The sequence below is a fragment of the Plectropomus leopardus genome, chromosome 19 (genome assembly GCF_026936395.1).
Source record: "Plectropomus leopardus strain MGB_pleo_1.0 chromosome 19, ASM2693639v1, whole genome shotgun sequence".
In the NCBI taxonomy this organism is placed as follows: domain Eukaryota; kingdom Metazoa; phylum Chordata; class Actinopteri; order Perciformes; family Serranidae; genus Plectropomus; species Plectropomus leopardus.
In genome coordinates, this window is record NC_142194.1 from 14772338 (window position 1) to 15887314 (window position 1114977).

The 1114977-nt window shown below is 38.6% G+C and overlaps 23 protein-coding genes and 1 long non-coding RNA gene across 53 annotated transcripts; 13 read left to right on the forward strand and 11 right to left on the reverse strand.

Moving 5' to 3' along the window:
- The first annotated feature begins 42700 nt into the window (after nucleotides 1–42700).
- Nucleotides 42701–56205, forward strand: cep55l (centrosomal protein 55 like). 2 transcript variants are annotated; one of them, XM_088069878.1, is made up of 12 exons: nucleotides 42701–42816; nucleotides 43823–44044; nucleotides 44154–44261; nucleotides 45156–45311; nucleotides 50105–50158; nucleotides 50675–50819; nucleotides 51111–51256; nucleotides 51462–51655; nucleotides 52261–52384; nucleotides 52499–52570; nucleotides 52825–52950; nucleotides 53191–56205. In XM_088069878.1, the coding sequence occupies exons 1-12, from the start codon at nucleotides 42706–42708 to the stop codon at nucleotides 53401–53403; spliced, it is 1671 nt and encodes a 556-aa protein (XP_087926004.1). In that variant the 5' UTR covers nucleotides 42701–42705; the 3' UTR covers nucleotides 53404–56205. The 2 variants fall into 2 exon arrangements, with proteins under 2 accessions (XP_087926004.1, XP_087926005.1); XM_088069879.1 differs by having other exon boundaries at nucleotides 42706–42816; nucleotides 43826–44044.
- A 1934-nt stretch (nucleotides 56206–58139) lies between these two features.
- rbp4 (retinol binding protein 4, plasma) lies at nucleotides 58140–61941 on the reverse strand. Its single transcript, XM_042507500.2, has 6 exons — nucleotides 61896–61941; nucleotides 61530–61632; nucleotides 61235–61371; nucleotides 60734–60840; nucleotides 59036–59248; nucleotides 58140–58866 (listed from the first exon to the last, which is right to left on the reverse strand). Exons 2-6 carry the CDS (start codon nucleotides 61629–61631, stop codon nucleotides 58817–58819), a joined length of 609 nt encoding a protein of 202 aa, XP_042363434.2. The 5' UTR covers nucleotide 61632; nucleotides 61896–61941; the 3' UTR covers nucleotides 58140–58816.
- Nucleotides 61942–67348: 5407 nt separating this feature from the next.
- On the forward strand, nucleotides 67349–81824 carry pde6c (phosphodiesterase 6C, cGMP-specific, cone, alpha prime). Of its 2 annotated transcripts, XM_088070206.1 has the most exons (22): nucleotides 67353–67990; nucleotides 69109–69261; nucleotides 70329–70418; nucleotides 70532–70672; nucleotides 70775–70849; nucleotides 70982–71046; nucleotides 71381–71447; nucleotides 72201–72248; nucleotides 72941–73090; nucleotides 73218–73361; nucleotides 73718–73783; nucleotides 73973–74128; nucleotides 74478–74585; nucleotides 75337–75446; nucleotides 75543–75630; nucleotides 76503–76603; nucleotides 76755–76862; nucleotides 77008–77071; nucleotides 77514–77588; nucleotides 77723–77806; nucleotides 79367–79520; nucleotides 79626–81824. In XM_088070206.1, the coding sequence occupies exons 1-22, from the start codon at nucleotides 67523–67525 to the stop codon at nucleotides 79670–79672; spliced, it is 2562 nt and encodes an 853-aa protein (XP_087926332.1). In that variant the 5' UTR covers nucleotides 67353–67522; the 3' UTR covers nucleotides 79673–81824. The 2 variants fall into 2 exon arrangements, with proteins under 2 accessions (XP_087926331.1, XP_087926332.1); XM_088070205.1 differs by having other exon boundaries at nucleotides 67349–67990; nucleotides 75337–75630.
- Nucleotides 81825–85363: 3539 nt separating this feature from the next.
- fra10ac1 (FRA10A associated CGG repeat 1) lies at nucleotides 85364–104908 on the reverse strand. The gene is made up of 14 exons (XM_042508240.2): nucleotides 104815–104908; nucleotides 104326–104405; nucleotides 103402–103494; nucleotides 101721–101766; nucleotides 101369–101445; nucleotides 101107–101190; nucleotides 100919–101003; nucleotides 99106–99151; nucleotides 89586–89699; nucleotides 88505–88547; nucleotides 87805–87950; nucleotides 87561–87611; nucleotides 86162–86246; nucleotides 85364–85558 (listed from the first exon to the last, which is right to left on the reverse strand). Exons 1-14 carry the CDS (start codon nucleotides 104830–104832, stop codon nucleotides 85516–85518), a joined length of 1011 nt encoding a protein of 336 aa, XP_042364174.2. The 5' UTR covers nucleotides 104833–104908; the 3' UTR covers nucleotides 85364–85515.
- On the forward strand, nucleotides 102593–122126 carry lgi1b (leucine-rich, glioma inactivated 1b). Of its 2 annotated transcripts, XM_042508239.2 has the most exons (11): nucleotides 102593–102967; nucleotides 106463–106879; nucleotides 107001–107072; nucleotides 109989–110060; nucleotides 110728–110799; nucleotides 114466–114537; nucleotides 116288–116457; nucleotides 116693–116857; nucleotides 117503–117723; nucleotides 118092–118338; nucleotides 119866–122126. In XM_042508239.2, the coding sequence occupies exons 2-11, from the start codon at nucleotides 106677–106679 to the stop codon at nucleotides 120213–120215; spliced, it is 1644 nt and encodes a 547-aa protein (XP_042364173.1). In that variant the 5' UTR covers nucleotides 102593–102967; nucleotides 106463–106676; the 3' UTR covers nucleotides 120216–122126. The 2 variants fall into 2 exon arrangements, with proteins under 2 accessions (XP_042364173.1, XP_042364172.1); XM_042508238.2 differs by lacking the exon at nucleotides 102593–102967 and having other exon boundaries at nucleotides 106231–106879.
- Nucleotides 122127–123322: 1196 nt separating this feature from the next.
- slc35g1 (solute carrier family 35 member G1) lies at nucleotides 123323–132683 on the forward strand. The gene is made up of 5 exons (XM_042508000.2): nucleotides 123323–124508; nucleotides 127085–127265; nucleotides 129039–129173; nucleotides 129492–129688; nucleotides 131428–132683. The coding sequence occupies exons 1-5, from the start codon at nucleotides 124208–124210 to the stop codon at nucleotides 131838–131840; spliced, it is 1227 nt and encodes a 408-aa protein (XP_042363934.2). The 5' UTR covers nucleotides 123323–124207; the 3' UTR covers nucleotides 131841–132683.
- Nucleotides 132684–140285: 7602 nt separating this feature from the next.
- plce1 (phospholipase C, epsilon 1) lies at nucleotides 140286–247640 on the forward strand. 2 transcript variants are annotated; one of them, XM_088069773.1, is made up of 47 exons: nucleotides 140286–140435; nucleotides 150168–150264; nucleotides 155321–155704; nucleotides 157085–157745; nucleotides 157949–158359; nucleotides 158520–158729; nucleotides 187406–187599; nucleotides 188494–188636; nucleotides 206077–206231; nucleotides 206358–206525; nucleotides 212196–212341; nucleotides 212507–212654; nucleotides 212755–212865; nucleotides 212986–213095; nucleotides 213275–213391; nucleotides 215239–215280; nucleotides 215661–215789; nucleotides 215901–216037; nucleotides 216475–216581; nucleotides 216856–216980; nucleotides 217087–217231; nucleotides 217695–217856; nucleotides 218265–218379; nucleotides 218600–218759; nucleotides 218853–218975; nucleotides 219946–220082; nucleotides 220202–220440; nucleotides 220635–220696; nucleotides 220951–221116; nucleotides 221759–221866; nucleotides 222955–223071; nucleotides 223895–224053; nucleotides 224611–224746; nucleotides 224992–225033; nucleotides 228789–228907; nucleotides 229104–229221; nucleotides 231634–231771; nucleotides 232414–232704; nucleotides 233644–233807; nucleotides 236489–236750; nucleotides 237504–237622; nucleotides 237823–237951; nucleotides 238417–238614; nucleotides 238955–239158; nucleotides 239957–240169; nucleotides 240809–240920; nucleotides 242724–247640. In XM_088069773.1, exons 4-47 carry the CDS (start codon nucleotides 157113–157115, stop codon nucleotides 242927–242929), a joined length of 7230 nt encoding a protein of 2409 aa, XP_087925899.1. In that variant the 5' UTR covers nucleotides 140286–140435; nucleotides 150168–150264; nucleotides 155321–155704; nucleotides 157085–157112; the 3' UTR covers nucleotides 242930–247640. The 2 variants fall into 2 exon arrangements, with proteins under 2 accessions (XP_087925899.1, XP_042363571.2); XM_042507637.2 differs by lacking the exons at nucleotides 215239–215280; nucleotides 224992–225033 and having other exon boundaries at nucleotides 240809–241017; nucleotides 242724–242861.
- A 40360-nt stretch (nucleotides 247641–288000) lies between these two features.
- LOC121959055 (protocadherin-15-like) lies at nucleotides 288001–686851 on the reverse strand. Of its 2 annotated transcripts, XM_088069675.1 has the most exons (40): nucleotides 686377–686851; nucleotides 506429–506579; nucleotides 487520–487534; nucleotides 486370–486435; nucleotides 476981–477141; nucleotides 474377–474532; nucleotides 469464–469583; nucleotides 468108–468218; nucleotides 461744–461914; nucleotides 450979–451087; nucleotides 447411–447523; nucleotides 443577–443783; nucleotides 440992–441126; nucleotides 434579–434728; nucleotides 434338–434429; nucleotides 432161–432262; nucleotides 420537–420669; nucleotides 419351–419430; nucleotides 415439–415532; nucleotides 408383–408511; nucleotides 399045–399164; nucleotides 398703–398888; nucleotides 397532–397768; nucleotides 395083–395199; nucleotides 392583–392723; nucleotides 389173–389285; nucleotides 351357–351466; nucleotides 349619–349759; nucleotides 344726–344853; nucleotides 339309–339539; nucleotides 337667–337755; nucleotides 335189–335365; nucleotides 334445–334663; nucleotides 332004–332012; nucleotides 330546–330656; nucleotides 298608–298629; nucleotides 297853–297891; nucleotides 297000–297073; nucleotides 291367–291496; nucleotides 288001–290488 (listed from the first exon to the last, which is right to left on the reverse strand). In XM_088069675.1, the coding sequence occupies exons 2-40, from the start codon at nucleotides 506559–506561 to the stop codon at nucleotides 288866–288868; spliced, it is 6294 nt and encodes a 2097-aa protein (XP_087925801.1). In that variant the 5' UTR covers nucleotides 506562–506579; nucleotides 686377–686851; the 3' UTR covers nucleotides 288001–288865. The 2 variants fall into 2 exon arrangements, with proteins under 2 accessions (XP_087925801.1, XP_087925800.1); XM_088069674.1 differs by lacking the exons at nucleotides 288001–290488; nucleotides 291367–291496; nucleotides 297000–297073; ... (3 more) ...; nucleotides 332004–332012; nucleotides 686377–686851 and adding an exon at nucleotides 540927–541550 and having other exon boundaries at nucleotides 334441–334663.
- Nucleotides 306912–313110, reverse strand: LOC148186329 (protocadherin-15-like). The gene has a single exon (XM_088070467.1). It carries the CDS (start codon nucleotides 313108–313110, stop codon nucleotides 311410–311412), a length of 1701 nt encoding a protein of 566 aa, XP_087926593.1. The 3' UTR covers nucleotides 306912–311409.
- Nucleotides 551838–553976, reverse strand: LOC121958439 (leucine-rich repeat-containing protein 51-like). The gene is made up of 4 exons (XM_042507348.2): nucleotides 553925–553976; nucleotides 553201–553406; nucleotides 552767–552915; nucleotides 551838–551979 (listed from the first exon to the last, which is right to left on the reverse strand). Exons 1-4 carry the CDS (start codon nucleotides 553974–553976, stop codon nucleotides 551850–551852), a joined length of 537 nt encoding a protein of 178 aa, XP_042363282.2. The 3' UTR covers nucleotides 551838–551849.
- A 279-nt stretch (nucleotides 686852–687130) lies between the features above and the next one.
- Nucleotides 687131–717267, forward strand: LOC121959351 (glycylpeptide N-tetradecanoyltransferase 1-like). Of its 3 annotated transcripts, none has more exons than XM_088069676.1 (12): nucleotides 687131–687435; nucleotides 707819–707921; nucleotides 708108–708252; nucleotides 710173–710291; nucleotides 710452–710543; nucleotides 712442–712558; nucleotides 712706–712876; nucleotides 714738–714846; nucleotides 715047–715217; nucleotides 715327–715494; nucleotides 715645–715782; nucleotides 717058–717267. In XM_088069676.1, exons 1-12 carry the CDS (start codon nucleotides 687425–687427, stop codon nucleotides 717079–717081), a joined length of 1368 nt encoding a protein of 455 aa, XP_087925802.1. In that variant the 5' UTR covers nucleotides 687131–687424; the 3' UTR covers nucleotides 717082–717267. The 3 variants fall into 3 exon arrangements, 2 of the variants coding, with proteins under 2 accessions (XP_087925802.1, XP_042364555.2); XR_015774921.1 differs by lacking the exon at nucleotides 687131–687435 and adding an exon at nucleotides 707608–707713 and having other exon boundaries at nucleotides 715649–715782; XM_042508621.2 differs by lacking the exon at nucleotides 687131–687435 and adding an exon at nucleotides 707608–707713.
- A 2020-nt stretch (nucleotides 717268–719287) lies between these two features.
- Nucleotides 719288–781585, forward strand: svild (supervillin d). 2 transcript variants are annotated; one of them, XM_042507583.2, is made up of 29 exons: nucleotides 719288–719630; nucleotides 735215–735732; nucleotides 742091–742125; nucleotides 747514–747569; nucleotides 750062–750159; nucleotides 752007–752109; nucleotides 754428–754999; nucleotides 756088–756220; nucleotides 762678–762825; nucleotides 763383–763466; nucleotides 764912–764998; nucleotides 765319–765502; nucleotides 765651–765823; nucleotides 767526–767687; nucleotides 767965–768101; nucleotides 768193–768340; nucleotides 769237–769382; nucleotides 769642–769817; nucleotides 770043–770178; nucleotides 771281–771581; nucleotides 771895–772049; nucleotides 773662–773764; nucleotides 773892–774099; nucleotides 774191–774324; nucleotides 775237–775392; nucleotides 776040–776183; nucleotides 777582–777694; nucleotides 778857–779012; nucleotides 780212–781585. In XM_042507583.2, exons 2-29 carry the CDS (start codon nucleotides 735353–735355, stop codon nucleotides 780296–780298), a joined length of 4515 nt encoding a protein of 1504 aa, XP_042363517.2. In that variant the 5' UTR covers nucleotides 719288–719630; nucleotides 735215–735352; the 3' UTR covers nucleotides 780299–781585. The 2 variants fall into 2 exon arrangements, with proteins under 2 accessions (XP_042363517.2, XP_042363518.2); XM_042507584.2 differs by lacking the exon at nucleotides 719288–719630 and adding an exon at nucleotides 721670–721788.
- Nucleotides 781586–783098: 1513 nt separating this feature from the next.
- On the forward strand, nucleotides 783099–849398 carry LOC148186330 (uncharacterized). 10 transcript variants are annotated; one of them, XR_015774992.1, is made up of 6 exons: nucleotides 783099–783259; nucleotides 787539–787671; nucleotides 788572–788700; nucleotides 817180–817325; nucleotides 827620–827718; nucleotides 847962–849397. It is a non-coding gene; the product is annotated as an uncharacterized LOC148186330 (long non-coding RNA). The 10 variants fall into 10 exon arrangements; XR_015774994.1 differs by lacking the exon at nucleotides 847962–849397 and adding an exon at nucleotides 842044–842190; XR_015774991.1 differs by lacking the exon at nucleotides 847962–849397 and adding an exon at nucleotides 840047–840387.
- LOC121958678 (G protein-activated inward rectifier potassium channel 1-like) lies at nucleotides 831901–853678 on the reverse strand. Its single transcript, XM_042507765.2, has 3 exons — nucleotides 849598–853678; nucleotides 836365–836581; nucleotides 831901–835941 (listed from the first exon to the last, which is right to left on the reverse strand). Exons 1-3 carry the CDS (start codon nucleotides 850264–850266, stop codon nucleotides 835268–835270), a joined length of 1560 nt encoding a protein of 519 aa, XP_042363699.1. The 5' UTR covers nucleotides 850267–853678; the 3' UTR covers nucleotides 831901–835267.
- Nucleotides 853679–855947: 2269 nt separating this feature from the next.
- On the forward strand, nucleotides 855948–864444 carry znf281b (zinc finger protein 281b). Of its 3 annotated transcripts, none has more exons than XM_088070308.1 (7): nucleotides 855948–856211; nucleotides 858599–859123; nucleotides 859682–859795; nucleotides 859969–860091; nucleotides 861552–861645; nucleotides 861770–861888; nucleotides 862218–864444. In XM_088070308.1, exons 2-7 carry the CDS (start codon nucleotides 858671–858673, stop codon nucleotides 863826–863828), a joined length of 2514 nt encoding a protein of 837 aa, XP_087926434.1. In that variant the 5' UTR covers nucleotides 855948–856211; nucleotides 858599–858670; the 3' UTR covers nucleotides 863829–864444. The 3 variants fall into 3 exon arrangements, with proteins under 3 accessions (XP_087926434.1, XP_042364384.1, XP_087926435.1); XM_042508450.2 differs by having other exon boundaries at nucleotides 855951–856211; nucleotides 859969–860092; nucleotides 861562–861645; XM_088070309.1 differs by lacking the exon at nucleotides 855948–856211 and adding an exon at nucleotides 856380–856505.
- A 10099-nt stretch (nucleotides 864445–874543) lies between these two features.
- Nucleotides 874544–886333, forward strand: muc13b (mucin 13b, cell surface associated). Of its 4 annotated transcripts, XM_088070219.1 has the most exons (13): nucleotides 874544–874678; nucleotides 876880–877533; nucleotides 877702–877725; nucleotides 877860–877979; nucleotides 879084–879193; nucleotides 880485–880540; nucleotides 880681–880835; nucleotides 882525–882653; nucleotides 882744–882789; nucleotides 882904–882941; nucleotides 883832–883919; nucleotides 884207–884483; nucleotides 885407–886333. In XM_088070219.1, exons 1-13 carry the CDS (start codon nucleotides 874627–874629, stop codon nucleotides 885593–885595), a joined length of 1938 nt encoding a protein of 645 aa, XP_087926345.1. In that variant the 5' UTR covers nucleotides 874544–874626; the 3' UTR covers nucleotides 885596–886333. The 4 variants fall into 4 exon arrangements, with proteins under 4 accessions (XP_087926345.1, XP_087926341.1, XP_087926342.1 ...); XM_088070215.1 differs by having other exon boundaries at nucleotides 876880–877725; XM_088070216.1 differs by having other exon boundaries at nucleotides 876946–877725.
- Nucleotides 886334–889266: 2933 nt separating this feature from the next.
- On the forward strand, nucleotides 889267–947416 carry lrp2b (low density lipoprotein receptor-related protein 2b). 2 transcript variants are annotated; one of them, XM_088069942.1, is made up of 81 exons: nucleotides 889267–889442; nucleotides 890615–890725; nucleotides 890945–891067; nucleotides 891565–891681; nucleotides 891828–891938; nucleotides 893535–893651; nucleotides 894204–894320; nucleotides 894608–894751; nucleotides 895245–895361; nucleotides 896621–896749; nucleotides 896995–897164; nucleotides 897435–897658; nucleotides 898408–898614; nucleotides 898736–898938; nucleotides 899934–900074; nucleotides 900454–900663; nucleotides 900875–901067; nucleotides 901695–901820; nucleotides 901928–902058; nucleotides 902746–902883; nucleotides 903724–903999; nucleotides 904109–904348; nucleotides 904492–904614; nucleotides 905535–905651; nucleotides 905942–906319; nucleotides 907186–907434; nucleotides 907863–908071; nucleotides 908233–908417; nucleotides 908583–908811; nucleotides 909854–910031; nucleotides 910387–910515; nucleotides 911294–911460; nucleotides 911607–911750; nucleotides 912184–912293; nucleotides 912882–913059; nucleotides 913921–914134; nucleotides 915296–915532; nucleotides 915657–915848; nucleotides 916072–916544; nucleotides 917089–917536; nucleotides 918635–918800; nucleotides 918914–919072; nucleotides 919172–919461; nucleotides 920315–920518; nucleotides 920753–920995; nucleotides 922672–922797; nucleotides 922922–923041; nucleotides 923912–924043; nucleotides 925133–925334; nucleotides 925445–925740; nucleotides 927027–927543; nucleotides 927741–927896; nucleotides 928178–928348; nucleotides 928867–929090; nucleotides 929180–929357; nucleotides 929983–930179; nucleotides 930413–930658; nucleotides 931066–931194; nucleotides 931299–931418; nucleotides 931782–931898; nucleotides 931984–932100; nucleotides 932521–932658; nucleotides 933019–933141; nucleotides 934622–934750; nucleotides 935646–935777; nucleotides 936529–936654; nucleotides 936875–937018; nucleotides 937131–937296; nucleotides 937586–937714; nucleotides 938312–938532; nucleotides 938693–938875; nucleotides 939225–939344; nucleotides 940496–940583; nucleotides 940762–940826; nucleotides 940927–941104; nucleotides 941358–941421; nucleotides 943110–943241; nucleotides 943872–943961; nucleotides 944584–944667; nucleotides 944801–944857; nucleotides 946502–947416. In XM_088069942.1, the coding sequence occupies exons 1-81, from the start codon at nucleotides 889376–889378 to the stop codon at nucleotides 946526–946528; spliced, it is 13878 nt and encodes a 4625-aa protein (XP_087926068.1). In that variant the 5' UTR covers nucleotides 889267–889375; the 3' UTR covers nucleotides 946529–947416. The 2 variants fall into 2 exon arrangements, with proteins under 2 accessions (XP_087926068.1, XP_087926069.1); XM_088069943.1 differs by having other exon boundaries at nucleotides 944804–944857.
- A 2254-nt stretch (nucleotides 947417–949670) lies between these two features.
- Nucleotides 949671–990268, forward strand: LOC121958621 (MAGUK p55 subfamily member 3-like). Of its 5 annotated transcripts, none has more exons than XM_042507668.2 (20): nucleotides 949671–949888; nucleotides 960822–960984; nucleotides 962751–962875; nucleotides 964022–964099; nucleotides 964289–964369; nucleotides 964791–964928; nucleotides 967040–967121; nucleotides 967545–967630; nucleotides 967741–967815; nucleotides 968995–969191; nucleotides 969758–969816; nucleotides 972424–972441; nucleotides 972737–972778; nucleotides 973757–973822; nucleotides 974023–974181; nucleotides 974409–974489; nucleotides 975594–975687; nucleotides 975783–975891; nucleotides 989359–989478; nucleotides 989598–990268. In XM_042507668.2, exons 2-20 carry the CDS (start codon nucleotides 960948–960950, stop codon nucleotides 989775–989777), a joined length of 1827 nt encoding a protein of 608 aa, XP_042363602.1. In that variant the 5' UTR covers nucleotides 949671–949888; nucleotides 960822–960947; the 3' UTR covers nucleotides 989778–990268. The 5 variants fall into 5 exon arrangements, with proteins under 5 accessions (XP_042363602.1, XP_042363604.1, XP_042363605.1 ...); XM_042507670.2 differs by having other exon boundaries at nucleotides 949672–949888; nucleotides 962757–962875; XM_042507671.2 differs by lacking the exon at nucleotides 973757–973822 and having other exon boundaries at nucleotides 949672–949888.
- Nucleotides 990269–990320: 52 nt separating this feature from the next.
- Nucleotides 990321–999820, reverse strand: psmc5 (proteasome 26S subunit, ATPase 5). The gene is made up of 12 exons (XM_042507675.2): nucleotides 999732–999820; nucleotides 997439–997510; nucleotides 997043–997112; nucleotides 996832–996929; nucleotides 996688–996744; nucleotides 995558–995788; nucleotides 993717–993843; nucleotides 993405–993595; nucleotides 992380–992478; nucleotides 992184–992294; nucleotides 992015–992101; nucleotides 990321–990470 (listed from the first exon to the last, which is right to left on the reverse strand). The coding sequence occupies exons 1-12, from the start codon at nucleotides 999753–999755 to the stop codon at nucleotides 990417–990419; spliced, it is 1221 nt and encodes a 406-aa protein (XP_042363609.1). The 5' UTR covers nucleotides 999756–999820; the 3' UTR covers nucleotides 990321–990416.
- A 1010-nt stretch (nucleotides 999821–1000830) lies between these two features.
- Nucleotides 1000831–1013755, reverse strand: smarcd2 (SWI/SNF related BAF chromatin remodeling complex subunit D2). The gene is made up of 13 exons (XM_042507989.2): nucleotides 1013158–1013755; nucleotides 1010831–1011027; nucleotides 1008597–1008639; nucleotides 1008079–1008201; nucleotides 1007276–1007395; nucleotides 1006473–1006568; nucleotides 1005153–1005254; nucleotides 1004875–1005036; nucleotides 1004403–1004500; nucleotides 1003538–1003673; nucleotides 1003309–1003431; nucleotides 1002227–1002328; nucleotides 1000831–1002126 (listed from the first exon to the last, which is right to left on the reverse strand). The coding sequence occupies exons 1-13, from the start codon at nucleotides 1013305–1013307 to the stop codon at nucleotides 1002073–1002075; spliced, it is 1506 nt and encodes a 501-aa protein (XP_042363923.1). The 5' UTR covers nucleotides 1013308–1013755; the 3' UTR covers nucleotides 1000831–1002072.
- Nucleotides 1013756–1015655: 1900 nt separating this feature from the next.
- On the reverse strand, nucleotides 1015656–1021436 carry atxn7l3b (ataxin 7 like 3b). Of its 2 annotated transcripts, none has more exons than XM_042508135.2 (9): nucleotides 1021289–1021436; nucleotides 1020733–1020780; nucleotides 1020503–1020626; nucleotides 1020264–1020396; nucleotides 1018724–1018895; nucleotides 1018159–1018259; nucleotides 1017992–1018014; nucleotides 1017786–1017831; nucleotides 1015656–1016626 (listed from the first exon to the last, which is right to left on the reverse strand). In XM_042508135.2, exons 3-9 carry the CDS (start codon nucleotides 1020551–1020553, stop codon nucleotides 1016547–1016549), a joined length of 606 nt encoding a protein of 201 aa, XP_042364069.1. In that variant the 5' UTR covers nucleotides 1020554–1020626; nucleotides 1020733–1020780; nucleotides 1021289–1021436; the 3' UTR covers nucleotides 1015656–1016546. The 2 variants fall into 2 exon arrangements, with proteins under 2 accessions (XP_042364069.1, XP_042364070.1); XM_042508136.2 differs by lacking the exon at nucleotides 1021289–1021436 and adding an exon at nucleotides 1021111–1021259.
- A 1380-nt stretch (nucleotides 1021437–1022816) lies between these two features.
- LOC121959059 (upstream-binding factor 1-like protein 1) lies at nucleotides 1022817–1031292 on the reverse strand. The gene is made up of 15 exons (XM_042508241.2): nucleotides 1030920–1031292; nucleotides 1030600–1030775; nucleotides 1029001–1029078; nucleotides 1027967–1028122; nucleotides 1027808–1027872; nucleotides 1027657–1027711; nucleotides 1027289–1027353; nucleotides 1026245–1026386; nucleotides 1026092–1026130; nucleotides 1025260–1025312; nucleotides 1024943–1025132; nucleotides 1024804–1024851; nucleotides 1024623–1024706; nucleotides 1023270–1023341; nucleotides 1022817–1023176 (listed from the first exon to the last, which is right to left on the reverse strand). The coding sequence occupies exons 1-15, from the start codon at nucleotides 1030951–1030953 to the stop codon at nucleotides 1023129–1023131; spliced, it is 1305 nt and encodes a 434-aa protein (XP_042364175.2). The 5' UTR covers nucleotides 1030954–1031292; the 3' UTR covers nucleotides 1022817–1023128.
- An 892-nt stretch (nucleotides 1031293–1032184) lies between these two features.
- slc4a1b (solute carrier family 4 member 1b (Diego blood group)) lies at nucleotides 1032185–1045629 on the reverse strand. 2 transcript variants are annotated; one of them, XM_088070226.1, is made up of 18 exons: nucleotides 1045527–1045629; nucleotides 1044100–1044140; nucleotides 1042211–1042384; nucleotides 1041714–1041849; nucleotides 1040373–1040445; nucleotides 1040094–1040136; nucleotides 1039777–1039961; nucleotides 1038417–1038627; nucleotides 1038084–1038287; nucleotides 1037388–1037536; nucleotides 1036570–1036764; nucleotides 1036199–1036447; nucleotides 1035390–1035479; nucleotides 1034762–1034928; nucleotides 1034419–1034660; nucleotides 1034145–1034314; nucleotides 1032993–1033166; nucleotides 1032185–1032904 (listed from the first exon to the last, which is right to left on the reverse strand). In XM_088070226.1, the coding sequence occupies exons 3-18, from the start codon at nucleotides 1042365–1042367 to the stop codon at nucleotides 1032824–1032826; spliced, it is 2526 nt and encodes an 841-aa protein (XP_087926352.1). In that variant the 5' UTR covers nucleotides 1042368–1042384; nucleotides 1044100–1044140; nucleotides 1045527–1045629; the 3' UTR covers nucleotides 1032185–1032823. The 2 variants fall into 2 exon arrangements, with proteins under 2 accessions (XP_087926352.1, XP_042363742.1); XM_042507808.2 differs by lacking the exon at nucleotides 1044100–1044140 and having other exon boundaries at nucleotides 1045527–1045626.
- A 13556-nt stretch (nucleotides 1045630–1059185) lies between these two features.
- Nucleotides 1059186–1093193, forward strand: ngfrb (nerve growth factor receptor b). The gene is made up of 6 exons (XM_042508223.2): nucleotides 1059186–1059557; nucleotides 1065574–1065715; nucleotides 1071720–1072076; nucleotides 1087018–1087264; nucleotides 1088525–1088685; nucleotides 1090418–1093193. The coding sequence occupies exons 1-6, from the start codon at nucleotides 1059504–1059506 to the stop codon at nucleotides 1090759–1090761; spliced, it is 1305 nt and encodes a 434-aa protein (XP_042364157.1). The 5' UTR covers nucleotides 1059186–1059503; the 3' UTR covers nucleotides 1090762–1093193.
- The last annotated feature ends 21784 nt before the right edge of the window (nucleotides 1093194–1114977 follow it).

Sequence of the window (1114977 nt, forward strand, 5' to 3'; positions counted from 1 at the left end):
AAGGCAATGAAGGTGCCAACTGAGCGGAGGATAATACTTAAAGGTTTCTGTGATGGAGCGCACTGCAACACTGCGTATGTGAAGAGAAAGGTATTTTAGTCTGTACTCCTTATTTCCCATGATGCACTTTACACAATATCCATAGGCTATAAACACAAAAGGAGATCAACTTCACTGTTGTGAATTATAACAACGGCCATGAGGTTTGTGGATGGAAATGAAGCTATCCGAGTACAATTCTTTATTTATGCCTCATTTACGTCAAATTCAGTATATCTCTGTTCCCTTCCTTTCAGGTTTGCATTGACTGCTGGCGAGGTAAGTTGTACAAGACTTACAAATGGGTATTATTGGGACTTATTCATCACTTCTCTGCAGAGAAAAACCATCTTTAGTCTATAAGAAGGTTTTTATAAAGATTAAAAGGAACTTCATTGATCTCCCAGGGGAAACTGTGCCAAAGCAGCTGCAAAGGAAAGATAAAAATTACCATAAATAGAAAATTTTTAGGATTCTAAATACATACAGTGACTGTTGGCTGGGCTGAATTCATCACACAGATGACTGAATTTCCACATTTATAGATTTACATACTGTATTTAGCCTGCAGTGCAGGACCATAAGGGAAGGTGTGCAAATACAGACGAACGTCAAATTAAAGGTGTCATCTGTGCTGTTTATGTTAACAGCCACTTTGTATGCAACATGATTATTAACTGGAGATGTTATGCAAACACTGAGAGCACACAGAAAGAACAAAAAAACTTTATTATGTAAATAATATGGCGTCAGTGCATGACAGAAGTCACACAAACTGAACTCAATATTATTAAAAGCAAGTAAATGTTACATATTGCATAAAAAATTCCTAAAAATTTTTGTGTACTGCCCTTTCTACTGTGTAATGTTGCTATTTTTTCAAATTTGTTTATATCATTTTTATTCAAATCAAGCAGGTGTGGCATATTTCAGAGAAATAGACCAAGATATGTATAATGTGGATATGTTTTTTAAGTGTAGACATCGTGGCCTTTCAACACTAAAAAATAGTATGCTACAATCAAGTGCACCAACCCGATGTTCGGCTGTCAGTCAATGTCAGATCGTTGGTGACAGTCGTTTTTATGTGTCCCGCACAGTTGGCACTAGTTGGACTTTGTTGGCCCTTGTTGGCTGTTTTTTGTCTGATTGAGCATAATGAATTGGCGGCGGGGATGGGTGATTTAAATCACTCTGATTGGCAGTTCAATTTGGAGCATAAGAAGAGAAACAGAAGTGAGGCAGGCCAACAAAACATTTAGTTCAAGAGGGCAGAAGATTGAAACAAACTTGTTGTATTAGGTAAAATTATGTGTCTAACGTTTGGGCCCTTTAGCAGAAATGTTTTGTAATTATTTGTTTATTGTTCGCTAGCCCATGGTAAATATGCTTTGCTCTTCAATATTAGGTTGTGTTGTTAATGTGCTAACTGGTTTGATTAAGTCTCTTCAATCCGTCATTTCAAGTCTTTGGTGTCCCTTTTTGAATGACTAATACAGTCTGCTGACAGCTGCTGGTGTGGAGAGTTATTTCCCATCACACAGGTGCAGAATGGATGTGCTTCTGGCTGTGGTCTTTGCAGTGTGTTCAAAAGCATCTTTTTGGCCCAGACACGAGTCGAGACAACATGAACAGTCAGCCTTTGCTGCCACTAGCTCTTTGACATCGGTTTGGTGTGTTTGGGCATTTAGCTTCTGGTCTGAAAAGTTAGATCCAGCTCTGGCTATTCCACTGTTCCGCCCTCTCGTCCAAATATGGTCACTTCTGGGTTAAAAAAAACAAGATGGCAACTGCTAAATGCCAAACTGACTGAAAACAGGAGTCCACAAACCAATGGGTGATATCAGGGTGGCTTTTGCTGCTTTCCAGTGGGGTTATTTTTTTTATTATTCACAAGAAGTGACCATGTAAATGCCCCCCTGATGTGGTATTCATGGCCTCGCAAGTGGATGTTTTCTGAGAGTTCAGCATTCGCGACTTTGTGAACAACTTTGATTTAGTCTGCAGCTACAGTGCTTTACATGGCTCCATCCAACACGCGACCGTACACATGAAGTGAGCAGGTTGCCATAAAACACAACTCCAAATGTGGTGTTGCTCCATAAATGCTGAATGAACTGTTCATCATTGAAACCTGAGTAAATTGGCTTGCTTTCATTCAAAAACATGGGACGAACGCAGTAAACCAGATAACAAGAAATTACCTAAACATAAAAAATAAAATAAAAAAGACCAGATTTTTTTTAAATAAAAAGTAAAGCAAAAAGGAAATGTCTTGGGAAAAGTGCTGAAAAAAAAAATCTAATAATTTTGTTAAATAGTTTTGAATTTGTAATTATGATAAATAAATAAAAGTTAATTGGTCTTCTTACTTTAACAATGGATTAACATGATATCAATGTAAAAGTGCACCATAAAGTACAACACATTCGTTCTAAATAGCACAGTACTGTTGTTAAATTAAAAACTCTAGACAATGACGTGGTGATGGATTGCTGTCAGGAGTCTCCTTCTTGTGTGACGCTAATGAGAGACCATGCGGATCTGAAAAGAAGGGATCGGTCTTTGATCACAGCTCGCACTAAAAGACCGAAAAACCATTTGAAGCACCAGCTGAAAGAGTCTTGCTGCTGACTGGGTTCTCCCGCTGAAAGACGGAGCCAAAGAACCAGAGAACACCCGCCTGAAGCTACAGTGACTCGTTGAACTGTAGCTGTTACTGTAATCAAGACAGGAAATGAGAACACTGTGAATAAGCTGCAGCCAAGGTTCAGCCAATGACAAAAATAGACTTTAATGTCACAGTTTCTCGTAGTTTAGGCCTTTATTGGAGATAAAAGTACACATTTTCCGAAAGATATGTTTCAAAATCATGAGAAGAATTACATTTTTATGTCAATGGTCATGCATTAAGGCAGGAAGTCACAATTGTGAGTCCATTTGTGGACAGCATGAGAGGATGCTGACTTTGTGAGTGGGCACAAGCAAGGACAACAATGAAGACGATTAAAAAGTAGGTGTTCTCATTACCTGGAATGAACCAGGTTTGTTGGAGGTGGGCCCTCTGGCCGTTCGATTAATCCTCACCGGTGCTGACTCTTTTATGTTTCCGAGGATTGTCGCACACACACTGGTCTCCCTCACTCGCCGTGCGAGGAATACTAATGTGCCAGAGGTGCAGGGGGACAGTGAGGTTCCCCACCAGATGGCATGGAGATTATGAGGACAGCAGGCCAGCATGTGTAATGCAGCACAACCAGTGTGGATGTCTGCTAACATCTCTCACTAGCTCCCCTCAATGTGGGATATCAGGTGATACTTAATAGATCCAGTGGCCCTGTCGATACAAGTTGCAATTTCTTTCTGCGTAATGAAAAGTGATTTGTATGGTTTTAGGTGATGACTCAGCTGACATGTGAGTCTATCAGTTCAAGCAGGGTCTTCTAGTGTGCAGCCAAACTATCAAACACCAAGAGAAACAAAATATTAAGCTATTCTGTCTGTGCACGGTGCATTGGTGGGGCTCAAACACTGATGAATGTTTAATGTGGTAGAGATATAGCTTTTTATTTGGATTTTTTTTGCCATCTGCCCTGTATGCTGTATATCTCATCTTGAACAAAAAAATATATATCTGAAAAATAGAAAGTCGCACCATCTCTGCCAGCTGTACTGTCCAGTGTGGGAGGAGAGGTGGGATTGTGTGGGCATATACAGATTATAGCTCTCATAAAGCTGTTGCATCCTCTAATATTAATTATGTTAAACTAAGTGCTTAAGAGCAATGGTTATAATTTAATAATAAGAGCTGTGCTCTCATCCCAAGCCGTCACATATTGCAGCTTTGCAGTCAACTTCTACATGTAAGAGAACGTTTTAGGTATCCTTCTGCGACTGCTCTTTATTTTTCGGGATGCTAGACTTGCAGACAGCCAGTCTCTACTCTGTATAGTTGTCATGAATGTTGAAATTAGCCATGGAGACCAAAGCTGTTTCTAGGCTGTAAATATGTTTATTTCTGCTGTAAAGTTGGGCATTTTAACATGGGGTCTCATGGGGATTTACTTTTTTTTGGAGCCAGCCTCAAATGGCCATTTGATGAATTGCAGTTTTTGGCACTGGCTTTGCATTTACTTAATTTTTCAGCCTCAGAGGTTAAAGCTTGTCAATAGCAAATGTTAGCATGCATTGCAAATTGCGCCTTTTTTTGAATGTGCTGTGTCAAAAGAATGCTCCTAAAACCAAAATCATATACATTAATAGTAAAAGGCTTCATTTGGAGTAAGGCCTAATTCTGAATATCCAAACAGAATATGCATTTCGCATGACCTGTATCAAATTCAGAATATTATTATATTTGCAATAAAAGTGGAATATTAGCTTGCATGTAAACTTAGTTACTAAGGCTTCAGCTATGGAAGGGTGCAGGTTTAATATCATATAAAAGGTTTAATATGATTGGCTGTTGAGCAGCAGCCATGGCAACGTGATCAAGAAATTCACTCAACAAGTAGGAGAAAAAAGGCAATGTGGCTCGGTTTTGATTGACCAACCTGAGTATCTGTGAGGACCGCAGTTGAGAGGACCAGCAGTTCTCAATCAGAGCTGATTGAGTGCAGAAGTTGTGTCCCTTCTGCACTTGGGGCTTAGCATGGCCAAGACAAAGCAGACAGCAGAGACAAGGCAGAACTTTGGACACATTTAGTGATTATACCTGCTAAACAACAACATGTTATCATTGTCATTGTTAGCATATTAGCATGCTGACATTAGCATTTAGCTCAAAGCCTTGCTGCACAGCTTCACCTGGCTTCTGGCATGACTGTAGACAAATTGCTAAGTATGGAAAAAATGAACTGTAGCACAATATCATCACAAGTTTTACCTTTTCTTGTGTAAAGCTGAGCACTAGAAGATGTTGAAAAGACTAAAATTTGGCAACCTCTGGCATCTAAAGACTATGACAGTTTTTAGTCACACTCTTGCAAAAACAGGGCATCTTGCAGGGTCACTATTTACAAGGCTAAGACTAGCCTCCTTTTAATACTGTTTCCCATCCTGCTCCTGGTGGAAAATATTACACCAAACTCTCTTTAAGAAATATGCCATATTAACAATTCCTCATGTGCCAGCAAAAACACATAATTTTAGAAACGTATGATAAAATGCAAGTTTCATACATATTTTTTGTGTCCTCATTGTCAGGGATTTTGTGGCTATTGCTTTTAACGCAATAGCGTTGTCCCTGTATGACTTTTTAATAATGATACAAAATCATGAGCAGATAGATGATCTTCCTCTTTGACGAGACCTGACATTTACCAATGATGTTTCTGACAGCTGATTTTTTTCTACATTAAACTCTAATGTAGCTGTCCTGGAAATATCTCACTGTGACATCCCATCCTACTTAAAGCCAATTATCTATGCAAATAAGACAAGGGCTCATTTTCCCATTAACAACACTTGCAATATATCATATTTTATAATTTTGTATTTAGACTTGGAGGGATTAGTAGAACAGTGTACAGCAGTTTGCATGTAGTTAATTTATCAGAGGCGTTATGCATCAGTGCTTAACAACAATAGTCCATCTGCTCCCCCTTGATACAATGTTGTCCAGACACTGTGAGCTAAAATCAATAAACAAATGTTTACAAACAGCAAGGAATATGAATTGCTCACATTACAACACAGAGCCTCCAGCCTGACACAAAAATATCCCATAAATGTCTATCATTATTTGATCACTACTCTTATTAAACATACAAAATGTAATTTAAAACAATAACAAAGACATTAGATAGGTATTCGGACAGAGATGGAGCCTTATGTCCGTACTCCACGTTCATTTCTGCATATTTGTGGATGTTTTCTAAAAGCATACAGATATGGACTGAACGGGGCAGTACCACTGGAAATCACAGGGGCAGTGTTACATAGTTCAAGTGAGATTTGTTTTGATTTCCAGTGAAGACATGTATAGTTAAAAGAGTTCTCCATCCACATGTTGCAACGTTTATAACTGCCTTACATTACAGCTGTACAAAACTGCCTCAGTTAAAAAGTATATTATTACAATCACCTTTAACTTTGCCTCGTTTTCTGAAACTTTTGACTTTGCCTTTAGTGCCATTGGCTGTATATTAGGGACGTACGGGGTGAGGGACGTTTACAATGCTTGAAACGGACATATCTATTGTCATATATAAAGGGAGTAAAAGTGAGACTTAATGGGATCATTGCAGTCCATTTTCATGTTTTTTCAATAAAATTAGAATCTGTGTGTGACGTTGTGAATACGTGGCAACAGATGCTTTAATCATGGTGGGCCACCAGAAGTAAATGATTATGTAGAAAACCATGGTATACAACATTTATCCAGTTATTTTCCGACATTTTAATGTGGAAAAGTTACAAAATAAATTTATTATAAATTAATGCTCCCACTTTTTTAATCAAGCTTTCAATACAACACAAATGTAAGCAGAAATGCACTGCATGCCTCCGAAAGTTACGATTTTTGCTATCATACTGTCACTATTGGCATCCAGTGGTGAGTCAAACTTGACGTGAGCTCTTGACTGTCAGTAAAAAAACAGCATGCATCATTTTTCATGAGCTTTCTGAAGCCACAGCACAAACGCCATATGCATCTTGAAACATAACTCAGATCATTAAGCACACCACTGGGAATCATATTTCCATATTTTTTAAGTTTGACGTCACACTGGCTTAATGGCCAGCCCAGACATATGGACGAGGGAGATCTAATTAAAACATAAAAAAAAAACACCCTGTAAAATGATTTGGTTAGACGGTGCTACTTTCTTGACGTTTTAAGTTTAAATTTCCTGCTTGAAAAGTAGTAAAACATAGTACATCAAGAGTAGCCGCCAGTGTGTTTGGGCTCTTTCTGAATCATTAGGGTCTACTGATAGATTCGTCATCAAGCGGTATGAAAAGCTGCTCATATTTTAATCAATTCTAACGTTATGTAACTGCTTGGCTTGTGGCTAAACTTTTCCCATGCTTGATAACTCACTGGGTTAGAGGTATGAGCCAGGCTAGTGAAATTGTTCAAGAAAACACCTCTGGGTGTTAGTGTCAATGAAGACATTAAACAACCTGTCATCGCTGTGAATGTTTCTACGTAAAGGGTCAAATACTGTCAAAAGGGCTACCGAGTCAACTTATAGTGTAAGGTAACAATGTTCCCCTGACTGTGCAGTTTGTTGTGTATTTTTTAGGTTTAATAGCATCCAGGTACATGTCATATTTGACCCAACAGACCACAGACATACAGTATAATGAGGAGCAGTTGCCTTGCAAAGATCACAGACAAAAGGGCACCGTCTGGTATACAGTAATAATGCTGGTACTGTCTGCTGTTGGAACAAATGGGTGAAAAACTGGGTCATAGGCTATGTTACCTCAAACTGTCACATAATGCCACGATACTGTAGAAAGTAGAAAAAAAAGACTTTGAAAATGGCAACCTACTGTATAAAAGATTTGTTTTAGTCGTGGCAGCAGAATACTTAACTGTCTTTAAAAACTTTAGAAGGAGAAATTTAACGTACACATTTTTCCTCTTACATAGTGCTGTTGATCAGTGTCCATACTGTTTTTGTGTGAGCTGCTGAGTGATTGGGATATCGGCCGTAGAGATGTCTGCCTTCCCTCCAACATAATGTAATGAGATGGCATTCGGCTTGTGGTTGCTCAAAGCGCCAAAAGATATATTTGAAGGACTCAATAGCAATGTCTCTTTCCAAAAATCGTGACTTGTTTACTCAAGATAAGTCAAAGACCTTGTTGTGAGCAGTTTCATACAAGAACTATTTTCTTTCCACTGAACTACACCCACCACCTGTATCACTGTGCAGAAGGAAGCATGCAACACTGAGCTAGCTAACCTTACAGCTCAGCTGAGGAGATCATTAGTGTTTACATCTCACGTTGTCATAAGCCTATTGTCTACGAGTAGAGGCACTCGTCCCTCTGCACAGTGATACAGTTGGCCAACACGCTCTCACTCTGCGCTCTGACAGGACCCTTCGCATCCACCTGTGACGTTTTAGGTATCCTTGTGTGTCAGCTGTTTACGCTACAGGATGCCGTTACAGTGATATGGATGATATGTGGCTGGATGAAGCAGCACAGTTCCTTTGTTTACACAAACAATGATAATGCACTTCTTACAAGTCGTTGTATCTTCTAAGTGAAATGTGTCAATATCCAACACACTCTCATCCCAACTTGTTACATAGCGCCACTTTGTCAGTGACCTTCCACATCTACTTATGACATTTAAGGTATCCCTCTGCGTCAGCTGTTTAAGTTTAAGAATGAGAACGGGTTGGTTTGGCGGCTGTAGTTTGGTAGAAATAAAATAGCTCCTACATCAAACTGCTCACAACAAGTTGTATGGATTATCTTGAGTAAGTGGTTAATGATGTCTTAAAAAAGACATCACTGTTGAGTTTTTCAGTTGTTTTTTGTGTGTGTTTGATTCTTTTGTTTGTTTGTTTTTGTTTTTGTTTTGTGATTTGAGCATCACAAGCTGCGTGCCGTCTAGTTTCATCATATTGAAGAGATGTCCGACATCTCTACGGCTGATATCTCCAATACTCAGCAACTCAAACCAAAACAATCTAGATTAATAAAGAGCACAACAGGTGTGTATTTTTGATATTTTTTGGGTGAACTGTCTTTTTAAAGGAAGCACAAACTTTGTATTCCACCTCAATAAGCACACTGTATGAACACACAAACAACAGATTTTCTGTAGTAAATCAAAACCCTTAAAAATCCTTCAATAGTCGCAGTAAAACCTCTTCTCCCAGAACAATCCTCTGAACTCTGCTAAACTGCTGACATGCAGGAGTGACAGGCATGCTGCATGTTTTCTTATAAGGATTCCCCACAACACGCATAAACCCTACGGGTGGTTATGATTGCTGGGGCATCCACAGGCCAAGGCCCCTCTGATCCTCAGGGACTCCCAAGTCAGACTGCAAGACAGATTGTGGTCCTGACCTCAGACTGTTTTGGTCTCTGCTACGATCAGGATGTTCCCTATGCACACAGGCTGTCAAGTTGCACACTTTGGTATTCTGCTCAGTTCAAAGTGGGATAAGTTCATGTGACCACTGAGAGAAAAGTGTTAAAAACTTCCAAATTCTAACTTTCTGTAAGATTTTATTGATAATAATTTTAAGGTCGAGGCTGCTTAAGTTTCATTATTATAGTGAAGGACAGTTTGATACATTTCGGAGAGGAAAACTCTTAAATTATTGATTTGAGTGAATTATGATCTCTGCAGATAACTCCATTTCAACAATGCTGGCATATAAAAACAGCAATACAATCTTCACAGTGCATCTAAACTTTAAGATGTTTGACACGTTTCTTAATCCCTGTTGGTTAAAAACCATTGTTAAACGTTTTGGGAAATACACTGAGACGAAAACATGAATACCAAAGTCATAACTTTCTGCTCTTAGCTCACTGTGGCACACCCTGCATTCAAGTGGTGTTGGAATAATCGCACAAATGAGTTCCCCACTGGAAAAAGTCATGCCCCCTCAAGTTGTAACAACAACTGGGAAAATCAATGAAACTTTTGGTACATAATATGCCAAGCTGGTTTCATATTACCCAGAGACAAGGCAAACAAAAACCAAATGTTTGGTTAGGAAACTTTTTATTAATTCACGCATTGTATATTAATTTTTGCTCATTTGTAATCTGTAATATGGTATTAAGTTGTATCTGAAAGTTGTTCACATAGAGTGACCTAGATTACTTAAAAAGGTTATTTATTGGCATTCATCCTGATAGCTAAGGTAAATCAATATCTTAGTGGTTTTAGGGACTTTACTTGCACAGGAACAAGGGGACAAAATCACTTTTTAATATAACACGTTAACTGTTTCAGTATCCATTGATAGCAACATGAATCTTCTCTGGGATTTTAAACGCTCTGAGCAATAAAATACAACACACCATCTTTAAAATACAACACATTTGTTTTGTGGTCTGTTGTTTCCACACTACAACTAAAAAGCTTGTGAACACGCTGAAGGCAGACTTCTCATCTTGGGAAATGGGATCATCCGAGGAGCATGTGAATGTAGCATTAGTGCAAACTGGAAACACTTACTTCCTGAAGTCTCTGTTGGTTGCCTGGCAACCTCAACAAGCCTCCAGGGCTTCTCCTAGCCCAGAAATAGACAAATAACCATGATGTCACATTAACAACAACAGTTACTTAGGGGTAGACACCTGGAAATTGATTTATTGCAGACATACAAAAAATTGGCAAACTTTTTTTTTTCTGTTGACATTTTCAGCCATAACTTTACCGTTTAAAAATAGATAGTTAAACACGTTGATCTGACCTATCTGATGTTTCTGCTGTGCTTTTCTTATGCACTGTGTTTCTTTGCTAGAGTCTTTGATAAACCAAATCTACTGGCACAGAAGCTTAGTAAAGCACTGCTGTGGACGAGAGCCTACCTAAGAAAAATCTATATCAGTTAAAGAGGATGCAATATTTGTAATATTTTTATTGCTTTACATTCACTTGCTTGTCAAGGCAGCGGTAGACCAGCACCAGAATTAAAATTACTGTTTTTGTCAACAGGGTCCGATTGCTTTGAGATAACACATTCAGTTCCCTGTCGAAAAGGGCTGTCTGACTGCAAGTTAATACAGTGAATATATTCTAAATATAGCATATACTTAAATTGATACTGTTTTTTCGGTGGGATTCTTTTTGGGTTGCTAAAAACGTATTGAGTGAATGTTTCCTAAAGGTTTTCTACCCGAAAGTCATTATAAACAAACATTGTGAATCGCTCTTTAGCTCAGCACATAACCCCAATAAAACTTGTCTTTTGACATGTCTGTTTTAGACTTAGTACAAAGCAACTAAAAATGTTAATTACGGCGCATTACAGGTGCTGGTAGGCAGATTTTGTTACATTTTGTTACAAAAAAAGAAGAAAAAAAGAAGAGTATAAGGATGTACCAATGTAAAACTTTAGATTAAACTCTTTGTAGCTATTGCTGTTGTTGTTGTTGTTGTTGTTGTTGTTGTTGTTGATTTAAAACACTTAAGCTGGTGAATCTGTCTTGCTTTGTTTGGCAACATTATATCATGGCTGCAATCTCCAGTAGTAACAGCTCCTGAGCCTACCAGAATTACCTTCACCTCACCTGCCATGCTTTGTCCTGATTGCTCACCAGCTGCTTCTAATTGCTGCAGTCTATTTAAAGCCTCCTGACATTTTTTCACACCTCTTGTCAGTTTGTCAAGTCCTCCTGTCAGCCTAACTGCTCTGTTTCTGATAACCATTCTGCAACCTTACCTCTACCAACAACTGCCTGCTGTTGCCTGTGCCCTTAGCCAGCACTCACCAGTCCCCACTCTGTTTTCCTCACTTCTCATCTGCAGTTAACCAGCACCTGCAATCTCTTCAGCCCACCCTCCACTGCTGCCTGCAGATCTTCAATTTCCCAGCACGCTTATCTGCCTTAAAGGCTGCGTGTGTAGGACTTGGAACATTTGGCAACTCTTAGTGGTAGTATCAAAATACTGTGGTCGACGGAAATGCATGCTGTTAGGAGACGCTGAGAGTAAATGGGCTGAAGTCAACAGATACACTGCAACCAGCATTGTTCCTTTTTTACTACAAATAAAGTAGGCTCTATCCCCATCTCAAAAAAATCTGTAATTACATAAATCATTCAACATATTTACTTTATGTAGCAGATATATTGAATCTTTACATTTCAAATGTGCAAATGTAACGTATCCGTGGTTTGTAGAAACATACAATGCCATTTTTCTGACATTTGGGCTGGAACTGAGGTCCCAACATGTGGATGGTAGAGGCAAATTGCTATTGGTGTAAACCTTTATTCTGAAGAGAATAAAAGCTGGGTCTTTTGCAATCAGGTGTGCCATTACAGTTTTCTACTTACCAAATAAGATGTCAAACATAGATCTAATTTTAGCCTATCATCAGTGGTGTGGTCAGACTTATTTTTCCAATTTGAGTAGTCCTAAGTAAACTGATAATTCAGTCTACTTTTCCTAACTTAATGAAATCCATTTTGGGGCAACAACATAAATACATAAAGATATGCGCTGCATACAAATTTAATAACAGTTTAAAGCCATAAGAAATAAGTAAAACATTAGAAACCAAGGTTCAAAGTAATCATTAAAAAAAATTACATTCTTATTGCATTAGGCCATAATCACATGAAATGCACTTTTGAATGAGGGTTTTCCTTTATGGGAGAAAAAAAAGATTCGGCTGTGATGGCCAGATTTTCAAGCACTTTTAGAAAAATATGGATTCAGTTGAAACAGGTTTTTATTTGGCCGGGTGGTCGATTACACTCATGATGCTTAATATAGGTCAGACAAAGGTCTAGAGAGATCTTAAGAGGAATCATGTCCTTCCCACTCTGTGGAACTTGTGAAAGAAAAAGTTAAATGTTTTCCTGCTACCTTTTTTTGGCATGCTGGAGTGGCCTGTTACACGGGGCCAAGCCCAAGAAAGCCAAGGAGGAAAATCTTATCAGATCAGTTTGTAAAAAAAGGCTCAAGGAGTATTGACCGGTCTCCATCCTTATTTCTGTAGATCAGCAGGGGGAGAAAGAAAGCTTGATGAGCACTTTTCAACTCCCTTTATAACTTATGTGAGTGTGTGTCAACATCACAACTTGTTTCCCTCTCAAGTATTTGTGAAAGAATCCCATCAGATGAGTCTCTCACTGAATTCCCATAAGAGGGATCGATATGTCAGATGTTGCTCCGGAAGAGTGGGTAATATAAGTGAAGATGAATGGTAGGGTCACCTCAAGAGGAAAGAAGAAAGACAAAGAAAGAAAACTAAAGAAATGCTTAATTGCTGGTCACACTCATGAATGTAAAAGCCCTGAATCAATTCCTGGACTCCAGACCTCATGATAGTTGTAAAGAGCAAAGGCTTCTGTGATCACTGTTTCCCACATTTACAGCGTTATTACATGCATGACCAGCCCGTTCTCATTCTGAAGTTGTCAAATAGCCCCACTTTTGCAATGATTTCACTGTAAAATCGCGACACCAAAAACCAGCTTAAGCGTCTGCATGATACACAGCTTGATGACGTCAGCTGAGAACGCGTCCAGACAGAGCCGTATGCGGTGTTAATATATGCCGTCGGATAGCACCTGCCACGCCAGCAAATAACGGGTGGCGTCAGTTGAGAATGCGGATGGGTGAAACCTGTCACAGCAGCAAGATATGCTGCAACACTTGTCACTTCTGTTTATGTAAACGCCAACATCTACCACAGCCGATGACGTATCAGGGTCTTGAAGGGTCCCATTTCACAGGTGAAGATTTAAACCACAACCTCTTATACGGAAATTTATTCTGAGGGGCAAGCTGGCACTTGAAAACGAGGGTAGGGTAAAAAAATAAGAAATGGGATTGAGGAAAATAAAGTCCTCAGATGCTCTCCTTGACTTTTACAGTAACCACAGAGCACTTGGGCATGCAAATGGAGCGTGACCCCCATAAGAGGAAGACAAGAAATCAGGATGTTCATGCCAGCTGGATATGTTTCCTTCATAAATAAAGCAAGAGCTAAATCCTGGAGAGTGAACTACCTGGGCTGTTCTCTTTTTTTTCCACCGTTACAAAGCCACTGCCACGGCAAATCAATCAGTCCAGGAAAGGGAACAGAGGATGCCACTGTGCATGAACCGAGGGCAATCAGATATAACCCAGATGGCACAATGAAATACAAGCTGCAGCATTGTCTCCCATGGAGTCCCCTGCTTTAGTGCAGGATGAGGCACACACCCAGCAACACAGAAGCAAATGTCACGCCACTTTGTATGGTTGATAATATGACAAGCACAACTCTCCCAAACCCAGCCAAAAAGGTAGCAGCTTTCAGACCTATTATCCTGCTGAACTTGAACATTTTAATGTGATTTATAGTTTCAAGGACACTCACTTAATATGGCAGTTTCCTTTTTTTATCTCCTCTTTTTGTTCAGTAGATAAACATTTAAACCTCAGTGGCTTCAGAAAGGGCACTGGGTCATAATTCTTTTGTAAAATGTCAGATTTATATACATTTTAGAGAGTACTGCAAACCACTGTTCATGTTATCAGCATGTCAGTGTAAATCTGTCTCAAAGTCTAGATAAATACAACTGTGCCATCCCTTGTGGAGCAGGAGAACCCGATCTGTGGATAATACGGAGCCCCCCAAGGGTCATGGTAATATTGTTTTTGTCGTTGTTTTTACATCCCCCCGCAGTATGTTTTGCATTCTTTTGCAATAAATTTTCCGTTACCACGCAATACCTTTTGTATTCCAGTGCAATAGTTTTATTGCCAGCGTGATCTCACAGAAATAAATGACCACGACCTCTCAACACCACGTCAACCCCATTATGAGAATCTATGTTTTTCCCAGCAGGATCTGATGGGAAAATGACTGCAGTTCATTACTTAGCATTCAGAATATGAAAATCTGTTTGATTCAATTTCACCCCCCTGTATATGCAACATGGTTTTCAGTTAACTACCCTTGTTACATAAGTGATGTAAGTACGCCTTGAAGTGATGTAAGTTCATCCCATATTGTGACTTTTCATTTTACATGGGACACAAACAGCTGTCTCCTGGATGCAAGTCCTTTGTTTGTTTGACCCGTCAACCTTCTCTACTCTGTGACTTTCTTGCTCTTTATACCGCCACAATTTGATTATGACATTGACCACCACCCACTGCGTGATGTTGTTGAACCTGGGAATTCATGCATCCACCGCAATTGGCTTTCCGTTGGCAATGTTTCCATATTACCAGCATGTAATTTTAACACATTACATGCCACCAACACATAACATTGTCCAGAGGTTGTGGTAATTAACATACTTCTATGTGAACAGGTTGTTCACTGCTTTCAATAGAGGGAAAATGGCAGTGGTTGATAGCAAACTTTCAAGCTAAGATGTAAGAAAAACCTTTTGAAATTAATGTTATTTTTAGGTCTTTAATGCTGGCAGTGTCAGTTAGTATATTGCATATATATAAGTTCTATGATTTTTGTCCCTCAGCGCACACTTGTTTCTGTGTTTCACTATGTCCACCTGTGAGAGTCATATATCTGTATCCTACAGTAGCTGATAAGCATACAGTATCAGTAAATGAGCTTTGGTATCAGTCACAAGTTTACTTCCACTAATTACATAACCATGCCTATTGAGCAGTAGTACTATATCAGCATACTTAACACCCGGTTCAGAGTAAAATCCAATAATCTGATCCATGCTGGGGCATTGCTCTGGGAGCAGCTGAGCAGAAAGATATGTGGCTCTGAAGGAAAACACAAAAGTATTGCAAGAGAAGGCTAAACATTTTGCGAGGTAATGTGAAACAAAATATCTTGCTGTGACAATTTGGGGGGGGGGGCTCTTAAAGACCCAGTCGAAAATTGAGCTGCTGGAGGGCATATTTATGAGTAGGTGCTTAGAGGAGGCACCCAGACGCCCTGCAGGACTTGGGGAACCACCTCCATCACCACCTCCCAAATGCCAAGTATCTTGTAGTTGGGCGCCTCCTGCTGCGTCTCAATCAGGCTCCTGGCATATTTATGAGCCCCATTAATGATCCTACGATGTTGAAAACAAGGAGGGCTGGCCTCTAGTGAGTTGAGCAACCTCCAGAATCCAATATCTCTCATCTTCATGCTGGTGTTCACCTCCCACACCACCATGAGAAGATGCTTGGTATCGGCATCATCAAAGTCCTCAAGTTGAAACTCCCAGAGCTGCTTTCTCAGAGTGTGTTTGCTGTGCTCCACCAGCATGCCTGTCATATACTGTCATATGGGATTTCTGCTGAAGCCTCATAAGTTCTGCCACTAGTGCAATCTGCGCCTTATAAGAGCTGATGTGCCAGCAGCGCAACAACATCCTAATGGGTCTGTAAATGCCTCTGCTCCTTTCTATGAACTCTGTTGCTGTATACCTCAATACAGAATGAGCTTAAGCATCGAAGTCAACACAATTTCAAGATACTTGTATTTTACCGGGTGCTTCCATGTTCTACTTTATACCCAGGGGCATCCTTTTTAAAGTTACATAACAATTTGTTCACCCATTGGCAGTGAAAAGTGACTAAAAAGTTAAATAAAGAACCTTTAAAATAGGACATACTCAGTACATTTCTGCCCAAGAAACACAAATTGAAAAGCATTTGAATTCTTCTGGACAAGCCCGAAACAGATTCACTACGACCTACACCCTTAACTCTTTATTTTAGATGCAGCAAACAGATCACACAAGACATCAGAGTAGATACAGAAGAAAGCTTCTTTTTCACTTATACACCAGCTTCGCCTAATAACAGAAATACTGAACCAAATAAAGATTATTCAAATCATTCAGTAATTAGAAACAGAGCTGTGTGTTTTATTCTGGCTAAACTGATGATGCAGCAGTACGCACAACCTCATAAGATTCACATTTTATGCTCTGGATAAAGTGAATTCACAAGAGACCTTCTGCTGTCTTTGAAGTAGTCTGGCTACTGGCTCAGACTTTGAAATAAATAAATAGATAACACTAGGGGGAAAAACTGTTAAAGATATTCCCTCAGAATCAATTCCTGGTTTACAGACTTAGAACTGCGGCTTTAAAGCCTGTTTAGTCAGTCTGGAGACATGTGACATGAGAAACTTGCCCATTAAATTCTCCCTAATTCTTTTAGTAGAAAACACTAGAGGGGAAGTTTAATCTCTGGATTGAGCGGCAAGTTTTTAGGGCTGTGAAACTAACCCTGCGGTTTAGATGTCAAAGGTTTCTTCATTTTTTGTTATGCTTATGGAAAATCTTATCTGTCCATTTGCTTTAGTGTAGACTATAAGGCATGCCAAGCACAGTCATATTGGTATTGTTGTTATTGTCATTGTAGTTTGCATTTGTTGCTTGTGTTGGTTGCTGTTGCAATATGACCCCATTGCCAGGGGTGGCATGACTAATTTTACACATTGCAAAATTGCACAACCTTAATAATATTTAATAAAAAAAAAAACATGTATTTCTTTTTTTATGTATTCATCATTTTCTTTTTCTTTCTATTTCAAAGGCAGTTGTATGAATACTTTTTACTGTTGTTGTTGTTGTTGTTGTTGTTGTTGTTGTTGTTGTGGTAGAGTATTGCGCTCCTTCACTGACTTTTCCTGGTGCTATATTTATTGTTGTATGTTTTGCTGTATTTGTCTTATGTCTTGCTGTTGTATGTTGACTATGGTGACAAATGAGTTTCTCTTTTGGGGATTTATAAAGTTTATCATATCCTATCCTAAACTAAGCAGGTAGAAAAATGTAACAGTAAGGGACTATACTTTATAGAGTGCCCCAGGATTGGTGTTTTTCTGTTGGCTGACGTGGAAGTAAGCAATGCCCTGGTTCGCTCATCAGAAAGCCTATAGGATTTTTCCACTGGATTTTGGCCCATTGCAGCCAAAAAAAAAGGTCTGTGGTTAGCAAACGTTTATGATACTCACACATTTTGTTCAACAAGACAATCTCCACAAATGAACATACTTTCAGGATTTTAGAAACCTAAAAGCAATCATCATGAGGCTGTGCTGTTTGATGATGTAGTTTCATTACACCAACAATGTTTTAAAAGATACATAAAAGTTCACAGGTGGGGTATTTACTGATGTGCTTTATGTCATAGAACAAAATGTGAAAGTCTCATAGGCCTGTGTTAACCACAAACCCCATTTAAAACATCTAGCCAAAAACCAATTTAAAAAACCCATTGACTTTGAGACGAGGGAACCAGAGGTGCTGAAATTTGCTCAGATCCCCATTAGCTGTGCCCTACAGCACACACATTTTAAAACATACATTAAACATTTTATACCACAGAAAGTAAAACATTTAAAACATATATTAAATATTTCTGTCCATACAAAATGAAATGTAATAATTTGTGGATTTTTGAAGATTTTTAAAGAAAACATGCTTTTAAACCCACTAGCAGGTTTTGGGGTTGAAGGGGGTGTTTATAATAAATACAAAATCCAACTATTTTAAGTTAATGTCCCTCCCTTAAGCCAAATAAAAAAACACAACTACCTCCCAAGTTGTTGAAAATTATCGGAAATGCCTCCACCATTTGAACCACACTCTCACCTCTCATAAATAACAAACAATCCCTAACCAGTCTGATTATGATCCAAATGTATTTTGAATCTGTACGTTTTTTGAGTCTTGTGCCATAGTAATAATAATAATACATATTATTTATAGAGCGCTTTTCACAATACTCAAAGATGCTTAACAGAGACAAAAATAGAATAGTTACTGAAGAATAAGTTACTGATCACATTAAGGGGGAATTCGTTAGTATTCAGGCACAAAGTCCTTTTTTCTAAGTATTCTGCCCAACGCTGGCAATACCCTGCCATTGCAATATCCGTAGGGGTTGTTGACAAACATGAAAGTGAGCAGCATGTGTCTATTTTCCAGAGGAAACTCAATTCCTGCCCTGCAGTGATACAGATGAGAAGGCCATCAAAGCATGTGTGGTATGCAAAATGACTGCCAGTGCTATATTTCACTTAGGTAGTGTGGTTAATCAGGAGAGCCGAACAGATACTGAGTGAGTTGCAGAGCATTAAGTCATGCTAAGCTGTGTCAGCTGACAGCAGCTTGCCCACCACACCCATCACATCTCACCGCATTGATTTTTAATCAATTAAAAAAACCTCCATGCTCACATCCTGGGTGCTGCTGGATAGTAGGTGAGCTGCTGTGCAACTGTGCAACATCAAGATGCACATTGCATCCTTTGAGTCATTAGTTATAAGAGGAATGGCCACAGATAGTATGTTGCACATAATGGGTGCAGGGGAATGGGCACATAGAAAATTCCATGTGATGTTAGAGTGACCTTGCTTTATCCTCCGTGCATGGCTTGCATTTGGGCTATCAGCAGTGCCACATGGTGGGACGCTGCTAGGAAATAGAAAAGCAGACGGGGGGGTGCTGGGGGGCTGGGGGGCAGTTTCTTATCAATATTCACTCCAATTACAGGACCCAACAAAGATAAAAACAATTTACATTTGAATGCAAATTACACTCTGCACAATTCATATTAACTTAAGTGTCAGGCCATCAGAGTCACCAATCAGTTTAATTGATGTACATTTAACCCTTTGAAACCTGAGCAAATTGTTCGATTTCTTTCAGAAACAATGAGCAGCCTAAGAGGAAATTACCCAAAATTTTACATGAAATTGATAAAAAGTAAATTACCTGAAAATTAGCAAACATTATTTTAAATATATCATGAGGATTATTATATATTATGATTTTCCCTAGTTTAATTCTTTTTCCCTTAGACACCTACCTTTAAAAAGAAACTACATCTACTCATTTATTTAATTTGTGGAACATTTCTAACAGAGCTGCTCATTGCCTTTTCTCCTATGTTTTTAAAGAAATCAAACCAATGTCCTCAGATTTAAACACTTGTGAAAGCAATTCAAGAAAAGTGATGTCCATTAAGGATTCAAAGGGTTAAAGTAGGCTATATGCTCACAAAGTGTGTGAAGTACAGAGTCAACATGCTGAATATAAACCACTCTACATAGTGGTATTCACTCTCAGTAAATGTGCTCACATGTGGTTCTGTAATCTGAGTGGTGTAATACTTGCATGCCTTTATAGCCAAGCTTTAAATTGTGTGTTTGCAAAAAATTATATGTTTTAATGTCAGCATTGTACACATGCTGCCATTAATTCTAAATAACTCTCTTGATGTGAGCAGCCCGACTACAACGCCTTTTAGATGTACTGCCATATGATCACCATAGCAACAAGTGGATGGTATGAGGATATAACATCCAACAAGGGGTGGAAGGTACACCTACTCAAGAATTATACCTAAGTATGTCTCACGCCCAGATACATACAGTGAGAGTAGTCAAGGTATGTAAGGTGGGCTCCAGGGGCCTCATTACAGAAACTTCCCAAATCTAAAGTCCTAGCCGAGTTTCAGATGATATTTAGTTTTTAGTTATAACATTAAACAGTTTTTCAAACTCTATTTACGAAAAAAAAATTGTATCTCATGATGGGAATTTAGCTATTGCACAGCCATCCTAATGAAGCAAAATCTCCGGGGCTGAAAAATGAAGCCATCATGGAAGTACCAGAAAGTGCAGTTCTTTGAATGGCCATTTGAGGCTGTCTCCGGAAACAAGTCATTTCCTGTAGACCCCATGTTAAAATGTTCAACTTTAATAGAAATAAAAATGTTTATAGCCTGGTACAACAACAATTTTCGTCTCTGTAGCTTATTTCCTTCTTCATGACAACTAAATGTTTCTGGCTCAAAAAAATTAAGATGGCAGTGGCCAAAATGCCGGATTGCAGAATTTGAGGCTTCAGAACTGGAGTCCACAAACCAGAGGGTTATGTCATTGTAGCTACATTTATTTGGTCTATGCTATATCCATTATTTTTACAGCCTATAATATAGTCCCTGTCCTAAATTCAAAATGACTCCAAAAATGTGTCTCTATGACAATGAAGATGGGGAACATGAACATCCAAGTTGCTGACTACTACTTAGACTGTGTGATGAAAGCAATATATATTTCAAACAACTGAGAGGAATACTTCCAAAAAGGTTTAAGCTTGTCCAGTGACATGATTATTACCTCTGACTCTAATTGCTAAAATTAAATTAAAAGTAGGCCTATAGCGAATACATGCAATGTACAGAGATAGTAGTCTAAGGTGTGTTTTAATGTAACACACAGAGCGTGTCAGTGAGGGTCCTGGATATGGCTGATTATAGCTACTAGTATGCTCTATAAGAGATGCAGGCATGATAGGATGAGTGCTAATTGAATAATCCAATTACAGTTATAGCAAGGATATCTAAGTTAAGATAAAAATAGGACAGAGAATTGAGTGAAGGAATTGCTTCTGTAATAGGAAAATTTCACTTTCTTTGAAACTTAAGATAGGACAAGCAATTTAGATATTTTTCCAACATATATCTAAACAAAATCTCTAACTTAATATGGAAAAAGAAAAACTTCTAGTAATGACAGAATTTATTTATTCATCAAATTTTGAGACAGAGTCAAAAATGACACCCATATTTCTGGTGTGTGGAAGTTAGAGCCCCAAGAGAATATGCTATAGCACCAGAGGAATTTCTAAGTGACAGGGAAGCTCAGCGGCAGTGACACAAAAGTTTTGTGGTCTTATTTTTTTGTCCTCACAAGAACTTAGTATTCTTTTCATAAATAGGCCATGATACGTTGGCCTCATGCCTAATGAACGGCTCTGAGGGTATTTAAAAAAGGTGGTTTAAGCTCATCTGCCTGACTACAAAAGGTGAAAATGAAAAGACAACTGAAGAGCATTTAGAGGTAAAGCTCACAGCATGGCCCACAGTACAGCATCTCTGTTGAGGCTGAAGTCCCTTTTCTGTGTCAGGTGTTAAAATGCCCTTGTCACATTAAGTGGCAGATCTCAGGACACTTAGCATTCTTCCCCACCCCCTCGGCAGATGCAGTGTTTTTAATGACATTGTCTGCTTCCTGTCAAGTCAGCTGGGGGCTGATATGGGGAAAGTCACCTGTGGAAGGACAGTGGAAAGAAAATGTCTTGAAGGCCAGCACAGGAGCTCTGCTGGGCTCTGACTTTAGTGGGAGTGTTACGCTTGCTGTAAGGGGAATTGGGGCTGAAACTGCACTGCTCAGACACTCCACCAAAAAAAGAAAAAATTTAGGGCTATGCGTTTTTCCGCCGGTGTGTTTTCTCTACTGTTAGCTCAGTGTTCTTTTAACTGGGCTCACAGGAATTACTCCATTGCATGATTGAATGGTTTATGAAAAACCTCCAAAGGGAAATCTAAAAAATCTTTTCATCTTAGATATAAAAGGAGAAAATGTTCAGATTGGAAGGTACTTAAGAAGAAAATTGGCAAGCTAGTGAGGGAGGGCTGGGTTTGGAAATCATGTGCGTGTGGCTGCGTGCAGGGATGCTTGCATACGGCACCTACTTCACAGTTCAGGTGTGCTTTGCTTGCTTAAACTCTGGTCAGCTTAATCTTCAATTCAAATGAATCCTCTCCCCTCGGGCACTTGTCTCACCCCTTTCCGTCATTCCTTTTTCTCTTTAATTTCCTCTTGCTGGTCATTTTTCACAGAGAATTTTATACAAGGCTATGAATATGCCTGCCAAGGTAGGGCAGAAATGTGGGCAGAAGGGATGACAAGATGAGAGAGGAGCTGCTGGTGAGAATCCCCTATATAAAAGAGCTGACACGTCTGCCTCTATTTGGGGTGCTGTGCAGGTGAATGTATGGTTTCCCTGCATACCAGTGACCGCATGTGTGCACTAATGATAAGTGAAGGCTGCGCTAAGATAGTGCCTCTTGGTGGTAGACAGTTTTTTTATAGAGTTGTTAAGAGAATTGAGAATGACGTGACCTGTTTAGTATTCATCATTGCTGGGTCATTGGCCTGCTTGTTAATTTCACACAACTACATGTTGGAAATGATGAACTTATTTCTCATTTTAACATTCTGCAGGATTTTATTTTGATAGCATTTATAACAGCCATCTTCACTTTGTTGCAGGGTTTTTCATGCATTTGGTCTCTTCTTAGCAACTAAAACACTGGGGTTGAGCTTAATACTTAAATAAAACTTCCAGCACAGATAATGCACTTTATACAATATGAGTATAAAAATGTGAAGATAGCTGTACTTGTTAAGGAGAAAAATTGTCATTTGAGAATCTGTGTTCAGTTGTATACTCTTGTTTACTAAAAATTCTAAGGCTGATCTGTAAATAATTTTCAGGTTTACGATAACAACTTCTGGTCAGGTCCCACCCACTTCTAGTTTAAGTCACACCAAGGCACGCTTTAGCTTCTTTATGAGATGTACTGAGCTTTCAACTATCTCCCACTTAAACCCATCTGCAGCAATACGCTGACAGCAACTGATGTAGTTTAAAGAGTGAGAAAGTCTGAATATGGTGGGAGTAAGGGGAGGTGGATGGGTCAAACAAAACTGTTTGAATGCCCTCAAACATCCTTAAACCTGAAATGAATTTTCCAGCTGATTGGGGACAGGGGAACAACCTATCAACCTAACACTGATATCTTATCACATTCTTAGTTGATATTGTGAACTTGTTAGCCCCACATGCAGCAGATAAGAGCAACATTAGCATTCACTTGGTGTTATGTTTGTATCCCTGGTGAATGCAAGTCCAATATTCACCCTTTTAAGTGTTCTTTTGCTCTGCACCTATTCCAGAGGGAAATATCTGGCTCTTTAGCTGCTAAACGCTCCACTATGTTCACCTGCTAGGCTGTGACTGTGTATGTCTGTTGGGAACGCAGCATATAGTGGGTTGTTGGGGATTTTCTGCTGCCTGCTGTGGCTGAAAATGGCTCTGACAAGACTGGTGAGAGTGAACCAAAACAATAAGATTAACTCTGGAAAACGAGGATCGTAAGAACGTTGAAATGCTTTGAAGAGCTGAGGGGAACTGCTGAGTCTGTTTATAATTCTCTGTGGGTTCATTACTACAGGTGACCTCTTTTACATACAACATAGGAGTAATAATTAGTGTTCCATTAAAGTCGAAAATTGCCTTATTATGAAAATTAACCCTTTGACCTCATATCCAATGCGTTATTTCAAGTGAAATGTGCTTGGCTCCAGCAAAAACAATGTATAACATGTCACTGCCCACTTGGGATTTTCTTGTAAAAAAAAAAACAGGAAAATAGTGCAAAAGCAAAGCATTAATGGATGACAGATGACAGTGAGGAAGACATCACAATTGATTTTGTCATGACAGGAAAATGACCAACCCTGTGAAAAAAAATGGACCTTCTTTTAGATCTGTCTGTTGATTGGCCTGATTGTGATTTCTCTAGGGCCGGGACTTTAACGCGTTAATCACGATTAATTAATTACACAAGAATTAATGCGTTAAAAAAATTAACGCATTGAACCCTTGATGAGTTTCCGGGGGACCGATTATACTAGCGCACCAACTACCGTTCATGACTTCAGACCATCCATGCTACAGACAACAACAATGAACGAAGAAGCAGATGAGACCGCTTTGGTTGGCCCCATGGATGGGAAATTTTGTTTTAAAAAGCGGGCGGATGGTAGCGTAGACATATGCGATTAAAATGCGATTAATTTCGATTAATTAATTACAAAGCCTCTGATTAATTAGATTAATTTTTTTAATCGAGTCCCGGCCCTAGATTTCTCATTTCTAAATATTTCATTGTAAGATATTAAGACTGGGGGGTTGTTTTTTGAGACACATTTGAAGCAGATGAGTCAAGGCTAAACACAACTTGGTGTTTTTAAGCCAGTTAAGGAAACAAATCAACACATCATAGTTTGATTTACAAGGATGTGCAAAGACACGTGGATACAGCATTGGAGGAGGGGCCTCATTCAGTCCTCCAAAAGTTGCTCAGTGGCACATGAAGACAAAAGGTTAAATTTCCCTGGTTGGTAAATTACCCAGATCTTTCATATCTCTGGGCCCATAGAGCAAGTACAGACTTTCACTAGCCAAACTTACTGTTAGCTTACTGTTTTAGCCCTCCACTTACTTGAAATGGGATCAGATCATTTAATCATGTGACTCTTCTAGACTTTCTATATGTTATCACACCGAATAAGCAAAGCCTTATCATTTTACGGAGGTTGTAATGCCCAAAAAATGTATCCCCTGAGAAAGAGACATTTCTTTCACAATGAAAGATTTGGGGAGTAGTCTTTTTGGGCCCAATGGCATTACGTGATGGAAGTTGTAGTTACTTAGTGTGGTCACTATGTAAAATTGGCTTTAGTCCGGCACACTGGCTTCTTGCCTAAAGTCAGCTGGAATTGGCTCTAGTCCCCATGACCCTGAATAGAAAAAGCAGTTACAGAAAAGAGATGGATGTAAAGAGACAGTCAACCTTTTAAGACATCTGGGCAAATGTTTCAAACTTTGGGGTGGGCAAACTGTGGTTTTATAGTAAGGTAGAGCTATGTATCATCAGCATAACAGTGACAGATGATGTTATAATGTACCCTAAAGGGAGTACACACAGGAAGAATTCAAATGCCAATGTATTTTTTGTGTGCTGCTGATAATTACTTGAGTTGCCCAGGCAAACAGCAAAATAGACAAGAATGACAAAAACTAATTAAGACCAGAGCCTGAAATGACTGCTAAATTCTTGAGAGCTGAGTGTCAGGTTGGAAACCAAGAGAAAAAGTTTAAAATTTAAACTTTTTAATTAATATCCAGGACATTCTTTGTTGTATCAACACAAGTCACATTTCTTCCTCTTTGCACATGCGACGAGTTTCTGAAAAGTGGAAATGTCCTCTGGAACAGGTACCACAGGGGATTTTGTTAGTTTGAAAACAGCAATCATTACAAACTAGTTTTAAAGTATTTAAGAGAAGCAATGAAATTCTTTTGATCCACCGCTGCTTCAATTCAGTAATTACGATGGCAGTCACCTTCTCTCTTTTTCTCTCTGCTGGTTGCTGGCTGGAATAAGGCTTCCAGTACAAGACAAGAAATATTAACAAATTTGCCAGATGAAATCAAGTCCATCAATCTCAACAATTTTTGTATCCACAACAGAATTGCTCTCAGCAGCTCAGTGGCATTAATCTTTCTGATGATATTTTCCATCCTGACAAGGTTCAGCATCGACAAATAGGAATTTAAATTTGATGCTGAAGGACTGGAGAAGTCATGCTAATGAAGAATATACCGTTGGTGACGTGAGGTGGAAGTACACTCCGCCAGAAGGAGTGTTAATGATGGAAATACCTTCCCTGACTCAGGATTTAATACTGCTTTTTACTGGATCAGAGATAACAGTGGCACATTGTGTAGTTAGGCACAATTTAAAAGCATGTTCTGTGTGAGACTGTAAAACTCTCAAGTGCTGTTCTGCCAAATTATGACTCTGAACCAGTCTGTTCACCTTTTCAGTGTTTAAAAAGTGTTTCACTTTTTTTGAAAATGTGTCAGGCATTTCTCATAAAGGGGGATGTGCGCTGTGCAGAGAATAATTATACATTTAACCCACAGGAGACTTTTAAAGCTTCCTGAGTCATAACCCGATTAGAGGAACCCAGGGAGGTGATTGTGCAGAGAGGGAGTGTATAAATGTACCAAAACTGTAGCAATTTAGCAAGAGATTTCATACACTATTACTACTACTCCCCACATCTAATCATCATGGCCAATCAGGTGTGCAATCAATGAAATCTTGCTTAATGTTTCGTTTTTGGACTAAGCTGCTGGAAAATGTTTAATCTGGGCAGAGAAAATTTAAAATATTTACTGTTGTAAAGATACTGATGAGTACACAGAGAAAGAAACAACAGGCAGGTATAAGAAATTTCCCCTGCATACTAACAATATGTCCATGTGATTGGACATGTTCAAGTAAGTCTTGCATATAGTTGAGTGCGGTGCTGAAAGACATTTATTAATAATTAGTGTATTGGCAAATAAATTGAGTACAAATTTGATAATTATTCAAGGAACTGATCAAACATTTGTGGCCTTATGCTTCTAGTGATAACACTACAGGTACCTCTCTAGCCTTGGTTTTAGATAAGATAAGATAAGATAAGATAAGATAAGATAAGATAAGATAAGATAAGATAAGATAAGATAAGATAAGATAAGATAAGATAAGATAAGATAAGATAAGATAAGATAAGATAAGATAAGATATACTTTTATTGTCCCTGTAGAGAAATTTGCTTTGTCCTGCACAGTGCAACATAAAAGCCATACACACACATACACATTCAGTCGCAACAAACATACATATGCATAGTGCTGTTACGAAATACATTTTAGTTCTTGAAGGAAACATAGCTTTCACCACCAAAACTACTTTGGGCTTGGGCAACAAAACAACTTGGTTTGGTTTGGAAAAAAGATTAAGGTTTGTGTTAAAATTACTATATTTGTGATGTAACGTTACCGTATATGTCTCGTGATCTCAACTACCCTATGTTGCATACATCTTTTTTAATTTTTTTATTGACTTCTGGTTTCACATGGGACATGAGCAGTGGTCTCCTAGGTACAAGTCCTGTGTTTGTTTGACCCATCCACTACCCATGCTTCCAAGCCTAAGAGGACTTTCTCAATCTTTATATTATGTTATTGCTGAGGATGGGTTTACCATGGAGTAAGTTAAAAGCCCTATGCATCCCATACAGATGCTAAAGTGTGTCTTGTGCATCTGTATCAGATGCCAAGCCAGTGTTCTGGGAATTAGAACAAGTTGCAACAATAGGCACCACAGAGCAAATTACAAAGCAATTAATATATTTGGCTTAGTTTTGTTGGCAACAATCTAACTCATATATTATATCAGACTAGTTTGTTTGAAGCAAATTTTGGTCTATTACTGCTGACCATGAGTGGATGCAGCTGCCTAGGGCAGCTGTTGCTATGGAAATGGGATGAGCAATTCAAACAGTGTGGATGCAGACATAAAACATTATCCACAGCTCTGAAAGCTACATCATGTCGAAAGTTTATGCAAAAGTTCTGACATAGAGCTGTAGTGTACATATAATAATGGCATGTCAGAGATTTACTGTCCAATCAACACACTTGTTTAAATTAAAACTAGACTCCATGTTTTAGGATTTGTTCTCTGCTCATGCAAAAAAAGGCAGAAAAAAACATAGAGTAAATAGACCATATGTCCCAAAGCTGCCAAATTTGATGCATGAATTTAAATTCATAGCCGCGACTGCTACCTAAAAATTAAACATCCAGATGGAAGAACTACAAGAAGCAATTTTAGGTTTCAGCGAGTAATACCTGAACAATATCTTTTTTTTTTTTCATTCTTAAAGCTTGAGCTACAGATTACACATGCATGCTGGTATGGACTCTAGCCCACACCTTAATTGTTCTCTTTTGGGCCTCAATCAGGCAGGCTAACCTTTTCTAAATTCATATTTCTTGCCACCACACACATACATGTAACCATTTGGGTAAGGTGAATAAATAAAGTCGACAGCAAGGATAGCAAGCACAACCATGAACATTTAATCCTAGAGCAGTGGAATTCAGAGTCTCAAAGTGTGTCAGCAGCATAGACTTACTTCCATGATGTTTTAAACATGTCCGGTGCACTAAGAAAGCTACCTCAGCCAGAGAAGACAAGAGGTGAGGAGTTGAGGAAGAACAGAAAAAGAAAGAAAAAATTGAGTAAAAATGTCTTCTTGCTTTTCCTTTCATGCATAATCAGAGAGGCTGTCTATCTATGGTGAAACACTTTAGCTGCAGGGCTGAAAAGCTGGGTTGTGTTAATACTAGCTATGTATTACGAATGCAACATTAACTCACAGTTTCATCAATAAGTGAGCAATAGGTTGCAGATTTATATTTCCGACCTGGTGCATGTACACAAATCATAATCAATAGACTTTGTTTGATTCATTATTTTCACATTTGGTCAGCTGCTGAAAAACACTCAGCTTATACTCATGTTTATGTACTCTGCATCTGTACATTTTTGGCAGCCACTCAATTAGTAATGGTAAGTCACTGCACACGCAGCCTCAAATTACACTACAATTCAAGGACATACCAAATTCAGCTGGGCAAGTGTAAGACATGCAGATATTAACTTATAACTAACTACATGCTGATTTCCATAATGGTGTGTCAGTGAGACAACAGGTAATTTACTGCCTGCCCCCTGGGTTCAATGAGGTGTGGTGAACATTGGCTGCACAGAATCCAGTTACTTTACTTAATGTAACCTGTTTACACGAATTAGCTTCAGCAGAGGCCACTGGTAAAGATTTTTTTTAAAGTCATCAAATATACCAGTGTTATTTCTGAGGTATAAACTAACAAAGCAGGTAATGTGAGCATAGACTTGGATTACGTGAAAAACAAAAAAGTTGTTAGAATATATATTGGGGAGGGGGAGACACAGTCCCCACAATATGCAGATATGTGGAACATGTTCCCATAAATATATTGCTAAAAAAAAAAAGAGAGGAAAAAATGGCGGAGAGGAAAAAATGGCTGTGCAACAAAAAGTATCCACTAAATAGTCATTAGCAAATGTAATCAAGATCATAAATAAACATAATAAATTGCCATTCAATAACAAAGAGCATGGCATATGTATGTTATAAAAGTAGTTTTATTTTTATGACTTGAGGATTAGGGAAAGATGTAGTAAGGGTCGAGTTCAATGGGATGATGGGGTCAAAGGAAAGGATGAAAAGAGGGTTGTCAGCAGGGGGATGAACGCGACTTGAAGGTTGGTCGGGTCATGGATGATGGGATGATGGGGTGGGGGGCAAAGAGAAGGATGAAAAGGGGGTGAGTGCATGTGGATGGACGGGGTCGAACAAAGTCGTAGTGAGGCTGGCTTCTCAACCTGGGGGTCGAGACTCCCGGTGGGAGACACATCTCAATGAGCTCTGTGCATCCTCATCCAGCAGCGGGTGTTCATATCCAAGACCTGCTTGTTGAGAGGCAACAGTGAGACGGAACAGAGGAGAAGAATGGGTTTTTTGGGGGTAGGGCTGTGAGAATTAATACTCACAGGTCAGGAAGAGTTAAACACACCTATATAGGTCACAGCTGGAGATTGAATCAGTGAAGCACAGGTGGTTGAATTTGCCAGATGCAGGTGAATTGAATTACTGAGAGAGAGAAGCATGGCTTTGTTCCTGAACCTTAGTTATAATAACTTCTTTTATTATTTCTATTGGTTCTAATAGTACAGTGTACTGACATTCAGCATGTGGTTTATGCAAGTGCACATTGTTCATCAATGGGTCCCTGGTTTTGTAAAATCTCTTAATGGAGCCGTTGAGGGTGCATTTTATTTTTTTGAGCTTGATGTTCTGCAGCACATCTTTGATCCATCAGCCGTGTGATGAAGGGGTTACATTCTTCCATTTGATTTTTATAGATTTTGAAGCGTCAATATGTCATAAAAATGCCATAAAAAGGGTAATAAAAAAGTCATAGTATGTTATAAAGAGTGATGAAAAAAAATATTATACCACAATATGTCATGAACTAGATTACCGCCCTGCAGATCTGTGCCTCCGCAAATCAGTTAAATTGCAGTTACAGTTTGCATCCATGTCTGTACATACTCATATGTAGATGATGGTGCTTCAAATGCGGGTGATGCTGCAAAAAAGCTACAAATTCAAAAATGTGGATACTTCACAAACATCTTCAACCTGGCCACACAAAAAATCTTTACTGTCAGCATAGTTTCAAGGTGGACACCCTAGATTAGTGTTAACAAATCATCTAACGGAGTGTCTCCCCTTCTTTTGCTGAGCTATGACGTTGCATAATGACCAGCAAGGTGTTTTTGCAGAACATTATGAGTTTTTGACCTTTTGGATATAAAATGTCATCACTTCATCAATCATAATTTTAGACACCTTGAAATTTTGTGATAATTACCATATTAATATTTGTGTAATGGCCAAAAACATGTTTTGTGGGTTCACAGTGGCCTTTGACCACCAAAACCAAATCAGTTCATCTTTGGATGTTTGTGCCAGGCTGAGTCAATTCCCTCATGGTCATCTTGAGATATTGTGTTCACGTATATGAGATAGACACAAGGTCACAATGACCTTGACCTTTAACCACCGAATTCTAATCACTTAATTCATAATTCCAAGTGGACATTTTTGCCAAATTTCAAGAAATTCCTCCTAAGCGTCCTTGAGATATCGTGTTTACATTTACATCATGCCTCCTGCATGGTGGCAAGAAAAGATTTTTAAAAAGTCATTGTGCTAGTGTAGCCTTTAATCACATGTTGACTCCCTAAAATAGGACTGAGTCATCAAACTCACTACTTGATCTCTACTTTTTGTTTCAAAATGTTTTAAACAGTCCGTTAGGCTGTTAAGTTTCTAAAAATTTTAAGGTGTAAATTCAAAATGGTCTTGGATGAAAGCATGTGGAAAATACATGTGATGTATTGGGATATGTGAATGCATTCATTTGTTGGCTAAAGATTTGATGGTAGTGAAAGATGTAAAAAAAAAAACAAAACATTCCCATTAACAATTTAACTTTAAGTTCAAGTTCACACTATGGACTAAACATTTCTTTGGATGTTTGCATGGTTTTCTTTGTTCTTCCATTTAACAAGGCGTACTGAGTACAATCCAGCCTCAGAAAGCATCAAAATTGCAATGACCTCATTCCTTGGGCATAATGTTGCATAGTGGTTTCCATTTTCAGTAGGAGGTAAGTTTTCTCACTATCATTAGGATTATGGCCAAATGGATAACCAATGTTTTTGCTGTGCTGATCCAACGTTTGGCACAAGAGATGGTTTAGAGACCTCAGAGATTGTGGAAGGAGGCAGCCTCACCAGACATGACATTCTGATGTAGATGATGTTCATTTTTTACACTTATGATGTAGGCCGCTTAAGCTCTCTCTCCTGACTATGGCAGGAATCTTACAATAATCTTTCATCCTCTTAAAGAGAGAAAAAAAGACTGCCCCAGAGAGCTCCCAGATAGAGCCCAATTCATTCCACGTGAGATTATCCACCACAACATTGCTAAGAAAAAAAACTGGAAGATTTTGAGGCAAGTCGTTAAAAAGAAGGAAAAAGGAAATGAGGAAGCCACAGGGGTCCTTAGTCCACCTTTAGTATGATGTAAGGTGGCTCACATGATACAAATAGGGGGGAAAAGCCTAGAATAAAATGTGGAAGTGATGGGAAACCTTACGAGTACAATCTCTGTGGCAAAATGTTTTTCCTCAACATTTGATCTCTGGTCTTTTCTCGTATTTCCAGGTATTTAACTCCAATTTGTGTCAGAGATGAGTGTGATTGTCTCTGCAAGGCTACGGCAGTAAGAGTATATTTCTCAGGAGTAAGGGCGAGCCAATTGTGCCAATGTAAATTTCCCTTTTCTGACTGCTGACAGGACTGTTGATCACACATGCCATTCACTTGAGTCCCAGCTTTGCATTTGCTGTTCATTAGGTAGCCTACTCTGGACAACTGTTGAGGAGCAAAAGAAACCAAAGAGTAGCTGTGTCCTGATGAATTTGTGGGTATTTTGATCCAGAATATACATCAGGGTTTATAGTTTTATGAATGGGAGCATCTTACTTTACTCTAATACAAAGCAAAACAGGTAATATGCCATTAAAGATAGCATAAATCAGTGGTTCACACTTCTTCTGGTTGACATACAGCCACAGAATGAACTGTGTGTTATCTAATATGATTAATTATATAAAGTGGATATTACAATCATTTTAAAGCAGTTAAACTGTCACTGTTATGGTCAGTTTGGTCAAACTTGCATTCATACAACAGCTAGGTTACTAAATCAGTACAATTTCCCTTCACCTGAGCTTTTACACCCTTTTTCTCCACCTGCACTTCATCCCTTCGTCAGACTAGTTTGTATTTAAGTCCTGGTTTTCAGCGTGATCTTTGTTGACTCTTGGTTGTGTGATGCTTAGTTGCTGTTTCCCTGCTCCAACCTGGACAAGAGTGATATGTTTGAGTTCCTGTCGCCTGCAGTCACATTTGGGTCCCCCGGCTCCGCGCCACATAACAGTGTGCTTGACTTCCCGTCTCATCATCATGAGCTCACATGTTCGATTTGAAAGCAGCATTGGGCCTATTTTTATTTTCACATTTGTGGATTACGTTTACTGTGCTGTTCTTCCTGTGAGGATGTGGTTTAATAATAATAATAATAGTTGATAAAACATACATAAAATAAAAATTAGTCATAACTGCAGGCTTAGACAAGATAAAACAATCTTCAGTTTAAAAACAAAGAGATATGTCTTCAGATTTCGTTCAAAGGTTTCAGCACATTAAGAGCCCCTGAGATCATCAGGCAGGTCGTTCCAAAATTACGGGGCATAATTAACAAAGGCTGCCTCTCCATGCCTTTAGTTCTGACCTCTGGAACAACCAAGTGGTTTTAGTACGAGGATTTTAGGGACCTAGCAGGTATATATATCTTGACCATGTCAGACAGATAAGATGGTGCAAGGCAATTTAGTGATTTAAAAAACAATAACAGAATTTTGAAATGAATTCTGTGACAGACATGTAACCAGTGTAATGTGGGCTGTCTGGTTTGTCTGGTTTTCGTCAGAACACTTGCTGCTGCATTCTGCACACACTGCAATGGCTTTCTAGACACACCAGACAAGAGTATTACAATAGTCGGCTGGAGAAAAAGGCATGTATCAACTTTTCTGTATCTGCATGGAAGAGAAACCGTCAATATTCCTCGAGTGCTAAAAGGACACTTGAGTCACATTTCCAATATGATGTAAAGTTTAGGTCAGGATCAATGATAAATCCAAGGTTTTTTACATGTCCTTTGGTGTTGCTGCAAATAAATGTAGGTGGTCAAACAGCTTTTCTCAGCCAATCATGCAGTCAAGTTACTGATGGAACTATAGTCATTTCAATTTATGGAGATATATAGCTGGGTATTGTCTGCTTAATTATGGAAATTAAAATTGTGGTTTCTAATAATATTGCCAAATAGTAGATATATACTGAAGAGTCTGTTTAAACTTCACTTTTGATACTTCAGAATCATAATCAGCTTTATTGTTCAAGTGTATAAGCTACACACACACACACACACACACACACACACAATGAATTTTACTCATTTTGTTTGTTCTTTTCATACTTTGTTTCTCCCTGAATTATTGTAACTAATTTGACCATTAGTCTATATTTCTATTAATCCAGTTTTTTTTCTGGATCTAGTCATGTTTTACAACACCTTTGGTTTTTCTCCTGTTTGCAGAGTGTTATATTTTCATGCTTTGCAGTCACTATCATTGAATTTGGTGTCTAGTATTGTGTTTGTAGTTTCACTGTTGCTTCCAGGGAACACTTCAAAGTCAAGCTCCTTATCTCCAGCCTCTAAGTGTGTTTGACTCGCTGTGTAACTGTGCACGTACATATATAGTGAGGGCAGAAGAAGCTACTGAAAGCAATTCAACTCATCCATATCACCTTTAATGTCCATATGCCCTTAATCTTAATCATGCAGTTCTGTTTGGCAGCTGACCATCTAACTCGGTGCTAACAAGCACCCGAGTGCATTTTTAATGACATGCCAGTGTTTCAAAATTAATTACCACATATTGAAAGGGCTGTACATATATCCACTAATAAATGGCTAAAGCATGTTTCAAGGCTAATCAAGTAGGCTTTAATACTATCTGGAATGAAAAACAAATACCAATACACCAAAAATAAAAAAAACATTCCCTGCTCAATAAGAAAGATGCATTCAATAATGTAAAGTATATGGCATGCTTTGAAATTTTTCATCATTAATGTTAAAAATATGTTCTAGTTCAAACATGCTAACTAAAAGGTCCCATATTATAAGAAGTCAGATTTCCATCTTTTTTTTCCGTTATAAAGCATGTATATGTAAATTATGTGATAGTATCAAAATGTTTTTCAGAAACTGTTACTTTAAATGTGCCGTCAGGACTTCCATGAGTTTGTGGTGTCACAGCTACACTATATGAAGAGAGAAACTTGACACAATCATTCGTGGTGGAAATGATGGTGCAAAGACACAGAGCGATCAGATGTGGAAGACCGGTAAACACTTACCAATCAGAGCAAACTGGGCTTTTTTTGGAGGGGGGCTTAAAGAGACAGGTGCTAAAACTGAGCATTTCAGACAGAAGGTGAATACAGGTATATTGAGATAGACACTATGAGAAAAATTAGGGGATTTTTGAAAACTAAAGCATGTAAAATGAAACCATGAATACAAGTGAACCTGGAAATTAGCATATTATGGGACCTTTAACTGTTTTTTTAGAAAAGCAAGGCAAAAGTTATCATCACTAGATTTTTTCCTTATGGGCAAAACTATATTCATACAATTCAAAAGCAAAAAATAATTGTATAAAATGCATTATTCATATTTTTCAAAATACTACATTCAAATTTAGGTACATCCCTGTAAGTCTGATAACCAATACCACCATCTTCCTAGACACAGAATTAAATGTATACAGAATGACCTTAAATTTGCATCCGCTTATTTGTTTGGTAAACGGCAGCATACAAACAAACAACACTGCATGTATAAATGTATCATTTTGCATAGTGTCTTTAATTCATTCCACAGTATCTTAAACACTGGTTACAGAAATTTTGGACTTGAATAACTGCGTCTTAGTTGGGACTTTCTGGTCATTTAAGACTTGGACTTGCCTCAACTACATCAGGGCACACACAGCACAAAAACACACATGCAGGGACACAGTATAACTTACTTTAATTCATTTTCCTGCTGTCGAAAGTGTAATAAACTCTCAAGCAGTGTGTGCTTGGCTTTTCTGTGGTAGAAAGCAGAGCAGTTCATTAGCCTTATCTCTGTTAAATTTGCCCACCATGGAACAGCACAGGGAAATCAACCCTGGAATCCGTTGGAGTTGGGCTTGGCAGGATTTGGGTTGTTCATTAATTACATTTTGTAATGAGTATTTCTGTCGAACATGATTATTACACTGGTGGGATAATGGCTGTTTATTTCATGGCAACACAAAATATCCATCCCAGTCCTTTCCTAATGTCATCGGGTGGAACATTTAATCAAGTTTTCAGGGTTTTGAAAATAAGTTTTCTTTCTCCTTGAAACATAGAGGCCCAGGGAATATCTATTAGGCCCTTAATTGATTGCAAACTCACGGTCGGAGTCACATCTCAATCTCTCCAGTTTTCTCTGGCCCCCTGCTCTCTTTCACCCTGGCTTGTTCGTGTGTACAGTGGGTCATAACATGCATGTCTGTGGCTGGTGCTGTGGAGGGTGAAGAGCAATAATTTAATCATTGGACCAAGAAGATTTGAAATAAGACCAATGAGTGCACAAGGGCAAACATACAATGAGGAGGTGTATGCGTTTCTCGGAGAAGGTTTACAAATGTCAGGCGTTCGAAGAGAGTAAAACAAGATATTTAATAGCGCATAAATGGTGCAAATTCACTTCAGTGACTGGAAAAAAAGTTGTAGAATATACATATTATGGAAACTGTTCAATTCGAGTTGCATTTTTGTAGATGTTGTCCAGTGAGTATTTTTTTGATTCGCTAGTGAAAAGTCATTAGAGCATCATGGGAAAGAGTCATGAATGGATGGTGAATAGGACTACCAGGCAGGGCAAAGCAGCCTAAATCATACTGACCAGGAGGAGACTCAGAATGACCACAAAGAAATGCAAATAAACTGCGAAGAGACACAACACAGGGATGCCCAGTGGCTCAGTTGGTGGAGCAGGCGCCCCATGTGTAGAGGCTGCGTCTTCGCCACAGGCCAATGGTTCAGTTCTGGCCTTGGTCCTTTGTTGTGTGTCATCCTCTCTCTCTCTCTCTTCCATACTTAAGCTATTCTATCAAATAAAGGCACTTTCTAAAAAATAACAAGACATAACATGTCAATCAAAATCATTTACCTTCTCTGTTATATGACAGCTGATCTCATCGTCTGTTTAGAGGGTAAGGAGCTTCTGAATCTCATTGTCTTCCCAGTTTTCAGACATTTACTATACCACTGTTCTTCCTCTTTGAATTAGTGGCTATGCTAACAGCTTTGACAAACAAATATAATATGAATAATTAATCAACAAAAAATTGAGAGGTGTTAAGGATGCTCGGTCATGCAGGCAGAACAGGTCAGCAATTTAATGGAAATATGCAGCTGTAAATTTAACAAGCTCTTTCATTTTCAGTCTGGAAAGGCAGACTGATCTGTGGGTGGATTTCAGTGACAAAATGAACTTTTGTCACAGTTTTTCACAGTTGTGTTGATGTCACAATCAATAGAGTCAGTGAAGTCTTTATTTCCAGAACACCAGCACGCTGCCTGCCATCTCATTCTTTTACTCATTTAAGCGTAAAAAAACACGACTTTTTTTTTTCTCAGACACACCCGTACATGTTGTGTTGTCGGTGTGTGTCAGTGGTGAATGCCAGCTGATGTGCCTGTTCAGAGTGTTTGTAAACATCTGTAAACTTTAATGAGTCGTGATGAAATATTAATAGATCGTGAATTTCACTTTATGTTATGACGTTTTGCTGCTATGATTGCTGTAGTGCTGTTGCAAGTTTGCACATGCTGCTGACGCTCTGGTTTGTAGTTTTGCATTAGTCTGTTTTTTAGTTTCATATTTCCAAGTTGTTGGTCTGAGAATGCTTGTCTTCAGTTACTTAAATGTCGACGATAATACTCATTTTTGGTTTCATACTTGAATGTTCAGTCTTTACTAGAATATATTTAACACTTTATTTTTCTCATACCGTCTGACTGAATGTACCTGTATTCAGCTTCTGTCTGAAACACTCTGTTTTAGTGCCAGTTTCTTCAAAGCCCCTTTCAAAAAAAAAACAAAACTCCAAAACATCCCAGTCTGCTTTAATGGTTGGCGTTTCTGAGCCTTCTGTAATACTGTTTGTATGTTTTGACAAAACGAATATGTACAACACATCAAGTAAATGATAAAAGCATGAGAAAAAACAGCATATCTGATTGGCATACATAATAAAAACAACTAAAATAAACACAATAAACGACAAAAGACACAATAAACTAAAACAAATAAATAAACTAAACTTAAAATAGCAGGGGTACAAGCATACAGCTAAAAGAAAGTATATTCACTCAGGGAAAAAAATGCATAGTTTTCCAAAAGCCTAACCTATTAACCTCAGTGATTTGAGCCTTCAATTGTAGGAGGACAGATTAAAAAAGTGATGTATAGAATTTCTGTTTGTGAATAACAAAATCAGTTAGACTTTCAAGAGTACTATTGTCTGGATTATCATAGTAACAGATTTTTTTAAGACATGGAAATCTGACTTTTTTACAATATTTGGCCTTAAACTTAACCCTTTTTAGGGTGACAGGGGGCATCAACCTGTCCCAGCACTGGAGGCTGGGAGATATCGTATACATATTTTCTATTAATACTAATACTTAAATTAGTACAAATATTTTAAAAACCATCCTGCCTGACCTCTGTGGGTTTTTAATGTAGGAGAAAAATATAGCAACACAGGAGAGCATTCACAACTCTACTGTTTACCCTCTGCAGCCCAATTTCATTTAAGTTTCATCTGATCTGAGCTGATCTAATCAAGGTGATTTGGCTTATACGTTATGGCTCTCCGCGGGGCACAAAATCTCTTGCACTGATGGATTGTGTGCTTTGCCGGTACATTGCACTGCCAGTGTAAGCCACGACAGAAGTGTGCCTCTCACAGGTCATTCAGTGATCCAGCTCCAGGCGAAAGGAGCTAGGCCAGTCGGTAATGCAGGGCAGCATGAGGTCTGCTGCAAAGTGGTCGAGCTGCTTGTGCTCTGCTGATGATGCGGACATGGCTCACCAGGAGACTGATCCATGAGCCAAGCTCCTCCCGGCCCCGGTGAGACAACCTGGGGCCAGGCTGAGAGTCTGGCAGCTCTGTGACTCACTGAATGGTGAAAAGGAAGAAACATCTTTACTGTTGTACTGTCCAGATAAATTATAGTAGGTTTCACTGGTGACATATTACTTGTCATGCTGTTTTCTTCCTGTAGTCTTTAATTAGACAGCTGGACGAGCTGGACGAAAGACTTTCCAAGCTCTAGCATGTGAGAGCTGCCTCCATCCAGTTTGGAGTATGTCTCCATCTCTTGCTTCTCTCCAGGGAGGAGAGTTATAGATACCTATAGCTTTGATGGTACAAGAGCATAATGCATCTGGGATGCCCTTTGACCAGGCAGGCCATTACTGGCTCAGCCATGAGAGGGCTTTGTATTGATCCATGTTGTTGTTCCTCAACTGGGAGTTACAGCTGGATAGACCAGTGAACACAGCCAAACAGAATGACTATAATTAAATAATAGCTTTCTGTCATTTTATAAATTAAACCAAATAAAAGCGAAGCAGAAGGTATGAAACCACTGGGGACTATGTTTACCTTTATGAATGTTAGCTAGTGGACGTTTACAGCTGCAATTGTGGAACATACTGACAGATTGGACACCCAAAAAAATCAAAGCCAATATGTACAAAGCGTGCTTATCATATATAATCTGTAGACTGTAAATTTTGCCATTCAGTTAAACAAAATTATATTGACTACATATATTAGTTAGCACATTTTCTCCACGTATATACTGTATTGAATAGGCATACCAATACTTATAATAACCGTGATATTCAAAATATTTTTATCATTATAATAATAAAGATATAATAATATCAGATAAATCAGCAGGCTGTCCACATGCTCTGTTACACCAAATGCACCAAAATTAGTACATATCCCACATATCCATGGTCCACTAATTGTATGTACACACACATGTTTGAAAAGACCTGTTTTTGATACCGTGTGAACTTCATTCATCATTTTAAGGTCACCATGTTTCCTTGTCATGTTACCTAATCTACATAACTTTGCATTATATGTGTAATTTTACATTGAGTAGCTACTCAACTTAACATGGAGTGTGTAGCATTATTTGTGGGGCGTTAATTCATAGAATATCACAGAAACTGTGACAATACGTTTTACAAGGTGGGGTCCGTTGCACTCTGCCAGTGATTCCCTGAAAAGCCTTCTGATTCATGAATTCAAATTATAATATATATTCTTTATTATAAGATATTATAATTATTCATTATAATCAGAATTTGCATTATGTTCACCCCATGTATGCACTGTAAGTTAAACTTTCTTTTGATAAGCAGCTTATTGAATTGATGTCACTTGCATTGTTTGATGGGTATTCTATTTTGAGATGCTGCCAATATTTTAATACATGCCCAATATATTTCTAATAATTTTCTCACGTTATTTCACATAATAATTAATACTATAGAATAGTGAAAAAATAGGCTGCATAAATTTTTTCCAAGGCATTTAGACAAGGGGATCTCAGTATATTCTTGTAAAGGTTCCTTGGCAAAAAGTTTTCCTGTATATTGTGATAATATTGTTATTATGAACTTTGTGGACCACAATAATCGTGCAATAAAAAATTTATATTGTACCAGCACTTTATGAAACTTCCAAAGTCTACAATTTATTGCATTTATGCCAGGTTTTTTTTTTTTTTTCAAAAACTACTGTGAAAATAACACTGACCCCTAGGATACATCAAATTCATTCATTCATTCTAAGTGTGTTTTAACAACTTCAGCCAACTTTCTCTTTTGATATGAATCACAGCTCTGAATAAAATTTGAACATTACACACACTTCATAATTGCCAACCACTATTTATACCACCAAGGTCTCTGACAGAAACAGTCTATTGACTGCAAGCAGTTTTCATCTGAGGCATATCAAAAAAGGTCTGCCTCTTTTAGTTTTAAAGATTGAAAAGAATTTGTTCCTCTGCTGAAGGTTTTGAAGCACTTAAAAACACGTTTTCAGAAAGGGGTTACTTTTGTACAATGGAATGATTGTGCTTACAACAAAGGCTGAGAGGTCTAGAGCTTATATAATGCAGCCGCTGTGTAAGCATAAGTAATATATAAAAATCATTCATATGCGTTTACTTGAAGTTTTCACCTTTGTCCGATCAAATCAAATCCATAATACTGAAAGACAAAAGTATTTTGCCGTCTGATCAAAGCGAGTGCGACCAGATATTTTTAACAACAAACCCTTTCTTAATGTACTCATGCTGCTAGTGGAGCTATTTATATGCAGTATATGCCCCTGTGGCTGAATGTATGTGGGAAAAACAACCACAAATTTTGATCCCAGAACAGACTGTGCACTTAAGCTGAGGAGCCCAACTTTACCTGTGGTGAAACATTTTCTGAAATAGAAATACGCCAAGTGAGCATCACCGGACCAATTCTCAAATGCAAATGATCTGCCAGGACGAATAACGCATGAGCTCAAGGATTTGTCTGGCTCCCAGACTAGAAACACATACTTTCCAGGCAGAAAGTAAATTCCCAAAAGTGTAGTGGCATTCTGGGTTGACTGATTTTGAAAAGAAAAGTATTTAGAAGAAAGTATTTTAGGATGAGGTAATCATTTTTCATACATCATAAAAATTACTTTTGGTCGTAATTAGTGTGCATGTATTAGTTTGATGCAATATGGTAGAGATACTACTGATTTATTGGACAAGATTTTTTCTCTTCAGCTGTTATCCCACACGTATTGTATAAAGAGTTAATAATGATGTGGGTATGAAACATACAACAAGAAAACATATATGGTGAAATGTAAAAAAAAAAATGAGTAGTTGACACATGAGCGACAAGCCTGGTTATTTATTGATGTAATTATTGTGTTCTGTGTATTGTGTTCTGTAATTATTCAGTGACTTGTTGTCACTGCCCTGATGAAAGCGTTAACAATGAGCTTTAATTCATCGTCACGCCAATGTTTGAATACTGAAGGTCTACACAGGGTTGACGTGCTACTTCACTTTATTTTATGCCACTATTTATCACAGTATGCATTAACATGGCATCTGCAGTGCTATTAGAGCATGAAATAGCATACCTGCAACAACTGCAAAGTATAGTACCAGACATGATAAGCACACAACATGTATATACCATGCTGTAATAAAACATAGACAAAATAATGAGCAGATAGAGGTCATGTCCTGAGTTGATTCTGCATTAAATAAGGATTCTTTAGCGAGGGAATAGTCAATTTTCAATTGTAATAAATAATGAAACTAATGAAAGTATCTGCACCCTATAATTCATTAAATTAACCTTCATTATCCTACCATCAGCCTTCCATCCAATGGGAAAATGTATTACCCACAGTTTCGATGCCCTTTCTTCACCTATACTGAGTCTCTTCACTTGTGTGTGTTAGGCTGCAACTAACCATAATTTTTACTGTCAAATTATCTTTCGTCTTTGAACAATAATATTTTTTAAGTGTTTTAAAATAAAATGTATGTCTGTACAACGCACTGTTAAATTTGGAATATGATCACTAAAAAACAAAGAAACAGAAGTTTGAAATAAATATGAAATACAATAAACTATAAATAAAAATATAAAAATAAATTGATATAAACTAACAAATCACAGGTGATGTCACCTAATCAGTAAGAAAATAAAAACAGAAACCCCCCCCCAAAAAAAGGTTAAATACCAAATAGAAGAGCAAAGACAAGAAAGGAAAAGATCCACAGACACAGCAAACCAGTTTGGGGACATCTGGCTCTACTCTGTGTGTTTGCTTCATCCAGTGTAACGCGCACTCCGGTGTAAAAAATTAATCAGTCGTTTGGGCCCAGAAAAAGCCGTCTTCCGAAAAAAAATGATTGTAAATGCTATATTACGTAAAGATAAATAGCATCAAATGATAGTATTTTAAATCAACGTCAAGTAAACTTTTAAAAACGCTTTAGATCCCACACTGCACCGCCCAACATTGCTTGACCGAGACACTCCGTATAACATAAACATACGCACCCCTTTTCACATTACGGATATGACGTCAACGCGCTGCTATTCAAACTTCAGGAAACGAAAGCGTTTGGTTAGAAAACGGTCTTGTTCCAAAAAGGAGAGTTTCAGGGGAAATCCTCAGCTTACTTTATCTGTAAGTGTAAAATATTTTGTCTTTTCCTGTAATCTTTTTACTTTATGTTAGTGTTTTGAAATACACAACGATGTAACGTAAATTAATCAATTACTGACAGGTGCGAGGATGTGTTTAACGTTAAGGCTGTCAGTTTTGTCACCGAGATATCTTTTTAACGGATGTTTACTTAAAAATTACATTGAATTACGTCAAAAATTTAGGATACATTACTGTCAAATGCGCGTGCAAATGAATGTAAATACTTAACGTTAAGCTAATTTGTATACTAAGTATACTGAAGTTGTGAACATTGTAGAGACCTTACGTGCATATTTCCATCAATTTACAGTAGTTATTTGTCAAGCAAAAAACACAGGTTAATATGAATATTTAACCCTTTGAAACCTGGACGGACATCACTCTTTTTGTGCTGCTTTCAGACACCTTTTACAAGTGTTTAAACCTTGTGCACATTAGTGTTATTTTTTTCAAAACATGGGGGGAAAGACAATGAGGAAATTACTAAGGAATGTCCCACAAAGTAGATTTTAGAAATTTTATTTTTAAAAAGCTAGAGAAGAAACGTTTGTAGAAAAACATATTTTAAAATTATGTTACAGATTTATCATACATTTTAAGCATTTCTTTTCGAGTCTTTTTTGCCTTGTTTGTTCCTTTATTTTACTTTTTCTTTTTTCATAATTTTCAGATGGTTTTTATGCACTGTTTTCTTATTTCTTGATGATTTTGGGGTCATTTCTTCTTTATGTGCTCATTGCCTTTTTTCCAAGTTTTTGAAAGAAATCAAGAGAATTTTCTCAGGTTTCCAAGAGTTAATAATACATCTGTAGGCCAGCAATTTATGCCTCATTTTGGATGTTTCTGAAGGGTTTAGTGTTTCGAATTTTACCTTCAGTTTGATTATTTATTGCCCAAATGATCTCAGTCAATATAACTCAACATGTATATTCTGGATTTTACACAAAAAAAACATCAGTTTGTGAAATGTCTTGTTTTCCTCTAGAAGATCACGTCCACAACACCCAACAAAGCAGCCATGACATCAAAAGGAGCCAAAGAGACCATCGTCAGCAGGTTGGGTTTCAAATCCAGCAGCTCTGTGTCCAAGTCTGAGGTGGAGCTGGAAAAAGTCAGGAAGGAGAATGCTCACCTCAGGAAAAAGATTGATGAACTGGCCAAACGACACATCAAACCACCAGACTCAGACAAAAGCAAGCTTCTGGAGGTAAAGGAAGTGTTGATTTTGAAAGTGTATTGATAAATTACAGTTTCAGAATTACCTGTTTGTCTCATTCTTAAAATGTCTATATGATATCTTGTGTTGATCATTTCAGAGGATCCTTTCCCTTGAGACGCTACGAGAGAGAAACAATCAGCAGTTGCTTGTTAAAGAGCAGGAACTGGAAACAATGAGACAGCAGCTGACGGCTAGAGGAGGGGAGGTATGTACAAAATCACATCTATGGTAGAACGGCAAAGATATGTCCATCTAGAAGTCCAACGTCAGCATGGACACACAGAAAGACAAGTTTGGACATACTGAGGCAGCAGTTTTTTGGCCCAGGTGGAGGAGCTATTCCTACAGTTGTGTCTTTGAGAGTACTCCTCAACTTGTGAAGATTTGTTGCACTTTTGGCATTGAATTGGAAGCATATGTATGGCTGGCAGCAGACAACTGTCAGAAAGGGGGAGAAAAGAAATCATACTAGATTCCCACTGAGCTGCCATAAAAAGCAGTTGGGGGGGAAATAGCTTCTATCCTATTTTGACAGCAGCTCAGCTAAGTGACGTTTAGACAGGCGGCAAAAACTGCATACTAACACATGGTGCTGTTCACTTGATATTTATAAACCCAACTATCTTTCACTGTTGTGGGTCTGTGTTTGTGGCACTGCCGGAGAAAACAGTGCTGTCTGTTTGAGGTTGTTGCTTATCCTCGTGAAATCTCTTCAATTGTTGCCGAAATCGTTTTCTAATTCAGGCTAGTCAGAATGCCATCAGGGTAAAACTTGGAAATAACACGCTGGTAAATAGAATATCAGCTATTTGTTTTTCCCAGACATCATCGATGTGTAATGTGATTTAATCGCACTTGCCTCTTCCTCATTAACTTTCATCAACAAGAGTGCTAAAACCAGAGCTGCTCGGTGGGCAATGCCAGCACATTGCCAGCCGTGTAATGCCATTTGTGTGAAGCAGATAATTGCTTGGAGAACAGTAAATATCCCCAGAGATCTGCTTCTGCATAAACAAAGGTTTAAAAAAAAAATCCGGTTTACATGGTTGTTGTGGGAGCAAGTCAAGGTGTTGTTTGTTCATGTTGTTGTGTTTTTCAGGTGGTAGCATCACTACAGGCCCAGCTGGAGCAGCGGAGGAAGGAGGCAGAGCAGAGAGACGTGTTGTTCCAGAATTTGTCACAGGAGACAGGGAACCTGAAAAATCAGCTGGCCACTGTGTCTGCCCGCTGCCAGTCGCTGGAAACACAGGCAGTGGTAGGTTTACCAGCTTACAGCTTCTACATAAGTCAAGGGTTTTTTTGTCTAATGCACAGTTAAACCAAGCATTCCTGAAACACAATGTATAAAAGGTGAAAAAAGCAAATTCAAGATTAAAACAAGCTGAATGTCTCTGAGGGGAAATTGCTTTTCAAACAGCATGCCGACACAAATACATACAATACAATATACACAACACAAAATGAGATCCATATCTCCAACACCGACGCCGTGAATCATGGAAAAATGCAACACAATGACATGACAACTGGGGTTGTAATCTGTGGAGAAAAAAAGCAGTAGCATATAAGAAATTAAAATAAGATGAAAGATGAAAAAAAGACGATGAAGAAACAAAAAGAAAATATCAAAACAAATATCATTTGGAGCTGGGTAAAAAATCAGATATTACAATATTTTTAAAACTCCGAAAGAAAACTCCAAGGCACTCTCTTTAAACCTTAAAAACAGACTCTCTGACGAAGGCTTGTATGCCAAAACTCGTAGGAGTGTGTTTTTAAGAGAGTGCCTTGGAGTTTTCTTTCAGATTTTTAATCCTAGTATATCCCCACCCAAAGAGCAGCTCGAACAGACTGACTTTTGAGTCAAGGAAGCACTTTTTTTTCCTTGCATTTTTGATCACAATATTTTTGACCAAATACCTTTATATCGATATCGCAGCAATATGGGAGAGTTGACTATTTCTGCTTTCCAAGTGGCAACCTCCAAGACTGAAAAACCAAATCCAATGCGGAAGTGCCGAAAACTTAATCGAGTGGCCACTTGAGGTTAGACCCCTGTGTTAAAGAGTGCAGCCTAAACAAACATGTTTGCAACCTGATACAAAATCAGCATTAATACAGTATATGAGTCAGATCCGCCCCTCGCTCCTCCACAGCAGCAGACTCTCACCTTTTTCAACTCCTAACTACTTTTATTTTTTGCTATTTCTAACTAGTTAGGACCTCTAACTACTTCTTCAGATTTCTACTACTTCTGATTACAAACCAACTACTTTTGCTGGCATCAAAGTGTTAATGGTGAATGGTGATTAAAGAGCTTATTCAGTATCTTTACTCACTGACGACTAATCCAAAGATATTATAAATCATTGTACTTCAGGAAATTAGTTACAACATATGAAGAAATGGCATAAAAACAGATTATTAGAACTCTCTCATCTGTCCCCATTCTGATATCCTCTAGCCCCAATTTTTATTTTATTGTATTGTTTCCATATTATTTGGGTTCATTCATGGTTGTGACATATTTTTGTACAGTTATAATAATTTTTGAACAAATCAAATTCCATTTCAGTGATTTCATTGAGTCTGATTAACATAAATGTTTATCAAAGGAACAAATAAGCCTATAACTTGATCAAAATTGGTTCAACATTTGCCTCTGGTCAAGTTTTCTTAATGATCATTTTACGTGTTTTAGTCAGTAGCAAGTAGCTTCCCCTAAGAGATATATCATGTTCTTTAGGACAGGTTTGTTGTACTGTATGTTTCAACAGAAAAACTGCAGGTGCTGTTATTTTTCTGTCCACTGGGTGGCATTGTGTGACCTCTGTTTTCCTTCGCCGCTGACATAATCTTCACTGAATTTGTTGCAGTGAGAGCTAAAGGTGCAAGTCATACATGGCATAAAATGACACATTGTGAAAGTAAATACATTTTATTCTATGGTACTCTTCTTTAGCCATCAGTACCTGTACGATGACACACCAGTTGTAAGAGATATAATAACTTTGTTCGAGTGACACTTTGTAGGATTGTATAAATATCATGCACTATAAATATATATTGTATTACTATACCAGTGGTTTACACTGCCTCAGACTGTAGGCTCTATTGCTCTATCAAAAAGCAGCACTGATTTGCAGTGAGCCCTTTGATGCTTTGAGCACAGCAGGCACTCACTACACTCGTACAGAGCGGTCATCAGGATTCTCCTTGGTTTCTGAAGAGGTGGCAAAATCACAAGTAAAAACTCCAGGAATTCGGATGGCTGGAGACTCAGTGATCACATAAATGTGGGCTTTTTTTGGTCCAAAGTGAAGCTCAATTCAAAGTTAATTTAAAAAGTGAAAAAAAAAATCCAGCTAATTTTCCTGATTTTCACCTAGTAGTTCTCCCTCAGTATAATGTCCCCTGATTTTCTTCTATCTTAATCAAACTTCAAGTTCAGTTGGGGTGAAGGAATCAGCCAGCATTAAGCATGTCTTGTTTACTCAGATGAAAACATGCTTTTATGTAGTAATGTTAGCTGTTCCCTTATTAAAACCTTTTATTATAACCAGGAATAGACAGCAAGGCCCAATCATCCAAATAATTAAAACAGTGTTGCCAAAACTGTAGTCCCTGTCATTACATTATTGTTGCAGTCGTGACTAGAGCCTAAAGAATAGGGGGTGTGAAGAAAGAAAAGAGGAGTTTTTACAAGAAAGATACAGATGCAGTTTTTTAAAGTTTCTTGTTTTCGCTCCCCATAAAGGTCACCAAACACTGGAAATACTCTCTTTGAGTGTAAATGCTTTCTTATATTGTTTGCATAATACCTGCTTTGGTTTTCAAGTCTCTACTTTTAGATTCAAGGTTGGAAAGTATTAAAATGCAGACTATGTATACAAATGGATAGGAATACTTGGTTCTTGTAAACATACAGTCCCTTTGATATCGATGCCTTTCAGGTCTCACTGAAACAGGATCTCTGTATCTCTATGTTTTTTTGGTAATGTTCTAGGAAGTTTTCAATCCCTTAGCTTAGCTCCTTTCACATTACTAGAAATAATCTGGCCTACAGACCCTGACCCAACCTTCCTCTAGTTCTTGGAGTAACTCAAGCTGTTAGTTGGCTTAGCTTATCGGGCATACCTTTAAATCCATCTGGAAAAAGTTGACAAGCTCATGGTGCTTGTCTGGAAAGGTGAGAGCTCATCTCACAGAGATTGTTGTTGATGCCTACTGTTGTTAAGGGGGTTGCTTGAGCTTAAGCTTTGGCTGGGATCAGACATGCAGACCTCAAGTCAGGGTGACAGAATTATGAGACGATAGCGGGCCTTCTAGGAATGGATCAAAGGATTGGCTCTAGGGTTTATGCCCTTTGTCATAGGGTCACGACTCTGAAAAGGTAGTGCATAGATGAGTAACTTGCTCCAGTATTTATTTATTTGTTTATTTGCAATATTAACAATTAAGAAGATTTGTCATTCAAATTTGCAAGTAGGGCCATAACAATATTCGGTCCAATATTATTGGTGTAAAGTGAAAACACCGATGCATATAATCACCTTTAAGATACACCTTTATTTTAAAATAACAATGGCATATCTTGTATCACCATTTTTGTCCAAACACCCCTCCTTCCTAAGCATTCAATCAGTGTTAGCAGACTAGCACCAGGCAGATAGTGACTGTGTTTACATGCACAAAATATTCTTTTTTTTTTGCCCTTATTTTGAAAATCCACTATTCCTATGAAGCTTTTTACATGGCCAATGAAAATGAATAGTCCAGTTTATATGCAGCAGTACGTACCTCAATTTAACATGCCCTAATATGTCGGTAATTGCATCACAATACAGAAAAGTGGAACTGTTGGAGCCACCTGTGCCATTTTGCTAAAAGTTTTCCACTGGTGGCAGACTTCTTTCACCATGGGAACACAGCCTTCCTCTTTCATTCCTTCAACCAGCCTGTTAAAAACGTTCACTGTTGGGATATTTGAGGATATCCAATACCTGTTGATATCCAAGTCTTTCATAATGTTTAAAATAGAAGTGTTTCTCTCTCTGACCAGAAATGTGTGCTTTTCTTTTTAGCATGCATCTCTACTGCAGCCTTGCAAACTGTTTGTTAGTTGTTTTGTGTACAACGTACAGAGCTGACTGCAAATAGGCAAGAGCCTGTGTGTCGCACACGGCTATAAAAACCCAATGTGAAATGCATATTCTAAAATCACTGTATACATGCCCAAATAATGCTCCTGAAAACTGAATAGTATTGGCATATCCTACCTGTCTTCATCTGAAAATGCTTAAATAAGTACCCTTGGACAAGATACTGAGCCTCAAATTGCCCTGATGATTGTACTAACTGAGTAGCAGGTTGCACCTTGTATTGAAGCCTTGGCCACTAATGTGTGAATGTGTGTGTGAATGGGTGAATTTGGCATGTAGTGTCAAAGGGCGTTGAGTGATCGAGAAAAAAATGCTATACAGGTGCAACTCCATTTACCATCCATTTATCATAATTGTATTGTTATGACACTTAAGATTTTTCATCCCTCCCCCTACAAGTGATTTTTCTAACAAGCATACTTTTTGTAGAGTCTGTAAAAAGTTTGCTTTGAAAACTGATGGCACATATAATAACATCATGAACAAAAGAAGGGGGTCCAGCATTTTCTTTTAGAACAACTTTATTTGTCTGGGCTTGGTGTCAAACAAGTCCCACAGTGTATTGCTGTAGAATATTGGAACAAAAAGCCTTCAGTTTTGTCTGTAATTTTATTTGAACTTAAATTGCTTTTAAAGGCACCTCCATGCCAGCACTACGTCCAGAATAACTAGCAGCAAAGACACAGTAGCAAACAGCAGTGCACTGTTTTTTGGTGCATAACACATGGAGTTTTAATTATTCTGACTTGTTAATTCAAGCCAGTCTAAAGTAAACCAGCATAAATTTGAGTTTATTATGTGACAGACAGACCAGATAGAAGTTGTGAAGCCAATACTGTGTATATCCAACCTTGTGTTTTTCCAAAATGTGTTTTTCTCTCCTCAGAATGGACAGGTACCTCCTGCGGACTTGGCATTGGTACAAGATCAACTGAGAGATGTGAGTGCAGTCAATGATTTACTGTGTGTGTTTGTACGTGCCTGTTTGTAATTTCACTATGTGCTTTCTCACTATTGAAAAAAAATGCTTTTGTACAATAGCTTTGTAACTGAAATATCTTGCCTATCAGCTGTATATTTGAAGTATTTCATTCCATTACTGTGTTCAGGGCCAGGGGAATGAAATGATTCAGTTCATCATTCAATGTCTAGGACCCACTTTTATGTCAATATCAATAGATACTATCAACAAAGGGCACACTGGGAATTCGTTTTTTTAATGGAAGAAAACATTTTGATTATTTTATGAGTAAAAGCCAGCTAAGCCAAGAAAGGCTATACACTTATAAGATTTAATGAAAATCCCCTTGACACTAAACCAAACACCTGTCCCTGACATCTGCAAGGAAAATACAGACATGTTTTTTTTCTGTATACCCTTGAATTGAGCAACTCTCATGTTGAAATGTACAGACTATAGTGTGTCAGTGTCTGTGTTTGATCGTTTCATCACCAGGCTCTGGAGAAGAACCAGCAGTGGTTGACATACGACCAGCAGAGAGAGGCCTACGTCCAGTCCGTCCTGGCCCGCACATTGGAGCTGGAGCAGCAGTTGGCCGAGGCGAAGCAGCAACAAACCAAACAAGAGGCCACTTCAGATGGTGTGGAAATGAATTAGCTACTTCTCACATCCTCAGCTTATTCACTACATTTGCATGCTAAGTACATGAAATATTAAAGTAATTAAAATGATCCTAAACACTTAATTTTGTGCTCTGGTATAGACAGCATGGAACACAGAAAGGGGGAATTATGCAGTTTTTTTTTAGTCACGACATTTAACATTACAGAGCTTTTTTTTTTATAAATCTTCAACATAAAAGATGCTTAATACCAAGTTTTCTAGATTTTGATTGCAAGGAATATCTTAGATCATACACTTCTTATTGCAGCTCCTGCCAAATCAGCAGGTCCAGAGAAGGACGTCCATCTAAAGAGCCACTATGACCAGTTGCTGTCGGGGTTACAGAAAGACATGGAGAGGCAAAAAGATCAGCTTACCAAAAGCCAACAAGAGCTCAGTGGGCAGAGGGAACAGGTAAATGCGTTAGAATCTCATTCACTTTTTATTTTTGTGGCTTGTGCTGCAGTCTCTCCATAAACCTATGTGCAAATGCACTGACATTCAGTCCATTCAACAGTTTGAGCGCTGTATCTGCCTGTAATAGCACCAACCCCATCAAATTTCTTTTTCTTGGATTCAGGCATCTTTATAATTAATTTGCTTTTCTGCGGCTCTGCAGACGTTGAGAGCTCAGGCCGAGCTGCATTCTCAGAAGGAGCAGGTCACCAGGCTGCAGGAGGAGATTTCAGCACTGCAGAGGAGATATGAGGACAAGTGCAGCGATCTGACATCTTTACTGAGGAAGTACGAGGAGAAGACCAAAGAGACAGAGGACATAAAGATGCAGCTGCAGGCAGAGCGACTCAGCAACAGGTAAAGGAAGTCAGCTGTTGTAGAAATCATTAACTCTGCATCACAGTTTAACTTTAAATTACATCTGTGTAGTCTAAAGAAACAAAATAAGCCTATGATTAGAAAATGTGAATTGACATTTACCTTAAAATACCACTTCTGAATGTCTATATTACATTGATAAATTCTCAGATAGTCTATATGAACTTTTTATAGAATGTCTGCGCCAAAAAAATGCCCTAAAGATATTATATGTTAACATTAATTTCCACTTTCACCGACTTAAATCTTTTAACCACCAAAATCAGTCCTGATCATAACTACCAAATATTAGTTCATTTTCAGAATTTAAAGCCCTTAAACCTATGTTTTGATATGAAAAATAACCATAAAAATAAATGAGTTTCCATATGCTGGATGTAAAGGGGGATTGTTTTTTGGTTTTTTTTTAAATTGCAGTCTGAGATGATTATGATTAGTAACCACATTGGTTTTAATTTTTTTGTGCCATATTCGATTTTAATAAATATAACCTGATAAGGGTTTTGAACAAGTATTTTAAGTACTATTTAAGTAAACAGCATTATTCTTAACATTTATATGGATTACATAAACACTGCATTCAGGCATGAAGTGTGTGAGGAGAGAAAGGTGTCGTCTGAGCGGTCAGACAGAATGAGAATGGAACTGGAAAATATGGACATCAGACTGGAGGAGGAGAGGAAGAGATCTGCTGAGCTTCTGCTGCAGGTAACACATTCACTGTGGACAGAAAATTTAAAAAAAAATATCATCCCAGGTTTATTTGGACGGAGAGGGGTTTAAATGTGGCATTTTAGTTTAATGATAATATGGCATTTACAGGTGAATATGCTGCAGAAGTCTCTTCTGAGCCAACATGAAGAACAGAGGAGAATCGCAGCTCTGGAGCAACAGGTAAATTAAAGAAAAATACTCCAACAGTTCACAAAAATCTGTATGAAACAATGAGGTTAGCAATTACTGACCATACAGTTTGAACATTCATCCAGTTATGAGTAGAAAACCCATCAGCTCAGGCCTTATGTAGTATGTAGCACATAGAGATGTAACTATTTATATTTATATAAATCCATACTGATCCCACTTATGCAATTCAAGTACAATGAGTTCTTGGCTCTCTCCTCCTCATATTTTTTCTCTCTCCTAAGATCCAACTCTCTGCCAAGGACTTTGAGAATGAAAAGATTGATCGTCAGAGCATGCAGCACCAGTTACATAAGGTGCTGAAGGAGCTTCGCAAAGCCCGGGATCAGATTGCTAAACTGGAGTCTGCTGTGAGTTTCACTGGATATCAAAACCATATGTTCCTTGTTGAGTCTTTCTGAAGTACAGCTTCAGTCTAATACGTTTGTTAGAAAGGTGCATGTGAAAAAAAAATGTAATAGTATTTTTATTGCAATTCAATATAAAATGCTTCAAGTATTATTCTGCCCTCATGAAATTTGAACACTTTTTTTCATATATCAGTTTGTAGCAAAGCATGTGCTAAATGAATGCAATGTTTTGCGTTTCAGAAACAGCCCAACACCCGTTTCTCAGAGCCCAGCTCCTACAACAACTTTGAGTTTGAGCGTCTCACTATCAGTGACCCTCATGGTCCTACCTCTCCCTCCAAAGTCACCAACCTCCTGGATGAGAGTTTCCTAGAGTGCCCAAAGTGTCGGGCCCACTATCCCACCAGCCGCCACAGGGAGCTCCTGGCACACATTGACTTCTGCCTTGCCTGAGCTGGAGGAGAGGTAAGATCAGTTCCCAGCTTGAGCGTCAGGACCCATCCGCACCCAAACAGCAAGATAGCAACAAGACTGCAAAGCTACTGTATAAACAAGGCAAGCTTTTTTTTCTCTCCATACCTAGAAAATGTTTCAAATAAAAAGGGAAAAAACTCACTGTTTGATCAACCTGGTCATACTGACCGTGCAGTCTGAGACAATGGGTATCAAGCAGACATTGCATCCTTTTAATGGGCCACAAGCCGTTAAGTTTGGGACTAGATCATAAGATCCATTAAGGAAACTTGCAGCATATTTTAAACATTTGTCATACACTGATTCCACAAACACTCCTGTGAGGAACAAACGTTGGTAAAATTTAGTTTAAAACTCAACTGAAACTTTCATCATTGCCCACTCATTCTTTGTTCTACTTTGCAAAAGCCCAACCCAAACCCCAAAATGTCTAGATTGTTTTGGCATTAGTTGAGATATTGGAGATATTGGCCATAAAGACGTCTGTCTTCTCTTGAATTTAATGGAACAAGGTGGCATCTGGCTTGCAACGTTCAAAGCGCCAAAAGATACATTTAAAAAACTCAATAGCAATATCTATCACTAGAAATCATGACTCGGTTACTCCAGATAATCCAGACCTTGCTGTACGCAGTTATATGTAGGAGCGATTTTCTGTCTACGGAACTACACCCACTAGAAACTGCAGCTGGCTCAGCTATGTGATCTGCCGAATAGCTCCATGACTAGTCCATTTAACTTAAATGTCAGCCCAGCGTAAGCCCGATGAAAATGCTAAGTTAGAATTTTGAATACCTAGATGAAATACTAGGGTAAAAGAGAGGTGGTTGGGATTATGGTATGGGTAATGGGAATGGTAGCATCTTGTTATATAGAATAATACATTTGGCCTAATATGTTTTCACAAAAGTGTCAAGTTGCAGCACGGTTCAGATAACCATCGGGATGGTGGGTTTGTACTGGTAGTGGCCGTGGTTTGTAGGGCCATGTTGTGCGCACTTAAAACAGTCTGTCCACCGCTATAATTGTCTCCAAAAGGAAGCTTGCATCTACTGCTGGCGTGCATTCCTGAGTCAGCTAACATTACAGCTCAGCCGAGGTAGACGCTGTTAATGTTTACATGCTGCCCTGTCATAAGCACAAGCCTCTCCATGAGTAGATGCACACATCCTTCTGTAGAAAGAAAATACAAACGTATATGTGTTCCAAGTATGATGGTGGGTGCATTTCCCGCAAGATGTGTTTATTACATCACTGCAATAATCTTTTTGTCTTCACTCCAAGAGATATTCAAATGGTTGTTTTGTCTCAGTGTGAGTTGAAATCAGAACAGCTGGAATACTTTTGTTATTAGGAAATACATTTAAAATACAAATAAAGTTTTTTATGTAAATGGGAATCAAGGGACATTCTTAAAATGCTGCATATTTTATCACATTAAAACTATTCAAAAATCTTTTTGCTAATTGAGTGACAGTCAGTTTAAAAAAAAAAATGTACGGCAGTTCTTTTTGACTTTAGGATACCACCAGGCCAAAGACTGATCTGATCATATACCAACATATGTTTGTTTTTGGGGTCTTCCTGCTTCGTTTTTTTAAGTATATTTGTTTTTCTTCATCTAAAGCTCTTATTGAATTTATTTTGTGCGTGTTTGATGGAGTTATTTATTCTTGGGTTTTATTTTATATAAGTGAGCTACTGACCTTTTAGATAATGAAAGCTTTTATTTTCCCTATAGTAAATATATGCCGTGATAACTATGTTTTAATGTACAATGTTCTGCATATATTATGGGCTTTTTTGCATCAGTATGGGATGTATCTTATTATTTTAAAGTTTACAAATCTGTCAAATACTGATCAAGCAGCTGAGAACATACCGTCCTTCCACTCCTAGATTCAGTACAGTCGGTACCTTTGGTTTTTTGGGGTGACATTTTCCTCAGAATGTGTGATATTCGAGGTATATTTTTTATTGTTCTGAAGAAAGAAATTACCCCTAAACAGCAAAGGTTACTTGCTTTTTTACAGTGTTGAGGTAAAGAACAAAATAATAGAGACATTCTGTACATATGAAAGCTGTTTTTGTGTTCTTGAATAAATTCAGTCATAATTGTGGACAAAAATGATCTGCCATGTGAACTTTTCAAATTCCTAGTTCCATCACAGAACATAGCAGGGTTGCAGTATGTTGCAGACAGTTGGACAGTCCTTTCTGAAGCGAATGTGAATGGGACTGTAACCAAAATCTTTCTCCAACCCTAGCTACATAGTTTGATATGTCTAAATTTACTAGATCAGAGAGGGTTAGATGGTGACACAGCGTCAGGTTTCTCTGTATATTCTTCACTGCTCAAGTGAAGCTCACGTCCACCTCCACCTTCACTTTTTCAAGCCTGTGAGGCTGGAATGAGATTGCATGAGTTAATTCCTTGCACTAAACTATTTAAGGCAGGGGATTAGTAAATGTCCTCTTGGTAGGGGAAATGGGGTTAAGTTGCCTTTATTCCTGCCACCTTGGCAATGTGACCAGATAGACTTAAGACAGACTGACAGACACTGCTACACTGTCATGTTTTAGATCAATGTGTTGTTTTCAGGCTGTATTTCTTCAAAATATAGTCCGATGATCACATTGTTTTGCTCAATTTTCGTCCACTTTGCCGTTGTTTTTATAGTCATCTTTTTTTTATTCTAATCATGTGCTCCAAAGCTGTTTTGCCATGCACTGTACTGTACAAAAGTGTGCAATAAAGATGCGAATCTCCCTCCAACACAACAGTCTAGGAATGTTGGAATGTGTATGTGTTTTTCACCTTCCACATGGCATAGAAAATATCAGGCTTTCTTCATTTATTACAGGTATGTTTAAGGCCATAGCCTGTACAAATAATAGGGTTGGTATTGACTCAGAATTATGCTAGTCAAATTTGATTTTGCTCTAATGAAGGGTCATAAATGTGCAACCTTTTGATGTCAAACAAAAGCCATATTATCATATTGTCTTTGTCATATTAAATAGCTGTGTGCTGAAAAGACACCAATTCTAAGCAGAAGGTCTCTCCTCTCTCCTCATCCGTGCCGCTGCCTGCATGTTCGCAGCTCTCTGTTCCAAAGATTAGCATGAAAGTCAAGAGTACTTTTCATGGATGTTGAATTTAGCTGTAGAGACCAAAACTGGTTTTGTACCAGGGTGTGATCATGTATATTTCTGCTGTTGGGCATTTCAACATGGAGATCTATGGGAATTTACTGTGCCTAGAGTGGCCATTCGCTGAGTTGTAATTTTTTGTACTTCAGCATTGGCCTAATTTTTCACCCTTGGAGGTTGCTGCTTGGTTTGGGCCCTAAAAATTATGAAATCGATGATATATGATAGCAACCTCAACAAATATGTGTAAAATGTTCATATTTCTTATGTTTTATATAGCTTAAACAGCCTGGGCTCAAATTGACCAAAGGGCATTGAAAAAATGTCATCATGTTAATATTATGTTTACCCAGTTGTCACCATTACCTTATGAAAAGTCAATAAATCTAAAGCCAAAAAAGTCAAAGTTTAAGCAGTTATTTAGAATTGTTAAACACTGAATGGGGTCACATTGAGCCTAAGGAAAAGAGGAGGAGTATTTATATAGAAAACATCTTGTAAATCTTTATAATCCCTTGTGACCCATTAGATTCTGTGGTGCTAAAGGATCAGCTATGAAAGAAACAGCCCACAGCCACACTATCGGCCCTGTGAGGCTGATAAGCACAGTGGTGCTTTAAACTAAATGCTCATGTCAGCATGCTAACATGCCGTTGTTTAGCAGGTAAACCACAAATGTCAACCTCATGGTAGCATGAGAGGCAAACTCAGGGGATCACAAAAGTCATCAGGACACATAATCTGGGAACTTCCAGTAGATGTCAAGAAATTTTATTGTATAATTGAAAACTTGGACCTGCTAATGGCACCAGATGAAAATCAGAGACAGTTTTATATATTCAAAGGAATAATGTGTGGGATTTTGAGCCATCTATCGGTGAGGTTGCAGAACTGAAAAATCTCCCATGTGCCAAGCGTGTAGGAGAACTATGGTGACCAATGCGAAAACACACACAGTCAGTGTGTTGTTGGTCCTTTCTGGACGACTATTGAAACAACATGGCGGGCTTTTTGCAGATAATAGTATATATGACTCATTCTAAGGTGAAGAAAACACAATTCTTATTTTTCGGGTGATTATAAACTAACTAAAACATAGCAATTAATATTATGTACCATTTCTAGAAGTGGATGCCCCTAAATCCTACACATAGGACCTTTAAACACCACCCAAAACACACTAAAAAAAGTTTTTTTGAAATTTAAGTTAGACTTGATAATGTACGAACTGTATCGTATGTGATGTCTACAATATATAGTTCATAAATTGTTTTTAAAAAATATGTTAAAATTGTGTTATGTGAAAACAGAAATTGTGCACCTAACAATTAGGTGCTTAGTTAAAGTATAGGGAGCTGTTGCGAGAAACTAATTTCATACATTTGCTTTTGTCTGATGAAGTTCATCTGCACAATGTCAAAAGATCAGAATAAACCGCACAAAATTCTATATATACTTGGATTTTGATTGACTGAATCCAACAGCCAGCAACATGAATTCATTATGTGCAATCCCATAATACGGATAAATATTTCAAGGCAATCAAAAATTTACAGAGCCTACACGGTATGAATGTTTTATTTCAAAAACTGGATCAAAAAGTATACATCATACAATCAAGTAAAATCCAAACTACTATGCTTGTATAGCACATGACTTAATATGTTTGTATTGGTTTATTAACAATATCTACTTTTATGCTACAAGATACTTTATGTCCTTCAGTGTAAAAGCAAAGTCAGTGACTTGTTAACCTGGTTTTGTAGTGAACATGGCGTTAACGCTCCAGAGCTGCAGTAATGTTTAGAGTTCAGCTGCACTCATAAGAGATTTTCACAGCTGATTATTTATCACATTGGAACGAAAAGCTCCAAAAGTTGTTTTTCAGTGATATGATATGTCTAGTTTGCCACTGGAACCAGGGGGGTAGTTCCACTGGTTTCCATGCAGAAGGTAAACTACACTTAAGTTCCTGTACAACAAAAAGAACAACAACAAAAAACCCCAACAAAAAAAACAAGACATGACAGATTTTGGGGATAGGACTTGATATTAAAAAGTCCAGAATCTTTTTCTTACTAATAGGGACATTTTGGGAAAGTGAAAAGAAACCAGCCCCAACAGTTGTCTTCCCTCTGTTTACAGCATGTGAACGTGTCAGCTTATAGTTCGCCATTTTAGTTTGATGTTGAAGAGGTATGGGCTGCTTTCTCTCTTAAGCAGAGGAGGAGAAGGTGCTTCACATAGAGGTTTGCTGAACGTCAAAAGGTGAGGCGTTTTCGCAGAACCCTGTAGTGGAGAGAAGATAAACATTTTGCTTACCACAAAAGAAATCACAAAGGTAATCATCTCACTGTTATAAAAAAAAAAACATAACACAGTATACAGCATTTTAATGTTATGAAAATATATGGTTTCTGAAATTATTGATAACAATTGAGCACTTAGTTGAACTTACCATTGTGTTGAACGCGTCTGTATTTCCCCAGGAGGCAGACTTGGGCCTTCTTATGGGTGACAATGGGCTGATCCTCTGGCCTAAGACCGGTCGAGTGACGAGAGAAAACAAAGGAGTAGCTATCCAGGCAAGTGCCGTCTGAGTCTACTGTTCTGCAGGAGTAGTGGATGGCGTAGTTTTCGTAGTCGGTGTCGATCACCCAATGATCATCATCTGAGAGTGGGTAGGGGAGGAGAGAAGGGAAGATGTAAGGGGGAGAGAGGATTATTATTTTTACCAAACCCTTTTACAATTTGCACACTGTTTTTTTAAACTTGCCTGGTAAGTGTTAGGCCAAAGAAAGTATGCTACAGATGACAGTGGAATTTGTCTTTCCATCTCACAACTACCTCATGTCTTGAAGTTTTCTATATGGCAGCTTTTTTGTTTTTTTTGTTTGATAAATGCTACTGTTTCGGTTAAAGGCAAGGGAGGAGCCAAATGTTATTAAGCATCAGGGCTCAGACAAGCAGCAACCTCTGGGGCTGAAAAATGCAGTTTAAAACTGCAGTTCCTTGAGTGGCTACTTGAGGCTGTCTAAAAAAAAAGCGAGTCAATCCCCATAGACCCCCATGTTAAAATGCCCAACTTTACAGCAGAAATAAACATGTTTACAGCCTGATACAAAGCGCGGTTTTGGTCTCTATCGCTAATTTCCCCACTTCTCGCACGTACAGAAGTACACAAGTATTTTTAACTAACTCACACATTACCCCATCATCACTGACGGGTGTTTGAAACTCTAGACTTTATACTTAGAAGATTTAATTATCTCTCTTTAACATTGATTGTTCTGTTTTTAAAGTGGACTTCAGCACTAAGTCCAACATTTATACAAACATAGTCAGTGGGAGATAAAAGAGTCCCCCGACAGCTTAATCAAGTCAACAGCTGATGCAATCATATGGATGATGCCGGGAAGCATACCCACCTTCTGAAATATTTGATTGGTAAATAAGAACAGAGAAATGACTGAATCCAGGTTTTTTTCACACAAAATAATTGGGTTCAGATCATGCAAGTGAAAACATTTATGACGTTAAAGTTTGTGCCTATCTGTGTGTATATTCTAGAGTGTGACAAAGATATGCAATGTATAGCAAAGCTTGTTCCAGATGGTCCTCTCTGCTTTGCTAGCAGTTTCTTTTTAAAGATTAAGAAAGCCTCAGCCTAATTTTCTCTTTAAAGTGGACTTGAGCATTCAGTCCACCATTTGCAAACTTGGAGATAAAAGAATACATTGATGGCATGATCAAGTCAACAGCTGATGATAAAGTTGGGTTGTATGGGGAACTGCTACTGCAGCTGACACAGAAAATGTAAGTTCACATAAAAATCCATCATTCTGGGTTAGCACTGGGATTATGGATATATTTTAGAGATAGCGGTGGCTAGCAGTTAGTCATAAGATAATGTCAGAGTTACTCTCAGTGACATTTGGATCTCTTTCTGGAAAGCATTGGTTTAATTCATTCTCCAAGGTCAGGGTCACAGAGAACCACACACTGCTCAGAGGGTCAATATTTATGATTCCCAACAGACCTCGAAACCTTATACTAATAAGGTGCCAGATCATACATAGCTGCCTTGATTTTGTCACCAAATCCCAATTTAAGTTTGGTCCTATTAGCATTCTGGTGTAAATATTCAACAACTTACTTCCAGTCTGCAGGTAGGATGCAATTCCCCAGTAATGCATTCTGAACTTGGCAGGGTCAGGGGTTTCCTCAAAGGTGGCAAACATGTCAGCACACATTTCCCAATTGCTGGAGGCCAAAAAAGAGATGAGAACATTATGAAAAATGTGAGAGAAAATGGAGGAGAAAAGGAGGAGAGAAAGGCAGCCAAAGACACATTTATTTGTGTTGCACTTTTTGCACCCAAAGGCAACCAGAAGTGCTTTACAGATTACACGGGTAAAAGCACAAGAAACAAATAAGAACAATAAAAGCAAGCAAGCAAGCAAAGGAACATGGAATAAAAACCAATACATCAAGCAAGAGACACAGAATACAAATAATAAAACAAACTAACAAATTTGATTTAAAAGAAAATTAGTTAAAAGCATGCTGATTTAAGCTCACAGAATGTAGCAGGTTGCACAAATTTGAAGCTCAAGTCGGGGAAAGGTGAGTCTTTACAGTAAAGAACTGAACTCACTTGAGGATGATGACTCTGCCCTTAGCAGTGGCGGTCATTTTGCCGTCCTCCTCGATAGTAAACTGAGCCACAACGTTGTCAAGTAAGAACAAACCCTCTGGGTCCTTCTTTGCTACGGCGTACCATGTCCCTGCATACTATGACACAGAAATCCAATGTTTGAGTCCACTTTACCCCTCAGTGTTTCTCATTCAAAGTAAAAGGACAAAATATGAGGATTACACAAAAACCCTTTAGGAAAACTCTTAAGATAAATCAACACAGTAAATATGATCTCTTAGCACTTCCAACTTACCCTTGTCTTGTCAAAGTTCTGCATGACCTGGATGTTGGCCACCTGGCAGTCCTGTGCCCAGGACACAGCCAGCAGACAGAGGGCTACAACGTACCGCAGCATTCTACCTCAGGAAGGAATAAAGGCAGAAAGAAGTGGTCAGCATGGACACTTTTAGAGAGGGAGAGGTGAGACAGAGGGCAGATAAAAATACAGTTACATTCAAGTCCTGAAGTAAAGAAGTGTAAGAGAATTCCATAAAATATTTGCCTATGTGCTACAAAAAAACAACAAAAAAACACTTTTGCCAAAGCACTTACGTTCACTTTAAATGTTCAGTTCAAAGTGTAAATTCTAAAAAAAAACAAGTCCATTGTCAATGCATACCTGTTCAAGTGAAGAGCTCACAGAGATCCTCTGATCCTCTGGTAAAGTTGGGGCCTTATAAACAGTTGGCTGCTGTTGCATAATGACTTCTGGAGATGTGACCCTCCCCTGCTCTCCCCACAGCTAGCCTGCCTTTCATTGGATAAACATTTACATAACTGCAGCCCCTGTCCTATTGATTTGTGTGTTCTGCACGTTTGGCTCAACACCCCTCTCTGCCCCCCCCCCCAAAAAAATGTGTTTCCCGTCAGAACTCTACTGAGGTTTTCTTGGTCTTGTGAAAGAAACTGCTTGCAAAGCCAACAGGACCATCTGGAACAAGCTGTGCAATGCATGTCACACATTTGTCACACTCCAAAAGTGTACACACAGATAGCTACACTTAAGCATCATAAATCTAACTGAAATGTTTTTGCGTGCATGGACTGAACCTTCTTTTTTGGTGAGAACAACAAGATTCAGCCATTTGTCCTTTTTTAATTTACCATCAAATGTGTCTGTAGGTACGCAGGCTTCCCAGCAGCATCCATATGATTGCATCAGCTGTTGACTTGATGATGCTGTCAGGGGATTCTTTTAGCTGACTGTGATTGTGTTTGTAGAAGTGGTGGACAGAGTGCTGAAGTCCACTGCAAAAAGAATATAATCAATGTGAAAGACAGATAATCACCTCTTCTCCAAGAGCAAAGTCTGTAGTCAGCAGGGGCGTAGCACTAAATTCTGGGTACTATGTATAAGCACTCTGTGGGCCCCCTGCTTCTCCTCTCTTGATCCATCCTCTTTGACACATTGTTTGACTTATTTTGTAATAGTCAGTTTACTTTCATTGCCTTTCTCTTTATTATTTTTAGGTATGGAAATAGCGACGTGATAAAGGTCCATATGGGTGCTATGGGTACCCGTACATCTCCCCTTTACAGAAATGCCCACTTTATGATAGTGGCATGCAGTTTTTTTGCTGTCCTTTGATTCCTAATCAATAAAATCTGGTAAGAATAGCTTTATCCTGTCAATATGGACTTTTTTGAAATGGAAAATGATGGAATTGAAAACACATGATCAAAGAAAAATACAGTTAATTGCAATTAAATATAGAAATGATGCAATTAATCCCAATTTTACATATGAAGTGTTTTACAGCCAAATTTCTTTTCTTTTTTGGAACCCTTATTTTTCTTTTTGGGAGAAATACATGACAATGTATGTTGGTGCTTCAGCAGCATAAGCAGTCACATATGGCTCCAGCTGTATTTGGAGATGAATACTAGAGCAAGGGTGGACTGAACTATGGACTGTCAGGGGTTAAGTTGTGGCACTAATTACTTGGAAATAAAAAAAATGCAAAGAAAATCAAACTTTTTATCCCCACTACAACGCTCCTGCCAGTCAATGATGGGATTAAGTGTTAGTTAAATATGCTTGTGAAATTCTGTACGTGTCTACAATTGGGCAAGTCCAAAACAGCTCAGCAAACTAAAGCTAATGGCTCCCATAATGATGTAATCTCATGTGTATAAGAACCTTTTATTTCCCCCCCAAAAAACATGCTGTTTTCCCAAGGGTCAAACCATTTGTGCCAGTTTTCTGATTTGCTTTAGTCTGCTGTTCCATGTTTGCACCGTTTAAGTGCACATCATTCACAGTGCAGGCAAGTTAAGAGAAATACGCTAACTGCTGTCTAACACAGGTCTGTATTTCATCTGACTTAAATCTACTGTGGCAGACTTTTATAAATTGATGCTGTTGTTTTGCACGGAGCTCATGTAACCAGTCCTCTGAGGGCATTGTTGAGTAAAAAGAGCACAGCGCAGCCAAACATCTGCAGCTTGCATAACCGAAGCCCCGGCCAGTGGAAAATAGCACCATCACTCATTTTCAGCAGAAATAATAACAGCTGGAATGTGGCCAGAGGCAACATTTGATAATCATGAAGATTGTCCAAGAAACTATATATGTTATAGATGGCCAGGCTTGTGCATGCATTTCACATTTTGGGTGGTATAGTGGAAGATGTTATGTCATGCTTAAAGCAGGAGTCAGTTTCTTGTTTTGATGAAGTGTGAAAGTTAAGTAACGCAAAATCTTAAATGACCTCCCACAAGTTGAAGGACTGGGCAAAAGACCTCATGGCTTCCATCTGAGTATCTAGGCTTTAAAGAGAGCAGAAGTGTAACAGGGAATTAGTGTTTTTAACTTAATTTGGGGTTGGCCAATATATCAATATTGTGATATGAGACAAGATATCATCGAACATTTTGGAAATCTTAACATTAGAAGTGCTGTCTTTTCCTGGTTTTGAAAGGCTGCATTACAGTACAGTGATTTAAAAGTGATACTTAAAAGTTCGCTACCTCCCAAAAAACAAACAATTAAAATGAAATAAATATTACTTTTTTTTATCTCCCCCAAACATAAGCCTGGAGGGGTTCATGCATTTAGTGTGTGTGTATATCTGTGTCTGCAGCTAATCTCGCAAACTGGACCAATAAGCATAATGTTTTTGTGTGCAGATTTTTAATGGTCTTTGTAAGGACTTCTCTTGTTTAACTTGTTTCATTTACTGTTTTACACTGTGATTGACTGCCGAAGTGTTCTGGAAATCTACTTGGCTAAAAACAAGTCTGACCTAGTCTGCTGCAGGCCATATTTTTTGCTCTCGTGGCCCAAAACTAACATCCATGAAAAAGGTTTTATCACATTTGGAACTGGAGAATCTGAAGATTAACTCTCATACCCAGTTTATTATGATCCACTAAAATTAAGTACACAACGAGATTGATAAATCAAAAAGTTTTTGGTTACCATCGCCAACTTTCTGATTACATGGAAGTTGGGAGGAACAATCCCACTGTGCAGCATTCTGTCCACTGCATAATGTCATACCACATCAGGAGCACTTCAGAAGTGAGGTGTTTTTCCTTCTGATTTTGTCGACTTATAGATTTGTGCTTCTACCATAGTTAAGTAAGTAGACTATGTAGTTATATTGTTTCTTTTTTTGTCTGTTTTAATTGTGATTTTAATTGTTGGTACCAACTTTGTTGTGCTGTAGCCTACAGATGAAGTTAATACTTTTAAAAATCCAGTTATGAATGACATGGATCATGGTGATTGAAAATACATTTGTCCTCATAATTACTTACTATCTATGTTTTACATACAGTGCCTGTTAGCAGAAAAAAATGAATGCGCTCTGTGCAATGCAGACAAAAATATGCAAGGTGCGTATTTTAATACTTTTTTGGAACACTTCAGAAACACATTGTGTCGCGTCTGCTGCAATTGTTTGGAATGAATGTGGCCGTAGCAGCTGGAAAGTAGCCACCTGGTGGAGATCTGCACTCTGCCTTTACACTTTTCTAGTTTTATTAGACCTACATGTACTTGTTAAAAAAATCATGAAAAACATTTCTCAATAGACATGACTGATTCTGTTAAGTTTGAAAACAAAATACAGGAATTGGCTACCAGAAATGCCATTATTCATCTTATTCATCATTACATTGGCAATTCCTGTCTGTCTGCCTGTATTTCCCTTCTCGCACACTTACACTCAACCATTTTCCCCCACTGTGAAACAGGATGCTCTGACTTATCTCCACAATGGCCTCACACACACACACACACACACACACACACACACACACACACACACACACACACACACACACACACACACACACCTTTTGTAGTTCTCCCTTGATAAGATTGCCTTAATCCCCGCAGGCAGAAAATAGTGGGGAACTCCTTGTCTTGCCAGCCTGCCAGCAGCTAACCAGACAGTGCACTCAGTTAATAATAGCCAGCCATCTTTGTTTAGGGCCTTGTTCCCAGACGTCCAAGTCCCACTAATTGGCCAATTTCCAGTATTAGGACCAATACCTCCATGATGATGGTGATTTAAATGGACCACGCAGGTAGGCTGCTCACACATTTACAACTATGGCTCTAAACACGATCGCTGCCTGTAGCTGGGACTATTTAGGTACTACCTCCTCCGCAGCAACAACAGGGATAAAACAAGGGTAATACCAATGTAGGGGTTGGCTCGCAAATGCAGGGGTTGGAGTTATTTGAAGCAAGGAAATGTCTCCTGCTTGCTCAGAGTGTTAAAGTGTTGGGATTATACTTTAAATATTAGATTGGAAGACACCCAGGCATGAGGCAACTTTATTAGGGAATGCTTAGACACTCCTCATAAACCTCCAGTGGAGATTTTTAGCAGCCTAAGTATCACCTGGGTAGTGATACTCAACTAACGGCCTGTGGGCCAAATCTGGACCCTGCTAGGGTGTCAGGTGCCCCCCTCCAACCATTTTCTAATTCAAAATTAAAGTAAAGTGATTCGTACTGTGATTTTTTGTTGTACTTTTAGTATACATAAGGTGCCAGAGAACATAAAAAAGAATCAAAATAGGGCTTGTTTATCAAAAGAGGATCCTAGGACAGAGGTCCTAGCTAAGTCCCCAATGTACCTAAATTTTAGAAATGTCCTAAAATCCTGAAAAAATTAAAAGGTCATACAATCCTAGAAATGTTCTAAAATCATAGATACATCCTAAAATCTGAGAAATGTCCTCAAATGCTAAATACATCCTAAAATGCTAGAAATGTCCTAAACTCTGGAAACATTTTAAAATCCTAGAAATGTTCTAAGATCTGAGAAATTTCACAAAAACTGAGAAATATCCTAACATCTCATAAATGTTCTAAAATCCTAGAAAAGTCCTAAAATCTGAGAAATGTCCTAAAATCCTAGAAAAGTCCTAAAATCTGAGAAATTTCCCCAAATCATAGAAATATCCTAACGTCTGATAAATATTCTAAAATCCTAGAAATATCCTAATGTCTGATAAATGTTCTAAAATCCTAGAAACATCCTAAAATCCATGAAATGTTCTCATATCCTGAAAATATCCTAATGTCCTAGAATTGCACTGAAATCCTAGAAACGTCCTAAGATCTTAGAAGTGTGCTAACATTCTAACACGGTCTTAAAATCTTAGAAACGTCCTAAAATCTTAGAAATGTCCTAAAATCCTCGAAAAATCCCGGGAGCTGCTGCAACTGGCCTCGTGCCTCCTGTCATCTTGCAAAAGAGGCCCAGAAGCAAAGCATGTTGAGTATGCCTGCACTAAGGTGTCACCATGTGTGTAGTGTTATGTTCGGGGATAAGAGGACAAATGAGGTATTATTGCCACTTGTGTTTGGAGTGATTCAGGGACCCTCTCCATCCTTTCACGTCCTCTCCTGACACAGCCCCTGCATCCAACCTGCCATTTGACCTGACAACAGTCTCACTCTCTCCTGTGTTACCCGATATAAAATGATCAGCGTTGGGATTTGCAGGTTAAGGACGCTTAGAGCAGGGGTTTTAATGTCATGACGTCACATTAATTAGTGGCCACTTTGATCCTTTCAGCCTCTAAGCCGCACTCTGTCCTGCTCTGTCTGTCTGCACACACGGGATGAGTTAGTGACTCCCTTGAGGACCGCGGAGGAGAATGCTACTGATGCACCCAGCCCTGTAGGCCATCACTCAGCTCCCCTCACCATTTTTTACCCCCAAACAGGTGATGCTTTTGTGAAAAAGACAGGACGGGAATACAACATTACTCGAGCTCAAAATGGCAGACAAGGATAGCGTGGAGAAATACCTGGAGAACAACCCGCAGTTCGCCAAAGAATACTTTGATAAGAAGTTGCGCGCAGAAGCCCTGTCCGCCGCTTTTTCTGAACCTGTCGATGTCAAAGACACTGCTTCCTTCAAGGATATTAACTCTGTGCAAGAGGCGGCCGTCATTTTCGAGCTGGTCCAGGAGATGCAGAAACAAGGGGAAATGGAGCCGTCCCTTCACAAAGTTTTGCAGAGAGTGGCCCTAATCATTCAGGCCGACAGGATCGGTTACTACGCGTGCCGGTCGAGAAACGGAATACCTGAGCTGGCGACTGTCCTCTTTGACGTGACGCCAACTTCCAAATATGAGGTAAACAGGGTCGATCCGCAGGCTGAAATTGTCTTCCCTCTGGACATGGGTATTGTTGGTCACACCGCAACAAGCAAAAAGCCACAAAATGTTCCTGACGTCTCAAAGGTGAGTTCAGTCAAGTGCCCGGGCTCCCAGGTGCGCACAAAAAAGTTTTGTGTGTGTGTGTGTGTGTGTGTGTGTATGAGTGTGTCACAGACTCTGAAGTAGTCAAAAATTTGGCAATGGCTCCTTGTTTCTGAGATGTGATCTTTTTCAGTAATGGTAATAAATAATAGACCTACATTTTTTTCATACAGCGCTTTAAGGCATTTTACATGGTAATATAAACAGAAAAAGTAATAATGGTACAAAAACCACAACAATGTAAAACTAAGGGGGGGTTTAATAGATCACAGATTAAAAAAATAAAATTATGAAATTATAAGTGAAAATTGCCTCTATGCTATGATATTTGTCGGTTTTACAAGAAATACGAATTTATTAGCTAAGGTCATTTGTTGGAGTGTAGGCTTCACAAATTTCCCCTAAGTTTATTTCTAAATGGGTACACAGTCAAATTAATACATTACAGTCACACTTTTTTTCTAGTTATTGTGGATCTGGTAAAATTGGTTTTTTTTTTTGTCTGTCCATATGTACTCATAGCCTAATATGCACAATGAGGTCCTTGCTATTGTTGCTTTGAAAATATCATAGCTTTAATTAGGCCAACTGATATTGAAGCGTATGAGTGATGCCAAAATAAGTGATGAAACATGTGAAGGAAAAGGATTTTATTTAATAGTAAATGATATAATATATTTTATGGCTTTTTTTTTTTTACTCCAAGTGCTACTTTTAGCGTGCAGCAAGATTCATGAAATCTCAGCCGTCAGAATTATTATGACAGAAGGATATGATATACTGATCCATCAGGTCAATAGACAAATGTGAATGCATGAAAGTCTTTTGCTGCCAAGTGTAACTAATAATAGAATATTAGTATCTGAATAAACCACAAGTTGTTGTTTATTTATTTAAAAGTTAGATCAGACAGCATGCCACCCCCTGTTTGAAAGAAGTAGATGTTAGATACATTATGAATCTGTCAATTTGACAGGCAGTTTAAACTACACAGAACTGCAAAGAATAAAATGAACAGTGCTACTGTATGTTAGTGATGTTGTTTTATGTACAACTTTAACCAATCCCGAATTCAAGTTTTTCATTTTCTCCCCATACAGAATCCAAAGTTCTCTGACTTTGTGGACAAACAGACTGGATACAAGACTAAATGCATGCTCACTTTCCCTGTTATGGCTGACAAAGAGTGCCTTGGAGTTGTCATGGCACTAAACAAAATAGGAGCGGACGCGTTCTCTCCAGAAGATGAGACGGTAACAATACACACCGTAAACATGAATTCACTCTTACCCATTGTCATTCAATGAGTGAGCTGGAACAGTGTTGTGTTTTGAACACACGGCTGACACTGACTGTTATAGTATCATTACTCAGTCCTCTTTATTTTATGTAATAGCTTACATACCTACATACCTCCTATTTCATCATGTCCACATTTTTTTTGCCTACTACTTTAAGAAGCCTGCGCTCTGCCATTTGAAATGTACTAAATAAAGATTATTGTGGTAATTTAATTGCACCAGTAGGGTGTAAAACACTCCAATTATGTCAGTGGGAGCCAATCAGACCTGCCTGAAATTATTTGGCTGCTTTTGAACATTCAAGTTGAAGAAAGGCATAATGAGTTAACTGGGAATAAGTTATCTCTTCGCTTATATCAAACAACATCCACTGCTGTGTCTTATCATTCAGGAGCCGTAAACTCACACTGAGGCGCAGTTCCATAAAGAATGAACTGGGTCAGATGGAAATGATGTTTTCGCAGACTCTTGGTGTTATAATGTTAATTCACAGGAGCTGAAAAAGAGAGTAAAGAGATCTAAGGAGGGGATTACAGGGCAGAAGCGTTAACTACTAAAATGCACTATAATGTCTGTTATCTCTTTGTGCTCAGGTTTCTACTTGTTTTCAATTTGTATTTTATCTCTATCGGGAAAAATGCATCTCTGAAATGTAAACTTGGATATTTAAGAAAAACACACTCATGTTTACTCCATCAAGCATCAAAGGGGTTGTTAAGCACAAGTGTAATGGGATTTTATTTGTCTGCAAAGATGTATGAAATGAATTTCTATGTAAATCCATGTACAAAATATTTGTGTAAAGATTAGCCAAACTTAAAAGATCTCTTGAAGTTTGCAAGAATGAGGATACCCACTCTTCACACCCACCATATTCTTCCCATACAGTTCACTTTATGATAGCAGTCACAACTTTGCTGGTGTAAATGCAACCAAATGGTACAACACAAAAAAAATCATCTTAGTCTTATATCTTCTCTTGTGTATTGATAAAATTTCTAATCTCATTTGGTCCTTAGCTCTTCCACAAGTACATGACCTTTGCCCAAGTCATCACCCTGCAGCATTTCACAAACTACATGTTCAACGTGGAGTCCAGAAGGAGTCAGGTACACTGAATCGCCCATTATAATACTGATGAACACTGTGCCCCCTATATTATAACAAATATACTATATTGCACAGCTACAGATGCAATTACCAGCTGTTCTTTCCGTTGTAGGTGCTGCTCTGGTCGGCCAGTAAAGTATTTGAGGAGTTGACGGACATTGAGAGACAGTTCCACAAAGCGCTCTACACTGTAAGGATCTATCTAAATTGTGAACGATACTCAGTGGGCCTGTTGGACATGACCAAAGAGAAGGTTGGTGTTGCAGAATAAATTTGGTTTTATGCATAGGGTTGAATAGATAGCATTCATGGATAATGTCTTTAAACTATAATTGTCTGTTTTTTTGTCCTGCAGGAATTCTATGATGAATGGCCGGTGAAACTGGGAGACGTGGAACCTTATAAAGGACCGAAAACACCAGATGGCAGGGTAACAAACTCATTTTTCTCCTTGTTGATTCTGTTTTTGTGATGTGTGGTACTTAAGCTACTTGCTCCAACTTTTCTATTGTAGTTTAAAGATGAATCAATAATTGCTTACGGGCTTCTTCTTTTTGTACAGGAAGTAATCTTTTACAAGATCATTGACTACCTCCTGGAAGGCAAAGAAGAAATCAAAGTCATACCGTGAGCAGCAGCAGCTACAAACAAACACATACATTTCAAAATACAGCTTAAAAACAGAATTTAGAAAAACCCTGATGAGCAGTGCTCACACTTTTAATTATCTTTTTTTTCACTCAGTTTTAGATATAATTTGATCCCCCTCAAATTAACATTTAAAACCCACGAAAAACACATCCACAGACAATCCTGGGTGTTTCTGATGAGTGTTATTCAGTCATGGTTTCTGTAGGAGCAACATAATGACTGTCCGCTCTGTTATACATGTTTCTCAGAGAAAACTTGCTCACTCCAGGTCTCACAACTCTTTATGTTTCTGTCTTTCATGCTCTTTCAGTGGTCCGCCTGCAGATCATTGGGCTCTAGTCAGCGGCCTACCCACCTATGTTGCAGAAAACGGCTTTGTAAGTCTCTCATTGCCGCCGCAGGGCACTTAATTATGGGAATCACTTGAGTTGTAAAGGCTTGAAAATAGAGGGGGGCTTAGCTTTGGAGTAGGTACAGAGACATGTCAACATCTGATGTGGTGGCATGAGAGTGTAGTGAAATAAAGACACATTTGGTGCAATGTGACATAAAACAGGCAAAAGAACAAGTTGGAATACTGCACATGAAGTGACTTGGTACAGTTATGTGTCAGTTTATAGCACTGAATACAATAATCAACACAGTTTTAATTTTATCATTTTCATTTAATAAATCCCAATTAACAGTTGGACATATTGCAAACCCTTGCAATGTACTAAAATACCATAAAGTAAAGTAAACATGATTTAACATAGATAAATACTCTTATATTGCTGTAATTATACTGTTCTGTAAACATGGCATCTAATGCACATCTGTCCATCGTGCAAGAGGGATCCCTTCTCACTTACTCTTCCTGAGGTTTCTACCATTTTGTCCCCCATTATAAGGCTTTTGGGGGGAGTTTTTTCTTCTCTGCTATGAGGGTCCAAGGACAGAGGGATACTGTAAAGGCCTCTGAGGCATATTGTGATTTGTGATAATGAGCTTTATAAATAAAACTGACTTGACTATAGTACAGATAAAAGGTTGTCTCAAAAATGATTAGAAATAGCAGTTTTAAGTAAAAATGTAATGAATTGTCGTAGCAAAGCGCTTGACTTTAATGTTGTTAATGTGTCTGCCTGCAGATTTGCAACATGATGAACGTGGCTGCAGATGACTACTTCACTTTCCAGGTGAGGAGATTTTTACAATCCATCTACATTTAGGATGATGCAATATACACCAATATCCGTTTTGATATACTTACAAATATTAAAGGGAAACATTAACTTAATAAAGAATTCCAATGAGTTACTGCCATAGTCTAGGAAAGTTTAGTCATTATTTTTTAACATGGACTACTCTCTCTTAAAGCCAGAAATCAGAGAAGTGAGTCTCAAATCTGTGATGTCATTGGGTATTAATTGTGGAGCTGCTCCATAGACAATAAATGGGGATCTGATTTTGTGGACCCCCAGAATGTTTTTTGCTCTCTTTTATACCCAAGTGAGATTGTAGTGTTCTTAGTTCAGAAACAGAAAATGTACCCACATGCTCAAAAAATCCCCTGGATGCTCTCACTGTCATCTACAACTCCTTTCCAAATCAATGGTCTATGGAGCAGCTCCTGACTTTATACCCGAAGACATCACAAATTTTATTGTTAGCAGTCTAGTTTTTCGATTCAGGAGTTTGTTCATGCCTACTTATTTGCTTATTTTTTTGGCTGTCTTAGACCATAGGAATAACATGTATGAATTTAAAAATGGGTATAGTTTCCCTTTAGGGCCCTTCCAGTGCAATATGCAGATTCAGTGCCCATATTTAGGAAGAATGGCTTAAAATAGATTGCATGGTTTGAATCCTTTATTTCGATGTCTTTCAGAAAGAGGCTGTGGATGAGACGGGTTTTGTCATCAAGAACGTTTTGTCGCTGCCCATCGTCAACAAAAAGGAAGAAATTGTGGGCATCGCCACTTTCTTCAACAGGAAAGACGGCAAGCCATTCGATGAACACGATGAACAGATCACTGAGGTCAGCACCATGCATTCTCTTTTTTATTCCCTGTCTCCATTATATGTAGTTGGCGGTATCATGTTACATGTCTGTGTGTAGACGCATATGTTCACATTTCTTCTCCCTCACCATTTCATTGTGCCAGGCCCTGACGCAGTTTTTGGGTTGGTCCGTGCTGAACTGTGACACCTACGACAAGTTGAACCGTATGGAGTGGAGGAAAGAAATTGCCCAGGAGATGCTCATGTGCCAGACCATGTGCACCAAAGACGAATTGCAAACCATTCTGGTCAGTATCAACCTGATGCACCCACGTTTGATCTCTGAGCATTTGATCAAGAGGCCACTCGAGCGTGGATTAAAAGTAGTCAAAGGTTAATGCGCCATGAATAGCTTTTTGAGTAGCAGTCCTCCATTAGCAGCTATTAGATGACTTATAAAAGGTCTGGTGGAGACAATGACAAAACAGTTACTGCACTGATTTGAGCACTTGTCTGAAGTGCTTAAAAACATGATATAATTTCTGCTTTTTGTTCTACAGATCTAGAAATTCAAGCTGTAAATTCCCATAGGTGATCACAACATGTTCATGGGGTGTGCAGTGTGAATGCCATTATAAATTATTGTTCTCTTTTTTCTAACCAGAACACCAAAGAGAAGTTTGATGCAGAGCCTGAAGACTGTGACCAGAAAGAGATGTACAAACTGTTGGTAGGTTTTGTTTAAACCTTCAGGACAAAAACCACCAATAAAATGAAACACTGTGATACTAAAACAAGATCATTACATTGCTTTACTTCTTTGAAAAAAATTCTTTACCATTTTGATACCAACATTGTAATTATGAGTGCTTTTTTGAGTACTGAATGATTCATGGATGTCTTTTGTGTTTTGCCTCAGAGAGCAACCTGCCCAGTAGCGGACAATGTCGACGGAGAGAGTCTGTACCTGTTCTCCTTTAGCGACTTCCCCGTCACGGAGTTCGGCCTCATCAAAGCCGGAATTCGCATGTTCTTTGAGCTCGGAGTTATTGAGAAGTTTAAAGTTCCCGCAGAGGTGAGTCATGCATTGGATTTGTCTGCCCTTACAGGAAGCTCTTACTGGTTTCTTGTGGTGCCAGTGGTCTTAAGAATGTGGAGAAAATCCTTTTTTTTGCTGCTATCTTCCAACTTGGATATAATTGTATGCATAGAGCAGGGCACGTTATTTGTTTGTGTTCCCACCAGAAGCTTACTATTTTAATAGCATTCATATTAAATGCATATAAAAAGTAGGATTAAAGAACTTTTAAATGCAAACGTATAATCCATGCAAATCATTTGGGGTGAGAGAAGTAGCTGTGAAGGTCATGGCCATGACTCATCTGAAAGCCTTCAAAATTGAAATTTCTATCTTTTACATCCAGACACTGACCAAGTGGATGTACACAGTGAGGAAGGGTTACCGCGCCATCACCTACCACAACTGGAGGCATGGATTTAACGTAGGCCACACCATGTTCTGCCTGCTGCAGGTATTGCCCGCACACACATCTGCATGCAACAACTGTAAACTTTAAACCAGAGATATTCAACTTGTTTTGCCCGAGAGCCACTTTTGCAAAATGACATAGCACATTTTTTCACAAACAAGATTTATTTTGATGCTTTTTTATGCACTCTTGCACCTTTTTTACATTAAAAGTCCCAAAATCCCAATTTATTTTCATTGTGAGTTAAAAAAAAATGCTTGGGGGCCACCCAGCACCTTATTGTGGACCATATTTGGCCCATGGACCATAAACTGAGTATCACTGCCCTAAACTCAAAGCTTACAAATGAACAGAAGTGCCCTCTGGACTGTTGTAGTTCCATCTCTTCTTGTTTCTTGTAGACAGCAAGTGATGCTAATTTACTCTGCAACTCACAGCAAAATATCTAACACAATACATGTAGTGACAGCTTAATGGGCCACTGTGTTTTACAGGAATGTGTGAACCACCCATACATGCTCATAACATGTTTTATTTCATCATAAAGCTAGCTGTGAATTGCACGAATACAGGTACTTTAAGTGCTTATAATCCTGTGAGAGCATCAGTATTGATGGTGCCCAAAATTCTGCAGTTTCTGGGTCTAAATGCTCTAGAAACAGACTCCAAATGAGAAAACAATTTTTATTATGTTCTGAACAGATCATGCTTTTTTTATAGGTGGTCACAATCCATATGACTCACCCCAGCACCTGCACGCAATAATTCATGATTTGTCTCTCCCACCTCACAGACAGGGAGGCTGAGGAAGTACTACTCTGATCTAGATGCCTTTGCCATGGTGGCTGCTGCTTTCTGCCACGATATCGACCACAGAGGAACCAACAACCTCTACCAGACAAAGCAAGTCAAAATATTTTGTGTGCAAAGGAAGTGTACGCATGTGCTTCACCTGTGTGTAAATATATTTTTCTCCCATCCTTTTCTTTTTTTCTGTAGGAGTGCATCTCCTCTAGCTAAACTCCATGGCTCCTCCATCATGGAGAGGCACCATTTGGAGTACAGCAAGACACTCATGGCGGAGGAGGTATGACACATTACTGGACAAAAAAAAAATCTGACTTAAAGGTTCTGTTTGTAACTTTTTACCAATTTTAATTGTTTTCATATTGCCACTGTGTGAACATGTTGTGACGAAACCTAGAAACTGAGACCTTCCCAACTTTCTTGGTAGTCTATATGTAAAGGACTCGGGCCATATTTCGTGGGACAATCCAAAGGATGTGATGTCATGCACATTCTAAAAGTCATGCCTCTCCAGTGCTGCCAGATAATTATCGTATTTGTACGATAATTTTGTCCTCCGTATGATGTACAGGGGGCAAAATTCCAAAATTGCCCTAATCTACATCTGTGTTAACGCATCACTTCTCACATGATCTCCTCACAGCCAATCGCGTTTGGTGTAGGCCGCGTTCGAGTCACGTCCCTCAAGCAGGCACCGCAGTCTTTTGTTTTCGTAAACACTCGGCCACTTGCTGGAAAAAAAACCTGACGTCTGTGGGCTTAGCCGTGTAGACTGAGAAATAGCTCCTCTCTAAAGTAGTGGGTATGGGTAGATTTGTATGTGTGTGAAAATGTTGGTTCCTTGTAATACCAGCTGATACGAATAATTTACAAATGGCAAGCTAGTAACATTATTCCAAATATGATTGAAATAAATTTTCCAGCCTGCAACATCCATGATGACAGTCAATCAAGATCAGTCTAGTGTTGGTCGTCGTTTTAGCTGATGCCTGTCGATGCTTGTGCTCCATAACCGTGAGCGAGCAAAGACGTGAGAAACAGGATACTGACTGCAGTTCACTTAATGTCAATGATTTTCTGAAATTTACATACAGAACCTTTATATGTAAAAATGGCATACATGTTTTGACCACTCTTCATCATCTCTCACAGAGCCTGAACCTCTTCTGCAACCTCCAGAAGCGTCAGTTTGAGCATGTGCAGCACTTGTTCGATGTCTGCATCATCGCCACAGATCTGGCCCTTTACTTCAAGTAGGTTTTCCAAAATGCTCTGACTGCTACCAATGCTACTGCCACAGCCTAGTAGAGCTTTAGCAGCAGCTGATCAATGTTTGTCTGTTTGCTGTTGTGTATTTGTTTAACTCAATTGGTCTGGCTGACTGTCTGCTATGTCATCACACAGAAAGAGAACCTTGTTCCAAAACATTGTGAATGCCACAGAGCAAATGAAAGAGGAAAAGGAGGCCATTGACTTTGTTTCCAACAACCCCACCAGGAAGGAAGTCATCATGTATGTAACTGATTCAAACCCAAGATAATACCAAGAAAATTCTGCTCACTTTCCTCTGACATGTATTTGTGAGAAAATTTCTGAAACAGACAGCAATGGCAGGGTGTCATCATGTCCTCCCTGACTGTCTGTCTCTCACCTCCAGGGCCATGATGATGACAGGTTGCGACTTGTCAGCTATCACCAAACCCTGGGAGGTACAGAGCAAGGTGGGTGGCCTCTGCGACCTGCACATGGGCTGATAAAATATATATATAGTAAAGTTTTTCATGTCATTTGTTCTGCCAAGAGCGACTGATTTTTGAGGTAAATATATTGCATTATTTTACCCTGCCTGTTTTTAATCGGGTTATTCAGCTCGAGTTATGTTTGGTTCTGTCTAGCTCAATAATTTAAGATTTATTCTATCCAAAAAAAATATAGACTTCTTTCCTTTCCTTTAATTTTTCAACAGTTCAATAGGCCATGTGTTTACAGTGTTTGCTGTTTCTTTGAGATCCAATGAAAAAAGCTTTCGTCCATGGAAAGAACCGAAAATAACCTACACTATATAAAAAAATGTCCTGCTACTCATTTCTAATCCTGTCCTCCCTGTGTTTTTCTTTTATTCCCACGCATCATTCTTTGTTCCTGTTGTCTGTTTCTCCACAGGTGGCTCTGATGGTCGCTGCTGAATTCTGGGAACAGGGAGATTTGGAGAGAACTGTTTTGGACCAACAACCAATTGTAAGGGTCATACCCCTCTTGTGCCTCTTCCTCTACTCTTCTGTTGCTTTTATGTTATTTTGTTATTATTTTTTTTTAGTTTTTTTTTTAGCAAATGCTTTTTCATCTGAAACTCTCCCCTCTGTCTCCCTCAGCCCATGATGGACAGAAACTGTGCCGAACAGCTACCCAAGATGCAGTGTGGTTTCATCGACTTTGTGTGCTCATTTGTGTACAAGGTAATTCACAGCTTTAACACTGTACAGTAGAAAAAATGAGTATGATTATAATAAACAATAAAGAGGAGGTGATGGTTTCCAGATGGGACTTAAGGCATGAGAAAAGACAGACGTGGATTTTGTAAAAAGGGAGTCAGGTCTGTGCGTCACGTTCTAACGATTTATCTGTAACTGCTGGAATTTAAACACAACCAAGGTCTAAGAGGGGTGTAATATTTAATCCAGATTCTATTTGATTTCCAGCAAATCTCCATTAAAAACATATTCTGCCTGAAAGGGAAATTCTTGGTTCAATGAAATGGAGAATATATTAAGAATTTTAGAGAATCTTCTACCTTTCTTTTAAAAGATTTTTTCTCAGAGATGTTTTCTCAAGTGAGCAAAGGTCCTTGAGTCTGTTAGGCAAAACAAAAAAGAAAACTTGCTCACCCGAAAAAACAACTCAAGATCCTGCCGACAGTGTCAATTTGAAAGGGAAATTCTTGATGTTCAGTGAAATGAGGAAGAAATCAGTCAATTAGGCTACAAGTTGATCTCATTTTCACTGTGGTTTATTTCAATTTTTTATATGGTATGATACAGAAATGTAACTGTATCTTTTACTGCATATATCAAAATATATTCTTGTCTTAGCTCATAATGCAAACAAGTAAAAGTATTTAGTAGTTTCTAATAAATTATTTTGAGATGTTCAGTCATTTATTTGAGATGCTAAGTCATTTTGAGACCCTAAGTCATTATTGTGAGAGATTAAGTTATAATTTTTTAGACATTAAGTCTTTATATTGCAACTCTAAGTCATCATTTTGCAATAGTAAATTATTATATTGAGGTATTAAGTCATATTTTCAGATACTTAACCATTAATTTGGGAAACTCATTATTTTTTAGACACTGAGTCACATTTTAAAATTTACATTTTAAATAGTCATTTTAGATAGTAAGTCAGTATTTTGAGATATTAAGTTGTTATTTTGCAATACTAAGTCATTATTTTTGAGATTTTAAGTCTCTATTTTGGGGACACCAAGTCATTAATTTGTCATATTAAGTTGTGATTTTGCAAGATATTTGTGATACTAAGTTGTAATTTTGAGATACTCATTATTTGTAAGATTTGTAGATAATTTAAAGTGTTTACTTTATGTTTATTTTTCATTTTGTGATACTAAGTCATTATTTTTAGATATTAATGTTGAGATAAGAGATAAAACTACATCAGAGAGGTGAAGATCGAACTCTGTGGCTGTAGTTTTACAGAGATACTGTTGCAGCTTCAGCCAACTTCCATACATATCCAATAACAGGATGTATAAACCTGCTAAACCCAGCTGGCCCTGAGAGGAATGTCAGCTGGCTGTTTTTCGGGATGGTATTTGGACAAGAACACACACATCCATATAAATGCACGTGTTCGCCGTCCCTGCAGACTTCAGGACTAAAAGGCATATCATATATTTGTCACACCAAAGTTTTCCTTCCTGTAAGTCCTTCCCTCTCTGTGCGCCCCACAGTGTGAATAACATGCTTACATTCTCTGTATTTTCTTTCTTGTATCAGGAGTTCTCCAGGTTCCACAAAGAGATCCAGCCCATGTTTGATGGTCTGAACAACAACAGGTCACACTGGAGTGAGCTGGCTGAGGTATACAACGCAAAGATAAAAGCTATTGAGGATGAGAAGAAGAAACTGGAAGAAGAGGAAGCCAAGAAAGGTAAAAACTGTTTTGTCTGTGTATATTGGTCCAGTTGATGGCCTGATTCAGTGATGAGAATTGTCCCATATCAATACATCTTTTTCTGTTTCTGTGTTTATTTAGCTGGTGGAGGCGAACCGTCAAAGTCAAAGACTTGCACCATTTGCTAAGTTCCTCCAGTCCTTGGATCTGGACTGATGCAGTCTGGTAAGGACTAATCTAGGCTATGCTTGCCTATTCTGGTCTGACAGCTAGTCTAGTTGGGGCTTGACTAGGCCAGCTTGGTCTCGTCTAATCTACACCAGCGTAGTTCTCTCTGGTTAGGTTGCTGTCTGCTCTGGTGCAGTCCGGGCGAGCCCTGTTTGGTCTGGTCTGGTTTCAGTCTAGCCTAATTTAGTCTAGTGTAGTCAGGTCTGGTCTGTGGTCCAATCTGCAGCCAGTCAGCCTAACTATCCTCCAAGAAGGGAAGAGTCGAAGATGAAGTAATGTTGGGACTCTGACTGCAAGAGAAGCCTGTTTGACTTGGAAGATGTGATGCATTTCTTCTTTCCTCTGCTTCTACAACACACAGCCATGAACATTTGAAAAACATATACACGGACAACATATATTTTTCCGTTAACATAGCAATAATCAAAACATTCCTGGGATATATGGTTTGAAACCATGGTTGGATAAGCTGTAAGCAAACAACCCAAGTCAGACTATTTAGTATAAATAGCTCAACTAGGGGACAGCATGTGCTGCATGTGGGGTGCATACATGCCAAATCAACAGTTTTCACACAGTGTTCCTATTGGCAGTCAGTCACCACACAGTACAGTAGTACTGTAGGTTGCACAATGCACTGAGGCAAATAATGATCACATAACTTTATACTACTTGAACTGTCTTTCTTTTACAGTTAAAGTTGCATGGGTTGTGGAATTAATTTTTTTAGGGATCTGTTAATGCTGTGCAACAAACCTTGAAGCTCAGATACAGCGAGTGGCAATCACAAGGGCTGATGTTCTTTTACCTCAAAAGGCGCTGAGTTGTGTATGGGTTTATTTATTTCTTTTAATATGCAATCCATCTATATATTATATTTTTGTTTTTTTGTATTGAACTGTCGCCACAGATGGAGAGGGTGAGGCGAGCTTTGAGAGAGGGTGTTGTGAATATTGTGAACAAATGCATGCTAAAATCACATTCAGGCACCTAGAAAATGTGTTGAATTTGTGTAACTTTATTGTCAGCTTTGGAAAAAAACAAGAGCTGCTACCTTTATGTCAAACGACCGTGAAAGAAATGACTTTGCAAGTTGAATGGAATATATTGTAATTCCACATCAGTCCAAAAAAGATGTGCATGATTTCACATGTATATAGTATATTATAGAGAAATTGTAAAATGTAAATTGTGTAAACTTAACTGAAGCATAAAACTAACTTGAAGGATGTTCAGTAAAAGCAACCTTTGCAGGAGACATTCAAAGAGGGTATGGTAGATCTACCTCTCCTGTAAGAAGATTGGATAGGATTTGATTTGATCGCCCGCCAGCGTTTGAGATCCACACAGCTTTAGACCTTAAATACCCTTCTTACAGAGGAGGCTACCAAAGCCTTGTATGTATGTGCAAAGACTTGTGTTTAAAAATGTGGCAGATGCAGCTATAGCAGCATCGATTGTTTGCTGGCACGGGCCAAAGTCCAAAGTGACGCAACAGTGTGATGAATCAGCTGCAGTTTGATCTGGAGTCAACTTGAATCTCCATGTAAACTTAATCTGATCAGGCATCTGAGTTGACAGTTCACCCTCCATGGTGCGCCTTCTGAAACACTTTTAGCTCCCGAGGGCAAAGGCAAGCTGTGGCTCTCAACTTCCTGTTACACAATGTCATCTCCTCTAATCAACGGGGCATCAATCAAAGGCCCTTAATCCTATCAGAATGGCTTTGGGACTACTTGGAAACTCCTTTTCTGCTGCTTGAGGTGAAGCGAGGAGCTATTGTGATCACTGGGGACAAAACTGTGCAAAAACATTTACTGAAAGTAAAAAAATAAATTACCCATTAATTTACCTCATTGTTCCTGCTGCACACACCCTCTTTAGATGGTTACACCACTAGTTCTGTCTCCAGTGATTAATGAAATTGTCCCTCACTTTTCCATCAAGGATCCTTTTTGTGAGGTACCAAATAATGCACTGTATACTTTATGCTTATCTCATCAACTGTCTTCCAGACTTTAGATCATTTGACGAGATGACCTCTACTGTATGTATGTGTCATGAGATGTAATATGTGTAAGCAAATAAAGGAATTTATGGAAGTGTAAGAAATTAGACTTTTTCTCTATATCAAAATAGGTGGTACATTATCTATTATTCACACCTGACTCCTGCACACGAAGGTTAGACAGAGACAGAAAGTGAACTTAAGAAACCTTGGGCTTAGCTGCAACAGTGCTCGTTCTTAGTCATATATCGTGCAGGGATCTTAGAGGCTCCAAAGCTGGATGAGCCTCTGGGGGAAAGAGGATCAGTGGATTGGTTCTGATCCTCGCTCGATACAATGTTGTCTGGCTGTATTTTTCAGCATCCCATCTCCTGCAGATTCTGCATGCAGAAAACTGGATGTTGCATGGTGTTAATTCCATTATTTATACAGTAATTTAGGAATCAATAATCTTTAAAGAACAATAATGCTGTAGCAGTGTACACCAGCAGGTGTACAGAATGCTGCTGGCTAAATATTTTGACAAAGAAGCGCAAAACAAGCCCTTAAATCTATCAAAAACGTAGTTTGTCAACCCTCTGTTTCAACACAACCTTAACATTCCCTCAACAATTTAGGGGTCAGTAAGTGCAGAGCTGGCCCCATGTACAGGCTGTACTCCCTCCACCTCTTTTCACAGGGCTCCACCTTCAAATTTTATGTTAAAATTTAAAGCAGATGAACATATTTATATTTTCATATATTTTAGCTAATTATAAATGAGATTATTTTTTGAGGAGAGTATTTTTATGGGAGGAAGGCGAGCTTTACAATACAATCAGTTGTTATTTGGGATTTTACAAATTCCCCCCATTGCCCTATATGTGTGCCCATGTAAAAAAATACAAACCAAGAAAACACGTTGACAACACAAGTGTTTAACTGTAAATGCATCCAGGTGCACAAGTGTAGCCAGGGGCCAAATTACATCCCACCGCCATTCAAAAACAACAGGCTCTTATTACTCAACGCACTGTTTGCTACACTTAACCATCTGTTCGCTGAACAATGCAATGAATCACACAGTAAATGACTTCTCCTGTGAAAACAGATACATTAAAAAGAGGCAGACAGAGCAGTAAGAGGTAACGTAATTGTCTTTATTTAAGCTAAGGTCTATAATCTCCCAGCAACCTCACGCAGTTTCCTTCCCCGCAAATCGGGGGCAAGGTAACACCTCAATCTGACCTTGGCCGGAGGGACACCTTAAGCTAATCATTGGAACAGCAGAGTGCAGATGCTGTGTTTCTACACTGAGTTATACTCGCACAGAAAAAAGTGCTACTCTGGAAAATGTACCAAATCTACATTACATTTTCAATTTATAAGGGATATCTCAAAGTTTAGTTTAGTTTTCTAACATGCGAAAACAAGACTAAGAGTCTACAGAAGTGATACTTAACTTACAAACAAACAAATCAACCGTGCAACAAAGTGCCAGATGGCCTGCCGACTATCATTATTAAAGACTACTGGTATTTTTTTAAATGCAGTGGTGTAATGTAACTAAGTACATTTACTCAACAACTGTACTTAAGTGCAAATTTAAAGTACTTTCACTTGAGTATTTTCTTTTCATGCCACTTAATACTGCCATTCTCCCACATTTCAGAGGAAATTTTTGCACTTTTTACTTAACTACATTTTTCTGATAGCTTAAGTCACAGGTTACTTTACAAATTAAGATTTTTGCCTGTAATAAGAATTTATAAAATATGATGTTTTGCTAAGTTAAACTATTCAACTATTAAAGTACAGCTGAAATGATCATTGATTTAGCCAATTAACAGACATTTTTTGGCAACTATGTTGATAAACAGTTATTTTCTATTTTATTTATGTTTTCTTTCAGATTGTGTTTTCTCTTTTCATTCTCAAATATTAAATGCGTTACTGCATACACTGGACTTGTGCAGGGCAACTGTGACTGGATTTGCCTCATGCAAAGATGGATGAGGACATTAAACATAAAAAGGTTTTAAACAGGCAATTTATTTATTATATATTCTGATAAATAATATTATTTTTTGTTTTTTAAGTGGCCCCTGGGCAAAGTAAGTTGAGTATCCCTGTTCTACAGGCATGTTAAGACACAGTCTAATTATCTTGCAGGCTGTCCTGGTTGACCTCAGCTGGCATTCAGCAGACAGGTGAGGGTCATCAGCTGATTAAGATCACCTGGGCCCTGTGGCTTTAAAAGCTGGCTCCTGTCTTCACTCTGGTTCTCCCTACACAGCTCACATGCACCATACTTGACTTTGTTATTTTGGTTTGCTGCTCCATGCAGTGCTTTCATTGCTGACAAAGCTGATCCACACACCCACTGTTCATTTCTGTTACCTTAGCTTTATTTAAGTACTTTTGTTTTCAAGTACAACCTTGCATGGACTGCTTTACTGTCACATTCCCTCAGCCAGGTTGTGACAAAAAAGCTCTGTGAGGCTGGACTGTAGCTGCTAAATGCTCACAGTGACAATGCCAACATGTTTGAGGGGTATAATGTTGACCATGTTGCCATCAGCATGTTGACATCTATCATTTTGCTACTTCGTGCAACACACAAAGAAAAGCTGAGGCTGATGAGATTGTCAAAGGCTGTTTCACAGAGACTATTTTGACATGTCACAGTAGGAAAATCACAGGTGGAAATAATGAAACTAATGACAGCTGAGACTCCGAGACTTTAAATGCCACACAGAATTAAATTGAAGACCAACTTCACAAAAAACAAAACTGAAGAAAAAATAAGCATGAATCAACAGCAAATATTGGTATTTAGGGACACTTAAGGACACTCTTGTTGACTGCCTCATGATGGAGACAAGGGAAATGCAGAACTAGGAAATACCTGCTGTTTGCTGAGGAGTTTTCTTGGTGACTTTGTGCTCCTCACTTTGCATGTGGGATTGCACTGCTTTAATCCCCATCATGCTGAGATTGAATCAATTTTTGCACAAAAATATTGAGCCTCATAAACCCTGCCTTGAGCCAGTTTCAGCCATACCATGAACTTTTGGCTCATGAATGCCAATCAATCAGTCAGAAATATCTGAGCTAGTGATGAATGCTGCAATACTCATACATTTCCCTCTGAAAACAAACTACACAAATATTTGTTCTGCTCACATTTCATGAATGAGACAGAATGCCTTTTAAGGCTTTTTGAAGATCTGTGGGAACCCTGTTCCAGGGATCATGCATGCTGGGACACTTAGAGCACAGCCATCATTAAGGTGATGAGTAACACCTGTGCTGTTCCTGCAACTACAAGTCAAAACGTCTGCTGTGAAAAAGGCCTCTTGGTTTAACAAATATTAGTCATTAACTACAGTATTGGACAAATAAAAATTTTGACTTGATGTTGGCTCTAGATGAAAAGTTAAAGAGTCACTAAAGTACAATTTGTCCCACAGAAACACAAACATCCGCACCAAATTTCATGGCAATCTGGCCCAGCGTCGTGGAGTCATTTCAGTCTGGACCAAAGTTGTGCACCAACTGACAGCCATGTTGCTGCCATGACTAAAACCATTTTCAAATCTCTCCCCCCGTGACAGCAGTGGAATTGAAATGGAAATGTTGTAAATCAAAGACTCTTGACATGAACAGGGTAAATCTCATGTTTATTTCTGCAGCAGCACGGAAACATATCATCAAAATAAACCTACATGAACACACAAGACTCCAAACAGAAGATGCTTAATGTCAGTGGTGCTTAGAAGGAAGTGTAGTCACAGCAGGGATCCTGCAGTGGAGTCAAAGAAACATGTCTTCAAAGTACTCATCAAACTCCTCCTCCCTAGAAAGATACAACAAACAAAATCAGAGAAATGTTAGTTCCTTTCATGCATGGTGTTGACACTCACTGTTAAATGCTTTGTATTGATGGCCCCTGACTAACTAGAAGTGTTAGTGCTACCCCTTTTAAAAATGTTATTTACATTACAGTCAAGATCTAGGCAATATGAAAGGATGTGAAGTGCCAACATTGGAAAGGAATACAAACAATAAATAGTGGAGACTAGCAAAAAAAGGACAATTTAAATAAAATACCCCAGAATGGCACCAGAATTACCCTTTATTGTTGGCTTCACTGAATGTGATGAATATGTGATGCTTCTGTTGTACCTCTATTTCTGAGTTACAATAATATGTTCTTGAAAAAACCTTTTCAGTAATGTCTCTCTGAAAGTAAAATGTCAGGAAAAGCATGACAAAAGCAGGTTAAAGGTTTAGCGCATTGCTAACAGTTCAGAGAAGCTTTGTTCAGGGTATCTAAGTGGTCTACATGCTGTGCTATATAGATCAGTAACCTATGTAGGCTAAGTGCTAAAGACTGTCTGATGGTTTTACAGCAGCTTAAGAGAGGAGATTTAATATGAACATTTCCTGTTAACCTCACCTTGACTTTTCCTCAACAGCAGGAGCGGGTCCACGCCAGTGGTCGGCTTCTGATTGGCCCTCTGGTTCATCACCAGCTTCAGAGTCTGGTTGGAGGGTTTAAGAGAGATGTCTGTCACACTTCGAGGAAGGGAAAACTGGGTCAAGTAATAACCCTTGTTCAACAGTTTTAATGTCAGGGTCTTCACTTTAAGGAATTCCTATGACTGGCTCAGTTTTTTAAGTTCAGGGGGACCATGGACCGATAAATAAATACTGAGAATCATCACATTTTGAAAGAGTGTTTCTATTTTAACAAAAATATCAAAAATAGCACTTTCTGCATAGTACCCTTAGAACTATACATAACCCGTATCTGCCAATGTGCCCTTAGAACCGTACGTAACCCATACCTGGCCTAATACCTTTAGAACCATACATAATCTGTACCCGGCATAGAACCCTTAGCACCGTACCTAACCCCTGCCCCGCATATTATCCTTGGAACCGTACATAACCTGTACCTGGCATAGTACCCTTAGAACCATACATAATCCGTATAGACATATACCTTATCCCTACAATCTTTTTAGTGTTTCCACCGCAAAGAGTACTTTTTAATGTTGGCAGGGTTGTTACTGGGTAGAAATAGAAATTTTCACAATAGAAATGCAAAAATAACATATATGAATACTAGGAGTTGTAGATTAAAAACCAGATCACATTGTGCGAATGATAGGTTAGCTTTCTCAGCACAGTATTATGTCAGCATAACACAGAGTTCCCCTCATTTTCCAGGAGACAAAATGCTTCCATAACCTTTAAGTCCTAAACCCTCCCTGAACACATCACTTACAAATTACACAATATCCCAAGATTCCTATATTTAATCAGGTTCAGCCTTTAAATACGTCTTCAAATACGCCCAACTGAGACAAAGAAAAAAAGATTAAGTGTGTTTATGCATGGATTCCAAACCATGTCAAACTAAATGACATAACCCCTAACAAAGTTTGCTTTTGTAAACACCACCACCACCACCCGCCCACCTATCCATCCATCCAGAACCAGGAATAAACACAACAGGGACACGGGGGCAAAGACATACTTCATTTCACGCTGCTCACAGCGAAGGGCAAAATGACAAGGAAAAAAGCTGAGAAAAAAGTTGACAGGAATGGAGAGACAGACAAATTAGAAAAAGCAGACCTGCTGTCGGTCTAATACTATCAACTACAGGACTAATGGACGTGTTTCCAGGAAGGGCTGTCAGGGTGTTTTCACCCCAGTTTGGAGGAGTGTCCAAGCCTGGAGGCCTAGGGGAGTAGATCGACCATCCAATGTGTGTGTTTTAAAAATAGGGGAGGTACTTGTTGGACGTGTGTGTGTGTGTGTGTGTGTGTAGGAGTTATGAAGGCTACCTTTGTCCGAGTCCTGTGACTCCTCCGAGCTGCTGGAAGAGGTGGAGCGATCTGTAGAGAAACGGAGAGAGTTACAAAATAAAATATGTTTTAGTCAACAGGGAGTTGTTATAAAATAGTAATGTCAAACATAAGAGAAAAATGGCCAATTCCAAGAATAAAACATGAACAAGGCTACTCCCATCCAATGAGATCACTACTGTAATTAATGGGACAGTTTATCTGGCTGGAAGAGGAGTCGTACCTCTGTGTCTCTTGTGTTTGTGCTTCTTTGAATGTGAAGATGATCTCTTCCTTGTTGTCTTCTTCTTCTTCGTCTTCTTTTTCTTCTGTGGTGGCTCCTGGTTCTCCTCCGATACTCTTTTCGTCTTTGCTTTCACCTCTTTCCTCCTACAAACAGAATCACACTTTGAACAAACTGTATTCAGAATATAAAGCAGCCAATTATCGCACTTTTTGCAAGGCAACTGAAAATCCTTCAGGACCAAAGGCACTTTGGCGCATGAATGAATCTTGGCTAGAGCTTTAAAACTGACGAAGGCTGTCTATACATTTTGTTATGTAGCCTGCTGGAACGCTCAAAGGGACTTTTAAAATCCTAAGCAACTGTGAAAATCTTTGGCATCACATCACATCTAATGCAAGGTGTTTGCAGATTAAAGTAATCTTTCCATCCATAACCACCCAAACTACATCAAGCACGTTCACTCCAAAAAAAAGTGATGTATGATTAGGACACTGACTGGTCAGACAGGAGACATAAATCGTAGTTTGAATCCTAAGCCTCTGCAGGCTACAAAATGTGTGCTGACTGTCCGTGGTGACCTGCTCTACTTCTGGCAGACCAATGCACCATTTCTACAAACTTTAAAATCAGTCATCATCACAGACAAAAAGACCTACAACTTTAATGTGAAAATGTCTCAAAGGTGAGAAGTACTTACTTGTGGTGGTAATTGAGCTTGAAAGAGCATTCAGGGCACAGTCCTAGAATAGACACAACATGGCATCATCATTACCAATTCAAATATGATAATGATTATGGAAATTGTTTAATTTCATTATCATTTATTATTATTACAGCAATTATGAGGGTGCTGTGAGAGTGATTCTCATCCTTCTTACACTTGCTCTTGCTTTTTTATAAAGTTAAATATAATAGAGATGAATTTGGTAAATTTGGTAAAATGTATGTATTTAGTTTGTTCTTAGACTGGACAGTGACATGCAAATTAATGTGTGTAAACAGACATTTTACTCAAGAAACCTGTTTTATAGTTTATGTTGCTACTGAATGTAAATTCTGTAACCAATGTATGTAAATTGAAAAATGCTGTTCTTCTAGATGGTCTGCATGCATGCATGTAGACCTCCTCCATGACATTATTTTGGTAAATTACTTGTATATAAGCTAAAGAGAAGAGGACCTGAGTACAGAACCCTGTGGAACTCCTATTTTACATTGTCAGAAAAAGATGCTTTATCACTGTAACATTAAAATAATGCTATCACATTTAAAACTTTGTAGAATTTATATGCATAGGTGATTTAAGAAATGTATTTATTAATTCCCATTTATTTCTATTCATTAATCCAGTGCCACATTATCCCCATCTATTACATTTCTCCAATGTGCCTTACTAAGTTTGCCAGGAGAGAAAGGAGCGGCGCATGTTCTGTTTGGACAGTATTTTCATTACTGTCACAACAGGTGAAACTGTCATAACATTGGACTTGGAATTATTACAAATTGGAAGACATTCATATTTGATGAGGAGAAAAATGTCTGGATGTGACCTGTTGCACCAGCTTGTTAAAAGAGCCTGTCATTTCCTGCTTGACTGGGTTCACCATGACTGGTGGGTTCTCCAATTAGTGTAATTATACTAACAGGATTTTCTGCAGTATGATACCTGAAGGAGGATTATTATGAGCCAGGTCTTAGACCGGAATCCCTCCACACATACACACATACACACACACACACACACACACACACACACACCTTTGTGTGTTTTAGCTTACTGAGTTTGACCAATGCATTCTTCTTCTCGCCGTGCTCCACGTAGGCAAAGTTTACCTCCCAGCTTTTTAGGCCTTCCTGCTTCTCGCAACGTTTATTTCCACACTGAAACTGACCTGGAAGACCAGAGAGCACGTGCTGAATGCATATATGCATATTATAGAATCACATTTACATTCTTGTGACAGTTTAGCCATCTGTCTCTTGTCTATAGCAATTAACGATGTACACAAGAAAAAACATTTCTCATTCGTTGACAATTAATTAGCTAGAGGTCTAAGTTAAAACAAGATTCTGAACCCTGACAGCAAGTGTACCAACATTAAAGTCTGCAATAGTGGTGTCAAAGTATCGATTTTAAATTTTGATTATGAATATTTAAAATGGTTTCAATACTAAGTGTCGATACACCAGTACCAGCTAAAAACAAATGTTATTTTTTTCCCCCTATTGTCCAAAATAAATAAATACATTTTAATATTTGATTTTAATTTTTTATTGTATCAAAGTTGGAAATTCTGGTACTGTGATAACATAAGTGTGTAAATAACTACTATGTAAAACACAAAAAGGGAGAAAGAAAAAAAAACACAACAGAATTTTTGCAAGTAGAGAAGAACACTATATGAGAAAAATGATTTTTTTTTATTTTAGGATTGAGAGATGCAGACTGTAAATCTCCAAAGGCTTCAGATTCTGTCAGGCAACCTCCAAACCCTGCTGCTCTCCTTCGACCCCCCTCCGTTTATCCTGACACCCCTTCCCCCTTATCCACCCGCTCCTTCTCATCTCCCTTTCTTCACCTCGCCTCATCCCCTCAGGCCTCCCTCCAGCCGCTGCACAGCCTGCCTATTATCCCTAGAGGAGCTTAAGGTGGCATTGATCTGGTCTCCGGGGTTCCCTCAGATTGTAACAGAGGGAGCGAGTGCGTCATAGTAGTCCATTCTAGGCACAGGGACAAGAAATGCTCCTGACTCTGTGAGATGAAGGAATACCTTCGCTGACCTGTCTAAGATCAAGACTCTGTAAACATTAAGGTGAAGTGACGCTGGCCATCACTGGCTTTGGGCCACTAAAGCCATAAGGCAGACTTTCTTCTCACATGCCGTATTAGATTAGGGATCTGTGACGTCAGCTAAAAAAGACACTCCTGGCTCCAGTCCTGGGTTGTGATGTGGTTTACTGGGGTTAAAGAGCAGGGCCTGTTATTATAGTTCAATTTAGTAAAAGAAAATTAGAAAAAAATGTGAGTTAATAGTTCAAATTAATTAGGGACAGTCAACATAATAGCGCTGCTCTTAAGCGGAGTATTGAGCTGTTCATACATATATTATTCTGGTCTAAAAGACACCATATAGCTAACATTGTAATTCATTAAGATTTAATTATCATTCTTTGATACCCAATGATCCTTTAAATCATTGTATTTCAAACTCTGTATCTGCTTACCAGGAGTATTCTACAGTAAATAACATGAACTCACACAGTTTTCAGTGCAGGGTGTTAATTTTCTTACTGGAAATTAAATTTACTGTGTCCATCCTGAGGGGGACATGAACATCATCACCAAACATCTCGACCAAAATTTAGGGTAATGCATCCAATATGTCCATGTTTTGGAAATATTTGACTCAAAACAGAAGTAGCAACCCCAAGGTGGGGCCATGTCCCCCTAGACACAATTGCTAGCCCCCTTGTCGAAAATAATTGAAGGTCAATATTACTGTCTGTATTTGGTGTGCTCGTTTTTTTGAGCATACAAAGGTAGTGGTATCTTGTGAAACTAGACAATCCAAGTCACCACTGGTACAAACCATGTTTGCATAACTTGTCAGGAAGGGAGCTTAATAACATTCCAAATTTAGGCTAAATTTTGTTGAGAAAAAAACGAGCATGGGCAATTTTAAAGGAGTCCCTTGAACTCTCACCCCATGATATCAGATTGAAAATGGGTTCTGTGGTTACCCACAAGTCTCCCCTAAACTTGAGAAGACCAGTAAATGTTTTGTTCCTAACAATCACTGTACTCCTTCAAATTAAAGCTGTATATATTTTTTTCAGTAAACAGCAGCTTTGTGTAGGTATATGTTCACCAACCAACATTAAAAATGTCTTAAAATGTAAAAAGCTCTTGGTAAATAGAAACTGCAAATCTCCTTCAATCTCCTAAATCCTTCAAGACCAGTCCTTTCTGACACTGTATGGGTGTGACTTGGACCAGGGCCATCTTCTCTGTGCCAACGTGACGCCACAAGTGGTGACCAGTGCCCGCAGACCTGAGAAAATCCTTTCTTCACCATCATCGGTGACGTCAATCACAATCACACTGGACTTCAAACGTGACATCCTACTCTCTCCATTACGCATACAAAAAAAATCAATTAAATACGTCCTCTGTGTATAACAGTATAGCAGCTTTTATCTGTAAAGAAAGGAGGTAAAAGCCTGTGCTTGTACACAAAATCTAGCGCCCTTGAACAAGGCACTTAATCCCCTTGCTGCTGCAGAGAAGCAGCTCAGTGTCGAATATAAAAGAATGAGATATATTCGAAGGTTACGAGGTGAAGAGTGTGAATGTGTCTGACCCTCAAGCTACTGAAAACCACAACCCTGACAGAGTGGAGTCAATAGAAATGTGTTTCTAGGCAACTTCTTTGTCGAAATAAATGTCAAAAACTGAATATAATCAAGGTCAGGAAACTATTCTTCACTTATTTTTGATAGTTTTCAGCCCCTGGTCCCAAATTTTCTCTCATGAAAGCTAATAAGCATAACTTTTACTGGTGCTGTACTCAGATGGCAGAAAATAGTGCCACACAGAGCATCACTGCGTTACAAAATGAGCATTAAGAGCTCCTGCATCGGTCTCTGTTAGAGGATCTCCACTGTGTTTTGTTGACGAGAATTGGGAATCCTCACACATCAGGTAAGCCTCACGTGCTCCATGTAAATAGCTGGCACCAGGTCAGCTGAGTAAACTCATTAAGAAAGGAAACTACTGTCCTCCTACGTCAATGGTTACTAATGCCACCAGATGGCTGCATGATTAACATTCACTGGATAAAGTCGGAGGGCAGCGACCTAAGCCGAAGCTCTCTCACTTTTTTACCTCTCGAGTAAACTCAAAAAGTTCAGAAAGAACACAATATTATGAAACTAGGTCTGTTTTTTTGTTTTTGTTTTTTTTTTATATATATAAAATACAATTTAACCTGCTTAATGAAGTTCACTGGGTATTCTGAGAAAGCTGTTGCTATTAAAGCAAACATGTCAAGTTGACTGCAGACACCTGTGGTTGTGGATATATATCTGCTTCATGAGTAGGGGTGCGAGGATACATCAATATATCAATTGAGATCATTGATCCATATCATCCTCTTTCATTTCTTTGTTTTCAGAGAAACTACGAGTCAACAGACAGTGCACATCATATGTAAACAAATGCCGTACTGAGGAAACAGGAAGTACCTGCTGGGCTGCTTCTCTGACTTCTTGCTAATGTTAGCTTAGTTGCTAGAAAGCTAAGCTAATTTCTGCAATGTAAAATGCCATAGGCTTATGCTACTAACATTAGCATGTTGTATATGTGGGGGAAATGTGACCTACAAAAGACAGTTGTTTTGTCTATGATCCTTGATAGTTATTGTTGAGTTTTATACTTCAGTGAAATGATCTTGTTGTTAATTTGCGTTTTGAGGATGTTGGGATAAGTGTGTCTTCAAGTCAGACAGCCCTGAAGTTTTATGGAAAAAGATTATGGTTTGAATTAAAATGAAAACATTTTTTTTCAGAAAGCTTTTTCAAACAGAATGAACCTGTTTTAATTATTTCCAATTATGTATATGTTTTTATCTTGTCTGTCCAAAAGCAAAGACGGGGTGGCAGCTTCTTCTGTAACTGACTGTGTTAAATTAGCAGATAATATTGGCCCATATCGATTGCAGGCCCCTAAATCGAATCAAATCAAAATTGGATCATGGTAGACTTTGTAATATCGGCGAATATTATTTTGTTTTCCAAAGTAGAGTAATATTGTAGTGTGATGAAACCAGTGATTTACACCCCTATTCATGAGACCACTTAACTAGGATAAAACGCCTTATTAAGCTTTTTGAAACCTGAGCAAATCTAAACGTCACACATTAACACAAACATTGTGGTATTTTAAAGTGTTAGTTAAGTTAACTTACAGTATCACACAAACCAACTACCTATCGGGGTCAAATTATTATTTTTGTCAATGGAGTCTGGCTTTGAAGAGAACATAGACAAATTTCACTTGCAGTTCAGTTTTAAAAAATTTTAGCAAAAATGCATGTGTTTGGAAAGTATTGATCATTCGATTGGATGAATGAGACTTAGATTATACTGCACAAGCTGTGTTGAAGTTGAAAACAGGTGTTTTGCTGTTTTAAACGCAGACCCCTCTGACTCCAATGGTTTTTGGATTCTTTTCAAAAATTTAACACAACACTAGATGAGTAACTGATATTCAGATGATCATTTGAGGAAATGTGAGGAAAGTATTCTTTTGAAGTGCAGACTGATTGACTGGTATGTCAGAAAGCTGCACTCATGTGCAATAGTAACTGCGCTTGTGTAGTCAGTGTTGTTTTGTAGTCAACTCTTGATGCTGAACACCCACTCCCCCCGGCCCCTGTTCGGGGTCGACCACCTTTAATAAATTCTCAGCCTGTGGGAAACACCGAACAATCTGCACTCACTGCCCCCAGGCAGATTTTTCATATATGCACAAAGTAACTGGCATCCCACAGACTTTTTTTTTTCCAACCACACAGTCCCACCTCTGACTCTGGATCAGATTCAGCCTATTTATGATTGCCTTTCCTATTAATACGCAGTTTAGACTGCTGAGCTTAAGTTCAACCCCCTTTTTGTATTTTGCAACTCTTATTTACTCAGCAGCATCATGTTAACTAAGTAGACTAAAGCGCATAACATACTACTGACATGTTTTATTCTGTGTGTTTCGAAAGAACTGCAATTCACTGATCTCCCCCTCTGGAGTCTATTGAGTAATACTCATATTTCTTCATTTTAAAGTTCAACACCCTATACACGCTCATGGATAAACACATAAAAACATAAAAACAGGGACACTGGCAGGCTCTATTATTAAACTGGGTGATTCTGAAAGCTTTGTGGGCTATGGGCTAATGAGCTATCTGTTCTAACACTTAGATTACACTCAGTTATTTCTCTAAGGCTGATTTATTTTGTCTGGCACAACAGAGCCCAGCAGGATATCCTCACAAAATACAAATCCTGGAGCCCAGGCCAGGCTAAAGCAACCATTTCAAGCAAGTGAGATGATCTCACATTGAAATTGGGCTATCACTTTCATATTATTTAAAACAGGAAATAAAGGGAAATTGCCAGCATGTAATAGGAGATGACAATATTCAAACTGAATAATTTGTTAGTAGACTAAATTCTGTACATGGACATGATGTCCAAGGATCAGACAGGCAAACATAAGAAAACTCAAAAGAAAGTTGAAAATATGCAAAAATGTGGCTCAAACTATATAAAAAAAAACAACATGGGAAATTAAATGAAATCTAAGCTCACAAAAGACATAAGTTCTAAAAACTATAATGCCACCGTTCAGGCTTTAAGTTGCCTCACAAAGAGGTGGTCCAAATTTCCTGCAGTGTCAGCGAGCATGTGGTGGCAGGCACGTTAAAAACATTTTTAAAAGACAGGAAAGTTACATAAGCCCAATCATAGTCCATTTATCTTTGACAGGGGGCCCATCAGAACTACGCTTGGCCTCAGCTACCTTTGGCCTTTGACCTCCTCTTGACAGCAAGACTAAAGCTCAGAAGGGAAACCCGCAGAATAACATGTGCATGCTTTTCAGTGTATCTGTTTCGACGTAAAAGACTGTGAAGACTTTTGAATACAAAGTGTGCTCATTCAATGAGGAATTTCTTTCATCACAAAAATATGCCTCACATATTGACATTTTATTTGAAGCAAAAAATATATTTGGCATATTAGTTACATCATAGTCTTACGCGTTGATGCATAATGTAAGCATAAGAAACAGGGCTACACCAGATAGGTCAAAGCTTCATTCATAATGTTGATATTTAAATTCTGAATCAACGTTAGAATGTTGCATAGCTTTTTATTTATTTTTCATTTATTAAAATTATTGTTTATTATTTATTTATTCATTTAGTCTTAACTTGGCATTTCTGTACACTTGCAAACAAAGATTAGGCTACACTAATGTTAGTTGTCTATTATTACTATGGTAAAAGAAAACACATGTATTAAGCCAAACAGCACCGTAAATTACATTTATATAACACCTATGACAAAAAAAATCTACTTTAGTTCTACCACTATAATATTTAGATGAGTAATAATTATTAAAGATAATAAAAAGATAAATAATTTAATTGGATTATCATAAAATATGATGACAAACAACCAAAACTTTGTTCAAAAAAACTCAATTTGAAGCTCTGAATGTAAATAAATAAAGATGTTTGGTACAGCCCTAATTAGAAAGAAATGATATTGACTATGGTTACATGACTCAAAGGTACCATGTGAGTTATTGACCACTAACTGTAGTGTGAAGCAATATTTTTAGGGGGGCTTTGTTAGGGATTTACAGAGGGCTGCTCCTGAAAGTCGAAGATTCAAACAGTCAGAAACCCCTTACTTGACTTAGTTAGTCAGTGTACTTCTGGGGCTGTTTCAGTCCCTAGATTTAGCTTTAGAGTGAGCACTCTGCAAAACAGACAGCTGCAGACCGGGACGAGTCTGAGTGAGACAGAGGTAGCTGCTTTGAGGAAGAGAGGCTTTGCCTGGTCAGGCAACCCTCCGTAATGCTAACTTCTGCCTTCTGCTTAGAAGTTGGAAATTTACAGCTCACAGACATCTAATGTGATGCGATCTCTAATTCTGTTTGATATCTAGTGTCAATAAAAAATGTTGTTACATATTTCCAATCTGTCATTGCCGCAGTTGGCTAGTTAACTATAATATCTAAATATTGCTGTCACACTCAACGTCCTGGCCTCTTCAAACTCTCAAAGTCTATATGTAAATAGAGAAACAGTTGAATATTTGTATTGAACATCCAAATCCGATTCGACTGACATAATTCTGAGGCGGGTACAGCGCTGGAATAAGAATATGCAGAAAAGCAGGATTTACAGATGTTCTATGAGGAAGAAAATACATCTAATCTGTTTGTTTGACCTCAATAATATGCATAATGTGTTTTGGTGAGGCACACTGATTTTTAAACATAACTTTTGTTTGCTTACAAAAAAGCTCCACCAGGCACCTTCAAGGTCTGCTCATGGGTGCTCTGAATGGAGGATGAGCAACAAGTAAGAGTGAATCTCATGCTTCAAGAATGTCCTGATGGTGCAGGATAACATGTGATCCTTCTCTGATGTAGTTGATTCTAAGACATAATCTTTCCTTCATCTTTTAAAGAAAAAAAAACATTTTGGTCTCTAAAAGAAGAACGAAGGAAACCTTTCAGTACTTCCTTCCCATATCACACGGAGGCCATGAAAAGAAAGGTCAGTGCTCTTCATAATCCACCTGATTGGGTGAAGAGTAGACGGCATTACCTAATACTCACACGACACGAAGAGTACAGACGGTAGGAAATGATAAGTGGATGATTTCCGAAAAGGTGTCAGAGGCAGAGCAGAGGTTCATCACCCCTTCATACAGTCATGCAGTATCAGTTTAACTGAAAAAATGTCTTGTTTAATTCATCTGCAAGCAGAAGTCTGGCCATCTGACAAGCACTAAACCTGAGCCATGACCAACAACGTGTAATCCAGGTGGCACTAGTTGAACAATAAATCTTTCTTAGCGACGTCTCATGCAAATTTTGCATTCAAGTCCCCATGTTAGTCATTTCTTCCACCTCTCACTTGCAACTCTTCCAAGGACATCTGAGGACGCTGGGTCCATCCTACAGGATTAGATTAGTATAGATTTCACTAGACTGTCCCGTGCTCTAAATAGTGCCTAAGAAGTATTGCTGTTGGGATCATTAATATAAACAAATCAAGACATGACAGTTTAAGTGAAGCACCTCTGACCTAATCTAATCCCACTTCCTGTCAAGTATTGCTTCAGGGGGTGAACTGTCAGAGACCAGGATTACACTGTCTTAATCTGGAACAATATATTGGCTTAGTCAGCTTTCTCAGACATACTGTGTATGTTTTTTAAGGCTGCATCGATGTCAACAGAAGCAAATTATCCAAACGTAAAATGTGTGTGAGTATCAAAGCGAAGCAATGAGCGACTGTGGGGGCAGGTTTACTCTTGCAGGGTTGCTGATATTGTCCCTCCGGGTATAAATATCTGTCACTGTCACACGAAAGAGCGACAGACAGAGAGGTGTTGTACTAATCCTGAACAATTAATCATCAAAGCGCTGCCAAACTGTCGAAGCAGATTCCGCCACAAGTGCACACTTAAAATTAGGTTTCTCTCTGGGTGTGAGGTGTAAACAGAAAACCAAAATGTTAAGTATGGCAGGATGATTTGTTTGAATCATCAGAAGAACTGATGACTGAATGGTGCAAATAGTCCCCTAAACATAAAGGAAACTCCAGTGAAATTAAATATATTTTAATGATTTTGAGGCTATTTTGGCAATCCCAGTACTCAAAGTAAAATAAACATATCTGTATGTATGTGCAGAGATGGGTGTGAAGAAGTGCTCGCTGCCTGTGATGCACTGCTGTGTAAACTGCTCTGTAAATCTCTGTCGCCATCTAGTGGAGAAGGTTGTGAACCGTTATGTGGATGTGTTCCTAGGGGAAACCTTAGACGTGTCCCAAATTCACTCTGCCTGCTAATTATATACAAAATGCATTACATGTAGTTCATAAAAGTATACTGTTTAAGCAGTTGGCATACAAAAACAAAATATTCTTACCAGTTTTATACTAAGAGGAAATAACACAATACTATTCCAATATGAATACACTGTGCACTAAAAACCTGCTTAATATTATTTAAACTGTTTTTTATTTGATAATTTTATGTGAACTGAATAGATAGATTGAGGTACAAGAGTGTGCAGAGATCTAAAGAGATACAAACAATAAGTGTAAATGATAAATGGTAAAAAGGTAAAACCAATAACAATGAACGGAAAACAACTAATGCTCGACAATATGCAAAAAAGAATAATATTGCTTTTATTTTATTATTGTGATTGCGATATGAGTCGCAATTTTTGTAGGAATGCAATTAGTTTTTGCATTTATTTTAACTGAAAAAAATATAAAAACTGTGATGATGTGAATTCTGCATGGTCTGTCGTACATCAATGTTTGGATTATGATTTGTAGGGCCAAGGGATATCTCTAGCACCACAGCGTTTCATTTATAACCATATGTTGTGTGACACATTTGACCTTTATCAAACAATAATACAAAAACATTTTTAGAAAGCGTATGAACTAGAATAAATTAGAATAATGTTGGGTTGTCACATACCTTTGCCAGAGACAACTTCATTTTCAGTCCGCCAACGAAATCCAAACTGTTGGGCACAAATTTAAAGAGACAAACACACAGCATGAATCACTCTTTCTCTTACTAGTTAATCTTACATCAAGCTTTATGATCTTAATAGAAGAAATCCTATAATAACTCAGTATTATCACAATTCAACAGAATTTGTTTCTTTGGAAGAATTTGGTGGGTGTTAAGTCTGAATGTACTCCATCAAAAATAACGCTTATCTTCGTGTTAGTATTGTGAAGAAATATTTCTGTCACGCTTTCATGTGAAACGACACATTTACATCTCACTCTAAATGTAATTTGGGGTGTTTGTATACAGTATCTCCGGTAGCTGAAAAGGAAACATCAATGATACAGTCATTAGTATTTTTGCCCATGCCTTCACATCAGCTCTCATAGCACCCTTTCTGTGATTCATCTTCACGCTGTCACACCTCATTTACACAACACAACTGATCAAAATTCAACTAAACTTGTGGGAATGATCAAACCCACCACTGCATTTGCGATCATTAACAAATATGAATAATTTGTAAGGAAATCTGGATTTAAGTAACAAGTTTTGAGTCGACTGGACTGATGGTGTCAGTTTTAATTTTAACTACAGTGTTTCTAATAATCATAAGTCAAATGGGGTGGTTTGTATTCTATCTGTATGCTATCTGTGGGAGATTTTTCAACATCACAGCAGCAGCACTTGAAAGATATTTGAGCACAGCATCATTAAACCAAACAGAGCAGCTATGGAGCCATAAGCTCACTGCCCTTGGGTTTAACATATTGTCAGTTTTAAAGCCTGGCCTCAAACCAGAATGGCCCATTGGACACTAGAGACGGAGCACAGTGCCAGAACTCATCACGCCCCGAACATTTATTTAAACTGGACCAGTGCTGGTGGAGATTAGTGTCTGAGTTATGAAATTTTAACCTTTGCTCATGGCACTGCCACAGGGACAATTAGTGTCATTTTGGAGCACAGCACAAAAAAACGGATCATTTTGCCAAGTCCTGGCAGCGGTGTCTGGGATGGCTGAGGTGCCATTGTATTATTTTCTTTCTCTATACTCTGTGGGTGTGGTAACTTATGTTTCACTTTAGCCTTTTTCTGTGCTGCTGCTGCTTCTGCTGCAACCACATTTACCCTGGGGGATTAATAAAACCAAACTTAATTCCAAAAACAGGTGCAAGAACATGATTTTATTTTGTGTCCAGAGGTGCTTTTCCATTTACTTAACACTGTGTATCTTAATTAACAGCAGCCTCCTCATGAAGCACGTAACATACGTATATGATCATTAATATTCTGTCAACCTCATTACAGCACAGCACAGAAACACAAAACACTGCAAAATCCTTTTCTTCCTTGTCTGAAACTGGCTTCTTATTTCAGCATTGTATTGGTTTGACAAATTAAAAAATGTTGTGCTACTGTATTCAGAATTATAGAATTGTTGCTAATTAATATATTTGTGGTACACGTTTTAAATGTAATTTAATTTAATTTTTTTAATTTACTTTTTAATCTTTGGGCTTTGGGGAAGGTGTCAAGTATTTTCAAGTAAAAAGGCTCACGTCAAAGTTAAGTCACGAGTCATTGGTATTTAAGTCCATGTTGAGTTGCAAGTCTCTTTAAAAGTTATAAAGTTGAGTCTAAAATCATCAAATGTGTGACTCGAGTCCGTCTCATGTGACCTGAGTCCAGACCTCTGGTACCTAATATTTCTGTATTTCTGTTTTAACTAGATAAAATATCAATCGATAAGTAATTCCATCCCTCATCCTACCTTGTTTTCCTTGTATCTGCTGAGGTCGGCTATGCAGTACTCTTTAAACAGCTTGTCATAATACTTCTTGGCAAGTTCTTTTTCCCTGGAACAGAATGGCAAGATAAACTCATCTGAAACAGAGCAATAATCAAAAGCACTCTGAATATCAGAGCAGCTCGTATGAGTTGTTGACTCTGGATGATCACCATGTCATGTCCTCCTCGTCCTCGTCCCTCCAGAGGAAGCGATGATTCTCACGCAGCACATCCAGATCCGTTTTGTCTTTGGCTCTGAGGGAGAGAAAAGATTCAATGAGGAGGTTTATTGCTACTGTAATTAAAAATGTTACTGGATGAACACAATGCATAAGCCATGGTCTGTTATGGTGAAGATATTCGGATTCATTTTAGCCTGCAGTGACAGCATGATGACTGATTGTCAAGCGTGACCGTGAGACACAATACTTACGCAGAGCGTCTGAAGTCAGCCATCTGTCCTCCATAATAAAGAATGTAGTCGCCGACGAACTTCTTGTGCCGCTCAAACTGGAGACATCTGCTTAAGGTCAGTGTCTCTTTGAATGTTACCTTTTGCACACTGAACAGCAAAAAAGAAATTCCTACATTTTAAACTAAGCACCTGGACCAACACTAAATTAGCATATTGACATTGAAATTCTAATGCAGATTTACTGTTACAGATTTTTTTAAATTTACAGTAAGGTGTAAACATTTAAACAAAGTATTCTTTATGCAACCAGCCACGGGTATCACCCACACCCAGGCATAAAGTCATTTAATTAAAAATTATAAAAGGATACAGCATTCATTGAAATCAGGTGGGCTCTTCTGTTTCTGGCTTCCTCTCTGAAAAACAAATTAATTTAGTTATCTAAAAGAAAACGAAAAAAGTCGTGAGTGTAAATAACTGTATTGTGTACAGAGAAAAGGCAGAACAGTTGATTAATCTCTGGATTAACAAAGTATAAATGAGCCTTTGATGAGGTTTACCAAAGTAATTTAAATCTTTTGAATATAGATCAAAAGTGGGAACAATCGCAGAAAACTTTTATAACACAAAAAGCTATGGTCCCATTTGGTTTTATTAAAAGCATAAATTCACAAAACACACCTATTTTTTCTGGATGACAATGTAAGGAAATTACGGAGATTAATTTAGCTTTGGCAGTAATGAAAATTACAATTGGATATTTCTCTAATTCTAGTTGTCATCTATACTGTGCAGACAAATTTCAAATACAGTTTCAATTTGATTGAAAGATTTCATTTTAATATTTGTAAAATGCATATTATCAGAACTGATAATGATAATAGTACTGAATTGTAATGTGAACAGGTAAAATTATTTACACTCTTTGCTTTTTCACATTTTTTATGTTGAAGCCTCATGCTAAAATGATTTAAATTCAGTTTTGCCCTCCTTATTCTGCACTTAATGCCCCACAATTGGGGTGAAAACAGGATGTTAAAAATTTGTGCAAATTGCTTTAAAGGGAAAACTGAAATATGGCAGCCCTTGTTGCTGTGGCACTTGAATTTAGCTCAGGGGTGTATCATTACTCTTGAACTTCCATTGGAGGCCACCTGTAGTCAATTCAACTGATTGCACATGGAAAGGACACACCTTTCTATATAAGGACTCACAGCTGACAGTAAAAACCAAGCCATGAAGTTGAAGGAGCTGCTGCTCAGATACATGATTGTGTTGAAGCAAAGATCTTGAGAAGGCTTCAAAACAAGTTTGCAGCATTGAAAGTTCCCAAGAGCACAGTGGCTTCCTCTCATTCTTAAATGGAGGAAGTTTGGGACAAGCAGGATTCTTTGTAGAGCTGCACCCCTGAACAAACTGAAAAGGGCCTTGGCCAGAGAGGTGAAAGCATGGTGGTGACAGCCTCATGCTGTGGGCATGTGTTTCACTGCATGGACTGGAGGCCCAGTCAGGGTTGGGATAAAGCTGAACTGGGCAAAGTATACAGAGATCCTTCATGAAAACCTGGTCCAAAGAACTCAGGACCTCAGACTGGGTTGAAAGTTCACCTTCCAACAAGTAAGTGACACCAAGCAACACCGCTAAGACAATGCAAGAGTGATTTGGGAATAACAGTATGAATTTCCTTGACTGGACCCCATGGATGGTCTCAATCCAACCTGACAGAGCTTGAGAAGACCAGCAAATAAGTTCAGCCCAAATTCAGCTGCGCAAAGCTTGTAGCATAAAGTATATATGCAATAACTGCTGCCAAAGGTGCTTCAGTGAGACTTAAGGGTCTGAATACTAATGTCAATGTGATAGTTAATAATAAATTTGCAAAAATTTCTAAAATTCTGTTTTTGCTTCATCATTGTGGGGCACGGATTGTAGGTTGATGTGGGAGGAATATAAGTTTAAATTATTTTAACAAAGTTGCGACACAACAAAATGTGAGTAAAGCCACTTCTTTATTTCTCAATGCATCATATTTTAAGGCAATTGCACAATACCTGTCCACTTCATTAGAGTGTAAACTCTGGTGAGCTTTCTGGGAGTGCCGACTTTTCTGGAAAGGCTTTTGTAAGATTTCCTCCTCACGTTTCCTGAAAAAAGTAAATGGGTAAAGAAAGCTTGTGTTATTAGGCGAAGTTGTCTGACCCACATCAGCATAATTGAAAAAAACAAAAGCTACTGTCAAAAAGAGGCTAAAAGATCAGTTCATGCAAAAGTAGCAAAGCGAGTTCAGAAGTATGAAATCACGTGATTATATTTGTAAAATGTAAACAGCTTAACTTTTGTTTGAATGTCAGATTGTAAGCTTAAAGAATTATATAGAAAGGTATTCACCAAAGTATTAATAAAAACACCCATCTGTGTTTAATCTAATTTTGTCAATACAGTCAAATAAGCAAAAAGTTATCTGTAATCTAGGTGCTTTTTTGAAGAACATCCTTCCTTTATTTAAGTAAAATTAGTTGTACTTTAGCATCACTGTGTGCCATTGTTCTGTTGTTTTGGTATGTGATATTTGTTATCCATACCATGTGATATAGTCTTGAGCTAAATAAATAAATGAAATAAAAATAAAGATGGTAAAGTAAGCACTTTTGTTTATTCAATATATAGGATACTAGGTTTTGAATAGAATAGAAACACTTCATAAATCATGTGAGGGAAATTGTTTCATTACAGCAGCAAATAAGAGAGCAGCAACTGAATAAAATATTCGTTTAAAAGGAAGGCACTTAACATAGAATTGAATAAAATGAAATAACAATAATAAAGATATGAACAGAAAACAAACAACAACAATATTAAAAAGAGCAACAAAAAAAAAAAAAAAACACTTTAGCATTTGGTCAGCTCAGACACACAACCCCATGAATTTAGGGAGCTTAAATGAGCCTGTGAGAGTCTACAGTCTTTAATCTTACCGTTTAAGCCCTTTCTCTGAGGACTCTCCCTGCCCATCATCATCACTGAAGTCGGAGTCATAGCCACCACCTCCGTGCACCTGAGGAAACACAAATGTTTTCCGTTTTAAGACGCTATAAAGAACTTCCGTAAGCTGCTTTTTGTGATTTGTAACGTTAATTAAATCTTTGTAATTCTGCCTCTGTAAAATCATTAGACAGGCTTCATTCATTTGGTTTAGCATTAGTCACTGTAATAAATTAATGTGTGGTACAATGTTGCTTTATACTATGTATTAGTGTAACGAGTAAAGCCGTCAGGAATTGAGATTACTCTTGTAAGAGAGTAACAGAGTAGTGATAACCCTGCAGGCGACGAGCTTATTGATCTTTAGGCTAATGTTTCATGCTAACACAGGAGCAAACACACGAAACAATACGCGTTCATCGTAAATGTGTTTACATGAGAAAGAAACGGACTCGCGGCTTTAAAATGTACAATAACGTTACCTTTACAAGACTTTCCATGACTTTGTTTACTCCAGGGTCTGGCTTTGTGAATGTTTACAAAATGTGTGTCGCCATGTAATGGCGTCGCACGGCAAGTCGCGCGGTGTGATGACGTAACGCCTAACTTCATGAATTATTCTGAGAATCTGCTGAGAAAAGATGAAAATAAGCCGCTCCGGATCCTCACACATGAATATTAATGCAGGGGGTCGTCGGGGACACTTAGTGATTTTAAAATAAGATGCTGAAAACGGAATGCATTCCATCTTTATGCGTAAAAAAGATAAGCATTTGGTTTTAATTCTTCCTTTGTAACTAATTCTAACTAATTGTGCTTTCTGTAAAATACTATTAATCTCACACCGGGGAAATCCACACGTTATAGCAAGCTTAAGAGTCAGAAACAGGGGGATGGGGGTGGGGGGCGTTATCTAAGTGCAAAAAAAGGGATACAATATTACCCCCCAAAAAAGATACAAATTAGATGAAATTAAAATAAAAATTAATATAGCTATCCATTTTTCATTCCAACTTTTTAAAAAAATATTTACTGGAGGGCAAGCCATCATCACAAAACATGGTTCAGGTAATAAAATTAATAACCTATTAGGAGAAAAACAGGAACGGAAGAGTACATCATCAGACACTCACTTTATTCTTGGAACAAATTACACTAATAATTGATCATATCGCTCATTTCCGCTGAGGGAAAAAAAGAGGAGGGCTGTAGGCATTTGAATTGTAGATGGAAAATAAAGAGGTTATTGTGCTTTTTGTTTCTGTATAATTGAGCACTTGGGTTATTAGGGGTGGTAGGGTGAAAGTTCACCCCAGTCTGGGAATAGAAGTCCAGTGTTTAATGACTTCTCCACAGGCCACTGTATTCAACAAAGGACTCAGTGTGGAATATAAGGAGGGGAGGAAGTGGGAGACAAATGCTATATCATCATTTGATTTAGAAAAGCAGAAATATTTATGAAATTCAGCTGTTATGGCATGTATGTTAGTCTACAGCCTACAACATTTATCATAAATTCATTTTCTGGGTGGTAAGATTTTGGAGGAATAAAAAAGAATAGTAATTGTGATTAATGTTATGTCACGATTTCTTATGCCACAATACAGAATTTATATGTCATGTTTATTTTTAACTAAACTGTATGAGCTCATCTTCCTTTCACAGTTAATGCCATTATTATGCCAAAGCAGGGAAGAAAAGATGCAGCATGTGAATGAGTGAGGCAGGTGCATTTGCACAGAGCCATGAATAGCCGCTTCCCATTAACCATGCACGGCTCTGAAGCGCGCATAAATAATAGCTGGCAGTGCTGATAAAAAAGCGCACCTTGGGGCCTCTGCCCCCTCCTCCTCCTCCTCCTCCTCCATCTCTCTCTTTCTTCCTTCTCTTTCTCTCTCTCTCTTTCTCTCACGGGAATTTACGCTTTTATTTGTTTTTCCTTTCACGGCTGCAGCATTGAGTCTACAAGAAATAACTTATTTGTAAGCAGCAGATGATTATGAATCATTTTAGCGGCGTTTTTCTTTAAGATTACTTGGGATAGTCCCTTTTCAGGACAAAAAAAAATCTGAGACTGCTCTCTGTTCTCATGTCCTGTCTGTCCCGCATTTGTAATCCTGCGCCTTGCAGAACGAATCCGCTGGACTGGTGCCTTCCTATTGAGACGCAAGAAGCATAGACACAAGCCTGCATCTGAGCACAACAGCCTCTAGCATCAAAACAAACAAGACGGAAACCTATTTAAAACAGCAGAAACATTGTTGTATTTGAGGGTTAAATTGTGGAGAATTTTGCCGAGAAGTTGCATGTGCAGGAGTGATAGTCCTCGACCGGGACAGAAGGAATGGGACACCCGGGCAGAGCAGTGAGAGGATGGAAAGGATGGACGCTCCTGGTTTGGGTCGCCGCTGTCAGCTTGGTGTTAACAGACGGACGGAGAGTGAGACAACCCAGATGTCCCGTTGGATGCACCTGCACCAAAGACAATGCCCTGTGTGAGAATGTCCGATCCGTGCCTCACACTTTCCCATCCGACGTCGTTTCACTGTAAGTGCACAGACTCAAGTGATTTTATTGTTTGAAAAGCTTGTGAAAACACTCTGCCTCTGTCATATTTATTATCCTGTCAGATAAATCCCCCCTCCGTATGTGTTCTCCATCCATTCAGATCTTTTGTCAAGTCTGGATTTAATGAAATCACAAGCGGAAGCTTTGTTCACACGCCTGCCCTGCAACTGCTGTGAGTAACTATTTATCTATCTATTTGTCTATTTGTCTATCTGCGTGTCTGTCTGTTTGTTTATCTGTCTATCTGTCTGTCTGTGGCAGAAGTAATAATCTATTTGTTTTATCATATTTATTTATCGATGCTGTGGCTTTTTTTTCTGTGGCTATTGCATGATTTTACATATTGTATTAAATTGTTTTTAGGGTTGCACGATATTTGATTTTTGTTGATATCCAATATGCCAATATTTTCTGACTTATTTTGGCTGAATGCTGATGCTGTAACATGCATATTATTAACAACTTTTATCATGGTTGCCCACCGTAGGCAGATGCAGACAATACAAAGTTGTTCAATATGCACACATTCATTGGGCGAAACAGGAAAACTACTTTAACTTATAGGTTACGTGTGAAACATGCCATATTTTTTCGTAATGTAACAATGTAAACAAATTCCTCCCACTTCAACAGGCTTGGATGATGCTCTCCCTGAGACAATCCTGGCAATAGTCAAAACCTAGGCAATTTTGACCTATCAAAATTAAATAAAGTCCCATAACCAAAGTGTCACCTTATTGGCCTGAAATGGCCATTTCAGATCAATGCCGGTATTTCAGTTTCTGCCGATCAATTGTGTGACGATATTATTGTGCATCCCTTTCATTTTTAATCCTGTGCTTGATTGTATTTGCATGCCTTGAGTTTGAAAGTGCATGGTGCTTGTTTTGATGTGTTTTCATCCTGCCAACAATGCCAAAATTTGTGTAACGGGGGTGTAAGTGTTTAGAATCCTTTTAATTAGAAAGATCTTTAACCCCTACATCCCAGTTACATATCAGTCTATTTATTTTCAGTGTGTTACAGACTCAAACAATGAGACTAAAGCTCCCCAGAGGACTTGCGAAGATGCACATTTAAAGGGGCATTCTCTGTAATGGTGTCAGGATTATGCAATACACCACATGGCTACAGCCAGTAACAGAAGGAGTTGGAGAGAGATGAGCTGTGTATGTGTTTGCTTGGCAAATGTAGTGAGGCAGATATGAATGATGGATATGTTCTCTTTTTTTCCAAAGACAGCACTTAAAAACAGGAAAAATCATAATTGCACACATAACTATGGAGTTTATCTCACAATTCCTTTGACATATGACATCCATTGTTATACATCCTGGCAGGACTAGACTCTATCAGGTAATTTGTTGTTGCAAAAATCCACAAATTAACAGCAAGGTCAGGCTTAACTGTGCTCTCTAATCACACTTGTTTCAGTTTATTGCACATAACAGCGGGCTGTCACCGGGCATCATTTTGTCTCTGCAAAACATTTGTCTTGGCATCACTTCTTCCATATGCTCGGATGACACTTAATCAGTCTGGATGTGCATGAAGGCTTTTGACCAGGAATTTAACTTGGGAAGACGAATGAGTGGCATCGCCCCCTCTGTCATTATTTACTGCCAAGATGATCTGGAGTATCCTAACCTCCATTAGAGTGCTACTTAATCAATAGGGCTTCTCTGTGGCCAACATCGGGGGTGTAGGCCACAGAGGTTGCTGAGCGTGCAGTGAGAAATAAAGTTTTATTACAAAATGAGATTTGCAGCATCTTGGATTCATAAGGCGTCTTTTTTAAAAGGATATTTCAGAATTAAAGTGTTAAATTGAAATGTTTTATTTACAGTGAAACCATATGAGTTCTCAAAACAAGATTTAGATGCAATGAGGAGCGAAATATATTCCTGTTGGACTCTATTATTACATTACTGGTTTAAAGGGTGACTCAGTCATGTGGGAGGAGGCATCTATTCCTCTCTTTCATTCATTTCATGAAAACCATGTAGGAGTGATCTGCCATTTCTCTTTTATTCATTTCATTCATTCTTTAACCACATGCTGTGGGCAGAAATGCTGAATGAGTCTGTTGTTTGTTACATTAACTGTATCCTTCTCTCTGTTTTGGATTTCGAATTACTGATGTAATCCCTATATGACTAAATGAGTTTAAAGAGTCAGTTCATCCCAAAGTCAAAAATATATATTTTTACTCTCACCCCTAGTGCTATTTATCAGTCTAGATTGTTTTGGTGTTAGTTGCTGTGTGTTTGGGATGTTGGCCGTAAAGATGCCTTCTCACAAATATGATTGAACTAGATGGCACTCGGCTTGTGGTGCCCAAAGCGCCAAAATAAAAATACATTTGAAAAACTCTGGTTACTCGAGAAAATCCACAGATGTTGTTGTGAGTAGCTTCATGTAGTGTTTTCTTTCTACCAAACTACACCCACCAGTCGTATCACTGAGCAGAAGGAAGTTTGCGTTACTTATGGATGAGGGGCTTGTTGTGCTTGTGACAGCCCGAGATTTAAACATTGATGGCGTCCTCCTTGACTGAGCTGTAACATAAGCTAGCTCAAGCTAGCAGTGGATGCACATTTCTTTTTGTGTGGTGAACCGGTTGGTGGGTGTAGTTGTAGAAAGAAAATAATTCTGACATGAAACTGCTCACAACAAGGTCTGCGGAATATATTTAGTAACCAGGTCATGATTTCTTGAAAGAAACATTGCTGTTGAGTTTTTCAAATGCTTTTTTCCTCCCATATATTTTAGGAAAAGGCAGACATTTCTACAGCCAAAATCTTCAACACTCAACAACTTACAACGAAACAATCTAGTTTGATAAATAGCACTAGTGGCAAGAGGAAATATATGTATTTTTTATTCTCAGGTGAACTGTCCCTTTAACGATTTCAGGTTTTATTATAGTATCAAACAGTAACCCCACATCTTAACATTTTTTGCAAGATCAACCCAGTCCACCTTTGAGTTATGTAACATGTTACGAAACATGAAAGAAAGAGGGATTTTTAACACTCTAGGAACTTTATTTTAATCCAGGATTGTGCCTTTTTCTTTTTGTTCACAGATTGTTCACAGCAAATTCATTTGACCTGATTGATGAGGATGCATTCCTGGGTTTACCACACCTTGAATATCTGTAAGTATTTATGTTAAATCCATAAATGGTTGATATACAATGTGTGTAGTGAAGTCATAAAATACATAAACTGTTCCCAAGTTGCATACTTTTTGTATTGTACTACGTAACTGTGAGAACAGTTCAGTGTCCATTAACACCACACTCAGACATCCAGCAATAATGGCATCCATGGTTGTATTTTAAAGCCCCCACACAGGTGTTTTCACTTACATTGCCTGATTGAGAGGACAACTTACATCATTATTTTTATTATTCAAAAAGTTTGCAGACATCATGTTATACCCGGCCTGATTGAAAACACCTGTTTGGTTTTGAAGGGCCTTTAAAGTGTAATTCATTCTGACATTTTTCTTGGTAGGATGCTCTGTTAGTATAAACTGTAATATGAAATTAGGACAGAACTCAGGCTTTCTAGCCTGACATCACCAGACCAAATTGCAAATGCAAGTTATATTACCCCGTCAATGAAACATGAGCTCGCACAGTCATCTGGTTCCAGGTTTTCTACTCATCCCTCTGTAACTGCTGTTAGCCACTGTGACATGCAAACATTTAAAGGATTTCAGTTTTTGGTGTCACTTTATATTTGTTATTTGTGTGGAATTACGTGTGAAGTGTCAATCCTAATCTATCCAAATCCTAATGAAATACTTCTCATTCCCAGATTTATTGAAAATAACAAAATTGCATCGATATCCCCATTTGCTTTCCGGGGCCTGAAAGCACTGATACATCTGTAAGTATTTTGGTTCTGTGATGGCCAACTTCAGTTCTCTTTTCCTTCTCTTCTTCTAACACTTCCTTCATCCTTTATTCCTGCCCAAGAGAACTTTCTGCCTTTCTGCATCTGTACATCTTTCCTTCCTCTCCACTTTTTATAATTTATTACTTTATCTAATCATTAACAATCTGCGCAGCCGCTTTCATATTCTCTGTTTAAGTCATTTTTCTGTAGGAGAGGTAATGGGATATTAGTATTCATGCTATTCCAACATAAACTGTGCATCAATGTCCTGTTTCGCTCTCTGTATCACTTTGTCACTGTCTGAAATGCAAATGTAAGCAGAAGCGCTGCTGCCAGTGGAGATGTCCAAGGTGACCAGCTGAAGGTGTCAGCTGGATCAGGTTTCTGGAGGGCAGATCTGGATGTCACATCGCCTTAGGCATTAAAAAGAAGAATGATTTTGTGACTTGAAACCTAAGGACATTGGCTTTATTTCTTTTTAAAACATGGGTAAAATGCAGTGAGTAACTTTAGAGGCAATGACCCAAAAATTTGCAAAAGGTACCAGAAAATTACCTAGAAATAAGAAAGCAAAGTTAAAATAAAGTTGTTGTTTTTTTTAAGAAAAGAACAAGGAATTCACTTAAAAATATTTTTGTACATTTTTCTCCAGCATTTTTTTTAAAGTTTCCAAATCTACCAATTTCTTGTAATTTGCAGAACATTTTTCTTTTTTTCCCCATGTTTTCAAACGCAATCAAGCCAATTTGCTCAGTGTCCAAAGGGTTTATTGGCATATAGCTTCACTATTGTTCACTAATGTGACATGTCAGCAGTGCTGCTGTATCTTCTGTCGACTGCTGTGGAGTGTATTGTGAGTTAAGTAAGTAATGCATAGTATGTAGTAGTATTAATAGTAGTTAATGGTATTTAGGAAAGATGTGATAAAATATAATCACTTGTTTATTGGAGTGTTGTTCAAAAATATTAATAGTCAACAACAGGTTTTAAACAGTTTTTTGTAAACACTATTCTATATCTGAACTGCAAAGCTTGTCAAAACTAAAGATAGGGGAGAACATGGGAGACCTGTAGGTCAACACTTAATTATAACTGTACTGGAACCTCACACCATGTGACCTTTCATCTCTCTCTAAAGTCTCTGACAGGCCGTTCCTAAAACATTTTGAGTTTATGCAGCTGAGTGCAGCCAAATGTGTGCTTGCTCCTCATTATGCAGTGGACATGGATTAAATATGACAGTTTTAACAGAAAAGAAGCATGTTTTAATATGCAATCATTATTGTTAGTCACAACATAAATGGCGTTCTTTGAGATTAAAAAAGAAACATAAACTGGGGCAGATCCAAAGTAAAAAAGGGAAATAAATATCAGTTTCCCACCATTTTTGCTTCTACAATTTCACACATTAAAATTCAAGCAAACACATCCATCAGATTGTCCTCTGCCTGATAAGGCTCTGCATTCATTTATGCCATGAGCACTGATGGATATTATTGACAGTGATTTGTCTGATAGAAGCTGACACAGAGAATGTAACCATTGAGATCAGAGGAAATATTGCCTTGACGACTGATGCAAGACATCCCATTAATAAGGGTGTAGAAAGCAGCGGCCTCCTGCTGCACTGTTTCAGACTTACAGCTGATATCCTAACTAATGACAGAATTTCTTTTGCAGCTAGAGATAAGCTGATATCGGTGTTCTATACCGAGACTGGTAATATTTAAGTGATGAAGGCATAGTTGGACATTTGGTGAAATCCCCCTTATTTGTTTTCCTGGGCCAGAGTTAGATAATAAGATAAATTCTACTGTCTGTCAGTTCAATAAGAAGCTACAGCCTTACATACCCATAACATTAAATACTAAATATTATGAGATGGCTTGACGTTAATACATATTATAATGCAACACAGGTGTGTACCTTAAAATAACTCAAAGTTGAATTTTAGTATCAAGTGGGACACAAACACCAGTCTTTCTGATCAAAGTCCTGTGATTTTTGACCCATCTACATCAGTACATGAACTTTGTCATTCTTCATGCTATGTCGGCTCACTTCTTCCTTTGCTCTTGTCATACTTACAACAGCCATTAGAGGTTGCTACCTACACAAAACATAAATATGGGGAGTAATAAACTGCTTGTACAAATGCCCTATGGAAACGTTCTTTCTCTTATGTAAAGAAAATAATTCACCCAAATGTATTTCTTAAAACACTTGAAATATAAGCCACACAGTTGCTGAATCTCATTTTATGTCAATAACAGTTGGCTTAAAAGTTTCATCAGAATTTCCAGAAGCTGCGAGTCATGCTAGATGTCCCTAGGTTTATCTTTATGCAAATGAGGAGCAGACACCCTGTCTCTTCAAAATGCTTGGCAGCGCCACCAGAATGCATTGCACAGCTGATTACTTAGACAATGAATAGGAATCATGGAATACCATCAGGGCGCAGACTTCATGGTCTGAAAAATAGGCACTTAGGAATGTTTGTGTCAGTCTTGCTTTTGAAAGCATACTTTCTACCCATCTGCACTGACAACAAGGGATCTGAGCATGTCAAAAATGGGGTGTGTGTCCAGGCCCTAAGATCTGTTCATGAGTCAGGAAGTTGCCGTGTGCAACCACATGATGGGACAAAGTGCTCTGCTTCTGTTCTGTGGATACCCTCACTTGTATTAGAGAAAAGTAAACAAACCTCACACAGAAAAAGATGAATAACTGCATTATTAGAGGGAAGTTTAAATGTGCTACATACAGTTAATACATTATTAAAGAGCACAGGCTGAGGTCCTGCTGGAATCCTGTCCCCATCTGTTTGGAGAGTGCATTCTTGCAAAAACTCAGTGCAAAATGGCCTGTTTCTCTCTCTCTCTCTGGGAAACCAACTCAAATAAATAATGCAGAGTTCATGAATTACGCTGACATTTCATTTCATTCACTTCTCTTTCTGGTTTGGAGTTCAGTCTCTCTCCCACAAATGAAATGTTTCTTTAGGGCTGGCTTTTGTTGGTTGGTTTTAACTGTCTGGCAAAGATATCATCGGTTTGACAGCCTTGGAGAAGGATATTTATTTGTGTTTCACCCCTTAGCCTTTTTGACAGCTTTAACACGCTATGTCTGACTTGTGCTTCCCTTAAAGTTGGTTGCTTGTTGTTAGTTTATTCTACTCTTCCTCAAGTTACTCTGGCCGTCAGGGGGAATAAAAAGCCTAAAATACAGTGTAATCACTCAGTGTCTATAAAGTATGCACCCCAGACTGAATATGTTATTTGTTGATGGCCACAAGAGAAAAATGCTCATTCTATTTTGCAACATATTTTACTAAATAATTATTTCATAGGCTTAGAGTGCCGGAGTTGCAATAAAAGTTTGGTGTGGCAGCTGGTTTTCTTTCAACCCCCTGCAAATCACACATCAAACTGAAGCTTAGAATTTAAAGTTTTTAGCTGTATGTGGGAATGTCCTCCCTGTTAAACACTCATTACAAATTTATATATACATATATATATATATATATATATATATATATATATATATATATATATATATATATATATATATATATATATATAGGCAGGCAGGCAGGCAGGCAGACAGTCTATCTCTAACTTAATCTTTGTGTGTATTATTTTTCTCTTTGTTGATTAGGAGTCTGGCTTACAACAACCTTGAGACGCTGCCCAAAGATGTTTTCAAGGGCATGGACGCTTTGACCAAAGTGTGAGTCCAGTCTGTCTTTAATTCAGAATGCTTTGTTGAGAAACAGAACATTTATAATTAGTTTATTAATCAATGTCTAAGTTATTGCTACTAAAGCAGTCATTTCTGTGGACTTATATGGAACAACATAGTTGTCTTGATTGGTATTTATTCTAAATTTGAGTAGGATAGTGTTTTGTATTCAGAGAGATTCATCATGGAGGAGTGGGAAAGGATTTATGGCAAATGTTGAGCAAAATCTCCCTTTGTCCGCCTACCTCTTTTCTTAAACTGTGGGATTAAATACAGTAATATTATGAGAGCACACTGCTAAAAAGGAAAAAAAGAGTAAGTCCCACACTGAACAGAGGGTGTGAAAGTAAGAAGCTGGGGGGAAAGGGCACAGTGAGGAGGAAAAGAAGTAAGACAAAACAGAGTCAGGAAATAAGAGACTGTAGAAGAAGCTGTCCTCTGCTGCAATAGAGAAATGAAAAAGAAGGTAAAGATCTGAGGTAGAGAAAAGGAAAGCTTCAGTTAGGTGCCAGAATGTCAGAGTAAATGGTAAACAAGTCAGTTACAGAGAAAAGAATTGGATCTTCATTTCTGTTACACAGCCACAATCAGGTTGAATAATGCAGGCTATAGTGTGTGTGGATCCAATACACACATCCAAGGTCAACAGCAATTCAGACTGAGAGTGGGCGACGAGCAGAGACTACTCAGGAGATAGGACACTTGTTGTTGTGGCTTTCCTGGCTTGAATCCAAAGTGCAGCCAAAGAGGGGAGAGACAGACGTGGGAACATAAGCAGAATTTTAACAGGTACTTAAAATATAAAATATGTTTTTAGAGTTGGTATCAATGATGTCATGTCTTATAGTAGGGATGTATGATAAAATCAGCATGTTATCAGTATTGGCTTTAAAATTAAATTTGAATCCTCCAACATGCTGATTTCTTTTTATCACAAAATTATTATTATCTTTGAATTGACAAAGGGAATATGTACACAATATCGACCCTTAGTTGAAGTACTTTTCTTATTTTTCACAATAAATGAAAATGATATACTATGAAAAGCATTGTATTTCATGTCTCCATCTGCTGGTGGGCCAGCATGATAAGAGTATGCATAATTTGATATTAATTCCACTACAGAAGAGACTTGATGATCACTAAAATCAGGTGTGGAAAAAACTGGATATATTGACACTGAGTTGTGATATATCGGCATATCAGAGACTGGCAAAAAATCCAATATTGTGCATTGCTATCTTAAGGTAATACTTCACTCTCCAAATAACCATTTGTTTATCAATTACTCATTCTGTTAAATTCTTTTGAACTTTGGTCTTCGCAATTGCCTCCACGGTGAATGAAGAATCCAAAAATGGAGACAAATCTTGACGAATTTAAGTAATACGGGTCCATGTTTAACAACAGAAAACCTATATTATATATTATATATATTTCTGTTTGAAAAATACTGAGCATTCAACTGGATAAATGAAACTGGGATTATACTGCATGGATTTGCAGATTTTAAACTGATATAGTTTTATATGATATTATAGTTTTGCTTTTGTTAAGCCTAGACCCTTCTTTTTATTCATCAAGAATTTTCTGTCTTTTGGATTCTTCATTCACAGTGGACCCATGCAAGAAAACCAATGTTTTCTGCACAAATTTGAGGCGAGTAATTAATATACAAAGGTTCTATTGATATACAAAGGCTGTTAACTGATTTCCCATGTTATCCGTCCATACTTAGGGATCTACGTGGGAACAACCTGATATGTGACTGCAAGCTCAAGTGGTTGGTGGAGTGGATGCACCACACTAACGCCACCCTGGACCAGATCTACTGCAGCGGTCCACCCATGCACCAGGGGAAGAAGATCAATGACCTGCTGCCACACTCTTTTGACTGTATCACAGCAGGTATCATCTTTCCCTATCTGCCCCCAGTTATCGAAGGTTATACTAACAGTCGCTCTCTGTCACCAGTTAACTGCCTCACCCTTTTTGCTCTCATTTCCTTCCTGGTCTTGTCAGTGGTGAGAATAAAGCTGAAATGCTGCTTTGTTCTTTCTACCTGTTTATGGAAGAATGTATTCATATGACAGGACTGTTGAGAGATAAAAGACAGCATAAACTGTTTTGTCGTACTTTTCAGAGTTTGCTGCCTATCAGTCGCTGAAGTTTGAGTCCATTTCGGTGGGAGCTTTCACCTTTGATGAAGATCAGTATGTTGTGTTTGCCCAACCGTTTGCGGGGACGTGCAGCTTTCTGGAATGGGATCATGTTGAGATGACCTTTAGGACCTATGACACCATTGAAAGTGAGTCAATAAACAAGGAAAGAGCTGCACTGATGTCATTGGGAAATATTGTGCACATGTTCCCGCCTCAAAAGACAATGTGTTATTGTTAATGAGAGTATAATAATGTAGTATTACAGTAATACTTGGTATTTATGTTGAATTCAGGAAGAAAACTTTTTCTCATAAAAATAAAGAAAGAATCCAAAACTGAGAAAATTCTTAAATTGAAGTCATAGGTGTCCAGTAAAACTGTATCAAAATGGTTGTTTATAAACTCACAAACTTATGCAGTATGATCAAAGTTTCGTTTATCCAGTCATATGCTTAGTACTTTCCAAACACATACATTTTTGCTAAACGTTACAAATAAAAACACTTCTGTATATATGTAGTTTGCTTAGGCAAGAGTGTGCGTTTGACCTCTTCTTTTGCGTTCAGAGTTCAAACATGCGCGCTTGCCCAGGCACACTATGTGTCTGTTTTTGCTGAAATTCTTTGAATAGTAAGATTAGGTAGTAAGATTTTCTTCATAAATGTAGCCTAAAAATACCTAAGTTATTGATAAATAAATGACTATTTTGTTGGTGAAGTATTCCTTTAACGGTTTTCCATTAGGTAAGAATAATGTTTTTATATGTTTTTGTCCTCCCTTTTCTTCTTCAGGCACCTCCACTGTGGTCTGCAAGCCCATGGTGATTGACAACCACCTCTTTGTCATAGTGGCCCAGCTGTTCGGGGGCTCTCACATTTACAAACGCGACACCTCTGCCAACAAGTTTATCAAGATCCAGGACATTGACATCCTTAAGATTCGCAAACCTAACGACATCGAGACGTTCATGATTGATGGAGAGTCTTTCTTTGTCATCGCTGACAGCTCGAAGGTTGGCTGCTTTTTGCTGTCTCGATATTTGAATGTAGTTATGGTATTAGATTACATTATATTGTGCAGGTGTTTCTGTTATTGTGTCCAGCCCTGGTATGCTTGCTGCTCCTCTAAACTACTCTTCCCACCATGTCAGCCAAGTCTTCCCCCTGGTGTCCTTCTCTGCAGCATGTCAGTTTGCGTCTGCTCCTGCTGATTACCCTGGCGTTGCCAAATGTTCGCATATGCTCTCACATATGTTTGGGGACACTGAGACACACACACACACACACACACACACACAGGCATATACATCCTTGGCTCCATACCCATACTCTTTGAATAATGTTGACCTGATCTGACATTTTGTCCATGTTCCTCTCGTAGGCCGGCTCCACAACAGTGTACAAATGGAACGGCAATGGCTTCTACTCCCACCAGTCACTCCATCCCTGGTTCCGGGACACGGATGTAGAATATTTGGAGATCTCCAACAAACCCCACCTGATCTTGTCAAGCAGCTCCCAGAGGCCCGTCGTCTACCAGTGGAACAGGAGCCAGAAGCAGTTCGATCGCAGGACTGACATACCAGAGATGGAAGACGTGTTTTCTGTCAAACACTTTCGGGTCAAAGGTGAGAGCTGCAGACTACAAAAAAATATTGTGCACACTGCAAGCAATTTATAACAATATAATTTCACAGTATCAGCTGGTGTGAGGTACTTTGTCTTTGGCGCAGGATACTACATATACTTAAATGAAGATTTTTTTTAGATTCAGTTTTTATGATAAGCTCAAGATGGTTTGGGGTGTGTCATATAATTAAGTGGACTTTAAACTAGAGTCAACTTTTGACTTTCCTGCTAATTAAATAAAAGCATTTATGGGGGCACTGTCCATTGCCATAAAACATGCTGATAAATCATTACTGTATAATACTCTGTATTTCTTCTTCCCAAAAGGACAGCTTAGCCATTAGTGACTCTTTGCTAAGTAGCTATAGATAACAAGCAGCACTTTCAGCTACTGCTGTCCGGGCAAAGGTACAGAGTCCCCTGTGCAAAGAAAAACATCTACAGAAAATCGTTTGTCCCTGATGCCATAAAATATCTTAATCAGTAAGGACAGCCACTTTGGAAGTCAACCGGCTTCTTCAGCCCACAGCACTTTAGATCTATTTATTTAACCTTGATTCAGTCCTCAGTATTAAGTACTTGGTGCTCTTTTTAATGTAGCTTTCAATTTGTTTTTAAGAGGCACTTCAACCCAAAATCAACAATACATATTTTCCCTCTTACCTTTAGTTTTTGGGAGGGGAGGGGGGGGTCAATTATTTTTGGGTTTTTTTGCCTTTATTATATAGGACAGCTTAAGCGTGAAAGGGGGAGAGAGAAGGGATAACATGCAGCAAAGGGCCGAGGCCAGATTCAAACCTGCAGCCGCTGTGGCAAAGACTTAGCCTCTGTACATGAGTTGCCTGCTCTACCAACTGAGTTACTGTGTGCCCCACCTGTAGTGCTATTTATCATTCTAGATTGTTTTGGTGTGACTTGTCAAGTTTTAGAGATAATGGCGGTAGAGATGTCTGCCTTTCCTCCAATATAATGAAACTCGATGAAACTCGATGGCACTCAGCTTGTGGTGCTCAAAGGGCTAAAAAAAAAAGACATCCGATTCATTGTAGAGCTACTGGGTCATGATTTCTGGAAAGAGACATTGGTATTGAGTTTTTCTCTTTTTTTTCTTTTTGGCACTTTGAACACCACAAGCTGAGTGCCATCTAGATCCATTATATTTTAGAGAGGGCAGACATCTCTATAGCCAATAACTCCAGCACTCAGCACCTCACACCAAAACAATCTGGAGTGATAAATAGCACTACAGGGTAGAAGAAAAATATGTATTTTTAATTTTGGAGTGAACTGCCTCTTTAATGTGTCCTGTTTGGATGTGATATGATATGTTTTTAATAAGCCCCTTTTATAGAAGATTTGCACATGCAAACCAAAGACAAATGTCTGCATTTTGCTTATAAAAAGTAGACAAAGTATTTTCTATAAATCCTTTGTCATTACACAAACTATTTGGGAGTGTTTCTATTTAAGATTCAGATTTAGTAGCTTAATGTTTAAACTAAACGGCTCCTTGAATCTTTTCAAAGGTGAGCTGTTTATATGCTTGACAAGATTCATCGGGGACTCCAAGGTGATGCGCTGGGACGGTGCCATGTTCAAGGAGGTCCAGACATTTCCTTCCCGCGGCTCCATGGTTTTTCAGCCTGTCTCCATCGGCAACTGGCAGTATGCCATCTTGGGCAGCGATTATTCACTGACGCAGGTCTACCAATGGGACACGGAGAGGGGCCACTTTGTCCCATCTCAGGAGCTGAATATCCAGGCGCCTCGAGCATTTTCTCTGGTTTCCATTGACGACCGGGTGTTCCTGCTCGCATCCAGCTTCAAGGGAAAAACTCAGATCTATGAGCACCTCATGATTGATCTGAGTAATTAAACCCATCATTAGTTTGGGACAAATTATGCACACTATCATTCAATGCTTTCTTTTGTGATTGTGTTGAACTTTCCAGTCCCATTAGAATCCACCAGCAATTCCCACCTAAGTTTAAACAAAAGGAAGCTTCAAGTAAAAGCTCAAACTATTTAAAGAGATATTTTAAATTCAATTCAAGACCTTTGGGTTGGATTTAGCGATTACATTCTTACATTTCTCATTATCATTGTGTTTTTTATTAGGTATTTTTCAACCTGGACCTTATTTTCTTATGTTTTTTTTCTGTCTGTGACTCAACAAACTTTGAAATTGATTCACTATTGAGCAACAGGGCTGCAGTCGGTGAATAATTGCTGTTCCTGTCAGTCACCTGGAAACATAACATGGAAAAAAAGGGTCCAGGTTGGAAAATACCACATTCACACCACATCCATTACACTGAAAATATATTCTTTACAGTCCCTGGTGCCTGTATGTCAGTTGGCTGCAACTACTTAATGAAGTCCTTATATTTTCATTGCGGTTCCTCACTAATTTGAAATGCCTTATTCTCCATTTGAAAACCTTAAATCCACTCAGAGTGCGAACTGACTATCTTTCAGGAAAAACAAGCTATTACTGCATTTGTCTTTTATTCAACCCTGCAGGTGTATTTGTAGTTATTAGACGTATTGTATATGTTTCTGCAATTCAACTCCATACTTTGTTTTTAATTCTATTGTAGGAATTTGATAGCAAAGATTTAGTTTAGTAGTACTAATGACCATGCAATAATAGGCAAATTGGAAAATTCTTTTAAAGGAAAGGTGTTAGACTTAAGAGAGGCGTTTTTCTAGAAAAAAAATGGGCATGAGACAGTTTTTCTTTCTTTCTTTCTTTCTGTCTTTGATTTAACAAAGCATTTCAGGAAAATTGATTTCAGAGTGAAATGTCATTGCAAGAGATTATTAACAGTGGAATGTAAGATACTGAGATATACCGTACGTGGACACAAGCAAACAACTGGTCATATGACTCATATGTCAGGGTTGTAAGATACCTTATAGAAGATGGACACTCACAAATGTGCAAGAATATTTTTTTTAGAATATTTGGAATTTAATCAGGGTTTTGGGTTTTTCTTTTATTTAAGACCTGAGCTTGAAAGTAGTACACCAAATGTGGTTAAATTTGGACTACTTGTTGAGGATTAAATACATTCTTTCAGTGCAAATTGGCTGCTAATCAAACTATATTCCATCAGTCTTATGTAATTACTTGCCACTAAAAAGAGTGATCCTAATTTATACACTGAAGAATCCACTAACCACTGTGAGAAACTGGGAAAAAACACCTTCTCTGTCCTGTCTGTTCTATGACCACCAGTTAAGCAAGACTGCATGCGTGATACAGACTCTCGTGGTGCTGATTCCTGATGAATGACTCGCTAGAAGCGTCCCACTGTGTCACCTCGCCCTCCCTCTTTCACTGCACTCTTGCTCTTTTCTCCCTCATTGACAAAACCATTGTTGTCTTTACTCCGGAGCTAAAAAAGCCACCCACTGTGGAGCACCTGGTACCTGTGCTTTCATGCGGTCCTCTTACTCTGACACAAAGGAAAACAGATGACAATTAACAATTTCACCGATTTGCCAAATATAATGTTTACGTTTCTACATCACTGTGTAAAGTAATTTATATGATACTGCTTTTGTACGTAGAGGGGACCACACTCAGTGTTTTATTTTTCATAGGTATAGAGGTTAGTGTAGGTAAGGATCACCTCCTTAAATGCTGTGTAACATGCTTCTTCTGCAAAACAGTGTAGGCTTACATGTGTCAGTCTAATCTAGGATAGAGGGTATTATCTATTCCTTTGTCATCCTGCTCATTGTATTTATGTACAGTGGTAATAAAATACTAAAATGTCAAGTCAGAGAGTAGAAATCTTTATTGTTAATGTTTCCCCACTATAAATTGTTTTATCTCTCATACAGTAAAATGTGGATTGGTGCAAATAATCATTTAATTTACTCAAATCAGTGGTAGTCTTCATTATCAGTTTGTGAGTATTCTTCATAATGGAATTAATTAATTAATAATATTTATAATTTAATGCACTGACATTTAATTTTGCCCTATAAAGTTATCACTGTGGTGATAAATAAAAGGGTGGCCCCAGTGACAGATTTTCCTATAGGCAATATAAGTGCCCCTCCCATCCCATCCCCCAAAATACATTAATATTTTTGGATTTAATAATCCAAAGTTCTATTGCCAATGGGTGGTCTGTACGGTACCACCTCTAGTCCATCAGTGAGTGATCATCACAGTCAGAACATGCTAGAGTCTGGGTCTTCAACAAGGGGCCCGTGACCCCAAGCAGTCCTCAGAGTGACTGCATGGAGGCCACAAATACAGTGTTTGGTAATATAAGTTTTAATTTATAATTTTTTTTTTTTAATTAAAATATTTCTAAAATTCTACATTAACATTAATCCAACAAACTATTAGCAAAGATACATCAGCAATTAGTGTAAAAAAAAAACCAGTATAAAATAACAGTACACAACACTGATGAAAGAGTTACCATTACCCATTAATCCTTGCGTAACGATCTTAGCTAGCTGAAGCTAATATTTTATTTTTATTTTTTGGTGGGTGTGAGGAGCAACCAGTGGAAGCCTGCCGAGGGCGCCAAATGTGCTAGGTCCAACACTGGGTGGCCTTGTGGTCAATACATTGTGGGTCCAAAATCAAGCAGTATGAACAAAACCATCACTTACTTTCACCAGCTTTAGCTGACACAAGTTTTTGGGAAAATGTTATAGCTCATAAAAATAACAGTTATGGTTTAGTTTGTCAAATGCCCTAAAACTTAATTATTTTGTAGCCAGAAAGCTTTTACACTTCTTGTAATAAATAAAGACTGGTGGTGTAATGTAACTAGTACATTTACTCGAGTACTGTACTTAAGTACAGATTTGAGGTACTTGGACTTTACTTGAGACTGTTGTTTTCATCCCACTTAATACTTCAGTTCCACAAGAGGGAAATATTGTATTGTTTTTTTTTCTGCATTGGGTCCTGTCATTTTTTTTAAACTTGAAGTACATTTTTCCTGTTTAGTCTTGCATGCTTTTACTTAATATTTTCAGTGCAGGACTTTTACTTTCAACAGAGTATTTTCACAGTGTGGTATCAGTACTTTTACTTAAGTATTGACATAAAAATCCTAATCATGTAATCAACTTAAATTATGAGCCAGACAGCTGAAACACTCCTTGTAATAAATAAAGACCAGTGGTGTAATGTAACTAAGTACATTCACTCAAGCAATGTACTTCAGTGCAGATTTTAGGTACTACATTTCTGAGGGAAATACTGTATATTTAACTTTACTATATTTCTGTGAAAGCTTTAGTTACTTTACAAACTAAGATTTTTGAATAACATGCATAAGTGGAGTTTATAAAATATGTTTTGTTAAACTAACTAACAATTAGAATACAGCTGAAAGAGTTAATTATTTTACTCAAGTAGGCAGTTGAGAGAAAACTAATTCATTGTTACTTAATATTTTTTGTGGTTACTCCTAATACTTAAAGTACATTTTCCTGATTAGTCTTGCATGCTTTTACATAAGTAACATTTCCTATGCGGACTTTTAGTTGTGACCGTATGTTTACAGTGTGGTATTGGTTTACTCAAGTTAAGAATCTGAATACTTTGTCTAACATTGATAAAGACGTCTGTTTTGCTGAGTTTTGGTTGGTTCGGGTCTCCACTGCCTCCCTCTGCTATGGGCGTAAACGTTTGGTCATGCTGTCGAGTAGCTGGGTTGGTTTGGGTTCAGTTCTGCCCCCCTGTGGGTAAAGTAACCACCGCATGGGAGTTAGTACCCTGCCGCCAAGGTTAGTCATTAACCTTGTCTTCTCAGTCACTCAGGGCACCGAAGAAAGCGGACAGCACTGTGTCCAAGGCATGCTGCCGCCCGGCCGTTACATCTTACCATGGGCGACTGCAACCACTGCACACACGAACGGCCTTTGTCCGTAGAGGACGGCGTTACCGTCGTGTTTCACAAAGTTGACGGCCATGGCACAAACAGCGGCGACGACGACCACGACGACAGTGGCGATGATGAGCGGACAACGGAGATGATTCACCTGCAAAGTAACTGCCATGTGTTGTGTGAGTACGACGGGGATGCCGCCGAAGAAGAAGCGAGAGGAAGCGAGCAGAAAACGCTGTGCTCGCCGGCGTTTTGCGTCAGAGGCAGGCTCGCATCCAGAGACGGAAGCGCACAAGAAGGTAGAAAAGCGCACGCACTTAGCTATCAAAACTGAGACTTTAACGTGTCTCTCCATCCTTACATCACATGTTAATGAAGTTTGTGATCGGAAGAAGTCGACAAAAAACATAGTGATAAGCAGTTAGAGAACCAATGGTTTCCTGCGTGACAGGCTCACGTTATACAACCGTGTAACGTCATGTATCAGTAATAGCAGGTGCTGATATCACGTGGAGGCTATTAGCCTATTAGGGGGGATATAGTTAAAGCAAAATACAGCTCGTCACTAAACACAATTTCATAAAAATTGTATTTTTATGTAATAAGTTACGTAATTTCACAGTAAAAGTCCCTAATGACGTGAGGTGTGTCAAATAAATCATTTTTAAATATATTTATTATTTCAGGATAAAACTTTTAATATTTGATAGTGGTCCATATTTATTAATTTCTTACTATTAATAACTATAATATGATGCACACAGAGAAAAGGTGCTGTGAGCCATCTTAACATTTACATCATCCTTTTAGAGGAAGTATGACTGTGCACTTTCTCAGTACCAGTCCAGGACTACCACACCTGTAGGATTTTATCATATAACCAGTTGTGGATCAAGTACATGAAAACAATGCATGAGAAAAATTACAGATATCTTAACCAGAAAATGACTATGGTAAAAGTTATAGTCACCTGTTAGAATATTACTTGGGTAAAAGTCTCAAAGTATCTGGTATTTACTGTGCTTAGGTATCAAAAGCAATTGATGATGTTAAAAGTACTTGTAAATGCTGTTAATAAATGAATTTTAAAGAAGGCCTATATTTCTTTGTGACATAAGTTGACATAAATATAAAAAAGTAAAAGAACAGTTACTCCCATATAATATTAAACTATTGTAAGAAACTATTATTACTTTGTTTCCATTTTCCATTTCTGTTCTCATGGCTACAGTGTTGATTTGAATATCTTTTTGTAAGGGTATATCTGTGTATTGTAATTTGGCTACACTATGCAAATTAACAAGGAAATGGGGAATGCACTCATTGCCCCTGAACATCAGTTCCCCTTTGTGTACCTTTTGTACCTGTTGAAAAATAACGGCCGCAGAGCACTTGAGGATGAAAGACCGACACCATAAATGTGTTGATCTCCCTTATTACTTAACAGATATACTCACATCTTGACTGTGTATAAGTATTTTAACACCAAAGGATAATTAGATTTTAGACAGTAATTATTTTGGACAGTAATTCATTATTTTTTTTTACAGATTCTTAGGGATGTGAATAACCAGTTTTCATGATACTTTAGTCACAATACAATATTATTCCAATTTTAAATGAGTTGTTGTGCTAACATAGAGTATTCTTTTTTAATTGCAAATTATGTCCCTACACAAAAACATTTAAAACCTTTTTTTAAAAACATTTTTATATAATAATGTAAAATTTTAATTATGTTCATCTCATAGCAAATTATTTTTATTGCAGCTGAGTATATACTGACAAGATATTGATTTTAATACTCTGGTAGGCTACCAGAAGTTAAATCTGTGTTTGTAATATTAATCATTTTTATAATAAAAAAATCTTATTTGGCAAAGTGTATCGATTGCCATGCAAAAATATTGCAATACTATGCTGCATCATTTTTTTTCACCTACCCCTGCAGACTTTCAGTGAAATAGTAACACTTTATACAACGTACTGATACAGTATCATCACAGTACTTAAGTCACAATACACTTTTTAATTGTTTTAATGGTTTTGCGATATGCAGAGTATTGTGTAATACTTCATAATGTTGCGATTTACTACCATCATTCAACTTATGTCCCAAAACTCAAATTAGTGTGTTCATCTCACTACAGTCACTATTCTTGAACCAAAATGTACATTGTGAACTGATATTAAATGGATTGATTTTATCGTTCTAGTAAGCTACCAAAAGCTTTATTTGTATTTGCAGTATTCACATTGTCTTGCAGTGATTTTTCCCCCATCCTTTTATAATATCATACAAAATTCTATTGTCCAAATCAGTGATTCCAAGCTGAAAAATGGGTGTATTACTGTAGTATTAATACGGTAATGTAATACTGTAATAATCTCTCTGTCTGTGCCTACTAGGCATAATAGTGTAACTAAGAATAAAAAAATGGGATGTCTTTGGCTCGGTGTAAGGTTAAGAAATCAAATACCGTATATCATTGATAAATGAAAGTAGACCACACATTGTGGACAAATAAAAGGAAAGATGTTTGAAAGACGTCAGGTTGGAATTTAATCTCCACAAGCATATCAGTTTATTGTTCCACAGGCAGGGTTTGCAAACACTACACCGCTGTCTTTTGCAGATCTTATGTTTGTGGTTTTCTCAACTGAATTTGCTCTCAGGCCACATGGAGTTCAATAACATATTTTTTACCTTGCTGCCCTATCCTGCAGTTATTGCATCAACAAATGTGCAACAAAATGAGTAATGTTTTTTTTTAATGAAATGTGGAATACTGATACTGCTCTCAGGGCTTTCTCTTCTCTTTCTGCTGCTCCACCCTTACTCTTACCCTTACTTTTTTTTCTCTCTTTTTTTCAGATTCGGAGAAACCAAAGAAATGTTCAGGTCTTGGTTTGTTCTACGCTTTCCTGTCAACTGTTTTTTTTTCCATCATTGCCCTCTTGGTGAAAACCATCCAGGGAGTCCATGCCATAGAGATCAGCGCCATACGCTGCTTCTTCCAGATGCTCTTTACTATGCCGTTACTCATCTACCACAAGTAAGCACGACTGAGAAACTCAAACATTTAGTTAATCCCAGGTTTAAGATTTACACATGCATTTACTCCGAAACAGTCTTTATTTCAAACCAGCAATTTATATGTTGTGATTTGATTAAGAGCATTACCTCAGCAGCAAGTTAGCACATATCCCTGTCTGTTATCTTGGGGGTAATTCAGGCATTTGTGTTTAGACTGAGCAGCCCACAGCACAAGTGTGTCTCCTGGCTTTACGTACCATCACTGCTCAAACAAGTTTATGTTGGCAAAATGCTGGAAGAGACATGTGTTATTCCTCCCAGCCCTGATGATGAAAAAATGATACCATGTAGATCGCAGTGTTGGGGAGGTTTTGAATAATGCCTCCCTTCATGAAGTCATTTGCTCTTAAAGAAATTCTTCATCCCCAAATCGGCCTTTTGTATATCGGTTAGACTCCCTGTGTCACCTTAAAATTGTGTCGAAAACATTGTTTTTCTTGCGTTCCTCCACGTTTAATCAAGAATCCAAAAACAAAGAAAATTCCTGATGATCTGAAGTCATAAGGGGCCACTTTTGATAACAGCAAAACTGTATCAAAACATGCATTTATTTGCTGAAACCTTCCTATTTTAAATAGGACTGCACAATAAACAAAAGAAATGTATGTAGAAATGTATCTATTTCAATTATTTTCACAGATATTGAAATTACAACACAAGTCGAAATGTTGGTGTGAATGGTCATTTTGCATTTCATTTTAACTGAAAAGAGAAAAAGTAATTGTGGTGTGATTTTTGTTGGGCTCTGTATTAAACAAATATGTTCTCTTACTTCTGGAATATAATTTATAGTCCGAGGCGTTTTTCTCGAACCACAATTAGCAACATTATGTTGTGACCCATTTTACCTTTATCAAAAAGTTGCAGCTCCTTAGATAATATTTTGATTAAATGTGCAAATGTGCAGCCTTAATTTTTATCACCGCCTCATAAACAGTTTGAGGCATGAGTGGCGCATCTGCGCTGTGTATTTTTTATCAAAATTAATCAAAAATTTTCTCAATTTTTGAATTCTTCATTCACCATAGAGGCATGTTAAAAAAGCCAAGTTCACAAATTTGAGGCAACATAGGGTGACATAATCAAGGGAAGGTTGTGTTCTTATTTTAAAATTACCAAAATTTTGATCAATAACAGTACATTGTACCATTTGCACAAAACAACAGGGCAATGACTTTTAAAAAAATTAAATTGACACTTAGGGAATTAGGCCTGATGTAAAGTTGTAATAGAGACTTGCATGTTTTTGAAATCTTGTCCTGTATTTGCCCATAGTTTCCTTGCACCAGAGCTAGAATCTCACTTGAATAGTTTTTTTTTTCAATAATGTTGAAAGCAAGCAATGTGAAAATATTATGTCACAATCATTCATTCATTTACTTATCCATACATCCATATGTCCATCCATACGTCCATCCATCCATACGTCCATCCATATGTTCTCTACTTTCTCCTTTGTCTTTACATTAATTCATAACCAACTGTCCTCCTGTCTTTCCAGCCCAATCCGTCCATCTGTCCATCCATCACTGTCACCTCCACATTACTCACCCATCTATCAATCTATCCATCCTTATAGTCATTTGTCATCTCTCAGCTTGCTTTGCTGCTAAATTTGTCTCCGTCTGTCCCTGTCTAAAATTCAGTGTATTACTTCCTCTTTCAGTGCGTCTAATCATCCATCCATCCAGTCATTCATTCATCCATCATCCTCCTATCTCTGCTCCTTCAGGACAGGTTTCCTTGGTCCCAGAGATAAACGTATATATCTGGTGCTTCGGGGTTTCATTGGTTCCAATGCCATGATCCTGCTCTTCTATGCTGTTCAGCAGATGCCGCTAGCGGACGCCACAGTCATCATGTTCAGGTTGGTGCTTTATTGATTGTGGATTAGTGGAGATTATACTAATGCTACAAATAGATTTTATCCTCCCTGAATTGTATGCCCGTCACTTTTTTTTCTAAATCTCCCTCTCATTCTTTCACACTTTCCAACTTTTGTCTTATTCTTTTTAATTATCTCTCTCTTGAATCTTTAAGAAATTGACTACAGATCCATGTCAAATCTGTCAAGATAATAATCACCACTTTTTCTTTCAATGTCCAGGAATATTTTGTTTAACTGCACCCAATACATTATTACTTTTTTTCACATGCTCTAACCTCTGTCACTCTCTTGCTTCAGTAATCCAGTCTTTACCTCCATCCTTGCCTGGATCTTCCTGAAGGAGAGATGTACAATCTGGGACTGTGTTTTCACTGTTTTTACCATCGCTGGAGTCATCCTCATCGCCCGACCGCCGTTTCTCTTTGGCGAGGATCGACGTGGCATTGAGGGCAACTACGCTAACCACATCAAGGGGACTATTGCTGCCTTTGCAGGTAATACGATTAATAAACTCAGCACTTATATAACAGTAACGTTTGTTTGACCATGACAAGTAGGTAAAATCAGTGAGGAGGAATTATAATGTTCAGACTCCTTGTGTGTCTGTCAAGATTACCATGGCAACAAGGGAAATTCAGTAAAGTACAGCTATGACCCCCGGCACATTAAGGTCAGCTGAGAGATACAGTCTTTCCTATTAGTTATGGTTCTACTCTGGGAAGTCTCCTTCCAGTTGTTATTAAAATTCTAACTAGCAGGAATCATTAGTTTATCATCAAAGTCATAATCTCTCACTGGCTTCCCTACTGCAAAACATGCATCTGAATCTGCAAAACGAGAATATTTCTGTTGAATCACACAACTAGAAATTAAATGCAGGCTCTGGAGTGCTAAGAATTTTTTCTTTTTGCATCACCCAAGTCCTTCAAAATCTGTCTAAAATGAAGATTGACCAATGAATTAGCAGCTTCACCTTGTGGCTAAGTTTTGTTTTCACTTCCACAGTTCAGTGTAACATCTTTACTGCCCAGTTTAACTGATGGACATCACTTGTGATCAATCTCATAATCATTTTTACCCTCATTTGTGAAAAACCTGATTTTAACGCCAAATGTGAAAGTGCAGCACTGCACACAGCTAGGCTGTTACCATGCCTTAGAGGCCATATGTTTTTTTGTTGTCTGTCTGTCTGTCTGTCCGTCCCTCCCATATCTTGAGAATGACTTGGGTTCATTTCTTCAAATTTGACACCAGCATCGGGTTAGACTCAAGGATAAATTGATTCAATTTTTGTTTTCAGAGGTCAAGATGACTGTTACCTTGCTCTTGCCTCATTATTGTGAATACAATATTTCAAGAAGGCCTTGAGAGAATTTCTTCAAATTTGGCACAAACGTCCTCTTGACTTCAAGGATAAACTAATTTGATTTTTGTGGTCAGAGGTCACTGTGACCTCACAAAGCATGTTTTCGACCAATACTTGTGACCAAACTTCAAATAAATGTCTAATAGCATGAAATTATGTGTGAAGCATCCTTTTTTTAGCGAATGTAGCTTCTTTGCAGCAACATCTGTGGCCTATTTGAAGCATTGTCAACTATTGTGTTTACATATGACTCTGGACAGACATATGTAAAGTGTAACTGCAGCTTAACTGGTTTGCAGATACATATAACTGCGAGTAAGAAATTCTAGTTTTCACTGCATCTCCATCTCTAGCTAGTCAAGCCAAAGCAATGTCATTCCAGTGGTTTCCAAGGTACAACTAAATTGATCTTTGGGCCCCAAAAAATCTGACCTCTGCAGTACATTAACATGTCTAATGGGATTCTGGGATTGACAGGAGGTGTATTTTTATGTTATGTTCATGTCTTAATTCCAGTAGTGAAGTGCATGAGTAAATAAGTATGACAGAATATATCAGAGCTGGAGAAACTGTCCAAAATGCAGGTGGGGTTGAGGAGTGATTTAGGGATTTTTTTAGCTGTTGCCAGTAATCCTACAGATATAAATGGCTTCAGCGGTCACCAAAAGAAATTCCAACAAGTGTAAGTCAATTGACTCAAAAAATTCAAGGAATTCAATAACAGGTATGTATCTAGCTATTAATGTTAATAAGAAAAAAGTATTTGTCCTTTAAGTCTCAAATGCTTTTCTAAGTGGTGTAAAAAATGTTTATTATTCTTCTGACTGTTGTATTGATTCATTTTCTTATTTACTGATATTTTCCTAGGAGCTATTGGGGCTGCTTTCACATTTGTTGTCCTTCGCAAGATGGGGAAGAGCGTCCATTACTACCTCTCTGTCTGGTACTACGCTGTCATCGGTTTCATTGAGTGCATCATCACTGTATCCGTCCTTGGGGAGTGGAAAATCCCATTCTGTGGCCGCGATCGCTGGCTGCTGATGCTGATTGCTGTCCTGGGTATTGCCGGCCAGACCTTCCTCACAAAGGCCCTGCAGATTGAGAAGGCTGGACCTGTGGCCCTGATGAGGACTATCGACGTGGTGCTGGCGTTCATCTTCCAGTTTATTTTCCTTAACCGTGCACCGACCATGTGGAGCCTCGGAGGGGCGCTGTGCGTAGTGGTGAGCACCAGTGGGGTAGCACTTCGGAAGTGGTACACAAGCTCTCGTAAGAGCTGAGAGAGAGAGATTGAGAGGCAACACAGAATACTTTGGCATTACTATTTATTCTTTTTCACTATAATATGTTCTAGATTACTCTGTATTTTACTTGTTACTTACATGCAAACCAGTGATGAGGTTTAAGCTCTTTTGAGTGTCAAAAGCAGAAATATAGGAGGATAAACTAGCAGGAGTCAGTTATGCATTTATGATTGAATTCAAAATTGAATTATGTGCATCAATACATGTTGATTCCTAAGAGTCAACCTGTGTAGCTTATTGTTATGCATTTATTTTTGTGTAATTAAACACACGAGGAAGTAAGAGCAAGGAAAAACTGTTGCTGCCCCAAAACCATATCCTGCTCCCTGCAGGCTGAGCAGCTAAGTGCTTATTCAACACATATTTCCTATTTTCTCCATAAAAAAATCTATATAACAAAAATGGGTCTGATATTTGAACTTCATAATGAAGCTGTTTAATGAAAGTTATCATCAGTCCCATTTCTTTTTTCTTGAACTTGAATAACATAGCCAAAGAGAGACATTTATTGCGCAAGACCATCCGTACTGTGTTAGCTAACTTGGCAATAATAGACTGAAAAGTATTCAACATCTTTTTATTGTGGCATGCACTAGACCCTGTCAAATGAGTATGTTCAACTACAACAAAAAAATACTTAAAGGGACATTTCATCCCAAAATCAAAAATACATATTTTTCCTCCTAATGTAATGCTATATATCAGTCCAGATTGTTTTGATGTGCGTTGTCAAGTTTTGGAGATAGCTTAGAGATTCTGCCTTCTCTTGAATATAATGTATTTTTGGCACTTGGCTTGTAGTGCTCAAAGCGCCAAAAATAAATATATATATATAAAAAATGTCAAAAACAATGTCTCTTCAGAGATAGTGACCTGGTTACTTAAGATTATCCACTGACCTGGTTGTGAGCAATTTCAAAGAGGAACTATTTTATTTCTGTGGATTACCTTTAGTAACTGGGTCATGTACTTTCTGGAAATCATGACCAGCTGTTGAGTCCTTCATCAGCAGTATAAGCTGAGTGCCACCTAGTTCCATTATATTCAAGAGAAGGCAGCCATCTCAAAGGCCGATATCGCCAAAACTAGGCACCTCAAACCAAGTAATCAAGACAGATTTATAGCACTACAGTTTAGGGGAAAAATATGTACTTTTCGTTTTGGGTTGAACCGTCCCTTTAACATATCAGTGGTGCTGATAATGCAATACAATTGTGTTTTAAAACCATTCTGTCAACCACAACAAGAAAACAAAATGCAGTGCAAACCAGTAAACCGTATTAGCACTTAAATACACATTTTTGTTAAGCAAATAAAATGTGTAGTAAAATGACATTGCAGGCATTAAAGTAAAAAAGAGTATATATAAATATATATATATAAATAAATATATATATATATATATATATATATATATATATATATATATATATATATATATATATATATATATATATATATATATATATATATATATATATATATATATAGTGAAATCCACAAAGTAGGTTACAAGTTTTTACTTGTAAACAGAGTGATGCTGTACAATTTGCTCAGGAATCTAATGCCTAACTGCTGGTAATGCTCAAATATGACTCTAAATCAAATCCAACATTCTTATCCATGAAGCATTTAATCCTTTTAGATTTTAGATTTTATTTTGCTTCTGAATTGTGAATAATTTTATAAAAATATTTTTGAAGTGCCTTAACTTTAACCTCCAGCTTCCCTTCCCTGCGGAGCTGCTCAGTAACCAGCAACTTGTACTGGGCAGCTCTCGGTTGTTTTTGTGCATAAGAATATGGATATAAATATGAAGTAGGGTGCTTCTAAAATAATCCACCCAGAAGTTAATAATTTTTTAAAATCGAATTTAAGTCTAACAGCATTTTCAGTAAGGCACTGAAGACATGACCATTATCCCCACACTGAGGCCACACACTGATTTCTTCATTATCTCAGGCAGAGTCATCTCCATCATGGTGGCTAGCACTTAATGTCACTATTAAAGCATCTAATTAGTGTTCGCAACAGTCTAAAAATATATTTTCTGTGATGCTATAAGAGGGGTGTTGTTTGCACTTTGTTTCGCTAGAGGGTTGAAGAAGTGTCACTAAACTGCCACTATTATTCAGCTCATGAAGTGAACATACAAACAGCTGCTACCAAGATTTGCTGGATGATAGCTTCCTCTAGAGGTGAAACTGCATCAAAAAAGTGCAGGATTTTCAATACATATCTTACATCACCCAGTTGAATAGTGGCGAAAATGTCACCAAGCTAAAGCTGATGTTGAGTTTTTACACTTAAGTATCTTTGTTTTTTAGAACAGCTGTTCATGTGCCAAGTAGAGGATGTCTGCTGTCACCTCGTGAACATCCACAAGTGGGTGAGTTGTAACTGGCTGACAAATAAGAAAAAAAGACATAGAAATATTCTTGAAATATGGCATTGAGCTATTTTAAAGCAAAAAGATATTCTGCTAAAAGCAATATTGTGTTATGTCCGAAAAGGTCACTTTGTGTACCACTGTCCTCAGCTGCAAAGTGAACCAAAGGTGATCTTTATGTGTTACTATCTGTAGGAAACCCCAGAAATACATTTATTTAAATGGATGTAGGTTTCTAGCACAGCAGTCGGTGTTTGTGTCCGTTATAAATCTCATCGTGTTTTTAGTATTTAGCCAGGAGTTTCCCCACTGTCATGACTAATGAAGTCGCGGTGCAACTGCAGTCCTCTGTTGTAGGAGTGTTTAATTGGGTGAAATACAGCTAGAAAAGGAAGGCAATTAGTTCTGCTAGACTGTTATTTAACATCCTGCAGTCTCTCCCTTGCTTTTTTTTCCACACACTGCTGTTTCTGTTTTGTGGAGCACAGCTGCACTTGCCTTCAATTATTATAGTTCTTCCTTTAATCTAGTAAACCACCAATAAACTGAACTCTGAGTTTGCACATTTTTGTTTTGTTAAATCGGATCTGATGTGATACTTTCTATGACAGTGAAGTGTGTTTGTTTCCTTATGTCTCTTCTTTAAGAAGTCAAATACAAATTCCTAGAGGAATATTTAAATTTCCATAGGATATTTAGGGGATGGCACAATGTGATGTCTGAAACTGTTTCATGCTGGAGAAAGCACTCTACTATGAGAGCTTATTTAATTGTTTAAATTGCTGTGGTAATTACGATCAGGACTGATATGATATTGTACTACCAATATTGGTTATTAATTTTTAAAAAAACAGTTATAAAAATAAAATTCTGATCGTACCAATTAATTTTAAGAGTAGAACATAGTTAAATGACTGTTTTTGGCTTATTGTACAATAAGCACTAAAGCCTATTGATCTTTCAAGCATTGGCTGTATTATTAAGATTGACAGCCTGAAAGCTCCCCCAAAGTGAAGTCAAAACATCTCAATTGCCACCTGGTGGCTGGCTGGAGTACAGGCCATAAAGCCCGCCCCCACCATGTTGGTGGATGGGACACCCTGATGTTTGTTCAAGTAATTGTTTTTTTAATAAATTTAGTTTAATGAGTTATTTAATTCTACAAAAAGGGGATTTTCCTTTATGATTGATAGCTGTGTGAGCCAATCTGTGCGTTAGGTTTCAATGGCGCAGCTCGCAATCAGTCAGATGGGTGTTTTGGTGGGAACTCTCCCACCACAGAAATCGCTACTGCGCAGAATCTGGCTCCCAATAACGTCACTAGTGCAAGATGACAGTGGCCATATCCCGAATATTTTGGCTTCACTTAAGCATAGCTGGGGTAGTGGGAACGTGTCAGCCATCTTTATATATAGTCTTTGCTTTCTTGTCATAAACATTAACATCAGTCAAAGTGAGAAATAGATTGGGGTGGTATCAACAGTATAACAGGTTTTTTAAAAGTCCTGAAGGTATGACTTTCAATACCTTCAAAAAACCTTTCTATTAAACTCATACGGAGATGCTGTATTGAGGCGATGTATTGTAGTGCACATTACGCGCCAACAGAGGTCAGTCTCTATCGGCAAAACAGGCAGCTGAGCTGAGAAAGCCGGTGACTGCAAGTGGTGGGAATAACGTTACAAGACATTTAAAAATGCAAAATGACTACACCTGTTTCAGAGTATTACCACATACTTTATGTCTTTATCTTGAGATGACCCCCTCCAAATACAAAAGCAGTTTATTAGCCACGTGATTTCATATGGGATCAGATTCAGATTCATACTTTATGCACCTCTGTGAAGAAAATTAGTGTTTACCATCTGTACAAATATACACTTAGAACAGGTAAAACACGGGATGTACACAGACAAGACAAAAACAGATAAGAACATAGCAGTAAATACAAAAACATGAAAAACAAGTTTTGTTTTTTTGGTTTTTTTTACACAAATCCCCTCAGACTCCATATACCTGATGAAATGTTAGGAAGGTATGACAAAATAGATACCACCCAGGCCTAGCGTGAATATAATAAAAGCAGGCCTATCACATGTGATCCCAGAATCATACTTTAGTATGGAGGAATTTATTTAAAGGCACTATAATCATTGTTTTATAATACATTAGGCCGCTGTGGTCACTTCAAATGTTCTACTTTTACATTCTTCTTGTTGTTTTTTCTTTGATATTGATTTTTTTTCCTCAGAATATTAGTTTAGTTGACTTGAATGCTGGTAGTGTTGTATTTCCATTAAATGGTTAAGCAAAACTTTGTCCCTGAACCTATAGGCCTTACAAACAGCTATTTATAGGGGTTTTAAACTATGCTTTATAGTATTTATTTTACTATTTCTGTAATGTAGCATATCAACATACTTTTTAAAATGTATATATTTCTGCATAGCGATTGATTATATTTAGTATAGTATGATTTCATAATAAATTCTATATGAATTTATAACTTTTGGTCTTTGTTCTTGACTTTCCTCCTGCTGTAAAATGTCTTCAGTCAGTTTTCTTTTTCATAAATCACTTGAAAAATTGTGGCTTTGTTATATTTTTCTAACCTGAGTGAAACTAGTGGAGAGAAACTGTGTAGAGGCATTGTCTGTACTTACGTCACTGTCCCGGAGTGCACGGTGATACCCTCGCTCTGCTAATGACCCAATGGGTGACAATGGTACAAACCACTGAGTCAGGTAGCTGTTGACGAGAGTGCACAGAATGGTACCTGGCTGAGTGGACTGTAGTCATTGTGTGTCCACGTGCATGCAGGTTATTGTCTCTTTGAGCATTGCACCTTTGTTTATTTTTTTCCCCTTTGTTTGTACACAGTTTTGAGGCATTGTGTATTCATGCAGAATAGCTGTGTTTCATTGTGTCGCTACATAACCCATATCTTGCAAAAACAAAGGGCTGTACCTTCCATAGAGGGCTAACTGTACGCAGATGGTGTCATAAACCTTGCTCTGGATCTAGGTATGGTTGCAGGGTAATTCTTCAGCTGAGCTAATTGAAGTGTGATGAGGCTGAACTACAACAGGGTGACTCTTTGTTGTTGGGGAGAATTAGGACTAACTGGATGTTAAAGATGCCTTGTATAAAAATGAAAACTAGGCTTTTTATCTTCCACCTGGAACTTGTTTCCTTCTACATTCTCAATTTCAACATGCAATCACCATCAATTTCTAGAAAGCGCAATAAAATACACAATATACCCTCACTCATAAGGGTTATACTATATAAAGTTTCTATGATTCTATGTATTATAGGTAGTCACAGAAGCAATGATTCTTCTGCTATAAATATTATCCGCATTATTATTATTGTGGTGGAGCTCAGAGGTATCAGTACTGTAATATAATAGTAGCTCTTTTCACATGTAATGAACCTTTACTGACAGCAGAGGGCAGGATCACCAAAAATAAAGACTTGCTCTTAAGTGCAACTTCACCTCATTAGTGATTTCACCTGAAATTTTTGGTGTATTAATGTTTTGCAGTTATAAACTGGCTAAGCAAGGTGTGTTTGTTAAGTTTTCAAAGTAATTTAAGTTGTTATCAACTACAAAAATGGAGGGACCCATTCACCCCGAAATCAAATGGGCATATTTTTCCTCCCACATGTAGTGCCATTGATTAACCTAGATTGTTTTGGTGTAAATTGCAGTGGTGGAGATATCGGCTGTAGAGATGTCTGCCTTTCCTCCAATAAAATGGAACTAGATGTCACTCAGCTTGTGTAGCTCAAAGTGCACAACAAATACATTTGTAAAACTCAACAGCAATGTCTCTTTCTAGAAATCATGATCCTGTTACTCAAGATAATCCACAGACCTTGTTGTGAGCAGTTTCATTTAGGGAATATTTTCTTTCTACTGAAAGCGAAAGAAAGTGTGCATCTTCTCTTGAGCTTGTGATAACATTTGTTGTGTCCTATAAAATAATCGTCTAACTAAGTTTGACACTGCTAGCTCACATAAGCTAGCTGATGTAACAGGTCAGCCGAGGAGGATGCCATCAATGTTTAAGTCTTCTGTTGCAAGCACAAGCCTCTTGTCCATGAGTAGATGCTCGCTTCCTTCTGCGCAGTGATACAGTTGGTGGGTGTAGCGCAGTAGAAAGAAAAAAAGTTCCTCAATGAAATTGTTGTCAGTAAGATCTGTGGATTGGTCATGATTTCAGCTTTCAGTCCCTTTAAAAAAATCGTAAAAGATGTGCTTTTAAGAGCGATTCATAATTTGCTATGAAGAGGTTTGCTTTGGAGGAAGACGTTTGTAGGCTAGCCTACTATCAGATACAATCAAAGGTGTGTGTAAAAGTATTTAACAAAAGGCTGTGTTATCACTATATCTATAGTGCCTTATTTGCTTTTATTTCCTTATTGCTTTTCAAAACACACACATGCAATCTGTAGTCTTCAGATAGGCCGGTAGGTGTGTTATCTTCCATTATTTGCTGACAGTGTGTCATTTCTAAAATATAGGTCGTTAAAAGGTAGGCTACACCAGGTCAAGTTCTCAAGTCTCTCTTTTCCTTTACCCCATTTTTTCCTGATCTACAGTCACATCAGATGTTATGGAGTGCGTGGTTAGAATAAAGGGATGCTGGTACACTGAAAAAAAAATAACCCGCCCCCGTTTTTATCAGGGATCAGGGGATTCCCAAAGGTTTGCATGCTCCTGGGTGGAGGAGAGTTGGAGGAATGGAAGGGTTGCACATTCCTGACGGATGGCATCAGACTTCCCATCAGTGGAGCGGGAGGGAATTGGAAAATAATCCCTCATTTTCCAAGTTGAAATAAATGCAGTAATATTCTGTGAAGTGGAAAAGGGCATCTCTCACAAGCACGTGCTGTAGTTGTCTCGGGGGCGGGATGGCAGTGTGTCAAGAGGCGGAACAACTTTAACCCACTTTCTATTCTACTTTCAGAATATTACAAGACTCCTTCAAAAATATTATTTATCTACCAATTTAACCTGTCTAAGATATGACTGGCAAATGATTGGAGGAGGAAACAAGGTGTCTCATGTGTGGGGGCCAACCTGCCCTAACTGGAAGCAAATATTTTAAGCAGTCACGGGTAAAATTACAGTGATTGGCCCTTGAGTTAAACCAAATAGACGGAAAGAACAAGTCGATAAAACACTGGACGCATTGACTCTTAAGTCTGTAGTGAATTTCTATAAAACATTATTTATTGGACTAAAGGAAACAATGTATAGGACATACTGCATGGGGTGGATGACTGGCTATATGGTGTGAATTTGTTGCCAGACATTCCAATGTGGTGACACACACACACACACACACACACACACACACACACACACACACACACACACACACACACACACACGCCGTAGTTATTGTCCCCCTGTCCACAGCTCAGTTGGCCACAGGGAGAGAAGAGAATGATGCATTCGCGTGCTTTTGGATATGTTACGATTATAGTTGGACATTACTAAGCATGACTCAATACACATAGGGGGAGTGTCAAAACACACCAACGTTTAAGAAAACACAACATTTCATAAAACACACAACAATTCACAAAGCAAAACAACATTTCAGCAAAAAATATTTCAGAAAACACAGCAACATTTTAGATAACACAGGAACATTTCACAAAACGTAACATTTCAGAAATCACAAAATAACCACAAAGCACATTTCAAAAATCATTGAATTTTAGAAAACAACACTTCACAAAAGAAAACATTTTTCAGAAAACACAACAAAATTTCAAAAACAACAACAACATACACAAAACACAACACAAATGTCTATACATATACCTATACCTTTAATCTAAAAAAAATGTGAAAAAGTATCTTAACAAAAATGATACATAATGCAACAGGAGAAGCTACACTCTAAAAAAAAACAAACTCTGGCCCATTTGACAACGAAAAGAACTTCAATGAGTTTTAACCTAGAGGTCGTTATTCCGAGGGGCACCTGAAGGCATCAGAGAAGAGAGCGCGCGTTCCCACCGCTGCACGAGCTGCTGCATCAACTGTCTCTCCACGAGAGCGGTGAAGTGAACCACTCTACGAAAAGTCAGCAGAACATGTGTTAAACGAGTCAGTATGCGGAGTTTAGATGGATGCTAACTGGATTTGACAACATTAGTCGGTAAGTTTGTGTAAACACATCCTCAAACTGTCACGTTGAAACACCTTTCACGGGTTGCGTTGCACGCGTCGCGAGTGCGGTTTGTTTGTGAAGTTGCTCTCTGTGTCAGCGGTTAACGAACTGGTGCACAGGAACCCCGAGGTCCCCTCAAATCAAGCTAACAGTAACGTTTTTGCATACCATTTGATTTGTAGTTTTTGTTGCTATAAATGAATGTAGGTTAAAAGTGTCTGTTAGCTTGACTCGGTTTTAGCCGGGACAGTGTACTGAAATCACCTCCTTTGAAACTCGCAGCAAAAACACACTCCAAACAAATGGGGTTCGTGGCGTTTCTTGGGCTTTTTGCGGTCTCTTGGTGTAAAAAACTGCTTCCAACGATTAACAGCCATTGTTTTTCTGTGCTTCCTTCGATGTGCATTGCTGTGCATGAAAGCAAATCACTGAAAAAGTTGTGTGTTTATTGACATTAGCTTGTTTGTGGCTAATATTCAAATTGTTTGGTATATTTTGCTAAACTGCAAGCACTTTCAATTACTTAAAAGCCATGTGTGCGCTAGCTCGTGTTAGTTTTTCAGTTTGACAGGTCATTTTACTGTGTACTTGGACAAAGTCTCTCAGGCATCCCTTGGGCACTATGACCTTTAACCCTGTTTTATGTGACGTTGCAGCAAAGGTTGCATCAAACTAAAGAGCTCCAAATGGAGATGAAAGGGAAACACGGACAACTTATGACAACAATACAGCCCATATGACAGCAGGGCACACACTGATAGCCATATTTACAGTGCAAAGTGAGAGGCCACAAGCACTTGACTACTTTGTTTTCAACAAACAGACTCTTCTGCATTAGAACTTAAACCTCTCCTCAATTGTATGCATCATGAATGCATTATGCATGTTTATTAAACTTCCATGTGTGTGCTTCACGATCAAGGTGTAGTATGAGGCAGCAGTTTTGGAGGTGTGGTGATATTTCCAGATAGAAATCTGGATCCGACAGGGATGGGAGACTGGTTGGACTGTTTTCACACTTGCCGTCTGTTTTGGTGCATCCTTACTTGCAGAAATCCCAGTAGGTGTTTCCCATCTGAGCTGTGGAGCAGATCCAGAATTTGTTCTGATGACACTAGAGTTTTTTTTAGTATTTAGTGTTGGAGGGGTGTTAACTATGGCCATAATTAACCTTTTACATCTACCTCTACCTTTACCTTACCAATATGAAGCAATTGTGTAATACATTCTTCTTGCGTTCAGGTTTGTAAAGCTGCTCTTGCACCTTAGAAATTAAAGGTTCCCTGTTGAAAATTCTGTAAACAAACAAAACGTATGTATATAGTTTCTCCCCAAAATGCATTGCTCAGATCCTTGAGGTCTAGCAATTATGTTGAATGCATATTAATATATATTTTTTTTTTTTACTGTATAGTTGACATCCATGTTCTGTTCTTCCCTGCCTTTTGCAGGCGTACTACTACACTTGAACAGGAAGGAAATCGAGAAATTTGTGAAAAAGATATGCAAGGAAATAAATGTTAAAAAGCCTTTATTGTAGTGGCTCAATGATTAAAAAGGAAACATGTAGACTGTTATCAGGGCTTTCAAAAAAACAGACAACACAGGTAAAGCCTCACCTACAGCTATGAAAGGCAATCACATGACCTGGATAATAATATGACAAGTAAAAATAAAGTTACACAGAAAATAATATTTTATATACATCATAAATGGAAGAAAGGTATACAATGACAAATAAATCTACATACATATCTATGACATATTTTTAGCATATTGGTAAGCCTGTCAGAGGTGGTCAAACTGTCAGAGTCACATAACTAGGCCTATCTCCATGTTTAAATATCCTAACTAATTTATGAACTGTCTGGGATTTGGGGGGCAGTGGTATAGAAAAACGGAGCATTTAAATACTAATTTGGACATCAGTTACCATGGCAACAGCCAAAGCTTCAAAGCATTTGGGTCAGTCCTTCTGTTTTGCAAACAGTTGTTCAGACAACATGTGCAAACATGAACAAATTTTAGGCACAGGGAAAAAGACCAAAGAAAGCAATGACTGTACTTAATCAGATATATAAACCAGATCGCTTGCATCAGTCATCTGGCTTCAGTGTCTAAACCAGATTTCCTATTAGTTTCACTAGTCTCTGATATGAATTTATTCTGACTTGGTCTTGTCTAGGCAACAACTGGGAAGTAATTAACTGTAGTTAGGGACTGTATTCTGTGATTTGCCATATGCTTCCATAATGTTAAGTCTAACCCATAAATTGAATAAAATTCTTGAAATAAAAAAAGTAGCTTATTGCAGGGGTCATTTTACAGACCAGCATGTTTGTTTGTTATATAAATGAAACTAATGACCCAAGACCAGTGTGATATGGACATGGCTCGCCATCATTTCAACTGGCGTGGATCACTTATGTTGTGCGTTAACACTCCTTCTGTTGTAATAGACTCACACACACACACACACACATTCACAAATACTGGCACTAATTTCATTCTTCTGTTCAGCAGTCTCCCCCTCTCTGAGTCATCCTTTTGTCTGTCTTTGTTAACGAGTGCACGCACACACACACACACATGCACTATGCACACCAGCATTCACACACTAGTCCACCGTGAAGATACAGTCACCCCTTCTTGAGTCAGCCCTCTCCCTCTGTTGTTACTCTAACACAAACATACTCACACACACATAGAGCCCCTCTCTCTCTCTCTTGCTGTACACTTTCCACTGGCGTCTCGCTCTGCCCTGCCTTCTAATCAAAGCCATATGTTCCCCAGGTCCCTCGCATGAAAAGTCTGTTCTGTTTGCAGTACTGTTCCCAGCGTAACCAGCCTCTCACTTTGTTACTGGCAGACGGAGACTGTGTTGAAAATGAAAGGTAACCTGCAACAAAATTCAGTTAGATGTTTCATCCTTTTAACTTTCTTTTCCTTTTCTTTTTTATTCTTTTTTTTCACAATCTGTTTGATTCTGGTGCTTTAAGAAGGTGGTGAAAGTTAGTAGATGGATAGTTTTCTCTCACTTCAATCCTTTGCGCAGCTGTGTCAGTATTTATGAACTCTGCTGGTGGCTGGTGGGATGCAGTCTTAATAAAAAGCCTTGATTTTTCCTGACACATCACATAGTTTAGGATTTTTGGAGTGTGGATGTTTGGGCTTAAACGTTTATATCATTTTCATTATAGATCAATCTGTTAATTCTTTTCACAATTAATTAATTGTTTAGTCTCTAAAATGTTTAAAAAAAAGTGAAAAACTCTAATTGAAATTTTGCAGAGCCCAAAGTGACATCTACAAAATGCGTTTTTTTGCGTAACCAACAGTCCAAAACTAAAAGACTCTTCTTTTACTATCATAAACGACAAAGAAAAGAAGCAAATTCTCTCATTTGGGAAGCTGGAACCTGCAAAAATTTGACATTTATCTTTAAAAAAATGACTGAAACAATTAATTGGCCATCAAAATAGTTTTCTTTCAGTGAATTCATCGACTAATCTTTGCAGCTCCAGTGAAGGTTCATATACTTCTTCACATAAACCAACTATCATTATCTATTATTTAAAAACAATTACAAACAAACCCATGGTCCAGGAGACCAAAACATTGCCCATTTAGCCTCATTAAGCGACCATGACTTTTGTAAACATAATCGGCACTCTTGTCATGTGGGGGGATCCACCAGAAAGTGGCATGTGACTCACTTTGGGTCCCAACCCAAAAAATAATAATACTACTCCCTTCATATTAAGGGTAATATGCGCTTTAAATTCTCCTAATAAGGGGGATGCCACCCTGTTCATCTGGTTATGGACAGAGTACAGATTTGATTTAGCCTCAGTTTTCTTCACTAAAATTTACTGGTCAGCAGATGGAAAGCAGTTTTCCATCCGATCTCTTGAACTGTGATTCTGTGCCCAAACCTAGCTGGGTTCGACCCCCGGGGTTTGGAGCAGTGTGAGCTTTTGGATTTTCCCAAACTTCAGTTTTCAAGGCACTATTTAGATGTTCCCATCGTAAAAATTGACTGACTGATTGTTAATGGCTGACTCCCATGTGTAATTAGGAAGAAGAAATCTACCAATTATGGGAATCAGTTGATGGTTTTTACTTTAAAAATTGGAGGTTGATTTAGAGTTTGTATTGAATAAGAATCATACATTGGGGTCGTGACTCATTAAATGTGGCAGTGGTTCAGGTTTGAGGTGGGCTGTAACAGAGAACTTGCTGATTAGAAGTCTGGTCCAGTTTTTTCTCAGCCAGATCAAAACTTGGCTACCTGCAGTCATTTTGTTTGACAATAATGCAAAAAAAATCCAAATTAAGTTATGCCTTACATATGTTATAATCAGAAACACTCACATGACATTTGTTTTTCATTAGTGCATTTTTTTACTTTATATATGTCCCATCTGTGCTGATCTCTCCCTTTATCTTAATCAAGGCCTGTGTGCTGCATGGTACCATTTGCCAGTTTCTTTTCAACTGTGACCAGTTTAAGGAATGTGATTCTATTGTAGTCATATGATGCGTCTTTTCTTTGCTGACTCCCTGTGTTAAACAGAGGGGGGTTCTTTTGCATGAAGAGGGTTAGTATACTGAAGATTTAAAGGGAACTGTGCAAGATTTTCTTTTACTGGATTTCTATACCTTGTTTTGATTCCCGATAAAGTTCCACAACACTGAGTATCTACTTTATACAGCCTGATTTAGTCTTCAACTAACAACTACCTGGTTCTCCAAAGTGGGGGCAAGCAGACCAGCATCTACTGTATGTAATACACTGACTGTGACGGACTGACTTCATGCAACTAGGGATGCATATCAGCACGTCATCGGTATTGGCAGATATTGGCTTTAAAATGAAATATTTTTTTATGACAGAGTGAACTAAACATCAATCCTAAGTTAAAGTTTTTTTCTTATTATGTGCAATGAATGAATATTACATACACTCAAAAGCATTGTATTTCCATCTGGTGGTGGGTCATCAGGATAAGAGTATTCATACTATGATCCTAATTCCACTACAGAAGTGACTTGATGATCAATAACATTAGTTGGGGAAAAAAGTGGATGTATCTATATTGGCATTGGTTTTTGGCCAAATGGATTGTTGTATATTGGCATATCCGATTGATAAAAAATCCAATATTGTGCATCCCTACATACAACCCCACTTTCAAAAACTGAACTATCCCTTTAATAAGCCATCTCTGTGCACTCTGGTTTGGATACCTATTGATTGCTCCTTCTCTTCTGCCAACTCACTTTAGCTACATTGTATAATTTTGTTTAGTATTTTCTTAACATTCCTGGGAATACTTGTCAATAATTATGAATATTTGATGGTAGAGTTATTTTTTTTCTAATAACACATCTAGTGGTTTAGATTAAGATTGATAGCAATGCCAAGTATGTCCATCCCTGATTGCATTACGTTCTCTAATGTGTAATTTTCCTTTTTGCGGTATTGTTATTTCCTTGATTCCTCTTCTTGCTCGACTTGTTACTTGACTTACCTCTTGGAGTTTCTCAGATTATGAATGGAATTCAGATTAGTTCGTTTTTGGCACTGTCTTTGCAGTACTAGTAGTCACCCTTTTTGCACCACCAAAGCATTTGTGACCAAAAAGATAATCTAATTGAAATCTGTGTTTTCACTGCGTGTCTGTGTCTTTGCATTTGGGTGACACAGTTGGTGCGTCATTCTATTGTACTCGCATGGCATGCCTTTTTTCTCTGGCCCTTTCACAACAGAGAAGGGGATTCCTGCTCTCCCTGACCTGTTTATTATTCCGCTGGAATGCTAAAGATCCAACACTGAATCTTAGTGTGAAGTATTTAGCAGAGTATTTTGGAGGCTCAGGAGGATAAGTTGCATTTCAGCTGAGTTTGAATCCAGCTCTCATTATACACTCTTAGATTTTCCATGCCATTTATACTCCCTCTTACTTTCCTCATCCACTGACGTGCTATCAAGTAAGCTTAAAAGTAATCAAAAATCTGAAGTTTTACAGTTACTGCCAGTAATTCATGGTGCTGCTTTCCACCTCTGTGATTTGGCTACATTGTCCTCCACTCCGTGTGAAGTTAGACCTAATAATCACATACCAGGCCATGAGTCATCGTTTGGATGAGTTGTGAAATAATCCCTCATGAGTGAACATTAGAAAAAGGCTTTTATGTGAGCGTGAAGGCCTCCTGTTGGGGGGATAAACAATGATTTAGGACAAGGGTGCAAAAAGGTTCTGGTCCTGAGATACAAACTCATTAAAGGAATTGTTACTCTTTTTGATTGACTACCCACAAGACAATAGATTATTACACAAGTGCCATTAGTGTTTAAATCCACAATTTCAATAAGTGGTTAAATGTCTCAACTTTTAAAAATGTGTTGCCTACTTTAGAGCTGTGTCAGATTTGCCATAACCACCTTGAGCCTGGATCTACCATTTGCTTATTTGCTTATAGCTAAGAGTTTCCTGTTTCCATATAGTTCTTGGCAGTTCTTCATTACAATAAAAACTTATGGATGAGACTCAGTATAGTCTTAGATTTTGGATATTGTGTTGTCTTTTACTGATTTTAAAGGCTGCAATACAACAAAGTGATGTAATTTGTTGATCTCACCAGACACATAGTTATACATCAAAAATCTTGTGAAAATATTTTATGACAGCACTGATTGTCAACCCTACAATATCATCGCAGTATTGATATCGAGATTTTTAATTTTGTCCATATCACTTCCTTCTTCTATTCGTAGAAATATGGTGACATGGGCATCACATAACAGTCCTCTTTTTTACCAAGTGTGTTTAACTTAAGTGCTCAGTGTCGTCAACAAACACTATTTGCTGCATATTTTTGATAATGTGACCATAATTAAATTTCCATTTCACATTAGATAAAACTCACTTGTAAAACTTGAGAATTCACTGATGTAGACCTGTGATGTCATTTCACAGTGCAATACTGTAACAGGCCCTGTACGTAAAGGTGGCATTAGCATTGCATGGTGTAAGCTCTAAAACAAATAATACTGTAGATCATTTTCAAAACCCTTTTGAGATAAATGAGGGAACATCTGACACACACCCACAAATACAAAGAAGTATACGGAACACTTTTGTTGGTAACCATCTGATTCTGATTATATTCCGTTTCTTCAGGGCTGTCAGAGATGCTGAGATCATCCCCTTTTGCTTTCATCACCATGTGTTACACTTTATTGCAGAACGGAATATGTTGGTAGTACCCAACAGTTCTCTGTTAAAGCAAGATGAACAGACAACTGTCTGTCTTTATTTTATGGGGATTTTCCAGTGTACAGCTGAGATCACAGTTTTCCTTGGGTTTTATTGAAGTATACAAGCTTTTTAGAGAAGTATACAAGCCCATGTTCAAACTGTTGCCTAAGTATGTATTACAGTCATATTTTAATGTTTATCTGAATTAAAAATTCTAATATGTTCAATCAACATTTGTGTATTTGTGAGCATGAGCTAACTTGTAATGTCATCAAGTGTAAAGTTTGAACTGCTCCATAGAGGATGAATAGAAGCCTGATTTTGTGGCCCCTCAGAGTGTTATTTTCTTTCTTTTTCTTCATGCTGAAATTAGCTTTATTTATTTTATTGTAATGTTCTCAGGTGTGAAATAGAAAATGTACCCTTATACTGCTGCCACCTAAAAAGCAACTCCCATGTTCTGCAAAGTAAAATTACTGTTTTTGTCAATGGAGACCGGCAGCTTTGAGATAACTGCTTCTGTTCCCTGTAGATGGTAGCACTCAGGTTTTGTATCTAGGAGAGAGCTGTTCATGTTTACACATTTTTTTAGGCTGTCATAGACTATGGATTATGTATGATGTTTGAAAGTGTGTGTAGGTATCCTTTAAGTCTCCAATGGTTACCTGGCAACCTGATAAGCACAATAAGACTTTAATAACCCCTTCTATGAACAACAACTTGCAATTTTTATACTCCTTTCATTCTTTACAAATTACATAAACACATGGATTGGAATTTATAAATTATTATAGATACCAATGCCATTATTGAATCTGATTATAGGTCTGATTCTTTGTCGAATATACCCAATTGATTCCCAATCAATTTTCAATGTGGAAAAAAGTAGGCTAACGCAGGTTTTCAACTTCAGTGTTACTTTCCTATTATCTCTCTATAACAACTGAATAGAAAAAAGTCTGCATGTGACTCAGGTGTGCAAAAACTCCACTGTTTAACCGTTTTCTTTGTCAAAGAAAACCTGCTAAGCCTGCCTGTGTGCCATTAATATTATTATGCTACAGGATATTTACCGTAGGTAAAGGATGTGCATCTTGGGAGGGAGCAGTAGCACTTGTGCATAGCCTGTCAAATACATGGCATTCCTGGAATTTAAGCCTTTGTTGTGTAGAAAGATGTTTCAGCATATTGCTGGTGTTTCCGCCTTTATGGAAATAGTCATTTTTCAGACATTACAAAAGAACTGCTGTCATCATCCTTTGTGACATGAAGACACTCTTTTCTTTTCTTTTCTTTATGTTTGCAATGAATCCTTCTTGCTGCATGTTTCCAGTAGTGCAGACCATAGACTGTAAAAATAATGGACATGGCTACTGTGATTTCACCCCCCCCCTGATTTTAAACCTTAAGTTTAGTATTTTGGCCATCGCCGTCTTGTGACCCTATTTTGGCAAGAGGCAAGCACTGTGAAGGAGCGAGAGGTGGATCTGACTGCTAAGCCGAGGTCACTATCGGCAGACAGTCATGTTACATGTTACTCAAAGCAGCCTTCCTTAATTATGCATAACTTTAACTTTAATAATAATAATAACTTTAATATAAAATACAACAGGTGAGATATCTAAAAAAAATCACCACCTGTACAGTTGTCAACAATGAGTAAATTAGCTATAGAGTCCAAAACCGCTTTTTGCATCTGGCTGTGAACATGTTTTTTAATGCTGTGAAGTTGCACATTTTGGCATGAGACTCTATGGGGATAGCATGGCTTTCAGAGCGTGCCTTGAGCAGCCATTTAAAGAACTGCATTTTTTGCACTTGTCCATTGGCTTCATTTTTCTGTTCTGGAGGTTTTCTGCTTGGCATATACACAAGAGAACATGGTCAGGAAAACATGCCGGCATCAATAAAAATAATTGCTAAGCTCGGAGGCATACGATTCTGATTAATTTGAAAATTTGGAATCAGGAGGTTGTTAAATGTGGACCAAAAAAAGTTATCTCTGTTTCTAGTCTTTATGCTGAGCTAACCAGCTGCTGCCTATATCTTCATATTTACCGTACAGAACTTAGTGTAGTGTTACATATACAATCAGCACATCTCTTAAAATGTTGAACTATTGTATAATGTTATACTAACATATATGTGTGTGTGTGTGTGTGTGTGTGTATATGTATATGTATGTGTATATATATATATATATATATAATCCATTCATGAAATAAAATGCTAATGTGTCACTGCCGCAGTCTGCTTCACTGACACACATCCTGTGCTGTAACTGTCTGTCAGATGACTGTCAAGGTGAAACACGTTTATATCAACAAACCTCAAACACACTCTGATTGGCTGCTGAACTTGCAGACTGACTGTGGTAGGCCTATCCCTCGTGTCAGTGTTTGTCTCTCTCTCTCTCTTCTCACTTTGTTTCACTCTCTTTCTCTGTGTCTCTCAGTTGACAACAACACAGTGAGCGGGAATCCTGATTCACCTGATTAACCAGGAGCATTAGCTTTACAAGACTGTTTAAAAGGCTTGTCGGCGATTAAAATGTAAGTAGTAGCATCAAATTATAATGACCTAATTATATTACTTTTAAATTATAAAATGTCATATATTTTCTAGGAAAAGAAGCTTGGTATTCTGAGTGTCATGTGCTGGATGACATTGTATATAATACAATAAGTGAAGTAGAAGTGATTTAGGGTTTTCTTGGTCAATGCACTTGTCAGTCTGTGTGACCTGGTTTCCCGTGTTTGTGGGTGTGTGTCTGTCTGTGTTTTTGACCCAAGGCTGAGATTTAGCCTGAGAGAGACATTTTATTTCCTGGTCAGGGTCACAGTTCAGCTGATAACAAAGGCTTCCTTGAAGTGTGTCATCATTCTTTTTTTAGCAGTTTTCTGTTGTGTATTTTTATATGTTTAGTCTGCTATAGTTGTGTTGCTGAAAAGTCTTATTGCTATTTAATTGGCTATTTCGTCAGATTATAAGAACTAAATGCAGTCATGAAGATAAAGACTGATTAGCAGCTGTAGTGCATCTAAATCAAACCTTACTTTAAGTCCACGTTTCTATTTTGATGTAACCACAGTGTGGAAATGCTATCCTGCTGCTAATTTTAGAGTGTTTTTTAAATTAGCTTGATGGCAAGCACAGCTGTCTATCATGCCCCTAGGCACATGGCTTCAGGATTTAAAACTACAGTATCAAACCTCTTGCCTGGAGTAGCCAAAATGTACGCTAGTCTCACCCTTCTAAAATATGATCGGACAGGTTCATGCTGTAATGTGTGTGTGTGTCCTCAAATGACATCAGCGTCAAGGCAACAGCTAGCATCTGTACAGCCACAACATGAGCTGAAGCAGCACATGATGAACACAGATGGTTCCCCAATAGAACATGTTGTTTTCCATGTTTTTTATTACGTCTTGTCTGCACATTGCTGCACTTTCGTTTCTCATTGCTCCTCCTAGTCGTAGCAGTGGCTATGACTTGCCTGTGCAACAGTTGCTCGTCTCGCTGTCTTCTGTTACTACGCCCCAGTTTATTGGCAGGCTGCTGCCCGTAACTTATCATACATACCAAACTTGATGTGTGATTTTTGCCGATTAGGAATATAGACATGTACACACAGGTACACAGACAACTGTTGTGCTATTGTATTGCACTTAAAATTTGATGCCCAAAGGTTAGAGTTTGATATGACATGGGTAGTAGAGAGAGAGAGTGTGTGTGTGTTTATATATACTCTGTCAACTTTTAATATATCTGGTTTGACCTGTTGGTTAACTGTGACACATTCAGGCACGATTCTTCCTGTTATGGCTCTCAGTGCTCAGAAAAATTAAACGTGAATGCTGATAACTCGATGATAAAGGTATTGATTTCTGAAAACTGCCTTGATTTTGATTTGTTTAGCTGCAGTATAAATATCCACAAATTAAAGTGATAGTCTTCATCATATTGTGTCTGAGGTGAGAAAACTTTTTTTTAGCATATCAGTGAATCAAAAGTCTTGAAATATCTCCTTTTATTCTGTGGTGTAACTCCAGGCAAGTTGCGCTCATGTGCTGCAGTTTCGGTCACAGAGTATATTGTGCAACTGAAATCCATTATTTACCTTGGAACTTGTAGTAAGTTAAATAATATGGGCTAATGTACGGCATGTTTGTGTGTTTTCAGTGTTTTGATATCAATCATATTTCATTAAATTACATAAAATGTATTGATACTGAACAGGGAAAATCAATTATATTTTCTATTTATTTAAATATAAAATAATTCATGGAGTGATTGAAGTCAAATATTGTACACATCTCATGATCTGAAATATTTCTACCTTGACTTCCCACCTCTTTTTTATGAAAGGATATAAATCTTGTTTGCACACCTTCCATCAGCATTTTTTACAGTGTTGGTGCACACATTTTTTTTGATGTATAACTGTGACACGGCTGTGACTGCTGGTATTGTTTTTACCTTATGAGTGTGTGTGCGTGTCATCCTCGTGAAATGTAGTCCTGGTGACTCTTATTGTAGCAGGAACTACCACAGAAGTGGTTTTGAATACTACTACAATACTACTACTGACAGGTCAATTTATGGCTGTCTGTCTATCTGTATGTAGACAGATTTGATAGCACCACAACTATGCAAGTTTTACTGGTGAGTAGGTGAGATTGCAGTGAAGGCCGAGTTCGATAATGGTTGTGGTCTGAGCAAGGGTGCCAGAAGTAGGGCAGAGGCAGTAAGGAAGGAGCCTTTGCCCCCCACTTTACGCACCTCGCCCACATTTGTTCCCATCGCAAGATGGTCTCTAGTAAGAATACAGATTTTATACCATTTCACGGGAAGGCAGAAATATGTAACCACCTTCACTTGCCTAGACTACACGTGTATTAAATCCTGGGGAACTCTTGGCATGTCTCCTTTTTATTATTACAGGAGTGGCTCACTCTTTTAAAACTGTCTCAGCAACTCCAGTAAAACACTAATGATGCCTAGCGATCAATGCGGCCTTGTTTTGTCTGTAAAGCTCGCCTGTGGTGCAGTGCTGCATTCAGATGATTTAAAATACTGTTGTAGATAGGCAGGGTGCCACATTAATATATATTCTTCTAACTTGCGCAGTCAAGTACGTGGGTCAGAGACGTAGACTGTATACAAAGAAGTGTGACTGCTTACCCCTACTGGACAGAAGTGAGGCCAGAATATACCAGATATGGCTGTTGCCATCTTGCTCTGGCGACTTCATTTGGAGCCAGAGTCTGCGCAGTAGCAATCCCGGTGATGGAGTTATCTCCCAAACACCCGTTTGACCATTCATGAGCAGCGCCACTGAATGCCAGCACACCAGTTGGTTCACAAAGCCAGCTACTAGGGAGCAATCAAGATGTTTAGCTCTACTTTTGGGGAGCTGTCATTTTGTCCATCTTTACATGCATTCTGTGGTCAGAAAGCCAATATTTACTTGCCTCGATACAAATTGTTTTATTTAGTAGCGGTTGTCAAATAAAAACAAAGACTAAAGTTGATTGTCATGTTATGATTTTTATGGGAAACTTAAACCAGGTACAAATTAAAATATGAGTATTAAAAGGTTTGATGTTAAAGTTTTTGAGAAAATAATCAGGCGGTCCTTATTGTTGGGCCCTGATGTGTGGAATTACAATGTTCTAGCACCAAACAAAATAAGCATAAACCAAGCAGTGCAATCTCCAACTGTCAGAAGCTGTTTTTTGAGCTATCAAATCAGTGTTCTTAAAAGGCTGCAGCTAAGATGCAAAGTAGATGAAACCATGTGAAGGTTAGCTGTCACTGCGAGCTCATGAATGGAGCACTTGTCTGTTTCATCCCTTTGGCCAAAGTTTTGTCTGTGTGAATGTAGCACAGAGCCTTGAAAAGAGGCTGCAGACATCCAACACAGACACCTTGATATATGTGTGTGTACACGTGTGTTCAGGAATATGTGTGTGTGTGTGTGGGGGGGGTGATGGTCACGCGAATGCCTTGACTGCTTGATTTACCTGTATCAGTTAGTTGTGCTCTTTCCTCCCTGTTTTGTATTACACACACATGCACTTAAAGTGTTGCTGGTCCTCCCTCTCTGGTTGGTGCCACATTCCTGCTTTGGCCCACGCACTTTGGCATGGAATAAGGGCTGTGGTCGCCCTAATTATGAGGTTTCAGGCACTAGATTTTTGGATTTATACATCACTGGCCACCACTGACGGTACCAGAACCACACAATTAGTATGCGTACATGTTGCGGTTGAGTGTGACTGTTATGGATGTCATGCAAGCAGGGTGCATAACTAGTTCTGATTTATTCACCTACCAGTGTGCTGGATCGATTCAGACAGATTAATTGAAATGAAATCATTTTTTTCTGAGATATTGGATAAGAGACATTATTTCCAGTTTACTGTAGAGCTGTGTGAAAGCCAGCTCCTGAAAGCGGTCTGATCAGTTTCATAGGCGTTGTTTCCTTTTCTCTTATCCAACTGGCATTCTAACAAGTTTGCATAATTTGCTTCTTTGTGATGAAAAGTGCTTTCATCAAAGACAAAAGTATTTCAAGACTGCTGGACAATATCAAATTAAAAAAAAGCTGACAGTGATAATTGTAGGCGAATACCTCAATAATGCTAATAAGTGTTTGTAGTTGAGGAGGAGAATGTTTAGGGATGCATCAATGTTTGATTGTATGAAGTTTGTATGTATTAACTAGCATTTCAGACTCAAAGAATGTTGTTATTAGGGGCGTAAATCAAAAGTCAAGATATTGTAGGGCTGCCCCCTGAAAGTCAGACATTCAAATCATCAGTCCGAGACACCTTAGTCAACTGAGACTTCTTCATGTCAAGTGGATCATTATTGCACGCACTTTCTGGAATCCAACAAAAAATAGTTCCCACCCGTATTTTTGTTTTAGTTTTCCTCATTATGATGTAAGTTTTTCTTTCTTTCCAAGTATATTTGGGGGGCATTTTATACTTTTATTGATAGATACTAGAAAGACTACCTTACCTCTTGAGGTTTTCTCATGGTGTTAATCCTGACTATTTCGCCGAGACGCAACATTTCTGAGAAATTCAATTCTGGTAATAGTCCAAACATACTCAATTATTTAACTATACCAAACACATAATAACATATGCTACACCTCATACATCATCTCAGGAAATTGGGATAAATGTGCTGTTTATAGTTTTATTCCTATTGCGCCAGAAAGTTTTGTATGAGTATAAAATGAGTGTTGTTCCTTCCCTCATTTTTCCCTCCCCGCTGAAATTCATTATTTGTTGTTTCAGTTGCGTTGGTCACAATGGCTCACACTCTGTCTGGTGATTCAGCTGAATAGTTATAGATAAGAAAGCTGATGTGATGAATGAAGAGAGCACTGAAGGAAATAGGAAAAAGTCTTTTAAAGTTACAAAAATGTGTTTCTTATGAGTCTTTGAGTTTTAACCTTTTGCGCATTATGTATTTGTATTAACTTAGTCTTGAACTTTAAAGTTCTCTCACCTGAAACAATGGAAATCCCTTGTGAAAAGCACAGAATGATGATTGGTGCGTTCTCTCGCTGTTTCTCTTTCTTTTTCTCAGGGTCTGCAAGTGGATAACTATGCCATAGATACATGTCAGGACCAATCAGGGCTAGCACACACAGGCACACACATGGCCCTGTGAGCTGCGACTGTGGACCACACTATCAAGGAAATTCCTCAGTCCTCCAGGGTCACCTCCGTGGGTTCTCTATCTGCCGGTTTGTGCAGCTGCACAAGCTTCTGTTTCTACAACACACACAGAAAACTCACACAGAGCACACTCTGTATGGACATGTTGTCTTAGTCACTCAAGAGGCCACTGGAAGCTGAAGTCATTATTTGCCCCAGCACAGACCAGGACCATGATGGTGCCCTGAAACCGAATGAGAAGCTTTGGACTGTTGTGTAGCATGACCTGAAGTGGATCTCTCTAGTCATCTAAGTAAGTATTTTGAACTGACTTACAATACAGAGGGTTTGATAATGATGGTATGATATAAGTCATTCACCCACTTATTCAGTCAATCAATCAACACAATGTGAAGCTGCAACAGACAAATGTGCTTTGATCCCCTCTAGCTGATACTGTGTGGATATTTTTAAATGTCTGAGCCAACGCTACATTCAGGGACTCCCTGTCATTAGTCATCCAGACCATCTGAGTTATGAACATGACAGTGCTGTAACCTTACACAGTATATGGGTTATGAAGTCTGCAAATTTCATTTCCTCTGCAAATTTCATTTCCTCTTGCTGCTTTATGGAGCCACTAATTGAGATGGAAGACGTTGCTTCTCAAATGTTAGGGATTATGGAAGTCTGAGGGAAATGTGTTTGACTGATGCTTGCATCATAGATGCAGTCTAATGCAAACCAATTTTAGATAAATAGATAAAGGGTTTAAAGCTATAGTTGGTAACTTTTATGAAAATAACTTTTTGTTGCTGAAACTCTCACTATGTTCTTAATGAAGTCCAGACAGTAAGGAGAAAAAAAAAATCACGTCCTGCCTCTCTTCCTGCTTCACTTAATGGTATTTACTAGAATTTACTGTGACTCACTGAAAACAACCAATCAGAGCAGGCGAGTCTTAGAGATTTAATCATGTTAATCACTGCTGCGGTCAAACAAGTCATGAATCAAGATTATGTTACTGCATTGGCTCACCTCAAGTGTTTTCAAAAACATATTTCAGTGTACTGTTTAGCTGTAAAATTATACACTGTACTTTGTGACCTGGCTGCCATGTTGAAAGCAGTCAAGGGAAAACCCAGCATTGCTTACTGGCCAAAGCAAACTTTCTCATTTTACAGCTAAACAGTACACTACAATGTGTTTGTGAAAACATCTGAGTCAAGATGTTTTTGTTTATATTTGATCAGTGCTGGAGTTTGACAGTTCACAAGCAGTGACTGACATGATTAACAGCTGGTAAGATACTCCTTGGATCTGATTGGTTGTTTTCAGGGAGCCGTAGTAGATTCTGGCAAAAGCCATTTGACACCGTTGGAAGAGGAGAAGAGACATGATTTTTCACATTTAATTTGTCTCGTGTACTTCTTTCAGAACATAATGACAGTTTCAGCAAATGTGGAAAAGGGTTATTTTCATAAAAGTTAATAACTGGGACACATTGATGTTCTTTGACATAGAGACAGATAAGAAGTCAGTAAGACAACCTTGTGTCGCCTGGGTTTATTGCAAAAAAATTTTTTTATGAAAGATCCCAACTAAAGCTTTAAGCCAAAGTCTTCTAAATGTTGTAAAGTTACATTTCTTCCGCTGTACTGTCACCAACAGCAAAGTGTCACTTATTTTCAAGGCTGCAGCAAAACAAAGGATAAAGCGGGATGTTCCAGGGAGACAAGATGTCAACTGAAGAAAATCAGACACAGGTCCTGGCTAAGCATGCTTCATCTCCATCCAGTGGGAGCACACCCGGCAGAGAAGCTAGACACTCAAATGACAGCCAGGAAGTAGAGCAACACTTGGACCAATTGTGGCAATCAAAACAACAGAGCAGCCCTTCCCTCCTCTTTTATAGGAAGTTGCCGTGTGACAGCGGGAAAGTGTCAATTTTGGACGAGGGATACGACTGTTTGGATTACACCTTAAAACTCTCAAATGCTGCAAAGAAACTTTATCCAGAGCTGTCGGCTGGCAAGAGAATTGAAGCAATAACTAACAAAGTTATGCCGATACCTGGGAAAAGTACAGAGGGATCTCCGAGCCAGCTGGATACCCCTGGAGAGGGTGTGGATGCAGGCAGAAACAGAACTGGCAGCAACCGCTGCTCCTGCACCCTGGCTAGCCTTTACACAAGTCCAAACATCTATTGTTGCCACAGCCCAGGATCCAGTCCGAGCCCCAGCTCCAGCCCTGTTCACAGTCCTCGACTATGGCCCAGCCCCAACCCCTCTCAGCCCAACCAGCGACACATCCGCCGCAGCAGCCTGCCCGTGTCTGTGCTGGCTTTTCACAAGGTAATACAGGAGATAGTGTCTGTATATATTTAGCTGCTACACCAAAACTGTTTTTGTGCTCTAAAATGCTTGTTTTTTTAGTACAAGAGGACAAAAACAAATGTTTAAACTGTAAATAACCCCATTAGATGGACCATTTGAAGAACTGCTAATTAAGAAACATCATTAAGAGTATTTTAATTTGCCATGTTTTCTCTTTCTAGACATCACCCTGCCTCTCATCTCGCTGCAGTCCATCCAGTGAACCAAGCTCTGCCGTGTCATCTCCCTCAAGTTCCCCCCTTCTCAAACACAGCCAACATCACCAGAATGGTCACATTCGCCAGCACCATCTCAAAGATGGCTACTTGAGTTTAGAAAGGCTCAACAGAAGGCCTAGGGTTAACAAATGCTCCCTAGAGAAACTGTTTCTAAGACGGGCATCTCTAGAAACTATGAGGACAAACCTTAGGCAGGATGATATGTCGTCCTCAGGAGTGACTAAGAGCTGCAGCGGGGGCATTAGCAGTGATGATGGGGATGGAGAGGGTCTTTTGGATAACGCAGAGTTTATTAGGAACCGTAAAGAGCGTTCCACTGTCCTGGTGAGGCGTTTCTACAAGAATAATCAAAAGGTATTTACTTGCAACATTCTTTTTCTATTGATCTTGTGAACAGTTTTTGGTGTTTCTAAAAATTGGTATCTTGGAAAAATGAGTTCAGTTAATAACTTGAACATATTTGTTATTTTTTTATGCTAATTTGTTGCTGAAATACTTTCTCTCTTTACATAAGATGACCAAGTCAGTGTGTACTGGGACCAGAGCGATCGTGAAGACGCTGCCATCAGGACGCATCTCAGAGGAAGTCTGGGAGGTGGTTGTTAATCACAGGATATGGAAACCCAGCAAGAAGAATATGTGGCCAATGCTAATGCGTGGTATGGGAGAAGAATTCAGAGTCTGCAGGGAGATACTACGTTTTGTTGGAGTTAAGCTACAGCAGGTAAGAGAATACACAGGCACAAACACAGACTAAGGCTAAGTTCACATTACAAGCAAATGTGGCCCAGATCCATCCAGGCATTATGATTCTGGTTTATCCGTCCGTCCAGTTCTGGCAAATGCGATATCTCAAAAACACTTTGAAGGAATTTCCTCAAATTTATTGCAATTATCCACTTGGACTCAATAATGAACTGAATAGATTTTAGTGATCATAGTTCAAAGGTCAAGGACACTGTGAGCTCATCTATTTCATTCATGTGAATGCAATATCTTAAGAGCACCCCAAGGGATTTTTTTCAAATTTGACACAAACATCCCCACAGCCTCAATGATTCACATATGTCCCATTTCACATCAGACAAGTAACCCAAAAACAAACAAATGTCTGATCATGTATGTTCTGCATACTAATTAGCCCTGTACTTCACTTTGGGAGAATGCCATCTAAAAAACAGCCCCTTGGAACAGTGGGCGGACCCTTCTGAAACATATTACGAATTGTCCTCCACCTCTGCTGCAATTCATTTGGGAGATGGATGCTTGCACTGCTGTGTCATTAATTTTCCCCCTAATGCCTCTTGTGCAAATGTTTTTTGTTGTTCCAACATTCATACGTGCAAAGTTATCGGTTTCATGTGAGGTGTTTCAGAGCAGCGATCAGTTCACACTGATGTCAGATATGGGTCACTTTAGACATGCATATGAACATTTTAGGGATAAATCTAAATTGAGCATTAAGACCTGTAATGTGAAAGTAGCCTAAGTTTCCAATACAAACACACAATAGAAACATTTCATGCCTCAAGGACTGAAATATGCTGTAAAAGTTGTTAAAAATGTAGATTCAGGACAGCTGTGGTGTGAACTTCTCAGGTCTTTAGTTTATTTTCATACCAGACTGCTGTTGACATGCTCTTGTTAAGAAAGAACTGTACCAGTGTGAAAAGATTTCAAGTAACTCCACGGTTTAAATCAGTACAATTAAACACGTTTTCCATAATAATCCTAAGCCAAGGGTTATTAAAGTTGCATTTTTAAGAGTTTAGGAAACATGTTGCTGTGGGAGGTATTCAGTCTTTATGGTGTTTGTGGCCTTACATCACTGATGTTTCGCCTCAAGCTATAATGTGCTTATTCTTCATGTGCTTTAAAATTATGCGGATTTTCCACAGTTGATAAGGCATTGGATTTAATATGTGGTTTGCTTTTAAAAACCTCTTCGTTTTTTTTAAGCAGCAAGAAAAAGTACATTTCTCAAAAGCTGCAGTGGCACAAGCGTATTTATGACTTGATTGATTTTTGCTTCACTGGAAGAAAATTGTTCTTGGCTTTTGCTATTCTCTGTTTGGGTTGAAATGTTACGCCTGTTATGCATGAGAGATGAATAATTTGTTCAAGGAATATGTTAATAGACCAACACACACTCACACACACATCCCAAAAAACACATACACACAGGCTCTTTGTTCGGGGTAGGCCCCTGCTGCGGAAAAATGATTTATTTTCTGTTAGTTCTGCTCCCCATATTACTGACAGACTGAATGACTGAGCCTTCTGTGTGTGTGTGCGTGTGTGGTTGCGTGTGTGTGTGTGAAAATGGACTGAGCAGAGTGGGCATCTGCATTAAAGTTATAGCCATGGAAATTGGAGAGAAGGTAAATGAGCAAGACAGAGTGAGAAAGTCAGAGAGATGGAGGAAAAGAGAGCACGGGACAGACAGAGAGGAGACCAGGATGTTGCTGTGTTATTATCAAGTTTCCAAGCTAGAGAGAGTGTTTTTAAAAACACGACAACCTCTCACAGGAGCTGTTCAGCTTGAGCAACCTTGGCAGACACAACTCAGGGAATATACAGCTTGTTGCTGCCTTTCATTTGAAGGTGTTTTGTCTGTCACAATTCTTTTAAGCCAGAGATGTGCAAACATTATGAGAATCTGAGAAGAATTTATCAGCAGCATCACACAGGATGCTTTCCTGTTGTTTTTTGTTATCTTCTCCCTCCTCTTCCTGTAACAACTCAAAACACATGGAGACTAAAACCCAGTGCCCTGAAGACACATGCAACCATGGAATAGCTCAAGACCAAGTTTATTATATTGGAATGCAAAGTAGCACATTTCTGTTTGACTTCTTTGCTGTGTGGGGCTGTTGCTGTCTGGAGGTACTTTAAATTCCATTGCAATATATACTGTACATTTGTAAATAGCTAGTTAGATATTAGATAGCAGGAGGTGTCTACGTGCAGCCCTGTCTGCTAGAAATTATGTTTACATACAACTTATTTGAAACAGTAAGTTTAAGACAAAAACAAAATTTCAATTAACATCATGAGGAAATGCTGTGAATTAATATACCTGGCAAGTTGCAAAAATGGTGATACTGAACATTGGGGCTGTCCTGGTAACGGTATTTCCCCTAAGTTGATAAGGATGGCTAAATAGTGCAATGTGCTGCATTACCCCCATTTTCTTGCTGTTTTTGCAAATTCCTGATATTAGTGCTTTGTAAATAAGTGTTATTTTTAGGCTTTTCTAACAAATAATGCTTTTTGAGTGAAAAAGACAGCAGAGTTTTAAAACAAATCTAATAGAAAATACAGAACACTAGGCCAATGAGGCACTATAATGGGCACAGTGTTTTGCATCTAGCTGCTATGATACAGAATATCTGCGCAAGTAGAAATGGATAAAGAGAAGGCCTAAACATGTAAGGAGAGGATGGACCCACTGGTCTGTGTGGGTTCACTATTTATTTCTCCTCCACTGTTTATCACGGATGGGACGGTTGGTCTTTGTGGTGTTTGTCCAGCAGGCAGGTAAAAAGTGACAGTGACACGCGGTTGCTGCATTTCCCTTAAGTTGAATGTTTTTAAGCTCTGCAACCAGAACAAAAAAAAGGTGCAGCACACACAGCACCTTGTCATGCTGCTTGCATTCGTAGCATAGTGTGAATATGCGACCCTCCCATCAAAAAAAACAAACAAAAAAAAAAACATTAACAGAGGGTTATGGGCGGTCGCTTGCTGTCCCCAGGGGTTGTCAAATATTGCAGTTATTGCAACAGCCCTACTAAATGTAGCAGCAAAATGTTCACCACCAATGCAGATAATTTGTTTTCACCCAGATTAGGCAATTCACTGTCCACATGTAGTGACTTCGGCATTTTTTTTATGATTACCTTTTTTGTTTTTTGAATTTTTTTTATCGGCGTTTAACTTAAATCATAATCTGTCCTCAACCCTGAACCAAAGTGCTCATGTTGCCTTAACATAATCATAGACATGAGTGAGAACGCAAATCCAGGATTCTGGTGTCACAGTCCTGCATTATGTATGTCTGCCATCCACTCTGACCACCTCTCTGTGAGTATAGCTCTGTACATGTAGTGTTTATGAGACGTTGTTTCTCAACATAATCCAGGCAGTGATTATGTTGTTACCGCAATGAATTATGAAAGCAATGTAGTAATAGACAAACATAATTTCTTGGAGACAGTTGCTACGTGGGCACTTCACTGTGCATGTGACTGTGCATTTATTATGTGCTACCTTTTTATGATTGGATTCTGACATGTGCCCAGTTGTAATGCATACATGCGTGCATAAAAGCATGGATATGTACTTTTGTCTTTCAAGGGTTCATGCATAGCCACAACAGAGCCAAGCGCTGTCTAAAGTTTCTGACGTGTGGAGGGGGGCTTGTACACTCACGCCATACAAACACACACTGGTACTCGTGTGCACACTGCAGTGTGGTTTCTGAGTTTGCCAAAGTGATTTTATGAGTCCTTTGTGGTTGTAGAAATACGGGTTGAGTTAAGTCGAGGCAGAGCTGCTTTAATAATGAGCCCATTGAAAATGGGGGAGCTGCCAGCACTTCCCTTGTCAAAACACCATCTGAGCTACTCCTGCAAGGGGTCACTAGAGAAACTGTGAGAACACGGAGCAGCAGTGAATAAGTGGAGTTGTAGCAGGGCTGTCATCAAGATCATAAAAAGGTAGAAAAAGTAAGAATGCATCCCATTACAAACAAATGGGAGTCATGCAGTCATAAACAAAAAGATGCAAAAAAAACTGTATGCTGCTGTTTTATGAGATGGCACACCACAGATATAGACGTTCCAATGGAAGATCGGACAGTATACAACATTTAACCTAAAAACTTAACCATATTATTTATTCATATTGAAAAAAGAAGGTCATCTTGTCACACTGATTTAGATTGTAGGTTTTAATTGTGAACATATATATGCGGTATTCAGTGCACAAACTATTGCAAAATTGCGAAAAACAAAGCACCATTTCCAACCGCACTTTATGGTACGCAGGCCCCCTATATGTGGCATGTAAGCCTGACTCCGCAGTAATCATGCTGAGGAGTTTTCTGGAGGTATCCTGTGGCCCCGTGTGTTTATTGCTCAAACTAATGAAGCGAGCCAAAGAACACAGGATTATATGAAGGAGGGATCGGAGCAGGGCAGCAGTGGCAGAGAGAGGGAGGGAGAGATGAGGGAGGGAAGGGTAACACACTAGTAGAGAAAATGGCAGAAAATTAGATTTTAACAGTGGAAAAAGAAGAAAATCTGCCATGGAAGGAAAGTGAGAAACAAGATGGGGGGGTGGGGGGGTCAAGCATGGACTGAGGACAGAGAATAAGAGAGAGTGAGAGAATGGAAACAAAAAGAAGGTTTGGACCAAGACAGAGACACATGTTGTGTTATGTTTTCTATAGGCTTTTATATATATTCATAATAAAAGATGACCATGATAGGGATTATAACAAACTCAAAAGCGTTTAGCACAAGAAAAAAGATAAATTGTCATTTTTCCCTTTTATACTTGGCAGTGTTTCCCATACAGGGTTCCTGTGGATCCTTATTCTAAAAAACAAGGCCTTAATAAGTATTAAACATTCTAAATAAACAATAATAATAGTTCTAAATAAATCTTTCAAAAGTCTTAGAAAATGCTCAGGCATGGCAGATAGGATTTTATGAATGAATAAAATGGATATGAATATGAATTTTATGTTGAATTGTAAAATTTCAAAATAAAATCTTTTGACTTATTTTTTCTTTTCTTTTTTTTTTTAGAATATCCAAATTTATCTAAATTTTCCAAATTCCTTACATATTAGCATTTCCAAGAAGTTTTTTGTTTTATGTTCCAATAAATCTTTGAGAAAAATTATCACATGCCCTAAGTAATTGACATCAATTTCGGTTGCTGTTGCTGTTGCTAAAATTGGTCTTAAATGTCATTCAGAGCGGCATTAAAAAGTATAAAAAGTCATAAATCTAACTTGCCTCAAGCTGTAGAAACCTTTCCCACGGAATTAGAATCTATCAATCTGTGTCCCATCTCTAAATTTCGGATGCTTTTGTGGGTCCATGAATGCCACGCAGGTGAAACTCATCATGAGCTCTTTTTTCTTTCAGCAGCAGGTGAATAACTGATCTGTAGATGTGGTCAGAGATGATCAGATTGATGGATGTGAGCAGCAGAGAGGCGAGTCAAAGCAAGCAAAGCAGCCTGTTTACTTTCACATTTCCTTGTGTTATCTTGCTCCATCTGTGCCCAGAGAACGCGCTGTGTCCCTAGAGGTGCAATTAATAACCAAACGGCATATATATATATTACAATAGCGCTCCTACTCAACAGTCCAGCTCTAAAGATATAAAATCAATACGTGGTGGCAGATGTTTTAGGTGGTGGGCTGCCACAAATAAATGAAACCCTGCATTCCATCTGTGCATTGTGTTATCTTTTTTTTTTTAACTGTAAGGAAGTGTTTCATTACTCTTTGCAGGTTTAACGGTGAAACGCTCACACACACACACACACGCGCACACACACACACACACACACACACACACACCTGGCGTAGGGATCAAACAGTCTCTTAAACTAGAAGCATTTTATTGTTTGCTGTAGTGGAGTCTAGCAATTAGAACCCTGCAGAGTCTTTTCATTTAACTCAAAGTGGTGTCAGGCTAAGTGGTAAGTGACCATGCACACACACAGAGGCACAAACATGAACATACACACTTTAACGGTGTTTACCGTAGGAGTTTGGGCTGATTGGCAGTGGAGCTTAGAGATAGATGCTTGTAAATATGTTGTCTTCCCATTGCTGAGGATGCAAGCTGTCTTTGGGGACAGAAACACATTCTTCTTGTAGGGACGCTCTGTGTTTTCCGGTGTTCTCAGTGTGTCTTCTTATAACTGGACCTAAAGCTAGAATAAAAATGTAGCCAGTTTAAAGCCAGGAATATCTTTGCTGGGAAAGTCAGTCAAAAACGTCTCTTGCTGAAATGTGCCTTGGGATTTGTCTTTGACTTCTCTTTTTAGGTTTTGATGCACACAGGCTTGTGTCTTGGAAATGTTTTTCATAATTTGCACAGTTGATTCCACTGGAAGAGTTTCCTGCCTATTTGGACTTTGGAGGTGCACCAGTCAGAAATACTTTCAATTTATGCCACTTTTTAAACTTTGTTACTATGTAACTTATTTTTCTATGTTTTTCTGACCACATGCTCTGTATATTATAATTTGCTTTTTATTTGGAAATTCCTAGAAGAATTTTGCACAATTGTTTCTTATATTAGTGAATGAAGGACCTACTGTTATATATAAATGCAACTTCTTAATGCCTTCCTTGCCTCCTTTGCATAGAGGTTGTATGCTAGGGTTGGCTGGCTTGCATTGTCCATTCATAGAGTTAATCACTGTAATGTCATTATTTAAAAGGCAATTCTCAACTTGCTTCCTTTATATCTGTGTGAATTTACCTATCTGAAAATGCTGAAAGCTATTGTCTCCACTTTGTTACATCTTTGCAAGACTGACCCTTGCTATCAGTCCACAATGCCCGTCTTAAATTGGGTCAAAAGCCTTTCGGGTACGCTGCTCCTGAGGCTTTGAATTTGCTGTAAATTGAATCGGGTCTAGGAGAGCTGGTCTCTTTCAGTGATTTCAAAAATAAATTACAGATTACAGATTACAGTTTGAGGATTGGCACATCAGATTGCAGATGCTTTGACTGAGCGACCTGAGTCCTACTTTTGCTGTATCAGTGTTGTGATCAGAATTTTTATGGTCTGTAACTATGGTGTGTTTGTTTAATTTGCTGCTGTCTTTCTTAGTCATGCAGGACACTCCTGTAAATGAATTTTTACAGGAGGATTTAAAATAACTAACTACATAAATAAACTCCCCAGCCCACTCATTTTAATTGATGCATGCTACCCTTTACCTACATACATATCTGAAAAATACCATTAAAATGGGCTGATATATACATGGGAAGTCATCTGGCTCAGTGGACATCATGGCATTACTTTTTATGACATTGACATTCTCTATAGCCAAAGACAAAATCTGATGTAGTATTATACCCAGTCTGTAACGATTGCTTCAAATATGGATGAACTTAGAATGATAAATGAAAACAAGACTTTAAAAAATCTCCTTAATCAAATTTAATAGTTATCCATATGGCCGTGGCTCATGTCAGTATGAGTTGCAGGACTACACTGCAGTGCTCATGGTTTCTAGCTTTAGGACATGCTTCTGTCCGTTGAGCAAATATTCATTTGGCTGTCCCAAACAATAAGATGCATCCTGTGACATATGGGAACTGTTGTTAAACTCATTCTTGTTTGTGCTGTTGAATGTTCCCACCAGCCCTGTGCTAGTAAAATGGGTCAGTTTGTTTGAATACTGCTTATTTACGAGCTCAGGTAATAACTCTTGCAAACACATCAACATCTTGAATACCAATTATAGCTTGTTTCAAGGGTAGCGTTTTAAGATAAGACGGCAAACAATATCCGGTTTTAAGACATTCATTCCATGCTCCGGTGTCATGAGGTGACATTGCATTAATTGGCTTTCCTGGTAATTGCTTCAGTAAATACTTGTGTTTAATTTTTTTTTTTTTGTGGGGGTCATCATCATCATCATCATCATCAGAGAGGTGGTATCAACAGTTTTCTTTAAACATATACTGTGTGCATGCGCAACAAACTAATTTTCCTTCTTGTTGGGAAACAATTGAATGTGAGAAAATTGTGAGAATGAAGGTGAGATGGTAATTAATGTGCACACTCACAGTGTTGATGCTCATATGATTGGGCTTGGGCTACTAAGAAGGTTAAGTGAATGAAATTGCAGTTACAGTCACAGTTTGAGCTACTGGAAAGAGGAAATATCTGCAAACTTGGGAAGAGTAATTTTTTTTTTTAAATGTAGGATTATGTAGGAGTCTTTTCTTGCCTATTAGTGTTAAAGCGCACTCACACTACAATCAGCCACTTGCTGTACGTGCACTGTAATGCACTGATAAAAAACAGTTTGGGTTAAAAGGTAAAAGAAAAAAAATGTACGTGAAGCTGTGCTGTGAAAATTGGCTGAGCATGGTGTTTGCATTTTTGCAAGATGAAATGGAGTTGAGCAATGCTGTAGTTTTCAGTCTAATGCAGGACAAGTGCTATTGTTTTGTGTGTGTTTAATCAGCAAGGCATGTACAGTATTTTTGTACGTCCTACTGTCAACATAATGAATCAATTAAGCAACTATGAATTGCATCATTGTAGTACTGAATTTACCAAAGTAAAGATGTTTGTTTAAGATTGATGTAGTGGCTGAATAGATTACACATTTTGAAAAATTCAAACATTTCATCCACATTTGTTACCATCTGAGAGGCTGTGGTCAGATCGATTTGAAGATTGAATTATTACAACTCCCACAGCACAAGATTAGTTGAAATCGCAACTGTTTTTTATTGCAGAGTGCCCCTCTGAGTGTGTAAAATACTTAGATTCAGCAAAAGAAAAGTTCACCCCATAAAATTGATAAATAAATATTTTTCCTCTTACCTGTAGTGTTTTTTATCAATCTAGATTGTTCTGATGTGAGTTGTTGAGTTGAGAGTCTGTATTGATGTCTGTATAAATATATTTTTTTGGCACTTTGAGCCCTACAAGACTCGACGTTAATACCTCCACCATCTCCGCATCTCACACCAAAACAATCTTGATTAATAAATAGTATCACATGTGAAAGGAAAATGTGTAATTTTTTAAATTTTGGGGTAAACTGTCCCTTTAAGTTTAAAAATGAATACATTTTTTCCTCAATCTGCAATTTCTTCTCCAAGATCTCTCTCAGCTTTTATTTCCAAAGTGCAATACACACAGGCATTCAAGCATTCATTCAGCTGAAAAACTAATCTAAAATATGATACTTTAATAGTACATTAAAAAACAAAGCAATGCATAATTGAGGAAGAATTAACTACCCCAAAAAGAGATCCAGCAAGGGAATTAAAAGGATTCAGATTTGATGAGCAGTTTTAATTCTGAATTATAATCATATTAACCCCAACCCTATACACACACACAAATACAATAACACATACACACTTCCCCTCCATGCATGTCACACTCATTTAACCTTGTGTCTATCACTCTAATGTTCTCTCTCTGTGTGTTGTTCCACTACAAAGGAATGTGCCGAGCAGGCCCCTCTCTCACCCAGCTGGGAGTTGCGGCTTAGCCTGAGATTAGTGTGTGTGTGTGTGTGTGTGTGTGTGTGTGTGTGTGTGTGTGTGTGTATGTGTGTATGTGTGTGTGTGTGTGTGTGTGTGTGTGTGTGTGTGTGTGTGTGTGTGTGTGTGTGTGTGTGTGTGTATTGAGACACACTCTTGTTTAGTCAATGTCTGCTTGCACAGAAAATGGGTAGGACAGTCAGTAAATATCTAGCATGCCTTTGTAAGGAGTCCTGTTTTTCACAGTGACAGTATCTTGAACAATGTGACCTCTCCGCTCTTTAAACATGGTGAGACTTCATTCCCAGCTCCTTTGCTTATTATCCTTTTATAAGTTTGCTTGAATCAGCTGCACAGGAGCCCATGTGGCTGCTGCGACTTGTTTTTGTTGATGCACACTCCATCTGTTTGCTTTTGTGGGGTGACAGAAGGGTGTCAAAACTGCATGTGGGTGTGTTTTCACTTCATGGATTTACTCTGAGTGTGTGTGTGTGTGTGTGTGTGGGTGTGTGGGTGCTTGCGTGTTGGCTCAGGCCTCTTGCATCTCTGTGATATTGTGGGAAAGTTGTTGCTCTGCTCCAGAAGCTGTGTAAGTGTCCCTACAGAGATCGAGAGTCGAGTTTGTTAAACTGTGGGTCAGGACCCGACACAGAAACACAAACAGTGGAGAATTTTGACCCTGTAGATAAATACAATACGTATAGACTGAGCACCGATTGTGAAATTCTGGGCAGATACTGGCATTTAAAAAAACAATTTGTCCAATACTGATGTATTTATGTTTTGTTTTTTTTTGTTGGTTTTTTTTTTTAGCTTTTATTTATATTTATCCTCCCTTTTGTACACCTTTTGCTCACAAAAATTACTGAACTATTTTAAAGCAAATAATCCCTTCATGACACAATATAATCTTTCACATGAAAAACAGAAATGCATTGTTATGTGGAATGCGTTCCAAATACACTGAAGGATGGACTTCATACTATATGAAAAAATGTTAACAAATACACACACTTGAACTTCCTGTCACATTAACTTTGTATTCACTGACCTCTCCCATTTTCACCTCCTCCATATGGCATAGCATCTCTGCTCACAGCACCCTGACTCCATTGCTGTCACATGTGTCACACTTTCTCTGCACTTCTTCTGTGATGTAACCACGTGTTAGTACTGAGGATAACCCATCCTGCTGGTTTGATTAAGAAAAGAGCATTTGGATGGAAGTTAAGCAACAGTATTCCCAGAAACAGATTAAATGAGAGCATGAAGCACTCATGTTGTTATTGTTGCACTCGAAGAATAACACAATTGGTGTAAAAATAGGCTGGTTCCACCTCCCCTTCCTAACACTTTGACTCATAATTTGAGTGGTCATCCAGAGGGAATTTAGCCAAAATTAAACCCTTAAGCTTACAGGATGCAGTACAGTGTTACTTTTAATTGTGTTTTCTTTTATGTGAAGCAGCATTAAAATGCATCACCAAATACATAATTATTGAATAACAGGTTGGCATCTCACCTAATGACTTAACTGTCACTTAACAGGCAAAATGAGTCTTTATCAATAAAAACTAAAAGAACAATGTGCAGCTACTGAACTGATGAGCATGACTAAAGATACTGTCATTTTACTGTTCCTGCCCTCTTTTTCCTGATGTACCAGTAAAGCTATGAGAAGTGAGAGGGCTGTATGTAATTGGTTTGAGCAGTGTCTTGTTAAAGGTTAGCTTTGAGTGCCATCTAGAGGAGAAAATATAACACAGTGCTGCAGATGAACTAAATATTTAAGGGATTTGAACACCTGTGACTAAGTCACTATTTATGTTTCATGAGAGAATAGAAATTCTTGGCATACAACCTGCCCTTCCTGTTGCTCTTTGATCGGCATGCTTGGTGTTTGCATGTCGGTGGGTGTGTTTGAGAAGTGTCATCAATTATAACAGATAAAGAATCACTGGCTTCTCAAATGTAATCGATTTTTAAAAATGTTTTTTTGTCCCTAAGATATAGGCAGATTAAACTAGCAATATGGATGAATTTTGAGCAGAGTTGCATCAGAGATGAGTTTTCCTGATTTTTTTAGGAATTTCTTCTTTTTTATGTTATGGGTTTTTTTGGGGTTTTTTTTTACAATAATGCAAACTTCTTATGTAACCTAATGTTTCTTTTTGCTGAGATTAATCAAGAAATTAAGTGATTGACCATGGCTGTAGTTATTTTCCTCAACTTTATCAGTTTTTGTTTGTGAAGTAAAATGGGATACATGTTTTCAATTGAGTGAAAAAAATAGAATAAAAATCTTAATATAAATTCTGTCGTTTTCCAGCTACTATAGGCAATATTTCATTTATTTTTACTTTTCAGATTCAGTGGTTTTTACTTAAAACCATCCGTGCTTGTATGCATATCCACCAGAGGGCAGCATACTTTTTGAAATAATCAGGGCATGTGCAGTTTTCCAGAATGATCCTGTTAAACTTTATGTTGAAGTATTAAACACTGCTTTGTAAAGAGCCACTCTGAGGTGTTGTGGCGAAGACAGAGAAAGCAGGCTGGTGTCGGTTCAGTGGTTAAAAACTGCAGTTACAGAACAAGACAGTGCCACATCATATCATTGCTGTAATTAATAATGATTGGGGGACTTTGTGCCTTCCAAAGACAATTAATGTAATAAGCGCAGTATAATACATGAATCTGACCTCTCATTACCAGCTCAGGAGGCCAGTCTCATTAGCTGCTGAGCATTGATCAAAGAAATGCAAAGCAAAGACTGAGGGCAGGCCAGCTGCTGGCTTTGTTCTGATGACCACTTTGATGTCAGCTGGGCATGAAACAGACTAATTTTTCCACTTGATTAGGCAGATTCAGTAGGACATTCTGTATTCGTTTAGACCTGTGAGTGTTGTGGAAAGTTGTCACGATACCAGAATTTTAAACACTGATACAATATGAGATTGAAAAAAAAGGGTACTGCATCAGTACCATGTAAAATAAAAAGAAAGAAAAAAGTCCTTGGCACATAGAACAGGATAATTGTCATTTTTAAAGAAAGAAAAATGAAAAACCTGCACACATTACTGATACAGAAAAAGTCAATGAACATACACCTTCATCACATGATGGGTTTGTTACTGGTGAGAATGCATTTATAGCCACGCATTGAAGACCAGTTGATTTTCCTCATGTTTCGTCTGTCGACCTTTGGGTTGAAAATCTGAATGTAGATCTGTTTTGTAGTTTCAGTGTGTGAATGTACAATTATTGGAGATTTTTAGTATTTTCAACATGTGATATAGAAAAAAATATCCAAATATCGATACTTCCGACAGCCTGACTGTTGTGATTGTGTGTAAGAAAATTCCAAAACCCCACCAAGCGGTAGCATAGTGCAGCTCAATGCACTAATTACATTTTTTCTGCAGTTGGGAGGTGTTGTTGTGTATTTCAGCCAGAAATATTTTTTTTGTAACATAGGTCAACATATTACAGGTGCCACAGGATTCTGTTTAATGATTGGCTGTAGGTATCCTCTGCATTTTGCTGCTAAAAATTAAACTATCCCAAACTTTTAGTTTGGCCGTACTTCCCCACAGCTCACTGAGCTCGGAGCGACAGCAGCAGCTTTCCATAGACATTGCATGTTTTTTGTTTTTTTTTAGGGGAAATTCTTTGTGGTATACGTTTAACTTTTCCTCATTTTATACAAGTTAGGTGTCCCCTAATTGTTTGTGAATTTTCTGAACAGTGTCAAGTGTCTGATGTGTCAACAGTGAGTGTTAATACATATAATATTGATAATACAGAGTTTGCTGCAATGAGCTACAAGTGCTTGGGACCACCATTAACTGTGCAGGCTTAAACAGAAAAGCTGCAACGCTGGCCTTTAATTGGAGGTTGGCATAGAAACGCTCACCGGACCAAAGCTAATAACAAGGATCAAGTGGCTGTACCTCAGTCTCTATTGGTTTAATGGCCCACAGCGCTGTCACCTGTCCCTATGAAAAGCCAAGCTGGGATGTGCCTATCTTTGACTCCTTAATGGCGATGTGGCCTTAATGAGACTTTATTAGTCTGTATCCAGGAGAGGACATTATGGAGGGTCCTGTTTTACTTCACTTCTGCCTTATTTTAGTGTTGTAGCCAGCAATTACCCTACAGGGAAACATAACTACATAACTACATAATAATATCACATAGATGCATAGAAGATATTAATTGCTCTCAGTGCTGCAAGTGTTTCATGTTGCAAGTTCTTAAACAGTTTGACAATACAATCTCAAGGTCACTTACAAACTTTTTCCTGAGCTTTCAACCAAATCACATGGTCTTCTGCTGTTTTCATCTATGTTCCACTGAGCAATGAAGGGGTACATATCATGTGACACCTGGCTTTACTTAGTAGATCACAAAATAATTGTTTAGTTTACTTTAGTTTAATTATTCGTAATTGATCAACCCGCAGTTCAAAAAGACTATAGCTGGGATACTCACCTTCATTGTCGTCATCTTTTGCGAAATGACAGGAGGCCAGGAATCAGTTACAGCAGCCCCATACATTATTCTCAGATTTTAGGACCTTTCTAGGAATTTAAGTTTTTCTAGGACTTTAAAACCTTTCTAGAATTTTGGGTCATTTCTTGGATTTTAGGACATGTCTAGGACTCTAGGAAGTTTCTCAGATTTTAGGACATTTCTAGGATTTTGGGACATTTCTAGGATTTTAGGGATTTAGGGCTTAGCTAGGCCCTCTGTTGTGGGTGTGGGGGATCCTCCACTGCCGTTTTTTTGATAAACAATTGTTAATACAAAAGTGCAAAAACATTTCCCAGTGTGAATCACTTTTTTTATTGTGAATTAGAAAATGGTTAGGGGTCACCATATTGGGGGCCAGATTTGTCCTGTGGGCTTAAGTTGAGTATCACTGCACTATTGCTTACTAAAAATAACATAACAATAGATACTTGTCTTAAGTTCTCACAAACAACATTAAAACATACATCCATAAAAGAAAGATAAAACAATCCCAATACAATTCCAAACAACTCCACAAACAGATTAATAAATAAGGTAGGAAATGGTACTTGAATTCATACCTGTATTTACTTTTTATAGTATTCATAGTTTGTATCGATATAGTATTATCTCTCTCAGAAAGGACTTTGTAGTAGGCTACTGCACAATTTGAGGTCACTGGGGGAAAGGTTTTTTTTTTCGCCATTTCTTGAACTCAGCCAGAAAGCAAAAGTTACCTTGCTCTATTGCTAAAATCTCTTTATATAAGCATTGCTCTGTCTTTCAGAAAAATTAGCCTTCCAGACTGTGATTGACTGAACCTATTCAGAATTGTCTCTGGTGGATTACTTCTAGATTAGGTGAATGATGTTGTCTTTGAAAAAAGGGCTTCAGTGGTCAATTTCCAGGTTAATAGCTCCCAATCAAAACACAGGGGCCTTATTTGAGCTTTGTCAGGCATTGTTTACACATTGAACGGGCTTGTTGAGGAGGATCGATTGAAATCTTGTATACCACTGTCTCCTCTGCCTTTGTGTGTTTAGAGTGAGCTCACTGATAAAAATCTTCCTTGTTGCTGCTGGCTTGTGATGGGCCGGTTGCCTCATAACCTAATATGGGGGTACCCTCTGTGTAAGGGAGAGATCTGAGTCTGTCTTCTCCTTGTCTCTCCCTGTCCTGTCTCTTTCCTCTCTATCTCTCCTCCTTAAGCTTGCAGTGCTGATGTAGAGATCTATCTCCCTCACTTCCTCTCTTCCTCCAGCTTTCTCTCTCTCTCTCTCTCTCTCTCTCTCTGGTGCTCTCTTTCGCTCAAGCGTCCTCTCTCACTTCGCTAAGTGTACACAGACTAAGAGGGATTGGAACTTGGTGGTTTTTCTTCCTTTCTCTTCAATATATCAGCCCTTTTCTGTGCTACAGTAAGTAAACTGTTTACTACAAATTCACGCTGTGCTTTGACCCGGAAAAAAAATCTTTTCATTCATCGTGTTTTGTAGTTGTAAGAAACTAAACTATAAGATTTACATTTTTAGTCCTTTCATGATTACAGCAACAGGATTTGAGTTAACTGAGCTGAATATGTTGTTCAAAGTTGAACACGGGGAAAGTACTTGATGGTGAAGTGCTGTCAAAATGCACATGAACTTGTATGCTATAGGATAACGTGAGAAAATGTTTGTTAAAAAAGCAAAACTAAGTTGTGCAGAAGGACTTTTAGACCCACATCTAGGGTGTCATGATTAAACGGGGAAGAAACAAACTTTGCATAATTTTGAAAATGTTGCATTGCTTGAGAAGGTTGGTTGAGGTGAAATCATGGAGTAGGTGACATATTTAAAATGGCAGTCATTTGAGAGATTGTCGTGTTACAACTTTAAAACTTGAAACTTTAAAATGAATAACTTTACGTAACGTAAGCGGTTTCATTACTTATAATTAATGACATGTTTGTATCGTAAATTTCGAGCAAAAACTTTCATGCATTGACTACTTTCAAATCTTTTAGACTGTATCTGTCTACAGGATTTATTTATTTATTTTTTATGTGCAGAGCTTTAAGACCTGAAAAACATTCATCAGGCTTATCTCTGGCTGTCTGAGCAGGGCTGTGTGCCGTTATGTTGGAGAGTGTAGCAGCTCGCGGTAGTATGACATCATGAGAACTGTAAGTGGGGGAGTGTGGTGGTGTGGAGGGGTCCCGCTGGGTGCACTAATGGGTTCCAGGTTGTTTTGGCCCTCAAAATGACCCCAATTTTTTCTCTCTCCCAGACTCTCTCCAACTTCTCTGTCATATTTCGTCTTCTGTTATACTTCCTCTGCAATCTGCTGGTTTCTCTGTTCTGTCTCTTTCTCCTTTTATACTTACCTTTTCCTCATAAAGCTTAATCATATTTAACCCATCAGTTACGATAACATAGTATTCGCAATCTATGTTACTAAGATTTCTGAGACAAGGATTCTACCAATTGAGCCTCAACATTTTCTTATTTATTTAAATACAAATAGTCATTAGAGCCTCAATTAGACTGCATACATGACCCCCCATTCTCTGTGATTGTGTTGACTGGTCTGTTTATACTGCTGTGTAAACACTAATGGTTTTCTTAAATCGCTCTTATGGGACACTCTGCATTTTGCCTTTCTGTTTCAGTGTTCACTTTCTGTTTATCATTTTTACGGGTAGACATTCTTGCATGAATAGGTTGAAGTTCCAGCATTAAATTATTATAGAGTGAATATTAATTTTCATTTTAATTTTATTTTAACTTTTAATTTTAATTAATAGAAATTTATGATGAAAATAAGTGTGGTAAATGAGACCATTTAATAAAATTTTTTAATCATAACTGATTAAACAAAACTGATGAAACCAAGGCTAAATCAAGTTGATTATTAACGGTGATTATTTTCCTAATTGGTTGTTTGATTAAAAAAAATAAATCAGAAAATGATTTTAACAAAAGGTTTTTCCCTTTTTTTTTCAATTAATTGATTAGTTGTTGGTTAAAAAAAAAAGTAGTGAGAAACGCAATCAGTGTTTCCCACAGCCCAACATAAAATACCCAATCCAACCCACAGATATAAACTTTACTGTCTAAAAGTAGTAAAGAAAATGGAAAAAGTTCACATTTAAGAAGCAAGAATCAGAGAATTTTTAGTTTTGTTTTTCTTAAAAAAATACTTAAATGATTTAATCAATTGTCAAATTAGTTGACGATTAATTTAATAGTCGACAACTAATTGATTAACCATTGCAGTCATAGTAAATGCAAAAAACAGCGCAATCTCCTAAGTATGGAAAAGTACATGACTTGACTGTAATGCAGCATTTATAACCAGGAGAAGACAACACTTACAACATTACAATATAATATCAATTTATTTCCCAGCCCTAGTAATCATATAAAATATTATTATCTCTCTCATAAGTGTTCCACAAAGCACACAGTAACATTATCTGCTGAAATGGTGATTAAACACAACTTGTCATGTCCTCTCTTTTCGCCATTTACTCTGTACAAATTAGATTAGTTAGTGCTTTCCCATAAATGTGCCTTTTCTGTTCCACTTTCTCTTTGTTCTCCCCTGTTTTTCCTTGCTGGCTCTAAAAGGGGTCGATGACCAGTAAATGCACCCTCTGGCTGATGATCTGTGTATTTGTTTTTTGTTTTCATCCTTGTACTGCTGCTCATTTCAGCGTGTTGTTCAAGGTTAACATCTGCATTTGAGTTTCTAATAAATTACATGCAGTTAGTATTTTTGCCAGTCGCTTAGAGTTTTCCACTGCCCTCGACTTCTGTGTGACACACACACATAAAGTACACACAATAATGCTCTAAGCTTGTTAAAGGTGTGAGGCGGTGCTCGGGAGGTGGGCCCAGCTCTTGGATCTTTGGTGAAACAGCTCCTTGTGAAATTCAACAGGGGATTATGATTCTAGTCACCCTTGGCCTCCCTCTCCATTTCCTCTGCGGTGCTCCCCTGTGTTTTTCTCTCTTCACCATCTTTTTCATCTCCTGCTGCACTGTTCTTTTTCTCCTCTCGTTCGTCCTTTAATTTTCACCTCCTCTTCTACTCCATCTCTTGCTCTCCTCTTCATGCTCTCTGTTGAATCTCTCTTCCTGTTTTGACAAAATTTCCTTAAACCTTGTAGATCTCCTTTATAATTGTTTTTTTTTTCTTCCTATCATTCCAACCCTTTCTTCTTTTTGTCACTGGCTATCTTCCTCATCCCCTCTTGTTCCCTTTATGCTCCTCTTCATCTCCACCAATTTACAAAATTTAAAAAACGATAAAGAGGAGCTTAATGTCAAAGTAGCTGGTTTTAATGTATATTTCCAGACAGGCCACCATGTTATTGATGCAGCTGTGAGTTTACTTCCTTGTGGAACCAGTTAGTTAAATGTTTTATGGAAGTCTTATACCTGATTACATAAATAGGGCTTGGGGCCAGCAGATCATGAGTGATTAAATGAATATTGCAAATGTTATTAAAGCTTTAAACGAAAGGGTTAAATGTGTATGATATAACTGATGTACGTCAAACCATTGCCTGCTCTATAAGCTAAATATTCCCAATCCCAATCAGTTAAAAATGTCTTGATCTGCCCCCAGTTTGATTTTTGAGATTGAATCGTGAAATATGGTATTCCATATTTGCCAATATATCCACCTAAATCCTACACACTGGACCATTGAAACCTTTCTTATTTGTATTAATTTAGCCCATTTTTAAAAATTCATGGCCAAAGCAACTACTTGTGAATATAGTTTATTCTTCCAGCTATTGGGAATCCCAGGGAAAGCACTCCTAAAAACTTCTGGGGGTTCCCAAACTCCTGCTCACTTACAACACCCACATTACACACACCCGCATGAGTATAAACCCTAGAAATGTCATCATCATCCTCATCATCATCATCCACCCACCGAGCCACAGAGGGCCTGATCCAAGACGTGAGTCACACTAAAGGGGTTTTCTTTTAACAAACTCACCACTTCATGTGTGATAACCAGAGCCTTCTTATGGTTCAGTTTTCATATTGTGTCCATTTCTCTTCAGTTGCAGAAATCATTTTCTGTCTTGTTTGTCTTCACTCAGGCATTTCCTCAGGGTCCATTTGAGTTGCTTTAGCTGTCAGTTCACTGTGCGTGTCGAGAAACTGTAAACACCGCTTGTCTCCCGTTTCATCTTTTAAATGTGGTTGAATTACAGTGCTGAAACTACCACAAAGACAATGTTTTGTAACCGTGGGACCAAGACAGTGCATTGAAAATGAGGTCAAGCATGAATAGGAGGTTTAGATTTGTGTTTATCCGTACGGTTTGTACTTAACTCTAAACCTGTTGTAGGCAACAATTTTCTCGTGCCTGATTTCAAACTTCTCATGTCATAACAGAAATTTCAGTTGGATTTTGATCTTCTGAATATGTTTTCTTTAGGGAGAGATGTTGAAGTGTGTCTGTGTGTATTTTATCCCATTTTCTGTTTAGTCTAAGTAACACTGACTTAAGTGCATGGACCACCTACACACACAATATATTCACATACCCTCAGACAGAACTATGTGTCTTCAAAAACACTTAAAAACACATGTATACACAGCGTGTATGACTACACACAAAAAACCATACTCTTACAATTTATGTCTACCCACATATATCTATACACAACTTTTTGCCTGAGCTTGTACACACAAATGAGCCCAGCGCACAGTCAGCGGTGAGACAGTCCAGGCTTAGGCTGCGAGAAAGCAAACATTACCTTGTGGAGACAGAAGCGGCAGAAAAGGTCAGAGCAGAGCAGGACAGTGCAGAGAGGTTTTCTGTCTCTTCGTGATGCAAACCAGGATGAGGAGTTGCTGGGACAAAGGGAGTCGAGTACTTTTTTATACACATACACACACATAGGAAATTTCACATGTACAGTTCGAGAGGTGCGATGTCTGCTTGGCGTGTTTGGGTATACTTGGCTTACAGCTCCTGGTTTGGTCCATGATGGGCAGGGTGAGAGTGTCTGGGTGCTGAGATACCAGAGCTGCTGCACATACCTGGCTCCTCACCGAGTTTTCAAATAGAGTAGGTGCAGTCGATTTAAGCGCTCTTGTCATGTTGGGTTGGCAGGCAGTGCGCACATTTCGACTCCATTCTTACCCATTAAAGCAAAAACACAGTCCAAGTGGTATGAGGGATTTTAGGAATATGGGGCTTTCTCAGACCTAAATCTTCCAGTGATTTACAGTAAGCCAAGAATGAAGCAGTGGTAAGATTCAGCTGAGATTTATTGACCTCAGACTGCCCTTTTATCATGGCAGAAACATAGTTATCAAATAGCAATATTAAAAAAGATTAAATCAAGTTGAAAGTATATGCACTTTCTTTATACTTAAGCGCAGTAAAAAGCAGATACTTTAAGACCTCTTCTAAGGTAATATTCTGATAAGTCAATTTCTGGAAAGGTATCGGAACTTGACTCAAGTGTATACTTCAGCTACTTCATCCCCCACTGGTTGTTAATACCATGAGAGTATATATATTTTAAAATCATGAAGTCAGTCTTATCGTCAAGCGGAATAAACACCCAAGCATGTTGCATCTTATCTCACGTGTAGTATGGACTTGACTGAAAATCAAGATGTAGCTGCAGCTTTGAGAGTACTTGGTTTGGACTTGCCCTCATATGATAAACTAAGCAGTGATCTAACTTTAAAGCTAGGACTACTGATTCGCTGAACTGTGTGATTTTATTTTGTATTTATGAAATTGATAAGGGTAAATAGTAAAAGTATACATTTTATTTAGGAAATGCTGTGGAGTAAAAGTAATGTTTTATTTAGGAAATGTTGTGGAGTAAAAGTGAAAGTTGACAAATATAAAAACTGAAGAAAAGTACGGATACTACACCAAAAATACTTACAGTAAGTACTTTAATGAAGTATGAATACTTTGATATATATATGTATGTATATGACATTGAAATTTGAGAGAAATGTGAAAACATAAGTTAAGTTGAGATACTTCCAAAAAATAGTTAATAGAAATGAAATAAGGAGTGAGAAAGTGTAGTTGGCTCCAATGTATCAACAGTACAGAAAGTGAGAATTGAAGCCATTTTATTCAGAATTGATATGTATTATTAAATCTATATTTTTGATAAAACAAGTAGAAAAGTTTATATCGGGAGACATTTAATGGGATAAGAAAATGAGGACATTATGCCACATTCTGTAGGTTTTTCATGCTGTCCAGAGCCCCTTTTCTATGTTCTGTTACATACTTAATGTGATTTGAGCTCTGCTTTTTGTTCTCAAGCCAGAAGACTTGAATCTTGGTCCCTCGTGCAAAGAAAATTCACCCAAGTATTATAAATTAACGTTTAAGACCAAAATAAACCAAGATCAGAATAAACAAGTACTGTAGTGAAGGAAGGGTTAAGGCTGACGACTCCCAGTGACCTCAGCTCGGAGTCCACAGACCAGAATAACAGAGTTCTTTTAACGCTGACCCCCGACTGACCTCAGTTGACCTAGACCCTCCATGATGCCTCTAAAAGTAGAATTCAGTCAAAAGGATGTATTTCTATTCCTTGAATGTCAGCTTCGTGGGAGAGTATGTGGGGGGTGGCAGGGTACTAATGCACTGATTTGTCTCATCCCAAGTGAGTACTTTGAATAATTTACCAGAATATGGTCTGTGTCCTTGAGTGTGTTTTTAGTAGGAGGGAAAATGTACTGTACAGACACATCAATGCAGCATTTCATAGACAGCTGGGTTATACTGTGTCATGGGATCTCTGCCTTGGAGTACTGGACAACATTTAGAGTAATTGAAGAGGAGTGTGTATGCGACTGAGACAGGGTGTCAGTGTGGGAGTATGTGAGTGTGTGAGGTGGACCAGAGACATCAAAGTTAAGAGGTCGGGGTATGGGTGGCTGGATTTCTGGGAGAAAGCTTCGGCCTCTCCAGTGTCCTGCATGCTCATACATACTGTATGTGTCTGGTATGATATACATAATGGCACGGGCATGAGTCATAAAGTGTTTGCATGCCTGGATTTTAGCATGTGTATGTATGCCCGTGCATTCCAGCTCAAAGTTCAGTAGATCTGTGTGGTGCCCCGTGCTAATCCTTTCCCAGAATGGCTGTTGCCAGGCAGAGAAATTACCCAATGGGGCACTAATGGGACTCCATGGCAAACTCATTCATAACTGTAGGTGAAATGACTGGTTTTCAGCAATATGAAAGTCATAACATGTTTTTTTTCCCGCTTTCAGTTCATGAATATGCTTTGTATCCAGTGTTACAGGTTTGGTCCCTGTCCTTGGGAAAGACAAACTCTTTGAACTTTTCAGGTAGAAGGAAGCCTCAAAATAGGACATATCATCCAACCACACTGCAGTGTTCAGGGTTCCCATGGTCATGAAAAACCAGGAAAAGTCATGGAATTTCACAGTCTCATTTTCCAGGCCTGAAAAAAGTAATGAAATAAGTAAAAATCATGAATTTTTTTTTAAATTTGTCGTGTATAATGGAAGTAATTGTCAAAGTAATCTTCCACATAATGTAATGTTAATGGAATATTTATTCCTGTAAATTAGCTGTTGACGTAATGTAGCTCTAATATGTGTCGACTTGGCAGCATGATGTGTTGTTTCAGCATTATTGCAGTGTGCAGTAGTCCCATCAAAGGACTTGCAAAGTCAAGCAGGGCAAATTAACTAAAATTATTTGCTGCTTGATACAAATGGGAAACTCGCATGGTTCTAATTTTTTATGACTAATACCGGCCAAGGCTTTCCCTTTATGACAAGTTATGCGTGAATATGAAATAGTGTGGTGGAAGCAAGACTCTCCTGCGTGTGTGTATAGACCATACCAAGTACCATAACCAAGCCAGCAAGTGCCACAGACACAGCAAAGGGCATGCTTTCCAAAAGTGAAATTTTATTATGGGTCATTGAAAAGTTTTGTCAATGAAACTATGTGGGAACCCTGGCAGTCAGATTGTTGATGTCATTTCACAGTGGGTGAACAGGAAGCTGTCTGTTTGAATAATTAAAAGTAAGAAAAAGAGAGCTTGAGAGTTCTTATTGTTCAGAGGATTGTTAGAGTTTTCATTAGTTAATACTGACTGTTATTAAGGAATATAAGCTCTCAGTAGTTAACCTTGGTGACAAAACATAATATTTATCCTTGGATGCAGCTTCTCTCCTGTGTATCTCTGTGTGGGTATATCACCCACAATAGTAGGAGAGAAAACGTGATTGCGAGGAATATCTTTCTGGGCAATATTTGTGTGCCTCAGTGATGGCAGTGACAGCAGGCATTATGTTTTTGGGTTGTAAATCCATATGTCCATCTGTTTTCTTGTGAATGTGATATTTCCAAAATGCCTTGAGGAGATTTCTTTAAATTGGGCAGAAACCTCCACTTGGACTCAAGAATGAACTGGTTAATCAAAGATCAAGGTCACTGTGACCAAACAAAACATGTTTTTTTGGCCATAACTCAATTGTCTTACACAGTGTCTAATAGGATAAAATGAAGTGTTTTGAAATGTATATCCAGAGGGCCAAAAGTCAACTTCAGTGTGACATCATATCAGACAGCAAAACAACACTTTTCTGGCCCTTATGCAACACCATAACTCAGGAACAGTAGAGGAGACATTTAGTCTGATACTTAATTGGTACCACTAATCTTGTGTGGCCACTTGAAAACTGCTGATTGTATAACTCTGTGTGAAGCATCCACGTTTTCACAGACATGGATGCAAACTGTAAGTGGAACTTGACTGGTTTGTGGAGGCATACAACCGCGAGGTAATCGCAAGTAATTCTAGTTATCAAGAAAAGAGCTTAATACTCAGTCTGAAGCATCAGAAATTATTGGAACCACAAAGCCAACGTCACAAGGAAATTACCTAAGACCCTTAATCCAAAACCATTGCTTCATCATTCTGAGAGTCTCCATCAGTGAAGGAATATGAGTTTTTATGGGTCTTTTTTATATTACAACTGAAATTTAAGCGTCTTTCACAGAACAAGTGTCAGTATTCAGCAGGTAGCACACATGGATTACACAATATTTCAACCTGCTATAATTGATTTTTTTTCTTGCCTGCTGGTGAATGTAAGTTCAGTGGTGATTCACTTTAAGCTCTGCTTTTGCTCTCTACCAGCTTTTGAGAAATATCTGCTGTTTAGCTGCTAAATTTCTGCCTGATAGGTAGTGTGCAGTGGGTTTTTACTGAACATGGCTGCCTAATGCAGCTGAAAATTACACCATGAAAGTAGTTAAGGTTAAAAAAAATGAAATGATAAATATGGTTGATTAAATAATGGATTAATTTGTACTGAGTGTCTCAAAACTCTTATCACTTAATTTGGATAAAAATTCAATCTGACAGGGAAACAGAAATCTCTTTTACATGTACAATACTGTATTTGCAAAATGGACAACATGTGCTTGTCATTACAAATGTAAATTTCTTTGCAGCACTGTAAGACAGTTATTATTGCTACAATGATTAGATGAACAGACTTTAACTTACTGTAAGTGGAGCTCAATCAGTGCAGCTGCCTCTAGCAGCTTTAAGATATTCTCAGTGAGCTTAAGCCATTAGCATTTTCTGTGTACACACACACACGCACACACACACACACACACCCACACACAGAGACACACACACACACAGTGTAATGTGAGCTACAGAGTTGTATTAGTGGCAGTTGACTGGTATAGCTATAGTTCTGCTAAGTGGCAGCATCAGTGGTACTGTAAATGACTATAAGGAGAACATGATGGCTATATTGGTATTAGATGACCTGTACTATATAGCTGAAATGTAATTATTGCCTCCATACCTGATTTGACTGTGGTGATATTAAACGAAAGACCACTTTCTGTCCTTCTGTCTACAAGCCTGCATTGTAGTTTGCATGTTTTATACTGAGATCAAAGAGTGTTGGTGACAATGGATGGTTATGTTGATTTATTAATTTATTTCCATAATGGATGTTAAAACCAGTTAATAGCTTGCTCATTTTTTCTGCACCTTCACTCAGTCACTAATTCCCACGTGGCTTTAATTTTAATACACAACAAGAGAATATTTACATTCCACCCTTGTTATTTATGGATTCACTTGTCTTGAGTCATCTGTGAAACCTGAAACTCGGAAGACTGAAGAGGCACTTTTAATCTTCAATAATTAGTGTGAATCATTTCCACTTTCTGGGATGTGTAGTTTTGATCATTTTTGTGTGCACAAAGTATGAACACTGTGTGTGTGTGTGTGTGTGTGTGTGTGTGTGTGTGTGTGTGTGTGTGTGTGTGTGTGTGTGTGTGATCTTGAGGGAAGGTTGGCCTGTTTGTCCATGTGTTCTCGTGGAGTTTGAATATGAATTTGTTTGTTTGTGTGAGTGAAGACAGCTGCTTTGTGTCCATCAGAAGCAGCACAACATTCCCTGCAGTGTCATTTGGAGTCAGGCTCTCCTACACACTTACACACACACACACACACACTCACACACACAAGCAGCATTTTCTGCATCATTAGTCACCTCTTTCAGACTTCTGTGTGTTAAAGTAGGGCTAGCATTTGCTGTTAGAGGAGAGTTCATCCTGTTAAAATGTTTTTATGTTTGAAAAGAAAAAATGATCACAGGAGACCAATCTTAACAGAGGGAAAGTAAGTTAAGTGCTTAGGGCATTCCACAGAAACACGCTAAGTGGATTTTATTAGTCTGAAAGATCTGCTAATCCCATGCACAATTAATTCCTCCAGGATTTATTGTTTCCTTGTTTTTTTAAAGGCCTTCTTGCTATTGTAGACAACAGTAAAAGTCCCAGGGGAAACGTGTCACAATAACAAAGCTATATGTAAAAATTTGGAATGAAAATTCTTGTACCAGCACAAAATGTGAAGTAGAGTAGAATTACCTCAAGCTAAGGATAATATAAATATAGAAATAGCAATCTTAAAGGAAGAGTGTCCAGGATTAAGTGGCATCTCGGCATTTCAGGAGGTTTTTACTGTGAGCTGCATTATCCACAGAGGTTTCTCTCTTTCCAAAACAAACATGATTTTAGCCAGTAAAAAAAAAAAAAGATAAGACTTTAGTAATCACACAGGGGAAGTTCATATGTTACAGCAGCTCAAGAATCAGAAGCAAGAGAAAATGCAAAAAATCAATTGAAAATAATAAATAATATAAAATCTATTTACACTACAGACACCTTTCACTTACACAGATGCTGTATGACCATTATATATACTTACAAAAGATAACTGAAATACACACATGGTGTGCAGTATTTTTACTGTAATCATATAGAAATATGGCCTATAAATATTATAACACAATAAGTGGTAAAGTATTGCATGGTAGGATATTGCACAGGAAGGATACACATGATAAATATAAAGAGAAAACACTGACACTGCTTGTCATGGAGTGGCTGCTAATGGTAGTTGACGCTAAAACGTGAAAAACAATAGTGGCCCTATCTAAAGCCAGTGTTTGGTTTTACTGTTGTGGGCCACTGTAGAAACATGGCGGTGCAACATGGTGGACTCCACAGAATAGGATCCACAGCCTATGTAGATATAAACAACTCATTCTAAGATAATGGAAACCCAGTGACACTCAGTTTCAGGTGATTATACTCTAAAGAAAACATATTTATTTTATTATTTTCCATTTCTGTCAATATTCCGCCAAATCCTACACACTGGGCCCTCAAAAGGCAAAAATATCAAACAAGATAGAAATATTATCCGGTCGACTGATGAAAATAAAGCAATACTGTGTTAATTGTCCTCCTTTCCACTCTTTTGTTTTGCACAGTAGCATGGAGTAATGATTTAGAGACACAAATACAAAGCCCATTATTAGCTGTTGTTTTGGGCTGTTTGCAGCCACTTAGTAATTTCCATAGATATTTCTATTGCTTTGATAATCAGCACTGAAATATTCAAAGAATGTGGAAAGACATAAAAACTTCTCTTCTCCCAAATCGTTTGGGTTTTGTTTATTAGTTACGAGAAAACACAATATATTGCCTCAATGAACTAAAAGCCTGCCCATCTAAATGTAGAGTAAATAACAGAGGCATGAGTGCTATGTACGACCAAGGCCAGCTTTGCCTTTTTTGCTTTTAGCTTCATATTAAATGTGGAAAAAACATTTAATGTAGGAGACTAAGTGTCTCTTTATTGGACATGCACAGTCTTGAGATTCTGATTTCTACCAGTAATGCGAGTCAGTGAATGTTCTGGATAAAGAAAGAAAACAAAATATGAGATGTTATTTGCATTTATGTGTTGAATCACAGTTTCTTTCATTTCATAATGTTGTTGAAAGCAGTGAGTAATAAGCTTGTTGCAGGAATGCAGGTCAATATAGTACGTCTCACATCATTGGCTTGTTTCTGAGAAAGGAGTGTGTGTGTGTGTTGTCCCTCACACTGGCTCTCTTACTCTCTGAACGTGCGGGCTGGTATGTCTCCTTTCCCTTGGGATGGCCTAGATCTGACAACAGCGAGACCTACACCCCATGCAGGAAACCTATCCCACTGAGAAAAGTAGCTGGCCGTGTGTGTGTGCGTGCGCGCGCGTGTCGCTACCGACGCTTAACACAAACAGGACATATTTCAAAGAGTCAAAGAGTGCTCGATTTACTTAATTCACAGTATTTACACCATAATCCCAGGACTGATGGCCTTCACTTACCTCCTTCCTGGCACTATTATGAAACAGCAGTTATTGACAATTACACCCAAGCTGTATTTTCTCATTAAACTTGTATTGCATTCATCCCCTCCACTCTGTCACCAGTATCGATTTTGTCCAATTTTGTAATATCCACCTCTCCTGAAGGCATTAGTGCCCACTCACAGTGCCACAAAATGTTGCTGTAATGGCTTTTCTCTGAAATTTGTGCCCGTCTGCAGGTTCACTCAAGGACAAAGTACAAGTGAATCAGTTTCGATAAGTGTTTTTCTTTTACGTCGGATGGATTTTGTTCCGAGAAGAGCATGAACTGAAGGAGGAGGAGGCTTTTCTTTAAGGTCAAAATGTGCGCTCAGTTCAAACTCCTCGATGACGTCTCTTCTTTCTCTCTTGCCTCCCACCTTCTCCTTCTTTTATTTTCCTTCTCTATACCTACGCATCTATCTGTCTCGCTATGATGATCTCTATGAGGATCCCTTTCCCACCTTTCTTCTTATCTGTTGTGTGCCTCAGTGGTATTTCTTTGTATTAATGATTTCTTAACGTGCTTTGATTTCTTTTCTCCCGAGAGGACATTGCCTCCAATAATGACCATAGCAGAGGAGCTGGTGACAATGACCTCTGATTCAAATGTTATATAACAGTCTGAAAATGCCACCGGATGAGGTAGTTTTGCCAGAAAGCTTTTGAATCTCTTTCATCTCAGTTATTCTATTTATACATACTCGAAGGTCAATTGAGCATTAATGACTTTATACAGTATTTACTGTGTTTTACTGGAACTGTGGGCACTTTATGAAATCTGTACCTTCATTTATATATATAATGTCCATTTAAACTACACAAGTGACCCATTTGTAAATTACTTTCTCAACAGGTTAACAACTATGTGCAGGACAGAGAGGAACTCGACCTGATTCATCCCGCCAAAAAGCTGCTGCTGTCTTGCCCTGGATGTGTGTGTCTCACAGAGTCCCGCTGGCCATTGCACACTAACAGCATCAGTCCAGCCAGTGCGGACCTCAACCTATGCCTTGGTCCCTGGCGTTGTCATCCTTCACATCCCCCTAGGTTTGTAGCCACTTTTTATCAAATATAGTTTTCACGCCTCTGTAACAGCAATAACTGAGGCCAGAAACGTTGTGTTGGGTTTGTCGGTCCATCCGTCTTCATGTCCGTCTGAGTGCAGGTCTGTTGACCCATTTTCGTTATCGCAGTTTTGTTTTTTTTTTCAAATTTGGCACAAACGTTCACTTGAACTCAACAATGAACTGAATAGATTTTGGTGGTCTGAGGTCAAGGTCATTGTGACCGTCTATCTGTCTGATTCTTATTAATTAATTAATGAATTAATTATTTTCTCAAGAATACCTTGTGGGAATTTCTTTAAAGTTGGCACAAACGTCCATTTGGACTAAGCGACAAACTGATAATAACGTGGTGGTCAGTGGTCAAGGCAGCTGTGACACCTTTCATTGCATTCCTGTGAACGCAGTATCTCAAGAAGGTCTTGAGGGAATTTCCTCGAATTTGGCAATAATTTCCGCTTAGACTCTAGAATGAACTGATCAGAATTTGGTTGGTCAAAGGTCAAGTGCAAACAGCATTCTGTCGTCCTGAACACATCTAGAATAGTACAGTGTCTCCACTACTGTATGCACTTAAATAACATGATAGCATGAGAGAGAGGCTCAGGCAAGGAATATCGAGGCATACAGTTTAATATTTTAGTCCAATCAAATTTTCTCAGACTCACAAATCACTTTGCACTGCTCATCCCTATATGAATGTACAGAAGCTGCTTTTAATAATAAAAAGTATCATATTGGTACTGATATCTTGCCTTATATTACTTGGTATTGGGTCAAAACCAACTTTTGTGGTATTCCTCTAGTACAGATTAGAATCACAGCCAAACTTAACTGTGTTTTTTCTTCCTCATGTTGACTTATTATTTGTTTCTAGGTTTTATCGTGCCTGTGGCCAGAGGACATCAGTGTGTTCCTTGCTGACGGGAGCCCTGCTAGAGGCCACAGCAGCTCTTGGTGCCCGCTCCGCTCTGCCCTACCCTTGGCCCCCAGGCCCCAACAGCCACGCTGTGCTGAAAGGTAGGTGCTGTACTGTGTTATGTGTATAGAAAATGTTTAGTTTATTTTTATGTTTGGCTGTACAAACTCAGACTTTTATTGTTTAGTATAAAGTAGTATACTATAGTTAAATTTGTGTTCCAACAGTAGTATATCACCCAATTCATAAGTGAAGTATGAAATCAGCAGTTACATACTACACGATGACAAGTAAAGGAGGAACTGTGGAGAGAGCTTCTGTATTTCTTTGATTCTGAGAAGAAAAAGGCCCTCAGTATTCCCATGTGTTCTACGGCTCCACTCTTCTCTTCCTCTCTGCTCCTTTCCCACACGGTTCCTCATCCACAGCGGGTTTTGGGTCGATAGAAGCACGTCTGTAGTTGATCCCAGCGGTTGCCCTTTCCTTCTTACTCTTCTCTTTATTTCCTTTGCTTTCTTCCCTCTCTCCTCAAACCATTCTCTCTCTCCCTTACGCTCCCCACTCCATTCTTTAATTTATACACACATGCACACACAATGCTGAAGTGGTGTCAGATGCACGGGAAGAAGAAAAAGCCCCCTGACATTACAAGGTTCACACAACACTTATGCACACAAACAAAACAGATCATGTCTTAATATCTGAAAAGAGGTTATATGCACTTCAAACATGATCCTCTGAAAAGCCCAAGAGTGATATTTTGAATTTAATTGGGTGTTTTTTTCACACACAAAAATACATATATACCTGCTTTCATTGTGCTTAAAGCCTCTAGAGACAACTTTTTTTGTTGAAACATTTAATTCTGAAATTAATATTAATTTCATTATGTAATGGCAGTAGAACAATGAAAAAAACTGTTTAAACTGGTTTGCCATTAGCCTCACTTTCACCATGCAATTCTGTCTGCCTTTGGGTAAAATCTCCTGGGAAAAATGAAGGATTGATGTACGTTGCATAAGAAGCGAAACAAAAGCAGGAACAGAGTTGTGTTGGCTATCTGCAGCAAAGGAGTAGGAGAAGTCACTCTGAATAGTTGCTAAGATCTGAAAAAAACGGAAAGCGATCTCGCTAGTTTTCGCAACAGTGATGTAAACAATAATACCACTGAATTGAAATGTTAAGAACTTATTGCTCTCCTTTTTAAACCACATGGCATAGCTAACTCTGCCTCTGAAATGCCTTGAGAAAGACATTAAAGGGTTCATTTTAAAAATGAAATAAGACAAGAAAAAAAAAACAAATTCTCATCCTGCGCACAGTTTGTCACTTCTTTGTCTCCATTACTCTTCACATGACATCATCTTCCCACCAGTCGGCTCGTTGGTCCGTCGCTCAGCTGGTCCACGTTCTCTACGATGAAGTTGCATATGACATAAATGTAAGCCGATCCTGACATTAATTTCCACTGGCTTTGGTCCAGGGGACAGGCTGTCTCTGGCAAGATCAAGGAGACACACAGACAGACACACACACATACAAAAAAACACACACACTAACATGATTATTTTGTTTTTTTTTCTTTATTATTAATCATTTTAATAATAAAAACTGTATTTTTTGTCAGAAAAGCTTTCAGAGGGCAAAAAACATTCACACACAGACACACACACACACTCATAGAACACATATCTTCAACATGACACACTGTTCTGTTCTAATGGGTGTTGCAGGAAACAGAATAGAGCCAGACACGCGCACACATAGCAGCTTAGAAGTCTTGGCAGGACTAGGATTTCATAGGCACACACACACACACACACACACACACACACACACACACACACACACACACACACACACACACACACGGCACAAGAAACTCCCTGTCTAACTGTCTCTGTCTCTGACCAAAGCTACCCAGATCTTGCATTGTTGCGATGTTTCTGATCTGCCATTCACCTCAAGCCTACAACATGCTTGAAAAGGACCTTTGTGGCTGTACCATTTGAATGATTTGACATGAGCAGTAACTGTCTCCAGAAAAAGTAATGTCCCTGTAACATACTGTAATTTTGCTGTTTTAAAAGTTTTGAATCCGCAGCTGAGTACAATGCTGAAAGCTTTAAAATAATCAAAGAAAAGAGAAACTTAGAAAAACTAAACTTTTAGCAATAATTAACTGCTCAGACTGACTCCAAATGGCATTTAAAGATGGGGCATGGTTACTCAAAAGACCATGTTTTTAAGGTTAAAGTAATATTCATATGTCATGAATGACATTTCATTATTCTGAAGCTTTGGGAAGGTCTGAAGTTTCAAATTTGGATAGTGATTGTGTAGTTATTGCTTTCTTACCATTTATGGTGTTGTTCCTCTCTTCAGTGTTTTAACAGAACAACCTTCTCTTATTCTCTGAAGTATAAGTTTTTGCTTAATCTAACTTTTTTAAATCAATTAGAAATGAATACTAAAGCACCTAAAACTTGCCAGCAAAGTATTGTAAATGTTAAATAGACTATCCTTATATGATGCTTTTCAACCTTAACAGACAAAGCACTTCTGTTTGTTCTGTTTAGTGTACAGCCTCAGAACCAGGACGCTCCCTGTGCCTGTTGAATAAAGAGGGTCAGTCTTTTTAGTTTGTACTGGCTTGTGCAAGCTTTTCATACAGAATCTAGGCATGAATTTGTCATAAAAAACCTTGACCGGATTTGAAATAGATGGAAGTTTAGAAACAGTGTGACACCACTGTCTATTGAAGTGGTCCATCTCCTCTGGTAATCAAAGGAGCTTTCTTTTTTATCCTCTCCGGTGAGGCTCACCTATATGTTATGTCTGTAGAAAAGCTTTTGTGCTCTCTCTTCACACATTTCTTTTAGCCTTCATCCTCTTCCTGAAATGAAAAGGAAAAAAGCAGAATGAAACCTACTTTTTCTGTATTCTAGTGGTAATAGCGCTTCACAGGTGAAAGTTCAGATGGAGTGTGTTAAGTGTTAGTATTGAAGAATACATGTATTTGTTATATGCAGGTGGTTCTTATGGCAAATGTTGGATGTTCTTACAGTATACAGTATACCTTATTTTAGAATTAGGTTGCAGGTTGCAGTCATTGCATTTGTCATACAGCGTGTCTGTGCACTGCATATTTTAAATAGGGAAGTTAAAAAAATCACTATTTTGTATGGATCTGGTAATTTAGACTTTATTTTCCCATAATTATGACATACTATGTCACAAGGCTGCAACTAACATTAATTACTTGATTCATCGTTGTGCCAAAAAATGTTTGAAAATAATGAAACATGATCTCCCAGATTCCAAGGTGATGACTTCAAATGGCCTGTTTTATTTGACCAGCAGTCCAAAAATCCAGAGCTATTGAGCTAATCATCATGTATGACAAAAAAACTTCAAAGTCTTACATTTAAGAAGTATTGAACCAGTAAATGATTTATTTATTTATTTTTTTTCTTAGAAAATTACTTAAATGATTATGTGACTATCAAAGTAGTTGCAAGTTTGGCTAATTAATTAATTGTCTAAACTTTGCAGCACTATTAAGTTGTACCTGTGAGATAATGAGGTGGCGTTTCCATGAAAATACCAATTTTATTATTTGCTTTATATTATTCCTATTCTTAAACATTCATTTAGTTGTTGATGCCCACCACAATATCAGCATTTGCTTCCACATACTAATTTTCCATTTGTGGAGCTGGACTGTTCATTAGGAGCGCTGCTGGAATATTTATACTACTTGTTATTCTGAGCACTACACTGTTCAGACAGAGGAGCATAACACCATGCACAGTGAAAGTGAAACTTAACTGAAAATGTATTAATTCATATAAAAAATAAAACACTCTATGTCTTAGAACAACAGCGCTCTCATGTTAGTGTTTTCCGTAGTTTATTCAATCTATTTTGGATGAAACCGGCTGCGTTGTAATGAAAACCATGTACCCAGCCGTCTAAAAGTTTGACTTCACCTACCCCAGCAGCAGCTGCTTTCCTAATCCATCAATCTGATCACAAACTGGTAGACTGATCAATTCTCACTCCATAACTCAAATTTAGCGCAGGAAAAAGAAACTCATGAAGATTTCAGCCTGTGCTGCTTTTGCAGACCAGCAAAGACCTGATTTCAGAGAGGGGGCACAGAATGATCACACATGGACACAGGCACTCACAAAAAAAGAAAATTCGGGGCAACATTGCAATCCAAATAAGGCATTGATTTAACATTCAGTATAGTGGACGCAAAACTGGAGCGTGAAGTCCAACTTCACAAACTTATGGCTCTGGCCCAAATGCTTTCAAGGATTACTGGGATAATCTCTTGGCTAACCTTGGTGTATTCTTAGAGTTTTAATGTGAGTGGTGAAAGGTGGAATGTTTTTCTAGACCTTCTTTAAGTGCCACATCGACTGTAATGATCTGACAGTATTTTGCTGGTTCCTCTGATGTATGCGAATGACTTATGTTCTCCTTGTGCCATAGCAGCCGGTTGGTGATAGTAGCAGGTCAGGGGGATCGTTTTGAGATGATAAATGATATTTTACAGGTTGGGTTGGCACATGTCTGGGGCAAGCTTTTGTTGTGAGGGTAAACTATTGACACCTATAAAGACAAATACTGGTGTTGGAAAAATATAAACTGGGTATGACAAGGGTAAGGTCAAGGTTGTTTTTGTGTGTGCTCCTTAAACACAGATACTGAGAAATGAGGAGGTCATAAATCACTGCTGAATGTGTCAGTAATTACAAGCAGTTGTTTTTGTTACATGGAGTGAAATGTTTGAAGTTCGATGCCGTCCCAGTCCACGTCAGCTTAAATACTGTTAATGTTGTAAGCTTTGAGAGGAGAGGTTTTCACCAAGTGCAACATGTGTAATAAAGCACGTTTTAAATATGTTTTGTGAAAGCATGGGCATATCCATTAGTGTCACTGTGTGTTGCTGTTTGTGTTTCATGTGTTTGTTTATATAAGTAAACTTATGCGTTGGCAAGTTAGACAAGGCAGCTTTATTTGTATTGCACATTTCGTACTACAGGGCAATTCACAGTGCTTAACAGAGCAATGAAATATAAAACATAATAATAGTTGCATATTTACAATAAAAGAGTTAAGACATAAGATATAAAAGGTAACATTAATTGCTAAATGATTTATAATTTTAAAACAAAAATAATTGAAAATAGCAAAAGTGCAGACCGGAGGTTGTACTGATTTAGGCACAAAATTGAAATTGAGGAAACAGTGAAACCACTAATAACACCAACACCAAAACAGCTACAATGTAGAAACAGGGTTCTTGCAGATCCTTCAAAAGTCTTCAAAGGCAATAAGGCATTGAATTCATTAATCTAAAAAGTAGGGCAGTAATTTGTATTAAAATGTCTTAAATAAATATTTCAAAAGTCTTAAAAATGCATGTAAAATAGGATTTATTTATTTATTTTATTATGTCGCCTAGTAAAAATTCAAAATAAATGATAACATCTGAGTGGCCTTTAAAAAGCCTCCAATCTAACCTGCCTTAAGCTGTAGGAACCCTGAGTAAGTAAGTAAGTTCAAACGAACAAACAGACAGACAGACAGACAGCAGCTATGGTAGCACATCTTTTGCAAAAACATCAAAAAACAAAATACATAAATCAGGTTTTAAAATTACACACATAATGCATGACATATAATAATAAAGTGGTCCTATAGGTTTGTGGTGTATTTGTTATTCTTCAAATAGTGGATGTCACGAAACGTCTGTGCCTTCATCTTCTGTTGCCCCCTTTACTGTCAGAGTATACACAGTTGCAGTTATTTAGGTCCAAAGAAAAACTACTGGGGACCACTGGGATTCAGCCATATTCATGTGAACTATAAACGGGAATGGTTAAAGTGCTTTTCTTGACCTTGTTTCCTTTATAGCACAATTTACTGTTTGGCTAAAAAGGAAGTTGGCAGCTCAGTAATAGGCTGCCATCCTTTCAGCTCAGTATTGGTGTTTTTTTTCTTCTTTCTTTCTCTCTCTTCCTCTCACTCGACATTGTACATTGTGTTGCCTCTCAGTATTGACAGCAGATGTGGTGGGGAATCAGACTGGAGGGAAGTCTCAAGGATTTCAAGAGCACATATTGTTAACATGGCTATAATTGCTAAAAATAGTCCTCTGAGACTGGATTGTGACTTTTTTTTCCCACTACAGTATTCTATATTGTACAAATATACCATGATTTTGCGTTCACTTTGGTGAAATCAAAGAGAATATTTTGGCCAAGATAAGAGCTGAACATCTGTGCTGGATGTAGCTGTGACAAATAACAGCATGCTTTTGAATTGATTTTGGGTGAATGTTACACTCCTTGCATCACAGGCTGCCAACATATACTGTAGCTGTTCTGTTTTGCGACATCTTCTCGAACCAAAAAGATATGCTAACTAGCATTTGAATGAATCTCTCATCGGTAAATTGCGTTATTCAACATACATTTATTCTGTGCAATGTAAGGCTGATACTAACAACTATTTTTAGCATTGTTTCATCTGTTGATTATCGTTTAATACAAATGTAACAAAACCAAAAATTCACAGTGGGATAATACCATGATAAAAACTCCATAATACAAAATAGAAAGATGTATACTTAATAAAATGGTATTCTTGGGCTCTGCCATGTTTACTAACCTCTGAAATCTATAGTTTTCTACCACAGAAAGCAATTTTTTTTTTAAATGTATTTACCAATGAATCTTGTTATTTCTTTAGTCTTCAGACTGTTATGGGGTAGTGTTGCTCTATTTGCTTTTTTTTTTTGGAGTCTTTTGGCCCAGCTGAAGTGTTTCCTCACTGTAGGTTGTTGTGGTTGTGATCATTTTTGGGTGGTGATTGGCCAAATGCCTTTTCATTTTTGATGTTCTGACCATCATCTGGTCAGAACATCAAAATATACATATCTCAATATTATCACTTTGATTTGTGCTTTTTTGCCATTGTCATTTCTTTGGACAACCAAACATCTGCAATCTTAAGTTCAAATTCTTTATTTCATTGTTTGCTGCCACTTTTATCTACTTTATTTGCCATTTTCTTATCTGAGCATATTCGTTAAGATTTATCAGTGCAAGCAATTATAGCAAGCAAAGAATGAGAGGAATCTGTCTTTCTGACTAGTATCATTGCACCCTCTGCCATTTTAAACAAAGACAATACAGTTTTTGACAAGGAGAGATAGTAGAGCGCAGCCACACTAGTGTAAGAACCATGTAATATCAGAGTAGATTTCAACAGTCCAATGATGTTATCGAGACACTTTTTATTATGATTTCCTGAAATTTGATATATCACACATCCATATTGTTTAGTTAATAAAGTGTCCCCATTACAGTTTTCCAAAGGACTAAGTGTCATCCCTAAATTCTTGTTAGATTCAACAGCCTAAAACGCAAAGCTATCAACAATCAGCCATCTCCTCTGTCTAACAAGACTGAGGAATGGCCACCATTGGGCATGTGCAATATTCATATTCATATTCATATTCACTTTTGCTTGTATTTTTGTACCTATGATTTCAGATTTTAATGTTCATTATTAACCATTACTTGTCTTTTGTGTCCTAATTTAAAGTTGTGTAATTTTTTATTTTCCCTATCGAGTATGCACCATTGGCACTGGCAGAGTTGCAATTTTGTCATGCTTTTGCATAATATCAATAAAGTTCTTGACTCTCTTGAAAAAGACAATCAAGTTACAATTACATAAACATGAGAAAAGCAGCAAATCTTCATATTCAAGATGCTGTGACCTGAGAATATTTGGCATTTTTGCTTTAACAATTATCTTAATGGGTGGTTAATATATTTCTGCCGATAAAACAAATAATCTAATTGCTTCTGCACATAAACAGTAAATGCATTAAGCAGAGGACATTGAAGACTCATTGAGAAGTATCATGTCATCACCTCGGTAACAATCTACACCTTAGTGTGACTTTACTTGTCACATGGTGGGAATCTGGTTTTATATTTAAATACAGAATTTATATAATTTTCTGCACAATAGTTCTGTGTATCTTAAGACGAAAGAGAGACAGACAGAAAGGGGTTAATGTTTTTTTTGGATCTACTGTAATCTACTATTGCTTCTATAGTGTGTCCATATGAGTATGTGAACTGTGACAGTGTGTGTTCGAGTAGTGGGACAGTCTGGCTGGTCTAACTCTAGCGCATTGCTGTGAACTATGTATGGAGCCAGTAAGGAGTGGGCGGGTGAGGGAGAGGGAGAGAGACAGAGGGAGAGAGGAATAGTGAATGTAGTCAGGAGAGAGAGCAGGGACTGTTGCTGATAAGGAAAGGGAGAGAAGCCAGGTGAGTGAGAGGGAGCAAAGACACAGTGAGAGTTGGAAAGAGTTGGAAATGGATTGAGAGAGAGAGAGAGAGAGAGAGAGAGAGAGAGAGAGGGAGGGAGGGTGAGAGAGCAGCTGCAGGAGAGACTGAAGGCTCAAATGTGGACAAGTGTACCTCGGTCGCCCTGGCTCTGAACTGTCAGTGTGGAAGCAGAGCGGCCGTCTGTATCTAACAACCATGAAGCACTCTCACAGAACGGACTACAAGCTGATGAGTGAGTAGAGGAAGTGTGAGTTACAGTATGGCTGCGAGGAAGTTAAATTGTAACATGTTGTCTGGTGTGGTCAGCACTCAGTTATTATACATATGAGACATCAAGGTGACTTAGTTAATGAAAAAGGAGCACTTAAATCAGTTGTTTATGTGGTAATTAGTGAATATGATTATGATATGTGACCAGCTGGTTGTTTGATGATACATTAAGAGGGATTAAGAATGTTTTTTATCATGACTCAGATCTGTAGTGTTGGTTTTTGTGATGCCTTTTGGTGATAGATTTTGCTTAGTGCCTTAATTTTCATTGTTGGCCATTTTGAAAATCCTGCTTTGAGAACTATGTAGTTGTTGCATGTTACCTTCTCTGTTTTTGCTGTCTAAATTGTGCCAAATGCAGGCTCACAGATTTAATGTGCATCTTAACTGTCTTGGATTCTTGATCATTTGTTTGAATTCTTTAAGTGCCATTTGTCCTCTTTAAGTCTGTTTCTGGTGTCTTTAATGTGACTTTTACTTCTCACATGTCACTGTTATCTCCAATTCGTGGAAAAGGTTTTAATGTTGCTGTTATCACTTCCAAAAAAAGCACATAACTAACAAAGTGTGACTCTGGTTTCTTTTAAAGAAAGGGTTAGCTGGTTTGTAATGTCTTTGTTACCTTATTTTTTGTTACCAAATCAGAATAAGGTTTATTGCCAAGTAGGATATTATGGTTTTATAAGGACCCCCCTTAGCTGATACATAATATAAGCTACTCTTCCTGGAGTCACAAAAAACATAGAAGATCTAACACTTTGACACTTACATACGAAACAACCAATTGATTTTAAAATCAGAAAATTGTAACATTTTTCTTTATTTCTTATTGATTTTCAACATATTATGCATTAACATTCATACTCTTATTCAACTCTTTAAAGTACATATGAATATACACTAAATTCATAAAGACTGAATGTTCATAAAGTGAAATCTCAACAACATATTCTTGTACATAAAAAAGAGAAAGGGAAAAAAAGGAGTTTGCCTCTGTGTTTAATGCAAACAATAAACATTTCAAGAGGAAATAAAAAATTAAGGCAAAGAACTGCAGTAAACAAGAAAATAAGTGTAGAGTAGAAAAATAATACTTAAAATGTGAAAAATATACCAAAATATACTTGAAAAATATTCACACTAAAACTTTTTTAATATGAAGGACCAGTACAGTTTTGTGCTGAATGTTTAAAAGTATTGATTGGCGGATGTGCAAAACTTGTGTATTTGCAATGTACAGAGATAATTGTCCAAGATGTGCATGATGTCAGAGGAGAGGGGTGAGGTGTCTGTGGGTAGGAGTCTGCATCAGTAAGTGCTCTGGAAGTGCTCTGTTGTCGAGATCAGCTTATATGGGAAGAAACTGTTTTTGTTTTTTGTGGCGTGACGTTCTGGTCCTGATGACTGTTATGTTTTATTTTGCATATGGAATTGCAAGATTGAGGATGTTTTGCTTGCAGTGCACATCACGTGCCTTGGAGGTTACACCCGGGCCACACTGCATGCATGAGCAGTGTGTTTACATAAGCAGTGTTTGTTGATGCAACGTTGCTGCAGAGTTGCCTACTGTCATAACTACTGTATTGCCACAACTAAAATCACTTATTCCACTCATTTGCAAACTACTGCATTATCAACAACACAGATCTGCAAATGTTTTAGTAAAACAGTAAAACGCCTTGTGTCAACAGCTAAAGGGATTCTGTTGACAGAAACGTTGTCAGAGGGCTTTTAGAGAAAAAACAGATACATTTATAGAAAACAGATACATTTATATTTCCCTCATGTCTGTGATAGATAAAGTCATTGAAACTGTTGTAAAAGATTGTATGGAGTCAATGTAATTATTAAAATACCATTTTTCACTGTTTTTGCTGGAAACCTCACGCTTCATGCGGAAAAAAAATCAGCAGGTTTCTAGATGTGCCGCTGCTCAGCTACCAGTGTGCCTGCTTTAACCTGGTAACATTGGCCCCAACAAAAAAACAAAAAAAAACAACAAGCTCTGCAACGCAGAATTTTTGATTTTTTGTAAAAAAGAGAAACATGAATTCAGAATGTGTATGAATCTCTTTATCTGTTTAATAAAGAAAATGGGTTTTTGAATATTACCTTTTGTTGACACCACATTTCCCACCAACTCACTATATATACCATGCACCCAGTATAAACGACAGGGGGCACTAACTTTGAAATTCATTTCTAAACTTTGGCATTTTATTTCCTCCTCCAAGGAGGTTATTTTTTCGGTGTGTTTTTTTGGGTTTTTTTTTTTGTTTGTTAACAAGATAATTGGAAAATTACCAATTTTCATGATACTTTGCACAAGTGTGTTGCATAGGCCAAGGAAGAGCCCTTTAAACTTTGGAGCAGATCTGAATCATCACATTTTTTTCCCCTTGCACTAACATTGTGAGATAGGGCATTTGACCTTGGTGGAGGTCTGCACTCTCTAACTGCCCTTCTAGTTTAAATATGCAATGAATGATGCAGCAGTTTGGCATACATATGTGAGGAAGTGTCATACACTGTGACCCCTTCATACCAGAAACCTGACAGTGTGACAGTCAAGAATTTCAGGGTCTCTGGGTGACTTCACACTGAATTGACCTTAAGAATGAATGTCACACGTGGCTGTGGATATGTTTTGTCTCTGGTGTAACAGTAATACACCTTACAGTCAAAAACAAACCCGACATTACCCCGGTATTGTGTCTGATTTGTGTCAAGTCACTGTGAAGTTAAACAGAGACACTGAATAGTTGGCAAAGATCTTTTTTGCAAAGCGTGTTTGCCAGTGCAGATTAAATGGGCCTCATTCACAGTTTAGTTTGACCTGATACCTCTCATATGAAGAGAAGAGTGTAAAGCAAATATTTTGGACTACATGTTTCTTTAAATTTAAATTCAAATTTACCTTCACATGACTCAATTATGTGACTTACTCAATGTTCTTACTCAACCTTTGGATTCATAGAAAGGAGCCTTTGTTAAATTTTCTTATCTATATCATGTTTTTGTCCTCCCCTCCAATAAAGAGAGCTCAGAAGAATCTAAATGTTATATTTATGTCTGCACGTGGTTTGGTTTACACATTTGATCCAAGAGGGAAACTCCCTGAGATAACTGTGTTGTCATCAGTCAGACAGATCAATGTTTATTGCTTCTGTTCTGTGTATTTGGCTGCGTCTGTGTATTATGACTCCTTACACTATTTATTTTTGTGTGTTTATGTTTGCTGCTGCTGTGCGTGTGTCAGTTTGTTTGCTAGCGCTTGTTGATTTTTAGTTGCACAAGTGTGTTTATGACCATGTAGAGTAACTGCCTGGTGCCGCTGTTTGGCTGGAGATATTAATTATATAATAATCTGCTATATTTTAATAAATAGATATTTGAAAGGGATATTTTTGATATCTCCTGACATCAAAATACACTGTGTTCCAGAGTTACACGTGTGGTGATGCAACACTACAATAGATCAGGTTTCAGATCTTGTGGTGTAAGACAGTTTCATCTTCCAAACAAAATCAGATTGTTGATTTTAAGAAAAGAAATTATCTTGCATATTTGATTGAATTTATGAGGTTAAAGGCTAATTTGTGAACAGTATTTTCACTCTGTTTGCTGTTCGTGCTGCACCTGTTTGGGTGCCCTACATACTCCAGTGTGAAGTTGTCATCAGTTCTAAACGTGGTTGTGAGAACAGTGTGTGCATGTGTGAACTTGGCCAGCAAACAAATACAACAGAGTCTGTGTTCAAGGTTCATCTCCTTTGGTTGGTGTACATTTGATTTACTGAATGAACAAAACATCTCAGGACAGTGATGAAAGGTTTCACCTGTTTCTTTTTATATTGATTTTCCAGTCATACAGTACTGGCCATGAGTCAGTTATTGGCTGACTGAGGGGTCATTTATACTCCCCTTATGTGCAAAAATAGATCTGTTCATTTCAAACATTGTAAACACTACTGCCAACATACCTCCATGCATGCTCTATGGTGACGTAGATACATCCATTAGATGGCACTAGGGGGCAACTAGAAATCTACTACATTTTGATATGAGATGTACAATATGATATGGTATGAAACAGTACAGTGTAGTACGATACAAAATGATACAATGCGATACAAGTTTATAGATTGTAAATTACTCTTTTTGCGTCCTCAGACAGCTCCGCTTAAGACACACATTGTTTACACACAATTTAAACATACAGTTACACAAGCAGTACATACCCATAAAAACACACCAAACGGTCGTGACCATCAAATATGAGTTGGTTGACTAACCAAATTGTGAAATGAACAGTTACACCTTTAACTGAATTTTGAAAGATTAAAATTGATTTAAAAAAATTGAAAAATTTTGTTTCTATTGTGAGTTAATTATTATTATTTTGGATGATCAATGGCAAATATAATTAGACTTTCCTACTGATAAATTGCTTAAAAATGTTTGCTTTTAAGTATGAACAGATCGTCTGGAATGTTCCTGCTTTCTGGTTCTTGTTTGAATTAAAAGTTCAAATTGTTTCTATTGTGTGCTTCATTTTTTGTGACTATAGTATTTTAACATGATTGGGCTGGTTAGCACTATTGCATGAGATGACCTCAATCACAAATCACCTAATTTTAGAAAACATTTGTGTGCACTAAAATGTATTCATGTACAGCTGAAACCTTAACCTCCTTAAAATATAACAAGAAATCTGAGAAATATGTGAAAAGTGAAAGGTGGAAAGGAAAGGTGTGTAAACCAACTGCGGATTGATGCAAAAATCAGCTCTAAATCTAAAGTTTATGTTGCTAATCTTGAAATGTATATAGAAGATTTTTGTGATCAAATTTTTTTTAAATTTTGAACTTACAGATGTAGACATACCATCAGCAACACGGCAGTGAATAAACCAAAACATGTATAAGGACTAGTCATTAATGTATAACAATACAGCCACAAAAAGCACACTTCAAGTTACTATAATAAATGCAAATGTATGTGCACATATCATTCAGTGTTTTTTTTAGAATAGTACGCAGTCTGCACTCTTACCCCCTTGGCTCTCTTGATGGCATACTATTTGTTTAAAACAAAAATGTCAGAAAAACGGATGTTCAGCCAATCTACTCCATCCACCAACGCATATGGAAAAGCATCCATTAAACACACACTCACACACGCATGCACACCCACAGGATATTTGTATTCAGAATGCATGACAGATGAGCCAAACCCATGCATGCAAATCACAGGGAGATCATGGTCAATTAGTCCGGGTTCATGTTCTCTCAGTCTCACAGCAGGAGGGCTGCATGCTCGATATTACTCATCAGTGTTTCCCGATCTAGTGTTTATGATCTGTGAGGGGTCAGGGGCCTTTTTAATCATGGGTCCACAGCAGATTATATTAGATACACTTATCACCATTACTGGGATCCAAGATCTCGTTCCATTCAGTCTTCAGTGTTTATTTATCAGTTTGCTGTTGTCAGTACTGATAATTGTACAGTTTATGTGACGCTTTGCAGACACCAGTCAATGATATCATGAAAAACACAAGATAAAGCACATTTTTTATGTACTGATTCTAATTTGGGACTTTAGAGACTTTGAAAATGAAGGTCTTTGGCCCTTTTTAAGGAGAACCATTAAGAAATCATGCATATACCACAGTTTTTGTCTTTATTGCCAGTATGTTAAGGTTGGATTTTGTTCTATTTTCTGTATCAATGTAGACTTGCTTTTAATTAATTCTTCAGAACCTCTTAAGACCTTTTTGTCACTGTCAGGTCTGAGAGCTTTTCTGCTGGTGCATGGCCCAGTTTAAAGGATGAATAAATGAATGATGGATAGTCATGAAATTCATATCACTAATTTGAGAGTGTCTCCATTTCCACTTCAAAAGGTTAGCGAGTAAAAAACCGCTCTGGGGTAGAGATTAGGAGATATTGCTCATAATATGCTTGAGAGATGGAAGATTTGATTTTTTCAAACTCTCCTAAAATCTTATTTACATATATTTTAATACAATGTACTTATATTTTGTTATACTGTTTTTTAATGCATTGCAATAGTTTCACACCAGTTTCAGTAAAAGTGGCAGTGTTTTATGGAAAGTAAACACAAAACTTCAGGTTATATTTATGGCCTTATACATACATGTGCCATAGAATAGGACGAGAGGAGCTGACCGATGACAAATGTAAACCAGATCAGAGTTCACATTTTGACTACATAGTGTGATTTGTACCACATTTTTCTTCATTTTTCGATTGTTTTACAAGTTGCAGCTGTTTCTACATAATTTCAAAACACTCATAAGAAATGCTTCAGTAACTGTGATCTTTTTCTCCACTGTGTGACTTAATTCACAGGCCATATATTCTACTGACATCAGACTTTCTGATACACATTTCCATTTTTTTTCCAAATAGTTTTTATTCTGTTTCATTAAATGCAAATACTTCTTTGAAAAATGCTCTCCGGGTCTGGACTCTGTAAATGCACCATATTTCAAAACCTGTAGTCTGTCTCTGTGTAGGACATTTAAAGGATTTAGTGGATTACTCTGTCTCTAACTGTGATAGATAGCTCACACCTGCTGCAGAGTGTAAACTACAAAATTTCCACTTATGCTACTTATCCTTTCCTTCCCTCCTCCTTATCTTATCTCGGCCTTCTTTTCCCATCTCTCCCCTGCTCTCACTCTTCCCCTCTCACTGTTTCGCTATCTTTGTTTTCACAGATTTTTTTCTCTGTGCAAACAACCTCCAGTTTTTCAAGTAAAATTTTTTATTTCTTTCTTCTTCCTTTCCTTTTTACCATGCTTTCAGCTGTCTCTTATGCTCAGTCTGTCTATATGTTCTTACCCCCCCCACCACGACAAACACACGCTGAGAGTTCATTACAGAAGCCTCAAGGCCGGATCCACAAATCAAACTGTGTAAATAAGCAAGTTTTGCTCCTGCAGAGCAGTCGCTGCGGTTTCCATGGCTACCTGTTGCACATCTCAAGGGTTACCAAGGACAACCTTTAAGTGTGTGTCTGCATATGTGTATGCATACACTATTTTGTAGGCGTGTGGTTACAAGAGGAGATGGTTTCTACATGCATGATAACAATGACCAAATAGTCTATTTCCTGTTGTTCAGCCTATTTGATGAACATCGTCTTACGTTCATGGTGACGTATTAACACATTTTATTTGCACACTAATCTGCTAAACTGACTATCATGCCATACAGTGCAGATAACATGGTGACAGTATGAGCGGCTTTATTCACATGCATCTAGAATAACTTTACAGCTTATGACGAAAATATGCTACAGTGCTCTTTAGGGGTGTGAATATTGGAACTTTACGACTGATTTTGATTTTTTTAGTGTACAATTAAAATCAAAATTCATAATTGTTTCTTTGTGTTCTAAGCCATATGTTGTTTACTTTTTTTTTAAAAATGACATTGAAAATGTGGTAATTTATCTAATGTGTGGACTGTGAACTAATGTGGAAAAAGAAATCTAGGTTTGGTGGCTGTACTATTTGGGAACCACTGCCTTATATTGTTTGAGATAAAACAAAACAAAGAGGAGGCGAAGTGCTATGCTGTGTTATTAATATTATGTGTCCAGCGGTGAAGAGTAGCCTCTCTGCTGCACTGTTAGCTGCAGAGAAAGCCAAGATGCTGAGTGGATACAGAGTTTTTGTGGTGAAACAGATTTAGGATTGAGTTATTTTTCTTCACCACAGAGTTGGTTTAAGTTGTTTTTTGCTGCAGTGTGTTGGTCAGTCGGTCTTGTTTGTTAACATTTCAGCTGATAGTAAATTCAAACATGATTGGAACTGCTGCCTGGCTGTGCGAGCTGTTGACTGAAGTTTCACTTTTTTCTTACGTCAACGTCACTTTATGAACTAATATTTAGAAAGTTCATTTTGACATCTACGAATCAATACACAATCAGCCGAGTCCACCTTTCAGTGCATCTAAGAATCTTTTTTTTTTTTCCCCTCACCCCTAATGCACTTTCTTGTCCTTATTTATACTACAAATAACTGCTAACATGCTGATGTTGGAATTGATGCTGTCAGGTGTCAAGGTGCAGTGTCATGGTTCAAGAGTGAACAGTCAGCAGCACTCAGTACTGGAAATCTCACACCAATAGTCCCTACCTCAGGTGAGGGGACTTTCTGGGGGGCAGAATTGTCCCAGTTACTAAAAAAGTTATGCACATTTGTGTGTCGAAAATGCAGGGAGTCTTTCAAATGATTTCTGGAAAAGCTCTTGCAGTGGAAAAGGCCTGTTAGTTTATGTGGCATTCATCCAGACAATGTACAGTATGTCTACCTGGCAGCTCCAGCACCAGTGTAGAAACTGTCCATTAGTCCTTTGTTAGCAGAGATGAGGAGGGGTTTGCATATGTGTGTGTAAACACACAGACTAATGGACCTAACTGAAATCCAAACACAGGAACTGGCGGGTGATCAATGCTGTTTACTTCTTGAGGGTGAAGTGTGCAGGATTTTCTTGGCTGCTTGACGGGTAGAGACTATGTGGTATGCAGGGACTGATGGATTGGGAGACTTGAGAGATTCAGGTTAATCCTGAAAAAAGAGATGCACATTTCACTGCCGCTTAAAATTTTTATTATGGAGGGGAAACATCAAAGAAGATAATGTCTCATTTTTAGTCCCTCTTTTTAGTCCCTCCTTTCTCTGATTTCTATTTTTCTTCCAATTCTTGAGCAACAGGGGGTCTCTACTTTCCCCGTGTACTTGCTACTAGGCAAATGATTCTCCAGTCTTTCTGTCTATTAACCATTTTCTCTCTCACTCAGGATCAGAAGGTTTGGTTCACTTTCTTCCTCTGTCTCTTTTGCTCCAGAGCGTCAGCTGGCCAACAGTATGACCAGCAGCGGCTCTCTTCCTCCCAGTGTCAGCGGGATCAGTAAGGAGCTGGCAGAGGTGCGCCACCTTGTTCAGTTTCCTGAGGAGATCGCCTGCATTCTCACTGAGCAAGAGCAGCAGCTTTACCAACGGGTGGGAGGACACACACGCAAACACACATCTGAAGAATATTTATTTTTCTTTCTATTAAACTACTGAATAGATATTGGATGGAAAAAATATGAGAATTTTAATTCACTTGTCCGTTTTGCCCTGAAGGTCTTTCCTTTGGACTACCTCTGTTTCCTCACTCGAGACTTGGGCAGTCCCGAGTGTCAAACCAAACGCCACCCGAACCTCAAGGCCTCACTATCAGCACCCGCCATGCCTACCCAGAGTGCTCAGCGAAGTAACGCTGTGGAAGACCTGGTGGCGCGCTTCAATGAGGTGAGGAGTCTGCTTATATGAAATGTGTGTGTGTTCAGGATTATCATAATTTATTTTTCTGTTTCATTTTTCTCTCTTACACAAACACATTTTGATTATCAAAATGGTTGCAGAAAAATAATTTTCAGGCAACGGACATTTTTATTCCTCTATGTCAGTGATTATTATGGTTGGATTGTCCATCCGTCTGTTTCATTCTAATAAACAGGATATTTCAAGAGCACCTTGAGGAATTTCTTCAATTTTAGCAAAAATGTTCACTTGGACTCAATGATGAATTGCTCAGATTTTGGTGGTCATAGATCAAAGGTCAAGGTCACTGTGAGTTGTCTTTCTCAATCTTGTGTACACAATATCTCAAGAACAACTTTAGGGAATTTTTTTTAAATTTTGCACACTTGGACTCAAGAATACTGATTAGAATTTGGTGATCGAAGGTCAATTCTACTTTCAGCTTTAATTTAAACCTAACAGCCTCATGAATTTCCCTTTTTTGTTCATAACCAGTAAAGGTTTGTAAGGCTGTGATTCAACCTTGCACAATCAGCTTCTATCTTACAAGCTCAGTTTTTACTACAGGGTTTAAGTTTGGATGAGATCACTATGTGGAATAGTTTAATGATCCAACTGAACAAACCCTAAAATAGATATTATTCATGCTTAAAGAGAGTACTTCTTAAATTGGGGAAATGTAAAAAGAAAACAGTGCTCACCTTTAGTGATCTCCGCTTAGTAATGACGTCATCAGAGACAGTGAAAATGCATGTACTGCAATTTGACATGAATGTGACAGCCTGAAGGAATAGCAGACCAGTAATTTTGTTTTCCCTCAGTTGTATTTGCGTTGTGGTATTTGCCGTGAGAGTCGTACCAACTTATCAGCTCTTGACTGATGCACACGCTTGCAGTGGTGTAAGTTGGCTGACTCTCCCAGGCCTTGTGTCTTTTATGGTGAGTGACTTCGAGAATAAACAATCACAACACTGCACTGCTGAGACAGAGAATGTGAGAGAGGGAGAGACTGATTGGAAATGATGATGTCATCTTTAAGTTACATGCCTCTCACATCAGCTGGTTTTCATTTAAGTCAGCGAGAAGAGACACACACACACAAGACAATCAAATGTGCGTTGTGGCCATATATGGGCACAGTGAAACAAGAGTCAAATGACAACTGTGATTCTCCTCGTGAAGACACAGATGATCGTGAAATTGTGAAAGAAGAAGATGAGATACAATCGGAGTATTCTGTCTCAGCATTGACTATATATCATAGTTTGGATAAACTTTTCTCAGTGACTGTGGACAGTTTTATGTCAAAGGATATTATTAGGTAATTATTTATTCCAAGGTACATTACAGGGAGTTAATTTCTACTTTTATTAACACCTCCAACAAACTATTATTCCTGGGCGCCCTGTTTGCTCACCCCATGCAGTGCTTGCCATAGTGGCTGAGTTCTTGTTATAGCAGCCTGGGTATGAGTCTAGCCAAGTGCCCTTTGCTGCAGCCCCCCCTCTCTCTGTCCCTCTCTCATACCTCTTTGTCACTATCAATAAAGCATGAAAAACGTCCTCCCAAAATCCTAAAAAAAACCCAACAAAAAACATTTTTCATCTATTTTTGTAAATTGAAAAAATATTTGGGTATTGGCCTTTTGGATCAAAAACAAGACATTTAAGATGCCACTAAGGGCTCTTAAAGTTGTGGAGTTATTTTTTGCCTCTCACTAATGATATACAAGGCATTTGTATAATCTTTTTACCAGAGATTGATTTATTAATATGTGGTACCTGAGTCTTGCATTGCACTGTTTTGATTTCGTTTCTCAACCACTGATTTGAAATTTTCTTCTGAGCTGTATTTCTTTTTTTCTCACATTTTTTTTCTGTGTTTTGTGATTTTTAAGTGTACAGCACTTTGTAACGTTGGTTTTGATAAGTGCTATATAAATAATCTTTGTTTTTATTAGACTAAACATTTAATTGATTGATTGAGAAAATAATCTGTATGTTAATTGGAAATGAAAAAAGTCTAGTTTCAGCCCTAGTAACATTACCTTGTTCTTTATTTTTTTTCTCCACTACTTAATTCCAGTATCCTGGTGTGCACTGGAGTTCCGATTGTTGGTTTATGCCCTACCGGGTTTTGGTCTCAAATAGAAAATCTCCAAGTATGGATATTTTCAAAAATAAGCTATGTTCCAAAAAAGAGAAATTGTCTACCGGAGAACTGGACAGGATCCACTGTTTTGGAGATATTACATTATGAGCTTGGGGTCTGATTTCTTTCCTCATGCTTGACAGACAACATTTTGTAAATTTAAATGAAATTTTCCCGAAAGTATCCCCATGGTTTTGATCCTGTTCATTTTCAAGCCATGTATGGGAGTGAGAGATCACGCCATTAAAAAGGAAGGGTGAGAAGTTTGGGCCTCTTCGTGTCTGTAGTGTAGCTGGAGTATTTAGCTCTGAGAGGACGAGTGTATGCTCTTGCGTTGACTTTGTCATAGTTCTCTGTCAACCTTGGTTATGTAATTTATGTATCAAGGAGAAACTGACCCTCATAGTTCAACCAATAACAGGCGCACAGATGGAGACAGACAGACGGACAGACAGATGGACACATACACAAACATCAAAGGGGGGATCAGTTTGTACCTCGCTCCAGTTCTGTGTGTGTGTGTGTGTGTGTGTTTGAAATATGTTAAGCTGCTATTGATAACACCAATGCTATGAATGTAAGGGAGGCTGTTGTTTGAGGAAACGATTTGCACGGCTTTCCTCTGTCTCGCTGTACTGTCTGTTCTTGTCTCTTGTTTGCTTTTTTCTGCTGTTCTCTGCCTTCACACGCTCTCTCTCTCACTCTCTATGTATATATAGTATCTCTTCATATCCTGTCTATTATCTCTATTACGCAACACCAAGTACACACTTTTGCTATCTGGAATATCAGTAGAGATGCCAACTCTGTAAAATGCCTTGATCTGTGGCGGATCAAAAAGCCACTTTGCAGCCGTTCAGAATGGTTTAGATGGCGACTGTAATTCAACCCAGATGCTGACATTGCTATGTCATAATGCTAGAAGTGACTGATAGCAGATTTTCACGCAAGGCATGCACATCCTGGTTCGCGTGTAGCAGGGGAGTAACAGATAAGCAACTGTAAAGCAGCAGGGTTGTTTGTCAGTAAGTCATATACAGTAGATTTTCAGCACAATTGAAGTATAATAAAGAAAGATGCTGCATCCTCGCCAGCTTCAGCAGTGATTTTCGGTTTGTGACACTCAGATAGATGGAATTTTTATCATCTGCATTTCCATTATGAAAAGTCAAAGTCCCTCTCCAGACATGTTTTAAAGTACTTTAAAATACTCTGCTATTTTTTAATATTCACTTATTTTCTTATTATTTTTTAACCTTTTTTTGTAAAATCTAATGAAAAAAACATCAGATTTTTGTATTTTTTTTAACTGACAATATTTCAATACTTTTATCAATTATTGTTTTTTTTTTTACTTATAATTTTTTAGCTTTAGCTAGCCATAAAATGTTTTCAACGACAAGAATAAACTTTAAACCACAATTACATTTTGGTACCATTCATCTGCATTATTCAGTTTGTAGTATTTGAAGGAACAGTGATGCAACTTTTACTAAAGTTACATCTTTCCTGTTTCTTAGAATAAATAAATAAGGAATAATTTGAATAAATAAGGATGTTAACTGTCTGAGGATGGTGCATTGCATTTTCACAGTAACCCTTCTAAAACTCAACCCTCCTCATGCCCTGCTCCTGTCACACAGGAATGTATCAAGTGTTGTGCTTTCACTCATATTTCGAAAGAGAGAGATATGTGACAGAGATATGTGACCATAACACTATTACACAGTAAGTGAATTTGAAATTATGACAACCAGATTTTTCTGAGTGTGACAAATGTAGCATTTTTATCAAAGACTGTAGGTTACATGTTAAAGGAGTGAGTTATGTGTGTGTAGGAGCTCTTATCTAAGCTGTCTGTGTATACTCAGTGTTAAACTTTATACGGTATGTGCCTGAGGTTGATATGTGAGTATCCTCATAGCTCTTCTGTGTTAAAGTGTCTGCATTTTCTACATGAGCAGCAGGTTTTGGTTGCATGTGTTATGTATGATTTCTGTAATGACATGGGACGAAAAATACTTTTACCAGTGTTTCACAACATGAAACCAAAACTCTTCATGTGAAACTGAGTACTTTGTTACATGTTTTTCAGTGTGTCTGTATTTAGTCACTGTGAAGTCAGCCTGTGGTGGGCTTTACAGATCCTTACATAACCCAGTAATAGATCTCTGGGCCAGGGGGATGTTTTTACCGCCTGCAAGGGGGTTAGGGAGTTTTAGTGTGTGTGCTTTTATGTGTGTGTGTGTGTGTGTGTAGGTGTGTGTCTGTGTGTGTGTATGAATACATTCATGAGGCTTTAACACATAGAGACAGACACTAGAGAGCAAGAAGCAGCCAGATTGAAATCGGATATATTCCTGTATTGTGTGTGTGTGTGTGTGTGTGTGTGTGTGTGTGTGTGTGTGTGTGCGTGTGTGTGTGTGTGTGTGTGCATATGCGTGCGTGTGTGTGTCAGTCGCAGAGAATGTGAAAGGAAGCTGACCCTGATACATATCTGGTTCTTCGTCTTTTTGCGCATGCTGGAGGGCAGTTAGCACAGACACAGAGGGCAGCTGATTCATATCTTGTTTGTGTGTGTGTGTGTGTGTGTGCGTGCATGTGTGCATGCGCGTGCGTGCGTGCGTGCGTGCGTGGTAGTGTGTGACCAGCTGGCATGGTTCTGCACATACATTACCACTTTAGACACGGCTTGCCATACCAGACTTTAAGAGAGATAACACAAGTAAGACCACACACACAATAAAGAGTTTCATCTGACCGTCACTTGGCTCCGGACCTTGTCTCCTGTTTGCTGGGTTTTAACGCACCAAGTAAACGCCTTGTAATAACACACTAACACACTTACAAGTTGTCCTTGGCACATGAAGTTAACCTTTGTGTAGATTTTACAGTGAGAGATGTCTGCAGTTATATGTGTATATAAATATGAAAACATGCATCATAGACAGATATCTTATCACAACAGAGGGCTCCTTTTTCTTTTTTGACTAAACATATAATCACAAGTAATTCAATTCTAAAAAAATGAAAATCTAGAAATATAATACAGACTTTTGTTTGTCTGTGTTTAATGAATAGTGAAGTCTTAACTCTCCTGAGTTCTGGGGCGATAACGCTGGCCTTTAAGAGTATAAAGGTCATTCTTCAGCTATGGTCCATTTGGTCTGGAAACTTGTAGAGAATTTGAAACATATTTAGAGAAATGTTTTGATACAATATTTGCAGTCAAATAACAATGGTATTGACATTTCTATTACCATGTCTTTTCCATCACAATAGACAAAGTGATGGAAATTACATTTTTTAAAGGGAAAATAATTATACTCGTTAGGTGCGAGGCAATCAAAAAACCAAAGTGTGTCCAAAATCTGGCTTAAGGACAAAGGCAATAATTGAAAAAAAACAAAAAAAACAACGTGCAGTTGAACAATCATAAATAACTTTATATCATCTTTGATGTGATAGTAAATATTAGAAATAATGCGTAAAACTCTTTATCAACAGGTGAGTTCATGGGTGACGTGGCTGGTCCTGACAGCAGGGTCCATGGAGGAGAAGAGAGAAGTTTTCTCCTACCTGGTCCATGTCGCCAAATGCTGTTGGAACATGGGAAACTACAATGGCGTTATGGAGTTCCTGGCTGGACTCAGGTGTTTAATTTATACTTACATAACTGTATGTATGTAGAGATGCATGTAATTCATTTTCTCCTTTTTCATCATCATTTTTTTGTTTTGAAAAAAAAAAAGGCCTGCTGAAACTCACAAAACATCCCATTCCACTATCTGATATTTGAGTTTTACTTTGTCCTCCAGGTCCCGTAAGGTGCTGAAGATGTGGCAGTTCATGGACCAGTCAGACATTGAGACCATGAGAAGCCTAAAGGACGCCATGGCTCAGCATGAGTCTTCCTCTGAGTATAGGAAGCTTGTGACCAGAGCACTCAATATCCCAGGATGCAAGGTAGGTTGTAGTTTGCTTGATTTCTTACTTATCTGACCAGAGTGATATAGTAAAAGCTATAATGGGATGTGTTTTTCTCTGTCCTGTCCCTACACCAAAGGTGGTGCCATTCTGTGGGGTTTTTCTGAAGGAGCTGAGCGACGCGTTGGATGGGACAGCAAGCATCATCAGCCTTAAACCACCTGCAGATAATCCAGAGGACTCAATAGAGGTACAATAAACATTTAGAAACCTGCAAACATATGCACATCTCATATAACTGACTCAAGCAGTAACACTCAGACATCATATAAATATATTCATCTTGCTCTGTTTATCGTCCTCTCTGTAGTTTGTGTCCGACTACAGTGGCCAGCACAACTTCATGTCGCGGTCTGGTCCAGATGGACTACACGTCCCAGACAAAGAAGCTACTGTTAGCAACATCCTCCAGATTATCAGGTACACTACATCCTTTGAAAAGGTCAACTATGGAGTGACACTGTTTGACACACAAGTGTGTGTCTTCTTCACTTTGCACTGTTTGTTTCTTGTGCTTGCTGTTTTGCTGTTTTTCTTCTTCTCTTCTCAGATTTTCTTTCACTTGACTCTCGTCTGATTTTCCTCTTTCTGCTCCTCAGATCTTGCAATCGTAGTTTAGAGGCAGAGGATCCTGATGAGGCGTCCACTAGTCCCTCTTCTACTGGGCCATCCCCTGCATCCAGAAACAACTCCTTCAGAGACCGCTGCCGCAATCAGTCAGTATCCCTTTTCCCCTTGTTTACGTTTTGTTTACCCCACAGATAGAGTTCCTGCATTGAGTAGCATTAGGTACAACAGAGCAACTCTGGAGCTCCTGAAAAATAAGTGTCTTGCTTTAGGACACTTTAGAAGGGTGAATGTCTTCTATAACAGGATCTTACATCCATCCAGCTGAAGGACGATCTGTGGGGAGTGTTACATAAGTTGTGAAGCTTGTGAGACACACAGTCCAGCATCAAATGGCACATAACATATGACCCAGTCCATCAAGACATCTGGACATCGTGTTCAGTTGATTGCATGCTGCATTTTTTGAAAACTATTTATTTAATTTTTCCTTTTTGAGAGAGCAAAACATTTCCAACACAGAACCTCAGAGACAAAAAAGGGGGGCACTGCAGTGGTTTTCACTGGTGTTAAACTCTGTTTCTTCATTTGGTGCTTTAAAGAATATTTCAACCCAAATATTTAATCTCTAGTAACTATACCCTGTCTCAGTTTGAATATCAGTAAAATAGACACCTTATTCCTTCATCTTAAGACAGCCTTTTACATTTTTTGATAAATAACACCTAAATCAAAAATTCCAGCATGCTATTTCTATGGCCAAGAAAAAAATAATCGATATATAGTACGATATCAGTTGGACCAACATGTTTACATGTATTTTAAAGTCCAGTTTTAGTTGAACTAAAACGATAATTTGACCTTATCTAACGTCATGTGAATGCACTTTCATTTAAAACATCTCTCCCAATTTATTGTCTATGGAGCAGCTCCACACTTTATAACCTATGACATTACAGATTAGATTTTTAGCACCCTAGTTTTTGGATTTGAGTGAGGGTTGTAAATGTTTACCAATAATGTCTTGTCTTAGACATTAATGTCTTAGACCATAGGAATAACATGTTGGAATTTTAAGGCAAACTGGAGAGATTCTATTGTTTTCACTGTGAATCTTTCTCCAAAAGGTCTGTTTTCAAAATGGAGCTCTTTGTTTTGCTGTTCCTTCACAAATAATGTCTTATAGACAAAGTGAAATAAAATGGTCTGAACACTGCCATGCTGTGAATGATTGGTATGAAAAAAATGATTACTTAAACACTACGATACAGATGCAATAGTTTCCTTTGATAGGAGCATATAGTGTGTACTATATATTAAAATTATACATGGATATTTTGCATTTACAGCAACAATTCTGAGGCTCAATGAACCAAACATTTTACTGTAAATCATAGTGTCATGGCTTTTTCCAAATTTCTTTCCCAGCATCATTGTCCTTTATAAACACCGGCACAAGATAACAGGGTTTTGAAGGAAGACATTTGCAGATTGTTATTGAGATGAGGTGATGTTCACGTAAACTCCTGTGTCACAGAGATAAAAGATAACAGGTTAGTTTCCCTTTGGGACAGGAAGGAACAGACCTCTGGTACTTTTCAGCACGCTGGTGGCAGGTAGCTAATGGCACAGGCTGGAATTTGTTGTTAGAAAACGTATTATATTTCAAGCCTGAGCTGTGGTGTTTGTCCTAAAAAGACCTGGATTATCTTCTCTGTGTTTCTGGACACTTTTCTTTGACTCTGAGTTATTATTTCACCTTAGAGCTCAAGATAACAACTCTTATTTCATTTTGGCTCAAGGTACAGTGTTCATTTGTCTGTACTGGGATGCAGATAAATATTATCCTTCTTACCCAAAGAGGTTTAAGAATTCTTTTCCCGTGTTCCTGACCTTTCCTACTTTTTGCTGTTTTTCTTTTCACTGAAATCTCTGTCCACTCTTTATTTGTCTCATGCTTCCTTTCCTCCTTCTTTGTCCCCTTCTCCCTTTCTAGCTCGCATTCATTTAGGCAAGCACCAGAGTCAAACCGTGTCTTGTAAGTGGTCATTACAGTGTCAGGAGTTTGATTATTGCAGACTAACACAAGGTTTAGGTTTCAGTTTCAGAAGCTCGTTTATTAGTCAAGGAATGTGCAATAACAAAAGCATGAAGCTTTTTTTTTGCTTGTTAAACCAATACCCACATTACAGAGCACATTTTTGTGTCTTACTGTAGATTCAGGTCATTTTTTACTTTTGACTGGGCGTCTCCTAAATAACTGCTTTACCCCATTTGCTGCAGAAATTAAATGTTGAAAATGATTTACAGAGTCTTGTGTAAATCAGTACACTAAAACTTGGAAATTCAGATATTAAATTTAGTTTAAAAACATTTTTCCTGATCCAGCACTGCATCTCTGTGACTTTGCATCTTTAGATTCATGGTGGGGGATTTGTCGGATTCAGAGGGCGACTTGTCGTCTGAGCCGGTGGTGAAAGAAGTGGAGTTTCAGGGGACTGAAGAAACACACAGAGCTTTCAGCCATGGCACTGAGCTCATTCCCTGGTAAGAAACACACACATACAGTATATACACAAACACACACACAAACACAGACACAGATGGCTCAGCAGACACTTTACTTCCAACTTTTTGTTTTTTGTTTTTTTTTTTCAGGTACGTGTTGTCTCTTCAACCAGACATTCACCAGTTTCTGCTGCAGGGGGCCACAGTCATTCACTATGACCAGGACAGCCACCTCACAGCTCGCTGTCTGCTGCGACTGCAACCTGACAACACAACACTGACCTGGGGTAAACTTTGACAGAGAGTCTCGTTATAATACACAATTCATATAATTTTCAGCAGTAAGACAGTTCACCATCATTCTTTTGAAAGGATTATGTAGAAGAAGTTATTGCTCAGGTGAATGTGTTAAAATGAACTTGAATGACCTGCTTTGTCATCAGTACAATTTAAGATGAGTGTGTTTATATCTCAGGGAGACAAGCCCCATTTCCTCTCTCATAATTACACTTTAAACAAATGGATACCAGGCATCCATCATATTAAAAAAACTATTTCCTGTGTCATTATTATGTTTCAAACATAATTTAAATGTGTTTATCCACAGAAGGTAAGCACAATGTCTTTTGTAGCGTATACAGTTTAAGCTGGTTGTAAATGTTGCTCAGTTTCCTTGTCCTTTACTTCATTTCAAACATATCGTAAATGTGCTGATTTATGGCAGGTAAGCCTCAGAGCGGAGGGGCTTCCTCCACCGATCAGCCACTGGGATTAGGACAGATGGTGGTAGCGGGACTAGCAGAGGGCCTTTTGGACCTGGCAGTGGTAAAGGTTTGTTGAAAAAAATGAAGCTATATTAATTTAGTATTTACATTGTGGAAATTTTCATCTTAAGTCTCACATCTAATATATTGTATTTTTATTTTATTTTTCTTAATAAAATAAATAAATAATACCTTATTAAAAATATGGTCATTTAAGTCTCACAACTATCAAACTTGTATTGGATGACAGTTGATTTATCTTGTCGGATTTTTTTTGTTTGAATAGCATTTGACAGTCATGATTAGAATAACCATAATACTGTGTTTATTTGATTGTACAGGCGGTGTTCCTGGGTCATCAAGGAGTGGATGTTCATGCTGTATGTTTGCAGAACAAGCTGAGTCAGCTGACAGTGGAGGAGAACGGTCTCAGCCTCCTCTATGGTCTCAGTACCACCGACAACAGGTCAGTGCTTTGCCTTGAAATCCACGTTTTGAACAGCAGTACATTGTTATACTGGTACATTGGCAAAACACCTCTTTGTTTACTAAATATTTCAACTAATCTCCAGACTCCTGCACTTTGTGGCCCCAAACCACACAGCTCGGATGCTCCATAAGGGCCTGTCAGAGTTGGTGAATGCAACAAGAAAATTAAAGAAGTTTCCTGACCAAAGGCTGCAGTGGCTGAGGAGGCAGTATGTCAGCTTGTATCAGGTAAAATCTGGACAGGATGATCTTTCAATGACAATAATTTTCTAGTATTATTAAGTATTATTGATGTATCTTTAAACTTGAATTGCCATGTATCAGCTACTAAAATAAAAGCTTTTCAGGTTTATTATTTCTCTTTTCTTCCCCCATTTCTCTTTGTCTGATAGCTCTAACGTTCACACATTCCCTAAAACATTTTGAAAAGGCCTTAATTCTCCAAGGAGTGAGAGGAAAACTGAGGATCATGCCATTTGAAATTGTGCCATTAGTGTATTATTTTGAGAATGTTTCATTTTGGTCATTAAACTGTCTACAGCACACAAAGAATTATATCTTTGATTCTTAGATAAAAGGGAGATTTTGTATGTTTGCCTTTAAAATAAAGGACCTTGCCTATCTAACCTTTGGATGCCTGCTTCCTTCCTGTCTCTGAAATCCTCTGTGTCTGTGTGCCTGTCTCTGTTAGGAGGATGGCAGGTACGAAGGCCCTACACTAGCTAATGCCATTGAGCTGTTCGGTGGGCGGAGGTGGAACATGGGTACAGGTGGAGTAGAGAAACCTGCTGCCCAGAAAAACAGCCCTCTGGGCATCGAGAAGAGCAAGAAGAAGAAGAAGGTCCTTGTCAGGGTCAGTACATGAAAAAGTTAATTGTGCCTTTTACACTACATTGAGGTCTTAAGACTATTGTTGATAATGAATTAAGAGGGAAAATGTCTTTAGGTAGACTTGTGATCCTTTATTTACAGTATACCTAAGGTCAAACCGCTCCACCATTTTTTGTATGTTGCAGTGCTTAACAATAGACTAGATTTCTACTGTTAGACCACTGGTTTGACATGTCAAGAGGCTTTACAGAGCTCCTTGTTTTCATCTGTTTTCTCTAATAATACAACTGTTAAGTCCATGTCCCTTACACATATGTCAAGCCTCTGGTCCATTTCACACTTCAGTCTTGAGTAAAGTATACTCCTTATTATGCCTCATTTAAATGCCCTTATTTTTAACATAGCGTGTGTGTTTACATGCCCAACACAGGGAGACAGTGGGGATGCCACAGATGATGAGATGGTTTCCAGGAAAACACGAAGTTGTAAGGAGGGGCTATATCGAAACGGACCAGAGTCTGATAGCATCGACCAAGAAGATCCAGGTGATATTTAATGGAGCTATTAAGAATAAAAGTTCAGCAAATGTATGCCAAATGAGGATGCAGCTAGATTATTGCTACCACAAATACCAACAAAACCTAGGCCAGACATTTGAAGAATAAAACAATCTAAAAAGGACATTGAGATCTTAACAGATATTTGTATGGTGCTTTATTAGTCTGTATGATATTTTTTCACCCTCACTTCTCTTTGACCCCACAGAGGACAGCTTCCCTGGACCATTCTCCCTCTCATCCAGTCGAAGTCCTGGATTGCTAGCCTCTTCCTCCTCCTCTTCGTCTTCCTCCAGCATGGTGGGGTCCAACCATTCCCGCCCGCAGTCTTCTCCGATCCTCTCGGGAACTGCCAAGTCACAGCCCGGGTATGTACCGTACTGTACACACAGACTGGAGGTATAAAAGTCTTAGTTTGTCATTCAGATAAAGACATTTTGTCTCTTCTCTGTGGGCTGTAGGGCGTGGAGCAGCAGGTCATGGCACGGTCGAGGTAAAGGCTGTCTCAAAGGCTTTCAGAATCTCATGATTTCTGACAGCACAATGAGCTTCATCGAGTTTGTCGAGCTCTTCAAGTCATTCAGGTAGATCCTAGGTCCTGTTCATATAAATCAATATATATATCAATATATCAATATATATATATATATATGTAAGCTTGGCATGCCTAATATACTTCTAATGTACTTCTGTTTTATCTAAAAATGTGGATTTTTAGATAAAACAAAAATACGATATTCTACATACTACAAAAAACTACATTCAGTATGTATACAGAGCATTTTCTGTTCATTTTACCATCTCACTCCCTCTTTTTATACAATGATTGTGTTCTTATCAAATGCAGTCAAAGACTGCATGATAAAACAAATTCAACAAATGCTTCTCAAGGTTATCATGGCGGGGCTATTTTCCAGGGAGTCTTGTCTGTAAAATATTTAGTTTCTATAATATTTTCCCTGTCAAATCAAAGGAAACAATGTTTTGCCTCGATAAGCAGTGGATTATTCTCATACCAGCCCTCCTACATTTCTTAGATTGCAGTTCATCCTCTCATCTGCTGCCCAGCAGCTTCCCTTTAAATTCCAAAGCCACGCAGTCATAAAGCCATGAAGTGAAAAGACAGTACTTCAGCAGATCAGCCTCTTAAAAAACATGCCTATTTTTTAGATGTCTGAATATTGTTTGTCCAGAGGCTAATTGACTTCTTACATCAGTTTGTTATTAAAAACATTGAGGAGAAAAGAGAAGATGAGGTTATAACAACAATAGTGGATAAAATGGGACTTTTCATTTGGCCTTTAAATTAAATGTAAATGCAGAAGAATCTATTTAAAATTGGGCAAAATGATCTAGAATTCAGGCTGTCTTAAGTGCAAAAAACTTCAATCAGGTTTTTAGAAAACTATTTTGTCTCCTGATCGAGCACAATGCCACTGAACATTTGTGTCTGAGGTGTAATATTTGAATAAAAATAAAGTGAACTGCTTGTCAGTCAAAGGTGGGTATAATGAGACTTGTGCTTACTTGTGCTTTGTGTTATTTTCTCCACAGTATCCGAAGCAGGAAGGACCTAAAGGAGCTGTTCGACACCTTTGCTGTCCCCTGCAGTCGTTCAAGTCCAGAGTCTGCTCCTCTCTATACCAACCTCAGCATAGATGACAAAGACACGGGGCTACAGCCAGACCTTGGTATAAGAATACACAGTTACATTTATTTATGTTTTCAGTAGTCACACAAGCACCAAATTGTTTCTTGTCTCTTTCTTTTTCTTCTGTACTGCTGCTTAATCTCTTTGTCTCCTCTTCAGACTTACTAACCCGCAACGGTTCCGATCTTGGCCTGTTTATCCGGACGAGGCAGCAGATGTCTGACAACCAGAGGCAGATCTCAGACGCCATTGCTGCAGCCAGCATCGTGACCAACGGGACCGGAGTGGAGAACGCCTCACTAGGTGTACTGGGTCTGGCTATCCCTCAGCTCAATGACTTCCTAGTGAACTGTCAGAGAGAGCACCTGAGCTATGATGAGATCCTCAGCATTATACAGGTAGAGTCTGCGAGGACTATCTGAACAAATGCAAGGACAGCACAGAGAGAAGGATAAGAAACGCCTGATGTAGATTTGTGAATATGATTAGATGAATGGATAGAATGAGGTTGAAAGAAACCTCAGATACAAGGAAGGAAAAGGGATTATAGATCGATAAAGGTAATTAATGGTTTTATTCTTTCCTCTTGCAGAAATTTGAGCCCTCATCAAGCATGAGACAGATGGGTTGGATGTCGTTTGAAGGCTTTGCAAGGTATAGAAAAAAAAAATTGCAAATCAATGTTGGCACACACAATACAATCACAGCATAAACTGAATTAAAAACCCACATCAATAAATAATGACATTATCTTTTGTATTGTATTGTATTATATATCATTAAACAATGGGAGTTAACATTTATATTTTAAATTTATGTTTTGATAAACATCCTAGTAATTGCTCGTTAATTAAATCAGTGCAACAGCATCATATATTGTTAGCTAACCGTCCCTGTCTCAATACCAGGTTCCTGATGGATAAGGAGAACTTTGCTTCTCGTAATGAAGAATCCCAGATAAATCCAGAGGAGCTGCAGTACCCTCTGTCCTACTACTATATTGAGTCTTCTCATAACACCTATCTGACTGGACACCAGCTCAAAGGAGAGTCCTCTGTTGAACTGTACAGTCAGGTAAGTGAGCCTTTCTTCAGTTTGAAAAGGATCTTAATGTTCTTCTGGATCCATAAATCTTATTGTACATTTTCTGTATTCAGTCTAGAGTTGGGTACAGTGTACATTTGAACTGGTCACAGTACCTGGAATTTGGAACCTGTAAACGATGTTACTTTTTTACAATACTTAACAGTCTCTGTAATAACAAAAATGTAACCTCAGTTGTTAAAAAAAAAAAAGTCAAAACTTTCAGCTGTTGGGCAAAAGTGAAGGGAGAGTTTGTGACATTATAAGCCACCTAGGTTCTAAGATGTAGAAAAAGAAATTTGCTCAGTGCCTTTTTATCATTTTTTATCATTTTATCATCAACCTATTATCAAAAAAAAGACTTGAAGTGTTAGATGCATCAGGTTGCAGTTATGCTTGTGAGATGCAGTTGAGATGTGAGCCTGCGTGGAGACGCATGGTGCGCCACGTTCTGGCTGCCTCTTGGTTTTTTGTTTTTTCTATTCTTGTCTGGATTAGCTTCAATTTGGCACAGATGATCTGCCGTAAATTGATACTTGGTAGTGACAATGCAATTTGGTTGGTATCCTTAAAACACAGGTTTGTTACCCAACCCTATTTGTGTCAGATCACTGATGGTCATTTTTTCTCCAGGTGCTGCTGCAAGGCTGTAGGAGTGTCGAGTTGGACTGCTGGGATGGAGATGATGGCATGCCAGTTATTTATCATGGACACACGCTCACCACTAAGATACCCTTCAAGGTAAGAATTGCATATGAATAATTAAATTCGGAAAAGAGATGTGAATTGATTGAATAAAAGAATCAATCACTGGCTCCTCTTACTTTCCACTATTTGGTGAAAGTATCCGGAGCCATATCGCCAAACAAAATTGCACTGCTGTATGTTGCTCTTGAGGGCAATATCAATATTATTTATTTTTATGTAAAAGAAGTTCGATTAGTGCAAGCCCTCAAACAGCTTGTGCTTTATAATGGCTCTGCACCAGCGATAGCCGATGCCAGAGGCATTGCATTTTTGTGTTGTCCGTCCATGTTTCCCATTATTGTGAATGAAATATCTCAAGAACACTTGAGGGAATTTCTTTAAATTTGACACCCACTTGGACTCAACAACTGATTAGATATTGGTGGTCATGGGTCAAAGGTCAAGGTCACTGTGATCTTGTCTTTCTCATTCTTGTGAATACAATATCTCAAGAGTACTTTGGCCACAAATGTTCACTGGTGCTCGGTGAACTGATTCCATTTTTGTGGTCAAAGGTCAAGGTCAATATGACCTTGCATCTGTATCCTTATTGTTAAGGTCATTGCATCCTCATAAAACATGTTTTTGGCCAAAGCTCAAGAATTCCTGCATTCATTATGACAACATTTCAGATAAACGTCTATATCGAAAAGTCAAAGGTCAATGTCACTGCGACATCATAATGTTCTGCAAAACACTTCTCTGGCTATTGTGCAACATCATATCTCAGAAAGAGAAGGGGAGACATTTGGTCAGACACTGAACTGATGACTTTAATCTTGGGTGCCCACCTTTGTGCTTATATAACTGTGATTTTATATATCTTCTGTGATGCTGGGGCAAAGATGTGTGTGAAGCATCTGTTTCCAACAGACGTGGATGTAAGAGAAACTTGAGTGGCGCACGGTGGCATACAACCACAAAGCGATAATACTAATTTGATAATGTTCCTAAGGGTTGTTTTAATAAATTCCATTAGTATTTGTTTCTATAGAGTTTCTTTTATTGCCATATACTTGACATTGAGTACTATTTCTGAGAATTCTGTTTCTAAGAATTAAATTTCTCCCATCATCCTCCAGGATGTGGTGGAAGCAGTTAACCGGTCCGCATTTGTCAATTCGGACATGCCGGTCATCCTGTCCATAGAGAACCACTGCTCCCTTCCTCAGCAACGCAAGATGGCTGAAATCTTCAAGGTATGACAGTCACATTCTTTAAACTTATGTCTAAAGTTTAGACTCTGCATTAATATACTAGAAATTAATTCCCATATCACTGTCTATAGTTTTGTGTGATTTCCATCGATGGTTACTTTTTTTCAGATTCTTTTTTCAAATTCTGATTTGTGGGAGTCATTGCTGTGTGTAAAAGATGTTACCAATGAGAAAACATTTTTTAGTCATATCACATATTCCATGGTGCTACCTTCTCGTGCACTTTGAAGGATGGATTAATCTGCATTCTTTTCTGGGGAACTATTCTTTGACAAAAAACTTAATTTTAGTGACTGGTACAACCTCACTCTTTCAGGTGGGATTGTTTTCCTTGGTGAGACTTGTTTTAACAAAAATAAAAATCAGCTCTATCCTTTCAAAGATTTTCTCAGCTGCTGTGGGCATTCAAACTGGCAGACTTCCATACAGAGGCTTGCTTTTCTAATCTTCAGGCTATTTTTTCTTTTTTTTAAGTTGTATACTCAAGGCCCCACATATCTGGGCACCACAGAAACATCATGGAATATCATCGTGCTTTCATCTAACAAAACTTCCCAGCATCTTTTCCTCCCTGGAGACTGACTTCTTCAGAGTAGCTTGATAAAAACAAGTCTTTCATGTTGAGACAGCTCTGTGTCTCTGGCCAGTTTACGTCATCATGGGCTTGTTTATTTGCGATGTTGTTTCGTGTTGATAAAAGCACTTTTCCTTTCCTCACTTCACATCACAACCTTGTCTGTACCTCACATAACTGGACATCATTTATTGACTGTCTGTCCATCACTTTTGAATATTTCTCTATAAGACGGTGATTGGGGAACGTCTTGTGACACGCTTCCTCTTTGAAAGCGACTTCAGCGACGACCCTCACCTGCCGTCACCACTGCAGCTACGGGGGAAGATCCTCCTTAAGAACAAGAAGCTCAAAGCACACCAGGCGCCAGTGGACATCCTCAAGCAGAAGGTCAAGAAAAAAGAAAGACATCCTGTCCAAACATTTACATAATTTATACTTAGCAGGTAGCATTAGTGCATTCAATATTTAGCAGTGTTGATTAGAGGGCGGTCACATAAATAATAGATGCTAATGGGCTCAAATGCACACCTTATCACACCATTTTCGCTCAGTTTAACTAGCACCCATGATGTGCCTCAGTATACAGTATACACATCCGCTGCAGATAAGAGCTAGTATATTAGCAGGTAATGGATAGATAAAGAGCATATATTTTTTTAGTTGTTGATTTTTAGCTATTCTGGTTAATGCACTACTTGTCTTAGAGAATATTCGTTTTTTTTTTTGTTTCTTTTTTTTATTGTTTAAAATTACAACATTACAAGTTTTTGTCTCAAATTTTTGAGTTTGTGTAATTTTCCAGTTTAATTTGATTGTCACCCCCCCCCTCCCTGGCTCTATATTTTTTTATTTATTGGTCCCAATACGTCATTATTGCAATGCTATGTTTTTGTTTGCTTTTTTGTTAGTTTGTTTTTGTAAACAATATTTTAACCCTTTCACAGGCTCACCAACTGGCCCACATGCAGGCCCAGGCAAGCAATGGCTCACCAGGGGTTACATCGCCTAGCAACCACACCAATGAAGAGGAGGAAGAGGAAGAAGATGAATATGACTACGACTATGAGTCTCTATCAGATGGTAAGGAGAGCTGCATTTAGATTTGTCACCCACTTCAAAATCTCAAAACTAACACAACCTGATTTCCATGGACGTTCAGGCTAAAATACCACTTAAATTATACATAGATTCATATGTTGTAACACTTACACCAGTTTCTGTTCACACTTTTATTCTTTTTTTAACACTCAAGTCTCTCTCTTTACATTGGTGCTCTATTTTCACTCCTTTCCTTTCCTATTTTATCTCACCTGTTTTCCACTTAGCTGATGTCCTCACAGCCTCTACTGCCTCGTATGGCCTGGAAGGTAATTGCACGGCTCTGACGCGCCTCTATGTACCAGTGTTTCCATCTAATTTTGTTTTGCTTTAGTAGCTGCTGGCCTCTCTCTGATTCATTTTGCTTATTGTTAAGACATTGTTGTATCTAAAAATGCTACATTTAAACATGTTTCCTAAAATTGAGTTTTAAGACGAAATTAGCATTCCATGTTGCAGATTTACTTTCTGTGGGTGTCTACCACTGCAGAATAACTACAGAGGAAACACTGGTATGTAGGTGTGCACTGGTGATCTGCAGCGTTGGTGTAGATTCTTGTATGTGCCCGCATATTGTAACAGCTGCTAGCTTTCTGCTTTTGTCAAAGTCAGGTCATGTTCTGCTGCACCAAAGCTATCCAACGTGCAAAGCAAGCAGCATTTCGAATATTGCTAAAGGTCTGTTTATTGGTATTTCAAGTCATACAAGATGCATTTAATCAGAAATACAGTTGGATAAACACCAACCTCTATGTTTGTGCTCCAACAGAGCCCCATCACTATGGTATCATTTTGTTATCAAACACAAGCAATGTCAACTACATAAATGTATTGAAAGAAAAAACCTTTTTAGCTTGAATTTTTCAAGCTTTTAAGTGAAAGATCTGACATTTTCTTATGCACTCAATATATATTTCACTCAAATGTTGGTTGGAAAAGTGCTCACTAGCACAGATTTTAACAAATATCTATAGAATATATGTGTTGAGTGCATTAAAAAAGTCTTAGATCTTTCACTTAAACCTATAAAAAATAGGAACAAAAACAAAATATTGTATTGAAATCTTTGCTTGGTTTTAATAAATGCAATTTGACAAAAATCATAAGTGAGACACAAAAAATGATATATATGCATCAGATTAAAGTAAAAAAATACGATTAACAACAACATTTAATGAAAATAAGTCAAAAAAGTTACAAAACCACAAGAATTCAAATTAACTCATGACCGCTTTTATAAGACATCCTGCCAACTTTTCTACTGCAGGTAATAAAATAAGGACAACCTCCTGTGTTCCTCAGCACAGAAGTTAGGACAACTCAAAATTCATAATGCCTTTATCAGACTGCAGTGTTATTCAAGCTCATTTATCGCTGCTAGATTGCTAATAATGAATGGTTTGCAACATCAGGAATGTCTGTTATAATGCACACGAATTTATCATCATTACGGAATTGTAATGTTGCAACTAGCATCCTTTACTCAGAGCTTGCTAAAGCAATTTTACCTGTGACTTTGTTAATATGCAGTCATGTGTATCCATCATCAACAATTATTTAAATTCTAAATCATAGTCTGTCACTGTGTTGTATAACTTTGATTTTTTTTTTTATAAGAATAGTAATTTTGATGTGAGCTTGCGTTGTGTGTGTCTTTATGACTGGCCTGCTTGTTTGTTTTCATTGTTGTTTTTTTGCTTTGTTTTTTTTTTTTTACAGTATGTTTTTAACATTGTGCTTTAAGACACAGGCTAACAGTATATCAGCCACAACCTTTGTGAATTATTTCGAAAACTTAGCTGTATAAATGCAGTAAAGACTCAGGGTAGGATGGGACCACACAAGCTACCTCTACACTCTCTCTGAAAGACATGTTATCATGTATGACATAAAAATTAGATATGTAGAAAAAAAAACATTTTAGTCAGTTTTAACATGATTTCTCTTTCTCCCACAAACACCTCACTTGCTCCTCCTCTCTGTACTGTATTTGTCTGTGACCTCGCCAGTGGCTGGGCAGGCTCATCAGGGAAACAAAACAAAGCCATCTGGTTTCTCAGGCCCTACGCTGCCCTCGCACTAAACAACAGACCAGGGGAAACTACCCTGTCCCGGTTGCAGTCCCAGCACTGCTCTCTCCCTGCCCTCTGCTCGTCCATGTCGGGAGAACTTACCGGTCAAAGACCTTTCAAAACCATTTGTCTCATCTCAACCTCATAGAGCTCTTACATTTTTAAAGTTAATTTTTGTCAGTGAAGTATTAACAATTATTCAGACAGCTTGCAAGATATCCTGACAAATTAAACCACCCGTGGCTGTCTCCATTTGACCCAGCATGCTTGTACTAAACATCCACTAACCCAGTAAATACAAAGAACCCCAAACTGCCAAGTTGCCACCATGTCTTGTTTAACAAACGCACCCTCCAGTGACAGTCTGGCCCGTCTGGCTACTGTCTGCAGGGTGACATTCAGGGTTAACTCTGCTGCCAAACCCTTTTCAAAGGCAGAAATTCCAAATGTCAGGAATTAAACAAGTTTTCTGTGATAAAAAGCTTCTGCATTTTCAAGCTGATACGTTTTTTTCTGCTTTTTTGGCTGAAATGACTGTGTAGGAGGAATGGAAGCAAGGGGAAGAACTCCCTACTGTTGCTCCTGTTTACAATTGACAGACATTGCTTTGAATATCAACGAGGACAGGCCATTCGGGGCCTTTGCTTTGGGCTTTGCAAGAGGTCAGAGATACTGACCATTAACTCCTTTTCTCTTTATAATTACTCTGTAACAATCCCCACCTGCAGTCATCTAAATATAGCAAAAAATAAAACTGGCAAACACCATGGTTAAATGCTGAAACTAATGCAGAAGTAGATTTAAGCTGCAGTAAATGGGACAGTAAGTCCCAAAATCAAAAACATATTTTTCCTTTTGCCTTTAGTGCCGTCTATCAATCTAGATTTGTTTTGGTGTGAGTTGCCGAGTGATGGAGATATTGGCCGTAGAAATGTCTGCCTTCTCTCTCATATAATGGAATTAGATGCTTGGCTTGTGCTGCTCAAATCGCAAAACAAAAAGAATAACTCAACAGCGATGTCTCTTTTGAGAAATCATGACCCAGTTACTCAAGATCATTCACAGACCTTGTTGTGAGCAGTTTCATATAGGAACTATTTTCTTTAAACTGAACTTAACCCGCAATGTGTATCACCATACTGGTGTTCTACAATCCACCCCACTAAAAGAAAAGGGTATTCAAGAGTTTCACTGAGCCAACAAACATTAATGCTCAGCTGTGAAGGATGCCATTAATGATTGATTTGTGGTGAAGTGTCCCTTTAAGTCTTGTGGCTATTAAATGTGCTTGACTTTATTGAAGTAACAAGAAAAACCCAACTCCTCTTTTTAAATCAAGTCAACATTTGTTTTTACAAAAAGTAAAATTCCCAGATGCTAAATTTACTTCTCATAATGTACAGTATGTCTTACCGGTGATTTAACGTACAGTATATCAACTCGGACCCCACCTCCTACACATTCCTACTCAGCAAATATATTTTGAATCCAGGCTGGAACTTTGCCAGTTTTGCCTCAACTCTCCTGTATCATATGTTGTCTGCAACGCTACAATACACTACACTTTTAAAGATGGGATGCATAAATGAATTTAATTAAGAAATGTCCATGTCCTTTAAGAGAGGTATGTTTGGGAGTGTGCTTTCTTAATCAGCGGGTATCTCAATCTGTTACACTCAACCGTGATGATTGCATTTCTGTCTGTGTAACACAGATTTTTCACTGTTTGCTAATTTGTTAACATAACCCAACTAAATAACTTTTTCAATATGTATACAGTTTAAAATTCAAGCAAATTGAATTTGTGCTGTGTACTTAGCTGTTTGTTTTTGACACTTAATTCACCTACAAAAGTTTGCTGAGGATTTGTGCTCTGCCAGACTCTTGCTGCACACACTACTACACGTATTCACACCTGGGAGCTGCTATAACTCATTGTATTTCCTGAATAGATAACATCCTGGATGACAAGCCAGAGGGGAAGAGCTCAGCAGACAAAGAGGAGCAACCTGTTGATGAAATACCAAAGAGGATGAAAAAGTCTGATAGCACCACGCAGAGCAAAGGAAAGGTGGGAGAGTATAAAATATTCTCAACAAGACGCCAGTTTCATAGTTTCAGCCTTGGATTCAAGTCAGTGCTATTAAGTCAGATATTTTGTTTTTATTTACCTGACTATTTTTCTGGCAGAAATAAGAAGATGTTAATAAAATAATGTTTAGATTTAAACTTTATTGTCCATGTCCTGTGTCTGCCTTCACCTGTAGGTGTTTGACATGGAACTGGGCGAGGAGTTTTACCTTCCTCAGAACAAGAAGGAGAGTCGACAGATTGCCCAGGAGCTGTCTGACCTCGTCATCTACTGCCAGGCTGTGAAATTCCCCGGTAGAGAATATTTCATCATCTCGTCTTTTTGTCAGAGTTTTTATTTTAACACACATTTCTGCGTGTGTCTATGTTCTCTCCAACACCAATTCAAAGTGATTTATTCTCAGTTCGAAATCTTTTCCCCTTTCTCTTCTTTTACTTTTGACATGCTATCATGTTCAATATCTCCTTTTTTCTGTCTTGTCCCAATCTGATCCATGCCCATGTTATATTTAAGAGGTCAACCCTTTCCCTCTGTTTTTTTTTTTTTTTACATTTTTTCATCGCCAGACATTTAATATCCCAGCGTTATACTCCATTCCTCTCCCACACTGGACACCCACAGAGATGACGAATCCTTGTCCCCCCATGGGAGAGATATAGTTACTTCACTATACTGTCAGTCCTAGAGCAGCACAACAAACAGCAGAGTTGTTATACAGTATACAATACATTCATGTTTTTGCTGTGTCCTGGTGACTGAGTATAGTTAGTACCCCAGGTTCAAATTTGTCTGAGGGCCTTTGTCACAATTGTCTCAAAACTGTAAATGTTAAAATGACAATATGTGTTTAATTTTAGATACATAGCAGTTGACTTTGCTTTCTGTAGCCCCATAAAACCGCTCCTGTTGCCTCTTTATTGGGATCTGTCTCCATTCCATGCTACCATTTATCTCAGATATTTCTTTTAGTCCCTTAAATTATCAACCTCTTATCTCTTCTTTCCTCCCTCAAGTGTCCTTTTCTCTGCTTGTCTTCTCTTTTCTTTACATGACATTTGCCCTCATAAACGTGCCTGTGTTTCCACTGGTATTTTATTTGTGTACTGTTTCCAGGGACCTGAGATCTGAGAAAGAGAAGACGGGGCAAGCGGCCCCTTTCAGACAGACAGCAGACTGGTTGCTGCTGTTTGAACTGGTTGCAGACAGACATGCTCACTCTAAGAACTTGTCTACAGATCATCTTAAAAAATACTCAACATTCAGAAAATTCACGGCACATTTGTCATCTTAAACATACATTTGGAAAGGGGACGGGGATTTGACACCAAGTTAGAAATTACCTGAAATTTACAGTATTTACATTAACAACATGTTTTGCATTAAAAGATCATTAAGGTGGAAACAGACATCTTACAACATCTCAAGAACAACATCTTACCCCATGTTGGTTTACAAGTGGTATTATTGTTGCTATTGTGGAGACAACTGGATCACTCTCTGTTTTCTTCAGAGCCTAGCAACTGCTAACAACACAGTTCACACAGCATTTTGTTTTCCACAGTTAATTTGGTTCTTCCACTGAACGCCATTTCTGGCACTGAGGATGGTTACGGCAAAGAACTTCTAATGATTTTCTTTGGTAAATGGGAGATGAGACATATTTTCTGCATCTGTGTCATGTGGGTTTGGCCACTACCCTGTGCCTTTAAGGGACTAGCGTCATGTCCCGCATCTTCTCACACCAGTGGGCGATGTCAGTACAAATAAAAACCAATTCCTTCACCCCGTTGTCACCTAAAAAAATATTGGACCCATTTTTCATAAGCTACATATTTTTAAAATATTTTGACACTAAAATGGCTTTTTTTTTTCAAACGCACAAATCCAGATAAAATTAACTCTGTTCAAGACCTGTCTGTCTCTGCAACACACACTTGCAAGATCTCGTAACAACTGCTTTTAGCTTGTGTACTCAGTTGATATTAGATATTAAGCTAGCAGATAGAAACAAGCAGCGAAACACTGGATTTGTATTGTATTTGGTGCTGTTTTTCTTTACAATCTATTTTAATTTATCCACAGTCCACTTGAAATTTCTTATCTTCTGTTATAGACAATCTTTGTCAATAGCTACTGACCCAAGAGTGCTATCCTCTTCCTGTTTTGGTTGCGCAATTTTCACAATGTTTCATAGTGAAAGCTTGGTTTGTAGGAAACTGTTTACTTCATAATGATAAGTTAAAGCCCAAAATATGTATTTTTCTTCTTGTGATGTAATAATGGAAATATCTATGTGCTTACATGCTGCATTTTCCATGTTTTTTTGACTGATTTTAGGCCAAATCTTGTTGATTGCTTCACAGAATGAAAAAGCAATCCAAATGTTAATTTACAGAACAAAAATAGGTTTGTTTTTAAAATCAAAAACATATTTTTTTGCTAACTTTTCAGCCTAACCTGAAACCAGGGCTGTAAGCTCTAATCCTCTGTGCTCATTAAAACAAATGCACTTGGAGTGACGCCTGGGAGGGCGAAGACCAATTTCCTCATTATGATCGAAAGTGACGGCATTTAAAGAAAAATGATTTCTGGATGTTTCAAAACAAATTGAGAGATACTGATGTCATGAGTGTGGTGTCTCCAGTCTGTCTGTGTTGCATTATTGACCACTTTTCTCTGTCTGCCTCCTTTGTGTGGGAACACAGGCCTGTCCACGCTGTCTCCGGCCGGCTCTGGCAGAGGGAAGGACCGAGGAAAGAGCAGGAAGTCCATATTTGGCACAGCTCCCGCTCGCTGTAGTACAACAGGGGAGGTCATGACCCAGAGCCGCACCCCTGGGAAAGGTACGCAGGGGCGAGGGGTTGTAACTGTTAGTTCGAGGGTGTGTTTGTAGGAGAGAAAGATGTATTAATATATGTAATTTTGTTCCATTTTGTGTGTGTTTCAGAGATGTTTTAAAAAATAGGTGCAACTAAATGGAGAAAATTTGACTGGACAAGTAGCTGAACAGTCGCCACAGTTGCACAGCAGACCAACAAAATATGCCATAATAGGTTAGAAGTGAGGATACTTTTGTGTAAAACATCACAGCAGAGTGAATCAGCTTATTTGTTATGTCTGTGTGTGTGAAAGACTGTAACCCTGTAGAGGATTTCAGGAGGTATGGTTCTATTGTTGCCAGGAACATTGTTGATTTTCCTACTACAATCAAATAAATAAGTAGCAAGGAGGTCATTATTCAGCAGGGACGGGGTAGTTTGATAATGCAGGATTGATACTTATTGATACTACTCATAAACTCAATTCCTTTAAAAATGTAAAAATTCCTTTAAAAAATGGTTGAAAGTGACATGGGCTGTTGCATCACATTCAAACATTTTCACTGCTTTTGGTTAATGTTTGCCAAAACATGGAGGACCAAATCACTCAAATAGGCTGATTGAGCAAGTGGGGCCTTTAAACGTCTGTCTGTGTCCTCCCTCCAGGTGGCTCTGAGCGCCTGAGCTGGGAGGAGCAGCAGACGTCTCCTGTCCTGAACCCCCCCACCTCTCTCAGTGCCATCATCCGCACGCCCAAGTGCTACCACATCTCCTCCGTCAACGAGAACGCAGCCAAGCGGCTATGCCGGAGGTACTCCCAGAAGCTGATCCAGCACACGGTGTGCCAGCTGCTGAGAACGTACCCAGCAGCCACCAGGATCGACTCGACGAACCCCAACCCGCTGCTCTTCTGGCTGCACGGCATTCAGCTGGTGGCCCTCAACTATCAGACTGATGGTGAGGAGAGATTTTTCTTTCAGTGTGCAATGACTTTAACAGCAAGTTCTATGAATGTATGTGTGACTCATGAACAAACGTTATAGTCTTTTATTTTATATATGTTCATATCATTTAGTCCTTAATAGTAATTACTGGAAAATAAGGGAAAGAAAGCATTTTTTTTATTCTACACTATCATCTTCCTCTTTTGTAATGCAATAGAAAACAACTTCAAGGCCTCCTCTGAATGATATTAGCCTATTACAACTTTGTAAATCTTTGAATGGCTGAAAGGCTTTCATTTCGCATAAGCCAACACAGCCCTTTACCACCAAGAGAAAAAAACAAGACATTCAGATTAAATGCGAGGAATCTGTTTTATATCTTTGAAAAGTGACTGATAAAATTATCTCTTATCATGCCTTTGATCCCAAGGTGCTCTGCTTTGTCCTTTTCTTTCTTCTCTCAGTATCTTCTCCCTGCCTGTCTATTTCTCATTCCTTTTTCTTTCTTTCTTTCTTCATTTCCTTTTCTCTCATGTGCCTCTGCCTCTTTGTCTCCAGAAGCTCTCTGCTGTCTGTGTTCGCTGTCTGAACTCTTTTTTTTCTCTAAAAAGCATATTACACTAAAAAAAAAAAATCTCTCATCCTCCTCTGTCTTATACTCTTCTGATCCCTGTCCCACTCCTTTCCTTTTCTTTTCCTTCTTTGGTTCACTCCATCTCTCATGTTTTCTCTATCTCTGCCTCTGAAATCATTCTTTCCTATTTGGAATCGGAGTTTAAAAAGCACTCCAACAACCAAAGAAAGTTCAGATGGGTCAAAGAGGAAAAATCACTGCAGTTAAAAATACCATAATGGCATAATATTAAATATATCTTAAGCTAATTCACTACAATTTATTCTCAAGTTTTTGAAAGAAAGTATATTAATATTAATATCTTTGTTTCCCTCCCAGACATGCCCATGCAGTTGAACACAGCTCTGTTCGAGGCCAACGGTGGCTGTGGCTACGTCCTGAAGCCGGCAGTGCTGTGGGACCGTAGCTGTCCGCTCTATCAGCAGTTCTGTCCAATGGAGAGGGATTTGGAGAAAATGAGCCCCGCTGTCTATTCCCTCACTGTGAGTAAAGATGACACATGGAGCAGAGTGGAAGATCAATTATGAAGTCTACTTTATCCTCGGTAGTTTGTCGTCTGCACTTTCAGCCCTCACTCCTTGTTATCCGCAAAGTCAGCTTCCTGCCTATTTGTGTACTTTCCTACTTGCCTCTTTTAATTTCAGAAGTGCTGCGTATCAATATTCTCAAGTAAAGAATATTGAATCATATCATTGCTGTTTACGTTTGCAAAGTGTTTGATTTGCAAATACTTTTTGCTGCCTTTAAAGTTTGAGTGCAGTAAATTTGTCTCCCCTCTCTGGCAGTAGGAGTAACTATGCAAATATTGTCGACGTGTGCTTATGCCTGAGAGTGAACATGCTGCGTTTCCTCCACCCCAAGGAACGCTCTCACTAAGTCTTTTTTTTTAAAATCCTTCCTGTGAAAGCAGAGTTTCTTTTGTATCTGAGAAATCAACGTTTCTTGGATGCTTCTCATGCTGTGTTCATACAAGTGACAACACAACAGCGTCACTAGCAACTATTATCGCAAGTTGCTTTTCTGGTGTTGCTCAAACACTTGTTAAAATAGTTATTTCATCACAGGGTTGTGTGTGTGTTTCACCATGAATCACCCAAACTAAATGCCATCTAAAGTTTGTATTTGGTAAATACAACAATGTCCTGTTTTAGAATCACAATCAAGAGGTTGAATGTAATAGACATTCATTTATGTTTAAAAGTCCTGCACTTCAGCTTTTTTTTAAAAAATGCAAGTGTCCTAAATATTTGAAATTTATTTGTATCCAGATTTGCAGAGCTGCAGCTCCTGAAGTCTCAAGGCATTGTGTAAAGCATCCCTGCAATGATTGCACAGACACACACTCCTAAACACTTACAATAGATCCATTAAGGTGTGTTTGGACAGTTTTATTGTGAAATAGTCTATTTGCTTTCATTATTTGACAGTCATGAATAGGCCTGGGTAAAAAAAAAAATCGATTCTTCAATGCATTGCAATATGTTTTTTACCAGTTCAATATCGAGTCATAAAATCGTGAAATCGATTATTTCCGTTGTAATGACGCCCCGCTCCTGCGGGGGCAGTGTGAGTGCCGCCGGCGTGTGATTGACGTTTCGAGGCCCCGCTTGACCCCAAACAACATCTGTTGTTTATTCATAAAAATGGCGACAGTGGCGCGAAGTAGCAGTGTTTTGAAATCAGCACTAACAACATTAAAAGCCGACGTTTGGATACACGAAGACGATAGTACGTGAGCCTCGTGAATCAGTGTTAAAACACTGCAACAATACGACGAACTTACGTAGCCGCTTGAGCCGACAACACGCAGATGTTTCGCAACCTGTTGCTAACGCTAAAGCTGTGGATCAATAACAAATGCAGGTAGTCAAATCCTGCATAACTGTTTATTACTTTTGTTAGGTTCGGCTCAGGCAAAAACATAAACCTTTCTGTACTTTAAATTTATTTTAGTTTTAATTTTTATTTAATAAAGAATAATTGGTTAAATAAGTTTTGGTGTCAGTTTGTTCTAAATTAATACGGATAATTCACGCTTTATTGAACGTATCTGAAGGTATTTGAATGAATTATCTGGGTATTTCTGACAACACACATAACTGAATCGATATCAAAGTAACTGGATCAATATTGAATGGAATCATGACCCAAAGAATTGAAATTAAATTGAATTGCGAGTTTCTTGACAATACCCAGCCCTAGTCTTGAAGGCCACCAAGTTAATGTCATATAATGGTATATTAGAACAGGACCTCATTAAAGCTCTGTATTTGAACATATCCACTGAAAATCCCCCCTCAGTCTCCAGTGACTGTATCTGTTGTTCTGTTTGCATTTCATCATGTATGCCACTCATTGCACATTGTTGATGGAAACAACAATGAAAGCATGAACAATATTGCACCGAATTTGGTCTGATTTCGTGCAAACTGTAGATTTTCTTTGCATCGTCACAGAAAAGGCAGAAGAAGTTTCAGTCTCAGCCACTAACACGTTTAAATGTTTCAGTAGTGATTTTTTTCTTAAAAAAAACAAAAACAAAAAACCCCAAACCTTCAAACTTTGTTTCATGTTTTTTTTGTTTCACAAAATGATTGCTAACTTAAAAGTGAACAGCATTAAAAGCAACAGTGTACATGATGTTGACATAAATTAGCTAGTTGTGCTTTTAGGTGTGTCATGAAGTCAGTAAGTAACAGCTTGAGTTAATGTTTGGACGGACACACACAGCAGAGTCATTTTAATGATGTTGAAACGTAATAATAATGTTGCTGCCTTTAAGTAAACAGTTTATGCTCTGACATTCATAATCACCTGTGAGGTTCGGATTATCTGCTCATAGAGACATCATAAATCTGATCTGGTAAAAACCTGCAGTATAAACAAGAGGGATGATCTCACGCTCATAAAACCTGTGTGTGTATGTGTGCGACAGAGAGATTTAAGGTGAAATAGTGTCTCTGTTGGCAGGTCAGAGTGACTTCAGACTGTTGTTTGGCTTCCCTGTCCTACTTTGCTTTGAATCAAATGGACTGAAAATAAGCTTGATTTGGTGACAGTGGAAAGTGTAATAAATAATTTTAACAGCAGTTGTAGTTCAATAGTGGTCAGCTGTCATTACTAAATAATCATCACACCTCTTCTGTCATCCCTTGTGTCTCAGATTGTCTCTGGTCAGAACGTTTGTCCCGGTAACAGCGCAGGCAGCCCCTGCATTGAGGTTGATGTCCTGGGCATGCCCTTCGACAGCTGCCACTTCCGCACCAAACCCATCCACCGCAACACCCTCAACCCCATGTGGAGTGAGCACTTCCAGTTCACCGTGCACTTTGAAGAGATGTGCTTCCTGCGATTCGCCGTGGTGGAGAACAACAGCTCCCAGACTACTGCTCAGAGGACTCTGCCTCTGAAGGCCCTCAAGCCGGGTAGGAGTCTTAGACACAACAGTTGAAAACGGTGGAAAGTTGCTCCCATTGATCGTACATGACCAGCCGATCATTCTCAGATAAAGCCAATTCTGTCTCTGTCAATTTGCTGCACGATGGTATTATATATATTAGTATTATCACACTGAGTGAGAGAAGTTTCTGTAACCTCGTGATGTTTTGGAGAAAAAATAAACGTTATGGTTGATGTTTTACTATGAATGTAAAATTAAATTTTCATTTGATTTTGCCATCAATTACAGTTTTTTAAAAGAAAGAAAATTTAAACTGGCAGGTCAGTCAAAAAAGGGATATTGGAATCAGCCAAGAAAATTGCAACTGTTGAATCTCTAGATCTAAGCACCTGTAAATATTTAAGCATGTATCCATCAATCATGTCTGCAGCAAATAAATTATGAAACACACTGAAAGCAAACTCTTGATATCAGTAAACCTGTGTGCTCAGTTTCTTTTAATTCAGAAAGACAACAGAAAATATTTATATTGTAGATTATTTAAATATTTCACATAAAGATTTGATATATAACAAAAAATGAACATAACTGAGGCCTGAGTCCTCTCTCAAGTCTGTTTAAAGTGCCTTTTTATTTCACGGCGTAGTGTAGGTTGCTCTGTATAAGTAAAATGTAAACATATACAAATAAATATTAAGTTAAAAAAAAGTAAGACTATTGAGGGTTATGTGTTGTCAAAATATGTTTTCTTGATATATTTTCTTGTTGTGTTTTTCAGGATACAGACATGTCCAGCTGAGGACACAACATAATGAACCTCTCGAAGTGTCAAGTCTGTTTATTTACAGTCGCAGAACAGAGGAATGTCCTACAGGGGGCACCACTCCCTCATCACTGGTAAGACTTGTCAGGTCCTCAAAATCTGAGATTACAGCATTTACAGTTGATACTGTACCTCCACTGTACTTTAAAGAATTCAAAACATAATTAAAATCAATTTTTGAAATACTATAAATACAGTAGATTGTAATGCAAACATAGAAATGTCATGAGGATATATTCTATAATAACCTGCTGCCTCACACCTCTCCACACAGCTGTTCAGTCCTGAGGAGAAATGTGCGTGGCAGCAGCACAGGGTGACGGTGTACGGCGCTCCTGGTCCTGAGCTCTTCACAGTGTTCTGTGTGACAGAACAGACGACTGCCAAGCAGCTGCTCGACACGGTTAGCACTTGAGAACTAAAGATTCATGATGCTTGGATAAAATGCTAAAGAGTCTGAGCAGAATTCAGCCCCACATACACACACAGTTTTTTTGTCTCTTTTTCAAGTTAAAGGTCTTAATTTATTTTAAATACAGAGAAGCAATGTCATTGAAATTTCAAGTCCCAGGCTCCCTCCAATAGTGCTTATTAAATATGTATGAAAAAGTAAAAAAAAAAAAGAGAGAGAATCTTAATATAGAATAGTGCAAGTAAGGTAAGGGATAACATGTAATTTAAATATAAAAAGGTAACATAAATGAGAACCCAACTGTAAATAAATAAACGGAATTTATGTAGGAATGTATTACATGTATTTTAATAATGTTAAGTTCCAATATATTTTTTTTATAAACAGTAGTAAAATTGCATGAAAGGTGAAGTGTCAGTATTCATTTGTCACATTGTGTCATACATACACACACAGGTTCTAGCACCGACAGGAAACCCGTCAGAGTACTTTCTGTGCGAGGAGAAGGTCCCTTTGTTGAAGGAGCGCAGCGAGGTGAAGCGCTGTGCTCAGTATCGTCCTCTAGCGCCCGAGGAGGAAGTGGTCAGACTGGTGTCTGGCTGGAACTCTGAGGAGGGATATGTGGGGAGGATCTGCCTCAAGACGAAAATGGAGGTAGAAACACCTACATTTAGACTGATCCCAAAGTGGATATTATTAGCAACAAGGGAAAGTGAATATTTGGATTTTGGGTGTTTTTTCATTGATATGTTGAATGATTTAAAACTGTTTAACCTCAACCCTCTGACATTTACCAAACACCAAACTTCTTCAAAAAGCAATGCACTTTTTTGTGTGACCCATTGTGTAGACTATAGCTCCTCCTTGTGGTTGTCTTATGCATTTTACACGAAGGCACTATGCTAAAATTCAGTGTAAATACAGTCGTGCATCTGGTTTAAATCCAGGATTCTGCCCCATATTTTCACTGTTACTGTGTTTTTTATTCTTTCAGAACTTAAATGAGAAGAACTCGCTGCTGGAGGGAGAGGAGGAGGTGACGGTGGGAGGTAGAGAAGGAGCAGGTGGAGGTGGAGGAGGGGGAGGAGGAGTAGAGGACGATATGTTTTTTGTTCAGGTCCATGAGGTTTCACCAGAACAGCCTCACACTGTGATCAAGGCCCCGCGCTACAGCACTGCTCAGGACATCATACAGCAGGTGAGGAGAGTCAAGAACGCACCCGATGAAGTTATTGAAGGAATAGCTCTGATTTTTTGAAGTAGGGTTGTATGAGGTACTTTTCCATTGTCAGTGAAATATGTAAAGTAGATGTCTGTTGGCATGCACACAATTAGGAGGAGGACCACCACTGAAGTTGAGCAATGTACTGTTTTGGATGGGGGCAGCAGCAAAAAAAATGTAACCACCTGAAAAAGTCCCAGTACAAATAAAAAATGATGACAGGAAACTGAAGCTGTTTTCTGTGCTATGTTCATAGCCAGACTCCACTGAGAAAAACAGTGATTTAACCTCACTGAATATGAGAGCTGCTGGTCTACCACCGCCAAAATCAGTTAGTTTGTGTTATTTGTTACTTCGGTGTTTAAAAGTGTTACTTTGGATTCACCAAAGTCACACAATAACACAAACTAACTGACAGATTAGTGACTTTTGTCACTGGAGTCTGGTGGCTTTGAGGAGAGCATAGATCAGGAGCTGAAGCCATTACCAGCTTCCCCGTCTGAGAGGGCAGTCTGACATACAGGTAAAGCAGTGAAAATATCTCTAGTATAGAATACACAGACAGTTATAGATTCCTTTTATCACCACTATTTTCTACTATAGTTAATACACTTACTGTAAATCTGTGCCCCATACATCCCCACTTCAGAAAATCTGACCTGTCCCTTTAATTGCATTATAATATATGATTGAAGGATTTGAAAGTTTGTGTACCGACCTTGTAAAGGGCTTAATTTGTTTCTCATACAACTCTCTGTCCGTCTGTCTGGCCAGACTTTGTCAAAAGCCAAGTATTCCTGCAGTATCCTATCTAATCCCAATCCATGTGACTACGTTTTGATGGAGGAAGTGACAAAGGACGCTGGCTCTAAGAAGTCCTCCACTGCCAAGCCCATGCAGCGGGTGCTGCTGGATCACGAGTGTGTCTACCAGGCTCAGAGCCGCTGGCGGGGAGCGGGAAAGTTCATTCTTAAACTTAAAGAGCAGGTAGTTCTAAACATAATGACTCATTTCCAGTGCTAGAGACTTTTTAGATATTGTTTTCCATGTTTTAATTTTGTGTTTCGTATTTTGTATGCATCATTCCTTTAAGAGTTTTTAATTTGTATGTGCTTGCAAAATCATTGACTGTTTCACTAACATGCTGTTCATTTGCATCTCAATTAATCCACAGTCTGTGCTCGGCTTTGTATTATAACCCTTGCATGAAGCATTTTACGTACTTCTTAAGCTGTCGCTGCTTCCCTGGTTTGTAAGTTTTTTTGTGTGCTTTATTGCTCCGTGTTTGTGATTTGCTGCACAGTGTTTCATTTTATACGCTTATCTTGTTCTAATGTTTCTATATGTTGTCTGTCTGTCAGTATTTATTTTATTTAATACTCATTCTTTAACACTCAAAGCCTTTTGTGCAGGAGCACATGTAAGTAAGAATGTTGAATAAAGGTTAAATGATCTTTGAGATTTTAGTGGTAAGTTTTTTTATATGTACATATATATATAATCACAACAATGAGTAACAAAAAGATATGACAAAATAGAAAGTATAAAATGTGTGGTAGAAAATAAACTACATGCACAATTCTTTCTGTTCTTTCTGAATTTCAGTGAATCTATTTCTGCTTCCAGGTGGTGCGGGAAGACAAAAAGAAAGTCATTTCCTTTGCCAGCGAGCTCAAGAAACTGACCAGTCGCAGCCGCAGCATGACGACTGGCAGCGGCGTGGACGGTCCTGCGCAGAGTAAGGATGATAGAGCTGCATGCTGTGTGGCTCTGACAGAGCTCCAGGAGTGAGGCTCACACTCTGCCTGCTGTCTGTGCATGGAAAGACAACAGAGGTACCGTATGTTGTGTCTAACACTTAACATCATAGAAGGACTAGAACAGTTTTAGGTGCCGGCTTTAGAAATGTTACAATTTAAAATACATACATTTAAAGAATGTTGCATTTTTAATATTGGGCAAGCGGGTTATGTATAGAATTGATTCGGATTGTGATGTGTTTGAGATGTTGAATTTGGGTATTTTAATGGAGTTCTTGTAATGCATGAAACTCACTTTTCCTCTTACAAATAGGAAACAAATATAACAAAATCATTTTTTTTCTCTTTTGGCATTTGAATTAGGTCCATGTAATGCAATATGTGGTCTCAAAGTATATTAAGATCTCTATGAACTTAATTCAGAATCCTTATTTAACCCTTATCGCTCAAAAATATTTAAACTTAATTTTCACAAAAAAAAAAAATATTCTTGTCTGGCAATAGCTGTCTGTTGAATCCAACACAGCAAAGAGGTAGAATCATCTGTGAAAATGTAAAGACATTTTTTTAAAGATAGAAAGACAGATAATATGGACGTACAGTGTGTGTAGAGAGCTAACACTCCTCACTTGTGTGCAGTCAGGTACGATTTGTATTTGTAGCATGTTCTTCAGTCTGTTATTATGATTTATATTAACATGTGCACCCTACATAATCGAATACTTCATTTCCAGCAACATTTCATCCATTGTGTTTAATAGATAGTTTCAATTTGCAGTGTGGCAACAATTCTTTTTGGTTGTGATGTTACTGTAGAGCTGTAGCGAATACTTCCAAACTTCAAAGCTTCATTTATATCACTGACATTCAAATTTTAAATCAACATTCGAATTCACTGTGCATATCTTAATTCTGCTTAAACTCTACTGCACAGTTGAGGAAAAAGAGAAGGCTATACTAATATCATTAGTATTGGTATACCTATACCAATATCAGAAAGTTTTCTGAAATTTCTCTGATACTGCCTAAAATGCTAGATCGGGTATCAGCGAGTACTTGGATCTGTGCACCATTTTGATGCCACATAATTTATCAGTGAAAGGTAAGTTATTTCACACCTGGACAAAATCTTATTCTTTGCTCTAAAACAGTGGACTACACAGCAAGTTGCACTATGCAGCAACTGGCGACTGTTGTTTTAGAGCTGCAAAGAATTATTTCTATTTGGGTAAATAATATAATAGCCGTGAGCAAAACGTCAGAAATTTCACAATTTCTAGGGCAGTCATTCTCTATATGTATTTTTTCGCGTCTTACAAAGGGTGTAACCAGAGCCATGCATTACAACGATGGTAATCATTTCAAATCCATATAGGATCACTGCATTATTTTTTCAACGCAGATCTGGGACCTGTTATTTGTCGAGTTGCAAGTTCATATTGGAATCAGAAAGGAAAAAATGGTATCTTAACATCTCTAAAATTAGTAGTATGATACTATGGAAGAATTAAGTTCCATATATTGGAAAAAGGCAGATGTATTTATTTTCAAAATTCCCGACATGTTTTTGTTACTGCCTAAATCCGTCTTCATTTTTATTTAGCCTTTAAAAAAAAACATTTTCACTGCAGTCAAAATCTGTTTATTTTGGCTGATTATTTTGTTCAAGGACGACGTATATCATAAAATATGATGAAAAAACATTCAAAGCTTTATCGTTACTGAGTGCATATTCGGTGCTCCGAATTGTCTTTTAAGCGGTACTCTGTGATCCTCTGCAGGGTATCTGTCTGCAGCTGCAGGTCTGAAGGCGTGGGTGGCAGAGGGCAGGGTGGGGGCAGGAAGGTTCCTGCAGGCCTCCTCCTCCTCTTCGTCCTCCTGCTCATCCTTTGGGAGGCAACTCCAACCTGTCCAGCTACCCACCTTCTCTCTGACCCCTTCAGCCTGGAAGCTTCACCTCCTCAGGAACTGGAAGATCCACAAATGAGGTCCAGATGGAGAGACTTGGGTTGGCTACTTCTAAACTTGGAGGATTCTCCTTTCCAGAAAAATACCAGGTATCCCGACACATTGTGGAAATACGCTCCTCTCGAAGTCCTGAAGGAGTCTGATCCTGCCTTGTGTTAGTTGAGCAAGCGGAGGACAGAATTGAATGGGTTAGGTGACAGATGCTGAGCCCCTTTGCTTGGTCGAATGCGTCACTTCGGAGCAGTGACAGTCATGTGGGGGCGAGCAGCTCTGGCTCTTCTTGGTTTATTGGATGTAGTGTGACTCCGCAGAGAGTCCAGAGTACCAGGGGCAGCTGCTGTTATTGAGGTCATTGGGTATGTGACCAGGGGAAGCTGAAAAATATTCCCTTTCTTACCACAAAGGACCCTTCCCTGAGTCACATTTAAAAGATGAAAAGAAATGACAGTTTAAGCTCCCAAAATTTCTACCAGAAGATACAGTATGAAGAGGGCTCTGGATTGAATGAGTTGAGTGAACTACAATTCTTCTAAGAGTTTATCAAGTGTCCTAGTAAAGACTACAGTATCATGTATTTGGTTTATAAACCAGTATCCATTTCTGGTATTGGAAAACAAAAGCACACAGCAGATAGAAGGAGATCTGCTTTGTAAAAACAAAAGGAGAGATGTAGGAGAGTACGAGGGCCTGTTGAGGTGAAACAGTATTCTTCTCTTTCTCAGGTATGGGCTCTTTATTTTATTTTATTTTTTGTTTTGTTTTTTTATGAGGGCATTGTGAAGGAGGCTGACAAGCTGGCTTGTTTGGTTCTTTTCTTACTGTTCCAGTTTCACAGTACTGTAAGGGCACATTTTAGGCATCACCTACCGGACGAGGTGACAAATTGTGAGACAAAAATATTCACATATTCTGTAACCGGAGCAGCAATGCTTCAGGCAGTTTCTTGGACACTACTGTCACTGCCCTAAAGGTGACATCACCTGAACAGCATTTCGAGGCAGTGTAGATGTGCAATACGGGCAAATGTGGAACAACGTCTTTTTACTGTGTTGACAAAGTCGCCCTTTCATGTTGCCTTAACGGTGCCGTGTGTAGGATTGAGGGCGATCTTTAGGCTGAAATGGCATATAGTCATAATAATGTTTCCATTAGTGTTTAATCACTTAGAACTAAAAATTGTTGCATTTTGGATACCTGAGAAGGATTTTATATCAACACAGCCCGCCATGTTTCTACAGTGGCCCAGAAGCCAAATAGTGGCTCTAAAGAGGGCCTTTGACGTTTTCATGTCACCTGAGGGCCACAATAGCTTCCCTACACGCTTAGAAGTGGAGGGGATTGCAGTCTGTAACCTCACCACTAGATGCCACTGTGGCTTGTTTCGCAATGTTTTTTAGTTCTGTCATCATTGTCCATGAATATTTGTGTAAACAGGCTTCTATCAAGCCAACCAAATAAACAAATTATTATCTTTTTTTTTTTTTTTAAATGAAACAGTTATTCAAAAGAAAATAGTATTTCTAATCTGTGTTGTTATTGGCACCGCTGTGGCAAAGACGACAGTATTACTTTCAGTTTTCGACAGTTTCCATCCACAGTTACTTCAGATGTTCCACCGTCCGCCATTCCCGCGTCTGGCTAAAGTAACTGCAGAGAACTTGCACTGATACGCTATGCTAATCAGGGACAGCTACCGGGAAAAACAAATTTGCTTTCCTCTTCCTGTTTTGGTAGCGCAACGGTTGACATGCTTCATTTGTGCCATAAAGTGCTTAGAGATTGTAGCCGTGTCTGACAGAATTTTATAGTTAAAGTAACGCTTATAGAAAACATTTTTTCTGTATTCATTACATTTTGCAATCAAAATTTACTTCATAATTATAAATTAAAACAAAAAGCTTGTTTTTTGTCCCTCACTTTTAGGAAAGAAGTGAACGTTTTCAAAAGGCCTCCGCTTGTAAAAGACTGTTACTAAAATAAAATGTTGCTTTAAATTTGCAAAATTATGATTTGAACCCAAAATTATCTTATCTTATCTTTGTAATTAAAAAGGCAAATCTGACCAGACATTTGATTCCAGGTTTCGGGACTCATTGCCCAGTCTTAATGCTAATAGTGCCAACAAGCCATCGACACAAAATAATAAAATGTTAACACATCGATCTCAATGTGACTTAATGAGGAGAATATATCTAAAACGTCACATCTTTCTCCCTGTTTTTGAACTGAACAATGATGATTTTAGAACTAAGATCTTTTGAAGAAACACAGCCGTGTCATCTTCAAACAGCATTTCTGAGATATGACAGGGATTGTAATGAGATGGTCGAGGGTGACCTTTAATTTCAGCCCTCTTGTGAATTTAGTTTTGAGAAAAGCACACGATAAATGTTTGCATTGTTTTTAAAACTCTGTCAGACTTCAATGAATTTCAGTTTATTAGCCTAGATTTAATGTGTTTGATTTTGGGTGCAGTATCTTTATAGATGAGTAGTATCAGTTGGTTGTCAATGATTGTAGGCATTTCTTTATTTCTACTTACTGCTCATTTCAATTTTATTTTCGGAATTTACTATATCTTGATTGTTTCTGGGGCCATTTGTCCCCCCTTTTCTGTGGAAATGCTTCACATTTTCACATTTTTAAAATGTAGATTTTTTTTTTTTTTTGGCATTTCAGTGATAAATGTGTAGATCATCCTCTAGTGTAGCCATTCTGATCTTCGAGGAGCCCAATAATATTTTTAAATCTACGCTGAAATGTTTTATGTCAGTTGTTCATGACTAAAGTCAAGAGAAGATCTTAAAGACCTTATCTTACATCACAGAGAGGCCAAGGCCTTGTCTTTCTGGTAGACAACCATTGGACCTTATTTCGGGAAAAAATATGTTCGGTAGTTCATGTTAAGAGACAAATCATTTTCTGATCCTGTTTGAATTGTGTTGTGATTTTGTATTCTCAATACTTGTTTTCAACTGTAACTGACAAACTAATTCATAGAATAATTCAGATGTGATCAAAAATGATTGGTTTCTCTCCGTTACTTACCATTCATATCTTTCTGATAAAACATCCCATAGTGGTCCCCTGTGAGAGGAGGGTTTTGGTCTCTCTGCAGAGACAGAATAATAACATGATTTACTATATTAGAGCTAAGTAAGTGTAAAAGTTTGGTGACTTTTACTGGAAAAAAAGACAAACAATTTGGGGTGAAGAATGAAGTGCAATATTACAAAAAGGTTTTGCCCATTGTTAAAGGAAAACTTCAGTATTTTTCAAACTGCACCCTATTTTTCCATGTTTATGTTTCTAAGTCACAAATGGAGACAACAGTTTTTGAAATTGGTATTGACAGGGATAGCCACGTGATCCCTATGATTGTACACCATCAATTTACATCCACTTTTGGTCCCACATCCAAAAGTGTTTGTTTTTGCCACTGACAGACTCAGAACTCTATACCTCTATACTCTTAGTATTAGACCAATTTCAAAAACTGTCTTCATTAGTCAGCCAGAAATATTGGAAAATAGTACCGAAGTTTACCTTTAACCCACATTCCAACAAAAAATTTGTAATTTTAAAGTACCTCCCTAAAACCTGCAAAAAGTAAGCACCTCTTATTAACCTGCAAGTAAAGACACCAAGTAAAATGTTATTAATTTCTGCCCTTTTTTTCTTTTTTTATTATTTTTTTTAAGTAAAACTTTCCTTAGTACCAAGTAATGATATTTGCATTTTAATGTAATAAGTTCTGTCACTTGTTTTTGTTCTACTCCTGGTATTTAACTCTTCATTTTTAGCTCATGACCTTGACTTGTTTAAATCTCATTCACAGACAAGGCTTATCTCTTGTCAGTGGTAAGGCTGTAACATGATTCTTATGGCTACTTATAATTAAGATAAACTAGACAGTGATTCAAGAGGCCACACATTTAATCTGGTGATTACTAACAGCTACCGTGCTGGATATCAGCTGATATAACTATGTGAAACACACTGACTTTAAACAGAAAGGGACATTTTCTGTTCAATTGTAAATCCAGAATCAGTGACGCAGCGGTGTGTTTTCTGTTTTCTTTCTCTCTAACCTGTAGACCTCATTTCTGAATGTAACATTTCTTAAATTGTTGAACCTGAGAAAAATGTGTTTGGATGTTATTTATTTTAATGTGAAGCCCTGGTTGGCAATTGTCTGTTGTTAATGTACAATTTCCTGTAAGTAGTTTCAAGTGTTTTGTTTCTTTTTTATTTATTTCAATATGTGAGAGGATAAACTCTCTACTGCCCTAACTTTACTCAAATTTATTTAGAAACGTAAATAAATATTTTACTTTATGTGTAAAATATTCAGTATAGTATTCATATTTCTGGCATGACATTCTGCAGCACACAGCAGCACCTTTCAATACCTTTTATTTTTTAAGCTTTCAGAAATATGGACAAAAGCTGATTAATTCATTTTTGTCCAATCGTTGTATTTTTTTTGTGTGTGTGTGTATTTTTTTATATCTGCTGAGCACGGACATATGTCTGCTGACTGTGGGCTGTGTTTCATCTTTAGCACTCTTTTGTGTCCATAAGATGTGCAGTATACACTTTGACATCTGCTGTCTGTGTCATGATGTGGCTGTCAAGTGAACATTTGTATATTTACTTGAAATTGTGAATAGATGAAAAATGGTGGATATGTTACATATTAGAATGACAATAAAAATACAAATACTTAATTTAGTGTTGCATATCAGAGTTTATCGTTGTGTATGTCTGAGCACAAATCTTACACTTCTAGCTCTTTTTTTTTCAGAAGCTGTTTCCTGTTTACGAATTTGGTGTTATTAAAACGGGGGATGAAGTTATTCTTTTGCATGTAACTAACACTACTATACAATTTTCAGTTGTTTTTGGATATGTCTAATTTTAACAATGTTGCCATACTATAGCCTTGCATTTTCGGTCATGTTTTCAACATGCTATATTAAGGTGATTTTGGGCTATTTTTGCAACATGCTGTGCTATGGCATGCATTGGCACACTATTTAAAGTGGTTTTCAGCTCTTTCAGCTATTTTTGGATTTTGTCATATTTTGACATTTTTGCCATACTATAGACTTGCATTTTCAGTCCTTTTTTTGACATGTTATTTTATTGTGATTTTGGCTGTTTTTGCAATATGCTCTGCTATGGCATGCCTTGGCATGCTATTTCAAGTGGTTTTCAGCTGTTTTCAGCTGTTTTGTCAGCTGAATTTTGTCATATTTTGACATTTTTTGCCATACTATAGCCTTACATTTTCTGTCATTTTGTCGACATGCTGTTTTATGATGTTTTTGGTTGTTGCAACATGCTCTGCTGTGCAACATGCCTTGGCATTCTATTTAAAGTGGTTTTCAGCTGTTCTGGATTTTGTCATGTTTTGACATTTTTGCCATACTATAGCCTTGCATTTTCGGTCATTTTTTTGACATGCTACGTTATTGTGTTGTTGGCTGTTTTACAACGTGCTATGTTATGGCATGCCTTGGCACGCTATTTAAAGTAGTTTTCATCTGTTTTCAGCTGTTTCTGGATTTTGTCATATTTTGACATTTTTGCCATGCTATAGCCTTGCATTTTTGGTATTTTTTCAACATGCTTTATTATGGGGGTTTTGTTTTCTTTGGCAACTTGCTATGCTATGCCATGTCTTGACATGCTATTTAAAGTGGTTTTCAGCTGTCTTCAGCTGTGTTTGGATTTTGTCATATTTTGACAGTTTTGCCATACTATAGCCTTGCATTTTCAATCATTTCTTCAACATGCTATGTTATGGTGATTTTGGTTTTTTTTTGCAACGTGTTATGCTATGCCATGCCTTGGCACACTCTTTAAAGTAGTTTTCAGCTGTTCCAGATTTTTGTCATACTATAGTCTAGCCTCGTTGGTCATTTTTTGAACATGCTATATTATGGTGTTTTTTGCTGTTTTTGCAACATGTTATGCGATGGCATGCCTTGCAACACTACTTAAAGGGATTGTCAGCTGTTTTTTAATTTTGTCATGGTTTGACATTTTTGCCATACTAGTCATGCATTTTCGGTCATTTTGTCGCCATGCTGTTTTATGATGTTTTTGGCTGTTGTAACATGCTCTGCTGTGCCTTGGCATTCTATTCAAAGTGGTTTTCAGCTGTTTCCAGCTGTTCTGGATTTTGTCATGTTTTGACATTTTTGCCATACTATAGCCTTGCATTTTCGGTCATTTTTTTGACATGCTACATTGTTGTGTTGTTGGCTGTTTTACAACGTGCTATGTTATGGCATGCCTTGGCACACTATTTAAAGTAGTTTTCAGCTGTCTTCAGCTGTTTTTGGATTTTGTCATATTTTGACAGTTTTGCCATACCATAGCCTTGCATTTTCAATCATTTTTTCAACATGCTATGTTATGGTGATTTTGGATTTTTTTGCAACGTGTTATGCTATGCCATGCCTTGGCACACTCTTTAAAGTAGTTTTCAGCTGTTCCAGATTTTTGTCATACTATAGTCTAGCCTCGTTGGTCATTTTTTGAACATGCTATATTATGGTGTTTTTTGCTGTTTTTGCAACATGTTATGCGATGGCATGCCTTGCAACACTACTTAAAGGGATTGTCAGCTGTTTTTTAATTTTTTCATGGTTTGACATTTTTGCCATACTAGTCATGCATTTTCGGTCACTTTGTCGACATGCTGTTTTATGATGTTTTTGGCTGTTTTTGCAACTTCTTATGCTATGGCATTCCTCGGCACTCTACCTAAACTGGTTTCCAGCTCTTTCCAACTGTTTTTGGATTTTGTCATATTTTAACATTTGCCATACTATAGATTTGCATTTTCGGTCATTTTAACAATGTGCTATATTTTGTGTTTTTGCTAAACACTAAGCTTTTTTCCGTTGTTTTTGTTACATGTAATATTTTGACAATTTTCCTGTACTATAACCTTGCCTTTGTCAAAAACTGACGTTCCAAAATCAGCTGAAAACAACTCAAAACTACTCTAAATAGCCTTCCAAGACATGCCAAAGCATTAAATGTTGCAAAACAGCAAAAACTATGTTGAAAAAATGACTGATGATACAAGGCAATACTATCACAAAAATGTAAAAATATGTCAAAATCTAAAAACAACTGAAAACCACTTCAAATAGCATGCCAAGTCATGCCCTAACATGTTGCAAAAACAGCCAAAATCACCATGAAACAGCATGTTGAAATGACCAACAATGTAAAGCTATAATATGGCAAAAATGTCAAAATATGACAAAATCCAACAACTGAAATGTGAAAACAACTGAAAATCACTTTAAATAGGGTGCAGAGACACGTCATAGCATTAGAACATCCAAATATGTCCCAAAACACCTTAATATAGCATGTTGAAAAAATGGCCGAGAAAGCAAGGCTATAGTATGGCAAAAATGTCAAAAAATGACCCGTCCAAAAAACAGCTGAAAACACCTCAAAACAGCATAAAATAGCGTGCTGAGACGCGCCATAGCATTAGAACGTCCAAATATGTCCCAAAACACCTTAATATAGCATGTTGAAAAAATGGCCGAGAAAGCAAGGCTATAGTATGGCAAAAATGTCAAAAATGACCGTCAAAAAACAGCTGAAAACACCTCAAAACAGCATAAAATAGCGTGCTGAGACGCCATATAGCATTAGAACGCCCAAATATGTCCCAAAACACCTTAATATAGCATGTTGAAAAATGGCCGAGAAAGCAAGGCTATAGTATGGCAAAATGTCAAAAATGACCCGTCCAAAAAACAGCTGAAAACACCTCAAAACAGCATAAAATAGCGTGCTGAGACGCGCCATAGCATTAGAACGTCCAAATATGTCCCAAAACACCTTAATATAGCATGTTGAAAAAATGGCCGAGAAAGCAAGGCTATAGTATGGCAAAAATGTCAAAAAATGACCCGTCCAAAAAACAGCTGAAAACACCTCAAAACAGCATAAAATAGCGTGCTGAGACGCGCCATAGCATTAGAACGTCCAAATATGGCCAAAAACACCTTAATATAGCATGTTGAAAAATGGCCGAGAAAGCAAGGCTATAGTATGGCAAAAATGTCAAAAATGACCCATTCAAAAAACAGCTGAAAACACCTCAAAACAGCATAAAATAGCATGCTGAGACGCGCCATAGCATTAGAACGCCCAAATATGTCCCAAAACACCTTAATATAGCATGTTGAAAAATGGCCGAGAAAGCAAGGCTATAGTATGGCAAAAATGTCAAAAAATGACCCGTCCAAAAAACAGCTGAAAACACCTCAAAACAGCATAAAATAGCGTGCTGAGACGCGCCATAGCATTAGAACGCCCAAATATGTCCCAAAACACCTTAATATAGCATGTTGAAAAATGGCGAGAAAGCAAGGCTATAGTATGGCAAAATGTCAAAAATGACCCTTCAAAAAACAGCTGAAAACACCTCAAAACAGCATAAAATTGCGTGCTGAGACGCGCCATAGCATTAGAACGTCCAAATATGTCCCAAAACACCTTAATATAGCATGTTGAAAAAATGGCCGAGAAAGCAAGGCTATAGTATGGCAAAAATGTCAAAAATGACCCGTCTAAAAAACAGCTGAAAACACCTCAAAACAGCATAAAATAGCGTGCTGAGACGCACCATAGCATTAGAACGCCCAAATATGTCCCAAAACACCTTAATATAGCATGTTGAAAAATGGCCGAGAAAGCAAGGCAATAGTAAGGCAAAAATGTCAAAAAATTACACTGCTCAAAAACAGCTGAAAACACCTCAAAACAGCATAAAATAGCGTGCTGAGACGCCATAGCATTAGAACGCCCAAATATGTCCCAAAACACCTTAATATAGCATGTTGAAAAATGGCCGAGAAAGCAAGGCTATAGTATGGCAAAATGTCAAAAAATGACCCGTCAAAAAACAGCTGAAAACACCTCAAAACAGCATAAAATAGCGTGCTGAGACGCGCCATAGCATTAGAACGCCCAAATATGTCCCAAAACACCTTAATATAGCATGTTGAAAAATGGCCGAGAAAGCAAGGCTATAGTATGGCAAAAATGTCAAAAAATGACCCTTCCAAAAAACAGCTGAAAACACCTCAAAACAGCATAAAATAGCGTGCTGAGACGCGCCATAGCATTAGAACGTCCAAATATGTCCCAAAACACCTTAATATAGCATGTTGAAAAATGGCCGAGAAAGCAAGGCTATAGTATGGCAAAATGTCAAAAATGACCCGTCCAAAAAACAGCTGAAAACACCTCAAAACAGCATAAAATAGCGTGCTGAGACGCCATAGCATTAGAACGCCCAAATATGTCCCAAAACACCTTAATATAGCATGTTGAAAAATGGCCGAGAAAGCAAGGCTATAGTATGGCAAAATGTCAAAAATGACCCGTCCAAAAACAGCTGAAAACACCTCAAAACAGCATAAAATAGCGTGCTGAGACGCCGCCATAGCATTAGAACGCCCAAATATGTCCCAAAACACCTTAATATAGCATGTTGAAAAATGGCCGAGAAAGCAAGGCTATAGTATGGCAAAATGTCAAAAATGACCCGTCCCAAAAACAGCTGAAAACACCTCAAAACAGCATAAAATAGCGTGCTGAGACGCGCCATAGCATTAGAACGCCCAAATATGTCCCAAAACACCTTAATATAGCATGTTGAAAAATGGCCGAGAAAGCAAGGCTATAGTATGGCAAAATGTCAAAAATGACCTGCCCAAAAAACAGCTGAAAACACCTCAAAACAGCATAAAATAGCGTGCTGAGACGCGCCATAGCATTAGAACGCCCAAATATGTCCCAAAACACCTTAATATAGCATGTTGAAAAAATGGCCGAGAAAGCAAGGCTATAGTATGGCAAAAATGTCAAAAATGACCCGTCCAAAAAACAGCTGAAAACACCTCAAAACAGCATAAAATAGCGTGCTGAGACGCGCCATAGCATTAGAACGCCCAAATATGTCCCAAAACACCTTAATATAGCATGTTGAAAAATGGCCGAGAAAGCAAGGCTATAGTATGGCAAAATGTCAAAAATGACCCGTCCAAAAAACAGCTGAAAACACCTCAAAACAGCATAAAATAGCGTGCTGAGACGCGCCATAGCATTAGAACGTCCAAATATGTCCCAAAACACCTTAATATAGCATGTTGAAAAAATGGCCGAGAAAGCAAGGCTATAGTATGGCAAAATGTCAAAAATGACCCGTCAAAAAACAGCTGAAAACACCTCAAAACAGCATAAAATAGCGTGCTGAGACGCGCCATAGCATTAGAACGTCCAAATATGTCCCAAAACACCTTAATATAGCATGTTGAAAAATGGCCGAGAAAGCAAGGCTATAGTATGGCAAAAAAGTGAAAAAATGACCCGTCAAAAAAACAGCTGAAAACACCTCAAAAGAACACAAAATAGGATGCTGAGAAGCGCAATAACATTAGAACGCCCAAATATGTCCCAAAACACCTTAATATAGCATGTTGAAAAAATGGCCGAGAAAGCAAGGCTATAGTATGGCAAAATGTCAAAAATGACCCGTCAAAAACAGCTGAAAACACCTCAAAACAGCATAAAATAGCATGTGCTGAGACGCTGCCATAGCATTAGAACGTCCAAATATGTCCCAAAACACCTTAATATAGCATGTTGAAAAAATGGCCGAGAAAGCAAGGCTATAGTATGGCAAAAATGTCAAAAAATGACCCGTCCAAAAAACAGCTGAAAACACCTCAAAACAGCATAAAATAGCGTGCTGAGACGCGCCATAGCATTAGAACGTCCAAATATGTCCCAAAACACCTTAATATAGCATGTTGAAAAATGGCCGAGAAAGCAAGGCTATAGTATGGCAAAATGTCAAAAATGACCCGTCAAAAACAGCTGAAAACACCTCAAAACAGCATAAAATAGCGTGCTGAGACGCCGCCATAGCATTAGAACGCCCAAATATGTCCCAAAACACCTTAATATAGCATGTTGAAAAAATGGCCGAAAGCAAGGCTATAGTATGGCAAAAATGTCAAAAAATGACCCGTCCAAAAAACAGCTGAAAACACCTCAAAACAGCATAAAATAGCGTGCTGAGACGCTGCCATAGCATTAGAACGCCCAAATATGTCCCAAAACACCTTAATATAGCATGTTGAAAAAATGGTCGAGAAAGCAAGGCTATAGTATGGCAAAAATGTCAAAAATGACCCGTCAAAAAACAGCTGAAAACACCTCAAAACAGCATAAAATAGCGTGCTGAGACGCCGCCATAGCATTAGAACGCCAAAATACGCCCCAACACACTTTAATATAGCATGTTGAAAAAATGGCCGAGAAAGCAAGGCTATAGTATGGCAAAAATGTCAAAAAATGACCCGTCCAAAAAACAGCTGAAAACACCTCAAAACAGCATAAAATAGCGTGCTGAGACGCGCCATAGCATTAGAACGTCCAAATATGTCCCAAAACACCTTAATATAGCATGTTGAAAAAATGGCCGAGAAAGCAAGGCTATAGTATGGCAAAAATGTCAAAAAATGACCCGTCAAAAACAGCTGAAAACACCTCAAAACAGCATAAAATAGCGTGCTGAGACGCGCCATAGCATTAGAACGCCCAAATATGTCCCAAAACACCTTAATATAGCATGTTGAAAAATGGCCGAGAAAGCAAGGCTATAGTATGGCAAAAATGTCAAAAATGACCCGTCCAAAAACAGCTGAAAACACCTCAAAACAGCATAAAATAGCGTGCTGAGACGCGCCATAGCATTAGAACGCCCAAATATGTCCCAAAACACCTTAATATAGCATGTTGAAAAATGGCCGAGAAAGCAAGGCTATAGTATGGCAAAAAAGTCAAAACATGACCCGTCCAAAAAACAGCTGAAAACACCTCAAAACAGCATAAAATAGCGTGCCGAGACGCGCCATAGCATTAGAACGTCCAAATATGTCCCAAAACACCTTAATATAGCATGTTGAAAAAATGGCCGAGAAAGCAAGGCTATAGTATGGCAAAAATGTCAAAAAATGACCCGTCCAAAAAACAGCTGAAAACACCTCAAAACAGCATAAAATAGCGTGCTGAGACGCGCCATAGCATTAGAACGTCCAAATATGTCCCAAAACACCTTAATATAGCATGTTGAAAAAATGGCCGAGAAAGCAAGGCTATAGTATGGCAAAATGTCAAAAATGACCCGTCCAAAAAACAGCTGAAAACACCTCAAAACAGCATAAAATAGCGTGCTGAGACGCGCCATAGCATTAGAACGTCCAAATATGTCCCAAAACACCTTAATATAGCATGTTGAAAAAATGGCCGAGAAAGCAAGGCTATAGTATGGCAAAAATGTCAAAAAATGACCCGTCCAAAAAACAGCTGAAAACACCTCAAAACAGCATAAAATAGCGTGCTGAGACGCCGCCATAGCATTAGAACGCCCAAATATGTCCCAAAACACCTTAATATAGCATGTTGAAAAATGGCCGAGAAAGCAAGGCTATAGTATGGCAAAATGTCAAAAATGACCCGTCAAAAAACAGCTGAAAACACCTCAAAACAGCATAAAATAGCGTGCTGAGACGCCATAGCATTAGAACGTCCAAATATGTCCCAAAACACCTTAATATAGCATGTTGAAAAAATGGCCGAGAAAGCAAGGCTATAGTATGGCAAAAATGTCAAAAAATGACCCGTCCAAAAACAGCTGAAAACACCTCAAAACAGCATAAAATAGCGTGCTGAGACGCGCCATAGCATTAGAACGCCCAAATATGTCCCAAAACACCTTAATATAGCATGTTGAAAAAATGGCCGAGAAAGCAAGGCTATAGTATGGCAAAATGTCAAAAATGACCTGTCCAAAAAACAGCTGAAAACACCTCAAAACAGCATAAAATAGCGTGCTGAGACGCGCCATAGCATTAGAACGTCCAAATATGTCCCAAAACACCTTAATATAGCATGTTGAAAAAATGGCCGAGAAAGCAAGGCTATAGTATGGCAAAAATGTCAAAAATGACCCGTCAAAAAACAGCTGAAAACACCTCAAAACAGCATAAAATAGCGTGCTGAGACGCGCCATAGCATTAGAACGCCCAAATATGTCCCAAAACACCTTAATATAGCATGTTGAAAAATGGCCGAGAAAGCAAGGCTATAGTATGGCAAAATGTCAAAAATGACCCGTCAAAAAACAGCTGAAAACACCTCAAAACAGCATAATATAGCGTGCTGAGATGCGCCATAGCATTAGAACGTCCAAATATGTCCCAAAACACCTTAATATAGCATGTTGAAAAATGGCCGAGAAAGCAAGGCTATAGTATGGCAAAAATGTCAAAAATGACCCGTCCAAAAACAGCTGAAAACACCTCAAAACAGCATAAAATAGCGTGCTGAGACGCGCCATAGCATTAGAACGCCCAAATATGTCCCAAAACACCTTAATATAGCATGTTGAAAAAATGGCCGAGAAAGCAAGGCTATAGTATGGCAAAATGTCAAAAAATGACCCGTCAAAACCCGCTGAAAACACCTCAAAACAGCATAAAATAGCGTGCTGAGACGCGCCATAGCATTAGAACGTCCAAATATGTCCCAAAACACCTTAATATAGCATGTTGAAAAAATGGCCGAGAAAGCAAGGCTATAGTATGGCAAAAATGTCAAAAATGACCTGTCCAAAAAAACAGCTGAAAACACCTCAAAACAGCATAAAATAGCGTGCTGAGACGCGCCATAGCATTAGAACGTCCAAATATGTCCCAAAACACCTTAATATAGCATGTTGAAAAATGGCCGAGAAAGCAAGGCTATAGTATGGCAAAAATGTCAAAAAATGACCGTCAAAAAACAGCTGAAAACACCTCAAAACAGCATAAAATAGCGTGCTGAGACGCGCCATAGCATTAGAACGCCCAAATATGTCCCAAAACACCTTAATATAGCATGTTGAAAAATGGCCGAGAAAGCAAGGCTATAGTATGGCAAAATGTCAAAAATGACCTGGCCCAAAAAACAGCTGAAAACACCTCAAAACAGCATAAAATAGCGTGCTGAGACGCGCCATAGCATTAGAACGCCCAAATATGTCCCAAAACACCTTAATATAGCATGTTGAAAAAATGGCCGAGAAAGCAAGGCTATAGTATGGCAAAATGTCAAAAATGACCTGTCAAAAAACAGCTGAAAACACCTCAAAACAGCATAAAATAGCGTGCTGAGACGCGCCATAGCATTAGAACGCCCAAATATGTCCCAAAACACCTTAATATAGCATGTTGAAAAATGGCCGAGAAAGCAAGGCTATAGTATGGCAAAATGTCAAAATGACCTGTCAAAAAACAGCTGAAAACACCTCAAAACAGCATAAAATAGCGTGCTGAGACGCTGCCATAGCATTAGAACGTCCAAATATGTCCCAAAACACCTTAATATAGCATGTTGAAAAAATGGCCGAGAAAGCAAGGCTATAGTATGGCAAAAATGTCAAAAATGACCCGTCAAAAACAGCTGAAAACACCTCAAAACAGCATAAAATAGCGTGCTGAGACGCGCCATAGCATTAGAACGCCCAAATATGTCCCAAAACACCTTAATATAGCATGTTGAAAAAATGGCCGAGAAAGCAAGGCTATAGTATGGCAAAATGTCAAAAATGACCCGTCAAAAACAGCTGAAAACACCTCAAAACAGCATAAAATAGCGTGCTGAGACGCCGCCATAGCATTAGAACGCCCAAATATGTCCCAAAACACCTTAATATAGCATGTTGAAAAATGGCCGAGAAAGCAAGGCTATAGTATGGCAAAATGTCAAAAATGACCCGTCAAAAAACAGCTGAAAACACCTCAAAACAGCATAAAATAGCGTGCTGAGACGCGCCATAGCATTAGAACGCCCAAATATGTCCCAAAACACCTTAATATAGCATGTTGAAAAATGGCCGAGAAAGCAAGGCTATAGTATGGCAAAATGTCAAAAATGACCCGTCAAAAAACAGCTGAAAACACCTCAAAACAGCATAAAATAGCGTGCTGAGACGCGCCATAGCATTAGAACGCCCAAATATGTCCCAAAACACCTTAATATAGCATGTTGAAAAATGGCCGAGAAAGCAAGGCTATAGTATGGCAAAAATGTCAAAAATGACCGTCCAAAAAACAGCTGAAAACACCTCAAAACAGCATAAAAATAGCGTGCTGAGACGCGCCATAGCATTAGAACGCCCAAATATGTCCCAAAACACCTTAATATAGCATGTTGAAAAAATGGCCGAGAAAGCAAGGCTATAGTATGGCAAAAATGTCAAAAAATGACCCGTCCAAAAAACAGCTGAAAACACCTCAAAACAGCATAAAATAGCGTGCTGAGACGCGCCATAGCATTAGAACGCCCAAATATGTCCCAAAACACCTTAATATAGCATGTTGAAAAAATGGCCGAGAAAGCAAGGCTATAGTATGGCAAAAATGTCAAAAATGACCTGGCCCAAAAAACAGCTGAAAACACCTCAAAACAGCATAAAATAGCGTGCTGAGACGCGCCATAGCATTAGAACGCCCAAATATGTCCCAAAACACCTTAATATAGCATGTTGAAAAATGGCCGAGAAAGCAAGGCTATAGTATGGCAAAAATGTCAAAAATGACCTGTCCAAAAACAGCTGAAAACACCTCAAAACAGCATAAAATAGCGTGCTGAGACGCGCCATAGCATTAGAACGCCCAAATATGTCCCAAAACACCTTAATATAGCATGTTGAAAAATGGCCGAGAAAGCAAGGCTATAGTATGGCAAAAATGTCAAAAAATGACCCGTCAAAAACAGCTGAAAACACCTCAAAACAGCATAAAATAGCGTGCTGAGACGCGCCATAGCATTAGAACGTCCAAATATGTCCCAAAACACCTTAATATAGCATGTTGAAAAAATGGCCGAGAAAGCAAGGCTATAGTATGGCAAAATGTCAAAAATGACCGATCAAAAAACAGCTGAAAACACCTCAAAACAGCATAAAATAGCGTGCTGAGACGCTGCCATAGCATTAGAACGCCCAAATATGTCCCAAAACACCTTAATATAGCATGTTGAAAAAATGGCCGAGAAAGCAAGGCTATAGTATGGCAAAATGTCAAAATGACCCGTCAAAAAACAGCTGAAAACACCTCAAAACAGCATAAAATAGCGTGCTGAGACGCGCCATAGCATTAGAACGCCCAAATATGTCCCAAAACACCTTAATATAGCATGTTGAAAAAATGGCCGAGAAAGCAAGGCTATAGTATGGCAAAATGTCAAAAATGACCGTCCAAAAAACAGCTGAAAACACCTCAAAACAGCATAAAATAGCGTGCTGAGACGCTGCCATAGCATTAGAACGCCCAAATATGTCCCAAAACACCTTAATATAGCATGTTGAAAAATGGCCGAGAAAGCAAGGCTATAGTATGGCAAAAATGTTAAAATGACCCGTCCAAAAAACAGCTGAAAACACCTCAAAACAGCATAAAATAGCGTGCTGAGACGCGCCATAGCATTAGAACGTCCAAATATGTCCCAAAACACCTTAATATAGCATGTTGAAAAAATGGCCGAGAAAGCAAGGCTATAGTATGGCAAAAATGTCAAAAAATGACCGTCCAAAACAGCTGAAAACACCTCAAAACAGCATAAAATAGCGTGCTGAGACGCGCCATAGCATTAGAACGCCCAAATATGTCCCAAAACACCTTAATATAGCATGTTGAAAAATGGCCGAGAAAGCAAGGCTATAGTATGGCAAAATGTCAAAAAATGACCCGGCCCAAAAAACAGCTGAAAACACCTCAAAACAGCATAAAATAGCGTGCTGAGACGCGCCATAGCATTAGAACGCCCAAATATGTCCCAAAACACCTTAATATAGCATGTTGAAAAAATGGCCGAGAAAGCAAGGCTATAGTATGGCAAAATGTCAAAAAATGACCTGGCCCAAAAAACAGCTGAAAACACCTCAAAACAGCATAAAATAGCGTGCTGAGACGCGCCATAGCATTAGAACGCCCAAATATGTCCCAAAACACCTTAATATAGCATGTTGAAAAAATGGCCGAGAAAGCAAGGCTATAGTATGGCAAAATGTCAAAAAATGACCCGTCCAAAAAACAGCTGAAAACACCTCAAAACAGCATAAAATAGCGTGCTGAGACGCGCCATAGCATTAGAACGTCCAAATATGTCCCAAAACACCTTAATATAGCATGTTGAAAAAATGGCCGAGAAAGCAAGGCTATAGTATGGCAAAAATGTCAAAAATGACCCGTCAAAAAACAGCTGAAAACACCTCAAAACAGCATAAAATAGCGTGCTGAGACGCGCCATAGCATTAGAACGTCCAAATATGTCCCAAAACACCTTAATATAGCATGTTGAAAAATGGCCGAGAAAGCAAGGCTATAGTATGGCAAAAATGTCAAAAATGACCCGTCAAAAACAGCTGAAAACACCTCAAAACAGCATAAAATAGCGTGCTGAGACGCGCCATAGCATTAGAACGCCCAAATATGTCCCAAAACACCTTAATATAGCATGTTGAAAAATGGCCGAGAAAGCAAGGCTATAGTATGGCAAAAATGTCAAAAATGACCGATCAAAAAACAGCTGAAAACACCTCAAAACAGCATAAAATAGCGTGCTGAGACGCGCCATAGCATTAGAACGTCCAAATATGTCCCAAAACACCTTAATATAGCATGTTGAAAAAATGGCCGAGAAAGCAAGGCTATAGTATGGCAAAAATGTCAAGAAAGGCCCCGTCCAAAAAACAGCTGAAAACACCTCAAAACAGCATAAAATAGCGTGCTGAGACGCGCCATAGCATTAGAACGTCCAAATATGTCCCAAAACACCTTAATATAGCATGTTGAAAAAATGGCCGAGAAAGCAAGGCTATAGTATGGCAAAAATGTCAAAAAATGACCCGTCAAAAACAGCTGAAAACACCCCAAAACAGCATAAAATAGCGTGCTGAGACGCGCCATAGCATTAGAACGTCCAAATATGTCCCAAAACACCTTAATATAGCATGTTGAAAAATGGCCGAGAAAGCAAGGCTATAGTATGGCAAAATGTCAAAAATGACCGTCAAAAAACAGCTGAAAACACCTCAAAACAGCATAAAATAGCGTGCTGAGACACGCCATAGCATTAGAACGTCCAAATATGTCCCAAAACACCTTAATATAGCATGTTGAAAAATGGCCGAGAAAGCAAGGCTATAGTATGGCAAAATGTCAAAAATGACCCGTCAAAAAACAGCTGAAAACACCTCAAAACAGCATAAAATAGCGTGCTGAGACGCGCCATAGCATTAGAACGTCCAAATATGTCCCAAAACACCTTAATATAGCATGTTGAAAAAATGGCCGAGAAAGCAAGGCTATAGTATGGCAAAAATGTCAAAAAATGACCCGTCCAAAAAACAGCTGAAAACACCTCAAAACAGCATAAAATAGCGTGCTGAGACGCGCCATAGCATTAGAACGTCCAAATATGTCCCAAAACACCTTAATATAGCATGTTGAAAAAATGGCCGAGAAAGCAAGGCTATAGTATGGCAAAAATGTCAAAAAATGACCGATCAAAAAACAGCTGAAAACACCTCAAAACAGCATAAAATAGCGTGCTGAGACGCCGCCATAGCATTAGAACGTCCAAATATGTCCCAAAACACCTTAATATAGCATGTTGAAAAAATGGCCGAGAAAGCAAGGCTATAGTATGGCAAAATGTCAAAAATGACCTGTCCAAAAAACAGCTGAAAACACCTCAAAACAGCATAAAATAGCGTGCTGAGACGCTGCCATAGCATTAGAACGCCCAAATATGTCCCAAAACACCTTAATATAGCATGTTGAAAAATGGCCGAGAAAGCAAGGCTATAGTATGGCAAAATGTCAAAAATGACCCGTCAAAAACAGCTGAAAACACCTCAAAACAGCATAAAATAGCGTGCTGAGACGCCGCCATAGCATTAGAACGTCCAAATATGTCCCAAAACACCTTAATATAGCATGTTGAAAAAATGGCCAAGAAAGCAAGGCTATAGTATGGCAAAAATGTCAAAAAATGACCCGTCCAAAAAACAGCTGAAAACACCTCAAAACAGCATAAAATAGCGTGCTGAGAGGCACCATAGCATTAGAACGTCCAAATATGTCCCAAAACATCTTAATATAGCATGTTGAAAAAATGGCCGAGAAAGCAAGGCTATAGTATGGCAAAAATGTCAAAAATGACCGATCAAAAAACAGCTGAAAACACCTCAAAACAGCATAAAATAAGCGTGCTGAGACGCGCCATAGCATTAGAACGTCCAAATATGTCCCAAAACACCTTAATATAGCATGTTGAAAAAATGGCCGAGAAAGCAAGGCTATAGTATGGCAAAATGTCAAAAATGACCGATCAAAAAACAGCTGAAAACACCTCAAAACAGCATAAAATAGCGTGCTGAGACGCCATAGCATTAGAACGTCCAAATATGTCCCAAAACACCTTAATATAGCATGTTGAAAAAATGGCCGAGAAAGCAAGGCTATAGTATGGCAAAATGTCAAAAATGACCGATCAAAAAACAGCTGAAAACACCTCAAAACAGCATAAAATAGCGTGCTGAGACGCGCCATAGCATTAGAACGTCCAAATATGTCCCAAAACACCTTAATATAGCATGTTGAAAAATGGCCGAGAAAGCAAGGCTATAGTATGGCAAAATGTCAAAAATGACCCGTCAAAAACAGCTGAAAACACCTCAAAACAGCATAAAATAAGCGTGCTGAGACGCCGCCATAGCATTAGAACGCCCAAATATGTCCCAAAACACCTTAATATAGCATGTTGAAAAAATGGCCGAGAAAGCAAGGCTATAGTATGGCAAAATGTCAAAAATGACCTGGCCCAAAAAACAGCTGAAAACACCTCAAAACAGCATAAAATAGCGTGCTGAGACGCGCCATAGCATTAGAACGCCCAAATATGTCCCAAAACACCTTAATATAGCATGTTGAAAAATGGCCGAGAAAGCAAGGCTATAGTATGGCAAAAATGTCAAAAATGACCCGTCAAAAACAGCTGAAAACACCTCAAAACAGCATAAAATAGCGTGCTGAGACGCCGCCATAGCATTAGAACGTCCAAATATGTCCCAAAACACCTTAATATAGCATGTTGAAAAATGGCCGAGAAAGCAAGGCTATAGTATGGCAAAAATGTCAAAAAATGACCGATCAAAAACAGCTGAAAACACCTCAAAACAGCATAAAATAGCGTGCTGAGACGCCATAGCATTAGAACGCCCAAATATGTCCCAAAACACCTTAATATAGCATGTTGAAAAATGGCCGAGAAAGCAAGGCTATAGTATGGCAAAATGTCAAAAAATGACCCGTCAAAAAACAGCTGAAAACACCTCAAAACAGCATAAAATAGCGTGCTGAGACGCTGCCATAGCATTAGAACGTCCAAATATGTCCCAAAACACCTTAATATAGCATGTTGAAAAATGGCCGAGAAAGCAAGGCTATAGTATGGCAAAAATGTCAAAAAATGACCCGTCAAAAACAGCTGAAAACACCTCAAAACAGCATAAAATAGCGTGCTGAGACGCGCCATAGCATTAGAACGCCCAAATATGTCCCAAAACACCTTAATATAGCATGTTGAAAAATGGCCGAGAAAGCAAGGCTATAGTATGGCAAAATGTCAAAAATGACCCGTCAAAAAACAGCTGAAAACACCTCAAAACAGCATAAAATAGCGTGCTGAGACGCGCCATAGCATTAGAACGCTCAAATATGTCCCAAAACACCTTAATATAGCATGTTGAAAAATGGCCGAGAAAGCAAGGCTATAGTATGGCAAAAATGTCAAAAATGACCCGTCAAAAAACAGCTGAAAACACCTCAAAACAGCATAAAATAGCGTGCTGAGACGCGCCATAGCATTAGAACGTCCAAATATGTCCCAAAACTCCTTAATATAGCATGTTGAAAAATGGCCGAGAAAGCAAGGCTATAGTATGGCAAAAATGTCAAAAAATGACCTTCAAAAAACAGCTGAAAACACCTCAAAACAGCATAAAATAAGCGTGCTGAGACGCGCCATAGCATTAGAACGTCCAAATATGTCCCAAAACACCTTAATATAGCATGTTGAAAAAATGGCCGAGAAAGCAAGGCTATAGTATGGCAAAATGTCAAAAATGACCCGCCCAAAAAACAGCTGAAAACACCTCAAAACAGCATAAAATAGCGTGCTGAGACGCGCCATAGCATTAGAACGCCCAAATATGTCCAAAACACCTTAATATAGCATGTTGAAAAATGGCCGAGAAAGCAAGGCTATAGTATGGCAAAAATGTCAAAAATGACCCGTCAAAAACAGCTGAAAACACCTCAAAACAGCATAAAATAGCGTGCTGAGACGCTGCCATAGCATTAGAACGCCCAAATATGTCCCAAAACACCTTAATAAGGCATGTTGAAAAAATGGCCGAGAAAGCAAGGCTATAGTATGGCAAAATGTCAAAAATGACCTGTCCAAAAAACAGCTGAAAACACCTCAAAACAGCATAAAATAGCGTGCTGAGGCGCCATAGCATTAGAACGCCCAAATATGTCCCAAAACACCTTAATATAGCATGTTGAAAAATGGCCGAGAAAGCAAGGCTATAGTATGGCAAAAATGTCAAAAAATGACCGTCAAAAAACAGCTGAAAACACCTCAAAACAGCATAAAATAGCGTGCTGAGACGCGCCATAGCATTAGAACGCCCAAATATGTCCCAAAACACCTTAATATAGCATGTTGAAAAATGGCCGAGAAAGCAAGGCTATAGTATGGCAAAATGTCAAAAATGACCCTTCCAAAAACAGCTGAAAACACCTCAAAACAGCATAAAATAGCGTGCTGAGACGCCGCCATAGCATTAGAACGCCCAAATATGTCCCAAAACACCTTAATATAGCATGTTGAAAAATGGCCGAGAAAGCAAGGCTATAGTATGGCAAAATGTCAAAAAATGACCCGATCAAAAAACAGCTGAAAACACCTCAAAACAGCATAAAATAGCGTGCTGAGACGCTGCATAGCATTAGAACGTCCAAATATGTCCCCAAAACACCTTAATATAGCATGTTGAAAAAATGGCCGAGAAAGCAAGGCTATAGTATGGCAAAATGTCAAAAAATGACCCGTCAAAAACAGCTGAAAACACCTCAAAACAGCATAAAATAGCGTGCTGAGACGCGCCATAGCATTAGAACGCCCAAATATGTCCCAAAACACCTTAATATAGCATGTTGAAAAATGGCCGAGAAAGCAAGGCTATAGTATGGCAAAATGTCAAAAATGACCCTTCAAAACAGCTGAAAACACCTCAAAACAGCATAAAATAGCGTGCTGAGACGCCGCCATAGCATTAGAACGTCCAAATATGTCCCAAAACACCTTAATATAGCATGTTGAAAAAATGGCCGAGAAAGCAAGGCTATAGTATGGCAAAATGTCAAAAATGACCCGTCAAAAAACAGCTGAAAACACCTCAAAACAGCATAAAATAAGCGTGCTGAGACGCCGCCATAGCATTAGAACGCCCAAATATGTCCCAAAACACCTTAATATAGCATGTTGAAAAAATGGCCGAGAAAGCAAGGCTATAGTATGGCAAAATGTCAAAAATGACCCGTCAAAAAACAGCTGAAAACACCTCAAAACAGCATAAAATAAGCGTGCTGAGACGCGCCATAGCATTAGAACGATCAAATATGTCCCAAAACACCTTAATATAGCATGTTGAAAAATGGCCGAGAAAGCAAGGCTATAGTATGGCAAAATGTCAAAAAATGACCGATCAAAAAACAGCTGAAAACACCTCAAAACAGCATAAAATAGCGTGCTGAGACGCGCCATAGCATTAGAACGTCCAAATATGTCCCAAAACACCTTAATATAGCATGTTGAAAAATGGCCGAGAAAGCAAGGCTATAGTATGGCAAAATGTCAAAAAATGACCGATCAAAAAACAGCTGAAAACACCTCAAAACAGCATAAAATAGCGTGCTGAGACGCGCCATAGCATTAGAACTGTCAAATATGTCCCAAAACAACTTAATATAGCATGTTGAAAAAATGGCCGAGAAAGCAAGGCTATAGTATGGCAAAAATGTCAAAAATGACCTGCCCAAAAAACAGCTGAAAACACCTCAAAACAGCATAAAATAGCGTGCTGAGACGCGCCATAGCATTAGAACGTCCAAATATGTCCCAAAACACCTTAATATAGCATGTTGAAAAAATGGCCGAGAAAGCAAGGCTATAGTATGGCAAAAATGTCAAAAAATGACCCGTCCAAAAAACAGCTGAAAACACCTCAAAACAGCATAAAATAAGCGTGCTGAGACGCGCCATAGCATTAGAACGTCAAATATGTCCCAAAACACCTTAATATAGCATGTTGAAAAAATGGCCGAGAAAGCAAGGCTATAGTATGGCAAAATGTCAAAAATGACCGTCAAAAACAGCTGAAAACACCTCAAAACAGCATAAAATAGCGTGCTGAGACGCGCCATAGCATTAGAACGCCCAAATATGTCCCAAAACACCTTAATATAGCATGTTGAAAAATGGCCGAGAAAGCAAGGCTATAGTATGGCAAAAATGTCAAAAAATGACCCGTCCAAAAAACAGCTGAAAACACCTCAAAACAGCATAAAATAGCGTGCTGAGACGCGCCATAGCATTAGAACGTCCAAATATGTCCAAAAACACCTTAATATAGCATGTTGAAAAAATGGCCGAGAAAGCAAGGCTATAGTATGGCAAAAATGTCAAAAAATGACCCGTCCAAAAAACAGCTGAAAACACCTCAAAACAGCATAAAATAGCATGCTGAGACGCGCCATAGCATTAGAACGTTCAAATATGTCCCAAAACACCTTAATATAGCATGTTGAAAAAATGGCCGAGAAAGCAAGGCTATAGTATGGCAAAATGTCAAAAATGACCCGTCAAAAAACAGCTGAAAACACCTCAAAACAGCATAAAATAAGCGTGCTGAGACGCCGCCATAGCATTAGAACGCCCAAATATGTCCAAAAACACCTTAATATAGCATGTTGAAAAAATGGCCGAGAAAGCAAGGCTATAGTATGGCAAAAATGTCAAAAAATGACCGATCAAAAAACAGCTGAAAACACCTCAAAACAGCATAAAATAGCATGCTGAGACGCGCCATAGCATTAGAACGTCCAAATATGTCCCAAAACACCTTAATATAGCATGTTGAAAAAATGGCCGAGAAAGCAAGGCTATAGTATGGCAAAAATGTCAAAAAATGACCCGTCCAAAAAACAGCTGAAAACACCTCAAAACAGCATAAAATAGCGTGCTGAGACGCGCCATAGCATTAGAACGTCCAAATATGTCCCAAAACACCTTAATATAGCATGTTGAAAAAATGGCCGAGAAAGCAAGGCTATAGTATGGCAAAAATGTCAAAAATGACCCGTCTAAAAAACAGCTGAAAACACCTCAAAACAGCATAAAATAGCGTGCTGAGACGCCGCCATAGCATTAGAACGTCCAAATATGTCCCAAAACACCTTAATATAGCATGTTGAAAAATGGCCGAGAAAGCAAGGCTATAGTATGGCAAAATGTCAAAAATGACCCGTCAAAAAACAGCTGAAAACACCTCAAAACAGCATAAAATAAGCGTGCTGAGAGGCACCATAGCATTAGAACGCCCAAATATGTCCCAAAACACCTTAATATAGCATGTTGAAAAAATGGCCGAGAAAGCAAGGCTATAGTATGGCAAAATGTCAAAAAATGACCGATCAAAAACAGCTGAAAACACCTCAAAACAGCATAAAATAGCGTGCTGAGACGCGCCATAGCATTAGAACGTCCAAATATGTCCCAAAACACCTTAATATAGCATGTTGAAAAAATGGCCGAGAAAGCAAGGCTATAGTATGGCAAAAATGTCAAAAAATGACCCGTCCAAAAAACAGCTGAAAACACCTCAAAACAGCATAAAATAAGCGTGCTGAGACGCGCCATAGCATTAGAACGATCAAATATGTCCCAAAACACCTTAATATAGCATGTTGAAAAATGGTCGAGAAAGCAAGGCTATAGTATGGCAAAAATGTCAAAAAATGACCCGTCCAAAAAACAGCTGAAAACACCTCAAAACAGCATAAAATAGCGTGCTGAGAGGCACCATAGCATTAGAACGTCCAAATATGTCCCAAAACATCTTAATATAGCATGTTGAAAAAATGGCCGAGAAAGCAAGGCTATAGTATGGCAAAAATGTCAAAAAATGACCGATCAAAAAACAGCTGAAAACACCTCAAAACAGCATAAAATAGCGTGCTGAGACGCGCCATAGCATTAGAACGATCAAATATGTCCCAAAACACCTTAATATAGCATGTTGAAAAAATGGCCGAGAAAGCAAGGCTATAGTATGGCAAAATGTCAAAAAATGACCTGTCCAAAAAACAGCTGAAAACACCTCAAAACAGCATAAAATAAGCGTGCTGAGACGCCGCCATAGCATTAGAACGCCCAAATATGTCCCAAAACACCTTAATATAGCATGTTGAAAAAATGGCCGAGAAAGCAAGGCTATAGTATGGCAAAATGTCAAAAATGACCCTTCAAAAACAGCTGAAAACACCTCAAAACAGCATAAAATAGCATGCTGAGACGCGCCATAGCATTAGAACGTTCAAATATGTCCCAAAACACCTTAATATAGCATGTTGAAAAAATGGCCGAGAAAGCAAGGCTATAGTATGGCAAAAATGTCAAAAAATGACCCGTCCAAAAAACAGCTGAAAACACCTCAAAACAGCATAAAATAGCGTGCTGAGACGCGCCATAGCATTAGAACATCCAAATATGTCCCAAAACACCTTAATATAGCATGTTGAAAAAATGGCCGAAAAGCAAAGGCTATAGTATGGCAAAAATGTCAAAAATGACCCGTCAAAAAACAGCTGAAAACACCTCAAAACAGCATAAAATAAGCGTGCTGAGGCAGCGCCATAGCATTAGAACGATCAAATATGTCCCAAAACACCTTAATATAGCATGTTGAAAAATGGCCGAGAAAGCAAGGCTATAGTATGGCAAAAATGTCAAAAATGACCCGTCAAAAACAGCTGAAAACACCTCAAAACAGCATAAAATAAGCGTGCTGAGACGCGCCATAGCATTAGAACGCCCAAATATGTCCCAAAACACCTTAATATAGCATGTTGAAAAAATGGCCGAGAAAGCAAGGCTATAGTATGGCAAAATGTCAAAAAATGACCCGTCCAAAAAACAGCTGAAAACACCTCAAAACAGCATAAAATAGCGTGCTGAGACGCGCCATAGCATTAGAACGTCCAAATATGTCCCAAAACACCTTAATATAGCATGTTGAAAAAATGGCCGAGAAAGCAAGGCTATAGTATGGCAAAATGTCAAAAATGACCCGTCAAAAACAGCTGAAAACACCTCAAAACAGCATAAAATAAGCGTGCTGAGACGCCGCCATAGCATTAGAACGCCCAAATATGTCCAAAACACCTTAATATAGCATGTTGAAAAAATGGCCGAGAAAGCAAGGCTATAGTATGGCAAAAATGTCAAAAATGACCCGTCAAAAACAGCTGAAAACACCTCAAAACAGCATAAAATAAGCGTGCTGAGAGGCACCATAGCATTAGAACGTCCAAATATGTCCCAAAACACCTTAATATAGCATGTTGAAAAATGGCCGAGAAAGCAAGGCTATAGTATGGCAAAATGTCAAAAATGACCCGTCAAAAAACAGCTGAAAACACCTCAAAACAGCATAAAATAGCGTGCTGAGACGCGCCATAGCATTAGAACGCCCAAATATGTCCCAAAACACCTTAATATAGCATGTTGAAAAATGGCCGAGAAAGCAAGGCTATAGTATGGCAAAATGTCAAAAATGACCCGTCTAAAAAACAGCTGAAAACACCTCAAAACAGCATAAAATAGCGTGCTGAGACGCACCATAGCATTAGAACGTCCAAATATGTCCCAAAACACCTTAATATAGCATGTTGAAAAATGGCCGAGAAAGCAAGGCTATAGTATGGCAAAATGTCAAAAATGACCCGTCAAAAACAGCTGAAAACACCTCAAAACAGCATAAAATAAGCGTGCTGAGACGCGCCATAGCATTAGAACGCCCAAATATGTCCCAAAACACCTTAATATAGCATGTTGAAAAAATGGCCGAGAAAGCAAGGCTATAGTATGGCAAAATGTCAAAAATGACCGTCCAAAAAACAGCTGAAAACACCTCAAAACAGCATAAAATAAGCGTGCTGAGACGCGCCATAGCATTAGAACGCCCAAATATGTCCCAAAACACCTTAATATAGCATGTTGAAAAAATGGCCGAGAAAGCAAGGCTATAGTATGGCAAAATGTCAAAAATGACCCGTCCAAAAAACAGCTGAAAACACCTCAAAACAGCATAAAATAGCGTGCTGAGACGCGCCATAGCATTAGAACGCCCAAATATGTCCCAAAACACCTTAATATAGCATGTTGAAAAATGGCCGAGAAAGCAAGGCTATAGTATGGCAAAAATGTCAAAAAATGACCGTCCAAAAAAACAGCTGAAAACACCTCAAAACAGCATAAAATAAGCGTGCTGAGACGCGCCATAGCATTAGAACGTCCAAATATGTCCCAAAACACCTTAATATAGCATGTTGAAAAAATGGCCGAGAAAGCAAGGCTATAGTATGGCAAAATGTCAAAAATGACCGATCAAAAACAGCTGAAAACACCTCAAAACAGCATAAAATAAGCGTGCTGAGACGCTGCCATAGCATTAGAACGCCCAAATATGTCCCAAAACACCTTAATATAGCATGTTGAAAAAATGGCCGAGAAAGCAAGGCTATAGTATGGCAAAATGTCAAAAAATGACCCTTCCAAAAACAGCTGAAAACACCTCAAAACAGCATAAAATAGCGTGTGCTGAGACGCCATAGCATTAGAACGATCAAATATGTCCCAAAACACCTTAATATAGCATGTTGAAAAAATGGCCGAGAAAGCAAGGCTATAGTATGGCAAAATGTCAAAAATGACCGTCAAAAACAGCTGAAAACACCTCAAAACAGCATAAAATAGCGTGCTGAGACGCCGCCATAGCATTAGAACGCCCAAATATGTCCCAAAACACCTTAATATAGCATGTTGAAAAATGGCCGAGAAAGCAAGGCTATAGTATGGCAAAATGTCAAAAAATGACCCTTCAAAAAACAGCTGAAAACACCTCAAAACAGCATAAAATAAGCGTGCTGAGACGCGCCATAGCATTAGAACGTCCAAATATGTCCCAAAACACCTTAATATAGCATGTTGAAAAATGGCCGAGAAAGCAAGGCTATAGTATGGCAAAAATGTCAAAAATGACCCGTCAAAAAACAGCTGAAAACACCTCAAAACAGCATAAAATAGCGTGCTGAGACGCGCCATAGCATTAGAACGTCCAAATATGTCCCAAAACACCTTAATATAGCATGTTGAAAAATGGCCGAGAAAGCAAGGCTATAGTATGGCAAAATGTCAAAATGACCCGTCAAAAAACAGCTGAAAACACCTCAAAACAGCATAAAATAAGCGTGCTGAGACGCGCCATAGCATTAGAACGTCCAAATATGTCCCAAAACACCTTAATATAGCATGTTGAAAAAATGGCCGAGAAAGCAAGGCTATAGTATGGCAAAAATGTCAAAAAATGACCCGTCCAAAAAACAGCTGAAAACACCTCAAAACAGCATAAAATAAGCGTGCTGAGACGCGCCATAGCATTAGAACGCCCAAATATGTCCCAAAACACCTTAATATAGCATGTTGAAAAATGGCCGAGAAAGCAAGGCTATAGTATGGCAAAATGTCAAAAATGACCCGTCCAAAAAACAGCTGAAAACACCTCAAAACAGCATAAAATAAGCGTGCTGAGACGGCGCCATAGCATTAGAACGTCCAAATATGTCCCAAAACACCTTAATATAGCATGTTGAAAAAATGGCCGAGAAAGCAAGGCTATAGTATGGCAAAATGTCAAAAATGACCCGTCCAAAAACAGCTGAAAACACCTCAAAACAGCATAAAATAGCGTGCTGAGACGCCGCCATAGCATTAGAACGCCCAAATATGTCCCAAAACACCTTAATATAGCATGTTGAAAAAATGGCCGAGAAAGCAAGGCTATAGTATGGCAAAAATGTCAAAAAATGACCCATCAAAACCAGCTGAAAACACCTCAAAACAGCATAAAATAGCGTGCTGAGAGGCACCATAGCATTAGAACGTCCAAATATGTCCCAAAACATCTTAATATAGCATGTTGAAAAAATGGCCGAGAAAGCAAGGCTATAGTATGGCAAAAATGTCAAAAATGATCCGGCCAAAAAACAGCTGAAAACACCTCAAAACAGCAAAAAATAGCGTGCTGAGACGCGCCATAGCATTAGAACGTCCAAATATGTCCCAAAACACCTTAATATAGCATGTTGAAAAAATGGCCGAGAAAGCAAGGCTATAGTATGGCAAAAATGTCAAAAAATGACCCGTCAAAAACAGCTGAAAACACCTCAAAACAGCATAAAATAAGCGTGCTGAGACGCCGCCATAGCATTAGAACGCCCAAATATGTCCCAAAACACCTTAATATAGCATGTTGAAAAATGGCCGAGAAAGCAAGGCTATAGTATGGCAAAATGTCAAAAAATGACCGATCAAAAAACAGCTGAAAACACCTCAAAACAGCATAAAATAGCGTGCTGAGACGCCATAGCATTAGAACGTCCAAATATGTCCCAAAACACCTTAATATAGCATGTTGAAAAAATGGCCGAGAAAGCAAGGCTATAGTATGGCAAAAATGTCAAAAATGACCGTCCAAAAACAGCTGAAAAACACCTCAAAACAGCATAAAATAGCGTGCTGAGACGCGCCATAGCATTAGAACGTCCAAATATGTCCCAAAACACCTCAAGATAGCATGTTGAAAAAATGGCCGAGAAAGCAAGGCTATAGTATGGCAAAAATGTCAAAAAATGACCCGTCCAAAAAACAGCTGAAAACACCTCAAAACAGCATAAAATAGCGTGCTGAGACGCGCCATAGCATTAGAACGTCCAAATATGTCCCAAAACACCTTAATATAGCATGTTGAAAAAATGGCCGAGAAAGCAAGGCTATAGTATGGCAAAAATGTCAAAAAATGACCGTCAAAAACAGCTGAAAACACCTCAAAACAGCATAAAATAAGCGTGCTGAGACGCTGCCATAGCATTAGAACGCCCAAATATGTCCCAAAACACCTTAATATAGCATGTTGAAAAATGGCCGAGAAAGCAAGGCTATAGTATGGCAAAATGTCAAAAAATGACCCGTCCAAAAAACAGCTGAAAACACCTCAAAACAGCATAAAATAGCGTGCTAAGACGCCGCCATAGCATTAGAACGTCCAAATATGTCCCAAAACACCTTAATATAGCATGTTGAAAAAATGGCCGAGAAAGCAAGGCTATAGTATGGCAAAAATGTCAAAAATGACCGATCAAAAAACAGCTGAAAACACCTCAAAACAGCATAAAATAAGCGTGCTGAGACGCGCCATAGCATTAGAACGATCAAATATGTCCCAAAACACCTTAATATAGCATGTTGAAAAATGGCCGAGAAAGCAAGGCTATAGTATGGCAAAATGTCAAAAATGACCGATCAAAATCAGCTGAAAACACCTCAAAACAGCATAAAATAGCGTGCTGAGACGCGCCATAGCATTAGAACGTTCAAATATGTCCCAAAACACCTTAATATAGCATGTTGAAAAAATGGCCGAGAAAGCAAGGCTATAGTATGGCAAAAATGTCAAAAAATGACCCGTCAAAAACAGCTGAAAACACCTCAAAACAGCATAAAATAGCGTGCTGAGACGCGCCATAGCATTAGAACGCCCAAATATGTCCCAAAACACCTTAATATAGCATGTTGAAAAATGGCCGAGAAAGCAAGGCTATAGTATGGCAAAATGTCAAAATGACCCGTCAAAAAACAGCTGAAAACACCTCAAAACAGCATAAAATAGCGTGCTGAGACGCCATAGCATTAGAACGCCCAAATATGTCCCAAAACACCTTAATATAGCATGTTGAAAATGGCCGAGAAAGCAAGGCTATAGTATGGCAAAAATGTCAAAAATGACCCGTCAAAAACAGCTGAAAACACCTCAAAACAGCATAAAATAGCGTGCTGAGACGCCGCCATAGCATTAGAACGCCCAAATATGTCCCAAAACACCTTAATATAGCATGTTGAAAAATGGCCGAGAAAGCAAGGCTATAGTATGGCAAAATGTCAAAAATGACCTGTCCAAAAAACAGCTGAAAACACCTCAAAACAGCATAAAATAGCGTGCTGAGACGCGCCATAGCATTAGAACGCCCAAATATGTCCCAAAACACCTTAATATAGCATGTTGAAAAATGGCCGAGAAAGCAAGGCTATAGTATGGCAAAATGTCAAAAATGACCGTCAAAAACAGCTGAAAACACCTCAAAACAGCATAAAATAGCGTGCTGAGACGCGCCATAGCATTAGAACGTCCAAATATGTCCCAAAACACCTTAATATAGCATGTTGAAAAATGGCCGAGAAAGCAAGGCTATAGTATGGCAAAATGTCAAAAATGACCGATCAAAAAACAGCTGAAAACACCTCAAAACAGCATAAAATAGCGTGCTGAGACGCCATAGCATTAGAACGCCCAAATATGTCCCAAAACACCTTAATATAGCATGTTGAAAAAATGGCCGAGAAAGCAAGGCTATAGTATGGCAAAATGTCAAAAATGACCCGTCAAAAACAGCTGAAAACACCTCAAAACAGCATAAAATAGCGTGCTGAGACGCGCCATAGCATTAGAACGTCCAAATATGTCCCAAAACACCTTAATATAGCATGTTGAAAAAATGGCCGAGAAAGCAAGGCTATAGTATGGCAAAAATGTCAAAAAATGACACTTCAAAAAACAGCTGAAAACACCTCAAAACAGCATAAAATAGCGTGCGACGCGCCATAGCATTAGAACGTCCAAATATGTCCCAAAACACCTTAATATAGCATGTTGAAAAATGGCCGAGAAAGCAAAGGCTATAGTATGGCAAAATGTCAAAAATGACCCGTCCAAAAAACAGCTGAAAACACCTCAAAACAGCATAAAATAGCGTGCTGAGACGCGCCATAGCATTAGAACGCTCAAATATGTCCCAAAACACCTTAATATAGCATGTTGAAAAATGGCCGAGAAAGCAAGGCTATAGTATGGCAAAAATGTCAAAAATGACCGATCAAAAAACAGCTGAAAACACCTCAAAACAGCATAAAATAGCGTGCTGAGACGCGCCATAGCATTAGAACGCCCAAATATGTCCCAAAACACCTTAATATAGCATGTTGAAAAATGGCCGAAAGCAAGGCTATAGTATGGCAAAAATGTCAAAAATGACCGATCAAAAAACAGCTGAAAACACCTCAAAACAGCATAAAATAAGCGTGCTGAGACGCGCCATAGCATTAGAACGTCCAAATATGTCCCAAAACACCTTAATATAGCATGTTGAAAAAATGGCCGAGAAAGCAAGGCTATAGTATGGCAAAATGTCAAAAATGACCTGATCAAAAAACAGCTGAAAACACCTCAAAACAGCATAAAATAGCGTGCTGAGACGCTGCCATAGCATTAGAACGCCCAAATATGTCCCAAAACACCTTAATATAGCATGTTGAAAAATGGCCGAGAAAGCAAGGCTATAGTATGGCAAAATGTCAAAAAATGACCGATCAAAAACAGCTGAAAACACCTCAAAACAGCATAAAATAAGCGTGCTGAGACGCCATAATAGCATTAGAACGTCCAAATATGTCCCAAAACACCTTAATATAGCATGTTGAAAAAATGGCCGAGAAAGCAAGGCTATAGTATGGCAAAAATGTCAAAAAATGACCCGTCCAAAAAACAGCTGAAAACACCTCAAAACAGCATAAAATAAGCGTGCTGAGACGCGCCATAGCATTAGAACGCCCAAATATGTCCCAAAACACCTTAATATAGCATGTTGAAAAAATGGCCGAGAAAGCAAGGCTATAGTATGGCAAAATGTCAAAAAATGACCCGTCCAAAAAACAGCTGAAAACACCTCAAAACAGCATAAAATAGCGTGCTGAGACGCGCCATAGCATTAGAACGTCCAAATATGTCCCAAAACACCTTAATATAGCATGTTGAAAAATGGCCGAGAAAGCAAGGCTATAGTATGGCAAAAATGTCAAAAATGACCCGTCAAAAAACAGCTGAAAACACCTCAAAACAGCATAAAATAGCGTGCTGAGACGCCGCCATAGCATTAGAACGCCCAAATATGTCCCAAAACACCTTAATATAGCATGTTGAAAAATGGCCGAGAAAGCAAGGCTATAGTATGGCAAAATGTCAAAAAATGACCGTCCAAAAACCGGCTGAAAACACCTCAAAACAGCATAAAATAGCGTGCTGAGACGCGCCATAGCATTAGAACGTCCAAATATGTCCCAAAACACCTTAATATAGCATGTTGAAAAAATGGCCGAGAAAGCAAGGCTATAGTATGGCAAAATGTCAAAAATGACCCGTCAAAAAACAGCTGAAAACACCTCAAAACAGCATAAAATAGCGTGCTGAGACGCGCCATAGCATTAGAACGCCCAAATATGTCCCAAAACACCTTAAGAAAGCATGTTGAAAAAATGGCCGAGAAAGCAAGGCTATAGTATGGCAAAAATGTCAAAAAATGACCCGTCCAAAAAACAGCTGAAAACACCTCAAAACAGCATAAAATAAGCGTGCTGAGACGCGCCATAGCATTAGAACGTCCAAATATGTCCCAAAACACTTTAATATAGCATGTCGAAAAAATTGACCAAGAAAGCAAGGTTATAGTATGGCAAAAATGTCAAAAAATGACCCGTCTAAAAAACAGCCAAAAACACCTCAAAACAGCATAAAATAGCGTACTAAGACACGCCATAGCATTAGAACGCCCAAATATGTCCCAAAACACCTTAATATAGCATGTTGAAAAATGGCCGAGAAAGCAAGGCTATAGTATGGCAAAATGTCAAAAATGACCCGTCAAAAACAGCTGAAAACACCTCAAAACAGCATAAAATAAGCGTGCTGAGACGCCGCCATAGCATTAGAACGCCCAAATATGTCCCAAAACACCTTAATATAGCATGTTGAAAAAATGGCCGAGAAAGCAAGGCTATAGTATGGCAAAATGTCAAAAATGACCCGTCCAAAAAACAGCTGAAAACACCTCAAAACAGCATAAAATAGCGTGCTGAGACGCCGCCATAGCATTAGAACGCCCAAATATGTCCCAAAACACCTTAATATAGCATGTTGAAAAAATGGCCGAGAAAGCAAGGCTATAGTATGGCAAAATGTCAAAAATGACCTGTCAAAAAACAGCTGAAAACACCTCAAAACAGCATAAAATAAGCGTGCTGAGACGCGCCATAGCATTAGAACGCCCAAATATGTCCCAAAACACCTTAATATAGCATGTTGAAAAAATGGCCGAGAAAGCAAGGCTATAGTATGGCAAAATGTCAAAAATGACCGCCCAAAAAACAGCTGAAAACACCTCAAAACAGCATAAAATAGCGTGCTGAGACGCCGCCATAGCATTAGAACGCCCAAATATGTCCCAAAACACCTTAATATAGCATGTTGAAAAAATGGCCGAGAAAGCAAGGCTATAGTATGGCAAAAATGTCAAAAATGACCCGTCCAAAAACAGCTGAAAACACCTCAAAACAGCATAAAATAGCGTGCTGAGACGCGCCATAGCATTAGAACGTCAAATATGTCCCAAAACACCTTAATATAGCATGTTGAAAAAATGGCCGAGAAAGCAAGGCTATAGTATGGCAAAGATGTCAAAAATGACCTGGCCCAAAAAACAGCTGAAAACACCTCAAAACAGCATAAAATAGCGTGCTGAGACGCCATAGCATTAGAACGCCCAAATATGTCCCAAAACACCTTAATATAGCATGTTGAAAAAATGGCCGAGAAAGCAAGGCTATAGTATGGCAAAATGTCAAAAAATGACCGATCAAAAAACAGCTGAAAACACCTCAAAACAGCATAAAATAGCGTGCTGAGACGCCGCCATAGCATTAGAACGCCCAAATATGTCCCAAAACACCTTAATATAGCATGTTGAAAAATGGCCGAGAAAGCAAGGCTATAGTATGGCAAAATGTCAAAAATGACCCGATCAAAAAACAGCTGAAAACACCTCAAAACAGCATAAAATAGCGTGCTGAGACGCGCCATAGCATTAGAACGCCCAAATATGTCCCAAAACACCTTAATATAGCATGTTGAAAAATGGCCGAGAAAGCAAGGCTATAGTATGGCAAAAATGTCAAAAATGACCCGTCAAAAACAGCTGAAAACACCTCAAAACAGCATAAAATAGCGTGCTGAGACGCGCCATAGCATTAGAACGCCCAAATATGTCCCAAAACACCTTAATATAGCATGTTGAAAAATGGCCGAGAAAGCAAGGCTATAGTATGGCAAAAATGTCAAAAATGACCGTCAAAAAACAGCTGAAAACACCTCAAAACAGCATAAAATAGCGTGCTGAGACGCGCCATAGCATTAGAACGCCCAAATATGTCCAAAACACCTTAATATAGCATGTTGAAAAAATGGCAGAGAAAGCAAGGCTATAGTATGGCAAAATGTCAAAAAATGACCCGTCAAAAAACAGCTGAAAACACCTCAAAACAGCATAAAATAAGCGTGCTGAGACGCGCCATAGCATTAGAACGTCCAAATATGTCCCAAAACACCTTAATATAGCATGTTGAAAAAATGGCCGAGAAAGCAAGGCTATAGTATGGCAAAAATGTCAAAAAATGACCCGTCCAAAAAACAGCTGAAAACACCTCAAAACAGCATAAAATAGCGTGCTGAGACGCGCCATAGCATTAGAACGTCCAAATATGTCCCAAAACACCTTAATATAGCATGTTGAAAAAATGGCCGAGAAAGCAAGGCTATAGTATGGCAAAAATGTCAAAAAATGACCCGTCCAAAAAACAGCTGAAAACACCTCAAAACAGCATAAAATAGCGTGCTGAGACGCGCCATAGCATTAGAACGTCCAAATATGTCCCAAAACACCTTAATATAGCATGTTGAAAAAATGGCCGAGAAAGCAAGGCTATAGTATGGCAAAAATGTCAAAAAATGACCCGTCCAAAAAACAGCTGAAAACACCTCAAAACAGCATAAAATAGCGTGCTGAGACGCGCCATAGCATTAGAACGTCCAAATATGTCCCAAAACACCTTAATATAGCATGTTGAAAAAATGGCCGAGAAAGCAAGGCTATAGTATGGCAAAAATGTCAAAAAATGACCCGTCCAAAAAACAGCTGAAAACACCTCAAAACAGCATAAAATAGCGTGCTGAGACGCGCCATAGCATTAGAACGTCCAAATATGTCCCAAAACACCTTAATATAGCATGTTGAAGAGTCGTCTCCACCTGCTGAGGAGACTGAGGTCCTTCGGTGTGAACAGGACTCTGTTAAGGACATTTTATGACTCAGTGGTGGCATCAGCCATCTCCTATGCTGTGGTCTGCTGGGGCAGTGGAAGCACAGAGAGGGACAGGAAGAGACTGAACAAGCTGGTCAGGAGGGCCAGCTCAGTCTTGGACTGTCCCCTGGACTCCATCGAGGAGGTGGGTGAGAGGAGGATGTTGGCCAGGCTGACGTCCATCATGGACAACCCCTCTCACCCCCTTCATGAAACTGTGGGAGACCTGTGCAGCTCCTTCAGCAGCAGACTGCGGTACCCACGCTGCAGGAAGGAACGCTACCGCAGGTCCTTCCTTCCATCCGCCATCAGGCTATACAACACCAGCCTGAGCCAACAATAACCTGGACTCACTACAATAAAAGTTGCACTCTCTGACCTCTTGTATTACAACCTGTACATTTTTGTTTTCCTTGACACATGCCTATTTTTTTGCCTATTTTTTGCACTATTGTACATTGCATATTTTATATTTTGTATATATTGATATTTTACATATATTTTTATTTTCTGTACACACGGCTGCTGTGACAAGTGAATTTCCCACAAGTGGGATAAATAAACGTGTCTAAGTCTAAGTCTAAGTCTTGAAAAAATGACAGAAAACGCAAGGCTATAGTATGGCAAAAATGTCAAAAAATGACCCGTCCAAAAAACAGCTGAAAACACCTCAAAACAGCATAAAATAGCGTGCTGAGACGCGCCATAGCATTAGAACGTCCAAATATGTCCCAAAACACCTTAATATAGCATGTTGAAAAAATGGCAGAGAAAGCAAGGCTATAGTATGGCAAAAATGTCAAAAAATGACCCGTCCAAAAAACAGCTGAAAACACCTCAAAACAGCATAAAATAGCGTGCTGAGACGCGCCATAGCATTAGAACGTCCAAATATGTCCAAAAACACCTTAATATAGCATGTTGAAAAAATGGCAGAGAAAGCAAGGCTATAGTATGGCAAAAATGTCAAAAAATGACCCGTCCAAAAAACAGCTGAAAACACCTCAAAACAGCATAAAATAGCGTGCTGAGACGCGCCATAGCATTAGAACGTCCAAATATGTCCCAAAACACCTTAATATAGCATGTTGAAAAATGACCAAAAAAGTAAGGGCAAAAATGTCAAAATATGACAAAATAAAAAAAAATATAAACAGCTGAAAACCCCATTAAATAGCGTGCCAAGGCATGCCATAGCATATTATGTTACAAAAACAGGTAAAATTACCTTAAAATAGCACGTTGAAAAAATGACCTAAAAATTAAGGGTGTAGTATGGCCAAAATGTCAAAATATGACAAAATCCGAAAATGGCTGAAAACTTTAAACACTTTAAATAGTGTCCAAAGGTATGCCATAGCATAACACTTTGCAAAAACAGCTGAAAACACCCTAATTTGGCATGTTGGAAAAATGAACTAAAATGTAAGGCTTTAGTATTGTAATAATGTCAAAATGTCCAAAATTTTAAAATATGATAAAATCCAGCTGAAAACAACTTAAAATAGTGTGCCAAGGCTTGCCATAGCATAGGAATCAAAAACAGTCAAAAACACCAAATACAGCATGTTGAAAACATGGCCGAAAATGCAAGTCTATAGTATGGTCAAAATATGACAAAATCCAAAAACAGCTGAAAACAGCTAAAAACCACTTTAAATAGCTTGCCAAGGCATGCCATAGCATAGCATGTTGCAAAACAGCCAAAATCATTATAATATAGCATGTTTAAAAAATGATCGAAAATGCAAGAATATAGTATTGCCAAAAATGTCCAAACATGAGAAGTCCAAAAAACTGCTGAAAACAGCCTGCATGTTGTTCAAAGGTGCTCAAAAAAAATCATACTCTAGCATGTCATTCAATATCACATCAAAAAATCATACTCATGGCATTTCGTCAAAAAGCGCTCCAAAATGTCATTCTACAACATGTTGTCCAAAATCGCACTCAAAAGTCATACTGTAGCATGTTGTCCAAAATCGGGCCAAAAATTCATACTATAGCTTGTCGTCCAAAAATTACACCAAAAAGTCATAGTATGGCATGTCATCAAAAGATCGCTCAAAAAAGTCACGTTATAACATGTGGTCCAAAATTGATTAATGAAGTCATACTTTCGCATGTCATTCAAAATTGCTCAAATTAGTCATACTTTAGCATGTGTTTCAAAATAATGACACTATTGCATGTGTTTTAAAATCGGGCCAAAAAGTCATACTACAGCATGTCGTTCAAATTGTCTCAAAAATAATGATACTATATCACGTGGTCCAAAATCTCATCATCAAAAGAATCTCTACAAGAAGTTTCCATTTTGTTAAGATGTTTTGAATATTTTCTCCATCAGGAATTGTCCTCGTCATTCACTACACAATAAATGAGCTTTGCTTTTGGCCCAAATGCTCCTTTCAACATAATATCAGCCACTAATCAAATCTTTTGCGCCTGTGTCACAGATTAATGAGCCGAGTTCATTCTGCCTCCTTCTTCAATAAAGCACAGTGGACTCAGGAATCAGTGACATAATCAGCTCATTTAGTTGAATCAATAACAGCGGCTCAGGCGTGCCCTTCCTTCCAGAAACTGTCTAAAATATTACTCTACAGTACAGTCTGCTAATTCTGGGGTAATAAGGAGCACTCTGTTTCAAATATCACCAGTGATGTTGCACCCTCTGTTGAATTCCTTAATGTAAAGTTATGCAGTCATCAAATTAAATTCAAGAGTTTTAAAACTTGGTCATTCTGCAGCTTAATGGTCCAACTTCAATCAGACTTCAAATAAAATAATTCACTGTTCACAATTAGAAAGTTCAGCCACCCTTATCATGAGTTCTGACTCGAGAAAAGGATCAATGTGCTCTGTTGAGTGGATCTTTTGGGGATCCGGTGGGAAAAGTGGATTTGGAACAAACTTTTCAGTCTTAACCACAAAATAAGATTTACAACTTTTCTGAAGCTCATAGCCTGTAATTGAGATAAAGCTTTTGCTTGACTTTATCTGCATTCACGTTCATCTGTAAGGTAGTCCTTTATTAAATAAGCACTTTGGTATTTTTCAACCTTGACCCTATTTTGTTACATATTTGTGTCTTAGTAACTGATAAAGACAACAATTTCTAAGACAGGTTCAGTCTTGAGCGGAAGCGCTCCAGCCACGGCAGCAAAAGAGGCTGCAATGCAACCCCAAGTGAATACCATTACATCCACTATAGCGAAATAAAGCATTTTTTCTGACCTTTGCTGGTCTGTTTGTTACTGTGTCTAAGTCTCAGGAATTCTGAAATCTCATGGCAGGTGACACGTTGCAGAACAAATAAATAGTTTAAATTCAGTGAGAGCTGGAGAGAAGAAATAATTTGTTGTGCTGGAGTAAAAAGCAAGTGCAAAAGCTAGGACTTACTGGACGTACATTAACAGTGTTCAATTGCGACTAGGGATTACATTGCAACATGTTTTGCAGCTACGGCTGCGGCTCTCTTTTTACTATACTAGTCACTGAGACACAAAATAGGATCCATGCTCTTTGTTCTCTGTAACAAAGGACAGCCATGTGACTTAAATCCCCAGGGTGCATTACCTCTCGCAACTTAAGCCTCATTCGCACTGCACAAAAAAGAACGCTGCTAACATCTGGCTTTTCACGATCGACATTCAGACCCGGGTCAAATGACTCTGCAGCAGACATGGGTTTTTATCGCTTCAGGTTCTGATCGGCTTTGATGGGAACGCAACACCCGGCTGAATGCACCTATTTCAGCTCCTTAACCAGCGAGATGCAATGACACACCGTCACTAATTACGGCCTGTGACCTCTGAAGCAGCGCTAAAACATTGTTCCAAATTAGTCTGCACCAAGTTTGAAAGAGAGACTGAACAAGCAAGAGAAATTTAAAGAGTAGAAAGCACTGAAAAGTTTTTAAAGACCTGCTGCTGTCTGCTGTTGACCTGGTCTCCTGCCTGTCCGTGATGTCGCACGGACACACTATAAACAAAACAACACACTAGCTGACAGAAAAGCTGACTCGCTCTCCAGAGGTGAGTTCAATGGCAGTGGGAATGAGGCCATTAGTTCATATTTAGCGGGTTACCTCATGTTTAAAAAAACTGCATGCATAAGCTGGGAATGCAGTATAAGCGTGAGTCCTTTCTCATGTACCTATCTTCAAACATGATTGGTTCACTTCTGTGACGCCGTCACCAAGCCAGGAAGAGAAGCTTCTGCACATCCTCTGGTTTCTTGCACTTGAACCTCTGCAGAGGGAGGTTGTAGCCTGTGGAGGACCTGCTATGCCTTTCTCCTGCTCTCACACCTAAGTCTTAGCAGGAGCTGCAGCCTTGCCTGAGCAGAGTGGAGAAGCTAGAAAGCCTGCGACTAAGCAACAAGGAGAACAGAATTAAGTTAGCACTGATCTGCATTTTCGGTAAGGACACCATGATTGGCCAGCCTCCTCCTGTATCCATACAACAGTACAGCAGAGACTGAACCGCAACCCATTCCTCCTCCAGCAACCCAAAGATCTCTTCCATCCATTTCTGGATTTGCAAGTAAAAACTGGGCACAGCATTATGACATAAGTACAGGCTGTGCAGTGGCTATTTACTTGCCCTTTGTCATAACGTGTGTCGTAATTTTAATGCTATTGGACAAGTAATTGTTGTGATATGAAGGTAAAAGGTAGAAGGTAGATCTACTGGTCATTTTTTAAACAAAGTTTAAAAAACAAAATCACATCCATCCTTGATCCTCCTACATCTTTGAAGTTGAAGGTTGAGTTGATTCAGTCCAAGCCTCACACAACTTGTCCCAATGCTGATAAGTGCCTCTCTATCGTAGAAAAGTCGTGCTTCAGCAGAAGGGGCCATGGTGTTGAAAAACTGTTGCTGAATGAGCCTTAATCGCATTAGACGAAAGAAGGCTTGGAAGAGGAACAGCTCTCTGTCCGGGTCGGGTCAGCCTCGCCCTGATACCGGCTCTTCGGTTTCGTTTCTTCCCTCTAGTGTGACTCGGTGTTTGGCACAGGCCACTGGTGGAGATACTCTCGTGGTCTGCAGCATTCAGTCCAAATCCCACATAACTTCTCCTGATGTTGAAAGGTGCCACTCTATCGTAGAAAGTCATGCTTCAGCAGAAGAGGCCATGGTTTTAAAAAAAATAGAAAAATAGAGCAAAAAAGTAGCAAGGATCTGCGGAGATACCAGTGCTGCTGTCGTCCTAGCAACGTGTCAAACAAACATATACAGATTTGTCTGTTTGTAATTTAGTTTGTGTATGTGACCTAAGAAGTATAAAAGGTGCTTTGGTTAGTGAAAAGGTTGTTCAGTTGCATGCAGGACTGTGTCTGTGTGAAACATTAACATTTACTCTCCAATTGGCTCTCAACAGAATCACACCGAGAGGGAGGCCATCTGGGATCTGGCATCTTGTTGTGACTTCTGTTGTTAGTCAATTAACCTCAATCAATTCACACTCACACCAACACACACACCTCCTCTTTGTCGCTTTCTCTCTCATACACACATACACTCACAAGCATTTAAACATCCAGACATGTATATACTTGTGTATATTACAAGATACTCTGTACGTTCTGTTTTGCATCTCTAACTTTTTGAATAAAATGGTTTTTGTAATCGTACTTACTGTCTACTTAATATTGTACCACAGTGAATGAATCGCCAACTATTGTGTCAATTGTCTCCGAAATCCTTCACCATTTACTATCAATGTGGCCATTGTGGTTATAGTTATTAATTTAATTATCAATCAGAGTTCCAAATTGATAGTTTAGTATATTTTATGAGACTAATTCTATTGATCGGCTATCATTTTTTCCCTTTTTGGGAAGGGTGCCCCACGTGGTGATTTAATGTAAATGTAGTCATTATTTAACATAATTAATAAGTATTGTCAATAATTATTAATTGTTTCTGACAGCCATACTTTTTACAATTGGTGACCCTTTACGAGATAGTGTTCCCAACATAGAGTAGAGGCCAATACAGCACCAAGTTAGCCAAACCTCATGTTTCAATGGATGAAATAGTCTTTTATTTGGATAAAGTTTGCCAAGCAACTTGACAAGGATAAAAAGGCAAGTTTGAACAATACAAGACTTCATGTGTCAATGCAAAGTGTCAGGCAAGTTCAAGATGAGTCGCACCAGTAGCTTTAATACTGAATGAAACAGGTGCGGTGACACCAGTTGCTTAAAGGGCCATAAAAAGTTCACCGACTTTGTCCTCAAGTTTCCTTCGTTATCTCTTAGCAAAGTAGAAATATAACAAGTCCTCTCGTTCTAGGTCCCGTTCTCCAAAGGGGTTGCAGCTCTTAGATCAGTTGGGCTTAAGGGATGCTCTGATTGGAATATTGAGCAGTTACACAACAGACATTTCAATCGGTAAACCAGCAAACAGCCAATTAGATTCCGAGTAACTTCTTTTTTCCTTATACATTTTTATCATGTCTCTCAATTTAAACAAAAATCAACTAAATTATTTCCGTCTATATGTGAAGAATCTTAATGAAATTCAGTTTGAACACCAGCGTATGCTAATTCACCTTTTAGCTGAGCACCAATCTGTTAATAAGATGTCTTTTAATTGGATTGGAGCATCCCCATTAGTTCCACAACTAATGAACAGAAATTATGTCTGAACGCTTTAATGATCTTGGCAATAAGGAGCGAGCACAGTGGAGTCACGATCAGTCAGAGTTTAGTCATGGGTATGTGAAGGCTGTTCCACGGGCCCATCCATAATTCCTCCTCATCTGACTGCGTTCTGTCACTCGGACACTCCAGCGACTCCCCCATAACGAGTCCATCGTCATCTTCATCATTACTGCCGTCTACCTTCGACTCCCTCTCACCTTCTTTCAGTTCCTCTTTCTCAACTGTGCTCTGAGGCGGCTTTGTGCTGCTGTGCACTGCTCTGAGCAGGTTGGATTTAGACGCCACGCTGTCAGGGCCCGTGTTGCTGGTGCTAGTCGACCCTAAAGAAACACTGGGTTGTCGAGTGTTGAACACGTTCAGCGTTTTATTGTTTTCAGTGTTAGAGAAAGAGGAAGTGGCCGTTGCAGAGGCAGCCATTCCCGAACTTTGGAAGGTGCTCAGAGTCTTACACCTGCCCTCCACTGCTGTTCTGGGGTTGTTCAGTGGGACTCTTTCCTCCAGTGTGGCAGCCATTTTGTCGAGTTTTTTAAAGTGCTTTGCCAGCCGTGAGCTAAAGACGGGGGAGGTGAGTTTGAGGTTGTTGTTTGTGTTGGTGTGAGTGTGTGTGGGCCCGGTGGCGTTTACCGTACGGCGGGTGCGGATGATGGAGCCATTCTGAGCCACATAGATGCTGCCGTTGACGTTGGCGTGGCTGTTGAGGGTGGTGGGTATGCGGTTGCGTTGGGACTCTGGCATGCTCTCTTCACCAGTGGAGCTGGTCTCATATTCCCGGTCCAACACCAACTTGATCCGACGTTTTCTACTGCCGTGCTGGAAAAACACGAAAATAACATGTCATTTAACTTCTGACACATGGTCTGAGAGAATTCACTGTTGTTCTTAATAAAGATTCAATATCTGTTTTTATAAAGGCCCACTGAAGAAACTCAACTGATGATTCAAGGCAAAAGTCTGATTTTTTGTTTTTGTTCATCAGACTCTTGTCACTCATTGTCTGCTGCTGCTGGAAATATTTAAAACGTTCTACAACTTGTGTTCCACGGTGCTATCCTGTCATATATTAACAATGCCCACTGAAATAAACTGCCTCTCCTAAATGATTCCTTTATCTGTGAACAAGGCTTACTAGAACATTTGAAGAACATTTTTTAAGTTTTTTTTTAACTTATTATCTTAAATCTTTGTAACATTAGGAAGGAATCTCTCCGATTATGGCAATATTAAATGGACATTCTGACATGTAACTATTGCTTCAAGGAAGAGTTGAAAAAATGTAAAGCACACCAGAGTGTGACATCTGAGCTGAACACAGCCTTAGTACGTTCTCACAGCAGCAGAGTGAGAACTTTGACCAGTAGAGGTCAGGAGAAACAACATCTTCAACTACTGATGAAGCTCTGAGAGCTGAAATGTAATTTGGGACTTGCTTTTTTGTTTAGGATGTTTGACCTGTAAAATCAAGAAATGTACAAAATAAATGTTGCTCTCAAACTGCAAACACACTCCACAGCAAAAACCAGACAGTGCCACAGTGTTTACTCCAGATTTTTTTTATCGAGTAGGGCAGTAGGTGCGTTTACACAGACCCTAATATTCCTAATATTCCACTAACAAACAGATTAATAGCCTGATCAGAGTAAAAACGCCGTATGTAGACATCTCAACCACAGCTGCTGTTTCAAAGCAGCCTTTGGATTGTGGTGCTAATACTTTTAACAAAAGAAAGCACTGAGGAAATGCTTTTAAAGATTATTCTCATATCCACATTGGATGTAACTTTTAAACATGTACCACTGCATGTTAGTAAAACCCTCTTTGTGTGTTAAGTCAGAGCAAACACTGAAGGGCAGACTGGAAGATGACTATAAAATATGATCCTCAGGTTTTGCATTTCTGGCTGATAGTATAAAAAAAAATAATATGTTCACCATTACAAAGAAAACATATTTCCCCCCTGTAGATAACAGAAGAGCTGAGTGGCACAGGGAGAATGATGGACACAGAAAAAAGAGATGACTAATGAAAGAAGCTCGAGCAAACCTTAAATGCAACAAAGAGAGGTCAGTGAATAACAATCTCTGAGCTGCAGCAGAGAAATAAGAAGTGGAGCTTTCAAAAAAGCAAAAAGTCAGCTCAGGAGAAAAGCCACGCAAGTAAACCAGCCGACCACTTCTATCAGAGAACGAGAGCTGTCATAAAGGGAGAGGAGGGAGAGGAGGGTGATTGGAAAAAGGGGATTCAAGATACAAGCAAAATAAAAAGGCAAAGACCCAGAGAAAGAGATACTCTGAGAGGGCAGCAGAGGACACGCAGGCAATTTAAACTCCTGTGAACGTAAATCACAGCAAACAAGGAAAAAAGAGAGATTACAGTAATAAATTCCACCCAGGTAATGACTGCACACCCAATCCAAGCAGATCTTACTTTGCTGCAAGAATTTTGAGGGGCTAAGGCCTCATCTGCATTTCAATCAGCCGTCTCATTTTCCAAATCCCCCTCCTCTTCATCCTCATCTCCGTGGCCGCTGCTTCTCTCCTCCTCCTCTGTGTCCTCGATGATGGGTGACAAGTCGTCCGAGGTGTCCATCAGGTCCGAGCTGATCTCTGACTGGATGGCTCGCCTGCTCGATGAGGACTTCCGTGATCCACTTACACTTTCCACTTTCTCTTCCTCTCCAGACTCCTCATCTTCATCGCTCTCTTCGTCTATTGTTTCATGTGAAGAACGCGAGCGTTGGGAAGTTTGGGGCCTCGCACTACAAACTTTAGAACCTGAATGTCTCAAACGTTTGGAGTCGCTGCTGTTGTTTTTATCCGAATCTCTGCTTGTTGTAGAATGGGTGTTTCTGCTTTCTCTCTTTAATTTGGCACTACTTCTTCTTTTCTTACCACTAATAATGTTGCTGCTCGCAGAACTGTCACTAACAGTACCTTTTGAGCGTTTTCTGCTCGACTTCTTCCTTTCATCTTCGTTCTCCAACCCTGACTCCACCTCAGACTCTGAACCCTCTGCCTCCTCATCTTGACTTCCACTCTCTGACTCTCCATCCGTGTCAGGAGTTCCCTCTTCCTTTTCTGTTTCAGTGTCAGATTCGGTCTTGTCGTGCTCGGCCCTGACAGATGAGGTGGGGCTACTTGTGTCGGAGGGACTAAATTCTGATGGCGACTCTTTGCTGCCACTTTCTGTTTCTGAATCACTGTCGTGAAATTGTTTTTCTTTCTTCCACCACATCTTGGAGGAACTATTCTCCTCTCCTAACTCCCACCTCCCCCTCTGCTCCCCTGCGGCTCTCTCAGACACTGATGCAGAAACACTCATATCTCCTATGGAGCCATACATCTTCCTACTGTTCTCCGCTCCCCTTTCCCAGCTTTTTTCATCCATCCACTGTTCGTCTCCCACTCTGGCAGGTCCCAGGAGCCTTCTGGCGAGGGAGATAAGACTGTGGGCCTCGCTCAGCTTTTGTTTCATCGGCGGGGGTTTGCTGGCTTCAAAGGACGTCTGGAAATAACTCCCGTCGATGACCACGCCGCCGTCCAGGCTGGCAAAGTGGCCTGGGAGCTCTCCCCTATGACCTGGCCTGATGCCTTCTCCTCGTTCAACAGCGTTTCTCATCCCATTGTTTGTCACGCCACCTCTGTTGCTTCCCCATGTTTCCATTTCTCCTCTTTCTCTCCCCCTTTCTGTTGCCTCATCTCTTCCTCCTCCTCGTTTTTCTCCTTGCTCAAATCCCCTCCCCATTCTTTCCCCATTTTTGTCCTCCACTCTGTCTCGACTTCCTTCCCCCTCTTCCACCGGCCTGACTCTGGCTTTGCTCCAGGGCGCGTGGATGGCAGGAGGCTGCCCAGATGTTTTTCTACCAGATGACAGAAGCGTGCTCCCTTTCATCACGGCCTTTAACCTGGCAGCCGCACTTGAGCTCTTAGGCTTTGTGTTTGTGGCTGAACCACCCTCTGACAGTTGGTGTTTGTCTTTCTCAGTTCTTGGGCCGGCTGGGGTCTTCTTCGATGACCCGTGAGAGGGTGGAGGACGGGGCTGGATGTAGGCTGGGTGTGGGGCTAATCTACCTCCTTGTATTTGTCTCCTCACCTGTCATGACGATGTTAGTCCAAAATCAAATAAGAACATTCAGGAATGGAACAATGTCAAACATTTAAACTTCTCAACTAACACTCAGCGAATAAGCGTATTTCCCAAAATGTTGAACTGTGATGGTGTGTCCCGACCTTCAGAGTAGACTAACAGTTACTTCATCCCAAAATTACACATACATATTTTTCCTCTTATCTGTAGTACTATTTATCAATCTTGATTATTTTGGTGTGAGTTTCTGAGTGTTGGAGATATCGGCCGTAGAGATGTCTTCCTTCTCTCCAATGTAATACAACTAAATGGCACTCTGTTTGTGGTGCTCAAAGCGCCAAAAATGCATTTGAAAAACTCATAGAAACTCAAAGAAAATAGTTCCTACATGAAACTTCTCAAAGCAAAGTATGTGGATTATCTTGAGTGACTAGGTCATGATTTCTGGAAAGAGACATTACTGTTGAGATTTCCAAACGTATTTTTTTTGCCACCTTGAGCACCAAAAGCCAATGCCATTTAGTTCCATAATGCTGGAGAGAAGGCAGACATTTCTACGGCTGATAGCGCAAACACTTTGAAACTCACATCTAAACAATCTTGACTGATAAATGGCACTACAAGTAATAAGAAAAATATGTATTTTTCATTTTGGTATGAACTGAATGATTCTAAAGATAATTTAAATGTTAACACTATTTACCTGAAATATATTGTTAATTCAGTGCTTCCACCAGATTCCTGTTTAGTCTCTATTAGAATTCCGTGCAAAATCAATAAATGTTTCTGTGATCAACAATTTCTCCTGTTTACACATCACAGATGCAGCTCCTGTGTTAGTAAATAACTGAAGGTATCTGTTCAGTTTCTAGTTTCATCTTTACCTCTCCTTCAGACTCCTGAGGGCTGTAGTAGTAGCTGCCGTCATCATCAACGACGACCTCTCCATATTCATCATAAAGGCCGGAGGGTGAGATCAGTTTCCTGCGACTGCCGTACTGAGGAAGGTCATACCTGGACAGAGGCGGTGCATTACAGATAAGCAATAACCAATGAGGAGCCGTGCAAAGCAGCAATTGCAAATTCTGAATTTTACTAGTATAGATTTTTAGCGTTTATTAATAAACAGATGCTTTAGTGTTATAAAATATCTTCAGCCAATCAGAAGTGAAGACAGGAGAGAAACGTGCTTTACAAACAAAACGGTTGCACTTGGCGAATGCTTATCCACAGCCACTTAAAGCAGTAACAAAGGGCCACACTGTGGTTTCACTCCAATGATAAACAGTGTCTGATGACTCGCTTAGAAAAGCTGACTTAATCACAAAAGGAGCATTTTGTAGCCAGGAGACATTTTGTTAGCAGAAAACACTGGGATCAATTTTTCCTCCCTTTTGTCTCTCTTTGCCTGTTCCCGGGAGCGCTGCTGGGCTCCACCAGCCAAAAAACTGTGTTGTGCATCACCACTTGGGCTCAGTGCCCTGCGGCAAGCAACTCCAAGAGCTAGTGGGTCAAAAAACACATCTTTTCAAATGCTATCCTGGAAACAATATGTCCCAGTGTGATTAAAGTAACAAATCTGCTGGAAGTCCTTTGGCCTGGTTCCGTAACAGAGTTGTACAGAAAAGTTGCCTCATGTAATCACTCCACTTACGGTCAACCGGTGGGAGAAGTTGCCCTCCTATTACACTAAGTAGCCAAGTAATAAACAAATGGAAGGAGCATGTGGATGACTGATGTATATGTATATGTGTGTGTGTGTGTGTGTGTGTGTGTGTGTGAGTGTGTAAGAGAGAGAGAGGGGGGGGGGTGTTGGGGAAAATAGGCTGCATGGGAAAGAAAGAAGAGACAATAGACGGGTCAAAACAGAAAGACCGGGTCAGTCTTAAATGTTTCAGTTATAATCCTTACAGTACGGTCTCTGCAAGCTAATATAATGAGTCTTAACCTTCCACTAAAACCTGCTTATGGGATTTCACAGTCATTAACCCACAGACTCAAACTGGAGTGCACACACACACAATCAAATTACTTAAAGGCTACAGTCACTCTTTGCTTAGAGTGGCATTTCCCCCTTTTCTCTCGATCTGTTCCTCCCTCCATTCTGTCTTACTCCTCCTCATGTCTCCACTAGGGGACACTAATAAACTGAGAATCACTTCATGCAGTTTAAAGTTGTCAGAATCACTGGCATTACAGCAAGGTATGATGGTGTGTTTTAGCAGCTGAGTGTGTGTGCGGTAGAAAACTGGGTCACTGGCCTGTTTCAGGAGGGTCTCCAAATGTTAAGTGATTGTTTAATGATCAGTCCCAGGGTGTGTGATCATAGTCACACAGTGAGGGGCCAACACATGACAAAGAGTACGAGTGCTGTATGCTTTGATAGTCTTTGAAAGTCATAGCATGACAAAATAGAAACAATTTTTGATGCCCCGATGAAAGAAAAAGTGTTTTGTTTAGTTTCATAATTGCCAGCTAGATTAATCTACCACTTCGTTTCAAAACGAAACATTCAGGATTCAGTAAAGTTCTTTGACTCAGAGGAAATGAACATATGATCCAAAGAACAGCAGCTATTGGTGATCAAAGGAGGAATTTTATAACTTGTTGCTTTCAAAATAGTTTGTTTTAAAATTAAATCTAACTTGGGGATCTATCAATTTTACATTTGAAAGTCAGTTTGCTAATCGTGGTTAACAGTCTGTAAAAAAACAATTGTGTAGTGTTTTCTATGGCTCTGCAGCATGCTTTGAAAAGAAAATGATTCAAGTGCAACCATGTGGGCGTTTTTACATTTCACATTAAACTAAAGCCATCAAATCAATGCATCTGAGATCCTGTGGTTAAAATGTTGCAAATCATGCATAACAAACTGCAGTATCACTTGGCAAAAGCTGTTAGCAACCACTTCTACAAATACAGTCTGTCTAGCAAATAACAAACCCACTCCACCACCTACGTAACGCATCGGGTCTGTGCCCTATGTAATTTAGCCAGTACACTAAATGTTTTTTGAGCATGATGCAAACTAGAGCATAACTTAAAAGATTAATGCTCAACACTTTTGCCAGGGTCGCGATGTCTTTGCAGCTAAGGTGAGGTCTAGCAATAAGACACGCCCACTTGCAGGAGTCCTGCATGGTAGGTTTTTGCCTGTCCATGTGCAAATGATATTTTCTAACACAAACGGGCAGCATAAATGGAGAGCCACAGTGTAGAAATGACTTTTTTATATACTGCCTCCTATAGTTTGGGGGAATATCATAGTGTTGTGAAGAGAAACCTGCATTTCTCATATACCTGCAGTATAAAAAATCCAAATGTTTCCTCGTCACAATTCCACGTCAGCTAATGTCTGTATGGAGAGCTGAGGGTTAAAACTGCATTCACATGAAATCAGGGAGACGTTAGACGACAAAATTACTGTACAACAGAATGTACAAATGGATGTTACTCGGCATGGGAATTCTGGAAAATAACTGGACTTTAGCAGAAAAATTACAGTAAATAATTAACACAAGTTTATTTAATGTTTTTTCTGTTATCGTCCTGTCATTCCATCTGACCATCAACTCTGCCAAATTGCAGAAAGTAGTGAGACACATTTTAATTTGTAAATTTTGTTGAATTGTATATAAAAATAGATAGAAGATTTTTCCCATGGATTAGTGTCTTCATACATCTTGCACCTGGCTTAAAACAAGCTGGACATGCAGACATAATTTTTATGTTCTCACCTTTGTCCTGCTTCTGTTCACAGAATAAAAACAGCCTCTTCATTGAGCTGATAATGCCAGATTTCACTCCCCCCTTCCTATATTTTCATGTGGGTGCCCTAACTCAGCACCTATCAGCTTCTTGACAGTCACGCTGCTCCTCACCCACGCCAGTAACGATTTTGGAAAAGCAAGATTTAATCCCTTATTGCTCCGTGGTGTGTACGGTTGAGTATTTTACTCTTGACTAGAGGGCAACATGAATTTGGCTTGTTTTGTTGTTTTTGTGTTGTTTTTTTCAGACATGCATCAAAACATCAGACCTGTGCAACAAATGGTTCAAGTTATTTTCAGCATCTGTATAAATCCTATCAGAATCATGCCAATGGCAGATGGCTACATTCCCACATGCAGAGAAAATCCCGTTTTGATCCCATCTTTTGAAGACAGATGAAAGAAAAGGTCAAAAGGTTACGCAACATCCTTCCAAATGGATTAGTATGGCTATGGAAGCAAACACTGAGACAGCTGTTGTCTGCATCTCAGAAACAAAACTCAGGCGTGAAAACTTTGTCTACGTCCTGAGAGGCGGGCTTAGCATTTGTTAGCATACTCTTTGAAAAAAATCCCACACCTTTCATCTACAACTGTGACGTATAAAGTGATTAGATCTGAGTCCCACCGGGTCACACAGTCACAGTCTGATTTCCTGCTCGTGCGTACGCACAGAGTCAGACATGAGTTTGTAGATGTTGCTCTAAGCCAATAGCATCTGGCCCATTGTCTGCTGCCACGGCTGGCTGCCTGATTAGCTGCTACAGTATTGCAATGCTAGGCAGAGAGAATTAGCTGTGTGTGTGTGTGTGTGTGTGTGTGTGTGTGTGTGTGTGTGTGTGTGTGTGTGTGTGAGAGCGTGCATTTGTGATGTGTTTGAAAGAAAGAGAGCATTGCTGAGTGAGTGTATGAGTGAGTGAGTGAATGACTGTGTCTGCCATGAGAGAATTTATGTGCGTGTGTGTCTGGTACTGTGTATTTATGTGTGAGTGTGGGTGGGTGTATAAAATCAAGTTCCCGGGAGTCTGCAGCTAAAATTATAAGAATTACACAATGCATCACAGATGGCAGGCTGGGTGCAGAGTAACACAAACACACACACTCAGGAGGGATGCAATAAGTCCTCAGAGATCTTGTTCATCAACGCTTTGATCTAATGCATCTCTGTGTGTGTTTATTGCCATTTCTATACAGTATTTCCGGCTTTATCCGACATCAGGCTTCCAAGAAATTACTCTCTCTCTCTCTCTCACTCACTCACACACACACACACACACACACACACACACACACACACACACACACACACACACACACACACACACACACACACACACACACACAGTGCATGCACAATCCACGTTGAACAAAATCTCTCGGTAGGATCTTCATTCGGCTCTTTTAACTTCCTGTCGTTCAAAAACATATTAACCACACATGACTGTGGGGAGGTTGGTATGAGGCAGGTCACCGGTGTCAAGATTCCACTGGAGCCTTCATACTGTGTGACTGACGTGGACAGTGAGATATCAAAGCAGCTGCCAGAGGGCTGACACAAGGCAGGATAAAGTGCACACAGTGAGCTCCGGACTCGTGTGGGAGGAAATATGTTTCATCGATGTCGAGGTCGCAGGTCAGTGATGAAACATCGTGGAGACAGCCTGTGTTCACCACCCTCTGAATGTTTTCTACTGTGTGTCATTACTGTTAAATAATGCAGTATTCACTCTACTGCAAGGGAAAAATAGAAAATGCTTTAAAAAGAGAGTTAACATCACTTTCCATCCATAATTTTGAGGGCTGTTTATTTGGGGAGGGGGAAAAAAATTGATACAGCATAGTAACGTTATATATTTGCAATACTGTATTGATGACAGATGTCAATTATTGCTTTTTTAAATCTATAAATTATTAATACTGCAAATATATATTAAACTTTTGGTAGCCTACTTTAATAATAAAATAAATTGCTCTTTCAGTCCACTATACACATTTTGCTGCAAATAAATGACTGAAGTGAGATAAACAGACCAAATACTTAAACAGACAAGTTTTCTTTTGGGTACATGATTTGTTGTTGAAAAAAAGGTAATAAATTGCAGTATATCACTGTATATGTTTTTGAAATACTTAGCATTTTGCAAAATGTTAAAACTGCTATAAAATTGTATCCTGACTCAAGTATTGTAATAATATTTTATCGTGGGGCCTCTGGTAAGCCTTACCCCTACTGTTTATGTGGCTGTGACTAAATTATCTGTATCTGTACTCAGAATGGGCGGAGTTTAAGTCTGAAGTGGGAGGAGTTTCACATGAAAAGCCTGAAATTAATATGGGTCAATTAGAGGCCACTATGGTGAGTACTACTTTGTGTTTATTGTATGTGTAGACACAAAAGCATTCCATTCAATAGTCCATGCTACATTTTTGCTACAATGCCTAGTTTAGGTTAAACTGGAGTAAGAGTTGACTATTACCCCCTATGAAAGCTATATAGACCTTCCTTTTTTTAAACTACTTTAATAAGTCATGGAAGTATGGTAAAAAATGGATAACTTATGGAAAAGTTTGACAATTTTGGGAATAAATGTGGAAACCTTAATTTTGAAATCCATATATGCCACCGTCATGATATGGCAATTCTAAGATATCAGAATGTTTTCGTAAACAAATGTAAATTTCAGACAAGCAAACGTGCAGATAGACTATGTATTCAAAAAGCGATACTGTGTGATGTGCATACGAACCCGTGGTCATAGTTGTAATAATCCTGTGTGTAGTAGTCCTGGCCGGGATCGATGCCAGACTCCATTGATAGCTCCTGTTAGATTAGCAGACCATTATTAGCAGCTTTGCAACAAACACACTGCACACAGACAGATATGTTCCCACCTGTAAACCCAAAGAAATCTTTCCCAACAAACACACATGAATGCTTATTTAAAACACATCCCGCATGAGAAATTCCATCCATCCATTTCCTTCCGCTTATCCGGGGCCGGGTTGCATCGGGTGGAGCAGAGCATTCCAGACTTCCCTCTCCCCAGCTAACATTTTCCAGCTCCTCCTGGGGGACCCCGAGGCGTTCCCAGGCCAGATGAGATATGTAATCCCTCCAGCCTGTTCTGGGTCTGCCACGGGGCCTCCTTCCAGTTGGACGTGCCTGCAACACCTCCAACGGGAGGCACCCAGGAGGCATCCTGATCAGATGCCAGAACCACCTCAATTGGCCCCTTTCAATGCGAAGGAGCAGCGGCTCTACTCTGAGCTCCTCCTAGCTGTCCGAGCTCCTCACCCTATCTCTAAGGCTGAGCCCAGCCACCGTGCAAAGAAACTCATTTCGACCGCTTGTGTCCACGATCTCATTCTTTCGGTCACTACCCAGAGCTCATGGCCATAGGTGAGGGTTGGAACGTAGATGGACTGGTAAATCGAGAGCTTTGCCTTCCGGCTCAGCTCCTTCTTCACTACAACGGTGAAGAAGGTGAAATTGTACTTTTTCATCTCTGATTACACTGACTGCACTCACACAGACCAACACACTTACACAGAAACACACAAAGAAGGTAAAGAGGTATTTAGAGAAGAGAGACAGAGTACCTCTGGTCTGAGCAGAGAAGGTCGGAGAAGTTGTTGCGTCTGCCAGAGGCAAAGAAAAGAGGCGAAATGACAAGAAAAATAGAAGTTAGGAGCTCTCCCCCCAAATGGAATACTGTACGTGTATTTTTTGTGTGTCAATACTTTATGTTCCTCATTCAATATCACTAGAATGCAGAGATCCTGTCTGGAATTGTTTTCATTTTATGTTGTCAATCAATTTTGTGGGAGCAGGTATTACTTTTTCTTCTTCTTAGAGTGAATATGACTTTTGGAACACAATTTCAGCTCCAAATTAAATATTTACAAGTTTCAAAATATATATACCATCAAAACAATATATGTGTGGGGATTGATATTCAGAAGAAGTAGACAATACAAGTGCTACTTTGTATTAAAAGGATATAACTCCCATTGTTGAGCAACAAACATCTGGTAAAAGTTTTCCAGCAGTTTTGGAATAATATTAAAGATAAACAGTAGTATGTTATCTCCAAAAGGGATTGATTTACTTTCTTCATCAATGTCTTTGTGTTTTAACATTTTAATATGCAGCATCAATGGATTGTGGGAGACAGTCGATTATGCAGATATAAAAAAATTGAAAGCACCGATTACATGCTGCTCCATCTAAATTACACCAAACAGAAAAGAATAGAAACATCACAATGAAGGCCAGCATCAGAAGAAAAGAAGAAAAAGTAAATACCACACATGCAACTACTGCGTAAAGCATGCACGCAGAAAAAGACACCTACCTCATGTTGTCCGTAACCACGCCTGCAAGATCAAAGAGAGAAACATTACCAAGGAAAACCTGTCATTAAACATAATCCCTCTGATGGGGTTTAATATGTGTCAGCACTTTGCTGTGCATTCTCCATACTGCAGAGGAAATGGGATGTTTAAATCAGGAGCCAAATGGAAGTGGCCGCCGGAAATATACATATTACATTTTGCAGAATTTAACCCAGTTTCCAAGAATAAAGCAAGAAGATGAGATGTGTATGAGCGTATGTATGGGACTGTGTGTATTCTGAGGTAAATTTAGAGACAGGGAGAGTTATATAACAGAGAACGAGACAAGAAACTAAAAGACAAAACTAAAGCTGAGAAACTACAGTAAACCATTTCTGCACTGCCATTTGCCGTTATTTACTGTTTATTTTGTTTTATTCCGGTAAATATATTTAGATTGTAGCCTCATAAATACAAAATATGCACAACTTATTTACAATCCAAATGAGCTCTTCCTATTGTTGAGAAAACTGTAGAAGGAGTACCGGTGTGTCAATATTAGCCACAACAATAATAAATCCATATTTCACCTCCTGTGTTACTTGTGACTGTAATAGGTGGGATGTTTTATTCATGAGCACAGGGCAATTTATTACCAGAAAAGAAACAACATATGTCTGTATAATGTCAAATCTGTGCATGTAAACACACTGTTGTCGACTCAAAAAAAACTTATTTGCAGTCATTTTTTTGGAAAGGCATGGGTCTAAAAAAATGGTCTATAGGTTAACTTTTCTTTTATGTTTAGAAACAGACATTTCGTGTCAGGTGCGCAAAAAAAAAAGCCAAGCCATGATATTGAATTCTTGATAGAAAACAATATATGTGGGGGGGCTTAAAATTGTCTTGGCCAGATCTGGTGGATAGTCAAGAACCTTGTTAACTGCATGGCATAGTCAAAAGTAAATTATGTTTTGAAAAATCATTGAATCATTAAAGTATTTTTTAAGTAAAAAAAAAAAAAAGCCAAGTATTTGTTAGTTTGATGCTTGTTATGTGAGAATTTGATGGTTTTCTTTGTCATGCATAATAAGAAACTGAATAGTTTGGGACTTTTGGACAGACAAAAAATACTATGTGAAGATGTCACTTTGGAGTCTGTGAAATTACACAGGGCAGGTTGGACCATTTTCTGACATTAAATTGGCAAATCGATTAATTTGGAACATGATGGGCAGATTAATCCATAATAACATTAATCATTAGTTGCACCCCTATCTGTTATAAGTTTTAAGTATTGATGATAGTCCCATAAGGATATCAAAACTATACTGTCAACTGAGAGTTTACATCAAGTGTCCACAGGATAGGTTTCAGAGGCAGAAATGTGATAATGTTATCATAATCGGAGCATCTTTAAAATGATATTTCTCATCATTTCAGCTATGCAAATATATTTTATAGACTCCAAGCTCCTACATCAGAAAAGACTCCAATAGAATACTATAACATTACAGCATTTCTGAGCAAACTGAAATTCTCTCTAAATATTTGACCATTTCTTGTGAGATGGGAGCCTTCACTCCATCTGACTGATTTTTTCACAAACATGAAGGCACTCAAAAAGCCTTTGCTGATGTTCTGATCAGCTCAAGTCTGGCCCATGATTACTCTCGGCCTCGTTTGACATCGAATAAAGAAAGAAAATCAAACCAAAGAAGATGCTCTCAAGCACTTATCAGAGGGCCTATAAACACGTCCAGTCTGTTGTCTGTCGGAGGCTATGGCTTAAACACATGAAGTAATGACCACGTGTATGACTACTATTACATTTGATTTATTATATTCATATGTTTCTCTCATGGCATCCGCTCCTTATGCTAAGCTACACTATTTGTCTACTGTCTCTTATGGTAAGTGTTTTTTGCCAAACTCTTTATTAAGACCCTACCCTTCATTTCACCACACATCAGATTTAATCAATCACGCAGCCATGTTGATGACAGTATTAACAATATAAGCTTGATGCTGTTTACAGTAGTGTGAAATTAAGACTTTCTGTTCAGAGAAAACCCACCTCAAAAAAGGCTGGAAGACAAGAGTAAAAAAAAAAAAGACCCGAGAGAGACAGTGAGATTGAGTAAGACTCAAAAATGCCTTCCTTCAAAAATGAGGAAAAACAATGTCAGGTTCAAATAAATATAAGTGTGGGTGGAAAAAAAGCCAAAAGGAAAAAAACACCAAGAAATAAATAACAAAGAAAAACAGCCAAAAATCTCTCTGTCCATGCGTCTTAACTATGTTGCCAGCAGGATGTATTTTCATGTGAAACCAAGGTAATGAGCTGGCAAAATGAAGATGTATCACAGAACAACAAATGGTGACTTTTAGAGGACACATCAAATTCTCCTTTCTCTTATTAGAGCACAAACACACACACACACACACACACACGCAAATTGTTAAACCACTTGAGCATCTCATTAAATAAATTCAGATGAGAATGTAATTGTGCCTCTAAAAAACACACAGACACATTTCAAGGAGAAATGGTAGCCTTTCATTCAGGGTCAAAATGCAGTTTTGAATAAGCGAGTGTGCTTCAAAAAGACAAAATTATCTGGTTAAATAAAGGTGAGGACGGATGTATTGACTGACATATTAGCGCATGGATGGAAAAGGTTGAATGGGTAAATGAATGGAGGGATGAATGCTTTATGTAGACAAAAAGGTTGATTTTTGGGTGATCTACAATGAAATGCCCTTTTCACTATGACTGTGTGTGTGTATAATTGTGTGTATGCTTTCCAGATTATGGCTGCCAGCGGTATGTGCCGAGCATTGTGTGTTGTGTGATCCGTGTTTGTGTGTCAGTGTGTGAAGATAAGTCTATCGCTGTGTCCTTGTTGAACTGACAAGCACATTATGATGTCCTCTTGAAAAAAAAAAAAACAACACAAAACCACACAGACAGTTATCTGATATCCATCACACACACAAACATGCACACACACATCTGACATGATTGACTCGCGCTGTGTCCTCTCCATGTTGTCTCACAGTGTGAGTGAGAAGCAGAGAGACGCAAGGGGAGACATATTATTAGCTGCTAAAGAACACAGTCAGACTATAACACCCAGTAAAGCTCACTTCTTCTCTCTTTTCTCCTCACATTTTGTCGCTCACAGAGTTACTGTAGATCCATCGCCCTTTGCACTGGCTCATTAGTTGTTTCCTTTTCCCCTGCCTGTTCACTCTCTGTCTATTTCAGCCCTGTCTCTTATGTTATTTGTACATGCTCTCATCATGGTTGCATGTTATGTGGAAAATAATTCCCAAAATAACCTGGTTTTCTTCACATTTCTAAAATAAAGGGAAGGTAAACCTTTGTATTTTTGATGTGGCAGGAGACTTGAACCCTGGCCGAAAAATGTCCACATTCCAGCTTCAAACAGCTTTATACTGTATCTATATAAAGCATCAATGATGTATAATAACTTGGCATTTCTAGGGTTCAAATGTCTTTCCTACACCCACACTAATCAGATTTAAACATCATGACAAAACTTCCTCAACCTTTTGTAAACATTTGGATAGAGCTTCCATTCACACAGCTTTATACATACATACTATTGCAGTTTATTTGGGGAGTTTTGGCCATCATTTTTATGAGTTATGGGAACACTCACCAAAGTGAGATCGAACATGGCGACACTGTTCAAACCAATTTTGAGTATTTTTACTCTGCAAGTGAGTTTACACTGCCTAAAATTCCCATCATGACGAGTTTAAGAAGAGGAATTTGGGAAATTATTAAACAAAGAAATAGATGTCGCCAATTATTTTGAGATTCTACAATACAATGGGAAAAAAAAACATCCATAAAATCCACTTTCTGATCTACTTGTGTGCGAGATGAAGGTGTGCAAGCAGATAATTTGCGGAAGCAGCAGATAACCACCAAAAGCAGCAGAGTTAAAAGCAGGCATGAGAGGATGTGGGGGTGCGGGTTTCATCATTTTTTGGAACCTCCAGAACAGACTTACAATGCAGAAAAGTATACAGTGATGTCAGGAGGAGGGGTAAACAGAGCTCAGCGTAAAAATCAAGCAGAAACAGGAGAAGCCAGCTGATCTCTCAGTGCGCGTTGCCGCTGGCATATTTGGGTTAACTGGCATTGTTATACGCAGTTGAGCCTCACGACTTCCGTCCTGTAATATGTCCTCACCTATGTCCAAGAGACATCCATGACGCATATCAAAGTTGTGCAACACACAACATGCAACAAAGAATGCTCCGACGATAAGGGCTGTATTGTGATGTTCCACCTGACTTATCCGAACATCTGAACGCATGCAGGCGCGTGTTGCTATCTGAATAATCTGCCCTTTAAACAGCAGGAAACAGACTGCGCCTCTGACTTCAGATCAGCTTTTATTTGGTCAATGGCGCAAGATAGAGCCCATGATCAGTGAAGTGCTGACACTGGCCTTGTGGATAGTTCCAAAAATGTTGGTATTGCTCTTGATGACATCCTGTTTTGACTGCAAAGTTGACTTATAGCGTGAAGATTTTAAAAATGTTTTATTGAATTGGTTTCAAGCTTTTGTAATATTGCTTGGTTTGTAAATTTAAATCTGATGAGAAACGACTTGGAAGTCTTTTAAAAGTGGCCAGTAATATTTCAGTGAGGTGTCGGGCAAAGCTCTTGGATAACAGGCAGTATATTGAGCTGCCAGGACCCTCCAGTATTGGATGAGTGTAAGGTTTTGTCTCAGGATGTTGTTTCAGGGCACCTGTTAGGAGGACCAAGAGAATTCACGTCTCCTTCACCCTGAGTGCTATCGATATGCTTAACAGCAAATAGCCTTCTGGTTGTGTTCCTTGCACACATGCACTCTTGTACATGTGCAGCCTACAAGGTATGAATTTCCCTTTTCCTGCTCCAGCTCTGTGACTTATTGTGTTAATGTGTCATTGATGTTGTCTTGTGTATTCTGTTTTTATCTTTTCATGTGAAACCTGGCAGCAAAACAAATTCCCCGTAGGGGAACAACAGAGATAACCTTGAACCTTCAATCAATGTTTTCTCTTCCAACTATGTTGAGGTTAACTGGGGATTTCTTTGAAACCTGTATGATCATCCGACTGCTCTTCTTTCTGCTTTGACTTCTCTATTTGCAATGTCACCGTGTTCTCAGTACTAAAATAGGATGCAAGTTGTAATAAATCTGAATTATCCTCTACTTTTTAAGGAGCTGCAATTTAATAGGTCACACACATGTTGGTAAACACGCAAGTGTTGAAATTTAATTGTCTTTGCTGCTAATATTTATTTGCCGCTTCAATAACCACATTTCCCATGATTATCTTTGCTCTAGCACGGATCAAACCTGCGACTTTACAGTTACACAACATCCACTCTCTCACAGTCTTGTATCTGTCTCCCAATTCAGTTTCAATTAAATGCAGTCGGCTTTTCTGAACGTTGTACACAATGCATATTCCTGAGGATGTCAAAGTATGTCTGTTCTCTAGCAAAAACACACAATAAGAACGAAAAACTGAAAGCAGAATCTGTCTGTGAGATACACTGAGTGTGTCTTTGTGACTGCGACGACATGCAGCATACTGAGGTTGAAAGCTAATCTTAACATAAAACATTTCCAAGCCAGTCAGCTGAAACAGCAGCACCGCTTGAAACCTGTTTAATGCAGCTGTGTGTTTCTGTAAGCGCACATGTTCACACTCCTGTTTATGTCCGAGTTCCTGCGTTTGATTGTCGGTTAATGTTTTCAGTATATGAAGAGAGTCATTTATAAATTCACAGCTCAACACCACGGGGTTTATGGCTTGATGGCGATTAGGTGTGTGTAAAAAAAGAAACGCTTAGAAGCACAATAGCAAAGGCTGTGTGCGTGTGTGCGTGTGTGTGTGCGTTTGCCAACGCCAGCTCCATATATTCCACCAGAGACAGTATAAATCCTCTCAAAATGTCATCACTCGATAACCACAGATAGGACTGCCAGGGTTTGTTTTATTTGGATGTACATCATGATTTGATCCCATTGCCCAGATATGATCATCAGTGTCATGTTGGTCTTGTGGGATGGATGTGATTCTGTCACCTCATGATGACAATATTCGTCTGGAGACAACTTGTTGAAACAGTTTTAGCTGATGGCAGTGAAATCGGCTGCTGACAGAGCGATATCCACACCCTTTGATTCCACACTTGCAAGCCCATTTTAGACATTTTTAAGATAACGTCAGCGCTTCAAAGACTGCTTCTTCTTTCCATATCTGATTAACTGTACAGCAAAGGTCAAATTAGAGACGGATGTGTCATTCTTTGGCTGAATAACAGCTACAGGTATTTCATCAAAGGAAATGGAAGGGCCTGAGATATCTCCCGAGCAGTTACAGATGACATCCCTGGTAAGAATCACCGGTGATTTTCTCCCAGTGGAGTCTGATTATTGAGGTAATTTTTTTTTTTTAATCTAAGTTAACCATTTATATGAAAAAAAGCATATCCAAGAGAAGCTCAACATAAATTGAAGTAATAAGATTTGTCTGAGAAGGCAGAAATCAAAACATGAAGAAAATTCTACAGTGGCAACTTAAGTCTTAGGGGCGAGGATAGGGGCACCCCAAGGAGTGGTTACACCTACACCACCTACAAAAAAAATAATTATAGGCCTCTTTCTGGTGTTTTAAAACTTGATTAGGCTTTTTCTCACTATATGTTTTCTTGCTTGCAATCAATGTACTTCAAATTAAAGTTGTATATTTGGCTTTCTTTTATCATTTTTTGTCTTTTGTATAAAGAAAAGAGCACCCAGCTAACTGAAGCATTTGTATATACAGATACATAACACATTAAAAGACGATTGCTTTGGAACTCAAACATTAACTGTATCAGTATGCGATTCCTTAACTCTTACAATGAAATAGTTTTCAGCTAGCCTACACTACACCAGCATAGTAAAATTCATGAAATACAGTCGTGGCTTATGGTTTTTCAGTACTTTTCAGTGGCCCCATCTGGCCCCCCATATAAAAAAGATTCTGTGGGCGCCACTGTCTCCAGACAAAAATGCTTATTAGTTTATGTCTCATTTAGCCATTTCTATCTTTCATAGTTTAAGATGAGGAAGCACTCTGACATTTTAGTCTACTTTTAGTAATTACTTTAAGTCAAAATGTTTCTTTCTCATTTAATTGATTTATATAGGCTAATCCAGGAATCGGACATAGAAATCATGGTGACAGGTTGTATCAACTGTTAAAATTTAATTTAGACCAAATTTCTTCTACAACTACAAATCATTTCTACATATTGACAAAGTTGTTCTTTTCCAGTAGAGTTTTTGACAAGTTTAAAGGATGATTTATATGCTAAAAAAACTCAAAATCTCAAACTTTCAGACAACTATCTGTACCCCGGCTCACTGTAAACTCAGCCTGGATTCTTCATAAATCTGCAACATGTTAGTCCGAAGATTCAAACTTTTCCCCTGTCCCAGAGCCGGTGATTAGTACTGGACTTTCAGTTCTGTCAGAGAAAACTGCACTGAATTCAGACTGTTAATTTACAGCACAGCAACACTCACAAATACCCGAAGCCTCGTACCTGCCTGTCAAGCTAACAGCCGTCGCTGCAACTAGCAAACTCCACAAATCCATTCAACAACTCCACCATCCACAGTCCGACAAATATGGTTACTTATAAACTTATAAACTTGCATCAGGCGCTGCTCCAGTGTTTGTTGGGCTAAAGAGACAGACGTCAACTATTTACTGCTGTTTACCAACACAGAGGCATCCCACCGCTCATAACGTCCAACAGACCACCGTTAACATTTTAGCCCCATTTCATCCCATCAACTAAAACAAAATTAACATTTCCTGTGGTAATTTTTTTTTTAGCTTGTCAATGTCTTATCTTTGTCATGAAAAAAATAATCATAATTTTCGTTAACCAAATTAACACAAAAAATTATCAATGAAATGATGCTGGCAAACATTTTGTTGAGCTAAAAATGTTTTTGCCAAGACGTCTGATTTATGCCTTACGTCATGTATGTTTGTTATGAAGTTGTAAAAGTAGTAAAATATTTGTTTGGCAATGAACCCCTTTCAATCAGTGGAAAAATTAACAGATGTGTAAGTCCAGTGGTTAGTTTCATTTGGCCTGATGTGTCTGTGTAAACTGTATACTGTGTAACTGCATACTTTTTCAGGATAATTTCACCAAAAGAAACAACTGCACAGCTGCTGTTATTGTTATGTTATTGTTAATATTCCACTGTGCAGTTACCCATAGCACTCTACTTCACCTCTTATGTATTTGACTGGGGTTTCTATGTTGGTTACTGTACCACAAGTGCTACAATTAAAGTGACACCAGACTAGGGACTTTTTAGTATTAATTACAACAGTAGCTAACAGTGTGGGTTAATGTGAGGGACAATTTCTGTCACAGCACTAAGTACATTTTTTAAGTGATTTGTCAAATAAAATTGTCTTTGATACTTTTTGTCAGCACCACATATTTTATTGAGAAAAAAAACCCATATTTTTTAAAATTTCATATCAATTATTTTCCAAATGATTTTGATCAAGGAAACCTTGGGTAAAAGAAGAAACACAACCCTATAGAAAAAGTTCATAAAAATGTAGCACGTTTTAGAAATAAAAATATCACTTCACATCAATGTTTTAGACATTGTCCTATGGTATCAATGCACCTCCCTAAAACATGAATACAAACTATCAAGTAATTGAGTATTTGATAAAAGCAGAACGGACACAAAAAGACAAAGATAACGGCCACTTAATGTATGTTTCAATTTCACCATGTCTGCATTTGCAGTTTGAAGTTAATTTCAAACAAATGTTGCTGTGATTAAGCTTTGATTTGATTTGAGCTTTGATTTGAAAAGACAACCCTGTTTCAACTCCTGTTGAAACAGGGTTTCAAACCCCTGTTCCAAAGCCCTGTTTGAATGTTTTGAACAAAACATAAAGCTGGCAGAATTTTATCAATATAATGAAATGTTGGAAAAACATATCGAGTGGAAAAGTCACAAAAATGTTGATTCTGTTCTCATCAGTTAAATAATTTGACAACATATTAAATTTGTTTTCCATTGTTGGCCATGGGTTAAAAACAAAAAAGTCTGCACTGATTTGCCAAAACGTTACTACAGACAGGACTTAGAACTAATGACAATCTTGGAACCCATCGGCTATTGGTATGACACAGATAAGCCTATGAGGGCAACGGCCAATTTTTAGGAAGATCCAGTGTAGCAGGCGGATTTACAGTTTACATCCATGTCTGTCCAGGTTTGTATGTAGCCATGATGCTAGACAATGTTTCACATATGAATGTTGCTGCAAAGAAGCTACACATTCCAAAACATGAATGCTTCACACACGTCTTCAACCTGGCAGCACAGAAGATCAATACAATCAGCACAGTTTCAAGATCAGTGTCACCAACTCAGTCTCTGTCTCCCCTTCTGTTCCTGAGTTATGACGTTGAGTAATAGCGAGAAAAGTGTTATTTTGCTGTTTATGATGTCACAGTGAAGTTCATCTTTGATTTCTTCAATATATGCCATCACCTTATTGTTTTGTCCTATGAGACATTTGCAAGAAGGTTTGTAATTATCAGGGTATGAACTTGTGAGTTTTGTGAGATCACAGTGACCTATAACCACCAAAATCTCACCAGTTCATTGTTGGGTCCACGAGGATGTTTGTGCCAAATTTTAAGAAATTCCCTCAAGATGTTCTTGAGATATTGCATTCACGAGAATAGAACTGACAGACAGACGTACATATGACCTGAAAACATAATGCTTTTGGACACCACTGGTGGCACAGAGACAAAAAAGCAAGTAAAAAGCCCAATCTTCATAAGAACATAGCTGATGGGTTTCAAGATTGCATTTTGCCCAATGAGTTTGGCCTCTTTTGCTCTCAACACGGACTGACTACCTGCAGCCAACCAAAGCTTACTCAAAGATGACTGGTCGATCCTTACTTGGACCACTAACAGAAGAAAAAAATGGCAACCACAACGCTTCTGATACCAAAGACTTGTACCGACGCGTAGAGATTCTGCATACATATGCAGTAATCTGTCTATAGATATTATACTTGGGATGCAAACCCAGGTCTCTGTAGTCAAAGTTACACACTTCGTAGAAAAATTTAACTTTTCAAACACTAAAAAAAACTGTCTGTGAACGTATGGCAATGCAACAATTAAGCCAGTAATCACATTCAGTACTACTTGGAAAAAGACTTTGGTAAATTTTACATGCAATTTCTAGGAGATAGGGTTGAAAAAGAGACATAATTGTGCCCTGACTCAAAGTAAACAAAGATAGAAATACATTTGAAAACAGCAACCTACTGACAGAACAGACAGATGGATTATGTACCTGCACACAGAACAAAATCTGTGATCCTACAGCATTAGGTAACTATGTTACAGTCAGATGGATGAAGTTGAGACAGAATGTGACACTGATCATGTCACTGGTTGTAACAGAGAAATACTATCCAGGCTAAAAAAATACAAAGAATCCATGTCCAGCAAAGTTCAGTCCAAGTTGGCAGGCTTAACATTGTTTTCTTCTCCCTTTTCAAACCCACTACATCTAGAATCAACTAGTTGCAATGTCCAGAGGGTGTGTGTTACACCCCAAAATTAGCTTCTCACAACAGCAAGAGGGCCCATCAGCAATCATGTCGCTTTGACTGATTATAATTTGTTGTTGACAAGAGTGTCAATCACTTGGTGTGGATGTGTAATGGTAATGAATGCAGTCAAATTGAAAGTTAACCAGGAGACATTTTGCCACTTCTAATCACTTGATTTCACAGCTCCCATCTGCAGCTATTTAAGCCAATTTCCTCAGCGTTAATTAAAAAAACAAGTCCTAGAAATGTCGTTTGTGGGAAAACTAGAAATATGGCAGCGGCAGATAATGAGTTAGCCCTCCAAACAAATACCACTTGAATTCCTCCCAGTAGTTCAGCTTCACTGAAATAGGGACACAAATGAAAAAAAAATGGACTTGACCTGATTATCATTTCATCCTCGTCCTTCACCACTCCTGTAATCGTCCTCTCTTCTTCTACAGAAACAATGTAGGAAGCCTTTGTCTGCTATTAGGCTACATTACTGAATAGAGTGCCCAAGGGATGTTTTCTCTGTAGGCCAACCCAGAAGCTAACGTCACCCTAGCCTGGTAAGACCAGCCTGATGACATGTGCTCAACATTCTGTTTCTCTCCCTTTCTTAGTCTGGACTTTCTGCCATCCCAAATGATTTCAGTCCTCCACAGTCTAGTCGGGCCAATCAGGGATCCCCACTGTGGCTAAAAAACATAGGGACTGCATTATAGTTGGTGGTAACTCGCGCAGCAACAAGTGCTAACTTTAGCAATAGTAGAGGAAACACAGCGATAAGTGAGTTTAGATCAATAACAGAGTCAAACAACAATTAAAAAATGACAAGAGGATGCACTTGCAGAGTTTTTCAGAGGAAAATAATGGAAGAGCAATACAAGGGGCTGCAAAGCTGGGAATCATGGCCAAGCAGCCCGGCGTTCACAATGCTTTGAACAGACAACAAGGACGCTACCAGCTGGTATTCTGTAGTCCAGAGTCAGCTGGATGCTGAATGAGAAAGAGATTATACTGGCAAAACCAGTGCATAACAAAAACCTCATGGGGATTGTTGTAGATGAGGTGCACATCACATACAAAGGGTAAATATATATAAATTGTACTTTATAGACCATTACAGTCAAACAGACAATGTATTGTAGCGGAGCAAAAACTAATGCTAAATGTCTGTCAAAGCGAAATGGTTTGGGTTGGCAGAAAGTCCAGACTGAGACAGAGAGAGAAACTAAATGTTGTGCTCATGTGATCAGGATGGTCTTATTGGGCTATTGTCGCCCTGGTTCCCTTGTCAAAAGCTTATGGGATTTTTCCAAGGGATTTTGGATTACTGCAGAAAATAAGCTCTGTGATTAATAAATATTTATGATACTTTCAGGTTTTGTTTAGTAAGATGATCTTCACTAATGAACACCACTTTTAGGATTTTAGAAGTCTAAATGTAATCACCAGAAGTAAAAAGCTAGGCTAACACCAACTACACTACGTTCATGTTGCCACTGTTATGAGACTGTAAAGCTGTTCAGCCTGGCCCTGGATGAAGACATTAGGAAGTGTCTTTTAGTCAATTGTTAGCGACTGTCTTTTTTAAGACATGCAAAAGCTTCAAAGTTTGTGAGGGGGTATTTACTGATATATTTTATGTCATAGAACAAAACATGAAAGTTAACGACAGACCTTTTTTCAGGCTTCTAACCAAAAAACCATTCAAAAAACCCATTGACTTGAGCCGAGGGAACCAGGGGTGCTGAAATGCTTTTCAGGTTTTAGGACTTATTCCTGGGATTCTCTATACATTAGGGCTATGCAGGATGCCACGTTTCGTGCTGTTTCACCTTCCTGCTCTTCTTTTCTCTTCACAACAAGTAGCATCATATGAGAGGAGAAACATTTTTCTTTACCGAGACTTCATATTAGTTCTTTTTCTTTCCTGATGTAGAAAACAGGAAGTTATAGTGGAAGAGCACAGCTGTGTGCAGTAAAGAATCACCAAATCATCACAGCATCCCACTGAGCTATTTTCAGCATCAGTCCCTTGACAGCTCTGCCACAACAACGCAACAATGTTAAGAAATTCCCCTCTGTGTGCTTTCAATATCTTAAAGGCAAAGGCTAGAGCATTGTAGACTGAGAGGGGAATCGTTTCTCAAGTTCTTCCACGATGGAGTTCATGTTTGGGTTGGGCTGAATCTGTGGCAGTGGAGGTGGAGGAGGGGGATCCTCTCCTCCTCCTCCTCCCCCTGGTCCCTCTTTACCTCCCTCTCCTCCGTCCTCTCCTCCTCCTGCTGCTACTGCTAAAGCATCCAAAGAGTCTAGAGAATCAAGAGAATCCATGGAGGCTCGGCTCTTCATGACCTTTTTCAGTGGGATCTGTTTCTGATCTATCTGGCTGAACATATTGGCCACTGATTTCTCGATTTCCGCGATGTTTTGGATGTTCTTTAAGATTCCTTTCAGCTCTTTTCGAGGAGGTTCAGGCTCCACAGGGAGGGGTGGCGGTGGTGGCCTGAGAGACACTGGCCGCAGGGTTGGCGCCTCTGAGATTGATGGGAGGACGAAGGTGGAAGGACGCAAGAGGGAGGGCGACAAAGGGGGGGGGAGCGGTGGGGGTGGGGGAGGAGGTGGTAGATGAGGAGGAGGATGAGCCTGTATTTCTGTATGGTTTGAGTGTGATGAAGCAGGAGGTGGAGGGGAGGAAGGGCAGTGCGGAGGAGGAGATGATGGAGGAGGAGGAGCAGATGTGGGCGGTGGAGGTGGAGGTGGTGGGGATGGAGGTGGTGAGGTTGGAGGTGGTGGCGGAGGGGTTGATGGGGGATCAGGAATAACATCTAAATGGACCTGAAGTCTTTCTTCCGTACTCTGATTTCCTGTTAAATTTGCCCCGAAGCGCCGCAGCACAGGAGGAGTTGGCTTGTGACTTGGTGGAGGCGTTCCTCCATCACTGTGGGTGACGATGATACTCGGGGGACCGTCTTTGATGGGAGTGGGTGGAGCATTGTGGGTGGGCTTGTGATGCTGAGGAGACTCTGGGAAAATGGAAAGTAACATATCAGGTGACAAAGATCCTCGTGAATCTCTTTGCCTTTGCTTCATTTCCTGAAGCGCCTGTTGCTCAAACTGTCTGGCCTGCTCTTTGACCGTCAGCTTGGGTTCCAGACTCGGGCTTCCCATTAAATCAGAATCCAACCCACGGTCGAATCCTGAATCCAGACCAGCATCTTTACTCTCCTTGAATTCGGCCTTTAGAAGCTCCAACTCCCACTGAACAGGATCCATAACAACTTGTCGTCTCAAAGCGTCATACATCTCTCTTCGATGAAACCGTGATGGAAGAGTCCAGCTGTGTCCGCCACCAGATCCCCATCCACTATCACTGCCGCTGTACCCACCAAACCCCACGTCTCCCCCAGGGGAGCTAAGCCTCAGCCAGGCCTCTCGAAGGCCTTTCCTGGAAGGGGAGAAATTCCCAAGAAGGTCTCGTCTCCTCTGGCTTCTTCCAAGAGTCTCTGGGCTGCTCAGAGTCCCGTCCTCATGGTAGATGGGATTTTTGATAGTCAGGGGGTTCTCATCAGAAAGAAATGTGATGTTGGACTCAGACTTGGGCAGGTTGTGGAGCACTCCTCCGTTAGCAATGCACTGACGATGGGCTGCGATTGCTCGTGTGGCAAAATCTGAGATAAGACGTTGGCGGTCGCTTTCATCCAAACTCCCACCACCACTGCCACCACTGTGGTTTGACCGACTGGTGCATGCATAAAAGAAAATGTGAGAAAAAAGAAGATGGCATGAAGGGAGAGATAATAAAAGAATCATGGATGAAACATATAGGAGAGGAGGGTACAGCGAATTGGAAGGATGCAATATATAAATCGAAGCTAAATGAAATGGAAAAAGGAGATAGGGAATGAATAAAATGTAAATGAAAGAGCAGTAATGCAATGAATGGTTTAATGAAATGTTTCATAAAGGGGAGAGACAACAGGATACATAAAGAATGGCCGAAAGAAAGATAAAACAATAAAACGTCTGTCACAGCTGTTTGATCAATGAAATGAAAAGAGACTTCACATTAAGAGATAAATGAGGACAGAGATGAGAGGGAATGGAGGAGGGATCTTGAAAGAGGTAGCAGCATTTTCTTTTTGTGCCTTTTTTTTCTTTATCAGCGGGGAAAGGGATTGAGTGCTAAAAAAATAGTCTTGAAACACAAACAAAAAGAATGCAAATAGATAATATGTGCGCCAAAAGTGGTGCGCTACAAAGCTGCTACTGCATCACAACTATAAACAATGTCAGATCTGTTGGGGCAGGGAAAGACAAGTGTGTGTCATGAAGTGCTGAGAGTATGCAGATTTCCTTCCAACAAAAGACTGATTATATCATCTCTGGCGGAAGGTGCACTATAATTTGTGAAATCTCTTATGACTTTGTTGAAAATCTGCAGGCTCTTGGTACTTCATGGCACGTGGCTGGCTACTACTTTGCTGAGGATACTGACGCAACTTTGCAAGAGTTCTCATTCTTTCATTCTCATTCAGATACAATCGATCTTCAGCTAACTTTGCTCTCAAATCTAACGTGGTCCAACTACCCTGTGCTTAAAACAACAACAAAAGCAAGGCTGACAAGCATGGACAGAAACACAAAGCTATGGCAAGGACACAGTCACAGCGTAGTATCAAACTAGTCACAGATGTGAAGCAATTTCAAGCATCTTACTCACTTTTGTCTGTCAGTCATGGATAGAAGGTGGAGGAATGAGAGCAGATAGGATAAGTGCATCAGTCAACAAGAGAAGAGAAAAAGTTATGAAATGACATACATAGAATTAAAGAAAATAGCCTGTAGAAAAGGTTTATGAAGTACTATAGTGTGAAAAGAACATACACAAACACTGTAACAGTTTTTAGGAGAAGAATATTTCTCAGAAGTCTCTCAGAGCCTGTTTGGAGAATAAAATTTTTAACCCCTAATGTATTTGTCATACCTCTATGGTTGTCATTATGCTTTAAGATTAAGAGCAGAAAACAGTGTAATTTGTCTCATACGGTATATCTTTGGATCAGATATATAAAGAGTAATATTCCATTTCAAACACATGTATTCAATTTAGGAAAACCAGTTAGATTATTAGAGACTGCAAAATGCAGAAGTCAGAATCATTTTATAACACACAGAATTTGAGGATGATGTCAACTTGTTAAGGATATTCATCACATCAAATCATTTTTTTTTTTTTTTTTAATTTTTAACCAAATTATGACATACTCACTATTTTCCTTTCTTTTAGTGGCTTTTCAAAGGAAAGCTTTCCTAGCATATATCTGTGAATATTACCAGGTAATGTTTAAGGGTGACTTTAATATTTCTCAACCTGGCCCCTATTTTCCTTTGTTTTTGAGTCAAAGTGACTAATGGAAACAACAGTTTTTCAAATTGTGACAAAAGGCTGCAGTGTAATCACTTTGTGCAACCTTGCACTATCAGTTTGTCTACTAAGAGTATTTGTTTTTTCCACAGCCACAAGCTTGGATTGTTAAAAGTGTCACACAACATTGTGGAAAGGACCCTATAGAAATAGACCTTTTTCATTTAAGTGTAAAATCCTTTATGTTTGGCTGCAAAAAGCCTCAAAATCGCTTTTACTAAATCCACCAGACTCTAGAGAATACAGATCCGGTATATTTTTGCATCTCACTGAATGAATTATGGGTTTATTTCAACAAACCAATGTTTGTGATTAGTGGAAAGATAGAAGACCAAGATAGTTTTGTGAGTTTTAATTTGGTTGTATTGACTTTTCAATGAAGTGTGTTTTACAATGATAAAATTACTGTTTATTTAAATGGAGTCTGGTGAGTTTGGCGATAGCAATTTCAGGGCTGGCTGGGGTTTCATAAAAAGGATGTTACTCTTGTGCAAAAGGTCTCTGTAGGGATCCTTTTCATAATGTTGCTGACAGTCAAAATAATAATCTGAGCCCGTGAGTGGCAAAAACAAGCACTTTTAGCTGTTGTAAATTGAGGGTGCACTAATGCCCCAGGTAGTTAAATTGTAGCCTGTTTCCCACCTGCCAGTTGCAGCCCTGTCACTCAATGCTGGACTAATTTAAAAAACTGTTGCCCATTAAAAAAATAGCAAAATAATTTCACTAAAATTGTGAACGATTAGGCTTTTTTTTGTATTTTATGTAATATGCTGAAAATGTTAAGCTGTTTTCTGATATTTTGAATTGCGTGGTAGTTAAAGATAATTGTGAAGAAAAACAACAACAAAAACAACACATTGGCCAAATCAGCCTGGCCTCAGCTCTAGTTGTTACGGTGAACAAATTGTCAAAACAAAAAATATATCATACACAATCATTTCTATGTGTGTGATACAACTAACATTGCTGCACTGCCAAATAACATGACTTTTAATTTATCTTTAAAAAACATGCTTCATTTAAGGTGCTGCTAATAATAAGTTACAGAACACTTAATTTCTTACAGGTAATTGAAAACAGACATTAAAACCCGAGTCTGTCGAGAGAAGAGCCAAAGGTAATTAAAAGGAAAAAAATGTCTCTAAAATCAGTCAGCTGAGCAGTTTGATAATGGACCTTAATTATGAACGTGCAAACTTTTGCACTTTTCCAGGTTTTATACTCTTTAGGGATTATGTAGCCTCTACACAATTGCAGTGATACAGAACACACACACACACACACACACATACATGCGAACATGAATAATAGGGGACTATCTAAGTGTACTATCCAAGAGGGAACCTTTATTAGCAGTCATTTTAAAAATACAAAACTAGAATTGAAAATTTACTTTTGAGGTCTTCTTTCACAATATTACTGCAAATGTGATTTTTACAATTTTTAAAGAAATTGCCAGAGGGACCTGAAGCCTTGAGCGACGTCTGCCTATCAAAGGGGGGACATCCATATACTGCAGTCAAACTGGTTTATCCTGGTTCTCTCACCTATAGAGTGCTTCTTTTTCACTAAAACTTCATTTGTATCTTTAAAAATGGGTATGTAAACTTTATTGCTTGCAATATATCAACATTTTTTGTGATAATAAATATTACAGAAATAATACTTGCCAAAGCAAAGTATATCTTTTAAAGAAGGCTCCCATAATCCTGTGAATTCAGTTTTATCTTACTATTTACTGTTAATAACTTTATTGTTGTCTTTGTTTTATATATGTATATATATATATATATATATATGTATATTTAGACCAGACCAATTGTAACTACCAATGTATCACCAAAAATTCAGAAAAATAAATCTATAAAACTAGTAACATTATACATAAAATGATCAGCAATATAATTACTTATATTTTAATAAATAATATATTTATTTTAATTAATTAATCACTATAAAATGATTTAACACAAGTCTGTGACTAGACCTTAAAAGCTGTTTGTTTCCAAAAGAAAGAAATCAAACTGTGACATGACAGTTGAGCTCAGGTCCAGAGAAGTCAGTGGCGTTTCTGGATTTTGTTGAATCTGGCTTTCACTTAGCATAGTAGAGTCTTAAATTGCATTTATAGATGCAGTGATGAACTGTGTTCACTGTCAGTGGTTTTCAGTGTCCCCAAGCTCATTTTGTGATATCATGTTGGTATTTAATGCAGTGCAGCTTTATGGGTCAAAGGTCATGGCCATTCATTTTTGGTTTTAGCCTTGTCCCTTTTATGCAGAGATTTCTGGTTCTCTAAATCTTTTCATGCTATTATGGCAGATAGTTAATGGATTTGAACAGCAAATATCTTGTTTTGTAATGTATTCCTTTGTGTTCACAATAGTTTTCAGTGATGGATGAAACACCTGTGTTTGTTAGTGTATTTTAGCATTATCTAATCTAGACCCCATTCAAAAGATGTTTGTTTTTTAATGACTACAGTCTGTAACACATACTACACACACTGGCGTGCAGCATTGTCACAGTGCACAGAGAGTGTGCGTGAAGTGAAAGGCACATAATAAATGTTACGATAAGTTCACAATGACACTCAGCTTTACAGGACTTTACATTCCAGTATTGTAAACTGAAACTTTTCTTTAGCACTTAAAGTTTAACTGGTATGTTAGTGTTTTTGATGGGCATTGAAATGGTGATGAGCCACCAACAACTCATCTCAAAACCATCACAACAGGATACACATCTATGAATGGGCCTTCATAAGTCGACTTCTGTTTGTACTCTGAACTTTGCACTCTAAAAGAAAAAAATGTCCACACTCCATTTCCTTTTGTAAGAAAACTAAAAAAGGAGTTTTAAATTAAAATTATGTAACATCAAACTTTGACTTGACCTTTAAAATTGTTCAATTTCCAAAATACTTACCTGACCAGTTTTCACAAGTAGTGAATGTCAATCAAGTTTTCAATATACTTGTGTTCTCAGTCTGTACTTAAGAAATGCAACTTGTTTGTTGGTGCACATTACAGAAGAAGGTCCACCCTTGAGTGGGATATAATGACATGAGTCCACTGTTGGCTGGTACATAATGTCACAAGTTCCTTCTTAGATAGCACGAGATGGCGTTCACACTCAACCATGTAAAGCACATACAAACATATTTAATAATACTTGTGAAAAAAATCTCATCTGAATAATGTTACATTTCTTCTTCAAATATGATTTGTTAGTATGTTTGTGTAACAGAATATAAAGGCTCAACTTTAGTGGCTGGCTTAACCTTTTATGGCTTGATACTGTATTAATGGGAAATTATGCCCATTTCTAAAATACATACATATTATTTCTATGATCTAAGGCAGTCTAAAAACATTAGTAAACATGGGCAACTCGCTCCCATATCCAAAAACTGGAGTGCTTGTGATGTCATGTGATATAAAGTGTAGAGTTGCTCCATTGATATGAAATTGTGAAAGATTTTCTAGATGACACTGAGAACAGCCAGAACAATGTTATAAGTATATGGGAACATTTTCTGTTACAGAACTGACAACACCAATATAATAAAGTTCATTTGGGTTTAAGGGATAACAAACATTCTGTTGGTCCCCAAAATTAGGCTCTCGATGAGCAGAAGGAGCAGCTCAGACTTTATACTTCATGACATTACAGTCTGAGACTTCTTTCTCTAGTGTCTAGATCAGAGATATCACACATACTGGCTGATCCCTTGGCCATGGAAAAAACATACTGGAATTCCTACTTTAGATGTTCACCTTTACAATGAAGGGTTTCCCAGAAAGGACCAAAAGCGATATAAAGGTCAGCAACAGTATTTGCTGATTAATCATAAAAATAGATTTATTATCAGACTTTTACTGGAAATTCCCATTAAGAGTTATTACAAGCACAGGATCTCTTTTTACAATGTATGTGCGTGCTTTCAATGTATATGCATAAGAATGCATTTTCTTTGTTGATCAACATTACAGAAAAAAGGGCCACACATATAGAATAAAAGCGGTGGTCCCAAGTTGGCTGGTACATAATGACACAAGTTCCCTTTTTGGATGGTTGACAGGTGATATTCACTCCACCATAGATTAATAGAAAGGTGCATTTTGTAAAGAGAAAAATATCTAATACAAAAATGTATCTATTCAGTAAAGCTTCTCATTGTTTAGTAAATTGGCACCAGAAATGTTGCCATTGTAGCTATTTAAAATAAAGGCTATAATGTGAACACAATTATAACTTGTCTTAGTATTCACTGTGACGTGACAGATGAGCTCAGGTCCGGGAAGTTGGCAGTGTTTCTGGATTTTGTTGATATCTGGCTTTCACTTTGCATAGTTAAGTCTTAATTTGCATTTATAGATACAGTGATAAACTGTGTCCACTGTCAGTGGTTTTAGTGTCCCCAGGCTCATTTGTGATATCCTTCAGTCATGTTGGTATTTAATGCAGTGCAGCTTTATGGGTCAAAGGTCATGGCCATTCATTTTGGTTTTTAGCCTTGTCTCTTTTATGTATTTCTCAAGGTTCTCTGAATCTTTTCATGCTATTATGATAGGTAATGGATTTGAACACCAAATATCTTGTTTTGTAATGTGTTCCATTGTGTTCAAAATGAATAGTTTTTAGTGATGGATGAAACACCTGTGTTTGTAAGTGTATTTTAGCATTATCTAATCTAGACCCCATTCAAAGATGTTTGTTTTTTAATGACTACAGTCTATAAACATATACTACACACACTGGCATGCAGCATTGTCACAAGTGCACAAAGAGTGTGCATGAAGTGAAAGGCACATAATAAATAATATAATAATACTGATAAGTTCACAATGACACTCAGCTTTACAGGACTTTAAATTCCAGTATTGTGAACTAAAACCTTTCTTTAGCACTTAAAGTTTAACTGGTATGTTAGTGTTTTGATGGGCATTGAAATGGTGATGAGCCACCAACACCTCATCTCAAAACCATCACAGCAGGATACACATCTATGAATGGGCCTTCACTAGTTATCTTCTGTTGACCCCCATTCAAAGAGGTTTGTGCAACCCAGAACTAAGTTTTTATTATTGTTATATCTATTTTTTTGGTTGTTTTGATAACTATAGCTGGTAACACATAGAGTTGTAAATTAGTTGGCAAATACAGGGCTGGTATACAGCATTGTCACTCTTGACACAGAGAGTGTGCATGAAGGCATGTGAGATTGCTAAAATAAGTTTACATTGACACTCAGCTTTACAGGTCTTTACATTCCAGTGTTGTCAACTGAAACAACTCTTTAGCACTTAAAGTTTAACTAATGTTAATGTGTTTCTGATGGCCATTCGTTAAAAATTCAGACAAACAGAGCCACTGAGAGCCAAGATGCCCTACTGCTTTGAGGGCCACTTAATAAATAATTACCTTTCAATTATTTCAGTGATATTACATACATGTGGTTATTATGTCACTTCCCAGCAGATGTTTCTTCATGTGAAAAACATGTTTAACTCCTTTTTTTGAATAGCTTGTAGTCAATTGTGCAATTGACGACAAATGTGGAATTCTGCTTGTATTTCTACTCTTTACAGTTTAACATTATCTTACCCAACATCCACTTGTTTAACACAGGAAAGAGGAAAAAGCCATGTTTCAGTCAGATACAACATCTAGGATATGAAGTAAGCAACCCTGAAGCCCAATGTGTAATGTCCTCACGACCATACGACCATCGTCAGCTAGAAGAAACCATCCCCACTGCAGGGAATCAAGGCCTGACAGATTTTCACAGGCTGACTTGCAGAGAATCAAACCCCTCACCACTGCAGGTCACTCACTTCTCAGTGGCAGCAGTCTCCACTGTTCAACACTCAAAGTTGGGATCTGAGAATCATATGGGTGCTGGTCACTCCACCTCTTCAGTGTAGAAGAAATTACATATTTTTGTCCACTTCATCAACTGAAGGCCAAGTAAATATAAAAATATATCTATAAAACTGTGTGTGAATGTAATAAAGACAGATTGCTTTCTAAAGAATGCACAAAGCCACTGAATCAAATGTACATAGATCATACAGAGATGAATAACATTTTTTTTTCGCACATATGAATACTCGGCCTCTTTTAGGGATGCATCTTACTCCATAAATGTGGTAATTTTACATGTCGGTATCATCTTTCTGAAGCTGGCAATACTGTATTATAGGCATCATTAATAACTCTGTTAACTGACTGTTAATTATACTTTTGTCAATACTCCTTGATAACCAATGAAGAAATGATAACTAATTAACTTTACCCATTATAAGTAATGTTATAGATTGTTATTTTATTAGTCAAATACCAAGACTTATACAGTCTTGTATAAATACATAAACTAAGTATTAATGGTTTCCAACTAATTTGTAAACCTTTGTAAAAACAAAAAAAGTAAATTATACAATATAAATATCTCTTGGATAGATAGACCAAATATTTATAACACTTTGTTAACTATTAATAGTTGGTTTGAAAAACTGTTTATAAACATTGTTTGGATGGTTTCTATAAAGTTGCAACTGCTAATGGTAATAAACTGTTAAACTGTTAACAAATACCATGTAGCAGATCTTGAAATACTATTTGGAAGACCATTATAAAGTTGCAGTTGCTATTTAAATCTTTTGAGTCACTTAATAAATAATGTCTTTCTAAGCACTTTGTAAAGTATACATACACGTTTGCCCTTCATTAAATTTTTAATAGGTTACAAAAGTTGCAAAACAACAATAACCCACTACATTTATCTTTGGCTCAAAAGTTGCATGTCAACATTGACTTTCTGTTCATATATGTGTTTAAAAATGATAATCACACAATCAGGACACAATATATGTACTCTTTATGTAGCTCACCTATAAAACATTTAAAAGGGCCAAATTAGTTTTACTCCATACAATCAATAACCATTGACAACATTGTAACTATCTAAATAATGTTTGTAGATGCTTTACAGAGTATCTAATTCTGTAGTATTGTTTTACCTCTTTAGTTAAAACAGAACCTTTTATTATAATTAGAATAATGAGAGAAATGTAAACTTGAGGCAATAACCTGTGCGACATCAAATGGTATGTCATGAAATAACAGATGTAATCATTAGGTAACTGAATATGTTCAACTACTTAAATATCCATAATAGTACAAGTTTTGAAAAAGAAAAACAGTATTTAAAATGGGAATTAAAGTGGAGAATTGTATGCCTACTCCGTACAATTTCAGGGTGTTCTTCCCAATAATCCAGGGATGTTGTACTAACCAAGATAAGCAGTGTGTGCTACTTGTTAAACCCAGGATGGGGGAATAAGCCACGTTTCAGTCAGTCTAAATCAGATACAGCATCTTGGATATGAGAAGTTAGCAACCCCTTAGCTCAATGTGTCATGTGCTAGCGACCATCGTCAGCTAGAAGAAACCATCCCCCGCACTGCAGGGAATCAAGGCCTGACAGATTTTCACAGACTGACTTGCACAGAGTCAAACCCTCACTCACTGCTGGTCACTCACTTCTCAGTGGCAGCAGTCTCCACTGTTCAACATTCAAAGTTAGGATCTGAGAATCATATGGGTGCTGGTCACTCCACCTCTTCAGTGTAGAGGAAATTACATATTTTTGTCAGCTTCATCAACTGAAAGGCTCATAAATCTAACAATATATCTATAACACCATGTGATTGCTTACTTAATAATGCAGAGCACCACTGAATCAAATGTTTAACATCTTAGAGATGAACAACAATTTTTCACAAACAAATGAATATTTAACCTCCTTTAGGGATGCATTTCGCTCCATAAATGTGCTGGTAATTTTACATGTCAGTGTCATCTTTCCTAAGCTGGCTGTTAACAGACTTTTAATTTCACTTTTTGTCAATACTACTTGATAACTAATAAATAAATTGCAACTACTGATGGTACGCTTTGATACACTGATACACTACTGATGGTATATATTGTTAAACTGTTAAAAAATACCATGTAGTGGATCTTGACATATTATTTGGGAGGCCATTTTAAAGTTGCATTTGCTGTTTTAAATCTTACAGTCACTTAAAAATGCTTTTGTTTCTCAGCGTGTTAAGCATGCATACGTTTGCCCCATTAAATGTTTTATAGGTTAGAAAACTATTTATTTTCATATATAAGTTCAAACTGATTTATGACCAAACCTTTTAAATTTATATCACTGCAGCTCAAATGAAAAGGGTTCAGGAGGTGAAAAATGGACTACATAAATTCAACATTACAGATCAATAACAAAACCTATGTTACAAAACTACAATAATCCACCATGTTTTCTTTGGCTCAATGTTGCATTCTGACATTTTATTTCTGTTTCCTGAATATGTTTAACATGATGATCAGACGATCACTCTTACTCTTTAGTTTTGTTTTACTCCTATAGTTGAAACCAAACCTTTTATTATGATTAGAACAATTAAATGTTAACTTGGCACAATAAACTATGTAACATCACAATGGTTTGCCATGAAATTCATGTAATTATTAGGTGATTAAATATGTTCAAATATTTAACTATCCAGTAAAAAAAGTACAACTTTTGTATCAGTATTCAAGCTAGTAGAATTTGAGTGGAGAATTATATGCCCAATCTGTAAACTTTTAGGATGTTCTTCCCAATAATCCGAGATGTTGTACCAGCTAAAATAAGCACTGTGTGCCACTTGTAACCAGGACAGGACAGACCCATGTCTCAGGCAGTCAGAGTTGGATGTAACATTCTAGCTAATATAAATTAGCATCTCTGAAGCTTAATGTGGAATGGCCTATTGACCACCGTCAACAACAAAGAAACCAACCCCCACACTGCAGAGAATCAAGGCCTGGCACAGAGCTGCACACGCTGACCCTCACCCTCCAAGTCACTCATTTCTCAGAGAGCAACCTTAAAGGCACATGGGTGCTGGACACTCCACTCAGTCAATGTGGAGGATTGTTTAATGCTTACATCATAAACTAAAAACCCTTTAAGGAATTTGAAATTCTTCATATAAACCAAAACTGTGTTGAATAATAATAAGTACCTCTGGTCACTGCAGCATGCAAACAGAGAGATGGCAAATCATCTAATCCAATACAAAATGAGTAGTCAGCCTCTGTTAAAGACACAATCCATAAATGTGCTGGTAATTTTGCATGCCAGTACACCCATTTAAAACTCTCAGTTCCCTCTCCTACAACAGAAGACTTTAAAGGTTGTACAACAGACAAATCCAATCCAAATCTCTCAAGCGTTATTTTTTTATTTTACTTGAAAGTGAATCCTATTTTGATCCTAGTTCTGCAGTTTTGTATTGTTGGCTGTTTTATATTTCTTTAGTTGTTTTAGTAGTTGTAGTTGTTTTTGGTTTTCTTGAGATCTAGTAATGTGTATATACAATTTGTCTGTCTAATGCAGATTTAAGATTAATTTAAAACATTGGAGAAAATATAAAACAAAACAAAACAAAACAAAACAAGAAGTGTCATTTTGTACAGGCCAAGAGGGACAAAGTGTTGACTGACTTTCCTTTTTAGAATTTAGTTAAAAGTACAGCCAAAGTACAGCCAAAAACCTATAGAATTTGAAATAGTTCATCTCAGCAGTTGAACAGAGGGTTTCAGAGGTTAATCATTCCTCTAACTGACTTATCCCTGTAACTGAGACAAACTGATTGCTCACAAAACCTCCCATATTATAAATACCATTAAAGATTGCTCTAGTCATTTATATCATGATGGGTTGTCAATGTGTTTTCAACACAAGGTAAAAGACACACTCTTAAACAGCAACTCAAAACTTATTCAGGTGCACGATTCAAAAAGCAATGTACTGAAAAAAACTAAAATGATATTTCTATCTCCAATTTCCTAAAAAAAATAAATAATTTTATTATTACATTTTTGTAAGATTATTTTCTTTGAACAATAATGCATCTAACTTCTTTTTTTCCTATTCTTTGTCATTTATCCATGTTGAAATGGGAATGTCACTCTATACTATATATCTAAGATGGAACTTGTGTCATTATATACCAGCCAACAGTGGACTCATGTCACTTTATTCAACTCAAGTGTGGACCTCTTTTCTGTAATGTGGAGCGACAAATAAAATGGATTCCTATAGATGGGCACACATACATTGGATTTCAACCATAACAATAAATGCCAAATTCAGCTGATTCCTGTGAATTCTGGGAGACCCTGCAATTTTGTCAAATCACTGCAACTATACAGAATTCTTAACTATTTAAACCGGTTAAAATCTGATTTTCACTGTATGTCTGCCCACAACTAATCCCTCAGTTCCTCAGTTGCCCTCTAAGTATTTCTGAGTGGCTCTGATGTTTTACAAAGAAGACTTTGGACCAGCAAAGCTATTTTAAATTATTTGCTTCATTTTATGCAAATATTGGCTCTGAAAAGGCATCATTCAATGATGATGAAACTTTATTCCTTTTTTAAAAAAAAATAATAACATTTTTGTTTTAATATTCTTTTCCCAATAGAAAAAAAAACTTTAAATCCTCAAAAATAAAACCTAAAACTTGCATGGCATTTTTTTTGCTTGTAAAAACTGTTAAATGGAAGTTTTGAGTACGTCCATCCATATTCTCAAGTGATGCTAGCCACGCAAGATGTATGCAGATGTGCCTCGTGCTGTCTGGCTGTCTACTGACGTATAATAACAATGCCGCTTGGCTCTGTCCGGCTATGTTCTCATCTCCACATCATCCTGCCATGATCCAGATTGATGCAGGTATGCCAAAAGCACTGACAGAGGGAATGTATTTGAAAAGTTAACAATGAGAATGGACTGGGTAGCCCCTTTTTTAAACACAGTGTCAAGCTATAAAATGGTAAAGACATCCACAACGGCTGAGCCTTTATATTCAGTTACAAAAATACATACTTACAGATCCTTTTAGAAGCAAAAAAATTACATGATTTAGTTTAGATATATTTACAAGTAACTTGTGTCATTATGTACCAACCAACTGTGGACCCTGTTGCTTTATACTACACAAGTGTGGACCTCTTTTGCCTGTAGAGTAGATCAGCAAATAAAATGCATTCCCTGTGATTATAGAGAAACAAAACATATGTACATTGTAAGATTGACAGAAATCTAGTGCTTCTAGTGCATCTAAAAACTCAAAGGGAGTTTTGGAGGATTGAGCTAATCTCAAGGTTAAGTTAAATTCTGATAATAAACTAATTTAAGCAATTCATTAAAATTAGTAAAGATCTTGCTGGTATTTTCTCTCCACATTTTCTTCCTACCATTATTATTATTATTATTATTATTATTGTTGTTGTTATTGTTATTTCTCCTTTCTTTAGATTTTAAAATATTTCCTTGCCCTCTGGGGAAGCCGTGTTAATAAAACAGTGTCAAGCTAGATGGTTAAGCCATCCACTAAAAACTGAGCCTTTATAGTTTGTTATAAAATATTAGTTATAATTATAATAATCACAGTCATTGTAATCATAGTTGAGGAATAATTTTGAATTATTTAGGTGAGATTCTTTTTGTGTAAGTCTTATCTATCTCATTTTATTTATTCTTTACATGGTGGAGTGTGAGCGTCACTCCATACTATCCAAGAGGAACTAATTGTCATTATGTACCAGCCAACAGTGGACTCATGTTGCATTATCCTATGTTTGGACATGTTTTCTATAATGTGCACCCACAAACAAAATTACATTTCTATGAGTACAGACTGAGAGTGTATATTGAAGTATATTGAAAAACTGATTGACATTCAGTGCTCATGAAAACTGGTCAGTCAGTATAGTCAGGGACTGAACAACTTTAAAGGTCTAGTCAAGGTCTGATGTTACATCATTTTACATAATTAAACCTAAAAAGAAAAAATCTTACTGCTGATCATTTTATGTAAAGGTTTATTCTGCTTGGATTATAGTTTTCTTGCTTTTTTTAAGGCTCTAAAATACTGATTTCTCTCCTGCCTTCTGGGTAGCCCTTTATTTTAATACAGTATAGAGCTTAAAACTTATGAAATCACCTAAAGCCAAGCCTTGAATTTTAATGCAAAGACTAATAACAAATCACGTTTCAGGAGACTGGTGTCTTTATTAACCCTATCATGCTATTTGTATCATATTTGATACATTACATTCTGTGGCCTTCATGTCACCCACATTAACATTACTAAAGCCTGTTTAACGGCCCATCTGCAGTCTGAAAGGCTGCTGGGGAGAGGAGTGTTAAAAGCGGCGTGTGAATGGGTGGATTCAAATACCAGCTCCAACCAGGAGGAGAGCTCTGAATATGGATATAAACACTCACACACACTTTGGTCCCCTCTTACAAAAATCTGAAAAATTTCACCAGAGGCCATAACACATGATTTTATGACGATTTAGAGCATGTCCAAGTGGGGACTTAAAAATGTCCTATTAGTTTTGCGTTCCCTCTTGGTGTCTGTGTATCGATGAGTATGTTCCCTGTTATATATATGCGCGAGTGCACACACACACACACACACACACACACACACACACACACACACACACACACACACACACACAGAGTATTGCGCAAGAAATCCCAAACTGCCTACTTTGCAAACACACACACTCTCACACACAAAAAAATTCCTCACCACAATTAAACATGCTCTGCAGCTTATCAATAGAATTAATTATCGCCCAGGGTGGTCTTTATAAATTACAGGCTGCATTTATTTCAATTATCTCATATCCAAGTTCATTTCCGCACACATTTTTCAGAAGATCATTTGGGCTGGTTAGTTGCGCACACACACACACACACACACACACACACACACACACACACACACACACACACACACACACACACACACTGTTGGAAATCCCTTGTTGTCATTTGGAGATAGTTCCTACCATCTTGCATATGAATTGCTCTCATGTTAATAGGAGTGGGGAAGCATATCAAGGACAGACAGGAAACCGGTGATGCATGTAATGCTGATAAGAGTTCCTCTCAACTTCTTAACGCTCCAGTAAGGAATTACAAATGAACTAACTGTGTGTTGCCTTGAGTGAGTGTGTTTTTGTGAGGTTGTTAAAACTTTCAGATAATAGTTAATACGGTGTCTCTAAGTACAGTCACTATTAGACTCTTGTTTAACCAAACCAACACTTGTCAAACCAGCGGAAATTGGCAAGAGGATACATTTACTAAAGATGCACAGAACCAGGGGAGCTACACCAAGCGGTGAAGAGAATATGACTAAACTGCAGAGAAACAAAGTGTCTTTTTGAGGTGGTAAAGAGTAGGTGGGCGATAATGTCCTTCAGTTCTGTTAGCAGTTGAGATGTAAGACAAAAATAACAAAAAGTAGTTTCACCTTAATCTTAAAAAAGCTTATTTACATTGTCTCAATGTGTTGGCTATGGTTCACGTCATAATTATTGCTTGCTTGCATTTAATAAACTGCTGCAAAAGCTGATCAACAAAAAGCTCATTTTAGAGGATACATTTGGAGGACTTTTTTTTATAGTTGCATTGAAAGACATCAATTGATGAAAATCTTGAAGTGAACTGAAGAGGCTGTACTCAAAGTGAATATTGTTCTGTGAACAGATTGTTGACCTTCATTTCATTTTTTGTATAGCGAGGACATTGGTATGCATTACAACAAGAGAACTGACAAGGAAAGAGCTGCATGCCGCTGAACTTTGTGAAGATAAAATTGCAGGGTTTATCTGCGACTGTTAATGCATTCAAAATAGAGCTTTGTATGGCGCTTGTTTGATGTGGGGTTACAAGGCTCTGCATAATGTCATCTCGAAATAATGTCAGTGTCTTTGACTGGTGCAAAAAGTGAAATTAAGGCGAAAAAAATGTCCCCAGACCACCATAAAGCCACATTAGGCCCCTTTCACAACAGTTTGATGCTGTTCTTAGAGACGTTTTCACTCAGCCGATAAATCCTTACAAGGGCTTCAAGCTCAGGAGTGATTTAGGAAAGTTCAACAAAGCAACTCAAGTGTGATGAATCAAGTTTTATTTCAGTGAGTGGATGTGTTTGAGTTGCTGTCACTGGGGGATCAAGAAAAATCTCAGCATTCTTCAATCAGACTTCAAAGACAGTTGATGATGTTGAAGAGCAGTCTTCACAGGCTGATACGTGCTGCCGTTTTGTGTGAGCACAGTCGTCTTATCATTTATATTTGACAGGAAACTGGCTCAAGTTATGAGCAATTAGTTTAATTGCTGGCCTATGTTGGCAAGCATTAAAATACGGTTGTTGAACAAGGCTGGTCTGTCGATGATGTGGATGCACATCCATCAGTGACCTAGAAAGAACCAGCAGAGTCTACTTCCCCCATTAGAGCAGTTTTGTTTGCTTACAAGGTGCACACTTTCACAAGCAGTGAAATAAATTACATCACTCAAGTAAACAAAGAGGTGAAGGAGTTTGCAGCCTCTTCTATGGTGCCTGTTCAAGATAGAAATGTTGCACCGTCTTTCTGCCTGACCGTTCTGAAAAAAACTTCAGATCACTCTATGTGCTTCCTCCCGTCCAGAGCAGGCAGCTCCTCTGGCGGGGAAATACAGCGTGAAGAGTCAGCGTTCCACCAAGGTGGTCCATTTTCAGCTGGCGTTGCGCCTGGCTTGTGTTGCCACACAGCCGGTGTGTCCCTGACGTTAGAAGCAGACTAGTGCCTTTTTGTGGGGGATGGGCTTGGTTGGGCTTGGGCTCAGTGATTTACTTAATGATCTAGGACGGGCTGGGTTTGGGCTTCAACTCACATGGGTTGGTTTGGTTTCGGCCATGTGTACAATCTGCCGTCAGGAGATTTAAAAAGCAGCTAATGGCAGTTAGCAGCTAAGTGAAATAAGAAGAACAGTAGCCGAATATCTGCCCAAATTGGGAAAACAATGAGGTCAAGGAGCTCCATATTCTGTGAGCAGATGACAAGATAAACCAGCATATAGCAGGACCGGTACATGATTGTTTTTGCCATGTTATGCCATTGTTATTGTTTAGAAAGCACTGGAGGATGCAGATTTTAAATGTCACACTAGACGCTGATTATGTTATGTCGAGTGGTTATCTGCAACGCCTCATCTCTGGACATGTTCAAAAAGCTCCTCAAACACCATCTGTACACCACAGCCTATAACCTCACTTAACTCTGCCTCCCTGCCAGTCACTCATTGCGTAACTCTGTTCTGTTTGTTGTTCGTTTTGTGTTATTATTTTATTCTACTGTGTAAAGTCTCCTTGGGTATCATGAAAGGCACTATTTAAATCTAAGATATTATTATTATTATTTCACCTCTTTTGCTACTGCAACACCAGCATACTATCTAAAATCACACACTGTGGCCCTCAACATGTCAATTCTTCCTTAGAAAAATCATATCAAATATTAATATTTTCCAAAGTATTGTATCACAGTTTCAGTATCCTGACAACACCAACCTACATTTCTCAAGCATGTTACACGACATAGCACAGGTGTCGAAAACATCAAAAGCTAGCTTTTAGGAAAATCTCTCTGGTCCTCTAGCACCTTAGCATTTGGTTCTGAGTGTGCTCAATGGTCCTGTCCCAACTTGTATAATATCAATATATATAATATATGTATGATATATGTAACATTATGGGACTGACTGCATGTGTGGACACCACAAAGCTCTCACAGCAGGAAAAGGCTCACTGCCAAAGGCTGGAGTTTTAACAGACATGGAAATGTAGGCTAATGCCTCTGCTTTGGCTCATCAATGTAAATGCCACTTTCACACTTCACTTACATGGCGTTGTCACCAAGCTCTTCATACAGGTTGTTGGCAGTGCCTCCCCCAGGTTTGCCCGTTGGCAGTGCCATCTGGATACGGGCTGTTTTGGCACACTCTGCCTGGCGCCTGGACACAGCAGAGAGGAAACAGAGTTAGTTATCAAAAGTTAAGAGTAAAATCTTTAAAGGTGTAGAAGCTTTAGAACATCCAAATCTATTTGAGTCCCTAAGCAAGTCCTCATGTCAGGTCCTCATTCATTTGTGTGTTTTTTTTAACATGAACATTTTCAGATTACACAACATAGGTATATTTTATCATAGTGCAGCAAAATGCAAGTGCGTGTGTGTACATTTTAGCTCAGCTTTTATTTGCTACCATTTTGGTCCAGACTGAAATATCTTGACACAAATTGGTGACGTTATGACGACATTCATACTCTTTGCAGGATAGAAACTGGCTTTGATGATCCCCTGACATTTTCTCTAGCTCCACAAGGTTGACATTTTTGTTTTTTTTAGTGAAATGTCACAAGTTTTGGATGGATTAACTTGAAATTTTGCTCACACACATTTTCTGTCCCCCTAAGGATGAACTGTAATCACTTTGGTGATCACTGAAGTTTTCCTCAAAGGCCGTCATCAGGTCAAATGATCACTTTCTCAGCTGTCACCAAATACCAACAAACAAATGGCGTTCCCATCAGTCACAATCGGACTTTGTGTTTTCTGCTAGTTGAAAAGTGTTAGCATGTTATCATGCTAAACTGACATTGAAACGCTAACTAATGTACCTGCTACACTGTCATTTTTAGCATGTTTCTAGCATTAAGCCCCAAGCAAATGGAGTGTGTTTAGTAGCCTGGGACGGCTTCTTGTTTTTATTTTAAATGAGAGTGAAGCGTTTTGCCTGCTGCTATCGCGTTACTGAACGCTTCTTGGGTTTTTTTTGCTCTTTTTTTGCGCCCCGCATTTTTGCAGCGGCAAAAATGTTACAGTCATCATTTGACATATACTGCTGTGACAGTCATCATTTGACATATACTGCTGTGACAGTCATCATTTGACATATACTGCTTCCTCTCATATTCAATTTCCACAAATTGGCTTCAATTTACCACCTCTCCATCTGCGTCGCCAATTTCTTCTGTCTCCAAAATCTGTGTAGGCATGGGGCACAGTTTTCCTACAGGTGCTCACATTTTCCCTTCAAGTTAATCTTTAAAGATTGCAACACACCCCACACCCAAACACAAACACACTCTAATAAAAGCATCTTTCTTGGACTTTTACTGATTCTGTGTTCTTCAGGATTACTTTCTTTGATTGTCCGCTGTCCTTTCTGTCTCGCTGCTCCTCCTGATCTCATCCATTTCATTGTATGATGACAGTCAACACATTAATCACAATAAGAGGTGTTTAAGACAGCCATGACATAAATATTTTAGCGTGAGAATTATATGAAAGCAGTACTCACTCTCTGAATCTGGTGGCGACAGACGCAGCAGACGAGACAGAGAAAGAGAGAGAAAGATTAGTGATTATTAGAACCATAAATCACACAGCACCTCTTGTTAGCCAGGTTTACTTTCTGTAATTTACAACCCAGTTGGACAATTGGTCTTCATTACAGTCATTTAGCAACAGAGACTAGTGATTATTATGCTGATGATTACTACTCTGTTTTTCTTTCTTCAAATCTCTTCTCCTCTTCAGTCTCTTGTTATTTGTCTCTCTTTCTCAGCAGGATGAGAAGCGCTCTCCAAAACGCACTGATCCAGTTTATGAGTGAGTGTGTGTGCTTGTTTGTGTGTTGGGAGACAGATGAAATTAATAGCCTTTCACGGTGGTTAGCTAAACAAACTATTAGAATTGGCACTGTGGGACAGGCTGGCATGCTGAATCATCGAGGGAAGTGACTGGCCCAGGTGATAAAATGATAAATAGTGCTAAAGGACGTCCTGTGGGAGACACTGTCAGCTTTGACTTTTTTTTTCTTACTGTCTGCATTCTCTTAAAAGACATTCATAAGTTCTCTAAATGACTTATTTCTACTAGCATTCCCTTTTAAAGTAAAATCCTCCTTCTTTAGACCCACATGTTTTGAGAACCTTAGTTAATACATTTTAATTAAGTAGCACCAAATTGCCAAATGTTAAAGTAGATATTTTATTTAGGGCACAGGTATGACAGCGCTGGAATGCTTAAGCATAGAAATCACTCCAAAGGTACATTACAAGGAAGGATTTACTGATGGACTGCTGTGTTTGCAGCAGTATATTTTACAGCTACACAATGATCCACATACAACTCATGCAAGAGAAGTAAACAGATATAAAGTGTGACGAAGATAAATTTAAAAGGAGCAGGTTATGCATTGATGGGCAGCTTAGATTTAGAAGGACTGAAACATTTGTTAGTCCATGTCAATACTTTTCAACATCCCGAGTCTTTCAGTGGCAGTAATTTGTTAGTCCATTCGCCCACTCAGGACAGAAATCTTTAAAAAGTTGACAAAAAATATTTTTCAAATCATTTTTCTTAGGTTCTGTGCTTTCCTGAAACAAAAACACACTGATGATTTTAGCATGTTTCTCAAAGGGAAGTAAATAATGCATTTGATGTGTACTATTTGGTGTATCAGTGAGTTTAATGACACCACGAGGATTGTGTATGTTGATTTAAATTAAACTACAGTGCTAATTTTAATATATCAGCACAAAGATGTGGCTAAATTACATTTTTTAAATAGTTATGAGTGTTTTACTGTTGTAGTTTTTGGACTGCAGTGGATGTCTTTGGCAGAGGAATAAGCAATATCAGGTTTTAGATGACCCTTTGCTCAAGCCCACCCTCAAACACAAACTGGCTGATGATGGCACAGCACCAGCTGGCTCAGTCCATGCTTTGAAAACTACCTATAGCACAGAACTGGAGTGGCCAAACTTCTTTGAATGGGGGCCAGATAAGATACTGTGAAAAAAAGAAGCTCGGGGCCCGCTGCTTCTGGCGTTTTTGGATTATTAAAAATACAAAATGAATACATTCAAATTGTCATTGCTTCTGAGAGCAGTTGTCCTTGTTCTTAACTTTACACTTTTTTTCTTCATGTGTTTTTTTTTCTTAACTGTGTGTTTTTTTCTTCATGTGTTTGCTTGGCAAAACTAGTGTTTATAAAAACACTAGTTTTGCCTTCATAGATCCTACTTGGTGCATGGTTAAACGTGGTGTCTGGAGGATGTGCTCTAATGACACTCACTGACTGGAGAGGTTAGAAGGAAATATATGCTACATGTTATACCTTATGTTTCTAGGATAGCACTTCTATGCCACACTAGCTAGGCTACTGAAGGTATACTGAATGTTTATGATTTCTGCTTTTTAATGATTTCACTGCGAATAAGGACAACCCTGCTTTACAGGAAGTGTTGCTGTGTAATCTCATTATCTACTGTCTCCATTATCAGGTGATCTGTTTACCTTTTTAACCTGATTTTGGTGCTGTGTGAGTTTCAACATCATGGATTACCTTCAAATGCAAACTGTAGACCCATATGTCAGCTTCTTTCTTAAATGTTTTTTTTTTTCATTTTCTAGAAATTAGATAATAGTTCTTCAGGGAGTGATATCAGTGCCAGCGTGCACTCTGTGCTAGCTCCAAACGCTTCACAGACCATCGCCAGATGACAACAAACAAGCAGTCTTAAATAAAACTATTAGGAGGATAAACTCACTGTTGATTTTAGTCTTTTCATGAGGTTTGTTGAGCAAAGAAAGTGTACTGTGGCATATCACCAACCCAAGTCAGTCAGAGAGATAGATAGCTGCTACAGCCTTATTCAGTCGACACTGTCCCTGATTAAAATGACATTTTATTCCAAAACTGTAAAAATACTACTTCACGTAATTTACACTTACTGTCTGTAGGTGATAATGACGATCAGTATGGCTGGGACACAGCAGATGATGATGATAACTGCCAGTGCCAACAGCGCCCCCTCTGTGTAGCCTACAATCTGCACAGCTTTCTTTACGCTGGTCACCACTTCAGGGGTTCGGATCTCCAGAATGCGTCCACCAGGAGGAAGGAAGGGCTGGAACTCTTTATTGATGTCCAAGAGTTTACCATCAAGAAACCTTGGGGCGAAAAAAACAATGATGTAAGTGAAAAAATGTCTATTTAGCAAAAAAATTACACACTGAACTCTAAAACTCAGTGCAAGTGATGCCAACATCAAACTAGTGGCTGATGGTGGTGAAAGGCAAAACTGCCAGATAGATATCAAAAAACTTATCCATGCAGCAAGTGCTCAGTAAGTTTCATGCTAAAACAAACACTTGTGTGTGGTCAACTTTTTTTGTTTTATATGTTTTTTTGTGTGTATGCAATTCCTAACTCCTCACCCTTAAAATAGCTCTCACACAGAATGAAGAATGACAAAATGTCTTCTTGATGCTGCCAGAGAGTACAAGACTGACTTCAACAATATACCTGCAAACTTGTGTGATTGGCAGCACTCCAAAAAACTAATTGAGGCCAGTTAAACTAGGATTTACCTAATTGCGATGTAATTCAGGTTCAGTCCTGTCCCGTTTATGATTTAAAGATTTTGGAGCGCTGCCATTTTACTTTTCATGGATTTGCTTTCATGAAGTTCTTACTTGTGGAGCTCCTGTCTAGATACAGCTCTATTTGTCAGCGGGTCGATAGCATAAATCATGAGGTCCGACTTGGTGTAGTCTTCCTGCTCCATTCCGTCACCATGGCGATGTGGCCCGATGGTTTCCACGACAACCTTTGCTCCCGGTATCTGCTCCTGGACGTAGCGCTCCAAAATGCTGAGGATTAAAAAATGATGGGTTCTGACTGATGGGATCACAGTAACGCCTTCAGGACACTGACATGGCTGATACGCACGTCAATGTACACATATACCAAAATACACACTTCTTTGAGCACAAACATGTACTCATTGTGACTCATGTCACACCACACACCAAAGGGGCACACAAAACCACACACATTTTTTTTCATCCTCTCAGCTAAGCAGAGTCGTGCTGTGAAATATTGATTTCTGTCCCGCCAGAAACACCTGCTCACAGCAGGAAATGCCCCACTAAGGTGTGCATGTGTGTTTGTGTGTATTTATGTGAGAGAATAAGGCAGATAGAAAAGATGGTCAGCGCTTTAAAACGTCATTATAAAGTAACGTGAGATAAATGAAGCAGCAACCTGAATGAGCTGTGTATGAAAACATTTATCATATAATGAATGATGCAATTTGTGTTTACCATTAACATTTTGCCTTTCTTCAGATGAATGAAAACACATTTGGGAGACTGTAAAGCAAAATAATAGCATTTGATTTAAGCAAATTCTTGAAAAACAGGCTGAGCTACATTGGAATAAAGTCAGAGTATCTTAGATTAAAGCTGCCACTGTCGTGTTGATAAGCTTATTTTTTAGGGCTTGAGCTCCAAATGTTTTGAACTTAGCAAAGAATATCTTATAGGGTGCGTGTTGGCTTTGAGAGATTGAGAGTAGGGCAGGACAACAAAGAAGCCAACTGGTGGGGCATAGGTAACAATAGCGCCATGTTTAGACGTTCAGCCCAAATCTTATTATTATTAATCATCATTTATTTTTATTTATTTTTGAATATCCAGATTGTATTCAGACTGATCTTAGGAAATCTGGACATGAAAAAGAAAGAAAGATATCTACGAACATATCTCAGTGAAGCTAAAACTTCCAGGGCTGAAAAATTAAGCCAGCAACAAAGTACAAAAAACTGCAGTTTGTCAAATGTCCACTTGAGGCTGGCTCCAAAAGCAAGTCAATACTCGGAGACCCTATGTTAACATGGGGACAGACATAAGGTCTAATGTTCAAAGTGGACAATTCTGCCAAATTTGAATAAATTCCCTCATGGCATCGATGTGAATGGGACTAACTGAGGGAGGTATAACCTCAAAAACATAACGCCTTCGACAACAGCTATCACCAGCACAGAGGCATACAAATTATTCCTTGAAAAACATGCCCATGTGTTCACATCCAAGGATCTGGATGTCCTTAGTGCCCCTAAACCTCAATACCAACAAAAATAAACTAAAATATAATGATAAATTACAACTATAACCGCAGTGTGCTCTGCATTTTTCTCTGGCAATAATGGGGACATTGTTTTCTCTGTAGCTGTGGCCTTGCTGTGGTGGTCTGATGCCTGTCCTTGTTACAGTCCCACTGTGGGTTCTAGTTCAACATAGCACTTTGGAGCTTCTTTTTTACTGGGACACCTCATTATGATAAAAAAAACTATTTTTAAACGCAGGACTTTCTGTGCTTTCATCAAGTCTTGATTTACCCATGTTAGTAACTACAGCTTTATTCCTTCCTTATGAGAGACACAAAACGACTAAATCAGTATTGAGGGACCACACACACTGGTGTTACTGTATAAAATGGTTTCCTGTGGCCAAAAAGGTTGGCGGTTCAATCCCAGGCTTTTGGGTCCCATGTCAGTGTGTCCTTGAGCAACACACTGAAGCCCAGGTTGCTCAAGGTTGCTTCTGATGGGCTGCCCTGCTCCTTGGATGGCAGATCCACCACTTTTGGTGTATGAATGTGTGTGTGAATGGATGAGCGAGGTGCAAAATGTAAAGCTCCTCATCCAGTGAGATACAAAGACACTGAAAAAATTACCATTAACCAATATAATATCAAATCAAGGTGAAACCCTTATTTTAATACTGCATAGCTTAATATACACCCACTCTGATACAGTACCTTCACATTTGAGCTCTTGCTGACTTTTCTGACTTCTAATGGCATTGAACGTGATAGCAAGATGTGTTTTTTCACTTTTATCACTGTTCGATGAAATTACATATTCAGGGGTATTATAGCATAAGAGGAGTTATCTGACATGAGTGGGCAACTGTTTATCAGAGGCTAACAATAGACTTTATGTAAGCAGAGGCTCAGTGGCTCAACAGAGCAGATGTCCATCAGCAACTATTTGCAATTTGATGACACGTGTTAACTCAAACTGCCTGCTCTGGCATCATTATATTTCTAGAAAATGGGAACATTTCTAACTTTTACATTTAAAAAACATGTAATATAATGTAAGTTACCTGAGCAGCTTGTCTTTGTTTTTCTCCACATAAGTTGGAGGGACGTTTGATACAACCACCTGCATGTCCAGCTGGTTCACCACTGACACCTACACAAGAGAGAAAAATGCAATTAAAAATCATTTCTGCATTAAAACTAAGCTGAAAAAAAACAAAAAAAAACCAAAACATGTTCAGCTTTGAATTATTTCATTAAACCCCATCAGGGAGCATCTCCACCACTGAAAAAAAAGTTTGCACTGGAAAAGATAAAAATTTCAATCCAACTAACTTTCAAGCTTTTTCATATTCTCGAAGCAACATAAAGCTAATTGCAATTAAGTTTAATCATGTAATTCAGTTTTTGTTTAGAAAAATGTAGGATATAAGTTGAAGTAAACTATCATGCCACAGTTAACACAGACATAACATAGTGAAATTCAATGGCTTTTGAACTACTTTTCTAGTCCTATTTTGTATTTTCAAGGACTCTGCTCAAAGCAAATAATTAATTTTCAAATATAAACCTTTATTATACCCAAATATATCAACAATATTGTGATCAATGTCTGTCTTATTCAGTGGGGGGTAAGTTACCACACTCTTTTTAGGCGTAACTGTATAAAATTATCAACAAAACATGAATGTAATATAACCATCTGAAAGTAGCGCAAGGAAATAATGCCAGCTGGAACCTAAAGATATACTTTTAGATTTTGGTTAAAAACATTCTATAGACTCATACAGAAGTAACCACTCTCAATTTTTGATTATGATCACTAGAAGTGTGTAGCAGTGTATTTTTCTGCCCTCTGCCTGTATTTTCTTCTCATTTTTTATGCTTGGGGCTTTTATGGGAATGTACCCCCACAGCACTCAGGTAAGGTTTCAGCTTTATGAGAAGGAGGCGACCAGGACGCCAGACAGTAAGCAGCGGGCATTCAAACAGCACCAAAAAACGCAAATATAGGGTGAATCTGGGGTTGGCTTTTGCCTTTACTTTTGCTGGTGAGTGTGTTTACAAACAGTGGCCAACAATCCTCAAAGTATACCTTTAAATTTTACTTTTGACATAGCTATTACATTGGGGCACTGCTGAAGAGAGAGAAAAGCATATCACAATGAAAAGCTGGCTCATTAAGTTAAGTCATGTTAAGTTTAGCCTTGCCAACACAGGTCTAATGGTCAGGGTTTTCAGAGTGGAGCAAAATAATCCACAATATCATGCAGGACATCATTAAGGCCGGACAGAAAAGAAAGAGAGAGAGCAAGACAGTATTGTGTCAGAAATTAAAAAAAAAAAAAAGTTAACTGATATATATGAAAGCCAACTTTTACATAATTTCGACTGTTGTGTCGTTCGTTCGAATCGGTGGAAAGAAGCCAGCAAGGATAGATGAGGGTCAACAGTGTGGGTCACAACAAAGACTAGAGCCACAGATGCTCACTGACGGCGATGGTCAACTGTCAGCTTGGTGAGTCAAGGCCTTTTGACAGCATTACGTCGTTCATTTGAATTTCAATTACTTTTTAAGCACATTATTAAAAATGTACTATTTCATACCAATACATGATGTTTTTCCCCTATAAAATAAAGCACATCAAGCACATTGTGGAAACTCTGTTCAGATTTGCTACTATGTAAAAAAATGAATATGTTTACCACTATCTCCGCCTTGCTGCTGTGTCCTTGACCATAGTTGTCTGTAGCAACGACCTCAAACTTAAAATATGACCGCCTCATGTTGCGGTACATGATCGCCGTCTTCACCACGCCCGTGTAAGGTTCGATGACAAAGCCGTCTTTGGTGTCTTTAGCATCTTTACCAGCAGGAGGGGGAATGATGAGCCGGTACATCATAGAACTGTAGTTACCCGTGTCTTTGTCCAGAGCCTGTAAAATGAGGAAAACAAGAATCACAACACAGTCATTAGTGTAATCATCATCATGACACCACGAAAATACCATCATCATCATCATAATCACTGTTATAATGAAATGTCATCATCGTCATCAGCAGCGACACAAACACTGTGATCAAGTCAGTCATTGTTTCCATTATCATAAAAATCAATTATATGTTCTGGGATTATTATCATCACTATCATGAGCCCTTTGATTCCAGGTGTTGAGCTGCTGATCAATATGCAGAGTTGCCATGTATATTGATTCGTTTAGGACAGATATCTTGTATTTCTCATTAACCAAAAGGCCATGTATTACTGTTGCTCTTTCTGGATTTTCTTTTATCATGGGGACAGCCTGCTCTGTTTGTTTGTGCTGTTTGATGTAGTACTCTGAATCAGCAGTAGGGGGTAAAGCGGTGCTTTGAGCTGTTTGCAGGTCTATTCATCTGTTCTGTCATTCTGGCTAACCATCAAGTTTCTCCCTCATTCACACATACATGCAAACCTCACATTCACGTCCAGACATAGGCACACACTCAGACAGACATTGATTTATTTTTGAGTCTTTACAAGAAGGGCTGGGAGTATAGACTACAGATTCAGCTCTGAGACACCCACCACATCAATGGTAACGCTACGACTGCAGGAAACACAAATGTTTTATTTTTCTTATGGCCAGGGAATAAAGAAATGGAAGCAGGAAAGAATAGAATGCATAAAGGAAATAAGGAAGCATACATACAGAAAGATGAGGGAATAAGGGAGGACTGAGGGAAGAATAGATGTACAGATTTTTTTTTTTTTTGGTGTTCTTACTTGCAGGGGTGAGCGGCACAGTTGGGATAACTTTTCAGCAATACATCAATACCTGCAGTAATATCAACCACCTGTCTGAACTGCAAAAGCACAGCTATGGAGTACAGACCTGATTATTTTCTATTGCACCTAGAAAGAGTAGAGCTGTGTCCTAAATCCACATACATACAAAGTCTAACTAGGTGGAGCTGCCAAAGTGAATAAATTAATAACTGGCTGTTGATGAAAAAGCTCCAGAAAAAAGGACTAATCTGTTGGATAACACAGTGCTGTCTCAGCTGCTGTCACAGTTTGATTGCCTTTGCTCTGTTGCATCATTTTCTACAGTATAAAACAGTGACGTATGCCAGTTTCTTGTGTGCTAACCAGTATTGCAGTACTCGAGGTCAGTCTTGGTGTCATGACTGGTATCCAGGTCACTTTTTGAAAGTCTTGATCTTGTCTTTGAATGGCAGAGGAATTCAGGTTTTTATTATAAGGCCAGTCAAGACCGCAACTGAAAGGACGTCACTAAATTGGGAGCGCAAAAAAAAGAGGAGTGTTGAATAAAGACGGTTCAGTTGTTTTCAGTTGGTTTGTATTTTTTAAAATTGAAAATCAATTGGTAATTAATTAAACCTTTAACAACTTTTCTCTTTATTTTTTTGTAAGACTCTATCCTTTAATATGGTTTACATTTTACTGCTCTGACAAGCACTTTGAATTGCCCTGTTACCTGAAATGTGCTATACAAATAAATCACTAGCTGCCTGGTAATGGAGCAGTGTTTTTTCATATTTATTTCATGACTTGTTTGATTCATTGATTGATTGCTTGGAACTTAAGCTGTGAATGGCTCATGACTGTCACATCTGTTTTTGTAAACGTCAGCATATCAGGGTCTTGGAGTGTTGTCCCATTTCATAGAAGTTTTCAACCAGTATCCTTTGTAACTCTGTTCAAAGGGGCAAGGCGGTACTCAAAAATGAGGGGTTGGGGAAAAATATAAAATGGGATTGGGCACGCCCATTTTCTAGTTGTTTGTTTGGTGTGTCTGGGAATTCATAGTACAAAAAACAGAATTGCCCAAGGCTGTTCTTTAACATGTCTTGTCATGTACGTAAGAACCAAAAATAAACACCGTAAGGTGGACTACTATAAGCAAACTGTTTAACAACATTTGTACAGAAATGATTCTATCAAGCTTTTTCACTGTACACAGTTTCCACATTTCACTTCCTGGATTGTAATTCTGTCATCTCACAAGTTCCTCCAGCAGCACACCTACACCAGTGCGGCTGTCTGAATATTTTTAACGCAGGGCTATTTTTGGTATGAATACTCACTAAAAGGGTAGGATGGAATTAGTAATTAAAAGGTGAGGAGAGAGGCTGCAGAAAGAAAGAAGTTTAAACTTTACATCTGCACTGGTTGTGGTTGAAGAAGTGACAAGCATTTTGGGAAGACAGTGTGACAAAGTGGTTTTGAAGAACAAAAGACTCTTTTGAGGTATTGAGTAGGTTGCCAATGCATGACTCATCTGCAAGCTAATCAATATTTGTGTTCTAGCATCCCCTGAGGGACAAAATACTGAACTCCAGCACATGCACTTGAACACGTACACTCTCAAGACATGGCAGGCTTGAGTGAAGCAATAAACACACAGATAAAACAACAAACACACAAAAAAAAACCTCATTAAGACAACGTGCGTGCTTCTGACAGATGTGATGGAATTAGTTAGACTTGAGTGAAACCGCTGAGATTGAAAACGCACATTCAAACTTTCTCTTCACCTCTTGTCTTGCTCCTTCATCTAAATGTTGGCAAATGTGCCGTGAGCATCCTTGTCCATCTCTTAAGACACCACTCCCCCACTCCATCCATTCATCCACCCATGACTCATGCACGTCTCCCCTACCTTCTTCTGTCAGTTTGTCTCTCAGCAGGATGCCAGTTAGCTTTATCTAACCATCAATCCTCTCTCTTCCTTCCAACATCTAGATCTATTGCCTTTCCCTGTGGTGATCGAGCCTACTACCAAGCTATTAGTTCTTCCCCTCTGGTCTGTTAAAGTATTTAAAGAGGTCAGAATACTGTGGAGAAGGTTACGGTAAACCAGCACCAGCCTTGACACTTAAAATCCATATGCAAAACCACCCCCCTCTGGTGATTGCAACACAGGAATAATAATTTGATCAACTAGGTTTGTGAGAAAGAAAGAACATTTTCTATGTTTGTGATATTGTGATTTTGAATTATTCTCTCATCTTCCCTGTCACTCTCACTGTGTGTGACCTAATGAAGAAGGAATGTCTAAGAATGATTTTAAAAACTGTAATAAAATATTAAAGCCCATACTTTTCTGCCACAGACCCTCACCGAGTCTCTTGTGGCATCCAGGCTCATTAAAACATATTGCTACTTCTCAGATAGAGGCTGAGAGCTCTGTGACCCATTTTGGGTCCTAAAAGGCATTTTAATAACACGAGATTCGCTCGAGTTGTTTACAGTGATATGAAATTCTCCAGAGTTGGGTAAAGAAAGGGAAACAAAGAGATGTATCAATTCACAGAAAGGTAGAGGTAGATGTCGAGGGAGAGAGACAGAGAATAATCTTAATCTTGTTACTTACTGGACTGAAAAATATCCTAATTTAAAATAAACAACAGAAATACAAGCACACAAACCCTCACGGGCCCCGTTAGCACCTTCGTATGGAGCAAAAAAAAAAAAAAAAAGCTGTCAACACTTTCTTTGTGTCATAATATTTTGAGTCTCACGTTAAAATTGGGGACATTATTAGGCAACAAGTACAAGGAGCTTCTTAAAATACAAAGCAATCCATGCAGCAATGATACAAACATTGTAAAAGTTGTAATAAATGCGGCTTTTGAAACTATATCAACAGCAGAGGCGACAACCGCAGTCACAGAGGTAAGCAGCAGCATTGCTTTAAGGAGCGGTAGCAGTGAGAAGAGCACTGAAAGCTTAAGTAACCTGGCATGATTAAGAGATTTTATTGGATATGTGTTGCAGTAAGAGAAGTGTAGATTTCCATTCCTTAAAAATGAGTCTTTCAGTGACAGTCATCCCTAACATCAAGCTGTGTTAAGCTGTGGGAAAGGACACAGTAGATTGTGAGCTGCCAAAGATGGCAAGTCCAGCTTCCAATCGATGCCTCTTCCATAGGCATTTGAGTACCAGTCACCATTTTGGACCGGAATCCAGTAAGTGAGAACCAAAAAATGTGTGAAAATGTGCCCTCTGACACATGTCATCTGTCACACAGTGGTGAGACAGAGGGTTAGATCTTGTGCAATCTGGATTTGGAATAGTGAAGATGATAGATGACTTTGAACTGGATAAGCTGGTGTCTACTATTAACAGAGCAGGACTGTATTATAGACAAACTCTCCTCCCACCTAACTCCAGAGAATTCAAAACCTGGTTTACAGTCCCAGGCTTCCTCAATTTTCACAGTAAAAGCTTCGATACAATCGCCAAAACAAACATACAAACTTAAACACAAGGCCCCTGGAGTCAGATGTGTTCTTTACGTTATCAAAAACTTTGTGTTTCACTGGAGGGTTTTAAAAATTAAGGATCTCAGATAGGACAAAGTGCCTAACTTGTGGATATCGATAAAAATGTGAATGAGGCAACCCTCTCTAGTTTTTTTAAGTGGCATTATTGTTGTTGCCACTTTTACAAAGACAAACCAGATTGCTTTCCATTTTTCCTTCAGAGCTTATCAATGGGGCTTTTGTTCCCTTGTCGGGTTAAATTTATAGTTATTTTTGATGTTCCACTGTCCACCATTTCCCCTTCCAGGGAAAGTAACTGCTAAGAATCATTATTGTAGCAAAGGCTCGTCAGTTTTGCTTATACCTATAAAGGTACTTAAACAAAAAGAGTCTGAGCCAAGAGGGCAAACTCTTTATTTCCTCCTACATTGTCAACGGCAGCACATTACAGCTCCACTTATGTGATGAGAACGTAAGTCTTGAATCTTTTTTGTGTCTTGTTTTTAGTGTAGCTGCACCAGTTGTAGGATTCCTAAACATAAAGCATTATTTTAAGATAATGGCACTTTGCTAAATTTAAGCAAATTTTTGCACATCCTGAGAAAATCATGCTATTTTTTTGTTCTTACCAGTGCAAATGTACAAGTTTGAGCTGCTTCATACTAGTTTTAGATATCTTTGGGTTCTTACGGACTAGATATTTTATTTATTTAAATCTTGGCAAGCAAAATGTACCTATTTGCCGATTTTAGTTCAAGCAAAAAAAATAGTCTATTTCCACTTTAATAACTTTGTATTGTCACGTGTTCTGGTATTTTGTCCACCTCCTGAACTTTGGTTGTGTCTGTACCTGAATTTGCAGGACGGAGGTGAAAGTTTTGGCATCTTCTGCAACCCCTCCAATGTAAAGAGATCTGGTGAAGACCGGTGGGTGATCGTTCTCATCCTGGATGTCGATTATCACTTTGGCGGTGTTAGCTGAGACAAACACACAAGATTGACACATTATTATAGACATTTGAATTTGTCAATACAAAATGTAGAAAACGGGATCTTATCTTAAACACAAAAAGTATTTGGGGTAAAAAGCAAAAAATAAGATCCATGAAAAGAAGGATCAAGGACAAACACAGTCATTAACAAGGGACCATATCCGACCCATTTCAGACCTGCAGTCCTGAACCTGCAACTGCCAAATATTGACAAGAAAAGCAACAGTTCAATCCTGGCGCTGTGAAGATAACACCATGTTCAGGCAAAGTCACAGCTTCTGCATTGCCTGCAGGTGTCACAAATATTACATTAGCAGCAGATATTACTAACTTTAATTATAGGTGACAATATTGACATGTCTACATTATTTGTCTGAACTGTTTTTTCTGTTGCTTTTTTTCTTTTGGTTGAAAAGGTGTGTGGCAAGTGTAAAACTGGTCTGACAGTGATTGAGCAGCCTCTCCTAGAGGAAAATCTGCAGCCAAAGTTACAAACCGTTACCATGACGTGATCAGCAGCATTTGGAAAAAAAACAAAGAGTAGCAGGACAACAGCAGAGGCAGGAAGAGTAACATTCCCTGAAAACATGGTTCAAAATCTTAAGCATTTCTTTAAGACATTGAATAGTCATGATTAAACAGGTAACAGAGGACCTGTTATGCCTTTATTTTTGTCACTGGTGATGCCTTCCACTCATCACTGCATCCTGTATGAAAAGGTTGAGGGATCCTCTCTGTGTGGCAGACATAATAGCAAATGTATCTATTTATCTATGGGGCCTTTATTAGGAAGAAGCCATCATATCGTATAATGTCTATGTTACAGAGGTCTCTTGGACCACAATCTATCTCTAATGATTGGCTGTTACTGCAAGTCCCAATATCTTCTTTCTATTTATATCCTCTGACTGGAAATTCTTGCAGAGCACCAACAAAATTAATCACACACTAGGGGAGTGAGTTTAAATGTATGATCTGACCACTTAACTTCTGTTTGCACTGATTTTAATTGCTTGTTTTTATTACTGATACATGAATATGGTACCACATTTGGTTGATTTGCTTTGGTAGTTTGTATCTTGAATGTCGCTTTTTCTATTTATATATTTGCTTCGATGATTGATTGTTTTTTGTATCTTTTATTAACGGTATTTGATTGTTTTTTTTATCTTTATATTAAGCATCATTATAAATGAGGGCCACACCCCAATGATTTTCTTGAATTTAAATAAAAGTAATAACAATAATTTTCTATCATGTATATACAGTATAATGTCACAATGTCTGACTTTCATGTCAAATGTGGCTAGTTTCAAATAATTAGGTAAACAAATGAAAACGTAATCCTTGTGAGAAAAAAAACCTCAGGCTTCAGAACTTTCTTTATACCATGTTTCCAGTGTTTGTGTAAACTAATGAGTCAAGCTGACATCAGCTAGTGACTGATTTCTTTATATTCATATAATTAGCTCCATATCTTCATACCTCCACGCTAACATATCTTAGTAGGACCCCTGTAAGTTTGAAAAAGCATTCTTTGGTATTATCTTTGAGAGTATCTGAGCAATTTTTGAAGGATTATTTGCTTCACCTCCTGAGCTGACACAAGACAAATTCTGAAAATATGTATGAGGAGCTGTTGAATGTCTAGGGAGCCTGCAGCAGAGGTGACCCTGCTCTGAACCCTCTGATCGCATTTTTGAGATATACGCATCAAGAATCTTCACAGGTCATGACCATTGACAATATTGCAGTTGACATCAGGGCCTTTCAAAACTTAAAGTCTTCAAAAATACTTTTTATGGCAAGATTTAAAATGTAATTTTGTATCAACTGTACTATAAGGGCTACTTTGTATTATTCACACAAACTGACTGGAAAAATCTCATTTCATTGATCAAAAACAGATTAAATATTACTGTAATTTACTTGAGCTACAGATTCAGTACGACAAAACATTGTGCCAGTGAGCTTCCGTCATTCATATTCAGTGGCTGCAATGTGGAATGACTCACATTCAGTCTTATCTGTCCAAAAACAGGGAGTTGTAAATCACACCCACGTAAAACTGCAACACAATACATCAACCAAACTCTGTAAAAGGGTGAATCATGTGTCAGAAGGAAAGAACAAATCCCAGGATTGTGTGAACTGCTTAAGTTTTACTCCAAGAAAGACAAAAGAAAAAAAAAACACATTAAAAACTTTGGCACGTAAAAAGAAAAACGCAAACAAACAAGCAGATGCAAACATTAATCTTCTTATCTACAACAGCAATCGAGACACAATACCAAAACGTCTATTTACGATTCCAACCTTGACTTGAGTTAGAAAACCGGATTAACACATTGTTAGAATCTTATTGATTTGTTGCTTGATTAAAACGCGTACCAAAAATAATGGAAGGAGATTTGCTAATGACTACAATGATTTGTAGTTTTAATCCCTGCAGAATGCTTAAATTCAAATAGCTGGATGAAATGAGAACAGCATGTGGTAAACACTATAATTAAAGAAGAAAGAGGGAACCCGTGGAGCTGAGCATCAATTAAGGAGAACGCAGATATGTTGTGAAGGAAAGAGAAGAGAGAGAAATACCAGCAGATACAGACAGTTAGAAAAAAAAGGGCAGAGAAAAGAGACAGGAAATAAGAAAGACAGAGGGGAAAGAATGAGAGACTAATTAGAGCCATTTTCACTTCAGTGATAATTTCATTTTAAACCATAAAAACTTATTTTGGACGGTTTTTCCTCCCTTATGCAACTTGAGGAAATGTCATATTTGAATGGATTAAAATGAGGATAAAATTGAAAGAAAATTAGGATAGAGCAAACAAAGGGAGGAGTATGAAAATAAATCCTTTGAAAGACTAAAAGAATAAAACTATCTGAAAGCAGCGCAAGGAAACTATGCCTGGTAGAACTGAAAGGTAAACTGTGGAGGATTTTCTCATACAGACGTAGACTCATACAAACGTGACCCCTTTCAGTCATCACTTAAGACCCATTTAAAGTGTGTGATGGTCAAGGACACCAGTCAAGATGCACTTACAGTTTATATCAATGTCTGTAAAAACATAAACGCCTCACACACATCTTCTTTTTGGCAGTACTAAAGACTTACACAATCAGCACAGTTTCAAGGTGGGAAACCGAGATTAGTGTCACCAATTCAGCATCTGACCAAATGTCTCCCCCTCTGTCCCTGAGTTATGATGTCAAGTAATGGCCAGAAAAGTGTTTTAGTCAAACATCATGATATCACAGTTGACCTGTGACTTCTTGGATACAAAATGTCAGAACTTCATCATTATATCCTATTAAATATTTGTATGAAACATGAGTGTATAAATTCTTGAGTTATGGCCCAATGCATGTTTTATGAGGTCACCGTGACCTTGACCTTCGACCACCAGATTCTTATCAGTTCATCTTTGGATGTCTGTGTCATATATGAGGAAATTCCCCCAAGGCCATCTTCAGATATCAGATTCATGAGAGTGAGATGGATACAAGGTCACTTGACCTTTCACACCATATTCTGATTAGCTCAGTGATGAATTCACATGAACATTTGTGCCAAATTTGAAGAAATTCCCTCAAACTGTTCTTGAGATATTGCGTCTAAGAGGAGGCCATAAATATTGAGGATACATCACGGAAAGAAATGTAAGTAAAGCAGGGCAGCAAATCATGTGTCCGCTTTCAGTTATTACAGTATAACAGTAAATGACAGTCTCTGCATTGTACAACTATCAGGAGGGATGAGAACTGATAACATTTTATTTAGATATCAGCCGAGCTCTACTGTAAGTCGCACTGTGCAGCGACATATAATGAAATGAAGCCACGCTTTGATCCATTTCTTCCTCTCTGCTATGACTCCTTGTTGCAAGTTTCCAGCAGTGCAGACGCATGAGTTTGACGTCGCTGTTAAACAATGCTCAGCTGTCAGAAAAACATGCCAGCATCTAAAAGATCAATAAGCTCGGTGGCAAACAATTCTGATGGATCATTTTAAATCTCTACCTTTAAGGCTGCGCTTAGATCACAGCAGGTTTAATACAATTTAACAATGACTTGACCTGCATAGATCATTCTGAGCCTTTGTTTGGAACAGAGTATTTGGGGGAAAGTTACAGCTTTACAGATAAAATCAACAATCTTCCAAACTGCGCACCAGCTTCATTTGCCCAACTTGATATTTAAAAGATAAATTCTGGGCAATTTCAAAATGTGCATATTATGTATGTAGGAACTGTGATAGCCAAGAAGACACAAATTTAGAAGAAAAAGGAAAGGCAAGCATTTAAAAATGACAACGGCGAAGAGACAAAAGTGGTGTAGCCTACAGGTTAGATAGACACCTGAGAGAGGAAAAGGCTGTTTGAAAGGTAACAACAGCAGCTGAGGCCCAATATAACATGTCTTCCGAGACATAATTGTATAGACAAGGTGAAGGGTTGAAGACAACTTGTGCAAGGTACAAGTAGAGAGAGCTCCGGAGAGAATGAGAGTGAGAGAGAGATAAGTCTGTGTGAGAGAGAGCTAAAGCCTGTGGCAAGTTTATCTTAATATCATGAAGTGGGTGATGAACTGTTATTTTTTAATCCGTCTGTGTGTGTGTGTGTGTGTGTGTGTATAATTAGAGAGGAGAAGATCTGTGAAATTTGCAGTGATGCAACCTGATGTCAAATGTTAGTCCTGTAATCTTGGAGGAGGAGAGTTCATAAACACAACCACGCACTTACTCTTAGAGGGAACTCGAAGGTTAGATGACACCACTCTCATGGAGTCTGCTTCTACCTTCAGAACGTAGGTGGAGTTGGCCTCGTAGTCCAGGGGCTTGGCGGTGGAAATCACTCCTGTCGTTTCATTTAATGCAAACACACCTGGAGACACAGAGAGATAAAGAAAGACGGCGAGAGCGGGGGAGGTAGGATGAAAGAAACAGAGAGCAAAATATAGGAGAGAAAGGTCAAATAGGGAGACACAGGGATTTTCTTTTACTCTTTTTATAAAGCCGTTGGATAGTGAGAGGAGTTTTATGGTGTATAGTTTTACAGAAGGAAAAAGGAAGTGTTTGTAAAGGAGGTATTCTGAACAATGTTTAAATAAAGAAGCATTATCAAATCACAGAGAAAAAAACAAGCAACCTAATTTTAAAACTATTACTCTTGGGCCCCATTTACACTTGACATTTCAAGTGTTTGAGAAATTCAAGGCGCAATTTGTTACTCTTTTGTTTACCCTTCACCGCATCTAATCTGAGATCAGGTCTTGTTTTACCAGACTAAATGCAAGTCAAGGTAGGCCCAGTCTAGATGATGGTGTTAATGCACCCAAACACAGCTGTGTGTTTATGGCCCAACAACACCAGAATAAAAGGAACTAGTAGAGCTGAGCAGTTTAGCCACAATAACAGTTACATGCATTCTATGTTTTACAGATAACAACAGATAAAAAGCTCACCACACAAAGAACACTTTTCATGATGAAGATACTTCCAAATGACAAGGCAGTACAAAATGTAAACAAGACTTTGGTGTATCGTTTCTCAATCATGTTTTCATTCAGATTTCAGTATTTGCACTGAAATTCAAATGAAATTTCAGTGCAAATACAAGTACCACTACCATAGAGTACAGACCATGCTGGTGGCCATTTCTACAATCCCCGGGAGTGAAACATTTACGGTTAAACATCTACATTGGGCTGACACATCCATTCACACCTTTTCAAAACCTGGGTAGAATTAGTCATAAACTGTTTTCTGAACGACTTTGTGAGTTCTGGGCAAGTGGGTCTGAATCTGTCTCTAAAGCACTTCACCTTGGTTTAGTGTAAATTTGAGTGCGGCTTGAGATGTGACCCTGACACGGATCCGAGAGAGTAGTAACCGAGCCCGACCAAAGCCTGACATGCACACTTTTTTTTTTTTTTAATGTCTGAACCTGAACCAGATGCAGATAATCTAAGGGAAATAAATGGCGTCTTGCTGAACTGCAGTTGAAAACACACACTTTGATGCCTTTGGTGCCACTTTGTCGACTACAAACATAGCCAGGAACTGGTTGGTTGGTTAGGGTATAGTGTCAAGTAGACCAAACCAAACCCGAATACTCTTATGAAAATATATGTCTGAACCTGGCCTATCGTGTCTTGTCGGGATTGTGCCATGGATCCACACTCTAGTGTGAATGTGTTATGAGTTATTCAAAATCCCTCATTTCATAGAAGTGATTTCTGTAATTTGGGAGAAAATAACAAAGATGGTGTTTCTGTTGAATCACACATGTCCACTGTTGCTCTGTCTCCATGCAGCTAATGGCTTTGTACAGAGACTTGTGCTAATAACAGCTGCTAATACGCTAAAAACCACACACTTAATGGTATAAGTGAACTAGATACTTTATCAGTGGTCAGACCAGGCAGTGAATCCAGCCAACTCCACAAGTGACAACAGGCACCACTCTTAAGTACACTCACCTCCCTGGTTGCCTTCAACGATGGAGTAGATGATAGTTTGATTGACAGCAGCGGCCATGATGGCTCCCACCGGTGTTCCAACAGCAGCCTCCTCGCTCACTGGTGGAAACCTGGGAATGGATCAGTCAGTCAATATCAATTGATAAGAAAATTAAATATGTATATGTTGACTTTGGGCCCACTTCCTCACAAGAGTCGACTGCAATTTGGCAAGTTATATACAAGTGAGAGTTGCATCTGTCAAACATGTCCAAATATTTTACTCCTTCATGCTGACAGCTCTCTGTACCTTGACTTAACCCCAAAAGATACAAGTGTTTGTCACACTCAAAGAGCTACTTAGAGGGTATGGCAATCCGGTAGGAAGTTGTTCTTGTGTTTAGAGATAAAGTGAGAGCTGGCTGCTAAACAGCAACCTTTTAAAGTTGATCATGCACAGGTTCACTTCACCACAAAAATTAGTTCCTTCTGCATTTAAATTTCTGACAACCAAGATCATCACTGCATTGCTGTTGTCCAGTCGACTGTCAGTTGTTGGATGTTGAATGTAAGTCTTAACTCAAAACATGTACATGCTTAATTATCCTGTGTGCCGCTTTATCTTAATATTGTTTTTCTTAACCATTATACATATTATATCTTGACATTATATTTTTAAAAAATATTTTAAGGTGCTGATTAACATCAGGCAAGGGACAACCAATAGAAAACTAGCTCCCCAGCTAACTCAGGTTTATTTACATTTGTTTCCATGTGGATTAATGTACAGTGATGTGCATGTACATTGTAATGTACATTATTGAATGAAATCACATATTACAAAACAGTCAAAATGGTTAAAGCATTTCAAGACAGTCTCACAACTTACACACACTTACATGAATTGAGTCCAGTGTCTGGCTAAAAGTGACAAAATAATTCAACTGGAGTTTTCTTTTGGAAAAAAAAGGCTGATAATAATTAGGGCTGCAACTGAGAATCTTTTAATTGTCAGAAAATTGTGAAACATGGCCCATTGTCATTTCCCTGAGCCTGTGGCTATGTCTTCAAATAATATTTCAAGAAATATTCAGTTTACTGCTATTTGAAACAGACAAAGGCAAAACACGTGAGAAGCTGGGGCCCGGGATTGTCTTAAATTTGTGCTCGAGAGAAATATTTAACAATTCATACAAATAGTTACTGATTCATTTTCTGTAGACCAACTAGCAGATTAACAAACAAATTGTTTCAGCTCTCACTTATATAAACCATACATGACTTGAGTTAATATATGAAAACATACCAACATACACAGCCCCTGCATGGTCCTTTAAGATGGTGTACACTGTGTTTGGATAAAACCCGGTCTGATCCAGTACATTTGGAACAGTGTGTCTGACAGGCCCTATTAGTGGCCTGAGCCAGGCAGTAAAATTACACCATCAACAGCTTTCAAAGAGAACTCAAGCATGGTCTTGTTTTTGTCCACCTGCTTCTCAGTGCATGTGGTGGGCAGTTTTCCCTGCTTACAACCCTGACAGATTTTCTCAGAATCTGGCAACTCTCAAATTTCCAGCAGATTTCGCTCCATTAAATAAACCCAGTCCAGTCATTAGGCCAACCGTCACAGCTGGCTAAACATTAAAACATGGGCTACCAACTGGCTAAGCTATCAAGTAATCACAACGTGATGAATGGGACTGTTGGGGAGTGAGCAAGAGAGAGAGAGAGTAAGTGAGTGTGTGTGTGTTTGAACAGATTTTAACTTCCAGCCCAGTCCACTGCACTTTTAACCACCTGTTCTACCAAAACACCCAAAACAAGCAAATATGTAATAAACTTGAAGTTTAACGAATTAATATAGATTTAAATGGGGGAAAATGTGTTGTCATAACTTCAAGAGCTTTAAATAGCAGCAGCTGAAGTAAATCTCCACATATATATATATATATATATATATATATATATATATATATAGCATATATTGGGGATTTCTGCCTATTGAAGATGGAATACATTGGGGCTATTTAGTTTTTTATGTATTTATAAAGCTGTGTGTATGCCTGACTTTTACAGGCACAAACCTCACCTCATTTCCACGGACAGTTCACCATAAATGGATGTAGAAACACCCTTAAACCATCATTTGTATATTGACACATGCGCCCCTCAACTATTCATTATACCGGTCAGGGAGAGATACAGTAAAGACAGTGTAATTTCACCAACAGTGTTGCATTCATCACATTTCTGTAAATTACTGTCCCAGTGAAATCTTGATCGTCATTAGTATTAAATGTCAGAAGGATCAATGATTCATTCATGGCCGTCATTTGGAAACTAAAATGCTCCACATGATTGAATCAAATGATCACCAACAGTGAGATGAATGTTAACAAAAATATTGCTGAAATGTATTATTCATAAATAATTTAACATCAACTTATAAACGAGTCTCTGATTGACATTTTGCAGAATGCATTGTAAGCTGCAAAAAATTTAAAAAAAAACAATCAGTGAGCAACCTTTAAACATTGTTTTCCATCTCTAAATTTATAGTTAATCTCCCTCTTATCATATTACCCGCAGCTATCTCAGATAAAACTGTGTGTATGCCTGCTCTGAAGAACGCGTGAGGTGTGCAAATTCTCCCTCGCACATACCTCCTTTATAAATACCAGTTTATGTTTGGGAGAAGGCATGCGCATGGTTTTTGTGCGTACACATCACTTTTACATCTACCCCTAGATGAAGATCTCAAGTCCCTGTCTCCTTCTCCCACATTCAGGTTGATTCCTCATTATTTTAAACCCCTATGCCACCTGGAGACTCCTAAAATGTATCTTATTTTGTAATCAGCAAAGAGCCAAACCTGTGCCGCATGAAAGTCTGTGGAAAAAGAAAATCGTTAATGTTCTCAGACATTGATATTCATGAATGAAAGACAGAAAATGATCTCATTCACAACCTCTTCAATTTTCAACTTTTCAAATTATACAGAATGGGACTGTAATAGGATTCAAGAGCAGAAGCGTTATGAACTCACCCAACGTGAAAATGAATGTATTTCTATGGTCATTCACATTGTGCACTCGGAACAGAAAATGAAAAACATCAAGTCTGCAGCTATGTAGTTTAGTTGCAGCAGTACAAAATATATACATCAATGAATTTGGGCTTGTTTTGTAGTAGTGCAATAACTTATAAACATGAAATTATTTCATTCCACTCCACTTGCTGAAGGATTTTGCTCTTACTCTGCGATTGCCCTACGTCTTTCCAACTAAAATTACAATTTCCCCCTTACACCCAATACATTCATGTCTAGTACATTTTTCCTCCTGCATCCATATCTCCTCTTTCCTTCATCTTTCCCTCCCTTCCTCCCTCCTCCCCCCTCTTCCCTTAGGCAGCTGCTTCCAGCCAACATCCCAGCAGACCGCAGTTACAATTGTTATCCATTCCTCCATCCCTCCTTCTCCACAATGGCCGTTTGACAGGGGTGAAGGAGCACAATTGAGAAGGTGCCCACACACACACACACACACACGCACGCACGCACGCACACATCCGTGAGCTGAAGCACCAGACTTTTTGCACACAAACAATACAATCATGACGGCATATGCAACTACTTTTGGAAGCACAACAGGCATATACAGGCATAAAGATGCACACAAGCTCCCATACACATGTATAGTGCATGGCATAGCACGCACACCTGCGTGTGTGCACACACACGCACGCACACACACACACACACACACACACACACACACACACACACACACACACACACACAGAGCTCATTATCAACCCTTATCCCCCTCCTGTGCTCTCTAATCATTGCTGTCCTAACTACAGCAAGCTGGGCTGATACTGATAACAGACACACACACACACACACACATACAGGCGAACATGAATAATAGGGGACTATCTAAGTGTACTATCCAAGAGGGAACCTTTATTAGCAGTCATTTTAAAAATACAAAACTAGAATTGAAAATTTACTTTTGAGGTCTTCTTTCACAATATTACTGCAAATGTGATTTTTACAATTTTTAAAGAAATTGCCAAGAGGGGACCTGAAGCCTTGAGCGACGCCTGCCCTATCAAAGGGGGACATCCATATACTGCAGTCAAACTGGTTTATCCTGGTTCTCTCACCTATAGAGTGCTTCTTTTTCACTAAAACTTCATTTGTATCTTTAAAAATGGGTATGTAAACTTTATTGCTTGCAATATATCAACATTTTTTGTGATAATAAATATTACAGAAATAATACTTGCCAAAGCAAAGTATATCTTTTAAAGAAGGCTCCCATAATCCTGTGAATTCAGTTTTATCTTACTATTTACTGTTAATAACTTTATTGTTGTCTTTGTTTTATATATGTATATATATATATATATATATATATATATATATATGTATATGTATATTTAGACCAGACCAATTGTAACTACCAATGTATCACCAAAAATTCAGAAAAATAAATCTATAAACAGTAACATTATACATAAAATGATCAGCAATATAATTACTTATTTTAATAAATAATATATTTATTTTAATTAGTTAATCACTATAAAATGATTTAACACAAGTCTGTGACTAATCTCTTAAAAGCTGTTTGCTTCCAAAAGAAAGAAATCAAACTGTGACATGACAGATGAGCTCAGGTCCAGAGAAGTCAGTATGCTTTCTGGATTTTGTTGAATCTGGCTTTCACTTAGCATAGTAGAGTCTTAAAATTGCATTTATAGATGCAGTGATGAACTGTGTTCACTGTCAGTGGTTTTCAGTGTCCCCAAGCTCATTTTGTGATATCATGTTGGTATTTAATGGTGCAGCTTTTATGGGTCAAAGGTCATGGCCATTCATTTTTGGTTTTTAGCCTTGTCCCTTTTTATGCAGAGATTTCTCAAGGTTCTCTAAATCTTTTCATGCTATTATGGCAGATAGTTAATGGATTTGAACAGCAAATATCTTGTTTTGTAATGTATTCCTTTTGTGTTCACAATAGTTTTTCAGTGATGGATGAAACACCTGTGTTTGTTAGTGTATTTTTAGCATTATCTAATCTAGACCCCATTCAAAGATGTTTGTTTTTTAATGACTACAGTCTGTAACACATACTACACACACTGGCATGCAGCATTGTCACAGTGCACAGAGAGTGTGTGAAGTGAAAGGCACATAATAAATGTTACGATAAGTTCACAATGACACTCAGCTTTACAGGACTTTACATTCCAGTATTGTAAACTGAAACTTTTCTTTAGCACTAAAGTTTAACTGGTATGTTAGTGTTTTTGATGGCATTGAAATGGTGATGAGCCACCAACAACTCATCTCAAAACCATCACAACAGGATACACATTCATGAATGGGCCTTCATAAGTCGACTTCGTTTGCTGTACTCTTGAACTTTGCACTCTAAAAGAAAAAAATGTCCACACTCCATTTCCTTTTGTAAGAAAAACTAAAAAAGGAGTTTTAAATTAAAATTATGTAACATCAAACTTTGACTTGACCTTTAAAATTGTTCAATTTCCAAAATACTTACCTGACCAGTTTTCACAAGTAGTGAATGTCAATCAAGTTTTCAATATACTTGTGTTCTCAGTCTGTACTTAAAGAAATGCAACTTGTTTGTTGGTGCACATTACAGAAGAAGGTCCACCTTGAGTAGGATATAATGACATGAGTCCACTGTTGGCTGGTACATAATGTCACAAGTTCCTTCTTAGATAGCACGGAGTGACATTCACACTCAACCATGTAAAGGTTAATATACAAACATATTTAATAATACTTGTGAAAAAAAAAATCTCATCTGAATAATGTTACATTTCTTCTTCAAATATGATTTGTTAGTATGTTTGTGTAACAGAATATAAAGGCTCAACTTTAGTGGCTGGCTTAACCTTTTATGGTTTGATACTGTATTAATGGGAAATTATGCCCATTTCAAAATACATACATATTATTTCTATGATCTAAGGCAGTCTAAAAACATTAGTAAACATGGGCAACTCCCTCTCCCATATCCAAAAACTGGAGTGCTTGTGATGTCATGTGATATAAAGTGTAGAGTTGCTCCATTGATATGAAATTGTGTAAGATTTTCTAGATGACACTGAGAACAGCCAGAACAATGTTATAAGTATATGGGAACATTTTCTGTTACAGAACTGACAACACCAATATAATAAAGTTCATTTGGGTTTAAGGGATAACAAACATTCTGTTGGTCCCCAAAATTAGGCTCTCTCGATGAGCAGAAGGAGCAGCTCCAGACTTTATACTTCATGACATTACAAGTCTGAGACTTCTTTCTAGTGTCTAGATCAGAGATATCACACATACTGGCTGATCCCTTGGCCATGGAAAAACATACTGAATTCTACTTTAGATGTTCACCTTACAATGAAGGGTTTCCCAGAAAGGACCAAAACGTATAAAGGTCAGCAAATAGTATTTGCTGATTAATCATAAAATAGATTTATTATCAGACTTTACTGAAATTCCCATTAAGAGTTATTACAAGCACAGGATCTCTTTTACAATGTATGTGCGTGCTTTCAATTTATATGCATAAGAATGCATTTTCTTTTGTTGATCAACATTACAGAAAAAGGGCCACACACATATAGAATAAAGCTAATGGTGGTCCCAAGTTGGCTGGTACATAATGACACAAGTTCCCTTTTGGATAGGACAGAGTGATATTCACACTCCACCATAGATTAATGAAAAGAAATAGAAAGGTGCATTTTGTAAAGAGAAAAATATCTAATACAAAATGTATCTATTCAGTAAAGCTTCTCATTGTTTAGTAAATTGGCACCAGAAATGTTGCCATTGTAGCTTTTAAAATAAAGGCTATAATGTGAACACAATTATAACTTGTCTTAATATTCACTGTGACGTGACAGATGAGCTCAGGTCCGGGAAGTTGGCAGTGTTTCTGGATTTTGCTGATATCTGGCTTTACTTTGGTATAGTTAAGTCTTAATTTGCATTTATAGATACAGTGATAAACTGTGTCCACTGTCAGTGGTTTTTAGTGTCCCCAGCTCATTTTGTGATATCCTTCAGTCATGTTGGTATTTAATGCAGTGCAGCTTTATGGGTCAAAGGTCATGGCCATTCATTTTGGTTTTTAGCCTTGTCTCTTTATGTATTTCAAGGCTCCTTTTCATGCTATTATGATAGGTAATGGATTTGAACACCAAATATCTTGTTTTGTAATGTGTTCCATTGTGTTCAAAATGAATAGTTTTTAGTGATGGATGAAACACCTGTGTTTGTAAGTGTATTTTAGCATTATCTAATCTAGACCCCATTCAAAGATGTTTGTTTTTAATGACTACAGTCTATAACATATACTACACACACTGGCATGCAGCATTGTCACAGTGCACAAAGAGTGTGCATGAAGTGAAAGGCATAATAAATAATATAATAATACGATAAGTTCACAATGACACTCAGCTTTACAGGACTTTAAATTCCAGTATTGTGAACTAAAACCTTTCTTTAGCACTTAAAGTTTAACTGGTATGTTAGTGTTTTGATGGGCATTGAAATGGTGATGAGCCACCAACACCTCATCTCAAAACCATCACAGCAGGATACATTCTATGAATGGGGCCTTCACTAGTTATCTTCTGTTGACCCCATTCAAAGAGGTTTGTGCAACCCAGAACTAAGTTTTTATTATTGTTATATCTATTTTTGGTTGTTTTTGATAACTATAGTTGGTAACACACAGAGTTGTAAATTAGTTGGCAAATACAGGGCTGGTATACAGCATTGTCACTGCAGCACAGAGAGTGTGCATGAAGGCATGTGAGATTGCTAAAATAAGTTTACATTGACACTAGCTTTACAGGTCTTTACATTCCAGTGTTGTCAACTGAAACAACTCTTTAGCACTTAAAGTTTAACTAATGTTAATGTGTTTCTGATGGCCATTGCTAAAAAAATTCAGACAAACAGAGCCACTGAGAGCCAAGATGCCCTACTGCTTTAGAGGGCCACTAATAAATAATTACCTTTCAATTATTTCAGTGATATTACATACATGTGGTTATTATGTCACTTCCCAGCAGATGTTTCTTCACGTGAAAAACATGTTTAACTCCTTTTTTTGAATAGCTTGTAGTCAATTGTGCAATTGACGACAAATGTGGAATTCTGCTTGTATTTCTACTCTTTACAGTTTAACATTATCTTACTCAACATCCACTTGTTTAACACAAGAAAGAGGAAAGCCATGTTTCAGTCAGATACAACATCTAGGATATGAGAAGTAAGCAACCCTGAAGCCCAATGTGTAATGTCCTCACGCACCATAACGCACTCATCGTCAGCTAGAAGAAACCATCCCCGTGACTGCAGGGAATCAAGGCCTGACAGATTTTCTACAGGCTGACTTGCAGAGAATCAAACCCTCACCCACTGCAGGTCACTCACTTTCAGTGGCAGCAGTCTCCACTGTTCAACACTCAAAGTTAGGATCTGAGAATCATATGGGTGCTGGTCACTCCACCTCTTCAGTGTAGAAGAAATTACATATTTTTGTCCACTTCATCAACTGAAGGCCAAGTAAATATAAAAATATATCTATAAAACTGTGTGTGAATGTAATAAAGACAGATTGCTTTCTAAAGAATGCACAAAGCCATTGAATCAAATGTACATAGATCATACAGAGATGAATAACATTTTTTTTCACACATATGAATACTCAGCCTCTTTTAGGGATGCATCTTACTCCATAAATGTGGTAATTTTACGGTCGGTATCATCTTTCTGAAGCTGGCAATACCGTATTATACGCATCATTAATAATTTGTTAACTGACTGTTAATTATACTTTTGTCAATACTCCTTGATAACCAATGAAGAAATGATAACTAATTAACTTTACCCATTATAAGTAATGTTATAGATTGTTATTTTATTAGTCAAATACCAAGACTTATACAGTCTGTATAAACATATAACTAAGTATTAATGGTTTCCAACTAATTTGTAAACCTTTGTAAAAACCAAAAAAGTAAATTATACAATATAAATATCTCTTGGATAGATAGACCAAATATTTATAACACTTTGTTAACTATTAATAGTTGGTTTGAAAACTGTTTATAAACATTGTTTGGATGGTTTCTATAAAGTTGCAACTGCTAATGGTAATAAACTGTTAAACTGTTAACAAATACCATGTAGCAGATCTTGGAAATACTATTTGGAAGACCATTATAAAGTTGCAGTTGCTATTTAAATCTTTTTAAGGCCACTTAATAAATAATGTCTTTCTAAGCACTTTGTAAGGTATACATACATGTTTGCCCTTCATTAAATTTTTAATAGGTTACAAAAGTTGCAAAACAACAATAACCCACTACATTTATCTTTGGCTCAAAGTTGCATGTCAACATTGACTTTCTGTTCATATATGTGTTTAAAATGATAATCACACAATCAGGACACAAACATGTACTCTTGTATGTAGCTCACCTATAAAACATTTAAAAGGGCCAAATTAGTTTTACTCCATACAATCAATAACCATTGACAACATTTTAACTATCTAAATAATGTTTGTAGATGCTTTTGTGAGTATCTAATTCTGTAGTATTGTTTCACCTCTTTAGTTAAAAACAGAACCTTTATTATAATTAGAATAATGAAATGTAAACTTGAGGCAATAACCTGTGCAACATCAAAATGGTATGTCATGAAATAACAGATGTAATCATTAGGTAACTGAATATGTTCAACTACTTAAATATCCATAATAGTACAAGTTTTGAAAAAAAAAACAGTATTTAAAATGGGAATTAAAGTGGAGAATTGTATGCCTCATCTGCAATTTCAGGGTGTTCTTCCCAATAATCCAGGGATGTTGTACTAACCAAGATAAGCAGTGTGTGCTACTTGTTAAACCCAGGATGGGGGAATAAGCCACGCTTCAGTCAGTCTAAATCAGATACAGCATCTTGATATGAAGTTAGCAACCCCTTAGCTCATCAAAAAGTCATGTGCTAACTACCATCACAGCTAGAAGAAACCATCCCCGCACTGCAGGGAATCAAGGCTCTGACAGATTTTCACAGACTGACTTGCACAGAGTCAAACCCCTCACTCACTGCAGGTCACTCACTTCTCAGTGGCAGCAGTCTCCACTGTTCAACATTCAAAGTTAGGGATCTGAGAATCATATGGGTGCTGGTCACTCCACCTCTTCAGTGTAGAGGAAATTACATATTTTTGTCAGCTTCATCAACTGAAGGCTCATAAATCTAACAATATATCTATAACACCATGTGATTGCTTACTTAATAATGCAGAGCACCACTGAATCAAATGTTTAACATCTTAGAGAGATGAACAACAATTTTTCACAAACAAATGAATATTTAACCTCCTTTAGGGATGCATTTCGCCCATAAATGTGCTGATAATTTTACATGTCAGTGTCATCTTTCCTAAGCTGGCTGTTAACAGACTGTTAATTTCACTTTTGTCAATACTACTTGATAACTAATAAATAAATTGCAACTACTGATGGTAACGCTGATACACTGATACACTACTGATGGTATATTGTTAAACTGTTAAAAAATACCATGTAGTGGATCTTGACATATTATTTGGGAGGCCATTTTAAAGTTGCATTTGCTGTTTTAAATTACAGTCACTTAAAAAATGCTTTTGTTTTCAGCGCTTGTGTTAAGCATGCATACACGCTTGCCCTCCATTAAATGTTTTATAGGTTAGAAAACTATTTATTTTCATATATAAGTTCAAACTGATTTATGACCAAACCTTTTAAATTTATATCACTGCAGCTCAAATGAAAAGGGTTCAGGAGGTGAAAATGGACTACATAAATTCAACATTACAGATCAATAACAAAACCTATGTTACAAAACTACAATAATCCACCATGTTTTCTTTGGCTCAATGTTGCATTCTGACATTTTATTTCTGTTTCCTGAATATGTTTAAATATGATGATCAGACGATCACTCTTACTCTTTAGTTTTTGTTTACTCCTATAGTTGAAACCAAACCTTTATTATGATTAGAACAATTAAATGTTAACTTGGCACAATAAACTATGTAACATCACAAGGGTTTGTCATGAAATTCATGTAATTATTAGGTGATTAAATAAGTTCAAATATTTAACTATCCAGTAAAAAAGTACTACTTTTGTATCAGTATTCAAGCTTAGTGGGAATTTGAGGAGAATTATATGCCCAATCTGTAAACTTTAGGATGTTCTTCCAATAATCCAGAGATGTTGTACCAGCTAAAATAAGCACTGTGTGCCACTTGCTTAACTCCAGGACAGGGACAGACCCATGTCTCAGGCAGTCAGAGTTGGATGTAACATTCTAGCTAATATAAATTAGCATCTCTGAAGCTTAATGTGGAATGGCCTATTGACCATCACAACAACAAAGAAACCAACCCCCACACTGCAGAGAATCAAGGCCTGGCACAGAGCTGCACACGCTGACCCCTCACCTCTCCAAGTCACCTCATTTCTCAGAGGCAACCTTAAAGGCACATGGGTGCTGGACACTCCACTCAGTCAATGTGGAGGATTGTTTAATGCTTACATCATAAACTAAAAACCCTTTAAGGAATTTGAAATTCTTCATATAAACCAAAACTGTGTTGAATAATAATAAGTCCCTCTGGTCACTGCAGCATGCACACAGAGAGATGGCAAATCATTTAATCCAATACAAAATGAGTAGTCAGCCTCTGTTAAAGACACAATCCATAAATGTGCTGGTAATTTTGCATGCCAGTACACCCATTTAAAACTCTCAGTTCCCTCTCCTACAACAGAAGACTTTAAAAGGTCATACACAGCAGACAATCCAATCCAAATCTCTCAGCTGCTATTTTTTTTATTTTACTTGAAAGTGAATCCTATTTTGATCCTAGTTCTGCAGTTTTGTATTGTTGGCTGTTTTATATTTCTTTAGTTGTTTTAGTAGTTGTAGTTGTTTTGGTTTTCTTGAGATCTAGTAATGTGTATATACAATTTTGTCTGTCTAATGCAGATTTACGCTTAATTTAAAACATTGGAGAAAATATAAAACAAAACAAAACACAACAAAACGAGAAGTGTCATTTTGTACAGGCCAAGAGGGGACAAAGTGTGGACTGACTTTCCTTTTAGAATTTAAAGTTAAAGTACAGCCAAAAGTACAGCCAAAAACCTATAGAATTTGGAAATAGTTCATCTCAGCAGTTGAACAGAGGGTTTCAGAGGTTAATCATTCCTCTAACTGACTTATCCCTGTAACTGAGACAAACTGATTGCTCACAAAACCTCCCATATTATAAATACCATTAAAGATTGCTCTAGTCATTTATATCATGATGGGTTGTCAATGTAAGTTTTCAACACAAGGTAAAAGGAGCACACTCTTAAACAGCAACTCAAAAACGTATTCAGGTGCACGATTCAAAAAAGCAATGTACTAAAAAACTAAAATGATATTTCTATCTCCAATTTCCTAAAAAATAAATAATTTTATTATTACATTTTTGTAAGATTATTTTCTTTGAACAATAATGCATCTAACTTCTTTTTTTCCTATTCTTTGTCATTTATCCATGTTGAAATGGGAATGTCACTTCTACACTATATATCTAAGATGGAACTTGTGTCATTATATACCAGCCAACAGTGGACTCATGTCACTTTATACAACTCAAGTGTAACCTCTTTTTCTGTAATGTGGAGCGCACAAATAAAATGGATTCCCTCGATAGATGGGCACACATACATTGGATTTCAACCATAACAATAAATGCCAAATTCAGCGGATTCCTGTGAATTCTGGGAGACCCCTGCACTTTTGTCAAATCACTGCAACTATACAGAATTCTTAACTATTTAAACTGGTTAAAATCTGATTTTCACTGTATGTCTGCCCACAACTAATCCACTCAGTTCCTCAGTTGCCCTCTAAGTATTTCTGAGTGGCTCTGATGTTTTTTACAAAGAAGACTTTGGACCAGCAAAGCTATTTTTTAAATTATTTGTTTCATTTTATGCAAATATTGGTTTTGAAAAAGGCATCATTCAATGATGATGAAACTTTATTCCTTTTTTAAAAAAAAAAAAAAAATTTTTTTTTTAATTTTTTTTTCCCAATAGAAAAAAAATTTTAAATCCTCAAAAAAAAAACCTAAAACTTGCATGGCATTTTTTTGCTTTCTGTAAAAACTGTTAAATGGAAGTTTTGAGTAACGTCCATCCATATTCTCAAGTGATGCTAGCCAATGCGCAAGATGTATGCAGATGTGCCTCTGCTGTCTGGCTGTCTACTGACGATAATAACAATGCCGCTGGCTCTGTCCGCTATGTTCTCATCTCACATCATCCTGCCATGATCCAGATTGATGCAGGTATGCCAAAAGCACTGACAGAGGGAATGTATTTGAAAAGTTAACAATGAGAATGGACTGGGGTAGCTCCCTTTTAAACACAGTGTCAAGCTATAAAATGGTAAAGATATCCACAACGGCTGAGCCTTTATATTCAGTTACAAAATACATACTTACAGATCCTTTTAGAAGCAAAAAAAAAATACATGATTTAGTTTAAATATTTTCACAAATAACTTGTGTCTTTTTGTACCAGCCAACTGTGGACCCCTGTTGCTTTATACTACACAAGTGTGGACCTCTTTTGCCTGTAGAGCAGATCAGCAAATAAAATGCATTCCTGTGATTATAGAGAAAAAAAACATATGTACATTGTAAGATTGACAGAAATCTAGTGCTTCTAGTGCATCTAAAAACTCAAAGGGAGTTTTGGAGGATTGACCTAATCTCAAGGTTAAGTTAAATTCTGATAATAAACTAATTTAAGCAATTCATTAAAATTAGTAAAGATCTTGCTGGTATTTTCTCCACATTTTCTTCCTACCCTTATTATTAATATTATTATTATTGTTGTTATTGTTATTTCTCCTTTCTTTTAGATTTAAAAATATTTCTTGCCCTCTGGGAAGCCGATTGTAAAAACAGTGTCAAGCTAGATGGTTAAGCCATCCACTAAAACTGAGCCTTTATAGTTTGTTATAAAATATTAGTTATAATTATAATAATCACAGTCATTGTAATCATAGTTGAGGAATAATTTTTGAATTATTTAGGTGAGATTCTTTTGTGTAAGTCTTATCTATCTCATTTTATTTATTCTTTACATGGTGGAGTGTGAACGTCACCCATGCTATCCAAGAGGGAACTAATTGTCATTATGTACCAGCCAACAGTGGACTCATGTTGCATTATCCTATGTTTGGACATGTTTTCTATAATGCACCCACAAACAAATTATATTTCTATGCGCATAGACTGAGAGTGTATATTGAAGTATATTGAAAAACTGATTGACATTCAGTGCTCGTGGAAAACTGGTCAGGTCAGTATCGCAGACTGAACAACTTTAAAGGTCTAGTCAAGGTCTGATGTTACATAATTTTACATAATTAAACCTAAAAAGAAAAAATCTTACTGCTGATCATTTTATGTAAAGGTTTATTCTGCTTGGATTATAGTTTTCTTGCTTTTTTTAAGGCTCTAAAATACTGATTTCTCTCCTGCCTTCTGGGTAGCCCTTTATTTTAATACAGTATAGAGCTTAAAACTTATGAAATCACCTAAAGCCAAGCCTTGAATTTTAATGCAAAGACTAATAACAAATCACTTTTCAGGAGACTGGTGTCTTTATTAACCCTATCATGCTATTTGTATCATATTTGATACATTACATTCTGTGGCCTTCATGTCACCCACATTAACATTACTAAAGCCTGTTTAACGGCCCATCTGCAGTCTGAAAGGCTGCTGGGGAGAGGAGTGTTAAAAGCGACGTGTGTGAATGGGTCGTTCAAATACCAGCTCCAACCAGGAGGGAGAGCTCTGAATATGGATATAAACACTCACACACACTTTGGTCCCCTCTTGGCAAAATCTGAAAAATTTCACCAGAGGCCATAACACATGATTTTATGATGATTTAGAGCATGTCCAAGTGGGGACTTAAAATGTCCCTGTTAGTTTTGGCTGCTCCCTGTTGGTGACTGTGTAACGATGAGTATGTTCCCTGTTATATATATGCGCGAGTGCACACACACACACACACACACACACACACAAACGTGTACTACCATGCTTCTGGAGACATTGTGCTGACCTTCATTCATTCTTTCGAAGCTTCCTCTTACTGTAATATAATAATTCTAACAAGAACCCTAAAACCAACTATGTGGTATTAACCCTAAAATGACAGTTTTAGCTTGTGGTGATAGAATTTAAAACAGTATGAACAGATTTTTGTCTGCACAAAGTGATGGATCGGTAGCACACACACCAGTAGCACATATTCAGTCTGAATGCAGGCGATAGGACATAAACCTTAACAGAGCTGCGAGAGAGTTCCAGCAGTGTGAAGGGACAGACAGAATTATGAGGGTAGTGATAGATGCTGGCGATGATACCCTCCTCTTTGTGGGTCTTTCTCTTACAGCCACTGCCATTCGTTTGTCTCACTCATTATGCTTTTCCGCTTTTTAGCCCGTTTCTTTCAGACATCTATGATACATCATCTTCCACTCTTGTCATCATTTCTTCCCTCCTCACACTGCAGCTTTTCATTTCTCTCATTCTCTACTAGTTCTGTCATTTCTTTTTATCTCTGCCTTTCTCTGCGCCTCTTTGTCCACACAAAACTAAAGTGTCCTTGGTTCTGCCGTGATTTTGCAATTCCTCCTCACAGTCATGTTTGATCTAATGGATGATTTACAGTACTTGGCGTGGGAGGCCATGCCTGGAAGACGGCAAAGCAAACTCAAGTAGGTCAAATCTTATTAGTCAACATCAGCAGTCCTTGTTTTTGTCAGGCTCTAAGCTCGGCATATGCTGTATGACTGTACCAACCTTGGAGGTAGCATCAACTCACACCACATCACGTAAATGTGCAATTTCTATGTCCACACTTCGAGTTACCACTAATGATGTGACACACATGAAATCCCTGATTGTGTTCTTCTGTTCTAAATCAAAAGATTTCCTTTGTTGTTCCTTTGTTTCTGTGAAAATGCATAAAATGTCTGTATTGGCACAGTTTTACTTACGACTAACCAAAACATGTAAAATATTATTAAGATAATATATAAATTAACTTCTGAATTTGTTTTATACATATATATATATATATATATATATATATATATATATATATATATATATATATATATATATATATATATATATATATTTTTATTATTTATATTCCTAAAAGCAATACTAAATGACCATTTGTACATTGCCTTTCCAGTGTTATGGTAATACAATGTGGGTTGGACCTGCAGTGTTCTAATGTACAACAAGCATATCTGTTTGTGTTTAAAGTATGTTTACTGATGGTTATTTGAGTACGTATAAGCTGTTTTGTTTGCTAGCTAATAATCGGATTGTTGTTTGGTTATAAAGAACAAGAAGTTGAAGCTGAAGTTATTTATAAACACTATGAACGGCTCCTTCAATGTCCTGAATCTAGCCTCTTATATGTACTTTCTCTGGTACACTTCTGACTTCTATCAACAGTTTGGAGGGATAAATTAGGTGTATATATCATCCAAAGACTGCTTCTCTTCTTTCTTCTAAACTGCTTTGATGTTGTCTGGGTAGGACCTATCAAGTCTGATATCCAATGAGACTGCTGTGCCCTTTTGCTGGGAATAAGTTAAAATATTTTTAACCGCTCGCAGTCTGCAGCCTGAGGGAGCAGCACTGACCACTGCATGAACAACCAGCTAAAATGACCACACACTGTTCTCTCCCACTGTCGCCACATCTCCCATTGTATCTCCCAACTTCCTCCCTCCCTTCCCAGAGGGTTACTAATTGACTGTGGGGATTTTCATTAGGAGACTGTTGAGCTGAGGGCTCTTAACTGCCTGCAGTAATAACCTTTACAGGCTGGCTGGTGTTCTGTAAGTTACTTCGTCTCCTGCTGTGGCCATTTTTCAGCACTGAAAGCCTTCAATTTCAGTTCACATGTCCCTACAATTTCAAGAGCTTGTGGAGACATGCTGGTTGAAATCCAAACAGTTTTCTGATAAGGCAGGTGTTGCAATTCTACAAAATCAGACTCTTTAAAAATAGGTTTTTCCAACTGTTGCTTTTGGTCTGTTGAGGACACAACATTAGCGCAGCAGGCTGCCATTAAAATGTTGTGGCCCTGAGCCAAAATTGGTGATTTTTTAACAGATGCCAGGGTATGTAACTGCTCTGTTTTTTTTCCTGTTTATTATTTCCGCTCAGCACTGTCTGAATAATCAAAATTCATTTTCTGTACCCTCTGGCACTCTCCTTCTCTCTCTAATCCCACATCGCTCTCTCCCACCTCTCTCCGTTCTGTTGTGCCGGTTCACACATGACCTCTCCATTTTTGTCACTCCTCCTTTCTGTCAATCACTGGCTCTGAGAGACACAGAGAGCTGTAAAGACCAAACTGATTCTCGCTTTTCTGTGTTCAGTTGGCAAGTGTCTCAGCATGTTTCTTCTCTCTTCATGGCCTTCTTTTCACCTTTTGCTCTACAGTCTTGTTGTAATTGTCAACTGACAGTCAAATGGGTTAGAGTCTCTAAAACAGTCTGAACTTGAGAGAAGCACTGTTGAAGCACTAATACATAAAACATCTGCACAATGGAGGATGGAGAGGGAAAGGACCAGCAATATATTCACAGGCTTTTGAAAAAAGGAGGGACTCAGAAAGAAGGTGATATATAGAGACAAAGAAGCATGTGACAAGACCAAAAAAGGAGGAAAGGGGATATCATAGTGAAAGAACATGGAAAAGGAAAATACATTTGTGTAGATTTTAGTGTTTAAGTTAAAAATGGAAAACTCACTGAGGTAAAAATTCAGAGTCTGTGTATGTGAGCAAATATGCTGAAATAAGAAAATGCATCATCGCTTCTGTAAAAAATCATTGGTCCAGCATATCTCTACATCTGTAGACTGATACCATCTTCCTCTGACAGTCAAAACCATGCACACTCGCAGTAAAATTATAGTTGAAACTGCAATATAAAAAAACTCAAGTTCAATGAATAACAAAAACCCTGGCTTTTACATTTTTGTTCAGTTTATCATATCTGATGAAATAATGGACGATAGGCATAAAGGTTGACACATTTAGCCAACTGAATATAAATGAGAATTAATAACAGAAATCCTTGTGGGGGTTTTCATGTGACCAATCTGTGTGCCATCCCTGAATTTAGAGGTTTTTGCGGGTCTGTTAAAGCAGAACAGGCAGAACTCTTCATGAGTTTTATTTTTATCCTGAGCACCAGTCTGCTCAGTTTAAGTAGAAAAGTATAAGGTCGGATAAATCAGAGCTGGTCAGATCAGACTGATGGATTAAAGAGGTAGATGCTGCAGAAGTGAATGAAAGCAAACTTTAGGTTGCTGCCATTACATTTACACCAAGTGCTTTCCCATGGGAACACAGCTTAACAGTTTCATTAAACATAGGCTAGAAAAATGATAGTGCAAGTTAGAAAAACAGTAGAGTGCTGCTGTTTTAAGAAATAGTGCATCTATTAGAGTGCATTAGTCCTTTAACCCAGATATGAGTTAGTGCTCCTGCTTCCCTCATCGCAAAGAAAATAGGCTTTGTGAATGGTTTTTTTGTTAGATGCCTCAAACATGGCCTATGGTTAACACAAGCTTGAGAGACTTTCACGTTTTGTTCGTTGCCCCACTTGTATTTTTTGAAGCCTTAACATGTCTTCACGTGCTAAATGGGACTACAGAGCATCATCATGCCAAACATGACTTTACAGCCTCTTTGCAGTGATGAGGATGAAGTTACATAAATGTGATATAGCTTGTTCATTGCTTCATGCTGGCTTTTTACTTCTGGCGATTGCATTAACACTTGCTTAACCACTTAACACAAATCATAAAAGTGGTGTTCATTTGTAAAGATTATTTTGCTGGGAAAAACAAAACAAAAACACAGTGAAAAAAGTTTGTTTAAAGTTTATTTTCTGCAATAATCCAAAAGCCAATGAAAAAATCCCACAGGCTTTTTGGCAAGGGAATCAAGGCAATGTTGATTCATTTATTAATTTCTTGATAAATCCACCACAAATAAATGAATGTATGGGAAAGCCTGAACTAATGTTAATTTTATTCTCTGGTGGTAAATAATTCAATCTAACATCTCTCAAAATTAAAGAATAAAACAAGTCAATTATCAAAACAAATCCAGATTAATGTTTTCTGATGCCCCTGTTTTCAAGGCAACAAATTTAACAATGCTGTTACAAATGACCATTTTTGATCTGCCACTTCTACTGCTGTCTTTGTTGGTGTTGTGGAATTATGGTAGAATAAACAGGGGAAATGAATATACAGTAAATGTTCTTGTGTACTGCTCTGTGATCGACACTTGCCTAAGGCTGAGAAGAAAGAGGAACACTATCAAACCACCCATGGTCTGCTTTAACTCCCGACATTTACATTCAACAAAGCTGAATTGTAAGTAATTAATTAGTTATTTCTTCTTTAATTTAATATTAAATGTCATGACATCGTTTTCTGAAAGAATAAAAAATCTGTCAGTTTGTTCATGAGGGTTGTGTGACTGTACATACATTACACATTGACCATCTCACATGTAGAGCTGCAACAATTAGTCGATAAATCGATCGACAGCAAAGTAATTGGCAACATTTTTGAGTGAATGATCGTTTCAGTCATTTTTGGAGCAAAGGAAAAATTCTTGGTTTCATGCTTCTTAAATGTCAGAATTTGATGCTTTGTCATACATGATAAAAAACTGAATAGTTTTGGATTTTTGGACTTGTGGTCCAATTACAAAATACCATTACAGTTTTTCCCACAAACGACAGTGGTGGTAGTTGTCCTCACGGGAAGAGGTCTGTTTTCTTATTTATTTATTGGCATTTTTTTAAAAATGCCTGCGTCCCTATCATCTCTCTCTAAATTTGGTCATTTTTGCAAGTCTGTGAACGCAGCTCGGCAGGTGGAGATCTCCTTGACTTTTTTTTTCCTCAGGAGCAGTTTGTCACAGGGTGGATAACTGATCTGTCTATCCATACAGCTGATCAGATCACATGTACGAATTGATAAGAGAAGCAGTTTGTAAGTGAAAGCAAACTTTTCGATCTAGCAGAATGAATGGTTAAATTCCACTTGTGATGCGGATGATTTAGTTGTGGTGGCCCACCACAAATAAATGAATGTGTGGGAAACCTTGCATGAAAAGATGTCACCTTAGGCTCTGGAAAATTACACAGGGCATCTTTCCTAACATTTTATTGACAAATTGATTAATAGAGAACATAAATGGCAAATAAATCCATAATGAAATAATCCTTAGTTGCAGCCCTATTTAGATGTACAATTTTCATCCAGGAAGGGAGACCAAAATTACATGACTTTATGAATGTGACAGCACATCCCCAGTAGACAGCAGTAGTACAATACCCTGTGTACTCAAACGGTACAAAACAACACATCTTACAGAAGGATCCGGGAAATAATGGCTATATTTAGGCTCTGCTTGGTTCTGGCTCAAAATACATTTGAATCATAATTTTTCTGCCTGTGTTCGTACTGCACTGCAGCTATATGTCAGCAACCAGAGATCAAGGTAATTTCAAGCTGCAATGAAGGACTTGGGAGTAGCTGACCTTTATGAGCTACACAGACACACTGTGTAACACTGTCAGCTGGATATTCAGTTTTTTAGAACCTGTCTTAATTTGGGGTTTTAAATGGAGTCCATTTTCTTTCTTTGATCTGTTTGTTTGAAAATCTGGGTGACAGAGCCAAGAAAACTGTCTGTACCGTTGTTAAAGAGAGTCGTTAGATAACCAGGAGGAGACTAGGAAGGTTCAATCTGTCTGACTGCGCTAACCCTCCTTTTCAAGCCTTTCCACTTCCACACATGACCCTCTGGCATCGGCATCAGCCTTTGTCCTTATTGTCATGGTTGGAGAGTAATAGAATACAAGTACTGACATTACGTATTTAAATTACAAAATATGAGTAACTGTATACCGTTACAGTAATTCTGAATGCAGTTCGTGACTTTAAGAATAGATTACTTAAAGGTGTAACTTTTTTGTTTTTGCTAAATTTGCTTTAACACTGTTTACTAAATGAATGTGACACCAGTGAATGTACTTGTCAAAATCCACTTGATTGCACTGTTTTATTTTTGTAATGTCCAGGTTGGCTGCGAGCAACACAGTTCTGCTGTTTTGAGCTGAATTTTGTCAGACGTCCTGTTTCTATTCCTTCCTGCTGCTCACTTTGAAAGCTCTGCAAATGGACCAGAAACAGCTAATTTGTGAAGTTGAAATGAGTTATGAGTTATCTTTATAACATCACCTCATATCCCTACAAAGACCCAAATAGATTACCAGCTGGCTGGAGGAGGATCGCCAAGGAGTTTCAATTTCCCGGTAAATAACCATCGCTAATAACAACCTACTTGTTGTTGGCTATAGTGTATGTCATTAAATATCACAATATAAAACAAGGTTTCTGTTTAAAAAGACAAGATAGTCTTGCCCATCTTTTAAATGGCTATGTCTCCACACCCACAGCTGATACATATGTGGTTTCTTTAAATTATGTAACAGAAGTACAAATTTAATAGATTCTTCTGAATGGACTGCATGTGATGTGACTCGTGAACATGTCAGGTTTGTAAAAAAAATGTTTGAAGTAATTGCACATTTTTCTTGCAATGTTTTATTTCACTGCATTCTAAGCCCATGTGTTTTATTAAATAAAATTGAAATAAAAACACTACTTTAAGATTTTCTTGAGATAAGATGTTGACGAGGGACAGACAGACAACCCGAAAATATAATGCCTTCAGCCATGGCTATGGCTGCTGCAGAGGTATAGAAAAGTGTTTGCAATTCACCTGCCACATGACAATAGCGGAGGACATGAACAACCAGGACACAGGATAACTTTGAAGTTTTCCAAAACTACAGTGTTTAGAATATACTATTTAGCTTGAGTAATCCAATAAAATGTTACATCTTACATTTTAGAGCATGTTTTCACTTATCTGTAGTGGAATGTTTTTAAAGTAACCCTCCCAACAGTCTGTCTATCTGACTGAATTCTGACTAAGCATGTTTGTCCATCAAGCCAGTGCAATATTTTGAGTGTCAGACTGCCTGTCTGTGCATCTTCTTGTCCATCTTCGTCTCAACACTTCTCTCTTCCAATCTTTACCTGCTTGTCTTCTTGTTTGCTTCAATCTTCACTAATATGTCAGCCTGTCAGCTCATCTGCCACTCTAAAGACTTTGCTGCCTGTAGGTTGATCTATCTGTGTGCGCATGTGTCTGCCTGTCTATCAACTTCAGTGTGTTTTTGAAATGGTGCATTCTAGCAGCACTGTCACTTGTTTTCTCTACTTTTTTTCCACCATCAAACTTTTACTGTAGTTTCTCTTTCCTTTCTCCCTCCTCTCTTTTCTGAAACTCACACTCTACATCTTTGACTTGCTTCTCTCCACTATCCTTTCCCAACATCTCCTTCTATCTGTTGTTCTTTCTCTTTTTTCAGTCTCCCACGTTACCCCTCACTCTCTCCTCCATGGCTCACCCCTCTTTCCCTCGCTGTCTCCCAGCAGCAAGCAATCTTATAAATAACAACACCATGGTTGTTTGCCATTTGTTGTCACAGTCGTAACATTGCCAGGAGCACTCTATGTGCACTTGCCTGTTTGTGTGCATCAACAAAACAAGGTAACCTTCAACTGAATCGGTTAGACATATACCGGATTTATAGAGCCACACATCGGATGTGCTTGTTTTGACGTACGATGGGGGAGTACACGTTTATCTCATAGTTAAAGTGTTTAAGGGCCTTGGGGACTTTATTTTGACAAGAAGACATTTAATTTGATAAAAGATAGTTTACAGTTAATTAAACAGGCTTTTTACTTTATAAACAGACAGCAAGATGGGAAGGAATTTATAAAATGGGCAAAGATGAAAAGAGGACCAAAATATTTGAAACCAAGTCCAAAGGAGAATATTTGTCTATAGGCTTGCTGCAGAAGCCAGTGTTACAGGGTGTTTAGGCATACACCAGTTACATACTTGCCCACTGGATCACCATTATTTTCCTAATTTTGCCATTAATACTCAGTTGGATGACGGATGCTACAGGTATAACGAGAATGAGTCTGGTGCTTACAGCAACAGCAGCAGAGTCACAGGACAGAGCAGCAAAAGTCAGATTTCACTTTTTACCTGATGAAAGTAATGTAAAGAGAGATGACTTTCAAGGCAAGGGCAAAGGATTGGTGTATATTTGTCAATAGGCTTGGGTGGTATTTAATTTGTAATACTTTCATATCTTCCTGGAATTTCACCAGGGTATACGGTATGTGAGGATATCAGTGTGTGGCAGTGGTAGAAAATGTTTGGTTTTCATTAGCAGTAACTTAACACAACGTTCTACAGATACTGAGCATCATTAACAAATGTCTTTTCTTGTGAAATGTTCGGTGTAATCTGTAACATGGGTGATGTTGCAAGTTTATTAACCAGCAGGAAAACTTTCCCACCACAGCATTCCTACTTGTCTGTAAAATTAGATTTACAATTTTGATCAAAACAACACTAAAGTGCTAAGCAGATTAAAGCATTCAAAAGGAAAAAACACATATTTCACATATCTGAGAGTAGCACTGTTTAACATTACTGTCCCTTTTAGCTGTAACAGATTTTCTTTCACACATCAAGTAAATGTTTTTTTTGTATTGTCCAATGTTACATATGACATTTCTCAAACTGTCTGACCAAAGCTCTCTACAAGTCCAATAAAACCCTTGCAGTTTATTGAAATTGTGTAACAATTCTCAGGGAAGGACTTTCAAAGACAGACTTCCCTCCTCAAATGAGCAAGGTTAAACAGGTGGTAAAATAAATGTTAAAATACATTAGAAGAAAGTTCTTATGCTTAAACTGAGCTGTGGAGTACCTCAAGGTTCTATCCTGGTTTGTTTTACTCTTTGTTGTTTCCCCACCGTAGTCGTACAATACAATGTGTTGGGTTGCCTTCGATATCCTCTCTAAAAGCAACTAAAAGCGTCTTGTATATATAGACAATTCCAACACATTATTTTTTAAGTTGTTTGGCTTGCATTACTCAAGATCGTGATGAGTTGTTTGGCTTAAGGCTGGCTTGGGGTCCAATAGCTCATGTGGTTTATATAAATAAATCATGTTTTTCAACACATATTTAGCACGGGAAATAGGCCTTTACAATACTTAAAAACAAATAATGTCCAAAGAGGCATGCTCAAATAAAGCCATAAGCAAGCATGAACAGACATCAAAGAGTTGATAACTTTTCAGCATACAGCTTCAAACTGTGCACACCCATCTTTATAAATTGGCTGAAGCAACATGGGAATTGTAGTCTATAATTTAATATGGTCCACAGATGCCACCATTAGGTGGCAATATTCTTTAGCTCTACAGATATTGTTCATCAAAAATGTGTCTACAAAACAAGATAAATGTCATTTCCTCGTGCAGCTGTGGCACAGGAGGTATAGTCAGTTGTCCTATTTAATCCCTGTGTGTGACATTAACATTGTATTATTATCAAATGTAAATCATTTGAATTGCATTAACCTGTAAAAAATATGCTATACAAATAGTTGGACTGCTTAACTGATTGGTGCCTCAGAAAATATGCACAATATTGGATTTTTTTGCTGATGTTCAATATACGGATATATAAACAACCCATCTGGCTGATAACTGATATCTATAACAATGTATCAGTTTTTCTCCCCACCTAATTTTACTAATCATCAAGTCTCTTCCGTAGTGTATTTAACATATTATGCATACTCTTATCCTGACAGCCCACCAGCGCATAGAGACATGAAATACAATGCTTTTCATTGTATGGAATATTCATTCATTGTCAAAATAAGAAAAATTCTCTAACTTGGTTTGTCAGTAAAAAATATATATATTTGGTTTGTGATGCTGGCAGAAATCAGCATGTTGGCTAATACTGATATTCTATTTATCTTCTTACACCGATGACGTGCAGATGATATTGAAAATCTCTATAAAGTTTCAATAGGAAAAAAATCTAGAGAGATTCTTTTGCTCAGATTTGCTTCATCCATTTTGAAAGTTTCTGTAAATCTAAATCATTAGATTTATAAAGCAAAGCAATAAAAACCCTGGCTCTGTATATTTCACAGCTGTGTGCACTATGTGAAAGAAGTGTTGCAGAGGAGAGACAGATGTAATTCTTCTGTCTGTTCCAAGTGCAAGATTAAAGATTTAGTCGATAAGACTATATCTTCTTATCGAAGCTGACTGAAAACTAAGTCTCTTGTTATTTCAGTTACCTCCATGGTAGACAAATGGGATTGTTGTCTTTCAAAGGGAAAGTCAAAAGTTCTGGGTTTGTAATTGTCCAGCTGGCTGATAGTGATAAAGAGTGTGACCTCCTGAGTGGCTGTCTGCGATTCTTGAACAGAGCGTGTACTGTATATCAGTGCAGAGAACCAAATAGATAGGCTCCAATTTATCTCAATCTCTCGCCATGGTGTAGCATTTTATCTCTGTCTTTGTAATGACGCAAGACAAAGCAACATATTACCATCTTTGATCACACAATTTCTTGATTAAAAACAAAGCTTTGATGTTTAGAAGTGTTTTGGCTCTTAACTCTCTCAACATTCTCTAATTAGATTCATTAACAAAGTAACAGGCTATGAGGCATTTTGAAAGTGTGTGTATAGGGAGGGAGTAATGCCTGCATTGACAGGCGCACAATCACGCAAACACACACAGGCACAAACACAAAGCAGACACACATACATGCTCACATACATACACAAGCGAGGGAAGTGGTGGGAGGGGTTTGTAGATTTCAATAATCTTTGAAAAGGCAATATTTTCTTTCTGTTCACTTAACCTCATGCTGATAGTTGCCACTGGGTGCTGATAACTATTCATGTGTATGTGATACTGGCTGCATACTAATTCTGCAGGTGCAAGGATACTCCTACAGTGAGAGAAACACAGCAAGCAAAAGCAAGAGAGAGATTCTGCTCTACACACAGTTGCTACAATGATTTTACAAACTTCCTTCTTGGCTTATTAACTGTTTTACTAGGTGAGAAACTCACAGAGTGAAAATGCACAAACAGCAGGTTACAGTGCTTAAGCTTCGCCTCACTGGTGTTCAGTCTCACTGCACTGTGAGCGTGTGTGTGTGTGTGCGTGTGTGTGTGTGTGTGTGTGCGCAAAAGTGCATCTGTTTGTGTTTGCGCATGCAAGCATGTCTGTATCTCAATATGCAGTATCTTGCAAAAGGATTCACCCCCCTTGGTGTTTTTGCATATTTTGTTGTAATAGCAACTGTAATTTAAATTTGAATTTTTCATTTGGATTGTAGGCAATGGACCTACACAAAATAGTCAAATTGGTGAAGTAAAGTAAAATAAAAGAAATAAATTTAAAAAATGCTATGATGCCCTTAAATAGGACCTGGTGCTACCACTCACTTACAAAAGTAACACAGTTACACAGAGTTTGTTAAATAAAGTTCACCTGTGCACCTGTGTGCAATCTAAGCTTCACATTATCTCAGTATATTTGCACCTGTTCTAAAAGGTTGTCATGCAGCAAAATAGAAAAGATCCTAAGGAGAGGGGGGTTAATAGGCACTGTAGTCAACTTCAAGGCATAGCGGACACACAGACATGAATAAATCCATGCTTCCTAGGTCCAACATGTTAATACAACCCCCAGAGCGTAACATCTTCTGTTTGGTATGCCAAACAGCTTTTTAGACTATTAAATACGTAGATAAAAAAATTATTAAAACTATGGTATGTCTGCTATGATTTTACATTAATGGCAAATGAAGTTGGAAAAACTGCATTATGTAATGACAATCTGCAAAACTGTGGAGTCCCTGCTATCTACAGTCTGTCTTGCAAGAAGAAGAACAGTTTTGTTTTGAGTTTTTACAGAAGCACATTGGATTTGACATGAAACATGTATAACCTATATAGAAGATTAAAGTGTTGACTTTCAGCTGTTTCCATTGGATGAACAGTGTAGGGAATTGCAGACCTTTTCATACGCCAGAGGGTAAAAATAAAGCTACGAGTCCTACACTGCTCATTCTATATGGATGTGAAAAACCATAACCACACTTGAAGCTGAAAGTCAGCACTTTAAGCTCAACTGTTTCATTTGTAATGCAGTTTGCTGGAGTACTGAGCCAAACCAGCAAAACATGTGTCACTGTCAGACTGAGTCAACGGCTACACCGGGGTTAGGCATCTCAGTGGCTAAGTACTAGGCTAGCTCCTTTAATATCTGTCAAAAAACATGCACCAGTTGGAACTTTGTTGAAATTTCAGCATGTGCATGTTACGAAGGCGACCAAGAGGACAAGGAGAGCTGCTGGGAGCTGTTGGATCACTGTGGTTGTTTGGAGGATGTCTGCAGTTTCAATGGATGGAGATGCAGAGGGGCTACGATGCTAATGCTAAAGCCAAGCTGTAAAGCATCGCACCAGTTGCATGCCCAACACAAGAGGTATGTGTAGCGCTACACTGTCAATGGCCATTTAAATTGTGTGCACACATAAATGGGCATAAAGCCAATGCATTGGTAGCCAACGCGCGTGGATAATAAACTTTGCATCAACTTTCATTTTGTTGCAGCAGACTGCTACTGACTGTCTATTCATCATGGAAATGCACAACACAGTGACGGATGTAAAACAACGGGACTAGAGGTCAAACTGCTAGTAAAACCAGCAGTGTAACTAACGACGTTGAAGCTCTAAAACAAGTAGTTAAGCCCACCACTAAAGCGAGAAATCAAATGCAAGGTTTAATGTTAAAGGGAGAAAAAACTAAGGTGCAAAGTGCTTTTGATGAATTGATTGATTTGTGCGAAGAAGCAAAATGAAGGCATGATTCTCTGTTGGTTGTACTGCCATGTGATGAAATAGAAAAACATGAAATGTGGTTCAAAGTTAAAATGCTTTCAAATGATGAGTTCATTGCTTATGCGAAACTGCAGATTTCTTCTAATAAAAGTAATGCATATAAAAATGATGGTGTTGTAGCTAATATTAACCCAGAAGACAGTGTTTCCAATGTTGATAGCAAACACTTGAGTAGATCAAGTGCCACATCCTCTGCTAGGATAAAAGCTGAGGCAGCTTTAAAGGCAAAACATGCTCTGGAGAAGAAGGAGCAACATCTGAGGAGAAAAAAGGAGCAGCTTGAGTTGGAAACTGAGCTAGCCGCAACCGCTACTAAGTTGGCAGTATTACAGGCCTCCGATCTCAAAAGTTCTTCTCAAGCACCTTCAAATGGCATGAACTCCTATGTGGAAAAAGAAAAAAGAAAAAACGAATCTTTCAACATCTTAAAGCCAATGGCTAAGGAAATCAAGCCTGACTCATGTAAATCAACACAACAAAATCACATGACAAAAGCATCATTACAACATGACAAAGCAATGGATGTGTGTCCAAGGGAAACTGTGCAATGGCTTGAATCTGCTTCAAACGGTCGACATATTACCAGTGAACAACAACAAGACAACAACGTACTGGGAATGTCACAGTGTTTTCAAACACATTCTACATACCATCAACAATTCAACCAAAATCTACCCAGGGACCTTCTTACCAACATGCACAGGCAAAATGAAATCACTGCACCTCTGGTGCAGCAGCGGAGGTAACTGTCACTACCACCAAGATATATCCCCACATTTGATGGATATCCTCTACAATACTGAGCCTTCATTAAAGCCTTTGAGCAACGATTGGAGGAAAAGGAAAGAAAAGCATATTGTTTGTACTTTTTGGAAAAGTTCACCAGAGGGCAACCTCGAGAACTGGTGCATAGCCACCAGCATATGGATCCCGAGCATGGTTATGCAGTGGCAAAGGACCTTCCTGAGGAACATTTTGGTAGTCAGTACAAAACCCCCACTGTGTACATGGACTTTGGCCCGGCAAACAATTAAATCTGAGGACATGAAAGCACTCAGGGCCTATTCCTTATTCTTGCGTGGCTGCTGAAATGTAATGGAGGAATTTGAGTACATGCAGGAGCTTGACATGCCTTTTAACATGAGAGCCATCATGTCAAAACTGCCATACAAAATCAGGGAACAATGGAAGACCAAAGCTCACGACATAATGGAAACAAGCTAGCTTCAGAGATTTAATCTATGAATTCATTGAGCGTTGTGTCAGCATTCTTTCTGATCCTCTGTTGGGTGACATACAAGACCTAGCATCCAATTCTACTTGGGTTAATCACCAAATTTCGCAGCCCAGAAACAAGGTCAAAGTGCTTCACATCAAAAGGTAAACAACAGCTCTGGAACACGGAAGACACCATCTGATAAGCGGCTTGCTTCATTCACAATATGTGGACATACAGGGGCCGGTAAGGACTGCTGTGTGCTATCCTTCCTTCCTGGTAAAGGTCAAACCTGCAAAGGGAAATCAAATAAAAACTTACGCCTTCTTGGATCCTGGCAGTTCAGGGACATTTTGCTCAGAACCTTGGATGCAGAGGCTAAATGTTACAGGAAAACAAACTAGCTTCCTGCTGCGCATGATGGGGCAAACCAAAGTGAGTCAAGCCCACTCACTGATTGGTATGGAAGTATCTGGTCTGGATAGCAATGATTTCTATCTTCTTCCAGAGGTCATCACACAGGAGAAAATGCCAGTCAGTCCCGACGACATGGTGACACCCAAGGACCTGGCTAAGTGGCCGTACCTGTCCAAGGTGCACATTCTGAGCATAGAGGCAAATGTTGACCTGTTGATTGGGACCAATGCACCCAAGTTATTGGAACCTTGGGAGGTTATAAATAGCCACGGGAATGGCCTGTTTGCCGTGAAGACTGTGCTAGGATGGGTAGTTAATGACCCTTTGAATGGAAGCAGCAATGTGGACTAGGAGCTTCCCTCCGCTACGGTGAACCGAATCTCAGTGTGTAAACTGGAAGAAATACTTGCAAACCAATACAACCAGGACTTCAGTGAAAGAAAGTTGGAGGAAAGGTAGATGTCCAGAGAGGACCTTACATTTCTTGAAATAGTGGAAACATCAGCTGTACTACATGAGGGGAGGTACTGTTTGAAACTACCCTTTATAAAAGGAGAGGTCTTTCTGCCAAACAACTTTGCAGTGGCTAAACAGAGGAGCCAGGGTTTGAAGAGAAGGTTTTGTCACAATGGTCACTTTCTCCAGGAATATGTGAGGTGTATGAACGAGCTCTTTAGTAAAGGCTATGCAGAGCAGATACCTCAGCAAACATAGTGTCCACCATCTGAGGAAAGGAACTCTGCATGTGGTGGACTGTGGAGCCACATTTCAAGGCACTTTGCTGAACAGTGAAATCCTGCAGGGTCCTAACCTCACCAGCTTGCTACTTGGTGTCCTTACTCCCTTCTGACAGGAGCCAGTGGCATTCATGGGGAATGTTCGAGCCATGTTCCACCAGGTGAAGGTTCCCAATAAAGATCAAGATTTTCTTCATTTTCTCTGGTGGCCAGATGGAGATGTCACAAAGAACCTTGTGGAGTTCCGAATGACCAGTTCGGTGCCGTGACATCCCCCAGTTTTGCAGGCTAAGCATTGAGGAAGGCTTTGGTGGATAATCAACCGAAGTTTTTGGCCAAAGTGCTTCAGGCTGTCAGGCAGAACTTCTACGTGGACTGTCTAAAGAGCTCAGCCACTGAAGGAGAAGCAATCCAAATGATAAGACATCTCATTGCTGTGTCAAAAGGGAGGCTTCATCTTGGAAAAATGGATCAGTAACAGTTGTGCTGTTTTGCAAGCCATCAAGGGGGATCAAAGGGCCAAGGACCTGAAGGAGTTGGATCTGGATCAAGGCAATCTTCCAGTGGAAAGAGCTCTGGGTTTACAGTGGTGTGTTGAGATGTATACATCACATCTATTCACATCTATTGGGTCCATGTTTTTTTCTGCATCACTGCCAGTTTGCTGTCCTCTATATCTGATACACGGAGATTAGACTGACATGATTTTATTGAGCATATCCATCTATTAAAACATTAGAATAAGATGTTTGCAAATTACTTCCAGGACGGCATATATGACCATTATGGTTGGCTTTAAACACTTGGATAACATGGTCAGGTTTAGGCAACAAAACTACATAGGTCATGGTTAAGGTTAAAATAAGTATGTTTGTTACCCACATAACTTAACGCAAGAATGTTATATTCAGTAAGTACAATAAAATAACATTTGGTTTCAAACGCGACATAAACAGCAGCCTTCTGAGTCAAAGTCCTGAGTTTGTTTGACCTATTCATCAACCCTGATCTTATCCCTTCACAGACTTTGTCGTTCTTTAAACAACATAACCTGACTTCCTCCTAAGCTTTCATAATTTCTACAGTCACTAGTTAATGAACATAAATATAAGTCCTAATAAGATGCTTGTACAAATCCGCCCTTCCAGCTCCTATTCTTGTTTCCTTTTTTCTTGTTAATCCATTTTCTTCTTTTGCTTATCCTGGTCAGGGTCAAACACCAAAACAAACTCCAAAACTGGAGACTGAAAACTTTTAAAGTGCAATTGCAGATTAAACAAGTAATCCTGTTGTTACATTTTCAAACATTATTGTGCCACTGTGCAGTTGTCTCCAGATTGTGTGTAGTCTAACTTGTCAAACTTTAATGGAACCTTTTCAATTTTTTTTTTCAACAGAGTAGCCCCTGACCAGAACAAAACATTTTTGGTACAAACAAAAAACACATAAACATAAATGTGTTCACACATTTGTATACATTTGTACACATATGTATAGCAAGATGGATGCCAAAACACTGGTCTGACCAATCACGAGCAGCGCCACCAAACGTGAGCACATGGATTGGCTGACACAGTTGTCAATCATGGCAGAAAACCCCCTTTTTGTAGATTGAAATACTTGTTAAAACCAAACTAATCTGAAAAACGATCACTTCACCAAACATCAGGGTGATATGAACTTCCTTAAATGACAGAAACAATCTTTGGGAAAATCTTATTTGACGTGTATTTTAAGTTTTCAGTTTGGCCCATGTCCCATTCACTAAAATGGAGGGGATGGGCTTTATGGCCTTTACTGCAACCAGTCACCAGGAGGCAATCGAGATGTTTTTGGCTTCACTTTGGGGAGCTGTCATGTTGTCCACCTTCACATACAGTTTATGTTATCGTGGCACTTGACAGTTTACAGCAGTTAAAGATCACCTTGAAAAGAGAATACTGAATATAAAATGGTTTTTAAACTTTCATTTACATGTTTTTGAAAGTTTTAATAGTGTAATTTTAGGAATTATGCATTACTGCAATTTTTAATTTACAGTTAAAAAAATTTCCTCAGTACCCTTATTTAAGAAACACTGGTCTTAACTGAATATGTGTAAAAGGGATTTTTATTTTAAATAGAACACAAATAGAATGCACAAACCTGCATTGCTGTCTGGCTCACTGTCTTTTCTTGAAATTTCTTCAGAGGGACATGAAAGTTAGAGAATTTCAAACTGACCATATGGCCACTTTAATCTAACAGACTCTTTATCAATAATGCCACATACAAAATGCTTTTCAGGGTTTAGGCATGTGTAGATTACTAATTTTGGACTTAAAAAGTAATTTTGTATAACTTAATGTAGTGATGTACCGTAAATGTACACTAAACTAAAAAAGCTGCTTTGAACAGATCCCTTATTTCCGTCACTGTTTTTCATGATAGAAATTTATATTACAAATTCAGCCTTGCCCATGGCTACAGTGCTCTGTTGAAATGATACGAAATCATTAAGCAGTATTAGTAAGCTCCTAAAACCACATTGGTACAATGGTTAGCTTTTATTCAATAAAACTGGGATAATTAATTCAAAGCTGGTGCAATGTACTCTACGCGAACACAACATGGAATTAGAAAAACAAAAAAAAAACACTATCTCATATGCGCACACTAAAACACAGGCACAAAAACTGTACAATATGAGGCACCCAGAGAGACGTGCAAAACACACATACAAAAGACAAATACCCACAGAAAGGGACATCCACAGTGCACAAATATAAAAATGTGTTCATTAACAAATACAAACAAACAAAAAAAAACCCCAACTACACACAAGATTCAAAAAGTGCACACTCGCATAGACAGACACACACACACACTTTTAGCTAGAAGCTATGTTACATATTCATAAATGCAGTATTATATGGCTGGCTGACATCTCCCTCTCTTGCCTCTAACCCTTTTCCTAAAAATAGAGAGGAGCTTTACTGTGCTCTGTGTAAAAGACAAACCTTGACATCTTGAGATTTTGTCTGTAATGGTGAGAAAATATGTCTGTATTGGCACTGAAGTCACAATTACTCCCAAACAGGCTCATTAGCTCAGAGCTTATAGTGCCCAGGTGTTTGAGTAAAAAAAGCTAGAGCAACTGAAAAGTAAATACAGATACATTTCTTCTATGAAACCAGAGTCAAAGCGATGTGATTCTTGCATGACAGGTGGCATGTCAACTATGTGAAAGTACGTTGCATCATAGTAAAATACTTTAACACAAGGAAACAGATTCTGCAAGAGAGACAAAAAGAATGACAAAGCTATCCTTAAAAAGCTCACTTTGGTTGAGCAGAAACAGGGTCCAACCTTGAGTCGTTCAGTTATTTTGAAACATATGGGAAATAAGATGTTTAAAAGCATCCGCTCCTGCAATTTTTACCTCAGTCTGATGTCTCAATACTGCGCCTGGCAGATGACATAACAAGCAAGCAAATGGAAGGAAAGTCATTTCAAACAGACATATAGAGGGGCTAAGAAAAACAGGATGTCAGGAAAAAAAAGTATGAAGACAGGAAATTAGAAGTAACTGTAATTTTGAAAAAAAAAACAAACAAAAAAACAAAAACAAGATAGAGAATGGCAGCAACAGGACAGAACGGAATGGGAAGAAAGGTGCATAATAAAAAGGTTTATATGTTTAATGAGAGATGAGATACGACAGAAAGACTGACAGATCACGTTAAACAGAGGTAGTAGCTGTGGATTATGGGCCAATTGCACATCTGACCCCACTCTTACCCTCTGTCTACTCAGCCAGTCAGAAAGGAGGAAACCTGAGGTGACTTAATGAACTCATAGAGGCAGGACAATGATGACTTAAGTGTATATTGTAGTGCTAATGGTTGAACTGGTAGTGTGTGACCTTTACATATACTGAATTAAAGTGAATGTGTGTTTGTGTTGTCTTTACAAAAATATGAAATACTTCACATACTACACTAGTTGTTGTTTTATAGCTTCTGCACATAGACATCTTTGCAGCTAGAGAATTAATAAAAACATTTATTTGGCTTTGTTTTTGTATTTAAAAGAAAAAAAAAAACATTATTAGACGCTATCTCTTAATTCCGTTAGCTTCAGACATTTAATGTATTATTGTTTCACAACTGTCAGTATGCTTTCCTCTGCTGAGGGCATGGTTTGCCATTTTTGAGATGTTCAAATGCATGGTTCACGCTTATTTCAGTGTGCCGGTGCTCTGCTTAACACATTGTGGTGAGGGACAGAAAGCTTTTTAAATGCAGTGTAGTCAGTTCCATGTTGGATGATTCCAGTATTTAATTTTCAAGCTAATATCTGCTGATATCGATAACATGTGAATATGTGAATATTATCGCGCATCCCTATCAACTACCAGTTGACAAAATGCCCCACTCCCCAGCAGATCCAGTGTATCTATCTACTACAAACATGTTCAAACGGTATACAGACTCGACTTACTTTGGCACACTGCAGGGGTGTGCCGGCTTTGTATTGGTGAAGACCCACACTAAAGCACACAAAGGAACTCACTGGCAGAGCTGGCGCACCATGTACAACAGCCTATGTCCTTGCTGCAGCTGCTGTGGGTTTGATTCCAACCTGCAGCCCTCTCTCTGTCACCCTTTAACTCTAAAAGCTATCCTGTCAAAAAAAATCTTACAAAGGTCTTTATAAAAAAAAAAAAAAAAAAAAAAAACATGCATACAATGGCGATTATGGATCCTACTGCTTTTTTTGCAGGTCCCACCCACTGTGTTGTGATTGGTGAGCTTTCTGAAAATGGATGCCCCCAAATCCTACACACTGAATCTTTAAAAAAATGAGGTTGTGGGTAATTCAAGTGTTAGCCAATCACAGCACAATAGGACAGGACTCAGCTAGAAAAAGATACATAATAATATGTCATAGGCAGATCAACGGTGGACATAGAGGGAGTGACTGCCCATTGTGCCCTTTTACTCGTTTCTTTTACTGATTTTCCAGCAGACTGGGAATGGCATGCTGCTGCCCCTTTAAAGTGATGCTTCACATTATGCTTTGAATTGAATTCTGGGATTTCTAGTATCAAAATTAATTTGTAGAAGTTCATACATTTCATTTTTATTCTCCTCTAGAATCTCGTTAATACTTTGATTTGTAATCAAAATCAAGTAAGGCAAGTAAACATCATGCTGCTCAGACTCAGCACCTTCAGTTTTATAGTGTGTTTGTGTTTGTGTGTGTGTGTGTGCGTATATATGTGTGTATGTGTGCAGGCGCTGTACAGCATCAGATCCGAGAAAACAGCTATCAGAAAAATTATCCACTGCCCTGTAGTGTGATTATTCATGGTTGTGTCTATAAATGTGGTGGAACCATATTAAGTGCTCTTTGCTTTAATCCATCAGAGAAAGTTAATAATAATAGATTCTGTTCTTTGCATATTAAATCTTCTATCCCATATTTTAATTATACCAATATTAATGCCTTTTATGAATTTGCCAGATGAGAAACAAATCCTCTGTCTTAGTTGGAAGAGCAACTGGGTACCATCCAAAGTTTCAGATGCTTTTTTTTTGGTGGTGTGTGTGAAATTGAGATGAATGTCCCTCTCTCCATTGGATTGCAACAACTAAACTCTTGGAACAACTAAATGGCTGCATTCCCACATTCAGACAGCGAGTATAAACTCTGATGGAGCGTGTGATATCAGCCCTAAGTTTTATTGCTGTTGTATTAGTAATTTACAGCTTTTCAAAACCTTTACATTCAGCAGGTTTCAGCAGCAACACGATCAACATCCATGCAGGTATCTATTCATTTTGTTAGAGAAAACACCATGTCCATCTATGATGCTCTAACAGAAAGCAGTTATAAGCTTTGTGTCACTTTACAGTGTGTTAAACACAGAGCAAAGCTGTACGAAAGCCTCATGGCAAGATCTCCTCCTTTACTGTGCTTACATGGGTGCACTAGTAGCAAATATAAAAGTAGATGTTGTAAATCTAAATGACATCAGTCATGTTCTAATGTGTGTCATAATTATTGTGATTTTGGCAATTGAAGGTTAATTAACAATGAGCGTCTCTCTCACTGGCAGGGTTGGCAACAACTCTGCACTGAAGTCAAAATTATTACAGAATTTTACTATTGGAAAGATGATATACTAATCAAACTGGGCTGTCTATGCACAGACACAAATGCTTTTTAAATTGATGCTACATCACCAGAGAAAACAGAGAAAAAGGATGCTTTTGCTCAAGAGGTAGAAAACCTACAACTACCAGAATGCACTGCACTGCACCAGACCAGGAAATGCTTCCACTGGTGCAAACTTGTACATGTGAAACAATGGAGGCCAACTGGCAAGAGACGATCTCTTATTACAGTCAATAGGTAAGCTAAATGTTTTCCTGAAAATATTTGAGGTGAGAAACAGGCAACTCAGTAACAGAGTCGTGGTTTATATTTGATCAGAGCTGATTAGTTTTACTGTTTGATCTCAGTTTTCACTGTGCAGGAAGCAGTACTGCGCTGACTTCCTGTTCACAAACTTGTGCTATTACCGCTAAACACAGCACTAAAATGTGTTTATAAAAACATTTAGAGAGAGAGAGAGAGAGGTGTGTCTGTCTCTTGGGCCACTTCTATACAATTTGTCTCCGCAGAGAAATCAGCAAAGTATCCCTTTAAGGTTTGCGTCATGCACACAATGGCTTATGGCTTTTCCCACAGATATTAAAAGCATTTTCCTTAGTAGTTATCTCTGTAAAGTAGTTTGGGTTGTCAGTGATGGAGTATGCCATTCCTGCACTGAATTCAAATGGCACACGCATGTGTACGGGATTCACAGGACACAACACACACACATTCTAGACAAAATCTGGATTAAAGCCAGCACATGTGCATGTTGCATGCACTTTGTTCGCATGAGTACACTTCATGTAATGACGTAAACCGTAAGAGTGGAAATGTCGGTCCTAGGTATTTTGAAGAGTGAACACATTTGTGATGGTGAAAGTAGAGCAATAGCAATGTATAAAGACGACATCACATTTTTAGATTTACAACTTGCTTATATTCTTCTGTTGTACTTCTGACAAAGAAGCTGCACAAACTACATTTTCTGTCTCCAGGGATCCATAAATGTGTCATTTCGAACAGGCCTCTGGTACTTGTATTACTATGAAGTTTTTAATGTTATCACCAGTCACAGCAGGTGTTGCCACATCAACCAGAACTGAAATTGTAAGGATTATAACTAAAAAAAACAGTGTGTTCTGTGTGTGTGCATGTGTGTGTGTGTTGTGCTTACCTGTATTCTTCTTGAGTGAACACGGGAATGACAGAGGGCTGCAGGACTGTGATCTCTACGAGAGTTGTATTCTCCTTTACTGGCTCACCATCATCATAGGCCACCACCACCAGCTGTCAATCCAACACACATAAGTAAAGACAGAGTCACCATATGCAGTAAATATCCAAATGCTTGCTTGAAACGTGATTGTTTATTGCTGCCACTGCTCTCAGTTTAAGCCCGCTAACATTGTAGTGATATCAATTCATAGCATTTTACAGTCTGCTGACGGTGAAGACAGCAAAATAAATTGATGCAGCTAATGCATGACAGGCTGATAATAAACCAAAATAAATGTCTGCATTTTTTCTGCCTGCATTCTAAAAGCACATTATTTGCATGGGAAATGGGGAGCAGGATGAGTGCGTATCCCACCGGTGTGCTTATTTTTTCCTGCTTAGCCTTTTTTCTTTGTTTAATTGGGGGGTAACCACTTCTAACCAGACCCAAAGGATTCCTAATGAGGGCCAAACCTAAATATCAAGACACTGAAAAAATGTCTTTTCTCCATCTTATTTAGCCAGGAAATTGCTACTGATACTGCATTGGCCTTCATTATATTCATAGACTCGGGCTCTACTTAATGCTTTGATAACACTTAAACTGCTGGAAACTTCCGAACTTTGCTGAAACATGTGGTAGCTAGAGGAATACTTCACCCCAAAATGACCATTTCTGTGTCAGTTACTCACCCTGTGTTACATTCTATTTGTGAGGAAATCTTTGTTTATGTCACATGCCTTAACAGTGAACAAAGAATCAAAAACTGTGAAACTTCTCAGTGAACTTCAGTAAACGGGGTCCACTTTTAACAGTAAATTTAAATTACAACATCCTTTTACAAACTCTAACACAACATTTGCATTACAATCAAATCTCATTTTTCCAGTCATATGCTCAATACTTCCAGAAAACATGCATTTTTCATAAAACCTTGGTATTTAAAAAACTTCAGTGTTTGAGTAGTGCGCCTGGGCAACCATGGGAGCTCGTTCATGAGACAGGAGTTCTGCTGTCACTCATCCATGCCTGTCACTTCTGGGCCAATGAAGAATGTGGGAGGCAAAGTTGTGACGAAATGCACGAAAAGAGTTCAAATGTGTGCGCTGCTCATCTTTGCAATAGATAGTAGTTAATCGTGGATAATAGTTTTTGCGTAAGTGTTTTCATAGTAAGGTTTTAGCCTAAATGCATGTGCTTCCAAAGTACTGAACATATGATGAAATAAATGGAACTTTGATTATACTGTACAAAATGCGTGCCAGTACGTACATTTTTTTAAAATAGTTTTGCTGTTGTTAAAAAGTAGTCCTCATTTATTATAATTAATCAAAACTGTTCTCAGTTTTTGGATTCTTTACTCCCTGTGGAAGCATGCAAGACTTCAAGGTAACACAAGGTGAGTGAGAGATATACAAATAATAATTTTGGGAGTAGAGTATTTCTTTAAGGGCCTTGCTTAATGGCAAAAAGACTTTTTTCAACTGCACTGAAGATGTAAATGGTTTTACTTTTAATTGCAAACCTCTCTCTAGCTTTGCACATTTGCTTATGCATGCCAAGCTGCTACGAAAATGTTTTCTTTAAAACACCTAACACTGTGGTGCCATTTAAATGTGATGCAAGGAAATTAGGCAGACATTTGCTACATATCAATGAGATTGTCTAACTGTGTATCTGTCCTTGTAAAAATGATACCTTAGACAGTGTTTATCTCAATTATAATCCCAAAACTGTACACAGTGTTGGACTGATTCATTTTGTTTGAGTTATTGGGAGCAAATGAGGTAGAATTAGTCCCCTGAGTGACATCTTCAGAGGACGCTGAATCCTTGTTGTGTTAATTAAAGCCCAATGAAAAGATGAAATTAGCATTGCCCAAAGCCCCATTGAGAAGTGCAGCTGAGAAAAAGCAATTTTTAAACTTAAAAGCTACTGTACACTTTGTAAAAGTGGATGGGGATTTATAAAAGTATTACGTGAAAAGACACCCTTATGTACACAAATGCTAAATGTAAGCAGTAAAATGTGAGAGTGATGATCAAATTCATTTTTAATGACTCAATCTATGAGATGTCAGCCCAATCCTCCACCCACTTAATCCAAAAATCCAAAAAACTGGGATACATCAGATAATTCTTTTTCAGTAATGATTTCTGTATTGGACTACAGCCCCGGTGCCAGTGTTTACAGTTTGAGTAGATCAATTTGATTGATTAGGAATTCCGTTAAGTAATGCAGCATATGGTATTTACATTGTGATATACAATAGACTCCCTGCAGGATGGCTTTAATTAATACACTGAATACATTACTGTACAATGGAAGTTAAAATTATGATAGTGGGAGAATATTTTACTGCTGTTTCACTCCATCACAGATGTGCATGTTTTATAATATTTATAATGCCAAGTGCAAAATAAATATACCATCTTGTTATGTTCCTGGTGCAAAAAAAGAAAAGAAAAAAAGCTGCATATGTATCCAGTGCCATATAAAAATGCTACTGAGCCACTGTGCTTAGGTATCAATTTGAGGTACTTTACTTTACTTGTCTTATTTTTCTTGCCACTTTATACTTTTACTCCACTACATTTCAGAGGGAATTATTGTACTTTACTTCACTACATTTATCTGAAAGCTTCAGTTATTAGTTACTTAACAAATTTATATTTTTTACGTAAAAAAAAACATTAAAGCTCATAAAATATGATATTTTGTTATTAAATAAATCAACAATTGCTTGTTTAATCAATCAGTCGATTCACAAAAAATTTGTAGTGTTTTTTTAATGAAAATATTTTCTTTTATTTTAAGATTGCATTGATTGATTTAAGTCTGCATTGCATAGTTGTAGTTTTAATGCTTTAAGTATGTATGTATTATTTTACAGTAGCTGAAGAAGTTAAACCCACTAAAGACAATGGAATGCTGCTGACACTGCCAAGGACAAGGGCCGACTGCAGCATATCATTTGCTCTGCAGAGAAGGTGATTGAGGGCAATCTGCCATCCCCACAGGACCCGTATACCTCCACGGACCCCCACCGACTTCTGATTCTGATTTTCCCTTTGCAGACTGTTTAATTCCAAAAGATTTTGCCATCCCGAGAACCATGCTACTTTGGTGGCTGAAAAATCAAAATTTACAAAAGTCACAAAAATAAGCATCATCATGTGTAGCAGAATTTGTCATGTCTTTTCTTATTTACTTATTTATTTACTTATTTATTTCTTTAGGAAATCTATTCACAAGCCCTTAAATCATCATGTGACCCCTTGTGGGTGTCCAAAGCGGTGGCAAACAATATGGTGTACATTATGGATCACTGATGACCCGTAAGTCGAACTGTGTGTGTGCATACTTACACTGAACTTGAGGTTGGGTTCCTCGTTGAGGTTGACTCTGGTTACCACCTTTCCCGTCTGTTCCTCTACATCAAATATACTTGCAGAGTATGGATAAGCCTCCTGGTTCACTTTATAGCGCACTAGACCTGCTGGGGTACCCTGTGAAGAGAATGAGTACACTTAAGATGACGGATTGAGATGAATGTGGCATTAGGATGTAATATATCTTTCATGCTTCCTGGTATACTGCCACGCTCACAGACTTTTTGCAAAGTAGAATCAAATTAAAAGCATAGTGTGGTAATGACTGTGTAATGACTGCTGCAGTATTTAATATCCAAAGCAATTAGATTGGGCCAAAATGTCAGAGAGAGTGTCCCAGCCCAAGTATATATGAAGCAGTTAAGACATATACACCACTTGGGATATATGAGTTTCAAGTCTGGGCAGTCTAATGATCACCTACCTCTCAAGTGTTGTTGATAATGAGCTACCATCAGTTAGTATGACTAATTTGGCTCAAAATGTCAGGAAAATACATAAAGTTAGATTATTTTATTTATTTATTTTTCTGCAATATAGTATTACAGATAACTAGCTCACAGTTTTTCAACATTTGTCTGTGGGACAAACTGGGCTGGTCACTTGCTGTAATTAATTCGGTGCTGTTTGCATAAAATTCTATTTCTGTATTATTCTTTATACTTTTTTCTTGATTGCTTTATCTTTATTAAGGCTACAAATCTGGTAGGTTCAACAATGAATAAGTTATTATACATACATACAAACTGTGGCTATAATCTCTAAAAACAAATATTTGTATGCTGTGGAAGGTTGTGGTTTCTGTTTGTAGTCTGAGTGGTTTAAGGGAGCTTTGGTTGCCTGCAGAAAAACTGTCTGTGTGGAGAGCAAAATAGGTGTAACGCCGTATTCACATTGGACACAGAACGGCTGCAAAGCATGGCAATTTTTCATGGGGTGCTTGCTTTTGGCACCCATGTTGAGCAGTCAGACCATTCACACTGGACATGCCGTGGCCTTGAGGTCTGCAGCAATAATTTCAGCATCTGGTCCATTTTTTCTGCGAGCCACGACCAAATCTGGCGGGAAAACACACTAAATACTCTATTATACACAATAGTAAGGGTATATTCCATATGATATACATAATCTGATCATAAAATATGCATCCATTGCTTCCAGAATGTTTGTCAGATGCACATGTGAGCAGTACTACAGTAGTGAAAAGTAACTCAATACATTTACTCAAGAACTGTAATGTTTTGAGGTACTTCCACTTGACTTGAGGATTTCCAATAAATTAGGGTTAGGGTTAAATTTCACTCGACTACATTTAAAAGTAAATATTGTACTTTTACTTTTGATCGTTCAAGTACATCTGTCAAGTTCTGGATTTTTACAAGCAACACTTTCAATTCAGGATTTTTACCTATAAAGCAGTAGTTTAGACTATAGTATTTCTGCTGTATTTAGGGATCTGAATACTTTTTCTGCCACTTGCAGTACTGCAGAAGTGTCTGTTCCAATGTGCTATCATTTAATAAAAGCTCATATTGAGTCAGCAAAAGCTCTCTGCGGCAAATTCTTATAAAGATTTGTACTTCAAGTAAATTGTGGGTCTGAGGGGTATAAGTGACACTGGCATGTAAATATTATATATATATCCAAGGCTGTTAAGGTGCTATTTAGTACCTTGTTTGAGCACTAGGAGCCTTTACAGCACACAGCTTCGACAGTATGATGTTACTTTTTGACCCAGGAGAGTCTGGTTTGATGCTCAAACCTCAAGTTTGAATCAATTCAGCTGATGTAGGAAGACTGCAAGCACATTAGTCAAAGGAAACATGGGCCTGTTAAAGAGCCTTATGGGTAACACCGCCAGTGTAGAAGATTTCACACGGTTATGTGGGACTGCGAAGTAAGATTGTGGCTTCTTGAGCAGTAATAGAAAGTGAACGTACTTTTTAAAATATATATTTACTCTGTGATTCCTACACTGGAAAATTGAAAATTTACCAGTTGGTTGTTTCCTGTTTTCGACAAAGACAAGAGCTATTATTCACACAGCTGCTGCATTTCAGATCTGCATCTAAACAAAAGGCTGTGTGACTCAGCAAATCCACACATGCTATATTCATAGTGCACTTAGAACCTGCTATGAGCATTTTACAACCTTTTAAACCTGGAGTTTACTGCACCAGACTATCTAATGGCTCACAATGGAACTCTAAAGTGAGCTAACCTTCATTTTACAGCAAGCAGAATAAACCAGCCAATATTACAAAGATGTTTCGAGTTAAAAGCCCAATTGAGGTATCACTAAGTGCTACACTGGGGTTAAAAATGGCTCCACTGGAGAAAGAAGTGCAAACACATTCAAAACACACACACACACTCTGGAGACAAGCGTCATTATCTTGCATCATTCCCATACATAATTTGAGGAACAGACTGTGAAAAACAGTTTGATTGAACAGCAGCAGCTGGAAATGCTCACCGCAGGGTCAGAGTCATTGGCCATCACCGTGGTTACGATGGTTCCCTTGACAGCATTAGGGGCAACCAGGCCTCGGTACACTGACTGGCTGAATACCGGAGCAAAGTCATTCATGTCCTGGAGAGAGGGAAAAACAAACACACAGTATGGCGTTATGATTGTAAACATACAGTACACCAAGCTGTTTCTGTTTTTCCACTAAGTGCCTGAAATTTTACACATTTTTAATACGAATGATGTGCAAACTGACTTCGTAAGCATTTTGCTTTTTGCTTTCACACAGATTTTAAATTAAACTTAATTCTTACTTTCATTTTCTCTCTGCAGTCCCAAAAATTACTCACCACAGCAGATTCACTTGAACATCTGGCCTCCATAAAGGAGGAAAAGCGACAGCTGTTTACAGGAAAAAAAAAACCTAATGCAGGTAACACAACCCTTGAGCCCATAACCTAATGCTGATGATAATATATGAGTCTTTTTAAAGGTTTGTTTTGGCTTGTATTTAGAAAGAAGATCCGTTTATCCATGAGTAGTATAAATGGGGCAGTCACAAGACAGACCACCTGTGTGTGTTTTTGTTTTCCTTTCATCACTGCAGGTGTCAGCAGTACTAGAAAACAGCAGTAGGATTAAAGATGAGGACAGAAAATCTGGAGTTTACATTACCTTTAGATGTGATACTGTACACATGGGTGACATCTCATTTGAAGAGTGGAATAATAATGACAAATAGTGCATGGGCTTCCTAAAGCTGAAGGAAGGTTAGATTTAACTTTTATTTTTAAAAATGCCCTCAAAATTAAATATAATACAAATTTTACTTAAACCTAAATTGAAGAAAAAATATATGAACCACTTCAATTACTTTGTTTTTGAGACAGTTTTGCGCAAATGTTTATTGTAATTTATATATTTTTTGTCTTGTGGGGAAGTCAAACCATTGATGAATGGATAGGAGTAATATATAAAATAAATTGAATGAAAAAGTTATCTTTCACCCTCAGAGTCTAGAAATAGCTTCGTTTTGGATTCAGACCAAGTGGACTGAGTACATTAAACCTTTAAGCTCAGACTTAAGCTGACTTGACCTAATACATGAGTGAGAACATAATGGGATTCATATTATCTTATTGTGTTGAACAGCTCGCTCCTTATCAATATCTTTTCTTCTTTTCAACCCTCTGTAGCATCTAAGGTAAATGTGTCCTAAATTTGATTGTAAATTATAACAGCTAATGTTAAAAAAGAAAACCTTTTGAAGAGCCAGGCTGTGAGTTGGGTTTAGAACTTACTGCATTTTTAAATTTTTTTTGTGGAGTTTTGTTTTCTTGTTTCTTTTAAGTGGCACAGTTTTGTGTGAATGTATTTGTAGTAATACTGATACTATATAAAATGAAAAATAAATGAAAATAAATTGAAATAAATGTTCATCCAAAATAAAAATAAAATCAAGAATAGCCAGAATTCTTGAGACTAGAATAGCCACCTAGTAGTTGTATCTTTCATCCAAATTAAAGTCAGAGTTTACATTCATGTCTGTCCAGACTCACGTATAGCCATGACACCTGACAGTGTTTCAAATATTGAGGATGCTGCAAAGAAGCTATAAATTCTAAAACATAGACGCTTGACGCACATCTTCAACTCAACAGCACAGAGGATTTATACAGTCTTCACAATTTAAAGATTAGTGTCACCAATTCAGTAAGTGATCAAACGTGAAACCATCTGTTCCTGAGTTATGGCGTTGAATAACAGCCAGAAAAGTGGTTTTGCAGAACACTATGATATCACAGTGAAGTTGACCTTTTGGATATGAAATGGAAAATGGAAATTTGATTGAAATAATTATAAACAATTTAAGTAATTAATCATTTGAATTCTTCAGTATTCTTATGGCCGAAAATGTGTTTTATGAGGTCACAGTGACCTTTGACCACCAAATTCTCATCAATTCATCATCGAGTCCAAGTGGACAAATGTTTCAAAATCAAGGGAATTCCTGTTCTTAAGATATCGTGCTTATAAGAATGGGATGGACGGATGGACAAACATCCTGAAAACATGTTTTTCCAAGCCACAGCTTTTGCCGTCGTGGAGGAATAACGAAATGAAGTGAGGACACCACAGGAGAATAGTGTTTCTGATTAACCACAGGCAATGTATTGTACTGTGGATTTTAAAATTAGTCCCACAGTTGTCAGATTGAGACATACATGCAAAACAATAAGTAAACACAGTGTAAAAGGGACTGAAATTAGCAGTTATAGGTTGTTGCTTTAACTTTAACTCTAAAGTTTTAATTGTCAGAGCCTCTTGGCAAGTGATAAGTATACCATTGCATTTTGTGCATATGTAATAAATGTGCTAATGTATGCAAAAAGAAAACAAAAAAACACTGGTGTGGCCCCTGACTGTCAGTAAAAACAAACACCCACACACTCACCATGATTCTAACAGTAACAGTGGCGAGTCCAGGAGGCATGCTTCCCTCTGTGTCCATGGCCTCGACTGTGAATGTGTATGTGGCCTCTGAGTCAGTCAGAGCCTCATAGTCCAGAACTTTAAGAACCGACAGCTCTCCTGTCACTGGGTCGATGTGGAACAACCGAACGATGTCCTGGTTCAAGCCTTCAGTTCTGATTCGATATGTGAGGTTGGAGCCAAGGTCGGCGTCTATTGCCTGCAGAGAAAGAGAGACTTAGGGAATTGGCCAGAAAGTAATATTATCCCTGGCGGATTTACGGCAAGCTGAATTTTTTGTATTTGCCAGAAGGACAATAATCCACATATGTTGGGGCTGGAAACATAGTGTTGTATTTTCATTAGGTCTGTTTCGGGCTGGACTTTCTGAAACGCCTGTGGAGGAGGCTTTTATAGTCTAGCTGGTAGCCTGCATCTTATTTTCCTACTGTAAGTATATAACTGTGTAGCAAGACGGTGAAGTTGCCTTGTTCTTGCTTTTGTTTTTACATTTCTCTACAACTCAGTGTGTCTTCAAGTGTTGTTAAATTACAATCATGACTTTTTAAGATGTCTGTAGTGCTTTCTGGAATGCAAAAAAAATCAAAGTAGATGGAGGTAAATAACTCAAAGTGTGATTATGATGATGGGTCTTACTAATTGCACTTAGTAATTGAATTCATGACTTGGAGGGATAAGGGCACCATAAATTTGTTTTGAGAAAATAGCAGGATGGACTCCCTTTTTGTTCAAACCATGAGCCAGGTTTGTAACAATTGTTGTTGTTTTTTTAAATGGTGGCAGGCATTTTTAGTGAGTGAGGCATTTTTTTAATTACTAATGAACTTGTTAATGCTCGCTGGTGGACAAATTATGTTGTGTAGACTGTTAAGTAACAAAATATTTTGCCTTTTCTGCACTGCTTTATTTGTCAGTTATTGTGTTGTTAGCTATTGTTGTTAAAGTCGGCTGATGGAGATATAAAGCTGAAGCCAATACTACACTGAAACCTCACAATTTATAAGATTTTACAGCAGGAATAAGAATTATAACATTATATACTGTATATAACTGAAAACAGGAAAATCATAATAGGTCCCCTTTGAACATTACATCAGTTGCAAATGGACCAATCCATCAATCATCTCACTCACCTTTAGCTGTAATATGACCGTATCTTTGGGGCTGTTCTCTGGTAGGCTGACATTGTAAGTTTGTTGGATGAAAATTGGGCTGTTGTCGTCTACATCCAGAACCGTGACTGAAAGCGTCAATCTGGATCTCCGAGGGTCCACTGCACCATCCCAGGCTTCGACGATCAGAAAGTAGTGACCTTTAACCTTTTAGATAACAGAGAACCATAGTCAAACATCGACATTACGGCTACACAAAAAAACACCCTCCGTTCATCTTTGCCACTGTATACCACTTTCTGTCTTTTATTACATTCAATGTCTATGACATTTATGTGAAAACACATTATCACTTCCTCTGACCTCTCTGTCCAGTGGCATTGCAGTTCTGATCGCTCCAGTGGCGTTGATGGAAAACAGCTTCTGGTGGTTGACGAGCCGATAATGGACCTGACCGCTTGCCCCCAGATCTGGATCTGTAGCCTAAATACAGATGCACAGAAATAACACAAGGACACGTGCAATAAAAGAGGAGGCCTAAAGGTTGAGATCATCTGCTTTGAAATGCCTGCAATTCGTCAGACTGGCTTTGAAGCGAAACCATCCTTTAATTAAAAGAGAACGTCCTCTCAAATCCAGTTAAATGTGTGTGTGAATTGAGTGTGCCTGTGAATGTATACAAGTGGTAAAACACTTCACCTCATTTACAAAGCTTCTCTTCTGGAATAAAGAGAAATATATTTGCAAGTGGGTGAGTGAATGTGAGTCTGTTTGAGAGGGAGCGATACCAGGAAATGACTCAGAAGAGAATTATCAATGCAATTTCCTACCTCACAGTTTCACTTGGAGAGATTCTGCCAAATTGTTATGCATCCATATTTGTCTTAGCTGTGACCTTCTGACCTTGCACTGATTCAACACCATTTTATACACAGTCTTTCTATAGTGGTTTTTTTTTTCAGCAAAGGTGCCAAAATCACAGTACAGGTAGCTTTTTCTTTCCTTCCCTACTTCTTTCCTTTCTTATTTCATGTAATTGCTCTCATCTCTCTCTCTCTCACACACACACACTTTCAAGGTATAGCTTCAACAAGGTGACAAAGACAGACCTCTGCAATCTTCTCTCTCTCTACGTCACTTTTTCCTCAGTGTGAGCTCACAGCTTTCCTTTTCATCTTTATTGCAACTTGTCCAGAGCAATCTAACTTATTCACCACAAGAAGCAACAGATTAACTTTCCAAGAGTTAATGAGACAGTAGTTTCAGTTTTTACTTGGGGAAAAAAGGTAGCACTTCTTTCCTTTGTCATCTGACTATCTATCCCTGGATTTCAGTCAAACTCTGGCTCCGTCTCCACATCATCTCTTTCAACTCATAAAATAAGGTGTTGAGAAGGTGACAAATTGCTAGCCAGTGTTCCTTTCACCCTGTCTGAGTATTCGTCCTGTCCAATCAGCATTCTGACGGCATTAAAATAGATGAGACCCGAGCAGAGGAGAGCAGAACAGAGGAACTATTAACACAGTTTGTGTATTTGTGTGTGCGGGGCTGAGGTTTGCTTACGGTGCTTTCTGGCTCTAAAAGTCCCCAAAAGAAAAATAGGATTCAGGGGTTAGTAGCAAGTGTTAAAATTAATTGCTTCACACCTGTTCCTGCTGCTAACAGTCAGAAAAACGCGTGTGTGTGTGTGTGCGTGTGCGTGCGTGCGTGTGTGTGCTAGAGCAGTCAGGACTTTGCATGGCAAAATTAGTCTGGGGAAAGATTATTCTGAAATATATTAAATGTTAAAAACTGCCTCATGATTAAGCATAATCCCTTCAGTATTTGCATCTATTATGTTTCAGTGTTAAATATGTCAGCAAAAATCTGGACAATAAACTCCTTTTGACTGAAGACATCGCCATGGAAATGATGTGACGTTAGTAGGAATGTAGTGATCACAGCGAATAAAAACTATGACAGAATGTATTTCAGATCAAGCTAACATAATTATGAAAAGCCAAAACAGAGTGGAATCAGTGTCAGCTGCTGGCGGCTCTGCGTGACTGTACTTAGATACAGTGCTGCTTTGAGCATCAGTATGCTTACATACCCACAATGGGCCTCATTCGCCAACCTCTGATAAAACTGCAAGGAAATATTGTCTTATAACACCCTTTGCAGTTTTCATGAAGATTTTGACACTAACCATTTATTACATTATTAGTAAGAACATAATCTACGCACATTCAAGAGCACACGTACACACACGTTTGTGCAAAATAATTGGTACTGTGTTTTCTGTAATTGTACAGCTGTAAAATATAATAGGATTGAATTACAATAACAGTTTTGTAATTCCTAAAGCTTATTTATTATATATTACTCTACAAAAACAATTATGATCTGTTAATGTAATCACTACACTTAAACATCAATGCACATCAGTTATGTTGATGGGAACCTTGCCATCTCATAATTTGTGATTGATCAAGCCAGAAAATATCACAGGTTATTCACAGGCTGGACAAAAAGTGACAAAGCAGTGTTCAGCGTAAGTAATAGAAACATTGCGTGAAATAGTCCACCTTCACTCTCTCTCTCCCTCTTTGTTTTCCTCTCAAAAACACACAAGCACACCTTGGAGAACACTGTGATGCTCATCCATGTCATCAGTCAAACACAAAGCATACCCTTTGCAGGTATGTATTGATGTCTGGTCCTACACCCTCTTCAGACTTTTAGTTGGGCATTCTTGAATAATTTTTTTACTCTTCTTTAATTTCTGTATGTGCACACTGCTGTCAGTCATGACCTTTTATGGGGATTTGTGGGGCGTTTACCAATGCCGATTAGGATCAATTGGCACACACTTCAAACTTATGAGGACAATAGGATTCATCATAATAAGAGCACAGGTGTGAACAATTCTGCAGTTTAAGATCTTAAATCTTACATAGACTCATGTCTTAGGACATTTTTTTAAGAATAAATCAAAGAAAAAAAAAAGAAAGATATTGGTGAATGACACCCAATGACAGTGCTTACATGCTGATTTCTAGCAGGTAGAATGTTTGCCATGTTTACCAACTATAGCATGTTAACATCCTTACATTTCTCAATTAGCACTAAATGCAAACAAGTGAAGCTGAAGGGTATTTGAACATAAAGGGGAAAAAGTACATATTGGCCTGTTGATGGCGCTAGATGAAAGAAAATTAAAGTATCCTCAAAGTTATTTGAATTCATCCTTTGGGGGCTTTGATAGTTTGTTTAAAAGTTTGTGGCAATCTATCCAACATTTGTCAAGATATTTCAGTCTGGTCCAAAGTATATAAAATGTAACTTTAGAAGCAGTGTCAAAAATGTCAGTTTAATGTGTTTATCTAACCCCTATAACTCAATTCCTATTTAACTTCCATTTTATTTGCTGAACTGTGTCACTTCTTGCTGTTGCAGTGACCCATTTTTTCCCGTTTGCCCAATTTTAGATCATTAAAGTTTCATCTTATCTCACACAGTGACTATTAGCATTAATAGAAATTAGGTTGTGTTTCGCCAGTGTTTTGCAGACTTGAAGAGAGAAAAATGAAGCCCTCTTGGTTTGATTTGCATTCAGTGATTCATGGATATCTGGGTGTAAAGCTGTATTATGAATTTAATGGAGCATCCAGCTTTTGGATGATTATGTGGGGTTGTTTGGAGAAGGGACAAAGAACGAAATGTGGAAAATGAGAGAGGTGGTGGTGGTGGTTTAAATGGCGGACGGATAACACGTTGGTATCAATCTTCTTAACTAACTCCTGGCAAGACAGTACATATGCTAAACACAAACTATTCCTTGAGGAGGCAGTGTAAAAGGGGCTAGTAAAGAAATGTATTTATTTTTCAATATACATGCACCTTCACAAGTGCGTTCGGAGTGTCAATCTTGCAATATTTTCTGGAAATTGAGTTATAACATGAAAGATTTAGCACTGTGATGTCAGCCAACTAAAATTATTGAGAAACTTAAATAAGATAAATCAAAGCAATTTTCTTCTGCCTATGTAAATTACCAAAGGGGCAGATGTTTGAAGGAAGGTTTTATGAACAGTTTTGTTTCCTGCTCAAATGTCAAACGTCCAACAGTAAAGTTGTCATGGCACTGCATTTTAGAGACTCGAAATCCTTGAAATATTATGATGGATTAATCGTCTTGATGTCAAACATATTGATGTCTGCTGTTCCTGGAGTTTGGTACCGTGCATGTGCGTCTCTCTGTCCTTCCTGTTCTCTCTCTCATGTCTCATCCCTCTCTCACTGTCTTTCTCATACTTCTCTCAGCATAATTACATTGCCAGACAGTTAAAAGCCAGACACACAATAGAATTAATGTCTCAGCTGCTTTGCGTCTGCTGCTTTTCAACACACACTGACAAAAAAAAGCAGCTTAAAGCCTGAAATCTACACTCCATCTCTACAATCGCGAGGTCTGCTTTTCGTGTTTTGGTGCTCATACCTCTTTTCTTCCGATTTCCCTTATTTCTCTTTTCATCACTTTCGCACCTCCACCTCTAATTTCATTCCTGGATACAGCGATAGACGTACCTGCAACTGAAACTAATTTACTAAGGTTTTTGGGGTTTTTTTTTAAATCTGTCTCGGAGCATATTTCTTTTGCAGCAACAATACGCTCTACAGTCAGGTGTTATAACAGTGTGGGAGTCTTTTCTCTGTGTGTTACATACAGACAAGCCATCACTACAGCAGTCTTACTCCTACATTGTGTGTGTGAGATTGCTTCTGAGTTTCAGTCTGTTATTTATTCATTTTCAGCTCTGTTTCCCATCAGGTAAAATTTGTGCTAATTTTAACAGACTGGTAAAGTGTGACGTAGGGTACTACGTTTCTGCAACTGGAACACATCTACTGTATACACATCCGCATGACACATGAAACACATTTATCTCATATATATACTACAAATGTACTTGTACTTGGTAGCGATGGGTAATGTATCCATTATGATCAAAGTATTGCAGCTTATTCGACAAGAGACATATAGAATGACTATAACGCTAACATAAACTGTCACATCACTTTCTAAGCCATTAGAATGAGACTGTTTTGGAGATTCAGTTCTCTTTCTCCCTCATATGGCTCTCTACACCTCACAGGTAAAAAGAAAAAATGAAGCATCAACGTCAGAAACATCAGACACAATTTCTCGCCCATCCAGACTGATTGATAGCGAGCAGATGACACCTGTGCTTTTGTATCAGCATGACTCCAAACCGCTACTATTTAGTTGCATTTTGAGACCATGGAGCAACAGTGCGACTTGCAAATATTAATATATGACCTGTGCAGCTGTAAGTTTGTTTCCCACTTACAGTGAATAAATCCTCAAGTTTAACAGTGCCGCTGTGGCAGTTTAACTTTCTAACACCTAACTGTTGTCTCAAACTTCAAGTTCACAGCCCAAGATGAGCTGGATGCTTCAGAATAAAAGCATGACTTCATTTTAACAGTACTTTTTTAACTGTATTATAACAGCACATTTATTTCACTATTCTAACAGTACTTTGTTTGACTTTACTATAATAGCATTCTATTTAACTCAACAGTACTCTGTCACTTTTATAACAGTAATTCATATAACAGCACTTTATTAGATCAATACTTTATATGACTACAATAACTTAATTTGACTTAATTATAACAGTACTTTTTTGACTATAATGACAGTACTTTATTTGACTTTATTATAACATTCTTTAACTTTATAGTAACACTACATTATTTTATAAAATGACTTAAATTCACTTTTTAAAGTAGTCATTTATTTAACTTTATTAAAACAGTACTTTATATAACTTTTTTGTAACATACTATATTTGTCAGTTTAGTATTTTAGTAGTCTACAGTAATTTAGAGGAAATTTCAGAATATCGAGATTGTATCACAATATTATGTATCAGTCATATTAATCAGCCAGTTAAAAGCAGTGGTTTACCTAACGGACATCTGGAGCCTAGGAAGGAGTGAAAATCTAAATCTGAGTGTTTGCGTGATGATAAACAGGATATTAATGAAGAAAAAAAAAATCTGCTGGACAAAATTCCATTTGTTTTCCCAAACTCTCCTCTAATTTTGTTTTATTCAGTAAAAAATTGTAGACATCTCATCACAAGTTGGCACAGAGGAAAAAGATTGAAAAAAAAAGGTTCAGAGATGCAACTACTGTGAATGCTAATATTTATTAATTTTTAATTTATTCATTTATATAAAGACAAAAAAACCACCATGCATCCCATATGTTTGTTTTTCTTTTTTTTAACCGATGCTGTGATTCTTAGCAGTGACGGTGGCTATTTAAGATTAACTTAATCAGAGAGAATCTTTGTTTCTGGTGAATTGTTGTTGTGGTAAATAGAAACATGGTTAGTACACCACAGAAGACTGATTGAAGACACTGAAGCGAGATCAATATGGTCTACTTTCTGAAGGTTTTTCTTCTTTGAAAGACATTTGATTGAAAAACATTCAGAGCTGGTCCTAACAAAGCTGTCTTTGTGCTGCATATTGCCACTTGCAGTTCATGTTGAGAGTAAATAACTTTAGGGACAGGCAATCATGCCACGAAGGACAAACAGTCCACAATTTTTTATTCCAGCTAACAACTGTAGCAGGTGATTTCACTGATTCATTCCCCTCTCTGTGGTTGAAGGTGTGCAAATCAGCAAGCTCATCTAGCGCTAGACTGGTAGAAAAGCTTGAATCCTTTTCAATGGCTGCCATGGAGGGATAACCCAAATTGCAAACTGATGAAGAGGTACTCTGGGAGGCAGCTAGATTGATATAAAATGCTTGATTTTGAAGCCAAACGGCATGTTCACGGGGTACCAGTACAGCTCCTATGATGCAGCTTCGTCCAGCGTTTCTCCAGTTGTGACATTGTCAAGATTACAAAAAATATTTAAAATTTAATCATCTCACAAGTTGCTCATACATTTAATGCAAATAAAGTGTTAACCTTTCTTTTTGACCTGCTATAATCCTATCTTCGGTGGTCATGTGACCTCTCTGAATTCAGCCGGTCTTTCCTGATTCTAATGCATTTTTCACCTTGTTAAATAGAAACCATATCTTAAACTCATGAAAGTCAGATTAACAATGCAGCTGAACTCCTCAAGCTCTGTTGTCTCCCTTCTTCTCTCTCTCTTACACATATTACCTCTCCCTGGTGTCTTTTTCACATTCATCTCTGCCACCCATGCATGTCTCACTTCCTCTCCTCTTTCCCATCTCCCTCTACCTTACCAGCATCAGCAAACCAAGGTCAGGTCCATTCATTCTTCCAGAAATCTGTTTAATACCTACAAGTAGGGACCCTGGTTTGGAATGAGGCCCAGAGTCGTGCCTTGCACTGCCCACTGAGGGATCACACCGTCTGTTTTGGTTTGGAAAATATCCAAGGGTCCTTGAAAGGAGGAAGTTCAGGATTGGAATACTTTCAAGTGCCCTCTCTAAAGATTAGGGTGGGTATTTGGATGTTGAATTTGGAACATGCCCAAAGGTCTGAGCGAGAGTTAAAATTTGGAAAGCTTAGAATGAAATGTCCTCTTTAAGGATAAGGTTAGGTTTAAGAGTTTGGTATTGTGCCCAAATGTCCAAATAGGAAAAGATACAGAGATTTTAACTGAGATTTTATCGTAGACATGGGTGTGCAGGGGTCATACATTCACCTCAGGAGTATTCCTAGCATTCAACCAAAGAAGCATGATTAACATTTAGAACCTGGCAAAGTGTCAGACTGATCAAAGACCCCCTGACACTGGTGTGCAAAGGCTGTGAATTAAGCTTGGAGCAAATCCAAGCAAACGTGCAACCGAGGGAGCATCTTTAAAGATCAGAGCCTATCAAAGTGTCAGAATACCCGTGACCCCTGTCTGGGGAATACATGAGTCAGTTATTAGGTCTGGAACGGGTCCAGAGCCTTTTTGGTAAGTGGAGACGGGGGTGCTGATGCAGGTGAAAAAGCATCCCACAGTGCTCAGGAGAGATCATGTTATTTAAACATGAGATAATTCTTTATTTTCTTTTTTTTTACATTATAGTCTATTCATTGCAGACTTCAGTGTTTCCGCTGGGATTTTTTCCAGCAGCGGTGCTGAAGTGGTGGAGATTATTGATGTCGCTAATGTTAGTTAATTGCTGAAGCAAACACAATTAACTGTTGCCACATCACAAGCAAGTTTAGTTTAGCTAATCAAATAACAGAAAACACAGCACAGTCAAGACCCACACCATCTAGACAGAGGCCTAACGTTGCATTAATTAATATAATGTGAGTTTGATCCAACATTTGCAAGGACATTTCAACCCTGGGGACCACCCTTATTATTATACTACATTTTAAGACTCTTTGTGATGTAGACTCTATTGCAGCACAGAGTTTTAGAGGATGTTTTTTTTTGTGTCCCGCTGAATCCTGTCATCTGTATAGAACATGGGGTAACTGTTATTGACGCTATAGGGATTAAAAAAATACTGTGGCAACTCTGAAAGTTGGTAGCACCACTGCTACAAGTTGTAAAGTTAGTTAGAGCCCTGATCAACTTTTCAGCTGCACGTTAAGTGAAAAGACTTATTTCAAATGCCAACACGGCTGCTTACAGTTTCGTAAATTAAAAAAATTTATGATTTTTGTTTAATTGCTGACATTTTCTTTCACCACATCACACTTCTAGGAGGAATTGTTGTTCTACTGTAAATTACATAATATTAGGAATTCAAAATCATAAAAAATTAGTATAACTCAAGATGAATAAGCTACAGTGCAATATTTAAAATCAAAATCACAAAATTTCACTGTTCCTGGGAACAAGGAAGTGATACATTTTAAGACAGTATCATTTAAAACACAGAGAAAACATTAAACCCAGGTTGATGGCATCCTTACACACCATCTTTTAAAAAAAAAAATCTATGTATCCTGTCCACCTACAAAAACGCACACAAGCCTGCCTGCGCACACAGTCCTCCAAGTATAATAACATACGGTACTTTTAAAGCTTCCAAGGTTTACAGAGTTATGTTAGTGATCTCTGGTCCCCACTGTAACAGATTATAAGAGCAGAATTTAATTAGAGTGCCTGAATATTTGTGTGCTGCCTGTGTGTCTGTGTGTGTGGGAAAAGACACTGAAAGTGTGTTAAAGGCACCTCTACAGCTAAAGAGATTATGCCTTTCTGTTAAGGTCCGTATATCAGAATCGCTCACCATGAGACATGATGACTCTTTTTGTCACTGCGCCACAGTGACAAAAAGAGTTGTGTAACTAGTTACAGTCTACACCAGAGGAGAAATAACAGACAAGTGTAATCTCATTTTACATGCTCTGTCTCTTTTTAATTGTAGATGTGCAGAATATTGATACAATGAGATAAAATGTTATCTAAATTGGCTTTTTTGTTCATGACCCATCATTATAACAGAAGATTAGTGAAGGAAAAATCTCCCAAACACGTACAAAGCCATGAATGTGTGCCTAATAAACATTTTAGCATACAGACACATTCTCCCATATTAAGATGTGTAAATATATCTTACAGTGAGAACATCCAAAAATATTTGAGATCAGTGAGGTGCATGTGTGTGAGAAAGAGAGAGTTTGTGTGTGTGTGTGACTGTGACTGTGTGTGTGTGTGTGTGTGTGTGTGTGTGCATCTTCCTACCTTGACCTGTCCAACGTACGCGTGATCCTGCTCCTCGGTGACAGTGAGGTTCACTGGCAGTGAAGAATCAAACAGCGGGTCGTTGTCGTTAACATCTGTCACCACGATGTTCACCGTAGCAGTGGAGGTCTACACACGCACAGAAATCTGTGTTACTATTCTGGTCAATGAATCTGAATTTTGTATTCTCTTGAACATGTTCGACCCGCGTTGGACAGTGTATGTGATGGATTATCGAAGCACACAGGATGAATCCATCTTCAAATCTCACAGAGGCTTTATTTTATCAGCTTAGTCTATTTGTCCCCCTTATTAGAAGTTCCCTTATGTGACGAACTGAAGAGGCCAGCATTGCTTCATAATTAGGTGCACTCTGATCTTGGCTGCCACATGTTTTTGTGCCTTTAACTGTTAACTCTAAAAATAGATTTAAACACTTCACCATGGTCCATTTTGCACCCTCTCTTGCCATGTTAAAAGGGATACTTGTGTTGAGTAGGGGTGTAAAAAAATACATATTTCTATAGAAGCCTTTGGTACGAGGCTCTCAGTTCGGTAAGCATTACAAACCAAATCATTCTTTGAACTAATCCTATTAATAGAATACACAGCTTAATATGCTTAATATTAAATGTAGATGTATCAATATGTCCAGATGTGTGTTTGTTGGGAGTTAAACTGGATCTGCAGCAATACAACACCTGATAACATTGGCTTTCCTTTCCTTTCTGGCTCTCCAGGGACAATGACTCAGGTGGACAATGGACACTTATAAAGATTATAAAAATAACACATCTTTAGTATAAAAGGATAGTTCGGATTTTTTCAAAGTGGGGTTGTATGGTGCACTTATCCATAGTGTATTACATCCAGTAGATGTCGTCAGATGTAGTCAGTCGACATTCTCCCAGTTTGGAGAACCAGGTTGGAGTCTGACACAGAAGCAATGTACTGCTGTCGGGTTCAGCAACAATACATAACTTGGCCACCTAAACAATCAATATCAGTTTAAATGTGTGATACACTGAGAGTATTTTCACCGCTTTAGCTTTGTGTCAGACCACACATTCTGATGGGAAAGCTGTTACCAGCTTCAGTTCCCCATACATGTTCTCGTCAAAGCTGCCAGACTGCATTAACAAAAACAGTAATTTTAGTTTCTGAACACAGAGTTGCTGATTTTCCACTGCTTCAAACTGTTATTTTGTTTGTGTTACTGTTTGACTTCTGCAAATTTCAATTAACCACTTTAAATGCCAAAGTCAAACTGTAACGCAAACAAAACTGTTTAAGTCTGCGGTAGACCAGCAGCCGACTGTATTAGCGATGTTAAATCATTGTTTTACTCAATGGAGTCTGGCTTAGACGGGAGTAATATAACATCTTCATTTTCCTGTTGGAAATCGCTGTCTGACATCAACATTAAGTCATCAAAATACCCTCAATATAGCCCACTTTTGATGTAATATTGATTTTTTTAGTCAAGACTTTTTTTTAGGTGCCCATGATACATATTGAGGCTGAGCCCTCCACAGCAGATGATTGCTTAGTATCCATGTTGGACTTCAGCATGCTTTTTTCAAACTGGAGGTGTGCCAACTGACATCTACTGCATGTAATAAACTGTCCGTTTTACAAACCCACTGCAAAAAATGTGAACTATCCCTTTAAGCCAGTATAATGGATGGGAACCTCAACCGCCACAGCACACAGAGTAGAGAAATCTAGTCAATAAAGTTTGGTGATGCAGTGATCCCTTCAACAAGGATATTATATTCCCATCTTTTGTCTGAAACCTCTGGCAATGTTGTGCAGTGTTGTGTTTTTGAGTTGTTTATATTTTGTTTCGACTTTTTTTCTTGATTATTTGTGACAAAAAAAACCCCACATCTATTTATATAACAAATGTCGCCAATTCTCACTGTTTCACAACCAACAGCAAAGTAGAAGAAATTGTTACAAAGAAAGGGCAGAGGAGGAGGGAAGAGGTCACCAATTTCTTAATTTGACTTTCATGAGAGCAGAATAGAGAGAGGGAGAGAGAGTGATCGAAGATTTGACTTTTAAAGGAGGAAACTGAGGGAGGTGGAAAATGAGGGAGAGCTAACCGATTCACAACAGTGTGATGAAAAGAGAAAAAGCTGTGTGTGTGTGTGTGTGTGTGTGTGTGTGTGTGTGTGTGCAGGAGAGTGACAATCATAGGGGTGACAACAGGCTATTGAGGTTGGCAGGGCACATGGTGATGCAAGTAATTTGAGGTTAAGAGCTCACAGTTGACAAAACAGTTTATCCGAATGCCAATATATGTAAAGTAGAATGAGCTGTGATATAATGAAAAGGAAAGCTGTGAGCCACACTGGCAAACACACACACAGACAAACACAAAGAGAGAGAAGGAGCTGCAGTAAGCTTCATTTTGCATCAGGGGGCTTTGAGCACATCATTTTTCAATAACCGCACATTTCAGAGTTTATCATCTTCCTGATGTCATGGCCACCTGCCAAAGTTTAACATCCAACCACAAACAGAGACACTGAGGTTTCTGATGTGCACTCTGCCATGTATTGTATCTGGATTGTTGAAGTTTTTAACACTGTGCGAGCATCCTTTGGTAGAACAGTGGGTGGTAAAAAGGTTGAAAAGCCAGTGCTGTGGATTCATCCTCTTTTGAGTAAAATGTGATTTTGGCTTTCTGCAGGGTAATCCCTGCCTGTCTTGACAATTGCTCAGCAACCACTTGTAATAGATGGGTAACCACTGATGTCTGCCAGCTTAAAACTTTGCCAGTTTCACAAACTCAGTTCATGTTTTTTCCCAAACACGAAGCTGCTGTGCTAGCTCCGTGCTGTTGCAATTAAAAGATACGCCTGGTGACAGTTTTCTCATTCCCCTCAAATCCTGTGAAAATTAATCCACAATTAATTGATCCTCCTAAAAAGTAGTCCTTTGTGCCACAGCCCTCAGAGTTTCAAAATTATTACAAACACATCTGTAAGTCACATTGTTGCACCAGTTGGCATGTTGCTTCTTAACAAAGACAGACAAACTGTTGTATATTTTGAGTCACCTCAACATGAACCTAGGGCTGTACCCGGCTCAGTATTATGTCAGTCGAATCAAATTTGGCTGTTCAATACGGATATTCAACCATCTGTTTTTCCCAACCAATACAAAGTTTTACAGTTTGAACAGGGCTCAGAGTTACAGGGGCATTCAGGGGCTCAGAGTTACAAGGGCATTCATGTAATGTGGTAAACAAGTTAGCAGCGCTAGATGAACCGTCCTGCTGCTGGTAATACTCACTAACTCAACAAATATGAAGTATTGCATTAGATCACTGAAGTTGCAATAGAGTGCTCCAAGAATGAGCCCTAAAACCTGAAAAATGAGCATTTTCACACTCCCACGTATCAAAGTGAATAGGTTTTTGGTTATATGCCTGACATAATGTCTGAGGTTAGCACAAGCTTAAGAGACTTTCACGTTTTTTTTATGACATAAAATGTGTCAATATATATCTCACTTATGAAATTTGATGCTTTTTAAGTGTCTGAAAAAAAGGCAGCTGCTAGAAGTGGCTAAATGAGACTACAAAACGTCATCATGCCAAACACGGCTTACAGGAATGTTAACTGCAAATGTGGTGTAGTTTGTTTTAGTCTTACGTTAGCTTTTGCATCTGGCGACTGCATTTAGGCTTCAAAAATCCTTAAAGCGATGTTCATTTCTGAAGATTATCTTGCTAAACAAAAATATCATAAACATGTGTTTGGCATAGAGCATATTTTCTACAGTCATCCAAAATCCAATGGAAAAATCCCTTAGACAACCTAAAAATATTGTTGTCATTGATGTTATTGTTTGTATTGTTCTTATCTTTATTAAAAAATAAATGTTATGCTTCCTTTTTTATTTATATATATTTTTCCCTGCATGGTATTGAAAATGGTATTGAGAATCGAATATTTTTCTGGGTTAAAAAAAAAAAAAAGGGTGGCAATGGCCAAAATGCAAAACTCAAGACCTCAACTGGTAATACACAAACCAGTGGGTGACGTCACAGTGGCTACGTCTAATTCTTTCATACTGTCTTTGCACAGCTTCCTCTACCGACTCAACCATTAAATAAAGTGTCCCTGAATGCAATGTTTTAAACCAAAGCTGGAAATGGTCCCAACATCGTGCTGCTGCGTACTCCTAATTGAGTGACACTTATTAAAAATCACAATGCCTAGCCTTAACTATGCATTTGTGGCCCATTTTTAAATAGCCATGTCTGCAGTAGGAATTAATGGGCTTGGGGCTGAGTGCCACATTAAAGTGTGATAAGAAGAATTAGCACATCGTTGGTATTTGGTCTTTTAATTGAATTCATTCAACACAGGCTTATTTTTTAAGCTACTGAGTAAACTGTTACCATCATAAATGTAGCTATGGCAGCGCTAATTTACACAGGATTCATTGGAACTAATGAGCTGAAATACCACCTATGCCATCAAACACAGTCCATCTTACAACAGCACACTGTCCTGCACCAAAGTTTGAGTTCCATCCTACACGTACAATGCACAGTGTCCTTACAGTGGAGCTGGTTTACTGCACCGGCTTGTAGGGCCCTCAGTCTGTGGCAGTATGATGGATTCACTGGCCAAATAGCCAATTAGGCACTTTGTAGTCTGACACTCTCACAACGGGACATTTAATAATAGGGGACACAGACGTGTGTGTGTGTGCACGCATATGAAGACAACCCAAGGCCTTTCGAGTGATGCTGATTAATGGGCCCGTATAAGGCGACTACACCCCAATCTTCTCCACTCCTTTTTCTATTTCTTTCTTTCCTTGTCTTCCTTTCTGTCTCTCTGCGCAGCTCATACACCTTCTCCCTCTCTCTCTTTTTTGGCTCGTTCAAAATATAATGGAGTGTCAAGCAGAAAAATGTCCAAACTACTTTTAGCCATTTTCAGACTTAAAGACCTTTGGGGCACAAAGATAATACACTAATTGTCAAGGTCCAGAGAGCAATTGACTAAGTATATGTGTGCATGTCTGTGTGTGTGTATGTGTCGGGACTCCTTTATAGAAGTGTGTACGATTACACAGTACAATTGTTAAGGTAATAAGAGCTCCCTGAACACCTCTCACATCTCTCTTCCTTCCTCGCTCTCTCTAAATTCCTCCCACTTGTTCTCTCCCTTCATATTGTGTGCGAGGGAGTGTGTGAGAGAAGGTCAGAGTATTCAAATCAGCATTTTCTCCTCTCACAGGAACCCTAAACTTTACCTTTTGCTTTAATTGACATGTGGGGGAGGGGGGGTCAGTGAAGAAGAGGAGAGGAGGCAAACTTCTTTTAATGCTGGACTAATAGATGGATGATGAGGGGGAGAAGAGAACAGGAGCTAAAAAGGGGAAATAGTTGAAAGCCAAAGGAGAAGAGAAGGAGGGAGGGGGGGGAGGGCAGGGGGGACTCCATCCAATGTCTTCATTTGACTTTCATGTGAGAGTAACTGAAGATATGACTTTTAAAAAAGGAGAGATGAGAGAAACACAAACAGAAAGAGATGGAGAGAGTGACTCTGATGACCTGTGATCAATTAGGTAAGTGAAAAAGCCAGGAAGGGCACACAATCCATCTTTAGAAAACAGCTCTTGCAGTGTAGTATATACAATTTTCTTTGAGCCACTTTGTATAGTTACATGTTTATTCAGACCGCATCTACACCTAGCCACAGTTTATGTGTTAAAACGCGCATTTGCAGTAGAGCTTTCAGATCGTTCAAGTGCTCCATCTGTATTAAATGGCAAAACAACTGCTCAACTATTCAAATTTCTTCTTGTCTCTTTCAGTTCTAAAATAACATTTGCAACAAAGTTTTTGCACTCAAGAAAGTTGGATCATTTACAACCCGATAAAGGACTGAGGACCTAAAAACATAAATAAACAAAGTGATTACAAGTACGGACGCCACAGTGAGGAAATCTTGTCACCTGTTAATAAACTTACAACAACACTGGTGTTACCATTTACACCCAATATCTTACAAGAAAAGATATTAGTCATTGAAGCTCAGTATCTGTAGAGCACTTACTTTAATCTTAACCATAAATCTTTAGAACTTTGAAACAGAAACAGTCGGTGGGGTTGTGGCAGTGCCTGTTTTTCTTTTTTCTTTTTTCGTTTTTACATTCTTTTCATAGTTATGTTTTATTACTTCTTCTAAGTTTATCATTTTGCCCTTTGCACCGGCAAAAGGTGGTCAGCCAAATTTGTTGTACTTGTGCGTTGATAATAAAGGTCTATCAGCCATACTGACATCTAAAATGTCTTGGAAATGGTGGTTAAGTGTGGACAGAGGGCCATAAACAAAGAGAAAAAAAGTGTTTCTGATAAACCAGCTCAGTGTGAACATTGCCTCAGATATCTTCTTGAAGACACAGTGTGATCTAATAATAGTGATATATGTATTAAAAGAATATTGTAGTTTCAGTGTTCAGTTAAAACGTGAATAACTGTTAGATTCTACTTGGTATGTGTATGAATACAGACTGCTTTTTGTGAATGCACGCTCTAACGCTACAAGGTCTTCTCCATCTCATCTGACTGTTAAAGCTGTAAATGCACCAAGGTTTTCCATTTATTTAATTATTTTTTCAGGTAGTAATTTGTTACTTTTTTTCCCCTTCTACACATTTTCTTAACTGCTAATTTTACTCAGGGCTCCAGCACCTAAGCATTTATGACCCATTATTTTCCATATCCATTTATTTGAGTATCCATATTGGTTTAAAATTCATTGTTACAAATAGATTATGGCTTGTTATTTTGATGGTGATGGTCATTGTGATTACCATTAGTACTGATTGAGACGTTTATCCAGAAAACTGCCTCTGATATCCCTCTTTTCTCATAATGCCACAGCTGTTGTTTGTGGCTTTTCACTGTGAAGGATTTAGTTTCCCTCCTGGCAGCCACTCAGTGTAATTCCACTGGGGATGTGAAACTACTCAAGTAAAGACAACCAGTTAATATCTGCGCAGTACAGCTCACTTTCTTACCCCATCTGGGCGTCCGTCTGAGGCTGTGACCACCAGGGTATAATAATCCAGAGACTCCCTGTCCAGAGGCTTGTCCAGGACCAAATACCCAGAACTGGAGAAAGAACACACAGAGTCCTGTTAACCCTTTAGGCATGACCTTAAAAATGTATCACAACAGACAAATAAAACACAGGGTACTATCAAAGTCACAAGACCGAGAAAAGCAAACGCAACCAAACAGAATACAGAGGTGGTGCAGCATACTAAAGAATCCTGAGATTTCAAGTTTCAGTTCATAATTCGTCGATTGCAACCACCAGTCTCATGCTGATACTTGCAGCTATTTGTAAGTCGCTTCTATTTTAATTCTGGGGAACATTTAGACACCTGTCTTGTTTTCTTTAAATGTTTATTCCTGGTTTTATGCACCACTTTGGAGAAAACTTTTCAGACAATGGCAAGCACTGATCACCACTGCATAAAAGCTTTTACACCCAGAAGTGTATTTCTACACTAATTATTGGTACTTTGCTGATGTAGATGACGCCTCATACCTATCACCTCACTCACAACGATATTAAGGAATGTCCTCTTGGGTGCTGTTGCTGCAATGGCTCAGACAGTGATGTGTCATTAAAACACCACTATGCTTAGGTAACAGTCTTTTCACCCAAGTAGTGAGTTTATATGCTAAATACTTAAAAACTACAATTAGATTTCATCTGAATATGAACACTGATCAATTTCACATAAAAACAGAGACATTATTACAGTTAATTGGCCAACAGTGATTTAAAAAAAGGTCTCACAACATATATGTGTTTATTGGTAGACATACTGACATGCACTTCGACAGTGTTGTCATCAGGGGTGTCACAATCCATCAATCTGGATCGATTTTTTCAATTCAATGATCAATATCATCGGTGAAAACATTGATCCATATCATTATCTTTTAGGAAAGCCTTTTTTCTAAATTCCCATGGCGCGTTTGCTTCACCATCAAACAGCATGAGGCAGATAATGGCAAGTAGCCAAGAAAAAATGGATATCTATTCCCCTTACCGGAAAAAATCAGCAGTGGGGAAATATTTCGGATTTCTAGGAAAGCAGGGTTCCACAGAAAAAGCACATGCTATATGTAAACAATGCTATTAAGCGGATGAAGTACTCAGGAAACTCAGCTCACTACAGCAACTGTTTCAACAATGTTAGACTGGAAAAATATGCATGCCGTCCTAAATTCAACCGTGTTTTCTGTTGGTAGACGCAGTGACTTATGCTAACGGTGGGTAAGAAAAAGCAATAATAATACATGAAATTTATTAAAAGCTATCTGTAGAGGAAAAATCCTTGAATTGTTAGTCTGATTTGCACATAAAAGTTAAAATATTTTCAACTTTTCCACTCAAGAAGCAAAGTCACACTGCTCGTGTCACTTTTGACCATGTGCACACAGCCCCACTCCACAGGTGCACCCAGCTGCTGTTCCAGATGTGCTTCCAAGGCATTTTTTGGAGCGCCTATTCCTGGCATGATGTGCCTCGGTGTGATCGGTCTCTAAAGATTACTTTAACAATTTTTATTACACAAAACAAAATTTTCAGGACTTTTCCAAAACTTTAAAGTGTTTTTAAAATTCCATGGCTTTTCCAGGCCTGGACAATGTGATTGTCAAATTTCATGGCTTTTTCAGGGGTTCCATGATTGTGGGAACACCAAAAAAGGAAAGGCTGGCAGCTTTTTTAGTAACGTACTGCGTTTACGGGCATTTGATATCGTCTCTTATCAATCGCAGATATCTGAACTGAATTAAATCTACACTGTACCATTGTAGACATTGCAATATCAGCAAATATCATATCATGTTCAAAGGATTGATGTATTATCTTATTGTGATGAAACTTGTGAATTACACATCTAGTATTCATATAAATGATGAAATTTTTTTTTAGAAAGGCAAAGAAACAGTAACCAGGTCCTTGAATCATGTTTTTGGAAGGCACATAGTAGGAATCATCAGTATAGTTGACTGGCTGTGTAATTTCAAGTTACTCACGGAGTACAATTCAGTTATCAAAAATGTCCAAACAGAAGCAAAGAGATGAAAGTCAGATTTTAAGGGCAAATGATCAACGTGCAAGTAAAAGTCTTCTCTGGAAGATCAACAACGTCAGTGCGGCCTGTCTGAGACTTCTGACCAATCAAAAGCAGCAGAAACCTTTGATGTTGGCCTTGATTGATTACATTTTATTTTCCAAGAGAAGATTTACATAATGATTGAAGTGTTTTAATTTGAGCTACTTTCATGAAGAAGAAACCATCTGAAATGCACATTTTTTTCCTCACATATTGACAGTATGTGTAGGGGGCTGTGTGTGTGAGTGCGGGTATGTAAGTGCGTTGTTGTATGTGGGTGTGTGTATATTTGTTAAGTGGTCTACAGAGAGAGAGAGAGAGAGAGAGAGAGAGAGAGAGAGAGAGAGAGAGAGAGAGAGAGAGAGAGAGAGAGGTGTGATGAAGCTCTTTTTTTTAATCAAACAAACTAAAAAATGTTTCATGTATATTTATGGATGATTCATGAAAAGCAAACTCTGTGTACATGTACAGTACACATTCTTGGGTACACACGTGCACACACACTGACTTCTTATTTTCACCAAACATTTTGACACATTTTCTGCACATGCTTATTGCTCTCAAAGCAAACTTCATTGCAACATGTGTGAAGAGCCTACACGAAACTCCATTGTTCAGAAGGAGCCCAAGAAAAACCAATTCAGTTATGAATGAATGCTGATAAACCTCCTCAAAACTCATCACTTCCATCCCATGCTGATGCCGGCACTTTCATGTCCATCTCAAACTAATCCAAATCTTTTGAGCATTAATGCTTCATCATTGGCGGACACCTTGCAAACTGGGCAAATACCAGAACCATTGGGGTGCTCTCCAGATGCGCTTCTATGAGTATTTAACTGAGCCAAATTCTGCACAAAAGCAATGAAAAATCGCTCTATCCTGTGCCAATATGAAGCAGCACGGCATCTTGCACTTGTGCGGTGGAAAGAACAACTTGGCTTGTCCTCATAGAGCCGTAACGCACAAAACACAGCTGAGGCACAGAAACATTTTGGCACATTGGAAGACTTCACAGTGTCCGAAAGAACAGATACTCCTAGAATGCACAAATTAAAGCTCTTTAATTCTTTTTAATCTTTGCTGTTATGAATTACTGTGCAGCAGACTCCTTGACTAAGTAACTCTAAATCATATTTTGTCCATCACTCATGTTCATTGTTTCCTTTGCAGCTCTCTCTAACATTTTGCCCTTCTCTCACTCTCTCCTTGCCCTCCCCTCTTATCTCTTCGTCTTTTCCTCTCCCTCTTTTCTTCCCTTTCTTTATAATTCTGCCTCTTCTCTTGCAGTCTTTCTCCATACTTTCTTTTGTTTCTCTCTCGCCTCCTCCCTCTAGAAATGTAGATAGGATCTTTCCCCGGCATAAGAAATGCATTTTTAATGAGCAATAAATGAATAAATACAACAAAAGCCCTCAGAGTCTGTATGTGTGTGTGGTGACTGTGCTCATGTGGGAGAGAGAGTACGGGGGTGTTTATGTGAAGCCCTCGGCGGAGCCCGAGCCCAAAATGATATAATTTAGGCTGCATTCAACCATGCACGCGCGGGCGCGCGCGCACACACACACGCACAACTATAACTGCATTCTTGCTATATATTGCCAAGGTTGTACAGTCAGCTGGGACATATACACAGTTTTCACAATATTCCCATAAATAAGAAAAAGAGTGCTTAGCTACTTGAAAAATCAACCTCAACAAGTGCCACAGTTTTGATCAAAAATAAGAAAATAAGACGTGTGTGTGTGTGTGTGTGTGTGTGTGTGTATGTATGTGTGTGCGCACACTTACTTCTGCTGTAGTGCAAAATGTCCATGGACGTCTCCACTGTTAATTTTGTAGGTGATGGGGTCCCTCTCACGATCCACTGCCTTAGAAGTAAACGCAGACAGACAACACATTCACATGCATGCACTCTTCTCAGGTAGCCACCAACACTGTGAGACGATATTTGGTTAAATTTATGTTGTGACGTCTGGTTGCCAAAATTCAATCTCTGAAATAGGTTTAATGACAGCATCAATTCTAACATCGTTAGACATTTAAAATATTGTCAGTCCACTTTTCATTCCAACTAAAATGTAATGTCCAACATCTTTCTGATGTCATATTGATGTCCACTGCCAGCTGGAATATTTCCATCAGCAAATTTCACACTTCTATGTTGTATACAGCAGTGATTTCCCACCAGGTTGGAGTTACAGTGAAAAGTTTTTAGAGTAGCTCAATTAATTTGAAGAATGACAACTAAAATATGATTTAATTAAAGGGAAAAAAGAATCAACATATTGAGTCAGCTGTTACCTTTTAACACTACGGGTGCAATTAACTGTGTTAAAACTTGTTAGCGACTGAGAGAGAAGCTCATTCTTTGTGCTAAAGTAATGAATGGCCAACTCATGTACAGATAAAATAAAATCCAAAAACGGCAGAAATAATTGACTAAAAGTGATTGGATACATGACTAATGGCTAAAAGAAATAAAGAAATGGTTGAAATACTTTGCATATGTCAGAAACATCCAGCTTCTGCTACTCTTAATGGTGAAAGAATAGTGGGGATCCAGAAGAATCTGCCAGCTGGTGTTTTATTAGCTCTGGCAGATACATCTGGTCCTCCCTTTCAGAAAGACCTCCAGCCAAAGAGGCACGGGTTAAGTCCATCACGTTTTTTTTATCTTATATGGGGCTTGTTTCAGACGATGACTGACAGCTGGCAGAGCCTTTGCACTTTATGCAAAATACCTAATGATGTCAATTTTGGCTTGTGCACCTTTGTACCGGGAACAGTACAGCGAGCATAAACCTAGCTTAGTAAGGTGGAGTGCTGTTGAGGCACGCTACACACTTATACCGTCATATAACATACTGTATATCTGAGTGAAATTCCAGGAAGGTATGAAATTAATGAAAAAACAGATATGGCCCAAGCTTAATATACAGTATGTGTGTGTGTTTGTGTGTATCAGAGAGTGTACCTGCAGGTTAAGCACTGTAGCTCCTGTCCTCATAGCTTCGCTGATCTCTAGGTTGTATTGTTGCCGGGGGAAACGTGGTGGGCTCTGGTTGTTTGGAGGCAAAACTTCAATATAGACCGTTGTAATGGATGACCTGAAGAGAGAGAGAGAAGAGGACAATGGGTTAAGGCGGATAGGAAAGGCGGAGAGATTACAAAGACAGATATAAAAACAGCCTGTAAGAGGAAAGCAGATAAAAGAGGAATAGCAGCAGAGAAATGTTGGAGAGGGATGAGAGGAGCGCGGGAGGAAGAGAAGAGCTGCAGGGCAGCACAAGAGGATGGTGGGTAAAAAAGCAGTGTCAGGGAGGGTGAATGGTCTATTATTTAAGTTAAGAGTGTTTGTTTCTTTGCACTTCATGCTATGTTTAACTAATCGATAAGAGCGTGAAGTCAACAACAGTTTGAGTGGCAAAGAGAGTAGACAGTGCTCTGCTGCTGGGCTTTTACAAATGCCTTTTTTGCAGGGCTTAACGTTTCTATTCTGCACTTTGATAAACTTATCCTGCTGTTTCAATGATTCATTCATGTAGAGGCTGGTGCTGCTTCACATGGGGAAAATTTATCTTTCTATCCATTCATTTTAATAAAAGTGTGTCTATAGAGTGACACTAACTTGTTAGGGCAGATTATTACTTGATAATCTCAACTTATTTGCAAGACAAGCCCTATATGAGAACACATAAACCTTTATTATCATATCACATATCACAATAATAATAAGGGGTTATACACGTCAAAAAGCTGCAGCACTTTATCAATTTGTTGTCAATTCTTTTAGCATTAGCCAGCTAATCTGATAATTGATTAATTGGTTTGACTAAAAAGAAACTTGAATTCTTTGAATTCATCTTCTTAAATGTGAATGTTTTCTTTTATACTTTACTCCTTTATGAAAGTAAACTGAATATCTTTTGTGCACAAAAAAAGGGCATTTCAGAACCTCATTTGAGCATTGGGATACGCTGATTGACATTTTATTGAAAAAATCACTTATCAATCTATCGAGAAAGTATTGAGATTTTCTTAACAATGAAAATAATAGCTAAGTGCAGCCCTATCCAGAACTGTTTTTCAAAATGAATAGTGTATGCAGTTACTTTTAAAGGGTTATTTTGCTGATTTTATGCAAGCTTGGTATCATCACAATGTGAGTAGTAAAGTAAATATACAGTGGTTAACTTCTCTCTGTCTGCAAAAATCTCCCAGCTTGGGGCGTTGCAGATTTTTACTGGAAAGGTTATAATCTCGGGCACAGAGCAGGTAATATAATGCAGGCTCACAAGGACAATAGCAGATAATACATTTACTTATACATTACGCATCCATAAAGTATGATAGACTACTTTCCAAATATAACCATGATTTTAGCCATATCAAACACATACAAACAACTGGAACAACATTATTGTCTATAATCGCATTAATGTCATGCCTGACCAAACTATAAATCGCAAACACGTTAAAATTGGGTTTCAAGAAACATTAAAGTTTTACAAAGACATACCTATGCTCTTACCATGGACATAAAGTTATGTGTATTTACATGCTACCACTGTTTGATCCATGTGAGAGCAGCTGAAGACGTGAATACTGGGCAATACAGCTTTAACCGGCTGCGCGCGCTCCCGCGGACGGCAATCCGTTTCTGACAGATGATCACTTTTTGGCACAACGGAGGCCTGGTGGCGTGGCTTGTGTACGTTGTGACCCAAAACAAAAAGGTCGTTTCACTCAATAAAGAGCATTTTAATAAAATACAGCAGTTCCCTGGCATTGTTCGGTACTTTTTGATGAGGTATGTACCCATCTGTCAGTGTCCCTGGATGTCCAAACGTGACGATGGCATCTTCAAGCACGACAAAGTGACATCCCTCTGCATCCTCTCTTTCCAACATGGCCAGAGAAACTGGTTGTCCTCAGCGCTCCCTCGTCAAAAACGTTGCATGAATGTCCTCAAATAAGGGCATAATGTCCATTAACGAATGTCCCGTTAGCATACTATGCTACTTAATTAGCTAGCGTTACACGCCCAGTGAAACAGCCTTACAAAAGTCCGTGTCGAAATCTTCTGCTGCTCACCCAAACCGGCAGGACACTGTCGCCTTATGTCGAGTCGACAGACCAGGAATTAGTCCACAAGTCGGTATGAACGTCCGTCAACACTTTTGACTTAGTTTTTGCTCGCAAAGTCAGCACTGTTTTCCTCCATTGTCTCTGTAGTAATCAGGCGCTTCTTCACTCTTCCTGTACTCACAACGCGCCGATCACGCACTCCCCTCACGCGCACAGGCATCAACCAATGGGAACACAGTATCAGACTCCGACCAGTTACACAGGAAAAAACATGAACTCTTCACAAACACATATTTTAACCACATATTGTTGTTTTTAAAGTGTCTGCAGCATAGTATGCCATATATTTTAAACATGAAATACAAAAATATATTCTACCTTTTTTTGAGTACATGAAATGACTTTTAATCTGTTATAATGAACTCTTCTTATTTAAATTAATGTATAATATATACTGTTTTTAATTTTTTTCATTTTGACCTTTTCACTGGGCTACATTTACATCTGCGCTTTTTAATGCCTGTTAACCACAGACACAAAGAGTGTATAAGCAGGTGAAGAGAGAGAACAACCCTCCTCTCTTGCTCTCAAGCTCAGACCAAACTGTAAAACCAGGCAGTGCTGAATAAATATAAACAAAGATTTGGCTACTGTATTGCCCATTTCATACCTAAAATGCCTTCAGAAACATATTTTAGTGCACTGTTAAGCTGTAATATGAGAAACTGTTAACAGGAAGTGGGTGCCATATTGTTTCCTGTATTATAAATATGGAAGCTAAAAAATAAAAAAGAAGCTGTAAAACTAGGTGGCACTGATCAAATATTAACCAAGATTCTGTTACTGAAAGATAAAATAATATATATGTTCAGAAACATATATTACTGTAGTGTTTGGCTGTAACTTGTCAGCAGATATTGGGTTTCATACTGTTTCCTGTATTGTAAAAATAAAGGCTGTAAATATATATAAAATAAAAAAGAATTTAAAAATTGTTTTTGTTTTTTTACTTGCTGGCTGGCATTTATTGGTCCATTGTGGCATGGCATTTCCACTTCCGAAGCTAAAGAAAATGCAACAGCCCTTTTCCCCTGTTTTCTCTGCTCATCTAACACCAATATCCAAATTATCTGCCTCTTTCTACTGCATTGACAAGCCAGGTTTATGAAAAGACCATCTATCCAGTGCTGAAATATTTCTTCAACTACAGTTATAGAATGAGACAAACTAAACCAACTGTGGATGAAAAGGGGATTCAGAAATTCGTCAACAGGTGTGGAAACTTAATTAAAATGTTTCAAAGGGGAGTTACAGAAATAAAGGTTAAAGAAGAGTGGGAAATTGAGTTAAAAACAAATTAAGGGAAAGAAAAATGGTTATTACATTGAGTTTCTAATTTACAAGGCTATGGCACCAAGAGAAATGTATTTGGAGTAGTATCTGACAATAGATTGCTTTACTTTATGAATTAAAGTCTTAATTACATAGTATTTACTTTCCCTCTTTGGCTGTTCAATGACATTTTTTAATCTAGATAACACTTCCAAAAACAGCATGTCACAGTATTGACCTACAATCAACAGAGCTATTAAATCCCAGCCAATAAACATCTTGTGTCCTTGTGTCAATTTTTCCTTCTGGATGTATTTGATTACCTGGCTCAAAGTTGATATAAGTACAGTTTTCAGCCCTCTGGCAAATTGACTCCCTTTTATAATTGAAAGATTACAACGCACTAACTGCATATTAAACTAAAAACCTAACTGGAAACTGAACAGACATCTGCTATACCAATTATCTGAGATAATTCAGTCATGTTTTTTGATCCTGGACACCACCTCCCCAAAGAAACAGGATTCAAAGGAGCTGGGATTTTTTAATAATGACTTCAAAATAAAACGCTCCACTAGCGGGGATGGCGACTTTGTGGAGATGACAGCACAGAATACTTTGTGGGAACATTTTCTTTATTGAACCACTTCAAATTTGCATTAATAAAAGGAAAAAGACCACAAAAATGCAAATAAATTAATTGAGCAGATGCACATTCAGACCGTTTAACATTCATCCCATATCTAAAGGAAAATATCTTGCCCCTTTTTCACAGAGGTCAAGAACAAAATGTATAATATATTTAATATTCATGTTATTATATCAAAGCCACTTTATGAAACAGTTGCCACCCTATAACCCTTACGTAGCTTAAAAGTTTGAAAGATAATCATATTAAGTCATATTCAGTTTAAAAGAAAACATTGGGATCTCCACATGAATTTAAAATAAAGTTTGAATTTGGACAGTGTTTTGCTGCACAGCGTGAGTTTGCATTGAGTGGCCCACCTGCGGGTCAGTGAGGTGTAAGGGTTGAAATATACTGCATTACTTTCTTCTTGCCTTATTAAAGACAATGTTGAGGCCTGATGCTGGCTCACATGAAAATAACAGTGGCTCAGAAAACATCATCTGGATGAAAATGTCACTGGAAGATAGAATTTCCTGTATCTCAAATGTTGTCAATTTGGTCACTTCTAATACATCTTAGGCCCTGTCTACACATGTACTGATTGTTTTGAAAATATTTTTATCCTCTATTTGGTAACTTGTCCACACAGAATTTTAAGTAATGGAAACAAAGGTGCAGATTTTTATTTTTTTTTAATTCTGTAGGTCAGGGATACTCAAAATGCTTTGCTTGCGGGCCACTTTTCAAAATGACAGGAGGCTAGTCACAGCAGCCCCGTACATGTTTCAAAGATTTTAGGATGTTTCAAGGATTTAAGGACACCTCTTGGATTTCAAGACATTTCTGGATTTGAGGACATTAGGGGCTTTACTGGGACTTCTGCCAGGGGGTGCAGGGGATCCCCCACTGGCACTATTTTTTGGTAAACAAACTCTGTTTTGAAGATGTTTTATGCACTCCGACACATTATGTACAAAGTACAAGAACAACTCCCAGTATGAATCACTTTATTTTTATTGTTAATAAGAAGAATAAGAAGGGCCAGATTTTGCCTGCAGGTGTAAGCTGAGTATCATTTCTGTAGGTACATGCCTTTTTTTCCAAATCACATTAATTAAAAAAAAAAAAGTAAATTATACAGAATCAGGCAGAATGGAGCATTTTAAAATCATGCAAGGCACATTACCATTAGCTGCGTATAGTGATGTATGCTAGATGCACTTTTCTTATGATCAGGAATCACAAATAAAAAAATCTATCAAAAACCTTTGAATAGGGGGAGGATTTGTCAAATTTAAATTTTTGTTGGGGACGTGTAAAATAGAGTGTTTTGAAAATAATGACATGCCCATTGTTGCCCTGTGTAATGAGCATGCTACAGAAACATTAATAACCATAGCAGACTGCTGGCTTGTTTATATTTTGTTAGCACGGCTTTTGGTAAAGATTGCTTTACACTTAAACTTAGTCATGTTGCACCACGGATGAACAGAGGTGTCTGCTTCGCCCTGTATCACTTGCTCCACCTCAGCGTCTGTGGTTTTAAGCAGGCTAGAAACAACGGTTTCGAATCAAGCGTGGGCGAACCAGCAATCGGTGGAAAAATTTTGAGAGAGGAATTGTCGTCAGTGAGGAGTGGAAGGAAAACTTCCGCATGTCCAGAGAATCACTCGCATCTCTGAATGAGCTCCATTGTCTTTATGTCGAAGAGTAATCAGTGGTAATAAGATTTTCCCTGGGTGTTTTAAAAAGGTGGGCTGTGTATTTTACACACAGCTAACACTGCTAAGCAGTTGGATTTGTTTCCTCGTTCAAGTGTGGATGGAGATATTTTGTGAAAACAAAAAAAAGGTCATAAAGGAAGTTTGTTTTTTTTTTTGGTGGGGGAAAATATCTGTATACGTGTGGACAAGGCCTTGAAGCCCAGTGACTCCCCTGTCCCAGTTTTGCCCTCACATAACATGAGTGATGTTTGATTTTACTCACCTGGAATTCAGGGTAAAAAAACACAGGGATTTAGTTTGTGTTCCTACTTGGCGAGAATGCTGAGTTTCAGCACGCAGAGGAGGGAGAGATTAACTCCACTCAAACTGGATCATCGACTGAAAACCCAAAGAACCTCGGGTCTAAACAATAGCCCACAAAATCTGTTTACGTTTACAATAATAAATAAATAAATAATAGATAAAGGCTGGAAAAAAATGTAAGCTGCTGGAGAGAGTGAAAGCCAGTGTTTTATTAAAACAATTCAGATGGCATTATTGATGAAAACCAATTGTGGGACTGGAGATTATTCAGTCATGGTTTTGACTGTAGTTGAGGCCTCTTTTTTCCCCTCATTTTCCATCCTAAAACTCTGTCTGTGTATCTCTTCCTTCTTAAAACATTCCTTTCTTATTTAAAATGCATTATCCATTGCAAGGCTGTGGACATACAAACACTAACTTGCACATCACATGTACAATAAATAAACTGAATGGCTGGCAAGCAGCAGCCTAATGTTTCTGCTGTTAATAAAATCATTGACATGATCATTGTAATGTTCCCTCTAACAGTAGCACTATTACTCCTACTGCTATTGTTCTGTTGACATACATTTTGCATTATGTTTGTAAAGCATGTGTAATAAGTTATTGGGGCTACAACTGTAGGACTTGATGCTGACTTGAGTCTTGTGGTTTAACTGTGACCAGTGTTGAACGATAACAGCTCTCTTGGTATCACCTTGCAGTAATGTCATTTTTTAGGGTAAGATTACAATTTGAAATTCCGCAACTACATTACAGGTACAAATTGAGTCTGCTAAATGTCTCTGTGTTCAGTAGACAGACTAGATGGTAGTTAAGCTTGGCTTTCGGCTTGTGGGGACACAATCAACCACCAACAAAAGAAGAGTGATGTGTATCTCTGTTAACATGCTTTTATTTTTGGCTGATGTGCAAACACTAGTCATTTGTAACTCAACAATCTGAAATCACCTGTTTCTCTTTTGGGTTGGAGGTCTGTGAGCCCTGAGACCTTACAGCTAGCAATAAGCGTCCAGAAAATGTTGGCATTGTACATTTCTGCAAACCACAGGATGTTATATTTGTATGTTTTATATGTATCATATCAAATTTTCAGCAGTAATGTAATATACAATCTACATGCCTGTTTTTTTTGGGGCGGGGGGCATAATCCAAGCTGGAAACTAGTGATGTCACCAGTGAAAAACAACTACTTGATGCACTGATGTCTTATTAAAACAACAACCAGTCTTGGGCAGGCATTTCTTAGGCTTTCAACACAGTAATGTCTCGTGAAAAAACAACTGCTTTTCGTGGCACCAACCAAGCAATAAAGGCAGCGATGTCTCTGTACAAAACAACAGCTTAATGCTGCGATATCTCAGTAAGAAACGACTGCTTTTTCTGGCACTATCCCGGCTGGAAACGCAGCAATGTTTCTGTAAAAAAACACCTTCTTTTGTGACATAGTCCCAGCAGGAAGCACAGCAATGTCTTGGTTAAAAAAAAACAATGGTTTTGCATGGCACTCTTCAGCCGGCAATGCAGCAATGTCTCTGTAACATGGGCGTTTCTAGTCATAATACAGAGGTTGCACAAAATACCCATGTTGGTGGCTTAACAGCCTATAGAAAATCAATGATGACTCACTAAAAAACAACCAGTTTTGTTGTTTATTAGTTTCAAACAGCGGTCCAACGTGGTCTGCAGCCTCGGTGTCTTACCTAGGTTTCACAAGTCCACCATCTCCCTTCAGCTCCTGATGAGGTTAAGCGAAAGCATGATATTCTCCTAACAATAACTGCATGTTTTTTTTTAAAAATGTATTTGCTGACATGTAGATTTTTTTATGCATCCACTATATGATAACGTATAAATGTAACATATCTGCAGCTTGCGCAAACGTACAATGCCAACATTTATTCTGGCAATTGGGTTGTTGTACCACCTTCATGCTTCACTTCATACCTCATAGGGTGCAGTGCAAAATGACTTATTTATCTTGATGTCTATGTAGCTATTTATCTAACATCTTCTTCTATCTCATCCCTTCTCTCTGGCGGTGCCCTCTTTTCACTCATACCCTACAGTTTGATGAAAGTATAAATGAGACCCCCGAGCATAAGCTGTTTTCAGTATTCTGGGGTGCATCTATCTAGGCCATGCAAAAGCACTTCTAATCTGAATGAAACATGTATCTCAAGGGTTCTTCAACAGTCCCAGCAGCCTAACATGGAGATGTAATACTCACAGGCTGAGATCCAAAGTCGTTAAAAAATGCTGTCACTCATGTCTTGTTGGTGCCCACCAGGAAAGAGGACACACAGCTCATTTTGGGCCCTGACCCGTGGTTTAAACAAATCAGGTAGCAGAGATGGTTATTGATTTGTTATGTGGATTATGTTTTCATCTGAGATAAAGAGAGGGTCTTGGGAAATTTGGGGACAATCTGTGAGTCGATCACTGGAACCACCTCAATCTGCAGTGGTTCACATTGTGTATTGATTTGGCAGCTACATAGCTGGAGTCATATCGGGAGGGGAGGCAATTACGATGTTTTTAAGAGATTGTTAGAGAAAGCAATCCATTGCAGTTGTGACAACAACAGCCTTACATTCTATCATTTTAATACAGTTATAAGCGAGTCATTATAATAACTTTTGCTCTATAAACACTATCTGGATTGATTATCAGAAACTGAGCATTATGTCAGTTTGGTTAAATCTGAGCCCACAAGTCACCTGCTGGAGCAAATTTAATTTATGTTGTTTTATAAAGTTTTGGCTTCCAAGTGTCCCAGATGCTGAGTGGTTTTGGAGATTTAATTACAAGTTTTAATTAGAGATGTCGGTGCTGATTTAAAGGATCTGTATTAAGGCTGATCCTTTCTTTACTGTCTTTATTGTGTCCACCCCAGCCTGCTAATGTTGCAGCACTGTTCCCCTCCACCACAGCAAGGCCCAACATTACAAACACTCTGCTATATATGCGAGTAAAAATTATACTATGTGTATGTATAAAATCATTTTGGCACACCAGTGAGCGAGTCTGTGGTCAAACACAGAGGTAGGCAAAGTGCAAGGATTCATGAAAAACACAGTCGGGACATTTTTAATTTTCATATTGACAATTGTTGATGACAATCAGCTGTTGGGCACCATATTGCTCTTACTGAGCATTTTTAACTGACCATCATCCCCATGATATGTCGAGCAGAATATGTAGTAGTTGGCCTTCACTGGTGGCTGTCTGGTCAACTGAGCTAAGGAACTATGGTGAAGGCAGTCACTCAGAGCTCTATGACTGGTCATTAGAGAGACATTTCACTCCAGAATCATGATTTTTACAAATTTTTCCTCTTGCCTGTAGTGAGCTGCCGAGTGTTGGAGATATTGGCCACAGAGATGTCTGCCCTCTCTCAAAAATACTGGAACTACATGGCACTCTGCTCATGGAGTTTAAAGTCCCCCCCCACCCTCCATAAAAATATTTTTTCTAAAAACTCAACAGTAATGTCTCTTTCTAGAGCTCTGGGTAGCTCAGTTGGTAGAGTGCGTGCCCCATATTAAGAGAATATGTGTCCTCGCCGCAGTGGCCCCGGGGTTGAATCTGACTGGCGGCCCTTTGCTGCATGTCATCCCCACTCTCTCATCCCCATTTCCTGTCATCTCTCCAGCTTTCCTGTAAAATAAAGGCCATAAAAGCCCCAAAAAAATCTTTAAAAAAAGGTAATGTCTCTTTCCAGAAATTATAACCCGGTTACTCAAGAAAATCCACAGACCTTGTTGTGATAAATTTCGTATAGGAACTATTTTCTTTCTGCCAAACAACACCAGCCAACTGTATGACCACACAGAAAGAGGCGTGCACTTACTGTGCAAAAATACTGACAGGGGAGGTAACTGCTGATGGACAAACGGTCACATGCAAAACATTCATTCAGCTAACCTATATTCTAACATTTACCAGGTACCAGGTGAGTTGATTAATTTGTGTTTCATTTTTACCAGGAGACTGACGAACAAAAATCTCTACTGTTTGCTGCTGACAGCCCCAATTAAACATCTGACTCTGCAGTGACTTTCTTAGTACTCCCCACTGACTGCTCGGCCTGAACACAACAAAAACAGCCTCACTCACCAGCTCACCTAACAAGTCATCATCACTTCACTATTGCATTTTGCCTTTTCCACGAACAACCAAAAAAAAAAAAAAAAACTTCATTAAATGTCTCGATGTGTCTGTAACTAAGTGTTGCCTTTGTTCTATGCTTATTGTTTGAAGAGCAAGGACTTGGTTTGTTTGTCCTTTCTGCAAGGACACTGCAGTGTTAGTGTTTCCTTTTTGTTGAGATATTCCAAAGTGCAAAAGACAAAGAGCTACACCCAAGTGAGCGCAGAGTATCAGCAAACAACAGGCTGTTGCTCTGGCTGGCACGGGAGCTCCGTTTGTGTGGCTTTCATTTATACCAATTTCTCATGTGTTCCTTTTTTATTTTAGAGTTTTCCTATGGTGTTTCTGTATTAGACGATATGAAAGAAGACAAGAGAACTGGAAGGAAAATGAAAAGGAGGGACGGTGCACATCAAAAGCTTTTTTTTCCTGCAACCTGTAAAAGCACATGGCCCTCTTCTCTGATGTTACTTTAGTCAAGTTAAGGCATGGTGCTGTGAAAAACGCTACAGGAATCAAACTCTGTGCAACTGCAGCTGCTCCATCAATCTGTGGAGCAATGTAGATTGACCAGGTTCCAGTGGGTGAGCGGTTCGATGGCTAGATTTGCTTCTCTTCTGAGATATTGCACGGTAATTGCTAAAACTAAAAATTTCACAATTTAACAGCTCTCTGCCAGACTTTAGCAACCTAATCAATACACACAGAGTTAAAAATATTGGGAGCAGCTGCATTTTTCCATGAAATAACCAAGTGGGGGAATAACTTGAGTTTGTGAGTTGCTAAAAGTTATGGCTCCTTATTGATTTAATCTATGAAGGAGAAATGAAGGGCAGGAGATGAGGCAGGGGAGAACAAGAATCACAAAATTGTCAGCTTATAAAGTCAGTCCTTATCCTTTAGAATGTGACAGAGTCAGAGTGCATTACATTGTGTTTCTTTTCTTGTCTGACATTTATTCTAGATGTCATATGTGCTCAGATTTGCTGAAATTGTCCCTTCTCTGAAATGCAGACAGTATAATTTTCTTCCGTTTCTCAAGAAGAGGGTAACTAGTAGTGAAGCATCCTGTCATTTCCTTTCATTCTGTATTTCTCTTCTCCCTTTGCTTCTTTGCTTCTCACACTTATACTACCAATTTTAGACTCCCTTTCTTGCTATTTTCCAATATAAACTCTAATTCATGATATATTTCTCAAAATGAAATCGGCTCACATGAGCAGAAGGCGAGAATGGCAGGAAGAGTCGGAGAGTGCTGTGGAGTGTCTGAAAATGAGGCTGAAAGCTCTGGATATCTGATGACCTTTCAGCCCTCAGCTCCAGACAGACGGAGGAAAAGACTGATGAAGCGGACAGATAAACTCTTACCTTCTCTGAGGTACAGGTCCATTGTCCATGGCTTCCACAGTCAAAGCGAAGCTCCGCCCCACACTGAGCTCCACACCTGGTGCCACAGTGATGATCCCAGTGCTGTGAAAACAGGTAATTCAGTTCTACATGGTTATTGACACTTACATTCAAATTGCACAATGTCTACACAGCCTGTGAAGCAAAAGCATGGTGTTAGCATACCAGCAGCATACCAGTACATCTCCCTGCACTGGTCAACAGCAATTCTCTTTCTCTGCTCCTTTGTAATTACACGGACAGCTCTGTCTCTGTCTCTCTGTCCCTGCTTGCTTGTGTGTCTCTGGCTGTGTGGATGTCTCTGTGTGTGTGTCCCTGTGTGTTCTGCTGCAATGTGAACTCAGCATTAGTCATCCACATTTTGCCGGTGCTCTGAGCTCAATCATTCCAGCGTTTCACACATTTCAAAATCTACTTTGGATGTAAAATATTATCACTTAATCATTTTATCCTGTTAAGACATTTGTGTAAACCTCAGTCATAAATAGCGTGTGAATCCCTACGTTATGACAAAAAACATGTTTTGTAACGTCACAATGACTTTTGACCACCAAATTTTAATCAATTTATTCTTGATTCCAAGAGGACATTTGAGCAAATTTAAGAAAACTCCATCAAGACCTTCTTGAGATATGTTAGAGAGGTAACAGTGACCTTTGACCACAAAATTCTAATCAGTTCATTGTTAAGTCTAAGTGAACGTTTCTGCCAAATTTGAAGAAATTTCCTCAAAACGTTTCTTGAGATATATCATGTTCACATATTCATCTAAAAAAAAAAAAAACCTTTAAAACAATACCTCCAACTCAACTGATCAGTGGCTTGCCTATAATTTTCCAACTGTAGTTCAAATGTTGGTTGAGAATGTGCAATGAAACTAGTTAGCTACACTGGCATCTTACCACACTTAAACTTACCACAGAGGTCAGGTGGCTGCTTTAAGCCCAGGAACATGAATGTATAAAGAGACCTGGATACAGCAACCCCATGAAAGCTATTCAGTGCCACATGAGGGCACAAGCGTTCAACTGCCATGTTTAAAATCACCCAGACGATTGGTGCTACTTCACTATCATTGAGTCTATAGAGTAAGTAGAGATATCTGCTGGCCAAGCCAGCTACCTTGGGTTTAGCCCTTTAGTCCTAAGGGGTAATTCGACTGTTCAGCCTCTACAATAATTGGCTTCAAAGCCTGGCTCACATTTCAGGAGCCTGATCATAAGGGACACTGGGTCATTAACAACACATGACTACCTTTTCACACTGAAAATGAGTCCAACTTACATCAGGTTAAATATGACCCGCCATTTGTTTTATCATAGCTCTGCATGGTAACCATAGCAACCACTCAACACTTATTTTTGATTTATCTGACAGGGTTTTATAACAGTGTAGGTTATTATCTCTCTATAAAGTCCTTGCACTTCCATTTCAAATATTCACTTTGAAGGAGCTGCTTTTAATTTGCCATTGAACTCCCTCATTACTTTTGAACTCTTGTATAGAAATCTACTTACAAGTAGTTGATAACAAACTGCTGTGCACTTGATGTGTTCAGGTTTTTCAAATCATTAGAGGGGTTGCCATAGCAATTTGGACTCCTACACCTGTTTGCATGTGAAACCTTCTAAACCTTGAGATCAAATACATTCTTTTGGAATACATTCAAATTGCAATGCCATGCAAATTTAATGCAAAGAGGGCTCTGGTGTTGGTATCAGCATACATATATACTGGTAGATATTGAAATCCAGGTATTGAAATCTAAGCTAAGCTCACTGGGTGCTAGTGGTAGCTTCATGTTTAACCTACAGATATGAGAGTAGCATTGATTATCTCACCTCGCTTTTGGCAAGAAAATGGTTTTCCCAAAATGTTAAACTATTACTTAAACATTTAAATGAAAATTGAAATACATTCAAAAGATCCACTGATTTTAAAATGACGGAACTGGAGGTCCTGAAGTGCAAACAGATTTTTGGGTATTAGGCCTCATTAGTGGGGTTCTCTGTGTCAGATTTTATAAATGAGTCATCTGATTTGTTGATAATAGGTGGCGTTACTATAATGAAAACAAAAGCTCAATAAAGTATTGATGAAAAAAAAAATATGGTTATGAGTGCAAGCGATATATTTACCTGCTATTAATGAGAAAATGTCCTTGATCACCAGCTAAGATCCGGTAGGTGACCTGACCGTTGGGGCCTGCATCAGAGTCGACTGCTGCCAGCTGAAAAGAGATACACAAACACACAAAAGTGATATGTGTCTGAACCCTCACCATCTTTATGAGGTGCGGCCCTTGAACACAGTGTGTTCCGAATACTACACAAACATAAGAGCTGTCGTTAATAAATAGTGCGCTTTGACGGTGCATACCTGTAACACAGTTTCTCCAGGCATCATATCTGTAAACAGGTTGACATTATAAGAGACGTTAGCAAAAGTCGGAGTGTTGTCGTTAGCATCCAACACTGTTATTGTCACGGTAACTGGAATGCTCTGCTGGACGCCGTCTGATGCTGAAAGCTGGAGGAGACACAGAGAGAGAAAAAAGAACAATGTATACTGTATCTTTCCTGACAAGAGCAAAGAAATAAAATGTTGCTTCTTTGACAAAATGTTACACTCAGCCGAGCTACAAAAAACTACCTTTTGAGAATCCTGAGGTGGGCGGTTTGTGTACTCAATATGTCCTTGACATCTTGATAGCGTCTGTTTGTTTCCTTGTTTCTTTTGAGGTAGAGTTGTTCTGTGTTTTCTTTTTTCCATCTAAATCCCTGTTTGGGGTTTATTTATTTGTTTGTGGGTGCAGCTGAAAACTCTTGAAACTCTTTGAACTAATCTGTCCCACCTGTCTTTCCCTGATATTTAATTTCACCTTCACAAATTCCTCTCAGTGATTGCTGTTCCCCACTGCCTTTAGTAATGAAAAACTTAAAATTAAAGTATGTATAAAATGACAAAAAGAGCCACGAACAAACTTTTGAGTCCAATTAATCATAATGTAAATGTTAATTAGGTTAAACTTTAAATAACTTCCATAATGTGCACTTTCTTCAAAGTAATTTCTTACAGGAGTAGCTGAACAATTTAGGAAATTAAGGAAATGCTAACCTAAGCTAACCACCTGCTGGCTATAGCTTATTAGTCAGCACACAGACATGAGGGCAATACCAATTTTTGCATCTGGAGGCCTATATACATTGGTGGCATGATGAATGAATTAGGGCTGCCCCTTGAAAGTTGGAAATTCAAATCTCCATTCAGAGACCCTCAACTGACTGAGACTACTTCAAGTCATGCAGTTTTTTTTTTTTTTTATTGTTTTTGTTTTTTCTAGTCAGCATGCTGTGCAGTGTACTTCTGGGGATGTTTTGGTCTCCAGATTTTGCTGTGGAGTGAATGCTCTTGACTTTCAGACTACTCTTTGCATCTGTGAACACGCAGGAAGCTGCACAGAGCAGGAGAGAAATTTGCAGCTCACAGCAACTTAATATGAGACAGTCTCTGGCTTTTGTTTGATGTGTCAAGAAAAAATTATGTTGCACATCTACAATCTGTCATTGGCGCAGTTAGCTTCTTTACTATCTGACGTGAATGCCACTGTTACACTGACCGTCCTGCCAAGCCCGTTAAACTATAAAACATCATCAGTAAAAAAAAACAAAATGAATCGTCAAATATTCATAGAGAACAGCCAAATCCACTTTGACTGGCATGATTCGGAGTCGGGTACAGCTCTAAAACAAATGACACAAAAATGTGAAACAGTTCCCTACTAATGTTTTGAATCAGAAATCATTCACACAGGCAGCAATGCAAATGTACAGTCGCAACTATTGTTCAGCACAAATCTCTGAGGTAAATAGATCTGTTAGCTGCTATGAAATTTTCCTAAAAACTACCAGGATCCTATTGACCAGAGCAGCATCTGTCAGCCTGTGTGAGGCAAGCTGTTTTATAGCCTACTGTAGCTATAGGACCTTTAAACTTACTGGTACACTATTCAGGATTGCTGTATTTTCATTTTATCTGCACTGTGCCTCCGCTACGTACGGTCTTGCACCTGGTCGCTACTTTAATTAAAACCCTGAGGTCACCTGAGCACTGTAGGGCTACACACCCACAAATGTCCTGAACACATGAAATGAGAAGAAAATAAGAAAATACAGGCAGAGGGCAGAGTCTCTCCAGAAAAATACAGCATCACACTTCCAGTGGGTCATAAGTGATAACTGATAGAGGTTACTTGTGTATTAGTCTAAACATTGTTTTGGGGAAAATCCTGCATAGTACAGTATATCTTTAAGCGAACTGCTCTGCGTGAATCTGAGTTGCCACTCCTAAACAGTTACACAGTGTTAATGTCTTGTGTTGTGAAAGGTTAGAACAGGCAGACTGTATCTGGTATATGCTGCCTCTGTCAAGGTTGAGAAGTGTAATTAAGTTTGCTGTCTTGGTTCAGAGGATGGAAGCCTCTGTGTTGTTGTTTTATAGTCTCAGCATTGTTGGTTGACGCCTTTTTTCGAGGCGCCAAACCTCAGAAAAATCTTCCTATCACTGCATAATATTTGCCTTTCATGTGAAAGTTCTCATGACAAAAAACCTTTTGAATAAATATATATATTAATGCACAAACATCCCTGATGTATAAAGGCCTTAACTCTTTCTTAAGCACATTTACCAAGCTACTCGTGTAAGAAGAACATATTCATTATCTTATTCATTCATATCCATATGTTTAAAATTGTAAAAGTGCTAGGTTTTTAGATACACAGAAAAAAAGCAACATCAATTGTGCAATCTAGCATACCCTGAGATGTTGTAGACTGTTGGTACTGATGAGATAAAACTAAACCATTCAGACTTAGGCGGGCTGTCTGAGATTACATGGTTGCCAAATCAGCTTTAAAATGAAATGAAAAATGAAATCAACTTCTGTATGTTGTATTACTTTTGTCTCATGTTTAATATCCCGAGCAATGCTTTTGTCACAATCTTGTTCTCTGTCCTCCATTCAGCACACAAACACTTTAACATTCACTCTCTTGTAAAAAAACAAATAAAATGTGTTCTTTTAAAATGTCCATGATGCATATCAAAGAGCATATCAACAGAAGCAACAGAAGCTGAAGCCCTGATACCAATCTTCTCCGCAAGCTCATCTGCCAAGAATCTGATTGACTCCTTTAAAATGAAAATCATCCTCCATGTCTCATAGCTCGCTCTCTCGCTCTCTCTCTCTCTAGTTTAATTTCTCCTGCAAGGCTTTCATGATGATTACTGTACACCTCTGCCTCTCAATCAATACACCAGGCCTTCTGCTTTTCCTATTTTCTCCTTCCAAATAGCTGCATGCACACACAACAACGCACCAACACTGCAATTCCAAACACATGCACACACACGGCCAGCATGGCCAGGCTGAATGTACCGACAGATAACACACTGCTATGAAGATTATGATAGACTATGAAGTAGCAATGCTGTGCTGTACATCATATGGTGAGACACGTCCTTAGAGTGGCAGAATATACCAACACCACAGTGTAGAAATATTTTGTTAAAGGCAAATACCCTGCATTCAAAATGCACGACAAACAACTGTTGTCTAATATATCAACTTATTGATCATGAATATTTGAAATGATTTCAGTACTCATTTTCTGTTGAATACATACACTGGTATCAAAGATGCTTTCTCACTTTTTCTTATAGTTAATGTTATTGTCATTCTGCTATCCTGCTCCTACTAACTACGAGAAAGAGTCTTCATCGTCATTTTATAGCCTTGTTGTATTTATCTTTTGATTAAAATTAAAAATGCTGTGTCCTAAATGTCAAACTTATCTAATGGTATTGAAAATAGTGTTGAATATCGATATTTTTCAAGTTGAAATTTCTGAAATCCTGACAACACTAGTTAAAAAAAATACACTTTAAGCAAAAAACGTAATTATTGATGCATTTATGTGTTCATCATTTAAATGTTGTAACTGATAACAGTGGGACTAATTTAGATTGCTTTATATCAGCAGCTTGTGAATATTCCCCCAAATTTTACCTCATCCTAACCCAAAACAATAAACAGTTTGCCTTCTTGATTCAGACTGGGCCTGTGTGTTATAATTTTACTACCATCAAAAGTATGGGCGCAACTCATAACAGTAGCTAGCAGCAGAAAAGTGGCAAGTTATAGGTTAGCAGAAAGTTAAAACCACTGAAAGGGTTTGCTGCATCATTTAGACTAGCATAAAAACACAACTCTAGAGTATGAGAGTGTGTGTGTGCGTGCATGCGTGCATGCATGTTTGTGTGTGTGTGGGTGTGTTTACGTATGGGTGCAGGTTTTTCCACACATTCATTTATTTGTTGCAGCCCGCCACCATTAAAACAACTGCTGCAAGTTGTAGACTATACACCGTTTGGTCATTAATTGCACCGCACTCAGAGTGTAATCTGGGCACAGATGGAGCAGCAGAACATCAGATGCAGTGAAAATTGAACCTAAACGTTCGATCTCATCTGATTAGCTGTGATCGGACTGACTGATCAATCACGTACCCTGCGACTCAAACTCCACAAACTGCTGCTTAAGAGTTCAATCTGTGCTGCGTTCATGGACCTGCGAAAACATTTAGCCTTCCCACCAGTGTGGTGAAAAGCCCTCTGAGATTCACTTGCCAAATGGAAAGTGCTCCCTCATTTGGTGCTTGGCAGGGAGTTATTAACAGACCATGTCTTACCCTATAAAATACTTCATTTACTTGCTTTAATGTTCTGTATTATTAACCTTAATTTATAAAGTAACTAGTCATTAAATTTATCAAATAAAGATATTGGAGTAAAAGGTACAATATTTACCTCTGATGTATAGTGGAGTATGAGTATAAAATGGCAAAAAATGGAAAAACTCAAGTAAAGTACTTCAAAAAAAGTAGATTTCTTGAATTAATGAATTTCTGTCACTGCAGATAGTTTGGCAGCGGGTATCCTCTCTACCAATAAAGAAGCTGCTGAATTAGATAGCACTGAAATAACAGGGAGGCTGGCAGACTGAGAGGGACAGAAAAAGAAAGGAGGAAAAAAGGGCAAAGTGGACCAGAAGAACACAACCATAAAGAACATCAGAGAGGCTGACAGAAACAGGGGAACTGATGAAAAGACGGAAGCACAAGGGGACAGCAACCACAGTAATAAGCCTTGTTTTCTACATCCATTTCTGCACTGAGCAATGGAAGAGCCAAGTACTGGCCTGAATGCTAAAAACCAGCCAGTCATTCATGAAAGCCGTGCTCGTCAAGCTAAATAAATTTATGGTGGCAGTAAAATTAAATCCATATTTAAACAGTAGTGGAGGTCAATGATCCCCATTTATGAAAGAGAATACAGTAAGTGTAATGCACAGATCTTCCCATCAGTCTCTTTTTTTCTATATCTTTTATTCTTTGTGCTTCTTGTTTCTCGTCCACCCCCTCCAGCTATGTCCCTTGTTGATATTCTCAGTAACCTTTTGCTCTCTTAATACCAAGTCTGTTTTCTGTCTTTCACATGCGCAGCCATCCCCTGCATTTTCTCTCCCCCTCACTTTTTCTCGCTTCTCCCTCCCCACTGGGAAAATGGGAAAGCGTCTGAGGCGTGGGTTTTGAAGTGCACCTATTGTTTTAAATGGCCAAAGACCCACCAAAAGTGTTATGAGGCAAATCAAAATGCTTTGATGGCCCTACTCTGACCTTGATTTGAATTTAGAGCATCAAAGGAGGACCTGCTTTTTCTGCAGCCGCAGTTTGGAGAGTTTGGAGTGTTTTAAAAGCGTTAAAAGGAATAAAAAGGTAAGATATTTTTTTTCTCCAGATGGCAATATTATATACAAATACAAAAAAGAGCAAAATATATCCATTTTGATCTGGTTTTTAGGGGAGATCTAATTTTGCAGGAAGGGCGAAACATTTCTTGTCAGGCAGCTGCAAACAGTATCTATAGAAGAATCTGTGAGAGACGAAATAAAATGGCTGGTCCCCAGTGGCTCTATTGGTGTTCAATGCCAACAAACTGACAAAAGCAGCAGCACTCCCAAAAGTTGCCCTCCTGGCTTATGTAATGTTATAGGCTACTCAAATAGAAATGTATAGAAAAGTAATGAGGGGTACAAAGCATACAAACTTGTGTCTGCTCTCATATTAATAGCAACCTATTCCCAATTCTCACAACTGTCTCCAGTGCAGAGCTCACACTCCTGCAGCAGCAAAAACCCGTCAGTCTGTGGTATGGTGAAGTCAAGCGCTGAATATTTGATACCATTTTAATCACATAATTAACAAAGTACTCTGTTGGTATCGGTATCCCTTTAACATCACTGGTATTTTGATTTTTTATGGTGTTGGCATTTCAAAACGGATGCATGCTGTGTGCCATAGGAGCAACAATTGAGGCACATCAAATGAGGCGTGTCAATTATCGCTTTCAGTGTATTTGCCCCTTTTGGCCTTTAGCCTTAAAAATATTGCCGACCTCATAGAAATCCTCTTCTCTCTCCTACCCATCTACCACTATCTCCTCCTGTCTTCCTCTGAGGTTATTCTTCATTTCTCATGCCTGTCTTCATATTTTGTCCCCTGTCTGCACCTCCTCAATAGATAAGAGTCGTCTCTCAAGACCACCACAACGATTTTGTCAAAGGTCTCGGATTTGAGGTGAGTTATTCAAATACATTCAGAGGCTTATCTCTCTCTCACACACCCAAACAAACTGTACATATTGAATGTAATGCACACAAACAATGGCTCTACCGTGAATGTATAGGTGTCCTGTGTCTCTCTATCCAGCGGCTGCAGTAGGGTGAGATGTCTTCTGATTCCCGTAGCAGACACAGAGAAAACATTAGCGTAGCTGTCCAATGAGAACTGGAGCTGAGGGTCTCTGGTCTGTGAGAGAGAAAAAACGATGTTTAGTTAAATAGAGAAGACACAAAGAGTAAATCTGGTACACATTTATATCAGAGAGCTGCCCAGTGAGCATCCATTTAGGTAAGATGACAGATAAAAGTGAGACAAATTATCATAACGCTAAAATTCTCTCTCTCTCTTTCAAATAAATATATTTTGAAAATGAAAGGAAAACCAGAATAAATAAGCGGAGAAACATAACAAATGAAAATGTTTCCATATGCATAACAGCTGAGAGCAAAGAAGTGCTTAGACAGGGAAAGGTGAATGAAAAACATCTCCAAGGTTTTCTTGACATAAAAATTCTCCTAAGAGGGCAGTGTGAGTGTGTGTGTGTGTGTGTGTGTGTGTGTGTGTGTGTGTGTGTGTGTGTGTGTGTGTGTGTGTGTGTGTGTGTGTGTGTGTGTGTGTTGCACTCAGTGATGGAAAGGCAATCCTCATCCAAGTCCTCCTCTGACATTACCCACACAGTCACCTCCTCTTGCTCTCTCTCTATGTGTGTGTGAGTGTGTGTGTGAAAGAGAGAGCTCTCATTCCAGATAAGGCTGGCTCAGCAGGGTAGGGGGGGTTGATAATATTGTCGATGTAGCCAGTGTGGATATTGAGTCATAAATAAACACGCACACACACACACACAGACATTTACAGTCGTATATACACACATAAATAAAAGTGATGGACGGCACATAAAAGCAATTAGGACTAATCATCATTGTTGGTACTTAATGCTGGAGGAAAGACCGGGGTTAGCAATATTTAAAAAAGCTCAACGTATATCAATTGCCACACACACACACACACACACACACAAAGTCTCAGGAACACACAGAAACACACACATTATCCCCACTAAGCTCATTCCCTGCTGTGGGGGTCTTTTAGAAAGCAATGAACCAAAGCTTGTTTTTGTCAAAACGCCTATGCTACATCTTAAACAAACTAAGCTCTTGGGAATGCATCGGCGATAACAATGCTGCAGCACTGTAAATTCTTACATTATCACTGAGAGGCAATTTAAGAGGGAAATGGTTTTACTAGCCAGATTCACAGGGAAATTAGACAAAGCACTCCAAACATTGCAAGCAAGGCACAAAGTAGAGGTTCAGTAGAACAAAAACAAGGGCTGAAATTGACACGTCAAAGTCTCAAACCTTTATTTTTGTTCATCACCTACTGACTTAAACGTCAACTTGCTGCTGCTTTTGTTTACATGGTGATTTTATATTATTTTGTTTTCACACTTGAGTCGTGCAGTTTATATTACGATGGGTTTCGAAATCTCTTAAGTGCCAAAATATCACAAAGCACAGAGGTCAAAAATGACCTTTGGCTAAACTCTTTGTCTGTGCCAAATCAGTTAGACGGTAGATGGCAGATTTATTAGTCATTTTTTAAACAAAGTTTAAAAAACGAAATAAAATTTTTCCTTGATCCTGCTACATCTTTGGAGTTGAAGGATACGTTTATTTAAAACAGCAGCTGCAAGAAGATTCCATCCATGTTGCTGCTGGTGTTGATGAAACGCTTGGATGAAACTCTCCTCAGCACCCTGCCACTGTTTTTCTGCTTAAGGAAAATGCTACGTGGACACAGGCCCTAACCTGAGCTGCAAATGTTAGCATGCAGAGCTAACAGACAGTTTTTATTTTAGCTGGCAAACTCCAAAAGTTTCAGAGTACAAATAAGTCTACTTTCATCTGCATCATTCTAAAATCAATGTTTAAAAAATTATTAAGATTCTAAGGACTAAATCTGTCAGCATATAAACAACATATGTGCCATGCAAGAATGAAGAGCTGAACGGGCGTAGCCTTAAAACAGTGACCGGGGGGCTTAGTGAACGGTTAATTTCCATCTGGCAAATTGTTAAATGGCATGTCTTAAATGCAAAGTAAAGTGAATTATTAATAAGTTTCCATGAGACTTTGGGCAACAGAGCAAATCAATTGATGCTAGCTTTTGTTGTCTAAGACAGAGTCCTTGTTAACACCAACCAGATGAAGCCTCAGAGGACACAGCAAAAAGAAGATAAAGGTAAAATGAACAATCTCAGCTGATACCTACAAGCATCTCACTGGCTGTCAGCTACAAGGGAAATAGATGCAACAAATCAGTTGTGTGACTACTCAGAGATACAGAGCTTCAGCAAAATAAACATAAAAATGAATAAAAATACACATTGGTGTTCATAAAAACTAAAATCCAATGTGATTGTTTGCAAAGACTTTATGCCACATTTATATTAGCATATAAGAGCCATAAACAATGTTAGGTAACATTTTCCCAAACAGGAAATTCTGTATTCTTCTCTGTATTTTCAATAACATTATTATGACAATTAACTGTGATAATTTGATTTGTCAGAACATGAGTATAATCTGCTTATAATGGCTTTAGTCACTGACAGCTCTGAATGCTTTTATCCTCACCTCCTCCACATCGTTATCCAGAGCGACGATGGCCAGCGGTGCAGACAGGTTGGCAGTGGTCGCTATGGTGGTTCCCACCGGTGATGCCTCACTGACGTAGCCATGGTAACTGGTTTCCAAGAAGTAGGGTGCCTGGTTGTTTTCATCCAGAACTTCGATTTGGAGGTTGGCAAAAGCTGGCAAGGGGTGGCCGTTGTCCTGCTCTGCCTAAAGCGGAGAGAGGAAATAATTGTTCATTTTGGCTGCGATGCTTCACCCTCTTTACTCCACCAGCTACTCCTGCTGCTGAAGTGGTGTTTAATGACGGCTCTTCACTTAATAAATATGCAATAAGATAGTAGAAACAATTTCCCTCAAGAGACCAGATTTTATTAGAGAAAAGCAGCAAATCTAGGGTTTCTTCTTTGTGTTTTTATTGTTTGTGAATTAGGCAGATGGGATAAACAAAAGAACTGCGTACAGTGCAGCTTAAATGCAAAGTTGGCCTTCACCTCAAACCACAGTAAAGCCTCATTCAGACTGGATTTATTCCTCTGGGGGAGGTGGTGTGATTTTAACATAACCCTTGCTGGTCAGTAATTTTAATCCCTCTTGGAGTGTATATGTATGCATATACGTTTCACCCCCACCCCTGAAATAATTACAAGCGCAATTACCGCCTGTTTGTCTGTGAACATGCTGGTCCTCCTGAAATTTAAAACCCCTCCAGATCAACGTCCTTGTTTTTTAAAGTGGATCACCGAGTGTTTTCCCGGATGAAGAGCTGCTTGTTCTTCCACTTTTATTTATTTATTATTTTTTATCATCAGCTCAATGTGAAATTTGACTTTGACTCAGACTGACAATGGGCTGTTATAATGCAATGCCAGCTATGGTGTTCTCATTCAAGCCCCCCTTTTCCAAGCCTATATTTGTTTTTTTTTAACAAATTGGCATCAATAAATGTAAGATGAGTTGCTCATCAGCGATTCTTGTTTGTGACGTGCCATGTGTGTACAGCCAGCTATCACTGGATTACTTTCATACTGAAGAGAGCTTATAAATAAGATAACTTTCAGGCAAGTTCTGAGGCATCGTTTTAGTCTGTTAAATTTTGTTGTGCATCTGAAATGATTAGTGTTCGTACTATGGAATTTGTTACATTTCTGCTACCTTGTGCAGCAGAAAAGGCTCCACTCGGGGAGAGCTACAGGAGAGCTCAAGCGTTTGCATTTCGGTGCTGCTCACAGCGACTCAGTCAATAAACCCGTTAATAACTGTTGGGTAAAATTAGCCTTGTGCTGCTGACAGTTACCCTGTCACTGTGTAATGTGACTGTGTTTATCATATACTGCTAAGACTATGACAGAGAGAGGGACTGAGTGTATCAATATGCTGTGTGCAGCTGTACAATGAAATGAGTCAAACTTGCAATGATGTTATGGTGAGTGGACAAAATTGCAAACTGTGCAGAATTCAAAGGGATTGCCTAAATTTTGTGTGAATTGTTGTGACTGCAACATCACAAAACCCTGTGGAGAATGACGAATGAGACATACAAACTCAATGCAAATGCAGTTTGCAGAAACATACACTGGGCTGAATGTTAATCCCATCCCAATGGGATCTGAGGATGAATCCAATCTGCCAATCAGAAGCACATGCCTACACAATTATTAAGCTTTATTCTCACAGGACTAGTATTACCAGTGGGCCTCTTGATTTAGGAAATGACCACCCATGTCTGTGTTTTGTGTGGGCCATTCAAACGGGATGTGTATTTTACTCAGATTTCCTGACATTATCCCCCTGGATGTGATGTGCACAGTCATTTGTAACTCCACTTAACACGACATAGCACCACTAGCGGTGATGTAGTGGTGCTTTCTATTTTACAGAAATTATTTTGCCACACATTGTCATGTCATTTGAGCTCGCTCTTTCTGCAAATGGGTCTTCATGCTGTGAAATGAGATGAGCCTCCTGAATTTGCACACAAAATGCTGTCAAAATGCTGTTATAATTGCCAATGCAGCCTCCATAATTCTTGAGCTGAAAAGAGGCCGGGAGAAAACACGAAACATAAATAAACCTAAATCAGAGAGATGGCGATTCGCACAGGACAAATATTATCACATGACCTCTGTATTTGGTGTAATATGGTAGGTAATTTGTAATGGGATTTTACTTGATGAATTACAGACATGGCTGATTCGCACGGGATTAAGATCACAAATGACCTCGGCAATTATTGCAAAGTACTGGAGGTCCCCGGGTAATACTGTTCTGTCCAAATAGGGCTTTTGGTTGCCTGTTTACCTGTGTGTATTCCTGTTTGTGTTTTGATTGATTGCCTGCATACCTGTGTGTTTTCCTGTTTGTTTATCTGTACTCTCCTATGCATCTTGTTTTGCCATTGTGATTTACATCTCATTCTTGCTGCCATTTCGCTCCCTCAAGTCTCTTCCTCTTCCAATCATTCATTAGTTCATGTGGGATCAAACTGCTTTAGCATCCCCGAAGTACACCTAATGCAGTGTTCATTTTATAAAAAACAATATCTGTACACGCATATGCACAGATCCATACACACACCTTTAACAGTGGAAATGCCCTAAAGAGGAATGATTGCATTTTCAACTTCAGTAGGGCAGTACCTGATGTATGCTGGGTGGTGTAATTCAATTGCCAGCCTAATTGAGACAAAAACACCTTCACACAACATGGGAGTCTTCTAATGCTTCACAATTACTGGCACTTAATATGATCAGGGTAAACTACTTTTCATTGACAGAAAACAGGAAGCACCATGTAAATAAACTGAGGATGAACAGCTAGCCCTTATTTAAGATTTGCTGATCAACAGTTTGACAGATATTTGGGAGTTTAATGTGCCAAAAAACCAAACAAAAAACCAACCAAAAAAAAACAACCTACAATTACTGCCTAGCAGTTGTATGCTTCTGCAAACTAGCAAAGTTGCGCTTACATTTATATACAATCAGCACATTTTTGAGATGGACACACAAGATTAGTGTCACCGATTCAGTATTTGACCAAATATCTTCTCTTCGGTGTGAAATTTTGTCATAACTAACATATGAATTATTGCGTAATGGCCAAAAAACATGTTTTATGGGGTCACAGTGACCTTGAACTCAAACCACCAAATTCAAATCAGGTCATTCTTGAGTCAAAGTGAATGTTTTGCCAAATTTGAGGAAAATCCCTGGAAGCCTTCCTGAGATATTGCCTTCACAAGAATGAGATGGACACGAGGTTACAGTGACACTGGCTGTTGACCACCAAATCCTGAACAGTTCATTGTTGAGTGAATGTTTGTGCCATATTTAAAAAAAAATCTCTCGGGCTAATCTTGACATATCATGCTTACAAGAATAAGACAGGTGAGGTCACAGTGACTTTAACCTACGATCACCCTATTCTAATCAGTTCACTGTTGAGTCAAAGTTGATGTTTGAGCCAAATTTGAAGGATTTCCCTTAAGGTGTTCATGAGATATCGTGTTTATTAGGATGAGACAGATTACTTTACAGTGACCCTGACCTTTGACCTATGACCACTAAAATCTAATCAGTTTATAGCTGAGTCTAAGATGATATTCATGCCCAATTTGAAGAAATTCCCTCAGATAGATAGAGAGATATTTGATTCAAGAGAATGGGATGGATAGACATATAACAAAAACACAATGCCTCCGGCCATGGCTACTGTGGGTATGGAGGCATAAAAACACTGCAGCTTGAGAGAAAGAGGGTGCTGTTGCCATGAGAAACATATCGGGAAAAAAAATCAAGTTAAACACCCCCTGTTTGCAGTTCCAGTGTTTCTCACCTTGATAACCAGATCAAATCTGCGGTGGAGTTCTCTATTGATAGGCTTTAGCAGCAGGAGCTCCGCTGTGGTACCATTCAGGCTGAAATATTCTGCATAGGACTCTGGTTTGCCTGAGAGAGAGTGGCAATAAGACACAAACAGTAAGAACCGAGCAGAAACAAAATATACAAAGACTGGGTAGTGTGTGTACGACACAGGGAGAGACATCAGTAATTGGTTTAAGAATCAATATAAGTTTGCCTGGTGGGTGTCTTGGGGGGGAATAAAAGATGCAGGGATGGGGCAGGGGGGCAGAGCTAGAAAGCGAGACGACTAATGCTTCCAGTTTTCTCATCTCTGCTCTCCACAGGTGGGGATGCACAACACATATACACACAAACATATATGGTGCTTTACAATGCTGCATTGCTCTGTGGGGAAATCAAGTTCTGTTGAGAGGAGCAGCAGCACAAACATGTGCACAAGGCAGCACCATTCCCCCGACATTTGTGGTTACGGATGTTTGTGTGAGAGATCTTTTTTAAAGGTATGCTCTTGTGACCACCAATCAAGTAACTTGGCAGCAGTCTGTTCTTTGAATTAATTGTCGTCCAGAGGAAATACAAACCACTGATCATATATTATCTAACAAAAACCATTAGAGCAAAACCGATTTTAAAACACTGAAGCTTCCCTGACTGCAGTGGAAGAAAAGTATTCAGATCCTTTACTTAAGTAAAAATACTAATACTACCCTGTGAAAATACCCTGTTACAAGTAAAAGTCCTACATTGAAAATTTTATTTAAGTTAAAGTAAGTAAGAATATTCAGGAAAAAGTACTTGAAGTATTAAGAGTAAAAGCACCCACTGCAGAAAAATCTAAAATCAATAAAAGAAAAAAACAAAACACCCACAAAACTCCAAATTATGAAAAAAATCAAAGAAAAATAACTAAATCAACTAATCATTGCAGCTGTACTTGTATAAACTGTAATCTATAACAAAACGTCATATTTTATAAACCCTTCTTGTGTTTTTTATGCAAAAATCTTAATCTGTATAGTAACTAAAGCTGTCAGACAAATGCAGTGAAGTAAAAAGTGCAAAAAATCTCTCTGAAATGTAGTGAAGTAAAAGTAAAAAAAGACTTAAAAAGAAAAATACTCTAGTAAAATAAAAGTAGCCTCCCTCAAATTTGTACTTTAGTGTAGCACTTTAGTAAATGTACTTAGTTACCCGACTGACTCTCAGCTGATATTAAGTCATGTTTAAACAGTTGATCTTTAAGGAGCTGCAGAGTTGCAATGGATTTTTTTTGCCCTTTGTGACACTGTCTCTCATAATCCTCACTCAGACCAAGATTAGTTTCACAGGAGGAGTCTGGGAAATGTAATCAAGTCACTGTCAAGTCATGTCACTAAATTTTTTATGCAGATCCGCAGGAGTAAAAGTCAAAGTTTTTTGTGGCTCTGCATTTTCAAACAGCAATCAAGATGTCTTGCAGCAATGGTGCACTGTTGCTGCCATAAATCACTTTCAATTTAAGGTGCTTATGAGGCACACAATTCCATCGCTGTAACTCTGGAAACATCTTATCCTTTGCAAACTGGCTATTAGCATCTTCTTAACAATTACTTCACATATAGCATTACTCTGCTGAGTTAATCCTGCATCTAAACATTTAAGTGCCCTCCCTAAAAACTTTATAATCCCTTATAAATCCTAACAATTAACAAAGAGGCCCCGAGTTAAGGAGCAATGGGACCGAGGATCTGCATTTGACGAGATTCGGTTCCGTGAAGCCCCATGTAAACAGATGTGCTGATGTCACTCCAAATTGCAGTTATCTTTATTAATGTAGGTAAATGGTACATAAAAAAATGTTGTACTTTTGTGTGGCCATTCTTGAGGGCTTCATCAAGAAGACAACACTGGAATTCTGTATGTGTCTTCGCTCCAAACGTTGTAATTTTGACATCTTACTCTGGTAGATTGTGTATGTTTCTGTGCCAGGTAGTCAGATATACTGATAAAATCCTTATTACATTCTAAGCCTATATAATGTTATATTGCAATACAGCACATTTTTGGTATAATGAACTCAAAAACTGTTTTCAGATAACAGAACAAAGTAACTGCTCAACAAGTTGCCTTATCAAATTTTTGCCAATATTATACAACTATCCAATAATACCATGGAGACATCCTGCTTATTGATTTGCATACAGCATATGGTCTAACAGTGTTCACAACTATCACACACTGGAATTAAATTATTTTTAAGACCTTTTATAGGTAATTTTTAACCAATTTTAGAAAAAAAAAAACATTTTTTTTGTTCAAATATTGCATTATCAAATATCAAATATTAAATATTAAATATTGCAGTATCAAGGTAAATGGAATATATGTAGGTCTGTGCAAAGGTAGTACATAACAGGCTTCCCACACGTTTTCGTGGACAAATTTCAAAATTTGACTTGACATGTCAGTGACCCATAATAACAATATTCACTTGCCCAGCAATTTCCAAATTATCACATCTAAACTCTATAAAAACATAACTTCAGCAAGCTGCCATATATGAAGTGAGAGACGGAACATGGGGAGGAAATGAAGAAAACATCACACAATAACACGTGTAACATTACATGGATGGTTATTCATGCAAGATTGCTGTGACATGAAACAAAATTCCAAAACTTTCAATGACTTTTACTAATTCCATGACTTTCCCAAGCCTGGAAAACTTGATTGTGATATTCCACGACTTTTTTCCAGGTTTTGTATGACCGTGGGAACCCCAAGTACAGTACTAGTTTCAGTGGTAGGTTTAACATTTTCTAACATCAGAAATGTGGACTTTCATGGGAGAGCTTGTCTCATTTCCAAAATAAATTAAAAAGATGGATAAATGAAAAATAAATGTATGTGACGATTAAGACCTCATCAATTCAAATTCAGACACTGCAGACACTGTGGTCTAAATCTGTGGATGGCGCATAAATGTATTGTCTCCAGTGATGGGAGGGTTACATATGAAATCTGATAGATTATAGATTTCTAGTTACCCTTACAAATGTAAAAAGTTATGTAACTATTTAAATTAATTCATTAAAGTAATGCAACTTAGTACATTTGATTGCTTTTTGATTACTTTTCTTACAAATGTTTTAAACGGTGATAAAGTGGTGAAGACCTAAAAACATACGTGCATAAATGTTGCGCTCAAATTTGTCTCAATGGCTTTGCTGACCCGCGTTGTCTCAAAATATACCAAAAGAAGGCATTCCTGCTTGGAAAAAAATGTAAAGCAACACAATGAATGTTTTATTCAACATATAAACCTTTTGCTGAAACTATTTTTCATATATGCAACCCTTTTTGTAATCACTAACATTTTTATCAGTAACTGCAATTTAATTACATATTTTTTTCTAAGTAACTGATTTCAGTTACATTTATTTTTAAATGCTATTACTGTAACTAGTTTTTTCCCCAACACTGACTGTCTTACTGAATATTTTAGTGTATTGCCCAATACTAATACCAAACAATCATAACTTAACAAAATTTAAACCTACCAATGAGGATGGAGTATAAAATCCCTGGCCTGTCTGAGGGAGGTTGTATGTTTCGGTCTTGGTCAACAGCTTGAATGGGTGGAGTCACATTGACGGGATTCACCTTATTCTGGAAACAGAAGCAAAGAGAGCATTTCAGTTTAATATCACAACCATTACTGACAAATATGACATAACAGATAGATTAACATGACATTCATCAGAACTGGCAAAAACAGGATTTGTACTTAGGAACTTGCATCACCATGGCGTTACAACTTTGCTTAAACTTTGGGTGGTTTATTTTGAGAGTGAACAAGAAAAAAATAAAGACAGTCTGAAACATAAAAAAGCAAATAGCAAACTTGAACTTATAGAACATTTTCAACACCAGTGCCAGCTTTAATTAATAACAGCTAGTGCTTAGAGAAACAGCTACAAAATGGGAAGGGAATGGATATTAAAAAAATATATCTTGGTGGTCTGTCCCACTCAGTTTTTCTAAGGTATAAAAAAAAGCTTTGCCTGAGCTATTTATTTATGTAACAACAAGCTCTGAGCAAGCCGGCAAAGCAAGAGTTGGAGGAGTAGGAGAACAAAAACACTGTGGTACATTTTGAATTGCACATAGAGCATGTGCGCACGTGCAAACCCACACATTCAATTTTGTGGACGTGTGGAAAGAAAAAAAACATCATCACATTCAGTAAAATGAAACCATAACAGAGAATAACAATCACGACCTATTTTTTATTGTGCATATGTACTGCTTTACACACACACACACACACACAAAGGCTGTATGAGTCTGCAGGTGTGGATCCCTATCTGTATGCGAGTGTGGCCAGGCTATAATGTTGACTTATAATAGCGTAATATGCTGAGCTGTGGGTAATACGAAGACCCCCAATGGGAGAAACATTACATGTCTATGGGATAAAATCTACAATCACTAAAGCTATAAAATGTCAAGCCAAGCACACCAGCAAGACCGCACATATTCCCAAATGTGCATGAATGCGAGAGCACACACCCACACAAACACTCACATATGCGCTGTACACGACAGTGCGCTCCTCCACCTGCTACGATACAATACTTTACCACCGCACCTGTCGTGCAGCACTTAAAATCTACTAGCCGTCAAGGAGCTATATCTCTTTGCCTGTCCCTGAGAGAGGAGAGGAGGGGGACACAGGCAGAGAAGAAGTTATGGCGAGTAATGAAGTGGAGTAAAAGAGGGTGTAAATATATGGAAGGGACATGAATCTGCCAGGAGTTGAGGGTAAACAGTGAGCAGAGAGAGATGTAAATGCAGCAAAGAAGAAAGGGGGAGCCGCAGAGAGACAGCCAGGTCACTGAGAACACTGAGGATACTACAAATTGTGTCATTAACAATGACAGTCATCTTACAAACACACCATTTTACAATAGACAAAAGACAGAAACACTGACAACATTATAGAAGTATAAAAGCAAAGCAAGTGTCACAAGTGACAGTGAGCAGAGAAAGAAAGGTCCTGTGGTGAATGTAAGGTGTCATGAGTTCAGTTCTTGAAAATGAGAAGATTTGGGGGGTTTTTTATATTAAAAAGTTCCACCAAGTGTCACCCATTCTAACGATTAAGAGCACCAGTATTGTGCCAAATACAGTAAACCAGGGGTGTCAAACTCATTTTAGGTTTGGGGCCACATACAACCTGATTTGATGTCAAGAGTTACAGTTTACAATTTTTGATACAGCTTGATTTTCAGTACGGGTGTAGTTTGAGATGTCCTGAACTCAAATATTTCAGTTATTATCTAGAATTGCGAAGCAATGTTTGTTTTGTTTTTTTCTAATAGTGCATCATTCAATGATAGAAATTTGACAATGTTTAATAAAAATGCTTTTTTTTTTGTGTCTATGTATAATCAGAGATGTCCTCAACTGAAATGTCCCCCCCCCCCACCAAAAAAAACACAAAAAAGTCAAAGAATAAAGAGGTATTTACTTTTTACTCTACGGGCCATATGTTCCCTGCTATAAACAATCAATATCCGTGATAATATTTGTGCTCCTGTAAGGTGTCCTTGAGTGCTCTGAAAGGCGCCCACAAATAAAATGTATTATTATTTATTATTATAATATCTGTTTTTAGACCAACACTTAAACCCTTTCTAAGATGGCTCAGCAGAAGTTATTCATTTATAAAGACCAAAGAATTCCATTAATATGTTAAATGTTTCAAGTGCTGATATGCAATAAGCTCAGTACATTTACTTTCATCTTTACCTCTAAAAGGCAAATTCAGTCCTTGAATGTCCACAATATCCACTCCAGAGTTGACCCATCTCCTTCAGACCACCTCACCTCAGAATACTAAAGAAATAAAATAGCTAAGTCTCCTTCACACTTGTTCCTATTGAAATCTTTGCTTAAGACACACATATTGCACACACTGACTGGTTAGTGTGGCTAACACCAATGAGAGCTGCAACTAATGGTTATTTTCATTATCAATTAGAGCTGTAATGATTTTTTTGTATTCGTACAGAACATTCACTGTGCAGGGGTCACGGTTCAGTGCATGCAGACCATAGACCGTATAAATATTGATGTAGCGTCCGTGACATTACCCATGTTTTGTGAACTCCCGCTTTGAAGCCTTGAGTTTGTCATTTTGGCTGTGGCCAGGTTGCTTTTTGGAACCAGAAGTGACCATATTTGGGCAAGAATGTGGAGCTATGGAGGAGCGAGGTGTGGCTCTGGCTCACAGACCGTAGGTACGCCTGGAGGACAACTTGTCGCTCAAACAGTCTTTACACAGTCCCTTTAACACATATATAACTTTGGTCTGAAAGTGTAAATGGGTGAGTTATATAAAAAATCACCCCCTGCAGAGTTGTCATGAGTGTTAAAATTAGATATAGAGATCAAACTATTTTTGTACCAGACTGTAAACATGTTTATTTCTGCTATAAATTTGGCATTTTTACATGGAGGGGGGTCTAAAAGGATTTACTCTGTTTTGGAGCCGGCCTCAAGCAGCCATTTGATGAACTGCAGTTTTTGACAGTTCCACATTGGCTTTATTTCTCAGCCTCGGAGGTTAGTACTTGACACAGTCACATGCAGAATACGTGGTATGCCGATGGATGCATGTAATGTGGAACCAAAGGTCAGAAGCACAAGTTGAAGCCGGCAACTTTAAGCCATGTGCTGTTAGCAACAGGTGCCTACATAAGCACAAGCGAACTAGTGTGTGTCTGTCACACTGTTATGAGCACACAGTGTTTTGAATGCGTAAGTATAGTCAAGATGGACCTAACTGAAATACTCCTAAAGTTTTACTTTCTATTACTCTCTTTATCTAGTATTTTCAATGTCATAACACAGGAGGTGCTGTTTCCATTTTATAGCTTGTTGTGACCTGTGGCCTTTTGGGAAATGTTGGTTCAGTGTTTGTACAGTGTAATACAGAAGTGTTTAAAATGTTTCTTGTTTTCATAATGAAAATAGTTTGCTAAAGTTGCCAGTGGGCAAACTGTTACATCAGTCACCAGCAAGAGTATTTTACAGCCAACATTTAACACCCAAAGCTACTGAGCTTTCCAGCAATGACAAGAATAAAGGCAAAGATTCTTACTGTAACTCCCTCAAGGACCAGAAAACCACTGGTTTAGTCATTTCTAATATATGGTTTTTTTAAAAAAAATTGATTATATTTTATTTTTTTGTTAACACTACTTCTTTCATGTGCTGTTTTGGAAAAACTGGGGTGAGTAAGGGCTCGTTTACACTCAGTATTTGATGAGCATATGGACACAGATGACGGACAGAGCTTTCTCTCTGTACTGTGCATTTATTTCGTCCGTATTCATGGACGTTTCCCGAAAGCCTATGGATAAGGATAAAACACAGCAGTACCACTGGAGATTGTGGGGGCAGTGAAATGTAATTTGAGCGAGATACGACTGTAGCAGATGACAAAGACATTTTAAAAAAGGTGGAATGGAAAGAATCTGTTGGCTGTATCTATGTCAACATAAAGGATGCATAAGCATGAGGACAGTGATGTTTATAGCATTAAAAATTAGCAAATCTATTTCTGTACATAAAGGGATCATAAATGAGCTCTTGTTGAAATTTGTGAAATGAGTTATCTATTATTAACAACCTTAGGTTTAAGTAAACCAGATAAGTTGAGGGGAGCCTGAAAAAACTGAACTCATCTCAATGTGGATCCTCCCAGCGAGCAGAAAAAAGCTGGGCAGCATTTGTAAACTAGATACCGCCACACGACTTGTGCACGGAGGCCGTGAAAAACTTGGAAAACTTGGACCCTCCACAAACTAAAGATTTTATGATCAGGCCGGCTTCAAAGTGGGCAACCAAGGTTCTTTAGTTAAAACCAAAAACATGCTTTATGATGTCACTGTGACCTTTGACCTACGACCACCTGATTCTAATAAATTTTCTCAGTTTCTCAAGGCCATCTTCAGATATTGCATTCACGAAAATGAGATGGATGCAGGGTCACAGTGACCTTGACCTTTGAACACCAAAACTGAAGTAGCTCGTCATTGAGTCCAAATGAATGTTTGTGTCAATCTGAAGAAATTCCCTCAAGACACTCCTTAGATATTGTTTCCACAAGAATAGACAAAGAAAAAGTCATCATGACCTTGACCTTTGACCACCAAAATCTAATCGGTTCATCCTTGAGTCCACTCAAACATTTGTGCCAAATTTGAAGAAATTCCTTCAAGGTGTTCTTAAAATATTGAATTTACAAGTCTGAGACTGACAAGGCCACAGTGATCTTCACATTTGACGTATGACAACCAAAATCTAATCAGTTCTTTGCTGAGGCCAAAAGAATGTTTGTGTTAAATTTGAAGAAATTCCCTCAAGGTGGTCTTGAGATATCACCTTCACAAAAATGTGACAGACGCATAGGCAGACAGACGTGCATATTGACGGATGGACGGATAGACAGACACGCTGAGAACATAATGCCTCCAGCCTCAGCTATCTCCAGCACGAGGTATAAAAAACCTTTACTCCCTGAGCTTTAAAGGCTTACTGTCAGAAATATGCAGGTAGACATAATCAGGAAAGCAAACACTGCAGGATCAGCAAGCAGAAAATCAGCAACAGGTATCAAGCAGACATGAATGACTCAGACATAACAACAACTGAGCAGCAGCACCACCTGGCAAATGTGTGTGTGTGTGTGTGCGTGCGCGTGCGTGCCTGTTTTATATACTGGGGAACTAATGAGCAAATGAGCAGCAGCTGTGCAGGCAGGTGGCTGATCCCGAGAGCAGCGGTGATCAATAGAGGAGGGAAAAACCCCTGAGGGGCGTCTATTGGTCAGGTGAGGTTTTGTGTCAACCCCTGAGCTATACAGCAGCACATGGTAAGACGCTATTTGTGGTGCAGCGGAGACACAGCACTCCCCTATCACATAAAAAAATAACATTTCCACAATGCAGTGCGCCGCAGTGCTGCAAAGTTGTAGTCCGTTTTTTAAAGAAGCGAAAAAATAAAGCTATGGCATATTGTGCGTAGTCTATGATGCTTTGTTCATCTTTATGTAACTTGTAGCCAATTAATTGCCTGTCTGACGTACTGACAAACTAAACGATTGGTCAGGTCTCCGGGGAGTTGCTTACTGTAGTGTTCAATAATCTATTTCTTTCCCTTGCAGCTATAAATTTCTGAGTTGCAGATGCAGCAATGTTTTTGAAGTGCATGTGTGAACATGGCCTGACAGCCAACTCCTCGGCATAAATGACCAGCATCTTGGTGTGTATGTGTGTGTGTGAGAAAGAGAGAGAGGGAGGAAGACACAGAGAGAGAATAGTTGTGTTGGCTCTAAGGCTCTGAGGTTGTCATATCTTATCAGTCTGATTAGGACTCAAACTATTATAGTGCCTTGACTCTCCACTTCGTTCACTCCTCTCCTCACTTCACCTCGCTATCTTCCGTATACACCAGCAACAGCAGCTCTTTGCTGTTCTTGCCACCTCTCTCATCACATCTCCAATTTCTATCTATCCATCCATCCTCTCGTCCTTCTCTGTCCCCTGGCTTCCTCTTTTCCCTTCATCAACAGTTTGAACCCTGAGCGTAAACTGCATTCATTATACCGGGGTTCATTCAAGCAGAATGTATCAGAGTACTCGTGTCGGATGGCTTCAAAGTCTAGTCTTAATCAATCCAATGGGGCCCCTGAGAGACAACTGCTTTGAAAAGATAGAGGTGCATTCGGGCAAATCTAATGGTGGAGATCATGCTGTTGGCATAAACACGCATTCATTTAAATGACGTGACATAGTTAAAGTTTAAGTTTATGATTGTTTAAGACAAAGCTTTAGTGGTTTTGAAGTGCATCTCACAATTAGTGTCCCCGTGCTCTGTACATATGTGGTTGGGTTTTGCAGCTATGGTGGGTATTCCTGCCCGTGAGCTAGGGCTGTGACAGTAACCGCATCATCGCAATACCGTGCTTACATGATGCTACCATGGTGACGAGCCCATCACTGTTAGCACCCTCTTTTTTGTCTTGTTTTTTGAGCTGATAAATTAATCTAAAGCATGCCACATTGGCTCTGATTCAGCAACTCTGCTTGCAGTCACCACTCTGTAGCTTATATATATATATATTACTAGAGTTATAAGAAAGATCACCATCTCTTATACTGAACATGCAAAAACGGACTTATGTGTCTGCTGGTAACGTTCTGCCGATAGCAATGGAAGTAACTGGATGTAACTTCAGTTGTAGATTAAAAATAAGACCTGGAAGAGGAGGAAGAGGGAGTGTGAACGTGCCTGGATGCAGCGAGACATGTAACGAATTTTTCAAAGTTTATAAATATGCAACACAGCAACAATTAGGGCTACACCCCACTCAGAATTATGGCAGTCTAACCAGATTGTTCCAAAGAGTAGCGGGAAAGTCAAGAGCACTCCCTCTGCAGCAAAATCTGGGGACTGCAACCTGTCAGAAATACACTGCACAGTACACTGACCAGCAATAAAAAAAAAAAAAAACCTTAGTCATCTGAGGATCTCCAAGGGATGATTTTAATCTCTGACTTTCAAGGGGCAGATACAGACATTTCATAAACCAAATGCACATAACCTGCAAATGCGCATTCAAACCGTGTTGGACTGTTAAGTCAGTCGTCCCGTTACTCTGCACTGAGTAAAGAATCCAGTCTGCAGTGCAGTTCATAGACTTCACTGATAAACCAGAGAATTACCAAGTAACATTCATTATGAACACATACATAATGCTCTTTGCGTAGGGCACCAAGTGCTTGTGGGTGCACTGTAAGGTCCAATTAAAAGTTAACACTGTAATTTTTGGGAGGTGGCAGTGAGAAAAAATCCATACTTATCACAGCCCTACACAAAGTCCACTTTTCTTCAGGTTTATCAGTGAAGTGCATGAACTACACTGCAGACTGAGGTCGCTGTTAACAGACAAAAACAGAGTGACGGGACGGCCGACTCATAAAAACAGCAACATGTGTTGAATTTACATTGGCATGTCTGCATTATATAAATGGTGAATAAAATGTGCGTATCGTCACTGTGCTGCCCTTTTTATAAACAATAATCATCTGGTCACATCTGTCCTCACATCCCGGCACAGTCTTACCCTCTTTCTCTTTCCTTGCAGGTCATATACTCATATTACTAAAGTTACATTCAGTACCTTCTATTAGACTATTGGCAGAATGTGACCAGCTGAAACCATGGGTGTTTTTGCAACTTAAATAAATTGGACTTTGGTATTTCTTACAATTTCAGTAATATCCGCCACATTACATCCAACACACAGCTCCAGTGCTCGCTGATTGGAGCAGCTCCAGTCTGCAGTCATGACATGTAACCAATCAGATGAGAAGGAGTCATTTTATGGGAAATATTGGAAGAGTAGCGGGGAAATGCAGGTTCACCTGGTTATGTGTTGATCACTCAGGTGTATAAAAGTGCACATTCTCGATTGTACGGGGTAGTATTGCGCTGACCGTTCACTGTGTAATCACCAAGATGGAGAAGACAATTATTGCTGCTGTGCTTAGTTATGAGAGTTTTAAAATTATTTTTATTATAACTTATTATTACGGGCCTGAACCTCATTACATGGTATTTTTACTGCAGGGTTCAAGTATTGTCTGTACTTATTGACAGTGGATATTTTGACTTGTCAAAGTAGGAGATGCACAGGTATACCTAATAACGTTAAAGATGGCCAATGAAGCCAAGCCAGTGAGCCTATATGAACACTGTGGGTGCTCCCTAAATATGAGCTTAAATCTGATGTCTGTAAATGGTCTCAATTCCTGTAGCGAACAGGGATCACAGCAGGTTTCCATCAAACTGTGCAAATTGAAATTGAATCACGACAATTTAAAAAAACAACAAAAGTCCCATTTGTCGCAAAAAAGGTCTTACACTGACATAAGATGATCCTTCAAGTGATTTGAAAAAGCCATATTTCACAAAATTCCAATGGAAACACTATTTTCACTTTTATGGTCACATGATGCTGTGGCTATGCTCTTTTCGGTAGGAACTGGCTCCCTTGGGCATGATGCAGCAGGTGCTATAAGAGGTGTTAATTCCTCAGTGACATCGTGGACTATCAGCTCCCAGAAATCCCTCATACGGGACCGCTCCCATGTATAAGAGGCTTGCCGTTCCATTATTTCTCGTATAACACACCTATGTGACCATCATTTGGTGGCTACAATAGAAATAAACCTGCTAATGTTTTGAACATCCATTGCCATTCCTCTCAGAATGCTATCGTGAGAGAAGTGCATAACATCACGAGAAAAGTTGAATCACATCACTCAATAGAAAGGCAGTCATCTCACAATTGTGTTTTATCAACATTCAAAAATTTCAACTAAATCTGTCATGGAAATCTTCTTTGAAAATCACCGCAGGAAAAGAAAAGAAAAGCAACCTCAGTTTGTTTGGATGATCCCTCTTCCCTTGACTGCTGTGATGTACAATTCAATCTACTATTATAAATACTGGAATAAGTGAAGCATCTGGAGCCAGCAGCGGTTGTGTATTGAGAGCAAATTGACAAGTGAGAAACAATCTTTGTGTTTTGATGCAACGTTTTATATCTTGCTTCACATTTTAAAACCCCTCAAGTATTTTCCTAGCATAACTTTTCTGTGTGTCTGCCTTTGCCGCTCCCTTCCTCTCTGTTTGATGCCACCTTCCACATCATCCCCCCTCGCTACCTCTCCATCGTAAACCCTGTCCTTGTCTGCGTTCACTTGCTCCCTCTCAAAACCACAAGGTGTAAAGTTGATTTACTCCTGTTGTTCCTCGCTGTGTCTCTCTTGGCTTGGAGAAAGTTGTGTGGTGTGTGTGTGTGTGTGTATGAGAGAGAGTGTGTACGTGTGAGACGAGATAAGAAAGGGTTTGACGACAGAGAAAGAGTTTCCTCAGGGTGTGTGGAATAAAGTGAGCATATGTGCGTGTGTGTGCACGTGTGACAAAGATCTCAGTATAAACAAAGAGATGAAGTAGACAATGTCCAGTTAGGCATGACTGCTCAACTGGCTTGACACTGTTCAAGGTGTGTGTGTTTGTGTTTGTGTGTGTGTAGGTGTGTGTGTGTGTGTGGGTGGGTGGATGGGCGGGTGTTAAGGCATGAACGCACTGCTAGCTTGTCACCATCAAGGTTGTGTGTGCGTGTGTGCCTATGTGTGGTAAGGGATGAATGCTCTGCTGACTTGTCAGAGTTGAGGATTTTGCCTGCAGCAACTTTGTCTCATTTACAAAGTGGCATTGTAAGTCGCTCTGGATAACAGCATCAGCTAACTGCCAGAGATACAAATGCAAAATGATAAATACAGCTGTGTAAGCATAAATGCATATCACAGTGTTGCAGACTCACTTTAATAAAAAGTAATCATCAAAAAGTTTAAAAAAACTAAACAAAAACACTTGCTCAAACTGGGGTTGGACCAGTTTAACTCTTCAAGACCTGAGGAAACTGCTTTAATTTGTTTTGAAAACATGGAAATACCAATTAAAGAACGTACCCAAAAAATATTTTTTAAAAAAGTACAAGATAATTAGCAAAAAAAGAGAGAGAGAGAGAAAGAAAACAAAAGCAAAGAAAATAAATAACAATAATAATAATAATAATAATAATAATAATAATAATAATAATAATAATAATAATAAGCCAGAAAAAATGACAAAAAATATAATTATTTTGTAGCAATTGACTTGATAACACTGAATGTTATTATAATAAGAATACATTTTCCCTAGCTTTTTTTAAAAACAATTTTTTAAATCTACTATTTTCTTGCAACTTATGGGACATTTCTTACCAAGTTGCTTAATGTCTTTTGTCAGAGGGAAAAACAAAACCTTCAAATCATTTGACAGTTAACTGATAATAGCCTAAATGTGTCAAGAATAAATGGAGGCTAACTGATGATTAGATTCGATAAGCAGAATTGGAATCAATAAAACTGAAATGACACCCAAAGATAGTTCAAACAGAAACTTAGAGAACAATCTATCAGAAAAAACACTAGCTTTTCTTTTAATTACAGAGCTGTCCAAAATCATTTTACTATTATAAACAACACACACACATTGATATTGTCCGCTGTTGGAAATAAGTGACGCAGCAATGCACGTAATCACACAGACGCTGATGGAAACATGTCCTCAGGTTCTGCACCCTGCACACACAATGCAGTCCAGTATATAATACAGGGTCATAGCAAGCACACTTACCGGCTCCGTCAGCTCCAGTACATTAGCCCTATACGTGATTGGACTGCAGTCACGGGTGTTTCCCACAAGTGTACATGGTAGAAACATGGGACCCAAGTCATCACCATCCAGCACATCCACGGTTAGAGTGGTGGTGGCCGTTCGGCGCTCACTGGGATAGGGGGCTCGGTCCTAGACAGAAAGAGAGAGAGAGATTTCATTTTAATTTGGATGATGTTGCACTTTCTTCTTTAGATATTTGCATATGTTTATCTTCATCTGCAGGAAACTCTCAATGCCTCAAAGGCTGGTGTCCACTTGACTTACCATCTTCATGTCCATTTCCACCTCATCAAGGGCAGATAAACAGACTTCTAATGTTGTTACATCTGATTCAGCAAAACAGAGAGTGCCCATAATAAAGAGAAACTCCTGTTTGTTCCTTGATCATAATTAATGACTGCTTAATCATTAGAAATTCATGGAAATGCTTTTAATAAACATTTTTTAAAAACTAGTATGAGCTATTTCTCCAGCAAAACCAAGTACAGCATTAAGTTTGATTTACAAAGTAAACTGCATAACATTGCAGTATTCCCAAACCCATCTGCAGCTTTTCAACGAGTGGCGAAAGAAAATTGAGATAATTAAACACAGAAAATAACATTCAACACCTTCCAGGTTTCATTAAAGTACAATAATTAGATGGGACAAACTAGGAAAGGGCTAGTGCCTAACAAGAAGTGCAAGCTCTTTTTTGCAGTAACATGCAAGTTGTGCATGGTCAGAATTAAAATAAAAAACATATTATGTATGCTGCCTGTTTCGTCAGATAAGAAAATGTATCAACATTTAATTTCCTCCATATTCTGCTGGTTTCACCCAAAGAAATTTTATGACTTTTTGAAAGTTTATGACATTTGGGCATGATAGGTATTATGTGTAAAATACTGCTTTGCTCTCAATATTAGCGTCATTATTTTAGTGGTGGTCTCCTTAGTCCTTTCTGTGGCCTCATAAATCCTTAAGTTTGCATCTGCAGATATATTTCTCGGGATCTCACAGGTGATTTTTGTGTACTGGGGATGAAAAGAACTTTGCCCGGAGCGAAACTAACTATTAAAGTCAGTATTTCTACAGACTGTCCAGCCGTGCAGTTACAGCACTACAAATATGGCTAAGCTGTTACTTTTTTTCTTTTTTTCATTCTTTATTTACACAACAGAGTGTAACAGAGATCCAGTATCAGAAAAATGTATACAGACAGAACAAAAAGAAAGAACCAGGGGAATACCAAGTTAAACAAAAACATTGTAAGATACACCGAAATCAATGAGGAGTTTCATGTAATGATCAATACCCTTCAGAAAAACAATAATATTTGTGTTTTTTTATTGCTGAGCTTACATTTTTGTATGAAATACTTTGAATCATTAACTAATTAATTATAAAAAAAGGTTTTGTCTTCTTTTCTTGGGTATTTTGTGTAATAATGTGGTTTTATCCTTTTTTGGTTTAAGTTCAGTGCATTTTTCACGGCTGGTGTTTATATTATAAATTTGTGCGTTCTTTGGCTGTATAATGCTGTGATGTTGTATATTGCTGTTTCAGTGCCTTTTTAGCTGGATGGCTGTATGAAAGTGTATGATGTAATGCATGGTGTGTATGAGTGTAAGTGTTCAACTTGAATTCTTTTATCTTAATTTCAGCAACATGATTTTTTTTTATTCTGAAACTTGAGTTTTTGGATCTAAATTTGTGAACACTGACAAAAATATATTCACATTCAGCTTTTCAAATTACAAATCAAGAAATTTCATTTTTTTTTTTACTTTCAAAGAGGTGTATACAGAGCAAATAAATTCAGGTACATGGTTTTCTAAATACATTTCCAACGCTATAAATTCAGGAGTTGTTTAAATTTCAATATTAAGTATTTAGAGGTTGTTCAAATAAAATATAAAATAGTGTCTTATTTGCTTGCACAGCTGATTACAGCAAAACCACAGGGCATTTCTTTGTAAAGTACTTTGGTTTTAAGTATCTATGATACAGATATTAAAGTACTATTAACTGAGGACCGATATAATTTCTGGCATTCATATCACATTTAATTTCAGCAAGACTTTGCAGTCAAAATGCTTGTATTGTATCTCGGCCTCAACATTCACATTAATGTAACAGAAACAGAAGTATTCAAACTGAAAAATACAGGTAGCTTTATATATACTCTCTTGGATTTTGTAAAGGTCTTAGGCTTTTGAAAAAACCCACACCAAAATTTGTGATGCATACCAAATGAAAAATGGATGTGCTTACACACTTTTTAGTTTTAATTCAAGGACCTTCGGAAGACCTTCAGCTGGGTTTCAGCGAGGCCCTCATAAAAATATCAATACAACTACAAATGCTTGGTCCTTGTCAGACACTGAAAGCAAAGCTTTTCACGAACTTTTATTTCTGCTTTGACATGAATGTGCAATCAGTCTTTTGTGCAGATATTAATTCCAATGCTAATTGTGTACTTGCTGATCTTGATTTGGTGAAGTATCCGCCATCCAATTTCATACAAAGGTAGCTGCTCAGCAAATTCACAGGAAACACTTAACAGGCCTATTCATCTGAATGGTCAACATAACTGCTGTGCTTTCAGTTTTTGTTCCAGATAATTAAGATTTAGACAAACAATTTTTTATCATATATTTTTTTTAAGCTCTCAGAATAAAATAGCCAAATCAAAGAAAACTACAGAACACTTTGTGTAAATGAATAATCTTTCCCCCCTTTACTTTAGAAAAAAAGCACTAAATATAACATCTCTTATTTCAAGTTTGTGCAGTTCATCTAGATCTCCATCTGCTTCACGTTACATGTGGTGGTGTCTGTATAAAAGGCAGCAAATTTCTATCATTAAATTGGTCAACAAGATAAGGAGTATAAAACCGTTATCAAGTTTTCTTAAAGTTCCTGTTTTACTGTTCTTTAATTACGCTTAATTACTCAGTGTCAATTATTCCACAGCTCAAAGAAGAAGCAGAGGTCTCGGCCAGGAAGCCCTCCTCAAAACATGGTGCTTTGCACGCTTTATTGTAACATCCGTGTTTTTGTGGAGCATCTTCTAAAACCAGCGCAGCAGTGAATTTAAAGCAACGACTGACACCATAAAGAATCTAATTATATACTGCATGCATTTCAAAATAATGGGGGGAAATTTAAACTAGACAGTGACGGCAGAAAACAGCCTCCAAATAACACCAGTATTGTATTTTGATTATGCGCTTATTCAAACTCTGCCACATTGCAGGCTTTCAATTGTTTCATGTTGTCTGTCACACTGAAGAACTAATAAACTTAGCATTTTTGTTCCAAAGCAGGACAATGGTTTGGACTGTTGAGAATTAGATAAAAAGATTGATACTGTTGCCATAGCTGTGCTTTGTCTTGAAACTTAGCAATGATGTCAACTCCAAGTAATGCAGTGCTGTTAGAATCAGGAGAAGTCCCACGAGAGCTCAGAAGGGCCAAACTTTCATTAGTATCTAGATTTGTTTTTTTAAGGATGTTGTGATGAAAATAATAATAAAATTGTGATAAACAAATGCTGGGAATATAACAAATTAAAGGTAAATGGTTTTGGATGCAAGATAAAACACAAATCAGAAGAGTATAAGTTAAAAACAAAAAAAAAATCATTCCCCTACTTTAACAAGTACTATTCCCCTACGGCTATTTTCTGAGGCTAAAGTTGATTCTAGTATCATGGAGCTAAGGAGGGATCGAGTGCCCCAGATATGAGAACTAAAACCCGAAAATGAGTTAGCATTTTGGCAACTTCCCTCGTCTCAAAGTTAATGGATTTTTTTGATGTATTTGTATTTGTATTTAGGCTTCCTAAACTGATCTTATCCTATCCTATCTCGTTGAACAAAACATGTAATATCATAGAGTTTTGTTAGTTAAAGAGATTTCTCCAATAATCCAAAATTGATTGGAAAAATCATGTTGACTTTTTGCAAGAGAACCAGAGTGATGCTAATTTCTGTGTCAGCCTACAGAAAAACATAACTCCTGGAGCACTCTCTTGGACACTGTGCAAATCAGAAGAATAGTTGTCATAATTTCTTCAGGTATTTACATTACTTAGCCTTGCCTCCATTTTTTTCCAGTGGTCACTCATGGTAGTGTTGTGAAAAATCCCTTGCAGCCCAAAATGCCTTTTCCCCCATAAATCACCATTGAAAGAAACAGCTGTAAAACTGTTGACAGGTTAACTCGTACTGCAAAGGTCACGCATGACTATATTTTATACATTTTTGATACATGGAGGTTTTATATTTGTAAACCTTTCCTTGGGGAGAGAAAAGCGATTAAAAAATCTGTGACATCATCACATTGTAAAGCCTAAATTCAGTGGGCCATACCGTTGAAGTAAATCTGTAAATCCAGAAGCTAGAAAAGGTATTTGCGCCAGGCTAGTAACTCCACTGGACTTTATTGGCGCCATTTTTGGGTATATCTAGGTATTACTAAAAATCTACAATATGAAAGCTTATCTTAGTTTAGTTTAGTTTAGTTTAGCTTAACTTAGCTTAGCTTATCTTAGCCTAGCCTAGCTTGGCTTAGCTTAGCTTAGCTTAGCTTAGCTTCGCTTACCATGAAGACTGGAATCAGGGGTAACAACTAGCTTAGTCACTGACCTTAAGGATAACAATTCCACACATAACCCCCCATAAAACTCCAATTTATTAGTTTTCTTTAGTTTTTTTACACAATTAACAAACCAGACACATTTTGTTAAGTGAGCTGTAGATACGCAGGCTTGCTTACCTTTAAACAAAGGCAGGTTAGCTAGCGCTGCTTTTCATTGCTTGCAGTCTGTTAGATAAGCTAAGCTAACAACTCTTAAGCCTAGCTTCGTATTTATCGCACAGACATAAGAGTGGTATCGATCTTCTCATTCAAGTCTTGCAAGAAAGCAAGCAGGAATATTAACGAAACTGTAAATGTATTCTTTTTATTGCTAATGATATGAACGTTTATTAATAACTGTAAAATATGAGGCCTATAGTAATATAAAGATAGCCTATCATCAATCTTTTATTTACTTAAATTATTTAGATAAGGTTGCACGTTTATGTGACTTAATCAATCCCCGCACTGTAAAAAATAAACTACTTGTTTTAATTTAAAAAGGTCAGTGTCCGGGCTGCCTGATTTTTTGACTACATTTGAGAAGACAAGTTGAATCATTACAAAATTATCACCAGTCTTTTTCAAACTTAAAATTTTAAGGCAGCCTGGACACTAACTTTTTTTTAAGTTAAAGCAACAGTTTACTTTTACAGTGTGCTTCCTTTTTTATCAAGTAACCCTAACAGAACAGCTGAATGTACATACTTCATACTCTATGTACATACTTATTTTATTATTTCCTCTATGTACATACTTATTTTATTACTTATTTATTGTTATTTGTTATTGTTATTTTCTTTGTTACATTTCACTTTTCTTTTTTCATGCTGCTGTAACATTTGAAATTTCCCCCAAAGGGGGGTCAATAAAGGAATATTCTATTCTATTCTATATTCTATTCGAAAGGGTGAGCCTTACTGAAAGCGTCTCTTCCCCTGGTAGCACACATGCTCTAAGTCTTTGCTGAGAATTTATATTCAGCAAATTCACAGCCACTCAAAACACTCTTAATGTTGTATTCAGATGAACAGTGAATACGTCAGGCTTTCAAGCAGTCTGAAACACATTAATCTTTCAGTGTACTGTTGACTTTTAATAATGCTTTCAGGGTAAATGGACCTTGAGACATATGAATATTTGCCACACTTTGTTGAGAGAAAGGGTTTTATAAGCAAGGTTTTCCCGTCACTACAAAAACCTTAATGGCACGATCAGCAACTTAAACAATTTAGATCCCTAAAATTTCTACCACTGGTCCCCATTAGTTTTGCATGTTGAGTAAAATTAACTGTATCATGGACCACTTATTTGAATAAAACATACAGAGTGCAGCAAAATAAAAAGGAGAAAAACAATTACATTAACAAAGACATTAGTGATAATTAAGGATGCGCTTATAGTTCCCCGTAGATTGACTAAACAGAGCAGAAATGGTCCAAGGCTGTGTAACAGTTATGTCACCATGATAATAAAAAATTTACATAAAAATAAAAACACTCTAGACTGCAGCCTCCCACTCAATCAGGAGCTCATTTTCTTCAGACATCCTTTATAACAGGTCTCAGTTGAAACCTTTTTAAAAAATTTCAACTTTTCATATTATGTGCAAAAGTGTTTTATCATATTCAAGAATTTGTCCTTGATAGCTGCACAGAGAAGTGGAGGTAAATATATAAAAAGGAAAACCACTTACATTTGCCTGTATGATGACCAGATACCGCGTTATCTCCTCATAGTTGAGTCTTTCTTTGAGAACGACAGAGCCGAACAGTGTCAGGGGGATGTCAAAGGTTCGGTTTGTTGTCTGAAACACACAAAAAAACATCACGTAGTGAGTTGCTTTTGGTATCAGCAGCTAATTTTTATATAGTTTTTAAAAACTTTTTTAGATTTTAGGTAAGTGTCATGGACAAATTAATGAATACGAAAGTATCTGAATGTCATCATGTATAAAAGTAACTATGAATGTATGATTCATCCATAGTCGTATAAGATACTTTCGGAGGCCTCAGAATCCTTCACTGTTTGCACTCCGGCATGCGAGGAGGCTCCAGGGTGTGAAGGTTAAGATACTATAAATCCAAGACCTTGTAGGTGTTTAGACTCCAATGTTAGACGCTGCTGTATGACATGTGAGATACACTTTGTGAGGGTAAATCGATAATGTGTCTTTAATTTTTTTTTTTTGTCTTTGTCCATATACATGCTATACCAGGAGCTTCTCAGATCCAATATGTGTTGTCACCAGCCAGACTAAACAGATAAGGTTTTTAGTTTACGTTTAAAAGTATCAATATTTGCAGCTCCTCTCAGATCCTCCAGCAGACTGCTCCAGCGTTTTTGAAGCTTAGTGGCTAAAAGCCTGTGATATGGTGTGAATGTGTGTGTGAACGTGTGTGTGAATGGGTGAATGTGATTTTTTAGTGTAAAAACACTTTGAGTGGTCAGAAGACTACCATTCATTTACAATGTAATACTGTCCGTGCTTTTTATTTCATGACATGGGCTGGTTGTCAATGTACTTGGAGAACTGAAGGAATACTTGGCCCAAATGTGACTATGATGTAAGTTTAAAACAATAAAATAAATAAATATGTACATACATGCTTTTTGTGAAATGCCCAGTGCAAGAGCCTCTCATTTGTGAGTAGATGCACTGTTCCTCCTGCATGGCGATACAGTTGGCGGGTGTATTTCAGTAGTAGAGTTGTGATTTCTGGAACTGGACATAGCTGTTGAGTTTTCAAATGTTTTTGGGTTTTTTTTGGCACTTTGAGTGCCATGTAGTTTCATTATATTTGAGAGAAGGAAAACATCTCTAGGGCAGATATCTCCAACACAACTCACACCAAAAATATCAAGATTGATAAACAGCACGGCAAGTAAGGGAAAAAAATGATTTTTTTGATTTTGGGATGAACTGTCCCTTTAAGAAACCAATTACTGACTTTTTCCAGAGGCTTTGTACTAACCAAATGGCATGATAATGAGTTTATAACTAGATCTCCCCCACGCCTTAAAGACTTCAGTAGGCGGATGGATAACTTACCGGGTCTTTCGGGTTGTACTGGATGGTGTACTCTATCTGTCCGTTGGGACCGTCATCAATGTCCATCGCCCCATTGTTCCCCCAGAAACCAGAGAAGATGGTGGTTCCTACTGGTGTCAGCTGAACACACAACAGAGAGAGAATTAGTTTTTTGTTTTTTTCCCACAAGCTCACGCTACATGATGTCAAACACTAAAACACTTTCATACTCTGTACCACAGACATCAAACAGCCTCTATCCTGTACGGTTGTGTCTTGTCTTCTTGACATCTACCGCCTGTATGTGGCAGAGATGAGACAGGCGCACATTAAAAAACTCTTCACATGCGTCTGGCCATAAGGGATCTTGATACCCCACTGTCTCTACAAAACAAACAGAAAATGACTTGCAGTTTTATGTTTATTGTGCTCAAATGGGGCTTGAGAAGGAAGATCAGCTTGCAGCTGTTTGTGTGCTTCAGAAATAAAACGAAACAGAGGCAGCACACTTTGTCCAACTTTCCATCTACAGTCTGTGCCTCTGTCTGTCTCTCTGCCGTGAGTGTTTGCTACACCTCATTGCCTCATCAAATAGATTTTTAAGATAAAAGTGGGGCATTGGGTGATAGGAAATTATGTATGGTATCTTCAGAGTGCTTGTCACAGAAAAAGAAAATGTGGTTATCTTCCTTTTGGTCTTTGATTTCAGTTAAATAACATAATGATAAAAAATGGAAACAGATTGGACACAAACACTGCAACGCTATAAAATAATGAGCCAATGTCAAAACAGATTACAGCAATAACCAGAAAGGTGTAGGTAGACGCCATAGCCTATTACGCCTACCCTTTTCACAGTATAAAATACACTAAATTAATGAACTAAACAATTCAGTCCAAAATGCCAAAGAGAGTTATTGAGCTTTCTGATTCATTTTCTCTTTTTAATTCTTCATTTCTTAAGTTTTATTCATTTAAATTGCTGTACTTCAGCAGGAGTGTGTTATGTGATGCCCAATTACCATCTCATATGGGGTTTAAATCAGGCTTAACATTTTGAGCCAAATCTGATTGAAGTTTACAAACATTCTTCACCAAAATAAACTCACCCCACCAGCAGCACATTTTGCAGCCAAATCAAAAGCAACAAAAGTGTAAAGAGTGCACTGAGAAGCTGAACTGCAAGCAGTGGTTGCTGAAGAGTATTTTTGTAATGCAAGGTGCATTCAGGTTCAAATTATTTGTTCAAATTTCCTTTTGCTTTTTGCTAACCAATGTTAATCTTAAGTTTGAGGGGCTGAGTGAGAAACTGAGAGTGTATGAGCTGTCTGGACATGGAGGTGGCTCCATAAACAGTGCTAAACAATGGCAACGGAGCTAACTGTCTTAACCAGTCACTCCACAGTATCTTTACATAGCATATAGTTGTTTGATGCATATTAGTGCTCTGAATGTTGCCTTTATAGATAAACTGAAGTTAAATGTTTTTTTTTTTTTCAGATGCTAACAACTATTGCACTAGCTACAGAGAACTAGCATTACAAAAAAAATGCTTTGGTGATTTTTAGCTTCAGCTTTTTTGCATATGACCTAAAATTTCAAATCGGCACTTCTATCAGGTATTTTGGGTGGAGGCATGGTGGCAGATCATAATGCTGAGTTATGACAGTTAAAGATGATGCAGCGTTACAGTAGCTGCATACAGCTAGCATATCTGAAATTATGGATGGTTGTTTGTAGCTGGTTCATTTTAGCTCGAAACAAACATACAGATATATATATAGATATATATATATATAAAAAGATATATAGAGATTTAGATCTTCTTTCTTTTTTGCAAATCCAGTGGAAAAACCAAACTTCCAAAAATGTTAAAAAAAAACCAAAAACCTGATATCCACCCAGCCCTTTCTCACTCAAATACATTCACTCTGTTAGTGCTTTCATACAAGTGTGACACCAAAAGTCATCTTTTGAGTCCACCTGAGCCATCAGATAAAAATGTGCTTGGATTGAAGTGGTGCCATTGTTTATATGTGCAGTAGGACGGCCGGCTGGATGGACGGCACCAGGTGCGTCCACATGCAATGTGCATGGGCGGCGTCACTTGAGAGTGCGGACAGACGGAAGCGGTCGCGTTCGCATTGAACACTGAGGGACAGTCAGGTGATAACGCTGCTGGTAACAATGTCAAATAAGGAGCGTGAGTGCGCTAACAGGGCTTTATGCTTTATGTGGAATATGAAAAACCCAATTTTTTCTGTGCTAATGTAAACAACAGAACCCCTATAGTCTAATAATCAGGTTATTCACTTCCATGTAGCCGCACTTATAACGGTAAACTAAACATCTTTAAGTTTCTGGACAAAAAAAGACATTTGAGTACATCATCTTGGACTTTGGAAACCACTGGTTGACATTTTTCTCTATTTTCTGACATTTTAAAGACCAAACAACTCATTGATTAATATAATCGAAAGATTAAATGACTGAAAATAATCGCTAGCTGCAGCCTAACGTGGCCTACCATTAAGCTGTAGAAAAACACTAACAGCCGTTTTTTAGAATAGCTTGTGATTTCTGTGCCATCGCAAGTGTTTTTGATTCTGGCTTTTATTCACGCTTTGAATTTCACTTTACTTGTCATTGCAAATGTGCAACAAGATAATGCACTTTCTAGTAGAGAAAAAATAAGCTTGATATTCATAAAGATATTTTCGATTTGATTTTCAGAGAGAAATTCATAACCCAAAAGTTGAACGCCTGCCTCAGCACATGAAAGGAAGAACTTTGCCAACCACAAATTGCCATGCTGGATTTTTTTCATCCTTGTGCCTAAGGATCTGTGATTATGTGTCAAAACAGAAGTCTAATCTCCAGACAGCACGAGAAACATTTGAGATTAAGTTTAATTTAGCTGCCGCACCAATGATTTGTTACATCATTTCCCTCAACAGGGTTATCTCTGCCTCCCACTGATCCAACAATGGTCTCCAGAACGTCTCATGCTGTCACTTTGCCACTTTCGGATACGGCTCTAATGAAACAACTCCAGACTCCGGCACCAGTGCCAACTCATGAAATCAGCCACAAGGATCACCTTGTACCCGAAAACTTTCACGGTGAACTCATAAACTGTGTCCTAGACGTTCTTATAAATAACCATATTGCCTCTGTGTGTGTCTTAATCTGTCTGCCTCACTTTCCTGCACTCAATAATCATTAGTAATAGACAACTAAAAGCAAGTTTTATGTAGATAAAGCTGGATGTAACTCCTGAGACACTCTCTCAATATTAAATTTACTGCATTATGTGATGGAGTTCTGGGGCAAACTAAAGTGAATTAGACAATAGCTGTCTGCCTAATGAGCAGACTTGCTCTCAAACCTTAATTATGGCCTACATCCGAATAAATGTATTCACTTTTTAAAAATTATTACCACAAAAGTGACCACATTTACCTTGGGCTGGCACAGGAATCATATTTTAGAGTTTTTTACGATGCATCTCCTAAATTGTACGGTGGTCGTTGAAGTGAACGGAGGGAATTATTTTAGTCGGAGTAATGAGAATCTGGAGAGCTGTGAGAGGTGGCGGGGTGGAGGAGGAGGAAAGACAACCAGGAATATATAGAGTGTGGCAGCGGAAAGGTGGGGAGGTTGAGGAAAGGTGACATAATGAAGAGCTGGGAGTGGTGAGGGGGCACAGGAGCGGGGGAGTGTGGGGAGCTGCAAAAACAGCGAGGAGAGGCCGAGAGAGAGAAACAGAGAGGTTGAGAAGACAGATTGAGTTGGACAGGCTGTGGAAGACTGTATAATGAGATATTCTACTGGGTCCGCCTAGGTCTGTGTTGGCAGCAGGCTACATGTATCCTTGTCCAGTTTTCAGTTTGAACCTCCTCTAGTTAAATTTTGCTCCCCAAGACTCTGGAGGACACACTAACTGTGGGATTGGCATCTTAAAGACTATTCTGGAAGCAGCAGAATAACAGATTCAGATCCTTTCCACGGCTGCTCAAAAACTCTGCTCTTTCCCTGCTTACCGCACTGCCCTTCAACTTTAGCCTGACAGAAAAATGCCATGTAAAATACTATTCGGTGAGTAGTTTTTATTTAAAGTACACTGCAGTGTGTGCAGATGCCGGGCTGCATATTCTGAGTGCAGGTCAATGCAGCCTGTGATGCTGGCATTGGTAGCGCCACACATGACCACCAGAGCAGCATGGGACTAACCCCTGCGTTCACATGGAATCGGACGGACGGAAAAAAGCTTCTGGACAGCACAAATAAAAATAAAACTCACAATCCAATGGAATGGCAGGACAATAAAACGAAACATGAAAGACAATTTGTCCTGATAATGATACTGCATTGTTTACAAAGAATGGAATAAAAGATATTAAATACAATTTTTCCCATGTTCATTATTATATGTAATTTTTCTGTTAATGTCCAGTAATTGTCCTGAACACCTGTGTTTTCTCGTTGTGTGACGGAGCTACATAACTGTTAGATTCTATTGGGGAGGAGGACAAAATGTAATATTTAATCAAAAGTAATATAATATTAACTTTGAATGACTTAGATGTAGGTACCCCTACCATCTCCAGAATGCTTTTATTTTGCACTGAGTCATTATATTAATCAACTTATCACTTTTTCTGTTTAAAATATTTTTCTTACAACCATCCGTTCCATGATGGAGGTGTATCACAATTGTGAAAAAAAAAGACAGACAGCATCACTGCAGCATGAGTGCAACAAATAGCACCTGATTTAGGTGAAAGACAGTAAAAATATTTCCACCACTCTAAGTTTTAGAGATTTTTTTTTTTTTTTTTTCTTCACTAAAACTCTTTGAGAAAAAGAAGTTGTGTATGTTTTCATGTGTTACTGTCACTGTGCATGTGTGTGCTTGTGTATGTGTGTTTTACCTCACTGACAGCGACGTAGTATCTCGGCTGTTGAAAACGTGGTGCATTGTCATTGCGGTCTCGAACAACAATGCGGACTTCATGTAAAATCACTGTGCCCACCAGCTCGTTGGTGCACTGTACCTGAACCACAATGGACTGAATATACGAGGGGGGCTGGAAGAGGAAACAGCAGAGGGAAAGATGTATACAGTTAAAAGCAACAATTGCAGAGTAGCAATAAATAATTGACCAGAAAATAAACCAAAATAAATCAAACAATTGCACAGAAGACTGCTAGCTTCTTGTATTGTACTTTTTGTGCCAAATCAAACTTTCAAAAACATCTGCTGGATAACTTTACGGAGCGAAACAACAGGGGGGCTGGTTGTTTTCCAGTTGAGCTGAAGCTGAAACTTTTCCTCGTTATTCACAAAAGCAAACGCTGGAAAAAAAGTGAGACAGCCATGACTGGCTTTCTCTACATTTATGTCAAATGAAAGTGAAAGAACAAAGAAACATACAAATACTGGCTTTATATGCAGAAACAACATGACATAAAAGGTCCAGTATGTAGGATTTAGGGGGATATATTTGCAGAAATGGATGTTTTCTTTAGTGTATAATCTCCTGAAAACAAGAATCATTTTGTTTTCATTACCTTGGCATGAGCCCTGCATATTTATATAGGGAGCTGGTCCTATTCCACTGACTATGTCATGTTGCAACACCATGATTTAGGGGTACATGATTATATAGACGCGTCATCAGTATCCGCAGATGTCGGCTTTAAATAACATTTTTTGTAATTAAAGATGAAAAAAAGTCACACCTTAGCCACCTCATCCTCTGATAAAGTACAGTCTCTTAGACGGTTTAGGTTATTTTTAGGAAGAGGTAACACATATCGACGGCTCCACACTAAGGTGTATGAACACTGAAGGACAGTAACGGTGGGCATGGACCCCTCAGACCCCCGGTCTGCTCTCTAGTTCTCCAATTTGACTCTCAGCCGCGTGACTTTGTCCCAGAGTCCATCTGCAGCCTCCATATGAGCCACAGTGAGCCAGGCTTTGCTCTGGTACGTCCCCTGTGCTGTGCATGCTCCCTCTGCCTCACTAGACAGGTTTCCATTAACCCTAAAATTGTGCAATATGAAATTGCAAATACAAAATATGCCTAATGGAAACACGTAAATTTAAAAAAAACCCTCCCATTTATCGCAAAAAAGTTTTTACGCTCAAGAGGTGGTATTTCAGGTGATTCGAAAAAGGCATATTTTGCAAAATTGCAATGGAAACACTTTCTTTCTCCACACCAGGTGGCGGTAATGTGACTTAATGGATGCCAACAACTATTGAACCCAAAGAAGAAGAAAAAGTACAACAAATCCACATGACATTCTACAAAACATGGCCCGGTATCTGTGAACGGAGGAAGAGACTGAAATCTTCTTAACTCTTACACAAGACAAAGAAGTTACGGCGATATTAGATTGGCTTTATTGAGTGGCTGCAATAGAAATAAACCTGTCAATGTTTTGGACATCCATCGCCATGGTTATTGTGTTGCTTTTTTCATTTTTTATAATCAAAACAAAAAATGGAAAACAGATCATTTTCTGTTTTTTGTCTTCTTATTTCCAAATGGTAGTAAGGAAACAGTACACGGACCTTCAGCCCAGACACCAGAAAACAATTATACATTTCTGCAAACCATACTTTACATTTGTATGTTTTACATGCATCACACAAATATTTCTAAAATGACAGAGTATGAGCAAACTTTGTCATCAGAGGATGGAGGGGTTGCTGATCGGCATGTCACCTATGCGTGACACCTGTCAAGCTACAGACCGCTGTTCTCAACAGGCAACAAAGCCAGTTGTGATTTAGTGACAGGAGCGACTTTTTAGGCTCCAAATGTGGGTATTTGTAGTAACCTATTGGCAGGGATAGTGCCACTAAAAGCATTTTTTTTTGCAGACATCACTGCTTTTTCAGGGGGGATTTTGCCCCTCAAATCAGGTATTTTAAGCCAGAACATGATGTTTTTTCTAACTATAACCAAGCGTTTTTTCTGTTTAAACATCACTACACGTTGACCAGAGTTGTTTAGACTTAAAATCTTATTGTATCTTCTCCTTAATAATGTACTTTGTGACATATCCTTGGTTTGCAGAAACATGCAATGTCAATATTTTTCTGGTGATTAGGTTGTTATCTCCACTATCTTACCGCTGGAAAGGAATTGAGGATTGCTTCATATTTCTGTTTGAAAGTCATCAAATTCTTTTCATTAGTATCTTAAACTAGAGACCGACACACTTTATGGCCCAACTAACATTGTCATGATGTCACCATAATAACTTGCTACTGCTGTCTTTATTTTTTTTTGACCTAGTCGAATGGCTAAGGCAAACAGTTTTAATATCCATTTTACTCTCATTCAATTTCTATGGACAGTCATATACTGTATTTTGATCAATGGACTTAAAACATTTTTGGGAGCTGGACTAAGAAGGGCTTAATAGTAGATCAAAATGAGACACTGTAACATAAAAAATTGAACTGGACCAAAAAAAAAAACTTTTCAGAAGCCAAAACTAAAATTCAGTCCCCTTACGTCTCTATCCAGAACCCGTCCAGTGCTGTTGAGGTAAAGGGCTTGTTTGGAAGGGTCGAGGATCACCCAGTAGTCGTGGTTATCCCTTAGCGACAGAGAGATGGTGCGATCTGGACCTTCAGCCACCCCATTTATCTGCATGTTCTCCACCAATAATGTTCCTGGGGATAAAATAAAAACATTTCTTTTAACTCATCAGCTGGAAGGAGAGACACAAAGTCCAGCGTTCCTGGAAATAGATTCATATAACTTCTTCAGAGAATCAGTCTAATTTTATTAGTGAAACAAAAGGAGACAGTCCACAGAGAACCCTTTGCTTTTCTTCATGTTCTCAATTAATTACAGTATATACCTGGAGATTACATGTGTGCTTTAGCCAAGGTCAAGGGCATTGAGACGGAGAAGCACATAAACAGAAAGAGAGTAGAAAGCACGTGGAACTTTTATCAAATTAGCTAAGGTAGAGCAGATATGCGGTCTTCTTTGTTTGCCTTCTCTATACGAGTACCTGGAGTACTTAATAACTGGAAGACAGAATAAATTGAACATTTCGGAGAAAGAAAAAGTAAACATTTTAAAAGGACATAGTACAGATGGAATAAAACTTGATTAGTTTAAGACAAGCAATGACGCGATTTGGGAATGGGAAGAATATTTTAGGATAGAGAGAGAGAGAGGAAGAGAGAGAGAGAGAGAGTAAAAGAAATACAGATAGAGAGACAAGAAATGATCTGAGTGAAAACTGTCGGCTGCATATTATCTCTGAATCAACTCAAAGCCGGGGATGCTTTCGCAGAGAAGAGCACGAGGTCAGAGATGGTAAGTTTCCCAAGAAGAAAGAAAAGGCAGATGGACAATCTGATAGACATTAGACTTTATTACTGACAGAGTCAATGAAAACTGAGCCTTGTTGACTAACTTTTCACATTGTTTGCATTGGCATCTCAAAAACAGAACTCCCACACAGGTCAAAGATGTGCATAAATAAAAACACTGCAGCCTTTCGCAGACATTCCCAGCGAGCTTCAAGTATTTTTATTTATACTTCACATTAGTGTGTTCAATCAGTTTCACAATAATGATGAGTGGTTGTCAAGATGACAATAAACAGCCATTCCCTGCCAAGGGTCAATTAGAAAATTTAATGGAAAATATTATAACAGAAGAGGTGCAGAAAAACTGTTTAACCGCTTGACTCTGTATGGCTCCAAATTATAAGAGACCCATTACCAGGCCCTACATAGTGCCTTATTAATAGAAAAAAATGTTGGCATGTGTGAGCACAAAACTACACAGATCAGCCACAATATTAAAGCCACTGACAGGTTAAGTTAATAATACTGATCATCTTGTTACAATGAAATGTTTTGCCCTTTGTGTGTTTGTTTGGCCCTGGCTCATGGCCTGCAGATCCCAGCCTGATTGAGCATCCCTGGGATGTGCTGGTATCCCAACTCACACCCCACAGGGCTCAAAGACACCCTGGAGGTTGTGTGTCCATGCCTCAACAGGTCAGAGGTCACAGGACCTCAGAGGGTGTCCTGGGGAAATTCAAATGTAATTATGCCAAAATTAACATGAGGTCAGATGTGATGATGAGGAAGCCAGAACCCTTAGTTTACTGCTGCAAAAAGGATGAATGCTCTAGCTATTATGGTTCTTATTTGAGATCTATTAGATCCAACAGAATGATGCTAACAACTTGTTTAAATGGTTAATGATGTGGCCGATCAGTGCACCCTTCAGCAAAGTAAAAGATGTTGCAGGTTTTCAGGATGAGTCACAATCTTTCATGAATGCAAGTGCATATTTAAACATGTGCACAATACTAGATGCAAAGTTCAGAAGGAGCCAAAATTTGGGAAGAATTTCACTCAACATCTGCTCTTTAACGGATGCTAGCACACATAGATCAGTGCACCTGTATTAATGTGTGTGTGTTTGTGTGTGTGCATGTGAGGAAGACAAAGGTAGAGCAATAGGTTGAGGGAGTGAAAATTGGAAACGAGAGATAAAGACAGAGGTTTAGACGAAGAGAGAGAAAAAAGTTGTGGAGGAAAGTGGGATTGTGTTTGCTTTCTTGCGTGCGTGCTATTTTCCCTCCATGTGCACGCACACATCCAACAACACAAACACACACGCACACACTGAACGATCTCATATCTGATCTGCCAGACATAAAATTGGGTCATGGCCTTGTGTGCTACCATGGAAACCGTGTCAAATGCCTTGCTGTGATTCGTGGATGTTAAATAAACGGGGAAATTTAACGAAATTGGTTTCTTTATATGAGAAATGGGATAGAAAATGGAATTCATTAGGGGAGTTTCATTCCTTCCCATCTTTTGGCTATCTCTCTTCTGGTTTTCTGCCGCTGTCTTGCAAAATGGGTTAAAAAAAAAAAACGTGAGTTCAGGCAAAGACGGAAGAGACAGATAGTGCCTACACTTTGTGTAACTGTATCTAATTTAATTCCATAGGTCATCTCATATGAATGGGCGCTTTTCACATCGACCTCACTTCATGGGATGTGTGACTGAATACTGCACTCAGCGGCACCTGATTAAATTGACCCATGTGTTAAAGCACGCAGGCAGAACGGCACAACGCTGTGAGTGAGTGCACAGCAACGCAGAGAGCGGAGGGAAGGAATTGTCCAAGAGAAAGAAGCACAAAGAGCAATTAGAGAGCAAGAGAAATGAGAGAGGAAGCAGAGGAAAGTGAGGCGAGAAGGCTTGGATTGAATGAAAGGCTGAGAGCAATAAGGAGTAAGGAGAATATTAGGAGGAAATAGAGAGAAAGTGAGCATTGTGGAGGCGCATTAATAGAATTTTTACAGGACATTAGCTTAACTGAATGTGGCGACAGGTACGATCCTTGGGATGAGAAGTAATTGTCACATTCCAACTGCTACTTCAGCTCTAGGTGGGAGGGACGAAGAAGGGAATACCAGTATACAGTGGGGTCAGAAAAGTAGAAGTTTAATCACGAAAATTCATTCATTATTTGAGGATGAGTCATACCGAAAATTAGCCTAAATTAATAACGCAGCCACAGAGAGCTGCAACTCTGGTGCCCTCGTCTCTAGTTTTTTTATGATTGTTTTCCCGAAATAAGGTCTTTGGTTGACACAAGATTGAGATATTTTCACATTTAGCTTTCCAACATAAAATAAATCATATATACCCCAAGCATGAGTGTGAAGCTTTTATGTGTCCTGAAAAAAGGTGTAAAAAAAATGAGACTACACAGGTTGTCAGGGACATGAAACGCCATAATGCCGAACACGCCTTTACTGCCTCATTGTGGTGGTGATGTTGAAGTTATATGATGGTGGTGTAGTTCATTCATAGCGTAATGTTAGTTTTTCCCTTCGGGCAATTGTGTTTATGCCTCAAAATCACAAAAGTGGTGTTCATTTGTAAAGATCCTCTTGCTGAACAAAATGTCTAAGTATCATAAAATGTTGTTTACCAGAGAACTTATTGGGAAAAATCTCAGTGGATTTTTGTTGAGGAAACCAAACCCATTCTCACTCCCAACTTGTCAGATACTGCCACTTGGTCAGTGGCCCTTCATGTCAAACTGTGACCCTCGAGGTACCCTTCCAGAGTCAGTTCTGGACGCTCAGGGGCAGCATGCCATTTTAGGCTCATTACATGCATGATGTTCTTTCAAAATAAATGTCTTTTTTCACAGGATATGTAGAGTTTTCTCTTGTTAACGGCACATGGTCTCCTTCAAAATAAACTTAGTTGGTTGGTAAAAATACTTTCTTTTTAGATTTACTTCCTCAGGATTAGGCAAAAAAGCACTGATTTAGGTTTAGAAAAATAAGCTTAGAATAAGTATGGTTCTTATTAACATCATGTGATATACATCACTAGCATAGCATGTTACACATACTATCACAATATCTCAATTAACTTGTAATTGTAACCAGGAGATAGCTGTTTGTCCCCCATGTGAAAGTCCACAGTTTGTTTGACCCATCCACCTCAAATGTGGACTTTGTCATCAAAAAATGCCGTTGTCTGGTGTATCTCCTACTGCCTCAGTACATCAGTATCTGATGCCGAGGGTCACTGACCAAGTGTTTATATTTGACAAGTGTGAAAAGAGATCCTGTTTAGGAAACAGGGCCAAGAAAACTTTTGGTTATCAAAGAACATCATCCCCGCACCACTCTTTTATCAGTCCTTTTGTATCTCAACATGTATCACATGGATGCTTGTTTTTCCTTTGGGAGAAGGGATTCAAATGAAAACACAGTCAGACACGTGATTTAGTGTCTGACTGTGTTTTCATTTATTCATCACTCAAATATACAGACTGTATGCTGACAATGAATAGCTCTTTCTGGGAATGGCAATGGGAAGCCATGTTTTTAATTACATCTTAGAATTTCAGTCTAACTTCAGGTGTGTTTACCTGGACAAAAAAAGCAAAAGTGGAGGCATTTGTACTTAATCTCTTTACTGTTGCTTTTGACAGCTGTAATTTCTTCATTGCCAGATTCAGGATTTATTCATGCACGTGTTTTATTAGAATATGACGATAACACACACAACATATGTTTTATTGTATTTCAACAATGACCTCAACCATTATATAGTCGGACTGTTTAGTGGTTAGCCCTTTAGCTGATATGTTTTGCTCCCGGAAACAGCAGCTGGGTTCTTTTCTATCCATGGACTGAAAAATGAACTGTTTTATTTGGCTCCGAGACTCCTATAGCATTATAAGTGATCAGACTGGATTAGAAAACTCACATATATTTACACTAATATTGTTAGAATGGTAAGTGAAGATGATTGTACATTATTAGATGCATTTTGTATGCTCATGTAGCATGTATTATCTGTTGAATGATATATTTACTGCATCAATGTGTATTTCATGTTATCGTGAGGACCTCTGTGTGGCTTCGTGCATGTGTTTGTATGTCTGTCTGTCTGTCCAACTCCAACACCTATCCACTCATTCTAATTACCCTTTTACTCAATATTATTAAAATCAAACCTCCAATTTCAACATTATCTTCTTTTTATGACATTTCCCCAGGGGAAAAAAACTAACTTGTATTTTTGTTACTCTCCCTCCCTCCGTCTTTTTTTTTCTCCGTCTTCGAGTCTCTCTCTTTCTCTCTCTTGCCCGCTCCAACCCAAGATAATCACCCTAAAGCGAGATTCTCTATTAAATCTGTAACACTATTTCACAGCCACAGAGCAATACATGGCATTATGCATACAAACCATTCCAATACTAAATTATTCTTCGACAGCCCTGTTAGGAAGATTACTGCACCAACAGGCATAAACACTTGTTGCTATAGTATTCGTACAATGAACACATCGGACCAACCACGCAATGCACACACTGTTGTTAGACAAAAAGACACGCATGTACATGCACACGCGTTAGGAAACATTGCAGCTGCCAGGGGTTTTAACATCATTCGACAGCAAAACACTCAAATAGAAAATGTCACTTTACAACCATATCTATTGACATAACCAAATCTATAGAAAAGTGTGTTGTTGCCACACACACACACACACACAATCAGGCAACAGTAGAACATCATCGCTGCCTCGACCAGTTTGAAAGGCTGAACTGCTATTGTTATATCTTGAATTTAAACCAACTTTTGCAAACTATTGTGCAGCTGAAAGACTGTGTGAATGCAAGGATGTAATATCTACACTGTGTAAGTGTATATTAGTCTATTTTTGTCCCCATAACTTTTACAGTTTGACAGCTGAATTTCTCTAAACATCTTACTGCATGGCTGTACAAATCTAAATGTGCAAAAAAGAGGAGGGGAAATTGTCAGAATGCTAATGTGAATAGTGTTGTATTATGTGTGCTCACGGCACATAGCTTACCAGCAGCCCTGATTATTATTTTATTATTAGTAGTAGTAATAATAATTAGAAATCAGGAACTTCAAGTGATTCAATAAAAACAAACACACACTGAAACAGAGACTAGCAGCAGTACAGTGATCTATAACTTCTGGATCACAGTGCATTGCCTTTTGCTTTTGGAAGTTTTATTCTGTTGTGCGAAATCTGCAGGCGACAGATTTGATTTTAAAAATACAGTGACAACACAGACATGTCATATACATGACGTATATAATGTGGACAAAGTGTCTCTCGCTCCTTCACTTTCTTGGCTATTGATGCAATGTGCATAAATATGATTGTTAGCCTAAATAAACAAGAAATATATTTTTAAAAATTCCAGCACTAGATTCAGTTGGAAGGCCATGGAAAATGATGACTCCGTGCACAAAATTTTTTAACTGTTTCAAACTAAAATTGAATTGAACCTACTTGATACTTTTATATTTTATACTTTTAAACCTCGGTAGCAAACCTATGTGCAAAAAAGGTAATGTACAGCTGACAGCTATATCCTATATAATTCCTTATTTACATGTTGTGCAGCTATATATTTTCAAATAGGGGAAAAAAATCCCTGATTTACATTTTGACAACAGTCTGTTTTCATAAAGGTTCTGATGACATCTCAAATATGGCTTTGACTTGCAACTGAACATATAGTCTGTTTGGTAGAAAATACCGAGATATATTTTGTGCATTGCTATTCAGTCTGAAAATACAAAGATATGAATGTTTTTATCCATGTTCCCCAGCCCTGCTTCATATCGATCTTAACTACACACCTGTAAAGTATTGCACCTGTAACTTGCACAATTGTGACACTTATGCATTGACAAAATCTGTCCACGATCAGAAGAATAACAAACATAAACACCTGGAAAAGTACCCAACAAGGCTCCAGTGGAAGTCCTCCTACAATAAGTTTTAGCTGGACAGCATTTTGCCACGATCTCTTTCTCTCTCTCTCTCTCTCTCTCTCTCTCTCACACACACACACACACACACACACACACACACACATACAGACTTACAACATAAAAAAATACAAGCTTCTCCAATACTGTACAGCTGGTAAAAATTAGACAATATTTTCTGGATCTAAAAAAAGGAAAGCACACATTAACCCAGAGTTGTCCTCCAGCCAATTAATGTATGTTGGAAGTACTGTAAATAACAATTGTTGTCATGGCAGCCAACAGTGGTGGCAAGTTCACACATCAGTCCTAATGCACATGCAGTAACACTGTACAAAAGAATTTAAAAAAAATCATGACGAACACATGGAAACTGGGAGAAATACTCGGATGGCTAGCTTAATAGGATGCATTAAGACATCAACAGATACAGACGTGCCAGCTGGGTGGATGGAAGGCGCGGCTCTCCTCTCAGTCTGGTGTTGCTATGCTAATCTCTTCTTATGTCAGTTAGGATTACAGCGATCAGGTCTCACAATTTAAAACTTTGTTGAAAAGCAGACACGGCAAACATTAAAGCAGGTTTCTGTTTCTGAACAGTAATCTATAGGCTGGAGATAAGAGGGTTATTTAACCACACAGACTAATGTGTCTGTGTACATTTCACCTCCGTAAAAGATTTAGTGGCCTTCATCGCAGCCAACATGAACCCTAATTTACTTGTGAAGAAAGAAACGATTAAACTCTTCAATTAAAATGTGATCCCCCCACGAATAACCTCCTCTGAATTTCACAAAAATGATGTTCATATACACAAACAAACCCGGGCTGAAACACTTCTGAGTAGGCTCTGGGATTGTGTGTTTGTTTGTATTCCTCGGTATGGTCGAAATGGCAGATCCATCAAACCAGGAGCCACTAATTAGCTAAGAAGGTCTTAAACAGTTTGAGCTCTGGAGACAAAAATACGCTCAAGATATTTCCTTTGGTGTTCAGATAAAAGGTGTCTGAAAACTCTGGCAGTCTTATTTTTGTTTAGATGGCAGGAGAGAAGAGGAGAAAAAATAGCTATTTTCTCAAATATTCAAATTAGGCGTTCTAGTCAAACAAATGTCCAGCTTTCCATACTATCATTTTTCTCCAATGCAAGGATTTATTTAAAAAAACAACCATTTTAACTACATCCTCAAAGTCTGGGGATAGTTAGACGCTTTGTCTAATGCGCTGATTTGTATTCTTGCAGAGTTTGATGAGAAGATCAGTACCACTCTGTTTGTGCCTGGTTAATATGAAGCAAGCAGCTGTTAGCTCAGCTTAGCATAAAGGCTGTAAACAGGGAGAAACAGCTAGCCCGGCTATGTCAGAAGGAAACAAAATCTGACTAACAATTTCAATACAGCTCATTAACTAACACATTTTATCTTTTCTTGTTTGTCCATAAAAAAATATAGTAAAATATAGTATTTAAATATAGTAAATACGTACATAGTATGTCATCTGACATACTGTATGTATTGGGACATACTAAATCTTTTTTTTTTTTGGATTACTATATAGTACAAAAGTATGTGTATTGGAGCGCATAGTTACTTATTTCGATTAATAAACAATATTTGCTGTGTTTAGATTCTTTGCAAAAAACAATGTTTTCTTTATAATTGATATATAAATTATAATTTTGTAGTTGAAGTACTCCTTTGATTAGTGAGTCGTAGAGGTGCTGGTCGGCAAATTTTGTTTCCTTTGGACAGAGTCAGGCTAGCTGTTTCCCAGTGTTTCCAGTCTTCATGCTAAACTAAGCTAAGTGGCTGCTGGTTGTAGCTACAAATTTAAAATTCTGTAACACCAGCGTGCTCACATATCTCGTTGTTGTTTTTCCTCACACACAGTGAGCTCAGAGCTAATGAATATTAATACGTGCAGATTACATGCCATGCCAATCAGCATCTGCTGAAAGGTCAAAATCATCTAACAATGTTTGCTTAACATGCACTAAAAAGGTGAGGGTTATCTAAAAATCTTGAATTCTAACTGTGTTCACATGTTCCAGCTTGAATTAGGGGCCGTTCTTTAACACATGAGGGGGTTGCTGGGGTGTGACTTTTTATTTTATTTTTATCTTGACCCTCTCCAAAGCTACAAACATTTTTACTTGAGCCTCCCTGAGTGACTGGGGTAAAATGCACGGCTCCCTACACCGTGAATAAGCACTAACAATATGCATTTTGTATTCATACCAAATAAAAGTATGGCAACCAATGCAACAAACAAACAGCATGAGAATAAGTCTTATTACCCAAACAAATAGCAACAATTATTTCAGTTTTAAAGAAAAATAGGTTTTCGGGTTTATTAGTATTTCAAATAAATAAAAAATACAACTGCTTAAGCTGCATGTCCCTCACTTAAAACAAAATAAAAAAACATAAGTCCTTTCCCAGTGCTTAAAAAATATTTGACATGCCTTCCCTGTTTTGCACCAACACACACAAACAACAAACAGGTCCTTATAGAGCTCTATTTAAATCCACTTTCCAGTATAGAATGAAGTAAAATACTTTACCGTTGGGGCTTTCTTCATCTATGGCAACGATGGTGGCAGGAGGACCCGACCGAGACAGTTTACATTCTGGAGGGAGGGAGGAAAAGAAAAAAGGGAACATTTAAAGTTAACATTGGTACTTTGTAGGGTTTCACTTCTTCATATCCATTATAGAAAAGTATAAAAACTCAGTTGTGAAGGACATGGGTGATTTCACATGATGAATGTTAGTATTAAGAAGGAAACGCTTTTAAATGGTTTGTAAGTTTTTCTTCTTAAAAAAAAAAGTGGCTGCTGCAATCACTCTGTCAGTGAAGAGTGTCTCTTTGAAATGGAATTGGACTCTGCGCTGCACAGGGCTGTATACAGGGAGAGTGTGTGTTAAGTGGCAGCAGCAAGGGACTGAAAGGAGTGAATGTGAACATGGGGGAGGAGTGGAGAAAAAAACTTTGTTAGGGGTTAGCAGAAGGTAGCAAAAAAAAGGCAGGATAAAAACGGAGTCTGGACAGAATAATCGTGAACAGGGAAACACAAGTTATAGAGATAGAGACGAAAAAACAAATTTAAAACTAGAATCTTATCAGTTCATTTCACTACAGAAGAGACTTGATGATCACTAAAATTAGGTGGGGAAAAGGGTGAGTATATCAATATCCGTATCAGTTAACAGCCAAATGAGTTGCATATCAGATATCTGCAACAATTCCAATATCGTGCATCCCTCGGACAGACGGATTGAGGCAGCGCGAAAACATAATGCCTCCAGCCTCAGCTGTCACCAGCACAGAGGCGTATAAAGTAAATAAAGAAAGAATGTGGCTGAAAAATGCTCTAAGTACAAATAAGATTAATATTTATAGAAAATAAAGAGTAAGCCTAGATCTAATCTATATCTTATTAACCTCATTCTTCTCGCTACAGTGAGAGGAAATAGATTGGGTGAGAAAAGAACAGAGGAATGATATAATTAGAGTGAACTGTAGGGAAAGAGGTGAGGTAATGGAGGCGAGACTTGACAGTGAGGGGAGACTAATGCCCATTCTTTCATTGGTTACAACAGACATAACCTCCTCGCTCTCGGACCATCTCTGCGGGGTTAGCGGGGGTTAATAAACCAGTACAGTGGATGAACACACAGTTCACAGAAAATGAAAGAGGAGATAGTTCTTACCCTCATATTGCCAGTCTGCAGTTTGAGACATCCCAACCAGGAGGGACAGAAGTGGAGGAGGAAGGAAGGAAGAGCAGAAGAGAAAAATTAAGTAAGAATTAAACTTCAGAGCAAAGCGGCAAAAAAAGAAAGGAGTCGAAACATGAAATGAAGAAAGTGGGAAAGTGAGAAGTTAAGGACGGAAAAATTAAGTACAAGCAAATAATAAATGTACTGTGAGGTATGCCTGTGTGCACGGTGTACAAATGTTGATGTGCTTATCTCTATAAGCTTCTCCGGCTCCATTCACAGCCACCACACGCTCTTACTGTATTAGGCTACTATGAACCCAAACTGACGGCTGAAAATGGCCCCATTCACAGAGGAGAAGCAGCACCAACACTCAAGGATTCTTCTTTATCCAGCTGTCCTCGCCCGAATACGGCAGATACAAGAACGCCCCCATTCACCAGACAGGGCAACATTATTGTACAGCTCTCGAGGAGGGTTGTGAAAAAAAAAAAAAAATCCCAGGGGGAAGCTGGAAGACGGATATCTGCTCACCTAGAAAATAGACTTCATGGAACAATGATCACACTTTTTCTCTCTCTCTCTTCTCCTCCTCGATTAAACATTACAACTGTGTGACATCATAGATTATCTCAGGATTCATTGGTATTGTGTCTTGTTTCTTGCTATGGGAGACGGTATTGAGTGTTCCCAAATATAGATTAAACTGTCCCAGGGATCGTAATTAGCTTATCTTATTAGCTGAAAATGACTGGGTTTCCAATTTGTCATGCTGAGAAGGAGGCAAAGAAATGTTTTCTAACAGGCATGCTGAGTTAAAAGTGACCCTCTAACCAAGCCAAGTGCTCACCTGTGCACTACACTTGTCATTTAACTGTAGAGGACACGTGTTTTCTGATTTGAGGTTGTGTTTTTTGATTTGTGGCTGCGTTTTCTGATTTGAGGTTGTGTTTTCTGATTTGAGGTTGTGTTTTCTGATTTGCGGTTGTGCTTTCTGATTTGCTGTTTTGTTTTCTGATTTGTGGCTATGTTTCTGATTTGCTGTTGTGCTTTCTGATTTGCTGTTGTGTTTTCTGATTTGTGGCTGTGTTTTCTGATTTGTGGCTGTGTTTTCTGATTTGTGGCTGTGTTTTCTGATGTGAGGTTGTGTTTTCTGATGTGAGGTTGTGTTTTCTGATGTGAGGTTGTGTTTTCTGATTTGTGGCTGTGTTTTCTGATTTGTGGCTGTGTTTTGCTTCAGGATCAAGCACATTTGGCAACATAGGAAAGGTTTCCCTGCTCCGCCCCTCCCCAAACTAACAACTTAGCTAAAAAAACAATATTAACAAACATCGAGCCGTCGGCCCTGTGTTGTCTATGGGAATATCTATAGGAAGATCCACCACTGGACATATCAAGTGGCAAATATGCTCAAACAGAAACTTCGGTCGTAGTTGTTATTTCAGCTACTTGTTAGCGTGACAACAGATATGGCATTTCTAAGCAATTTAGAAGCTGTTTGACAAACAGCACAGCAAGTAAAGAGGTTTAAGCTATGCCTACAGTCTACAGTAACTTAACGCAAATAATGTTACTGACTGTTTTTAGTGTCAGCTTTTTAAAAACTCCCCTTTTTCTAACTAACAGAAACAACCTGCATTTTCCTCCCAATTTTCTAAACACTCTTGTCCCTGCTAGCCTACTTAAAAACCTAACTGTGTTACATGTACATCAGTGTTGCTTGTCAGCCCTGTTTCATGTTTAATGTAAAATACTTTTTATGGACTTCTACTTGGCTTTGCGAAAAGGATTTTGGATAATTTGTCATTTCTGCCAAGATTACCTTCAATGGTAACGTTTCTTCCAATTCATATAAGTTGTCTTACCACAACTGTAACAATTTTAATAATGCTTTATTTGCCTAGATTGGATGTTGTAGGCAAAACAAATGAACTATGCTGACATTTTGCAGAAACATTCCACCATTGCTTGCGCTGCAAAACATATTGGCTGTATATAAACAGTTTTTAGGAGACTGGGTTGTGCTAGCTTCTTTCTTTTTAAGGATAATTGTGTGTGAGCTTCATGTTATACCCTAAGTTCCACCTCTCTGTGCAGGTGCCCCGACCAACGCGAACCCTCATTAGCTTTCCAACCACAAACACGGCCTGATTGCTTGTGCCTTCATTCACCGTTCAAGGTCTCTGTGGTGGTGGTGAGCGAGAATTTCACCCCGTCATCCTTTTGAAGCTTTTCTAAGGGTGCATCTCAGGCTAGCAATCCAGAAAGATGCATGAGCCATGGAACAATAGTCACTAGTTACATCACACTCTACCAGCTGGCCTCTATGTGTGTGAGTGTGTGTTTGTGTGTGTGTGTGCGCAGCAGATGACAGATGTGTATCCCCTGCTTGACTGCCTTTTTATCCTTCAGTGTAAGCTGATGCCCCTCATTTATTACTAACCAGCCATTTGTTGTCTACAGGGCATCTCTGTCTCCTTCTCTCCCTTCGGTTTCTTCCCTCCTCTGTCTCTTCTCATCTGCTTCCCTTTCTCCACCTGTCAGTCTGCTTCCCCCCATTAAAAAACACACATTTAAATGAGATCAAACAGAAGATAGTCCAGGTTGTAACTTAAAATGACATATGAACAGGATGAGATTTCAAACTGAAATGAGCCGAATCTTTTAAAAATCCACATACCGGGAACTGGATTGGTAATGCTCATTGGCTGCAGTTAACCATCTATACAGTAGCAGTGCTGCCAACAATTTTTAAATAAAAGCAGCTAGCATAGCTCCAAAAGTCACTAAAAGTCACTCGATCACATTACAGCTTTAATCAACTCAAGACTCATTCAAAAAATCTTTAACAAAACATTTGAATGGCATGAGAGCTATGGGGGTTATACTACGGTGGCCTATTTTCTTGCACTACCGATGCAGACAGCAAGAGGTTCACCTTAACCATAGAAACCTGCTACAATTAGAGTCCCGGTGCGAGCGGCGTCTCCTTGCCCCCTTCCTGTCACACACCTCCTGCTCGAAACAGGAGGATAAAGGGGGAGCCCTGCGCTCATGGCAAAACAGCCGTGGACTCTCTGGATAAGCAGCATGCATGGTAATAAATTACAATATGTTTCTCTGTCTTTTCTGATGATCTGGATAAGACTCTAAATTTATCACTGGTCGCTTTTTAGAAATAAAGTCACCAAGAGGTTCTGAAGAAGTCGCTAAATATAGCGGTAAAGTCGGCAAGTTGGCAACACTGCACAGAAGTGTAACTCCAAAGATGAAATCAGTTACTTTGCCATATATTGTCAGCAGCCCCTTACTGTAATTTCCTCCCTCTGTGCATAACAGTTAAGTGAACTCAAGGTTGACAGTCTCACTGTGGAAAATTACACAAGGGAGGAAATACAGGATGAAGAGTCAATTGCAAAGAAATGCTAATTCCCTCCTTTCCTTTCACATAGGTCACAAGCACATTTCCTCACAAGAGTGCACTTGTGTGCACAAGATATTCAATAAAAGGGCCCCTATAGCACAGTAAGTGTTCTCTTGTATGCAGCTACTTATCCTCCTTAAGTGTCCCACTCATGCCCCCCCTTCAGAGTTTACTTTTGCATTTCTTCCCTCATTGATATGTACTTGTCTTCCTGTAGGCACTCACTTATTCTCCGATAAGCGCTCACTTGCTGCCCTCCTTTTTCAAAGTTTCTGGAGAAAAAGAAAAAAAAATCACCGAAATGACTTTGTGCATGAGCAAGTGAATAAATCCATCTAATGCCAGGTTTCTGTCAAGCTGATGAAAAGCTCCATGGAGAGCTGTGTGAGGGGGAATGAGAGGTAAAGTGTTCAAGGTGTGGACCACATTAAAAAAAAGACTTTGAAATAGACCTCTCTCCGTTCAGACAATATCACAGGCAGTCAATAAGAAGAGCTTGCTCCGTTTCAGATTTATCATCTACCCAACGCCTCTTTATTTAAACCTGGAGTGTTTCAATCAATATCTTCCTTATTTACTATTCAAATTCTGTCCATCTAAATTTGGCAGGCAGAATAAGCAGGGACGGCGTGCCAAGGGTGGCAGGAAAAAAGTCCCCATTAAGAACGAAGTTGACTAAGAAAGAGGAGAGAGAGAAGTGACTGTGACTGCAGATGAAGACCACAGCAATCATCCCAGAGTCCAAACAGGCTTGTTGAAAACAGCTATTGTTGTTCAGTTCACACACAGCTTAGCAACTGTCTCCATGATCCACACACACACATGCATGCTGCTGCTGCTTAGGAACTGTTTCCTCACGACACAACTCCATGTGCACATTAACGTCACTTTACACAGTTCAGACATTGGAGCACATATGCCTGTCTGCACCTGCACACATGCTAGAGTTACCATAAAATATACATGCTGAGACTATGACTCAGTGGAGCACCTGGACAATGCTGATTGTTTGTGAGTACATTGGATATGAAGAATGAGTCACTCTGCAGAGAAAAGCTGCCTGCAAGCAAAGGTATTGATATCAGCTTTAATGTTTTGTTGTTACAATATTAAAGGAAGAGTTTGACATTCCTTAAGCCTCTTTTAATCATCCACAAATTGTTGTTTTTACACTTTGGTTTTTGTATGGATTGAACAAGATACAGAGCCACCAGCTGTTTCCTTCTTTATCCAGTTTTTATGCTAAACTAAACTGATCAAATGCTGCTTTTAGCTTTTACTGACAGATGTAACAGTGATATTCATATTCTCTTCTAACTCTCTTCAAGAACAGGAATAAATATAGTATCTTTCGATCAAACACCTCAATATCATGTTATTTTGTGGTGGATACGTTGAAACTTTGTTTCAATAATGCTGTGGTTAACTTGTGGTTAGGTTTGGGCATAAAAACATTTGGTGATGGTTAGGGAAATATGTTTTGGCCTAAAATACTCCATTTTGGGGGGCACAATCCTGGCAGGAAAAGCAGCTATATCTTCAGCTACATCTTTCTGGGGAAATATCACAGCCAGCAGGTTGCTACAAAGCCTCAGCAATTGAAGCCAAAAACGTTGCTGGATAATACACACAAGTCACGACAAAATACCCACAACTGAAGCCCAAAACGTCACTGGAACACACAGATCGCTACAAAACATCCACATATCAAGCTTAAAACATTGCTTTAAAAACTCAGACAGGTTGCTACAAAACACTCACAAATAAAGCCTGAAGTTGCTGGAAAAACACACACAGGTCGCTAAAAAATGGCCACAATTGAAGCCTAGAAAGTCGCTGGAAAAACACAGACTGGTTGCTACAAAACATCCACAATTGAAGCCTAGAACGCAAGAAACTAGGTCACTAAAAAACACCCACATTTGGAGGCTAAAGAGCCATAGGAACAAAAAGTGACCGGTCACGTCAAAACACCCACATATGGAGCCTAAAAAGCTTTTGGAAAAACAGCAACAACATTCAGGTTTTGAGCCTAAAATGCTGCAGGAAAAACAGTAACAGGTTGCTACAAAACACCCACAGTTTAAGGCTAAAAAGCTGATGGAAAGCTGATGAAAATGACTCACACCTGCTTCTGCAGTTTGTTGGCCTCGAGCATTGATCCCTTCTACCTCCTGAGGACAAATACAGCTAATATACTGTGTGATGACCATGCCCACAGCCACAAAAAAGACTGAATGATTCACACACTCACCCAAATCATTACCACATGTTCAGTTACCTTTCATTTTCAGTCACTTAAATTACATTAACACCCAGTGTGTTTAGTTTCAAATTAATTTATTAGCACTTTGCAACACACTGTTTTCCAGATGAAACGTGTATATTTAGTTTTCATAGTTTTGTCATGTTGCTGTTTGCTTTTGTATGCTCTTAATTCCTTTCTCTTTGTCATCGAATTACCTGAAGTTGTGTTCACTTCCTGGTTGGAGTTTGGCAAAAGATGTGACTGAGGGTGGAGCCTTTAAACTGAAGGCCATCCCATGGCACAAACCAAGGGCTGCAACACCAAGGGGGGGATTAGAGTTCCTCTGTGTTAGTTTTAGTTCTTGTCTATGTTATTCTCCTCTGTGTGTCAAATTTGGTCTGATCAGTCAATATATATCTTGTCTCAGTGTCTCATTTGGTTACATATGTTTGCTAAGTAAACATCTTGTTTTGTTAGCTGTATTGTTCAGTAGAGTTATATTTGGCTGACCTCTTTAAAGGGTCCTATAACTTTAATTTTACTTTGTAAAAATCAATTTTTTGGGAAAATAGACTCACCTTTGTTGAAATTTAAACCTGTGTTCTTGTGGTTTGACTGCTTAGTCCACAGTATACTGTGTTATATTACTTCAAAAATATTAATATGCCACATGAAACATGCAAGTGCAATGTATTTTGTGTTTTTTTGGCCAAAAACAAAAAAAATGGCAACATTTTCATCCGATGACTGCTCTGACTTATCATCAGCAATGTAGATATAATGAGGGTACAGACAAATAATAGAACAGAGACAATATTCTGTAAAGTCCAGAAAATAACATTGTAATGCAGCCTTTAAAACCAGGAAGACAACAATTACAATATTGCAATATCCAAATCTAAAACGATATCTATAGAAACATATCGTGATATTAATATAACATCCATATATTGCCCAGCACTAACTGTCGGTTTGCCATCACTTTTCTACCACACTGTAAAGTATTTCTGAAGAATTTATTTACATGTGTTTGGGTTTAACAACATATGTTAAGCATAGCCAGGGAACACAGAGGGGAAATAAAATCTATAAAAAATACCCGGGGAAGCCAACCAGAAGCACTCATTTGGAAGGAAAATCAGAATACTAATCATAGCAGCAGTACATATAATCCAACGAGAAATTAACAGTGTGTCTGCAGAGGTTGACTCCATGGCAGAGCATCAGACGACACGGACCAGCAGAATGTATTGGCAAGCTGAAGACGCTCTCTTCCCAAATGACAGTGAAGAATACCACAGGCATCGGAGCCATCGCACTGGCCTGCTTCCATTGAAATAATTGACTTGTTTTCATGTGCTGATGTTTCGGATTGGGGCTGTGAAAGATGCACTGTTGTGCCCATTTCACAGGAGAGTAAATGTAGCAGGCGGCCTTCTAAAGATTATAATGTTCTGTATTCTTGTTTCTTATCCAGTAGGGAATAGGTTGAATGATGTAGGTCAAGAAAAGCAAACAACCTAAATTCAATAGTTCTTCTTCTTTAGAATAACTTCTTGAAACTTATTTTTACAGACTTGCTTTTATGTGATGTCATTGTAATATTGTCTTTTATTTCTGTGTTTTGTTTAACTATTTTTATTGGTATTTATTTATCTTTACATCTTGAATCTCGCTTTTTTTTGTTTTGTTTTGTCTATAATTCTCACTCTGTCTTCTCTTTACCTTAAATTTGTATCTTTCTTTTGTTTGGCCTTTCTATTTTGGTTTTCTGCTTACCTTCTTTATCCTTCTTTTGCTTCATCCTTCAAAGCACTTTGTAAACTCTATTTTTAAAGATGCTATTAAATAAAATTATTATTATTGCTAAACATTCTGGGAGATTATTTGTTGTCTTTCAATGAGTTGGGAAGATCAATATTGCTCCCACATAAAATAAATTGGTGTTGGAATTTAAAATCTGATGCCTGAAGTGCGCCATAGAACATCAATTGACGGGCATCAAATGAGGTGCTTCAATCACTGCTTTTAGTGTGTTTGGGAAATTAAAGCACAGAGATTAAATTATCAAGTAGTGGCTTCTAACTTTCTAATATCAGGCTCAAACACTTTGTTTTAAAACAGTTTCTGAGGACTTTTAATGACATTTTTCACTGTGCCATATTGTTAAAAACGTGCTCATTTGAGTGGAAGTTGTACTTGACTGCATCCTGCCTGTTACCATCTGTTAAACCCTCGCTTGGCTACCTTGCCTGGAGTCTTGACTGCATGGGAAAGTGTTGGTGAATTCCAAAATATGCTGGAATAATATGTGAACATATGAAAAAAGGAAGTTGTCTCAAGAGGCGTTCGTCTTGATCAGCTTTCTAACAAGATTTCTCTCTTAAAAGCAGAGAGAGGTTTGAAGAAGCTGCCTCGACCGCTGATTGATGGCCACAAAATTTGGATGTGGCACACTCAGAAGAAATGGCAAAGTAAACATTTTATGATGAAACTGTCCACTTTCATGAGCAAGACTGTAGTGAAATTGATAATATAACAAGATGGGAGATGGGAGAGTCTGCATTTCAATATGCAGTTGCATGTAGTGAAATGTCCTTTTTTTAAAAAAAAACAAATTATTAGAATATCCTTTAAAGGAACAGTGTGTAGGATTTAGTGGCACACAAAAACTGCAGATTGAAACCAGCTAAACTTCTCATGTTCATTGTCTAGGAGGTTGTTACTGGGAGCCAAAGTGTCAGCAGAGGTATTCCTCTCAAAAACAAACAGACCAGGTGATTTAAACCAGCAAAAAAAAAAGAGCTGGTGTTTGGTTTATCCATTTTGGAGCACTGTAAAAATGTGGACGTGGCATGGATGAGGACCTGCCATGGATGTATTAGAGTAACTAAACCCCCCACTTTTGGCTCAAGTGCCTGCTCCTTGGGATGTGGGCAGCGACAGGGCGCTCAGATAGTGATGAAAGCAGGATGAAGGGGACAAACAGGATCAGCCAATAGCAAAATCAAAATTAAAACACCAGGTTTCAACCTTTAGAGGGCAGTCAATATGCTAATATGTCCAATTTTAGTACTTTGCACTCAAATGTAAAGATATGGATCTGAATCAATCAACAACACCACTAAATAGCCATATAAATTGCTTTCCAACTGAAAAAAATGGTTTGGGGGTTTAGCTACTCTTTAACAGACGTGGATAAACCGTCTGAGGTGGGACCTCGTTCGTGTCTATGAAGGCTGCTCAGTGGCACATGAAACCAAAAAAAGCACAATTTCTGCATTATGAAATTTCCCTGATGACTGGCATCATTTCTGCATCATTGGGCCCACAGAACAACAGCATGAAAAACCTCTGCTGGCCAAGCCGGCGACTTCAGGTTTAATGCTCTCCTAACTTGAATGGGAAGGACTGAGGCTTGAGGCTCCTCGAGACCCTCCGAATGTTATGGATCGAATGGATCAAATTCTGAGATGGAACATGTTAATTTGCGGGAGTTTTGATGCTCCAAAAAATGAATCCATTCATTTACAGTTGGCTCTTCCCAATAGCATAGGAAAAGGTCTTTTTGGGCTCAATGGCATCACGTGATGAACTATGAGGTTTTAATTCCACTGTCTGGCTTCAAAACCTGGCACACTCCTTTGGGGCCTGGGACCTGTTCCCTATAAGCTGCTCATTCTTAGATAACGATAACATAACAGTTCTTAATTTAAGTTGATTATACACCAAGAAAACATACTTATTATGTTATTATTTATCTCCCAATATATCCCCCTAAATCCTGCACTCTGGACCTTTAAAACAATGCAGTGAAATGTCCGAAACAGTGTGTTTAGAGTGTACTTTACATATGCACACAGTAAAATGAATGAGGATTAATGGCGTCACAGTGGCCTTATGTTGTGAACAATGGTATGTGTGGGCGTGTAGCCATTAATAGTGTTCCACAGTGTTTGTAAGTTAATTACAAATTGGGCCTTAACTTAATTACTATGCAAAGAACCCCTTTGAGACAATTCACTTATTAAAAGCACATTATTAGAACTGTGTAAATGAAAATGTTAAAACAAGAAGCCATGCTAGTCACTGCTTTTCATTCATTCTAACCAATGCCCTGGTGTCTTTTCTGCAACACAGCCCACGATGCATGTCAGTCCACGCACCAAAAAGTTTTGCCACGGAATTGACTTCTAAAAATACACCGCATGATCTTTCAGACAGGAGGATTGAGAGGTACGGTAGTAAAAGGTGCAGACAGACAGGAGAAAGGGGTGTTTTTTACTCTAAAAGTTCTCATGTGTCATGTCCTTTTTAAGCTTCCATCAGCAGGTACACCAATCTGCACCTCTCCCTGGGGTCCGATTCCTCTACGTCTTCCCTCAGCTACCCAACCAGCCAGCCGTTCATCCATCACCCATTCATCTATCCATCCACCCCCCTCCCCGATCCGTTCATCCATGGAGGACAGAAGAGGGTACACAATCAGATAGGTGAGACAGGAGGACAGAGAGGAAAAAAGACGGGGTGGATTGGTAGAGAAGGAGAGACTGAAAGACGAGAGGAGAAGGAGAGGCTGGATGGAGCAGTTGTGAAGAGAGGGGTAAATGGAGAGGATTGTAGAAGAGAGACAGTGTGACCTTGCGTTAGATTGATGTATCTCTGGAGAAAACGGATTGTAGACCCGCTTGCACACTCACACAAAGACACACATACACACACAGGCTCAGTGCTGTAGGGATCACCACTTTGTCACTGTGCTGGCTTATCCATTATTCTGACTCTCTCCCCCTCTCGCACTCCGTCTCTGTCTCACTATGTCAGGTCTGTTCCCGGCCGGTGAGGGGTTGAACACAGCTGACAGCGGTAGTGGTGGTAATCAGACGGCAGTTGTTCTGAGGACGCATGGTGGAAATACATAAACACCCCTCCAGTAACCCCAAATGCTCTTATGGTATCAGAACTGTTATTGTCTGGAGGTATAGCCTGGATTTGGACTCCGCTGTAGAAGAGATGAGGATCAAACTAGAATAACTGTCACGGTTTCATGCCTCTGTGAGGCAATCAGTTTGCATACATGTTTGTCAGAACATGAGTGCTTCAAACACATCTTCCCCCGGCAGCAGAAAGATCTATACAGTTAGCACAGTTTTAAGGTGGTCACTCAAGATTAGTGTCACCAATTCAGTGTCTGACCAAATGTTTCCCCTTCCATTCCTGAGTTAAGATGTTCAGAAATTGCCAGAAAAGAGTCTCTGCAGAACATTGTCATGCCGCAGTGAAGTTGACCTTTAACATTTTGGATATTAAATGTCATAATTTCATCATTTTAACCCATGAGACATTTGTGTGAAATTTTGTCATAATTAGTGTATGCATTTTTGGGTTATGGCCAAAACCAAGTTTTCGAGGTCACAATGACGCTGACCTTCAACGATCAAATCCTGATCAGTTTACTCTTAAGTCCAAGTGGCCGTTTGTGCTAAATTTTTGAAGAAATTTCCTTAAGATGTTCTTGAGATACCATGTTCACAAGAGTGTGACAGATGAGGTCACAGGGACTTTGACCTTTCACCTTTGACCACCAAGTTCTAATCAGTTCATAAGTGACTCAAAGTGGTTGTTTGTGCCAAATTTGCAGAAATCCTCCCGCTTTGTTTTTTAAGATATTTTGTTTACAAGAATGAGACGGATGCAAGGTCACAGTAACCTTGATCTTTGACCACCAAAATCAAATCAGCAACATTACACACAGCTGACCTGCTGGTTACATTTTGTGCAGCCAGAATCAGACTGTTGTTAAATAACCACACATCACCCCGTTCTTATGTGTACATCAAACGTATCGTTTTGTCTAATTATTCTAATCAGGAACTGCTGCAGCGTAATGGAGAATGACACATTGAAAACAGTGCACACAGTTTCTTGAAAACTGACACTTTGCGAGGCCCTGCCCCATGTTATGGTCCGTCAAGCTGTCTGAGCTAGTCTGGAGCCCACATTGTCACTAACTGTATTCCCTAAGGAAATATCATCTAATTTTTGGAAAAAATGAAAAAAATATTTCAGAGAGAAGCAGGCAGAAGGGTTTTCAATAATATATACAGGATGTCAAACTGACTCAGCATCCAAAACAAGTTAAAAGATAAATAGATAGAAGCTAAAGCCTACAGATCACAGAGTAAAAAAATTAACCACCACATCACCTGGTGATTGAGACAGAGGACAGAGACAGAGGACAAAACCATGATGGAGCAGCTGTGGGGGCAACAAGACTTAAGCAGGTTAAGTCTTTATTCACACGCAGCAGCAAGTTTACATATTCAGTATATATTCAATTGCTGGTGCAACATAGAAACTTAACATATAATGCATACCTCTGCACTGGACTGTAATGTGATCAATATATAAGAGGTGGCTACCTTGATAATGTCCAGAGCAACAAAATCAATCACAGCTCATCATCCAAATTTAGCATTAGTGTGTAGGGTTTAGGGGAATATATTGGCAGACATTGAATTTGATATTAATGACTGTTTTCATTAATGTATAATCAACTGAAACTAAGAATCATTGTGGGCTTTTTTAACTTTGAATGAGCAGATTATATCTCCATATGAAGCAGGTTCTCTTTTGCAGAGTCTATTGGTCTATTTCACCGGTAGCCTAGATTAGTAAATCAAAACCTGGCTCTGTGTAACACCCTTCGGATACCACTTGGCAGACAGGAGAAGTTTCAGTTGGTTGTAATCTTTAACCTCACCGCTAGATGCCACTTAATCTTACACAAAAATATAGCCTGCTTTGCAAACCCCCTTTTAAATACAGTTAAACGAAAACCTATTTTCCAAGTTGTAATCCTAAAAAGAAGACTCCGCAGAGGAAAACTCCACAGGTTACCTTTAAATGCAGAGCTAAAGTCAGGATGTATGTAGACTTGCTAAGCATGGAGAATAAAGGCAAACAGAACCAGATAGTGTGGCCTCTTTTCAAAGCTCACTATTGTCTCCTTTGTCCAACCTACACATAAATAGGAATACTAAAATGTTCGACATGCTATATTATGGTATTTTTGGACTTTTTTTGTACGTTTTAATGCTATGGCGTGTCCCAGCACACTATTTTAAACTGTTCTGAGGTGTTTTGAGCTGTTTTTGGGACATGTGAAATTTTGACATTTTTTGTGGTTTTAGGGGAGAATAGCTTGCCTGAGTTATTTCTTGATGAGCACAGCATTGTGACAATTCACAGCTTCCTACAGTCTCAGTGAGGTTGCCAGGTTTGTATTGTCTGCATAGAGAACAATACTTGGCGACGTGGTAACTAGAGGTGCTGAACACAGGAGATGGGTGTATGGAAGGTTCCAATATGTAACTACCCACCAAAAAACACATATTATCCTTTTTAGCAAGATATATCAAGTAAATGACACAGTTTCAGTCAGTGTTTTCAGGCATATTTTCTCTCTTTTTCTTCATGCCAAGGTAATCTAGACACGTCTTAACTCTTGTTCTGTATTTAATGCAAATTCAAAAAGAAAGCAAACAAACTTATTTACCACAATACTGAACTATTCCTTTAACCCTCTGAAACCTGGATCGACAGCAGTTTTTTTCTACTGCATTCAGACGCCTTTCACACGCATCCAAACCTTTAGAATATGAACAAATTGGCTGGATTTCTTTCAAAAAATTATGAAAAAAGGAAATCAGCAAGTTGGAATAAGATATCCAGCAAATTGAGAACATTTGTAAAAGGTCACAAGAAAATGACCTAAAAACTATATTACTATAAATTAGGTTACAGAAAAATATAATATTTACATTTAATTTTATTTTAGCGCTTTTGTCAGGTCATTTCTTAATTTGTTCTTTTAGCTTATGTTTGTTTGATTGCTTATTTCAGGTATTTATTTTCTTACCTTTTAATAATTTCTTGACATTTTTTAGATCATTTCTTGTTAAGCTGCTCATTGCCCTCTTTTCATGTTTTCAGGGGGGAAAAAAACCCAATTTGCTCATGTTTCAGAGGATTAAAAGCATTTTTTAAAATGCCTTTTTCTTGTGTTTTGTATGATGTCCCATCTTTCTCCTTTCTGTTTGAAGTTTTATCTGAACTGAACACAGCCATGATCAGTACACTACAGACTGATGTTTTCAAAGGTATGGCGCTGTACAGTATTCATTGACACTATAATGAAGGTTCAGACTTTTTTCAAAGTTAAGCATAGAGATGGAGAGAGAAAAGAAGGCGCATTGAGACTGAAGCAGAGCAAAGGAAAGCAGCACAGAAAAAAAAAATGTGAGAGTGGAAAAGTTCCAGAAGCAAAGAAATACCAATCTAGAGAAATACCAGTCCGCTTCAGATAGGAGAGTACAACAGGGAGATGACAGATGAGAAGAAATGGTAGACAAGAAAAAAAAAAGTCAGTGAAAGGGACATAGACAGAGAAAGAAGAGAAGAGAGGACTGAAGTGTGGACAGACGGGTGAGACTGCAAATGAAACATCTAACAACAAAAGAAAGCAGTAATAAATATTAAAATCACCTTGAAAAACCCCACCCACACTCGCACACTGACACCCTCACACATGCTGACACATGCACAAAATATACTATAAATCTGCAGCACCAGCCCGCCACACTGGCACAATTGACATTAGCGGTGTGGCAAATTTGTCATACTGTCCTCCTCCATCACACAGACGCACAAGGGGTGGACACAATATCACGACCACCTGCACATGTAAGAGAGTCTTAATACAGGAATAAAATCAATACCTCCATACACATTATAGACTTTACAAGGTCCTGCATATTACCGCGTTGCACTGCATTTGATCGCATTATTTTGTTTATATATTGAAAATAATGTAAATTGAAAAGGTTGTTGCTTTGTTGGAAAAATGTATCGTGGACAGAGGAACAACCCCTGAGACCAACATCAAAATTGCAAAATCACCTTAAAGTACAATGGATTGGATAAATAGTAGAAAGTGGATCATAAATATATATAACCAGAGCACAATGGGCTTTGTCTTTTCAGTATTTGAAAAGCAGAAAAAGAGGTGTGGGCAGTGATTCAGAGGTCTGAAGAGAAACATCATTTGGTCTCGTGCTATCTGGCCATTAATGCATACAGTCTAGGCTCAATGACAATGAGGCCCCAGCGACTTTGCCCCATCTGCTTGGTTTCCCCAGTCCCATGGAGGGTCACCTCATTAGGGGCCGTGTGTGGCGTGTGACATGCGGCGTCTGAGTGCATAGCACTTACAACTAATAATGACTTAACCTGAGGTGTGAGTGCTGGCTGATGGAGGAAACATCGTATAGATTTCAATTCTGACTGGCTGCATCATAAATAATACTTTGGTTATACAGACAAATCTTTAACACACTTTTAAAACATCGGAGGGATTAAAATAACAGAATGTACAAAATAAAATAGAATAATTTTATCCCGAGCTAAATTTATGGGGTTTTTTTCACACCAGTTAAACAAGATTTTCTTCACTAGCAGTGATTTTGGAGGGGAAAAAAAGAAATAAATGGGTTTATTTGAATCTTGTTTTCTACTAGCATGCACACTTTGATGAATGTTATTGTCGTTGTCATATTTTTTTTTTACTCTCCTTATGTTTTTTTGTGTTAAAATCTTGATTTGTAAAGTAACTGAAGGTGTCAGACAAATGTAGTAAAGTGAAAAGTGCAATATGTCCCAATATGTGCAATATGAAGTGTAGTAGAATAAAAATATAAAGTAGCATTAAAAGAAAATATTCAAGCAAAGTACGAGTTCCTCAAATTCATACTTCAGTACAGTACTTTAGTAAATGTACTTGCTTACATTCCACCACTGTAAACAATAGACAGTATACAGCTGTATGAGCACGTCGTCCATCAGTATCTACAGCGACAGATGTTTCCTGCTCATTGTGGATGGTGATAAATGTGACTCACAGTTCGCCTGTTTATTTATACCCTCCCTCTTAATGCAAACAGCCCTACACATCTGTAAGTGAGTTAATTCAGAGCTACACTCTGTAGCAAGGGGCTAGTGAGGAGGAATCGGTTTGGGAGAGGGTCACAGTCACACTAGTAAAATTTACATAGAGTCAGAACATCCTGCAGAACACGAGACAGTCACGATGAGAGAGCAGCTATCTGTTAATATCTGGTTCATACGGTATTATACCCCCTCTCTCTTTTTGGCAAGCACTCTTATCATTTAACACACTGCAGCTGTGCCACATAATCACAGGCATGTCATCACACACACACAAGCCCGTTTCACTGTCACGCAGGAACACTCACACACAATCATGCAGGTACACAGCAGCACGAACACACACATCACACTCAATATACGACGGCTCAAGCATAACTCTTTTCATGCCTTCTGTTGTGTCCTGTTCATACTCGCAGATAAGTCACATTCAATTAAAACAACCAGTGAAGCACCGCCTACACACCACAGGCTTCAAATGAATTCATAATCAGAGTCAAAGCAAGTACAGGAATTCAGCAGAGCAGAGGGTTTGCATTTCAGACTGCTACTTTCGGTGCAAGTAGCATTCAGTAATGTTAAGGAACGCAACAATAGCTAGAGTACGTTACAAGCCAAGCTCAGTAATGAGCATAAAAACATTATGAGCTTAATTAGTCATAAGTTATGACAGGTTTTTTAAGGGTAAACAAACAGGAGTAAAAGGGTTCGGAGACGTTAAACTTTCAGCAGCGAAAGCCTGATTTGACACATTATGTGGTCTCCCACCCTCATTAAAAAAAAATATTCTTGTCACTCGGGAAACCAAAAGTTAGTAAATATAGTCTTACTTTACCTTGGGACCCAGGCTAATTAAACATAGCAGCAGTCTTGTCACGCGGGGGTCCAAACAGCTAAAATCAACCGCTCATACTGGCACTCATTAAAAACACACCAATGTCATGATGGGACCCAAACTGAGTAACATATTTTCTGTCAACCCAGGGAAAATCCAAGCTCATTAAAACATACTATTCTTGTTATGTACAGATCTGCCGGAATAAGACCTGAAATCCTGTTTTTGAGACCCTGTTTAGGAAACACAATTTCTCAGGTGTAACTGAATGCAGGTAGACAATTGTGATGAGGAGGAAAGAGTAAAGACAGATGGGTCCAGGGAGGTCTGAATTATTTGTATACTGAATCAACAATGAAAAACCTACACTTGCTGCTCGACTTCTACCTCTGCACAGAAGCGAACACACTCATAGACGTTCACCTTTGGCTGCAGAACCCTGTCAGCTAAATGCCAACCAGATAAATCGCAAGGACCAAGAGTTAAATGGAATATTAATATTCTGACAAATCGAGCAGAAAGTCAAGAGAGTATTATGCTGAGCTCTCCCATCAGCAATGACTTAATTTCTGTCTTACCTTGCTTCAGTTTGCTCTCAGTTCAAGGTAATATGAACGTGGGTGTTTTTTCAACATTAAAATAGCCCAGGCATATTTTCCCTTCTCTATTATCAAATTTATTGCAGCTTCTTCTTACATTGTGAAGTGTGAGACGAAACATTTTGACAGTCCAGGGCTCTAAAGCTGATGATTACAACATAGCGGACATTAAAATAAAGAGACATTTGACCCCCAAATCAAGTATACATATTCTTTCTCTTAACTGTAGTGCTATTTATTAATTTAGATTGTATTGATGTGAGCTGCTGAGTGTTGGAGATATAGCTGTCGAGATGTCTGCCTTCTCTTGAATGGAATTCGATTGCACTCAGCTTGTGGTGGTGCCAAAAAAATGCAATTGAAAAACTCAACAGCAATGTCTCTTTTCAGAAACTCAAAAATAAACTCAGAAATAATCCACAGACCTTTTTGTGAGTTTTTTTTCTTTTTACCAAACTGTGCAAAATGACGCGCATTTACTAAACATGAATGACATCCTCCTTGGCTGAACTGTAATATTAGCTAGCTCAGTGGTGCTAGGTGAGTTAGCAGGAGAAGCACATTAACATTAAACTATCATAACTGTCAGGTGAAAACCTTGCATGTCCAAAGTGTTACAAGGATTTTGACCAGCACCTGTTTTTTTTCTGTCATTGATTAGAACGATGGAATCGGAGGCAGTAAGTAGGCATACACTGCATTTCATTATCATCAACCTACGGATAAAATCTGTGGTAGCTATGTGTGTTTTTCCTATTGTCGAATACATTTGGCAAAATCTTTCTTCTTCTGTCCGGTGCACGCTGTGATCCCTCCACCTCACCCCCTGCCATCCACTTCTGCTGAGCCTATCCAAAACCTAGGAAGTGCACCAGGCTCTGAAACCAATTTCTGAGTGGCCAAACAGTCTGTATATAAGTCGATACATTTATTTGAGCACAACAATTTTCACACAAATATCTTGCTTCACTGTCTGGATATAATTCATTCAGTCCATTAATATTTGGAAAGTCTAGACAAGCCACAAAATTAAATAATTCTGTCCCCATTCAAGTCAGCAGAGCACTAAACCGGAAGTAGCTGGCTCGACCTGCGGAAGTAGTGCTCTTGCTCTACGGGTCACACAGTGTGGAGGCAGTGCCAATCATCCCAGTCATTTTTGAAGGAGGCATGTGAAACATTTTGGCTTCATGCACCACTGAGCAACTCTCACAAGAATGAACAAAGTGCCAACTCTAACTCTGTATCCAGTTTTCTTTATACATCCGTGAGCCTGCCATATTTCAACAGTGGCCCAAAAGGGTGAAATCAAATGCTGGCTCTATAGAGGGACATTTTTATATAACCTTGACACCACCGTTAGTTCATCTATGCGCTCGGAAAGGGGTGAGGGACGCACTCCAAGTAGAAAATATTAGTGGTATTCAGGTTTAATGGAATAAGAACAGAAAAAGACACAATTTATCATCATCATTATCACCATCATCAACCCATTTGACAAACTGTGACGTGGCAGTCGAAAACAAAGCACTATTCATCTTCAATCATCGAAGGATCGGTAATGAATCAGGAAAATCTTGTGCCACAGCGTAGCTTACTGAGATGGGCCAACTACACAAGATAAGCCTGAAGTCAGAAAAGCCTTGTGCACTATTGTGATATTAAATCCCCACTGAACAACATGGATTTAATTCTCAATTTTAAAACAGAGCGAAAAGATGAAGACAAAGACAGAAAGAGTGGCTGGAAAGGAGATGGATAAGGAGAGGAAGGACAGAGATGGCCTTACCCTCTGTGTCTTGGCCGAGGCAGGCTGATAGCAGCAGCAGATAAAGAACTCCTGTTCCCATTATGCTCGGCCATTTGACCCGGCCCCATGACAGTGGCCCCATTAAGTGTGTTCTAACCATCTTCACCACCATGCTTCACCAAGCATCCAGCTGCAGAGAGAGGAGGAGAGCACATAAACACAGGTCAGTCACGATCACTCACCTCATTTTTAGCTGCGCAGTATGCAACACTGAAAGCAGTCATTTTCAGGTACTTCCTTTTTCGGGCTTCACCACCTGTACTCTGGCTTTCCGCTAACAGTGATGTGGAAGCATCCATTAACATACTCAAAAGATGACATCTGCCACTGAAAGAAACAGCAGCAGTAATACAGAGTTTGATGTAGCATAACTGTATGTTCCCCGCCCCATCCCGACAGAAGTGAGCTTTGAATGGAAATGTGCTTTCGGTGTTGACGGCGCACTCCATTATATCCCCCAAGGTGAGATGCCCCTCACAATCTAATGCTCAGGTGGCATTCAGTATTCATTTCGTGGCTGCACTTCACGTCGCCATGCTGAAATCTTTGATCAATCTTTGTGCTCGTGCATCACAGTTAATGATCGCTTAACAAGGATTGCCACCACAATGGGAAATACAGAAACCTGCGGATGATGATAGAGAAGGAAATATTATGTGCAACGTTAACTGCCAGAGGTGGTGTCAACATCACAGATCTTGCAGCAGAAGATTTCACACAGCTGATAATACATTAAATATTTTGAAAGATGCTATACAGAAGAGAGAGTGAGAGAAATGCTTGAGCTGATGTGAGTGAGCATGCATGTGTGTGTGTGTGTGTGCGCTTATGTTGAGAGTAATTACATTTTATAGGGAGAGCATGTACAGCTGGAGGGAAAATAGAAAGTTTCTTTGAAGTTCTCAGTCACATTGGGTAGTGTCTGAGTCTGTATGTGTACGTGTCTATAAATTGGTCTTTGATTAGTTTGTGGTGATAGAACTCAAGCCCATCTAGCATCAATACTGTCCACTTACTCACTCACACAGGCATTTAAAGTGAAATGACCCGCAAGAGAAAACATCTTTAACTCAGACACTTAAAGGATAGTGTTTGTCTAGATGGGGGTTTATGTGTGTGGTAGGTCGCACTTTTCCCCATTAACCATCTTCCCAGCCAGTTTGGGATTTGAACTTAAATCTCTAGTAACAAATTGGCGTCTTTAACCTTTAGCTTAACAGCCACCTAAATGGTCTACTGTGCGCACTGTGTAAACAAAATTAATAAAAAGCAGGGATACTTAACCTGTTTTGCTTCGGGGCCACTTTTGCAAAATAACAGGAGGCCAGGGGTAGACCCATACAGGATTTTAAAGCATTTCTAAGATTATAGGACATTTCTAGGATTTTCAGGTGTTTCTAATGTTTTAGGAGAGGAGGGACAAGAGCCAGCATCAGGGCAAGGCTGACCCTACTTGGACCAAGAGCTGTCCTCTACCAAGTCTTATTCTGGCTAATGTCCAGTCGCAGGAGAATAAAGTGGATGAGATGCGATTGGGGATTGCTTGGCGGCGGGAAATTAGAGACTGCTCTGTGCACATCTTCATAGAGGCGTAGTTAACCCCTGATCCAGTTAACCCCAGATCAAGGTATTGCACTGGATAAGCAAACCTTGTTCAGAGCCAACAGGACACAAGAATCTCGGGATGTAATGATTCACTCAACTCACGATTCGATACATTTCATGATACTGGGTTCACGATACGATTATCTCATGTTTTTTTTTAAATACAAAATGAGATTACAGAAAAATTCTGACTGAAAATTATTTTGTTAATTACAGTATTTCAAACAAACTATATTTAAAACACGACTAATAAATCTACCTTGTACCTTGTATTTGTGCTGTCAGCACTGTTAGCACTGCTGCTAGCTGCCAAATCCACCACCCTCATGTTGAGAACTGTGTGCATGCGATTTCTTAATTATGGATAGGCTAGAATCTTGCAAACAGCTTCTGTAACTTTTAAAATTCATGGCCATTGTTTCAAAAATTATTACATTTTCACTGTCATTGCAAAGTACATGTGCTAATAAACTGAAAGCTTGACAGAGGTTACAGTCATCCAAGTTGGAAAATGCCATTATGTCTTTATAGTTGAATTATATCCTGTTACACCTAAATTAGTCATGATACAGTGGTATGGTATGTAAACACAGTTTGTTTCTGTCTTCATGGTAATTTTTTCATTTTTCATCCTACAGAAAGAGATTATCCTGCATAAAACCTTATCTGAGACTAAACTCAGCTGCTTTTATTCAGTAACAACAACAGTAACTGCTTCCCGTCACGCAAAATCTGCCGCCTGTTTAATTAGAGCTGATTTATGAAGTTCCCGTGGCAGAGATTACTACTGTGACAGAGGCAGATTATTATCGCCCTGCCCTCTGAATGGAGATGGAGTTGGCTGACAACGAAAATTTAATTGTAATATTCTACCAAACCCCAGAGGTGAAACCCAGCAGTCACAGGGCCTACAGGGGAGCTCCATTTAAGGGACACACTTTACGCTCACAATGCCACAGTGCTGCTCTTAACCGACCATAATCGAGTTTAACATATTAAACTCAATCTATGCGTAATGGTGTGCAGGTGGACTGTGATCAAGACATAGCAGAGTGTCAGAGAAGCCCTGCACAGGAAACTTTTAACGCCTCTGACATTGTAGAGATATTCTGTCTCAACAGAGAAGCAGATGGTATTTTTTTCTGTGGCACTCATTTTTATGAATCGCCAGGGATACTCGATGTTTATGAATTCAAAACTTCTCCCAGTCCCTACTGTCATGCTATCCCCGTTGATGAGTTTTATAAATAATTCTGGTAGTTTTTTAATAAGGCTGAGTCCCAGGCATCTGATCTCTGCATGAAACCCCTGGTAGTCATATTGTGATATTGGTGAGAAACTGATGGACACATGCGGCTCAGCTCGCACCGGGGGCATTCTTGCTGGCTTGTTTTTAAAATTACATTAGATGGATAAAAACAAAAAGTTGCTGTCTGTCAAACTTTATAAACTTTATTATGTGAGCAGTAATGTTACAGCACCAGATTTTTTTTTAATTTGTCAAGATGATGGATGACTTTTGGTCAAATATTTTAATCAATCAAACCCAACGTTACATTATCACTCATATCTGAGTGTGTGTGTGTAAAGAATGACAAAACATCAAATATATGGTTGCAAAAGTACGGAAACCAAAAATGGCTGTCTTTCCAATGATTTTTTTGATGTTATCTTGTGATCACAACTTAATTATCTTGTCTCCAGAAACTGAGCTATCTTGAGAAAACATCGCATTACCACTTTATTACCTTTACTATCTAATTGATAAAATCAATAACACATCCCATATCTGATATTTTAAGCTTTTTTATAATTGATACCACTGTCAAGATGCCATCTACGTATACGGGTATGGCACTTCTGATCTCTGATAAACATTAAAAGTAGCCTAACGAGAGGAAACAACCTATTTGTAATTTGTAATTATTTCAAGATAACAAAACTCGTTTACTCAAAATAACGAAATAAAACAACCTTTCATTTTCTCTTCCGAACAGGTTCATCATCTCGATATCACAAGATGACAAAGCTTGTTTTCTTGAAATAATGAAACAATTAACTTGTGATCCCAAGATAACAGAATTGAAAAAATAATTGTGTAGACAGCCATTATTCCAACTATATGTTAATGTTTTCTCCGTCTTTGCACTCACTTTGACATGAGCGAAAATAAAACCCAAGGCTGCAATAATTAAAATTTTCACCAAAAGTCATCAATCATCTTGACAAATGGAAAAAAAAAAATCCTAGTCCAAAATATAGTTTCATTATATTCATAAAATATTTGCTCGCGTTGGTACAAAAGTACTGCATACAATCATGAAAACAATGAATTTCTCCCAAGTTTCATATAGAACCTGATCTCGTCAAACATTGTCTGTTAACTTTTCCAATTTCCATCATGTAAGTCAAATAAAAGCTGTAATTCATTCTTCATTTTGATAGACCATTATGAAAAAAATACTTCCAGTTTCAGTTGAGAAAGGTAAAAAATAAACCTTACTGTTGCAGAATTCTGCTACAGGTTTAACCCTGTGTAACCTCATGCTCTCCTAGTGATATAATGCTTTTAATAGCTGCACAGACAAAACCCCGGTACACCTTCGTTAGACACCTAGTGACCCAAACACACTCAAGACTCTCAGCTTTTCTTATTTAATACCTTAACTTGACAAAACATTGACAGCTGATCCAAAATAGACTTGTTTGATGCAATAAGATATTCTCAGAGGAGATCAGAAGACTCTTCTCGCAAGCTAACACAAAGCCAGATTGATTTTTGACAGTAATGAATATGAAAAGAGATGCCCCCATGTGAGATGACATCAGAAATCTAAATTTCACTTTTATTTTATTTTTTTATAAGAGGGCCACACATTTTATTTTAGCCTATCGCAGCTTTATTACCAAATAACACTGTCAGCTTGTTGTTGATGGGTAAACAAAGAGACACTCCCAAAATGGTAGCAGCATGGCAGCATGGTAGCATCAGACCTAGCCATTAACTATGGCTAGGTCTGGCTAAAAGATATACTTTAGAGTCCTCTAAAGAAGACATGTTGACTCTCAGTCTGGACTCTAAAACTAATACCAGACCAGGGAATCATGAGAAATGCATGAGGACCATTCTTCACTGGAAGCATGGCTTAATAAATGAATATTGCTCCGATTAGAGATTGCTGCTGCTCTTTTTCTTCTGTTTATTACACATTCATGAACTATATAAAAAAAATGTGACCCCAGATAACTAGTTTTCCATAATAAAGCTAAACCAACTGCAGAGGAGGAGATGGAGATAAATAGAAGCAGAAAAGTTTGATTATTATACTATCAGATTAAAATTATTAAGATAGAGAAAATTGAAGGGTTGAACAGAGGGCTGCAGCTCATTATAAGGTAATGTCCTGATAATGATGATAAGATGTCCCAAATATTGGGTATATTCAGGCTTCTACTTTGAGGGGAGTAAACTTTTTTGGCAGAAATGTACTTGGCAAGTTTGAGGGTCATTGACATTGAAACTTCAATTGTGGGCTTTGCAGGTGATATTGACATGGCACCATAAATACAATTAAAAGTTCTGCATCCTTCTGTACAATAATCTTTTTAGAAAAAGATTTAGTGTTTGTGCATGATAATTACATTTCACTGTGCCATAATTTTGTGGAACTTAGCCAACCATGTGGCCAAGTTTCTGTACAAATAAAAGAAACTTTGCCCAATCTGGCAAGTGGTACAAAAGCATTAAACACAGCACTTTTTCCAGAGCTGATGAGCTTCCTTCTCTCCTGAGAGTTGCACATGGGCAGTACCAATCAGACACTTGTGAGAAAACAAAATTTATGAGCTGAAGTGCAAGTGAGCTTGATCTTGTAAACCTGAGTTTAGCATCGTCTTGTCTCACTTAGAGTCTGTGTGAGACACACTAGGCTTTACACCATCTCCTAACCCATTTGCATCATGGTTTAGAGAGCAGTCTGCTGAGTCTGGGTGGGACTGGAGTGATATGGGTCCAACAAACACCAGACTTTGACCCAGAAGAGAGGTGTTTGCTACCAAAATGTGACACACCGCTGTCTTTTCAGCTGCATTTGTGAAACTCTAAGCTAAATATTTTTTCGCATCACACAGTTGCTTTTCTGGCTGAGTTTTGTAGCTGTGGCTTTGTGGCTGGATGTTTTGGGCTCTCTTTTAGCAACACCCAGCTGAATTTCCAGTCCCAACTGTGGAGCTCAAAGCCAAATATCTTTTAGCAACACGCAGCCACCTCTCCATCCGCATTTGTAGATCTTAAAGCTGGGTGTTTTTTAGGAACAAGCAGCTGCCTTTCCGGCTGCGTTTGTAGCACTTACTGGCAGGTATTTCTGGCAGCATTTGCAATCTTTTCTTAATCATAACCACGTAGCCTTGTTGCCAAAACCTAACTGCCAACCCCCTCTTACCAACACCCCTCTGCCTCAAGATACAACACAAAAGGCTACATCCAGCATCATTTCAGTAACACTGGGGCCATTGCCTAAGTGGCAAAAATTGACGAGTAGGGATGAAATCACTTTAGGAGTTTAGTTGGGTGGCGTGAGAGGATGTGGGTGAAACTCCACAAGTCTGAGAGCATGGCATATTAAACAGGATTATTTGAAGTGAATAAAACAAACTGTGGTGGGGCATGTACTTCAGGCAAGTACATTTTTGACCTACTTTTCAGACCTGGAAAGTTAAAAAAAAAACCAAAACATTAATGTTTAACCCTGGCTATAAACAGAATTTAAGTGCAGACGTGGCTTTCTTGATTAAACACAGGTTAAAGACGTGCTCTACTAGTGCTGCAGCCCACCATATTGTAAGCAGTGGAGTCTGTACAGCCTTTAGAGAAACAGATGCTTGTTTTGACATGAGTTAAACCTGCTATAGCATTAGCTAATTCTAGAGTGCTGACACTTCTGAAGACATTAAATACACTGATTTGTTGTCTCATCCTGCATGACTGTCACACTAATTAGAGCTACTGAAAGGATTTTGCATCATAATTGCCTTTTACTGTAATCAAAGCTTACAGCAGCCACACATAAAGTGTCAATGCTGCAGTCCACTATATTGTAAACACACATGCTTTAAGTCAGTAAATACAGTAAATATTAAAGTTTTTCTTTTCTTTAAATGCGTTGTTTATTTTATAAGGAATGCTGAATACATTTATGTTTTGCAGCATGAAGCTTAAAAAGCTCATTTTCATGTGGTCCCTTTGCAGTTATGTGCAAGTTGATGCAACAACAGATTTAACCGTGACAGAGAATTGCAGTAAATTACAACATTATAGATCAAAACAAACATCATTACAACCAAAATAACTACAGATAACACCAGTCACCACTCAACTAGCCACTGTGCCATCAACTAGCTGAAGAATACTATGATGAAAAAAAAAATCAAACCATTTTGATGGGATAAGAATTTGAGAAAAACAGATCGATAATATTATTTCTTCATGTATGTATCTCTGGTTATTCTTGAACTGGGTCGAATCAGAACAAGTTTTTGACCCTAATTGTGAGACTGTGTGTTGGGCAGAGTTTCCAGCTCATGTTTAATTCCCTGGTAAAGTTCACAAAGTACTGTGGCACACAATAGTAGGCCATGCTGTAAGCGTCAGTAACCAGGATGAAGTGTATTAGGGCTGAAGGCGCTTCTCCTCTGGTGGAACTTCAAAAAGTTTTATTCCTCCAGAGAGGAGACGAAATTCACCCGCCAGAGAGGGAGAAAGAGAGAGAGAGAGAGAGACGCTCACACAAAGGAAATGAGGAGGAGAGAATAAGAGAAACATGGAGATGCAGAGGAAACAGAGAAAAGGAGAGAGAACAAGCAGAGAGATGGGGCAGAAGGTAAAAAAAAAAAAAAAAAGGTGAGAACAAGAGATTACGTGAGAAAATAGGAAGAGAACCAAAGACTTTGTCCCAGACGGACCGACAGACAGACAGACAAAGAAAGAAAAGCAAAGAGACAGAGATTGTAACCTGCAGTTTAAAGGCCATCGGTTTCACTGAACATCAACAACCTCTCATTGATGTATCGTGATTGCAGGGAGGGGAGAAAATGAGAAGAGGGCATTGCTGGGTGAGAAAAGCATAGAGAATAGGATGAGAGAGAAACAATGGCAATCTGTGGAAAGAAACGAGATTGAAAAGGAAAAAGACGGGCAATTGAGAGAAAAAAAATGAAAAGAGAAAGTTCGAAAGGAAAGGAACAAAACTTTGACCTTAAATGGGAGGAGATATTGATAGAGACGATGCATCTGTGAGTGTTAAAAATAGTGAAATAAAGAAGCTAAGTAACAAAATGGAGACCTAACCCAAAACAATGAGAGAGAGTGAGAGATGTCGACATGCTGTTCACTTGCTCGGTGTGTGTGATCAGCTTTCTGTCATTGCATGTGACTGATAAGACCTTGTTACAGTAACTCTAACTGACTGTGTATGCATGTGCGCAGGAAAAGACAACAAGTAAAAATATTTCTCTTGTAGTGTCATAGCCGACATCTGTCTATTTCCCTTTTCTGTCAGTCTGTCTGTTTGCCCGTTTGTGTTGTGTTTGTGTCAGTGTGTGTCTGTCTGTCAGCCTGTTTGTCAATGTCTGTCTGCTTTGCAGAAAGGCATCTTTCACAGCTCCTCTGCTGCCAAAACAAGACTAGAAATTTCTTTTTTTCTTTCTTGATATCAGGCAGATGGCTGCCAGCATTATGCAGACCAGCTCACTATGTGTGGGTTATTGTCTTGCTCCAGGGTGTTTTGCCAGGACACACAGAGCCAGTGAACTGTGACTGTCTGGTTACAGGATGGACTGTAATGGAGCCATGCTGCTGTACAGCATGAACACAGAGGCAAATCCTGCTGATTCACAGCAAAGTCCCCTCATGGTCGGGGCGGGGCCGGAGGGAATCTGCAATCTGACTGGCCACCTCTGGTGATCCCCCCCTACCAGTGTGAGAAGGTGTTTGTAGTTGTTTGTTAGGATCATGGGTGGATTGCTGAATGGACATGTTGTTCGCACTCAGAGCCCCTGTATTGTGATATTTGTTGGTGGCAAGTCAGTCACACCTCCAGAGACACAAAATGACCACAAGGAGATGCACATCAACTACAAAGAGACACAAAATTATCGGCAATCAAGCGCGAAGACGAAACATGACCATAGTCTGCAGACACAACACAGTCACAGAGACCCAAATAGACCAAAGAGAGACAGAACAACCATGAAGAGAAACAAAATCACTAAAGACATGAAAAATGGCCACAAACAGACAAATAAAATGACTACAAAGAGACAATAAGGACCACGAAGAGATTTAAAATGACTAAAAAAAGCCACAAAATGACCACGAAAAGATAGAAAATGGTCGCTTCAAACATCAGACACAACATGATCACAGTTTAGACACAAAATAACCACTGAGAGACACAAAATGAGATACACACAAACAGAAACAAACTGACTACAAACAGAAACAAAATGAGTACAAAGACACACAAAACATAAACAAAGAGACACAGAATCACCTAAAAGAGATGCAAAATGACCATGTAGAGATGCACAACAACAAAGACATGAAAAAGGCTAATAAGAGATGCAAAACAACCACAATGAGACACATGAAATAACTGCAGAGACCAATAATGCACAAAGAGACAGAAAATGATTTAAAAAAGAGATGAAAAACATCTGCAAAATGACCACAAAATGACAAAACAACCACAAAGAGACAACAAAAATGGCCATAGACAAAACATGAGACACAAAATGCCCACAGCCCGCAGACACAGAACAATCACGGAAACCCAAAATAACTACAAAGTGACGCAAAACAATCAAAAGTAGGAAAAAAATGACCACAAGGAGACGCAAAATGTCCACAAAGAAGACACACAAATAAACCACAAGACAAAATTACCACAATGACACAGAAAATGACTACAAACAGACACAAAACAACCAAAAAGAGATGCAAAATGTAAAAAAAAAACAACCTAAAAAACAATGTAACTGTGTCCCTTTTCCCGTTAAATGCCTGCATCAAGGGTTGTCTGGGCTATTCGGGGTTACAAATAGCAGGTATAGAGTGATTTTATTTCTTTTTTTTTTTTTCCTTTTTTTAAAAATATTTTTTGGGGGCTTTTATTGCCTTATGTGACAGGACAGTATAAGCGTGAAAAAAGGAGAGAGAGGGGGAGACATGCAGCAAAGGGGCCAAGGCTGGAGTCGAACATGTGGCCGCTGCAGCGAGGATACAGCCTCTGTATATGGGGTGCCGCTCTATCCACTGAGCCACCAGGCGCCCCTATTTCATATAAATATTAGAAGTGTTTATTTGGCATTCATTTTTGTAATTACAATTTTCACAAAGTTATACTTATTTTAAAATATTCCCCCTTCTTTAAAACCTCCTCCAGTCTGGCCCCTCCATTCAAATGTTTTTAATCTGCCCTTGCCTTTTTCTCTATTTCTTTTTTGTGTAAACAATAACACAAGATGAGTAGGCCTTGAAACACAGGATAAGGCTGCGGGTGCCAGAAGATTGTCAAAAGTGTCCAGTTAAACATCTTAAATCAGTTTTGTGCGCTTTAATGCAATAAAAAGCTTTCAGAACACTGTCAAAACGAAGTAGACGGCCCATGTAGGTTAGAGCAAATACTATTTGCAAATGCACATACCACTGCACATCTGCATTTGGACAAATTCAATTATGTGTGGTTCAATTTTCTGTATGAACAGCCATTAAACCAGTTTGAACAGGTTTGCAAAACACTGATTAGGGACTAAATCTACCCCAGCTGGCAGTATCAGAGAGTTCAAACACACACACACACACACACACACACACACACACACACACACACACACACACACACACACAAACACACACACAGTGACTCACGTTGACCAGGCTGTCTAATAAGCTAATGGTGGGGCACTTTGCTGGTCTTGTTCTGCCAATCTCACAGAGACAGTCAGCACCTGTGAGTGTGAAGAGGCCGCATGCCGAACACTACAATTTGCACACAAGCATGAACAGAGAAAAACAGAGGGAGGGAGACAGTAAGTGAGAAATTGGAGGTGAGCATAAATTATAAAACAAATTTTTTAAAGCCTCGGGTCTTAATGCTCAAGTTCTGAGTTTCATAAGACTGCAAATTCTTCAGTGAGAGAAGGAGTGATGGAGACAAAGCAACGCAGGTCTGGAGTATAATCTTTTATACCAAATATAGAGAACAGATTGTGAATGAGCAACAGAGTAGTTAAGACAGACCAGCCCACCACAACTGACCCAATATCACCTCTCAACCTGCCCCTCCAACACAAACACTTGATACCACAGATAGAGATCGAGCCAATTTTCCCACGTCAAATTGTAATAAAATTCAAAGTTATCCATATTTTGTGCTAAGGTTTGCAGTTTTACAAGCTGACCACGCCGAGTTCAAGTGCCCCGGGTAAGCAGGATTCTTCTGCCAAGAATGGAAGTTGAAAATGCAGTTAAATTAACCCTGTTGCCCAAGGTTCCACATGGGTGAATGACATCTGATGACTCCTAATAGCAGCCAAGGTCGAAAAGCAGAGGAGAAAATAACAGAGTGAACATAAAAGGCGTACAGTCAAGAGAGCAAATCAGGCAAATGTTTGGGGCCTGCCCAAATATCGGACACATGGGCTGGCTATCCTTTTTAAACTTGTCTGCCCCTACTCCAAATCTAGGCTGCTCCAATCTTCAAAACAATGTCTTTTAACTTAAGATCGAAACTAGTGGGTAAGGGAGCGTGTGCCTTTGCTGTAGCTCCAAAGCTTTGGAACAGCCTTCTGCTGTGAATCAAATGTTCTCCCTCAGTCGACAATTTCAAGCCTAATCTTAAGATGTTCATGTTTTTTCAGTGGCCTTTGGTTGCTCTTAGTTGTTCTTAATATTTTATAATCTTTTCATGTATGAATATGATCTTACCAGTCTTATTCTGTTTTATATTTGTATACATATAATATTGCTTTGTAATTTCTACTACTATTTTATGTTGTTTCGCTGATACTCTGTTGTTACACATTGTGCCACTCATTTTACTTTGTGCAGCACTTTGGTCAACTGCAGTTTTTTTTTTTTTTAAATGTGCGATATAAATAAACTTGGTTGGATTTGATTTTAAAACTAGAATTACCCCAGGCACCCAGGATTAGTGTCACCAAATCATTATCTGATCAAATGTCTTCCCTTCCTGAGCTATCATGCTGAGTAATGACCAGAAAAGTGTTTCTCCAGAACATTATCATATCACAGTGAAGCTGATCGAAATCGAATCAAATCATTGTTGAGTCCTAGAGAACATAGACATTTGTGCTAAATGTGAAGAGATTTCCGCAAGATGTTCTTGAGACGTCATGTTCACAAGAATGAAACAGATGCAAGGTCATGTTGACCTTGACCTTTGACCACAAAATACTGATCACTTCATCAATGAGTCCAAGTAAACATTTGTGCCTTTTTTAAAAGACTCCCTCAAGGAGTTTTTGAAATATTATGGTTACAAGAATGACAAGGACAAGGTCACAGTAACCTTGACCTTTGACCAATGACTGCCAAAATCTTATCAGTTAATCGTTGAGTTGTTTGTGCCATATTGGAAAAACAATTGGACAGACAAATCAATGAAAACATAATGCCTCAGTCCAAGGGAATCGGCATCATCAGAGGTAAACTGTGCCATCATAGGCCACAGCATGAGAGCTAAATGTCTTCATGCCCTCTTGATGATACATCTTATCTTGTGTTTTATTTTATTTTTTTTTTTTGAAATCCCAGTTTTCCTGTTAAAGTATCTCATCTCATTCTGGTTATTTTCTACTACATTGCCTTGTTGTTCCATTACTCTCAAGTTGTAATTTGAATATTTTCCGACAGCTCTTGAACGCTGCATTAACACTAGAATACAAAAGTAGCAACAATACGCTGCAACACAATCATGTCAACACAACTGACACTTGTTGCAATTACGTTTCCTCAAGTGCTCCACCAAATAAATGAAGCAATTTGTGGGGTTTGCTCGCATCTGCCTCAAAGGACTTTTATTTTCCAAACGTAATCAGTCTGTTATTGCTGAGCACACGGAAGGTACAATAAAACTAAATTTGGCTGTGGAAATAGGTGTATCAATCAGTTGTGCCACCCCAGAAGCAACAAGAAAGATATGAGCCATGCGGGGCGAGTTTTGTGCACGCAGGGAAAAAATTGGCAAAACCAGAGAGCAAACAGGGAGCTGAGGAAAGTGAAGAAGAAAATGAACAAAGAATGAAGAATTGAAGCAAACTCTGAAGAGAAAGTTAGAAAGAGAAAAGCAGACTGATGACAAAATAAAATTGGAAACATATAAAAATGGTTAAAAGGAAGACAGAGAAAGAGAATTGTGGTGAAAGAGAGGATTTTACATATCTGCTGTTCTTTTATGCAATAAAGCGTTGAAGTGTTAAGAAAAGTTGTTATTATTTGCACATTTTTCATAACTGCCACAACAATGTTGCATGTTAAATAGTCATGCCAACAAAAAATTTAAATAAAATTAACTGAATAAGCGGGAAAATTTTAAATTAACAGACAGAGAGGTGAGGGGCAAGACTGAATTCAGGTCAGCTGAGGACAATTTAGCAGCATTTCCACTGTATCCGTTCCACTTAGAAGAATTGGCATCTCATCCGACGAGTGTGCTTTGTCAAATCCTGGAAGGTCTAGTCTCATTTAAGGCCCTTAAATCATACCAATCCCTTTCAGCTGAATTCTGGTGCTGTTAGAAATACAATGTCGGGAAAGCTGGAGCTCTAGTCCTATTTGATTGGATGGTAGCTGTGTGAAAACTTGCAGTGTAATTGAACTTAAGGTTTACCTGGTATCAAAATGAAAATCTTATGGAAATCAGGGCTTCTTTAGAAAGTGTGAGAATGACAAATGTGAAATGAAGTCAATGCACTCTGCTGTCTTCTCAAGAAATACTTGAGAAAGTGCAAGAAACTATCTTTTTTACCCGATACAGTGGGAAATGTTTTGTTTTAACACAGGACTTTACACAATCCTCTCTGACGCTGGAGGCCTGGGTTAGCATCAATTTGTCATATTTGCAATCACCGCTGGGCTTTGTAAGAATTTAATACTGAAAGAAAAGCACACATAGTTAGGTGCTGGCTCACAGGTAGACATCTGGGAAAGCAAAGCCCCACACTCATAAGTATTCTTATTTCGAAATCATCAGATCACAAATTTGGCACATTTTTGCCTCCTTTTTAAACAAAAACTATTTCCCTAACATTAAAGGAATACTTCACATGCACAATGCCCATTAATTTATCACCTCACGCAAGCCTCCAATGTGAATGGAGAATTAAAAAAAGGCAAACACTCCACATGAATTAAAGAAAATGGGGACACGTTTAACAGCAAAACTGTATCAAGATATCTGTTTGCAAACCTCACACAACTCGGACAGAATAATCCAAGTCTCATTTATCCATCCGTATGCTCAGCACTTCCCAAACACATGCAGTTCTGCTCAACTGTTACAATTTACAACATCTGAGCACACAAGGTTCGGTTTTTTTACTCCCCATGTTCAAGGGTTATTTCAGGGGAGTTTTTCCCTTACCCGCTGTGAGGGTCAAAGGTCAGAGGGAGGTTGTTTGCTTCTGATTTGTGATAATAGGCTTTATAGATAAAATTGACTTGTGTGAGACTGTACATTTGAATGTGTTCCAGATCATAAAGTTTGGGCAAAAATGCATGGGTGCGGGAAGTACTGAGCATATGGACTGTGAAGATTTGATTATAGTTTTGCTCTTGTTAAACATGGTCTTTTTTGGATTCTCTGCTCACTGTGTAGACGTGCAAGAAAAAAAACAAAGTTTTCTTCGTAAATTCAAGGCACAATAGGGCGAATATTCCTTTAACCTTTCCTTCAACACACTGTTGATACCATGCACTCAGTAGGCAATTTGAGGGTGGACCCCATCCCGCTTGTTAGAAAAATGAGCAGAATGTGTCTTCCTTGTTAACCTGCCATCTCTCTCTGCCCCCTGGGTCCAAACCCAAATAACTTTCTATGTAGACCCAGACCTACAGTGAGAATTATTACATTTTGACAAATCATTTCTAATTTAACTGGCTCAGCAACTGCTGTAGTGTTTTTTGCCTACTGTATGCACTAATATTACAACTCAACAGGGGTCATGTAAGTTTATGTGTGAGGAGAGAGAACACAATACAAGCTTGCAAGTACTGTTTAAAGTGGTGTGTTGCAGAAAATGTCTAATCTTTAAACTTTTAAATCAGCCGCTTGTAGAAAACCAGATATCCAAACACACAACAAATATTAACTCATAAACTTACCAGAAACATACCTATTTGAGGTCAATTTGCAAATCAACACATATGCATTATAAATATCCATTTCACTCACTTTGTAGGTAATGGACCAGGAGCATAGTTAAGCTTTGAGGATATTTTCCTGTCCTCCATTAAGCCCTGATGACTCATTTCCTGTTCTGAGCAGATCTCTCTGCCACCAGGTGACACAACATTAGGAAGATTTTCAATACAGGACACAATGACGCGTAAACGCTATGCATGAGGGCATGAGGTTGCGCTTGCTCTTATGTGAAGGGGTGTATTCACGTGTTGCCATTCACATGTGAGGGGGTGAATAATGAGGCATGCCTCGCGGTTAACATGGTGTAAGTAGATGTTAACTATGACAGATTATGCTGCCACTAGTGACTGTGGTTGAGCAGCCAGATAGCCTTCACCTCTCCGCTCTGCGATTATTTCACAGTCACATAATTGTATGGATGGCAATAAATCTCACATCTCATTTCATGCGGTTGATTTCACCTCTAATGCGGTTGGCAGATACGTTTTTCAATTTGTCTGATACTCTTTTCTGGAAAAACTCCAGCTAACAATGAGTGAGCTTGTAGCTGTCAGTTGTCACCGTGTCAGGACTCACACATGGACATGCACTCGCCATTGTGTTGTTGAGTGTTAAGACATGTGGTCCAAAATGAGCTATTCAGTAACATGTTGAAAAGTGACATCCACGGCCTATTAGCAGGTGTTGTCAACCCTGCACCCTTATAGCCTAATTTAAAGTATGCCAAGTTGTTTCCTCCACCAATAAAGTTTTTACCCGTGTTTCCACAAGAGGCGAAAATATAACAAGCACTTACAATGTGTTGGCCTAAACAACAGTACAAATCTGACTCCAAATCTTTAGCGTAGTATGTTTGCATGGTCAAGAAATATCTTCAGAGGTAGCAAAGAGGGACGTAATTTTCGGCTAATTTTGCTTTCGATAGGCTGACACTTTTTAATCAGAAACGATTTAATTTTTATGGGGAAAAAAAAGGTAAAATAGAAGAGGCTAAGCTGAGCTGTAGCGCTGCATTTCAAAGCCCTTTTTATTCAGAAGTGGTGAGCGTTTTGAGATGTACATGTCTTGACTTTTATTTTTCTGTCAGCTTGATTTCAGACAGACGGCGAGCCACCTTAGCATACCCACTGCACAACCTCCAGTCGGGTTCCTCGACTGCTTGCACTGCTTGCACCTGAGTCGGCAACCGCCAGTTTTTAAGACACATAGAGGCTTCAAAGTCTACAAGTGGGGCATTTACCAACATTTTTTATGGTGTCGAACAAAACGTGAAAGACTCTTAAGTTAGTGTTAACCACAGACTTTATTTAAGACTTCAAACCAAAAACCCATTCGAAAAATTCATTGAGCTAAAATGCGAACTAATATGCAGGTTTTAGGACTTACTACTGGGGTTCTCTATAAGCCTCATGATGCGAAAGGTCCAGGTGCTTTCATACCGTGGAAATAGAGCTTTTTGTTTCATACACAACTGAGCAGCTCTCATAGGGATAAGCAGGGCCCATGCTATATCCAGATTTTCTTAATACATCCATGGGTGGGAGCTTTTGTTAGATAGCTAGCGGCCTTACTCTTTTGGTGAATACAGCTAGTAAAGTCATGGCAGAATGAGTTGCTGGGGAAACACCGTCTGCCTCTTTGCCCCTGTGAGTAAGCGGGTTCATTTGAGCTGCAAAACCCCTCTAGCATTCACAGTGGCAACATAGTCGACAATGCTAGAGGGGTTTTATTGCTCAAAACTGAGCCACTTACTCAACAGGGCCCCCTGTGGGAAGACTGGACGTTAAGCTCAATGTTTCCACAGAAAACGCTGTTGAGTCTGAACGATCGTATTAGCTGTAATTACCAAATAAGCAGCACAAGTTATCTATTTACCAAACCCAGCTGATGCGCACCTGTGTTACCTGTCAAAAAATATCCTTTGTGGTTTTAACGGTTAACTGTTGACACTCCAAATAGCAGTGTTATGTTTGAAAAATATTGCAGATATCTCTGCTCTCCATGTCTTCTTCTTGTGTTCTTTGATGATCTGATGGAGTTTATTTTTTCATGATGGCTCTTTTAGTCTTATTTAGACCAAATATAGCAATGGTTATTTCTATGAACAGTATGTACAATTCTGTGTGGAAACTAGTGCAGTCTGTCAAAGAGATGTAAAAAGCAAAGGTCATGACATGATACCGATATTTGATCTGAACTCAATAACAACAGCAGGGATCAGTTTCTGTTGTGACACTGAAGTGTACAGTAACAGAAGTGTTGACTATCAGTGAACTATGTTTGGCTTCTTAAAAACTGCCAAAAGAGCTATTAATGGCACTGGTGTCATATTTTTGCCTGAAATGTATTCAGAAACTGATTTTGGTGAAGGGTTTAAGAGAAACTTGACATTTCCGGAACAGCCACCATATTTTTTCGAGCTTGAAAATTGGGAAGAAACCCAAAGACATCTAGCAAGTGGTGCATTTGTCCAATCAGGTGTAAGAAGTGTTCATATTGATGTCTACGGGAAGGGAACTACTGTCAGTCATTTGTTGTATGGCTTACTTGGAATGACATCTGTGCCAAGCAAATGTCTACTGAGCCCTGACAGACCAAGATGATGGAAAACATGTGGGCTGGAGTTTTGAGGCTAAGAAAAATTCTTCACTGTCAAGGTGGCCAATTTCACTTGCATTTTGGTGTTTATTTTAAATTTCAAACATACCCAAGGGATGAAACCTTTAGTTATTGCACAAAGTTGGATAAGGAAGACTAGTGATTGGGGAAAAGAAGAAAATTTAAAAAACAATAATAAAATAAGGATGAGATATCCTGAAACTTAGTTCTTATATGAGTCAAGCAAGCAAAACACTGGATCCTACAATACCCAAAATGCAATGCACAATGCTTCCTTACCAGGTAAAGACACCTCTTTAGCACAACAGCACAAAAATGTGAGCATGCTCATAGTGAAAATGTAGAGACAGGAATCGAGAAGTGATTCCAGTTGAGAACTGGTTTCGCATTGTCTGGTCGTTCCAGATCATACGTCTCAGAGCTTATCAAGTCCTCTTAATCGATGCAGGTATGCTTTTCTGACAGTTTCACATTGCAGTTGAGTGTTAACAATGACATCAAACTCACGCGTCTATGCTGCTGGAAACTTGCAAAAAAAAAGAGTCACGGAGGTGAGAAAGAAATGGTCCAAACACTGACTTAATTTCGCAAAAAAAGATGATAACAAGGCTTCTTGTAATGTCTAAAATATGATCATTTCAAAAAAGAGTGGAAACGACTGATCAATATGTCCAATACAAAGGGTAAATGTCCTATAAAATAACAACATCAGTGCCATTCAGGCATGCTTAGCAGAATTTCTCTCTGATTAAGACAACACAAATGAAAACGAATGCTGAACAAAAATCCTCTCATTTCATCTAGACTCAGAGATTAGGGATAGCTACAATTACATGTTTTATGAGGTCACAGTGACCTTGACTTTTTTCTTGAACTTCAACCACCAAATTCTAATCAGTCCATTATTGAGTATTAGTGTATGCTTGTGCCAAATTTGAGGGAACTTAATGAGATATTGCATTCACAATAATAAGAAAAATGCAATGTTAAAGTCACCTTTACTTATGGCCACAAAATGGCATCAGTTCATCATTAAGTCTAAAAGTGCATTTGTGCTAAATTTAAGAAAAGTCCCTCAAGGTGTTCTTGAGATATCGTGTTCACAAGAATGGGACGGACAGACAACCCCAAAACATAATGCCTCGGGCCTCGCTGGCACATAGCCATAATGAAATAGTTGGCTACTTTTTTTTTTTACCACACGTGAAATTGAACAGGATTTAGGAAGGAATCATGAAGAATAGGACAGATAAGAAGAAACAATAAAAGCATTGGTAGCAATAACATCTTATCAATTACCAACCTTTGTCAGCATGATGCAGACTAAGTTTAGTCTGTCAGCATGGTAACTTTTGCTAATTAAAACTCAACACAGAACATCACCATCATGAATTAGATAATGTGTGCAGGGGCCATGACTGTTCATACAAAAGCAGCTACATGGCAATCCATCCAAAAGTTATCAAGATACCAAAGTCTGATGGGACAATGGAGGTCAAAGCAGAAGCAGGCAAAATAAATTGTAATCTTTGATTTCAAGCAAAAATTACTCAACTGATGTAGCTTAAGCCATTTTTTTCAAAACTTCCACCAAGCAAATAAATACATTACACAGTTTGTGCAGACTGGGTAGTCTTTGTAACTATTAAATTGATTTTGACATATGATTTCCTCTTTAACTGTTAGACATTTTCCTTCCAATTCAAAAGAATTCACACTAAGGTCGCCTTAGGCAAGTTTGGTAAAAGCAGACATTTAAGTAATGGACCCATTAATAACATCTTTCTTGCACTTGACCAAGAATTCAACACTACCATTACTAGGTAGTAGCAGCACTATCCATTCACAATGAATTCGCTCCATAAAAACGTCAGACTTGGAAAATCTGCTTCTGTCAGCCCTGTGAACTAATTCTTACCCTCACTATGCAGGCCTGACATACTGCCCTGGAACAGGCAGCAGGGCTTGCACGCAGCTCACAGCTGCCAGCACCACTTAAATGTTGTCACCTGAGTTTGGCTGCAAATCTGCTGATCCAATGATCTGCAGGACACTGATCAGCACGCACGGGGCTGGGGCACACAGCTCCTCTTTAAAGACTTCAATCATTATTTGATGGACCAATAAAGGAGTAAGCAAATAAAACCATTCCTGATTTGGTCACAACAAAAAAAAACTTGATCATATAGCCTCTATTTTTTGGGATATTTCTCTGTGCAAAGATGTTGCTGTCTAACAAAATTTACAACAAACGTGCTCTCTAGAATAAATCAATCAACTAAATACATTAGAGCCAGACTGATTCATCTCTTCTGATTTAGACCTGCGTCATATAGTTCATGGGCTTTGTAAGGAATAGCATTAGAGTAACTCTTGCCCTCTTCAAAACACTTCAAAACTGACAGCTTTGTTAAATATTAATGACAGCGGGGAGACCGAAGAATGGAAAGGGAGAGAACATACTAGGAGAATAATTGATGAAGGAGTGAAAATAATTGGTCGTAAAGTTGTCTTTCTTTGAGTAGTAGTGGTTTTACGTTCTGGGAGGGGAGCAAGAGAAAACACTGAGGGCAGAAGATGGAGTGCAGGAAAGATAGGAAGAAGAAGAATGAGAAAAAGGAGTGGAAGGAATATGATGAAGAAGAAGCATAACAAGAGAGATGGTGTTTTCACTTTCCTTTTTAGCCTCTGTCCTGCACTTTTTACCAACATACATCAACTAGAAAGATCAAAGATGAGTTCGTACTGCTGTAAAAAGACAAAAAGAAATCTACTATGTCACTATCACATAAACCACTATGAAAACAGAGCCAATATTGTCCTACTTTGACATGACTGTGTGAAAACTGTCCAAATAACAGTCTACTAATCCTGTTAAAATCTTGCTGCTTGTCTGGGATTCAGCTTGATGTGCAGCTATATTTTCTTGCAAAAAAAAAATATGAATGAGACCCATTGAGCTTTACTCATTACATATGTAAAGTTAATTAAAATCCTTAACAGGTAACTTCAATCTGGGATGTGAGAAACAGCTGCCAATGTTGCTATTAAATGACAAGACTAAAGGTTAGGTCAGGTACAGCAAGGAGCTCAACTTGCTTTGCCCAGTGGCCATTTTTGCAAATGACAAGCAGCCAGGGGCCAGGCAACAAACAAACATTATAAATATTTATCAGATAAAATAAATAAACCAGGCAAATCAGTCACAGCAGCCCCACACAGGACTTCCTCAAACGTGAGGACATTCAGGGCTCATCTCAGGCCTGTGCACTCTGATTTTAATAAACAAGCTCTATTTTGATGCAGTCTGGCACCTTATTTACACTGAAATACAAAAAAATATCCCCAGTATGTATCAATTCATTTTCATTTCTTATTGGAAAATGGTTGGCGGGCTACCTGGCACAATATCAAGAGCCAGATTTGGTGCTGGGGTTGGGTATCACTGCCTTGCCAGTGCCTTTGTCAGGTTTAACAAAGCTGTGCTTCAAGCTAAATGCTAATATGCTCACAATGACAAAGCTAATATGCTGTTTAGCCTGAATTCATCTTTACTTTTGTGAACCATCTCAGTTTAGCATGTTAAAATGCTAACTAAAAACACGTCTAAGCCTACAGAATTCCCTTGTAGCACGCTCACAACAACAAAGCTAACATACTGATGTTTAGCATGTATATCATGTTAGAATGCTAACATTTACTAGCACGAAACACAGCAAAATTTCCGCATGCTTACACACTCCAACACGATCTCGTCCCGAGTCATCACATGTTGCTCCTTTGCAGTGTACATATTATGCTCTATCCTTCTGCGTCTGCTATTTATGTACCAGGATGCCGCTACTGTGATGTCAGTGAGTACATGGTGGGATTATCCCGCACATGGTTATGTTTAGCCAATAAAAGCACACGGCAACTAACAAACAGACATGCTGCTGTGGATAGTTAGGATTAGGAGAAGGAAGCACATGGTAAGGTGTAGGGGAAAGAAAACAATCACATTCAGACAAAAGACAAACAAACGACTCACATGAAAGTCCAGGGTTTGTTGGACCAATCTACCGACCCTCCCACTGCCCTTATAAACACCCTCACATTCCTTATAATACATCGTTAACAGCTAGCGTATTAACCTGACGCCATTCTGTGGCGAATTATGCTGACAGATTCTGTCAGGCTGCGTTCTCAACTGGCACTGCCGCACATCAGGCTGTCTGACCTTTCCGCAGTGTATAATAACGCAACCACTGCTGTCTGACTGCGGCCTCAGCTAATGCCATCCAGGGGCGTATCATGCAGACGTGAGAGGTGGCTTTTGGTGTCTGGATCATACATCAAAAGCACTGTCAAAGCAGTGGTATTTTACGACTCTGGAATAAGAACACTCACAATGACATAGTTGACATGCTGATGTTCATCAGGTATATCATATTTACCACGTTAACATCTCAGTTTAGCGTGTTATAAAGCCAGCAACTGCTTATTAGCATTAATAATGTGTCTTTAGGGAAAATCAGCAAGCTAATATGCTCACAATAACATAAATAACATGCTGGTGTTTAGCGGGTAGCAGGTACCATATTAACATTTCAGTTGAGTGCGTGAGAATGCTAACATTTTGCAATTAGTACCAAACACATCTATTCAAAATGTCATACCATCAGATAGTTAAGACGCTACTTTAAAAACATCTGCTCACCTTTTTTAGAAACTGTTTCACATCTAAGTTGGGGAAATGCTGTCTGGTTTTGAAACGGAAAGGTGAACATTCAAGTCACAATAAGTGACATCTAAAGTGGACTTAAAAACTTTTCCCGTAAGGAAGGGATAAGTCTCATCAGTGAGCTCTAAGCTTTATCTTTCCCCCCTAAAGGTTGTTCAGTGACCCAAGAAAATCCTCAACCTGGATACGTGCAGAAAATCCACACTGTTACCACCTGAGCTCCTCCAAATGCCACTACACTGTCTCCCCTCAGGTTCCACTAACGTCTGTGTCATTGTACGGTTAACTTATGTTTAGGACTATTTTTTGTTCCGAACCGGTTTGCTTTCACTTTTAGTACTGTAGGCCTACTTTTACATACAAAGTCTTAATCGAGTCCTAAAATTTCTAAAAAATATGTGCTGGTGTGCAGCCTACAAAACTCATTTTAGAAGTACTAGACCTGACTTGATGTCTGGCAGGCCCTTACTATACTGGTATAGTCACAGTGAGACCGTCTGATGAGTCACATTATTATAGAGTGTGACATTGCTTTTTAAAATAGCCTCTGCTTTCAACTTTTATCCTCTGTGTTACCTCACATTATATATTTAAAGTTGTAACTCTATTCAGCTATCAATAATAAATGAGTTAAGCTAATTTTATTTTGGCAAGAGCTGCTGAATTTATATAACACCACTTGGTGTGAGTGAATGCTGAACTTTTGAAATGACTTACAAACCTACATTTTATGAAATACTAATATGATGGAGACAATTAATGGCCATAATTTATGTGTATGTGCTTATTTATGTATTTCTGCATGCATGTTTTGAATCAAAACCTTTCATATATACTTGTTGCCTGCAACTGGTCACCTGGCGCCTAAAACAAAAGATACGCAAAGCCAACAGTCAGCTATTAATCAGAGTCCAACCATTAGTGAACATCTGTCTGTCTAGTTTTCGCGGTGTGTCTCGCAAAACTGGCAACAGTTGGCCCTTGTCCGTGTTTTTTGGCCGATTCAGCATGATGTGTTATTTTATAAGATAGTATTTTTAGAGTATTTTTCAGTCATTTAGCTATTTTAGTAGAAACGGTTCGTAATTGTGTTTGCTAGTGCATTGTAAAAATCCTGTTTTTTCAATATCGGGTGGTGTTGTTAATGTACTCATTGGTTTACTGGCATCTTAAATGCGTCCTATTGGTCTTCCAGTTTCCCTTTTTTGCATGAGGGATACAGACTACCGCCACCTGCTGGTATGGAGAGTTATTTCCTCTCATGCAGGTGCAAAATGTACATGTTGTTAGCCATTGGCTGTGCTTTAGTGTGTTCATGTGCAACTTCCTGTCGAACCAGGCGACGTGAGGCCAGGCAGCAGTCTGCCTTTGTTGCCACTGGTTCAAAGGCCTGGTTCTGCCAGGTAGGTGGCAGATCGACAATACGCTTTGGATGGCACAGAAAACAAAGGAACAAACAGTCTGATCGAATGGTAGGATGGTACAACAAAGGGGACACACGAGGAAATTATGAAATAGTCATGCAGAAAGGCAGGGATATTCAACTTGCTTTGCCCAGGGACCATTTTTGCAAAATGACAGATGACCAGGGGCAGAAAACAAACATTAATTATATATATATGATAAAATAAACAAATGAGAGGAAATCCAGTCTCAGCAGCCCTGTGTATGCGGCCATGCACAGGTCAGATGCAGGCAGAGGTGTTTTTAGGACTTGAGGACATTCAGAGTTTATCCAGACCTCTTTTGGGATGTCTGGCAAATCCTGCACTGGCACTTTTTATTTATAAACAGGCTCCATTTTGATGTATTTTCATGCACTCTGGCACAATATTTACATTTAAAGTGCACAAGAATCCCTCATATGAATTCATTTATTTCCATTGTCTCCTAGAAAATGTATTGGTGGGCCACCCAGCACACTATCGAGGGCCCGATTTAGCCGTGGGCCATAAGTATCACTACCATGTTGTTTACAAAGAATTGATTAAAATATATTAAACAAAATAATTTCATTTTATTATTTTGTGTAGTTTTTCTTGAAATTTCCAGTAATTGTCCAGATTGTCCATGTTTTTGAGTGAAAAGCAAAGTAACATCAGGTTTCTAGTCCACTAAAATGATATCTGGTTTGCCATCTATGATCTCTGATACATATAAACACAGCATTAGAGCTGTTGGTGAGTGGTCTTGGAACCACTGGGCGGGTCTAGGCTAACTGGTTCCTCTCTGTGTCCAGTATTTGTGCTCAGCTGTTGTAGCCCTAAATGTAATGAGAGGATATGAGAGTGGTATTGATCCTCTAGTCCAACTCTCCAACATTAAGTAAACACATGTATTTCCCATGTGTCAACCTATTTATCTGACTGTTAAAACATACCACTTGGTGCACCACAACGGGGGAAAGCTATGAAGTATTAAGAAAGTCCAGCATGTTGCAAAACTGGCAAGACCTGCACAATCTATCCCAAAAGTAGCTGAGAAAAGTTGGTAAATCTATGAGTGTGAAACTATTTCAAGCCTCAAGTGATCCAGTTTTAACTTTTCTGGAACAAAATTTTGTTGCCGAGAAATATTTAGCCAACTAGACTGCTCAGTGTGAAGGGAGGGTGAGTGAAAGACAGGAAGAGGGAGAGGGAGAGAGACAGAGAGAGAGAGAGAGAGAGAGAGAGGGGAATCAGTTTGACGCCAAGAGCTGTGCGTTGACCCTGATTAAATGCCTCCCCTAACTCACTGGGACCACTGATAAGACCAATGCACTCTGGGCGGTGTGCGTGTTATGTGCGAGCATGTTCAGGAGCCAGAACAGGAGATAAGGTGTGTCTACACATGTGCATGTACAAGGAGTGTGTGCGCGAGCCCGAGTTTGTGTGTGTGTCCCAACACCAATTCTCCTGTGTAAACATGCTGACCTGGCACAACACCAGTAGACACTTTGAAGTTGGCAATAGCCACTGTAATCTCCCTCCCTCTCTCGCTGTGTCTCTCTCTCACACACACGCACACACACATCCCCACACACACTGAGCCAGGGGCGAGACTTAACACTGGCAACCTTCTGTGGCTTAGCATGTGGCCACTAACACACACACTCCTGCACACATACACAGATACTCCTCCATTGTCACAAACAATTGCATCCTCTGTCTCTTGAGATAAAACAATAAATTCTCTCACACACACACACACACACACACGCACACAGAAACACTGACTCTCATATAACCCTTTATTTTTTTTCTGTTTACGCCGCTTATAATGGAAATTTCTGCTGACAGTTACGTGCAAGTGTGTGATTTGCTAAAAGTGCCTACCACTCTGGCGCGGATCACACTACAGCCTGGGAGAATCTCCAGGTCTTAAATCAGACACGCTGGCTTGCTGGTTACAATCACCTCTCCAAATGCATCCAATTCCCAGTGATAATCAGACTTTACATGCAGTTAATGTAATGTGCAAACAAATAAAAGAAATAACATGATTTAACCTTAAAAGACATCAACAAGTGATGCTTTGCTTTGCAACAGGACCGCTGAAGCAGCATGTGATGCACACTGGAGAGTCTTGGAAGGCAAAGCACACTTGATTAATTATAAAAGGATTTTCTGGCTATGCTTAAAGTTAAGGAAGCAAGTATTCTGTATGTCCACAGACAATCTTTAAAAGGCTGATTCCCCGAAATTAAAACATATAAAACCAGGGTTCCTGTGAAAACTGCATGTTCTGTAGAGGAACCGTGAGATTGTTCTGCTTTTCTGTAAAGAAATGCTGCTGTTAAATTGTTAAATTATTTAAAGCTGCATTAATAGATTTTTTTTTTTTTTTTTTTGGTCACTTAGGGGCAGAACTATGCAACAAGCTAGAAACAGTCACACACTTTTGTCATGTTTTGGCTTTTTATACTTGACATACACAGATTAGCTTTTAACTGGAGTTGTGTTTGTGGCAACCTGTTAACTACTCTTCTTTTAGCTTTGTTTTGGTCCCCTGAGAGAAAATATCTGCCTCTTTAGCTGCTAAATGCTTCGCTATGTTTACTAGATAGTTGCTAATATTATCTGGTGCTGGGCAGGAAAGATACAGTATGTTTTTAAAACCTTTTTTTAAGGCTGGAAATGAAGTCAATGAGAGTGGTGAACTTAACAAGAAATGGCCTAAAAAGCTGTATGAAATTAGAAAACTTCACAAGGAAATTTCTTGAAATTCGCAACAAAAAAGAAAAAGAGTAAAAGAACAAACAGAAAAAATACCTGAAAAAAGATAGTAGAATAAAATGATGAATGATAAAATATATAATTATCAATATGAGTATGTCATTTTATTTTCTAATTACTCTTTTAAGCCAGTTTTTTAGGTAATTTTCTCATCACTTTTTCCATTTTTTTGCAGTTTGCACATCTCAGGCAAAGTTGCTGATTGCCTTTTTTTCCTATGTTTTTGATGTAAATCGAAAGGCGTCTCGAGGCAGCACATGAAAACTGATGTCAATCAAGGTTTCAAAGGGTTAAGTTGCAAAAAAAACAAATCAATTAGTTAATGCAAGAGGAGAACTGCAGAATCAGGCTGATCTCTGCTCTGAACTGTTCGTGTGTTTTCCTGAAGTCATAATTATACCACGTAATGAAGAGTCAGTAATTTGGAGGGCAGCAATCTCTTGACCAATGTGCAGACAGTGGTAAAGAGAGAAGCATTCCCAAGTGGTCCAGTTACAAGGCATGCTGGAGTGGTGGATAGGTTATAAAAAACAGAAATTTACCCTGGGATCCATGTTCAGAACCCTGTGAACTTTGAGTTATTTTAGAGTACTAACCACATTAACTAACCACACTCACTCTACTTGTCTAAAATCTAACCTCTTTGACTTTAAGTTAATTATTTAACTTTACGTTAAGGATGTAAAGTCATCCGGGGGGTCTTTCTCATTGCTAGAGACAACTTTCACATAACAATCTTTTATAAGCTTTGAACACCAATAATGAAATTCAATTAATTTCCATTATATAAGACTAGCAGCAAAAAGCTCAGAGATGTATATCTCAACACGAAACAGAGTAAATGTATTATTTTTCATTTAAGGTGAAATCAGGATTTAAGAGCCAGCTACAGGGCAGAAAAACAAAGTCAACATAAGTGTTAAAAACTGCAGTTCCTTGACCAGCCACTTGAGGCTGGCTCCAGAAGCGAGTCAATCCCCATAGACCCCCATCTTAAAATACCAAACTTAACAGCAGAAATAAACATGTTTACAACTTGGTGCAAAAAATGTTTTGTGTCTCTAATGCTACAACTCCAACCTCTTGTCCAACCAGGTACTTGGTTATGTTTAGCCTTGTACTGTATGTGGCGTGCAGAATATTTGTTTTTTGTTATTATTTACTGGAGCAGATCAATAAATTAATTATAATATTCATGTTACCTTCCCTCATCCAGTAGTCAACCCAGTTAAAATAACAATGTATTTATCTCCTTGCACAAACAGAAATGACAGACATTATTAAAACCCCCTCTAATACACAATTATCACTTTGTCTACTAGAAAAAAAAACATAACACATTTTCGACCCTAAATAACCACTGCAGCTGTGTTGACTGTCACCAGAATGGTGTTTAAAAAAAAAAACAGTCTGCCTTAGGTGGCTGCAACATGGGTGAAAGCCTGCTACTCCGTTACCTCATTGCCCATTGGTTATGTCCCACTTTCACATTCCCAGCCACACTAAAGAGATTGCCACTGCACCGACTGTTGGCCATGTATCATTACCTCAATATGTCAAATTATGAGTAAGCATCCGCAGCGGAGATGGGGAATCTCTATGGCAAACACAGTACCACGTTGTAATATGTCTAAGGCTCATTGACTAAGTCTTTTTTATTTGGGTCCAGGACTGAAGAGGTTTAGGAGCCCCTGATCAGATAGAAAGCTACTTAGGGTATTAAACTGGGGCAGGGGGTTCTCAGAACTTTTACCACACAGGATTAAAATTGAGTTCATTTAATCTCACCCTGGGACTCAGGCACACTAGTAAACTTCTCCTTATACAGGGACCCACCACAAACAACCAAAAACTAACTCTCGACCCAGTTTTGGAAACTGCAGGTCTAAGGGAATGAAAATATAGAGTGGGATAATTGAAATTAATTAATCTGAAAGTTACCGTGTCCTGAGTTCAGGTTGTTTATTTTCCTTTTGTGAGTTACCAACAAAAAGAACTTAAATTGCTTTTACTTTCTTCATTCTTCACGTTCGCTTTCTTCATTGCTTGTTCTCATTTTGCCTGTTGGAATTATAAGTGTTACTCACTGCGAACGATTCAATAAAATTTGCAATGCCCTTCATAAGTAATAAACAGAATAAAAATTTGGTGACAAAGAAAATAAGTTAGGCGGCTCTTGCTAATTTCTCTCTTTGTTTTTCCTGCCTGGGTTGCCAGATATGCAGATTCCAAGCAGTGTTTTGGCCAGGAGGCAGATAATCTTGTTAGGAACAATTAACTCGGGTGTATTGTTGAATGTAAACTCAATCCCTCACACAGAAGCAGTCAAAACAGCACCTGGCACCACAACCGACAAACTCCAACAAAATGTCAATGAGGATCAACTGAAGTTGGAACATAACCGCCAAAGTCATACAATACTTCACCATTCAAAACATGTGTGAACGGAATACGTAAGAATAAAATAAACTCTTCAGAATCACAGATTGTGGAAGTCATCTCTGTGATTATTGTTGCAAAATATAAAACAATCACAGAAATATCATATGCAAAAATATCATTGTACTGCGCATAGGGTTGGATTTCTTATGTTCAGCAAATGGTCACTATTTTTGCTGTTTGGTGCTGAGCAGGTTGGGTCCACAAGGCAGCACTATGAGTGAAAAACCATACCATGACCAAAACAGTCAAGTTTCAGACTAGATGGATCAACAATTAGCTTAAACTTAACTTGCTGTAGCTAAGGAAGCCTGGACATTTTTGCCTTTGCTTCACTGTCATTACATTTGTCCATTTTTTGTCTTTTTGTCTTTCAGAAATGCTGTTTGTATTGTCTGTTGTTTACACAGTTTTTAAAAATAGCAGATTGCTGCGTTGGACCAATCACCTGATGGGAGAGTAGCCTACCTACTCTGAAACAAGAGCTGAAAACTGCAATTGTTCCTTGTTCTTTTGGTGCGGACACAACAAAATGAGGGTTTCTTACAACTATGAAAAAGTTCCTCCAGACACACCAACACACAGTACTCCTGATTACAGTAAAAATGTAATTAAATAAATAAATAAATAAGTCAAAGCTGTTTTAAGCACTTTTTGGTCAAAAAAAGTAAATGAAGACATATCTGATTAATTTCAGCTACTGGGGATTGTAACTTTAAAGAACTTACATAGATAGTTTGGATAGCTACAGATGATTATCGTTGAAAACAAAAGCGCTATCCTTTTCCTATTTTGGTTGCGCAAACAACCAAAACAGGACAGGAGTGTATTGTGAAAGCAAGGCCTTTCGGGATCAGGTCTAAACACCGATGATGTCATTATTCTATAATTATATACTGCAATTACTAATGCATTACTTCATAATGTTAAGTTAAAGTAAAAAAAAAAGAAAGTAGGCTCATGCAACCTTGAACATCACACATTTGATTTCACCACTTCTTTCATCTGACAGGAACACATCAACAAAGTTCATAAACCCACAGAATATGTTTTTAGTTACTAAGCAGCTGGAATTGTTCACAGATGCCTGACTAACTCAAAAAGACATGTCAAAGACAGCTTGTTGTGTGCATTGCCAAATATATACCTAACTCCCAGACACCAGGTGTGTGGTAAAGTTTGAAGGAAAATTCAAAATGATGAGTTTAACTGAACAAAAAGAACAGAATTAGAGGCCCTTGTTATCTGAGGGTGTATTCAGATATGCACACAGTGGTTTCTTTGTTTGACATGAACAATGGCTCCTGGCATATTGCATATGCATAGGAGTTGGGTGGCACATTTACAAAAACCCTAATAAGTAGAATTAGATGAGACAGAGAGCATATGCTTTTGGAGAATTGGCCAATACCTGAGAGGATTACACCATCAACTTCTACCCTTTAGATAGAAGCTGAAGAACTCAGCCATAGCCTGCAATCTGTCAGGAATAAGAATAGTTAGCCGTGCTCACATGAGTGTGGCTAATTCAGTATGACATCTTTCTAATAGGTAGCCTGGGAGGAAGGGACCAGATACCGAGACAGGACAGAAGTTACAGGTGGGGAGTAAGTAAATGTAAATAAAGCTATAATGAGGGCTTTAAATCTTTATGTAGTATAGAGGAATTTGTTTGTAAAGTTAAAGAAGAGGTTGGACTCCAATAATTTGCTGGAAAATATGATTGGAATAAGAGAAAAACACCTAAAACAATCTGCAACAGTATTGTTTAGAAATGTACCGAATTATGAAGCCTGGCTCGTGTCGTGGTTAGATATTGTTGCTGTCATCTAAAAATCATTGAGAGCAATATATGCATTCATGTAATAATTAGCATCTGGGATGAGGGGAGTTGTGAATTAGACACAAAAACTGCATCAAGGTCAAAGCTTGAGTATTTCATTTCATTCATTAACTTCAATGCAAAACATAAAAAAATCAGTGTCAACCTTTATTAATTAAAAAGGTCCCATGAAAAGAAAAGCCAGATAATTAAAGTGTTTTGAAGCTATCTGTTGTCCTATGACAAACAGAAAAATAAATAACTCATATTATCATGCTAAAATCCTTCAGCAAAGCAGCATTTTTTCTTTTTTTCACATTACTAATCATATAGACACAGGGACTATACCAACTTCTACCTCTTATATTATGATAAATTGATTGATAAATATAAAACAGTCAGAATTTTGATCATGTACACGGACACGGTCAAACTGTGTCTATAGTGAGGCTTTTTTTTACCAATATTATGGTCAAAATGTTAATTTCAGACCGCCAGGGGTGGTTAAAAAAAGTATCGTAAGTGTGTACCTCTATCAGTGGGCTTGATGACTGCATGATTTAGAAAATTCAGGCTACACTGCCTAAACAAATACCGTACTATTGGCATAGCTTTAGTTCAACACAGATACAGACACAGCTAGCAATAGGGGTGTAAATCACACTTTTAATCGTGATACATTATTGTACTAATCTTATGGACAACAATATGGTATTTGCTGATATCAAAAAGTCTGCCACAATACAATTTTGATTGGATTTATTTGAGGGGGACAAATAAATCGATCGTTATGGGACGATATCAGTAAATATCCTCTTTATTGTTTTCTTGGCTGCTGTTATTGTCCGTCTGGTGCTCAGCTGCTGGCACCGTTTAAATGTTTAAGAAAGTGTTTATCCATCCAGATCATTATATCGTCATAGCTAGCAAGATTACTGTGTGCTTGTATTTGACTATCCAAGCTACATGGCAGTTACTATATGTGAAATGTCAAACAGTTCATGTTTTTAGTTTTTGAGATTCACATTGCATTAAATGTGAAATACATCTTGGTACATGACATGTCTAACAGTGTGACTCAAATTGTTGACATTTAAATGCATTTTTAACTGTGGATTCGTCTTTAACATTTACAGTATTATACTGTAGAAAAACTGCAGCACAAAAAGTGTAAAATTTGGAGCCACAGAAAGGCACAATCGTAAATGCAAACTAATTCTCCTACAGAGAAAAAGACAATATATGCATTTAGGAGTAGTGTAACTAAAGCAGTGGTTCCTCATTGTGAACTATGGGACCCAGATTAGCAGTGCATAGTTTATTTAGCATCCCGTGTGTATATCATTCAATAGGCACATGACTAAAATGAAGAACAGCAGGGCTTTGACTTTTAAGAACCCAGATAGACACTGCAATAAAAGGATATATTTATTTTTGCCACATAACATAAATAACAGATCACTACGATTGCAAATAACTCTCTGTAGTGCTCAAGTCTTAATTTAAAACCTCTGGCTATTGGATTTGTTTACTGTGTTCAATCACAAAAAACTCATTGCTTGTCATCCGCGTTATTTTCATACACACTTCATATGTGGCATTTCAGGAGATTATGATTTGTTCTATTTTGAAGCAAAAGAAGGCCCTAAAACATCAAACGTGTAGTAAATGCAATCTGATTATCACACTATGAAAAAGTTCAATGGAATCAGAGCCAAGAAAGTAACTGAAGAAACCAAGGACACTTATCAGTCAGTGCTGAGAAAAAAGATCTTAGAAAAAAATATGTTTGGCTCAATAACTTGCCATTTTTGATTATTTTATCCGGTCGTTTGTACAGCCAGTGGAGGGTAAAATATGATCAGTGACTAATATTTAGGAGTGTAAGTATCAGAGTGTTCTGTCAAAAACATGAAGTATTTTTATGGATGGTGAAAAAGAAAAAATGGAGGGATTGTAAATGCACATTTCTTCTGCACTTGTGACTAACTAACTAACCAACCAGCCAAATAAATACATACAGTTTCTCCTGTGTGAAGCATCACAGACAATCTCCCATTCAAAAGGCAAGGACTTAGCAGCAGTTATTTAAATCGAAGTCCTGGTGCTTCTGTCATCCAGTATGACTAACAGGATTTGACACGGTGATGATCGGACAGGTCCCAGGTTCACGAAACGCATTCTGTCTGCCTGACCCCTCTTCACACACACACACACACACACACACACACACACGCGTGCATGTGTGTGCGTACACGAGACCACACACACATACACACACACACACGCACGATCCCACCCACCCAACCGCCTGCCCGCCCACACACACAGGGAGAACGGCACATAATCCAGTGGACACTGGACACCCTCGGTATGCTTCATCATAACATACTCAGCAGCAAAATTTAGTCACTGCTGCTTCATTAACACTAAATCCCTTACCTGTGTGTATGAGCTACTTTCAAGCATGACTGTGCAAATTATATAAGGGCTCATGTGTTGACACCCAGAGAAGGATAAAGTTTAAAGGTATCAGAGTCATTAGCAAGAACAAAAAAAAAAGAAAGAAAAGGAAATCTTTCACCTGTTACACCTGCTTTGCATCACCCCCACCTTGTCACCTTTGACTTTCTCCCCTCACTATCTGCTCCCTCTAGAGGAGGTGACAGCTTGCCCCTAATTTAAGGTAATCGGATGACTCTCTCTCTCTCTCTCTCTCTCTCTGTCTTCATAATCCGAGACACACAGGCTGCTGTGAGGTAACCTGCTTTTGACGGGACCACTGAGACAGATCACATATACTGTTACTGTAGCAGCTCATAAGCGCTTCCACTGTCTACTTGTTGAAAACATAGTACAGTAGATACACCCGTGGTATTTCAAATGAAATAGATCAATCAGAGGGGAATGCCTGGGGTAAATTACCGCTCAGTTACAAACAAGGACTTATTTTACACATATATTGGATTTTAACCACTGAGGAATGCAAATTTACTCAGATAATCCATGTTATTATGACATGGAAAATTCAACATTAACTATGTGGCACACAGTGTGGCAAAGTCGGGATGGTGCAGCCTTTATCATTATGATCAGTGTCCTAGCTCGACGAGGATCTGTGATAAATTAAAGCAGCGTGTTGCATATAAATGTGCTGAGTTGTCGTCAGTTTTTTAAACCAGCACCCATTATCCTGCTCAAGCTGTTTCAGCACCACGGACAGCGAATTCTCCTATTCAAACACAACTGTTCAAACTACTGTACTGTAATGTAGGAGAGCAAGTACTGTAATGTAGGAGAGCGAGGAGAGTTTTTCAAAGCAAGTGTCAGCAGCTGTAGCCTATCTTTATATTATTATTTAATCTTTTTTTTTTTTTTTTTACTGTTTTAGTAACAGGAGCACACATACAAACTTAATTTCTACCCCAAAAGATTAGAGGAATATCATGTAACCAGAGAAATTTTGATAATACAAGTAGGAGAAAATAAGAGAAATGCAATAAAAAAGGCGTCTTTGGGTCAGTTAACTCGCCACAGAGTAGGAGGCATACTATAAATCGGACTAGATTATGTTTCATTAAAAAAAGATACGGGTTCCCATCGTGAGACTTACCGCGTTATCCTCGTTGAAGCCATATGTTTAACATTCAAATCTACTTTTCCACACACTGTTGCCGTCTTTGGGCCGCGGTAAAACACAGCCCGAGGAGAAAATCCAGGAAATAACATCCACACAACTCATCCACCCGACTCCACTTTTTTTAAGGGAGGGAAAAAATGCCGCTGTCCGCGCCTTCAAGCCGAGAAGAAAAATGAGTTTATTTTCAAGTCACACACACAAAAAAGAGGATAATGGCCTCTATGCAGTGACAAATAGTGTCCTTTTCCTCAAGTCTTCTTTGAGTTTAAGTCTCCAGTGTGGGACTTACAAGGTAACTACGAGCTATGGAGGAGAGAGACAGGGTAACAGTATATCTGCTCTAGTATTCCCCTTTGCGTCCTCAGCCAGAGAGAGAGACACAGAGAGGGAGGGGGAGACAGAGAGACCTAACGACATTACAGAGAGAGAGAGAGGGAGAGAAAGAGGCGATGCGGAGTCAGAAAGGGAGGTTTTGTCGGAAGGTAGCCTCGCATTTACCGCAGGAGCAGCGAGTAGCAGCAGTGATCGGTGCACCGCCGTAATCTAATTATGTCCCCGGCAAAAGGCGCACGGATTACCGGCGGGTTGCTCTGCTCTGCTCCCGCTCTGCTCCGGTCTGTCTTTGCGCCCCATGGCGGAGAGGGAAGTATAGGAGCACCGTCTCATCAAATGTTAACTCGTCACTATCCACTCACGCTAAAAAAGTTAGTGGCAACTAAAGAGCTTCTCATGTATATTTACTCAATTGAAACTGTCATATTTTCTTTGCATGGCTGGCAAAGCTGCACAATCCCAAATATATATATATATATATTATTGAGCTGATTATCTTACAGAATCCCTTTAATTGTTGCTACAGGTGCACCGTGCAGTAGCAAAGTGGTGGATCTTGCACACTGTAAAATCTGAAAAGTTGATTTCACTTTTAAAACAGAAAATTAGGAAATAGATTGACTCAAAAAAACTGTAGATTAATATAAATAGTCTTAATACATGATAAATTTATATCTAATTGTTACGTTTACGTCAAATGTAGTGCTATTTACTTAATTATGTGATGTCCCAACTTAAATGAGACATGTTTAACTAAATCAACAATACAGAGATGTATTAAGTAGCAAAAAAAGGAAATAAATTGGTAAAAAGCGCCTCAAAATTGCTTTACATTCCTACTGGCAGAAGCGATAGTCTTTTTCACTCCACCTATCTTCTTCCTGCATTACCCACAAGAAAGTTTCTTCAGAGATTCAGGTGTGTTAGATTATGTTAAAACATGGGTGAACTTAACACCAGGAAATATTCCCCTTCCATTGACTTTCATTCAATGTGAGCTGAAGGGTCAAATAAACTTCCAGACTTCCAGTAGCAAAGCTGATTCCAATCCCAAAGGATTTTGGAAGGAGTGCAGAATGGAGTGCATCTATTGCACATGCATGCACATACTACTTTCTGTCAAAGATCAGCTGCTGCAAGCTTGACAATGGAGTTTCCAAAGGAAACTGAGCAAATACTGAACGACTCCAGTGGAGCAGGTTGAAATCTGAGTTGGGCACGGAGTAATATTCAGCGAGGCTGTCCGGAGCGGCTTTGATGGATGGAGCGGAGGAAACGGACAGCTTTGTGAGCAAAAAAAAAAAGGGGCAATTCTGGGTGCAGTCCCCCTGCAGTGCTCTTGCACGTCTTTGAGTTCTTCACACAGACACTCAGGAGGGAATAACATTCATAAATACTACGCCTATAGCTAAACTTTTTTACTAATCATTCTGAATAAAGGTCTCATATAACTCCTTAACTTATAGTCTAAAGAAAATATGTTGTTTCGACAAATAATTGTTCAGTAGTAATCAGTCTACTGGCACAAGGGAAGACGCAAAAGACACGCTGGTTAAGGAAGTATCACAGCCAGCACCTTTTTAAAAATAATTACTTTGAATATGTAGATTTGAGGTGCAAAGCTGAACTCCTGCAAAGGCTCAGTAAAAAAAAAACTGATTATACATCATCAGTGTGGATTAATGAATCTCTGAAGCCTCTGTGGAAAACTTTTGTGTAATCCTGATCTGGAGCCCTCATCGTCTTTATACTATAAAGATTTCTCTCAGCCTGCTGATCTGCTCACTGTTTGTTTTGAAAGGAGATTACTTTCTAGGCAGTTGCATAGTGGATTATTTATTTTGAGAGCCATTGTACTTCTGCAAACTACATATTGGCACTTAAAAAAGAAAATATATCAACATAGCTGGAAATAGGCTACAAGAAGAAGAGAATGGTAAACACTGACTTTATTTACTTTGTGTCGAATCTGTTAGGCCGTCTGGGCAGAGAAATACACTAAATTTAAGGAAAAGGATCTAAAACTGAGCAAACCTTTGCCCAATTTGCCTTGAGTTACTTTTACTTCCACATCTATTTGGCTATATTGCATTTAAAAAGTTTATTGCCAGTTGTAAAAAAAAAAAAAAAAGAAGAAGACTGCTACCAAGTTGCTGGAGGTGACATTTTGGATCCCAGGAGTCATTTTAAATTGGTGGTAAGTGGTGCTTTGGAGCTGTAGTAAAAACACAATGTTGTTGCATTCCTCTTCTTCAACTAAGACGTGTCACCTGCAAATCAGCAAAAACAAATGTTCTTCTCATTATGACCATGAGAAATTTGCAGCATTAAAAACTGATGCACAATCCCAGAGTGCTTTGCAGCAGACTGCTGTGGCTATTATTAATGCTGCGCATCCACAATTAGTTGTCATTCAGTGCTTTATCTTCTGCTAATAAAACATGTGATAGGAAGAGTGATAGTTGTAAGATGGCCATCTGCTCAGTGATATTACAGTGCATATCAGAGGCGGAGCTAGATGTTGTAAAAATCCAGGGCTCGGCCCAAACCTAGGGGTGTTAGGAAAGATTTTTTTTCCATTTATAGCAGCTACTCGCACTATTTTTCAATCCATTTGAGATAACACAACTCCTAAAAATCCGTACATCATTTGGAAACAACTGATAGTTCCCGAGGCACAAAATGATCATGTGAAGTCTACATCCTATTTTGCATCTAATTATAAGTCTCCATCTGTCTTCCTCATTCTGAAAACCATGTCACAACAGATATTGAGGATACATTTTCCCTCTTGCTGCATAAACACAAAAGCAAAAATTGTCTGATGTTACTACTACAGCATTACTTGGCTTAAAAATGTGTTTTTTGTGTGTGTGTTTTTTGTTACACTGTGCAGGAATTCACAGATTCGACTTCTCAGATTTTACAGTGTGGGGAGGCATGATAGACACAGGTGTGAACGGCGATGTGTCCCAGCTGTTCATTTGTGTTCAGCTCACAGGCTCAAACAGGCTCATATTTGGGGTTTCTGAGAACACAATCAGGGCCCCAGAAGCTCTGCATTTGTCATTAACTGTCTATATTTAGTAATACGATGGCAAAGTTCAGATATGATGGATGTAGCCTGACCGGTTCATGCTGCTGCAGGACGGAAGATACCTGTCTGTCCATCTACTCTGTTGGGGATTACAGTATAGTTACTGAATGTGACGCCCAATGAAGCAATGACTGTAACAGCCAAATCTACTCAACGTCCATTTCTAAATGAAATGACCCTGTTGGGTATAAATTGATCTGGCCAACCATAACAGTTCCAGACTACCTCTAATTTCAAATCTGATTACGCAATCAAAGGATTGAAATTACTACCAGTAAAAGGGGTTTGCAGGCAGAAGGCCAGGCCAATTATAGCCCCTATACCACTGTGATCTCACTTGTGTGTCCATCTGCTCCTCTCTGCTCTGTGGGATTACCCCAAATCCTATTGAGCTCAGGGAATGACAGCCAAGATCAGTAGGCCTGAACTAATCATGAAAAACCACCAGTACAAGAGAGGTTTGTCTTTTCCAACAAAGCACGGGATGAATGAAAAAGGGAATTATCATTCACTGATTATTAATGCTCATCTGAGTTGGTACAATTAGTCGTAGATGGCATACTGAATATCTGATAATGCCATTATGGAAATCAAAAGTGGTGCAGTGTGAGGCACAGAGCCTGTGAGTCTGCTGGTTTAAGGCACCGTCGCGTCACTGTGGATACAGTTGATTTCATAATATTATTGATCCATAAAGGTGAAATTCTGTTTCCACTCGCTTGACTCCACAGGATGAAGAGACACTGCAGTGCAGAAGTCAGTTACACAAGCTGGTAGAAAGTTGTCATTTTCATAAAAATGGCTGCCTCTTAACTGCAGGCTTTGTTTCTATCCACATTTATGTACTGAGGTTCTCTATCAGCATTTTTCTCCTTCGCTTAGACCAAAAGCTCTAACCCTGGACGTGACATGACAGCAATTTAACATGCCGATGTTCTTTTTTTTCCATCCTCTAATACCAATGCAAGAAAAGATAAACAATGAAAAATCCTTAGTTTGATGTAAAGGGCATGGTAAGTCAGCCCCAGAAGGTCCCACAGAAAAGCTCAGGGAAGCAGCTAAGTGCTGCACTTTAACAGAGGTGGAGAGGTGAATCTGACTTACATTTGCAAAACAAACCAGTTGGTGCTCATCCTAAAGAGGCATTTCACTGCTGGAAAGATGGTCTTTTTCGTAAAACCGGACTGTCTATGCAGTAGATTATGCAAATACTTTTAAAATTTGGTGGAACATGACAAGACATAACAAAACAAAAGCGCTGGGGCACCCATAAGATACAAAGAGACAACACCCACCGAGCCACAGCCTGCTTACCCTGCTGCTGTCTGGAAATGATACACAAGTATCGGCTGCCTCCAGACTACAGAGCAGTTTCTTTCCTCAGGCTGTGAGACTCAACTCCACGACATCCTCTGCACACCTACGTAATTATTGGACTCCAGCCATTAACCCGAGCACCTCATCTCTACACGTTAAACAGGCTCGAGATTACACACTATTCTATACATTTAACTGCATCAAGGGTTCCCACACTTTCATACATATCAATTTCAAAGACTTTCAAGGCCCAATTCCATCAAATTCAAGGATCAGACACAGCAAGGTTTGAGACACAGATTGAGGTTATATATAGTTAACTTGCAGAGTGCCGTCCTGTGTGATCCAGCTGCATGGCTCGTCAAAGCTGCTTCAACTATGGCATGAACTTTTATTGATTAGCTGCAGGCATTGCATGGCCCAATGCAATGGCAGCAGCAAATCAATAGAAGTTCATGGATGCCTCGCAGATCTTTAACAAGCCACTCTCTTTGTCTTTAGAGAGCCACAAGTCTTGGAATTAACATTTTCCAAGACTTGTACTTTAAGTAAAACAAATATCAAATAACTTCAATTTCCATTCTTGCACAAATTATATTAATTCAAGCATTTTCTATGTCTTTCTATCTTCGTCTATTCTCAAAAACTTTCAAGGCCATGGTCTTTTCCCCCCTCAAATTCAAAAACTTCCAAGGATTTCAAAGACCCATGGAAACCCCGTGCAGTGTTTCAGTGCAGTGCTGTGTCGCTCCTCTAAATGCTGATGTTTTTGTGAGTCCACAAACACTCTTCCTGAGATCTTTTTTTCCTAAGGAGCAGTTTGTGGCGTTTGAGTCGTGGGGTGGATATTTTATCAGTCAATCCAATCACAGCTGATCAGATCATTGGATGAGAGCAGCAGCAAGCGGCAAGTGAAAGCAAACTTTTAGACCCAGTGCAATCAGTTATGTTCCAGTTGTACTGTATCGCATCGTATCGCATCATTCTCTGCATTTAGCATTCCGCTGTTCTGCTGCTTCCCTCTGTACCCAAAATACGCTCTGCGCTCAAGCTTTGCGCTCCGAGAGTGTAATACAACTAATAACTGAATGGTATATATAGCACTCCTGATGACAGCCCAGCTCCAAAAAGAGAAGATCAATACATGGCTGCAGAAGTTTTAATCTTGGCAGGCTACCACAGATTAATAAAGGTGTGGGAAACCCTGCTCTGTCATGTTTGTCTTGCACATTATCATACGATAACCTTTGCACTACCCTCACTCCCACTGGTTTTGCAAAATAACTTGCATATTACACTGGTGCTCATTTTTTTTGTATATACACATTAGGGTTTGAATTGCACTATTTTGAATGACTGAATATCAGTCTGATCTTTATCTTGTAAGAATCTGAGAAACAGAAATATAATGAGCACAGGTGTCAGCATGGGTTTTATAATATATTCACTGTGATAACAGAAGCTGTAGAGGATTAATTTATCAATGAAATCAAACAAAACCTTAAGAGTTAGCGCGGCAAGACACACAGAGACATTTACAAAGAAGGCGAGATTTATGGAAATGGAAAAAATGGAAAAAAGGGAGAACATGAAAGAAAACATTATATTTATTCTGTCTGCCATCGTTAAATCCATCTAGTGCTGGAGCTCTTCCTGGTGCATTTGGTAGAGCAGATGTTAATAGCTTAACAGGGCTAGGCAGTAAGTGTTTAATTAGGTCTGGGAAAAATGATTTATTCAACACATCTGGGCCAATGAAATAACACTCTCTGGACTCTGTCCTGTATAACTCTCGAGCTGGATTCCCTCCCAAACCTGAAAATACAACTGCCTGCTGTAGCTTTCAGTCTTTGACAAGCCGAATCCCTTATAAACAGTGTCTGTGTCCTGTAGTGATGTCACATCTCCTGAAGGGAGCGGAGAACAACTGCACCTAGTGGGAGGAGAGGCACGGCAGGGGGTGTGTCAGTGACGATCAAGCAGTGCGGCACAGTTTTAGTGTCGAGGATTACTGGGATTTGTGCATGTCGCCTGCCTGCTCAGACCACATCAAAGCCAAATGGCGCTAGGTGCAGCTCTGCTCTGTCCTTTTTATGGATGATAGCTCTGACTTTGATATTTCACTCAGGCAGGAGGAGAGAAGACACATTTTCCTCCCACAATATGCATGTGTGGCTATGGTGAGAGTGACCACTTAGCCACAAAGATGCAGGAGTGCAGACTGTCATGGTGCTTTATGCACATCAGGGATTGACCGGTGGGTGCTACTTGCTTAACATCGACCTGCCACATTGGGAAATGTGTTTCTCCTGGACAGGAAGACCTGATGTTTAATTTAATTTTAAGTGCTGTGTATTTGTTTGTATCTATTCTTGCGCCTTCAGCACAAGGACATTGTTTTTTGGCAGATCTGTTCTGGGCTCTCCTTTTCACCATAAAATTGTCACACTGTCACACTGCCATGGCACACGCTGTGTTGTTTTGGAAAGAAAGGAAAACAGGTAACTTGCTTTGCCAGCTGCTTCACACCTACTGATAATGTGTTTCTACCCACAGTAGTGTAGTTGCACTATGAGATCTGGCCAAAAAATGTCCACAAGTCAGTCACCAGGACCTGTGTGCTGATTTTTTTTTTAGCCAGTATTGTGTTTCAGTAAACAAAATTAAGGCTTATTAATCATGAATACCATCATAACTCAACTGTTGGCAAACACATTTGGATGCATATTTGTGGTGCATTATATTTGAACCTTGCCACTCTGAATCTTCAGGATAACAATACTATTTTCCACTTGGTTAGGCCAATCCGCACTGCTTCTACTGTATCTGGTGAGTCATTTTCATCATGCACGACTGTGATTGACACAGCTGTTTATTAAAAGTTATGAGATGAGAAATGTGACATAGATAATGATTAATTACTATACCCATCCAATTTATATTGCACTCCAGTAATGCGTATCTGCCATGAATGATGGTCAAATCTAAAAAGGTAGTTCACAGGATGTAAAAATACAGGATTTTGATTTAAGTTTCAGGTATCTCATTAAACTCAAATGTTTAACCCTTTGCTATAAGTCTCCATTAAGAGTTGACGAAAACATTTTGCCTTGATTTACAAATTGGCTGCAATGTAGTGACACAACATGTAGACTAACATCAGAGACAGATGTTGTCTACATGATGTTGTCTATTGTTTTAATTATATGCTGCTGTTGTTTTAATCTAATGCTGCTATTTTATTCCCAGGTTATGTATTTTGATTTATTGTGCTATTTATTGGTTTTAAGGGCTGAGAGAGAGCCAAGGCATAATGCATTTCATTGCATCAAATGTGCACTGTACTTTTTTTAATTTATATGACAAATAAACTTGAACTTGGAGAAATTTGCTCCAAAGCCTGGCACTCTTCCTGGGGCTCCCAGATGGGCCATTCATATTTTCCTCCATTCACTCGTCATAGGTGAGGTTTCAGATCTACATGTTTACCACTGAATGCCACAAAATCCTACACGCTGAACCTTTAACAACACTGCTGCAGACATTATCCCCTAAACTAATTGTTAACATGGGAGCAAATGCTGTGTTGGCCCTTGGGACAGTTTTCAGTTTCTAAATCACAGGGGTTTTAATACCATACTCATTTGTTTCTTTATCCTTGATAAAACAATAGGTAGCACATCCTTTATAAGCAAACACTAATTTAGCCAAGAGCTGGCTCTCTTGTCCTTTAGAGAAAACTTAGCCCAAACAATAAAGATTTAACGACACTACTGTAGAGATTAGCCTCAGGCTAACTGTTAAAAATGTAAGCATGTGGCTGCATTGACCTTTGGGACACTTTGAAGCCAGGGCTATAAATATTAATTTGGGGTTTTATCCTTGATAAACAAAAGGTAGCTTAGTTTTAAGTAAGATAACAATAATTTTAGCCAAGAATCGTGCTCTCTTCGCCTCTGGAGAAAAGTTGGCCGAAACAATACAGATTTAATAACACTGCTGCAGACATTAACTGTTAATGCGTGAGCAAAGGCTATGTTGGCCTTTGGGACAACCTCTATATAGCAGGCTATAAATACTTTTTTCATTTGGGTCTTTATCCTTGATAAAAACAAAAGATAGCACATTCTTTATTAAGCTGGCATTAACTTTTCCCAAGAGCTGTCTCGCTTCTCCTCTGGAGGAAAGTTAGTCCAAACAATGCAGATTTAACAGCACTAGATGTTAGGCATCAGGCTCACACTTAGTGTTTAAGTGCGAGCATGAGGCTGCACTGATCTTTGGGATGACTTTCTTAGTCTGTATATTGCAGGGCTATGAATACTGTATCCTGTAAAATCAAATGGGATACATGTGGAACATTTAGGAAATAACACTTCAGTTTTAAAGCAGTTAGAGCTGTAAGTATCTGTCATTAAGAAATGGTTCACATTGCTGCTACATAACAGACTACCTAATTTCTTGCACTTCAGTATTCAGCATGTGAAATAGAAAAACACATCTGAAATATCAACAGTAAGAGTGACATTCATGTACAGTAGCTAACCATCAGTTAGACTCTGTAAAGTGCATGTGAGTGTTTCCTGAGGCACTGTACAGTCAAAGCGAGGCGTCCTGCTGAGAGCACCTGCCATCCTGACTGAAAGACACTCACTGATATCGGCTTCACTGCACAGTCTGAAACACATGGTCCACATGCTGTTTAAAAAGAAGCATGTTTCAAGTATCAAGGGAATTGCAGGTCTAAATACTGTCATACAGAATTACTTTATGCAAGAATCAATTCCAGGTTTTTAAATTCAGTTAAAAACGATTTCATTAGTATTGGTGTCAGTGGCTAGCTTTCAAGTCACATGGTCTAAATGCTGATTCAGGGGCATTTCCATCCCACCAATTAAAGGTTTTGCAGAGGGGGAACACTGATACACGATTCTGCACCAAATAGAGCCTGGAGGACAGCCAGTTAAATCAACCTCGGGGCTGATTTATGGTCCACATTTCTTCTCTAACGAGACCAGACAGTAATAGCAAAGACCTAAAGTTGTTTACAATGCAAACTGAACATATCACATTCATTTCTGTATTATTTGTGTGTGTCTGTGTGTGTGTGTGTGTGTGTGTGTGTGTGTGTGTGTGTGTATGATGCACTTGCATTCATGCGTTTGTCCGCGAATCGGGTCCTCACACTGATGCCAAGCCCATCATCCATATATGTTACTAATAAAATACACATGTACATAGCTTTATATTTCAGATACAGTTTAGGTGACCTGTAATTGTGCTCTTGTTTGCACATAATTCGAACTCCCACAAGGCAAAACATAAACAAAACATACAAGTTGTGTTCTCTAAGGCAAAGGTAAATTAAACTACATTAAAAAGGCGAGAATGGTCAGCTCACACACTGAAGGCACAATCTATAATCCTGTTGTAATGTTGTGCTGTTATTGATTTGTTGACATTAGTAATATCTGTAAACACAGAGGTAAAACTCTCATATTTTACGACCACACACAATGCTTATTTTCTCATTAAAAGTTAAACATGTATATGAATAAACCAAGGGATATTCAAAAAGGGATATTCAACTTGCTTTACTTGGGGGCCAGTTTTGTAAAATGACAGGAGGCCAGGGGCCAGTTACAGCAGTCCCATACATGTTTCTCAGATTTTAGGACATTTCTGTAAATTTAGGAAAGTTTATAGGATTTCAGGACATTTCTGGGATTTTAGGACATTTTTAAGATTTTAGGCCAATTCTACAATTTTAGGACTTTTCTAAGATTTTTGGATTTTAGGGGCTAAGCTAGAACCTGTGTCAGAGGGTACAGGGGATGGGATCCTCCACTGACATGTTTTTTAATAATCAAGCTCTATTTTGATGCTTTTTGACACTTTTCAGATATTACTTATTGTATCAACGTGTTGTTCAGTCAATTACTATTTTTACTGTTATTTATCCATACTAACTAAAAGAAGAGACCAGCCAAACAAAAAAAGAAATTATTTCAGCCAGCTTTACATCATTTAATGAATCAATTCAACAGGATACAAATACTTTTAAAGAGAAAACATTTAATTCCAGGGCAGTTTCAGCAGTGGGTTGAAAGTCGATTAACCAAATGAATGACCTAATGAGTTGGTGACAGTTACTGGAGACTCTCGTTGGTGTTTTTGCCACGTTTGCAGCAGTAAACATTTGCCAAGACTCGCTCTTCACGTGTCACAGCACTGAAATCCATGGTCTTTAATCGAGGCAGGGCAGAAATCACATGTCTCCTAAACGCACAGAAACACATACACACACTTTATCATATTCAAAGGCTCCATAGACATTTTAGTGTGCCTCAATGAACTAAACTGAAAATGTATAGCTGAATAAAGACATTATCTTTCAGTCTATGCAAAGGAGACCTTATCTGTACTTTACTGACATTTCAAATAAACAATATTATGAAAAGAGATGAAAATTAAATCAAGAAGCTGAATGCATGAGAAACTTAATCAATGAAGGGTGACTTTTTTCTTAGTGTGTGTGTGTGTGAGTGTGTGTGTGTATATCTGTCAATATGTAGATGATAACGGGATGTAAACTGATGTGCTTGATCTCCAGGAATACTTTGATCACAAAAAGACTATTTGTACGTCCCACATGCTGTGTCACCCATAAGCTGTATAAATAATTGATGTAGCTACTATGATGTCACTCAGTTTGTGGACTGATGTTTTGAGTCTGGCATTTTGGCCATTGTCCTCTTGGTTTTTATGGAGTCAGAAGTGACCAAAATTTGGATTAAGAGGTTGGAGCTGTGGAAGAGTGAGGGGTGAATCTGACTCAAACACTGTAGCGACACCTTAAAGAAAGCCTGTCACTCAAGCGACCCTTTCCTTAAATATGCATATGTCTGGTTGTGTTCAATGAGACGTATCTGTTTTGTTCTAACCCAGGAACGATGGTGGCAAATCACAGCATTTTATAGCCAAACATCTAGCAACCAAGCACAATGTGTGTATAAGTGAGTTGGAGAGAAAAGCAGTTTAAACTGAATGAAAATAAAGTCTCCACCTGTAATTTATGTTTTTTTCTATAGCATTTCCATGAAGCGTGATGGTATGTAGATATTGCAGCTTCGTCAGCTTGTCGACCTCTGACAGGTTCCAGATGCCGTTGCCATGAAGGTATAGCACGCGCAGTTCACGCAGCTCACACAAAACCTGAAACACAAAAACACACCCTCACTCATTGCATCAAAGTTTCAAATTTAAATCAAATCATATTATGATCAATTATACCAGTAAGTATGAGCTGAATCCTAATTTAAGCCATGCAGTTAAGTCATTTAAGCATAACAGTGGTAGAAGGTTAGACTTTTGAATTATAACATCCCTCAAAAAGAGAGTATTAATAAAGGAAAGTTGTACATTAAAAAAAATAAAAAACAAACACAGGAAGCAAACATTTGTATGCCATGTGAAAAAAAATACAGTGAGAAGTCTCACCGGGTTTATGCATCTGATTTTGTTGAAGGACAGGTCCAACCAGCCAATCATTGATGGTTGAGCCAGAAAGTGGGTGAGAACCAGCTGGAGGCCGGTGACGTCAGGGATGCTGTTGTTACTAACACGTAAACAGCGACTCAGATACTTGCCTTCTGAGTTTGTGTTTAAAGGCCGCAGGCCAATTCGGGGTACCTCCGCCAATGCACCTGAACCACAAATAAAGCAATTAAAGTGAAAATCAAGCCCTGGCTGAAATATTTGCAAACATATTTATGCTGCTGAAATAGTTTATCTCAGCTGAAGCACTGCAGTGCTCTTTACACTTTATCTTTTACTATTTCCTGTCAAATAATTTAACACTGTAGTCTATTTTTGGTGTCCTATTCATTGCAGAATTGTGTCTAGTTTGTAACTGCATGTAGACAATACAGTACAAATGGTAGGAAACTTTAATCACAGCAGCCGACACATGAAATCTTGCCACTAAATGGAATTTGATTAAATAGAAACTTAGGTGGGCTGAAAAAAAAAACCTTTCAAAGGTATGTTAATCCTATGATAAATATTAGCACACCCTGTAGTTATTATAAAGCTGAGTCCCCAGGAGAACTGCAGGAATATTTATGTATGAAGAAATAAGAAATCATACATACTAGAAGATATATACTGTAAAGTTAACAAGCTCAGATAAACTATCAGTTGAAGGACTATAATATCATATTACCTGTAATATGGCTGATATCTTTAAAAGACAGATCCACTGGGGGGCCGTACATGTTGGAGTCTGAAGGGCGTCACGTCTCCAGCAACAGCAAAATGTTTAGATTAAAGTACTGAAATTAAGCATTAAACCCCCATCAACCTTTTTACAGGTTCAAATGTAAACTGAACTACCAACTTCTTGTAAACAGTTGGTAATTCCCGGAAACAGTTTACATTTCAACCTGTAAAAAGGTCTATGGGGGTTCAATGGTTAACTTGAGTGATTTAAATTTTATTTTTCATCAATACATAAATAAATACATAAATAAATAAATGAATAAATGGCAAGAAAGAGACAACTAGAATTGGGCTCCTGACACCTCTCACATTAATTTTAACAGAATAATTTATTTAAAAGATGTTGTTTTAAAAAGAAACCTATAGACCGTTTTACTGGAATTGCATTGCTTGGCAACAGCTCAGTTCCATGTTTACTTCCTGTCTGCTGACAAGGAAAATATTAATCAAAGAATTATCTAAATTTTAGAATTTGCTTGTCAGCTGATGCCATTCAGATGCATTGAAAAGCATTTTTACGGGAAATTCATTCAGAAAGTTTATGTTGTTAAATTTGAAACAGTCTGCTTTATTTTATTTCAAGATAACTGCAATGAAATGCTTTTGTTTATTTTTGTAATTCTTCACCTGGCCACTAGCCTCCATCACCTGCCTAGTTGTAATCAGACACCTGCTGGCACAGCTGCTGCTTATTTACTCATTATTCATTCAGAAGGCCAACCTGAGAATTAATCAATCATTAATGAGTAGGTCCTATATATCTCCGAAACAAGGTCTTTATAGCAAATAATGACGAGTTACTCAAGCACAGACTGGGAAATGCAATATTAATTTATCAAAAGGCAACTATTAGTTTGTAAGTATCTGTGAATCCGAATGAAAGAGTAAGACCACCTTCCTCATGAGTCATCTCTGATAACCTTGGAATCAGCCCGGGAGCGGCACAATCCAGCAATGACTCATTAATTGCTCATTACTTAATAATTACTTACCCTTTTTGTTCCACCTGTAGGCAAGTGATACATTATACTGAGTAGTCAGTAAGTAGTCTCATTACTTCATGATGGTCTGACAATAAGCTGTAGATCATAAAGTACTGAAGGACTACTTAGTAACTACTCTGTATGATGTATCACTTTACTGTAGGCGGAACAAAAAGAGCTGGGCCAACTTTTACTCAGCTGCAGTTTCTGGAGTCTGAGATGCAGGATGGGTAATTGATCAGTCAATCTGATCAGAGCTGATCAGCTCAGATAAATGGATGAGAGGAACAGCTGCTGTAGAGGCGGAGGAACACAAACTTCTCGACTCAGCGCAATCAGCAGTTAAGTTTCAATTTCACTGCGTCTGGCATTGTGCTGCTCCCTCTGTGCCCAGGATACACTCTGCTCTCCGTGAGTGTGGTGCAATATATGTATATATATTCAAGTTCTTCTCCTAATGATGATCCACCCTTGACTAACAAGTGCACTTATTAGAGGTCTACATGTGTCTCTACAAATCCTGCAAAACCAGGTCCAGGTCCACATTTTATTATGGTCAGTCAAGTTCCATTCTTTTCTTTTATGTGTAATACCCAAGCGGGTCTGAGAAGACCCATGACCAGTGCTGGTCACTGAAGAAAAGTATAAGCGCTGTGGTGTAAATTTTGTGATGATTAGGCTGACTTAGGATCATATCACAACAGCAAAAGTAATTGGAAAAAATGTTGAGTAGAAGTGCCACTGAGTTAGGGGCGAAGTGCAGAAAGGATGGATACCTTCTTCACCATTTTCATTATCCTCGCCACCATTTTGACTGTAAGGAAGCCAAGAGGACCGTTCCATTCTGGATGTTCTAGCCCGCCTGCTGTACAGCGCCATAACAGATATTGATATTTTTGCTTCTATCATAATTTGTTTCTTTCTTTGTCTGTTATAATTTTGGTTATAGTTGCAATTTCCAGCTTTGTTATGCTGTAGCCTACAGACAAAGTTAATTCTATTAAAAGTCAAGTTATGAAGGACATCAGGATCAAAGATTTGTGGCTGTTTTGTAAAAATGCATTTATCCTCAAAATCATATCATATTTTCGGAAATGCACTGCAGCACATCTGCTGGACTTGCAACAATAGTCTAGAGGGGCCCCTCTCAGCTTGAGCTGCTGGAACATGGCCGGGCGGAGAAGGGCTCTCTAGTTGTGCAGTTACATGTGGCACTTTGTCCTGGTTGGTCAGAGTGATGACAAGAGTCCAGGACGTCTGTTCTTGCAAAGATTTGACAACAAGATCTAACATTTAGATGTGTTGGTAGGCACAGGTTCAGATTTTGAACAGACGAGCACAGCTACCTGTTTCTAGTCTTTATGCTATGCTAAGCTAACCACCCAATGGCTGTAGCTTTATATTTGCTTTGCACACAAGAAGCAAATCATTTTCCAAAATGTGAAAATATTCCTTTAAATTCTAGAATCCTATAAAGTTTTTATCTGTTTAAACATGTAAATGCTTGGTGCAGTGCACCATAATAACACATTTTTGCTTGCTTATTCATTAGTTTCAAACTTCATTAAGCACAAGTAATCCTTTTAAAGTGCTCCGATACTTTACCCGTGCTATCCACAGTGAATTCACAGCAAATTCCCCCAAAGTCAGACAGCCATTGTTTAGAGTCACGTCTGTCAGGAACAGTGGTTAGTAAGACTTAATACATGCTATGAATGATTCAGAGCCAGAACCGAAAAGTTGTGAGTTTGAATCCAGTCAGATAAACACACATTTGGGCAAGAAAGAGACCTCTAAGGAACGGTAACCCCAACAGTGGCTCATTGGGTAGCTCTGTTGCCTCAAGCAAGAAAACTCCTAAGTTCAGACCCACTGACAACCTCAGGCCTTTCTGCCATGTTCTCCTGTGGGATTCCTCTGAGTGCTTCCTCAAACAATCCAAACACAAGAAGGTCCAGTGAACTGGCAAGTCTATATCATCCATAGGACTAAATGTGAACGTGTTGTGTGCACTTAACCGTGTACACCTTCACTTCTTTTGTGTACTGGGATATGCTCCAGCACCCTGAACTGGACACGCAGGCTGAAGATAAATAGGAGCACAGAAAATACAGATATGAGTGTGAGAGGGCAAACGGAGGACGAGTTTAAAAACTGGAGCTGAGAGAGGGAAGAGGTGATGACGGAAAATTACATCCATCAGATTGAGTCTTTCTTCACCTTGTCGCTCAATCAAGATGGCGGTGTGCGTGTGTGTGTGTGTGTGTGTTTGTGTAGCTTCACTAATAGCACAATAGCATCTCATTGAGGGGGTAAGGGCTGTCCTTCAATGATATGTAGAAAGAAACAGGCTTACAAACGATGAGTCAAAGTCAAGGACGCAGACAGAGACAGACAGAGACGCTGGCAGGAATCAGTGTGTCTATAACCAAGATTCCAGGGTGTCGGACTGTGTGAAGTACCAGTGTAAGAAAGTTTTACAGCGTTTGTATTTTTAAACTATTTGCTTAAACTTCCCTACAGCTGATTATTGACTCAAAGTAAAAGACTCAAAATAAAAGGACAGTAATTCAACAATGACATTATCAAGGACTATATATTAATTACTATACATTAATACATATTATTAATAATGTTGCTGAAAATTTTTTAAAATTATTGGTGTTAATATTATCCTAATCAATGCTGTTGTTATTATTAATATTATCAATTGTATCATCATTATTACTACTGCCATTATTGTTGGCGTTATTATTATCACTTTTATTAGTAACACTGTTGCTTCCACTATTTCTACTATCATTTCTTATCTTATCAGATCTTAATTTAAGAGTAAAGTTATAGTATGTTTTTTTTATTTTAATAATAATAAATAATAAATGATACATAAATAAATGATGACAATGAATAAATGATTACAATGACATGTTGATGGTCAATGATAAGAACTTTTATAATTCATGGTATTATTAAAATAATTAGATTCTATGAATACATTTATAATTATAATTATAATTATTATTATTATTATTATTAGTAGTAGTAGTAGTAGTAGTAGTATTATTATTATAGTTAATAATATTATAGATTATTGTTATTTTTGATATTGTGACTAATATCATTACTGGTGACATTAGAAAATGCACATAAATGTGAGGTAACTCAAGAGAGGGTGTTTTCACCAGTATGTGTGTGTATCTTAGTCTTGGCTGTACTCTTCCTGAGGAAACAGGGTCATTTCAGTTGAATAAAATATCAAACAGGAGTCCCAGCATCCCTTGAAACGCAGCCTTCTGTCCAAAGCAGATGGAAAGATCTGGACTCAGCTGAATGGGTGGGCACTCTGTCCTCCCTCAGTTACTGCCATCTACTCACCCTTGAGTGATGCACTTAACCCCCATTTACTACAGTGAGTCTGTTCGGCAGGAAACTGTAGGAAACTGAAGCAGCTCAAAGGTGTGAAGGTGTAGCTTTGAAACCAGGTGGTTAAAAAAGCTCTAACTTGGATGTCCTGTAGGCTACAAGATAATCAGCATTTAAAATTAGAAAAAAAATACTGCTACCAGGAAAAAGTTCAACATCCACAAGCTAAATCTGCAGTCATGATTTGTGTGTGTGTGTGTGTGTGGGGGGGGGGGCAACCAGGTTGGAGCAGCACACACAGCTGTTCACTGATGCTGGTTGACATGTACACTAACGTGAAACAGGAGGTACTACAGTGAACATCCAGCCTGCTTTCGAGTGGGTTAAGCACGGAATATTACGGGAAAAAAACCTTTCTTTTTGTTTTTAGAGGCATTTAATGTCAAGTCATTACTTCTTTTTTTTTTCTCCATACATTGTGGGGGACATCTTCAATTATCGGCATTATGGGCAAAAAAAATCAACAACTACATGGACAAACAGGAGCTTGTTTTCAGTTGTTGGACAATTTGTATTCACGAGTAATAATATTGATTGCAAGTACTAGATAAAGATGTTTTGATAAAATACCCTTATTTATATATTATTTTGAGGAAATTAATATTTGTATTAGGCAGTGTTGGAAAGGACAACCACTTTCATAGTTTAATACATCAATAATTCTTTTGAGTCTTGTTTGGTGCTGATGTGTGTATATATGGTTTACCGTTATGTTGTTGACTACCAATTACCTGATAATGGATCTTCTGTGATGTTGTGGATTAATGCAAAAGCAATGCAACACCAGTGTAACTAATTATTTCTACAGTGAGTCATTAATAAAAGTAATGCAATACTTCTTTAAAAGTAAGGTATTACTTTTTGAGGAATTACCCCAACTTGAGTTGAGCACCAAGATCAAATGTTCAGGACTCCATGAGACATTTGCACAGATATCCTCAGGAGTAAGAAACATAATACAAAGATTATGTAATGAGAAGTATATGTTGGCACTTGTGGTCTCAAAAGTCGAGATTGAAAGGTCAAAGCTATATGAGAACTTGTCAGAAAAATAGTGATTCTTATTAAATACATATTTCCTTGGCATAGCTTCTTGGTGAGGCTCTATCATTGCAGCTCATCCGTTTCCAATTTCGCAAAAACACAAAAACATCACAATTTAAATAATACATAGAGTCTCAATCATCCCCCTCAATCATCACTAATGACCCGCACTACAAGTGTGTGGCAATGTATTCATATGCAGAGACTCTGCCCTGTGTGTATTTTCTTATTTTCTTCTTTTTTTCTGCTTTGTATGTTGAAGTCAGAACTTAATCAAAAGGTAGTGATCAGGCGCCAGAAAATACAGAAATGACAGATACAGGGCGGGGGAACGCAAACATAGCCAATCTGTAGTTGGCTTTCACATATGGCAATATACAAACAGGAGCTGACAACCCCTGCTTAGTATACTTCTAGCCATACACTGCATGTTACCATAACTGCCCACTATCAATGTTGTGTTTGGGTTAAAAATACAGGATAAGAGGGGTCGCAGCCTTGACCAACAGCACTGATGACATAAATTGTTCTTGCATTTGCAATAAAACATAATCTGAGGCTGAGTTGTGATCTGCATAAACACAACTTTCACACCAACTTTCATCGTGTAGGTGAATTTGGTTGCAGCCTCAAAATAACCAAACTGGCACCAAAAAGGAAAAATTCACAATTCCACATAAACCTCAAAACACAGGCCAATTTGTGTTATGATTGCAAACATTTCCAGACGTTTTTACCCTTTTCTCCTAAGTTTCTTACTCCCCCCAGTTAGACAAAGTATATTTTTCCCTATGTTAAAATTTAATGATATCAATTGTGTGTGTGTGTGTGCCGGTGGCTTTCCCATTCAATTAAAACAATAAGAAATACAGGCCTAAACAACAGAATGTCTTCAGGTGATATTCTAATGATCTGGTACAGTCAGCACATTAAAATGGGAGCTCTCTCTCACAGTTATTCTCACATTAACGGACTGAAAAAACAACAGTGCTGCAGGTGTAGCTGGCAGTAAATAGAAGGAGCTGCTGCCCTCAGCCTGGCATACATCACTCAGCATAAGTGTAGTGTGAAGCCCCACGATAATTTTGTCATATCACATTCAGTAAAGGAAAATAAGCTTCATGTCACATTGTTCAAATTGCTCCACTTCAAAGTCATGTATCACTAGTCCTTGGATTATTTTGAACTGCTGGAGTTTCCTTTTCGAGAGAGTGCCTGACAATGGTGTCTTCCAATTTACCTTAATTTCAAGACTTCTTTCTTTTCACTGAATTTCTACCCAGTCACACACTCAAACTTGCTGCATTCAATATCAGAGAAAACAGCAATTGCAGCTCCCGCTACTGAGAAAATGACATCTCTTCCATTCCTGCTCCCTGTTTGTTTGCTGAATGTGTAAATTGGTAGAATAAAGCATCCGCTCTTTGATTCATACGGCCTGATACTGAACCCTGACATTTACTGAAGAAATTTTAAATAAATAAAACATGTTCTGTCCTCTAACTCCACTGTGGCTGCGGCACTAATATGCTATGAATGCAACCCAGGGTTTTGCAGAATTGTCTGATATCAATGTTCTGAGGAAGAATTAGAAATTAAAAAAAAAAAAAAAAATATGTGACAATATTTTAACAGATCATGTTTTAATTCATTACTCTGGTGTGGTTCAAGTAAAGAATATATTCGTGTTTGTGCCATTTTACCTTAGTATGGCTGCTAAAAATTAGGGGGAGCTGCTAAAATGATACAAACATAAATGGCCATGGCAAGTAATGGAAAGAAATAGTATGTTTCTCAACTCAAAGGGGACCTATTATGCTTTTCATTATTTCCTGTCATGAAGTCTATATAATGTTACAGTGTCTGCTGGTTATATAAATTATGGCCAAAGTATCAGATATTATTGTAAACTTAGGTAAAATTACTCCTTTCCAACATTTTTATAAGGTAGAAAGTGGCACTATACTCCGTTACCTGGTTATTTCCTGGGGCAAAAGTATACTGCCGCCTGTAGCTACGTGCTAAGATTAAGATAACATGTAAACTTGGCTGCCTATGTCATTTATTTCTCCTTGATTTCAGATCATACACTCATATACTCCATTACAGGCATTCCTTAACTAAAAATACACTGCTACATGTAGTTATACGCTAACATCAGATAAATGGGATTTTGGTTGATGATGTTGCAAAACTCTCCACACTTTTGAATTGCATTCCTGCTGCAACATGTTTGGTTTGAAATATTTTGGTTTAGAGGCTTTTATGGGTGTTTTTTCACAGGAAAACATGCTGCTATACTCTGTTACTGTCATTCCCTTGGCAATAATGATCGTACAAACTCGCCAAGAGCGCAGATTGAAAAACCTGGAAGCACACCAATTAGAGCAGACTGGGCTATTTCAGAAGGGCTTTTTAAAAATGCAGTGTTTCAGACGGGGGGTAAATGCAGGTGTTTCAGCACAAGTATGTTTGGGTTTTGCATTAGAGCATGTGAACATGTTTTGGTAGAAATCAAAATACTGAATGAGCATCATAAAATACATAAAAAAACACACACACTGTCCAACAGTGAGAGTGAGGCTGCATCTGTTATTTGTACATCTCCAGGCACAGCTAGTTAGCAGCTGAGCTTATTGCAGGTTAGATATCCTTAATCCTATCGCTCACATTGATATCAACTCCTCCCTCAAAATGTTTCTGCAGGCAGGACTCAGATACAGTCATGCTGAGGGGGTGCAATCCAAAAACAATCAATAGTGCTTGCTGTTCTTACCTGCACTTACGGTTTAAGGCCATTTCATAGGCAAAAGTGCAATGTCAGTGGCGTCATCCTGACTGTAACACCCCGAGAGAATTTAACATACATCAACATTTGTTATGCCCTCTAGGAAATGTAGGTAGCCCAAGGGGACAGGGAAACAGACACACACAGACAAATGAAGCACAAAATGAATAGGCGTGCAAACTTACAATCTTGACACAGCTGCATTTACACACAACCAGTCACAGTCCATATTTTTTGTTGCCCAAAGGGTCATAGAGGCGATCTTTTTGACTACTACACCAGTGGCGTGCCGTGGGTTTGCTTTTTTTGAGGAAGCCAAGTGAGACAAAACCTCTAATCTATTTGCTTTTTAGGGGGTGGGGGGACAGAAAAGAGTTTGTTGCAGCTTGTATGTAGCTATTTCATGTAACCAAATGACCTATTAGAGCGCCCAGTATCATTTTACCAGGACTTACACACGCCTGTTATCTAACCGACACTTTGACCACCAACACACGCTCTCTTTCTCCCTCCCTCAGTCACTCACTCACACACACATACATTGTTCTCTTGACTTGACTTAAACATCTTATTAAGTTACTCAACCGCCCACTCAGATGCACAACTAGCCGCTTAATGCACAGTTCAGATTTGAAAAAAATAGCATTCATTCACAAAGGTAATCAGACGATGTTAAGCTTTACATCCACGTCATACACAACTTGCACGCTGTATGTGCTTGAGATTCACACTTTCCACATTTCCTAACCATCTAGTAGCCAAAATTTTCATTATGCTGCATGACCAAAAAAAACAGCAACAAAACAACCCAGTACCAATGACTATAAACAGCACACCTGACACTGCACCTATTCAGGAAGGCCGCTGTCCGTGGTGCTGATTTTCTCAATAAACAATAACTTCAGCAGAGTGGCACATGCAGCTTAATCGAGGCAAGCAAAGCAATAACAACTATAACCATCTCAAAAATAACACGTATAGCTAAAAAGACAGTTCAGTAACCAGTAAAGCACAGAAAAAGTGCATTTTACTCACCCTGTTTGAAGAAGAACGCCATTCTCCTGTCTTTCACTGTGGTCAATAACCATGTCTGGCCTTTAGAACCTCCACAACAACAGAGTCAATGGATATCTTGGCTAAGTTAACAAGCCTGCCCTGTCCACATGTGTTTTTCGGATATGTTTTTATCCTTTTAAGACAAGGAAATAAGCACTCTGCTGATGTGCTGGTGGTCGATATCGTGAGCATAAGCTGCAGCAGTTTGTAGACCTCGGAGAGTGTGCCCTGTAGGTCATCTTCAATAAGAAGATGTAGCAGCTCTGCTGGTGGCTTGTTGTTGTTCAGCGTGTGCAGTTAATTTCTTAACTTCTGCTCGTCAAACAATGGATACGTCTGAGCCAACTCACTGCTGGGAAATGCAGCGGGCTTGCAGAAAGATGAAAACAATGTGTGATCCAGCACCCGAGGAAAAAAACAAAAAACTCAGGTGCTCCATATCTGCAAATCTCTGCGTCATGTGCAATACTATACTGTCAACAACCTGGAAGTAAACAACGTCGGAAAGATGATACAGTGTCCTCCTCTCCTTCTTGGTGCTGGCTCACTCCCTAGTCCAAGTCCTCCCAGCGAAGACGTTTACGCCAGAGGCCTCATCATGTCCCCCAAATGCTTGTTCTTCACGTGCGAGGTACAACAATAAGTCTCACCAAAATATCCTCTTCACCTGCTCACTGTGCTTCTTTGTGCTAACATTTCTCACAAAGTCCAGAGCCTCATAAATCCCGAGAGGTCCAACAAGCTTCAATTTCACAGCATTTCACAGCAGACTTTTTGATTTACCGTGCCTCTCAATTACCTGGGACAGGTTAGCAAGGTCGGTGAATCCTGTGGTGACCCAAAAATTGTTCAGTGAGGAGTAATCCTTATTAAAAAGGAAACAGTCCCAGCAAAATAACCGCCGAAGTTTAGTGCTAGCAGCTAGCCACTCGGTGCGGACGTAATTCTCCTCATTGAAAGTCCGAAAACCTTTCTTCCTCTCTGTGTGTAGCTCTAGTTTTGACGTTGGCCTGCCGTCAGATTTTATCTTAAGTTGTTCCTGCAGAGGTAGTTATGTAAAAATGTTTTTTCTTCAAATCTACAGCCTTCATAACCACACTTGCTAATTTTGCTACCGAGATGTCAACACAAACTTGCTAATTACCCGTTACTTCATTCAGTGACGTGACGATGACGATACTTTGATTTGATTGGTGTGAGGTGGGCGGCTTCCCTTGACACAGTCCTGGCTAATCACAGGTGAGCAGTGTCATGACGACAGCCTCACCTGATTGCTTAATCATTCTGCTTTTATTTATTTATTTATTTATTTTTTTACCACGGGACGTCACCTCGGCTTGGTCTCCTTGCGGACAACAGTGTGCAATACCGTATTTAACCACTCATTTTTCACCTAACATTTAAAGAGGCGCTGTTTCACACACGAAAAATTACTCAATAATTAGAGGAGAGAAATAAGGAAGAGATGACAGTGACACAACACAAAAGAAATACCTAAACTGTTAAAAAGAGTGTTTTTATTTAATGACAGCTACAGTCTGAAAAAAGAGAGGAATGCCAAAAAATGCCAAAGTACTACACCTACAATTTTTCTCTCTTCTTCTTTTTTTGCCCCTATCTCTTCACTCTTAAGAAGCACTGATCTTCTCCATTGTATTGCCTCTCTCCCTCTCCGTCTCTCTCTTACCAATCTGTTCTCTTTGTCCTCTAATATAGGAGCGTGTCCTCGTCTCTCAGGACTTTTACCTGAGCGGCTGCAGTGGCGACAAACCATGACAGCCCTTAAAATTCCAGCTCTTTTCTTGCCACATTTCTTTTTCTCATTTCTATTTTTCCACTCATTTTCTCCCACCTTTCTTTTGCTCTTCATCCATACCCTTAGTCTGTTTCTGTCACCATCTCTCACTCTCTCCCTACAGCTCTTCTCCTTTCAGTATTACATAGGAGGTCATGCTATTAGCCCGCTGGTCACTCAGCCTGCTCATGGCGTGGACACACATGGCTGCTCTCCTTGTATTAAAACTAAACTGACAGTCAATCAGCTGCCCTCACAGCCAGTCACTCCCTCAGATATTCGGTTGTTTAGTCAGTCAGTCAATCAGTCAGTTAGCCGCTCTGTCAGATGGTCATTCAACCAGTCACAAAAAGTATCAGTCATATCAGTCAGCGTGACAGACATCGTGAGTCAAACGTCGTTTCAGTCCATTAGTGAGGCAGTTAGACAGCTGATGCTATACAGTGATGCTACTAATTAGTTACTCACTCAGTTGTACAGTTATTATATGGTTGAAGACAAAAGCATACAATTTGAAGGGGAAAACTGTTATGCTGCAGTGCTGTAATATTGTGTTTATTTATATATAAGAAATTATAATGACATGAGCACTGTATTTAAGGTTAAAAAAACAAAGAAAAAATTGAATACAATCTAAAAAAAATACATTTAACACAAACAGCAACCAAATGTTTTGCAGTACATTTATGGACGCCAAGTTACATCTGTTGTGGCTGACAGTAAATGTGAGCATTAAAGTGGATTTATTTGCATTTTATTTTACAGAATTTATGGTAATTCTGTTAAAATGCGCTCTGCATTCGGATGGAAACAAGACAGCAGAAATTCAGACCAATTTCAGACTCATCTAGGCCTTTTCCAATCATGAAGTACACACAACCTCTAATTTCTGATGAAAAAGATGCAATGTGGTGTAATATTTTTCCTTTTGTTAAAACCTAAACCCAATCACAAGAATAAATGTTGGTATTGTACGTTTCTTTAAACCCTGTTAAATTTAAATGTTTTAACGTTTGTGTCTTAACGTGAATGTGTTGTGACAGTGCTGTAGTTAACATGTGGTTAGATTTAGGCAAAAAAAGAGAACATGGAAATTTTCCAGCATTAAAAAAAAAAGCTGGTTTTGTTGTTACAAACATGGCTGGAAATGTCACTAATAACAAACAATGGCCTGCTTGGCTGGCATCTCAGATACGAGAAGATACACATACAGATATTAGCTTTGCCGTACATCGGAAGCTGAGGATTATCCTTTAAAATGTGCAATAACGTGTGTTTCTTAAAGCATCTTAAAAATACCAATACGGAAATGGTGCTCAAAAACGGTTCACACTAAGCACTGTCTCATCATCCACACCTTTTTTTTTTTTTTTAAATACCAACCATTTTAGCCTCATTCAATCACACAAAGTGACTGCAGGGAGTTGCTCAATACAACCACAGTGCAGCTCAGCTGGAGCATGTAGGGTTAAGTGCTTTTGTCAAGGGCACCACATGGGAGGTGTGCTGCAAAGGAGGGATCGTGTTATTCAAACACCTCCACCGGCTCAGTGTTTGGGAGGGGCTCTCCAGTCACAAACCACCATCTTCTGCCTCTCTATCTCTGAAACTTGACAGCTAAAGAAATTTCACATATTTGTTCCGAAATTCATTTTCAGATTAAAGATATAAACCTAAAAAATCCTGGTGCAGGTGTGCAGACAAATAAGTGACATTACACTGATCCTGTTCAGTGCTTCTTTGATGTTTTAAGTAGCCCCGCTAGATAAATGAGCAAAAGATCAGTTAATAAATCTACACCTTGCCGAGCGAGATCAGACGGTGCTAAATTTGAAATAAAATATCCTTTTTAATTTGTAACATGGATTCTCAGGAACCAGATGATAGGCCAAGCTGTTACAATACTTATTAAGAATAAAAAAAATGATAAGGGGACCCGCTCACTTTCTATCTTTTTGATTTGTTTCCGTGTAGGGACTAGGCACAACTTTCTTTTTTTTATGTTAGGATCTGTGTTCAAGTACTACTAATGTGTGTAGTGTACAAAAAAAAATAACAAAAAAATCTAGGAAAACTAAGATTTAAAGAATGCATTGTATTTGTTAAGATTTTTTTGCATGCCTCCACAGTGAATGGAGATTCCAAAAAAAATCTTACTTTCATCATTAATTAAAGTCAGTGGGGATCACATCTAACAACGGTAAAACTAAATCAAAATATCTGTTATACCACTGGATAGTGGTATGCTCAGTACAGTTGTTCTGCTGTAGCAGAACATGGTCCACTGCCTTCAAATCATGAAGATTTTTTGCCTTTTTAGGATACTCAGAGTATCTCAAATTCAACATGACATGTGGCGAGTAACTGATATAGAAAAATGGTCATTTAGCAGATTAAGTATTTCTGTAAATTGGAAAGTGAACCCATGATCACTGAAGTATAAAATAACTGTCAAAAAAACTCACCCTTGGCATGATTTAAAAGTCATGTCAAGAAACTTTCATGTAAAAATCCTTACATGGTTTGGAAAGGCTAATTATTTCTCTCATGTATTATACACGTGGTTTAAATTTGAGATTGCATGCACTGTAAAACTATTTGTTTTAACCTAAAAAAAAGGTAGCGTCTGGGCTGCCTTGAAATTTTAAGTTGACTGAATCTGAGGAGTCAAGTTGAGATAATTTCATAATAATTCAACTCATCTTCTCAAATTCAGTCAACTTAAAAGTTTGAGGCAGCTTGAATGCTAACTTTTTTTAAAACTTAAAACAAATACTTTATTTTTACAGTGTGCTCTTTTCTGCCATGTTGGAACATGACTCAGCCTGTTGATCCACACTGAAATATCTCAACAATGGATGGATTGCTATGAAATCTGGAACATACATTCGTGTTCCCCAGAGGAGGAATCCTACAGACTTTGGTGATCCCTCGACTTTAACTTGAGCGCCACGAGCTGGTTGACATTTTTGGCTTTAATCTCAAAAACAGTTCAGCCTCTACGACAAGACTGCAGAGTCTCATTTTAAAGCTCAAAAGGCGCCCGGCTCATCCTCATACAACCTCATCCTCCACTGTGTAATTTGCCATATTTCTTGTAGCAGCAGCCAAGGTTTTCCTTTTATTCTTTGTCAGACTGTTGTGTTATTAAACACAAATCTAACATATATTCAGCAACACAGAGTTAAGGATTCAAACTGAAATTCATTATTTAAAAAGGAATTATTTTCGGATAAAAAATCATTTTGCAGTGGCAATGTGTTTCATCCATATGCAGGCACTGGAAGCTCCAAGGGCTTAACTCCTGAATATAGTTTATAGCTTGAGGTTTGGTTTTACTAGATAATTTCTTTGTAAGAGAATACTGATGGCAAGTACCTTCAAATAGTTACACCAGAACCTCTATGTTAGATTCATTGTTTGAAAGACTCTTATGCGCCATTATACGTATAAGTGATATCAGAAACCAAAATCGATCCCAACATAGGTGAATTTCCCCTAAATACACTTGAGTCACAATCACTATAACACAACTCCAAGGACTTCCCAATAGCAGCAAACAAAACATCGAAGTACATATGCTGCTGACATTTTAATTCATTATTATGAAGAGTGTACAGGCAGGCTTGTTTATGTGAAACAGCTCCAAGATGAAAAAAATATATATTAAAAGTTGATTATGAACTTCAAAAGAGAGCATCCCCAAAGGAAAAACGCGCTTTCTGTTGCTCTTTTAGATTTAAAACACACAGAGCTGAAATTTCATCTCCGAAATGAGATCTTAATTACGAAAATAAAACAAACATATACAATGAAACAATCCCAGGAGCAAAAATAAAAGACTGTTTTTGGCTGCAGATTATAAAAAAGTATTAACTGACCAACAGAACTGAAGCTCTGTTTAATTACCTTCTTATTGTCATTAAGAAAAGAGCATTTGCAAAGCAGGTGAAAAAAATTGTACATTCCCTTGAGTAAAAAACAACAAGTAGAGAGTTCAAGGATAAGGGAGGACAAAACATTTAAACAGAAAAATGAATGAATGTGATTGTGTCATTACACCAAAATTACCGCTAAAGCCTAAACAGGATGGAACACTGAAAAAAACAGGAGTAAAATGTTTTGGTTTTTTTAAATGGCCCAAAAGGAAAAGAGGAGTTAACTGAGGGGACATTTTTATATTAATCTAAGTCTGCAAAAGTAAAGCCTATTAAGGAGTCCACTCTCTTACACTATACTTCATATCAGTGCCAACATCTTTAATGTTCAAAAGTTTATGTGGAATTCAAATTTCAAACGTCACATTTTGACATTTATAAAATGCATGAACCAATGTCATGCTGCTACAGAAGACCCGCAATTTATGCAGAGTTCAAAAGACGGCAATCAAGTTAAAAATGGAACAAATTTACTGCTAACATATTGGATATAATGAAGCGATGAAATTTACACAGGAAAGATCTGAAATACATATTTAATATAAAAACAACCGCCCATCTTGTGACATTATAACCAGCTCAAAGCCTCAAGAAAATATGAATCAATTTTGATTGACTTTGTAAAGGTCATGCGATTAAGAAGGTAATGGGGAGATATCTATCTTTATGGCCTGTCAAATGAACACTTGACATCAGCAGAATACACACACACACACACACACACACACAAAGAGTTTCATTTGAATATATGCTTTATCCCTTTGACTGTGTGTTAGTGTGTGTGTTTGTGTAGAATAATTCATCATTATCTACCACACACAGACATTGACCTCTTAGCTGTTGAGAAATAAGTGATGGAGATAGAACGTGCGTGTCTACATGCGTGAAGAAAAAAATGATGAATGAGTGCGTGTATGACTGTGTTTTTCCCCTCAAAGCTGGAATGAGGTTACATATATTCTGAGGACAGAGAGTAGCTGTTTCACGCCACAAGAAAAACAATGTGCGTATGTATGTGAGTGTGTGAGCAAGCGAGTGAGTGTGTGTGTGCGTGCGTGCGTGCGTGCGTGCTCGTGCATGCATGTGTAATCTGCATTGGTGTGTAGATAAGAGTGACTAATGTCTGTCTCTGGTGCAGCAGCTGAAGATATTAGTGAAGGGTTTAATTAGCTGTCACACAACAGCCAATAGAGGGAAACACAATACTTAACAAAACCACCACTGTGTGTGTGTAAATGAGAGAGAAAGAATGTGTGTTTGTATGTATATCAAATATATTTTGTCAGAGTAAACGTATGTGTTTCTATCCTCATACATGTAGCTATGCCTGTGCAGATGTGGTTATCTGTGTGTTTGTGTGTGTAAGTGATAGAGAGCATCTTACAAGACAGTTCAGGAAAGAGCATTTAACCACTGGCCCATTTGGTTAGAGGTGAATTACAAAGCAAAGATAGCGTTTCCACCAAGCAGTGCAGTTCAGCTGCATGCATTTTTTTGCATTTTTATACAAAAAGTTGTGAATGGACCAATGAAACAGTTCTAAACCGTCCCCACTTTTGGTCTACCCTCTGTTGAGGTTCCTAGCACGCAGATCCAGCACTAAAAGGTGGATCTGTAAATGCTGCAGTCCATTTATTGGTCGGTAAAGAATCAACATTTTGTTTATACTGTGACAAGTTAGTCAAACATTAGTACACTATTATTCTTATTTGAAAGGATGTTTCACAGCAGTAATTTACTGTGCAGACTGCCAACATCTTTTAAAGCAAAACGTTTACTTGTAATATCATACAATGCATGAGCTGACAACGTGAATGCATCAACACACCTTCAAATTCAATATGACAACTTTGACCACTCCATCTGTTTTTACTGTCCTGCCTGGATAACATGCACTTTTAGTAATGAGTGGATCTTAAAGCCTTTAAAAAATGTATATTAATTGCAACTGGAATATGTGAACTGCATATATTTTGATTCCCTCTTGGAGTAAAAAAAAACGTGGAAGCGTCGTTCGGGAGCGCACCAGCAACACTAAACCCCTGCCGTTTCCTGAGAGGGACTCCATGCACAAACCTGCTATTTGTGAATATCCCATAGGGAGAGACTCTCTTTTGGCTGCTTTCTAACATGTTAAACATGATGGTAAGGTTAAAAATTGTGGTGTATTCGCACCTAACACAAAGTGAATTTTTCCCTCATGGTTTAAATACTGTATTGTGAGTTTTTATGTTTTGTCAGCAGCTGAACTGTTGCATATTCATGTGAGGGCAATAAATGGCTGTACAATGTAACACTGAAAATTATGTGGTTGAGAGGATTTAAATCATTTTCGGTAAGCGATGACAACCATTTGTAATCCTTTTATGTATCAAAAACTCCCTGGACCAAGCTTTTAACTGGGTGTGATGATTTCCTCTTCACTATAAAATACACTGTTGCATATTTAGTAACCAGACACAGATGTTCTGAGTTAATATATTTCAAAAGTGATCCTATGATTTATTTCAGCTGCTGAATCAATTTCCTCCACTAAGGAGGCCATACAAATGAAGGCAGGGAGGACATTTAAAGAAGAATTCAGCCGCAGATTCTGCAAATGTGCATAGGCACCCAGTTTAGTAAAGAACATTCATTTTTAAAGCTCTACCAAAACAGTTCCACTAAGTATATGAGGCTCCGTCACCCTCACAGACAGCTTTCACTGATTTCTCACACTCCCATGACAGGAATCCAAAGATATCTGAAAGATTTTGCTAAGTGGTCCCCAACTTTGAAATTGCTTCAAATATCATTTACTGTAAGGTCAGCATTAGTCTTCAGCCTCAAATTTGAAATGACCAAAAGAGTTCCTCCCTGGGATCTTTGGCTGGGCACTGGTCCAAACTGTGCCTTAAATGTGATCAATAACATTTTAAAATCAATCCTGAGCTGCAAGCAGGAGCTGCTGAAATTGAGCTAAAACGGGAGTAATACGCTGTGTCCTCTCAGTTCTCGTCAGGAGTGTGACTGCAGCATTTTGGACCAACTGTGCTTGGCTGGGCACAGAGGAATTTAAGGCTCTGAAGGCAATACTGTAAACACTGATTCAAGCAGTTAAAAGACAACTTAGAAAACATCCAACACTTTGAGAATTGCTAATGTACAGTCAGAAAATATTAAAATAAAATATATTAGATTTACAGCACTAAGGCCCCAAACAATAAAAGTATCAGGATTTGCATTTACACAAGTAATTCTTTCTAGGAATGTCACAAGAGCCTGTACGTCAGTATCAAGTCAATGCCAAAGTGCTATTATTTTATTTATTTAATTTTTATGTAACCAGGAATAGTTCAATTGAGATTCAGATTTTCTTTTTCTATGATGAATTTCACATAAAAGAACAAAAAGACTAATAAAAAACACAACAGCAAGAACAAACAGCATAAAAATTCACACACAAGCAACAAACAAAACAAACACAAATTAGCAGAATTCAGAGACGACACGTGCATCTAGTATTAAAAAGGTCCTTAATCCTGTTTTTAAAATCTTCTGAGTTGACAATAGAGTCTAGTTTAAGGTGACTCTGCAGCTGACACCGAGATGACGTCAAAAGTTGCCCATGTGATTGAAGGTTGCAACTAGTGACAGCCTACTTACCTCTACTACTGAAATGATCAACAAAATAAAATTGTGTGGATTTTATAAATTGATGCAAAATAACCACGAATTAAACAAATTTGTGCAAATCTTCAGTAGCTATAACCACGTACTCGCGTGCAACCACACACTGCCCCTTTTGCCAATTAGCATTAACAGTTAATCAACTGTCCTTCAATTCATGACCAATCTTCCCACAATAATCATTTGCAAGTCTGTGAATCCATTCAAATGTTTTCCATTTCATTGCCACACCCCCTTTCATCCAGTTGGTGTGAACATAAATTCCCACATACTTGACCTTCATGTCAAATTTCAGTCACCTTGGGCGAAACCTGTGGCTGCCAAAGGACGGGGACATTTTTGTGGACCAACTGCCCATCACAGAGCGAGCTACGGAGCTAATTGCCACATAAGGCCCCATTTATAAAAATGTTTTTCTTTATCTGTACATCAACACACAGAACCCATATGTGTATTAACTCTGATTATGCAAGATATAACCCCTTAGTGTAAACTAATTGTTTACTCCGTTCAATTCATGCTCGTACGCACGCAGAGGGTTGGTGTCTGCAGTCTGTAAATGGCACAGGGATGAATGAAAAGTATCTCTCAGGAACCAGATACCTTCTTCTCTTTTTAACATGCATTTTGTTTGGGATGTGGTTTGTCCCTAACTTGTGTATGACTGATTGAGTGATGAGTTTGCCTTTCCCCTTGATGATGGTTGTAATGGTTTGTTATGTTTTGTATTCTCAGAAAGCCTTGTTCAGACTACCAAGCACAATCAACATAATTATTAGCTTGAAAACTTCACGTTCCCGGTGGTGCTGTGCACAAAGGCTTTGGGCCATGCTAATTTTCGTCTTTTCACTGAGCTTTAATTAAGACAACAAGGATTTAGTGTCCTCCAGTGACATCACCCAGGAGACTAATTCTACCTCATTTACTCCCCATAACTCTTAAACAAAATAAAGACAGTCCAAGACTGTTCGGTTTGGGGATTAGTTATTATATTTTCAGCATAGTGGGACATTAAAACCCACATGCAAAATTGTGTTGTGTTTTTATGGGACGCAACAGCTGCATGAATGGGTAAAAACATTGTAGCTCAAAGAACTTCCAGCTCTTCAGTAAGTCAACATAACTTTTTTTTTTTTTAGATTGACAGTTGCGCTCTTTTATTATTATGTAAAAGGTGTGAATACATTTTGTAGGCCCCCGGGTCATGAAGGATTCCACATGATGGCAGGAATACGGCTCTCAGCCTTGCTTTTGATCATAGCCTACACGACTTCAAAGGCCCAAAAAAGAATTTAATTTAACATTTAATGGAAAATTTTTAAGAGGAGTATACAAGTCCTACCTGAATTCACCTCACATTACCTTTCTCCAAGAAACAAGGAAGAAAAAAAAAGCATGTTTTAGGTTTCATGATAAACACATTCTTTGCTAATCACTGTGAAACTCTAGGGACTCTATTAGTAAATCTCTATTTGCTTGCCTGCTTCCAGACCTCTGAATTGCTGCCCACATTTCCAAAAAAGCTCTGGCATTGTGCTCTGAGGCTGAAAATAAAACAAAAAACCAGTCAGAGCATTGTAGGTGGGCTCAAAACTGGGGACGTCATGTTCTTGTGCCAAAGCCAGAACAATACATACATCCATTACAAGTAATGTAAAATGGCCATATAGGTTGCCTGTATGGAAATAACAACTTAATACAGCATATGTCACCGTTCTACATGACAAATGTTAACTGGGCTGAGCAACCACTACTGTGTCTCCTCTTTTGACAAAAAAATGTGGTTTATTTAACAGATACATCAGGCACTGAGGTCGGTTAGAGCAGAATAACAATGGCCAATGGCTTTGGTACATCAACAATACAACACCCACTTACCAAAAATGGTTTGTCGATATGTCTGACATGTTGAAAATGGAACTGTTGATACCTAAAATGGGTAACTGCATTTCTACTCATTGCAATCCGTCTTTAATATGTGGAAAATCAACTGTAGATATCAATAATTGTTGTTTTTACTCGTGAAAAAGACTGAATCTATATCTAAATTACAGACTAAGGTTTTTGCAACATCGCTGCAGTTTATTTGAGAAAACTGGTTTGTCTTATCTGTACAACTGTAGAAACTCTGGCACATTTTTCTTTATAAGGCTATATAACATAACATCTGACTCCATATTTATGTTCTCTTCTGACTCTTTAAACTTTCATTAGCTGCAACTTTTTGTCACATTGACAATTTACTTACGTTATTCTCCAAACCTGTAATTTGCTTGGTTAAAAGTTTTTTGTTCCTTCATGGTGGTGTCAACTGCAGAATCACTTTAAAACAAAATGGAAGATTTTAAAAACAGGATTAAGGACTTTTTGACTGCTTAATGCATGGGCCTGGTTACTGAACACTAAAAACTTTCGTCGTTTGCTTTAAAATAGCCAACTGAATTAAGTCTGTTGTTTACTCTTGTTTGTTGTAATCTTTGTGCTGTTTCTTTTGACTTTTTGCTGTTGAGTTTTTAGTCTGTTTGTCTTTTATGTCATTTTTTTCCGTGCTGCTGTCTTGGCCAGGACTCCCTTGAAAAGAAATTTTGAGTTTCAATGAGACTATTCCAGGTTACATAATAAACAAAATATATTATAAATCAGTTTTGACTAGCACAAATGTAATTTCTACAAGCATTTCTGTCTCATGTCAAAATTATTTTAAATAGCTTAACATGTCAAAATAACATTTTGGCATGTCAAAAGGTCATTTTCACTAAAAAATAAAATCACTACTTGTCAGCGCTATTGATTAAATGTTAAAAGGGCTTGCCGTACAACATATTTGACCGAATAAGTGAAAACAAAATGGCAATTCAGACTGATTACCAGGTTATCCATAAGTTCCATTAAGGTCAGACCTTGCAAAATAAAAAGATTGTGCACTATGGTGAAACTGTTAAATGAATAACTGGAATTCCCCAGGGCTCAATTCTAGGGCCTCCTTTAACCTCTATGATCCCTTCAGTACAAATCCTGCAGAACAATAATAACTGTAGTGCTATGGATTTACTATGTATACATTCGATATGTTAATCAATACAACCAAACTGAGTAGATGAATAAACATAAGCCATACATTTCTAATTGGCAATAAAATGAAAGCCATATTGCTCACATTGACTCCAAATATTAAAAAAATAAACCTAGCTTGAAATCTTGGTGTTTTATTGGACTCGAACTTCAGCAGCCCCATCCAGACAATGACTACATCTACCTTTTATCTTAGAAAACACAATCTAAGGTTTCATGTCTAGAGAAACTGATCACTGTCATCTTCTCCTGCAGAGTTGATTGTTATCATTGAAAAGCTGCAACATGTTCTGAGTGCTGAAGCTAGAACTCAAAAAGAACAAGAAAGGTTGCTTTTACTACTTTATAAATCAGTTAATGGGTGAAAGTCTAACTATGTTTCTGATGTGCTAGAAGAATATAAATCCAGCAGTCTCCAATTAGTGCCTAAAGTCAGAAAAACACTGCATCTCCAGAAAGCTACTACGCTTCAGATAGAACCAGCTTCTATAAGATGTTTAGTAGTAAGTAAAGTAAAAGTAAAAGTATAGCCACTTCCACATCCAAGTTGAAAACTTACCCTCCTGTGCTTTTGATTTATTAATTTTTGCTTCTACATTTCTACTTGCTTTATTAAACCTTGAGTCTATTTTACTGCCCTGTGACTGCGCTGAAACTTTTTTATTACTTTTTTTGTTAATCTTTTGTCTTTTTACTTTATCATATTACATTTTTATTTTGTATTAGCCTATTTCTTATTCCTTTTCATGACATTTTTATTAAATGCTGTGAATTATCCTTGTGTTTTAAAGGTGCTTAACAGATAAACTCGCCTTATGATTTCTATTGTAACACCAGAATTACACTGAATTCTCTGCAGGAGAGAATGATCAAACATGTATGTTTTCATTTTTACAGAAAAGAACAATTTAGTTCTACTAAGAGGGAAGGGAGGACATTTTAATTTGGATAATTTATGTATTGATATAGCCTGCACAAGAGAATGTGTGCAGAAAAATGTTAGATTTGACAGAAAACTATGACTTACAATTCCACCTAAGGCAGTGGCAAGCACAAGGTCTTTCCTGGTTTAATTTCGGGCCTACTTTTCATGTTATACTCAAGATCAGGTATAATAAATAACTCATTTACTGTAGGTCTGGTTCGTGGGAAATCTTGTTAGAAGACAGAGACATCGCTGTTCATCTCTGTCTTAAAACAAAAAAAGCACAGAAACACTCTAGACCTCATCTGTGGAACTTTTCTAACAAGTTTCCACTCGCTCCGGCATAGATTTTAAACACTGATATCTGCGAGTAAAGGCAGTACATCCTTGCTCTGTATCAATGTGTGTGTGTGTGTGTGTGTGTGTGTGTGTGTGTGTGTGTGTGATGTGTGTGTGTGTGTGTGTGTGTTGAGAGAAAACGAAAAAATCAATAGCAAAAGAGGAAAACTATGTATGAGCATGTGAGAGGGGCCTTGGATGAAAACGGGAGCAAATATTTGTGTCAAAGTAAATGTGAGAAAGATTCAATAAAGATAAAAATTTAAAGAGTGTGTGTGTGTGTGTGTGTGTGTGTGTGTGTGTGTGTGTGAGAGAGAGAGAGAGTGTGTGTGTGTACAGTAGCAGTGTCAGCAGTGGGACAGCATTAGCAAGGGCAAGGGAAATGTCAGCCCATCTGTCAACATGACATCTCCAATCTCTTTCCCTCTCTGTCCGTCTTTATCTGTTACGCTCTCATTTACTCGGATACACTATTCAGAACTCAAAAGCTTCTTCTGCCTTCTTCTACATTAGTTCCCACACACTTTCTCTCTGGGTCTGTATCTAACACTCTGAATCTCTCGCTTCTCTATCTCTTTACTTATCTGCCTCACATTTCCTCTCAGGGATTCTCTCTCGAAATCTTTTTTCTAACCTCTCTGGTTGAATACAGACATCCATCTTGCTCGTGTGTCCCAAAACAGAGTGTTTGTGTATGTGCGTGTGTGTGTGTGTGTAAAAGAGAGAGAGCAAATGCCTTTTTTTGTTTTTACATAAAAAACAATGAGATGCACAGAATGTGGCTGCCCTTTAAAAAAGCTGTGTACCAAGCTGCTTTTTTTGGCTGAGCAGAGCGCTTTCGAAAGTTGAAAACAGCTGACCTTTCTCTGAAAAGCACATATGACACCAACTGCTGTTTTTATCAACTGGCCAATAATGACAAAACAACAGGAGGATGGAGGATGGCACCTTCCTATAACAAACTATCAACACTGAGAGAAACTTTAAAGCAGTGGTACCTGTTGAAATATGGGGAGCTATATGACACATCCAGCAGAATCATACTGTTGTTCCTCTGAAACATTAACACTATTAGCTACAAATGCTTATTCATAACAGTTCTATTATTCAGTGATTATTAGAGATGTCCCGCTCAAGTAATTTTGATCCTGATACAAGCCCTTTAACATACTGAGTCTGATCTGATCCTTATTTTTACGTAAATGTTTAAAACAATTTCATCTAGCTGAGCAATTGACTATTTCGGCTACAGCTTGTTTGAACTTACGTGACTGAAAATTCAGGTAGAAAGCAGGAAGTAAAAAAATGAATTTACTGCATGAATTGGAAAGTAGGGATGCTAACAACTAACTTAACAAAATTAACTAACATAAATCAGTGAATGCCGTCAAAGTGTCTGCAATATGCTGCAGTGAGCTTTGATTAAGGAAAAACTACATTTGCTTTTGTTTGAAATAAACAAAGTTTTTACATTTTTTTTCTTCAAATAACAATTGATAATTAATCGATTTCCCACAACTTGACTGATTAGCTCAGTGCAGACACGATTGTCGTTACACATGACCTCGTCCTCCTTTGAAATGACTGTCGTCTTGATTTTGGCTCAGTAAGTAAACATATTTAATGTTAGGTTGATTTTTCTCTTTTGACATTGAGAATTCAACTTGGTAAATTATAACAATGTTAAGCGCAATTCAAAGCCTGTGCAAATAGGAGCGGCCAGTTGGAGTTAGGCCATTATTATATATGCTCTTGTACCGATTTGCAATGAGTCTTGGCAAAACAGGGCAGTGACTAAATGACAGTTAGGTCGTCTTAAGTGGTTGCTAGTCATCTGAAGGGTGCTGAAAGGAAATAAATTCAGAAATCATATTTGAGAACTAGACCTAAGCTGTACGGGCAGTTGTGTAACCCGTCATTCAATTGCATGCTTCTGTTGTCCTTTCTTTCATTTGGAGGCTGCAATCCAAGACATATTTCACCTGAGGCCTTCAGAGTCTTTTTCAAGTAGTGTCGCACAGCTTTTCAGCCTGTCTTTACAAAGTGCCTGGTGCACACATACCTGAACAAAAACACCAGTCATCGCCTGATTTTGAGCTTGAGGTGGCTGGCTAGAATTCTTCAACATATCGTCCAGCTTTAGTATCTTAACAGGTTTAGCTGTTAAATTTTATCTGACATACCTAATTTTCACAAAGTAATAGATTCAAATTCTGCAGGCCCTGGTTCACTACCTGATCTTATCCCTACTCATCATATTTTGCCACCTGAGCAACAGCCCTGGCATTACTAAAAGGATGCCAGGACAGCCTTTTTTATCTTAAAGCAGAAGGCATCAGCTCTGAGAAACGGTCTGCAGTTAAGTTTAGGAAACAAAACTTCTTTGGTCATGGTTAGAAAAAGGATATTGCTAAAAGCTGAAGCGACGCTCAAGGGTGCTCAACCATTGCTAAACTTACATGCAACATATTTGGTCGCCCTGGCAGTGACACCAGGTTGTGGTTCAAAACTATTATGTTGATAAGCTTGAATTATTAATATGGGGTAACTTTTAAGTGGAGGAATGCGAGTCCTGAAGCTGACGTGACAAGCATTAATAAGAGAGAAGATGAATCATTGTGTTGGAGTAGTTAGTAGTACAAAAACACTTGTAATTGTGTAATTGTGTTGTGTGTTCCAGAGTTGTTTTTTTTTTAACTTTAATCTTTGTCAAATAACAGACCACTTACCCTAACCCAGAGCAGTTATCTCTGCTATGCCAAACCACACCTGAGCCCTAAGCTCAACCACAGAAGGAGGGTGGGCCACAGGAAAAATAATCTTAGTTGTAGGGAAACACAGTGAAGAAAGGGCCCAGTGACAACAATCCGTGCTTTCATTTAGTGCTGTCAAGTATAAAAATACCTACAAATTTGTATTACCTTAAACCTTTAAAACCTGGATCGACATCAGCTTTCTTCTGCTGTGTTCAGACACCTTTCACAAGCTATCTGAGCATTTGAAACACGAGCATTGGTTTGATTTCTTGCTAAAACATGGGGGGAAAGGCAATGACCAACTTGGCAAGAAATGTCCCACAAAGAATCAGTAAAAACTGACAAGAAAATTACTAATTTTTTTTTTTCATTTTAATTATCTAGTTTTAAACACGAAAGAAGGCTTCTTAGAAAATTAGCCAAAATAATAAGGGAAAAATGCCCAGAAAAACATATTTATGATAAAAATAATTTCAGATTTCAAATTATGTTACAGGAAAAAAATCATATAAAATAAAAACTTTTTTATTTTTTCATTTTTTGTCATTATCATTATTATTGATATTATTTATTGTTATTATTATTATTATTATTATTATTATTATCATTATTATTAGCTTAATTTTTAGGTAATAGTCTTGCTACTTTTTCACAACTTTTTGCTCATTTTTGGACCATGTTGCCCCTTTTATTTTAAAGGCTATATCTAATATCTTATCCCTCCTGTGAGTACATTTGACAGAGCATACTTCCTAATGAATGTTGATATTTTTTAATCTAAACACAGGAATTGTTATATATACATATATGACTGTAAACCCAAGTGGGCCCTGAACACTGCTAACAGAACCTAAATTTTTCATGTATTCTTACACCTACCCTATATACTTTCTTTAATAGGAAACACTTTAATACTTTTGGATACCGACACTACAGAATCTATCAAATTTTTTTGCTGAACAACTCGTATGGGAACTTCCACACACAGGAAATTGGTTTTCCCATTGAAGTATTATATTTCTCCTCCACCTACACTTTCCTCTCAAGTCAGTTCATGTAAGCTCATAGGGTGCTCTTTGAAAGGCTAGCAGCAAACAGTGTCAAAGTTCAAATTGATTGAACCTTGTATGGGCAGCCTCGACCGCACGCCTGAGTGGTGCACATCACTGAGAGCAGCACTCCAGCTCACGGCAAGTTACCGTTCTCCTTACAACCGACGATGAGGGATTTTATTGCTTGACATGTGGGTGGCCCTGATTGAAGTTACTCCAGCAAGGCTGATGTCAGAAAAGCATTGGACAGCTGAACCATTCACAACGTGCCCTGCTTAGAGTGGAAGTAGACACGTTTTTTGCTTGATATTATCATTATGAAGAAAATGTTGATTGTACAATTTAATGGCTATCAAATAATAACACCATCAGTGTTTAGCCTAGTTCTCTATACATTTCACTCTCACTTTGCAGATAAGATTTTCCAGGAAAAGGAAGGCTCAATTTGCTGCACAAAATAAGTGGCGATTACAGGACGAGAATAGCGCTTTTGTTTATCCCCTATCAGTAGCTATCCCCAAAACAGCACATTCTTATCCCAACTCATCAAATACTAACACTTTGTCAGTGGCTCTAAACATTAAATTATGATCCTATAGATATCCCTTCCACATTGTTTTTGGACAGAGTGTCAAATTACACTTATTCCATGCAGTGCTTCTTTTCAAAACAAACTTCTGCTTTTGCAGGAAATATACAGTTTCTGCTTAAAATGCATAGACTCTGTTTTCATAATCAACTTAGATGCATAAAAACTGAGTTTTTAGTTTTAACTCCTAAAGCTTAAGCAACAAAAGCATGTGGTTAGGTTTAGAAAAAAAAACCCATCATGGTTTTGCCTAAATTAAGTACATTTCTTACTAACATAATGTAATATCACATCAAATATGTCACTAGCTTTGCATGCTGCATATACTAGCGTGCTAAGCTGTTACTAAAATAACTCAATCACCTTTTGGTTTTACATGGGACACAAACAGTGGGCTCCTGGGTGAAAGACAAGAGTTGGTTTAACCTATCCACCTCAACTCCCACCTGTCCTATGGGGACTTTTTTGCCCTCATATGTATGGCAGTTGTCTGTTGCTAGTGATGTCTGGATCCCTTTTTTTTGCGCCCGATCCGAATCATTTAATACTGAGTATCTGCCAATACCAAGTCCCGATCTGATAACTCTATTTTCCTATATAATACAGCTGCACTGTGCACACCTAAAGAATGATCAAAGTTATTCAAATCAATCCAATGCATAGCCTATGCTTAACAATATGGATAAAAAAATAGCTCTGCACCACATTAGCTATTTTACTGTTATTATTTCTTTCTTTCACAAAATAAAGTATAAAATGACAAACCCTCCCTTAACCTTTTTGATCTGTCTTGGGGGGGTGTCTGTCCTTTTAGGAGAGTTGCTTCCGCGCAGCTTGTATCTGAGTTACCTGAATGAACTGTATTCTCTTGAGTGTTAATTTTTGTTGTCCTCACATATTTTGGGCGAAGGTACGCTTCATTGATACATAGGACATGTTGGCTTTTTTCTCGCAGAGCTCGCATACTTGCAGTGGTGAGTGTGGTTGTAATAAACTCTGCACTGCTCTCCTCTCCTCTCTTCTCAGAGCAGGGTGCAGAAACACTGTGCGCTATATTAAAGGCAAAACACAAGACTCTCACACTGAGCTGAAATGAGTTCTCATAACTTTGGCATATAATGTAAATAAACAGTCTCACTACGTTTAAATGGTGTGTGTGGTGCAGGCAGACATAAGCCCTGCTCTTATAAACACATGGGAGCTTAACAGAGGGGAGACAGAGACAGTTGAGTGGATGAGCACTGAAAAAGGCTGCGGTCTGTGTCGCTGTGCATGAAAGTAAAAGCACCACATAAAACAAAGGAACAGATCGGGCTTTTTAAGCTAAATATTCCCAATCAGTAAAAAAGTGCCTTGATCAGCCTCGATAACGATGTTTGAGATCTAATCGAGACATCCCTACTTGTAGCATCAAAAAATGCTGTATCCTGGTTATACTGGTGCTGAAGGGTGCATCTGTGCTTCTGTGTTTAATGCCAAGGCCCACGGACCAAGTGTTAGTATTTGACGAGTTGGAAATGAGATCGGCTTGACCAAAGAGTAGCGATGTAATGTCTTTGCAGTTATTCCCAGCTAAATAGGGTGGACAGTGGAACAACAAAAAGTAACTTGGACAACAAAATGCAGTGTGACCTGTGTTGTCGGTAGTTATGCTTCGCTCGAAGGAAAATGGAAAGCGATGTGACTGTATTTAAGTGAAAAGATATATACACACATTCTCTGTGCAAAACAACTTTGAGTAATATGATATAATTCTCTTAATGCGAAACTCAAAAGAATAAAATTACATCTGCTGCCTCCCTGTAGATCTCCAACTAGAAAAGACAATTTCATTATTTTCACAATCCCTGTTTCCACCATGCACAACAGCAGACGTGCTGCAACAGACACTCAAAAAATATGCAAGGACATGCTCTCTCTCTCACACACACACACTGAGACACAACCCTGCAGACTCAAACCACAATTGGTTTCAGTGAGTTGTCACATTCTGGCCGAAAGTCAATTTTACACTTGCTTAGCCCCATAATAAGAAGTCATGTTGACAACCCCACAATACATCTCTCCTTTTAGAGGGTGGTAGAGAAAGAAATCAAGGAAAAAGGAAGAATGCAACTGGTGGGGTTATAATAAGCAGCATTTGGGGGAGTTGATAAAGAGACACTGAGAGAAAATAAACGTCAAAAAGAACAAAGAGAAACAGAAATCGGTGCCCACGTGTGAGCCTTCAGTGTGGCGTGACATGGGGCAAGTTTTTTAAAATATTTCATCACTCCAGCTTTGCGATTAAGTTACATTTGAATCAGTTAATGTATGTATAAAATGCATATTTTAATACATTGTATATTTCATATGTTTATGATGGATTCATACTTTAATATTGACGTTAGTCCACTGTAAGTTCTGAACTTTTAGATCTGAATGAAATCAGACAGTTTTTGATATAATTTATGGTCGGCATTTTTTCAGCAATAGCCATTTGGTGTATTTACATTTAGTAATTACCTTTCTATATAGTGGTTTTAATTGCTAGTACTGTAGTCTGACATTCCTACATTGGATTTAAATTGCCTCCACATGCACAAGGGAATCACAGGGAACAAGGCATGCATGTAATGCAGGGTAATTTTCTGACATTGATATCAGACTCACATTCTCTCCACATCATGTCCGAGCTGCATTTAAGTGCTCTTTTTGCAACTGCAACATGACTGCTGCTCTGAAAATGGGTGAGACACGCAGTGGCTTTTATTGGGAAGCAACCATTGGAAATGCAACATATTTTACAACATGCTTGGCGCATATCAATCATTTATCAAAACTGCACTTCAAAAACAAGACGATGGTCAGATCTGGCATTTTTTGAACTGCTGAAACAGAATTTAATTTTGGCAATGGAGTGATGGAACAAGAAGGAGCAGCCACAGTGAACTGTTAGTGAGCAACAAGCTGCACACCTCCAACTCATCAGCAAGGTCACAGACTTCACCGGGTGCTGCTGTTGTGTGGAAAACTACTTGCAACTTGTGCAGCATGAAATTGAATCACAGTTGCAAATAAATATTAACTGATTTCTTCATTGAAACATGTTTTTCCTGGTTGCACTGTAAAAAAACAGTTGCTCTTATGGTGTTTTTCTGAGAAAGTAACTGCTCATTGAGTGTTTCCCATCGTATTAAACCACATTTGCTGTTGCTAGGGAAACAATGTGCATCAACAAATCAACCAAGACTGAAATCTTAAGGTGTGTGCTTCCTACGCAGATATTAACAGCTCATTCTAATGTGACGAAAACACACAAATTCTTATTTTTTAGGTGATCACGCGCTAAAGAAAACATCTCTTCCTGCTCATATATCCCAATTAATCCAGCACACTGTACCCTCAAGGGTTAAACCTTCAACTACTGATTGCAATACCACTCATGCAGTATTGGAAATCTAGAGATACATAAAATGCAGGCTTCATCTTCTCCTTCCCGTGCATAAATATAATTTATTTTCACAAAATGTATGTTTCTATACCTTTTCTTTTGCGTTTCTATAACCTGATTTTAAATGTATCATTCATGTTCTCCAATGAAGTTAGTTTTGCAGTTATGTTTTACACGCCGCTAAGCGGAGACACTAAAGGAAATGTTGGCATTCAGAGTTGATAGCATTGTGCTCTTTCTCTTGTAAACAAGGCAAACATACTTTTTCAGCAGGCTTAGCCGTGAGAATTTAACTCACGGTGTGTGTGAATTTGTGTGAGCAAGTAAAACGGTTGAAAAACAAGATTGAACTTGCAGAAAGAAATATGTATGTTGAGTTGTGTTTGTTTGTTTTCATCAAGTGCAGCTTACACGCTGCTTCGACCTGACATCACATCAATGGAGGCAAACTGTTCCTTTAAACAAACTTGAAAAAGTTCACTACCAAGTGAGAACTTTCACTTTCTTGTTAGGGCTCGGTACATCCATGTTTGTTTATGTTTGATCTTCCTTTTTTTAGCCGAACATCAAAGGAGTGCGTGACATCAAACAACCAATCCGTGATACCACTTGTCATTACCATCTGTCAATCACCTCCTGAAATAATAAGTTGCACTTTGGCTCAACAGCATCAGACGTGATATCTTCATCTCTGAATGCATTATTCATGCATCTGTATTCCTTGGCTGTTTCGGAGAGCACAATAAGAAATGCTAAAACGGTGACCTTCATTCCACAGCGGTAATTTCACAACAGGCATCGTTTACACAGGTCTCAGTCTGTCTATCTCACAGGCGCACTAACACAAAGAGCTCAGTTTGTGATAACCATCATCCCCTTTCCCCATTGTGTTGCCTAGTCTGGATACTTGCATGTTTACGTCTCTCTGTATAAACAGATAATGCCAGCACACTGAGCTATAAACCGTCTTTTACTCTGCCCCTCACTGCGAACGACAAAAGTGAGGAGTGGGCCTCCTAATGTGCATTTGATCTGGTCTTATTGAGAGAAATAGACAAGGACAAAGACTGTTTTCACCCGCAGAGAGAATACAAAGCTGCCCTTCACAGAGAACGGAAACTTCTGTTTCTATGTCCGACAAATGGTTTAATGGTTATGGTTAATGTGTTTATGGTTGAGTAGGACTTTACAAGTATGAAACGCCGTCTTATTACTTTACTGAAAATTTGACTTGTTGCAAAACGACCTAATTCTATAATATTGCAGCTGTTTCTAGTGAATTTTTTGACGTAATCCTGTTAGAACTGAAACAAGTGTAACTACGGAGCCCTGAAGGCACATTGCCTCTAACAGTTACTATCACATGTTACACACTCGTAATCACAGATGGCTAGTTTAATTAAAGCAGCAGCCTGGGTGCATATGCACATGTTGGGCTAGATACATATATATATAGTGAACATACGCACCCACAAATACATACATCTGCGATATGGTTAAATGTAGCCTAAAGACCACTCGCAAATGCCCATTTATAATTATCAAGAAAACAAATAACGCTCGTCTTCAAAGCAGCTTCCTCCACCATACGTATCTGACAGCAGCGTCCAGGAAGCCTTCATACAATCAAAGTCTTTTTTGCCTTTCATCCCCTCCCCCACCTTCAAAAAATATATTTTCTCCTCAAAAGATAAACGTTTGGAGACCAGATAAGGAGGATGTGACAAATGGTCTTCCAGGACGCTTGGCAGAAAGAAAACAAAACCTCATTTTGTTCTCCGTTTACAAGATTATTTGTTCATTTGTTTGATATGATGAGATAAGAGGGCATTCTTTTCTTCTAAATAAAATTGTTCTGGCTCACAAGGGAGAATCATGTTCGAGTGCCAACCTGGACCACCGCGGACGTGTGCGCTGCTGATCACATGAGCTGAATATCAAGCTACTTAGATCAGGATCACAACTCACAGCAAAGAAAGTTTTGTTATCAGTTCTACTTGTTGTACTGTTTGTTGGCTGGTTTAAAACTGGACACATGCAACGTTTCTGCTTCCTGTAATCCATTGTTATTAATGCAGATGAGCCAGAGCAAGAAAAAGCAGGTCTGTCACAGTGCGCGAACAGCACAAACTCTGTCATATGATGAGGAACAGCCAATAACAGCTAGGAGATATCTTTTCTGTCTCCCGGAAATATCAGTCTAAGGAAAATATGGAGTATAAATTGATTATTTAATGCAGGAGTTACCTACGTGGCCGTTTGATGAACTGCAGTTTTTGGCTTATTTTATCGGCCTTGGATTTTGCCACTTGACAAAAACAGGTTCATAAAGCCATGTATACACACTACTCTGATCAGCTAATGGCATTGACTGTCCATCACCCTGAGTATTTTGATGTCGATTACAAATGTCAAAATTTCACAAGTTTGAAAAGAGAGCAGCTAAAATGATTAATGGTGGTACAGCAGCAACAATTTTGATTGCCAAAAAATAAACTATTTTCATAGTTATAAGTTCAAGAAAAAAGAAAGAAGGAAAAAATCCAATATTGTCTGGTTGCAGCTTCTTCATTGTGATGACTTTCTCCAATTTATATCAACGTAAACAGAATATTTTTTCTGTTTGGGCTGTCGGTCAGACAGAACGACACATTTTAAGATGTCACCTTGGACGCTGGGAAACTGGAACCAACATTTTTCTGCTATTTTCTGACATTTTATGGAACAAGTGATTAATGATTTAATCTAGAAATTAAGTAACCGATTAACTGATAATGAAAATAACTGTAAGTTGTAACACAAGATAATTCCCTCTAATTCTTTGTAGCACACTGGAAACTTACCAGAGAAAGACTCTGGACTCAAGACTTACTTAAAAAAAAAACGCCCAAAACACTGGTTCAGTGTAATGACAGCACTTACAATAAGTGAAGGTCAAAGTCAGATGAATGCCATAAGAATGACCTCAAGGACAGTAATACTAGATTATACTGCAAAAAAAGCTAAAACGTATTTCTTTTGCAGTCATCTCTTATCCAGAGTGACTCAAAATGACTGCACAGGTGTATATTCAGCATCTTGCTCAAGGACATTTTGACAGGACACGCGGCTGTTGATGTGCGCACAGTCTGCCTAGGAGATTGAATCTGTAACCTTACAGTAATGGGATGGTCTCACTAACCACTAATCTGCTCTGCCACCTGAGAAAAAGAGACACAGAGATGGAAAGACAGAAAAATATGAGGGTGTGGATAAAAAGAAAGGAGGAGATGAGTAGAGGAAATAGACAGACGGACAGGGGAAAGGATGATAATGGAGCAGGGGCAGAGACAGAGATGGGAGAGAGACAAACAAAGTGTGAGTGATGGTGAGGAGACATTAAATGAATATGGAAAGGGGCGGGAGAGACAGGGGGCGGGAGAGACAGGGAGTGATTGAGACGACACACAGCGAGCACAGAGAGGAAGACCCATATTAAGAAAGAGAGGAATGGGGTAGAAATGCGAGCTGGATTAAGATAAATGGATATAAAAAAGACAGAGGTCACATTCACAACAGAGTCTCTCCTATCTGGTCTGTCTATGAGTCTATCCTAAATACTCATCAGCCATTGGTCAGGCGGGAGGAAGTAGTGAGCGCTGAACCCCGTAACCCTTCATTTCCTCAATGACAAATTCGGGTGTCCTTCAATTCCACTTCCTCTCTGTCTCACTTACCACCAGCGCTGTCACATATTCTCATTAGTCACCGTGGCAGCTGATATGTGTGTATGTGTGTGTGTTTTGGGTTGAGTCAGAGAAACAGAAACAGAGAGGGAGGCCGGGTGCGTGAGCGGAGAGAGGGATTATGCATGAGTAAAATGATGCATGAGTGTATGGATGAGTGTGTGGGGCATAATGTGGAGTTTGTGTGTTTATATGATAGATGATGTGTGTACTCTATGTGTATATCTGAGGCAGTGTCTGTCACTTTATAGATGTCTATACCTGTATGTGTGTATGTTTGTGTGTGCAGGTGTGTGTGTTTATCTTATAACCCCCTATGCTTTGTTTTTAGGAAAAAATAGGTCTACAGCCATGCTAGCCGCTAACAGGATGATGTTAAGTCTGTTTAACCATGTTCACCCTCTTAATTTAGTGTGTTAGTGTGCTAATATTTCCTACACTATAATATAAACACAAGTTGATGGGAACATTTTCAGTTGAAGACTAACTACACCGCATGAAAAAAACAGATTTTCAGCCCTGTGAATGCCTGAAAACTCCACTAATGTACAGTGACCAACAGGGGAAAATGCATTGCAATATAAGAAAACACATGCATATTTTAAAAATATCAATATGAAGACGCATGTGCAGCATTTAGAGAACGCACGGCAAATACCACATGACAACATATGAAGAAAGTGCGCTATAATACATCACAACACAAGTAGTCAGCTATGCATCAGTGGACTAATATTTAAGTGTTTTTACTGCAGTCAAGCTAGCCACTCTGAAAAAGACAGTTCAACTAGCTGCCACTTTGTTTAGTGGTTGATGTATATGATAGAAATTATGGTAAGAGCTGACTTCAGAATAAAAGCTCCATTCCAATTCCAATTACGTGCATTCAACAACTCAGTCAGTCTGTCATATATAAATGATTTAATAAATATAAACTAATAAATATATGAATCAATCAATCAATATAGAGATGAGTAATAAATACACCAGTGTAAATTAATACACAAATAAACAGAAAAGATAAATGAATAAATGGGAATATATTAAAATAATATACTAATAAATAATAATAATAATAATACAACATAATAACCACTCCCTGAAAACTTTTGTTGAGACTAAACAAAATGAGACTTAATCATTGTTCTAACTAACAATAAAAAACAGCCCAATCTGATTAATTGCCTATAGAGCAGAGCTTTGTACACAGCTCTGCAGGAGAAAAGTATGCCTTTCCATGTGTGTCAGGGTTAACAGTCAGATGTTAGCCGATGCAGTGGAGAAGAGGCTTAAATCTTGAGCGTTAACATCCGTTTGCTGGTAAAGTTTAATAACAATAATAGCACAATTGGAGCCCAGATTATTAGACAATTTCAGCCAAGTCAACAGCTTAGTAGTAACTTGCATATGGTAGTGAATTCGTCAGTATTTTGGGAGGACCAATGGTTAGGACTTTGTCAGGGGACAATACAGCTGATATGCTTGTGTTTTGGTGTCTGCAGAAGACTTTTCTTACTCTCCTTTTACACCCTCTATTCAAGGCATGATCGTCGGTTTTTATGCCGTCTTCCTGCTCTGTATAAAAGTGTGCCATTTTGACAACATATTATGAGTGTGACCCACAGCTGGGAAATGTTAAAAGCAGCTAGCAGCAGTTAGCAGCTGACTCAAGGATGAAGAACAGCAGCAGAAAATATCTCTAAAAGTGGGCAGATAACGAGGTTCTCACCCTCTGAGCAGAGGATAACATCAGTCGCCACACAACAGGGACAGTAAATTATATTATTGCCATGTTATTTCATCGTCATTGTGTAGAAAGTGCTGCCTGTTTTGCATGTTATATGTCATAGTAGACACTGTTGTGTTACACATCACACCCATAGAACCTCCTTTGCTTCTGCAGTGCTGGCATGCTATCTAAAATCTGGGGTGGCAAGATGTCCCCGTTGTTTGACTCTATATAAAAAGCTAAGCTGGCATGATGAAGGGTCTTCATTGCAGGCCTATTGCTGAATCTCTGTGTATAAAGGGTTTTAGAAAACTCAGATGCTGCTCTCTTCATCCCCCCAGATTATCTTGGATGAACTTGACAGACCATGTTGACAATGTATCATCATCAAATGTACCCTGGAAATTGTATCACTGAGGTTGAAATTTTTAACATGACACATGAAAGGTTAACAGTTGTGAAAGTGACTTACCCCATAGATGGATGTACAGCAGATAGTTTAGCATGAATAATGTCCAGTTAGTCTTGTGTCCAGTCCACGGAAACAGACAATTACTGTAACTACTACTTCAACCACAGTCTGTATGTACTGATTTGTAAAAACAATTTAGTGAGTCTCATTAGACAGTAAATAAATTGTTGATTGTTTTGTGTATCTTTCTGTATCAGCAGATATTGACTTTAAAATAAAAAATCCGAATTGGCTGAACTAATCTCTGCCAATATTACAGAGGGATATATATTTAAAAATTTTCATTGACAAAGTGAACATGTACTAAACATCAATCCCAAGTTGAAGTATTTTTCTCATTTTGCCCAATGAATGGATATTACATACACTGAAAAGCATTGTATTTTATTTCTCCATCTGCTGGTGGGTCATCACAATAACAGCATGCAATATATGAAGTTATCCCACTACAGAAGAGACTTGATTATCACTAAAATTAGGTGGGTATATCTGTATGGGTATCAGTGATTGGTGAAATTAGTTGTTATATATTGGAATATCCGATCACTGCAAAAAATTGAATATTGTGCATCCGGCGTGAACAGTTGCACTTCCATGACAAATTACATTGCTGCTTGCTGATGAAAATCCTCCTTTTTATACAGTACTGATGAAGTGATTAGTCTGCATCTATTTTGCTAATCGAAGATGGCTTTTCCAGCAAAATAACAACCAATTCACTGCCAGTTTCTCCAGTGCCAGGATTTTCTGATTGTCTCGTTAATACATGATGGTGAACTGTGTATCTTTCACATTTTGACTGATGGAACAGAAGATCTAAAGATGCCACTTTGGCCTCTTTGAAATTACGATGGATATAAATATATATTTTATAGAGAGTGTACAGACTGCCACTTCTTTCCTGTCACAGTGCCTTTCATTTTGGTCAGTTTGTCCTTTTCTCTCCAAGTTCTTGTGGCAAAAAATACTAAAAGAATTGCTGATGGTATAATGGCACCATTTCTTTTTTTAAGCTATTTGTTGATAAATGCTGTAAATATACAGGGTACGGGGCTACAGAGTAGCTACATCTGCACATCCTCATTACCTTAGAGGATCTAAGATCTCTTTTAAACAGTAGTCACCAGAATAAAGAATAAGTATCATGCAGACTTTCGTTTTGATCAGAATGCTTACTTTAAAAGATGTAAATAATCACATATTGTGTACGGAGAGAAAATTGGTATAATGGAGTTTTATATTGACTTCAGAACTGGCAAGTTTTCCTCAGAAGCATCACAGCAACGACAGCTTACACAGTGACTAGACGGAGTTCAAACAGTCTGGACTGTGCATCTGTGCAGATTATGGTACTCCACATCGGAAATCGTGACTGTAAGCAGCTGCCAATCTGGTTGGAGAAGAGACTCCTCTACCTCTACAAAGCCACAATACTGTCCATCAGGAGGAGAGAGGAATCTGGGAACAGATTGGACTGTGTAGGTGGGGGAAAGCCAGGCGAGATCCTTTTCCCATTGTTTAACCGTGAAAGACGCGCTCCAGGATGAGCGTGTTTGCAACTAAGAAGCACGGCCACAATCAGCGGGTAAACAAAATACTCACATTGTTTTATTATCTTTTTAGAAAAAAATCAATTTCTCATCATAATAACTCAAACAATTCTCCACACCATCAGGAGTATTGCTCTGGAGGAAAAAGCAAACATTTTCCTTTCCTCTCCTTTTTTTTAAAACTTTTTTGTCCAAAAATAAGGAATATTAGAATCACACCTAATGAACTACCATCGCTATTTTTTTTTCTGTGAAAGTAGAATGTAGAAACAACTTTGAAAACACGGTCTCCGTGTTTTCGAAGTGTTTTCCCAAAATATTTCAACTGTGATCCAGAGGGAAATGTAAAGGAAAAGAAGGACATACTGTACATCTCCATCTATATCTTATTCCACTGCCCTCTGAAGGACCCTTACAAGTGCTTCCATTATGAAGCTTCGCACATTTTATTATGTGCACAGCCAGGAAAGTAAGTCCTTGGCCCTGAGCACTTTATCTCCTGATTAGCACCACAGCATTTTACGCACAAACTGCACAAGGTCGTCAAGTCCTAACTGATAAAGCAGTTATTATTGTTCGTCAAAGCATCCAAACACGAACCATGTTAGGAGTCCAGAAGTTAAATATGAATATTTTATAACTAGCTGCCCTTGTGTCAGCATTAAGTACAGCTAAGACTGAAGGCAATGTCATAGTTTTGAAGGGTTCTTTTGCACTTATGGGTCGTAAGTCAAAGTGAAGACACACTGAAGTTTAAAACTGAAGGTGGCGCTAGATTAAAGCTGAGAGGATAAAATTATTTCAATTCTTTCTTTGGGGAATGTAAATATCTGCACAAAATGTCTTTGCAATCATCCATCCAGTAATTGTCAAGATGTGTGTGTAACATTTTGTGTCAATTGAGTCAGACACTGTTTCCACCATGCCTCCCTCTCTTACCCTCTCTCTTTCTCTTTCCTTTTTGTCATGATTGTATTTCAACTGTTATTTACGACATCTATCTATCGTCCTGGAAGAGGGATCCCTCATCATCCTCTGCCACTCTTCCTGAGGTTTCTTTCTTTTTTCCCCCATTACAAGATTCTTTTTCAGGAATTTTTTCTCCTTAAGGTCCTTAAGGTCTAAGGGCAGAGGGATGTCGTACACTGTAAAGCCCTCTGAGGCAAACTGTGTTTGGCGAAAATGGGCTTCATAAATAAAATTGACTTAACTTGACTAGATATTGAGATGTTTCAATGAATAAGTTTGCATTTTTTTAGGGGTCTGCTGCCCTCCAGAGAATTTCAGGAGCACTGGAAGCATTTACAGGTTCTTAGGGGGCATTTCTGTGTGTGTATGTGTGTGTGTGTGTGTGTGTGTGTGTGTGTGTGTGTGTGTGTGTGTGTGTGTGTGTGTGTGTGTGTGTTTTATTGCCAGTTTATTTATTCATGCATATCTTTACAATATAAGACTTGCTTTACCATCATCTCAAGCTATTTTGACAAGGCTTTCCCTGAAAAAGAAAAGTTTTTTTCTGTTTCACTAGCACTAGTTTCACCATTGTTTTTTTTTTGTTGTTGTTGTTGTTGTTTTTGTTTATTATGGTATAGCAGGCTCCAGTGCATGTCAATTCTTTTAAAGCAAGTCAAAGTGGAAAACTGCAACATTGGCGACTGCAGGGTACGTTGGAATACCGCGAGGATCAATGCCTTATAGACAGAGAGGGAAAGGGGGACTTGGCCAAGGGAAGCTCATCTGAGAGATAATGGCTACCTCTGCATTACTTTTTTTGCATTGCAAGAAGCTTCATCTATAGGTCAGTGGTCTGTGCAGTTGGCTCTTCTTTTCCATTTAGTTTCGGTTTTCCACCTCAAATGAAGAGCGGTGCACAGCTGCTTCCCTAAACTTTGTCTTATCCAGAGAGAGTCCCAAACGGGTCTGTGTGTCTGTCAGACAGTCTGAAGGGGATACTAGAGCTCAGAGCAATAATGGACTACACAGCAGATGATAGGGCAGGATTTTTTTTTTTTTTTTTCAAAATATTACTACTTTATTCTCAACTTTTTAACCAAAGTGGAATATGTTTTAAATGTGCAGAAAGTTTTAAAAATGAGCACAAATCTTGATGAAGCACATATAAGATAAAGTCCAGGGGCTTATAAATTAATAAGAAATTAATCAATTTACATGAATAGGTGCATCATGCACATTTGAAGAGGTAACTTCCACAAAACACAAGACACAAAGTAGGCCAAATGACTTAATCGTGCCCACGCTTGTGCTGACTTAGCGGGGACAAAAATAATCGAGAACAGCTGATCTATTATTGGCAAATAAATATTTGAAGAATGCTGGAGAGCTTTACTGATATTCCATTACATCCTTAGATTGTGAACAGTCACCTGCCGCCTACATTTTGTGTTACATTTTAAATGAATAAATACATTTCCACCTTAAAATGGTGCTAAAAAAAAAACACCACAATGCAGAAAATAAGGTGTTTGATTCACAAAATCCCCCATTAAAAGCTTCTTGTTTGACCCCAATGCCAAATCACTTCCTGGCTGCCTGCTGTTTGTGATCAATAACAAAACCTAATTAAAATGTGAATGTCAAATTTCTAACTGTTGTATTTATTTAAAACTCATGACATCCATGTGGCTTTTTTCGTGCCTGGGAAACTAATGATAATGACATTCCAACTGTCACGTTTGATACAACCTGTTATTTGGCATTTAATGACAAGCTTTTTAATTATATAATACAGAATAATAATCAAAATGAATGTTTAGGGAAGACAATTAGGCCACATTTTAATAGATGAGGGAAGTGTTAAGGCGCCTGGATAATTGATAATGGGGGTGCTGGTTCGATAAATGGTTGAGAAGACAGACAGTGACGCTAGAGAAAAGGTGATCACAAAGGTCATTGAAATAAAACTTCAAAGATCCTTGAATATCTGTAGCAAATTACATGGCAATCCATTCAATAGTGTTCGAACTTTTTTCCCTCTAAACCACAAGCTTTATGCTGGTACAACAGGAAAAACTCTTTAGGATTCATCTTCTGGGCACAATGAATGTCAAGCTCAAACTTCAGGAAAATTCGTCTATCGTCAGTTAAGACGAAAGCAGTGGACAAAACAAAATATCACACAATGTCCACTCCATATGTCATTTTAACACGCTGGTTTAAAAACGAAGGACAATGCTCATATGATCTAAGCCTGGGTGTTGGGATAAAAAACTCAGCTGGATTCCCACTCTAAACTGGGCTGAAAAGTTAAAGAGCCCCTTTAGACATATAATGACAAAGAACCATTTCTACTCTCTGACACACGAACGCAATTTCTCCTCCATTTCTGTGATAATGTGACAGCTGAGGTCGGCGATAAAGGGAGAGCAGGGGGGAGATAACTTTGAGAGGACGGCAGAGAGACTCTGGGGTACATGTAGGTGGTAGAAAGAGAAGGAGCAGCTGCTGTACATGTACTGTATCTTTGGGTGTGAGCTTGAGATTAATTTTCAACTGTAAGAAAACCTCTGCGCTCGATTGCTGCAATTCACTGCAGTGGTTAGGTCACTCTGGTCATTAACTTAACAGGGAAGATCCCTTAAGTTAGCTTAGGATCCCAGCTGTGTATTTTAGGTGCAAAGCAGCTACCAGAATGACCTAATTTCCCTATATCAGATACTTTCTTTTTTTTTTTTTTGGCATTTTGCCTTATTGGTAATCGCGGCAGGAAATTTGATGTGAAACATTTTTGGCCAGATTGCGACTGGGAATACAACATGATCCCATTACATCAGATCTTGACCTGTATTATCTTTGTGAGGATGAGTTTCAAAGATTGCATTTTAAAGTCTTAAATAAAAAAACAGCCTTTTGTCCAACCAACAGTGCAAAGCTCAAAATTAATTTAAAAAAAAATTACTGGAATTACTGAAATAAGCAAAAGAAAATTCTCCTGTTTGAGATGCTGAAATTGCTTTATTGCTCCTTTTTTCAAACAACCAAAGAATTAAAATAGTTGCTTATAAAAATAACTTTTATAGGCATGACGTGCATATGAAACAGTAAAGTGTAAGTTCCTTATATTTATACCTAAGGACAGTAATTGAGTAAATATACTGTTTATGTTACTTTTCTGTGAACATTTGTTCAAATTTCTTATGTGTTTATATCTTCTTTTTCAGGCTCAGGAGTGGTGGGGCTCATTTACCAACTCCACTAACCAACATCCTGATGGAAACTGTGCAATAAATCCTCACTAATAAGGGTTTCCAAGAAACTCACAGAAAGTTAGACAGATTCAGGCACATATCTAAGCCCCCAACGATGTCTTTTTAATGACGTTTCACCCATTAAACTTCAAAGAGGCCTTGATAAAGAGTTCTTACTGACTTGTATGGATTTGTAAGAACCTAAACTCCCTCTTCCGTCTTTTGAGCGTCTCCCACAGCTCCCCTTTCTCATCTTTCCTCGCTCTCTACCTGTCTCTTCCCTTGCCAATCACCTTTTATCTCACAGCCTCCGTCAATCTACTCTATCTCTGTTCTCACATCCTGGTCCACTCGTTGTCCTCTTCTAGTCTTCTTTCTCGCTCTCGGCCATCCTGCACTTTTATCTCTATCCCCCACTCTTGTCTTGCCCTCTGCCTTGTATACGTACTCCTCTCTCTTTGTGACTTAGTTTAGGTGATGAGTTCAGTAAATTAGAAGACATGGGGGTGTTTTTCAAGTTCACAACTGATGCAGCATTTCAGTGAGCTGCAAGGTTTCATTTATTTGGAGTAATTATCTCTTCCTGTTTCGGCTCTCAACTTCTGTGCTTGTATAAGAAGTGCAACTCGAGTTTTACACTTATTTATTAAAAATGATGATTGTGGCCATTAATTCAGCAGGAGCAGCCTGTTTTTTTTGGTCTTAAAAAACACAATTCTGCATAACACCTTCGACAAATCTACAAACAAGTTACGTGTTAAGAGGGTAGTTCAGATAGGGCTTAAACAACAGCAGGACAGAGTGGACAGAATGGTGTAGGCATTTTGGATAGTTGCGTTTACAGCTAAAAGTTAGCTAGACATCAAGAATATGAAAGCACCCACAGTAAGACATGCATGCTGCTGCAAACATATGCAAAGCTTTGTGATACTGCAGCCGACACTGTAAATTTGGAGAGACACATTGTGCTCCGTAAAAGCAGTCACTTAAAATCAGTAAAACAGTATAATGGTTTAACTTTTTTCTTTGTTTCCAAAGAAATGTGTCACTGAATAGCTTTTTGGTTTGAACTGCTTTATTACCACTTTAGACACAAACCAGGCCTGTGTGAGAGTGTGCACTGTCCCTCCCCGACCACTCAAACTTAAGCTTCAATGTTTGGAGCTAAGTACAAGCGCGCTCACACACACACACACACACACACACACACACACACACACACACACACACACACACACAGACACACAGAAAGAAACACCCCCCAATTTACAACAAGATCAATCAGCTATTCAGACATGGAATAGCTACGTCCACCATCCTTAACTTTTACGAGTCATGTGTGTTTGCATGTGTAGATAAAAATGGCAAGAAGGGGGGAGAGAGGTGGTAGAGATTAGAAGACAGAGTCAGGAGGGAAGGACAAAAGGAGGAGGGACGGATACCGGAGGGAAGGAGAGAAAGAGATTAAGCAACTGAGAAAGACAGACAAATCATTAAATTCATACCCTGGCCGTGAGGTAGACGGTAAATGGAGAGAGTGAAGGTGAAATTGTAACTGAGGGTGATACAAAATTCAATTATCTCTATTAGTTCAGTTCATTATCTTGGCACAGGTGATCTACCGTTCCCATTATGTTATCGCTGGAAAACGGTGCCACTCTGTTGGCTTCATCTGTCTCTCTTTTGTGTCTTTTTGTATTTGAGTGCGGCATTTCCCCCCTGAGAGACGAATAGGCATCAAACAGAAAAAGACAAGATCAGGTCGCTCAGTCAGACTTTATGGCTGCAGAAGTATCACTTTCCAAACTTCTCATTTAGAAGTAACTGACCAGCTTCGTAGTTTTGCTGATGGAAAATCACACTGACCATGAGATTGGTGAAAATATCAGCTATATAAACAATATAACTGAGGTTCAAAGCTTATTCAGGACCGTGGAAACAGCAGCTGGGAACTGCATCTGCTGATTAAGATCATGTGATGTGATGAACGCACTAAATAAGCCAAGAGACAGGCTGTAGTGAGATTATTTTCTTAACTGCACTTTGCGTTTTAGCATGTTCAACCTGTTCCCATTCTGAATTTTTAAACTACCGCTGCTTTTGGCATAAGATTGCCATGCCAAAAGTCACATAAAACGCTGCTGGATAACGTCCAACAGGTCCAACAAACCCCAGACTTTCATGCAGCAGTCAGGTGTTTGCTTCCTATCTGAATGTGATGTTTTTGCCAGCATGTGTGTTTGTTGTTCGGGCATTGGTGGCCATGTGCTGTTGCATTAACATGCAACATAATCCCACCATGTGCCTGTGTTGACATCATAGTAGAAAGAGCAGACGCAGAAGGATACCTAGAGCATAATATGTAGACTTGGAAGTGCATTGCAAGGCAGCAGTATGTGATGATTCAGGATTAGAACATGTTGGCATGTTACCATTGTCAGTGTTAGTGTGTTAGCATGGTAACATGAGCATTTAGCTCAAACCATCACTGTATCTATGTACAGCTTCTCAGATGCATCACTGTAGACCTAAAGTAACCTTTCGTCAACCTGGCAAAAACAAAATGAACACCTTTTTCCCTCGGCTCTCTGCTTCTCATTCAATCTGGACGCTGCACAGTCTCCAGTTTGAACTGCTGACCACTCAGCAGCTGCTGGAGTGCTTGCTCACGTGGATCTCAATGGTACTTGTTCAAGAAAGTCCATGACACTTCTCCATTTTGGAGATTTTAAGTGGTGACTTTATGAAGACTGAAGCCCAATAGGGACCCACAACTCTATAAACTATAAAAAATAAGTAAAATTTCAAATACTTGAGTAATACCTTGGTAAAAAATCACTAAACACTTTCCCAAAAGGCAGGTCACAACAGGCTGTAAAACTGAAAACCTGCTCTTCTGGTATGACATTGAAAATGCCAAATTATAGAGTAACATCAAAAATAAAAATGTGTATTAGGAGAAGTGTTTTAATTAGTTCCACTGTGGCTAAATTTTAACATTCAAAGCAACCAAATGTTTATCACCCCAGTGATCGGTACATCTGAGTGATGCTGTTCAATGTTTGTTCAAATGTTCAAGGTGATTATATTCAAGAATCCTATCATCCTACAATGCTGACTCACACACATTCGTCATATACTGGTGTCTGGTAGCGCCACTGACCTACACATCAAAATATGTGCAGGGGGACGTGGCGTGTAAATCTATACTTGTTACATGCATCGTGTCTTTTAAAAATAAACTTTATTTTGAAAGGAACTTTACAGTTTAGTATCGTGTTTTGTATTTAGATTTATTTCATTAGGTTTAGGCAACAATGTTCATATGACTATATAGTACTACACTTTACTACATCACATGACATACATCCTGTAGTATGCAAGTTTACATGGCAAAGCCGAGTGGACTTTTTATGACAGGGTGTTGAAATGAGTTAATCTTGCTTTCAGAGTTGTTTTAACTCTTTGTGTACCCGTTAGCACACTATGTTGTTATAAAAATAACTCAGTTGACTTTCTGTGCTGCTAAAGGCTGCCTTGATGCATCGCTACGACACTGAGGGGCCCTGACAAAGCGTTGGCATTTGCCGAGCTGGGAGTGAGCCCGAGTTGGCAGCCTTTTCTCATTTCCAACTCATCAAATACCTCCACTCCGCTTTAACAGCTCCCCTCTGTGTGGCAGGGGAACTCACCATCTACACTGGACTCACTTGCACATCCATCCTCACTTTTGCACACTTATTTGCACATTTTTTTCTTTTAAATCTTTTTTTGTGTTTTTTTTGTTTGTTCCCTGTATATACTGTACATATGATGTTATTATTATTATTATTATTATTATTATTATTATTATTATTATTATTTTATTCTGTGTTAAGTGCCTTCCTTTGTTCATATATATTTGCATTATTTTACCCGTTTTAATGAATATTTCCTTCAGTCACTGCTGTCTTATTTGCTTCTGCAACAAAACAATTTCCTTCACGGGATTAATAAAGTATTTCTATTCTATTTGATTCTATTCTATAAACAGCTGACGCAGATACCTAGAGAGTCATAAGTAGAAGCGGATGAGAAAGTGGCACCATGTGACGAGTTGAGATGAAAACGTGTCGAGGTTGCTTACACACGGCTCTGTCTCTGTTGCAGTTGTAGCTGACAGGGAATTTGCTGGCAGAAAATCCAGCTCTAGCATTTCATTTGCACCCGCTATAATGTGACGGGCTGACACACCAATCCATTTATTGTGCTAACTCCAGCACATGTTGCAAATAACATACAGCCTAAAGTTTCTAGACAGAACTTGCCCTTGGGAACTTTGGTTCTGCATTAGGGGCATCTATCTACATCGTAGGTATCCTGCGTGTGGCCTCCTGCACCAACACATGACCCTCGTATCATGACAATTCAGTATATTTACACAAGCCTTTACAGCCCTATGTGGACAATAAAAAAAAAAAAAAAACAGGGACAAAAGTAATTATACTAAGTTCAGATGCAAAGACTAGAAAAACACAAGACTCTAGGATTGTTCGAGGACACTTCAACACAGAAAAAAACGTCCATGTACGAAGCTTGAACCCCAGCCTTCTGGTTAAAGATCAATCTTTTTCTCTTACTAGGCCACACTGCTGCCACAACACAAAAATCCACATCATTTTTATGAGTATAATTTCATAAAATAACACCTCCATTACTTTGGTTGTCTCCCTCTGTAATGAAGTTATTGTTCTATGAGTGAGAGAGGCCCAGTCCAACTATGCTGCAAGGTCAGTGCTTATTGATTTACCATTCATCTGTTGTTGAGGTCATTACCGGCAGGGTAGCTGTGATGATAATCTTGATTATGAATGGATAGTTCAGAAAATGTTATGAAGGAAGGAAGAACAGCGAGAGGAAGGAAAGGAAAGCGTGAACGCGTGGAGCCGAGAAACAAAGAGAAGAGGCAGATAAGGAGAAAAGAAAAAAAACATGAATGAATGCATGAGTTAATTTAAGAAAATCTCAAGCCAATATTTTCCTTTGACATTCAGCAAAGTCATGGGAGAAAATTGAAAGAAGCCAAAGGAATGAGGAATTAAAAAAGGGGAAAACACAGCAAAAAGGAAAGGAGGAAAATGAGTTGGTTTCTTTTTTAGTTTTGAACTTTGTTAAAAGTAACCAGTAATATTTTTTCCCACACATGGTAATTAGGCTCGATCTGGGGTCGGTTTGACACACAGAAGAACAACTCCAGGACAAACATTGCCTCAAATTCTCTCTGTGATGAAATATCTATTTCCATCTCTGGTCATTTCCATTTCTGACCAAGTTTGTTCACCAAACACCATAATTAAAAACTAATTAATTGATAGGAGAAAAATAATGAAATATTTCTGCTGTCTGAATTGTCTCTACCCAGCGCTGAAGTTCTCGAGGGCCTCATCTCTCTATCAGTGCTGGATGCTTTTCAATTAAAACCTTCATTAAAATGCCTCAGAGCAATTAATGAGCTCGTTAGATTTAGTAATCATATAATCAGCGCATAAGATATCAGACTTTGAATTTCAACTAGAACACAGACAAACAAATCAAAAGCTGAGATCATTAGGAGAGGTGTCGACGTGGAACGCTGAACATCTTGGGCAGCTTCATGTGAGTACGACTGTTAGCTTAATGAGTTGGTTAAAAACATTTTCTTCTAATATTACCCCGTTCAGTTGCCCAGCTAAGCAAGACAGGGGTTAGATTTTTTATTTTTTTAATTTATGCAGTAATGCTACAGTTGACCATTCAAGACAAACACTTTTTAGGATGAGAACTAACCAATGTGTTCGCCACATGTAACGCGGTTTTAATTAGTGTTTTTTTAGGGGTCGTTGGAGGTAAATTACTACACAGTGGACATGTTATCTTGAACAAAGCTTTTTTTTGTTAACATAATCTCCAATCCAGCAAAATAATGTAGCTTGTTAATAAAATGCTCTTTGTTCTTAGAAGAAACATCAGTTCACTATTTTGGGTAATAAGCTGGTTAGTTGGGGATGCTAACATTTTTAGCTTGGAGCAGGAAAACATACTTTTTAATCCATTCCTTACACTTTTTGTATTTTTGTTTCTGAAAAGGATAAAAGTTTAGATACAGTCCATCAGTGTTTTCCCTTGGCTACCACACAAGTCGGAACCAACACCAGGCCAAAAACTTGTTTTTGTCTTTCTGCCAAAAATAACACCAAATATCCATTTATCAGTGATTCTACACTGATTCATGTTTTTGGGGGCTTCTGTGCAGAGTTTACTGAAATGTAATTTATCTGTGCTTGTTTACTCTCAGCTCAGTGGGAGAGTCTTTGTTATGTTTTGCTGTCATTTACAGATTCCTTTCTGTCTTCCATTAATGGCAAGGCTTCTCTTGTCCACACAGAGCGGAGCACCAAAGAGAAGAGACAAGTCAAGTAAACATTACTTGAGGCGATGACAACTCATTAAGTTACGTGCAATTAAAGCAACTTCCCAAAAACCAAAACTGGAAAGATGAAGTCCGCCCCAAACTTCAGAAAATCAAGCTAAAGTATCCGAGTTTATTAAACATACGCCCCAATCTTGATAGAGCGCTCCAAGAATGAGTCCTAAAACCTGGAAATGAGTCAGCATTTATGCACTCCCGGTTTCATCGTCAGTGTTTTTTTTTAATGGGCTTTTGGTTGAACGTCTGGAAGAAGATCTGTGATTAACACATGCCTAAAAGATGTTCATGTTTTGTTCTGAAAAATACATCAGTAATTACCCCACTCGTCAATTTTAAAGATTTTATGTGTCTTAAAAAGGCCGTTGCTAACAAGTGCCTAAATGAGACTACAAGAGGGTCATGATGATCCTGATGAAGGCCACAGGCCAAAATGCCAGAAGCCTCCACTCTGCTTCAAAATGAGACGACAAAACATCATCACACCGCACAGGTAGGGATGTTAGGTCAGGTGACCGTAATGTGGTTCATTTATAGCCCTACATTTTCTTTCTAGTTCTCCAGATTGCATTTAGGCTTCAAAACTCCATGAAGTGCTGATTTTTGACATGTAAATATCATAAACATTTGTTTGCCACAGAGCTTATTTTCTCCAATAATCCCAAATCCAATGGAAAAATCCCATTGGCTTTTTGACAAGGGAATCAGGGCAACACTAACTACCAGGTCGGCCTACAGAAAAACATCATCCCTGGAGCACTCAACGGTGGGAGGGAGGCTAATGTCAGCCCTGGCCAGAGAACGAGCAGCTCTTCAGCTCATACAGCCGCAAACCCAACAAGCACAGAAAGACAGGCTTTGATCCATCTTGGCTGTCAGAGAGGAAATCCTTCTGGCTCCACAAGACGGATATCGGAAAGGTTGGAAACAACAGTATAAAATAAAAGTGTGTAAATATCGTTGTTTAAAGCCATGCTTCATATTCCTGTGAACACATTTTTCTGTTCATTCATAATCTGATCTAGGTTTCCCCAACCTAGGGAAGGCACATGATCAAAATATCCTGAAGTTCACATTAATTTGTTAACAAATGAGACTAGATACAAATAAAAAGTATATGAGCCAAATCAACTGTGTCAGTCATAATATTAGATTTTTATAGGTGTAACTGCCAGAGGTTTTGCAGCTATGTTTTCACAGTTTTATTGACAATTCTGTAGTTATTTTCACTTAGAGGGAGATATTGTCGCTGGCAGAAATGAATTAAAACTGTGAGGCTGACATTAATGGTGTCTTGTAATTACAATCTGAATGACGTGAACTTGCCCCACACACAACGCTTCAGCAGAAAACCAATGTTCAACAGGCCTGCAGAGCCTAGTTAGCGAGCTATGACTGGACAATAACTGTTTGGAGGGGTAACATCAGCAAACAGTCAATTAGGGCGGATATTAAATGAATGAATGTACCATTCCAGCAGAATTTTAATCAATCTACACTGTCAACGGCATAGCCCTTGCAGATGTTTGAAATGACGGGACACAAAACAGTGGGGTCAGACGGATTTGAGTGGGCCACTTAAATAAACTCTATATGGAAGTAATTACACAGATAGAGCTGGGTCCATATGTTTCGCAATGTTCATTAAAAAATTGCTGACTGCCAATATTATTCAGCTATAGTGACTATGTAATAAAAAAGGACACAAAGGGAGACAGTGGTGCATTTTTTTGGGGGGTGGGGGGTGGGGGGGTGATAAAGTCATAGACAGAGAAAGAAAGGAAACCAGAGAAATGCCCTTGCTAGGAAATAATTCCCAAGTCTTTGAAGCCATCTCCGTCCTGCTCGCCCTGTGAGGACGCACCAACAACAAACATCAATGCTAGAGCATCATCAAATATTTACAAATTGAATGTCTAACTTTATCCATTACTGATTACCCCAGAGAGGCTGCTACATACATACGCTCAAACTGAACGCATGCTGAGTTGTATATAACACATTAAGCAAGCGTCAGTATGAAGTATGAGGCAGAAACCGTTCTCCCCAAGGCAGAGGGAAGTGAATGATGTTAAACAAATCAAAAATGATGCTTTCCTTTTGGTATAACTCGGTGTGAGTGTGTCTGTGTATGTGAGTGAAAGAGACACACTGAGAAGTGTGTTTGTTAGCAGGATGATGGCCGCAGTGGAGAGTGTGTGTATGTGTTTTTATCAGTTATGCCTTTAGAGACTTCAGGAAGTAATAAGAAATATTTAAAACTTGAATTTTACAAATAGAAGCAGAAAGGAAGCAGCAGGAGGCGTGTAATAACAGTGCAGCACAGCTGGAAAGAGCGTAAAAAGATCTAACAACCCAGAGTCCAGGCAGCACAATAAGGCTCGATCAGGACCGGCAGAGCAGAGAGTGTACACACACAGAAACACAAATGCAAACTCAGCCACACACCTCAAATCTGAGGCTTGATTCCCTAAGCAGGTTATTTTGTGCTGTTGTCTCGTCTACTGTATACGGACACAGATAACCAGGGGATCCCTTATCTGCATTTAGGCGTAAAAAGTACCTGATTCTGCATATATTCTGCATGAACAATAAAAACAGACATATGAGCATTTTCACAGCTGTGGAAAAAAAGTAACTAATGTCTGAGACACACTGCTTTTGCTGCTGATAAAGGCCAACAAATATCAAGCTGAGATCATGTTGAGTGAGTGTTTCGCTTAGAGTCACTGTGCCGCTGGTTACACTGTAACTGTTTAGCTTTTATAGTGAGAGCACACGAGGCATGTGTGTTTGCATCTGCAGAGCTGAGATTGCAACTGTTTTGTCATATTTTGTGACCACGAAGCACCTCTGCGATTTGCAAATATTTGTTTTCCATGATGTGGAGAGCTGTTAGTTTGTACCAGTTTAACTATCTGCTAACTGGAGACGACTGACTATTAACCAGAAGCTTCAACTTCACGGAAACATCAACAGCTCCAGCCAGATACTAGTCACGTGTTTCAGAATAAAAGCACCAGTAATTCCACTTTGATTTATTTCATTTAATTAATACTTTTTGTAACGTTATTATAATATTCAACTTTATAATAACATTATTTTATTTGACTTGACTTTATGACAGTGGCTACCTTATTTAACTTTACTGTAACTATAAATCATTGAATAGTTTTGGATTTTATTAGTCTTGTCTAGTCAGTTATTTAGAGGAGGTTTCAAAATATTGAGATATACATCATACATCTTGATATAGCTTAAAATGTTGCAATATTATTTTTAAGCCATATTGCCCAGCCCTAGATGAGTGTAGATCATGAGTGACAATAGGTCCAACCTGGCAACCTGGTGTTAAAAAAAAAAATTAATATGTTGTCTTGGTATTTACTGTAAAAATGTAATTTAATCCATCAGGAAGTCTTAAATCTGGTTTAAATGTCCTAATCTTCAGATTGAGTGTACGATTTATGATACACTTCAACTGGTTTGGATAAGATATGACAAAAAAGTGCTACATTACATCATATTGGGGGGCGGGGGGGGTTATTAGATTGTACACAACATTGCTTTGAGCTAAATGCTAATGTCAGCATGCTAACATGCGCACGATGACGTCCTTCGTCATCCCTCGAGCCACGGTGCCAGTGTGGCTAAAAATAGGTATGAGATTACTTAACAGGAGTTGTAGCCTAATTACTTAGTCATACTGTTGTTTGTAAATTAGGCCATATTTTGTGCATCATATGGAAGGATTAGAGCCGACCATGTGGTCGTATCAGCAATGTACGTCAGTTCCCACAGAGATTACAAGCATGATGCTAGAGGCTCTTCCATTGTTGTAGTAGTTCAATCAACAAGCCAGTTCCCTCTCTCCTGGGACAATACACGGAAATATACAGATTTAACCTTTAAAAGGGACTAGTTTAAGCTTCAGTCAACACAGTTGTAGTGATCCCAGCTGAACTCAGTACTTTAAATCCACAATCTGTCGAGAACCTCCTCTGCATTTCATCCATATCTCGGTATAACTTGCTTCTCGCTGACTCTCAACTAACACGTTACAGAGCCACATATGGGAAGTGTTTGGGCGTACAAGTGTCATGCAGAGTTTGTTGTGCTTGTCATTGACAAACGTCTGCTCGCATGACTTGAGCTGTCAGTCGGGGGTGCGCAAGGTAAGCCTCTCCCATCTGTCGCCACACTAGCAGGTGGCCTGGATAATGATGTGGCGTAGCGAGGCTCAGAAGGGGCACCAGTCAACAGAGACAGGGAGCAGGAATACGTCAGCTCTTCCTTTTTTGGACAATGAAATGAAAGTGAGAGGATAGTATAGGCTTTTTACGAATTACTTTATCTTAGTCAGTGCACCCAGATAGTGTTGAATCCCTGCAAATTCCTCAAATCAGGATCCTACACAAGTTATGGAAAAAAAAGTTTCAAAACTTTTCCATGACTTTTCACGTACCCAAAATGTTTTTATCTTGCCCCATTTGCCTGGCATTTTTCAAACATATAAGAGTCAAACTCTGATTAAACATAATTTCAGCATACCACAGAATGTGTTAAAAGACTGTCGGAAATTTGAAAATCCAACGATAATTTCTGTTTTTACAGTTTCTGGCTGTGATAAACGGTGTCATTTTGGTGATTTTTGAAGAAAGCATGACTTTCGACAATAAGGAAATGAGAACTGACACAATTTTTTTTCTGTAAAAATCACCCACAAAAAATAAATAAATAAAAGATAAAATTAAAAAATTGCCAATTTCTTTCTTTTTTTTTTTTAAGGTAACATGCCTTCAAAACCTGCACCATGTTTTCTTAAAAAATCTGCGGTAAAATAAATACAAGATACAGCCATTTCAAGTTGTATGCCCTTCCCATGTAGCCAAAAGTGCTTAAAAAAATATTTAACAAGCCTCATGGGCTTACATGAAGAGAGAACATGGGGAGAAAAATTAAGGAATGTATGTGATTAACAAACCAAACAACGCTGCTACACGTCGTCACATACTGAAGCTACAGTACGTGGTCAGTCACAGAACATGAATTCACCATTATGTTAAATTAATGTTATTTAATCTACTAGACACATCAAATTTCCATGATTTTTCAAAAAATTCCATGACTTTTCCAGGTTTTTCATGAACCCTGTCAAATGCAGTAATTTCAGCTTCTGTCTGTCTCTGTCTGCTTGGGGTGACAAGATCAACTTTTTTTAAGTCATATGTTCAAGCTTCTTGACCTCCAACACTCCCACTCCTCCTACCAAGTCTAGTGCTGCTGCTCCGTGACTGACCAAGAGCTCTGATGTCTCTGTGGAGGTGGAGAAGAACCTTTGATTCAACTCGTCTTGTACTGTATCCGGCTCAATGTGCATTATAACACTTAGCAGACTGCAGTCATTTCACACAAAATATTCTAAATGCAAAAGCAGCTAACATTTCAGCAGGACTGTCACCATCAAAACATCACTTTCAAACATTAATGTACTAAAGCAGAACTCTTAACTTAGTGCCCTAACACCCTCCTTGACAACTTCCAACTTTGCACAACAGAAACACGCCAGCTGGCAACATTCGAGGAGGCTGCTTTATGGTCAATTTAAAGAAACTGTGCAGAAAAAGCAGGAGAAACCTCACTGAACTATCAGTTTCTTCTAAAAGCTCTCCACCATTGTGGTTGCTTTTTGTTCAGGGCAGCTAACCTTACTTCACATGCTGATATATAAAGCCCCCAGCATGCATGCTCTTAATGGCATCCTCTTTGCTCTTAATGTGCATGTAGATGTCTTGTTGGAAGCAACCATATCAGGGCTTTAAGACTGCTTTTAAGTAGCAGCCAGCAATCTTTCTCTCATCCACTTTTCTACTAAAAGATCTATCAAACTTGGCTTGTTTTAAATTAGCAAAACACAGCACCTTCTATTATTGAAAATCATAATGAATATGGGAATGATGATTGAAGTACAAATAAAATCAGAATTACAGTTTCTTCAAATATTTCTGGGAAGATGGATTCAGCACCTTGGACAGCGACAGCAAACAGCAAACAGCCAGCCTGAGCAAATCATTTGATTTCTTTAAAAAAAACATGGTAGGAATGCAAGAGCAACTTCAGAAGACATGGTCCAAAAATTAGCAAAAAAAAAAAAAATTAGTAGGAGTTGCATAAAGTTTACCTGCAAATAAGCCATCCCATCCCACCCCCCCAAAAAAGATGAAAAATAAAAAACAAACAAGAAAATGTCCTTAAAAACAGTACTGAAAATAAAAACTCAATGTATCGAATATATTTCATGACATGTTTTTCTTTAACATAATTTTTAAAAATATAATAATACTTATTTCAGAAATATAGTATATTGGACATTTTCCCTATTTTTTGGTTAATTTTCTAACAATCCACCCCTCTTTCGGGTATTGTATGTCAAGTGGCATCTACATGAATGCCACTAAGGTTCCTCAGGAGAACATTGCATTGTAACAAGATTAGCAGCATTATTCACTTAACCCTCAAATGGTTTTTATTTAAAAAATGATATAACAGTAAAAAAACTGGCAGGGAATATTTTACTGCACTTTGAGTTCTTTTGCTACCAATACTTGCATAGTTTTACACAAGTATGGTTCTGATGCTTTTACTAAAGAAAAGGATTTGAATACTTCTTCCACCACTGAAGGACGGACACACACACACACACACACACACACACACACACACACACACACCGCACCATCTCTCGTCTTTGCCACTTGATGCTCTTAGAGGATATCCTATGAGGATTGAGTTTGAGACTGTCTCAGACCCTCTGTTCCTCAACATTCACCACACGTGTGCGGCTCACACAAACACACACATACACACAAAGAGTTTATCCCATGGGGATTAGGACATGGAAAGTCCTAGACATGACACACAGGCTCAAGCATGCATAGGAACACAAACACACATGTGCACGCGCACACATCCACACACACACTTCATACAAGGATTAGGATGTTGACCACCTCAGACTTGACATCATATGTGACTCTGTGGCAGGGGAGTAACCCCAGCTACGCTGACTCTGGTATGCACCACACATGCACGCACGCACATACACACACACACACGCACAAAGTGAAATTGCCCCCTCTCTGTCAAATCCTATTAAAGAGGAAGAAATGGTTGTAGGTTCTAATCCCCCTGCTCAAACCTGAGCTGCGCTGCATGACTGACACACACATAAACTGGCAGGCAGGGACAGACAGACAGATACAGCAGACAGACAAGGAGACAGACAGATCAATGTGGAGTGCACACTGAGCTTTTGAACAAAACATTTTTTAAGTAAAAACTTAAGCATCACTTCCAAAATAAAAAACCATGTGGTTCCTGCTGACAGCTTCAATTGGAACACTACTTACTCCGGAAACCTGCTCTTAGTTATCAAAGCTATTTCCTCAAAGAAAAAGGGCAGCAATTTCTGGAAACAAAAGCAGTGCTGCCTTGTTGCCTGTGATGGATGATAGTTACATATTGACAAGAGTGTCTGTTGGGTTGTATTTACAGAGTAACTGCTTTTGCTGATATCTGGTAGCTATTCTTAAGCTACAAAATGAACCACAGTCACAAAGAGTGTGCTTTTATGATCTGTAACAACAATGACTTCATTTATCAAACCATTCCTGTGCAATTTTTTTTAAAATAAATCCGGCCAAACTGAAAATGTGCTTTTGTATCCCTATTTGTTGGGCTTTGCTAAGTTTTATTATTGAATTCTTCTATTCTTCTAATTTAGACTAGAAAAGTACTTTTAGGTACTTTTAAGCCAATTGAGTTTTAAAATTAGATCACGCCACAAAGCCTTTAGAAAAATACAAGATTTCCTCTGTGATGCTTTAGACCAGAGTTAAATGGGTTAATTGGGGATAATTCTCATCAGAATCTTGATTTGACCAAATTAAAACCCAATTACGCAGACTTAAACAGATTTGGAAGATAAGGAAGATAAGAAAGATAATCTTCCATCAGCGCCCCCCCTCTTCCTCCTTATTTTCCTGGAAGGCGCTGCGGCAAACATTAGAGGGTTTCCTGGAGAGACTTTTTATGATAGAGAGATGGACCGAAGGCTAAACAATTAAAAGGATGGATGTATTAATGACTGAGGGAAGTGTTTCCTGACAGCAAAGAAGCAAAAGGCTGCTTGGTGATATATGTGCTATGCCCTCTATGGCTGACTGTTACAAAAGAGATATTTTGGCGTATCAATAAGGTAGTCCTGGTTGATTTATTACTACATAGAGGGTTAGAGATTCTAAAATGTAATAAGATAAAATTTTTATCTAAATTGTACAATATTGCACTTAGATTACATACTTAAGTTATACAAGCATGCAGTACTGAGCATATCATTAGCTGACTTCATTACTTGTAGGGTTACAGACTGAACTCCCATCAAGCACTACAACATCCACTGTGTGGGAGACCGTCCATTTCAGAGTTTAAACTAATGTTAGCAAATTTGTTTCCTAAATGTTTGGTCCTTTTTTCTCAAATCCTTTCTTCTTTTCAAAGTCAAACATTTGTTTGTTTGTTTTTTAAATGCTGCGGAAAAAAGGCAAAAATATAACCCCCGTCTTGATTGTCAAAGTATGTTTTTTTTATTGTAGACATCCAAATTTGGTAATGCTTGAATAAAGACATTTGAAATTTATTTTGAATTATATGTATTGTAATGTAAAACGACAGCAACTTAACAGGCTACAATGTTACCATTAACTTGCATCCCATAGGGGCGCCCAGTAGCTCAGTTGTTAGAGCTGGCGCCCTGCGTAAACAGGCTTCGTCCTCGCCGCAGTGGCTGAGGTTTCAGGCTCTATCTGTCCTATCAATAAAGGCATAAAAAGCCCATAAAAATAATCTTAAAAGAAAACTTAGGATAGGCTCACTTTGTTATTCTATGTGTCTGACAATTAATTAAAAGGATCCCGTCAGTGATAAACATTTTTTTCAAGGACGAAGGTCCTTTTAGTTTAATCAGAAACCTCCCCAAAAACGCTGTCACAAAACCTTCATGACTCCATCTAAAAGAGCAATAACTTGAGCGTGTATAGAGCCGCATATTTTCACATCTAAATTGTTGAATAAAGGCTCCATTCACCCAAACCAGAGATGGTGATTGTTGGAACAAAGGAAAAAACAATCAAGCTGGCTTTTGTGAATTCTATTTTGTTTCTGTCGTATTTCAATGAGGTGTGTTTCACGATGAGAAAATTACTGTTCATTTAAATAAAGTCTGGCGGGTTTGACAATAAATATTTTGTGGCAGTTTCTGTTTCGTCTCTGTAGGGATCCTTTTCATGCCGTCAGACACTTAGAATAACAATCTGAGCCTGTCAGTGGCAAAAACAAGCACATTTAGATTGGTGCACAAATACCCAGAGTGGTTACGTTGCAGCCTTTTTTGCAGCTGCCGGCTGCAGCACTCTGCTCAATACTGGACCAATTTGAAATACTGATGTTCCTATCAGTCACTTGTCACTAAAACATGAAAAAATAAAGTCCAAGTGTTTTTGTTACTAACCTTTAAGACCCATTTGTCAGACTCGTTTTACAAGGAGCTTACTTGAGACATTAAAAAATCAGCCAGAGATGGTGTTTGTAGTCAACTCTTGGATTTAGCTCAATTAGCTCACTAGCGACAGTTAAAAAAAAATGCTAACAATCATCAACAGATCAAAATCATGTTTAGTTGTTGACTTCAAAGGCTAATTTCTAAAGTTAAATCGGCCGTTATTATTGTAAACTGCGTATGTGCCTTAGTAGTACGGATGGATAGACAAGCGTACTGTGGCAATTAACCGCCCAAACTCCAACACTTCTAGTTGCCTCCATCCTAAAGCAGTGGATCACTGTTTATCTGATTGATGAAAACAGGCCTGATGTTTGACTGATGGCTGGAGTGAAGAAGTGGCCATATACAAGATATCAATCATGGGTGTGGGGCTGGTATGTTTCAGAGAGGGACAGTGAGTGATGATTCGACCCCTGAACCACTTAAAATTATCTGACAGATGGGAGAGAGAGAGACGGCAGGAAAGAGCAACGGAAAAGAGCAACCAGGAGGGGTGAAGAGGAACAAGACAGAAGAGTGAAAGACAAAGAAGGGTGGGGATGGTTCTGTCAGAGCTGCGGCATATCAGCTTAAAGATAAAAATACAAAAACTCCACATTAAAACTGCTACTCTGATGAAAAAGAATAGCAGTTTTCCCTTATCCCAGTGTGTCATTATCTGATATTTGGACCGTAACGCAGATCTGATCAATGGAAATGATCCTAATTGATTGATTGCTGGAGTGAGGGGGTTGGTCAGACAGATCAGTTGTTAGTGTGAGGCCAGTTTGTCATCATCTAGGGATGATGAGCGATGTTGTGACCTGTGAAACGTTCATTATTCATCCGTCAGACAGATTGTCAGACGTCGTGAAAGATGAAGACAGATAGGATGAGAGACAGACACATTACAAAGCATATTTTCCAACGTGGCGCCCCAAAACTGGCAACCATCCACTTTGGTACTAATAGATGGAGTGATTTAATCAATTATTTAACACAGAGAATCACATAAAGATTGATAGTGAAACAAAAAGGAGTTGAGGATATGTGGAGGTAGACAGACAAATGGAGACGAAGGCAAGTGGGTAAACAGACGAGACAGACAAAGTGACGCTCAGAGTGAGAGGAAAAAAATCCTTTCCACCTTTTTCACTCTCTTTTGACACTTTTATTTCCTTCTCCCCGGCTCCCTCTCTCCCTCTTTGCGGCTGAGGGCTATGATTATAGTCAGTGATGGGGTTCAGAAGGGCTTTGTCTTGTGCAGTCTGTATAATATGCTTCTTATGAGATATTACTAGTAAATAATTCATACACTCAAGTCCCACAAACAGGCACACAAGCACATTTGGCATTAGCATGCACACACCGTCCTGTAGTCGCACACACACACTCACGCACATGCATTTATCCACATACACTGAACCAGCAACGGGGCACAAAATAGTTTTCCACTTAAAGGGATAATTCAGCCATTTTTCAAAGCAATTACGCATGGAACAGCCTACTGGCAAAACTGCAATCTAAGCTTTATATTTTGTAGTTTTAGCCATTTCACTGTCTTAAGGTGTTTTGCATTTTACTGCATCATGCCTTAGTATGGAGGGGGGGGGGTCAGAAAGCTGTAAAACCATGCAGGAAAGTGTTTATCTATGGCTATTTGCACATGTGCATATGGAAATGAGAATCCGTGGTACATTTACATCATATTAACTGCATGGGCCATTTGCATACATGAGTAATTTCCATTTTTTGAGTTAGTGCACAAAACAAACACAACAAAATGAATAGCCAGGAGCAGAAAGATACACAAACCGCTGAGTCCATTTAAAGCCAACTACTTATTAGTTTTCTATGTGTCTGATTTTGAAGCTGTTTCACTCCAATCAGGGGAGAATTTTTGACATACTGCAGGGGTGCATGACATTAACAATCCTCAGACTGGTTGGTGATTAAAGGAATTTTTCACAGCATCTTACAGTAAGTGAGAATAATTTAAATTCAGAGGAGGAAACCTTTCCCTTCAAGCCCCAGCGGGTCGTCACCTAAGCATAGGTGGCCTTTTAGAGGAAGAGACAAGGGACATTAATTCCCTCTTCCTCTCTCTGACCCTCTGTCTCTGACTTACTGTCTTCTCCTTTCTTGCAAACAGAAAAGGAGATCATTTCTTTGGCATCAGGGTTTGTTTATTCATTTTTACATTGCTGCTTTATCACTGCATACAGGAAATGGACAAATAAGAATGTGCATGACGTGTGACAAAGGCCATAAAATGAATCAGACCAATAACATCATGATTGTGTAGTCAACGGCCTGCTATGTCGCCAGCACCATTATCTGTGACTTTAACTCTGCACAAAAATGCAATTTATCTGTCAGACTCCGTGACAGACGCTGGGGGTGTTTAAGCGGCAAAAAGTAAAATGTAATAACACAAAATAGAGACAGCTTAAGACAGTAAAAAACTGCAGAGGTGATGAGTAGAGGCAACACATTTTTTTTGTAGTGCTGGTTTTCTCTCAGAGAATGAAAAAGCAGGAGCATTCGACGAAGAGCCAAAGGAAGCAGAAGACAATGAAAAAGAAGCAAAAGTAGATGGAGACAAAACACAAGATGCAGCAGTAGAAGCAGATGATGCATAAGCTGAAAAAGAAGAAGCAGAGTCTGAAGATGAAATAGGTGATAAAAAAGACAAAGCAGAGGAAATAGAAGAAGAAGCAGAAGCAGAAGAAGCAAAAGACGCAGAAAAAAAGAAGCCGCAAAGGCAGATGATGATGGGCAAGCAGAAGAGGAAGCAGAGTTAGAAGGAGAAATAGATGATGGAGAAGAAGCAGAAGAGGCAGCAGAATGGGAAGATGAAGAGCAACAAGCAAAAGAATCAGAAAAGAAGATGCAGCAGACGAAGAAGACAGAGAAATAGAAGCAGAAGAAGAGGCAAAATAAGGAGAAAATGAAGTAGAGAGTAAATGAAGAAGCAAAAGAAGAGGATGGAGATGGAGATAAGGATGAAGATGAAGTAAAAAAAAAATAGAAGCAGAGGAAGTTGAAGAAGCATTTGATGCAGGCGAAACTAAATAAGATGAAGAAGAAGCAGAGGATGAAGCAGCAGAGGAAGCAGCGGAAGAGACTTTTAAAGTTCTCTATTAAAACAACGCCGATAGGAAATGTGCCTCTGAAATCATCTTCACAAAATAAAACCTCCATTCAGATACCCAAGTGCATACACAAGTACATGCACACAGAAGAAGAAGCAGAGGAGGCAACAGAGAAAGACGATCCACTTGATTATGGCAAAAATCAGTAATACAGTACACTGGCTACTGTGAAATGCCCCAGTTGTTCCAGTTATTCCAGTTACACGTGCTTTGCTTGTTGTGGAGAGAATGAATGGTAGGTTGCACATACAGCCAGTTTATTACTTCCCGACTTGCTTGCTTGTGACAGCAATTTGATTTGTTATTGAACAAATTTTTAAGCATGACATATTTCATTTTTTTCCCATGACAGATTGCTTCAGGCAACACATTTGGTGTTGTCGTAAATTCTCCTGAGCATTCGTTTGACATATCAGCCACGAGACCCATTTTTGTTGAAACGCGTTTCAAGTTGTGAATGCTGCTATCAAGGACACATCCTGTCTGTCACAGCTGTGCGTGCGTGTCGACCACTGATACCTAATCTGCAAACATGATTCAGGGAAATTTCAATTCTCTAAGAAAAATGAGATAAGAGACATTCACTAGAAGAGATATCAAAGTCCTGAGTGTGACCTGGGGAGATAATGAGCACAAGAGTCACTCCTAACCTGTTGTTGTGGAAATGTACTCGATATGACAGTATGTGAATGTCATCATGTATAAACAGTAACTGTGTGAATGTATGAAGTTACTGTAAGACTTTAGACCTTGTAGTAGAGTTTAGACTCCAATATTAGACACAATATTAGACTGTATGAAGCGTTATACAACTCATAAGACAGCATTATTTCTGCTACTTTAGGTTTTTGTTACTGATTACAGACATTGTTACTGATGCATTATTGTACAAGTAGCATTTTTCTGTTGTTGGTTGAGGTGAAGCTATTTTTTTTTACTATTTAAAACTGCAACTCATGAGCATTTGTTTTCATTTATTTATCGACTAATGAGTTATTTTCTAGCCTTTGACTGATTTTGCAATTTGTAAAACATGGCAGAAGACAGTGAAAAATATTCAACAAAACTATCCAGAGCTCAAAGTGACACATTCAAATCACTTTGTTTTTTGTCTGACCAAAAGTCTAGTTATTGTTGTTGTTGTTGTTGTTATAAGGCAAATAATTCATATCATTATTATCGTAATTTAATCTATAACAATGCGTCGTAAAATTTTAATGTGTACAGTCAAGTCAAGCAACTGCAGCTGTCAAATAATTGTTGTTTAGTAAAAAGTTCAGTGTTTCCCTCTAAAAAGAAGTATTTAGTGTTGGAACATGAAAATACAACGTGTTTATTACCACTTCTCTCCAAGAGAAGAAGAAGAGGAACTGAATTTGCTATCATATGAACAAGCATACAACAAAATTGCAAAGGTGCTCTCATGCTCTAATGCCATCCCAACCCTTTAGGCACTGGGCCACAGAGCAGCTGACTTACAAAGTCGTATACAGTCTGAGAAATTCTGCCTAGGGAGGTGGTCAGGATGCATGAGTGGACTAAACACAGGACTTTCACCCAGGAAACCACTGTTTGTGTCCTGTGTGAAACCAAACGTCAGTGTTGACTTATTTTAACACACCTTTTGTCACTTGATGTTAGTAAGAGACATACTTAAATCATAAATCTAAACTACATAAACCTACACTAGCAGTTTATTTTGAAAAGACAAATGCCTGCATGCATGCATGCATGCATGTGTGGAGTGGAAATGGACACGCAGTCCCGGACCATCCAAAACTGACACCACAGGGATATCTAAAGCATAATAGTCTGACATGTAGGGCCACTGCCCAAGTGTGGGTATGAGAAGTTGGGAGTGAAAAGTGAGTGAATAGTCTTCAAGTGAAGTATCTTAAAATTATGCTTAAGTACAGTTCTGGAATAATCGTAATTACGCTTCACCACTGGAAATATATATATAAGGATTTAGGTGCAGTCTTGACTAGGTCTGGACTAGTAATAAAAAATTATTAACTACTGGTTCTTTATGAGCTCTCTGTGAACACAAAAGTCTATAAATTGACAAGAAAGGTTTATTAATGTGCTGCATTACTTGCTGTCACTCAGTGGAATTTAATTTACTCACAAAGAGTTGATGATGCAGGTTGACAGTCGCCACATCTTCCCAGTCTGTGAGTTAGGTGTCAGTTCATTTGACTTCATGCTTATAGAACTTGGTTAATTAACAAAGTATAAAAATACTCACTACAGCACAGTATGTTGCTGTTCAAGGAGAGATCTCATAAAGGAAAATAATCATCTCTATTTAGGCATTTTTAAAAGTATTTCATGTAGATTCCCGTAAAAATAAAAGGTAAAAGTCAAATGTAGATGAGGATAAAGACAGAGCATTATCCAGGATGAACATTATAAACATCATTTGAAAAAGTTTAAAGCAGCCTCATCTTCATATCTGCTCATATTTCCTATCTTTACGCTGTCTCTCTGAATGCTATTTTACATTAATGTACTGTCCTCCGAGGGACACGGTAACTCACATTGCTTTACAGAGCCCTGAGGACATTTTTCAATTATTAACCACAGACATACACACACACCGCCACACACAGTCACCTGCATACACTCACATACACACTTTTGCACAAAGAGTGAGAAAGAGGCAGGGAAATTGAGAAAGTCTATATACAAGTGACATTATTTGGTTTTAAGAAAACTAATTATTGGAAAGGAAAAGGGCATTTTGATGGGGGTTTAAGTAAAAAAGAAAATGTGCTGAGTGCGAATGGAGAGAGCATGTCTGAGCGTGTGTGTGTGTGTGTGTGTGTGTGTGTGTGTGTGTGTGTATCTGAAGGGAGGTACGACTGAGAGTGTACAAAATGTTTGGCTACCTGTAGCTCGTGTGAAACCCAGTGTGCTGTGTGATGGTGCAAAGCGAATGCAGCAAATGCGTGTTTGTGGGAAAGAACCATCATTTGATGCATCCAACTCTATTTTCTTTCTCTTTTCTTTTATTGCGTCAATGAATCTGTCAACTATTTTCTCACTAAGTTGTTTGGTCTATAAAATGTCAGAAAATGACGAATAAGGTTGATTAGTGTTTCCCAAAGCCAAATATGACACCCTCAAAAGTCTTGTTTTTTCCACAATATATAAATATAGTTGACTGTCATTAAGGATTAAAAATATACATATTTAAGACTCTGGGATCAGAGAATTTTAACTTATTTTTCTTTAAAAAAAGACTTAAAATCTAATTAATCAGTCATCAAACTAGTGAGCAGCTAATTTAATAGTTGACAACAAATCGATTAATCATTGCAGCTATAATGCATTTAATGACTTCACAACCCCCAAAAGACATCTAGATGTCTGTTAACATCTGACTAAATAACTAATAACCTATATTTCCAATATAGAAAGGACTGTACCGGATCTATTAAATAATTATTTTCAAAAACCCACCTGAAATGTAAAATCCTTTATAAACGTGACAGCATTGCAGGACGTTTTCAAGTAATTCATTGAAATAATAAAGATATAAATCCTCCATACTGGACTCTCCGACAACATCAAACAAAACCAGACAACAAAACAATGTCTCAATTTATATGATTAAGAAAGCAATTTCACAAAAAAAATCATTAATCAGCTTTAAAATAATACAAGATTTCCTTTGTGTTTACCAGAATTTATTCAATCTATCATTGGATGAGCTAAATGAAGGAGCACGCACTACATCCTTTTGGAAGCTGGTACCATACTTCTATAACTGAAGAAGGTTTTTCTCTTTTCAGAGAAACTCCTTAGTGAGAATAAGTTTAAGGAGTTCCCTCCTGAATCATCCATATCATTTCAAAAGTGGATGATGGGCTCAGCCTTAATATTTTTCTGTGAACAAGCTTAAACCCCTTTCCCATTGGACAAAAAACCCAGTAACATCTGGCTTCAGGATTTAATGGGAAAGGTCACAAAGGGCATTCACTCTCAGGACAAATGACTCTGCAGTAGTCACCAGTATTTATCCGGCCTGTGCGTGGCTTTGAACATGACACACTAGAAAAATACAACAACACCAAAACAACAGAGAGGCTTATTTTTCTCAGAGACCTATGTCCAAATTTGTGGGTTTTTCAACACCAGAATCTTTTTTTTCAATTTCTCTCAATGAGAAGAGGGTGCATGCAGCCCAGAGACAGAGCGCCCTACCCAGTGTTGTTTTTCTGAGCATTTTGGTTATATATTTTGCAGCCGTAGAAAATATTCACATCTGAGAAGCAGGAATCAGATAGTCTTTGGACATTGTTAACAGAAATGTTGTTATTTGTCTATCTATCCATCCATCCATCCATCCATCCATCCATCCATCCATAGATCAAATCACAATGTTTGACCAAATGACAGGGTAAAAGAAAAAATCCAGTCAGGAACATCAAATGAAATGGCACTAAGCAAATGCTGTTTTTACATACCTAAAAAAAAAATGTAAAAAAATTTAGTGTAGGCTATATTCTGAATATTTTCACAGCTTTAGCTTGCTGTCAGACAGCCCTTTCAGTAACCTGAAGCTGTTATCTCAAAGCCACCAGACTCCTTTAACAAAAACAGTAATTTTACTGGGCAGAACATGGGAGTTGCTGTCCTAATCAGTTACTGTGTAAGGTAAAGTGGTGAAAAAGCATCAAATATAGTGTACACAGACACTGAAATTGTGGGTTATTTTTTTAAATAAATCTTATTAAATGGCTAAAATACATTTTGCTGTGGCTTCCATCCAAAGCAGCATATTGTTCAGCTTACGTTTTGGTACATTTGGTTTATCAAAGATGCTACCAAAGCAGCACAGTACATAAAATAGGCACAGCAGAAACGTCAGATAGGTCAGACCACAGTGTTTAAATATGCGTCTTTAAAAATTACAGTTATGGCTGAAAATGACAACAAAAATGGACAAGTTTGCCAATTTCCTATATCTCTGTCAGTAAAATAATAGTAAAATCAGCTGCTAATTTTCTAGCCAGAAGTGACTGTTGTTGTTAGCACAGTGTCACAGTGATTTATTCTACGGTACCACATGGCCGAAGGTATTCGGACAACCAAACATTATACCAATACAGATTGTCAAAAGTATTATTTAAAAACCAAGGGCATTAACATGCTGCTGGAACTTGGCTGCAGAGATTTGCTCCCATTCAGCCACAAGAGCATTAATGGGGTCAGCCATTGATGTCTGGCGATAAGGCCCGGCTCTCAGACGGCGCTCCAATTCACCCCATCAGCGTTGGAAGCTGAAGGGGTCAGTGCTCCGTGCATCTATCTAGATAATCCTGGTAAATAGATAAACTTAAACACTGAAAAGATAAACAGCGACCCAGGCGTGCAGGCTGATGTGAGTCCTGCTGGCCTGCAGTTGTTCAAGGCACCATCTGCATGCACTCAGGGAGGTCAGCAAAAACAAAACAAACACACCCTCCAGACACAATTAAAAGCAGTCCCTTTCTGAGGGAAACTTTTAATATAGACAGACAGACCCCTGAACCCTCTTCTGTGGCTCTCACTTTCCCTCTCAATCACCCACACACACGCGTGTGCACGCACGCACACAGACACACACTGGATGCCAACTATGTCGCCACTGGTGTCAACAAACAGCAAGCAAGTAATATGTGATAAGCTGTGACCAGTTTGCTGCTAAATTTACTCACATGGGATTATACCCTTGGATCTCTGGCAGGCGTTGATGTACCGGGAGGAAAAGTGGACACATTAGATTTATCAAACTGAAGTTGTAATGCTAAATAATAAGTGATACTCTTATTTAAAGGCAATTTTGCAGTTATTGCTAATATTATGGTCATTCTGATCACCTAAAGGTAGCATACTGCTGCATTATTGCATACAGTTTTCTATTGTCGGTTCGGCATATAGTAAAAATTGGACCCAAGCTCTTTTTAGTCATTTTGTATTTAGAGCTTATGCAGCTTTCACGATGTTAACTCAAAGGTGCACATCTAATTAAGTGTGTGCGTGTGTGTGTTGCCTCTGTTTTGAGGTTGTTTTTTTTTTGTTTGTTTTTATTTTTTTTTCCAGAAAATTAGAAAGTGCATCAATGATCCATCTTTCTCACCTTGTCAACTTCTCTTTGGTACATTCTGTCTTGCATGAAGCTCAGGTGACAATAGCAGGCTGATTGTGGTCTGCATTAATTATGAGTCTAACTAATAAATGAACACAGAGGAGAGGCGGAACAAATTTGCAGTGAAAATAGTTCATTAAATAAATATATAATGCGCCTCGAGGCGGATATGACCAAATGTCAAAAACTGATTCACTTATTTTGTAGCAGTCAAAGTGACATGAGGGCAACAAGTGTCAGTTCTGCTGAAATCAATGTGCAGCAGCATAATGAGGCCACTTGCTATTACAGCTCTGATGATGCTTTCAAGTGCTGTTGGTAATATTCTAATTACAAGCCAGTAACACTTAAATGAAGCAATTACAGGGGTAAAAATACCACGGAAAGCCAAAAAATTAGACAGTGGTTCCCATAAATCCGCATAACTCTTTATTCTATCTTTTTTCTAAAACAATAAACACACTTTAAGTGCGTTTATTGTTTTACAATAAAGAGAAAAAGCTTTAGTCACATTATAACAAAAAAATCATGTGCGTCACATTCTTTCTGAGCGGTGCTCTGAGGTCAGCTGTATTAAAATTGAATGCCTCAGTGAGACACAAAAGCTGAACTGACCTTGTATTCCTCTTGCATTCAGCTTCATTTGTCAAGAGTAGCTGTGCTAGTAGCCATTTTTTTTTCATAAAATACAAAGCCCGAAAAAGAATGACTTTCTTTACTTGAGATTAAAAACATATGTGTTTTGTTCAAGTTATTCAAAAACAAAACTTTTCTATAACCTTGTTAGCTTAGCACTGGTATCAAATATAGACAGAGGTGGGGTAAAACTATAGATTTAACAATGATTTGGTCTACTTGTGCTTACAGGATGAATCCAGAATTATAATTGAATCTTAAAAATTCAAACTTTTGTTCAGACTATAGCCCACAGTAACTAGGGATGAACCAATTTTGAAATTCCCAGACGCTACCAATGTTTAAAATAACAATTTGGCCAAGAGCTGATACCAGTGTTTAATATTGTTGTTTATTTAGTTTTTGTTGTTATTCATCCCCTCCTTTGTGCCAGGGAATCCTGGAAATCTGCACTGTAAAAAACAATAGACTTTTTTTTAAAGTTATTATTAAGCTCTTCATTACAATACCTTTTAATGAGCACGAATTCAATCGATGCAGTTTAACATTTTATGTTGCTGCGAAATCATCATTAAATTTCTGCTTCAAACAGATGTATTTATTCACTAAAAGCTACATTTTACAAGATTACATCTGAGCACATCATGATAATGCTGTAATTGACCTTCACTCACACACAACTCTTTTTTTTTTTTTTTACTGATCAGACCTTGAACGCTTTAATATGAACCTCAATGCAGCCTCTGTGAGCTATTAGCTGCGCTCACTGGCTGCTTAGAGCTAACACTCACCAGCTTGCTCCTGTCTATTTTGAAACACACTTGTTTAAAATGTAGCAATATCAGCGAGACAATAGGGTGTGTTCCCTGACGTGTCTATAGTAAGCCTTCTGCATCCTTTCATCCCAAAGGCGTCCCAGGGCGAATCTCTGTGCATAAAAGTAATCATGATTTGACTTTTTTGGGTAGATAATTGTCGATATCAGCCAATATGAACATTTTTATTGTGATAACATTTTTAGCTATAGCGGCAAGGCCGATGTGACACAACAGAAAAAACACTTCCATCAGAGATTGTTATCTTATTTGCAGATGGGCCAGTCGCACTCAAGAAGGCAAATATCGGCCGACACGGATGTTCGGTTTATAAACCAGTGCATCCTTACGTTTCAACATTACGTTTGTTTGTTTTTTAACGTCCAGGATTATGAATGATACTTTACATTTCTGAAAGTATTACTTTTTTTTTGCTTATCATTCAACTTCAGTATCTGACAAATCAGTCCATTAGTTAACACAGGGAAGAGCAGCACTGTGTGTCATATCATAAAGCCACACAGCAGTTCGGTAAAAATCCAAAATGCACAACGCAGACATTTGAAGAGCTGCCAGTCTTCTTGCTGATGGTCTAATTCACTTAGAGTAATTATCCTAATAACTCAAAATGAATGCGGTAATGGTAATGTATTGATTTCTAAATGCTTCACATAGCACCTTTGAGCTGGGGCATGGATGGGTGGCAGGAGGTGCAGTGAGGAGTTTAGTGGGAGTGGAGGACGGGGGAGAGAGAGAGCACAAATCCCTGTGGTGTTCGCAGCATGGGGGTCGGAGCACTGAGATCCTCAGCAACACAAACTGCCTTTCATAAGACGGGGAACACCCAGGTGGAGACGCACGCTGTGAAGCAGCACCAGCTGTATTTATGTGCGTGTTTGTGTGTGTTTGTGCCTGCATGTGAAGGTCATACTCTGATTAGTTATTGATCTCAACCAGCTGTATGCTCTAATGTTTCCTCATAATCATTTAACCAAAGACAGATTGTCTGCATGTGTGTCTGTGTGCATGTGTGTCTGTGTGCATGTGTGTCTGTGTGCATGTGTGTGTTTGTGTGTGTGTGTGTGTGTGTGTGAGTGCGTTTGGGAGGGTGGACGTGTCTAACATAACATTATATCTCAGACTGCCTTTATTTTTCACTCATAATTATCATCTAGACGGAGCGTATAATGATCCATGATAGAGACAGAATAGAGGAGAGATGGAAAATGGAGGTGTGCATGTCAGAGAGAGAGAGAGAGAAAAAAAATTCAAAACAGGAATAGAGCTCTTTGCACCTGGCCTCTTACACCTCGCTTAACACAACATAATGATTTTTGAAAGAGAAGACGGATGCTAAGTAGTCAGATTCACCTCCTTACCTTGGAGTGGTAACTTATTGGAAGAGGTTTATTTTGTATCCTTATTTCCTCTGGATAATCAAAATGTAGATGTGGGTGTTTTTAAATCAGCATTTCTCCGAAATTTGACTTCTTTTACAGCCTGCATGTGTCTCTATTTAGATTATATTCCCTGTGTTTGGTATCAAAATGAACATTTCATAACAAACAATGCGTGTAAAATGGGGCAGTTGTATTTCATCCCCATTTGGGGTTGGTAATGGTGTAATACAAGGGGGAATTTTGTCCCCAGTTTTTTGAATGTATATATTGATGGTCTGTCTAGTCAATTAAAAGCACGTCATACTGGATGCATGATTGGTGATATTCTCGTGAATCATATTATGTATGCAGATGATCTTGTGGTCCTTAGTCCATCTAGTGCTGGTCTCCAACAGCTCCTTACCATTTGATCTGTATATGGTGTGAGCATGAAATCAAATATAATGCTAATAAAAGAGCTGTCAAGATCCGTAGATCCAAAGATAGGATTAAAGTCTAAAATTCCCTGTCTTCTAAAAATGTCTGATAACAATCTTGATGTATGTAATAGGGTGAAATATCTTGGACATTTCATAACAGCAGAAAAGACAGATGATGATATTCAGTGCCGGATGATGTACATTCAGGCAAACATTCTCTCACGTAAATTTGGTATGTATTCAAATGACGTGAAAGCCACTTTATACTGCCCACTTGTGGTCTAAGTACAAAAAGACAACTTTACAGAGATTACAGGTGGCTTATAATAACGCCATGAGAATATTACTCCAGAGACCTAGGTCGTGTAGTGCCAGTGAAATATTTGTGGCTGCAGGAGTTAATACCCTCCAAGCTGTTTTAAGGAACCTCATGTATAAATTTATCTGCCAGCTTGGTGGCTCTGAGAATGAAATAATTGTGGCTCTCTCTGACATATGGTATAGCACAACACGACACCAGTCTCAGCTATGGAGACACTGGTGTAGCCGTCTCTTTGTTGGCATTGATTGAACTATTTTTATGACATGATTCTAATTTATTTATTGTATGTGATGTTTTGACTTTAAATATTTTTCTGTTTTTTTTATTTTATGGACCCTGAGTCTGGAATAAAGGATTAATTGATTGATAGATTGATATCTCTCAAATCAATCATGTCTATTCCCTGCTTGATATCATATCGTAGGGTATTTACAAAGGGGGAATTTAATGAGAATAAAGATTCATATAGACTCAAATGTTGACGCACAGGTTGTTCGAAAGCCTCCTGCATCTCGAAATGTTTATCCAGTCTAAGATAAACTGTTTGTAAGAGACATTTGTTGCTTGTGCTATCTTTGCTTTGGTAATAACTTTCTTAGGAGTGTCACAGGTGGCAGTCTGACGGACTTTAATCATAGCATGTTTCACCAGAAGTGGCCCAAAGATTAGACAATTCACAAGCCCTTCATTCAGGCTGGTTTTCACAAGTCTATAAACCCCTCAAACCAAAAATGCTACTTGTTTCTAATCTCATAAAGAGAAGAGTGAGGAATCCATGATGGTATAAAACAATGAAAGAGGTTTTTCCACAATTATGTCTCACTGGGACAAAGAGAGAACCTTAAGCATACAGTCATGAATTTGCACACAAAATATTAGGCTGATTGGTCCAGTAGGATGCAAGACTGGCTGCGGACAGAGAAATAAACCCACTTTCACACTCATGCATGCACACATACAACCGAACATATGATCACCTAAGTACTGAGTGTTTTTTTTTTTGCACTAGCATTGTATTGAAGTTTAAAACTTGTGTGACAAACTTACTTGCTACTATCAGATTAGGTTACTATCGAAGTTGGTCTCCATTTCAGGTCAGGTTCCTAGTTGGCCGAATGCCTGGATCTATAACCTCTTAATGCAAACAAATCTCTTTTTGACCATTTTATCTTTCCTTGCACTTTTCCTTGTATTTTTTTATCAGCATGCAGCATTGTAGGCTTCTCATTTTCATTCGGTGCTGATCGTTGCTTTTCCTGGTTGAATGACAAACATCACGGGCCGCAGATTATATCACCTGTAGTCAATTAACTTTGATCCTGTCACGGCTAAAATGCAAATCAGCACCTCTACTCAAAGATAGTTTGTGAGCGGAAAGAAACATCGGCTGCTAAATCACTCTTTGACCGTGAGTGGACTGCAGGTTTTCATAGTACAACAAGACCATCCTGAGTGGAGACTCTAGAGAGATGATCTCACTGACTGTGCAAAACTCACCACTCTAAACATGTCATTTTAATGTGTCAGATACATACGTAAAAACATTTAATATGTTCTGCTGCTTGTCTCATTTCCAGGCTGTACATAGCCACAGGTTGTGAATATTAATCAGATTGCAACTTGAAAGCTGTGGTGTCTCTGTGAGCTGTGATATCTTTTAGTTTGGGTTACTTATACCAGTGACCACATAGAAACAAAAGCCGGTTTTCACTAAATTCACTTAAAAGCCTCAAATTGCATTTAATATTTTATGTCTTTCTGTATTTTGGTGCATCTTTTCTCAACCTAACATTGATTTGTGATTTGTTTGTCCCTGTCGGACTGTTCTTGGCTGAAAGTTTCTGTCATTGCTCGACAGAAAGGACAAATATGACAGCAATGCTTTTGTTAGCCACTGCCAAAAAATAGTGTTTGGCCACAGAGGGAAAAAAAGACAAACAAAATTTGTCTCTTAAAAAGAGATAATCAAATCAAGAGAGTGAACCTTTCTGCCAATAATACTGACAAGCCAGCAAAACCTTAACTCAATTTCAAACATGCCAAATATCTAAAAATATAATGTTTTCCAAAGATCACACTTTTGAAAAAAAACTAAAAATATACTAATGGACTCCTGCAAAAGAGACAGGTGTCACAATGTGAAGCTGTTTTTTACCAAAGTCATTAAAATTGGCTGTCTCGAATTCAAATGAAATGATCACACAAACGTTGACACAAACAAAACAGCATGTGTTGAATATAATGTGAATAATTCACTTACTAATAAGGATCAAACATCAAATTAGTAAGCAGCCAAGTAACAATGAGAGGATTTGTGTCTGTGTTCAGAATTTGGCCATTATATTCCACACATAGACCATATAAAGAACACCAATATTATTTAGCACTCCAGCACCTCCAGCTCCATCATCTCCAAGTCAAAATACCTCAGTAAATACCCAACCCGTAGTCCATGAAGCTTTCATGCATCTTAAAAAAGGTGGTTGCTATCAAGCGGCTAAATGAGACTAAAGTGTCATCATGCCGTACAATGCCAAACATGGCTTTACAGCTTTAATGTGGTGCTGCAAAAAATGATGTAACTGTGGGGCATCGGTGGCTCAGTGGATAGAGCAGGCACCCCACATTCAGAGGCTGAGTCCTCGCCGCAGTGGTCAAAGGCTCAACTCCAGCCTCAGCCCTTCGCTGCATGTCGACGCCTCTCTCTCCCCCTTTCACACTTACTCTCTGTCCTATCCAAAAAAGAGGTTTATTTTACTTTTAGAGATTTTTTTTGCAAAGCGTATCTGGCTGAATAAAACGTTTAAGTATCATAAACGTTTCTTTGCCACAGAGCTTGTTTTCTACAGTAATCCAGTAGTCCAAAGTAAAATTTGGAGAGCTACTTCTGCATCTGCACGCAGAAAAATGTCATCCCTGGCGCACTCTATAGAATAAACAAATAGTATGAAGATGGTCGACATGACAGTTCCCAAAAAGTGAAGCCAAAACTTCTCGATCGCAGTATAGGTCATAAAAAAAATTCCCCCAAAAATGGTTTCTTTAATCTTCCGGTAGTTTTTAGCATGCTGGTGTTCAAGAGTTTCTGATAAGTTTAATTTTGAATAATTATTTGATGCTATAAAAAGTTGTATGGATGTCAAGATTGACAGCTGTGTGTGCCAATCCAAGTCAGAGGACCGGAACTCAAAACCCTGGAGATCGCTACTGCACAGACTTTGGCTCCAAATAACATCAGGAGTGCAAGTTGGCAGCAGCCGTATCCAGGATAATTTGGCCTCACTCTTGTACAGAGGGAGTAAGTGGATATGTATTGTCCATCTTTGTATTCAGTCAGTGATTCAACTCATATCAGAAATACATTAATAATATAAATTTAAATTAGGCTGTAACCTGTTAATAAGTAACAATCAAAAGAAAAAAAAGAAAAAAAAAACAGTTTATAACACAGCCTCTATTTCGCAGTCCATCAGACTTTAAGGCTGAAAAAAAAAGCCCCTTTCAGTTGGCACTTACTGGACCTCTGTCGCCAACACACTGGATCAAATTCCCATGCAGCAGTTTAAATACATTATTAAGCAGCTCAATATAAATAGTCCAAACTGAGAAGAAAAACAGCAGAACAGTCAACTAAATACATATTCACCTGATACATACACAACATGCCATCTCTACCTGCATTGTAATTAATTGACATTAACTTTTTTAAAAATATTGAATCAAACTGAACTAAACTGAATTAAAGTGGGAGGCAGCATTGACACAGTCTTTTACAAATCCCGACTGTAACTTGGCCAGTTTGTAAAAATAACAAATTCTAAATGAGTCTGCAAACACAACAACTGCCAATAACATCCTGGAGCCAGGTAATCGCCGGTATATGTGTGTGAGTAGTTTTGTGTGTGCTTGCAGGCACACAGGTTTTTTTTTCACATTTGCATTTGGTAGCTTCTCGTGAGTGAGTGTGTGTGTGCGCGCGCGCGTGTGTGCGTGTGCGTGCGTACGTGTGTGTGTGTGTGTGTGTGTGTGCATGTGTTCTCATTTCCTGCGGTAGCAGGTGCACAAGAGCCTTTGGGTGTATACTAGAGTGCACTACCAATCCGTTTGTATTAGGTGAGTGTGTGTGTGTGTGTGTGTGTGTGTGTGTGTGTGTGTGTGTGTGTGTGTGTGTGTGTGTGTGTGTGTGTGTGTATGCATGTGCTTACCAGCCCTAATTATCTGTGTGTTTGCAGTACTTGCTGAAAGAGCTGAATTATATACTCATACTTGATACTTGACAGACAAGGAACACTCACATGCACATGCACCAGAGATTACCTGGCAAAAGGATGCCTTTGGCAGAGGCTTAGTTTGCTTTAAGCCTCATTTAGAATCTGTTGTTTGTGCAATTGAGAAATGTGAAGAGGGAATCTTAATACCAAACTCCAAATAGCTTCTGGACTGTTTAACCAGGACTGGCACCAAGACGTGTTTGGGTAAAATGAGTGCAATTAAGACCATTCCTTTTCAACAAAACACTGGGTAAAAAAAACCCAACAATAATAGAGCACCTTAAGATCAATTATGCAGATATAAATGGTTAAAAACTTTCTCAAACAAATCAATCACATTCACACATGGCAAACTTCCAGCCTCTACCTGTCTCACACTGCTTATATTCTAATTACTGTCTCCAACACCTCATCTTCCTAATGTTAATCAATAATTGCCCTAGCAAACCAATAAACAACACCAAAACAACAAACGTTATATTACATGTTTTTTTTGTTTTTTTTTTTTTTGAATCATCAGTTGTAGACCTCTCATGTAGAGCATGATAAGAAATTGCAGTAAACAATGTTATTGTCATTTTGAGACCACATATTTCTACTGATATAATAATAGTATAAAAATAGAAGTAAAACATTTTAAAGAGTAATAAAGTTTAAATTCTTAAGAATTTTCAGACATCACAATTGAAAAAAATAGAAATGAAGTTTGTACAAAATGATAGTACCCTTAGAAGAGCAGCTACAAATTACTCAGTTTGAGACTTGCTACAAGACATAAAACAAAAATAAAACCAAGTGATGCTCCAGAAAAGGTTAGCAAAGCTCAAGGAACACTGCAGTTATTATTGTCATTTTGACACAATTTAAGACCATTTCAAATAAAACATGAATAAATGTGTGTGTGTGACACTTTGCCTGTGCACCTCAGTCTTATATTGTTGAAAAAAAAAAATTATTTGGTAGGAAAAAATGCTGCTGTTTACTGTTTTATATACGAACAAGAATAAAAACACGAGGGCAATAAACATGAACTCGAAAGTTTTTGCTGACTTTGATAAGCAGATAACACAATTATTGTGGCAGGCCTTATTATAGAAACACTTAAACTCTGCAATAGTAATAGGTGACCCTCAAGGCACCAAACTGGATCAAACCTGTACATTTTAGATGACTTTCTGTTACCTGATGACATTTATTCTTCATACCAACAGCAATAAGTTGACATAAATTCACAAATGTGGCAGTGGGTGGATGTTCTGGTGGCAGATTGCCATTTTAATGTTAAAATGTTGTAAAGAGCCTTATGGAAGTAATTAGTGCATTTGTAGCTTTAAGATCCTGTGACTGTGGATGCTTTTCTTTTGACACCTTGTGAGAAAGAGAGGAAGCCTAATAAGCAGAATGGAAAGCACCCTGTGTCTGCTGGCTTTTGGTCTTGATTCCCTCTGTGAGGTTTTACAACATGACAAGACACTCCATATGGAGAGCATGATCAATATTACAATACAATAAACAAAATTTCATGGCAATAATGTTCTTGTCAAAATTCACACCCATGGTCCACTAACACTCATTTTGCCTGATTCAACTTATTTCCAGGACTGTGTGGGCTTCAGCCTCAGCAGAGGTCGAATCAACCGGAATAATTAAAAATTCCTGTGTGGGAAGAATCTTTAAACTGTTATTGCACTGACGCATCCGTTTGACCCCAATTCTAGTTAATTGCGTCTTTGCCGGATTAAAGTTCAACACAAGATCCTGCTTACTTTTATCTGAAATAAAAACTGACCAAACATAAACATTCAGTCTCCCTCTGCCTCTCGTTTTTCCTAGCTCTCTCTGTGGCACCCATTCTTCGTCTGTGACTGACCCTTTGTACTCAACAAGACATTTGTTTGCAGACATAATAAACCAGCGCTTTCTGATATAAACAAACCTTCTCTATGTTAGCCAATAATGTTTTAGCACACTTTGACGAGAGAGTTTAAAGTACGTCGGGCTACAGATATCTGACAGGAATTGGTACTCACATTAGATACTCTTTTGCACTAATTTAGCTTGTTGAACAAATTGCTCTTTGAAAACATAAAGAAATGAACTATTAGTTATTTTTTTATACCAAAACTGATTTTTCAAAGATGTTCTGTTCCTTCTCTGAAAGACAGAGAGAAAGATATAATTCTCCTCATGAGTGCGAGTTGCAGGGAAACTTGGTGATAACAGCAGATTGCTGCAGGCCTGTTCAATTCACTGAGCCTGAAAAACCAAAAAACAACAATCTAAATCTGCTGCCTGGATCTTTGGTTTGGGAGAAGAGAAGAAACACAAGCAAGGAAGAAAAATGGCATACGGACAGAAAAACAGACAGATGGATGGATGGATGGATGGACGGATGGATGGATGGATGGATGGATGGATGGATGGATGGATGGATGGATGGATGAATGTGGGATGCCTGGATGGATGGATGGATGGATGGATGGATGGATGGATGGATGGATGGATGGATGAACAAATGGATGGATGAGCAGACTGTATTGCAATAAAACTTGGTAATAAACTTCAGATTGCAGCAGGACTGTTCAATCCACTGATCTCGAAAACCAGAAAAACAACAATCTGTTTTTATCCTCCAGCCATGCCAGCAGTGCTCCCTCCCTTTGTTTTTTTACGGGGCTATCTCTACCTTTTTCTCTACCTCTCAAAATCTATTTATCTTGATCCACCTGTCTTTAGCACTCCATTGTCTCTCTCTCTCTCCCTCTCTCTAGTCCTTTTTTTCTGTCTCACCTCTTTTTTCTTTCTCTCCAGAACCTTTTTTTCGTCTCGTTTTGGTCCGTTGGGAAATCAAAGAACTTGAATAACTTTCGTATCACCACGGGAACAAAAACTCATATGGTCGTCATGGGAACACACTCATTCTGACACCGCAGGAACCATTTCATTCAGTAACCAGGGGAAACGGGACGATTTCATGTTCTTGGTCCCTTTGATTGGCTTGCTGAGAGGAAATGCCAATTAAATATCGCTGTGAGCCAAGCAAACTTGTTAAAGTCAAGCAACTTCTGAGAGAGAATAAAGATGCAGAGAGAGAACGAGGTTATAGTCAGATTTTAAAAAAGACATATTCATATAAAACCAACAGACCTGTGGATTGGCAGGCTGATGGAGAGACTAGAGCAGGCAGCTGTGCAGGCAGATATAATGAGGAGTCTAATGCAGTAAAATTCAACTTACGGCCCACAAGTCAAATCTGGCCCCCAACAGAGTGTGGGATGGCCCCCCAAGTCATTCTGTAATTCTTAATAGAAATAAATGATTAACATTGTTTTTGTATTTTTAGCACACATAAGTTGCCAGAGTGCTTAAAAAAGCATCAAAATAGAGCTTGTTTATCAAAAATGTACCAGAGGAGGATTTCCAGCACCCCACAACAGAGGTCCTAGCTAAGCCACTAATGTCCTAAAATCAAAGAAATATCCTATAATTGTAGAAATGTTCCAAAATCCAAGAAACAGCCTAAAATCCTTGAAACATCCTACAATCTAGGAAACGTCCTCAAATCCTAGAAATATGCCAAAAATTCTAAAAACATCCTAAAAATCCTTGAAATATCCTACAATCTAAGAAACGTCCTCAAATCCTAGAAATATGCCAAAAATTCTAAAAACATCCTAAAATCCTTGAAACGTCCTTAAATCCTTGAAACATCCTAAAACCTGAGAAACATACTAAAATCCTAGAAATATTCTACAATCCTAGAAATGGCCTAGAATCTGAAAAACATCATAAATTGAAGAAATGTCCTGAAATCCTACAAATGTGCTTAAATCCCAGAAATGTACTAAAATCTTACAAACATGCATGAGGCGGCTGTGACTGGCCCCTGGCCTCCGGTCATTTTGCAAAAGTGGCCCCCAAGCACAGCAAGTTGAGCATCCCTCCAATACAACTGTATGACAAGCAAAAAGCATTCCTACAAAAAAAAAGAGACGTGCTTTACGTTAAGTGGGATTTTGGATTAACAACACTTGCAACATGCCATATGTGCATTAAAAGAGTCACATTCAGGTATTAGTAATCACTCCTCTCTTATTATTGGCCTTATTATTAGCTTTGACTTAACTCGAAATGAGGACTGTGAGTTTTGTCCCCTCTCTTTCACATTTAGGCCTTTTTGTGCCACAGCAATTTAACTTAATTTGACATGTGGCTGATTCTGCTTTTGTTTCAACTATTCTCCACCTGATTTGGGGCTCATTACCAAAGTGGAAGGAAAAGTGGGACCAATTACCCAGAGCCCCAGTGAGAAGGAGGCTCTTCAAAAGCCTAGAACGAAAAGTTTTGTTTTGTTTGCACTTTTTTATTTCTAAGTAATTAGTGATTTAACTACATTAAAACTGGCGGAATATATTAGTTGAAAGACATGAAAAAAATTGTGGGAGCTCTCTGAGGCCCGTCTCCACCCTTTAAGGTGTAAAATGGTTTAGTTCGCTCCTGCACTAGGATTTAAGCTAGTGACTGCTTATGGTGCTGGAGCACCAGTATCCACTGTCCTGCCCATTACTGAACCTCCATTTCTGCACTACTGATGAATTGATGCCAAATCCATAAGGAATCAAAGCAACAGTTTTTTTACATCGAGACACATACCACAATTTAGAAATAACTACTTGTCTTGTCTAAGCACTGTAAGTTAGTGTGTTTTATTATATGGGTGATATTCAGATTCAAAACTCCATGTAAAGTGTAGATTATGTGCAAAGTTTTTGGAAGTATCCTAGTTTAACCCTTTGAAACCTCCTCAAAACATGCAAAGAAGGTAGCGAGTAACTTAGCATGAAATAAAAATCGCAAGAAATTAGTAGAAAATTACAAAACAACATCAGCAATAAAGAAAAGTATAATAGTAAAAACAAAAAAATCAAACAAACAGATAATAACCTGAAAAGGGTGATAAAATAAAATAATATATATAAATATTTGATAAAATACATTGTATTATAACCCATTTTAAAATATATAAATACAATAAATATAAATACTGTTTTCTTGATATTTTTCCCTAGTTATTTAATCATTTTTTAATGATTCTCCACTGGCAATGGTACCATTTTCAATTTAAATGCAGTACCCAACCCTAATAAGCAAGAACTCATGCAATTTTAAGCTAACAGCTGTGGCAAACTTTAATTTTGAAAAAAAAAAAAATATATATATATATGGTATAACAAGTAACATGAGCTAAATTATGACTGCTTAGCTAGCCATTTATTAACTGTGGCATTATTATGAAATATGAAGTTGTAATAGCGCAATGACCACAAAGCCATAATTTAGTCAGGATCACATACATTGTCCAACATTTTGGTTTCACAATTGTGTGAGTGCCTTGTGATTGCTTTTGTAGAGATGGTAGTTTTTAAAAACATGTAGGTATCCGTGTAACAGGTGACCTAGCAGAAATTAATTCTGATGCCTCATATTGTCTCCCTCTTTGAATCTATAATTTTATCATCTCATGATGTATTTAACAATACAGTTTAAGGAAACGTCAAAAACTGGATTATCTAGTTTATGTGTACTTGATTGTGGCTCTACTGTTAAACGCCTCCTGGACTGCTGCTGTGACGCATCAGCTCTGCAAGTGTCTTCATACTCAAGAAGCTGCTCATTAAACATCCGTCAAGTCGTCCCTGTGATTCATTAATGCGCTTCTCTTCCTCCTCCTTTCCCTCTAACTCATTATGTGTTGAATCACCTTAAGACAGACACAAATACGTGCACCCACGTGCACATGCCCACATCGTCCTCTGACTTTGAATGTGTGTGTAATTATCAGTGCGATAATTAAGAGTTGCATTTAAATGGGTATTGGAAAGTCTGGCGTCAGAGAGAGATGCTGACCTCGCCATGAACCCCAGGTACAAAAACACACAAACACACACACACACACATGCACAGATAGATTGCACATGGTGACACATGCACACTCTGGCGTACCAATAACAAACAGACGTGTGCACACACAATTACTTTGATTAATAGATATAATTTCTGCTTCAATAGCTTCAGCACCACATGTCACTGCTGTGTAAGTGAGTGTGTGTGTGTGTGTGTGTGTGTGTGTGTGTGTGTGTGTGTGTGTGTGTGTGTGTGTATGTGTCATGTACAGAAATACAGCAATAGAGAAACAAGGTGGGAGCAGATTCACTAATATACTTATGACTTCTGCCGTGATGAAAACAGAGGATGACAGATGCATACAATGTTGGAAATTATTATTGGCATTACATTGACTAATTTAATATTTGATTAATATAGTATATTAAATAGAGCTACAAAGTGTGTTCAGACCCTGAGCACCCAAATGAGAAAACATAAACCCAATTGAACTTTTCACCACCACCACCACACATTTTTCAGTGTTTCTTGCCAGTGTAAGATGTTAAGTGATATTCCTTTTTTGCTAGATATCTCGCCACACGGTCGTATGCCTCCATGCGCCTGTCAAGTTGCACTTACAGTTGACATTCATGTCTGTGAAAACATGGATACTTCAAACATATCTTCCCCCCCGGCAGAACAGAGAATCTATACAACCAACACAGTTTCAAGGTGGGCAAACAAAGTTCTTGAGTTGCGGCGAAAAATATGTTTTATGAAGCCGTTATGACCTTGACCTTTGACCACCAGATTGTAAACAGAAAACATTTGTGCCAACATTCTCAAAAGCCATCTTCAGATATTGTGTTTGTGAAAATGAGACAGATGCAAGGTCACAGTGACCACCAAAAGCTACTCAGCTTATTGTTGAGTCAAAGTGAATGTTACATTCCACCACTGCATCTCAATCGCGGCCTGGTGGCTCGCTGCTGTAGAGGTCATAAACAAAATGAAAACTTCAGAAAAGTTTTTCAAAAGATGGTTTCTGTCATTTTTTGGTAGCTGATTTATTTTTAAGTGTTTGTTTGATTTTGTCATTTGATACAAACAAATGAATCCGGTAAGACCTTGACGCTTTGGCTCCTCTTCTTGAAAGCCACTGTCCAGACTCCAGCTGTGGAGTGCAAGATGGCAGCTCAAGTACCCAGGATTTTTTGGCTTTATTTTTGTTCAGTGGGAGGAAGTGGATATGCGTCATCCATCTTTATATACAGTCAATGGTCTGTAGCCTAGTTTGCAAAAATAATAATGTGATTGTGGCTGAATGCCACACAACTGATCGCTACTTCTCTCTGATGTACACATTAGTTGCAATTATTGTGTCCTTTCAAGTAAAGTGGTGCATGGAGTCGTAATTTAGAATACATTACTTCATGATTACCTTACCATTACTGGTGGCCCCTAAAGGAAAGAAGAGCATCATTCTAGCAAAGTGACGATGCACAGTAGAGATTTTTAATGAGAATGCACCATTAGTTAATGAAAGATCAGCACTAATTCTCAATAAATTGTTGTCATTATGTTTATAGCACATTTGAATTGTGAGATTTTAGACTTTAGACTTTTCTTTATTCCACAATAAACCCTTGAGGAGTTGAAGTAAATAAAATGTCTGACATGTAAGAAAAGGATGGGAACAGCATCCATTTTGGATTTTTAGCACAGACTTTGAGTGAGAATAGCAAGATAAAGAACAGTGATACCTGTCCATTTCTTTGGGATTTGTAAAATTACAACTAACACCTGTTTGTATGGATACGAGCGTATCTGTGTCGTTGATAAGGTGAATCTTAATTCTCTCTGACAGCCATTACGATAGTCCCGCAGAGACATACATGCACTGCTGCTACAGACCTCACAGGTGACTCATTATTTAACAGATGGCATTGAGAAACCATAAACATAAACACACACACACACACACACACACACACACACACACACACACACACAAACAAAGGATAACCCCAACCTCCCAAACATACACACACTTCCAAAACCCAAATCTCCCTCTTGTCCTTGGCAGCCCTGTGAAATGAATTAAACATTTAGACATTTCACACACACACACACACATGCACACACACACAAATACTCCTTAACGACAGATCTGTCACCTGCTCTTGAAGACAAATAGGCAAAGCATAAGATAAATTAGCGATCATTAGTAAATTAGAGTTTAGATTATGTTTTGTTGTCCTTTTTCAATTCTATTTGCACTTATTGACACACAAAGCCACACACAAACACACTGCACAATATGTCATTGAATATGTATCCGCACATAGAGATTTGGCAACACCGTTTCTACCACAGGAATTATTCAGGGCAGACCATGTAACTTATCGGAGTTGGATTTTCGCATGATCTTGTGATCTCACAAATCCAGCTGACTCGCAAGGTAACGTGGTTTTGGGCTGACATGAAGTTGGAGAGTGTAGTTTTAAATACAGTCACACTTAACCCTTATGTCGTCTTAGGAGTCAAAAACGACCCACCACTATGTTTAATAGCATAGAAAACCCCCTAAATGATATTTTTTTAAACTTGAAATTAGATGACTTTTCATAGTATGACCCCCAACATAAGAAAAAGTGAAACATTCCCTTTGTTAATATTTCCATCTGCAAAGTCCATGCACATAAACTTGCATACTGTCCTCATTGTACAGTAGAATATACTATGTTGCTAAAGACTATTGTTTCCTTATAAGAAAATGCATTCAAAACTACTTTTTGCACATTTCTTCTAGTTTCATGGGCTACACAAGTGATATATCTTGCTAAAAAAATATGTTTACCTTTAGTAATAATAATAAAAATAATAAAAATAAACCTTTACTTTTACAATTATGTCAGGTGTGTTGTAACAGAAACGACATTAAATGCAGAAATGTCGTTCTGCACTGTGAGGAGGGAAAACCGAGACATTCACAAAGTTTGTGATGAATGACGGGTTGTTTCTTCGTGCAAAATAAATTTGGGGTTTAAAATTTAATCTAGTTGCCTTATTTTAGTGGTTTAGAGCAGGCAGGTAATTTTTGACCTTTAGGACAGGTGTGGTGTACATAAAGTTGAGACACCACAAGGGTTAAAAATGCTGTACTCAGGAACCTTAAAGCTTCTGTTTTGAAAGAAGAGTTGAGAGAACAGTGGGATAACCAGCTGGTTAATCTCTCTGAATGCTAATCAAATAGCTTCCAAACAGATGCTGAAGCTTTCCACCTGCTATCTGATGCTCTTGCTTCAAGAAAAAAAAACTTTTACAGTTAAGTGTTTGTTTTACTGGAGGTGATTAATTCGGGTTAGTCATTACACCGCCTCCTGGAGCAAGAACAGCATTTGGCAGCAAACCAGAGATGACAGAGTAGTGGATGACTGTGTGTTGCTATTTGTATTTGCTGTTTGCTATTTGTATCGCAGGCTTTGGTATTTGTATTTCTGTGTAGGTTTCTTCATGAGACCGTGTGTGCGTGTTAATCCTAATGTGTCTCCTCTGGCTGTATGCGTTTGTCTGCTATACGGCCTCATGCTGTGAACACACACTGCATCACAAAAACAACTCCCTCTCAACAAGTAAAAAAATACCCAGGACAAAAAACTGAAGGGGCACCACACACACACACATACACACACATGAACCACCACTAAGAGATTCGTCAAAGTGCACATGCTGCCATTATTTGGATAAAAAAAAGCAAAACATGGAGACACAAATTTCATTTGTCTGGTCGGTCAAAAACACAGTTGGAGCAGCCTGCAGAATTTTGTTATAAGTTTGTTAGCAGATTACATTAGAAAACTTTAATAGCTACAATGGAGTAATTTGTTTTGCATGAAAAAACTGAATTACAGTGGTTGTCAATCACTCCAGCTGTCTATGTATAATTTATCCATTAGAGTTGTATCTATGTCTGTTTCTGCTGCTTTACTTTCACATTTCTGAATGCATCAGTGTCTGGGATTTTGTGTATGTGTGTGCATGCGTAAGCAATGTGATATTCTCTCCATCGCCGTGGGGAGGTTTGTTGTTCCCCCCAGGACGGGTGAGAGGTGGTGGTCAGCTACAGAGAGGTGTGGATTCAGTGTCATGCTGCAGCCAGGTTTAAATCCAGGTGGCAGTTGCAGATGTTATTCAAGAGTGGTATTAAAATATGCTGTCTGCATCATTTTGGTATTAAATCTTCTCACATTGATTATGAGCTGTTAGTGTAATTACTTTAAACAATGAGACCATCTAATTCTTGGCAGCTAATCGGCTTCTCTCTATACTGTATATTCTGTATATTCTGTATGTTTGACATAGTGCAAATTCCTATTAAATGACTTCTGCACCTGAATACAATTCTGTGTATTTTCCCAACGTATAGGCAGCCAGGAAGATAAACTTGTAGAAAGTTACTTAACGTAATCCAAATAACCCAAATACTGCATCCTGAGGCATCCTGTGAGCGGTCAGAGCAGAGACCGTTAATAAAATTCTCTCTTCTAATGTGTTCAAGGATATAATTGCAAGGCTACAGCTCTAAATGCAGAAAAAATCTATTCAGTACTGCATATTTTCTTTTTAGACTTCTGCGAGTCAAAGAAAGAAATATGCCTGTGAATGCTTTTTGGAAACCTTCTTTCAAAGTGTCAGAGTGACTACCGCATGCAATCGTTTTGCCACGTGATAATGACAAAGCTTTGACAAAAAAAGCCCTTTTTACATAGAGATCGCTCTACAGGGTCACTACAAAGTCCCGTCTTTATGCCCCCTTTGCATTTCAACACAGAAAAAACCCATCACACTCCAGTGAGGGATTTTTGACAGTATGCCAGCATTGCAGAAGCAAAAGAAAAGTGACAAGGGACATTTAACACAACAGCTCAGGCCTCTCGTGTGATATATAACATTCAAACCGGCAGACTTTTCTAAACAATAACAATGCCACAACATGGCAATAACAATCATTAGCTTCCTGTGTTATATGGCAGTTAATCCCTTCCTTCGCTCGGGGGGGGGGGGTCTCCTGAATAATTTTTTTTTTTTATGGCCGCAGTTCTTTTTCTATGAATTAACAGCCAACTGCTATTAACTGCTTTTTGTATCTCCTGATGGTCAGTTGCACACATCACACCCTGTCAAAAAGCAACACCCATCATGCCTATGACCCCTTCCCGTCGGCTATCTCTGTTACATAGACCAAAATTAAGCGCCGTTACTAACTCTGCCTCCCCTCATTCCGCAATCTACCCTGATCTGCGTGATGTTAATGCAAGAGACATTCAGAAATGTATTCCACAAAAATAGAAGATGATGTACTATTTTGAGATTTTATAATACAATGTCAGAAAAATCCTTATTCCCATGCCTTAGCATTGCTTTCAAGACTTTCGAGAGATTGATTTCAGACATTTTAATTCCAGTCAAGTCTTTATATTTTTGTTCCTGAATCAAATGCCCTTTAAGACTTTTGTTTAATGGAAGGATATGAGCGGGATGAGTTGCTGCTCCCTTCTAAGAAATAGTTCAGCACATAATCAGCTAAACTGTCATTTTATTCTTTATTTTTATGGATCAGACAAACAAGTTAACTCATGTTGATCATTGAACTTAAACAGTTCTGGTAAGAGGATTTTGTTACTTTTGGACAAAGACAGGCAAACGATTCCAAGTCATTTACAATAGAGGTATGAGAGTGGATTTTTTTTTCATGTAACCCTAAGCAAGAAAATAAATAAGTGCATTTCTCAAAATGCCGAAAACAATTTAAAGTTTTAAAGCTTCAAAACAGCTGTCGGTATTTGCCGATCCACGTGGGGTGCAGTCAATACCCAGTAGTGTTGAATTGATTGGTTATGTTTGGATCAGAGACAAAAGTTGTTTTCATACAAATGTGAAAAGCTACAAAGTGTACCACCAGTGCTACCACTGACAAGAGTAAGAAGGCCAAAATGCTTCAAATACAGAAACGAATGAAGATATTCGAGGTACACTCATGTGTGTTCTTTTCTTTTTTCGAGGTAATAATGTCGCAGTGTGAAAAGCATTCAGACTGAGTGGCTAGTTGTCTATTCATCACCATGGCTGATTGCCAATTGGCTCTTTTGGACTTCTGTCTTATTGATTTTTAGCCATTTTGTGACCACAGTAACACTAAAGGAGATTGATGTGTAACACCAAATAGTGAGAGGGTGCTGTTCTTGGAGTGCAAATGGAGCTAAAGCTTTCACACTTTCTTCTCAATGACAGATGAGGCAACAAGTGAGAGACTGAAATAAAAATCATTTGCTTCCAACAAGTTTATTTATTCTCCGTAAAGTCAGGGAGAACATCTTAGACTTTTGCAGGTTTTATGAGAAATGTGGTCTATTTTTTTATAAGAACATGAAAATGAAAATGAATTTTGATAGTGATACTGGCATTACTTTAAATTGAGTAATAAAACAATTTAAATAGCTATATAAAAGCTTGCTGTTATTATATGAACGATTACACAATATTTGTGCAACATATGAGGTGTTTTTTTTCTTTTTTTATGTTGACACTGACCCTATAAATGTCCTACAGGGAAAAACAGTTTAGTATTGAAGAGAGCGTAATGTAATTCACCTGGAAGAGCTTGCTCCCTTGTGGATCTCTGTTCTATTTTCCTCTTTATTTCTATTTTTTTCATGATACTTTGTCCTTTTGTACACACCAGTGGTGATGTGGAACAAACTGGCTTTGTTCTGTCTCTTCCCTCATTTGTAAACAAACCTGTGACCCTGATGAACTTTTCCTCCTTTCTTGTTAACACAAAGTAAAACCACGTTGTTGTTTTTTTTGGGTTTTTGTTATTTTCTTTAATTCCCCTGTTGTTCAGTTCTCTGCTATGAGGTTGAGACACATTTATTTATTTATTTTTGTCGAAATCCTCTTGATCGGTGGCTTTGTTAAGGTATGAAATGAATCATTTTGTTTTTTTTCATCACAGGATTTTGTTTTGACAACTATTTTTTAGCAGCATTTTTCAGCCAGTTTTTATTTTTATTTTCGTTTCTTCTGTTTAAGTTGTTATGAGTGTGCATGTGTGTGTGTGTCTGGTTGTGTGTGTGTGTGGCCTTGGTTATACCTGGTGGGATTGTTGGTCTTAGGTGAAAAAAAATGACGTGGACAGTGCGAAATACAAACGTAAACTACCACCAAGGCACACTTTGATCACAATCACTCCCCTTGGTGGTCTGGGACACTTTTGACCAAATATCTTTTGTATTGTAAACATTAATGCATCCACACTGAGAACATCATCATGTAGGATGTGGACAAACTACCTGTGCACAAACCAAGTGGCAACCTCTGGAGCTAAAAAATGATGCAAACATGGAAATGCCATAAACTGCAGTTCATCGAATGGCCACTGGAGGCTGTTTCCAGAAGCGAGCACTTCCCCATAGACCCCCATGTTAGAAGGCCCAACTTTTCAGAAGAAATAAACATGTTTACAGCCTGTTACTGGGTGAATTTTTATATAGCTCACCCATTTACATTTTATCAAGGCTTAAAGATGGGTGTATTTAAGAAGTGGCCTCTTTGAGTGACAGGCTGTCGACCAATAGTGTCCCCAGCTTCTCAGTTAGATCCACCCTTGCACCTCCACAGCAACTGCCTCTTGCCCAAAAATGGTCATCTCCAGCTCCAAAAAACAAGATGGTGACTGCTGAAATAGCAAACTTGAGCTTTCACACCAGAGTCAAAAAAACAATGGGTGAAGTTGCGATAGCTGCATCCACTTTTTTTTTTTTTTTTAAACAGTCTATGGTGTCAACCTTTGACCTTGTAGACAGCTATAGAAAGTGACTGATACATATTTTTCCACTTTTATTGATATTGAAAGACCAGCTGCCTCAGCTTCTCCACAACTGTCAATTTATTTTCTTATTACAAATAAGAAATGAAGAATACTGGATGCCAATAGTGACAGCAACAATCAATAATACTTATTTTTTGGTGGATCTATCTGAATCAAGTGTGTCATTGTCAAAGGCCCTCGAAAGGTTATCGTGCTGGTGTGCATCAGGTTATATAAGTGCAGCGAATAAAGTGCCGGGCATATATTTTATATTATATTTCTAACACTAACACAGCAGCTCCAAGCCAAAACAAAGTAACAACAAAGAAGTGACGAGATCAATACCATTTCAAAATGCTGATAAAATCCATCTGTGCAACTAGAAAAACATCATCTTAAATAGCTTTAAAATATTAGTGACAAATAATTTACCTCATCAGTCTAGGCAGCATGCCAGAATTTGACCCACCGTTCACTGAGGCATGGACATGAACTGATCAGCTGACATATCAATAGCTCTTAGCTATAATGCCTGTCTGTAACTCCTATTGGCATGTTTGTTTGTTTGTTTTTCTAAAGCCCCGTACACACTGGCTGTCTCAGACGAAAGACAACAATCATGGCTAAATCTGTCTAAGACCGAACTCATGGTCTTTCCAGCTTGTGCATCTGTTCAGCCTCGGATCAGTGTCCAACTTGACTGTCATCATAAGTAGTGATACTGAGATTGTTGAATCGCAGATGCTGAGATCGCTACTGGTTATTACTTTGGTTTCAAAAAAAAAAAAAAGGGGTGGGGGTTGTGCGGCACTTCTTCTGCCACTAGATGGCAATACCTGTGACCAATCACACCTGAAGCACTTTTGCACTTACTAAGGGTTTTTTTTCCCTTAAGTCTAAACTCTTGCTTGTGTTGTACGTCGTTTTGGATAAAAGCGTCTGCTAAATGAAATTGTAGAATTGTAGAATGGCAGAAACGTGGGGATATCTTTGGTCATGGCTCTAAAACGGTGGTCCTAAGTCGCACAGTGAGAGAGATGCAAGTAGGTTCGTTGTCACGGCCGTGCGATCAAAGACAGCCTGGGATAAATATCTGGCAGTGTCAGATATTTGGGATGAGATGAGTGTGAATGCTGTTACGACATACAGCTACTAGCCAAACAATACAAATGCAGCATGAAATGACGCACTCACCAGCGCAACACTGCTAAATGCTAATAGATGCTAATACTTACTTTGAGCCCTCTTTACAAAACTGGTGCGCCAAGTTTGCCTTTTTTTCCCCAGCCATGACCGCTTTCACATTCCCCTCCTTCTCCTCTTTAAATTTTTCCCACCACACATAAATGCCGCTATAGCGAAGGCTTGTTTTGTTTGTTTACATTTTTCTCTACAACTACAGCGGCGCAGATGAATGACGGCTGCCAACAACCCTCTGTCCATGCATGTTGATGGACGTAGGTAGTAGCCTGCGATTCAGCAGGTGATATCATCGCACAGTCAGCACACATCAAACTTGATGTCGTGCCCAAGTTTATTAAGATCCATGTCGCACAGTGTGGCTGGACTCAACTTATAAGATTGCAAAAATCTCACAGTCTGAACTTCCAGAACTTTCAACACATCAATCCTATCTTCATTTTCGAATCTCAGGCTCTCCAGATGTAATGTGTTGCCATTTCATTTATCCATGAATCATACGTGGTAACAGAGTCCATCTTCCATACTTGTAAAAAACAAAACTTTTTTTGTAATCACCATACCAAACCAAACAACCATTTTGTTCATATTATATAGCAATGATTATGATACGTAGCAATGACGCAGTTGTAAATCCATGGATGTCCGTCTGTTTCACAAAAATCGTCATCGGTGAATCACTGTTCTGTGAACTTTGACACCTTCAGATTTCTAATAAAATTGAGCCCAATTAATCACATTAAAATGTAATTCAAATTAGCCCTTTTCATGCTGATACAGAAAAATAAATAAATAATTATGAAAAATGAAGAGTTTTGTGCCTCAGTCTGCAAGGATCAAAATGATAGTCATTATTTAACAAATAATGAATTTCAATATATTTTATTATGAGCTATTTTTATTAAAATGATGAAAAAAAGAAACGATCCAGACGTCTGCTAATGCAACAGTCTGTTTATTCTCAACAGACACAGAGCTAACGTCTCTCAGGCCGGCCTGTAGATCTCTTATATCCTCCTCATATCCTCCACTGAGAAGCTCCCACATCCATTCACTGTTTAATTAGAGCAGAGGAGAATAAAGGGGATCAAGCTCTGTCCGACATTTACCTCACAGGGACTCGGTGCTCAGATGACAAACCTTGTAAATAGTTTGTGACAGTAGAGTTTTGATAGAAAGTGAACCTTGCCATAGCCCTGCCGTGTGTCACATAAAGTTCATGACCCCAGGATCGAGGGTCATCAGAAAAGCAAAAAATATAAAAGAATTTAAGCTGTTGATCTTAAATCCTCCGCAGATACAAGGTTTTAACCTGACAGCAGCTACTCAGAGCTTCTCGGTTCCATTTTAATTCGACGAGACAAAGATGATCCGTGTGTTAATATGGTTTAGGAAAAACCAGCACTTGAGAGGATTAAGAAGACAGAGAGCAGAGGGAAAGAGTAATAACAAGAGATGGGAGAGAGGGAGTGAGACGGGCAGAGAGACAGACGGAGGGGGAGTGAAGAAGAGGCAGAGAAACCGGAAGAGAGGAGCAAAATGATTAGAGGAGGGAGAGACGAAGACAGACGGATCGCTCTGAGCTCTCTAATCTTGTCTTCCCAAAGGTACCTGACATTTCACTGCATCATAAGCTTGCGCTGCCGCCCAAACAGGCTGAGCATTAGCCGAGAGACTACAGGATCAAATCAATAAGATACAGGCGAGAGGGACACAGAGATGGAGTGACAGGGAAAAAAAGAAAGGCGAATAGAGTGCAGATAACCTGAAATGCAACCAGAGAGAGTGTGTGGAGGAGATGAGATTGTAAATTAGTGGAAGAAATGACAAGAAGAAAACAAGAGACAGACAATGTGAAATGATTGAAGCAGTGATAAATGTGACACAAGCTCCTTCCTGAATCATTTACTGCGAATGTAGAAACATCTACAATTCAGGAAGTATTTTTGGAAATAGTGAGTCACATACTGTATGTCAGGTGATATTATATTCACACACAGGTGGAACTGTGTTGGAAAGAAATCTTTCAGCTTTTGTTTGAATATCAACTCTTATTACCGGAGAGCTCATTTGAACCATTTTTAAGGATATTTTCCACCTGTCTGTGTGCATAATTTAGCGCAGGACTCGAGCTGCTTGAAAACACTGCTGATCTCATCCTCAACTAATCATATTACTTTCTTGAAGCATTTATTATTCTGTATGCAAAGTTTCAACATTGCCAATATTGCACTTTTTCAAGCCCGCAAATATTCTGACAGAACAAGTGCAATAGATGTGAGGGACCAGATTTAGTACATTTAGGAATGCAAACACACCAGAAAATATTTATTATTGAATTTAGTCTGTTTCTTTTTTCTCTTAGTTAGGAAAGGGAAAGTTAACCCCTTAATTTTCTTAATTTCCTCTTACCCATAGTGCTATCTATTCATCTCGAGATATCGGCCAGAGAGATGTCTGCCTTCTCTTGAATATAATGGCAATGTCTTGAAGAAATCATGACCCTGTTATTTATAAAGCCATTTATCACAAACACTGTTTGCCTCAGGGGGCTTTACAGCATACGACATTCCTCTGCCCTTAGACCCTCACATCCTCTGAGGAACCTAACGGGGGAAAAAATGGTAGAAAACTCAGGAAGAGCGACTGAGGAGGGATCCCTCTTCCAGGTCGGACAGACGTGCAATAGATGTCGTAAATAACAATTAAATTACAATAAAATAAGATAATCCACAGATCTTGAGTGAGCAGTTTCATATAGAAACTACTTTCTTCCTATGAACCAAACCCAACAACTGTATCACTGCACAGGAAGTAGTGCATCTACAGCTAGCTGACGTAGCACCACTAAGCTAGCTAACATAACATCTCAGCCGAGGAGGACGCCATTATCTTGTGCTATAACGAGAAGGGCCACACCGGCTGACTGTAAAAGCAGCTTCTTACTTCTAACATTCAATGTAAGGTGGGGCCCTCTGCTGGTCGTAGTAATTATTACAGGTGCAGAAGAAGTGACATGACGCAGCTTAAAAAATGCCAAATCTGCATAATGTTGTTCAAATATCAGAGAAGCCTCCGTTGGATGTGCAGGAGGGGTGGTGAAAAGGTCAAGCAAGCTGGTGTTCACATGTCAAAGCTAATGTTTACTTCCTTTAAAAAACAGCATAGCCTAGTATGCTACAATGTGTAGCATCCTACACTTGTGACATATGTGATGTGACATCTGTTGCATGAGACAGTATTGGAGCAGAACTGTGACTGTTTCATACTTTATGTTTAAAGCTTAAATCTATCACCAACACTCGGCAACTCTCACCAAAACAATCTAGCCCCGTGGACGGCAAGGTGCATTGGCCCTCCAGCAATAATATCTGATAATCTGAATTATTTTTTTTTTTGAGTCCAAAAGGTGATGTTTTGTATGTAAAAAGCAGTCATTTTCAAAAATAAAATGACAGGATACGTGTTTAGTAATCACAATATGAAAAATAAGAGCATTTCATGACTCAATTCTAATCATGAAATTCATGATTTAATTGCATAATGGGCCTTTCCATGTCATTTTTTATTTCTTGAGTTATTTTTATCCATTCTCTAAAAATCCCGCACATGCATGTCTTATAAGGCAGTCTGTCATAAATTTCAGTTGCTTTTTTTCTTTTAACCAATCAATTTCTCATATTAGCCGTTGATTATGTTCTGGCCCTCCAGAGAAAAAATGCTACTTGCTACTACTTACTTAATCGCTGACCCCTGATCTAAGACTGATTAATAGCACTACAGAGGAAATATATGTATTTTTGATTGTGGGGTGAACTGTTCCTCTGAGGGTACTTTATGTTCCATTTTGACATTGTTGAATTAGTGCTTTGTTTTGTGACATGAAACATCCAGGTTTTTTTAAATGGGAAATATTATCCTCCTGTTTTTAAGAACGCCGATGTGACAGTGCTTTGATTATTGGAAAAAAAAAATCACTGGTAACACCTTCATAAAGGTAAGAATTAGCTGCTTTTTTGGTCTGTTAGTAAACTCATATTTTGGGACTTTGAACTGTTAGCGGGACTAAAAAGAGGCATTTGAATATGTTAGTTAGACATGCCTGTCACTGTTTCACAGAGCAGAAACTATCGACAAATTGGTAGGAGATGAATAAGTGCCTAAACTTTTTTTTTTTTTTGTAGTTGCAGTTACTTTGCTTTTTAATTAAGAACTTGTGTCCTTCCCTCTTTGTCAAATCTTGGCTTTGGTGTGAGGATTGCACAAAACATTTTATAATGTTTGAAGCATTAGAAAAACATGAACAAAGTTGAGACCGACAAGAAATTCACTAAATGTTCTACAAACACCAAAGCTTCTGTGGATTCATGGCTACTTTTAACAGCATAAATTAAATACCAGTTTGGCCTAATAATGGTGCTGACTGACAAAACTCAATTTCATGCATGGTTTGCAAAGTGATTCTTCTTCTTGATCATCTGTTACATCCATATGTGTTGCAGTGTTTAAAAAATGGCCCCAAGTTTACATTTTAAAACATTCTTGTTTCCTTGAAGCAAAGTTTGGCAGCTGCAGACATGACAGTGCTCTAGAATTGATTTCCACGTGGTCGGCTTGTATTTTCTGTGAGAATGTGATTAAACTTTTGACCTGAAGCAAAATAGCATCTAAAAGTATCTGTTGTTATTAATGTAATGTATGCTCTTCTGGGTTCAAAACCTACAAAGACGTTACTGTCATGATTTGAGGTTTTGAGTGTATTGTGGACTTTGTTTTGGGTTGGGTTTTTTTTGTTGTGTTTTTCTTATTTCTTATGTTCTCTTTCCTTTTTTATTTTCCCTCCCTTTCTTGATGTGTTTTTTCCCTGGTGTTTCCCTGATTCGTTTCACCTGATTAGTTTGCTGTGAGTCTAACATATGATCCTGCCCTGTGATTTCCCTGCCGTTATCCTGCACTGTCACACTCCCTGATCCTCCATGTTTCCTCCTCCAAGTTCTTCTAGTGATCCTGGTTTGCTTAAGTTTGGTTTTTTGATTCGTGCTTCATTTGTACTTTGTTTATGGATTCCTGCTTGCTGTTTGGTCATCATCTTCAGCATTAAAAGCTTGCTTTTCGTTTGCTCTTTTATTCTGCATTTAGGTCTTCATCCAACCTCACCGTTTGACAGTTATGATGTGAAAGAGTTGGCAGCAACTATGCAAGCTAGTCCATAAACCAAGCAAAGACAACTCTTTTGGCCACTCTGGAGCATAGCTGAGTTTAGCTCATGACCATAGCTGAGTGTTCGACAATACATCAAGAGGTCCATCTTCAGGACAGTCTGGTGCAAAGCCCCGATTACGGTCTTTAATTTGGGCAACAACTACCCTCAGTCCATCGTTTTCCGATAAAGTCACACACTCTCAGACTTGGAGGTGCTGACCCTCATCCCAGCAACTTCACACTCAACTGCAACTTCTACCCAACTGTGTGCTCTGGGTCACGATCCAATGAAGCAAGTGAAACTACCTCATCAGCAAAAAGCTTTGATGTGGTGCTGAGGACACCCAAATTGGACTACACTCGTCAGCTAAAGCTAGAGGCTCCATCAATCACACAAAGAATGTGTTTGCTGTGTGTATTGATCAACAAATCACTGCTTTTTTGTTTGTTTGTTTTTATTATCCTGAGAGGCGCTTAAAAAAACTCTTAATCTACTGCTCTTATAACAACCAAATCATCCATATCTTCACTCCATTCGTGTTTGTTTTAACAAACTGCTATTTTACACACCATAAACTATATTTAAAAAAGTGGATGTAGCCAACGTGACACAGCTAGTGGTTTTTTTGGACTACCATTTTGAAAAATCAATTTTGGCTTTTTGGCTGTCGCCATCTTGGTTTTTGGAGCAATAAGTGACCATATTTGAATGAGAGGGTGGAGTTGTAGAGGAACGAGGGGGTGGATCTGGCTGAGAACCCGAGGACACCAAAGTGGCAGCGACTTCTCAGTCACAAAGTTGCCTGCCTGAAAGCATACCACTGTTTTATAATTTAATTTACTCTAAATAGGAACATAATTTACAAAATCATGCCATATGAAGAAGACTTGAAACTAGCGACCAAGAACATTAACTTTTTCTGAAAATGTTTACTAATGGAAAAATCACGTGAGAAGTATAAGGGTTACCACACAGTTTCACAGACAAAATTTCAAAGTTTATCCATGACTTTTGAAGGACACATACTAGTGATATGTTCTGTCGACAGCTACAGAAAATGAATTTGCTGTCATGTTACATTACATGGAAGGTTATCCACAGAAGATTACCGTAACCATTCCATTACACACTACAAAATACATGACTTTTTCGAAACTTTCAATGGTTTTTACTAATATAATGACATCTAAAAGTCTAGAAAAAGGGACTGAGAAAGTCCATGTCTTTTCCAGGTCTTCCATTACTGTGGGAATCCTGATGCATTGGCATTTTCTCATAGACTTCTAAACAATTGGACTTCTTGTGCAGCTTTGTCATCAGAAGAAAATCTTGCATTGTAAGTTTCTACAAACCGCAAATACATTGCAGTTGCACATTTAATAGGTATCATATCAGCATTTCTAAAGTAATGTAATAAACAAGCTGACTTGGTCATTGTGGAAGTGGGGAGGATGGTGGATGGTGTGACACCCAGGTGACACACGTGCCAAGCTGTAGATCACTGTTCAAGTCCAATAAACAACAAAACCAGTTGTGTTTTAGCGAGATATTACTGTTTTTCCATCTGCTTTTTGGCTCCAAATGGGTGTTTTGCAGCAGGATTTTAACCCAAAAAACAGGTTCCCCATCATAGCAAAGTGTTATTTGTGCCTAAACATTTCCTCATGTTAACCACACTGTTGTTGAAATGTAAAGTTTCAACGTATTTGTTCCATAAACATCTGCAAATGCAACATAGCTGTGGTTTGCAGAAATATACAATGCCAACATCCTGGCAACCAGTGGAATCACCCCCTGCTGGCTTCATTTTCCAGTCCTAGAGATAATCCTGTGGCACACACACACACACACACACGCACGCACGCACGCACGCACGCACGCACGCACACACACACACACACACACACACACAAAGAATATTTTGTTGACAAAGTGTGTTTGTCTCTTTAACATTTGTTCTTAAATCCACTGTGTGTACAATAGCAAAGTACTCTAGTCTTTTAATCTTGTGATCCAATTTCAGATATCAGTGGGAACTCTTTGTCTCTCTCTCACACAGACACACAGACACACAGACACACACACACACACGCACACAACAACAACAACAAACAAACACAGATCTGAACTGAAATAGGGATGATAATCTGTTTCGAGGAGGTGATTGACATTTGTCAGTCCTTTTGAGCCCCAAACATTACACAGAGGTTTCATCATCGTCTCCATTTCCTGTGTGCTTTGTGTGTGTGTGTGTGTGTGTGTGTGTGTGTGTGTGTGTGTGTTTGGGGGGCTAAAGCGTGTTTTTTCTAAGAATAAAGTACATCCGTGTGTAAACGTGTGTGCACAGAATGATAATGAAGGGTGAGGTTTTGTCCTCAACAAGAGGAAGCCTGGGAGATGTCAAAAGCCATGATGTCATGATGATGACATACTGTTTTCAGAAAATAAATAAATAAATAAAAAAAATGGAATCTCTTTGAACCCAAGCATGACCACATTCTCTTGATACCACTGAAAATTCCCAGGAACTACAGCTGCCATCAAATCTTATAACCTGGACCTGCTGAATCTGGGAACTTTTCTTTCACTTTATTTTGCCACTTGAGCAGCAGATCGAGGTAAAAACATAACGCTAATAATGCTAACAAATAGCATCACCTCATAGTAGAAAAACTTGTTGAAACAAACATTTAACTTCCAACTTACCAAGGTTACTAGGGTCCACATTAGAAGTGAGACTGGTTCTGGCATTTGGTACCAGCACCCATAATACCTTTTTTTCTATACTTTATAGCAATTCTGCTCATCTGCTTTTTCCGAAGCACACATGGAGCTATTCTGTCTGTCTGCTCATTTAGCAGTGGTACTGGGCTATTACTAAAATGATCTAAAAAAAGGGGAACAGACCAGATGTTAAATCCATAAATCGATCCTGGAAGACTGGCACTGCAGCAATAGTTTGGCTTTCTGAGACGCGGCCAACGGAGCGGCACACCAAGCAGCAAACCGAGCAGCCAACGGAGCGGCCAACGGCCAACGGAGCGGCCAACGGAGCGGCCAACGGAGCGGCCAACGGAACGGCCAATGGAGCGGCAAACGGAGTAGCCAACGGAGGACTCACAAGGCAGCCAACTGAGCTCCTTGGCTGTCTTCACAGCTTCAGGAAGCTTCTGCCTTCTGTATGAGGTTGAACCCAGCGGCTTAACAGAGCTCCATTGCCGGCTTTGCTGCTCCATGGCTGGCTCACAGGCTTCGAGCACTTCAGCCCTTTGTATATACCCTGCATTCCCACCCATATGTGCTGTCAGGTACCAACATTTTGCAGCGAGGGATTTAACACAAATCAGTTCTCTGTTGTACTGAAGTAAATCCATAATAAATTCCAGCAACTTGAAATAACCAAGGAGCACCAAAACATAATACTGCTACAGCTGCAGAGCAAGAGCAGCACAGCTGAAAATATCAGATGTGTCAGGATTTCTGCTGTGTACCTTGGAAGACCTTCACTATGTGGAAACCAACATATCTGCAAAGGCAGATCTCAAAAAGAAATTGGTCACCTACTTTTGCGTTGTTGGAGAGATGATGATTAAGGAGACTGTCTGGTGAGTGTTAAGAAAAATGATTTCAAACACACTGGCAAAGTTGATCAATTGGAGGGGGATGAATGGCAAAATGGGCCTTAAGTCTCTTGCTTTAAAAATGTTGTTATGAAATCAGTCCGAGAAACTCCCACACATGGGATGCCATTAAACGCTCCATGAAGTGATGGCTCCAGTTGGCCACTGATAGAGTAAGAGGGAGAAGAGACTTAGTTCAATATATCAATGTGATTTTTACTAAGCTTTGTTTTGGTCTCCACCAACTCCTCAGAAAAATATGTCTCCTCAGCTGTTTAATATCCTACAATGTTCATATCAATTCCACCTAGTTTTACTAACATATCCACAATTTATCCATATAATAATTTCTGACTGCATTTCAATATTATTTATTGACTCAATATATTCATCTTCACTGATAACGGTTTGCTTTTGATTAGGTTTCTTAAAACAGAGATCTGACTGTAGCTATAGTCTATGATCTCAAGAGTTAGTCTTGTTGTCGGTTTTTTGTGCACAGACTGAGCTGGGAAAGAAAGCTTTTATAAGCTCTGCACACCTCGCTTGAAACAGTCTTCAAAAAGTTTTAAAACCAAGAGAAACTGATCTCTCTGCCTGATTTTTGAGCTCTGAGTACAAGTGTGAATGAATCGGTTGGTACTTATCAGTGTGAGTAGGTGTTTCAATATTTCTACATTCAACTGTATATTCTTTGATGTTTTTATTGTGATTATAATTGTCTAACTTTTTCTTATGATGCTGTCTTGGCCAGGTGTCCCATGAAAAAGAGATTGTTGATCCCAATGGAACTTACCTGGTTAAATATGGGTTAAATACAATAAAAAATTGAAACATTTTTGGTATTGTGTGTAACTTTTAGTGGACCTAGTGGCTGTTTCGAGTTGCACCTGTGATTTTTATATTAGATACACAACATCATTGGTACACTGCTCTCTGAAGGCTACAACTGAAACCATCCATGTTGCATTTCCAAACTCACCTCAGACGGTGTTGCCAAGGCAAGTATTTCCCTTCTGGCACCAAAAAACATTTTCGGGAAATTGTTACTATTCTCAAAAAGAGCTGGGTGATCCATCACGAATCACAGACAAAACTTTCACCCTCTCTCTTCACCCCACTTTGAAGCATGTTTCGATGCTGCGCACTCAGAGGAGATGGGGTGAAAAGAGGAAATCTGGTGAAAATCACCAGCAGCCACCCACACTCAAACCTGACCTCAGGACTGAATGCATCACTATCTCTAGACAGATGAAAGTGATATTGAAATTCAAAGCACTGGATCCTCCTCTCTCACTGTAGATATTGCGTCTCAGTTTCCAAGCATTCATGAATGTGTCAATAGAATTTCTGAGAAAAATTAATGGACTCTCATCTCATTAGGATGTGTGAAATGAGCTTGAACTCTGAAACACATTGTGTTTTATTTCTGGACTTCCGACTGGATTATGTTTAACACTCGACATTCTGATCCCCCCCTTTCTCACACTGATTGTACAGTCTAACAATTAATGCTGAAGTTTATGCAAGTTTAGTAAATTTACTTTATTTAAAAGGAATGTTTTCGAGATTTTCAGAAAATGCTTGCTTTCTTTCTCTTCAAGAGTTAGATAAAAAGATTATATCTATATGTATACATGAGTCTTCCTGCTAATGCTAAGCTAACTATCAGATGCAGCTTTATGATTATCATATAGACTAAAAGTAGTTTCCAGTGCTATTAAAAGGAATTTTTAAAGACCGATTTTAGAACATCATAAACTGACATCAGTGGCTTTGGGACAATTTTGCCCACATATTTATTGCAATATAAAACATTTTTTGGTACCGTTCATGCAAGAGGAATTTGGCAGATTTTATATATTTAACATAATAACAATAACATTTATTATTATAATTATTATTAATTGTAAAATATGTTACCAGTTGTTTTTAAATTTTACAGTGCAATGTCAGAAAAAAAATCATGAAATCTCATTCCCCATGTCTGAGCATTTTTAAGACTTTTGGAAGATTTATTTCAGGCATTTTTTAAGGCCTTATTTTTAGATTAATTAATTCAATGCCTTTTAAGACATTTAAAAGACCTGCAGCAGCTCTGAAATATTATTTGATAATAAATTGGGTGGGCAATACTTTTAATTTTTAATTGTTACCACTGGTGTAGGTTAGCAAGTGTCCAGATCTGTTGTAGGTTTCAAGTTTATATGTAGTTTCTTACCTAAGGAGATAATGCACCAAACTTCTTACTAGTATCCAAGTGCACCAGATTGATGCAGTCGATGTTGTTTATTTGACTCTTAATGCCTGGTGAGAGTAGTCTGTAATTCTTTTATACGTATGCACAGCTCTTTCTGCTCTGTGGAGCATGACATACAATAATTCCCTGTAGCAGTGTGCATTACAACAAGACTAACGGTCTACAGCCATGCCAGCCCCTCTGTCAGGCTGTACTTCAGCACAGTAGTGCTTTGGCTAAAATACTAATGTCAGCATAGCAACATGCTCACAATGACAATGTTAACACTTTGAAATTTTGCAGGTATACACTGGAAACTGGTTATAGTGATCATGGTTACAGTGATTAACCATTGATTCCTGTACATATGCTGTTTCAATAATTCACCTACAATAAGAAGTCTTCTTAAAGCTTGCATTTCTGGTCTTTTTATGCATCAACAACATATGATATATGTCAACATATGGAAAATTATTCAAAAGTAAGGCAATTCTATTTTTCCTTTTTTTTCTTTTTTTTTAACTTTACTCCCATGATACTTTGCCTCTCAGTAACTCACCTGTGTCCTGCTGGCTACCCGGGGCTGGTGCATTGAAATCGTAAGGGTAAAAAGAAAATTATTTTCTCTCAATGAAAAATGTAGTCCTCTCAAAGCTTATGGCTGCTAGTGATAAAGACAGAAAAAAATACCCATAGGACAGGCACCTGTGGTTAAAGCCACCCTTGTGAAGTGGACTGATATAAGGTGCTCCAGGTATATTTTCTGTAAGCCAACACGGAAGTTAGCGTCATCCTGGTACCCTCGTCAAAAAGCGATGGGATTTTTCCATTGAACTTTGAATTAATGCAGAACAAATTTTGTGGTAGACACACGTTTAGGGTACTTTCACATTTTGTTAAGCAAGATGGTCTTCACAAATGAACACCACTTTGATGGTTTTTGCAGCGTAAACACAAACACGACATTACATTTGGCTGTAAATGAACTACAACATGGTGCAGTGTTCAGCCTACTGACATTAAGAAGTCTCATTTAGTCACTTGTTAGCAAACACCTTTTTTACGACACATGAAAGCTTCAAATTGACATGCTGTATATTTACTGACATATTTTATGTCAAAGAACAAAACCATTTCATCACTTTATATTTATGAGTTAAACAGAAATTTCAATGAGATGGTAATGTGCATGAGAAATAAAGAAAAAGAAAAATAATAGGTTCTAACAATTATCAAATTATAGTGATCAATTTGACCCTGACATACTATTAACTATAAGCAGTTTCCAGTGTATAATGTTTAACATGGTCACCATTTTAATTTAGAGTGTAAGAATACTCCCATTAACAGAAGTAAACCTGAAGAACATATGAGAAACTTTTTGTTCATTTTCTGAATTTTGGACAAACTAAAAATTAAATTGATAGTGGTGGAGGAAAAGTTAAAGGATCAGCTGAGTTATTACAATTTATCCCGAGGAAAACATTACTCTTTGTACCAAATCTCATTGTATTCCATCCAACATTTGTCGACATATTCTACTCTCAACCAAAAATATCAATCTGCCGCTGGCACGAGAGGAAAAGTCAGGGGATCACCAAAGTCATTAAAATTCATCCTCTGGGCTCCAAGTGGTGTTGTACAAAACTTCCATCCAATAATTGTTGAGGTGTTTCGGACTGGATCAAACTGGTGGGGCCGACCGATTGACCAACATTGGCATCCGTAGAGCATCACAGCAAGCATGGTTAAAAATCATTACACATAACTCCTGCAGGAGTAAACAGTGTTCAATGATTCAAAGGGTTATCTACATGCAAGGCTGTGTGTGTTTTTTTTCTGCCTCATGCTCAAAGTTGAATAAATGACAGCAACCTGGAATCACTACATTGCCCCTGAATTAATCTACCAGAGGCCCCGGCACCTCCTGGATAAACCTCCTCAGCACTCTCAGAGGGGTCACTCCAGTCTGTTGGCCAAGCTGGCACATCACACTGAGGAAATCCAGGGTTACAGAGGTCCACCTACCATTCCTCTTAATCCACCCCATGCCAGGCCAGATGTAAACAGAGCGGAGGGACCTGCGGTGTTGAGCTCCTCGAGCTTCATTAGGAAAAGCTGGGAGTCTGGTGATAAAAAATGTGGCCTCTGTGGCATCCTCTACTGTCCCTCCAGCAGATTTGTGCTACTTGCTGCCTGAAGCTGGAAAGTGGCCACCTGACTCTCCAAGTCAATCAAGCTGTGACCACCCTCCTGGCTGGGACAGCGGCTCTCAGCCAAAGACCAGAAGACGTCCACCAACTTCTTCTGAATCCCTGCCAGGAAAGCTGCAAGGGGCATTAAGCATGATGTCACAAGCAGACAGCTGCCAAGTTGTTTATTATCAGCACCCTGCCCCTGTATGAGAGATGTGATAGCAGGTGCTCACACTTCGACAGCTTCGCTTCAATTGCTTGAGACACACTGTGTTTGTACATGCACGAGACGCATTAGTCAAAAACCACTCCCTGTCAGTCTCCCCGGAGGCCTGCTGCGAGACGTGGTGATGAAACCACACACACCACGCCACACTGCACAGCTTACCACAGTGAATCCTGGTCAAAAAGAGTCTCCCTTTTAAATCCAGACGTGTCCTGCTGTGACAATGTACCACGCATCCCTTAACCAAAATTTCCAGGATACCTGCATAAGCAGCATGTAAAAAAATCATCCTCACAGAGGTCTGAGTGAATCCTGCAAGCTCAGTTTTTAGCTGATATTAGTCTGAAAAAGAGTCACTGAAAATCAATCGCGTCTGGCAGCTAGAGCTAGAAGTGAACCATCAGTAAACTTTAAGTAGTGATGGAGGTCATGATGGCAGCAACCAGTATTTAAATTCAATTTCATTTCATATTGGTGGCTGACAAATTAAATAAAAATGTCATTATTACAATCTTGCTCTTCATCTTGTTTTATAACTTGCCTCAATATTATACTCAGACACTAAAATAGCGGACACTGAAATACAAGCCCCAGATGGATTTTAAACTGCAGTCTCCACCCGGCAATTAAAAGCAGAGGTCTAAACAAAGGTGAACATTAAAAGTTATTACCACAGTAAATCATTACGACTGTCATTTCGAGTGCAAGTTAACTCTGCAACATCAAAAAAACAACAAAAAACCAAAAACATAATGGAGTTACTTCTGGGTTCACATGGCTGAACTCTAAATGTAATTCTTCTGTGCAAAAAATGTAAGACCTGCCTGCCGGTGGGTTCAGATACAGTATACAAGGTCTGAAAGAGGATGGGGGAAAATGTGAGAGTCAGAAATACATGGTAAATAATAGGAATGTCAGTTTTAGTTAATTTTGCTTTTGATTGCCTGATACCCATTAACCAATAACCAATTACTTACTGGTGCCCTGTTGCAATATAGGTCATAAACCCTTCTACTGCCATTATTATGAGTCACACCTCCACTATCAATATACGCATGGGACTCTTATCAACACCCTCAATATTTGCACATAACATCACATACTATCATAGAGTCCATTTAGTAATTTTACAGCTATCATTAATGTAATATGACATGTGTTTGTTAGCATTATTGCTGTGCATCTCTCCGCCTGTCTTCCCCTCTCTCCTTCTCTTTTCTTTTTTTGCCATTATTGTAAATGAATTGTAATTTTACGACATTTGTTGCACGTCTGTCCGTCCGTAAGGAGGGATCCCTCATCATCCTCTGCTGCTCTTCCTGAGGTTTTTTCCATTTTTTCCCCCCGTTTCAGGGGTTCTTTTTCAGGAGTTTTTCCTTAGGCGATGTTTTTTTCTTTGTCATTTAAGGCAGTTCTTTTTACCCTGCTGTATGTACAAGTGTTGTTTTTTGAGATAAGTTTCATTTTAATTACTTAATTGATGCTATAAAAAAGGGATTTGACAAAATGATTGACAGCTGTGTGTGCAAATCGGTATGCTCGTGATCAATGACCCTGCTTGATGACAGACAGGTCTATGAGCAGGAGCTGATACTGCTGATATCACTACTCTGCAGACTCTGGCTCCAAATGACGTCACCGTTTTAACATGGCGTTGGTCATGTCCGTGATATTTTGGCTTCGTATTTTTACTGTGGGAGTATGTGGAGACACATCTTTGTATACAGTCTTTAGTAAGGACAACTTTGCCACTGCTAATCAGTGACAATACATTTGACTTTGTTGCCTTTTTGAAGGAAATGTTCCCACACCAAGCCTCGTTTAGCCTTCAGACAGACAAGCATAACTTTTCAAAATATCTTCAGTAGTTAACCAGTTACCAGTTTACCAGTGGCATCCCCAATATGGATCAAACAACATTAGTATAGGTGGCAGACAAAGATAAATGGATAGAAATGCTTAAAAAAAAACTGTGAGAAGAGAAGGAGAAAGGGAGAGAAGATAAAAACGACTCCAAGTAAAAAGTGGAGGATGAGCGGGTAGAAACAATCAAAGTTATGTTAGGCCCTCTACTTTGTAGTCTGTAGCTAAATGTAATGGAAAAGCATGGAATTGAACAGCCATTATAAGAGAGGTCCAGCAGTTTTAAACAACTTTAGTTATAATATGACCTTCACTGCATGAGTTTTCACTGAGCAGGCCCACAAAGAGCATACCAGAGGAATTCCAATGAACACTGAAAATCTTTGTTTATTCTCAATTCTGCAGACCTTTAAATCAACATCACGGCAAATTAAAACCAACAATCTGAAAAATCTGCACAACAATGCACATAAGGAATCGCAACGCATAACATCAACTGCAAATTTAAGTGTGAAATGAAAAAATGAGAGTGATAAAGTATGACCAAAAAAACACTGCGAATCAGTCTGTGCATATTTTATGCGTGTATGTGCCTGTGTTATTAACTAAAGAAATTAGAGTGTGTTTCTGTGACTGTACCTATGAGAAAACGACTTGATATGCATTTGTTAGAGTACAGATGCAAACTCAGTGTACACAGACACATTATGGGTGTGTGTGGCTACTTAATTTATTCTCTCCTCACTTTTCATTTCGATTTAAGTCACTGCTCTATCCCACAAAACTTTTCAGCTTGAATAATTTACTGTACTTTATCCTAAGCAAACCCATACTGTCCAGAAAGAATATTTATGAGGGGACTAATTTGCAGTGTGGTGTTAAAGACAGAGGAACAGAATGGCAGTGAAACACTTGAAACAGACGGCTTCGACTATAACACACATGCATGTATGCACATACAAACAGCTTACATCAACATGCATTTTGTGCGTGGATAAAAGTGTGTCCTTAAGCATGAGCACCTATTCTTATATGTGTGCGCGTATTTCCGCCCCAGCCAATTAGACACACTCACTACTGTCATACTGTACACCATTAAAATCAAAGGGAAACTTTAAAAGCAGAAATTCGTCTGTAGCTTATCATTACCGAGCTCACATTGTGGAAGCAACATCAAAGGAAGTCCCTTTGGCTCTGGTAACTACAGTGCATCTCTTATAGCCAATAACACACAGTGGAACATAGAAGAGGGTTAGTGAAGTGATTAAAGTAGAAGGTCAGTGTTTGGAGGCAGTGAATAGTAAATATGAAACGTCTGAAGCATCAAGGGTGTTTTACTGAAAGTGGTAATTCAAAAACAAACGTGGCTCTACACATAACTGGAAATACATCCAAAAAAAATCAATGATATATTCTTTTGGAAACAATTATGCATGGCACTACCAAGCAAACAAAAGTCACAGCTTTTATACGTAAAATGAGTTTGAAATTATGTACAATTACAGTGGATTCAGAACAAAAACAAACCTAGGTCATCCCCTTACATGAACCTTACACGGCAAGAAAAGGATAGCAAGAATAGCTTTGTGTTCGTGGTTAAAGCTCCTGCTGTTTACACAAGTCTCTGTGTTGGCAGGGAATATCAAGGCCAAAAAGTTTGCTTTCTGTCCTGCATGCAGCGATAGCATCAAAGATCAAGAGTCAAAGATCTCTGTTATACCTCACTGAGACACAACAGGAGACTGTAAGAGTCAAGCCAAAAAAAACAGGGAAAATAGAGATGAAAAAACAGTGGCGGCAGGAAAACTTGGGGGTGAACAGCAGTGTGGCTAGCCGCTGATGGAACCTGCAAAAATACTTTTTCTGCTGGACAGATAAATAACCAAATCACTATCAAAACTCTATTAACTGAACAATTCCTCTCTGTTAAGATATTTTTTAGCATTGTTAGGATCAATGTTTTGGTTTTGGTCTGCAACTTCACTGTTTTGGTTCACTGTCATGGCTCTCATCATCTTAGCGTTGTTTTGTACTGCCAAAGGTAAATTAATTAAAAAGTTTCAAAAAGCAACTGTAAGCTATTTGTAACAGCAGTATTGAGCAGCTATTTTTTCTCAGGAGTTGATGGACACAATAGCCTGGTCGATGCTGGATTTTTGAGGATTTTGGGGAGTTTAGAAAATAATATAATACAACAAGTAGATTGGACCAGGCAATCTGATTGGTCAACTAGACAATTAGAACGCAATCAAATTAGCATAAAAGTACATCATCCTCCTCAATAAAAATGTTTCTTTATTTCCATGGTGACACTGTAACTTCCAGAGCTGAATCCAAAACAGGAGGCTACAATATTGACGCAAAATTGTTTGTTTTATTTCAGCTTTAATATTATTTATGTTGCTGCTAGATTGCTGCTAGACTGCCCTGTTGGTGCAAATGGGACCCCCAACCCCCCATTTGTGTGTGGAAAGCTGAAGAGCTAACAGTTTTGTTAGGCTAAGTGCCAACAAATATGAATTGAAGTAAAATGTTTTATAATTTATTTTTTTTTAAATAACATTAGGTCATGTTAGCTGGCTGACTGAAGAGGGACTAGAAGTCATCTCTGTTCCAAGGTCGTTACTAAGGGTCTGCCTAATTGCTGGAGTAGTAGGTTTCACTATATAGGAGTCTGCTTTGGTGGCAGACTGTTTTCCAGTCATAGTCGGACCCTGTGCATTTCCATGGAAATGGAGATAACGCTAGCAAAAAAAAAAGCTTTTTGTTTTGTTTTGCTTTTTTTGAGAGCAAATTCCCTCAAAATATGAAGACATTTGATTATATCTGTTATAACTCAAGGGTGCATAAGCACCTCACTCCTGACTGCATCACTGCCCGGCCAATAATGACAGAAAAGCATACCCTCTCCTGTAATGCTCAAGGGGAGCAAGATAAAAACAAAAAAGCAAAACTGAGTTTGCCGAGTTACTTCACATTTGGTTTAAATAAACATATAAGCAGCTTTTAGACTTATCGGCAGTTCTAAACTCATAGGGCTTCTTTTCTTTTATAGTGTCACAAGTTTCTGTGCCACAACTAGATTGAAACCTTTTGAATGCCCTTAAAGTTGAAGCAGGAGAAAAAGTTTTATAAGAATTATTCTAAAAGTGACAGATAAGGATGCTAAAACCTTGATCCCAGGGTATGATCCAGCTCCTGCATTTTAAACAAGTTTGAGATTAGAGAAGCTGGAACAATTACAATGAAACATTTTCAGAAACTCATGCCTCATTCACAAAAAAATCTACATTCAAGACTTTTAGTGAGACGCTGTGACCTCCAGAAATTGAAATGAGTTGAAATGGCTTCAAAACAGCTTCTCACAGAAGAAATATCAGTGGAGACATAAACCTGTCAAAGGGTAAAATCTTGAGTCTTAACTTTTAGGGTTGGTGAGAATACTAAAATTCTCCACACTTTTCTGGATAGGCGCCAATAATAAGATTAGAAGAGGTGGTAATAAGTTATGTTTTCCAAAGTCTAACAGTGAAAAAGGAAACTTGAATTATACCAACTTCTTGTAAAGAAAAGGTGAACAAGCTCCTGCATACTAAACCACTTTGATACCTGACTTATCTAGTGCCTTTTCACTCTTTGGGACTCTATTCCACATTTCTCCATTTTCCGTATACGCCTAGAGTTCATTTTGGCATGAAAACTTGTCTGTGATCATTAAATTAATTCCATGAGGATTAAGAGTTTAGTTTTAGATGTAGGATTAGTAGTTAAAGCATCATTAAAATGATCAGCACAACAGGTGTTGGAAGATGACAGTAAGCCCCCTGATGATTTCTTGACCTTTAAAGATGCAGCCATAGATAAGTGCACCAACTGACAGTGACACCCTAATTTAGTACGAGAAAATAAAATAAGAAATAGCAACATTTCTCCAAAAAAAAAAAAATTTAAAGTTTTATTTCTATCTTTGGAAGTCCGTAAATTAGACCCACCAAAAGGCTCTTAAAACAGCATGTTTGCAATCTCGTGAATATTATGAAGTGCAAAGGTACCATCAGAATACTGAAACTCATGTTGAGCGTGATCCATAAAAACGTAAGACAACTTAAATGATTTGCCCAGTGTGGACATGATCGTCAGTATAAATCTTCAGTTTTTAATGCCAGGTGAGCGAATATAAATAAGTATAGCCGTCTTTTACTCTGAAATTCTTAACATGGATGTACTGCCACCATTACTAATGTTAGCTAGCTGCTATTTTCTGTTTACTAGTCAACCATTCCCAGAGGTCTGGTGGAACGCTGTTAAAAATCTGTGCTATGACTAAGAAGACGGAGAAGTTGTAGTTGAGTTGTCCATGTTTTTGCTACGTGTCATCCCCACTTTCTCATCCCCGTTTCCTGTCATCTCTCCAGCTTTCCTATCTAACAAAGGCCATAAAAAGCTTGAAAAATATCTTTAAAAAATAAATAAATAATTAAAATGAACGTATGGCGACTGAAGACAGGGGGTTTTGATCCACATCTGCTGCTGTTTCTTGGTGAGTTTTTTTATTTACTTTCCCCCCTTACGTCCTCCTATTTGCAGGACTTAAAGTGACCCTTGTTTTTTCCATATTTAATCGATAGGGACAGCCATAAACAACACAAATTATAAGCACTTGTGCTGTGTTGGTAGTCCTTGCCTCCAGCTGCCTTCCATCTGAACAGCGCACAATGTATGACGTTGCATGCAAAGTAGGGATGAGCATTTCAAGTCATTTCCATATTCAAGGAATTGCATTGATTAAATTATGATTGAGTTAAACGTAAGAATAGGACTGTCAATTGGCCAACACTGGGAAAAAAAAGTGCAATTTGAAATGTATTTATTGAACAGCCAAGTTTCAATTAGCCTATTGAACCATAAATTCAAAGTAAGCATTGGGAAAAATAAGCAAAATCTCTGTCACTGTGGTCGAATAGTTTAGACACTGAACGACTGTCTCTAGAGTTCAAAAACATTTTCCATCCAGTCAGCTCAATGTCTGTGCAGTTAGCACGAGCTAATAGCTCGACTCAGACCTGTTATCAACTGGTACGACCTCTCTTAACAGATAAGAATGCACAGCTAGAGATGGAACGTATAGAAGACACAACAAACAATTTTCGGAGAAAACGTAAAGAAAGTTTTACTTACAATTTTAACAAAAGGGAGAACCAAAATTGGCATGCCAAGTTGGTCTCTTTTCCCCAGCCACAACCGCATCCACATTCTCCTCCCCCTTTTTCTTCAGACATTTTTCAAAACACTATCACAGGGGCTCGATTTATGTTGGTTTATATTTTTCTCTTAGCACTACAGCAGTGTAGATGGATCACGCACAATGATGGCATTTTGTTCAGTAGGCGTTTTCATCGCACAGTCTCTGCATACATCAAACCTGATGTCATACCCAAATTTATTAGATCCATGTTGCACAGTGTAGCTTGCACTAAAGTTATAACATTCCTAAAATCTCACAGTCTGTAGAAGGCTTAATGCAAAGAGGCTATTGATTGAAAGGGTGGGTGAGTCGGTCAGAGGTTATCAAAAGAGAAGGGAGTGTATTACAAATTTCATTTTTGGTATGCAATCTATGCAATTTTCTCTTCCATTCAATTACTGCTGTTCCTGCTTGTTTTGTTTCTATTCCTTCCAACTGACAGTCTGTATATACAACAGGAGTGAAAATCCTCTCACCTTCTCTCTTCCCGACCCTTTGACAGATGAGAAATTGAACAATTGATATTTCTGACAGGAACTCAATTAAATCCTGTGGCCACTGTCAAAAAAGCTACACGAGAGGAACAGGAGTCTGTGTTTGTGTTGAGATATGTTATAATATAAGCGCAATTTATTGCTTTTGTTGAGCTGTTAGCACGTGAGAAAGAACATTGAACATGTAGAACAAATAAGTCATGGATTAAGTCAAGAAAAAATGTACAAAAACACTTTCAGACCCGAACCATTTCTATGATCCGTGCATTTAGACACGTGTGGGACTTATATGATATATTTATAATCCTTTTCTTATCTGTCTGACAATGCACTATTTCTCTTTCTGCTGATGTGGAACTCTATTACGTTAATTCTTATAAAATGAACTTTTCCTAAGAGCTGTTGGTTACATCTTCATTTCATAACTGCAGAGAGAGGGACACAAAAAGAGAAAGAGTGAGAAAAAAGTTAAAGAAAGAAAAGAAACACAGACTTTGCAAAATGCAAAGAGGGAGCAGGACTGAGACGAGAGAGACAGTAAACGAAAGAAAGCGAGACAGAGACAAGCTGCCCCTGTGGCACTATGTGATAAGGATATAATGTAGATTGAAATGCTTCATGCTGGTTGAAATCAGCATAAAATGGTGCAGCAATTTTCTTTTTAAACTCACGTCATGGCTTAACTGTCAAATTATATGCGGACTCCACTTTGAGCGTGATCTGAATGCAAATCAGGTTTCTAATCTGAATTTGTGTGGGACATTTGAACTACAGTACAAGTATATAAAGTTCCTGATGGATGTCAACACCTCAATAAAACAAAGGGTCAAAAGTGTTAGACTAACAGCATGGCGCCTGTCTACATAAATCCAGATTTAAATGCAAATGATAACGTTTGTTTCATAAGTCATATTCCAAAAATGCAAATAAAGAATACCTAAAAGGGCTTGCGAAGAGGCCAAACAATAAAAGAATAAATTACTAAAGACATAATAACAAGACTGAAAGTCTTTTCAGAATGCTAATATGCTGATGCTCGGCAAATATAATGTTTTCCATGTTTAATATCTTAGTTTGGGGGTTAGCATGATAATATTAGCACTTAACCATAGACTGTATATAAAGATGGACGACATGTCTCCACTTACACCCATTATAAAAAAATGAAGCTAAAATAGTCCTGAAATGGTCACTGCCATATTGCACTGGTGTTGTTGTTTTAAGCCAGTGTCTACACAATTGCAATCTCTGCTGTATCAAGTTACCACCGTTTGATCATTGGCAAGCAGCGCTATCGAACTCAAGTACACCGACTGACACACACAGCTGTCAAATCCCCGTTTATAGCATCAAATAACTCATTAAAAGCAATCTTATTAGAAAAACAAACGCTATGGTGATAAGAACTACCTTAATTGACTGGGGAGATTGAGATGTTTTGGCTTTACTCTGGGGGAACTGTTATGTCGTCCACCCTTATAAACAGTCTCTGCACTAAATACAAAGTGGAGTTGAGGCTGATGGGGACTAATTTTTCAGGTATTCATTTATAAAGTGGCCAGTGTTAGACAAATTAAAAATGTGGCCTGATAATGCTGCTGATGAAATCCCATCACTACAGCCTCCAAGTTACTACAGTTTATCTTGGGAGGAAATAAATGTACCAAATTTCATAGAAATCCACCCAGTGGTTGTTAGGATTATTATTGTAAACTGACTATGATTCTTTTCTCTTTTTTTCCCTTTTAAAGGTTTTTTTTCTGTAAATACACTATGTTGGTTTTGTAGGGTGGCTAAGTGCAGCATTCCCCAAATTTAGGTTGTGAGGGGTCCTAGAGGAGCTTTGAAAAGCCCCCCAGCAAAATGATAAATAATTAATTTTTCATTATTTTTTCATACACTACACTCTAGTGTAGAAATTTTCACAGCGACAGAATGTATAACTGTGATTACTTTACTCATGCTGTTTCTCTCCTTTAAATTGACAGTTCAACCCAATATGTGTGTGTGTGTGTGTGTATTTTTCAGTCTAAATTGTTTTTATGTGAATTGTAGAGTGCTGAAGATACCAGCCGTAGAGATGTCTGCTCTCTCTTGAATATAATGGAAGTAAATGGCTATCAGCTTCTGACACTGTTTTTTGTTTGTTTGTTTGTTTGTTTTTTTTATGTGGCGCCAAAAAAAAATACATTCGGACAAACTCAAAAGCAATGTCTTTTTATAGAAATCATGACCTGGTTACTCAAGATAATCCAAAGCCTCTGGGTGATGGGTGTAGTTCTGTAATAGTTCCTGCATGAGACTGTTCATTATAAGATCTGTGAATTATCTTGAGTCACTAGGCCTTGATCTCTGAAAAAAAAACCAAAAAACATTGCTTTTCTGTTTTCAATTTCCGTGTAGTTCCATTATATTTGAGAAAAGGGAGAAATGTCTACTGCCAATATCTCTAACACTTGGAAACTCACATCAAAACAATTCAGATTAATAAAAAGCACAACGGGTAAACAGAACATTTTAATGTAATCTTGTCTTTGGGTGAACTCTCCCCTTATCTTCTATGTAAACTATTACAGGTTTTGACTAAACCAAACTTTTAATTAATAGTAGATTTGCAACAGTAGATGTTTGAGAATACCTTCAAAATAAAAGATCACGTGTAGCTGAATAACTAAAGTATAAAATGTTTTGTGTAAATGAGTGTTGTTTTAATTTAGAAATAGCTTGTTTGGCTGTAATCACTTTCCAACAGTGCCCAAATGATTTGCCAATAGACAAATGGATTTCATGGCTTGCTCAATGTTCCAAATACAAACGATTAAATTATAATTCACACAAAACACACCGAGACAAAAACATCCGTTTTAATTCAGCATGATTTATACCGGATGTAATCCTCTTCCTCTCACTGCCTTATTTTAACTCTTGTTTTTATATGCCACATTATGACTGTCAGTTTTTTCTGTGAAACTAGCAATTAAAATATCAAAATACAGCCTTTAAGGAGAGAACTACAGCACACAAAGTTCATATTCAATTTGGAATAATTGTCAAACAAGAATCCCAAAATACTCGCAGCTTCTATGGGAACAAGGACCTGAAATCTTCAAAACAAAGTATTTACTTGTGGACACTTCACTTGACAGTTAGTAAAGTGACTAATAGACACAATATTGATATACAGATGAGAAAAGACAGGAGATTTTCTTCAACTGGAAACATGCAAAAAGGGTAAAGAGCAGCTGATCAGGGTGGAAAAAGATGCAGAGCTGCCAGTCAACAGGAAAAAAGAGACAGTAACGACAGAGGAAAACAGGAGAGATTTAGTAATTACTGAGTTCCAGTGCCCCACTGTGCAGCCAAACTATTTCTGGGACCCCAATCTCATAATCCCCTGCCTGCCAACAAAGCATTTTCAAACTCATTTCCTGAGAGCATCACATCAGCTATAAAACCACAAATGGAGCAGTAAATAGCCTAATAACACCCAACGGTTTCTGTTTTTTTTACGGCTGCCTTTGTCTCTTTAGCGGTGGACAGCCTAACTTGACTTTGCCTTCTGGGAGATGTTCAGCCAATTAAATCAAAGGTAAATGAGCAGGTACGGCTCGACGGTGTCGATTTGTTTGAAAGGGAGGAGGGCGTGAAGCAGCCAATCAACATTCAGATAAGCCGAATGACTGGTGGGAAGAAGAGTGATGTCTTAACTGCCGAAGCAGACTCGGTTATCAGATATAATGCAACAGCTCGTTGCAGTGTACAGTTGGTATATGATGTTTGAATGAGAGGTGTGAAAGATAAAACGCATCATCAACCAATTATAAAGCAGTAAGTGGGACAACCATTCGGTGCACACCACTACAGCCGTCCCAGTGAAACTATTAAACACCTGGAAGAGCTGGCAATCATCTGTTTTATGTTTAAATATCCCATTTTTTTCTAAGTTCCAAGCAATGTTTATGGGAACCTGTTGGGCTCTTCATGCTTTTAAATGCTTATGATAGTATGCGTCAGCGTTGCTTTGACATGCACGTTGTCAGATTCTTGATTGATTTTCACCTGCGTCAAACTGGCAAGAACTGCAGGGTATAGAAGGTCCATTCAATATCTATTGCTGCTCTATAAACTGAATGGTTAATGTACCTATTGATTGTCGCGATAAAGACATTTGAAAACGCTGACTGCACTAACACTGGACTATAATGGGCAGTTAAACACTCGCTCCCATGGACACACACACACACGCACACATACACTCAGACTCCATGCTCACACAACGTAGAGACTGGCTTCATCCACTCACACCTGCCAACATTCATAATCACATATGCTTACACATCACTAAGCCACAAACCCACTCATCACACAGTAACACTCTAACAGATTTAACCGTTTTACTTTATTAACTTTCACTCTGCTTTATTACTATATTATGCTCTTCAGGTCGGTTAAACATCCAGGAATCTTTCAGTGTTTATTTAATATATATGCAGATGAGAATGGGCTCTTCACAGCACATATTACAGCACTACATCGTGTATTAATTATGTATTTTTTAATAGTTTACATGCTCTATTAAGAGTTAACATGGATGCAAGCAATGCAAGAGAAGCCGAACAATTATCTTTAAAAAGACAAAAAGGAAAAAATGGCAATGAAACAAAAGTATTGCAGATATAAACCTGAACATAAAACGTCAAAGACAAATTTCGTCACTCTCCATATGAGTTTTCTATTAATTCTTAGTGCCTGAATGCAAGTTCAGCTATGAGTCAGTTAATTGCTCTCCCTCCTACCTGCTCAGCCTGTCTGACTTGGCTTTAAAAAGTTGCCAAATATCAAAGGCCTTATAACTACAAAGCCTTACACCTGAACAACCTATGCTGTTCACACTTCTCAGCTTGATTTTCTAAGACCTTAGGCGTGGAGTGACAAGGTTCACATTACAGGATTTCAAAGGGCTCAAAAAAAAAGCAAAGAAAAAAATACCCCAGCATATGACTGCAATTAAGTCACACACATTTTGAGTGTATACAGACACACATGCACGTGAAGGCAGATGTTACGAGGATTGTACACCTTTTTGCATGTGTATGTACACAAGCACGTGCTCAAACATGCTGTCAAAACACACATTAAGGATACAGCAAGATCTGAAGATATATGTGGATTCTCATAACTAAAGTGAAATCAATGAGGGTGATTTTATTCCTAATGTCTGCAGTCAAGACCAATTATTTCAACATCCTGTCTCTTGTCGCACACGAAATCAGGTGTGACTTTTGGCTTGCTAATCAGTATGTGCAAAAATTACAATTTACAATACTGTAGCATGGAACTGTCTTTCTTAAAAAAAACTATGAGTTTGACAAGACATTAGCTTAACAGGACATGGAGGTGAAAGGAAGTCCACAACTGTATGTAAATTGTAATCAGCACCACAGTGTGCTGGACAGCTCCACCTCAGGCCAACCAAGGCTTACAAATCATCTCACTATTGGACTTCACTAATTAAAAATTGTAAAATACTGAACAAAGATGTAGGGCATCTTTAAAGGTTAACAGCAGATCATCTGCATACATCAGTGTTTCCCCAACACCACCTGAGTTTAGACTGAAATCTATATTATTATGCATTATTCTGATAATAAAATTATAGCTTAAAAAAAAGCACAGATAATACAAAGATTTTGATAGAAAAAATAACAAACATTTGAAGAATCAAAATAGTTTTTTTGTTTTTGTTGTGTTAACAACAATGATATCTGTTAGATTTGGTCAGAGCTATGGAATATTAAATCAAACATATTTTTTCACCTCATTTTAGCCTTGATTACGCTCAGGTGTGCAAAAACTACAGCTTATATACTTATTTTTAAGATACAAAAACATTAAAGTATCGGTTATCTTATCAGTAATGGCAAGCACAAATTATTGGTTATCAGTATCAGCTGAAAAAAAATCCTATCATGCATTGCTGCAATTAATCTATGAGTTTAATCACATAAAATTATTTGGCAATTTTTTTTTAATAGATTAATCACTGTAAAATACAAAAATTCCAATAATTCTATTATTACTTGTTCTAAAGGGTGAAGATTTGTTGCCTTTGAAAGTTTTTTTTTTTATCAATTTAAACTGAATTGTGATGGACCTTTTTCACTATTTCATGACATTTAATAGACCAGACAAAAGCAAGAGGACCTTGAGTTTTGTCAAAGAAGACATTTCCTTGTTAATGATACTAGGACCTGGTGGATTAGGTGGCAACAACAACAACAACAACAACAGCAACAACAACAGGTATTCATCCAACAAAGTGACAGGACACACTAGGTTCCCTGGCTGCTCAACAATAAAAACCTGTGGGCTGTTTTTGTTTCTTTTGCAGCATCTTTTTGCTTTTTTTGTGTATTCATTTAATAAAAAGTTGCATATTTCTGACCATTCTTATCCTGGATGATGACAAATGATTCTGGCTTCAGTTGCAGGTTGCTCTCATTAGCTTTGAGTCCCATATGACAATAGGTGACTAATTGGCACACAAATGCTGAATTGTAATGCAGTCACAGTTGTGTGTTTATACAGTGTTTTACAATGGCTTTGAACGCAGCTCTTATCATAATCAAGGATTAGATCTATGCGCTTAATAACTACAGCTTTGACATTTTTTACTTTACACACTGATGTAATCATTGATTTTTCTATAAATATCACTTTCAATTACTTTATACAACAGCCCCTTATGCCAAGTCAAAGGCTTCTGTAAGTTGGCAAAGCAGTATTTCTAAATATTGCTATCTTTCTCACTCTCTCTTTTACACACACACACACACACACACACACACACGCACACACACACACACACACACACACACACAATGCTGGGTCAGACTGAATACGTTTAATCATTTATGAGTCTCCAGCCCTGCTAATGCAAACTGCACACCAATACCCACTTAATAATTAAAGCCTTGTATTGATTGTGGAATTACAATGCTTGTGTTGAGGGACATTAGTCAGTGCTGCTGATGATAATACCACTGCTGATTCGCCCCAATAAAACCAACTTTAATTCAGTGGGAGAAAGAAGATTGAGGGGAGAAAATAAAAGTGTGCAGGGAGAGATTTGAAAGACAGAGTGAAAGTCAGAGGGATTGACAAGGAAGTCTTGAGTAAAACTAAAAACAGAGAAAAAAGAGAGAGAAGACAGGAGAGAGACAGAGCAAAACAGAGTGGCAGATGGTTTGAACACAAATTCGACATCCAGTGACATTTCATATTCAAAAGGCTGAAAATGAATTACAGAAACACAACCAACAACAAGCAATCCGTTGTTTTGAACCTACAAGGAGGAGGCCGTTGGGTTATGTTGTAGTTTTTAGATACATCAGGTCTAAGATTAAAATTTATCAAATGAAATGTTACTGTTTTCCCACAATTAAATTAGCAATTTTTCACTAAAAAAACATTTTTCTGTTACTGTCAGGTTGCAAAAGGAAGTAAAACTAAAAATATAGACCAACCTTGCCACAGCGACTTTCACTGATTGATTACAGTTCTATATGTCTAATATGTTTATTTTCGAGCATGGAACCTTCTCGTCTTGTTTGTGGCAAATATACTGGTTTACACAAACCATGGATTAATACTACTATTCTGCTGTACTCAGATGAATACTTTGTTCTCTAAGATTTTCAGTTTGTCAGTGTCATTGCTGCACAAGTTGGTGTTAAAAAAATTATAGAAAGAGGCAAATACTTTAGAAATTGGTACTAGATGACCAGAAAAAAAGAGAAAAAGGATTGTGGCATTGACTTTTGCTCAATACCTATGACTACTAAAATGCATCGGACCAATAAATGCTCCTGCTAGGTAACAGTTAGATGGAGAGAAGTCTACTAAACTAACATTGTTATGTTACAATCTTGGTTGAAAATTGGACAAAGTATCCCTTTAATGAATATACGTTTAACAATGTAGACAGTATTCAGGTGCAGCACACAAACAGATACAGTATAACCAAAATGACCAGTAACACACCTTCAACTAAAATAAGTCTCACTACATATGACACATGAACACATACACAACCTAACACTTACAAAATACAACTAGATAAAGCATTTAATCTCTGTTTATATCTCTTGATAAAAATTGTGCTCAGTGTGCACATACTGTGGAGTTTTCATGTTACGTTCAATGGTACGTGATCACTGATAAAAAAACACTGACTGTAAACATACAGTGGATCAAACCTGTGATATCTGATCCTGTGAATTTCTCCCTGGTCACCTGGCATCCCTGCCCACATCTCTAAACCTTATCGTGAACCCATGACCCATAAATATTATATCCTACATCACAAAGTCAACATGAGACCACTAACAGGATGAAAAGCTGCAGATCTATATTTGCACTCTCTGCCCTGAGACTCACACTTTGTGCAGATTACATTTATGTTATGCAGCATTAAAATGATGCACAGATACTAAAAAAGAAAACATTGTGCTAAGGCTTAAAAGATTCAAAGAGCCTGACTTGTGGGCCTTATGATGTGCATGTTCTGGTTTTTCAGATGATAAAAATGTGAAGAGAAGAGATGCACAGCTGCTAAAAAAAGAGCCACATAGTAGTATTAATGTCTACATCTCAAAATGATATGTCTGATAAAAGTCTGAACAAAGTGCAACTTGAAAGAGCATAATCCTAACCTAATGATAGTATGCAATGTCAGGACATTATTCTGAAACAATTTATTTTATATAAATTTTGACAATTATTGCTTCATTTCAATTCCTCTCAAGAAATTCTGTACTAATGTCAGATTCATCTACCTTAGGCAGTAATGCAAGTTAATCCCAGCTGCAAACAATGTTACACAGGTGGAACATATTATGTTGAATCCCATTTGTAGGATACATTAAACATTTGGTAGTCATCACTTTGATATGGAAGTTTTTTATCTAAAAGATCTCTAAACAGGTCAAGTAATATATTGCAAGCACACTGGTCAAAAAAAACGGCTACATTAACAGTTTCAAGTAAAGCAGTTTAAAAAATCTTGAACAAGTCACTGACAAAACCAGACTAAAAAGAAAAAACATCACACATTCAATAAATAATATAGAGAATTAACTGATATATGTATATGACACTTGTCTAACAATGCTTTAAATGGTAATTTGGTGAACTACAAGTTCAACATATATACTGCCAGTGAATGGAGGTAATTAATAATTCTGGTTACCATGGTGATTTGTTTGCAAACATGCATTTGTCAAGATCAATTACACATTTTTATCAATAAAACTCTGCATATGTATGTCAAACTGTCTAATGGATGTTGACTTCTTTTTCATATGGGCATAATTATAGAATTTCTATGATAGCAGAAATAGGCTGACTTTACTATTTCAGCAGTAAACAGAGCACACCTGGTCCATTCACATGACATGAAGGGTTTTTAAATAAATTATGTTTTTTCTGTGTGTATCTGATCTGACTTTTAAACTTTTTGACATTTTTCCATCTCGTTGCATCTTCTCCAAAAGAGGCCGGTCAGCAAAGTATTTAGAGAGAGCGTCTGAGTCCAGATGTTGCATGCAAAAATTCATCACACACAGCTTTTGTGTACATGTGTGCCTGATCTGCAATATGTGTTTGCACGTGTGCGGTGGTAATACATGGAGAAAGTCAAAAGGAAAGAAAGAAATGTAAAGAGAGCATGCTAAAGATACAGTCGATGTGTTTGTACATCCGTGCACGGCTACGTGTGTGCTCCAAGTTCCCTAATGAAAACATGGCAACACACCAAAGATGTGGTTTCTCTGAAGTTGACAGCTTGCTCTTAGACTGATGCTGCTCCTCCAGAAAGGCTAAATAAAAAATATTCCCTCAGTAAGTGTACATCATTTATCATCATCACCTTTATTTACCACCGGTGGGTTGAGTGAGAGTGTTGCTTGGAGCCAGAAATACTAAGGTTCTGGCAAACTGTATCAGTGGGGCAAAACATAAAATTGGACCTAATGCCCAACAGTTGTAAATATGTTTGATGATGATATTGTTGTCACATTTACACACAAATGATGAGGTACAATGCACTAATAAATATATCTAATCATGATCTTTTATTTGATATAGAAGTCCATTCGGCTCCAATCCCTTGACTTATTTTCATTTTGGCACACTTTAGTAATGACTTGCTCATTGTTACATGAGTAAAATAGCAATCAGTCAGTACCACACAGATCGCACACTTATAAACATGACATGAGAGAATAGAGGTCGACTGGAATAAAGAAGATCCCAACATAACACGGACATTTTGGTGGACAAATAGACAGTCTGTGTGTGGGTATGAAAGATAAAAATAGAGACAGACAGATGTATTGCGAGACTGTGAATGTGAGGTTTGGAGAGAGAGAGAGAGAGAGAGAGAGAGAGAGAGAGAGAGAGAGAGAGAGAGAGAGAGAGCGAGAGAGCGTGTGTGTGTGTGCGTGTATGCACGTGGGCGTGCGTGTGTTTAGTGGCAACAGAATCAAAACAGAGCTTATGAAACCAGTCAGTTTGCCTTGAAGTCAAAATAAGATGAGTTTATAGATTTTCTTTGACTGCGCCATCTGTCTCCGAAATATAAGAAGCACATGCAAGCATGAGTGCCCACACACACAGACGCAAATATGCACACAAACACACACACACACACACACACACACACACACACACACACACACACTAGAAAAAATATTGTAGAAAGTACTGTGTTTGTCCTGTGTTTTAAGAGAAGGGTACAAATTCATTTGTCATGATTTATTCCTCAGCCACTAAACTTAACTGTTAAAACCAAAAACAAACACAGACAATCTAAGCAGCTGGTCACTTCATTAACATCACAGAAAATCCATTAAAGTTTGTTAATGGTGTGGCCCAAGGGTGGCAACACTGGTCAGCGAGTCGATCAGTCCACCACTCTGGACAAGTCTCAATTATCTTAACAAATGTTGGATAGACTGCAATGAAGTTTTAGACAGTTACCCTCTTTAGAGGATGAACACTCATGACTTTGGTGGTCCCTAGATTTTTTTCTTTAGCATCTTAGTGTTTTTAGGGTAATGTCTGGACAACTATTGGATGAAATGCTAGACATTATGGCTCAGAAAACCACGTCCCACTCAGGTTAAATTAAAATAACTTGATTACCCCCTGTCTTTACATCTAGTCTCATCATCAGATCAAAATTTGTTTGTCCAATATTGTGTTTTACATCCAAATACCTGCAAACTAATGACATTCCCATCAGCCTTAGCTGTATTTTGTGTTCAGTGCTTGCAAACTGGCAATGCATAACATGTCAACACACTAACATAAGATGATGAGTATGGTAACCACTATACCCACTAAACATTAACATGTTTGCATGAATTGTTATTGTGAGCATGCTTGCCATGCTAGCGTTAGCATATAGTTCAAACACGCAGGCCTGCAGGAAAGCCAGTCCGCCTTGCTTCCATTTTTTTCACAGTGGCCACTTGTGGTATTGCTGTGAAAAAAAAATCCCTTACAGCCTATAAAGCATTTTCCCCATGTATAAGAGATGTCTGAAAAAACTGTTGAAAGGACACCTCAAACTGCAAACAAGGTAAATAATGAGTGCTGCAGTGAGTTCTGCTACTAGGTGTAGAGCCACAAGCACAGCTGTAGGTTATTAGTCTTGTTTACATATTTCTGACATTAGATTATTATCAGCTATAGTCACTCAATAGGATGACTACAATCGGTAACAATCTGTCATGCAGCATTCAAAGCCCGATGGTTTTGAGCACTTGATTATGAAGGTTTATTAAAATAAAGTACATAATAAACATTTTTAATTTTGAGGAAGCATTCATGTAATATCAATACAATCAACAGAGATTGTTATTTATGTGTCTGGTTTTATGGGATGATGATTGTACGAACAGCATGAATCAGTCAGAGTGGCATTCCAGCGCAGTGTGGGTTAACCTTCAGAGATTTATTGGATTGAAAAGATTTTTGACTCTGTCATTTATCGTCTTGAGCTTTTGATCCAGATATGTTCTGTATCTTGAAGGCAAGGACCCAGCTGCAGTCTGTGGAGCGCTGGATCACTGTCATTGCTCTGGCTGCTTAGACAGCAGATAGTCTGTATCTGAGCACTAGTACCTCTCTCTGAGGTATTTGAGACGTCGTGACCTTTTGGTGGCCACTTAAAACTTTTAGACAAGGAGCTTATTGACTGTCAGCAATGATTTATGTTAGTAAAGACAGAGAGGGAGGCGGGAGGAAGTGAGGAAAGGGGATGGAGAGGAACAAACATAAACTGTTGACATCCTGTATCTTTTGTTAATAATAAAAATGCCACAGATACAAGCCATGAGAGCATTTAACAGTAAAGCTGCCTGTGTTGCCCTTACTTGTTGACTTGAACCATAGGCAAGACAAGTTCATCTGTACTGCATCTTTAAAAAAAACAGGGCAATTCAGAGACAGAAATGCACTAAGAATAGATATAAAAAAAAACAACAACAAGGAAATAGGGCTGGGCAATAAACAATAACAATATCAATCGCGAAATAACTTTTCCTCGATCGATAGAATGTATTTCAGACATGTTTTGACGGACAACTCGAACAGCCAATGATAATAAGAATAGACATCTTTGGACATCTACAGATTACCTCGTGTTAGTTTCATGTTTAATCAGACTTTGGATGCATTATTTAGAAACCCCAGGACGCATCGCTCCGTGTCTCATCCAGCTACTCGCGCTGCACTCTCGCTATTATTACCAGGGGCAGATGTAATGTTTTGGGGGCCTGGGGCCACAGGCACATTACCTTACTTTCACCCTTTCTCTAACTGGGAATGTTGGCAAGCTGTTGGCAGCTATAGGAGAAGCAGGCCTTCTCAAAAGTGTTTTTTTCCTGAGTAAAATCAGACATTCACAGAAGTTGAAGTCAGAGTCCTGCAGTCAGGAAAGGTTGGCCTGTTATCAGCACAATGTGCTTAAATTTACCTTAAGTTTGTTTAAGATGAAGCTTTCAATTTTTATACAATGCTGGAGAGTTTAATAAATAATAATAAATCATATGTTTATCACACTCCAACACACCATGCTCAAATGAAACTGTGTCAGTGAACTATGATATCTTCATATCTCACTTAAGACTAAAAGGGAACCTTTAAGCTTGACAGATATAGTGATTTGATGTATATCCTGATATATATCGATATTGACTGATATGAAAAAATTATCGTGATAGGACTTTTTTTCCATATCGCCCAGCCCTACAAGGTAATATAAAAACATGAATAGGGTTTTAAATAAAGAATAAAACAAATCAAATAATAAAATAAAAATCAAAGTGAAACTAAAGTGCAGTTCAATGCAAGATCTGAATAAACATTCCAAAGTCTAAATTAACATAATACTGGGTAATTCAGAAAACTTTAAAGCCCTTACTTAAAAGAACTGAGGGATGAAGCAGAACTGAAGGTTTTCTGCAGTTTGTTTCACTTATGTGATGCATAAAAACTGAATTCTGCTTCTTCATGTTTAGTTGATGACTCTGGGGACAGAAAAAAGACCAGTCCCAGAAAATTTGAGGGGTATGGACGGTTCATGTCACAGCAGTAGGTCAGAAATGCATTTTGGCTCAAAACTATTCAGTAGTTTATAAACCAACAGTCACATTTAAAGTCAATTAGTACACAAGAAGCCAGTGCAAAGATGTATTACAGCACCAATACACACAAAGTAGGCTGTATCCTTCAAATAGGATTCAAACCAGTTTAACATAGTACCAGAGAGTCCATAAAAACAGCAGTCTAGATAATGTGGTGTGGCTGAAATCCTGACTGGAAAACATTAAACAATTGTTTGGGGCTGAGAATTTGTTAAGGGTTTGAAAAACAGCTTTTTTAAAGACTTAAAAAGAGGAGGTTTGATATGGGTCTGTGACTGTTGGCTCTTTTTTAAGTGTGACTCAATAACTGCAGTTTTTAGGGCCTGTGGGAAACAGCTTAACAATAGAGAAGTGTTGACAATAAGCAGAAGATCTGATATAGATAAAAATATAAAATGCCTGTAGGTACAGTTATGAAGCAGCAGGAGGATTTCAAGCAATGCACATTTTTTATAGTTGATGAGATCAAATTATGTCAAGCAAATTAAATTGGTTTTAAGTGGATGCAAGGATAATACAAACTCAACACCTGGCGAGAACAAACAGAAAACTATTTTTTTTAATTCTAAGATCAGGGGCTACTGACATAGGAGGGTTTGTCAGCCTGCCAGAAGCAAATGAGACACATGCATGATCATCGTTTTTTGCTCGGACAAGAGCATAATGTAAACCAGCCGACCAGAAGTTTACAGCTCATCTCTTATCCTGTCTGCACTGTTGGCTTGGTTTATTTAAATGGTGTTGATTCTAAATGCAGCAGTGCACTTCAGTAACATCACATCCAGTTCCAAAATCAATGAACTTAGTTTGTTAGAGATGTCCCTAGGAAGAGAGGTAGGGGACTGATGAAGCAAACTTCTGGTGGCCTTGCTGGCGTTTTCACTCTTGTCAGACTGGGCAGGAGATGAGCGGTTTTCTCATTTTGTTGTCTTCATTATCAGCGAGTTTGGCATAAAACAACGTGCATGGTTAGGATGGAGGCGGCCGCTGTGACAGTGACCAGAGGCCGAATCTAATGCCAGCATTAACCAGCGCTTCCATTTTATCAGTGTGAAGTCCCTGTTCACCAGCACCATATGTGACTGTTTCATCCTTCACTTGAAAAGGCCGACTTAAAATGAATTAAAACTCGTGATACTGATGCCATCAACCATGCTGCAATTACACCAGCGAAGCATTGCTGAAAAAACATGTTAACTGTAAATTACATGAACACAAACTGAAAATTACTGAAATACCTGCTCCTCTAACGCTACATCTCTGTCTGTCTCTCTTTTCGTCTTGCCCTCAGTCCAGTCCATGTCCGTGTCCAGGTTTCTGTGTGATTCAGTAAGAAGTCCACCAAAGAACAGCTTTTTTTCTCCTTGCCTCAGATGTGCCTGTTGCAACATATTGTACATCAGGGCTTTTTCTTAGATGTCTTTTCATAGCTCCAGATAGTAAAAGATTTCGACTGCAATGTCAGAAATTCAGCAGTGACTTTTTAGTATTCATATAATTATGTTCTAGAAACTTTAGGCTTTTCTTTAGAACCTTTTATTTCTTTTCTTACTCCTGTCTAACTGCTGTCATATCCTCTGTCTGTCTGTCTATCTGACTGCATGTCCCCGAGCTAATAATCATTATCAGGCCAATACAGTTTGCACATACTGCTAACTCATGTGGCACCACTGAGTTAGCTAAATGTTACAGCTTGGCCAAGGATGCCATTCATGTCTACACCTTGCACTGTCAAGAGCAGGAGCATCTCATCCATGAGTAGATGCACGCTTCCTTCAGCACAATGATACAGTTGGCAGATGTAGTTTTGTAGAAAGAAAATAGTACCTACATGAAACTGCTCACAACAAGGTCTGTTGATTATCTTGAGTAAACGGGTCATGATATCTGAAGACATACATTGCTGTTGAGTTTTTCAGATGTTTTTTTGTTTGTATTGTTTTGGTGCTTTGAGCACCGCAAGCTGAGTGCCATTTAGTTCCATTATATTGGACAGAGGGCACACACCTCAACAGCTGATATCAACACTCAAAAACTTACACGAAAAAAAGCTAGATTGATAAAACAGCACTAAACGTAAGAGGAAAAATAGGGTTTTTTATTTTGTAGTGGACTGTCCCTTTTAAGTGAAATGCTTGGTGAAAATGACTGATTAAAAACCTGAATGTGATTTGAGTGTGGTCTGATATTTTTCTTTTTCCTAACAGGTGAAGAAAAATGAACACGAGAGTTACGCCTGTCAATCAAGACCATATTTGGTAAGGTACTGCCATAGTACTGTAATTTACATGCTTTATGTGGTTATAATAATTCAGGGTTAAACATACATTGTGTTGTACAGTACAAAACATAAACACATTATACTCCACGATACTATACCTGCATTACTGTGCTACCCAGTATGCTATGTGTATGACTGGTTTGACTAAACGTAAAGATGATGTATGAGAAGTGTCTTTCCTCGTATATCAGCTCACAGTTACGCCGTGTTTCTCTTTTGGTCTGCTGCTCTCTCCCACTGTTTCTCTCTTGTCTGACTTACTTGATATTTTCCCCCAATCTCTCACTCTCTTTATTTTTCTTTCACTCTCTATCCTGTTCCCTTTCTCCTCTTTCTTTCTCTCCCTTCAGTGAGACTGCTCTTCTCCTTCCTGTTCTCTCTGTTGCTCATGTTGATTGTTCTACACTTGTCTGAACCTTCTCTGAAACTCCCTGCAGGATGGGTGGTGTGTGTGCACACACCGCCGGCACACACCGTCAGGCTCACATTTCCACCTGTGCCTCATATAGTACTACTATAAACTTAAACAGGGATACTTACTTTTACAAAATGAGAGGAGGCCAGAGGGCAGTTAATAAACAAACATTAATAATAGTTATCACTACATATAAATTTTCAACCTTTCAATGATTGCTGTCCTCACTCATCTTTGCCAAAGAGGCAGCAGCCCGGCGTAGATTAGATGCACGCAGGGGTGTTTTCTAAGATTTGAGGACATTTGGGGCTTAGGGGACCTCTGTTGGGGGTCTGGCCATTTTTTGGTAAACAAGCTCAATTTTGATGGGGGCTTTTTTATGCACGCCCAGCCAATTCTCGGCTGGGCGCGCAAAAGCAGTCGGGTGGTTATTATAAACTAGCAGGTTGCGTCCACCAAATACGCACACAGGTGGCGTCACTCCTTTATGGTCGGTGGGTCACCCACCACTTTTACACTCACCAGTTTTAGCCCACGGACCATAAGTTGGGTATCACTGCAGTAGAAACGTATGCACAGACACTCTCTCACATACGCTCATGAGCTCACACACACTTTCAGGAAGCAGCAATTGAGCACTTGCATGCATACACACAAGCACACACACAGCAGTTGTCGTGACATTTGTAATAAATGGCTTAATGGAATTTCCTCTGCTAGTTAAAAAGGATTGAAATGCCACTGCAGGCATGATCACAAATCAATAAACCATCTCAAAGCTGCCATTTTAGTGTGTGTGTGTGGGGGTGTGTGTGTGTGTGTTGGGTGCATTTTTTTCAGACCACAACTTGTGAAATTTTGTTCTGCCTCTGCAGTTCCATTTTATTTTTCATTCATTTCATTTTGTTCCCTTAAATGTCCCCAAACCGTGTTGATAAGATAAGATGAACTTTATTGATCCTCAGGAAAAACTGCAGCAGCAAAGAAAAAGATAAAAAAATTTAACATATTGAAGTGTGCCTTCACAGCTTTTCTTCTGTGGGTTGAAATGATTCTTTGCTGTTTTGCTTTTTTCTTTTTGTAAAGCTGGATATTTACAGTTTTGTAAATGTGCAGACACTGTAGGAAAATTAATACAAGGCTGGTACAAGTGGGTAGATAATAAGATATAGTCTTTTTTTAATAACCTATTTTATTGGAATTAAATGTGTGAAAGTACAGGATGGAGAATATGGGATTCAGGGTCAGTCAGACAATGATTTATGTTTATGAACAATCATTTGTATGAAAATCAAAGTCTAGTTTGCTATGAACTCTTTGGAAATGTGATTAAGTTATAATTTGTGTTTAGTTTAATTTTAGTTAGAAGGATGACAATTTTATGTTTTATGTTATATTATTTTATGTTTTATGTATGTTAAACCGACAAGATGAGCTGTTTTGTTTGTTGTGTTTATCTGTGGTATTGAACAACCATGCTTTTGCTGGTGCTAATGGGGATCCAAAGACAGACAGACAGAGGGACGGAGGGACGGACGGATGGAGCAGACAGAGGGACGGACAGACGGACGGAATGATTGAAACACTAAGATATTTGGCGACTGGGTAAATAAGTGATTTCACAAACAGCAACGACACTTTCACAGGCTCACATTGTGATGCAGTTCATTTCATTTCTACTGGGTGTCCACACAGACAACCAATCACATCTGTTAAAAGCATGTGTCATACCCAGCAACGGGACCAACCACACCTCCTCACTGAGGTCAACTTTTTATCCCTTCCTGGCTCGAAGTTGCTCTGACAATTTTCCGAAATCATTCCTAAGTAGGGCTGCACGATTTTTGCTAAAACAAATAAGAATTAAGATCATGATTCTTCAAACCAGAGATTCAATTAAAAGCTACAAAGGTTCTTAACACACGTTTAAACCTCCGGGCTACTGCGCATACATGATTCGAGCCGCAACAAACGTTTGAATATAAGAATCAAGATCTTATTCTCATAGTGTCTGTGAATACAGACCCTCGCCACTGGTAAGATGTAGGGAAGTTTACCACAGTTCATTTACACATTCTACTCACATTATTTTGATACAAATCTTGTTTAAATTGGCAAAGTATCCCTTTAATTATGTTTGCACTGGATCAGGTACCGTCATCTCACTCACTTTGGTTCTGACTAGTATTATTTTAGCAGTAGTGTGCCCTGGTGTTATCACCACCTAGAGACAAGATTAAATAAGTGTGAATTTGGGGATTCCAGAAAGATTAGTAATGATATGGTAGACATGTGTGGAGGGACACGGATTAAGGTGTAAATCTGATTCATTTAAGATAAATCTCCACTGCTTTACTGCCTTTAGAATGGCTTTTTGGCTTAAATTTTTTGATCCTCTTAGTGTCTTCATGCTAAAGCACTTTGTAGACTAAGCATTTAATTTTGGATTCTCCTCTGATCATTGCTAAACTCTGATATTCCCTGCTAGCTGAGTTCAGTGTGTCGCTGAACTCCAACATGGCAATGAACACCATAATTTCCCCTGAGAGAGCTTTGTGTGCCCCAATAATGGCACTTTCTCTTTTTTGAGGCTTAAGAGGAGGTATGAATTATTCTGGCATTGAATCACACTTGATGCCCGTGGTTTTGGAAAAGGCATGGGAGGTGATATGTGCAATTCAAGCCCAGGATAGATTTATTAGTCACGCCACCACAGCAGGGATCTTCTGCTGCTGCTTTTGAAATACTTTTAATGGACGATTCTTTTTGTCAATACTGCGTTCAGTGTTCTGAATCTTGACGGCACCCACGGACACTGGTACCCAGGAATGCCAGTTGAATTTTTAAATTTTGTGAGCACTTTCAGCTCCATTTGCTTTTGGCTGGATGTGCTGAGCAGTGCCTACTGCTTGTCCATCAGCATTTGGAAATGACTGACAGCTCCCATGTCTGCTGTGGTCAAGCCACTCTGAACAATGCCAGTGTTTTATATTTGGGAAAAGGGGCGAGATACTTTTCTGTTCTAGAAGCCAATAAATGTAATCCAGGCAACTGAAATAGAGCTGCAATGAATGGCTGGTTAATTAAAAACTTAACAGATATACTTTGGGTAATCTGAATTATTTATTTAGTTTGTCTGGCAAAAATACCAAATATTTTCTTGTTCCAGTTTCTTGGACTAAATACTTTCAGGAATGGGGCTGTTAATCTGGGAATATCACAGACTAGATGTGTCATAATTTCATTAATGAAATTCATAAATTACAATGTGATAAAAATAAAATTAAGAATTTAAAAAGATATAAAATTAAATACATAAATCACATATATATTTTCTCAAAAGAGATACTTATTCATTTTAAGTGATACTGATATTTCATCGCTCATTTATTTCACAGTTTTTGTTATTTATTTTATTAGGGTTATGATGTTTATATTTTTCATTTGATAATCAATATTTTTTTTTATCAAAGCAGTATATTGTATTTTTTTGTTTAGTTTATTTATTTATTTGATTGTCTATTTAAGTAGTAACATTATGACTCATCTAATTTTCATGAGAATGAATACCAGCAATTGGAAAACTGTGATGGACATTTTTTACTGTTTTCTTAAGTTTTAAAGCAAAATGATTAACTGATCAAATATAAATCAGCAGATTAAGATAAGAGAAGAACAAATTTCATTTCATTTATCATTTATCCTGAGCAGCTGCAGTGCAACGTAGGAAAGAGTGCAAATATAAAAAGTGAAAATATATAATATCAATACAAGGTAAAAGATACAAGATGAATAATTAAGAGAAAATTAGGTACGACAGGCCTGTACAACTAGATTCTGAAGTAATATTTCTGCTTGATTTAGGAAATAATATCGCCGCTATCCTTGCAAGTGTCTTTACAGACACCAACATCTGCATCTTACACCATGCAGGTAAAGAGCACAGCAACACATCATCTGGCACCTCCTGATTTCTACACAGACACACAGCAGGCCAACACAACCGTAAACAATGAGCAGCCTGAAACAATACACAGGGATACATGTGCACCACAAGACAAGCAGAAGCCAAAAGCATACTTGTAACAAAACTTAGGCACGGCGGCCAAATAACAACACACACACCTGGCAGGAGCTGCAAAATCCATACATCTATTGTTTCTTCTGTTTGGCGACAGCAGTGAAAAGAGCTTAAAATGCAGCTTACCTTTGATGTCTTCAGTGATTTCCAGTTTTTATCCAACGTTGCAAAGAGTAAAACCACTGTACAGTTTGTCATGTAGGGCATGTAGGAAAGGATTCACTTTGAGAAAGATGTCCAGTTTCTTCAGTGAAAATTGTGCGTCCTCAAGAGCCGATGAAAGTTGATGCCAGCAGGTTGTTTTAGCTAGCGCTACTTAGCAGCTAACGCAACGCCTCTCTACCTGCTGGTTAAGAATAGCGACTGAACTTTCTCTCATTTTTCTCTTCCTCTCACAGCAGTTTATTGAAAACTTAGCAAACTTTTACCGCACCAGTAGCAGCAGCTTGCTAATCTTAGCTTCAAACTCCCTCGAGCTCCATCACTGAAGGACAGGAAGTGATCACGAGCGCACCTGCTGACGAGAGTTGCCACCGCCGTTTTTTCCCAGACTTGTACTCTTTTTGTCCCGGCAAAATAAAAATATCTCAATTTGTCCCGGTTTTTGGGGAAAATGCAAAAACCTGATTTGATTTCCTTCGTTCTGTAGTCTAGAAAGGTCCCCCGTGCTTCTGCGGCTATTTAAAATTGTCTCTGTTTTGTTCCCGTCTATGTACGTCACACCTGTGCGCCCTAGCGCAGGGAGGGAAACTTGACCGAAGAGAGACAGCAAACTGAACTGACAAATGTCCGCGCTGAGTTCTTCTTTTCACCAACTTTTGGCGTCTCCATTTGAAATGGGAGGAGAGACGACTGACGAGGAAGGAGATGGAGCAAATCCATGCCAGCCACCACGACAAAAAAGGATAAACTACTTACAATCCGGACTAGGGGACGCCGCCGACACTACATTTTTCCGCCACATGCGTTTTGTGTCCGGCGAAAATCTCCGTAAAATATGAAGGGAAAAACGCTTGGAAAAAAGCATTAATGGTATCAAACAAACAAAAACAGGCAGCCATTGCAACTTTTATGACCCAAAAAGGTTCACCAGAAGAAGACAAGATTGCAGCGGCAGAGCTCACCAGTGTGTACCATGGAGTGAAACACGGCCACAGCTACTTATCAACGGATTATGGCAATAAAGTAAGTGCGAAAATCTTTAATGATTCTACTATTGCCGCAAAAATGTCATGTGGAAGAACAAAAAGTGAGGCTTTAGTTCAAAATGTCCTAGCTCCTTACAGACAGGAGCATTTAGCCACAGACCTGCAAGATGTCCTATGTCCGAAGTTTATGTTCATGTGGTCAGTCTGAACTGGTAATGGTGGCCGAGCCCTCCGCCCCAAACATTTGGTCAAGTGTCCCTTTTTTTCACAAATCCAAGGTGGCAACCCTACTGCTGACAGCTTTTTACTAAATGTTAAGTTAACCCTTTGAAGCCTGAGAAAATTGGTTTGATTTCTTTCAAAACATGGAAAGAAGTTCTTTTTTTAAAAAAAAATAACATTAGGAAAGAGAGTAAAAATGATTAGAATTCTGTAACCTAATTTCAAATTTGTAACATCACAATTAAAAATAGTTTTGCAACTGCATAATTGATCAAAGTTTTAAGACCAAGCAGTGATACAAAGTTGATAAAAAGTGTGTGATATCTAGTTACATTTTTTAAAATGTATAGAATCTTAAAATGTGTATCTTTGGAGGTCATTTTCGCAAAATGAGTTTTTTTTCTGAGCCAGCAGTCTCCACTGCAGTAGCACTTACACCAAACTTCACAGTTTTATTCCTGTCTATATTCTGAAGGTTTTGTTTTTTTTTCTGATGGTTTTGGTCATATATCATTCATAGCCCCATTCTATGCAACATTTTATTCCTAAAAACATGGCGAAATTAGATTTGTGTTATTATTTTTTCTGTCAGTATTTTCTGATATATGAAATTATATAAAGAGATATCAAAAGTTCCCACTGTAAAGACCTCGCTCCAATATGCTTATTTAAATTGGCGCATAATTAGACGACTCATTTGCACAGGCAATTTGAACAAAATATTTTTGAAAACTTATAAAAGAAAAAAAAGTTGACATCCGTAAGTTAAAAGTTTTATTCCTTGTGTCTCCCCTTAAGCAAAAGTTTTAATACCACACTGAAAATATTCTAAAAGTAAAAGTCCTGTATTCAAAACCACATTAGGCCAAGTAAGTTATAATGAGTTTAAAAGTAAAAGCATGCGATGTCTGTCAAATTAATGGGTTGCATTTCACTGCTGTAGATGTTTAAGTTTATTCTGATTATGACTTGACTAGGTAGTTTAATTTTAGCAATGCATCACATTTTACATGATCCTCTTATAACATCACTGTCCTGTGAGAACAACATATCGTTTTTATCAATGTGGCTGCGGGTTCGACTTCAACCTCGGTCCTTTACTGCATGCCATCCCCTCTCTCTCCCCCTTTCACACTTGCTGTCCTATCTGAATAAAGGAAAAAGCCCAAAAAATAATCATTAAATGGGAATACTAAAGTACAAGTACCTCTAACCAAGCACATGTGAGTGAATGTAATTAGTTACATCTTGCCACTGCTATAATGTGACCAGCATTTCTGAGATATTTTTGAGACAGATAAAAAAGCAGAAAACCTTCACAATGATCTGTACTTTTGCTGGAAAAATTACTTAAATAACAATAATTACTCCATTATCAAAATCATTGCCGATTGAATTTCCAGTCAGTCAGACTAATCTTTTCAGCTCTAATATTCATGTTTTTAAAAATTATTACAAATGGGAATTGTTCCCATTAACTGACCATGTGCAGTGAGTCCTGAGAGTCAAACACTTATTCAAGTCACTGCATTTGTAGTTTTTCAGAAAAATTAGATTTCTAAATGTGTTTTGCTAAATGGGCCTTTATTCCTTCATTATTCAGCTGAAATACTTGTTTTCTCCATTTTCCCATTTTTCTTTCAAACTGTCCTCCATGGACCCAGAGACAGCTACATCCTCACACATGTTTTGCAGCCAGGCCTGGCTTCTCCTGCTCAGTTCATTTTTAATTTCTGTGGGCCTGTTCTTTGGCATTTAATTAGACCTTTCCCAGTCAGCATCCCCACACTACATGTAAATCTGACACATGGTGCTTATGGAGCTATCATCCGCAGAGCTAAAATTGCATCATTTTGCTGAAAATAGTTTTCTTCCAGCTGAAGTCTCTAGATGTTGGTTCAGTGTCAAAACTGCCAGATCCATGCAAAATGGTTCAGGTGCACAGGTGGTGCAACAGTGATGGATTTTGGATCCACTGCCAGCACAATCTGGCAGAAATTAGGTTCATTTTGGGTCACCTCAGAGGGATGTAGTGGATGTACAGTAATGTGTGAATCCTGGGAACAAAATCCAACAATAACACACTCAAAAATATACTTTTTTTATTTTATTTTTTTTATGTGTGTGTGCAGTAAGTGACTCTGTGAGTAAGATCTCAGGAGCAAGAGGACCGAATAGGACAGGAAAGAGAATCAAGCACTTGAGGGAAAGGAGTGAAGGAATCAGCTCTGCCTGACCCCTTTTTCTGCATCAAACAACTGCACACACACATTGAGTGTGTAACACATTTGGAATTCATGACCAAAAGTTTGGGAAGAGTGATTCATATATTCTACTGATACTTTCCCCCACAGCAATGCACGCTTTAACACACAGCTCACCAAACCTATTTTACCCCGTGGTGGGAAAACCAATCATGTCCAACAACTATTCAAACTCGCCCTTTGCCAGTAAATGTTGCCCTGCTCATCTCTTATGTTCAGGCATCTGTCGGAGGTCCCAGGGTCAACTTGCCACACCGTCATCACCTTTTCTCCTCCACTGAAGGCGTTTCAGCATGAACTCAATCCATCATCAATGGCTTACATCATTTTGCTGCATCAGAGGCAAAGATGTTTCTTCATTCCCCTTTTTGCTGTCATCTTCAACTCTTTTTACCCAAACAATGCAAAATTTACAAAAGACATCCACCTGCCTGATACTGAGTAATGTCCTCTCTAGCACAATGTAGGCTAATAGCTGTCTGATATGTTCGCCTGAATGCAAAGTGCATTTAAAACTCACTTTTTTGACACCTGCACCCAGTTTCATATTGTATCCTTTTAGATTCTGAAAGCAGCTACGGCACTCAGAGCATCAGTATAACGGCAAACAACCATTTGCTATTTAAAGAAAAAAGTAGAGTAAAGGCATCCTGAGCAGAAAATAAAGTCGCACTAACTCTGTGATGTTAGTGATAGCTGCACATGCATGTTACTGCATGTGAGTCCCTTTATGTATCTCACTGGCTAGCTAATCGCCACTGCTCTGCACTGTGCTCATACAGCAGTTAACACTATGACACCATCCTGACCCATCGTGGTGGAACAGTGTTGCAGAAGTGCCGCGCACAGCCACAGACATGTGTAGGCAATCCTGTTAGCTCTTTCAGCACTGTTCGCCTTGTTAGCACTGTTAGCTGCTAGCCGCCCATTCTTTCCCCTCCTCCTCCGTTGAGAGCTGTATGCAGGCAATCGCTGCTCGGACTCTAGATTAGTGGTCGACAGATTATAGGCCTGGCCAATTATCGGAGCTGATATTTGGCATTTTGCCAGTTATCTGTATTGGCGGTGTATTGTAATGATCACTGATAAAATTAATTAATTAAAAAGTGCAAAGAAAGTGTCAGCACTGGAGGAAATTTTACTTTGTAGAACCTCAGGGAGCTATTTTTCTTTTTTCTTTTTTTTAAAACTTGACTTAATAATAAAACGTTGCTGGGGACTTGCTGTATGTGATATTCAAAGTTTGAGTTTTGATTGAACATTTGCTAAAGGCATTTCAACAAAGTTTTGTGTTGAAAAACCAATATCAATCAACCCCTAATATAAATCATAGATGTGCTCAGGATGTCGCATGGATTAACATGCATTGTAGGTGGACCTTCTTGCTCTTTATAGCATGACCTGAAAAACACGTGTATGGTTACTACATCCATTAGAGGGTTTTGCTATTTGAATGTAGACATATGTTATTGCTGTAAGGCTGACTTGATGGACTTGTCATTTTTCTTGAGAGGACAGCCTCTTAAGAGAGCCTTTTGGACAAACCGGAGCTCAGCTTTTTGTTACAAATGTTTAGTAAAATTCGGTTGTCATTGTATCGGCTGCAGCTGCTCAAAATGCTACTCTTCTGGAAAGTGCTTACAGATTATTTTGTAGTTTTAGCAAATTTTATTTGGAAAACTACTAAACACCAGCAGTCTAAAACCACAAGAGATAACAAAACCATCTTTGCTGGTGGGCTTTGAGTGCAACCCACTATTCTCTTGACCTATTGTTTTTTTTGTTCTGGTGCTTGATATGCTCTTCTGCCCTTAACTCTTCGGGTGCTTCCAGCTTGCTGAACTGGTGCTCAGCGTACATTGTGTGAGCGTGCAACTGCATGCTCAACGTTAAGAAGGAAAAAGGAAGAAAATGATGCCATAGTTTCTGACTATTTAATAATTTAGTCAATAGTAAAGATGTTTGCTCTGGCAACAATAGCATTTGTCAACTTAGTGTGCAGTGCATGGCTGTGTGGCAGTCATACAGTTTGGGAAAAGCTTGAATTTTTTTACTCAAGAAATGTGTTTAACTCTTGCATCATGACTGGGTTCTTGCTGCCTGAAGCAAACCTGCGTCTTGTTCGCAACTTTCCTTTGACTTTATATGCAAAAGCGTTTTTCCCTAAAATTCACCTTGCATTCACTATGAACAAACCTTAAGGCGTCAAAAAAATCTTTCTGTAAATTCTACTGAGTCTGGTCTCCATCTCATGAGTCATGAGTGGAGCAGATTTAATGGGTAGAGTCAACTGGGGATCGCAGGTTTGACCTGGATTCACAATAGTGGGTCTATTTCACGGAGAGGAGGATATATGACATTTGAAGAGGAAAAATTCTCGTTTTGAAATCCCTCTACTGTATTCTCAAAAGAACATACTCTGAAAAATGCACATACTGTAAACACGCTTCTCTCTTATTCTACCCAGCTCTGTCTGTTTCTCACACACAAGCCCAACTGTGAGTCAATTAACTGTGTGTGTGGTGATATGTGCGTGTTAATATTCGTGTGTGGTGACTTTCCCTGGACTAGTCTCTTGGTAGTTGGATTGATGCTGCTTACACGGTCACTGACAAATTGCAATGTCAACCATTTCCCTCTGTGACTGTTTCCAGACAATGTGTGTGTACGTGTAAGCCTATTAAAAGTTTGTATCTGCCCATACATCCTGTATTCTGTATGTGTGTATTGGTTAACCTCTTGCATCCTGCTAAATGAATCACAAAAGAAGCAAATCTAAAAAGGCAAGGACTCTATTTGTTCAGTCAGTAGCTTTTATCCCAACAGAATGTCCGTGCTGTAGCTACAAAAACTTCATTTCATTTGCTTTTAAGTTGTCAGATGAGTTTCTTTCTTTTCTAAAATGAAAAAGTTCAAAATCCACAACAAACTATTTACACTGACCACAGAAGTTGACTTTTTGACTTACAAATTAGGTGGATTTTCCACCATATTAAACATTGCCTGAAAGATACTTTTGACTGTAAAGTCATACAATATTTATCTAGATTTCTCTATCTAGCCGAGTTGCTTTTGAACAGTTATAAAGCTTCAGGTGTGTTAGGGTAGGCTGATTATATATTTATCTATCACTTGATTTGATTTGATTTGATTTATTATTTTTTAAGAGGCTGCATCTACCGCAAATGAAACTTCCTGACAAACAAGGCATTAGCCAGAGGATATGTAGACTTTTGCTTTTAACTTGCAGTTAGTTGAATCAGAGAGACAAACAAGAACTGCAGTTAAATTTTAAAAAAGAAAAGAAAGAAGGAAGAAAAGAAAAGAAAAGAAAAAAGAAAGAAAATGACAATGTTGGTCATTTAAGTGGGAAAATTGCTTAATTTTTTAAAATTTGGTCTTATTTCTGCAGTTACATCTTTCAGACTCTAAATCTGTATATTGTTGTCTCTCATTTCAAGAATGACCTGTTCACTGATATGTACTGTACAATGACTGTCAATGTCAATAAAAGAAAGAGATTTACCAGTACTTTAGGGAAAAAGGCTGGCAGCCTGGCAGTAATGTAAAGTATAGTAATTTTGTAGATAACGGGTCGCGACAGGCGGTCCTTCATCGTGCCGCAGAGGACTAAACATACACACAGCAGGAAAGCTGTGCAGGGTGAATTTAGTTCAGCTGGAGTTGAAACAGTTCAACCTGCTCACAGTATAATGTGCTTTTTTCCTTTTTCCCCTGAAATAATACCGGAAACCACACTGTCATTGTTGCACCAACGGATTCATTCAATCACCTTACGCCAATCCCATCGTCTCTGCCAGCAGCCAGTCAACCAAGCATTGCCAGGCCCTCTGTGCCAGTGTTGGCTCAGCATACAAGATCCCTGCATGTACAGTTTCTCTTTCTGTGTGTGTGTGTGTGTGTGTCCCCTGTATCTGTTCACTTCCATATGCATACACGTGCATGTCTTTGTGTCTGTATGTGTGACTCATCTGTGTACACGAGTGCGTGCCATCTCATCCTGTTATCCTGAGATTTCCCATCCATTTGTGCTTGCGTGAGGGTTTGACTGCAGATTTTGGCATGAGTATGACACTATGCCTGTTTTTGCTTCCTTTTTTTTCAGGGGATGGCAATATCGCTTGGTCAGTCAGCCAGTCTGTCAGTCCATCAGTCAACTTGTTCCACAGGGAAATATCTAGACGAGACTGTCATAACATGTGGCACAGAAATTCATAGCCTTAAAGCTGAAACCCTAATGACTTCACTGACACTTCATCTTGTTAAGAGCACGTCAAAATTTCCACTTGATCAGCGTTTTGGTTTATAACAAGACACCCAAAACACTAACAACCAAATGCCCATAAAATTTTCTGGATACCATGCTAAAGGTGAATCAGACAGATTTTTGTCACCCCTCAACCTCTCCACTAGCATGATGTTAGGCTGAAATTCCCAGCTGTACATGCAAATGTAAAAACATGTTCATTAATGAGATGCATCCTATGGATTTTAATGATCTGATGACCTCCCCCTCCAGCATCAACAACGAGGCAAACTGTACACCTCAAACACATACCACATGACCATTCACGAACACTAAGTTTGGCAGGTACTGGTGTGCCAGTGTTAACACTCTGTCCACTCTGCAGTTGGTTCCTCAGTTACAGAAAATACTTAATAATTTTGTTGCTTGGACTGACGACAAGGTGTAATTGTTACTGGAAGCGATATGAGAAAAAGGTGGTAAAGCCAAGCCTGTTCTCACTTATGTCCGCTCTGTCAGTGCTTTCAGTACACAAGCGTGACAACAAAAGTCACCTCCCTCATCCACCTTGACGGCATCAGATGAGAATGCGCTCAGAAAGAACCGGTGGTGTTGTTATTATACGCCGTCCCACAAATGGTCCAACGGCACAAGGTGCATCCATTTGCATCCAGACAGAATTGGTGGTGTGCTTGTAGGGTAGGACGGGATGTGGACAGTTCCCACAAACAACAGATGTAGGAGTCCAGATTTTGCGTCCGGCATGAATGTGAGGGGTTTCTTTCTACACTTTAGGATGTGCTTTTTTTTGCCTAAACCTAACCATCCATGACTTTGTTGACTAATCCTTACCATTATGAGGGTCCACCTTGGTTGCCATGTGCTTATGTTGTGTAAAATAAGGACCGTGCAGTATCATCTCACCATGTGCATTTATTGGCATCATGGTAACAATATCCTGCAGCGTAAACAACTGACGCAGAAGGATACCTTAAATGTCATAAGTAGACGCAGAAGGTCACTGACAGAGCGGCACCATGTGACAAGCTGGGAAGGAAGTATGTTGTCAAGGCAGTGGACAACAAATTGGGAGATGTTGCAAAGCAAATAATGTGATATCAGAGCAGTACAGGGAGTCAAAGGAAGCCATGGCAATGTACCTACACAAGAAGGATGACATCAAAACATATGTAGACCTAGCTATAATGTTTTGGCTTGACATGCCATGATTGATATTGTCTGATCAGGGAGCTAACATGGGTTTCATCGTTTTCAAAAGTTTTTATTTTGCCCGTCCAGACCATACTCAAACTCTGAGATTTCAAACTAAAACCAGATCAACCAAAGTACCAAACCTCTCGCTCTTGTTTCTACCTATTACACTGCAGGATGCCATTCGTAAATTTGTGCAGACACATTCCTCTGTACTAGTTGGTATGACCAGGCCTTAATGTAAACTCTGCTAGAGCAGCTATGATAAAAAAAAATTTGTGAAAGTAGCCCAGAATTGTGGTATGTCAAGGCAAAATTGCCAATGACAACAATTATCAATATGAAAGCAATAATTATACCCTTAATGTTACATGATGTGCATTAGAGCTGTTCAGCACAACAAACTAGAATTTGTTTTCTTTTTTCTGTTATTGTTCAGCTGTCTTTAGACTGACCCTTCTGTCTCTTCCTCTCTGTCTTTGTCAACGGAGGTTACAGCTTGAAAGGCCTTTTAGTCTTTGAAGATGTCAAAAACTGCTCTACACTATGTATTTGTGATTTTTTTCTCCTTTCTCTCTCTCCCTCTTTTTTCTGTTTCTATTATCCAATAAGGGAAAAGAGAGCTCATGTCTCCTGCTCTGTCACTCTCCGTCCGTCTGTCTGTCTTTTGTGTGTTGCTCCACATCTTTTGCCGACGTCAAAAATAGACCTGCCCCCCAACCCCCAACCCCCCATTTTTAGTCCCCTCTCTTCCCCTCTCTTTCTGTCTTTCATAGATGTCAGAGAGGCATTTGTGTGCTCTGAATGTGGAGTAGAGGTGATGTTTGGATGTTTTGAAGCAGAACTGTCTGTCTAACCGTCTGAATACAGACTGAGACCTATTGATTTCTGGTTTACGAAGGGATCAGAAGCTAATCTGTATGGCACGCACACACAGAAATGCACACACGCACACAAACACATTTTGTGCATACTCAGTAACAAATGCTTTACCCCCATTACAGTAAGTACTTGTTCATGCACAAATGAACAATAAAAACAGGCTTTCATGGAGAATCATGAGTTTTACATTGAAAGCGAAGCATTTGGACCTGGACACACACACACACACACACACACACACACACACACACACACAACACATTAGGTCATAACAGTGGGAAAAGTGGGAACTAAAGGCATACCTTAGCAAAGTAAAGTTACGTATGTTAGGTTTATTGAAAAAATCAGGTTGTGTATTTAATGTAAAGTTTTGTGGATTTTGCAAAGTAAAGTTATGTATGTTAGGTTTAAGAAAAAAATCATGGTTGGTTGTCATCATGTTATGTACTTAATGTAGGCTAGGTTTAGGAAAACAATCTGGGTGTCATTATGATATGTACTTGACGTAAAGATATGCAGCTTAGGTTTGGGAAAACAATCATTCGGTGTTGTCACGCTATATGCTTAATATAAAGGTTTAACTAAGTAAAGTTACGTAGGTTAGGTTTAGGAAAGCAGTTCTGGTTGGCTGTTGTCATGTTATGTAAATTTACGTAGGTTATGTTAATGACGTGGGTTATATGCAAAGTTACATAGGTTTGGTTTTGGAAGAAGCATTAAGAAAGAAAAATGGTGGAGATGTACCTCAAAATAACTCAAAGTTTACATTGTTTCGCATGGGACTCGGAACAGGTTTCCAGGGGGAATGTGTGTTTGTTTGACCTATCCACCTCCCTAACCTACTTCCTCATTACTCTTTATACTACTTCCCTCTTTACTCCTGTCAGTGCATTCATCATGTGATTGCATGCCTTCACCTTTTTGTGGGTTACATATAAATTACTGGCTCATTATTACATGGATTATACAAATTCTGGTGCATTATTTGTCATAGGTATACATACACAAACTGACTCATGACACCTGGATTAGAAACATTTTCTAATAGGCTGACACAAATACAATCTAGGCACTAACATTTAGGCATACACAATAAAAATGTTTTTTATACACAATCAACCATGCATCCCCCACACAAACAACACTAAGATGATTGAATTAATTGTCTTATCGTTTTCTAAGCAAAGTGATTTGGGAGGCTCCCAGACTGAGTCACACGCAGCTTGATACTTCCCATAACACCAGCTCCTCTTTTATTAATTCCCCTTCTCTCTTCCACCCACACCTCTATTTATTTATTCTCTGTATTTGTCCATTCTGTTTTCTGTCATGTTGCTTTGCTTTTAGATTAAGAGAGCAGTCTAAACTACCAGTGAATCATTCCTAGATCGTCTTCTTGGCCAGGCTTGTATGTCTGACCCACGTTTTTTTCAGAAGACTGTGATCATGCTTGAAATAGAAGGTAGATGTAATAACAGATATAGGCAAGTAATGGATTGATAAGATAACAGTAAGATAGACAGAAAACTTTTGAGAGAAAAGTATTGATTGTCATGATCTGTGGGATGATTTCCAGCACCAACAGGCATGGTATAAGAGGCATGTCTAAACAATGCATCTTCTGTCATAATTATTAGTGATGAAATTTGGATGAAATAGTGCCCTGAACGGAGCCAAACTGTTTCCTGAATCAACGCAGTGTTGTGTGTCGGACCCCAAGGCGGCTGCTGCTGCTGCTGCTGCTGTCAGAGAGAGAATTGTTTTCCTTCAAGCCTTAACTCTTCTGCTCTGGCATTCCTCAAAAACTGGCGCAGCATCCTAAGTTAGGTCACTAGCTGATTTAAATGGGTTACTAAATTATTCCGGAAATATTGGTGTCAGACAAATTTATTTATAAAATCCTTTTCATAAACAGGCTTGTCACAAAGTTCTTTGCAGAGAACAAAAGGATTATAAATGCAGGTAGGAGGAGGAGATAGATAGGACAAGAAATAGAACAAAACACACAAAAAGTGAATACAGGATAATGTTGGCAGGGCGAGTTTGCATAGTGATGCTGCATGGAGTAAATGTCTGTTTTTCCTTTTCTTTCCAGTTCTATTCCACATGAAGTACATCACCAACAATCAGAGAGGGTAAATAATATGAGCCAACAGGCAGTACATGCTAGTAAATTTTGACTACGGTTGTTGAGTTTCGTCTACTTCTACCAGCTACTCTGGCAGGTATCCAAACCAGCATATGGAGGTTCACTTAAAGCACTAAATTAGTTTGGCTGCTAGAATAATGGAAGTGACTGATGAGTTTTGGAATACAAAAACCACCGTGGACAAAATCCAACAGAGGATTTGTTTTCTGCTCAGAATATAATCGAGTAGGACAGGGAGTTTATATAGTAGCATGAATAGGCACAGCATATACATGGGGGTAGATTAGTCTCCATAGTTACAGAGGACAGTGTTCACAAAAAATATGTCAAGGATAAATTTGCTTCACGGATGAAAAAAGTTTAAATGGAGTTCGTTACACTGAAAACAGAAAAACAAAAATAAGTGGTGACTCACACAAACTTATGCAAAAGTTATCAATATTTATAGTTTGAAAAGGTTGCAGTAATGCGTAGGTGTTCAGGGAAATATGCTTATTTTCTCTCTTGTTGAGAGCTATGTGAGAAGACTGTTAAAACTCTCATGACTGTCTGTTAAAAATGAAACTTACCCTGGCATAAAGACTTGAAAACAGGGGAACAGCTTACCTGGCTCTGTCCAAAAGTTTAAAAAAAAGTCTGCATACCAGCACCTCTCATGTTCAATTAATTGTTGTGTATCAGTAAATACGCAACAACAAGCTGTGGTTTTACATTGGGTTGTGTGCTACACTAACTCAGCTGCTTGTACATTTCTGCAAATCATGTAACATTTGTACATTTTATATGTATCATATCAACCTTTTTAAAGTGACGTAATATATAAGCTGACTTTGCAGCCTGTTCTCATTCTGAACTCATCAAACAGCTCCACACTGTAAGTGCTTCTGGTGTTTGTGCACGACACCAAAAGGCATCTTTCATGTGTGCATGGTAAACCGCCGCATGGTGTCTGGTGTTATTATACACCACTGGACAGCACCTGCTTTGTTGGCATGATACACACAAGGGTGGCATCAATTTCGAACTAGACAGAACCTGTCATATGTTTATGAAATGCATTAGGACGCCATCAGGTTGAAACACTCCAACGCAATGACATAACATAAGAAACGCGAGGGCACTTACAGGGTAGGTGGGGAATTGGATGGGTCCCCCAACCTCAGACCTGTTTGAATGTGATGAGTTTTTTTCTCACCTTACTATGTGCCTCCTTTCCCTAAAATAAACCATCGGTGATTTTTCGAGACCTAAACCTAACCATCCATGCTGTTGTTGCCCAAACACACCCATGTCCCATGTCTTCCCACCATGTGCTTTTCTTGAAATCATGGTAGCAGCTGCCTGGAGCGTAAACAACAGACGCAGAGGATACCTAACTCGTGATATGTAGCCGCTGAAGCCCACTGACAAAGCTCACTCCAAACTTGTCAAATACCGCCGCTCTGTCAGTGATGATGGCATCAGATACATTGAGAAAATTATCGTTATGCTTTCATCGCCCAGTCCTTCCTCTGGACAGAGCCAGGTTAACTGTTTCCCCCAGTTTCCAGTCATTATGCAAAGCTAAGATAACAGGCTTCAGGCTGTAGCAGCATATTTACCAAACAAACATGAGTGGTACCAATCTTCTTATCTAACTCTTGGCAAAAAAAATAAATAAGTGTGTGTTCCAAAATGCCGACCTCTTCATTTAATCAAACCTGTTAATACATGTTTTGCTATTGATGCCTGAGATTACATTGAAATAAATAGTTTCCAAGACTAACCTTGCACTAAGGGGACATAAACAGCTTAATGTTTATCTGTTGAAGTAATTGTATGTCAAATCCGTCCAGCTTCTTCATATTTTAGAGCCAGCCCTTTGTCAGTGCACTGCTTGCTTTTATTTACTGAACTGAAACTATTCTCGGGGTTTGAAACTGACTGTCTGTGCCGATAAAAGGATTAACAGGATGTAACAGCTGAGAATACATTTTAAATGTGTCTTGAGTGAAATGCGCACTTTGATGAATCACAGCAGAGTGTATTTTTGTGTACTGTACTTGTTAGTGATCAAATGTTTGGGATGCTGCTGAGCTCAAAGGACTCACATCAGTTTATATACACACTGAGCTCATTCCAAGTGAGTTTGATAAGAGTTTGAGAACGTGAGCCACACATTAATTTCATGTACAAACATAGTGATGCACCTCTGTTGTACTTTGATTTATTGTGGTCTCGTTCCTGGAAACGATTTTCGAAAAAGATACATGCCTGTGTTTTTTGTCTGTGAGACAGGCAGTGCCAGAGGGTTTTGTCGAGTTGTCAGGACTTTTTTTTTTTTTGTCTTTTTCAGTTGAGGCCAAATGAAATTTTAGAAAGGTGCAGAGCCGGACAGGTGAAGTGTGTCTCTGTCCCTTTTTTTCTGTCTCATTCTTTTGCAGGAACAGATAAAGCACAAGACTGAGACAGAGAGAGAGGTAGAATGAAAGGAGAGGTGAGATGGAGGTTGTCCACGGTTGTAGATGTAATGGTCATTATTGTAAAGTCAATGTTTCGATCTCCCACAACAGCCATTTTCTCCAAGAGTTATCCTTCATGTCCTTGAACGAGACACTGAATCCTGCCCGCTCGCTGTTACTGTCACCATAATGCCAGCTACATGCCTTAAATGTAAGATGGACAGAGGTAGACAGAAATGACAAGTTGCCAATAACACAGCCGGGCATCTTTGATATTGAGACCTCTTCTACAACGAAATCTTGGAGCTCAAGGTGAATGCAAACACAGTCCAGTCCTCTCATGATGACCGGCAATTTGGCCAAATAACATCGATAAACAAGGTCCTGTGGTTACATGATTTGAGAGATCCTCCAATTAGGACAAAACCGATCTTTTCCCGAGTTGTTGGCAACATCAAAGTAGCATCTTGGACTCTTTGATGAGGAGATGTTTTTTTAAAAAAGCTTTCCACAAATTGACCCCACAGGCTTTCTTATTCGTTAAGTCAAAACATTATATTTTTTGATGTCTAATTAACAAAAAGTATAAGTGATTTATTGCTTATTACATGAGGTCTGTGTATTCATGTTAAAGTCCCATGTTTGTATGTTTTATCCTCACCCTTTGGGGGAGGGAGTTTGCTCAGCCTCAGGCCAGACACATTTTGAGGTCGACAGCCCATCAAGATGAGTGACAAGAGTGTGGAAGGAAGTGTGGGATGGAAAGTATACTTCCTGCCCTGAGAGAGGGCTGTTTCACTGTTTCCTATTCGCCAAACAGGAACACTTGTATTGGAAGAAATCACATTAAATGTCCACTATGGAGGATTTAGTGGCATCTAGTGGCGAGAATCACACTACAGAATCATCCAACATAAGTCTAATTTCTTGAAAGGCTGGCTTTAGTTTTTGTGTTAGTCTGCTAAATGCCCTCTTTCATAAAAAAAATAAAATTAATTTTAAAAAAAAGGTGAAATTATCCTGTCTTTATCAGTTTTTGACATCATCTGAAATGGTTTGTGAGTGTTTTATGGGGTGCCCAACTTTCTAAACCCTGAAGGAGCACGTTATCCTTTAATCTACCTGAAGTCTACATACGTGGACATATGGTTTTCAATACAAACAATATTATTGTAATTAGAACAAAGAGAGAAAAAACACAAAATTAGCTAGAGTTATTTTATTGGGTGCTATGTGTGAAGAAATGACAGCTTGGTTTAATTTGCAAAGCTAAATGCTAAGTGACCTCAATGAAATGTTAGTAAGTTTGAAAAAAAAACAGCCCATCTTTCTTCTTACAATTTAATTTACATGCATTAATTCATAGGCAACACACCCAGTGCCCAAACTTCTAAGTCCCATTTGTCCAAAAAATGTCCCATTTCACCGAAAGCTCATCTGTCTGACAGCCTTCTATCCTCATAACAAACATCTTTTGCTTAGAAGTCCCATTTCCCTGAAAATACCAATTCCCTGTAGTTAGCTTCAGTTTCCCAGCAGCATTTCAGCCCCTGATCCCAGGTGTTTTTTACCGATCGTTTGTGATGTTCCCTGCTGGGTTTGAGCCTCTGATCACAGGTGTTCTTGTTTTTACCAACTCTTTTTGGTGTTTCCCAGCAGTGTTTGAGCCTCCAAATCCAGGTGTTTTTTACCAGTGGGACCTTAATTTTCCAGCAACTTTTTTGCCACTAAACGCGTGTTTAAAGCCAAAAGGTGATCTTTTCGCAATCATAACCAAGTGGTTTTCATACCTAAAATTTACCGCACATTCAACAGCATTGTTAACACCTGTAACGTAGCCATGGTTTACAGAAACGTACATTACAAACATTTTCTCTGGGTGATATAACTGCTGGGATGTATATTTAGGGAGAAATGGGACTACAGAGCAATGGGAGTTTGTTTTTGGGCTGTCAGAGAAATGGGCCCTCAGTCCAATTGGACATGTTTCGTCTTTTTCGTCTTTTTTTTTTTAATTGATTTTTCAGGCGAAATGCTAAAAAATAAATAGATACTTAATGGCCTAATCTTTCCTACGCACTGATTAGAAATATTTACTTTCGTGACGACTTATTTGACATTCAAGAGGGATCGGATTTAGTTAAATGCATATGTGAGAAGCAATGAGACAAGGCTGGAACAACAGGCTGAAAGAGAAATCTGAGAGGCAGTGAGTCAGAGAAGCTGAAAGACAAGAGTCAGCAGAGAGAAAGAGAGATGCAGAGATTGTTGCTCATTCATCCAATCTCGCAAACAACAGAGTAACAGACACAGAGACAGACAAGGGAGACGGGGAAGAAGAAGAGAGAGCAAGGCAAAGCGTGGAGGATCTTGTTCGGCAGAGAGATCACAGCAATACAGATCTATTTACAGATTAGTAATGGCTGTGCGTGTGTGTGTGTGTGTGTGTGTGTGTGTGTGTGTGTGTGCTTGCGTGCGTGTGCATGTGTGTGTGTGTGTGTGTGTGTGTGTGCTTGCGTGCGTGTGTGTGTACTGCAGGAACCAGCAGAACACAGTCACACTCACAAATACACACTCACACACGATTGCACACACACACTCAAAGTAAACACACGTTTGCCTGTTTTTTTCTATATCCCCTGAGCAGATAGCAACAAATTGCCACTTCACAGTTTGTCATTGATTGGTTGTAATGGTAATGTATATTCATCACTGTTGGTGTTTGCGCACCATCTACGGGCCTGGGTATGGATAAATGACTTACAGAATAATGATTACAGAATAATCTATAATAAGGAAATCTTCAAATGACATGCATGAATATTAGGGTTGGGTATTGTTTCAATACCAATACCAATAGAGAGCCTCATTCATTACCTACAATGTGAATGGAGTGGTATGTTGACATACTTTTGAAAGTTTTGGTGGCATTTTGGCATACTGAACTGCCAACTGAATCACATTTCACAAGAAATGATTAGTAATCATTTGTAAGTTAACCTCATAAAATACTAAGCAGTGCCTTTCAACAGTTAGTGGTTGTTGTTTTTTTTTAATGATGTCCCCATGATGTATCCAAATGCTAATTGTGTTTTAGCGAGTGAAATGATGTTTAGAGATCAATGAAAAAAGTCCAAATCCGAAAAATATCTAGTGGGGACTGATCATGCTATGTCCATGTATATACATTTGAGCATGTTTATGCTGTGAATCACAGTAATCAGTTTCTCTGACATGATCAGACAGTAAATTTGCTGTATGCGTGTGGAGCATGACAGTAATCACTGCAGGTGGTCTGAAATCATTAATAAATCCAAATTGATTTACCTACCTTGGCGACAAAATAAGTAAATTATTTTTCCGCATCATGATAAACCTGAGTGACTCTTTCAGTAATTCGAGAGAGCTCCAGCACAGATGAAATTTGAATGACCCTTGGGGGGGATATTGCATCCTTTTTTCAGGATGTAAAAGCAGAAATGGCACACAAAAGAAAACAAAACAAAAATGAATGCTAGATATAGAGTTAGACAAAAAAAATACCAGGTATCGGAGGCTACATCAGCTCACCAGAGACGTGTTTTGTGTAGTTCAATAGGATCTCTCTTTTAGCCTTCATCCTCTGCCTCACTGCTGCAGCAGAGCCAGCTGTGTCAACACTTCAGTCATCCTCCCTGCATCCAAAATCTTGGTGCTTTCTCTCTGGCACAGAACTGGAAAGAAAGGACCAAGTGTGATTAAACATATATGTTGGGTCATGTTGAAACACCTCAAGATGAACATGCAGCTTTTCTCTATATCTCCTTCTTTGTTGTGAAATCAGAAGTTGTTTATGAGCTTTCCCAAGCACTCATAGGTTTGCACTCAATTTTCACTCCTTTAGCCTGAATGGTGACAGGTGTTAGAGCATCCTTCTCCTATTTTACATGTACATTTCAGTCAAAAACATTGAGATCAAAGAGTTGGACCATTTATAACACTCGTGGTTATACAGATTTATTAGGCGTGAAGAGCTTCTGAGGATGCTGTACAGATTATCAAGACCCTTGAGGCAAATTTGAGATTTGTTATATTAGGCTATGTAAATAAAAAAAATTGACATGCTCCCAAGATGAATCCGAGCAGCATGCAACAGACTCCACATGGAGTGCAGTGAATCTCTTCTGGGGTTATCAGAGGAGAACGTACACAAGGCACAATGCGATAGATGCACCCTATTTTTGAAAAAAATAATACAGCCAGGTAGAAGCTATGTGGCTGCTGATGGACTTGATCACTGTGACTCACACAAAAAGCCATCTTTTTGATGTAAGTATTTCATTTATTTAATTGATGTAATGTAAGAATAAAATAAAAAATCAATTAGGAGAAGAAGTTAAAGGAAGCTTTCCAGCGTTCCCTCCAAAATTAAGACTATCCCTTTCTTAAAAAATAGCCTACACAACTCTCCACCTTTTGTTTCATTTTAGTAAACACCTTTTACCATTTGGGGCTACTTTTATCTTGATAAAGGACACACTCTCTCTAATTAAAAATTGTTTCCCTGGTATAATCAGTTAATATGTGCTCCTGATTTCATGCAGGTCTTTTTATCCTTCCTTAGTAGTGAATAGAGCACTTAGTCAGGAATTAAAGTGGCCTTTTTTATTCTGTTTTGTTGATTTTAACATACTGAAGGAACATTGAGTTAATTCCAGGCTGGTAGGTCTTCAACAGGGGTCTGTGACACCTAGGAGGTCCTTAGAGTTACTGCAGGGGGGCAGCCACATTTTTGTTTGTTTTGAGTTTTAATTCAAGTTTTAATTGAAGTTATTGTTTTTTTCCTCAGAAATTAAAAAAATGCATAAAAATATACATGAACATGAATCCAACATATTAGTGCAGATAAATCAGGCTATTCATTAAAAATCCATTTTATTTACAGTACACAACATCAATGAAAGGCTAACTTACTCACGAATCCTTCAGTAATCACGTTAGCTAGTTAACCGGATCATAATCAGAATCAGAAAAAGATTTATTGCCAGGTATAGTTAACACAATACGAGGAATTTGTTCTGGTGGGTTGGTGCAACATAAATATAGAAAAAGAAAACAGATAAAATAGAAGATACAAATATAAAATATAAAAAGTACGAGTCTTACAGTGCAAAACAAAACAAGTAACACAAGTAACAGTGTAACAGTGCAACACTTTAACGCTAAACTACTAAGCTAACAGGTAGCCTATGATTCAAACAAATAGTCCTTTTCATTGTGTCATATATTACTTCAAGTGTGCGGACATTTTTGTGACCACAATGGACTGTTTTGTCAAATTTTCAAGCAAGAGACTCTGACACACCGTCAACCTCCAGAAACCACTGGCGAAAGTGCAAAGGGGGGAGGCTAATGCTGCGCTCCAGTCACCTCGAAAGTCAGATCTTTCCGACTTCCGACTTGATAAAGTTCACTGAAACAGCCACTGAAGTCGGAGCGCTGACTCGGAAAATCGGAGAAAAAAATCTAGCCCGACAACACAGAGATTCACTCATCTGACGTCACACAACAATGGCAGCATCCTCTGAAAAGCCACATGTGAACTGTAAGATGCTATATACTATATATATAGCCAAATATTAGCTATATATATAGTAGTATATAGTTATGTATAGTACTAGCAGAAGGCAATTTGTTTGAGAATAAAAATACAACATAAAATTAAATATATAAAGGCGTTTTACCATACACGTCCTTTCCTCCCATCTTCTTCATTTAAATATGCCAGAAGGCTGACGTTATCACTGTTTAATTTCCTTGCCGCTTGCCACAAGAACATTCCCTTGTTAATGAGTGCCATTTTTATGATACTTCCGACACGGTACGTCTGGAACGCTCTGAAGTCGGAGGTCAGAGTTTTCAACTTGAAAAGATCCGACTTTCGAGATGATTGGAACGCAGCATAACGCATCTAGCCATGCTACAACTGCTGCTGACTTAGCGCTAACCCTAATATTATAGGCAAGTGCAATAAGAAATAAATTATTAAATTAAATTATCTCAGGTTCAACTCACTTTTATGTTTACACTTAAATACACATATATGTAGTGGAGAGTCCCTGCTCCATCTGTCTTTCAGCTAAGGCCCTTGGCCTGAAAAACATTCAAAGAAAATGCCTTTTTTCTATCTAAATATCATCAAAAGCTCAAAGATGGAAAAATATTTTAGCCATGTTGTAGCTTAAAGGAAGCCAGCAGCATTTTTCAGTCACTAATAATTTAATTTAAATATTTTTTTAAGTGTATGTTTGCATTGCTGTGTATTTTATTACAGATTATGTGATACCAGTATAACATGAAAGCAGTTTATTGAGTGAAAACGTCTGTGGAAATTAATTAAATGTGACCATTTTTAGGAATTTTACTTGATTATTTAAATATTTCTTTGTATTCTATACACATAAGCAACAACCCAATGATAAGTCTATGGTCTGTGTTAGCGTACTGTATACTGAACACGGTCACAAGAGACATAAAGTTCTGGAAAAAGTGCTGACTTTTAAGAAGAAGACTATATGGGAACTGTGCAATTAGACAATCTCCACCAATTAAATGTGCTGCCTGGATCAAGCTGCTAGAAGCTTTAATCTGCCGCAGCGCTCTATCCAGCAGCTGTCTGACATATGAAGACCGTGAGAAGTTATATTTAATTGTTAGTATTGCTCTCAGTTATCTATCGGGCTGGGTGGGAGTTGGGGCTTGGTGACTGAGGCGGTCACTCTCCTCCCCTCACTGCTCGCCAAGATAAGAGCTGAAAAACCACAAATGTGTCAGAAAACACCCCGAGTCACCCTTAGCTTCAAGGACTCGCACTTGTTCACAATGACTGATTCAAACTCGTAAGTATTTACAGTTCTGTTTTTTTTTTTTATAGTAAGAAACTCATCTAGTAAAAATCATCCTGGTGATATACAGAAATGTCTGAGCATGAAAATGTCTTTTAGTGATAAGAAGCTGATCGAGGACAAGAGTGTAAAAGGGAGCAAAAAGAAGCAAAAGAAGGAAGATGCGTGGCAACCAGAAGGACCCAGAGACCCAATTGCTATGGTTTGTGTTTTTCCATGTGTGCTCATAAACTTGCCCAAGGCTGTACATATTTTTATCACATATGATACAGATATATGTGTCCACTGAGATTATCAGTTTTAGCTGCACTGCTGCTGAGTGGGGGTCAAACTTAAATCTTTTTGGGAAAGATTATATAGTAACTTGTCCTTGCCTGTCCTGCCCTAGCTGGACACCCTTCCTGAGTCGAAGCAGCAGGAGATCCAGAGAGCCCTCCACCTCTTCTCCATGGGCCCGAGTATGCCCAAAACCCTGCAGCAAGCCAAAAAACGCACATACCGTTTCTGGGAGACACAGCCCGTCCCCAAACTGGGTAAGAAGCAGTTCCTCTTTCAGCAATCATTTGATTAAATATTCTGAAAAACAAAAGCACAGTCTCAAACTTACACCATAAGATTGACATAATGGGAAGTATTTACATTCTGCGGGAGAATTACATGAGATTATTTAACATATTTGTCCAACCAGTTGACTTAACTTCATATTAAGACTGGAAACGGGGAAAATTTTAGCTAGACTGGGAGCGTATCTATGCCCCTAGGGTCCTTTGTTCCCCAACTCAGTATCCTCTTAACATCACACATTAAGTAAACCTGTCAAAGGGTTTTATGTTCTCAGCAATGTATTTTGTTCCCTATAGGTCAAATGTTCATTGCATATTTCCCTGGGTCAGTATGTTGCAATCATCCATCTACAGCTTCCAGCTTACTTATGTTATACTTTTTAAAACGTTACACCCTCAAGTTTGTCGGCGAAACAGTTTTCTTGACTTTAGACTTTAATATCTCCATAGTGGCTCAACAGATTTCTACTTTTTATGCTACTGGAGCTGCAAGATAACCCTACCAAATAATGCTGGTTTGTAGAAGAGATGCATGCTCAAAACACAACACAAGGCCAGAGCAAGCCTGTTGAACGATACGGATGACCCCGCTAAACTTGCACCTCTAAAGCTAAGTTAACATGCAACCTGCAGTGTAAAAAGTTTGGTTTTTATGAGGGGTTATGTGCTTGACTATTTCTTGGTTCTAGGGAAGATGTCAGGCAACCTGCTGAGACTGAAAGTTAACTACTGCTCTCAGCCAAGAATTATTTCAGCATTTAACCCACCGCTAAAAGGCAAATAGTACACTTTGGTTTTCTAAAAGATATAATATGTTATTAGTGAGCTAAAACTCACCAAGCTGCTGAGTGCAGCTCGCCGCATTAATTTCATTTTTTTGCAGCTGGGAGGCGTGTTCATGTTAATGTAGGTCAGCAACAGGACTCTGTTTCTTGATTGGCTGCTGGTATTCTTTGGCAATTAACCTCAAAAAGTTAAATTTTCCCTGACTTTTAGTTTAACCGTACTGCACCGCAAAATAAAATGGCTGCAACTTGCTGAGCTCAGAGTGGCCAACGCAGCTTTCCATAGACATTGCATGGCAGTTCACTGTTACTTGTTGTGCTTTTGGTGTTGAGCTGCTGTTCGGTAGATTTCATTACCTTGGACAGACTGTTTCACTCTGTTTCCAGTAAGCTCATAGTTAACAGATGTGAGAGTGGCACCAAACTTCTCATCCAATTCTCCTGCAGAAGGTTAATAGGGTTAGTGTAATTATAAAAATGCTGAGCTGTTCCTTTAGGTATAAAAATATGTGCTATTCTTTTTAAAATCTAAATTGCTAAACTGTCAAGTTACTTCTACCAATCTATGGACCTTGCTCCCAGCAGACATTTGAACTTGTCATAGTAGGAAAAGCACAGGTGAAATCGATAACATTAACTATGGCTAAATTCCATTAAGTGTCCCAATAAGATACTCCAGTAATCCAGCACGGACAATATCATGGCCTCCTCTAAGGATAATGCAGCCATCATTAATGTTATTGAATACACCTGTGCACACCACATTTTAAAGGTTTAAATTCTTATGAAAGGTGTCTAAACATAGCACAAGAAAACTGATGGTAATCCAGATTTCAAAGGGTTAACTCCACTGCTGATCACAGACTCTACATGACATTACACACTAAATTTATGTATCTAAAATAGAGATGGACCTCTCATTTGCACAGACTTAAATGTTAAGATCTCCTTTAATGTTTTCTCTGAAACAAAATGGTAAGAAGGAGAAAGTGTGTAATTCTATTTTAGCGTTGTCATTATTGCATTAATTTTAAAATGCCATCACTGGAAGTCCATACATCATTTACTACAATTACAAGATTCAGAATCATACTTGTGTCCTCAGGTGGCAATATTGAGACTCATGGCCCAATAGTAGAGAGTGAAGCCAGTGTTCGTAAGGAACCCTACTCTTTACCGCAGGGGTTCTCCTGGGACACTCTGGATCTGAGCAGCTCTACGGTGGTAAGTTACGGACTGCAAGTTACTGTTTGTACATCATGAGAAACTGCATCACATACATCTGTTAAATTCTGGTCTTTCAGCGTTCAGGAACTGTTCCTCCTCTTAGTGTGAAATTCGGGGGGGTTACTTAGATTCAATGCTTTTTCATCTGTCATTGCAGTTGAGAGAGTTATGCACTCTGCTAAATGAGAACTACATGGAAGAGGATGACAACTCTATCAGATTTGAGTTTTCACCGGAGTATCTGCAATGGTAAGCAGATAAAGCACATTTAGTCACTTCTAGTGTAAAAACCTTTTTCAAAGTTTTGATTCATCTAATTAAGATTGAGTGCAAATGCTTTGTTTCAGCTCCGTCCTACTTAAAGCCATAGTTTAACATTTTGGGAAGTACACTACATTGCTCTCTAGTAGGATCTGCTGTAAATATGAGGCTACATAAAAACAGTTAGCTTAACTTAGCACAAAGACCTGAAGCAGTGTAAAACAGCTAGCCTTGAGCTGTTACATTTTGTTATTTATCTGTAAAAATAAATAAAAAGACTTTTGTTTCTTTGTGCTGACTTGCCAGGCAACAAGCCGAGAAGGCCTAGTCAAAGAAAGAATAAGCTGCGTCCATAAGAATTTTTTCAACATGGGAATTCACATAAACGAAGTCATGAACTCTGAGCTCTCTGAAAAAATTTCCTCTTACAACATTGTGAATACCACATCATAAGGTCACTCATGGTGAACATGGTAAACACAACCCCATTTTAATGCGACAATTGTCCAACACCCTCCATAAAATGGCTTATTTAACACTTTAGCCTTTTCACAGATGATTTTACAGATTAAACAAACAAGTTATGACTTGTTAATTAGTGAGTTATAGGCGTACTGGTGAGGGGATTTTGTTGATGTTGAGAGAGCCAGGCTAGCTACTGCGTCTATTTCCAGTCTTTGTGCTAAGCTATACTGACTGATAGCTAGCTGTAGCCATATTTTTCACTGTTCTTTTGTACCTGCCATCTACAGGTGTCATACCTAAACAACAGAGTAGGTTGTATATGACCATTAAAGGTCACAGTTTTAAACCCTGCAATGTTGGGGAAACTAACTAACTAGCTAACTAACAGATACATTTGTTATGCTAACGGAAGGTAACTTTCCTGTGACATACGTAACTTCCTATACAGTGGTGGCTAGATGGATAGGGTAAGGAGGAAGTGGACATACTCGCCTAGATATTCCAGTGGTTTAATGGTTGATAACTGGGTATAATGTAAACCACCAGAAAAAGAGGTGGGTATATCCCATACCTCTGTATACCTTCTGTCACACCACTGGTCCAGTGCTACGTAGTTAAAGTAACCCAACATTGACGTTTTTTTTTTACCCATATTTGGAGCCTGACTGCTTCTCTATGCAGACTTTTTATACTACGCAACTTGACTTCCTCCTTCCTCCTCCTTCCTTCCTGGCATAAGTACTACAGCCACTAGAGCTCCCTGCAATATAAAATAAAATAAATAAATAAATATGAGTCAAAATAAGCTGGCTGTATTTTGGAGCTGGACAGTCTCATATTTTTAATGAACAGAATTGGCAGTGATGTCAATCTTACCCATTAACTCGATTTAAATAAGCTTTTTTCCCAAAATGTCAAACTAGTCCTTTAATATTCATACACTTTTACACATTCATATCTCAAAACTGCTGAGTGCAACTGCAACACATGTCTTTCAGCCCCTGAGTTACACTAAAGGAATTAAGGCGTTGAGAGCCTAAAAAAGAACAACATCATTTTTCCCACTCGACTTTCCAGCCTGACCCGCCGACACACTGTTATCAGTTACAAGCCAGCTACTCTAATCTCTCCACTCGTGCCTTTTTTCCTCTCTGATCTGCATAAACGGTATCTCCACCTTCAGGGAACTCTTACATCAAAACATAATAACATTTACTTTGATAGGAATAATTAACATTAGTATTCCAGGAACTGGCACAGGTCTTTGGCCCTGAGCTTAAAGAAAGCTCAAATTCATTCAGCTGAGTCATCTCATACTCAATTCTTTTATTAGAAATTGTCCTTAATCAGAGTTTATGGAACTACCCCTGCATGTATTCACAGAGTTGTATTGCAGACAATGTCATTCTTTTACTCGTAAGGGCTTTACAACCTCCTAAGTGGCTGGCCCGGTGGCACTGTGGTGTGCGAGTAGACACTAATAACAAGTTGGTCGGCTTCATTGCTGCTCTTCCTGCAGATGTCCGCATATATGACACGTGAGTAGCTCATAAATATATGCAAAGATACATGTTTGTGTGATATCTGATGAGCATTATTGGTATTCACAGCACTTGCTGACAAAACTGCAGCAATTTCAGCTGAAAGTGTCTCAAAGCAAATGTTCAAAACGTGCTCTCCTGCAGGGAGAAGCGGATGGTACGGGTCACATTCCTGTGTGTTCATAAGAAGCTGCGCCTCAAGCGGATGACTCCAGTTCTGATCCGAGAGCTCACCAGACGGGTCAACCAGCGGGGCCTCTACCAGGCTGTCTATACAGCTGGCGTAGTGCTGCCCACACCACTGAGCTCCAGCAGGTAGTCGCTGCTTCACAGAGTTGATTCATATTTGATTTAAAAGCAAAGTGAAGCTACAATTAGCACTTTTTAAAGCCAACTGAAAAATTTCAATTCGCAATACAATGAAGGATGGTTTTTAACTTGAAAACAATTTTTTTGCCAAAGTTTTGGCAAAAGACTTTGGTTATTTTACTTGTCAGAATCCTCTTTTATGTTCGTTTCGTTTGAAGCAGCAGAGTGCACTTACAGAATGGTGATATCACGCACTTCTGAGCTGCAAGGTCACTGTCTGTCAAATTTGATCAAACCACACCTGCACTGTGTGTGTAAGAATACTCTTCTATATTTTGTTTAACAAGGTTTCCATGTATAAAAAGTAAAAATAAAAGGAAGGAGGAAGGAGATCTTCTCTTTGTCCGTCATTGAGAGATTCCAGATATGGCCTCCCCCCACCACCGCTGCCAGTGGTAGGTTTTGTTTCCCACCAAAGACATGAGCAGTGAGCATCAAGATGGCTAACATTATTTATGCCAAAATCCAGACCCCCAAGAAGTGCAGTGGGCTTTGACGCCACCTTTAGTAGTGGCAAAACAGTTGAATTACAACTTCCAGGTCCATCATATGATGCCAATGAGCCTTAAAAGACTTTTTGATTTGAGCCTTAAAGGATTTTTTGGGCATCACAACCCCTGTGAGCCTGAATGATGCGTAAGATCCAGGTAATTTTATGCAAAGGATGTTAAGCTGTTTTTGGCATGCAAAACTGAGCAAATTTCAAAGGATAGAAGGGGACCCCGCCTTGAAAAAGTTCCCTTTATAGGCTAAATCTATGACAAAATCTGCAACTAGCAAGTTTAGTTGGCATTCTTTGCTGGTGTTATGTTGAAGTCTATTAGACTGGGATTGGCTTTCATATTAGTGACATACCTAATCTAGCTCTCCTGGCGTGCCTTTAAGTCTCAGATCTTTTTATTTTTATTTTATTCTAGTGATGTGCGTGATGTACGATGTGCAAGAGGCACCACCTCCTTCAGTAGGCGAATGTGAAAACGCCACTTCTGAAGTCTTCAGGGTCTTTAACACTGCAAAGAATGAAATTAATCACAGAACATCTTTATCTGCCTATGGGTATCACTCTTGTTGCCCTAACTGGCATCAATGCAGTCTTTGTTTTGAGTGTACAGTACATATGTCTGTAGCTGTAAACTGTTCCGAGTTGGTGAAGCAGTCCTCAGGAAAATGAAGCGAACGCAATAAAATGTTAGGTTTATATTGTTGAGGAACAGTGGTAAAAAATCCATTTCAACCACTTATTCTTGATTTCATCTTCCTTGGGTAATCCATACAACGATAATTTGTGGTCACAGCGAAAAAAGAATTGTCTCCTTGACACAGCAATTCAAGTTCAGGCTCCCAGCAGCCTCCAGACTTCGCTCACTGCTCTAACAAGGCTTGTTTGGGAGCATGCATATGTAAACAGTAGGCAGTGACGTGGGCGGGCATTTTATGCATAATTAATGAGTTACACTGTGATGTCACCAAGTTACGGAATTAAGACTGAAACTCAAACAAGCTGTTTCAGGCAGCTCAGGAGGAGTGTCTTCTGAGAGAAAGAGAGATCCCTTTGGCTCGGACCTAGGCCTTTTTTACTTTGGAGACCTTTTATAAGCACAACACTGCTATACAAAACAATTAAAAGTAGGGAAAACCCCCACAAGCATAATAGGTCCTCTTTAAACAAGCATGTTATAGTGGGGACTTCACATTGGCTTCAGTAAGTTACCCATTACATCTCATCTTTGGTATTTCTTTTGAAACAATAAGAAGCAATGCTCTACGTTCTCTGTCCCTATAATAATAAACAAACTAAATCTTTTAGGTGCTGGTATCGCCCTCTGAATCTCCGAAAGCTGACGGAGGTGAGCTACCCAGGACTGAAACAGAACATGAACCTGCAGAGAGCTCTCAAATTAAACCGTCTGCCGGAGGTTAGTGTGTGCTGCCTCCTAGAGGCAAAAACCTATCAGTGCCAATGTAATCTGACATTGGCCTAACATCACAGAATTTTCAACTGCCTGTGCCCATGTTGAGAAAAGACAAAATATGTAAAGATGCAAACTTTAATCATTTCAAAGTTGTGTTAACAGGCATCCCTATAGCACTTACTGAAACCTCCCCTCTCTCGCAGGTGACAAAGACACCAGGTCTTCGCCCCATGACCAAAGAAGATGCTGCAGGGATACACTCACTACTGCAGAAAAACCTCTGCAAGTTTCACCTCAGCCCCATGCTGTCTGTTCCAGAAGTAGAGCACTGGCTGTTGCCGAGGGAGAATGTGATTGACGCCTATGTTGTGGAGGTCTGACCTTGCAATTTGTCAATTTCAATTTTTAATTTCTCTAGAGAGGGGAGAGATTTAGTCACTATTTTCTGGAAATAACTGATTCACCTCCCTTCCTCACACACAGGGTGATGATGGCACGCTGACAGACGTGGTGAGTTTCTACGCCATCACTTACAAGGTGCTGAATCACCCTGTGCACACTGGTCTGAGAGCAGCTCATCTCTTTTATGTTGCCTCCACCGCCACAGACCCTGTCAACCTCATGGAGGACGCACTGGTCCTGGCTAAATCTGTGAGTGTGTTAGAAAGTCTCCTTAAATTAAAAAGTGCACAAGGTGTTCTTTGACTTTCACTGATTAGCATCAGTATATTTTTAAATGTGTGTAGCTTTGATTTACTGTGTAATATAACAAAATAAATGAAGTTTTCTCCTCTCTGACAGAAAGGTTTTGACGTCTTCCATGCTCTTGACGTGATGGATAACAAGAGTTTCCTGGAGAAGCTCAAGTTCAGCATTGATGACAAGAGCCTCCATTACTACCTGTACAACTGGATGTGTCCTAATATGAGCTCAGACAAGGTACTGAATACTGTAATACCTCCACCTGCCAAGACATATCACTGTCAGTCTGCATAGTCAAAGTCCTCCGCACAATTCCTCCCTGCTGAAGGGAAAATCAAGATTTTACAGTCATCATCTTGTAAAAATAGAAAGACCCTCTTGGATATTAATACAAACACACCTAATCTCTATAATCATCTCATGTCTCCTTATTGGATATGAATATATTTTAGGAAAGATAGAACTCTATCAGTTGACTGTAGGACTGCTAATAACGATTATTTTCATTCTTGATTTATCTGTCGAAAATGTTCTTGATTAGTTGTTTGGTTGGAGCGAGACACACAGACTTTGATGGTTTTGTGTCTTTTGTATTGTTTTGCTTATGTATTTTTGTGGTTTTCTGTGTCTTTACAGTTGTTTTGTCTCTGTAGTTATTTTGTGCCTCTTTGAGATCATTTGGTGTCTTTTTGTAGTTATTTTGTATCTGATAATTTTGAGTCGTTTGAAGTCATTCGGTGTCTTTGTAGCCATTTGTGTCTCTTTGAGGTCGTTTAGTGTGTCTTCAAGGTCATTTTGTGCCTTTTTGTAGTTGTTTTGTGTCTTTGTAGTCATATAGTGCGTCTTTTCAGTAATTTTGTGTGTCTGTCATTTCTGTCCTTTGTGGTCATTTTGTGTGTCCATGTGGTTGTTTTTACCATTTTTGTAGTTATTTTGTGTCTCTTTTCAGTTCCTTTGCATCTGGTTGGGATCATTTTGACTCTTGGTTGTCAGTATGTCAATTTCAGTGACATTTTGCAGGTGAAGGACAGGGGCCCCTGACATTTAGGGCCCAGTGGAGCAATTCAGTAATCTACTGGAGTAAAAAAAAAACTCGAAAACATTTACATTTAAATACATTTACTTTTATAAATTTTATTAGTTGGCTATTAAGGCCAGAGCTTATCAATTCATTGTTGTAGCTCTGTTCCACTTTTATAATTTACTACACATTGGATAACTGTAATACACATATTGAATCATTGATCATTCAAGCTGTTTATTGACATGAAATGAGGGGGTACGTTCCTTGAAATTTAAAATCACATATCTAGAATTACTTTTTTTAAATTAACAGAAATACATTTAAAAAAAAACTGTTTCAAACAGTCTGTATGTGCCCAGATTCATGATGTACGTTTACTTTTATTGCCACACGGAAAGACTGGTGGAAATGATCTCATTACAGCTGAAAGATGTGTTTGATAGCTGCCAGTCAGCACTAACTCATAATAATGGCTGCGTGTTTGACAGGTGGGCTTTGTGTTTCCCAACTAACCTGCGACTGAACAAGGACGGAGTGGTGAAGATGAAAGGGCTGCAGTGATCAGCACTGAAGGTGGATATCAAACTGCAGAAGCAGCATGAATTTGGGTTCAAAATATGAAATGACAAACTGCAGAAACACAAACACACTCACAAATCCATGAAAGAAATAAAGACAGAATTCCATTTGTGAATGCATTCATCATCTGGCTGTCAGTTATTCACCGGGATCAGCGTTTCTGCGACAGGAAATGATTGTTTCTGACATGCTGGAGAATTGAGTAAACATGTTCAAGCGGTTCAGAAAAACGCACCCTGTACATCCTAATACCTGTGTGTGTGTGTGTGTGTGTGTGTGTGTGTGTGTGTGTGTGTGTGTGTGTGTGTTATAGTCTCTGGGTATTTCAATAGGCAGTTTTACATAACCTCTGGTGACATGACACTTATTACAGAGATCAATACACTAATCTAATTAGAGGACAAGGTCATTAATCATTCTTACTGCAGGCACATGTAAGAACACACACACACACACACACACACACACACACACACACACACACACACACACACACACACACACACACAGATACAATCCGTTTCAGTGTGCATGCATGTGCAGCAGATGCATTATGCCAAGCATAAATGCAATCAAGTTAAAGCTCATCTATTCATGATATGAATATTAAATGTATGTTTATTACTCAGAAAGGAACATGTCACAGAGTGACAAGTGCAGAGGCATTTTATTTTTTTTGATGGAGCCCATCTTATTGTGCTTCTCGAGTTACTGCATTTATTGTTTGTTTTGTTTTTTAATTTGTCCCTTTGTGTGACATAGTACAAGCACCTGACAACTTAGACTGACAAAGGCGCAACCAAATATACAGACAGTATTTTTCAATCTACATGAAATCTTTAGTTCCAAAATTGAAAGCGTAAAACTACAGAGGGGTGACAAATCAAAGGAAAATTGTAATAAATGAGTGGAGAAACACGAAAAGGTCTAAGGAAATACGCAGACAGGAACACACACACAGACAAAATTGAATTGAAATTGAATATAAAATGGTACAGATTTCAATTTGTTCTGGTTAGTGGGCATATTGTAGGTGTTTCTGTGAATATATAAATGTGTATATATAATTATATTTTAACATATGTAACCAGAGGAATGAGCAGGTGTTCAGGGGATAACAAATAATACTAATAATAACTATTATAATAATAATAACAATAACAATAATAAATTAATATGTATCTTGGTTACTTATTATTATTATTATTATTATTATAATAAAGTCCAAATTAATACGTAAATGAATCAATTAATAAAGGGTTTGGGGAACAGCCACTGATTACTAGCTACAAAATATGAAACCACCAAGTACAGACCATATGTACTTATGATACAGACGCTGTCTAAATATGACCAGCAGGGGTCGATGCAGTCTTAATATTACAGTGAGTGTTTTTATCGTGAGCAGCAACAGTATGGGCGCAAATGTGCACACCTCAGCTGCTTTGCATTTTATCATTGGATGCGTGAGAAATCCTGGACACAGATCAAGTGCGTGTTTGTGTGCATGTTGAAGAGTAACACATATAAAGACAAAGATACACAGAGGGACAGATCATAATAACAAACCTAGTTTTTATGATGCGTTCAAGTCCGTCGAATATTTAATAATCACAAGGTTAATAAACAACAACAACAAAATAAATGGTTAGAGCAGTATGGCAATGATAAATATTCCACTATATCATACATGCAATAGTGTGCATACATTAACAGTAATGGGGAAAAAAGATAAACATTTAAATCGAGATTATATAAAAATACAGCATACAGTTACAGTACAAAAAAAAGACTCAAATATCAGTGTTACAGAACTCAACTAAAAGACATTAGAAAATAGTTAAAATTCTCACATCTCTGATTTTGCCTACCCTCCTGCAACAACAACTACTACTGCTACTATTGATAACTGAATAAGTACAAACACCTAAATGATACAAATCTAAAAATGTTTCACTCAAATGTTATTTCTTTTCATTTATTTTATTTTCTTAATGTTACGAAACACACAGAGGCCTATTTGAAAGCTTTTGTTTGGATTCCAACTTTACCTGAGGTACTTAAACGCATCACCACGAGTCTGAGCCAATCAGAAGCGAGAAAGCATTTTAAGTTTGAAGTTACTGGACCTGCCAGCAGCTCTCACTGCCGCCTCTGCACCCTGTCCGTGCGGGACGGAGACGTGTCTCCCCTCAGCTCCAGTGGAGGATGAGAAGAGAAAACCAAATTGGTTTTTTTTAAAGAAGTCTAAATAACTCTTAGTTTCTGTCTTTCACTCTCGTCGAGGACTCGCCCCTGCCGGCTGAACGTTAGTCGTCAGTGACGTGCTGCGGTTAGCATCGGCAGGAACTTTCCAAAACACGTTAGCTAACGAGCTGTGAAAAGTTAGTGTTTTATTTGAACAGCTGTCTGAACGTCCAGCAGTCATATCTCCGTGGATGTTGTGTGTGCTGACGCTTGAGCGGACCATTAAGGATTACAGGTATGTTATGCACACTGTGAAGTGGCAGTTTATGTTGTAACTTTGTGCAGTGTGTGTTGTCGCAGTGTAACTTACTACGGAGACATTAGCACAAACTGTAAGTTTCCTCTGCATTATTTTGAGTTTTTGATAGGTGATTCAGGAACTGTTCATCTGTGACAGTCATATGATAGTATAAAACGTTGCATTGTATGATATGATGTGTGGTTTTGTGTCGAAACGCAACACACTGACTCAACTGCTGTCATTGCGTTTGTCATTGTAGTTTCCTTCCTTAAACATCAGCCCAGTTCACACGGTGACAGCAAACAATGGGGGAAATTATCCTTTTTATTTCTGCAGTTTAATGCATTTGAAAACTTCAAACTTACCGCATTTGCACAAAATGAAAACAAAAACACGTATTGCTCCATTGACTGCAGGCGTTGCTGTTCAGGCAGTCCCTCTGTGACTTATCAAGTGACAGACCATCATAGCCAGCTGGTTTTACCCTTTTACACACTGTCTTATATAGGACTTGGCAAATTGGTCAACAGAGACTTGTTGAATCTTTGCAAACAGAGACAGAGAGAATTGAGCATTTGGGTTTGAGTTCTGCAAAAACATCTGTGAAAACAGATGAGTGATAAGAGTGTGTGAGAGCTGATGGATGATGGATGTCCCTCTATACCAGTGATACTCAACTTACAGCCCCCCAACTATTTTCCAATTCATAATAACAATTAAGTGATTCACACTGGGAATTGATTTTGTTCTTTTTATTTCTCTACTTTTATTATACATTACAAACGTATACATACAAGGTGCCAGAGTTAATAAAACAGCATCAAAATAGTTTATTTATCAAAAAAAATGACCAGTGGACTACCCCCCTCACCTCCTGACAGAGGTCCAAGCCCCTAATTTCCTAAAATCCTCAAAACATCCAAAATCAAAGAAATGTCCAAGAATCCTATGAACTACCAAAAATCTCAGAAAAATCCTAAAACCTCAGAAATGTTCTAGAATCCTAAAAACGTCCTAAAATCGTAAAAGTGTCCCAAAACCCTAGAAACATCCAAAAATCTTAGAAATGTCCTAAAATCCTAAAAACGTGTTAAAATCGTAGAAACGTCCTTAAATCCTCGAATCTTAGAAATGTCGGAAAATCCTAGAACATCCAGAAACATCTAGAAACGTCCCAAAATCTTAGGAACATGTATGGCGCTGCTGCGATTGGCCCTTGGCCTCATGTCATTTTGCAAAAGTGGCCCCCAAGCAAAGCAAGTATCCTTGCTATATATCTTTATTTCTCAACACTGCTGTGGGGAAAAAGCTCACAGTAATGTCACCACAGACTAGATTATGTAAGTTGGCACAAAGCAGTTGGGAATCAAAGTCATGTTTATCTGTGTCAAACTGCCATGGCTGTGCAAATACTCGCAAACTGCTTGTCTGTTTACATTGACATGGACGATACCTGTTTGATCTCCCTTTGAAATATGGCCACTGTGAGGTGTATCCTTCGTTTATTCAGTGTGCATTTCGGTCAGCAGTCATTTTAACTGGGCCTGGCTCTTATCATTTGTGCAAATTCAGAGGTATATGTTCAAAATAATTGAATTTTAAGCAGAATGATGATACAGCCTGAATTCATTGCTGTTGTAAGTGCAAGAGAAGCTGTGGAGTAGCTTTTTTTCCTCAAATGGTGAATTGAAGCTTTATATCCGAGGGCTATTGTGTTTGATTCTTGCCAGACTGTAATTTTCCCATTCGGCGTCTCAGTGGTCTGTGTGTCACAACAGGTTTACCGAGACCTACTTCAGCCTGTTGGTATTGAGCAAGACAGAAAACAGAAAACTGATGCATGCTTTGATAAGACATACTCACAGTCTGTGTGTCAGGCTCTGAGCAGTACAGCACACGCTTTTTTTTGTATCTCATTAATAACAGCATGCATCATGGTGTGACCATTTTTGTGTTGGCAAATAACAAAAAGTTGACGGCCTCTGTGCAGAATCCGGCCTGTGCAGAGCAGCTGAAGCAGGGAGTGGCTCTTGTCATGCTTGCGAAATTCTGCCTCTCTTTACCTGCTTTTTCTTCGGACTGTGTAAAGACCCCAAACAAAGAGACAGACACTGTATTGTTGTGGAGCAGAAGTGAGCGCTGTGCTGTTGTGGTAAGTGTTATCATTCACCTGAACGCCTCGTGTCAGCGTTGGGGTGGCGTCGCATTGGTCCTGCAGGGATCTTGTTACACTGGCTACAGGGGATTTGGAGGGTGGAGGAGTGTGCTGTGGATGAGGTTACCTGCTGCAGAGACTTGTCTTGTTCTACACTGGAACATCAACCTGTCACTCTTTTTTTTCCTTCAAAGGAAGTGTGAAACCGTAGATCAAGTTTCAATTCTTGAATCGCTATCATTACCAGAAAGCTATAGAAACGAATGCAAGAGTGTGAATGGTGTTGTTTTTGCAGGATCCCCACAGGTCCTTGAAGTCATTAAAAGTTTAAAGTCCTTTAAAGGCATAAACACACATAGGTCATTGAAAGTGTTGAATTTATTTTGTGCAAGAATAGAAATTTAAATTCTTTTGGATATTGTCTATTTCAAAACGGATTCAAAGCCCTTCTCTCTTTTTTGAAGTGTTGTCAGAGATTCTGTAAAGCGGCTAGTGTGCATTTGAGGGAATTGGTTTTAGAAAGTCTTCGAAAAGTCCTTGAATTTGATGTTAAATAATATGCGTGTACTCGGGTTGGGGGAAAAATTGATACAGCAAAGTATTGCGATATTTTACATGTCAATAATGTATCGATACATCACACAATTTCTAAATTAAATTGTCGAATATTTGCTTTCGTTAACATTCTAAAACATCCTTTTCAGTTCCAGCAAAGGGCCAAATAAAACATTTGTTTCTGGTGACAAAGCAGGCCTGCATCTTTGGATTGCATGGAGATCAACAGTGGTGAAATTAGCCTTGTGAAGTCACAGCCGCAGCCAATAGCAAAGAAGCATGTGTAATTGACCCCACCTGTAACTGCGTCTCACCAGCTGGTATTGTAAGATAGTGGCCATGAAAAAAACAAACTAAACTACATTAGAGATGCGGCCGGCTGGCAGTGTGCCGGAGATAGGCATGCAGCGTCACATCCCACGCTGCCCATATTCAGCATGAATATTGCTCTGGTAGGAGACGGTCAATTGTGGGCTGTCGCTCATGTGTGGTCGTGCCCTAAAGTTTAAGGTTTAGTTTCATTTGGGCTTTTATTCTTAAGGTTATGTTGCGATTTTGCCAACCATTTGTTGTGAAGGTGTAAGTTTGAGATTTTTTTTGGTGTGTTGGGTGTGCTTTAGCTAAAATGTAATTGAAGGGATGTGAAAATTTGTAAAATTAGGGTTGTATATTACATTTAAATGGGTAATTTAAGGGTTTTAATAAGGCTCTAGTCTAGAGGGAAAGGTTGAAAATATGTAGTGTGCACTTGTGCAGCCAGATTGCTTAAGTCTAGTTTAAAATGAGCAAAGATTTACTTAAGTTCCTTTTTCTTTTTTGGATTGGTGATGTGATGCTTTGATTGCTCTCCTACATCATATTTAGAAGACTCCCTCTTGTCTGTTTATTGAAACTTCTCCTATATTATTCTCCTCTGCACCTGCAAAGAGCAAGTGAAAGAGACAAAGATTTTTTTGTGTGTATTATTCAGGGTTCCCACTGTCATGGAAAACCAGGAATAGTAATGGAATTTCACAATCTGATTTTCCAGGCCTGGAAAAGTCGTGGAATTAGTAAAAATCATTGAAAGTTTTGGAAAAGTCATGGGAATTTGTTTTGTGTAATGGAATGAACTGTCACAGTACTCTTGTGGTACTCTGTAACCTTCCATGCAGTGTAACAAACAAAACCAACTATAAGAGATCAGAAAATGTTGCTGTTCAGATTTTATACAATAATTGACATTTGGAGTAAAGTTTACCATACAATCCTGTTCATGTTATTGGTTTCGGATGGTCATTAAATTTTATTATAAGTCCTTGAAAAGTCATGGAAAAGTTTTCAAATTTTGTCCATGGAAGTGTTTATTATACTTATTTTTGTGGTGTGTGTTTGTGATCATATTAAAAACACCCAGGAATCAGTAGCCCTCATTTAAAAGCTCTACAAAAGCTATCAAGATGATTTTAGGGAAACATTTATTCATTGTAGTAGATTTTGTTTCACAAGGTGTGCACGTTATCAGTATTTTAATTGAGCATTTTGAGTCTTAAGCTTCAACTACAGGTGTTAATTAACAGCTAAATAGCATGCTGCAGCTGAGCTGCAAAACCTGGCTGCAAAAAGTCAAACACAAGATCCACCCACTCAACCCTATCTCTCCCTTTTCTCCAGTCTGACGAATCCTGTCGTCGCAGCTCTCAGTAGGGTTTGATGTCGGCTGAACAGCCAAGAAGTTCTGCAGTGCAAATATTTATATAAAGCAGAAGGGATGTGACAATGAGAGCAATGGGAACTCCACTGGGAAGAGTGCTAGGGGGTTACCCTCAGGCTAATCTCCACTAAGACATATTTATAAACCTAGCTAGCAGTTAGAGTGGACCGCTTCCAGCTTCATCACCGAGACGCTAACTGTATTTGGTCAGCCAAGGCCCACTTCAATGACGTCTTTAACCAGTGTAATATTTGCATGGCACATCAACATATGGTTATACTCCAGACTTTCATTTGATTTGCACACACATAATAGTTTCCATGTGTAGGGGCAGCACAAGGCTTCTCTCCATACTACATTTCACTTTGTTTTAGCTCAGTGCCAGAGCAGAATTTCATCTGACACCACCATCAACTGAAAATAAAGCCTCAGAATAAAATAGTGTTTTGAATCTATGATCAAAACAAGTGAGTTTATGGGCAACCTTTTCTGTGCATGTCAGCCAGGGATTTATTGCCTTTTGTGGCCATATGAGTGACAGATGTTGACATGAAAGATCCCTTAGCAAAACACGCACAAACAAATGTATCTTTGTAACCCACATGTAGGGATATAATCAAAGCATTGTGTTTAAACACAGCAACATTTTAATGCAAAGTATAAAGGGGTTGCACAGGTTGAATTTATCCTGAAGGTCCAAGTTTGCAAAGAATATTTAAACATTACTGCCCACATGCAGCTCATTCTTAGAGTTTTACTGCCAATGAGCTGTATGCTCAGCCTGTGTGTTACATTATGATTTGAAACATGTTTCTGCCATAGGAAGGCATCCTGTGGATCCTTAAAAAGTACAAGGCATTGAATCCATTCATCAAAAAACAAGGCCTTAATTGTTAGGGGTTTGGGTCTGTGCAGTTTTGGTACCCAGATTTTGTTGTGGAGTGAGTACTCTTCTACTCTCTAATGGTAGCTGCGGAGATACAGGCAGCAGCATGGACGACGAGAGCAGAGGGGCCCTCTTCTTAAAAGTGGTTAAGTAAGTCAGTTCAGCTCGAAGCAACTTTATATGAAACTGTCTCTGGCTTTTGTTTGATATCTAGTGTCGAAAACAATGTTGCACATTTACAACCCGTCGTTAACTCATTTAACTTGTTTACAACATAACGTGAATGCCACTGTCACACTGACCATTCCACGGAGTCCGGTCAAACTTTAAAACTTTGTATGGAAAACTAAATGAATCAACAAATATTAAAATTGGACAGCCAAATCCAATGCGACTGGCATAATTCTGAGTCGGGTACAGCTCTGCATTTCATACTGATATTTACAGTAAAGGCTAATGGCCCCAATGGCCTCAGTCCTGCTTACCAATTCCGTTTTTTACAGAGTTTAGCTGGCATTAAATGGTTAATACCACTACTGTTAATACTTCATCTCTCTGCCATTACCCATCCCCCTGAAAGACAGAAGACCCCCTTAACCCCTCCACCCCCTGCTCAGTGGCATTCCAGCTGGCCAGATGGTGTCTGCTCGGCACGGTGGACAGCAGAGAGCAGAGCAGAGAGAAACCCCACCAGCAGGATTCACCGGATGAGACATTTCACCCCACTGATCCTCCACCACCCCACCCTCATGTCGCCGCCTCTCTGTTCAGTCTTGTTTGTATCTTACAGACGGCCATTCTGGGGGATGAAGTCCATGTTGATAAGCGGAAAAATCGCATTAGATGGTTTCTAAGGAGAGACGATGCTGTAGTATAAGAAGTCGCTCATTTCTGTGTTTGGTTCAGAATGTTTAGAAGAATGGCTGCAAGCGTTTTGACTTTTAGAAGTAATACCACAGACACAGCATGTATGTAAACTAGAATACATGCATGGTATCATGTGTGGAATAATTATTGTCATGCATTTTAATTCAGGAGTTAGTAAGATAAATGCTTCTGGTAAACACAAGAGGAGGAAAGAAACATGAAAGAAAAGATCACTTCTACTCAAACGTAACGGCCGGAGATTTAAAAACAGCTTAAATCGAGTATCAATTTGCACATTTTTCACTCTTTCCATCAACGTTGGTAAATTTTATGCCCTGAAAGTGTTGCTGGAGTGAAGCAATGCTTTCCGTATGGCAGAGTGCAGCAAAGGGTAGCAATCGGTGTGAGAGTAGGTGCTTTTAACTGTAGCTACTACAGTACATCTGTCCCATAAAGAAAACTGTGTGGGTGTTTGTTTCTGGCCCACATTAACCCACTGAAAGGAATCCAAGTGTGTGTTGTGTGTGTGCGCGAGTGTGCATGCACACGATCCCCTAGCTAGATAAAGCCCTATAAACCCCACCCTTCCCACTCCACGCTCCAGCTTCCATGATTGCAGCCTTGTTGCAGAGCTAGTGTGTATTTTTGTCGGCCTGTTTTTGTGTGTGTGAGTTTGCTTGTTTGCTTTCCCATACGTCACTTTTAATGGCTCCTTTGAATGCGGCAAACAGAAAGCCGGAAGCTCTGGGACAAAGAGGTAGCATGTAAAAAAAAAAAAGAAGAGGAAAACACACAGATGTTCTTCTGTTTAAAACTTCATAGCTTTACTGAGTTTGACAGACGTGTGCCGTTGTCCCTCTTGACAAAGATTCCAAGAAAAACAGCACACTTTTTTTTTTTGCCTGGTGACAATGACGGCTCCGCCTCGAGCAGGTCGGTACAGTTTTTACAGTGTCAGTTACTCAGGCAAAGCAGACTGCAGGCATGAGTACGCAGGGGGTTGTTATGTCAACTGCCTCTCGGGTGACTGGCTGCAGTCAGCAGGACTTCTGGTAAAAGGGATTTGAGGGAGTTTGTGTCTGTGTGAGAAAGAGGGTAGAGAGGGGAGGGAGGGATGGATTAGTCTCAGGCCCTGTTTTGCCCCCATCCTCCTCCTCCTCCTCCTCCTCCTCCTCCTCCTCCTGTAGCAGCAGTGGCAGATCTTGTCCTCCCTCCACCCACTAGACTGGGGCCCCTGGCACCCTGGAGACACATGCCCCACAAAGCCATCACATCCACCCCCACAAAAGCCCATTCTTGCCTCAATCCTTTCCATCTTCTTTTCCTCTCCGCAGTTCTCCTCATTCTCTTCTTGTAGCCACCATCCTTTTCATCCTCCTCCACCCTCTTCTTCCTCTATCATTTCATCTTCTTCTCCCCCCTCTCCTATTTTCCTTGCAGCTCAAAGCCAGGGGAGAGTTGAGTCATGTGCATGATGGGCTTTAGCCGTGTTAGATAAACACACCCCTCCTGTCAGAATCATTCTTTGGAGCTCTCTATCAGCGGAGGCCTGTTTCAACAGCACAAAGTGTTGTGAGCCTCCACAGTTGCAATTAAAACTTCACTCTGCCAGTGGTTGCAGGCAGTGCACTTAAACCGCCTTAAGAGCTGAATGATTGCTTTTTAATGAGGGACACATTGGCTACTCAGTATGTGGTTGATTGTTGTATGAGGGTGGCTTAAAAAAGTACGACACACCCTGGACCCGCCCCCTCCCCGGCTGGTTTCTAATGGGCTTGTTTGATTTAATAGATTGGTTTGAAGCCAATACTTTATGTTCAAGATTGGAGTTATTGGATTAGGGACTGGTGACCTGTATTCAGTGGGCACGTGACCTGATTGTAGTCATATGCAACCATGCACACAAACATGCAACAAACTGTACACTGTACAAATCATGGGATGCGTGCCTTTTTACACTTATTGCAGTATTTAGATGTTCAGTTAATAGTAGTCTGTTCAGTTCAATGTAATTTATGATAGCATATATGACATACCATTACTGTAGTTTATATATGTGGCAATAACACTCACATATATAATAATAGTGGAGGTATGACTAATAATAATTGCAGTAGTAGTTGGTGTAGAGTAGGACAGCATCAGTGCAGCCATGACACAGGCGCAGCCACAGGCAGGATCACAGCATCAGCACAACTGTTACCTTTTCTGAATGCATATTGAATAGTGTAAAGATAAGATTAGATTTTTTATTGTGGCTTTTTTTCACACTGCAACATTGGCTACGGTTACATGCACACCAATATTCCCCTATTATTAACGCCCAAATGTGACAGTATTCAAAATTTAATGCGGGTCAATTTAAAAGCATATTCTATTTAGATATTACAAATAAGGGCGTTTTCAAAATTTGGGATTTTCCAATCAAGACGTGGGATATGCTGGTATTATTGAGGTTTTAGGAGCATTCTTTGCACATGTATACTACCAATTCAGTATATTTGTTTCAACTGGGGTTTTCACCGCAGTTTGAGAAAGCACGGCCTCTCATCTATGGTTGGCAGTTTGCAAAGCTGTGGGGTAGAGATACATTCAAAAGAAATCCCACATTTCTGAGTGGAATGAGAAAACTTTTTTTCAAATGAGAAATGAGAAATTAGTTTTTAAGAAGGTGAAGGACGGAAAGAGACTCCAACAAGTCTGCCACTGGTACTAAACTGTGAAAAAATCCTACTAAGCCAAATGAAAAGCAGCTCCAGCTGTTCTACTTCTTCATATTTTGACCTTATAAAGGACATGTTAGGACACATTAATCAGAGTACGCATGTCTGCATGTAAATGGGAGTTTTGGTCAGACATGTAAAACAACTTGGTAGGAATACTGTCTTTTTTGAAATAAGGGCAAGAAACTGGCTATTTTGTGCATGTTAACATACTCGGTGGCTAGTATTTGAAAAGTCGGGGAAACACATTGCGTGACCAAACCTCAAAACAAGTAAACAATAACTTTGAAAGTCACTCTGATTTCCTCTGCATTGAAGATACTTCCATCTTTTGTTTTGGTCCCAGTGCATAGCTGGAAATTCCCCAGAGCTGCACCATGTGAAGAACTTTTTGTAAAAATGGACTGCCAGGCAGTTTTTGCCTGCTGTCTTGGCAGTCCATGAACTGGCACCTGGTTTTCTCAGTGGAGCATAGTTTCCATTCTCCACCCTCTTCCCTCAGGAAGAATGTGTGTCAGGAGCTGGCTGTGTCTTTAAATGCCTTCCCTCTTTCTGTATAGCGAAGGAAAGGCTTTCTGATGTTTGCAGTAGCTTTATGTGGATTCCTGAAGGTTTACAGTGCCAACATGTTGTCTCAACACAAAGCGGTGGTGCTGAACGGCTAACTTACTGTCTTTTTCAAGTGTGAGTGCAAGAAGTGTACATTTTCAACATGACTGTGAAAATTCGATCAGTTTCAGGTGTAAATATCTGTCATGTTAACAAAGAGTTTCATGGTAAGATGAGAAAAGACCATGTGGTGATTCCAGTAAAGCTCAACTGACACAGTGACACATAAAAGACCTTTAATGTTTGCTAATCACAGCGTGCATGCACATTGGTTGGATTTGGAGCCAATGATGTGACCATGTTATCACTTTGTCTATTCAAGCATCACTTTGGGTGTTACTCACTTACATAGAAAGCCCCTGATTTTTTTTATACAGTAAAAATCCCCTACTTTTTCCCATGCAAATCCACTGTTTATAAGTAGGGTGTTGCCTGCATTCCTGCTCTGTCCTCCTGTGTGGACATGTGAATTTTGAAAAGATACACAGGTTGGTGGGCTACAGGTCAGCTTTGCCTCTGAGGCAGCTTTCTGTCTGGCCCTTTTCTTGGAATGAATCAGTGAGTTAATGTGTATCTGTGCTCCCTGCAGATCTGTGTGTTGCTTCACTCATGAACTATGACATAATGGTATTTGACTGGATTTTCTTTAGGTGCTTTAGTTAACTCATCTTTATCACAGTTTTATACTAAATTAAAATCGCCTACTGAAAATTCTCCTCATATTGTAAATCACCTTTAAACTGTTTTTGCAACTCCTGCATTTGTGGTGTATTGCATTTGTCAATAGGGCTAGAACAGCTATTATGTAATCTGAAGTAAGCTGGAGGTCTTTGCAGAAAAGTAAATATTTAAAAACTAGGCCATCAAGAAGTACTTAGACTTATAAGAGGAAATGATGACACTAAATTTGATACTGCGAAGTGGATGTCTGGCAGTTGAACCCATTTAGAGTTTTCTCACTGCGCTCACTCATTCCGTCTTTCAAGAGAGTTTTGGACATTTTCCAGGTTTATGAGTTACATTTCCTGATTAATCGAGCATTTATGAAGGAGGATATGGGGCACAGTCAGGAAGTGACACACTTGGACTTTGTTGAGACAGATCTTCCTCTTGTCGCCACTAACTACTCCCAGTGGGCCACAAAAGGTCAGAGAAAACTCAAATGACTTAAAACAGAGGACTCTGTTTGTTTACATGCCCTAGAGGAGCAGAAATAATATTGCCAGCATGAATTAGCAGGTTGGACTGGTATAACTACATACTGAGGGAGACAGACACACTGACGTCAGAGATATTTTACTTACATTTTGTCCATCAACAAACCCTTCAGCTGTGGTAAGTGTGACACTGAGTGCAGTAAAGTCATTTTCCTCTCCACCTATCGTCATGTACTGAATCAATATTAGCACATTAGATTTGATGCAGAGCCCCCACATTGAGCTTTATTCCTGCATGTCTCTACCTGCTCTGTCTCTACTTGCCTGTATTTCGTAAGAAATACCCATAAATAGGTAAAGACACCTTGGGGTGTTTTAGCAGTGTAAAACACCTACCAAAACAAATATTCCCGGGTGAGTTCACATTTGCTGATAGGGGTGCTGATTTTTCATGTATGACTCACATCTGTGTTTTCAGTCCCCCCTGTTGCTTAAAATAACATGAGTAGCTTCCAAACAAAGCAGCCTCGATGTTCTGGGTCTCCACGGACAAGCTTTAGCGTACTGTTTAGCACTCCTTTTATAGGTAGTGACCTAGGTGAATTATGTAAGCACAGTCCTGAAATCAACATCCAAACTCAGGATCATTTTGCCTTCATAAGGCAATCCACAGAGTTTTGAGTGAAAATCAGTTTAAAACCCCTAGATAAGCCTAGTTAAAGGAATATTTGCAGATTTTCAGCCAACTTTGTATCATAACAATGAAGGTACTATGTGCAAATAAACGGTAAACAACCAGTTTGCCAACGCACAAATCTCCCTGCTCATCTCCCAGCTCAAATGGCACCATACGGCAGATTTGAGCTGGCTCTCGGGCTGTTGCCTAAACTACAGATTGTACTTTCCCCCAAAGAGGAAAGAAGTGAATTGAGTGAGATCCCCCCTTTAAAACATTAGCCAAATGGTAAGACATCATCATTCATTTTCCATAACCACTTATCCTCTAAGTGTGACTATGACAGGGCAGCGTGTCAACCACTGCACCACAGTGCCGCCCAAATAAACCCCAAAAAACCCCAAACTTGGTAGCACTGATCAAATATATACCAAGACTCGATTGTCTTGCCTATTTGTACATAAAATATCTCCATAAACCTATTTTAGTGCTCTGTGGCTGTGATTTGAGAATATGAGAACAGGAAGTGGATGCCATACTGTTTCCTATATTTTAAAAACAGTGGCTGAAAATAAGATCAACCAATAAAATTTAGCACTGCTGATCAAGTATGAACCAAGATTCTGTTGCTACCTTGCCTATTTCTCAACGACAGTGTTTTCAGAAACATATTTTAGTGCGCTGTTTAACTGTAATTAGAGAGCGCTTGTCACCACCCAGCTGCCATAATGTCTAAATGGACTTTCGTCACTCACCAGTGGGAGTGTTTATTAGTCTAGTGCAGTGCTGATAGTTGGAGGTTTTCTACCTCTTAGCAAGAGTGAACGCCACCGTCCTTTTCTTCTGTTTTCTCTGGACTTAGAGCACGAATGTGACAAGCATAGATAGCCTAGTGTTGTTAAATTTAAAAAAAAAAAAAAAAAAACATCTTTACAGCAGTGAAGTACTTCTTTAAAGACTTCTGCATTAGGTTTTGAGCTTCAGGAAGCATCATAATTTACCGCTGCATCAACTTTAGATATGTTTTGGCATTTTTCAACATCTATATTGCATGGACTTCACAACCAAAACAGCCCTTATCTGGAAACGTGAATCTTTTATAACAGAAATGTAATTCAAATCCAGTAACATCCCTATTGAGCTGTGGAGCTCTTGAAGGCTTGAGGCTGGCCAATAGTGGATTTACCGCTACCAATTGATTATACCTGCATATAGACCTTTTGGTTTTCATATTATGCAGTAAATTCCTTTTAAAAAGCTTTAGCCACATCTGATCCTCATTACATTCCTAAAATATGTTCTAGTTTCTGTTCTGGCTAAATTTCATTGGCTATGGATACTTGTCACTGGACTACCTGCAATAGAAGCACTTGACGTAAATTTTGCAAACAGATGGTGAATTTATTTCTGCATAATGCAAAGCATACTGTGCATTTCCCAGAGTGTAGGTGTGGACATCTCTGGGTTTACAGCAAAGAGCAGACAGCATGTAATCGTCCACCGGAGTTACAGTTTATGGTTAGACTAAATTTAAGTCCACCCAGGGGAGGTACTGTTTAGCCAAGAACTGTTATGTTAGGTAGAGGAGGGATAATAGAGGTCAAGGTGAAGCCTGACACAGAGACACACATCCCCCAACACTTATTTCCTGTGTAATATTTCAAAGACATATTTTTCAAGGGGACCAGAGTCCCGATTCTGGGTTGATTTTATAGCCCCAGCAGGTGGTCGAGGGTCAGGGGGGGTGCACTTGAAATTGGTTCAAGCTTATCATCATTCCAGAAAAGGCAGCTCATTTATTCCACCTTATGACCAGCCTCACCTTTCTATTCCCTCTTCCCTTGACCCATTCTTCACTTTCCCTCCCCCTTCACTCATTGCTAACATTGTCCAGACATCGTATTTTTCATTTATATTTTCCCCATATCCCTGTTCCTGGCCATAACTCTGAGGACCAGTGTGCCCTGCAATTTGAGGGATACCAGGGGGCTACTTTAAACTCCTGCCCCTCTCTAACATAAATATACCTCATTTTATCTTTTCTGTTCTCCTCGGACAGAAGTCCCAAAGCATCATGAGTGCACTTGCAGTGTGAGAAATACTCTGTGGAAAAGCCACTGTGCTTGGTTTGGAGCAATCAGAAACTGTGCACACATAATTTTTTTTATTGCTGTTGTCAGCTGCTGATGCATTTAAGTGAGTGCAGTTTTCAGACTCTGCATCTGAGTCATATGTGTGGTTTTCTGCTCTCTGAATACTTAATGGAACAAAATGAGCTCAACCCACCCTCCTGATTTTGTACCTCCTAAACTTAATTTGAAAAGTCAGAAGTAATTAAAGAATGGACTTTTTTTATTGTGCTGGATGTGGAAAGGAGATGTTAAAGGGATTATCTTTTTCAAGGAAGCCAAAGCCTGTTCCAGCATGCATTGGTTCGGAGGCTGTGTACACTGTGGATTAATTATAAACCTATCACAGTGCTAACACAGACAAGTCAGCAAACTTCCCCTTTGGTTCCTTTGTGTGTGTGCATGTGTGCATGTGTGTGTATCTGTGTGTGATTCTGTGTCCCCTATCTGAATTCAGGGGTCTTAATGAGTTTTTTTGATGAGTTAATTTGATCAGAACGATGGATAAGAGGAGCAGCTGCTGCAGAGGCGAGGGAAAAACAAACCTTTATACACAGTGCAGTAAACAGTTAAGCTTCACTTTTACTGTGCCCAGTGTTCTGCTGCTCCATGTGTGCCCAGAGTGTGCTCTGTGCTCAGAGAGTGTGGCTCAATAAATAAGTGAAAGGTATGAATATTCCAACAGCTCTCCTAATGAACAGTTCAGCTTCAAAAATAGAAAATAAATATGTTGTGACAGCTATTAATACCATGGTGGGCTGCCACAAATAAATGAATACGGGGAAACCCTGCTTTAAAAAAAATGTAACTCATGTCCTCATGTGACCACCGCGATCGAACTGGTCCGATCCGACCCTTTCTGAATGACTTTATAATTGGGTTGAGAGGGGTGGTGTAAACCTTAGATAATTTGTTCAATAAAAAAATATAAGCGCCTAATAACTATGATAACGCAAAATCCGGTTGTCTCTGTGTGATTGGAATCAATGTATTCTTTGCGCATGTGGTGGTAACATTAGGTAAAGTAGTGCACAGTGCACGACACGCAACAACAGTTTTTTCTACGAACCTCTCTCTGCTGATTTTGACAGCAAATGGCTCATTTATTCAAAAAATATTTGCCACTCTGCTAGTGCTACATTTGTATAAGTGTTCCTCAGTTTTGAAACAGCAGCCTTATATTACGTCAAAGCCTGCAATGTGGAGTTGCTGGCAATAACAGTCGTCTATCGCTGTAGTAGCAGTAGCCTGTATATGAGACTTTAGGGAACATTGGTAAATTTTGCCATCTATCGATAGTCATACAAGGCATTTAGAGGACATCTGTAATTTGTAGTTACAGAAGATAACCTGATATACACTAAGGTTGCTTACTACAAAATTAAAATTTTAGTAACTTCTTTTTGTTTTTTACTTCATGTATTGCATGAATTGAATTTTCATATTAAGTTTTTTAAAATAAGCTTTTTTGGTAGCTCAAACTCCTCAGCGTCCTATCAAATAAAGGCAAAAAGCCCCAAAATATAATGAAAAATTTCAAGGAATGTAAATGCACATTTTTATCAAATCCATTTATTTAGTATTTGTGCAAAACAGTTAACTTTGAATCTCTTATCAGAATAATTTCAGTTGGATTAAAGAAATATTTTACGTGTAACTGTAGCAAGTCACACTTAGGGGCAATTTTGAATTCCTCATGCTTTGTGTCTCTAGTTAATACAGAATCACCCTGAGGTGGGATAATGTTTAAGAGGTGATTGGCTGTGGCATAAAGCCTTAGCTCAGTAAGGACTAAAATGGGATGTAGATATTACTTGATGTATGATTTTGACTTTCTCTCCTCCTTCTTTCCAACTGGCTCCATGTGAGTCGATGGAATAGAGGTAATATGAGAGTCTCACTGTGGTGGTCGGCTGTCTTTTGAGCAGAGCTGGCTGACATCATTCTCACAGGGGGGTGGTATTAGCTGGGGCAGGGCAGGGTTTGGCCTGGTGCTTTACAGCTGAGCCAGTTTCCTATGAAAGCTGCCTTGGTTCATCCAGTTTTACACGAGTTTAGAGTGCCTGTCATCTGAAATCGTACTCTACATTCATGACGCACTAATGTTGTCTTGCTTTCTCATTCGCAGCACTGGGATGATTTTGATGGAGTGAGACACTTCTGTTGAGGCAGATCTACAATAAAGCTGATCTACATATCTGGGTTAAAGTCGCAACTTGGAATCCTCTCACCTGCATTCGTACCCTGAACTGAACTCAACTTTAAGATGGATGGAATAGACACCTTGCAGAGCTCGGCCCCAGAGACCAAGGCCGAGCGAATTGCTCGGTACAAAGCAGAAAGGAGGAGGGAGCTCGCAGAACGTTATGGCAACACAGACGAATTCACCTCCAAATATGTCCGTAGGGACAGGAAAATTGGAGACACATCGGAAACAGTGTCTTCAGAAACCAAGGAGAAGGGAAAATATGAGGATAATACATTAGAGCAAACATATACCAGGAGGGGCCCCAGGAATAAAGTAGCAGAACCTGTGGAGCACGCTGATGAAGAGGAAAAAGAGTTTACCACTCAATTCAAAGAAGACACAGTCTTATCCTCTAAATCTGAAGTTGTCTCCACAATGAAGACGTCCCCTCATTTGAGGTGAGTTTATGTGCTTTGTCACAGTTAAAGTTCTGTTTTTGTGCAAGACCAGCACCACTGTTTTTCCAAAACATATAGAAAAACGGTGGTGTGCTATAAACTCGGGCACAAGACATAAAACACAAAGCTGTCCGGGCACAGAGACTGAGGGGGCCAGTGCAAGTAGTGCCCAGAGTAACATCTCAGGAATAGATTGTAATAATGACGTCATTTATTATCTAGATATTCTTGTGTGTATATCAGTTTTGACTCCAGTAAAGATCCTTTCCCAGGAGACAAAAAAATCCTCGAACATCTGTATGTATTTAAAGGAAATGCTACAATCAGTGTTCACTCTGGGGTCAAAAAGTAGTCAGGTATTTATTAATCTAGCTCTGATCTGCTCCCGATCAACAGTGATGGAAGTACGACACCTGGGTGGACATGCTAATTTTAGCCTCTTTGCTGCCACAATGACAGACATAAATGACATCCTCCTTTATCTCCCTCCAAGCACCACTTGAAAAATTTTCAAATTTTATTTGGCTTTTAGTTTAAGAGAGACTGAATAATTAGGCTAAGCGATATAAAAAAAAGTAACTGCTGCAACATTTTCACTGGCCTCCATGCTACTTTCCTCTGTTTACTAACCTGTTTTCTGGCCTGTCCGTGAAATCAAACGTGACAAACAAGGGAAAAAAAAAACAAAAAAAAAAGAAAGAAAGGTACTCGTCTGCTGCAATGTAAAGTCGTGTACATGTTTCTAGTCTACTGGGAACAGGAAAAGATTTAGTTGCACATTTTTTCAGGTTTTCCCACCTTTAAAGCAATTGCATACACATGCTAATTTTGTTGGAAAAAGATTATAATTGTGCAGACTAATGGCTTTATACTTAGTTATGTAAATCTGCTTAAATTTTGAGCATATTAGATCCCTGCTATTTGCAGCTGAGTCAAGTACAGTAGCTTCCTTTTGAGGCATCCCTGTGTTTAAAGAACATTTTTATATAAACTAGTAAAGATAACCATGAGATTACTGTAAAAGGGCCTGCTGCTTGTTAATGAGAGAAGAGGAGGCAACAAGTCTACACATTTGGAGAACGCTTGGATCTATCTACTGTTAGAAGTAAACACGGCAGCTCACATTTCCAAAATTGGCCATGTGTGCAAAGCCTACTGCCTCATTTATTTTGCCATGTTTTGCTATGATGATATGCAAGCTGCTTGTTTTGGTTCACTTAGCAGTCGTACAGAGGATCACACATGTTCAAGACGTCTGGGAGTAACAAACCAGTATTGTTCGGGTGACCTGAAAGACTTTTGGAGTTTTCTCACAGGAATGTTCTTCTGACATTTTTGTGCGTAGATGGAGTAAAAACATGCCCAGTCGTGGGTTTGGGGATGTTTGAGCTGTAATCAAGCCGGGGATTCACACAGCCAGACTTGTCTGTTCTTGAAAAACAGCCCAAGGGAATGACGATGGAGAGAGATGAACTGAGATGGACGGAGTGCTGAGATAATGTCAGAGATTGGGGCTTGCAGGGTTGGTAGGATTATTAGGCTCTGCCAAGTTTTCATGCCCTGCACTTAATGAAGCAAGACATCTAGAGAGCTGTGAGTGATGGCTTGTTGGGTATTATAGGCCAATTATTTTATAAAACTGGGAAAGACATGTCTTATGTTGTAATAGAGTTGCAAAATAAATACAGTACGTGCAGCATGGCATGTTTCAGCAAATCTCAGCTGTCAAGTATTCTACTTAATCATCTGTCAGGGCAGAGCTTTGTGTTTTGTTTTTTATATTACCCTGTTTATGTAAAAAAAAATGTATTAGTAAAAGTAGTATTGAAGTTAACCTACTTTGAAAATCTTTTGAAGCATCAGTTTTGTGCATGAGGAATTTAACAAGTTAAATTATTTTTTTTGCAAATTTTGCATGTTAAAAGGAACTGTTTTTGGCATGCCACAACAGAAATTATATCTGGCAAAATACAGAGTAAAGTCAAACAAAGTTGTGGACTACATTTGTAATTACAGGGAGCATGAAAGCGGGTTGACGTGTTGACGCATTTGTCTCGCATGCCTGTCACCTCAGCTACTAATCTTGCCAGTTTTGTTATGACATTTGCTGCATGTCACACTCCAGCTGTGCATTCTTGTGTGGAGGCGTACTTATGCAACAAATAGAGATAAACAGAGGAGGCCATGTAGAAGCTATTGTTAACAAACCAATAAAATGCCCATTGATCCCGAGATATTTTTGGTTTAATTGTATAATATGTGTCAATTCTAGGGGATAATTGGAATTGTTTGTATTTCCATTACTCACCCTTCAAGATTTTTCTGAATTAAATATTAACCCTTTGAAACCTGGAGTGACATCACTTTTCTTGTGCTGATTTCAGATGCCTTTCACAAGTATTTAAACGTTTAAACCTTAAGCAAATTGGTGCAATTTCTTTTAAAATGATGGGAAAAAAGGAACTGAGCAATATGGTAAGAAATGTTCAGAAAATGGCACAAAATTAGTAATTTTATTTTTTTTTTTCTTATTTGTTTTTTTATTTTCCATTTTGTTGTGTTGTGCTTTTTGTTGCTTTTTGCATTTTTGTTTATTTATTTTATTAATTTTCAGCTAAATTTCTTGTACTTTTTTTTTTTTTTTTACAAATTTCTTGCTTATTTGGGCTAATTTCTTCTTTCCTTGCTCATTGCCTTTGCAGAGGGATGTCATATTCTGTAAAGCCCTCTGAGGCAAACAGATTTATAGATTTATAAATAAAATTGACTTAACTTGACTTGCCTTCTTCCCATGTTTTTATAGAAATCAAGCCAATTTACCCAGGTTTCAAAGGGTTAAAAAAATAAATGCCAGATTCCTGGTTGACTTGCATGTCCTTTATAATTACAGCTTCACATTTATGCACTGAACCTTCACAGGCAACATGTTGACATGTCTGTTACAGGAACAGCATAAAGGAAACTGGAACTCAGCTGTTTGAGCGATAATGAAAACTGTCAACAGGTTTATCTGTGACAGACAAGAATCCTTCCTGTCAAAGTTACAGTCGAAGAGTGACATTCCTTAACACATTAGCACTGTTATATTTAACTGTCACTTAGGCCCAATCCTCTTTCTTGTTTTTGTCCTGCCCCTTGTTTTCTAGTGTCACCTTGTCACTCAGAACAGACTAACAAGGGGTACTGGTTGAAATCTTCCTCCTATGAAATGGGACCCTGTTACGTCATGGATAGTCGTTGATGCTGGCGCTAATGTAAACAGATGCGACATGTGACACTATACATGGTGAATATGTCGTCCTCTGCTGTGATGATTTCTCTTGCGTGGGCTACAGGCATCCTTATGTGGTTATCAGGATGCTTGGGATTTGTTTACAACTCAAGTTTCATGCTTCACATCAAATAAGTCATCAAATCGAAATTTATTTTACTTATTTTGTATTTGGTCTATTTGTTTGTATTATTTTATTATTACCCTACCTGAGGACATCAATAAGCAAAACAGAGGGGTAAGGGCTTAGTGGTAGGAGTAAGGGGTGCATTGAGATTGGGCCTTTAAATTCATCCTTAGTAAATTAATACTATAATACAGATCCTGTACTGTCCCACAGCCTTACTTGTTATCTCTTCATGCAAACGTAATGTCATCTTTCTTTCTGCTCTGATTGTATTTCAAAAACAACGCAGTAACATCATGTTCTTTGGCTTGGTAGTTAATGTTGGCAACTAAACTGTTGTATAAAAATAAGTGCACTGCTTATACAGAAATAATTCCTTATCTTTTACAGCCTTTAGCAAAGAAACTAATCAGTGAAGAACCATGAATCATGTGACATCATCTCACCACAGTGTGATTTACAAAAGCAAGATTGTGGGATTGAGAAGACTATACATCAGTGCCTGTTACATATGGGATACAAAATTCAGCTGGTTCATAGAAAATTCTATACAGGGTTCCCACAGTCATGAAAAACCTATCATGGAATTCCCAATCACATTTTCAAGGCTTGGAAATGTCATGGAATTAGAAAAAATCACTGAAAGTTGTGGAAAAGTTGTGGAACTTTGTTGTCTGCAATGAAATTGTTACAGTAATCTTCCATGGATAACCTTTACGAGGTGTAACACAATGGCACATCTATTTTCTGTAGCTGATGACGCATTGCATCTCTAATATGTGTTGGTGCATGACGTTTTGTTTACCATCATGTACGTTTCTTCGTCTTCTCCTTCCAGTCTGTCTCTCTCTCTCTCTTTCTTTCTGTCTCACTTGAACTGAGTTTGAATGTCACGTTTGAAAAACACCAGGTAACTGGCTGGAAATTTGAGTACAATTTTATTATAGTTCCTTGAAAAGTCAGGAAAAAGTCAGGAAAAAGAAAAAAAATGTGCATGAAAATGTGTGGGAACCCTGTATGTAGCTCAAATGCCTGGTATATTCAAGTATTTGGGGTTTGATGTTCTGTGTGTCATTAAGGATGTGTAGTAAACACCAGTAATTGTGCTACTGGCACATTGGGGTTATCGAAACACCTTAGCAGGACTGAATGGGATTTGGGCTAATTATTGTTTACATGACTGACTCATTACACAGTTCCAGTACCTGCCATATGAGGAACTGAGCTTCCCAGCAGTTAAGCGCACAAATTAGAGACATTAAAATGAAATCTTTTGACTATGCCACGGTCACAATTATAGCCCTTCTGTGCTCTTACATCAATCTCTTTATTGCTGTTTCAGTGTCTCACTTAATGCTTTGTGTATATGACATAATGTAACAGAACAAGAGAGAGGAAGTTTGATTGATGACTTGCCTGCTTTGATTTGACAATATGTGTAGTTTTTCTCTCCTCATCTTCCCCCATTATTCTGTCTGTATTGCTGCTGCTTTTCTGTTCCTCTCTGCTCTGCACTCCTCTTCTATGGTTAGTTTTTATGGGTGCGTAGGACCATCATGATGAAGTGTCACTGAGCCCTGTGGTTGCAGAGGAGGGTGTTAGAGTTTGAGAACTAGGTGGCATCAGTCACTGAGGTCACCATGGTCTGTAAATACACTCTCTATAAGCCGAGCTAACGTTGTGCGATACTGTATAATCACTTAAAATTCATGTGTTTTTTACACAGCCACAGATCGCTGTGTATTAAATTAATTATTGTGACACCTACATCAGTTTGTGATATTCTATTACATTTCCCGTCTCTGACTGCACCATATTATTCACGCGCCATAAATACTTTGGCGCTGCATTTTTAGTTTTCCCATTATATCGCAAAGCTGTACTGAGGCGTGCCAGCCCAAAACTGACTAAAATGTCCGTGGTTGCCAAACCCAAGCCCAAAATTACTCGTAATAACATACTGGTGTAAAAATTACTTTTCAACACAGTTTTGGAACTCAAATATGACACCAGTCCACAGAAAAGTCACATGATACTGAGTCAGATCCAGTATTTAATTACTGTCTGTAATACATCTGCACAGTCCTTGCTAAAGGGCCAGTATACTTTCGGAAATGCTTGGAGGGAACTTTCCAAAAATGTCAGTTAGACTTTCACGCCAACTTAATGCAGTGATTGGCCAGGTATGAGGAGGTGAGAGAGGATGCGGGTGTTTTGCCAAAAAAAAAAAAAAAAAGAAATATCCACTGATTCACAGATGTCTCTTTCCCAATTTAAGTTAATCAGAAAAGACTCTTCTCCTGCCCCAGGGCATCATGTAATGGACCCGAGTGATGTTTGCCACTATGGAAAATTTGCTTCAAAGCTTGCCGCTGTTGCTTGGGACATGGTGTACATGGATCAGAAACGGATCTGACTTATAGTCAACCTTTACGATCCATAAAAAAAAAATTTAAAAATGGCTGCGTTGTTGCAGATCGGCTTGAGGCCAGCTACCCTTTTTCAGTAACCTCTGACCTCCCCCAGATGTCCATCTCGACTCTCTATTGTGTTAAAAGCAGTCCTCTCCCCTCCTCCTGTTACATCATCGCTGCTACCCCACAGGCAGCTGCTGTCCCCATCCATATTTAACGCCCATTACTTAGAGATGAATGGCCATCGTCAGAGGCTGCGCTGTTATATCACTGCCAACATGGGACTTAAGGAGCAGCATGAGTAAATGTTGTGAGATGCAGATCATATTCAGCAGAGTAAGAGGCTGTCAGCATCTCTGTTGATAGTTTGGTTTATATTGCACCTTTTATGTGGCTTGAGTACATTTTTGGATTACAGTTGTGTAAGTAAGACTTAATATTTTCTCTGTCTAGTTTGCAAACCTCAATTGTGACAGACACATAATCTCTGTCATCGCTTGAGTGTGTTACAGAGTGACCTCATTCGTCTCTCTCCGTCTCTCCTAGGCTGCTGGAAACTGATGACACAGAGGAGCCAAAGGGTAAGACGAACTCTCCACTTTCACTGCGCTCAGATCGTCTTTTGTTCCACAGACTGAACTCATTCAAGCTCTCTTTATTACTCAGTGTTAAAGGAATACTGAGCTCATTGCTGATGTCAGATCACCTACCTGGTTTATAGATGTTGGCTGTTTAAAACTTTGCCACTGAGGAGGAATGAAAGAAAACAGATCCACTGATGTTTTTGGCTCTGCTCTGTTCGGCGTCTAATTTTAAGTGAACGTTTTGCCTCGAGCGATGGTTTTTCTTTTTCAGAAAACAAGGGGGATTATGTCTGGCACGTGTCTACAGAGTTTTTTGTTCAAAGACCATGACTTAGTGGGTGTGCACTAACACTTGTGTGTCTTTCTGTGCAAATGTTTGATCTTACGTGAGAACACTGGAGGCTTGTTACAGCCAGCTAGTATTATGAACTAATTTTGGAGCCTGCTGCTAAAGAGAGGAGAAAATGGCTAATTTTACACATGGGCCGCTGGCTGCGTTTCCCATTCGCATTCAGCCACCTGAGCCCACAGCCTGTGTGTCTGTCTTTTTGTGTCAGTGGTCAAATGCCTTTTTTTTTGCCTGCCTGTCTGTATGTGTTTCTCTGATTTGGCTGTCTTGCTTTGTCGTGCTGGCCTGCTTGCCAGTCAATGATGTGTGTGCATGTGCGAGACAGAAAGATAGTGACAGAGAGAGGTCATAGGAAGGTCCCAGGTTATTTCAGCATTTCAGGATATGTGAAGCAGTGTAGTGCAAACAATGTAAAATGACATTTATTTACCTTCTTATCTTCTCCTCCACCCAAGTTAATCAGAAAATTTGGCAGACCAAGTCTAAATGAATCTCATAATTATTCAAACATATTATTTAATCATACAGAGGGGCAAAGAGGGCTAAAACAAAGGTAAAGCCAATCCGCTGTCTAACCTGTTGTGTTTTCTGATAGTTTTACAGTCCAATCATTGATTCAAATGTTGCATTTTATCTAGATTTTTCCCTGTGCACTTGGGCAATAAGCACAAATAGTAAATGGCAGAGCTAAATCATGTATTGTTAGATTAGTGCTATGACATTCAGTAGGTTAGTAGATTTAAAACACAAAGACGTGTGTCTGCTAATTATCTGCTCTGCTGCATATTGCCATAACTGATTTATTTAATCATTTTTCATTGTGCAGCTGCACGCAGCTCATTCACTCAGACCTATTTTAACACCTATTTTTTTCAATGATTTACCCATTTACCCAATTGTGATTATTTTAAATCTTAAATTTCATTCTAAGTGGCATTTAAAAAATGTCTTAAGTCTTAAATCTAAGTTGCCTTAGACTGTAGAAACCTTGTCTGTTTATCAAACCACAAATGAGACAAGAATTGGTTATTTAGCCACCCCTCAGTCTCTCCGTTTCTCTCCCCACCACTGTGGACTACTGCCCGGTGCGATAGCGAGCAACAGCTCAGGAGATGGATCTTCTGACTGCGACAGTAGCAGCTTAAAATTGGCCAGCGCAACATCAGGTCTAACCTGTGTAACGGTAGCAGCAGAAAGTTTGCTGTGGGAAGTCGGGTCTGTCCGTACCTCCAGGTTTTCACTGGCTAGATCCAGGATACAGCATCCAATGACTCAGGGCCGGTCGCTATCCACAGAGAAACCATGGGGTGGCTAGCAAGCCAGTTCTTGTGTCATTTGTGATCTGATAAACTGGGAGATAGAGTGGGAAGACAAATCTAATAATACAATATCAGAAATACTTTATTGATGCCCGGGGGGAAATTTTGTGGTTCGTTACAGTCACTCTGATGCCAGCATAGAGACAGAACAAGTGTATAAAAATAGAAAATAGAAATACAGTAAGAGTAAACAATTAGCATAGTATGTAAAAATGTATATATATAAAATAAAGTATGCATAATATGCTAAGTATGTTAGTGTGTAAAATATCAATCTAAGAAATACAGTAATAGACAATTAGCACTATTGTGTGATTATTTAAATTGCAATATGGATAATGTGCTGAGTGTGTTAAGTGTGAAAAATATAAACTGTGCGTACTGCTACCATGTTATGTATAAAACTAGTATGCAAGTTAAAAATATATGCTATCAGAAGTCTAGTGTTCTCTCAATATACATACTTGTATTACAAATAGACTCAAAGTTTATTGTAGAAATCTTGCCCACATGAGCCAAAAAATGTAACTACCTATGTGAGCTTTAAATGTAATGTCATTATTTTAGGCAAAAAAAATATTGAATGACTTGACTTGAATTTAGAAACAGAACTGCAGAATAATCCAGAATCCTAAGGTTTTCCCTTTTCTTTGAAAGACTGAATATCTGTCAGCAAGGCCAGTGTGTTTCTGCGGTTGAAAGTTAAGAGCAGAATTGTTGTATTAGAGAGCACCAAAGACACAAAAAGAGGAACAAAAAGCAGTTAGTGTTGATTTGTAGTTGAGATATGTGCGTGTGAAAGCAAGAGAGTCTGAGAGCATCAGTGGTGCATTCACATGGCTGATGAGCTTCCTGTCCAGGCTGGCAGTGGAGTCAGTGCTCTGAGCCAGAACGCTTCTTGTGGTCACATCAAGGGTTTCCCCAACTCTTCAACTCTCCCACAAGCCAGTAAGGCATACATTCAACTGGTTTATACTGAATAGGGTTAGGCCGGTGTGAAAATTTTCAAACCGGTTTGATATTAAGCTGAACACGGGGTCAGACCGGTTTACCAAATTCTACTAGGGGTCCTACATGAGTCTGCAGTCAGTTCTCAGTGAAACATAATGACCCATAATGTGTCCTAATAGAAAACTAGTGTCTAACTATCATGTAGCATGTCATAGAGCTCTCTGTCCACATTAAATCCATAAAATATGCTCCTCTGTCACTTAATGTAAACAAACCACCTATTAGCAATCAGCTGTGTGTTTAATATCAGACCAGACGTAAACACATAAAGATGTGTGAGTAGCTGACTTGCTATCCTTCTATGTTTGTAACTTTAGTTTTTAAATCAGAAAACACGTTTTTTTGATATTGACTGGAAGTTACATACAGTATAACCAACAGCAAGTAAAACTGGCTCAACTTACTTTTAGCGATGATCATTTACCTCAGCAGAAACTTTCAGCTCACAGGCGTTCTCCCTCGAGCCAGCTGACACTGTGTTTAGGTTATTGAAGGGAAAAAAGTAGGTTTCCTATAGGTAATTCCTCATTTCAGCTTCATGAATCAACCGTTCCTTCACCACTATGGTGCTTTCAAAGCAAGCATCAGATATAAATAGTATCACAGACGACAAAAGTTCAATTCACACACCTGCAGCCACTTAGGACAGCTCTTTCCTTTCACTTTGAAATCAAAATGTTGCCATATTGGTACAGTTTTAGTCTTTTTTAAAGGGATATCTCTGCCATGTCTCCTTCTCTCAACCCCAAAATTAAACAAAAACACAACATGCTCCTCCCCCCGCCCTGCTGAATTTGAACTCTCAGCAGTAAATTAATTTCTGCAGCTGACCTGTATCACACTAGTGGCTAAGTTAGTCTTTTTAAAAACATAATATATTAATCACGCTGTACTACTGCTTAGTGCTAATGCAATTTGACTTGAATTTAGCACTATGACTAAGGCTGCTTTTAAATTTGCCAGAATGTGCTGTAATAACAAATGGCAGTTAAGCCAGTCTGTGTACATCAAACCATTTTAAGTTTATACACGGACCGGCAAAATCAGAAATTAACCCAACAATACTCCCACAAGACAGTGAATATATTTTAGAAGCCTTCAGCTAGATACTGGTTTCCACTGCACTCTATCATGCTGATATTAGCCCAGTATAGATAGCAATCAAAATGATTTAAGCTCACTGTGACTCAAACACTCTTCATTAGATTGTCGTGGTGGTGGGGGAAAGCTGTATAACACATTATGCAGATTTGATGAACTCTACACTGCTCTTCAGATTCTGTTGGCTAATATTGACATATGTGCAGACTCTTCTGGCCATTCTAAGGTCAAAGGCCCATCCAATAAGCTCTCAGCAGCTATAACTCAGCAGTCTTGTGAGATGGATGAAAACACTTATGGAAAAGCCAGTGAACTTAAGTGGAGATTTTTTTTTTTCCATCTCTTGAGTTTCTTTTTTCTCTCTCCGTCTCTCGCTTGGACGTTGGATGGATGATGATGTGAAAAAGATTGGACTGGAGTCAAAACTAAGAGAGTGCAGTCTGTGGGGAATCACCGCTCTGCAATGCGTAATGATTGTGTCATCATCTGAACTAAATCATGCTCAGTTCTGGACAGCAGGGGAGCTTTGAGACATAAATCTGCAGTATTAAAACACTAGAGTACAAGACCTTAACAGAGAAGCTTTTTTCCATTGGAAAGGGGGAGTTTATCATAGACATTATGTGGATTTGTTTGTTCATTTGTTTTCTTTGGAGGGGTAACAATTTTAGCTGAAATGTCTCATTGTCGAGGCAATAAAAGCAGATTTAGAGTGGGAGAGTGGATTTAAGTGCGCTGACTTAAGAAATTTGCGTTGTTTTGGAATATCATTAAATTTAATGGTTTCCTTTTGTTCGGATTAGAAGATTATTTTCTCAGGGCTGTTTTTGATTAGACAACTCTGCAAGAGAAATGATTCTTTCTTTCACACACATAGGCACACACACACACAATAATGGGATTTCTTTCTTTAAGAAAATCATTATCTCACCATGAACGCTTGACTGACAGATAGATGCAGGATGGTTTTACCCTCACTGTACTGTATGTCTGAACACACTCATCCTGAGGCGAGCGATATACTACTACATTCATTTCCTTTTTCTCAGTTAGCTTAGAATCATGGGTGAAGCCAATAAGATTATATCCTATCAGTTTTCCTGTCTACATTTTTCAGCAAGGAAAACTTCCATTTGACCAGCAAAGACTGATATGTGTGTGTGGCGGTTTGTGTGGCTGTGTGTGCAAAGGCATGCATTAAATTATCTGTTAAATCTGCCGTTGTGAACATGTCCATGCTCTGTTCTGTCTTTGCATGCATTTGTATTCTGTATTTACAAAAGGCTAGTGTATTGATGACTTTGTTTGACCTCACCATCTCCATGACCATAAAACAATGTATTATGATGTGGATACCAAACACATACACTCCTTCTTAAACTCTCATTCTGAGATGACCTGACTGATCATATCATACTACACTGGCAGGAAGCAATTGCAAATCCCTCTCACTGTTGTATTCATGATTAACCGTGTGTGTGTGTGTGTGTGTGTGTGTGCGTGTGCGTGTGCGTGTGCGTGTGTGCGTGTGTGTGTGTGTGTGTGTGTGTGTGTGTGTGTGCGTGTGCGTGTGCGTGTGCGTGTGTGCGTGTGTGTTCTTTTTAGGTGACGAGAAGCCTGAGGACTCAGCCAAGAAGACTTCCAAGATGTCTCTTTTAAAGGTATGATATTTTAGGTTTGTCTTCTTAATAAACATGGGATGATATGAATATTATGAAACTAAGGTTAGCCCAGGGAAAATAATTGTGATTAATGATCAAAAAAATTCTAAAAAACCCTAAAGTCGCATTAAATCGCACTGGAATCACTTAACTATGGTGTATATTAAGCATATGTATATTAGAAAGTATGTGTAAAGAAACAAATGTGTACCAAGAAGTATGGTACCGGGAGGTAGGAAGGGTGGGATATCACTGTATTATGGTATACCAGGGTATTTAGAAATCACAACTGTGTGATTTTAAACTCTGTCAAATGTACGGACTCTAATCATATTATTAACTTTGTACTGGAGAGGCTGTATTGAAGATGCTTTGCATGTAGTGCGCATCACGTGCCCTGTAGGTTAGCGCCAACCACATACTGCAGTGAAATTCCAGGAAGGCATGAAAAAAAAGATACTGCAGCCAGGAGAACTCTCACTTCCATGCATCATCCCATACCAACTTCCAACTTCCTTTATCCAAATATTTCGTATTGTTTGATTGATTTTGTGTGTGTGACTGTGTTGCTTTTGCCCAAATCTAGATTTAATAGCTCCAAATGACATCACACACTAAACCAAATCCAAGCTTTAAAACAACATTTCTAGACGTATGAGTGGTGTCACAGATGCTGAATCTATATTTTTCTTCAGACTTTGGTTAAATCTTTTCATATCCCTCGCTGATTAACTCCCAGCCCTTTCCAACGCAGCTGGTGTATGCTTCAACCCCCCTTGGATCTTTGCTCCATTAATAACAAATTGAGCTGTTCCATACAGCACGGAGCTGTCCCGCACCTGGATGCTCACTTGGCCAAAGTCATGACTTCACACACACACACACAAGCACACACACACACAAACACACACGCAGTCCATGGAGGTCTGAAAGCAGAAGTCTAAAGAGCTTAAAGATCCATTTAGGAACAAAAGCTTGACAATGTCCCCAATCCTATGGGAGATACACACATGGGCTTAAAAATGAAGATGGTATCCATCTTTCCCAGGCTGCTCAAGTTTCACAAGTGGTTAGTCTTCATGATATTGGATGTAAATAGCTGTTCTGACTTGGCCTTCACGGGCCAGGAGCAGTGCCAAGGTTAGCCAAGTGAACCCAGATGGCAGGAAAACCTGGTGGGAAAACAAGCTCCCACAAAGAGGCAATCTTACAGTCACAGGACTTTTTGTTTTCTCTTTTTTCCTCTGCTCTCATTGCCCCTTGTTCGGACTTAGATCTCTGGTATTTTAAGGTGTCTCGCTTTAAAGTCATCAGCAGTGACAGATACTCCTTTGCTGTCTTCACTTTCCTCTTATCACTCATTTCTCCTTCACAATCCCTGTTGAAAGCCTGTGAGTCAGTGTCTCGAGCAGCGGAGACAGAACAGGAGTGAGCTTACAGTCTGCTCCCCGGCACAGATTGAGACAATGAAATCTGAACATGGAGACTTGTGGAGAAAGATAAAGTCCATTTGTATTCATGGATCCAAGGGTCATTCAAAAAAACCCCAGGAAAAATCATGATATTTTACAGTCATGTTTTCCAGGCCTGGAAAAGCGTTGGAATAAGTAAAAATCATTGAAAGTTTTGGAAAAGTCATTGAATTACTCACTTTTTGAAACCTGAGCAAACTGGATTGATTTCTTCTAAAAATGGGAAGAACTAGTAAGAACTTTGCAACAAATTAGTAAAAAGTACAAGAAAATTATGTAAAAAATTGCTAAAAAAGGAAAGTAGAAAACAAAAACAAATTGTAAATTCGCATATATGTATGCATAATTCTTAGAATTATAAATATAGTTTCTCAACATTTTTCCAAGTAAAAAAAGAGGGTGAATACAGGTGTTTTACCACAGAGGAAAATGAGGAATGATGAAAACAAAATTGTTGTTTTTTTTAAAAAATATCAAAGCATGTAAAGATTTTCTAGTGGAAACCTCAAATGCAAATATGACCCTGAAAGTTAGAACAATAGATCCCATGTAAGAATTTTTAATCAGGTAAATTTGAGATTCTTATGAAAAAAATACATGAGACACAAACTGTAATTCAAAGCAGCATATTTTTATGTGTCATATGTCTTAATGGGATCTTTACTCTCCAAAGATAGTAAAAGACAAAAAAGGAAAAACAAACTATAATGGCTCCCTTGAAGGTACTTTACGCTAATTTGGAAAATGAAGTAGGAGCAGTATTCATCTCTCTCCATTTTAGCTTTTATTGTTTACTTTACAATCACACTCACACTTAAGAACCAACCTGAGCAACTCTGCTGAAGCATTTAAGGGGTTAACTGCCTCACTCAAGTGTATGGGTGGAGCCTCATTCATTCATTCACTCCCCTTATTGAGATTTTTTTTTTTACTTTCTTTTACAGCTGAGTTAGGACGTAAGCAAACTTGCAAACATAATCCTAACCTGTAGGCTACGGCCGCCCCTCTCTCTGCCCGTAGGACCTGGAGGAGATGGAGGATGGAAGCAGCGGCCGGCGTGCCAATGATGGGGTCAAGTGCCAGCAAATGAGCAGTGACGAAGAGGAATCCTCTACCAGGTAGGCACGCTCAAACTGAGAGTTGACTTTGAAATGAATCTGTAACTTAAACAGGAAACTGTAGCTTCTGCAGGAAAGTGTCAGGATAACTGCATTTAAACTTTGAATGGAGTCTTCTTTTTCACCTTTGGAGTAATAGATGTTGTGGTCTGCGGTACACTACACATGCAACACAACACAAGCAGATAAAACAAACAGAATCACCTTGAAACCAACTGACACACACAGACTGAGTGAAGGACAGAGTTAATTACAGACCAACTGAAAGGCTTTCTAATGATGCAAACAGCTGCAGTGGTAAACCAGATAAACCTGCAGAGCTCGCCTCTGATGCCACGCAGTATATTTCACACACATGCACAAACACAACACTGAGGGCTGCGTGGTAGCCATGGTGATGCAAACTAGACTGAAGCTAATAGCTGCCAAAATGTACTAAGCACTGTAACAACTGAAGCCTGGACTGAGCCAGAGTCCATCTGTGTAATCCATTAGAAATGTCCCCCTTGTTTGTGTGTGTAGATAGATTAAAGACATAATTAAGTTAATTCCTTTTTGGCAACATAGAGTTTGAACTGACCCACGAACTCTTCAGTTCCTACCCAAGTCAGAAGTGATATCAGTACATTTGACTTTTTGCAACTAAACCTCATCACTGACATTTTCAGCAAAGCTCAATCACAATGCATCGACTAACCAAACATCATCGTAGAAATAAGCAATCCTGTGAAAAAAATAAATCAACTGCCCAAAAGAAAGACTTTGCATAGAGATTAGAGGCACGTTAAAATCAAAAGGGAATGTATCCGAGCATCCCTGCCTTCCAAAGGTCAGAAACACCCATCAGATGAGATGATAATGAGCAGAGTGGCGTCTTAACGAAGTCCAAGTTTAGTGTCTTTATCATGCTGGCTCAGTGCCTATATTGATCACAAACTGCCATATCAGTGGTTGGTAATTGATTGTGTCAACATCCTTTGTGTTGGTAAAAGTCAAGGAAGATGAGATCTTCGGCAGTTTTGTAGAACTTTGACACGAGCTTTACCATACACCCAAGTCACTTTTATTTATATAGCACATTTAAAATCAACATGACTTGAACCCAAGTGCTTTTCAGTCAAGGCAGATCCTAAACTATCCCACAGGCAGGTTCACTTGATTAAAAACTCAAAGGCGCATAAAAGGCAGTTACACTTAAAGTAATACAATAAAAACTATAAAAGATCAGGACTAAAATGAAAAAGTTAAAACAACTTGCATGATAAAACAAGATAAAAACAACTTGCAGGACAATGTAATTAAATGAATTTTAGAAACGAAAAAGATTAGAGGATGTTAAAATCTAAGACTTAGACTGAATTAACGCAACTAAAAAAGGTGCATCTTTGATTTTTACTTTTGCAAGTCAATAATGTATCGTCAGACTAATCCATTAAATTTTAAAAACTAATAGCAGGATTTTTAAATCAATTATTTATTTTGCTGGTAACCAATCAGTTGTCCTATGTTTGTCTTCTTCCAATCAGTTGATCCTGAGCAGTCAGTACTTGATAACAGTCATATAGATTTAGATACATTCAGTTTGGGATGGTTACTACTGTATCTTGGTATGTTTAATTTAACTAAACAAATACAAATGGTAACCATGGGTAACAGATCCATAACAGGAGGAAGATTGATTGTTACATTTCTCAGTTTGTAGTTTGAATTCACCTTGCAGCCAGCTCTTTCCTTGCAATTCCATTATGTAATGCCTGAATCTTTTTTTTTACGTTAAATTTATTGAACATATTTTCTTACCGTCTGTTTCCACCATCCTTGTCCTTTTTTTCCCTCGCATATTTCAGTCTTCCCAAAACTGACACAAGCACGTTCATGGATGAGAAAGAGGCCTCAGATGAACCTTCATGGAAGGAACAGCACGAATATGCTTCCACTGTCGAAGAAAAGGTCAGTGGTCTGTTTTTTTTTCTTTTTCTTTTGTTTTACACGATGTTTATACATTATTAAAAATGCCACGTGGTTTCCATAACTCAAAGATAAAAGTCTTTGATCTGGAATGTGTGGTGGAAAGATCATATTTTTGACCTTATGCAAACTAATTCAAAAACTCTTACTCGCCTTAACTTTGGCTCCCTTTACCTCTCTAAGTTTGTTTTTTTTTTGTTTTTGTTTTTGAGTTTGACGTGTAGATTGAAATTCATGTCGCTGATGTACAGTTGCAACACACACACACACACACACACACACAAACTAATCTGGACTAAGAATGATTACCTCACCCACATATTAAACTGATTATCAGAGGTAATCAACGTATGTTTATGTACCCAATTGACAAACACCAATAGCCCTTTACGTTATACACTCCAGTGTAGACCACCTGGTTAGTGTTGCACTTTTACACCAGCTGGCTCCACAATCTGCTTCTCCCTTCATCTCCTCCTAAATCAGCACTCCCTCATAACCTTTGACCTGTCAGTAGGACGTCTGCTGTCGCTCCAGCTGCTGTTGTAGCGTCCAAGCAACAGCATATCAAACACACAAAAAAGGGTGTGTCTTGATGAGTCATTTCATGTTTATGTCTTTATTACATTATTACTCTTTAATATGCCTTTTAAACGCATGATCGCTCACATCTTTAAAGCTGTTAATATTTTATAGTAGCTCCGACAACAAAAAGCTTTTGTCTTGCAATTACTTTACTTGACACAACATGTGTTTTTTGTTAAGGTTTTTTTCCTTTGAGAAAAACAAACATGAGTGACATCCCAAACAAGTCTCGCAGATTTATCGACAAGGCCAAAACCCCCACAGTCTTTCCTGACACAGTTTGTTTCTCTTTGTTTCGCCCAGTAACTCTTGGCTTTTTACTTTTTTCCTTTTCCTAATCACCATTGTTTCAGTTTTCTCAAGATCTAAGTCTTATTTCTTCCTTCTTATTTCTTCTTACTTATCTCTTTAACCCCTTCAATCTTGTCATCTGACCTTCTGACCCAGACTTCTGTGATAACAGCAGTAGGTCAGTGAAAGCAGTGAAATAGTAGCTGGAACAGGAGTATGTGATTGTGTTTGTCAAAAAAAAGAAAAAGGGTTTTCAGCATAGAAATTGATATTAGAGCAGACATTGAACCGTTTGTTGTGGTCATTTGACTTACTTTAGAGATTGCTGTTAGTTGTTATGGTGATAACGTACCTCATTTGGGTCGTAAAATGATTCACACTCACTAGTCTATGAATTTCGGCCTATTATACACAATATAGGCCTTGCATAGCACCAAAATGAGACAAAACGTACAGATAAATTTCCTCCTTCCTTCTCTCCATATGATATGCCTCCCTCGTTGTTGCCACTCTACATGTATCTTGCGTTTGGAACTGAAGGAACTGTGCTGTCCTCCTGCTTTGTCTCCACACTTTCGCTCTCTCTCTTTCCGTCTGTGTGCGATCTTCATATTCAGTGGCCATCATACCATGTGCCCTGTTCCTCTCTCTTGTTTCAGATGTATGAGTCCCACAGGTAACACCACATTTTCTTTACAGCCTCTTACTCAAGCAGTTTCCTAAACGGTTTTCACAGATGCAGAAAAAAAACAGAAAATTTAACTCTCTTTTCGAAAACTTCAATAATGGACGCAAGTTTCAGAGTCTGTGTTTCAACGTGATTGACACAACATGAGGTCATTTTTAAACTTGCAAAAAAAAAACATGGACTTGATGTGCAGAGGCCTCAAGCTAGTGTTTTCTTTTTGTCTGTCTGTTGTTGACGCTCATCATGTAGCCTTGGCCTGTAATCACATTCATAATTATCAACATCTGTGTGTTCTCGTGTGTTACTGAGCCAAAGATTGTAATCGCCTGATACACAATTAGAAATAGTTCTAACCAATTGAATATGAACACCTCAGTAAGTTCTTGCTGCAAGTTGGTTTGGACGGAAGTTAGTCCACTATAACGGTCACAGTTTCATGCAGTTGCAATGATACACAAAAAAAGGCACTGCTCTCACCATGCTGCTATGTTGTTTTGAATGACAATATCCGTTTTATTTTGATTCTATTTCTATGGTTTTCACTGTTAACATGGAAACTGCAAAGGAGCTAAAGTTGGAAAATGTTGGTTTGGTCAAAGAGTTACATGCTGTAATCAAGCACCATTGACTTCACATCACATAGTTCTTAGAGTTAAATTGTCTTTTCCAGATATTATAAATATTATGGCTGGTAGTAAAAAAAAGCGGTGTCTCTCTTTCTCCCTCTCTACATCAGTCTTCCAGTCTCCTCTCCGACAGCGCCCTCCCCGTCAGCAAGACCAGAGACGCCTCCCCCCCTCCCTCTCCTCCCTGCCAGCTTGCCTCGCTGCAGCGCCAAGACTCTGGGCCTCGGGGCATCAAGGGAATCCTAAAGAAAAGCCGCTCCACTAGTGTGGAGTCGGACCACAGCGAGGGCTCGACGCCAGATTGTGCACCAGTCCGACAGAGCAGCGTCACCCTCAGTCACCCTGAGAGCGAGGAGGAGATGGAGGAGATGGAGGAGGAGGAGGAGGAGGAGGAGGAGGAGGAGGAGGAGGAGGAGGAGGAGGAGATAGAAGAAGAGGTCAACGGGGAAAATGACAGAGAGGATGAGTCACTGACTGATGATATAACAGACGGAGGGAGCTTCAGCATTGACAGACATCAGAGGGAGGGAGGCAGCAGCAGCAGCAGCAGCAGAGGGAGCTTTGAGGAGATGAGGAGCCCCTCGCCTGACGAGAGCCTGGAGAAAACGTCCTCCGTTTCAGAGGATGTCGAGGAGCTGGAGAGCAGTTTGGACGGAAGCCAGGGCTCCACAATCAAACAGAGGTCATCAGACAGACACAAACACAGCATACATTGTTAAGGCCTAAATGTGCATTTTTGTGTCTATGCAATGAAATTTAAGAAATATGAAATGGAATTCATTTTCAGTTAAGGCTTTTTAAACAAGAGCACCCAACAATAGAGTATGCCACAAGTTTTCAAATATTCAGTTGTCAAAACAAATATCATTACAAACCTGTGACCAAGTAATATGCAATAAGAGAAGCCAGGCAGTACAACTTTTAGATAACTATAATACACCGACTATTTAACCCCCCCAGATGATTAGATTGTATTAGTTACTCACCCCTTGTGACATTGAATAAGTGAAGAAAACTGCTTAAAATGGAGAAAATTCTTGATGAACTGAAGTCATAGGAGTTCGTGTCTAACAAGAGTAATCAAAACATCAGTATATTAACTCTCACTCAACGTGTGCAGTGTAGCCTCGCTTGCACAGTCTTATGTTCAGTACTTTCTAAACAGACAGCCCCCTCTGGCAGGGAATTGAACTGAGGGTGAAACTTTTCTATTTTCTCTTCAAAGTCAAACTGCATTGACAAAAATCAGTCATTGTGCCTCGCTGAACACTGGAGCTTTTAGTTTACTCCATCAATTAGTTTGTTTTTGTTGTGTGACTGTGATGTGTAAAAAGGTTAGTTCAGATTAAGCAAAGATACACAATAACACTACCGATCATGGCAGTGGTAAACCAGCAGCTCCTGTGTAAAATGACTGTTTTTGTGAGTGTGGTCTGGCTTTGAAGAGAGCACAGATAAGTTTCAGGTCAGTTCCTCGTCAGAAAGAGTTGTTCGTTCAGGAGGCACTGAGCGTACGACTGGATAAATGACACTTGGATTATATCGCATGAGTTGTTTTTTTATTTTAGGATTCATCCTGCACCAGAAGCATGTGAAAAAAACAAAGTTTTCTACACAAATTCAGTGTGACACGGGGTGAGTAATTGATAAACAAATGCATATATGGGGGGGTGAAGTATGACTTTCAGTCCATTCAAAATGCATAGCAAAGGAAGGTTAGACAGGGTAATTTAATAAGGAAAGCACTAATGAGTCTTTTGCCTTTTTCAGACTTGCAGAGTTCACTAGTGAAGATGAGAAGAAGGACAGAGTGAAAAAACCCAAACCATCTGAGCAGATCCAGACATCACTGGCTGAGCGCTTTGGTCAGCTCCAAGATGCTGAAAATGCCTGGAAGAAAAAGGTACGTTTTTACTCATCGAGCTTTTTCTTTGTGTTGTGGAGTTTAATCGTCTCTTTAGCAGGTTTACAAGACTGGACTTGGAATGGATTGCTTATAGTGGTGTGGGTACACAAGCAGTAACAAGCAAATACTGCTCCATGTTGAGGCTTACCTTCTACTCTCTGTGCTGGAAAGAAAGATTTGGCTGTGGACACATTTCTTCCTCTGCTGAATCAGCTTATATTCCCCGGGTTACTGCCAAAAGGGTGTGAGTTTAGGAGGGCTTGAGGGGGGGGGCGCAGCAGATTTGGGAGTGGTGACGCCAAAGCCCTGGGATCCAGGGCTTAGCTGGCCTCCCAAAGAGAAAGAGAGACACGCCTTTTCCCGTTGTGAAAGTAAAATCCTACACCGTGACCAAACACCTGCAAACCTTCCAAGCTAATGCCTGCTTCCTTTGGCTGATTTTTGCACTCTCCTCTCTTCTCCTGTCCTAAAAAATCCCTCCATAAGCCAGCTTTTGTGTTCTTTGTAGACCTTCATGTCTCACAAACATCCAGGTCAAACAGTTTAACACAGGTCAGTGTTTAATGTTTAACACATGTTAAGATAACTGACATTTTTGAAGTGGTAATAGAAGTGCTGCAGGTTTCTACAAGCTCTCCTATTCAAACAAGACCACCTTTGCTGAGCTGAAAAACAACACTGCACTCCATGATAACCTTTCCATGGACAGTGCGAGTTAAGACTGGTGCTACAGCAATGGAAAAACCCTATGAGCACCACATTTATATCCCCAAAACAGTCAATTGGACGCAAATATTGAAGTGATGTCATGTTTATTTATTCGGAGCATCTCTTGGCTCGACGTCTGTCCAGGTCAATGATCCTCTTGGAAGGATTTCTGGTTTGGGGCACATCCTTCATTGAAGAATGAGCTAAGAATAAATCCACTCTTAGTCTGGAAAAAAGCCACTTAATAAGTAAGTACAGACAGCCAAAAGTTTGAACAAATCCCCGCTCAAATAAATACTGAAAACTGATGTCATTTTGTATTTGTGTGGTCTGTCATCATTAGGATAAGTAAACAAAGAGCCCATAAAAATTAATGGCACTGAAACTGCATCACTCACTCAACACTCACATGAATGAGGGCCAAACTAGTGTCCAAAATGTCTGCAGATTTGTTCCTTTAATTCTATCTGAGGTTATTGCCTGTGAATTGGTCTGGAACCTGCTGCGCTCTGTGGCTGCTACCGTAGAACTACATGCAGCTAATACATGGTTTGGCTAAATTACTGGCATTGATGCCATGTCTGCATTAGCTATGGGGCATTTCCGTCTTTATAACTGTCCTTGTTACATTTCCGTTTCTCTCTTGAGGAAAGACCATCGGTTTTCATGTTTGGGCATGTCATTTTATCTCATGCGCTGCCAATCCGGAGCAGATGTTGTTGTTCTTTGGTTGATATGTGGGAGACGAGGGAATGTAACACGCACGGTGCGCACTGTGGTCATCTTCAACCAGCTCCAGATGTTTCCTGTCAGGCCTGCTAAGCTGTTCTGTGCTCTAAGGCTGTGTTGTAAAGTGAGCTCTTGTTGTAAATTTAACCTAAAGAGGATCTTGAGTAACGATTGTTAGTCATAGGTTACAATGACTGTTTGCAGCATATCATTAGTTGATGATGAATTGTACCTGGATGATTAAAGTAACAGAAAACACAAACTAAAAGAATATTTTGAATTCTGCTGTTTGCTTTAATTCCCAAAGGATTTTGTAAATGTTGGGTTTTGTACTCCAGTGATGACTCATTGAATAGTAGTCTGATTCAGTCCATTAAGACAAATGAGCAGTAGGAAATATTGTCCCTGATGTGTTGATTCCCAGAAAATGTATTAAAGATAATCCACTCAAGATGAGTGGATAATCTCCAACACATTGTGAGTGTGTTTTAAAAAGACTGCTGAAATAGGCAATTTAAAAGCACAAATTCATACACTGAAAGGAATCAAACTTTTAATGTTAAATATGCCAACAGGGTGAAACATTTTCAAATGATTGGAATGAAACTGTGTTTCAGTGTGCTGAAGGATATGAGAAAAACATGCAAGATGTGACAACAATCAGTATCACGATAACAAATTTAATTGTGATAAACAGATATTATAGTGTACTCAGTTTTGCCTTTGTGCTCAGGATGTGTGGGATAAGTCACAGACAGTGCTTAACTTAATAGATCAAACTGTGCTTAATGTTGACTGTTTTCTGAGTGTTTCCTTATTTTCAGACTGGTTAACTAGTCTGTTTTCAAACTTCTGTTAGGAGGTCTTTTTCAGGGCTTTAAAAACAACAAATTGCTTCATAGTTGTTGTTTTTTTTAAAAAAATTATGTCCCAAAGGGCATAAAAATTCTAGATGTGAAAGTGCAGTTTTCTACATATAGTCTTTCAACTGATTAAAATAAATACCCAAGTGCAATATCGCAGTCTTTCGCATTGTGTTTTTCGCACAAGTTGACCCTGTGATGAAGATCACAGACAATATATTGTGCAGCTCTGTTTTTTAATACCCTGCATTTCTTTCAGCTTATAGTGCTTAGTTTTCTGCATGCGCTGTTATAAACAGTTTATTTCCCGTTTCCTTTCTCTCCCATCCTCCCAAACTTTCTGCCAGGCTTTAAATGACCCGTCTCTTCTTTGGTCTTCCGTGCTAAAACCTGCTCTCCCTAATGTTGCGCTGCTATGCTCTTTCTCCTCTGATAATTTCCCTTTCCTCTTCTCCTCTTCCTCCTATCCCTCCTCCCTTCTCTCCAGTTTCCTCTGTCCTCACCTGCAGACTCTACCCCTTTCTTTGACTTTCACATGCACCTGTCAACCTTTCCCAGCCCCTTCAGGTGAGTGTGTGTCTCTTTGCATGGACTTAATCGCTAAACGTTTTGTTTTGGCCCTCAATTCTCTACCTGTGCTCTGGACAACTTCTCACACACTCTCTCAGAATCACCACTGAGGAATCACAGCTGTCAACACACTTGCTGTTGGTACATGAATGTGGTTTTCGTGCCCTCACTTGGTAGATATCTGAGTCAGTGGTTTGGCTGAGGTGCTGCCTGCACCGTACAGTGAGGCAGGGCTGGGAAAAATGGTTTCCTGTGGGGGTTTGAGGCCCAGGCCCTTTCCTCTCCTCCTCCCTCTCTGGGGTCCTGTCAGGCCAAGGTATTTCCCCTCTCTGATTGACTCCAGAGATGGGCTGCTCGCTGGAGGGGCTGCGTCGGTCTGCATGTGTGTGAGAATTCCTCAGGACTGTGTGAGATGACAGATGTGATGGTTTGCATGTACAAGCATTATTGTACGAAGAGTGATTGTAATGTGATGCAGTGTAGAAGCAATTGGAAATGGTATTTCTGAGTAATAATAGTTTAAAGGTGCAAGAAAGAGGATTTTCTTAGTCCCTACCGTTTGTCTTATTCATGGAAAGATGTGCAGAAACAGCTCCGCAGAAGTATCCAGGAGTCCCACGGTCATAAAAAACCTGAAAAATTAATGGAACTACACAGTCACATTTTCCAGGCCTGGAAAATACATGAAGCTAGTGGAAATCAGTGAAAATTATCAAAAAATCACAGTAATGGGTTGTGTGAAGAAAATTTAACAAATTCGGACATTTTTGTTGTTGTTGTTTGTTTGTTTTGTTATTTCCTTATGTCTTTCAAGAAAACATATTTGGGCCTTTTTTTTAATATAGTGGCTTTTTCTTTTTTTTTTATTTTTCGATTTAAGAAAACAGGATTGGAAGGCTTGTTTTCTTTGAAAGAAATTGCTAAAAGGACACCATTTATCATAGTCATAAACCTTAAAACCAGAAATTATTTTTGGATTTTCAAATTTCAGACAGTTCTTGAACACATCATGTGGGATGCTGGAATTATGTTTGAATAGAGTTTGATAAATGCCAAGCAAGTGAGGCAAGGAAAGAAAATATTAGGGGTACTTGAAAAGTCATGGAAAAGTTTTGAAACTTTGTCCATGAAAATGTGGTGGAGCCCTGCGTATCATATTCTGTCATGTTATGAGATCAGCAAGAGTTCACTTTGATGTTCAGCCCCAGTGTGTTGTCTCTGTGTGCATGCCAGTGTGATTAAATGTATTTCTTTGAACCTTTGTCCCATGTTGGGCTAATATTTGACCACTCCATGCAACATGTTTGACATTAAAGTACAAAAAAAAACTGTTTCCAGTGATTTAGAGAAAAGGATGTTTGTTATGGTTTGAGTGGAAGATTGTTTGAGGGGAAACTGGTGTTTTTCCATTTCGTTACCTCATGTCTGTTTGGATATTGTAGGATGTGTCACATTAATTCAGGACAAATAGTACATATTATTCCTCAGGCTTGTTGTTTAAATGTGACTAGATTTTATTATATTGTATTGTAGTCTCCAGCTCCTTTCTTGCCAGACTATCAAAAAATGATTTGTTAAGCAGGGATGGAGACGGTTTCTCAGCGTCAGTTCAACAATAAATATGCTGTTAGACACAAAGACTGTTGTGAGGAATAAACTTTTGACCTTCCAGTCAGCCACAGCAATAAAGTGATAGCCAATGCGAATGCTGGTGCCAATAGAGATCCGAATAAAGATAGAAACAAAGTCTTCTTGTTTAACTCAGATCTGCACAACTGCTTTCATTAGAATTAGAAATACTTTATTGATTCCCAGTGGGGGGGGGGGGACCTTATGCTTAATGTTAGTATCACTATTTTGGGTTTCTACACATGCTTTCCTCAGTTGTCTATACTGGAACACCTGTATTAACCCTATAACTGAAAGGCTCGATTTTGGCGCCTGTCTCTTTTAGCCCTCCTCCCAAAAAAGCTCTGTCTACTCTGATTGGTCAACATTTTACCATCATTGCAGCTGGGGAATGACTTTAACGAAGTATAGCAGCGCTTTAAAATAACTAGTAAAAACTTCTAAACACAGCCAGACATGTCTCTACAGGAATATGATCTGAACAAAATCAGCAACCAAGATTCCATGTTTCCCTGATGTTAGCATGTAGCTACATGTAGCCGTGTGATTGAACACTTGCAGTAGCGTGCCTGGACCAGATGACTATATAAAGAAATCTGTCACTAGCTGACGTCAGCTTGTCTCAGAAGTTTAACAAAAACATTGGCAACAAAGTATTCGGAACGATCTGAGGGCTGAGGTTTTTCCTCACTTGGATTGTTTTTACACAAGTTTACCTCATTATTTACAACTTTGGTTTAATATGATCAGACATTGTAGCAATATATAAACCCATATGACAGAAAATAAGGAAAAGCACTATGGGTCCCCTTTAAACGACGACAAATGGTGAGAAATCCCAAGAAGACATTTTTCCCAAAACATTCAGCCTTTGCAATTATATCGACATCAATTTCATGTCAAAAATTAGAGCATAGACTGCCAATTTTGCTTTTCTAACACCACATTGACATCAGTGCGGCTGAAGTTCACCACTATAACCAAACATCTTTTGAGCTTTGAAGCCGCTGACATCTGTGAATGTTTAAGTCGACCCTTCGCAGCTTACAGTAAAGACGGTGCTGTAAATTTCAGTATGACAGTCAGCAGATCACACAGATCATCGTTCATCCACAAAGAAAATTCCTTTCTGACTGAAACGAGCTGTTTGGTTTTTCGCTAATCTCAATCATTTGTTTGTCATTTATTTCCATCTCTTGTTGCACAGACTTGCATGCTCATATGAATCCATACAGACAGGAATACATTCAGCAATATACAGTATACACACAAATATGCTCACACCAACCATGTGGAGTTTCTTCTGTTAGCCATAGCTGTTCTGTACATTTACTTGCCTTATGATCTGCTTAGAATTTATTTTCTGTGTGTTTCTCTTGTGCAGACATGGTGCAGAGATGTGGAAATAGGTTTGGGTTTGCAAGACGCTGCTGTGTGTAGAAAGGAAGTCAACTCATGGTACATTACACGCAGTGAATTGCTCATTATTAGCGAAGGAGTAAGGGGTGGCAGCCAGTAAAAACCCAGGCAGGGCTATAAAACGCTTCAAATATTTAGGAGTGGAATATCATTAATTACTTTTAAACAGCTCCTGGGGTCCAGTGGGACCAGGGGGGCCAGTAAACTTCTGCTAATTCATTTTTAATGGTGGCATTCAGGTGCAAAAATGGCAGCAGGAGTAAATCACGCAAGGAAAGCTCTAATGAATAGTGGCTGATGGATTGACATGGTATTGGTTTCGGTGTTTTATTGTCAGAAATCAACATTCTTCATGTTTTTTTACGTTTGTAAGTAGACTTTTTTGGGAGAAGAAAAACTCAAAAACTATGAGAAAATAATGGGATCCTTCATATTTCCTCCTTAAATCAATTTCTATCTCTGAGGTAGCTTCATTATCTTCCTACATACCTTTTAACACAAAGTCTAAAGTTGTATTTAAATACATTTTCCAACAGAAGTCCAATGTAGATGTCGCGCCCAAGATGTCGCTGACGGAGAGGATGAAGATCCTTAAAGACAAGGAGGAGCAGTGGAAGAGCAAAGGCAAAGGAGCAGCCAACGACTCGGTCCAGTTCACTGTGGCTGGACGCATGGCCAAGAGAGGTGAGACTGCAGTGTGTTTATACACTGTGGCTTGACACGAGCTGAGCGTGCTTATTATTCTGCTGTATGAGGCCCAGTAAAACTTGCAAACTCTGTGCTGCTGTATGACTTCTGCATTTCTTCACTGTTTTTCAGGTCCAACAAATTGCTTTACTATAGTCTCTTTTTTTTTCTCATTTTAAGCAAAAAAAAGTTGACACAAAGTTCAATTAAAAACAAATAACTTACCGGTATGATTCTGTGAAAATGGACAACCAATCTTTGCAGTCCTTATAAAAGCATTGATCCTCCATACACAGGCATTCAGCCTACAGTGTACAATCCACACAAAGAACATTAGAGAGGGCAGGACTGTTGGAACTTTTTATGTATTTTTTTAGTTTCTCTAATGTAAGGATTTGTTGCTTTGCTTTCTGATACTTGATAGTGAGACGAGAGAATATACGCTATTTAAAAAAAAAAAAAAACATTTTCTGACATTTGACAGTGAATCAAGAAAATAACTGACAGCTATGTGTGTCATTTGCAACCCTAATTTTCCCCATGTCTTTGTCTAGGTCTTGTGACAGACACCGGAAGGGAAGAGTCACCTCTTATTGCCCTCAAGAAGTCTCATGCCACGCCTGTTAAGCCGCATGAAGGTAGTAGACATTCCCCTTCAACTTACAGTCAGTGTGTGAGTCATTCAGGTAATCAATGAAGTGATTAACCTGATAACGTCTGTTAGATGTTGTGAACACTTAAAGGGGAACACCACCTAAATGCAGAATGCCAGTATGTTATTTCCATGACCTCAGAAGGTTTAATCAATATTTGAACATGAGCTACTTTCTCTCAAAGCCAGAAACCAGAGAAGTAAGTCTCAAATTTGTGAGTATTAAGTCTGGAGCTGCTCCATAGCCAGTGAGCTGGAGCCTGATTTTATGGACCCACAGAAAGTTTTTTTTTTCTCCTTTTTTATTCCCAAATGAGCTTTATTCAAAGCGTTTTCAGATGTGAAACAAAAACGGTCCCATATAACTCAGATCATTCCCCTGTGTGCTCTCAGAGTCGTCTATAACATTTTTCACCATACACTGTCTATGGAGCAGAGCCAGACTTTATCATTGATGACATCAAAAGTTTGAATTTTAGCACTTGGGGAAAAGTTGTTCATATTTACTGAAATTTTTGGACTGTCTTAGATCATAAGAATGACATGTATGATATTTGAATATCTTGATAATTTGAACTGGACTCTTTCGGCTAGGTGTGTCTTTAGAATTAGCCCATATGATTTTATTTAAATCTTTGTAGAAATTTAAGAGCATTTTCATAACTTTTTAAAACAATGGTAATGCCAAATATTATTATTTTATCATAAGTTTGATGGTAAAAATTCACGAAAGGATTGTGCGGCTTTGTAACTCCTAAACCTGCACAATTAAGACAAAGACATCGTTAAACTCTCAGAGCACGCACAGGGGGTGAAATATATCCGTAACTGTTTTGCCAAGCAAATGGTATCCCGATGCTCCTGTGCTATTTGCAAGTATTTAAATGAGGTAATATGCATACATTTGGTGAAAAATTGTCCCTTTCTAGGCAAATGAGCCTCACTGCAAAAACATTACAATTCACAGAGATCAGTTCTGATATCCACACGCAGTTACAGTGAAATGATTAGTGTCTGTAGAGAGTTGGAGAACTGAAGCACATTTAAATGGGGTGTCGCGCCCAAACACTCTCCAGAGATCATAGCATGCCGCTTTACTTCGTCTGTCACGGCCTGTACCTCTCAATCTGAAAATTTTAATCATTGTCCTGCCTACTGTGTTCTTACCAACAAAGATAACATTTACACTTTGCAACATAAATAATTGAAGTTAGACACAAAAACAGCCAACTTGAACTCAGCTGCAAAACTTAATGGACATGTTTTTGCTGTTTTATCTCTTGTGAGTGGAACCTTGAGACAGGACACATAGTGGTTGCATGTTATGGCCAATTCATGGTGCTATTTGCAGCCAAAATTCATTCTTTGTAAATTTGCCCGTGGGTGAAGTAAGCAACAATTAATAAGTCCTTGTTTGTTTTTGTTGAACAGGAATCTCCAGTAGAAGTGATGTGAAGGTGGAAGGAGACAAACGGCTCGACAAGCTGGAGTCTTTCCTCGACAAGCTCCACAATAAAGGTACAACCCCCTCTTTTTTTGTCTTCTTCCACATAAGATGATAATCAATGATACAAAGTGTCATTAAGGATCTGTTGCACACATTTGTTTAATTTAAATCTTAACCCTTTTTGCTGCCACATAGTCATAGTGTATATCAAACATTACACATAAGCATTTTAAAGATGAACATGCACAAAACTATTTTTTTGCATATCTCAATCACCTTACCATGACCCTGTCCTCGACCTGTTCACTGAAAGCATCATTAGCGTTAGAAAAGTTCTGTGTAGCACTTCTTGCTCCACCTTAATTGTTTCTTGTCACTGCTGTCGGGTCAGGCGTGAGCAAAAGCAAGACGTCCACCGTGGAGGTGACAGCAGAGACGGAGAAAGAGGTGATGACCCTGGATGACGATGAGACGTTCGGTAACTTCTACAGATCTGTCTCACCATCGACGCTCCAGGACTCCAGTGTGGTTGTGACAGAGGAGGACCTCAGCCAGATCCAAGCCAATACACCAAAGTTAGTTTATAAAAACCATAACAGTAATGAATAACATCATTATTATGTCATATGATTCTCTATTTTTTTTTAACATCAGCATTGTCAGATTCCTTGGTTGCTTGAATTAAAAATGACATGTCTGTTTTACATATGTGTGTGTATTCAGGCTCACATCAGCTGTAGCAGAACACAAGCGAGCAGTACGACCAGCCAGAAGGAACCAGGGCTCCAGGAACCCTCTGCGGGCTCTGGCCTCCCGCAACGACATCCGCCAGGTCTACACCGAACAGAGGCTTAACGTAGCCTCACTGGAGACCAAGAGGATCCAAGTGGAGAGGAGTAAGACTGCTCAGGCTTACTGTTCACATCTTAGCGAGGCTTAAGAGTCTTAAGAGCTTTCAAGCGCCACCAAAAGTTTAATCCATGACCAAAATTTGCTGTATAACCATTTTACCAAGTCATGTTGTGTTGTTCCTGATGGACTTACAAGGTTCCACTGGCCTTTAGTGGTTTCTGTACATTGCAGTGTGTTGAAAGTGTGACAATAACATAAAGATAGAAACAATAGCGAAGGAATGAGGTACTTGAATATGATTGCATAGTGGCCAAAGTAATATAAAATTTAAAAAAAATGTTGTTTCCATTATTTCCCATCAACCTACACAGGAACTATCAACACGCACTTCAGTAATCTACTGTAAATACGTGTATATGTGTATGTTATTTATTTATTTATTGTGTCATGCACATACAAATGGCCACATTGACTTTTCGTAAGCGGTAAATGAATGGGACTGCACCTGATTTTCTGGCCATTTAAAGTGCTTTTACACAACATGTCCCATTCATTTACTCACGCAAACATTCACACGCTGGTGGCTGATGACTGTACAAGGTGCCACCTACTACTCAGCTTAAACATTCACACACACTCATACAGTTCAGTATCTTGCCTACATCAATATGTGGATAGGAGAAGCCGTGGACTGAAATTGCCGATCCTCGGAAGAGTGGATGAGTGGCACTACACGATGTTCAGACCGTATCAGCGATTCTGGGGTTGTCTACACACAGCTCTCAACATGGAGGCTGGCTAAGCCAACAGCTAATGTTGCTTACAGTGCTAACAACAGCAACAGTGCTTACAGAGCTAACGGTGTTGACCTTGAGGGTAACCCAGAGGGTTGATGTTGTGCTTTTGCAACAATCCTGTGAAAATATCAGTGGTAACTGCAGTATGAGTGCAGAGCAGTGTTGCAGCAGTTTGCTAGCCACTGAGACCCACACAAACAGGGACTCACATGCACTAACATGCATGCATGCACGGCTGGACTTCAAGATGCTAGTGCTCCACTTTATCTTTACATATAGTTGCTTGCTGCTATATTAATGTTCGAAATGCTGTATATAGCTCCTCTAATGCACCAAAACTACTGTTGCAATGGTGAAACATTTGTCAGACATATGATTCATTGCAAACAAAAACCTTTTTTCTCTCCTCCCACGCTCCAAATTTAAAACCTGCCACAAAACAGGTTCTCTTCCTTCAAAGCAGCTCAAGTTATTCATTTTCAGTAAACACACTGCATGAAAGCAAACATCACAGCTGAATGCCAATTAGCTGTACTCGAGGGCTGAGGGTGCGAGCAGCTGTTCTTGTTAGCTAACTAATATTTATATTCTGTATTTTCAGTCTTCAGTTTAGTCTGCTGCTTGAGTATTTCCTATATTCAGTTCCTCTCTATAAATATTCCTCACAGACTAATCTGACCCCAGTGGCCTTTTACAGGTTACGTGATAAAAAAGAGGAAGTGGGTACTACAGCTGTGTGTAGACTGTCTAATGTAGCTCACATGAAAGAAGAAATTTGAAAACATGTCCTGTTTCGTATGTATTATTCTGGTCCTGGCTTCTGTTATACTTCTGTTATGTTCCCTCAGAGCACTTTGTAACTCTGTTGTTAAAGGTAAAGAAGAAGGGTGATTTCAATTGTTTGATTCAACTTTGTTTATTCCCAATTGTCCTTTTCTTTCCTTTAAAGTGGCAAAACACTCCAGAACAAACCTGGCTGACGTGGCCTTGGCGGGTCTCGCCAGTAAGGAGAACTTCCGCAAGGTCAACCTGCGCAGTGTGAAATCCACCGATGTTGTGACCAACAACAGTACGCTGCCTTTCAACAAGCTCATGCTCATTCGCATCAAAGGTAAGCAACACAAGAGACTGAACTGTTTGTTTTCTATAAATATGCATTGAATGGAGGTGTGATCTATGTTGATCTATCACCTATAACCATTTATAATGAAGAGCACTTGACATAACACTTAAAACTACGGAACATGAGAAACTCTCGAGTGTGTTTTTTTGTGCTGTTTTTTAAGTGTTAATTGAATAAACCACAAAATAATATTAAATTACAGATGTATATCAGTGATTCATTTTTCAGATTCTGGAAGTAATAGCTGCTTCCTTATTATCTGTAGGTCGCAGGCACGTCCAGGTGCGCCTGGTGGAGCCCACAGCCCACTCTCTAAACAGTGGCGACTGTTTCCTCCTCATCACACCAAAGCACTGTTTTATGTGGAGCGGAGAGTTCGCCAACGTCATCGAAAAAGCCAAGGTAGAGAACCTCACATACACAATGAAGATTAGAGTGTTGTGACATGTGTATACGGCATGATAAACTGTCCTTGTATGCTTTGTGTGACCAGGCGGCAGAAATGGCAGCGTTCGTTCAGGCCAAGAGGGATCTTGGGTGTAAGGCCTCCCAGGTGACGGTGCTGGAGGAGGGGATCAACACCGAGAGCAGATGGGCCAAAGAGTTCTGGAGCCTGCTGGGAGGACACACCAAATACAGAGGTTCAAACTCACACACACAAAGTCTCTGTTGCTCTTTAAATAACACCAACACTGAAATAAACTTTCCACCACAGTTCACTTATGACTGAGGGTGTTTTGATCTGCTTCTTCTTCCTGATCTACTTTGTTTTTATTCACATCATCTCAAGCAGTTTCTATTGAGCTCAAGCACAAACAGAGGTTAATGCAGCACATATTTAATTATTATCAGGGTATTTTTAATATAGTTGGTGACAACTGCAGCCCTTAGTTCATAACATATTTTAAAATATAGTATGATGCTTTTTAAATTACTAAGATTTGTTGTTTTCCTTAAGACTATCTCAGCATTTGAAGGATGTTATGTCTGACCACTCACCGCCCAACACATACGCCTACTCTACTCTTTTATCTGTGTGTGAAGGTTATACTTATTTAAAACTAAACTTAAAATTAAAACTAGGTGTGAAGAAAACATCTTAGATACTTGAAATTGAATTTTAAAAAAATGGCATGAAAAAAAACCAAAAACCTAACTAAAATAAGATTTTAATATAAAGGAAACGTCTTTAGTTTCAGTCTGTCAATATGGTTAAGTTTGTCAACAAAACAGGCATGAGGAAGTATTGGTGCATATGTTTATTAAGACTGGGGTGTGCACATGAATGTGTTTGTATTGTGATACCTGTTCTGAACTTCTTAAATCTTGCCACTGACAAATACCATCCATATTATAGTTAGAAACTAAAACCAATACTGAAACTAATAAAAGCTAAATCAAAACTAAAGAGTTACAACAAACTGAAACAAGCAAACACACTCTTGAAACTAAACTGTACTGAAATCAAAAGAGAAATAAAAATATAAACTACCGAAAAAAACAAAACTATAGTAACAGATATGTCTGTGTGTTATAGGAGCCGGGGAGCCAGAGGAGGATGAGCTGTATGAGAGCGGGGTGTTAGACTCTAACGGGGTGTACAGACTGCAGGGAGACAAACTGGTGCCTCATGAAGATGCCTGGGCCTCCATCCCGAGTGTCTCCTTGCTCGACTCTAAAGAGGTAACACCAGCACCACAGTAATGACCTCATATGTCTGGGAAGTTTTGACGAGTGTGGAAAACTATTTTGATCTTTCTAACACCTGGAAAACTGTGGGACCTCCATAAAAAGTGTGAAAATGGATGGTGTAAAAGTTAAAGATGTTCTTAAAGCATGTATAATTGTCCAGACATTCAAATACACATTGTTTTTATGCTTGCTGTTATAACTGCAATCCATCTTCTCTCACCATTCTCCCTGCTGCCAACACCCACACCAGGTCTTAGTGTTTGATTTTGGAGGCGAGGTGTACGTGTGGCATGGGAAAGACGTGCCCTTAGGTGACAGAAAAGTCGCTGTGAAACTGGGCAAACAGCTTTACAGCAGCAGCTACGACTACAGCAACTGCAGAGTGAACCCTTTAGATGCCTCCTGCACTAATACAGAAGTGCCTCAGTGAGTAACACCTTAACCCTACCAACTTTTCTAGCAGCTGTCACAACTGTGAAAGTATTTTTTGGTACTGATAGATGCAGGTTTATCTAATGTAAAAAATGCATGAATGTAGAGCAAAGTTTGTCAGATTATTGGTTGTGTTATTGTAGCCCCTAGTGGCTTCATGCTGACAGTACAGCTGTACAGGTGTTTTATAGATTATTTCCCCGTGTGTTTGATTTCCAGGAAGGGGGAGGGTCGCCCGAGCTGGACTCTGTTTGGCCGACTGTCGGAGCACAATGAGACGTCTCTGTTCAAAGAGAAGTTCTTGGACTGGGCCGAGAGGAAGAAAGAGGAAGCAGCTCAAACAGAGGAAGTCAAGGTAGATGAGATTAGATCAAGGATGTTTACATTTTTAATTTAACAGTGAATCTGTGTTCTTGCAGGGTGTCTGCTGGTCCTTAAAAAGCCTTAAAATGTCTTAAATGTATTTTTATTAACATTAGGCCTTAAAGAGGATTTTCCTTAAAAGCGTGTGTAAACTCTTACAGAAGTATTATTTCTGAATGATCACTTCTGACCCACTAGAAATGCCTGGCAGTGTATTTCTCTGCAGAGATTCAGCCCCCTGCCTGTATTTTCTTATTTTCTTCTTATTTTCTGTGTTTGGGACATTTATGGGCATGTACTCTCACGGTGCTCAGATGAGATTGAGGTTTATAAAAGGTAGCAACCAGGAGCAAGACTGTAAACAGTAGGTATTCAAGAGAAACGGAGACCAAAAAAAACCCTGCAAATACAATGAAGCAAAGCACCAAACAAGAGTAAATGTGGAGTTTGCTTTTACTTTTATTGTCACTGGCAGTCCTGCATTGTATACCTTAAAAATTGATTCAATAGTCTTAAATTTTACTTTGTGAGGTCTTAATTGCCACAAACATTTGATCTATTTTCCTTTATTCATCTCAAATTTATTTTTTAAAACTAAAACTCCTCTGTGTGAAAGTCCACATTTCTGATGTTACAAATCTTTACACTTACCACTGAACCAAACCCTGTCTTTTTACTTTATTCTTGCACTTACCAGTTGGTAAAATGTAGATTTACCTCACTCACTCTGATAACCATAATCTTACATTCAACCTACCTCTGTAGTGGTTCACGTATGACAAATAAAAAATAAAAAAAAAGTTTAAAATTTGGTTTAAAATACCTGGAAAAGGTCTTAAAAAATAGTAAATGTAAGTGTGTGACACCTGTAGACACCCCGTCTTGTAATAAGTGAATCAGTGACAGCTTTCATCAATCTGTTTTGATTGTTTGCTCCATTTTAGTGCATATTCACTTTGTGTTAGTTCTTGACTGGATAGATCTTACTTTCTTGTTGCTTGTTGACCTGTAGATATCTCAGCCATACAGTTCATAAATATCCTGACTAAAGTAACAACCTAAAAACTGACTAACAACATCCTGCATCTGCTCAGAGTCCAGTCCACGCCATCGAACGCCCCTCGTTTGACTTGGAACTGCAGCCATGTGACGCCAAAGCCCTGCTGGACAACGAGCCAGAGCCAGTGAAGACACTTTTGGAGGGGGTGAACGTCCAGCGGGGACATGGCATTGTGAGGGCAGATGATGGAAGACAGGCAGAGCTGGCTACGATAGCTGTAGAGGCCTGGCACATCAAGGAGCACGGCGAGGAGGAACTGCCTGAAGAGAGTCTGGGTCAATTGCACGAGTGCGACGCCTACGTCATCCGTTGGAAGTACTCTATCACCACACTGGGTGAGTCTTGTGTTTTTCTCAGAGGTGGCTTTGATGAATGAATGTGTGAATATGAAGATGAAGTGCTTAAGAACTTGGAGAAGATCAGCGGCATTACCATCTGCCTGATTTCACTTGTTAGCCGTAATGGAGCGGAGCTAGAATACAGCATCTGTGCTCAGAGCAAAGAGGCAAATTTAAGTGTTGTTACTGAGGTTTGAAAGAAGAGACTTTAGTGTTTCATTTTAAGGTTACAACTGTCCAGAAGTGGAAGCAGAAGTCTAGATTTTATCCACTTGGTTTACTGTGGTTCTGCTCTGTCCTGTTGTGTCAGTGGGGAAGCGATTGAAACCCGGGGAGCTGAGTGCCGGCGCTCCTGGAAGAGAGAGGACTGCTTGTTTTTTCTGGCAAGGCAGCCGCTCCAGTGTCAGTGAGAAAGGAACGTCAGCTCTGATGACAGTGGAGCTGGGCAGCCACAGGGGGTCACAAGTAAGTATTAGGGCTTTTTTTTCACTGCCATTTTTGGCAGTGCCAAGTCACACTACTACCTGTTGATTGACGTGTCCATCCCCACTTGAAATCCCCAAGATGGACCATCTCTCAAGTCAGGCCAAAACGCGCCCAAATGCCTCCAACTGGAGAGCAGTGCATCAGATGAGCTTCGTCATTATTAATTAGTGACCATTCAACAACATGTTTAAATACTGGGTTCATAAAGAACCTGGGAAATTCATTGAATTTGCAGTTGCAATGCCTGCAGAAGTTTTGGAAAACAATAAACCCAGAAAGTTTTGGAAAAGTCAGAACTTTGCATCACAAATACCTGTATGATGCTGTTTATATACTGGATGGTAATAATGTTCAGTCACGTCACGTGACGTTTTTGTTGTTCTCTGTCTGGGTAACATCAGACTCCAACCTGAGCAGAACGTTGTCAGTTCAATAATGTCCCGCCTTACTTGGACGAGTCAAAGACGTAGCTTAACTAAGAACAGCTTTTTTAGGTCATGATTTCCATGACAGACAGATATTTGCCAGATCTGCATGAGGTAAATGCAAGAACTTTTATATGTATATACTGGCTCCCTATTTTAAGAAACTGAGTGCTAAATTTTGACATGGATTTTTATACTTCTTTTTTCATTTATTAGGAGACGTTTCAGAGAATGTAAATGTTCCACAGTGACATGGAAAGTTACTGAAATTGATTGGTAAAAATATGTATAAACTCTGTAGATAAGCCTCTACTTCTATTGCCAGACATAGCAGATACTTCTTCAGCTTTAACTGCGTCCCAAAAAAAGCAAAGAAAAAAAGAGAATGGTCTTTGTTTGTGGATGAAACAGGAGCCCTGCTCGCTGTTTGGAGCAAAAACATGCAAGATGACTTTGCTAGAGCAGCAAGAAATGTCTTCCGAGACATTGCGAGAAACCTGAAGGACATGAGCTTCTGGCGTACATGCCCAAAGAAAATTCAAAAACAAAACAAACAAAAAAATTAAAAACTCTTTCAACAGTAAAAGAAAGTTTTTATGATTGAAAACTGATGAAGAACAGTGGTGGGAGAAAAATGCTTTTTTAATGATTTAGCGACTACAATAAAGGCTTTTTAACATAATTCCTCCATCTTTTTCACATTTTGGAGTGCCTGGATTTCCTTCAAGTTTTTGATCTACGCTTGATTATAGTCCACAGAGCAATTAATCATCTCTCTCTTTAAGTTAAAGAAGGTTGTTAACCACAATAACACCTGGGGGGTGCATAGTAAAAATATTTTGTTGTTTCAGAAGCACCTCATCAGTTAATGACACTTTTTCAATCAGGTAGACCTGTCATATGAAGAAAAAAAGAAAATCCCTGCCTCACCAGGCTGATGCAAACTGAATCAAGCCAAACCAGCACATGTGCATGGAAAGGGGCTTTATGAGTTCATCACAGCAAACCCGTCAATAAAATTCCTGATTAAAAACCCACAATTATGTAGTATTTCTTCTATACATCTATTCATTTATTAGCTGAATATTAACATATGAGTGTGTTCAAGTAGGAGTTAGTCAAAGTGTGCGTTGCGTGTGTCATCTGTTTGTGTCTGGTTTGTTCAGGTGTTGGTGACTCAGGGAAAAGAGCCTCCATGTTTCCTGCAGCTGTTTCAGGGAGGTTTGATCATTCACAAGGGCAGCAGAGAAGACAGTGGCAACAAAACAGGTGAAAAATGTGTTACTGCAGATTAATTTAGAGGCTGCATCAACCTCAATGTGACTAAATAATGAGTAGGGACTTCAACGCTCATTCTGGCATTACCCCTCTAACCATGTCCGTTCCACCTCTTCAGATGGCTGGAGGTTGTTCTGCGTCCGTGGTGAGGCAGAGGTGGAGGCCTCGCTGGTAGAAGTAGTTTGCCAGCGTGCCAGTCTGCGCTCTCGTGCCAGCCTGGTGCTTCTTAACGCTCAGAAAGGCGTTCTCTACTTGTGGCATGGCTGTAAAGCACATGCCAGTGCCAGGCAGGTGGCCAAAAGAGCTGCGGACAAACTAACCCAGAGGTAAGGAGTATGCAGATGAATAAATAGATGTTTAGTGAATGGATATACTGTATATGTGGGTTGACATTTTTTCTGTGTGTGTGTCCTTAAGGAATCCCTCAGAGTTAGGTCTGAGCAGCACCAGCAGCGTAAAAGTCGAAGAGGTGGAGGAAGGAGCTGAACCTGCAGAGCTCACAAAGGCTCTGGGCCTGCAGGACAAGAAGGCATACGACTGTATGCTGCAAGGTGCGCCCCCATATTTACATACTTAAAGGGACCTATTAAGTTATTTCCAGGTTCATACTTGTATTTTGGGTTTCTAATAGAAAAGATTTATATGCTTTATAGTAAAAAAAGATACCTTATAATCTTCATACTAGCAGTGCTGGAACACTTGCATTCACCCCCTGTCTGGAAAAACTCCATATAGCACCTGTCTCTTTAAGCTAACCTTAAAGCTGCTCTGATTGGTGTTTCTGGATCCTCTGTATAAATGAACGACTGTTACAGAGTCTAGAAGCACTTTCTGTCGCGAAAGATCAATAAAAGCCTCAAAAAATCTTCCCGTGCCTGCAGAAATATGATCTGATACGGGGAGAGATCAGCTACATTGGCAACCAAGATTAAGATAAGATAAGATACTTTATCGTCCGTTTTCACGGAAATTTGTCTTGCATCCTCAAGCTCTCAACAATCAACAGAACAGCATAAAAACAAAAGACAAATAACATCTGTAAAGTCGCTCTCCAGCAGTCATCACAAAGACTATACAGTGAGTGACCATATGCCCCTCCGACAAACATTGTTATGTGAGAGAAAACCAGAGAAACCCCTATCCAGTCATAAGAAATCCCTATCCAGTGACATTTTTCCCTGACATTAACATGTAGCTAGGAGGTTGACATCGGCTTGTCATTAAAGTAAAAAAACTGTTGGACCAAAACAGTCTGAAAGGTTTTTGCTCACCGGGATTTCTCTCACATACGTTTACCTCGTTATTTGAAACTTTGGTCACGTTTAATATAAACATTGTAATATCATATGTATGGCAGAAAATAAAGAAAACAAAACTAGTCCCTTTAAAACCAATTAAAAATCTATCTAATAATCAGCAAGAATTAAAGAGAAAGAGTTTTTGGTGTGTGTGTGTTTTCTCAGATCCAGGGAAGTACAACTACACGCCCCGGCTGTTCCGGCTGAGTGCCAGCTCCGGGGTGTTCGAAGGGGAGGAGCGGCTATATCCAGCCAGGGTGATGGAGGGAGTGATGGCGATGCCCTTTCTGCAGGAGAACCTTTACTCTGCACATCAGCCAGGTACCACACACACCTGTAGCAACGTTACATTTCAGTCAGTCAGTTGTCTGATGCTTTCTATGAAACCAAAAATTCCCTCTAGAATACATGTAAAACTACTTCTGATATTTTATACTAGAATAAGATAAAACAGCCTGTTGGAATCTCGTATCGAAATTCATTTGTAATATGTTTGGCCCTTGAGTGACAAAGAAGTAATTACCAACAACTGTGTTTACTTAAAAAAAAATCTTTTTGTGTGGTTAGCTGTCAGTCATTGTGCTGTAAAAAAAAACATGTTTTGAAGCCCTTCCCTGTGAGTCATTCATCAAAACATTGTGTACATTTTAGAGATTTGTCATGAAAAATACAGCATTTGTTCTGCTTTTCTTTTTAGAGTCACCATTAGTCTGACTGAGATATTTTCTGAAAAGAGAGTCTCATCTAGGGCGCACACAGAGCAAACACAACACAAAAATTACAAAAACATTCATTTCTCTGCTTGGACCTTGGACTGATGAAAACCAAACATTAAGGTGCTGGTGTTAAAAAGACTCTTTCACAGGCTTCTCTGTTGATGTTTTACTGTTACTGTAACATTAACTGGAACCTATTATACCCCCTGGGGCTAATGGATATTCATGTTAGTGCTCTGCTGTGTTCTTCAGCCCTGTTCCTGCTGGATAACCGGATGGAGGTGTACCTGTGGCAGGGCTGGCAGCCTGAAGACACACAGTGTACCGGCTCTGCAAAGATTCGCTGGAACAACGAGAGGAAGTGTGCCCTGGAGACAGTACTGCAGTACTGCAAAGGTCAGAGTTCACGGACGACCCAATTTGATTGATTCTACTGTATTGATCAGGACATTTTTAGTAGCCAAACACATAACTACATATACTTTTGCTTTTGTTTTTACTTTTTATCCCAAGTTTTATTGTATCTAAGGTATCAGACAGTATAACAATATTTCACACCTTATGCAGCCCATCAAGCTCTTTCAAAAAGCTAGCAAGCAAACTAATAAAAACAAACCAATAACAAAAACAAAGGACAACAAGCAACAACAGTGCTTACATAAAAAAACAAAACAAACCAACAACAAACAAATAGATACATACAAATTTAAATGAAGAAAGAAAATACTGAAAACTGTAGCAAATGAATGTATGTGCACGTGTATAACGCGTTTTATCAAAGTAAAGCATTTTAATGTGGTGATTATTCCATCTGTTGTCTTAAGGCAGGGGTCAGAGACATTTTTGGCCAAAAAACCCAAAACAAATCTGTATAGAGCCGCAAAACATGTTCACATATAAACATATATAAAACACATATAAAATGAAGGTAACGCAACACATTTAGTCAAAATTAGCCTATCAATGTTATTAATGGGTCTATTTTTTTCTTACATTAACATTGCAGCATTGGTGGTAAAAACAAATAACAGATCCATCCATGCACTATTAACTTCTCCATTTTCCTCTGAGACTTCTATCTTGGATTTGGAATCCATTTCTAGTCAAGCTTTTTTGATTCAAGACCGTCCACCACTTTTGAAATTTGGCAAAATTTAGCAGAAAAGGCACCAAGGCCACAGAAATATGATGCATATTTTAGTTAACGAAATGCTATTTTCATATTCTGTGTACAGGCTACATATTTTTGCAACTGAAAAATGCAAGAGTAATTTTAGGTCTCAAACGATGATAAAATTGAATGAAAATCTTTTAAAAAATAATCGCTATTCACTTCCATATCATTTTTTTGTCAGAGACAGAGGAGCCACTGGAGAGGGGCTAAAGAGCCGCATGTGGCTTCAGAGCCACAGCTTGTCCACCCCTGTCTTAAGGACATGGTTGCTAAAGAAGGATGACCATATTCAGATTTACTCATCTGCTGAGCCTATATTCATATCAGTTATTTTTTTAAGTTAGGGTTAGGGTTAGCTATTTTCAACATTGCATCAGTCCAGTCTTTAATGTGTGGTGCACTGCTGTCTCTCCATTTACCAAAAATTAACGTTTTGGTAACAACAAAAGTTACAGACAATCTTGACAGAAGCCCTGTTACACAGAGTACAGGGCCAGGCTGAAAATGCTTTTGTTTTGACACCATTAGTACTTTGAGCTGACATTACAGTAAATATCTGTCATCAGGACTGAATTCAAAAGCTTGTTTTGTATTTCTTTGACTTGTGATATTATTTACAGAGAAGAACCCTCGGCGCCCCCCTCTGGCATATCTGGTCCTAGCAGGCTGTGAGCCTCTCACCTTCACCAACATCTTTCCGTACTGGGAGAAGGACGCTAGTGTCGCTACAAAGGTGGGATACTTCTTTTTGTCATTGACTTCAGTTACATGCAGAAGATATTCCGTTTTTTTGTCATTATTTAAAAAAGACAGTATTTCGACTAAGCTGGCTAATGAAAAAGAATATTTCACTAATATTCCAGCAGCAGTGCATACTCCCATGAAACAATATTTATCACATCAAAATGTGCAACACTTGGAGTCATTTGTGCCATTTTGCTTCTTTGCATCAAAAGACTCCTCACATTATTCCTTTAAACGCCCTCTTGAAAAGGTTGCCGTGATAATTGCACAGATCCAAAAACCTGTTAATATCCAACTTTTTTCATAATGTTTATAAGTTTGTTTTGGGTTTTTTTGGCATGTGCATCTCTACCCCAGCCCTGCAAACAGTTGGCTTTTTGGTTTGTGAACAACACACAGAGCTAACCGTAAACAGGCAAGAGGAAATGTGTCATAAACTGCGCTAAAATGCCCATTTAGAACGCATATTCCAAACGTGCTGTATACATAAAGAATGCTCACAGTATCTGAACATTATCAGCGTATTCCATGTCTTAATGAGAAAACTCGTCGTTCGAAATAAGGCCTAAGAATCCAAAGAGAATTTGCTGTTTACATGTCCCATACCAAATTCAGCATATTGTCATATTCCAGATAATAGTCTAATAAGTGTATAATAGGTGCTTGTTAGGGGCAGGAGAGCTGTTACAGTATTAGGAGACTTAGTTGACACAAGAAAGAATCTAAATCATCTCACTCGACCTGTTCAGATAAAGTGCCATCACCCTGATGTGTCTATTTAAAGCTGCCATGCAGAATCATGTTTAGCGTGAGGTAAAAAAAAAAGTATTTAGTACAAATTCGAAAGACAAGCGTGCAACAGAGCACAACAGAGTTTTAAAATGAAAAGTGAAAGAGAAGTAATTTAAAGTTGAATGCCTTATTTATTGTCTGTGCAGCAGGTAGGGAGAAAGTCACCATCTTTATATTGAAACTAGCATCCTGTCAGCCTCAGTGAACTCAGGAGCACAAATTATCCATTTGCACATATTTTAATATTATTCAAATCTGTAATGTAAGATGTATGATTCTGTCTTAAAACAAACAGAAGAACGGAGACAGTAGTTCAGTTTTGCATTTGTTTACCTTCTGTACATTGTTTGTGTATGCAGACTGAGACCTCCAAGAGCAAGGTGATGTTGGTAAAGGAGGCGTTGTCTCAGCTCAGCAGGCAGCAGTACTCCATCGAGGAGCTGACCAGGAAGCCGCTGCCAGAGGGAGTGGACCCTCTACGCCTGGAGGATTACCTGTCGGACCAGGACTTCAAGGTAGAGCACTCAGCTGCAATCAAATAGGTTCATAAGGCTTAAAGTTTATGTGTTTTTAAGTCAAGTTGTTATATTGCAGTCAGTTATTTTCAGTGTGTGAGTTTTGTTTATGTGACAAAGGACAAGAGGAACTTTTTCAACAAGATATTCAATTCAAGCTCTTAAAGGAATACCCCTCCCCCCTCCCAACTGATCATTCAGGAGTAATCATTTCATCAATGACTCACCCCATGTTTAGTGGAAGTAATGGAGAAAACTTTGTTTTGTTGCATGCCTCAGGTGAACAGAGAATCCAAAAACAGAGAAAATCCTTAATGAATTGACGGCATCGGCGACTGTGTTTAATTACAGCAAAACTACATCAAACATCTTTATACAGAGTCTCACACAACTCGTGCAGTAGAATCGAAGTCTCACATGTATCTTTGCTGAAAGTGAACTATTTAATCTTGGATCTGAAAGTGAAAAACATCTATGCTGCCCTTCAAGCCAGACTCCATTGAGAAAAACAGTCATTTTAACTAGCTGAACACGGAAGCTGCTGGTCTATCACTGTCTCAGTCAGTTTGTATTGTGACTTTGTGATGTTGTGTGACTTTAATTAACCCTGAAAACGCTAAACACAAACTAACTAACTGATTAAGGCAGCAGGATACCATCAGGGCACGTGTTCTGCGAGGTTGAATTATTGTTTTTGTCAATAGTCTGGCTTTCTTTTCAGTCCGCCGTCAGAAAGGGCTGTCTGTTTGGTAAGCGCTTAGCTACGACTGGATAAATGAGACTTGGATTATATTGCACAAGTTGTGTGAGTTTTTAAACTGTTGTTTTGATATAGTTTTGCTGTTGTTAATCACAGACCCCCATGACTTAAATTCATTAAGATTTTTCTCCAATTCTGTCGTCTTTGTTCAGTGGAGGTAGGCTACAAAAAGTTTTCCTCATGAATTCAATGTAACATGGGCTGAGTAAGTGACAGACAAATGGTCATTTTGGGGTTAAAGTATTCCTTTCAAATTAAAAAGCTAAAATGTTGAAAATAATTGAAAATGGTTTGACCGGACAATCATAAGCTTTTCTTTTAACTTTATACTCTTTATACTGAGACGCGTTATTATAGCAATTTGACTAAAGTGTCGTATTTACTGTTATATTTTCCCCTTATGTAACATTTGCTGTCCTCTTCCATTAATGTTTTGCAGACACTTCTTGGGATGAGTCGTGTCGAGTTCAACGCTCTGCCAAACTGGAAGCAACAGAATCTGAAGAAAAGCAAGGGTCTGTTTTAAAACACATCTTTTTGCACACAAATCTGCCTGTTTTTTTTTTGATTGTTTTTATGTTTTCAGCAGCTTTTCTTACATTTTTTATTCCAAAAAAAAAAAAAATCATGTCCTCATTTTGTAAAGGATAAAGAAAAGCAAATGTACAATTTTGTTCAAATGTTGATGTATTTTAATAACAATAACAAAATTTTAATGATTGTTTCCCTGAAATATTTTAGCCAATCATTATGTGCAATTGTTAATCTTTTTGATGGCATGATGTTTTCCTTGTATGTTAGAAACAGTTACCCTCGCATTATAAATATGTAATATACTATAAATGAATGTTTTTGTATGTCTGACACCAGACAGTGTTGACTTTCATGTGAGATTGTGTTTGTATGAAAATTGCCGGTTTTAAAACTGAGGGAGTTATTCATTGATTTTTACATCTCATGAAAAAAGCCAGCTCTGCGTAATGGGATTAAATTGTTCAGCAAAAATGTCTCCACTTATTAGAGGAAACTGAACAAAACAAACTAAAGTTCAGAGAACGTTCCCTGTAATTTGTGGACGTTTAACAGAAATGTGGCGTTCTTAAACCAAGATTGTCATTTAGACGTCTAACTCATACTATAACAGCAAATATATATTCGCTTTTATTTTTTTAAATGTAGGTGGATGTGGGTGTGACAAAGTAAACTCCAAAATCTCAAAGAAAAGTGAGACGTGAAAAATGAACGCTGACACTTTTTCAAGTTTGGTACTGAATTCTTCCTGGTTCTCATGATTAACTGCCTGTATGCCAGTGACGGCAGCCCCCTTGATCGACTGGTTATTAGGGACCAAATCTAATCTTTTTGTCTCGTTTTAAATGTGTTTGTGTATTTGTGTGTATGTGTGTGCAAATGTGAAACTCTAAAAGTATTAAGTGTGTGTGTGTGTTGGTATGTGAGAGAGCGAGAGAATACCTCTGCAGTATAAACTGCCTTTATAGCTGTAGCTGACACCACAAATGTATACTGCAAATGTGATGTAATGGTATGTGTAAATCATACTAACAATATGACTGCCTGCGATGTCTGAATTTGGAAATTCTCTGCATGATGTCCACAAAAATACTTTGCTTAACTCATGTATTAATGTCTTGCAATATGTATCTTTTTTGTGATACATAAGATCTGCATTATAAGTGGAGACAGCTTCCAGGCCAGCTTTTATTTCATGGCACATATCAGTAAACATCAGTGGTAGGGAAATGAGATATTAATGCTCAAGTTTCTCTTTTTAAATAAAGTATTTTTAAAAATCTGTGGTTCTGATCTTCTTTAAAACAGCACAAGTGAGGATCTTTTTTTCTGAAAACATGTCACAGTAGGAGACACGGGTGTAAATAATGAATTTAACGATAGTTTACTAGGGCGCTTCAATGAGCGGAGCCTTCGTTTAGTGTTATTACAAACACCTGTATTTTTCCAATTATGACAGTCAAAATGCCTGCTGGGAAAAAGGCCCACTGGGATAAATATTACAACATTCACTCAGTGCTAGTTATTGTTAAAGTGGAAATACAACATAGTACTACTATAAAATGGCACATTCATTTGTTTTATTGGTGTTTTTTCTGCAGTTTATAACATGGGAGAATCTGTGAACGCCTCCAGTGGAACAGAGCCACTGTTTTCTTCCCTGGGCTTTTTCCTGGCAGGTATTTGAACTCGTCATCCAGCAGGAAAAGCACAGGTGGAACTAATAACATTACTGATGGCTCCATTTGGTTCAGGGCTCTCAGAAAGCTCTGCCAGTGAGCCAGCGGACACAATACCAGAGTCCTGGAACAGGTCCATCTGAACTAAAAACATGAAGTTATGAGGAACATCTGTGTCACATAAGTCAAAATGTCCACTGTGAGAACACGGCTGTTGTTTGTTTCAGAGGGAGCTTGAAAAGCTATCCTATTGGAAACCCAATGACTCAAGCAACTGTGTCTTCCTCATCCTATTATTGTGCTAAGGGCCATAGAAAGGGTTTTAGAAATACTGCAGTTTATTATCATAATTTAACCCTTAAAATCCTGGATGGACATATGTTTTCTTGCACAAGGGTCCAGATGCCTCTCACAAGTAAGTCAACGTTTGGAATTAAATTACTTTTCAAAAAATGGAAAAAAGCAACTTGGTATGAAACGTCCTGCAAATTACAAAATAATAATAATAAATTTCAAAAATTAAAAGGTGACAAGATATAGGTCTAAAACTTAGCTAAAAAGAAGAAAAAAAAATCAAGTGACTAGAGAAAAATGTTAAAAGTATTTATAATTATATAGTTAAAATTAGATTACAGAAAATATACATTTTTCATATTTTATTTTAGCACTTTTTTGGTTGTTTTTTTTTTTTAGTTTCACAAAGTTTTTCTCGCAACTTTTTACACATTTCTTTTGACACATTTCTTGGCTAAGGGCCATAGAAAGGGTTTTAGAAATACTGCAGTTTATTATCATAATTTAACCCTTAAAATCCTGGATGGACATATGTTTTCTTGCACAGGGGTTCAGATGCCTCTCACAAGTAAGTCAACGTTTGGAATTCAATTACTTTTCCAAAAATGGAAAAAAGCAACTTGGTATGAAACATCCTGCAAATTAAAAAATAATAATAATAAATTTAAAAAATAAAAAAAAAATTGATTTTTATTATTTTTTTTTTTTTTAGTTTCAGGAAGTTTTCTCGCAACTTTTTACACATTTCTTGTGAATTTTTGGGTCATTTAAACCACCAATACATTTGTTGGCCACGTGAGGGCAGCACATCCATCTGTAAACACTGACGCAATCGTAGAAATAGAAAAAATAGAGCCGCTATGGACGAAATTAGCTTTTTTAGTGGCACTTTGTTAGCCGACAGGTACATATTTACACACCGAGCAGATGCGGAGCAACATAAGCACTCATTTGGAGTCTTGTTTGTGTCCACCCCATTAAATGTAAGTAATATTCAGTCTCTCTTTAGCTCTGTTTTTGTTTTCCACCAACTCCTGAGCGAAATACGTCGGTTAGCAGCTAACGTTAGCTAGTTACCGTTAGCTAGTTAGTTGCTAACCGTTTGCTGTTAGTGGCTGGACAGACAGCACTCAGGTGGGTTTTTAGACAATTTTATTGATAACAGGTAGCCTCTGTATCTAGATACAACACATTTAAATGGTGTAAACAATAACAGTAAAGCCTTGGGCTTGAAAAACAAAACAGTGGGTTTTAGTGTGTCTTGCAGGGCTAAAACGCCTCAAAGCGACAGCAGATTTACAGATCATTTCCCTGAGTAAGTTACCTGGAGCGACAACCTCATCATCCACAGACAGCGTGTATAACTTTTTATTTGATCACCTAGTTAGTTTTAAATTGTATGCATCTACTAAATGCACATATAAATCCTCCACACTGGCAAGTGAAACGTCTTGGAAATGATGAATGCTTTCTTCATTAGCTGCCCTAAAAGTAGTCAAATTATACAAACCAAACCAAACTCGAATCAGCCTGTAAAGCTTTCACTCAGTGTTACTATTTAATTATATAATAAACCCCACTGTAGGTTACTAAAACCTTCAGCAAATTCAAAGAAAAAACAGGGTTACCGTGGGTCTATGAAAAGTCTTTGAAGACATTTAATTCATTAATCTAAAAAAAAGACTACTACTAACTAAGACTACTGCTTTTTTTGCTGATGTTGCATTGTAAACTCTCAAAATAATTGTTATCATGTAGGGGGTTTTTTTTGTTTAAATGATTTAATAAATTACTCTTGATGAGATGAATTACTATAAACTCGTCATGATGAGAATCCAGACAAAAAAGGCCAAATTTATGTTACAATAAACACTTGAGCTGAAAAAAATTGTTGTTCTTCAATTTGGTTTATTAGAAAATTGTTCTCAAACTCGATTTCAAGTAGCAATAAAACGTTTTCAAAAGTCTGAAATCTAACTTATCTCAAGCAGCAGGTACTTTGAAAAACTAAAATTTAAAAGACATGACTTCTGTGTCCTCAATCTTTAATGTGTGATAGATCTGTGTGGTGAGGGAAGAGGAAGGTTTTCACATTCATATTTTTTACTCATGAGGCCGAGTTATAGTAATGCTTCTTTACAAGCTTGAATTTGTAATAAGTGAAGTTATTGAGGTGAAGTGAAGTGAAGTGAAGTTCCTCAATTTCTCAGTTTTGAGATCAATAAAGAATATCTATCTGTCTATCTATCTATCTATCTATCTATCTATCTATCTATATAGTAATAGTGACTGTCATGTACATATTGAACCACCAGGGGGCATTGTCTGTCCAACCTTTACATTATGTAAAGCTGCCTTTTAATTCTGTAAAGCCTTTTGGGCCATACTGATCAATAAGAGATGAGTAGAAAATGAAACTTTTAAAACTAACTAAAAGAGGTCTGCAAATTGTTTTTGAATGTATTATTTTTTGTTGGTGGAGGTCCTTCTTGAACATTATGTCAAAAACATTCAGGAATATCTTTTCTGTCCTGCCTGACTCATCACTGTTTTAAACAACACCTGCTCAGCTGAGATGCAGCACATTTGTGCATCACACATCCAGGGTCACTGACACGCTGTGAAACACACCGAGATATGTTTGTATCATGTTCAGGACACATGCATTCAAACATTAACCGGCTCTACGACTCTAACTGATAATTCCTCCTGTCACATTGATGCCATCAAACATGCAGCAGCACAACAGATGGTAGGAGGCAGCCGCCGCTTCCTCGAACAGCGAATGGGCGGCTGGTTTGTTTATTTATCATCCACTCTGTCCTGCGAGCATTAATCACCTGCATCGCTTTGCCTCCTGGCTCAGGTGCCACAGCAGCCCACAATGCGGCTGACATGCAGGCAAACAATGAAGCTGCTAATACAAGGCAGATTAGCCTGAGTAATAACATGCTGGATATGAGATGATGGAGCTGAATGGGCAGATCTGGCAGGAAAAATAGTCTTTGATCAGGATCCAAATTTTGGCTGAGCATAAGCCTGAAGACGTCATAAACTCAGTCTGAACTCATGCTCAAGCAATATTTTATGAAGTAAACCCAATTAAAAAAGAGTTTTCTTATCAGCCATTCTGCAATAGTAGCAGAAACCTATAAGTTATGTAACGTACATGCTGCCTTATGTTTTACTCCTCTCTTAATATTGATAAATGCAACTCAGTAGTAGTTAGAGGCTGCATTCACACAGTACAAATAAAGTTGCTTATGTTTACATTGTTTTCAGGTTCATGAAATTAAAACTACTTACAATGTTAGATGGATTAAAACACTAGTTTGACATTTTTGGAAGTATATTTATTTGACTTTTATTTTACTCTTGACAAGGACACATGAGTGTCAGAATGTTTCTTTTAATTATTTTGTAACATGGAAAATTAAAGATTAGCAGAAATGTGGATAAGGCAAAATCAACAGTATTTGAAAATACACCCCCCTCTCAGTCCTGAGCCCCTCCCATTAGACGACCACAGGCATATGCATGAACTTCACAGGACCCAGTGTTTCCCATTCATTGATTTATTTAATCCTATTTCACTGTACAGTTGCTCGTCTCTGTCTCTGCTTATCAGATCATAAATGAGACAAGAATCTAGCTAGCTAGCCATCCCACGGTCTCTCTGCCTCACTTACTTCTCTCGGAGGAAAGCAGGCAGCAGCTCGTTGTTCGGCAGCTGTGGTGACTCAAATTTTGCCAGCACAATTCAACCAGGTCTGAAGGCCTTTGCACACTGAGTACCATTTTTTTACCATGTGTTTTTTTAATCTGTCATCCAAAAAAAAACGACTTCCACACAGAAACCTTGCATAAAAGTCTGATGCATTTTAATGTTTTATTTGTTGTGTAAATGAGCAATATAAGACACATTTGCTCCCTTGCTTCTCTCAACTGGAGGTACCTTTCTGGCTGTCACTACTGTCTCCCTGCATCCTGTATTTGGCACCGCAGCTGCATGAAGTATCGAAGCTGTCCTCCTCTGTGTCTTTACACCAGGCGGGTTTCCAATAACCCTCAAATTGTGCAAATTGAAATTGCAAATATAAAATACGCCTAATGGAAACTCATCAACTTTGTAAAAACTCCTGTTTATTGCAAAAAAAGTTTTTACGCTCGCATGAGGTAGTATTGCTGGCAATTCAAAAAAGCCATATTTCACAAAACTGCAATGGAAATACTTTTTTGGCTTTTATAGGCCACATGATTCTATGGCTATGTGCTTGTTCGTAGTACATGGCTCCCTCGGGTGTTATTGCACTGCATAACTCTGCAAAAGCAGAGCGGATCATCTGGAAGTTTTGAATCCACAATTCCTCTGTGAAATCATGGACTATCACCTCCCAGAAATCTCTCATACGTGGCCGCTCCCACGTATAAGGGGCTTACCTTTCTGTTACTACTTGCCTGCATGAGCTTTGATTGGAAATAATGACGGCTAGTGCGGTGTCTCCAATAGAAAATAAACCTGCTGATGTTTTAAACGTCCATCTCCTTGCTTCTTGGCATGTTATCGCGGAGGAGAAGTGGCATAACATCACTCAGTGGAAACGCAGTCAACTATAGAAGCTCTTTGTTCCGATTTTAAAACTTTAAATAAGACAAAAATAGGAACAGTGTGATTTGATATTTGTTTACTTTTTATGCCAAAAGATGTGACAAGGTCATAAATTGCTGAGTCGAAAACACCAACAAAACAGCAGGATAACAAAAGAAAAAGATTTAATAAACACCACATCCAAATGTGATATTTTAGGAGAATTGATTGCCTCAGAGAGTGCCAATCAGTATCCCTGCTTTTTTCAGAGCCTTTGTTTATTATAAGATTTTTGATTAGCTGGAGCAGCGGAGATGAACCTGGCTTTGAGGAAGATGATTGAGTCCTTCAGATTCTCATAACTTACAAAGTATCAGTGCCTGGCTTGCTCAGAGAGTAAAAAACACTTGTTTTTATGTGGAAAATCCAAGGCCTTGAAAAATTCATTGTTCGCGAGTGCAGCAGCCAATATTAAACCGAGACAAACCTGCAATAACCTTGGATGGTTCTCTCTGTGTGTGTGTGTGTGTGTGTGTGTGTGTGTGTGTGTGTGTGTGTGTGTGTGTGTGTGTGTGCGTGCGTGTGTGTGTGCGTGTGCATGCGCATGCACCGAATAAGTAGGAATAAAGGTGATAATGTTGCTAATCAATGTTGTTCTCTGGCTCCCCTCCCAGCAGCACACTAACTCTGGATTTTTGCTGCTGAGATGAACTCGCCAACTCTCCCCAAACTGCTTACGAGCTACAGCAGGATTAACTCTGGGAGCTGAACAACATGTGCACCTAAGAATATGGACTGATTCATTGGGTATGACTCACATCACTAATACTGAAGGTTAACTATGATTACTTTAAGTTCATCACAAGCCAAATACTGTTTTTCCATCATTGTATTTTATTGTTTTTGTCTTAAAGGGACACACCGCTTAATTTGACAATTCCTGTATGGAGCCTGGTGCTGTTTCTGATCACTGTCCAATAACTCGGGGAATATGTTATTTTTTTCTTACCATCAGCAGTGCTAAATGGCACCAGTAGTTCCTAGTTTCTAGTTTTCTTTTGTAAGATAAAGTCATTTGAACTCAAAAAACCACATACATTATCTTTCTGCATCTGTCTCTTACTGTGTCCCAAATCCAATACTACAAACTAATTCGATACAGAATGTACTACTGCTGAGTTTTTTTTTTTATCAGCTGTGGTGGTCAAAAGACAGAGGGGTGACATATATATGTTATAAAGCCCTCTGAGACAAATTAGGATTTGTGATACTGGACTTTATAGATCAAATTGTAATGATTGATACTGAATTGAAATTACATTTACAGCCTTTTGGGTTATACTTTGTGATTAGGCAACTTGATTAATCAGTAAAGCATGTTGGGTTACCTTTGGGTTTAAAATAGGCTATATAAATTTGCCCCATATATGATATGTATGTTATCTGTTGTGTATATACTTTATTTTGTCTCTTTTCTAGTGTACATAATAAAAACATGCTTATAATTAGTATGTAACATGGATTTGGAAAATGTAGCATGAATGACTAGAGCTGGCTCGGGTGTCCTGGTGTCAGGTTACACAGGTTCAGACCCATAATAAATAACTGACAAACACCATCAGAAGTTGTTAAAAGCTCTGACAAAGCTTGTATGTTGACCTATGATTTGAGATCATTTTTTCACTCATACTGTTTCTGATTCAGCAGCTTACCAGTGTGAATCCTCCAGGGGACTGAAAACAAGCAGGCTGAAAGTACAACTCATCACTAAATAAAATGGAGGATTCCCAAAACCAGTGGCATGTTCAGGCTTTCGTCATCAACTTGACATTAAAGGTGCGTGCAAAGTTGTTAACAGACCTGGATTTGAAATCAGTGTTACATGTCAATAGATTAAAACAGGAAAAACGTCCCACAGATGTACATGTAGGTGCAGCTTTTAGTGCTAAACATTATTTAATTTGCTCTTTAATGAAACAAGTAAGAACTTAAGAAATACTGATACACACTATAAGAAGTCTTAAAGGACTACTTATCAAAATGTTCTGACTTAATAATTTACAACTCACTGATAGAGAGCAGGACTTCTGGTTTAGCCTCAAGTTACCGTCAGACCAAAATCTAAAGAATTTTCTAAATCAGGGCTGACACGCTCGATATATTGAGTTTCTCTGCTTTTTTCTTCTTTTTTTGCTAAAGTGGTTCAAGAGATATTAAATTATGTTTCATTTTTACAAACTCTGAATGTCTCCTTCTGCACACAGATGTTAGTAGTAGTTTTTCACAACAAAATTGGATACAGCCATCATTAATTGTGTTATTTACACCTGTGCTTTCCTTACTGCAACATATCAAAATATCATCCATTAAGTTAAAAGAAAAAACTTTCAAAGTGACATTTTTTCCCTTAAATAGAATCGTATGAGTGTTTTGGGAGGTGATCTCGTCGTTAGGGAATTTAAAGAAAGAAAGAAAATTAGATCAAACCAGCAAACACTTGCATAGCACACATGTTTTGGATTAGGAGAGTAGCTCCCACTGAGCCAACTGCTGAAGTGAGCATTTATATTGTCTGATGTGTAATGTCAGCGGGTATTTCCAGGCAGCAGATGGTGACAGTTTGCCCACTTAACTTGAGCACAACACATTCGAACACACACACATACAAACAATAACAAACAAATTCATACCCTTCCCATTCCTACACCACCCTCTGACAAAGGCAGGTAGCGTACACCACATGCATGCATAAACACAAACACACATCTCGCTGTGACAAAAGCCGCCGAGTATCGACCATGACATCAGTCCTGTTTCCTGCGGATGAGAGGGGTACTGCGGATGACAGATTGATTGAAAGATCTTCCTCCCTTTCGCATCCATCATTTCAGCCTGTTTATCATCTTCTTGCCGTTCAATCCATCTGCTGGAAAGAGAGAGAAAGCCATTTAGGTCGGCCCTGACCATCAAGTCACCCAGAGGGGTTTTAGGCAACACACAGCTGGGTCTCTGGCATAACTAACCTCACAGAGGACAAGAGGGCCGCAGTTTGTTTGGCTTAAATTAATGCAAAGTGACATTAACTTGACCTTGTCTTCCTGAATATGCAGGTAGCAGATGTCTGTCATTGTGGCAGTTGAGCTTCTTGATAATCTAATGCCAAAAGTTTTGTACCTAACTGAGGTTTGGGAGAAGCCCAAAATTTAATCTCAAGAAGGATTTGTCTAAGCTCTTCTAAGAAATGTCGCAGCTAAGGGTGTGGAAAGTTGGGATTTTGAATTCATTCATTTTGCTAAAATGTTTAGCAGTAAAGTGGAGCAGGAATGAGTCCTAAAACCAGGGAATTAGTTTTTTTTCTTGCTTTTGGTTCCCTTGTCTTGAAGTCAGTGAGTTTTTGGTAAGATGCTTTAAATATAGTCTTTGGTCAGCAGACGGTTAAGAGATTTTCACATTTCAAAACATCAGTAAATACCCCTCTTGTGATTTTCCAAGCTTTATCGTGTCTTAGAAAAGGCGGTCGCTAACAAGTGGCTTAATTAGACTACAGGATTAGTACTGGTATGATCATTTTTTAAACAATACCCAGCCTTACTCGTTGTGGTGGTGACATTAAAGTCATGTGATCGTGGTGTGGTTTGGTTTTTACTTCTGGCCTCAGTGGTGTTCATTTGTGAAGATTATCTTGATAAACAAAACATTTAAGTAACATCAACTTTTGTCTGCTACAGAGCTTGTTTTCTGTAATAATACTAAATCCAATTGAAAATGAAAATTGAATTGACTTTTTATTGAAGGAACCAGGACAACACAAATGTCAGGGTTGGCTCTCAAAAACACATAGCTCCTGCAGCACTCTATAACAAACGAGATAAATGGAAGGACGGAAGTAAAACTGCAGTGAAAGTAACTTGTGAGTGACAGCTGAAGTCCCTCTCTCATGTTGTTTTGCCTGCAGCTGCTGTAAAAACTCACCAAGTCACTTATTACTAAAGTTAATGTTTGGTCTTAATATTATTTCTTCTGTTACGTCTGTTCTGTTGGTGCACAGTGTACCAAACACCAGGAAAAAAACAATTGAACAGATCAACACACAGATGGACTCTTCAAGAAAACAGGAACGAAACACCTACACAGCAACCCTGGGGGCAAACTAACTGACTCATTCACTCAGAATTCAAACTAAATGCATAAACTCAGTCTTTTGCGTTGACAGAAAGGCATCCTATAACACAGTGATTACCAATCAGGGGTGCAATAAACTCAAAGCGTACTTCTGAATTTGAATAGGAAATAACACAATTACATACAAAAAGGACATTCATATAGCAAGATTTCTTTGTCCAGCTGTCAAAATATTTTTTTGTTTTTACTATGAACACATTTTGTGGGTTTGATTTGATTTATTATTTTGACTTTGTAAAAAAATAAAAATAAATACTAAACTAAAAAATAATAACCACACAGCATAAACAGACTCATCTGTATCATCTCTAATTTTTAGATGTTAAAGACAGTTATTCAGAGAAACTCACACTGAGCACAACAGCAAAATAAACGTATGACGTCTAGATATCACTGACACAGATCCCCGTCAGGAAGGAATGCCAGGGTCAAAGCTGTACAGCAGCGTGACGAAAGATGTAAACGCATATCCCTTTATACTTGAGGATAAAGATAAAAGAATATGGAATGTGAAAAAGCTACGATAGAGCGTGTTCAGTGAGAGCTTAAAGCAAAAAAGTACTGCAGAAAGGATTTTAAATGTCACTGTCCACTGAATTCCACGTACAGTGTTATAAAACATAAAATGTAGAAAAGTATCACTTCATTAATATGAAGCTGCAGCAAAGAATTTTATGCTTCTGTGGGAAAAAAAAGAAAAGAAAGAAATGTGACTCACATTTTAATGCAGATCTACTTGAAACCATTGAATATAGACCTTGATTTTTGGTTGTCAGAAGATGCAGCAGAGAGAGAACAGAAGAGACAGGAGATCAGTCACGAAGTGTGAAAAGAAAGAAAGAAAAAAGAAAAACCTTTTGAGATATGACATTTTTTATCATCCAGCTTTTCATATTCTGTTGTACAATCACAACTTCTTTGAGGTCAGAGTTTACGCACTTTATGATCAGTCCAGACTAAAATATCTTATTAACAATCAGATGGATTTTCATGATAGTTTGTGCAGAAATTCATACTCCCACAAGATGAATCACCTGACTTTGCTAAGCCCTTTTGGCCCTTCCACGGCCACAATGATGCTGGCATTTGTTGCATAGAGTGAAATATTTTGACAGATAATAGATGGACTAACAGAAAATGTCGTGATTTTTGTAGTGTCCTTCGTCTGCTTAATAAGTTGGTCCAAATGATTGTACAGACATTCATGACTCCTGAGCTTTTTTTTTTTTCCAAATTGCTTGACCTCTTTTTTGGTTGTTATTGAATGTAGAGTCCATTTTTTTTGTTTGTGACTAATAGGTGACCTTTCTTAGTCGGTCATTAACAGTTAAGAGATATCTGCATGTAGTGTATTGCTCAACTTAGCACTTCCTCGTCCCTCCCACGGGAGTCCATCCGCCCCGCACACACACATTGACTGGGTTAAATGTCAGCATCCCAAGGCTAATGTTACCTAACAGATTTAACAACAGGGTCGAGCCGTTCTGGTGATGTTTTGAGTTTTGACAATCTAACAGCTTGGTTTTGGATGTTAGTTGCTGCTGCTGTTTGTTCACGCTAACCAGGCAGACATTAATCAGAACATTTTGTGTGACCGAAAGTTCGCTGATCCTTTCCCACCAGTGAAGAGGATTAGCATCCAATGTTATGGCGTTGCCCTGGTGGCGGTGTTCAACTCCAGCTTGGTTAACAGTCTTCTCCACTTTCTCATCATCTCTCCCCATTGCGCCAGTTTCTCATATGTAATATATATTTTGAACTGTTTAACTGTTTGTATTAATCAATCATAATTCTTATTGTCAGTCGATAATTATACCGTTCATTTTTAACGTCCCTGTTGTTGAAATATCGCAACAATGACTAAATGCATTATCTTGATATTTGGGACTGATGATGTTAACAAACTTTCATCGACTTTTCATCCAGCTGTCATCAATTTTTTTCACTGTGTCAGATACTTTGTGTTATGATCAAATACCTGCAAAATGAATGTCATTGCATAAAATAGATTCTGTGTGTCAATACAGACAACAAAGTCACAGTTGGTGTTGCTGTGCTTTGTAGATCTCTTGCAGCAGACTCAAACTTGCTTTTGCTATACACGTCTAACGGATTTTAGCAGGAGGAGACTGTTTTGTAATTGAGCCATAATTTCAGTACGATGATGGGACTCAGCTAACCCTGTTCTGTCTGTACTTATTAGAGCCAGTGAGCTTTTTTGTGTTCGCCGTCTAATCCTTGCTAAGCTCATCGGGTTCTTTGGCACCAGCTAAATGGGGTTGTCCACTGTTTGATATGGAGTGACCTTCTTTGTGGCCGAGGAAACTGAATTAGGTCTGTCACAGTTTTCTCCTCCTCTCTTCCTCACCTCCAGTCTCCATATTATACCTCCTCTCCTGCATTTTATATGAATTGATTTGCTCCAAGAAAGCACTTCCACCATTGTGCCAGGTTTGCCGAATAACAGCAAGAATCTGAACAAAACATGTAGAAAGCACTTAAAGATTCAAGATGACAAAATTGTTGCAATTTTGATGTAGATCTTCATTTTCTATAGTTCAGAGCTCTCACCCCGCCCCCACCTCCCTTTTGCCAATTTTGTCTCTTTTATGTCATTCATGCTGCAGTTTTCATTCTCACAATTGCTCCTTTACTGTTGCATGACTGGATTATTAATCAAACTTCTACAAGGAAAGTTTTGTACTTTCTTATGTAACTGTTCCATATACAAAGAGAAAAGAGCACTCAGTAGTGTGCACATCTCCACCAGATGCCTTTGTTACAGCTGCTACGCGGCAGCCTGAGCTGATCACGGCCTCTCAAGAAAATTCTTATAATTCTAGCAGACATCTCATGTCAAAAGCCTATTAAAATAATAAAGAAAAAGTTCCCATGACACTTTGATTACCTCCCACCCCCAATTGAAAAAAATTGATACTCACTCAACATGGTTTGGGAAGATCTGATTTGTTGCAAGTTTCCACTGTTGTCTAAAGACAAATGCAGTTACCCCTTTAGATAAAACTGTACAGCATCTGGAAAAAATAAAGTATTAAAAAAAGATTATGTACTAGATGCCATCTTCTTTCTTGTAGCTCTTGGAGGTCTCCGTTCAGTGAGAATGAGGCAGCTCTTTGGAAGCAGCCTTTTTAGAGGGGAGATGAGCAGGCTTTTCCTCAATCACTTCCTTTGCCCCCCAACTGTCAAATGATGCTTGTTATTCAGCATAGGTGACGTATGATTTTTGGGCTCTTTGTCAGGTAGAGTTTCAGAGAACTGGAAAAGGAAATCTCAAATTACTACTACACATTTCGTCTGCATGGACCGGTAACAATAAGAGTCACTCTGCAGAAGGGGGCCTGTGAAGAATACTGTGTGTGTGTGTGTGTGTGTGTGTGTGTGTGTGTGTGCGTGCGTGCGTGCGTGCGTGCGCGCGTGTGCGTGCTGTCAAGGGTCACAAGTGTGGAGTCTTCTGCCTGCAGGGGTCCTCACATTTTTGCTTTGTCTTTATGGACTTTCAAACAATAAGGGCCTCTTGGCAGGTGGTACATGTGAACCACCGTCTCTCACAGGTCTCGAAGAAGAAGTCTCGGTTTGTAATTACTACACTTTTGCGTCCCCACTGGAGGGCATTAAACAAGTATGTCTTTATTGCAAGAATATCCTTGTTTTGATATATTGTTGTCCTCTTGTTATCTTATTGTCGCCTTTAATACATTTAGAACATTCTCAAACTCTAAGCTCTAAAACTACTTTGGTGACTTAAATCATGTTAATCCTGTAGAACCTCACCATCTCATCTACTGTTTTCATCCTGCTTGCTGTCTTCAGTCAATATTTTGGGATTGCAGGAAAACTTTTTTAGAGCCTCCTGCAAAAGTGGCCCCCAACATGCTTTGCTTGGGGGCTGCTTTTGCAAAATGACAGGAGGCTAAGGGCCAGTCGCAGCAGCCTCATGCATGTTTCTAGGATTTTAAAACATTTCCAGGTTTTTAGGAAGTTTTTTTGGATTTTAGGATGTTTCTTGGATTTTGGGACATTTCCCATTTTGTAGGTTGTTTCTAAGATTTTAAGATATTTCCAGGATATTAAAATATTTCTAGGATGTCGAGATGTTTCTAGGATTTTCGGCTTCAGGCTCTCTGTCAGGGGATGCGGTGATCCTCCACTTGCACTTGCAAGCTCCATTTTGATGCTTTTTTTAATACTACAACCTGGATTTAAGGGAAAACATAATTTGAATTGAAACCCTTCAAACTGAATTCCTCTTAACCTCTTTAAGAGTCAATCTGCAGCTGAGGATTAATAAGAGGTTCATACTGTACCTAGATTTTTATCAAGGTCAGTTCACCCATGTCACACAGCCTGACGTCCGACATGAAGTGTCGGCAGAGGACACTGAGTGGTGTGTGTAATAAAGCTGTCACAATGTGTGTTTAGAGATAAGCGGGGGGTGGGTTCTGGATCTTTCCCTAGATCAGATATTTGCCCCAGAGTATGTGGCAAGGTTCTATTTTTTATCACTATTACAGCAACCTTCAAAATCATTTATTTCTACAGTATATTTGCCTCCCGTGGTTTTATACAAACTCATTCTCCTACGCAGATGCTGTGAAATTGCTTTTACAGGTGTGTTTACCTTTGCCTGTAACGCTTGCTGCACACACAAACACAAACACACACACACACACATGCATATATACACATATATGCAGTTATCAATCAGTATATCTGCAGCTGGCTTTCAGTGTCACTGCAGGTGTTTTGCAGAGCAGCAGCATTGAATATATATCAATTTCAGCAGTGTTTTTCCTTTTTCTTGCTCTCGGTTTCCCTCTACCTCCCCCTCTATTTATTCCCTCCATACCCACCCTTTCTCTCATTCTCTCTGCCAATATATCAGCCTCCATTCTTCCCCATCCCTCCTCTTTCCACTTCTCCATCTCTTTTAAACCCCCAACAATCAGCAGCAGTGGAAAGGCTATTTTCCAAACGTATTCTAACACAGGAATCTGTAATTTGGGGTCAGAGGTGCTGTTGTGTACACCTCTGTTGGGACAGATGGATTGTGGGTAATGCAACATCGAGGCTTGCACAGAATATCTATCAAAGGACTTTTTTCTATAAGCTTGAAAGAGGGTATCTGTAATTGTTGTCACACTCTTCTTGATCTCTTTAGATTATGGACCTTTGTCAATTCATTTGATTTAGGGTTAAAACCGGCTCTCTAATTGTCTTAAATGGTTTCCCTTAACATGCTTTTCCCATTTATAAAATGCGTTTGCAGTGTCACGGGACATGAGTGTGAAAAATATCTCAATATAATTGCAGGCTTCTTTTGCAGTCTGGATGACAGCATTGAAGCACGATTAAAAATGATGGCGACCGTGTAATTGTGATGAATGTTGTGTGTCAAGGGTGTAGCACTGATGGAAACACTAGCCTCTGCCCTAACCGTCCGACTAACCCTCCTCACTGGACCCGGAGGAAGTAATGAACTCAAGCAGCTGACTCAATTCTCCAGCACGTGTCTGCACTCACACATAGCTTGCGCTGTCACAGAGGATTTATATATTACATACAATATGATCACTGGGCAGGCCAACACCGTGTGTGGGCACTCCTGCAGTTTCCCCCGATGTGCTCACTTGCAGAGAGTAAAAATTAATATTGTTCATCTTTACACGTCTGCAGAGCTGAAAGACAGTCAAGTGTTTTCTCGGCCACAGACAACTTTAATTTCGCAACATCAAAGAGCTGTCTCTTCCTCTCAGTCCCAAACCGTCTGTTTATTTCCTGCGCTGAACTCCAATTTTCCTCAAGAGTGTAATTTTCTGAGAGCAGTATGATATCTAGCCTTTCATGTCTGGGCTAATGTTGTTTGTAAAGCCAATATGTGCATTTAAGTAGAACATGTGACCATGAAATGTCCAGAAGATGATTTATATTTTTCATTATTTGCTTTTTCCTTAATATCTACAAATGTTAAAGGAGATTTGTTTTGGCTGTTGTTTTATATATCGGAGTGATGTAATAAATTTGATACAACATTAGCAATTTTCCATGAGAAACTCAATTTCAGCAGCAGCAAGAGTGTTTCTCTGTGGTGCTCGCTATAGCTGCAATTTTTTATTATTTTTTTTCTTCACGTCTCACCTCAGTGCAGTCCATTACAAGCATTTGCTATCAAGGGAGTTTATTATGGGCACAAAAAATCACCATGATCCCTCCATTTCCAAAAGCTAGCACGTGTTACCCATAATGGCACCCATACGCTTTGACGCGTTTGTAAAATAATATGTACCGTGACCCCTCCTGACAAGGGGTTATGGACAAAACAATTTTCCCACTGTTTTACTGCCTCCCTGAGGATTTCTGCTCCTGCTGGTGGGTTTCATCTGTTGTGTGCCCCTGATCCATCTCAGCATGACCCCTAGGTTGTTTTGTAATGTCATGGCAGCGTTTTCATGCGCCGAAAAGAAGCCCAATGTGTGTGTTTGTCGTGTTTGGTTGTGGTTACTTTGATGGATGGGATGCAGGGCTTAAAATAAGCTGTCAGTCTTGTAAAGTGGTAAAAACACAGTTGTGCAATTCATCACCAGTGCTCGCCTGCCTGTGAAAGCACTCACATGGATTTGAACTTACATTCACCTTCCACTGCTACACAAGTGTACCCCACTTTATCAAACACAGCATACAATTAGGAGATTTTTTTTTAAATCCGACTCAGAAGGTGCAATTATTTTTCTCTTTGGCAAATTCCCACAGGAATCATTTCCTTTAACCAGAAGTAGTTATACACATTGCTTAACACTAAAACTATGATTTATACCCAGCAAAATTCTACCATTCAAACTGAACCTTGCAATTTTTTAACAAAAATGTAGATTTTTTTTATATATATAAAACCTTGATATGCAAGACCTCAGTTACAGCAAAAATAAAAATCGCTTTCACAGATGAACTTCGATGTTCCAGTTGCTGTATAGAAATGTGGCAGTGATTATAAGCACAACATTCACTCATAAAGCCATACAAGTCCTTGAACATTTAATCAGGAGCAAGCCCCTGTTCACAAGCCCTTTATCTTACATACAATCGTCTGAGCCAAGATATTTTATTTTCAGTGAGTCCCTGGGACGTATGTTGCCTTTTTGTTAAAAGAATAGTTTAATATTTTGGAAAAATGATAACAGAATTGTCATCTCGTTACACTCCATCATTCAGTCTTACTTTGCATCCACATTAACTGATCTCCATGGAGGAGGGGGATTAGATTTTCCCTAACCAATCACTAGAGAGCTGCACATCCACCTGAATCATTTAAAGTCCATACCGATGTGCAGCCAGTAGAACACATTATTTGGCGAGGGTTTAAGAGTGAAGTGGAGAAAAGGAAAACAAACTACAATGCAGGGCGACGTGTCATTTCAGAACAACCTTCATGACATCTTGTCTATAGCGCTCGCCATTGTCTTTTTACTCCTCAGTGGTTTTTGGCACACTGCTTGACAACAGCATTAGTCCTTCCCATGGTGCTTTTTGGCCCGTTGTTAGCCCCCCAGCAGTGCTGATTGTTTTTTGTTGTTGGGTTTTTTTTGTTTGTTTTTTTTTAACTAATAGTCAGTCAACTCAAAGTTGTTGAAGTGGGTGGACTCCAAGGTCTAGAGGCAAAAGAAGCTTTGCTGGAGGGTTAGATTAGAAGAAAAGTGAAGCATGAAAACATCAGTTAGCTTTTAAAGCAAGATAATGTACCAGACTTCTTTATTTATTTATTTATTTGTCCGTGCATATGATAACATTTCTGAAAATAATGCCAGACTATCTAGAAAGGCTAATTTACATCTGTGGTCTCAAAGCAGGCAATAATTAAAGGCATACACATTAGGAATAAAAGCAGTGAAAAGTATACAGACACAAACACAGCCTGCTCTACATAGAGACAAAAAAGATAGCTGTTTTGACACATAGAGAACTAAGCAGAATAATTACAAATATACCACAAAAGCAGAAATGTTAATTACCTTACCTGATACATGTTAAAAGAATCACCCTTTTAATGGTTTTATGCCTCTGCACCGGTGATAGCTGTCCCATTCTCGTGAACGTGACATTTTAAAAACGGATTTAACAAAAATCTGATTAGATTTTTGTAGTACCAGTGCAGATCAAAGTCACCATGCATCCGTCTTATTTTTGTGAACACAGTCTTGGAGGAATTTCCTCAAATTTGGCTCAAAGGTCCACTCGGACTTCAGGATCAGCTGATTCAAATTTAGTGGTCAAAGATCAAGGTCACTTTGACCTCACAAAACATGATTTCAGCCATACATCTAGAATTAGTTTGCCAATTATGAACAACTTTCACACAAATGTTGGCTGGGATAAAATGATGAAGTGAAGACATTTTATTGAATTATAACTTCTTTGCAACAACATCCATATTTGAAGCAATTTCTACTGTCATGGCTACATATGAGTCTGACAGACAGAAACACAAGGTGGTAATTGCAGTTTCCACTTACACTTTGCTGTAATCTAGTTTCCTCAGTGTGTCTAGAATGTTTTTTAAAAACCATTCAAGCAACAGATCAAATGTTCCTCAAAGGGAAATATTATTCATTTACACAATAACAGCGCCTTTCTCTTTAACTAATATGTCATATTTTCCATCTGTGTAAGCAGAGTCAATCCATTAAATGTCACCTGCTCATGTGTAAAATGCGGTCATGCTGGATTTTACTGACAGCTCTTATGGACACCTCATCCCCTGTGGTTAGCCACTGATCCAGCCATTGGAGGTTCTGTCCTACAGTACATTTAACACACACACACACACACACACATACACAAGGATATACACAAAATACACCTCACTGAACACTTCACCTCCTGTGTGTTTCTCCGCTGAGGCTCCTTCTATCCCCTTCATGCTGAGATGAACACACACACAAACAGACAGGAAAATGTATTTAGCACACATACAACTGGACACATGCTGTACCTTCACAGTCAAACATACACTCACATACAGACACACACTGACTGCTGTTGTCTAGAGAAAGGCGCCTATATTCATGCAACACATATAGTGTATCCTGTTAAAAAATGCATGCATGTTTGCTCTACACTTCTGGGACCCTGCAGGTACGCTACAGTGGCTCTGTGGACTCTGTGGGGCAATGGTTAGACTTTTAAAGAAATACACCATGTTTGAAAGGGATTGGCCCATTTTTTCAGCTTACTCAGTCAGAGAGGACAGAGTCTCAGTTCTGCATGTGTCCCCTGGTAGCTAAATTTATTTTTCGCTGTGCTAGAAGCTCTAGGGATGGCAATGTTGATTGTTCAGATTTAATTTTGATTTGTCAAAAAAGACAAATGACTTCTGCACCAGCCTGAGCTGTACTTTGCTAGATGAATTTTCTCCATGTGAGGATGTTATTGAAATATCTCGACAATTATTGGATGCATTGCCATGAAATTTGGCACAGATGATGTCTGAACCAAAGTTCAAACCCCTGACTTTTCATAATCCTTAGCTGTACTATGTTTAGCAGTAGCTAGAAAAAGCCAAAAAGCTAAACTAAGACGCTTAACACAGGAAACATACTAGCATTGTTAATGTGGACATTTTAGCATGCTGACATTAACATTAAACTCAAAGCACCGCTGTGCCTAAGTGCAACCTTAATGATCACAAACTTCATTTTCTAAGGAAAATAAGGTTTTCTGCATATTACACAGATAATTATATGATCGTCTCAATTTGAATCTAAAGCACAGTGTCAAATGTAGTTCATACAGCCCTTGTTATGGTGAAATTCCTGATGACGTTGTGCTTTTCACAGAGCTCCATATGGACCCACAGGTGGCTAACGCAGGCTGCTTAGAGCTCAGGTGACACAGTCCTGCTGTGCTTCACACAGCTGGCGTTAGTCAGAACGTTAAGTAGTTTAAAATGGATCATCTCCTACATAATGCACTTATTGTTTTTATCAATCTCCAATTCAATGTTATTTAGCATTTAATTCTTGAATCGCTAATTTTTTTCATATTTTAATGACATGGAGCAGCTTTCAATGAGACCAAGAAACAATCTGCTAGAGACACATATATGATTTATTCTAATCGCTCAACAATCACTTTTTGTAGACGCTAATCATCCGATATTTACTTTGACAAAATCATCTCAACTCAAAGTCCACTTACTTGTTTTTTTTTTTTGGAGCTGCATGTAATGGTCTTCTTTAATGAATAAACAACATGTTTTAAAAAGCTAATTAAGTGGACCTTGAATTGAGACTGAGATTAGCTCATTATGAGTGGTTGACTGAACACAAGCTAAATAAGCTTTGAGTGTACTGTCATGTCAGAGCCCTTATGAAGCCAGCTCAGTGTGTTTACCCACTCTTATTAAATGAAGATAGACTGACAGACTAACATGCAATATTATTAGGTAGTTATCCTTTTTTGTGGTAAATTGTTGCTTTTTAGATGTCAAAGATTAAACTATTTTTTAAACACATTATAAAGTTGTTCATTGTTAAATGTACACTATTGAGGGGAAAAGAGGTGCAATGAAGGGCAAAGAGCGTTTTTTTTAACTGAAATGCTTTGGTTGCTATGATACAGAATATCTACAAAAGTAAATATGTCAGCACTAGGAGTACTTGAGCAGGATGAAGGGAAGGCTGAAGCTTGTAGGGAGCGAGGACAGAACCTCTGCTCTCTGTTGGTTTAGTATTAATTGCTCCACAATTGTTGCGGTTCAGTGATGTGAAGGTTGGTCCTTGTTAGGGGGTCCAACAGATTATCGGCCTGGCTGGTTATTGGGGCAGATATTTGGCATTTTGCTGAATATCTGTATCGGTATTTTATTTTAATGTTCGCTGATAAAAGCAATAAATTAAAAAGTGCAAAGAAATATCAGCATGGGAGGAACTTTTACTTTGTAAAACCTCAGCATTTTAAAATACAAATAACTTGTATTTATAAAAAGGAAGTTGCTGGGAACTTGCTGTATATGATGTTTGATCATTCCAGTTTTGATTAAACATCCGGCAATTTTTTTGTCAAAGTTTGTTATATTCCAAATTCTGTATATTGACAGAAAGATTTAAAATTGTATCGTAAATGTATATCGGTTTTCAATCTCATTAAGTACTAACAACTGCTTTCGGTATCGGCTCTTAAAAACCAATATCGGTTGACCCCTGGTCTTTGTCCCAACCCTTCTACTCTGTGAGCAGGCGGCAGTTTAAGGAAGGACGGTGACGAACAGCTGCAGTGTTTTAGCCAAAGTTCAATATTTCAATTCTCCGTGATGGGAACAGCAACGTGCAGCGCTCAGCAGCACATATACATACACATACACACTCAGCAGCTTGTAGCATAGTGTAACTATGTAGTGCTCCCATGGAAACGGAAAAGACATGACTATAGCTGTTCCGGTGGTTGCTTGTCATCCCCTTGGGTCGGCTTGTCAAAAGCGCTGTATTGCAATGTTGTGGTTATAACAACAACAACAATAGCCCGAACTGAAAGAAAAATGCCCCCCCCAAAAAACTTGGTTTACTCCTTTAAATTGATCCCTACAGGCAGTGTCTTCACATGGAGCAGTGTCTGACGTGTGTGTGTAGGTGTGTGTGTGTGTGTGACATGTGACAGGGCTGGCTTGATGGCCCCCTGCGTGAACTGTGACATGGGCAGAATGTCAGAGCCATATGATAGCAGTGAAGGAGCTGATTAATAACTCGGATGTGTGAAACGGAGGAACATTTTTTTTCTGAACTTCTGACTCAGTGAGAGAGCTTGCAGCGTACGTGTTGGTCCGTGTGTCCGTGTGGATACCGAATGGCAGTATGTGCGTGCAGACACGAATGTGTATGTGTGTGTCTCATGTGTCTACCAGATGGAGCTCTTGACAGCGAACTGTATGGGGGGGAGAGAGGCGACATTGAAATGATGTCACTCAGTCCTCTTCCTGTCTCCCCCTAATTAAATAAACTCTCTCTCCCTGTTTTCCTCTAGCTCGCTTTCTCACTCTATCTCACTCTAATTCCATCAGATCCGGATCCCCTAGCGTACACTGCAGGGGCAGGTGGTGTGTGTGTGTGTGTTAGGAGTGCAGGGGGTTAAACATGCGGATAAGACAGCGGGTGCAGCAAATTCATGGCCTTTCCCGTTTGACAAATGACTCTGTCAGCCTCTCGAAGGGCAGCAGCCCTCAATCGACCCTCAAGGTGCCCTTCCACACATTCAGCTGCGACTGCGAGGATCAAAACCACAAGTGCAATGAACTAAATGAACAAATATGCAGCTCTGGGGAGCACACTTAACACATTTCATTGTGTCCCGCAGTGCAGCGCATCCATCTTTAGCAGGGCTGGCTGCAGAATCAAACCTTTAAACGGATTCAGTTAATGATGATATATCCAAAGTGAGAGTACTGAGTAGGCAGAAGCAGTAGCTGCAGAGATTACTATAAATGTGTGGACCGCCCCTGTAAGAACTGTTAACAATCCGTTACTGCATGTCTATGTTTAACTTGTCCAACGTGCATCCTTCAGTGGTTAGGCCTATGACAAGATAAGATAATCATTTTTATGCCTCCATGGCGGCGATATGTTGCCTGGCATGACTGTCCTGATCACATGAGCTCAACATTGTGTTTTTCCCCCTTTTTCAGTCTACCAACCTAAACGATTTCAATCCCCCGCAGCCTTGTCGGGCCAATCAGTGATCTGTTGTAGCTGAGCACGCAGGCAGCCAATCACGGATTGCATTATAGTTGATGATGTAGTGTGTAGGCCGCTGCTTTCAAAACAGTAATGGCGACTCGCACAGCAACAAGTGCTAACTTTAACATTAGCAGAGTAAACTCAGCGATAAGTGAATCTAATTTGGTGATGCAGTCGATAACAACAATTAAACAACAACAAGATGATGCACTCTCTGAGGTTCTCATAAGAAAAGAGTTTTTTGCCGTTCGTCTGACTGGATTTGGCAAAAGCTTGAGTTACTAACAGGCTCTGTTGGTAATGAAGAAGATTTTTGTGTTTATTGTTGTTTTGCCACTGATTGCCCTGATGGAAGAGCAGATATCACGGCCATGCAGACCAGTGTTCACAAAGCTTCGGACAGACAACAAGGACGCTGCCAGCTGGATTCTGCACTCCAGATGTAGCTGGTTGCTGAATGAGAAATGTATTTGTGTAGTAGAGGAGCAGACGCTAATGTTCACATCAGGATTGACTGAAGGGTCTGTCAAAGCGAGTAACTCCTGCCCACTGAAATTGTTTGGGCTGGGAGTGAGTCCAGACTGAGACCGAGAGAGAAACAGATTGTTGAGCTCAAGTGATCAGGATGTTTTTATTAAGCTAGGCTACAGCCAAGGCCAGAGGTGTTATGTTTCCGGGTTGTCCATATGTACATGCGGCACATTCTTGTAAATGCGATATCTCAAGCACGCTTTAGGGAATTTATTCAAATTTGACACAAACGTTCACTTTGACTTCACAATGAAGTGATAAGATTTTATATCTATTTTAAAGGGGGGGTTATCAGCTGGAAACTGGAAATTTGCTTCTCCATAAATACATAAAAATATTTCTGTGCATTTTTACAATGAAGGGTGTCATGTTAGAGGACTCAACTGCCACACCTGCCAATATGGCAATAAGTTGTGCAGATGTACGTGTCAAGGAAGGGAGAAACAGGGTTAGACTGGACATCTGGTTTACCGGGCACTTTCCCGGTGGGCTGATGTGCTCTTTGACCCACCACAACTGTCTTTATGCCTCCACACCGGTAATAGCCCTGACCAGAGGCATTATGATTTCAGGTTGTCTGTCTGCCCATACCTGTCCATTCCTTCATGAATGCGAACTCCTTGGGGGAGTTTCTTTTTGGCACAAACAACCACTTGGAATCAAGGATGAACTGATTTGATTTTGGAAGTCTGACTTTCTGGAAATTTGGTTAAATTTTACATCAAATTAGGATGGAAACGTATAGAGAAGTGTGAGATGTGGAGATGAAAGGTTATCATTGTGCCCACTTCTTCAGCTCTACACAGGTGGACGATCATTATGTGCAGTCGGTATGAATGTCGGATTGGCGTTTTGGAAAGTTACAGAAACTGTCAGACACAGCCTGCACAATTCTGACGTTGGAAAGGTGTATTGACAATCCAGCAAGTACTTTGTTTGAATCATTTTGATGCCTTTATTGTTTTTATTACTTCATTTACTGAACTTTCATCTTACGAATTTAGAGATTTATCTCCAAAGAGAGGTTGGTCTGTTATACGTTATCTTTCTGCAGGGAGTGGAAATGGGCAAAGAAAAGGAAACTGGTGGTTAAATATTGGTGTACGTTTTAAACTCAAAGTTACTGTCCTTATTTGTTTTCACCACAAAACTACTGACATTATAGAGAAGAGTTTTCTTATGTGGTTACTGAATAATTACTCAGCAAAATGAATCGCTTTCATTTCCAAAACATTATTAAAGAACGTGTTTTCTCTGATGACATTTGGGAATGAGAATCTAATCAAAGTCATCAAACTGCTCAACTCTCTAATATTGACTTTTTACACCCATTACAGAAAAAGAGGCGATTGGATTTTCAAAGCAATTTTCAACTGCTCCGTAACAGAAGGTGGCTTAGCTGAGTGTGAGGGAATCATATTTAATGGCATGGCGGAGGGGGGGACAGCTTCCATTAGGGTTAGACGGTGTGTGACAGCAGGGGAAATGAGAGTTGGTTTTGAGTAGGCGGGCGGGATGTGACTCTCTGTGTTGGAGAGGGATGAGGGTCTCCGTTTGATAAAGTTTGGTCAAAGTGGGCCGGTCGAGTTGAGCTTCACGGTTATGAAAGCAGCTCTGAAATGGAAGTGTGTGGGTGCCAAGTGCCTTGTCGAATACTCGCTTATCTAATTGCATGACGACAAGTGGGGGGGGGGGGCAAGAGAGAAAATTAGATGTGTGCATATGTGTGTGTGAGAGTCCCAAGTCTATTGTAATCCTATCATGTGAAATTCATATTATTGCCTGTGTGTTTTGTGGTTTCCAGTGCCAGTGCGTGCATGTGTTGTCACTTGCTTTGAAAGTGTAATTAGGCTATTTATTCATGTGGTTACAGTACTTTTGCACTTTGTGTTTGCTTCAGCTCGTACTGTACTTGTGGATGAGCTCCCCCTCCCTCTAATAATAAGTGTAACCGCTGAAGATTGGTGGCTTCAATAATTGCTTTGGGGATTGAACACAATAGCTCCCCTGATGGAGGGTCCCAGGTCAGCCTCGTCAAAGCGCTGACTTAACATTGCTCTGCTCTTTCATTACCAAACAAGCTCTCTCACTGCACCCTGTCGGCCACAGCATAATGCCGGAAACTATCTCAAGGGAAGGAGGGTCACTTTTGCAGAAATTGCATTACCTTTTTGGGCTTAATTTTTACTTAATTAATGTGCAATATCTATAACACGTACCTCAAACTAAATGAAACTGAAAAAATTGGTATTTCCTTCCAAAACAACACATATAATAATAGTACTAATAATGATAATAATGATAATAATAGTTATAGTAATAAACTTTATTTATAGAGCACTTTTTATGCAAGGGATACAGCTCAAAGTGCTTCATAATAAAAATGCAAACAAAAGACAGTCTGTGATGAATAAATATATATATATAAGTGAAGGTAAAAAGTACACAGACCAGTAAGATTGGTAAAAAAGAGAGAATTAAAAAAAATTTTTTGCTGGGGAGTCAGACAAATCTAGCGGCCACTTGTATATTTTACCAGCACTGGGCTGTTGGCTGGTGCCAATTTCCCACTCTTGTTTTACAACCCACTTCCAGTCCCCGCAATGTAGTGGGCCCTCCATGTGAACGCAAAAGTGGAGATGGAGGTGGGTTGCGAGTAGGGCTGGGTACTGTACATAAATACCAAGCAGACAAAGCTCGTTCCATAATTGAGACTGAATCTGGGGTTGGCTTTACTTTCACTTGTCACCAACTATTCTTGCAAAGTCGACCTTTGACAAAATTAATTCTAATGTTTTTTTGTTGGTTTTTAACCTGGTTGGTTGTAAGTCTGTGAACAGTATAAAGCAGATCTGTAAATTAAAGTACAGATGGACCGTCCAGCAGTTACTGATTCACATATTAGGGCTACGGCATCTGTGGAGGCTGATGCTAAACAATTGTGACAGGCATGTCAAGCAAAGATGAAGGGATGCGCTGACAGGACAAAGAGTATTAGCATGGACAATATGTGTGTGTTTCAGTTAGTGTGTTCCCTTTTTTTCTATCTTTGTAAGGACCAGTTGAAATTTTGGGTGAGTAAGGACAATTTTAGACTGCTTCAGAGGCTGTTTAAGGGTTAAGACTTTGTGTTAGGATTCTGTTTTTAGTTATTGAGGTTATAAGCTGATGCATTACGTCAAAGATAAGTGTACAAATCCAAATCTGTGTGAATCTGCACTATATTCACATTGCCTTGTGTGCTATAGGTCCTCTGTTGTGATCAGTATGTATGGTGCACTGTGCACCTGCTGCATTATTAAAGAGCAGTGTGCGTATGTGTGCACACATGCAAGAGTGTGTAACACATGACGAAGATGAAAGCAATTCACAGACCCATGTCTCCCTCATATGCCCCACACCCCCACTTCTTCCTTTCTCTCCTTTATCTGAACTTCAGTAATGAGACCCTCAGGTGCAAAGGTCGGCTTGTGTCCCACTTCTTCACCTCGACTTTACCTCTTAGAGCTGACATGTCTGTCAACAATTTAAGATGCGATTTGAGACAGGGAATTTCAGCACCCCCATGTGAGCTGAAACAGGAAGGAGCTATGGATGTCTCAGTCAAAGAAAAGAACGAACTGGAATACTGTGGCGTTCATGTTTCATTCATTACTATAACCAGGGGGAGCATGAGATCAGGTGTGTGTCAGTGTGCTCTGTATGTGTTCGGAGTTTACGTTGATGCATGTGTGCTTTGCCTTGGAGAAAACTGTATTTTATGTGCGCATGAATGAGCAGTGGCCAACAGGAGCTAAACCCCTTAGAGGAACGCTTGTGTGCATGTATGTGTTTTGCATGAGTGCACACTGGTACATACAGTACAGCATAGAGGCATCTTAGAAACACACAGGCATGCTTGTTGTCTTCAGGCATGTGGTGTGTGAGTAGCACTGAAGGAGACAGGAGGCTTCATTCGTTTGTTTAATTAACCACTTAAGGATTCATCTGAGACAAATGTCCAACAGTCAATGCTTCATAAAATTCTCACAGCAAAACTACAGCATCAGATTTAAAGTGATACTCATAATGTATCATATGAGCCTAAAATACTTGTACTACATAGTGAAAAAAAAATAGAATTATCACTTTGCCTTTGTATCCCTCCACAAATACTCAAGTTGCACTTACAGGTTACATCCATGTCTGTCTTGTCATAATTAGCGTATGAATTTCTGAATTATGGCCAAAAACATGTTATGTCATTTCATAGTGACCTGACCTTTGACCTTTGACCATTAAATTCTAATCAGTTCATTCTTGAGCCGTGGTGGACGTTTCTGTGTAATTTTAGGAAATTCCTTCAAGGCCCTCTTGAGATATCATGTTTGAGAAATGAGACAGATGCAAGGTCACAGTGACCTTTGACCACTGAAGTCTGGTCAGTTCATCCTTGAGTTCAAGAAGATTTCCATAAAAGATAATCACATTCAAAACCATGAGACAAATGAGGTCACAGTGACATTGACCTTTGACCAACAACATTTAATCAGTTCATGCTTGATTCAATATGGATGTTTGTGCCACATTTGAAGAATTTCTCTTAAGGTGTTTGTGAGATATCACATTCACAAGAATGAGAGGGATGCAAGGTCACTGAGACCTTGACTTTAAACCTTTGACCACCAAAATATAATCAGTTCATCTTTGAGTCTGAGGGATTATTTGTGCCAAATTTAAAAAAAAAATCCCTCAAGGTGTTCTGGAGATATCACATTCACAAAAATGAGACGGGTAAGGTCACACCAACCTTGACCTTTGACCTATGACCCCCAAAATCTAATAAGATCGTTTTTAAGTTCAAGTGGACATTTGTGCCAAATTTTTTTAAAAATTGCCCCAAGGCGTTCTTGAGATATCATGTTCAAAAGAAAAGGATGGACAGACAGCCTGAAAACAGCTATCGCCGGCACTGAGGCGTAACAATTGTTTGCTGTAGTCAGGAGTATTTTGAGGCTGGTGATGTCGGAACAAATCCTATTCCACTTCAGTTCACAGCACTTATCTGTACTCTTTTATAATTTACCTCCTTAGTGTTCATACAAGTTCATACCAAGTGAAGAAGTGACTGAATATTTGCATCAGTTGAGGCCGCTCCTCCTGCACTTCCTTTTCATTTGTGTTGCATGAGTAACTGCAGGGTATTGGGTGTCAACATAAATCTCATTATACCCATGAAACGTTCCGTTTTGGGGTCATCTTCTGTAGACGACTACTGAACTGTTAGAGCTCCTAAATTCAAGTAAACTGCTTCAAATCTACATAATGAATGGTAAATGTGCCCCCAGACTGTTGTATGTCTGCAGCATACAAGGGGACTTCATAATAAACTAAGATTGTATCTATAACTGCTTCAGTTTGGCCTTAATGTGTGTGTTCAAATGGATTCTGGTTAATCAATCCTATTTATAATGTTAAATAAAGCAAGTAATTGAGTTTAACACCTCAGTTCATGTAAACTAAAGGTGTACTTTATCCTGTGCATGAGCATTTTTACTTCAATTACTCACCACAGTTACATTTAATTTGTGAAGAAAACATTTTTCTCACATGCCTCCATGATGAAATTGAGAAATGAAAGGAAACTGTATTGAACAATAGTAAAACCAAAACATCCATTTTCCAATTCAACTCATGCATTAGTCTCATTTATCCAGTCTTATGCTCAGTGCTTACCAAACAGACAGCCCTTAGTGACGGGGAACTGAACTGACAGTGAAACTCATCTATGGTGTCTTCAAAGCCAGGCTCCATTGACAAAAAACAGAAATTTTACCTCACTGAACACGGGAGCTGTTGGCCTAACACTGCCTTGATCAGTTAGTTTGTGTTGTAGTCTGACTTTGCTGTGTCTGTACCATTAAAACAACAAAGTCACAATACGAACAAACAGATCAAGACCAGCACCTACCGTGTTAGCATAACACAGGCCAAGTAATATATAAAAAGGTCATTTTGTTGGGGGGTGAAATTCCATCCCCTTAAGCCATTCACCAAAACATATTAGGATATGAGAGAAAAATGTAAGTAAATTTTAACTATTCTGCTCACAGTACTGTAAATTTTGTTTTTAAAAACTGGGCATTTTTGTTGTTTTATATTATTGTTGACATAAAGACAGACAGGTCACCACATATGTGTACAACTCGGCTATATATGTCCTGATGTGAATTATCTTAAATTGAAAAATAAAGGCTCCGAACCTGGGAGAACGTGAGTGATGACAAGCAGCCAGAATCAAAAGTATGTTGCAGTCTCATGGAGTGCGCCTTACCCCACCATTCCTCAGGGGCACCCTAAAAAATCAAACTCTTCAACAGCACTCTGTCTTTTTTATAACCATGTCCCAGTTCCTCTGGATAATCCGCAGAACTCACTGTAAGCGACTCTCACAGGAACTATCATAAAATTCCTCTGAAAACTGTTGACAGGGTGTCTTGTGGATTATGCAGAGCAACAGGGACATTGTCTCCAGAAAAAGGATTAGACTGTTGAATTTTATTAAAGTGTCATTTTCATAGCTGTGACTATTTCATTCAAATCCTTTGTATTTGTGTGGAGAGAAATCTCGGGAGATGAATATACAAAACTTGAGCAAATAAAACCAAAATGATCAGCATGGCTAGAAACCACAAGGGGTAAAAGAGAAGCAAACTGAGTCTTTTTTTGAGCTCCGGTTGAACCGACACTTCAGTTTGAGTCTCTACTGCCAACCATGTTTCAGCCCGATGGTGACATAACAGAGTGGTTGTTATATGATACTTCTGTTCTGTGTGGTTACCTTCACCTCAGCAAGACATTGTGTAATTTATCATCCAGTTCAAGTGATCCTTGTAAGTACAGGTTTATCTTTTAGAAATCACACTCAAATCCAAGACAACAGGTCTAGGATTTGAGTGTGAATTCTAAAAGATGATCATCTTGAAGCCTTTTCTGTGAGGGATCTTTGTCCCTTCTCGTTGGCTCTCACTACACTGACATATCTGCCCTGTATTTCACTTTAACACCTTGCAGAAACCCAACAGCCGGCTTACCATTAGATTTTTTTTTATAGAATGAGACAAAACCGGTGTCAGCTGAAATTCTGCTGTAGCCCATGATTCGCTTGAGCAATCGTCTGTTATCTACTACAGAGCCAGAGCAGTGCTGCTGGCTGTAACCTCGCAGCGAAACACGTTTGCTTTCTCAAGATAGGAGATACAGAAGAACGTGTTTTACTTTAATGGCTTATGTATTTTTAACACCATCTAAGTGCAAGAGTCTCTGCATGTAGTTGTTTTTTTTCATATCTCGAGTCTCATCTGTGTTTTGGTGTCCAGTTCAGTGAATTTAAATTGTAAAAAGAGGAGGGGGAGGAGAGCAGAGAAAACTTCTGTCCAATGGATAAACCATGCACCAAGCATTGTGTAGAGTGTGTGTGTTTTATATATTCACATGCTAAATGTACATATGTGCTGTACTTGTGTTGTCTTCTTTTATCTTCTCAGTCAAGTCTGTCTTGTCCTTCCTCTTGGTGTTCCTTGCTTCAGGATCATCAATAGATCACTGCATGTCCCTAATCAATTACTCAACTAATCAATTAGAGCAGTCAGTTTGTCCAATATCAATGTAAACAAAGCCAGTTCAGACCATCTAGCAATGGTTATATCGGTCTGCATGTGGGTCCTCCAATTCGATTTACTCTGACGTATCTCAAAACCTGTTGGATGGATCTTCATTAAAATTTCACACACACTTTCATGTTCCCCAGACAATGAATCGTACTGACTTTGGTAATTCCCTTTTCCCTAGGCGTCACCATGAGGTTCACATTTTTGGTTCTGAGTGAAATACATTGACAACTATCAAATAGATTGCCATGAAGTTTGGCACAAACATTTATGTCCCTATTCAGGAGGAATTTTAATAACACTGGTGACCCCTTTCCATCTTGCATCATCATCAGGTTCAAGTTTTCTTTTGTTCAATAGCTTGGTTTATGACCAAATACCTGAAAAAAATTTTAACACGTCCAAGTTCAAGTTAGCTGGGGAGCCATTTGTCAGTTAAAACAACAATTTCTGGTTAAAACAAGTCAGGGTTTACTTTTGGTTTGACACACAACACAAACCCTACTCTCCTGTGTTAAAGTCCTGCATTTGTTTGACCTTGCCATTGGCCAATGACAGACCTTCTTGCTCTCTTTACTATGCCATTTATTCTGAAAGAGTTTGTAGCCTTACAATATACATACGTAAATGGCCATTTCATGGCCTAATATGCCATTAGTGCCAAATAATGCACTGCAGGAATTATATGATGCCATCAGCAGCAACTTGCCCAAGCAACCAGATGGAATCCTAATAGTAGCTGCTGTTTAAAATCAACTCATCCTTCAACTCCAAAGATGCAGCACGATCAAAGACAAATGTAACTTAATTTTTTAAACTTTCTGTAAAAAATGACTAATAAATCTACCTTCTAATAATGACCCTCTGAATCATATAAGAGGTGTGGCAAGCTTCTTCTGACCCACATCTATGATGCTTTCAACCACTGATAACAGCCATTTAATGGGCTAAAAACAGCCGAACTTGCTGAATAATCACATGTTAGCATTCTGACATACTGACCTAAGATTATAAACATGGTAAACATGATGCTGGCTAAACACAGCCATGTTACTATTTTCATTGTGGACATCTTAGCATGCTGAGATTAGCATTTACTCTGAATTGCTTTAAAAATGTTCACCTACACAGAGCCGCTAGCATGAGTGTAGACTCCTAGTCTAGTGATCCACACAGGCCGCAGTGAAATGCCGTGAGCACTGCTCAGTTATGTGTGCGAGTGGATGTACAAATTATTATAAAATCACTTTTCAGTATTATTCAATTACCACTAACTTCTCAAAATGAAATATTATCTTTGAAAATGACTCCCTCCTTTCTACTTTTTTGACTTTTGGTATCTTATCTTGCCCTGTGCTCGCCCTGACTTTCCAAGCAGCTTTTCTCAAGGATGTCAGAAGGTCTATGCGCTCACCGGTGTAGCGATTAAGATATTAGCATGCAACAGCATATTGGGATAAGGCTCGGGAAATGAACAGTGGACAGAAATCACCAACTGTCTTCAGGCCTTGGGGAAAGAATCATGACCTTTCACTGGTTTAGCTGAACCAGGCAATTTATACCTTGAAACAATAACAGAGATATGCTATGTGAGCACCTCTCGAAGGTCAGCTGAGGTGTAAATTTACTGCAGGCGAAATTCTGAAAATGTCCTTCGACGATCAGCACACTGTGGTTTTACTTAGAAATAGCTGTTTTTGAAATAAGACAGAAAGGACACCTCGGGAAAAACAAAATGAAGATACTGATGAAGTAAATCATTGTCTGTATATGATAGAAATGCAAAAGGACTACTAAATATATGACTACACAAGTTAGTAACATGAAAAAAAGAAAGAGAGAAAGCCCCCACCAACAAAAAAGTGAGTGCTCCTGACGCACAGCCAGGCTAGATGCTTTTCTCAAGAAAATGACTGAATTTACGTCAAAAAGTACAAGAGCCTTTCCTGTTGTGGTTATATGATTAAGGATTGATTGTCTGACCCTTTTTGACCTTGACAATAAAATGGGGCAGTGTGGCTCTTGTAATTGAGTTTTGGTTGGAATTTATTTCCTTTCTTGTGAAAAGTTGTTTCCGACTGACCTCGGTCTGGCTTCATCGTACTTATCCAAGTATCATTTTAATTCCAATTTCCTGGGTTGTGACTGGGTCTGACCCATTCTTCTTTACATGGTTCTGTTGTACTAATGTGTTGGTTAAGCCAAAAATGAAAATTAAGTCATTATTTACTCACCCTGATGCCGATGCAAAGTTGGGTCAAGTTTTATAGTCCACCAAACATCGCTGGAGGTTCATGGGAAAAGGCATTGCAGTCATCTCCCAAACAACTGACACAAATGGTGACCAGGATTCAGACGTTAAAACTATACATAATAAAATCTCAAAATGTCTACATACTGCTCATCCAAAGTAATCCAAGTCTCTAGAAGCCCCAACTGTTTTGGTTTGGTTTGAAAATCATCACTGGCGCCAAGTTTTTAGCCTTGTTGTTGCCTGTAGCAATTGTGGGAACTCGGGATTAAACCTAGGAGGCGGAAACATTTACAGGAATGGCCTCATAGTTGGTCCTTTTAACCTTTGTGTCCCCATTGCCATTCTTTGATTTGCCAAGGTGTCAATAAATGTCGAAAGTAGCTATAAAAAAATAAAACTGGGGATTTTTGCCAGGCATTTCAGGCATTTTAACATGGGGGTCTATGGAGATTTACTTACTTCTGGACCCAAGTTCGAGTAGTTAAAGGAACTGCAGTTTTTGGCCTTCTGAATTGTCTTATTTTTATGCCACATGGTTGCCACTTGGTAAATACTTGAATTAGAAAATCTGCTTTCAAGTACTTTTTGCATTACAAAGTCTTTCAGAACGTAAACATCCCATTCAGCTATTTAAAACTTTTACTTTTAAAAAGATTTGGGGAGATGTTTTTGAATTGTTTTTGATGCTGTTAGTGTTTCTATCGAAGTGGGACTTTGTTAGCTGTAGTATGAGTCTTCACTCTGTTGTTGTTTCCTGTGCTGTATGGATGCATCTCAAAAGAGATCTTAATCTCAAAAGGACTGCTTGATTTAATAAAAGTTATATATAGTACATACTTTATCTGTCCTCTGACGTAAAGCACAATCTGCACCAGATGTCATGACATATAAGGAAGGAAGCTGCATATGTGGTTCTCACTCTCACTGACCTGCCTCACATAAAACATGAATACACATATACACATACTGTATGCTGAAAATTGTTGGGCCATGATTAGAAGTGTAGTTTTAGGGTTTGGATTAGGCTTAAAACAATTGCAAGTCCTCACAAGTACGGGAATGTGTGAGTGTTTTATCGGTGAACACTTTTACAGTAAAAGGAGACTCCAAGTAGAGCCCACTAAGAACAAAAAAATCAGTCCAATTATCCTGTTCATGAAAACATCCTCAAAGGTTTGCTGCTGCTTTTCAATGATCATGGACGCTTTCTTTTTTCGAGCATTTTATTGAAGTTACTCAAATATATTTTGATGATTCTTAGTTCTGCAACTGTAGTTACTGTTCACATATTTATGGGGTCACCATACTAATGCCTAATTTTGTCACAGAATGCTGTAGATAGGTTGATATTTTACATTATTTTGGACTTACAGAATTTCTATTGTTACACACAGTAATTATTCCATTATTATTCATGGCACTAGAACTATTGTTTTATTTATATATTTGGGACCTGTGTTAGGTTAACATGTGCTACAGTTGAGTAAAAGAGTGAAAATGGATGTAGGCTACGCTGTATTTTGGTTTTAATTAAAGAAAGTAACATGAGAGATACTGTGGCACGCTTATTACGCAAAAGCCAGAGGCACTGGAGAACGCTACCAAACAACAAAGTAGGGTTACAGTTTAATCAATTACTTAACGAAAGTTCACGGTTTGCACATGTGCATTCAAGAACCGATGAAGTAGTAAGTAAAGCCACCTTAAACATATTTATTTCTCCCTTTACTTCAATGCAACCAGAAGATACAGGTAATATGTAAACAGTATTAAAAATGCACTTATTTCAGAGGAAAATAACTTTAACAGGCTAAAGTTACAAGTATTTGGTGTGATCTGTCTTTCCACTTAGAATGTCTTGAACTCTCTGGGGCAGGTAGTATGAGATTTACAATACTTATCTTCTCGTGTATTTACACCATTCAGGACATGTCCAAAGCTTTGATTGTTTGCGCTACTTTTTGTTATGGTTCTACGATTCCATGATTGGCACTAAATATTGAGTGTAAGAAGACATTTTGTTCTGACTTTTATGGGGATTTTAATGCATTGTTCATGTTCTCTGTATTCTTTATATCTAAATAAAGGAACTGAGAAATAAATAAATCCTCATTACAACTTTGCTAAAACAATAAATCTATGGTGGCCTGAGACTTTAGCGCATAATATGTATGTTTAGAGAGTTTTTCATCGCGTTTATACCGATCTGTGTACATTTGTATTTATTAGCTGCCCAAATCAAGGACAGTCTGGTGATTTCTTTGTAGTTATTCCGTTGATTCAATCATCGAGTAATCAAATCAATCAAGTAATCAAATCTAAAAATTCCCCCAATTGATGTGGCACAAGGCTGTATAAGAAACCACAGACCTCCACAGGATGCACAATCTGATTAAGTCCTTCCCAAACACAATTTGTCCGCTGTTAATGAAAATGAATGCAACCTGCCTCCACTCACTGTTTCAACAGCATGATGGTAAAGATGCAGAGCAGCATAGTTAGTCCAATCACGTTTACCTCAATGTAAACACTTATCCTCGCTGTCAGTGCAGCGTTTAAGTGCCAGTATCGCCTTATTTTTCGCTGTTTCATTTTACACTTGAGGCTCTCTGGTGCAGCTTACTAGACAGACACAGAGGAGGTCTTGCTTTAGATTACATGACCACTGATCCTGAAAAAATTAGAAGTAAGTTGTTGTGGGTATATATGTTACAGCTTAGTTGTTGGATTACCTTAAAAAAAGGTCGTCATGACTCTGACGGCTGAACCAGACACTTATATGACTGTCACAGAGAAAGTCAACGTGTCAGCAACTAGATTCATCCTAAAAAGTGACATGCTGTCACATATTTGCTGGAGTCTGACAAGAAAAAACGTGTTTGTGTATGTGCTTGTGTGAGTCACTGACTTGTATTTGACGTTCTTGTCATAATGTTGATGACACACTTGCCAATCACAGGTAATGGCACCACAGGAAGAAGTCAGTCAGCGAACATCCCGGGTCTCGACTGCCACAGATAGCGCTGACACTCTGCTGAGCTCTGAAGGACCCCTTGACGTGAAGAATTACCTTGCTGGGTTGTGAACGATGCCCTGAATCATGAGGTGAGAGCACAGGCCGATAATTCCCACTTTATATTCACTGTCAAAAGAGAACAAAATCTTCTTTTTTTTCCTCCCTGCTCTCATTGTAAAGCATCTTTATATACCTCTCTCTCTCGGTGAAACAACATTTACATTTACTTATCAGTGTGCAAAAGGTGCTGAGCTGCAGGCTTATTTTGTACTTTTGTGTATACAGTACACAGTTCTGTTGCAGGCTTGACCACAGATAAGAGCTGTCATAAAAAATACAGCGTCCAGTATACATTTTTTATTGAAGCAGTTACCAGTGTACCATGTTACGTAGACAATATTATATTCACCGATAGAAATTCGTTGCAGTTTTTTAATGATTTAATCCTTCTTTTCTAAACAAGCCAGGCAAAGCGGAAAACTGTCAATTTTGCCAGCTGAAATAACAGCTGTCACTGACAGATTTTATTACCTGTAATGCTTTTCCATATATGTACTGGCTTGGCTGGACTTGGTGCGTCAGCCCAGCGTGACAAATTGCTTTTCCATACAACAGGGCTACATGTGCCAAGGTGTGTCTTTGACTGATGACATTCTTGCCTTGAGTCAATAACGTTTTAAAGGCAGCGCCCTCTTTTCACTGTTTACCATTGCACTGTGAAGCGGTTGTTGGTTGCCAGCTACTTATCATCCTGGAATTTTTAGGCTATGGCAACACTTGCCATTTATTATTTATTGATTGAAAAACAGAGATGGGATTACCATTTAAACGATTTTCATGTTGCTGAATCGTGACTGACACATCCCCAAATTGTGATGATGCATATCTGACGTCAGCGTAGTCCACTTGGAGGCAGTTGGGTGCTTTGACCTGAATCCAGAGATGATCCATGTCAGGGGTGACGAAACTTGGTACGATTAAATTGGTAATGGAAAAGCAAAACGCAGCGTGGTCTGACTCTGCACAGTCAAAAGTGCCAATAGAAACTCCCTGCTAGCTAATTAAAGTAGCATTAGCCTCATAGGGTGGTTTAAAAACACAGTCTCCAGCAGATTCTTTAATGCTCCCCAAACTCACTTTAATGCAGTGATCTTAGAAAGGGAGCCTAAGTATGTATTTGGTGACTACATGATTAATGCTAAATGGCGAGGTAAATTTATTTATATAGCACATTCTGACAACAAAGCAATTTAAAGTGCTTTACAGAAAACATCAAACTGAGACAAAGTGAAAAAGAAACATATTATAAAAGGATATTCAAATACAACACCATTAAAGAGCTAAAGAATAGAAAGTAATAAATACAAGAATAAGACACATAAATACAAAATTGCAAAAGAGTTGCAGCAGACCAAAAAGACAAATGTTTTAGACAAATGTCCTAAAAAACAGTTTTCTTACCTGTTGATTAAGCACTAACCACTGATTAACACTTGTGTTTTTGGCTTTGGAAAAGCCTAAAGAAATGACACAACCTTCCAAGCGCCTTTAATGGACCACATGCATACTGAGAAACCCAAAGCTTGCCAGGCCTGCTGTGCCCAGTTATGGCTGCAAAGTTATGATTTCAAAATCTGTGTTCAGAGGAGAGCGGTAAATTACAACTGTTCAACTTGAATAACTTTGTTCATGTTTCACACTTAATAGAAGGTCATCAGCTGCAGGTAGTAATAGAAGAAATAAAGAAAGTCTTTACTCTTCTTCTCTGCACACCGTTACATAATGCATCATTGTCTAAGTCCAGCACTTAAAGATCACGTTAACTGAACAAACGTCTCGGGACAAATCAGTTAATTGCTTGTTCTCTATGTGCAGTCTGAACCGACCTTCATCCCTTAAACGGATACATACATTTGGGTTCTGAGATTTAACCCTCCTCTCCTCTTAAAACTGTGCAGTAGCTTTGACCAAATTGGTTTTAAAATCACAGCTTTTTGTTAACAGTAGTTCAAAAGGTTACCCTTGGAAAAAAAAAATCATCCAACTTTTTAGTAGAATATTGATTCGTCATGGGAATGATATTCTGAGGAGCAATTTCATCTGCCTCTTTCCCTTCTGTGGTAAATTAGAGCGTGGCAAGTCTTATCAAGTGCATTTCAGGACACCAGACTCATAGTGAATACTGATGAGAGAGAGGGAGGTGCAATGTCTCCGCCCTAAAACTGGAGCGGAGTCAGTTAAAGGGTAAATCCACCAGAAAATCATTCCTAACCAGATAGTCTGTGCTTGCTCTGTCTGGTCCATGTTAATGCCCAAAATATTGCTGTGTCATAGTTGCAAGTCAATTGTTATAATATTTCTGGATCTGTTTCTTTGCATTTGTTGACTCAACCGAATTTAATTGTATAATTAGATAACAATCGCTTTTTTCCTTATAATTTTCTGCTATTTACCTCTGTAAATATGTTCATTAGAATAGACAGAGATGAACATTTGCATATCCTGGCTGTAAAAGTGTAAATCTATGAGCTGTAAACATCTGCAAATCAGTCTGCAGGCAATGAGCAAGAGCTCATTTTGATCTGTTAGCAGCCAAAACATTATAATAATACACAAAGTAATGCACAAAAAACACAGGACTGGAAAGTGGAATTTCGCTCTACAGTGAGTCAGTGCATTAACCTTTCCTTTCAGGTAAAATCTCTTTTCAAAAAGCAGAACAACATTAAAAAAGTTTACTTTTACAGCTCCAGAAGTATAGAGGTGGCTATGAAATTCACATAATTTTACCCCAAATACGTGCTGTGGGTCATAGTTACACAATCCAAGTCTTGTATATTCTGCTTACCCTAATTACACAAACCTGTCTCTTTTACCTCACGGTTCAATAGAGCCAGATGGCAAGGAACCAGTCTCTGCAAATCATCTAGCATGAAAGAGATATTTTTTACCCTAACAACGTTTCAGCTGCCATATTGTCTTGTTATCAACTCACATGAACATACGGTGCATGCAGCTTTTTTTCTCAAGGGCATTTTAACATGTAAATCCCTCCTCTTCTGATGATAATTACCATGACGTATTGTGCCGCAGTAACATCAACACAGAGCTCAGGAATGGATTTTTTTTTTCATCAAATCCTGGTGTGAGCAGGTCACTCGACCCACTTTACTGCCACAAGATATTAGACATGAGACATTGTGACAAAAGGTCAGTGAAGCTCCCTGAGGACATAGTTTTTAAGCTCTAAGTTTTATGAAGTCCCCTGTAATAATGGACCGGGTTTGACCTCAGCTGCTGAAATGGGGTGAACAGAAGGACACGCATTAAAGCTGCCCAACCTGTTTGTGTTTTACAGCATTCATTTGCTACAGGGCTTTGTGATTAATGTGATTAAATATATTATCAGTAACTCAATTTTTATCGGCTGTTAAACCTTTAAAACCTGAGCAACTTGGCTTGATTTCTTTCTAAAACATGGAAACAAGAAAATTATTATTTTAACAAGAAATGGCCCAAAGATTAGCAAGTTAGAAGAACATTAACTGAAACGATCAAAAAAAGATACAAGAAAAAAAAACCCAAAATGACCTGGAAAAAGTGCTAATATAAAACTAAAATAATAAATACAATTTATATTTTTTTTTTCTGTAACTGAATTTAAAATATTTAATTGTAATGCTTATTACTATTATTTTTTTTGCACTTTGTAGGACATTTCATGGCAAGCTGCTGACTGCCTTTCCCCACATTTTTGGAAGAAATCAAACCAATGTGCTCCTATTTCAAAGGTTTAAATGGTTGTGAGAGGCATCTAAATGCAGCACAAGAAAACTGATCCAGGTTTTAAAGGGTTAAAAGAGATCACTCTGCTCTGTTTTTGGTTTTCATAAAAATAAAATGTGATCAAAATAATCAGTGAAAAGTAAAATGTTAGATATTGTGGCCACAAGTAATTTTTTTCACAAATGTTTCTTGATGCCAAAGGACTGAATGCATCATTGCTTTCTGACCGCAGATGGCCGTCTCCCTCACATACTGGGGACTCGTGGTATTCCCTCAAGTACAAGCCTTGCCGCTGCATTAGCTGCTTTAGCATGTTCCCTTCAGTGCTGGCTAGTCTTGTCACAGATGGTCTGTGCAAGAATACAAGAGGATTACAAAACAAAGCAGAGAACAGGCTAAGAATTAAAAATTACATTTCATTTCAAACTCAAAAACAAGTCACTGTAGCTATTACAAAATATGCCCAGAGGATACATGTCATTTTTGATTAAAATGTCCAGTGTGCATGACACCTATTTGATTTATTTAAGCTCATACATTATTAAAAAGGAGGCATTTATTCAATTTTCAGTATGAAACTCCTCAACCAAGCAGAGTGAGTATCGAATAATAAATTTTATGTGCCAAGCGGGGACCATGTCATAGTATTAGCAATCAGTTTTCCTGCCAGAGCACCAGGGGAGTGGACGACAGATACAGTGATTGCTGTTGTCTGAGTGAATCCCATAGGGACTTACTGGGTAAATAATGCAGAGCTAATTGATTGGAGCTGCTCCCAATTGATTGGGATACTGGAGCCGGTGTAATAAACTAGAAAAGTCACTGCCATTGCTGTGTGAGACAGACATAAGGTAAAGACTTTAACCCTTTGAAGCCTGGAGCAACATCAATTTTCTTTAGCTGCTTTTAGACACCCTTCTGAAGTATTTAAGGCTTTAACCCTGAGCAAATTGCTGCGATTAAAAAAACAAAAGAAAAAGAAAAAAAGAAACATGGGGAAAAGGCAATGAGCAACGTGGAAAGAAATGTTAACCATATTGCAAGAAATTAGTAGATTTAGAAACTTAAAAGGCTAGGGAAAAATGTCCAGGGAGAAAAAAAGGGAAAGCTATCATTCTGATTATCAGAATTATATATTACAATTATGTTACAAAATTGTTATAATTTTTGAAATACTTAGTTGGGTCACTTCCTTGTTTTTTTACTTCCTTTTTTCATATTTTTTATATTAATTTTCAGGAAATTTTCTTGTGCTTATTGTTGATTTCCTGCTTATTTTTGGGTCATGAATTTGTTCGTTGCCCATTGCCTTCTTCCCATGTTTTTGAGATGATCAGGTTTCAAAGGGTTAAAGAAGTGAACACACACATTCATCTTTAATGCCTTTTTATTGTACAAAGGAACACACCTGCCTGATTTCTCGGATACTTAACAGCTAACACTCACACTAACCTGCTGGCCAAATAAATAACAAAAATGATATATTTTTTTATTCATAAATGCCTACACTTCAAAAAGTGTCTGGCTTTGCAGAGTCACCACGGTCCTACCAACTATTCCCCTAATCAGCGAATAATATGCTCTGTCAAGTAAGACTGGGATGGAAAGGTCAGTACCCATGGTACAAATGACTCACTTTCTTACCTTACCAATTTGTTCCCAAGCCATGCAGTGATTAACCTCACCCAGAGGCTGTAAATCCACCTGCCAGGAGCTGGATAAGTGAGAAGGTTCAGGGCACAGATGCAGCTTCTGCACAACTTACATCCTGGCTAGAACTGCGTCATTTTCCCAGAAGACAGACTGGCATCGTGGCCATGTGCACTCAACATTTGTGTGTTTGCCAGATAGAAGAGCTTGTTTGCTCAGCTGCTGTTTTTTTTTTTTTTTTCTCTTGAAACTGGCGAATGTGCGAGACAGCATTTTATTGGTCATTATTCTGCTGCACTGATAGCAAATCTGTTCAGAGTTTCCAGTTTGGCAGTCAAACGTTAGTAGTCATGACAAGTGTTGTGTCCACAAAACCTCAGAAAAAGTGTTTGACCTAAATACCACTTTGTTGGTTGTTGTTTTTTTGTTTTTTTTAATTTTCATGTGCCTTCAGATATAAACGTAGCCATGACCTGACTGTTTCAGTGACTCTCAAACATCAGCACTCGGGCCATTCAGTGTGTCAGATATCTGGTAATTCTGTGGTTTTGCCAGTGGGAAAAATGACTAAGTAGCCCAACTATTTTGACAAAAGAGAGAACAGTGGTTTTAAATATAATCCCCCATGTTTGGTCAGCTTAAAAACCTGGAATATGTTGTATTAATTTTAAAAGTGTGTGAAAACAACTTAGTAAGCAAACAGAGAAATTTTAAGTGAATTGATAAATGCCTGAAACCTGAAGCTAAAAGTCACGAATAAATGGTTGAAACAGTTAGCTGAAAGCATTGGAAAGATTGTGGAAATAGTTGGCTAAAAGTAACGGATGATAAGTTGCAATAGTCAGCTAAAAGTAATGGATAAATAGTTGAAATACTTAAAAAGCAAGCAGTAACCTCTAAGGCTAAAAAATGAATCCAATACAGAGGTACCAAAAACTGCCGTTCATCTATTTCCACATGAGGCTGAGAAACAGAGTAAATCCAGGGCTCTTGGAAAATTTCCACTTACAAGGTCGAAAATACATCAGGGGTGTGTTGACATGGTCACTTCTCATGAATACGGCAAACATGACCCCCTTTGAATGCAGCAATATTTATCTGAGAGTGATGGATAAATGGCTGAAATAGTTCTCTAAAAATAGGTAAATGTTTGCAATAGTTAGCTATAAGTAATAGATAAAATAATAGATAAAAAATTTTTAAAATAGGCAAAAGCAAGCTGGTGTAGTAGAGAAATGGCTGAAATAGTAAACATTGGCTAAAATTAACGGATAAATGGATGTAATTGTTAGGCTAAAGTAGACTAATAGATAAATTGTTTAATAGATAAATAGTTGAAAGACTCAGTTAAAAGTATTGGATAAATGTTGGAACATCCTGTTTCTGCCACTCTGTGTCCAGTGTTAGAATGGAGCCAAAACATTGACAACGGCAGCTCAACTGTATGAAAAACATTTTATATCCATTCTTACATCATTAATAGTTAAGTAATCACAGTTTTGAAATTGTTCATAAACACCAGCGAGGGTGGGAAGCGCTGACCCGCATCATTTCACATTCTTCTAAACCATGTGAAAGTTACTGCTACCTTCAAATCAAACACGGTCAAAAACTACGTTAGTTACATGTTAGCACTTCACTTTCTTGAAGAAGCTTCCTTACTTTGGAAAGTCACACAGGCGCTGTCTCATCTCGGCTCTTCTGGGAATTGCTTCCTAGCATCTGGTATAATAAAAAAATTGAATTATTTATCAAATTCAGTGTGCGTGAAACATCCACCTCTCAATCAGCTGTCACAGCACTGCGCTGAATAAGTATGTGCTCAGCTAATCAGATTTATTTGTGTTGGAAGCAATTTAATTTGCTAGGATACACCTGAACAAAGCTCGGAAATAGTGATCGCGGTAGAGAATATTAAAGCCAATTTAATTTACCAACATGCTGTGGGTTGATAAATCCAAGGGAGACTGGAAGTTGGAGTCAGAAGTTTAAAAAAAAAACAGCCAGCAGTGGTTGGTGAAGTATTTTCAGTATTTGGATGCTTCTCATTTGCAGATGTTTGTGTGCATGTCTTTTAGTTGCTGACGATTATGACATTTTTAGCTATCGAAATCAAACGATTAACTGACGTCTCATGTGTCACAGACAAAAACATCCTATCTAAAAGTTGTGAGGATGATGGAAATCAAGAAGAGGAGCTGAGACGTCGTCGTGTCCCAGAAAATATGTAAATTTTTTGAAAATATGTAAATTTTCTGGGACATGAACAAGTCCTCATTCTCGAGCCTCTCTTTGAAGATTACTAAATTATCCCACATTGTATTTACTGAATGTGTTATTTAGGTAATCCAGAAAGGGAAGATGAATTAATGTGATGAAGACTGCAAACTGTGTGAGCAATGCAAGGCCTTTTAGGAGATCAAAGGTTTTAGTTTTAGTTGGCCAAGGATGTCGAGTGCTGGTGCTGCATTTTTTTCCCAGATATATCAAAGACAGGGAACTGATGGCTTTGTCATTCACCGAAGGTCTCACCTGAATCAAAGCTTAAAGCGGAGCTGATGTGTGGGAGAGTGTCAAAAAGGAGTGCCATTTTTTTTAATGAATGATGAATAACATGAGGTTACAGCCTTGCAAAGAATCAAAAGAAGACGGAAGACACCTCTTCTCTAAAAGCAGTGAAAAATTATCAATCAAACCTTAATCTTTGCTCCGCTGAACCCTGTAATAATGTGGCTCTCAGGCATAGCATTTACCTAAGATATTCAGGTCATTCCTTTTGTCTGCTGGTAGAACGATGAAGTCACACATTGATGCAGCGAATGTCTTCCCCAAGCAGTGCTTTTTACTTATTAAAAGATCAATCAAATATTTATTAGACAACCACGCTTGTCACAAGAGAGACGAACATGCTCATAAATTTTCAGCCATGTAGCAGTTTGACTCAAACCATAAATGATTCTGTCTGCTTCACTAACTCTTTACTAGAATCACTAAAGAAAGGATTCTTTGCATTTAAGGCAAAGAGAAAAAAGCCCTGCGAAGACAATTACTCATTCAAAGCAGCAGCCGCCGCTCCTGAGGTGCATGTCGGCTAATGTGCACTGAGTGATTTTGTATTCACAGTGGTAGGATTGTAATTCAGAGCATTTGAAAAAGTCTTGTTGGGAAAACCCAATTAAGATGCCAAAAAGGGGCATGTAATAAGATTCTGTCACTCTGTAATGGAGTGACAGGGCTGGTAATAAGGCAGGCTCATGTTGAGCTCTCACTCGGAGAAGATTTCAATCAGGGTCGTCCTGGGAAGCATGACCTGCCTCCAAAGGAAGATGCAGCACCCTCCCCTGCTGGTTAGATTACTGTAACAGAACCCATTGTACTTTTTGTACCTTTTTAAGATATAATTCAACATGCAATTGTTAGTCCAAGATAGATATGTTTCAGTTATCAATTAGTAATCATCTAATCTAATGCTTCTGTGATTGCTCCATAAATCAATTAGTTAGTAAGCCCAAAATAAATTAAAAAATAAATACACACATAAATGATTAATTTTCTGTTTTGGCAGCCCTTTAATGATTAAAGGTTTTGAGCATGAAACTTTTCAGCAAACAGCACCCTATTTACACATCCAACATATACAGAGCAACATTAGCTTTCATTTGGAGTTGCATTGCTGGGAATCTGCTGCCAATATTTACTCTTCTTTTGGCTGTGTTTTTGGTCTCCACCATCTCATGAGGTGAATATCTGTTTCTTTAGCTGTTAAATTCTCCATTATGTTCACAAACAAATACAGTTTCTTTAGTGTTACCATGAAAATGGAAACAATCTGATCTAGATTTAGGCATAAAGGTACGAACACATTCAAACTCCCACTTCGTCAAATACAGCAGCTTGGTGAGTGCCCTATCAAACCATCACATTCAATAGGGCTTTTCCATTGGCACTTTTGGCTGTGCTGAGTCAAACCATACCATGCTGATATGTGTTTCCTTTGTCAGTTTTAACATGCTGCACCCATAGACTGTATTAAGAGGAACAACATGACAGTTCCTCCAAAGTGTCGCTTTTCCGCCCTCTGGAGGCTGGTTGCAGTATAGGTCATAAACTCTGCCCCTCTAAAACTAAAAACTCAAAGTACACGCCAAGTAATTTTTTCCCAAAGATGGTCTCTGTCACTGAAGGTAGTTCTCGTTGCCCTGATGTTTGTTCAAGTGATCGTCAAGATTGACAGCTGTGGCAGCCAATCCATGTGCTCCCATTCAATGGGGTTGCTCGCCATTGGTCAGATGGGTGTTTTGGTGGGAACTGCTCCACCACGGTTATAGCTGCTGCGCAGATTCCTGCTCGGGATGACTTCACCTGTGCAAGCTGGCAGCGCCCGTATCCCAGATGTTTTAACCTCACTGAAGGATAGCGTGTGAGGGGCGTCTTCCATATTAAGATACAGTGTATGGACGCTACTGAGATGAAAAAAAGAGTGCCTGATCACCTCCAACCAGGTAGTGGTGAAATCTCACACACTGTAGCCAACCGCTGACGACCCCTTCTCCCTCTGGATCAAGCCTGTGCTGTGAGCCTCAACTCATGTCTGACTGTGCAGGAGACCAAAAAGAAAGACGTTTTTAAAAATTCTGCGCATTGAGCTCTCAGTAGTTATGTAGCTTTTAACTGAATCACTCTGAGTTCAGTTTCTCTCCAGTGCCCCTGTTTGTTCATAAGTTATATGCTTTATTTTACTCTGGCATGTTCACTTGCTGTATAGCGGTTTTGTGAAGTTACTGCTGATGAAAACATTTTCATTCATTTGCTGCTTCCCAATAAAACCTTTTACATAAGTCCCAGAGCACTTTTATTGTGAAGAATCTATGAGAAATGAAATGTATTTATCAGTGAAACTTCATTTGTGGCTTTTCTTCAATAAAAAACAGCGTTCTGTTTCTGTAGGGCGGAAGAACACAAGCAACAACAGCCCCAGAGAGAACTTAGATGAAGAGCTGCAGACAACTCACAGCTGCATCTCTGTAAACAGCTAGCCTCCAAAAGGTAAACTTCTTTTAGCTGTTTGATGGAAAAACACACACAGCAAAATAACGAGGGACTTTAGCTGTGGATCAGCCCGCTGCGTTTTGATTGACTCAAGACAAGCCGTCATCGGTTAAAGAAGTATTTCACCGTGTCCTCAAGTAAAACTAGGCCGTCTATGCAAGGAAAGATGCAAATACTTAGCAATAGCTTTTGCTCAAAAGGTAGAAATCCTATGACTACCAGAATGCATCTGGTGGGTGACGAAATACAACTTAGTCTGTTTGACACAAAGGCAGACGGGCAAATCTTGTGGTACAGTTAAACTGTAAGCTTTAATATGTTTATGAACACATTCGAGGTGAGAAATAAGCATTACACTAACAGAATCTTGGTTTATATTTAATCAGCACTGCTTAGTTTTACCCTTCGACCTCTGTTTTCACTGTGCAGGAAGCAGTGGCAACCACTTCCTGTTCACAAATTCTCGCCATTAAAATATGTTTCTGAAAACATTTAAGGTGAGAAACAGGCAGTGCAGTAACACCATCTTGATTTTTATTCATCAGCACTGCGTAGTTTTATCTTTTGACTGGATTTAGAGTGAGAAAGAAGGGCAGGGGTGTCTCTTGATAAGATCTTTACTCTGTGTGTGTTCTGGCGGTGGCATGGTTGGTGGGCAATACGAAAATACGGAAGTCAGCCTGTGGTTTGAGCAACAGCCCCAAGAGCCAGCAAAACACCACCAAATGTGATTTATTTCAGTAGGGTTAAGAGGGATATCTAAGCACTGGTTAGACTGAGGGAAGTTTACCTCAGTTCATCTATAAATACTGCCCTCATTATTTGGATACAGAGCTGGTTGAAAATCATTAAAGTATCCCTTTAAAAACACACATTTAAGCAGGTAGCCCTGTTGTTATGGAGACGCATCCTTACGACATTGTGCTGACGTTCAGCATGTCTACTTCCACCTGGTAATTGCATAGTGTCAAATCAAACGTTCAGGCAACAAAACTACTTTGTTGGGTTTAGAAGAAGTATCATGTATATCACGTCATGTATGTGTTACATGATAAAAAGTGTTGACTACATAAAATAGTTTTTAAAAATGCCTTACTTGAACTTTCTCAGTCTTTATACAACATCATTGCCACAGATGGGTTTACGTTGGAGTGACCTAGCTGCCGTATTTTGACGCACTCGGAATGAGGAATAAGCCGCATTGTTTTATTGTTCAAGTGTCTCCCATACATCGTTTTATTTTATATTTTATTTTGTAAATAACCTTAGGTCATCATACTTCTGACACTGTAAGTGTTGAAAAAAGGGCCTCTGAGATTGCATTTTATTGTATGCAGTAAAGGTGAAAAATGCCGAGAATAATGGATCTCAAGATAACTGCTTTCAAGTGAAGAATGCTTTTTTAAAAAAAATAGAAACCTATTCTTACACTCCTCAGTCTGGACTTTTAGCTGAAGGGACACCACAGAAATAAAGAGCACTTGAATTGATGTATGGTGACTCACAGAGAAACCAAATAAAGAAAGCAATTGAGATTCTGCAGGGGAGAGCTGAGCACTATTTACCTAGGCTGCCCAGAGCGATGCTGCGGGCACAGCACAGCTGACACTGCAAGTAAATTATGCCCGCTCCGATCTGTCATGGTGATCAAAAGGAAACTTTAAAAATCTGGCAGGCTCTCTCATGACCATTTTCTGTTGAATAAAATATTACATGGACATTTTAAATGATCTAAATAAGAGGCTTGTCTTTAAGTTTTATACCCTGTGATATTGTTTTGTTATTCAGATTTTTCTGATATGTGTGAACAAAAGAAGTGATGTCCATAACAGTAAGAGGAAATCCCACTTCACTTTTTACAGTAGTTTAATTGTTGCTTTATCAGTGAGAGCAAACTTTACATTTTTAAAGTAAGATTAGCGAATATATACAGATATATTCACAGCTGCTGATACCTGTGAATGACTGTATCCATGTCCAGAGGTCAAAATAGCACAGAGCTGGATCCTCACTTTCCAGATGATCTCTCAATTCACATGATCGCCCCGACTTACTAAGCTAATAGTGCCGTGCTTTAGGGAAGCGACAGTTTCTGTGCTCATTGACTATGGATGAGCATCTGGTCCATGTGGATGTGTGATCTGATCACTGTGCTCCCTCTGAGAGCGCCTCACTGTTTTTCCCAGTGCACACAGATAAACATGCAGACGCACAGAGCCCACAGCATCATGCTCTGCAGCCACATCTGCCTCTGTGGTGGCATACAAATGCAACCTTAGACTATACCTGACAGTGACTCCAACTCTTGTCAACATGAGCAAGCCCACCAACTGTTATTGTAAACAGAGATAACACTGATTATTAATGGTTTTGTACTGTTAACATTTGTTACTAAGTCTTTTTTGAGGGTAGAAAAAATTACCAATAATTTAACAATATGGACATCAGACCACTTTTGATGGTGGTGTATCTGATGGACTTCAAACAGTGCAGTTACTGCTGTGATAATGCACCCAGGTGACTTAAAAAGAGAAAGCTGCTTGTTGAAAAATCTAGCCCTAGATATACTGTATTGTGCACAAACAATAATGCCGTGCTAGAAAGCAATCACTATAACTACATTCACTAAAATACTGTACCTAAGTAAAATTTTTAAGGGACTTGCTCTCAAGAGAAAATATTCCAATTTTTGACTACAGCTACAGCTACTAGTAAATTTCAAATTATGATTTGAAATACAAAACATATAAAATATAATGTACTGTTAAATATTTAGTTACCCAACAATAAATAAACTCCACCTTAAACATGTATGATTGAAATACTACTTACATGTTATTTGAGTCATTCGCGATAATCCATAATTCATACAATATAAGAATATGACAGTGGACACTCTACTCCATAATGAGTACTTTTATTTTTTATTCTTTAAGTGCATTTTGCAGACAGCCAGTGGTGAAGCAAGTATTCAGATCACTTACTTAAGTAAAAGTAGCCTGCATTTGAAGTTTTATTTAAGCTAAAGTACAGAAGTATTGTCATCAAAATTGACTGAAAGTATCAAAAATAAAACTTATTGTTAGGCAGAATGAGATCTGTCCATCTTAATTTATATTATTTGACCAATATAAGTGACGCATTAAGCTTTCTAGTGTTATTTCAACCTTTGTTCCTTATCAGCTCATATGTTTCTTTTTCACAGATACAACTTACTTACGTGACCCAAGAAATGCATTTAGAAAAGATACGCTGATATTTAACTTCACAAAATAGAAATCTTCACATTTTAGTTATTTTAGGGAGGTTTTGGTTTAGCTGGATCTCATCCATTTTAGGAAGATATAATGGCCTGATTCAGACAAGAAATTAGTTCAGACTTACAAATGTGGTTTTATTCTTTTCTATAAATGTAATGACCTTCATTCCACCAAGGAAGTGTAATTGAAGTGAAAATTGGACTAATCCATTTTCCCAAGCACAATTTAATGACAGACGAATGAGCAAAACAGATTTTCCTTTACAGATGAATCTGTCATAATACAGAATTATGTCTGTGTGGAGAATGGTCTGTAAATGCATTCTTCCCCATCATTTATCTGATTTAATTTTATCCTAAGCCGGACAGAGGTCATTTTTGCACTGTCAACAAATTACATAATCAAATTTCTGCTTTACGCTATTCTTTGCAGTATGACTAATTAGCTGTGGCCGTCCTCAGATGTGTAATGTCTGGAAAATTGCCCTCCTCTGGAGCACTTCTAGCTTGATAGCCACAAAAGTGCCATTGACCAGGCTGGTGAACAGCATGACTGTCAGCTACAGGAAAACTAAAATAATTAGTTGAAGCTGCAGCCAGAGGAAGATTAAGGGCTTTGATTTCAAGAGAGCAGAGGAAGGAGTAAAGTACGTTAACCTACCAGCCAGGGTTTAAATGCCACTCGAGGATTTTGTCTGGAGTTCTGACTCTGAACTCTTGCACTCTTAAAACTTGCTTTAAAATAGAAACAACTTGCATTCCCATTTAAGGCTTTAATATTTGATGAATGTTGGTTTAACCGTCGCAGCAGGTGACACATGAGCTGCTGGTGCATTTTGTAAGCTGAAATACCACAGGGTGTTGAAATGCTTAACTCAGTCCCACAGTAAAAGGAAACCATTTCTATACAGAAAAGAAAACAACTCATAGACACACTTGTGATTTCAAATAATTTATTATTTAGCAGTTGCAATATGAAGTTTTATCTTACCTTAATATTAGCAATAATACACACATCCCCTGATGTCAGCAACCCTGCATTCCCAAATATTTGTTTTACACTTTAATAAATCAGTTCATGATGACAGAGTCCAAAATTGAACTGCGAATACATTTTGTCACCCATGCGTACAACGGGCCAATGCAAACACTGCACCCAGAGGTAAAAAATAGTTAAAACTGTATAGTAGTAAACATACAAATCAAATGAGCATTCAAACAAACAAATATTTAGTACAAGTGATAAATAAATGTAGTGTATAAACCTGACTTGTGTTCCAGGGTTTTAATTAATGTTTAGGCATTTCACGTTGATTGACCGTTAGCTAAGCCCCGTCCTGTCAAGCTTTCACTCTCACGCGGCACATACGCAGTTTACAGTGATGGCGGCAGATTCACTACACAGAATACTTAGTTATAGTCAAAACAAGAGGGGGCTTCATTTCACACAGAGGTAGAGCAAAGCAGGTTTCCCATTTCTAACTGGCAACCAGCTCTAAGTTAGCTAATTAAGCTAACATTAGCTCCATGAGTTGGATAAAAATTCAGTCTCCGGCTTTTTAAAAAATCTATTTTTTAAATTGTTATTACCTGCCTCTCTTTAAAATGAAAAACAAATGGGTCTTAAATATGCACTTGATGGCTACATGCATGATTTTGTGCTAAAACATTTAAGCTAAAGCTAACAGGTCTGTGTAGGATCGGCTTCTACACAGTGTGGAAATATTACACAAGGAACTGTAAAAGGGGATTTTTTTAAAATAATAATGATCTGTAACCACTAGACTGTGAAAAAAAAATCGAAGTAGCTATCGTGACTACACCCACTGGTTTGTGAACTGCCGTTTTGATGCCTCAAGTTCAGAATTTCGACCGTTGCCAGTTTATTATTTCGAGCCAGAGGTCATCATTTTTAAAGGAGAGCCGAGTAATGTTGCCAACTCTTTTCCAATGAAAGTAGCTAGCATTAGCTCCAAAAGTCACTGGAAGTTGCTAGATGGTGTCATATGCTGATTTGCATATTGGTGACCTCATTGCGCATTAATGGCAGTATGAGGACTTTGCCAAATTAAATTGAATATAAAAATTGTCAACAAAAGATTTAAATGGCACGAAAGCCATGGCGCTTACAGTTCAACACTTTACTGCACTTCTAATGCAGAGAGCAAGAGCTTCACTTTAACCATAGAAACTCAATATAATTAACTCTCACCATGAGTGGCGTCTGCTCTCCTTCTGCCTGTCACGCACCTACTGCACGACACAAGAGGAGAGAAGGAGAGGGACTCTGCACTGATGGCGAAACAGCCGTGGGTTGCGATTTCTCTGAGCAGCATGCATGATAATGAATCACAATATATTCCTCTCTTTTCTCCTGATGGTCTGAATAAGTCACTATATTTGTCGCTAGTGGCTTTTTAGAAATAAAGTAGCCAAGAGGGCCTGAAGAGGCGCCTGAAATATAGCGACAAAGTCGCCAAGTTGGCAACACTGGGGTAAAGCTGTGACTCGTAGCAATAGCCTGTCACTCAAGCAGCACTGCCCTTAAATATGCGTATCTTTAAGCCTCAACAAAATTTAAATGGTTAAGTTATATGAAAATAAAGACAGCTGTCATCATGGGGGATATTAGCCATACAAATCCAAACTGTTTTTTTTGTTTTTGTTTTTTTTGCGCTTTCCAATCTCATGTGGCCGTTCAAGGAAGTGCAGTTTTTGGCACCTTTGTGTTGGTTTCCTTTTTCAGCTCTGGAGTTTGCGGATCGCTGTAGTCACATAAACTGTAGGTACTGAGCTTGTTAACCAGACATGCTTACGTTTGCAGCATAATTTAGAGCTTATAAACGCACATTTTCATTCATTTCTCACAGGTTTTTTCTTTTGTTTTTGGTTTCAGAAAGGTTGAAAGAAAGACACCACTATCCAAACCAACATTGCAGATAGGAAATGTTAAAGCTTTGGGACATTGCCAGAGATTTAAAATTGTTGTTTTTAAGGGAAATCATTGTGTGTGAATCATAACCACAAGAACAAATAGGTGTTGATGTTTAATTTTAAACATGTATTTAAACTACTTTTTATGCCCATTAATCTCTCTTGGGTTTTTTTTTAAGCAAGCTGTTGTAGCTATGATATCTCGAATGGGGCTCAAGTCCATGAGTCCATCAGTATGACCATTTTTGTTATAGCCTACTATAAAAAATTTAATTGCAAGACAGGAGGCCTGGAAGCCTGTTCATGTCCTGCATGACAACAATTAAGGTCATAAGTTAAGCTAATTAAACAAATAACTTGGCTTACTGTTACATTTAAAGCATCTTGACTTGAACAGAGCATACCTTAGTGGGAAATCTCAAGCTTCAGAACGACAGCTGTGCTCCAGATACAAGTGCTATCCTGATCATGTCAGAAAATGAATTCTAATGAGACGGAGCTGACAAAAACTAACTACTGATTTTAAGTGCCACAAAATGGTCAAATTGACATACATCATGACACTTTTTGGCGTTACTGAACATACATAATACAGAGGGGAACATGTATTTTACAAAACAATAACAACCTCAAATGCAGAGGTAGCATTCTCATGAAGAAGACACACTGGAAGCAAACAGAGCAAATTTCTTTCTCATTTGCATAAAGTTAAAAGTTTTGTAATACTGCTCAGTTCTGCATTGCCAGGAAACCCACAATACCTTGCAAAACCATTTTCATGTCCCATAGAAAATAAATCTGTGTGTCTCACTGTTTTCAGGGTTTTTTTTGTCCTACTAAGTCCCACTGACACTGTTTGAGGCATGTGGAGAAATCCAAAGCTTGGCAGATCTGCCGTGACGAGTTACAGTTGCAAAGCTATCACTGGACAATCGCTGTTTGGAGGAGGGCTTTAGCGAATGATCAATTCAGGTCAGTCTTATTTGTGACTGCCACTTTGGTGCTTGATTAATTGAAAAAAGTGTAGTTGTTTGAGACAGTAAAGTCTTTGATGCAACTCTATGAACCTAAGTGAAAGGAACAAGCACAAGGGCAGAAGTGTTAGAAGTCAGTGGGGGGCACAGATGGTGATCTATCAAAAATGACTCACAGTATGAGCGGATGGATGGCTTATTGGCGTTGTCCTTCTATTTGTGGCATTAGACAACTAAGTAGAGAGCCCATAAGTAAATGTAAAATACTGGCCAAAATCTGCGGAAAAAAATAAGTTATATCACAGTAGTCTTTATTTATATGCAATGCCCATCAAGCCTGATTCGATTTTTCGAAAGTCTTAAAAGTACTCTGCAGAAGTCAGCGGTCAGCGTTCATTCTGCGCAGTTTGGCGGGCAGATTGTCCTCTGGCCGACTCCCTACCAAAGGGATCTGGACTGGGGTCGGGGTTGGAGCAGTGATGGTGCTAATGGCTGCTGGCAGTCTGTGTTTCTCCATCTCACCCTCCTCGGCATCTCCATCCAAGGACAGCAGCTGGACCTGCTCCTCCAGCTGTCCTTGCCTCACAACTGGGATGGAGCTGGACCTCAGCCGCTGAATACTAAGAGGGAGGTCTCCTGTGCTGGAGGCCTTCCCCCCAGGCAAGGCTGGCCCCGTCTTCAGTCCCCTCCAGAGGTGCTCCTCCTTGGTTGAGCTCATGCGCTGGAGTTTGCTGGGCAGCCTGGAGGCTTGGTCCTCTACGTGGTCTGCATAGTCGGCTGACAGGAGCCTTTCTCTCCGGCCTCCGCGGCCTCCGTTACCCAGCTGTGGGGAGGACGGGGTGGGCGCAACGGGGAGAGAGTTTGGCGACGTCAATGAGGACTTCTCCTCGTGCTCTTTGACGCTGTAGGGAGGCGTATTGACCTCAAAGGTGTTGTGGAACTGGGAATAGTCGACTCTGAAGAAGCCCTCCTCCAGTGACATGACAGGGAGGAAACGATGGCCCCACAAGACTTCATCTTCGGTGTAAGATGTCCTCGCCTGGCATGTCATACCTAGGAAAGAGAGAAAAGACATAAGTGTAGAGAAGTGTTTCAAATACAAGAAAAAGGCAAAAAGGAGGTGACTAAAAGCACTGTAACATTACGAAGAAAATTGTCAAAAAGTGGGCTATTAAATAAAAATGGACACACAGCCGATGGCATGCAGCAGAGTTAAAAACTGGAAAATTGCTTCAGGGAAAACACAGACAGAGACATATATATATAAAAAAAAAGACAGAGAGGAGCTTGTGCTATTGAATAATTAAAGACCATGAAATTAAACATTCCTTTAAATATTTTATTTTATATTACTGAGAAATGCTCTCTGCTACAGGCCAAATGGTGATGAAATGAATGATTAGGGCATGAGAAGTTCATTCAATGTAATTAGAAAAAATATATATATATATTTCAAATTATAATTTGCTCTTATACCAGTGGTCTCTACGATGCCTTCTAGGATGACAACAATCTCAAATTGCTCGTTCATGAGTGAGCGCTGCGACAGATCAAAGAACGGGCTCTTGGTGTTGATCTCGTGGCAGATGGTAAGAGGCGACACCAAGAAGAGCTGGTCTGCCCCCGTCCCGAAACCCACATCCAGCTCACACTGGTCCAGAGGCAGGAACTCGCCCTCTGGAGTCTGCCGAGACTGGAAACACAAACAATTAGGACATGTGACATTTACATTTTTATTTGTTCTTCAACTTTCTCCTCTACATTGGAGTCAGAGCTCGGGGCTTTACAGGCAAATAATAGTAATCATTTTATTAGCAACTGAATACCGACCACTGAGTGTGTAATGTTGAATTAAACAACCATGAATTATTGAACTTCATAAATAAAAACCATCCAAATAAATGTTTGTGGTTTAAACCTTTGTAACCTAAGAAAATTGACTTTTGTCAATAACATGGGAAGAAGGCAATGAAATTAACAAAAGAATTGTAAAAAAAAACAACAAAAAAAGTACAAGAAAATTACCTGAAAATGATTTAAATAAACAAACTATAAAATAAAATAAAAAAATGACTAAATGACCATGAAGAAGTGTTAGAAAATTATAATAATTCTGTTTCATAACAGCAAAAAATAAATAAATTATGGGCTGAGATAAATGTGCCTACTTCTTAGCTGTTGTTTCAGAACCATGGATAGCGCTGTTTGTTGTGTGTAGGTGCGGCACTGTCCGCAGTGCTGAAGCAGAGCGGAGGAGGTCGACAGACAGACCGAACACATAACTTAGTTTGGTGTCTTAAGTTGCTTGATTTTCGTGGCTGCACACTGCATGTGTGAGTAATGCATGATGGCAACCCCACCGGACTGCTGTGCCTAACACACATGTGGTGTCCACACTAACGGCAGCTTTGCTGTGGTGCTGCTGCAGAGTTGCCTGCTGTTATAGCTACTGTATTTCCACAATTAAAAGCACATACTCCTCTCATTTATAAAGCCATGCAAGCTGCTGAATTAACAATACAGCCCTGCAGATATTTCACAGTAAAATGCCTTGTGTCGACAACTGAGGGGATTCTGGGATTCTGTCGACCGAAAAATTGTCAGAGGGTTTTTTTCGAAACAGAAACAGGAAAAGGTTGACTGAAACAGAAATTTATGTATTTCCTCACGTCTGTGACAGATGAAGACATTGAAACTGTAGTGAGAGGTGGTGCAATGTCAACGTAATGGTCTATTTTTGCTGAAAGCCGTGCGCTTCACATGGAAAAAATCTGCAAGTTTCCTTTTCTCTGGATGTGCCACAGCTGGGTGCCAGAAAAAAAAGGCAGTTTCGGCAGATTGTAAATTCAGTTAATCCCTCCATTGAAACAAATCCACAAACAACAAGCCTAAAACAGCTGTTTCTAAGTGCCTCATAGAGGAAGGGAATTGTTCATAAATTCAAAATATGTTTAGCACTCTGCTTGTGCTGCGTTCTTATGTGACAAAATGTATTCCTTTATTTTGAAACAGTAGCCCTTTGCTGTTGTTATGTAGCCTTTCTGCGACTATTGATTGTTTAAATCGATGACGTTTATTTTATGAAAAAATATTGTCCCCTCACAAGTTTCAGCTCAGTCACTTCATCCAAGTCACTGGCCTGATTACTGCTATCAGTCTTCTTATCCAGCTGTTGGCTATAAAGCTATTGAGGGTATTTCCAAAAATGTTGATGTTTTCTTTAAAATGCACAGTCATTACTGTGATTTTTATAATACAGTCTGTTAGGCAAACTATACACCACAGGATGAGCAAGAGAGCAAATGGACTGCATTCAAAATTCAAGGCATGTCTTTGTTTACAAAAAAAAAAAAAAAATTAAAAGGTTTCATCGATGCAGCTTCAGGGGTTTTATGACCCTGCCTGAGGGTGACTGCTGTGCAGTCTACGAGGCCAATTCACCAGCCAGGACAGTTTTGTTGGATAATATGTGTGTATGTAACCCTGATGGGAATGTAACTGAACCTGTGTTAAGGTTTCCATGAAATAGCTTTGAGAAGGCAATTTTCCTCTGTGCTCAAACATGGAATCGGACGATGGGGTGGGACTTACAGCGAGCAGAGTGTTAATTTTAGAGCACAAAAGCTGCAGGACAAAGCCTCCAAACTAGAGGTGATAGTAGTTAGTCAGGATTGCTTCCATTAGCACAATAATGGGGGAGGGAGGAAGAGGGGCACATTTTTGTCCTGAGCCTCAGGCTTTATATTGATGTTGCTGCAAAATGATGGCACCTAAATCAGGTTGTTCTTATTCAGTGTTTCTCCTTTGTAGTACCAACCATGTAAATAACCCATGTAACTGCGAGCCAGGGGGCTGTGATCACATGACCTACGCGCTGCAGGCTGTGCAGCCTAATATGAGCAAAGGAAGCAGTCAGGTGGCGCTGTTTAAAGAGGGGCCGAGTAACAGAAATGGCCAAAAATTAAGCTGATAACAATAACTATAATCATAATTGTCAAATGATTATTTCTTAAAGTTTGCACATTTATTAACTTTATGTCATTCTAATGACATACTAACTTAATGTATAAAGTATGTATAAAAAGTCTCCCTTTGAAAAACAAAAAGCTAAAATATAGGAGATCATTACGATAGATGAGCAAATGTACTCAGTACAATAATCATCAATTTTCATATTATGGCACATCTTAAAATCAGTATACCACTGTAACGTTAGCCCAGCCAGTATTATTTTCCTAAAGCTAACCTAACCGGCAGGGGCACTAGTTTTTAAGATATCATACATAACATGTCCATAACTTTTTGTAACGTATCACACATTGTATGTGGACAACCTCTGACTAGTTTGCTCAACAGACCTGCGTTTTTTGTAATATGGAAGAGGCTGGCTGAATCTGTGTTTATTTGCCTCTGAGAGTTGGATGAGTCAACAAAAAACTCTTGACACTTTTGGCAGTGATGGGTGGATTTTGATGTCAAAATACAAAGAAATTAACATTTTAACATATTTGGCGAAATGATAGATGGCAGAACAATACACCCAGAAGAGGCAACAAGACTAAAAAGGTCTTCCTAGGACCTTGATGTTTTTCTCTACACACTTACTGGCAGACATGCTGGGTAAAAACATGAATAAAGGTGTAACAAATAACTAATCACTAGTCTTTTACTCTCATTGCCAGCACATTAGAGTTATTTAAAACTCTCTGTGGTAGCCTGGCCTCTTAGACAAGTATCATTAGATTATGGAGAAGACACTAGTGCTGGCTCTCAGGAAACTGAGCCTAATCAAATAAAGTACTCTTTTAGCTGTTAAATGAAAACATGGGATTAGGGAGATTGCAATTGCAAACCTCTTAACATCAAGAGTGAATGATTTACAAAGGTAAATGTGTTTGTTTCACCCAGAAGGACAAAAATAATAAACCCTCCTTCAACCCATTCAAATTCTGCTATTAGTATGAGCGAATCAAAGCAAAAGAATAATAAGAGTTTGCATTTTTAATAGAAACTATGTAATATTCTGGTGCGGCTCAATTCAAATAGCTGTCTGTGCTGTCTCATGTAAACTTGTATGCAGAGTGTAGCCTCCCTGGCCCTTTGAGTGAAGAGCCACTTGGTCCACAGATGGCAAACAAACTGTCATTTGTATTCACAGTGATGTTGAGGACAGAAGGGTGCGACATTTCACAGGAAGACGTCTGTGCCCACAGATCCCTGGCTTGCTGGGGGAAAGTGTCACCCATCATGATGTATCAGTGATGGGCGCTCCCGAAATATGCAGACAGGGAGCCTATGTCGCATGTCTACTGAAGTTATATCAGAATGACACTGCCAAAGAAAGACAGGCGGATGTTTTTGCAAAACAGGACATTGCTGATAAGTGTCCACGCCTGGGTATAGATTTTCAATAAAAAGATGAAAAACTATAAAAAAAAAATCCACGCCACCGGCATTTCCTTTAATCTACCTGAGTCTGTATTGTATAATCGTGTGATGAATAAAATATTATGAATTCAATTTGCCTTTTTCCTCAGTAACAAAAGTGTAAAAGAATGCCAACACAGGGTTTTGGTCTGAATCCATACTTAGAGTAAAATAAATTGTTAAGAGAAATATGCTTATTTCTTGCCTTCTTGGTGAGAGACAAATGAGAAAATCAGTACCACTCTTATGTTTTTAGGGTGATTATAAACCTGCAACCAGCAGGTGGTTAGCTTAGCTTAGCTTAGCATAAAGACTGGAAACAGCCTGGCTCTATACAAAGATAACAAAATCCACCCACCAGCTTTTTTAAGGTTCAATAAGTATCATGTTGTAAGGTGTTTAATACATATAAAAAATGATTTAGCTATATTCAGACAGAGCAAGGCTAGCTGTTTCCTGCATTATGCAAAAGATTCAGGAGGATATATTTGCATTAACTGAATATGATGTTTTTATTAGTTTATAATCGCCTGAAAAAAATGTTGTTTTGTTGCCTTAGAATGAGCTTTTTGGGGAAAATGCTTTAAATGTACATTGAAATCGATTTTTTCGGCAGAGCATTGTTAATGGTCATTGTTATATATGGTGTTTATATGTTAAAAATCTGTATTACGAATAGGTTTGCTGTTTGATGATCCTTCAGGTATTTATATTTAGATGTGATATTTTAATTAACTTGAACTTTTTGTCTAGTTAATTAACCAGCTTCATGCTCCATCCCCCTGCAGCACCTTTTAGATCGAAGGCAAAATAACAGGCACACATAACATTTAAATGCGAGTGTAATGCTTCTACAATAGATTTTTTCCATTTTGCCGCTGATCTTCTGGAAAAGCTTCCTCTGTCTTGTGGGAGGAGCAATTAAAATAATTTACAAAAGCCTGTCGTGATTATGTATGAATTTATTTATCTCACACAATCATTTCAAAATGTAAATTGTCATTGCCACACTGCAGGCAGGTGTCCCATTTGTCAGCAGCGCTCATACAAGCCAATGAGATTGGAAACCAATTTCCTGGGAAGTCGTATTTAAGCCAATTCTAGAAAGCGACGCCGCTATTTTTCAGATACTTTTCACAGCTTCATTGCAACAAAATTATACCTCTGCCAAGTAGGAAGAAAGCTGCCCGACGCTGGATGCTTTTAACAAGGTGAAAGCTTTGTGTGTTCTCTTACTGCTGCTAAACAGTCTGTGCCACGAGGGGGGAATTAATGGCCTTTGGAAGAGGACCTGATATAGAGGGAGTGCTTAATTTACTGAGCCACCTGAGATTCAGGTTGAGTGAAAGCAGCTCCTCGAATCCTGGTGACTCACTTCCTCCTCTGTGTTAGTGTATGTGAAAGCGATGCAAAGACACACAAACAATGAAGTGTAGAAAGACGTGTGTGTACATTATGTATCTTTAATGCGTATTTGTGTGTCCAGCTGGAACCTTTGAGGCGAACATCAAACGTAATGTTCACACGGACGTCACACTCGAGCTGCCGTTTCCAATCTGTTGACAGGGCCATTAAGGCTAATTCAACCGTCTTTCTTTTTATCTCTGTTTCTGCTCGTCCTTCAGACTTAGACGATGGCAGATGTGGGGAGGGGGGGTCATGCTGACATGTCTGCAAGCCTGTCTAGCTTAACGCCTGCATACATGTCTGTCTCTCTGCTACAACTAGATCTCTTATCTCCTGCTGTGGACCAACTTACTGAGACGAGCCTCTGTTGACGCTGATGAGCACCACCCAGCTGTCGCTCCGTCTCTCTGTGTTTTTGTTTTTGGTTTGAGCATTTTTTTGCCTACTAAGACGAGTGTGTTTCCTCCATGATTCGCTGGCAAAGCACATGCATGTGTCTTTACATTAAAATCATAATCTGCAAGTGCTGCAGGGGTCAGTGTGCTGCATTGTGTTTATTTATTAATGGAATCTGCATTAATATTAATTGAAATTCAAGGACAGTTATCTTTTTAAGTCGATATGCATTATGAATGTAGAGAAATGCGCCGTCTTGCCAAGGAATAATGTTTCTGCTGATAAATTTGTTATCTACAGTACATTCACACTGCAAGCCTTAGTGCTCAATGTGGATTTATTAAGAGATCAGATTTTTTTTTTCTTTGGCTTCACATTATTTTTTAAATGTGGCCAATCTCAGATTGCACAGTGAAGCAGTCACGGTACTGAACTGACCCACACATGCAACACAAAAAATAACAAAGCGTGACACGCAGCACGCTACACTGTACAGGAGTAAATCAGTGTTCAGGGCTTCATTTATAAGTTAATGTGCAGTGGAAGCCAGCAAATTTGTGATGATGAGGACAAAGAGAGACAAATGGCTAAATATGTTTTTTTGTGGAGTAATAGCTGCTACTTCTTATGGAGCAATGACTGTATATAAAGATGGATAACACATCTCAACCTCCTCGCACTGTACAAAAATGAAGCCAAAATACCCTCAATGCAGCCACTGCCATCTTTTGCTGGTGATGTCATTTGGAGTCAGAGTCTAAGCAGTGCCAGTCTTCGTGGCATAAGGTTCCCGCCATGCGATCTATTGTGAGCACACTGATTGACACACAGCTGTCAATCTTGTCACCAAAACCCCCTTTTTTAGCATCCAATAACTAATTCAAACTAAACATAAAAAAACAAACACTTCAACATTCATTAGAGCAGGAAGAACTGACTAAAATGACAGAATCAGTCTTTGGGAAATATTCATTGATGTGTACTTTGAGTTTGTAGTTTAGCCTGTGTCCCATTTGCTAACATGGAGGCAGCGGTGTTTATGATTAGTACTGTAGCCAGCCACCAGGGGGCGATCAAGATGTTTTGGCTTCACTTTTGGTGAGTAGTCATGTCTTATTCCCTGAGTAACTCCAGCAAACGCAGAATTGTGACTAATGTCTATTTGGAGTGACAAAGAAGTCGAAAGAATTCAAATTTGACTGTTCAGACTGGGGTCGCATTGCAAAAAAAATCCGATTTGTATTTGATTTAGGCCACATCAGAAAGTGTCCCAAATCAGAATAGAAAAGATCTGATTCCACGTGATTTGTATTCTTCACTAACCTAATGTGCCAGATTGTCCATTAAACTGAACCATCTCAGAAGCCATCAACAGAAACTCCTTGGAAAGCTTTCAAAAAATACTTAGAAGGTGATTGGAAGGACCAAATGTCGATCACCGTCTATCGCGGGCCAATCGGAAGAAAAGCAAAAACATCTTTTCTTGTTTTTAAAGATTTCTTGGGGGGCTTTTTGCCTTTATTCAGATAGAACTTTAATTGATAAAATGAATGGAGGCAAACAGCTGACCGCCAATCAGAGGACACTAGCAGCAGCAGCAGCAGCAGCAGCTGTACCTACAGTTTATGGATGCTGGAAGGTGATAAATTGAGTGCTCAAAAGTCTGCAAGCTTTTTTGGTTCTTACAAAATGTTTCATAAAAACTTGGCAATATCACGGCTGACACTTATGTAGACAAACTGTGAGTCTTGAGATAAAAGTCTTCTATCACTGCTTCCTGAATCATTATAAAAAGTGTGTGAACAAAATAAAGTTGAAAACAGTTCAATTACTGCTCCAAAATATGCTTCACCATAATGTGCTCATGTGAGTTATTGATACAAACACACCATCTTTTTTAAGCAAATGACAGGTTTGTTGTTCTATGAAAGATTAAAAAGTTACAGATGCCCTCCTGCATAATAACTACATTGCATCGTAAATAACATGAGTGCAGAAAGTTTACCCAGGTATCCAGGTCCCATAAGAATTTACAACCTGTGCTTCACCCTGAAAATTGATTTCAGTTGCCATGCCACCGTACATTTACACAGCTCCATCATTAGGATTTACTGCATGTCTCATTTCTCCCGTCAGCTTTGTGGGCATCCCATTTGACAGTGACCTTGAGCTGTGCATTACCTGAACACATGCCGCTGCATTGTTTCCACGGTGACGTATAGTACTATGGGGTGATGTAGAGTCATTTTACTCTACCACACCTCACTGTACAGTCTGATGCCTCAATGGCGTAGCTTTACGGGCTGTAAAACAATACTGTGTCTGTTAATGTATACTTTCAAAGACACATTACAATACTGCATCTGCTCAGCAGCGAGGCAACAGTGGTGCCCTTAAAGACTCATTTAATCTATAATCTAAAGAACACAAAGGTTTGACTTTAAAAAAGAAAGCACATTCTGATAATTAACTGTTTGTCCTCGAGGCAGGATTAATCGAACATGAATGTGATGCTTTTAAAGCAGATAATTAGCGAAGTCCTGAATGTCTGACCTTCCACCAATATGCAAATAGTTGTGGTTTAAAAGATAGTTTAATGAAAGATAATCATTTACTGGCAGAAATCCCAGATCAGGATCATCACATAAATCTAATCAACTAATCGTTGAAAGAAAGCCAAGGTCTGCTGAACTGAAAAAAAAAAAACGGGAAAACAGATGGGTGAGAACACTTCAAACAACAAGCGTTCCCTGTTGCAGTAATTATATTAAGCACAGCAGGTTTGTTTCCTTTAAAAAAGAAAAAAAAAACACCTTAAGAGGTAAAGATTGAGTAAGGTGCAGTGTAGCCAAAGTACTGGTGATGTATGTACTCTGCAACAGCACTGCAGCAGTTTGCTCTGCTTCTCATGTTGTGAATCAGACCTGCTCACACTACAAATTTTCCACTGAGCCTTTATGTGTCAAATAAAGGCTATGATCAAAATTAAGTATGGAAGATATGGAGGAAAGCAAAAAATCCTGTTTCTCATGAAATGCCTCAACGTTGCGGTGATGTCGTGGGTTTCACAAAATATTACCTCGTTGAGATTTTTGATAACTAATCTTCAGTCATGCGGATATAATGACTGATTAGGTAAATCGCTTTACTGTAATGCAGCCTTTAAAACGCAGAAACGACATAAAATACGGTATTACTATATCTAAAACCTTAGACAGCCTGGCCTCATTCCCAGAGTGTCAAAATACGCTGCTTGGGCAGTGTCCACAGTGTCACTATAAAGACGCCGGGGGCACTGTTGAGTTTTAGCGTGCGACACGGGGCTTTTCATATCAGCTGTATTAATAATGGAATGGATGTAGCGAAAGTAACGCCACCTGTTGGTTTGTGTTATGCCGCTTTGAAGCCTCGAGGTCAGCAATTCAGTCGTTAAGTCGGCGGGAGGGCTGGATCTGACTCACAGACTGTAGCAACGCCTAACAGACAGCCTGTCACTCAAGTGGCCCCGCCCTTATATAATGTATTACTTTTGGCCTTAATAAAATGTAAATCGGTGAGTTAAAAAAAAATCACTTCCTTTAAAGTTGTCATGAGTGTTGAATAGGCTACAGAGACCTTTTTTTTTTTAACCAGGCTCTGAACATGTTTATTTCTGCTGTAATGTTTGGTATTTTAACATGGAGGTCTATGGAGATTTTGCAGCATTGGTGTCACAATGCTGGGTGTGTTTTTTAGCAACATCCCTGATTTTTTCCCTAACCGTCAAACTCCTTCTTACCACCACATTTGTGCCATTAAAAGCTAGGTGTTTTTATATCGACATCCATAATGTTCTCCCAACCGTAACCAAGACGCTTTGTTGCCTTACATGAGTTGCCTCACACGACAAACGTCATGCTGCTGCCTTTGTAACCATTTTTGTGGCACTCCAATTTTTTTTTTTTTTTTTTGGGTGACATCCGCTATCTTCTAACAATAACCCGGCACTTTTGTTGCCTAACCCTAACTGTTAACCCCTTACACCAGTTGCTTCACATGACTCACGTCAACCAGCATCATTTTCTAACAGAAACCAGTAGATTTGTTGCCTAGCTGCCGACCCCTTCTTATTACCGGCCCCGTCTATGTTATGCAACACAAAAGGCTGTCCCCAGCATTATTTCAGGAATGCCTGGGGTTTCTGCCCAAGCAGCAAATTATGACAAGTAAGGATGAGATCCTAATTTAAATGATCCTAACAATTATTCTCTAAGAAGAAATCTGCAGTGCCTCCATTAGCCATTTAAAGAGTTAAATCTACTAAAGTGATATCTGTGATGTTGGCACACAGACAATTTTGACCAAGGTCAAACATGACAGCATGGCCCACGGGTGAATATACTGCTGTTTTCATTCTGTTTGAAATAAGCCATTTAAAGCATCATAGACGATTGTTACAGAATATTAAACATGCTCGATGTGACTACTGGCCTCTGTAGAGGAAGAAAAGTTGATGATATAGCATTTGTGCCTCTATGATGCTGTGTTGATTAATTGCAATTAACAAACAATATTTGTCTTTCCCTTTCTAGGCTGTTAATTAAAAGGCAAATGATAACAAAATGAAATAAAACTCATTCCAGAGAAAGCTGGATCATTAGCGATAATAAGTTATTGAGTCGTGGCTTTTAATGTGTGAAATGGCTGACTTTTATTTCTCTAATGGATACTTTTACTCTAATCAAATGAAAAATGGTTAAACAAAAAACATGTTTTTTATGATATCATATGCCTGGATAAAATCTGAGCGCAGTACAAAGCATTAAAACCATATTAACATGCTGGGAGCTTTCTGGTGACTCTCCCTCGAGGTTCAGAAAGTAAGCTGTCACTTGAGATCATCGCGCTACTCCACAGAGACGACTAAAGCACGACTAACTCTCCCTGTCACAACAAAGCACCGCTGTCCTTTAGATATCCGCTGATGTTTAGAATGGAGCAAGTAGATTTCATGTAAAAGACATTCAGTGCTATAGTGAGAAAATGTGGGGCTTCCTCAAAGGTGTGCGTTTTGTTTTGACGTTGAGGGACACAGTTTGAAACGGAGTTTGAGAGTCCTCTAAACACACTTTTTTGTGTACCATTTTGTGCCTTTTCTGCAGCATTTAATGGAATAAATTGCTTTAATTTTGTCAAAATAAAAGTCCTCTGCTAATTTGGCATTCTTCACTTTTGGAAAATTACAGAAGGCCAGGGGCCAGTTGCAGCAGCCCCATACATGTTTTAGGATTTTAAGACATTACTAGGATATAAGTACATTTCTATGTTTCTAGGATTTTAGGACGTTTCTCAGATTTTAGGACGTTTCTCAGATTTTAGGACATTTTTAGGATTTTAGCACGTCTTTGGGGTTTTAGGAGGTTTCTAGGATTCCAGGATATTTCAAGGATTTTAGGACAGTAGGGGCATAGTTAGGACCTCTGTCAGGGTTGCGCTTCACATTTTAACTTATGCAAAGTGTCTCTGTGTGCCGTGAAAAGTGCTCTAGAAATAAAATGTATTTATTATTATTACACCTATGATGGTACATAAAACACACAAAAAAATCTGCCTATGATCAAATTCGATGTGATGGATTGTGGTGCATGGACAAGAATTTAGACATATTAGAAAATAAGGGCTGTCCAGCTTTCAGTCATTCATTCTGCAGAGAACAAAAAATGTTGTTGAGACTTCAGGAACACATTTGGTGATTTAAACAAAACAACATCCAGGTGTGATTAAGGAAATACTGATTGACACTGCAGTTTCAAGTCTCCCTCAGATGTGAAGGTAACACTCAAATGTCTCTTTTTTTATCATAGCCAGCAGCTGCCTCGGCTCCTTTCATCCTCAGGATTCCTTCAGCACTGAAATACCCCTCATACAAAGGTATGGATAGCTTTCTGTGCTTCACATTAGTGGCGTTTTCGTCTTCAGGCAAGACTGACCTTCAGAGAAAGTCTTTACCAAACTGTGGCCCACTCAGTAAAGGAATTGGTTCAATTGATCTTTTAGTCAATATGCCTTGTTTTCCACCTACTGTCCCCTGGGGGCCCATTCATCTCCTCTGTGGACAGTTGAAGCAGAGGTTGAACTTACTACAGCCACTCTGCAGGCTGTATACCAGGCAACACACTCAGCAGAAACACTATAATGTGTCCGGGACAAATCTGACGTAGTTGCTGCAGGGGATAAACGGTAACTCATTATAGTACGTCTTATGTTGGAGCCTCATGTTAAAACCGTATAGCTTCTGCAAATCATAGAGACCCTCAGGGAATACAATCAATTCTGGAGATGAATGGAATTCAACGCATGACTTGGAAAGCACTTACAAAACACAATGAGCAATTTCCAAACAAATTAAGCGACTGTCAATTAGTGTGAAGTCAGGTAATGTGGGACATCAGGTTAAGTGGGACAAATGAGGTTTTACATCTTGGGCTTTCTAAATAATAGCAGGCAGCCACCAGACATGATTTTGATGTGTTTTTATAAATTGTGCTTTACATGACAATTATTTTTTATTGGTTTAAGATAACTAATATGGGCAGGGCAAAGAGTTAAAAACAACAACAGACTGTTTACAGAACTTTCCAGGAAAGCCATGAGGTGTTGATTTCTTATGTTGTAATACGAGAACTGCATCTAAAATAATAAGGGTATAACAAGAAAAATGTTATGGGGAGTAGCTTTTATTGATGCTTTGACTTATAACCAAAATATTTTTTCAACACTTTTTATGGGACAGGGTTTTGAGTGAGTACAGGTAAAATAGGACATTTTTGCAGTGAAACCAGCAGGTTTTTAAGCTACTAGGTGCCATAAAATTGTGATGTATGCTGTTATGCGCTACTCTGTCATATTACAAATATTTATTGTCACTTAACAAAAATTAAAGATGATGCTGAGAGTCCATGTTGGCCCCAAAACTCCAGAATTAGATGTTAAGTGCACATGGAATTGGACAATCTTTTTTTGGTGAAATGCCAGTAGTGTCTAGCATGACTAATTTTACATACAAATAAACTGATAAAACAGTAGAAAAAGTTTTTTTTCCCACATTGGCTTATTTATTTCAGTTTTTGGCACTTTAATTTTACTGGCACTTTATATCTGTTATTTACTCTTGGAGTAATAATGTCTTTAATAACATATGAAAGTGTTATTTTACGTGTGTGGTGTCACTCTGTTGTGTCAGTTTATCTTTTAAACTTAACTATAAACAGGGATGTAAGGCACTGCAATGCTAGTAATTAAAGTAGGTATGGGTAGTGGAGACAAAAATGAAAAGTGAATTAAAGCTATGCACACCCATTTGTCTGCAGCAGCCTTCGTACTTCATGCCACCCCTGCATAAGTCAGTGCCCCACTTGGGCCACCCGAAAAAAAAAAAAAAAATATCTGGACATGCCACTGGTGCCTATCTGTGTAGTGACTGTGTAACTTGTAGCCTACCTTGATGAGTTTGCACCTGATCTGCGCGGACACCATATGGCTGTTGCGCAGGTTCCCCACTCGGAACATGAGGCACAACTTCCCGTCCCGCTGCGAAATCACCGCGTCCTGGCTGAACATGAGCGTCTCCGCGCGCTTCTTGGGCTGCGACATCTTGATGAACATGCAGCCGATGAGAAAGGCGTCCACGATGGAGCCCAGCAGCGACTGGAAGAGGAAGAGGATTATCCCCTCCGGACACTTCTCCGTGATGTAGCGGTAGCCGTAGCCGATGGTCGCCTCCGTCTCGATGAAAAACAGGAACGCGGAGGGAAAGTTGTACACGTTGGCGACGCATGGAGTGTAGGACGAGTCGTGGCCGCCGTGGCTCAGGTCGCCTCGGATATATGCGATCACCCACCACATTGAAGCCATGACCAGCCATGCAACTGTGTAAGTGAGGATGAAGATGAGCAGGTTCCAGCGCCACTTGAGATCCACCAGCGTGGTGAAGAGATCCGAGATGTACCGGCTGGTCTCCCCGCCAAGGTTACCGTGCTGGACATTGCAGCGGCCGTTCTTCTCCACAAACCGCTGCCTCTTCCTCTTCACCGGTGCGGAAAAAGTCATGCTCTGGTTGGTGTTTACCACCTGGTAGTCCTCGCCAAATTTCCTCCGCAAGGCTGACATTGTATCAATCACTTAATTGTGACAAGCGATCAATACTTGTGCAGAATCAGGCTCTTTAAGCAAGTTTGGTACCCCGTGCCCAAAAACCATGCAGTAACAGTCAGCGCGCGACTCGCATCCCGTGAGGTAGAGATGCGCCTCTCCCGTGTAAATTAAGTGAGCAGAGATTCTGCGCAATGCATGATTCACACGCGGTCCTTTTACGCAAAGCTGCAAGTGCCAACTTTTTGTTCAGATCTCATCCATGGAGGGGAAAAAAACACCTTCAACAAAACGCGTAAAACAAAAGCTGCATTCAGACAGCTCGATTGAAAGGCTGTTTGTCCTTGGTGCTGAGATCCACTGAGGTGCTGCTTCAATAGACCTGTGAATGTGAATAAGCAGGCTACAGTGCGCACTTGTGCTTGAGGGAACGCGCTCCGGTAGGAGTGACTTCAAATTAAAGATTGTAGACGAATTGCAGCACGGGTGGATAATTCCTCTTTCACGGAGGGAGGGAGCTGATGTGAGGGTACAGAGGGGGAACAGTTTTTGTGTTGCTGTTCTGGCCTGTAATCAGGTAGAAGCATCAAAAGCAAACAATGTAACAGTGAAATCAACCTCGTGCAGCCTTTCGGTCTGTCGTTTTATTTTTTTCCCCCACATTACTTTTAAATGTGTTTCCTTGTGTCTAATTATCTCTATCTTGAGAACACTGTACCATAAAATTGGTTACTCTAAAGGCACTGTGGTGATCGGCGGCTCTTTGGTTCCCTCTAGTGTTACTGCAGTGGAAGTATACCTGAGGCAATGCCAATATTTGTACATAATGCAACCAAATTATATATCAATCCAACTACAGAATACTCCATCTGAAGTCACTGTGACAGACACATGGTGAGGAGATGTCTCAACAAAACAACTATAAGCTGGCTTCATGCCAAGTCACTATGGAAATATTATCAAATCAATCAGAATCAGCTTTATTGGCCAACCAAGTGTGTAAACATAGGAATCTGAATACAGTTTGTGTTACTCAGCGTTGCCCATTTGCATAGAAATTGGCAACAAAGCTAAAGACAGACAGACAAACAGACAGATAGGCCTAATTCTTTTTTTAAAAAAACATGGATATAATGATATTTTCATTCATACTTGTACTATAAATTTACTTAATGACATTCAGTCATTGTTAACATAAATATGCTTATCTCACTATTCAACTATCACTATCCAGCTCTGGTTAATACATCAGTTTAATGATAACATAAATAGGCCTATTCTGTACTTGGTACTAATTACTACCAACTACTAATACTTTTCTAATTACAATTCAGAGTTATTATTTTAATGTGTTTTCAGAGTGAAATTCCTTTGGACACCCCTTCTGAGGCCCAGCTAAGCCCGAAATATCCTCAAATTATAGAAATTCCCCTGTATCTGTCCTTGTCTATCTATCTATAGGTACATGTCTATGTAATTGAACGCTGTGTTAATCATATATTAAAACAGGATGCAGCTTTGCAAATGCTTTTCAATATATAGTGGGAGACATAAGTATTAGTACGTCCACATTTTTTCATTTAACATTTTTCCAAAGCCTAGTGCATTCAGCCCCTTAGGCAAGCTTCCCCTGGCACACCTTTAAAGAAAAAAGTGATGTAACACAGTGGTAAACATGCCCCCGTCTCAACTTTTTTGGAACGTGTTGCAGGAATCAAATTCAGAATGAGTATAGTATATTTACGAAAAGCTATAAATGTAATAGTTTGAGCATTATATATCTTGCCTTTGAATTGTAGGCTAATTAACTGAATTTGTTCTATATGTTTTACACACATTTTAACTTTATTTGTAATAAGGGGTTTGTTTAGATACGTACTCACACACAGCAGGACAATGCGCCATGCCACACCTCACAGACAGCTCAGGAATGGACAAAGAGCTCAGGGAATCGACCTGCTCCTCAGATTTCAGACTGATTGAGCATCCGTGGGACGTGCTGGTACCCCGCCTTGCAACCCACAGGATTCGAACTATCGGCTGCCAGACACCACAGGACACCCGCAGAGGTCCTGTGATCATGCCTCAACAGGTCAGATGCCCCACCATGAATCAGATTTGGCTCTGACCTGTCAAGTTATGGACACAGGACCTTTGGGGTACCTGACCGTCCCACGGATGCTCGATTAAAGTGAAATCGAGGGACTTTGGAGGCCAAGTCAACGCCCTGAGAACACTGCGCTGTAATGAGATGATCAATGTTATTAACTTTATCTGTCAGCAGTTTCAATGTTGTGGCTAGTCATGGTGTATCAGGTGTGTCCAAACTTTTTTAGGGGCCAGTTTAGATCATGCAGAAAGTATCTGGGGACAAGCTGCTTCTTGCATCAGATTTAAAAAGTGCAATACAAATGAGACAGACACAACAGTTTCATCGTTCAGCGAAAAGGTATTCAGCTGTTCACCACTCCTGAAAGCAGCGGTCCTCACAGTCGCATTTGCCTCTTTGCTGCAGCTGTGTCGGTCACCTTACAGGGAATGTCTGCTGTTAGGTGGCTGTTAAAAAAAACGTTAGTTATGCCTGTGCAGTTCCCAACTGGTATATATTTGCAAACTGTATAACAGTCCTGCTCTTGTGAGGTGAACAAAAAAATGCAAAGTGATATTGCTTGATTATCCAATATTGTGTGGTTGGCTACATATTACATGTTTTGAAAGTCAGGCTTGAGGGCCATTTAGCCCACCAAAGCCTGAATTGGCTCTATTTTTATTTATTTATTTTTTTCAAAAATATGAGCAATAAAAGAATAAATGACCCAAAAATTAACAATACAAGTATAAGAAAATGATTGGCAAAATAGTTAGGAAAGAAAAAAGTTAAGAAAAAAATACAGAAATGACCTGGAAAAATATAATACATTTCTAACATAATTATAAATATGTAATTTTGATAATTATAGATTAAAGTCACTTTAGATTAAAGATGTCACTCAAGGCTTCAAAGGGTTAAAATTGATTTGAGGGCCATAATTGGCCCCCAGGTCAGACTTGGGACATGCCTGGAAGTCTGTAGGCAAAATGAGGATTAAATGAATATGATTATTTTTTGTAAAAGCTATTTACACAATTGGAATCATTGGTGTTCCCTTTGGGGCTGAGTCGCTCTAATGTGGGCAGCGATTTTATCAACACCATCTCTGTTTTGTGTGTGTTCGCAATAGTACGATTGTACCAGAGCTCCTTGAAAGCAGATAATGGCAACATTATGATTTCCCCTGTATTTGCTTCATCATTGTCATTGTAATCTCACACTCTTGCAACAGCCCACTTACCTTTCTGTTTTAATTAGCTGGATATAAAGAAATATGAGGCTGTTTGGGAGAACCAACAGAGGAACACATCCAGTTGGATTTAGTCCCAGGCCAGCAGGAAATGAGTTGTTCGGTATCAGGAGTGTGTACAGAATAAATGGCAATTAAAAAAAATGGAAAACCACTTTTACTGCCTGATGTTTTTGAAAATAATGAAAGTGATGATTTTTGTTTGAACAGTGGCCTCAAATGAAAGAAATATCTACTCAGATATCTACTGTTTTAAATTTGTGGGGGGTTGTTGTTTTTTTTGATACAGATATAGGCTTTGATTTACCATAATATATACCACACATTACAGGTCTGTGTACTTCTGTATACAGTATCTTTAACATAGTTCGAGCAGTGGAGGGATCAGATGATTCAGCTCAAAAGTAATACACTGCCGTCATATTAAACTGTTATTTTATAATTTGTTTTTATTGCTTTAAGCTCCTCTGACGCACATACCATGAACTGACTGTAAGTCATCAATCTGATAAATGGGAAATGCATAATGAAAACCATGTGATTATTCAGCTAATAATTAAAGATAAAGTGTTCTGCTTCAAGACTGTTTTTGCTCGACTCTTGGCAGAAAAACACGTGACGGGTGCCACATGAACTGCAAAAAAACAGCGTCCTCAATTTTCTCTTATTTTCTGATATTAAATATCAAATGAAAATGCATGAGTGGAGAAAGGAAAGCTCTTAAGGATTATTATGTAAGCAATAAAAACAACCAGTTCTATCAAGAAACAAAAGTAGTGCCTCAACATTTAAAAGGAAAGGAAACTCTCTTTATTGTGAGTCTATCACACACAAACAGAAATGTTTCTATTCAATTTAAGGAATGAAGATGTAAGAGGGTAGAGACTGGGCCCTGATTGATACTATCAGCTTTTATTTAGGAATGTGCACAATGTGAGGACACAGGGACTCTCAATATATTACAGAGGTGCAAATTCCACAATGAAATTTGTAATTATTCTAATTACCTGAAATCAGTTCACACTGAGGCCTGATTTTGGGGCCCAAGAGGAAGCTGCGGGGTGGTTGTCTGCTTTGCCTGGTTAGTTATCCACTGATGTATTTTTGTGTAAGGATGAACTGATACTTTAAGTTAATCAGGCAACTTCCAAATGTGACCCATTCAAGTTACATACATTTTCTTAATCTACATCATTATATAATTAGTTTTTCCACAAAACAGTCACACCCTGGCCATCTCCTTCTCTTATATAAAAAAAAATTATACATTTTATTTATCAGCGCCTTTCAAAGTACTCAAGGACACCTTGCATCCATAGATCATAAATCAAAAATCATTAATAAACGGTAAAAAGTTAATATTGTAATGACTTGACAAAATCATTGACATAAGAAAAAACTAAGTGTAAAACACAGCCAAGCACATCAAAGTGTGTGTGTCACCATAAAAATCAGACCAAATATGCCAGCTCGAAAAATACAGCCCATGATGATTTCATTTGCAAATAATTCCTTTGGACAGGGGTGCATGCATGCGCGGTTGCCTGTCTTGGAATAGCATTTTTTTTTTTGTAAACTTTTTCTTTATTCAACACATAGAACACACAAAAGAGGAGATGTTCACAATATAGATTACATACTTATACTTTTTGTCCTCTCATGTCCATATTCAACACTACTAAGTACATCTTCAATGATAATATTACTTACCACAATGTAACTATTATTTCGGCATATGCCTCAAACTTTACCGTGTATGGTCTACTGAAAAGAGCATAAGAAAGATTATGATTTAATATACTAACTTTATTTATATGGCATAAAAGCAATACAACCATAAATAAAAGGAAATAAAATAGATAAAACATAAATTAAAAAGATAAAAGAAAAGAAATGAAGGAAATAAAAAGACAACATCACATAAATGCAAGTCAATAAAAATGGGTTTTGAGAAGTAATCCAAAGCAGTCACTGATACTGATATACAAGTTTGACAAAAACAGTAATAATTATAAAATATAAACTAAAGCTAAAAACAAAGGAGAAAAAGAAACTACAAACAAACAAAGAAAAGCAAAAACAAGGGGGGGACACAAAAAAGAGGCAACTATAAATGAGGACCACTGTTCATTAAAAAGCAATTTCTTATCAATATTTTCATCAGTATATAGACTGTTGTAATAACTGCCGTGACACATAGGCCTGACTCTAATTAAACAATTTGAAATTTTTAATAACAGGGAGAAATGTTAATGTATCCTCTCATGTGTCCTGAATAACATACAGAGACAAAGAGTTGCACGTCGCCATGTTTGTCTTCATTACAGTGTGTGTTCATGTTAACGTGTGCACGCTGTTTACATTGCACTGCATGACTTCAGAGCTCGGCGGTGTGTGCGTGTGTGTGTATGTGTGTGTATGTGTGTGTGCTGTCCGGTGATCCTCTCTCAAACCTTCGCCTCTCCTCTCACGACCCGTCCGCTACACCCATAATTCCCCGCGCCAGGACAAGATGGACGAAAGCAGCAACCGCCGGAGAACAATGTTTTGGCAATAAAACCCCAAAGCGGCGAATACGGAGAGAATACAGGCACGTTTGAAACCAACTGCGGTCATGTGTAGGTGAGTGGGAAACTAAATTGACTTTTATCGGTGGCGAATATGTTGGCTTTGTCGAGATTTACGGAATTGTGTGGCTCGGCGCAGACGGGGAGATGCAGTGAGAGCCAGCATCATTGTTTCTGTTGCATGGGCCGTAATGCGGGTTTTCAGCTAGCGGCTAACTAGCTAGCTCATGGCAGCTTGATTGTTATAAACACAGCTGCGTGAAAGCGCACAGTTTTTATTTAGCTCGGTCACTGGATCTGAAGTGCACCGTAGTCGCCGAGGGAGATGTTTTGCTAGCTGAATGTGCTGGTAAGCGTTATCCGGTTGTAATTCCTGCTAAAGTTAGCTAACAATAAATAGAGCGCCAGCGTCGCTCGCAGCCAGACAGATTTGATTTCACGAGCGTCATCAAAGCTTGGGAATTGGAGAATGAGCAATTTATGCCACTGACCTTACTCCTACGCAAGCTTGCCTTTTAAAATTCACATTACCCGCTGTTTTTATATATTTCTTATCAGATTGATCTGATTTTAGGATGCTTCTCTTGATAACATCGTCCCGAAAATAGCTAATATGAGCGTTAATTACATCTAACCATGGCGTTAGCTAGCGTGATAGCAACACAATGTAACAGGCTAAACGTTGCGGTCATAACGGAACAAATGATACATTTCTCGAGTACATATGCGGCTTATTTGGGACTATATAACTGTTGGTGTTGGTGTGGCTTTATTTGAATTATCGATTTTGGCTTTTAGAGCGTCTTCGGCTTTTGTTTTGATTGAGGACGCAAAGGTGCGTTGATTGTGTCTCATTGTGGCTAACCGGCTAGCTCGCCATGCTAACTTGCAGGCTAACTGTTATGCATCACAAAAGCTCATCCGCTTTCTGTTTTATTCAGTGAAGCCAAATGGTCGGCTGGTCCAGACTAAACAATCATTTCTCACCCCAGTCTTCCGTGCTGCTTTCGATACAATTTAGTCACCCGCCTGCGCCTGCCCAATTTGACCGAAACGTCTAGCTGTATTTGACCTAAATATCATTTGTTTTAGGCAAGTGTAGTGAACCGATTAATTCGCCAATATTGCCACCGATGCCCCCAGCTTTTTCATTCATGTTTGCTTATTAGCCAAAGATGGCAAGCGGCGTGGTCCAGCATGCATCAAAGTGTGACAACAATAGGGAGGTCTGTCTAAAAGCTATCAAGCCACTGCACAGATTTTATTTTGGCCACGATCCAAGACCCATGTGGTGCTAAATGCCGCAAGCAGAACAATACGGGATGTGGATTGAATATTTCAGGAGCAACCTCTGATTCCCCCCCACCTTATATTGAGCAAACTTTGTGTTTTGATGGGGTGCAGAGTTTAACAATTTTTACTCTGAAGTAATTTCATCAAGCCCTCACACAGCATAGATCACTGATATTATTCATCCTCAATGTGTGTCTCTCTGGAGCTCCTATAGACAAATCTAGGTTCTTCCATGGCTGACCTATTTATTTTCCAATTTGGGGTTTGATATGGAATTTGGTTTATTGTATTGGTTAGGTCTCTTTTAAGTATTTATAACATAATGATTGTAATAGCATTTATATTTAGGCATGTTATGTAAGATGTGCCAAAAGTCTGGAGCTGAGATTGAGATTTCTTTTGAGGGAATATCTATACATTTCATTTAGTTAGTTAGTATTGTGTACAGTACATTGAGTGATACTGTAATATCTCTACAGTTGCAGCAGTATACTGTTTTTTAGGTCAACCATGATACCAGTTGACAAATATCATACATTTATCTTTCTACAATATTGGAGAAAAATGATGTGGGAGGATTGGATTGAAAATCTCACCTTTATTTTATTTCGAAATGGGAAACTTTTTACAAATACTTCCAACCCTTCAGTTTTAATTCCTTTAATGATAATTCTGACTGATAATGTTTCTGTTCACACGTCTGACGCATACATGATTCACTTTATGCTATTGATTTATTTCACAGGTATGTTTAAATATGCGCTGCTGTATTTCACAAAGTTGCTCAAAATGAGGTGTTTATTTTTATTCATACTTTTATCTCATTTTGAAATAAAACGTATCTTTAAAAGTATGGCTTCAGGTTTTCCAGTAACTGTACGCACGGCTTCCATTACGTGATGTCTAATAAATCCAATTAAGTAATTAATGGGTGAGAGCAGCAGAGGAAATTTAGAGAACATTGTTGTGCACAGAGTTCACACTGTGAAGGCTCTGTGGGCGTGGCTTAATTTGTAATCAGCAAGGCTTGTTAGAGATGAGGGGTTATAATAAAGACTTAAAACAAAACGTGGCAATTATTTTAAATTGTATTCTCATGTCTGAAATCATAAATATCTAATGTTTTTTTTTTTCATCTATTTCTTTCAGGATATTCTCCTTCTGCATTCCTCTTTAGATTTATTGCCCTCCTTCTTCCCTGCACAAAGCAAAACCACCACCATGAGTATTATCCAGGACAAATTAGGCAATGAGTTTTTGCGCAACGGTGGCATGGATCCCAATTTTGCACCAGGTATGCTTATGTTCAGCCACCTGCCGCCTGTCACCAGCTTTACACGGCTGGCCTCCCAGTCCGTAATGGGCGAGCTTCCTCAGGAGATGATCCTTAAGAAAGAACGCGACTCGCCCCCAGAACACCAGGGCGCCGCTGCTGTGAACACAGGGGGCTTCCTCCACAGCATGGGCATTAAGCAGGAGCGGCTAAGCGAGTTGGATTACCGTATGCCCCTCTATGGCGGGGGCGGAGGAGTAGGGGTGAACTGTGCTGGAGGGGGCGCGGGGAAGAGTGGTACTGACATGCCGGACATGTCTTTCGGCAACCACCACCAAAATCACCAGAACATGCTCCTGCATGACCTCAGCCTCAGCAACGTTCGTTCCCTTGGTGAACCGGTGAGAAGGATTCAAATTTCTCCTTTGTAATTAGTTCAAGGTCCTAACATAAGATAAATACCTCACATTCAATTTTATTTCACAAAATGTAAACATTTACAACACTGTGATAAAACATATTGCCCGAATAAAGTGCTAAAATTTATTAAATACATGAATATATAGGACTGCAAACAAAAAAACACATATTATGGTTTCAAGACAGCTGACATAAAGACAATGCAAAGGTGCAGCATGTTAACATGCAGAGAAAAACCAAAAACAGCAAACACCAAAAACACAGATTGGCGTTATAAGTGAGGCTCTTAACACAGCCTGTAGCTCAGTACTTCAAAATATGGTGTGTACTTTACAGACTTGACACTTTTGCGAGTCACTTGCAGTCCACTCAGGATGGACCTCACCCCACTATTTGGAACACGACCCACCAGTTGGGTACCCCTGTTCTAAATATTGTGTAAAGTAACATTGCTGATGTGTAGTTGAACTTTTATCTTGCTGTAGTGATTTCTGTCACTGTTTGCTATTTATAGAACTTACCGTGTTGTTTGTCCTCAGATGCCTGGAAGACCGGGTAAAGAGCCAAAAGAGTCCTCGGGTAGAAGAGGGCGGAGGAGCAATGGGGATGGGCAGGGAGGCAAAGCACGAAGGAAACGCAACGATGCTGCAAAGGTTAATCACTTATCTGTTTTCCTCATCTTGCTCACTATACCAGAAAAAAATATGCATTTGGCTAAAAAAATACCTGCAAATGAAAAGAGTGTCTTAAAGTAGTATGGGCTGTGCTAACATGATGTGGAAAAGTCTATAGTATCTTAGTTGTCCTCATGGTTTTGTCTTTGTAGGCCATGATGTTGGATGCAGATGGAGCCTGCCTGTCCCCAAACTCAAAACCACATATCTGTGAGCACTGTAATGCTGCCTTCCGCAGCTCCTACCACTTGCGCAGACACGTGCTCATACACACAGGTGAGAGATTTTCGCTGCTTGTCAGTTCTTTACTTTTTGCCCCAGATTGTCAGTACTCTTCCGAAAATATATGTCTAAGTTAAAATATGTTATAACCAGTTAAATCCACACACACGATGCACACAGGACATGTTAAGTCAAAAGCAGATACAACTATAGAAGGTGGTGTTTATTTTCTCTGCTAAATAAGAGAAGTTTCTTTCAGACTGTAATGTAGCTTCAAATTGTAATGAGAGGATGATTGTCCCCGTTGTAGCTTTGATTAAATACAACCCGGATCCATTTGCAGTCAGGTGTAATGCAATGTGTTTAAGGTTACACAAAACACAATTCACTATTAATGAACACAGCACTCTCAGAGCAAAATCAATGTCCGACTTTAAATTACACTCTTCGCTCTGCTCCACTCTTATGAATCTCCCCTTCACTGTGAGTGCTTGGGGCCTCACTTAAAACCAGGGGTGACTCAATGGTTAGTCATGTATTTCTGGATGTCTTAGTCATTCCCTTTGCTGGGAATTCCTCACTTGGCTCTTTGAAACTTGAACTCATAAATGATTTAATGGAAAATGCATTTTTCCAACCTCAGTTTTTTAATTATTTGCCTTTTTTGCCCCTATTTCTTTAAAGTGTAACTTTATCGGGCAAATGGCCCTTGCAGTAAAGATCAGGTATACTTAACTTGCTTTGCTCGGGGGCCAATTTTGCAAAATGAAAGGAGAGGAGGGGCCAGTTGCAGCAGACCCATACATGTTTTAGGACATTACTAGGATTTTAGGACATGTCACAGATTTTAGGAGGTTTTTAGGATATCAGGACATTTCTATGATAATAGGATGTTTCTAGGATTTTTTTGACATATCTACGATTTTTAGACATTTCTAGGTTTTTAGGACATTTGTCAGATTTAAGGACATTTCTTAGATTTTTGGACATTAGGGGCTAAGCTAGTACCTGTGTCAGGGTGTGTGGGGGATCTTCCACTGGCAGTTTTTTTGGTGGGGTAAAAAAAAGATCTCTATTGTGATGCTGTTTTATGCACACTGGCACCTTGTGTATACTAAAGGAACAAAAAAGATTCCTGTTATCAATTACTTTATTTTTATTGTGAATTAGAAAATAGTTGGGGGACCACCCGGCACCCTATCAGGGGCCAGATTTGGCCTGTGGGCCTAATTTGAGTATCACTGGTATAGAAATAATTTGAACGTGGGAAATGAGGTGTTACAGTATATATGATTTTGATATGATTTTCTTTAAAGGGCCTTTTTACTATTCTAAATATATAGTGCACAGTTTCTTCAGCATATGTCAAAATATTGTTATTGTTATTGTTATCTATCTCATTTTGATGGTGTATCCAAGCACCGAATTTGATAAAATGCCAAAGCTTATAGTAAACCCAGCTATGCGAGAGGCTGGGAGTTAATTAATGTGGTGAGCGGATGGTTGTACTCTTGATCGCACAGGTGAGAGGCCTTTCCGGTGCAGTCAGTGTAACATGAGCTTCATCCAGAAGTATCTACTCCAGCGGCACGAGAAGATCCACAGCGGTGAGTTTCTGCACTTGGAGATAAAAGTGTTTTGGAATGACTGCCTTCACTTTTCAGCACTATCGGTTTAAATTCATGTTTGTGGTTTGACACAGGGCCTAATTTTTTCATCTGTATTTTGCAGGAGAGAAGCCTTTTAGCTGTGACCAGTGTAACATGCGCTTTATCCAGAAGTACCATATGGAGCGACACAAGAGAACACACAGTGGCGAGAAGCCATATCGCTGCGATACCTGCCAACAAGTAGGTTATATGTAGTCTGTTTGCTAAGTAGCCTGCCACTGTTTTGTCTTTTTTTATTATGTGTTAAGTGTTGCATTTTTATCATTAGTGTGTGGGCAATTTTGTGTTTTTGTACTATCCACACTTAAATCCCTGTCTTAATAGGATTACATGTGTCAGAGGAGGTCAAGGAACGTAATGCTGTCATGAAATTCAGTGGTGCCTCTGCAGTATCTTCTCCGTTATTGACAAAATAAAGATAAAAATGGATAGGTTTGTTGAGCTGCTTTAGATCATCTGGTGGAAATTAAGCTTATATTTCCCTCTCTTTCTCTTCTCTCCACTTTTAGTTTTTCTCAAGAACAGACCGGTTACTGAAGCACAAACGGACTTGTGGAGAAGCCATAAAGAAAGGCCTGGATCCAAGCATGCTGGAGCTCAGCGAAGCGGAGCTAGGCCAGGGCAGCTATTCACTCACTCAGGGAAACTCTACCACCTCCGGACGCAAGAGGGCCAAGTCCAAAAACGGTGAGGGCGGCGAGCGCAAGAGGAAGAAGAACGCCTCGGCATCAGCAGCCTCGTCCTCAGGGGGAATGGCCCGGGAACTGGGCTTGCAGGACTTCAGCATGGAGCACCCCTCAGGCTCTGGCCCCGCCATGCAGGGACGTACTCCCAAATTGGTCTTTAAAAAGTCTGCCCGCAAGGGCCTGGACAAGGGCCTCCTCTCTCTCGAAGACAGTGCTGAGAAACGGTTGGGCCAGAAGCCCGGCCACATGGATCATGTGGAGGGCTCCGGCCTCGATAACATGGGTCTGCTCCAGGGAGCCAACAAGCAGGGGCCTACCACCAGCAGCAACTACGACGATGCAATGCAGTTTGTGAAAAAGCGGCGCTACCTCCATGCAGTTAACAATGACTATGGAGCCGGCTCACTGCACATGGCGCCCCAGGGCAGTAGTGTCATCCAGGGCTCCCTGGGGCCCGAGCCCACGCTGGCCATGCTGGACTCCTCGCCTTTGGACCTCAAGCACGACAAGTCGGGCATTCCAGACGAGGTTCTGCAAAGCCTGCTGGACCATTATAGCCATAAGCCAGAAGGGACACACCACCATGACGTGACTTTTGACCTGTCAGACCACCCGCACCACGTAGACCTCCAGCCGGCGGCCCCTGTTACCCCAGAGCTGGAGGATGATTCTACCAACGGTGGTGACAAGACAGCAGTGATGAGCGAGTACTCCAAGTTCCTCCTGCAGGCACTGGAGCGCACAAGCCATAGTGGACCGTTCCCCAGCCTTGGTCCAACGGGGCCGTTCCCTCTCCTGTCCAGCAGCTCCAGCCCCACGGGGCCCTTGTTTTCAGACAAACACGTGTACACCACATCCCCGCTGGATTGTGGCTACCCGCCTGCTGTCTCCTCCCCACTGCCCATCGTCGCCCCCTCATCAAACTCCTCGTCGTCGTCCTCCAAGTCCCACTATGGCATGCTCGTCGGCTCCCCCTCCCAGGCGGGTTACCACCTCAGCTTGGAACCTACCAGCCACCAGCAGCTGACTCCATCTCAGGAGCTGACGGAGCAGTTGGAGAAGCAGCACTCCCCCGGCGCCTTCAACCTACCTCCCCAGGACCTGACTGCCTCGACAGAGGGCTCCAAGGGGCAGCAGCCCAAGGCTGGAGGGAGCGCCGCACCCACCAACGGCTCCAGCTACCCAGACCTGTCCCCACTGAACCCCCCTAAAGAAACCACGTACCAGATCGAGAACTTCGCCCAGGCCTTTGGCTCCCAGTTCAAGTCAGGGCGGCGGACCCCTCTGAGCTATGGCAGCGATCCTGGCGCAGAGGTCGACCACCGAATACGGACTCCAGTGTCAGAATTCTCAGGGTATACCAGTTTGTTAGCTGACGTCAGTGAGCCAGTAAGTACAGGATCAAAAACCCAGACAAGCCAAAGTTTCAGATAAGGGTCAAACGAGGTGAATCCAGGAGGGGGCTGTTCTGTTACTGTCCATACGGTCCCTGTACCCATCCTAATTTTGTTCTTGTAGCAAAGTTTTGTTTTTTAAACACTGCCATTAAATGTTAATACAAAAATGACCAGGGAGGGTCTTTCATGGCCTCAAATGCAATTTTTTAAATATTCTCATTTTTATTATGTATTTAGTCGCTTTTTGTTTATGAGTAGTGATTTTGATATGAACGTACCGTAGATTTAAATGTAATTTAAAACATTTAGAGGGTAGCTATGAACTTGCTTGATTTTTTTTTTTCTGAACCCATGTGTTTTACCAATCATCACACCATTGTAAAGTAATAATGAAAAAGTGTTGATAATTTCAATAATAACAGTTGTGGCAGGGAAAGGCCCAGAATTCAAATGGCAAAAAAGTATATATTGTCTGTTACAAGAAACGTATTAACTCAGGAAAATAGGCAAAATTGTGTAATAAGACTTTGTATTATGAGATGCAATTAGCACAGTTTTTACAGGTGTACTTTGAGACTACAAAGCTTTGATTTTGTTTTTGTGTTGTTTCTTTTTAACTCGTCAGAACAACAAAATTACAATACATGATCATGTTTGGTTTCTACTGCGTGTAGCTTTGTTGAGATTATGGTACTGTTGTGTCAATGTGAAGACATCCACATTTCTTTCGAGAGCCACATGTGTACACGAGGTAGTATAAATTGTAGTGGAGTTCAGCACACAGCATGTTCTGAAGTGAAGATGATGTCGGAACTTAAACCGCCGGCGTTAAGCGTCAGTCGATGAAGTCTGTCTAAACATGCACTCCTCTGGTTGTGCCCACCAGTGGCCAGTAGAAAAGACACAAGATTAGACAGAATTCAGTCCATAGCTGTTCCGGTTGTCTCTGATGAACATCAATCCTTGATGTTTTCGTCATGCCGATGCTGAAGTGATTTCTTTTTTTTTTTTTTTTTTTTAAGGGAAAAAAAGTCACCACTTTTCTACTCCATTCCTTGCTGTTCCTTTTTGTGTCAATGGAATCAAACAAGCACTTTTTTTAAACAAATCATCATTGGAAGCAACAACAACCCATTCAATTTTCATATGTGATACGTGATTATTATGCTAATGATTATTAATATTATTTTAAGAGGAGAAAACTGTGAACAGGGGTTGGGAGGGAGGGTGGGAGGGCAGGAGGGATTGTGGGTGGAAGGGTGGGAAGAGTGGGAGAGGTGAAAGGGAGGGCTGGATTATTGTTTCATGGGGTTTGATAGGGGTTGACCAGGCATGACCATGGGCATCTAAATGTATTTTGTTGCTTTTTCTCAAGGGTAGAAGAGAGAGGGAGGGGGTATTTTTTTCTTACGGTTTGTCGGGTGATGTTGTAAAATATGATTTGCCATAATTTTGTTATACGATATTTTGAGAGTACCTCTTTGTATTTAAGTGTTTTGAGAGACGGGCTGACATGCTGGAACCCTTTTATCTTTGAACCCATGGGTGTGTTGGTTGCATACCCAAACCCTTTTATTTATTCTCCAATAGCCACACCAGAACTCAGTAACAGATATTTTTGGCAAGTAATCACCGGACCTGTACCCCAACACCCATCCCCCTACTTTTTAATGGTTTTTTTAACCCCACTGTTGTAGTAATTGCAAGAAACTGCTTCAATAATACAGTTAAGAAACACAAAAGTTATGTTTTACCCACCTCCCCTACCCAAAATGCAGCCCTGCACTCACAAGAATAAACAATGGCCTTCTTTGTCTTCCGTGGCTAAAGCCATTCTATCCCGGCAGCCAGGGTTGATATTTAATTTAGTTGATTTCCTGTGAGCCGACCCCCCCTCTTTCCTTTTCCTATGTCTGTGAGCTCCACAGCCAAGAGACTTTGAAGCTGCTCAGATCACAGGGAACAAAGACTGACTGACCAGCCACCGCACTCCAAACACACACTATGCTTTTAAAGGAGAGAAAAAGAGTGGGTGAGAGATGGAGAAAAAAAAAAGAGACAATAAGATTGACCTAAATATACCTCATATCACTAAAGCGTAAGAAAGCAGGGACACGCGTTTCATGTATGTAGTGGAAATATTTGTAGTATAGGTTCGACATGTTGTATAATCATTTAACACTGCCTGTGTTTACAATTATAGAGCAAATGACTCGTCAAAATGCAAAATGTATTTCTTTTTTTTTCTGTAAAAACATCCACGCCAAGCAGTGTTGCATTCTAGATGCCTCATAGAACATTCATTTTTCTCATGTTATATCCCTTATTTTTGTTACTTGCCATAATGTGTTTTGATATGATCTCTAGAAGGATATTGTTTACAAAAATGTACAAAAACACTAAAAATGTGTGTTCTCAATTTTTTTTTTGAGTTTTTCTCTCCAGTATGCATGATAAAGACATTTTTGTATGGCTTTTTTTCTGACTGTCACCTCAATACCAAATTTTGTAGCAGAAGCCTCCCCATTCCTTTGTCTTATTTGTTCTAGACCCCTTGTGATATGATTTCCCAGGCTGTACCTGTTATTGAGATGATAAACGGATTAGAGAAGCCAATAAAAACTTTTTGTTACAAAAAAAGTACACGCTGTGGGATTTTTGTCTCTCATAAGACTTGTTGTCCAATACTCATTATGATACCACCAGATATTGTGTATAAATACCTGTTACTTAATTATATTCAGTGGTGGAAAGTAACTAAATTGTTAAGTTATTTACAAGAATACAGTTTTGTACTCTAGTGTTTCCATTTTCTGCTACTTAATACTAATACTCTACCACATTTCAGAGGTAGATATTGCCCTCTTTACTCCACTACATTTATTTGATATAAGTTTCTTTACAAATGCAGATAATTAACAAAAAATATAAATTAACAGATAAATCATGATGTCATGTTGTCAATGTCAATTTAATCTACACAGCAGTCTATAAAGTTATTCAAAGCTTCAACTTTACCAGCTACAACATTAGTGATGGACACAATGCATCAATAATACAATTTAATAGCTACTCCAACACTTTTGTAGTTTTACTTGTAACATATTTTGGCACTATTGTATTAGTACTTTTACTTTAGTGATATGTCTGAGTACTCCACTTCTGATCGTTTTAGATCTGAAGTTACCCCCAAAAAAGTTTAAATTTTTGGGCACACTTCATTGAATATAATTTCAATGAATTACTCACAACTTGACAGAAAATAATTATTTTTACGCAAATTATAAATAATACAAAACAACACAGAATAACTTTGAAACATTTTCTCTGCAGGAGATGACACAGGACCTAACGTGCGAGGTCACGTGCAGTCCTAAAGGAAAAGTTAAACTGCAAGAAACACAACCAGAGGCCGGTGTCCAAGGTAACACAGCTATCTTTTTTTTGCATTTTAAAGAGTTTTTTTGTGTTATACAACCGTATCAAAACATTTAACCAAAAAATATCTTCGTTGTTTCCTTACTTCTGCGCGTCCTTTCGCACGCGCGTACGTAGTTTTTAGGCTAAACTAGTGGCCTACTAGCTACTCAAATCCAGCTAACGTTAGCTTAAACTCTCTGAGCGCCATTACTTTACTAAAATACAGACGGCAACACGAAACACTGTCGTAGTGGCAGAAGAGGTTTTGTGTTTACAAGTGATGTGTTCAAACTGGTGGTCTCCTGTCGCCTGTGGTTCCCAGAAAACATCAGAAAATGTCGCTAACGGAAGTGAGACCAAACCTGCCGGCGCTGAGTTTCAGGTGACATGTCAGAGCTCCACGGAGGGTTTCTGTTGTTCATGAAGCAGTCAGGAAGGACAGGTCGCCCATCAACATTTTAACAAAACCCAGAGGTCACTGGTGACTCAGGTAAGTCATCATTAACACATTGAAACCTGGGCAAGTGGGCAAGGAAGTGAGAAATTTAATAAGAAATGTGCCAAAATTAGAAGGAATAACTAAAAAGTTACAAGATAATTATGTTAAAAAAAAGAGCAAAAAGAAAAGTTAAACAAAATTAAACTGCTGAAATACGTTTTTTGTTAATATGTAAAGATTAGTAATTAAGTTTTAGTGTTTAGGGTTTTTTTTTTTCGATACTGGAATTTCCAACTTCAGTACCTTACCTTGAAAGATATTGATATTTAATATCATTTTTGATACCACAGAAAAACTTTGACATAAAGGGCATACAAGGTAAATAAAGTAAATAAACAAGACTTTTTTTTAAGGTTAGTAGCAGAGAATGCATCATAACCATAGTAAACATCAGTAATAAACAAGAGCAAGAAAGCTGTTACCTGTGTATCTATGCTGCTGAAAATGAGTATTGAAACTGTTTCAGAGATGATATGTATCCATAAATTGATGTTATTGACAACATGAATCAACTCTAACTACTTGTTAAAATCCCTGAAATCAGGGGCAATCCCTGCTTTACTTGCATCTTCTGACCTTGTCTTGTCAGGATACGTAAATACAGTTACAAAATGAGTTGTTTTTTTTCTCTCTTTATGCAGTATGCAGTTGTTTTTCAATAGACACAAAAGCCAATGGATCTTACAGTGGAAGCACCTTGCTCCAGCTTTCAGTGAATCCAGTTTACATACTGTAATCATGATGTCTGAATAATGATGTAGGCATGGACATGAGGCTGCCAGAAGATGGAGCTCTAGACAGACATAAAGTCAAACTCAAAAATCCACAGTTACATTGCTTTTATGACACAAGGTTGCTTGATATGTTTGCCAGGTTATACAAGTGGCCTCCTTAATAGGGGCTGAATGTTAACTCAACAAGATTCTTATGTTTTCACACTGACTTCGCACTGTTGACCTTGATGTCAGAGGAAACCTGTTTCCAGGTGATTAGATACTGAAGAAAGTGTTGCACTGTTGGCCATTTGGCTCTTTTTCTTTTGTATGGAATAGATGAGCAGTTTCAAACCATTTTTATGGTTTGACTCACTTTTCAGCAGCCTTAAATTAGAAGGAGCAAACAGTGCTCTCTTGAAGCAAGTTAGCCATGTTGTTTGTAGAAACAGCCCTTAATCATAATATTATGATGATGATTATTATTATTATTAATAATCATTATCTTTCCTTAAATGTAACCAAGTGCTACTGTTTCTGAAATTAATTCTTAACTATAGTTCATTGATGTTCTTGTCTGGTGGTAGTTGGTTATAAAGCACCAGTCAGCACTATTACCGCTTCTGCAAATCAGTGGCTTCCTGCCTTGGAGTCAATAGCTTTGAGAATTGTTATTAATTAGTCATTTTTTTAAACTTTCTATTTATTCAACATAAAGACATTACATAGAACATACAACATAGAGGAGATTTTCACCATAAGGTTCACATACTTATACTTTTTATACTCTTTCATGTCAATATTTAGCCCTACTATCTTGCTATTTTGCTATCCCTTTGCTGCTGCAATGTTGGAAATTTCCCCACTGTGGGACTAATAAAGGATTATCTTATCTTATCTTATCTTATCTTACTAAGTACATCTTTAATGGTGATATTACTTCCCAAAATGAATCTGTACACCACCTATATACCCCAAACTTTACCGTTGACTGTCCAATCAAGGTATATACAAATATGTATGACAAAACAGAAATAATAACAATAAAATATAAAGTTAAAAACAAAAACAAAACCGAGTTTCTATGAGTTACTGAGAGTGAATTAGAGTCTATATTGATTTGAATAAGTAGGTTAAGAGTCTTCAGGGGAATGGCAGAGTCACTTTTTGCTAAGCTGGTGGCAGTGTCCCTCACTCACCCTCATGAACATCATGTTCTGTTTCTAACCACGTCATTACCAGGAACAGCAGGCTGGGTGGGGTTAAGGATGGCCATAACTGTAAGTGACTTTGGACTTACAGCTAGAAAGAGGCCTCAGAGGCAGTTATTGCTCTGTGATCGCACCTCTGTTGACATGTTCATAAAAACTCACAGGTGAAAATGTAGCTGGGAAATGATACTGTAGATGTCTTACTTTGTAGGAATGAGGCATTTATCTGCTCTGAATCAAATTATTGAGGTGATCACATCCTGTAAAACGTGATTTAAAAAGGGGAATCTCAAAAATTGTATATATGCTTTTCGATAAATTAACTTAAATATTTCTTAAAGGGTTGTTGAGAAGAGTGAAATCCTTTTTTTTCAGCAAATCAATGGGATTTGTGATATATGTGGGCTTAACGTTCAAGTGTGAAGCATTTAGGGGCATCTATTGGCAGAAACTTTTTATACCAGGTTCCAACGGTCAAAATTTCACAATTACATTTTCGAGGCCTGGAAAAGTAATGGAATTGTTACAAAAAAACTTTGAAAGTTTTGGAAAGGTATTAAAATTTTGTTGTAGTGTGATGAAATTGTTACAGTAATAAAAATTGCAGTTAATATAATGGAAAATATATTTTCTGTAGCTGTTAACATCAACCTCTTATATGCATCTGCGTGACATTTTGTTTATCATCACGTTTGTTTGATTATTTTCTCCTCGTGTTCGCGCTCTCTTTTCATGTCTGCCAGCTAGCTGAAATCATAATTAAATGGTCTGACATTGATATGCAAAATCATGGAATTGAAAACGTGATTAAAAAGTGCAATTAATCAAGATTACCTATAAAGATTCTGTCACAATTTTTAAAAAAAAACATTGTTTTACAGCCCTAGAGTTGTTACATTAAATTACATACATAGTGTATTTGTAATGTATTACAAGAGTTTGACTCAGAGATTAAATTGATTAGACTGGTAATAGATAAATAGTTTCTCAATTTATCACAAATTATTTTTTTTGTGATTTTAAACAACTCCAAAAATCTATTTAACTTAAATGTAGTTTAATGTTTAATGTTTTAAGAGACTTTGGTAAAGAATGTTTTTCAAGCTAAGTAATGCCAGTAAATTGCTTATGGAAACTTGAACAGAGAGATAATGTTAGTGTTATTACTATTATTAGTATTGATATTTTTAATTTATGTAAAAAAATGTATTAATTAAACAGACTTTTTTTCTACTCATCTATAAACCCATATGTTGTTTTGGGCTTAATTATCAAAAAACCATGGAAACCAGTTACTGACTCCGCCTATTGTTAAAACACACCTGCCTTTATCTTCAGGCCATTTTAGCCATTTTTTCCACTGACGCCTATGATGACGTGAAGTGGTGTCAGAGTTTGGTCATGTGTTAATTCAAATGTGCAACTGCGATCAAAGTCAACATGGAGATAATATGTTTTTATTGGTGCTAATGGGATGATAGCTCAAGTCTCATTGAACTTTGAAACATTTTAAGACATTGCTTGAGACTTACGTTGCTAAGTTGATGGTGGTTTAAAATGCACTGTGATTTTCTCTATGTTCCAACTTTCTTGTGAAGGTATCGTCAACCTTATTCAACTGCTTAACTCCAAGATCATGTTATCTCACATCTTATGACGTCTTTGAATCAAAGGTCACATTGTCCTTAGTTCCACCTCGTTTTATTTCCCACTCAGTTTCCGATAAGAGTCGTTAGTGGGTTGAATCATTTTCTGAAGCAATATTTTCATACCTGGTTAGTGATTGCATTTGACTTGGATGTAGCTTTTTCTTTGGTGTTGTGTGAACAGTGTCATGTTTAAATTCGATATGGGAAGAAATCATGTTTGTAGAAGTTGTTGAAGGTTTGAATGTTGACTTGTGGAGCTGCCATAAATTCATAAAATGACTGGCAAAGAATGTAATCTTTGCCTCTCCTTGTCATTACAGCCCGTATAAGTAACTTATAAAATCTGAAGCTGATATGTGCAAACAATTGCTATTTACTGTAAAGGAGCTGACTGTTATCATTAATGACAACCAGCAGTGCTGCATGAATATTAACGGTCCAGCATGTGGGATTTAGAGGCATATACTTGCAGAAATTGAATATAATATAATAAGTGTGTTTTCCTAAGTATGTAAGGGTGAGTCCTCATCTTTGGAAATTGCCATATTGCATGTTTAAACCATAGTCCAGAACAGACAAACCAAACACAGGCTCTAGATAGGGCCACCTTCATTTTCACATCTGCCACTGTGGTTCGCAGCCCCTCCACAACGAGAGTGTTGGAAAAACACTTTGTTTTTTAAATGAAAATTGCTTTATTCAGTGTTTTTACCAGTTTAAGTAACACGGTGCGTTTGTTTTTGAGGTGAAGAGACTTCTGTGGTTAATTAGGCTCCCAATAAATTTCTCCCCGAACAGCTGGAGAGAGAGAGAAAAGATGAGCACATATTGTCACGTGCTAGTCTAGCAGCCTGTTTCTGACATGCCAAACAGCATTGAAGAAAAAATGATTTGTAACAGGAAACAGCTTTATTTGGTGTTTTACCATTTTTTTTTATCACCAGGTCTCTCTGTTTTGGAGAGGAAGAGAACTCTGTAGACAATTCAGCTTACAGTAAAAACCTCCTGAACCTCTGGATCAGACATAACTTAAGCATCCATTAAGTTACCAGAGAAAGCACACATCAGCAGGTGCTCCAACGTGAAACTGCTTTATTCAGTTTTTCACCGGTTTCCATCACCCATCCCATATGTTTTGGGGTGGAAGAGGTGAACAATAAACACTGAAGGAATTCACACCCGGCAGTTTTAATCTGCATTCCTTTGCTAGATGCCACTGAATCCCCCTAAATCATACATAGTGTTCCTTTAAAGGAAGTAAACATATTTTTTTGTCATTATACTGTCAGTTTTTGTCTTACAAGCCCTCTAGTTCTATTTTATGTCTTTTGAACTATGGAGATGAGCTCAGCCAGGAAACATCTATGTGGCACACTCAATATTGCACAATGATCATAATCTCTTTCAGTAAACTCTCTTCTGCTGTAAAACTTCCCCCTTATTTAAGGAACTGGTATATTTCCAGGTCTATGTCAGCTGTACTTGAGTTGATGTTTGCCGGTGATGTGGGTTGACCCAGAGTACCAGACACATTGCAAATTCATTTAACATGAGTTACCTATTCATTTATTCCTATCTCTGGGTCCTTACTGGCAGAGGTTGTCACTTCCTTTTCTGTTTCTCTTCAGCTGTGGTTTCAGACCTACTGTCGAAAACCCACCCATTAACTGACAATTAATGTAATAAAAACTATGAAATGTAAACTGTCCTAAAGGCCCAGACACAAGAAACCGACATCAAGAGCTTGTGGGGGCGATCTCTAGCGTAGAGTGTGCACCCCATATGCTGAGGCCTTTACAGAGGCCCAGGTTCAATTCCAGCCTGCGGACCTCTGTCTTGTCTATCTATAGCTATCCTGTCACTCAAGAAAATATCCAAAAAAAAATCGTCTTTTAAAAAAAGAAATTAAAGAGCTTGTGGTGACAAAGGATCGCAAAGACTACAACCAGTGGCCAACTAGCATGTACATTTTGCACCTGTGTTGGAGGAAGCAACGCTCCATAATAGCAGGGGGTGGTAGTCTGTATTGGTCATTAAAAAAAAGAGAAACCAGGAGACCGTCAGGAAGAATTCAAGAGGTTAGCCAGTAAGCGCAAACAATTACAAACGTGTCTGCTAAAGAACTCAGGCTAAAAAATAACTAATATAAAAAGTTTTGATCTCACGCCCTCTTGACTTTAGCCTTTTGTTTGCTTTCCTCACTTCTATTTCTCTTCTCGTGCACTGAGCTGAATAGAGTGATTTCTGTCACAGACAGGCTCCCCGGATCCAAAGTCGATTCAACATACTGAATTAGCCGAACAAGGTCCGACTAGTGCAGGACACTGCCAAAACTAGGGTGACAGACACTCACTGACGGCTGACTGTCAGCTTGGTATGTCAGGGACTTAAGAGATCTAATGTGTGTGCCCAGTTCAGACCTAGAATCCAGACATTTTGTTTGCATTTATATGCTTAAGAGCAACAAAGAAAAATAGAAGTGTACAGTAATCTGTGTGGTGAACAAATGTATTTATTACCATATTATATGTCAGTTGCAGGTTTTTGTTTGTAATAATAATAATATCTATCTATGGTACGGGAAGCTTTGCGTGTTGGTGATGTTGCATGAATGTGACCTGACCTCTGATTGTGTTCATTTTTTTTTTTACAAATAGCTAAGTATTACCTTTAATGAAATGTAATTATTTACATTCATGGTAACAGTATTGATTTTATTATGTCTTGTACAGAAGCATCAACCATTAACCTCCATTCATTTGCCGCTCCAGGCAATGAACCATATATGGTGTGACTTTAAGGTTGGCCTACAAAAAAAAAACAATTAGTGAAGCACTTTGTTAAAGGAATAAGGACTTTATTTTAGCATCTTCTCTAGTGCAGTTTTTGAGAAGGTTTCTTATAATTCAGTGAGTGGTTGCTAAGATAATTTAACACAGATCATTTGTCAAACAAACGACATGGCCAGCTCTTTTATCTTTGGATTTCTCTAGATTAAATTTGTGAGGTTGTGTTTGTGATGCTTATAGTCACCCCTGTCTTAGCCTTTAGATAGCTCCTAGACTTGACACACTTTCTGAACATGAAAACAAAGGAACTGACACAGATGGATCAATGTCATGGAAGACCGATAAACAGATAAACAATCTTCATGAAAAGTGGACCCTCCGAGTCTTCTCTTTGGGGCGGGAAATGTACTTTAGCACACAGCGCCGCCCTTGGAGGAGTGGCTAATCATTAAAACTGCCAGCTAAGGGTACCTGAGCCCCTAAAGCCTCGTCAACTCACAGCCCTCACTGGCTTTCTTTCCTGTGGTGAAGAGTTGTCCGTAATTTATTTTCCAATGGCTCAAGACATCAAACTCCTCTCTGTCCTCCTAGCTGCTGCCTTACTTGGTAAGTCACCAGATGTTTTAAAAATGTAAATCCTTGAACTTTTTTAATTTTTTTAATTTTATTTTTTATCCTTGCTAGTCGTTAGGCTCAGATAAATGGAATAGCCCAGGTGATCACGGGTTAAATTATCAGGTAAACTTAAGAATTAAAGACAATTTTCCTATCTTTCAGTCAATTTATAGTGATTGGACTTTAAAATGGCACTGGGTTTAAGGTTTAAATAAGTCACTCATTCAGTACTCAGAGCAGAGATATTGTCATCACACACACCTGATGTTTGCTAAGACTTTTATTAAACAGCAGTTGATATAAAGATGCTTTGATGTATTACATTGCATGGCTTATTAAATCTTGATCCAGCTATACCTTTGTAAGTGTTAAATGTAAAGCTGCAATTAATGATGATTGGCCTTGTTCCTTTTTTTCTTTTACCAGTATGTCCATTTGCTTAGTAGCCTGTTCAATTTTAATGTGTTCTGAATCAAGACATCCAGCTCAGAGAGTACCTGTTATCAGGGCACAATTTACATAGTTTCTTCCAGTTTAGACTAACAACCTTTTTTTTTAACTACGGGATTGGTTTGGTGAGCACACAATCAAATGTAAATATTTAACTATTGTGTCTCTGCAGACAATCTGCCATTACCTTATGACCCCGTTTTTACCTGCCTTTGGGAGTCTGTTCCAATCAAGGAAGTCTCTTTGTTCCCTTTAGACCCTGTACTCTGGTTAATGCTTTACATGTTTAAAGCCTATATTAGCTTTTAGGGAGCTTTATGGTGCAGATGAGGATATGCTATTTTTAATTTTTTTTTGACGGAATGGACATAATTGGTGTGAAATATTTCATTTGGCCCTTGTTTTATATTTAATTTGCATACTTAAATGAAATACATGTGACAGTGTGAACTGTATTTCAATTTTAGGTACTACATCCTCACTAAATGTGGTCTATTACTAAAAAAAATCAGTTATCCTTAGTTTGGATGTGATAGCTTCTAAATTTATTTCTGAGCCAAATCTTTCCTATCTGAGAGCTTTAATGTGATCGAAATCCCTTTTGATAAAACAGTGCAAATGTGTCTAGAACATTGTTTTTAGACCAATGCCCCTAATTCACTGTCTTAGCTTCAATGCTTGCAATATCAGATGGTGTTAACAGTATCTATTGATGAGTTAAGTTTTACTTTACTTTTGAAATGTAGTAGGTTACAGATTATTTGTTACTTTGTCAAAAAAGTAATGTATCAAGCACTGGTAGGCGTTCTCATCAAATGACATGACCACCCTTCCTTGGCATCATAGGGTGGTCAAGGGCATGGCAGACTTTAGTTGGTTAGAGCAATGTGATGCAACGCAACGCATCAAATCCAATCAAACAAGAGACCCAGTGCCAAGTTACCCTTTGTGGTGTTGCGCTCATATTTGTCCCAACAGCTTTGCTGAGCCACACTTTCCTACATGACAAAAAGATGCAAAGTAACTAAATAAATGTTATATTCTCAATATATGCTTTTCACCAAAAAAAGAATGCACTTGGATGTAACCCCTTTTAAATCACCAGTGTCTTGATTAGTAACTGTAATTTAATGACATACATTTTGTCAGTAACCTTTATTTTATAAATTATCTATGTGAACTTCATAATGTCTACCTGAATCACAGTTACTCGTCAAAACTGACAACAATGCTCAACCTTTTACACAGTGAACAGGTTATCAGTATAAAATATGACAGAGCCACGCCTAGTTTACCACCCCCCCCTTGAAGTTCTACTTCTTCGTGCTGTGATTGTTTATCTTTATCTTGAGGGAAAGGAAAAACATTGCCCATAAATTCATAATTCATGCTTGCTGCATCATAAAGCTATATGAAATCCTATCTTGGCATATGGTATCATACCATGCTGTCTTTGGCTTTTGGAAATATTTTGATGGAGATGATGCTATTACTTATTATGAAGCAGAATACATTTGGAAAACAGACACTCTCTCTCTCTCTCTCTCTCTCTCTCTCTCTCTCTCTCTCTCTCTCTCTCTCTCCTTTAATTTAACCTGATAAAACTGTCCCTCCTGTTACGCATCCATCTCATAGACAATTGTACCTCACATCTTAAACAGATTTTTTTGGGGGGGGGGTTGCTTTTCTCTATTGTCTTATTTGTTTGCATTTCAAAGTTAATTGTAGTTGAACACTTTCAGGTCCGGCTACTACAACTACACCAGGTCTGACCACTACGACAGGCCCGGCTACTACAACTACACCAGGTCCGACCACTACGACAGGTCCGGCTACTACAACTACACCAGGTCCGACCACTACGACAGGTCCGGCTACTACAACTACACCAGGTCCGACCACTACGACAGGTCCGGCTACTACAACTACACCAGGTCCGACCACTACGACAGGCCCGGCTACTACAACTACACCAGGTCCGACCACTACGACAGGCCCGGCTACTACAACTACACCGGGTCCGACCACTACGACAGGCCCGGCTACTACAACTACACCAGGTCCGACCACTACGACAGGCCCGGCTACTACAACTACACCAGGTCCGACCACTACGACAGGTCCGGCTACTACAACTACACCAGGTCCGACCACTACGACAGGTCCGGCTACTACAACTACACCAGGTCCGACCACTACGACAGGTCCGGCTACTACAACTACACCAGGTCCGACCACTACGACAGGTCCGGCTACTACAACTACACCAGGTCCGACCACTACGACAGGTCCGGCTACTACAACTACACCGGGTCCGACCACTACGACAGGCCCGGCTACTACAACTACACCAGGTCCGACCACTACGACAGGCCCGGCTACTACAACTACACCAGGTCCGACCACTACGACAGGTCCGGCTACTACAACTACACCAGGTCCGACCACTACGACAGGCCCGGCTACTACAACTACACCAGGTCCGACCACTACGACAGGTCCGGCTACTACAACTACACCAGGTCCGACCACTACGACAGGTCCGGCTACTACAACTACACCAGTTCCCACAACCACAAAGCTTCCAGGTAATTCTGTGTGTCCAGAAACTGTGATTTTCATTTTTTCCAGCACGCCTTTGTTTATGGACGCTGACATAATGCTGTAAATGCTTATATTGTTGTTTGTGTGTGTGTGCGTGTTTTTCTTTTTCCTTTTAAAGGCCCTTGTGACAGAAAACCATGTGGTGATGGGAGCACCTGTCAGCCCCGTCACAATAAAACCTTTGTATGCTTGTGTGTTGCTGGCGACTACAATTATGACACCAAAATATGTGAGAGCGGTAAGTAGTATATGTTTGCAGATCACCACTTTGAGGTTATTACTCCATGAAAAGTGAATAAATGAATTATAATGCCAAAGTGTAGGCCTGCATGTGTCTGTGGGATGTTTGAGGACCTGGTTACTCAAGAGAACTAAGATTCATTAAAGTCTGGTCATATCAGGCCAGTCAAAATGATAATCGCCGATAGATAAGATAAGATAACGTAAGATTAGATAGATAAGATAAAACTTTTTCAAACCTGAAGGAAATTCTTGTGTCAGAGATTTCTCCAAAATCGCAAACATAAGAGTAAAATCCCTTATGAATGTAAAGTGTATTAGGAGTAAAGATAACATAAGTGCCTAACAGAATAACAATAAAAGTAAGAAATATTCAGTAAAAAAAGTTAACTAAAATAAAATAGAACAGTAATATTACACAATATTTAAGTCTGTTATTTGAGAAGACCAGTGAAGACCAAATCACTTCATACAATACTTAAAGCTACAGTTTAACATTTTAGGCAATATTTATTTCAATGGCAAGTTTTCTAAATCTATATATGCAAATGAAATCAGGAGACAGTTAATTTAGCTTAGTTTAGCTTAGATTAACTTAATTTTTTTATCTTAGTGTAGCTTAACATAGTTTAGTAAAGCTTATTTTGGCAGAAACACAGGACACCATGGAAAACAGCTAGCTTGGCTCTGTGGAAAGGTAACAAAGTCTTTCTTTACCAGCACAGCTAAACTGAAATGTTATGTTTCAGTTGTTTAATCTGCCTCCAAAAAAAGTGAACAATTAGATAAGGTTTTCTAGGACTATATCTTGCACAAACAATGACTTCCTGAATTCCTGTCTTTACTGTGAGGCTGCCAGACAAGCATGGGAGGTTTCATGCTAGCGTTTTGCCCATTTCCAGTCTTAATGCCAAGCTAAGCGGCTGCTGGCTGTAGCCTTTAACTAGCAGACAGATATGGGGGTGGGTTTATCCTGTCATTCAACTCTTGGCAAGAAAGAGGCTAACGGTATTTCCCACATTCATTTATTATTTTATGTCTTGTGTGTTTACAAAACTAACTAACTAACTAACTAACTTACTATCATATTTTTCTGTTTTAGCCAAAGTTTTCCCCGGACAACTAGCCCTGCCTGGATTAAAATACGTTCAAGCTATGTCTGACATGTCCTCAGAAGAATTTCAAAATGCCGCGCAAAATATTAATGCAGAGGTAAGCAATAAGTTCTCTCCTCTTAATTTTTTTCCCCCAAAATAGCTCTATTTTAGTTTGCTAAGAAGTATACGTATATTTATCCATATTTGCACACATTACATTTTCCAGTTGATCATCAAATCAACTGCTAACTGTAACTATTGTGGAAAGTCTGGTTCAACAGCAAAAAATGGCAACTGTGGGCCAGCTGTTTTATGTAGGGATTAACAAATGATGAATAATTCCTCCTTTTTTGTCCCATAAAGCAATAGCTGCTAACTTTTTTTTTTTGGTAAAAAAAAATGTTTTCCATATATGCGGACACTGTCACCTTTTTCACATAGCTCTAATGAGACAGATAATCTGTGGGGGAAAAAAACAAAAAAAAACCTATGCATACTCCATTCCTTGTAGTGCTTCTATTGGCCTTACTGCACATTAACAAAAACAGCCAACTACAGCCAAGGAGTCCATAAAGCAGCTGCCAATCATGTCAGTCTTTGATCATTAACTGCGGTTGAACTGTCAAACTAGGCAGCACTGATCAAATATGAATCAAGATTCTGTTACTGCATTGCCTAATTTTTGCCTCAAAAGTTTTCAAAATATAGTGTACTGTTTAGCTGTAAAATGAGTAATTGTTCTGGCCTTTAGGCGGTGCTTGTTACATCAGTCGAGTGTTTCAAACATTGCAGCTACATCAAGAATGTATTCATTTTACAGCTTAACAGTGTACTAAAATACACTTCTGAAAACATTTGAGGTAAGAAATATTCAGTGCAGTAACAGAGTCTTGACTCATATTTGATCAGTGGTGCCAAGTTGCCAGTTTGACTGCAGCTCACGAGACATGATTGACAAGATTGAAAGTTGTGTTAGAGACTCTTTGGCTTTGATTGGTTGTTTATCGTGCGTCTTAGTCGACTCTAGTAGATGCCATTAAACACAGAAGGAAGATTTTTTCACAGTCTGTCTCATATAGAATAAAGCAACAGTTTCAGCAAATATGCATTATATAAATATCTTCATAAAAGTTACTAAATGTAGCCTTAAGGGCGTTTATATTTTTGATGAAAAAATACCCTGAAGAACTTTGTGAAGTTAACAACTGTGATAGGTCATTAACTCACCTGTGCCACAGTTGGGTTTTAAATGTGATGTGTATTGAAAGGAATGTACAGTGTTGCTAAACCATATCTACCAAAGAAAAATAGTCCCAGTAATAAAACTTATCTAAAGGGGCTGTGCATTCCTAATCAGATGATGGCCTAAAGAATGGTATTTTCTTCTCTTTTTTTCCAAAACACAGCTGGAAGTTGTTTTCAAGGAAAATGATTACTCTAAGTGTACATTGCTGGAGCTTCGGTAAGACCCAGAAAAGCAATACTGTTGACTATATGACTGTATCTTTCTTGAACCATACTGCCTACAGTCCACTCACAGCATATTGCCCCTAATGCCTGCAGAATATTAATTTCATTAAGTATGATTTCTTTTCTATTTAGGCCCATTAAAGAATCTAAATTTTGGTCACGTTCGGAGGATGGTGTAGAGGCAACTGTAGAGATGATCTTCCAAGCAGATGCTGACATCACAACCGGAGATGTTATAACTAAGCTGAATAGTGGGACTGGTATACTGGAAAATTCAACTTTTGTTGGTAAGTTTATGTCTGTTCTTGATGATAAGCTTTATCTAAATAACATATAAGACATAGATTTGTTTTCAGGTAGAACTGAAGAGTTTTGTGTCAGAATGTTTTGTGCTTATTTGGTGTCCTGTGTGCTGACTGAAATCAGGTAACTTATTAATCTGTCAGATATAGAATTTGCCAAAAACAAAATAAAACCCATAAAAACATCTTGGTTAATCTTTAAACGGTTCCAACAATCACCAACTCTGGTTTTATTTAAATAAACCCTCAATTTATCCACTCAGATGTCAAAATATGCCAGCTTTATACATGCTTTATGTTATATTTTTATTAATGAAAATGATCATTTTAATGGACTCTGGTGGGTTTAGTGATAAAGGATCTTACTCTAACAAAAGAAGCCTGTCTCTGTAGGGTCATTTCCATAATGTTGCCAAACACTTGGAATGATAATCTGAGCCTGTCAAAAACAAGCACTTTCAGTGGATGTAAACTGACGGTGCTGAAGGAGTTTTTCTCTTGGTTGCTGCAAGTAGAAAAAACTCTCACCCTCCCAGGGTGAGTGCTATGTTCAGAATTCTTAAAAGCAACTCAATAAACAGTAAATAACTGAATGTCCACACAAAATTTAGAATTTTGAGTTCAAACCTTTTAGTGAATCTTTTCAAGCAAGCAATGAGCAGTTACAGAGCTCTGGATCAGAAATGCCTCTCCCTAGCCGATAACATCAGCGAGTCAACCTGCATTCTGACAACCTGTCTTTCCCTGATCCAGTATTTTATACTATTTACAATGAGGAAATGTAAATGAAGGTAGAATCATCTTCTGGTTGGTTCCCCTCGTCATCTGGCTCCCCATTCAGCGTGGCACTTTCTCTGGTGATTGGTCAACTTCGAGGACAGTCCCTTTTTAGGAGTTGTTTTTTCCTTTTCTGCATGACCTGTTGAACTCAGTCACAGAGACCAGACACCCACACTCTTTTTTTTGTCTGATATACACATTAAATATTTCCTCATTTTTGTCTCTGTTTACGGGTGACCTTAACATGACACTCCTAAATGACCTGTACAGTAGCATTTCAGTTCCTCTAACGGTAGTTTCAACATTACCAAACAACCAAAAAATTAGGAAAATAAATGTTGGTGAAGCAACATGTGGCAAGGCTCAACCGCCCCCCACCCCTTTTTTTCCCACTATCCAGCATGATACATTTTAATATTTTGTCTGTTATCAGAATATTGGTTGTTGTTGAATGCCTCATGTTTTTTGATTTTCTCCAGCAGTGTTTGTTGCTTTTAAATCCTCATATGTTAATCCAACAGGTACTTTTAACAACAGACATAGTGGCCTTCCATTATATAACATGTTATGTTGTCATGTAATCATACATGATGGGCTCCTCCTAGACTAAAACATTAGTGTAGCCTTTCAAAATACTGAAGTTAAAATCTGATTACCCCTGTCTTTTTAAGCCCTCTGCCATTGCACTAATAGTGATCTTTGCACAGTGTGCAGAGTATAATTCAGCTAATGAGTAATAACATCTTACTGATAATAGTGTTTCTCAACTGCTGTCAGCAAATTTTACATTTCAGACTGCAGCTCTGATCATGTAGTTATTTTTTGTTTTGTACTTGTACTTTGAACTTATTTGAAATAGGTGTACTGACTCTATTTTCTTTCTTTCATTTAAAGATTCAAACCTGTGTGATAAGAAGCCCTGTGATTTGAGTACTTCAAAATGCAACTCAGGAGATGGATCTTTTAACTGTACCTGTTTGGAAGACTTCATAGAGACAAACTTCAGTGACCGAATGTGCATTGGTAAGGGAATTTAGTGAGAGCTAAAGCCTGTGTGTTGTATAATAACTGTTTTCTATCTAAACAACTGTACTTTTTTTCGTACTTCTGCAGCTTGTCCCAGTGGTAAATATGCTGTTAATTCCAAAGAATGTGAAGAGTAAGTGCTTTTATTTCATCAGCATATCATGCAATTGATCGTGAATATTGCCAAGTTTACAGAGCTTGTGTTTAAATGAAATAACAAAGTGAACCTTGTCTTGTTGTCTTTTAGTTGTTCATTTGGTAGATCTGGCTTCAACTGCAAAGAAAGTGAGTATAAAGCATGTGTTTGACAGTAGAGACAAAAACAACAACAAAAATGACATAGTGATAATGTTTGTTATTTTAAATAAACCAATTGATATAAGAAATCACAAAGTTGTTGACAATATACATTTAAAAAAATCAGTGGCTAGTTCATGTGCTATCGACTGGAAAAAAATCTCCCTCATCCAGTTACATAACTTCCCCAAATCATGATCATATGCAACTTCTGGCAAGTATAAAACAAGCTCTGTCCTATAAAAAAAATAACAGAACAATGGCACACGGCTGTGCTAAAGTACAACTAATGTGACCTAAACAAAGGAATGACATTCTTCAAGTTTTTATCTGATTGTAATAGCAAAACTGACCTAAACATAGATTGGTGGTTTAAATAATACTTAACAAGATATTTTTTTCCATAGTTCATTAAGCGTACAATCTGACATTCAAACAAAAAATATGACACTCATCTCCCACATGATTGTCATTACAGAGGTTGCAGATCCTCCGATTTCTATCCAGCCCTTTATGTCTTCCAGTGACTTTAGGAATTCTGCTGCCGTTCACTTGAATTACAAATAGCCTGTCTGTACTTTTCCTTTTCATGCAACAGATAAGCCTTCCACGACATTTTGAAATGCTGATTAAATTGATATCCCTTGAGGAGATCAAGTCAAGGTATCAGATTCTGGACAGCTCCCTCTGAAACCATAAAATGCTCTGCAACTCTCACATGAGACCTGTAAACAGACTTTGGTGTTTTGAAGTTAATTATTGATATTACTAAGGTTTTTCTTTGTTGTGAAACACATAATAGATTTTGTTTCATAGGAAAGTTGGTATTTGAATAGCACAGCCTTGTTATTGATGTTCTTGTCATTGTGTTTTATTAGCATGGAAGCTGACGCTGGTAGTCGTCGGCGCCGTGTTTGGGGGACTGCTGCTCATCACAGTGATTCTTTTGATAATTTTTGCAACCAAGTGAGTTTCTTATCTTGTCACTTTCCTACTTTTAGTTGCTTATTGCCTCTGCTATGTCTTTGCCATGTTTCTCTCTCGCTCAGGCTACTTATTAACCTTTATGTAACCCATCGGATTAATTATGAACCTTTTTTATTGTGACAAAGTAGCCTGGTGTTCTCAAGCAGCCTTTTTATTTTAGACACACACATTTTGAAAAAAAAGGAAAAAATGTTTACAATGTTGTAATGGAGACTGCAATGCAGAGATACAGCCAAATAATGTATACCTTTGTTCCAACTGGTTAGATCCTCAAAGAAGGGCTCTAAGAAGAACAAAACTGCAGACACTGGGAAGCATTACGTCAGCCAAGCTCCTGACAAGAAACCATTGGTTAACAGCAATTTAGCCAACAGCCAGGCAGCCTCAGTTAATGGGTCAGCCAATGGCCTGTCAACCTTTGCCAATGCCGGGGTGCCCAGGATCCCACGGGCCTCAACCACCAACAGCTGGGACAGCAGAACCAACCTGGAGATGACTCAGAGCAATAGCCGGCAAAACTTAGCACCTGTGGGGAGGAACACGGTGAGTATGCCTCTGAGTGTGTTTGATGTGTAAAGAGAAGTAACATAGGTGGGTAGGAAGTGTGAATTGAAGGAGCGGCGTGTAAGATTGAGGGGGGTGTAGTGGCTTCAAGTTATGAGCATAGCAGATTGAAACCTGCTGAAACTTCTCCCGGTTAGAATTCCTTAAGTGTTCATTCTTCAGGAAGTTTTAACTGGGATCCAAATTATCCACAGAGGTATCTTCCTCTCCAGACCTGGTGATTTTAACTGGTATAAGCACTTAATAAAGCAATTTCATGTTACAAATCAATTTCTTCAGTGTTGCTTGTCAGAGATGGCTCACTAGCCCAGCACTTGGGCTGTGGGCTCACCTTTTTTCTCAACCAGGTGTTCAAGAGATTTTTTTACCAGGAGCTGAATTATCCATAGAAGTCTTCTACCTCTCCTAAACAAACAGACCAGGTGCTTTAAACCGCTTTACAATTTAACAGTTCTGTTGCAGAACGGCTGCTAAGTGTGTTGAACAACACAAAAAAGCTAAAATTTTAATGGTCCTTTCTAGAGCCAGTGTTTTGTTTTTCCATTTTGGGTTACTGTAGAAACATTGTGGAGCAACATAGTGGACTCTGCGGGAGAGGACCTATAAAAAACTCATTCCAAGGCAGCGTAAACAAGACAATTCTTACTGTCAGGTCATTATACACCAAAGAAAACATACTTATTATATTTTACTCCATTTCTGCCAATATATCCCCCCAAATCCTACACAGCGGGCCTTTAACAAAGTCTAAAATGTAAAAACTATGTCCTGAAACGATTTTAGTTAATGGAACAGAGCCGAGAGGTAATTAATACATTCAGCAGGGTAAGAGAAGAGGACATGTCGGATGTACATGCTTGGTTTTGCAATTTTCTCATGAAGAAATTCTCTTTTCATTGTAGCGGCTTTACGACGACCATGACGATATGAACCCATATGCTCAGGCTCGACCCCAGAGCAGTCTCTATGGTCAGTCTCGACCCCAGATCAACCCCTATGCCCAGAATCGACCTCAGGTCAACCCATATGCTCAGAGCCAAGGCCACAGCAACCCTTACTACACGCACGACGACGGAAGACGCTACAATTGAAGAGGAGGCATAAATGCTTACCTTACTGTGACATTTAACCAGAACAAAAACTTGGTGCTAAAAACACCCCCCACTACCCCAAAACTGTACACCTTTGATATCCTACTCTGAGGATATGAGGAGTTATATAAACAGAAGCACAGCGGTTGCATAGGTCTTGTGCAATGAATGAAGAAATGGGCAGTAGTGTGAACTCTTTGCTGACCATTTGTGAGCTGTAATAATTTATTCCTGTCTTTCCTTGACTAAACTTCATGAAAGTTTGAAATAAGATATACTCTGTAGGTCTTTTCAGAGCTTTCTCAGTATTTTTACTGTCAAGCTTTGAAAATATAATATATATATATATAATTTTATGACAGTGAAACCAAGAAATGAGTTGCTGTTTTTTTATAATTCTCTTGCTCAGATAATGTCTCACTTGTCTATGAATTTATATTTAATCATTTTTTATGTAAAATGTGGTTAATATGAGTCATACTTTTAATGTTGTATTCAATTTTTGCTCATGGACCTAGTTTCTTATCTTCTAATAAAATAAAATGAGTTATTACTCCAAATCAGGGCATGCTGGGTCCCTTTATATATTTCAGTATAATTTGTGTCAAATGTTTACTACATCGAAATTGTTTGATGTTTTATTTTGTAGCACTGAGTATATTTTGTTTATTTTTAACCACTTTAATGTCTGATTGATACCAAACTGTTTTTCAACATGAATAAATATTTTACTACTTATTTTTGTATTAATTTTTCTTTATCACTCATAATATATTTATGATATTTAATTCATTTTAACTATGAAAAAGTTATTACATACAGACATTAATATATTAAAGCCTATTTTAACCATCATATTGTCTTTCTGTGCACTTTTGTGTTCCCGGATCAAATTGGACAGGGTCTGTTTAAACTATTTATAAAGTATAAATTATCGCCTGTGAAAATTACTGTCTACATCAGCTTCATGACAAATCATTACCTATGATTATAATTACTTTAAGAAAAGCAGTATAAAAATAAAAAATTATCACCCCCTTGTGACACCATTTAAGCCAGCTTAATTTCAATTCATTATCACAAGTTTGACTTAACTGGGGGAATTTATGGTCAACAGACCTCAGTTACATGATATTTTGAGTAAAATAAACAGTTATTTTGTATCATCACAGACTGGAATACGTCCCTTTGTGAGGCCGTCGCAGTGTGCACTGCTTTTTTCTTGTCTTTTCTTGTACTGCCACTGGAGGGTGCGAAAGTTTGATATACACAAACAGTTAACAGGTAATAGTCCAAATATACTTTGATTTATGTTTGTGTGTGTGTGTGTGTGTGTGTGTTTCAAATAACAAAAAATGTCCTTAAAGTCCGCTCTTGTGCTTTAAGGAGCACTCTTGTGCTACAGTGTTCATATTTAAAAGTATTATATTCAAATGTATCTTCTCATAACACAGAACAATAGAGAAAAAGTGACTAAATGCACAGCAGGTGTATCATTTGCTGAATTGCTCATATACCTCCGGCCGCAGCAGATAGTCCAAATATTCAGTAGCTGTAAGTGTAGATTCGTTACAGTTTTCTTTCACTGCACTAAAGAGGATAAAGCGATTTCAATTTGGCTTTCACTGATGCAGCATTTACCACCAGCAGATTTTTGGCACTTCTCGTTTTGGTCGCAAAGCAAAATTCCTTTCTGCAATAAAGTAATTAAACAGATTTATCTTGACAAGGCACACTGTAAAATGCAATAAAGAACCAATAGAAACTGCCAATATGCAATTTGTTTGATAACTGTACAATAATAATATTTCAATGATGTGACAATATTTGATATTAACTTGACACACAGCTCCTGTTAGTTAATGATACTCTCTTGGAAAATATCTTATGTGTAACTGATATGAAAACATAACAGTTGTACCACCAAACCATTGCTCAAGCACTGCCATTGTAAATCCCCCGCTCACCAGGTGACTGTTTCAGAAATGCCGGTGATGAGCTCGGGCTGATGGTATGATGCAAAGCTCAAGGACAGCAAGCAATCTGAACAAACCATAAAGAATACCATCACACACACAGCTGGCATATTAGAAGACTCCTGACAGGAAAACTCAAGCTGTGGTGCCTCCAGTTTGGCATGGCTACTTCCAAGACTCACGTGGCTTTTAACTGTGAATGAAATCCCCACTAACTAAGTAGAAAAGCTCGAAGGAGTGATCGGCAAATACAGTTTGTGAAACAGTGGCTGCAGTGGTGTAGTGGTAGTTGATGGGATAGGTATACTACTAGGTAGATAGGTAGGTTACCAAGGAGGAATTTGGTATACTCTTCTATATATTTGAGTATCTTTTTCGCTGATAGGTAGGTATACTGTAAACAGCCAGAAAAAGAGCTGGGCATTTACCTTCCACTAGGTGACTTGGATGCTTACATCATATCAGACTGTACAGGAATGTGGGACCTGGGAAAAAAGCTTGTGTTTCCCCCCCGCATGTGTCTACAACGAGACATGATCCACAACAGTCCAGCTGGCATATGTTATGGAAGTGGTCTTGAAGACGCTTATGAGAGGAAAAGACTAAGCGCTCTTGACTGGCATTGAAGCTGCCTAAAAGGACTAGAAGACCAAGATTTTCCCATTCTTGGTATGTTTATGTGATGATTGATGATGATGTTGACGGTGATGATGATGATTATAATGATGATGGTTGTTACTGGTGAACACATTTTCTAGATGTTATCAATATTTAGGGTGCTTCCTATTGGAAATAGATGTTAATCTTGTAATCCATCCTATCTTTCTTTTAGGGTCACTATGCACTTTATTTACCCTTATGTACTTCAGGTGCTGCGAATCATTCCATTTGCACAGTATTTTTTTATTATTATTTTTTTTTACATTGCAATGGCTGTATTCCAATGTCTACTGGTGTTTCAGCTCATTGTGTGCCCCCTCAACCAATTGCCCTTTAGGGACAAAAATTAAGTTAAGGTTGAAGTGGTACTATATCTATGACCAGTCTTTTGAAGAAAATAAGGGTGAGGTGTTGCTCCCTCCAACAAGCAATCAAGTCCTTTTCAAATGTAACAGACAATAGTTGCAAATTGCTTTATATTTAAATGAAACACAGTAACTAGGCTGCTGATGAAGACAGAGCAGGAGGATGGACCTAACCTACCACAGGAGTCCCACTGCAAACATCAGGAGTGCTGATTTACCAGGGGGACTGAAACATCAAATCCAATTAGCTTTACCCTGTATGCCATTACAAGGTCACCATCAATTTTGCAGAAATATCTGGTTGCAATTAAATAAAGGTGCTACATGCCCCCATCATATTTTTGCTATATACTACACTACTGCAGTTATAATTGAAAAACTTAAGAATATAAATTGTGTTCTTATGTTGTAAAGAACTGATGAAAAGCTGGTGAAAAACACTCATGATCACTATATTCAAGAACTAAATTATCTATCTCAACTCTGGTTTCAGCCACAGAAAGTGTTAACTTCCTGTCTCAGTGTCACACAAAACTGAGTAATTACTTTTTCTTGCTGATGTAGACAACATGCTAACAGGTAAAAGTTAATCTTAGATGAGTTTTATGTAAAGGGGCGAGCCATAAAAAGCTGTATTACTCCATGTCACATCATTGGTCTCCTGGTGGCTCTGAGTTACACATCTCCATCCCATCGGCAGTATCTTCCCCAGGCTCATTGAGAGAGTGACATTTAGCATGAGTGTACATACTTTGTCATATTAACACCAAATTTATATTATGGGCCTTAACGGTCTTCATCTTCTGTGTCTTCTACTGCTGTCCCAAGAAATTCCTCTTGCTCAAGGTATGTGTATGCTCTTGATTTTGCACAAATTTATTTTCTGTAGATCAATATGTCAAAGCTAAGTCATGAAAAAAATAAAAGTGCATGTCAATGAATAGTAATAACAGATTGGATTTTACCATCATCAAAGTGCTATTTATACTGAAATATTGAGTTTTAAAGGATCGAAATCACAGTCATGTTTGATCTCCACAAAGATGCACAGAGATTAATGCTTAATTGAGGCTCAAAAGTTTGAGACACACAAAGAATAACAAAAGTTATATAAAACAGTCATTTGATTATTAAAGAACTTTTTTTGTATTTTATTTTATTTTTATATTTATTTATTCATTTGTGCAATTTTAGTTGTAAAAGGTATATGTTGAAGTACTATGCAAAGAATAAAAGGTAAAGTATATATAAAATTACAAGCATTTTGAAGGGAATTCAAATGTCACATCCATGCAAAGTTTTGGGGTAGTCATAATTTTACATTGCCAAATTTAAAAAAAACAACTATTTGTGTCAGTATTGGGCTTAATTCAGAATTAAATATAAGAAATTACAATTGTCTCAGAGCAAGGGGGGTTCAGGTTCGAACCTGCTGGCCAGCTGTGGCCCGTCTATGTGGAGTATGCATGTTCTCTTGGTGTAGTTTTTCCCTGGATTCTCCAGCTTCCCAAAAACATGCGGGTTAGGTTTATTGGTGACTCTAAATTAACCGTGGGTGTAAATGTGACCTTTGGCAGGACAAGTGGTTACAGAAAATGGATGGATGAATGGAAATGACTGAAAACCACAAGAGATACAAAGTACACACCTCTGTGCTGATTAAGAGATCTATGATCTATTTCCCAATGATTGGCTGTATACTCCAAGGTCATAGGATGTACTGTTTATTCACAGTGAAGAATTAACTATCTTTTAATGGTCAAATCACATGTTTTAAGGTTCAAATTTTGCACACAAAGCGTGTCTACAGCTGTCATAAACGTGGTAACTCATTTGTCAAGGAAACTGTAAAAAGCACTTTTTCATTTAAGCAACAAAGGCATCTTAAATTGTGACATTACTAAATGTGTTGATGACATCTTAAACTATACAAGTTGAACCCACATCATAACCACAGAAAAATGAACAATGACAGATGTTTTAAGTCCATCCTTCTATTTCTGTGTGTTTTTCTGCAGGAAGTTGTAGCAGTGAGCAATTTCAGTGCACCAATGGACAATGTATCAACATAGCGTGGAGGTGTGATGGGACTAAAGACTGCACAGATGACTCAGATGAGCTGAACTGTCGTGAGTATTGCAATCAGTCACTGGAAACACACATAGCACCAAGCAAAACCATGATAAAAACTCGGCAATTTTACAATTTCACCACCCAGGAAAAATAAAGTTGGACAGCTAAAAAGGGAACCAAGAGTTGTACAGAAACATAAAATCATGCATACACACAGAGCCATATGCACTATTATTTATGTGTAAAGTCTTTCAATGTTTTGATCTTTTTGGTAGCACCTCCAGCATGCACCTCAGAGGAATTTAAATGTGTGACAAGTGGAGAATGCATCTCTCTGGGATTTGTCTGCGACGGAGAGGATGACTGTGTTGATGGCTCAGATGAAGACAGAGCTTGTGGTATGCAAAGTTATTGTTGATGTGCTGTTGTTAATAAACAAGACACTGAAAAAAACTCATGTATGTTATGAAAACTGGCTCAAGGTAGAGCACGTAAACACTGATATCATTCAGAAGCTTAAGGGACATCATGGAGGAAAAAAAGCTCCCCGCTCATGTGCAGTAATGAAGAGTAAAACCACTAGGTGGCCATGTCAACTTGCTATAAAACTAAACCTTTTAAATGGGAAATCCAAATTAAACTTGTAATACATGTTAATAAACTTTACACTAAAAGTTGAAAAATAAATCATACATGAGATAAAATAACAATTTCCTTTCCTTAGTTTATTACTTTCAGTAGTTTAGTAGAAAACATTTCTGGGCCTATGTATTTTCAAGGTTTTACTGTGATTGATTAATTCTGATCCATTTGCACATTGTCATTTCACATTCCAAATTAAAAGTCTGCTACATAGAATTTCAAAACAAAAGCCACTCACATACTCTTGATTCAGATGGACGGACATGCAGCCCAGACCAGTTCACCTGCCAGGATGACCAGTGCATCCCCAGCAGATACCGATGTGATCATGTCAGGGACTGCGTAGACAATTCTGATGAAAACAACTGCAGTAAGACTTTTGCATCTACAGTCACATATTTTTGTTTACCCTCATAATAATTAATTATTCAAATGTTAGAGATCATTTCATTATTGCATTATTGGGCATACATGATAGTACTTTAAATTAACATAATAAACTTTTGTTTTTTGCAGACTATCCAAGCTGCACTGAGAAGACATGTACTAATGGGGCCTGTTACAGCAACTCTCAGCGCTGCAACGGGCTGCAAGACTGCAGAGATGGCTCTGATGAATATAACTGCAGTGAGTAGAAAGGACTCATAGTAAACCCCCAAAGTTTCAATGTCTACCATGTTGACCATAAAACACATGGGTATTATTAATAAGTGGTAGATGAAGTACATGAAAGCCATACATGAGTAAAAGTACAAATATACTGTAATTAATTAAATATATACATACACCCACATACTGAAAATCCAATATCTACAATTTTTCATTATTATTTACAGAAAAAGAGAAAGATAAACTAGAAAAAAATAAATATTAAATACACAATGAATAAACAATAACCCTGTAAACAGTCACGTCACCTCTTTTATGAAAATCATACATTTATACATATTTTTTTCAAACTGGGTTATGTGTAAAATATCAACATTAGCTCTTCAGTGAAAAAATGTATTATTAAGTATATCCATCATTTTTACTATAGTAATATTTGCTATGACCAGTGACAGTGTACAGGAAGGGGAATATCACTTCCGGCTGCCATTATAGTCACGTCTACGTTAGCTACCTAACTAGCTAAATCATAACAAGAGAAAACAGTAAAGAAATCTTTGTTATTGAGCTGCACAGCGACTATATTTCTTTCCAGCTGGATAGAAAAGAGGTTCAACAATGTGAGGATATCTTAAAAACAGTCGTAAGTGTTGTGAAACTTTTTGTACGACGTCGATTTATCTCTGACAGTATGGCTAGTGTAACTCTAATGTAATGTTGTGGTGAAAGGTTAGCTAACGTTAATCATCATTTTGTCTTTTTAGCCATTGCTCTGTTGTCTTTTCTCTCGCTAACGTTAAGTCCAACGTTAGCTTCTTACAGCGGTAGAATTTAAGTTAAAGTTAGCAGTTTTAGCCACTGTGCCTAAGTACAATTTTAACACACTTGTAACTTTACTTCACTTATTTACATTTTATGCAGGCCGCTTTATAACTTCTACTCTTCTACACTTCCGAGGAAAATGTCCTTTTTACTCGACTGGTGTTACATTTATTTCGCACTAATCGCAGTAATAATTTTATAAATGTTTTAATATACGTTGTTCTAACATGATATGATGCAGTACTACTGCTAATAATCTAGTAGTTCCTAAAATTGGGCTGCGCATTAACTAACCAGCGTTTCCGTATTTAAGTACCCTAGCATGTATTTGTTGGTCAGAAAAACAGAATGATATTATATGATTAAACATTATAAAAAAGACCGATTATGCGATTATGCAGTACTTTTGCTTTTGATACGTTACCTCTGCAGATAATACCTCTATACCTTTACTTAGGCATAGTAACACGGGCTTTTACCTGTAGTGAAGTATTTCTAGATTGTGGTATTTGTACTTTTACTGAAGTATTATCTGAGTACTTCTTCCACCACTGCCTGTGCATCTTTTTATGTTGACAGGAATATTGTAACGTTACAGTTGATTATAGAAAAAAACTCAGCATTTGTAACTTTGGTTCTTTTTCAGTTTTGCCTCCTTGTGATTTTTGGTGAATCCTGATATTTAAATTTTGCTGTCGCTTCTGTTTAGTTTGCCCATACATAAGCTGAAGGTGTTTTTACTTCAGGTGTATTCATAAATTATTTGTACACTACTGTGTGTTTTATTTTCAGCAACACAGCACTGTCCTATTCACCAGTTTGAGTGTGCAAATGGCTTCTGTATCCCTCACTCGTTTGTGTGTGACCACTGGAACGACTGTGGGGACAACAGCGATGAGCAAGGCTGCAGTAAGGATGAAAATGACACAACTGAGTTTTAACAGAAACTGCTTTTGAAACATAAACCAAATTAATTGTTTTCTTAAGTTAGGGTTTTGTATACAGTATGTAAATATTGCACTTTGAAACTATAAGAAGTGGCAAAGATGTACAATAATTGTGAAATTAAAGTAAGATAGATCTATGTTTAGTAACAACATGTATTTATATATATATTTATATATATTTATATTTATATGTAACATAACAAATTCTTTATTATTCAAATAATTCTTGAATCCAAAAATGATTTCATTCATTCAGCTGTTGGAGAATTTGTAAATGCAATTGTTGTGCTCCAAAAAAGGCTTATCTTTAAGTATTGTTAATTATTGTTAAGATGTTTTTTGAAGGGACAATTTGCATGACTTTTTGCTTGTATCCCCAGAACCAGCATAATAATAATCACAAGTATAACATCCCGTTTTTTTAAAAAGACATTTTAAAAAAAGTGTTTTGATTATTAAAATGTAAAATTTGGTGGACGCCAGAATAAATGTGTCTTATCTATTCATTTTTAAGCATACCCGAGCTGTAGTGGCAGTGAATTCACGTGTACCAGTGGACGTTGTATTCCTCAGAATTGGGTGTGTGACCATTTCAACGACTGTGGGGACTACAGTGACGAGAGAGGATGTGGTGAGAAATCTTGTTCTTGAGTTTGGAATAATAGTTTTGACTGGAAATTCAGTATAAAAACTTAAGAGTTACTTCAAAACACTGCACAAGAATGAGTCATGTTGGTATAGCTGAGGACTTTCTTTAAAAAATAATTAAAAGCAATTTTAAGAAACAAACGAGTAGTTTAATTATGTTGAATTTTTGACACATAATCAAAATTGAGAACTGCTTTTTGCAAAAACTAAGAATGTAATGTGGAAATGTTTCCAGTCCCTGATATAATGACAAGTGTTGATGGTTTTTAGATAGTAACTCTCGAGACTGTTACCCTGGTGAGTGGGCTTGCCCATTCTCGACTGCATGTATACCAGTAGGAAAAGTGTGTGACACCAAACCTGACTGTCCTGAAGGAACAGATGAAACCAACTCCACAGCACAGCATACCTGCAGTAAGTCACACTGTATGAGCCCCACACTATACCACAGAAAACCTGTAAGAATTCTTGTGTGTATGCATATTATATTTACAGCAAATTACAAGAAACTAACTGAATTATGCATTGCTTCAGTGAGAGACATCAAGTCACGCGTTTAACATCCCATATTTACAGCACTTACATAGAGCTATAAATTTAGGTGCAAAAGGTTTTAGACAATTTACTGCATTGTGCTCATAAATGTTTCTCAGAAGTCAGCTGTTGAGAGTTTGATATGATCATAGTTTTCACCATTTTTATTGCTGTCTTCACACACACCTGGTTTAAGATTAACCTTCTTCAGGAAATTCTGGATGCTTAATGGCCTCTAGACTCAGTTGATGATGGCTGTAATGCCGGTCGGCATACTGATAGTCAGACAAAGCTGCGTAGATGATGATGATTCCAAGTAAAACTTTTGACCTAGATTCGACTGTGATGTTGATTTGTATGTTTTGACTCGCAGGCCTGGAGCAGTGCTCCACTTTGAGTTGTGAGTACCTCTGTCACCCGTCTCCTCAGGGGGGTGCTTGCTACTGTCCTGATGGTTTTATTGTAGCCAATGACAGCCGTTCCTGTGTCGGTGAGTGCCATGTATCATATTTGTTTCTGCAAAAATAAAATCTAGAATCTATATATAAAACCTGACTGTAGTTAAACAACAAAACAAAGTGGTGCCATTTGAGAAAACAGTTCTTACTAACAAAGAGGTTATAGATGAAGTTAGATCTGGAGAGGTTCATTTCTGAGATCTCCTGATATTTTTGCGGGATCTGTGTACATCAGTATATCATGGGATACAATATTCTGTGGTGTGTTTTTATTAGGGATGTATCGTTTGATCTCAAAGATCGATATCAGGTCATTTCAAGGCATTTTTTAACTAATTGGGATTGGCCATATTGAGCCATGCAAAGCCTGATATGATCCTTTGTTTTATGTCAGCTGACACACAGCTTTTTTACATGCAAAGCTTACATGCACAGCAACGTAAAGGGGTGCAGCCATTGTTAACTCTGCAGCTCTCAGCTGTCAGTCTCTCAGAGCTCTGCCTGCCGAGAAACACAACAGCAACATACTGTATGAGACTGTTAATTTGTTATTTACCAAAGTTATGAGTACTCGTTTCATTTTACTGTCTGTGGCCCGTTATGTTTCATCGTGGACACTTCTACATCCACCATGCCAATGCAGGTGTATCACCAAACATCAGCAAAAAAGCCACTTAAGGTCATTTTTTAATGTAATCCATGCAAAAGATGTACAGCTGATGAAAATAAACACTCGATGGAATGCAGTTCATTAGGCGACCCAGGAAAAGGCTGCACTGAAGCAACAAACCATAGAGAATACCCTTTGAAGGAGACAGAGAAACTCCCTCCAGACAGTGACAAGGCCATAAAGATTTTTATTTTGCAGGGGAGTTTTTTTCTTAATGCATTGCAGAGTTAATAAATTGTCAAGCATATGTACTGTATTGATTTTTAATAACTTTAAAGAACTGAAAGTGTGCAGATGTATTATCTTGGAAAGTAGAGGTATTGGATCAGGACCCGGTATGATAATATTAAATGACTCAGATAGGGATCGGTGGCAAAAAAACTTGGTTGGGACATCCCTAATCTTTATAATATCTTACAAAGTATTCCACATCTTCAGTGTTAATTTCAGCTAGTTGTAATAAAGGGAGCATAGATCTTTGGGTCAAATTGTTTAACGTGCCAGCCTTGAATAGCCAAATTACTGGCGTAATTTCACGGTACTCTGGTTCCAAATTACTGGTATAGATCCTCATCCTAATGGCTGAAACATAAAAAAATGGCTGTTGGTTGTATTGTCCAGATTATAATGACTGTCAGATCTGGGGGATCTGTGACCAGCTGTGTGAAGATCGTCCCGGGACACACCACTGCAGCTGTGCTGATGGGTACTTCTTGGAGCAGGGTCATATCTGCAAAGCCAATGTTTCAGGTACAGTAAGTCACACATCACATAGTAGATTCATATGATATATATCTGCTGCTACATAATCTGCAGGGTATTTAAATTGCAATCTCTGGTGTGTTGCTCATAAAGATTATAATTTCTTTCTTTTTTTTTCCTTTCAGCAAAACATTGACCTTTTTCCTAATCTATGCATGTTTTGTAAAATTATCTACGACGACTAGAACTTTTGGAAGTAATATGACAGCTGAGGTGATATTTATTTTTTCTAGCTGGAATGCCACAGCTAATTTACACCAACGGGGGGGATGTGATGATGGCTGATGTTCACGGACGCTTTTTCAGAACTGTGGTGCCGTCACAGGGAAAAGGTTATGCTGTAGGGGTGGCATACCACTGGCACAGCAACACAGTCTTCTGGAGTGATACATTTACCAAAAAGGTCAGTGTGGATCGTTGTCTGATGACATTTTGTGATGGCAGTATTCTTTCCCCTCACCTTTTTCATAGCTTCTATAAATGACTGTGAAACAGTTCAGATAAACAGCTGCCTGTGTATCCGAACTGCACCATAGTTCAGCTGTGATTTCTGTTAGCCACTGGAAACCTGTGCTAGAGCAGCTGTAGTTATGTGCTTTTCTTAAGGGCAATAAGGCAGTAGTTGAGTTGGAGAGAAAAACACACTTATCCTAAACCCTTTTTCTTTTTTCAGGTGTACTCTGCCAACTACAATGGGGGCGATGTTAAGGAAGTTCTGACGGCTGCAGTCCATAGCGTCCAGAACCTCGCCGTGGACTGGATCAACTTCAAACTCTATGTCTTAGAGGCTATGATGGAGCGTATCGACATGTGCGACTTTGATGGAGGGAATCGGGTCACACTGGTAGCAGAAAACCTGCAGACTCCTCATGGCCTTGTTCTGGATCCGACAGTGGGGTATGTTTACACCATTTTATGAGTTGCAAGTTAATATATCAAATTTTAAGGGATGCATGATATAGGATTTTTTGCCAATATCCGATATGCCAATATGCCATAATATATCAACTCATTTGGTTGATAACAGGTACCAATTTTCAGGGCTCATCAAGTCTCTTAGACATAAAATACAACACATACTGTTGTATGAAATATTCATTCATTGGGCAAAATAAAACAATACTTCAACTTAGGGTGGATGTTTTGTAAATGGTCACTTTGTAATGTAATCTAATTTGTTTGTAATATTGGCAGAAATCAGTATTTTGGCCAATTTAGAATGTCATTTTAAAGCCAATATCAGCCGATACCAATGACGTGCCAATATTATCATACATCATCATGTGTGCACAAAATGCTGTGTAACAATAAATGTAATTTATGTCAGTACTGTCATTTATTTTTATTTTCTTTTTAAATGAAACATATGTAATGCAGTGAGGTAAAGGCTGTCCAAAGGTTGCTGTATGTCATTTGTCAGATATGAAATTTTTATTTTTTTGTCATTATTATTTATGCTTATTAGTTAAAGGGATTTTTTAGATTTTTTTAAGCAAGGGTGTACGAAGTACTTATCCATGGTCCGTGTATTACATACAGTAGATTAGCAGTTCCCAACTGGTCGAGCTGTTTTTACATTTATCTGACCTAGCATGATATATCTTAAATATCATCCCGTTAAGTCTTTATTTTTTGTTTGCTTGCAGCTACATGTTCTTCACAGACATGGGCTATGGTGGTGAGCAGATGAAGCTTGAACGTGCATTCATGGATGGCAGTAATCGTGTAGAGCTGGTGAAGAGCAGACTCGGCATTCCAACAGGAATTACTCTAGATATTGTCACCAAGAGGGTGTACTGGTCTGACAGCCATTTTGACACGGTGGAGACTGTCACCTACCATGGTCTGGACAGGTAACGGTTGTACTCAAGATGTTGTCAGTTATTAAAGATTTCTCCCTTCCTGTAGAGTAACAATGGTGCATCCATATTGTGTTCTCCTTGATGGCCATTCTGACGTGTTGTTGTTTCCCAGGAAAGTAGTCCTCAATGGTGGAACGCAGGCGCCGCATCCTTTTGGAATTGCTGTTTTTGAAAACCACGTATTCTTCACTGACTGGGCCAAGATGGGTGTGCTGAAAGCCAATCGTTTCAAAGACAACAACCCAGAATTCCTGTATACTGCTGCAAATCGCCCGGGCCATGTTGTTGTCTCACATGCTGTCCTGCAGCCTGTTGGTAAGGAAACGCACTTCCACTGTAACAAGTCAGAGTGAGCACAGTGGTCAGAGAGGACCCAGTATTTCTGCAGCAGGCATAAAATTAATGGGCCATGAGGCGACATAAATGTTTTGGAAATCAGCTTGGCTGAAAATAACAAGCCTTACTGTCTGTTGCATGCCACACTTTGGCCTTCGTCTTGGCTAAAAAAACTGACATAAAAAAACTGACAAAAGTTTGGTTTCATTTTGAACTGGGTCCTCTGTATATTAATTCTATATCTGATATGTTAGGATCAACTTAAGTTAGGCAGAATACAACATAAATTATTCCCCGTTTTATTATCTTTGCTGCCGTCTTGACTGTAAGAGAGCCTGAAGGGACAAATCCACTGTCTGCAGCTCTCTGTGGTCCGCCCACAACCCAGTTTGATTCTGTCCACCGCACACTGACATTCTACACCGGCAGGGTTTCAGGAGTGGAGTGTTTTACCTGCCAATATTGTAGACTTTCAGATTTGATTCGGTAATTTTCCTTGATATATGTGCTGTTCCTTCAACCCTAAGTAAGTAAACAAGCAGTTAAATGGTTCCTATTTTTGGTCTGTTTTAATTATTTCCCACTTTGTTGTGCTGCAGCCTAAATATAAATGCTGTTAAAAGTCCAGTTTTAAGGGGTCAAATATTTGTAATTGGGCTCTAGTTGTTAAAAATACATTCGTCCTCAAAATTATCTATATTTTTTTATCAAACAGTGCATGTAGCAGGAAAACTGCGCAACATGCTGGAGCTCCATCAAATTTAGATGAGGCGTGTATTTCTGAGATGCTTCTCTGCCACGTCTGGAATGACAACAATTGTCTTGATTGGTCTGGGCAGCAACCTGGACACCTGGCGGACATCTGCACTCCACTTATGCAATTTTGTAGTTCACTATGTTTATGAATTGATACTACACTGATATGAAAAACAACAGTGCTGTCATAAAATGTCAACAACTGTCATGTCTTTTAGTGATGAACCCTTGCGGCAGACACAATGGTGGCTGTCAGCAGATTTGTGTATTGAGTCATCGCCTCGACAATGACGGTCTGGGTTTCCGCTGCAAGTGTCGCCATGGCTACGACCTGCACTCTGACCGTCGGACCTGCTTCAGTGAGTTCCTCATAATTTGAGTGCAGAATAACCTGTTGATTAGAGTTGGATTGTTAGTCAATTTATAATATTTTATGTGTTCTGCTGTCATATGTTTTTTGTCATTTTAATTAGTCATAAAACAGCCAATGAAATATTGTGGACACATTTTCTAAATTGCAGTGATTTTATTTAATTTACCAACAATATTCATAAAATGATATACAGTATATACTTGTTGGTTTGCGTCACATTTAAGCCATAATGTGCATGATCGTTGCATATTTTTCCATCTTGAATTTTTTCAAATATTAAAAACAACCGGTAAAAAAGTTAGAACAATATTGTTCAGACATTATGTTTACCTGCTAACAATCATCACCACTCATTTTTTGAACAGAGGTGAAGGAGTACTTGTTGTTGGCTACCTCTTTGGGGGTGCGGGGAATCCCACTGAACTTGTCCCTCCAGGAGGACATCACCCTGCCCCTCACAGGACTCGGGACGTCTTTCTCTGGCTCTGCTGTGGAGTTTGACAGCAAGGATGAAGCCCTTTTCTACAATGACAGGTCCAGAGGCCTCGTCTATAAGTCCAACCTCAATGGCACTGGTGAGTTTTTATCACACTTGTGTTGTTAAGAACTGTCATAAAGGCACACAGATAACATATAAAAGAAATGTTTATGATTTGCAAAATGGATTTGTAAGTTAATTTAATGCCTATATGGTATAATCATAGCATTACAGTGTGTCTTCAAAAGCTCTGTTTGTAATTCTGTGTTTCACACATCTCTCTACTGATTTTCTGTCTGCATTCTCAGTCCAACAGATTTTGACAGGCGTCAGAGTGGGAATTATTGACGCCATGGCTTATGACTGGACCTCCAAAGTCTTGTTTTGGACAACAAGCAGCTACAAGTCAGTGGTGGCCTTTAAAGTCACAGACAAGTCCAGACGAGACATTGTGACAGGACTGAGGAACCCAAAAGGAATTGCAGTGCATCCCAGGGCTGGGTGAGTGCTCACATTTGTCAGGTGTAAACACTGGGCTGTCACTGTATTGATCTGAGGAGGTTTTAGGTTGCAGGGACAGCAGGGAAATTAAACACAATAATCATTACAGCACATTCAGCTGTTTACATCACAGTCTAGTGATGGCAGTGCAGCAGTATATTTCATTAATGTCATGTATGTGTGCAGCATTTTGTAAAATGTGATCTGCATTACTCCAATTCAGTCGTTTAGATTGCTTGTACTTAAGAAATACTGGTTTTCATTTCATTTGCTGTGAATAGTCAGTTATTGCCAATTTCAGCCAAAGTTGAATACACGTAAATTTAAAATGAAGTGTCTCAGATATACAACACTAGTTCTTACTTTTTAATCTTCACGTCTTTTCACATCTTTGCCCATAAGGAACTTGGCTACATCCTCATGGTAATGAAATGCAAATACCATCAGAGATATTACCAGTTTCTGAAGTAGCAGGGGTGCACTTTTTGTTTGAGTTCAACTATCATAAGTCTTTCTCCAGAATCACAGACTCCCTCCATCCAACTGACTTCATTATATATATTTTTTAATTGTTGACACAAGACTAAAGGTCTGTCCTTGTGTGTCTTATCAAATGTTTATTTACAGCTACTTGTTTTGGTCTGACTGGTACCGTCCAGCTGTCATAATGAGAGGCTTCACCGATGGCAGCAATGCTATTCCTCTGGTCAACACCACACTGGGATGGCCGTATGGACTTTGTGTTGACTATGAGTAAGCACAGTCATGACCTTAAGTAAACAATTATCCAGCTTTTTTCAAGCACTTAAAGAATGTATGTTGTGTGGACTACAGCTTTCCTTGTGATTGGTCTTAAACAGGTGGAACAGGCTGTACTGGGTGGATTCCCAGTTGGACCAGATTGGGCACATTGGCATTGACGGAAATAACAGACAGACGTTTACCAATATTGGCCAGATCACTCAACCCTACTCTTTAACAGTTTATTCAGGTGGGTCTCTTGCTCTGTCCTCATGACTTTCACTTATAATATTACACGTACATTACACATGCATAATATCATTCAGAGTGTTTTGATGTTATTCAGGTTTATCTTAAGCTTTATACAGTAAAACCCAAGGTTTATTATAAACCCCGTATTTGTGAAACTATATGCATTCAACCCTAAACAGAGTTGAAAAAAGGGTTACATCAATTAATGTATAATATCAGTATATCCCATCAAAACAATTAATGCACAATACTAGAAACACATGTTTAAATATTTCCTTTCTGCCATATAGGAGTTGTTCATTAAATACATTTTCCCAAACTTTCTTTGGGAAAACATCGATTTTTAACTTGAAACTGCTTTGTTCAGTGCTTTTTACTGGTTTTATTCACCGGATCTGTTTGTTTTAAAAAGGAGGAGACCTCTCCAGATAATTCAGATCCCAGTAAAAACCTCCTAAACAACAAACAATGAAGAAATCAAAACTGGCACATGGGAGAAGTTTGAGCTGACTGTAGTCTGCAACTTCACCGCTAGATGTCGCTAAATCCTACACACTGCTCCTTTAATAAGCAATTTCTTGGGCCTGTTTCAAATTGGCTGTAATGGAGCTACTCGAGACTCAGTTTTTTTGAGTGCCTTTGCTTGTCTTTTTAAAATGCTGAACTGTGTATTTCTGTCTTGCAGACTACCTGTATGTATCAGATACAAGGACCAGAGCAGTATTCGAAATGAGAAAGAGGGATGGAGGAGGAAACATTATCATCAGACAAGGAATAACTGGCATCATGAATGTCAAGGCCTTTACAGCTGACTTGGACATTAGTAAGTTCACACAGAGGTAGTGTATAGATCACAGTCCATCCTATGGTAAATAATGCAGAGCAGGGATGGGATATCTAGGCACCTCATACACCGATTACAATACAGAGGGCTACAGTACAATCATAAAATGTGTATTTCAAATTTGCTTTCTATACATGATTCTGAGACATTTTGTCTCACTGTGTAACTGCTTGCTACTTTTAAAACATAGCATGAATTTATCATATCACATCATGTCATGTCACATCACATCACATCACATCATGTATCACATTATAAATAAAATAAATTCATAATGTTTCAAGCAAAAAAAAACAACTTACCCTTAGTCTGCTGTGCATTACTTCATTGCTCTGCTGTTGTGGTAGTATCCCCTTCAGACTGTCTGACACAGAACCCCATATGGGACTCTCTGTATGAGACTAAGTTTAAGCGGCTGTGTGCTGCTCTTCATCAGAGGTGAAATACAAAAAATCAGGCACAAAACTGGATTGTCCAATAAAATGTTCTGATTCAGAACAAGATGCGATTTCTACTGTATTTTCATGCACAGAACAGTTAGAATGAGGATAATTCAAACAGGTTCGCTCATAAATTGGAACTGACGACTCTGTAAAGACCAAAATTCTGACTGTTCATATAACTTTGTATGAACAAGACCAAGAGGATGTAACTGCTAGAAGGCAGGGAGAGCAGTGACGATATAAAAGATCATATGCATGTTGCATTCTTGAAGCAGATTACTCAGTGACATTAGGGCCATGGTGATGTTTGTACTGAGTCAGCCAGATATAAATATCCAGAAACCTGCTGACTGTTTTTTCATCATCCTCCTGACAGATTACCCCAGCCCCTGCAGCAAGGGGCCCAACGGGCACTGCAGCCACTTCTGTTTCCCGGTTCCCAATGGTCGAGTGTGTGGCTGTCCGTATGGCATGAAACTTAAGGCCAATCAGAGAGAGTGCATCAAGGACGATTCTGTTCCCCCACCTGACAACAACTGTGGTGACTACGCCTTTGAGTGTGACGAAGGACGCTGTAGGCCCAACTCCTTCCGCTGTGATGGAATTGCCGATTGCATAGATAAGACCGATGAGGCCAACTGCACAGATACAGGTGAATGTATAATATTACAGAAAATGTGTGTGTTGGTGGAATAGTGGAAGGAAATTATTTAGCAAACCATTTGATTAATCCATCTTCCTGCCTCATGTATCTTTACCAGGAGCGACCTGCTCTCCACGAGCATTCACCTGCAACAACAAGCACTGCATCTATTCCAGTTGGCGTTGTGACGGCACAGACGACTGCGGCGATGGTTCTGATGAAATCAACTGTCCCACTCGTGTCCCTAGAACCTGTGCCGCCAATTACTTTACCTGCGATAACAACAGGTGTATCTCAAAAATATGGGTGTGTGACGGTGACAACGACTGCGGGGATGGCTCTGATGAACGCAACTGCAGTAAGTATGTAGGGACCGACTATTTTCAGCTCATCCACCTCGCTCTGTGTAATTTTGCTACATAAATACTATTAAAGCAGGTCTTATCTGGAATATAAAATGTAACAAAATTCTGATAAATGAACTGTGTCTCTGATTATCAGATTCAACCATCACGACGTGCCCTCCTTCCTACTTCCTATGTCCGGATCACCGCTGCATCTACAACTCCTACGTTTGTGATGGAGACCAGGATTGCCTGGATGGTTCTGATGAGAAAAACTGCGGTAGGAATCACTGTAACGTCAATCTATGTTATGTTCTGTTTAATTATGCCTCTGCGCGTTTATGTTTCTGAGTCGTCAGTCCGTCTGTCCCATTCTTGTGATCCCGATATCGCAAGAACACCTTGAGGGAATTTCTTCAGTTTTGGCACAAGTAAATCCATTCATATGGCCATTAGAATTTATATGCCTATTATGATACATTTTCATCTAAATGTGTAATAGGATAAAATGATGGAGAGATGACATTTTATATGCAAAAGGTCAAAGGTCAACTTCACTGTGACATCTTAATGTTCTGCAAAATCCCTTTGTTGGCCAGTATTCAATGTCAAAACTCAGGAACAGAAGGGGAGACATTTTCTGGAGGGCGGTAACTCCAGAACACCATTAGGGAATTCAAATTTGGCACAAGCATTTGCTTCGATTCAACGATGAATGTTTGCAGAAACACTAATCTGGCCATTATCTGTCCAGCGCCATATCTCAGAGATAGAAGGTGAGATATTTGGTCAGACACTGAAAAGGTGGCACTGATTTTGGGTGTCAATCTTTAAATTGTGCTGATTCTTAGATCATCAATGCTGCTGGGAGGAAGATGAAAGTGAAGCATCCATGTTTTAGAATATGTAGCTTTTTTGCAGCAACATCCATATTTGAAACATTGTCAACTGTCATGGCTACATATGAGTCTGGATGGACATGGATGTAAACTTTAGCTGTAATTTTACTGGTATGCAGAGGCATACAACCTGAGTTGGTAATTTTAGTTCATGTTGATAATTTACGCAACACAGGAGACCTCTTTATTTAACCAGACAGATTTGTTTTTGGGTTGTTAATGTTTTTTCTTGCAGTAGTAAGTAGTAAGTTTATTTTTTCAGTTTACTTATCCCATATATTTCTCTCCTTCCCACCTGCAGAGTTTGCTTGTGACAGCCATGAGTTTGCCTGTGCCAGTGGGGACCAGTGTATCAGTAAGAGATATCAGTGTGATGGAGTGTTTGACTGCAGGGACCATTCTGATGAACGAAACTGTCGTAAGCAAACAACACTGACTGAGGATATTTTTAACAAAATTAATTATCTTTGTTTCGTTAATTGGTGATGTGTTTATGAATGATTGCACTACTTGAAACTCCTGTAGCTTTACTGTTGATAACTTTTTAATCAGTCACAAAATGTCGACACAGATCAGATAAAACCTTAATTTATACATATTACACTTTTGTGTCAAAATAATGTCCTGTAAGTATTTCAGTTTTCTGTTGGTGAGTTACTTGCAGTTTTATTTTCACAGCCTTTTATTTAATATTTGTTGTCTCTGCAGCCACTCCTCTCCCAGGCCTCTGCCATGATGACGAGTTCCAGTGCCAGACCGACGGTTTCTGCATACCAGATGAGTGGGAGTGTGACGGTCACCCGGACTGTGAGGATGGATCCGATGAACACAACTCCTGCCCGGCCATCACCTGCAGACCCAACAATTTCCAGTGTGCCAACAAGTTGTGCATCCCGGCAAGCTGGTTGTGTGACGGGGACAATGACTGCCGGGACATGAGTGATGAACAGAACTGCCCCACCCCTCCATTTAGTTGCCCCTCTGGACAGTGGCAGTGTCCCACAGACCAGCTGTGCATTGACATTGACAAGGTGTGCAACGGCCAGAGGGACTGCCCAAACGGAGCAGATGAGTCACCTATCTGCAGTGAGTTTTTAAACTACAATGCATTATATGTCATATTAATCCCTCAGTGACGACTATTCCTAGTCATTACTACTGTCAGAATACAGTGAATCTTGTAGCACAGAGCTGGGCAATTAATTGAAAAATAATCTGATCCAACATTCAGAACCTCTAACCGACTTAATCTTGCATATGCTGTTTTTTTCGGTTATTTAACAATTCTGTTAATCCTTTCCCCACTGGGGTTGCCAACTCCTATGCATCTGACATGAGTCTCACTTTTGGGCTCTGTCTCACGCTCTCACGACACCAAGGTAAATCTCTTGCCAAAAGACTGAGACAGTGTTGAACAATTATGTAATGCAGTGAACGACTTTGCTTCCAGACTGCAACCTAGTATTTTATAAGCGAGTTGTATGTGCTTTCCGGCGTTTCGTTATCGCGGATCAAACAGCTGATGGGCCAACAGCAATGCAGTGAGAGAGACAGACAAACAGAGCAGAGCTTCTCCTCACAGCACCATCTGTCCCCATTGACTAGATATCTCCCTAAGATAAAAACAAGCTGTATGATGCTAGCAGCAGATCTACTTGCGTTAGACTATCCTGACAGGGTGCAGCAACAATCTAGTAGCACCACAAATTATATTTATTCATTGAAGAAAGTTAATCTGATTTGATTTAAAAAAGACTAACCCATTTAATCTAATGACTCACTTGATTCAAATTTTGGAGGTTTAGGGTGATGACATAAAATATGACAACAGACTTTCAGAGTTTCATTAGAAGCTTCAAATGTAAAAAATGACAGTATAGCCCTAAAAAGCCAGAAACAACAAATACAGCACAATGTCTAATACTAACTCACTGTCATGTAATTTCATAAAGACCAAGATGACTGCGCACTGGACAACGGGGGCTGCAGTAACGGCTGTGTCCAAGGACCATTTGGGGCTCAGTGCACCTGTCCACCAGGATTTCAGCTCCTTAATGACTCCAAGACCTGTGATGACATTAACGAGTGCCTGATCCCAGGTTTTTGCAGTCAGCAGTGCTACAATGAGAGAGGGAGCTTCAGGTGCCACTGCTCACATGGTTACCTCCTTGAGCCTGATGGACGCACCTGCAAAGCCACAGGTAAGCAACAAACATTAGACAACAAATGTGCCGCTGCAAAAGCTGCAATTAAACAATGTTGCTTTTATGTAATACCAAGAAAAAAGAGCCATCATGCTTTGAATGTGATAAGTCAGAAACAGCTAGAGGGAATTTGGCACATATGTTCAATTAGACTTAAGGATCAACTGATTAGATTTTGGTGGTCAAAGGTCAAGGTCACTATAACCTTGTAATTTAAACAATCCCTAAATCCAACATGTACAGGAACTCAAAGTATAAACATTATACGGTGCATGCAATCAAAGTGGGATACTATTAATTTGCACAACTTATTTGTGTACAGTATTTATATGTGAAATTGTTCTCTATGATGAGCATGGACCTGTATATACGAAGATACATTTTAGTTAAGAGATTTTGGTAATAAACAATATATTTTTCCGTAGACCCTCTAGCAGCTGTACTTCTGGTTGCCAAGCGAAGCCAGATCATTGCGAACCGGGTCAACATGAGACCACCTCAGATGCGTCCAGTGATCAGCGGTTCAAGCATCGTGACTGTAGACTTTGATCGCGTAACTTCCAGAATCTACTGGGCTGATGCCTCCCAGAAGAAGATATGGAGTGCTTTCCAGAACGGCACGGACAGACGAGAAGTAAGAGAAATGACATAACGTGCATTAGAACAGATTTACACCACGGGTCACCAAGTTTCACCAAGGGTAAAATTTGAACATAACCTTGAACACAAACATCTACATAAACAAATTTAAACTGTGCTATATTCTCAGTGTTCAATTTGTCTCTGATGTTTTAGGTGTTCTCCAGTGGTTTGATGGTACCAGAAAGTATAGCTGTGGACTGGGTGGGTCGTAACCTTTACTGGACCGACTCTGTCATGGAGAACATTGAGGTGTCCACATTGGACGGTCGCTTTCGGAAAGTCCTCCTCACCAAGAATGTTACAAGCCCCCGCGGACTGGTTTTAGATGCCCGTACCAGGTGATTAGAGAAACTAAAACGTGAATTTAGATGGTTTTTAATTTGATATAACATTGCTGTCGTTTTAATTGAATATTTAGCTCCAGAATTCATCTTTTAGCCTTCAAACAACAAGTCACAGCACATTAATGTCAAAGCTTCTTATCACTCTGTCAATCCTCCTAGTATCAACCTGATGTTCTGGTCAGACTGGGGTCAGAACCCGAGGATCGAGCGGGCCGACATGGATGGAGCCAGGAGACAAGTCATTGTCAGCACCAAGCTCTACTGGCCCAACGGCCTTGCCCTGGACTTCACCACGCGCACGGTCTATTTTGCTGACGCCTACCTCAAATATATTGACTACTGTGACTATGATGGCCGCAACCGGCATCAGGTCATGGCAAGTGACATGGTAGGTTTTGTTTGATGATGCTGTTTGAAAAGAAGCAAAGTGTATATTTTTGCCCATGATGCCAAATCACTAACCAGAAACAACAAAAGCTGTTTGAAACTTAGATGCAAGAAGATCAAAAGAACCAAAAGTAAAATATACCTTTTCCAAAGTCTTTTTCATGTCAGATATTATTATCTCTAGTTTATGGATATATTAAAATTATACTTGAAAATAATTAACAAATAATTCCAGTTCCAGTTATACAAATAATTATTTGTCTCTTAAATAAGTTTGGTTCCTTCATACGTGTATCATTTTTACTGACTTGGACAAACTAATGGCGGTAGATAAGTTGGTATCCTTAGTAGTTGAGACATGGTACAATTCAGGGAAAATTCAAGTAGAACACTACCATGATTCACGGTAAGATAGGGGAAGTTTCCACGTTTTAATTGTTGCAATCATAGACTTTATATAAAGATGGGCGACATGACAGCTACCCAAAAGTGAAGCCAAAACATCCAGAACCGCCCCTGGCTGCAGTATAGGTCATAAATCCTGCTCTGTCCAGTATATCAGATGGGAGATAGTAGAAGTAAAATACTTTTTTTCTATTATTTGTGTAATATTTAGGTAGCTCTTATCATGCTGCTAGATGTTCAAGTGTTTGTTTTTCTGACAAGTTTGGTTTTAATTAGTTATTTGATGCTCTATAAAGGTGGTGTGACATCATGATTGATAGTTGTTTGTGTGCTTGCGATTCAGTCGGGCAAGTGTTTGGGGGGAAACATGATAATGCAGCTCCACTCCCCGATTGTTACTGCACAGACCTTGGCATCATTTGGCATCAACAGCACAAAATGACAGCACCAATATCAGAGATATTTTAGCTTCTTTTTTGTATAGTGGGAGGAATGTGTCGTCCATCTTTATAAACAGTCTGCAGTGCAAACATATCAACATAAATCAGGGAAAGGCTGAAATGAACATCTGATCTTAAAATTAAATTCTGGATAAAGTTAAACAAACATGACCCGTGTGAATGCCCATCTCAAACCAGGTTCTGCAGCACCCACATGGCATGACCATCTTTGAGGACAGCATCTACTGGTCTGAGCGCTACACCAGCAAGGTGATGAGGACAAACAAGTTCCACGGTGGCAATATTACTACTCTGATGAGCAGCGTCTACCAACCCATGGGCATCGTTATGGACCATCCCGTCAAACAGCCAATGGGTAATTTTCTGTTTGATAGCACATCTTAATTGCATACTTGTAAACTGTAGAAATGTATCAAAATGTGTGCTGATGTAGCAGTGTAGGCAGGTAAAAGCATGTAATCTATGTAATTTATCAGTATAAAGTGAGCCTTTTAGAGTTGTTGTGGGCTGACTGTATATGTTTCGTGATTGCAGGCCCGCAAGGTTATGCTAACAACATGTTAAAGGAATACAGATTTTATTACAAAAATTCTCACATGCACAGAAAAAGTACACTTTTGTAATGTCAGAGGCCTGGATAGTATGTTTAAATAGCATAATGAATGTCATATAGGGTCTGAATGAAGGTGACACTGTGGTTTTGTGTTTAGCCACCAACCCATGCAACGAACACCTGTGCTCTCAGCTGTGCCTGCTGGCAGGCATCAGACCCAGGTTCTACACCTGCCACTGTGAGTCTGGCTGGAAGCTGGCTTCTGATCAACGTACCTGTGTCAAAGGTAGGTTTTTTTAAGCTTCCGCGCTGGTAATACCTGTGACAAGAAGCATGATGTTTTTGGGTTGTCTGTCTGGTTTCATTGTTTGTAAACACAATATCTCAAGAACACCTTGAAGGAATTCCTTAAAATTTGGCACAAATGTCCATGTGGACTCAACAATGTAATGATTAGAATTTGGTGATCAAAGGTCACTATAACTTCACAAAATATATTTTCTTTAACTCACTGTAGCAATCAATTGAAATCTCACCGCCTTCTGACCAGCCACAAAATATATTTTCATGCATCAATCAAAAATTCATATGGGAATTGTTACATAATTTAACATAAATGTAAAATAGGGGGCGTAAGTAGCCGTGTCCTATCAAATAAAGGCAAAAAAGCCAAAAAAATAATCTTTGAAAAAACAAATAAATAAATGTAAAATAGGATAAATGATGAAGTGATGACATTCTGTATCCAAAAAGTAAAAGGTCAACTTCACTGTTACACCATAATGTTTTGCAAAAACCCTTTTTTGAACCAATCTAAATGTGGATGTTGTCTTTATTCTACAGGCATTACATTGTGCAATCATTGTTCACTTAAAACTTAATGCTTATATAACTTTATCTGTCTCTACTTTTAAATTTCTAGTTCACTAGTTCTAGTTCTAGTTCAGTTTGGATGAAAGTTATGGGGTGTTTCTGCCAAAATCTCTACTCTCTCCTACGGCTTGGCTCCCCCTTTGCGTGTGAGTTCCTCTCATCATCTGTACATCTGTTCTCTTCTCTCCTAGATGATACTCCTTTCTTGATGGTGGTCAGAGATTCAGTGATTTTTGGCATTCCCCTGGACCCGACTGACCCTTCCAACAATGCAATGGCCCCCGTGTCTGGCATCAGCCAGGGGCGGGACATTGAATTTGATGACCAGCAGCAGTTAATCTATTGGGTGCAGAGCAGTGTGAGTGGACGTTTTTAACTGAACGTTGGAGAAATGTTTTATCATTTGTAGAATGAATTTACTGTGATGGAAGGAAAGCTTTTGATTAAAATGTGTTATTACAGTCAATGGTGTGAATCATATCACATGTTTTGCTCTCATGTCAGGGATCTATATGGCAAGTGAAAACCAGCGGCACTAACAGGTCTGAGTTTGCTCCAGCTGCTTTCATGGGCACGCCTTCTGGTCTGGCTTTTGATTGGATAGGCCGAATAATGTATTACACTAATCCCACTGCTAAAACCATAGAGGTAAGCACCTTTTCATTAAAGATGTATATTAGATTTCTTTTAGATCTGATTTAATTTGTGTATCTGTTTGTTTGTCAGCAGGGTTACAGAAAAATGACTTAAACTCATATTCATGAAAGATGATGGAAGAATGTAGCATATGTCAAGGAAGAAGATATTCAATTTTGGAGTGGATCCACATCATAGGGCAGATACATGAATCATTTTTTACTCTCATAAAAGTTGCATTGCACATGAACACAAAGGAAGGAGGGAACATTGTGAGATACCGCTAGGACATTTGGTCTTCGCAGAGGTCTGCACTCTCTGAGTGCCCTTCTAGTTTACCATATCAGGGTTTTTTTATTGCTATTGGTCAGTGTTTTATCACTTAATCTTTGTTTGTACATCATTTTTGTGCAAGTAAATTTACAAAACTTTACATGTCTGTCAGGTTATCCGTGTGGATGGAGACCAACACTATAGGAAGACCCTCATCGCCTCCACTGGTAAACCAGAGGGAGCAGGGGAACCCATTGGAATAGCCCTGGATCCAGCCCGAGGGTAAAGCCTCTGTTTAACATATGGAATATTTCCTCTACTACTTGAATTGATTGACATGGGATAAATAATTGAAGGAACAAATTATCAAGTGTCAGTTTCTGTGTGTAAAATGACTGAACAAATTTAAATCACTTTGGTGTTTTTCTGATGGTGAGATCAATACATACTTGCTGACACTTGAAAGACAAAGCCAGTAAACCAGGATGTGATTCACTGGACAGCATTAATTAAGAAGAAAACTGCAGGCTGACAAAGACAAAGTGATCTCATTGTTTTAAGACTATTAAGCGTAATTGGAAATTAAGAGGATTTATTTCTCAGGCAATAACATATCCATCTCAATCATGTTTGTGTGTGTGTGAATAATTTACCAAAAACTACAAACAACAAAAGGTAACACAGACATTTTTGCTTGTGTCTTAACATTTTGTACAGAAGGTAGAAATAGCTATTTTCTCTATGTGAATTCTGATTGTTGATTTAATAACAGAGGGATTTTATAGATTAACTTAAAACAACATCTGATACAAACACCATAATGGCTAACTCTCTTCAGTTATTTCTCACATTTATATTTTCCCCTGACAGGAAATTGTTTTGGACAGACAAGGGGTCAGACACTGGAGTTCCTCCAAAGGTTGGCAGCGCTGACATGGATGGAGGAAACCTCAGGAACCTCTACACAGGCAACCTGGCAAATATAGGATTCATTGCTGCTGACATCTCTACCACAAAACTGTACTGGGGTGTGGTGGGCTCAGGGGTGGTATGTACAGTAGACATGTAGACTAATGCTGTGATCACACTGCAAGGGACACAACAACAGGCTGCAAGTCATTTTCAGTAGAGGCTGGGGACTGATACCTGAAAGTATCTTTTTACTTTACATTTTACCCGAAACTTTTTTGCTATGGACAGGGGCGACATGCAACAAAACAAAATTGAGCTTCAACTCAGCGATTCAGTGACACGGTGAAGTGTCAACTAGTGTTGTAGTCAAGACCACACTAACTGAGACTAGAGTGTGCCAGGATCGAGACAAGGCCGGTGAAATGTGATGTTTAAATAGGGCTCAGACACTAATCAAAGCATAGATTTTTTTTGGGACTAAATCCAAACTTTAGATGAAGTTTAGACAAGGTGCTTTGTGGCAAGTAGCAGACACCACAAGCCTGAGAAGATGTACCTGCATTAACATGCATTTGAGCAACACTTCAACTGCGACTTTGTGATAATGTAGGTGGTGTTGCGTTCACTCATGTGAAAACAGCATAAGAAAAAAAATTTGATCGTTTATTGTTCATTTCAGTGCAAACTGCATTTTTGGGATGTTGATGGGAATAAATTCCCTCAACTGAATTGACTCACCTTTTTATTTGTGGTAAAAGTACCCACCCTTTCTTTTCTGCTATAGTTAACTAAACTTTTAGATACATTTCATAATGAGACACGTCTTATCCTTTTGCTACTTACCAGCATCTCCCTTTACAGAAAGTAATTTCTACCTCAATAATGTGATGTGTCGAGATCAAGCTTGTATTATTTTATCCATTCTCCTTGTTCTTATGTTGCACTGATTGAACTACGTTTCGTAACCTCTCTCTGTTCGCCTTTCTTGTTTGCTCAGATTGAGAGTGGCACCATGGACGGAGTAGCCCGCGTGACAGTTGTGAGTGGCCTGTCCCATCCATGGGGGCTGACAATATACCAGAATCACCTCTACTACACTGACCTGGACCTCGAGGTCATTGAAAGGGTGGACAAGGACACCGGTGCCAATATGGTTGTGATGAGGAGTGGCATGTCTGGCCTGCGAGCCCTCAAAATGCACGCCAGAGACAGTATGTGGACTCACTGGTTTTTAATTTTTATTCAGAGGTGTCTGTCCTTGAGCTTTTTCTGGTATTTTTTCCCGGACTGTTATATTACGTAACTGATAATTACTGCCAGTGAGTGAGAGTAGGAGTGTTGTGTCCTCCTCAAGGACAGAACACAGTGGGATCAAGCACCACTTGTATTTCTTCTTTTGAATGTAGACTCTGTGATAATTTGGCCTTTTACCATTGCAGTCGTCATAGTTCTTTTTAGAAACAAGATAAGTAGATAATGAGATATTTTTGAAGATTGGGAGAAGGTTTGTTCTCCTTTTCATCCGTGTGTGTATTACTCATAAGTAATAAGAAAAAACAATTTAATAATGTCATGGTAAATGAAGGGATAAATATCTTTTAAATGATCTTTGAATTACAATATTTCATAGTATCAAGTCACAACTGTTTTTCTGAATATTCAGAGTGCTACATGTATTGTTTTTAGACATGCAATAGATACATAAAAAGAGAAATAGTTAGATAATAAATGTTGATAATAATGATTATAGACTTTATTTATGAAGCTTTTAGGGCTGCACAATTTTGGCCAGAGTCATAATCACAATTATTTTGATCAATATTGAGATTACAATTTTTTCACGATTATTCATTGGTTTCAGAGACAAAATATTTTTATTTGCACTATCACATTTAAAAAAATAGAGGACTGCTTTTACTTCCAGCATGCAACATTCCTGTTAATGTAAAAATCTTTGCATCAAAATAAGACTTAAACTAAGGCTTTTCTTCAGCTGAAGTCAATGCATCTCCTATTGACAGGTATCTGCTGCTGTATTTAAAAAAAACGTTTTCACAGTGGTCACAGTGCCGTGTCGCACTGCTGCGTTGCTGTCACGATGTCTGGTGTCTTGTCCCTGGACTACGATGGAGATTCAGTGACATAATGTTAGAATAGTAATCACAGAAATAAAATAAGACTTATTTTTTTATTTCCATGTACATTATTCTTTTTGGCCTCCATGAATTCATCGTTCTGCAGGTTGTAGTGTATTTTGGTGATTTAACAAGTTTGTTATGTTCTATTCTGCTTTGCGGTGCATTCCAGTCATATGGGCTCACATGATCCACTAACGCTCTCCTCCACCACTCTCTTCCTCGCTTCCACCTCAGACTCAGCAGGGACCACCAACGCCTGCAGCTCCAACAATGGGGGCTGTCCGCACCTCTGTCTACCCAAACCAGGCAATCAAAAGACTTGCGCCTGCACCACTGGCTTTCACCCCTCTCAAGATGGCTCCCGCTGTGAACAGTTTGAGTCTTTCGCAATCGTCACCACTCCCAAATACATCCGTGGCTTCCACATAAACAGCTCCGACCACTCTGAGGCTATGGTACCTGTCAGTGGAAGTATGTTGGCTTGACATTGTTCTGCATTATGATGTTTTAGCCTGTTTTGCATATGGTACAGCTTTTTCAGTAAATTTTTGGCTGTTAATAGTCAGTTAATAAAAGTGCATTTTTATCTTTACAGCTTCATACTCCACTAAGAACAACTTGGACCTCCATATCGACTCTGGCTTTATATATTGGACTGACAACAGCACATCCACCTCATACAGGGGCATCTTCAGGGCAAAAACTGATGGAGGGCGTTACAGCACCGTCCTAAACTCAGGTGTTGGAAGACGAGGCATCCAGGGCCTTGCTGTCGACTGGGTTGCTGGTATGAAGCCACTTGACCATCCCTTCATTTGTCTATCGTTACAGGAAGGCTCTAGGAGCAAAGATATCAACTAGTACTTACATTTCGGATAAAACAAATCAAACATCAGTAATTCACTAAAGTGTATCTATTTTTTGCAGAACCCTGTACACTATAGCTGTATATCTCTCTGCTTGCAGTCATTTTTTCCTCGTCTTTACCATCTATCATTTTACTTTCTTAGGTAACTTATACTTTACCAATGCCTTTGAGACTGAGACCTTCCTGGAGGTGCTTGCCATCAACACCACCTACCGAATGATTCTCCTCAAGTCCTCCCAGGACCAGCCCCGTGACGTGGCTGTCAGCCCTAAGCTTCGCTACCTGTTTTGGACCGATGGTGGCCAAACACCCAAAATTGAGCGCGCGCTGCTGGACGGCACCAATCGCACTGTTTTGGCATCAGAGAGTCTAGCATCACCCCGTGGCCTTACCATAGATTACACAAATGATTTTCTCTACTGGACAGATGATGTTCTTGATATGATCTCCCGAATGGCCACAGACGGCACACAGAGGCAGATTGTCCGGTATGGGAGCCGCTATCCATCTCCTGCAGGGATGGCTATATTTGGAAACTACATGCTGTGGGTGGATAAACGGCTTGGGAAGCTTTTACAGGCCAGTAAGGACCCAGCCAATACCGACCAGCCAGAGGTGAGACATAACATGGTTTTAGTTGTCATGGTGATGCTGTTTTGTGCTCTTACAATGAAATAACTAACAAATTGGATAACAAGGACTCCATCCAGTAAGTCATAAACACTGTCATGATACTTTTACAAGGGCTGCAACGACTGATTATTTTCATTTTTATTTATTTTTGCAGGTTATTCTGAATTAATTGATTAATCCTTTGGTCAATAAAATTATAGAAACTGTTTTGGTTTTATTTGGCTATCAGCCTAAAACCCAGAGATATTCAGTTTCTAATTATATAACATTGAGAAGCTGGAATGAACAAAAAATGATCTGTAGTTGAAGCCTGGCAGTAAGCAACAATAATGGTGTAATAATGTGGTAGCACCATAAGTTTATTGTGCCCTGGCAATGATTTTGTAAGCAAAATTCTCCTAGAAAAGTGCTTAAGTAAGGTCTAACAACAGACTTTGCGCAAGTCAGTTGAGAACAATTAGTAATCCTGTGAATGTGCTACCCATGCCACTTCATAACAAAATGTTTTTTTTTTCAATTGTAACAGGTAATTCGAGACAGTCTTGATGGGCTGATGGATGTTGCCGTCTTTGACGCTCATGTCCAGCCGACATCTGCCAACCAGGTGGGCTTTAACCCATGTCAAGAAGACAACGGACGCTGCCAGCAGCTCTGTTTCGCCATACCAGGCCAGGAGAAACCAAAATGTGGTTGTGCTCATGGGTCACTCCTCAATAATGGAGTAACATGCGGTTACGGACTAGAAGAATTTCTAGTTTTTACCACAGACTACACATTGAATAGCATGAGGTTAGATCCTGCGGATCACAGCACCCCCTATCCAACGGTGAACCTGGGCTACAACTTGATGGCTTTGGATTATGACTTCAAAGAGAAGCGAATTTTCTTCACCCAGTATATGGGCATAGGTCGGAGCAGAATTGGATACATCACCACGACATCCATCACCAGCCCACCTGTCTTTGTTGCTACAAGTGAGTTAAACATTAATTACCTTTGCCAAGGAGCTCATGTATTTGGCACGGTTTGTGCATTTGTCTGTTTGCGAGTTTTTTTTTGTCAGCAGGATAATGGAAAAACTACTGGCCCAGTTCGCATGAAATGTGTTGGAAGGTTGTGCCATGGATCAAGGAAGAACCCATTAAATTTTGCAGAGTTTCTATTTACAACTGGGTACTCTCATATGATCCTGTATGAGCATTTCTCTCCTGCTCAGGTCTTGTTCAGGGTGCAGTGCAGAGCGGCGATGATTTGCTTGCCAATGGGTACATGAATAATAATAGTTTTTCTCTGTTTTAACATTCTGATTGTCATATATTGCCCCTTTAACATTGTGAGATAGGGCAATTGGCCTTGGCGTAGGTCTGCGCTCTCTGAGTGCACTTGTAGTTTTTACTGTGTTGCCTTTATTGGAACTCCATCTTGTAGGGATGTACCATACTCATGTCTATTTCAGTGGAATTGGATTTGGCTGTTCAATAAGAATGTTCAATGATTCGTTTTGTATTTCCATAGTTCAGCAGGACGGTCAGTGTGACAGAGGCACTTCACTTATTAAAGCAAACAAGCTACCGACGCTAACGACAGGTCGTAATTGTTCAACACCATTTTTTGCAGACACTAGATATCAAACAAAAGCCAAAGACTGTATCGTATCTAGTTGCTGTGAGCTGTAAATTCACCACTTTCAAGCAGAAAGTCTCCCCTCTCTCCTCTTTCCTCCTCTGTGCAGCTATCTGTGCTCTGCCTTTATGTCTGCAGCTCCAATGAGTAGTATGAAAGTCACACTGCAGTAAAATCTGAGGACCAGAATGTCCCTAGAAGTACACTGCACAACACGCTGACTGACAAAAAAGCTTAAAACAATTGCTCAAGTTGAAGCAATCTTAGTTTACTGAGGGACTGATGCTTCAAATCTCTGACTTTTAAGGGGCAGCCCTACCATCTTGTAATATTTTTTCTTCCATTTTTATTTTGAACTTTTCTCTCTCAGTCTGTTTCATTTTCTAGGTTCCTTTATTGTTTTTGTCTCTCTTTTTTTAATATCCTCGCCTCTCTTTAACACTGCTCAGATTTGGATGACCCAGAGGGACTGGCATATGACTGGGTCAACAAGCGTCTCTACTTTACTGACTACTATAGACGCAATGTCCAGTCCATTGGGGCGGATGGGATGAATCGCTCAATTATCGCCCATGCAAACCGTCCCAGAGGCATCATTGTTGACCCCTGCTATGGGTAAAAGCAGCAGACCATTTCTTCATCACCCAGTGTCTACAGATTGGACATAGATGATTTCTGTACTCATGGAGCTTTTTCTCCTCCCTTCTCTCTTTGCTCTTGCTACCCAGTTACCTGTACTGGACTGACTGGGGCTCTCCAGCTAAGATCGAGAGAGCCACACTGGGTGGAAACTTCCGGACCGCCATCATTAGCACCAGCCTGTCAACACCCAATGGCCTGTCTCTTGATTATGAGGAAAGGATGCTCTACTGGGCTGATGCCTCGTTGTATGTTTAGTTTTTTTATTTGTACTACGTTGCAGCAGATCCCATACTCCTCATATTTTTTTAAAAAAAACTCCTCTTCTCCCCAACTGCTTCCCGCAGAGATAAGATTGAGAGGGCCACTCTGACTGGTGAGAACCGACAAGTGATCTTGCGGGGAGTCATGTACCCGTACGCCATGACCGTCTTCCAACAGGACATCTTCTGGACTGACTGGACTGAGAGAGGAGTGTTTAGAGCTGGGAAGGACGATGGCTCTGGCTTCACAGTGCTGGCCCAGGACCTGCAATATCGACCTAACGACATCCATGTTTATGCCGCATCTAAGCAAGAGAGCTGCTCCAGCCCCTGTCAGCAGTTTAATGGAGGCTGCAGTCATATCTGTGTTCCTGGTGAGAGCAGAACCTCACTCTTTCTTACTGACTTTGCCTCAAAAAATCTAAAATTATGAATACACATTTCTCTGTACAGATCACCAAAGCTGTTGCAGCACAAGCAACCGTTACTTTGTGCATTCGACTCACTTTTTGGAGCTTTTAAATCCAAGTTTAATACTTTAAGTGCGGGTGCCCCATGTACGGAGGCTATGTCCTTGCTGCAGCAGCCGCAGGTTCGACTCCAGCCTGTGGCCCTTTGCTGCATGTCATCCCAACTTACTCTCCCTTTCATGCTTAGTCTGTCCTATCTAATAAAAGCCAAAAAGCCCCAAAAAATCTTTCAAATCAAACAAACAAACAAACAATAAACAAACAAACGCGGGTCGTTTCTGAATGGTCCACACGTGACTTGCAAACATGTCAAATTTGTAAAAAAAAAACAACTTTATTTTGACATACATCTAATTTCTGGCACAGAGCTTTTATTAACTACCGTTTTCTGGTGTGCAGTGAATCACTAACAGGAAGCTACATAACACAGACAGCAAACTAGCTTGACTACATCGCCAAACGCTAGTGTGATGCTGAATATATTCAACTGTGTGGACCTTGAAGGAACTACTGCTTTAAAACCAAAAAAAAATCTTCCATGAAACCTTTTGAACCTTTAACAATGACAGACGCAAGGTGTTTTAAATTGAAGTTTGAACTTTGCTCACTAAGATATCAGAGCAAGTAGAGAAAGTTCTTAACATCCTGAACAACACAGAGATACAGTATTACTAATTAAAAATACAAATTACCTCTGTGTTCCCTTCAGTTCCTCTTCATTCTTTAATTCTCTCACCTCCCATAATCTCTCCTGCAGGTCCCCTGGGCCCAGAGTGCCAGTGTCCTCATCAGGGGAATTGGTACCTGGCCAACAACGGCAAAGACTGCATCAAAGACACCGGGAAACGCTGTGAGCCAGAGCAGTTCACCTGTCTCAACGGTAACTGCATCTCAGCACGCTGGAAGTGTGACGGCGACAATGACTGCCAGGATAACTCGGATGAGCTGGAGAGAGTGTGTGGTGAGACATGAGGTTTGATCTGACTTTAAACAGTGGATGGTAACCATAGTGGGTGAACAGACAGAAGCAAACCATGTAAGCAAACAAATTTTAAAATGCTATAATGATCTGTTTGGCATTTGAATCTCCCATAAGTTCTAAAATGTGCTACACATTTGTAGCTCTTAGAAATAAATGACAATAAGCATAAAGGCTAAAACATAAATAAAATCAGCTCTCTCTTGTTTTTGCCAGCATTCCACACCTGCTCAGCTATGGACTTCACCTGTGACAACGGGCGTTGTGTGCCGCTCAGCTACATCTGTGACTACACAGACGACTGTGGTGACAACAGTGACGAGCGAGGCTGCCCCTTCCCCACATGTAACCCCGCCACCGAGTTCACCTGCACCAACGGACGCTGCATCAGTGCGGCCTTTGTCTGTGACGGTCACAACGATTGCCGAGATAACGCCACCTCTGACGAAATCAACTGCCGTGAGTCATGATTAGGCCGATCATTTAATGGTTTGTAAACTGATGGAGCGGTATGGTGGAGAATGAGAAACACATGCTGCAAGATTGTAAAATGGTTTTAAATTGTTTTTTTTGGGATCACTGAACAGGAGCAGTGCACACAGTCATCTTTAGTTACATACTTTTACAGAATCTTTTCAGCTTTTTACAATATAAATCATACAGTTGAAGACAAACAATATAACATGGGGGACGCCCAGTAGCTCACCTAAATCCAGGCTGTGGCTCTTTGCTGCATGTCATCCCCTTTCTCTGCCCCTTTCACATTTAAGCTGATCTGTCCTAATAAAAGCAAAAAAGCGACTAAAAAACAAAATCTTAAAATAAAAAAAAGGAAAAAAAACAGATCATGGGGTGTCCATGATACTTTAAATAAATAAATGATAATGCAAACAAAAGCAGGGTGTTTGTGCAAGGAAAATATACATTTTCCACTTCCTCCAAATTTCCTCAACTTTAATTCCTTAAGCCTCAAGGTGATTTTCCATTACAGGGATTTCTTTCTCTTTTTTTTGGAGAGTGAGTGAGAGATAAATCTTCAATGTTGAAGCACAAAAAGGAGTTCGTCTCAATTAAAATCATTTTTGTCCCAAATGATGTTGTCAATTATTCTGCAGAAATCTTAATCCAAACAGCATTTATTATTTTTTGACTGGTCCAAAACAAGTGATAGTGATTGGCTTCATTTGAGCCACAATTCCTCTAGCAGCTGGAAGAGCCTGAGTGGTGAGACTTCTGAGCAAGTGTGATAAAATATCTGCGAAGACTCCTCCAGCCAAACACTCTCTATGAGATTTAGCTTGATATCCTCTGGCAAAGTAAGTGCTGGCATGACATCAGATTTTCACTACAAGATTAATGTAGGAAGAAAAATTCACAATGCAATAGCTACATTTTTGTGACATTTGTAGAAAACTATTAAACTAAACTATTAAATGCTATTAAAACATATTTATATCGTAGCTTTATAAACGTTCATTTTGCGATTTGCCTTTTTTGCCAAATGAATTACACTTAAAATACGAGTGTAGGGAGGTGGACAGAAACCCATAACTGTACTTAAGTGTTAAAAAAAGAACAATTACAGTAAATGAACAGTGAAATAGCTACCAGATGGTGCTGTGGGAGAGAGACAAAGCAAGAAACAGAGAGAAAATAAAATGATTTAAAAAGCAATTGATTAATGAAATGGTATTTTTATATGTGTATTACTAACATGATTTTAGTATTTGTTTTTTAAATATCATGGTTGCTGTCAATACCGGCATATCATGACACCCCAAAGTGAAATTCAAAATAAATGGTTCCTCTGAAATGCAGCTGTTAGTGTCCCTTTCCCATTTTTCTTTCATGTGTAGGTGGTGCTTGTTTTTTAAGCTTCTGAAGTCCCCTGCATAATCTTTAAATTATTTCAGCACCAAATCCATGGAGACTGTTCTTCTAATGTCATTTGTTCCACTACGTGTATACCACCTGCTCTGTCATACAATATGAGATTTACCTGAGCAAAGCATGTCTGAGCTAATACAGAAACATCTCACAGTTGTTATATCAACCTTTCAGATGTGATTCTGTGTAGCTGAGTAAATAATGTGTTTTTGACCTTGTGGTTCACACATTCACTCTCTCCTCTCCAGCTGTGCGGACGTGTCCTGCAGGCCAGATCAAGTGTGAGCGGAACAACATCTGCATCTACCCTGAAAGCCTGTGTGATGGCTACAACAACTGTGGAGACAACAGCGATGAGAATCCTCTCTTCTGTGGTAAGTTGAACACTCAATTGCTGGGACGAATTGTATCACTTACAGCGTTTATGTTGTATCTGCTGAGTCGATTCAGTAGAACTTTTTATGAATTTGTGCCTGAATTTGTGTTACTGTGCAACAGCGGGTCGTACCTGCTCTCCTGATCAGTTCCGCTGCGACACTGGGAAGTGTATCCCTGAATCTTGGGTGTGCGACTCCATCCGAGACTGCACTGATGGGACAGATGAACCTCCCTCCTGTGGTGAGTTCTCTGCATTTGCATTTTACATTTTGGGCTTTTTAAACAGCTACAACATTATTCAGTCTTCATATCTTGACATGAAGGAGATAAACTTTTGACTATGTAGTTACATGCCATTTTTTGTATTTCTTGTATGATTTTTAGTTGCTTTAGTGAGTCGAGCCATTTGGGTGACACCTTTCATTTTATTTATTAATTAATTTTATTTAAAAGGGACCAAGTACAGTTTAAAATATAAATGTTACCATTCGATACACTGCACCAGATTATAGCTAATTCGCATCTGCAGTCCCTCGACAGGTCTGAACAAAGAAACAGCACAATGACATAATAATAGAAAGTTGAACAAAAAAAGATGAAAATAACCCCCCACGCAAGATAAACAGTACACACAATAGCACATGATATAAAGTGATACAAAGAAGACACAAGACCGACAATGCAACATAAAACTACACAAAAAAGCACATCACACACAATACAAAGCTACACAAAAGATGCATCACACAGTAACTCACGATATGTTTTTCATTTATTGCCTGTAACTCAAGAAAGTGTATCCTTAGTTACTGATTTTTCTCTGATTCTGTCATCGCTAATAAATTGGCAACAATAACCTTAAGATACATTCACTTGGTCGTGCATTACATTAAACCAGTAGTCAATTCATCAGAATAAATGCCACAGTGTTTAAGAAGGATAGTTATCAATGACCTGTTATTTACAGTGAATTAAATCTCACCACTTGCTAATCTTGTTGACTTTCAAATCAGATTTTCTGTTTTTTTTTTGTGGCTGATTAGTGGCCTGTTATCAGAGTAGATCTCTTAATGCCTCTTGAAAATAATTGATCTTATTGTTTCTGTGCAGAGGATCAAATCAGAACATGCGGTCCCAACTTCTTTGCTTGTACCAATGGAAACTGCATTCCCCAGATACTGGTCTGTGACGGCAACAATGACTGCTGGGACAACAGTGACGAGGCTCCTGAACTACAGTGTGGTGAGACAGAACGTAGACATTTATTCATTACGCAGAGGGGGGGAACAGTGGTTATCTTTTTATTTTATGTGATGTGTTAGAAGCAAAAAGCAAGTGTGGGGTGATCGTTTTCTATTTTCATAACGCCCATATGTGATTAGTTGAGATCACCAGGGGACACAGGAGTAGGAGGGGGTGAGGGAGGTTATGATTTTGGAATTTAAGCACTTTACTTTTAAACACTGACCTCTCGATTGAACTGTGCAGTTGTCCATTTTAGGTATGTTATGAATTTCAGAGAGTAGTAATAAAGTGACTTTTTATCTGAATGTGATTATTGGGACCTGTTTATGGGTGAACAAACACATTTCTACTGGTAAAATAATTTTATTATCTTAATGATAGCATCCATAGCAGCAGTAGTATATTAATTCTTTTTTATTAAATAATTTATTCTCTATTCAGTGTTTTTTTAGCAGAAGTTTTCTGCAAGCAATACAGTTAAAGTTACACAAATAAACATTTTTAAAAGAAATTTAATTATTTTAAACATTTAATTATTTTTAAGAAAATGTTAAATTGCAATGTCTCCTCTATTTAAACAGCAGCTCTCTTTTTATGCCTCCATGGCAGTGATAGCCAGGACAGGAGACAATATGTTTTCAGGTTTTCTGTATATTCCATTCTTGTAGATGAGATATCTCAAGAAAGCCTTGAGGGAATTTCTTCAAATTTGGCACAGACATCCCCTTGGACTCAACCAAAAACATCACTAAATGCACAGGAGGGTGCAAATTCTAGAGGTTATTTTAAAAACATCTTATCGCTAATTGTAAGTTAGTTAAAATTAAACCATTAATATTGGTTTAGGAAAAACCAATCGGCACAGACCTACTGGAAACTATATATTAGCTGATTTTGGTTTTTCCTAAACCAATATTAATGGTTTAATTTTAACTAACTTACAATTAGAGATAAGGTGTTTTTTTTGCTCTACCCCGTGCACCATCTGAATTTTTCCTCTCTTTTATCCTGTGTGCTCTTAAAGTCTTTACAGCTTAATGTGTGATCTTGCACATATTTATGGTATTATATTTCTCTGTCTCCCAGGCACACGCACCTGCAGTTCCAACCAGTTCACCTGCCCTACCTGGTCCCCCGGCCACCCACGCTGTGTGCCGTTAACCTTTGTGTGTGACGGGGAGAAAGACTGCGCCAACGCAGCTGATGAGCTCCAGAACTGTCCCAACCGCACCTGCCATATGAACGAGTTTGCCTGCTCCAACGGGCTGTGCATCCTCCTCCCCTACCAGTAAGTAGGAAGTGTGTGTGAGTAAATAAAAGTAGACATTTGTTTACCAGAACTAAAAGCTAATTCTCTTGTGGCTGAATAGAGTATAATGAAAAACTCCTCCTCCCCAGCTGTGACCGCGTGAACGACTGCGGGGACGGCAGTGATGAGTTGGGCTGTACTTATGACACGTGTAGCAGCAGCCAGTTCACCTGTGGCAACGGCATGTGCATCCCCGCCTCCTTCACCTGCGATGGGGAAAGTGATTGTATGGATGGCTCTGATGAGGAGGATAGCTTGTGCCTTACACCTCAGCCCACCTGTTCTCCTCAGCATTACATGTGCAAGTCAGGCGAGTGCATCGAGCTCAGTAAGGTGTGCAACGGACAGAAGGACTGCCAGGACAACAGTGACGAAAAAGGCTGCGGTGAGAGATACGGAAATATGACATTATATGACAACATTGATGTGAATTGATGTGAGACCAGAGGAAAAAACATCCCTCGCACACGACCAGGCAGGATATTTAGTGTCAAAAGCCATCATTAATTTTTAATGATTTAATTCATTGGAGACAAAAAACAGGTCACTAGGTTTACTATGACTTCAATTTATGTCCAGTTGGGTACAATTTAACCAAAACCTTTCTGTTATTATATTATATTATATTATATTATATTATATTATATTATATTATATTATATTATATTATATTATATTATATTATATTATATTATATTATATTATATTATATTATATTATATTATATTATATTATATTATATATATTATATACAACTTCCAATGTTTGAACAAATCAATGATCATAGAACAGATATCCAAGTACTAAGACGTGTTAGAATATATGAATGTACACAGATACTTAAGTGCAGCAAATGATAATTGTTTTTATTATCATCATTTTCATATATTTTAAGTAATTGATTGAACATTTATTTGCTAAAATAGCATACATCCCAAAAAATGTCCAACATCTTTAATTTTTTTTTACGCCAGTCCAAAACCTAAAGTTATTTAGTGTTGAATATACTGTAATACTTCACCCACAGAATAACGATTTGTAGATCAATAAGTCAAGCTGCATTACCTTGAATGTCCATGCCTTCACAGAAATGGAGAATATATTAAGTTATTGATTGATCTGTTTACAGACTCTCACCCAACTCATACAGTTTAATTGAAATCTCATTTATCCAGTCTTATGGTCAGTATTTCTCAAACACATGCATTTTCGATAAAAAAAAAAAAAAAAAAAAAAGACTTAGGATTCTGGATCCAGAGCATAGATAGGTTTCACTTTCAGTTCTGTTTAACAAAGTAACATTTTAGCAAAAATTTTCTTCACAAATTCAAGGTAACATGGCATGACTAATTGATTTACAAATGGTCATTATGTGAGTAAAACATTCCTTCAAGGATACAATGACAGAAAGTAAAGAAAAGCAATATATGCTCAAATTTCAGAAGTTTGAACCATCGTATGAACATAAATAGCATTTCGTTAGATGAATAGCAATAAACACATTTCCACCATTGTTCTAAATTTCTACGGCTCATGTAGACTATTTTTCTTGAGTTATAGTTCCAACTTAATTTCAGTCAAATAAAATTAAATCAAGGCCTTTCAACTCGTATATCTGTGTCACCTTGTATTTTTTGTCTTTCCTCCAATTTTTCTCCTCCTCCTGTTTAGGAATCAATGAGTGCCGCAACCCGTCAGTCCACAAGTGTGCCCAGATCTGCACCGACACCCTCACCAGTTACTACTGCTCCTGCAACCCTGGTTACCAACTCATGCCCGATGGCAAAGCCTGCGAGGACCTTGACGAATGCATCAGCACACCTGCCGTCTGCAGCCAGATCTGCGAGAACACCTTTGGCTCATACCACTGCAAATGTGCCCCGGGGTACATACGTGAACCAGATGGACGCACCTGTCGTCAGAACAGTGGCATTGCCCCTTACCTGTTGTACACTAATCGCTACTACATCCGCAATTTGACCACTGATGGGTCACATCTGAGTATAGTCCTGCAGGGGCTGTCCAATGTGGTAGCGTTAGATTTTGACGACTATGAGAAGAGGCTTTATTGGCTGGATGCAGGGGCGGGAAAGATTGAGAGGATGCGGTTTGATGGGACTGAGAGGGAGACGCTGGTGGATGAAAATATCGGAGGAGCAGAAGGCCTGGCACTGGACTGGGTGGGCAGGTGTGTGAAGAGGGAGAAGCTTTGTTGTAAAAGCTGTCTTTGTTCATAAATAAGTGATTATTTTAGAGTTTAAGAAACAATAACCAGTCTGCATCTGTGCAAAAATCTATTTCAAATCTGCAGAACTTCTCTCCTTTAACTAGTAGCTATTTTTTTTGTAAACACTTATGAGTGAAAATGTTTCTTGTCTGCTGCAGGAAGGTTTACTGGGTGGATGCTTTTTACGGCTCACTTCACGTGATGGAGCTGGATGGCCGCTACCAGAAGAGACTGCTGTCAGATCACTTCACAGATGGAAATACCACTTATCTTATCAGCCGACCTCGTGCTGTGGCTGTTAACCCTAAATATGGGTACTGGCACACATACACACAGAAACCCTTGATCCATGGCTGACACCAAAACCTCATATTTACAGTTGATAATATCACAAAAACCTTTCTTCTGTCAGAGTTTATTGTAGCTCCAATTGAAAAACTGAATAATAGTTAAATACTAGTTTAAAAAAAAGGCAATAAAATGTGTTTCAAAATACAATATTAGGTATCACTAGCCATTTGCTTTTTGCTGAGAGGAATAATTATAGTAAATATTCACTGCAATTTTATTTATTTATTTCCATTTTTTCCACCAGATGGCTGTACTGGACGGACTGGGGTGACACAGCATATATCGGCAGAGTTGGCATGGACGGAACTAATGTCAGTGCCATTATCACGGCCAAACTGGTGTGGCCCAGCGCTCTGACCATAGACTACACCAGCAACAAGATCTTCTTTGCCGATTCCCACCTTAACTTTCTGGAGTGAGTTTTTCTAAAACTAAGGCTTTAATTGGTATTAAGATGACTTAAATTAATCTTTCAAAGGCCTTAAAAATGCTCAGACATGGGAGGTAGGGTTTTATAAATCTTTTCATGCTGCATCGTAAAATTTCGAAAAATATTGGTAACATCTATTTTTTGTCAAATAATTTAATAAAGATTTCTTCTTAAAATCATCATAATGTAAGTGTATTTAAATATGTTCATTGTCTTTTATGTGTTCAACTCTTAAAATGGTTGTTTTTTTTTAACATTAGATCTAGATAATCTAACTTTTACACTGGACAAAAAAAGTAATGTTTTATGTTGCAATGAACATTCGGGCAAAATAAAACTGTCCTTTAATTGTAGTTATCAGAAATTTGGTCTTGAACTTTAGTCTGAGAGGCATTTAAAAAAAAATCAAAAAACATAAGTATTATTTGCCTTTAGCTGCACTAACCCTGTAATAGTACCAGGAGCACTAACGTGTATTAAAACTTCAATGTATCAACCTTTAGCTTTGCAGACATGAACGGCCAGAACCGACACCGGGCCATTGCTGGTACACTTCCCCATGTCTTCGCTGTGTCCCTTTTTGAGGACTGGGTTTACTGGACGGATCGGAACACACACACAGTGGAGAAGGCCCACAAGTACACTGGCGAACAGCGCACAGTCATGGGCAACAACACGCATCGGCCATATGACATTCATGTCTACCACCCCTACAGACAGCCTCGCAGTATGTGTATTTTGATGCTTATATTGTTATTGTCTCAATAGACTGCATATCAAAATGGACCAATATGTTATTTTTAACTAATTTCCCAGGTGAAAACCCTTGCTCCTCCCATCATCTGACCTGCAGTCACCTGTGTCTGATTGCTCCTGGTGGACAGGAAGCTTCTTGCATTTGTCCAGACCACTTTATCGGTCTCTCTGTGGGCTTCAAGATCCAGTGTGTCGCCGACTGTTCCAGCACCCAGTTTCGCTGTGGGGACAATGAGAAGTGAGTCGGATATAAAAGCACTTTTGTTCTCACAACTCCATTCAGCTATCCAAGATCACTCCACTATCTACTTTATGTGAAACCGTTTTTAAAAAGATACCATTATATTTAGTGCTTTTGGCATGCCCTGAAAAAACAACACAGAATTTTCTGATAGCTTTAAACTTTCACATTTATTTGATTATCTATATTAATCACAAACAACACAGTGGGAGCTTTTTTAAGATATTTTAAAGCTTTGTAGGGACACAGGCTGAGAATATTGTAGGATATTGTAGGTTTTACCTAGATTTACAGTTCAGTGTTGATACATTTGTAAGAAAAAAGGTGAAGTGTTTAGTTGGGTTAAGCTATATGATTCGTCCAGATACATTTTCTTCTATATGCTACTGTCTCTGACACAAGATTTTTGAATATCTTTTTTATTTTGAACATAAATTCGATGTCTCTGACTAAGAATTATTATGGAAAAAAAGCTTAAGAATTTGATAAATGAATCATAAGAACCAAAGACTGAAAAAAGTATAAAATGCTGAAAAAGGGGCAAGTTTCTAAGAAAAAAAAAACGTGTAAACTCATTTTACCTTTGTATTCTCTAAGCTAACCTGTCAGCGCTCTCTTGCAGGTGTGTTCCAATATGGTGGAAGTGTGACGGCCAGTCAGATTGCGGTGACGGCTCAGATGAACCTCAGACCTGCCCGCCTCGTTATTGCCCCATTGGCCAGTTCCAGTGTCAAGATGGCAACTGTACCTACTCCGGCTTCATCTGTGACGGCCACTCAGACTGCCCTGACAGTTCCGACGAGGACGCAGCTCTCTGCAGTATGAAAATTAACATAGTTTTTGCTACAGTGTAAAAATTAAATGGGATTTAATTTTAGGTCAGATTGTTTTTAACTTTCACTTATGTTTGGACTTTGCTCAAAAAGTAGAAGTCCAGGCTCTGGCCAGGATTTACTATCTCAGGACACTTAAGACTAAGTTCAGGCAGATGGTCCATGTTGGACTTTCCTCAAATTTTCAAACACAAGTCAAGCTGCAGTCTGTCCCTGCAGGTGACCACCGATGCCAGGAAAACCAGTTCCAGTGTAAAAACAAGAAGTGCATCCCTGTCTCCTGGCACTGCGACGGTGTAAATGACTGTTCAGACGGCAGTGACGAGGATGCAGATACTTGTTCTCAGAAGACGTGCCGACCTGGACAGTTCCAGTGTGACAATGGGCACTGTATCCCCCAGAGCTACGTGTGTGACACCCAGGATGACTGCGGGGATAAATCTGATGAGCCACATGAGTTCTGCAGTAAGTGACACATTATGAGATGACAGTTTTGGTGAATCAAAGCCAAAACTCAGGATCTTATCTTGATGAGCCAGGAAAATTGTTCAGTGGCTTTGACAGGAATTTAAACGGTTTAAACAAGCATAGATTCGTTTTCCAGCTGTATGTATAATCAATTTAGACTCATTCAAGTATCAAGAGGAATATGTGTGAATGAATTATGTTCTGTTTACTAAATTTCAAACTGTTGATCTTTTCCCATCTCATCCTCTTCCATCTGCTTCTTACTCACTGTCTCATTTCTGTCTCCATCATTGCTCATTTTCTATGTTATTGTTGTCTCATAACATAATTTTCTGTGTCTCACACTCACTCATTATTTTCTTTCCTACCTTCTTTCCCATGTTTCTCTTCCTTTTTCTGTCCAGATGGTCCAGAAAACAGGTGTGATAATGTTACAGAGTTCTCCTGCAGGACAAACTATCAGTGTGTTCCTCAGTGGGCCCGCTGTGACGGTACTGAGGACTGCTACGACAAAACCGACGAGAAAGACTGCGGTTAGTTTTTATGTGTCAGCAGATGTGTTATGTTATGTTATGTCATTGAACGTAGACCAGATGTTAAATCATCTTTTTATCTGTCCATTTCTGACCCCCAACAGAGGTTGTGACCTGCGATCCTCTGGGAGATTTCCGATGTGACAACCACCGCTGTGTCCCCATCCGCTGGAGGTGTGATGGCACCAACGACTGCGGTGATGGCTCAGATGAAAGGAACTGCGGTGAGTGATGTACTCCATATTTTCAGTTCAGTCCATCACAATCCAGCAAGAGATGCGTGTCCACTAGGTTTACAAAATTGTTTTTTTTTTAAGTCTTATTTTTCAGCTTAGCCCTATATTCTGGGTTAGGAGTTGCAAAGAACATTTACAGATTTCTTTAATGCTGACCTAACCTGTCTTTTTTTACACGTACTTACTCTTACACTGTATACTGGAAGAAATCCTGCTGCAGATTGAAATGATTTTAAAACCTGTCTTTGAATAGTTTGAGCCTGTGTAGATTATACATGAGCTGAAAGACCTCATCCTGATTTCACACTTAAGATATGTGTGTCTCTTGGTTATGGTGACTGTTGTCTATAGAGCCAAGGCCTTGCTCTGAAAGTGAGTTTCGATGTGACGACGCACGGTGCATCCCTGGAAACTGGGTGTGTGACCATGACAACGACTGTGGGGACAACTCAGATGAACGGGACTGTGGTGAGCAGATGCTGCACATGAACTCACTTCTTTGAAGTATTAATTGTCATAAAACACAAACTTAACCATCCTGGCTCTTTTCCAGAGTTGCAGACGTGTCGTCCAGGGTTTTTCCAGTGTGACTCGGGTCACTGTATCCCCGTTGCTCTGCAGTGTGATGGCCGCCCTGATTGTCAGGACCTCTCAGACGAGACCAGCTGTCGTAAGTAAACAACATGAAAAAAAATGGCAAAGTGCCTGGCCCTAACAGCATTTTGATGCACTCTTATTTTTATAAGTGTGTGCATATAAAGTGTCTGTGCATCCCTAAGTCTGAAATGACTCCAGTGTTAAGATTTATAACAAGTCTAGTTAGTCTGGATGTTGTATGGTTAAATTTAAGTCTGGAAAGGGACCTAAGCTGCAAGCATTATTCCCGTTTCTTTACTCCCATTTATTTCCCGACATCCATTTACTGTCGACTATCTAAAAGAACCATAACATGTCCTCAGAAAAGACTCTGGAAGAGAGAACTGAAAAACCATGAAAAAGAGATAATCAACAGATCTTATTAAAGTAAAAAAATCCACAAACAGATTATATCAGATTATCACTATTTAACTGTTTTTTCCTACCATTACAGCTACTCGTTACCCAGGAGGCCGTTGGTGCCCTCCGAGCCAATTCCAGTGTGCGAACCGTCTGTGTGTGAGCCAGGGCTGGGTTTGTGACGGCTCCGATGACTGCGGGGACCGCTCTGATGAACAGCTCACTTTGTGTTGTGAGAAACATTTTGTTTATTATATACGGCAAAGAACCTAAACCCTTCTTCAGTCATTATTGTTACCCAGCACACCCATGCAGGACAAGTCAAGATATCTTAGCTATTTCTTGCTGTTGTTAAATTGTATGTAAATGATGCTGTTTTTACCCAGAAGTTATTGAGAATAAACAATGCCATTTGATCTATACTGTAAAGTGTCAATCTGGAGCTCTGCAGTTGCTTCCTCTTGTTAAATTTACCTCATATTTAAATCAACAAAAACTTTACAAGCTATTACGATTAAAAGTAACAGTGTGATTTTAATTGTTTATACTTGCATAGGTTGGTCTAAACTCAGATTTGTGTTTGTTTGACCAGTGAATGTCACCTGTGAGATGCCGTCCAGGTTCCGCTGTGCAAACGGGTTCTGTATCTACTCCGGCCTGCTGTGTAACCAGAGGGACGACTGTGGAGACGGCAGCGATGAGAAGGAAGAACTCTGTAAGACACTACAGGTTTACTTGTCTGTTTACTTCATCAGGGTTACTGTTAATGGAAACACTGCTTCTTACCAAGTGCCAGTGCATGCTTAGTATACCAAATCTGTTTCTCAAATCCTCCTGAATCAAATTTAAAGGGACACTTTGCAGATTTTCAACCAGCTTTGTGTAACTTAGTGTTGACAGTGTGTCTAGATGAACAGTGTTACAGCGCCCTCTGTCCTTGAGCTCCTCGCCCATCTGCCAGCCAGATGATGTCAGATGATGCGAAACATGGAATTTCACATCATCTTGTGGATTTCGGCTGGCAGACAGGTGACATGGTGACACAGAGCTGGTTGAAAATTGACAAAGTATGCCCTAATTTAAAAACTGCTATTATTATTTCAGAAAGTTACAGCCAAGGATTACAGTAGTGACTCTTTAGCTCTTAATATCTTTAAACAAAGTGCAGAGGACATTCTACAGCAACAAAGATATTAAGCTTAACTTGATCTTGCAGCTATTATATACAGGTAAGAGCGGGAAACAACTGTTTATGTCCAGTCAGATTGTTTCCAAGACCATAAAGAATAGTTAACATTATCACAAGCACACACAAATAAGAGAAGTTTGAGCATTAGGTATAGAGGTGTAAACACAGAAACAAGCAGAAATAAAAATTTGAACACACATGCAGCAGTAAACAGAATTTGTATTTAGAGACACTGTGTCTCTATATACATAAATTAGGTTATGCATAAAAATATATCAGTATTAGAAAATGTTCTCTTCTTCCTCTTTTTAAACATAGCCAAAACCAGATTTGTGATAAATTCAGGTCCAGCGAATGCTACACTAATCAACCGTTTCTGGGACCCTCAAGGATTAGTTGGAACATCACTAATGCCTCCTGAACCTTCGTCCCTGAGGCCAGTGAAATGGGGAAATCCCAAAATGATATCTGTGTGTCTGCACAGGACACAAAGCCTGAAACATACAAGGGATAAGGAAATAGTCTGTTTTATGGAATTGTTACACAATCAGCTTAAACATCAACCAAAGCAAATTATTTTGAGAGGAGATTAAATAGTCAGATTCGGAGAGGAGGTGGACAAGCTCATCTAAAGCTGTTTGTTGTTTGGGGAGGAGATGGTAAAGACAAATTGAGGGGCGGCTGTGGAGAAGCCTTCAGCTGGATATTTAGTGAATATAGTATAGTATGTGGCCATGTTAGAGTATATGCCTACATTTGAGTGCTTGACTGTGTGGGAGCATGCCTGTCTTTGTGCATATCTACGAGTGTGGGCAGTCCGCTAATTTAAACACATTTTCTCCCCATCTTTAGACAGTTGGGGAGTGAAGAGAGACACTGTACAGAAAGCTCTGAATTCAGTGTTAGACTGGCGGAGGTGGACATGTTTCCACAGATGGGTTCTATATCCACTCAACCTTCCCTGAGTACTTGTGTTGATGACTCATTGTAACTGTGTCCTTCTCAGGCCGCGAGCCCACACTGCCGCCCTGCACACTGGAAGAGTTTAAATGCACCAACGGGCAGTGTGTGGCCCTCCCTTACGTATGTGACCACAATGACAACTGTGGAGATCGCACCGATGAATTGGGCTGCAGTGAGTAGCACGACAAACACTCATTCACTCACCAGAGAAATCCTCCTTCAGTGTCACTTTGAAATCAGTTATTAAATGTTGCTATTAAATGTGACCTTACAGTTATCCTCTAGTGTCTCCAAACTACAGTCAACTGCATCTGTAGAATTTTAAAGTAGAGGTGTAAGATGCTTTGCTTGGCACTGAAAAACTAAATTACAGCTACATTAGGTGCACAGCTCATCATGTTCACCAGAAGAAAAAACAATTTAATAGTAACAAGAAAAAGATCACATAATTAGGACATACATGTTGAATAATAAGTATAATTTGTGTGTGGTCTTGTATGAAAGCACATCGCATCCTCCAAGTAAAAAGGTGTTGGAGATGTTTATAATAATGACTTCTATTATGTGTAATTTTGTCATATACATTTATCTATCCATATTCTGCCTCTCCAGGGCCAAGCTATGACCTGATTATAATATAGCAGCATATAACTTTAAGAAAAGTGCTTGTAATTACAAGGTATGGGTCTCACAATTATGAGGTGAAAATTGTGTAATTATGAGAAAATCTTATTATTTAGCTAAATAAAAGGTGCATTTTGAGATAGATTTCTCATGATGACGGTTGCATGACAAGAATCTCTAAGACAAGACTCTCATAATAAGATAATAAGACAGAGAGCTGCTCTTTTTGTGCCCACAACACCAAAGGTGGACAGAAATATCCTGTTGCACAATTTATTTATGAATACATGAAGGTTCATCGGTCATCAAGGGGCAAGGATTCACTGTGACATGGATTGTAGTCAATAGTTAAATTATTCTGCCCATGTAAACAAAGCCAATGTTGAATTACATCAAAAGTAAGCAGCTCTTGTATTAGCTCTTACTGTGTTGTCTGGCTCCAGATTTTGGCCACGATCGCAACTGTGAGGAGAAACTGTGCCAGCATGAGTGCACCAACCTGAATGGCACCGGCTTCATCTGCTCCTGCAGGCCTGGATACAGAGTTAACCCTGAGAGTACCTTCACCTGCCTCGGTACACACTCACTATTAGTTTTGTCCACTTTTATTTTTATTTTTTATCTTAAGTCCTGTGTCAAATGTCATGTTAGCTTCTCAGTAAGTGGGCTGCAATGATAGGCTTCAATGTAAGGCTACATTTTGGTGATGGAAAAATGGCATGGCCAACTCACAGGGATCTCTTGACCTCTCACCTCAAGATATCTGAATTAAAATGGGTTCTGTGGGTACCCATGAGTCTCCCCTTGAAAGACATGCACACTATGCCAGTCCCATGCAGTTTTTTGCTGTCATTTGATTCCTAATAAAGACAATCTGGTAACAACTGCTTTATCTTACCAATATGGACTTCAAAACTGTTTTGAAATGCAAAATATTTTAATTGTAACCATGTGATTGAAAGATGTGATTAATTGTGATTAACTATTGAAATTCTGTAATTACTTGTGTGTTTTTTTTAATTGTGTAAATTTTAATAGTTTGACAGCCCTGGTTTTGTTTAGTTGTTGCTTGTTACCAAAAATTACACTAACACACAAAAGCAAACACTCACTGGGAAGAGAGTAGTCCTCCTTTATATAACTCAAACATAAATGACAGCACATGGATGAACACATTATGACAGTTCTCTAAATTTGGTTAAAAAAAAAAAAAACAACACACAGCCAAAGAGTGTTTTAAAAAGTATCATCATTTTGGTTACAGATCCCGTGGATAAAATCATGAAAAACGTTAACACTTCTTAAAATCTTTTCCCCCTCCTGCAGACATCAATGAGTGTGAAGTGTATGGCACCTGTCCTCAGGTCTGTAGGAACACCAAGGGTAACTACCACTGTGAGTGTGCTCCCGGCTACCGAAAGGTGGGCGACGGCAAGATGTGTGAAGCTGAGGGTGAGAGCAAACTTTTCTTTATGAGCCTTGGTTTAAAACAGGAGAAATTTTAAACAATACAGATCCAGCTGATTTGAATGCTTATTGAAATATTTTTTTTACTTCACTTAGAGGTAAAAAGACTCATTAGACAAATATGAGTAATATCTGCTCCCTCTTTTTAATATATATTTAAAGAATGCGCAGAACAGGTAAAGTGTAAATATCTGTGTTTCCTCAGGAGCGACTCCCCTGCTGCTTCTACCAGAGAACATTCGTATCCGGAGGTTCAACCTGCAGATGGAGACCTACCATGACTTCCTAGAAGAAGAGGAGCACATTATGGCTCTGGACTATGACTGGGACCACAACAATACTGGATTCAGTGGGTCAAACACAGATTAATACTAGAAACTGTAGAAAAGGTCCACACAGAGTACAGTAATGACACATCTTAAATCAGAGGAACTTGTCTGATGATGTTTGTGTTTTGTCAGGTATGGTGTACTTCACTGTAGCCGGTAAGGACTCTGTGCCAGGTGCCATTAAAAGAGCATATATCCCCTCTGTGGATGATGGCAGTAACAACATCGGAGCTGCCGTTGACCTCGGCATCAAATACATCACCAGACCAGACGGCATCGCTGTGGACTGGGTGGGCAGGTTTGTTTGCGCCGACATTTCTTAACTTACCTGATTAGATCCCCTCAGTACTCCAGTACTCTGAGCTTAATCATTAGTTTATCAGTAGAAAGTTTGATTTCATTTACATGAAAGTTCTGCAAAAAAACAACATTCAAATCTCTAAATAAAGAGCCTTCATCAGCACCTCTTACGGCAAAGCATTTGTTCTGTGATGCTTCTGATTGCTAAAGAATCTTATTTTTTCATTGAAAGTTTGCATGTGTCAAAGCATATTTGGTTAGAAGTTCTGTAATTCTTCTGCTTGTAGGAACCTGTACTGGGCAGACTCCAGGGTAAAGAGGTTAGAGGTGGCCATGTTGGACGGACGCTACAGGAAGCACCTAGTCAAGACTGATCTGGGCCACCCGTCTGCTGTGGCCGTCAATCCACGACTGGGGTGAGACAGACGAGTTACCACACCTGGCTGAAGGGTCCAGTATTTAGGCTTTAGGTGGATATATTGGCAGAAATGGAATATAATACATTAAGTGTGTTATTTTTAGGGTACAGTCACCTGAAAAAAGGAATCGTGGTGTTTTTGTTACCTTAGAATTAGCCGTTTAAATCTACTTAAGGAGTGGGTTCGTGTCTATGGAGATGGCCATGTTGCACTACCATGTTTCCACTGTAGCCCATAATGGACAAACCAAACACTAGCTGTAGACAAGGCTATTCACATTTTCGTTTCAGAAATCCAGTATACACATACATAAACGCCTCATCCCCGAGTACCCTCCACCTCCTCTAAGGTGTTGCTCCTCTAAAATGAGCCTTGCTTGGGGCATTATTCACTGTGGCTATCATGCCTGTAAAGGCAGCAGTCCCTGAACTAACAATGGTAACATATGGCAGCCAGACAGTTTTGTATTTCCTCCTCCCATGGCAATTCTCTTTCTGCTGTTGCATTTACCTGTCATGGAAAATTTAAAATGAAAGCACTTTAACGCAGCATATCTCAGAGCCCAGAACTCGAATCTCCACCATGTTTCTGCAGGATGTTGTACTGGGCTGACCGTGGGGAGGCAGCCAAAATCGAGTGCTCTTGGCTGGATGGTCAGGAGAGGAAAGTCCTGGTGGCCGACGGCCTGGGTTGGCCCACTGGTCTGTCAATCGACTTCACCAACGATGACAGAATCTACTGGTCTGACTCCAAAGAGAGCCACATAGAGTCTGTTCTGCCTTCAGGAGACGGCCGCAGAACTGCCGTCTACATAGGTGAGGATGAGGAGGGACAGTCATCGAAGAAGCCTGAAATGAGGTCCTAAATGCGGCTTTATCTAAAGAAGAACATGTTCATATGCAATTAAACATTCAGTATGTCTCTCCATCATTGGAGCTCAGTCGAATCATTCACATTTTGTTGCCTTTTGTCCAGATGTGAGAAACCCCTTCAGTGTGAGTGTGTTCGAGGACCACGTTTATTGGAGTACTCAGGAGAAAGGCGAGGTGTTCCGGCAGGACAAGTTTGGCCGCGGAGCCAAGACCAAGCTGCTGACTGCCGGGCCGTGGCTGACGCAGATCTCTGTGTACCAGCAGCAGAGATACAACTCCATAGCAAGTAAGCTGCACACTTAGTTTGTGTTTTTTGTTTTATTGTTGACTGATGCATTATGTTAGTATTCTGTTATACTTGACACATATACTCATCACGGATTTCCAATGATTTGATTCACAAAAAAAACATCAAAGATTTTATCAGCCATAATTTGCAAGAAAGAAAAATGTTACTATAGGGAGAAATGGTCATATCGATAGAGAATGGACATAGCAAATTGCTGCCTGCTCCAATGACCTCAACTGACACACAAAAAACAATACCAGTCTTTTCAGAATACCGTTTTCATGTAAAGCAATCCTGCACTTTAACTTGTTGAAATGAAATAAAACACATTTCACTGTCTCTGCAGTGAAGAATCCGTGTAAGGGAACCTGCAGCCACCTGTGCCTGCTCCGGCCGGGAGGTTACACCTGCGCCTGCCCCCAGGGCACCAGCTTCGTGCCTGGCAGTAACACTGAATGTGATGCCGGTAAGAAAATGACCTGTATATTTTCCTTGTGTCTTACAAACATAAGGCTTCATGTATTGAAATCTCAGAAATTCATCTATGACCTGAATTGCATCCATATTGATGCAACTTACATCATCTCCTCCTTTCTCTTTGCATAATCTCAGCCTGCAACACAATAAATTCACACTATAGATGTCAGTGAAGCTAATGTAGAATGAAGGTATGCCTAGTAGGAGGTAATATGAAGCAATTTACCATAAGAATGAGAAATGCTTTGTCATCAAGCATGTTTGGCGGGAAAGTAGGACAGGGCTATATATGGATATTATGTTGATATTGTTTTACTAGATATAGTCTCAGATTTTAAACATCATGTTGTCTTTTTTCAGGTTTTAAAAGCTGAATTACAGTTATGACATTTTCCGAACTTAACAGATTGTTCAGGCTGTTTATTATTTGCCTTTACCCCACTTAGTTATTGTATAGCACTTGCTGTGCAATAAGATTTACAGACTATATTTTTATATATTTACAGTAAATATACCACACACTATGTGTGTATTTTAGTTATTCTGTATAACTAAAAATCATGTACATGCAGCATTTGTATAAGAAAAATGTGTTCAAAGTGTATACAGATGTTATGTTTTATATTATTATATTTTATTTTTTATTTTATCTCATTTGTATTTTGTAATACTTTGCAGTCAAATCGCTTTTTGCATTTCTCTGCTTCTGACTCTCGAGCTGCTGTAATGTTTTCCTAGTTCTCTTCTCTTCTCTTCTCTTCTCTTCTCTTCTCTTCTCTTCTCTTCTCTTCTCTTCTCTTCTCTTCTCTTCTCTTCTCTTCTCTTCTCTTCTCAACATATCTGATGATTATTTATCAAAAATGTATTTATTACAAAACTTATTTTGTAAAAGCAACAGTAAACCCTACAATATTGTCGCAATCTTGATATTGAGATATTTGGTCAGAAATATCGTGATGCTGGATTTTATCCATGGAAAGTGAAGTAGTGCTTTTATTGTTGTGGTCACAGAGAAAGAGGAAGTGTAGAGTCACAAATATGCCTAAAATTATATTACATCCCTGTTGCTGTCCAGATGACATAAACGTTTCTGCCATGGAGCAGTAATGTTGTTATTGTTGTTCATGTAAATAATTTCAGGGTTTGATCCACTGCCCACTATGCCACCACCATGTCAGTGTCAGAATGGAGGCACCTGCTACTTTGATGACAACAAGGCTCTTTGCAAGTACGAAATATTTTAGTCTTTACAGCCAAGAATTGAAAATATTCATGCAGATATATATACAACAGACAATATAAAACAAACTTTAAAAAAGTGATGCACAAACAAAAGCAGTCAACAGGTACTGTAAATGGGTGCAGTGTTTTTAACTCTATTGTTTGTTTTGTTTTTATTTTGACAGATGTCCTCCAGACTGGATAGGAGATTACTGCGAGAAAAGCAGACACTACGTGGTCCCACCCTCAAGTATATTTGATTTTAATAGCCAGAAAAATTTTTATTTAATTTCATTTCATTTTAATAAATTGCCTTTTGCTCCTCCTCTGTCGATGTCCCTCCATCTCAGTTGGAGTAGCGATTGGGATTGGGGTGACAGTCGTGATAGTGGCTCTGTTGGTCGCTCTGGTCTATGCTGCCAGGAAGAAGCCCAAGCTGCTGGAGAGGGTATGGAGCAACCTGCCCAGTATGCCCAGTATGCCGTCCATGCCCTCAATGCCCTCCATGCCCAACTTGCCAAGTTTTAGGTGAGATGCAGCCAAAAGAGAAAAGATACAACAGATGGTTATTACAGTCAGAAATGTTACATCTGAGGTTTTTTTTCTCCTAAATGTTCATAAGCAGTCAATTTTACGACAAAACAAGACTCAACAAAAAGCAAGTTAAATTAACTTTCGAGAAAGTTAGACTTTAATGTGCTGTTAGATTGAATGTGTGTTAATATGTTATGTACAGCATCGTGTTAAAGCTGAATCATTTGTGCGTCTTGATGATTTCCAGAAACGGTTCGTCTGCAAATGCGCCAAAAACAGAAGACGGTGAAACAAGGCTGAATTTTGAACAGGTTAGTAGCAAAACAAAATAGCCGTTCATGACAAATGACGGGTGTCAGTGTATTAGGATTTTATCGATACTCCTACAATTATTGAAACTACTTATTGGTGTGGTTCTCTATTGATATCCTGATTAGGTCTTTCATTAAAAAAAAAACATTTTGAAAAAGATCAGGATTTAGTTATATTTTAAACATAACATAAAAGTGATTTTAGAGCAGCAACAATTTCAGTAAACTATACAAATCTAAAATAGTAGTGTCGTGAAGTTGTAGTTAGTAACTTTATGAAAATAACTTTTTGTCATGTTTACTGAAACTGTCATTTTATTGACATAGCACTAAATAAGTTAGAGATTTTGTGTAAAAAAAAAAATCACATTATATTCCCCTAACCCTAACCCTTGATAAGCTTCTGATGGCCTTACTGTCCATGAACCAAAACATCCAATAAGAATCTCCAACGAGTCTCCAGCGCAGCTGTCAATCATGTCAATCACGGCTTGAGAACTGTGGTCATATTGTCAAAAAAGCAGCGCTGATCAACTGAAATCAAACTTCTGTAACTACATTGCCTTTTTCTAGCCTCAAATGTTTTCAGGAACCTATTTTAACGTGCTGTTGAGCTGCAAAATGAGAACGCTGGTCTGGCAGGTGGGTGGTGCTCAGTTTTCAGCTTGACTGTTTCCGACATGGCAGCCAGGTTACAAACTTTTTTGGCAACTTTTTTCTTTGGCAAATGCCATTTGTGGCAGTAGAAAAAGGACAGGGATTTTTTTCACAGACTGTCTCAAGTGATACTTTGTGGATGTAGTGACAGTTACAGCAAATATGACAAATGTTGCACTTGGAATGATTAGAATGTTTTAGAAAAGTTTTAAATGCACATTATTTTGGCTGGCATTATATATGTATAGATGTCTAGATAAGCCATATCTGGCCACTGTGTCAGGTCGTTGATCCACTTGGATGGTGGCAGGCTCATGATGGGACATGCCATTGATCAGCCTTAATTTATTAGGGTATCTTACACTTTTAGGTTCAGGCAGGGTTGCAAAACACTTATTAGACTTGTCTGTTAAACATTTGTTTAAAAAGAAATAAATGTGTAAGAATGTCTTATTGCGGTTACATCTATATATAGGATCTTCGATTTCCAATCCTCTGAAAAATAGGGGCACCCTTGACATTTTGTGAAGTTACTGCATGTGCCATCGGCATAAGCAGCTCTTAATGAGTGAAGTAATTCAAATTTGCTAGCATTTTGCTTATCTGCAAATGCCCGGGAAGTGAGTGTCTAATAAAGTATAACTCACGATATAGGCCCACCCATTTTAATCTCATGGGAAAGAGTAATAAGATTCTGGAAAAGTTTTTCAAAATGCATCAGTTAAAGATGCGTGGGAACCATGAGCGATTGAAGTTTTAAAAGATTAAAGAACATTATCATTCCTTCATCCTGTCCTTTGATGTCCTCCCTCTCACTGCTAATGTGGACAGAAGGAGGAGGGGTTGGTTTGGGAGTCAGGGGTGTCGTCACAGCCGGAAAGCCTTCTTAGTATTTTAAACTGATTTCAGCTAGTTTTCAGGGGGCACCCCTATTCATGACAGAAATGCTTCATGTCAGACATGTTATTGAATGTCAGTGATTTATTCTTTAGATAGTCACTGACTTGTGTCTTCTTGTCGTCTGGCGTCAGGTTCCCTGTATGTCTGTGTCCATGGTGGAAACAGACGGGAAGAGTTTTGAGAACCCAGCATATGAAGCTGGACAACAACCTGCAGCCAGGAGCACTATGGCCGCCGCCTCGGCCCCCAGTGGAAGAAACAAGGTCGATGAATAGAAATCACTGCTCGCCTGCAGAGTTCATTGATTCTGCTCATGCATCCTCTGGCTTGGTGGCTGTATATAAATAACAGTTTCAGATTATATGCCATATTGTTGAGATCACATTTTTCCCTTATGGGTTTTTCCACGTTCTGCAATTGTTTGATATAAACTTGCTGTAATTTTTATATGTGCTGTTTTGCACACAAAAAAACACCTTTGTTCAGAGAAGCTGTCAAGTATTTTCTGTTCACTTTTATGTCAGATGAGGTAAGGTACATATAAATTCCTTAGTCTTTTTCAGAGAAATGTAAAAACAGATTAAAACACTTACAGAAATTAGTGTATCTATGTTGTAGATACAATGAAAAAGTTACTTAAGTTTTTGTTAGGCATCAAACCAAAAACCCATTCAAGAAATCCACTGACTCTGAAACGAGAAAGTGCTAAAATGCTAACTCATTTCCGGGTTTTAAGACTCATACCTTTGGGCGCTCTAATGCATTTCAACAGGAAACATAAATGGACCTTTTAGAAAGTTGATATTGTCAAGTTTAGAAAAGATCGAAATAGAAGTTTCATATTTTGATGTATTTTGATTCGCTCATTGTTGTGATACTGTTTCCTCCCTCAGGAGAACCTTAATAACACCTTGTATGTGGAAGAAGTTCAAGTTGTGGACGAGCCCACAAAAAGTGCAAACAGGCCTGCAGCTGCCAGCGAGGTTAGTTTCACATTTATCACTAATTAAATGTCACATCATGTTCCCCACAGCTCAAAATATTACCTACAAGGGAAATATTTTTTGAAAGACTTTAGAAAAATAACATTTTGACTCTGTACATGGCTGTGGCTCGGAGGTAGAGTGGGTCGTCCTCTAATTGAAAGGTCAGTGGTTCGATGCCCGGCTCCTCCAAGCAACATGTTGAAGTATCCTTGGTCAAGATACTGAACCCCAATTTGCTCGCATTGCTGCGTCATTGGGAGTGTGAGTGCGTGTGATTGGTTACTGAGTAGCAGGTGTCTCCTGTACAGTAGACTCGGCCACTCGTGTGTCAATAGGTGAATGTGACGCGGTGTGAAAGCGCTTTGAGTGGTCAAAAGCCTGGAAAAGCGCTATACAAGTGCAGGCCATTTACCATGTACCATTACTCTAAAACATGCGTATTTAGACCAAAATTTGAATGTTTGGATTTGAACACATAAATAGCACTACAAGGGAGCCACATAATTATATAAAAACCTCAATAAATAAATAGAATAGAGTCAGATAATAATAATAATGAACCCACGTTTTAATATCCCTTTAAACCATAATGAATTTTTGTACTTTTATGACCATATAGGAGCCCTCTGAGAAGCCAGCACACAGCTCAGACATAGAAGACTTTGACCTCATCTCTAAACAGCCAGCTGCATCAAGCACACAGGTAGCCATGGCGACACATGTCAAAATGTTACACAATGTTTACTGTTCAGTGGATGTGAAGGCATTGGAAGCTTTGTATGTGCTGGTTTATGTTTCATCAGTTACTAAAGCATTTTATTTCTCTTTTTTTTCAGCAGTTTGAACCCATTGGGGACAACGGTTTTGTGTCTTTCAAAAACCCCGTATACACGGTGAGTCCACAATGACAATAAACTCAGACCGTATAAATTGCTTTGGATTTAACAGGACTGGTTAGATTTCATTTTGACATTCAGAGCTGTAAAAGTTCTGCACATGATGGCCATGAAGTCCGGAAATGTATGTCTATTTTTTACTTTTAATGATAATTTTGAATTGCCAGTCTCGATGGGAATTCACAGCTTACATTGTCCTTTATTTACATTTCTAAGATGATTTTAGTCTCATACTTAAAGGAACAGTTCAGATTTTTTTAAGTTGGGTTGTATTGGGTATTTATCCATACACAGTATATAACAAACAGAAGAATTCAGTTGGCATGAGCCCAGTTTGGAGAAGAAGGCTATAGTCCGACATGGAAGCTCAGCAATTTACTGCTCTGGATGGTATTGAGCAACAAAACATATTTTAGCCACCTAAAAAAACTATCACTTTAAATGGATGCTGCTTTAAAAGCATTTTCATTGCTAACATTAATGTCAGTCAGTGGCTTCCAACGGGGAAAATGGGGATAATTTATCGCTCTCTTCAAAGCGAGACTGTTGAGAAAAACAGTGATTTAACATCGCTGAACAAAGAAGCAGCTGGTCAACCGCTGCCTCAATAAGTTTGTTTGTGTTACTGTGTGATTTTGGGGTTTTAAAGGGTTAGTTCTGTTACACAACAGAAAACTAACTGATTGAGGCAGTGGAGGACCAGCAGCTCCTGTATTCAGGTAAAGAAAAATAAATAAATTACAGTGTTTCTTGATGGAGTCTGGTGGCTTTGACGAGAGCTTACATGTAAAACTGAAGCCGATAACGTCTTCACTGTTGAGTTGGGCAGTCTGACGGAAAAGTTAAGAGCTGAAAATGCTCTCAGTATAGTACACACTTCAACTAATATTAAACATTTTCGTTAACATTTTTTTTTTTAGGTGGCTTAAAAACATTTTGTTGCTGACCCCTCCACCGCAGTCCTTTGCTTAGATTACTTGTCGGACTCCAGCCTGCTCCTCCAAACTGGGAGCATGTTTACTGATCGCTACTATATGTAATACACTGACTACATAGCATATATAATATATTACCACATATTCAATTTTATCCCACAAAATGTAAACAAATGGGCGTACAACAGTGAAATACAACATATTCCAAGAATAAAGTGCAGTTACTTCACATTTTGTAAGTAGCGCTCCAACCAGAAAAGTGCATATAATTTCTTCAAAACTGGAGACATAAAAGCAAAAGTAGAACATGTTAGTACAAATAATACAGAGAAAAGAGCAATAAAATAGTTACTGTACTCGAAAAAAAAAAGTTGACAGTATAAATTAGGCCCTTAACAAAGTTTGTTAGCCTGTCCTTCAAAATAAGTGTGTTTTTACAAACTTGACACGTTTGCAAGTCACTTTCAGTGGACCTCCGACCCACTTTTGGACCACGACCTACCAGCTGGGAATTACTGCCCTTAGCAAACCCACTTTTAAGAATCCACTCTATCCCTTCATCCTGGCTATTCATAAAAATGTTAAAAATGCAAGATGGTTTCATTTATGTATAAATATTGCATATAACATGTTTGTATATAACATGAAGCAGCAGAAACAATCTATATCGTTGCTGGTCTTGTTAGTAAATGTGATCTCCCAACAGGAGAAGACTCCAGACTCTGACATTTGACGTGACCTCGACATCAGAGATTAGACTGGACCCCGTTTCAGGACTGGAAACCTTGTCACTGGAGGATGTAGCATAGCTGAAGTTACAGCACCACTGAACAAACACAGCATTTTGGGAACAGACTGGGAACAAATCAGACAGACTGAGACAAACAGTTTTTAAAAGAAAGATTTTTTTTGTATTACCTACATGCTTTAACCCTTTGAAACCTGAACAAATAGGTTTGATTTCTTTAAGAGAATAGAGGAATAAGGCAACATCAATCAGCAATGACCAACAAGAAATGGCCCAAAAACTAGCAATTCATTAGTAACACGTTACAAGAGAATCACCTTAAAATAGCCCAAAACCATAACAATAAAGAAAAAAGGGCAAAAAAGAAACAAAAAAATGAAATAAAATAAAAATGTATATACTGTGGCATCATTTTTAATGAAAATTATGATTATAGCTTTTTGACATTTTCCCTATTTGTTGGTCAAATCTAATAATATCCCTGCAATTATAACTGCAAGTCAATTTAGATAATTTTTCGCAGAGTGGGAAATTTCTTGCCCAGTTGCTCTTTGCCTTTTTCACTACGTTTCCAAAAGAAATCAAACCAATTTTTTAAGGGTTCAAGAGGTTTAAATGTTTGAGAAATGCATCAAAAAACTGTTTTCGATTCAGTTTCTAAGGGGTTAATTAACATTAACTTTAATGCAGCTGTTTGTATGAAAATCTTTAACGGGCGTGATTTAATGTAACTAATGTGAGACTCATTCAATAAGTGAATGAGGTGAATAGAAACTTGTAATAGATATGTTTGTGATTTGTTTGTTGCGTATCTTTATGTACATTGTGATTGTTAGAAAATAAGATATTAAAACTGCTGTTATCATCACTGTATACCTGTTTGGTATGATTTTTTTGAAAACACCTTAAGATGACGCCCCTGATACTGAACGTTATCACAGTCTCTCCCCCCGACTGTGCCTTTCTTTGTGTGACAGCCCTCCAACTGAGGCTGAAGCTCCAACTGTTGTTATATCCACCCGCTCATCATCGAGAGGACTCTGATCCTCAGCTACTGTATCTGACCCACTGAGCTAATATGAAATGCTTTCTCATCATCCATTTAATAACACGGCGAGCCACAATTTCAGAGTGCAGTGACAGGGCAGCACTGACTGCTCCTCTTTTTTTCCCACTGTCACAAGTGTCTGAACACATCAAGGTCTCTCTGAGCTTGCAACAACTAGGCCAAGCAGATGAGCAAAGGGACAAAAGAGAGGAGAGAAAGACAGACAGGGACAAAAGTAGAGTGTACATACAATAGGGAGGAATATAAAGGCAGCTGTGATTGGTGTTTCTCTGTTGTGGTCCATGACGATTCATAGTCCATGTTTTTATAGCGCTGGTCCCCCACAAGGCATCTCTGACTGTCTGCCAAAACATGTACCGTGCCGTTCACTGAGAGGCAGACATGGAGGGAGGGGAGGAATAGCAATGGATGGATTTGAGAGGGGCGGACCAGAGAGGCGTGCAGCTTGCAGCATGTGTGCACACTGTGCTGCCTTCACGAGCTGTCGGAGAGAGAATCATCCAACAATGCGATTTCTATGATTCATAATTGAGCGGGATTTTTTTAAAATTTCATTTTATTTTATTTATTTCTGATCATATTGAGGGCTTTTTTTGGGGAGGGAATACAAGGGTTAGGACAAATATGTTTTTTTATTACAGAATATGTAATAAGAGCAGTGGTAAAAAGAAGTATTCAGATCCTTTACTTGAGTAAAAGTACAAATACTACAATGTGAAAAAAACTCTATTACAAGTAAAAGTCTTGCATTGAGCCTGGTACTTAAGTGAAGGTAAGAATGATCAGGAAAATGTACTTAAAGAATTAAAAGTAAAAATAACTAATGCTGAAAAATCTTTTCAAAAGAACAACCCTGACAAAGAAGCCAAGTCAAATAATAACACAAAATGATGAGATGCTAATTAATATTTGATATATACCAATATGTGTAAATATAAAAGTGAAGCCATTTCAGCAGCACAGAAAAAGGATGGGTGATTACATCAGGTTATACTTTGTATGGAAGCTTTTTTCTGACAGAAAATGAACAATCAGATGAAAAAAAAAACCTTATGGCAAGTCAAAGTCCAAATTATGACATGCTATGTGATATTGTAATTTAAGTCAAAATGATCACTTTCCATAAAGTATAAATAATTACACCATGTCAAAACAATGACTGGAAAACAGACAGCAACCATTGTCCCTGGTTCCCAAGGAGGCTGCCTGTGCTCTTATCTGTTTTATAGTTTGCTGGCAGCATAATATCACCTTTCTCATAAAAATAAAACTCTATTCTTGTAATCTAACTTTTTTTTTCGTTAACATGGCCCTTATCCTCCATCGTACTGCTTGCCTTGCGTCTATTTTATTTTATTTTACCTTATTTTATGATAAGATAAGATAAGCCTTCCCTTTATTGCCTCCCTTAGGAGAAATTTGTCTTGGACAACGGAGAGACCCAGGCCACACAGCCAAACAAATACACAGTCACACTACAAATAACACACAGTATCCTCCCCGGATCCACACATTAGGTCAAGAGAACACAGGCGATCGCACACACACATACAGTCAGACTACAATTAACCCACAGTGACCCCACCATTCCATACACCCCAAGAGTATTGCACAATGCCCTAAATTTAATGTACGATAATTACACTAAAGTGCCATACAAGATTATTGGACACATGCCCTACACTTAATAAAACCACACACAACAATAAGAAATGCACACACACTCTGCATAAGTCAATTCATATACCCTATGTCAGATATTACACAATGCCAAACCACACACACGCACACACACACACACACACACACTAGTATTAAGTAGTTTGATAAAGGCACTAACGAAAATGTATACCTGTTATTTGTCTGTCCGGTTTGTACCTACTTGTCTCATTATTTTTATTTGTAATTTTTTTGTATTTTTGTTCTGTTTTCAAAACTATTAATAAAAAGTAAAACAAATAAATGAAACCAGCAAACAGCAGCATTGATCCATATTCATGTTTGAATGTCAGATGTTGGAGATTACGAGGAGCCCCTGAAGGCAGCACGGAGAACGCGAGTGAGGGCGAGCGCACAGCGCCTGACTGACAGAGGGGGAAGGGGCGGCTCACTGAGCGACACACCGGACAGAGCAGCAGGGAAACAAAACCAGCAAGCTGAAGACAGAGTGAACAGAGAGAAACACAGAGAGAAAGAAAGAAGAAAGATAAAAACGCACGCGTTAAAAACAGAGGCGGCGTCGCTACAAACCGCGAGGAGGTAAGGACCTCAACAAGGTAAGGACGCTTTTTCTAACGCGCACTGACTGAACTCTGCTGCTCTTTACCTCCGGTCATGTGTGACAAAGACAGCTCCAGGTACGCTGTCAGGTAATTTACTCAAACGTGAATCATGCAAATACAAAACCCCCGCTGTGTGTTGCGTTATTTTGGCTTTTTGTAAATTGAGGTTTACAAACACATGTCTGAGTTAAACCATGTGGCTGCCTGCCTGTGCTGCATGTAAATGAGGGGTGTGCATCACCTGTGATTGACTGCCAATATTAGATTAAACTGGCCTGAAAGAGATTATTATTGCACGTGCTCATGCACTACCATAGACTATTAAATTAGCAAATTAAATGACTCATAATTCTCCCTCTGATAAATTAAAAGGGAGACACGGTTAATGGTGGTTGACAGGACAGGCCTTCAGCAGTGACTTGGTCATGCTTTGCTGCAGGGCAGGACAGGGTTTTATGGCTTTTTTGGTGTGCAGGAGAGCCAGAGAGATTCAGTGAAGGTCAGGGTTTATGCACAGAGGGTTTTAGTAAACAAATACTCAAGGAAAAATGTGCACCAGTGTGCTTAAACTTAGGCTGAGGTTAACAGGAGTCTTGGGTCTAGATGTTTATCTTCCTTTTCTGATTATTTTGTTATGTTTTGGGTAAAATATGCTGTTTTTAATGCAAGTAAAACAGATTTATTGATTGGACAGGACATTGTTTACAGTTCTGTTTTACACCCTGTTTTTTTTGGTGCATTTACACATATTATAAGCTCAGTGGGTGTTTAACACCAGCCATCAGTCAAAAAGCCTCTAAAGTTTGGCTCCCCACCAGCCAGATTGGCACTCAATCAGCCAACATGTCAAGTTCCTCCTCTGCCCCTAAAAACCTATTTGGCTGTCGAAATCCTGAAATGAGACACACAACTGTCAAGTTTCCATCCCACGGCCAAATTCAGTCCCCTAACACTGGAAGTAATTTTTTGCCCAGCTGTGTCTCAGAGTGGGCGAGTGAGTGGAAGGTGTTCTGAAGTGATGTTCTTCTTATAAGCCTCTTAAAAGCCGTCTGGCTCCTGACCTCCTCTGCACAGCATTGTATGGCGTTTCCAGCATTTTTTATGCTAGTAGCACAATTAAAATCTGAGCAAAATCTCTCTTACAGTAGCATAAAATAAAAATCCTCTTTTTTTGAGAGCTTACATACTATTTCAGCTGTTGACGGGCTGTAAGATTAGTGCTGAAACAATTAGTCGATTACCAAAAAAAAAAAAAAAAGGCCACTATTTTGTTGTTTGTCTTTTCAGGCAAACATAGTGAAAAAAAGCCAAACAATCACTGATTCAAGCCTCTCAAATGAGAGGCTATGCTGCTTTTATTTGTCAGATATGATTTAAAAATTAACAATCAACGTTTTGGACTCGTGGTTGAATAAAAACAACATTTGAAGATGTCAGCGGCTCTTGGAAGTACTCTTTGTTATTTCATAGAATAAATTATCTAGAGACGGGAATCAACGGCCCAACGATATGATATTATCGTGATACTTTAGTCACGATACAATGTTTTGTTGATTTTAAACATTTTGCAATATGCTAAGTACTGCAATTTCATGTATTGCAATTTATTACCTTTTCAACTCTAAATTATCTCTGAAAGGGAAAAATCTGTCAAATCTGTATTATCTAAGAATATAATATTTTAAAGATACAGTTTCTCACTTCAGTCATTTTTATTGCAGCCAGGGATGATAACTATTAATCAGCCACATCTGAAATAAAATAGGAAATAAAGTATTTGATTCTGTTTGAAATGAGCCAAGTTTTAATATTTTTCAAACAATGATTAATTGATAGTTAAATTTTTTTTTAACCAATAACTTATTAAGGAAAGTGCTTACGATTTGCGAGCCTAATTGCAGAAAATTTGTTTAGTGGATCGAAAAAGCAATTCATTTTAATAGGCTACTGAAGGTTTAATATATATTTGCAATATCAATAATTTATGGAATAAAACAAAATAGATTTTTGGTTTCCATGTATCAATACAATATTGCCTTACAAAATATGGCAATACTGTATTGATTTTCTCCCCACCCCTAAAATGATCTGATTGGGATGCAGACATAATACCTTTGTTTTTACATTTTGTAAAAGCAAATAGAAATCATTTTGAAATGAGGAACATGTCAAATCTTGCTATAGATTATCTCAATACCCTTGTGAGATGTACAGCAGGCAACATTTTTTTTTCTCCAAAAGGAATGAAATCTGTCATATCCAGATATGTCAGATTAGCCATGTGGGTGGCATCATAGGTGGTTGGTGGACTACACACAAACACACACACACACACACACTCACACTCTCACACAGAGTGGTGGGCAGATGGCATCAGCAGTATGTTGACGACCTCGCCCCTCTCTGTCTCCCTCTCGGGGCCCGTCCAACAGCAAATGAGTCTGGCAAACAGGTGGCGTGTATGTTTGTGTATGTGACTAGAGAGGACAGTGACATAAGGTTAAGCTCTCCGAACACAATGTCAGTATAATAAAGCACAACGCTGACTTGACTGTAGATTGCGCCCAGTTCAGTCGTAATCTTGTCACAATCCTCAAGTTTTGTGAAAATAAATGACAACGAGGCAGAGACACCAGGGATGATGTTAACGAGTAGGAAAGGGACAATCAGCGAGGCTTTTACTGTCTGTCAGAGGACGCTAAGAAGAGGAATGTGAATACAAAATGTCGTCATGATCCAGCACACTCGTGAGCGCTGGCGGCCAGGGGTAAACAACGAGAAGAAGCATGAAATAATATTGAAAAGCAATAACAGAACAATAAGAAACACACAGCTGACAGTTGTACTGTATCACTGAGCTTTTAGGACGTGGAGTAGTAATGATCCAGTGATTACGAGGGGTGGGAATCTCAAAAGTACTCGCAACTCTATTTGATTCTGATTCAGAGGGATACAGTGCAATTATGAAACAATTATCCGTGCTTCCTGATGCATCAAAATGTTTTATATCTGTACATGATTTATTTTTTTCTCTCTGTCTGACCAGTTTGAAAACAAAGTATTTGTAGTTATCCATAATAAAAGTAAACAGATACTTCTATATGTTATTCTTAACTGTTCATAATTCAAGTAACAAGAAGCCATAAACATGACACTCATGTTTTGTTTTGTTTTTTTTTTTTTGTCATAGGTATGGGCAGTACATAATATTTCTTACCTTTCTGGTATTTCACTGGGGTTATACGATATGTTACGGTATAAGCCACCCCTTACGGTGAGTGTGCTACTATTTTCAGCTTTTCAGACGAATAAATACACAATAGAAATTCACAAAATATTAAGAAAAGTAATATTCTCACACCTGTTTTCCATAAAAAACAATATACAACCGTACACCTTCTGAATTTAACTCTCTCTCGGTCGTGGAGGACTGAGGAGGCTCAGTTGCCTCATCAACTCATAAAACACACTTAATTCAAACTTGACGGCAAAAAAATAAAACTCACCCAAACCCCCTTGGTTTCTCATGCTTATAATCTAGTTAGTATGCCATTTCAACAATCACCAGCTCCAGTTTGGCCAAAATAAATCCTTAATTCCAAGTTAGGTATAAAAACATGTTGTTCTTCCCCATGGTCTCTCTCTGTCTGGTGGCCGCCGGCTGTTTACAGTCCTGTAACTTCTCCTTCCACCACCAGGTGTTGCGGTGTCTTTCAGCTCAGCTGTTCCACCAGTAGCGACTAGAGACAAAGCTCTGGTGGTGCGTGCTGTGCACTACATTTAATATACGTTTAATACGTTTATTAGAAAGAGGAGCGTCTGTATTTATGACGGTATTGAAAAACATAATAGGTTTCTGAATACCCTGGTATGCCCTAATACCGTGATACCATCTATGCTTACTCTGTCACATTTCACCAATAGACTGAATATCAAGATGGACGATTAATTTTCATTAACCCCCACTGTCAAAAAAATGAGCCAAAATATCCTGGATACAGCTGCTGCCATCTTGCGCTGATGACGTCATTTGGAGCCAGAATTTACGCAGTAGCGATCTCCATGGTATCAACCAGAAGGTCCAAACTCTTAATAACAATTTGTTCCTCAGTATAATCAAGTGTTTTACTAGGATGTAAGAAGACGAACTGAGGTATCCTTGAGTAACTCTAACCTCAGATGTTACTGAGATAATTAAAATAAAAACTTGAGGTCAACAAAGCATGAATAATTCATTTTTGATTAAAATCTGTATGCAAATGCTGTAAAGGGCAGACTCTAAAATAGTAATTAATGAACCTGACTACCGAGTGAGAGCAAGCCAATCGACTGATGCTGCTCGCACTGTGAGTTACAGTCAAGCTGACAGCAGTGTCTTCCAGCAAGGACAAGATGATGTCTCTTTGTACGAGACTTTACTCAGGATTCAGTACTCAGATTTGTGCATCACAGTAAGTGGAGAGTAATCAATCAAAATCAAATGTTTTTGAAAGAAAACCAATACTAAAGGTAAGTGACTGATTCATAAGGGAGTAAGGAGGTTCTAGGCTAGATATGTACAAAAAAATGTCAATCTCAATTTACTAAAGCCCCAGAGGTCATCTTCCAATTGCTAATATCATGCCAACATGATTACAACTACATCATCATTTTTTAAAATTATTTTGACCTTGTTTGTTCAGTATGAGCGTGCTAATGGTTGCTAGTTTTGGGAAAGTGGAGAAGATACGAGGTCACCAAAGTGATAACAAGTAGGGAGCGCCTGATCAAGTTTTTTTGCCCCTGATCCAAGTCTTTTGATATTTAATATCTGCTGATATCGAGTCCTGATAAGATACTTTTATTCACCTGAATGTACTTTAAAGTTATTAAAATCCATCCAGTGCATACGCCTCACAGTTTAATGGCTCTGCAGTGCAATACAAGTAGAAATGTCTGCATCCAAACATTTACATAGCTGAACTTTCCAGTTGAAACAAACAAAATCGGTCACAATTTTGCTTATTATAGCATTATAGTAAAACTAAACTGACTAAAAATAAAAAACATACATAAAGTGGTGCAGCAGCTTGAAGGTTAACCTGAAAAAAAAAATCAATTTCCACTTTTTGGAGTTGCAGCATTACAATAAAACCTGAATATCTGCTGCAAATCGTGCTCTCCGTTTACAACACCTGTGTGATGGCGAACATAAGTATAGGACGGGCGGCGTGTGTGCTCAAAATAACTGATCCTGATTAATAAAAAAAAATGCAAATCCTTACACTGGAAAAGCAGAATCTTATAGGCTATGTTTCCATAGTACTTTAATTTGAAAGTAATAATAATAATTGTATTAAAATGATCAATTGGTTATTAAACATGTTGAATATTCATTTTCTGTCATTTGCAACTAAGTTCTTCTTGCTGTGAATACAAGTATACGAAATCACTTTCGTATGGATCGTTAGAGGTAACTAAATGCTTTTCAGTATAGCCTCGGCTACATCCTGACTGCTATTCAGTTTCTCTTCTAATCTTCCAGTTCTTTCTAATCTGCTTCATTGTATTCATTGAAATCCTCAGCGATGCAGCCGTGAGCGCTGCCGTCTTAACTCAAGGAGGCTAGATAATACCACCATATGGCCGGTGGTAACCTTAAGTATTTAGACGATAGACTCAGCGAGCGAGAGGGGAAAAAATAAAAACACAGAAAGATGTCGGCTTTAAGCTCTTCTCAGCCTCTTGTAATTAGAGAGAGAGAGAGGGATGGATGGAGGGAGAAAGCGATGGAGAGAAAGAAGGTCAGGGTTGTGGCCAAGTGTGTATGGGAGGAGGCTGAATGAAAGCAGAGAGGATTTATCCCACAACTGTTAGCTTTGTTGTTAGTTTGTTTTCTCAATGGTGAGGGGTTGTGTGGTGGCCAGCATGCTGCAAAAAAACAAAATCTACTTTCATTTTAAGACAGGGAAAATGTGTTTTAATCCAAACAATTCTAGATAATTCACCTCTAAATTTAGAAATAATTATAGCTAGAGGAAACTTTTTCCCTACAAAGGCAGTGAGCAGTAGTCTAAGTTGAGGGAAAAAAGTGGTAAAGCAGGCAATACAAATGTTATAATACCTTTTTATTTTATGTCTTTTAGGCTAATAATTTTATCACCAGAGTAAAGCCTGCGTATTGTTTTTTTCTGCATTTTTTTTCTTGCATATTTAAGTTTATTTGCTCGAGAAAGAGTACCTGATTATTTACTGGCCATATCTTAACCCTTTGAAACCTGAGCAAATTGGCCCCCAGAATAGCAAGTTAACAAATTAGTTAGCAAATTAGTAAAAAGTAACAAATGACCTGAAAATAAGAAACAACAACAAAAAGGGAAAGGTAAAAACAAACAAAAAAATCCCAGACAATCCAAAATGAAAAAATAAAATAAGAAAATTACCTTAAGAAAGTTACAAAAATAGACTAATTTTAGAAATACAGTAAATGAAAATATCTAAATATAATAATTTGGGCACTATTCCCCTGTTTTTTGATTACACTCCCCCCCATATAGTTTTAGTTATTTATGCAGGCCTAACAGAGTATATATCTCTACTGATAATATGCAGAATGGATTTTTTAAAAGCACTGTTTGGTCAATGCCCCACAGAGTGAAATAATGAAGGGACATGCTGATGGTGCAGTGGCATGGGACTGGATCGATCTGGGGGTATTATTATTGATTTCTGATTGAGGTGCACTCATTGGGAGAGGTCAGAGGTCATGTCATACTCTAGCAGTGGTGCTGCAATGACTTCTTTACAAGACACTGATGATGGAAGTCTATCTATCAACATGTGTTTGTTTACTCGGGGACAGCAGGAAAAGATCATTCAAATTAAGGAACAGTTTGAATTTTAGGGAAATTCACACATTTGTGTTCTTGATCCAGGCTATTTCTTGGCTCGGCACTTCCTGGAGAGCAAAAAAAAATAACCAGGCCAGCCATAAAACCACAAAGTGTTGTTTTGATATTTAGGTGTGTTTCCTAAAATGCAAAATCCTTGAATGCAAATATTCCTTTTATGCAGTAGAAAAGGATACTCAACATGCTTTGCTTGGGGGCCACTTTTGAGAAATGAAAGGAAGCCAGGGGCCGGGCGCAGCGGCCACATACATGTTTGTAGGATATTAACAAGTTTCTAGAATTTTAGGGCACATCTAGAATTTTAGGACAACATTTCTAGGAGTTTCGCATGTTTCTTGGATTTTATGACGTTTCTAGGATTTTAGGAGATTAGGGGATTAGCTAGGACCCCTGTTGGGGGATTGCGGGGGATCCTCCACTGGCACTGTTTTTGCTAAACAAGCTCTACTTTTCTGGCACTCTTGCACCTTATGTGTACTAAAAGTACAAAAACAATTCCCAGTGTAAATCACTTTATTTTTTTTGTCAATTGAAAAATGCCTGAGGCTGAAAGTTAAATATTTCTACAATAGAATATGATATCAAATGCTGAAGGAAGGAACAGCTTCAGTAGGTTTTCTGGAAGGTATCGTATTTTATATCTCACTCTCTAAATGCTATATTGTAGCCAACAGGACTTGCTTGAGTTTCTTGAAAAAAAACCTGGATGACTGAGAATTTGGCCACCATGTCTTACATCTCATATGATTGTAATGATGCCATCATGCTGCTGATAGGCTACAACAGACAGTCAATTATAACGTGTAATAGCTCCTTTCAGAGCAGCTTTAAAAGCTTGTTTTTCATCACCAGTTGTCAGTTTAATGCGCGACTGAACACAGTACATTTTAAACATGGCTTCAACCTGGCCGTCATGACCACTTGTCACCCGCTTAACGAAGGTCTGTTTGTGCTGTCGCTGTTTATTCTAATTGCCACTCTGGCACAATGCCGTCCTGCCCCTTCAGTTTTTTTCCCCACACTATTTTTCCTTTTGGCAGCTGTTTTTTTGTTGTTGTTTTCATCAGCCCACCAGGGGAAATGATGAATTGACATGACAAAGAATTAACCTCAGACAATTGTTAATCACAGTTTTGATGACATTTTTTAAAAGTTTTTGTCATAGGATGACAGAAAAACAAGAACATGTAATTGTTTTTAAAAACTCCTATTCATAGTGTAAACCTTTTCTCTATAACTGATTTCTGCAAATGTAATCAGCAGTTACATTCATAAGGCTGACAGATGCCTCCATCTGTCTTAAATAGTAAATAAAAAAAAGGCTTGACAGCTTGCTACACTGCCAACATGCTGATCACGTGCTCCTGGCTTTTGTTCACGGACCTCAAGCGAATGTTTGTGGTAATTGTTGATGTCTAACAATAAGCCAGAAAATGCTGCAGGATTGATTTGCGCTTTAAATCTCAGAGGAAATGTTGCAGACTTTTGCTTTCAGTTCGTTTTTTTTTTCCATTTGCAGCACATATTTCTCATGGGCCAGCAACCAGTCAAGTGTTGTAATTAATTTGTTTGTGTCTCTAGTAGCCTTTTCGAGCCCTGAAAAACTGAAAAAGAGAAATTTGTGATGAGTCATGCCTGGTTGTTGCCGTTAAATGCATCATTATATTTGACTAAATACACATTCTCAATGAGGCAACAAGTGGCTGTAGTGAATTCTGGTTCACTGTTGTGTGGAAAACATACTCAACAATGCAGAATTTGATGTTTACTGTTTGGCAGTCAGCTAAAAAAGTGTTATTCTTTGCAAGAAATGTTAAGACAGAGATGTCACATCTGTGGGAATGAAGGGAAAAAAAAGATCTCTAAAGCAGAAAATCACCCTGCAGATAGTAAAGGGATATGTGTAGGATGAAGACAGAGCGTGCTCGAAAGCACTATGTTGACCTGACATGTCATTACTGCGACTCTCCCACCTACACAGCCAGCAGCTCCAGGGGCAGTTTTAAGTTTAGAGCAGGTCTGCAGCAGGTGAAGACTATACTGCTGTTTCACATGATTTACTGCAGCGAGTCAGGGACTGTTAATTAAGAATCTTGATTATTGACTATCAGCCTATGCAGTACTTTACTATATACAGCCTATACAGCGTATGCAGTACTGTGTATTCACCCTGTCTGCTGAGAAGGGAAATGTGCATCATCCAAAGAGAGGGGACAAACCTGTAAAATATACTTTAAGTATCAGCCTTTGATAAATTTCAGTATGTATGCCAAAATGTGTTTCCTCTTGGGAAATTATGCTTTAAAGTGACAGTTCACCCCAAAATCAAACTTAATATTCGCCCTCTTTCCTGTAGTGCCTTTTGTCAATCTAGATGGTTTTGATGTTGTCGAGTGTTGGAGATATCGGCCGTAGAGATGTCTGCCTTCTCGCCAATGTACTGGAACTAGATGCCACTCGGCTTGTTGTGCTCAAAGCGCCAAACAAGACACTTGAAAAACTCAACAGCAATGTCTCTTTCTAAAAAAAAGTATGACCCATTTAAACTAAATAATCTACAGACCTTGTTGTGAGCAGTTTCATGAAGGAACTTTTTTTTTTTCTACCAAACTACACCCCCCAACCGTATCACTGTGGGGCTGCCATGTTGACAGAAATAGGCGAAGCATCCTATGTGACCAAAGTGTTGGGTGTAATCTCACTATACTTTGCTCCAGTTTGACAGTCAAACAGTTAGAAATGAATGCTTTATGCCTCAGTAATGAAAGCAGCTATTATTTATGGTGAAACGTCAGCCCAGTAATGGGTCGATTCATCACTGTCGAGCACAGCTGGCCATTTGCCCTTTCAAAATGCGATAACATGTAGAAGTTATTTTAAATGACAAAACAATATGCTTTGATAACGTACTGAGGCGTATATGTTTCACCTCACTGTCCATGATCATCACAAGAGGTAAGACTTTTATACCTCCACACAGGCAACAGCCACAGATGGAGGTTTTCGGGTTGTCCGTCCATCCCATTCTCGTGAATGCAAAATCTCAAGAAGGCCTTGAGGGAATTTCTTCAAAATTGGCACAAATGTTTGTGCTTAATGATGACCTGATAAGAATTTGTTGGTCAAGATCACTGTGACCTGGTCTGTCCTGTAACACAGTATCTTAACAACACCTAGAGGGACCTTCTTCAAATTTAGCAAGACGACTGCTTGAACTCAACGATGAACTGATCCTGATCAGATTTTGGTAGTCCAGGCTCAAGGTCATTGTGACCTTGGGTCCATCTCATTCCCTTATTCATGATATCTCAAGATGGCCTTTGGGGAATTCCTCAAATTTGGCACAAATGCCAACTTGGACTCACGAATGAACTGATCAAAATTGGATGGTCAAAGGTCACTGTGACTGCAAAAAACGTGGTTTGGGTAATAATTAAGGAATTTATACACTAATTATGATTCATAGATAAAATCTTGGTGATGGGATTTTACATCCAGAATTCAAAGGTAAACTTCACTGTGACATAATTTCAGTGAAAACTGAAACTTGAAACTGTGCTGATTGTAAGTATTTTCTGTACTGTCAAGTTGAATATGTGTGTGAAGCATCCACATTTTAGTATGTAGCTCCTTTGCTACAACATCCATATTTGAAGCACTGTCAAATGGCCATTTATATGGGTGTAAACTACAACTAGACTGATTCATGGAGACATGCAACTGCAAAGCTGTTATTGTAGTTGCTCCTAGAGTTAGTATTTGTAAAAACCACCCTTAACTTTTTTTGCAGCTATCAGCATGGAAATGACGACTATATATATATATATATATATATATATATATATATTTTATTATATATATTTATATATATTTTTTTTTTTTAATCCTGGATAATTTTAAGTCAGTACAAAAAAGGAGTTCTCAGAATAAAATCACAATTTTGTGGAAGACTTTAAATCTCTGATAAGTCTTAGTTGAATCCACTTTTTCAAAAATGCCCCTCTAAGAGTGACATTGTGTTTGTTTTTCATCCCCAGCTGTGTCTGTGATTTTTCACCTCGTCTGTACGTGAGGAACAGACAGAGCCAGTGGAGAGAGTTCACCGGCTTTGTTTCCCCTCCCTCCCTGCTCTCCCCCTTTCTGCACCCTCCTGCCTCCTCTGAATGATTGAAGCCATGCCCATCGTGTCTGCAAGCACAGGTACAGCCAGGCATATGCTCAAGCTATCAGTTTATTCTCTCTGATGCTTCATATATGCTTCTGAATAATGCACGTGTTAATATATCAAGCATACATTACTGGAGCTTAAACTGGGACAAAATAAAGAAGAATGCTTTTATTGTAAATAAACCAAAAAAAGAGCCCACAGATTTTTTCTGTGAAGTTATTATATGTCTTTGCATGACAAAAGGAGTCACCTAAGACTCGCCAGTTTAACCTGTATGCACCCAAACAGCAGCCTGACAAACAATCTCTAATAGATGATAGTTAGATAGTCACTGAAATTTGGGGAGGAGGGAGCATTTCAAGTTTACAAGGACAGACACTGAGGGAATATAATAATCCATATAGTTTCTATTGTAACAGGGTTCACACAGATCCTTAAAATGTATGAAAAGGCATTGAAATAATTTATATAAAAGTAAGCCTTAATTGGTATCAAAATGTCTTAAATCAGTCTTTCAAAAGTCTGAAAAATGCAAAGACATTGGAAGTAGGATGTCATGAAATTGCTTTTTACTGACGTTGCATTGTAAAATCACAAAATAAAAAGGAAACATTACTTTTTTTTTTATATATAATTTACTGAATTCCTCTTCTTAAACTCTTCATGATAGGAGTTGAAGCAGTGAAATAATATCCAATACAGAGCGAGGAGGTACATAAGGTACATGTCAGTAATAAAATCAAAAATAAATGCTAGGTATTATCCAGTTCTAACCATATCTGACTTTTTTACAAAAAATATACCATGTTATGACACATTAAATATTCGGGCAGAAAAAGAGGTAAATCAGTTGGTTCTTGTTTTTTTTATTTTTTAGGATATTGTGAAAATTGATTTTCATCCCAAGTAGCATTAAAAAAGTCTTTAAGTATTAAATTTAATTTTCCTTAAGCTGTAGGAACCCTGTGTAGAGAGAAAATGGACTTCAAAGTGATTTTATTTGGATCTAATGTACTGTGTAAAAGTCGAAGGCCACCTTGAACTTTGTTATTTTAGCACAGTTATAATGATCAGAAGATACAGGAAATATGTATACAGTATTAAAAATGTTAATATTTCAGAATAAAACAACTTCAACCGGCTAAATTTGCAAGTATTTAGTGTGACCTCCATTTGCGCTTAGCATGTCTGAAACTAGAAACTCTTGGGCAGACAATATGAGATTTACAATACTAATCTCCTGCCAGAATATTATTAAAGAAAACTTTAATCTGCTCAAGAGAGTTCAAGAGGTGCTGGATGAAAAGAGGGGTGGGACTAAATGTTGACTTCAGTCTAAAGAAGCTCTTTTGTTTTGACTTTTTTGGTGTTTCAATGCATTTTACATGTTCTCCGTATTCTTTGTATCCAAATAAAGAGACTGAGAAATAACTATATATCTTCATTGCATCTGTGCTAAAACAACAAATTTATGGTGGCCTAAGACTTTTCCACAGTTCTGCAAATGTGGTTGTTGTTTTCCTGACAGTCTGTGCAGTGTCGTGGTATTGCTGTTTTAAAAAACAGACCTAATATTCCAGATCTAAATGATTTTGGTTCTTGTCCCCTAAAGAAGAAATATGCATCTAACATGTTCACACAGATTTTGGAAACTGTAATGACACAACACTCTTCATTTTCTTTCTGTAATAATGATGAATTTGTGATGATAGAAAAGCGTCTATATCCCATACAACAGATAAAATTGGTGTTTGATCATGTGATTGATACTTAACTTTTTCTTTTTTTTTCCAATGAGTCACAGGGCTGCATGAGACTCTGGCCCTGCTCACCTCTCAGCTTCGCCCAGATGCCAACCATAAAGAGGACCTGGTCTTCCTCAAAGATGTCTTCAGTGAAAAAAGCCTCGGTTACCTCATGAAGGTACAGCAGACACTAATGAAGCAGATGTCTCCTTATTTCTGGTCTGACTGTGGCCTCAGACCATGTCTGGTCACGTACTGCATTTATTGGCCTTTAAAAAAATCTTTAGAGAATAGAACCTACTAATAGTTTTACTGTTTATAGAATTTACTCAAGTAATGTGCTGTAAAATTAAAGTAAAGTAAACTTTCATTATTATTTTTATTATTCATTTTTAATATATGTACTTGTTAAGTATTTCCATTTTATACTCTTTCATACTTCTACTGCTCTTTATTCTTGAGGCAAATGTTTTACTTTTTACTTCACCACTTCTGTTTGGTATGGATGGTTATTAGTTACGTGGATATTTGTTTTATTCAGGGTTTCTGTGGATCCTTAAAGTGTCTAAAAAGGCAAATTCATTAATCTAAAAATAAGGCCATGGAATTAAGATGTCTTAAATCAATGGTTTAAATTAAATAATGTTTGTTTTTTTTTTTTAAGTTTTTGTTATCGTTTAATGGGTCTTACAGTTCATCCGTTGTGGGATCAAGAAAGTCTGAATGTATGAAATTTAATTTGCCTTAAGTTGTTATTACCCTAATACAAAATATGAATATACTATAACACTGTTTTGTATTATTAGAGATTAAAGACATGCTATGCATGATTTTACTTAATAAAAGACAACAACTATGTATAGACTCATTCAGAAGTAATCCCTCTTAGTCATCACATACAACCAACTAGAAGTGTGTGGAGGTGTATTTTTGCTTTTACTTTCGCTGGTGAGCATAAATATTAACCGACAGTACCACATAGTATACCTTTTAAAATTAGCCCCACCTTTAACATCTGCAACATTAAAATGATAAATACGTCGATGCATCAGTAAATATAGTCCAGTAATATAATACTTGTGATTATAAAATGGGTCATCGTGCATAATAAGTAGTTTCACTTCTGGTAATTTGAGTATTTTTTGTGTCAATATTTTTGTACTTTTACTCAGGTAGAGGTGTGAATGCAGGACTTTTACTATTTACTGTATTATGTTTTACTGTAGTGTTGCCACTTTTATTTAAGTAACAGATGTGAATACTTCACTGTCATCAAGTCGCTCTTTGTGAATGTGCATCTGCATGTCTTTTCACGTGTTCCCAGATTCATGACAAACTGAAGCAGTATGAGAAACACAGTCCGACTCCAGTTCTCCACAGCGCCACCTGTCTGGCAGAGGATGTAAGTGAAATATTTCCTTTTATATTTCAAAGCCAAACTGAAGTTTAATCTTAATAATAACTGTCTAAGAACAAATTTAATGACGTGTGGTGGAAAAATGTGTTGTAATCCAGCAAAGGTAATTGTCTGAAGTACATCTATTTCAGATTTTATTGTTTCAAGAAGTGATTTTCTGATTCAAATCTTCAGCTGGCAGAGGAGCTTCAGAACGGTCCCCTGGAGGACGATGAGAGAGAACTGCTTCTCCTGCTGAGCACTCCTCACCTCAAGGTACACACTCACACATACACGTTTTGTGTCTTTCCGCACACATACACAAACTAATGAATGCTTGACAGTGTTTCCCTCCTTTTCACATCCTCTTATTCCTCGAGCTCTTTAATGCCACTGCTTCTTTGTGCTTTAACCCTGAGCTGCTCCGATTTTCCTCTAAGTTGATCATGTGTTACATAACACCACAGTCAGAGTGGTCTCTCCCCGTAGACACAGAGAAGACAGGCTAATCACTCTAATCAAGGTATTTTGTTGGATTTATTGGCTTTCTGGTGAGCCAGAAGAGATGACGGCTGTGAAACTGGAACGCACATTTGTTTCACTTTTTTTCTGTCGTGTATTATTTGCTTTTTCTTGCTTTCTTTTTGTCCTTCAGGCTCTTAAATGTGTGCTTTTGTATTCGTGTCATTTTATAAAGGCGGTGCTGTCAGCTCACGACACAGTGGCCCAAAAGAACTTTGACCCGGTGCTGCCACCACTGCCGGAGGATCTGGACGACGATCTGGAGGAAGAGTCGGTCAAGATCGTCCGCTTGGTGAAGAACAAAGAACCCCTGGTGAGTGCCACCTCACACCTGAGGACATAACCAAATACGAGCTCTTCCTTCCCCTAAGAGCTATTATTCTCTGTGCCCTCAAGTGAAGCTTTAAAAACTCAATTTACTTTAATGGAGCAGCTCTGAGGCTTTAGCGAGCCCAGAGGTGTGAATGTGTGCCTCCTGTGTGAGGCTATAAAAAAATCCATTCTCGAGGAAATCCTTAAAGCAAAGGACAGAAAATAGATTTGGTGTTAACTTGTCAGAAACACCTGCGGTGAGACCAGTTTTTCAGCAGCAAGCACACATAATAACTAACTAATTCATTCATTAAATCCCAGTCCCCTCAGAGGGCAGCGATTCAACCCAAATATGTTTGATTCTTTTCACAGGTAGAGCTGCTCGTCTGTCTGGTATGTTAAATTATGTGGAGATGATAGTGTCCAACCCATATGATGGTTGGACATAAAGGAACACTTTGACATTTTTGGTAATGCTATTTTTCTTGTCTTGCTGGAGGCTACAGTCACAGCCTGAGCCAAATCCTGAAGACAATAATATGTTTACCTGTATCAGTGCTGCTAAAGTAGAATCAGGGTTGGGGTGCTCGCTCTACCAACTGAGCTACTGGGCGCCCCCGACCTGATTCTACTAGCAGCACTGGTCAACTCAAATTTGGCGCACATGAGCGAGCGTCTTGTCCCACCCTCAGGTGCCTGTAAATGCAACACCCTTAATTAATATTCATTCATACTACCTGCATGAAGGCAAGCATTGCAAACACTGAGAAGAAGGGCAAGAAAAGACATTTTACACAGCGTGGAGCTGAAGGTCTTGTTGGGGAGGTTGACACACGTAAGGGAATGCCAAAACGCCAAAAAGCGTGTGGCAGATGCAGTACATGCTGTGACCTCAGAGGGTCGGACAGTGGGCGAAATTAAAAAGAAGTGGTCCGTAATTAAAGTGGAGGCCAAAAAATGCATTGCCCTTCACAGACAGAGTGTGTGAGAGACTGGCAGGGATCATCGGGGCTTCCCTCATGAGTCTCCCGCACGCCTCATCCTCTAACTGTGCCAAATAAGTCACTGTGCGTCTTTACGCATTGTGATTGCCTTTTTATATCCACCCATCTATTGACTGTATCTGAAAAGCGACAGGTGTGGAGGAAACGCAAACTGTCAAGCAGCTCTGCGCAACAAAAATGTGATGATGATGATAATAAAAATATCAGTAATGGTAATTCTAAACATTATTTGTATAGCAGCTTTCAAAACACAGTTACCCAGAACTTTACAATGAATTAAACACATTTAACACACAGACAAAACATGAACGCATTATAAAACATGATATATGATAACTATGAAACTATGCACTCATATCTGCTGGACTGGGGCACTGAAAACTGCAGCATCACACATCATTTGTCATCCTGTTCACCTTATTATTTATGAGAATACATTTCATAACATGCAAATATTGTTTACTAATTACAGGACATATTTGAGAGGTTCTTTTACATTAACAGTTATCCCAACTTTTTTTAGTATCCTAAATCACGTTTTTCGTGTGCACACTCATTCGTATTAATCTGTTTTTGCAAATACACGTTTATGATACGTGAGAGGTGCTTTTTCAATTTATTTTACACAAAATATCTGTGGCAGACCACACATTTTCCTGGCAAGTTTGTGTTTTTATAAATCCCAAAGTTTGCTTTGAAAGGGACTTCCGCCTCCTTTTGTGCATACGCAGTATTTCTAAATCATGTTAACTTCCAAGCATGCCAATTTGACAGTTCATATATTTTTTATGAATTATATCAAACACATTTTTCAGTTTCAGCTGTTTAACTCAGGTAACAATCCCACGTGCTCCATTTCTAAAGGTCCTAAAGGTGTCCTGGGAGGAACATTGAGCATGTATCAGATGACACCATTCTGTGCTACCTGCAATTTATTTTTAATCTTTTGGGGAAGCCCACTATACTGTGCGGCACAAGCATAGTCAAAATGGCACTTTTTACTTTGATATGAAAAAAAATGTGCAATTTTAGATGAGCATCTTGCTGCTGCAAGATGAGATGAGATATAGTATGTGTTAAATCTGATTCACTGGTGATTTTCCACCAGGGTGCGACCATCCGGAGAGACGAGGCGACAGGAGCTGTGATCGTGGCCAGAATCATGAGGGGAGGGGCAGCTGACCGCAGCGGTGAGGCGAAAAGTCTTCATACAACATATATCATAATTTAAATGTCAGTTGTATTCTTGCATTTCCTCTGATGAAAAAAAAACCTCACCCAACAGGACTTCTTGTCTCTACTGATACACTGATAGAGAAGTGAGAAGATTACGTTGTGTAACTGTCAACAGAGAGCAAATCCTTGAGATTAGTGGCCCAAGATTGCATATTTTGAGATTACAAACACGGGTTGCCCCTGGCTGTTACCATGGAGATGTTATCAACCTCTTGCCAATGGAAAATTGTCTTTTTTTGTAAATATTTTGAGCCTCGCACTCTAAAAATACTCTTAGTGGTACTACACACGCACACACTGGGATTTTCTGTGCTTTATTTTGCTTGACTAGTAGGCATGTGTTCAGTGGACTTGTTTTGTGTGTGTTGTGTTTACAGGTCTGGTGCATGTTGGGGATGAGCTTCGAGAGGTCAACGGAAACCTGATAACCCATAAAAGGCCAGATGAGATTAGTCAGATTCTGGTAAATGAAAAAAAAAAAAGGTTTTAGTCACATCGCATTGTGCTTGTGCAGATACTGTATGATTATTCACTGTGGATTGATGATGATGCTGCTGTGATGTTTCTGATCAGTCGCAGTCACAGGGATCCATCACACTGAAAATCATTCCAGCTGTTGTAGAAGAAGACAAACTAAAGGAAAGCAGGGTGAGGACTCCTTTGTCTGTAATATTCAGTCCAAATACAGTATATGACCACTTACTTTTTCATTGTAAGCTAGAGAAAGATGGCTGTTTAAGTTATTGCTTTATATTTTTCAGAATTTTCCAAATGAAAACTAGATGTATTTACCAGTGTTTGGTAACTCACTATTTTTTATAACAGTAATTTATCACTTTTTTTAAAAAAAAAAAAAAAAAAGCAAATCAGAAACCAAGTATTATAAAGTATTAGCAACAGGATTTTGTTGAATATTAGGGATGTCCTGGTCACTTTTTTTGGCCCCCAATATGAGCCATTAGATACTGAGTATATCTGCCGCTGCCAAATCCTGATCCGATACTTGTATTTACCTGGATAATACAGCTGCACAATTGCACTTCAAGTACTTTAAAGTTTTAGAAATCAATCCAGTTTATATGCTTTACAGTTTATTATCTCTGCAATGCAATACAAGAAAAACGTCTGCATCCTAAAAGGTTAAGGTTTTTGAAAAAAAAATAGAACAATTGTATTAATATTAATTCTTCTATTTTTACAAAAATAAAGAAAACATGCCTTGAGAAATGGTTCTCAAATCCACTTAGTGCAGCATAGTAATAAACGTACAGAACAAATAAATGAGAAATATAATCACAATTACGTTTCAAAGTAATGTAAAAGCTGAACTTTAACGCTCCTAGTCAAAACAAACAAAAACCGGTCACAATTTTGCATATTGAAGCATCATAGTAAAACTAGTTGACGAAAAATAACAAAAATATAACTTAATGTAAACATGGGAAAAAAACGTTTCTAGGTTTCTACAGCATTACGATAAAACCCGAGTATCTGTCGCAAATTGTGCTCTTCCTTTACGGCACCTGAGTGATGGCGGACCTGACTTCACTGCAGTACATCCATGTGACGGATCGGGCGCGTGTTCAAAATAACCAATATCGATCACCTAGAAAATGTGTTGATTGGGTCTGATATTGATCCTCGGGACATCCGAAGGTGATATTACTACATTTACAACGTCACATGACGCGTAACTACCCAAAATGAAGTGTTTGTTTTCATTTGTTGTTGATCCGTACACCGCCACTTCCGCCAATGTGGCGACAGAAAAATGATCCCCTGAGCTTCAGAGTTACCACTACTAAGTTATATCCAAACTTCTCAAAGGTCTACCTCCGGGCTTTATTTGACTACACGCCGTATGAGGACAAGGCCACGCCGTGCCAAGAGGCGGGACTTCCTTTCAAGAGGGGGGACATTCTTCAGGTTGTAAGCCAGGAGGACGCCACCTGGTGGCAGGCCAAGAGGATTGGCGACTGTAACCTGCGAGCCGCCCTCATCCCCTCCACACAGTTCCAGGAAAGGTACATCAACTCTACTGCCAAATAAATGATGCTGTTTAACCCTTTGAAACCTGCAGCGACATCGCTTTTTTATTGTGCCACCTTCAGATGCTTTTCACTAGTATTTAAACCTTTGAATCCTGAGAAAATTGGTGCAATTTCTTTCAAAAACAGTAAGAAATGTTCTACAGATTTCAAGAAATTAGAATATTGTGAAAATTATTCCTTAAAATGTCTATAGGGGAAAAAGAAAAAAAGCTAGGGAGAGCTTGGTATTTTTCATAATTACATATTTAAGTTTTTAGTAACAAAATTATTGTTTTTCAAGCAATTTTCCAGGTCTTTTTTTAAAACTAATTTTCAGGTTCATTTTATGTACTTTTTATGAATTTCTTTCGGATTCTTAGGTAGTTTCTTCGTCCATTGCCCATTGCCCTATTCTCATGTTTTTGAAAGAAAAACAAGCCTATTAGCCTAAGGTTCAGAGGGTTGAAGTCACCATGTATATGATTTGAAAATATCTCACCAGGTTGCCTTTTTCAGTTTAAAAATAAGTCTTCACTTTATTGATTTTTTTTTGTCCCCAGGCGCTTGAGATACAGGATGAAAATGGGTTCTTTCCCTGCCCCTATGTCCCCAAAAGCATGTAAGTTCATTTCACTTCTGTAAATCAAAAATTGTCACCTATAATCTACAGTGAAACCATAAACGTACAAGAAGCATAAATACTCAGGTGCAGCTTGTATTGCAGGTCAGATCTATTCTAGTCAAGGATATACAGAGATTAGGAAAGTGAATAGAGGATCTGAGGTTAGTTTCTCTAAAACAAATCATAAAATGTAATCCATTGTCTCATTTCCTGATCCAATTTAAAAGTAAAATGAAACAAAGAGGTTTGAAAAATGACTTGTGGTTAAGTCACTTCCTTTCCAGTTTGTAGTCTGTTTGCATAAAATCTAAACTTCCAAAATCTCCCTGAGCTTAAAGGGGACCTATTATTCTTTTACTTATTTTTTCTGTCATATATATATAATGTTACAAAGCCGATAGTGATCGATTTCTATATGGCCATCTGCTGCAGGCAGGCTACTGCAAGTGTTTACATCACGTAGACTACGCTGCTCTATGAAACTACATGCTGTTGTCAGGGAACCTTGTTCCCTTGGTTGCTGCTGTTGTTAATTTCTCCCTGAATTTAGATCAGATTCTTGCTGGTACACGACTTGTTAGTGAATTTGCATTTTGTAGGCTATTGAAGCCATAATCGGCCCTACTCTTTCTCACTCTCCCTGTGATTGGCTAACCCTGATACCCTAACCCAGTGCCTTAGAAATACAGAGAGTTTCGACACTCCCATAGACACCTGTTGTAATCTTGAAATGCGGAAGTCACGTGGACGGATAGTTCCAGCACTGAGCCCCTTTCATTTTCATGATCCTGAGGCTCGCTCTCCGGTAAGTTAATTAAATCACTCAATTTTTGAACATTTTAATGCATAAGTAAGTATTTTTTGTATCTTGAGATATTGGCTACCATAGTTAGATCCTAATTACAGCCAGTGCTATTGGTACAATGCTTTACATAAAATAAAAGCCCTTATCGGTGTTTGTTTGCTTACAGAGTTTATTAGATTAATGTTAGAGTTGGCAACATTTACTTGCAACTGTATTAGAAGTTACATGTAATTTACGTTACATTGACTGGTAGCTTGCTGTACTAGATTACATGGGTAATGTTATCTTTTGTCCAGTCAACAGCATAAATGTGGAGGGTCATCGTAAAAAGAAAGTAAACTGAAGTGAGTTAATAACTTCACATTTATTACAGCTGAAGAGCTGAAATTAAGCAGCTAGCTACATGGGATCCAAAAAACAATAAGAAATGTAATTGTCAGTTATTTCTGTAGCATCCAAAACTTTTTATAATGTTTATATAACTTAGATAGTTGAGATGTTTTAAGATACAGTCAGGACCATATGTATTTGGACAGTGACATCATTTCTGCAGTCTGTAAAATATAGGCTACGATATATTCTGCTAAAAACACTGATGGGTCTGTAAGAGCGTTGAATAGTTTGTATTTCAACAATATGATGATGTGTGTGTGTCTGTGTGTCCGGTCTGAGGTTTGTCAGTAGGGATGACAGCAGACCTGTATACCACCATCAGGAGACGAGGACCCTGGGTGGAGGAACAGACTGGACCTCAGTGCTGGGCTGCAGGGCTGAGGTATAAAAACCTCATCCATAACCAGGTTTCAGCAGTAATCTTTCCTGATAGCAAAGTTTACCTATGAAGTGGAACTAGCTGTAAAAGCATCTAGTCTAATCATTAGTGATTTTAACACGTGTGCATTTCCTGGCCTGCTTTCTGCCTTCACTCTCTCTCTCTCTCTCTCTCTGCAGGAGGTTGAAAACTGCCCATTCACAAAAATGTGTCCACCCCCTCCCCTGACATATTATAATAAAACAATTTGTTAAATGCAACTGGTTGTCTTGTATGTTTTACACTATTGATCAAATTTCGTTCTTGGCTTTATTTAAGCATTTGCTGGCATCCCCTGATACTCATATGTTATGCATTTACGGAAATGCATTAACTTAAGATAACATTATGATTCGAGCTGAGGGAGAAGAAGTATTCAGATCCTTTACTCAAGTACATATACTTATACACCATGAAAACACCCCACAACCAGCAACATTTGTGCAGTACTTGCAGTATCTGCATCAGTGTAAATACTCAGAAAAAGAGAATAGGCTTTTCCAGAGGGGGACTTAAAGGGACAGGCGCAAAAATGGAGCGTTTCAGACAGAGGGTGATACAGGTGTTCCCACAAAGACACCTTGAGGAAAATGAACTATTATATAACGGTTATTTGAACATTAAAGCATTTAAACATGTTAAAGTGGAAACCTAAAATACAAGTGTGAACCAGGAAATTAGCATAAAAGGTCCCCTTTAATAAAAAATGTTGCAGTCTAATGTATTTTTGAAGGTGTTGTTCTTTGAACTGTAATAAGTGTAATGAATAATGTATTTTAATTAATCTAAAAAAAAAAAATGACATAGGACAAGTAGATGAAAAAATTCCTTACCCGCCTATCTGCTTTTGTACATGATGAGGATCACAGATATTAGAAAAATAGTTTAGGATCTAAATGTACACAAGGTAATATCGCAGTATAGCAGCTGTAATACTCTCTCTGTCTATAATGATACTTTTTGTTATTCCTTGCATTGCTAACCCAAGATGATCGTGCTGAGAGAGGTACGTGGACAACCCCTCATGTTGGAAAATAGCACTCATCCCTACATTGTCTTTATGTTTTCATGGTCAGAATTTCTGAATGAAATTCTATCAGCACCCTTCCTAAAACACAAATTATGTTGTACTTTCTCCACCACAATTTCCCCCATTTTTCCCTTTACAGTTGCCATTATGCCCTCAAAATGTAGTAGTTACTGCTCTTTAATCTGCTGTGTTCAGACATTGAAATACCCTCAACATCGACCTCTCCTCCCTCCCCTTTCCCCGTCTTCTCGTCCTGCATGCCATCCTGCAGAAGACTGTGACAGTGAGGGTGCTCTGAATGGAAAGGACATAGGTGAGGTGGCACGATCAATAATTTTATACTAATCACTGCAACATCACATTTCTGCTCAATCTGTGTGCAAATCCATGCCTTCTTTAGAACAGCTGTTTTTTGTGTTTTTAAGTCAAAGGCAACATGTGGTGTGATGTTGTTGTCGTGCATCTTCACAACCAGAAACAAGGAAGTGAGTTTAGTGACATGATGTGAGGGACTTTTATGATTATTGACACTCACAGGAAATTATTAAGATTGGTCAAATTTGTGGAAAAGTTGCAACAATGGAACAAAATTGTAAAGTAGCTCATATTTCACAGGGATTGGAGGAATTTGTGAGAATAATTATCATTGCAACATTTTGCAGGGGCATTATAGAAACACCATGGACCATATTTGGGGTTTTCAGTGAAATATCACAACAACTATTAGATGTATTGCCATCAAATTCATAGTACACATTTATGTTTCCCTCAACTTGGAATATCGTTGGTGACCCCTTAAACATAGCTAACATAAAAATTATTCAATGAACAAGACTAATATGCAAGTACATCTACAGTAAAACAACTATAATGATTTTGATCAGTTTGATGGACAATGATGTGAAAACTGTTAAAGGCTGAAAATAGCTTGACTTCTGCTTTAACTGTCACTGAGTTTCTTTACTTTTAAATATGCCAGGATTGATAAGTATTAGTATGTTTTGTTGTGGATGAATGGCTTTGTTTACAAAAAGCTCAGCACTTCATGTGTGTGGACTTGTTACTCAGGCTGGCTTTTTGTGCTGAACTCTCCAGCCACCGAGCTTCTCACAGTGTCTCTGTGGCACCTCATGCCGGCTCATTTATCTCACTGTGTTTCACAAAAGGCCTCATGCTACATGCTAAAGTTTGTGTTTGCTGGAGAGGTAGACGCAGCATGCATGGCTTCCAAGCTTCTGTTGTGTTGATGAGATTTAAGCTGGTTGAATAAATGGTCTAATATGAGCTGTAGTTTCTCCCAAGAGTAAGGCAGCGCCTGTCTTCTGTGGCCATGCTCTCTCATGGGATTTTTACTCAGGTACTCTCACTGATTTCTAATGGTGTTGTCCAGCGTGTCTGTGTTGTGTGATGAATGGCACAGGATTTTAATTTTAATCAGAGGAGTACTGATTTGAAAAAGTCTGGGTTTTTAAGTGTCAGTGTGATCTGCAGTGGTCTTCATGTATGCAACATACATGAAGACCACTTACATTTGTATTTGCATTTTTTTGGACACAGCTGGACTGCGCAGGAGTTTCCGCCTCAGAAAAGACCGCCAGGCTTCGCCAGGAGAACCGCAAACTCCAGACGCCAATCACACAGAGTTCCTCATTTATGAAGAAGTAACACAGTACCTGCCTCGTCCGGGTGAAAGGCCTCGTCTTATAGTACTGATAGGTAGGCTCACTGTGGGGACTGGTTACAATGGAGCTGCTTATTATTTCAGATCTAGATCCAGGAATATTTCTCCTAAGTGAGACCTTTGAGTCTGGTTCTGTCTCATGTGAAAACACAGCAGAGAGTAAATTTAAGTGTTTTCTGAGAGAAGTCCCTCTGCATGCAGATGTTTTGTGTTGTATCATTTGTCTATTCAGTTTTTTTATTCTGTAAATTTATGGTCACAGGTTCCCTGGGAGCTCGGATCACTGAGCTTAAACAGAAAGTTATCGCTGAAAATCCTCGGCGTTATGGTTTGGCTGTGCCTCGTAAGTCTTTTTCCTTTTTAAATATTACCCATTCTAAAATCCTACTCTCACATTGAATATGCATGAGGGATTTGTATTTTTTTTTTGGTGGTTAAAGGGATATTTTATCCCCAAATTTTTGGTTGATCAATTGCTCATCTCATGTTCAGGTTGAATTCTTAATGAATTATAGTAATATGATTTCACATTCAACAACAGCAAAACTATATTAAAACATCCTTTTACAAAGTCTCACATTACTTTTACAGAATAATCCAAATGTCACTGCAAAAACAGTAATTTTACCGCATCTAACACAGAAGCTGCTGGTCTACTGCTTCCACAATTTGTAGATTGTTTACATTATTTATGTAACTTTGGTGAAACTGATTTAACCCTTGAAAACACCAAGACCTGCAGCTCCTGTGTTCAGCGATGTAAGTTTTTGTTTTTTTCTTTTTCAAAGGAATCTGACTTGAAGAGAGCATAGATTCACTCTCACTTAAGTTTTATACTCTAAGGTCTTGGCAAAAATGCATGTGTTGGGGAAGCACTGAGCATGAATGAATATATGAAGCTTGAACTTAGTTCACCAGGGAGGCCTACAAGAAAAACATTTTCTTCACGAAGTCAACAAAACATGGCATGAGTAATTTATGGACTATCTCTGTGAGTTACTATGAGTTTGTGTGACGAGTAAAAGGGAAACTTTTGCAGATTTTTAACTGACTCTTTGTCATGGCATTGGGTGCAGATTAATGGTGTTTTGGCTTCCCCCTGTGCTGCCAGCACCTGGAGCTTCCTGCCCATGCCCACACACAATATCACAGAGCTGGTTGTAAATTAAATTCCCTTTAATGGATTATCAATCAACGAATATCCCACAATTCATTAATGCAAACATTTACCCCAGGTTTGAAATATTCTACTCCAGCTCTCAATTTGATCTAAAAGATGATTATCTATATTTTTAGAGGAGGTAATCAAATGCATGGTTAAGACAATGCCATGACTCATACTGTAGTTATGCATTATGTTAGCATTTGTTTTGTATTCTTACTAGAAAGTGTTTACACCCCCCCTTTTCTTCTTCATCTTGGGTGTGTTTGAACATGTGACCTGAAGACACCACTCGAGCCAGGAAGTGTAATGAGAGAGAAGGAGTGGAGTATCACTTCATCACCAAAGCGGCTTTTGAGGCAGACATTCAGAATGGGAAGTAAGTATTGGACGCTGGATATTATATCTTGTAAACCAATTAAGGGCAAGAAATGGTTTGTATAATAAATTGTTGTTGGCGCTGTATCTCTGCAGGTTTATTGAATACGGGGAATATAAAGATAATCTTTATGGCACCAGTTTGGAGTCCATTCACAGAGTTTTGGATCAAAACAAGGTCTGTCTGGTGGATGTGCAACCAGATGTAAGTATAAAAACTGACATGCAGCACCGCCAACCAAATACACATCTGATTACAATTGCATTACTTGACAAGTACCTATACTTGAGATTTGATAAATGTGCAAGAATCTGTCCTGAAAAACTTTCACAGGAGCATGCATAGACATAGGGTCCAATATATGATATATGTGATTTACGTGGAACAAAATCCAGAGACAGAAAGAAGAAATCGGAATCATTAAAAAATGCAAAATGTTATCTAGATTGTCACAGATGCTTTATTTTATCACAGTGACATTACTGTAACACATTTCATCTGTCTCAGTAAAATCCCTGATAGTTAATACAGAATGCAACAGAAGGGATATAAATTATTGCAGAACAGAAAATATATTACCAAAAAACAAAACTCACAGTATATTACATCATGAAAAATGACATAGTTTTGTATATATAGTATACCCATGAAAACTGTTATGAGTCTGATATAGCATGCGATAAAAATTTAATAATAAGGTATGCCACAAAAGTGTCCTAAAAAATGTCATGGTATGATATGCCAAGAAAAGTATGAAAATAAAATGTCACAGTGGATTATTTCATAATAATTCACTGTATGGTTTACCATAACAAGTAATAAAATTCTACAAAATAGTTCCATAAATACAGGTAAAATAGTCATAGTGTATCATAAAAGTTCATAATACAGTACGCCATAAAAATGAAAAATGTAATGTTATGGTATTGCATTGAAATTGTCATTAAAAAGTCTAGGTATAGTATGTTTTTATTTTTTATGCCATGAAAATAATAACACATTTCTATTTTATTATTTTATTTTATTTTTATTTTATTATAATATGCCACAAAAATTAATTTTAAAAAGTCAGAAAATTGTATAACACAGTGTGTTAAAAACAGTCATTTAAAAAAAAGTAATAAAATAGCATGCGAAAAAAATAGTATAGTCATACTATCATAATCATAGTATGTGATAAAGTTATCAAAAAATTCTTGATGATTGTAGAATGTGTATGCCATACAGGTCATTTTTTTGACATTTTTGCCATACTATAGCCTTGCTTTTTCGGTCATTTTTTCAACATGCTATATCAAGGTGTTTTCGGCCATATTTAAACGTTCTAATGCTATGGCGTGTCTCAGCACGCTATTTTATGCTGTTTTGAGGTGTTTTCAGCTGTTTTTTGGACGGGTCATTTTTTGACATTTTTGCCATACTATAGCCTTACTTTCTCTGTCATTTTTTCAACATGCCACATTAAGGTGTTTTTGGCCATATTTGGACGTTCTAATGCTATGGCGTGTCTCAGCACGCTATTTTATGCTGTTTTGAGGTGTTTTCAGCTGTTTTTTGGACAGGTCATTTTTTGACATTTTGATATTTTGCCATACTATAGCCTTGCTTTTTTGGTCATTTTTTCAACATTGTATATTAAGGTGTTTTTGGCCATATTTAAACGTTCTAATGCTATGGTGTGTTTCAGCACGCTATTTTATGCTTTTTTGAGGTGTTTTCAGCTGTTTTTTGGACGGGTCATTTTTTGATCATTTTTGCCATACTATAGCCTTGCTTTTTCGGTCATTTTTTCAACATGCTATATCGAGGTGTTTTTGGCCATATTTAAACGTTCTAATGCTATGGTGTGTTTCAGCATGCTATTTTATGCTTTTTTGAGGTGTTTTCAGCTGTTTTTTGGACAGGTGATTTTTTAAACATTTTTGCCATACTATAGCCTTGCTTTTTCGGTCATTTTTTCAACATGCCACATTAAGGTGTTTTTGGCCATATTTGGACGTTCAAATGCTATGGCGTTTCTCAGCACGCTATTTTATGCTGTTTTGAAGTGTTTTCAGTTGTTTTTTGGACAGGTCATTTTTTGACATTTTGACATTTTGCCATACTATAGCCTTGCTTTCTCGGTCATTTTTTCAACATGCTATAGTAAGGTGTTTTTGGCCATATTTAAACGTTCTAATGCTATGGCGTGTCTCAGCATGCTCTTTTATGCTGTTTTGAGGTATTTCCAGCTGTTTTTTGGGACAGGTCATTTTTTGAAATTTTTGCCATACTATAGCCTTGCTTTTTTGGTCATTTTTTCAACATTGTATATTAAGGTGTTTTTGGCCATATTTAAACGTTCTAATGCTACGGCGTGTTTCAGCATGCTATTTTATGCTTTTTTGAGGTGTTTTCAGCTGTTTTTTGGACGAGTCATTTTTTGACATTTTTGCCATACTATAGCCTTGCTTTCTCGGTCATTTTTTCAACATGCAATAGTAAGGTGTTTTTGGCCATATTTAAACGTTCTAATGCTATGGCGTGTTTCAGCACGCTATTTTATGCTGTTTTGAGGTGTTTTCAGCTGTTTTTTGGACAGGTCATTTTTTGACATTTTTGCCATACTATAGCCTTGCTTTTTCGGTCATTTTTTCAACATGCTATATCAAGGTGTTTTTGGCCATATTTAAACGTTCTAATGCTATAGCGTGTCTCAGCATGCTCTTTTATGCTGTTTTGAGGTGTTTTCAGCTGTTTTTTGGACGGGTCATTTTTTGACATTTTTGCCATACTATAGCCTTGCTTTCTCGGCCATTTTTTCAACATGCTATATCAAGGTGTTTTTGGCCATATTTAAACGTTCTAATGCTATGGCGTGTTTCAGCACGCTATTTTATGCTTTTTTGAGGTGTTTTCAGCTGTTTTTTGGACAGGTCATTTTTTGACATTTTTGCCATACTATAGCCTTGCTTTTTCGGTCATTTTTTCAACATGCTATATTAAGGTGTTTTGGGCCATATTTGGACGTTCTAATGCTATGGCGTTTCTCAGCACGCTATTTTATGCTGTTTTGAGGTGTTTTCAGTTGTTTTTTGGACAGGTCATTTTTTGACATTTTGACATTTTGCCATACTATAGCCTTGCTTTCTCGGTCATTTTTTCAACATGCTATAGTAAGGTGTTTTTGGCCATATTTAAACGTTCTAATGCTATGGCATGTCTCAGCACGCTATTTTATGCTGTTTTGAGGTGTTTTCAGCTGTTTTTTGGACAGGTCATTTTTTGAAATTTTTGCCATACTATAGCCTTGCTTTTTTGGTCATTTTTTCAACATTGTATATTAAGGTGTTTTTGGCCATATTTAAACGTTCTAATGCTATAGCGTGTCTCAGCATGCTCTTTTATGCTGTTTTGAGGTGTTTTCAGCTGTTTTTTGGACAGGTCATTTTTTGACATTTTTGCCATACTATAGCCTTGCTTTCTCTGTCATTTTTTCAACATGCTATAGTAAGGTGTTTTTGGCCATATTTAAACGTTCTAATGCTATGGCGTGTTTCAGCACGCTATTTTATGCTTTTTTGAGGTGTTTTCAGCTGTTTTTTGGACAGGTGATTTTTTGACATTTTTGCCATACTATAGCCTTGCTTTTTCGGTCATTTTTTCAACATGCTATATCAAGGTGTTTTCGGCCATATTTAAACGTTCTAATGCTATGGCGTGTCTCAGCACGCTATTTTATGCTGTTTTGAGGTGTTTTCAGCTGTTTTTTGGACGGGTCATTTTTTGACATTTTTGCCATACTATAGCCTTGCTTTTTTGGTCATTTTTTCAACATTGTATATTAAGGTGTTTTTGGCCATATTTAAACATTCTAATGCTATGGCGTGTTTCAGCACGCTCTTTTATGCTGTTTTGAGGTGTTTTCAGCTGTTTTTTGGACAGGTTATTTTTTGAAATTTTTGCCATACTATAGCCTTGCTTTTTTGGTCATTTTTTCAACATTGTATATTAAGGTGTTTTTGGCCATATTTAAACGTTCTAATGCTATAGCGTGTCTCAGCATGCTCTTTTATGCTGTTTTGAGGTGTTTTCAGCTGTTTTTTGGACGGGTCATTTTTTGACATTTTTGCCATACTATAGCCTTGCTTTCTCGGCCATTTTTTCAACATGCTATATCAAGGTGTTTTTGGCCATATTTAAACGTTCTAATGCTATGGCGTGTTTCAGCACGCTATTTTATGCTGTTTTGAGGTGTTTTCAGCTGTTTTTTGGACAGGTCATTTTTTGACATTTTTGCCATACTATAGCCTTGCTTTTTCGGTCATTTTTCAACATGCTATATTAAGGTGTTTTTGGACATATTTGGACGTTCTAATGCTATGGCGTTTCTCAGCACGCTATTTTATGCTGTTTTGAAGTGTTTTCAGTTGTTTTTTGGACAGGTCATTTTTTGACATTTTGACATTTTGCCATACTATAGCCTTGCTTTCTCGGTCATTTTTTCAACATGCTATAGTAAGGTGTTTTTGGCCATATTTAAACGTTCTAATGCTATGGCATGTCTCAGCACGCTATTTTATGCTGTTTTGAGGTGTTTTCAGCTGTTTTTTGGACAGGTCATTTTTTGAAATTTTTGCCATACTATAGCCTTGCTTTTTCTGTCATTTTTTCAACATGCTATATCAAGGTGTTTTGGGCCATATTCTGATGTTCTAATGCTATGGTGTGTCTCAGCACGCTATTTTATGCTGTTTTGAGGTGTTTTCAGCTGTTTTTTGGACAGGTCATTTTTTGACATTTTTGCCATACTATAGCCTTGCTTTTTCTGTCATTTTTTCAACATGCTATATCAAGGTGTTTTTGGCCATATTGGAAAGTTTAAATGCAATGGCCTGTCTCAGTACACTATTTTATGTTGTTTTGAGGTGTTTTTAGCTGTTTTTGGTACAGGTCATTTTTTGACATTTTTGCCATACTATAGCCTTGCTTTTTAGATCATTTTTTTCGACATGCTATATTATGGTGTTTGGGACATATTTGGACGTTCTAATGCTATGGCGCGTCTCAGCACGCAATTTTATGCTGTTTTGAGGTGTTTTCAGCTGTTTTTTGGACGGGTCATTTTTTGACATTTTTGCCATACTATAGCCTTGCTTTCTCGGCCATTTTTTCAACATGCTATATTAAGGTGTTTTTGGCCATATTTGGATGTTCTAATGCTATGGCGCGTCTCAGCACGCAATTTTATGCTGTTTTGAGGTGTTTTCAGCTGTTTTTTGGACGGGTCATTTTTTGACATTTTTGCCATACTATAGCCTTGCTTTTTGGCCATTTTTCAACATGCTATATTAAGGTGTTTTTGGACATATTTGAACGTTCTAATGCTATGGCGCGTCTCAGCACGCTATTTTATGCTGTTTTGAGGTGTTTTCAGCTGTTTTTTGGACGGGTCATTTTTTGACATTTTGCCATACTATAGCCTTGCTTTCTCGGCCATTTTTTCAACATGCTATATTAAGGTGTTTTTGGCCATATTTGGACGTTCTAATGCTATGGCGCGTCTCAGCACGCTATTTTATGCTGTTTTGAGGTGTTTTCAGCTGTTTTTTGGACGGGTCATTTTTTGACATTTTGCCATACTATAGCCTTGCTTTCTCGGCCATTTTTTCAACATGCTATATTAAGGTGTTTTTGGACATATTTGGACGTTCTAATGCTATGGCGCGTCTCAGCACGCTATTTTATGCTGTTTTGAGGTGTTTTCAGCTGTTTTTTGGACGGGTCATTTTTTGACATTTTTGCCATACTATAGCCTTGCTTTCTCGGCCATTTTTTCAACATGCTATATTAAGGTGTTTTTGGCCATATTTGGATGTTCTAATGCTATGGCGCGTCTCAGCACGCAATTTTATGCTGTTTTGAGGTGTTTTCAGCTGTTTTTGACAGGTCATTTTTGACATTTTTGCCATACTATAGCCTTGCTTTCTCGGCCATTTTTTCAACATGCTATATTAAGGTGTTTTTGGCCATATTTGGATGTTCTAATGCTATGGCGCGTCTCAGCACGCAATTTTATGCTGTTTTGAGGTGTTTTCAGCTGTTTTTTGGACAGGTTATTTTTGACATTTTTGCCATACTATAGCCTTGCTTTCTCGGCCATTTTTTCAACATGCTATATTAAGGTGTTTTTGGACATATTTGAACGTTCTAATGCTATGGCGCGTCTCAGCACGCTATTTTATGCTGTTTTGAGGTGTTTTCAGCTGTTTTTGGACAGGTCATTTTTGACATTTTTGCCATACTATAGCCTTGCTTTCTCGGCCATTTTTTCAACATGCTATATTAAGGTGTTTTGGGACATATTTGGACGTTCTAATGCTATGGCGCGTCTCAGCACGCTATTTTATGCTGTTTTGAGGTGTTTTCAGCTGTTTTTTGGACGGGTCATTTTTTGACATTTTGCCATACTATAGCCTTGCTTTCTCGGCCATTTTTTCAACATGCTATATTAAGGTGTTTTGGGACATATTTGGGCGTTCTAATGCTATGGCGCGTCTCAGCACGCTATTTTATGCTGTTTTGAGGTGTTTTCAGCTGTTTTTTGGACAGGTCATTTTTGACATTTTGCCATACTATAGCCTTGCTTTTTGGCCATTTTTTCAACATGCTATATTAAGGTGTTTTTGGACATATTTGGACGTTCTAATGCTATGGCGCGTCTCAGCACGCTATTTTATGCTGTTTTGAGGTGTTTTCAGCTGTTTTTTGGACGGGTCATTTTTTGACATTTTTGCCATACTATAGCCTTGCTTTCTCGGCCATTTTTTCAACATGCTATATTAAGGTGTTTTTGGACATATTTGGACGTTCTAATGCTATGGCGCGTCTCAGCACGCTATTTTATGCTGTTGTGAGGTGTTTTCAGCTGTTTTTGACGGGTCATTTTTGACATTTTTGCCATACTATAGCCTTGCTTTCTCGGCCATTTTTTCAACATGCTATATTAAGGTGTTTTTGGACATATTTGGACGTTCTAATGCTATGGCGCGTCTCAGCACGCTATTTTATGCTGTTTTGAGGTGTTTGGAGCTGTTTTTTGACAGGTCATTTTTGACATTTTGCCATACTATAGCCTTGCTTTCTCTGCCATTTTTCAACATGCTATATTAAGGTGTTTTTGGACATATTTGAACGTTCTAATGCTATGGCGCGTCTCAGCACGCTATTTTATGCTGTTTTGAGGTGTTTTCAGCTGTTTTTTGGACGGGTCATTTTTTGACATTTTTGCCATACTATAGCCTTGCTTTCTCTGCCATTTTTTCAACATGCTATATTAAGGTGTTTTTGGACATATTTGAACGTTCTAATGCTATGGCGCGTCTCAGCATGCTATTTTATGCTGTTTTGAGGTGTTTTCAGCTGTTTTTTGGACGGGTCATTTTTTGACATTTTTGCCATACTATAGCCTTGCTTTCTCTGCCATTTTTTCAACATGCTATATTAAGGTGTTTTTGGCCATATTTGGACGTTCTAATGCTATGGCACGTCTCAGCACGCTATTTTATGCTGTTTTGAGGTGTTTTCAGCTGTTTTTTGGACGGGTCATTTTTTGACATTTTTGCCATACTATAGCCTTGCTTTCTCGGCCATTTTTTCAACATGCTATATTAAGGTGTTTTTGGACATATTTGGACGTTCTAATGCTATGGCGCGTCTCAGCACGCTATTTTATGCTGTTTTGAGGTGTTTTCAGCTGTTTTTTGGACGGGTCATTTTTTGACATTTTTGCCATACTATAGCCTTGCTTTCTCGGCCATTTTTTCAACATGCTATATTAAGGTGTTTTGGGACATATTTGGACGTTCTAATGCTATGGCGCGTCTCAGCACGCTATTTTATGCTGTTTTGAGGTGTTTTCAGCTGTTGGACTTGTCAAATTTTGACATTCTGGCCTTGCTTTTCATGTAATTTTCACAACATGTTATTTTATAAGCTTTTGGGCTGGTTTTGGATGTTTTTTCAACACTGTATATTAAAACATACCCCTACATGCTTTTCTAAGTGGTATTCAGCATTTTTTGAACATGCAAACACCCAAGGATGGTTAAAAAAAGATTAAAACTGCTGGCAGGTTTTATTCAAAGACAAATATGTTAAACGCGTAAATCAAAAACAATGCTCCCTATTTCAGAAGCTACATATATACAGTCTTACACAAGGTCTAAGTGAGATAACGCAGAAGCAAGGAAAGTCCAACGAAGTCCGAAGAACCCACACAAATTGTTTGCTGTTCGTCTTTATCTGGAGTTCTGTCTTCTCATCACTCTCCACTGTCCATCTCTCCTCATTTGCTGGCAATGGGCTGGTAGGTGTGAGTAGAAGCTTCCTTCTCCTGTTGTAGGGGAGTTTCCACCCCTCCGCATGTAGTTTCCTGTTCTTTGCACCGAAAATGCAAGTCAGCAAAAATGTGAAAATATGACATGTTCTAAAAACAGCTGAAAACAGCTGAAAACCAGCTAAAATACCTTGCCAAGCCATGCCATTGCATAGTTGCATACTTTAAATAGCCTGCCAAGACACGCCATGGCAAAGAATTTGGCAAAAACGGCCAAAAACAGCATAAAACGGCATGTCGAAAAATTGACCCAAAAAGCAAGGCTATAGTATGGCAAAAATGTCAAAAAATGACCTATCGCAAAAACACCTGAAAACACCTGAAAACTGCTTTAAATAGCCTGCCAAGACACGCCATGGCAAAGAATTTTGCAAAAACAGCCAAAAACAGCATAAAACGGCATGTCGAAAAATTGACCCAAAAAGCAAGGCTATAGTATGGCTAAAATGTAAAAAAATGACCTATCGCAAAAACACCTAAAAACACCTGAAAACTGCTTTAAATAGCCTGCCAAGATACGCCATGGCAAAGAATTTTGCAAAAACGGCCAAAAACAGCATAAAACGGCATGTCAAAAAACTGACCCAAAAAGCAAGGCTATAGTATGGCAAAATGTCAAAAAATGACCTATTGCAAAAACACCTGAAAACACCTGAAAACTGCTTTAAATAGCCTGCCAAGACACGCCATGGCAAAGAATTGAGCAAAAACAGCCCAAAACAGCATAAAACGGCATGTCGAAAAATTGACCCAAAAAGCAAGGCTATAGTATGGCAAAAATGTCAAAAAGTGACCTATCGCAAAAACACCTGAAAACACCTGAAAAGTGCTTTAAATAGCCTGCCAAGACACGCCATGGCAAAGAATTTTGCAAAAACAGCCAAAAACAGCATAAAACGGCATGTCGAAAAATTGACCCAAAAAGCAAGGCTATAGTATGGCAAAAATGTCAAAAAATGACCTATCGCAAAAACACCTGAAAACACCTGAAAACTGCTTTAAATAGCCTGCCAAGACACGCCATGGCAAAGAATTTGGCAAAAACGGCCAAAAACAGCATAAAACGGCATGTCGAAAAATTGACCCAAAAAGCAAGGCTATAGTATGGCAAAAATGTCAAAAAATGACATATTCCAAAAACAGCTGAACACAGCTGAAAAGTGCTTTAAATAGCCTGCCAAGACACGCCATGGCAAAGAATTTTGCAAAAACGGCCAAAAACAGCATAAAATGGCATGTCGAAAAAGTGACCCAAAAAGCAAGGCTATAGTATGGCAAAATGTCAAAAAATGACCTATCGCAAAAACACCTGAAAACACCTGAAAACTGCTTTAAATAGCCTGCCAAGACACGCCATGGCAAAGAATTTTGCAAAAACGGCCAAAAACAGCATAAAACGGCATGTCGAAAAATTGACCCAAAAAGCAAGGCTATAGTATGGCAAAATGTGAAAAAATGACATATTCCAAAAACAGCTGAACACAGCTGAAAACTACCTAAAATCGCATGCCAAGGTGTGCTATAGCATAGCATGTTGCAAAAACCTCCAAAAACACCATAATGTAGCATGTTGAAAATGTGACCGAAAATGCAAGGCTATAGTATGGCTAAAATGTCAAAAAATGACCTATCGCAAAAACACCCACCTGAAAACTGCTTTAAATAGCCTGCCAAGACACGCCATGGCAAAGAATTTTGCAAAAACAGCCAAAAACAGCATAAAATAGCATGTCGAAAAAATTGACCCAAAAAGCAACGCTATAGTATGGCTAAAATGTCAAAAAATGACCTATCGCAAAAACACCCACCTGAAAACTGCTTTAAATAGCCTGCCAAGATACGCCATGGCAAAGAATTTTGCAAAAACGGCCAAAAACAGCATAAAACGGCATGTCAAAAAACTGACCCAAAAAGCAAGGCTATAGTATGGCAAAATGTCAAAAAATGACCTATCGCAAAAACACCTGAAAACACCTGAAAACTGCTTTAAATAGCCTGCCAAGACACGCCATGGCAAAGAATTTTGCAAAAACAGCCAAAAACAGCATAAAATAGCATGTCGAAAAATTGACCCAAAAAGCAAGGCTATAGTATGGCTAAAATGTCAAAAAATGACCTATCGCAAAAACACCTGAAAACACCTGAAAAGTGCTTTAAATAGCCTGCCAAGACACGCCATGGCAAAGAATTTTGCAAAAACGGCCAAAAACAGCATAAAATGGCATGTCGAAAAAGTGACCCAAAAAGCAAGGCTATAGTATGGCAAAATGTCAAAAAATGACCTATCGCAAAAACACCTGAAAACACCTGAAAACACCTGAAAACTGCTTTAAATAGCCTGCCAAGACACGCCATGGCAAAGAATTTGGCAAAAACGGCCAAAAACAGCATAAAACGGCATGTCGAAAAATTGACCCAAAAAGCAAGGCTATAGTATGGCAAAAATGTGAAAAAATGACATATTCCAAAAACAGCTGAACACAGCTGAAAACTACCTAAAATCGCATGCCAAGGTGTGCTATAGCATAGCATGTTGCAAAAACCTCCAAAAACACCATAATGTAGCATGTTGAAAATGTGACCGAAAATGCAAGGCTATAGTATGGCTAAAATGTCAAAAAATGACCTATCGCAAAAACACCCACCTGAAAACTGCTTTAAATAGCCTGCCAAGACACGCCATGGCAAAGAATTTTGCAAAAACGGCCAAAAACAGCATAAAATGGCATGTCGAAAAAGTGACCCAAAAAGCAAGGCTATAGTATGGCAAAATGTCAAAAAATGACCTATCGCAAAAACACCTGAAAACACCTGAAAAGTGCTTTAAATAGCCTGCCAAGACACGCCATGGCAAAGAATTTTGCAAAAACGGCCAAAAACAGCATAAAATGGCATGTCGAAAAAGTGACCCAAAAAGCAAGGCTATAGTATGGCAAAATGTCAAAAAATGACCTATCGCAAAAACACCTGAAAACACCTGAAAACTGCTTTAAATAGCCTGCCAAGACACGCCATGGCAAAGAATTTTGCAAAAACGGCCAAAAACAGCATAAAACGGCATGTCGAAAAATTGACCCAAAAAGCAAGGCTATAGTATGGCAAAAATGTCAAAAAATGACATATTCCAAAAACAGCTGAACACAGCTGAAAAGTGCTTTAAATAGCCTGCCAAGACACGCCATGGCAAAGAATTTTGCAAAAACGGCCAAAAACAGCATAAAATGGCATGTCGAAAAAGTGACCCAAAAAGCAAGGCTATAGTATGGCAAAATGTCAAAAAATGACCTATCGCAAAAACACCTGAAAACACCTGAAAACTGCTTTAAATAGCCTGCCAAGACACGCCATGGCAAAGAATTTGGCAAAAACAGCCAAAAACAGCATAAAATAGCATGTCGAAAAATTGACCCAAAAAGCAAGGCTATAGTATGGCTAAAATGTCAAAAAATGACCTATCGCAAAAACACCTGAAAACACCTGAAAAGTGCTTTAAATAGCCTGCCAAGACACGCCATGGCAAAGAATTTTGCAAAAACGACCAAAAACAGCATAAAACGGCATGTCGAAAAATTGACCCAAAAAGCAAGGCTATAGTATGGCAAAAATGTCAAAAAATGACATATTCCAAAAACAGCTGAACACAGCTGAAAAGTGCTTTAAATAGCCTGCCAAGACACGCCATGGCAAAGAATTTTGCAAAAACGGCCAAAAACAGCATAAAATGGCATGTCGAAAAAGTGACCCAAAAAGCAAGGCTATAGTATGGCAAAATGTCAAAAAATGACCTATCGCAAAAACACCTGAAAACACCTGAAAACTGCTTTAAATAGCCTGCCAAGACACGCCATGGCAAAGAATTTTGCAAAAACGGCCAAAAACAGCATAAAACGGCATGTCGAAAAATTGACCCAAAAAGCAAGGCTATAGTATGGCAAAATGTGAAAAAATGACATATTCCAAAAACAGCTGAACACAGCTGAAAACTACCTAAAATCGCATGCCAAGGTGTGCTATAGCATAGCATGTTGCAAAAACCTCCAAAAACACCATAATGTAGCATGTTGAAAATGTGACCGAAAATGCAAGGCTATAGTATGGCTAAAATGTCAAAAAATGACCCATCGCAAAAACACCTGAAAACACCTGAAAAGTGCTTAAATAGCCTGCCAAGACACACCATGGCAAAGAATTTTGCAAAAAAGGCCAAAAACAGCATAAAACGGCATGTCAAAAAACTGACCCAAAAAGCAAGGCTATAGTATGGCAAAATGTCAAAAAATGACCTATCGCAAAAACACCTGAAAACACCTGAAAACTGCTTTAAATAGCCTGCCAAGACACGCCATGGCAAAGAATTTGGCAAAAACAGCCAAAAACAGCATAAAATGGCATGTCGAAAAATTGACCCAAAAAGCAAGGCTATAGTATGGCAAAAATGTCAAAAAATGACATATTCCAAAAACAGCTGAACACAGCTGAAAACTGCTTTAAATAGCCTGCCAAGACACGCCATGGCAAAGAATTTTGCAAAAACGGCCAAAAACAGCATAAAACGACATGTCAAAAAACTGACCCAAAAAGCAAGGCTATAGTATGGCAAAATGTCAAAAAATGACCTATCGCAAAAACACCTGAAAACACCTGAAAACTGCTTTAAATAGCCTGCCAAGACACGCCATGGCAAAGAATTTTGCAAAAACAGCCAAAAACAGCATAAAACGGCATGTCGAAAAATTGACCCAAAAAGCAAGGCTATAGTATGGCAAAAATGTCAAAAAATGACCTATCGCAAAAACACCTGAAAACACCTGAAAAGTGCTTTAAATAGCCTGCCAAGACACGCCATGGCAAAGAATTTTGCAAAAAAGTACAAAAACAGCATAAAATGGCATGTCGAAAAATTGACCCAAAAAGCAAGGCTATAGTATAGCAAAAACGTGAAAAAATGACATATTCCAAAAACAGCTGAACACAGCTGAAAACCAGCTAAAATACCTTGCTGAAGCTAATATAGCATAGCATATTGTAAAAACTATACTATACTATGATGAACATGACAAACTGTGGCATAAAAAATATCACCAACAGTTTTCAGCGTAAACTCTACAGGCACATGATGAATTAGTGGTATGGATGCCATCGATAGCCAGTTGTACCTAATCACAGCCGTTCTTGTGCTGCTGGAGAACCTCACTGAATCGACAGTCTGAAGTTGCACTTCTTTTTTCTCTGATGGTTGTAATAAAGTATCATTATGCAAATAAATAGTTTTTGTTTTTTCCTTCCACTTTCAGGCATTGAAGACTCTGCGTACTGCCGAGTTTAAACCATATGTCATCTTCGTGAGGCCTCGCATTTATGACAGTCAAAGGAAACTACTTGGCTCCTCTTCCTCACTCAGCTCAGGGATCACAGTGAGTTATGGAGGACAACTTCACCATAAAAGTCCTAATGCAGCCTTTGCAAAAATGACTGATTTTAAGGACTGAGTGCATTGTTTTTTTAAACACGTCTCTGTCCTTTTGCTGACTAGGAGGACGACCTACAGGAAATGAAACATTCGGCTGAGCGGATGGACGAGTGCTATGGCCCTTTGGTGGACTATGTCCTGGTGAAGGAGGACCCAGTCAGTGCCTTAGCTGAGCTCCAGGTCCTACTGGAGAGGGTGCAGATGGAGCGTCAGTGGGTGCCTGTGTCCTGGGTTCGGAGCTAGCCTGCTGAGCTTGACTGGTCCATGTTGGATCAGTGGACCGCAGCATGTGGAGGACAGATTAAACTGCAGGAAGCCTCCTGAGTGTTGGAGTCATCCAGTGTTTACTGCCATACTAACCATTCCACACGTACAGGTTTGTCATGTCAGTAGCTGCTAAAATATGAAAGAGATTAGCTGCTAATTTATCAGTATAAACATCAAGCGAGCCTTTCTGTTTTAGATTCTTATACTGTATATCTGAAGTGTACAATGGCAGTAAGACAGCATGTGGTACACGCATGTAGGAGGTAAGTTCTGTAATCAAGCCGTCGTCAAAGAGCGGCACTCACTATGATCAAATATGTAAAACATCTACTGTAATAGCAGCTACACGGTGAAATGCCATATCGAGCATTACGAAAGAATAAGTGTGCAGACCATCTTCTCATGTAACTGTTACCTGACTTGGCTCTGACGAAAGTCTGTATTAAATAAGAAACGTGTTGAATCGATTGGCACTGTTATTTGCATTAATTAGGAATAAAACCCGTGCACTATCCAGAATTTGGGGAAACCATTTACTCTAGAATGACAATTATAAACCAAACCATAAACAAAAAGGAAAATATACATGTTTTTGCTCTGTGTGCAGGAGGCCCTTTACTTCCACAGCTTCTTGATGGACATGTTCTTCTCGCTGTCTTTCTGCATCACCTGGTAAATCAAACAGGAAAGTGTTAACAAGCAGGTACTAGTAGAGGCATTCATCATACAATTTAAAGGGATACTTAACCCCTCGAATGACTGTGAATATCAATTACTTATTTCGGGTTATGTTGAATTTGTAAATAAACAACTTCGTCTCGCATGCCTCTAGTGAACAAGGAGTCCAAAAATTGTTTGAAGTCATGAATTGAAGTCAAAAGGGTCTGTGCTAACAGCAAAACTATATCAAAAAATGTGTTTACAAACTCAAACACAACTTGTGCTGTGTGATTCGAGTCTGATTTATCCATTTGTATGCTCAGTTTTTCCCAAACATAATGTTTTTTTTCTAAAATCTTACTACTTAAAACTGAACTATGCTCTCTTCACAGCCAGACTCCATAGACAAAAACAGTACTTTTGCTTCGCTGAACATTGGAGGTGTTGGTCTACCACTGTTTTGATGTTTATGTTATTGTGCCACTTTGGTGTGTTTAAGGATTTGTTTGGGTTCAGCAAAGCTACACAATAACATAAACAGACTAACTGATAAAGTCAGCAGGAGACCAGCAACTCCCATGTTTGGCAAGGTAGAATTACTATTTTTATCAATGGAGTCTGGCTTTGAGGAGAACATGGATAAGTGTCACTGTCAGTTCAGCTTTAAATAGTAAGGTTTTAGTTTGGGTAGTACTGAGTACATGACTGGATAAACAACTTTTAGATCATACTGCATGAGCTTTGAGAGTTTAACACAGGTCTTGTTATAGTTTTGTTGTTAGATGTGGCCCCCAAATTATCAAGATTTCTCAATTTTTGAGGTGGAGGTGAGAAACTGTGAATTTAATGGGGCACGTAATTGATACACAAATGGTTATTTGCAAGGTTAGGTTTTCCTATAAGGCTACATTTGGAAACTTATGAAAATAATTGTCACATTTGCTGAAACTGTAAATTTATTTTGAAAGTAGTACATATGTCTGAAAAATCATGTCCCTCCTACTGGCTCTAACAGCATCTTCTAGAATCACCCAATCAGAGCCAAGGAGCTTCTAACGCAGCTGTCGGTCACTCTGAGCTGTGGTCAAACTGTTTAATACGCAGCGCCGACCGAATATGAATCAAGATTTTTTTAAAGTCATTACCTATTTCTCACCTCAAATGTTGTCAGAAATATTTTAGCCTGCTGTTTTGGTGTAAAATGAGAGAGTTGGTCCAGCTGGTGAGTGGTGTGACGGTGCTAAAAAGTGCACCAAAACATTTGAGGCAAGAAAATACAAGGCAGCAACAGAATTTTGAGTCATACTTGATCAGTGCTGCTTAGTAGTTTAGAAACAGCGATTGACATGATTGACAGCTGTGTTAGAGACTCCCGCTGTGGCTGTTTTAAGGTCTATAAAGCAGGCAGAGGAATACGATTTCTTAGTCACATGATAAGTTGCCAACTGTAGCTTTAAGTAGGTGGATAGAGGGCAAGTGGTGTGAAAAGTGCAATGAAATCACAATAGATCTGTGAGCCAGGATACATAGTACAAGAGAGTAGCCGCACAAACCTTAGCGACAGCCATCTCAAAGTCCTCCTGGGTGACGTGAACTCTCCTTTCTCTCAGAGCGTACATCCCTGCCTCAGTGCAAACACCCTGAAAAAACACACACAAGAAATGTAAAGAAAAAGCCTTCATTCACCACACAACTGCTGCCATTTCGCTGGCTGATTCTCACCTTGACCTCAGCACCAGAGGCTCCAGGCATCAGCTCTGCAATCTTCCTCAGATTAATGCCACGCGTCAGGTTCATCTTCCTGGAGTGGATCTTCAGGATGTCCAGACGAGCCTAATGGTGCAGAATGATGACATGCTCAAACACAAACGCACCCGCAGCACGTTCAAGTTGGTGTATATACTGTGCAAGTGACTACCTCTTCATTTGGAGGGGGGAACTCAATCTTCCTGTCGATCCTGCCTGGCCTGAGCAGAGCTGAGTCCAGAATGTCAATGCGGTTGGTGGCCATGATAACCTGAGGCAGAGAATTTTAGTCAAGTGGAAACAAAACAAATGTAAAAAGTTATCAGAATCCTTGGAGGATATTAGTACATAAATAATTACTGCTCATGCATGTACATTGAGAACAGTGTAAAATAACTTATCAGTATATAGACATTTAAATGATTTATAACAATGTAGTTTTGAGCAGATATAAGGTATTTTCACATGTTTATTGATATGTCATCAATTTGAACTCCTACTGTGAAGAATCCATAACTGGATACTCTGGTATAAGAAGATGAATGAATAACAGCTGTAATACATATTGTACATGATAAACATTTAAAAATGTCTGTGTTTGTTTCTAACTATATATGTGTAATAGTTAATTATGTTGATATACTGCTTACAGATTAGCGTTGAAGTACTTTGTTACCAAAGAAAATACTGTAACTGAGGGAGGGGCAGCACTATGCACACTATAAAACCACATTTGTGTATGCATAATAAGAATTCAAGTAACGGAGTTAGTTACTATGTCAGGGAAACTCAACTTGCTGCCCCATCCATACATGTCTGTAAAATTTTAGGGACATTTCAAGACATTTCTTGGATTTTAGGATATTTTGAGGATTTTAGGACATTGAAGGCTTAGCCTGGATCTCTGTCGGGGAGTGCGGAGGATTCTCCACTGGCACTCGCTCTATTTTGATGCTGTTTTGAACCTTATGTTTACTAAAAGTACAAAAACAATTCCATGTGTAAATCACTTTATGTTTATTTTATATTAGAAAATGGTTGGGGGGGACACCCAGTGCGCTATTGGGGCCCAGATTTGGCCTCTATGTAATATTACACATCAACCATAGGAGCTACATGTGTGACAGGTGATAAACAACAAAAAGTAAAAGTGTGTGTGTGTGTGTGTGTGTGTGTGTGTGTGTGTGTGGGGGGTACCTTGATGTTCTTGGTGGCCTCGAAGCCGTCCAGCTGATTGAGAAGCTCCAGCATTGTCCTCTGCACCTCACTGTCGCCACCCGAGCCGCCCTCCAGGCGAGACGACCCGATGGAGTCGATCTCGTCCATGAAGATGATGGAGGGAGCATGTTCTCTGGCCATGACGAACAGCTCACGCACCATACGGGCACCTGCAGCAACGGAGGGAGCAATCAAGGTTATACAACCAGTTTTTAATGTTTTCTTTTTTTTTAAATCAGTCGTGAATGAAGTTCATTTAAAAGAAGTATTAGAGGAGACAGAGGAGCTCACCCTCTCCAATGAACTTCTGGACCAGCTCAGACCCGGACACTCTAATGAAGGTACAGTCGGTGTGGTGGGCCACAGCTCTGGCCAGCAGGGTCTTCCCTGTGCCTGGGGGACCGTACAGCAACACACCCTGCACACATTCAAACAGGGATTAATTAGATTCATCTGTAGATATTTTTCTAGATTAATGGATTGGTCTGCTCACAATCAAACAGCAGCAATTTAGTAATCTGTAGATTATTTCTCCATCAATCAGTTGATCTACAAAGCATTAGAAAGCTGTGAGAAAAGCCTGTTACAATATCCCAGAGCCTTAATTAACTTCATCAGGAGTCTGATTTTGTCTAATTAACATTGCTAAACCAAAAAAATACTAAATTAACTATGGTGTAAGCCCGAAGGAAGCAGCAAATCCTTACATTTGAGGAACCTGAATACATATTCTTGCTTCAAAAATGACTAAAATGTCATGAAAATAATTGCTAATTAATTTTATGTTGGTCAGATAATCGATTAATCGCTGCATCTCTAAATGACAATAACCATTAGTTGCAGCGTGACATATCGCTGTCGTCATGTCGGATCTTTGTCTCTCTAAGTAACCCAAATGGTCTGAATCACCCTGATGTTGCACAAACTACAATCACTTCCAGGTAGACAACTGATGATTGATTTGACTTTTTTTTAAAAGGTAGTGTCCTTGTCAACTTGATATGATATGATTTGTCCTGCTATTTCCATTTGAGTGAAAAAACTTTAAATAAAGTGTTTGGTGTTACCTCTCTGACATTTCTGCTGTTATTTTATATACTGTGTTTCTTATATACTGTATACCCCAGTAAAATTTCAGGAAGGCATTAGAAATACCACTGCGTCATCAGCTAATATTGTGTGTACTCGCCACATGTAACCTGTAGTGTCTCCTTTGCTGTAAAATATATTTTTGTAGCTGTTGTGCAGTTCAATGTTCAGACGGCTCCATGTTGTCTGCCTCAGTGATTTTTTTTTTTTTGCACATGCGGCTAGTTTTCATGAACTTTTTATTTATTTTCAGCCATTTTTGTCTGAGTTTTGTCTCTTTTTCTGGTTCATACTTATGAGGCTAAACTGATTATATAAAATATTGTGCACAGGCTGCAAAGTAATGTCTCTAAAAGAATACTATACTAAAAACTTATAATATACTGAAAACATACTATGCTGTATTATTACTGTACATTAATGTACTCCTGCTTTAAAAATGTAACCGATTAGTACTTTGACTACATTATAATTTCAAGTACTTAAAGTTGTACTGGAGTAAAATTTCTTTCAAGTAACAGTACTTTTACTTAAGTACAATATTCTAGAATTTTTTCCATGTCTGCCAAAACCCAATAAACTGTGACATCATTTGTTCAGTATCATTTTATGTTTGAATTGTTGGGGTTTTCTACCTAAAAGAGCTATATGACAAAAAAACATTGTGATTCGATCGATGGTCTTTCTTTAGCTGGTAAATGCTGCTGGATCTTTTTTTAGGGGTTTTGCTGGAAAACACTCTCAACCCTGCAACCTCTGAACTAATCTTAAATGTTTAACTAAAAAAAAAAAAAAAGAATCAAACAAAGTAATAACATACATACTGGCTTAGACACTTGGCCATGGTTTGTGTCTCATCATATCTGCCTTACTGAAATGTCTCCCTATTGGTTTCAGGAGAAAAACGTTTGTATTTAGACCTGAGCCTTTTCCCTGACCTTCTTACAAAGGAGGAAAGAAAAAAGGAATGTCCCCTTTAAAAATTAGTACATGTACAAAAAAGTAATTGTACAGCTCTTTCCGCTCTTTCGTCAATCACTCACCTTTGGCTGTGCGATGCCTAAAGCCTCAAACAGCTCTGGGTGCTTGACAGGCAGCTCAATCACTTCCTTGATCTCCTTGATCTGCTTATCCAGGCCACCAATCATTTCATAGGTGGAGTCCGGCACCTTCTCCACCATCATGAGCGACACCAGAGGGTCCACCTTGTTAGGCAGGATCTTGTGTAGGGTGTAGCTGTCGTTACGCAGAGCCACCCGACAATTGGGAGTCACCTGATGCAGAAATGACAGAGGGATGATGGGATGAGGGTTCCTGCAGCTTAAGGAAAGGTTGATTTAAGACCTCTTAAGACTTTTTAATGCCTCTTAGATAAGTTTGAGACCATTTTTCTAAAAACTAAAACAGAAGGATAATTCAATTTTGTCCGAATGTTTATTTTAACATAAAACATGACTTTTTTGGTCAAGTGAAAAAGTTAATTATCTATGGCACATGTTGAAAAAAACAACAGTTTTTAGAGTGGAACATGTGGAAAACAATGAACATATATTAAAAGTATATAAAAGTATCTGTTTGGTTTACCAACAAAAGGGGAAATATCTGGCATTTCCAGATGATTTTCTGTGCAATTTTGTGTTTCTAAATCTGCATGCGAGATTCCACAGATTGGATTCCCATCACGACGAGTTTAAGAAAAGGAATTTTCTTAATTATTTAACAAAGAAATGGATGTTACCGATTATTTTAAGATCTTACAATGCAACTTGTTAAAAAAAAAAACAATTCATAAAATCCTACTTCCCCTATCTGTGCATTTTTAAGACTTTTAAAGGGTCAATTCAAGTCTTTTTAACCCCAATTAAGGGCTTATTTTTAGATTAATGAATTCAATGCATTTTAAGACCTTTAAAGGATCCACAGGAACCCTGTAGGATACTTCAGGTTTAAGGTTTCCTAACATGAAATCGTGCTTTATCATAAAGCCTGACTTTACAGGGGAGCAAATATGGCTTGATTGATTCAGTCTTGTGCTTAAGTGGCTATAAGTAAAAAGGTATACTGTTTGTTTTGCAAGTGTTCTTTGTTGTTACTGTAAATATAACATTGGGAATAGTATTCAAGTACTCTGACTAGCAGCCATTATTAAAATAACAATAAGCACAATACTAACATCATTGATGTCAATGTTCTTGTCCACATCCACCACGAATTTTCCTTCTGGATGCACCTGAAAATCATGAGTAGACATGTTATTTCAAATTGTCAACTTGTACTCTAAACATAGTGTTGTACAAAGTACAAGTACGCAACATACCTTGACCAGCACTTTCTTTTTGTCCATGACCCTAACCACTTCTCCTACGTAGGACCCCTGCTCCTGTAGTAACTGCAGCTCCTCACGAAGGAGACGCACTGAGAGACGGAAAGTAGAACTTTAATATTTTCACTAATGCGAAATGTTTACGTAAGTATAGAATGAATTATTTTAAAATACACTTATGCTGCAGAGATGAGGAACAGTGTACCTTTGGCATTGAGCTCATTTCTCTGTGCCTGCAGACGTCTAAGATTCTGGCTCTTGTCATTTACGGTCAACTGTTGAGAAAACCGTGGTTCATGATTGACATGCAAGCACAAGTCGTGCGATCTAAGGCACATGATATATATATATTTACTGTTTTTATTGTTTTTCCATAATATTGCACAAATTAAGGTAAACCTCTATACACATGCACACGTACAAAGTAATGTCAAAAGAGTGGGGTTAAAATAAAGACTATAAAATGAGAGAATAAATAAATACAATTTAAAAGAATAAAAAAAAAGTGATCGATGCAATCTTAACCCTTATCAGAGGATTTCGTATAACTGAAGTGGTCTGTAAAAGGTTGCCGTATTTCATAAAGATAACATTTCCTTACCTGCAACTCCTCTATCTTTGACAAGTAGTACTGCCGCAGACCTGAGCCACCTTTACTCTCCCCCATCTCCATCTGTCAATGAAAAAAAAAATCAAACTTTATTTAACTTAAGCATAGATTTAACAGCTGAAGTTCCTTATTCGGTCTGAAAAAAACAAAAAAATAAATAAATAAATACAAATCCAATATTAGTTCCCAGCGTCCCAGGGTTGTCTTAAGAGTCTATGTCTATGTAACTAACTAAGAGTTGAGGAAGAAACCTTGGGGTTATCCTTTTTCCATAATACAGAAAAACACAAAGACTAAGTGTTTTGTTTTTTTTGTTGTTTTTTTTTAACTTTTTTGTGTGCTTATTTTCAGTTTATTTGCTTGTAATTAATTTTAAGTAATTTCCTAATTTTTGAGCCAAATCTTGTTTAATTGCTTGTTGCCATCTCCATGTTTTTGAAAGAAATTGAATAATTTTGCTCAGGTTTTAAAGTGTTAATATATTTATTGCTCTGTATTGCATTTTGAATTGCAAAGATGTCAAATTTACAATAATATGAAACTGTACAAAGAAGCAAATCCTCATAATTTAGAGGCTAGATGCTAAAAATATATCAGAGTTTTTGATAAATGAACAGTTAAGCAATTGCTCAGGGTTTCCACACATTTTCATTGACAACATTTCCAAACTTTTCCATGACTTTTCAAGGACCATTGTGAAGATTTTTTTCTTGCCTCAATTGCCTGGTGTTTTTCAAACATATCAGATGCAAATTCTTATCAAAAATAAATTCATCTAGCAGGCATAAATGAAGGGAGAGACAAACACAGGGAGAAGATTACAAAACACCTGATGGTTGACAAAACAATGCACACCAATGCTACATTAGGTTGAAAGCTACATAAAATTGATTTACATTAAATTTACATCCCATGAAAGGTTATCTTAGGACGACTGTTTTAACTATGTTAATTATACACAACATAATTCCATGACTTTTCCACAAATTTCCGAGATTTTGACTAATTCCATGACTTTTCCTGGCCTGGAAATTGTGGCTTAAAATTTCATTACTTTTCCACAGGGTTCCTACAGCCAGATCCAAGTTAAATTTCAGACTTTTTTATGCCACTTGAAGATAAATTTACAACCAAATTTACGCTTATAAGAAATACGCAAACACATTAATTACAATTACAGTTTTGTCCAAATATTCATTGCAACATAAAACGCAAGTTTTCTGGTCAAGTTAAAAAACTGTTTAATCTACTTAGAATGCTTCAAAAATTAAAACTCACAGACACATGGGAAACATATATAACTGATAAAGTATCCATTTGCTTTGCCTTGAAAACAAAAAACGCTTTAATTCATCATTTGATTTCATTTATGATATCATTTGACATTTCGTTACTTGACGAAAACACTTAAAAGTTGTTTATCGTCAATTATTTCGAGACTTTGCAACGCAATGTCAGAAAAAAAACATTTTGAAGTATTTTGACAGGTTGATTTAAGACATTTTAATACTGACTATGTCCATGTTTTTACATTAATTAATTCAGTGCCTTAAAACTTATTAAGGATTCGTGGGAACCCTGTTTCCAGGTATTCATGACCGTGGAAACCCTGAATAACTGTTGCTTAATTTTCATTAACCACACAATGTAATCAATACCTGCGAACACTGACTAGCATCTCATCACGCCTCGTTAGCACAACTAAATGAGTTGCCTCAATTTAGTTCTTTTAGATAGCAAAATAACGTCACCTAGACCCAGTTTGTGCAGGAATACAAAGATAGATTTGGATAAAAGTTAGCGTCACCCGTCACTCCACAAGTACCCAACGTTAGCTAGTGTATCTGCTAAATAACATCAGGCTAGCTAGCGTTAGCTAACTCACACTGACTTAGCGTTAGCGGAGATAGCTTAGCTAACGTTTGGCGATCATTAAAACTTACTATTATATTAATATATATTTTTTAAACATTTTACTTGACGCTTGAGTATTCTTTTGATATGGAGGACGCTCTGGCTGTCAGTCATTCAGACAGCAGACAGTGAGCCTGAGCTAGCCGGCTCTTAGCTCGGTTAGCTACAATGAGACAGCAAACCGGCAGCAGCTTACTGCTTTTTTTGTTTTGAATGAAGTGGCTTTTCACTATTTAAGTTACAACAAAGTCACAGAGGCATTGCTTATCACAACCGGCGCGAGGAAACTACTCGACTCAAAGCATAATAGTAACATTTCTTTGATAGTGTAAAAATTAAACCAACAAAACGGCTGAAAAAATACACCTACATGATCGACTCCGTCCACCTCCATCTTGAAATTTTTAACTTCCGCTTGAGGAGAGGCGTATTTCCGGAAGACTTCTTCAGTTTTTTTTTTTTTTTTTTGGTAAACCAATGTGCACATCGCCACCTACAGTCCTTTTTAAAAAGAGTGCAATTTTAGTAAAAATTAAATAAATAAATAAATAATGGGTATCTAATGTTTTTTCACCGTCTTGCTCTGCAGTTTGTTTTACAACACTGAAATAAATTGCAAATTAAAAAAAAGAGAGACGTAAACAAATGTGCCATTACAAAATAAATGCGTGCTGATAAAAGTGCCCTAAAATAAATTAATATAATGTTGGATAAATAATCTATGACTGTTTTTTTTTTTAACCCAATTTATTTATTTATATTTTGTAGCCATATTTACTTAGTGATGTTTTTATGTATGTATGTATTTGTTTGTTTAATACTGACTCAAATGGCATTCCATATTAAATAAACGTCTCTTGAGGTTATGCTTCCACATAGGCATTATCATAAACTCACTTAACTCACGAAAACCTGAGCAAATTGGCTGGATTGCTTTCAAAAATATGGGAAAAGGGCAATGAGCAATTCAAGAAATGGCCCTAAAATTATCAAGATATTAGTAGAATTTTAAAAGAAATTTACTTGAAAATAAGCACAAAAAAGAGAAGGAAAAACAAACAAGATTACCTTGACAGTAAGTGCTAAAACCTATATATATATGTATATATATATATATACACCTTGCTTTGTACCATTTTTACTTTACAAGCTGAGACACAGATCTGTGAGGAGTGAAAGACGTACGTATTTGCTTTTGACCGCTATTTGAGGAGTGGTAAACATGAGACGGGTGAGACCAGCCGTACCTGTGCTCCTGCTGCTCTGAGGACCGTGAGCTCTTCAATCAGCCCTAACATGCACACTCCTGGCACGAGCCCAACTTTTATCAGACAGCTGAGTCTGCACAGTGAAAGATATGAATATGCACCTACGCCGTAAATCTAAACATGCCCATGGGCAACATTTTATACAAAATAGCTTTTTTTCCTTCCTTGAAATAGTTTTTTTTAATATCATAAAACACAACAGACATTTGTAAGTACATTTATTGTAAAAAATACTCCAAATGTAGAAAAGATAAAGGCATTTGATTGATACACAACATGAAACATATTACAAAGAGGCTGTACAAAAATATTGTACACAACATCTCTCAAATTCTAAGTGCCTTCTTCACAAAACAAATTTTGGCACAGCGATATCTTAACATGGAATGTTTAAAGAGATTCAGAAAACCCTCTCATCCAAAAACATAACAATTCAGTGAAAAGTTAACTCATGAAACTATAAACTGTACATAAAGAAATGGTAGATTTTAACTGACACACTAAAACTGCATTCCTATTTTATCAATACCAGGTCACCGTGGGAGGTTTGGATCTTCCAAGGAAGAACGCTTCAATCCCAAGAGCCGCCACAGTTCCTCTTCCTGGCATTAAAATCCCCAAAACAAATGAAAACAGCATGTAAACATCCAAGAAGTACAAAAAAGAAAAGAAGAATGCTGAATTACAGCTGGACAGAGTGGACCCAAGTAGGGAACTCAACCTTTTCCCTTGTCCCAATGTGGAGCTGTCCTGCTTTCTTACACATTAAAGAAGTGTTTAATTGCAAATCATACATCCACCAATACAAAAAAACAGCACCTAAAATATTGCTGGCATGACAAATTTCTTGTAAGTTCCTATTCAAGTCATGAGGAATCTTAAGAGTTCCTGTTTTTTTAGAATATAATCCTCATTTTCTAAATTTATTTTTAGAATAAAAAACATTTCCCGTGTGAAATGCATTCAGTATGGATGTATATTTTGAAATAAAATGTTTAATTCTATCAACAGATATTGTTCCTCTCTGAAGATTATGGCTTTCACATATGAAGGTAAACTTAACTTTTCAAAACAGCACAAAATAAGACGGTAAAAAACACCTCGACAGCACCAATGCTTAAAATGTCTTAAGCATATTGTACCTTAAAAAATACATATTGTGAAACACAGCAACATTTTTTTCGAACAGGCTCAAAATGACAGATAATGAAAGGCAAACATATTGTTAGGGACATGTTAATCATCACTTTGGTCCCATATACACTTTGTTGATTTTTGATCTATTATCTTACATTTATCCCAGTGGGAAGCTGGGTTACGATACCACGCCAGTAAAGATGGCTTTGTGAATATTTAAGCTGCAGCATTAGCTTATATCTTTCAAAGAAAATTTCAATTTCAACTTAGTAGGTTTTGAATAAACTTGAGCTCTGGCATGTGTCTTTAGGTGAGTCGGATACCCAAAACCTGCTCCAACTCTTGTCTTCTCTGCTGCACCTGAAACAAAACGGTAGTGTTAATATATCGGAATTAATAACAATCCACACTAAAACATCTACCAAACATGTACTTTGTTAAGCAGCACATTAGTCCTCACTTTGGAGTAAACGTATCTGCCCACTGCCTCTGGTACCCAGGGCGCCTGGTAGAACTCAGTCCTCCTCTCCTCCTCTGGGTTTCCTGTCACATCCGTCATCAACTGAAGGAATACAGAAAACTGTTTAATTACCAAATCCCCAAATAATATAAACAGTCAATTTAATTTAGCAATCAAGACACTGAGGTCTCTTCATTTAATCTGAGCAAACAATGCTGTAAAATTAGTTTGTGTTTGCTTCCATCTAAGCTTCCAAGTTCTGTGTTTTCATGCCGATTAATTCAGTTTAATAAAGCATAAGTGCATCATAACTGCAGGGAATTATGGGTCTTTGTCAGCTTCTAATTTGCCTTATTGAACTGGCTGACTTATCAACATTGCATGCACAATAGTTTTATATTTTGTGGCATGTTTTTTTATTAAAAATAGAAAATAAAGCTATTCTGGGAAATGATGTGAAAGTTTGTGTTAAATTTTAAGAAATTCCCGCAAGGTGTTCAAGACATCGCGTTCACAAGAATGAGATGGATGCAAGGTTATAGTGACCTCGACCTTTGACCACCAACATCTAAATTGATCAGAGTCAAGTGGACATTTGTGCTAAATTAAAAAAAAAACCCTCAAGGCGTTCTTGAAATATTGCGTTCTCAAGAATGGGACAGAGGTATGGATGTGCGGACGTGAAACCTGACATTATGATGCCTCTTGGCCATAGCTATTGTCGGCACGGAGGCAAAATAAAACTCTTCAAATCAGAGCAAGCAAACAAGTGACTACACTAAATGCTTGCACAATTCCAAACATTTGTTAAGGTTGCCATGAAGATATTTGTAATAATACAACGGCCATATAAGCTTTAAAAAGTGGAGCAGTGGAGTAAATTAGATAACTACAGTACAGCTTTACTGAAACACATTATCAAGTGTTTTCTTAAAAAACAAAACGGTCCAAACTGTTGTTTTTAGACTTGAAAACATTATATAATTAAGCAATACGACAAAGAAACAGCAGCATAAGATATCCCGTAAAGACTCCTGTAGAGAAACGCGTACAGTAAATACGTGGTGCGACTAAATGTTTACCTTCAGATCTCTGCACTGAGACTTGAGCCAGTCTTGGATGAAGTCCTGTGGATTATTGCTGAAGCTCAGCATGAAGTCTCTCTCTGTCTTCAGCTGGTTGATGTACTCAATCGTCTCATGAATCTACAGTGAACACAAACAGTTCCATGACAGATAAAACATTTAAACAAAAACAAAATGTATTTTCATCCTAAAAGCCAGTGAGGAACAGACATCTGACAGGCCTTACCTTCATCTCCAGTGCAGCAATTTCCTGTTGGTTGGTTGTAGAGGACAGGAAACTGTTCATTTGGCTTTTCAGTGGGTCATCCACCTCCACATCAATGTCATAGCACGCTGTCTTCTTTTGATCTGTGGGGTCCACACTGATGCAGAGAGAGTAAAACAGAATTCAAGCCAAGACGGTTACAAAACTGTAAGCTAAATAAAATGAAAAGTGGCTTTTATAAACATTGCTCCCACACATTTTTGCAGACAAAATTTCAAAACTGTTCCATGACTTTTCAAGGGCCCATAAACAAATTTAATGACCATTCACAACATATAACATGAACAGAACTGTACGGTACACTTTCTTCCAAATTTTTATTATTGAATGAAAACTAAACAGCAACCTTCCCCAATCTCTAATGGTGAGTTATGTTTGTTATATTACATGGAAGGTGATCCACAGAAGACTACTGTAACAATAACTTCATGACACAAAAAAATCCCATGGCTTTACCAAAACATTCAATAATTTTTACTAATTTCAGGCCTGGAATGTAAAATTGTGAAACTCCATGACTATTCCAGTTCTTCATGACCCTGGAAACCGTGTATAAATGTATTATGGTTGAAAATGAACACTTAGAAAAAATTTTAGACTTTGGAAATACTCTGAAAGATTGTACATTTGGTAAAATAAAAGTTTTTCTTATAATAAATGAGGCCCTGGCAGACTCACTCACATACTCTCTCTCTCTCTCTCTCTCTCTCTCTCTCTCACACACACACACACACACACACACACACACACACACACACACACACACACACACACACACACACACACACAGACACAAGAAGAGTGATGATGATTCACACTCCCCTACCTAATCATGTGATTGATAATGATGGGGTCAGGGTGCTGCAGCAGGCTGGCCAGTTTCATGGGAATCTCAGAGAACCTCATGCGAGGACAGCCAAAGATCTGGACAGTTTTTGAACAGAAAACAGAGCAAGTTTGGAAGGCTGCAGATTCAATTTTGGCATTTGGTTTTCTCCCCACAAGCATTAAAACATCAAAAACCCAATATGAGTATATCAGCTGCACATTTGAAGTCCTATACAGTCATGGAGTGCAGTGCATAATCATACCTTGTACAAATGATTCATTTTACAATATAAATGACTAATTTAGAGGACAAATTCCTTAATTGCATGCATACATTTATTTTTGATACAATACAAACACAAAATGACTTTGAAATAATTTTTAAATGTCAAAGAAACACTGGGAAATATATGCATATGTGGTGAGTTTGCATTTTTCTGCTCACTGTAGTCTCAAAACCCACCCATTACCTGTCTGAAATAGCGGTTGCAGTTAATGTACTCCTTCTCGTGACAGTCCTGCAGCTTGTTGTTCTTGATGTAGAGCCAGAGCGCTTGCATGATGCTGGACCGCGTCTGTGTGTGCACACCCAGCAGGCGAGCCAACCGTGGGTCCAGTTTGTACTGAGGGGGCTGAGGAAAAAAAAAAGAATCGAGGCAAAGAAAATGTTGGTTGTAAAAGCTAAGCAAGTCATAGCATCCAGATGTAGGACTGTTGGCAAAATGGTAACTGAGCCAATAGGGGGTACCTGGTGGTCGAGCATGAGCAGGAGGGTGCATTTAACATTCACATCACCAGGCCTTTTGACCTGGAAACCATCGGTCTCCTGAGTGGTGGGCATCCTGTGCCACTGAAAGATGAGGAATAAAAAAAACAACCCCAAAAATAACAAACAAAAATGTTTTATTAGTTAAATTAATGTCAACTGAAATATGTTTATACAATAAAATGTTACATTAATTCAAATAATTCCTATCAAATAATTAAATATCCCACTGCTTACTGCTCCAATGACATTTGTGTGTGTGTGTGTGTGTGTTTCTGTGTGTGCATGATACTCAGTTATATAAATATAGTCTTGCATGACCAGATCTATCCTGCACGGTGCCAGCACAGCATAGAGGTCTGGCTTTGTTGTTTGTATTTCTTTTAACAAATCACAATTACGCACTATGTCTAGCATGCATCGACAGTTCTCTTGTAAAATAGTATTGGGAGGGAACTTGTTTTGGGTTGAACATTTATAAATGGGGACCTGAGCTCTAAATTAAAACGACTAAATCCCCACAAAAGAAATCGCCACCTAAAGCACAGCCAGACCTATCTCCATAACAACCCCTGAGCTCGCAAGCTACATGTTTAAAGTTTTTTAATGTAAGATTAATTTTATGTAGTAACTGGGATTTCAAAAATACTAGGCAGTCTATGACAGGTTTATACCCACAGTCTACATCCTGTGAGCCAGACCAGAGTCTTGCATTGGGTTGGTACCTGGCTGGTGATGTGCAAAAAAATGTGCTTTGCAGGTAGTATTTTATATTATCATACTATTATACTATTATATATTTTATTACAGGATACAGGGGCCACCAATCTTGTGTCAGCAGGTCGGATCGGGTTGTGGAACTAATTGGGCAGGGTGGCCGGAGCGACAATGTACGCTGTGGTTCCAATTCGGGAGTAGGTTTTATTAATCAGACCTGAGAAAGACTTTGTGCCAGACTATGGAAATTGGACTCTTGACCATGACAAAACATGTTTTTTAAATGTTAATTAAAATATGAGAGAAGATATTTGCAAAAAAAATGATATTAACAGTTAAACCCTTTCTGTGGGGTGAATTCAGACAGGGGTCACATGAGGTTGGACTAAACATGATGGGACATTTATTAGATTCAAGAGCTCTTAATAAAAGGAATTACTGTTTCCAGTTGAACTCCACTTTCTGACCAGGGCTAAAAAAAACATGTACTGGGGCTGGTTAACCAATAGCACAACATTTTGGTGTTCATGCGCTTAAAATGTTCTGAGGCTGGTTGCATCACATGCCTTTAAAATGACATCATACCTCTACTAAGTGATTGTCAGGTCCATAGAGCTCCTTATCGAGCTCGATCACCAGGCTTTTGAAGAAAGATGAGAACTTCCTCTTCTGCTTGCCAGGCTGGGAACAAAAAGTGAGTGTGAAAAGACAGAACAACAAGATTTTTATCTATCAATTTCTTCTTACTGTGCTGTGTCAGCCTGTGCAGCCGCATTGTTTAGCTCTGACCACACTGGGGGTGGCGAAGCACAAAACTGTAGACAACTAGAAAAAGCTGTTGCGCCCCCGCCCTCTCCAACGGCCTGTTTAAGTCTGTTTGCACAACATGACCCCTTTCACTCCTTCCCTCACATCCCTTTTTTTTCTTCTGGTACTCCATGCAAAACTCCTACGCATGCCTAAATGAGCCAGAGGAGAAAAATTAACTGAAAAAAAACCCTCCTCCTTCATGTGGCCTCAGATGACACAATGAGTTGAGCTGGAATTGATGGAGGGAGGGGAGGCTTGTCAGCTCATGGTATGTAACGGCCAGTGGTTTCAATTCCTCGTTTCAAAAGAGAACATGAGCTTGTGCTAGTGTGTGTTTGTGTGTGTGTGTGTGTGTGTGTGCCTGCGTGTGTGTGTAAGGAGTTGTCGGGTGGAGTGGGGAGAGCTGTAAACACACATCTGGTTGCGTGGTCTGAGCCAAAGACAGAGGCAAACCAGAGCTGAGAGACTGAAGTTTTCAGAAACACAATAACACGGACTGAAATATTTGGAGTCAGACCACACTGGGACGAAGGCGAAACAGAAGAAAAAGATATAAATGGAGTGAGATATTCACATACTTCTTCCAGAAGTTTTCCCTCCACTCTCAGTTCCCAGGAGGACACCTTCTCGGCCTCCTCGCCCTCCGGCTTGCTGGGAGTGTACGTGTTGGAAATGTAGATCCTGAGCTTGCGTTTTTGCTGTGTCATAGAGATGAACAAGCAGATATGTATAAGAAACTCTGGTCAAAGCTGTTCATCAAACTAAATCATGACATATTCGGATAAGATTTATATGTGAATTACTTTTTTTTAATTCACTTGCTGAGTGGTAAAGACAGATCTTGAACAAAACATAGAAGTCATAATTTGGTCAATCAAAACAGTTTAAAATCATAATCCTTGAGATAAAACTGCTTTTTCATAATATTTATAGCTTGCATTTTTTTCTTCAACAGTATTTAAAGGTCAGTGTGAAGGATTTAGGGGCGTCTTTAAGGCAGAAATGGACCACAAAAAACCAAAGAGAAGCTGAGATTACATCACACAGAGGGAGCCCGACTTCGTTCTCTGCTCTGGATGCCATTAGCCCACTATATCTTTACACAGTAAATTACTGATATGTTAACACTGAAAAGTTACATAGAACCTTTAAATTCCCTCTCTATACTGCATATTTCTACAGCTAAACACAATGGATTCACAAGAAACCATGAATGCAGTAATCCATTGTTAAAAAACTCAAGGATTATAACATTAAATTCGTGATCAGGCACTGGCAGCACTTCATAAAGCCGTAAAGTTAAATCAAAACTGTTAAATTAAATCAAAACGTCCTTTTCATTATGTGAGAATCAGATAATGCTCTTATTATGAAGAAATACCATAATGGGCTTCTTGATGGCTTCCTGGATCTCCATACGCTTTCGGGCGATGGTCTGATCCAGTTTCCTCTCAAAGGCCAAGAGATCCATGTAGGCCTGGGACTCTGGGACCAGGTCTCGGATCTAAAGAGCAGACAGCAGAACATGAGTAAAAAGGGAGAAAAGCCAAGTATAAACAAATTGAATCTGGGTGTTGCAGCAGTATACTGTTCTCACATTAGGAATATGCATTAAAAGTAATTTTCACATTACAGTACTCACATTTAGTATTATTGAGAATGCTAGTACTCTCCAAAAAAATATTGACGTTTAACGCTACATAGCTTGCACTGCGCATTTAACATACTTCCAGCCATTACTCCAACCTCTAGGTCCTACTTGTAACATTACACTGCGTTATTTCTGACTGAAAACATTAGAACTGTATCTTATATTTTTTTGAGACAGTTATTGTATTGTGAAAAATCTCATACAGTTGCAATCCTTAATTCATCTAAAAGTAATTAAAAGTATCCTACCCTCTGTGGGAGAACCTTGTCTGCCATCTTGCGTCTTTTTGCCCTAAAATCACAAAGAAAAGATAATAAACAAAATGATTTCCAAAGTACTATATCATGTTCATTTACGCCAAAACAAACAAACCCCCACATATACATCGATTGACCACAACATGAGCTATGGCCTTCTCTAAAATAAAGATAATCAAATGGCTAAAAACATCTCCTGGTTGAACAATTACATACAGTACGATGTTGTTAAAGTTGTGTCATCTTTTAGCAGTTGCCCTTTTAAAAGGGACTTTCACTAACAAATTTACGAGAAACTAACCACACACTATTAACAGAGAGACATTGTTTACTTCGTTTAATTATCAATTATTTGTGAAAGCTCTGCAGTGCGATAACAAAATCTTCATCCCCTAATGAGCACCTTGAGCTCTGACTCTTTGTCACTGAACTGACTCCATAAAAGCTGTTTTGTTTCTTCAACTTAATTACACAGTTCCCCCTCAGTATGACTTAATCTAATTCACAAGCTCTTCAATGTGAAATTAGATTGTTGCTTCAAGCTCAGTGGAACGCCAGTCGTGCAGTCCTGAGACTTCTGTTATGAGATAAAGCTTTAAAAGACAAGAGGTTCGTTGTGGATGGAGCAGTAAATGCTCCCTCATAGCACAGATTGTCACATTTACGAGCGTGGCATCACTGAGCAGTTTGAAGTCAAAAATACCCTCGAGTCGTGTCTGCTGCTTTGAAAGCAGAGGCCAGTCATGAGATATTCCTATCCTCGTGTTTGTGTGATCTGAGCTGCGTTTTTAACAGCACAGTGACTTCACAAACAAACTGCAGAGAGAAAAACACACGCTGAATGAAGAGCGTTGTTGTTATATTCTTAATGAGCCAAAACAGGAAAATTAGCATGACTCTTTATGATTCTATGACTACCACATTGTTATATATGGAGAGGACATATATAAAATTCAATAAAAAGATACAATTTTTTGGTTTGCCAAGAGCTATAACTTTAATTTTCCATTGGATGTCACTATGTTCCTTTAGAATCTTAACTGATGCAGTTTTTATCATGTTTGAGGAAAACATGTTGGCTTTAAACCTGTGTTGTGATTAAGGAGGAAAAACACACATTTTCATAATCAGATGTTCCTGTTTTGATCCTCTTAAACACTTTTCCAGTATCATTACCTCATAAAAAGCACTAAAATAACAATGCTATGAAGAAACATAACTGTTTGACCAGACAATGGCTGTACTACCAAAGTCAGAAAATTTGTTTATCTCTTAAGTTCTGAAAAAAGGAGTGAATGGATAGGTGTAAATTTTGAGGGGGGCGCAGGGAACATAATATTTTGAACACGCATTTGTCCGCCCCAATACCATTCTGAAAGTAGCAGAGAGCTTTTATTTTCAGAAACTTAATAACATTAACCGCATAAAGTGATGCAGAACATTTACAAATTGGTGCAAGAAAAATTTAACAGAATGCACAAAATTGAATTTTGATGCTTAAAGCTTTCCTATGTTTTCCATAATTATTTACTCAACAGCCATGACTTTTATGCCGCCAACTTGCTGCATATGCCAGTCACGTGATACTGTTGACATTTCAACTGTCAAGGAGTGCACCGAGCTTCAGTCTGTGAAACAGAGGCAGAGCATCCTCACTCCAACAACCTCAGGTTTAAGATGTATTGATTTCTTTTTTAAATAATTATTATGATTTTAAAATATATTAATTTACTTATTTTTTAATATCCACATGCCTAAATTGAAAACTGAATACCTACCCAATTATTTTATAATGGAATAGCCAAATATTTGTGTATAGCAATAATTACAGGGAAATATTTATTTGCTGTTTATTCACTATATTAGTGCTCTTACCATAAAAAAGGGGCTTGAGTCGATCAATTAATTGGTAATAATGCTTTTCTCTGCTTTATGTCATCACAAAACTAATGAGCTGGCTTTTGGCTGCTGTCCAAACAAAACGAGTAATTCGAAAATGTCACCCTGTTTGGGTTTTAAGAAACTGCTTTCTTTCCCATTTTTTTCTGACGAAACAACGAATTGAGAAAAGAATCGACAGATTAATCAACAATGAAAATAAGTTACTCGCAGCTCTTAATCTCAGGCAGTGTCATTCCCTGATTTGGCCCCAGGCTGTCTTGATCAATCAACCTTGGCATTATTCCTTTCACACAAACACGATCTCTCTCATCTCCACAGTTTACCCTCGTCTGAGGCCTCCCAGCGCCTCTTGCTGCTGCTGTTGATGCAGATGAAGAAAGCGTTTCCTCGAGGCGTCCATGCTTGGAGGCCCCATGCCTTGCCGCATGGACATGTTCCCACCACCATAAGAGGGACCAGGCAGCTGACCCCCCATTGACCCCATGGGGCCCCCCACTCTGTTGGATGGCATCCCTGGGCGCTGGAGAAAAAGGAGGTTCCGAATTATGTTCAAGTACTGAAAAACAAGTGTCTTTCTCCAGAACTTTCACTACTTATAGAAAATTGTGGTCATTAAGCAAGCATGTATGTGGATGCTTTTGTTATATTTTCCTAACTCAGTACTTGTTAACAAAAGATGGGTTTATGCTCCCAGTGAGATGTTTAGATAATGGATAATAGAAGGGATAATTGCAGGGATAGAATTTTTTATTTTCACAGTTGTACACTGAATGTGTGCACTATAGCTTATACAGGGTGTTTTCATGCATCAGACATTTATATTAAATGCTTTTAAATGCTTTTTCAAGATAACTTTAACCAAATTTAAGACTGATTTTTGGACAATTTTATTCACAATTCTTTTTTTCTTATTCAAGCACTGCAGTTAGTAAAGGTTGGTGGTATATGTGTGGTCCTGTGCAGAGGTAGGTTTTATGTGGGAATACAATTATGAGAGTGAATAAAGTAAATCTACATTTTGCCAACAGGTAAGTTAGTATAAAGTAAAAGACAGTATTAGGTTGAAATATTTGTTACAAAAGAAAAATGCATTTTCACACAGAAGGCCTTGACACGTTTTGACAAAAATAAATTAAAAGATGGATAGATTAAACCAGATAAAATGTCTGTGGTGATTAACATGTGTCCTTATATTATATATAATATTGATTATATAAGATATACTGATTTTAAGACCTTGTAAGACATCTTACGGACCTGTGAACATTTTGTAATAAAATGTAAATAAAAAACAAATGAGGCAGTCAAAAAAAAATCACTTATGTACGTGTAGATTGTTTAACGTAGAGAACAGCAGTTTGGTAAATCCAAACAAAAGCTACGTTGTTAGTTATGATGTTTCACTGTGACATGCATAGGTGTAGATTTCTGTTCCTCAGTGTTCAGAACATGTGCATTTGTCTTGTACCAATATAGACATAACAGTAGCAGAGGGCTATTATTTTGACAAAATTAAAGACTATTAATCAATAACTTGCAAAACTCACAAATTGGTGCATAAAGACTCACAAGTCAATGCAGAAAAATAAGTGCTCAAAATTTCTGGCATGGGACCATTTGTTACGTGTACAGACACCCCCCCATCATGTTAAAATAAAATCTATGTCTTTGGTGACATATATATATATATATATATATATATATTTGGGTTTTTTTAAATTATATTTTATATATGTTAGGGTATAATAGCCAATTTCTTGATGTTCCAGTCTTCAGCTTGTTTTTGGATTCAGTTGTAGTCTGAAAAATATAAGTTTAATTGTATTTTTCTACAATGTATGTGGAGTTTTTATCTTTACACTGCTGTTTGCTTTGTTTGCTCCATTTTTGAACAGTAAAACACATATCTGAGCCCATATGGCTCTAACAAACAAACAAACAAACAAACATGAGACATCTGTAATAGTGCATATTAACAAAAGACCACATGAAGCTGCAGATGGTGTTAAAACTGGGATAATATATGCAGGCTTAGCTCTGACAGATGGTGGTCATGATAAACTTACTTTTGTTTTCACGTTGACTGACAGGAGGCTGAGAGCAGCCACGTGATTTTCTCTTTTCACACATGCACAAAACATTGATCTGTGACACTAATTATAGTCAAGCATAAGGTACACAATAATCATAACACCATCTTCGGATAGTATACTGTGTACTATGTTATACATCAAAGTATTACATATTTGTTTTTGTTGGAATGAGATTGTAAGTAAAACCCCATGGTGGAAAACATGAAATTAAATAAAAATAATTATACAACAAAAAAAGGCACAGTGATCAATCATTATAATCACCATATTAAAAATGTTGCATTCAATTCATGGGTGGCAGCAAGTAATTACATACTGTTCAAATGCGGAAGTAGTGTCCACACCTTGATATTTTAGCATGATACGTTTATATGTTATTTTCACTTTGATACGTTTGTTTAAATCCACATTAAGGACAGCATGTACTCTTTTAAGCAGCTAAAGTTACATAAACTTTTCGAAGCCAAAGTGGGAAAAAAACCCAACTTAACAAATAACCTCACCTTTAACTCGACTTTCCCCTCTTTATTTATGAGAAATTAAGTTGAAAAACCAACCTGAGGGTACTGGGGAGCGGTGTGCATGCTCCGGGAGTATCCCGCCGTCGGTTGGGGCATACCTGGCATCCTCATGCCCGCAGCGTGCCCAACGTTCATGGGGTTCACATTCATATTCATCGGTGTGAATCCTCCTCCTCTTGATGCCATCTTCTAGATCCACAAGTGGTTAAAAGTGACGGAAACTACCAAATTTCGCTCTAAAAACGAGTCTAGCGACCTACTAAATGAACGTCGCTGGTACAAGTTGTGAAGCGATTAGCTAACAGCCTACAGTGAGTTTAGATAAGGCGGTGATCTGGTTTGACAGCAGCACTCTGTCAACAAAAAGCTAGCTAATGTTAGCTCGTTTCCGACCGTTTCAAGTTCCGGGATCTGCTTCTGCCCACAGCCGCTTGTTTTCTGAGCACCGAGTGGAGGCTGTTCCGTAGTTTGTCACCTCCTCTTCTTGTTCCTAAGTCTTAACATCGCTAACTAACAGTTATTTTCGCTGTGAGGCAGATGAAAAACGCAATAACGCGCGACTTAAGACAAACTGTGTCTAAAACAAAACCAAGAATTCGTCTAACTGCCTACACGCGCGATGCCAAATGATGCCTTCATGGGTGTCAGAAATTTCGCGTTTCAAATTTCAGCGCACATTAACTGTTATCCTTGCTTTACCCTTCAAGACATGAGCAAATTGGCTTCATTTCTTTTAAGAGCGTGAGAAGAAGGCAATGAGCAACTGTGCACGAAATGACCTCCAAAAAATAGCAAGAAATTAATAAAAGTTAGAGGAAAATTTCCTTAAAAATGAGGAAAAAAATAAAAGTGAAAAACGAAAACCATCAAGGAAATGACCTAAAAGGGTGGTAAAATAATACATAAATATATTTCAGCAACATAACTTTGCATATATATATATTTATAATAAATATGAGTGCAACTGTCATGTCTACATTTGTCCATGGTGTTTTTTGTAAAGATACATTTCTATTTATTTTTTTCTCATTCACTTTCAGAAGATTTTCCTTCTAACTTTTACTTATTTCTTGCTACTTTTTAGGGAATTTCTTGCAAAGATGCACATTTCTTTTTTTCCATGTGTTTTTTTGTGTGTGAAATGAATCAGTTTGATCAGGTTTCAAAAGTTTAAATGCTTGTAAAAGGTGGCTGAATGCAGCACAAGAAAATTGATGTAGATCCCAGTTTCAAAGCTATTTGGCCTGGTTTCTTCTGAGAAGAAGGCATTTCTTTTTGAACATGAGGCAATGATGAATGAAGGCAATGAACAACTTTGCAAGATATGACCCCAAAAAATAGCAAAAAAATTAGTAAAAAGAAAAGAGGAAAGGAAAAATATTTTTAAAAATTAAAATTAAAGGAAAATTTCCTGAAAATGAGGCAAAAACAAAAGTAAAAAACAACAACATGACAATGGTGTTAAAATAATACATAAATATATTTTTGTATCATAACTTTAAATATTCCCTTTAGTCCTCTGTATGAATGTTTTTTTTTTGGTTTTGGTTTTGGTTTTCTCTTTCTATTGTGTGTTATCTGCAAAGGGACTACAGATGTAAATTAGCAGTCCTGCTGACTCTGGCATATTGATTTTTGTATTTTATACTGATGTTCATTAATATGTAACAGCTGTTGGATAAATGTAGTGGAGTAAAAGTAGGCTAAATTATTTCTCTCTGAAATGTACTTCTGTGGAAGTATAGGGTATAATAAGCTTGTGATATGTGTAAAAATAAAAAAAAAATATGATACAGGACTGCATATTCATATTTTGGACAACCCATTAATCTTTGTTTTGTTTTGTTTTGTTTTGTTTTGTTTTGTTTTGTTTTGTTGAAATATTGGACTGTTGACCCCTTCGACCACAGGAGACAGCTGTTCATGGATGCATTGTTGTCATCAAATTTATAAAAAAAATTCTCAAAATCTTAAGCCAATACTGCCTGAGTCATGTGAATGGAAGTCCTGAAAGGCAAAGTAAAAAGAAAATCTGGGCCATGATTTCCTTCAATGTGTTATTTCCTACGTAGACAATATCTTTATGTTTTTAAACCTTGCCTTTCAGGGCTTCCATACATATAATATATCTTAGAGGCAATGTTTTCTGCATGCCTTAAGGTCCACAAAACACCTGCGTTAAGGAACCCGACACCCAAATGTATCAGAGCTCAGATGTTGGGAGTTCACGAGGAGCACCTGAAGGCAGCATAAGTAACTGGCAGTTTTCAGGTCTGGGAAATCAACGCAGAATTTACCTTTAATAAAAACTGTGTGAGCATCTGTGTTTACTACATATCAATTTCCTAAGATTAAGATTTACAATGTCACACAAATATATAAATAAATAAATAAATAAATAAGACTGAAACATCTCTAGACCTTTATATTTGATCAACAGCATCCCCTGTTGGTCATTCAGTCTTTAATTGTGATTACTTGAGCAGGGCTGCTGCCAAAATCACACTCTGTTCCAATATAACGGGAGACGTAACGACAGGTAACAAATCATTTATTATGCTAGACAGATGAAATAAACTGAGCCATGATAGCAGCAATTCAACTATTGGAATATTTACACTATCACATCACACCAAAGATATATGTAACCCTTTACAATGTAAACACATGATACAAAGACAGTTTTGAACGCTAGAAAACAAGCCGACCTATCCACCAAAAATGAAACAAACCTGCTTTCTGCAGCAAATACCTGCTTGTACAATTAGGGGTTCATTTACTGAACATGTTTAAAACAAATCTCCACAGGTGAATGACAAACTGAGAGGTGCTTCTCTCTCAAACACTGTATTGTGATTCAACTATGAGCCTGACGGTGAATGTGAAAATAAAAGACAAACCATTAGTAATGATTGTCTTTGACATTATTTTTTCAAAGAACAAGATTTTAAAAGGTGAAGAAATAGAAGTACACCTAATGCCTAATCATTTCTGTATTTAAAAAACAAACAAAAACAACAACATACTGTATGTGCACGTGTTCTCTCCTCACACAGCTGCCTCTGCTCGGCTGCTGAATGAAGGACACCAGAATCTACCTGTGCAGTGAAATCGTATTCAGTGATCTTCATTATTTTGGACTCCAGCAAAAAACGTCGGATACAAAATTAACGAAAACAAAAGAAAAATCAAATGTTTGTACGATGATTTTGTGAAAAAAAATCTGTCAAGTATACAGTGGGAGGTCTGGACTGCTTCTGCAGAGCAGCAAACGCCATGAATGTCACCTATAACATTGACGTCCATTGATTTTACAACATAAAGAACCAAAGGTGAAGTGTTATTGGTCTTCCCATGTGTGTGCACGTGTCTGTGTGTATGTGCACACACGATGGTAAGAGAATGTGTGTTTGTGGCAGAGTGCGTTATTGAGGGAATGCCTCATCTTTCATCAGCATGCGAGGGCTCTCCTGGTTGTCCATGCGACGTCTAGGACCCATCATGCCTGCAGGAATAAACAGCAGGCTGTTCACTTATACCAGATAATAACAGAAATTTAAAGGGACAGTTCAACCAAAAATCCAAAATATGGTACAAATTTTCCCTCTTAATTGTAGTGCTACTTATCACCTCCTTCTGTTTTGGTGTGAGTTGTCTGGTGTTGGAGGTATCAGCTGTAGAGATGTCTGCCTTCCCTCAAATATATTGGAACTAAATTAAAAGCATCAACAATAAAAACAAAAAAAAACCCCAAAGCAAGTCTTTTTCAAGCAATCATGACCTGGTTACTCAAAATAATCCACAGAACTTGTTGTGAGCATTTTCACACTGGAACTATTTTCTCTTGACTGAAATACACCCACCAACAGTATCACTGCACAGAAGGAAGTGTGCATCTACTCACTGATGAGCAGCTCGTAGTCCTGACAGCGCGAGATATGAACACTGATATCCTTCCCCTCTGCTGAGTTGTAACATTAGCTTGCTCAGTGTTGCTGCACACCTCCTTCCACCAGGTGATACGGTTTGCAGGTGAAAGTAGGGTATAAAGAAATAGTCCCTACATGAAACTTCTCATAACAAGGTCTGTGGACTATCTTCAGTAACCAGGTCATGATTTGTGGAAAGAGACATCGCTGTTGAGTTTTTCAATTGTATTTTTTTGGTGCTTTTAATGCCACAAGCCCAGCACCATCTCGTTCCATTGTAGTGGAGAGAAGACAGACATCTCTACGGTCGATATCTCTCACACTCAACTCACACCAACACAATGTAGATTTAAAACAGCACTACAGGTAACAGGAAAAAGATTTGTGTATTTTTAATTTTTGGGTGGGCTGTCCCTTTAAATATGCATTTATTTAATTTCATAACTCCAATGTGAGACATGTTAGAGACATAGCCAAGAGACAGATTTCAAACAATACTGACAGAAACGAACCAAGCCCTCATTAAGGCATGATTTTATGAAAAAAAAGGGGTTCACTTCTTCACTCTCAAATCAATTAAATCAACTATAAGGCTGCATTTGGCAAAATTTATCTAAAAATAGCAGACAAAGTGATTGATTTCCTTAAAATTGAAAATTAGTATTAGATTACATAAATAAACAAAGTAAAATCTGCAGACATCAAGAAGAATTTCAGAAATTAATTTCCACTTACTGCTCTTATGCTTGAATGATTTGGATCTTCTGGGTGAGTTTGGATTCTGAGGTGGAAAAAGAATAACAACTTTGAGTTGACAAATTAGGAATAATGAGGAAATACTTACTGTGTGTTTATACAAATTAATAGATGGTAAGGATAATAAAACAGTGCAATGCTCGACAACATTGTTATATTAATTGTTAGGAGTAAAATAAAAGCACCTTGTCAGATTTCCTTTTCTTGGCTGTAAGAGACAGACATAATATTTTAGAATTTTAAAATCGTGAGTCATTTCATACACGTTTAACTACGTCATTGGAGTATTATATTGGCAATCAGCATTCAGCACTACTAAAAATAGAGGTAAAAAGAAGCACCAGTATGTCACCTTTCTTTTCTGCCCCATAAGACCAGTCATTATCATTGACGTCGTCATTATCCTCTTGGTCGCTCTCGGACTTGTTGTTGGTGTTGTTACCGGTGACTATTCTGTTAAAGAGGAGAGAATAAAGCATGACACACACAATGACTCAGCATTACTCACTGCAACCAACAGTCTGATAATAAAACAAATACAGTCCGAATTGAAACACTTTTAGAAAAGTTTGCATCGTTCTATTATGAGGAATACAGAAAGGGAGCATTATGTCCCCACTGAATATACAGTCACTACAAAGTGGGATCACACCTCAACAACACGAAAATGGCACTTGTGCACAGAAAAAATCTTAATTTTATGCTCACAGGAGGCTGCATTTTACTGAGCCTACAAGACAAAAGAGGAGATGTCTCTAATACAGTAAACAAACGTTCTACATGAGTTTATATTGGTTTTTGACAAGAGATGTGTGCAACTTTTGACTAAAGTTTTTATAGCACTTTGGTCATCTCTTTTTGTTTTTAAATGTGCCATATAAACTTGATTTGATTTTGATCTGAGTTGACTCTCATACCTGCGGTTGGCAATGCGGCTGCTGTTGCGTCCCATTCCCAGGCATTTCTCCAGATGTGGGGCAAAGCGTGAGGCAGCGATGCTTCGGCTGCAGTTGGGACACACACACTCTTTGTTTTTCCACTGGTTGTACACCTGGCCGAACACATCCAATCCCGGCTGGTCCACAATTTCTGGAAATTTAAAGCAAGCAATAAATGGCTCCGCTTTAAGATATAGTTGCATAGAACTTAAAATACACAAACTTACTGTTGGTTTACAGAGATTTTATTGCCTAAATGTATTGTTTCTGTCTGTTATCGTTACATTAAAGGTCCAGTGTGAAAGATTTAGTGGCATCTAGTGGTGAGGATACAGAACTGACACTTCCCCTGTGTGCCGAGTGAGCGACTGCCGACATGATAATGTGAAAATATGAAATGTGATTGGCCAGTCTTTAGTCCCTTTCACACTCAAGGCAGTGGCAATCACAGAAAGGGTTGTCTCGCCTTTGAGCTGGCACCTGAGCTGGTTGGTGCGCTCCATTTTAGTGCACTGGTGCACCGCTCAACTCAAAACTGTTTAGAGCTGTTTAGATGGAGTGCCATTTGTCGGCCAACGGCAGAGACTACATAACTCAGCTGACAAAACAAACAACAATGTCGTTTGACAGGACAAAAGCCACAGTAGCTTTCCTAGTTGACAAATCAGATGCCTGCAAGGACAGTAATGTTCACAAAATGATTTTATTTAAGCCTGAACAACATTCAAGAGTTTGCTGTTTTCTCAATCTCTCGACTTGTTTGTGTTTGTATTGGACGCGGTCGTGATTTCGTGCTCTCATCTCTCAAATTTAGCAGTGGATGTGGCGTATCTGCCGGCTATGATACCCATCAAATGGTGTGCAGACTCAGCCTACGTTGGTGTGAAAATGGTGCGAACCCAGTAACAATGCCAAAATTGGGTCTATGTAAAAGGGACAGCCTGCGGGGCAAGATTATAGACAGGGTGTAACGTTTTGATGATGTGTTAATGACCCACTGCGAGAGATTTTAAAAGCAACTGAGAGCTGTTAGCAGCGAACTCAAAGAAGAACAGCAGCCACTGATGTTATTTAGGAGCTTCTTACCCTTTGAGCAGAGGACACGATCAGCTGCCACGTATCAGGGATGGTAAATTATTTTTATTGCCCTATTATAGCATTTTTATTGTTTAGAAATAGCTGCTGACACAAAAGTTGTATATCACATCAGAGCCAGATGCTGTTGTATTAAACATAATGCCGGTCACGATTCTTTTGTTTCTATGATGTAGAACATGGCAGACTCTTCATATGTTTTTTATAAACAGCTCATTTTAAGATAACGCAAAAACATTGATTCGTATTTTCAGATAATTACAAACTAATGAAAACTTATTATGATTATTACATACAATACCTGCCATGAGATCTGACCCTAAATCCTAAACACTGGACCTTTAATATGCACAGAAAACTGTGAATTTACTCCACTACCATTGTTTATGTCACCTTAATCTCACTAGGGAGATTCTGTGCTCACCAAAGTCCCTCATGCTTTCTTGGTCCGTGTCATCCAGGAAAAAATAGCCCTGCTTGACGGCCCGATGGACCTCAAAGCAAAGACCCAGGCATGCATCCTCCACCAGGTCAGACAGGATGTCCTGAGCTAGGCCCTGAGAAACAGAGACACAAGTCAGCCCACTGTCTGTCTGTGTGTCTGCAGATGTGCACCTCCAAAGCTGCTTGAAGCACCATCACAGTGTCCCTGCTCCACTGTACCTCCAGCTTGCTGTTGTCCAGGCTGGACATTGAAACCTCCTCCATTTTCATTTGCCAGAACTACCAGATGAGCCGACACTGCTGTGGTCATGCTGTAGCGCAGCAAGCATTGGCCAAAACAGGGCTGCAGCAGGGGGCAAACACACAATTAGCAACACAGTGGCATTAGAGTTCATTTAAATCAGTGCATGGGCAACAATTGACGCCTCAGATGTGATGCAGCTACTCACAACTGCACGTTGAACACTGCCAGGGACTTCACTTCCCACGTTTATAACCTGCGAATAACACAAGACACAATAACTGTAGCACTGCGGAGAAACATGACGTTAGCTCAGTTTTTAAACACCCTGCTGGCCCCAGTAGTTACTGTCTAATGAAGGTAGCTTAGCCAAAAGCTTGCTGAGGAAAACAAAGAGCGTGGCTATGAATAGGCAGGAGGAATTGAACATGCCAAGAGGTTAACGTTACAAGAGAGGCGGTATCCTCCCCCACCAGCAGCAGCTACGAGCTAAACGTGTCCAAAAATGTACCAGACTCGACTGAGTAAACAGAAACAATGTAACACATTTGTAGCTGTTTGCATGTTTTTGCTGTTGAAGAATTACATTTGACCACAGCGAGGCTTGTGCCCGGACCCGCTGCTGCACTGCGGCTGTTTTCGCCTCTCAGCTCCCCGCACAAACCCCGAATGATCCAAAATCACGCTTTTATCCACATATAAACCCTATCCACGAGGAATACCGCAATCACAGCCACGCAAATCCACTAATTGTGTTTATTTACCTATTTCGGCAGGCATCCATCTTTACATCACAGGGATCAGACAGTAGCAATCGATCGCTACACGAGTTTCCACCGAGCGCTTCCTTTGCAGCACTGCCGGAGCTTTTCCCATCTACTTCACTGAGAGCGTGTTTGTCATGCAGGCAATAGTGGAAAGAGTATTTACATCCCGCACTTCAGTAAAAGTACAAATGCCACCCTGTGAAAATACTGTTACAAACAATATTCCGCGCTGGATATGGTTCTTAAGTAATTAAAAGTATGCAAAATCAGGAAAATGTACTTAAATTATTAAACGTAAAAGTATACAATGTAGAAAAAATATTATAAAACCCCCCCAAAACATTTCAAAATTAAAAAAACAGCCCAGCCCCAAATCATTAAATAGATAAAATAAATAAATAAATTAAAAAAAAAAAAACCCCGAAAAAACAACTCAAAATGATGAAAAAATAAAATTATGAAAAAAAGGTTAAAGGTAAAGACCACCCCAGCTCAAAATGTTGTAAAGAAAATAGGCTACACACACACACACACACACACACACACACACACACACACACACACACACATATAAACACCTCATATTATTAAAAAGGAAAGAAGGGAAAAAAACACAAAAAAGCTGAAACACTCCACATCTCAAAATTGTAAAAATAAACAAAAGTCATGAAATAGTTGGCAGTTAGTTTATCATTAATCAACTGATTTGTTAACCCTTTGAAACCTGGAGACATCACTTTGTTTTTTTTACTGCTTTCAGATGCATTTCACAAGTATTTAAACTTTTGAATCATGAGCACAATGGTGTGATACCTTTTGGAAACATGGGAAAGAGGCAATGAGTAACTTGGTAATGAATGATTCACAAATTAGTAGATTTTTTTAAGCAAGGTAAAATGTCTAAGGAAAAATTAAGGAAAACTTGAGAAAAACTGTGAAATTATCACACTGACAAAATTAAAATTATGTCTCAATGTTTTAAAAATAATTTCTAAGCTTGTTTCCCAGGTCATTTCCCTACTTTTTCCATTTTTTGTTTACAAAATTTCAGAGAGTTTTCTTGTACTTTGTTTTTTAAAGATTTTTTTTCCCCCAGGTTTAAAAGAGTTAATCAGCTAATTGTTGCAACTGTGCTTGTTTGAACTGTTAATTTATTACAAAACATGTTTTAGAACCACTTATTTTTTAATGCAAAAAGCTTAATTTGTAAAGTAACTAAAGCTGATAAAGTGAAGTACAAAGTACAATATTTCCCTTTAAAATGTAGTACAGAAAAACTATAAAGTAGCGTGAAAATACTCACATAAAGTGCAAGTACCTCAAATTCATATTTAAGGACTTGAGTAAATGTACTTAGTAACATTCCACCACTGAATCCAGGCCAGTGTGACTGCATGTTACCCTGCATAATTTGGGGGTTATATTGGCCTTTTGTTTGGCTTTGTCATTATAAACCATCCTTTTTTTTAAACTGTGGTCTGCTTCGGTTTGTGCCTTGTTATTTGAACTGCACAGCATAAGGCAATCCAGATGAATCATGTTTATTGGAACCATTTCTTCTCTCTGGTATTTACAAACAACATGTGCAAGGGTTTATACCAGTGAAAAAACAATACTTGACAAAGTCTATTTTTTTGTTTTTCCACAAAATAATAAAAATTAAATAAAAAAAACAGGTGGTAAAGACATAACTTTGAGAACACGGAGTATAAAATTAGTCAATCTGAGAGCAAAACATCGTCCATCGTTTCAAATGTGATCCAGTGTGCAGGCCATCTGTCGAACAATCCAGCTCTGAACTCAATGTGGCGATCTGTTGTTCTTCTCACGTCACAATCTAATACACCTCAAACATGACAACATCGTCATCGTCTTCTTCCTCGACCTGTAGATCAACAGTTGATAGTTAAAACAAACAAACTGAACTGAAAAAAATAATTAAAAACTACAAAAAAAAAGAAGTTTTAAGAGTTCTAACCTCAGAAGCGTTAAAATCCATTTCCTCTTCATCACTGCTGCTGCTGTCCTCTATGTCTTCATCTTCTGAATCCTGTGTAACAAAGGACAGATTTTTACTGAGCTTTTTAAACCTGAGTGCAGCATCTAGATATTCTGGACATAAATCACAGTAACCCTAAAACTATTGCCGCGTTCCTTATTTTGAAGCATTAATTGAGTATGTACTAATTAGCATACATCAACTAACATTATATAGGAGTCATAAGTAAACCTAAAGAATAATTTCCAATGAATTACATTTACTTGAAACTTTACAATAATCCCAATTCCACCAGAAGTGGCTGTGGGGTGAGACGAGGAGCCGACTGTGGCCTCTCAAAACAATACATGTGATTTCACCAGAAGTGCTGCAGCACGTTCCAGTAGCAGCTCTCTGTTCTGTTCTGCTAAAAATACTTGTCTATTTTTGACGCAGTCGCACAAAACAGATCAAGCTGGCCAGAGAGTGGAATGGCACATACAGTCGTTTTTCAAAATAAACCCTCATTAAATCTAAATGTTAGAGATACAGAGTATTGGATTTTTTGATGGTATGCTGATATGTAACAACTCATTTGGCTGATAACCGATACTAATAGATATATTTTTTCCCCCACCTAATTTTAATAATCAAGTTTCTTCTGTGGTGGAATTAACGCCATATTGTGCATACAGCTCTCGTGATGGCCCACCAGCAGATGGAGACATGAAATACAATGCTTTTCAAGGTAAGGTACAAAAAAAGTAAAAAGCATCTTTGCAGATTCATTTTAAAGCCCATATCTGCTGATACCGACGACTTACCGATATTATCGTGCATCCCTAATAATAAAAAATAAGTAAGTAAGTAAGTAAATAAGTAAACCACAGTTTCACTTTCACTGCCTGGTGTTCTGCTGCTCCATCTGTGATAACAGTATGCTCGGCACTCCGACAGTCTGGTGCAATAAATAACTGCACGGTATATATATATATTTTAATAGCGCTAGAAAATTTATTTTTGGTGACAGATGTTTTAATTGTGGCAGCCTGCCACAAATAAATGTGTGGGAAACCCTAAGTAGGAAATAACAACAATAAACACATTAAAAACAACAAAAAAGAAACCATTTGCTGCAACTACATAGCCTAGTTACTTGAGGTAGGAGCATAAATATCAAGGAAAAAATGATCAAATCTGCAAATTCACATCTGTATGATGCACAGCAGAGGATAGAGCAAAAATAAGTCACAGGTAGAATTCAGGCGAAAGACAGCCGTACTCTCAGAGCTTTGCATTGGTGTGGTTAAGAACTGTTTACTTCATATGTGTTGCATCAACATGTCAACTTACTGATGGTCTGTACACAGCATCACAGGCTTCTTCTCTGCCTAACTGATTAATTTCCATTTGGGTGACAAAGAGGTATTGTTGTTTCTGCAAATAGAGACAGATTATTAATATTAGAAATAAAAGTTAGAGAAACCTATAATTAAAGAAACAAATGGGTTCTTGAATTTGTGTAAGTGCTTACACTGGGCTTGGTATTCCGGTAAGTGATCTGCTCTGCTATTGGCAACGTCTGAGGAATACAAAAGGGGATGATTTTTAGGACCTTCTGGTCTGAAGATTAAAACAAAACTGCCTTGAATTAAAAAAATATTATTTTTTACCGTAAACCATTTATTCAGCTCGATCGCATATTTTATCTTGCTTTCTAGTGCTTTCTTTCTGTAGCGTTCCTTCTCCTGAAGGGAGAGGTTGTGCCACAATTTGTTACTCTTTGCGAAGCGCTCCCTCCGGTCTTGGATTTTATTCTTCAGAAGTTCCATCTGAGTTTTGCAGAAAAGTGAAGTAGCAGATCTGTGAGTAGAGAAAAAAAATCAGTCACGAGTTTGTCTGCAAGTAGACAACTACGGATTTGATTTGTTGCAAGTTGTCATTTACTCTGGGTAATTCAAAGCAACAAATATTTTCCGGTAATGCTCACCGAGGTGGTCTCTTGGGTTCGCCAGGAAGATATGTTGGATGCTTTTTTCTGACCTGCATGTAAATGACAAGATTTATTTGTAAAACTTGTAAAATATGTATTTTTTAAGTGAAGAGAGATCACAAACATCCACTGAGTAAAAGCTGTTCTTTGTATGAGGCAAAAATGAGGTAAAAAAAAAACACAGACTCCTTAACTACACAGAAAATGAACAACTGGTAGCTGGAGAAGTGAACAAATAGGTTCAATAAAATCAAAGTTCCTGAAAATTGTTACCACACTAGTCAACCAAGTGTTGAAAACAGCGTTTCTTTATGGGAAGTGACAGCCCACTGATGAAAGTTTTACATTACTGATATATTTGCAGTGCTGGGGGTGTCGTCTGTGGAAAAAAGGCTGTATTAAGTCACTCCAAATGCAAACCGAAAACATTTCCTACTGCTGCAGCTTTAACATTAAAAACATTTCCCTGGTAAAACATAAGTTGATTTTTATAATCAAGTAGTCACAAGAAATGCAGTGTTTTGGTTGGAGAGATAAGCACTACTGCTACTACCATTGCCCGACTTCCATGTTAAAATAACAATATTTTATTTTGCTGCCCCAGAGCTCTTTGACCTGTAGTGTTAAACTGCATTTACCACCAGTAACTACAGGTGCTGCAAAATCAACCAGAACTTAAATCTTTGAGATTGTGACATCAAGAAAACCATCCAGATCTCTGCATGTGCAGGAAACATGAAATGAATTCTGTAGAACATAAACAACATGGTCACACAAAGACTAACATCATCAGCTAAACGTTGCAACTGTAATCTTGTAAATTACTCACCCTTAGAGAATTCAGCTTGATTGAGTACTGATTCTGCAGCTGAAAGAAAAGACCAAAGTATTTACTTCAGATTCAAGTGATATTTTTTCTGTAACATAAAATGCCAATATTTCGCAATACTGTCTTTATGAACCAGATTGTGTGTGCTGATACCATTTTGCAGCGTGAGTTGTACTCTTTCCTCTGTTCCTCAGTCAAATCCCACCAACGTTGGGCCCACACACGCACGATGGTAGTTGTTGTGGAATATGGCATGGATGTACCTTGCTCTTTGCAGAACAGAATATAGCCATTGCTAAAGACACAAATACACACACATGCTCAGCTGACAGTTTATTACCTGGTTGCATCATTATTAGCCTGAGATGATTTAGTCCATTACTGAAAAATTAAGACATAACAGGTGAAAAAACTGTAATCAAGCTACATTTATAAGGCCGTGACTAAATCCGCTTTAGCTTCTAAAATTTTCTTCTTCCTCAAGTCTAATGATGGCAGGAAATATTGAGCATCTTTGGAAATGCCATGCCCTATAATGGATGAGGACGTGAATGAGGTTACCTTTCAAATCAGTCCCTCAAGGGTTTCATGATTGCAACAATTACCAAAAATTCAGCCAGTCCACATGAATTTTGCTAGACCATGCAAATGTGACCAATCACTGTAACTTTAGCTAAATATGACTGTTTAGAATGGGTCAAATCTCATTTTATCACACACACACACGCAGGAATAACTATTGGCCTCTCACAGCTAACATTATCGTTTATCAACGGGTTTAATGACAGAGTTGAGCTGTTTCGCTTTTGGCGTGAGATTGTTGGTTCCATTTACCGGCATAGTGTCTGCTGTTGTTTGTTGGCTTGTGCCAGCAGAGAGAGCAGGAAGAGAGCCTCTTTCCATCAGACCCCACAGAAAATATTGTCTCGATTATTCACTTGATACAAAAGTATGAGAAAATAGGGTCCAGGTTGAAAAATACCAAAGACACCCTTTATGAACGCACGTTGCTTTTTGCACCTTCTGAACTGGGGCCTCCAATGACATCCTCATCCACAACAGTAACGACAATTATTTCATTCACTTAGATGAAGCTTCAAAATTAAAGTCCCGTCAATATATATATACTCTCACTGGTGTGTGTGTGTGTGTGTGTGTGTGCGCGCGCATGTGTGTGTGTGTGTGTGAGACACTTACTAAGGAGGCCTGGGAGGCAGTTTGTTTGCAGCTTCATCTTCATCTTCATCTTGCCTTTCATCATCCTTTAGTAAAGAGAGGTCAAACACCAATTTGAAGATGACAATTACTTAATGAGAACCTTGCCAGAAGTGTTATATAACTACAATCAAACATCTGCCCTTCCAAATAACTACTGTCATATTAACTATATTAAATAGTATAAAAATTATATATATATATATATATATATATATATATATATATATATATATATATATATATATATATATATATAGGTAGTTGGGGGAAAACAATAAACCCAGCTGTCCATGCAAACAGTACACTAGTGTTTATGTCTAGGTGTAGCAGATGTGACCGTCACTTACTGATCGAGCGTTTGCAGAATGTCCCTCCCCCTTGGATCGCAGTTTGTATTGTTTGCTGAAAGACAAAGAGTTTGTTTGACACTGAATTTACCCGCGCAACCTGGACTAAATCATGAGTCGATATGGAACAGGATGTGCGTTAATCAACAACCTGAACTCCAGCATCTTCTTTTTGTATTTGTCCATTGCAAGCTTGTGTTTCTCCACATATGGTGCCTGGAAAATGTCAGTTAATTCACCTTTTAAAATTTGACTCTCTGGGCAACGCTAAATGAAAAAAGGTGCCGTTTCAGCCTTTCACTGACTGTACCTTCTCTTCATCTGGGAGCTCCCTGTACTTCTTCGTTAGGAGCTTGAACAGACTTCGGCGGCCAAGGTCTGGGTGCTTCTCAAGAAACTCAGCACGGTTCTCCTCATAAAAGTTGATATGTGGTCGGATGGGTTTTTTCGGGCGATCCAGATGGGTCTGCAGGTAGAATTACACACTGTCAACTCACTGAATGAAAAGCCCCTTTACACTGCCCATTCAGGGCGGGGATATCACGCTGTTATGCCGTCTTGCCCTTCTGTATACAAGGTACTGCGATAGGAGGTAATAACAGCCCTAAAATGGTGTCTTTATAAACAGGACAGCAATCAGGACCGCGCCATGAGTGGCATGGCGGTGACATTTGACGATGTGTTATGCCTGCGATCCACTGCAAGACATTTAAAAATTATCTGTTAACAGTTAGCAGCTAACTCAAAGAGGAAGAACTGCAGCTGTAAATATCCGCAAATCTGGAAAAAATAACTGCCAGGAGCTTCTTACCCTCTGAGTAGAGAATGAAAACAGCCACCATATAACAAAAGATAATTCAAAATAAACATTATTGCCATATTATGCCATTCCTATTGTTTATAAAGTGCTGCCAATGTGTATGTTTTATGTCACACTAGAGGCCGACGCTGTTGTGTTACAGTTATGGCACTCACACCTCTTTGGTTCAGTGATGCTGGCATGCTGTCTAAAATCACTGACTGGAACAGAATGATGCTGTCGTCATTTGATTCTGTGTAAAAATGCAAAGGATGCATGATGAAAGGACTTAGCAAAGGCCCCATAGCATATTCTCTGGGTAAAAAGGTGTTATGGGACTTTCAGTGCACATGCATAATTAACCAAGCAATACACTGACTACATAACACTGCACAACTGACCGGCAACACAAATGGGTGTGCATTGTTTCAACAGATGAGTGATGTTGTCTTAACGAATTCTGCAGTAGCAGAGACAGTGACATCCATGGTATTTCATATATGACCTTGCAGAACAATTTAGTATTTACAACATGCTGTACTTACCTTAATCTCAGAGACAGGAGAGGAAATTAAATCTTCAGCTTCAACAACGAGTTCTGTGAGGCTCCGAACCTTACGCATCTGAAGAACAAGGACATCACATTCAACTGACAGAACTGATAGAATATCTTCAAGGAATATTTTAATACATTGTACATTTTTGCAGTTCCTCATTCTGCAGGAACATCTTTTACATTTGGTGACTTTTTAATTGGAAAAACCTGCCAAACTTTCCAGTGAAAACCAGTGTGTACTGTTACTAGCATGACAGGAAAAGGAACAGAAAAAAACACCACGGAGGAAGTATGAGCAGGAAAGTCTTCCCTTAATCTGGAGATCCAGAATCAAGCTTCTGCACTACTTAAGTGTCCCTGACCAAGAGCAAGAGGGTAAAAAATACCTTAAGGGTTAAAAACATTAGCTTTTATCAAGATAAAGGGCTGCACATTATGCAAAATTAAAATACATATTGCAATTACGTTGACAGATATTGCTATATTGATTTTTGTTGGGGTATGCACCAAACAAGCATGCTCCCTTACAATTACAATTACGGTTCCCCTTTAGCAGTTAATGAAATCCTAAAAGTAACGATTCACTTCTGAATTCAGAATTCAAATCTGTTATATATGTTTTTGATATTTTGATATTGCATTCTATCGCAGGTATTTTTGGTATATTTTTAAAAAAAAGTAAATTAAAGATCTGTTTTTTTTTATCTGTTTTTTTTTCATTTGGGATAACATTACAGTCCTAATTTAAAGTTTTAAGCATTGGTTTTTACAGCATTTTACATAATTTTTATTATATAAACCAATGATATTGGTTTTTCAGGGCTGATATGATACCGATTATAATTACTTAATGAGACAGAAAACCTATATTTTGAACTGATATGCATGAACATTAACAATGAAAATATTTTTGTTTTGATTGTTTAGCAAATGTTTAACCAAAACTGAAACTTTCAACAACATATACGGTGAATTCCCAGCTTTTTTTTTATAAAGTTAATTGAACATTTTAATAAAAAAATGAATAAATAAAAATATCTCCCTGAGGTTTTGAAAAATAAAAGTTCCCCCTATGCTGATTCTTGCCTTTCCTGGTGTTGGTTGAGTGGAATATGCACACTTTTTTATTAATTAATTTGATCTGAGATTATTAAAATAAAATGCCGATACAGATAATTGGCAAAATGCCATAAATCAGCCCCGATAATCAGCCAGGTTAATAAGCTGTCAATCCCTAGCTGTTTGTTTTGTCCTTTAAATTGTGTCTGTGTTAATTCAATGTTGCCACTTGAAGCACTTTGCATGTGTGTATGACAGGCGCTATATAAACGAAGGTGAATTTAGTCTAACATTTTATGTATAAAATGTATAAAAAATGTTCAAATTAGTCAGGAAACCTAAATCAGATGATGCTGAAATGAACTGTTTCGACCAACATAAAACAGACAGTCATTGGCATTAAGAGCTCATCCTCTTCAACCTGCCAACCTCATCGGCTGTAGCATCTTGTGTGACATCACTGGAAATCTCAGAACAGCTACTGAGTGGTGAAACTGTTTCATCAACTAAAAATTAAATTGTGATTCACCCTCTGAAGAATCTGTCTCCACTTCTCTTTGCAGTCTTCAGGAGAGAAAGGGGGGAAAGCCACCTCACTCCAGTTTAAAGTCTGTAGTACTTTGGTGTATACAGTCATCCTGTCCTGTGCTGGGATGTTGCTTTTGATTGCAGCCAGAAGCTTCTGGAGGTCTTCCTTGGTCCACACTGTAATCATGTCACAGGTACAGAAAGTACAGTCAATCATTACAATAACAAACACGTCTTGCAAAGAAAAGCTACTATTAAGTAATTTGTGTAATTTAAGTAATGATAAATTACTTAATACTACAAGGCATTTATTATACCCACCAGCTTCTTCAGTCGCTTTTTTAGTTTGATCCATTTTTCTAATAAACGTGTTTTCGGCAGAAGTCTTTTGTTATCAGCTGGATGCAAAGTCAAAACTCACTCCATGTTGAACTACACATTAGCATGTTAGCTAACCTGTTAAGCTTAGCTTTGTTAGCAAGTTAACTGAGAGCTAGCGATATCCCGCCTTACGATATATATGAATTGCCGTTGTTACCGTAACGCTCAAAAGCAGCACAAAAACACCACATGGAGCTACACAAAAACATTCGTCACTGTTGTTTTTGTAGCCGCCAACACTTAAAATACGATCCCTGTGCCAACATGTTATGTTTCTGTGTGTTTAGTAGGCGGGTCAGTTGAGAGAGCAACCAATCAGAAACGAGCAAAAAAAAAAAAAAAGAGCGTCACCGGAAGTAGCCAAACAACCAATAAGCTTGCTCCTCTTCTTCTTCGTATTTACTGGCTCTTCGAGCAGCGTTGATGTTACAAAGCGCCACCTATTGATACGGAAGGTGTTAAATCATGGCACTTAATCAACTGAATACTATTAAATCACAAAAAATCGAAATTAGATAATACATTTTAAAAATTGTAATTGCCATTGTCGTGTGTCCAGAGAAAAATACATGTCCACTGGTTTATCATCAGCCCTTTTAACCTTCATTCTTACCACCACTTTCTGTGGTGTGTGTGTGTGTGTGTGTGTGTGTGTGTGTGTGTGTGTGTGTGTGTGTGTGCAAGTGCAATTATTTTAGGTAGAGCATCTATGCAAGGGCACTGTGCAATAGGATTCGGGGGTGATACTGTATGTTAATTGCAGTTTGATTCTACATGTGTGGCCATGTTGTCTGTGTTCTCTGTAATGTCCAAGACAAATTTCTCCTTTCTTATCTTACCTCATTTTCCATTACTGCAGACTGTTAAAAATTTAGGGATTTAAATGTATCCATCCATTGTCTGTACAACATTGCACCCCAATAACACCACAATAAATTAATGTTCTAAGTAAATGTTCTAATAAAAGTCAACAATAGGAACAACAGAACCTTTAATTGGTCCCTGCTTGCACCAATCAAAAGCCTGCCACAACTAAAATAGGACTAGAGCTAATAGGTCCTAAAACCACTGAAAAATTCACAATTTTTAAGCTCCCGACATTGCTCTCCAGTGTTGTCAGTTTGACAATTCCTGCTAAAATATCAATAAGTGATTGAGGAAAAGATGTAATGTATGAAAATACACCAGACCACTGCACAGGGACAGACTTTATTACACAGTGAGAGACTTTATTTGGAAGACTCAAAATTGGTTTTTCATGACACCCAAAATTAAAAGTAAACAAAATATTCAACAGCCAAGATGGAGACTATTATGTGACCACATGGTGCCAAACCACACGCATTTTTCTTCTTAGTTCCATTAAAATACAGCCCTTCTGGGATGGTATATATATATATATATATATATATATATATATATATATATATATATTTCTGTGTGAGATACCAGGTTATGAAACTCCCTGATTATGTCTTGTTTTAAAATTGGGACGTATGGAAGCAACTGTGGATGTTGGAGAACAATATTACATTTTGTAAAAGGCCGGGGAAAATATTCTATGTCTAAATCAAAAGAGGCATAATAGGGGTTAGACTTCTTCCTCCTTTTATGCTGTGTTCTTTTTAAATTGATTTTATTTTAATCTTTTCTCTTTTTTCCCTCTGTAATTCAACTCTAAAAAGAAAACAATAAAGATATATTAAAACAAAAACAACAACAAAAAAACCAAACATATTTGTGCTCAGAGGTGGATGAAACATTAATTTGAGGCACATATAAAATAAATATTTTTTTTTTCAAAATAAAAGTATTGCTGGCATGATAGCTGTCATAGAAGTAATCTATAATGGCATCTGAGATTCACAGTATACATCCTGCCCCGGCTCCTCCTCGAATGTCACTTTGGCGTCGTCAGCATCCAACTACAAACACAACAGACAGAATAAATAACTCCTAAATAATGCTTACATCTGCTCTCATTTATTCAAATGACACAAGGTAACCACTTACACATTTCATCTCCAGTTCAGTGAAGAGACGGCCGGTCATAAACATGCGTAAAGGGATGGTTAGGATGAGTATGAAGGGTAGTGCGAGGGAAGCTGGACTGGACTTCACAATCCACAAAGCTGCAAGGCACACTATCTGGATGGCTGTGAACAAGTGCATGCGTCCTGTGCTCACCTGTGGCAAACATGTCAAAATATCAGTCAGACATGACTGCACACATGGATACTTTTTGCTCTCAGATATGATTTACAGGCTCTAACAGCAGCCAACACATGACATAATACGATACAAGTTCACATATGGGTTTGTTACTGTAAAGCACATTATTATTCTTAAATGGGAAATACACCCATTTGTCGAACAAAAGCCAAAATAGTGAACATGAACAACTCTCCCAAATCTCAAATAAAACCGGAGAGCTAAAACTCATATGTATGATGTCATCAAGTATAAAGTCTGGAGCTGCTCTGTGAATATTAAATTGGGATTTCTGAGTATATGGGTACATTTTGTGTTTGAGAACTGATAACAGTACAACTGAATAAAGCCAATTTAAGTATGAAAAAAAGAAATTGAGTGGGTCCATTCAACTGCTCCTAAGTGTCCCTCATCTTCAAATAAAATTCTGACATGTCTGAAATTTGGTCTGCTGTTGACAGGCTCTCCACATCTGAAACAGAGCCACTAGTGGATTCCCCAACATCATTGCTTTTTTTCCCCAATGCGCCGGCGCAAAGTAACAAAGAGAGCATCTGAAACTGCCATGGCGACATGATGCACCAAATAGATGGACAGTATGGTGGTTTAGTTTTTGAGCTGCGGCAACAACTGTCAACTGTACTGGTGTTATGTTACAGACCTCTGCCAGCAAACAAACCTGACGTCGGTGCTTTAAAATGACACTTAACTGCATCATTTTATTTTACATGCACATTGTAAACACACAGGTTGTGGCTTGTCGATCTGTCCCTTTAGTGTGAGGACATAAATTGTGAGGTTTGAGGTTACATTACAGAGGATTTACTCCTAGAGTGAGAGTTGAACTGAAACATCAACATGTCTGAAATAGGTTCAAACTGAACAGTGTATACCCAGCTTTAGCATTTTAGAGCATCATGCACTTTAGTTATCATGGAATCACGGGACTCTCACTTTGGTGGCGTAGGGTTCGTCAGGGTGGTATTTCTTAGGGATGAGCAGAAGCAGCATACGATCCCACAGCTGGATCCCGTTGAGTGACGTTACTCCCATGTAGAGAAAGATCCCAAACAAGGCCGACATGGGAATCAACTTCAGAATTGGCTCCATCAGAATTGATAGACCTCAACACAAACAGGCATTCAGATAAAGGATGGTGCACTATTAATAACAGACTTGTAGACTTGCAGTTAAAGAAAAGTTGCATGGGTGATTAGAAAGCACCTACCAACCAGCAATGCCACCACGATGCCACTGACCCTCTGCTCATTCACCTTCTCAATCACAGGTTTTGCTCCTTTGCTCATGACGGTGAGGGCGTTGGCGTGAGTGACGGATCTCACCGTAGCAGCACTGAGCCACGGTACACCGAATATTGCACTGAGCCCTCCCATGCCAACTAAAACCAGCAAGTCAAAGTGGAATCCAGAGCCTTTGACCATCTTCCTCTCTGGCTTACTAATTATCAAACTGTAAAGAGGTAAAGCATGAAGTTCGGTTAAGGACAGGCCATTAAATGTTATCAAAGTTTGATAATCCAGTGATTGATGTTGCTGTGATGTAAGACTCACGTTGTGATCTGAGACTCAAGGAAAATTAGAATAAAGACGAGCAAGGCTGGGACACAGCAGGCAAACATCACCCACACAGGGAAAGCCTTGTGCTCTCCAAAAGGATTGATGAGCCAGCCTCTTTTGGATGGGTTGGACACTGTCAGACCTTTGGGAACCACTAATTTCTGTTCAGAAAAAGGCACCAGTTTTTGATTAAATCTATCAGATTTGATGAGTGTTAAGGGATAGGTTTTCATTTTATCTTTCTTTTGTATGAAAACAATAGTGTGCATAGAAACAGATTTTGCCACCTTTTCATACCAGCCAACAAGAGCTCCAAACTGAAGCCTTGTATTAGCTTTAGATTAACTTTGAATTGTCTTTTTGTTTTCCACAGAAAGAGAAACATGGATTTTGTCCTTCATTACTTACAGTGAAAGTACATGGAAGGGACAATTTACTGACCAGTATGAACAGGAGGAATGATAACAGCAAACAAGACCTGTTTCAGTGTCCATATGGGCATCTGGGTATTGTCTTAAGGTATTCTTAAAAATTGTAAACCTATCCCTTTACCATTTCAGATGGATTATACATGTATTCAGCCAATAAACTGGGTTTTTATAGCTTAGACTGATGGGCCAACCTGAGTGTAGGTATCATTAATGTTGTAGTCCACGACAATCATGAGGAAAATGGCAATGGGCACACCAAAGTCACCCAGCAAACGTCTGACCTGGTGAGCACAAATAAGATTAATGATTATCAAGGTAAAATTTTAATTGGATGTATATTACAGAGGATTTTCCTTAAAAAAAAAGTGTAGACTCCTTCGGAAGTAATCTCTCTCAATTATCACTTATGACCAACTACAAGTGTGTGGTGATGTATTTATCTGCAGAGACTCTGCCCTCTGTTTGGATTTTCTTATTGTCTTCTTATTTGGCTGTATTTAAGAAATTCCTGGGCTGCAACCTTTGGGCAGTGGTGTGTAGCCCCCAGCCAATGACAGCATGGTGGCAAAATTGGGGATTTGTCAACCTCCTCTCCCAACATAGGTAGACTATGCTTGCAGCCTTTTACAACCCATACCTACAGTATATTCATTATGAGGAGCTGCTCTCTAGTGGCAACAGTAATTATTGCAGAAGCATTATGCTGCCCTCCATTGTAAGTCGAAGTTGATAATTCTGTGCAAATTTTGGAACAGGTATGTGTCGGCGGTTAGCATAGTTTGCTTCCTAAAGTATTAGCTTTTCCCTTACAAAAGCAGCTTGCAGTGTACAAACAAGCAGTGTAATGAGGATGGGACCAAGTTTGAATGTTGTGTTTACACAATAACAGACCAGTTCCTGCAAAGTACACCTTTAAATGCTTGATAACATGAATAACCTGTTCAGTTATAAAAGGCAAAAGGTCTTCGCTGAAACAATCTGGCCTGTAGAGCCAACTCACCTTTCCAGGAAGAAATGTGCCATTCTTGAACTGTCGCAGGAAGTAAGCAATGAAGAAGCAGCCCAACATGAGGCACATGGAGAGCAGCGCTGTGTTGGGGTAAGGTGGCTTAATGGTGTTGATGATAATAGTTGTGTTGCCGGTAGCATTGTCATAGATGAATAACTCTTCCACCTTTGGGTGCCACGGATTCTCCAGAGTTCCATTCAGATGATCGTAATTTAGAATCAGCGGATGAGCTTTAAAAGTCTAAAAAGAGGTCAGGAGACAGTAGTAGAAGAAACAATATAATCACAGCACTATAAACACAGCAATTAAATGTCCGATTTTATTTGAACAGATGAAACGTGAGATTGATGATGATAGTTTACCCTCCCCAGCTTGGCAAAGGTTTCATAGATGAAGATGAGAGAGATGAGGATGGAGAAGATTTCCTGGGTGAAGCGGGAGATGAAACGCACCAGGAAGCTGCCCTCAAAGGCCACAATGACCACCACAATGATGACCAGCCACACACCAACCCATACTCTCCCCACAATGTACTCAATGTCCTGGGACTTGCAGAACTGAATGGAGGAAACCAGGGATGAGATGAACTTAAGATGCCTTTACAAAAATTTCAGTCTTTGAACCCTGAGCTAACTGCTCTGCTTTCCTTTAAAAAACATGGAAAAAAAGCATAGAGCAACTTACAAGAATTGCACCACATTTAAAAAAAAAAAAAAAAAAAAAAGTTAAAAGTTAAAATTTAAAGTAATTAAAGTTTAAAGTAATTAAAAAGAGCTAGGGGGATTTAACTATAATGATAACTGTCATAATAGATAATATATAATTGTCATAATTAGGTGTTTAAAATTATGTTACAGAATTACAGTTATTTCTTAAGCCCTTTTTATTTCAAAGTAATTTCATTATTTTGTTTTTTTCCTTTCCTTTCATTTTTGCTAATCTTAAGGTATTTTTTTTTAAACTTTTCTTGAACTTTTCTTTTCTTTTTTTTTTTTTTTTTTTTTTTTTTTTTTTACCAATTTCCTTTCATGTTTTTGAAGGAAATCAAGCCAATTTGTGCAGGTTTCAAATGAATTAAAGAAATAATGGCTATGGAGTATGGAAGCTGTCACTTTAATGGGATGACATGGATCACAAAAGCTCTCCTGAATATAAATAATGATTCAGTGTTATAACTCACAGCAAAGAAGGCCTCCTCAAACACTAACAGAGGACCAGAGAATCCAATGACTAGGACAGGCTGAGCAGCAACGAAGCAGAAGATGATCCCCTGAATGCTGGTGGAAATGAGCAGCTCTGAAACGCCCATCATATTGTCCACCTTATCGGCTGTAGTGACAAAGATCACAAGAAAGTAGTAATGTAGCATACAATAACAATAGTCTCATACAAATACATTGATCATACTATACTATGATACTATGATCATTGAAAACCTGGAAAAACATGGAATTTCACAATCTCATTTGTACGGCTTATATATAAGGCAAATGGTCATGCAGTTTCAAAGTTTGCATGACTCACGAGGCAGGCAATTTGCAAATTCATATACGCTACAAATAATGCACCAAACGGACGCAGGTGCAGCGTGACAGATGTCTCAATTCAATGTGCCTACAGAAAGCGTTGCCTAGTATGCTTGGAGCCTGCAGTTACTGTTATTGGTTATTCATGACTAGTTTGCTCACATTTTGCCGCCTTTGCCAAAGTGCCACCTTAAGCAACTGCTAGCTGACATTATGTCCGAATAGCGGTTTTAATCTGACATTTATGAAAAATGCTGGGCAACAACAACAACAAAAAAAATCATGAAAATGTTTTGAAATTTTATGAAATTGTGTGGGAATCAGCAAATAAAACCAATATGGATTCATACCCAACAGTCCGCCAAAGGTGATGGCAGGAGACAGGGCGGCAAAGTAGATAAAGATGATGGCAGCAAGAACCTGGGCATTGAGAGCATCTGTGATATCACTCTTGTAGTGCTGGTAGCGTCTTTTTATGTCTCGCATCATCCCGCCAAATGGTCGACCAGTGCGGGACAGGGGGTCTTCAGGTGGAGGACCAGTAGAGATGGATACTGGGGGGAAAAGAATTCCAATTTAATATGAATACTATAAACTTAAACTAGAAAACAGCTCCTGTACATAACTGTCATATCATATCAGTTCCATGACGATAGTATTGGGTGTGAATTGATAGCATTCACCCCTGCGAGGTGTGGAGTCCTTGCGGACGATGGAATCGGGAGACTGGATCCTGTCCTGCAGGAGTTTCTTCTGAAAACTGATAATGGAGCTGAGCATCGCTTCGTCCTGGATCTCTGTGGGTGGGATGACGATACTGCAGTCCATGAAGTCGGCCACAGCGTCTGTCAGCTCGCGGGGGCTCTTTGCCTGAATCGCTGCCTGACTGAACACCTGGGATGGAGATAGTGAAGAGGATCTTAAGACTGCACGCTGGCTTTGGGGAAGAGTGGCGATGCATTTCTGTGTTCTAAACATTGATTTTGTCTGCACAATTTCATTGTTTGGAGTTTTTGTAGCAATAAATCCTGACTCAGACTGACTCCTTAGACTCATTTGTGGCTTTAAATATGATGACCAAAATCAGGGCTTTAGTTTGTACCAGAAGTCATCACGTCTTTTAACAATTATGTGCTCTGTTAAAGGAATACTTCACCCCACAAAATGATCATTGGTGTATCAATTACTCACCCTGTGTTATGTTGAATTTGTGGAGAAAACCTTGTTTTTCCTACATGCCTCCCATGAAAGAAGAATCCCAAAATGGAAAAAAAAAATCTTGATGAATTGAAGTCATGGAGATCTGCATTTAACAACAGCTAAACTATACTAAAGTCTCTGTTTCCACACGCTCACACAACTTGTGTAGTTTGATTGAAGTCTCATTTATTCAGTCAGATGCTCATAACTTCCTAACAGAAAACCCTGTAATTGAAATAAAAGTGAAATTTAATGCTCTCTTCAAAGTCAGATTCCATTGACAAAACCAGTCATTTTATCTCGCTGAACATAGGAGCTGGTGATCCTGTCAGCAGCTTCTTTGTGTTATTGTTTGACTTTGGTGTTTTAAACAGTTAATCCAGATTCACACAATAACACAAATAAACAACCGATCAAGGCAAAAGCAGACCAGCAGCTCATGTGTTCAGTGAGGTGAAATGATTTTTTAAAATGTTTTTTTATTTTTTTATTTTTTTCAATGGAATCTGGCTTTGAAGAGAGCATGGATAAAATTCAGGAGGGCTATCTGTTTGAGAAGCACTGAGCGTACACTGGATAAATAAAATTTGGATAACATGTAAGAGTTTTTCAATTTGATGTTGTGATACGGCATTGCTGACTATGACTTTAATTCATCAAGATTTTTCTCCGTTTTTGTATTCATTGTTCACCAGAGGCATGCAAACAACTTTTTCTTCACAAATTCAACATTTATGATGTGAGTTATTGATGAACAAATGTTCACTTGGGAGATGAAGTATTCTTTTAATGTGTCCCTGCTCACATGTTTTAGGTCTGTAAAAAGCTTATCAGCTCATTTACCTTATCTGCCATAAGTGCTGCCATCGCGCGGCCAGTCTCTCGGTAATCCATGTCAGTCTTGTTGGGGCCAACCAGAGCAAAGACAAAGCGTACAGGCACCGGGGCTTCCAATGCCGAATCAAGCACCACCGCTTCCTTCAGACGCACAAACACGACTGTAGGCCTTTCTAGGAACTCCAAGGCTCCTGGTTCAAGATGCAGAAATGTTGTTACCACAGATGAACACACACATATACATTAAAGATGCACACAAACACTTCCATAGCCAGACACATATTCTACTCCAGATCCTTAATGAAAAGCAAATACTGGCTTACCTACTAGCACCATGGAGGCCTCAACGCTGTCAGATTCATCTCTCTGAAGGAACACAGAACGAATCCAAAACTGAGGTTATGTATATCGGAACAAAAAATCTGAATGTGCATCAAAACAAATCCAAAAACAGACTCCTCTGAAAGTTTCTCTGTCAGACTTTTGAAACGGTCTGATGCCAGAAGTCCCTTTCACCTTTGTCATTATACCACCATTATCATGATATCCGATCAGGTTATCACCAATGACATATGGATAATCTCATCATTGGAAGAACTTACCCTATCCTTAACGGAAAACTTCTGCAGGTCCACACCATCAGTCAGAGCTTGTCTCTCTGGGTCATCTGATTGGCTGGAGGAAGAAAATCACATGTCATTAGCTGTTTTTGTGTCAGACTGAGTGGCTGCGATGACAGACAGACAGGAGGAAAGTTGTGTATGTATACATTCACCTGACAAAACAGTCACTCAACAAAATATGTGATTAGGTGATAGGAGGCAGATGTTGTCTGTGGACAGAGCCACTCTCAGCAAGAAAGCATATTTCTAAGAATGTCACACAATCTGATCTGATTGTGAGATGTTTTTTGTATTCAAAGCCAGTCTTAGAGTCTGAATTTGTTCAGGCAAAGGAAGAAAATGAAATAAATCCCTTATATAATACTGAATCAATAAATAGATAATATAATCTTCTGATTACTGGATCTTATCAAGCAGTGTAAAGGAACAATATTTAGAATAAATTTTAAAGGGGAGCGAGAGGTTGGCTTGGACTCAAAACAAAAGGAATTGACCAGATTGCCATTTGTTCTTGTGAATAAACCTTTACATCTCAGCAAAATAGACTCGGGCAACTTACAGCACAGTTGCCATGAATATTAACATTTGCATATTTTACAGGTATCATATTGTAAGAGTGAAATTGTCTGAGGTTAACATAACAGTGTAAACTTTGGTTTAGTATTTTATAAAAATGTATATGTACTATCTTGTTTACACGTACTGGGTATTTCCAGTTGTCGGTGCTTTTCAGGCAGCTGGTAGTTCTTGTGGTTGAGAAAGGGGAGAGGAAGAGAAGAGGAGAGGGCTGAGCTGGCGGTGGGGTTCGAGCAGGAAACCCAAAACATGTTGGACTAAAATGTTTTTTGTTGCCAAAACACGATCTCTTCCTAACCATAACCAAGTTTTTTTGTGCCTCATCCTATCAACTTGTTAACCACAGCTTTTTGAAACAAAACATAAAGTTTCAAAGAACTGGCTACATAATAATGAACAAATGTAACGTATCTGAGGTTTGCAGTTTTCATTTAGATTTCTTTGCTTATTGAACAAAAATTTGAAAACACAATGACAATATATACCCTTTTAGAAGGTGAAGTGCGAGGTAACTACAGTACGATTTGGTCACCTTAATAAAGACTTACAGGCACAATGGTTCTGTGGTCAGAGACGCTGTTTCATAATTACAGGTTTGATCTCAACAATAGCTACGTAGGTGTTGTGTTCAACATTCTCTGAGCAAGATAGTTAAACTCAGCTTTAGATAAAAGCATCAGCTCAAAGCCTAAATGTAGGTCATTTGTGTTTGAGTCACGGTTGGGTGATGTCTTGGAGGGATACCTGCGGTTCTGAAGAAGAGCTTTCAGCACTCCCTCACGGTCCCCTGGCCTGATCTCCCTCTTGTTAACCATCTCTGTGACCATCTTCTCTGCGATGGTGGCCAGTGTCTGCTCTTCACAGTCGAAAATTGTTACACCTTTGACAAAGAGACATAGTCAAAGATAACTGTGAAGAAGAGGAGGCTGGTGTGTTTGTAGTGTGAGGGGAGCTTCAGACAAAACCTAAAGCTAGAACTAAGCGCAAAGTCCCAAAAAAAATTAGGTTTTAAGGGTTTGGCACTCTCGTGATAAAAAAAAAAAATCTGTACAAAAAATGCAGCTTGGAAGTTTAATCTAAAATAACACATTTGTTTGTTATATTTGGTAATAATACTTTGAATTTACAAGGTAACTTAAGCTGTCAGTCAATGTATGGTGAATTAAAAAGAATAATACTGCCATCTCAGAGTATTGTAGTGAAGCATAAAGTGCAACATGTTCTGATTGATTTCCTCTGACCTGTGTTCATGGTGCGTCGGAGCTGGACGAGGCTCTTGAAGGTGAGGTAGGAGATGCTGGAGGACGCCCACACCCCGGCCTGAGGGTCGAAGCTCTCCTCGTAGCCCGCCCATCGGCCCGTTTCCTGCCAGTAGGTCTGCTGCTTTTGGTCCTTCATTAGCTTCTTCAGTTCCTCTGAAAGCACAGATAGACACAGATGTAAACAATGGCTGAGATGGACATGAACATGGGAGACAGACGCTAACAATGTGAGACAGAGTGAAAATCTGGACGGGGCAGGTGGATGAATTAAACTTGCACCTCCCACAATTACAGTGTAAACATGTGTTTCCACAACTGTGGTTTCAATAGCCACTTCCTACTTGTCTGTGTCACTGTGAGTTAATATTTGGTCTCCATCCAACCTTAAAATGGAAATTTTAAGTACAAATAGCTTTTATATCAAGAAAATTTAAGGCTTTTTTTTGGTTAAAGAAAAGGTCCATATTAATGATCATAAAATGATCATATTACTCACTCCATGTTGTTAATAAATCTATTTTTTCCTACATGCCTCCATAGTGAACAATCCAAAAACTGAGAAAATTCTTGATAAAGTGGAGTAATAAAGTCCACGTTTAACAACGGCAAAGTTATATCAAAACATTTGTTTACAAATTCTTACAGTTTTTTCCTTTCCTACCAAAGTTTCAGTATGTTTTGTATCAAATTATTTCAGCCTTTTCTCACTGTAGCTTAACAAAGAATCAAGCGACACAAAGATGGAATTTGATATTTATAAGTCTTTAATTTTGGAAGATTTTTTCTTGATCTGACATACTCAGACTGTGCCTGTTAAAATATTCGTTTCACTTGAACTTCAGAAGTCATTTTTTAATTTGAATGTGTGTTGCTTTATTGACTTGAAAAAGTGCAAACATATCCTTCATCTATGAATAAGATGATTATTTTTACCACTATAAACATTCAGGTGAATCAATACTTGATTGTAATTAAAACAATGTGTAACATTCTATTTGTATTAATAAGGATATTAATGAATGTATCATAAAAATTCAGCGCTTTTCATTAATAAAAAGTTTCACAGTAAGAACAACATAGCAAAACTGAGATAAATTGTAACATTTGCTAAAGCAAAGGGAAGATTAATGAAATTAAAAGAATAAAAATGATAAAACTGAATAATTTAAAAAAAAATATAACAGTATTAAAATGGACATAATGGTGAAGGCTGATAAAAACAGAAAACTTTTCCAGTAAAAGTGAGATTTTTAGAAGGCGGCTTGCCTGTTGCTGTATATGTGGTGTTGCTATGTGCATTTTTCAGGTATTCAGTTTAATTTCTTATCAAGAGTAACTTTCACTACATTTCCCACAATGACTTTGAACAAACCTTGCTGATTATGCCTGAGTGTGTTGCCTTCAGCTTAAGGTCATACTTGTAGATGACAGAGATATAATCATGCCTTATGGCCCCTTAAAGAGACACCCTCACACCTCAAACAGGATCAGATATACCATGTCCATGCTTCACTGCATCATAAAAACACTGATGATATTTTGGGTATTGTTTTCCACCCAAGTGTCACATTAAGCTACTGTAATTTCATCTTGGCAGCAACAATGTGGATATGGATCAGACTAATGTGGAAAGGTGATGTCCAGATGACACTTCTGTGTCTATAAGGTAAACATGTTGGCTGTGTCCCGTCTCAGCCACCAGCAGGCTCCAGGCTCTGGGCCACTGCTCGTTTCCGGTGTGGACATGAATGACGGCTCACCCTGGACATGTTTAGACTGTCAATACATGTCGTGTGCCTGGAGTGGGGATACAGTGTGTGTGTGTGTGTGTGTGTGTGTGTGTGTGTGCGCGCGCGTGCGCTTCTTACCTGTCACTCTGCACTGGGGTTGGCGTCTATGTTTCAGGCAGCTGGACCAGACACAATGGATCCAGTTAAAAAACACTCCGGTTTTCAACACTAAGATATTTTTTCCAATAACATATTACTGAGAATATGTTCCTCACATGACCCCAGTTGACTTCCATACACATTTTATACAAATACAAAGTTTAAATTTTGAATAAAATGTGTGTATTTAGGCAATCAAGAAATAATGTGGTTCTTTTAAATTTGTTTATTAAAAGCTTTGTTGAAAAGTACTAAAACATGAACTAAATTAATTCATGTTTAAATTTGCAACAAAGACATACATTTTATAGGAAATATGGATTTAGGTTGTTGTTTAGTCTTATGTAACATATCTTCGGAGTGTCCATTTTTATCTCAGATTAGACCAAAGCGCTGAAGTTGTCTGTGACAACAGAAAAAATTATTTCCAAAACACAACTGAGCAAAGGGGTGGAAGATTCAGATCAGACCAACTAGACGCTAGTGCATGCATGCATGTGTGTGTATGTGTGTGTGTGTGTGCGCGCGTATGCACATGCCTGTGTGCATATGTGAATTATCAAGTACAAATATGCATGTTCTTCTATGTTCTTTAAATAAATATTAATCCTTACATTAGTAGTTGGTGCAGTATGCACACGAGTGGAGATGTGTCTGCAATGCTGGGCCTAGAACATTAGGTGCCCTGGCTAGCTCCCATGGCCCTTCCCTTGGTTCAGTTTTGCATGAAAATAAGCATCTAACACACATACACAGTTTTTATTGCATGTGTCCAAAGTGCACAAAAGCCCCCTTACACCAATATGCGTGTGGAAAGATAGCAATTAATGTCCACACCCTAAATTACTTATCTTTTAAAACTGGGCATGTAAAATTTCTTCAGCAAATTCATATGTTTTTTTAACCCACATTACAGAATTTGTGGGTATTTTTCTCACTTAAGCACAGGGGCCTTCTTTTAACTCTATCAGCTGAATCATTAAATGTGAGCATCTCACTTACACACTTATGGTCTGAATATATCATCAAAATAAGCCTGCTGTGTAGTCTTGAAGATGTTTTGCCCCTTAGGCTCAACAGCTTGAATGACCGCTCCATGACTTGGATTGCTGAGAGCCTCCATGGTATTATTGTGCATTTTGTAAAACATTAGAAATTTCCTCCTCAGTTGTCCCACATTATCACTGAAAGAAATCTGCAGCTTTCATGCCTCATGGCTCAGATTTTCTTGAAAAGTGTTTTACTTTGCAGATCAGAATTTGAGTAAGACTAAACAGACAACTGAACAATTCTTTGCAAATCATCCTACTGCAGCATTGACTATAAGATATTAAAAAGTTGTCATATATTTTATATATTACTGCACTAATGTCATTCATGACTTGAGCAGAAAAGGTGATACTTACCTCCTGCAGGCAATCAGCAGTGACAAGTGACTGACCCTGGAGTGGCAAAAAAGCGTGACTAACCACCACCTCTTTAAAGCAGCCTCTGTTTGTATGTGTGGGTGCATGCTGCCTGATGATAATGGGTGGGACTAACACACACACACACACACACACACACACACACACACACACACACACACACACACACACACACATGGACATGCACACTCTAATTCTCTCTGAACCACACATCCAGCAGAGCAATGTGTTCTGTCTCACCCATAATATTGATAGTAAATAAACCGACTTGGTATGTGCAGAAAACCAGTCGCACTGTGTCATTATCCCACCAGCATCTTATCGCATTTAATGTCTGTGTTTGTGAAGACAACATAGGCTTGGATTACAGTGGCGGCCCTGCATGTTCACCTTCAACACCGCCGGGGAGAAGAGTGAAACTTTGGACGCCTTTCATCTTCTTCTCTGCTTCTCCCTTTCAGAAGGCCGAAATCTCCTGACACTGAGGCCTGAGACATGGCAAACTTTAAACACACTGTCAGTCACCTGCACATTGGAGTGTGACACTGAATGTTCTGGTTAAAAAAAAGTTAGGGTACTTACCCTCTGGAGGGGATGCAGAAGGAGCACTCTGGTTCATTTTGGGTCTGTTAAAGTGAAAATATGCATTTAACCATATTGAAACCCAATTTTCCATGCTTTAGTGACATCTGGATTCCATTCATTAAAGGATTATCTCAGAGATGTAGTAACCTTCACACTGTGCTGAATGTGTTTGAGATTCTACCTGAGATATCATACACACGTACTGTGTATATTTACACGTGCATGGCTGCACACATGCATACATTTACAGTATATTTATACTTTCTTACAGGTGTCTGATGTCTGAAAATTATGTAAGAAGTGTGGCCACAGATGGGATACCTGTGTCAAGCTACAGTGTGTGTTACTTGGGGTGATTCTGTATCACAGACTTTTTCTTTTTGCAATGAATGTAGTTTTAACTTTTAAGTTATAGCTGCTTAAGATACTAACATTTTATACTCATGACAGTAAAAATTAGCCTACTTATGCATTTTTCTGTCATTTTTCCCCTTTTTTGTTGTTGGTCATCTTTATAAATATTCACTTAATTTATATTACAAATGTGCTGTCATGTATCAGTGCACCTTCTGACAGCTGTATATCAGCTGTCAACCAGCTGTCAATATGTGACATATCTGCCACTGTGCAGAGGATTGTGGGTCAAAATAGCCAGAAAAGCATGCTTGCTTGAATACTGCAAAATCCAGCCAGATATAGTGGAACATCCGGATATTTTTTGGCATATTGCATCTTACATACTATGTATTGGGACATATTAAATCTTTCTTTACCGTACTATATAGATTGGTAGTTTGGGTACTGGAACGGTCAGCCAGTCTTTGCATCTTGTGAGACACCACAGATTTTACAAAAAAACTTAAATGATGATAAGTTAATAAATGATTCTTTGCAATGTTTCCATCTGATTTTGAATAAATAATAGGTTTTCAAACCATTCTTTTCGTCAGTTTGTCAAACTGTGTTTAATGCCGAAATAAGTACTCTACTTCCCCCCATAATGATTATTATTAGTTGTATGTCAATTATTCACCCTGTGTCAAATTTATAAAGCAAACTGTCAAAAAGTTTTCTTCTTATGAAGAAAAGTGTCATTCATTTGCCAAATAGAAAAAAAAGAACAAACGTGAAAGATGAATGAACTCTATTGGCCACGATAATCATGATTTTATGCCAGCCCTATTTAAAGCACCCCAGCATAAACAGTGCATGCCCACTGTTCATCTGTACCCGTGACTGTTCATGCAGAAGTGTTTTAAATAGTAGAAAAGTACTTCAATTTCGATTTTTTCTATTTAATGGATAAATATTCTAGATTAGTCAAGTGGACCTTATTCATCATATTTGTCATCATAAAATTTAATTTACCTCAGTATGACAAAACAGGCAAAATGAGAAGGCTTTATTCACCCATATACAGTATGTTTTTCAACAAATGTTTCACTCTGATTGCCTTTCCACTGAGGTGTTTAGTATACATGTATTGAAACTGTACAGAGTGTAAATAGAGGACACCAGCAGCGTCCTGTCAAGCAACATTATATATCTGTAAGGACTGTATTATTATCATCTGTTTAGTCTTCACTTTGTTGTGGTTGAGTTTGTGATCAGGGACATTCTGGTTATATTACTTCTTTATAGTATAGCCCGTGTGACCAAATGTTGAGATGTGATATGTCACAAAAACCTGAGTGGAGTCTTGAAGATGTTTTGCCTCTCAGGCTAAATTAGTAGTGTGTCACTCCATGACTCCGATAGCTGAGGGCCTCCATAGTATTACTATGCATTTTGTAATGAATGTTAAAGGAACAGTTCGCCCCAAAATCCAAAATACATATTTTTCATTTTACCTATAGTGCTATTTATTAGTCTAGATTCTTTTGGTGTGAGTTACCAAGGGGCTGGAGATATTGACCCTAGAGGTGTCTGCCTTTTCTCAAATAGAACTAGATGGCACTCAGCCTTGTGGTGCTCAAAGCACAGAAAAATGTCTTTTTCCAGAAATCATGACCCGGTTATTCAAAATAATAAACAGTCTTTGTTGCTAGCAGTTTATGTTGAAACTTTTTTCTGCCTCCTGAACTACACCAACGACAGAATCACCGCAGAGAAGGAAGCATGCATCTGCAAGCTCACCTAGCACCACTGAGCAAGCTAACATTACAGCTCAGTTTAGGAGGATGCCATTAATGTTGGCATCTTGCACTGTTATGAGCACAAGCCTCTTTTCGATTAGTGGATGCACACTTCCTTCTGCTACATGGCTGGCGGGTTTATTTCTGTAGATAGAAACTAGTTCCTAAATGAAACTGCTCACAACAGGGTCTGTGGGTTACCCATGATTTATGGAAGGAGATATTGCATTCAGATGTATTTTTGGCACTTTTGAGCACCACAAGCTGAGTGCCGTCTTGTTCCAGTTCCAGAGATCGCAAACATCTCTATAGCCGATATCTGTAACCCTCAGCAACTCACACCAAAACAATCTAGGCTGATAAATAGGACAACAGGTCAGAGGAAAAATATGTTGTTTTAATTTTGGGGTGACCTTTCTATTTAAATTCCCTTATTAGTTGTCCCATTTTATGGAGGAATGAAACCTGTAAGATTCCTTGCCTCCAGGGTTTTACTTTCCTAAAAATGTTTTCAAAGCTTAGAGTCTAGTGGAAATCCTGGCATTAATATGGGCTGTGAGACACAAAAACCTGAAATGGCAGTTGGTTATCTGTAAAACAGTAACAGTAAAATACTAATACCAATATTATAACAACAACAAAACATACAACAATAAAAAAATAAATCAAATAAAAATCATTCTGGTGCTGCATGTGAAGCTCCCAGGACCCTAATGTGCCCCTAATGTAATCTTATAATAACCACTGATTAGTGGTGAGCATAATTAGGACGCATTCAGCATTTGCTGTTCAATATAAATTGACCTCAGAACCCTCAGACCACAGGCTCTGTTTTAAAGGGGCCAGCAGCTCATCCCTCCCTCACTCAGACAGGAGCAAGATAACAGCTGTCCAGGGGCGCAGGATGCTATCAACCACTCACATCTGGCTCACATAAGGGGCTATCCAGCTGAAAAGAACCCTTCCCTGACCACCACACCCAGCCAGGGGCCACAGGTGGATGCTCAGTTCTAAACGTTACAAAAAGGCCACCAAGAACATACATATAGAGACAGTGGGGCTTTTAATGTGTCCTTAATTTGGGGTTACTCATAAATTCTTTTCAGCGAGTCTATAGAGTTCCTTAGGGATGACCTTTTTCCTGTAAGCCAACATTAATGATGCTTACATATTTTGTTTATCAAGATAATCTCCACAAATTAACCCCACTTCCACGATTGCTGAAGCTTAAATGTTCTTGCCAGAGGTAAAAAGTTATTGTTAGGTTAGAGCAAACTACCGCCTTATAAAGCTTTTAAGTTTGTGGGTGAGGCATTTACTGATGTTTTTTATGTTTTGGAACAAAATGTGAAAGTCTCTTCAGCCTGTGTTAAACACAGACCTTATTTATGGCTGGAAGTGCAGAAATGCTAATTCATGTCCAGGTTTTGAGACTCATTACTGTCGTTCTCTGTAGAGGTTGATTAACCAGCACTGTCAAAAACTTTTAGCAGCATTCAAACACATAAGACAAGTGATTCATGTGAAAAATTTGGTAACTGTTTTCAGTTTGCTGTAAAAGTGATTTTAAAATGGGAAAAGGGAAATGGCAATTGTGGTGCTAATTAAATCAAATTTATACCAATTTAATAAGTCAAGGGGAAGATATTTGACACTGAGGTTTGAGCCAGAGCAGCTGTAACAGGCACTGTCGCAGTTGCTGTGTGTGCATGATGCTGATATGACGACTCACAGGGTAATTTTGATAATATAGTGACGACATAACAGTGGGAGAGGCTTCACCTGCTGAGTGTGCAGCAACAAGCCAGAACGAGCAGAACAAAAGCAGCTATCATTTAAAATAAGCCTGCAGCATGCAGTCACTGCACACCTATATTAATTCCTCTCTGGACGGTAAAAATCAATAGTGTAAATGTTGTATTTTAGTACAGCTATGAGGGCGATATGGACAGTATATATATCTATATATATATATATAGATATATATATTTATCTCATGGCGCTTTGTAAGGAAAAGGTGTACTTCAGTTTTTCCTTTAAGTTTGCATTGTAACACTGGAGATGTTTTATTATTTCACAAAAGCAAAATAAAACGTAATTCAATAAATTGACTTCTAAAGAAAGGTTTGATGAATCACAACAATTTAAGGGGAATGTTTCACTTCTAATGTGATATTAAATTTTTCACATTTAAAGAATTGCATTCACATGTAGAGTGGCAAAAATATGTTGTCTCTTATCAACTGTAAATTTTAAGATGAACTCTCAAATGAGAAACTGTGCTTCATGTGAGATCACTAGTGCTTTTTTGTAAGAATTTGTAATTTGGCTTAATTAAAAAAACAAAATAAAAGAACAAGTATTTGCTAATAAGGATAATTTACATAACAGATTAATGCCTCACAATGTGGAAACATACACACTAAGTTTCACACGACTGCAGTTTTAAAATGTTGACAAATGGAGCCAGAGCTGAAGATAACCTCAAGTGTTTCTACTCAAAATATTGTACTATCACAGTCAATGGAAAGAGGTCGGAGAGTATCAGTAGGTCCATGTCACTTCCTGCAGACATCATTTATCTTGGAAAAAAAAAGGAGAGAGCTGTCTGAACCATTTTAAATGATTGTTTTTTCCTCATCTTTTAAGCTGCTGTTGTTGGCAGCAGATTTCACATTACTGGACACATGAACAAAACAGAAAGGGTTAAAGGAAGTTTAAGATTTGGCTTACAGATGGTCACCGGCAGCATCAGGCAAACTTCAAAAACCATCAGGACATCAGCAACAGGTAGCCAGAGGAGGAAACGGGTAGGAGGCAGCTGGGTGATGCTTATGGCAAAAAACATCTGGAAAATCATCGTCTGAGGAGCCGAGGAGCAGCAGCTGTGCAGACAGGAGGCAGATGACGAGATGTCAGGGGATCAATGGAGGATAAAAAATCTGCAGAGGATGCAAAGGGAAGATGAGGCATCACTGTAAATCTGATTTACTGTACACCAGAATATCACAAGGGCATGAAATGATGTTTCAGTCATAGTTTTGTGCTGTTTGTTTTATTAAACTTTTAGATAGTAACGGGTTTCTAATTGCTTCATTTATAGCTTTTATAATAGACACACCAATTGTAATTCATCAATGGCTTGTAGATTAGTATTGAGAAACCATGAATTAGTTAGTTAATAAAGAATTCACGAGGACAAATTTTAGGTTGCCAAGTTTTGATTTGACTGGTGTAGCATTACTTTTTTTTACCCCACATTTAAACATTTTGTAAATCAGTGTCTGTTACACCGAGTGTCAGCTGTGAAATCAGCTGTGATCTCTGACCGGATGATGGTCTTCAGCTCAGCAGAGGGCAGCATTTCTTTATTCGTGGAGCAGCATCATCAGCAAGAGCAGGACTAAACTCTAGGAGTATATAAAACTGATTCTTTAATTTAAGTTTCAACGAATAGTAAGTATAAAAGAAGAAAACTACACTGAACATTTGAAATCAGAATATATACTTACTCCACCACACTTAAGACCTCTTCACCCAAGACATGCTCTAATAGGAAAACGTGAAAATGATACAATTTATGACCAGAAGAGTTTCACTAAACTCCTCCATTAAATCACTTTAAAAAATAAAATAAAAACAAAACAAAACAACAACACCAACAAAAACTAAATATATTGAAGATTTTGACTGACCTTAAGGGTACAGTTGCTGTTTCTTTTGATTACTACAGATATTTCCATACACCCATACATGCGTACACAAGTGATTACTGACACTTTTATTCTGTTCTTAATTGTTATTTTTGTAAATAAATACACTAATTAGTATACTCATCTTGTCTCCCTTCTTTGTTGCAGCCTTGTAACAAGTGCAATAAAAAGTGATCGATTTTTTTAAAAAATCCCAGCAAATTAAATAAGAATCTATTCCAATTCATCTCAGAGGCAAATATTGTACTTTTTACTATGCTAAATTTAGCTGACAATTACAATTACTTTATTGCACGGCACTACTTACTGTATCTAGTAATAAATAAATAAATCATCTATATTTGGCTCCATTGACAAGCTACAACAAAATACTCTCACATGTATTCATTAGAGATGAAAAAACCCCAAATGATAATATTCTATAATTACAACATACAAGAAAACTCTTAACCCCTTGAAACCTGACCAAAGTGGCTTGATTTCTTTTGAAAACAGGTGAAGAAGGCAATGAGTAGCAAAAGATGAAATCTACCAAAAATTAGTAAAAAGTACCAGAAAAAATATCTGAAATTTAAACAAATGAATAAATTAATAGATAGATAAATACATACAATTTTCTAAATCTACTCATTTCTGGCAAATTGTGGAACATTTCTTAACAAGTTACTTCTTGCCTTTTTTCACATGTTTTTGGAAGAAAACGCATGAATTTGCTCAGGGTTCAAAGATTTAAAAATACTTGTAAAAGGCCGTTCTCCAGGACAACTACCTTTGCTTTTAGTATATGAAGTAAGTTTTGCTGATAATACTTGTGTACTATTAATTAAGTTACATTTTGAATTGAGGAGTTTTACTTGTCACAGAGTACTTTAGACTGTGGTATTTGTACGTTTACATAAAACACATCATTAAAAGGACAATATAAAACATTTTTAATGATTTCTGTGTCTGAATCCAGCAGGTTACTATTGTATTCTGTGAGTGCATGTACTTACGTCATATCAGCCAAATCTGTGTCTCTGAATGCATAATGGAAAGCATTGACAGTCAACAGCCTAAGGCTCATTTTTACCCCAGTCTGTGTTAAACCGAACTGTGTCTGCCCAAATCTGATCAATACAAAGGCCTGTTCACCACGCCAAAAAAGTCCCTCAATTTTGGCTCTCTTCAGCAATAGGAAAACAAAAAACTTTGAAATCAATTTATTATTGATCCAGTGGAGATAAGCAAACATGGTTTTACACAAATGTGTGGACATCATCATGAATAGTAGATGTGACAGTAGACACATCGAGAATATCAGCTGATAGAAAGTATGCACACATGCTGTAAACACCGACACTGTGGGATTCGTGTTGTCTCGTGTCAGATCGGAGTCAAAAGGTCACCAAGTTGTTCAGCTGACGAGATACATTCATTCATTCATTCTTAATAGTTGTGAGCAATTTTCAGAAAATGAAACCTTAGAGCATCTTGTAGTAGAAACACATATTTGTTTTGAGCTTTTACATTTGTATTATTGTTCAGCTGGCCGGTAGTACTATTCGTCAATGTAGTTTGTTTTGGTATCAGCTGTCGAGTGTTAGAAATATCGACCGTAGAGATGTCTGCCCTCTCTCCAACATAATGGATACAGATGGCACTCGGCTTGTGGTGCTAAAAGTGCCAATAAATAAATAAATAAATAAATGAATAAATAAATAAAATTGAAAATCTTAACAGCAATGTTCTCTTTTTCAAACCTCATGACCCAGTTACTCAAGATAATTCACAGACCGCAGGCGTTTTCAGACCAGAGTAACTTTTTCATGGTTCTAAGAACCCCCTTATTTGTTATTTGTTGTATATACATGGCAAGAACAAGGAATCATTGTAGTTCTTAGGACACAGTTTGAAGGGTTTTTTTAATTTCCTATTTCAGAGGTACTGTCTCAGCACAAGACAAACCATGACCTTTGTAAGTATATGGTGACTGGTCCATATGTCGTAAGCGTATTGGTCAAAACACAGCCCAATGCAGCACTGGAAACAGCCATTTAAAAAAAAAAAAAGAAAAAATACAAAACACAAACAAGAGCTTGAAATGAAAAGAAATGGAAGGAGAAATGGACAAATTAATTAAAAATCAAGTCAAAGCTTTACTGAGCATATAGGTGATGGTGAAAATTCGACATGATTTTGATTTATCACGGCGAACATGACAGTGCTATACCAATCGCTGGTGGGCCTACAGTACATCACTTCAGTGTTGCTATTGGTGACGTGAATGACAACAGAAAAAAAAGTAGGCTATGTGGTTCTTGGTTGAGCTCCCCAGTTTGTCTCATGATGTTTGGTCCAAAAACTCCTCTTGTTGTAAGCAGTTGTATATAGCAGTTTCCTTCCTACCGAACTACACCTGTCAACCGCATCACTGTACAGCAGGAATCGTGCATCTACTCATGGAAGAGAGGTTCATGTTCGTGAGAGAGGGAGATGTAAACATTAATTGCACCCTCAGCTGAGCTGTGATATTTGCTAGCTCGGTGTTAAGAGAACTAGCTGTAGATGCACGTTTTCTTCTTCCCTGTGATATGGTTGGCAAGTGTAGTTTGTTAGAAATAAAATAGTTCCTTCATGAAACTGGTCACAACAACATCTGTGACTTATCTTGAGTAACCAGGTCATGATTTCTGAAAAAAGACATTGCTGTTTAGTTTTTCAAATATGTTTTTGGCGCTATGAGCACAACAAGCCAATTGCCATCTAGTTCCATTATACTTGGAAGAAGGCAGACATTTCTATGACCAATATCTCTAACACTCGCCAAGTCACACCAAAACGGTCTAGACTAATAAATGGCATCACAGATTTAGAAAGATTTTGAAGAGGATGAATAGGTAATAAAAAACGTCCAGATTCTGATGTTAAATCAACTTGTGCTTTATATGCTTATGCTTTGCTTAAAAATTTTTCTCTGAGATGTAGCAGCCAGTGAACAGAGGATGGAGGGAGTACAGTAAAAAGAGAGAGAAAGGGGATAGACAGATCAGATCAATAAAGCGCAGATGAGGGAGTCCCACGGGAAGAAGTGGGGTTTGCTGCCATCTGGCCTGTCCGAGGTTCACTCTGGCACAAAATAAGCTGAACCATTTCATCCCCACAGCGGGCACACAACCAAATTAAGGATATCTGCAACGACTCACCAGCCTGAACCTTTATTGCGCATAATGATGCTGGTTTGTTGAACCTGAAGTTGTTTACCAAATACAGCACATAAGAGGAATGCACTGCTGGCACTGCAGTGCTCTCTCAACACAACATGATATCACTCTCATGCCAGTTATTGGTGTGAGTGCTCTCAGAGTAATTTAAGGGCTTCCTTGGCTCGTCATATGATGCCTCTCCATCTATTAAAGTGCATTAGAAGGAAAGCTAGCAAGAAAGAGGCTGTGGATCCCACTGCCAGAAACGTCTGTGCTCTCTCTGCTGCTGTTGTTGTATGAGTGACAGGTGGCCAGTGCCAGAAAGAAAAACTATTTCACAAGCTGAGGATAAGTCAGCCCAATTGCCACAATAAATGCTGGCATCGTAGGTTTCAGCAAAACATAGATATGTTCAATTTGTATGTTTAATATGTGGCAAATACGTGAAACTTTACACTTCTTTACATTTTATTCTTTACTTCCATGTTGTGTTGTAACAAAGATACACACACACACACACACACACACACACAATCATAAACACTTCTTTCCGCAGGACCGGCGACTTGGAACAGATCCTTTACTTGGAACCTGAGATGGGACAGTGAATGTCTCCTGGACCACCCATCGTCTGTCCACTCATTGGTGACAGATGGTCTGTGTGTGTGAGTTTGTGTGTGTGTGTGTGTGTGTATGTGCACATCTGTGTGACTGCATGACTGTGAGCATAGTCTTTGTGTCAATGTGAGAAAATGGACACAACTTTCACATGCAGATTTCATAAAAATGCATGCATTCACTCTCCTCTTTTTGCTCTTTTAGTGAAACTTATACATACTTCCTACGATTAAAAATCATCAAAAAACATTACTGAAGTCATGATCAGGAAAAGGATTTTTTTTAATTGAAACATCGAAGACAATTCATGTCAGAGGAGGAGTATACATTCAATTGCTCTTATTTTTTATATATTGAGTTCATTTAATCTTTTCTTCATTTTCTTCAATGTGTCCTATAAGAGTTTTTTTAGGCATTTGTATAATTTTGAGGAATATTTATTGGGAAAAACTTCAATAAATTCATTCTTATAGTGTCCCTAATATTCATAACTGTTCAACTGTTGTTATAATTCTGAAAGTTTTGTCAGCATTCACAAATTATTACTGGCACCTACACCATTTAAATAAATGTATACATGTAGTCAGGTGTTTCTAAATTCTTTCTACACCAAACAGGCATTAAAAATTCAATGTGTGTGCTCAAGGATGCAAAATGCTGGGGGCAGCCACAGGAGGTGAGCGATATGAAGCGATGAAGGTTAGGAATGTAGTATCGGCAAGAACTTCAATCGACTGTAACCCCCGCCCTTATAACATCTGCCAGTGAAATCCTTGCGGTACTTAATCAGCCCAGAGGTGCTGACTGAATCGAGCACCTCTGGGCCATCTATATGTCTACAGCACATCCAGTTGCTGTATAGTAATACATTGAGGAATTCCCTGATGTGGTTTAAGCACCAAAACTGGGTATTTTAAGCTAAAACATGAACTTTTTCCTAAAACTAACCACATGTTAATTACAGTGTTGTGGAAAGTTTCATCTCATATCAGCTGCTTACAGTCTCCTTTGATAATTTATCATCTGATTCCTTTCATAGCTACCAAAAGAGAGCAACCTGTGTTCCTGTTAATGTGCTCTTTGAGGCTTTTTTAGTTAGTGTGCTGTGTATTTAAGTAGTCTTTGCATCATTTCAGCATAAATAATCTGCAATTTTACAGCGTCATTTCAGGTAAAAGAAGGGGTGATTCTTTTCCGCGATACACTGCAGCTGCATAGAAAATTGGATTAATCTATTTTGGCCCACATTAGTGACAGATTTTGAAACAGATTTTCTTTCTTTCAGTCTGTCTGTTTCTCTCTCATGCTTTATTTATCCACCCATAGCAACCCAGCTTGCTCTCTCTCCTCATCCGCCGACCAATGTCCCCCACTGCCCTCAGCCCTTACACAGTCTACATCAATCACTGCAACCTCTAACAGCAACTATAAAAACAATGATGTTATCATCCACACAATGTAAGATTCTAAAGACACTAGACAGTTGAAGTTTTATCAACCAAAATTTTCCAAACAAATGTAATGTCTGTCAGGCATAAGAGTCTCTGATGGGACATTGAAGAGACTGAAAAATGAAGCGATTGCAAATATGCCAAAATCTGGTATTCATCAGCTGGCCACTTGAGGCTGGCTTAAAACCAGAGTAAATTCCCATTGACCCCCATGTTAAAATGTCCAACTTTACAGCAGAAATAAACATGTTCACAGTTATGTTACATTATTTATATTCTCATTTACTTCAGCTAACATTCATGACAACTGAATAAAGAGTAGATTTTTTACTCATTTTTAAATTTTATTAAGGCCCCAAATTATGCATATTTAAGGGCAGGGCCGCTTAAGTGACAGGCTGTCTGCCAAAAGTGTCCTGTCCAGTCAGATTCACCCCTCGTTCATTCACAGCTCCAGCCTCTTGCCCAAATATGGCCACTTCTTGCTCTAAAAAACCAAGGTGGCAACGGCCGAAATGCCACACCAAGGCTTAAAAACGGCAGTCCACAAACTAATGGCTGATATCACGGTAGCTACGTAGATTATTTACAGCCTATGATAAAAACACGAAAGTAGCAGAGGATTTACCATAAACTGATGCAGAAAAGGCACAAAGTGGTGCATAAAAATCACCAGAATTCAGAAAAATTCAGTGTTTGACACTCAAAACTTTACAGTAAATGGAATCGCAGGATGGCTTATCAGAAACATTGCTGCCTTTATACATAAAAAGAGGCACTGACGGGAAAGTTGACACCCGAGGCCAAACGTTGGCCTCATATAAACCGAGGGAGTTCGCCATGTTCTATTCGGGCTCCGATCATGACTAAACATGCCACCCTGCTCAGTGTGGAGACTGGCAGTTATTTGCAAGGTTAAGGTGTGCTTATTATACAGTATTTGATGTTTGTGCACGATCTCAACAAACTGAATTTCCCTGCAGCGAAATAAGTTATCTTGTATCTGTTTCTTTTTTTGTAATTGTTGTGGTGCAGCCAAAACACTTACTACCCCAAAGGCAAAGCCAAACTAGTTGGTGCTCATACAAAAATGACTCCTGGCATGATAATTAGCTGCATAATGGAGCAGGCCTATTACTGTTTTTGTCCATTAAACCTTTGAGCAAAATGGCTTGATTTTCTTTTTTGCAGGCAATGAGCAATTAAAAAAAGACAGTAAGAAAATTACCAGAAATTAGCTATACAGACAAAAGAGAGAGGAAATAAAGGGAAATTACCTTTGAAAGTGATCAAAATAGTAAATGTAAGTAATAATAATAATAATAATAATAATAATAATAATAATAATAATACGAATAATAATAATAATAATAATAATTTTAGATAATAATACATTAAAAGTAAAACAAGCTTTCTTGTTTCTTATTTATTTATTTTCATCACTTGTTCTATGTAATTTTCTTTCTTTTTTTTTTGATTGCATATTTTCAGGGTTTTTTGTGCTAATTTTCGAGCCATGTCTTGATAAGTTGCTTGTTGCTTTCCCCCTATGTTTTTGAAAGAAATCAAACCAATTTGCTCAGGTTTTAAAGGGTTAAGCAAGGTCAGCTCAAGGCTTCAGGGAATGAGCAGGCAGGCAGAAACAGACAGCAATCTGCAGTTTGAAACGTGGTTCAAGGGAGTGAAAGTTGGAGAAAATTACGTTTAATTCATTAGTTTGTAGAGAGACTTTAATTCAGTTGGCACAGTTGGCAGTCTGTAAACCGCACGCTAAACGGACGATTTATTTAAGACTTAATTTGTCAGCTGATAAAGGTGGTTGGTTTGTCCGACTCAGCAGGAACAGCCAGGGGCATGATTGAAGCTGTTAAAGGGAGAGCCGGTTTGTGTGTGTGTGTGTGTGTGTGTGTGTGTGTGTGTGTGTCTGCGCGCAGTGGGCGTGGAGAGGGAGATGGCTCCTTCCCTGAAGCCGTTGAGCTGAGCACGTCTGACATATGAGTCCAGTTGGAGAAAAGCGCACCAGAGCCGAACATCTAATGGGTCAATCTCAGCTGAGTTTACTGACGGGATCCTGTGCACGATCACAGCCTGTGGACTGAGTGATTCACTGCGACTGGCAGCGAAGAGTTACCTGGAGAATTTCTTTTTTTTTTTCTTGAAGTGAACTGAAAAGAAGCGCAACGATGACAGCAGAGTTTGTGTCACCTCGAAGTGATTGAGACCCGCATCTCTTTGCGCCGCATCCGATCCGACTGACCCTTCTGTGAGGATGCAGAGGAGATACAGGATGAAGTCCGCTTTCATTGCAGTGTTATTTGTTGTGGTGAGTAGTCTCTTACAAAGTGTGTTAGCCGTAAACTGCACTTGGATACCACCTGCGCAACCACGCAGCCCCATAAGTTCAGGTGAAACTTAACTCGTTGGTGCAGCCTTCAGCACACATCACATATTGACAGGAAACTTACAGAAAAATCTCTGAAATCATTGGCTTTTCTCTGCCTCAAAGTGAGATTTAACCCTTTGATGACTGAGCAAATTGGTTTGATTCCTTTCAAAAAAACGTGGAGTAAATTAACAAGACATGGTAAAAGGAATTAGCAAAAAAATGAATAAAAAGAAAAGTTACAAGAAAAGTATCTGAGAACAAGCAAAAAAAAGACAAGTACAAACAAGAAAATGACCTTTAAAAAGTGCTGAAAATAAAATATAAAATGATATAGAAATAATTATATGATTATATATAAATAATAAAATATATAGGGTATGTATTTGTTAAATCTATTTTTATCATATTGTGTACTTCTAACATCATTTTAAATATGAAATTATAATAATAAAAAATATAGTACATTTTCCCCCTTTTTAATGCATTTCTAATAATTCTCCCCCCTTTTTTAAAGCTAATTTTAAGGTCATTTCTTGTCAAGTTGCCTTTTTCCATTTTTCAGGAAGAAATCAAATCATTTTGTTTAGGTTTTAAAGGGTCAAACAGCTTGTGAAGGGCGTCTAAACACAGCACAAGAAAACAGATGTCGATCCAGGTTTCAAACAGTTAACTTACTAACTGTTTAAATTTCACATTTGTGATGCTACTGGTAAACAAATATCTTTAGTGGCTCTTTTAAGTCTGAAAACCATAAGAGTCGGTGTCCTTGCACCTGTCCTGTCTTCAGTATAAAGCAGAGCGGATGTATGCAGCAGCGTTTCAGGTTGTTACTCTATAGCTCCAGTTGCTGGATCTGTAGTTCCACCCTTCTCAGTTACATGTGGCCCTGCAGACAGCAGGACAATAACAATGTCGCAGTGGCCTCTGTGCAGGGATATCACCAATAAACTGCACTGATGAGGTGGGTTCCCCCCATCCCCGACTTCACTAGCAGAAATCAACTAAAATCTTGAGAGGATACATTTTGTAATCTCCCTGATTTATCTCTAATTCCCTTGAGGCTTTGCAGGCCCAGGAAGGAAGCATATTTCCCAGTATCTGACAGGACCCGGTCAGTCAGGGCTGCACAGCTTGTCAAGGTCCTGGTTAAAGAACAGGCTGCATCACTGATACATGACAGCTGCTCCCGCTGATGGGTATGCATCCTCTGCTGGCTCAGCGCATGCAATATTGATACAGCCTGAACCCCCAACCCTCCACACATACACATGCACGCGCGCGCACACACACACACACACACACACACACACACACACACACACACACACACACACACACACACACACGCACACACTTCCTCTCCTACTACCTCACACTCACATCCCTCTCTTCTCCATCTGTCTGTCTCTTCCTCGCGCCTCATAAGAGATGACGATGTTGCTTAGCTGTAAAGTCATTGTGGTGTTGCAGTTCAGGATCCATGCTTGGATTTAAATTAGGGCCTATTGGACGGCTTGTATAGTGGAACTCTATAATGGCTTAACAAGCGCTGACAGCTGAGGTCCAGAGGTTAAGTGCCTCCAACTGAAAATTGACTGCAGCATTAGTAAGATTGGTTGCTTTCAAGTTATGTGTCCAGATGCTCCTGCACACGCATTTGTTGACGCGATCGACTTGCTTTAGCTTCACGGAGCAGACAAAAGTTGAACCCTCATACTTCCATCTCAGGACCAATTACAGGAAAATCGAGCTGCAACTTGCTAAGTGCATCCTTTTTCTTTCATTCCAAGAGCTATTTGCTCAAATCACATTACACTCTAATTCAAATGTATGCACAACTTAGCTGTCATTAGTAGTGCACTTATATCTGAGTTTTTGTTTCGGTGTTGCACCCACACCCGGAGCTAGAGTAAGGTCACAGAAAAAGTAAGTAGAAGCCGAGAGCTGGAGTAGTTTCAAAAGTGTCAGTCAGACACTTCTGAGCAGGTTTGTTCACAAGCGTCTGCGTGCCGATGGGTGTGTACAGCATATAAGGAGACCGATCAGGGGAAGTGTGTGTGATGACAGAACTGATTCATGTCTTAATGAATGCTTGTTGCATAAGGTGCAAGGTAAAGAAATAAACAGAGTAAGGTCAGCAAAGCTCTGAGGACAGATTCATGTGTTTAATTGCGGAGGATTGATTAATTAAATTGAAATTAATGAGATAGTTTCAGGCCTTTTTTCAAGTGGGGTTGTATGGACTGCTTATCCATAGGCAGTTTATTACATACAGTAGATGTCAGTTGACACCAGTTTGGGGTAGCAGGCTGGAGTCTGAAATGGAAACTGAACAATGTACTGCTGTGGAGGCATCAGCAACAAAAATTAATTTAATTTCTAAAAAAAATTCCGCCTTAAATAAAATCAGTGTCTGTTTAAATGCACACTATGTTGAGGGTATTTTTTACTTCTTCACCTTAATGTCAGAAAGTGGCCTTTAATAATAAAATGAAGCCATTATATCACTCTCTTTAAAGCCAGACTCCACTAAGAAAAACAGTGATTTAATATTTCTGAATACAGAAGCTGCTGATCTACTGCTGCCTTGAACAGTTATGTTGTTTGTGTTACTGTGGGACTTTTGCATCTGTAAGTGTTGGTTTGGATTCACTAAAGTCACACAATGTCACAAACTAACTAACTGATTAAAGCAGTGGTACACCAGCAGCTCCTGTGTACAGTGTGCTAAAATTACTGTTTTTTTCAGTGGAGTCCGGTACCTTTGAAAAGAGCATAGATGGGGAACTGAGGTTGTTAACAGCTTCCCTGTCAAAACAGGCTGTCTGACAGAAAATACTCTAAATGTAGCGTACACTTAAACTGATATTGTTATATTATAGGTGGGACTTTTTTTAGGTGGCTAAAGTACGTTTTGTTTCTGACCCCCATCCACAGCATTACTTAGCTTCCATGTTGGACTCTAGTCTTCTTGGCCAACTGACATCTCTTGTATGTAATACGCTGATAGGTACCCTATACAACCCAACTTCAAAAAATCAGAACCATCCTTTTAAAACAAAAAATCACCAAAACTCATGGGCTCTTCAGGATAAGATCGATGTTTTTGTTTTCCAAAAGTTTTCCTCTAATAAAAACGTTACGTTTTAAGAAATGTTCAGATATTATCAGGCACGTCTGATGAAACATTTCAAGTCAGTTTCCTCACAAAGCCAAAGATGCTTTCTTGAACATGGACAACATGGTTAACTGAATACCAGAGACTTGAAGGTGAATGGGCTGTGACATCATCAAGGGCAAGAGAGAGGCATGTGTGTGTGCACACACTCAAACACACACACATTATCTACCAGCTGACTCAGAAGCGCCTGAGGGGACACTTGATGTTTTTTAGAGCTCCTCTCGTTCCTGTCAGCAGCATTCCACACACACCTGAACCCTGACGCCTGACAATTTATGTCGGGTAAACCTCCTACACACACATATACATGAACACACACACACACACACACACACACTGAAACTATGTTAATAAGTGTGTGGCTCAATGTTGCTAAGCAGCTAAACATGAGCCTGGAACAATATTCAAATCAATTTAGAGCAAAATGACACAGATGAAGAAACTGTAATATTCTTTAAATTTCCACACTCGCTTCTATTTTATGAAATTTTGGATCAAAACCAGTTTGAAATAAAGTTTTCTTTTGCCCTCTGGTCTGCAGCTTGTCTGTCAACCAGTGACAGATACACTGTCTAACAGTGGACCATCATAACCTCATAAATAAAGGCCTAAAAACAACCCCTCCTCGTGTATCTAGATAGAATGAAAACCAGACCTCTCCTCTGGCTCGGTGTCAGAGGGCAATCACTGCCTTTATCAAGGTTTGCTTTGGAGATCAAGGTGAGCAGGAAGATGAAAAAGACCCACTGTCAGAGAGGAAAGATTGAGCATGATTTAATGCAAAAGGTCACATAAACACAGACTTCTGGAAACATCCAGGTCGGAGCGTGAGTTTGCAAGTGTGTACGTGCTCTCATGCATTTGCAAATGTAGAGGCACGCAGCAACATCTCCACCTGTCAACGGCCAACATAGAGCTCTCAACAGGTCACAGTTTGAAGAATGCAGAGAAGACATAATGCAGCATTACCTGGAGTGTACGTCTTTGTTTACTTTCTTTATTGTATCTGTGACTTTTAATGTGAATTTTAAAATGCGTATTTGATGCAGCAGTCATTAAAGGGACCTATCATGCTCATTTTCAGGTTTATACTTGTATTCTAGTTTTCTACTGGGACATTTTTACATGCTTTAATGGCCAAAAAACATTTTATTTTCATCATACAGTCTGTGTTGGAATATCTGTATTCATCCTCTGTCTGAGTTTTAGTGCCTGTCTCTTTAAATCCCCCATCCCAAGCAAGCCTAATATGCTCTGATTGGTCAGCATTTCCCGTTCTTACACATCTTGCTGTCACCCATGGATGTATTAAGAAAATCTGGATACAGCTATGAAGGTGGGGACCCATTTATTCCTATAAGAGCTGCTTATTGGCGCATGAAGCAAAAAAAAATGCTCTATTTCCATGGCAAGAAAGTACCCAGATCTTCCGCATTTCCGGGAGCATAGAGCATATGCACTGTACCCCAGCGGGTTACTTCCGCCGCCGGAGCAAATTACTTCTGATTTAGGGCTTTGCTAGCTTGAATGGCGGTCAAATCATTTAATCTTGTGGCTCTTTTGGACTTTCCAAATGTTACTGAACTAAATAGATTAAATTCTTGTAGTGAAATGAGTCATTTTGCTGAGGTTTTTATGCTCACAAAAATGTATCCACTGGTTTACAGACATCTTTCTCCTAATGTAAGTCAAAAGAAAATGTCTTTCTGGTTCCCATGGCATCACGTGTTGGTACCAGATGGTGTAATTCCACTTTCAAAGCCTGGCACACTTCCTGGGGGCTTGGACCATCATTGTTGCTTGGGAAATGACTGATGGAGTATAGTGACATCTTCTACTGTGAAATATCATTAATCATCAACCAGACATGTTCCAGCAGGAATATGATCCAAAACCAAGATTACATGATTCTCTGACTTTAGTTTGTAGCTACATGTAGCAGTGTACTTGCAGCAAGGGAATGAGTGTGTAGAGCGTCACACAGAAGCAAGAATGTGCTCTTAGTCTTCCTTGGGTCCGGCACATTGAAATACAGTGCAGATTACAGATAAGATATAAAAACAGTGCAGACATGAAATTCGAGTACATACAACTTGAGATATAAAGCAATCTGAAAACAGAGAAAACACCCATAGATATAAAGTGATAAATAGGCAATAACATGGCAAGCAGACTACACAGATAAAATCAGAACTCTATCATAAGCATTATAGGTCCCATGTGTCTATGAGCTGTAAGCAGTTCAACCTAAGAGTGATTTTCCCTCCTTAGATTGTTTCATTTGAACATTTTTAAAACTCAATAAGGAAAAGTTATCTAATATTCCCCAAGAACATAGACAATACATAAAGAACCCAGAACAATAGACAATTATGGGATGCTGAAATCTGCATTTTCTTCTTCCCTATCCATTAATCATCCACACCCCCTTAGATTTAACTTGCCTGTTGCTCGATCTTGACGCCTACACAGTAGGAACCGCTGGTTTAGTGGTTCCAAAATAAATCTACGGGGATGATTAAAGACAAAGTGTTTCTTTCTACTGCTTTTTCTTGTGAAATACCGAATGTTTGCACCTCTTTCGGGCCTCAGGAAATGATGAAAATAAAGGAAAAACACCCTTGGGTTGCTCACATTGCACAATACCAGACATTGCTTTGATTAAGACAATAAAAGTTTTTTGTAGACAGTATTTTTAATCTTATGGTCGCTGATGGATGTAAATGTTACTATGCTTGTCCCACTTTGAATGATATCCCTGGTGATTGACAGGTTGGGGCTCTGGCCAATAAGGAGGTCTGTCCGTCAGGCCAGTATACAACCAGCGGAGAATGTTGTGAGCAGTGCCAGCCCGGTGAGGGCGTCATCAAACCATGTGGAGTCAAACAGACTGTCTGCGCCCCCTGCCTTGACAGTGAGTAACCCAAAAAACAGCTGTCAAACACACACACACACACACAGATAGAGGAGCTGTGTTGGACGCATGCCTCAATGCAGAGATTGTGAAACACACTTACATACATCATGTCATGTATTGAACAGTTGAAGTGATTTAGTGTTTCATCTGACACAAAAAAACTATTAAAGTGCTGCCACTGTGACATTCTTTCTGTAAGTTATGTCCTCCTCATGAAAATCCACTACTGTACTTGCTGCTCCTGGAGAGGACACATGGTTCAAACTGCAGTTTTAGGTCTGCAGGATCGTAAATTACAGCAGTGCTCCTGCAAAATTTGAATTAGGATACAAGATTGTGCTGCTGGATTCTAAAAAAGTCAGTCAATCTGAACATGACAATGATGGTGTCTGTAGTTTTGGCAACGCGATCTTGTTTAAGTATGACATTAATAGTTTTGTCTTTCTTTTGTCTAGTGGTGGTAGTTCTGTTGGTTGTAAGCATTATGTGGATCCCACTCTTGGGCATAAGTGAATGTGAAAGGTATACTGCAGGATTTTCTTAAAAAAAAGAAAAGAAAAAAAGCAATGAAAAGACTGAGACAAAAGCAATCCCTCTCAGTCATCACTTACTAACCAATAGAGTGCCCCAGGGATAATGTTTTTGCCCTGCTTCTTTTGTCAAAAAGCCTGTAGGATTTTGCCATTTTGGATCTTTGCAGAAAATAAGCTCTACGGTTACCAAACGTGCATGGTACATATAAGTTTTGCTCTGCAAGATAAGCTTCACTAACACTATCACTTTTAGGATTTTTGAAGCCTAAATGCAATCACCAGAAATAAAAGGCGTATGTTAGCTTTTAAATGAACTGCACCAGCTCTCACAACTAAGGATCACCGCCACAATGAGGTTGTAAAAGAGTGTTTAGCGCAGTTCGACTTGATGATGCTAAAAAGTTCACAAGCGGGGTATTTAACGACATATTTAATGTCATAGAACAAAATGTAAAAGTCTCTTTAGCGAGTGTTCACCACAGACCTTACTTTGAGGTTTCTAACCAAAAACCCATTCATAAAATTAAACCCCACCGACTTTGAGACGAGGAAACCGAAGGTGCTGAAATGATAACTGATTTCCAGGTTTCAGGACTCATTCCTGTGGTTCTTGCTTACTAGCTTGCTAAATTGTTAGCCTCAGTGGCCTCTACATGCTGACATGTTGCAGTTGACAGCAATGCTCTCAGGACTCGAATGCATAGCATGTCGTGTCGTGACTACAAGCTTACAAGTTCAGTTTAAAGGAGGGATCATCTTGGGAAGCTGTATGTAGATACCAAATTTTATGCCCATCCATTCATAAAATGTAGAGATTTTTCACAGGATAAATAAAAAGTTGTGTGTGCTGGTGGTGCTTGATGGAAAGTCAGAGGATCAGCAAAGTCAATATGATTCATCGTCTGGGGCCATGGATATCTGCACCAAATATCATTGCAATCTGCCTCGGCTTTGTGTAGATATTTCACTTTAAACCGACCAACTGACTTATATTGCCTCAAGGGTGGCTTAAACAGGCCCTAGTTTTTTGATTGCAGCCTGTAAATCCTCAAACTTATTCTGCTGCATGTTATGGAGTAAACTAGATGCCAGACCCTACTGTGTTCCAGCATTACCGCCCTCTTCATGGCCCCAGCCATGTAGGGAGAGAGGCTGTACTGGACTGAAAGACTTTATGAGGACAGTGATATTGAGAGGATACAAGAGTGGGACCAGCTCCAAATGTTGTTGCAGTGGAAGATATTTAAAGCATCAGACAAGTTGTTATGTCACAGTGATTAAGACAGTAAGCAGTGGAGATTTTGATTTTGTAAACATCACTGCTGACCGAAGAGCTCAAAGGATATCTAAGGATATTCTGTACATTTCTGCTGGAAACAAATCAACATTTAGGATTTATTTTTTTGTAACTCTATCATTTGAGGTTAAAGGTCAGCTTGAGCCTGCAGAGGCCAGGGCTGGTTCACAGCCAGATCCTCTACTGTTCCCAGAGTTTTCCCTTTTATGAATTCTTGACTATCCTGCATCCACTCTAGGAAGTGGTTGTAAACCTCTCTGGGTCAGTGAAGGATGGCAATCCCTGAGCCAAGGAGCCCCACGCTCAGAAAATAATTCAGACTTAAGGTCATGAGAGAAGTCACAAAGAATGTGGACATGGAGAAAATCATTTATTTGTATTTTCGTGGGGCTTCTCTGGAATGATTTGTGCTTTTATAAGTGTGTCTCGGATCAAGAGTTAGATCTTTATTACATATTGTTGTCTCATACAGAAAAAAATAAGCCCTGGACTGCTCACCATGTTCTGTTTGTATAAAAACTATATTAAAACTATATTTTAGGCTCAGAATGATTTAATTATTGCCATTGATTGTGTCTCTGAGGTTGCTTTCTGTTTCACAACATCATAAAGGCTTTAGAGGTGATAACTTTCACTCTCGCAGTGCTTGTTTAGCTCAGACCTGAACAAACAGACTGTGACAGGCTCTCAAAGCCGTCATGAGGCCTGACAGGCTCCGCACTGACTCATGGAAAAAGAGAAATGCAAAGCGGATAGTGCTCCATCAGATAACAGATGATAATTTAAGAACACATCAAACACATTGATTAGATCAGTAATGCAAGCTGATAGAGCTGAAAAAAACAACTTGTCTCAGCCATGAGACGGTCATTTGGGCTCCTGTCAGCTGACCACTCACCAAACCCTTCCCCTGAAACAGTCATTGTCCAATAATAGCTAAGCAAATAAGGCATAATAGGTCTATCAAGCTTTGTGATACTGCATATATCAACAGCTTGGATAGGGCTGATTCTCTTTAAAACAGAAAAATTAATAGGAGGTATTTATTAAAAAAAGTGTTTAAAAAAACTTAACAAACTTAACCTAGCCAAGGGCATTTCGTAGCATATTTTGTGAGGAGTTACATATATTTCCTGATTTATGAACATGGAAATACTTTTGTTCATCTTTAGCCTATACAAAATTTATCTTTTGCGAGGTGTGAACAAAACCTCGCAACAGAAATTCCTCACATCTTGTGTCAGGCAATTTTTCTTACTAATTTTCTGTCAACATCAACTCCCACCCGTCATATGTCTTTGCGTGAGTTATTTGGTCGCCCACAGCTGATAGCATCAAGCATCCATTTAGAAGAGACAGACTGAGGTTTCCAGATAGCGTTCAGGCTTCATTTAGTGCAAATAGGTAACAGGGGCCAGGCTGATGTGCTAAAAAGGACAGCCAGCTAAAACACATGGAGGAGTTTGGATGAATGAACAGATGGGCGGAGATGAAACAGACCAAGTACAGCTGTACAGCTGGAATGGAGACAACTTCTCAGACAGCAGCTAATGGTTCATACACACACACACACGCACACACAGACACAAAACTCCCACACATTGACCCAACACACACACCTCATGCTGCTCAGTAGTCGAGCGGATGAAGTCAGGAGTCCTTTTAAGGGTGTCGAAAACAAAGGATTGAACGTTAGAGGGAAAAGTACTGTTATGACACGATATGCTGAGCCAGGAAAAGACCGTCTGTACCCCCCTCCTCTCCCCATCACCTCACCCCCTCCTCCTTCAACCCCCCTCCATGCTGCAGGCTAGCGTTATTAATGTATTGACTTGCATTATTGATGCATGGCATTATGATAATGGCTCTGAGAGCACTCGTGGTGGGGGGTGGGGGGGGTAGTCTGAGTGTGCATGTCTGTTTGAAGAGTGGGAGGGTGATGCAGGAGATAATGGGGTGAGGGGGTGGGTGACTAGACTGGACGATAGTTTGTCCACTTCCTCCAAGACAGAATTAAACAAAAAAGGACCTACATTGGACACCACCAATTTCGGACAGATTCATCTCAAATGACACAGTTACTGCTTTCTTGTCTTCTCTCCACTTGTCCCGGTGTCTCTGTGTCAGCCTCTATCTCTCCTCATCTCAGTTTTAATCTCTGCATCATCGGAGCGTTCGCTGTGGTTGGTGGGCCAGTGACGCAGACCCAAAACTTGATATGCCATGAGACAAACACAGCTCCCTTCTGTCCTCCACCACACACAGTTCAGTTCATTATGAGCTCTAATAAAAATGTTAAAATCCCCCAAACTGTGGTACCAATTGCCAAAAGGTGAACATTTGTCAGTTTTTGTCCTATATGATAATATATTGAAAAATTCACAATTCAATTATTAGTCAAAAAGTGTTAGTTGAGAAAATAATCAGCAGATTAATCAGTACTGAAAAAAATAGCTGCAGCTCTATGGACAGCACAACAAAGGAAAGATCTGGAAAAGTGAGATTTTGAGCAAACAGGTAGCACTTTCAATAAGGCCAACTAGTGTTTTAAAGGAAGGTTTTATCAAGTTTTAGTTTACATTAGTATTGCAAATAACAACCCTGTCATTGTCGATTAATCTTCTTATTACTGTCTTGATCAATTTAAAGTTTGATCTATGAAAATGAAGATGTGAGAAAAAATGAAATACAATGTGTTTAGTCCGATCAACGCTTTACTGACTTCAGATATAACGTTTTGTCACATAAGACAAAGAAAAGCAGAAAATCCTCACACATGAAAAGTTGAAGCTAGAGAATATTTGGTATTATTGTTGAAAAATGTTACACATAGTTGCAGATGATTCATGTGTCGATCCACTAATCACTTAACTGACTTAATTGTTTTGTCATTTAAACGCTTAGCTCGAAATAAATAAGAAGTGCGTTGTACAAACAAGGCTTGTCAACTGTTCAGACATACTGTGTGATAGATTTTAGGTCATATTCTCACAATCTATCCCCCATCTCCCCATCTTTCTTTCTTTCTCTCTTACAAACACACACACAAACACACACACACACACACACACACACACAAGCTGCTCTTACAAATAGGTCTGTTGCATAATTTAGTGTGTTTCCCAGTTCTCTATCCCGCCGAAATACAATTCCATAAAACATGCAATATTGATTGTGTCCTCTCCTGATATATCTGTCAGGTATATAAAGCATTTATGAAACATATATGATACATGTAAGTTCATCATCTAAAAAATCCTTTGAAAAAAGGATGTTGGTGCTCAAACATATTTTTTTCAGGATATTTTCTTTTCCAAAGTGATCTTTCTGCAGTCACATATCTACCAAGGGAGATGACCCTAAAACTGAATTCCCATGTTAGTGTGAGCTGAATCCAAATTGGTTCACAGAAACAAGCTATTCAAGAGTTGAGAAAAAGGGCATTTAAAACAACGGCTGTAAAGTAAAATAAACAAAAAACGAATAAATGGGCACATATAATATAACACATTACTCCTTAAAAGGTCATGGGGGCATCTATTGGCAGAAATGGTATACAATATTCATCAATATGTTTTCATCAGTGTTGAATCACCTGTAACTAAGAATTGTCATGCTTTTGTTACCTTAGAATGAGCCATTTATATCTACAGAGGGTCCTCTTCAACAGAGTCCATCATGTTGTTTCTACAGTAGCCCAGACAGGACAAATCAAACACTGGATCTAGATAGGGCCATTTACATTTTTGCATCAGCCACTGAAGTTTTCCTACACGCTGGACACAGGGGAGAAGTTTTAATTCTGTAACCTCAATGAATCCTACACACTGCACCTTTAATGTAGAATTGAGAATTTTTGTTGATTCAAAATCCAGAGTTTAGACACAGGCTTTTAAAAATGTATTACAGTAATAAAGGGACAACTGACTGGATGGTAATTTACAATATTACCAAAGGTGACTTTGCAAAAGACACAATCAGTCTCTGACTGGAAGTGTGTAACTTCTGCTTTGAGCTCAGAGGTATTTGGACAGATGATATACGAAGACTGCAGGAGGGGAAATATGATGCATACACTGTAAATGCTTTTAAAGGGATGGTTGAAAAAACAGAAGTCAGGCCTCTGTCAGATAAAAAAGTTCAAAGACTGCTTTTTCCCCTTTCCTTTCAGGTGAAACCTTCTCAGAAAACTTCAGTCACACAGAGGAATGTCAGCCGTGTACAATATGCACAGGTCTACTCCGCATGAAGGCGCCCTGCACAGACTCCAACGACGCCACCTGCGCTTGTGACTACAACTACTATTTTAATGAAATCTCTGAGCAGTGTGTACCCTGCACCAAATGTCCTGAAGGCCACGGCACACTGTTTAACTGTGAGTCTGACCGTGACACTGTGTGTGAGGAGTGCACTGGGGACACATACTCCGACCAGGAAAGTTCTCGGGAGCCCTGCATGCCCTGCTCCACCTGTGATGACGGGGAAACGTTACAGCCATGTACCTCTTTCTCTGATACAGTTTGTCAAGGTAAGACAATGGACCAAATTAAGGCCCTGATATATTCCAAAACAGACATGATCCTGTGCGTTAGGTTTCTGCTCTCCAGACATACTCTCATACATTAAATCACGTGTTTAAATGTATGTCATGTGGCTCCTTTCAGCTACATGGATGTTTACAAGTTAAATTTGCTCTATTCAGTATCAAGGCATGAGAGCCAAATGGGCATTGGTGACATTTTGGGCAAGAATGAATTATTTGTATCAATTGAAAGCTCCTGGTGAGCTTTTTCTTTTGCCAAAGGGATAGATGTGAATTTTAAACGAATTCAGAGTAATAATCGATAAACCTAAAGACATAACACTGAAAACACTGAACTATTTGCGCCCAAAAAAAGCCATAAGTGCACTTACACACTTAAAAAAAAGAAAAAGTCTAAATATTGTTCTTTAGGTATATTGTCATCCACATTTTTTATGGATGGATCCTTAATATGGATTATTAAGGATTAAAATCAATAAACAAAGTTGAGATACCGCACGATAATGTTTTGTTTTGGTTGTTCTGTAAAGTTGATCAGATGTCACTTGAAGCAACATTATGCAACTTTTTATTGATTCTTGAGTCTCATTTTGAGGTTGTCAAATATGACCACATTTGGTTGATAGTCAGACCACACACAAACCCAAAACACTGGTATTTGACGACTTAGGAATGAGACTCAACAATCAACTAAAGGTTGCATAATATTGCTTTAACGCCCCTCTGGTTCTCACCCTTCAACATTCAGAGCATATTAGTGATTCAGAGATTGTACACACACAGTTGTCAACATGGAGGTGGTTGGCTAGCAGCTAAGGGTGCTAACACCAATCAGTTAATATTGTTAACCACTGTCTTATGAAATAGTTGTCTGCTGTTATGTTAATGCTCTAAATATGATAAAGAGCTCTTATAAAGGTGAAGTCAGTGATTCTAATTCAATACACTTTTTGATCATATTCAGGAAACATCTCCTCCACTAGCTGTGCATTTTGTGCATGTGCTAAAAAAAATGGTAGCCCTGGCTCTGTAAATGGGAAACAAAACTATTCCAGCAACAGGGGAAAATGCTGATTGTGCACAGGACAGGGGAAAGGCCAAGGATGTTTAAAAAGAAAGGCAGTGGGAGTGAGAAATCTGGCACATGCTAACGTGTGTAGGTGTTTCTCCAGAATTGCTGACTATATTTACAGCAAAAGCTTGACATTTTGGGAAATAAGCTTGATCGATGTCTTGCCAAGTAGGAAGATGAAAAGATGGACACCACTCTCAAATATGCCCAGTAGACAGGGAGCTGAGGCCATTAAGCTTAGCTTAGCACAAAAACTAGAAACAGTAAAACAGCTAGTCTGGCTCTCAAGTGTCTTTATATCTTTTGCAGTTGGGTAGATCTGGCTATTGAATAAAAGGCCATAAAGTTCAAAATGTTCAACACTTGTAACACTAAACTTCCTGCAGGGAGATGAATAAGGCATTCATAAAATTGTTTTACTCTGAGTTTGGAGGAAACGAGAAATTCCTCCAAAACTGATTTATTCTTTTAACAGATACTTAATTCACTTGTTCGGAGATTTATTATTTATATTTCAACTATTTAGTAAATGGCTGTGGGATGACCCTATCAAAACACTGGGCAAGTTTACCATGAACCTCTGTTCAGAGCTAGTAAAGTTGAATGGGGGAGTGCATGGCCCGGGGTCATGATGGCCTGAACAGAATCGGTCCACACATTCGCTCTGCAGCACTGAACAGACAGTGTGGGCATCCGCATCTTCAGCCAAATAATCAGAAGGTCTCAGTGCGACACTATAGACATTGTCGGCTCATCAACCTAAATGCCACGCCGAAGCTTGTCTCATTGTCTTCATGGACTCATCCCATCAACAGATACAAAGGCCACACTCTTCGTATGTTGAGGGTTTAGGAGGAGGTCATATCTCTGAACGGGCCTCTGAATTTCTTTTATATCATTGCACCCTGTGGGTATCACACTCCAAATCACAAATTCCTCATGACTGCTGTCACCGCTCATTCCAATGACCTGATGCCTCTCAGATTATATCAACGCTTTTGTGAAATGACAATAAAAGGAGTCTGTTGATCAGCCATGCAGTCTGTTGGGGCAGCAGTTTGAAGGATGCTGTTATCACAGTGGTGAAGACAGAGCAAGTCTCAGGCTAAAGGGAGTCCTTTGTGCCTCTCCCATGATCCCGTTGGCCTGCGAGGGCTCTCAGTTTAGCCCATGGGGCTTCTTGAAGGAGCTAGTAATGAGTAAAACAGACAGTGAAACTAATGTAGATTTGTCCTTCGTATAGTTGTGACTATTTCTTCCTGTTTGGGGGATTTTTATGCTTTGCTTTGAGCTTTATTTAAGTCACGCTGGAGTATTTGTGTTATTTAAAGGCTTTTAGGTGATTAAAGTTGGCTGCTTGAGCTGTGCAGAAACTGAATGGATAAAACCCGGTTTTAGAATCATGCTAAATTTCCACAAGGTCGGATTCATTTTAGGAGGCACATGGTAACATATGAATTGCTTCAAATATCAATGAAATGGCTGTTGGCTGTTGGCTGGGCTATAGGAGTAGCATTTTACATGTTGTAGTACTTACTGACATTATGTTTTAATGGCCATGGCTTGATGCCAAAGCCCACTGGAGTTTGTAAGTCCAGCCTGAGTGTGCCTTTACAAAAGCCATTTTAATTGTTTAGAAGAGAGTGGCTTGGAGTTCTCTTGTAATTACTTAGGCTTTTTAGTAATTATTTAAATAATGTGTTCATTTCGTAATGAGCAATTGATTACATTTTTCAACACTGGTGATCACCCAATCTGTGATTGTTCAACCAAATTGCAAAGGGAACATACAAGAGCCCTGACACACCAAGCCGATGATCCGCCACTGGTCAATGATGGGCAGTCAGTGGGTGTCTGTCGCCCTTGTTTTTTGTGGTCCCACACTAGTTGGCACTTGTCTCTTGTTTTTTAGTTGACTAAGCACGTTGAATCAGCGTCAGAGACAGAAGAGCCCGTCACTCCTATTGGTAGTTCAACTGAGCACACGAAGACTGAAACAGAAGTGAGGAAAGTAAAATAACGGCTAAAGTCAAGAGGGCGTGAGATAGAAACAAACTTGTTTTAGTAGTTAAGATTATTTTTGTTGCTTCTTAGCAGAAATAGTTCATGATTGATTTTAATTGTTCGCAAGCACACAGCAAATATCCTTTGTTTTTTTAACATCAGGTTGTGTTGTCAATGTGCTAAATGGCTAACTTCCAGTTTCTCTTTTAAATGACCAATACAGACAATTGCCGTCTGCCGGTCAGAGGTTATTTTCCCCACACGCAGGCGAAGACCATACATGCTAGTTTTTCATTGGCTGTAATCTTTGGTGTGTGTGCAAGTGTAACTTTTTGGTCAAGACACAGGCAAATTAAAACGGCAAAAGAGTTGGCCTTTGTCAACACAAGTTCTTTCATGTTGCTTTGGTGCGCCTGGGTCTGAAGTGGTTATGTAGAAGATTAATAAATTGCAGTGTCTGTTCAGATTTATAAGAACCTGGGAAAATACCACAAACATAAAGGGTCATTTGATAAGCAGAAGTGGACATTACATGTAGTGATGCTTTTTTTACCAAGTGCCCCTCTGCTGTAAAATCCATCTTCCATTGAGGATGACATTTTAATGCAGCTTGATTCAACTTGTGGTTTGAAAGAGAAGAGTGGTGCACGGAGAGATGATTCATCCAAGATCAAGATCTAAGGAGCCAGAGCTCCAATACTAAAACATCCTTTAGATAACTAACGCAGTATACTTCATGATGAATGTGAATTTGCTGTAATTCCAGGCACACAGCTCACTGTGTATGGGCTTCATCATCATATGTTATTCCTCACTCTAACCCAATCATGTGCTCTTTATTTCTAATGTAATCTTTTTACCGAAGCACAAGCGTTATCAGCACTTACAAATCTGTAGTGCTGCCAGACATCCATATCCATTAGGAGTCAGGCGACACAGGCCTGAAGGCTAAATGCAGCCAGGAGGGTGGAGTGAGCGCGAGGAGAAGGCCACTGCCTGTGAAAAGGCAAGTCGTAACTTGAGACATTGGAGACATATTTTAACTTCAAGTGGAGGGACAGGACCATCACCTTGACTGTACTGTAGGTTATCTTTGGAGAGAAAGATGGATTGACTGCTGTGATTGTTTGGGTCATATTTGAGTTTAGGCCAGTGCCGAATTCTCCCCTTTATGTGGATACAAGCTCAGCTGTTACGTGGGGTGAAAATCTAATTTCCTTCCACACTTCCAAAGGGATTAGTGGTTTGTTTTCAATCTTACATGAGAGAAAAACCCACTCTCTTCATCTCTCTGACGGTAAAACATGCTTACACCAACCAGACCAACAGAGTTGAGGGTCGAAGACAAGATGTCTATCTAAAGAAGTGTTATATGACTTCCACTCTTGTAGGCTGCTGAGCGAGGTCAGAGGTTAAAGGTCATAGCAGGGGGTCTTTGTGGGAAGATCAGGTAGTGTGAGTTTCCCTTGGGGATGTGCGCTGAACAACATGGCATAATCCCCACAATCCCTTTAGGGGTCACAGCAACACAGAGACAAGTGAAGCTGATTAGTGCTCTTATTACCAACTCCTTGAAGTGACATCTACCATGTTATCATAAATCAGCCAAGACAAACTTGTACTGTATGGATCAATTTTGTCTGTTAGAATTTATGTATGCAACTACTAAAAATATGTTGTTTTTTCATGTAATGCTGCCCTGAATACATTTTCTATTAAAGATCCAGTATGTAGGATTTAGAGGGAGGTATTTGCAGAAATTGGAGTATAATATAATAAGTATGTTTTTTTTCAGCAATTTATTTTTTTTTTACCATAATGTAAGTGATAAAATAGATTAATTTGTACTTTATAAATGCAATTTCTAGGTGACAGCGATGAAGAGTTTGAGTGTTTTTTGTTTTTTTTTTGCAGAGGACACAACTGGGTATGAAACCGGTGTTTTATATGACCAATGATAAAGTAGGATTGGTTATGGGGTGATGCTAGTCAATCCCAGAGAGATTATTTGAAAATGCATTAACAATAGGAATGGTCAGCCAATGCTAACACACTTTGACAAGGCCCTTTCATACCATGGTTAAAGTTGAGTGAGCCTTGCTTTAGTTTGACAGAGTAATGGCTGCCTGTTCTTATCAGCCTGAGGTTTTGGCTAAATGCCCTCAAGGCTTGTAGGAAAAAGAGATTTTCACTCCTTGACCCTGTTCCCCGTTTGAGATTGTACCTAGGATCAAGTGCACATATGTGGGCTGACCTATCACCCAAAGCCTGGGTCTTTGGTCCTGTGGAAGCAGGGGCAGCAGGTTTAGGTTTACAGCATAATTCACAAATGTACACCCACAGAAAGGAACTTTGAATGATTACTCAAATGTGAGTCATAAAACACACACACACGCACGCACGCACGCACACACACACACACACACACACACACACACACACACACACACACACACACACACACACACACACAGAGAGCAATAAGCAGACGGGCACCGATACTCCTGCTCCTACACATGGATTGAAATCAATAAGATGACTTATTGAACATTTCAGATCTGAGACAGCATATGGAAGGATGAAGGTCGAGTGGGTGCGGCTGAGAGGAAGCAAGAGGGTGCAGGGGAGGGTGATTGAACCAAGTGCATTTGGTTATTGAATTGATAGGTTAGTAGGAGGAGGGAGCTGTTTCCTTCCTGAGTTTGGTTGACCTTAATGATCGACAGAAATCAGAGAGTGTGATCTGCTAACCAGCCCCATGCACAGCACTCAGGGCCAGACCAGTTTAACCAAATCAAGACAGAAAGACAGAGGAGGACAGAACGTGGAGGGATAGAGGAAGGAAAGGAGAGAGGGGGAAGATGGTAATGAATGAGGGAGAGGAGCTTTCACTTTTTGATATATGTCAGCAGAACTGTAGCCTGTGCAGTTGACCAGTTGCGCAGCCACGCTGCCCTTACTGTTGCCACACCTGTTGAGCTTTGTTTTATGAAAAGTACAGGAAAAACTCCAAGGCACTCTCTTCAAACTATTAAAATGGCTTTAATATCACGGCTATGTCATGCAAAGCTTTAAAAACAAACTTTGACTTTCGGCATCAAGCCTTCATCAGGAAGTAAAGCAAACTGATGTCAGTACACAATAGGTCTCTTTTAAAGTGGTACTCCCCCAATAGCAAATATCGTCTTGGGAATATGTTTGTGGCCTGCAGAGGATGTCAGCACATTAAATGTCCAAAAGATGGTGCTATTGAGGCCAAAACGTAACTCAACAAACAATTGGTAACATCATGACATCAACTGAATAACATAGTTATTATATATTATTCAAATTTAAAGAAACCAAATGCCATTTACAAAAAAACAGACAGATCCAGTTCGTCATTTAATCTAGTGTGTTTAGTGGCCTGTAACAAAAAGAGGGTTTCTACTTACTACGCTTATTTAATAACATTTTAAAAAGCTTGTGACTAAACCTATCGCCATTGGATCATTTTTAAAAATACAGCGTTTTTTCTAAATCCTGAAAAATAGCAATTTTCGAGATAGGAGATTTGCGCCTGCAGCAATAAGCAGTCTAAAATTATGAATGCCACAATCACTTATCAAATTTCATAATTCTCTAAACTGTGAGGTCGACAAAAGCAAAACCCATCTTTGGCAGACTTTTGAAAATGTTTTTAAGATGATTTATTTAAAAAACAGGATATTGTAAAAGAGGTCATAACTATGGTGGCTAAATATGTAGTGTTGTGTATTTCCTGTTTTTTTTTAAAAATTGTATTGTATTTTTGTAGATAAACTATTGTTTTTATGTAGTAGGGGAAGGACCTTTTTTTTGTCCTTAATAATAATAAGAATTATTATTATTATATCACCTATATACTAAAAGACTACAGAGGCTAACGTTAACAAGTCACAGGCAAAAAGTCAGTATCCTCAACAGTTGATGATTCATGTAGAAGGCATAAAAATTATGAAATGTGGTGTAGAGCTTTAGTCAACATAAATATTATAGGCCTACAGTAAAATGTTATCAATGTTATTGTTGGTATCAATGCTGTCAAATTGTTATTGAGGACAAAAACATGAGGGGTCACTAGAGTATCCGAATCCAGCAAAGAGCAGGACAGTGTCGCTAACGTTAAAAGGGTCTAAACTTTAAAAGGGCCCAGGACTGGCTTCCAGTGAAAGAAATATCAGATAGTACAATGTTTTTTTTCAAATTTATATAGATATATATTTTTTACATTACCTGTAACTCAAAGTTGTCTTGTAGGTAGCAAGGTAGTTTTCTATACATGCCAATGCAGCTTATTGTAGAGCAGACAAGCACACAGTTTAATCCATTTAAACTTTTTCTGTATTTTTAGTTTTGCAAATGCTTACAAAAGACAGCACCCTCCAAAATCTTAAAATATTGTGTTGCTTTTTCGTGAGCCCTATGCCACCACTTCAAGTGGTGGATATATCGGATGCCTATAGAAGCTATGATTGGACAATCACTGTGCGTAGGTGCGGCTGAGTGAATGGTCAGTTCCAGCATCTGACAGATGGTTAAAGAGAGAAAGATAAATGAGAAAAATGATAAAGGAAAAAATGCCATCGACATTTCTGATTTCCTGCGTCCAAAGCATTACCACATCATTAGTTCTGAAGAATCGACCAACCCCAGTCTGACTAAACAATTCACAGTCTTTGTATCGCACAGACACTCATTGTGTGGCCATAGCTTGGTCTCGACACATCTACTGACTTATATCTCTGCTGACTTGGGCTCGATGGCCACAGTTGACCCTCTCTCTTAAATCCTCTTTCTCCTGCTCCACACAGTACGACCATTGTAACGACGACGGAAGTTTTAAAGTTGTCTGTGTCTCTTTCTGCGCTCCCAAACAAGAATCGACCCCTTGTGACAATGACTCAGTCTCCTGAAGTTGCCCGCCATTCTCCAGGAATTTGCCCCTCGACGTTCCGGGGGAAATTTTTGGAGGTGATTTGGCATGAGCAGGACGCTCTGGTCCAAGGGTGAACACAACACTCGCGCTTTCGCTCGTGCCGTTCATTCTTTGCCAAAAATTCTACTTGGGGAGTCAAAGGTTTGTCCTCGTGAGGATTTATAGTATGTGCCGGGAGATTGTGTCTCTGCCAAGCCAAGAATTTCTCTCAGTGATATTTATCTTTCTATCAGTCATAGTGGTTTCTAGCTAAATTACTGCAATGATGCGAAAAGAAGGAATTCCATTTAATTTTTAGTTGATGACTTGATTGATGCTCTATGTCTGTCATTGTGAAAAATGATGTTGGGATTTTCTACAATTTACTCTTTTTCAAAATTCTCAGCTAAAATTCTAGAGATTTAGTTATTCCAAAAATGTGTAAAACGACTAGGATCATGGATGGATTACTGAACAAGCCTAACAGGCATAGGCACAAAATGTCACGGCCCCCTTGGCCTCCACCTTCAAAATGTCACTTATATTAGAATGACCACAAAATAAAAATAAAAATGAAAATAAAGGCACTGTACAAAGAAACAAAATAACTACAAAAAGGGGCGAAATAACCACAGACACAAAACAACAACCAAAAAAGGCAAAAAATTACTACGTAGAAAAGTGAACAGAGAGCTTCAGAAAACAAAGCGATGGAGGAAGCTTGAAAGAGTGGAGAGAACGAACAGATGCTGAGAATGTGGCCTGATCGATAAAAGCGATGGAGTTACTCCTCTGCACTCTCAGGTTTCTCTGGTTGACCTCTACGAGTGCTGATCACATTCTGCCGCAGAACAGCCCCCCCACACACACATAAAGCCACAGCTGTGCACACACATGCACCCTGTACAAAATCGCAAACATGCACACACGTTCAGGGGTGTGTTCAATCTGCGGCACATGGACAGAAAAATGAGATGGGTCATGTAAGGTAGGAACCGAGGCCTCAAGGAGAAAGAGAACGTGTGAGAAAAGAGGGGAGAGATATCGGATCGAAAGAAATTACAAGTGTTGAACGTGGATCAACAAAGCAGGAGCAACAGCATTATTCAGTGATCTTCATTTAACCCTTCACTTGTGCTTGTTGTAGCAACATAAATTCCTTAAAGGGACAGTTCACCCCCAAAATGCATATTATTCCTCCTACCTGTCGTGCTGTTTAGCAATTTACATTGTTTTGGTGTGAGTTGCAGAGTGAGATATGAGCTGTAGAGATGCCTGCCTTCTGTCCAATATAATGGAGCTAGATAGCACTCGGCTTGTGGTGCTCAAAGCACTAAGAAACACTTTTGATGAGCTCAACAGCAGTGTTTCCTTCCAGAAATCATGACCCAGTCGGTCAAGATAATCAACAGACCTTTTTTTTGAGTAGAGTGTTTTCAAATGTTTTTGATTATGGGGGTGAACTGTTCCTTAAAATTTGTCAGTCACTGTTGAGGTGTTGGTTGGACAGGTCCTGGCAGTAGTCACGGCTGAGCTCACGCATAATGATATATAATAAAAAACCAACTGACTCATGTCAGAAACCCCTCCTTTTCCTTTCTGTTTAACTCCAAAGTCAGCTTTTAAAGTATATGGTGTCGACATAGCAGCAACACCTGTGTGCAAGAGGTTGGAATGACGAGCTTTACTCAGGCGTGGCTGCTGTAGAAAAGCCCACACACACTGTACACAAACAGACTCACTCTCACTGCATGCATAGGTGACGGGTGGGGTTCTCTCTATATAATTACTCATCTAATGCTGGCAAGTACACATGTGCCCGGATTTCCAGTTACACGCTAGTCATTAACAGACGGAAGGAAAATTCCAGTAATTTCACTAACATCCAAATAACGCTTAACAATAAATACAGTAAATGGTTTGTTGACAAGAGTTGCAGTTCGCTGAACCTGTTATTTTGACAGTTACACATCTTTAAATTTTTATGATCTTAATGACAAGCTAATGGCACATTTTAAACTGTGACACAGAGGCACATCTGCAGTCCTATGATTTTAAAATGGGAATGACGTATTGTATATGAAAGCACTGTGAGATTTATGTGTGGGTCCTCTTTGGGTGTTGGGATCGGGGATAGAGCATCATTGAAGATCATTTCAAGTCTTGAACATATTACCATCTTGATGAGGCATATACTGTATGAGACATAGCATAAGGATTCATGACATAAATTTTAATAATATACATTAGCATTAGAGGAAACAAGGAAACAAAGATTATCTTCCATTTGGATATTCCAAATGTAGTATTTTCTGATTAAGACAAGTGGGATATGCTGATATTACTGCAGTTTAGCAGTAGGAGCATTCTTTGGACAAGTATACAGCACATATGCACCTCACTTGGTGCCACACACACTGATATCAACAGCTTTATGGATATGTGCAAATATTGCAGCTAGGGGTGTAGTAGGAGCACACCGGATTACTGCATCTTTTTCTCCAAGTAAGGAAACAGAATATTTCTGACTCATTGACTCATCAAAAAATCATCTAAAAAGTTGCCAGTTCCTGCCAGTGGTGTCCTTTGAGCGGCATAGTGAATTAAATTATATTTTCTCAGTCTGCAGCTTAAGGTGCATGCATGCATGCACTTTTTTCCTAATTCAGTACATTTATTTTTAACAATCATTTCATTTCTTGTACATGAATGGAAATGATTTTACACAAGCAGCTGGTGACTTGAGGGTACAGTATAAGGGAGCTGTTGCTGTGCCGATCATTAAAACATGTCCCGACTCTGAGAGCAGCGGTCCAGTAACCACTCTGCACAGTGGAAACAAGCTGAGCTCAGCAGGAGAAGGTCACTCCCCTCTGAGGCCAGACAATCCAATGTGAGAGGTTCAGTAAAGGCACTTAGGGCCTTGTTTTAACTGTTCATAGAGGGAGGGAGAGCACAGTAATGTAGAGAGTAAACGATGGGATTGATGGAGTGAGATAAATGGTTAATGAACAAAAGGAATAAAGGATATAACCAGGGAGGTTAGACAACAATGATGCTGTGTTTTAGCATCAGTGGAAGGGCTCATGGGGAGGTGAAAAGACCAAAAAAAAAAAAAGAAGTGGTGTCTGAATGATCATAAGACTGATTGATAGAAAGGAAATACCTGATTGGAGCGAGCAAAAGTGCAGCCTTCGTTAAAATAGAGAGAAGATTGAAGGATGGAGAGATGGGGAGGGTTTTTTTGTGCTGGACAAAGAAGATTTCTGTCAATGAATGGTGTCTGGTTTCAAGTGTGTTTGTGAGTGTGTGTGTGTGTGTGTGTGTGTGTGTGTGTGTGTGTGTGTGTGTGTGTGTGTGTGTGTGTGTGTGTGTGTGTGTGTGGATAGGAATCAAAAACATTCGGGTAGAAAAAGACAACCCATGTTGGTGTGTATGGCTGTCTGGGATATTGAATATAGGATGGGAAGGGGTTTTTTGTGCATACAACCACAAGTTTCATTTATATCCACTCATAACTTTCTTTCCAAATTCAGAAAGACTAAGAGAAAAACAGATGCTGCAGTGCATCATCAGCATGATATGCATGTATTTAGTGTTTCTCAGGCACTTCATTTATACATATAAGCTCAAGAAATTGGCATTGTAGCCAAGAATACTGCCGTCCAATAACATTTTTCAGACGACCACTGAAAAAAAGATCAAAACTGATGTGGTGGCACCAGAGATCTTTTTTTATTTCTTCCTTTAAAAAACATGATGCATACCCTCCCCACAATGCAACTCAAATCACTGACAGTCCAGCGGGAGACTGCGTGGCTGTTAGCCCCAATTAGAGATGGGGAGCAGGCTACAGAAGTCTGTTTGTTAAGGTTTGTTATGATATTTGGAGCCTTAAAGCAGACTCAGAAGGCAAAATAAAAGTTCAGTGAGTTTTTTTGTAGAGCTGGTTGCTGGCAGAAGCAGAATGATCAAGGTGGGGTTGACGGAGACTGTAGGCAGGCAGGTTGAGGCAAAATGGCAGAGAGCTGGCAGACTGAGCAGTTTCTTCTGACTGAGTCCTCTCTGAACTGGTTGAAGGTGAGGACAGACATGAGAAGTAGATGTTGGTGAAATGTGAACATGAGGAAAAAAATCACATTAGAAAAACTGACTGGTAGCTCTTAGAAAAAATACACAAACTGTAAAGAGATTAGAGCAGCCAACATTAACTACTATCTGGAGCAGATGGAATAACCTGGTGAATAGCAGAGGTGAAGCTCGGGTTCTTATACTGAGGATGACGAGAGGGGGATGAGTTGCAGGTGTGAGGTTCGGCCAGGTGCTTGATGGCAGCAGCCACGCCCTCCAGAGACAGACACACTCTGACAAAGAGGGGAGGGGGAGCAGGAGAACAATAGGAAAACAGGAAAAAACTAAGTTCACTGCCAGAGCTGTGACACTGTTATACCAACCCAGTCGCCAGAATAAATGTTGGTATTGTAAGTTTCTGCAAGCTGTGGATATGAAAACTTTGTATGTTATGTAGTGGATACATAAAACCTATGTTTCATAATGATTTTTTTGCATTTTCAAACTTGTAGTCCTCAATCCCAGTTGATACTTGCTTAACTCTGCTGGACCAGTCATTGGCTCCTGTGTTTTGGCTATACGTTGCTCAAATCCATTGAAACAAATTTTAAATTCTATTGGAGATCCCAAACTTTCCAAAACTACCAGATGGGACCTAGAAAAAATTGAATTTCCACTAAAATGTTGCGAAAATCAATGCTTTCAGAGGTTAAAACTGTAACAAAACAATGCATTATTTGATCAATTTCTGGTACAAACCAACTTGCTTACAATTTTTGTAAAACCAAACTAACAACTTGTTTACAAACAAGCTATCCTTCTTAACAAGATATTCAGTCCCAAAATATTATTTTAACAGAATACTGGGACTAAATAACTTGTTAAAAATAATATTGTACACGTATATAGGCAGCCATTGTTATGAGTTTGTTTCTACAGAAATGTAAACAAGTTGGTTTGTTCCAAAAAAGCAGTAAAACAATTAAATTTTGATAGTTTTAACCTTTGAAATAATTGATTGTCACAATAAATTTTAGATTTTATAAACTGTTCACCAAGATTTTGGTGGAAATTGCTAATTTTCAAGCTTTTTGAAGTGTGGTATCTCCAATAGAATTTAAAATGAGTTTATATGGGTCTGAACATTATTTAGCTGAAACACAGGGGCCAGTGATTGGTCCAGGAGAGTTTAAGAGCGTAAGAGAGATCACTGACTTTAGAAAGCCAATTATAAGTAACATGTACTGTGCTGAGAGAGCTGAAAACACCTGGAGGTTGCGGCTCATTGAACCCAGCAGGAGGAGGCTTCACTGACCCGTCAAAGTATAAAGCAGGCTAAAGACTGATGCAAACAAGCAAGACAAACAGGCCGATATGAAAATAGTGAATACTTAACACTTAAAAGTGTCACCTTCATCATTTCTGTTTAGCCTTATGACATCAACATCATCATAAGAGTTTTTTAGTGAAACAAACCAATGTCTTGACAGGTTAAGGAGTGAGAATGATGGACGTCCGGCATAAGAAGTTAATGGGATGTTCAGTATATTGGTGTCACCATAAAGTACTTATCACAAATTCCTTCAGCTAAAAGCCCTCAGCTGCTCTGTGCATCCATCTAAATAAGCTCTCATTAAAAATGTTTTCACCTCATTAGAGGAAAAAAATGACCGCCTCACATTCAGCTTCTCTCCTGAGGGTTTTAGAGTCCTTGGAAGCCAACGGGATGATTTCCTGTTGATGATGTGAGTAACTGTAAGTAAGTGACAGGCGAGGATAGGTTTCCACATCCGTGGTGAGAAGCGAACATGTCTGCTTAGCGTTAATGGTCCGAGGAAAGTGGGCAGAACTGGATGGACATACTTGCTCTTCCCCATGTTAATGGCTCCCTGGGGAGGAGGGGAAAGGACCCAAGTGATGCGGGATGTAATGTGTGGGTGTGCTTGTTGTATGTGTTTGCAGCATGATAGACATTTATGGTTATACTGGTTATGGTGGGTAGAGGTAAAAATAGTGATAGGAGGTTGAAGATAGATGATCTGTCGTATTTGTAACCATATTTAAATCTTGGATGCAATTTTTTAGACATATCTTTAAGATGAAAATGTTCTGATCTGCAGGAGTATCAAAGGGTCTACAACAGGGGTATGTTTGGAAAATGACAGAAGGCCAGGGGCCAGATGCAGCAGCCCTATACAGTACATGTTTCTAGGATTTTATGACATTTCTAGGACTTTAGGACACTTCTCGGAATTTAGGATGTTGTAAGAATTTTAGGATGATTTTACACTTGGAGGACATGTCTGGGATTTTAAGATGTTTCCAGAATTTTAGGACATTTCTCAGATTTTACGACATTTCTAGGATTTTAGGAAGTTTCTAGGATTTCAGGGCACTTTTAGGGTTTTAGGACATTATGGGTTTAGCCAGGACCTTTGTCGGGGGTACGGGCGACTCTCCACTGGCACTCTCTTTTGATTAAAAAAAAATAAATATTGTGAATTAGGTAATGGTTGGCGTGGCCACCAGGCACTTTATCATTAATATCACTGGCCTAGTAAGTAAGTACAACTGATTTATATAGCACCTTTTGAAATGTTACAAAGTGCAGTGCAAAAAGAAAGAGGTAAAAAGAACAAAACATGAGTACAATAATAACATCACAACAGGAGTTAAAAAAAAAAGCACAAAAAAACAATAAGGTCTACAGCATGTTTCTCCTTCTGCTGCCACTGATGGTGGGCAAACCTTTAGCTTGGAGGACTTTGTCTCTGAGAAAAAAAGTCCTTTGATTTGATTAAAGATGATGTTACACCAATTAACTTCACTGTTTTGGTTTACAGTCCCAGCTCCCACAGGTTACGAAGAACCAGTATCTACCACGCCTTTTACGGATAACTCCCCGCCCACCTATTATGACTTCCTGCCAGGAGGCCTCCCACCAGAGGGCCTTCCAGACACCACAACCACCACCACTAATGGTGATACTAAGGAGCCGATCCACCATCTGAACGACAAACTGATCCCCATCTACTGCTCCATCCTCGCAGCTGTTGTTGTTGGCCTTGTGGCCTTCATTATCTTCAAGAGGTGAGGAAAGAGTTAAAGACAGAAACAAATTTTAAAGCACACAGAAAAGGAATGCATAATAGTGACTGAGGACCCACTGCTGAATCATAATATTGTAATTCTAGGTGAAAATATCCTAATGTTTTAAAAGAAAAATAAAAGAGAAATTTGAGAAAAATCTTTTAAAAATGAAAACATTTGAGTAACTGCAACATATATTATTATCTTTACCATCTTGTGACCCCTTAAATATATCTTTAGACCACATGGGTAGTCCTGACCCCCAGGATGGTAACCCGTGGTCTAAGGCACAAACCATTTTGCTGTGATGCTTTGATTTACAGTGTATGGTTTGCATTGTTTTGTTCTCACTGTCTGCTGAGCAAAATCAAAAGTTATAGTCATGATAACTTAAAAAAAAGTACAATATGTTCATCCATCTATGTTGTGTGGCAAGGCAAGTGTTACAAGTCTATGCATTAATTTGTGTTTCTATTTCCATGTTGGTTTTTTTTGCCATAGCAAAAAAGCTTAAAAAACAAACAAACAAACAAACAAACAAACAAAAAAAGCCCCAATGCATACCTGCCCAGCACCAGATTGCATACAGACAAAGTTAACTACTAGGTCGTGGACATCATGGAGCATTCAAAAGCTAAAAAGCCAGATATTTCCTTCAGGAGTCGGTGGAGACTGAATATTGATATAACATTTATCAGGTAACTACCATAGACTGTATAAAGATGGACAACAGGCCCCACTTATCCATGGTGGTGGAGTACCCGCCAAAACACCCATCCAACCAATCGTGAGCAGCTCAATTGAATGTGAGCACATTGGTTGACTGTTGTGGCTGCCAATCATGGCAGGAAAAGCCCCCTTTGTATAATTTAAAAAACTCATTAAAACTGAGCTTATTATAAAAACAAACACTTGAAGAAACATCAGGGTGATGACTACCTTCAGTGACAGAAACCATCTTTGGGAAAAATTTATTTGACACCAGGGGTGATCGAGATGGAATTGCCTCACTTTGGGGGAGCTGTCATGTTTTTCATTTTTATATACAGTCTATGGTAACTACACAAAACTTAAAGTTATACTAATGTTGCTTCATTTCTCCTGGATGTAGGCAACTGTGCGTGAACTAACTCACCACATCAACTAAATGGGTGCTAAAATGTAAATGATGTGTTCACAGTTTGTTTCTGCACTATTGTTTATTTCCTGCATTTTTTTTTTGAGTTGAGTTTTCTTCATTTCTGATGCACTCTCATTTAGATGGAACAGCTGTAAGCAGAACAAGCAAGGCGCCAACAACTGCACAGCCAACCAGAACCAGACAACGTCACCTGAGGGGGAGAAGCTGCACAGTGACAGCGGCATTTCTGTGGACAGCCAAAGTCTGCAGGAACAGCAGGGCCAGACTCAGGCACAGACAGGTAACACACTACCTGTTCCTAAACAGAGGCCACTCCCATCTCAACAAGAAATACAATAGGCCTCATTTATCAGACTATTGCACCTAAATTAAGCACATTTCAGCACAAAACCCAGTGTTTATTTGGCACCAAATTCCTGTGATAATGAGTTTCTTCTAATCCATAAATAAGCCTGATGTATTTCTGTGAATTAACACACAGACTGCACCAAACTGTTCCCACATTGGTCGAAAGAAAAGAATTTCCCCTCAGGAATGAAGCGTCTGGTGGCCTCATCCACTCCTCCTGGAATACGACCTTTCAAACTTACTGTAGCAAGTCAGCAAACAGGGATTACAGCACTGACAGAGCTGTAGTGATTGCATTTTGGCAACATGTGCTCCTGGCATTTTCCAGTCCTGCCCTGACAAACCAGTTTGAGAGAAGTAAAGACTTTAAGAAAGCACATTCTTGTCCAGATTATAGTAAAGGAAGAAAACAAAGTGGTACAAACAGAAGAAATGTTTGCATTGTTGTAATGGAGTGGTAGTAGGTGCGATGTGTGGAAGCATTTTGGGTGCTAAACAAGCTGTTGACTTGTGCTGACAGTCAGACAGTGTGGCCAAAGAATGTCTTTTTCTTGGATTATCTGTAATGATGTTTTCATCAAACTGGTCAGCCAGTGAAGCTATTGCTGCTCATGCAAAGCAGCTACAGTGTGCTTCATCACATCCACATACCTAAACAACAGAATAGGTCATTTGCAAATGACTCCCACAGTGACATATACAACAGTTGGGGTGTACCAATGTCAAGTGCATGTACTAATGGCTGCAGTTTTGATCCAGATCTACTTGGTTGGGTCTAGGATAAGGGTCATGGTTTGGCTTAAAATGAGTTTATTTAAAACATTTATGTTCACACAGAACATAAAAAGTGGTCCACTGGGTGAAAATCCTGTGTTTGTTTGACCCTGCCATCACCCTGACCTCATCCCAACGCAGACTTTCACTTTTTATACTACGTCACATGACATTCTCCTTTGCTTCAGTTATATTTCTATGGTAACTAGAGGTTGCTGCCAAACAATAGAATATCATGAATGCATAAAGAGAACCAGATACAGCAGTGAAGGCAGGGCCATGTTCATTCTTACGAAAGTTGCTCATTGGCACATGAAGCCAAAAAAACTTTGATTTCTTAGATGTTAGATAATGCAGATCTTGAGTATTTTTGGGCCTAAAGAGAAAGCTCACTAGAGAGGTAGCTGGTCAAGTGATTAACTTCCGCCAGTGAGCCAGCTACGTCAGATTTAGCCCTCACCAAATTTTAAGGAGGAAAAAAACAATTGGTTAAAATCCTGATAATAAAACGAAAGAATTTTGCAGGAATTGTGACACTCAAAAAATGTATCCACTGATTTACAGATTTCTCTTTCCCAGTGCAAGTATATGGGAGTCCCTATGGCATCACATGATGGACATGAAAGTTGTAGTTACACCACTGTTGTTCCTGTCCGTTAAAATGCTAATAAACAAGATGTAGATAAAATCACCATGTGATGCACTGGTCAGCCACAGAAAGCAATGTGTATGGATTTCTCAGAGTATCCCTTTTTTGTGTAGCATACATTGTAAAATATTTAAAAGTTTTGTTCAAGGATAAATGTAATTATTCTTAGATTTAGTATTCTTTCACATCATATTTAGCTAACAATGAAATGAACTTTTTTTTGTTCTTTTTTCCTCTGCAGTGGTCACAATGGATGAAGAGCCTTGTTTGCTCCTTCCTCTCCACACCAGAGAGAAAGTGGAGAAGCTGCTGTACATGGGCAGTGAAGGAGACGACTGTAACCACATGGAGGACAGTGACTGGTGCAACCTAGCGGGCCTCCTGGGATACGAGGAGGAGCGGATTGCCACATTCCGGCAGGAAGAGCATCCTGTTCGTGCACTCCTGTCTGACTGGGCCAGAAAGGACTGCGCCAGCATCGACACGCTGTGCACGGCGCTGCGCAAGATCAACCGTGACGACATCGCCCAGAGTCTGGTGCTGAGCCCGAGTGCCCCAAAGCCCACCGCCACTTCTGTAGTGTGATTAAAGCATAACAGTGAGCAAACCACCTGAACCTTAATATTCTTCCATGGCCTCCCTCACTCCACATAATTCATGCTAGAACCGCTTTAAGTTATTCCCTCTTGAAGCCAGTAGTCAAATATCACAAGTCAGCGTAATCCAGTCAAAACACTTCACTTAACCATCAGGATGTGCTTATAATCACTCGTCACATTTTAAGAATCCACACAATGTAAAGCCTATGTGGAAGGAAATCATCTATAATCATTCCATTTTTGAGCCTGGACATCCACCTGCCTTCCCACACCATTACAGAGCAGCAATGGACCACAGACTGAATTTATTGTGGATACCCAGCTCTTTCATTCCTACATCTCTATCTTCTGCATCTTTATTCATTAACATTCATAGTCAGTTTGTTCCTTATCGCATTCATAAGCCAGTGTTGTATCTTTAAATGTTACTTTACAGATCCATGCTACCAAAGAGGAGTAAATGTTTGGAGACTATACCCGACAAGCAACATTATTTACATGCCATGTTAGACTTTTTGAATTTAAGTTGTCAGATGACTTGCGTCTGTTATTGCTGCTCGTTGTGGTCTGCATACCGCAGAGTATCTGGATCTTTGCAAACATGACAACCTGAGGAAGGATGCTTGGACACTTTTCAAATGAACCTGTTCTCCCTCAGCAAAAACAAAAGTCCAGCCAGCTATTTACTTTCATTTTAAATGCTTGTGTCAGGTTTAAGACATTGAACTGCAGCACACATGGAATTAATCTCAACATTGGCTTTGTCTTAAGTGGTTTCTGCAGACTCTACTGTTTTCCGACAAGTGCTATAAGAACTGCTGGCGAGACTTTGCCGACTAGGTGGTCTGTGAGGCAGGTCATTGACCAAGGCAACATGAGACACTACTCTATGTGCTCGGGTTTATCTGCATAACACAGGAGCTCCCACACAAACTCCTTCATATGGCCAAGAAAACAGAAGGACGTGGAATTCAAAACTTGAGTCACTCAGTAACAACTGTGTATATTGTATGTACATAGGCACACACCATACACATACCATACATATATACACACACACATACAGACATACAGTGTGTAACCATGCATGCATGTACAATACAAACACACACAGACAATGTATACATTTACATTCTTACTCATTGTAGAAGACAGAAAACTTCAGAACCTGCCATATACTGTATGGGACACTCTTATGAGCGAACCATGTACGGATGCAGTCACTGAGAATTTCCCTTCATCCGAAGGCCTTTCAGCTGACAATAAATCCCAGCTGATTTCAGGCACAGTTGACCGCTTCAACCTCCATAATCACTGCTCTGCCTAACTGTTTTTGCTTTGAGGTGTTACAAGTCAGCCTCAGGTTGAGTACATCATTGAAGGGATCACATTCAAGCCAAGAGCCTGGCAAGGTCCCAGCAGGGATCGACCACAGATCTGCCTGGGCCCCATCACCAAGTGAGAGGATATTGTAGGTGGCTGTATCTGTATTGTTTAATCTCATTATTAGTAGCCAATATAAGGTAACTCTGTGTCTTAAAGTATGCCGAAAATCCATATAATTTGCAATGTTTGCTTTAGATGGTGAAATGCTACCTTAACAGTAAACAGCATGTAGAAACTAACAACCCATTGTCAACCAGTGCACAAATTTCAACCAACAAACAGAATAATTAGGATTCAAAACAAAAATCCAGGGTTTTCCAACTGTTTTTGCTTTATTTCTCAGGGTATCTTAAATGATTGTGTTACTACATCAATATTTTATCCACAGCAGTGATTCTTGCGACTGACAATCCTTTAAACAGGTGAATAAGCGAGGGAAACCTGGCAGAGAAAAAAAGAAAAACGGTGTCTTGTTTCCTCATTGTTTGCAACAATGACCTCTGGATAAAAGGCAAGTCAGTGGAGACATAAGTCAATGGATGTGGGATGATCAGACTGAGGGAGAGCAGAACAGGTTCAGATTACTTAAATGTAAAGGTGAAACCCAGCCCAATTCAACATTTACATTAATCAGCTTATTTAAATATAAGCATGCATTCCTCTGCTCATGGCAGTACATGCTTTTTACATTGTGTTCTGTTGCACCTATTTGTGTTGAATTTAGCAAAGCATAGTTTATATATTATGCTGCCAACTGAGGACCCCTAACTCCCTTTTGGGGAAAATATTTGAAGGAGCAAATAGTCCACTGTGCTAAACTTACCTATATCACCAACTTCATCTGTTACTTCGACATCGTTACTAACCACTGGCATACTGAGATTCATGCTTTAGTATTACTCTAAATGAAGGTATTCTCACTCTGCTTTCTAAGAGTTGTTGTATTTTAATGGTTTTTTATGTTATTGTCATAGATTCTAGTGCATAAATATGTAATTATGTCTGTCTTGCATCACAAGTGCCTGGGAACTATTTCAGGTGTCCACTGATGTTGTATATTTGCTGTTTTTCGCCGTTTTTGTAAGTACATTTTTGTTAGTTGACTTTTTTTTTAACTTGTAAATAGTTTGTCTTTTTCTAGTTTTTATTTTAGTTAAAGCCGAGAGGGCGCCACTTTACAATATCTATGTGAATAGGACTACAATATCAATGCTGTGCTAGTTTTAAAAGGGTAAGAAGGGCAAAAGGAAGGTAGGTGCCTTTGTAAAGTAACAAATTATTTGGTAACACTTTATTCGGATAATCTACAGATAGTTAATGGAGTATTTGTAACATTTTAACATCTTATTAATTTTTGCAACTCAAAGTTTAGCTTTGTCTGTAGACCTATATTATAGAGCCTGTGTGACAACTCACTATATATTCTCTGAATAATGTAGATCAATTTAAACTCTTCACTCAACCTTCGCTGCCTAGGCTGAGTGAAAGTCCAACAAAATTATTATAAAAATATGTAGGTATGTCCATCAATTGTCACATATACCGTTTAACATCAGATAGAATAAAGTGAAACAGTTACATTTATGAATCTCAAGTAATAATCTGTTGAAATGTTACAAATAGGCCTATTCTATAAACCATCTGTAGGCAGATCAGACAACATTTATATATGGGGTCCATTTGGATTGTAAATGGGCTGAAAAATGGGCCCTTCATAGGATTATCATTAGACACATGCCCACATGCCCACTGGTACCTGGTAGCCCTAGTATAACCCATATGGGGCCCACATGGGTAGACCTACCCATGCTATTGTGGACCCTGTGGATAATCCCATAAAGGGCCCATTTTTCAGCCCAGTTAGGCCCATCAGATGTATAAATGCAGTGCATCATTACAACTGAACTAAATAGGGAACACATATTCAAAATACCTTTAAGGCTAATCAGAACTGGAAATGCTCTACAAATCCATTTGTAAAAACATCACCAAACTCAACTATACAATTTTATTATAAGATGCAATGCAATTTCAGTATAGGTGCCCTGTACAGAAACTCAATCATTTTGCAGTTGCCTATGACATTTTGGAAAATACCCTTACTAGCTCTCTTGCTGAGAGTGAGATAAGAAGATAGATATCAGCCAAATATGTGTGCGTTCAATACAATGCTACAGTCATCAGGTGGTTACCTTAGCTTAGCATTAGGACTGGAAACAAGGGAAACACCTAGCCTGGCTCTGTAGAAAGGTAACAAAATCTGCATACCACTAACTCTAAAGTTAGCACGATAACCAATTAGCATCTCATTTTTTTTTTAAATGTGTAAGTGTGAGAACAAAAAGTTGTGGTGATTTCATGGATGTATTAAGAGAACTGGATAGCTACAGTATTCAACGCAGGGCCCCGTTTATTCATATGAAAGTTGCTCAGTGGCTTATGAAACTGAAAAAGCTCTGTTGCCATGGTATGAAATTATCTGCATCTTCCAAATTAGGGGGCCGATAAGGCAAGAACACCAGAAATGGCTTAGTGCAGCCAAGGGGCTAACTTCAGCCAGCCTAACAGCTAACTTCCAGTCTAGCACTCTGCTATCTTGAATGGGATTAAAATAAGTTAATCTTGGGCCCAGTGGCATCATGTGCAGACCCGGATGGTGTAATTCCACTAGCATAAATACTCTGATGCACTTCGGCAGATTATATTCCATTGCACGGGGTCAGGCTAGCTGTGACCCCCTGTTTCCAGTCTTTATGCTAAGCTTAGCTAACTGGTAGCTGTCTATAACCATATATTTACCAAAAAGACAGATTTATTGAAAAGTTACACAAAGCAAAATATGACTAGCAAATTAGCAGTTAGCAGGATTGAAGAGATTTGCCAGATGTGTTCATGCCTTCTAGAGAATGACCTTTCCTGAAAGCCCCTTGTTCATTGTACTATAATTAACTCAACACTGTCTTCAGAGTTGTGAACTGTGACTGAAGTTGGAGGCCTTTTCCTTGGACAGTATTTGTTTAGGTAACCAAACATTGAATTGTGTGTACAGTAAACCTAACTGAAGGTGAACATGTTATAAAATTGCACTTGAGAGTAACAAAGTAGTCTTGCAGATGGGGATTTTAGGGTGGGTGGGAGGGATAAAAGACCGTCTTTGGAGGGTAGGTTTTAAAAAAGCCCTGGTAATGTAACTCATGGTGACAAGACCAACAGTGTACCAGGACTGAATTGTACAGATCTGAGAAATACTGAATGTTCCTTGTATACTAATACATATACTGTACTATACTTAATGTGAATTTGCAAAATTCCTACATCAGACAAGCAGTAAAACCAATAATAAAGCTCTTAAACCACTTATATCCTGTATTGATTCAACAATGCAAACACAAACATCTGTTAGTTCACTCCCGACGGTTTGAGAAACCACAGAGACAGACTGGATGTTGCAAGTCACGGTTCTTTTTTTGTTTGTGAGGAACATCTTCAGAATCACTACGTTGTCCAAAAAAAACCCTCTCTATTAGCCAGCTAGCTCCTGCTGCTAACAACAGGTAATAATGTATTCCCACATGAAAACATAGTTAGCATTCAAGCTAAATACCTTAGCATGTGTAGCCTTGTTAATAAAATAAAAAGTGGAGACATGTGACATTAAATAGACTGAAAAAGTTAAGAAAAAAATTACATTAAATAAAAACATTTTATTAAAGCAATTAAAAAGAGCTACGATAAAATTGTTACTGTCAAGATTGCTAACATAAGAGGGATGAAGTAACATTTCAAAATAAGTTTTTTTTCTCATTAATTTGATAAATGAGTTGCAATTTATTGGTTCATGTCACGCATTGCATTATTAATTTCATACTTATTTATTTATTCAATCTTGCACACTTTGGGGATCCATAGATTTGCCCTGGATTCTTTTTGTGTTTTGCCCTCAGGATGGAGGTCTGTGCATTTTCCTTAAGAGCCACTGAAGTCCTTCTGAAAGGTAATCCAAGCCAAATGAGACAGACTGATTACTGGAAGCGTCAACAGTTGCAACCCAAGGAGGGACAGAAGAGGAAGGGGGGACTGAGAGGGAGGCAAAGTAGGATGGACATGTTCCTCTCTAGCTTCATCAAACTGACTGCATGAATTATGGCATTGCGTGTGGTCAGTGTCACTACCGCAACACAATACTATAATAATAGAAACTAACAGCCTGTCAACGCAATTAGACTTACTCTGGTGAGTGACGGCAGGGTAATGGTCCATAAAATGACACATGCTGGCACACTGGTTCCCACTGGTTTCATATTTTTATGTCACTGTGTGCTCAAGTAAAATATTGTGATGGATTAGTGTACTTTATGGTTTAAAAGTAAATATTTGCTTTTGTTGTAATTTGTATGTGAGTTGAGAAAAAATAATGTCAAACTTTGAAGTAAAATAAGACAATATAAGACTTCATTGATTACCAGAGGGGAAACTGGCATATTACAACAGGACATGAAACAATCTAAAGAGGTATAAACAAAGAAAGAAAACTATATATGAGGAAATTAAATAGGAAAAATAAATTAAGAAGCTTTGTTCTTCTTTCTTAGTCTGGTTAATTTGCAGATAGTCAGTGCTGGCTCTAGCACATTCTGCACCCTAGGCAAGTCCCTTCCACCCTATCCCATTATTATTATACAGTAATATTTCATTATATTAATTTTTTTTATATGTATTGTTATTATTGCTAACTACAACAAGAGCAAAGTAAGAATACAATTTGAGAATATGATATATCCAAATTTGAAAATTTCATCTTCTTGTTGCTATTGTTGTTCCTCAGATGGCTTTTGCATTTCATTTTCTCTTACTCTAGCGCTCTCATTCACATTCACTCCACTCTGCCATTTCTCTTACATTCGAAATCATACAAAATTACTCTGTAATGGGAAAGACAAACTTCCTGCTCCACTTTTCTCCCAATCCAATTAAACTTGATTTAAGTTAACAACAATCTTTTGCTGCATTCTTGCTCTCTCTACCCCGACCTGTTTCTACTTATTCAGATCAGAAATGGCATCAACAGGTTCTGACTCAGTCCCAGTATGCAGGATCAGTTTCTCATTGAACCGTGGCTCAAATGGAAAACACATTCCCCTGCTAACTGCTGCTAACCTCCAGTGAGTCGTTACTGGGCATGTTTGAAGTGTGAAGGGAACCATGTGTGCAGCAGTGACAAGTGGTGGTGAAAGAGGATAGGCCACGTTGAGTTTGGGTGACTGGTTGAGTTTCAGGTTCATGTTAAACAGAGTGAAGAAAAGTTGTTAGTCTGTAGAGCTACACAATAATTATCAGAACTTTTGTGTTAATAGAAACTTTTCATTATCTTAAACATAAGCTTATTTATTCTGTGATGATAAAATCCCTACTGACGTTCCTCTTAAGTGATTACTTCCTAATGTGGTTCGCACTAGAAAGATGGATCTAAAAGCTGTCCAGATTTTGCAGCAAGGTTACATTTAATGTTAAAAACATTCAGTCACACTTTAATGCTGCCATTTATTCTGTCAAAAATAAAATTGGAAAAATAGACATATATAAAGCACAATAAGCTAAATTAATAATCAGGTTGATCAAAGTACATAAAAGTTGTATTTTTAATTTAAAGTCACAAAACAACACATTGACAAGAGGAGAGGATAATATATATATATATATATATATATATATATATATATATATATATATATATATATATATATATATATATAAATACATGATTTTTATTGCTTATATAAAATAAACTGTCATTAAATGATTTAGTTATAGTAGTGGGAAAACAAGTAGGTGATGATTTTCATGTAATATGCCAACCTGCTGCACACTTTTAACTCACCTAATTTACAACATTTTATGGTCAGTTTTATGGCTCAGACTCAGTGTGGTCTCTGAGTAACATATAGCTTATTTTCTCTACAAATCACCACTGGGACAAAGTGAGAATGTGGGAAAGGGATTCCCTTAGGATTGTCCAGAAGTGTTAGGCTGTGAAACCTTTGCCCCAAAAAGACCTTTTCTGCAGGACTTGCACAAACAACACCAAATAATCTCTGAAGATTCATCCTTCACATCTAATTAAAATAAAATCAAGATCATGCAAAGCCCTGTTTTTTGTGAGGTTGTTGCAGAGGTGTAGTGATGGTTGAAAATGTGGGTGTATCAGGTAGATGGGTTGAGAAGAAACTAAGAAATAGATATTAAGATTCAGTCATAAAGCTATAGTTGGGATTTTTGAGGAAATATGCTTGTTTGCTGTTTTGCTGTGTTAGATGGGGAGATTGATAACACACTCTGGCCAAGAGTGGTATTAATTTTCTAATCTAACTCTCAACCATAAAGGTATTTCCTCAAAATGTCAAACATTTCCTTTAACAGCATTCAACCTAAATATTTCTGCAGATACAGACATGGCAAGTTATGCTGACTGAATCATAATTATAGACTTTATGTAAAAAAAAGTAAAACTGAAGAGTCAGAAGCACCATATCTGCATGTGAAGCAGATTTAGAGGAGCTCTGTATGACATCCAGAACGTATCGGTCTGCAAATGTCATGCAGTCTGCAAACAGCACTCAACATGTACAGCAGGTTCTCACTCCAAACTTGTCATATGGTCAGTTAGTGAATTTCCATGTCAGCCTATGATGCTCCGGGATGCCGCTATCGTTATGTCAACAAATGCACTAGTGGTGGGATGACACAGCAAGGTCTCTATGTTCACACAACAGCATGGACTGTCACATTGGTTGGGATTAGGCACCACAATCATGGACGGTTAGGTTTAGGCAAAAAAGGCCCATGGTAATGTGTAGAAAAACACACACACACACACACACACACACACACACACACACACACACACAGGTTGCAAACTACAAACTCCCGCACGAAAGTGGGTTGTTTGAGGGACCCATCCACCTCTCCACCCACATTCCTCGCTCCTTATATTATGTGGTTCTGACCCGTTCTCACTCCAAACTCGGAACATCATACGTTGATGCAGCAGGGATACCTAAAATGTCTTAGGTTGACGTGGAAGGTCACTGACCGACTGTCACCATGTGATGACTTCAGAGTGAGACCATGTTGACATGTAGGTAGCTGAGACAGCAGGAAGCAGCTTACTGTGGTAACCGTTCCATAAGCGCAATGAGTGGACTCACATGCACTAATGTGGACACGCAGCAAGACTGTCTACCACAACAAAAAACAGATAAGCTCAGGTTGCAAAATACACAGAGGTAGCATAGCTTTATTTTCTGCTCTGGACACCATTACTCCACTATACCTTGACATAACAAATAGTTGTTTGCTGCTGTATAAATACTCTGAATGTCCTACAGCTCCTTTAAGAACTCCTTGTAAGTCATTTTCCTTATGTTACAGTAAAATATCTGACCCCAACCTCCTAACCTCCATGCTTTTTATGCCTCATACCATACAAGTTAGCACAATGCTCTTTAAAAAGGCAATTATGGGATTGAGGTTGAAGGTCAGAAGCATCTTCTTTACAACCAAGTGAAGAGCATCTCTCTGAGGAGCTGAGCAGACGCTCATGATGATGTATGACTGACTGTAGCAAGTCTGCACATCTCTGCAGACGATGCCACACGTGTTCTCTTTGGTCACGGAGGACTTCAACAGAAGATCAAATGCACGATGCAACCTTTGAAAGTAGCAACATGGTGTTCTCGAGCAGGACAGTAGGGAAGGAGTGACTGATCTCTGCTGAGGTCAAAGGTTGATGTCTGACGAGGTGGAGCAACTTTCTTTTCTTTCTTTGGTGGGTCACTTTAAACTTACATCCTGTTTTGTATACAGTATATTGAAATTTGTACCAGCCAGGTTTGATATAACATCTTCCCAATACAGCAGGTTAATTAAGAAACTGTTTATTTCTCTTCTCTTACAATATAGTAATATTCAGACACAGATAATAAGGATGAACCAAAGCCGTTTCTTTTTTAACTGAGGACTGTGATTGTGACACATGACAAAGTTTAACACCAAAGTAAGTATCTCACAGCGGTTTGTCCCCTTTAGTAGGGTTTGAAAATTTTCAAAAACAATGCAATAAGGCAACATGTATGCAAGCAAAGTAGTAAAAAAAAAAAAAGTTATGTTAATTTTGTAATATAATTTTAAATCTGTGGGTATGATTATGTCTGTTTTCCCTCTTATCCCTAAACATTTTTTCCTCTGCTTTTTTAAAATAAAAATGATATATATATATTTCATGTACTGTAATTTTATTGTTCTTTACAACATCTATTGCACATCTGTCTGGGGGTTTCCTTAGTTGCTGTGAGGGTGTAAGGACAGAGGAATGTTGCATGTTGTAAGGCGTATAAGGCGTATTGTGATTTGGTATAATGGGCTTATCGAAATCGAAATTGACTGATTTGTTGCAAATCCCAGATCACTTCTTACCAAGTTGTACTTTTCCAAATAAATTGCATTAATTTGTTTAGGGCTCAAAGATTTAAATATCAAAGGCATCTGAAAGTAGCACAAGGAAAAAGATGCCGATCCAGGTTTTAAAGGGTTAAAATCATCTCTCGAACCACACTTCATCAATGCACAGTAAAATATGTTTCATTTTCTCTTAACTATTTTAATCAATAGAATGTAAACAAAGGCAATAATTATGTCAGTGTTTAACAGTGCGTAACTGTAAATCCATCCTGTTCTGTATCCTGTAAGACACGCTGAGATCCCGCTCGCTGTTCTGTCTGTGTTTACAGTTGCCTACTCAGAGGGGACCACGAAACCCATCGCTTTTACAAGCTGTCCATCTATAAAAATGAAGTGATGTGGTTTCCCACTCTGTTCTATTATTCTGCTCCTCCTTCTCCTCTCCCACCTGCCTGTGTTTGCTGGAACAGAAAGAGAGCCTCTGCCAGCAACACACACAATTAAGTGAAGAGTGATGAAATTATATCTCCGGCACGGGCAAATGGAGAGATGAGGGGGCTAGAGAGGCAAAGTAGGAAGGAGGGAGAGTCCATTCTGTGTCCCTCTGGGGCCAAGGGAAATTCTATTAGGTTTATAATAGAGCCATTTTTCACCTCCCTCCACATCAGCCTGTTATACAATTCCTCCTCCTGTCCTTCCCTCTCTCCTTTTCAAAGAAGGTGCATCATGATTTTGAGTCCTCCCTGGAAAACGCTTCTCTTTTCTCTGAACTCTTGTTTCTCTGCATTGTGCCTTTCTGTGTCCTCTCAGTTACAGTCCTATTTCTGTTGTTTCCCTGCCATATGATGTAAATAAAACATAAACATTAAAAATATATGCATACACCAACATATCCAAAATCAAATATTAACAATTATCTGTTTATTTATTTATTACAATTATTCATTGGATAAACTAAAACTGCAGCTCCTAATGTTAAAACACCAAACTATACCGCTGAAAAAAAACATGTTTATAGCCTGACGATTTTGGTCTCTGTAGTTTATTTCCCACAGTAATGACAAAACAAAAGTCTGCAAACCCATGGGTGACGTCATCTGTTGTGGAACAGGTGTACCTAAACGCAAGTACTGCAGGCAACAGGAAATCAAATAATCACCCTTTATTTAAGGTTAGAGCTGGGAAAAAGCAAACTGAAGATCACACAACAAAAACCAAGGATCCAACAAAGACTGAACAGAACACCAGGGCTTAAATGCAAACAAGGCTGAGAAGCAGATGAAGTGCTGGTGGAGAAAAGGGTACACAAGCTCAGGTAAGGGGAATAACATGATTAGACCGGAGAACAGGCAGGGAGCTGACTGGCTGGGAAAAAGTGAGGAGCAGGGAGGGACTAACGTGGCTGATGCAGGGCAGCTGTGTAGATGGGCAAACGAGGGAAAGGCAGCACAGGAACACAGGATCCTCAAATCTTGGCCTCTCATCCATCCACCACCCCAGCTGCAAAACATAAGGTGATCATGCATTTGCTGTTTAAGCCCCTTTCATCTGGAACAATCTTCCCTAGTCCATCAGATTCAGTAAGTCCCTGGACTGTTTCAAGCACCACTCGTTTTCTTAAAGTGTGTGTTCATGTGTTTGTAAAGCACTTTGTAACTGCGTGTTTTAAGAAGTGCTATATAAATAAAGCTTTACTTACTTACTCACAAGAGGGAAACACAGAATAAACAGAGACCCCCAAACCAAGAAAACACAATCTTCTTCATAACAAATCAACTACGTAAAATCAAAAACAGACGAACTAATGTAGGAAACTTGTTAAAGAGCAGACTTGTTGCAACTGTTACAGATACTCAGGAATATGTTGTACTTTCACAAAGAGCGTCAGTATTAGGGTGCAAAAAAAACAGCAATATTTTTCAGAACGAGACTATTATTTATTTTATTTACTATTTTTCTGAGCTTTTGTACTGCAAATAAAACCATCAACCAATTCCACTGTGCTGAATGGAAGCTGCATCACAACATCAAGACACTGGCAAACCTCACTGTTAAAAGAAATTAATTGTTTTAACTTAAAAAAGTTAGTGTCCAGGCTGCCTTAACATTTTAAGTTGGCTGAATTTAAGGAGACAAGTTGAATCTGAACAAAATTACCACCACTATTCTTCTGCTGTTGCAACTGTTACAAATTCAAATGGCTGTTGAACAGCGTTGATGCAAAACATGTATGTTTGTTTGTCATGCCTCCCGCATGTAAATCTTTAACTGTGGCCTCAAAGAAACAGGGAAAAAAGTTCTAAACTGTCAAGTACATTCAAATGCAGTTAACTATTTAATGAATCAAATTGATCCAACAGTTAATGCATTCCTAAGTAACAACATCTTTGTTGACTGAAGGGTTATAAAATGTCTGCGGTCTTAAAACAGGTGATTAAAGCTTAACAAGCTTTGGAGAGTCACGAATTTTATTGACCACAATCATTCCATTTTCAGCGACAATGGCGCTTTAATGTGTTTAGTAGGAAGCGACAAAATAAGGAACATTTGACACAATTCACACAGCGTCTTTTAGAAGCTTGTAATTGGTAAGGCATTTCAGCCAGTGGCTTCGTGATGAATGGGAAAGTATTTATTTGTTTATCATGGATTGGTGCAAGTGGGGAATGCCATTAAAATATTACTGGTTTAATTGCATTTTATGTAAAACCACATATGTTCCCTGCTTCTATTTGTGTGTCCCATCTGCTCACCAGGTGCCTGACATACTCATCGAATGTGCCATTAGAAAGTATTCAGCCACTCTCAGGAACAGGCACGTGGCTTCTCGTGTTTATGACAGAATTCATAAGAATGTCACCCAGCAAACTGTTTTGAAAGAGAAAATCTATCTCGTCGTCGCTACATTAACAAGATGTCAACTGTAGACAGAACCTGTTGTTCAAAATGTTGACTTGCTTCATCACACATTCATGTGAATATTTTGCACATGCTTCCTCCCTTTGATTCTTTGTTCACCCGTCCTGACAAGTGAGTCGGTGAGCCAACAGAGCCCTGGTGTCATAACAGAAAAAAGATCTACAACACGATAACAATTGGTCCAAGACGATACCCCCGAAGCCTGATCTGCACCTAGAGGTACAAACACACTGCTTCACTGACACTGATACTCTGAGCCAGCTGTTCATTTCAAACGCCTGTCAAAGAAGCTTTGAAACTTTATAAGTGCTTAACATGAAATGCTTTACATTTTAACATTGTTTTTTGTTCCATTAGAAAATCCTATTATATCATGGAGGGGTAGTTTTCAGCACATGCTGAGAATATTAGTAACTGCAAGTACTGTAGACATGAATCACATCCATGTCGTCTTATGGAGAAAGTAAAAGCAGTACTGAAATGTGTCTGTTAGAATTAAAATATGGGGGTATGAGGTAGTGAAGGTACTGATACTACGGCCTTGAAAATTACTCCTTGCTCATAACTGCTTTGTTATGTGATGACCTTATAACCGTACACATATAAAATCAAAGAGAGACAATGCAACTTTTCAGAACATTGACAACACAAATGATTTTTTTCTAGACACTACAGTAAGTTCAACTTATTGCCACGTGGGGTCCTCTGGGCCCTGTTGGTAATCCAGCCTTGGCCAAGACATGCTAACCACCAAAATGATCTCCTCAAGACATATGTGATTTGTGAGATGTCCACTCTGTTATCTGGACAGTGCGTACGGGAAACTGGAACTCTGTCCCCATATTCTGTCTCATGAAATCTGATTAGCCTTCAGAATAGCCAAGGACAAACGTTGATGTTCTGCATCTCATATAATATACAGGCTTGAGTTTCAATCCCGGCCGCTTGTCTCTGTGGTGAATGCAGGTATAGAGTGATGCTCATGATGTCACATTGATATGGCCTCTAAATAAAGGAGTGATGTAATGTTGCACTGTGGATGTGGAAGAGAACACGGGAGCAGATTATTGTACTCCAAAAGATAATACAGCTCTCTTGTATGACAAGGACCTTTCCCACATCTATCTCGACATCCAAGAAAGAGAAAGAGCCTGTGGGTTCTGGTACCTCATCCTGGTGTTTTTCATGTGTTGAAGATACTGATACCGTGTAAAGCAAGAGTTTTTCCAATAACAATCTTTGAATAAAGAAACCATTGTGCTAGAGCTGCCAAAATCTCTTGTGGAAGGTTAAAAGCAACCCTTATGGTCAATTTCCTACATGCTAATGATAAAAAAATGATTTTAGCAATTTGTTGTTACCATATGGGTTTTAAATGGGCCTCTGAGAAACATGCATTCTTTAGTTAACATTACCTCCAGTCAAAGGTGAAAATAGAGTGGTGCAGGAATTTCACAATCAAATTTTGGCCTTGACATTAGTAAAAACGATTGAAAGTTCTTAAAGTCATTAAATCTTGTGTGTGTAATTACTTTGTTACAGTAATTCCATTCCATAATATAATATAATATGTGTGAAAAACACTGGGCAAGAAAAAAAACAATAATGGGTCTTTAAATAGTCAAAGGTTTTGAAATGTGTCCATTAAACTGTGTGGGAACCCTGCAATGGGATTTTTCCAAAACAAACTCTGAGGTAAACAAAAGTTTGCACAGACCTTATATCAGGCATCCAACCAAAAACCCACTGAAAATACCCATAGTTTACTTCAAGACAACAACTGGAGGTATAAAAATAACAACTAATTTCTCACTTTTTAGGACTCAATCCTGCACCATTCTTTACTTAAGGATCTGTTGGTTTGAAGGTCCTAAATATGACCTAACATGGTGGAGAATCTCACAATTGTAGGTTCTTTCCACAGTATTGTTGAGGTATTTTCATGGTCCGTGATGACAGACAAGAGGCCCAACCGGTCAGCATCAGTTTTAGTGTTGACTTGAGGCAGAATGTGTTGCAGCTTGTCTGTTTGTAATGTATGCAAACTACCATGGTGATGTTGAGAATCGAGAGTGGGAATCTTGCCTTCAAGTATTTCTAAGAAAACAAAGGTGGGACCCAAAACACCTCATTGACGCTTGTTAAGCTTGGTTAATCATATATACAGAGAAATGCACGCCTTGTTGTGTGAACAAGTGTAAGACAGCTGATTCATCACACAAAAATAAAGGGAAGTCTTTGAAAGCCCCCATGTATCCCAAGGGATCTTGGATAGCCACCGTTTAAAAGGCTTCTCTCTCAATTTAATTCAGGAAGGCTCGGATTGCTGATGGCTCTTTACCATTCAGCCAAAAGAGCTTTGCAGCTAATGCTGGTGGGGCCCAGTTGTAGCACCTGCAGAGGGCTCGCCATAGAGTTTCAGTCTCAGTCTGTATGTCCCTTCAGGTAAAATACAGCTGTCAGAACTGTAGAAGTTATGAGAAAGTTAAGCTCTTCCTTTGTTGTTAAAATGTCCTCTGACATGTTCTGAACTTCTTTGGTCAAAGACTTAGCAGCAAATATTGTAGTCTTAACCAAGGACAAACTTAAGGCTCCTTGGTATTGTGACTTTTGGGCTGCAATTAACCAGCATTGACAATCTTTGGTCATCAATCAAAAACAGTAGATTATAGTCAGGTTTGTATTAACTTTAATGAAGGAGACCCCTTTCTTTCTGAATAAATCAAGTTACTCCCCTCTCTCTTGCCACCCTCCCCCTGCTGGTAATGTACAATCTGTCACAAACTGAAACTCATTTTATTTGACCCAGAAAGACTCAGGCCCGGATTCCCTTACTCAGGCTGCAAAACAAGAGGACACACTGCCTTTTTTTGCTTGAAGCCAGCCCCTGTCAGACAAGGCGCTACGTTTGTGTTAAGTGTTACCTATCTTTATCTTAACCGCTATAGATCTGTACTTTAAAATCTGCGTTTAAAAAAGAACAGGCTGAGGGCACTTGCTCTGGTTATGACTGATTGCGAGAGGCTCTTCCGAAATTGTGTGTTGCTCACAGAGAAACAGATATCTGTAGGGGTACATGAGACCCTTCAGAAAGAGGAAAGATCACAAAGAGTACCACCAGCTGATCTAGGAGCTTTACCGGGATGATGGTTGGTTCAAGGCTTATTTTAGGATGAGTCAGGTTTACAATCTCCTGTCATTCGACGGACCTATTATGGTGGGTAAAACATTAGACAGTAGTTAAGGTGACAATTTGTTCAGATAAGTCTTGCAGCTTGCCTGGGGCAACATTGAAAGTGTGCAAATGTTAGCTTCACACAAACCATGTATGCTGCTTGTTGTTGCCTTGCCACCACGGAAAGCCGACATCCCAATTTATTTTTTGCTCTGAGTTGAAGGATTTTTAACTCGTTCTGGCTAAAGCACAAGTTGCATAGAGCAGAAAAATGAGAGATGCTCAGCAGTGCAAAAGCGGCAAGTAAAATGCTTCATACTCATTGGAAACCAGGGATGCCTCAAACTTTTTAGCTGCACATTAGTTGTGTTTGATATTTCCTTTTTAACGGCCTTTGGCCTATTGTCAAATCAGATGACATTCACTGATGGCAATGGTCGATGTTTTTCTGTTGTGTCACATAAATTTTGCACCGGTTTAAGAAGCATGGTTCAAAACTAATAAAACATTTTTCAGATGACCATAGATCTTCCCCAGGGTGCCGACAGGATGAAAAAGATGCAGAAAACTCACTATCAGCAGATCACAAAATGTACCCTAATGTTTCACTGATATTGTGGAAAACTAATCCATTTTTAAATTGGCAGGAGGAGAGCTAGTTAATGTTAAGTGTTAGCAGCTGGTGGCTGCAACTGACTGCTTACAGAGGTTGAGTTACATTAAGATGTGTTCAAGACTTCTTTTGTAAAAATGAATATTGGGCAAAGATAAATTATAACAGTCCAACACGTTCACATCCCAAGTCGTCACATATTGTAGCTTTGTCAGTGGTTCAGGACTGCATATTACATACACGCTAGACATCCTTCTGCGTCTACCTTTAACGTTTCAGGGTATCCCTAATTTCGCTGGGATGTCAACAAATAACATGGTGGGATTAGGCTTCAAAAACAAGTGGTTATATTAAGGAAACAAAAGCACATGGCAACCAATGCTGGAATGTAAACAAAAGCATGTTTAGGATTAGGCAACAAAGGTGTGGATGGTAAGTCTTTTGATCCATCCCTATACTCTTTGTGTCCACAGATTGGTTGTGAGCAATATGAAAATGTGGAAGTACAGTCTGTAGAGCAAAAGTTCAAAACCAAGCGAAACTCCTTCAGTGGAGTTTCACTGTGTGTTAATCTACATATGCAACCCACATTGTTTGATTCAAAGCTGGTTGAAAGTACCTCTTTAACTACAAACAAGTCTGATGAGGGGATGAAGTGCAGGTGGAGAAAAAGGGGGGAGAAGCTTAGGTGAGGGGAATAAGGTAATTAGGAACAGGCAGGGAGCTGACTGGCTGGAAAAAAACTCTGGAGCAGGGAGGGACTAACGTGGCTGATGCAGGGCAGGTGTGTAGGCGGGTATAAAGGAGGGAGCAGCAGCACAGGAACACAAGAGGGAAACAACACAGTCAACAGAACCCCAAATAATTAAGAATTTACAATCTTCATATTAATAAACCGACCGGGTGAAAACAGAGACAAACTAACTAATTACTGAAATGAGTCTGTTACAGACACTTAGTCCAGTCTTCCAAAAAAAGTCTGATGGCATCAGGACACAGCAGGCCGTGGCAAATGCTGCTGCTGATACACAATCCCATATTACCATCACCTCCAAGTTATTTTATGCATCCATTTGAACAGATAAGACAAAAACACCAACAGGCACTTGTTTACCCTCAGGGAATTTCCTCCTCTTCAGTACGGGCCATGACCTCTTGGGCTGAGTTTAACCAAGAGGGTCATCATGTCTGTCTGGCACACAAAACAACAGATACTCTGGCATTCAGCTCTGCTTGTCTCAATCCCATTCTCCTCTTCTCATTCCAGATTTGTTCAGAGGCAGCACCGAGTGTCAGGTTCAGCTACAGTATCAGCTGTCAGGGATTGGAGTCAGATCAAAGTGGGATAGTGAAAAGAGTGAGATCAACACCGCAACTCCTAACCATACAAAGAAGCTAAGGAGCAAACCCCCCTCCCCTGGGAGTTGTAATGGGAGCGGCCGATTACCCCTGTGTACCACAGCCATTTGGGCCAACCCGAGGGACCTACAGTGGAGGATAGCACGCAGCCAGCGATGAGGCCCTGCATAGCATGGACCAGAGCTAGACAAATGGCCTCATGACATAGATAGATATAGATATAGAAATGATATACGAACAAATTCTCTCTCTCTTTTTTTTGGCTCATATTGTTGTTATGTTTCCATATTTCTGCGCTTCTAAGATAAATTTTATGAGTGGTTGAGAGCGCCCTTACCGAGTTAAGAGAAAAACATCTCATTTTCACAAGCCATAAATAAAAGCCATAAAATCTGAGGAACATTTAACAAAATGCTTGAATATCTTTTAATCAAATTCAGTTTATGTTTTATAGTTGTTATTATTATGACTGGATACTACACTTTAGGGCTAAAAAATTATACTATACTTTGTGCACTGATCCCAGTGACTGTTATTTTAGTTACCGTGCATCTCTCTGCTGACCAGAGCTGAATGTAACTACGCACATTTACTCAAGTAGTGTACTTAAGTTCAAATCTGAGTAACTTTTACTTTACTTGAGTATTTTAATCTCTCTTAAACAGATAATTAAGAGAAAATATAAGAGAAATTTAAGAGAATGTTGCTGTATGAGGCCCAATCCTTGGGATTATTTTCTTTCCTATTGAGCTATGTCCATCATGATGCCAACTGTTTTCTAAATTTTTGCATACACAACTCCAGTGCTGACCCATCACATAATAATCTTTAATTTCAGCACACCCCACACTCAACAGATCCACATTCACCCCATCCTTGTCCGTGTTAACCTGGTGTTATCCTGCTGCATCGTACCGGACTATCCTCCTCTACCCCATCCAAAACCAAGAGAAAATTGAGTTAGGACCGATCCGTTGCCCAATTTATCTCAAATCCTCAGCGATGCAGATCTAATTTCAGCCTCTTAGTACCACAAACAGGAAGGAGAAGCCAGTCGATAAACAGCCCATGGTGACTGTTGGAGGCAGTGAAGTGGTGTTGGGGCGGAGGAAAGAGAATATGGTGACACAGTGGAAAAGGAAAGCAGGAGGGCTGTCATTATCTTCTGTCAAGTCCATCACTTACTCCATCAACCTCTAGCCTTATAATTCTTGGGACAAACTTAATTAGAGTATGTAGGCAAATTAGCTAAAAGCATTTTGAGTAAATTGAAATGACTCAGAAAACAGCATGTTATCTGGTCTTATCAAATGATTTAAGAGCTGAGAGTGAGACTGTTTCTCATTATACCAGCATACTTGCTCAAATATGAAGCTTCTGCAGAAAGCATGTTAGCTTGGCTTAGCAACAAAACCCATTGGCTTTGAAGCCAATTTTAGTAGTGGCCATACTGTCATTACAACATCATGGCATGCCCTGTGGCCCAAAAAAACTTTTTCCTCATTAACCAAAATGGTGAAAGAGATGTCTTTCATACATATTATGATATTATTTTTTTAACATCACAATCCCCATGAAATGAGCTGTTTTGTAATCAGGAAACAGTCTATAATAGCTGCAACATTAAATAATTTCATCTAAATTAAGTTTACTGTGTGGTCGTGCAGAGGTTAGCCATTCGGACGCATTCTATAGCGCTCTGCCGCCATAAGTCTCCAGTACGCTTGCTTTATGGACTGCACAGTGCGGAAGTAGATCATCCCAACACATTTCCTCCCAGGTCGTCACATGATGCCACTTTGCAAAGGACTTCTGCGTCACCATATTATGATCTGTATCCTTTGCGTCTGCTGTTTACATTTCAGGATATCGCTATCGTGACATCAACACAAACACATAGTGGGATTACGCTGCATGGAGTTATGTTAACATAACAAAAGCACATGGCAACCAACATCCAAACACATGATATCAAGAATGATTAGGATTTGGGTAAGGTGGTACACAGTAAAGTGTAGAAAAAAAACCATTCACATTCAAACTGGAAGTGAACATTAGATTCCCGTATGAAAATCTGGGGTTTGTTGTACCAATGCAGTGCCCCTCCGAACCACCCTGTAGGCATCTTCATGCTCTTTATTTTTACTGCCAGTGTTTGTGCCCTCTGTAAAACCTAGTGAATTTTAAGACATTTTAAGGTACGTCCTCATTGCATTTATTTTCATGAACTTATACTTACTTTTACTTGCTTAAACCTAACCATCGCAAATTTACAATTTGTAGGGTGCTTATTTGTTTGATATCATATAAATCATTGTATGAGGATATGTTGATTAGTGAGTCTCAGTGCTGGACTTTGTGACCTTTGGAGCTGTTTTCATCTGTTCCTAGTCTTTGTACTGAGCTAAGCTAATTAGCACCTGGCTCTTGCTTCATGTATATGCGACAGTGTCATTGATCTCCTCATCTGACTCTTTAAGAAAGTGAATAAAAAATCCTTGAAAGGGAAACCCCGAGAAGTAAAAGCATTATGTTCTCAACAGAAGTGACATCAACATCTTGTGAACCTCCAAATTCCAGCAGCCAAAGGCAATACTGTACTTCTGAGGCCTGAATCTTAAATGTGATTAGGATATTTAATCTTGAAGTTGCACAATGAAGCATGAACTGGAAAAAACAGAACACATGAGAGCAGCCAGGGGGCTCTCACAGGATGAGATGTAAATTTCATGTATCGCTTACTACAATTTGGTAACAATAAAAAAAAAAGACCCAAAGAAGTAAGATGCCCAGACCCTTTTAGAGACAAATCTTTAAGGAGTCACTGTGGACTCTATGATGCAATCATGGGTTGACAGCAGAACCAGATGGCAAAAGGAAGCTCTCTGGTAAACCTCTGATCTAATATATCAAATGGAGGGCTGATGGAAACAGTATGCCATAGACAATATAATTCATAATTATGACAGTTTTATTAGAATGGATTTTAATGGCATGAATTAATTAATAAGCATGACCACACACAATGTAATAGTTATTATACCTAAAGCAGGGAAGAGGGAGTGATAAGATATGATTAGATTTTTAGTTTTATATCCCTTTGAATGGGACACTACTGAAATACATTAAGACTATAGATGAGATTTTTTAAAGAAAAACATGAATTTCGCTGTGGTTAAATGTAATTTTCTGGATGGTAAAAATGTCACTGTAAATCTCGGAAAAACACAGAATGGATACAAGTCATGGTACATATTTTTCCTTTTTACAAAGTGTTGATTTTTCACACATGATTTGCTAAGACGATTTCATGACTTCTAGGATTGCAGCTACAGTTCCCTGACTGTCCAGCCTTCTCAGGAGTATAGAATTCACCTGGGAAATCTAATTACCCTAGACAGAAACACTAGATGGACGGATATTTCCTCATCAAGAGAGCTCTGATCAAAACAAAAGGCCTTGTGAACAACAAGGAAAACAAAGGACAAAAAAATATCCTTTCCTATGAATTTCTGTTCACACAGGATCAGGATGTGCCAAAGTAAACTCGGTGCTAACAGGAATTAATATATTAGTCAGTGTAAAAACTGGTGTTTTCTAGAATTAGCACTAAATTATTATACTGAATTCTTACAGTCATAGTGGTTTCACTTTACACTGTAAATGAATAAAGTTTGTTTTCATTCCCTTTAAAATGTGTAATTAAATATTTAAGTTTTATTATCCAAATGTCATGATTATGTCTATTTCTCAGTTCACCTTCACATTAATTAGCTGTCTCCTGCTTGTATCTGTTGGGAGAGTATCAGAGAAAACAAAACACAAATAACACTTCAACCGATGTTCATACAAGCATTTTAAAAACTGCAAAATAAAGCATTAAAACCAGCAATAGCTTACTGTTAGTACAAAGGTGTTGTCATTTCCATTTTAACCCATAACAATATCTTCAGGGCCATTAAACCTTGATTGATGTTTGGTTTGTAGTATACAATCCTATAGACCACAACTTTTAGGCTTCCCAATCCACTTATCTATCAGTACATTTTTTTCCACAGAATCCCATGAACACATTTAATGCCTTGCTTAAATGTTTTTTTTTTTAAATCACTGCTTTTATATGGAAAATGGATACTGTAATGAATGATAGTCGTATTCAAAGACTTAATTAACTTGTAGCTCATTTGTTTGTTAAATGCCTTGATTGTTAGCAGTCTTATTCTATTAATCTTCAATAACAATACCTTTTAAGTATGCCCATATTCAACCTCATAACCAGACCTTTAACATGTCTTTCAAACTGGCAGCATGTAGCACAGTGAAGTATAGTTAGGATGTTGCGATAATTTTGGGGGGATTTAAAACAAGTTAAATATCAGTGGTTAACCCTTTGAAACCTGGGCAAAATGGTTTGAGTTCTTTCAAAAACACGAAAAGAATGCAGGGAGCAACTAAACAAAGAATGGCCAATAAAATAGCAAGAAATTGGTTAAAAAAAGTGAAAAGAAAATTATCTAAAAAAGGAAAAACAAAAAACAAAAGAAAAGTTTAAAAAAAAGGAAGAAAAAAAGGGAAAAGATCCAACAAACAAGAAAATGACCCTAAAAGAATTGCAGAAAATTAGAAAAATATATGTATGTATTCTTTGTAACATAATTTTGACAACTTTTAATAATGTATAACAATTTGTGGGACATTTCTTGTTGGTCAATGCCTTTTGCTATGTCTTTGAAAAAAAAAGAGCTAAATAGCTTGTGAAAGGCATCTGAATGCAGCACAAGAAAACCAATGTTGAACCAGGTTTTAAAGAGTTTAAAGACTTTTTTTCAAAACCACAAAGTTCTACTCGTTAAAACGTGTTCACATAAATCCTTTCTGTATAAAAGATCCCACGGAATCTGGATAAATAGACTCAAGTTCAGGCGTAATTGCTGTGAGCTGCATCGTGGTCAGTGGTGCTGACATGAGGGGAACAGGAGAGGTCAAACGTCAGATGGGACCATTCCTGACCCCTCCAACACACCACACGGGGGAATCTACAAGCAAATCCAATTAGGCCCACTAAGCCCTCAGCATCTTGTAAAAGTCAACAACCTATCACTCATATTTCTCTCTTTTCCCCATCCACCACCTTTTCTTTTTCTTTCACCATTTTCCTCTTCATTCTGCCTCTCTCCTTACCGCCCTCCTGAGGCTTAAAACTCCCAGGCCCGCTTCTAAAAACCGGCCTGAAGTAAAAGGATAAGTGTTTAACTTGGCTTCTGAGTTGGAAATTGCTCGGTAGGCAATTTTTGCCTTGAAACCAGACCAAAAACAAACAAAATGTCTGAGAACCGCTTGTGAGATTTAATGAACCTTTAATGATGTCCTCTGAGATTTGTCAATACAACAATTTAAACTCAGAAAAAATTGTTACCTATAGTTAAGTTGTTGCAGAGAAATCCATGACAGTGTGATGTTAATTACCAGCCTGCTCTTTTCTTCCTCAAGCCATCTAATGTTGATGCCGTTAGACCAGCAGCTCTCCACATCAAGGAGAGCATGATAGAGTGATTGTATGACAGCAGTTTACAAGTCCAAGATAAGGTATGACTCGCCGCATATGGATGCTGTTAAGTCTGACATACACAGGTGGGTTTGAATAGGTAGGGTGGAATCTGTGAGGCTTCAGAAACTGCATTTAGTTAATTCGATTAGATATATGAAAGGAGAGTTAAAGAAAAGGGCGTAATACCTGTGACTGCACTTTAGGAGGATATATTATACCTTTGATTTTTAGGGTAGAGACTTCACAAATACTAATCAAATTTAGTCACAGCTTTAATTTTTTTTGCAACTTTAGGAATACCAATGTCAATCTGCAGGTGGTCTAATTGGTCTACCACTTTGTTCGAGATTGAAATATCTAAACAACTTTGGCCTATTATGATCTCCCAACACGCTCTCAACCCAAGGTGTAACATACGTCTACATATTATGCTCCAGTTGTGCTTCTGCGTTTTCTCTTTTTGTTCCAGGATGCCACAACTGTGATGTCAACACAAACACATAGTGGGATGATGCTTCAAATGGTTATCTTAAGGTGACAAAAGCACATGGCAACCAACGACATCAGCAAATGCACATGCTGGCACAGATGGTTAGATTAAGGTGAAAAAGGTGGTTAGGATTAGGGGAAGGAGACACATGGTAATGATTAGGAAAAAACATCACATACAGACAGGAAGCAAACATCGGACTCCTGCATGAAAGTCTGGTGACCCATCCACTGCCCCTCCCACCCTATGAGCACC

Excerpts from the sequence above, each read along its gene's own strand:
- svild (XM_042507583.2), top strand. The coding sequence starts at position 735,353 with ATGGATGGAATAGACACCTTGCAGAGCTCGGCCCCAGAGACCAAGGCC. Across the intron at positions 768,341-769,236 it reads AGGACACACCAAATACAGAG|GAGCCGGGGAGCCAGAGGAG; the intron begins GTTCAAACTCAC and ends TGTGTGTTATAG. Across the intron at positions 774,100-774,190 it reads GCGGACAAACTAACCCAGAG|GAATCCCTCAGAGTTAGGTC; the intron begins GTAAGGAGTATG and ends TGTGTCCTTAAG.
- LOC121958678 (XM_042507765.2), bottom strand. The coding sequence starts at position 850,266 with ATGTCAGCCTTGCGGAGGAAATTTGGCGAGGACTACCAGGTGGTAAAC. Across the intron at positions 836,582-849,597 it reads TCAGGTGCAAACTCATCAAG|TCTCGGCAGACTCCAGAGGG; the intron begins GTAGGCTACAAG and ends TTGTGTTTCCAG. Across the intron at positions 835,942-836,364 it reads AGGCATCGTAGAGACCACTG|GTATGACATGCCAGGCGAGG; the intron begins GTATAAGAGCAA and ends TCTCTTTCCTAG.
- rbp4 (XM_042507500.2), bottom strand. The coding sequence starts at position 61,631 with ATGCTGCGGTACGTTGTAGCCCTCTGTCTGCTGGCTGTGTCCTGGGCA. Across the intron at positions 60,841-61,234 it reads GGCAGAGTCATCATCCTCAA|CAATTGGGAAATGTGTGCTG; the intron begins GTGAGTTCAGTT and ends TTTGGCCTCCAG. Across the intron at positions 59,249-60,733 it reads ATCCTACCTGCAGACTGGAA|ATGATGATCATTGGGTGATC; the intron begins GTAAGTTGTTGA and ends ACCCACTCTCAG.
- pde6c (XM_088070205.1), top strand. The coding sequence starts at position 67,523 with ATGGCAGACAAGGATAGCGTGGAGAAATACCTGGAGAACAACCCGCAG. Across the intron at positions 70,419-70,531 it reads TGGAGTCCAGAAGGAGTCAG|GTGCTGCTCTGGTCGGCCAG; the intron begins GTACACTGAATC and ends TTTCCGTTGTAG. Across the intron at positions 77,589-77,722 it reads TTTTGGACCAACAACCAATT|CCCATGATGGACAGAAACTG; the intron begins GTAAGGGTCATA and ends TGTCTCCCTCAG.
- ngfrb (XM_042508223.2), top strand. The coding sequence starts at position 1,059,504 with ATGCAGAGGAGATACAGGATGAAGTCCGCTTTCATTGCAGTGTTATTT. Across the intron at positions 1,065,716-1,071,719 it reads CTGCGCCCCCTGCCTTGACA|GTGAAACCTTCTCAGAAAAC; the intron begins GTGAGTAACCCA and ends CTTTCCTTTCAG. Across the intron at positions 1,072,077-1,087,017 it reads CTCTGATACAGTTTGTCAAG|TCCCAGCTCCCACAGGTTAC; the intron begins GTAAGACAATGG and ends TTTGGTTTACAG.
- LOC121959351 (XM_042508621.2), top strand. The coding sequence starts at position 707,640 with ATGTGTCAGAAAACACCCCGAGTCACCCTTAGCTTCAAGGACTCGCAC. Across the intron at positions 707,922-708,107 it reads CCAGAGACCCAATTGCTATG|CTGGACACCCTTCCTGAGTC; the intron begins GTTTGTGTTTTT and ends GTCCTGCCCTAG. Across the intron at positions 710,544-712,441 it reads TCACCGGAGTATCTGCAATG|GGCTTTACAACCTCCTAAGT; the intron begins GTAAGCAGATAA and ends TTTACTCGTAAG.
- plce1 (XM_088069773.1), top strand. The coding sequence starts at position 157,113 with ATGTTCCAGGGAGACAAGATGTCAACTGAAGAAAATCAGACACAGGTC. Across the intron at positions 215,281-215,660 it reads CCAGAGTCAAACCGTGTCTT|ATTCATGGTGGGGGATTTGT; the intron begins GTAAGTGGTCAT and ends TTGCATCTTTAG. Across the intron at positions 216,981-217,086 it reads CTCAGTACCACCGACAACAG|ACTCCTGCACTTTGTGGCCC; the intron begins GTCAGTGCTTTG and ends ACTAATCTCCAG.
- LOC121959059 (XM_042508241.2), bottom strand. The coding sequence starts at position 1,030,953 with ATGGATCAAACTAAAAAAGCGACTGAAGAAGCTG. Across the intron at positions 1,027,873-1,027,966 it reads AGCTCCCAGATGAAGAGAAG|GCACCATATGTGGAGAAACA; the intron begins GTACAGTCAGTG and ends GACATTTTCCAG. Across the intron at positions 1,024,707-1,024,803 it reads ACCGGAATACCAAGCCCAGT|AAACAACAATACCTCTTTGT; the intron begins GTAAGCACTTAC and ends CTCTATTTGCAG.
- lrp2b (XM_088069942.1), top strand. The coding sequence starts at position 889,376 with ATGGGCCTTAACGGTCTTCATCTTCTGTGTCTTCTACTGCTGTCCCAA. Across the intron at positions 908,418-908,582 it reads GTTTTAGATGCCCGTACCAG|TATCAACCTGATGTTCTGGT; the intron begins GTGATTAGAGAA and ends CAATCCTCCTAG. Across the intron at positions 936,655-936,874 it reads CAAGATGTGTGAAGCTGAGG|GAGCGACTCCCCTGCTGCTT; the intron begins GTGAGAGCAAAC and ends GTGTTTCCTCAG.
- slc35g1 (XM_042508000.2), top strand. The coding sequence starts at position 124,208 with ATGGGCGACTGCAACCACTGCACACACGAACGGCCTTTGTCCGTAGAG. Across the intron at positions 124,509-127,084 it reads AGACGGAAGCGCACAAGAAG|ATTCGGAGAAACCAAAGAAA; the intron begins GTAGAAAAGCGC and ends TCTTTTTTTCAG. Across the intron at positions 129,174-129,491 it reads GCCACAGTCATCATGTTCAG|TAATCCAGTCTTTACCTCCA; the intron begins GTTGGTGCTTTA and ends CTCTTGCTTCAG.
- LOC121959055 (XM_088069675.1), bottom strand. The coding sequence starts at position 506,561 with ATGGTGGTGAAGATGGTTAGAACACACTTAATGGGGCCACTGTCATGG. Across the intron at positions 399,165-408,382 it reads CGTACGTTGGACAGGTCAAG|GCTACAGATCCAGATCTGGG; the intron begins GTAGGAAGATGC and ends ATCTGTATTTAG. Across the intron at positions 291,497-296,999 it reads TATTACAACTATGACCACGG|GTATGACCTTCCTCAGTACG; the intron begins GTTCGTATGCAC and ends GCCTCTGTCCAG.
- fra10ac1 (XM_042508240.2), bottom strand. Across the intron at positions 101,004-101,106 it reads GACGAGGAGGACATGACATG|GGAAAAAGAACTTGCCAAGA; the intron begins GTGATCATCCAG and ends ATTCTGTTCCAG. Across the intron at positions 87,951-88,504 it reads AAGCTCAATTACCACCACAA|GAGGAAAGAGGTGAAAGCAA; the intron begins GTAAGTACTTCT and ends TTCTGTTTGTAG.
- lgi1b (XM_042508239.2), top strand. The coding sequence starts at position 106,677 with ATGGGACACCCGGGCAGAGCAGTGAGAGGATGGAAAGGATGGACGCTC. Across the intron at positions 110,061-110,727 it reads TTACCACACCTTGAATATCT|ATTTATTGAAAATAACAAAA; the intron begins GTAAGTATTTAT and ends TCTCATTCCCAG. Across the intron at positions 118,339-119,865 it reads CAAACACTTTCGGGTCAAAG|GTGAGCTGTTTATATGCTTG; the intron begins GTGAGAGCTGCA and ends ATCTTTTCAAAG.
- cep55l (XM_088069878.1), top strand. The coding sequence starts at position 42,706 with ATGACGTCAACGCGCTGCTATTCAAACTTCAGGAAACGAAAGCGTTTG. Across the intron at positions 44,262-45,155 it reads TGACGGCTAGAGGAGGGGAG|GTGGTAGCATCACTACAGGC; the intron begins GTATGTACAAAA and ends TGTGTTTTTCAG. Across the intron at positions 52,571-52,824 it reads TCGCAGCTCTGGAGCAACAG|ATCCAACTCTCTGCCAAGGA; the intron begins GTAAATTAAAGA and ends CTCTCTCCTAAG.
- LOC148186329 (XM_088070467.1), bottom strand. The coding sequence starts at position 313,110 with ATGATTCTTTTATTATCTCTCCCTTCATGCCATCTTCTTTTTTCTCAC.
- slc4a1b (XM_088070226.1), bottom strand. The coding sequence starts at position 1,042,367 with ATGAAGGACCAAAAGCAGCAGACCTACTGGCAGGAAACGGGCCGATGG. Across the intron at positions 1,040,137-1,040,372 it reads AGTTTTCCGTTAAGGATAGG|AGAGATGAATCTGACAGCGT; the intron begins GTAAGTTCTTCC and ends GTGTTCCTTCAG. Across the intron at positions 1,038,288-1,038,416 it reads GGACTCCACACCTCGCAGGG|TATCCATCTCTACTGGTCCT; the intron begins GTGAATGCTATC and ends TTTTCCCCCCAG.
- LOC121958439 (XM_042507348.2), bottom strand. The coding sequence starts at position 553,976 with ATGTACGGCCCCCCAGTGGATCTGTCTTTTAAAGATATCAGCCATATT. Across the intron at positions 553,407-553,924 it reads AGATATCAGCCATATTACAG|GTGCATTGGCGGAGGTACCC; the intron begins GTAATATGATAT and ends TTTGTGGTTCAG. Across the intron at positions 552,916-553,200 it reads AAATCAGATGCATAAACCCG|GTTTTGTGTGAGCTGCGTGA; the intron begins GTGAGACTTCTC and ends TTTGTGTTTCAG.
- LOC121958621 (XM_042507668.2), top strand. The coding sequence starts at position 960,948 with ATGATTGAAGCCATGCCCATCGTGTCTGCAAGCACAG. Across the intron at positions 964,929-967,039 it reads TGAAGAACAAAGAACCCCTG|GGTGCGACCATCCGGAGAGA; the intron begins GTGAGTGCCACC and ends ATTTTCCACCAG. Across the intron at positions 967,631-967,740 it reads ATGAGATTAGTCAGATTCTG|TCGCAGTCACAGGGATCCAT; the intron begins GTAAATGAAAAA and ends GTTTCTGATCAG.
- psmc5 (XM_042507675.2), bottom strand. The coding sequence starts at position 999,755 with ATGGAGGTGGACGGAGTCGATCAT. Across the intron at positions 996,745-996,831 it reads AAAAGAAAGTGCTGGTCAAG|GTGCATCCAGAAGGAAAATT; the intron begins GTATGTTGCGTA and ends CATGATTTTCAG. Across the intron at positions 992,479-993,404 it reads AGGCCACCAAGAACATCAAG|GTTATCATGGCCACCAACCG; the intron begins GTACCCCCCACA and ends TCTCTGCCTCAG.
- znf281b (XM_088070308.1), top strand. The coding sequence starts at position 858,671 with ATGAGTATTATCCAGGACAAATTAGGCAATGAGTTTTTGCGCAACGGT. Across the intron at positions 859,124-859,681 it reads TTCGTTCCCTTGGTGAACCG|ATGCCTGGAAGACCGGGTAA; the intron begins GTGAGAAGGATT and ends GTTTGTCCTCAG. Across the intron at positions 860,092-861,551 it reads GACACGTGCTCATACACACA|GATCGCACAGGTGAGAGGCC; the intron begins GGTGAGAGATTT and ends GGTTGTACTCTT.
- atxn7l3b (XM_042508135.2), bottom strand. The coding sequence starts at position 1,020,553 with ATGAAAATGGAGGAGGTTTCAATGTCCAGCCTGGACAACAGCAAGCTG. Across the intron at positions 1,018,896-1,020,263 it reads AGAAAGCATGAGGGACTTTG|AAATTGTGGACCAGCCGGGA; the intron begins GTGAGCACAGAA and ends TTAAATTTCCAG. Across the intron at positions 1,018,260-1,018,723 it reads AGCCGCATTGCCAACCGCAG|AATAGTCACCGGTAACAACA; the intron begins GTATGAGAGTCA and ends CCTCTTTAACAG.
- smarcd2 (XM_042507989.2), bottom strand. The coding sequence starts at position 1,013,307 with ATGGCATCAAGAGGAGGAGGATTCACACCGATGAATATGAATGTGAAC. Across the intron at positions 1,011,028-1,013,157 it reads CCGCTCCCCAGTACCCTCAG|CGCCCAGGGATGCCATCCAA; the intron begins GTTGGTTTTTCA and ends CTTTTTCTCCAG. Across the intron at positions 1,005,255-1,006,472 it reads CTGACAATCACTTAGTAGAG|TGGCACAGGATGCCCACCAC; the intron begins GTATGATGTCAT and ends CTCATCTTTCAG.
- muc13b (XM_088070215.1), top strand. The coding sequence starts at position 874,627 with ATGGCTCAAGACATCAAACTCCTCTCTGTCCTCCTAGCTGCTGCCTTA. Across the intron at positions 882,790-882,903 it reads AATTCCAAAGAATGTGAAGA|TTGTTCATTTGGTAGATCTG; the intron begins GTAAGTGCTTTT and ends GTTGTCTTTTAG. Across the intron at positions 882,942-883,831 it reads TGGCTTCAACTGCAAAGAAA|CATGGAAGCTGACGCTGGTA; the intron begins GTGAGTATAAAG and ends GTGTTTTATTAG.